Source organism: Schistocerca serialis, chromosome 3, assembly GCF_023864345.2.
Source record: "Schistocerca serialis cubense isolate TAMUIC-IGC-003099 chromosome 3, iqSchSeri2.2, whole genome shotgun sequence".
NCBI lineage: Eukaryota > Metazoa > Arthropoda > Insecta > Orthoptera > Acrididae > Schistocerca > Schistocerca serialis.
The window spans coordinates 124,720,593-125,752,817 of NC_064640.1; the positions used below are offsets into that span (position 1 = coordinate 124,720,593).

The 1,032,225-nt window shown below is 42.9% G+C and overlaps 2 protein-coding genes, 1 non-coding gene and 1 pseudogene across 3 annotated transcripts; 3 read left to right on the plus strand and 1 right to left on the minus strand.

The window, feature by feature from the left end:
- The first annotated feature begins 79,387 nt into the window (after nucleotides 1-79,387).
- Nucleotides 79,388-655,517, plus strand: LOC126469815 (ephrin-B1). The gene is made up of 6 exons (XM_050097094.1): nucleotides 79,388-79,555; nucleotides 597,937-598,078; nucleotides 635,329-635,497; nucleotides 637,682-637,792; nucleotides 643,092-643,262; nucleotides 648,265-655,517. The coding sequence occupies exons 1-6, from the start codon at nucleotides 79,437-79,439 to the stop codon at nucleotides 648,396-648,398; spliced, it is 846 nt and encodes a 281-aa protein (XP_049953051.1). The 5' UTR covers nucleotides 79,388-79,436; the 3' UTR covers nucleotides 648,399-655,517.
- Nucleotides 123,479-123,596, plus strand: LOC126472059 (5S ribosomal RNA; annotated as a pseudogene).
- Nucleotides 156,290-156,364, minus strand: Trnat-cgu (transfer RNA threonine (anticodon CGU)). Its single transcript has one exon. It is a non-coding gene; the product is annotated as a tRNA-Thr (tRNA).
- Nucleotides 655,518-754,411: 98,894 nt separating the features above from the next.
- Nucleotides 754,412-1,027,848, plus strand: LOC126471548 (lipase 1-like). Its single transcript, XM_050099775.1, has 8 exons — nucleotides 754,412-754,511; nucleotides 828,684-828,867; nucleotides 849,842-849,956; nucleotides 887,181-887,427; nucleotides 918,442-918,600; nucleotides 982,847-982,931; nucleotides 1,014,908-1,015,050; nucleotides 1,027,560-1,027,848. The coding sequence occupies exons 1-8, from the start codon at nucleotides 754,425-754,427 to the stop codon at nucleotides 1,027,737-1,027,739; spliced, it is 1,200 nt and encodes a 399-aa protein (XP_049955732.1). The 5' UTR covers nucleotides 754,412-754,424; the 3' UTR covers nucleotides 1,027,740-1,027,848.
- The last annotated feature ends 4,377 nt before the right edge of the window (nucleotides 1,027,849-1,032,225 follow it).

Sequence of the window (1,032,225 nt, forward strand, 5' to 3'; positions counted from 1 at the left end):
CCCTGAGCGGAGAAAATCTCCGACCCAGCCGGGAATCGAACCCGGGCCCTTGGGATCGACTTTCTGTAGCGCTGACCACTCAGCTACCGAGGGCGGACTTCACGGAAGTAATAACCACCTGTTACAATGACCATCATGCACGATCAAAATTTTTGAGTATCATAATGAGTAATAATCTTTTTTCTTTAAGATACATTGCAACAAAAATTACGTAGGCTAATATTTCTTTTCGAATGTAGATAACAAATGACTTACATTTTTTTAAGCCACCGATATTTGTTTACTATTCTCATTAATTTCTTAGTCCGTTATTTTCTGCTGTATGTTGTCTCTTCAATAATTATTCAATCTCTTTGTTCTGTTTGTTATGGGTTATATACAAAGTTACTATGAGGCTGAAAAAGTAATTTATTTTTTCCCATAATTTCCTATGTTGCGTCACATGTAAAACAGTTTAAGGGTACTGGTATTTCTATACGAATAAACGTGCACACAAGCCAATAAGTGGCACGTAGTTTTAAAAAAGTAGGACGTGGCCAAAATAAAACTAACACACAAAATATTTAAGTCTTACCGAAAAAAGATGCCTACGTGAATGATGAGGGAGGCTGCTCTTTACAGACGATAATTTCTAATTATCTCTTCGCTGTTTACAGTATATTGTCAGGAAATGCCGAAAACGCTCTTTGAGCCACTTTTATTTTATCATTCCGTAATAGCTGTTCAAAACTTGACGTGGTACAGTCAGACTGATTATAGCTCGGAACCCAACAAAGGAGGTCACTAAATTTTATGTCGAATTCCAAAGAAAACATAACTAATAATTTTATCTTAATGCTAAGATACATTACGGCTCGTTTCTACGACATCAGTTAGTTTTACTCGAATCAGCAATACATTTTTTTTTCTTTTTAACCTGCAGTATTTGCCTTTTCGTTCAGTTTTTCATATAAAAAAAGTGAAGGGCACTACCTATCGAAAAACAGAAACATAAACAAACAAATCAGACGTATTTTCTGTTCGGCCGTTTGCATCTTCTCTGGGTGTCGGATTTGTTTAGGTTTCGCTCATTGGCGTGCACAAATGATCTGTATGAATTTTCATTAGCATGCGTGAGTTTTTGTGTATCAGGGAGCTTAAAACTGCATCAGTAACATATCTTTCATATTTCCCAGTAGCAATAGGACGAAAAACGTCATTAATGACGTATCTTCGTACGTTTCCTTTCCACTGAAATTACATCAAGCACAAAGAGCACCACATGTAAGAAGCTGAGTGGCTTCGTGTCTACAGCTGCTTAATAAAGTCACAAAACGTTTTACTTACAGAAACCTTGTTTCTTCTCTGGTTACTTTGCCCATAAATGTGTCTCTCCAATTGTGGCAGTTGTTTCGCTCATTTGCTCTTTTAGTGTAGACACAACTGCTCTTTATAAGTCATCTTTAATGAAACGTTCAGCTCACTTAGCAAGGTTAATTTTACCTGTGAATCGTTATGCAAATCTCCTGAACAATATGGGGAAATGGAAGAGTGTCTTTGTTGCATATCTAGTCGCTTTGAATTCGCTGCGAGCTTCAGTTCGTAGGGGCAACTGGGTCTGATCTTACGTTCCGGCGGGGTTTACCTTGGTTTTCTTAACCGGCGTCAGGCGAATACTGGGCTAATTCCTTCGAAAATGTTGATGCTAATTTCCTTCTTCATCCATATCCTTCAATCTATCATAAAACAAATTTTACTGTCGAGGCAGTAGGTACTCCTCTTCTCGATTTTCACTTAATTAAGCTATGTAACACAGTAATAAAGAAACAACTGAATACATATAAGCCAACCGATCAATTTGTAGCAAAAAACTAATTAATATGGTTCTACAATACGCGACCGTCGTTTGTAGTGTTTCTCTACTGACGTCAACAAACCAGTTACACTGTTTTTTCATGACTGACGACAACTTCAGCTGGCTTCATAGGTCTAGGAAACTTAACATCATCGTACATTTACTTTTCAACGAAATAAAAAGATCTCCCATGTTCTGTCTTCCGCTCCGATGAATACTTTGATTAGAGTTAAATGTTAATGCATGCAGATGAAACTCATATTCTCCTTCAAGTGGATACGGAAGTTTAACAAATACATGTGGAAATGGGTTTGAGAGTCCCTCATATGAATGCCTGCTGAAATTACAAAATGCTCGGTTTCGCAAAACCGTCACGACAAAGAACGAAGTTTGCTGTATTACCGTGAAGTGTACGCTTATGACGAGAGCCGCGTTCGCCGTAAGTACAGTCCTGCTGGCTTTCTCGAGCTTTTAACAAGTACTTGAGAAATTAGCTATGCCGCGTTGGAGTATTAAAGTGAATGCTGCGACCTGTGGAAATGTCGCAGTCTCTGCTTAGCCTACATGTCAGTTCAAGAAGAACGTTTACCCAGTTCTCCAGGAACAACAGGCGTGGTAGTTTAAATAACACCGTTGCTATCTTGTCATGAGTTTTTCTCTGTTCCTCTCTTTTCTCCTGATAGAATAACTGCAACTGCCGGATCATTGTCTTAATTTTCCTGTATCGCATTCCATTTTCACATACTGTTATTCCTACTAGTTTTATTCACTGCATCTCACTGCCCCTTTTGTCTTCTCCGTTTTCCCTGCTTCTTTGATTCTATATCTTGTCCTGCCGATTACTCCTCTCTCAGCTTCTCTCTCTCTCTCTCTCTCTCTCTCTCTCTCTCTCTCTCTCTCTCTCTCCCCTTCATCTACCTCTCGTCATAAAATGAAATAAACAGTGACCTTAAATTAATGGCTTTATATCATTCATTCCACTTCCTATATTTCTCGTGATATTCCAGACTCTATGATTATGCCAATGCAACCTTCAATCATTAATGTCGTACAACTGTCTCTCTTAGAAGAGCGCAATTTTATTCTATTTTATTCTTAAATGTTAAAACACGCAAGAAATTTAAGCAACATGTACTAGTAAGAAAACATAGGAAAAGCTAAATACTACCTTGGCTGCCTTGGAGATGTCACAGGCGATAGCTGGAGCCGAACGGCTTGTCTTCATAGACAGCGGTTCCTGTGAGCACTGATAAAAATAAGGAGAAGCCAAGTCCGAGCCGTATGGCGGTTGATCAAACACGTGCCATTGAAAACGATACAGGAACGTCCTCATTGCCTATGCAGTGTGCGGTCAAGAATTGTCTTGAATAAGGAAATGCATGGCAGTTGCGTTGTATGGGATTGCATGAAATCAAGTTAAATCTCTCAACAGGCAACCATACTTGGCAGGAGACATTATTTTCTAGGCCTCTTTACGTGCTCACTGTGCGCTCAGAACTGAGAAGAGCGGCACTGCCCAACACATCTGTGCAAAGCTTCATCGGGTTTTCACTGTGGTTTCCATTTTGCGACCTATCGGGTTTTACTTTCCAAATAACTCCTGCGCCTTTCGTTTATGGTGAGTCGAAAGAAAATGGACACGCAGTTTTAGGTGTCTACAGGCAAAGATATACAAATTGGCGTTAGCTACAACATTCTACGTTTGTTGCTATTCATCAGCGACTGGGTGAAACAGGTAGTTTCAAAGGACGTGAAAACGGCTGAGGTTGCGTACGAAGCGTACGCACGCTACGATTTGAAGAAGAGTTGTTAGAGAGATTCAAAAAAATGGTTCAAATGGCTCTGAGCACTATGGGACTTAACATCTGAGGTCATCAGTCCCCTAGAACTTAGAACTACTTAAACCTAACCAACCTAAGGACATCACACACATCCATGCCCGAGGCAGGATTCGAACCTGCGACCGTAGCAGTCGCGCGGTTCCGGACTACGCGCTTAGAACCGCTAGACCACCGCGGCCGGCAGAGAGATTCAATGCAGACACATTCACAAGCACTCACGCTATGGCACACGCAGTGCAAAGCAAGCACATAGTGGTTTGATGGGTGATGCATGAGGAGAAAAGGCTCCTATTCCGGTTTCAGAAGGCCCATGGTTTTGCTCCGCGTGTGGAGTTGGGGCAGTGGTTTTTCCAGCGTGGTGCCATGCAGCCGTAAGTCTTTACAGGAGAATGGAAAAACTGGTAGAAGCAGACCACGGAGAAGATCAGTCTGGATTCCGGAAAAATGTAGGAATACGTTAGGCATTACCGACCCCACGACTTCTCATAAAGATAGATTAAGGAAAGGCAAACCTACGTCCATAGCTTTTGTAGGCTTAGAGATAGCTCTTAGCAATGTTGACTGGAATAACCACATTCAAATTCTGAAGGTAGCTGGAGTAACATATAGGGAGCGGAAGGCTACTTACAATTTGTGCAGTAACCAGATGGTAGTTATAAGAGTCGAGGGACAAGAAAGGGAAGCAGTGGTAGACAAGGGAGTGAGACTGGGTTGTAGCCTATCCCCGATGTTGTTCAATCTGTATATTGAGCAAGCAGTAAAGGAAACAAAAGAAACAATTGGAGGAGGAATTAAAGCCCAAGGAGAAGAAATAAAAACTTTGAGGTTTGCGGATGACATTGTCAGACGCAGTAAAGGACTTGGAAGGGCAGTTGAACGGAATGGACAGTGTCTTGAAAGGAGGATGTAAGATGAACATCAACAAAAGCAAACCGAGGATAATGGAATGTAGTCGAATTAAATCAGGTGATGCTGAGGGAATTAGATTAGGAACTTACACACTTAAGGCGCTAGATGAGCTTTGCTATTTGGGCAGCAAAATAACTGATGACGGTCGAAGCTGAGAGGATATAAAATGTAGACTGGCAACGACAAGAAAGTCGTCTCTGAAGAAGAGAAATTTGTTAACATCAAGTATAGATTTAAGGGTCAGGAAGTCTTTTTTGAAAGTATTTATATGGAGTGTAGCCATGTATGGAAGTGAAACATGTACCATAAACGGTTTAGACAAGAAGAGAGCAGACGCTTTTTGAAATGTGGTGCTACAGAAGAATGCTGAAGATTAGATGGGCAGATCACGTAACTAATGAGGAGGTATTGAATAGAACTGGGGAGAAAGGAAATTTGTGGCACAACCAGACTAGAAGAAGATTTCGGTTGGTAGGATACACTCTGAAACATCAAGGGATTACCAGTTTAGTACTGGAGGGAAGCGTGGAGGGGGATGGGGGAGGGTTAAAAGGCGTAGGGGAAGTTCAAGAGATGAATACAGTAAGCAGATTCAGAAGTATGTAGCTTGCAGTAGTTACTCGGAGATGAACAGACTTGCACAGGATAGAGTAGCATGGAGAGCTGCATCAAACCAGTCTTCGGACTGAAGATCACAACAACAACAACAACAACAAACATGTTTTGTTCTTGGGTGAAGCATCATTCAACCGTGAGGATGTGTTCAGCGCTCACAACTGTCATATCTCACGAACGAGGTCACCAAGAAAAGTTTATCATAAAATAATGGACTGGGATGGTATACGATTACTTGATTGGCCACTACATACTTCCTCCTCGATTCACAGGCGATAACAATGCACGTTCGTTCGAGAAGTTCTGCCGGAATTACTGGAGAAAGTGTCACTTGCACTCTGTCTACGAACGTGGTTCGGCATGATGAGGCACCCACACACTTCAGTCTAGCTTCCAGAACCCAAGTCGGATAGATGTTTGGAGATCGCAGGATTGGTCAGGGCGGCCCTGTAACTTTGCCGCCTCGGTCGCTTGACCTCAACCCGCTGGACATTTTCTTGTTGGGTCATACCAGAAATGTGGAGTGTGAAGATGTTTGAACCATGCCCGCTATCTTTGAGCGTGTGCGTCAGTCAGAGGTCAGCAGATTTTAGGCGTGCTGCAATGCTGTACGCAGCATTATAAACACTTGCTCTAATGTTATTTGATTTCTTGTAACAGTAGAATATATAGTAATGTTCACTGCTTGAAACTTGAGCCCGCATCTCGTGGTCGTGCGGTAGCGTTCTCGCTTCCCACGCCCGGGTTCCCGGGTTCGATTCCTGGCGGGGTCAGGGATTTTCTCTGCCTCGTGATGGCTGGGTGTTGTGTGCTGTCCTTAAGTTAGTTAGCTTTAAGTAGCTCTCAGTTCTAGGGGACTGATGACCATAGATGTTAAGTCCCATAGTGCTCAGAGCCATTTTTTTTCCTTGAAACTTGTTTTCTGTTGTCTGCCACAATGAATACTCTAATGTTTCCTTCTCTTTTATCTTTCCTTTCCTATAAACTAAATAGCCTGACTTTTTACCTGAATATTGTCGTCGCTGAATACTTATCCTACACAGTAGTAAATCATAAGTATATACAGTAATGCAGTATTGCGAGTTTGGTATTTTCTCGACCTTCGTACCATCTGTCTTGTCCTCCTATCATACCTGTAGTTCCTTTGCTTTCAAACAAAACAAGCATATTAAAAATGTGTTAGGAATTTACCAATTCTCATTCTCTGCGTTTCTTCTGCTCTACACAGAGCACCTCAAACCTTCCGGGACCAAGTCATACGGACGATAGAGGAACGTTAAACAGGCTGAGAACCAATGGTTGGAATTGAATACTTCAGGCCGTACGATGTCTTGCATGAGCAGTGAGTGAGTGACGCGTACCGGTGAACTGTTCGTGTCTCAAGTCAAAGAACCGCATCGTGAAGCTGGTCACTGTCTACATACAATTCGCGAACAGCTCTCGAGGATAGAGCATTACTCATTACAGAAACTTGCTGACAGGCATTTAATACACAGGGTGTTACAAAAAGGTACGGCCAAACTTTCAGGAAGCATTCCTCACACACAAAGAAAGAAAATATGTTATGTGGACATGTGTCCGGAAACGCTTACTTTCCATGTTAGAGCTCTTTTTATTACTTCTCTTCAGATCACATTAATCATGGAATGGAAACACACAGCAACAGAACGTACTAGCGTGACTTCAAACACTTTGTTACAGGAAATGTTCAAAATGTCCTCCGTTAGCGAGGATACATGCATCCACCCTCCGTCGCATGGAATCCCTGATGCGCTGATGCAGCCCTGGAGATTGGCGTATTGTATCACAGCCGTCCACAATACGAGCACGAAGAGTCTCTACATTTGGTACCGGGGTTGCGTAGACAAGAGCTTTCAAATGCCCCCATAAATGAAAGTCAAGAGGGTTGAGGTCAGGAGAGCGTGGAGGCCATGGAATTGGTCCGCCTCTACCAATCCATCGGTCACCGAATCTGTTGTTGAGAAGCGTACGAACACTTCGACTGAAATGTGCAGGAGCTCCATCGTGCATGAACCACATGTTGTGTCGTACTTGTAAAGGCACATGTTCTAGCAGCACAGGTAGAGTATCCAATATGAAATCATGGCGGTGAATCGAGGAAGTACAGTACATACTGACGAAACTAAAATGAGCTCTAACATGGAAATTAAGCGTTTCCGGACACATGTCCATGTAACATCTTTTCTTTATTTGTGTGTGAGGAATGTTTCCTGAAAGTTTGGCCGTACCTTTTTGTAACACCCTGTATAATTCAACAGGATTCAGTGCCCGAAAAGCCGAATGAATGTACAAAGACGAGTTTCGCAACATACGACATCTTAAGTGAAAGAAATTAATCGTCGTGGATATTACTAGACACTTCGTCGTTTTGGCCACAGTAACCAATGTTCTCGACAGAGAATTGGTAATATAGTAGATTTTGAGGAGATGAGGTTGGATCACGTAGTGGAAAATTTTTCAGTAAGCACCCGTCAATTCTGTATTGATATGCACACTTACAAGGGTAGTCTGTTGTAACAGTCGCATTTCTACTATAAACAACGTACTAAAGCAATGGGACCAAATGATTTTGAACTCAGAATTCTGATTTGCCAGTGAATTCAGAATGAGATTTTCACTCTGCAGCAGTGTGTGTGCTATGAAACTTCCTGGCAGATTAAAACTGTGTGCCGGACCAAGACTCGAACTCGGGACCTTTGCCTTTCGCGGGCAAGTGCTCTACCAACTGAGTTACCCAAGCACGACTCACGCCCTGTCCTCACAGCTTTACTTCCGCCAGTACCTCGTCTCCTACCTTCCAAACTTTACAGAAGCTCTCCTGCGAACCATGCAAAACTAGCACTCCTGAAAGAAAGCATATTGCGGAGACATGGCTTCTCCTGCGAACCATGCAAAACTAGCACTCCTGAAAGAAAGGATATTGCCTGGGGGATGTTTCCAGAATGAGATTTTCACTCTGCAGCGGAGTGTGCGCTGATATGAAACTTCCTGGCAGTGAATTATTTTGAAATGTATGCATTGAGACAGTTGGTCGTCATTTGAACAGTTAGTGCAAGCTGAAGTTTTTGCTGTTGTCGAGTATATTGTTGATGGCAATACAATCTAAATATTAATTTTGTTCTGTGGATGACGAACTGCGACTGTTATTTAAACTGGCGATTTATCTGGTAATAAATGTGCAACTAGTCGCTTCTTTTAGTATCGTATCAAAAAACAAAAAACAGCGACTGGTTGCATATTACCAGATAAATTTCCAATCTAAAAATTCGTCCGTCAGTTCCTCATCTTAAAATATTCAGTTTAGGAACCACTATCACCTGCACATTTTGACTCTAAATTGTATAACAGTGCATCCTGCCTAAGGTGCAATATATATTTTATCTTGACACAAAATTTCGGTTATTTTACTATTATCACTTCGCAAGACTGCATTTTTGTTGTCGTCCAAGTCATGCATGTTCCAAGGAACATTTGATCGTTCTTCTTAGCAACGCGAACTTTGAAACACGGTACCGTTTTTATCTGCCTATACCCAGGCAGCGGCTTTCAATTAAAATGTCCTATCCTGTACGGAAATCACATAACACAAATACAGGTTGTGACGCAGGAACGACGACATATGGATGTTTGGGTGTGGTGGGTAGTCGCGAACGGGTAGCCCAGTCCGGCACAAGTTTTCATTATCGTCATTACCCTATACAGTTGATGACTGTCCGTATTCGTAACTGCGACAACATTTCATGTATATAACTGTTTCGTCCACATCTATTCCTTTACGCACGTACTGGAAATATTTATGCTTCTGAAGTTTTACATTTTGCTATATACTTGCGATTTCGGATGCCGTAACTGAACAATGTTAAATTCTGTCACTTCATTTAGGATTCATTCAGTCTTTATATTCGAGCCTGCATTCGGGAAGGCGATAGTTCAAATCCCTGTCTGGCCATTCAGATTTTTAGGTTTTCTGTGGCTACCGCAAATAGCTAAAGGCAGTTGTTAAGACGGTAATGGCCAATTTCCTTCCTTATCTTTCCCCATCCCGGGCTTATCTCTAATGGCCCTATCGCCGACGGGGCGTTAAACTCTAATCTGCCTTCCTCATTTTATGTTTGGTGACAGGGATAAGCAATTTCATTTTTTTCAGAATGAACACGTCTTTCCATTCAACAAGTCTTCTTCATAACAGAAGTCAGTTTGCTTCTGCAAGTCAGTGCCCGAAGCGTTCTCATCTTAGAATTTCCCCGTCTGATTACCGCTAATTTGATATATAGCTGCTCGGTCTTGTTGTCTGTGTCACTTATTGTCACAGTTACACAGCAATAACTTGACGCTCCTCTTATGCAGCCAAGGCAGAAAGAAAGAGCAAACTTGTCCATAATTAATCTATAATTACAACCCCACTTGGTGACTATATAATTACAACCCCCCCCCCCCCCCAAATTGTGACCAGTTGTAGCACAATAATCTGCTTATCATTAGTAACTTAACGATGCTCTTCTCACACTTAGGAGATTTTGTGCTGGTAATCAAGTAGGAATGCAAGCTGCCAAATTTGGCTCAAATCCAGTGACACCAGAGGCAATTAAGGCCGGTCTAGAGCAGCAGCTGCCACGTGTTGTGTCAAATGGGGAACTTCTTCATTAGCGCGGCGTAAGCAACAAGGACCCAAAATAGCTAACACCCTACAGAGAACTTAGCTTTTTGTTAACAAGGCTATAGCTCACCACTTTGCTTTTCAGTTATTTTCTCTATAAAGAACATTTTTACCTCAGTTGAACATGCAGTTGTTTACAATTTTTTAAAATGTTTCGTATACGTTTCTAGATTTACCGCACCCTGTTTAGCACAAGCCTTTGCATTTTCGTTCATCAGTTACGTGCTACAAAATCTTATTACAACTCTAAAATTTCAGCATGTTAGCTCAACTCAATGCGTCACGAAAATGCCTCCGTAATTTTACTACTTAATTCCCCTTGCTCCCATCATTATTTTTTTAAATGAACAATAAAAGTAAAAATAGTAGGATATATTATTATCACTTCTCGATATTAATTCCAGAGACTTGAACGTAGCACAAATATTGCTCTGTTCAGTGGAGAACAGAATTAAACTAAGGACTAAAAGCTTGGAAAGTATCATTTCGAGTTTGTAGCAAAGGACTGGGTGTGGTACAAACTGCTATAATTATGTTAGTAAAGTAATGATTCAGTATTCACCAAAGACATAAAATACCTGCGTTATCACTCACAATTCAAAATAAGGACCACGACTTCAGCTTTCCGTAAGGAACAGGTCTGGACGTAACTGTTTTTCTTATCGCGTGCCGTAACTTTCAAGGAATGGGAGTAAAACAAGGGGTTTTTGCCATGACTGCACTGCTTACGGCGACGTGTGACGAGAGAAGGCCGTCGAGATGTTATCAGTACGAGACCAGCCTGCTTTCTCTGATGTCTCGGTGCTAACGACTTCCTCTATATTGTGAAATGCGTCAGTACAAGGTCTCGGCTACATTCCTTGTGAACTTAGTCCAATTATTCCGTAAGTCGGACGGAAGTTCCTCGACATTCTTTCAGTTCAACACTAATTGTGTATCGGATACTGAAAGTTACATCATTGTTTCTTGTCTTTTGCCTGTCGATTTCTTCTTTCGCCCTGTGCACGTACTCGAAAATTTTGCAAGATTTATTGTGATTACTATAAATTGGTTGCCATGATTAACTCCAGTTTGTATATGCTTTCATACCTAAATGTCTTGCATAAAGTAAAAAACTGAAACGGAATCTGTTTTAAAAAGCCCGCATCTCGTGGTCGTGCGGTAGCGTTCTCGCTTCCCACGCCCGGGTTCCCGGGTTCGATTCCCGGCGGGGTCAGGGATTTTCTCTGCCTCGTGATGGCTGGGTGTGGTGTGCTGTCCTTAGGTTAGTTAGGTTTAAGTAGTTCTAAGTTCTAGGGGACTGATGACCATAGATGTTAAGTCCCATAGTGCTCAGAGCCAATCTGTTTTAAAAGTTTTTCTTTAATATTTTAGTATTGTGCTTCACGCTAACCTCGCGTCAACACCGACCTGATGAAAGAAACGGCACGAACGTCTCTGGATAAGTCTGAAAAAATAGGTGTATGCCAGTCGTTTCATTAATCTATTCAATATATTCCACAAAGTAACTTTTCTTCCGGATTTATACGATACTAGTTGCGCTTTAAATTGTCTAACGTGAAAACGAGGAACATTTAAGCTGTGATTCTATACAGAAAGATAAATGGCAGCTAATTTAACAGAAGTTAACACCTACACCCATTTAGCATACTGCTGTTAACGATTTTGGATTATTTTTTCCGGGGATTTCTTTTACACGAAAAGAGGCGATAATTGAAACCTGGGAGATATGGAACTATTGTTGGAGGCAGAGGTGAAGGCATTGTCACCATTAAGAATGAGGTAGTTATTCAGTCTCTGATAGGGCACCGTACTTTCATCTCGGCGCTTTTTCATAACCCGTGACGCAGCAAGATGCTCTTGAAAAGCCCACGAGGGGCCCTTCTGCCTTTGACGTGAGAGTGATGTGAAATGCCGCCTCGCGTGATATAATTTTGCTCCTCAGACTAGCATCATCTCACGGGTATATCTCAAGTATGAAAGTGACGCCTGCAGCTTCTCAACGATTTTGACTTCCTTCATATATGTTCGATTGTATCGAATATCCTTTCCAAAGCCAGACGAAGGATTCAGTCGATGCGCGAGCTTCAGGCGAAGTTCGTTATGAGTTTGTAGGCAATCCATTATTGTGCACTGTGATCTGGAAGACTTTTGTAGACGAAGATGCCCTAATGGTTTCCGGGAATTCGTCCGAATTAACCCACAGGTTTCGAATGACATCAGTAAACTACTATATCACAATCATCGTACCCTTGAGACCTATATCTGCTGTCCCGTCCGGTAGAAACAAGAGCAAAACATTACGTATTATTTGCTACGACTACAACGCAACTTTCTAGAATTGTAAAGCTTACGCGCTTTGGTATGGCTCGGCGACTGACATCAAGGCCTTCAAGAAGCATGATGTTAAAATTTAATTAAAAATTTAATTCAGTTACTTAATCATTCCACAAGACAAGTACCTATACTTTCGAAAATGATATTCGGAGAAATGTAACAAAAATTCTTAGCTTCACAATCTAAAAACAAAAAAGGAAGAAATTATCCGTGCTTCGGAGTCCACGTCTGACTGTTAACTGGCTCGGTAAGTAGGAAACAAGAAAGGAAGATTGGGTTTAACGTCCCGTCGAGCCGGCCGAAGTGGCCGTGCGGTTAAAGGCGCTGCAGTCTGGAACCGCAAGACCGCTACGATCGCAGGTTCGAATCCTGCCTCGGGCATGGATGTTTGTGATGTCCTTAGGTTAGTTAGGTTTAACTAGCTCTAAGTTCTAGGGGACTAATGACCTCAGCAGTTGAGTCCCATAGTGCTCAGAGCCATTTGAACCATTTTTCGTCCCGTCGACATCGAGGTCATTAGAGGCGGAGCACAAGCTCGAATTGTGTCGAGCATGGGGAAGGAAGTCGGCCGTGCCCTTTGAAAGGAACCATTCCGACATTTTCCTGTAGTGATTTAGGGAAATAATGGAAAACCTAAATCTGGATGGACGGACGCGGGTCTGAACCGTCGTCCTCCCGAATGCGAGTCCAGTGTGCTAACAACTGCGCCACCTCGTTCGGTCGGTAAGTAGGAAAACAAGGACGTACCAAATCCTGTACGACCATGCCCAGTAAAACCGTAGGATGTTCTACGCGAGCTTCTGATTGAAGACAGCTTTACTTTGCTACCTAATCAAAAAAATGGCTCTGAGCACTATGGGACTCAACTGCTGAGGTCATTAGTCCCCTAGAACTTAGAACTAGTTAAACCTAACTAACCTAAGGACATCACCCACATCCATGCCCGAGGCAGGATTCGAACCCGCGACCGTAGCGGTCTCGCGGTTCCAGACTGCAGCGCCAGAACCGCGCGGCCACTTCGGCCGGCACTACTTAATCAGAAATCCTGCTTAATCATCGACATAACTTTAATATCAACTACAAATTAATAAGTAATGCGTCTATATAACTAAAGGTTGCTTTCGAACTGCGGTGTTTCACTGGGAGCTGCGTTAATGGAAAGACGGGCAAGGATGGGACCCAAAGCCGGCGATTGTCTCGTGTAATGAACAATCCCGGAAACGATAGAAAATCTCAATTTGAATGAAAGAATCCGTTCCTCCCGAACGCGACTCTAGTGCTTTAACTACTGCGACATCTCGTCTGGTGATCCTATTGCACATGGTATCTCCTTATCATCCTGTTGTTTGTGAGCGCGCTCACCCTGTCAGTTTTTGGGAAACTTACCGCGTAACGCTGACTCGATAATATGTTGCTGCTTGACTTCATTTTTCCTTACTGGAAGCAGCGTCAGAAGTCCAAGTAACGTTAAGAACAATTCCCAATACCTACTGGAGATCTAATCAAGAAGTTTTACATTCTAATCCGATACTTACCCAGTATTTGATCACTTCGAACTATCAGTTTAATAAGTCACAGCTGCAAAATACTAATGCGAATTCTTTACAGACGAATGGAAAAACTGGTAGAAGCGGACCTCGGGGAAGATCAGCTTGGATTCCGTAGAAATGTTGGAACACGTGAGGCAATACTAACCTTACGACTTATCTTAGAAGAAAGATTAAGAAAAGGCAAACCTACGTTTCTAGCATTTGTAGACTTAGAGAAAGCTTTTGACAATGTTAACTGGAATACTCTCTTTCAAATTCTGAAGGTGGCAGGGGTAAAATACAGGGAGCGAAAGGCTATTTACAATTTGTACAGAAACCAGATGGCAGTTATAAGAGTCGAGGGGCATGAAAGGGAAGCAGTGGTTGGGAAAGGAGTGAGACAGGGTTGTAGCCTCTCCCCGATGTTATTCAATCTGTATATTGAGCAAGCAGTAAAGGAAACAAAAGAAAAATTCGGAGTAGGTATTAAAATTCATGGAGAAGAAATAAAAACTTTGAGGTTCGCCGATGACATTGTAATTCTGTCAGAGACAGCAAAGGACTTGGAAGAGCAGTTGAACGGAATGGACAGTGTCTTGAAAGGAGGGTATAAGATGAACATCAACAAAAGCAAAACGAGGATAATGGAATGTAGTCAAATTAAATCGGGTGATGCTGAGGGAATTAGATTAGGAAATGAGACACTTAAAGTAGTAAAGGAGTTTTGCTATTTGGGGAGCAAAATAACTGATGATGGTCGAAGTAGAGAGGATATTAAATGTAGACTGGCAATGGCAAGGAAAGCGTTTCTGAAGAAGAGAAATTTGTTAACATCGAGTATAGATTTAAGTGTCAGGAAGTCGTTTCTGAAAGTATTTGTATGGAGTGTAGCCATGTATGGAAGTGAAACATGGACGATAACTAGTTTGGACAAGAAGAGAATAGAAGCTTTCGAAATGTGGTGCTACAGAAGACTGCTGAAGATAAGGTGGGTAGATCACGTAACTAATGAGGAGGTATTGAATAGGCTTAGGGAGAAGAGAAGTTTGTGGCACAACTTGACTAGAAGAAGGGATCGGTTGGTAGGACATGTTTTGAGGCATCAAGGGATCACAAATTTAGCATTGGAGGGCAGCATGGAGGGTAAAAATCGTAGAGGCAGACCAAGAGATGAATACACTAAGCAGATTCAGAAGGATGTAGGTTGCAGTAGGTACTGGGAGATGAAGAAGCCTGCACAGGATAGAGTAGCATGGAGAGCTGCATCAAACCAGTCTCAAGACTGAAGACCACAACAACAACAGTTGCCAAGCCGCAATTAAAACTTATGAATTTAAAAATTAGAACATTAATTCAGAGTGTACTTTGACAGAAACTGTTATTAAATGATGAATGAAACCACTGTTGCGTCTGTTCCTAAAGACCTCGTCTTCAACGGGGCGGCCGGCCGATGTGGCACAAAAATGAAAGCACAGAAAACTTCTGTAAAAGAATAGCAAAATGATGAACGGAAGTCGGTTGAGAAGTACTAAGAATGAGTTTAATTCAAACAACAAGGGGAAGAATATTACAATCTTTTGTTTTTCTTCTTTTTATTGTTTTTTTTTCCATTGCGGTAGATCGTACTTAGTCTGCAGGAGATCGTACGTTTGTCACTTCATTTTTTGCCATTTGGCCTTACTCTAAGAATGACATATTTTATGGCTGTTAAACATAAAGAATGTTCTTTGCTGTTTGTACACATGTAAATATTAGCGTTTAAAATCGTAATTAGAAATTTTTGAAGAACACACAAACTGCAGTGAAACATGTTTGGGATACAGAAACAAAGTTGTGTTTTGCTAAAGGTGGACCCCATCCAAAAACATATGTATTTTTAAAGCAAACACGGACAAAAAAGCTTCAACCTCAAGATGATGCTCGGAAATATTCAAAGTCGATTGCCTCGAGAATTTTTTTAGGGTTGCATCGAATTGCTTTGTTGGATTTATATTTGAATTTTGAACGTAATATAACAATTTTAAAAATCTGATTGCCTTGTAATCTCCTTGTAAGACATCCATTGGTACCTGGCCCAATTTACACTCTCCTTCGATGATCATCAGGTGTCATAAATCCTGCATCTGTCGGCGACAGGTGCAAAAACCCGACGCCATTGACCCAGATACCATTTCAGGTATTCCTTTAGCCACCTTCTTATCGCAGCTTGGTGCTAGAAAAATTTTAATGTTGTTCGTAATGGGCGCTTAGAGACCAAACTGGCCGTGTGGAGACGGTCCCGTATTCTCTGGATCAACACAGCACTCCCAGTTGCATTCGAAAAGATGGCACGCAAAGTGCTCTTTCGTTTTGTTCGCAGTGTCTATGAGTCATAACTTGTAGGTAGCCACCATCAGCTGGTGTGGTTGATAGTAGGCGTCCACTACAGGGCACATCTCCATGTTTTTGTGGGTCGTAATAGAATTTGAATGTTCGAATGATGTCGCTGCGATATAGGCCATTCCGGTGAGGTACTTCCCCTTCTGACAACTCTTCTTGCAGTAAAGGGACAACGTACACACGGTCTGTGCTTTAACTAACACTACCTGATATGTTGACAGAGAGATGTGAACACAACCCGCATTGTCCCGTTCACGATTGGATAGAAAGCGCGCACTACTGAACTACATTGAGGGAAAAAAATTAAGTTATGACAGCTGTGGAAACATTTTTTTTAGCGATTTCGATGCTAGGCTTTTTAGAGGCTGGACAAAAATGAAACAAAAGTTCCAGGTAGGAGTATTAACGTTTCTTGTTTATTATATTACAAATGACAATATACCAGCGCACCAGATAAAATGAATTGGTACGGCGTATTTGTTCAGTGCGTTGCACAGATCATCTCTCTCCCAGTAGACAGCAGCAGTGTATGTATATCCAGTTCTCGTTTGCTTCCGCATTTTTCATGCATTAAATAATATGTGACCCACAAAAACGATTTTCCCACATTTGGCAGCGGTATCCCTCGGTAGAGGGGCAAATTAATGTGAGACTCCACAGTAACTCAAATACTTAATATACTGCACAAATCTTGTTTAACAGCTGAGATAGGAAGTTAAACGTCTCAAAAAAATCTGGTGATCAATGAAAAATCTTCGTCCTTAGAGAGACATGATGTGTAAACATGGTATTTGCATCGTACATTGGCAGGGAGCAGCAAATGGGTGGTGTAGGAGCCACGCGCTGGGTAAGATAACTCTTACCCTATAATAACTGTATTTGAAATTATTAAAGAGTATTGCATCGTCCCTACGAGTGTCAGCGGAGAGGATTGTTGACCTTCATAGAAACGCCAGAACGACGTCGAGGAGCAAAATTTGTGCCATTAACGGAATTTCAGCGGTGTCGTTTCGAGTCTGCGCGAGACAGTTGTCCAGCTGGTTGGACATGAGGTATCAACTATGAATTGTCTTGGCGCCAGTGGCCCAAGAAAGATGCGCATGCTCCTTATCCTGGTCCACACGTCAGAAAATGGCCGGCCTTAGTGGCCGAGCGGTTCTAGGCGCTTCAGTCTGGAACCGCGCGGCCGCTACTGTAGCAGGTTCGAATCCTGCCTCGGGCATGGATGTGTGTGATGTCCTTAGGTTAGTTAGGTTTAAGTAGTTCTAAGTTCTAGGGGACTGATGACCACAGCAGTTTAGTCCCATAGTGCTCAGAGCCATTTGAACCATTTCTAAGTTCTAGGGGACTGATGACCACAGCAGTTAAGTCACATAGTGCTTAGAGCCATTTGAACCATTTTTGAACGTCAGCAACATACAGATCCACAGTTGGACCACCGCCTAAGGGAGCCCGTCAGTAGGGTTCGTTCGAAGGACGTAGTACAGGTTAGTGTTGTGCTACGAGTTGGGGACGTTTCAGTACCACATTCGATACAGTATTTTGTATCAGTACTGATCAGCTCCGGTTCTACGATATTTCCGAACCGAACCAAAAGTTTAATAGGGGCGCCCCCCACCCCTACCTCTCGAGCGATTGAGACAGGACGTCAAAAATTTTTAAAAAATCGATTTTCAAAAAATTGTTCATTTTGTAACCCACATCTTTCTGACGAGTTTGATGTGTAAAACATATATGTTCCAGGAAATGTAAGACATGTTATTTGGTCTTAAGTGTGCGAATGTGCATCAGTGCCACGCCTCTTCACACAGCATTCTTCCATTCTTGCTGCTCTCTGCCAGTATACGATGCAAATACCATGTTTACACATCATGTCTGTCTAAGGACGAAGATTTTCCATTGATCACCAGATTTTTTTGAGACGTTTAACTTCCTACCTCAGCTGTTAAACAAGATTTGTGCAGTATATTAAGTATTTGAGTTACTGTGGAGTCTCACATTAATTTGCCCCTCTACCGAGGGATACCGCTGGCAAATGTGGGAAAATCGTTTTTGTGGGTCACATATTATTTAATGCATGAAAAATGCGGAAGCAATTCTTCCATCGCTCTGTGAAATTCAAACGTGTGTATTTTGTAATTGAAACCATTAAACGTATATTCAGGTCTGTGGAAGTTAAAATGTCCTGTGGTGCCTCTCCTGCTCCCAGTCGGCCGGTTTGACATCCTACCCCTCTTTAAAAAAAAACTAACATTTAATACTGAGTGGGATTATTTGTGACCGGGAGAAAAAGAACTTTCAGAAAATTTGTACTCTCTATTGTCTTATAGCTTTGTGTGACATAAAATTAAATCTAGGAAACATAAAACCAGTAAAGACGAGAGGCAAGCAAGACAGTACACATTTCCTCAATCCTTAGAGCCCAGCCTTTTCTTCTCTCTGCTCTTGCTACAGCTTTACATGGCGTGCTCCTTTCTGTGAAAAAATCTACTACCTCATCAAAGTTCGTGAAATATTTTGTTACATGAAAAATCAAAATGTCTTTGTCTAATACTCAAAAACCTGTTAATACGAATAGTAACCAGGACCAGTGTGGTTTCTCGATTTTATTGCGTCTAATGTGTCACTGTCTGCTAGATAAAACGAATAAGGCCTTTCTAATATTGCAGCAATTGTAACACACGCCAAATACGCGAGACTGATTTGACACAAATCGTCATTTTTATCTATCTCATTTATACAAATAACACGACAGAATATAATTCACGAAGTACCAATATCAAATGCCTATTAGGCCTACTACATGCAAGAAAAATATGTTAGGAAATAGTTCCACATTTCATTCATATGCTCCAGTTTCTCAAGCACGAAAGCGAAAAGTAGTAGAAGTAGTATGAAATTTTTATATAAATTTGGATTCGTCATGTTCTTCCATATAGTTAGTGTGATTCCCTGTTTCTTCTCCTTCCTCGTTCTAACAAACAATATTGTCGTCACTAATTCAGTCACCGTTTCTGCCACTGTCAAAACTCATTCTTCAGTTAACTTCGCTAACCATGCCAGAATCACCAGTTGCGTTATCCCGCGTTTATTCTCCAGTCAGGCGTCATTACGTGTTCGTACGACGAGTTTTCCGCACTACTCCAAGAATAGAACTTAAGCGGCTGCGCCGGCCGGTGTGGTCGAACGGTTCTAGGCGCTTCAGTCTGGTCGCAGGTTCGAATCCTGCCTCGGGCATGGATGTGTGTGATGTCCTTAGGTTAGTTAGGTTTAAGTAGTTCTAAGTTCTAGGGGACTGATGACCTCAGATGTTAATTCCCATAGTGCTCAGAGCCATTTGAACCATGTTTTTTTTAAGTGGCTGCCAACCGGAGACTGTACAACTGGCCCTTAGTAGTGTGGCGTTCTGGCAAAATTTTTTGTCAAAATGACATTTTCTTGGATGCACCGAGAAGATGATATGTAATCTTTCTTACTTTTTATTCCTGTTAATCGTTTAATCTGGTAGTCTGAATTCATGGATTTTGCTAATGACGATAACAACCCGTATCATTCGCACACCCAATCGACAGCGACTGGCATTCACCCGTTTGGGTTTATTCGGCTCAGGTCGCATAGCCCCTTTGCCTTTTGTCTGCGGGAAAGTTTTTTATTTCCAGATGCGACGGTGATTCGCCAGGCACAGATATCACGTACCCAATGCACGCATTCAAAAATCAACTTATGATTCCTTCAGAAATCAACTTGGAATGTGTTCAAAAACCAACTGGGATGCGTTTGAAAATCAAGTGAATAATCGGTGGACCAAGGTGCGCTGGATGCTAGGCGCTTTGTGGAACAATTTTTTTTTTTTTTTTTCAAGAATACGAATTTGGCGCCCCCCGAAATTGCCGGCAGGGGCAGATACCTCGGTTTGCTCACCCTAGATCCGTGCCTGGTACCAATAAGTAAAACTGTATCGATGCGTTCATAATATCAGAACAAAAGTTACGACTGCTTTCTATACAGGATGTAAATGATAACTATTTACAAAGTACTACAGTTGTGTAGGAGAAGTCTAGACGAACAGTTTGATACAGTGTATTTGTGGTCAATCAGTCTGGGGAGCAACCTCAAATTGGCTTACAAAAGCTATCAAAACTACAGCGCATGCGCGACGCGCGACAGTTTTTATGTCCTCTCGCCCTCTTACGCCACCGGCTAAGTCGGTATAAACGTTTGCAGCTCATATCTCTTTCTCGCTAAAATCGCCCTTGAATATTAAGCAAACATTATTCCTGCACTTACAAACTGTAAAAACGACGCTTGTTTAAATTCTGCCTCGTAATTTCATGACTTTTAAAATTGCAAAATCAACAGTTATATCATTTTCTCTCTCTCTCTCTCTCTCTGGTCTTCTTAGTATGAGGTTACTGTGCTTCTTACGGTTAAGTTCAGACCGAACTGTAAATATAATTCGTTTCAGCGCTACGTTCACGAAAGTCTATTTTTTTATTCTTACGCGAGAGCTTAAATTACATACGTTAAAGTAATTAAAAATTATCAAATAACTGACTGATTTTTGTCGGAAACTGACAACTAGAGACACATTAATATTCCACGGGTCGGCCAGCCAGTGATCAACAAGAAGTCGTACTTTTACTCAGTGATATAGATGATAGATCTTCAAATTGATGAAGATGAGATTAACAAAGAAATAGCAATCGTAGAAAATTTAGCGAAAGTAGACTATTTTGCATCGCCTATGACTAAGGAAATGTGTAAAAAGATGTTCCGCGTTAAAGAAAGATCAAGTTTGCGGATCTCCGATATTAGAATAATGGTTCTGTAAAACAGCAGCACACATTTTTCAAAACACGAAAATAAAAACTGGATTTTTCACCGCAAACTATATTAAGAATAACAAAAGTCTTATCGCCCATATAACTGAAACATTAAATAAAACAGGAATATATACAACGGGGCTAAAACGATTGTGAAAGGGTATGCATAGGGAAAACAGAGAGGAACATCCGGGATTCGGCCACCAGTTGGTGGACATTAATTTTGGGCGTGTCCGTCCTTCGCTTTCATGACAGCCTCTACTTTCTTTTTGGACACTTTCGTCTGAATGTCCGTGAGGAAATGGCTACCCATTTTTCCGAGAAGAGCCGGAACCACAGAAGCTAGTGATGTTAGACGCTGAGACTAATTGACGTAGGTGTTCCTTTGAGTTTATGGAGGGATTCTGGACAGGCTAGTCCACACCAGGAATGTTATTGTCCACAAACAATTGCCTCACAATACTGCTTTATAACAGGGTGCACTGTCATGTTGCTACAATCAATCATTGTTTGCGAACTGTTATTCTACTGCCGGCCGGAGTGGCCGAGCGGTTCTAGGCGCTACAGTCTGCAACCGCCCGACCGCTACGGTCGCAGGTTCGAATCCTGTCTCGGGCATGGATGTGTGTGATGTCCTTATGTTAGTTAGGTTTAAGTAGTTCTAAGTTCTAGGGGACTGATGACCTCAAAAGTTGTCCCATAGTGCTCAGAGCCATTTGAACCACTTTGAAGTCCCAGACAAAGTGAGACACACACGTAAACTTCGTTTTCACGATACAGCTGATAAGTGAGCAGCAGCGGTAGTAGAGTAGCTCTGTTTAATAATGTCATCCGATAATTTTTTCTCGTTTCTTAGAACATATTAACGGTACTAATATATTAGTGACGTTGCTGAAGTTGTAAAACCGGGGTTTGCCAAAGATAGGATTTTTGTACTTGTTCGTGGTAGAAGAATGGTAAATGATGTGATCCGCAGTAGACAATGTGACTGCAGCGATATCTACTAAAAAAAAAAAAAACGTGTTGCAAATCTCATCCGAGCAACATTCGCCAAAATAATATTGTAATCAAAACTGTCCTCCACAGCACATTACATCAAAAATTAACTTCCAGTTATCACTACTTAACTAAATTCTTGTGTAGAAGGAAGCAAAGTATGCAGCCACGTACATGAATGGCCACTGCCTTATGAACTTTGTTGTAAAAATCCACGCTACAGTCGCAGGTTCGAATCCTGCCTCGGGCGTGGTGTGTGTGATGTCCTTAGGTTAGTTAGGTTTAAGTAGTTCTAAGTTCTAGGGGACTGATGACCACAGCAGTTAAGTCCCACAGTGCTCAGAGCCATTTGAACCATTTTTTTGTTATTCTACTATACGCAGTAAACAAAACTGTAATATATGCTCATATCCTTCCGCATTTACCGTTTGCTTGATCGTAATAAGGGAAACACACCCTAACCACGAAACACACCCAGTTACAATAATACCACATTTTCCGTATGTCACTGTCGACACTACACAAGATGGCAGGTAACGTTCCTCAGACATTCGCCAGGCCCAAACCTTTCCATCGGACTGCTACAGGGTATAGCGTGATTCATCTCTCCAAATCATTCGTTTCCGGCCATCCACTGACCAGTCGCGTTTCTCTGTACACCATCTCAAGCGTCGCTTAGCACCGACAAAAGAAATGTGTGGCTTATAAGAAGCTGCTCGAACCTAGTATCCCATTCTCTTTAACTTCTTACGCACAGTCGTTGTGCTAACTGGATTGTCGGTATGACTTCTGAATCAGGATGATACTTTCCGCTGATTTCATGCGATTTCTTGCAACCACCCTGATTTGCTCGACGATATTTGTCCATCTTTAGATGAGGTCTGATTGGTCTTGGTTTAGTTCTGGTTGTTCCTTCGTGTTTCCACTTTAGAATCACATTACCAACAGTCGAGCTGGGTAGCTGTAGAAGGGTTGAAACGTCCCTTATGGATTTGTTATTGAGTTGACATCCAGTGGCTGGCCCACGATCAAAGTCACTGTGCTTTCATGACCCACCCATTCTGCAGTTACTTCTTCTCTCTTGGAAGTATAATACTACCCACCACCTTTTATAATGGCGGGTCCGCTTGTTGTGACATTTAGTTGTCGATTCCGCATTACGTATGGGTGTCCGGATACTTTTGATCACATGGTATACGTGTCGAAACAGTAATTTTAACCTTCAAATCCCTCACGACGTAACGAATGGGAAGAATATGAAGTTTCTAGAAGATACTGAAATTTGTGGTCATTTAAAAAATCAGTCAGATACGCTCTTCAACGAACAAACTACAAACCAGAAGGCATGTCTATCATTTAATCACATTCTGCTTCAAGTGAATCAAAGCCATATTAATAATCCCATGCTACGAGGGAAGCATTTAGAACTTCCAATATTCCCGTATCTTTTTATATTTTTGTTTTTATTACCCTTTACTTCTGAATATTGTCAAAAACGTGCATAGATCTCTGAAATTGTTAGTCTGTGTTGAGCTTTATTTTCTTGATCAGCGATATGTCTTTGCAGATTTTTCCGCCGTAATTCTACCGAATACCTGTCAAAGCATCAAGAACATTTACAAATTGTAAACAAACATGAACCTTAACACATTATGTGAATACGCAGCTAACCTTAATTTAATGAGGTTATTGCAGTGGTGGTCACTGCTACCCATAGTATCAGCTTCCAGAAGCGGATGCAGGTCTGTGACTAACGAAACACTCAGTTGGAGGGATGTGCGAAGCAAAGTTATGTTTAATAATGAGAGCAAATCTTATCTTACCCTCATTCGTAGTCGACTACGAGGTCGTCGTCATATAGGAGAGCGGCAGTTATCGAAATAGCTATAGCACATACATGTCCCTGTATGTATACTTTTGGAATATTATCCAGTCGATGCTGTTTCCGTTCCTACACTGTCAGCGTGATACGCTCTTCCCACAGGACAAAATCCATGCACAAGTTATTCATGTTACCCAACACGCTCTCAACGATGAAAAGCATGGTTACCATACATAGTCCCCTAAGAGATGATAGGACAGCGCCTGTTTCGGTCTGCATTAGCGGAATTACCCCTCGACAAAACATTAGACAGTTTGAAGTAGTGTGGAGCACTACCTTCCAACATAACATACAATACATCTGTGGCCATCTCGAAACATATTTGCAATATTGCATTGTAGCTAGCAGACGCTATACATAATAATTAAATTGTTGTTGAAACCACTCTATTCATAGGTATATGACTCTATAATTGCGATCACTTTCAGTGTACAAAGTACAGAACATGAATAGAACTTAATTCAAATGAACCTTTCCTTCAGGGCGTACATTTATCGTATTATACTATCACATTTAAGACAAAATTGAGAGAAACTGCTACGTTTCTTAAATTTACAGCTATTTTAACTATTACTGAAATGAAATACAAATGTTACTTAATACGCTCTTTTTTGTTTCAGGTAAGTCTTCTACCATATGAAGTATCGGCAACAAGAACAACCGGAGTGTGTAAAGTGCAAGAGGTTTGATAGATCCAAATTACATTCATTACTTAATAAGTTATTTGTAACTTCACAATCAAACAGTTGGTGTGCTATGGTAGGAAGACATATAATAACAATATACTGAGGTCTTTCGAGAGCAGCACAAACAAGGAATGATTCATTTGTTAGTGCTGCTACTGATAATGGTGACTGCAGGGCAGACATTTGCTTGATTTTGGATAATATGTTATATAAACTTATCTTTAAAGGAGAGTAACGGAAATTATACTGACACAAGTGATATTAACTCTCTTCCTTGTCGTTCTGTTCGGCATAAGTGGGGATAGGTGCGAAAAAGGTTGCTATCACCTGACATCTAGGCTGACTTGCATGACCAGTATGTTGTGCAGTAGTGTGAAAGTGCATTCAGGGACTCTACATGTGCACGGCTGAGCAGAGAGAGAGAGGGGGGGGGGGGCAATAAGATGGACACAGGTAGGGGGAGAAGGAGATGGATAGATAGAGGCAGGAGGAGGAGGAGATGGACAATGAGAGAGGGGGAAAAGGAAATGGACAGAGGGTGGCGGAGATGGACAGAGAGAGAGGGTAGGAGAAAGAGGACAAAGAGAGAGGGTAGGAGAAGAAGGAGAGGGGGAACAGGCAGCTGGAGATGAACAGAGAGAGAGGGATGAGGGGATGTACAGAGATATGTGCAGTATATGTAACATACAAGGATGTAATGTGCAAGGACGAAGCCACAGGTATAAAGCTCGTATTAAAATAAAAATCTTAGATGAAATCATAGAATTAGTTTTGCTTGCTGCTTTGTTCTGCTTCTTAGAACAATAACAAAGAAACGGCTGATATATTATTAGTAGGAAGGTATAACACTATTCTTTTTCAAATATTATCTGGTGAAAAGACGCTGAAATAAACCTTCAATTCAACATGTCTCTCTTATAATCTCATCAACGTGTTTAAAATGGTTGAAAATTTTCACACACCCAAGACTAAAAAAATGATTACTTCAATACCACGTTTTTAATTTGGAGTTAAAAGTACAAAGCAATTTCTCCTAGCCCCATACAGATTCCTAACCCCTTACAGTTAGTTCTACATGGGGCACATGCAACACATAGTTGATGCACGAGTAGTTCATTTCCTTACTATTACACTAGTTATTAACTGATGTATGAATAGTTTGGCTCCTTACCATTATATATTACATACCCCTCCCCCTCCCCCCCCCCCCCCCCCCCCCCCCCGTTTTCTGCTTTAAATCTTACATGTATTTTCATAGCTATTAGAAACTCACAATCACGAATTTTCATGACTATTTGTATGGGTTCAGAAATCCATATGAGGCTAGGAGAAATTATTTTATACTCTTTAGTCCGGTTTTAAAATGTCTTATATTAAAAATTTATTTGCGAACTACCAGCGTGCTGGAATAGCGGTGGGTCAGCGACTTCTGTTAATCAGTACAACGAAAAACCAGCCCAAAGTTGCAAATTTTGCTTTTTTTATTCACTCGATGATTAGTTTCGGGCCGAGACCCATTTTCAAATCATCATAATATAGTAAAAAATGGTATTTTTGAAGATGTGGAAACCATGACAAGAATGTACAGCGAACAGTTACAGTGCCTATAGATAATTAAAGTGTTATCTGTAGAACTAGGCTCACATACATTTCCAGGGAAGAAACATGTGTTGGAAGACTCACAAAAATGCGGAAGAGCAATGAATATTCTACGAGAATTAAGGGTATTCCCTGACGAGCAGACTCCAGTGTGACTAAGCATTTACTAGACACCTGTCCCTCCTTCCCTAGACTACACATGTATCTGCTATGAGACTGCAGGCACATAGACCCTATTTAAACAGGACAAAATGGAGTACAAAGTGCTAAGCAGTGCGTCGACGCGATAAAATCGACATCAACAAATGCACTCCTGTGGGAGACATTAGAAGCGCTGCTACACCTCCGACCCCGTTAGCCCGCATGGAAGTTCACGAAACAAAGTCAGTTTACGACAATGATGATTATGCAGAATATCCGAATGGTGGCGATCGACTATTTTACCGAGCCATATTGGATCAACAAACAAGCGTTGACGTATGTTCTAGATTATTTTGAAACAGAACTCCAGCGAAATAAAAGTGATGCCCGCTACATCTCCACCGTGTTCCAAGAGCTGTTATCATACATCCCCCATACAAACAAAAGCACACAATTGAATTATACCTATAATAAATCTTCAGAGCATGTCAAGGCGATACAAGAAGCCTTGCGACACATAACAGACGCCAAAATACTGTAAAGGGTGTCCTAGAAGGAATGATAAACTTTCAGGGATATGAGAGGGACGCTCATATGACACAAAAATGTCTAACAAACATGGGCTTTAAAACGCATATCTTAAAGCCTAAGAGCACTTCCTCATCTTCGCTAATGTAAAAGACATCTCTTCTGTTGAGAAAGAGCTCGTAGTTCTTAAGGTATGCATTTTACGGCTCATGTTTACTAAACAATTTTATCTGTTTTGGTCCACGCTACCGCCTGCCAGAATATGGAAAGCAAAGATCTTGCAGTAGAAGAGATTTGTTTCATTGTATCGCAGACGAAGAAGAGCTCACAGCTCTTACGGTGTGCATTTTAGAGCCCATGTTTACTGGATATTTTTGCTTCGAATGATCGTTCCTGCCATATTCCTGAATATTAGCCATTCCTCCTGTGACATCCTGTATACAGATATGGGCAAGAATGCAAATGGCACAGGATAGGAATTCATAGACCTGACAAAAATTTGAAGATCTTATAAAGGGACTCCCGAGCAGAAGTCATGATCTTAAAAAATCGTTTTATACAGCGACACAACAATCCTGTCGTTTTTGAGATTATGCAGCAAGTAAGTATGCTAGAAAATCAGCAAAAAGAAGTCTCATTAATGTGGGTCAAACGCCAAAGCGGCATCCATGGCAACTGACAGGCCGAACAAAACTGGCTAAACAAGGTGTAGCTTCAGAAATGCCATGTCATCCTAAGGTACCGTATATTTCATACGACTTAAATGGACGACACGAATCAGTTGGGACGAGGAATGGAGTGGATAACGAACATCAAGGGGAAATATTATGGAACGATATACCCTGTAATCCCGTTAATGCACTGATATAAGAAGCACACGGTCTCAAGAGGATTTTATGCAACCAGTCCACGAATGAAGTTCAGTCACGGCCCATACAAATAAAACAGTTTTTGCGTCAGTCACTTGTTTATATTGCCACTACGCGTTTCGTTGGTTCACACCATCATATTCAGTTGGAAAATTGCTTTTTAACATGGCTGGTGTTGGTGAACCATCGAAACGTGTGGTGGCAAAATAAACAAGTGACTGACGCAGAACATTATATATACAGGGTGGTCCATGGATAGTGACCGGGCCAAATATCTCACGAAATAAGCATCAAACGAAACAACTACAAAGAACGAAACTCGTCTAGCTTGAAGGGGGAAACCATATGGCGCTATGGTTGGCCCGCTAGATGGCGCTGTCCTAGGTCAAACGGATATCAACTGTGGTTTTTTAAAATAGGAACCCCAATTTTTATTACATATTCGTGTAGTACGTAAAGAAATATATATATACCAACAGTGGCAGCCCTCATAATGCTGTTCATGAGTCACGATAATTTTAAGGACAACTCTTATACTGTCTGGGACTGATATATCACCCTCTTTCTAGTTGTGGCGAAGAAGAAGACATGAGACATATAACATTAGGGGTCCCGAAAAGACAAGACAGGAAAGGTCGGACGCTAAATTAACTGAGTTCTATGGGGTACAAAGGCCCCAACTACGTTACAACTCTTCTGGCAACAAACGAACGTTAGGGTGTATAAACTCATACACACAACTCTCAAGGAATTAGGAGTGTTCATATAATCAGCCAGTGGAGACTGACAATACCAGACTACATGCGACGCGGCCATTCCAAGGGAGCAGAGCCGAAAAGAAGAATCGCATTGCCTCGTTGACGGACTCCAGCTGCCCAATACATTAGAAGACAAATCGGATACTTAAAGTATAGTGAATGTGTATTAGTTGTTTTAGTTGTAAATAGTATTCCTTTTTACGAACCTGCAGCACGCTGAAGGTGAAATAGGACTGCAACTTCTTTTTATTTATTGAAATAAATTATTAGATTCCGTCATAAGTTGCATTAAGAAGTATCCGTTATTTGTTGATAGTGACTAGTTTCGGACATTGTGCCCATTCTCAAATCATCCCATAAAAACAAAGTTACAGCAGATGTTATAGTAACTGTAGCAACGAGGCATGAATATTGGCAGTAGTTCCAGTTGTAATGCCGGCCGTTGTGGTCGTGCGGTTCTAGGCGCTTCAGTCTGGAACCGCGTGACCGCTCCGGTCGCAGATTCGAATCCTGCCTCGGGCATGGATGTGTGTGATGTCCTTAGGTTAGTTAGGTTTAAGTAGTTCTAAGTTCTAGGGGACTGATGACCACAGATGTTAAGTCCCATAGTGCTCAGAGCCATTTGAACCATTTTTTTTCCAGTCTTAATAATAGATCACTTACCGTCTTCGTGAGTAACTGAAATACAGTCAAGAATGCATATCTGGAACAGCCACAGCAGACAGTCCAAATGGCAATACAGATATTTTAACATGCAATAGGCAAGTTACAGTGAAGTGATGTTGGAAGACAGCAGCAGTTACCAGGTGACAGCGCCATAGGCCGCTCCCAGCGGTGTGCACAAACGACGAAAATATTTACTGTCTGAGCCACAAGTTCTGATATTGTAATTTTAACATTAAAAATTACACAATGACAAAATAAAATAAACTGTAACCACGTATTAATCGTAATCGACCTGAACTCCAATAAAGAATCACAACTGAGTGGAATACAGCGCCATTTGCGGCGTTATTCGCAAGTACATAGCCAGGTCACAGTACAATACTTTATGAACACTATGGGGATATTTTATGCAAATTTTGTTTATACTGTTTCTACATTGTGCGACTGCTACGGTCGCAGGTTCGAATCCTGCCTCGGGCATGGATGTGTGTGATGTCCTTAGGTTAGTTAGGTTTAAGTAGTTCTAAGTTCTAGGGGACTGATGACCACAGATGTTAAGTCCCATAGTGCTCAGAGCCATTTGAAACATTTCTACATTGTATTTAAAATTGCTTCAGCGGTCGGAAATTTTCACTGTAACTTGGGTATGTAACTTGTGAATCACACCGTATGTGGCGTTGTATTTTTACGTGAGTTATTATTACTGTAATGTATTTTGGGTCGATTAAGAACAAAATATAGTCATCCTTTATTTTATTTGCCATTGTGTTATTAATAAGGTTAGTACTACTGTAGAAGAGCGTTTGTTAAAGAATAAACATTTTGGTCTTTCGTGCACACCGCTGTTAACGGCCTCTGGCACTGTCATTTGCTTATTGCTGGTGTGTTCCAGCGTCACTTCTCTTCCTACTTTACACTGTAACTTGCCTATTACATGTTAAACTATCTGTATTGCTATGTGGGTTATCTGCTATGGCTGTTCCAAACATGCATACTTGACCGTATTTCGATTACTTATGAAGACTGTATATAGCCTTTCATGTATCGTATTATAACAGGAACTACTACAAATATCCATGCCTCATTGGTACAATTATTATAACATCTGATGTAATGTTTTTATCTGATGTTTTGAGAATGGAAACAATGTCCGAAACCAGTCACCACCAATACATAAAGGACACTTATTAATCCAACTTAAGAAGGAATTCTAACCATTAATTTCAATAAATATTTCTCTTGTTGTAACTGAATGTAATTCAATTTTTGTACAAAGAGGAACCTAGTGTACATAGAAAGCTATAGCAAAATGGATTCAAATGTTGTGTATAAAGAATAGTCAAAACTGACAGTTGCTTTAACGTGTATAAATTATGGTCATGAAATCAGCAGCAAATATACAAACAAAACGGTATTTAATCGGTGTCACCGATCGTAGAGAGTTACCATAATTGCTAAAACGGAATAATACAACCAAGTTTCGTCTACATATGAGCGTTAGTTTGATTTGTCTATGTTCCAGCAGACGTCCCAAGATCTCATCTGTCATAATTCTTTAGGAATGCCATAAAAATTCTACGAAATGTGGAGCAGAAGGTAAAGAAAGGAGACGTAACCAGATAGCAGGTAAAGAAAGGAGATCTAATCAGAAATTTCAAACAAGCATCTACTCACAGTTTGAATGTCCGGTCTCAGAAGGGCGCTATCAGAGCTTTAATTTCAGTCAACAAGTTGAAAAAGATATTGCATGTGACGTCCATTTATTCAAGCGAACATAAAGCGCTTATTGGTTTCTTCGACGTTACAGGTTAATCAGAAATCCCACCACTCAAAGGAAAATAAATTTACTTTATCTGAAGAAGTTTATTTACCTTGATAATGATATTGACTGAGACCTCTGAAATTACAGAAATGTTTCCAGAACAACATGGAATTTTAATTTATTAGTAGGTAGATGCAAACGCGACATCCTCTGTCGTCGTCCTCAGGAGATTTCAGTAAGACGTTTGGAGTTTTATTTAGTTAACTGGATTACCTCATGGAGAGGTCACGCAGTCTCGGGACTTCCAGGCACTACGAGAGATTATATCGATGTCTATGAATGAAGAACATTGGCAGTGACGCTGATTTCGTTAGGCGGTGGATGACTAAAATTATTTCTCTGTTGCCTCTCAACATCGAGCGCTCGTTTCCATGCATCACTGTTCCGTCTAAAGTTGTTCCACAGTCCTATCTCAACGGCTACTCTGATTATAGAATCCTGGTCGATCGATGCATAGGATAATATTTTCATTTAATCAAATGTAACCGTATGTTTGTTCATGGTGGTGTGTTCGACAACAACAGATTTCTCGAAATCGCGATATTTGATATGGAGTCGGTGCGCTGCGAACGTTCTAAAATAGTTCGTATTGACTGACCAACGTAACTGTTGCCACATTCACAAGACTTCTTTTCTTTTTTTTTTAAATTCCAGGATCATCGCGACGAAGTTGTCTTTTATCGGGTGCAGCGTATCTCTAATTTTCATGGGTGATCGGAAATTGATTGACTACCGAGTCTGCGAGGGCTTTGCCTATTTTACTTCTTATAGCTCCAAAGAAAGGAAAGAGTCCTACAGGTTGATCATCTTCTGATGATTGAGCATCTCTGTGTTTTTGTTTCTCAGATGTGACCAACTTATTATCTCTTCGCTACAGCCGTTCTTCTGGAATACTTTTCTCAGAGATCTGTTGTCTAGATCCGTGTGTTCCATGTCACAAATAGTTTTAGCTCTATGAGTCAGTGTGTTTGAAACTGCCTTCTTTTGGACTGAATAATGAAGGCTTTGCTCACTGAGATATGGGCCAGTATGTGTTGGCTTCTGGTAAACAGAGTTCCCTAACCGACCATCTGATCTTCGTTCAAGTAGAAAATCTAAAAATGGTAACTTCTTCTCCTCTCTCCATTTTAGCGGTGAACTTGATATTAGGGTTCATACTACTCGTATGATCAATGAACAGGTGAAGAGCTTCGGTTCCAAGTGCCCATATCATATACAGTGTGTTACAAAAAGGTACGGCCAAACTTTCAGGAAACATTCCTCACACACAAAGAAAGAAAATATGTTATGTGGACATGTGTCCGGAAACGCTTACTTTCCATGTTAGAGCTCATTTTATTACTTCTCTTCAAATCACATTAATCATGGAATGGAAACACACAGCAACAGAACGTACCAGCGTGACTTCAAATACTTTGTTACAGGAAATGTTCAAAATGTCCTCTGTTAGCGAGGATACATGCATCCACCCTCCGTCGCATGGAATCCCTGATGCAGCCCTGGAGAATGGGGTATTGTACCACAGCCGTCCACAATACGAGCACGAAGAGTCTCTAAAGTATATTTGGTACCGGGGTTGCGTAGACAAGAGCTTTCAAATGCCCCCATAAATGAAAGTCAAGAGGGTTGAGGTCAGGAGAGCGTGGAGGCTATGGAATTGGTCCGCCTCTACCAATCCATCGCTCACCGAACCTGTTGTTGAGAAGCGTACGAACACTTCGACTGAAATGTGCAGGAGCTCCATCGTGCATGAACCACATGTTGTGTCGTACTTGTAAGGGTACATGTTCTAGCAGCACAGGTAGAGTATCCCGTATGAAATCATGATAACGTGCTCCACTGAGCGTAGGCGGAAGAACATGGAGCCCAATCAAGACACCACCAACAATGCCTGCCCAAACGTTCACAGAAAATCTGTGTTGATGACGTGATTGCACAATTGCGTGCGGATTCCCGTCAGCCCACACATGTTGATTGTGAACATTTACAATTTGATCACGTTGGAATGAAGCCTCATCCGTAAAGAGAACATTTGCACTGAAATGAGGATTGATACATAGTTGGATGAACCATTCGCAGAAGTGTACCGTGGAGGCCAATCAGCTGCTGATAGTGCCTGCACGGAAACAACTGGTTCTCCCGTAGCACTCTCAATACTGTGACGTGGTCAACGTTACCTTGTACAGCAGCAACTTCTCTGACGCTGACATTAGGGTTATCGTCAACTGCACGAAGAATTGCCTCGTCCATTGCAGGTGTCCTCGTCGTTCTAGGTCTTCCCCAGTCGCGAGTCATAGGCTGGAATGTTCCGTGCTCCCTAAGACGCCGATCAATTGCTTCGAACGTCTTCGTGTCGGGACACCTTCGTTCTGGAAATCTGTCTCGATACAAACGTACCGCGCCACGGCTATTGCCCCGTGCTAATCCATACATCAAATGGGCATGTACCAACTCCGCAGTTGTAAACATTACACTGACTGCAAAACCACGTTCGTGATGAACACTAATCTGTTGATGCTACGTACTGATGTGCTTGATGCTAGTACTGTAGAGCAATGAGTCGCATGTCAACACAAGCACCGAAGTCAACATTACCTTCCTTCAATTGGGCCAACTGGCGGTGAATCGAGGAAGTACAGTACATACTGACGAAACTAAAATGAGCTCTAACATGGAAATTAAGCGTTTCCGGACACATGTCCACATAACATCTTTTCTTTATTTGTGTGTGAGGAATGTTTCCTGAAAGTTTGGCCGTACCTTTTTGTAACACCCTGTAGTGCCGTCAACATTGCGGAAAAATACAGAGGAGGAAGAGTTGAATGTAACGTTGCATTCTTCGTGTCTTCCCAAGGACTTTTGCGAACAAAGAGACCACATCCAAACTGACCATAATTTCGCCTGTGGATTTTAGGCATATCACGCAGCCATTGTGGCCCAGGAAACAGCGCTCGCAGATTCCGTATCACATTGTCTGGTAGCTCGGAATTCTTCAATAGTTTCGCCGTTTTTCTGTTGAATGATAAAGTAGGATCGTGCTTCACTGTTTTATACTGCTCTTTCCCGAAAGATACACTTTGACACTAAGGAAAACTGTGGCATTTGTCCAGTCAGCGGGAAGCACAAATACATCTTCCTGTCTTCGCAATGCACACAGTCCTTCCCTCTCTGCTCTACCAATATTTCACTTAGGCAGCTTGGCTGTTGCTAATATGTGACTTGTAGCGAGCCTTACCTCATTGGCGAAGTCCTGTGAGAGATTCCATACTGCTTGTTCCGCTCCACTGATGATATCCACAACAAATGCGCGGCATGGAAGCGAAATTCAGAACTCCTTTTAGCACCGAGATGGTTCCATCGTCGAAGCTCTTGTTTGACAGATTCATGACCGTGTGTGCTATCGCCGTAGTTTTGCTTAGATGTGATTTTTCACTTGCTGCTATGGTCATATCAACCCGGTGAGAGAGTTGTAGACAGAAAGAGATAGCAATTACATAAACTACGGGTATTGGTATCCAGTTCTTATTGTGCATTGCGTATGATTTCTTTAACAATTGATGGCCTATTTTTAGATTTCTACATAAGCTAAAATCAGATGGACGGCAAGCTAACAGAAACTGAACTATCTCTCAGTGCGCAAAGCTTTCATCATCTAGCCCAAAGGAAAGCAGTTTTAAACACGCTGATGCATAGAGATATGTTTATGATAAAGAGGACTTGGATGCTGAGACCAGTTATCTTAGAAACATACAGGGCTATTACAAATGATTGAAGCGATTTCATAAATTCACTGTAGCTCCATTCATTGACATATGGTCACGACACACTACAGATACGCAGAAAAACTTATAAAGTTTTGTTCGGCTGAAGCCGCACTTCAGGTTTCTGCCGCCAGAGCGCTCGAGAGCGCAGTGAGACAAAATGGCGACAGCAGCCGAGAAAGCGTATGTCGTGCTTGAAATGCACTCACGTCAGTCAGTCATAACAGTGCAACGACACTTCAGGACGAAGTTCAACAAAGATCCACCAACTGCTAACTCCATTCGGCGATGGTATGCGCAGTTTAAAGCTTCTGGATGCCTCTGTAAGGGGAAATCAACGGGTCGGCCTGCAGTGAGCGAAGAAACGGTTGAAGCGTGCTGACAAGTTTCACGCATAGTGATGTGAAAGATTCAGTGTTTAAACCTCCTCTACCAAGAAACGTGCGAGAACTGCGAGTTCGCACCAACAATGCTTTCGAACTCATTGATGGGGCATGCTGCGCCGAGTGTGGGAGGAACTTGATTATCGGCTTGATGTCTGCCGAATCACTAAAGGGGCACATATCGAAAATTTGTGAATGCCTAAAAAAACTTTTTCAGTTTTTGTATGTGTGTGCAAAGCATTGTGAAAATATCTCAAATAATAAAGCTATTGTAGAGCTGTGAAATCGCTTCAATCATTTGTAATAACCCTGTATTCCTAAAGCATGGCTATAGCGAACGAGATATTAAGTTTGCCATCTCTTAGAAACAGAAACAGAAAGATACTTAATCATCAGAAGATGCTCTGCCTGCATCACTCCTTCCCCTCATCGGAACTACAACAAATAAAATTGGCAGAGTCCTGGGCAGACACAGAATTCAATCCATTTTACGAACACTTAAGAAAATTAAAGCGATGCAGCGACCAGTCGAAGACATCCTTGGTCGTGGTGTTCATGGAAATTACGAAATGTCTTACGAATATGGTAGCAGTTACACTTGTCAGCCAATACGAACGATTTCAGAACGTTGCGTAGAGCAGTGACAGCAGTTAAATACCGCGGTTTCGACAAATTTGACAGATCTACTGTTGCCGACACAGCCCCATTTACAAACATACGCTTCGTTTGACGAAACGGAGATATTATCCGATGCATCTATCTACTACCCATCGCCGCGCGGGATTAGCCGAGCGGTCTCAAGCGCTAAAGTCATGGACTCTGCGGCTGGTCCCGGCGGAGGTTCGAGTCCTCCCTCGGACATGGGTGTGTGTGTCTGTCCTTAGGATAATTTAGGTTAACTAGTGTGTAAGCTTAGGGACTGATGACCTTAGCAGTTAAGTCCCATAAGAACTCACACACATTTGAACATTTTACTATGCATCTGTCATCAACGAAGCCCTTGAAACCACTATGTGGAACAACACCTTTGACCGGGACAGTGTTACACAGAAACAGGCGCTTGATGCTGAAAGGCAAGAAGGAAATCAACTCATCATCCGACTTCCTACGAAATAAGCGTCGCTGCCTATGTTCCTCCATCATAGAAACGACATAAATTGTGATAGCATATGGAAATTCCGTTACTTCCGGATGTCTTCCTGATATAATTCGGGTATGTAAATAAATTACTGAAATCTTCTCACGACGACGACGGAGGAAATCGTGGAAAGCTTGAGACTGAATATAAATTTGACGCGCCAAAGCTCCGTGAAACAGTTGGCCAAGAATGTCGCCGCGATAAACTACTTTGTCATTCAGAGTAAGTTATCTTCGTTTTTGTCCGAAATATCTCCTTCTATTTATGAACTCCTTTTCTACCTCTCCGAATCCAATCAGTTTTAATGTGATTAGACTTTCAAGCCGATTAACGTTATACATTTGGTTAAATCGAAATATTCTCTTAATTTGACAGGATTGAATATTAATACACTCGCGATGACCATTTATAGAAGCGTTGAGACAAATAGCTTACACCGGCAAATGATCCCAAGTATTTGTTATTTTCGAAACTAAAGAGATGCAGGTCAAGCCCCTTTGCGTAAATTATTGATTGCAGTTGTTGGTTAAGAACTTGCTATTCCACAATGTGTCGGAGAAAAAGGGGTGTGAAATAATTTTAGTATAAGTCATTGTCATACATGAGGGGGAACAGTAAATGAGAATAATGACTATAACAGCCCTCTAGAGACTGGGCGCTGCTCGGTTACGACTCAATATAAGAACAGTTACTTCCTTCATTGGTATCATACTTCGTTGGGCCAGAATATTACGTTCAAATGTGTGTGAAATCTTATGGGACTTAACTGCTAAGGTCATCAGTCCCTAAGCTGACACACTACTTAACCTAAATTATCCTAAGAACAAACACACACACCCATGCCCGAGGGAGGACTCAAACCTCCCCCGGGACCGCAGAATATTATGGCCAACCAGTATCAGTACGCTTATAATCATATGAAGGCAACTTGAAACTGTAGGAAGGGTACTTCCAGGTACCGGCGTACACAAAAGAGGTGTTCAGTAAGTAAAGCAGCACTTTTTGTTTGTAAAAGCAGGTTGGTTTCATTCAGGCTTACAATGCACCATATTATTCCCCACTCTTTTGGCTACAAAATCCTGTTTTTTATATAATCTGCGTTCAATGCGACGGCCTTACGCCACCTGATTGGGAAGGCCTGAATGCTCATGTCACTACTCGTAACCGAGAGCATGGCTACCATCGAACATGACAGGAAGAGCTCTTAACGCCGATTGCCGACTTTGGCGCGCAGTCCGTATATCTTACTGGTTTCGTCACAGTTCGTGGATTTCCGATCAAGTTCGTACTTACTAAGATATGCATTTGTTAATGAACGGGTGAGAATTTTAACGAGGGAAAATTATGATAAATAGTTTTAAACATCCAGAGGCTCCTCCTAGTATCCATTTGGTCATAAATGACTTTAATTATAAATAAACAAAATCGGTGACTTTGGCGCCAAGATGGCGGTACTTCCCGTCATCTATATTTCCCAGGCAGACGCTTGTTGCTAAGGCCGGTATTACACTATCAAATTTCTTTGTCCAATATCTTTGTCCAAAATCTTTGTCAAAGATTTTTGATAGTGTAATAGGGACTTTGTCAAATGTCGTCCAATATTTGATCAAATCTAGGGCCTCGCTGTATATTTGATCAAAGAAACCGCTTGTCTTCTGTTCACTACAATGTGACATGTTACCACAGGGAGCGCTAGCATCTCTTCAGCATTCTGTCGTCTGTAGTGTTTTTATAACCATTTCCGGTAAATACAATTGGTGTGTGCCGATAACTACAAAATTAATAGAGATGTCTGAAGCTGATGAGGCGCTTTACAACGTGAGGCACCCTGAATACAAAGATAGATTAAGAAGATTGGAGACCTAACCTGACCTAACCTAACCTAACATAACATAACCCTCTCCAGTAGCAAGGAATCGGAGTGTTATAGTGAGCCTGTCTTCTGAAGATGTAGCAGTTCTTAAGTGAATATTGTGCTTTGTGATATGAGGATACACTTCATTGAGCACATACAGAAATGTATGCCCATCTATTCTTAAGTAATTGATGTACGACTTGACGTCTTCCACTGTAAGCTCACGTAACAAGTTTTGTTGAATGCTTTTATCGTGTCGTCGTAAAACCCACGGCTTCACCCAGATTAGATTAGTTTTTCGTTCCGTAGATCCGTGCTGAGGAGATCCTCGTGGATGTGGAACATGTCGATTTTTTTATGCTGAAATAACAATACTAATAGTATGAATAAATACAATACATCATTTGTTTCTATTAAAAATTTTGGCAATGGAGTAGAAGGAGTTGGCCAGTAGTAAGTCTTTCAGGCTCCTTTTAAACTGATCTTTATTTGTAACTAAATTTTTTATGTTTCCTGGCAAATTATTGAAGATGAGTGTTCCTGAGTAGTGGACCCCTTTTTGAACTAAAGTAAGTGCTTGTAAGTCCTTGTGCAGATCATTTTTGTTCCTGGTATTGTATGTATGAACTGAGTTGTTTGTTGGAAAAAGAGATATATTATCTACGACAAATTTCATTAAGAAGTAAATATACTGAGAGGCAGTAGTTAGTATACCCAGTTCTTTGAAGAGGTTTCTGCAGGAGGTCCGTGAATTTACTCCACAAATAATACGTATTACACGCTTTTGGACCTTGAAAACTTTTGTTTGACTTCAAGATTTACCTCAAAATATTATCCCATATGACATTATGGAATGAAAGTATGCAAGCTTTTTCATTTTTATGTTGCCTGTGTCTGCTAACACTCGAATTGCAAATACAGATTTGTTAAGGCCTTTCTGCAGTTCTGTGGTGCGCTCCTCCCAACTGAATTTATTATCAAGTTGTAATCCCAGGACTTTTAAGACTGTCAACCTCGTATGTATGGTTCCATTTTTTTCCCCCACTTCTTTTCCGCATGTGCACACAAAGCAATTGGAGTACGTAGAACTGCTGCGGTTAATAATAAGTTGTCAGCCATCTTGAACTTTGACGAAAAATTTGATGACAGTGTAATACCACTTGTAGCGCTACGTCAAAGATCTTTGTCAAATATATTGGACGGAATATTGGATCACATCTTTGATCAAATCTTTGATCAAATCTTTGACAAAGAAATTTGATAGTGTAATACCGGCCTTTAAGGTCCAGCGCCGAGCCCCACCCCACTACGCTCGACATATGGTCGCTTCGTCACCTGGCCAGCCAGCGTGAGAAATGCTCTCCGACTCATGGCCGGCTACGGACTACAGCACTTCCTAACTATCGTGAATACATCAGTAAGAGGCAATAATTTATTAAAACTGGTAAAAATGTCTGCCTCACGTAAGAGGCACCTTACAAGTCACAGCTATGTGCGGCTGCCCGGCACGGTAGGGATCGGACAGGTTTGCTTGACCTTGTTGCGATGATGACAGGTGCCTGGTTTAAGATTCACAGCGCTTTTGTTCACTGTCAAGTCTCCGTAGAAATTCTGGAAGCGCCTATGAATATCTGCGAATTTCTGGTTTTCCTCTAAAAGAAACTCAGTGAAAGCTCTCTGCTTGGAACCCACCTCCCTTACTGGCGCTATTTTGAAGGCTACGTATAGTGCCGCCACATATCGGAATTTCACGAAAATATAGGTGCTGTCCCTCAACAAACTCCACACTCTTTCAACCGAAATTGGCCGAAAAAAATGTGTTGCATTACTTATTGAATGCTTCTTGAAGAAGCCATTTGACGGAGTCCATCTGTGCAGGATGGGGACTACCATCCAGTGAAGTCCTGACATTCGAGAACGAGTTCCGCGGAAATTTCGTGACCCGTCCCATTTCCACGTGCTACAGTCTTTCGCATCTTCCGAAAAGATGTGTTAGGGGAAAATCGCTGGTGGTCGAATAGGCGTTTGACTTTCGTGTCTTGCCCAAGAAGGTGGCCGCCGGAGAACTGCGCGCTTTGTGAAGACTGATGGACAACGATCTGTGACGCAGCCTGCCCGCGAACTGCAGTGCTAGAGCAGTCGTTAAGTGTTTAGGGACCCGCTGTACATCACGTGTTGCTTCAGATGAGGTTCCAGCGTGGACGACTCACGTACGTTTCGTTTTATCCTCGAAGCCGTTGCCAGGTGCCATTACAAGATACAGTGGAAACGAGTTACCTCTTTGATGAATCACCACAGGACTTGGATGACGTCCACGGTCGTACCAGAACACCACGTCCTCCAGGAGAAAGCCTGCTTTGCACTCGGGCAGCCTGGCGGCAGCAACATTACGCAGCGAGAGTTTCGTCTCGTTCTCCCTTCATTGTATGCTTGTTTAGGAAGGGGCTGGCAGTCTTAAGCCTATGTCAGTAAAGCAGTAGTACATACCATAGTTGTGACATTTCAGTGAGCATAACTGTGCATGTGGTTATGTCAGAATCGTATCCCAGTGGACAAGTATGGTAATGAATTCAGTTTTATATCCTGCCTTCAAAATTGCCAAAGTACATTTCGTAACAGATGTACTGAAAATTTTCGTGAGCTTTCACCGACAGTCTACCTCCGACCGCATAAGAAGGAATTATAGATTTCTGCCACGGCTTACTGCAGTTGCTTGTAAAAGTTAGACCATAATGATGTTATGACAACGTTCTTGGTACTCATTTGGGATCTCTTCATTTCTTCCTTAGGACTTATTTTGTGTGTGCCATTATCGACTCAACCGATACGAAATATAAGATCAATTGAAGTCGCACAACAAAAAGAAATTGTTTGTCGTCTAACAACAGTTTATCGTAAGTCGCTGGAGCTACAATGGATTTCAGGTGGTTGGACAAAGGCGTAGGTCATTGCCGTTTCCATGAAGGGTCACGAGCTAGACGCACATAATTACAGGTCTGTACAACTAACATCAGTCTTCTGGAGTGTCTTGTCACGGTCCGCGCGGTTCCCTCCGTCGGAGGATCCAGTCCTCCCTCGGGCATGGGTGTGTGTGTGTGTTGTCCTTAGCGTAAGTAAGTTTAAATTACATAAAAGCTTTATTAGGGATGAAGAATAGAAGATCTGTAGGGGTTCTGGGAAAAGTGCACAATATCTGTCAAAGAAATGGCGTACAAGACCAATTACAGAGCAGTGCGCTAGCGTTTGATCTCTGTATCAGTGAGGTATGACAGCAGACGTCAGAAGAATGTAAAGACATACCAGGTCGGTATAGCCCGTAGATAATTAGGGATCGCAAATGGGAATCTGTCGTAAGGGGGCGATGTTGCAAAAATTTAAGAGTCACGAATTCGAGGAAGACAGTCCTGCTGCCTCCATCGTATTTTTCGCAGAGGGTTCATGAGGAGGAGAGAGATGAAAGCGTGTACCCAGGAATATAGTCATTCTTTGCTCACTCAATAAAATGGAACTGGAGAGGAGATCTGTAATACTGATGCGAATTGACCTCCGCTATGCATTATACAGACTCTAGCGGATTATACGTATATTCGGTGAATGGTCTCAGTAAATAAAGGCAACAAGAGTTACAAACAAAATACCTCCTCTGGCCTTCAAAGTAATCACCATTTGGCTGCAACACAGTTCTGGTATCGGTTGTACAGCTGTTGAAAACTATTATTAAACGCTTCTTGTGGAATCGCTCGAAGCACCGTGGTCACACGTTGTTGGATATCCGTATCATTACAGGAGATGAGACCTGGTGTTACCAATATGATCCGGCGACTAAGCAACAGTCAGTGGCATGGTGTTCATCTTCTTCCCCGCCTCCCAAATAAAGGCAGCTGACAAAATCCAAGATTAAGACGATGTTGATCGCCGTTTACAACAGCAAGGGCTTGGACTACCAATAATTTCTAGGCGCGGGAGTTGGGGTGCGTCTCCTGATCGTCTTGGTAGCACCAGGCCTCATCTACTGTGATGACGGGGATATCGAAAAACTCGAGCTGTTCCACAAGACGCATTTGTTGACAGCTTTACAACCGATCTCAAAAAAATGGTTCAAATAGCTCTAAGCACTATGGGACTTAACATCTGAGGTCATCAGTCACCTAGATGTAGAACAACTTAAACCTAACTAACCTAAGGAGATCACACACATCCCTGCCCAAGGCAGGATTCGAACCTGCGACCGTAGCAGCAGCGCGGTTCGGCACTGAAGCGCCTACAACTGCCCGGCCACAGCGGCCTGCCAACCGATGTCAGAAGTGCTTTGTAGCTAATGGTGATTACTCGAAAATTAGTGGAGGTATTTGGTATCTAAATTTTGTTTCCTTTGCTTTCTGATACCGTTCGCCGAACGTTTCAGATGCACCTCGTATAATCAGACGTAGAACTCCAGATCACATATGTTAATTGTTGTGCCAGACGAAACTACGTCCGTCTTGCCATTCCTACGGGTTCTTTGAATACTCTGGGAGACGGCTCATCACATTAGAATACACGAAATATTAATTCCCTTTATTACACAAATGCTTAAAAGATTTACTTAGACACACATTGTTACCACAGGACTGCTGATAATTTACAGCTGTCGTTGACTATCAAAGCATCACTTGATGCCCGTATTAACTGATTGTTCAAAAATGGTTCAAATGGCTCTGAGCACTATGGAACTTAACTTCTAAGATCATCAGCCCCCTAGATCTTAGAACTACTTAAACCTAACTAACCTAAGGACATCACACACATCCATGGCCGAGGCAGGATTCGAACCTGCGACCGTAGCAGTCGCGCGGTTCCAGACTGTAGCGCCTAGAACCGCTCGGTCACTCCGGTCGCCTAACTGATTGTTCTCTTGGCGTACAAAATAGAGCATTTCATCAGAAACTTTAACAACTGTTCTACATGAAGATATTGACTGCTGTGGCTGAGGTCGGGAACTGGGCAGAGCGCTTCCGTCCTCGGCTCTATATTAACCTCCGTTGCGAGGGCGTTAGTGTGCTGAGAGGGGAGGCGTAGTCTTCAGGATCGCCTCCTACACGTCGTTGCGGACTGCAGCGAGGCCTCGATAACGTCTGTGGTATCGGTATGTGTTACTCGCTTTGGTGTGGCATCGCGATCTCTGGACGACACCACAATAACGAAAGCGTTTCTCCCTCGTCGAACGACCGAAAAAGTTGGCGCAATTTTAAGTCTGTGGAATCGTGCTCGGGAGGATAGCGGTCCAAATCACCCCCACGCTATCCATACACAACTATCCATTAAAATTACTACACCAAGAAGAAATGCAGATGAAAAACGGGTATTCATTGGACAAATATATTATACTAGAACTGACATGTGATTACATTTTCACGCAATTTCGGTGCATAGATCATGAAAAATCAGTACCCAGAACAACCACCTCTGGCCGTAATAACGGCCTTGATACGCCTGGGCATTGAGTCAAACAGAGCTTGGATGGCGTGTACAGGTACAGCTGCCCATGCAGCTTCAACACGATACCACACTTCATCCAGAGTAGTGACTGGCGTATTGTGACGAGCCGGTTGCTCGGTCACCGTTGACCAGACGTTTTCAGTTGGTGAGAGATCTGGAGAACGTGCTGGCCAGGGCAGCAGTCGAACATTTTCTGTATCAAGAAAGGCCCGTACAGGACCTGCAACATGCGGTCGTGCATTATCCTGCTGAAATGTAGGGTTTCGCAGGGATCGAATGAAGGGTAGAGCCACGGGTCATAACACATTTGAAATGTAACTTCTACTGTTCAGAGTGCCGTCAATGCAAACAAGAGCTGACCGAGACGTGTAACCAATGGCACTCCATACCATCACGCCGGGTGATACGCCAGTATGGCGATGACGAATACACGCTTCCAATGTGCGTTCACCGCGATGTCGCCAAACACGGATGCGACCATCATGATGCTGTAAACAGAACCTGGATTCATCCGAAAAAATGGTTTTGCCATTCGTGCACCCAGGTTCGTCGTCGAGTACACCGTCAGGGGCGCTCCTGTCTGTGATCCAGCGTCAAGGGTAACCGCAGCCGCGGTCTCCGAGCTCATAGTCCATGCTGCTGCAAACGTCGTCGAACTGTTCGTGCAGATGGTTGTTGTCTTGCAAACGTCCCCATCTGTTGACTCAGGGATCGAGACTTGGCTGCACGATCCGTTACAGCCATGCGGATAAGATGCCTGTCATCTCGACTGCTAGTGATACGAAGCCGTTAGGATCCAGCACGGCGTTCCGTATTATCCTCCTGAACTCACCGATTGCATATTCTGCTAACAGTCGGTGGATCTCGACCAACGCGAGCAGCAATGTCGCGATACGATAAACCGCAATCGCGATAGGCTACAATTCGACCTTTATCAAAGTCGGAAACGTGATGGTACGCATTTCGCCTCCTTACACGACGCATCACAACAACGTTTCACCAGGCAACGCCGGTGAACTGATGTTTGAGAAACCGGTTGGAAACTTTCCTCATGTTAGCACGTTGTAGGTGTCGCCACCGGCTCCAACCTTGTGTGAATGCTCTGAAAAGCTAATCAATTGCATATCGCAGCATCTTCTTATTGTCGGTTAAATTTCGCGTCTGTAGCACGTCATCTTCGTGGTGTAGCAATTTTAATGGCCAGTAGTCAGTAGTGTATTTAGGTTTTTCATGTTTTCCCTAATGCCCCCAAGTCAAATGGAGAGGTGGTACCTTTGAAAACGGGACGGCCGATTTCCCTATCTGTCCTTCACAATCGGAGTTTGTTCTCCGTAGTCAATGAGCTGGTCGTCGATAGCAAGTTAGGCCTTCTTCCGCCGAATGACAGTAAGTTGTGGTAGATACGGTAGGCGAAGTTTTCGACAAAGTGGACGTAGTGGCGGTGCAGTGTGTCTCTGGAAGCACGGGAGCTCCGAGCGCACTCGTGGGCTGCGATCATTAACATAGGCTGGCTGCGCGCGCCAAAGAGTGGGAATGAATCACAGGCGGGCGACCTACTGTTTCCCCAGGCGCAGCCACCCCGCTCATTATCTCACGTCCTCGCACCTAGTTCCCTATCGCACTCGCACTCCGCTCCCCACTGCAGTGGACTCGAGTGCTGCAGCGCAGTTCCTTCTCGCTCCGCCACTTGGGAGCTCGCAGCCCGCAGTTCCCGGCGTCCCTGCTGTTGCCACGTCCCGGTTCGCGCACGCCCTCGGTCTCCACAGCCCTCGCCGGTCCTTTCCTCACCTCTGAGGCCGCACACGTAACCAATAATGTACTCCTCTGCGTGCAAATCATCTCAACATTAATCTCCGCTACTTGGCGGCGAAACTTCTGTAGCTGGCCGTAATTGACTCTCCGCAAAGCCCCGGCTCTAATACTCTGTTACCCAGCCGCGCCTGTACTCTACTCTGGCCGACCCTTATACTAGTTTTTAGTTACGTTTCGACTATTTGCTCAGGGTTTTCCCGAGAGGAATGGCAAGCATTTCACAAGATGCTCGCATATACAGGGTGACGCAGGGGAACGGGAAATTTTGAACGTTACAGTTGGCAGCACTGTAGCGCCGGCAGATGTTCGAAACTTTGCACAATTGATGTGAACACATTGCCATTTGGTAATCATGGAGAATTGGACTGGTGCGGAACGTGCAGTAGCTGTGAGAGCGTTTTACAAAAATGGTGATAGTGCGACTGCCGCGCAGAGAACATTTCGACACCATTACCAGCTCGGACGTCATGGACGTATCCCATCTGTGCATGCGATTACAACGTGGGTGCGTAATTTTGAAGAAACAGGATCTGCCTTGAAAAAGAAACCACCAGGTGGCATTCCAACGGTACATACCCCAGAGAACATTGCAGCTGCTAGAGCTGCAATCGAGAGAAGTCCTCGCCGCTCCGTTCGACAGCATGCATCTTCAAATGGTTCAAATGGCTCTGAGCACTATGGGACTTAACTGCTGTGGTCATCAGTCCCCTAGAACTTAGAACTACTTAAACCTAACTAACCTAAGGACATCACACACATCCATGCCCGAGGCAGGATTCGAACCTGCGACCGTAGCAGTCGCGCGGTTCCGGACTGAGCGACTAGAACCGCGAGACCACCGTGGCCGGCAGCATGCATCTTCGCTAGGGATTAAGCGACGAAGCTTACAAAGAATACTGCACGAATTAGACTTCCATCCCTATAAGTTGCAGATTGTGCAACACTTACATGAACGAGACCCAGCGTCACGTATGGAGTTTAGTAGCCAGATTTGCTAAAATCAACGAGGACGCGAATTTCCTTGGTAACTTATGGACATCAGACGAAGCCCATTTCCACCTGAACGGATTCGTGAACAAACAGAATTTTCGTTATTGGGCACAGGACAATCCTTGTGAGTTTCACCAGCGACCACTACATAGCGCCAAGGTCACAATATGGTGTGCTGTATCATGTCATGGTGTTATCGGTCCTTATTTTATTGAACGTGAGGATGGTAGTGCAGTGATAGTAACATCAGCTCGATATGCTGAAATGCTTCAAACATTCTGTACACCGAGACTGTAAGAGCTTAACCTTAACGTCGAAAACATGTGGTTTCAGCAGGACGGAGCCACGTCACACGCTGCTCGACAATCGATGGCAGCAGTTCGTCAATTGTTTGGAAGACGCATTATTTCACGTAACGGTGACATGGCATGGCCTGCGACATCCCCTGATCTTAGTGTGTGCGACTTCTTCCTGTGGGGACATCTTAAAGGCAAGGTGTACCGTACACGTCCTCCAACAATCCATGAACTGAAGGAGAACATTGAAAACGAAATCACTGCCATTCCCAAAGATTTGCTACACCGCGCATTCCAGAGTTTTCATAACAGGCTGTTAGAGTGTGAACGCCGAATGGGAGCACATCTTTCCGATGTCATCTTTAAAAAGTAAAGACACACTTTTGGACATTTTGATTGTAAAAACATACTGAATAATGGCATACTGAATACATTCACTTTCGTTAATAAATTACTAGTTTTATGAATTTATTCATGGAAATGACGTTATTTCGAAATTTCCCGTTTCCCTGCGCCACCCTGTACAATGAAACGCCGGCCAGAGTGGCCGAGCGGTTCTAGACGCTTCAGTCTGGAACCGCTCAACCCCTACGGTCGCAGGTTCGAATCCTGCCTCGGGCGTGGATGTGTGTGATGTCCTTAGGTTAGTCAGGTTTAAGTAGTTCTAAGTTCTAGGGGACTGATGACCTCAGAAGTTAAGTCCCATAGTGCTCAGAGCCATTTGAACCATTTTTGAACACTTAAACATCCCTTTTGGAAAATTATGAATTACTGTGCTGGTAGACTTCTACATTATTTGATTTTAAAACAGCTGAGCAGAACTGAATGTACTGAGACATTTCTCTCTTTACTTATTCTGATCAACACTAAACTGACACACAATATTTTTAGCGCAACGCAATCTGAATTTCAATCATCCCTACAAAAGAATGCCGTAACTAACAATAACCTGTACCTTTCATGAATCATTACCTCACAAAAATCTTCGTTACTCGAACTACTGCAATACAGCGAGCGCCAAAACTACTGAAGGCACTAACTACTGATAGGCGTAGTTAGCAAATGAAAGATTTTGGTAGAGAATAAATAATGTATTTACCTTAATAGTGTTCAAAAGTCATTATATATATATATATATATATATATATATATATATCTCACACCCAGTCTTACAAATTTCCTTTTTCTGACGGACACACGTCCAGATCGTCCGCTCTCAAAACTCTGCCATCCCTCTCCCCACATCTACCACTGCTGGCGGCTCACCTCCAACTGCACAACGCTACGCGCTGTTCACATCCAACTGCCCAACACTACAATAGCGAATATTCCAACAATGCCAACCAGCCACAGATCGCACACAGCACGGTCAGTGATTTTCATACAGAGCGCTACGTGGCGTTACCAACATAAAAAGCTAAACAGCCTACTTACAACAATTACGACCCAAAATGTTCGTATAAAGACGTCTTCAGTTTTCTGTCGCTTTCGAGGTAAGTTACTTGAAGCTGATGCGTACAATTCCGATGAAATACCGGGAGGTTACGTGCAACTGCTCACGATGGTCCAGTGTGGGCTGCAGCTATTGTGCAGCAGCTGAACTTGATAGATACAATGCAGTGTGGGCGTTTCAAAAGGTGGCGGAAGATGACGATTGGTTGAGTAACATGTTGTGGACCGACGAAGCTCTTCACGCTCCGAGGGTCTGTCAACGCCCACAGCTGCAGAATTTGGGCTACCGAAAATCCTAGAACTGTCGTGGAAACTCCACTGCACGACGAGAAAGTCACGGTATGGTTTAGATTTACCACATCTACCGTTATTGGGCATTTTTTCTTCGAGGAAATGCGTGATTCTGGTTTTCTAACTGCTACCCTGACGAGGGAGAGGTACGCCGATATGTTACAGAATCGCATCATCCCCAGCCTGACTGATAAACACCTGCTGGAACGTACGATGTTTATGCAGGATGGCGCTACACCCCATATTGCTAGACGCGTGAAAGATCTCTTGCGCGCGTCGTTTGGTGATGATCGTGTGCTCAGCCGCCACTTTCGTCAGTGCGATTATTGGCTTTGGGGTTACCTGGAGTCGCAAGTGTATTGTGATCGACCGACATCTCTAGGGATGCTGAAAGACAACATCCGACGCCAATGCCTCACCATAACTCCAGACATGCTTTACAGTGCTGTTCACAACATTATTCCTCGACTACAGGTATTGTTGAGGAATGATGGTGGACATATTGAGCATTTCCTGTAAAGAACATCATCTTTGCTTTGTCTTACTTTGTTATGCTAATTATTGCTATTCTGATCAGATGAAGCGCCATCTGTCGGACATTTTTTGAACTTTTGTATTTTTTTGGTTCTAATAAAACCCCATGTCATTCCAAGCATGTGTGTCAATTTGTACCTCTCTATCTAAATTATTCCGTGCTTTATTCAGTTTTCAAATTTATACTGACTTTTTGATCACCCAGTATTTTATTTGTTCCACACGCGTTCCGTCTTTTACGAGGACTATTAAAAAAGTAAGGTCCGATCGATCGCGAAACGGAAACCACAGTGAAAATCCAATGAAACTTTCCATAAATGTGTTGTACAGTGTCTCTAGTATGCCCGTCGTTCGCTTCACGGCACTCTTTTCAGTTCTGAGCGCACAGTGAGCACGTAAAGATGCCTACAAAATAGTTTCTCCCGCCAAGTGTGAGTGTGCGTGAAAGATTTCGCCTGATTTCATGCATCCCACACAACGTAACTGTCATACATTTCTTTCTTGATGACTGTTCTCGGGCGCACACAGCAATGAGGAAGCGCCTGCAGCGTTTCAATGGGAAGTGTTTGATCACTCACCGTACAGGCCGGACTTGGCTCCCTCTGATTTTGATGTCTGCTCACATGAACACTGGCTATGAAGGCAACATTTTCGCACAACCAACAAGCGGCAGATCAGCGTAGAGAATTGGCAAAAAGCCCAGGTGTACAATGCTACGAGAAATGTCTCAGTCGGAGCGGCTACCATATAGAGAAGTAGCTGGAAGGTGTAGCTAACTGTTGCAAATAAAACATTTTTGATTTTCGCTGTGGTTTCCATTTCGTGACCGATCGGACCTTACTTTCCAGATAGCCCTCTTACTTTAAGGCATCTTCAATGAAATAGTTATTCGAGTTTTTTGATGGCATCTGCGTTTCTTCTCATCTGGACACATCCTGGAGATCATATTATAACTTCACTTACGAAACGTAAGTAAGTTTTCGTGTTACGAACGTTTTTGCACTCAACTTCCATCTCTGCGTCAACTGCTGTGGAGCACTGTTAGTCTTCTGTCAAAAATGGCTCTGAGCACTATGGGACTTAACTTCTAAGGTCATCAGTCCCCTAGAACTTAGAACTACTTAAACCTAACTAACCTAAGGACATCACACACATCCATGCCCGAGGCAGGATTCGAACCTGCGACCGTAGCGGTCGCGCGGTTCCAGACTGTAGCGCCTTTAACCGCTTGGCCACCACGGCCGGCAGTCTTCTGTGGCTAGAATAACCATTTCCTTGAAGATGCCTTAAAGTAAAAGACGAAATGCGTCTGAAACAAATAAAATACATTGCAGCAAGAAAAGGCAGTTTTTATATACAAAACTAATATTTCTGTAAGTCTTTCTTGAATTCATAGCTCCAGATTTGCACCTGGTGGCCAAAACTGGAATTACACTACTGGCCATTAAAATTGCTACACCACGAAGATGACGTTCTACAGACGCGAAATTTAACTGACAGGAAGAAGATGCTGTGCTATTCAAATGATTAGCTTTTCAGAGCATTCACACAAGGTTGGAGCCGGTGGCGACACCTACAACGTGCTGACATGAGCAAAGTTTCCAACCGATTTCTCATACACAGACAGCAGTTGATCGGCGTTGCCCGGTGAAACGTTGTTGTGATGCCTCGTGTAAGGTGGAAAAATGCGTGCCATCACGTTTCCGACTTTGATAAAGGCCGGATTGTAGCCTATCGCGATTGCGGTTTATCGTATCGCGACATTGCTGCTCGCGTTGTTAGAGATCTAGTAACTGTTAGCAGAATATGGAATCGGTGGGTTCAGGAGAGTAATACAGAACGCCGTGCTGGATCCCAACGGCCTCGTATCACTAGCAGTCGAGATGACAGGCATCTTATCCGCATGGCTGTAACGGATCGTGCAGCCACGTATCGATCCCTGAGTCAACAGATGGGGACGTCTGCAAGACAACAACCATCTGCACGAACAGTTCGACGACGTTTGCGGTAGCATGGACTATCAGCTGGGAGACCATGGCTGCGGTTACCCTTGACGCTGCATCACAGACAGGAATGCATGCGATGGTGTACTCAACGACGAACTTGGGTGCACGAATGGCAAAACGTCATTTTTTCGGATGAATCCAGATTCTGTTTACAGCACCATGATGGTCGCATCCGTGTTTGGCGACATCGCGGTCAACGCACATGGAAGCGTGTATTCGTCAGCGCCATACTGGCGTATCACCGGGCGTGATGGTATGGAGTGCCATTGGTTACACGTCTCGGTCACCTCTTGTTTGCATTGACGACACTTTGAACAGTGGACGTTTCATTTTAGATGTATTACGACCCGTGGCTCTACCCTTCATTCAGTCGCTACGAAACCCTACATTTCAGCAGGATAATGCACGAACGCATTTTGCAGGTCCTGTGCGGGCCTTTCTGTATACAGAAAATGTTCGACTGCTGCCCTGGCCAGCACATTCTCCAGATCTCTCACCAATTGAAAACGACTGGTGAATGGTGGCCGAGCAACTGGCTCGTCACAATACGCCAGTCACTACTCTTGATGAACTGTGGTGTCGTGTTGAAGCCGTATGGGGAGCTGTACATTCACACGCCATCCTAGCTCTGTTTGACTCAATGCACAAGCGTATCAAGGCCGTTATTACGGCCAGAGGTGGTTGTTCTGGGTACTGATTTCTCATGATCTATGCACCCAAATTTCGTGAAAATGTAATCACATGTCAGTTCTAGTATAATATATTTGTCCAATGAATACCCGTTTATCATCTGCATTTCTCCTTGGTGTAGCAATTTTAATGGCCAGTAGTGTAACTTTTTTCATCGTAAATCGGTTCCGCAATTGACGTATTAGAATATGTACTAAATTTCACTGCCATAGGATATTTATATCCCAGATTGGTTATCTGTGATTAGCCACACTTTAATTATAACCACCCGCTATCTCTTCGGAGCATCAGTTTCAAGTAGCTTATCTCCAAAGCGACAGAAAATTGAAGACATCTTTATATGAACATTTAAGTTGAAATTGTGTGCGCGAGTACCTCGTGAAATACTTGCCATTCCACTGGAAAAGTAATTAAAATTAATATAAAGATCGGCCAGAGTAGAGTTAGCTGAATACAGGTACAGCTGTGTAACATAGTATTTGAGCCGCGGCGTAGTAGACAGTCATATACGGTCAGCTACAGAAGTTCGGCCACCAAGTGGGGAAATAAATGTTGAGATGATTTGCCCCCAGAGGAGGACGTTATTGGTTCTTCAAGTAGCACGAAGTAGGAGACTCCAGCTCTGCTCATGCGCGTGACCCCGATGGCAACTGCACAAACGAACCTAGTCTCTAAGATTGGTCAATCCCGGTTCCCTCTCCTAGATCTATTGTAAAGTGCCGCTGCTTGCCGACGCCTTCAGTAGTCTGCTTCCCAAAGGAAACCAGGAAATGCCGGCCATTCTGTGGGGAACCCCTCACCCTGGTAGACCACCCAGTCGGGCCAGGCCATCACCCGTTAGCCGGATTAAGAGAAGCCAGCCCTTTATCTCCAGACCGGAGGATAGCCGTAGCCCCACAGGGATTGTCACAATAGCTAGCGGCACTCTCCGACGGTCGCGGCCCGGAAATGATCAACTCCAAACATTAACTTTGTAAATCGAAGTTGTCCACATTACCGCCTCCTCCGTATTTGGCGGCTCTTCCTTAACACCCCGAATACAAAAAAATACTCCGTGCTTAATCGACTGGCTGTCGAGGGCTGCGACTTCATCAGTAAATCGATGTGTTTCTGTGTATTATCCCGTACACAAGCACAGTGAACGAGGAAATACATACCATTAATAGGCTTCACCATGGCAAGACCACTACGAACATGAAAGTTTAGACCTGTTCGAGATTTTGGATGTATCTCACCAGATAAAGAGCGGAATTAGCTGTGGCCACTGAGCTAATTTATGTGTGCCTCTGACTGCTCGCTCAATAGAGAGTACCCATTCATTGTGTCTCATAGCCTGACACACTCACTCTGTAGCGGAGTACTGAAATTTACTAGCAGATTAGAAATGAGTGTCGAGCCGGAGCACGTCTCACGTCTCCTCGAAACTCCATCTGCCGTTACGTTCTTCCTAATAGATACGAGAGACAGTGGTTTAATAATGAGATACGTTTTAATCTTTCAGGAAATTTAATGAAAGGATACACTTCCTTTCAGTGTAAATATTAATCCGGCGTAAATTACACTGACAGTGACGTGTCTGATTTGAGAAAACTTGTTGCAGTGCGAGGTCGAAACTGTTTCGCGTTAGTACGCCACAACCATTACGTCCTTGGAAAGTAAGAACTTTCACTCCTTATGTTTTTCGGTTTATTATTTTCCCAAAATGTGTACGGGGCACTTCTGTGGAAATTGAAAGAGTAACAGATTCGAAGTAATGACTAATACACTGGATTGTATGGTTGGAGCAGTTAGTGAGCATTCTCCACTACAGAGAAGTCACGGCCAGACGCATAACTTTAATCCGAAAGAACTTTCACTTGCTCTTATATTTTCCTGTTACTTAACGCACAACTTAGAGCTACGTTTGTATCCTAGACACCGGGATGTGGGGTGTGGCAGACGTGATATCATTTACAGTTTTACTGTACGTGCCGTCTTTTTCGTTTTTGAGGCCTCTCTGCCTCATTCTCAGTTTTACAAGTAATATGGGAGTTGTGCAGTCTTTTGCGACTGTATAAAGTATTATTTGGACCAAACGCCTTTCGATTTGGTCCAGATTAACACTTTACACAGCGGTCCCAGAAAGAAGCTACTATCTGCCCGTCTTCAAGTGTCCCCTGATTACACCAACTCTGTGAGCTTTGCGTTACAAGTAGTTTGATAGAATTAGAATGTTCTTAGACACATCACCGTAATCGGATGTACGAGACTTTGATAGCAGTGTTACCCTACTGAAGCTGACGTGATGACATCATGCTTAAGAAAAAACTATTGGTTTTTTCTTGTTTACAGGGAACCAATCAGACATTGCCTTATATTTAAGTTAACAGAATAATTGCATTGCCGATTTCTATCTTTGAGAGTTCAGATGTCTCCCACTATGTGCTTTACATTAATGGTTGAGAGGTGAAGGCTAGGTTAAAACGAAGACTGAAAATTCCGTGGTCCGACCGGGACTCAATCCCGCGAGCTCTCTGTTTCCAGACTTGTGCTTTACCGCTTAGCCACCAGGCTGGCCACGTATCTAAATGTTCATCTATAGGTTCTGACGAGTGAGTTTGCGAGCGTCAAAATATGTGACATATATGGCCGTACCTTTTGATTGTGTTGACTTACAAGCTTAAATTATTTACAACACCGTGGGATCTTATCTTAGTATGTAACATAAATGTTAACTAGATACATGTATCTGTTCCTGAGAAAAAGAAGTATTAACAAAAGGATAGATAGATAAAAAAATGGTTCAAATGGCTCTGAGCACTATGGGACTCAACTTCTGAGGTCATTAGTCCCCTAGAACTTAGAACTAGTTAAACCTAACTAACCTAAGGACATCACGAACATCCATGCCCGAGGCAGGATTCGAACCTGCGACCGTAGCGGTCTTGCGGTTCCAGACTGCAGCGCCTTTAAGCGCACGGCCACTTCGGCCGGCGATAGATAGATAGCTGGGCAATAAATAGCAAAAAATGCTTTTATGTGATATAATTACAATTTAGCAATTTCCGATTTTTTTTCTTTACTTGTATTGTGAAACCTTGCTTCTTGTTGAATTTCGTGATTCGAGATTAATGAGAAGCACCCAATAGGTTCTGATGAGCCAGTGTGAGAGCATAGAAATATATGAAATATGTGACATAAATGACTGTATCTTCTGATTGCACTGACTTAGAAGCTTAAATCATTCAGACCGCCAAGGGACCGTACACCTTAGTATTTGACATGCAAGGTCACAATTATTGAACTATACGAAAAAAACGCAAATTGCTTACAAACTATGGCGTGCACACACTTTACTGAACATTTAAACGTCATTACAGATATTCGGATTTACGTTAAGACATGTTCGATATGTCTTCCATCATTGGCGATGATGTGGCGCAGACGAATAGCGAAATACTGCAAGACCAACTGAAATGTCGGAACATCAATGTTGTCGATGACCTCCTGAATGGCTGTTTTCAGCTCAGATATGGTGTTATTGCTGTACACCTTGTCTTTAACATAGCCCCACAAAAAGGAGTCGCATGTGTTCAGATCCGGAGATTATGGCCCCCAGTCGAGGCCCATGCCAGTGGCCTCTGGATACCCTAGAGCCAGAATGCGGTCTCCAAAGTGCTCTTCCAGGACATCAAAGACTCTCCTGCTTCGATGGAGTCGAGCTCCGTCTTGCATGAATCACATACCGTTGAAATCAGGGTCACTTTGGATAATGGGGATGAAATGTTCTTCCAAAACCTTCCCGTACCGTTCAGTAGTCACCGTGCCATCAAGGAATATCGCACCGATTATTCCGTGACTGGCCACTGCACACCATGCAGTCAACCGTTGACGGTGAAGAGACTTCTCGGTCGCGAATTGCAGATTCTCACTCCCCTAGATGCGCCAATTTGGTTATTGACGAACCCATCCAAATGAAAGTGGGCTTCGTCGCTAAACCAAACTATACAGCGCATACTAATTCCCATCATGCCCCGCGGCCTACTGCGCACTTTGAACGTCCTAACGCAAACCGTTCAGGAGTTATGGCGATTTTATTTTATATAGTTCAGTAATTGTCACCCTGTGTATTTCAACTTGATACCTAAACCCGGTACAGAAAAAAAGGGTCTTAACAGTCTGACAGACGGACGGACGGACGGACGGACAGAAAACGAAGTGATCCTATTTGGGTTCCGTTGTTAGCGATTGGGGTACGGCACCATAAAAAGGAAGGAAGATTGGAGTTGAACATCCTCTCGTCGACAGAAAGCTCATTGGAGACAGAGCCTATGCTCGGATTTTGAAAGGAATGGGGAAAGAAATCGGCCGTACCCTTTTCAAACGATTTAGGGAAATCACGGGAAACCTAAATCAGGATGGCCGGACGGGGATTTGAACCGTCGCTCTCCTGAATGCAAGTCCGGTTTGCTTACCACCGCGCCTCTTCTCTTTGTGTGACGAGTCTTAGAATATTACTGAACGCTGTGAGAACAGAACTGCATACTTCGAAAACGGTAAAGACGGTATTCAATTAAATAAAATATATAATGTGACTTGTGACAGGTTTTTGTGATCTTTGTAAAAATCTTATGCACCTGAACTTACACAGAAGAGTTCCAGTCTGTCTCAACACGCTTCACCAACTACGTTGGCGCTGTGGTTAAGGCACTGGGTAACTTGCAGCAGTAGTGAGATGCAAATCCCCATCCGACCATCTAGATTTACATTTTCCGTGGTTTCTCTAAATCGATTGAGGTAAATACCGGGGTGGTTCCTTTGGAAATGACTCGGTCGCCTTACTATCCTATCTTTGTCTATTCTGAGCTTGTGGGCTGTCTCTGATGCTCTCTCGTTGTCGACAAAACGTTAAACCCCACCCCTCCTTTCCTCTACCCCAAATTTATCTTTTGCACGTCTTTCTTCTCCATAACGCCCTCGTCTTTGAACCTAGATCTTTCTCTCCCTTGGAAATGGTAATACTCGCGCACGTTCACTGAACAATCAAGCCCTCCGAAGGTGCGTGCATCCGTAGTACGCTGTAGTAGAAGCGTGTGTTTATTTTGTCGTTATACATGTGTATCACTGTACCATAACCTAGTGACAACGACCAAAACGATTGTGTATATTAAATTTAAGCCTTCGTACTGTTTAATACTTCATTATTATCAGTCGCGTTACACACAAACAAACAGTGTATACATAGTCGGTAAAGTGACTGGTTCCATATCATTTCAGCACAAGTCATGAAAAAGAAAAAATAATCTATGCAACATGTAACACTCTAAAAGAAAGTAGGACACATAAGAGTCTCTTTTTGCTTGCTATTCAGCTACGTCATTCGCATCGCCATTCCACTGATTTTGCTGGCAGCATCCATTAAAGTTCCTTCACAGTACTCAACCAGTCGTGTGCCTTACTTAGCACATGTATTGTAGCTAAACGATTTTCACTTATCGGCAAAATACTGCGGTGCTCAAAATACATCTGCGCGGATAGCGTAGAACAAGAACCGCTTCGATTTCAGATGGCGGAAGTCAGCTAAACAGAGATTCAATGTAGTAGGCATATTAAGGATGAGAAATTTGACGTTAATTAAGACAGATACAGAGCTGATATCCCATTAATCTTGCAGATACTTAGCTAAATATGAAATACTCACGGAAGAGATTATTTGTATTATTCATGCAGACGGCAATCGGAGTTTATCGCCAGTGTAAATTAAGATAAAGTAACTTCGAAGTACACCTCACAGAGAGTGTACAAATCTCTAGGTAAGTAATCAGTAAACGGGAGATTGAAAACAGAGATCGCGGATTCAGCTCCCATCTCAGGCGTATACATACGTTTTAGATGTACCGATATATCCTGCAAATACACGATAATATAACTCTGAATCTACTGTCTGCACGGTAATTTTGTGTTATGGTAGCTTTTCATGCAGCTGAGAACTTCTTTCGAAAGCGAATTTTCATCCGCAAAAAATGACAGCTCTGGGCAATTTTAAAAATGTTCTTATGTGACTATATGATTGTTTTCCAGCTACCAACACGAATAATGCATTCACAAACAGAACTAAAGAGCCTTATTTCAATGATTTATTGGTAATCTTTTTTGGATGTTATCGCTATAAAGTCTTAAGAACAGAATAGCAATCACATATATTTTCTTCGACATAACGTTTTGTTTTGGCATAAATAGGTTCTGCCTCTAAAGAGGGTTCCGTAAACCAGTTAGCGAAAATCTCAACTAATTCCTCGCCCTTCCTAACAAAGAGAACCGACAGGATAAAATTTTTCAATATTATATTCCGTTTTCAGTCACGCTTTGTTTTCTCTCTCTATTGTATCCCTACACTTTTCGACATTAGAAATCCATTATCAAGGAATTAAGTTTTCTATTTGTCTAAACAAAGTACTGTATTGCTTGATAACTGAATTATTATTTGTTACCAAGTAACTGTATTCCTTCATAACAGAATTCTGATTCAGAAATGACCTGAACATGGGCGAAATGCCAAATTCTGTGATGGTGAAGCAACTCATGGTGTGAAGAAAACTTTAGTGGGCCGTGAAATTTGTTTTATTATTTCAAAAAAAAATGGTTCAAATGGCTCTGAGCCCTATGGCACTCAACATATGAGGTCATCAGTCCCCTAGAACTTAGAACTACTTAAACCTAACTAACCTAAGGACATCACACACAGCCATGCCCGAGGCAGGATTCGAACTTGCGACCGTAGCGGTCGCGCGGTACCAGACTGAAGCGCCTAGAACCGCTCGGCCACACCGGCCGGCTTTTATTATTTCAATGACATTTACATTTCAATTGAGTTCGCTGTTTTCACAAGCAAATAATGTTCCTTCCACACCAACCAAGAAGTTAATGTACGATAAGGGGATGCTACGACAAATTGTCACTTAACGATTTCCGTGTCGACGTCGTTACCGAATTCGAAAATAGTTATCATGATAGATTCTACATGTCTCCTAATTATGAAATCGGCATCAAATAATGACAGATTTTTATAAACGATATCTCCACGAGGCTGCAGCGAGCAGATACACTCGACTTTGAATGGCTTACATAGAGTGTGATGGCCTCCCTGATCATACATATCGGAAAATATTGTTATCCACCTACGACGGTGTATGAATATTCCACATCCACATTTTTAAGGATTCCATTAATAGGTCACGTCATAGCCCCTCTGTGAGTTGTGCATGTACCTTGAGGACCAACAAACGTTTGCTTAGGACGCCTTTAAGAGTACTAACCCTGGGCTAGATACGCAGTATTCTTAGTTATAAATTATACGTGTTACAGAGACTTCTCTCGGGAGACGAATTGAAGTCACGCCTCGATCAAACTAACATATCTCTGCGGCCCGAATCACTTCAGCGTCCCATTTTAATTAGCCAGCTAATTACAGTATTAATTTTGTTCATCATACTATTAGATGTTTCAGAAAAGTGTGAAACTGTGCCATTGGTGATTTAAATAATGAAAACTGCACCAGTTACTCATGTTTTGATGCTTAGCACGAGTTTCGAAAATGTATTCTCATTTTCAAGTGCGGTAGTCCACGTTTTATAAATAAGCAGTGTGAGTGATGATTTGCGTGTATGTGGTATTCTGTATAATGGAGGAGGCATAATAACTTTTAACCGTGAAAAAAACGCAAGACAGACAGAAAATCACACATGCTAACACCACCAAACATATTCAAGTAAACGAATGCACTAATGCATAATAGATTCTCGAAATTCGATGTGCTAAGCATCAAAACATAAGTAACTGGTGCAGTTTCATTATTTAAATCAATAATGACTGAGTGTTTGCATTTTCATATACATATATATATATATATTCAGTATCTGTTAATTAGCATCAACACCAGATAGTAGTAAAATTTGAAGAAGAAAGGAAGGAAGATTAGAATTTATCATCTCCTCAATGATGCGATGATTAGAGACGGAGAACAAGCGCGTATTAGTCAAGAATTGGCCAAGAGATAGGAAGTGTCTTTTTCGCAGTAATTATCCCAGCAATGGCGTTAAACGATTTTTAGGAAAACAGCGGACACCTCAAAACCACAATCTCTGAACGGGGATTTGATCCCCGCTTCTGCTAAATGCGAGTTCAGTGTTCTAAGCACTCTACCACTGTCCTCGGTAGTAAAATTTAACTTGTGATGTACCTACGTTTGAAGAACGTAGCGAAGATCGAAAGAACAGTATACGTATTTTGACCGCCAGACAATATTTCATTCAATATGTTATCACATTATGTTTTTACCAAACAGCCGCATACTTCATGTAATAGAACACGTGCTAGAGAGAACCATACAGCCGCTTTGCGTTTATTTTCAGGAGACTGAAATATATGTCATTCTTGGTACACTATATCACATATCTCTACATCTACATCTACATGGTTACTCTGCAATTTACATTTAAGTGCATGGCAAAGGGCTCATCGAACCATTTTCATACTACTTCTCTACCATTCCACTCTCAAATGGCGCGTGGGAAAAAGGAACACCTAAATCTATCCGTTCGAGCTCTGATTTCTCTTATTTTATTATGATGATCATTTCTCCCTACGTAGGTGGGTGTCAAAAAATATTTTCGCATTCGGAAGAGAAAATTGGTGACTGAAATTTCGTAAATAGATCTCGCCGCAAAGGAAACCGCCTTTGTTTCAATGACTGCCACCCCAACCCGCGTATCATATCAGTGACACTCTCACCCCTATTGCGCGATAACATGAAACAAGCTGCCCTTCTTTCCACTTTTTTGATGTCCTCCGTCAATCCTACATGGTAAGGATCCCACACGGCGCAGCAATATTCCAGCAGAGGACGGACAAGTGTAATGTAGGCTGTCTCTTTAGTGGGTTTGTCGCATCTTCTTTCTGCCAACAAAGCGCAGTCTTTGTTTCGCCTTCCCCACGATATTATCTGTGTGGTCTTTCCAATTTAAGTTGCTCGTAATTGTAATTCCTAGGTATTTAGTCGAATTGACAGCACTTAGATTTGTGCGATTTATCGTATACTCAAAATTTATCGGATTTCTTTTAGTATCCGTGCGGATGACGTCGCACTTTTCTATGTTAAGTACCAATTGCCACTTTTCGCACGATACAGAAATTCTCTCTTGATCATTTTGTAATTGAAATTGATCGTCTGATGATTTTACTAGACGGTAAATTACAGCGTCATCTTCAAACAGTCTAAGGGGGCTGCTCAGATTATCAACTAGGTCATTCATGTAAATCAGGAATAGCAGATGGCCTATGACACTACCTTGCGAAACGCCAGATATCACTTCTGTTCTACTCGATGATTTGCCGTCTATAACTACGAACTGTGACCTCTCTGAGAGGAATTCACGAATCCAGTCATATAACTGAGACGATACTCTATATATACGCAATTTGATTAATAGTCGCCTGTGAGGAACGGTATCAAAAGCATTCTGGAAATCTAGGAATATGGAATCGATGTGAGATCCCTTGTCGACAGCACTAATTGCTTCATCGGAATAAAGAGCTAGCTGTGTTGCACAAGAAAGAGATTTTCTGAATCCGTGTTGGTTATATATCAATAAGTCATTTTCCTCAAGGTGATCCATAATGTTCGAGTACAGTGTTGTTGTTGTTGTGGTCTTCAGTCCTGAGACTGGTTTGATGCAGCTCTCCATGCTACCCTATCCTGTGCAAGCTTCTTCATCTCCCAGTACCTACTGCAACCTACATCCTTCTGAATCTGCTTAGTGTATTCATCTCTTGGTCTCCCTCTAGGATTTTTACCCTCCACGCTGCCCTCCAATGCTAAATTTGTGATCCCTTGATGCCTCAAAACATGTCCTACCAAGCGATCCCTTCTTCTAGTCAAGTTGTGCCACAAACTTCTCTTCTCCCCAATCCTATTCAGTACCTCCTCATTAGTTATGTGATCTAGCCATCTAATCTTCAGCATTCTTCTGTAGCACCACATTTCGAAAGCTTCTATTCTCTTCTTGTCCAAACTAGTTATCGTCCATGTTTCACTTCCATACATGGCTACACTCCATACAAATACTTTCAGAAATGACTTCCTGACACTTAAATCTATACTCGATGTTAACAAATTTTTCTTCTTCAGAAACGATTTCCTTGCCATTGCCAGTCTACATTTTATATCCTCTCTACTTCGACCATCATCAGTTATTTTGCTCCCCAAATAGCAATACTCCTTTACTACTTTAAGTGTCTCATTTCCTAATCTAATTCCCTCAGCATCACCCGATTTAATTTGACTACATTCCATTACTCTTGTTTGCTTTTGTTGATGTTCATCTTATATCCTCCTTTCAAGACACTGTTCATTCCGTTCAACTGCTCTTCCAAGTCCTTTGCTGTCTCTGACAGAATTACAATGTCATCGGCGAACCTCAAAGTTTTTACTTCTTCTTCATGAATTTTAATACCTACTCCGAATTTTTCTTTACTGCTTGCTCAATATACAGATTGAATAATATCGGGGAGAGGCTACAACCCTGTCTCACTCCTTTCCCAACCACTGCTTCCCTTTCATGCCCCTCGACTCTTATAACTGCCATCTGGTTTCTGTACAAATTTTAAATAGCCTTTCGCTCCCTGTGTTTTACCCCTGCCACCTTCAGAATTTGAGAGAGAGTATTCCAGTTAACATTGCCAAAAGCTTTCTCTAAGTCTACAAATGCTAGAAACATAGGTTTGCCTTTTCTTAACCTTTCTTCTAAGATACGAGTACAGTATATGCTCCAAATTCCTACTGCAAATTGAGGTCAATGAAATGGATCTGTAATTCAATGGGTTACTCCTATTTCCTTTCTTGAATATTGGCGTGACCTGTGCTACTTTCCAGTCATTAGGAACAGACCTTTCGTCAAGTGAGCGGCTGTATATGGTTGGTACTCCGATTCCGAAGAACATGAATTAAACTTTACCGTGTAAGTTATCTTCACACAAGTCACCGACAGCTATGGCATTTTCCCCTCGGTCAACCTGCAAATGATTTTATATGTTTGTTCTGTAGACACGTAACATCGGCCCGCACACTTGAAGCACGTCCGCGTAGAAGTTTGCTTAGTTTAGTCATTCCCTGAAAAATTCTGCCTCCAGCGATGACAGGTCGCGTATGGTGAGGTGGGCAGCATTGATATGAGCGGCTGACCACTGTCTATTGTGCTGGTTCCTCCAAGCTGTGACTCACCTGGTTTTGCCTCTGTCCGCATTTCTCCCTAGCATTCCGACGGCATCCGCCTGGAACGTCAGCAACTGGCACTCTCACCTTTTCAAGTGCTTCGCTCAAAGTTTCTCTATCCGGACAGACTTAGTTGCAAATGCTTCTCGTTTGCATTCTGGCAGAATTTGTTTTTCTCTTTTCTTTTAAACGCACTAACATACAACCCTCTTGATCCTATATTACACAGCATTCTCAGTTTCAGACTACCTTTTCTCCTCCAGAATGAAATTTTCACTCTGCAGCGGCGTGTGCGCTGATATGAAACTTCCTGGCAGATTAAAATTGTGTGCCGGACCGAGACTCGAACTCGGGACCTTTGATAAATCTCCCGAGTTCGTGTCTCAGTCCGTACACAGTTTTAATCTTCCAGAAAGTATCATACATTTCCTCCTGCTTGCTAGCCTATTTGCTAGTATCTCAAAGCTACATGGAATCAAAGAAGATAATAAATGCTATTATTAACATTATATTTACTGATATTATATCAGATAGTACATTATATTTTAATTACATAAATCAAGACATTCGCCACACAATAAAAGACCTACAGCTTAATTGGTAAAAGATTAGAATATAGTCAAAATTCGAGATCTCGTATAGAACAGATGACCCATCTGGTTTTGCCGGTCAACAGCAATAAGCCTAGACGGCTCAGCAGAATGGGCACACCGACGACGAAAAGATCATGTTCGACGTTTCCAGCAGGTAGAAGGGGTAGTACTTATGATGATAATTTAAACATCACAAGTTAGTATCATTATCACAGAATCAAAGATAACAGTAATTTCGGATTGTTCTGTAACTCGGTTTCTTACTTATGACTAAAGAGGGTGTGTAAGTTAATTGTGTGGTCGTTTAGTATCACTCTTGTAGTGTCCTTCTGATTCTTTTAAAATTATCTCTGAAACTCCTGGCCTTGCATGTCTCTCACCTCTGCGCGCTGAAAGCAGATTTTGTATAGAGCTAATGACTTCTTGCTGATACATTTTCTTTCTTTCTTTTTTTTCAGGAGCTGCAATTTGCTTCCATAGTCTGCGTACACTAGCTTGTCTATATAGTATAAACCGTAATCCTTAGACACAATCGTATTTATACGATCTTTTTTACGCATTCTTTGGAATTAAGCAGGGCCAACCAGCTGTTTTTCTTTTTTATTTCATTTTATCCACTAAAAGCCCATATCCAAAAATCCTGGAAAATATTACTGCATGAAATATAATTTCTCAGTTTGATAACAGTTTCTCTGGAAATTTCAAAATTTATCTTTTCTTGGAAGACATTTGGAACACTAAAGTAAAGCTACCTTCTTCTCAAAGGCTGGTTTGAACACCTCAGGGCATTTTCCGCTGTAGGTGATAGGACCTTGACTTCCTCCGATCCATGAACTGACTTACCCATTCAGTTGTAGGGGACCTACAGTTTAACGTGGCTCCGAACATCTGTGGAACCTGATGTTTTTCACCTATACAAATTATTGCCAGTGATAAAAGAAGAGAAAGTGATAGAAAAAAATTTTTAAACGACAGGGTTGGAGCCCACACCTTCGAAGTTTAGTCTGACACTACTTAGACAATCTGTAACTGGGTATAATAATGTATTGCTTTTGTTTCTTAGTGATACCTAGAGCGTACCTTTAATGAGCGTGGGCTGGTAACCATTCTAAACGGCTTTTGTCTCGATAGTATATAATTGTCCATTTATTTTAAGTGGACTACCAAAAACGAGAAGCTGAAGAACTGTGGCTTCTGACACTTTCTGCAGTGTGTGAGAAACCATTAAATTAAGACGCTGCGTATCGCAGCCAATGAGCTATCAGTCTGATTTATCTTTCTAATGTCTCTGCTAAGTTGTTGGCGCCATTTTCAGTATAATTCTGTAATAAAGCGCATGGTAGTCTCCTTCCACCCTACCCCCGCCCCCCCCCAACCCCCCCCCCCTCTTTCCCGCTGGCCCTAGTGCTCGTTAGCGTTTATTCCATTGTATGGAGTCCTTATTTCCTGCCTGCAGTATTTTTGTGTCCTCTCTTCCCCGTTTCTCATTGAACTGCCAAGCCTGTTGTGATGCACCTCGTGTAAGCTACTCTCGAAATTCCTCTGTCATCTTTTCGGGTAGCAGACGATGTTTGTGAAACGTGTCAGAGAACTGCGAAACCCTATTGTATACGACTATCAAGTTTTACACATTTTTAAGCATTTAGCAGTACGTGAAGAACAGAATACGAAGAGCAGAATTAGCCCTAAGCTCTTTATGAAAGCGCTTAAAGACAAAACAGAGCCTGGCATAGCACTTCTGTCCAGAATCTAGCTTTGTAATGCATTCACAGATTTCTTTATGTTATGATTTTCAATGAAATATTTAGCAAGTGGGTGAGAAAGTTTTATGTTTATAACGAGCTATTAACAGCCGACAATCGGTGGTACGTGCAGTCGAAAAAGAAAATTCTTGTGATAATTCGCTAACGATTTTGGAAATTGTGATCATGATAGCTGCCAAGATACTGGAAGCTCCAAAGAAACACAATAACTACCTATTTATCAGACTGGATTCGTGATTTCCTGTCAGAGAGATTACAGTTAGCAGTAATTTACGGAAAATAATTGAATAAAACAGAAATGATTTCTGGCGTTCCCCAGAGTAGTTTTACAGGCCTTCTGTTGTTCCTTATCTTTATAAACGATTTAGATGATCTGAGCAGCCGTATTAGGTTGTTTGCAGATGATGCTGTCGTTTATCGTCTAATAGAGTCATCAGTAGGTCAAAAAACAAATTGCAAAACGATTTAGAAAAGATATCTGTAAGCTGCAAGAATTAGCAATTGACCCTAAATAATGAAAAGTGTTACGTCATCCACATGACATTTAAAAGGAATACGTTAAATTTTGGTTACTCTAAAGGCTGTGAATTCAACTAAATACCTAGGCATTACAATTACAAACGACTTAAATTGGAAAGAACGCATAGAAAAAATTTGTGGGGAAGGCGAACCAAAGACAGCGTTTTATTGGCCGAACACTTAGAAGATGCAACAGATTTACTGCAGAGATGTCTACGCTTCGCTTGTCCGACCTCTTTGGGAGTATCCCTTTCTGGGATCCTTACCAGATAGGATTAACGGAGTACATCGAGCACGTTCAAAGACGAACAGCACGTATTTGTATTATCGCGAAGTTGGGGAGAGAGTGTCACTGATATGATACAGAATTTGGGGTGGACATCATTTTAAAAAAAATGAGTTTTTCGCTGAGGCGGAATCTTCTTACGAAAATTGAATCACCAATTTTCTTCTCCGAATACGAAAATATTTTGTTGACACCGACCTATAAAGGGAGAAATGATCATCCCAATAAAATAAGGGAAATCAGAGTTCGCACGGGAAGATATAAGTGTTCGTTTTTGCAGTTCGCTGTTAGAGATTGGAACAATAGAGAATTATTGTAAAGGTGGTTCGATGAACCCTCTGCCAGCATTTAAATGTGATTTGCAGAGTATCCATGTAGATGTAGATGCCAGTTCACTGACCTCTCTTCCACCATTTGCCAACATAAGCGACGGTTCACTAACGCCACATTCTCAGAAGAGACGAAGCCACTCCTGATTAACGCAGTACCAAGGATATCACTAATTGAAAATATAGTCCGCAGTAAAGAAAATAATGTTTTTGTCTGCAATATGATGTGCACTGATTTCTGGTAGAACATGGCATTTTTATTGCCGAACTTCATTTCCGTGACGCTGTCGTGTTACATGACAATCCCCGACCGCCTACAACCAGCGAAAGACATTGTGGATGAAGAAATTTTAATTCTGACCTTAGCTACTGTCGGGAAGTGAAATAAATTTAATGGTTCAAATGGCTCTGAGCACTATGGGACTTAACATCTGAGGTCATCAGTCCCCTAGAACTTAGAACTATTTAAACCTAACTAACCTAATGACATCACACACATCCATGCCCGAGGTAGGATTCGAACCTGCGACCGTAGCGGTCGCGCTGTTCCAGACTGAAGCGCCTAGAACCGCTCGTCCACCCTGGCCGGCTAAATTTAATGGCAACAAGTGAAAATGGCAACAGGTGAAAATTTTTGCGGACCGCGACTTGAAACCGAATGTCCCGCTTTATGTGACCGGTCGCCTTAATCGCTTCGGTTTTCCCAGCACGCTTCACGTCAAACCCAAATTCCCAACTTGTCGCACACCACAGACGTAGGGTCTCCTGTCCATTACCGTTATTGCTCGCAGCCTCACGCTGATTCCCGCACGAGGCCTGAAGATGAGTTCATCTGCACTCAGTGATCATTAATTGCCATCGATGCTCATATATTTATATGTGTGGTGTCTGTACTTTCAGATATGTCCGATAGAATAGACACCACGCATATAAAGACTTTGTTGGCGATTTGTTGCTTCTTGTTTGAGACCACTAACTCACGATAATGATATCTCACCGCTCCTGTGCGGTTTAAGTGTCTGATGTTTCGACGCAGCATAACCAATGCTATTCTCAATGTGTGATACTGTGTCTGTGCATTGTTTTAACGGTCGGTGAGCGTGCTGACCAACCGATTCGTCATTAACTCTATATATTCAGGATGGAATAGAATTGTATCTTCTCCGCTGTCGCCGAATTCCACCAACGTGGGAAGATTGACAAGTGAAACACCAGGAAAAATAATGGGGAGCGTCGTAGGGCATTTTATTATTATTATTAGAAGTATTAGTATTATTGTTGTTATTAGCGAATGTCCCCATTGGAGAACGATAAGCAGGTGATTTTCAATCTTTCTTAGGGTCCTTATTGCTTTCCCAGTATTTCTTCATTTCTCACCGAATGTCTTCTTTCTTTCTTCGGTCCACTTCCGTCTGTATGGTTTTGGTTCCATCTGTGGAATGAAGTTCCACTTACCAATTTTGCTTCTGATTGTGTCCTTGTCTGATGTGTTTGTTACGTCAATTTTTGCTTTTGTCAAATCCTCCTTAGCTTCAATTACCCAAGGTACTGACGCTTTAAAGGATGTCACATAGTCCAATAGACGTTTAGTTAGTCTGTTTCCAGGTAATCTGTCTAGGTTTTCGTGGAACTTCATTCGTCTCTTTCTGATGTCAATTTCGATGTTTGATACTTTTTCTGTTGTCTCGATGGTTTGCAGTCTCTATCCGTTTTGTGTGTATCGTGGTCCCAGAAGTTTTCTAATAATCTTTCTCTCTACTTTCTTAATATATTGTAAATTTAGTTTTCAATTCGGTGAGGGTGCTTCACTTGCATATGTGACTGTCTGTTTGCTTACTGTGTTGTAGTGTCTGATTTTAGTGCCTTTTGACAGGCACTGTTTGTTATACAAATTTGAAACATGTCCGGATGCTTTCTTTATTTTCTACAATCTGCTTTTTGTGCTATTTTTTCAATTCCTATTCGTTCAGTAATTTCACCGAGGTACTTACAATGTTTGACTATGTTTATTTCACCATAATTTGTTTCAAGTTTCGGAATATCTAACTTGGAACATATGAATTCAGTCTTCTCAAAGCAGATTTGCAGGCCAACCTTCTCTGCACATTTCTTTGAGGGTCTCGATTTGTTTTACTGCTGTTTCTTCACTGTCGGTTAGAATAGCTCGATTGGCTTCCTAAAGTTTTGTTTTCTTAGTTCCATTTCCCATTCTTTCATTACTTTGTCTAAAACTATATTGCATAATAGTGACGAGATCCTGTCTCCTTGTCTTACTCCTGTTTAAACTAAGAACAGGTCCGAAATTTCATCTATGAATTTAATCTCTGATTTGGTTTCTCAAAGTGTTTGTTCTGTCAGTTTTCGGGTTTTGGTGTCTAGTTCGCGTTCTTCTAGAATATTAAATAGAGATTGTCTATCTATAGAATCGGATGTTTTTTTCTAAATCAACAAATTAGCAGGCCATTGGTTTCGACCTGATTGCTTTAATTTATAAAGTAGTTTTTAGATTTATTATTATTATTATTAGTATTGTTATTATTATTATTACTCCAGTTCAAGCTAAAGATTAAGAACATGAGTAAAATAATCGTAACAGTTAATCTGGCACTTTTACTAGTTTACTCAAAGAAAGAATGAAGTACTTCTCACCGCGCGTTGCAGGTTCGAATCCTGCCTCGGGCATGGATGTGTGTGATGTCCTTAGGTTAGTTAGGTTTAAGTAGTTCTAAGCTCTAGAGGACTCATGACCTCAGATGTTAAGTCCCCTAGTGTTCAGAGCCATTTGAATAATTTTTTTTAAGTACTTCTCACCTGTAGGTATTTTCACAAGTCTTTCACGTACTTCTAAGTATGTATACTACTAGGAGTAAAGATTTTGTATGGACTTCGTGTATCTGGGGTATAGTATAACATCATTCTGACAAATTGTTCCAAAGACGCTTTGGGGTCGATATCGAATGCTGCATGCCTTCTTTGCAAAAGGGAATAGTCACAATTAAGCAGAGATATACATTCACAATTAAAGCAAGTGAAAAGTCTCTCTTTACTTTAAATGCTTAGGAACTGAGTACTAAGCAAGTACGTTGATTGCAGCTTAATCTACATATGAAGCTACATTTCAAAAATAAAATGCCCAGAATGCTGTTTTCTGGCCGTCACCTTAAGTCGATGGAGAATTTTCTGAAGATGAATTGCCAAGCCATTGGTAACAAATTCGTATTTAAACACAGTTTTGTATGCGTTGGAGCCCTCACGCTTCGCTGTTTTGGTGATAACTCTGAACGGTGAACTATGGAGCGTCTGCAACACTTTAGCTCTGAATAACTGACTCCGTTTCTCGGTGGGAGGTTTTCTCTTTTGTCCACAGCCTTTGGCTTGTGAATCTGGAACGTTTCCAATGGAGGATTTGAATAATTGCAGAGTGACCTTGCCAAAATCGAGCAATGAGAGACTCAAAATCGCGGAAAGAATAGGCCTTCCCGCCAACGTGTGAGGCACACATGATTTGGTGCGTAAATTGTGCACTCATTTAGTATTATTATGAAATTTACACGGAACAGCAAATCGACGAAAATGTACTTTGTGTTGTCTAGAGATCCTCTCCGTTCAAGAAATTGCAATGTAAAGAGTTAATGCGTACTTTTACCGTCCACCCTAAGGTAAAAACAAATAGTTTTAAGTAGGCGCGTAAGAATTAATAATAACTTTCTTAGGAATTAATAGTTAACCGTTGTTAAGCGTCTTAATAAGGAAGCTGATGAGACATACGCAAACATTTGCGGACTTGTTCCATTGCTGAAATTATTTTGTATATTTTGGGAATGTATTTTATAAATGCACTTTCATACCTTAATAATGATAAAAATAATAATAGTAATGATAACAGCTATATTAATTAAATCACAGTTTGTATTTCAGACGGCTTGCCAACTGAAAATGCCATTTACATACTTCCTCACAAAATATGGCCAGGATCAAACAAGAAAATTGCATCAGTTAGTGGTCTTCAGAGCCTTTGTCAGGCATCTGACTCTGTAAACCATAAGATTTTCCTATAAAAAATTATTTTGGTGAAACTGATCATGAAGCAAATGCTTCGTATGATATAGGTGCTAAATAACTCAATCATCGGAAGGTTCAAATGGCTCTGAGCACTATGGGACTCAACTGCTGAGGTCATTAGTCCCCTAGAACTTAGGACTAGTTAAACCTAACTAACCTAAGGACATCACAAACATCCATGCCCGAGGCAGGATTCGAACGTGCGACCGTAGCGGTCTTGCGGTTCCAGACTGCAGCGCCTTTAACCGCACGGCCACTTCGGCCGGCCAATCATCGGAAGGATAACATTGAAAGCTTCCAGGTGGTTTGGTCTTATGAATACTGCTAACGTTTCTAAATGGAAATGGCCTTCAATTAAACTGACTGAAAACAATTAATTTTCGTGCAAGTGATACTACTATTCTAATCAGTTGTCATCAGCGTAATAGAAGCATAAGAAATTCTAAATAATTTTTAAAATAATGGTTTAGTAGTTGATTGTATATTGTCTCATCCTCACTTTTGTATAAAATATAACACTCTAGATGAATGCAGTATATGGTCAGTTCTAAGAAAGTGTGGCTGATTTTTGTTAATCAGTCGGATGCGCGCGTAGAGGAAATCTGAACTTGAAAACACATTCTGCATCTCCTTAAGCAGCCAGTTCATCAGATTTTCATCTTCTTGTTGCTCCACAGCTTAGAGAAATACAAATCAGTAAGTCAGTATATTCTGCCTGCTTTGACAATTATTTTTCTTATTTGGTTTTCTAGTGACATATCAGATTTAACTTTAAAAGTACAGTAAAATATTTCTTCTGGAAATTCCTTTTCTAGGTACTTGCAGAACATGTAGTGTAAGAGAATAGCATACTTCCCACGTACGTTAAAGAAAGTGTTTCTGCGAAAGTGTGACCTTTTGTCGATGGTTCTTTATTTAGTTGATCAATGTTCTCTTCCTAATGGCTACATTAACGGGCTTCAAAACAAAATGCATTTGGAAAATTCATTCTCCGTGTTAAATGCTATTGTATACAATTTTTCATAGTTACTTCTGATATAGTTATTTAATTCCCTACGTCGTCAAAATCGTAGTAGCGTTCAAGTGGAAATTAACCATCTAATACTGAACTTTACTGCCACTAATGTATATCTCCACACTCTTTAGCTGTAAAATTGTATGGTGTGCTAAAAGCCAGTTGGCGGGACTGACTCTGGAGCATAAGCGCCGAACTGCGATAAAAGTAACGTAACTCCAGTTCAATAGAGGAAGTAAATCAGCAGACGCAGCTGTAGGAGTATTATAGCAGGTGATAAGGAATGGCTCGGTTGCAGTTTAAGGCCAAGTGCGATTAGAGCAAAATAAGTACTGAGCGGCAAGGTAAAAGGAACAGATGACCTAAACAGAATTTCCTTTAGCTGACTTCTGTGTAAGCGAATGATTATTTCTGCCCCGTAAAGCGAAGGTCACGCATTCGAGTCCCACTTCGGGTACAAATATTACGTGTCGCGATACTTGTCGTGTCCTTCATATCTTGTTAATGGATATGAAATGATAACATGTTGTGATGAAATGAGGTCATCGATGGATGAATGGATGGGTGCCGCGTTTGAGGTAATGACTTTTGGACTGCCGGCCGTTGTGGCCAAGCGGTTCTAGGCGGTTCAGTCTGGAACCACGTGACTGCAACGGTCGCAGGTTCGAATCCTGCCTCGGGAACGGATGTGTGTGATGTCCTTATGTTAGTTTGGTTTAATTAGTTCTAAGTTCTAGGGGACTGATGACCTCAGATGTTAAGTCCCATAGTGCTCAGAGCCATTTGAACCATTTGAACTTTTGGACTAAAAGTTACAAGTTGATAAATTAACGCAAAATACTCCAATGTTCATACAACGCTTTTATCGACCGACGACTGCATGCGCACTACGAACCTACTAAACAAAATCAATATTTGTGAATGATAAGCCGTATCCACTGAAGTATTGAGTTCATCTGCGATAATCAATGAGAAATGTATTAGCTTTCACTAATCGATGTTACATGGCTTTGCACTTCGCCTTTTATGACTACAAAAATTTTCTGTTCTCATTATATTTTCACCTGTCTGGAGAGTCGTGGCGCCTCTGGGACGCAGCGAAGCTAACCTGACCGGATTGAATCAGCCTCGCGGATTAACGACGAGAGCTGGTGCGCTGACCAACCCAGATGTGGTTTTTGGCGGTTTCCCATATCCCACTCGATACATACCGGGCTGATATCCACGCTCCACCTCCAATACACGTGACATAAGTATTCAGAAAACGTTCTTCTCACTCTTACACATGGGATTTACTCTACACGCTGACAGTTGGGCTCGCAATACACGGATCCTTCCCTCTGCTGGAGGGAGGAGGGGGGAAAGGGGGGGGGGGAGTACTAAACTGTTGACCATAAATGTTTAATCTCTTGAAACCAATAATTATAAAAAAAATTTTCTTCACGTTCATAGCTCATTTTTAAGTTTTGGGGAACTGTGCAATCAATAAAAAAATGTTCAAATGTGTGTGAAATCTTGTGGGACCGCTAAGGTCATGAGTCCCTAAGCTTACACACTACTTCACCAAAATTATCCTAAGGACAAACACACACACCCATGCCCGAGGGAGGACTCGAACCTCCGTCGGGACCAGTCGCACAGTCAATGACTGCAGCGTCTCAGACCTCTCGGCTAATCCCGCGCGGCTGTGCAATCAATACGCGTAGTAATGTGTTTCAAGAGCAGTTACGCTATGCACCACGCACCATTTCGCACTACTCAGGTTTACTTGTGTACAGAATATGTAACTAGGCTGTTTAGGTTTTTATGTTGGTAACGCCACGTAGCGCTCTATATGAAAATCACTGACTGTGCTGTGTGCAGTCTGTGGCTGGTTTGCATTGTTGGAATATTCTAGTGTTGGGCAGTTGGATGTGAACAGCGCGTAGCGTTGCGCAGTTGGAGGTGAGCCGCGAGCAGTGGTGGATGTGGGGAGAGAGATGGCGGAGTTTGAGAGAGGATGATCTGGACGTGTGTCCATCAGAGACAGTAAATTTGTAAGACTGGATGACATGAACTGATATATATATATATATATATATATATATATATATATATATATATATATATATATAATGACTTTTGAACACTATTAAGGTAAATACATTGTTTGTTCTTTACCAAAATCTTTCATTTGCTAACTATGCCTATCAGTAGTTAGTGACTTCAGTGGTTAGAATCTTTTATTTAGCTGGCAGTATTGACGCTCGCTGTATAGCAGTAGTTCGAGTAATGAAAATTTTTGTGAGGTAAGTGATTCATGAAAGGTATAGGTTATTGTTAGTCAGGGCCATTCTTTTGTAGGGATTATTGAAAGTCAGATTGCGCTGCGCTAAAAATATTGTGCCAGTTTAGTGATGATCAGAATAAGTAAAGAGAGAAATGTCTGAGTACGTTCATTTTTGCTCAGCTGTTTGAAAATCAAATAATGTAAGAGGTTTATCAAATGGATCTGAGCACTATGGGACTTAACTGCTGTGGTCATCAGTTCCCTAGAACTTACAACTACTTAAACCTAACTGACCTAAGGGTATCACAGACATCCATGCCCGTGGCAGGATTCGAACCTGCAACCGTAGCGGTCGCGCGGCTCCAGACAGTAGCGCCTAGAACCGCTCGGCCACTCCGGCTGGCCATAAGAGGTTTATCAGCACAGTTATTCATAAATTCTTCTAAGGGGACTTTTCAAATAATGAAAACAGTAAAATGCTAAATTTAGGGATAACTGGGTTGTTTGTATAAGATCCCATGTTTCTCTCTCCAATGCATGTGCAGCACAATGTCAATTTGTCAAGTGTCAAAAGAATGGTCAAAAATACACAAGATCAAGGGTAAGTAGATTAGAATTTAACGTGCGATAGAATAAGTGTCACGAGAGAGTTTAGTTGTAGAGGACTCGGGAAAGACATTCGGAATACGCTAAAATATTTAGGAAAAACTGTGGAAAATTTAAACCTAGATGATTATGTGTCCACGAGAGACCACTTTTCTCTCGTGAACAAAATGCGACCTCGCAGAATATCTGGGCCGTCTTGTGATTGGTCTGAAGACTATCTAGGAAACAGAACCACGTACGTCGTTCGAAACTGGCAGAAATCGTCGGATATGACAGAAACGTCGGTACGTTCCTCTATGAAGTGTTACAGGACTTAGTAACGTCAGGAGTTCCACGCGAGTCTTCACGGACGACGCCGTTGTGCGTAGAAAAGTCGCAAATAGGATAAATTTAGCAAAATAGAGAAAAACCTGCAGAGGATGCTGCAGGGACCAGCATAAATAAATGTAACGTATTGTATATAAATAGTGTGAAAGGCCGTTATTGGATGATTACATCGTTGACGACCAATCACTGGAACCAGTCACAACTGTTAAGTATCGTGATTCCAAGAAGAACGACAACGTAGGATGAGCTTTAGGAAAGACAAATGCCAGATAAATTCATTGGACTAATTCTAAAGAAATGTAATTCGTCCACGAAGAAGGTATTTTACAGAAACCTTGTTAGACTGATTCGTGATTTTTGCTCGACTGTACGGGGCGCTTACTAGGTACGATTAGTGGCCAAACGACAGAAGACTTAAAAGTAGCGTGGGTTTCTTGTAGGTTTATTTAGTTAGCACGAGACCATCACAGAGACTCTCAGCCAACTCCAAAGAGAGACGCTGTACATTACGGATAGAGTCCAAGCACCGGCAACCTGCTGGCCCAATTCACGTACTTCCGCTCGCGGGTCTAATCATCATGCAACGCGACAGCATTGCTCCTAAATCATTAACTCAAAACTATAGCACTCGTGACGTTAATGTTTATGGGGTAACGTTCCTACATCAATGGCACTCCTTTCTCTACATGCCACGCCAGCAAATTATGGCTCGAACCTCGCGTTGTTGAGAGTACATTCATTTTATGTTCATCCCATCTTCAGATATTTACATTTATTTACTTGTCGTGAACGTTGTTTTTTTACTTACGATGTTTTATAGTGGCTACCTTAAAAACCTCCACTGCAAAGTTCTGTAACGCCGTCGGTAAAGAAACGCTGTTCACGACCTGTATACCCGATAAGTCAAACAAATCTGAAGGCTGTAAATTCAACTAAATACTTAGGGATTACAATTACAAATAACCTAAATTGGAACGATCACATAGATAACATTGTGGGTAGAGCAAACCAAAGACTGCGATTCATTGGCAGAACACTTAGAAGGTGCAACAGGTCTTCTAAAGAGACTGCTTACGCCACGCTTGTCCGCCCTATTCTGGAGTACTGCTGTGCAGTGTGGGATCCGCATCGGGTGGGACTGACAGATGACATTGAAAAAGTACAAAGAAGGGCAGCTCGTTTTGTATTATCGCGAAATAGGGGAGATAGTGTCATAGACATGATACGTGAATTAGAGTGGCAATCATTAAAAGGCGTTTTTCGTTGCGACGGGATCTTCTCATGAAATTTGAAACACCAGTTTTCTCCTCCGATTGCGAAAACATTCTGTAGACACCCACCTACATAGAGAGAAATGATCATCACGATAAAATAAGAGAAATCTGGGCTCGCATAGAAAAATTTAAATGCTCGTTTTTCCCCCGTGCTGTTCGAGAGTGGAACGGTAGAGAGACAGCTTGAAGGTGGTTCATTGAAGCCTCTGCCAGACACTTTATTGTGAATAGCAGAGTAATCACGTGGATGTAGATGTAGATGTATATAAATCTGAAGATCGGGTGCCAAGCATCTGGAAATGTCATCATGGAAAAATAAACGACTATAAAGGCAACTGGTTGCAGCTACTTCATTATAAATCACCTTCAGTTTCAACAGTTGCAGTTTTGTAATACGTTCGCAACAATCAAGAATTATTTACTAATGTTAATACGAGAAAGAATAATAAAACAAAATACGGCAACGAGACAGGCAGTCCCGGTGGACAAGCAATTACGACTAACTTTGCGACTTTTCGCCTCAGGCAGGTCATTAGCCTGTTTGAAATTTAGTGCGTTAATATCCACTAAATATTATTAGCAAGCAATTTTTAACTGTTTGTCCAAAAATACTTTTGATGAGTTATCGCATAGGCAGGGGTTGTTTCTGTAACCTTAAAAAAATAATCCATCTTTCCTTTGTTTGTTTTAAAAAGCTTAAAAGGCTGAACCGCTTGAACTTAACATATATCTGATGCGTTTAGCAGAAAAACAAAGGAGCAAAAATGCGAACTGCAAAATGGGGAATATCCGAAGATGCACCAGGGGCGGAGCGCAATGCGAGCGCCTCACCCTGCCACGAATTTCTTCCGCGGGCCAGACTGAAACAAATCCACCCGTGGGATCGACTTAAAATTCCGAGAGCGCACTTTCCATGCAGAATCAAGCAAAATATTAGTTCCTTCCATATATACCTAGCGAAACGATAACGACAGTAAAATCAGAGGAATTCAAGATCATACAGAAGCACATCCACAGTCGTCCTTCCTACGCATCATTCGTGAATGGAACAGAAGAGACGGAAATTATTGTGGTAGGCGATGTAATTGCCTCCCACACACCATACTTTGGCTTTTGGATTTTAAAGCTGATTCAGTTATGACGAATGTATGAAGTGGAATATCACTAATATGTTAGAAGAGGTCGAAGAGAATGGGATAAGAGAAACAACGTGCTCAACAACGTCCAACTGTTTAGCGTAAAGAAAATTTTTAAAAACAAAGTTCATATCAGCTGATTCTTTACTGTGTCGTCTATTCAGACTTCACATGGATGGAAAACAGATCCCGCCTTTGTGAGTTCTCGACCAATTTATGTATGTCTGAGAGTGACATGTTGTAACTGCTATGTCACTTGTAATTGTCAATTATTCCTTTCGCATTTTCAAAATTTGTGGTTTACATTTAGCGTGTGCTAAAAATGTACCTGTAAAAAGTTTTGGAGGTTAGAAAAGTCAAGCGTGTTCATTCATGGTTCCAATTTTATGTGGTAGTAGCATTCCATTCATACGAATACACAGGTGAAACGCTTTTCATAATTTGCTGATTCCATCTATAAAGGGTGACTGAAATGTAGTATAAGAAGTAAAACATCAATAGTTTGAACAGTATTTCGAGGAGCGCATTGTGAGTTTCGCGGAAATATACAGAAAGTCGAGAATTTAGTTTCAGCACTGAAAAAAAATTCTAGAGTTGTCTGATTTTACAGCGAAAAGTGGTGCGTCAGATTATTATTGTGTTCGTTGAAATGCACATTTTCCTAAACGTGTGTCTCCTCTGCACACAGTACGTTTAACAGCGAATTCTCACTGTTTCAAGCTGTATTATTTTACAAATATGTTTAACAAATGACAGGGAGCATTTTCAGGCCTGTCACAGCGGTGACACTGTCGATGGGAAAATTAATTATTTTGCCAATTTCTTTCTTCTGTCGTAAAATAAATGTTTCTGTTAATTTCTACGAAAACTGCATCATGTTTCAGGAAATAGTTTTCACTTTTTATGTTGATTTTGAGTTAGCCAGTTTTTCAGGAGTCCTATACGCACTGGCAGCGAGCAATTTCGTCTTTCACAATACACCTACCTGCTTTCATGGAATGAATTCCACTGCTTCTCGACGAAAATAAAAATGAATGGTGGGCTCCATGTGGTTCCCAAGTCGTGCAGCGACCGTAAACCATAAAATTACCAAATATGCAGCAACCAGTCGCAGAATCATGTTTTATTTATTCACTTTTGCAGATCGATTTCAACTGATTAACAGCCATCATCGGGGCTACAAATACAAGAATAAAAAAATAAAAAAAATTAATAACAGTGACCAAATGAATAAATATACGTGAAGCAACGTAAACCAATTAAATGTATATAGACGCATTAAACCATTTAAAATGAACATACAAATTTACCTTTCAACCATCTACTCAGGGCACATATTGGTTGAAAGGTAAATTTGTATGTTCATTTTAAATGGTTTAATGCGTCTATATACATTTAATTGGTTTACGTTGCTTCACGTACATTTATTCATTTGGTCACTGTTATTAATTATTTTTATTTTTTTATTCTTGTATTTGTAGCGCCGATGATGGCTGTTAATCAGTTGAAATCGATTTGCAAAAGTGAATAAATAAAATATGATTTTGCGACTGGTTGTTGCATATTTGGTAACGTGATGAAAATAAAAATGTAACGTGTTTTCCTGCTACCACAAATTACTCCTATACATGCAGACAAGAAGAACATTTCACCACAGCATTGTCCTTTCCTCTTAATGAGATGATATTTTTGTAAAAATTGCCGTTTTTATATAGAACGACGTTGGTGCCTACAGACACTCAACGGCGAGGTTAGCAGCGTATATAGAACGGTGTATTATTGTTATCTCCCAAGTTTCTGTTTATATATTCTTAATATGTGTAACGATCAATGTAGCCATGCACAGAAAAAGAACCGCACACATAAAGAGCAGCTTTTAATGCAGTTAACGGTTGATGAACAGTGAATTTATACGTAGAAAAACACTCATACACGAAAACGGCTTTGATTTACACAGAGGTAGGACTTAAAAGAAGACCTAGTATATTTTCTGCAACTGGGAAGAAATCTACTTGAGCGCTGTTACGAGACAGGCCTACGTCCATTGGCTTCGCGGACCTGCGACGACGTGTGTTGCGGGGTGGTGGTAGCTGCTGCTCGGTCGTCAGCTTTCGGTAAAACAGAAATAATTAGTTTTACGCTGCATGGAATTTGTACACAACTGTAGACATTCTATGTACGCAACAATAATTTGTATCGAGAGTGTCTCCGCGTTGGTTGTTGCTAACAATTGGAAGCAGACTGCCCGGCGATGACAGCGATGGTCTCTGGCGTCTGTCTCCCCACCACGCGCGCGGGAGGCTGGTCGCTAGTGCGCATGCGCGGCCATCACGCTGGCCGGCAGCAGTGGCGCTTTACGGCGCTTAGTGTGCTGGTGCTCCTGAGACGAGGATGTAGCCAATGTACAGTGCGTAAGGCTTTAGTGATCAGCATGCAGCCTGGGGCCGGCCTCACGCTTGTGCTCTTAGTGTCACTGGAAACTGTGCTTCTGTCCACCGTCAGTGACTGCACCAAATCCTTCCACGTGCACTGGAACACCACAAATCCAATGTAAGTGATGTGAAGACCACCATGTCAACCACGCTGTGAAGTGTTGTCCTCTCGTCACGTAGTTTTTACCGATTTTTAAGTCGTTCCTTCTTTTTAAAACTATCGTACCATATAGTGATTATCCAACTGTGTTGATTTTGTAGTCAGTAGCACGTGATGCGACAGCCGAAATCCGTACTCAATTCGCACGTGTAAAACATGACAGGTTTCATTGACAAACGATGAAACCCGTCAAAGTTTGATCGCAGGCATGTCAAAACAACACACCAGAAGTATAACTGTGTGAAGATCATAACGAGAAAATGAAGAGGGAAGCAAGACGACGAACAGATATCAAAAAATAATGAGTGTCTTAAGTGTATTTCAGGTATTCCTGACTTTGGGACGTGATTGTCATGCGGGGATTTGAAATTTCAGTGAAATTCAGTTTTGAAGTCGTATCTTTCATGTCAGACTGGGAAATACCGTAGCAAGGATCTAGCGTTCTTTAACCTTTTGTAGTGTTCGGGAAAAAATGCAGGCTGTGTTGAAAAGGCTTCGGACTTGGCGAGCAGCACCAAAACTGCAGCGTTATGAACAACCCCTCGAACAACGTGATACGTCTTTGGTGGATCCGGACAGGTTCCGTAGAACGCATAGTGTGAAGGAAGATATGAGATCCCCCGGACTACACCGTCCAGTCTTTGGCGTTGTTGCCGATACGGCTGCACGGGGGGAAAAAAGACAGGTAGAAACAAGGGGAGGGAGCCAGAGAAAGAGACGGAACATGAGGATCAGCTGAACAATGAACACAGTAGGTGGATGCGTGTATGTTTCCGCCCGATCACATTCACATGAAAAATTTCTGGGCATCGCTGCTGAAAAATAATTACATTGTTCAATTTGTTTTCGTCAGTTCCTTTAGTTTTGTGTACAGCTGTTTTATTTTCGAGGTAACGATGCTATTCCTTTAGTTTCAACAAAAATATAAATGTATATAAAAATAAATGAAACGTTTTCAGTTTTTTTTCTTTTTTAGTTTACCATGAGGTAGGTTTTGTTATAAAATCCATATAATGGACTGATGTAGTGTAACGTTAGGGATTGTTTTGCGATTATATTTGCGTCTCAGATGGCAGGTTTTGCTTTGTTTTTGTTGTGTCGCCAGTAAAAATGAAGTTAGCCGAGGGATGCTGTGTGGTCTGGCTGTAGGCGCCGCGGAGCGTGGACACGTTGTTTAGCCCACTCCGTTGGCCGCCCTGCAGTTCTCCGTAGCTCAGTTTTTCTTCACGGAGACCGACCACGTAGAGTGCTTCAGCTTCTATCCACTACAGATTAAATGCTTTCCACCGAAAAGACCTCAGTTAATGTTACATGCGATCACCTGACGAATTTTCTTTCCGGGTGACTGAATAACATTTGATTTTCCACTTTCTTTTGTATACTTTTTTGTGGAAGTAATATCTTTAGTGGATAAGCTTTATACAAATGATTTTTCCCCATACAGGGAATCGTGTGTAATATTAGTTTTTATTTATTTTTCTTTTTACTAGACTCAAATATTATCTGACAGTAAGTTACCTTGTAGAGAGTAGATTCATGGGACTGATTGTTTTTAATACATACTGATGGCTGATGTATGTAGATAGCTTGCGCCAAATGCAGACTGAGCGGCATTATTATAAAGACGGAAGTATATAGTAGCCATACTTTAGTGTTCGTAGGAAATTAGCATTTCGAAGTACACCGAAACGTGCGGCCGTGTGAACAGCACCTCCCTTATGTGTCAACTCAGGGTACCGATGCTCTACCGGAAGCAGTTCCTGACATTAGGAATGCGCTCCGTGGAAGGCGATAAATCAGAAGCCGTGGGACACCGAAACCAGCGACCGGCGGCAACCAATGTTAACGCCCGCCCCAGCGTGCGCCTGCCGTCCCATTGTTTGAAAATTAGCTGTATGGAAGTTACGTCTGAGGTGTGCTCCTTTACTGCATAACGGACTTATCCATCCCAGCGTTAGGGAGAAATTGGTTTCCTGCCTACGAATGACATACACGGAGGGCATGCGATGAAAACTCCAAGCTTCCGTTTCGTGTACATCGTTAATAATAACGAACAAATCTCGGGAAATGATCAGGCACGCTGAAACCATGCCCAGGTATAACAAAACGGAAACTATGAAAATAAAAAACTAAAATCACAGAAGGTAGGAATCACGAATCATACCTGAAGGGAATTCTGTAAACAGGAGAAGAAGCATAGCGTACCTGGGGAAAAAAAAATGTCGACCTCGGGCCAGTTTTTGTACGTGTCACTGGCGATGATGATATCAGGATGGCTTCCATTTTCACAGTTCAGAATGTATTAACATAGTAATTCAAAACAGCCTTTGTTTCTGACTGCAGCTTCTAAGGAATCGCACTTACGCAGGTGCACAGCTCGAAAATGTTGCGCTTAGTTCTTGAGACTGCATCAACTCAAAGTCAGTTCTACAATTATTACATTATTAATAGAAGTAAAACATGGAGCGTGCTAACAGTGAAAGGAAACGCCTCTGCCAGAATGAATTTGTCGCAGCTGTAAAGACGAAGAACAGGAGCAATATCGGGGCTATAGCTTTTTACGACAGCGCTCTGGTCTGTTACAGTTACTGCGTTCCGGTATTCGCAGCACATATAACGCTTCGTAAATCCCGTCTGCAAACGGCTAACACTCGGCTGTAACTGCGTATGCGACTCGCGATTCTTTTTCCACTCCATGGATAAATGTAGAACGCACATGCAACGAGGAGCAGCAGCATCCTTTAGAAATTGTGGAAAATCTTAGTTTTTCTAGCAATCATGAACTTTTGCCATAGATAACAATATATGTAGACGCTCGAAGCAACCTCAGGTATTGTAATTTTTTAAAGAAAGTTCTATTCCTTTTTTTTCGTTTTTTAACAAATTGTTGTTGTGTTAGTGTGAAAACTGCTCTACAAAATTGTCGAAAACTATTTTATAGAAACAGTACTATTTCTTAAGAACGTCATCGTAGTTTCTATGAGAATCGAGTGAGCTAATAATTTTATATTGCTTACACGTGCGTGGAGGCCCTATCTATGAAATGATTTCGTTGTCTAAGGTCATAGTTCTTTTTCTGTATGTGCGCTAGGCACCTCTATTTAACTTTAACTACAGCTTCATTTAACTGTTAGTTCGTTACAGTTTTTTTTGCATGTATCTAGCAAAGAGCGGTTCATCCGAGAATATTTTATTGGCTTTTAAATTTCTGCATACTTTCCGGATATCAACAAAATCACATTCTGTCTCAACATCTGAGACTAATCACGGCTATACGGAAATAACTGATAAAACAAAAGCTTTGTCTTCTTTTTTTTTTAGCAGCTATTTATGAACATATACCGTTAAACTAGTTAATGTTACTGACATTTGTGTACGAATCCAAATGCCATCTTCGAACTAGTAGTTGCTCATTCAAATTTGAGATCCGCCCACCGAATCTTATTCTCTTTTCTTGGTACTAGGGCGGCAGATATTCTAAATTTTCAATGACCACTTCGAAAAATGGTGTCTTGATTTCTTCCAGTACAATATGAGATTATCAGTCCAGACACTTGTTTGTAATTGTTATTTTTTTAGAGTCTTAAGAAATTCATTTTAGCATCTTACATTACGTTATAGGCCTCTAAATATTCATTTCATTTCTTGAGTTAGAAGTACGAAGATAATATGTTGCAGGAATTAAACATCTGACAAGTGCAAAAAGATTTCGTTTTCCTTACAATTTAATGAATACAGATAACCTACATGTTAGTTGCAAAAGTTCATCCGTTAAATAAGCAAAGAATACTCCGCTATGTGCCCAGAAAATAGTGCGATATCAGTACTTTGATTGTATGGAAGGCTGTTGTGTATTTGGGCGATCTTTCATTGTTGGAATTATGTAATGTGCCAATTGACGAATAAGGATCACCGCAAATCAGCTAATTATGGTATTAAAACAAGAAGTGTTAAAGCGACTATTGGTTCTCTTAATAAAACATTTACAAAATTTCGCTCTCTTGTATGGGACATAATATAGAAGATAGACAGAATATCAGCTGATACGTCCCAGTTGAACTGTTTCTCAGCATTTGATTACAAGAGCCACTGGCCGCACTGAACGCAGATATGAAATAGTGACACAGTTCCATGAAGCATATTATTTTTTAAACAAGCAGAAACTTGTCATAGCCGCACACTCAGTATTGCCGAAATTGAAAACTTCTATATGATACAAATTTCTAGCAGTTGTAGGAGTGTAAGAAAGATTGGAAGCCTGAATAGCAAGGTCTCTGTCTGACCATAACGATTAATTTGTTCCGGCGTTACCTTAAATCACTCCAGAGGAATGTCGAAGAGCCGATTTTGGACCTCTACTTCTTAATTATTTGAATCCGTGTCCTGTACATGGGGGATGAAATCCCGTTGAAGAGTAACAACGAGAAACGAAGTTCAATGAAACATTTCATGAGAGCTTTTAAGTTATTGACGTAGCAAAATTGCTGAAGGTTTCACATGTATTATTTATTGTGAGGCGAAGTAATCATGCACAGAAACAATCATATTTTAGTGAAGTTATTATTTTATGGATCAATAATTTAAATACAGTGTGTTGCAAGTGTTTTCTGCAGGACGTGCAGAGAGAATATGTGGTCAGTTGAGGCGACACTGTTCTGCAAAGTGGGAGAAAACAGTGTCTGCTGCACATAAGGTGAGACTGTACGCAGGGAATTGTGAAATGAATGCAGTGGAAGCGCAGAGAACAAGTCGGCTGTCATGTAATTTTAACCACGATGTGGGGCAATCACGGACTCAGCTTCCGCTGGTCGTGAAGTGAAAGCTGTACGTGAGTGCGCCGGCTCACCCAGCAAGCTAATTTCTGATTTGCCGCTCTTTCCATGCTAATTAAATATTGTCAGCCCATCTTATGACGCGGCCAGTGTTGGAGCGTTGTGCTGCCGAAGACAGATTACGCGCTACATTGTTTAAAACCACAATGGAACGTGCATTGCAGCCGTGGATCGTTCTATATAGCTGTACGAGGCGTGGCGATACTTTCGTAATCAATACAAAAGCTACCTTGCGTACTTCTGCGCAGCTGCCATTTTTCTTGAATAATAATACACGATATTTACTGCATTTCTTCTTCTGCAATTCGTTGCAACACTCCTTCGATTATAAAGATTTGGAAAGACATTGGATGGAAATAATACATCTCCGTCGCGCTAACTAAAGTATATCTAATTTTTAAAACACTCTCGGAAATATTCTTTCTATTTTTTGCGTCCACTGCTACCTTCGAGCAAAAAGTACATGGGAAACTAATAGTTGTCTCCAATAACCTGTTCTTATATTATCAACATTTAAAAGTGAAAAGAAGTAGTGCTCCGAAAGAAAACCGTCCGCTTGGAGCAAAGTATAAATGTTGATGAAGTATCAAATTACAAAAAGGACGATGACTGCGGTGATAACATTGCATTTTAAACAATACCTGGCTTATGAAATGATTCATCTTCTCTGTCTTGGTCCACAGCGTAAGATTTTTTTTTTCAGTAACTGAGATTTAAAATATATAAAGTTTGATTTCAATTTAGTTACTTACTAGCATGAAGAAATTTTTAAAAAAGTGTGGTATGATGATGTACTGAAGTGGTCGGGGTGTTAGAAAATGTTAAAATGAATGTATAATACAGTGTCTATGTGACCTGATGTCTTTAAAGACATATGATGTTGTTTTCCTTACAAGGCAACTGAAGTGATGATAGGAGTAAAATATTACTTGAAATTTTACAAACTCTTTTTGAGAAAGCGGATATTTCCTGTGTAAACACAGCTCAACCAAAAGTTACATCTGTTTTGGGTTACTTCATTTATTTTTCTCGTTTTACAATCATTGAAAGCTTTGTTAGGTGTAGTGTAGCTAAAACTGAACACAGAAGATAAAGGTGGATAGCGAATATTTTTCTAAACTGTTCGCCTCCACTCAAACGTTACGTTACGATCGCTTTTATCAGAAACAGGGATGTTATGATATGTGTTTTAACTGTAACATTGAGATAGTTGTGCCAATAATGAAAAATTACAATTTTATAATTTGCCGCAAAATTCCGACTCAGGGACCCCAAGTTGTAGACCATATTTAAAGTTTGCTCAAATATTGTATGTATCATGTACCTGAACAAACTGGCATATTCGTTATAAACTTCCCGGTATTTTCTTACGTCTGGAATATTATCCCTCGAAGGAAGCTGAAAATGCGTTGATCAGCAGCTGGAATGGCTAAATTATGACGCGCCAGTGCGTTTGAAATTTGCTTCTTTGTTTACGTGTCTCGGAACAAGAAGCGAACTCTTCAATTCGGCGTAATGAAGTAGCTCGCTGTAGAACTGGCTGATTTAATTAAGAAACTCTGTCAGTTAGATCCTGTACCGAAGCTAAAATTCATACGAACTGAAACAAAAGCACACAGCTCTTTGGAATTAAAGTTGTATACACGAATCTTGAGTTTCTAACAGAATTTTGACAGCATTGTAAATATATTCCGATTGGTGCTCCTGCAATAAGACGAGCAACGTCTCGATGTCTCGGACAACAGAGAGATAAAGCGAAATACTGTTCAAGGAAATCCAGTTTGTCATAGTTATGTCATTCATTATTATTACTAAAGTGTCCATAATGGTAGACAACTGTAAATTGTCCGAGTTATCAGCTAAGACATTGTGGGGCTGAAATCAAATGGCGTGAAAGAAAAAAAGTGCCACCGCAGAAAAAATGTACATGCATTGAAATAGAACATTGAGACGTAACAAATATATAATAAAAATCCTACTTTATCTTGTGAAGAAAAGATGCACAAACCGCTCGATTTTGTATACGGTATGTATTCATCAGTTCAGACTTTTAAAAGCTTAGTTCCTTCCTACATCAAAGATTTTTAACTCTAAAAATCTCTATGCAAATGTGTCTGTGATGGTTCATCTCTAATTAAAGCAAATTCTCAGTTAAAATTCTGATTAGATTAGTCATGCCTCCCAACGTGCTTCTCTATGGGGAAAATAGCGTTACTTCCAGTTGTACATAGGAGGAAAACAAAATTTAATCGTTTTTGTCATCAAGCAGCTACTCATACGAACTCCAACATCATTAGAAATCTGTTGTCTCAATAATTAGCATATGATGTAAATATGTAAAACTACAACCATTCGCCGGCCGAAGTGGCCGTGCGGTTAAAGGCGCTGCAGTCTGGAACCGCAAGACCGCTACGGTCGCAGGTTCGAATCCTGCCTCGGGCATGGATGTTTGTGATGTCCTTAGGTTAGTTAGGTTTAATTAGTTCTAAGTTCTAGGCGACTGATGACCTCTAAAGTTAAGTCCCATAGTGCTCGGAGCCATTTGAACCATTTTTACAACCAGTCACTTTTTTTAAAATAGTTATTTACTCATTCCATCAACCGCTTTTCGAACATTTTCAGGCACGTCATCAGATGGTTTTCCACAAGTTACATAGCATGATGCTGAGTCACGAGAGTCGCAACCAGCATCATGCTGGAAATAGCTATGTAACTTCTAGAAAAACCATCTGAAGATGAGCCTGAAAAGTTTCGAAAACCGGCTCATGGAATGAATTAATAACTATTTCAAAAAAGTTACTGGTCGCAGTTGTGTGTATTTACACTGAATAAACAGTCTCAGGTCCTAAAACATCCATAATAGATAAACTTAACTAGAATATGTATTTTCCATTTCTGTCTTAATGTATACTTGTGGCTCAGTACCAAAACTGTAGCCTAATTGTTTCATGTGCGCTGTAAACAGTTCGTTTACACCATTTTAATGCCTTCTTCTATCGTATCCCATTGAGAAATACCAAAATCTGCAAAGTCACTGGCAAAAATTTGGCGACTGTCACAGCTCCTGATTTAATTGATGATTCTTAGCCGTAACTAATAGCAAAAAATAAGGGCGACGGGTTCTTCCACCGAAATCTTCTGATTACTGACGTCGGCGATTAGTAAAATAAATTATATTTGATCGGTAGCTTTCTGTCCCGGAGTTTCTTTCATTTTCCTTTTTTAATAAATGAGAGATGTCGAGAAGTCAAACTGCAAGGCTGCGACATGAAACGTTTCTTGCTCTTTAGGCACACTTACTTTTTTAAAAAGATCCAAACGAATTTTCGGTGTGTGTAACACTGCTCTGTGAAAATCACTCCATTAGTTGTTTTTAAATTTTTGTTGTTGTTGATGTTAAAACTACACGACAAACGCAGATGCGCAATATTTTATTAGAATTACGTAAGATTGTAATCATTGATAATGCTACGGGATCGAAATTTTCCACGTAGTAATTGGGAAAAAAATTAAGGGAGTTTGGACAATACACATGTGACGTAAATAATTGTGCGATGCCGTGAAAAACGTTCCAAACAGACCACTGAGCGAGTTATTTAGCCGTAACTAATTTCCGGGCCTAGGCTTATCTTCGTGCTAATTACAACATAGTGCTCGTGTAAGGATAGTGGTCTTTCCATGAAATAATATAAAAAAACCGAATGCATTCTTGCACTGTGTCGACGTGAAAGATAGAATGAAGTATTACTGTAAAGCTAATGTCATTTAACTGCGTCTAATCATTTTTGACGCTGAACTTATTTTGGAGCCATTACTAGTTTCAAGCTAATGGACGCTCGTATTATCTTTCCTTTCCAGACGTCGTTAGCATATTGCTTCGTTGTCATTTAAATTTGTTGCTTATTTTAGAGACGAATTTATAGCAATGTGAAATTTCGAGCCGTAAAACATTTAAAATAATCTTTTAGAGAGCTCGTAAATAACAAAGCGAGTATTCTGAATAAGAAAGCATTTTTAAAATTTTTTGTGGCTGAATCATTATTCTAACTAGCTTTTATTTGTCGCAAATAGTGACCCGGCGTTTTTAGTATTTAGTAGATGATTATACAACCACGTTTAGTAAAGGAGTTTTTGCGTACAGCCATCTGAAAAAGAGTCTGAAATAACTCGAAAATTCAATAAGTCTGAGTTAGAAGTCAGTACAACAGGTACAAACATCTGTGACTTTGGAAAGGTTTAATGAAACTTCTGTGAACTGCAGTTGCGATCGTGGCTTTCAGACGTCAGAGTAGAAATAAAATTCCAGTTAGCGTTTTCTACGTTGCGATTCGGTTGCTTCGCTACTATGGAGCGTTTAAGCCATTCAAGGGCCGAGTGAAATGTATGCCAAGTGGGAGACAGCCCCTACCTTTTTTCTCGTTTCCCTCCAGAATACCTTACAAGCCTGGCAGCCGTAAGTAGTTCTCTCTGCGCTCTTAAATTCGGCTGCTCCATATCGCATGCTCCTCCTTAGCGGCGGGTCAACGGGCGTGCGTTTTCTCCTTGTTTACCGGTGCGTGCAATCGTTACGACTCATAACATCTCTTGCAGTCCTTTCTCCGCTGCGTTTCTTGTCCTCCAGACTCTCACTCTCAATGGGACGTAACCACTAACAAGTTGGTCCGTGGAGCGAGCTCTTATATTACTTACCGTATTCAGCGTTTCGGGTGAGCGCTTGTTCCCCGGACGGCCTGCTCTTACTTTCAGCCCCCTCCTGTCGTTTCTCTTAAAATGCAAGTCTTGTTGAATGTTCCTTGGAAATGAAAATTTTCAGTTTCGCGACATCCATAGTCAGCTCGAAATGAATTTAAAAAAGGATTTCTTGACGGAACAGTCGCGTGTGCTGTGGACTTTATTATTGTTTTTATAGAAGTATAGTCACTGACTTGCCTTCGTAAACTGAGATGAAAACATTACTACAGTCACATGTTAAACAGTGAAAACTAGTTACTTCGTGTAGATCGAGCATTTACACGAGTCGCGCATGGCGAACAAAATAATATTCCGTGGAGACTAATTTTCCATTTTAGTTTTTTTTATGATCTTACAAACATGTCATAAATTGGCAATATTTTCGTGTATTTAGAGGTTTCAAAGCAATTTCGTCAGCGTTTGCGTCCGCCGGATACTTTTTTTATACGCACATGTGTGTTGTGGTTTCTTGAACTGCGTCTGCTTATTAATAATAAGACCTGTTCCCCTGCAATATTTTCAGTTAATATTACCCTGCGTTTACTAGAGCGCAACAAGTTACGATAACGATGTCAGAATTTCGCTCAACGACGGAGCTTGATTTTGCATTGACTGAGCGGAGGAAAGTCTGTTTTGGATGTGTTTCTTTTACGTTAAGTTTTGTGGAAGTAACTAAGAACGACAATTCCGACGAATTTTTTGTGATTAGGTAGACCAATGAAATAGCACAAAATAATTAAAAGATCGATTTCACTGTACTCGATTCTTTAGACAAATAGATATGCGATTCTAAGAGAAGGTTAGAAACCAACACAAATGTAGAATCTGTACCATACAACAAGAGAATGACTAAACCATGATACAGTTTTCTCGTCAGCTGTTATTAAGAAAATCATTCAGTTATTTTATCTAACGCTGTTTGTGTGAAGGAAAAATACTGGAACGTATGTTTTTATTTGGATACATATTCTGTCTCCGGTCATTAACAGATACACGCTTTTGGGCATATGTATTACATTTTTTAGGGCGTTTCTTACCTTACTGCAACCTTAAGCAACCATTAAGTCAGTAACACAAATTACGCCTACGAACTGTTAAATACTAATGATCCTCAACGGTGTGCGTGTTGATCAAAACGTCGCATTCCCAGAATATAAGGAACATATGGCTCCAGTTATCGCTGCTTTTGATACGGAAGGCATCAAAATCCTCGGCTCATTTTCGGTAAGTCCACTGCATTACGTTCCAATTTATGATCTCATTTTTCGGTAATAGCTTTTTCAAACAGAATTACAACTTTCAACTAAATTATAGGAGGGATAGAGTTTCCGGTGCTGTCGACATAGAGGTTTTTATAGAGTATTTACACAGAATCAAACTACCGGTGCATAAAAAATTATAGCGCAGAAGCCATCACTTGACTACATATTTTTTTAAATTTTAATATAGTGCAAGACTAATAGGCTATATCTCGGAAAGTTGTAAAACCAGGGACACAAATTAACTGTTACCGTCAATATCATTTGTGGAAGAAGTCTGTTTGGCACTAGAATTTCTTTCGCAACTTCTAACACGTTTGCCTCTGACAAGCTCTATAATGCCAAAAATGTTAGGTTTCTTCGCGTTTCGCACACTGTGTTGAACTGTATATTCCCATAAAACGTGATGAGTAAGATATTCTCAGGTCGGAGAAGGTAAGAGTATAACAATAATAATTCGCATTATTCGTCAAGTAAAATTGTGCCAATCTTTTAAGGAAGATACTATTCTTGTGAGTGTATGCTTTTAAGAGATATTTCAGGAATTTACAATAATAATTTTAATCATAGATGGTATACGTACGCTGTCATATAATGCGGTTAAGAACATCGTTACTTTCAAAAAAAGGTACAGTGAACACATAAATGCCTACAACACTGTTTTTCTAAAACAGCAATCGCCACCCGCACTTATGGCGCTGGGCACCTATTCCATTACATTAAAAGTATACTTCACGTATTACATAAGATAAGGAAGGGAAATCGAGAGGATTTATTTGAAGAACTTGAAAGTGTCATCAGTTACACAATACATGGTAACAAGTTATTCAATGACAGGTTAGAATGTAACAATGAAAATATATTTGATAATTTCTTCATCGAAGAATGTTTGTTCTTGTAGTGTTAAAATTTATCCTATATCTGAAGGCAATCAGCTACTTCTTGAAAAAGAAAGAAACTGAAAAAATCTGTGTAAGCAAAAAATGCAGTGAAAATCACATTTCGCCAGCGTACCATGCTATAAATATGTTTGTACAAACATCTCTGTAGTCTTGACACGTAAGGTGTCTTTAAAGAATAAGAGGTATTTTGTTTTTTCGAAATAATTTGATTTTTTCAGTGTTACACCCTCCAAAATAGTTGCATCAGATACTACATACTTATGCCAGTGGTTTTGCCATTCGCCGAAATACTTCTGGAAGTCGATCATTGGGTCTCTCAGCGATGCTTTTTTAATCTCTTCTAAGCTTGTAAAACGATGACCCTTTACAGTTTTCTTTATTTCTGGGAACAGAAAAAAGTTACTAGGCGTCAGTTGTGGCGAATATGTGGTTGGGTCATCATTGCAGACTTGTTTTTGGCCAAAAAATCACGAATAAGCAACATATTGTGAGCAAGTTCGTTGTCGTGGTTCAAGAGCCATGAGTAATTTCGCCGCCTATCCAGGCGTTTTTTTCCGATTTCTTCACGCATACGGCGCTGAACATGTAAGTAGTACTCCTTAGTAGATCATTCGACGTTGTGGCAAACACTCATGGTGTACTCTGCCGGTAAAATTTAAGAACGAAATGAGCGTAACCTTCGTGCATTTGATCGCACGTGTCGATATTTTTGGTTTTGGAGATACAGAATACTTCCACTGGGGCAATTGAGCCGTAAGTTTCGACGTCTTATCCATAAAACTAAGTTTGATAATCTGTTATGACAGGATACGTTCCACTAGTTGTAGATCAGGGGTAGTCAGCCTTTTTTACCAACCGCTCACTTTGTAGCTCTATTAGTAGTAAATTTTCTAACCGCCACCCGGTTCTACATTAATGGTGAGTTGTAAAGTAGGGAAGTAACCCTATAAGATTTATCAACAAGTTAAAGCATATAATAGAAAATTTCACACCAAATACTGTGTGTCAATTTTTTTTAAAAATCCTAATTAAAATATTTTTTAAAACCCATACCGCCTACAATACACCATGAAAGGTGGAAAGCCCTATAGTGGGAGACTGGGGCCAGCCAAGTTGACTGCCACTGTTCTAGATCGTTGTTCTAGCAACCCCTGAGCAGCTTACATTCGCTCCTGCTTGGTTCGAAATTCAACAATTTGAAACAAACTTCACCGTCACACGTTTCATACGCAAAACAGCCGAAACACTCGTGGAATGAGCAAAGTGTTACGCCAACATCATCTGCGAAATCTCTAATAGTGATTCGGCGATCGTTAACAATGATGTTTCTCCCTTTTACCACAGATTCATCTGTCGATAAAGTAGTTGGGCAATCTGATGATGAAGTAGTTTGTCATCCAGGGCTCTAGTCGTCTTCAACGTCGTCACGATCTTCTTCGATATGCGTGTATTTGTCATAAACCTTTTTTTTTTTTTACAGATAGCAGACTCACCAAAAGCTATATTTAATATGTATAAAACTTTGCTACTTATTGTTCAGTTCCTATGCCAAAATTTAATACAACATTTCTGATCCATGTTTATACAAAGTAAATAATCACAAATATTACGAAAACAGGTGACAGACTAAATATCTGACATAGCTAGCTAGCACTGTACGTATACTTTTCAGACACGTTTACCAACACAACAAAGAAAAACTAGTTCAGATCGGACTAATACAACCCGCAAAATGACGTAATTTCCGTTAGTTGTTGAACAAAACTCGTGAACTATCAAAAACTAAGAAAGGGTGAAATGACGGTGTTTTGGGCTTGCTCGAGTGCGCCACCACCTCTGAGTAAAAGTACTCTTGTGATTATTTAAATAACACAGCCCCATTAGTGGCGCTCACTAACATAATTAATATTTCTGGACAGGGACAACCTCACTGGCACCCCCAGGTGTGCACTTCTCAACACTGTATAATTAACCGTTAATGTACAAATTACAGGCTCCTGATGATGACGTCATACTGTCGAAACGCTTCGGGCAATAAATATTGTGTAAAATAAACGTGACTGAAGTGCTTTTTTTATTTTTTATTTTTTTTTTTATCTTCGGTATTGTTATACAGGTGAATCCAGTTGATGTGACAGTATCTTTCTCGGTAATTCTATTGCGAGCCTCCTACAGGCAGACAATTAGCTCTATTTGGTTAAAGAGAGGAACAAGGGTAGGGGGGAAAGACTAACGTATAAGGCATTCATAAGGAGAAAATTTAGGAATATGTAAACAGGAACCGTCAGACGCACTCTGCTCCTTCGGGACGCGATTCTGTTTTCTTACTGCGCCCCCCGGTTGGGTTAATTCTTATCTCTGTGGGTGCCTCGGCTATTTTAGATAACAGGAAGTCAGTCCCTGCACACGGTAGCAGAACGGCCAGAGCTGGAGAATTTCTAGAATTCCTACCGACGATAAAAAGGGCTATCAAAAGTAGCGCCGCGTCAGCTGGGGCGAAAGTGAAGAACGGTACGCGGGCTGGCTGGTATCAGAGTGATTTCCCAGAATTAGCAGCGGCCGGTTTAAAACGTCAGCGCGAGGGGTCTGGCCGTGATGACCGCCGTAGCGAGAATCGAAGGGCGGCCGCCGGTTAGCGTGGGCGGAGCGGGTCGACCGCTGCGCCTTCCTCCAGCAGGTGCTGGCTGGCGCTCCTCTTCCGTAAAACTTCCATCCCAAATCTGACTGCCGCTTTTACCAACGCAGAAATAAAAACAATTCGCAACAGTGTTCCGCGTGATATGTGTCATTTGGAGGGGGGGCAAAAAGTCCTGCCTGTCTTTCTCTGAGACCAAATGTGACTTTCTCACTTTTTCTCTCGCCTGTTCTGCCTACTGCATTTCAGGTATCTCCAGCGGCTTCGACGGAAACGGGGTGGAATACACATTATTGTGTGCTTCCGGCATGTCGAACAAGCCCACCTCCCTAGAAAGCATAAGGCGAAACGTATCCAGTTGAATATCAACCGCATCGCTTTCTGTTACAAAAGATGGTTTATTCATGAGCGAGAATGGCAACCATTTGATGTCGCATTATCTTCCCCTAACTATCGTAGCTCGAAGACAACTAATAATCGCTGTAAATCTTACATTTTCAATGTTTGTGGTGTGAGCATTACATTTGTTTCTCAGTTCACTGCGTTCGTGGCAGGTGTAATATATTGCAGTTGTTACACGAATCGACCACCCGTATCAACTGGGTGTACGTAGTGTTACGGTGTAGTGATGGGCAGAGAGGCGACGGAATCCGACTTCTTGTTTGTCACGGAAGAGTATTCAACTGTATCTTGCTAAAACAGAATCAGCACAGAATTCTTCAGACATTTATATGACTAATACCACAAAAATACTAATATATCGTACGTGGGATAAAAAAAAATTGACGTAGTTATTCCAGTGTAGAGCTTATGCAGAATACTGGCTTACATCCCTCTTAGTGCCATTCCAAAGGTGCTCAGAGAAATATTTAATAATTTTTTTCAGTTATACAAAGAAAACTAGTCCAGTTAACGCATACAACATTAGAAAGTGGGGAGTGTAGATCTTTGCTTTGTTCGTGCGTGTTCTTTGCGTCCTGAAGACAGGCTTCTTATTTAGTTTTGAGTTAGCAAATTTGCATCGTCGTAAATAAATATTAGTGCAGTTCCATGTAGGAAATACAGAGTATCTTCCGTGTAACTGGAATGGTAATGAGTTTTCTATTATGATAACATTGATCAGTTACAGACTACGTTATGACCAAAGCTTAACTGTATAGCCACATTCGATGTGCAATACTATGGCTGCGAAGCTATTCATGCTGGGATATACTGGTTTTTAAGAATCATGTTTCTGCTATCTGCCCTGCTCGAAATAGGTCATCAAGCATTCAACGAATTTTATACAATTTATAAAAAATTTTTCTTTTTAAAATTCAGTCTTGACCGCACCGCGTATGCTACAAGAACATAGGTGACCTGTTTCGCTCATATCACATGACCATCACAGACCCATGGCATCCTTCGAAGATGGTAGGTGGATAGGTGTCAACAGTTGACATCACAGCAGCTGAGAAGAGTGCTCCACCTACCATCTTCGAAGGATGCCATGGGTCTGATGATGGTCATGTGATGTGACCGAAACCGGTCACCTATGTTCTTGTAGCATACGTGGTACGATCAAGACTGAGTTTAAAAAAAAATTTTTAATTTTTTGATGGCTGTTCCAAAAATGTTTATTAAAATTGTTTATACAATTTAGTTTAGGAGAAGGAGGGGATTTGTGTTTAACGTCCGATCGACAACGAGCTCAATAGTGACGAAGCACAGGCTCGGATTAGGGAAGGCTCAAAAATGGCTCTGAGTACTATGGGACTTAACATCTATGGTCATTAGTCCCCTAGAACTTAGAACTACTTAAACCTAACTAACCTAAGGACATCACACACATCCATGCCCAAGGCAGGTTCGAACCTGCGACCGTAGCGGTCACGCGGTTCCAAACTGAAGCGCCTAGAACCGCTCGGCCACACCGGCTGGCTTAGGGAAGGATGGAAAAGAAAAGCTGCCGTGTCATTTCGAAGTAACCATCCCGGAATTTGCTTCAAGCGATTTAGGGAAATCAATGAAAACCTGAACCAGGATGCCCCTACGCGGGTTTGAACCGTCGTCCTCCCGAATGCGAGTCCAGTGTGCTAAGTACTACGCTACCCCGCGCAGTACAGTTTAGTTTTGTAGCGCACCAGATGCAGCTCGCTATATTCTAAGGGCACTATGAGAACCTAACAGTTTCACGTTTGTGATATATTTACGTGCATAAAGTTCCATAGAAAATGTTGCCTTTGAGCATGTTTTAAATATATTTGTATAGTTTGGAAACGCCAGCAAGTGGTATTTCACGCATGCGACAACCGAACTGAGGAATTTGAGCTTGGGAGAAAAGCCTCCGAATATCTCAGTGCTCTTGTAAATAGCACAATTTTTTTCTCGCGTTTGGGATTCTGACAACAGCCGACATTAGAATGGTTTCTAAATTAAAAAACTAAATAGTTATTGTAATTTACTATTTACTTCTCCGTGTGCTTATACACCCATCGAAAGTTCCAGGTTGGCGCATTGGTTAAGGCATTGGACTCACTTCCGGGACTAGTGGTGTTCAAATCCTTCGTAACCCACCCTGATATTATGAGTTACCCTGTGTTTCCCAAAGTCTATCAAGCGGAATGCCGTGATGGTTCCTGTGAAGACAATGCTGCCGATTTCCTTTACTATCCTCGTCCAATCCGGTTTTGTTTTCTGTCCCTAACTGTCTCAACGTGAGCATGACTTTAAAATCTGATCTTTCTTCATTCAGAATCTCTTTCAGAGAATACCGAATTTATCGTTACAGTAGTTTATTTTCCCAAACTAGGCAAGCTGTATTTGTTATAAGTTTTCTCAGAACAGTATGTTGCAGAAAGTTGTGAAGAACGCATGATAGAGAGCGAAGGGAGATTGCGACGCAGTTGGGGGGGGGGGTACAATAAAAAAAGAAGAAAGCATTTATGTGTAAAGTAAATACTTCAAAGGTCTGGAATTTAATATCCTGCCTTTTAGTATTCTCATACAAAACTTCATATAAAACTGAAAGTCCCACTATAACTTGTTGGGGGAGTTGTTTCACAGATCGGGAAAAAACAGGTGTGTATTACCTTCATTACTGAAGTACTATAGCGTAAAAACCTAACTGTCTTACTGTTAAAATGCATTTCATTTGCCAGTGTTAAGTCTGGTTGGTTTCAGAAGGCTGTTACCAGTTAGAAACGATGAACGGTTCCATTGAAACATGAAATATAGTCATATAAGAATATGTTAGACTCGTGGAGACAAAAGGGAAAAGATTAAATCATATGAAGAACGTCTTCCTTCGAGTTGAACTCTCTTCATACGATGCCCGGACGTGCTGTTGACTATTCTTTAGCACATTTTCCCACTGGTGTCTCCAAATTCGAACCAAACCATTCTTCATACCGGCTTTCTTCTATATTGTTAAGGTTGCGAACTTCAGTCGATACATACAGTAGCCTTATCGGATCATTTCATTGTCCATCCCTCTGTGTGTCCGACTGTTAAGACCCCTTTTTCTCAGGAATGGTTAGAGATATCAAGTTGAAATTTGTGTCACATATTAAGGCCTTACAGGTCCTTGTCCGTGAAAAAACATTGAAGCTTCGAAGTCAGTGCAGTAAAAGGATACAGCTATTTTTTGATACTCGCAAACTGACTCAGCAAAACCTATAGGGTACCTCACGTTGACCTGGAATCATGAAACTTGACAAGAAGCATGGTTTCACATTACAAATAAAAACATCCTAACATTGTTAATTTGTAATTATATCACAAATATTTTTGTTGCGATTACGAACTTACATTGCGTTCGTAATCTGTTAAAACTCTCAGGATCTATTGTAGAGGCTCTGATCTGGTTTTCAGTAATAGGTAGAGTGAGTCACGAAGAAGCTTTGAGTGTATAAATTACAAGTATTTCATTCTAATTGGCTGAGCTGTGATGAAGTCCCCTGCCGCTGTGAAAACGATGCATTTGCCATCTAGCGATGACAGGCGTAAAACCGCCCTACTTCCGCGCCACGCCGGTTCGTTATCCTTCCAGACATTTCCTGACAGTCTACGGCACTACGCTTACGACATGCTCAGAATCCGTAATGTTTCAGAGCAAGGTAATACTCGTAACTGATGCACGATTGCACTTCCACTGTATTGGATGAGGTTTCAATATCCTATAAAATATCCATTGAAGCATTCTACAGAACAATTCAACATTTGCGTAACAATAACAGCCCTATGGCCGGCTGTACGTTTTCTTCTTTGGAGGCCTCCGAAATTCTTACCCGTAATCGCAGAAGGGACGAGAGCAGACGAATTCAAAGCATGTGCAACTGCGAATTAGAAAGCATGTTAACATGACTCCAAAATTAATAAAATAAATTAAAAAGTACAGTAGCGTGTTGTAAACCACACAAAAAATTTAAACTTGAAACTGAAAATTAATACAGTCTCGAAAGTCGTGGGCTTCCCCGGAAAGAAAGTCTTGGATTTCTCCGGACAGATATCGGTAATAGACAAAAATTGTCGAGATTCTCGAGTCTGGGAATTGATGAACTCTCTATATACATAATTATTTTTGTACGCAACCGTCGCAGCGACAGTCGTATTTGCACTTGTACGGTTTTTTAAGCATCTGTTCGCTTTACTCGTACTCGACGCTTACGTTTTGCGTCTAGTTTTCGCTTCCACATACGTTCCAGCGACGTACCATACAACCCTACAGGAAGAACTGCCTCTCTGTGTGTACGAGAAACTCTGACCCACTTCTTATGTGTTTCATACGTATTTCAGGTGATCATAGAAGCAGTTTTGCATTGCGTTATGCGGACTTCGGACATAGATTGATACACTAGCACTGACGTGTTTGACAGACCTATATCCACCAACTCAAGCGCAAATTTAGCTCACTTCTTGGTGATTACACCTGTTTAGCAGCGAAGCGCTCGTCGCATCTTGACGTTGTAATAGGTCCTGCCGTTCCTGTCATCGGATAATGCTAGCTCAAAAGAAAGCATAGAACTGATATATTTTCTTTACTCGAAGAGGTGCAAAAATTTAACGTCTCATTGATATAACATGTAATTCGAGTTGAATATTTCATTCTAAATCCTACTTGAACAACGTGGCAAAATTGTGAGGCATTTTAAGTATACTCAGCCGGATGATGATAAGACCCCGGATTTCGTGTTCACATAAGTTTCTCGGTCTAGGCGAGTCACTTTAAATTAGATTGAAGTTTATGTAAAGCCTCAGCCAATTGTTTTCTGGTATTTGTTCAATATGACTAATCTTGCAGTCTTTGTTAACAAACAAGCATTCAACCTTAAAAAGTGGTTTCAGTATCTTATGTGACACGTATCAGCCTCGTCCAAGGAAGGGCATCTAGCTCTTGCTATAGATGAGTGTACAGTTACGCTCTTCACGTTAGCTAAAATTGTGATTGATTCGTAACTAGAATAAGCCACATCATATAAATACCTGGGAGCAGCGACCCACGGAGATATGACGAGGAACAACCACAAAGGGTCAGTTGCAGGTAAGGCAAGTGAAAGGCTTCGATCTTTTGCTAGGTTGCTGAGTACACGTAGTTTCTCTGCGGAAGAAATCACTAGCAAACCACATGACCTGCACTGAGCTGTCCAAGTGCGTCGGGTCCATATCGGGCAGAATTAACAAAACATGTAGAGTATAAAAGAGGACAATACGAACGTTCACTGCCTTGTGTTCTTAGCAAAAGAACTACATAGGAAAGTCCAAGAAGCTGTTTTGAAGATAAAATCTATGAATATTCATCAATCGCTTGTCACTCCGTAGAAACCACGATGATAAAATGAGACTAGCGCATAGACTTCTAGACAATCATTTTCGTTACACTCCATCTTTGAATGGAGCGGAAAGAAATCTTAATGTATGGAACAGTACAAGGAACGCACTGCAGGTCTACTGTAGAGCTTCGCTTGCTGCATAACTAGACGTAGACACCCGTGGCAAGCATTCTTGCTTCTAACAAAAAGTCATGCATAAAATATCGTTGGCTTCTGCAGAGATCAGTGGTAGCATAAACGACGGAGACTTCCCAATGCACCCCCTCGCCATCAGATTTAGTCGTAAGATTGCCCGTCAAAAACTGAACGCAGATCAAGCGTGATAACAGGAAGAAGGTGTACCGAGCTGTGAAAAAATAAGCAAAATAGAAACAGTGAACTGGCCAAGCTCAAGAGATGCTGCATTGAGCATATTACCTAGCCATGACGTCGAGGTTATGTGGTTACTATGATGCACTCTGAACGTGGTGGTCCGTGTTCAAATTTCGCTCATGCCCCAATTGTTTTTTTACAAAATTATGAACTGACCGTCTGGTTATTGACGTGTCTGTTCGCTGTATTGAGATTTGTGTCTGTGTCGTGATGTAATGTCCGTTTGCAATAGCGAGGTGTAAGAAACGGACCTCCATGCATACGTAGCTCATATTTGTTCTGCACAACTGCTACGTGTTATGAATCTTGCTTTCCGTTTTGATTCTTGAATTCCTTTGTTGTGTCATAGTTCACACCCGCTTATTTCTTGTTTCTGTGAAAGGTAGATGCGACATCTTGCCTGCTCTCATCATTCATCACATTTACTCGCGACAATAATATATTCTTTCAAGTATGACAATTACCAAGACCACAGAACGAAAAAAAGTACGTCAACGACCGAACCGAAAGTTCGTAATTTTGTGAAAATAAATTGGGGTACGGGCGAGATTTGAACACTGTGACCACATAACCACAACGTCGTAGGTACACAATTCTGATCGATGTAGCACATCTTTAGCTTGGACCGTTGACTGTTTCTATTTTGCTTCGTTTTTCACAGTTCACTACACCTTCTTCCCATTTTCATGCTTGATCTGTGTCCAGTTTTTGACGGGTTATCCAGTGGGACATCTTACGACTAAATCTAAGGGGGTGCAATGGGAAGTTTCCCTTGTAAGTATCTACAGCCAGAAGACTTGTCTGGAGTTTCGGTAATAAATTATATACGTAAAATCTCCTCGTGCATCAGTCTATTAGTGAAAACCGTATCAAAATCCTTACAGTAGTTCTTATGATTAGCCTCACACACAGGCAGAAAAAAGCGGCGGGGGACTTCATATATACGCTTCGAGACCCTGTGGATCACGCATTCTTCCCATTTGAGCATTCTTTCTCGTCTTCCACGATTCTCTCATTTTTTTCTCCGTAGAATCTCTCCAGTCTCCTTTGTCCCTGGTTTCTCTGGGACTTCAGTTATTAACCTCACATTCCACTTGTGTATCTTGTCTCCGTATATGTTCCTGTCTTCAATGTCTATGGGAACGAGTTGTACTTTTTCTAGGACAAGTTTGACTTGTGATCCGTGGTGTTGTTGACTTGTCTCCTTGTATGTATATCAGAATTCTGTTGGAAAGTCTTGTTTGTGGGAGTCTTCTGATGTGACTTTAGATCTTTAACCTCCTTCTTCTGACATCTGCTGCTGGGTTTGACATCTTCTCTGTCGTTTTCCTATAGTGTAATGTGAATCTCTCTTCTGTCAGCTTGGAGCTGAGAATTTTTCCCATAATTCTACGTTCTTCCTCCGGTATGCTTTCCATATCACTTTTTTATGGAGTGTTAGTGTCTCACTTGTGTACAGTTTTTCAGGTTTAGTTACTGTGTTGTAGCGTCTGGTCTTTGTTTGAATGGACAGCCGCCCGGGGTGGCCGAGCGGTTCTAGGCGCAATAGTCTGTAACCGCGTGACCGCCACGGTCGCAGGTTCGAATCCTGCCTCGGGCATGGATGTGTGTGATGTCCTTAGGTTAGTTAGGTTTAAGTAGTTCTACGTTCCAGGGGACTGATGACCTTAGAAGTTAAGTCCCATAGTGCTCACACCCATTTTTTGAATGGACATGCATTTCTTATTACATATGTCTTATGTTTTACTGTTGTCTATGTCTTGTGTTTCTTGTAGTCGAGTCACCTGTGCGATCTTTACGCCTCCTGTAGGTTCGAGGATTTCACCTAGATATTTAAAATGTGTAAGTCTATCTTGCCATATTTTGTGTGTCATTTCTGTGTGTTTAATTTTGAGCAGAAGAATTCAGACTTCTGGAAATGGATCTGCAGGCCAACTTCTACAGCAGATTATGTTAGTATTTCTGTCTGTTTCGTTGTTGTTGCTTCGTTGTCCCAGAGTATGGCCTGATTGTTGTGCGAAAGCTAGTTTTGAGATTTCAATCTTGCCCCGGACCGATCTATATATACTGAAACATAAAGAAAAGAAGCAGCTGTGTATTTTTGCTTTCGAGTACATTCCTGTCGATTATAGCACTTGACGTGTTATCGGGTAAGGTGACGTAGTGATTAACAAGCTGGACTCTTATTCATCTACATCTACATCCATACTCCGCAAGCCGCCTGACGGTGTGTGGCGGAGGGTACCTTGAGTACCTCTATCGGTTCTCCCTTTTATTCCAGTCTCGTATTGTTCGTGGAAAGAAAGACTGTCGGTATGCCTCTGTGTGGGCTCTAATGTCTCTGATTTTATCCTCATGGTTTCTTCGCGAGATATACGTAGGAGGGAGCAATATACTGCTTGACTCCTCGGTGAAGGTATGTTCTCGAAACTTCAACAAAAGCCCGTACCGAGCTACTGAGCGACTCTCCTGCAGTCTTCCACTGGAGTTTATCTATGATCTCCGTAACGCTTTCGCGATTACTAAATGATCCTGTAACGAAGCGCGCTGCTCTCCGTTGGATCTTCTCTATCTCCTCTGTCAACCCCACCTGGTACGAATCCCACACTGCTGAGCAGTATTCAAGCAGTGGGCGAACAAGCGTACTGTAACCTACTTCCTTTGTTTTCGGATTGCATTTCCTTAGGATTCTTCCAATAAATCTCAGTCTGGCATCTGCTTTACCGACGATCAACTTTATATGATCATTAAATTTTAAATCACTTCTAATGCGTACTCCCAGATAATTTATGGAATTAACTGCTTCCAGTTGTTGACCTGCTACATTGTAGCTAAATGATAAGGGATCTTTCTTTCTATGTATTCACAGCATATTACACTTATTCGGGAAGACGCTGGTTGAAATCCCCGATCAGCCACCCCAGGTTTCTTTCCTGTGGTTAGCAAGAATAGTATAAGGACTGCCCTATTTCTTCCGCATTCTTCTCTTAATCCGAGCCTTTGGTCCGTTTCAAATGACCTTGTCGTCGATGGAACCTTAAACCCTAACCTTCCTTCTTTTGTTTATGCAGTATTTCGGAACCACATTTGCGGACGACGCTTCGGTGAGTGGACGAGCGCGCGTCCGCCAGGAACTGGTGCGACGCTGTGGGTTGCGTCTCCGCGGCGGTGCCGGCCGATTTCTTGCCGCTGTTGCCGCCGCCGTGACAGGAATTACGTTTCCATTTCTCGCGAGGCACACGCCCGACGACAGCGAGGGGGCCGACGCGGTCTCGTATCGAGCGCATTAAATGATTTGTTGCCGAGCTGTGTCCCTTTGGCGCGCCAATGACGTGCTCCGCCGGACTCGGCTAATGAGTGGAAAGAGAACGCGACCAGTACGTGACTGGAAAGTTGCGCGACAATGGGCTCGCCGCACTTTCTCCAGCCGTGACATTTGGCAAGGCCCAGCCGCGGCATTCTGGCTCCCCGCCTTGCGCAAGCCGCCGCTCGCGTACGTCCTCGCCCTTTACCGTTTCCACCATTTCCTCGCTCTGTGGCCGAATCTGCCCGCGGGGCTGGAAGAAAGTGCCAGCAATGCCGACTGCCTTTAAGAAAGCAGTATACACATAAACAGACGACTGTGGAGAAAGAGACGCGGGAACAACACACGCAGACCTTACGTCCAGTACTTACACAATCTCCCGCAGCCCTCGGAAAATGTGAATAAATTACTGAAACACTTCGTGCTACACATTAAAAAGCGTAGCCGGTGACGTACTTCATTATTTAAATCATTATTGACGCTGTTGCAGGCTTTCGAAAAATATCGATTATGGTAGATAAAATGTAGTAACTACGGTCTTTGGCTAGACGTACGCGCCGCGGGGGGACCGACGCGGAAGGAATAAATGGACCGCAGGTTTTTTTCAATTTCAGGAGCCATCGTAGCATTCCCCCAAAATGATTTTGGGAAACATGAGGAAACTACGTCACTGTCGATGGGTTGTGACGTTTGAAAGGTATCCTGTCGTAGCTGCAGGTAATATAAAATACGACGTCAATTCAAAAAGTTTAAAGACTGGATTAATACAAAATAGACAACATTAAGATGCTGGTTTTAATGGTTCAGATGTTCTACATAGTGTGCTCCCGCTTAAGCACAACGCTCAGAACATTCATAAGACCGTCAACCGCGTGAAACTGTTACAAAATTTTTTATGTCATTTTTAACGTTAAGAACAGCAAAACACTGACTCCCAAGCGGAGAAAATCTCCGACTCGGCCGGTAATCGAACTCGGGCCGCTACTGTTAGCAATCCACCGCGGCCGGCCAGTGTGGCCGAGCGGTTCTAGGCGCTACAGTCTGGAACCGCGCGAGCGCTACGGTCGCAGGTTCGAATCCTGCCTCGGGCATGGATGTGTGTTATTTCCGTAGGTTAGTTAGGTTTAAGTAGTTCTACGTTCTAGGCGACTGATGACCTCAGAAATTAAGTCCCATAGTGCTCAGAGCCATTTGAATCCACCGCGCTGACCGCACAGCTACCGAGAAGCAGATTAGGATGCTGTTCAACTTGCGCTTCACATTGGCTTTTGAATGTCGATTATATCGTCTAAACGTTGACCCTCCAAGTTAATTAAAAAATGGTTCAAATGGCTCTGAGCACTATGGGACTTAACTTCTGAGGTCATCAGTCCCCTAGAACTTAGAACTACTTAAACCTAACTAACCTAAGGACATCACACACGTCCATGCCAGAGGCAGGATTCGAACCTGCGAGCGTTGCGGCCGCGCGGTTCCAGACTGTAGCGCCTAGAAACGCTCGGCCACCCCGGCCGGCCAAGTGATTAACTGCATATTGTCGTTTAGTGGTAGGTTCTTATTGATAACAACAAATCTCGTTTCCCGTGATGATTTTTTTTTTTTTTTTCAGAACAAAATTATCTGTGTTTTGCATTTCATTCAAGTCATCTGAGACGTCCACCAGTCTTTTATGATTGTGAGTCAAGGTGTGCGGGAAAAACTTTGCTTACGCTTTTCTCTCCTTCAAAACACTCTGGAGAATGTTTTGAACACTTGATTTAGAGATGTTGGTCGATTGCGATTTGCCGGCCGGGGTGGCCGAGCGGTTCTAGGCACTACAGTCTGGAACCGCGCGACGGCTACGGTCGCAGGTTCGAATCCTGCCTCGGACATGGATATGTGTGATGTCCGTAGGTTAGTTAGGTTTAAGTAGTTCTAAGTTCTAGGGGACTGATGACCTCAGAAGTTAAGTCCCATAGTGCTCAGAGCCATTTTTTTCCATTGCGATTTATGACAGAACATCTTTGATACACTACGGTCCCACGTCCAGCACTTAATACGGCTTGCTCATAACTGACTGCTGAAATGAATATCTGTTGCTTACAGTTGTTAGTTCAACTTGCGGCGGTAGAGTTACTGAGCTGACGTCGCTTATACTTCTGAAATAAAATCAGCCTTGGAATTTTTTGTACCAGCGTTTTATAGCTTCATAGCAACAAAGCAGAATAAATGCAATACTGGATAAAGAGTCGGATAGCAATATAAGTCGCTTGGGAGAAAATATTAATACGTTGGTTTGCGCATATTAGCAGGCGTCCAGATCATTAGAGACGGAGCATTATCGCATTTGGTTACGGGAGTAAATAAATATCCCTGTATTCATGTGAAGTGGTATTCATTACACTTGAAAGGTGCGAACCTGCTGTTGCTGAGACGAGGTGAAATATAGCTGAACAATAACAAAGCACTGTGAACGGAATATTGTAAAAGCGGTTTGTTTTAGCAGAACAAATGGTAAACGGGAAAATGTTGATCTACAGGTGTACGTGAATTTATTATTTTTAATGAAGTATGAAAGTTAATAGTGCTAACAGTCTGGTTGACCTTAACCTCAGTTGCATAGAGGAGGAAATCGGCCGCGTTGAACGAATTATCTCCATATCCACGTGAAGTGGTAGGCACCATGTTTATGTGGCTTCCCAAATCCGGTTTTCGGCTAAGCGATTTCCTAGCACCGCTTCTGGTTGGCCTTGTAAACACTCTAATACCGATCCTGGAAATGCTTGTTTGGTTGTCGGATTTCAGTTCCCACAACCGATTTTCGCTCTATGTAAAAGTTGTACCTCATCTGAGTAGCGAGTAGATTGTCACGTTGCTACTTCCGTTTTAAAATGTTACGTACTGAAGGGGAGATGATTTTGTGTGAGCTGAAGGAGAAGGAGAAGTGTTTGACCAACCAGGAAGTTATTCATATCCTTTATTTAACTGAAGAGAAACACATGTTTATCAGATGGAAAGATATGCATGAATGCTGATATATTTGTTGAATTAGCAATATCGAACTGCTTTGTAACAAGATTGCAACCTCAGTAGCTGTGTAATGCATAAACTGCTATACCTGCTCTCTCTCTCTCTCTCTCTCTCTCTCTCTCTCTCTCTCTCTCTCTCTCATATATCCCTCCCCCTCTCCGTCTCCCTCCCCCCATTTAATGGCAAAGCCACTCGTACACAATCAGTGGCTGGCGATAAACATCCGTTAATTCCGTGACAGGAATTTATCTCTCCATCGGAAGAATTCTGTTCATTCCAAGTTTCTATAATGTTGGAGTACAATATTGTTCCAGCAGTGGTCACTTGCTACATTTTTCCACAAAACCTAAAACCGAGGCGCGAAAAATTCAGTTCGACTACCGCCAATTGCGTCGCTTGTGGGAACATAATAAACGATAACTTCAATAAATCCTGCTCCTTTGGAATATGAATTCACTGCTAAATCTCAGAGTCAGCTCGCTCGCTGCCGTGGCCGAGAGGAAAATTGATGTGCAGTCCGCATGGCAAGACGGTTCACGGTTCGCATTCTGTCTCGTTGTTTGTAGCAAAACCATATGTATAGATACCTGGCAGATTGCGTAGGAAGTGAGCGGCTGGGCGTACACTGAAATGAAGAGATCTGGGCAGCGCAGAGAGAGATAAAAAAAAGTGCTATCAAACCTACCTAAAGGTCGACGATGACAACGCCGACAACAAAAGCAGATCGCGAGGAAAGCGGACTTGAGGTATGCAGGTGCTGGCCGCCATGTATTCTGCCTAATATTTCGGGATTGTGTCGCTCTACTGAGTGCGCGGCTGCACAAAATGGTTGGCATTTTTTTCTGATTTAACGGGCCGTAACGGCAGCTTGTTTTTGTGTCATATTTTTCTTCTCCTGCTGGGAGGCGGACTTGGAAATCACACTGCTTCGTGAAACCAATTATAGCTATTCGGTCTCTCCGGCTTAGAGGAGAGTTGTTCCTCGTGACAGCCTTAAATTCAAGATTACGCTAAATGCTGAGTTATCACACGCACTCCATTATATTACTGCTTCGTGTAGGAATCCAGCATTCCTCTTTGTTTGCGTATTTGAACAAGACATAAATTTAGTCAAACTGACCTATAATATTGAGTTAACTAGAGAAATGTAAGTTGCAATTTTTTTCCCCTCTGTTGCACAACATGTTTAAGAAAGGACTGCACTCGGAAAATTCATCGCACTTGAGACTACTTTTCAGCTAATGCTGAATTCTTCCCGGACGTATCCATCCCCCCCCCCCCCCCCCCCACTACGCCAAATCCTCTCCCCTCACCGATCATCTTTTACCTTAGAAGCTTCTTCCTTTAATTTTAATCCTGTAAAAACTATGCACATAGTTATTTACATTTTGCTAGAGCAAGCAAGTTGAGAAACTTCCAGACTTCTCCCTCACAGTATCCCAGTTTCCTTTCGGTACTCTATAACCTTTAAATTCACTTCCATGAACAGATACGGTCAGAATACAAATAAAAGTAACCTCTTTTATCAAGACTTCATTTCTTGAGTAGGCATGATCCTATTGGAAAGAGCGACTGTGGAAAGGGGTAGAACTGCAGCCCAAATTCTACACCATGGAACAGCAGGGCATTATTCACATCCATAAAATCAGATCAGTGTCCGACTTGAAATGTTTCTTTACTTGAAGAAAGCTTACATCACATATGCAGATAAACAACATTATTTTCCTTGTGTCAACTGCCGTCTTAACTGTTAAAAATGTGGGGCTTGAACTACGTAAGTACCCATTTTATTTTTTTATACTGTTATTGAATTTAGTCGCTTCTCTCGCCAAATTTTAATTAAATTTTCTTAGGTTCTGTTGAAAGAATGTCTCAATAGTTTTGTTTAATTCAGCTTATTCTGTTTTAAGCTCTCTTAATCTGAGGCATCAAGGGATCACCAATTTAGTATTGGAGGGCAGCGTAGAGGGTAAAAATCGTAGAGGGAGACCAAGAGATGAATACACTGAACAGATTCAGAAGGATGTAAGTTGCAGTAGGTACTGGGAGATGAAGAAGCTTGCACAGGATAGAGTAGCATGGAGAGCTGCATCAAACCAGTCTCTGGACTGAAGACCACAACAACAACAACAACAACAACAACAACAACAAGAGCTTCCATGCTCATTTTAGATTTTAGTTTCGTTTGCTTTTTTCGTACCTGCAACCTCTTCAGCTGTTTGCGTTAGTGCCACGGTTAAATGACTGACCCCTGGCTCTGTATAACGTTCATTACCCAACTTATTGCTTAATATCCCCAAATTTTTAAACTAATTTTCATAATCTACAGTGTATAAATCAATTTCACAAATATTTCTTTGTAAAATCAAGTCCCTTATAGGGAGAAAGGCAAAGCCGTTAGTCTCTACTCTACTTTCTTAGACTTAATACTCTTATGCGACAACCGTCCTGTTTCTGAACTTCGAAGGATTGTTTCATGTATCATTAGCATCGACCTTTTCTACTGAATTTCTGCTTTGAATTGCTAGAACAAACTGTAATCTGTAATATAATATTTCCAGTGTTGAGATGTCTTTATGCACACGTCCTGAAAGGCAATAATTTTAAAACGCTATTCAACTCATTTCGAACATTTTCATTTTTTATTAAATCTCTTTTTGTGTAGCCCTTCACTCTCCTCGTTTATGTCATCTTTGCTGCTAGAATTATGTAACCATGATTCTTTTTATTTATCCCTCGCTTCCTTATGTAATGGTAATGGTATAGTCGTGGGTTTATAAAATTTCATTTATGTATCGTTTCGTGGTTTGAGGTCAAGTGTTGTTTGTTGTTCCAAATATTTCCTGAAATATGTCCAGCTTTTGATCTACATTTTTATGACAATCATAACACGTATTGCAGCTTAGATATTTAAAATATGACGAGCATTCAATTATTTCCTTTTTCAATGCCATTTTGAGCATATTGGACATTTACCATTAAAGGGGATTACTTTTCTCTTGTGTAACGAAATTTTGATATAGTATTCTGTACATATTTGATTTAGCTGATGTGCTGATAACAGGATGTCATCTTCAAATTCTTGTATGATACTTTATCTCTGGAAATAGTAATACTCGTAAATTAGTTTGTATATCTTCTTTCATTCCTGTATGATTATCTGAGTTCCAGTTTTCAAGGACATTGTCAGTGTAGATTTTACCAATAGTGGTTGAAAGGGAAACCATCGTCTCACTCCTTCATTGATTGTTATCTCATTTGTCCTTTTCTCTAATGTATTTATTGCTATTTTCATTTCACGACATATACTTTTAATTGACATTATATGGTGTGGTGGGTAGCCAATGTCACCCATTGTTGCCCATAATTTATATATGTATATATTAGTTGCATTGTGTGTTTCCAGTTTTAGAAACTAGCGCATTTCGGTCTTAATTGTGGGTCTGTAGCTGCGTTTTACTTGCACACATTTTTCCTGCCTGACGATCTGAGATGGACCCAAAATCGGACGCTATGCAACTACTACGGCAATGGTTCCAAACTTGGGGTAATTACCCCTTGAGGGGTAAAAGCTAAACGATTCGATGCTGGTTCAGTCACGAAACTAAATTATTTTCATAAGATCATTACTTTTGTCATAATTTTGTAAGACTAATATTGAATATATAAGTTATCAATAATTGCCTTTTCTCAATTAGTAGCATTAATCCTGTGGATGTTACAGGTTCCTTACATAGCCCACCCATTACACACATATGTTGTGCTTTTTCGCGTACATTGCCGATGATAAAAGTGAGACCTATACGTAACAAATGCCAAATGTCTCAAGAAAATCTCTTTTCCAAGTTGTAGATAGAACCTTCAGCAGTCCAGAAATTGCTTCATTACTCAGTTCGAAATAGATAAATGAATTAATTGACAGTACGAACCAGCAGTAACTGCATAAGGGCTACTATAGTGCTGTACACATTATTATTATTATTATTATTATTATTATTATTACTACTACTAATGGCTGTTGTCAGACACAAAGCGTTAACAGTCTGAAGTCTTTCAATTTCTGCCGGCTCAGAAGTAAGGTGTGCAGCAGTGCAATCAAGTGATTTACGAACATTAAGTCTAGTGCACACATTTTAACTTGGCTGATTTTAAATGGGGTTGCAGTATGCAGGTCAAGCAAGTGGCGCAGCGGAGAGGAATAATGAAGGGGAAGTATGTTTTGTCTTAAGTGTCTACCCTCATTGTGTGTAGTTAGCTTTCTTATCTGAGAAGAAGTTGTGGGTAGAACTTGCGATGCGCCAAGAATTCCTTCGTAATTCATTCTAACACACACACACACACACACACACACACACTCTAAATATCGTTCATCTTTCACGATTTTAAAAATAAAAGTGTCCCAAGAAAATTTAGTTTGGTGCTAAAGTTGGTGGTAATGTGGTGGACGGGGGATGGCGGGGGTACTAGCTAATGTCTAATTGCACTCAGGGGTAATGGTCTAAGAAAATTTGGGAACCGGTGAACTAGGAGGATTGTAATTTGCAGCAGACAGCAGCATCTGCTCGTACGGTTCCATTTATCGGTGCGATGCTCAGCTGGAGAAGAAGACACAGCTACTAATGAGACAGGCCACACACCGAGCACCGGCAGTGCCTTCATTCCGCGGCGTAATGCGGCAGTCACGGTGTGACCTGAGAGTTGACGCCGGCGGCTCGTAAAATCCAGGAAACACTGCGACCACATGTCAACACCGCGGCGCGGATGAACATCGCACTTTGTAAGGAGCCGTGTGAAACTCCAGGTAGCCGTTTTACGCTGTGCAATCCCTCTAGAAAAAATAAAAAAAAAAGGTTCAAATGGCTCTGAGCGCTATGGGACTTAACTTCTGAGTTCATCAGTCCCCTAGAACTTAGAACTACTTAAACCTAACTAACCTAAGGACATCACACACATCCATACCCGAGGCAGGACTCGAATCTGCGACCGCAGCCGTCGCGCGGCTCCCGACTGTAGCGCCTAGAACCGCTCGGCCACTCCGGCCGGCTACTAAAGACACACATTTTAATGTTTACACTATTTCAAATAAATTTCCGCTTCGCCTTCTTTTTTTATTTTACTTTTTTTTTAACATCCGTGGATATCGTTGTTCTCAAACGCCAACAACTGGCTCAAATTATGACGATTCCGAGGGTGGAATTAATAGCAGCTTTATAGGATGATATCTATGAGCAAGTAGTAAAGAGAAATATGGAAGAAATCTGGAAAGAGACTTCCAGTTCATAGAGAAGACAGAAAAATTTTAAGGTTTTCGATGACATTGTAATCCTGTCAGAAATGGCGAAGGACTTGAAAGATCAGTGGGACGGGAATGAAATGATGTAAAAAAGGTAACAAGATGAACATGAGGAACACTACCATGAGGGTAATGGATTGCATTCGAATTAATTCACTCGGCCGGCCTGGCCGAGTGGTTCTAGGCGCTTCAGTCTGGAACTGCGCGAGCGCTACGGTCGCAGGTTAGAATCCTGCCTCGGGCATGGATATGTGTGATGTCCTTAGGTTAGTTAGGTTTAAGTAGTTCTAAGTCTAGGGGACTTATGATCTCAAGTGTTAAGTCCCATAGTGCTCAGAGCCATTTGAACCATTTTTGAATTAATTCAGTTGAAGCGGACAGAATTATATTAGGAAATGAGACCCTGGCTGTAGTGTATCAGTTTTCCTGTATAGCAGTGGATGTAAAGAGAATGTAAAAATACAGACTGGCAATAGCAGGAAGAGCTTTTGTCTGAAAAATTTAAATGTATTAACATCGAATATAAATTAAAGTGTTAGGAAGTCGTTTCTGAATTTATTTGTTTGTAATGTAGCGTTTTATGGAAGTAAATGGACGATAAATAGTACAGGCAAGAAGAGAATAGAAGCATTTGAAATGTGGTACTACCGAAGAATACTCAAAATTATATGGGTAGGTCGGTTAACTAATTAAAAGGTACTGGACCTATTTCTGGAGAAGATATCTTGATTGCAGAACTTACCCAAAAAGAAAGTATATGTTAGACAGTGAGGCATCAAGGAATAATTAATCTGGTAATGAAAGGAAGTTTTGGGGGGCTACGAATTGTAGAGGGAGACTATTTCTTGAATATAGTTATCAGCTTGAAGAAGATGTAGGTTGCAATAGTTATTTAGAGATGAAAAGGTTTGCACACCGTGTAGAGCTGCATCAAACCAGACTCTGAACTGACGACCAATGTATAGAGCAGAAACACTAAAAAAAATTGGTTCAAATGGTTCTGAGCACTATGGGACTTAACGTCTGAGGTCATCAGTCCCCTAGAACTTAGAACTACATAAACCTAACTAACCTAAGGACATCACACACATCCATGCCCGAGGCAGGATTCGAACCTGCGACCGTAGCAGTCGCGCGGTTCCGGACTGAAGCGCCTAGAACCGCTCGGCCACCGCGGCCGGCCAGAAAGACTAAAGGAAACTTTAATAGCAATAGCTGCATCGGTATTTGATCAGATGTGTTTCAGTTACAAATGCAGTGTTTTTCCACCACGTTATCTTCCTGAAACAAATTCGCGAAGATTTTACAAAATTTAGAAGTTCAGCCACGTGTTTGTGATTAAGTGAGCGCTTTGTAAAACATCTTCAATTTTTCTTATTAATGTAATAATGGTTACCAACAAACTCTAGCAAACACTGAAACCATCCATTGATTCAAATAAACCAAATGTGTCTTTTTTAGGGACTCTATAACACTGGATGAAGAACCTCTTGCTATTCGCTCCATACTCTCCTTTATAAACATAGGCTTCAGCGACGATCAAATTCTCGCCTCAGAAATATACGGAAATTCAAAGCTTGAATATTTTGCATAGTTTCCACCAAGTTTAATTTAGTGCAAGCGAGAAAGTTGCCTGCCCTGAGAACTTTTATCATACTATATTGGGTGAAGAATGTGATGCAGACTAATTCTGTCAGAATGCGTGTTCATACATCTACAAATAGAGGGGTGATAGTGATTCTGAACAAAAAAATGCATATGAACATATGCCTTATTCTGAGTGGTTTCCGAGATAGAACACATTTCTTGCACACTGCGCAAAAATGGATCAAATGGTTCTAAGCGCTATGGGACTTGACATCTGAGGTCATCAGTCCCCTAGACTTAGAACTACTTAAACCTAACTAACCTAAGGACATCACACTCATCCATGCTCGAGGAAGGATTCGAACCTGCGACCGTAGCAGCAGCCCGGTTCCAGACTGAAGCGCCTAGAACCGCTCGGCCACACCGGCCGGCTAGTGTATACTGCTATTCACTTTTTTATTATGCAGACAATGCCATTGTTTACAATGAATCACAATAGTGTAAAGGAAGTGGAGACTTAACAGTTTCATACAGGACATTTGTGGTGTACCAAAGTCGAGAAACCACCTCAACTGGCTTACCAAAATTACCTAAGCTACAGCGCATGCCCATTGCCCGAGTTATTCAATATTCTTGCGCTCTCTTCGCGGAGGCTACTAGTCCTTAAAAAAAAAAAAAAAAAAAAAAAAAAAAAAAAAAAAAGAATCAGACATTTCTTATAGGAAATACAATATTGTTTAATTTTGTACTGCGACACGTTTTCGCTGGAGAGTGCGGTTTTCGAGTTGTTCAAAGAAAATATACAAAAATGGTATTTCCTCTACACTACTGTGGTATGTTGCAAACAATGACAGTGTCTGAACAGTACATGAATTAAATAACAAAAGTACACTTAATGTGTTCTGTCTCGGAAACCATAGCGCACACTTCCATAGGAAGTTTTTTTTTCTTTTGTACAGAATCATCCCTCTAGGCATGTACATTTCCTCCTCACTCACCCTGTAGATCAGAGGAAAATATGTTTCGTTAGAAATATATTATGTCTTGAACACGAAAATTAGTTTAATGTAAAGTAAACATATGGATAATGATAATCTTTCGCTTGACTAGTATGTTCTTCTACAAGTAGAAGCGATAATGTTATATTTCAAGTGTATATCATAAGTAGTCACAGCAGAGTTGAGGTCCTTTATGTCAGTTTAGGAGGATACAGAGGAATCGATAAATTATTGTATTAAACAGGGCCCGATCTCTAGCGTATTATTATCTGTTTAATTGTACAAGAGTATTGAAATAACACAAGTGTTCTCAATATGATAGTAGAGGCAATGATAGCAAACTAACGACTATAATCGGTTGAAGAAGCAAAAATTTAATCCACTACCAGTGAGCTCAGCCTGGTCTTCAATATGTACACGGAATGCCTCAGTAATTATCTGTTTGTACCATATGGCGCTGTGAAGTAAATTTGGAGACAATACTAACACAGAAAACAAGGGACTCTCTCAGTCAATCTGACTTAGTAAATCTGAAGATCGTCCTGAAAAAGAAAGAAAAAAGACGAGAATCAGAAACAAAAGAGACAGGTGTAACAAAGAGTGAGACGAGATGGATAAATACCATGGTATATAGCCTTGAGTAAACAAGAAGGGAGATTACGTTCCGAAAACGAACATTGGAGAAGCATTCTGATTGCCGTAGTTTCCGTTTGTGGTTCGTCTGGAACTATGTCTGCGTTTAGTACCAGACGAGGGAAAGGGTCCGCGCTAAAATGTTGGATTTATTGGGGAGTCCTACCCAGATTCCTAGGGCATTCGTCCTAATTTACGTTGCTATGTGCAATCCTAAAGGCCGTCGATCTTTATCGAAACGTACGGCCCATTCTTTGCCCTAAATCTTGTCTGCCTGGAGACTCTAATGACCATGATGTCGGCCAGACATTAAACAAGAGACAGACAAGCCTGCTATTAACAACGCCTGCAACTCACAGAGGTCAGTAATCAAACACTGCCGCAGGAATAGCATTCTGCGCGGGGTTTGCGCCGTTTTTGCCCCGTTGCAGGATGTAGTCAGTCGTCAGTGGCATTTTGTGTTTCTCCCGGCCTGGGGGCGCAGTCGAGGGTGGCGTGGGCTCCCCAGCTGCTCCAGGTAGGCACAAACAGGTTTCCACCCCCGCCTGCGCAGGTAGGGACAAGCTGACACGTTGTCCCGAACATGCCGCTCACACGGCATTCCGCCACGGCCATCACCTGCCCGGCTCTCTTACACCTTACCGGCCTGGCTCTTTAGTCTTAGCTACCACGTTTTCTTCCGATCATAAGCGACAGATAAGGATTGGCCTATTTTTTCAAAAAGATTACAGTACAAATTTTATTACGATATACGCTCCTGGAAATTGAAATAAGAACACCGTGAATTCATTGTCCCAGGAAGGGGAAACTTTATTGACACATTCCTGGGGTCAGATACATCACATGATCACACTGACAGAACCACAGGCACATAGACACAGGCAACAGAGCATGCACAATGTCGGCACTAGTACAGTGTATATCCACCTTTCGCAGCAATGCAGGCTGCTATTCTCCCATGGAGACGATCGTAGAGATGCTGGATGTAGTCCTGTGCAACGGCTTGCCATGCCATTTCCACCTGGCGCCTCAGTTGGACCAGCGTTCGTGCTGGACGTGCAGACCGTGTGAGACGACGCTTCATCCAGTCCCAAACATGCTCAATGGGGGACAGATCCGGAGATCTTGCTGGCCAGGGTAGTTGACTTACACCTTCTAGAGCACGTTGGGTGGCATGGGATACATGCGGACGTGCATTGTCCTGTTGGAACAGCAAGTTCCCTTGCCGGTCTAGGAATGGTAGAACGATGGGTTCGATGACGGTTTGGATGTACCGTGCACTATTCAGTGTCCCCTCGACGATCACCAGTGGTGTACGGCCAGTGTAGGAGATCGCTCCCCACACCATGATGCCGGGTGTTGGCCCTATGTGCCTCGGTCGTATGCAGTCCTGATTGTGGCGCTCACCTGCATGGCACCAAACACGCATACGACCATCATTGGCACCAAGGCAGAAGCGACTCTCATCGCTGAAGACGACACGTCTCCATTCGTCCCTCCATTCACGCCTGTCGCGACACCACTGGAGGCGGGCTGCACGATGTTGGGGCGTGAGTCGAAGACGGCCTAACGGTGTGCGGGACCGTAGCCCAGCTTCATGGAGACGGTTGCGAATGGTCCTCGCCGATACCCCAGGAGCAACAGTGTCCCTAATTTGCTGGGAAGTGGCGGTGCGGTCCCCTACGGCACTGCGTAGGATCCTACGGTCTTGGCGTGCATCTGTGCGTCGCTGCGGTCCGGTCCCAGGTCGACGGGCACGTGCACCTTCCGCCGACCACTGGCGACAACATCGATGTACTGTGGAGACCTCACGCCCCACGTGTTGAGCAATTCGGCGGTACGTCCACCCGGCCTCCCGCATGCCCACTATACGCCCTCGCTCAAAGTCCGTCAACTGCACATACGGTTCACGTCCACACTGTCGCGGCATGCTACCAGTGTTAAAGACTGCGATGGAGCTCCGTATGCCACGGCAAACTGGCTGACACTGACGGCGGCGGTGCACAAATGCTGCGCAGCTAGCGCCATTCGACGGCCAACACCGCGGTTCCTGGTGTGTCCGCTGTGCCGTGCGTGTGATCATTGCTTGTACAGCCCTCTCGCAGTGTCCGGAGCAAGTATGGTGGGTCTGACACACCGGTGTCAATGTGTTCTTTTTTCCATTTCCAGGAGTGTATGTTCTCTCTCACGTAATAGCCTCACATCTCCGAAATAGCGTTAATCTTTGCTCTCCATATCTTAGGAAGTACAATTACTTTCATGAATTTTGAAGATTTAAAAAAAAGTATTAATGGCATTTGGACGTCCTCAGCATTATTTACAACATTGTAGTGCGTAACAGCCTAAAATCGTTTGAATTAAACGTGATAGAACTACCAATGCAATAATAATTAACAATTACAGTTTCTTGAAGTTAGGTAAGTGTTGAATTTGGCAACTGGTGTTATGCCCAACATACGTGCTTAACGTGGACTAATCTGGCTGGTTGTGCATACCTCAGTGACAACGTGAATGTCATTCATTTATGATATATGTTGAAAACAAATTTTTCAGACGTTCGTCTACACACCAGTAAAGAAAGCAACGTACCATCTATTTTTAACATAAAAGCGCATAAGTAATCTGAAAATGAATTCTATAAAAGATACGAGTACGAAGCAGATAACAATGCTTTGTAAATACATTAACAAAAAACCAAATTTTGGCTGCTTACTTCTGAATGTAATAAACATCCTGTATAACATAACAGCTATGATTATCTCAAAATAACGATTTTTAACAAAACAGCATTAAAATTTGTGTTGTTTCAACGCTATTGAGCAAGTCTGAAGTATCCGTTTGTATTAGTTTAAAATTGGTCTCTCATTCGTCTCTCTCAATTCATCTACCAGCGGTACTCATACACTTCATTCTCAGATCAAATATTGATGCTGACGTTAATACTGGCATAAACTGCCACGAATCACGATTACTTCTCTTCAGATATCATCTTCAAGCCTCAGCAGGCTCATAGGCAAGTGATGGCACATAAATGGTGGTTATATTTAAACTTTCGTTACTGCAGAGGGCCGACATGAAAAACGAATCATCGTAAGATAATGAAAATTTGTGAAAAGTTTTGTAAGGGCACGCGGAAGAGAAATAACGAATAAACATGCAAGAAAATGTTCAAATGTGTGTGAAATCTTATGGGACTTAACTGCTAAGGTCATAAGTCCCTAAGCTTACGCACTACTTAACCTAAATTATCCTAAGGACAAAAACACACACCCATGCCCTAGGGAGGACTCGAACCTCCGCCTGCACCAGCCGCACAGTCCATGACTGCAGCGCCTTAGACCGCTCGGCTAATCCCGCGCGGCAACGGATAAACCAGTGAAAGAAACACATTTTAATTTCCACATGAAAGCGTAACGTTTGTTGATTGCGTACCATGTTTACGCTTCATGTTACAAACGTTGTTCTATGTGACGACCATCTGCATTCACGACAGCCTGGAACCGCGATACCATTTCACGATTGTTGGCAACAGTTTTTAAACGGTGGACCATGGAATGTTCAGCTGTCGTGGCACCTCGTGCACTGCTTCAAGATTGCACATTGCGACCAGCGTTCTCAGCTTTGGCGACAGTAACTGCTTCAACACTTTCTAGCGGAACTGGCCGTCTGCCTCTCGCAGTAGCAATTCCCAACTCGCCAGTTAATGCGAACTTCCGAATCATGTTCTTCAACCCCGATGCGGAAAGAGGACGTCTCCGTATTCATTTAATGCGTCGGTACCCGCGAAGAGGAGCAGCGCTATTGCTATTCTTTTCATATAATAGCTTCACGAGTAAAGCCCTTCTCACCTTGTCCAGCACGATGTTGGCTGTCTGCAGCCGTGATGAATATTGGAACTTGTGTTTCAACACTACGTCGCCGTACCAGTACCGACACCTAGCGGCAAGTCGTAACACTAACTCTACTAACAATGCAAATCGCGCAGCGCTCCGCCCCGTCTGAACATCACCCCTGTTAAGTTCGGTAGCCATACGGTAAATAGTTTTCCGTCTACATTGGTCCAAGTAACGAAAGTTTAAATACGAGGGCAGTTCAATAAGTAATGCAACACATTTTTTTTCTCGGCCAATTTTGGTTGAAAAAACCGGAAATTTCTTGTGGAATATTTTCAAACATTCCCGCTTCGTCTCGTATAGTTTCATTGACTTCCGACAGGTGGCAGCGCTGTACGGAGCTGTTAAAATGGCGTCTGTAACGGATGTGCGTTGCAAACAACGGGCAGTGATCGAGTTTCTTTCGGCGGAAAACCAGGGCATCTCAGATATTCATAGGCGCTTGCAGAATGTCTACGGTGATCTGGCAGTGGACAAGAGCACGGTGAGTCGTTGGGTAAAGCGTGTGTCATCATCGCCGCAACGTCAAGCAAGACTGTCTGATCTCCCGCGTGCGGGCCGGCCGTGCACAGATGTGACTCCTGCAATGGCGGAGCGTGCGAACACACTCGTTCGAGATGATCGACGGATCACCATCAAACAACTCAGTGCTCGACTTGACATCTCTGTTGGTAGTGCTGTCACAATTGTTCACCAGTTGGGATATTCAAAGGTTTGTTCCCGCTGGGTCCCTCGTTGTCTAACCGAACACCATAAAGAGCAAAGGAGAACCATCTATGCGGAATTGCTTGCTCGTCATGTGGCTGAGGGTGACAATTTCTTGTCAAAGATTGTTACAGGCGATGAAACATGGGTTCATCACTTCGAACCTGAAACAAAACGGCAATCAATGGAGTGGCGCCACACCCACTCCCCTACCAAGAAAAAGTTTAAAGCCATACCCTCAGCCGGTAAAGTCATGGTTACAGTCTTCTGGGACGCTGAAGGGGTTATTCTGTTCGATGTCTTTCCCCATGGTCAAACGATCAACTCTGAAGTGTATTGTGCTACTCTTCAGAAATTGAAGAAACGACTTCAGCGTGTTCGTAGGCACAAAAATCTGAACGAACTTCTCCTTCTTCATGACAACGCAAGACCTCACACAAGTCTTCGCACCCGAGAGGAGCTCACAAAACTTCAGTGGACTGTTCTTCCTCATGCACCCTACAGCCCCGATCTCGCACCGTCGGATTTCCATATGTTTGACCCAATGAAGGACGCAATCCGTGGGAGGCACTACGCGGATGATGAAGAAGTTATTGATGCAGTACGACGTTGGCTCCGACATCGACCAGTGGAATGGTACCGTGCAGGCATACAGGCCCTCATTTCAAGGTGGCGTAAGGCCGTAGCATTGAATGGAGATTACGTTGAAAAATAGTGTTGTGTAGCTAAAAGATTGGGGAATAACCTGGTGTATTTCAATGCTGAATAAAACAACCCCTGTTTCAGAAAAAAAATGTGTTGCATTACTTATTGAACTGCCCTCGTATAATCACCGTGTGTACGATTCTGCATCGTAAACTACATGCAGATTTTTGCTCATACAGTATACGTAATTAAGTTATACACCAGTGTGAACAATAGCGTTCCGAAAACACATCGTTCACTCTCTTTAAATTAAGTTTTGTAAATTCGTCCGACTGAAACCCTGCTGTAACTTTTGCGATGAGCTCTACGTGGTTTACGATACCAAATACTGTAAATTTACTTCCTGACGATGAGCCATTTTAAGCTTGAAAGCTAGTTCTTGCGAAAAATAAATATCTCAAGGGAATAAATGGCACCTGGTTCCAGTTCCTGATAGTATTATCCGCAGTTTACTTGACAATTGCACCTCTCAGTGAATCCATAATGGAGAAGATAAATACTGTCACATACATAGAATTTCATTATGTGTACTATCTCTATCGATCTCTTTCTCTATGACAAGTTACTATGGCGAAAAATTTTCGGTTTTAATATAATAAATACGGCGTGTAATATCGGTCAAGCCATGAACTGAACGGCGCTAGGATAACCTTTAACGATCTTCCTGAAATTTCAACTCTGGCTGAACAATTGACGAAATGACGTCAAATATTAGTGAGGCAGCGTATTACTAATTGCAAAACAGGCATGTAACTGGCGACTAGCACCACTAAATTTCTGTTCCAGAGCCGTTGATGTCGGCGATAGTGTTCAGTGCGTATTGTTAAAACTCAAAATACTTCAACGAGTAGACTGCCCATCCTATTTTTGGAAATAAAACAATGCGTATGACATTTGTATGAGTGAAGGCAGTGAAAATGGATTACTACAAAGGAGACGGGACACATTTTCAGTTATGAAGACTGAGGTAGGACAGCATTTTCATTTATTAAAAGCGACTCACTCCCCTTGACACGAACAAAACGTAAGCTTTAATAGCCCTTAATTCTGAGTTGTGCGGTTCACGTCTTTGAACGGGGAGTCGAAATTCGTCACAAAAATTGAAGATACCTACACGTGTCGTAGTTATATTCGCTCTAAAAAGGAATCATTTCGAATGGTTGGTGCATAAGTGGATATATTTCAGTCTGTCTCGATTATTTCTGGCTACATTGTAAGAATTCAGAGTTGGTGGTATCTGGTGCTCCATTTTGACTATAGCCGGGCTTGGCGGCGCGCGGGGTAGCCGCGCAGTCATAGGCTCCTTGTTACGGTCCGTGCGGCTCTCCCCGTGGGAGGTTCGAGTCCTCACTCGGGCATGGGTGTGTGTGTTGTCCGTAGCGCAAGGTAGTTTAGGTTAGCTTAAGTAGTGTGTGGGCTAGGGACCGATGACCTCAGCAGTTTGGTCCCATAAGACCTTACCACAAATTTCCAATTTTTTCCAGGATTGACAATAACAAAAAATTTGTAAATACATAATTTTCTAACTTAAACTTATTATTTTACGATTATGGCAGGTATTCCGTGTTGTTCAATATTTTTCATTATTCTTTTAAATTTCGCGAAAATACAATTTGTACGAGTTAAAAGTGCCATCCAACTTTCTTTAGCTAACTTACACCAGTCGTAAATAATCTCTGGCTTGTGCTGCTGTGTAGTGTAACCATAGAGCGGAGATGAATTTCGGCACCAAATAAAAACTTCGTAATTGTATTGTTATGAATTTTAATGGGAATGCACTAATATATTTTAAATTAAAATTGTCTCCGTTTCAGTAAGAGGTCTATCAGCTTCAGAATGTTATGTCCAGATATTTAAATTTTCCTGTCAGTCAAATAATAGATTTGCATCTACATTTTACCATTAAAACTGCTCGTGGTAAAATAAAAGTTTTCTCTGTATATTGTGACACCCCACAAGCTGCCATCAGGGGGAATAGCTCAATCATCACGGCTGTCTTACGACCGTACGTTTCAAACAAGTTAACCACTGTGTTTCAAGGGAAAATTCAAAGCACTTCGATCACTCCAGCGTTACAAGACATATGAAATCAGATTGACCCCTCAGCCTTGCGCAGAGTTTGTGTAGTGTTGCATCGAACCCGGAACACACAATCTATGGAAGGAAAACGATTTGCATTTGGTGGGCGAGGAAAAAACTCTAGTCACGAGAACCGCCGTATATACGGTAAACGTCAACCATGTTTTGCGACCACATTGGAAATTTTTCCCTGACTTTAAGCGCATTGCATTTGCCTGGCTTATAATTTTTTCTCGACAGACTCAAGGGCACTGATATACAGGAATTTACCGACTGTTTGTCATTGCAAAGCGGGAACCATACATCTCACCTAGGAACACTATACGAATCTCCAGTGCACAATAATCTGTGTGTGGCTCTCGAAACAGATTGATGATGATGATGAAGTCCCATATTTCGTGACGGAGCGTAGGGGAACGATGCGGGAGACCGACACCGCCGTACTAGACAAGGTCCAAAAGGAGGTGGTTTGCCATTGCCTTCCTCCGACCGTAATGGGGATGAATGATGATGATGATGAAGACAACACAATAACACCCAGTCATCTCGAGGCAGGAAAAATCCCTGACCCCGCCGGGAATCAAACCCTGGATCCCGTGTTCGGGAAGCGAGAACGCTACCGCGAGACAAGAAAGGAAAATGAGGATGAAAAGTACACATTAGTCAGTAACATAATCACTTAATGGAACAAAACGTATGAGAAAATCATTTTAAGTTACAAAGAAAAAGACTGAAAATGCACACTGCTTTGAGACCACATATGAGACTGTAAAAAGAGACAAGTGATCATTTGGTGTATCTTCCTGTTTTCCCTGTTTTTAAAATTTTATTAAAGGCAAGAGGAGGAAGTGATTTTTTTGCATATGCATAAACGTTTTTAAAACCATTTAATTCTTGTATTTCAGTTCAATAAAAGATTTATATGAAAAAATCAGTAGCCAATCAAGGAGAAAAATGTTACACATAGAGCAAGGTTTGACCCGTTTTGGTTTACTGCTATGTTTGGATGTAAATTATACATCTGCATTATCATTCACCCCCCCCCCCCCCCCCCCCCCCCCCCGGATCAACAAATTACGTGTCCTATACTTTTACGTCTATTATTTCGCATTTCATTTAGGTCTGTGATAGTGCGGCAACGGCCTTGCCGCAGTGGATACACCGGTTCTCGTCAGATCACCGAAGATAAGCGCTGTCGGGCGTCGCCAGCACTTGGATGGGTGACCCTCCGGGCCGCCATGCGCTGTTGCCATTTGTCGGGGTGCACTCAACCTCGTGATACCAACTGAGGAACTGTTCGACAAATAGTAACGGCTCCGATCAAAGAAAACCATCATAACGACCGGGAGTGCGGTGTGCTGACCACACGCCCCTCATATCCGCATCCTCAACTGAGGATGACACGACGGTCGGATGGTCCCGATGGGCCACTTGTGGCCTGAAGGCGGAGTGCTTCTTCTGACAATATATATAAATGACCTAGTAGATAGTGTCGGAAGTTCCATGCGGCTTTTCGCGGATGATGCTGTAGTATACAGAGAAGTTGCAGCATTAGGAAATTGTAGCGAAATGCAGGAAGTTCTGCAGCGGATAGGCACTTGGTGCAGGGAGTGGTAACTGACCATTAACATAGACAAATGTAATGTATTGCGAATACATAGAAAGAAGGATCCTTTATTGTATGATTATATGATAGCGGGACAAACACTGGTAGCAGTTACTTCCGTAAAATATCTGGGAGTATGCGTGCGGAACGATTTGAAGTGGAATGATCATATAAAATTAATTGTTGATAAGGCGGGTACCAGGTTGAGATTCATTGGGAGAGTCCTTAGAAAATGTAGTCCATCAACAAAAGAGGTGGCTTACAAAACACTCGTTCGACCTACACTTGAGTATTGCTCATCAGTGTGGGATCCGTACCAGATCGGGTTGACGGAGGAGATAGAGAAGATCCAAAGAAGAGCGGCGCGTTTCGTCACAGGGTTATTTGGTAACCGTCATAGCGTTACGGAGATGTTTAATAAACTCAAGTGGCAGACTCTGCAAGAGAGGCGCTCTGCATCGCAGTGTAGCTTGCTCACCAGGTTTCGAGAGGGTGCGTTTCTGGATGATGTATCGAATGTATTGCTTCCCCCTCCTTATACCTCCCGAGGAGATCACGAATGTAAAATTAGAGAGATTCGAGTGCGCACAGTCGTTCTTCCCGCGAACCATACGCGACTGGAACAAAAATGGAGGTAATGGTAGTGGCACGTAAAGTGCCCTATCTAGTGCCGTACGTGAAATGAGGCTTTTCGATCGCAGCTCTATTTTGAGGACTATGGAGGAAGAGGTCGGCGTGACTTGGTTAAAAGATTTATAAGAGACTTCATTTAGAATGCTTTAGCATAACTACAGAGAATCCAATCAGGGTACATGGATCACGTTCTGAAGCATACTGCTACTAATTAAGACTTGATCCTTGTACGGTGGCTCCCTCGCGCTGTTCGCATCAGCATCTATTATAAGGAACTGGGGCAAGTTGCCTGAAGTTGAACTTCATCCCAGAATGAACATGTCTGTTTATTTTCTCGCTTCCTGCGTGCTCATTCTGCAAAGCAGACACATTCAAAGCTTGCTCACCCCAAGCAAATATACAAGAAATCAGTCGACTGTAAAATGTTAGCTGCAGCAGTGACAAGGTTTGCAACTAGTCTGTCAACAGTGGATTTGCAAAAATAAATTCTCACGGCAGAATGAACAGAAGTCGTTCCCATTAACATGTCTACACACAGTTGGAGCAAGCTTTCTTCTGTGTTCATAATTGTTAGACATTTATGTGGTTGTCGGAGAGCTGTGTGCAAAGGTAACATCCTCAATGCGAAGTTAAATCTCATCACGAAAGAGTACTAATTGAATTTAACGCTCAGTCATTAGGTTTTGTTTGCTCTTATTGTAGGGACTGCAAGAAAGCTTATGCATCTGTTCAATGTCAGTGCACTTAAATCAAAAAATGGCTCTACGCAGTATGGGACTTAACATCTGAGGTCATCAGTCCCCTAGACTTAGAACTACTTAAACCTAACTAACCTAAGGGCATCAAACACACCCATGCCCGAGGCAGGATTCGAACCTGCGACCGTAGCGGTTGCGCGGTTCCAGACTGTGTAGCGCCTAGAACCGCTCGGCCACTCCAGCCGGCGCGCTTAAATCATTTGAGCTACTGAGTATATAAGAAGTTAGATTCTTAGTTCTCTACAGTTCTTAAGAAGAAACTCTGTATATCGGTTTTGACAATAATTGGTAAAAGCTTGCGATTACAACAGTTTCAAACAAGTATGAAATACAAATTCGAGAACTGTATTGTGTACAAAAATATTTGACGTGAATCATTCAGTTTTTTTTACGCCAAGTTTATGTAATTGCTGGATCATCCTGCAAGGGATTGTTTTATGCCGTTTTGTAGCAGAATTCTCTGTATATTACGACAAAAAAGCAAACTAGGTTAGCTAGAACTCGATGCTGTTTACACTGAGGTCATTAGCCACCCATGATTATCATGTTTAAAAAAGAAATAGTTTGAATAGTTTGCGACCTCTTTGCAGGAACCATCTGGGCATGCACCTCAGATGATTTAAAGGAAAATACGAGAAACTCAAATCAAGATGAACTAACTGAGATGAGAACCTCACCTGTTCCGAGTAAAAATCCACTGTAATTACCAATTCTTCACCTCGTTCAGTTCACGTTACATTTTTAACAGCGGACGGAAGCAAGAATACAATACATTTTTATTTGCTACAACTTCGGCGTGCCTGACATTGGGATGGCGCCGTTGTTATGCAAAACAGAGGTCGACTGGTATGTGTGCCATTGCTGGATGTGACTTTTGTATGCATTAATACTATACATTGGCTTCGAATTTCATGGTGAATTTAGGACACAAGTGAGAAAAAAAAATAAATCAGTTATGGTAAGTAAATACTGTTTATCAGTAACATCTGTAAAGACGTTGGGATTTCAGGATAATGTACCAACTGTGTAATCAAATGAAAAAAAAAGAAACAATAATTATTGGACAAACTTGAAGCGTGATTCGCAAAGAAGACTATTTCTATTCGACATACTTGGTATCATTTCATTCCTGCCTGTTTCAAAAACAAATGGATGACTCATTTCATACAGAACATCTGCTTTTTCTATTGTTATTTAAGAAGGAGGAAAATTATTTTGTGTGTGTTAGTAGCACGCCTCCAACTCCCACTTTGCAAGAATTTCCACTGTGTGAAAATAGATGCAAGGGACCGTACATTTTCAATAACTTTAAAGCGTAAACATCATAATGCTGTGCCTAACCCATAGATGAACGTCGTGCTTTAAACGGAAGAGAGTTTCGAGATCGTATATTCAGCTGTGAATAGTGTGCAAATAAATTTGCTGTATATATTGTATGGAATATTAGATTTGCCAGAAGACATACTGAAAACGTCCTTAGCATTTGGTGTACAATCGGCACTAGTTTCTCAGGTGATAAAGAAGTTCTTCGGCGATCAGTTTCTGAGTACCACAGTCCAATCCTGAGGTGATAGAGAAGTTCTTCGGCGAACAGTTTCAGAGTACCACAGTCCAATCCTGTTGAGCGTTACTTCAGAATGAGAGGATATGCTAATTAGAAAAGCTTCCAGATTTCGCTTTCACTGGCAGCGAACCCTGCGTCTAGTCATCCCTCTTTGTTTCTTAATTTTTTGTTTGTCTGAGAATGTTCTTTTTATTTGATTTCGTCCAGAATTTAGCAACAGATTTGTATGTGTCTGCAAGGCGGATAAATGGCAGCATAAATTCTGTTCCACGTACATTCTATTGAAATACAGGTTCTCTGTTGGTTTATCAGTTTTTAACTAATGTTTGTTCGAAATATATTCCTTTTATGTTCATTTGTTTGCTAGCTGATCTCCAGCGTAAAATTAGCTTCTGTGCGGTTAAGAAAGTCTCACATTGCATGTCTTCATTAATGTCTTTCGTTGTTGCCAGTATTTCACGTTCATAAAATAAAAAAAATGTGCAAACTATGAATATAATACTAGCAGCGAATTCCATAACTAAAATGAGTACAAGAGGGAATGAGTACAACAGGAAATCAGATATCTCAGCAAATGTGTTTACAACAACTTATCTGTGCCTACTAACCGTCTTATGGGTAATGTGGTAGAGCTTACGACTGAATTAAAGATCTACATTTTAGGTAACTCCTTCTACTCTACTGAAGTGTAATTTCACTGAAATACTCAAAATCTGGTGTTTATGTTATTTTGAAATGAATATTAGCCGTGTAATACAATAATATTACTTACGGTACCACTACCTGATCCTTCCAACCTTGTTCCACTCGCGAATAGTGCGTGGGAAGAATGATTGTCGGTAAGCCTCTGTATTGGCTCTAATTTCTCGAATTTTATCCTCGTGGTCTATACGCGAGATGTATGTGGGGGCCGGCCTTGTGGCCGAGCGGTTCTAGGCGCTTCAGTCTGGAGCCGCGCGACCGTTTCGGTCGCAGATTCGAATCCTGCCTCGGCCATGGATGTGTGTGATGTCCTTAGGTTAGTTAGGTTTACGTAGTTCTAAGTCTAGGGGACTGATGACCTCCGATGTTAAGTCCCATAGTGCTCAGAGCCATTTGAACCATTTTGTATGTGTGTGTGTGTGTGTGTGTGTGTGTGTGTGTGTGTGTGGCGGGGTGGGGGGGCGGGGGAAGTAATATGTTGTCCGACTCCTCCTGAAAAGTGGTGTCCAGAAATTTCAATAGTTAATTTCTCAGTCATGCACAACGCCTCTCTTGGAAATTTCAATACTAAATCTCTCCGTGATCCACAACGCCTCTCTTGTAACGTCTACCTGTGGAGTTTGTTAGGATCTCAGTAACGCTCTCTCGCCAGTTCAAAAATGGCTCTGAGCACTATGGGACTTAACATCTGAGGTCATCAGTCCCCTAGACTTATAACTACTTAAACCTAACTAACCTAAGGACATCACACACATCCATGCACGAGGCAGGATTCGAATCTGTGACCGTAGCGGTCGCGCGATTCCAGACTGAAGCGCCTACAACCGCTCGACCACAACGGCCTGCTCTCGCCAGCTAAACGATCTCGTCACGAAACATGCCGCTCTTCGGTGGGTCTTCTCTATCTCCTCTATCAGTCCTACCTAATTGGGATCCCAGATAGATGAACAATACTCGAGAATCAGGCCAACAAGCGCCTTATAAGCAACTTCTTTCGTGGGTGAATGTGAGTCTGGTGTCTGCTTTTCCCACCATCTGTTTTATTTGGCCATTCCACTTAAGGCCGCTCTGGATAGTTACGCCTAGATATTTTAGGGCAGACGCTGTCTGCAGCTGTTTGTAATCAATAGTGTATCTGTACGGTTGTGGAGTTATTCTGTTTTTATCATTCCCTCGGGAGTAATCATTTTATTAATTTCCTGAAAGTTGCAAATCTAAGATCTATGATTCAAGGAGTTGGTTTAAAGGACCGTAACAGTAACTCGCGTCGAATCAATACGTTTGTGACAAACTCCGATGATATAGGGATTTGAAAAATGCTGGGAGGTTTGTTAGATCTGCTCCGGGTGCCGGCATGTGGACGCAGGCCGATTCGAGGCCGACGTCCTCGGCGCGCCGTGTCACGTGGTCAGCCTAAAGCACTCGCACGCCTCACCGCAAAAATTCAATCGCCGCATGAGCTTCCGGCTGCAATTACTGTTTCGCCATCGCACATTTTCTCTCTTGAGCTGTTGTACGAGGCCTAGCAGGGTGATGGCATGCGCACTGCGGCACAGCTGACCACTTCGCGGCGCACTTGCTTATTCGCCACAGGACTGCGAGCTGCAGCAGCTGACGTGGACACTGTTCCTATAGGAAACCGCCCTGTTATCCCGTTGCCTCTCCCCCTGCTGTGGAATGTTATCGAGTCGTGACTAGGCATCCGCAGCAGTAGCTAATTCAGGACGAAAAAATTGTTCTTTTTTAAAAAAATTACATTACAGTAGACGTACTACGTGAATCCCACGGAGAGGAATATGGAAGGAAATAAAATAGCTACATTTTATTTAGTCGCTGAAGGTCATGTATTATTGTATTACACTGCTAATATTCATTTGAAAATAACATAAACATCAGATTTTGAGAATTTCGGCGAAAATACACTTCAGTGGAGTAGAAGGAGTTACCTAAAATATAGATCCTTAATTCAGTCGTAAACTCTACCACATTACCCATAAGACGCTTAGTACGCATAGGTAAGTTGTTGTATACACATTTACTGAGGTATCTGACTCCCTTTTGTACTAATGATTCTTGAGCTCATTTTTGTTATGGATTTCGCTGCTAGTTCAAAATGGTTCAAATGGCTCTGAGCCCTATGGGACTTAACATCTGAGATGAGTCACCTAGACTTAGAACTACTTAAACCTAACTAACTTAAGGACAGCACACACATCCATGCCCGAGGCAGGATTCGAACCTGCGACCGTAGCAGCAACGCAGTTCCAGACTGAAGCGCCTAGAACCGCTCGGCCACAATGGCCGGCTCGCTGCTAATATTATATTCATAGTTTGCACAATTTTTTAATTTTAGAAACGTGAAATATCGGCAGCAACAAAGGGCATTAATGAATACATGCAATGTGAATCAGTTGCCTAAATACCAATATTTCGGGGAGGCCTCAGTGGGATGTTCTAGAGCTAATATCCTGAAAATACTTTCCTTGTAAGTTGACTTTCCCCCAAGAAAATTCCTTAACTCACTGGCGAATGGAAATATGCAGAATAAACTAGTTTCTACAGTTTTAAATCACCAATAGCATATATCCTACATACTGCAAATGTAGCTAAAGCAAAGGGCTTCATTCTAGTGATTTGCCAGTTAGGGTTCTGGGTACATGTTGTCTCAAAAGTTAAACAAACTCTGCTTTTTTAAAAAATTAAAAACCATTCAAAAGCCAAGACCGTATAGAATGTTTCTTTATTTAAGACATTCGGTTTCAACTCTCTTTGCTGACATCTTCATGTCTTAAGCATCCTTTTGTTGTAAAACACGTTCATTTTACGCTGCACCTCACACACAACGTATTTTACAACAAAAAGATGTTTAAGACATAAAGATGACAGCAAAGAAACCTGTTGTCTTAAATAAAGAAATATTTTATGCGATGTCGGCTTTTGAATGGTTTTTAACAATTAAAACAGATCGCCCTTCGAGACTCTCAAATTGCGAAAATTTAATCTGCTTCTTTTATTTCAGTGTTGCAGTAGACTTTTTATAGCTTGTGGAAAATTTGGGAATTTGTAGTAAGGTCCTGTGGAACCAAACTGCTGAGCTCATCGGTCCCTAAGCCTACACACTACTTAATCTAACTTAGACTTACTTACGCTATGGACAACACACACACCCTTGCCCGGGAGAGGACTCTCGCGCGGCTAAATTGTGGAATTCTACTATATAGGGTGGTCAAAAACAGTCTGAAAAGCTTGTAAGGGTGTGGCAGGGCAGGTTGTGCTGTGAAATAATTGTTAGCCGCCCGCGGTGGCCGAGTGGTTCTAGGCGCTTGAGTCCGGAAACGCGCAACCGCTACTGTCGTAGGTACGAATCCTGCCTCGAGCATGGATGTGTGTGATGTCCTTAGGTTAGTTAGGTTTAAGTAGTTCTAAGTTCTAAAGGGCTGATGACCTTAGATGTTAAGTCCTCAAACCACGTAACCGCATCTTACTAAAGCATTATTCTTAAAGAGTGCCTTAACGGACGTACTCCTGTATGCAGAGTTAATTCTACTTTCTCCACTTTTTTCTCAGTGTCTGCGAACAAACAGTTTTCTTGTTGGCCTTAGAGTAAAAAGATTTTTTCTTTTTAACGGGTCGTATGTAACACTCCTCCCATCATCGTTCACGAACATAGTCACGAGAAGAAACCTAAACATACCTTGTACTTAGCTTTTTGGATCCATGCTCTCGATCATTTGTGATTGTCACTCACAAATTGCGTGACTACCACACTCTATGTCTACTTCACAGACTCCTCGTCGCGCAAGCACCCCAGTACCTTGCTTCAGAGATTAAAAACCTGTCATGCCATCATAATAGAAACACGAGGTCATTCTTATTTGGTATCCTAACTGTGCCCACTCACAAGACAAAAACTTTTGCAAACTCCTTCTCAGTTGCCGCTGTCCGCCTCTGGAACAAACTGCCCCTTACCTTGCGCAAAATTCAATCTCCTTCTGTTTTTAAGAAGATGTTGAAGCATTTCCTACTATCATCCTCATAAAGTTCTCCACAAAATTAATGTACCAGGCCAATCCTCTCATCTGTCAAATAGCAAAGCTAGCGTCTCCTATCTCGCTCCTGAGATGCCTTCCCCTTCATATATCTCTATTAGCCAGGCAATCTTCTTTTCCTTTATATTTCCTTAATTATGTTTCATCATGTCTATTCTTCTCCTCCCTTCACCATGAGTCTCCCTCATACTCCCTGCTGCCAGCACTCCTATCTAAAATTTGTCTCTTCAATAATGTCTAATTATAACAGTACTTATGATCTACGAATATAAACTCTATATGTATGTATTTTTCCAGGTGTACCTTTCTAATTGTTTATTTCACTTTTTGTACTAGATGTAGTTTAACATGCCCACTAAAACGTATGAATGTAAAATAAGTAGAATGCCTGGTTAGATGTAAGAGAGGGCCTGATGGCCCTAATCTTGCCAGGTTAAATAAATCAATAAATAAATAAGTAAATAAAATAAATAGTGCTCAGAGCCATTTGAACCATTTTTGAAATAAATGTTAAGGAAAAAATCGATACGTTGCGCCGTTTCCGATTTAATCTAGCTTTGAAGTTAGACGATCAGATCATCGCGCTCGCAAATTCAAGCAGCCCGCCAGAGACAGTGTCGTCAAACTTGTTCTTCGTTTGATTTCCTCAAATAGAACAAACGTAGCTTAAATTTATGACTTCCTAAAAAGGCACATTTTAACTGGTAATGAGCGTTTAAACTAGTTCTACTCGTGTACGTGCCTGAATTTTACTCGCGCAACACCTGATTAAATCGGAAACAGCGATACGTATGAGTATTTTTCTTAAGAGTCATTTCCCATATTTCACAGCACAACCTCCACTACAATACCCTTACAAGCTTTTCAGACTTTTTCTGGCCACCCTGTATAGCGACTGAAAAATTTATTTTACAAGATAAGATCTTTTAAGAAACATTCATAAATTAATCTTTCAAGTCCTGCCTGTGCCAACGATGTGGGCATCCTTCAATTCGAAATAATGTTCCTGTCCCCTGTCTTTATCAAAAGTGATAGAAAACAACAGTTATTTTGCCTGTGGTAGACCACGCCCATGATTCTAGGCGCTGCATAAGTAGTGTCTGAATTTATGTGTGCTGCAAACTGATAGTAGAAACTTATTGCGTACAATATGCTTCGAGATAACAGGCGTGCTTTTGTTGCTGAAGCGTGCAGCGAAGCTCTGAAATTGCCAGCAGTCACCAGTTACAGCTCAAAGCGTTTTTGCCCTCCCGTGTTTCAGTTCCAGTTTAGACTATTTCTGTGACTGGCGTGCGTATTTTGTTTAGTTCGGAAACAGGCGGACGTGACGCCGCCAGCTCTTTTTGTATCGCTAAGCACGTGACAAACAGCCGCGAGAAGCACACACGAGACAGCCAGAAGCCAACACGGTAGCTTAGCGCAAGGGTCGCACTGTTCAGGCAGCCTCATCTGTCATTCACACGTTTCGTTCACAATGAATATGTGAGCCATGATTGATGTAGAAAAATTCATTAATTCGTTCCTCGCGACTACGTGACTCGAGATGTGTGTGCGCGAGAAAAAGGGCCTCTGACCGTTTTTTTATTTATTTTTTAATTTGTGCGATTTCGGCACCTCAAAACAGCTAAACGATATAAGAAGACTACAGTGCACCCGCGCCAGTATTATTGGATACAGCGACTGTCATACACTGTACAAGGTCAGCCTTATTAGCCCAAATTCTTAAAGCGACATGCCTGGTTCTTTCCCAGAGATGCCCTCATGATGTTTTCTGACGTATACCACACCTACCGAAGAAAACATCGCGTTGCGCTGTGCAACAAGTCCTCATTCCCCAATCCCGCTAAAAAGTTTTCTGACCTTCTTTCTTTAATATCTAGCGGAGTGGCGCAATGCTGAAAACACTAGATCCATATTCGGGAGGAGCGGGATTTGAATTCCCCTGTGGACATCCATGTCTATATTTTTCGTGGTTTCCCAAAATTGATTAAGAAGAGAATCCCTGGATTATTCGTTCGCAAAGTATACATACGATTTCTTTTGTGTCCTTGCTCTATGTAGGTAGGCTCTGAGCACTATGGGACTTAACATCTATGGTCATCAGTCCCCTAGAACTTAGAACTACTTAAACCTAACTAACCTAAGGACACCACACACATCCATGCCCGAGGCAGGATTCGAACCTGCGACCGTAGCAGTCGCGCTGTTCCGGACTGAGCGCCTAGAACCGCGAGACCACCGCGGCCGGCTCCTTGCTCTATCCTAGCTTGTGCTGTCACCAGTGACCTCGACATCTGCGGAACATTGAACACTAGTATTCCCATCTTCTTTATTTATTGATCTTGCTGCCTATAAGATTAGATAAAACGTTCAAAGAAGTTGCATTTCTGTACTGATTCCGAAGTTTTACAATAAACTATCCACGGTTCACCTTTTCTTAATGAGAAGCTATGGCATGCAAATCTTACATCATAAAAGACGAAATTTTAAAGTGCACCGTGCATCAGATGTACAAATACGGTGAGATAAGTCAATTATGAATAATATGCAAGGTGTATAATAAACGCTGTGCTTAGCAGTAACGCGCTATGATTCATTCATAGACTTACTATAACCCGCTGTGTTAAATCGCGCTGAACAGCTCGAATTATTGCTGCTAGAAGATGTTATAGCGCAAAGCAGTTTGAAACTTTCCTGGCAAGAGTTGCCGCTGTTGGACCACAGTTAATTTAGACACTGTGCTTGCTGTAATACAGTGCAACCTTCTGCCTGGATTCCACGTAAGTTTAAATGCCCTTTCTCCGATTTGTGTGGTGAAAGCATTATTTGGGAACATTTCTCGTGAATGCCGTGCTGCTAGTGAAGGCAATACAGTTTTTAAAGTGGATGCAAATAAATGGATATGGTAGAAACGGCCTTTGCTGTTATCGTGGATTCATCTGGCTATGTAATTAAAACTGAAACACGTTCCATCATCGGAACATCGTTAATTACAAGAGAATATAGCTCTAATAAAGGGTCAAAAAGTAATTCGTCTGAGTTCGCTGGTGATACCACTGCGAATTTAGCTGTTACCTTTCTCCTGTGTAAGTCGAGTCAAGTATCGTATAGTGCTCTTCGGAAATTATTATCTCTAAAGAGCCAATTTGTTGTTATCGAATGGATTTACTAGCATATTCTTTTTTTAGAAAAACAATTCGTATATCAGTAATTTTTCACCGTATTTACTGTTGAACCTACGCATTATCACTCACCTTGTACAATGAAACATTACATACTCTTTTTCTCTGCGACTTACTACACCGTGCCTCAGTGACGAAACTTATAAGATACAAACTCTGCTGAATAAACCTGTCTCTGCCCTGCTGGGTTCACGAAAAAGATATAATGAACAGCGTGATATGTCACAACTGAAGATAAAATTGATGTCGAAGTGATTAACGAAATAACATTAGAACAAATACCTATTCGTATACTACGTCACTTCGTGCGTTTCTTTTTCTAAGAACATTAAGTGTCGGAGTGGCACAAGGCTGTAATCATCACGCCTGCACTGGAAGTGTAGCTGTTATATTGACAGCTCGGCGAACTTCCGCAGACCTTCGAGCTACAATAAACAACTAAAACAATGGGCATCCTCTGGCTTCGCCGATCATCTTGGCAACAAGACCAACCAGCCCACTTCGCTCCATGAACCGGCCCACGGTTCATTTTAGAATTTTATTTCTGCTGTTCAGTAAGTAGCATTAATACCTTTGTAGGAACACTTATCAGTCCAGTCAATAGGTTTTTACATTAAAATCAGTTGCGTACTGCAACAATATCCACTAATTATACACTATTTACTCGTGTCCTTTACATTGACAGCAGAAGAGCGCTCATTGAAATTGAAAGATGTTGTCTTCATACGAGAAAAATTTTATTTGTCCAGATCGCAATAAATACGTACATAGACGACTAGTTTCGGAAGTTTAAATTGCCATCTTCAGATTATCTACACACATGAACCATTGTGCCATTCCATGTACTACATTGGCTTCTACCCATGGACACATATGGGAGCAAATCGTTGAAGAAGACGCACCAGTGCAACGTGATATATGTCACAGCTGAAGATAAAATTGATGTCGAATTGATTAACGAAATAACATTAGAACAAATACCTATTCGTATACTACGTGTAAAAACCACCCTTGGGCTAAACATTCTGCCGTCAGCTGTCAGTACAGAGACACCAAACAACATCCCATGCCGGCCGGTCCAGCCGAGTGGTTCTAGGCGCTACAGTCTGGAACCGCGCGCCGCTACGTCGCAGGTTCGAAGCCTGCCTCGGGCATGGATCTGTGTGATGTCCTTAGGTTTAAGTTGTTCTAAGTTCTAGGGGACTGATGATCTCAGATGTTAAGTCTCATAGTGCTCAGAGCCATTTGAACCAATATCCCGTGAACCAAATGTATTTTAACATAATTTTTTTTAGCACAAGAATGATTTTATCGTATGATATATGACGTTACACTGGTGTGTCTTCTTCAAGGAGCTGCTCCGAAATATATTTATGACTAGATGACAGCCGGCCGCGGTGGTCTAGTGGTTCTAGGCGCGCAGTCCGGAACCGCGGGACTGCTACGGTCGCAGGTTCGAATCCTGCCTCGGGCATGGATGTGTGTGATGTCTTTAGGTTAGTTAGGTTTAAGTAGTTCTAAGTTCTAGGGGACTGATGACCACAGAAGTTAAGTCCCATAGTGCTCAGAGCCATTTGAACCATTTGAACTAGATGACAGTTCACTTCTTGGTTCAATGGTTCAAATGGCTCTGAGCACTATGGGACTTAACTGCTGAGGTCATCAGTCCCCTAGAACTTAGAACTACTTAAACCTAACTAACCTAAGGACATCACAAACATCCATGCCCGAGGCAGGATTCGAACCTGCGACCGTAGCGGTCACGCGGTTCCAAACTGAAGGGCTTAGAACCGCACGGCCACACCGGCCGGCTCACTTCTTGGAGATGTACAATGGTTGATATATGAAGGGCTTATTTCAATAGCGGTACAAGTCCATTTTTGTTCATTCTGAGATACAGAACCCTAAAGTTAAATGAACGCTGAAAAATCTGCAGTTGAGATATCAGAAATATTCCAGTATATATCTGCAGTTGAGATACCAGAAATATTCAAGTATATATTCTTGAATATTTCTGATATCTCAACTGCAGATTTTTCAGCGCTCATTAATCTTTAGGACTCTTTATCTCAGAATGAACAAAAATGGACTTGTACCACTATTGAAATGTAGATGATTTGAAGTTGGCAATTAAAATTGTCGAAACCACTCGTCTATATATGTATTTATTGCGTCTGAGCTAATAAAAAGTCTCTAATAAGAAGATTACAGTTTAAGTATTTCATGTCTTTGATTATTTCATGTCTCAAGGCGAAATTTTACTTTGAGTAAAAAAAGTCGAGAAGAAAAGATGACAAGGTTGAACTCTGTTTTTCTTTCGGATAGACAATCTCACGCGGTTATATCATGAAACCTTCTGGCGGGAATGATATTTTTAACTTTTTTGCTGCCTTTAACTACGAAATTTTAATGATAATGTTGAACTTCAAAAAGTTCGTAAAGTATGATTTTGCCTCGGTTGTCTGTTTGGTCACAAAATATTTATTTCCATGCACTAGGTTGAAGCATATCGCACCCCGGCGAGAACAGTGACACAAAAATGCAGTACTTGAGAAAACTTGACTATTCTATAAAACTTATATTGAAATAGCATAAGCTTCCTTTTAAATTTCAAGTAAGTATGCCGGCAGTAAATTCCATTATACTATTCGTGCGCGTTGAGGAATTCCACACGTATGTTTCAGACATAAATTAAAAATTGCCGTTTTATGACTTGTGTCACTTTTCTTGCCGGGGTGCGATATCGTTGCCCGAATGCATTGTTTATGCCCCTTTACACGTTTGAAGGGCTGAAAGAGAAATGATCGGATTTGAGAGTGCAGTGGTGGGTCCAGTGCAGGAACTGGCGAAATGTGCGCCTGGCAAACTCGCCGATTGTTGGCCGCGGAGGCTTAGCGAGCGCCCCTTGTTTCGAGCTTAATAGCGTGCGCCACGGCTATCGGTCATTCATTGAGGAGCAGGCGAGTGAAATTGGTCACGGTGGTGGCTGGCCGCTGGTGATAACGGGCTAGATAATGTGCCTATCAACGCGCCCTTTCCCGGCGGGAGACACTTAGGTTCGGCTCAGTCTCACTGCGCGCCAAAAGGAGAAACCAAATAGTTTCTTTCACTGCTTTAATTACACGAGTTATTATACGGACGTACTATTATCAAGTGTATAAAGAGACGTTTCACATTTACATGTGATTAATGAATCAGGCATCGGGTCAGTTACTAAACGGTTACGGGCAGCGGCTCATTCAGGAAACGTTTATCCTTGTAATAACACGTACTCTTTGTAATCCGAAGCACTCACCAAAAAAAGTTTCACAAAAAGAGAAAGAAGAATGCGAGGAGAGTGAGCATTAGGGCGCAGTTTTTACTGACGGCTCGTAAATACCCCCGCTGTTCTATTCGGCAGCCTGTGCCGTTTTGTTTATTCATTCGGAGCACCTGAATCGTATTCGAGTGTAAAAGTCTGAACGCTAGAACGTATTGCCGTCAAGAAAATTTGAAGTAGAATCGCCAATTCGTTATGCTTTCCGTCCTTCCTTAGTTGCTACTATACTCTAAAAGATGTAGTCCGTCTATGCAGATAAATAATAGCTGTTTGTTTTGTGCCGTAAGCATTCGTAAAGCATCTTCAGTACCCTGTAATACATGTTTCTTCATGAATATAATAGCTGCGTTATATAATTGTTAAATGCCGCCAAGTCGTCAAATTTGTGGTGTCTAGGAAACCTGCTTTCTCGGATCGCTAGTCAACATTCAAACAAATCGTATTAATGAGTTTTATTGTAAAATGAGAAAATACAATACTTAACTTTGTGTTACACAGATGTGTTGCAAGCAAAGGGCGACAGACAAAATAAGAAATCACTTCAGTACCGATTTTGCCCTAAGCAAACTAAATGTTCAAATGTGTGTGAAATCTTATGGGACTGAACTGCTAAGGTCATCAGTCCCTAAGCTTACACACTACTTAACCTAAATTATCCTAAGCAAACTAACTGTGGAAAATTTCAGCAAATGGTTCTGAGCACTATGGACTTAACTTCTGAGGTCATCAGTCCCCTAGAACTTAGAACTACTTAAACCTAACGAACCTAAGGACATCACACACATCCATGCCCGAGGCAGGATTCGAACCTGAGACCGTAGCGGTCGCGCGGTTCCAGGCTGTAGCGCCTAGAACCGCTCGGCCACCCCGGCCGGCAAAGTTTTGACAAATAAGGGACTTTTAACTACCATTGGAAAAGGGTTTCATGGATGCCCAGCTTCATATCTGTATTGTCCGAAGCTAACTTATTAATAACGAATAAGAGACTCCGTTTTCATATTACCTGATTGCAAATATCGTTTCATTTGTTTTAAAGTACTTATTAACTGGATAATTTGTGTACAGCACTGTCATAGATAGTAACAGTGATCATTACAGTAGTCCATTATCTCTGCCTGTCATACAAGCTGACTTTTCTAAACAAATATGCTTGCCTACTGCTACTACGGCCTAACGTGCATATAGAGTACGAAGTGCAATTAAAATCTCAAACTACAGTTAATTGCTATTGTGGCCTCAGTTATATACCAGGTAAGAAGCGAACACTATGTTAGAACCTATAAATTTCGCATTTCTTTTCTTCTTTCTATTTTATATTCCTCTTTCTCACTGAACTTCTCTTCAACGACAGGTAAATATGACGGTCGAAAGTTAGAAATTAAAAGCAATAATGCAAGGAAATGTATGTACAAAGGATGTATCACAAAATTCATGAGGATTATTTCACGTCGTTGTGCGGTTCTAGGCGCTACAGTCTGGAGCCGAGCGACCGCTACGGTCGCAGGTTCGAATCCTGCCTCGGGCATGGCTGTGTGTGGTGTCCTTAGGTTAGTTAGGTTTAATTAGTTCTAAGTTCTAGGCGACTGATGACCTCAGAAGTTAAGTCGCATAGTGCTCAGAGCCATTTGAACCATTTCACGACGTTCGGTTCATTTTTAAATATGTTTATTTTCTACATCAGTACAACTACCTTTATCCTATCGACGACACTTACCCCAAATACTGTCATTACTTTAAACTGTAAAAGTGCGAAGATTTCGCGTGGATCCCCTGGTTGGAAATAATTGACTAATAGGCTAGAGTTAAACACTACACAAATCAAGAATTGTAAAAATTAGTGCAGACGATTTCCTCTTCTGACGTCAGTTGCTAGTGCACACCGGTTTAGTCAGTCTCGAAATGTCACTGCTGTGGTTCGGTGTCTTCATACCTTGGAACTGAGCGATGAATGCCCGTCTCTCGGAAGCAAATTGTCTAACAAGGAAACTTCCCATCGCATAGATTTAGCGGTAAGGTGGCCTATCGGATATCTCGTCAGAAGCTGAACACAAATCAGGCATGCAAACAGGAAGAAGGTGTACTGAACTGCGAGAAAAAGAAGAAAAATTGAAGCAGTTAACGGTCTGAATTTGTCAGTGTTGAGTAATGTTGATGATCATCGTGTCGTGTTTGTTTGGTCAGGCTGTTGGACTGCCGGGTTCAAATCTCACTCGATCCCTCATTATTTTTTTTCCCCCCTCACAAAAGTACAAACTTTCCGGCTGATCATTCACGTTTCTGTTCGCCATTTGTGTATGTGTCCTGGCGTAATGTCAGTTTGTAACAGCGATTTGTAACGGAGGGACCTCCAGACGTAAGTACCTCCTATTTGTTCGACACAGGTACCACATGTTATGACTCCTGCATTCCGTTTTACAAGTTTTGAGTCTTGAATTCCTTTGTTGTAACATAGGTCACACCCGTTAATTTGTCGTTTTCATTCCTATGCGGCATCTCCCCTGCTGTCACTATTCAACACATTTACTTGCGACGGTAATATATGCTTACCACATGACTCGTATTGTTTCAAATGGCTCTGAGCGCTATTGGACTTAACATTTGAGGTTATCAGTCCCCTAGAACTTAGAGCTACTTAAACCTAACTAACCTAAGGACATCACATACATCCATGCCCGAGGCAGGATTCGTACCTGCGACAGTAGCAGTCGCGCGGTTCCGGGCTGAAGTGCCTAGAACCGCTCGGCCACAGCGGCCGCCCACGCCCGGGTTCCCGGGTTCGATTCCCGGCGGGGTCAGGGATTTTCTCTGCCTCGTGATGAATGGGTGTTGTGTGCTGTGCCGGCCGGACTGGCCGTGCGGTTCTGTGCGCTACAGTCTGGAACCGATCGGCCGCTACGGTCGCAGGTTCGAATCCTGCCGCGGGCATGGATGTGTGTGATGTCCTTAGGTTAGTTAGGTTTAAGTAGTTCTAAGTTCTAGGCGACTGATGGCCTCAGAAATTGAGTCCCATAGTGCTCAGAGCCATTTGAACCATTTTTTGTTGTGTGCTGTCCTTAGGTTAGTTAGGTTTAAGTAGTTCTAAGTTCTAGAGGACTGATGACCGTAGATGTCAAGTCCCATAGTGCTCAGAGCCATTTGAACCAACCCACAGCGGCCGCCTGACTCGTATTCTATGATGAATAGTGAGAGCAGGTGAGATGTCGCATAGACCTCTCACAGAAATGAAAACAAAAAAATAAACGGGTTGAACTATGTTACTACGAAGGAAATAAAGAGTCGAAACTTCCGAAACGGAACGGAAGAGGGATAACGTGGTACATGTGTAGAACAAATAGAAAGTAAGTACGCCTGAAAGTTCAAATGTTCAAATGTGTGTGAAATTTTATGGGATTTAACTGCTAAGGTCATCAGTCCGTAAGCTTATACACTACTTAACCTAAATTATCCTAGGGACAAACACACACAGCCATGCCCGAGGGAGGACTCGAACCTCCGTCTGAAAATCCCTTCGTTACATGTCGCTGTTGCAAAGTGATATTACGCCGCGACACTGACAGAAATTTAAATACAGCGAACGGACACGTCAATGACCGGACGGAAAGTTCGTAATTTTGTGAAAAAAAAAGGAACGAGGGAGATTTGAACCCGGTTCTCGCATGTCGGTGCCCAACACCGTGACCACAGAACCACGACGCTACAGTTATTAAATTTGGATCGTCACTGTTTCATTTTTCTCCTTTTTCCCACAGTTTAGTACACCTTCTTCATGTTTTCATGCCTGATTTGTGTTTAGTTTTTGACGGGCTATCCAATGGGGCAACTTACCATTAAATGGGAGGGGGGTACAATGGGGAGTTCCCTTGTAAGAATGGTAGAAATTTTAACTCTGTTGTAAATGGGAAACACTTCTAAACGGTTGTCTTTTTTTATTCGAACTGTACATATTATCAAATCCACAAACGTTTATTGACTTGTAACCTGTGCAGTGGCCAGGAATATTCTCCGCTTACCAGCAACAACAGATTCTTCCGAATTATCCCGTGTCGGAACTGACCGAACAAGGAGGCCTTTCCGCGCTGTTCATTCGGACGTATAGTGCCATAACCATTGTGCGGGTGCCCCAATTTGCCGCGCGGCTGTCGGGCGCGCCGCGCAGCCACGGGGAACGACGCTTCACACGCGGTGGCGGACCATTCTCTTCCTGATTTACATGTTCATTGTGCCGGTCAGCAGCGCCCTTTCCGAAATGAAGGGGAGCGCTGGCCCGAGTAAATGGATAAAATGCGGCACTTTTTGTGGCGGCGGCCGGCGGCTAATGAAGTCGCCGCAAGACGGCGTCCGGCCGACGGCCACGTATTGTGATCCGCGCATTCCGATTGCGGGCGTTGTGTGACAGGTTATCGGCGGCGCACAGAACGCCGCTGTCCGCTCATTTACACAGGCCGATCGGAGTGACGCCTGCCGGAAGGCGCTGACGAAAGCGTCCATTCTGCCCGCCGGCGCGTGGCGGCTCGCCAGCTTCTGCCTTCTGTCGTCGCCGGCTATTAATTTCTCACGCCGTTTTCACCGCCGCTCAGGTTTTCCTCCAGCACTACTTTGTTCACCGAGCGAGGCGGCGCAGTGGTTAGCACACTGGACTCGCATTCGGAAGGACGACGGTTCAATCACGCGTCCGGCCATCCCGATCTGGGTTTTCCGTGATTTCCCGAAATCGCTTTAGGCAAATGCTGGGATGGTTCCTTTGAAAGGGCACGGCCGACTTCCTTCCCTAATCCGATGAGACCGATGACCTCGCAGTTTGGTCTCCTCCCCCAAATCAACCCAACTACTATCTTTCCTGCACGTATACTGTTTACCAGGGTCTGTGATACCTATTTTGCGCAACAGAAATTAAATCTTATTAAAATACGTCATATTAAATACGTCATTCTGGAAACATCCTCCAGGCTGTGGCTAAGCCATGTCTCCCTAATATCCTTTCTTCCAGGAGTGCTAGTTCAGCAAGGTTCGTACGAGAGCTTCTGTGAAGTTTGGAAAGTAGGAGACGAGGTACTGGCGGAAGTCAAGCTGTGAGGACGGGGCGTGAGTCGTTCTTGGGTAACTCAGTCGGTAGAGCACTTGCCCGCGAAAGGCAAAGGTCCCGAGTTCGAGTCTCGGTCCGGCACACAGTTTTACTCTGCCAGGAAGTTTGATACAAAATTGTGTTTGTTACCAGATGTGCGAGGCAAAGCACACATTTTTAGTTAGGAAGCTGTTCATGTATTGGTTTAACATCGAAGGCGCAGTATTTTAAAAACTCCCATCCTTAGAAATCGCTTGCCGTTGACGAAGAACGAGTGTACTGCTAACAAGTATCTCAACACAGCAGCCAAAGTGTCCTCCCAACGATCAGTGATTAATTTTAATCTGCAGGAAGTTTCATATCAGCGCACACTCCGCTGCAGAGTGAAAATCTCATTCTGAATACATCATATTGATTACTACACAAAGGAATTACAGACATTGGCTGCAAGTAGGCATTGATTTAAATCAATGGGGAAGGTTGAAAATTTGTGTCAGACTGGGATTGAGACCCGGACTTCCTGCTTAGTAGACAGATGCGCTGACCACTGCACCATTCGGACACATTGCATGTCCAAAAGAACAGACACCATTATGGTCCAGCCACTACTATGAATTAAGACACAAAGGAATTACAAACATTGGCAGCGAAGTGGTCAAAGCATGCTCCTAGTAAGCAGGAGGTCCGGGTTCGAATCTCAGTCCGGCACAAATTTTCAACTCTCCCCGTTGATTTAAATCAACGCCCACTCGCAGCCAATGTCTGAAAGTCCTTTGTGTCTTAGTGGCTAAAACTAAACTAAACTTCACCCGAACAGGCCATGAAGACCCAACGGAACCGACCGGCCACCGTGTCATCCTCAGACCACAGGCGTCACTGGAAGCAGATATGGAGGGGCATGTGGTCAGCACTCTCGGCCATATGTCAGTGTACGAGACCGGAGCCTCTACTTTTCAATCAAGGAGCTCCTCAGTTTGTCTCACAAGCACCCCGCTTGCCAACAGCGCTCGGCAGATTGGATGGTCACCCATTCGAGTTTTAGCCCAGCCCGACAGCGCTTCACTTCGGTGATCTCACAGGGATCGGTGTTACCACTGTGGCGAAGCTGTTGGCAATTCTTAGTGGCTACTGGATCAAAACAGTGTCTTGAGAATTTGGGTATGGCGGGAGACGTGCTAGGTAGTCCGTGCAGTTGCGATGAACACTGTGTCCGGATGGCATAGTGTTCAGCGCATCTGCCTAGTAAGCAGGAGGACCGGGTTCGAATCCCAGACCGGCACAAGTTTTCAGTATTCCCCAGTGATTTAAATGAAAACCCATTCGCAGTCAATTACTGTGTCTTAATTCACAGAGGCTGGTGGATCAAAATGGTGTCTGTTCTTATACATTTTTGTAAAAGAATGATCGTTATGGTTTCCGCATTTCGTCAGCTTCGTGTGTCATTATCGAAAGAGAGAAATCTCTTCAGACAGATCATAAACTGTTTCACAGAAGCTGCATGTACACGATCTAATAGCAGAATCTCTGTCAGAAATTCAAGACGACCTTACTGCTTAGTGCACGGTGCTAAAATGAGAGGACTGAAAGTAAATAGGACCAAGCGGAGTATACATTGTCCCGGACTGAGTTTGTTCCAGGCATACAAGCGCAATGAACACTGTAACTACGGTGACAGATGTAGCTAACAACTTTGAACAGCAGGAGATGTGCATTCGGCCAGTCAATTGTGAGCAGACAATGTTAAGTAGTGGGCATGCTGCTGTGGTATTTCAACGTTATTGTGTCAGAAATCGCAATATGGCTCAAATGGCTCTGAGCACTATGGGACTTAACTTCTGAGGTCATCAGTCTCCTATAACTTAGAACTACTTAAACCTAACTAACCTAAGGACATCACACACATCCATGCCCGAGTGACGATTCGAACCTGCGACCGTAGCGGTCACGCGGTTACAGACTGAAGCGCCTAGAACCGCACGGCCACACCGGCCGGCTGGGGAAGAACTGTGAAAGAAATCAGCCATGTCTTTTTTGAAGAAACCACCCTGTTAAGAGAGTTAGAGAAACCACAGGAAACCTAAATCTTGGTTATCGGACGTGGAATTGAACCGCCATTTGCATGAATTCCGTAGAGTGGATTTTTTTGTACGATTCATCAGTTATTACCTCTAAGCAATATCGTGTTGCTGAGTGAAATGTAAATACCTGCTCACATGTTTGTCCGACAGTGCCTTTATGCACAGCAGCCCTTGTGTGTGAAACTAGATACGGAGTTGCACTTGAGCTTCCAGACATTCCACTTTTTTTCCGTCAAATTGCGTGCTCGGTAGCCTGGACCCAGCAGGCGATCGAACTTTGTCTTCGTAATAGTCCTTTTTCTGCAAATTTGCATGTCCGCCGCTAAATGGTGTGGAGTTCCGTTTTTTTATGCGCGTTCAACCTCCCATCGACGCGAGGTCATTTTGCTTGGCTGTTGACAAGCTTCGTGAAAGGACTTACCGATTGAGGCATCATCGGAAGCTGAGCTTGCTGCAGTCGGGGATAGAGGCGAGTATACGAGGTGCATTCAAGTTCTAAGGCCTCCGATTTTTTTTCTAATTAACTGCTCACCCGAAATCGATGAAACTGGCGTTACTTCTCGACGTAATCGCCCTGCAAACGTACACATTTTTCACAACGCTGCCGCCATGATTCCATGGCAGCGGCGAAGGCTTTTTTAGGAGTCTGTTTTGACCACTGGAAAATCGCTGAGGCAATAGCAGCACGGCTGGTGAATGTGCGGCCACGGAGAGTGTCTTCATTGTTGGAAAAAGCCAAAAGTCACTAGGAGCCAGGTCAGGTGAGTAGGGAGCATGAGGAATCACTTCAAAGTTGTTATCACGAAGAAACTGTTGCGTAACGTTAGCTCGATGTGCGGGTGCGTTGTCTTGGTGAAACAGCACACGCGTAGCCCTTCCCGGACGTTTTTGATGCAGTGCAGGAAGGAATTTGTTCTTCAAAATATTTTCGTAGGATGCACCTGTTACCGTAGTGCCCTTTGGAACGCAATGGGTAAGGATTACGACCTCGCTGTCCCAGAACATGGACACCATCATTTTTTCAGCACTGGCGGTTACCCGAAATTTTTTTGGTGGCGGTGAATCTGTGTGCTTCCATTGAGCCGACTGGCGCTTTGTTTCTGGATTGAAAAATGGCATCCACGTCTCATCCGTTGTCACAACCGACGAAAAGAAAGTCCCATTCATGCTGTCGTTGCGCGTCAACATTGCTTGGCAACATGCCACTCGGGCAGCCGTGTGGTCGTCCGTCAGCATTCGTGGCACCCACCTGGATGACACTTTTCGCATTTTCAGGTCGTCATGCATGATTGTGTGCACAGAACCCACAGAAATGCCAACTCTGGAGGCGATCTGTTCAACAGCCATTCGGCGATCCCCCAAAACAATTCTCTCCACTTTCTCGATCATGTCATCAGACCGGCTTGTGCGAGCCCGAGGTCGTTTCGGTTTGTTGTCACACGATGTTCTGCCTTCATTAAACTGTCGCACCCACGAACGCACTTTCGACACATCCATAACTCCATCACCATGTCTCCTTCAACTGTCGATGAATTTCAATTGGTTTCACACCACGCAAATTCAGAAAACGAATGATTGCACGCTGTTCAAGTAAGGAAAACGTCGCCATTTTAAGTATTTAAAACAGTTCTCATTCTCGCTGCCGGCGGTAAAATTCCATCTGCCGTACGGTGCTGCCATCTCTGGGACGTATTGACAATGAACGCGGCCTCATTTTAAAACAATGCGCATGTTTCTATCTCTTTCCAGTCCGGAGAAAAAAAATCGGAGGCCTTAGAACTTGAATGCACCTCGTATAACCAAACGCTTCCTTTGTACGACAGTAATATCGGCGAGCACTCTCTCACAGTCTAAGGGAAGTACGCCAAGGGAAGAGCTACGAATCGTCAACTTTTTTTTAGCAAACATCGTTCCTGTGAAACACAACTAGCTCTTTATTCACATGACGTGTTGAGTGCTATTGACAAGGGATTTCAGATCAATTCCGTATTTCTGGATTTCCGGAAGGCTTTTGACACTGTACCACACAAGCGGCTCGTAGTGAAATTGCGTGCTTGTGGAATATCGTCTCAGTTATGTGACTGGATTTGTGGTTTCCCGTCAGAGAGGTCACAGTTCGTATTAATTGACGGAAAGTCATCGAGTAAAACAGAAGTGATTTCTGGCGTTCCCCATTGTAGTGTTACAGGGCATTTGCTGTTCCTTATCTATATAAACGATTTTGGAGACAAATTGAGCAGCCGTCTTCGGTTGTTTGCAGACGACGCTGGCGTTTATCGACTAATAAAGTCATCAGAAGATCAAAACAAACTGCAAAACGATTTAGAAAAGATATCTGAATGGTGCGAAAAGTGGCAGTTGACCCTAAATAGTGAAAAGTGTGAGGTCATCCACATGAGTGCTAAAAGGAACTCGTTAAACTTCGGTTACACGATAAATCAGTCTAATCTGAAAGCCGTAAATTCAACTAAATACCTAGGTATTACAATTATGAACAACTTAAATTGGAAGGAACACATAGAAAATGTTGTGGGGAAGGCTAAGCAAAGACTGCATTTTATTGGCAGGACACTTAGAAAATGTAACAGACCTACTAAAGAGACTGCCTACACTACGCTTGTCCGTCCTCTGTTAGAATACTGCAGCGCGGTGTGGGATCTTTACCAGATAGGACTGACGGAGTACATCGAAAAAGTTCAAAGAAAGGCAACACGTTTTGTATTATCGCGAAATATGGGAGAGAGTGTCACAGAAATGATACAGGATTTGAAGTGGACATCATGAAAAGAAAGGCGTTTTTCGTTGCGGCGGAAGCTTCTCACGAAATTACAATCACCAACTTTCTCCTCCGAATGCGAAAATACACTCCTGGAAATTGAAATAAGAACACCGTGAATTCATTGTCCCAGGAAGGGGAAACTTTATTGACACATTCCTGGGGTCAGATACATCACATGATCACACTGACAGAACCACAGGCACATAGACACAGGCAACAGAGCATGCACAATGTCGGCACTAGTACAGTGTATATCCACCTTTCGCAGCAATGCAGGCTGCTATTCTCCCATGGAGACGATCGTAGAGATGCTGGATGTAGTCCTGTGGAACGGCTTGCCATGCCATTTCCACCTGGCGCCTCAGTTGGACCAGCGTTCGTGCTGGACGTGCAGACCGTGTGAGACGACGCTTCATCCAGTCCCAAACATGCTCAATGGGGGACAGATCCGGAGATCTTGCTGGCCAGGGTAGTTGACTTACACCTTCTAGAGCACGTTGGGTGGCACGGGATACATGCGGACGTGCATTGTCCTGTTGGAACAGCAAGTTCCCTTGCCGGTCTAGGAATGGTAGAACGACGGGTTCGATGACGGTTTGGATGTACCGTGCACTATTCAGTGTCCCCTCGACGATCACCAGTGGTGTACGGCCGGTGTAGGAGATCGCTCCCCACACCATGATGCCGGGTGTTGGCCCTGTGTGCCTCGGTCGAATACAGTCCTGATTGTGGCGCTCACCTGCACGGCGCCAAACACGCATACGACCATCATTGGCACCAAGGCAGAAGCGACGCTCATCGCTGAAGACGACACGTCTCCATTCGTCCCTCCATTCACGCCTGTCGCGACACCACTGGAGGCGGGCTGCACGATGTTGGGGCGTGAGCGGAAGACGGCCTAACGGTGTGCGGGACCGTAGCCCAGCTTCATGGAGACGGTTGCGAATGGTCCTCGCCGATACCCCAGGAGCAACAGTGTCCCTAATTTGCTGGGAAGTGGCGGTGCGGTCCCCTACGGCACTGCGTAGGATCCTACGGTCTTGGCGTGCATCCGTGCGTCGCTGCGGTCCGGTCCCAGGTCGACGGGCACGTGCACCTTCCGCCGACCACTGGCGACAACATCGATGTACTGTGGAGACCTCACGCCCCACGTGTTGAGCAATTCGGCGGTACGTCCACTCGGCCTCCCGCATGCGCACTATACGCCCTCGCTCAAAGTCCGTCAACTGCATATACGGTTCACGTCCACGCTGTCGCGGCATGCTACCAGTGTTAAAGACTGCGATGGAGCTCCGTATGCCACGGCAAACTGGCTGACACTGACGGCGGCGGTGCACAAATGCTGCGCAGCTAGCGCCATTCGACGGCCAACACCGCGGTTCCTGGTGTGTCCGCTGTGCCGTGCGTGTGATCATTGCTTGTACAGCCCTCTCGCAGTGTCCGGAGCAAGTATGGTGGGTCTGACACACCGGTGTCAATGTGTTCTTTTTTCCATTTCCAGGAGTGTATTTTGTTGGCACCGACCTACATAGGGAGGAATGATCACCAAGATAAACTAAGGAAAATCAAAGCTCGTACGGAAAGATATAGGTGTTCATTCTTTCCGCGCGGTACGAGATTGGAATAACAGAGAATTGTGAAGGTGGTTCGATGAACCCTTTGCCAGACACTTGAATGTGATTTGCAGAGTATCCATGTAGATGTAGATGCACTAATTCTTTTCATTACGAATTGATCATACGCAGACTTCTGAGCATGAGATGTTGGGTATAGTAACGTAAAGAGGTATATTCATTAGTGCTGCATGTGGTTCGGAGTCGAATAACAAATGGGGGAAAAAGGATGCTTCTGCCGTTGTAATTACGGATTTCTGAAACGATTCATTAATAACTATCGTGAAGACGATTCTTCTGTTTAGCTCAAAGGAACGGTTATGCATGATCTATGACTGCAGCTCTAAATATAGGCTCTGTCTCTTAAGTAAATGGTCGACGTCCAAGGCGTTAGAAATGGTTATTTGCGGTCACGTTTGGCTAGAACTACTTTAAACCTTTTCTTTGTTGTTTGTTAACAATTCGTTTACTTATCTATTCACCGTGAGTTACTAGAATCCCAGGAAGAAGATCTACTGCCCTTTGCAACGAGACAAATCTCGCAGTGGATGAGACACTGCACTCACCTTCGGAACGACGGAATATTACGGTTTAACGTCCTGAAGTACCAAGTCGCATTGGGGAGGAATCGGCCATGTCCTAAGGGGAAAAACTTCCTGGCATTCATCTTAAGATATTTAGCGAAACTAGAAACCTAACCCTGCAACCTATATCTACATACATACTCTGCAAGCCACCGTACGGCTCGTGGCGGAGAGCACCCTGTACCACTACTAGTTGTCTTTCCAGTTCCACTCGCAGACAGAGCAAGAGAAATACGACCGTCTGTATGCCTCCGTATGAGCCCTAATATCTCGTATCTTCGTGGGTCTTACGCAGAATGTATGCTGGCGGCTGTACGATCGTTCTGCAGTCAGCTTCGGATGCCGATTCCCTAAATTTTCTCAGTAGTGTTTCCCGGAAAGAACGCCGCGCTCTCTCCAGGTATTCCCATTTGAGTTCTTGAAGCATCTCCGTAACACGCGTTGTTCGAACCTGCCGGTAACAAATCTAGCAGCCCTCCTCTGAATTGCTTCGATGTCTTTCTTCAATCAGACCTGGTACGGATCCCAAACACTCAAGCAGTACTCAAGAATAGGCCGGAACAAGCGTCCTATATGCAGTCTCCTTTACAGATGAACCACACTTTCCTAAAATTCTCCCAATAAACCGAAGTCGACCGTGCGCCTTCCCTACCACAATCATTAAATGCTCTTGGTCAAGCAGGACACTACAAATGTAGTGTTCCTTCACAGAATGAAAGAAGAAACGCAACGTCCATTCCCCTTATCCGTCCTCGTCTAATACGTGCTGTAGTATACAGAGAAGTTGCAGCATTAGAAAATTGCTGCGAAATGCAGGACGATCTCAGCGGATAGGCACTTGGTGCAGGGAGTGGCAACTGACGCTTAACATAGACAAATGTAATGTATTGCGAATACATAGAAAGAAGGATCCTTTATTGCATGATTATATGATAGCGGAACAAACACTGGTAGCAGTTACTTCCGTAAAATATCTGGGAGTATGCGTACGGAACGATTTGAAGTGGAATGATCATATAAATTTAATTGTTGGTAAGGCGGGTGCCAGGTTGAGATTCATTGGGAGAGTCCTTAGAAAATGTAGTCCATCAACAAAGGAGGTGGCTTACAAAACACTCGTTCGACCTATACTTGACTATTGCTCATCAGTGTGGGATCCGTACCAGGTCGGTTTGACATAGGAGATAGAGAAGATCCAAAGAAGAGCGGCGTGTTTCGTCACAGGGTTATTTGGTAAGCGTGATAGCGTTACGGAGATGTTTAGCAAACTCGAGTGGCAGACTCTGCATCGCGGTGTAGCTTGCTGACCAGGTTTCGAGAGGGTGAGTTTCTCGATGAGGTATCGAATATATTGCTTCCCCCTACTTACACCTCCCGAGGAGATCACGAATGTAAAATTAGAGAGATTCGAGGGTGCACGGAGGCTTTCCGGCAGTCGTTCTTCCCGCGAACCATACGCGACTGGAACAGGAAAGGGAGGTAATGGTAGTGGCACGTAAAGTGCCCTCCGCCACACACCGTTGGGTGGCTTGCGGAGTATAAATGTAGATGTAGATGTAGAATGATCCTTCTCTCATTTGCGATCAATTTAGAAGTTGTTAAGTACATCCACACTGGCCATGACTTCTAGGTAGCAAATATTTTGACCTCTACTGTCTAAGCATCATTATATACAGTACTACGCACGTCTAATAACCATAGACACTATATGAAAATCTTCCTACCAACTTCATGCAGTGACTCGTGTTCATCTCTTTCAAACAAGAGAGGTGTTCTTGTCTCTTACAACACTTAATTCCCGCTTAATGGTTCAGCTGTGGTCGCCGGAAGATCACTTTTTTTTTCAATGAAATTATAATCTAGTTAATACAACTTCAGAGGCTTCATTAATATCTGCCATGCTGGTGATTCGTTCCTCCTCGTCAAAGCGTACGGCAATGCATGATGTATGACGGCCGCTCTAAATATGTACGCCTCGTAGGCTAACTGCGTCTGTACGGGTGAGACTGTCAAACAGGAAAAAAGACGGCCCAAGCTGTAAATCAGTCGTCAAAATATGCACATATTTACTGCAGCCGATACGCTTGTAAAATTAGACGTGGACTATGGGGACTCAGGAGATGGCAGGAGTCTTTTAAATAGTAATAACCTATTACTTGTAATATGTGCTTGCATTACAGACGACCGGATTTATCTGGTGGCTGCCAACTTCACAAGCAGTATTGCTTTTGACTAGCTGACCGAGCACTTGATGCAATAAGTTAAAAAAATCATTGATTGGCTACTATAGATTAATCATTGCGACAACTGTCGAGATACCGCTGTCGTGAAGTATGTGGGTTCGAGGTACTCCTAAGAGACACCAAGTGAGATTGTGCAAAAGTAATATACAGAAGTAGGACCGAGAAACAGCCGAGCTATAGATACCGTTTTATAATCTACGTTTATACCCATACCCCGCAAGCTACCGCATGATGCATGGGGAAAATCATTTGCTACCGGTAACATTCCCACCCTCCACCACCCAGGGGCAAATTCGAAAACAGAAATCTAGGCGCTTCTCTGTGTGTGATAATTCCGATGTAATTAGTGTCTGAGCAATACGTGGAGTATTATGTTACTGGAGCACTGTTAAACTAATTTTTGTAAATTCTGAGCTACGTCTTCACGTAATTGAGATCGACGTTATGTGAAGAGTCTGCTACTGGAAAACTAAGATTGAAAAATCAATATGGAAATTATCCATTATGGAGCCTGATATGTGTTTCTGTAACGCTTGTGTGCCGACCAAACACAATTGTGTACAACTTTACTTTGATCGTCTTAGCTTTTAGAATCATCTTGATTTGCTAAGCATCCTGCTGAACAATAACACGACGCATGCAGGAATCTGTTGCAAGCAGAAATAAAGCAATACCTGGTTATTCGCCTTTCCCTGAACACGGTCTGCTGGACAAAAAACGTCCCAGAGTTTAAGAACTTACTCCAGTTTGTTATGAAGATTAGATTCGTCTGTTCTTACGTTTTTTTTTTCAGTCTATCTAAGGTCGCCATACACCGACAAATAAAATTTTGAATGACTAGGAAACAACGATACACCTCCAATTTCTCAAGAGTTGTAATTGATCTTCGATACGGTGCGGCTTGCCCACCGTTATTAATTTTACGACTGAGCTTCACTGCAGAAAAAGACGAATCTTCAAAGTAAAGACCAAACCAGGAGAGTTAGTCAAAGAAATGCGGCTATAACTTACGTCATGAGCAGTGCTAAAATCGTTATACGAGCCTTTGTAGCTTGGCGAGTAGTTTATCAGACCTCGAAACCATACGTTCGGGGTGCGATCCTCAGTCAACTGAAAAGACTTAACAGTTCTTTTCTCAGCAGTGTGGGATCGCAGGGTCTATTCAGTATCATCCTAACTGCCAGTTAGCAAAAGTAGGCATTTTATTTTAAGTCTAGACTTTGCGATCCAAGAGTGCCAATTAGAAACTTTTACTGACACAGTGGCAGCCTTACGTCTTATGATACAACATGCCTTTTGCTTTGGAAGGTTCAAGAGATCGTTATGCTATTTAACTGTGACTTTACTCTCGGGAATTCCTTGTATATTTGAAGAAGGTTACGTTCAAATTTCGCTTAAAACGACATTCGAATTTCACACAAAACGGTAACCCACGTGTAAACTTTTCAGTGAGTGATCTGACGGGTGCAAGTTTAAAATTTAGGGTGAAAGGATATCAGCTGTAGGATTCGGTGACGAGATTGCTATCGCCTGTGAAACTGAAGAAGAGTTACAGGATCTGCCGAATGGAATAAACAGTCTAATGGGTAGAGAATATGGATTGAGACTAAATTGAAGAAAGACGGCGCAACTTATTGATTTTTTTTCTTAACTGTTATTTCTCAGCATAACCTACCCTGCAACACTTTTACAAGCTTCCCAAACTGTTTTTGATTACCCGGTATAAGAACTAACACAACTTCATACGTCTATTACATTTGTATGTACATATTTGAATCTGGCTAACTACTTTCTTAGGCGCATGATGAAAATGTTCTAATAGACATCCAAAAACTGTAAGGCGATTTGGTTCACTCACTGTTTCTCTTTGTCGCGGTCCAACTGCGGATGTTCATGGTTGTCTGTTGCTACATACACGGACGCTTTTTGGAATTTGATTTAATAAACTCATTCAAATATTTAAAATTCAGCAGTTTATCGTTATTACCAACACAGAAAGAATAGCGCGTGTTTGCTAAAGAGTCACGTACAGCAGCACTATTAACTGTTACGCATATGCCGGCCGGCGTGGCCGAGCGGTTCTAGGCGCTTCAGTCTGGAACCGCGTGACCGCTACGGTCGCAGATTCGAATCCTCCCTCGGGCATGGATGAGTGTGATGTCCTTAGGTTAGTTAGGTTTAAGTAGTTCTAAGTTCTAGGGGACTGATGACCTCAGATGTTAAGTCGCATAGTGCTCAGAGCCATTTGAACCATTTTTTTGTTACGCGTGTCCCTTCGCAAAATTTTCTTGTTTCCCCTCTTTGCCGTTATTTCCTGCCCACGGCGAAATTTAGCGCGATGCTGCCGTGTCTATGGTCTACAAGATTCCCTGTTCTTGAAGCACGACCCGTCCGCTAGCAGTTCATTTGTTCATTCCTTGTGCGCCAGCCATTTCATACGAGCCTCGGCTGTCTTCGCTGACCTTACTCATCAATCAGTGCTTTGCAGCCGCAAGCGAACTGCGTGCTCGACCTTTTTTCTTTTTGAACAACTAGCTACGAGCATTCGTCTATATGTTACCGAGCGTGAAGAATCTGTCAGCTTCATGGCTGGCGTTATTATCGAGTTGCAGGCCTGCGATAACATTATGGCTTACGACGTTGCCGACTAACACGCCGTGTAGCCCATAGACCATTGACAGCCGAAAATACTTGTCTCACGCTCTTTGCTTTTTGTGACGTATTTACAAATTGTGTCGTTTTGCACGAGTTATTTATAATATTACTCATAACACAAGGTAATTAAAGACATTAGGTGCCAGTGGGTATGAATTTACATCAATGGGAAAAAATGAAAATTTGTGTTCGTTAGAGACTCGAACCCGGGTCTTATACTCACTGAGCAGATGCGCTGACCACTACACCATCCGGACTCAGTATCCCCCACCCCCGGGTCGGGTTACCCTCGCACGCCTCCAGTGAAACCCAAATTCTCAACTTATACCACAAAATACTGATGTAGTGCTCCTGCTCATTAGCCTTATTATTCGTGGCATATCGCAAATTCGTATGTGTCTTGAGTGATAATGGCTGCAGGATCAAATTGGACTTCACCCTTCGGACATGACTATATGTAATTATTACAGATGCACACCAAGTGGACTCTTCCGGGAATCGGTGAGATGCCGTTCGTAATAAACGCTAAAGAGCAGACGCACTAGATCAGTAGCGAAATTAAAATTAAATCCAGGCCTTTAGCTGCTTATAGGTGTGGTGTCACCGCCAGACACCACACTTGCTAGGTGGTAGCCTTTAAATCGGCCGCGGTCCGATAGTATACGTCGGACCCGCGTGTCGCCACTATCAGTGATTGCAGACCGAGCGCCGCCACACGGCAGGTCTAGAGAGACTTCCTAGCACTCGCCCCAGTTGTACAGCCGACTTAGCTAGCGATGGTTCACTGACAAATTACGCTCTCATTTGCCGAGACGATAGCATAGCCTTCAGCTACGTCATTTGCTACGACCTACCAAGGCGCCATTACCAGTCACTATTGTTGCTGTAAAACATGTACCGTCACGAGCGATGTTTACCAATTATGGATTAAAGTTAAGTATTCCAGAAGCTACGTACTTTTTTTACTAGACTCAACTCCTTTAACTGTTCCAGACCTCACGCCAGCCTGCGTGAGCTTAAACGCGTGCCTTTCGGGGCTTCCTCCCAGTGGATTGGCTGTCTTGCCAGTCCACAACAATAGGCGTTGATAAATATCCACTGGGACAGTTGTTAATGTGTGCCCCGACCGGAACTCGAACCCGGGATCTCCTGCTTACGTGGCAGACGCTCTATCCGTCTGAGCCACCGAGGGCACATAGGATAGTGCGACTGCAGGAACTTATCTCTGGCACGCTCCCCGTGAGAACCACATTCGCAACTTACTGTCCACACACACTACATTTGTAGTGCCCCTGCCCATTACACTCATTACTCGTGGCAGCCAATCTTACCGAGTCCCGTAAGAGTTCGGGCAATGTGAGTGCTTCCGCACTGCAGAAGATCATTGGCTGATTAGCCTACCTATATGATGTTCCCTGTTCTTTTGGACTTGTCCGAAAGAACAAATACCATCTTCATATACATCAGTAGTGTGTGGTATGAGTTGAGAATTTGGGTTTTACGGGAGGCGTGCCAAGGTAACCGCGCTTTTGTGGTGAGTACTTTGTCCGGGTGGAGGAGTGGTGAGCTTATCTGCCTAGTAAGCTGGGACCCGGATTCGAATCCCTGTCTGGTTCAATTTTTCAGCTTGCCCCGTTGATATAAATGATTTTTTCAACATTAAAAATGAAGAAAATTCTTTATAAAAGCTAGTTCGTGCATCAGGAATAAGCAGATAGATATGCGATAATTTAAGCACGTTCTTGGCATTAGTCACTCTGCTCGTTACCCAGATGTCGGCGTAGGATGCCCTCTCCACATGTAAGACACAATATTTGTACTTCCGTGAAAAAATTCGCAATTCCGTCAATAAGAAAACTTTTCATTTAGAATGGCAGAACACCCATCAGGGTCTCTTGACGAACTGCGCGTTAGTTTGCTGTGTAGCCCATTAGGCAATAGCTGGGTAACATCTAGGTAGCTTTTATTTGTATTTGAAATATCCTTAAAACACACACACACATACACCTGCATACTAGTTATTGCTTTTAGTACATCACTGTCTCCATTACCGCGTGAGGTGACGCAGTGGTTAGCACACTTGATTCGCATTCGGGAGGACGACGGTTCAAACCCGCGTCCGGCCATCCTGATTTAGGTTTCCCGTGATTTCCCTAAATCGCTTCAGGCAAATGCCGGGACGGTTACTTTGAAAGGGCACGGCCGACCTTCTTCCCCGCCCTTTCCTAATCCGAAGGGACCGATGACCTCGTTGTTTGGTCCCCTCCCCCGAATCAGCCAACCAACTATCTCCATTGTTGGCACTTGTTGCGCGTGAGCAGTTTCTATATACATTTTTCACTTGTTATTGTATTCATGTACGTACGGTGGCTTGTGGAGTATGTTTGTAGATGTAGATCTGTTGTCAAAGTTTATTTAAAAAAAAAAATGGTTCAAATGGCTCTGAGCACTATGGGACTTAACATCTGAGGTCATCAGTCCCCTAGAACTTAGAACTACTTAAACCGAACTAACCTAAGGACATCACACACATCCACGCCCGAGGCAGGATTCGAACCTGGAACCGTAGCAGTCGCGCGGTCCGGACTGAAGCCCTTAGAACCGCTCGGCCACTCCGGCCGACAAAGTTTATTTCAAGTCGTCCTTCCTTAATGGTGTTGTCAACATGAAACGCTTGTTATCTCTTATCGGAGCATCAATCTTTTCCACCAGTACGACAGCCACTTTTCTCGGTAACACTCTTAGCTTTTTACTGTCAACAACCCTACGTTTCCCACAAAACATTTACATCTTCATGTAAATCATCAATTCTTTCATTGGCTCGTACACACGAACAACGCAAATTTCTCGATTAATATCTACCGCTATTACCTTATCTGCATTAAAAACGATTCAGAACTAGATCTCGTGTAGCGGCGGTTTCAGATCGGTTCCTCTGTATAACCACTTGTTACGTTCCGTACACAATACACAACTAAAGGCAAATAGATCAAAACGATAACCATTGCGTAATACACGCGGTCGATAGTCGCGTCGCCGGCCGCAGTGGCCATGCAGTTCTAGGCGCTACAGTCTGGGACCTCGCGACCGCTACGGTCGCAGGTTCGAATCCTGCCTCGGGCATGGATGTGTGTGATGTCCTTAGGTTAGTTAGGTTTAAGTAGTTCTAAGTTCTAGGGGACTGATGACCGAAGAAGTTAAGTCCCATAATGCTCAGAGCCATTTGAACCATTTTTTGATAGTCGCGTCGCAGTCTTGTGCCAATTCGTCACCGCAAGCTACGTAGTTAATGAACTGTCACGTTTACGGACTACGTGTCGCCAACCCTCTTTGCCTAAGTTAATTACTACCTATGAAATAAACTCAGTCCGTGAAGCACTGTGGTTTTTCCTGCTTTCGGTAATAACAAAAAATGAGATGACGCTCTCTGTTGTAGGTACAAGCTGAATTGTGTACTTAGCCTTCCTTCCATTTTCCAGTTTCTCTCGATCGTATGCGTGGAAATACTCCGACATTCTGGAGCGCCATCTCGCAGCAGATTTCTATGGGCAGCCTGTTACAAAGTTACGACGCTTCTAACTCAGGTGAAACGAGTATCACGACACGAGTGTCGGCTACCGCGCTGGCCGAGAAATCGCAGGCTAACTTTCTCGCATTGTCTGCGTCAGCCAGCCTCAACGTGTACAGGTCTAACCGGTGTTCGCACAAAGGACTCGTTCCGTACGCCTCCTCTGCGCAGACTTCCTCGTTTTAATTATGGCGCCACTGCAGAAGCATTTCGTCTGCCACGCGACCAGTTTCATTATTTCTTTCCGGAAGTATCACACACGTATTCCTAAGGCCGAGGAAACTGGTTGTGCGGCCCGTAAGCCACATCTGCTCTGCGTCACAGCACAGCGGCACGTTTTGATATCCCGTTACTTACGAAATGGCCATCATTCGGCTCTTGCAATTGCAGGGTTATGTTTTCCTTTATTTTGCTTCATCGTCGATGATTATCTCGTGCGTAACGGTGTATGAGGAACTCATCTGCTCACCGCCAATCGGTGAGCGAGACCTAAATGGTTGATAGCTGGTTCGAATATATGAGCAATAATCATACTGGTTTTGTAGCTGATACATTTAAGATAACGAAGAAACCTTTTCAGCGTCAAAATGTGCGGCTTTCACAAACAGTTTACTTCTCTACATCATATGAACGTAGAAGGCAAGTCCACGTATGGCGGACAGAGTTGGCGGAATAGTTCAACCGATAATTTGGTTCAAATGGTTGAAATGGCTCTGAGCACTATGGGACTTAACTTCAGAGGTCATCAGCCCCCTAGAACTTAGAACTACCTAAAGATAACTAACCTAACGACATCACACACATATCCATGACCGAGGCAGGATTCGAACCTGCGACCGTAGCAGCAGCGCGGTTCCCGACTGAAACGCCTAGAACCGCTCGGCCACAGCGGCCGGCTGGTGAAAAAGGTAATAAGTTTCTGGCTACTGTTATTCGTATATTTCAATGAGATAAATTGTCCTCAGACCGGAGGTTAGTATGAACACGGTAACACTGTACTGGTAAAAGCCGTATGGGATACGCTCTTGAGTTCCATTGACCTCTGAACTGACATACCCTGTCAGTTATAAGGGGAACTACGGTTTAACGTAAACTGCGAAACATGATGCACCTCAAAATTTTTCACGTCTGTAGATCGTTGACAAAGGTGAAAGACGTGATTAGCAGTAGAAAAAAAAAAATCCAAGGACTGAGTAAGAATAGAGCCGCGAACTATTTGCAGTTGTAGTTTGACATTAACCACTTAGCCACAGAATAATCCCATTTATGTAGGTGCCACTCCTTATTAAATGCGGAAAGTATAAATAAAAAAATGGAGCTTTTATTCTGCAGTGGAATGCTTGCTAGTGTGAAACAAGACCATTCTGAGTATGTGGTATCAACGTTCGATACCACACTTGTTAGAGGTTCCAGATATGGACCGCGGACCGTAATAGATATCGCTGGACCCGCGAGTCGCGACTAGCGCCGCTCCACAGCTTATGACAAGTATCTAGCGAGCCCTCGTCCACTCTTGCTCTGGACGTCTACTAGGAATGTAGCATAGCCTTCAGCTGATAGGAAGCAACCTCTAACAAGGCGCTTAGTCAAGTATGGCATAAGTAATGCCTCCTTAGATATGTTTGTAATTATATATATGCAGCATATGAAGAAGCCTGTAACACAAGTTAAGTGCAATATATATTACTTTTTACCAACGACTGCTAATTATCTGAGTCGTTGCAGATACAGACTATACAGCCAGCTCCTTACCGACTTCATTGCCAAACCTGCAATATACGTTTCTATTTAGCATTGGCCACCTAGCATCATAGCAACTGACGACGAGAATCATAACAGAGTAATATGATGTTTCTGTTTCATTTCTGAGTTACTGCAATCCGTTTCGAACCGCACCTCATTTTCAGTCATCATCCAGAATACGTTAACGGATTACAGCTTCTTCAAATTATGCCCATACCGTAAAGTTCTATATATTGGCCACGACATCTTGGTAGATGATTGTTGCAGTGTCTGTGTGTTTGTGGGTTGCATTTTTTCATATGGCTTGTCAAGCCAATGGCAGCACCCATCTCTTGCCGCAATTGTCACTAATGTATCTGGCTGAGGAGGCAGGAGCAGTGGTAGCATTGCGAAGCTTTTTCTGCCTCAATCTATCTAACAAGCCTTCATCATGCTTCGACATTCCAGATGATATATCATCACGCCACTCTGGTCTCATGCTAGCCCGTGCCTCCCATATGTTTGTGTCGATTCCAAAGCTCTCCATATCTCGTTTACAGGAGTCCTTGAACCTCAATACAGGACGTCCTACAGGTCTTTTGGCTACAGAGATCTCTCCAAGCATCACCTCACGTCGTAATCTGTCAGGATCGATACGGTGGACGTGGCCCAGCCAGCGGAGTCGTCTCTGCTTCAAGATAGCTGAAATACTGTTGCAGTTGGTTTTAGATAGCACTACTTCGTTGGTCACTCGGTCCTTCCACGTTACTCCTAGGATCGATCTCAGGCACCGCATGTGGAAAGCATTAAGGCGAAGTTCTTGTTTGGCATAGGTAGTCCTTGTTTCCGATGCATACAAAAGGATGCTGAGGACGCAAGTTTGATTTACAAAAATTTTGGTGGTCAAAGTGAGTTTGTTGTTTTTCCAAGCACGTGTAGAGAGATTGCCAAAAGTTGTCGCAGCTCTTCCAATATGAGCACCACTTTCCTTATCAACAGACATGTTTGATTCTATAGCCGGCCGGTGTGGCCGTGCGGTTCTAGGCGCTTCAGTCTGGAACCGCGTGACCGCAACGGTCGCAGGTTCAAATCCTGCCTCGGGCATGGATGTGTGTGATGTCCTTAGGTCAGTGAGGTTTAATTAGTTCTAAGTTCTAGGCGACTGATGACCTCAGAAGGTAAGTCGCATAGTGCTCAGAGCCACTTGAACCATTTGATTCTATAGTAGATCCAAGATAGCAGAAGTTTTATACGACTTGTAGAGTAGTGCCATCTAGTGTAAGTCCTCGGGCATAATTAAATCGTCGCGCGGAGTGGCCGCGCGGATTCAAATCCTGCCTCGGGCATGGGTGTGTGTGGTGTTCTTAGCATAAGTTAGTTTAAGCAGTGTGTAAGTCCATGGACCGATGACCACAGCAGTTTGGTCCCTTAGGAATTCACACACATGTATAATTAAATCAAGTCTTGATATGTTCTATGTGGTCACCTGAAGATGGGGTGGGGTTCGGTCGTGTTGTAACTTACTAAAAATAAAATACAAACAGCAAAATTTGAACGTGCGTTGTGTCTAGCATCAGTACAGCTAACCGGACTCCTTGCACAGTCGGAGGCTCTTTATCTCCTGGCGTGGCAACAGGTTTTCTTCCTTTTTCGTAAAATTTCAGTATTTGCATTGGTTTCTTTTCAGTCATTTTTGCGGAGTGCGGGAATGCCACGCGGAAAGTAGTGCTCCTGCGACACGTAAACATCGATTCGTGGCGAAACAAAGTAGGGATATTTATCCGCGCGGAGACGCCTCGCCCTGCTGCCCTCGGCTGCCGCTATCTGAGGCCGACAGAGAGGAATACTCCTCCACGGCGGACCATGTCGGGCCGCGAGAAACTTGGCTTATCCTGCACGCTATCGGAACGAAAAGAGCGCAGCCAGTTCTTAACACTTCCGAAGCAACCATAAGTTACGCGGCAGAAATACTGCAGCTCCCCTTTGTACGCTTTTTGCTGCTCCACTTGTACCGTGCGTGCTACTGCATATCCGCTCTGGCCACAGCGCCTCCGTGTTCCTTTCGTGCGTCTCGCGGATGCTATCCAGAAGATAATTCTTGGCGTTTACTGCATTGCTGTAACATCCATTCTGCTTTAGCCTGCCGAACAGAAATATTGCGAGGCAGGTGCTAGTCCATCGCGTGGTACATCTTACCATACTGCGACACGGCTATACGCATTACTTCGCCGAACGCCGCCGGAGACACGAGTTCGTGTGCAGTTTGCTTCTGTTAGCCTGCTTCGAGCAAACAATAAAGCCCGAGTAGATGGAAAATGTTGGAATTTAGCTCAAACTTTCATCGGACAGTGACTGGTGAAGCTACTTTATCCTTTTCTGCCACTGCGATTCTTGTTCTTGTTCTGGGATTCTCCTGCCGGTCCAAAAAGTTTCGAGACTGGCTCAGTACAAAAACAGAAAATTTAAGAGGGAGGTTTAATCCTTCAGGTGTTCTACACAGTTTCCCACCTTTTCAGTACAATGCACAGAAATTTCATACTACCAGCCTGTCGGAAGTCATTCTTTGGGATATTGTCACTGAACTCGTGTGTCTCTTTTGCGGCTTCTTCAGTCGTAGCCAACCATCACAGTTATTTTGCACTTTTTTTCGCAATGATAACCAAAGTCTCATAACCTGTTATAACTTTTTCCAGAAAAGAACTGCCCTCGTTTTTCATTTCAATCAAGTCGCAGCAGGCATCCACCGTCGTTCCTTTTGTTTGGGAGTGAAGTGTGCAGAACAAACGTTGCACACACTTCTCTCTGCTTCGAAACATTCTCGAGAACGTCTTAAACACTTGACGTACGGATGTTCAGGTCGTTGCTGCACAATGCCTCATTGACACAACATCATTGACGGCCGCCATCCACTGCTTAACCCTGCTTGACTTGATCGTAACTGGCATTATTTATTTCTCAAGTAAAGACCTGCTGCCTGTTATTATATAGCAGTCGTACATTGTGTGATTTTACATGTTATATTATACAAATTCAGTTTTATTACTTGCGCATTTTTCTGTTAAAAATTTTACGAAAGGGTAATATATATATCTTATTTTTAACTTTGTCCTTCCGGTATTGTTTAAACTTGTTACTAACTTAGGTAATGATAATGAATAAAATACATAATAGATTGTGGATGTATTTTAAATTAAATTAAAAGTGTATTTAATGGAAGTAACAAGAGATAGCGATTTGAGTTAGATATGATGTGAAAGTTCTTCCCTTTATACCTTCTGCGTGTATGATTACATCTGTTACATATTTTGTCTTGAGAGTGGTAATTCTTAGTTTAATGTATTCACTGACAGGTCGTATGCACGTCTGTGCAATTAGTTTTCGATTTGTGGTAGAAACGATTGTCGCTATGTAGCCACATGGTTTCAAATATTACCGCAGAGGTCGTTTCGCGAGGTTGTGAGGTAGAAAATAATACGCTACTGGGCTTTTCTTGTACTAACGATCTTGGAATTTGAACAGTAAATCTCTTCGCTATGCATAGCGTATGTGCTGTAGCGCGACGAAACGGGCTTTTCTTCATTGGATCTTTTCTATTCCCGCTATTCATCAGAATCCCAGACTGAAAATCAGTACTCGAGAATCGGTCGAACGTCGACATTGTCATGCTGGGCGACTGCTGCTTGTTCGTCTGTTGAGGTGTTAGTGGATGGCGCACTGAAAAGGTTTGTGTGTCTAGCACTTCGGTCTCATGCTACTGCCGTTAAAAAAAATAATAATAATAAAATAAAAAGAGCGTCAGTATACTGTTGCGCCGTTCTTCTTAACAACACTGGCACTGCAACATCATATTTATCCGCTGATACAGAGCAGCAACTTTCAATTAATATGTCTTCTCCTGTATTGGAATCACATAATATGTGTACGAGTACAGTGTGTGACAGCCCACCCGGTTAGCCGTGTGGTCTTTCCAGATGATTGGGAAGGAGCGCCTGGTCCCCGTCACGAATCCGCCCGGCGGACTTGTGCCGAGGTCCGGTGAGCCGGCCAGTCTGTGGATGGTTTTTAAGCGGTTTTCCATCTGCCTCGGCGAATGCGGGCTGGTTCCCCGTATTCCGCCTCAGTTACACTATGTCGGCTATTGCTGCGCAAACAAGTTCTCCACGTACCACGTACACCACCATTACTCCCATTACTCTACCACGCAAACATAGGGGTTACACTCGTCTGGTGGGAGACGTTCCCTGGTGGGGGGGGGGGGGGGGGGTCCACAGGGGGCCGAACCGCACAGTACCCCTGAAACAGTGGTTCGGTGGGGGACGGCGGATGGGTGAAGTGGACTGTGGCAGTTGTGGGGTTGTGGACCACTGCGACCGCGGCGGGGACGGAGCGTCTCCGTCGTTTCTAGGCCCCCGGTTAACATACAATAACATACAATACAGTGTGTGACGCAGAAACGACGACGTATGGAAGTTTGGGTCCGGCCTTGAGTTGTTCACAGATAGCCAAAGCGGTTAAGGCGACCACTCGGGCAAAGCGGTACCGGGTTCGAGTCCAGGTCCATCACCTTTTCTCACTGTCGTCATTCCCTTATACAGTTGATTTGCGACTACAATACATATATATTGGGAGTTAAAAGGAAGATTCTTGGAAGTCCGATGCAGATTTGGCACAATAAAATTCGTCAATAAAAATCGACTGCTGGCAGAATTTTCTTCAGTGCTTATCATGAAAAGTCAACGAAGTTGCGAAATGGTGACTGGCAAAAGATGAAATCTTTTTCAAACCGGTACAGGCCGCCGCGTCCGTGGATGTCCCGGATGATGCCGGCGACATATTTTCCGCGCGTCGTCACAGCGCATTGTCGCGCTGTCGCTGCGGTGGCGTATGCGTCATACGTTTTCCCACAAGTAAGCAGTTACACGAAACGCGCATACGTGCCCACGGCATGAAAGTGTGAGTCAAGGGTGGAGACGTAAGCCGTGTAGCCTGGAGGAAATGGGTGGATCCTCGAGGACACATTTCCGGCAGCCTCCAGGAGTAACCGTCCCGGAGCGCCGTGCGTGCCTGCTGGAGGCACAAGGTGAGGCAATTTCCCAGCCACTTTTGCTACGTGTCGTGCACGTAAGCGAGTCCCCGTAAGGCTACCTGGCTTCGAGATGGGATCTCTCCGCCAGCGGTGACCCACCGCACGCCATTAGACGGACACGGGCTGTCTCGGCCGCGTGAAGAACTCGTACAGACGCTAGCCACGCACACCGCTAGTAGCTCTCCTCCCATCTCCCTGATTTATAACTACAATTTTTTGAGACCGAAGGCCTCAGGTAGTGCAGTGTCAGGTTAGTAATTCGGAAACCTTAAGATTAATGAATCAAGTCAGTTTTAAACTATAAGCCGTCAGGAATCTTTCAACAAATCTAAGGTGATGGCATTCGAGGGGAAATATCCGATCTGTTCAGAGATTGTAACTGCCAATAACATTTAGCAAATGTAGCTGTTTAGGATGTTTGTTGACCAAGACGAAGATCCCAGAAATAAAATGGTTCAAATGGCTCTGAGCACTATGGGACTTAACTTCTAACGTCATCAGTCCCCTAGAACTTAGAACTACTTAAACCTAACTAACCTAAGGACATCACACACATCCATGCCCGAGGCAGGATTCAAACCTGCGACCGCAACGGTCGCGCGGTTCCAAACTATAGCGCCTAGAACCGCTCGGCCACCCCTGCCGGCTCTCAGAAATAAATTGAAAATATTCCATCTGATTGTGGCGCTATAAGTGTAAAGCTTACTAACAGAACACGAAAACACACAGTAATGAATACTTATTAAATGAAGGCGTTGTCTACGGTGTTGTACAGTTGCGAAAAACAGGCTCTGGAGAGACAGCAGAAAAAACATATTGAAACTTCCGAGAACAACTACGTAGTGATCAAATAACAAACGAAAACGTTAGACAGGTACTATGTTGTTGTTGTTGTTGTTGTGGGCTTCAGTCCAGAGACTGGTTTGATGCAGCTCTCCATGCTACTCTATCTTGTGCAACCTTCTTCATGGCCGGCCGCGGTGGTCGTGCGGTTCTAGGCGCTCCAGTCCTGAGCCGCGCTGCTGCTACGGTCGCAGGTTCGAATCCCGCCTCGGGCATGGGTGTGTGTGATGTCCTTAGGTTAGTTAGGTTTAAGTAGTTCTAAGTTCTAGGGGACTGATGACCACAGCAGTTGAGTCCCATAGTGCTCAGAGCCATTTGAACCATTTGAACCTTCTTCATTTCCCAGTACCTATTGCAGCCTACATCCTTCTGAATCTGTTTAGTGTATTCATCTCTTGGTCTTCATCTACGATTTTTACCCTCCACGCTGCCCTTCAATACTAAATTGATTATCCCTTGATGCCTCAGAATATGCCCTACCAACCGATCCCCTCTTCTAGTCAAGTTGTGCCACAAATTTCTCCTCTCTCGAATTCTATTCAGTACCTCCTCATTAGTTATGTGATCTACCCATCTAATCTTCAGCATTCATCTGTAGCACCACATTTCGAAAGCCTCTATTCTCTTCTTATCTAAACTATTTATCGTCCAATGGTTCAGATGGCTCTGAGCACTATGGGACTTAACTTCTAAGGTCATCAGTCCCCTAGAACTTAGAGCTACTTAAACCTAACTAACCTAAGGACATCACACACATCCATGCCCGAGGCAGGATTCGAACCTGCGACCGTAGCGTTCGTGCGTTTCCAGACTGTAGCTCCTAGAACCGCTCGGCCACCCCGGCCGGCCATTTATCGTCCATGTTTCTCTTTCGTACATGGCTACACTCCATACAAATACTTTCAGAAAAGTTAAATCTATATTCGATGTTAACAAATTTCTATTCATCAGAAACGCTTTCCTTGCCATTGCCAGTCTACCACCTCTCTACTTCGACCATCATCATTTATTTTGCTTATCCACTCCCTTTAAGTGTCTCATTTCCTGATTTCATTCCCTCAGCATGACCTGATTTAATTTGACTACATCCCATTATCCTCGTTTTGCTTTTTTGATGTTCATCTTATATCCTACTTTCGGGACACTGTCCATTCCGTTCAACTGCTCTTCCAGGTCCTGTGCTGTCTCTGAGAGAATTACAATGTCATCGGCAAACCTCAAACTTTTTATGTCTTCTCTTTCATGTCGCTCGACTCTTATAACTGCAGTGTGGTTTCGGTACAAGTTATAAATAGCCTTTCACTCCCTGTATTTTATCAGTGCTACATTGAGAATTTCAAAGAATGTGCTCCAATCAACATTGTTAAATGGTTCTCTAAGTCTACCAATGCTATAAACGCAGGTTTGTCTTTCTGCACCCTATCTTCTAAGATAAGTCGTAGGGGTAGTATTGGCTCGCGCGTTCCTACATTTCTCCTAAATCCAAACTTATCGTCCCCGAGATCGGCTTCTACCAGTTTTTCTGTTCTTTTTTAAGGACTTCGTGTTAATATTTTGTCTAATTACAGATCGCACACAAAATGTAAATTCGCAATTACCGAACTGTTACGAAATAGTTTTAATAAAGTGTGTTTAAATCAAAAACAACAATGAATTTTTTCATGTTTCGGTCTTGTATGTCTCGCGGAAACCCTCGTAGAACATGCACGATTGCTTAGAAATTTGCATCGGCTAGGAACCGTTGCAGATGTGCATTTTACCACAGAGCCATGTGACCCGTCCACAATACGGCCCGTAAATTACTGAGTTAAAAACGCTCGGAAAATTTCAAAGTCGATTTTCTCGAGAATTTTTGGGAGTTGCATCGGCCCGCTTTGGTAGACTGATATTTGAATTCTGAACTTCTCGTACCAAAAATATAAAAAAATTACAAAAATGCGAGTGATGTGCGGTCTCCTTTTAAAATAAAATGTACGCTTTGTAATGTTAAAGACGATCTCGGTCCCTGAAAGCCGGGCGTGTGTCGCATTCCATGCATGTCTTAACGTGGGTTGGTTGGTTGATTTGGGGGAGCGGACCAAACAGCGAGGTCATCGGTCCCATCGGACTAGGGAAACATGGGGAAAGAACTCGACCATGCCTTTTCACAGGAAACATACCCGCATTTACCCGAAGCGATTATCACGGAAAACCTTAATCAGGATGGCCGGGCGCGGGTTTGAACCGTCGTCCTTGCGAATGCGAGTCCAGTGTGCTAACCACTGTGTCACCTCGCTCGGTGATAGACACCCCCGACTAAAACAACCAAACAAATCAACTCTCACCGAGCACTGTCTCGAATATAATCGTGGAATGAAATACGATGAGACCAGTATCGCGATGCAAACGCCAAGTTTCAAGGTAGAACGTAATTAAGGAGTCTGTCCAAATAAAGATGCCAGAAAGCCTAATAAACGAGGACGGAGGTTTCAATTTAAATAATGCTCGGGGTCCGGCACTCAATTTATTAAAATCTCGCCGGCCATCGCGTCCACCGGAGCCGGAAAACGCTGAGAGAATTCGTGTTTCACGGAATATCAGTGCGAGCTCCGGGATACAAAAGGGCTTCAAAGGGCGTAGTGGGTGTTGGGATTCGAAATCAGCTACAAATAGCGACGTCAGAGCAACAGTATTGTCTGGTTGAAGTCCAGGCAGCAGTTACACATAACAGCAAACCTCGCAGCACCTGAAGAAAAGGGCTGGGTTGGTCGTAGAGACCTTGTGCAAAAAATGTAAAAAGCTAGGCAGAACACCAGGAAGCTCACCATTAATCAATCACGCCGAGAAAACTCGACAGACTGTTAGTTTTTATTTCCTATACTAATATTTTGGTGGGACAATATTGTTGGATGTGCGTCTCCTGATGGTATTCGCTCGTATTAAACGAAGCCGCAACGAGACGCACCGTTCATTGAATTTTCACTATCTCAGTGTGTACAAATATCCAAACATACGAGCAATACTCAAGAATCGGTCGAATGAAGCTACATGACTCGCGGATGAATTACGTTTCCTACAACTGGTTTCACGTGGTCGTTTTAATTAATGCTCCCCCAGGCGCGTTATTCGTAGATATTTTACGCTGTTCATCTCGTAGATAAGAATGACTATTGCTCTTAATAGTCATCATTTCCTGTAGATAAACAATTGAAGTAGCAGCTGAGCAAGAATGACTGTAATTATGAAAAAACTAGTTATTTTTCCACTGATTAATCACCAACCGTTTTATCAAAAAATAATGCATCCTTCCACGTATTTCTGTGCAAATTGCTGAACCAGCTTCAACGTCTGACCTCGATTCAAATGTTTAGATGAAGTGTTGGAGGTAGATTCTCGAAATATTTTACGCGAGTCCGACGTAACAGACATGAAACCATGTAATGGAGCATGTATGTAATGTTTCTTATGCTTCATTCGCGAAGAAAACCGACAGAAGATAGCGAGCTGAACCAGTGCTTCCATGCTGAACGTTGAACACGAATTTATGAGTGCGTATTACATTTTGCGGTATGCGTTACAGTGTTTACATAATCAGCAAGCAGCCTGATACTCCGATTGTTGCGCTCCAAATGTCACGAGAGTGCAAGCTCAGATTAAGAGGATGACCAGCATCAGCAAAATGGACACGAAGGGAGAGTTTCGGACGCACCCCACGGGAGTGTTACAGGGCTGCTACAGCTCAAGATATATATAAATAATGGGTGCATAACATCGGGAGCTCCGTGAGGTAGTTTGTGGATGTTACTGTTGTGTATGAGAAACTCAGAATCCAGACAAGTGTTGCAAAATTCCGGAAGACCAACAAGGATCGACGACGGTGAAGGGACAAATAGCTCAACCTAAACATAAACAAATGCTTTTGCTAACAGCACAACATCGCATGCAGCGTCTGTCCTGGTTTCATGACCATATCGGTTGCATCCTAGACGACTGGAAAACCGTGGCCTGGTCAGATTTTTCCGTATTTCATTTGGTAAGAGCTGAAGGTAGGATTCGAGTGTGCCACAGCCCCACGAATCCATGGACTCAGGTTGACAACAAGGCACTTTGCAAGCTGGTGGTGGCTCCATAATGTTGACTGTGTTTACGTAGAATGGACAGGGTCCTCTAGTCCAACTGAACCGATCATTAACTGGAAATGGTTATGATTGGCTACTTGGAGACGATTTGCAGACATTCGTGCTCTCTGTGTTCCCAAACAGAGTTTTTTTTTATGGATTACAATGCCCCATATCACCGGCCACAATTGTTTGCGATTAGTTTGAAGAATATTCTCGATAATTCGAGCGAATGATTTGGCGACCCATGACATGTATCCCATCGAAATTCATGGGACATAATCGACGAGTCAGTCCACCCACAGAATCCTGCACCGGCAACACTTTCGCAATTATGTACTGCTGCAGAGGCAGCATGGCGTATTATTACTGCAGGGGACTTCCAAAGACTAGTTGAGTCCACGCCAGGTGGAGCTGGTGCACTACGCCGGGGAAAAAGAGGTCCGACACAACGTTAGATGTCCGATTACTTTTCTCACCTCACTGTAAGTTGTGCACTTCACGAAACTTAAAAATGAAGTTTCCTTTGACTACCCGTGTAAGTGAGTGATCGTTTCAAAGTCTTAGCGTAAAACGTCTAGGTATAATAGATCACGGGGGTAGGTCCAGCAGAATTGAAGTACACTTCCCAGGTTGTAGATACTCGTTCTTAAAGTGATCTTGTTCAAAATCACTGTGTCAGTTTACTGGGATGAGTAGTATGCAGCGCACATGGTTAGAAGGCCCAGCTAGATCGGTGAAATCTCGTTGTCTCAGGACTGGCGAATACGAAAGGACACCTAGCGTCGCCAGTAAATGTCAGTGACCGCTTCACATGAACTATCACCTCTATACATTTTATATACACATTTACGTGGAGAGGATACTGAGAGAAGAGCGCAAAATCAGGAGAAAAGTTCTGGGCCCAAACCTGACGGGTAGGGACACAGATTACACTCTAGGAAACCACAGAGAAGCTGTCAAACGTATCAGTAGATGTCAGAAGCAGAAGCAGGCTGCCACCAACAAGCCTCACCAACAAAATTCTGACATGCATGCAAGGGGCCAAGTCATCAATACCATGGATCACACAACTCATACTTGACAAATCGATCCAATAAAAGTTCAAGACAGAGAAAGAGACTCGCAGGAAACAAAAAAAAAAAAAAAAAAAAAAAAAAAAAAGAGCATCACCCGACTTAATTCGACTACATTCCATTATCCTCGTTTTGCTTTTGTTGATGTTCATCTTATATCCGTGTGCGGCAGCTTGTTGACAGTTACCCTTTTTCATCTGCCGTCGGCATGGAGCTCTCTCTGATTGAGGAACAGCGCGTCAACATCATGTTTCTTGCAAAGCTAGGCAAGAATGGCCGTGAGATTTTTGAGTGTTTGAAACAGGTTTACGGAGACAATTCTCTGAAGGAACCAACCGTTAAAAAGGTTCTGGGATGGCCGAGAAGAAGTGAACGATGACCCTCGCCCAGGACGCCCGTCGACATCGAGTTCCGATGCAAATATTGAACGAATTCGGGCTTGTGTTCTTAAAGACCGTAGATTGACAGTCAGAATGATTGCTGACGAGCTGTCAATCCCCAAAACAATCGTTCACGAAATCCTGACACAAATACTTGAAATGAAGAAATTGTGTGCGAAAATCGTACCGAAGCTTTTGACGCCCGAACAGAAAGCAAAGAGGGTTGAGTGCTGTGAGGATTGGTTGGAAGCAGAGGAACGAGGGGACTTTCTCAACCGAGTCATCACTGGAGACGAGTCCTGGTTTCACGAATTCGATGTTGAGCTCAAATTTCAAAGCAAGGAATGGAAACTAGCAGGAGAACCGAGAACAAAAAAGTCGCGAAAATCGAGGTCCAATGTGAAGACAATGTTGATTGTTTTCTTTGATTCTAGGGGCATTGTTCACAAGGAATTTGTCCCTCCCGGCCAGAGAGTGAACGGAAATTTTTACTTTGAAGTTCTGACACGTCTCAGAGCTCGTGTGGCCCGAGTTCGACCGGAGTTGGCAAAAGGGGGCAGGTGGATCCTTCATCACGACAATGGACCCGCTCACACGTCGCTCGTTGTGCGCGAGTTTTTGGCCCGAAGCTCAATCACCGTGACAGACCACCCGCCTTATTCGCCCGATTTAGCCCCGTGTGACTTCTTCATATTCCCGAAATGGAAGCCGGCCGCGGTGGCCGTGCGGTTCTAGGCGCTCCAGTCCGGAGCCGCGCTGCTGCTCCGGTCGCAGGTTCGAATTCTGCCTCGGGCATGGATGTGTGTGATGTCCTTAGGTTAGTTAGGTTTAAGTAGTTCTAAGTTCTAGGGGACTGATGACCACAGCAGTTGAGTGAACTCGAAATGGAAAATGGTGCTTCGGGGCAACACCGACTCAAAGGAAGGCCTCGGCGCTTGTAGGTGACGTCACGTCAGCTAGGCACAGCGAACGCCAGGTCTGTTGCAGGCAGAAACGCCTGGACGTGCTTATCACTATAAATCTTTTATTTTTGGCCAAAATGTTTGGTATTGTTTTGGATTCTGCAGTTTTATTTAGATGAAAGATTTTCTTACTATCGTAAAGCTACAAATGAAGATCATAGTTCTGTAATACTAAATCCTGTCGAAACAATCGTAGATCAATATGAGACGACGCTTTGCCCCATTGCAAGCTTCTGAAATTTTACGTTCAAGTAACTATATTTACTTGATCCATTTTGTTATCGAAACTTACCCCAACCCCCTTACAATCAACTCGTTCCTTTTATTTATTTATTTTCGTTTGACATCGTCACTGGAATTGTGAACTAATTTACATGTGTAAATGTCCAACTGTTGCCAGTCATTAGATTACAGTCGTTTTCAAAGAAAGGAATTCTAAACAGGAAACAAAATAGCTTCATACATCGAAAATACTGCTGAGCTTAAACTTTTTTAAACATGCACATTAGAAAAGATAAATATTCTCCTCTTGCAACTGAAAGATACGATAAAAAAAATTTATTTGATAAGACAAGTATCTCTCTTTTGCCTCTTCTTCTGTCCCCAACCCCCTCCCCCAACGTGTACAATCGTAAGATATTTCATTAACATTCAGTGCTCCTCACCCCATAGTCAACCAAGATACCTAAAGAAGAGCACCAATATGTTCACAGTTTCTTGTAAAAGCAACCCAGTACAAACGTAACTTCCTCAGATTTACAAATAAGGTAAAGAAGCACGAATTCTGTTGCTGCTGGACCGTGAAGTTGCTTTTGTATGTCAATCCATAAAACAGGTGAAAATTTAAGTTCAGGAGTACACTATTTGTTCAGAAGTGTAATGAATTGCACAATTAATTGATTGCAGAAATCTCTCAGAAGAATTTGTGTGGGTCAACTACGGCCAATAGTTTCACATTTTCCTGTGTCAGGGAGGGAGACACCCCCATTATGAGTATGCCTGCAACAGACCTGGCGTTCGCCGTGCCTAGCTGACGTGACGTCACGAACAAGCGCCGAGGCCTCCTTTGAGTCGGTGTTGTTCGGGGGCGGCACTTGGGAGATGTGCAAGCCATCAAGGCGGAAACGACACGGCAATTGAACAACAATACAACTGAAGATTTTCAGCAATGTTCGCAGAAGTGTATCGCATCTCAGGGCGAGTACTTTGAAGGAGACCATATTGTAATACCTGAATAATTGTAAAATGAAGTTATTATTCAACTTTTATACGTATTTTCCGGACAAACCTCGTATAGCCGCAACATAAAACAAAATAGACGGTTAACACATACCTGCCAACTCTCCCGATTTAGGCGGGAGACCCCCGATTTTCCACTTTTTCTCCCGCCTCCTGATTATTCCAGTATTTCTCCCGATTTTTACTAGTTATCGTCAAACTTACGATATTTGTTTTGAAAACCCGCCATTTCAGTTTTTTTTTTTTCGCCAGTTGCCGGAATTCGTTGCGTATTAGTCGACCTTATCGATATGTATCGAAGTTTATAGAAATCAGGATGCCGCGCACGATTTATATATCGATAGTTATATTTCCTCTTTCCCGCGCATTTGGTCGAAGCTGTACCCGTGTCCCGTAGTGCACATGTAGTAACCTCTTTCCCGCGCATTTGGTCGAAGATGTACCCGTGTCCCGTAGTGCACATGTAGTAACCTCTGTAGTGCACAGTGTTCTGCTTGGACGTGTGTTGATGCATATTGTCGTAGTGTTTTGATTCGGGGCTTTTTAAACATGGCCAAAAAATGTAACTCCGTCTTCTTAAAACAATTTTCGGAACTGTTTCCGTGCATTATCGAGTCGAGGAAAGGCCCGTTGTTCGCTTTTTGTACCGTTTGCCGATGTGATGTTTGTGTATCACATGGTGGACAAAGTGATGTATCCAAACATGTGGAAACAAAAAAGCACCGAGACAATTTGAAGTGCGTCAATAACAATAAAAAACTGGAATTCAGCGACAAAAGTGAAAGTGATGGAGTGATAAATGCTGAATGTTTATTTACATCTTTTATTTTAGAACATAATTTGCCAATTAATTGCGCTGACAATGCGAGTCACCTGTTCCGGAAAATATTCCCGGATACAGTATAGCGAAAAAATACAGCTGCGGAAGGACAAAAATTCCCGCAATTATCGGAGAAATGGCAAAAAAGGAAAAAGAAGAAATCGTAGACATTTTGAAAAAATGGCCATTTTCTATTGCAACGGACGGTAGTTTCTTTATGTTTTTTTAGCCATTATAAAGCTTTGTGGTGCCTTAGAGGAAAATTTTTCAGTTGTCGTAGGTGTATAGACACAGCTTTTTGATCTTTCATATCTCATGATTTTTAAAACTGAATCTCCTGATTTTTGGTTTTTGAAGGTTGGCAGGTATGGTTAACAGCTGTCGCTCTGAGGCCGGGGATGGACAGGGACTGGCAGCGAGCGGTGGTGGTCGGGGTGGGTGCTTTTTGGCAGCCGCATGCCACAGCTGGGCGTTTTGGACGAGTGTGCGGCCGGGTAAATGTCGATCAGTGGAACGGACGGAGGAGCAAGCCGGGCCGGAGCGCCAAAGGAGCGCACGGTTGCCAAGTCTCGCGGCGGCGGCGGCGGCGGCGGCGGCGGCTGCAGCGGCGACCTGGCCGCGGCCGGACGCCCAACGGGACTCCGATTCCTCTGCTGCGCAGGACCACGCGCCCACCGCTCTCTCGCCTTCCTCCGTCTCTAGCCGCAGCTGCTGCGCCGCTCGCATCAGCCAAAATAGTGCTGCTACGTCGTTAATGACCCGGCTGTTCAACCCTGTTCTGCCTTAACTAGGAAAAAAAGAGACTGCCTAATACTGCAGTCAAATACTCCTCATTTTATTATACCGTGATCCATTTCGAAACTTCTAGCTTCATCATTAGATGTTGTTGTTGTTGTGGCGGCGATAGTGACTCTGGTGCTTGTGGTTGTGGTAGTTTTTATTTATTTATTTATTTATTGGCGAACAGGCTTAGGTGGTGGGGTCATGTTACACGCATGGGAGAAGCAAGGTTACCCAAGAGACTCATGGGTTCAGCAGTAGAGGGTAGGAGGAGTCGAGGCAGACCAAGGAGAAGGTACCTGGATTCGGTTAAGAATGATTTTATGCTCCAGACTGAACCCTGAAAGGCATAATCAGTCTTAAATGATGATGATGATTTATTTATTGTTCCGTGGGACCAAATTAAGGAGAAGTCTCCACGGTCATGGAACGAGTCAATACATGAAATTATAACACGATAGTAGAAACACATAAAATGAAATATAAGAAACGTATACAGGCGACAATTCGAAAGTTTACATAAAGAAAATCAACAATGTAACATTGGAATTTGCTTAATTTTTCAGCTCTTCCAGGAGCTCCTCGACAGAACAGAAGGAGTGAGCCATGAGGAAACTCTTCAGTTTAGACGTAAAAGTGTTTGGGCTACTGCTAAGATTTTTGAGTTCTTGTGGTAGCTTATTGAAAATGGATGCAGCAGAATAGTGCACCCTTTTCTGTACAAGAGTCAAGGAAGTGCATTCCACATGCAGATTTCATTTCTGCCTAGTATTAACTGAGTGAAAGCTCCTAATTCTTGGGAATAAGCTAATATTGCTAACAACAAACGACATTAAAGAAAATATATACTGTGAGGGCAATGTCAGAATTCCCAGACTATTGAATAGGGGTCGACAAGAGGTTCTCGAACTTACACCACATATAGCTCGAACAACCCGCTTTTGAGCCAAAAATACCATTTTTGGATCAGAAGAATTACCCCAAAAAATAATGCCATATGACATAAGCGTAGGAAAATATGCGAAGTAGATTACTTTTCGTGTTGAACTGTCACTTATTTCAGATACTGTTCTAATGGTAAATAAAGCAGCATTTAGTTTCAGAACAAGATCCTGAACATGGGCTTTCCACAACAGCTTACTATCTATCCGAACGCCTAGGAACTTGAACTGTTCCGTCTCGCTTATAATATGCCCATTCTGTCTGATCAAAATATAGGTTGTTGTTGAATTGTGAGTTAGAAACTGTAAAAACTGAGCCTTACTGTGATTTAGCATCAAATTATTTTCTACAAGCCACGAACTTATTTCATGAACTACATTATTTGATAATGTTTCAGTATTACACACAAGATCCCTCACTACCAAGCTGGTGTCATCAGCAAACAGAAATATTTTTGAATCACCTGTAATGCTAGGAGGCGTATCATTTATATAAATAAGAAACAGCAGTGGCCCCAGCACCAACCCTTGGGGAACGCCCCACTTAACAGTGCCCCATTGGGGCTGAACATCACTACCACTCTCAATATTGCGTAGAATTACCTTCTGCTTTCTGTTCTTAAAGTAAGAGGCGAACCAATTGTAAGCTACTCCCCTTACTCCTTAATGGTCCAATTTCTGCAGTAATATTTTGTGGTCAACACAGTCAAAAGCCTTCGTTAAATCAAAGAAAACACCTAGCGTTCACAACCTTTTATTTAATCCGTGCAAAACCTCACAGAGAAAAGAGAATGTAGCATTTTCAGTTGTTAAACCATTTCTAAAACCAAACTGTACATTTGACAGCAAATTATGTGAATTTAAATGCTCCAGTAACCTTGTATATACAAACTTCTCGATAACTTTAGCTAACACCGATGGCATAGAAATAGGTCTATAATTGTCAACATTATCCCTGTCTCCCTTTTTATAAAGTGGCTTCACTACCGAGTTCTTTAATCGGTCAGGAAACCGACCACTCCTAAAGGAAAAGTTACAGATATGGCTAAGTACTGGGCTAACATACATAGAACAATGATCTTCATTCCGAAGATTGGTTTTATCTACATCACTACTCTACATTTCACACCCAAGTGCTTGGCAGAATGCCGGACATTTGCCACGCCGGACATTTGCCACACTTGCCCCTTCGCCAGGTAGCGATACCTCAGGTAAGGGACGCCCTTCCTCGTACTTCTGTCCGCTTTCAAACCGCCGTCTCCACATCTTACTCGATACGACCAGTAGGTAAGGGACCTTCTTCTTCGACATCTTGGCCAAATACAGAGCTTCTTTTCCGAAATCGAAATATTTATATCTTTTGGGAAACGAAAGCAGTGCCGACGATTATGTCAGTATTTATTTATTTATTTTATTTTTATTTTATTTATCGCCAAATTATAGACCTGTTACCTGATGTTTAAAACAGGTCGTACATCTTACAATTTTCGTTTCTCATCTTTTTACAGTTTTCTTTCCTTTTGTTTTAACTACAACATTTACAAAGAATGATACTTTTCAAAATAACAATAATTTAAGGTTGAAATATAAATAAAATTTTGTTGAAGATACGATAGATGAGAGATTTGTTAGTATCATCACCGAATGTGACTGACGGTGAATACCTCGGAATAGTTTCTTCGAGTCGTTGACCGCCAGTCTCACACACACACACACAAATGGTTATTAGTAGAGAAATAATGTTGTTTATCCTATTTATTACTAATTCTATGTATTAATTTCTTTAGGTGCCCATCCATGTACAGCATTTGGTGTTTTCTTGGCTAGATTGGCAGCACTTTTGCTTATTTACTGTCACATGTCAGCCTCCTCCTCCTGTTCCTCCTCGTTGACACTATTTTCGTTGTCGCTGTGGGTATCGCTGTCCATCCTCTGGAGACTGCTGTTACGCTGCACATAGGCATGTCGGTAATGTCGTGTCCGCATATACTCTTCATGTGTTGTTTTTGAAATACTGTTTGTCGGTGCGTTTAATTGTGCCCATTGTTCTTCGTCTCTTATTGCAGTGTATCTATCTATGTCTGTATCTGTGTAATCTAAGTGTAGTGTATGTCTATTGTTCGCGTATTGCCCGCAGAAAAAGACAGTGTGTTCTGAGGAACCTTCTTCCCCGCATGTTCATGTAGGTGTCTGCCTCAGACTCACGCGGTAAAGTGCGTGGGATAAGGTCCGTGTCCGGTTAAGAAATGTACCATACCGCGGCTGGGATCGATATGTCTCATTCTCAACCGCTCCCTTATGTCAGGGAGGAAGTCGTGCAGTCTACGTCCCTTACCACTTACATCCCACTCACCTTGCCATGTATTCAAACGCCAACTTTTAAGGTGACGTATCGTCAGTATGTAATTACTTCTGCCAAATTTAGATCCCTCTGTCTGTACGGTAGCTTCCTTTCACGCTTACTGATTGTGATAGAAACAGTCCATCGCCATGGGAGCAACAAGAAAGGAACGCTGTAAACAGAATGCGAAAGTACGCTTATCATTTCTTTTTGATCGCTGCATTTGTGCCTACTTTAATTACTACACCTGCATACCCAAAAGACAATAAGGAAAGAAGAAATGGGTATGTGAATGTTTGAAAAGAAGAACGACATACTCCATATTAATTTACTCTCTAAAATCCGATATCCCTTGCGGCGAAACATTAGTTAATAAAGTATAGCGGGACAGTGTTCAAAACATGACTGAAAGTACGTTCATAAACAGAGATAAGCACATCTATGATTGACATGTCATCTAAAGTCGATGTACAATTTTTAACTGTTAGAAATAAGGAAATGAAGTAATACAGAATGCTATGCTTGTACTGTACATTGTTGTTCTGCATTGTCTAGTTCTGGTATTTACAGGGTCACAGACAAAGCATCCTAGGTTTTGGAGGGAAAAGCCGTAATTGTAATTATCTCCACTACAACAGAAACAAGAAGCACAACTTAAGGAAAAATAATGTAACGTGTGTTCCAGCTCACAAGCGACATTGAAGCAGGTAGTTCCTGTGACTTAGTATGGACAGAGGTTATATTCGACAACCGGAATAAATTAATAACTGGTTCCTTTTACCAACCCCCGCTCTCAGATCAAACAGTTGCTGAACATTTCAAAGAAAACTCGAGTCTCGTCGCAAATAGATACTCTACTCATACAACTTGGCAGTGACTTCAATATACCTTCCGTATGTTGACAGAAATACATTTTCAGACCCTACTGTAGATAGAAAACAACTTCCATTATTGTTCTAAATGCTTTTTATAAAATTATTTTGAACAATTAGTTCAAGAGGCCATTCAAATTGTTAATGGTTACGAAAACACACTTGACCTCTTACCTACAAATAATCCTGAGCATCACGATGGATACAGGAATTAGTGAACACACAGTCGTAGCGAGGCTCAATTCCGTAACAAAGAAATTCACCAAAACTAAACGCGAAATATATATTTTTATAAAAGCAACTAAAAATTCGGTTGACGTCTTTCTAAGAGACAGTCTCCAATCCTTCCAAACTATGTAAGTGAAGACCTTATGTGGCTTAAGTTCAAAGAAATAGTATCAACAGCATTCTAGAGATGTATACCAAATAAATTAATAGAAGACGGAACTGATCCCCCATGGTACACAAAAAACGACAGAAAGCTGCTGCAGGAGCACCGAAAAAGGCAAGTATAATTTAGACGAGCGCAAAATCTCCAAGATTGGCGAAGTTTTACTGTGGCTCGAAATTTGGTGCGGATTTCAATGCGAGATGCATTTAATAGCTTCCACAACGAAACTCTCTCTAGAAATGTGACGGAAAATCCATAGAGATTCTGGCCCTAAGTTAAGAAAACCAGCGGAAAGGTTCAGGGCTCAGTAAGTGCCTTTACTGCGGGTCGGGCGGCGACTGAGGAGGACGAGGAGGTGGTGGGTGGGCATGGGCTGGGCGGGGGTGGGGGGGGGGGGGGGGGGGGGGAGAGACAAGGGACCCAACCCTTCGGAGCAGGTAAAATCGTGGCAAATGTCCGCCGTGGCAAATGTCCGCACACCGCTTGGCAGAGGGTGCACAGAACCAGTTTCAGACTGTATCTCGACCGACGCACGTTCTGATAGCACGATTTTTCCTTGCGGGCTTTCTTATTTTATTATGATGGTAATTTCTCTCTTTGTAAGTAAAAGACAACAAAATATTTTCGCATTCGGAGGAGAAATTTGGTTATAGAAATTTTGTGAGAAGGTCTCGCCGTAATTAAAAACGTCTATGTTTTAATGGTTGACATTCCAGCTCGCGTATCATAGCCCGCTCTTCTGCGAACGTTTCCGATATCCTCCGTCAGTTCTATCTCGTTAGGGTGTCACACCGCGCAGTAATATTCTGAGAGGAGGGTCAAGCGTAGTATAGACAGTCAGGGGCCATTCTAGAAGTCAGTCAAGGGGGGATGGGAAGGAGGCTTGGCGGAATGGAATGCGACTTAACAAAAGGAAAGTTGGAGCCCTCTACCGACAATTTGGTAAAATTTGGTGTTGCTTAAAGTAGTTCTTGGTAACTGTTTTGGAGTTCAGGGTAAAAAATGTGTATTAATAAATAATAAGACGCCCCTTTTAAGTTAAATGGTATTTATTGGTTTAGGTAGTAAGCTATTTGCAGCTCTTATTCTTTTGTTAAAATGTGTTTGGAATACATTGCAACCTATATTGCTACATAATTATAAAAAAATGATTGAATCTGTTGGAGTAATATATTCGCTGATTTCTAAAGTCATTTTATCCAGTGTAATATGATACTCCATGGATGGGGCTATAACCGCCATAGCCCCCCACCCTCCTCCTTGCTACCGCCCCCACAGACAGTCTAGTAGATTTTTTGTATCTTCTAAATGTTTTGCCGCTAAAACGCAGTCTTTGGTTCGCCTATCCCACAAAATTTTCTACGTAAGTGTTCCAATTTAAGTTGTTCATAATTGTAATCCCTAGGTATTTAGCCGGCCAGAGTGGCCGTGCGGTTCTAGGCGCTACAGTCTGGAACCGAGCGACCGCTACGGTCGCAGGTTCGAATCCTACCTCGGGCATGGATGTGTGTGATGTCCTTAGGTTAGTTAGGTTTAATTAGTTCTAAGTTCTAGGCGACTGTTGACCTGAGAACCTAGGTCGTATAGTGCTCAGAGCCATTTGAACCTAGGTATTTACATTAGTGGACATCCCTTAAATTTGTGTTATTTATCGTGTAACCGAAATTTAACGAGATTCCCTTTAGTACTCACGTAGAGGCCCTCACTTTTTTTTGTTCAGTGTCAGTTGCCGCACCATATAGACATCTTGTCTAAATCATTTTGCAGTTCGTATTGATCTTCCAACGAAAGTATTATACGGTAAACGAAGGATTCATTTCCTTGGGGAACGTCAGGTATCGTCTCTGTATCAGTCGCTGTCTTCCCGTTGATTACAACTAACTGTGTCATTTGTAACGGGAAATCACTAATCCAGTCGCAAATCTTAGCACAACTGGTGCAGTTCCCACGCGACTCAATTTTGTGCAAGTCTCTGTATTTCTGCATAACTCGTGCAACCCACATCCAACTGTACCTGCTCTGTGTAGTCAAGCGTTGTTGGTTTCCCTCTACAGTGGTTACCCTCCACTATCAAACTGTCGAATACTTGCTTCAGTATACGTACTATCAAACTGACCCCCCCTCTTATTCAAGTTGCCCCATAAGTTTCTTTTCTCCTCATTTTGATCTAGTACCTCGTCATCAGTTATTCAATCAATCCACATAATTTCCAACATACCTCTGCAGCACCACTTCCCAAAACCTTCTATTCTCTCCTTGTCTGAGCTTCCGCACAAGGCTATACCTCACACAGATACCTACGGAAATGTCTTCCTAACACTTCCCATTCGCTATTAAAATATTTTTCTTTTCGAGCAGTGCTTGTTTTTCATTTATCTATTCATAATGATACACTGGTGCAATACATAATGCAACTGCATTACATTTCGTGCATGTATTAACAAATTTATTGACCTCTTCAGATCTTGTGATCGATTAACGACCGTCACGTTAGTATTAACAATGTATGTACGCAAGGGACAAATGTGTATAGTAATTGACAGCCACATTATACAGCCATGTTGCGTGACTTACACATTTAAGAATAACCTGATTATGATTCATTCCTTAGCTTAACAATAAATAGAAATAATGAGGTATATAATACTCCAGTGTCGTCACGTATTTGTGTCAGAAATAAAGTTAAAACAGGAAGGCTGATGAGCTAATTATTATAAAATGCGGTACCATTCTTTAATAAAAGAACAAAGACCTCTAAGTCGTTCCCACTCAGCTTATATATTACCTAGAGGAACCATATGATATTAAAATGTTGGAAACTTCTGCGTAATAAGGTCAGTAATAAAGATGTATGCACACATACAGTATGTAATGTAATTATATCAATATTGCACTGGTTTATTGAATGTCTACCGTGATGAGACTAGAAGCGCCGAAATCGATTTGCTTCATTCTTTTGCCTGTATACCTACACGGGCTCGGCTTGGTTATTATCGGATCTGGCATTGTTATCCTGGGAGGGTGCCCGGATGTCCTTCGTATCGCCACCCTTTGCCACCCCCACTCCCATCCCCCGCCCCAAAAGGGCGGAATTTGTGTACCTCAACTGTCTGCCCGTAGTGCTATCCATCTGTAAGTGTGCTAACTTTTTCTAAATGTTTATGAATCGAGTAACTGAGATGGTACGTGGTATTCACGTAGCAGGGTTTGGGGAACAAGCGTGGAAATCGATCATGATACAATAAAATGGAGAGCATTAAATTGCTGCCTGAGACAATTTCTTTTTACGTAATTAATCATACAATTATGTTCCCCATAGTCCCATCAACGATGGAAAGTTTAAATGCCTATTCTTCCTTTTTTCCTTCCTTTCTTGATCCACGATAGCCTCCGTGACTTCACAGGCAACTTTCAAAATTTTTACAACCTGCATTTCAATTTATTTATTTCCTCAGTAGCTACTTTCTGCTATTACTGTCTGTGACGAAATGCTGGATCTGTTCCTGAGATTGAGATTACAATGGAAATGTGATCATCTAGTGAACCACCAATTACGAAACAATTCTAGCACCCTACTGTTGCCGCACTGGTCGTCAAAAGTAGTCAGTGAGAATGTTTTGTGAAGAAAGAAAGCGAAACACTTGTGTCAAAAATGTTACTTTATACGGTTATGTAGACGGATATTCCCTGTCAAAGATATCGTTATAGATTTTAACGTTTGAGAGGCCAGAAGTACAAAACGCAAACATGACAAAGTAACTGAAAACACAGGATTAAGAGACACGTTTCATACCGGTAGATGTAGTAGTTGTCTTATATAGCAGCAGGTGTGAGACATTCTAACTACTTTTTATTATACGTCCGCAGCTCGTGGTCTAGTGGCTAGCTTTGTTGCCTCTGGATCACGGGGTCCCGCGTTTGATTCCTGGCCGCATCGGGGATTTTCTCCGCCCAGGAAGTGGGCGTTTGTGTTGTCCTCATCATTCCATCATGATTCGGGAAAGTGGCGAGACTGGGCTGTTCAAATATTCGGTATTTGCACGGGCACTAAAAACCACGCAGTTGAGCGCCCCACAAACCAAATATCGTCATTATTCCATTTGTGGTTGCAGTCACCTGAAAGATTTTAGGTGAATAAGTGATAAGAAATGTGTTGTTGTGGTCTTCAGACCTGAGACTGGTTTGATGCAGCTCTCCATGCTACTCTATCCTGTGCAAGCTTCTTCGTCTCCCAGTACTTACTGCAACCTACATCCTTCTGAATCTGCTTAATGTATTCATCTCTTGGTCTCCCTATACGATTTTTACCCTCCACGCTCCCCTCCAATGCTAAATTTGTGATCCCTTGATGCCTCAGAACATGCCCTACCAATCGGTCCCTTCTTCTTGTCAAGTTGTGCCACAAACTCCTCTTCTCCCATATTCTGTTCAATACCTCCTCATTAGTTACGTGATCTACCCATCCAATCTTCAGCATTCTTCTGTAGCAACAAATGTGAGTGGAAAATATTAACAAAATTATGTGCGAGGTAAACGTTATTCCAAAGAATTGCAGTTTTTTGACGGTGGAGGGAACTGTAGCTCAGATACAAATTTGGTGAAATCATAAAATATAAACAAATTTAACAGGTTATTTTGAGTGCTGACTGGAGGGTGTGTTATCAGATATGAAGATGCTGGCACCAACGGAAAGATAATGGAAAGTACATTTTACAAAAAGAAACATTTAAGGGAAAAAGACAACAATGATACGAAACACCTGCAAATAGTCGAATCCTGAGATTGCGTTTCGGTGTGCTTTCTGCGCTCTTACTCTCCTTTACGCTCCTGTAATTAACAAAATATGTGTAAATGATCGCAAAAGAATATCACGAGCATAGTCGATTGTAACTCTCATAATTTTGTTGGCAGCTGTTCTTGCGTGGATGTGCTTACACCGAACAGCAAATCAGTCTCGAGAAAGCGTAGTTCTAGTGGTAACTAAATGAGGAGGCCTGAGACCGAGCGCAGGTATAGATATTATAAACGAGTTTTGCTTTAAAAGATGACGAACTTCTGAGAGCTACTTAACTGTAGAGTTTCTCAGCAAAGGCCATGTGCCTACTGAGGCACTTGGCTTAACGAGTCATCAACTTTGACAGTAGGCGGTGAGAACTTGTTCGCGCAGCCGTTCATGCACCTCACGCTTCACATCAACTGATTGGAATCGCTTGCCACGAAAGTGATTTCTCATCGCTACAAGAGGTACAAATAAGAGGCGCAAGAGCGATCTTAAAGCCTGTTGATGATGTGAAACATGAGAGTTACACACCAACAGGGGCTTTAAATCCTATTTGGTATTTAGCAAAGAGGCCAACTATGACACAGAACTGAAGAATACTTTTCTTGAAGCGTATATGTCATCTGTTTGTTTCTAATGTGTTGTATGTTCATGTAGTGACATTATGCTCTAAATTTTATTTCAAGAACGGCGTTTTACGTCAGTCAGTGGTGCTTAAGGATTAAATATATCCATCTACTATGCTGGGCGATCAATCCGTCATTTAGTGAACCTTAAAAAATCAACGATAATGGAGTGTTTACCAATACGATTATCCAAAGTAAAACTCACATCGACACTGAATCTTGCTTTCGAAAACATGTGATTGGTGGTTATTAGTGTTTGAAAGACAGTACATTCAGTAGGTTTAGATGACCTTTTTGGACATTATTGAGAAGTCGATCACTGAGCGTTTTTGTTTAGGCCTGTAATCTTCATAACAAGTTCCAAACGAATATTGAGAAACTCAGAGAATAAAAGAATAGGAAGAGTGGAAGGTTAATGTTTCGTCGACATAAATTTAGTTGGAGGCCAAGCGCTGTGTCAGTTGGAGAAGAAAGAAAGAAATTTGTTGAGCCTCAGTTGGTTAAGAAACTATCGCAGCATTTGATAGCAACTAATTAAGGAAGTCACAGATGACCAGACAAAGAATCCAACGCCGCTCCCCTTGAATACGAGTCTTATGTCTTACCGACTGCATTACCTCGCTATGCGATGTTAAAAAGCGAGGAATAAGTTTCGGTTGTTTATCTACATCTACATCCACTTGGATACTCTGCAATTCACACTTAAGTGCTTGACAAAGGATTCACCGAACCACATTACCATTCTCCAACAGCGCGAGGGAAAAACGATCGCTTCAACCTTTACATGCGAGATCTGGTTTTTCTTATTTTTATCACGATGATCATTTCTCCCTACGTAGGTTGGCATCAACAAAATATTTTCGCATTCGGAGAAGAAAACTGGTGATTGAAATTTCGTGAAAATATCTCGCCGCAACGAGAAACATTGCTTTAATGATTCCCACCCAAACTCGCGTATCATATCCATGACACTATCTCATTTATTTCGCGATAATTCAGAACGAGCTGCCCGATTTTGAACTTTTTCGATGTCCTCCGTTAGTCCTATCTGGTAAGGATTACATACCGCACAGCACTGCTCCAGAAGAAGACAGACACGCGAGTGCGTAGACGTGTTGAATGTTGTTAGTGTTCCGCCAATAAAACTCAGTCTTTGGCTCGCTTCCCTTCAACTTTTTTTTATGAAATAGCTCAAATTTAAGTTGTTAGTAATTGTAATCCATTGCTATTTAGCTGCCTTTGGCAGCCTATAAAATTGTATAATTTATCGCCTAATAGGAATTTCATGACTTCCTTTTAGTACTCGCGTGGTTGCCTTCACACTTTCTGTTTTTTGTAGTTAATGGCCAATTTTCACATCTTACACATATCTTGCCTAAATCATTTTGCAGCTAGTTTTGATCTTCTGATCACTTTACTAGAGTCGGTAAACAGCAGGACCATCTGCAAACAATCTGACAAAACTGCTCAGATTGCCTGCTAAATCATTTATATAGATTAGAAACAGCAGATGGCGTGTAACACTTCCCTGGCAAACGTCAGATATCACTTCTGTGTTACTCGGTGGATACATGGAAGTGTGTGTGTGTGTGTGTGTGTGTGTGTGTGTGCGCGGTGTAACTGCAATTATAAGGATTCGCGAGTGTGTTAACCGGGAAGTTGACATTGTCTGCTGTAACAGGTTATTCAGTGGTCTGTGCGCGCGACAAAGCTGGCAAGACGAACGACCGGCACGCGGTGGCATTCAGAAGCATAAAGAACAAGCGCGTTACAGGAGCGATCACCGTTTTCAAAAGCAGCACGAGGATACGCAGTTCGTGCCGCTGCTACACTGCCATCACGCCCCTAGTCTGCCAGGTTTCTCGACGCAGTCTTTGCGCTTCTGAACGTACTAACTACAATTTACACTAGCCCTAACCTATGTCTTCCCCCTCACCAAAAAACGAAATTTATCTTGTTATCGAAACAATTCATTTTATGAGAATTTTGCATATCACTAGTCGGAGGTTAGTGAGGTAAGGTGGCATTAACACTGATAATACTCAACGTCAAGAATCGCTTCACGTACCATGAATCACAATGTAGCTGAATTGTTTATAAAAGGTATGACCGGCCTCTGAGGCACAGGGTTGACTGGGGATTACCTGAGATGGGAAAGACGTGAAATACTACTATAAAATAAGACAGGCGTTCAGTAAGTAAGGCAACACATCTTTTTGCTTGGCCAATTTCCATTGAAAAAAATGCGAAATTTGTTGTGGGGAACCGTGGGATATTCCCGCTGCAGCCCCTATAGTCTCATGAAGTTCCGGTTGGCGGTGGAGCTGTACGTAGCCTTCAAAACGGGGTGTGTAACGGAGGTACCTTCCAAGCAGAGAGTTGTCGCTGAGGTTCTTCTGGCTGAAAATCAGAGCATCTCAGGTATTCATAGGTGTTTGCCGAATGTCTAGGGAGACCTGGCAGTGAACAAAAGCACGGTGAGTCTTTGGGCGAGGCGTATATCATCATCAAAACAGTCGCGCAAACCTGTCCCATCTCCCGCGTGCCGGCCAGCTGCACACAGCTGTCGCTCATGCACTGTTGGAACGTGCGAACACTCTCATTTGAGGTGATGCAAACGAACTTCTCCTTCACATTGACGACGCAAGGCCTCACACAAGTCTCCGCACCCAAGAGGAGCTCACGAAACTTCATTGGACTGTTCTTCCTCATCCACCCTGCAGCCCGGATCTCGCACCGCCCGACTGCCATTTATTTCCGCCAGTGAAGGATGCACTCCGCGGGAAGTTCACACATCAAAAAAAGTTTTGTTTCACCCCAGTTCCCAGAACTCCTGAAGATAGACGTTGACTGTAGATACTGTATCACAGACACAGTCCCTTTGACTGTTCAGAGATGTCACTAAACCCGCCCAAAGATGTAAACAACCACGCATGATCAGCGCCTATTAGACGGAGGGTGTCCGACGGCCGATCAGTTCCAGTCATTCCACCAGGAAGGATGTACACGGCTCGTGTTGTCTGTAGTGCAACTATGCCTAGACGGTCAATACCGCTCTTCGATCGCGTCCGCATTTTTACTTTGTGGCCGGCCGCGGTGGTCTCGCGGTTCTAGGCGCGCAGTCCGGAACCGCGCGACTGCTACGGTCGCAGGTTCGAATCCTGCCTCGGGCATGGATGTGTGTGATGTCCTTAGGTTAGTTAAGTTTAAGTAGTTCTACGTTCTAGGGGACTGATGACCACAGCTGTTAAGTCCCATAGTGCTCAGAGCCATTTGAACCATTTTTTACTTTGTGCCAGGAAGGGCTCTCAGCCAAGGGAGTGTACAGGCGTCTCGGAGTGAACCAAAGCGTGGAGGAGATACAGAGAGACATGTCGATGACATGCCTTGCTCAGGCCACACAAGGGCTACTACTGCAGTGAATGACCACCACTACCTACGGATTATGGCTCGGAGGAACCCTGACAGCAACGCCACCATATTGAATAATGCTTTCCGTGCAGCCACAGGACGTCGTGCTACAACTCAATGTGTGCGCAAGAGGCTGCATGATGCGCAACTTCACACCCGACGTGCATGGCGAGGTCCACCTTTGCAACCGCGACACAATGCAGCGTGGTACAGATGGGCCCAACAACATTCCGAATGGACCGCTCAGGATTCGCATCACGTTCTCTTCACCGATGAGTGTTGCGTATGCCTTCAACCAAACAGTCGTCGGAGATGTGTTTGGAGTCAACCCGGCCAGACTGAACGCCTTAGACACACTGTCCAGAGAGTTCAGCAAGGTGGAGGTTCCCTGCTGTTTTGGCGTGGCATTATGTGGAGCCTACGTACGCCGCTGGTGGTCATGGAAGGCGCCGTAACGGCTGTACGATACGCGAATGCCATCCTCCGACCGTTAGTGCAACCATATCGGCGGCGTATTGGCGAGGCATTCCTCTTCATGCATGACAATTCGCGCCCGCATCGTGCACATCTTGTGAACCTTCAGGATAACGACATCGCTCGACTAGAGTGGCTAGTATGTTCTCCAGACATGAACCCTGTCGAACATGCCTGTGACAGATTGAAAAAGGCTGTTTACGGACGACGTGACCCACCAACCACTCTGAGGGATCTACGCCGAATCACCATTGAGGAGTGGGACAATCTGGACCAACAGTGCCTTGATGAACTTGTGAATATTATGCCTCGACGAAGACAGGCATGCATCAGTGCAAGAGGACGTGCTACTGGGTATTAGCAGTACCGGTGTGTACAGCAATCTGGACCACCAACTCTGATGGTCTCGGTGCATGGTGGTACAACATGCAATGTGTGGTTTTTATGAGCAATAAAAAGGGCGGAAATGCTGCATATGTTGATCTCTATTCTATTTTTCTGTACAGGTTGCGGAACTCTCGGAAGCGAGGTGATGCAAAACTTTTTTTGATGTGTGTAGTATGTTGATGATGTGGAGGTTCTTGATGCAGTAAGACGTTGGCTCCGACGTCGGCCAGTACAGTTGAACCATGCTGGTATACAGGTCCTGCCAGGAATGTGGCGTACGGCCGTCGGATTGGAAGGAGATTATGTTGAAAAATAGGGTTTAGTAGCCAAAAGAGTGGGTAATAATATGGTGCTTTCGAATCTTGAATAAAACCTACTTGCTTTCAGAAAGAAATGTGTTGCATTATTTACTGAACGCCCCTCATACACTGTCACGCCTACTCCAAGTCACATGTAACAAAAAATTTAGTTTATAAAACAGTCACGTGTAGGAATAAATGCCTTCTTCCGAGTCAACACGCGACATTGTCTACTGAAGTTGGGAGGTGGATTTCCTGTACCCAACCATGCGGAATGTATCGATTTCCAACACAATCCGCATGGAAGCTACAACGAGAGTTAGAGGTTCTCCGGTTGATCAAGACATGGCTCAGACAGCCAACTGATCTTCTGGAACATATACAAACAATATGAGAGTGTCATCTGGGACGAATGACTAAACATTTATGTTTTTGTTCCATGGCCATCTACATGCACACGTTCTCAGATTCAGACAATGCTGACATTAGAGCATTAGTGACTGATAGATAATCTGCACTGAAAGTGGTTGTAGTGAATACGCTGGTAATATCGTTTGAGAATTTCACATATCAAACGTATTTGACACGGGAGGATGTTTGATGCCTGGTAAGAAATGGAAATTGCCGTTGGGTTAGACACATCTTGCTAAACTGTAAGTCTGACCATTTAAGTTACGGGTACAGTCTAGGCCCACAAATGCTAGAGACGGAGCACAAGCTCGGATTACGAGAGGGTAGGCAATAAACTGGACGTGCCCATCTCAAAGGAACCATCCCGGCATTCACCTGGGATGATTTTAGAAAATTACGGGAAACCAAAATCTGGATGGCCCTTCGGTGATTCGAATCGTCGCCCTCCCGAAAGGAGAGTCCAGTGTGCTAACCATTGCGCTACCACGCTCGGTGATTGCAGAATAGCGGCGAGGTTCCGCAGCTCATACACTATTGATCATCACTGGTACTTAAATCATATCTTCAGTATTTTCCAAGACTAAGAAACAGTTGGGTTTTTGAATCGTGGGTCTCGGCTTGTTGCAGTATGAGGTTCTGGTAACCTTTTTCATTTCCGGTCGAAACAATAAAAGTCACGTTTATCATTATCAGTTACATATATTGAATCACCGAGCGAGGTGGCGCAGTGGTTAGCACACTGGACTCGTATTCGGGAGGACGACGGTTCAATCCCGTCTCCGGCCATCCTGATTTAGGTTTTCCGTGATTTCCCTAAATCGTTTCAGGCAAATGCCGGGATGGTTCCTTTGAAAGGGCACGGCCGATTTCCTTCCCAATCCTTCCCTAACCCGAGCTTGCGCTCCGTCTCTAAAGACCTCGTTGTCGACGGGACGTTAAACACTAACCACCACCACCACCATATATTGTATCATTCAGATATCTTTGATTATGAAATCATAAAGTGACTAGTGATTGTCATTGGGATAGGTTTCACTTCTTTCTTCTATTGAGTGTTCTTAGATGCCAATTCCGTGACGCTGTAAATTTGTAACAATTCCCCGGAAGCTTATTTTCACAAGGACATGGCTAACGAGTGATCTATAAGGCACCGCTCTTTAAGAATTTGTATTTCTGTGAAAAAAAGGAGACCGGGCTGCCAAAATATGCGAGACGAATGACTAATAGGGCGCAGGATGCGGTTCTCTTGTTTGGCTGTAACCCACCGGACGCATGTTCCTCTCGGGACGCGGCTGTTTGCTATTCCGCGTTCGTCTCACCAGAAAGCTTATGTAGATGTCTGGAGAGGCCGACGTAATTCTTGAGAGCGGCGTGCGCCTCCCAGCTTTGACGCAGTTAATATTGTCCGCACGGTGGCCCCGCCCCCAGCAGACGATGTTCCCGTTTCCTGTGTGTCATCGCATCGCGCGCGCTGTTTCTCGAGGCCTGACTCAGCCCAGAGTGCATCGCTGCTACTTTTAACAAACCTTTAATCTGTTGCCCCTTTAAAATCAGACCTTCGCTGACGCCACTGGATTCGCTTTCAAGAGGACCGAAGTTCAGATCCTGGGGCGGCCATCCCTATTTCTGCTCTCCGCAGGCCTTCTAATGCTTCGCAGGTGAAAGCCTGAATGGTTCCTTTGAAAAGAACGCGGCCGACGTCTCTCACTGTCCTTTTCCATTCCGGTCATGTGCTCCATCTCTTACAAGTTGGTTGCCGGCCGGAGTGGCCGTGCGGTTCTGGGCGCTACAGTCTGGAACCTAGCGACCGCTACGGTCGCAGGTTCGAATCCTGCCTCGGGCATGGATGTGTGTGATGTCCTTAGGTTAGTTAGGTTTAAGTAGTTCTAAGTTCTAGGCGACTGATGACCTCAGAAGTTAGGTCGCATAGTGCTCAGAGCCATTTGAACCATTTGAACAAGTTGGTTATCGACAGAACGTTAAACCTTAATCTTCCTTCCTTCGTAGGCCGTTTCGATCCTTTTTTCAAGGAATTGAATGCAGTGTTCTCCAATCATTCACGGTTTAACTTAAGAGGAAAGCCCTCTTTACGCATGTGAGCACTACTGACGCTCCCTGTAATCGCTGCACTAGGTGGAACGACCCCTTGTAGCCGCGCCGGCCGATGTGGCCGAGCGGTTCTTTGCGCTTCAGTCTGGAATTGTGCGACCGCTACGGTCGCAGGTCCGAATCCTGCCTCGGGCATGGATGTGTGTGATGTCCTTAGGTTAGTTAGGTTTAAGTAGTTCTAAGTTCTAGGGGACTGATGACCACAGATGTTAAGTCCCATAGTGCTCAGAGCCATTTTTGAACCTTGTAGCCGGAACATTGGTCATCGGCGGGAATTCTCGATAACAAAATAATTTTGTATAAGTCATTATCAATATATTTTATATCAGTATACATAGGATAACTGAAAAAAATTAAGTTCTAACAAAATGGTAACGTACTGATGCAAATGTCATTTTTTTCGCCCACAAAATCGAGGCAAAAGCGTGCACCGAAAATAGACTTTTGAAGATATCGCGAAACGGTTACGTACGCCGATAGAGAATTCAGTTTACAATCTCGGAATCAAATTCCGATCAAAATCGTATGTTTCGTTCTCAAGTTTTGTTTCCCGCAAGTCTGAAAAATGTTGTTTCGAGAGAAAGGCGTTTAAAGATTTAGCTTACACTTTTTGTAGTTAAGTTGTGAACGCATTCATTCTAGGCAGGAATCCCGTATCGAAAGCGCGACCGCAACTGAGACAAATACTTCTCATTTTTCTTTCATCATTGTCATTGCTAATGCAGTAAGTAAATCATCGTCTCAAAAGAAGAAAAAGAGTTACAACACTAATTTTGTTAAATTAATACCGGTATTAATATTCGATTTCCTGTAGTCTTGCAATGAGAGACTCGGATATTAATACAGCCTATTTTTTTTAGTCCAAGAGGCTACAACTGACCTTGCCTGGAACTCAGTAAACAAATGAGCAGTTATGTCTGGAGAATACTGTACTACTGATAGCAGAAGGGATTAGGCGGTAAACTCGCGTCTGTCAGAAACTCTACAGGTCTCTTCTCGGACGCGTCCCGAGCGGACGAGAATGTATCACTTGCCTACGAATGATGCTGGAACGGCCAAACTGGTCGTCGGATTAAGAAACGCATTAATTCCGGAAATCGAAATAGCGCTCGTTTATCTTTTTGCCCCGCTGCATAAACTGAGATGTACGTACGGGCCGGACATCAGCTGCATAGTAGGCGGAAAGAAATATGAAAGCAGCAAAAGGAAGATATAAAAACGGGAGGAGCAGCAATCCGCTTTATTGTGAGCTCTCCTAAATCGATCAGCAAGCACCCTCTGTACATTTTTTTGTGGATTTGCATCTCATTAGGCGGCGCGCGCTGCCCGGACAGAGTCAATGTGGGAATATGGCCAGGTCAGCCGGGAACACGAGTTGTGGGACAACCGGCGGCGCGACGCCTCAAACGAGCAGCGCGCGTCTCTATCTTCATACCGGGCTTCAATTAAGTCAGAGGCAGCGCCAGGCTACCAGCAAACCGGGCAAATTTGCTGTATTCCTTATCAAAACTGCTGTATTCCCGTTTGTTAAGGAACAAAGTTGTTTCTTTAAAGTTGTAAATGGCCTCTTATGACTGTCATAACTTTTATTTATCGCGATTGTGATTACAGTTTCGGTCGTTCGCCACTTTGAAGAAAAATATCATAAATGATTTCTTTTACTTTATTGCTGATTCATTCCTTCGTCCCCTGGTTGGAGGTAACATGTCGTTCTAAATGCACAAGCATTTACTCTAATACAAGTAAAAACTAAACTAAACTCCACCCGAACAGGCCATGAAGGCCCAACGGCACCGACTAGCCGCCGTGTCATCCTCAGCCCAAATTCGTCACTGGATGCGGATGTGGAGGGACATGTGGTCGCCGCGCGGGATTAGCCGAGCGGTCTGAGGCGCTGCAGTCATGGACTGTGCGGCTAATCCTGGCGGAGGTTCGAGTCCTCCCTTGGGCATGGGTGTGTGTGTTTGTCCTTAGGATGATTTAGGTTAAGCAGTGTGTAAGCTTTGGGACTGATGACCTTAGCAGTTAAGTCCCATAAGATTTCATACACATTTGAACATTTTGGCATGTGGTCAGCACACAGCTCTCCTGGCCGTATGTAAGTCTACGAGACTGGAGCCGCTACTTGTCTTTAAGTAGCTGCTCAGTTTGCCTCACGAGGGCTGAGTGCACCCCGCAATCTGATACAAATAGTTTTTAATTATTTACGCGATATGATTTTTAAAATTCTTAAGTGGAGGACTTCACACTGTAGGCCTTTGTAAAGAAATGTTAAAGCACCTATAGTGAAATGGCAGGGATCTGTAACCAGAGGGGATAATTTGGGAAAGGAGAGGTTGTAAGGTTCTGGTAGTGTAGTGTGGGATACCACTGGAGCAGGAGAACTGTTATTTGGGGATGGGTGTAATGCTAGAGAGTAGGCGCTATGGAAACATGGGATTCAGGATAGAACGAATGGATCACGCAGTGGTTATGAGAAGCAAAGAGTAGAAGACCGATAGAAGAGAAAATCGAGAGCTCATTCTGGGATGGGAAAAGGAATAGGTTGGATATGGTAGGAACGGTAACTGTCGTCGAAGATCTCATTTACCGAGAGAGGGAAAGTCTGTTAAAATTGCATAGAGAGATGATACGGAGAGGATTAAGTTGTAGTGTTAGAGGGATGTGTTGGTCTAGGTGCGGTAGCATACAGCGATTGAATATTAGCACGCGGAGTGCAAGCTGAGCTTAATATCTGCAGCATAGTGCCCAGAGTCGATCGCGGTCCTCTGGTTTGGAGCCGTGTGGAGGGTCTAAACCAGAGGCTCAGACGACTCTGCGACTATAATGGTTGCAAATTCATCGACCTCCGTTATTGGGTGGAGAACTGTAGGGCCCCCCTAGACAGGTCAGGCGTGCACTACACACCGGAAGCAGCTACTAGGGTAGCAGAGTACGTGTGGCGTGCACACGGGGGTTTTTTAGGTTAGAGGGACCCCCCCTTGGGCGAAACGATAAAATGCCTGACGGCTTACCAGAGAGGACATTATCATCGTTGATAAAGAATGTCCGTCCTCAGAGACCAAAAACAGGAAAAGTTAACGTAATATTGGTAAACTGCAGGAGTATCCAGGGCAAGGTTCCTGAATTAGTATCTCTTATTGAAGGAAATAGTGCGCACATAGTATTAGGAACGGAAAGTTGGTTAAAACCGGAAGTGAACAGTAACGAAATCCTAGACACAGAATGGAATATATACCGCAAGGATAGGATAAACGCCAATGGTGGAGGAGTATTTATAGCAGTAAAGAATTCAATAATATCCAGTGAAGTTATTAGCGAATGCGAATGTGAAATAATCTGGATTAAGTTAAGTATCAAAGGTGGGTCAGATATGATAGTCGGATGCTTCTATAGACCACCTGCATCAGCAACCGTAGTAGTTGAGCGCCTCAGAGAGAACCTGCAGAACGTCGTGAAGAAGTTTCGTGATCATACTATTGTAATAGGGGGAGACTTCAATCTACCAGGTATAGAATGGGATAGTCACACAATCAGAACTGGAGCCAGGGACAGAGACTCTTGTGACATTATCCTGACTGCCTTGTCCGAGAATTACTTCGAGCAGATAGTTAGAGAACCAACTCGTGAAGCTAACGTTTTAGACCTCATAGCAACAAATAGACCGGAACTTTTCGACTCCGTGAATGTAGAAGAGGGTATCAGTGATCATAAGTCAGTGGTTGCATCAATGACTACAAGTGTAATAAGAAATGCCAAGAAAGGAAGGAAAATATATTTGCTTAACAAGAGTGATAGGGCACAAATCGCAGAATATCTGAGTGACCACAATCAAACGTTCATTTCTGAGGAAGAGGATGTGGAACAAAAATGGAAAAAATTCAGAAACATCGTCCAGTACGCCTTAGATAAGTTCGTACCGACTAAGGTCCAAAGCGAGGGGAAAGATCCACCGTGGTATAACAATCATGTACGAAAGGTACTACGGAAACAAAGAAAGCTTCATCATAGGTTTAAGAGTAGTCGAATCATAGCTGATAAGGAAAAGCTGAACGAAGCGAAAAAGAGCGTAAAGAGAGCAATGAGAGAAGCATTCAACGAATTCGAACATAAAACATTGGCAAACAATCTAAACAAGAACCCTAAAAAGTTTTGGTCATATGTAAAATCGGTAAGCGGATCTAAATCCCCTATTCAGTCACTCGTTGACCACGATGGAACCGAAACAGAGGACGACCGAAGAAAGGCAGAAATACTGAATTCAGTGTTCCGAAACTGTTTCACTGCGGAAAATCGTAACACGGTCCCTGACTTCAGCCGTCGCACGGACGACAAAATGGAAAATATTGAAATAAACGATATCGGAATTGAAAAACAACTGCTATCACTTAGTAGCGGAAAAGCATCCGGACCAGACGAGATACCCTTAAGATTCTACAGTGATTATGCTAAAGAACTTGCCCCCTTTCTATCAGCAATTTATCGTAGATCGCTGGAAGAACGTAAAGTACCTAGCGACTGGAAGAAAGCGCAGGTCGTTCCCATTTTCAAGAAGGGTCATAAATCAGATGCGAATAATTATAGGCCTATTTCGCTTACGTCAATCTGTTGTAGAATAATGGAACATGTTTTGTGTTCTCGTATTATGACGTTCTTAGATAATACAAATCTCCTTCATCATAACCAACATGGATTCCGCAAACAGAGATCATGTGAAACTCAGCTCGCCCTATTTGCCCAAGAAATTCACAGTGCCGTAGACACTGGCGAGCAGATTGATGCCGTATTCCTGGACTTCAGGAAGGCATTTGATACGGTTCCGCACTTACGTTTAGTGAAAAAAATACGAGCTTACGGAATATCGGACCAGGTTTGTGATTGGATTCAGGATTTCCTAGAAGAAAGAACACAACATGTCATTCTTAACGGTTCAAAATCTGCAGATGTAGAGGTAATTTCGGGAGTACCGCAGGGAAGCGTGATAGGACCTTTATTGTTTACAATATACATAAATGACTTAGTTGACAACATCGGTAGCTCCGTGAGGCTATTTGCAGATGACACGGTTGTCTACAAGAAAGTAGCAACATCAGAAGACTCGTACGTACTCCAGGAGGACCTGCAGAGGATTAATGCATGGTGCGACAGCTGGCAGCTTTCCCTAAACGTAGATAAATGTAATATAATGCGCATACATAGGGGCAGAAATCCATTCCAGTACGATTATGCCATAGGTGGTAAATCATTGGAAGCGGTAACGACCGTAAAATACTTAGGAGTTACTATCCGGAGCGATCTGAAGTGGAATGATCACATAAAACAAATAGTGGGAAAAGCAGGCGCCAGGTTGAGACTCATAGGAAGAATTCTAAGAAAATGTGACTCATCGACGAAAGAAGTAGCTTACAAAACGCTTGTTCGTCCGATTCTTGAGTATTGCTCATCAGTATGGGACCCTTACCAGGTTGGATTAATAGAAGAGATAGACATGATCCAGCGAAAAGCAGCGCGATTCGTCATGGGGACATTTAGTCAGCGCGAGAGCGTTACGGAGATGCTGAACAAGCTCCAGTGGCGGACACTTCAAGAAAGGCGTTACGCAATACGGAGAGGTTTATTATCGAAATTACGAGAGAGCACATTCCGGGAAGAGATGGGCAACATATTACTACCGCCCACATATATCTCGCGTAATGATCACAACGAAAAGATCCGAGAAATTAGAGCAAATACGGAGACTTACAAGCAGTCGTTCTTTCCACGCACAATTCGTGAATGGAACAGGGAAGGGGGGATCAGATAGTGGTACAATAAGTACCCTCCGCCACACACCGTAAGGTGGCTCGCGGAGTATAGATGTAGATGTAGATGTAAAACAATGAGGTGGTTCGAGTCTAGTTGGCGGGACGTGCAGGATATACGGAGGTGTTCAGCGTGTGGCAGGAAGTATGAGGAAGTGATGAGCTGGTAAAGCATTCGTGTAGAAATGCGTAAACTGATGCAGAAAGCAAGGAGAGAGTGACAGAACTTTGGTGGACTGTATATCCGGGCTACATTGGCACTACAGAGGATCAAGGCTTTGTATGCGCTGAGAATGGTGGAGAAATGCAATCCTCATGTTCAGCCGGTTATAAGTTTGTCTGTCTGCTTTTTGTTGGGTGGTTAGTAGGTGAGGTTCCAGAGTCTTGCCAACTCTGCTTATATCTCGAACGTGATAGATGCTTAAAATTCCTGAGTTGTACCCAAAGAGCTGGTCGGATATATCCATTTTGAAGAGCCGACTACCTGTCGTTTTGGTTGCTAACTGAAGTTCTACCAAATGTTTTAAAAACGTGCGTGACGTGTTAAATTTGGAAGATGCCCGGTATCCAACACAATATACGAATCTGAAAAGTATGGATATAATTTTCAGTGTCAGTTGGTAGTGTCCAGTGTTCTGTGCATACTACAGTATGTAAGTCGTTTGAAGGATGATTGGCCCTGGTTGGCCGCACAGTACGCCGCTCCACGTAGTTTTGATGCACATAGCGTAGTAGTCGAGGTTGATAATGCGCTCTAGTATAGTGGCACAGTACTAAGTTAACGCCAATTCGTATCTCTGTAGTAGAAGAATCTTTTTCATAATAGCAGTTGGGCCGGAAAAGGCAGGGAGAGTGGTGTCAAACTGCTTCTGATAGCAGCTTCTGCTTCAGTTTCCTGATCCCAAACATCTCCTCAGTATTTCATGGAGAAGATATAACATTTTCCGGAGGCGATCAGTTACTTGGTCTGCTGGATGGGTGTAGTTGAGGGTTAACACAGCCTTTTGTGATAATAATACACGCTAGACCCGTGCATTTCTGCACTAAACGGATGCTTAAGACACACACACATCTCTAAGGAAAAGTGCCAATGTGCACAGACACCAGTCAGCAATGCAAAATGAGGCTTATTGGCACAGGCTCACCAGGTAAATAGAGAATATACCAGAAATAAAGAAGATCCCGAGAAGAGCAGCACGTATCGTCACGGGTTCTTTCAGTAAATGCGAAAGTGTGACGTAGATTCACATCCAGTGTGATTTACTGGTAAAGTCCGAAATTGTGCTTTCCCAGAAGAGTCAAGCAATATATTGCTTCTTCCTACGTATTTATCCCAGGAAGGCCTCGATTGTAAAACTAGAGAGATTCAAGTATAACGACAATCATTCTTCCCTCGCACGTTTCACGACTGGGACAGAAGTACACTATCTGATACAAAGCATCTGGACACCTATTAGTGTACTTTTCATGGAGTGTGTCCATCCTTCGCCTTTATGGCTGCTTGAACTCTGCTGGGGACATTTTCAGTAAGATATCTGAATGTCCGTGGAGGAGTAGCAGACCATTCTTCCTCAAGAAGTGAAACCAGACAAGGTAGTGATGTTGGACTCTGGATCGTCAAAGGAAGTCGACATTCTAACTCAACCCAAAGGTGTAGCATTGAGTTCAGGTAGAGATTCTTGGCACGCCATGCATTTCAAGTCTGTTCCTGTGTACAAACCATTCCCTCACAGTTGCTGCTTTTGCATTGTCACGATTATGCAAACAGTCATTGTCTGCGAACAGTTCCTCTACTGTCTGCAGATGGTGTTCATATGCTTCCGCAATAAGAGGACCACATCATAGCCACGAAAATCAGTCTCATACAGTGGCACCACCTCCTCCATACTTCACTGTTGACACTAGACATGATGGTGGCAGTGTTCTCCAGGCACTGCCAAACCCAAAGCTTTCCATCGGATTGCCATAGTGCATAGCCTGATTCATCACTTCCAATCGCTTACAGTCATCCACTGTCCAGGGTGCCTATTCTGTATCTTTCCGCCATTGTGCCGATCTTTTCGGTACTCAATAGCACCGAACGGTCTGGTACTCGAATTAGTCTCTCTGCGTTATTCAGTATGCATTTCGGTAGCGATACCGTTCGGTTCTAGAGAACCGAAGCGCTGTTGTCGGATCGTGTCGCGCAAGCCAATCAAAAGCAAGCAACCGCAGATCCGCGCATGCGCACTGCAGCGCGCACAGCGCCACGAACACAAAGCGGCTAGCAGATGACACAGGCGCGCTATTCTTCCACGTACGGAAAATTGCGTTTACGTTGCCATAATGCATGACGCCGCATTCCATCGAGCTGACGTGCCCGCCTTCATCGCCCTTCCCGCCTCCTTAACAGTTTCAGGCGCAGTATATCTACACTCCTGGAAATTGAAATAAGAACACCGTGAATTCATTGTCCCAGGAAGGTGAAACTTTATTGACACATTCCTGGGGTCAGATACATCACATGATCACACTGGCAGAACCACAGGCACATAGACACAGGCAACAGAGCATGCACAATGTCGGCACTAGTACAGTGTATATCCACCTTTCGCAGCAATGCAGGCTGCTATTCTCCCATGGAGACGATCGTAGAGATGCTGGATGTAGTCCTGTGGAACGGCTTGCCATGCCATTTCCACCTGGCGCCTCAGCTGGACCAGCGTTCGTGCTGGACGTGCAGACCGCGTGAGACGACGCTTCATCCAGTCCCAAACATGCTCAATGGGGGACAGATCCGGAGATCTTGCTGGCCAGGGTAGTTGACTTACACCTTCTAGAGCACGTTGGGTGGCACGGGATACATGCGGACGTGCATTGTCCTGTTGGAACAGCAAGTTCCCTTGCCGGTCTAGGAATGGTAGAACGATGGGTTCGATGACGGTTTCGATGTACCGTGCACTATTCAGTGTCCCCTCGACGATCACCAGTGGTGTACTGCCAGTGTAGGAGATCGCTCCCCACACCATGATGCCGAGTGTTGGCCCTGTGTGCCTCGGTCGTATGCAGTCCTGATTGTGGCGCTCACCTGCACGGCGCCAAACACGCATACGACCATCATTGGCACCAAGGCAGAAGCGACTCTCATCGCTGAAGACGACGGGTCTCCATTCGTCCCTCCATTCACGCCTGTCGCGACACCGCTGGAGGCGGGCTGCACGATGTTGGGGCGTGAGCGGAAGTCGGCCTAACGGTGTGCGGGACCGTAGCCCAGCTTCATGGAGACGGTTGCGAATGGTCCTCGCCGATACCCCAGGAGCAACAGTGTCCCTAATTTGCTGGGAAGTGGCGGTGCGGTCCCCTACGGCACTGCGTAGGATCCTACGGTCTTGGCGTGCATCCGTGCGTCGCTGCGGTCCGGTCCCAGGTCGACGGGCACGTGCACCTTCCGCCGACCACTGGCGACAACATCGATATACTGTGGAGACCTCACGCCCCACGTGTTGAGCAATTCGGCGGTACGTCCACCTGGCCTCCCGCATGCCCACTATACGCCCTCGCTCAAAGTCCGTCAACTGCACATACGGTTCACGTCCACGCTGTCGCGGCATGCTACCAGTGTTAAAGACTGCGATGGAGCTCCGTATGCCACGGCAAACTGGCTGACACTGACGGCGGCGGTGCACAAATGCTGCGCAGCTAGCGCCATTCGACGGCCAACACCGCGGTTCCTGATGTGTCCGCTGTGCCGTGCGTGTGATCATTGCTTGTACAGCCCTCTCGCAGTGTCCGGAGCAAGTATGGTGGGTCTGACACACCGGTGTCAATGTGTTCTTTTTTCCATTTCCAGGAGTGTATTTCCATGATTCTCAGCTGAAATGCATAAAATTTTTTACAGTTTTTTTGACCGCATGTTTCCATGCATGCATAATAACGATAGCGTATTTCACTGTATTCTGCAGATTGTCGAAAATGCCGCATTATGTCATCTTATTCTCATTCACAGCTGACATCTTGTTTTGGATTTTACGTTTCCGAAAATGAGTTAGGAATAGTGTGTAGTACCACATTGTACTAATACATGTACTGTATAAAAACACCCGGAAAATTGATTCTGAGAGTTTAAAAGAATAAGAAGACAAGCAGACTGTGGTTATAACACGCTCCTAGAGATCCAAATGATTAAAAAAATGGCTCTGAGCACTATGGGACTCAACTGCTGAGGTCATTAGTCCCCTAGAACTTATAACTAGTTAAACCTAACTAACCTAAGGACATCACAAACATCCATGCCCGAGGCAGGATTCGAACCTGCGACCGTAGCGGTCTTGCGGTTCCAGACTGCAGCGCCTGTAACCGCACGGCCTCTTCGGCCGGCTCCAAATGATTAAGTAGCCCACTTCCCTATATGATGCGTCAACGATTTGGGTCTTAAAAAAATTGTTCAAATGGCTCTGAGCACTATGGGACTTAACTTCTGAGGTCATCAGTCCCCTGGATTTATAACTACTTAAACCTAACTAACCTAAGGCCATCACACACATCCATGCCCGAGGCAGGATTCGAACCTGCGACCATAGCGGTCTACACAGGGGTGTCCGGATACTTTTGATGAGATAGTGTATATGAAGTGCTCTCAGCCACACACTGCAGTGTTGCTTACGAAGTACAGATGTAGCTGTAGATGACTGGATCGCGTTCGGCGATGCGACTTTTGTGGCACGAACCTAGGTATAGTATTCCCTGCTTATTTGAACTTCGTCATTTGATTTTCAGTGTTGCAGCAGCAGAAACTTCAAGTACGCAGTCTGTGTAAAGTTTCCATTAGCAAGCTTGCAGTGTTTCCGAGCTCGTGGCTTCCGTTAAGGGCGCAGTTTCGCATCGCGGTGGCACGGCGTTTGCGTAATAGAGAGCAGATTCGTTTTCGTGCGGTACCGCGACCGCGAGCACAAAGAGCGGCCACCTCGTGACAAGCGGACCCCCAGCAGCAACGCGTTCCCAACTTTCTCTCGTGCAGACAATGAGCGCTGGGCCGCTGTGTAATTACCGCGGGCTGCATCGAGTCCCGCCGCCGCACGACCTCCGTATTTCTCCGCGGCCGCTGCTGATCGGAGACAACGCGCCTACACGCCGTGCCGCCGCTGCTGTGGGGAATTCCTCTCCCTGATCTACGCGCCTCCTGCCTGCATCTTTGCTCACTTGCTGCGGCTTTAATGACGCTAAGCTCTCATCGCGGGAAACGCTGATTCGGTTTTGTCCCGGCGCCGTGATCAATCCGTACGTTATATACTGAGCGAGGGTGGTACCGCACTCGTATTTGGAAGGAGGGGGTTTGAAAAGTCGTAATGTAATTGTGTCTCCAGAAAGGAGTGATCGACGTATTATTCTTCTTCATGTGCCGTCTCCTCTAAGAAGGTTGGCTGTCATCATGGCAATTTCTGATCTTGATTTGGCTGATCTAAGGAGTTCTGACGTTGAACAGTTGTACCAATTTTTTAAATTGTCAACCCAGGATGTCCGTCTTCTACCCCTCGTCCTCTTCCCACAAATTTTCCCTTCTAGTATTATTTGCAATATTTTGTAATTTACTCCCCTAATAATATGGCCTAAATATTGTAGCTTCCTTACTTTAATAGTTTTAATTAATTCTTTTTACTTTCCCATTCTTCTTAGGACATCTTGATTAGTAATCCTCGACACCCAACTAATTCTAAGTATTCTTCTATATGCCCACATTTCAAAAGCTTCTAAACTGTTCATGTCCTTCTTTTTCAATGTCCACGCTTCCATTCCGTATAATAATTTTGAGAATACATAGCATCTTAGCAACCTCATTTTTGTGTTTAAACAAATGTCTCTCGAACAGAATGCATTTTTCATCTTATTAAAGATACTTCTGGCCTGTCCTATTCTCGATTTAATTTCTTCTGAGCTTTCAATCTCCTCATTTACAATTGTTCCGAGATATTTAAATTTACGTACTTGATCGACTCTTTCCCTATTGATTGTAAGATTTTCTTGTTGGTGTGTTTTAGATATCACCATGAACTTAGTCTTGCTTACGTTAAGAGTCAAGCCAAATTCTTCACTTTTTTCTGCGACTTTGTCAAGAAGTAATTGTAGATCTTTGAGGTTTCCAGCTAGTAGTGCAGTGTCATCAGCAAACCTAACATTGTTAATGTTTAGCCCATTCACTTTAATGCCAGCTATTTCATCTGATAGAGCTGCCTGGATTATGTCTTCTGAATACATATTAAACAATAAGGGTGAGAGAACGCAACCTTGTCTCACACCCCTCTTTATTTCTATATCATTCGATAACTCATTTTCTACCTTCACGGTTGCGGTTTGATTGTAGTAGAGGTTATATATAATGCGGATGTCTTTCTTATCAAGTGTTTTCTTTTCTAACAATTCTATGAGATGATCATGACGAACTTTGTCAAATGCTTTATTATAATCCAGGAAGCACACATATAGTGGCTGGTTAACCTCCATACATCGTTGCGCTAATATGTTAAAAGCAAACAATGCTTCTCTTGTACCGAGGGAACTTCTAAAACCGAATTGTGTTTCACTTATACCTTCTTCTACTTTTTTGTATATTCGTTGGTGTATAACTTTTAGAAATATCTTTAAGGTGTGACTCATTAAGCTTATTGTACGGTGATCATTACAAGTTTTGGCATTAGCCTTTTTGGGTAATGTAACAAAGGTAGATGTCAACCAATCCCTAGGAATAATTCCCGAATTATAAATATCATTAAACAATTGTACAAATATATCTATATGGTCTATTCCTATGAGTTTCAGGATGTCATTTGGTATCTTATCCGGTCCAGGGGCTTTTCCTGTCTTTGATTTGTTGATAACATGTAATATTTCTTCTTTCGATATGCTTGGTCCTCGTTCTCCGATCATGTTATCATAAAATTTTTGATCTTTTCTTGTATCTTCAAATAGTTCTTTGACGTATTATACACTTACACAAACTAGGCATACTGTCTTAGGGTAACATAGTGACAGTCTTGAATTCTTTTTTCCAGCTTCAGGTCACACTAATTTGTATCATTATCGGTTTCGACTTAATTCCAACTCATCATCGGCTTATCTTCCTAAAACGAAAGAATAAGGGGGTGGTAAAATACTCGGAAACTAAATCATAAATGAAACTAATTTCTGTGCCCATTTACACATACAATTGAAAGAAAAACAGCCCTCGGTCACTATTTTCAACAAATTAACCTGGTTTCAACACTGCTAGGAGTGTCATCCTCAGAATTTAAATCAAAGAATGGTCTATATTCTACACTCCTGGAAATTGAAATAAGAACACCGTGAATTCATTGTCCCAGGAAGGGGAAACTTTATTGACACATTCCTGGGGTCAGATACACCACATGATCACACTGACAGACCCACAGGCACATAGACACAGGCAACAGAGCATGCACAATGTCGGCACTAGTACAGTGTATATCCACCTTTCGCAGCAATGCAGGCTGCTATTCTCCCATGGAGACGATCGTAGAGATGCTGGATGTAGTCCTGTGGAACGGCTTGCCATGCCATTTCCACCTGGCGCCTCAGTTGGACCAGCGTTCGTGCTGGACATGCAGACCGCGTGAGACGACGCTTCATCCAGTCCCAAACATGCTCAATGGGGGACAGATCCGGAGACCTTGCTAGCCAGGGTAGTTGACTTACACCTTCTAGAGCACGTTGGGTGGCACGGGATACATGCGGACGTGCATTGTCCTGTTGGAACAGCAAGTTCCCTTGCCGGTCTAGGAATGGTAGAACGATGGGTTCGATGACGGTTTCGATGTACCGTGCACTATTCAGTGTCCCCTCGACGATCACCAGTGGTGTACGGCCAGTGTAGGAGATCGCTCCCCACACCATGATGCCAGGTGTTGGCCCTGTGTGCCTCGGTCGTATGCAGTCCTGATTGTGGCGCTCACCTGCACGGCGCCAAACACGCATACGACCATCATTGGCACCAAGGCAGAAGCGACTCTCATCGCTGAAGACGACACGTCTCCATTCGTCCCTCCATTCACGCCTGTCGCGACACCACTGGAGGCGGGCTGCACGATGTTGGGGCGTGAGCGGAAGACGGCCTAACGGTGAGCGGGACCATAGCCCAGCTTCATGGAGACGGTTGCGAATGGTCCTCGCCGATACCCCAGGAGCAACAGTGTCCCTAATTTGCTGGGAAGTGGCGGTGCGGTCCCCTACGGCACTGCGTAGGATCCTACGGTCTTGGCGTGCATCCGTGCGTCGCTGCGGTCCGGTCCCAGGTCGACGGGCACGTGCACCTTCCGCCGACCACTGGCGTTAACATCGATGTACTGTGGAGACCTCACGCCCGACGTGTTGAGCAATTCGGCGGTACGTCCACCCGGCCTCCCGCATGCCCACTATACGCCCTCGCTCAAAGTCCATCAACTGCACATACGGTTCACGTCCACGCTGTCGCGGCATGCTACCAGTGTTAAAGACTGCGATGGAGCTCCTTATGCCACGGCAAACTGGCTGACACTGACGGCGGCGGTGCACAAATGCTGCGCAGCTAGCGCCATTCGACGGCCAACACCACGGTTCCTGGTGTGTCCGCTGTGCCGTGCGTGTGATCATTGCTTGTACAGCCCTCTCGCAGTGTCCGGAGCAAGTATGGTGGGTCTGACACACCGGTGTCAATGTGTTCTTTTTTACATTTCCAGGAGTGTATAACATGGTCATGACTTTTTTCCGAGCGAGGTGGCGCAGTGGTTAGACACTGGACTCGCATTCGGAAGGACGACGGTTCAATCCCGCGTCCGGCCATCCTGATTTAGGTTTTCCGTGATTCCCCTAAATCGCTCCAGGCAAATGCCGGGATGATTCCTTTCAAAGGGCACGGCCGACTTCCTTCCTCGTCCTTCCCTAATCCGATGAGACCGATGACCTCGCTGTCTGGTCTCCTTCCCCAAAACAACCAACCAACCTCATGACGTTTTTAGTCATATTCTGTGACGACGTTATAGAATATAGACCATTCTTTCATTTAAATTCTGAGGGAGACACTCCTAGCAGTGTTGAAACCAGGTTACTTTGTATCATTACCGGTTTCGACTTAATTTCAACTCATCATCGGATTATCTTCCTAAAAAGAAAGAATAAGGGGGTGGTAAAACACTCTGAAACTAAATCATAAATCAAACTAATTTCTGCGCCCATTTACACATACAATTGAAAGAAAAACAGCCCTCGGTCACTATTTTTAACAAATTAACCTGGTTTCAACACTCCTAGGAGTGTCTTCCTTGGAATTTAAATCAAAGAATGGTCTGTATTGTATAACATGGTCACAGAATTATGGTGTTTTCACTCATAATTCTGTGACCATGTAATAGAATATAGACCATTCTTCGATTTAAATTCTGAGGAAGACACTCCTAACAGTGTTGAAACCAGGTTAATTTCTTAAAAATAGTGACCGAGGGCTGTTTTTCTTTCAATTGTAACTATTTATGGTCTCTGAACGTGCAGCCATGTACAAAATTTTGTCATTTACACATACTTTATACGTAGTAATTCGTCAACCGAACAAGCCTGGGGAGGCGCCTACGATTAGATACACTTGAGAAAAACCTTGAAATTTTTCCAGAATGAGATTTTCACTCTGCAGCGGAGTGTGCGCTGCTATGAAATTTTTATTAATTAAATTTTTATTAATTAAAAACTACGCACTATATTTATTAAACGAACAAAAATTATTTTCGTAAACAAGATTTTTTCGAAGTGCTTTCTGATCTGTTACTGATGACTCTTCTTCCTTGCCCAGCTGAACTAATGCCAAGTGTCTAATGACACAAATCACGTCGGTTTAGCGTTGAATCTCCCTCCTTTCCCAAATTTTTCTATATCTACACACCAGTGTCTCAGCACAATAGTAGTCAACATTTCCCGTCTGAGCCAAACCTCTCTGTTTCTATTGATATCTCCCGTGGTTGCTAACATAAGCTGAATTGGAATATGTGGACTACAGATAATCCAAAGACTGAAACTTCCTGGCAGATTAAAACTGTGTTCAGGACCGAGACTCGAACTCGGGACCTTTGCCTTTCACGGGCAAGCGCTCTACCATCTGAGCTACCCCGTACGACTCAGCTTTAATTTCGCCAGTACCTCGTCTCCCACCTTCCAAACTTCACAGAAGTTCTTCTGCGAACCTTGCAGAACTAGCTCCCCTGGAAGAAAGGATATTGTGGAGACATGGCTTTGCCACAGCCTGGGGGATGTTTCCAGAATGAAATTTTCACTCTGCAGCGGAGTGTGCGCTGATACGAAACTTGCTGGTAGATAAAACTGTGTGCCGGTCCGAGACACGAACTCGGGACCTTTGCCTTCAATGACTGGCTCTGGAAAGTGCCTAATCGCAGTGTTCTGGTTTCTGATAGAGAGCTGCAGTTAATCCTGAATATAGGTAACGCACCACCACTACATCTGCTGTAGTTAAGACACTGAAATCGTATTCTAGAGTGAGAGCTTTTTTTCGTATTCAGGAACATTGGGGTGAATACCACGGGTGGCTGTCGTGGTTTAGATTTCCGTGGTTTTCCTAATAACTTAATGCTAATACTGGAATGTTTCTTTAAACAGGCGGTGGACGACTATCGTCCCCATCTTTATCGCATAGGTCTTGTGTTCTGACTCTACTGATGTCTTTGACGAAGAGACGTTAATGTATAACCTTCCGTCTTCCTTGCCTTTACCACAACGTACATTTTTTCTCGTATTTACAGGAACGGCCTCAAGACAACGTGCCGCGAATAAAAGAAACAGACTAGCAGATATTAAAAGTGTAAATTTGGAGTTTAACGTCCCATCGACAGTGTCGTCTCTAACGACGAACAACTGCTGCTGATCAATAGAGGTGGGGAAAAATACCATTTGGTGGAGGAATTACTCTGGCGGTTGCCTCACGTTGTGTGGGAAAATAATGGGGAATCATGACGTTCAGACCATATTTTGGACGCGCCTCTTCTTGAATACATGTCCAGTGTTTTACCAATCCTCCACCTCTATCGGCTCAACAAGAGCGTTGAACCGATGTTCAGACAATTCTGGCGCACTTTAATCTTACACAGACAGCTGTCCAAGAAACACGTCTTGGTTGGTTGATTTGGGGGAAGGGGACCAAGCACCGAGGTCATCGGTCCAATGGGATTAGGGAAAGATGGGGAAGGAAGTCGGCCGTGCCCTTTCAAAGGATCCATTCCGGCAAAACACGACTTGCATAGCGTGTGTTGCAGTCAAACAATCAAGTATCAAAATTATTTAGATTTCAGCATGGTACGTGCGTCAATGAGCACACAGAGCTAGCAATGGAAAACTTCGTTGACTATTGGTTATTCCGGTGGAAAAGAGCATCACAATTTTACGCGGTGTATGGTGGAGAATCGGTAGATGCCTGAAGACATGGACTGAAGGAGCGTGAAATTATGCGTGCATATGAGTGAGTAAACATTAGACGTTATGCTGTTTGATGCTACAAGTAACTAGAACGTATAAAGTTGTAACACAACATATGAACCAGTGACACTACGTTTCCATACTTTTCGGTCCAATATCTTGTTTCAAAATTTATGAGAACTACGACAGACCAATGGCAGCAAGCATCTCCATTACTGCGGTGGTGGCATTTTTGGCATATCTCTACCTAAGTAAATAGAAATGTCAGTGTGCCCGAATAACTCGATCTAACGAGAAATAAATACCGCAACAGCTCCTTTTACGGATTCCAACCACTCTTCTGACTGCGTGCTGCGATTCATCGTAGAGTCAATGACGAACCGGTGGCCATTTGAGCGACCGACATCTCGTAAATGCCATCGTAATTGCAGATAGCGCAAGCCGTCAGAGATCGTTACCTCCCTTCTCCCACTGTGGGATCCCCGCCTTGCTCGGATTATGTTCCGCTACCAGGAAAACTTTCATTTATTACTTCCTCGTTTTCTCTGTTCCTAACCTGCTACAATAGCCTCCTCTTCCGATCACTATCCGATGTAGTTAATTGTAGTCACTCACTGTGACTCCCCTCGTTTTTGTTTTTTCCCCTATCATTGCAGTTTGAAACTAGAGGAAACAATTATATGAACCTGGCAATTAAGAATCCTGCTGATTTGAAAGTATGTCGGTCATTTCAATACTATGCACTAAAAGAGCCACAAAGCGGCGTTCCAGTCTGGAGAACTTCCTTACGCTTTACGAGGTGCGGACAATTTCCCAACGCGTGAGGCATTTCTGGATAATGCACGTTTGGAGTTACTCAACCACTTTGCTGAGATCTAAATATAAGAGGCGGAATATAGGACGCATCTGGAAAACATTCTCCTGTAGAATAAGAAGTAAGTATATAATTCTGAGGTTTCTCTTCAGACGTTAGCGAAGTAAGTAAACTCCGTACAAACCTAAGTTCGTTCCTATCTAACACATTAAAAAGGTGTGGACACCACATTGGTTAACTACGCATGAGCCGGCCGAAGTGGCCGTGCGGTTAAAGGCGCTGCAGTCTGGAACCGCAAGACCGCTACGGTTGCAGGTTCGAATCCTGCCTCGGGCATGGATGTTTGTGATGTCCTTAGGTTAGTTAGGTTTAACTAGTTCTAAGTTCTAGGGGACTAATGACCTCAGCAGTTGAGTCCCATAGTGCTCAGAGCCATTTGAACCAACTACGCATGGCCCTGTTGGAGAGGTATACCAGTGCCTTCCTCTGACCTTTGAATTGAGTTACCCTGACAGTAATAGGGGGACCTACAAGAGAAGAAGTAAGGCTTGGTTTTAACTGAATGTAATAACCTTCAGAGCAAATTAGGAATCCCTATATCAGAGCAGCAGCGCCAGTAAGACTTAGAGATAACGAAAACGTTTCGTGTAGAGCACTAGCTGTGAAATATCTCGGCAAATACAAAGCTCTAAAGACGAGCCCACCGTTAGGGCATTCTTCCCATTCAGTAAGGACTACCATCACCGCAAAACCGATGGTGAAAGAACTAACGGAAAGGACCTCCACAGCCTCTCGTATTTCAGCCACACTACCCGACAGAAAGCGTTGTTGGAACGGCTACTGATTCAAAAATGGTAGCAGTATATATGTTAGTTACTCCTACAGCTACACACATGTGTCGCAACCAAAGCGCGACATACGAAATAATCAGTCTTCCTCAAAATAGACAATTCCAAGTCTGCACTACATAGTCAGTACAAGCTGATTAACGAACTTTGACGCTGCTATCGACGTGGCTAATCTTGAAGCTGCTGGGCTGTCACCAGTCGGTCGCGGCGCTCTTGTCCTCTTGACGTAGGGACCGCTGCTGTAGCGTTGTCGTCCTGGAAAGAGGTCCGCTAAGGGTGCGATTGGCTTACTTCCTCTCACAACCCTCTCTTCCCTATCGTTCGCGACTGCCGTGCCGGCGCTTGACTTTACGCCCTAACAGGTATAACCAGTCTACGGCTCCTACACTACTTTCAGTTCTGGTGATGGAAGGTTTTTTGTGAATGGAAACAAAAAGGGCCTTGGTTAAGTGGTATACCTTTGTATTGTGTCTCATGCAATTTGACACTTACTGATGTCGATCCGTCCATGGGATGGATACGTTAAACTCGGTCGCCCCCTTTGCTGCAATTCGAGGATCATATTCAACACAATATTCCACATTTCCTGAGCATTTTCATCTACACTAAACAGATGGAAACGTATGGTGAAAGTATCATTGCCCTCTGGCCTCTCAGCTAAACATGTTCAGTAACACTTTTTTTCTCCTTTGTCATAGATGGCTACGTTAGTTAATTTGCTCATGCCGAGTGATAATGGGCGATCTGTAAATATTCAACTTGGAGAGAGGCAATTTCTGAGCCAAGATTGCATTTCAAAAAATGGTTCAAATGGCTCTGAGCACTATGAGACTTAACTGCTGAGGTCATCAGTCTCCTAGAACTTAGAACTACTTAAACCTAACTAACCTAAGGACATCACACACATCCATGCCCGAGGCAGGATTCGAACCTGCGACCGTAGCGGTCGCGCGGTTCCGGACTGAAGCGCCTAGAACCTCTCGGCCACTCCGGCCGGCCAAGATTGCATTTGTAAAACCTTTATGTACGATGATCGGTTTTAGTAAACCGAGTTACCATCATGTGATCTCATTACAGGTTAATACATGTGGCCAATTTGAGATATAAATGTATTCTATACCTTAATTAGATTGACAGACGTAAGGTGCATTGACATGTCAAAGTTGAAATGTCAGTTCAGCGGCGCTTTTGCATCAATGATGTATTCTGCGAGCGGTTCTAAGCGCTACAGTCTGGAACCGCGAGACCGCTACGGTTACAGGTTCGAATCCTGCCTCGGGCATGGATGTGTGTGATGTCCTTAGGTTAGTTAGGTTTAAGTAGTTCTAAGTTATAGGGGACTGATGACCTCAGCAGTTACGTCCCATAGTGCTCAGAGCCATCTGAATCATTTGATGTATTCTGTGACCTGTAATATGGGACGGATGCACTTGGCGAAATATTTTGTAAATACTGGTTTTAACTGCGAAGATATGGTATACACTCGTTTTAATTTTGACACGCCAGCAATTTAAGACACGGAGTACATTTATAGCTCAAATTGGCCACATGTTTTAACATGTACTGATATCAGATGATGGGAACTCTGTTAACCGAAAGCCGGCCGCTGTGGCCGAACGGTTCTGGGCGCTTCCGTCCGGAACCGTGCTGTTGCTACGGTCGCAGGTTCGAATCCTGCCTCGGGCATGGATATGTGTGATGTCCTTCGGTTAGTTAGGTTTAAGTAGTTCTAAGCCTAGGAGACTGATGACCTCAGATGTCAAGTCCCATAGTGCTCAGAGCCATTTCAACCATTTTGTTAACCGAAACCGATCATCGTAAATAAATATTTTACAAATGCGAACTTTGCCGAGAAGTTGAAGCCCTTCAAAAATGGCTCTGAGCACTATGGGACTTAACTTCTGAGGTCATCAGTCCCCTAGAACGTAGAACTACTTAAACCTAACTAACCTAAGGACATCACACACACCCATGCCCGAGGCGGGATACGAACCTGCGACCGTAACGGTCGTACGGTTCGCACCAAGAACCGCTCGGTCACCCCGGCCGGCTGACCCCCTTCAAGATGGCTATATTAATTTAAAGTGAACGAAATGCATCCCACGCACGTGTGTATGTGTGCGAGGGCGGGAGTGGCGTTGTTCGTATAGCACTGCGGCAGTTTCTTCCTGGAATCGTGAAAGCCGATTTCATATGACTTCGTCGCCAGCAGAACAGTAAAAACTGACAAAAGGAAAGTTTAACAACCGTTTATCAGTTAATAATTCTTTGCGAAGTTTGTAGGAGCTTTTCATCGATACAGCTCGTTGAAATAATTGTTTTTGCCATACAGTTGTTTTAAAAGTTTCATATATGTATCGATGAGACGTATGATTCGTTACTCATTCTGAAGTAGAATTTCTGTAACAACATTTATGCTGCGTCGTAGCGTATATGTACTTTCTCGCTGTATTTTTTTGCTGCCCATTACGCCAACCTGTGCGGTATCGCCGGTGCAGCAGGTTTCAAGGTCACGCCGAATTAAGTTCGCAGTGCGGCCGACGAGTCAGATCTAGAGCTGTACATTGTCTTTAGGGAAACAGTAGGAAATGAAGTTTTGGTGGGAGAAGGAGCTGGGGAAGAGGGGAGCGGCCGTATTGACTCACCTGTTGAGGCCAGCGGCGAGTGTGGAGCGCGTCCCGCGTGGCGGCGCGGCGACCTGGCCAGTCGGTCGTTGACCGCCGGTCGGCGTGCGGTACCCAGCATCCAGCCCGCCGCTCAATCACTCCTATTCATCTGCGGCGCCGCTTCTCACAGCGGCCTAGCTGCACGGCTGTGTCCTTCCTCACAAATTGCGAGGCTCGCTCCCGCGTTTCCTCCGTCTCCAAACAACGTACCCGTCAAACTTTAGGAAAGCTGCACGCCGTCCAAGTTGCAGCCACTTCAGACTGCGTCACCCGTTTATCTGACTTGATAAAGTACACGACTGGCCATTAAAATTGCTACACCAAGAAGAAATGCAGATTATAAACGGACAAATATATTATACTACAACTGACATGTGATTACATTTTCACGCAATTTGGGCGCATTGATCCTGAGAAATCAATACCCAGAACAACCACCTCTGGCCGTAATAACGGCCTTGATACGCCTGGGCATTGAGTCAAACAGAGCGTGTACAGGTACAGCTGCCCATGCAGCTTCAACATGATACCACAGTTCATCAAGAGTACTGACTGACGTATTGTGGCGAGCCAGTTGCTCGGCCACCATTGACCAGACGTTTTGAAGTGGAGAGAGATCTGGAGAATGTACTGGCCAGCGCAGCAGTCGAACATTTTCTGTGTCCAGAAAGGCCCGTACAGGACCTGCAACATGCGGTCGTGCATTATCCTGCTGAAATGTAAGGTTTCGCAGGGATCGGGCCGTAACACATCTGAAATGTAACGTCCACTGTTCAAAGTGCTGTCAATGCGAACAAGAGGTGACCGAGACGTGTAACCAATGGCACCCCATACCATCACGCCGGGTGATACGCCAGTATGGCGATAACGAATACGCGCTTCCAGTGTGCGCTCACCGAGATGTTGCCAAGCACGGATGCGACCATCATGATGCTGTAAACAGAACCGAGATTCATCCGAAAAATTACGTTTTGCCATTCGTGCACCCAGGTTCGTCGTTGAGTACACCATCGCAGGCGCTCCTGTCTGTGATGCGGCGTCAAGGGTAACCGCAGCCACGGTCTCCGAGCTGATAGACCACGCTGCTGCAAACGTCACCAAACTGTTCGTGCAGATGGTTGTTGTCTTGCAAACGTCCCCATCTGTTGACTCAGGGATCGAGACGTGGCTGCACGATCCGTTACAGCCATGCGGATAAGATGCCTGTCATCTCGACTGCTAGCGATACGAGACCATTGTGATCCAGCACGGCGTTCCGTATTACCCTCCTGAACCCACCGATTACATAGTCTGCTAACAGTCAGTGGATCTCGACCAACGCGAGCAGCAATGTCGCGATACGATAAACCGCAATCGCGATAGGCTACACTCCGACCTTTAGCAAAGTCGGAAACGTGATGGTACGCATTCCTCCTCCTTACACGAGGCATCACAACAACGTTTCACCAGGCAACGCCGGTCAACTGCAGTTTGTCCTGCTGTTTGTATATGAGAAATCGGTTGGAAACTTTCTTCGTGTCAGTACGTTGTAGGTGTCGTCACCGGCGCCAACCGTGTGTGAATGCTCTGAAAAACTAATCATTTGCATATCACAGCATCTTCTTCGTGTCGGTTAAATTTCGCGTATGTAGCACGTCATCTTCGTGGTGTAGCAATTTTAATGGCCAGTAGTGTATCTGCAACTAATTTGCGAAAAATAGCCGTGTAATTAGCTGACGGAAATATTAAGAATGAGCATGAGACGGTTTGGAAACAATTTTCAACGACAGAGAGTAATGACGGTCTCCCTACATTCACACAGCGGAACGTAGCAGCTTTTTCCTACCGAAGTCTGCTTGTTAGGTTGGCCTGCCTAGAGCAGCCTCGGCCCCGATGCCTGTCAGTTCCACGTCCAATCATCGTCGGAATCAGCTTCTTTCGGCATTGTAAGAGCGGACGAGTTTTACCACAGAGCTGCCATCTCTTCCGCTGACGTGCTCGGCACACCAAAGTCGTGTTGTGAACCGTAGAGACCAACCTAACGAACGATGGGTTTGTAAACTTTCAGCGTGAGGTTCTTCATACCTGATTCTGTTACACCCCACACAATGATTACATACAGGTTCGATTGAATTTAAGTTGCTGTAGTTACGCACAGAAAAGACTCGATGAGGCTAAACTAGCGTGGGCAGCTATAAAATCAAATGGCTCCAAGCACTATACGACTTAACATCTGAGGTCATCAGTCAAAATGGTTCAAATGGCTCTGTGCACTACGGGACATAACTTCTGAGGTCATCAGTCCCCTGGAACTTAGAACTAATTAAACCTCACTAACCTAAGGACAGCACACACATCCATGCCCGAGGCACGACTCGAACCTGCGACAGTAGCGGCCAGGTCATCAGTCCCCTAGACTTAGAACTGCTTAAACTTAACTGACCAAAGGACATCACACACATCCATGCCCGAGGCATGATTCGAACCTGCGACCGTAGCAGCAGCGCGGTTCCGGATTGAAGCGCCTAGAACCGCTCGGCCACAGCGGCCGGCGGAGAGCTACATTAAACCAGTGCTCGAACTGAACTGCATCCACACAATTCCTGTACTGCCTTCTGGGCATTGTAGAGGGGATATTGTACATAAAATTTTGCCCATGTTTGGCAATGTAACGTTTCGTTGCAAAGCGCCAAAGAAACAGGTATATGCAAGCGTATTCAAATATACAAATATGTAAGCCGCACGGTATTAGCAGAGCGGTCTAAGGCGCCGCAGTCACGGATTGTGCGGCTGGTCCCGGCGGAGGTTCGAGTCCTCCCTCGGGCTTGGGTGTGTGTGTTTGTCCTTAGGATACTTTAGGTTAAGTTGTGTGTAAGCTTAGGGACTGATGACCTTAGCAGTTAAGTCCCATAAGATTTCACACACATTAGAACATTTTTGAACAAATATGTAAACAGGCAGAATAAGGCGCTGCGGTCGGCAACGCCTATATAAGACAACAAGTGTCTGCGGCAGTTGTTAGATCGGTTACTGCTGTTACAATGGCGTGCATCTATTCACGTCTATTGTGCATTCCGACGGACTTGGGCAATTCCAGTAGGACAATGCGACACCCTACACGTCCAGATTTGCTACAGAGTTGCTCCAAGAACACTCTTCTGAGTTTAATGACTTCCGCTGGCCACCACACTCCCCAGACATGAATATTATTGAGCATATCTGGGATGCCTTACAACGTGCTGTTCAGAAGAGATCTCCACCCCCTCGTACTCTTACGGATTCATGGTGACAGTTCCTTCCAGCACTACTTCAGACATTAGTCGAGTCCATGCCACGTCGGTTGCGGCATTTCTGCGTGTTCGCGGGGGCACTATACGATTTTAGGCAGGTGTACCATTTTCTATGGCTCTTCAATGTAAATCTCAAGATAGGGTCACTTTCAACTCTCCTGCTTCACGGTACACACACAGCGGAGTGACCAGTGTGTTCTACAAAGCCCATGGCATGGTCAATGTTTCGAGTACTCATCGTCCGGTTCTCTTCTACGTGACGAAGGACGTCTTATTCAAAGTCAACAATTCTCGCAGCCCTTGGGAAAAAAATGTAAAGTTCCGCGTTTCGGCCCGGTGGGGGGGGGGGGGGGGGGGCGGGCAGCTTGACCGACCTCCGTGTGATCTCGACCAATGGCGTCATCGGATGTGGTATGGAGGGGCAAATGGTCAGCACACCGCGCTCTCAGTCATCGTCGGGTTTCTTGACCTTGGAACCGCTAGTAATCGGTCGAGTATCTCCACAGTTGACCTCACGAGACTGGGTGCATCCCGTACCATTCCTACTGCCGTGGAAAAAAATCCCTGGCAGTACGAGGAATCGAAACCGGATCCACTGCATAGCAGTCAGCCAACCAGTCTTTAGGTTGACGACTTATGTACTTATATCCCGAATACGAATCTAGTGTATAAATCACGGTTCACTTTTCCTATGTCATCCCTTGTAAAGATATGACACTTCTACTAAGTAAGTTATAATACAGATGCGACGCGTTTTCACGTATATCTCTTAATGTTCAGTTACACGTGGTAAAAATTATTAAAACCGACAAACTCTGCGAGGTTGCACGGGACTCCTGAACAAATACTTTTTCTAACTCCCTATTTTCCTGTGAAGCGATTTTAAACCGGTACAGAGTTTCCATAAACAGTTGGAGGTTTTATGGGACACTGCATGCACCTTTTCTAATCTGTTTTCCTGAGAGGCACCATTTTACGAAGGCATCATATCTTACGTACGGAAGACAAAAAGTAACACAAACAAGTATTAATTCTTTAATACCAAGAGACAACAGCATTAAAATAATGCAGTTACTTCAGTTACAGTAGAGGTTCAAAAATGCCTTTATTGACTTGTAAACTTACACTGGCAGGTCGTGTTCTGTCTGACACGATTAAAGGCTACAGGTGTATCTTTGATTTGTCTTGCTGCTGCTACTATCCGGGCACCCGAGGGTCTTCCGATTCAACAGTTTTGTAAACAAGTTTGCTCGTCTCTCCCCACACATAAAAGTCCAGAGGGGTCAAATCAGAGGATCGAGTGGGCTATGGTACAGGGCCACCTGTGCCAATCCAGTTTTATGGGAACTGTTGGTTCAGGAATCGACGCACAGGACGACTGAAATGTGCCTGCACCCCGTCAAGCTGGAACAACATGCACCATCGTGTAGTGAGTGGCACGACATCCAGCAATTCTGGCAATTCACTGGCGAGTAAATTAAATTAATGCCTACAATTTAATGGTCTAGGTAGGAGATACGGTCCAGTTAAGGTCATTAACAACACTTGATGAGCGCGAGTAAATGCGGCATGTGGATGAAGCTCACTCCAATACATGCGAACTGCATATCGAAGACGTCATCACACTCGAACGTTGGTTCGTCTGTAAACAGCACTGAAGATGGAAATGAAAAATGCATTCGTCACTGTTCCAGGTACCACTGCGAAAACTGTGCTGTGAGGGGATAATCACGTCGTTCTATGTTGTGCGTGTGCTGTAAGTGAAATGGTTATAACAACGGCACATGAAGAACGTTTCTTAGATTCAGCTGATTCATCCCCATGTCATATGCAGTTGCAAGAGTATTTATGGAAGGATATACGTCCACAAGGAGCAGGACAGTTGCAAAGTTCATACTATGCGATTTCGCCCCTGCCCACGTAATCTGATCCGGTCTCACGCAAACGTTGATATACAGCAGTAAACGTTGAATGATGCAGGATGCGGCGAGTGGGATGTTGTTGTTGATAAATCCGCTGTGCTGCTTGTGGTTCGGTATGTAATTAGCTCCAACCATATCAGTGTACTCACTACAGGTGTATCGCTCCATTAGTAAACAAGTATCGTACTCGGCCAAAAGTACAACTAAATACGAATGTGGATCAGCTATTACAACTGAAGAGCAACGTATGCGCTTTATCGGTACAACAGGAACCGTCACAACAGCAAATCAGTCATTACAACTGAAGAGCGAATATGTACGTCCTGTTCCGGATTAAAAAGTGCTCACAGGAAATTATGACATCAGAGAAAAATATTTATTTTGGTGTCCCGTGCAACCCCCCAGAGTTTGTCGGTTTAAATAATTTTCACCCTGTATTCACGTTATTGCAATCTTAATATGTGTAAGGGATGTGTCGTCTTTCCGTCTCTCACATTTCGCTTCATTCCTGTTCTGCTTTACCTTTCTGTGTGTTGAATATAAGGTCGAAGCGCTCATATATTTGCGCCGGTACGAGACATTCACTTGATACTTCCGTAATAAAGGGAGTAGCTATGAGATCTGAAAATTATGTTAGTGTGATCTTCGGTCGTAAATTCCAGTTTTCTGCATTGTTCTGCGTCGACATGTCCGTCATTAAATGCTGAACTCATCCTCCTTTAGTTTGACGTGAAAGGAGAATGGAATTGGCCACAGCCATCATTTTCGTGCAGTGAATTCGGGCGGGAATGGAAAGACTAATCAGGACGTCATCAGGTTTCGCATTGGGGCGCTTGCTCGTTCCGTCGTGCCGTTTTAATGGAATTACAGGCGAAGTTTCCCAGACGTCGTTCTCAGCGCTCGGGCCCTCAGCATCAGCTGTAATCTGGATTACTTCCTACTACCGCCAACGTGTCATTACGCTCGTTTTATCCCTCTTTCTTTCTGATTCCACATTTTTCCCCCTTCTGTTGACATCGCTGTGCACCCTGTTCGCCATTACAGATTTGTGATTCGTATATTCAGTGGATGCAGCGGACGATATACGGACAGTGCTTCAGCATTGATCGTCACCAACGCGTTATCGGCGTGGACATGGATGGGCGCATTCTGTAGGACTCGGGTGTTGCTTTTGCGGCAAGAGTAGTTCACATTTTCAGTATGTTGTAAACTGAATGACACAAACACAAGTGGGATAAAGCACTTCATTATTCTGTTCATAATAAAGGGAATTATGTTCTGCCTGGTTATGCAGACAGCAATATCTTATTGCTCAAACATGTTTCATCACATTTATACCATCATCACTGAGAAAGGTTTTTATTCGGATCTCTAAAATACAACATGTTTTATCGAACAATGACTGGGCGAAAAATTAGATATGTTGTAATCATTACCTTCATCTCTGGAAGATTACAATAAATACAAAATATGTTAAGATTACCAGAATGAAATTTTCACTCTGCAGCAGAGTGTGTGCCGATATGAAACTTCCTGACAGATTAAAACTGTGTCGGACCGAGACTCGAACTCGGGACCTTTGCAACAGTCCCGAGTTCGAGTCTCGGTCCGGCACACAGTTTTAATTTGCCAGGAAGTTTCATGTTAAGATTAGTATTTCGCCATTCTTGCCATAAAAGATGTTATATTTTCCAAACCTTAATGACCTAAATAATGTTTGGTGATAATATGATCAGACGGAACACTAGTTCTATAATTTACCCTTCAAACGTGGCTACCGCTAGAGGATATAATACCAAATGATGATACCATTCTTGCTTTGCGTAGCCTTGATTAGTTTCCAGGTTTCTCGAGTATCAGTTCAGTAGGGTGAAGCGAGAGAGGATCATCTCGTCCATGAGGAGTTCTTAGAAAGGAGACACAATCTCAGCTATGGAGTTACATGGGAAGGTCTTAGCTTTATCAGAGGCATTCTAGCATGTAACGAAACCTACACCAAGATGCGTGGATGGCTACTTAAGCCCAACTGTTCTCTGATATGAGTATACTGTTTTAACCATTGCGCACAGTAAATACTTCAGGTGGCATATCAGTAATCAGAAACGGCATTCTCCCCATACCTCCGGCACCACCCATCTGCCTATTATTCACTCGTTGCCTGAAACCTATGGAGTGAGATTTCTAAGAGTCCGGCATACCACCCTTCAGTCATCTGTCATACTCTTCGACTTTGCCAGCGGTAATCCTGGGGCTCTGTTTGTGCAATGCGGGAGTGCCGATATAAGTATCTGCTTTGTAGACAACATTCTGGGGGAGAGGAAATGTAGACCAACACACAGGTACCGCACAGGCCGTACACTCCGAACGTGATAATCTTAATCAAGCTGTCCATCACAACAACGAAAGCTAAGCCGAAGAGCGGCACTACAAAAACGATTTAAGCTCCTTTAAGGGAACTGTCAAGATCAATTTGCCGGCCCAGTCGACTATCTATTTTTATTTGTAAATTAATCTTTAATCACATTCTGTTGCTCTCGTGTTTTAGGCGAGTAAAAAGTGCTGTCATTTTTTTCTAGCTATAGTGTTAAGAGCATTGTCCGTTGTTGATGGAGAGTTGACGTCTTCTTACAGACACTGCCAGTTATGCGTCCTGTCATTCATATAAAACGCGCATAAAACGAAGTGCGATTAAAATGTACAAAGTATTTTGCTAGAAATGATAGCATAATATGCTTTGGAAATGTTACGAGATCCAAACATAGTTCTTTCCACATCCAGCGAAATGGTGCACTGGTGTACTGCATTCGCATTCAGAAGGAGTAGATTTCAGATCCCCATCTGGCCTTCCATATTTACGTATATTCAGGGTGTTACAAAAAGGTACGGCCAAACTTTCAGGAAACATTCCTGACACACAAAGGAAGAAAATATGTTATGTGGACATGTCTCCGGAAACGCTTACTTCCCATGTTAGACTTCATTTTTTTACTTCAAATCACATTAATCATGGAATGGAAACACACACCAACAGAAAGTACCAGCGTGACTTCAAACACTTTGTTACAGGAAATGTTCAAAATGTCCTCCGTTAGCGAGGATACATGCATCCACCCTCCGTCGCATGGAATCCCTGATGCGCTGATGCAGCCCTGGAGAATGGCGTATTGTATCACAGCCGTCCACAATACGAGCACGAAGAGTCTCTACATTTGGTACCGGGGTTGCGTAGACAAGAGCTTCCAAATGCCCCCATAAATGAAAGTCAAGAGGGTTGAGGTCAGGAGAGCGTGGAGGCCATGGAATTGGTCCGCCTCTACCAATCCATCGGTCACCGAATCTGTTGTTGAGAAGCGTACGAACACTTCGACTGAAATGTGCAGGAGCTCCATCGTGCATGAACCACATGTTGTGTCGTACTTGTAAAGGCACATGTTCTAGCAGCACAGGTAGAGTATCCCGTATGAAATCATGATAATGTGCTCCATTGAGCGTACATACTGACGAAACTAAAATGAGCTCTAACATGGAAATTAAGCGTTTCCGGACACATGTCCACATAACACCTTTTCTTTATTTGTGTGTGAGGAATGTTTCCTGAAAGTTTGGCCGTACCTTTTTGTAACACCCTGTATATATCAGGAACAGCAGAGGTCCCAGGACGCTTCCCTGGGAAAAACCTGATATCACTTTCTTGATGTCGATTATCCGTACAACATATTATTTTTTCGGACATATACGTAACGAAAACTGCTTCAGTTTTGATTGCTGCTGCGTTCCTCCGTGATACCGTCATCAATAACGATGGCGAGATTGAAATTAATATACGTTGCAAAGAAAAAATATCCTTGCAAGCACTTGGCAGTAATTTTCGACGTATATACGTGCAGGAAAGTGGAGCAGAAATGCCACGCTCCGGGTGAGGTCGACGTGGGCGGCGTACGGAACATGAAAGCGGGCGCCCCCGCGGTGATCGTTTTATTCGGGTTCCTGTGCGCGCTTATCAGCGGCACGCCGTTTTAGGGGTTCTGTGAGCACAAAGGCGCGGCTCCAGTACAAACTGACGTGTCGCAGCCAGCCTCGCCCCCACACCCAATTTTCAGCTACGGTGCTCCGGGTTCCTCCAGACTCGCAACCGGTTATGAAAAGTACGTTTTACAGGATTTCTGGCACTCATCAACTGGTCAGTGCCAGCAGTTTTTCATCGAGGGATGACATTAATAAAAGAGGGCGCAAAGTATCGACGCTGGCCGAGGCGTGCGCGGCTATTAATAAAAGAAACCCTGCGATGATCCGAGATAATACGTTGTCGGGTCGTAATTTGCACGAAGCTGGAAAACCGCCGATTTCTGCGGTATTTATGGGCGGGAGAAAAACGTGGGCGGCCTTTATGGCGAAGGAAGAAAAACTGGCACTTCTGTAGGCCGCAGATTGCCGTCCCTCAACAAACAACGCTTTTTGGGAACCCGTAACGAGCCCTCGGGCGAAAGACGAATAGCACCGGCATAGGCTGCTTATTTTTCGCTGTATTCCAAACACGTCGGCCGCTTTCAGAAAGGGTTGCAGCCGAATAGGTGCAGTGCCTGCACAACAACGCCGCATCCAGCCGTACGTCACTCTCACCTGCGTCCGTTGCACTTGTAACGTTTGAATTCGAAAAAGTCTGATACCGTGGAGGCAATCGGTCCACTGTGTGATCAATCTACTAGTGTATCGAAACTTATAATTGAACCTTTTGTCACATCGCATTAGGAAATTCAGCTCTGAATCATGGTACACTACATTTCATGAATTATTTTGCTCTACAATACTTATATCTTACAATCAGTACTTTGAAACTGAAATATAGGCCTACTTCTCCCTATTCCTTTCTCTCTTACACACACACACACACACACACACACACACACACACACACACACACACAAATTGGTTCAAATGGCTCTAAGCACTATGGGACTTAACATCTGAGGTCATCAGTCCTCTAGACGTAGAACTACCTAAACCTAACTAACCTAAGGAAATCACACACATCCATGCCCGAGGCAGGATTCGAACCTGCGACCGTAGCAGCCGCGCGGTTCCGGACTGAAGCGCCTAGAACCACTCGGCCACCACACGCACACACACGCACACACACACACACACACACACACACACACACACACACTACGCTCCCCCTCTCGACTTATTAATGATATTCGTTCCTAAGTAATTAAAAATTCATCGCACAAGAATGCTGCTGCATAATAAACACATTTTGCATATAAGAAGCTAGCAAAATACTTTCTTAAGTCTTTTGAGTACCATCGGGACGTGCGTGTCCCCCTATCCGTACGATGTCAGAGAACTGCCCCACTGGTAAAGGGAGCCGGCCGAAGTGGCCGTGCGGTTAAAGGCTCTGCAGTCTGGAACCGCAAGACCGCTACGGTCGCAGGTTCGAATCCTGCCTCGGGCATGGATGTTTGTGATGTCCTTAGGTTAGTTAGGTTTAACTAGTTCTAAGTTCTAGGGGACTAATGACCTCAGCAGTTGAGTCCCATGGTGCTCAGAGCCATTTGAACCATTTGAACTGGTAAAGGGATGCATATTAGTGGTGAAACCGAGCGAGGTGGCGCAGTGGTTAGACACTGGATTAGACACTGGACTCGCATTCGGGAGGACGACGGTTCAATTCCGCGTCCGGGCATCCTGATTTAGGTTTTCCGTGATTTCCCTAAATCGCTCCAGGCAAATGCCTGGATGGTTCCTTTCAAAGGGCACGGCCGACTTCCTTCCCCATCCTTCCCTAATCCGATGAGACCGATGACATCGCTCTCTGGTCTCCTTCCCCAAACAACCCAACCCAACTAGTGGTGAGCGGAAATCTTATAATTACAGATTGCACTTGTACGTTGTGCTGTCCCCGAGTTTAACCTTCGTTTCCATATTGTCATATCGAATGACTTCCCACCTGCAGATAGGTAGTGCAGTTACCAGAGTCGCAAGGCGACACTTGCACCGACGAACTGACGCTTGCCTAATCGCAAACGACGCCCATACTGAGCATCTGTGGTGTGAGTTACAAACTGGGGCAGATTCTGTGACCACTGATGTGTGCTAGCAGTATGTCTTCTAGTTTTTGCACAATCGCCTTCTGGAAACCTGTAGGTACTTAAACGAGTCATCCTGTGTTGCTACCCCCACCCCCCCAAACCCCTTGGAAAACGTAACGGTGAAGAACATTCTTTTCATATTGTTACTTCTGACTAAGACATTAATTAAAATAAGCACTCATTAAATTTTTGAAATGAAATTGGCAGTCAAAGGGTTATAATACTCGTTGGTTTTATAACGTTGCCCAATAATGTTTTCGAATGACAAGGAACTTCTAGTGCTTGGTGACCCCACACACTGCAAACAGTATGTTGCTAGTGAGTGGCATATATTTGCTGTTGCATTATTAAATGTTCTCTATAACTAACCAATGCATCAATAGTGATGTCCTAATAGGTTACTCTTTTATGCTTTGATAGAAAACCACATATCATTGGTGAAACGAAAGTTGGTATGCATATACAAAGATACTGCCCTCAAGCCAAAAAAATAAAAAGATCTATTGAGCAGTTAATAGATAATCGAAAGCAGTTGTTTCATCCGTGAGGAAGGACCACGTTTCGCTTCCCGCCGCCATTACTACTTTCGATAGAAAATTCTGCCACCCCGTAACTTATGCAGTCTGCAAGATATCGTAAATATTTAGTTAGATGGCGCTGCAGTCGTCAGAAATTCAGGACCAGCTACCGAAATTATCTTGATGTGTTAAGAGTGGACCACTTAAAAACTATAATTTTAGCACGCTAGATTATCAACACTTCATCCACCGATAGTACATGATTGTCAGGAATGAGTTTCTCAACTACACTTGTACCCCGCATCTTCGCTGTCGATATCATCGTATTATTAATAGAGCTTTACGAACAATATGAATAGACTAAGAAAATAGGTCTGAAAGTATTACAAATGGCCGGCCGGTGTGGCCGAGCGGTTCTAGGCGCTACAGTCTGGAACCGCGCGACCGCCACGGTCGCATGTTCGAATCCTGCCTCGGGCATGAATGTGTGTGATGTCCTTAGGTTAGTTAGGTTTAAGTAGTTCTAAGTTCTAGGGGACTGATGACCTAAGAAGTTAAGTCCCATAGTGCTCAGAGCCATTTGAACCATTTTTATTACAAATGGCCACAGAAACAACGATTAGCAAACTGTTTAGCTTCGTCAGGATTCGTCTCAATAAGGGTCCTCAATGAATTATTTCTGTTGTGAAAAAACAACATAGCTTCTCTTTATCATTTTGTCAAACTGCGTTGGCGTACAAGAATAATGCTAAGAAACCTCTCAGACAGTGGTTAAATACCTCGATACTATTGTAAATTTATAATATGAATTATAAATTTCAAAGTTGACCTGCATCTCACTAATCAGGACGACATTGAGGTGATTTTACCGGAATTTAAAACCGTATTATGAAGGTTTAATTTCTGTCCAAAGTATTTTATTTTTTCAGTGACTCATCTGTAATGTAGACTTTCGTGCCCATGTGAAGAGTAGGCAAGTCGGAAATGTATGAACTACCCGGCATTCAGTAAGAGGTGCGTGGAAAACAGCCTAAAAACGGCACCGGCATCTGTTAGCACACTTGCTATGAATTGGGTCGAGTGAGGCCGGTGAGGCGTGAGGTCTGATAAGCAACGGCGGCAGTGCGGTTATTTGGCAGCACGGTTTGCCATAAAGCTGCCAGAGCGCTGCCCGTCTCCCGGCTGACGCGCTGACTCACAGTTACTGCCGACAGCTGGCTGTCACTCTGCGAGGTGCGGGAAATGGGCCCGTTCGATGTTTTCTGGCGGTGTGTGGAGCAGCGAACGATAACTCAGACTGGAGAGGCAGCAGAATGTTGCACGACGCACATTAAGAACTGTCCGGGTAATTGTGCTAGCCTGAGAAACGGCGCTTGTTGTCTTCCCACTGTGGAATGCTATTTCGTTAGTCTTCTGCAATCGTGGCTTGTTTTCGCTCAGAAGCACCCCATGACGTTGCTTCTCGCGGAGTCCGCCGAGACTCCCCGCGTGTCTCGTTAGAGCAATACGGAATCTCATCTCCTTACCGCAAGAGGTTGCGTTATGCGGTCTGACTTTTACCACCGTAGTAAACGAAAGTGTGTGCATGAACTTGTGGTGAAGTGCAGCTGGTCTGGTAACACCCTCATCACCCACTTATATAATATAAACGTGGTGTTGGTGAGGAGTGCCCCTCCTGATGTCTATGTAATATGACCCAGCGCGTTTAGTCGTGCACGTTCTTTCCTGGACTCGTGAGGGTTAGCCGTGACTTGAGTCGTGCATGGAGATTTCAACACTCCACATGTCGTCTCACCAGTAAACCTGAATGTTGCCGAAAGCAGATTCCTTGCTCACATAAATCGACACAGGACTCTCCCTGCATAACTGGCCGCACGTGTCGTTTCTCAGGTTTAAGGAAAGCCAGTGGGGCCGCGCAAACAGAATACTGTCGTGTGAAAACCAGCTTTGGGCACAGTTACTGCTTTATTATCGTACTGTGGCCCATTTACGTAAACAATCTACCACACACGGCGGGAAGTAGTCTAAAACTGATGACGCAGATTTTACAGCTTGCTTTCGATGTGGAAAAGCTAATGCGTGTATGTAAGAGAAACCTTCCAGTAACGTTCGAGTACACTATTACTGGTATGCTCCATGACTCAGCCGCTTCACTTATATGTTCAAGCGTAAATATGGGAGAGGACATGATATGGGTCCGGCCGCGGTGGACGAGCGGTTCTAGGCGCTTTAGTCCGGAACCGCGCGACTGCTACGGTCGCAGGTTCGAATCCTGTCTCGGGCATGGATGTGTGTGATGTCCTTCGGTTAGTTAGGTTTAAGTGGTTCTAAGTTCTAGGGGACTGACGACCTCCGATGTTAAGTCTCATAGTGCTCGGAGCCATTTGAACCATTTGACATGATATCAACAGGCAAGTAAGTTACTGGGAGGATTCAGGGAATGTATAGTGCACATATAAAGGAGGCTGCTACAGAACGGTTGTGCGACCCTTTCTTGAGTACTGTTCGAGTGTTTGCATGCCCATTAGCTCACATTAAAGAAAGACATCGAAGAAATTGATTTGTTATCGGTAGGTTCGATCAAATGGCCCTGAGCACTATGGGACTCAACTGCTGAGGTCATTAGTCCCCTAGAACTTAGAACTAGTTAAACCTAACTAACCTAAGGACATCACAAACATCCATGCCCGAGGCAGGATTCGAACCTGCGACCGTAGCGGTCTTGCGGTTCCAGACTGCAGCGCCTTTAACCGCACGGCTACTTCGGCCGGCTAGGTTCGATCAGTTTAAGAGTGTTTCGAAAGTGCTCCGTCAGCTTAGGTGGGAATCCTTGAAAGAAAGACGTAAAAAAGACACTGTGTTATCGAAATGAGTATTTATTTTAAAATTACAATTTGTAAAGCAACTATTGGCATCAGTTTCCTGACATGGTTACGCTGCACTGATACTACGATCGAAACAACGAACACTAGTAATGTTACTTTGGGAATCCGATACATTCCTGTGCCAAGAGATGGAAGTCTGTTTAGCACCTCCTGGGACTAGTGTGAAGAAGCGTTTGTTACTGCAGTACGAGACCTTCCGGGTTGTAGGATCGCTCAATAGTGGGACTGTTAACACCAACAATCAGAGCCACCGATATGCTAGCTGATGTAAAGCTCTATAGGGAGGGCAGAAAGGGGAAGCTGCGTTGCTCTTGCCGACGCTGACTCAGCGGCACGGAGCTCTCGCCGTCGCATTGGTCCGAGCCTTCCTTTTTCAGCCTCCATCAAAGGGCACTGACTCAATGATTCGGTCGATATTGTCAGGAACCGTGGCTGGACTTTGTCCACGAGCGGTATGCAGCTCTACGGCGTGAATGGATACTGTTGGAAAATTCCGTTCCACAAGCCTTACCTATGCCGTCGAGATACCTACGGAGAGAAGTCGTTTGTTGACGGGTAAACCAATGTAATGGGGGGGTTCAGACGTCAACTGGAAAGAGAAAGGCGGCTCTTCCTCGCTTTCTTGACGTCTTCCGGAACGCTGTTGATCCTGACTCGTATAACAGCAAAATCATGCAAATGGTCGCCATTAAACCGGTGTATTGCCTGACCGAGAAGGCACGATGGGTCTCGACTAACGTGGAAGTTAACCTCGACGATGTTTCTGACACTCATCTCGATGAATCGTTTGATTCTAATCCGTCTGATCTATTTGGACATACCACTCAATATACGAAAGTCATAGGCTGATGGACCAGATATTTGATAACGTTCCCAATTTTCAGTCTAGACTCGACTGATACTATGTACGATGCCTAGGTAAAGTACGTAAAATTGTAATGCTATAGCTGCAGCCTTGTTATTTATCTTACTCCGATACCTTCTCATGGATCGCACGCTAACAGTGGTTAACAGACTGGGCAAGTTTACGGTCTCACTTGTCACCATTTGTGATTAAAAGACTGGACAAGTATTCATGAGGAGGGGTATAACCGTACGGCCATTCTGATGTAGTTGCTCCGTGCTTTCCCTAAATCATTTCAGGGGAATACCAGGATGGTCTCTTAAACAACTCTGTTACCATTTTCCTAGCCCTTTGAGAGCTGAGCTCCTATTGATGTCTATGAAACGTTAAATTCTAATGTTTCCTTCCTTGCCGCTACCTATTCATACACGCAAACAGGAAAGAACGAAAGCGGTAGCGGTTAGAATACCACGACAACGATGGCTACAGTGGACCTATTACGAAAACAACAGACAAAACAGCGTGAATCACTGTACCAAAGCAATATCCATTCTTTTTTGTATTTTCCACCACCGTACAACAAGCCATATCTATATTTTATTATTATTAACACTTTTTTGCCCTATATATTTTTAGTAACAGCTCCATTGGACAAACATGGAGAAGCAATTCAACAAAGGAACCACTTCGATATCGGTTAGGAATGATTTAAGAAAACCACGAAAATTTGAACGGTCGGATGGAAGCCTGAATATTCTAGTGTAAGTACAGTATGTAAATTATGCGACTTCTCGCTACTACTGCGGAAGAACAAAAATCGTGACAGAGGACTACAGAACTCAGACTAAATTCCCGCCGGGAATACAGGCGCAAGCATGTGGTAAAAAAAATTTTGCTGTTTCTGTTGCATTCGTATTGAGTGCTGTTATGTAATTAAACTCTGCAGGAAGTCTGTTATTCCAATGTGGAACGGCACGGTGATTAAGATGTTGAACTCGAATGCTGGATAATCGGAAAAGTAGTCCTCGCTCCACATCACTGAATTGCGTTTTCTGTGAGACCCGCCACTCAGTTCAGGTGAACACTGGGATGATCCCCTCACCAAGTCCGAACGGATTCCATACCCCACTTTCGTACAACTCAAACAGGGCTCCAAGTGTAACGTCATCGAATGATAATTTCCTAGTCTCATCATCCGGATAAGCCTCTTGTTGTTTCCCTGACATTCAGAAAAATGAATGTTGAGGCCTTCCTTACCGACGTCGTTATCTCTGTCAATATTTCATGTCGTTAGGTCGCATCACCGTAGTGATCGTGTACAACATACCTATTCTTAATGCAGACTGACCCAAACGTCGCGCACTCGGTCGCCACAACACGATTTAGTGCATATTAATAGTACAAAAATACCTTAAACAAAATTTCATCCCGTGCATAATTTCGGTAGAAAAATGACGCCAAAGAAATATTATTTTGGCAGCTTTCTATTCAAATGTACAATAAGTATCTGCTCTCAGTACTGAGTAGCTGTGCTGCCCATTTTGTACCCAGTGGAGACCTCCGAGACAAGAAGATAAAGAAGTATATACACTCCTGGAAATTGAAATAAGAACACCGTGAATTCATTGTCCCAGGAAGGGGAAACTTTATTGACACATTCCTGGGGTCAGATACATCACATGATCACACTGACAGAACCACAGGCACATAGACACAGGCAACAGAGCATGCACAATGTCGGCACTAGTACAGTGTATATCCACCTTTCGCAGCAATGCAGGCTGCTATTCTCCCATGGAGACGATCGTAGAGATGCTGGATGTAGTCCTGTGGAACGGCTTGCCATGCCATTTCCACCTGGCGCCTCAGTTGGACCAGCGTTCGTGCTGGACGTGCAGACCGCGTGAGACGACGCTTCATCCAGTCCCAATCATGCTCAATGGGGGACAGATCCGGAGATCTTGCTGGCCAGGGTAGTTGACTTACACCTTCTAGAGCACGTTGGGTGGCACGGGATACATGCGGACGTGCATTGTCCTGTTGGAACAGCAAGTTCCCTTGCCGGTCTAGGAATGGTAGAACGATGGGTTCGATGACGGTTTGGATATACCGTGCACTATTCAGTGTCCCCTCGACGATCACCAGTGGTGTACGGCCAGTGTAGGAGATCGCTCCCCACACCATGATGCCGGGTGTTGGCCCTGTGTGCCTCGGTCGTATGCAGTCCTGATTGTGGCGCTCACCTGCACGGCGCCAAACACGCATACGACCATCATTGGCACCAAGGCAGAAGCGACTCTCATCGCTGAAGACGACACGTCTCCATTCGTCCCTCCATTCACGCCTGTCGCGACACCACTGGAGGCGGGCTGCACGATGTTGGGGCGTGAGCGGAAGACGGCCTAACGGTGTGCGGAACCGTAGCCCAGCTTCATGGAGACGGTTGCGAATGGTCCTCGCCGATACCCCAGGAGCAACAGTGTCCCTAATTTGCTGGGAAGTGGCGGTGCGGTCCCCTACGGCACTGCGTAGGATCCTACGGTCTTGGCGTGCATCCGTGCGTCGCTGCGGTCCGGTCCCAGGTCGACGGGCACGTGCACCTTCCGCCGACCACTGGCGACAACATCGATGTACTGTGGAGACCTCACGCCCCACGTGTTGAGTAATTCGGCGGTACGTCCACCCGGCCTCCCGCATGCCTACTATACGCCCTCGCTCAAAGTCCGTCAACTGCACATACGGTTCACGTCCACGCTGTCGCGGCATGCTACCAGTGTTAAAGACTGCAATGGAGCTCCGTATGCCACGGCAAACTGGCTGACACTGACGGCGGCGGTGCACAAATGCTGCGCAGCTAGCGCCATTCGACGGCCAACACCGCGGTTCCTGATGTGTCCGCTGTGCCGTGCGTGTACAGCCCGCTCGCAGTGTCGGGAGCAAGTATGGTGGGTCTGACACACCGGTGTCAATGTGTTCTTTTTTCCATTTCCAGGAGTGTAATTATGTTTTTTCCTTTATTTATAACGAGAGGAAAGTTGTTTTGCATATTGTCAAGAATGATGACAAATTAACTAATTAAGACATGAGTGTCTGTGAAACTGATTGTAAACCGTGAAGCTAAATAAGCTGCCCGACGAAGGCACACATGGCAAGCACAAGGAAGGGTTGTAGGGGAGGTTGGTGGCCCTCAAATATGGAGCTGGTAGAGCTCTGCGTTACAATACTCGACTTCTAGAGTTCAAAGTTTCTTCTGTTGTCTTCCTCTCTCCGTTATAAGGTACAGTCAATGAAAACGATGCAGACGGTGAAAAATTGAAAAAGTTGCTCATTATTTCAAAAGTAATCGCCATAACTGTTAATACATTTATCCCACTCTGAGACAAGAAGGTCAGTTCCTTAACGGAAAAACGTTTATGGCTTCCTACAGAACCATCATTGTACCCAAGCGCGCAATTCTCTGTCCGAACCAAATCGACGCCCACGAATGTCTTTCTTCAGCGCACCAAAAATATGGGGAGAGATAGGGATTGTACGAACGATGTGTGAGAGCTTCTCAACGAAACTCCTGCAGCGTAGTCGAAGTAACGTCGGCAACATACGGGCGGGTATTATCCTACAACAGAATGATGCTGACAGTCAGTATTCCTGGACGTTTGGACTTGATGGCGCGTTTTAATTTTTACAAAGTGTCCACATGCCGCTCTGCGTTAAGTGTGGCACCGTGTTCCAGAAAGTCAATGAGAAGCAGGACCCTACAATCGAAGAAAAAAGTCATCATGACATTCCCGGAGCTGACGACACCTGTTGTTTCGACTACTCTCAAGAAATTTAGTTGGGAAGCCCATGCAAATCCTCCACACAGTCCCGATCTCTCCCCCATGCGATTTGTGGAGCCCTGAAGAAACACAATGGGGGCCGTCGATTTGCTTCGGAATGTACCCCTGGATACATTCATGGTACCGTTGACGACCGCAGACATTTTTCTTTGAAGATAGTGATAGTATTCTCTCACAGTGGGATAAAATTTATTAACAGTTATTGCGATAACTTTTGATTTAATAAACTGTTACTTAATTTTTCCATCTGTTTCGTTTTCATTTAACTGGCACACACATTTTGGTCCTGTGGCCTCTCATTTCTTTCTGAATTGATTGTTAGACATCCTGTTTATTTCTGACATTCATTATCAATAATTATATTCAACGCTAAATATATAGTTGTAGTATACGCACGGTTTAAAAGGAAGGAAGATTGGGTTTAACGTCCCGTCGATATCGACGTCATTAGAGACGAAGCACAAGCTCGGATGAAAATTAGAAAATACACTACTGGCCGTTAAAATTGCTACACCAAGAAGAAATGCAGATGATAAACGGGTATTTATTGGACAAATATGTTATACTAGAACTGACATGTCATTGCATTTTCACGCAATTTGGGTGCATAGATCCTGAGAAATCAGTACCTAGAACAACCACCTCTGACCGTAATAACGGCCATGAAACGCCTGGTCATTGAGTTAAACAGAGCTTGGGTGGCGTGTGCAGGTACAGCTGCCCACGCAACTTCAACACGATACCACAGTTCATCAAGAGTAGTGACTGGCGTATTGTGACGAGCCAGTTGCTGGGCCACCATTGACCAGACTTTTCAATTGGTGAGAGATCTGAAGAATGTGGTGGCCAGGGCAGCAGTCGAACATTTTCGGTATCCAGAAAGGCCCGTACAGTACCTGCAACATGCGGTCGTGCATTATCCTGCTGAAATGTAGGGTTTCGCAGGGATCGAATGAAGGGTAGAGCCACGGGTCGTAACACATCTGAAATGTAACGTCCACTGTTCAAAGTGCCGTCACTGCGAACAAGAGGTGACCGAGACGTGTAACCAATGACACCCCATACCGTCACGCCGGGTGATACGCCAGTATGGCGATGACGAATACACGCTTCCAATGTGCATTCACCGCGATGTCGCCAAACACGGATGCGACCATCATGATGCTGTAAACAGAACCTGGATTCATCCAAAAAAATGACGTTTTGCCACTCGTGCACCCAGGTTCGTCGTTGAGCACACCATCGCAGGCGCTCCTGTCTGTGATGCAGCGTCAAGGGTAACCACAGCCATGGTCTCCGAGCTGATAGTCCATGCTGCTGCAAACGTCGTCGAACTGTTCGTAGCCCGCATCTCGTGGTCGTGCGGTAGCGTTCTCGCTTCCCACGCCCGGGTTCCCGGGTTCGATTCCCGGCGGGGTCAGGGATTTTTCCCTGCCTCGTGATGGCTGGGTGTTGTGTGCTGTCCTTAGGTTAGTTAGGTTTAAGTAGTTCTAAGTTCTAGGGGACTGATGACCCTAGATGTTAAGTCCCATAGTGCTCAGAGCCATTTGAACTGTTCGTGCAGATGGTTGTTGTCTTGCAAACGTCCCCATCTGTTGACTCAGGTATCGAGACGTGGCTGCACGATCCGTTACAGCCATGCGGATAAGATGCCTGTCGTCTCGACTGCTAGTGATACGAGGCCTTTGGGATCCAGCACGTCGTTCTGTATTACCCTTCTGAACACACAGATTCCATATTCTGCTAACAGTCATTGGATCTCGACCAACGCGAGCAGCAATGTCGCGATGCGATAAACCGCAATCGCGATAGGCTACACTCCGACCTTTAGCAAAGTCGGAAACGTGATGGTACGCATTTCTCCTCCTTACACGAGGCATCACAACAACGTTTCACCAGGCATCGCCGGTCGACTGCTGTTTGTCTATGAGAAATCGGTTGGAAACTTTCCTCATGTCATCATGTAGTAGGTGCCGCCACCGGCGCCAACCTTGTGTGAATGCTCTGAAAAGCTCATCATTTGCATATCACAGCATCTTGTTCCTGTCGGTTAAATTTCGCATCTGTAGCACGTCATCTTCGTGGTGTAGCAATGTTAATGGCCAGTAGTGTAAAAAAAAAGTACACGTAGACCCGGAATCGAATTCTCTGACACAAAAATCCACCCACTGCATTAACTGGGTAGCACACACATGCTATACCGAATCATGATACGTATCGCAAATGTTATTTTCAGTTTTGCCAAAATGCCTTTCTTTGATGTCCATTTTCTACCGAAACTATGCACGTGACGATATTTTGTTACAGACATGTTTATATTGTTAGTATGCAAAGAATCGTACGCGAGCTTGCCTCGCACTGTGTAGCTGGGCTTATTTCTCGCCACTATTTGCAGGGCCGCATCTAGTTTCTAGCTCACTGTTCACTTACGCTGCAAGCCGCTCTGTAATGTTCAGCAGCGGACATTTGTTGCTGCCAGTGTCTCAGTGTCAAAGATCAAAACCGGTCTGCGACATGTTTAATAAATTCTGACCTTAGCGCTTGGCCTCGAGTGTTTATTTTCCCATCTGACCTGTCTGAAGCACCCAGACTTTTCAGCAGCTTTACTGATTTAGAATCTCAAGTCTTTAATGGATTTAAGGTACTTAGTATGTCTACGCCAAAATATCTGATCTGTACGTCACCTGCTCAATGGGTTTAGTCCCTCTTCCTGTTCTGCAGCTGACAGCATTTCTCTTTGTAGAATCTACAAACTGTGTGTGTGTGTGTGTGTGTGTGTGTGTGTGTGTGTGTGTGTGAGAGAGAGAGAGAGAGAGAGAGAGAGAGAGAGAGAGAGAGAATTTTTTCGTGCCTGCAGATTTATTGGATAGTCCCTCTCCCAGCAGCAACATGTTCATCATTTCCACATTGTGTGGTCTCGGTTAAATATTTGACATTAGAGTACGTCTTGTAGTGTTGAAAGATATTATTAAATCTGTCCTATAATTTCCAGTTCTCTTTCAGATGTGTAACGCAGGCATCCATTTCTGAAATGATCGCTGATAAATGTACGCGTGGACGAACCCTTCACCAGAGATCAATGACTACGTGCGATGCGTGGAAAGGGAAGAACGGCAGTGCTTTTAGATGTCATGCGGTACAGCTGAAACCAGAACAGTTTTGATGTGCAGAGAATGTTCTGATCTGTCACTTGGACTTCATTATACATCACGTCCAATAGGTGTTTGTCCTGTGGTTCAAATGGTTCAAATGGCTCTGAGCACTATGGGACTCAACTGCTGAGGTCATTAGTCCCCTAGAACTTAGAACTAGTTAAACCTAACTAACCTAAGGACATCACAAACATCCATGCCCGAGGCAGGATTCGAACCCGCGACCGTAGCGGTCTTGCGGTTCCAGACTGCAGCGCCTGTAACCGCACGGCCACTTCGGCCGGCTTTGTCCTGTGGTGAACAGGAGAATGTCACAGACGCCGTTGAAAATCTTGTGACATCTGCTAACATAGAATGAAATCAAATATATGTATGGCTATACCAGCGGGCGAAGGAGGCCCTCATTTTTCCAAATATTAAACTTTGCTATCATGAATCTTCGACGCGAAGGGAACTAGCGACGTTAGATTTGAATTTACGCGAATTGGCGTAACATACGGTCTGGATGAGATTCTGAAGTGAGTTTACTCACATTAGTAGATGAATCTTGAACTACACTCTAAGGTAAGCCGCACCGAATAGCGTGTATACGAACTAAATTTGAAATTTTTCATACGAAAAAAGTTGGACAGATGCACAGTTTTCCCGCTAGAGGGTCTTATTAAAATTCGTCTGGTTAAGCGTCGACATCTGCCCTAAATCTTAGTGGAGGAAATGATCTTGTATTTTCGTCACTGGAATTATTCAGACTGTCTGTAGTTAGAAACGAGTTTTGTCTCACCGAGAGGGGTATCTTCACACTTCGGCTTTCATGTTGTTAACAGTCTGCATGATATTTCCCACAAACTTTGAGTTGAAGCTATCGCCTATTCGTTTATTTCTTTGGATGGTAGAAAGCGCATGGCGTGTGAGGCGCTGATCATCCATATAAAATCCAGAAGAGTTGGTACAACACATAGTTGAATCTGTAGTGAATAAGTAAATTTGGATATTAAGCTCCCGTTGATTAGGAGGTCATTAGACACGAGACAACGATTATACGTGAAATCGTTATTTCATTTGCACAGTTTAGACAGTCATTAATATGCAGGTTCCACTCATGAATTTATGTGCACGGAACGAAGTTTCAGCATCTGTAAATCAACATATTGTACATGCTAATATATTTAAAACATCATCTTAGAACATTACTTACCAGTATCTATCTCTACACCACAATTCTGGCGTATTTCCTCGTACGAAAAGTCTAAGGTTGGTTTCATGCGGGTCTCCATGCCTGCCGGTTCATTTCGACATAACTATTGCATTCCACATCATAGGGAATCTGCCTTAAGTAGTCATACCTAGGCTTGCCCCTGTGATTCTTTCCTGCATCCATCCCTTCAGCCGCTGTTCTCAGCAACGACTCAGGTTAGACAAAATGAAACTGGCTCGGAAAATAATTCATGCATCTTAAGATACGCAACCCAGTTTACATCTGCTGCACCAAGGGCAGATTATATAAGTCGGTTTGCCTAATTTAAGGTGCGTGTAATATTTTCCGGGCCAGTGTTGTAAGTATTTTGTCCACCCTGTACGTGTTCAGCCAATTCTATCTCTTCGTTTGATTATCTTCTTCATTACACATTCTTTCTCTTTGCTGGACGTCTTTATTGCTTACTCAGGCGCTCATTCTGAGCTCTGAAAGTCTGCTGTAAGACCACATTTCGGAGGCTTCTAATCGTTTCATTTCGGTCTTCCGCATTGACCACGTTTCGCCCGCATGCAGAGCCGTGCTCCAAACATATCGTGAATGTTTCTCTGATCCAAAGATTTACGCATTTGGAAATTAGGTGCCGTTTCTTTTTTTAGTTTCTTGACCAAGTTTGACTGCTGTGTCCGCCGTAAGATACGAGACACAGCCACACACAGAGAGGCAGCACATCGCAAGGCCAACGTCCAGAGAGGGCAAACACAGTTCTGATCAGACGCCACAGAGGGCGCACACAACACGGACTATATTGTGCTTTCGCCTTACGTCACCGAAGTAGGTCCCAAGTGGACATCCATCCGCCGAACACTGATGAAGGCGGACGCACCGCTCCACCCACTATCGACTGTTAGTTCGACAGTATCAGCACCGCGCCTCAAGCAAGCATCAGGATTACCTACAGTCGTCGAGGCCATTTTACTGTAATTTCCGCCGTAGGCTATTTTCTGCATATCCACCTGTTGCGTGCATCATTGCCATACCTTTATTTATATGAGCATATTATAGCCATTAACTACCACTCTTTCCATTTCCTTAAGCACTCGGATCGGTTCCTCTCCTTTCAGCAAACTACTACACGTCATTAGCAAACTCTATCGTTCATCTGTAAATAACTCTTACTTTCCTCTTTTCCTCTTCTACACAGGGTGAATTAGAAACCCCACAGATGTTTTGTATTTTGCTATTAGGTTACCCGTGGTCTCCGATGGCTCGTTACAGAATTATGATGTAATCATTATTTATTCAGTTTCCTAAACCAGTGACATTTGATTCTGTGAAAACATATTCGAAACAGTGTGAACAGAGTTCGGGATCATTCTGTATAGAAACTGACAACGAGACAGTACGATCTTCCTCACACCGTTTTCATTCGTAATGAGAGGATGTTTATGACACGACTAGGACTTTGACATGTGTAAACACTAGGACGCAGCTTTCGACCGTTTTTAAGATAATGCACGCTTTGTAGGGCCACTAGTGTTCACGCGATCCGCAGCCGAGAGAGTAAGCACATCGTTTCATATTTGCGCGGTCTCTGGATCGAATCTCGCTGCCGGTTGTTTATTTTTCAGTCCCACCCAATTCTAACAACAGGCATATTATGATCGTGAAACGTATCAATATCCAATCATTCACTTACTTTTTTCCTAATCTTTAACATAGAAAAGGGCAAAGTTTTTTTCCTTAAGGTGATAAACACATAGTCGTTTTATTTAGTTTGCGGTTACCTACGTTTGTGACAAGTATAATGTGTTAACTATGCAGCATTGCACGAATCAGGGGTATAATGATCATAGAAACACGGATAACAGTAATTATCGTGACATAAAGCAGATTTAAGGAGCGTCAAATGTTTGTATGTCCATGGTTTTGTTTCAATATGGCTACTACAAAACAAACTTGGAGAGGAGGAGATTAGTGTTTAACGTCCCATCGACAACGAGGTCATTAGAGACGGAGCACAAGCTCGGGTGAGGGAAGGATGGGGAAGGAAATCGGCCGTGCCCTTTCAGAGGAACCATCCCGGCATTTGCCTGAAGCGAGTTAGGGAAATCACGGAAAACCTAAATCAGGATGGCCGGAGACGGGATTGAACCGTCGTCCTCCCGAATGCGAGTCCAGTGTGCTAACCACTGCGCCACCTCGCTCGGTAAACAAACTTGATTTACACCCATAAACGGTACTCGGTCGTCACGCAATTTCGCAGCATACCTTGCATATCGAAGCGTAGCATCAAATATTGGTGCAGATAACTCAAAAAAAGATGTATTACCTTTCATTTATTTTATTTTACACGTCTAATTCCGTTGGACCAAACTGACGTGAAAATGTCCAAGGTCATGGAACGCGTCGGTAAATGAAATAACAACATAAAAGTAATAACATATAAAATAAAATGTTTATGAACCCAAATAATAGACAGGTCGTAAGTTTATATAAACGCAATCAACAATATAACATAGGAATCAACTTAATTTTTCAAGGAACTCCTCGACAGAATAGGAGGAGCGGCCCATAAGGAAACTCTTCAAAATGTGTGTGAATTCCTAAGGAACCAACCTGCTGAGGTCATCGGCCACTAGACTTACACACTACTTAAACTAACTTATGCTAAGAACAAGATACACAACCATGCCCGAGGGAGGACTCGAACCTTCGGCGTGAGGGGCCGCGCAATCCGTTACATAGCGTCTCAAACAGCGGGGCAGGAAACTCTTCAGTTTCGATTTTAAAATATTTGGATTACTGCTAAGATTTTTTAATGTTTGAGGTAGCTTATTGAAAATGGATGCAGCAGTATACCGCACACCTTTCTGCACTAGAGTCAAGGAAGTGCGATCCAAATGAAGATTGGATTTGTGCTAGTATTACCGGAGTGAAAGCTGCTAATTCTTGGGAATGAGCTGATATTGTTAACAAGAAATGGCAGTAAAGAATATATATACTAAGAGGCCAATGTCAGAATACCCAGGCTAGTGAAAATAGGTCGACAAGGGGTTCGCGAACTTACACCACTTACTGCCCGAACTGCCCATTTCTGAGCCAAAAATATCCTTTGAGAATGGGAAGAGTTACCCCAAAATACAATACCATATGACATAAGCGAATGAAAATAAGAAAAGTAGACCAGTTTTCGTGTCGAACCATCGCCTACTTCAGATACCGTTCGAATAGTAAAAATGGCAGCGTTAAGTCTCTGAAAAAGATTCTGAACGTGGGCTTTCCACGACATTTTACTAGCTATCTGAACACCTACAAATTTGAACTGTTCAGTTTCACTAATCAAATGCCCATTCTGTGAAATTAAAATGTCGGATTTTGTTGAATTGTGTGTTAGAAACTGTAATAACTGAGTCTTACTGTGATTTCTTTTCATTTTTTACATTCTTTACAGACGAATGGAAAAAGTAGTAGAAGCCAACCTCGGGGAAGATCAGTTTGGATTCCGTAGAAACACTGGAACACGTGAGGCAATACTGACCTTACGACTTATCTTAGAAGAAAGATTAAGGAAAGGCAAACCTACGTTTCTAGCATTTGTAGACTTAGAGAAAGCTTTTGACAATGTTGACTGGAATACTCTCTTTCAAATTCTAAAGGTGGCAGGGGTAAAATACAGGGAGCGAAAGGCTATTTACAATTTGTACAGAAACCAGATGGCAGTTATAAGAGTCGAGGGACATGAAAGGGAAGCAGTGGTTGGGAAGGGAGTAAGACAGGGTTGTAGCCTCTCCCCGATGCTGTTCAATCTGTATATTGAGCAAGCAGTAAAGGAAACAAAAGAAAAATTCGGAGTAGGTATTAAAATTCATGGAGAAGAAATAAAAACTTTGAGGTTCGCCGATGACATTGTAATTCTGTCAGAGACAGCAAAGTACTTGGAAGAGCAGTTGAATGGAATGGACAGTGTCTTGAAAGGAGGATATAAGATGAACATCAACAAAAGCAAAACAAGGATAATGGAATGCAGTCTAATTAAGTCGGGTGATGCTGAGGGAATTAGATTAGGAAATGAGGCACTTAAAGTAGTAAAGGAGTTTTGCTATTTGGGGAGCAAAATAACTGATGATGGTCGAAGTAGAGAGGATATAAAATGTAGGCTGGCAATGGCAAGGAAAGCGTTTCTGAAGAAGAGAAATTTGTTAACATCCAGTATAGATTTAAGTGTCAGGAAGTCATTTCTGAAAGTATTCGTATGGAGTGTAGCCATGTATGGAAGTGAAACATGGACGATAAATAGTTTGGACAAGAAGAGAATAGAAGCTTTTGAAATGTGGTGCTACAGAAGAATGCTGAAGATTAGATGGGTAGATCACATAACTAATGAGGAAGTATTGAATAGGATTGGGGAGAAGAGAAGTTTGTGGCACAACTTGACCAGAAGAAGGGATCGGTTGGTAGGACATGTTCTGAGGCATCAAGGGATCACCAATTTAGTATTGGAGGGCAGCGTGGAGGGTAAAAATCGTAGAGGGAGACCAAGAGATGAATACACTAAGCAGATTCAGAAGGATGTAGGTTGCAGTAAGTACTGGGAGATGAAAAAGCTTGCACAGGATAGAGTAGCATGGAGAGCTGCATCAAACCAGTCTCAGGACTGAAGACCACAACAACAACAACTGTGATTTAGCGTTATTTTATTTTCTACAGGCCATGAACTTATGTCATGAACTGCACTATTTGAAACAGAAACAAAGTTGCATTCAACATCCTTTACTACCAAGCTAGTGTCATCAGCAAACAGAAATATTTTAGAATTACGTGTAATGCTAGAGGGCATATCATTTATATAAATAAGGAACAAGTGTGACCCCAGCGCTGATCAATGCCCCCCCCCCCCCCCAATTTGACCGTGCTCCACTCAAATCCCACTTCACAGCCATTCTCAACATTGTGAATAACGACTTTCTGATGTGTGTTGTTAAAGCCAGAGGTGAACCAGTTGTGAGCTACTCCCCGTATTCCATAATGGTCCAACTTCTGGAACAACAGCGAGACAGCTAGTTAAGATCCAGATGTCTCGCGCTTCTGAAAGCGCTTACTCGCTCCGGTGTGGACTCGTTGCAAATAAGCGACCATATAAAATACATAAGAACGCCTAAATTTTTCAAACTCTTATCTGCTCGAAAACGGTTAAGTGTTGCGTCTTCCTGGTTACACATGTTGAAGTCCTAATCGTGCTCTGCACACCCTGTCAGTACGAGTCAAATCATTTAGGGGAAGTTCGCACGGTCCCCTCGTAATTTTCATATTTCCTGATTTTGGCCTCTTATGCTGTGCTCTCTGAATTTACTACTCCAGTCTCTTTCACACGAACAGCACTAGAGTTCATACACATTGTCGGAGAATGGAAAGCACTTTATTCCATCTCATATTATCAATAGCCTTCCGAATTCAAACATTACGAATCATCTCGAAGGGAACGATCTATTGATACGTAATCAGCATGGTTTCAGAAAACATCGTTCTTGTGCAACGCAGCTAGCTCTTTATTCGTACGAAGTAACGAAGTAATGGCCGCTATCGACAGGGGATCTCAAGTTGATTCCGTATTTCTAGATTTCCGGAAAGCTTTTGACACCGTTACTCACAAGCGACTTCTAATCAAGCTGCGGGCCTATGGGGTATCGTCTCAGGTGTGCGACTGGATTCGTGATTTCCTGTCAGGAAGGTCCCAGTTCGTAGTAATAGACGGCAAATCACCGAGTAAAACTGAACAGATATCAGGTGTTCCCCAGGGAAGCGTCCTGGGACCTCTGCTGTTCCTGATCTATATAAATGACCTGGGTGACAATCTGAGCAGATCTCTTAGGTTATTCGCAGATGATGCTGTAATTTACCGTCTAGTAAGGTCAACCGAAGACCAGTATCAGTTGCAAAGCGATTTAGAAAAGATTGCTGTATGGTGTGGCAGGTGGCAGTTGACGCTAAATAACGAAAAGTGTGAGGTGATCCACATGAGTTCCAAAAGAAATCCGTTGGAATTCTATTACTCGATAAATAGTACAATTCTCAAGGCTGTCAATTCAACTAAGTACCTGGGTGTTAAAACTACGAACAACTTCAGTTGGAAAGACCACATAGATAATATTGTGGGGAATGCGAGCCAAAGGTTGCGTTTCATTGGCAGGACACTTAGAAGATGCAACAAGTCCACTAAAGAGACAGCTTACACTACACTCGTTCGTCCTCTGTTAGAATATTGCTGCGCGGTGTGGGATCCTTACCAGGTGGGATTGACGGAGGACACCGAAAAGGTGCAAAAAAGGGCAGCTCGTTTTGTATTATCGCGCAATAGGGGAGAGAGTGTGGCAGATATGATACGCGAGTTGGGATGGAAGTCATTAAAGCAAAGACGTTTTTCGTCGCGGCGAGATCTAGTCACCAACTTTCTCTTCCGAATGCGAAAATATTTTGTTGAGCCCAACCTATATAGGTAGGAATGATCATCAAAATAAAATAAGAGAAATCAGAGCTCGAACAGAAAGGTTTAGGTGTTCGTTTTTCCCGCGCGCTGTTCGGGAGTGGAATGGTAGAGAGATAGTATGATTGTGGTTCGATGAACCCTCTGCCAAGCACTTAAATGTGAATTGCAGAGTAATCATGTAGATGTAGATGTAGAAACTTTATGAACACAGTATATGGATCCTTGTTTTTCTTAAATTTGCCCTCTATTATTAACTGCAGTGATAAAATTGCTTCTCGAGCACCTCTACTTCTCCGAAACTGGTCCTCTCGTAATCTACTTTCAATTTCAGCCCTGAAACTTCGCAAACGAGCTTTTCGATACGCTGTATAAATTGTGTTTTAAGTAACGTGTGCGTGAACTGCCAATGGCGGCGCTACTTTACGCTCTGAGTTAAGGCGATAGTAATTCGACAAGTACTGAAACCCTAAAAAATTATTATTTGGAAAAAAAGTGGAGCAGGGCCGCAACGAGGTGAAGGTATTAGCAGTGTTGGTGAATACGATATGACGGAACTGGAAGACAGCTGGCCCGAGCGGCGGCCGGCACCGCAGCTGTAAGCCTAAGAACTGGAATAACAGCCAGGCGGCCGGATTTAAATATGAACGCGGCAGATGAGCAGTCGGGACGGCTGGAGTTAATAAGCCGCGTGAGCCGGCCAGGCCGTCGCTCGAAATATGGGAACTGAGATCGGGGCGCAGCCACATCCGAATAAATCAGTTATTGTAATGCCGGTGTCGGATGACAAGACTGCTCTTTGACTTAGCGCTAGAATTCAGATATGTTTATGACGGTGGATATAACATTACATCGGTCTTCGGCATTACTATGCGAGCTTTCCTAAAGGAGCTTACTCGGACAACGTCCATTCCAGAGCAGCCTTCGTCACATATAAATCGTGTGAAATGTTTATTCTGTCGTCATTTTCCCCGTCTGCAAGGACGTGCGCCGGAATTACACGTCGTCGTATCGTGTGGAATGAGCTCAGTTTGTGCATTCGAATTATGTGCTAGCTGTGTTCAGTAACAATGAAGCAGCTTTATCTTTTTTTTTTTTTTAACCTAAGGGTTTAATCTCCTTTCGACGGCTTGACCATTAAATACGGAAATGAAGTAGTTACGTTGTCTTACCAGGAAATATATTGCGCCGAATGAAACGCTAGACCCCGAAGGGCTCTTAGTCGAGTTCGATTACCACTCCGTTCATTACGATTTAGATTATCCATTCTCGGCAGATTTAATCGGCTGTAAGCTTTCGGTTTTTCTTGACTACAGAGAAACACGAGATGACGTAGTTGAGATTCGTGATATGGATGCGTACGAGGTAGCACCGTACTAATCGAAGTGGATTTCAGTTTACAAACGTATTTTTAGCATCTATATCTACATCTTTACTCCGAATGCCATAGTGTAGTGTGTGGCGGAGGGTATTCCATTCACGGATGGCACGACAGAGCGAGGTGGCGCAGTGGTTAGCACACTGCACTCGCATTCGGGAGGACGACGGCTCGAACTCCCGTCCGGCCATCCTGGTTCAGGTTTTCCGTGATTTCCCTAAATCGCTTCAAGCAAATGCCGGGATGGTTCCTTTGAAAGGGCACGGCCGATTTCCTTCCCCATCCTTCCTAATCCGATGTGACCGATGACCTCGCTGTTTGATCTCCTGCCCCAAACAACCAACCAACCAACGGCCGGTGCGCAGAAAGTAAGATATCGGTTCCTTTCTGCATGAGTCCGAAATTATCTAATTTTAGCGTTTTGCTCATTCGTGAGATATACAGTATACGGAAGGAAGTAAGGCGTTTCTCAGATCATGTTGGAAAAAAGGCCTTTTGAATTTTCTGAGTAAGTCTCTCCGCAACGCACAACGTCCTTTTTGTAACGACCCCCGCTGCAGCTGATTGAGTATTTCTGTGACATTCTTACACTGACTGGAGAAAGCCGTGACGACTTGTGCAAGAAACACATCAGCTATCAGTTACAGGTCGCGTCGAATTTCTCTTATTTTCGATGATTTCAAGCTCTGGGATCTCATCACCAGGCGTTCGCTACAGAAGACGGATGAATAGCAGCAGAAATAATTCAGTCGTGTTAATACGAATTTGTCAACGATTAGGAGCGACGTTTACCGTTGCTAGCGCAAACATTGTTCAGTCTCGTGTGTAGTAAAAACATCGACCGATTAGTCCACGATAATTACTTGTATTTAAAGAGATTTTAAGAAATATATTCCTTTTCACCACTCTTACTTTGAGAGCAGATTTCTTCTCCAGTGAGCTGATGAATCGTGTAACTTCAATACGTGTGAGTTCTTGCCCAAAAGTTGTAGGTTTGTCATATTTAGCACTGTCCGTCGACAAGCGTGGTATCACGTAAGCAGTAGACTTACATATTCTTTCTTTATAGATTTTAGTATATCGTAACTGTTGTGGTCGGGTGTCACTTACCAGCAACTTGCTGTAGATATACTGTCTGCTGAAAAGTATCTGGACTCCCGTATGAAAAGCGGAACTGACCACTATATGTAACGGCAGTATAAAAGAAAGCAGGGAGTATTGTGTTGTCAGTAGAGAAGCATTAACGGCAGAAGTACCCGCTCAGGAGATCTCATTAACTTTAAACTTGGATTGATGTTCGCATGTCACCTGAGTAACAGGTCCATCAGGGACATGTCAACTCTTCTAGAGCTACGCAGGTCGAGTGTTGGTGACGTGTCTGTGCAGTGGAACGGCGAAAGAACAACCACAGCCAAACCATGACCAGGGAGATCTCATGCCAGGGACCGTCTAGCATTCTGCTGAGTGACTGTAAAACACGTGAAATCGACAGAAAAAATCGCTCTTGAGTTCCAAAGTACAACCCCCAGTCCAGCTAGCACAGTGACTGTGTGTAGGGAGTTGAAAAGACTGGGGTAGAAGTGGTGGAGTAGCTCAAGCAATCTTGGGGTGATGTTAGCCACTGGGAACTGGACGTTAGGAAACGAATGATTTGGAGTGATGAATGAGAGGCTATACCCTGTAGTATAGGTTTCGGGTTTGGCGAATGCTGCCATCGTATGTAGTGCCAACAGTGAAGTAGGAAAAAGGTGATAACACGGTATGGGGCTGTTTTTGGTAGTTGGGGTGTGCCCCCTTATTGCACTCAATACACCGCCAAATGCATAAGGATATGGACACATTTTACAATATTGAGCACTGCCTGCAGTAGAGCAACAGTTCGTACACGACGATCGTGTCAGCGTTATAGTGGACCTTGTCATAAAGCAGCCAGCACCTCTGAGGCAATGGTTTGTGCACAGTAACATTCCAGAAATGGACTGGTAGGCGCAGAGTCCCAACCGGACTTGAATGGAACGTCGGCTTCCCTCCGAACCCCAGTGTCCAACACCTCTATCTTCTCCGGTGTCCAACCATTCTTCCACAGACATTCACACACCCCATTGAAAGTGTCGCCTGCGCAGTGCATGCCGTCATAAAGGCGAAGGGAGGGCATGCCCCATATTAATGTCCACCAATAATTGTGCAGAACTTTTTGATCAGATAGTGCGTACATTATTGTGAATAATCTAAAAACTAGCTGGTTTGAAATATTAATTTAATATAAAATTACAGACGTACTTGATTGTGGCTAATATGTTGCTTTTGATATGTAAAGAATATATTTTCTGTTGATGAAGGTTTCTCGGGTCTCTAGCCGGGTGGTAGCCTTGACATCTCGCGACCTTTCGGGAAGTGTCATACTACCCATCTTATGTCGCAGTGTCGAGATTCGCGTTTGTCCACTGCAGCCACCCGAGGTCTAGTGGAGGGGGGTGACGCGCATGTAAATAGCCCGTTCTCCGAGAATCTCGACACTGCGCCAGAAGATGGGTAGTATGACACTTCCCGAAACGTCGCTAGATATCAAAGCTACCACCCGGCTAGAGACCCGAGAAACCTTCATCAATAGTTTACGCCGTGAAAGCCTACAGTCACAACATATTTTCTGTGCATATAATACTCCAAGTTCTACAGAGATAATAAATAGCTATTTTTATGCTCGTATGTAAGTGAATTTTGAAGTACTGTTTAGTCGGTCTATACGCAGTAGTATAAAAATTCCAAAAGCTTCTTTTCAAACTGGCCTGCAGGAAAAGGGAAACAACTTACGGACTTAACGTGCTGTCAACTAGCAAAGGAAATCGTCCGTACCGTCTGAAAGGAACTACTCGAACATTGGTGTTAATCTGTTCATGGATATCACAAAAAACGAACCAAACACTGTCCGAACAGGCCCAACGGTACCGACCGGCCGCCGTGTCATCCTCAGAAATCAGGCGTCACCGGTTGCGGGAACGGAGGGGCATGTGGACAATACACCGCTCTCCCAGCCGTTGTCAGATTTCGTGACCGGTGCCGCTGTTTCTCAATCAAGTAGCTCTTCAACTGGCCTCACAAGGAATGAGTGCACCCTGCTTGCCAACAGCACTCAGCAGATCCAGACGGTGACCCATCCAGGCGCTAGCCAAGCCCGACAATGCTTCACTTCGGTGACCTGCCGGGAACCGGCGTTACCACTGCGGTAAGGCCGTTGGCTTATGGATACCACAACAAACTTAAATGAGGAGGGTGAGATGGCTATTTGAACCCACTGCTTCCGAGGGCAAATTTTGTGTACGATCACCGTGCCGCCTCGATCAGCCATTTCATTTGCAGGTGCGTTATGTAAGACTGTAGTGGTAAGGACTTGTCCATGGAAGCATAGTTTCAGGGTATTAATCTGGAATGAAATCGTAGCTTTCAAAAGGAACGTTCCACAAAAATATTGTAGACATGACCGGTAGCTTTGAGAACTGTGACGTGTCAACAAATAGCGATGGGATCGCCGGGTGTCCTGTGGTAGGGATATTGCCATCCAGTAAATACGCACGATTTTACATAGAACGTACTTTGCTTTTGTCTCAGCATATGACAGGGACTTAATCAGCAGTCTCTTCAGTAACAATGAAGAACCACCTAATCAATACAAACTGAATAGAACTATGCTGCGAAGTCACGAAATTGGCAGTCGTAGAAGGTCTTCTTACTTCCACAGTAAGATCACTTTTTTCTTGTGATCTTGCATTGGCTGCTAATAACAATAAAAATCAGAGCTTAGCATTAAATACTGTAACTGAAACTAGTCCGAGAAGAGTGGTGTACTATGATGGAATGGACGAGGTAGGTTGACGACCTTTTGGTCTGGAGCGCCAGCAAGCCAGACAGGATTTCCGGTTTCCACGCCTGCCTAGATAAATGACGAGCTGGTTTAACAGTTTTGCCCTCAGAAACAAAAATGCGAACAGTTAAAACATGAAAATACACAAAAAAATACGGTTTGCAAAGTCGGCCTGTGCAAAGGGCATATAACGAAGGAAAAGAATGTAAATATAGGTTAAAATGTGAAGGCAGGTCCAGCGCTATCGTGCAACTAATTGCTTGAAAAGAAGAAGAAAAAGAATTCTTTTGAAATTTAGATTCCATTTTTTTTATTAGCCTTAAATATGGAGATTTCTGTGTCAAATACAGCTGATTCTAAGACGCGTTGTCCATTGAATCGAGCGTCAAGACAGCACAGTTCGGTGCTGGCGAAGTGGACGCCTGAGGTAAAAGTCTGAGAGTGTGTGAAGAGCGCCGAGCCACACCGTCGTTAGCATTCCACATAAAACTGTAAGTACCGCGTGTAACAACAGGACTACAATACCGCCAGCAGAACGTTGTGGATAAAGCGCTGTTATGTGCAAAGCCACTTTTACTTGCGGGACTGCTGTACTGTTCCTTTGCGTGGATTCTAAGGAAGAAAGGCTCCCAGCGTGGTAACTCAGAAGTTTATCCAAATAATATTTTGTTCCGGATGAAGGAGGAGAGAGGAGAGGTATTTGCCGCTGTAAAATGGATGGCCACTCCTATAGTTTCTTGATGCAATAATTTACCAACAGCCGTATGTATTGTACAAATTTACTTTATTTTATGAAGTACATAAGGGTCCTAATGAAGTGTCTACGATGACCTGGTGTTTGATGATTTTATAGTACGATTGCATTGGTTTACTTCGGGAATTCAATTGGGTTTTAAGACAAAGTCTTTTATGCTTTTTATCGTTAAAAATGCGGCAGCTGTTTCTCATACCACACATAAGTAACTATGTGTTCTGACATGATTGTCACATTTTCTTGTATTTTAATTTATTTTATTGTTATTTATATTAGTTAATTTTTATTAAAAAATTCTTCCACTGTTCCACTGGACATACGAATGTATGCAGTACACCTGATGTGTTGCATGGCCTATTAGAACTGTGTTACGGTTTTATGAATAACAGCGTACACATATGTTCATATATCATGCGTTATTTGAGTAAAACAGGGAAAACTATTAACAACAGCATGACATAGGCAGAATCATATGTGCCCTAATGTTACCTATAGTTTTAATGATATACAGTATATCTCTTTGAGCCACTTACATAGTTAACATGATTCCTGTCAATTGTTAACGTATGTTCTATATTTTTTATAGTAGTACATTTCTCCTACTCATTGTACAGGGGCCTGAAGATGGCATCAATGTAATGCCGAAACTGGTAAAAAAAATTGCACATAGAAGTTCATAAAATAAATAAATTTCAACAATACATACGGCTGTTGGTAAATTATTGCATCATGAAGTACACGCCAGCCGTCGTCCCACGATCCATAATGGATCAACGAAGAACTATAGTTTGTTAGCACGTAAGAGTGCTTTCTTGCTGGAATGGTTCAAATAGCTCTGAGCACTATGGGACTTAACATCTGAGATCATCAGTCCCCTAGAGCTTATAACTACCCAAACCTAACTAACCTAAGGCCATCACACACATCCATGCCCGGCGGTCGCGCGGTTCCAGACTGAAGCGCCTAGAATCGCTCGGTCACAACGGCCGGCTCTTGCTGAAATAATACTCCATCAGTCCTCTATTCTGCAGCTCCCCGACTTTCGATCACTTTTTGTTGTGTTGCTGTTGGCCCCTTTATAGACTGTAGCTTTTCCGCAGATATTCTAGCTCTCCAAACGAAGTTACGTATGCTACTTATGTGTACATTACTGTTCCTGGTAGCAAATATTTGTTAATTTAGTGCTTCATTTTACCATATTGTGACGCATTCCGTGTTTGTTTTGCTTATTTATGTGCGTTATATGCATAAAAAGGCAAATTACTTATTAAAATGCTCGTTACTTAATCTAATGTAATTCAAATATTCTGGTGATTGGGTGGAACTACGGAAGTGTGGAAGGCGAGAAGGGTGAGGAGGCAAAGTCTGCTACACGTTGTAACGGAACCTATTAAAGGCTTTATTTTACCGAAGTATGCGAAACCCTCCAAATTCAACCAGTTTAACGAGTATTTATGATTATAGAAAAGTTATTGCGTATGTTAACAATGATTGCATAACACGTCTCCATAAACAGTCAACCCATTAAATTATACTGAATAACTGACCCACCCAAAAGTTATTATCACTTGATCACTGATACAGCAAATGTCATCATATAAAAACACTAAGTTCATCTGAAATAATTAATATGAAGTACGAAAAATAGTGGCCAACTTACGTATTTTGGATCTCCTTAAATAAAAATCACCCAGTGAAACCTATTCGTTCACTAGGACCGTTTTCACTCAGTATTCACGTAAACACCCCTATTTTAGACGAAAAACAATGTAATTCGTAATACTTCATGTTATTTACTTATTTATGCAAATTAGAGAAGTCAATTGACAAACTTCTAAAAAACGGCCTTTTTGTAACAAAGAATTATTCTGTCAAATCAACAAATCTGTCATTTTAATAACCTGTTAAATTATGTCACTCGATATAAATTAATAACTTTTCTGCACAAATTACGATAACAGATGTACATGTGACTTATAAACTATATCTCTTTTTAGTAGTTCTTTGACAAGGTTATAAATACAAGCAGCAAGAAGGGTCGGGAGCGGAGTCTGAATGTCACTTCGGTAAAGTGTATGTGTGTTATTGTTCGAGGTCGATAAACATTGCAGAGAACATGTAAAAGAAGTGCTACTTTGTGTTGTGTCATTGTCTTTGGTGGACAGTGGAATTACGATGGCCACCAGAGTAATAAATATTTTAAGTTTAAATATTTGTTGGTTTCGCTCATTATTTATCATCAAAAGCACATCAAAAACACGGGACCTCATCTTTTTACCCCTAGACAACCATATTTAGAGCCAGCATTAGCATCGAGACACAGCAGCGATCCAACAAGCAGCAGCGATTACCACAATGCATTTTAATGGCGCCAACCTAACATCATGTGCTAACAAGCTCCGTAAATGGGAGTGAAATAGTGCGATTATAGCAACATCGACGACTAGGCGACCATTATAAAGTCATTGGTTGCTATCATTGTTGTTGGGAGTATAATGACTTTTCTGGAATCAGCATGGGTTTTGAAAAAGACGGTCGTGTGAAACCCAGCTCGCGCTATTCGTCCACGAGACTCAGAGGGCCATAGACACGGGTTCACAGGTAGATGCCGTGTTTCTTGACTTCCGCAAGGCGTTCGATACAGATCCCCACAGTCGTTTAATGAACGAAGTAAGAGCATATGGACTATCAGACAAATTGTGTGATTGGATTGAAGAGTTCCTAGATAACAGAACGCAGCATGTCATTCTCAATGGAGAGAAGTCTTCCGAAGTAAGAGTGATTTCAGGTGTGCCGCAGGGGAGTGTCATAGGACCGTTGCTATTCACAATATACATAAATGACCTTGTGGATGACATCGGAAGTTCACTGGGGCTTTTTGCAGATGATGCTGTGGTGTATCGAGAGGTTGTAACAATGGAAAATTGTACTGAAATGAAGGAGGATCTGCAGCGAATTGACGCATGGTGCAGGGAATGGCAATTGAATCTCAATGTAGACAAGTATAATGTGCTGCGAATACGTAGAAAGATAGATCCCTTATCATTTAGCTAAAAAATAGCAGGTCACCAACTGGAAGCAGTTAATTCCATAAATTATCTGGGAGTACGCATTAGGAGTGAGTTAAAATGGAATGATCATATAAAGTTGATCGTCGGTAAAGCATATGCCAGACAGATTCATTGGAAGAATCCTATGGAAATTCAATCCGAAAACAAAGGAAGTAGGTTACAGTACACTTGTTCGCCCACTGCTTGAATACTGCTCACCAGTGTGGGATCCGTACCAGATAGGGTTGATAGAAGAGATAGAGAAGATCCAACGGAGAGCAGCGCGCTTCGGTACAGGATCATTTAGTAATCGCGAAAGCGTTACAGAGATGATAGATAAACTCTAGTGGAAGACTCTGCACGAGAGACGCTCAGTAGCTCGGTACGGGCTTTTGTTAAAGTTTCGAGAACATACCTTCACCGAGGAGTCAAGCAGTATATTGCTCCCTCCTACGTATATCTCGCGAAGAGACCACGAGGATAAAATCAGAGAGATTAGAGCCCACACAGAAGCATACCGACAATCCTTCTTTCCACGAACAATACGAGCCTGGAATAGAAGGGAGAACCGATAGAGGTACTCAGGGTACCCTCCGCCACACACCGTCAGGTGGCTTGCGGAGTATGGATGTAGATGTAGATCCAAATTTTTCATTTTTTGCAGGTATATCAAACTCAATTTTAGAGTAAAGTGAAGTTCCGCTTTCTGGCCCTAGATGGGCCTGTCGGGCCCGATCGACCGCCCTGTCATCCTTTGTCAGTGACGTCATCGGATGCGGTTCGGCGGAGCATGTGGTCATCACAACGCTCTCACGGTCCTTGTCGGGTTTGTCGACCTTGGAACCGCAGCGACTCGGTCAAATAGTTCTTCTGCTGGCCTCACGCGGCTGAGTGCAGCCCGTACCTGTCCTCCCACGAAGGAAACATCGCTGGCAGTGCCGGTAGTGGAACCCGGGCCCCGCGTGGCAGCCAGCTGCGCTGACTTCTCACCAACGGAGGCGTACTCACAAGGGGACCTCCCCATCGCACCCCCTTCACATTTAGTTATAAGTTGGCACAGTGGATAGGCCTTGAAAACCTGAATACAGATCAATCGAGAAAACAGGAAGAAGTTGTGTGGAACCATGAAAAAAATAAGCAAAATATACAAACTGAGTAGTCCATGTGCAAGATAGGCAACATCAAGGAGAGTGTGTGCTCCGGAGCGCCGTGGTCCCGTGGTTAGCGTGAGCAGCTGCGGAACGAGAGGTTCCTCGAGTGAAAAATTTATTTTCAGACAATTATTATCTGTCCGTCCGTCCGTCCAATGCGAGGCAACGCCGGCCGAAGTGGCCGTGCGGTTAAAGGCGCTGCAGTCTGGAACCGCCAGGCCGCTACGGTCGCAGGTTCGAATCCTGCCTCGGGCATGGATGTTTGTGATGTCCTTAGGTTAGTTAGGTTTAACTAGTTCTAAGTTCTAGGGGACTAATGACCTCAGCAGTTGAGTCCCATAGTGCTCAGAGCCATTTGAACCATTTTTTTTTTGCGAGGCAACTGCGCCGTAGTATGGGGACGCTACACCTAAACAAACATCGAAACACACTTTTTTGGGAGTGATTATCACATCCACAAGAAAACCTAAATCGGGCAAGGTAGAAGAATCTTTTTACCCATTCGCCAAGTGTACAAGTTAGGTGGGTCGATGACATATTCATGTCATGTGACGCACATGCCGTCACCAGTGTCGCATAGAATATATCAGACGTGTTTTCCTGTGGAGGAATCGGTTGACCTATGACCTTGCGATCAAATGTTTTCGGTTCCCATTGGAGTGGCACGTCCTTTCGTCTACTAATCGCACGGTTTTGCGGTGCGGTCGCAAAACACAGACACTAAACTTATTACAGTGAACAGAGACGTCAATGAACGAACGGACAGATCATAACTTTGCGAAAATAAAGAAAGTATACTTTTCACTCGAGGGAAGACGTGAACCAAGGACCTCTCGTTCCGGAGCTGCTCACGCTAACCACGGGACCACGGCGCTCCTGAGCTCACGTTATCCTTGATCTTGCCTGTCTTTCGCATGGACTACTCAGTTTGTATATTTTGCTTATTTTTTTTTCATAGTTCCACACAACTTCTTCCTGTTTTCTCGATTGATCTGTATTCAGTTTTTCAAGGCCTATCCACTGTGCCAACTTATAACTAAATCTGAGGGGGGTGCGATGGGGAGGTTCCCTTGTCAGTCTTAGAGAGTCTTGTGAAAAATTATTGTTTCTAATTATCAGTTTTTTCGTTTACTGCTTCCACCGCCAAAGAGTAGACTCGTATTTGTAGAAAGCCCTAATCCTACTCTAACATTTCGGCTTTTAATTTGACCCTTTTCTCCCAGCGACTAAAAGCTACTGCCGGTATGTTACCTTCAACATAGCCACGTCAAAAATTTCTCCCTTTCCACCGTCAGGGATGTCATTTGTAATGGGACAGTAAAGCCTAAACAGAAAGCCGATAATATCAAATTTCCCTGAAAGAATTGAGAACGCTTCTTTAATACCTGCAGTGTTAAAGTGCAGTCCCACAGTTCTTACGTGAGACTTCTTGGTATGTATAGAGGCTGAATCAGAACTACACCGACAGACTTTCGAGGGTCTGCAGGGATACTGTTGTGTGGCAGAAGAGCCAACACCGTGGTACTAGTGGAGGCCGAAATGTACGCGTTTACATCACGCAGGCTGGCGTGAGGATGGAAGGACTGGAACATGACAAGGAATTAGAATTCAGAAAGCGGACGTAATTAGTTTGGTACTTAACTTTAATCCATTAATGATGAACGTCGCTCTTGACGGTACATGATTCACAATATTATCTGTTCAGAATACATGCATAGTAACTGAATATGGCGCCTTGCTAGGTCGTAGCAAATGACGTAGCTGAAGGCTATGCTAAACTGTCGTCTCTACAAATGAGAGTGTATGTAGACAGTGAACCATCGCTAGTAAAGTCGGCTGTACAACTGGGGCGAGTGCTAGGGAGTCTCTCTCGACTAGACCTGGCGTGTGGCGGCGCTCGGTCTGCAATCACTGATAGTGGCTACACGCGGCTCCGACGTATACTAACGGACCGCGGCCGATTTAAAGGCTACCACCTAGCAAGTGTGGTGTCTGGCGGTGACACCACAGATACCTTGCTAGAGTATTTTGGTATAAGTGACTCACGGTCTCTGGCGGCTCGTTATAAAGTAGTAATGTAATTGTGATTTATTCGGTTTGTTACCGCAGTCACGTTTGTTTCTGTGAAAATATCTTCTTAACAGTGAAGACGCCTGTAATATGCAATAACCAAAACGTACATCACACAACAGAGAGTAATGGGAAAGTTGCCATTGCTCGGGCAACAGCTCAGCATCGCGTCGTGGTATCGCTCTTCCATTGCACTCACTGAACCCATCCACACACGAGATGTATATCGGCCAACTCTTCATCAGTTACAGTATCCATAGTACCGCTGTGTATCACCGTTAACGCCTAACTAACCGTGCCGGAAAATAAAACCATAGACAGAACGGAGCAGGGTAGCAAGTTAGGGAGGGCAACACAGTCGTGCCGGCCGGGGTGGCCGAGCGGTTCTAGGCGCTACAGTCTGGAGCCGCGCGACCGCTACGGTCGCAGGTTCGAATCCTGCCTCGGGCATGGATGTTTGTGATGTCCTTGGGTTAGTTAGGTTTAAGTATTTCTAAGTTCTAGGGGACTGATGACCTCAGAAGTTAAGTCCCATAGTGCTCAGAGCCATTTGAACCATTTTTGAACAAGTTGCATGTTTTTAGGTTGGTTAGTACCTCCAAGTATGTGTGGCAAGAGCTAGTCATTAATGCCAATTTTCACCTGGGCAGCAGGTTATGAGTTGGAATATGGGCGCAAAGTGGTTAGTATATACAGACAAGCATAGTCAGTGGAGTAGTTACGACTGTGCAGAAAACATTTGGTCGTAAAGTTTGCGATGTGTTTGTAGGAAGACTGACGTAGAGAAAAATCGTCCAACGCACTGATGTGTGTATATTTTAAGGTACTACGTATAAAAATATCTGCACATATACCCGTTACATCCCATAGTCTACATAATATTCATATAGCGACGTCGGTTATCAGCTTCTCTTGCCGTGCTCCTTAAAATTTGAGCACTGATACGAGAGACGTTTCAAAATTCTAATAGAACACGAACAGTTACTACTGCCATTATAAAAAGTTAAAAAGAAATGGCTCTAAGCACTATGGGACGTAACATCTGAGATCATCAGTCCCCTAGACTTACAATATACAAACTACTTAAACCTTACTAACCTAAGGACATTACACACATCCATGCCCGAGGCAGGATTCGAACCTGCGACCGTAGCAGCAGCGCGGTTCCAGACTGAAGTGCCCAGAACCGCTCGGTCACAGCGACCGGCTATAAAAAGTAGTTTACATAAATTTTCTGCTCGTATAGCTATAAATGTTAATGACTGTTTAGTACGTCGTTAGGCATAGAGCTAAAGCTCAGAGGCACGAAGCAAACATAAATTTGAAACCGAAGTGATGTTTTGATAATTAATCAAATCTGACGGATTGGAAAAAGTATCTATGCAGTCGGTACTAATAACGTTTAGATTGTAGTTATTAAATAACAGTCACTGAGAGGAGTTACAGAAGCTACAGTATTTCTGTCAAAAGAACAAACTTGAGAGAACAATTAAAAAGCTTTCTTTAAATATAATTAGAGCGAAATACTATTCAGCCAGCCTCAGCTACAAATGTGCTCACAGTTTTCAAATATTATGTCTTGCAGCCGAGATATTTGCACCTTTCACCACAGTGCGAGGTTGTTCACAGATGGAAGTGATGCCCTGCGATTTTGTAAAGCCTTGATTCCGTGTGAATTGCCCTTTCCTTTCCTAATCCCCGGGTTCCCGGGTTCGATTCCCGGCGGGGTCAGGGATTTTCTCTGCCTCGTGATGGCTGGGTGTTGTGTGCTGTCCTTAGGTTAGTTAGGTTTAAGTAGTTCTAAGTTCTAGGGGACTGATGACCATAGATGTTAAGTCCCATAGTGCTCAGAGCCATTTTCCTAATCCACTACCGCCGGTCGCGGCGAAACGCAGAATGCTAGCCTCAACTCGTAGAAAACTCGTTACAAAGAAACCCACTTCTTTTTACTGCAACGTTTCCGTCATTACCTGATAGTAAGAGCAAGTCTTAACAAACGTGAAAATCTAGCGTATTGAGCAGCTCGCGTTTTCTAGCATTTGAATAATACCACACAGTTTTGAACTGAAACATCCCCTGGTAGCTATTCATTAACGTCAATTAATTAACGTCAGAGTGACGTTAAATGTGGCTGTGAATCCAGATCGCGCACGAATTGTTCTTGTGTTATTCGTCGTTCAGTTATCAACATAGGAATATCACACAAACTGCCACGTTTTATGTGAATGCCCCTAATATTTTACAAACAGAGCGATATATTGAAACATAAATGATATTGAAGAGAAAATATTTTGCTATGCAGTCAATATTAGAAGAATTTGATTAATGACGTATTGAATTAATCTATCTTTTGAAGGACCGAGACACTTTTCAGTTCAGGTAGAAGTCTCGAATAGAGTCCCGGTCTGGCACGTAGTTTTAATGTTGGTAAGTTTCGAAAATTAATTCTAAGATCATTTTGAATGCTTGTACTCTATTCCAGTGATTGGCGTTCTTGTTTTACTTCGCTTTAGTCGCAGTTACGTTTGACGTTATCATTAACTGCATGGACTATTCGAGTGTTTTTTGATTGGACCACCCATTATGTGGATCTTGATACAGTTACACAATTAATACTTCGAATTTGCAATTGCTTATGTGTGGCTGTTAATTTTTTGTTTTGGTTTATACAAGATTTGTGCACTCTAGCGCCGGCTGTAGCCACTCGTGGGTCGAGTCATAACAGAGCCTCCAGAATGAAACCCCGGTGAAAACACACTACGCTTTCAAAAGTGTACGTCGCATGTGGTGTATAACAAACGTTGCACTGGAAACTGGAACTTTTCCGCTTCAGAAGCCACCGTCTGCCGCATAAGGGCGCTTCGCTACGAGAGCTAAAAACAGCCTTCCCGAACAGCATACACAAGTGACATTTCTTGTGAGCCGTTTCTGAAACTTCCTGGCATGCAGCCGTTCCCACAAAACGCCTGTTTCTACGCCTCAGAAGTCTCGTTTTTATGATTATCTTTTCAGTGGCGAGCCGAGTTATACGGTTGCCGGTTAATTTGGACATGGTGAAGCCGGCGGGCATTGCCTTTCCGACTCATACTAGCTGCTTTGAAGTTTTTAAATGATATGCCCGAAGACGCAGAATAGCACGTCTTTATATCTGCACGACTTCCGTTTCAAACACACTCGGGCTGCAGTGAGAGAGCTGACACGAAACTCACGCCGGTGCAGCGTCTGTTGTTCGAGCCACATGTCGTAAAAATGTTTGTGTACGCCGGCACATTCGGAATGGAAGTCTCAATGAAAGTCCTACGACTCCGCGCCCGTCCTTTCGATGCAGCTAAGTGCATCTAAATAGATGGCGTTCCTCAAAATAGCTTCTAAAGCCTTATTTCATTCATTCAAATTTCTAGACCTAAGTTAAGCCATGTACTTATTTTATTCTTACACTTCTGTTCGTGTTGATGGTGCATACATCGGAATCATTATCACAATTTTTGCTAACGGTTTTACTTCGTGTTATAATCCTACTGGACAGCACTGAAGTCGAGTGTAAAAGCTTTGACACAATTCCTATGGGTGTTGCTGGGTAGAGTGATTAAGAGCAGCTGTTTGCATTACTTCTAGTCTAACGAGGGATAGAAATCTTCGGGGCTTTAGAGGTTTATGAGAAACCCTTAGCACTCTGGCATTCTTAGCGATTTTTCCAGGAAAGAAAAAAATGAGGTAGAATCAAAACATATTCGTGGTAGCGCAGTTCAGGGACATAAGAGCGTCTGCGAGGTATGAATGGAAACAAAAATCCCAAAGCTACATAGAGCAGAGTGGTTTCATATCCAGCAGTGCTCTCTCTCTCTCTCTCTCTCTCTCTCTCTCTCTCTCTCTTTCTCTCTCTCTGTCTCTCTCAACACCACAAAACACACACCCACACACACGCACACTCGTGGAAAAATGTAGTCAGAAGACATGTCAGTGAAACACTATTTGAAATTTTAATAAAAACCGCTTTACAGAACCAGGCAGCATTTATCAAAACACGCAAATTAAATATGCCGTACACAAATTTTAAGGATACATATGTTGATGGAATACGTGGGAAAAACATGAAATCCTTGGATTTGCAACTATATAGAAACATTACACGAATATGGACAGTCTTCAAAAGACCTAAGATGGTATAAGCGAGGTCTTTTCATATGAAAACAAGTAAGAAGAAAACTGAAAGCTTGATAAGTGGCAGTCCGTCGACAGCAACGAAAGTAAATATGTATTTCACTGACATGTCTTCTGACTACATTTTTCCACGCTCGTGTGTGTGTGTGTGTGTGTGTGTGTGTGTGTGTGTGTGTTGAGTTGAGAGTGAGTGAGTGAGTGAGTGAGTGAGTGAGAGAGAGAGAGAGAGAGAGAGAGAGAGCACTGCTGGATATGAAACGACTCTGCTCTATGTAGATTTATGATTTTTATTTCCATTCATACCTTGCAGACGCTCTTATGTCCGTGAACTGCGCTACCACGAATGTATTTTGATGCTATCTCATTTTTATTCTTTCCTAAAACAATTACATATCTAGGTAGTATAATAATGGAGAATGGTAGAACCTGCAAGGAGATTTAAATGCAGAATCACAAAAGCTAAAACATCATTCAGTAAGAAGAAGAAACTAATAATATCGCAAAGTATTGATCTGAACAAAGGAAGGCAGTAAGTAAAAAAGAAATATTTGAGCGTTGGCTTCTGTGATTTAGAAACACGTGCAGTAGGGGAGCCAGAGCAAAAAAGGCATGAGGCATATCGGAGAAGAGTTATTAAGTTCTAGTGAACGACAGAATAACCAATGAAGAAGTCTTCAGTAACGTAGCAGAGAAATGATGCTCCTGGACGATCGTTTAAACGCATTAATCCTCAATGATCCACCCAGTGTACTTGAGAACTGGCAAATGTGATGACATGTGATCATTCCACCATCGACCATCGTGCAACATTTACGTGCAGTGGCGAAGGTTCAAAAATCGGGTGTGTGGGTACCGCATGCTCTAAGCCAAAATCACAGAAATCAGCGGGTCATATGTGCATCTCTGCTTGCTCGTCATCAACTGTCTAATGAACAACATGGACCATTCCTATACCTTATCGTCACTGGTGACGAGAAGTCGTGAGAATGCCAACATAAGGAAAAGAAAGGGATGGTTGAGCCCAAACAGAGGAGCAACTCCACAAAAGGTAATGTTATGCATCTGGTGGAATAGCGACGGTGTTATGTACTGTGAATTTGTAAATAGTGAAGGAGAATATATTATTGATGGCTAAAGTCTCTGTTATGTGTATCTGTTGTGTTTGTTAAACTTATGAACAAACGCTACGAACTTATGCACCGACCTAATATAATTGTATTTATTGCGACTATGTTATTTAAAAACTTTCTGTCACAGAAAATACGGATTACTTATAAAGCATAGGTTTTGGGTTTGAGTCTGCTTCGGTCATGGGTTTAGATATTAAATATGTAAAGCATTAACAGGAATGAAAACATGTGCATGTGTACGGTGCAATTATTGAATTATATGATAAAACTGCGTAAATTAGTTACAAACTATGGCGTGCACACACTTTATTCAATATATAAACGTCACTATAGATGTTGTCATTTAGGTTATACCATGTTCGATAGGCCTGCCATCATTGTCGATAATGTGGCACAGACGAATATCGAAATCCCACATGACCCGCTGAAGTGCCGGGATATCGGTGCTGTCGATGACTCCTGAATGGCTGTTTTCAGCTCAGCAAAGGTTTTGAGGTTACTGGTTCAAATGGCTCTGAGCACTATGGAACTTAACTTCTGAGGTCATCAGTCCCCTAGAACTACTTAAACCTAACTAACCTAAGGACATCACACACATCCATGCCCGAGGCAGGATTCGAACCTGCGACCGTAGCGGTCGCGCGGTTCCAGACTGTAGCGCCTAGAAGCGCTTGGTCACTCCGGCCGGCTGAGGTTACTGCTGTACACCATGTTTTTAATATAGCCCAGCAAAAAAGAGTCGCATATGTTCAGATCAGTGGAGTATGGCGGCCATTCGAGACCAATGCCAGTGGTTTCTGGGTACCCTAGATCCAGAATGCGGTCCCCAGAGTGCTTCTCCAGGACATCAAACACTTTCCTACTTCGATGAGGTCGAGCTATGTGTTGCATGAACCACATCTCGTCGAAAGCAGGGTCACCTTGGATAATCGGGATGAAATCATCTTCCAGAACCTTCACGTACCGTTCGGTAGTCACCGTGCATCAAGGAATATCGCACAGATTATTCCGTGACTGCACGCTACACAGTCACCCTTTGAGGGCGAAGAAACTTGTCGATCGCGAAATGCGGATTTTCAGTCCCCCAAATGCGCCAACTTTGCTGATTTTTTTGACATTTTCACGTGTAAATGGCCGACAACAACAGGGCGCGTGGGCGTGAGTATACTAATTCCCATCATACCCCTCGCCTAACCGTGCTGTTTGAACGTCCTAGTGCAAACTGTTCAGAAGCTATGACGACTTTATTTCATATACACTTCTGGCCATTAAAATTGCTACACCAAGAAGAAATGCAGATGATAAACGGGTATTCGTTGGACAAATATATTGTACTAGAACTGACATGTGATTACATTTTCACGCAGTTTGGGTGCATAGAACCTGAGAAATCAGTACCCAGAACAACCACCTCTGGCCGTAATAACGGCCTTGATACGCCTGGGTACTGAGTCAAACAGAGCTTAAAAAATGGTTCAAGTGGCTCTGAGCACTATGGGACTTAACTTCTCAGGTCATCAGTCCCCTAGAACTTAGAACTACTTAAACCTAACTAACCTAAGGACAGTACACACATCCATGCCCGAGGCAGGATTCGAACCTGCGACCGTAGCGGTCGTGCGGTTCCAAACTGTAGCGCCTAGAACCGCTCGGCCACTCCGGCCGGCAAACAGAGCTTAGATGGCGTATACAGCTACAGCTGCCCACGCAGCTTCAACACGATACCACAGTTCATTAAGAGTAGAGACTGGCGTATTGTGACGAGCCAGTTGCTCGGCCACCATTGACTAGACGTTTTCAATTGGTGAGAGATCTGGAGAATGTGCCGGCCAGGGCAGTAGTCGAACATTTTCTGTATCCAGAAAGGCCCGTACAGGACCTGCAACATGCGGTCGTGAATTATCATGCTGAAATGTAGGGTTTCTTAGGGATCGAATGAAGGGTAGAGCCACGGGTCGTAACACATCTGAAATGTAACGTCCACTGTCCAAAGTGCCGTCAATGCGAACAAGAGGTGACCGAGACGTGTAACCAATGGCACCCCATACCATCACGCCGGGTGATACGCCAGTATGGCGATAACGAATACACGCTACCAATGTGCGTTCATCGCGATGTCGCCAAACACGGATGCGACCATCCGAGGCATCACAACAACGTTTCACCAGGCAACGCCGGTGAACTGCTGTTTGTGTATGAGAAATCGGTTGGAAACTTTCCTTATGTCAGCACGTTGTAGGTGTCGCCACCGGCGCCAACTTTGTGTGACTGATCTGAAAAGCTAATCATTTGCATATCACAGTATCTTCTTCCTGTCGGTTAAATTTCGCATCTGTAGCACGTCATCTTCGTGGTGTAGCAATTTTAATGGCCAGTAGTGTAGTTCAATAATTGTCACCCTGTATATGTGTTTACAATTACTCTCATAAGCCGATAAAAATATTTAACTGCTAGTCGTCTCGCGGTTGAGCTTCAGGGACGAAACAAGGCGGATATTGAACTTACCTCGAGATACTGGGCATTGTGCCAGGTTTGGAGCGTCGGAGTAGATAATTGCTGAAACAATGCAAGTAGTCCGTCTGAGGGATCTGCTCTCATCCATACCTAAGAAAGAATAAAACAAAAAGCGTCGACTATGATGTAGTCTGACAGCGTCTGAAATGATGTGCGCAGTTGATTTTGTAGCCGGTTTTGAGAAATTATGACACAAAACGGTGGCAGATATGAATGTTTGGCGTTGTGTGATCGCCGGTGAAAGCCCGCGCCCACTGAGGAGATGAAACGAAGCTGTGGCGGCGTGGAAGAGGGCGTCGGAGTTCCCCCGGTGTCAGGCAGTAACACACGGCGTCACTTCACACGGGCCGACGCGGGCCGTGGACGCCGTCTGGGAATCTTGGCTCTTCTCCATCGGCCAAGAAATCCACGGCAAAAGATGTAGTAGCCTTCGGCATTTGCGGCAACTCAAAGGGACGCTCGGCTGTAACTCTCTGGTGCGACGTGGCCGCGCGAGACCCAACACGTGCTCGCATCCGACAAACGTCACCTTAGTGGATTCAATGCAGAAGAGCCACTACCGCACCTTACGGTACGTTCTAAACTGCCTTTCCACTCTGCGCCTGCACCCGACTCTAGGAAGACAGCGTAATTTACTGTCGCTCTGTTCTCCAGTCCACGACAATTTGCTGTTAAGTTTTGAGACAAATTCCCATTCGTCTTCTCCCTGTACGACGCATGAATGAACTCTCATTAGTAGTAGGTGCGACTTTTTCTGTGAGCTTTGCTTCCTCACGCGCCCGCTAGGCCATCTCCTTTTCACCAACGAGCCTTCATCACTGTTTCTAAGCAACATAACTCATTCCTCTTGCGTGTTCTTGGAATCACTTCCTAAGTGATTTTATTACAAATGCATCGATCTTTGTGGAGCATGCTGGAATTCCACATCCGTCATGAAAATTGGAGACTCACACGAATCTACGATATCACACGGTCTAATCACATTAGACGTGCAATATACCACTCACAAACGACAGGCGGCAGCACAGCGAAGGGGGTGGGGGTGGAACAGTGCAGTCGTAGATATCGTAATTAGGAAACGGTAGCAATTTATCTGGCATCCAGAAAGGCATGCATGATCAGTGGCTTTCGGGCAACGCGTGGAACCATTTCCGAAGTTGGTAAATCATTTGAGTGTTGTCGTGCTATCCAAAACCGAAGTCGAGGCAGCTGTAGTACACCAAGGGTCATACGCTGAAGCGCCAAAGAAAGGTGTAGGCATGCGTATTCAAATACAGAGATATGTAAACAGGCAGAATACGGCGCTGCGGTCGGCAACGCCGATATAAGACAACAAGCGTCTGGCGCAGTTTTTCGATCGGTTACTGCTGCCACAATTGCAGGTTATCAAGATTGTGAGTGAGTTTGAAAGTGGTGTTACAGTCGGCCTACGAGCGATGGCACATAGCGTCTCCGAGGTAGTGATGAAGAGGGGATTTTCCCGCACGACTATTTCACGAGCGTACCGTAATATCAAGAATCCGGCAAAACATCAGATCTCCGACAAGTCAGCGTTACGCAAATTGCTCCAGATTTCAGTGCTGGGCCTTCAACAAGTGTCAGCGTGCGAACCATTCAACGAAACATCATCGATATGGGCTTTCGGAGCCGAAGGCCCTCACCTGTGCCCGTCAACGCCGACATTGGACTGTTGATGACCGGAAACATATTGCCTGGTCGGTCGAGTCTCGTTTCTAATTGTATCGAGCAGATGGATGTGTACGGGTATGGATACAACCTCATGAATCCATGGACCCTGCATGTTAGCAGGAGACTGTTTAAGCTGGTGGAGGCTCTGTAATGGTGTGGGGCGTGTGCAGGTGGAGTGATATGGGACCCCTGATACATCTAGATACGACTCTGACAGGTGACACGTACGTAAGCATCCTGTCTGATCACCTGCATCCATTCACGTCTCTCGTGCATTCCGACGGACTTGGGCAATTCCAGCAGGACAATGTGACACCCCACACGTCCAGAATTGCTACAGAGTGGCTCCAGGAACACTCTTCTTAGTTTAAACAATACCGTTGGCCATCAAACTCCTCAGGCATGAGCATTATTGAGTATAATTGGGATGCCTTGCAACGTGCTTTTCAGAAGGAATCTCCACCCCCTCTTCTCTTGCGGATTTATGGACAGTCCTGTGGGATTCATGGTGTCAGTTCCCTCCAGCACTACTTCAGACATTAGTCGAGTCCATGCCACGTCGTGTTGCGGCACTTCTGCGTGCTCGCGGGGGTCCTACACGATATTAGCCAGGTGTACCAGTTTCTTTGGCTCTTCAGTGCATATTCTCTTTAGCTTGTCTTCTTTCCTCCGCCGTTTCATTAGGAAAAATACGCCAAAGTGCTTGTATTTTTTTAAAGTGCAATGCACTTTGGCATATTTTTCCTAATAAAACAACTGATAAAGTGGCACTAAATACTCAAATATTCTTGTGCAGTTCGGAGCAGACGACATGCTGTTGACCAAAACATCTATGTAACAGAAAATATTATCCATCTGAAGATGGGCATGGGAGCTCGAAACCGGTTATGGCAGTAAAATAAAGCATTCAAACAGTATTTGTGGCTGGATGCGTCATTCACCAACTACATCGGACAAGTTGTAAGGCTGTATGCTTTACTCCTCGTCTTATAGATTCCTGTGGCAGTATTTCAAGATGGCAGTGTTTCAACACAGATAAATAGGGATTCTTTCCTGATTTTATCACTCGTGGAGCTCGCCCAGTTGTACCAGTAAAAGTGTTGACCTCATGTTGGAGCTAAGAATGTCATTGCTGAGCAACATCTATCAGTCTGTTTCATTGAATTCTACGCTATCGTGAGAGACAGTGTGTGACTGCACTGGTTTTGGGCATTTATTTTGTGAAATTTCTCCGCCTCCGTGGTCTAGTGAGTAGCATTTCTGGTGACCATCTCAGATTTTCTATGGCGGAAATGTGTGGAAGGAGCTTCACTCAGCCTCGTGATGCCAAAATGAAATAAGCAGCGAATATGACAATCATGTTGCCATCGCTGCGTCAAATGGGAAGGTTTGCACTAGATTGGGGACCACAGAACTTTTTGTTATTACTATGTCTTTGTATAATTACGAGTCACGTACGTGACTTTAAATTAAATTAATTTCAAATTATTCCTTGGAGACACTAAAAGCAACGTACACGCTAGCAACTAATTTTGTGCTCTCCTTGCTGTTCCGTCTCCTCATTCGATTTGTGGCTCGTGATCGTTTCGGAACACTAAAACGAAACAATATCTCACACGTACAGAGTACCATTCTGTGCGAGATCAGACTATTTGTTTCAAGGCGCACGGTTAATGTCCTTCTTGTCTACCGGAATGCTCACAATACATTTAACCTGCTCAGGGACTCATTCGTGGTTACCACTTAATTACCGACCTGGCACAACCCACGAAGTTTCAGAGACGCGTGGGACATGTGAATCGCAGCTGAAATTCGGTGGAATGACGCTGAGCTAGTAGCCATTGTTTCGTTGTGGCAGTGTCGTTGTCTTCATTTATCGAATTCGCTATAGTTAGCGTTGCTGCCAAAATATGCCGTTATCGGTTTTAACATGGCCCAAATATAGTTCGCATGAGGCAGCCCGCTGTGAAGGACAGAAAAATGCGAAGCAGGACTGGACGGAAAAGTGGGGAGAGCGTGAAAGACTACTGTTATAGTCCTATCTGCCTGTAAGTAATGTCGCAGTTATATTGCTATTCCTTAGTAACAAAATAGTTACTTTGAGCATTTAGCAGTGTACGGGAAGATTTTTGGCTCAGAAAAAAAATGAGCTCATTGACAATACCACTATCCTCCGTTGCACAATGTTATGGATTTGGGACATTTCTTCCTTCAACCACAGTGCGCATTACACTTGGGACCAGTTAAATACCGTTTCTCAAATATTCTAGGTGTGAACTTGCATATCATTTACGATGGCAAAATAGCGACACATTCATGCTTGCTGTCCTAAAATGGGGCCAGATTTCGAGAAGATCTTTATTATTCGTGGCCGCGACGCGCAGTCGCTGAAATGAGAAATGTGCAACATTGCTGTCCATTCAAATCCCACTGTCGCGAAGATTGTATTTACTTGAATAATATCGTAGATTTTAACCATTCTGTTTAAACTCCGAGGCACGTTTGAGCTTATAGCGTTACACGACGTCATTTTACGTTTTTCTTGCAAACTGACTTTTTACGACGACATTTGTTTACCCTTGGAAGTCAGCAGTTGCCGCTGCAGTAGCTAATGAGCAGTGCTTGCAACAAGCGACCGGGGTTTAGCGACATTAGCTTCTGAATAGTAGCGATTTCTGAACACCTCGAAATGTACAGTAAACGTTTTGTTGGGGAACAGATATAAAGTGAAACAGTAGACTTTCAAGGCATAGTCACACACCGCATCAATGTTACGCTCGTAATTGTCGCTCTCGGGATGAAAGTCTCGTCTGAGTTTACTGGCAGCATTAAACGCAGAGGATAAGTTTGGAACATTTACTGTGTTATATAACACTTCTGCGGTAATCGTTAGGCATGTTTTAAGACTCTAAGGACTAACATTTACAGAAAATTGTAGGCAGTATGTGAGACAGATAAGTTGCTGACAGAAGCGTGCAAACATCCTTTAAAATTTTACACCGGTCGAGAGCATGTTTAGCAGCCAGTCGTAAATGGGGGAAGGTAGTACGATGACTGGCCGCATTTACTAAGTGTGTACTTTCGGTTTGAAAAGTTGCTGTAGTTTTTCGCCAGAGAAAGCACTGTGCACATGCTGCCCCTCCCGTTACTGCTTTGTTACGATACATGAATGTAGTTCGTACGATATTGTCGAGCAAGTATACGGTTCGATTACGTTCGAAAATTACATTATCTTTGTCCCTAATTCATAATTCTGGTTTCTCTGTAGGGACAAAGAGTTAAAATTTTGATAAAATGAAAACACAAGTAGTCTGGTAATCGTTGTATACGTTAGCTCATCTCCGGTTTGGTCCATATTTGAAGAAAACAATATGGATTTGTGAGTCTGTCATCCCCAAACTAATTTCGGTGCTAATTTCGCCATCGGTGGTGTTCATTACTTCTTAAAACATATACAATCTGCGTCATCCCATATCGTGTGTGTTTTTAATAATTAAAAAACCTTTGATTGTAGCGAAATTATTTCTGAAACAATTTTGGAACGCAGTTTTTCAAATGGATCAAATGGCTCTAAGGACTAAGGGGACTTAACATCTGAGGTCATCAGTCCCCTAGACATAGAACTACTTAAACCTAACTAACCTAAGAGCATCGCAGACATACATGCCCGAGGCGGGATTCGAACCTGCGATCGTAGCAGCCGCGTGGTTCCGGACTGAAAGGGCCGGCCGGCCCCAGATTTTGCATTAGAGCAAACCCACAGATCCAGTATTAATAATCCGGTAACAGTAGTTGGGTTCTGAGGTGCGTCGTATAGCGTTATAGACGCAACACAATAAATTTTAAAATACCGATGACAGGCAGCACAGTTCCGCTTCTGCCGCCCCTCGCAAGTGCCAAACAGGTCATCTCCAGGGGGAGAGACAGTCTTGTCTGACGACACTGAGGGCATGGTCCACCTGATTGAGCAACTCGTTTCCACTGCTCCATGGTTCAATGACAATGTTCCTACCCAACTGCAGTTCTAATTTACGACTTCATCGAGAGAAGTAGGACATAAATACACGGTGTCTAATGTGCAGCTCGGTTCAAATGGCTCTGAGCACTATGGGACTTAACATCTATGGTCATCAGTCCCCTAGAACTTAGAACTACTTGAACCTAACTAACCTAAGGACATCACGCAACACCCAGTCATCACGAGGCAGAGAAGTTCCCTGACCCCGCCGGGAATCGAACCCGGGAACCCGGGCGCTGGAAGCGAGAACGCTACCGCACGACCACGAGCTGCAGACTAACGCCTAGCTCCGTCTGTAATGATATTAGCCGACCGCTGGTAGTCGTCCACAGTGCAGTATTCCAACGTCAGTTGCGCCAGATTCCTTTTTACTCTGAATGAACGAAGATTAGGATTTAACGTCCCGTAGACAACGGGGTCATTAGAGACTGAGCACAAGGTCGGACTGGGTACTGGGGAGGAAATCCGCCGTCCCCTTTCAAAGGAACAATCCCAGCATTCACCGTAAGCGATTTAGGGAAAATACGGAGAACGTAAATCTGGATGGCTGGATCGCGATTCGAACAGCTGTTCTCCAATGGCCATGTTCTTGGACGAGGGCGCTTGTCTGCTGACTGTTTTACCGCTATTCGTCCAGTTAAAATAATTATTGATGACGGCAGACCGCTGCGTTCCGAAGCGCCCGGTCATCAGAATTTAACTTCTATTAATGTCGCTAATCCACAGTTTTCGCGAGTCTTGCACCAGCTGGAGGGTTTCTTTGTGCACTTAGCACTTGTTATATGTCTCCCTTTCTGCGTTACATCTCATCCATGTAACATAGGATTGACTGTCTACATCTACATCTACATCCATACTCCGCAAGCCACCTGACGGTGTGTGGCGGAGGGTACCTTGAGTACCTCTATCGGTTCTCCCTTCTGTTCCAGTCTCGTATTGTTCGTGGAAAGAAGGATTGTCGGTATGCCTCTGTGTGGGCTCTAATCTCTGATTTTATCCTCATGGTCTCTTCGCGAGATATACGTAGGAGGGAGAAATATACTGCTTGAGTCCTAGGTGAAGGTATGTTCTCGAAACTTCAACAAAAGCCCGTACCGAGCTACTGAGCGTCTCTCCTGCAGAGTCTTGCACTAGAGTTTATCTATCATCTCTGTAACGCTTTCGCGATTACTAAATGATCCTGTAACGAATCGCGCTGCTCTCCGTTGGATCTTCTCTATCTCTTCTATCAACCCTATCTGGTACGAATCCCACACTGGTGAGCAGTATTCAAGCAGTGGGCGAACAAGTGTACTGTAACCTACTTCCTTTGTTTTCGGATTGCATTTCCTTAGGATTCTTCCAATGAATCTCAGTCTGTCATAAATGATCAGCTGATCAGTGCAGACGTCTAGACGAATTCTTGAAAAAAAATGGTTCAAATGGCTCTGAGCTCTATGGGACTCAACTGCTGTGGTCGTCAGTCCCCTAGAACTTAGAACCACTTAAACCTAACTAACCTAAGGACATCACACACACCCATGCGGCTCCGGACTGAAGCGCGTAGAACCGCACGGCCACCGCGGCCGGCTCGAATTCTTGAGCTACAACGGTTAATGACTCAGTAATTAATATTCTTCCTTAGCATGACCATGAACACCGTAAATATCATACTTTCCTGTGCATCATTCTAAGTAACCTCTCCTTCTGTGGGTAACTGTCTTCCCAGTATTAAGAGCTGGCTTATGATTTCTGATAAATTCCAAATTAATCACAAATTCAGCGAGATATATTCCCCATGAACATGTACCTTTTACTAGGCGGCTTCGTGAACTAAATCATTATTTTTATTGATATGGTGTTCTTACATGACGTGATATTGTCTGACTGTTCTCTGTTATTTAAAAAAAATTCATAAGCGGCATTTCTTTTTTTCCACTAAACATGCCTAAATTTTCTTTGTTGACCAGCTCACGTATCGAAATGTATGCTCTTCTCGAGCAAGGCGGGTGGGGGTGGGGGTGGGGGAAGATTTAATGCACAGCTCGCACTCGAAGTGACTCTGATTTGGACACGCCTGTGCAGAATGCGCGGTACGTACAATACGTAGTTGCCATAATTTGTGTGTATATTGTGTGTTAATAAAAGGAGCTGCAGTCCTTGGGCTGGCATTGTGTTATGTGGTGACTGATGTGTGGCAGGCTGCGGCCGAGATGCATCTGAATAACAAGAAACCAGTCTGTTGGCGGATGCCGTTGCCACGACCTGTTGCAACATCCCGGCACATTTCTGCAGCATTTTCACCTTCACATTCTACCTTACTAGCGTTCACAGTTCCGAAACATTAAAAGTCCATACCTAATAAATATCTGTTAATGCAGGCTACGGACAGTTTGTTGGGCATCGTATTAATGACGGGTAGACGTGTAACTCCAGAGGCAGAAACTATGAGTTTCATTCGTACGCTTATTGTTTTTCCTTTTGTCAGTTTGCAGTCTGGGCATTAATACAGTGATTTCACACCACTTAAATTTGTTCCATAAACGATTTAGGCGAAACGCTGGTAATTACAATGGATTGGTATTTGAAAGGGTTCACCTTCTAATTCTGCAAATACCGTTTAGATTTACTCGTAATTCTGTGGTTCGTTTGCGGTGTGGGCAATATCAGACAGAAAAACAAAATATCCTGGGTTCAATCCCAGCTCTGTCCTAGGATTATTCCTGTAGATAACCACTTGTAAATGCGAAAAATGTCAAGTTGTACATTCGACTGGAGTTCACGTTAACCCGCCCCCTATTGCTGGCTGGCTAAATTAGTTCAAAGATCAAAGAAAGCGAAGACCATATCACCTCCAGTAAGACCTATCTAGGAAAACACTGTGGTGTTCAGATCAACTTTCTGTACTGACGGCATTTACGGTTTTTTTTGTGTGTGTGGATCGCTATAATGCTTAGATAAATGCTCCATTTGTGTACGTCAGCTGTTGCTACTTAGCCTATAATTCTTCAGATAGGCTTACGAGGTGTGGCTAGAAAAAAACCGGACTAGTACTGGTGAAACAATAAAACGAATGCAATAAGGCTGAAAGTCGCGTGGCCTGTCACGTGACTCTCGCTCCGCCTACTGCTCGAGTTTCATCTGCCTCCTGCACTCAGTCTGCCCGTGGCGTCTGTTTTAAGTAGTTGACGTTTTGTCTGTGCGTCGGAAAATGTTGAGTGTACAGAAAGAACAGCGTGTTAACATCAAATTTTGTTTCAAACTAGGAAAATCTGCAAGTGAAACGTTTGTAATGTTACAACAAGTGTACGGCGATGATTGTTTATCGCGAACACAAGTGTTTGAGTGGTTTAAACGATTTAAAGATGGCCGCGAAGACACCAGTGATGACACTCGCACTGGCAGACCATTGTCAGCAAAAACTGATGCAAACATTGAAAAAATCGGTAAACTTGTTCGACAAGATCGCCGTTTAACAATCAGAGCAGTGTCTGAGTTAACAGGAGTTGACTTGTTGTCTTGTCGAACAAGTTTACCGATTTTTTAAATGTTTGCATCAGTTTTTGCTGACAATGGTCTGCCAGTGCGAGTGTCATCACTGGTGTCTTCGCGGCCATCTTTAAATCGTTTAAACCACTCAAACACTTGTGTTCGTGATAAACAATCATCGCCGTACACTTGTTGTAGCATTACAAACGTTTCACTTGCAGATTTTCCTAGTTTGAAACGAAATTTGATGTTAACACGCTGTTCTTTCTGTACACTCAACATTTTCCGACGCACAGACAAAACGTCAACTACTTAAAACAGACGCCACGGGCAGACTGAGTGCAGGAGGCAGATGAAGCTCGAGCAGTAGGCGGAGCGAGAGTCACGTGACAGGCCACGCGACTTTCAGCCTTATTGCATTCATTTTATTGTTTCACCAGTACTAGTCCGGTTTTTTTCTAGCCACACCTCGTATTTATCATTTCCAGTGCTGCAATATCTCACGCAATTTTCTTGTATAACAAATGGAGAGTATTAAATAGAAGCTTACCGCCATACTGCTCAGTGCATCATAAAGGCTCTCACTTTTAGTCCTCAAGGTAACAATATCCATCAAACGTAACCTAGTTAAAATTTTACCTGAACAGCAAACATTTAGGATGAGAACGTAGTAGTTTTTTTTTAAGTGACAGGACGGTGACTAACGTTCTCTTGCTGAGAAACGCTTCCCCTCAGAACACTGCAGTTGCCTGCAAAGCTGCTTTAGAAATTACAAATGCTGGGTGACCTTTCGGAACGCTTCAGCGATGCGATCTACCCGCTGGAAGAAAGTTGGAGAAAATTCGTGTAACTGTGGCAGTGGTTCGGTAGCATGGTCATTTGGGCATCAGTTTAGAACTTCAGTGGTTTAGTGTGGATCCCTGAATGGTCTGTAATCAGAGGTTCACCTATAGTGGTCCTATGTGCATATGATAACTGCCTGTTACATGCCATAATTTGGTCCCGTCGTATAAACCAGGCTATCTGAATAATGTCTGTGAGTTATTTTCATCTACATACATACCCCACAAGCAAGTGGATGGCCGGCCGATGTGACCGGGCGGTTCTAGACGCTTCAGTCTGGAACCGCGCAACCGTTACGGTAGCAGGTTCGAATCCTGCCTCGGGCATGGATGTGTGTGATGTCCTTAGGTTAGTTAGGAACCTGAAACAAATAATGAAAGCCTTACCTAAACAAGCTTTAGTTATCATTAAATTTCCGATTTTCCTCTTCATTTACAAAATAGGACCAAAATACTAGCCCAGTTTGGTATCAAGATCTTAGGATGGTATCTCCGCTTTGATAAAACGTTTCCATGGTTAAAATAGCCCTCAGTCAGTTTCTATACGAGATTCCATTACATGCACTCATACATAAATCTTAGGCAACATATGGTTCTCGCTGATGTCTGAGAGAATATCGTGATGCCCATTATCCACACGCGAACGGAACCGTGCCCAGTGCGTGCCAAGTACTTGCTCTGCTCCCCTGGGTCTTTTGTCGCTGTACGCTCTCCCGTCTTCCCTTAAACATGCGTTTTAACTGCGGCGGCACACAGATTCTGCATCGACGGGTGCGGAGCATGTTTAACTCGTCATCCTTGTTTTTGTGCCACGCTGAAGACGCGCGGTATTCTTTACGAAGGAGAAGAAGAGGCCCTGCCACGCAGTGCCTGCGTCAAACAATTGGACAGACGGATGTCTGGGAGAATAGCCGTCGCAGCCATTGTAAGGAAAATTCCACTTCTATTGAGGTTACAGGGCCGCTTGTCTTGCGCGCTCCTGATCGGTGTTGCGACTCTGAAAGGTGGGACAGTTAGTCGGCTCTCTGCCATTACGCGAATGCCTTCGTGTCTTTGTGCCCTCGTGTTGTTAACAATGAGTCCTTAACACTAGTTTTGATGTATACACGTCCACTCATGTGGAAGCAGCAAGTTCGACTCTCGATGGAATTGTAACTACACACTTTACTCCCAGCATATAGCTTATGTCTGCCCGAACCACTTATATTTAATGTTAAACATTCATCTCTGTTTCATCCATTGTTTCATAAATGACTCAGACTGCATCAAATCTCAAAAATGTATGTGCAAGTTCTCCTTCATCTACAAAAGTCATTATTTCGAGTAACATACAATGATATTTCTTACGCTTCCTGTCCGTCTTCACATACTGCAGTGGCTAAGACAAAATTACGGACAATTCTACACCAGTTTTTCTATAATTTTTGTAATTTTCTTCTCGATTTTTGGAAATGACTTAACCAAGTTTTTGGCTACACATTTCTCTAAAAATCGACAACGTACAACTTTTAGTCGTTATTACTTACAAAAGTATCCCTCCAACATTGATTAGGCAATACTGAAGCAAAAATTGAGATGGTTTTGTAATACGCTTATAATAGACTTATTATAAAAACATACATATAAGGTACGATGAAAAAGTTTCCATTCGAAAGCCACACTAACCCCCGGCCTGCATTTCGGTGCTTATATACCCGCATCGGATTCGCGCTGTGTTGCATATAAGCTGCAGCAACGCCCGCAAACGGAAACCTGTTGACGGCTCCTTATGTTACTAATGAAATACATGGTAACTAATCAGGTTACCCTCCATTCAGATGCTGTAGCACGCAGCGACCGTTATTTTGATTAGTAAATAATAGATTTCAGCTATCAGTCGTCCATTGGAATTTTTATTGGCAGATCTAGATTTCAGCTAGCAACTAGCCATTCTCAATGCACTATCCTTTTTTGGTAAATGCAAGTAATGACGGTTGGTCTGGGTTTGTACACAGGTCATTGAATACTCATTACATGCATTGACCAAAAAAGGATGGCTAGTTCAAATGGGTCAAATGGCTCTGAGCACTATGGGACTTAACAGCGGAGGTCATCAGTCCCCTAGAACTTTTAACTACTTAAACCTAACTAACCTAAGGACATCACACACATACGTGCCCGAGGCAGGATTCGAACCTACGACCGTAGCAGTCACGTGGTTCCGGACTGAAGCGCCTAGAACCGCTCGGCCACCGCGGCCGGCAATGGCTAGTTGCTAGCTGAAATCTAGACCTGCCAATAAAACTTCCAAAGGACGACTGATAGCTGAAATCTATTATTTACAAATGGTAACTAATAACCAGAATAACTCAAAATTTTTTTCTGAATTATATCAATACGTTTGTGAGATCCTCAAAAAACACATTTGTCTTTCACAGCATTCGGGAAGCAGAAGGTACACAAACCATTAGAATGAACTACAGAAGCCGAATAGTATAATAACTTTACTATAGTTTCTGCTACCTCAGTGTTGTAGCTAGTCTCTTACATTTGTCTCACTAATATATCGTAAATTCTATTAATCTTACTCTAAGGAAGTACTAAATTCTACACCCTTATACTTGTTACAGAATAACTCGCTCACTGAAGAGTCTGTTACTAAAGGAGAGGTAGGACGTTAGGAATAACTTCGCTTCCCCTAAATAGAGACCTCCGAAGGAACTGCAGGATAGTGATACGTAGCAGTTATCCGTATTATTCACACAGGAGTGCCTTTGAGAGTAATAAGGCTAAAATCCCCATCTGAGCATTCACATTTAGACTATCCTTCGGTTTCCCTTGACCACTTCTGGCAAATTTCAGTGCGCTTCCTTTGAAAAAGTCAGGCCTAATTTCGTTCCCTATTCTACTCGAATGTGAGCGTGTGCATCCTGTATCATCATCACATTTTTATTGTTTTTTTTTTGGGGGGGGGGGCTCTAACTATTGGCGTCAAATACGAGAATAGTAGGCAGCCATACAAGCCCTTGGTACCGTTACCTATAGATAGCCCGAGCTCGCATACGAAAAGCAGGCCACTATGAAGAAACAAGACAACATTTGACTACCTACCACTAAGTGCATGGACCGGGTGTAATTCTCCATTTGAAGGTGAGATTCGTCTTTTAAAACACGGCGAGAGCGAAATAAACTTTCGTGACTAACCGCAATTTTTTTTATCTAGTTTCTTTCGAATTCGCCGTCAACAGCACTAAATGAGATCGCTTGCGGCACGAAAAGTTAATTTCATTGTGGTGTAAAATATTTGATATGTGCAGCTATGGTTGTAAGCTTTGAAGGCATGTCGGTCGGAAATGCAAGAGACTGCAAGCAAAAGAAATCGGCGAACGTTATAGCCATCTTCTACAGATAGGGAGCGAGACAGGCGGAATAAGGATCGTCTGTGCAGTAAAGATATGACTGCGATTTAAGGCGTTATCCGAAGGCAGTGCGCATAATTTATAACGTCTGAAACAACTTCGATGGATCCCATATCCGGAACACAAGAAAAATCTCGCCTCGCTGTTTGATAAAAAGACAACATCGTCAACGTCAGAGGCGAGCCTTCCTTTTTCTGACAGTCTGTTTCACAACTGCCTACGAATCTGTGCCTTAGTGACGGCGCGAAAATTTTGCTCAGTACTGGCTCCATATTCCCACAGTCATAGACGAATTTCTGCATGTTAACGTCGTTGCGCTGTACCCTTGAGGCCGCCTTATATTTAAAATGCCAACCAGAAATTCCATCCCCGGAAACTTTTTCTTTTTAACAGAGTGCACCCTCGTTATCTGAAACACAGTCTTTTCGAGTTGCGCCTTGAGCATCATTCCCGAAAGGTGTGAATGATAGCTTTGTTCCGGTAGTGTTATGTAATCCCGCACCGCCATCTGACTACGAGGCGTGAGCAATGGAACGCTGTACACACACAATGGCGTGTTAAATCGTCCAGTTTTTTATTGACGCACCGTAATGGAACAATATGCTTCAGTCCCAACAGTAATAAATGTTTTCTCAACAATTCTCCGTCGAAGTTGAGCATAATTTCGTGTTTACTTGGTGTTTTATGTGTATCACGTCAAAACGTGAAAACAAAAGAAGTTAAGCCAACGTAGTACTTACTCTTCATCCTGTTTTGGCTATTCGCGGGCGAAGAATGAAATCTCTTGCAATTATCTCTGGTTATGGGCGCGGTCTTCACACTTGCTTCTGGCGTTCTTTTCTTATCGTTCTGTTGTTTTGTTCCCCTCTGCAACAGCTGTTGCCCGGTTTTTATGAGCGAGCAGTGGGCACCCTTCCGTCAGATTGGCGTACTTTACCTTTGCCCGGAAACGTAATGTCAGACATGTAACTCCAATAAACATTTCACTGTGTAATGACATGTTCCAGTACAGATGAATACGGCCGTGTTTTGGAATACAGCTCTCTGAATTTTGAGAGGTATATTTCAGTTTTATTATGTCTGTATTACGGGCAGAACTTTCGCCAATTTACATGTTCTTCCTTATCTGTTTCTCGCGTACTGCTAAGTGTAATTCATTGGTAATACTCCCAAACGTGGGAGTGTATGAGAACTTTTTTAAATTTTACATTACATCATTGAAAAAATACTTATTTTTTGTACTTAAATATCTTCAAGACGATATTAAAAAACTAATTAAGGTTAAGTTTTTGTTTGTCTCGAAGGTTATGAGATAACCAGTTACATGTGTTACAGAATGATTCAGATTTCTCGCTATTTTATCTGCGTCCATTATTGACATATATGAACATACATTGTCATGCGCGTTATGAATCGAGAAAGCGCAAGTTAGAACGTTGCCCGCATAAGCGTACATTTGTATTCCTTGAAGTTGTATAATCACAAAGTACACTCCAGAGAGGCGAAACAAGGCAATGATAGTGAAACAGAAACTAACATTTGCCGAAGTTTTCGTTATCTTCATTCTCTAAATTTGTCTGGTTCATACCTTGTGAAATGATAATTGTGGACGCGTTAAATAACGGCACCTTTAACTGCGGCGGTACTCAAAACAAAAGCTGAGTTATTACGGTATTTGGGTACGTCTACAAACGCAGAACTATCCTCCAAAGTTCTAAAAAGATGCAGAGAAATGTACATTTGAATAACCTCACACGTTTTACAAAAAACTGTATTAGATACCTCCAGCCGGCCGGAGTGGCCGTGCGGTTCTAGGCGCTACAGTCTGGAGCCGAGTGACCGCTACGGTCGCAGGTTCGAATCTTGCCTCGGGCATGGATGTGTGTGATGTCCTCAGCTCGCCCTATTTGTCCAAGAAATTCACAGTGCCGTAGACACTGGCGAGCAGATTGATGCCGTATTCCTGGACTTCAGGAAGGCATTTGATACGGTTCCGCACTTACGTTTAGTGAAAAAAATACGAGCTTACGGAATATCGGACCAGGTTTGTGATTGGATTCAGGATTTCCTAGAAGAAAGAACACAACATGTCATTCTTAACGGTTCAAAATCTGCAGATGTAGAGGTAATTTCGGGAGTACCGCAGGGAAGCGTGATAGGACCTTTATTGTTTACAATATACATAAATGACTTAGTTGACAACATCGGTAGCTCCGTGAGGCTATTTGCAGATGACACGGTTGTCTACAAGAAAGTAGCAACATCAGAAGACTCGTACGTACTCCAGGAGGACCTGCAGAGGATTAATGCATGGTGCGACAGCTGGCAGCTTTCCCTAAACGTAGATAAATGTAATATAATGCGCATACATAGGGGCAGAAATCCATTCCAGTACGATTATGCCATAGGTGGTAAATCATTGGAAGCGGTAACGACCGTAAAATACTTAGGAGTTACTATCCGGAGCGATCTGAAGTGGAATGATCACATAAAACAAATAGTGGGAAAAGCAGGCGCCAGGTTGAGATTCATAGGAAGAATTCTAAGAAAATGTGACTCATCGACGAAAGAAGTAGCTTACAAAACGCTTGTTCGTCCGATTCTTGAGTATTGCTCATCAGTGTGGGACCCTTACCAGGTTGGATTAATAGAAGAGATAGACATGATCCAGCGAAAAGCAGCGCGATTCGTCATGGGGACATTTAGTCAGCGCGAGAGCGTTACGGAGATGCTGAACAAGCTCCAGTGGCGGACACTTCAAGAAAGGCGTTACGCAATACGGAGAGGTTTATTATCGAAATTACGAGAGAGCACATTCCGGGAAGAGATGGGCAACATATTACTACCGCCCACATATATCTCGCGTAATGATCACAACGAAAAGATCCGAGAAATTAGAGCAAATACGGAGACTTACAAGCAGTCGTTCTTTCCACGCACAATTCGTGAATGGAACAGGGAAGGGGGGATCAGATAGTGGTACAATAAGTACCCTCCGCCACACACCGTAAGGTGGCTCGCGGAGTATAGATGTAGATGTAGATGTAGATGTTAGTTAGGTTTAATTAGTTCTAAGTTCTAAGCGACTGATGACCACAGCAGTTAAGTCGCATAGTGCTCAGAGCCATTTGAACCATTTTTTAGATACCTCCAATGAGTAATTTCTCTTGAGGACATGCCCCCACCCCATCCCTACAAACTCCCTTTACTATGTCACCTCAATGTAGATAATCTTCCGGGCCACATGTATCAAGCGTAGAAAGGCTGACCACGATGTGAAAGCGAAGGTGTGTAGAAATGTTTATATCGCACGCAAGCGTGCCGTATATTGACTGAACAGCTACCAATGCCACCTTCCGTACATTCTTCTGAAAGTGCGAATATAAATTAGTCTCCAAGGTAATATCAACAGGACTCAATTTGTTTAGTCGAATTTCTCCGCAGACACTTTTGCTTATTCCAAGACGTCTACTTTATATCTGTAGCGGAATAAATTAATCAGAGAGTGTAAAGGTGGAATTCAGCCAGAGTATGCAATTAAAATACTCGATGGTTTAGGTTCAAGCTACGAGAGAGAGAGAAAGAAATGTTCTTCTTACGGCAGACTGGATCTGAATTAACACAAGAAAAATACCGAAAATCTTGCTCTTGTAAGTCGTCTGTAGCAGTTTATCATATTAGATAAACAGCCTGACACCCATTTACAAAATCAGAATGTCCAACGATTCCATGTAGGGGTTTTGCTTTTAATTACCCAAACATAAGCGTAAATGTGTTCGGTTACGCAGTAATCAAAATCACCGTTTCCATGTCACGCCATTGTGCTTAAAACCAATGTTCTTGATGTTTTTTTCCGGAAAGCTATACCGTTTATAACAAGAACAACGTAGCTATAATGCCATTCCCTCTGTCGTGACACACTACTTCACTAGCGTGTCGTAGCTGGACGTTTATGTTCTGTTCGTCCAGTCCATCCCGTTTATGCACAATTAATATTCGCAACACAGCAGATATTTATCGTTACGGCGCCTCATCTTTCTTTAGTCTGTATCCCAAGATGCCAGCCGTGCCCGGTTCGCGTGGAGGGTCGTTGCTGTACGTATACTCTGAAATCTGATACGACACTTTTCTAGTCGCCTTGTTGGCGGCACTTAATTTAAAACATTGCACATCCCGGAGATGCCAGCAATAATTGCACGTTAACTTGTTCCCTGAACGCAGAGGGGAACAACTAACGAGACAGTATGGGAGATGGTCATTTGCATGCATTGTAGATATAATAAGAAAACGTGTGTGTGAAACCCGTATTGCACATGAAGTTCTTCGCGTGCACGTTGAGCCTTCCTTATCATCTCGACGTAGCCTTAGTAGGTCTTACATCTTCCTTGCACTTTCACTCGTAGTATTAACCAGATATCGTTATTGCAACAACGAAGCAAAATGACCAGGTGAGGTTTACTTTTCCCGTGTGCTTTATGCAGCACAAATAAGGTGAAAGTTTCCTGGTGTGTGTGTGTGTGTGTGTGTGTGTGTGTGTGTGTGTATTGTGTATTGAACAGCACAACAGGCCACAGCAGTCCACCCACCCCACCGCCGCCTCACACCAAACGCAGGGGTTATTGTGGACACTCCCCCCGCCCCAGGGAACGTCTCATACCAGACGAGTGTACCCCAGATGTTTGCGAGGTAGGGTAATTATGGTGTACGCGTGTGTGGAGACAGTGTTTGCGCAGCAATCGGCGACGTAGTGTAACTGAGGCGGAATAAGGGGAACAAACCCGCATTTGCCGAGGCAGATGGAAAACCGCACAGGCTGGCCGGCACACCGGACCTCGACACTAATCCGCCTAGCGGATTCGTGCCGGGGAACGGCACGCCTTCCCACTCGGGAAGCAGCGCGTTAGATGGCTCTGAGCGCTATGGGACTCAACTGCTGTGGTCGTAAGTCCCCGAGAACTTAGAACTACTTAAACCTACCTAACCTAAGGACATCACACACATCCATGCCCGAGGCAGGATTCGAACCTGCGACCGCAGCGGTCGTGCGGTTCCAGACTGTAGCGCCTTTAACCGCTCGGCCACTCCGGCCGGCTAGCCCGTTAGACCGCGCGGCTAGGCGGGTGGCAAGTTTCGTGGTTATCCATTAAGGAAAGTGGAGTAGCAGCCGAACATGAAGTACTGGAATAATGATAACAAAACCAACAGCTACCAGTTTCGACACCAAATGGTGTCATCCTCATTTCCCATGTGTAACCTGCCATCAACAACCGCAATGACAAAGACCAACGAAGTCTTGAGATGGGAACAGATATTAAGTAAATACACCAGCACGTGCAACGAACAGAGTCGCATGCAGCAAGGCCAATGTTAATTGTATTCCGTACTCTGGTAGCAGTAACAAGCCCAACAAGGTCGTCTGACTATGCTGGGCTTCCTGCTGCTACGAAGGTACATAATGCAGTTGATTTTGCTCCCGCTGCATACGACTCTGATCGTTGCACGTGATGGCGCACATGTTTAATAACTTTTCCCATTTGAAGACTTCGTTGGTCTTTGTCATTGCGGTTGTGGACGGCAGGTTACGCCTGGGGCCTGAAGATGACACCGTTTGGTGTCGAAACTGGTAGTATGACAGTTCTGGTCATCTTCGTTAGGTTTGTTTGCTTTTATTGTCCTAATACTTGCCGCTATGGTTCCTCGGGACTGGACATTGCCGATCCATTTTCAGGTTTTGTCTTCCTGTGTAATAACGTAGTATTGGATAAAAGAAATTGAAGTGTATGGGTGTCCCTTGAGCACACTCAGTCATTTCCAGCAAAGCCCAGTGAAAACAATGAATGTACGTTCTCTTGGATAGGTCACGTATCTGATGACACGTCGCTCCGGCTTACATGCTCCTCACTTGTTTCTGGTATTACATTTGGTTCTTATCCTACCGACCCGCCGTGCCTTTCTTTAGCAGTGTTGACCTCCAACGAGCAGGGTGGCGCAATGTTTAAGACGCTGAACTCGTTTTGTGGAGAACAGCAGTTCAAATCCCCTTCCAGCCATCCATATTTAAGTTCCACTTAAGGCAAGTGCAGACACCTTCCCTTTCAAAAAGGACACGGTTGGTTTCACTCCATCTTCTTTCCCATTGCGATCCTGAGCTCCGTAGTAGACAGGACATTGACTCTAAACTCCCATTACTCCTCAGCGTAGATGAAATCCTTAATAATAAGCCTAATTTTTCGTTGTGTATTTGCTCCAGACTACTACAACCTCCAACTTCCAGAATCTTTCTTGCAGTAACATAATGTCGATTTGCATCGTTAACTGAAATCTATTTTCTACTACCGTGTAGATAACACCAAAGCTGTCTTTTCTTTCCTCATTTCATTTGGGTTTCCAACAGATAGTTTTTAGAAATTGTATTTGTGATTCCGCCACGCTCCATGAAAAGCAAGCTACATAGCTTCTCGATATCTCCGGCACATTCATATGATAAATACAGTACCAGTTCAGTTACATAACCTGGATGATCGTGTGACGACCCCACAATCTACCATCAGTGACTGCACTCAACTATTTGCAGTCCAATTAGATTCAGCCTCTAGCTTTCGTAGGTCTCTCGTGATTTCGTCCATCCATCGCTTCCTGGTATCCAAGTGGACGTGTTCCTTCAGGTCTTCCTACTAGCGTTGAGCCGGCCGAAGTGGCCGTGCTGTTAAAGGCGCTGCAGTCTGGAACCGCAAGACCGCTACGGTCGCAGGTTCGAATCCTGCCTCGGGCATGGATGTTTGTGATGTCCTTAGGTTAGTTAGGTTTAACTAGTTCTAAGTTCTAGGGGACTAATGACCTCAGCAGTTGAGTCCCATAGTTCTCAGAGCCATTTGAACCATTTGAACCTACTAGCGTTGCATTGGCACATGGGGTTTTGCCATGCGAGTCACATGTGCTGCCCATCCAAGTCTTTTTGCCTACATTTTCAGAACAGTATTTCGTTGCCACATCAGTTCGTTCAGTTCAAATGGTTCAAATGGCTCTGAGCACTACGGGACTTAACTTCTGAGCTCATCAGCCCTCTAGAACTTAGAACTACTTAAACCTAACTAACCTAAGGACATCACACACATCAATGCCCGAGGCAGGATTCGAACCTGCGACTGTAGCGGTCGCGTGGTTCCAGACTGTAGCGCCTAGAACCGCTCGGCTACCCCGGACGGCTCGTGCAGTTCGTTGTTCTTCCTTCTCCAGTCACGTACACCTCGCGTTGGACAGTGACCTTTTTCAAATACTGTTCGAGAAGCGTTCAATAAGTAATGCGACACTTTTTTTCGGTCAGTTTCGGGTGAAAAAATGCGGAGTTTGTTATGGGACATACTGGAATATTTCCGTTTCAGCTCCTGTAGTTTTATGAAGTTCCGATAGGTGGCGGCGCTATACATTGACTTCAAAATGGCGTCTCTAACGGAGGTGCGTTTGAAGCAGAGAGCTGTCATTGGGTTTCTTTGGCGGAAAAGCAGAGCATCGCAGGTATTCATAGGCGCTTGCAGAATGTCTATGAAGACCTGGCAGTGAACCAAAGCACAGTAAGTCGCACACAGTGTGACTCCCGCAATGTTGGAACGTGTGGACACTCTCATTCGAGGTGATCTACCGATCACAACCAGACACCTCTCTGCACAACTGGACGTCTCTGTTAGTAGGATACTCAACGGTGTGTGACCTTTGGGGCCCTCGCCGCTTAACAGAAGACTATACCTTCCGACTTCCTTCTGTTTGGTCCAATGAAGGATGCATTACTCGGGAAGCAGTTCGTGGATGATCCGTAGGTTATTGATGTACCAAGACTTTGGCTGCGACGTCGAACAGTAGAGTGGTACCACGCGGGCATACAGGCCCTCAGAGTAAGGCCATCGCATTGGACGAGGATTATGTTGAAAAATAGGGTTTTGTAGCCAAAAGAATGGGGAATAATATGGTGTATTGCAATCCTGAATAAAGCTAACCTACTTTTAGAAAAAAAGTGTTGCATTACTTACAGAACGCCCCTCGTATTAACAGAACTTTTCCTCAGAGGTTGTTGAATTATAATGTTGTTCAAAGTAGCAGATGATTATTTCTGATCAAACTTACATTTCCACTTGAAGAGCACTTTAATTACTGTGGCACCGCAGTCTGTATTAGCAACTGGTCATCATTCTATAGCACTTGGTGATTCATGTAATGTGTATCCCAAGATACAAGGCGTGTCTAGTTTGTGCGTGGGACAGCCCCCCCCCCCCCCCCCCTTGTTCAAATGGGTTCAAATGGCTCTGAGCACTATGGGACTTACCTGCTGATGTCATCAGTCCCCTAGAACTTAGAACTACTTAAACCTAACTAACCTAAGGACGTCACACACATCCATGACCGAGGCAGGATTCGAACCTGCGACCGTAGCGATCGCGTGGTTCCAGACTGAAGCGCCTAGAACCTCTCGGCCACCACGGCCGGCCCCTCCCCTGTTGGCGTGTCTACTTGTCCCCCGTGGGGTCACACAAGCTGTTCGAACTCGGCGTATATGCCTCGAGTGAACGATACTTACTCATTGTTGCGATTGGTCGCATGATTTACTGTCGGCGCGACTATGGGTGCAGATGCAAACGTGCCGGTGTAGGAAGCGGTACGACGCAGTAATTATCTGGCCGGAATGCATGAACCAGACCGCAGTCGTTTGGCCATAGTGAGGGTCATTCCGAGAAACCGTCTCCGGCCCTTCCTGTTATTATCGGCCATCAGCGGAAATAGCTTCACCTGCTATTAGTATGTCGTTCTGCCTAGCGGTAATCTACGGAGATTCCCATTTGTCGAAAAGGCATTAGGGTTTCGTCGTGTACCGTTGCCGACGACATCGAAACGGAGAATTATGAATGAGCGTCGTACTCTGGAGACAGGCAGGAGATTGGTGGCTGCATTAATATCCGCAGGCAATCCTACACGCACAGATGATTTAGTATTAGCAAACGTCTAGCATCTTCTGTGTACCTTTGAGACGTCTTCAAGAAACCCTAGGTTTCTGTGATTGTACGGTTTTCGCCGGCCGCGGTGGTCTAGCGGTTCTAGGCGCGCAGTCCGGAACCGCGCGACTTCTACGGTCGCAGGTTCGAATCCTGCCTCAGGCATGGATGTGTGTGATGTCCTTAGGTTAGTTAGGTTTAAGTAGTTCTAAGTTCTAGGGGACTGATGACCACAGTAGTTAAGTCCCATAGTGCTCAGAGCCATTTTGTACGGTTTTCCGTCTGACAACTTCTGTTTTCCCATCTAGCAATCATTCCTCTCGTGCAAACAGCAATTAGCTAACTTTGCTGTCGCTAACATTGTACGTCGGGAAGACAGTAGGAAGATAGTGGAAAGATCACGGATAGAATCGTATATCAGCCGTGAGATGAAGATGTCAACCGGATTCCCATTTGTATATGAACGAGCGAAAGTACTTTTTAAGAACTGCAGATGATACTTTTCCCTTTGGGGTAGATGGGACCATAACACATCTTATTCATATAATGGAATTTTTGTTTCATATCTGGGTAATGGGGAGCAATATTTTGAAAACATCACTCATAAATCATTTTAGCCAACCAAAAAGTGAATTAAAGTTGTCCACTTTTCGTTGATTCTGAACGTCTTACAGTAAGAGCATGTGAGTACTATCGTCCCAAGTGGGGGAGCTGCGGGATTGTGCTGCTCTTAGACTCCAGTAAATGACAACATGTCATTTACGTTCTCCAGTTATTACTTTATGCGTTCACTCCCGCATTGTATGATTCCAATGGTCACCTTAATGTGTTTCCTTATATGGATATGGTGTCTGTTCTTTCGGACATGTCAGAAAGGACAGACACCATATCCATATAAGTATCTAGTTACGGCAATACCAGCCATGACCTTTTCTTTCTGTGCGGATGCACACATATTACCCGAACTCTTTCGGGAATTGGTAAAAATGTGTTCCACGAGTAATGAGTGTGTTGGATAGGGACACTGCGAATGTAGTGTGTGGACATCTAAGGTGAGAATGTGGGTCTCGCGGGAAGCGTGCGCGAGATAGTCCCTGCAGTCGCACTATCCTCTGTGCCCTCGGTGGCTCAGATGGATAGAGAGTCTGCCATGTAAGTAGGAGATCCCGGGTTCGAGTCCCGGTCGGGGCACACATTTTCACCTGTCCCTGTTGATATATATCAACGCCCGTCAGCAGCTGAAGGCATTAACATGTAATTCCAATTTAGTGTGTTTCTTCCACAACGCGTTTCTAAAGAAAAGTAGTTTGCATTTAGGATCACCTGTTAATCTTTCCACCGATCACTGATGGATATCCGTGACGGACCATCCTGATCTTACATTCCTCGTGGCTATACTGGATCACTTACGGCGACTGCGAGAGTGTTCCACACACATAATTATAACAGCTCCATTCCTCAGTCCAACCAGTTCGAGGCGGCCTTACACTCGAAGGGACGCTAAGTATTACAAAAGTAATTGCAGAGTGCGATAATGTTACGACAGTAATAACCATGTGGCAGCGCAATTAACATTCAGTGTGAGCTGCCGTGGCGATGGGAGCTGAAATGTAGGTATGGTGGTTACCGGCGTCATTCCGATTTACGTTTCGGTGTTATTAACGAATAACGTTCAGCTAAAATTTTCAAATTTAAAATTGCTATGAATGCTTTGAGGCTTTGATGTGACCTCGTAGGTTTTTTTCGGCGAAATGTACGGTTTGTAAGTTTTTGAGGTTGCAGCCCAGTTGTAATTTTCTTCGTGCGATACTCATACAGCTTCTCTAGTCGTCTTCCTCTGGTATAGCTCGCTGCTCGGACTCAAGCAAACTGTGAACGGGACACAATGTGCGCCGCCCTGGCAATTGTTTCGTGGCGCCGTCAGAGACGAATAGTCTCACAGAAATGTAAGGCTATAATGATGCTGTCATCATTCGCTGTGATAATTTTATGCGTTACAGTATCTGATGAGATGTATTTGGCCACCCTTATGAAATGCAGAATTGACGAATAGGCCTATATGTCACGAGAGACGGACGCGCCAGTATGAAAGGAGGCAGGGAGCATTGTGTTGTCACTAGAGCAGCAGCAACAGAAGAATGGGTCGTCAGGAGATCTCAGTGGCTTGGAACGTTGACTAGTCATTGGGTGTCACCTGAGTGACAGATCCATCAGGGACATTTCAACCCTTGCAAAGCATCGCAAGTCGATTGTTGGTGATGTGATTGTGAAGTGCATACGCGAAGGAATAAGCACAGATAAACCAAGGTCAGGCAGATCTCATGTACCGACCAAAAGGGACCGTAGAGCATTCGGGCGGTGGTTGTAAAAAATGGCATGAAGTCTGGAGAAGGAATCACTCGTGAGGCTCAAAGTTCTACCAGCAGTCCAGCTAGCGCGTGGGGAGTTAAAAAGGACGGGGTACAGCTGTCAAGCGCCTCCTCATGAGCCACGTATTTCTGTAGTCCGTGCTAAGGAGCGGCTGGAATACTGTAAAGAGCGACGCCACTGGGCAGTGAATGACTGGAAGCGAGTGGCTGAGTGATGGATTATGTTATACCCTGTGGCGATCCGATGGAAGGGTTTGGTTGTGGCGAATGCCTGGGAGAACGTTATGTGTCACCATGTGTAGTGCCAAGAATGATGTTACGATAATGAAGTGTTTGTCGTAGTTGTTGTGTGGTCCCCTTACTGCGCTTAAGAAAACGCCAAATGTCGAAGGGTATGAACACACTTTTAAGTCTTGTGTACTGCGTATAGCAGAGAAACAGTTTTAAAACTATGATAGTTTACATCAGCATGACAATGCACCCTGTCATAAAGCATCACCTTTGAGGCAATGTTTTGTGTACACTAACATTTCTGAAATGGACTGGCCTGTCCAGAACCCCAACCTGAATCCAATGGAACACCGCTGGTGTGAACTAGGACGTCGACTTTGCTGCAGATCCCAGCGTCCGTCAACACCATCTTCAATGGTTTCGGTTCTAGAGGAATAACGAGCTGCCTTTCTTCCACATCCATTCAGACGCCTCATCCTACGTGTACCCAGTAGAGCTCATGCCAGTCCTAAAGGCAAACAATGGACACACCCTATATTAATCCCCGCTTATAGAAGTACAGATACCGAGCGAGGTGGTGCAATGTTTGGCACAGTGGACTCGCATTCGCGGGGACGGCGATTCTAACCCGCCACCGGACATATTTATGTAGGTTTTCCGTGATTTCCCAAAATCGCTTCAGGCAAATGCCGGAATGGTTCTTCTGAAAGGGCTATGGTTCAAATGGCTCTGAGCACTATGGGACTTAACTTCTGTGGTCATCAGTCCCCTAGAACTTAGAACTACTTAAACCTAACTAACCTAAGGACATCACACAACACCCAGTCATCACGAGGCAGAGAAAATCCCTGACCCCGCCGGGAATCGAACCCGGGAACCCTGGCGTGGGAAGCGAGAACGCTACCGCACGACCACGAGCTGCGGACTCTAAAAGGGCACGGCCGATTTCCTTCTCCATCCTTCCCTCATCCGTTGGGACCGATGACCTCGCTGTTTGGTCCCCTCCTCCAAATCAACCAACCAACCGAGTTCAGATAATTTCGATCACGCAGTGTATGCCTTGCTACGGATGCTATGTTTGTTCATTTCGAGACCTACTTTGTTAAGTGGAGTCGGAATGTTCTTAAAAGCTACTTAAAAAAAACAGGCCGGCCGTGGTGGCCGAGCGGTTCTAGGCGCTTCAGTCTGGAACCGCGTAACCGCTACGGTCGCAGGTTCGAATCCGGCCTCGGGCATGAAAGTGTCTGATGTTCATGTGGTGAGAATGGCTCTGAACACTATGGGACTTAACTTCTGAGGTCATCAGTCCCCTAGAACTTAGAACTACTTAAACCTAACTAACCTAAGGACATCACACACATCCATGCCCAAGGCAGGATTCGAACCTGCGACCGTAGCGGTCGTGCGATTCCAAACTGAAGCGCCTAGAACCGCTCGTCCACCACGGCCGGCTTGTGTGTGATGTTCAAAATGGTTCAAATGGCTCTGAGCACTATGCGACTTAACTTCTGAGGTCATCAGTCCCCTAGAACTCAGAACTACTTAAACCTAACTAACCTAAGGACATCAAACACATCCATGTCCGAGGCAGGATTCGAACCCGCTACCGTAGCGGTCGCGCGGTTCCAGACTGTAGCGCCTAGAACCTCTCGGCCACCCCGGCCGGCTTGTGTGTGATGTCCTTAGGTTAGTTAGGTTTAGGTAGTTCTAAGTTCTAGGGGACTGGTGACCTCAGATGTTAAGTCCCATAGTGCTCAGAGGCATTTGAACCATTAAAAAAACAGTTTCATCCGTATGTACCAAGCTTCTGCTGTCAAGGTGCTATGCGTGGTCGTGTTGGGCATTCGAAGTACAGCTGCAATGTGGCAGACGTAGGTTATTTACTTAAAAGATTTTTTGGAAGCAATCGAGGTTTCTCGTCTTCCCGCACGGTTATCCTTAGAGCTTGAACTTCAGGCCAGTTCATTTGACAAGTCGTGCTGCCGTACAACAGCATGCATTCCGAGTTGCTTTCTGGTGTTAACCATGATGTAGCTAAGGGTGCCTTATGTTATGCATGCTCTGTTCTAAGATTAAAATGAGTTATTATTACTTTAAGATTTTCTTTTTTCTTCGATATAGTTATTGAGTAGTAAGCTAATAGCACCGATGTAGGCTTGACCTGCAGACTTAATGCTGTAAATTTGGAGGCCTGTTTAAGTGCGATGTAATTTTTGTAATAGACTATTGGTTCGTCTCAATTTTCTGTGCGACTTTTATTCCTTGACGACGGCAGGAAGCAATTACTAGGACGGCGAACAGCGCGTCTCGTTCACATTTGAACCGAGTCCACACACACGAGGAAAACAGTTATGGGAGTTTTCATAATACCGTGTAAGGAAAAGACACATGGGCTTCAAAGGCGAAAAGTTGCAAAGTCACGTAAATTTTCAGATGTGTTGAGAATTGACGACTTCTGTTGTAAAGCAATATGTAACTGAGACGAACGGACAGACGGTGTGAATATCGTCTTGTTGTAGTTCCCACACGTTGCGTTGGAGTTCTGGGTCATTAGACGTGGATATTTTGGATTGAAATATGGGTGGCCTTCAGTATATGCAGTACATAACTGGACAAAGATAGGTGGCCCGGCGTTGAACCGGGCCCCCTTGGAATACGCATGCAGCTTCCCCGCCTAACTTGGCTTCGGTTGGTTGGAGAGCTCGCTTCTTTGCATCAGATTTCACTAACAAATCTGGTTCGACGGCCGCGGCGGGAACCAGTCTGCATTCGAAGAGTCAGTCTCTGCTCCAGACGTATGGCCTTTGTCACCGATGCTCCGTGGGCTGCAGCTTCGTCGCTTTAAATTTTAATTCTCAAAACTTAGGGAAGTAACATTCCCAAAGAATACCAACAGTTCACTTTTGCCCGGACGACAACATGACTCAAAACTGTTGCATACTTCGCTCTATTTACGATGGAGTCACTTCTTGTGAGTCACGACTTGTGGCGGATACTCCCTTACTTAGAAACGTGTCTGCAGATGTGAAAGCGTTTTGTAAGGCGTGACTGTCTCTTCTTGCATTGATCGCCATCATCTACACAGAAGAGTACTTCTCTTCTCTGGAATGAGATGAAAATTATGACAGAGTCGGATTCATAGACAAATCTTCCTTTGGATATTTCGTAACGAATGAAAACATGGCTCGGACGTGGATTCAACAGTGTTAGTGAACTCATTTCGACTGGTATATGTCCTTTGTAGCACGGTGAGCCGCGATCTTCCACCATATTTTGTCCTCTGGCGGTCCTTTTCAGATAGCCCAATGGCAGAAGCGACTGTTCGCGAAAAGCAGAAAATGCTAGTTCCTAGGCTGATACAGATTTTCGTTAGTCATGAAACATTCTTGCCATTAGAGTCCAGGATTTTCTGAACGAGCTTCACTAACATCACTTCTCATCTTTCAGTTTATCATCATCACTTCCATGCATTTCATGAAAGCGAATCTCCAATTCCGTTTAAATTTTCTTTTTATAAATAGTTAGCAGTTTTCGCTGTTCCAGCAATACTTCTGGCGCGTCATTTTACCTCGTTTGGATAATGGTTTCGAAGAATTTTATCTATAAGTAAATGTCGGAATGTTTCTTTTCGGTATAGCAGGTAGCTTTACAAATCTTTGCCTGCTCCTAGCCAGTGCTCTGACCACAGTGAATTTCCTGTCAACAGATCCCCCTAATCCGCGGAAAAAAAGGAATCTGGTGATCCGCATCCACCAAAGGAAGTTTGGAATGAATCATATCGTCGACGTTGGTCTCATTACAGCCCTTAGCCGAGCGGTCTTAGGCGCTGCAGTCATGGACTGTGCGGCTGGTCCCGGCGGAGGTTCGATTCCTCCCTCGGGCATGGGTGTGTGTGCTTGTCCTTAGGATAATTTAGGTTAAGTAGTGTGTAAGCTTAGGGACTGATAACCTTAGCAGTTAAGTCCCATAAGATTTCACACACATTTGAACATTTTTGAACATTACAGCCCGATCTCTAACTGGGGTGGACTAGGATGGTGGATGGAAATGTCGTGACCTGTCTGAAGGAACCATCCAGAGATGCGTCTGAAGTTACTTCTGGAAACAACGAAAAATCTAAATCAGAACGGTCGAACGGAGATTTGAACGTCGATCGTGTCGAAAACGAGTCCTGTATCTTACGCTCTGCACCATTTCAATCGGTAGGATCAGTAATCTGACTATATGCTGAAATTAAATAAGGTGTACGGTGTTAACAGGAAATAATACAAATGTTCTGGAGAACATATGAATATGTGGGTCTACAAGTACTTACAGGACCAATGTATACTGTGCTATTACCTGTAATATTAAATTAATGTTAGTGTCGTACACGTTGCTGGTTTTCAATTACATGAGATTGGTTTTCATGTTGCAAGTAGAAATTAGCAAACTTCGTTTACTGTAGTTCTTGAAGGATACCTGGACATATCAGGTAGTGGTGTTGTCTCACTCTTCCTTTAACACGAGACATTTCCGAAATATTGCTATGAATCCACATGAAATTCTTCTTATATACAAATTGACACAGGCGTGTCGGTTACATGGTCGTTTTACAGAAGTTTTTTTGACACGACAGACATATAGATACATTTCTACGGAGACAGTCAGTGGGGCTAATAACCAACAGATATTACTAACACGATGTAAGATACTTTCAGTCTGCCGTTTCATTATGCTTCGTGGTATAATGGAGGCATAGACCCAGTGTATATTTCCAGCTAAAGCGCCATAATAGGTTGAAGAGAGTACGATGAAACTGTGACCCATGCAGATAACAGAGGCAGCCAGTCCGACGTTTAGTTACTTTGGACATACGGCGTGCGTTTAGCGACCTGACACTATAATCAAGGTAAAGAATGACTTGTCGGATCAAATTACCACCCGCGCTTCAACTATCTGCGCGCATTGAAAGTCAAAGAGGAGTACCGTTTTCCCCTCACCTACATCTGACAAATTGCACCAACTAGTATGAAATACAACCAATGAAGTAAAGAACGCTACTGGGTAAGGAATGTACATGTTTGCTTTACTGAATAAGCATTGATGTTGTTGTTGTCTTCAATCCGAAGACTGGATTCTTGCAGCTCTCCACGCTACTTTATCTTGTGCAAGACATTTTATCTCTGAATAACTACTGCAACCTCCATCCATTCGAACCCGTTTACTGTATTCGAGCCTTAATCGCCCCCTATAATCCCTGCTAGTCTCCGCCCCTTCTGCAGCGCATATACTTTACCTTAATTAAAATGTTAACTATTCAATGATGTCCCATAATGTGTCCTCTCAACTTATCCCTACTTTGTGCCGTAAAGCTCTTTCCTCCTCGCTTCGATTCAGTACCTCTTCATCTGATCCCCGGTGTACCCACCTGATCTTCAGCATTCTTCTGTTACACCACGTTTCAAAACTTATGTTGCCTAAAGCCCTGGGTACTGCTTTACATATTGAAATAGGTGTAGTAATAATGACTTGAAGCACGCTGTTGTATGAGTTGGGATTACAAATACGTCATTTTACTTAATGCAACTTAATTTTTTCTAATTCAAAGTGAGTAGGTTGAACTGCATGACTGTTCCTGGGATAAATGATAACTTATCAAAATAGGCAGTGTTTTCGACATCTTCAGCGGCTTACATTATTTCGTTTAGATTTTTAGTAATCTGAAAATGTGCTTCAACGAGCATGGGTTGGGAAGCTTACGGGATGCTCACAACTAAGTCAGAGAAATCACTAAGCATCGATATAACACAGGCAAATTTTGTCAAACGCGTCCGGACCGTTTGGAGTTACAGGCTCTTTGATGATATGTGCTTTCCACAAAAGATGCATGTATGCATTCACAAAAGTATTCACAAAGTGTCGTCTGAACTGTAGATCCGCTTTCCTCGGTTAGATAACTGGGGTAGGTTAGGGACACGCAAGTTGCCAAAGTTGCCTCCAGTTGGGAGACTTATACTCGACCATTGAGGCACAAAAGCGATTATTACGTTTTGTGAAATTTGCATGCGATGCGTGTGTGGTGTGTTCAACGTACTTAGGTTTTTTAACTCGAAGTTACTAAACGGTCATAAAATTGACGACTGCAGTGGGGTATAAAACAGGACATTTTGTACTTAATTTGGTATGTAACATAACATTGAAGATCTAATAATTTTAATTAACTAATGCATAATATCTTCATCTACATGGATACTCTGCAAATCACATTTAAGTGCCTGGCAGAGGGTTTATCGAACCACCTTCACAATTCTCTATTATTCCAATCTCGTATAACGCGCGGAAAGAATGAACACCTATATCTTTCGGTACGAGCTCTGATTTACCTTATTTTATCGTGGTGATCGTTCCGCCCTATGTAGGTCGGTGTCAACAAAATATTTTCGCATTCGGAGGAGAAAGTTGGTGATTGTAATTTCGTGAGAATATTCCGTCGCAACGAAAAACGCCTTTCTTATATATAATTTATAAATTATGACTTTCTTGGAATCAAATGTGGAATAGTGCATTTTACGATGGTTTAGTAGCAATGTAACATTTTCCCTCCTTCAGTGTCCTAGGGTTAAGCAGTGCGGGATTAATGTATGGATTACAAATCTGGATGTTCGGTTGCTTTTTTTTTTTTTTTTGGCAAAAGAAACTTTCCTCGTATGGAATTTAAATACAATTACCCAATCCCTTTGCTCATGGAGGCTTCTCGGGTAATTTAGTCGCCAACAGAGAGTTGCAAAGCATCTGAGTGAACACCTTGGCCCGGTTTCTGCAGTGCTCATTAGGAGCGACAACGACGTTATGGGCTGTACCGCAACGGTTAGCCAAATTACGTGGACGCGAGCGCTAACAGCATTTAGGTGGTGCAGCCAAAGTCGTGGCGTTTTGCCCCCGGGAACGGAGGGCGCAGGTAGTTTGCGCAGGCAGCCCCACGGGCCGTACCCACTTCCTGTTCCCCCTCCTGCCTGCTTGGCCGCCTCCCACAAAAACAACGGGCTCCGGAAAACCTGTTACACGGCGTATATTAAACTAACTTTTGTTCATTAATGAATGTAACTGGTTAGGCTGCGAGCGGGGGGACGCGGCGACCGTCGTGAAGGAGAGAAGACTCCCGACTTGTCTCCGGACACGACGTCACTTAACAGCCGCTCGGTATTTAATGAAACGTCCTCGCGAATCCGTCTGCCCGCGTCGCTGTTCGAAAATAAGACGCGCCACGCGTTTTTGTTGAAGTCGACGTGTGTGGCATCCCAATAGTCGCGACAGCTGCGCTCTCGTTAACCCCGTAAGCGATATATCACTCGCGCTTCTTGGCATCTTTTCCTGCCGGAGCTATTGTTGTTTGCGTTTATCGGGGGTATCCCAGCGACTCAAGGAGTACTTGTTTCTCCTCAGCTATAATTGTTTCGCTTGCATGTTCTTTGTTTTCATACAACGCAGGGAATCAAACGTTTGTAATTGGTGTCCGTGAGCTGTTGTTCAGCAGTTGATGTGTATCTGCATTGAACTCGAGCCATGATTTTTCTTTCTCATGAGGTGTTATTACCCTTTTTACTTACGCATAAACAAGTAGAAATACATTCTACTCTATAATGTATTAAAATATAGTACCCTCTCTTACAAATAAATTCTTTAATACAGTTCCCTTTTTCAATACGTGCAGTATGGCCAAGTATGAGAGTTCCAGGTACGAGTGTGACGAAGCCCTGACCTCGTATTCGGCTTTATGTGTGATAGCCAGGAAACACTTTTCATTCTAGCAACTCTCTTTGTAGATTACAACCATTACTTGTGGCTGTTGATACCACGTTGTATTAAGCGCAAAGAATCGCATAAAAACTTTCCAGTAATTACTACGCCCATTATTCTTCCACTTTTCAGGATTTGTGGACATGTTAAATACCGTAAAAGTTAAATAATAAACTTCTTCATTCATTAGGTCAATAAGCTCGGTACTTTATGACCTAAGCCTTTAATACCTTTAAAACTATAGTAGATATTAACAAATCGTCTTCAACATGTTATAAGATAAGTCATAAAGTTTTGTTGCCTCATTCTCCTCCGATTGCGAAAACATTCTGTTGGCACACACCTACGTAGGGAGAAATGATCATCACGATAAAATAAGAAAAATTATTGCTCGCACGAAAAATTTAAGTTCTCGTTTCTTCCCGCGTGCCGTTCGAAAGTGGAACGGTAGAGAGACAGCACGAAGGTGGTTCATTGACACTCTGCCAAGCACTTTATTGTGAATAGCAGAGTAATCACGTAGATGTAGATGTAGATGTAGATCAGTGTGTGCACCCTTAGTGGCACGTACAACGTCTAGTCAGAATTCCATTTCTGTCCACGCACGATTCAAGATCTCCACGGTGACATGTTCAAATGCATTGCGAATGATTGCCTTCAATCCCTGTAGGTCTCTAACCTTGGCTCGGTACACGAGATCTTTTACAAAACTCCACAGAAGTAGTCTAGTGGTGTGAGCTCACGTGATCGTGGCTGCCATCGAACTGGTCCATCTCGTCCAATCCACCGATCTGGAAACTTTTCATCTAGAAATTGACGAAAATTTAGGGACCAGAGGGGTGGTGCACCATCCCGCTGGAATATGACATCAGGTTACAGGTGTTCCGATTGTGGCACAAGAAACCGTTGTAACATGTCAAAATAAACACAACCGTTGATGGCAGACTTAGAATTAGAGACACTTCGCACTTTGTCTCGTCCCTCCCTGGTCTTGCACATATCCTGCAGGAGAAACAAAACTTGGGTCCATCTTCTAGCACCAAGCACTACAACATACCCTCAAATACGTATTTAGCTTTGTGATCGCATGTCCTCTTTGAACGTCGAGGAGTCGAGTTCCAAATAATAAAACGCCATGCCATTACTAAGGGTTCAAATGGCTCTGAGCACTATGGGGCTTAACTGCTGTGGTCATCAGTCCCCTAGACCTTAGAACTACTTAAACCTAACTAACCTAAGGATATCACACACAGCCATGCCCGAGGCAGGATTCGAACCTGCGACCGTAGCGGTCGATCGGCTCCAGACTGTAGCGCCTAGAACCGCTCGGCCACTCCGGCCGGCCATTACTAAGGGAAGTGACATCAACTAGCCCTAGTGAGACAAAGCGTTAGTCAAAAAATGATATACGCGTTGTACACCCATCGATAGTCTCTATAAATAATAAAAAGTTGCTCCACGGATTTTTTTTATTTTCACATCTTTCGGATCACAGCGCGTTTTCCTCCATCAGCACTTCGCCTTACTCAAGTTTTGCTACCGAGCAAAGTTGCGCCGTGGTGAGATACTGGACTCACATTCGGAGGACGATGGTTCAAATCTGCGTCCGAACGCTCAGGTTTAAGTTTCCCTAAATTGCTTAAGGCAAGCGTCGGGATGGTTTCTTTGAGGATGTTTGTAATTTCCTCCTTTATCTTTTGTCAATCCATGATTGTGCTCCGTCTCTAATGACTGAGTCGCCGACGGGATATTAAACCCTAATCTCCCTTCCACTTCAACCTTCACTATCCTGTCTTCATTCACACTATTGAGAATTTTGTTATGACCTACTATTCTTGTTTCTATGTATTTAACCATAAATATCTGAGTCTAGCATGTTAAAGTAGGCATGCCACGTCTTTGCCGTTTGCATATAAATCAATACTTCCTATGAACTCGTTTCCAAGCAATGTTTTTTCTTTACGTATGCCCTTATAATCTTCTGTCTGTATTGGATACTGAAGGTTTGCTTCAGCACTAGCGGTAGCTGATACTTAACTTATTACGTGTTTATACATTTACAGTTAGGCAACATAGTGGACACCGTCTGCTATTTGAGTGTGGGGACGGAATGCACCGGTAATTTGCGGCTCTTCCTTTGACGGTGTCACGATCGTATCACAAGCTAGTGCTCAATAGCTCTCTTGTCAAACCAGCACCGGAATCAACTAATGTGTCGGGCGCCTTTTCCGACGTGGTCATTGTCTCGCCGGCTCTCTGGTCTGCGCTATTTCTGCGAATAACGGCTCCGCCATCAATACGCTCTAATGATGGCGGAACGATTATTCGCCAAGATACGGCGAAGCTACTACGAAAATAGCTTTCTAGAGGGTGGTGAGTAATATAGCCGGATGTTCCAGAACTGCGGTACCAGCCCCATTACTCAAAATCGGGCAGTAGGAGCATTTTCAAGTAGAAATCGTTATAGGCAAGCCTATAAGAACGAATGGAACGGTGAACTTCATACTGACTGGTAACTGCAGAAAATTAAGTCAACCTTAGAATCTGAAATGGTTTGCCTGGTACACAGCGAATGCTGACGAATAGAGGACGCAGAACAGAACATTTTTTGCCTGGAAAGTTTTACAGTAAATTGCGCCAACTCAGCAACATCATCGGAGAGTCTTCATGGCGATGAAGTACAACCATTAACCAACTTCGTAGGACAATAGATCCTCCTAAAGATGTATTTTAATGTTACAGTGAGTATGATTTTGTTTTCCGTAATAGCTATTCTAGCCACAGTGGCGTCCAGTCTTGTGCAGTGTTTGTATCTGTAGCTGATAGCGACAAGCATAACTCTGGAATTTCGTCTTTCATCTCATCTGTCGCTTTAGGGCGTCTTTGAATCCTTGTTTTTATGATGCGTCCCCTAAGCAGTTAATGAAGGTGAACTGATGGTATTCCCAATCGACACAAGAACTTTTTATTTAAGCTGCAGCTGGGCATCAAGGAGTAAGAAGTCAAGTACTCCGTGCAGAAAACAAGCGAGTGCATTTCTTAACAATGTCCCAACAATATCTATAATTTAAAAATCATAAAATAAAAGGAAAAAATACTTTTATTTAGAACAGAAAGCAACAGACACAAAACATTTTTGGTTATAATGTTAAGAAGATGTCGTTAAGGATATCGATTACACTACAAATTTTCTTTTTCTTTCATTAAGCGTTGTTCGGTTCGTGAGCACTAGTAAGAATTTATGATACCGAATTAGCACAACTCGCCAAAAACTTTCTAAGCAGAAAAGTCACTTTCGATAAGTGTGTTCACCTATACTACTTTTGTACCATCTGTCACTTAAAATTACGTAGTTCATTTCGTTTCCTCCCGTTTCCAGGCAATGTGAGATTTACCATTCCATTCGTCCTTCAGTTTTTGCCACCTCTAGTGCAGTGGAACATACTTTGAAAGTTGGTCTTCAATATCCTTTACGTTATTTAGATACAGCTTTTAGATACTCTGATGCAAAAAACAAAACAAACAAAAATTATGTTTCTGGTAAGTGAAGTGTAACTCATGGGTAAATTAAGTGTAGCTCATGCTTTCCCCAAAATAAAGCCACATGTTATCACCGTAGCAGTTGCACGACTCTCCGTGGGTGTTTTAACCAACATATGGGTATTCTGATACTGACAGTGTTGAACAAGATTTTGAAGCGAACTGTGTAGTCAAAAATTATAGTTTGTGTCAGGTAAGGAGCAATGAACTTGCAACTCGCATTTTTTTATCACCGCATGATAATCTTGAAACTCTGGCTGGTGATGTGTCATTTTTTCAAATTTTCCAACACTGTTCACTGTTGTGTACAAAAAGTGAAAAAGAACGACGTTCTTATTCTGCGCCTATACAGTACCACAGGAAATATGTGTTCACCTTGCACTGCTTCAATAGCAACTACTACAGAACACCTAAAGGCTCAACAGAGGAATAAAGCCGCTGCAAGAACTACACTGCTCCAAGATCTGTCTACTACCGTATGTCCCTTCCATTCCAGCTATGCGCCGAATGGATGGAGTAGCCTCATTCTTCTACGAAAAAATGAGAATTTATATGTTTATTACAGAGGAAAAAATGCAAAAGTGAAGCTGTCTGATTCTTCAGTTCCCGTAAAACAGCAGTGTTAACCATTACCAAATAGTTTCATACGATTAAAGCATCATTTGACCCCTTTTGTTTGATTATGATGCGTACCCGCAAAGCTAATGGCGGCCGATTTAGAGTACGAAGTATAATTTTTGCCACTAAAATAGGAAGATTTTGTTCACTTATGGCACACTTCACGTGTTTCACAGGTCCAGAATATGATGTATTTTAACACTTCTGAGGCTGTAGTGCTTCGGAAACAAGTTAAATGCTTTTTGTTGTTGTGGTCTTCAGTCCTAAGACTGGTTTGATGCAGCTCTCCAAGCTACTCTGTCCTGTGCAAGCCTTTGGTTTCCTTTACTACTTGCTCCGTGTACAGACTGAATAACGTAGAGGAAATGCTACAACCCTGTCTCACCCCCTTCTCAACCACTGCATCCCTTTCGTGCCCCTCAACTTTAATACGTGCCGTCTGGTACAAGTTGCAAATAGCCTTTGGCTCCCTGTATTTTACCCCTGCTACCTTCAGAGCTTCAGAGTATTCCCGTCAACACTGTCAAAAGCTTAATTTATGTCTACAGTAGGTATAAACGCAGGTTTGCCTCGCGTGTTCCTACATTTCTCCGGAATCTAAACTGATCTTCCCGAAGTCGGCTTCTACCAGTTTTTTTCATTGTTCTGTAAATAATTCGTGTTTGTATTTTGCAATCATGACTTGCTAAACCGATAGTTCGATAACATTCACACCTGGCAGTACCAGCTTTCTTTGGAATCGGACTTTTTATATTCTCCCTGAAGTCTGAGGTTATGTCGCATGTCTCCTACACCTTGCATACTAGATGGAAGAATTTCCCCATGGCTGGCTCTCCCTAGCTTATCAGTACGTCTGACGGAATGTCGTCTGCTTCTGGGGCCTTGTTTCAACTTAGGTACAGAAAATAAACGGTATTAAATTCAAAAATCGGCTGTTTGTATACTATGACAACAAAACCGTCAATAATAAAGTAACGCTTGCTGTCACATGGGGCAAAAACTGGTTCAGGTGAATTTGAATTCCAGCCTGGTGAAACGTGAAATTCGCAGGGCAACGTTTTGACGTAACAGAGTCGCTACCCTGGTGCGCAATGCGTCTGGTTGTGAGTTGATGTGGTGGGGCTAGGTGCCGGAGCAGCTGGGTGCGACGAGTGTGATACGTGTGTGTCTGAGGCGCAGGCAGCGTGCGTGCCTTCCTCCCCCGCCGCCCGCGCCTTTGTTGGCGCGCATCCCCCGGCCGGCCACTCCACGGCGCGCCGGCTCCCACCCCCGCTCCCCGCCCCCGCCCCCCAGCGATCCTTTTTCTTGCTGCACCCTCGTCGCTTGACACGGCTACACGTCGTTTACGGGCGCCGCTGGCCGCTGTTAAAAGCACGCCGACCTCCTGCCCAGTCGTTCTGTTCTCCGTCTTCTGTTCACCAGCCCGTAATGTTTCACTTCCCAGCAAATTCGTCTTCCCGCTTCCACCTGTCCACGGGGCAGTTACCGATACCGAGCGTTCTCACCGACCGTCAGGTAGGCTCATGTGGTGGACTAAACAACGTGAATGGTGACTGTTTTGCAACTTCGATTCGATATGCAACTAGCTCAGTTGTTTGTTTTTTACTGTTACGAGGGGACTTCAGAAGTAAGTGAAACATTATTATAACAGGCCAAGTAACTTTTATTGAATGCTGCACTACAATTCCAAGTGACACTGATATGAGGGGCGTTTAGTGCAACAATTTTTTTTCCTCGACCGATTTCCGTTGAAAAATTGCAGCATATTCCTCTCTCAACCCCTATAGTTTCATGAAATTCCGATAGGTGGCGACGCTACACTCAGTCTTCAAAATGGCGTCTGTAACGGAAGTGCGTTCCAAGCAGAGAGCTCTCATATTTGTAGGTGCGTACAGAATGTCTACGGAGACATGGCAGTGAGCAAAAGCGCGGCGAGTGGGTGGCTGGTTAGGTTACACAACCGTGTAACTGAGATGTTATTTTACTTTATTTTGAAGGCTACCAGTTTCGGCATCCCATCTTCGAATGAAACACTAGTGAAACGGATGAATTCACGACATCCAGTGATATACGGCACTATGTGACATTATCGTTTATTTGGAGAGATGCATATGGAGCCTGAAGATGGCATAGTGGAATGCCGAAACTGGTAGCCTTCAAAATGTGTTGACCACAAAATATTACTGCAGAAGTTGGACCATTATGGAGTAAGGGGAGTAGCTTACAGTTGGTTCGCCTCTTACTTTAAGAACAGAAAGCAGAGGATAATTCTCCGCAATATTGAGAGTGGTAGTGATGTTCAGTCCCAATGGGGCACTGTTAAGTGGGGCGTTCCCCAAGGGTCGGTGCTGGGGCCACTGCTGTTTCTTATTTATATAAATGATATGCCTTCTAGTATTACAGTTGATTCAAAAATATTTCTGTTTGCTGATGACACCAGCTTGATAGTGAAGGATCTTGTGTGTAATATTGAAACAGTAACAAATAATGTAGTTCATGAAATAAGTTCGTGGCTTGTGGAAAATAATTTGATGCTAAATCACAGTAAGACTCAGTTTTTACAGTTTCTAACTCACAATTCAACAAGAACCGATGTTTTGATCAGACAGAATAGGCATATTATAAGCGAGACGGAACAGTTCAAGTTCCTAGGCGTTGGGATAGATAGTAAGCTGTTGTGGAAAGCCCATGTCCAGGATCTTGTTCAGAAGCTAAATACTGCTTTATTTACCATTAGAACAGTATCTGAAATAAGTGACACTTCAACACGAAAAGTAGTCTACTTCGCATATTTTCATACGCTTATGTCGTATGGTATTATTTTTTGGGGTAATTCTTCTGGTTCAGAAAGGGTATTTTTGGCTCAAAAACGGGCTGTTCGAGCTATATGTGGTGTAAGTTCGAGAACCTCTTGTCGACCCCTATTCAAAAATCTGGGAATTCTGACATTGCCCTCACAGTATATATTTTCTTTAATGTCGTTTGTTGTTAGCAATATTAGCCTATTCCCAAGAGTTAGCAGCTTTCACTCAGTTAATACTAGGCAGAAATCAAATCTGCATGTAGAATGCACTTCCTTGACTCTTGTGCAGAAAGGAGTGCAGTATTCTGCTGCATCCATTTTCAATATGCTACCACAAGAACTCAAAAATCTTAGCAGTAGCCCAAACTCTTTTAAGTCTAAACTGAAGAGTTTCCTCATGGCTCACTCCTCCTATTCTGTCGAGGAGCTCCTGGAAGAGCTGAAAAATTAAGCAAATTCCAGTGTTACATTGTTGATTTTCTTCATTTAAACTACGACTTGTCACCTGAATATTTTTTTTTTAATTTCATTTTATCTGTTTCTAATATCGTGTTGTAATTTCATGTATTGACTCGTTCCATGACCATGGAGACTTCTCCTTAATTTGGTACCACGGAACAATAAATAAATAAATAAAAAAATAAATAAATAACAAAGAAAATGGTTCACATGGCTCTGAGCAATATGGGACTTAACTTCTGAGGCCATCAGTCCCCTAGAACTTAGAACTACTTAAACCGAACTAACCTAAGGACATCACACACATCCATGCCCGAGGCAGGATTCGAACCTGCGATCGTAGCGGTCGCGCGGTTCCAGACTGAAGCGCCTAGAACCGCTCGGCCACTCCGGCCGGCAAAATTAAAAAACATCTCAGTTACACGGCTGTTGAAGAATTTCATTAATATTGACAATTCCATTCATTTGAGGTGATCGACCTCGCTGCTCAATTGGACGTCTCTGATGGTAGTACTGACAGACTGGTACACCATTTGGGGTACTCAGAGGTGTGTGCCCGACTTTTTCCTTGCCGCGTAACAGAAGACTATAAAGAGCTTCCATCTGTTTGGCCCCATGAAAGACGCACCCCGTAAAAAGCAGTACGCGGAGGATGGAAAGGTTGCCGAGGCAACAAGACGTTGGTTCCGACGTCGACCAGTAGAGTGGTTCCGTGTGGGCATACAGACCCTCCCAGTACGGTGGCGTAAGGCCGTCACATTGAACAGAGATTATATTCAAGATAGGATTTTGGAGTCAAAAGAGTGGGGAATAATATGGTGCGCTGGAATCCTGAATAAACCAACCTGCCTTCAGAAAAAAAGTTGTTGCATTAATTATTGAACGCCCCTCGCACGACACAATTTTTCAACATAGTCATCGAGTCCCAGTCAACATCGGTCGGAACGCTCTACCAATCGTTCAATTCATATTACGGGGGTGCTTCGTGAACCCAAATGGGAGTCCCTGTAGGAAGACCACGCTCTTTTCGCAAGGCACTATTGCAGAAATGTAGGGAACCGGCAGTTGAGCCCGATTACAGGACAATTGTACTGCAGCCAACGTACATTTCGCGTAAGAACCGTGAATATAAGATGCGCGAGATTAGGGCTCGTACGGAGATTTTTAGACAGTCGTTTTCTCGTCACTCTTATTTGCGAGTGGGCCAGGGAAAAAAAGGACTGGTGGTGGTATAAATTACCCTCCGCCATGCAACGTGTGGTGGTTTGCGAAGATTGCATGTAGATGTAAATGTGAACGTTCGCATCGTTGGAAAATATTTTTTCTTCAAGATCCACTTCCAGTTTGCCGCCGGCCGGAGTGGCCGTGCGGTTCTAGGCGCTACAGTCTGGAGCCGAGCGACCGCTACGGTCGCAGGTTCGAATCCTGCCTCGGGCATGGATGTGTGTGATGTCCTTAGGTTAGTTAGGTTTAATTAGTTCTAAGTTCTAGGCGACTGATGGCCTCAGAAGTTAAGTCGCATTGTGCTCAGAGCCATTTGAAATCCAATTTGCCTGAACGTCGTCGTTTGTGGTTGCTGTCAATGGCCTTCCATACGCCATCACCATCAGCCACGTATGTGCGTCCTTAATCAAATTGTTGACACCATTTCATTATGGCTGGACGCGACGTTGCATTTGGTCGATTTACTGCCAGAATTTGACGATGAATTTCTGTGCAGTTTAGACATTTTGCCCACAAGGATCGTACTGTCCCACGTACTTCGAAGCTACTTTCCAGTTGCCGTACAGTTTCACTCGTATATTGTGTTGCACCTGTTATCCTTAAGGTGCATCCACACAGTGCCATTTTTGAGTTCAACTTTGAACATGTGCATAATTTTTCAACAGCGTAACTACGCATGCGCATCTGTGCATGCCTAATTTCCTGGAAATGGAGACCGTGCGTAATGCGCATTGCTATCCGCCTTCGGTGCGAGACTTGCTCATTTTAGCCTACAGGCCGCAGGAGTTCACGTTTGTTTGTGTGCAGTGTTGAGGTTGTGCTGTGGAGCGATTTACGAGCAATAATGCCTGTTGATCCCAGAGGATGCTACGGTCGCAGGTTCGAATCATGCCTCGGGCATGGATGTGTGTGATGTCCTTTGGTTAGTTAGGTTTAAGTAGTTCTAAGTTCTAGGCGACTGATGATAGTGCTCAGAGTCATTTGAGCCCCCCCCCCCCCTCCCCCCCCCCCCCCCACACACACACACACTTCCCAGAAATGCTAAACTGGCGATTCCTTGACGTCTCAGATGTTACGTCCCATAGCACTTGGAGCCATTTCAACCAAGACTGCAGCCGAGGATTCATCATCTGTAGTTGTACGAGGTCGTCTTAATCGACCCTTATGCACATCACACACTGTTCCATGAACTTCGAATTTGTCTCGTAGATGTTTAATTGTTGCAGAAGGTGATACTGTACCATACTCACTTCTCTGCTGTCTCTGAACCGCAGCAACGTTGTCAGACTTCCGGTACCACATCCGCGCGTCAAGGGTCAAACATACATCCGCGGTGTTGAAGTTACTTTATTGCCACTAACTGGGTTGAGAAGCGAGAGCAGCGATTTTGGTGCCACCTGTTGAAGAAATACAGCATTATTTTCTCCCGCAAATTGAACCCTGTAGAAAGAGAACTACATTTTCTGTAACAGTCCAAAGTGTGTAAACATTTTTTGATGCACCCTGTATTTCAACTGGTCAGAGGGGGAGGAATTTGTAAGGGAAAGTACAAGCATGAAGACGTCTGTGTGTGTTTAAAATTCAGCGTAAACTATCGTCTCTTTACATTGCAGAAATTTGTATGCAACTCCGAGAACAGGAGGGTAGTGAATTAAAATAAGCCGGCCGCCGTGGTCTAGCGGTTTTAGGCGCTCAGTCCCGAACCGCACGACTGCTACGGTCGCAGTTTCGAATCCTGCCTCGGGCATGGATGTGTGTGATGTCCTTAGGTTAGTTAGGTTTAAGTAGTTCTAAGTTCTAGGGGACTGATGACCATAGGTGTTAAGTCCCATAGTGCTCAGAGCCATTTGAACCATTTGAATTAAAATAAAGAATTGTAAAATGACACAGTCGAAAGCCAGGGGCCATTAAAGGATACCAAGGCATCGGCCGTCCTATCCACTTGAGTCACTGTAGGAAAAGCATTGGTTTGAGCTCGTTAGACATGTGTTGGACTGCGCGACAACGTATTTGTGTGAAGAATGAGAGTTTTTGCACTGGAACAGTCTCGAACAGTATGATTATCATTCGTGTCTGTACGGAATGTGTGTGAGGGAGGGTGGGGGTCGAAATGCGCGTGGTTCAGATACCAGCTAAGCCTTAGTTTCCCACGTTTCAGTAGAGAGCAGCCAATTAAGCTAATAGGTCAGACGAAGACAGCGGAAAATCGCCACAATTAGCATTTTACCTCGTGCAGAATTTCAGCTCCCACCGAACTCATTAATGCTCGAGCAACGGTAAAGTAAACGTTACCCTGGATCAAAAGTCCGTCTTACTTACCTCGCTAAATGCCTTTAAGTCGCTATCAGTCCGCCGCAACTACGGACCCAAGTGCCATCCCAGGTCAGCTGAATGCATTCTTCCTTTATTTTCAACTTTATTTCCTTCTTAGACTATATCTAAATCAGATAACACTTACAACTCCAAACGTATTGTACGGAATGAACTAGGAAAATTCAGTCGTATTGTCTCACCCTTCGTGTGACACTGCTTACAGAAATACGTTAGAGATAGCAGAGCGATAGTCTCATTATTATTCTCGTTTGTGTGATGGAGTCGTTAAACATTTTGCATCTGCTCTAATCTGACGCGCTGCTGGGAATTAAGAAGCTAATCCACTGGAAAAGATGCCTGATCAGAGCTGTCACATCCAGATTTTGCAGGTTGGATATCCGTTTAGTACGCACATTTTACAGGGTGTTTCAAAAATGACCGGTATATTTGAAACGGCAATAAAACCTAAACGAGCAGCGATAGAAATATACCGTTTGTTGCAATATGCTTGAGACAACAGTACATTTTCAGGCGGACAAACTTTCGAAATTACAGTAGTTACAATTTTCAACAACAGATGGCGCTGCAAGTGATGTGAAAGATATAGAAGACAACGCAGTCTGTGGGTGCGCCATACTGTACGTCGTCTTTCTGCTGTAAGCGTGTGCTGTTCACAACGTGCAAGTGTGCTGTAGACAACATGGTTTATTCCTTAGAACAGAGGATTTTTCTGGTGTTGGAATTCCACCACCTAGAACACAGTGTTGTTGCAACAAGACGAAGTTTTCAACGGAGGTTTAATGTAACCAAAGGACCGAAAAGCGATACAATAAAGGATCTATTTGAAAAATTTCAACGGACTGGGAACGTGACGGATGAACGTGCTGGAAAGGTAGGGCGACCGCGTACGGCAACCACAGAGGGCAATGCGCAGCTAGTGCAGCAGGTGATCCAACAGCGGCCTCGGGTTTCCGTTCGCCGTGTTGCAGCTGCGGTCCAAATGACGCCAACGTCCACGTATCGTCTCATGCGCCAGAGTTTACACCTCTATCCATACAAAATTCAAACGCGGCAACCCCTCAGCGCTGCTACCATTGCTTCACGAGAGACATTCGCTAACCATATAGTGCACAGGATTGATGACGGCGATATGCATGTGGGCAGCATTTGGTTTACTGACGAAGCTTATTTTTACCTGGACGGCTTCGTCAATAAACAGAACTGGCGCATATGGGGAACCGAAAAGCCCCATGTTGCAGTCCCATCGTCCCTGCATCCTCAAAAAGTAATGGTCTGGGCCGCTATTTCTTCCAAAGGAATCATTGGCCCATTTTTCAGATCCGAAACGATTACTGCATCACGCTATCTGAACACTCTTCGTGAATTTGTGGCGGTACAAACTGCCTTAGACGACACTGCGAACACCTCGTGGTTTATGCAAGATGGTGCCCGGCCACATCGCACGGCCGACGTCTTTAATTTCCTGAATGAATATTTCGATGATCGTGTGATTGCTTTGGGCTATCCGAAACATACAGGGGGCGGCGTGGATTGGCCTCCCTATTCGCCAGACATGAACCCCTGTGACTTCTTTCTGTGGGGACACTTGAAAGACCAGGTGTACCGCCAGAATCCAGAAACAATTGAACAGCTGAAGCAGTACATCTCATCTGCATGTGAAGCCATTCCTCCAGACACGTTGTCAAAGGTTTTGGGTAATTTCATTCAGAGACTACGCCATATTACTGCTACGCATGGTGGATATGTGGAAAATATCGTACTATAGCGTTTCCCAGACCGCAGCGCCATCTGTTGTTGAAAATTGTAACTACTGTAATTTCGAAAGTTTGTCTGCCTGAAAATGTACTGTTGTCCCAAGCATCTTGCAACAAACGGTGTATTTCTATCGCTGCTCGTTTAGTTTTTATTGCCGTTTCAAATATACCGGTCATTTTTGAAACACCCTGTACATGCTATTACGCGACTGTAAGAAACTGGGACATATAATAAGTCTCATGGCATTCATCTGAATTTATTTAAATAAACCGTGGAAGATGGGAATGAGAATCGAATTGGCAGGTCAATCTGAAGCAGTTGTCTACGAATGCTCATTACTCGTATATTAACCACTGTTCATCTCACTCAGCTGATGGCGTATACTTACTAGAGACAACATAAACACCCTCTGGGGGAGGTGCCGATTTTGTGTGCATTGACAGTTTTTGTCTACAAAAAAAGGTAGAATACATCAAGAGGTCGAAATGATGACGTGAAGGATTCGATAAAGCGTATTATCGGACAGTAAAAAACAAACATGTCAACAGCAGAATATTGAACATAGTAAATATACTAGGAAATTTTGGAGTTGCTTGAGTCTCTGTGTAGTAAGAGTGCAGCAGCTCTACGCCAACTTTTCCCATTCGCGGCCCATTGATCTCATGAAAAATTTCTTTGCGCCCTCAAGTCAACTCAGAGGTTCTTCACTCATTTTTCTTTTACTTTTGCAGCTCGCAATTACTTTTAAAGCCAAATTAATCTTTTAAAGAAGTCTTTAAATAGCATCTAATTATCCCGTAACGTGGAAGCAACATAACGCGTAAATTTCTGTATACGGATAAAAAGTACTTCAGTTGTGCGTTTATTCGTTAGTAAAGAAAACTGCCAGACTTTTCTCAGAGATTTGACTATCGTAACAAAATCATTCAAGAGACAGAAGGTGAGAGTGTTGAAAACAATCATGTAGAGAATAACGTAACGCAATGTGTCGACGAACAGTAAAATGCAGTAACTGCTTGTTGCTAGGAGGTCTAAGATGGGACGTTCTCAGGTAGGTTCTCTAATTATATGCTCCAAGTGATTTTCGGACAAGACTTTCAGAATAATGTCACACAGATCTCTGTCTCTGATATTATTTTTGATAGCATCACTCTCCCAATCCATCCCTGGAAAGTTAAAATCACTCAAATCACTCCCTGTTACAACGGCATGATCAGGAAAGTTATTAACAATATTCAGCAGGTTCTCTCTGAAGCGCTTTACCACTACAGCTCCTGACACAGTTGGTCTATAAACGCACCGGATTGCTATTTTTGACCGAACATTGATTCTTAAATTCACCCAGATGAATTCACATTCGAAATCCGTGATAATCTCGCTAGATAATAACGAATTCTTTTCTGCAGTAGATACGCCGCCATCATTGGCGACTAACCTATCCTTACGATAAATATTCCAGTCTGAACTTAAGATATCGTACCTATTCACTACCGATTTCAACCAGGTTTCTGTTCCTTATACTATCTGAGTGTTATAACTTTCAATAAGCTATTAATTCTGGGACCTCCCCTTGGATGCTCTTGCAGTTTAGGGGAACTCGGGGCAGAATGGAATAGTAGGGCACAACGCGATCGTGTGTAGACTGGAGAATGCTGCAATCTATTGCAGTGACATGTAGCTATGTCTCCGAATGGAAGTGAAGCTGCGACAACCATTTTGACTTGGTTTGAAATGCGACTTGTAAGCGAACGGTTGCCCTTCACGTTCCCAGTTCTTTTTTTGTAACTTTTTTATGAATTTAAAACCAAGATAAGTCGTTAATCCATAATTGTATGACCTTAAATCACATGTAATCTTAAAGTGCCTGCCATTCGCTATACGTTAGTTTCCTAATGCGTTTAAATCCGTCAGTTACTATCTTCCACAAAAATTGTTAGCCTGAAATGTGCTCTTGGGGAGGAACGGGACGGGACAGAATGCCCCTTAATGTTTTGGTGCAAGTTTATTTCAAACTGTATAGTTCTACTTTATCCTTGTTTTTTAAATGATGAGAATTACGTTACAGACTGATCGACAGCACTTCGAAATTAAATCAATGGAGATAGTAATTTCGCCTTGTTTATGTTCTGAAATGGGAATTTCAAAGGCACCAGGAGAGTTTAATGTAACTAAATCAACGTTGGAAAGATACTTTCGTAAAGCTAAGGATAATCCTAGCTATGGAGTTGACAAATCTGATCGGAAATTTGTAAAATGTGTTCATTGCAGAACATAAAGACAAGCTGGTAGCGTACGTGAAGTCAATGGAGAGGAGATTTCGTAGTCCAACAATAAAACATTTCATTGTCAGATTATTAGCCAATCAGCTAGCAGAAAGAAATGACTTACCACATAGACTTGACAAAGAAACTTGTCTAGCTGGACAGGACTGGGTTGTGGGAATTATTTCTAGGCATCCTATATTGTCTATTCACAAGCCAGGCAATACATCTGGTGCGCGAGCGATGGGATTCAATAAAGTAACATTATCAAAAACTTCGTATGAAGCATTTAACTATACAATTTTTAAAATGTCACTAAAATATTTTCTTATTGTTAACGATTTTTTTGAAGAGTCCGTATTTCATAGTCTAATTTGTTCATTAAAAACTTTTGTATCTTAGTTTTAAATTATAGTCCTAATAATTTCAACATTTATGCAATAATTTCGCAAAAAATTCCCTCCCACCCTGCCTCGTGGATGGGGTGGGACAGAACGGGAAATATGCAAGCATTTCTTTGAATAATGTGTAAAAATAAAAATACAAGACATACAGTTTTAAGTGGTTTTCAAGTATAGTACTTTAGGTTATAATACAAAGTGATTTTTTACCCCTTTAAGAAGCGTTTTCTTGTGGTCTTATATTTTAACAAAATCTTTAAACATTAAGTATCCGCCCCGAGTTTCGCTACTAATATCATATTAATGTCAGTGCGTTTCACTGAGATGACTAAATACGTTGTCGGCTGTCCCGAGGTTATCATTTACGATGAATTATCTGCAAAAATTGTAATACTTAGCAGGCTATCGTGGATCGTACATTCGCTGTTTCTTCTCAGGATATCTTTGTTTGTAGTTACAACACCGGCTAATCCGCTGTAGAAGCGCGGAGTGGCCGCGCGGTTTGAGGCGCCATGTCACGGATTGCGCGGCCCCTCCAGCCGGAGGTTCGAGTCCTCCTTTGGGCATGGGTGTGTGTGTGTGTGTTGTTCTTGGCATAAGTTAGTTTAAGTAGTGTGTAAGTCTAGCGACCGACGATCTTAGCAGTTTGGGCCCTTAAGAATTCACACACATTTGAACATTTGAACAATTCGCAGTACCTGGTTATCAGATACTACAGCTACGATCCAAGGTATTTGGCAAAAAGTGTGGAAATCGATCCAGTTGCGTTTCTGTCAGTTACTTTATGGTCTGCGATATGGTTTTTATTATTCTAGAATCTGCACGCCCAGATACTAATGCCAAACGAAGCGAGGAACATTGACGGTATGTTACGATATAGTAACGCCCGCAGTCCATCTAAGAAGTATTTCCACATTTCAAACGTGGCCTGACGGTAACCTCAGAAACGAAAAACGAGCAGGCACTCGCCTCCCTCCCTCTGCTACGGATTCACTGAATGCTTATGTGGTAAGCTGTTATTCGTTTTCGTATGTTTTTTGTTCCGTTTTTAGTGAAGAACAGCTGGTGATTAGCCGACGGAACATGGGACTGACAGAGAAGTTGGCGCGTTATTTGAGATGGGACACTTCGCCAGCAACACAGGTTAAACCGGCATTGCCACAGGGAAGTGAGCTGGATAGTTAAATGTCTGCTGTCCTTTATTAAGGATCTATAAAATGTCAGGAAAATGTGTTCCCATACGATACACTTATTTGCTACTAATATTTAATGTGAGAAGATCTTGCAGCACGTAAATTATAGTCAGAGAAATTAATATCAAACGAACCGATCAGTTTCCAAGAAGATACTATCGGAACAAAAGGAAAGCTTCTACATTCACTCAAGTGCGGTATCGATTCATTTCACAGACTTCACTTATGTCCCTCTTCTGTAGCAAGGTAAAAGTACCAAATAATATAATCCAAAATAGAAATTAAAAACAACAATTTTAGCAAAATTCCTTCCGCGGTTGTGAGCAGTTGTAATGTCGCAGTGTTTCTTTGATGGTTGCGGTATCGAATTTTACAGGAAAACCACTACTTTGCACAGTCACTAATACTTGTCCCCAGGTACTGATTCATCCCCAGGCCCACCACGGAACACGACAACGAAGAACAAGCAACATATCGTCATCTGAGCGCATGACTTGAAACGTGCTAGCGTTATGAAAAACAATGCCAAGACAGTAAGGAAGATTGAATTTAAATTTTCCCTCGACGTCGAGATCATTAGGGATTGAGCACCAGCTCAAATTGGATTAGAGCTGTGCGGGAATGCGACGTGGCCATTGCACGCGAACCATCGTGGTATTCATCTTAACTAATATTTGGAAAACCACGGATAACCTAAGACGAGGACTTCAGTACCGTTCTTCCCGAATGCGACCAGGTGCCTTGAGCGGGTTAGCCACGCGGTCCAGGGCGCCCTGACACGGGTCGCGCGGCTCCCCCCGTGGGAGGTTCGAGTCCTCCCTCGGGCATGGGTGTGTGTGTGTGTTGCTCTTAGCATAAGTTAGTTTAAGTTGGACCGATGACCTCAGCAGTTTGGCCCCATAGAAACTTACCATAAATTTCCAATTTCTTAGAGCCTTAACCACTACACAAGCGTTCTGTGATTTCCAATAGATTGCACTCTTCACGTCTCATGGAACCCGTCTACGCATCATGCAGTTATTCAACGCGTTAGTGACGTAACGCTCAATGACTAGTCCACATTCGAAGTCAGTGAACTCACGTGACCGTCCCGTTGTGCTGTTAGTGCTTCCCTACTGAAAACACAATACAACCCGTCTCCTTTTACACTGGCGGGTCCGCTTCTCGTGATATCTAGTGGTCGGTTCCGCATTACATATTGGTGTCCAAATACTTTTGATCAGATAATGTGTATGACGCCATTTGGATACTGTACGGAGGAGCTCGGGGTAAGGGAATCGAATCGCTGTTGTCAGGCTTTGGATCTGCTGCTTCTCTATCAAATAGCCTACCAATTAGCCTCACGAGGCTGAGTGCACCTCATTACAACCGTCCCACCGAGGAAATATCCCTGGCAGTACTGTAGATTGAACCCGTGTCTTTCCCACGGCACGGACACGCTGACCGCTCACATACGGTGACAGGCCATAGAATTGTAGGTCCCTACAAATGTCGAAGCTCTTATATTTGTTAGTTAATTTCGTAGAAGCCGGCCGAAGTGGCCGTGCGGTTAAAGGCGCTGCAGTCTGGAACCGCAAGACCGCTACGGTCGCAGGTTCGAATCCTGCCTCGGGCATGGATGTTTGTGATGTCCTTAGGTTAGTTAGGTTTAACTAGTTCTAAGTTCTAGGGGCCTAATGACCTCAGCAGTTGAGTCCCATAGTGCTCAGAGCCATTTGAACCATTTTTGAATTTCGTAGAAATTCCATGAAAAATACTGAAATTATGTAACATGTAAAAACTGGTTTTATTTTAGAGATACGTGTGTGATAGAAGCGACCCGAAACACGACATCCACTTTGCTCGCTGATGTTAGAAGTGCCACAGCGTGTGGGAGTGTCTGCATGTCAAAGACAATTTTCGTGTCGTGCTTTCACACACACACGCTGCTCTTCCACTAAACCTACCGAGTAGATTTGAAACTAGACACTCGACGCCACAGCTTTCACGTTGGCGGCGCTACGTTTTTCCCTCGTCTTACCTCGTTTCAACCCTCACGTGAGCTGCCTCCGACGAAATTCACACTGTCGGCCCGAAAAGAAAGGTGGAGAGCGCCACCCGATGTAGAGTGCAACAGCTGGATGAAAAGTACAGAGCGGGGGCCCTCGAGCCGTGAATCGTCCCCTCGCGCGCGGCCAATCTGGCGCGGCGCCGTAGCGGATCCAGATAAGCCCCTTTGCCGTCGCCACAGTAAGCGCCGAGGGGCGGCCGACCTAACCACAATTCTCGGCCGCGCTTCAAAGCTTGTTTGAATAAAATCGAGTAACTCTCGATCACGTGTTTCGAGCGCGATTTATAACACGGCCCGAAAAACCTAAATCATTACATGTCCAAAATGTGCTATCACACGTGCGGCGAGGCAATGGCTCAATGGTAGGTCTGTTCCTCAGAGAGCTCGTTTAGCGTGTGCCCGTAATTCATAGCTACAGATGTGCTTTCAGTGAAATTGTGACCGCCCTCACCCCTCTTCCAGCATTTCCAACAGCCTTTTGTCACGATTGTTTCAACGCTTATGTTTCGAACTGAAAACCCCTCTGGCAGTTTCGCCATGGCATTTTATAGAACATTGTCCAATCTCTCTCTCTCTCTCTCTCTCTCTCTCTCTTTCTCACACACACACACACACGAGGACCAAACGTGTAACATAAATGTGCTGAAGTCCTAACTGTGAGACAGTAGTTTGGCCCTTGATCGCAGCACCCGAACCTTCAATCTTCTCGTGGTTCTTCTAAGCCACCCAAGAGTAACCTGCAGTACTTTCTCGTGCCTTTACCGTTCTCGTGATAAATGTGATTACGTTTAATTTTTAGCGAGCCCACCGACGACGAAACGCCATTTACCTGCCACGAAAGTAAAAGAGCACAAAAGCCAGAATATTCCTTTCTCTATTTTTTGGAGTCGTCAGGCAGCGGAAAGTTACGTTGGGTTCGGAGTACAGTTTTCAAAAGAAAATTTGACCCGGGTAAAAATGTATACCAGACGAAATAATTCTGAGAAGTGATTCATCGTGTCGATTATGAACTACATGCTCTCTAGTTAAGAATGAGCGAACTATATGCTGAACTTCGAACGTGTCTTCTGTGTGGAGTAGTTCACTGTCCATACGTATACTACGGAAATCTCTTCACTCAGAAGTCAAAGACAGTAATGTGAGCTCAGATAAACTGTGTGCGTTGCTCTCCGAACAAGCGCCTTACCACAGGATACTACGACCACAGAAGCTAGTCCAGTACAGCTAGTTGCTATTCCATCTCAAATATCAAGTATTTCGTGTTCAGATCTGAGGGAAGTTATTGACTGAATCATTCATTCGGAGATAAATCATGCTTGTAACGGCGTCATTAAAGAAGGAAAGCGAGTATTTAACCTATAATTGAAAACTCTCTCCACCACAACGGGTACCTGAGCAGTAGGACGAGCGCTTTCTTCAAAAGTCAGAGCTGTGGTAATACTTTACACATGGCTAGTACTTTGTAAATGTAATGTAAAAATACTTTTGTTTTGGTAGTTCTTGTGTCTAAATAAGTTGTTGAAGAGATCTGCGTCGCCAGAATGAATAGCAGCAACGAAGAATATCTTCTCTACATCTCGGTTATAGGACCGAGCGCAAGTTCGGAATTCGGCAAAGCTTGGCATTTCTCTTCCTCTCTCTCCCTCCTTCTCTCCTTCCTTCTTTCTTTTCTTTTCTTTTTTTTCTAAAAAAGAAGAAAGGGGGTGAACATGATTTGATGAGAGGAAATACCACTCTGCATTTTAGCGATTATTTATTGTTCTTAATGTTACATCTGTGGTAAGTGCTGTTTTCTGACGGAATGTTTTCTGTTTCAGGTGAGTGCCGTGGTCTTCGCAGACGCTCCCTGCAGGCTAAGTATCTTAGCGCTGCAGCCTTCACCCAGACACTAACACAATATTCAATAGTTACACACTAACGGGAAAATATCGCTACACTAAAAAGCAGTTGTGCGAAACAAACGAAAGTTGATAGGCATGTTGCCATATCTGAAAGATGACGTCTATTCAGATTTCGCGCCAGTCACATTAGAGAACCGCTAGTGGTACCACTATGAGGATGAAAATCAGGTTTGCTTTAAATACACGCTGTAACAGTCGTGACAGTTAGTTACCGTTGATACTGGGCGTGGTGAGTTCATGTTAATGAAGAATGCCTTTAAGGCGACAATTACGCCATTATCAACACCTCACTGAGTTTGAACGAAATGGTCTAAAAATGAAATGATATTGTGGCATTGTTGGCCGGGAGTTCGGCCGCCGAGTGCAAGTCTTTTTTCAGTCGACGCCACAATGAGCGACTTGCTTGCTGGTCATGAGGATGAAATGAGGACAACACAACACCCAGTCCACGAGCGGAGAAAATCTCCAACCCGGCCGGGAATCGAACCCCGACCCGTTGCATGGGATGCAAGCACGTTACCACTCAGCTAAGCAGCCGGACGAAATCCTATAATTGAGCTACGAGAAGGTGGTTGTTCCTTCTGTGATACTGCTGAAAGATTTGGCAGCAATGTAACCATTGTACATGATTGTTGCCAGCGGTGGTCACTACGAGGTTCGGCAATAAAGTAATGAGACTGATGTGAAAAAAAATGTTGCTTACCGTTTTGATCAAGTTTAGTGTTGTCTCCTTCAAAGTAATTCGCTTCTGATTGCACACACTTTTCCCAGCGCTTCTGCCATTAATGGTAACATTTGTGGAACTCATCTTCTGTAATATCCTCCAAGGCCATCGTCACAGCTTTTTGGACATCTTGCGTTGTTTGAAAATGGTGTCCCTTGACGGCCGTTTTGACTCTTGGAAATAGAAAAAAGTCGTACGGAGCGATACCTGGTGAATAAGGTGGCTGTGGTAGTACTGAAATTTGTTTCGAGGTTAAAAATTGCTGTACTGACAGAGCAGTATGGGATGGCGCATTATCGTGATGCAGAACCCAATTATCAGCAATGTTGGCATGCATACGAAGAACTCTTTTTACGAAGTCTTTCTAAAATTTCTTTGTAGTAATATTGGTTAATTGTTTGTCCAGGAGGCACCCACTCTTTATGAACAACTCCCTCGGAATCAAAGAAGCACACAAGCATGCATTTCACTTTTGATTTTGACATGCGAGCTTTTTTTGGTCTGGGTGATCCCTTTGAGCACCATTGCGAACTTTGGCGTTTTGTCTCTGGATCGTACTGAAAAAAAATAACTTTCATCGCCAGTGATAACACGGCTTAACAATTCTGGATTGATTTCCGTTTGCTCTAGCAGATCGGCTGCCACATTTTTCCGTGTTTCTCGCTGTTGTGGTGTGAGATTTTTGGGGACCAGTGTTGCACAAATCTTTCTCATACCAAGATCTTCAGTTATTGTTAGACGAACCGTTTCTCCATTAAGGATCAGTTCTTCTGCAATCATTTTCACGGATAATCTTCGATCAGATCGTACGAGTTCACGCACCCTGGCCAAGTTGACATCCGTCCGTGAGGTTGATGGTCGTCCACTGCGGTCTTCATCTTCAACATTCGTTCTGCCTTCACTAAACATTTTATGCCAACGAAGAGCTCTTGACATAACCTCCTCTCCAAAAGCCTTCTGAAGCTTACCGTAAGTTGCCGTCGCGTTTTCATCCAATTTAACGCAAAAAGAAATGGCTTACTTTTGCGCAATATTATGTGGTTCCATTTCCGTGATTAGAGACGTGTTAACTTATAACAGCACAACTCTCGACTGAGCAGTTGCATCGATGTACCGCTTGGACTAGAAGCAGCTTATAGACCAAGGTCAGAGATATTGTGCCTACGCAAGCCTGCAGGGTTGCCACATCTTGCAAAGAAAATCAGTCTCATTACTTTATTGTCGCACCTCGTAGATTGTACGATCGCAGGAAGACCATACTCCCGACAGCCACGTGGCACTACCGAGACGGAAGACCGTCGTATTCAGCGTATGGCTCTGGTGCATCGTACTGCATCAGCAGCAGCAATTTGAGCAGCACTTGGCACTACAGTGACACAACGAACTGTTGCAAATCGGTTACTTCAAGGACAGCTCCGATCCAGACGCCCTTTAGCATGCATTCCATTGTCCATAAAGCACCGCTCTTTGCGACTTCAGAGGGTCAAACCAGAGATCATTAGAGGGCAGAGTGGAAGTCTGTTGTGTTTTCTGATGAAAGTTGGTTCTGCCTCGGTGCCAGTGGTGGCCGTATGTTGGTTCGAAGGACGCCATTTGATGGCCTGCAACCAAAGTATCTGCGTGCTAGACACACTGGACCTAAGCCTGCAGTTATGGTTTGGTTGCGATTTCGTATGACACAGGAACACTCGCGTGGTTATCCCACGCACCCTGACTGAAAATTTGTACGTCAATCTGGTTATTAGATCTGCTGAGCTGCTGTTCATGAACAGAATTCCAGGGGGTGCTTTCCAACAGGATAACGCTCACCCACATACCGCTGTTCTAACCCAAAATGCTCTACAGAGTGTCGACATGTCGCCTTGGCCTGTTCGAACACCAGATCTGTCTCCAATCGAGCACATATGGGACATCATCGGAAGACGTCCTCCCCGATACCTGAGTGGTCAGCGGGACGAATTGCCGTCCTACGGGCCCGGGTTCGATTCCCGGCTGGATCGGGGATTTTCTCCGCTCAGGGACTGGGTGTTGTGTTGTCTTCATCATCATTTCATCCCCATCCGACGCGCAGGTCGCCCAATGTGGCGTCGAATGTAGTAAGACCTGCACCAAGGCGGCCAGACCTGCCCCGTACGGGCCCTCCCGGCCAATGACGCCAAACGCTCATCTAACGACAACTCCAATGTCATCCACAAACAGCACTAACCATCCTTGTAATGATGGACTAAGTGAAACAGGCATGGAACTCCATCCTACAAACTAACATCCGGCGCCTGCACAACACAATGCATGCGCGTTTACATGCTTACATTCAACATTCGGGCGGTTACACCTGTTACTAATGTACGAGCATTACTACTTGCGATATTAATCACTTGAATATGTTACCTAGACATAATGTATTCCCGAAGTTTCATTACAGTAATTTGTTTCTTGTCGCGATTTTTTTCCGTCAGTGTATATACCAGATGACTGGGTATGGGCAATAAGCATCTATAGGCTGCTCTTCTTCAACAATGTAAAGTTGATTCCGAATGATTCTAAATGTATTGGCTGCTTATGCTGTAATGCATTCAGTACTCATCGTCACATAGACCATAGACTTTATTACATATTGTAATCAAAGTTCGTCCATTTTCCACGAAAAAATAAGTCTCTGAAACATCAAAGAGAATCCGATAAAGACTAGCACTTCCCAAAAATTATACAATTTTTGCTACTTCCATTCTGTCTCTGCGTTAGGCTGATGCCTTTCAGAATGTTCCTCGTATCACGGAAACATTTCGCACTGATAGAAAGACAGTTTCCAATAACTAAGTGCTTTATGAAGTAAGGGAAGAGATTCGGAGAATATCTGTTTTGTTATGGATGCTATTAACAATCATTTGGCACTTTCATACAGTTCTTAGATTCTCAGTTTTGTTATTATGTTCTTCGTTTCGGCATATTTGTAGTTTCAGATAACTTGATGCCCAGGGTCTATAATTTCTTCGATTCATTACCCGCTCCAGTGATAGACCTACTAGTACTGATTGCTTCGAGATGTATCTCACCAGAATATTGTGTGTGTGTGTGTGTGTGTGTGTGTGTGTGTGTGTGAGACAGAGGGGTTGGGTTGCCTGGGGAAGGAGACCAGACAGCGAGGTCATCGGTCTCATCGGATTAGGGAAGGACGGGGAAGGAAGTCGGCCGTTCCCTTTGAAAGGAACCATCCCGGCATTTGCCTGGAGCGATTTAGGGAAATCACGGAAAACCTAAATCAGGATGCCCGGACGCGGGATTGAACCGTCGTCCTCCCGAATGCGAGTCCAGTGTCTAACCAGAATATTTGTACGAAAGGACTTGGAAGAGCAGTTGAACGGAATTGACAGTGTCTTGAAAGGAGGATATAAGATGAACATCAACAAAAGCAAAACGAGGATAATGGAATGTAGTCGAATTAAGTCGGGTGATGCTGAGGGAATTAGATTAGGAAATGGGACACTTAAAGTAGTGAAGGAGTTTTGCTATTTGGGGAGCAAAATAACTGATGATGGTCGAAGTAGAGAGGATATAAAGTATAGAATGGCAATGGCAAGGAAAGCGTTTCTGAAGAAGAGGAATTATTTAACATCGAGTATAGATTTAAGTGTCAGGAAGTCGTTTCTGAAAGTATTTGTATGGAGTGTAGCCATGTATGGAAGTGAAACATGGACGATAAATAGTTTGCCGGCCAGGGGTGGCCGAGCGGTTCTAGGCACTACAGTCTGGAACCGCGTGACCGCTACGGTCGCAGGTTCGAATCTTGCCTCGGGCATGGATGTGTGTGATGTCCTTAGGTTAGTTAGGTTTAAGTAGTTCTAAGTTCTAGGGGACTGATGACCTTAGAAGTTAAGTCCCATAGTGCTCAGAGCCATTTGAACAATTTTTTTGATAAATAGTTTGGACAAGAAGAGAATAGAAGCTTACGAAATGTGGTTCTACAGAAGAATGCTGAAGATTAGATGGGTAGATCACATAACTACTGAGGAGGTACTGAATAGAATTGGGGAGAAGAGGAGTTTGTGGCACAACTTGACAAGAAGAAGGGATCGGTTGGTAGAGCATGTTCTGAGGCCTCAAGGGATCACAAATTTAGCATTGGAGGGTAGCGTGGAGGGTAAACATCATAGAGGGAGACCAAGAGATGAATACACTAAGCAGATTCAGAAGGATGTAGGTTGCAGTAAGTACTGGGAGATGAAGAAGCTTGCACAGGATAGAGTAGCATGGAGAGCTGCATCAAACCAGTCTCAGGACTGAAGACCACAACAAGAACAACAATGTGTACACCGTTTTCTCTTCTGTTTCTAATGTGTCGAACCTGCGTGGTATCCGTTCGCATAGTCCAAAATCTTGTTGTAACAATTCGTTCCGGCAACTTGCATCTTTCATCACTCTACTTCTAGGGATGAAATGTCAGCATCCGTTATAAGCATTACATGCCGTACGTATAGCCAGAGCGATTAAGTATTGTTACTGAAGTCAGTTTAAGTCTTCGTGTATTCGAAGAGTTCACATTTAGGCTTCCATCGAAATGGAAACGCGCTGACAGTTCTGTACATTCAAGTGCAGTCTCAATTACTTCGACCGGTAAGTTACACGTCCGGCGTCTAGGTTTCCACAATCATATACAAAGATAGTTTTTGCCTCAGATAGGCGTTTCGTACTTGCAAAGAAGATATACGGGAAACAATGCTCATAATGTGGGGATGAGCAACGGGTAAATCGTAAAAGGTTAGAAGCAAAATGCTTGCTAAGCCACGAACTGTAATGCAGACATTATCCTCTTAACGCGCAACATCTACTAAAAACTGGATCGGATTAAACGAGCATTGTTGTGTGGTGTTTTTGCCTCGTTATTGCGGCAGTAATATTACAGTAGTAATGCAGTGTGAAAGTCCTTTGATTTTGCTGAAAAACACGTCTGCTCAATGAAGAGGGTTGCGAAGCAGTGGCTTCAGCGAGAGAATGTGGGAAATTTTCCCTGAAGTGAAGGTCTGTAAAAATGGGCAAAATTTTTCTCAGTAAAAAAAAAATGGTTTCTGGAAATAGGCCATGCGTTATTGTGTGGCCGATCTCAAAGTGTACGTTGTCACGTTTTTAAACCACGCATGACGATAGTGTGAAATAGCTGAAATAACGCCGATGCGTCGCAAACCTGCCGCACCCTCAGGTTTCTGGTGTCATTCAACCATTTAAAGGCCCGTATTCGGGAAACACGAAAAAACACCAAATGGCACAGAGCGTCCTCTCGGGTTTAGGAAGACAGAAAGCCACTTCTGATGAATGAATAAGCCGGTGCTGCTTATCCAGCTTTGAGAGGGGGAATCCTTTTTCATCTCTAAAAACAAACTCTCCGCCAAGCGGGCTTAAAGTGGCTTCTGTAAACCTTCAGTTCTGCATCGCAGCGACGATTCCTAATTCTTCTGCGTCCCCCGTTCCCGTGAGAGCGCCAACGTGCAAGAAGACCTCTTTCTAAACCCACTTTCGTTTCAAGAGGTTCCATTGAAAGTGTGTAGTCGATGTTCTGTGCGAACCATGGGCATAAATAAATTTTGTCGCCCCAGGCGTTACGAGAAGCATTTTCGGTGCATATAATTCTTTGAACCTGTAGGCGATATTGCCGCGCTTCTGATGTCCCTGCTGTGGTGAGTCGGTATATCGGGAGTACACATATCTAAATTTTTTTTAAACGTGTAAAAAACCAAAGACATTTCATTACTGCTGTGTATTACGTTTAAGTGTTTTGTCGGTTTGCAGAGTTTCTAAATTTGTTGCTACTTGCCAAAGTAACAACGGGCTGGCAATTCCCCGTGTAATTCGACATCGAACACCTGTTCGGTAACCTTATATCGGTGGAAAACTTTGTCATCTCAGTTTGAAACACGCTGAACAACATAGGCTGAGTCTTTCTTATAATATCGTAGATAGCGGCTGAGTTAACTAAAATACCAGCTGACGATCAGGCGCCAAGTAAATCCATGCACAAATTCAAAAGGGAATGTTACGGCCAATAATGCAAATTGAAAACAATCCGATTTTTATATGTATTTTGGGTCTAAAAGTGCTACATCTTCAGTTCCTGCCGAGAGTAGAAGGACAATATCGCATAAGGACAATATCGCATTTTGTTTTAGTTGGTAACTGACCCAGGTGAAGTAGTGAAGAAATAGATTCTTTTTCTGACGTACTGAGTCGTGATGTGAGTTTTGTATGTGTAAGGTGCATCCAATCACTACAGCCAAATGCCATAATTCGCTTTCATTAGCATCGTCTTAGTCTACACTTTTTCCGTTCCCTAGCCAACATCAGTGGCAAATGAGATCGATGCTGCAGGACACGTAATTCTACTTTGCATATAGCCGGTGTTCCACACAATACTGTAATTCACCACACAGTTTTCTGGCTATCATTCACATTTATTCTCCGTTCAGAAATGCTGTCGTTACAGTACTAGACCGCGCCGTATTATGCTGTGTATTAACACTTCATACACGCAGATTTATTTGCTTTCAGGTAACACATTTTCTTATAGGACTTTAGTATACAAAACGCCCTGAAGTACAATACAAATAAAAGTTTTGAAGATTATAGGCGATATCAAAGGGTGTGTCAACAATTTTCTTAAAGGAAATAACTTCAGTTTGCAGTCTCTCTACGTTTATTGTTCAATGTCTCGCCGCTCATCTACTAGTTACATAACGTGTATTTCCATAGTACATTTACTGAGAAATGCATAGCACCCTTCCCAAAAATAAACTTCGTGGAGTATTAATCATAGTACTTTTTGTTAAAGAATATACATATCCGAATGCGGTTCACTGACATTTGTACCGTGTATATTAATGACAACACTTTCACTGGTACTGCAATTACAGGTCTTAGTTCTGACTTACAATCCTTCACTCTCATCTACGTTGCTGCTACAGAAGCCTCGTCACTGAAGGCAAGAACTTGAAGGTCCATAATGAAAGCAAGGTGAAATTCTATTAAGGGGACGTCTACATCTACATCTACATGATTACTCTGCAATTCACATTTAAGTGCTTCGCAGAGGGTTCATCGAACCACAATCATACTATCTCTCTACCATTCCACTCCCGAACAGCGCGCGGGAAAAACGAACACCTAAACCTTTCTGTTCGAGCTCTTATTTTATTTTGATGATCATTCCTACCTATGTAGGTAGGGCTCAACAAAATATTTTCGCATTCGGAAGAGAAAGTAGGTGACTGAAATTTCGGAAATAGATCTCGCCGCGAAGAAAAACGTCTTTGCTTTAATGACTTCCATCCCACCTCGCGTATCATATCTGCCACTCTCTCTCCCCTATTACGTGATAATACAAAACGAGCTGCCCTTTTTTGCACCCTTTCGATGTCCTCCGTCAATCCCACCTGGTAGGGATCCCACACCGCGCAGCAATATTCTAACAGAGGACGAACGAGTGTAGTGTAAGCTGTCTCTTTAGTGGACTTGTTGCATCTTCTAAGTGTCCTGCTAATGAAACGCAACCTTTGGCTCGCCTTCCCCACAATATTATCTATGTGGTCTTTCCAACTGAAGTTGTTCGTAATTTTAACACCCAGGTACTTAGTTGAATTGACAGCCTTGAGAATTGTACTATTCATCGAGTAATCGAATTCCAACGGATTTCTTTTGGAACTCATGTGGATCACCTCACACTTTTCGTTATTTAGCGTCAACTGCCACCTGCCACACCATACAGCAATCTTTTCTAATTCGCTTTGCAACTGATACTGGTCTTCGGATGACCTTACTAGACGGTAAATTACAGCATCATCTGCGAACAACCTAAGAGAACTGCTCAGGAATAACAATAACACTCGTCTATAGCTAAAATTATATACATGGCGGCGAAACGAATATAACATAGATTCTACAGTTTACTGAATTGCTGATAAGTTTGCATTAATCACTTTAATAATAATATTAATAAAGACATCAAAGCTAGTGACATCACCAGGTGTTACTGTATTACATGGGAGTTATTAGTTCTGCTACGTTACAGAATTAGCGAACGTTCTGAAAACACATCGAGATTTCGGAAGAACGCTATCATTCTTACCCTGACATTTATGAAAGTTAGTACAGGCGAGAGTGCAAAACAGTTTCAGATTAACGATAATTGAAACGTACTTGATACGCATGCCTCGTTGGCAGGCATAACAGATGGGTACAAGCATTCGGTTCTAGTGAGCAGAATGGGTCGTTAGTGCTTCGGAGTTTGGTAGATGTGCGATCTTTTTAGTGAGAGTTTTAATGACCGTAAAAATTTTCGCTCTTAAGTGAGGGCGCGTTCTTGGTAAATCGTAAACGTCAGACGGCTGGTTACGGCTCGTCCTCTTCCTTTTTGGTCCTTCGTATCGCAGTAGGTGTTGCGCGGAGACCGCCACCTTCTTGCTTCGCGGCTTGTCAACAGCTTAGTAATTAGACGTCCGCTCGCTGTTGCCTTATTTTGCACCGTAATGGGTAACAAGGGGCAACGCATTTATTAACTGACCGGCGTGGGAATCACGTGAGCCAAGTTTGGACAAACCGTGAACCTGACTCAGCCTCGTAGTGATGATTAGGTTGATGGAGAGAATCGGCATAGTACTGCATTTTTTGCCATGTCAAGTGGCCAATTCCACGCCCAATCGTGCCTCTGTAGGAAGCAGTCAAGTATGACACTAAGCTAGCGCAGAAATCACACCTTACGTGAACAAAAGAGTTTAAGAGAAACGTACCTGTTGTAAAATATAAATGAAAACAACCTGTTCTATGGTGTACACTGAACGGCGTTAGAGCAACATTACGTTCGCCTGTTAAATGAAAACAAGTTTTCTCTAAGAGAAACAGTTGCGTAACTATCGGAGTATGCATTTAAATGTGGAAATGTTTAGACCTTGAAACATTCTAGGATGTCGTACTGCGCCGTGGCGATTGTGCGACATGTATATGGGAGAAAGAGAGTAATGAGTTTACACAAACGTCTTTTATGTGCGTTTTTAAAATTTCGAGAAAGAAAATAATGTTTGATATCACGTTCACAACAGTGTCATTGAAAATCACACCCATGTTCATGTTCGTTTCGGCTAAGGAAAAAGTTCTTTGTGCTGCATGTAAATGACCACGCTGGTATACACTGGGTGTGATTTAGTGTCTCCATAGAAAGGTTAAAATCATGATGGCCGAACGGGGATTTGAAATCCTCTCTTTCGGAATACTACTCCTCTCTATTGCGCCTCCTCGCTCGGGTCATAAATTTACGACTAAGCCCTTACGTGATGCTAGACATCTTTCTCTTCACGGTAAATGATGACATCCAAAACAGTTGTAGGATAAAGATTTATTAAAATTCTTGACCACGGCTTCGGTATATCTAAATATACCTTCATCAGAAGTAAAATACTCTAAAATCGCATCCTGCAACGGAGATTCATAAAACAATTGTGCCAAAGGCGTCGTCAGTAGTTAAAACATCATCTCCATTTATACAGCATGACTATGGACAGAGGGCGATGCGAACACAGCTTAACATTAGTACTTCGCCTATGAACTATCGTCACGATACTGACGGCGCCTTTGGCACAATTGTATATATATATATATATATATATATATATATATATATATATAGGGTGTTACAAAAAGGTACGGCCAAACTTTCAGAAAACATTCCTCACACACAAAGAAAGAAAATATGTTATGTGGACATGTGTCCGGAAACGCTTAATTTCCATGTTAGACATCATTTTATTACTTCTCTTCAAATCTCATTAATCATGGAATGGAAACACACAGCAACAGAACGTACCAGCGTGACTTCAAACACTTTGCTGCAGGAAATGTTCTTAATGTCCTCCGTTAGCGAGGATACATGCATCCACCCTCCGTCGCATGGAATCCCTGATGCGCTGATGCAGCCCTGGAGAATGGCGTATTGTATCGCAGCCGTCCACAATAGGAGCACGAAGAGTCTCTACATTTGGTACCAGGGTTGCGTAGACGAGAGCTTTCAAATGCCCCCATAAATGAAAGTCAAGAGGGTTGAGGTCAGGAGAGCGTGGAGGCCATGGAATTGGTCCGCCTCCACCAATCCATCGGTCACCGAATCTGTTGTTGAGAAGCGTACGAACACTTCGACTGAAATGTGCAGGAGCTCCATCGTGCATGAACCATATGTGTCCTACTTGTAAAGGCACATGTTCTAGCAGCACAGGTTGAGTATCCCGTATGAAATCATGATAACGTGCTCCATTGAGCGTAGGTGGAAGAAACTAAAATGAGCTCTAGCATGGAAATTAAGCGTTTCCGGACACATGTCCACATAACATCTTTTCTTTATTTGTGTGTGAGGAATGTTTCCTGAAAGTTTGGCCGTACCTTTATGTAACACCCTATATATATATATATATATATATATATGCGGTTTCGGTGTGTATATATATACACCGAAACCGTGGTCAAGAATTTTAATAAATCTTTATCCTGCAACTGTTTTGGCTGTCATCATTTACCGTGAAGAATTTCAACAGTTGCTGTTTCAGCCATGTTTAAAATCTTAATATCTTTCTCTGCCATCTCGTGAGCATTCCTATTTCACAACCTCGCCAACGTCGCTTATACTGGACGGGAAATGTTCAACAGAAACGGAAGCAGCATCTAATACGTCGTAAGCAAACGTAGAAAGTGCTTCGTTATTCTCAATGTACATGATCCAGTCACATTGTGATCACCGCACGACGTCAACGTGCAATAACCACTCACAGACGGCAGGTTGCAGCACTAGCAATGTAGGGTATATAAAACATCTCGGGGCAACATGGAAAACAGTGCAGTCGTTGTCGGAAACGGAGCGATTTATCTGACGTCCGAGAGGCCATGATCAATGGCTTTCGGGCCAAGGGTGGAAGAATTCCCGAGACTTTCAAATAACTTCCGGGAATTCAGCCAGGTAACACTTTCAGCGACCGCCGATATTTCGGCGGGAGAACACCCCGCCATTTTCAAGGCAACTGTTCGAGTACTCGTTGAAGCCGGCCGGGGTGGCCGAGCGGTTCTAGGCGCTACAGTCTGGAACCTCGCGACCGCTACGGTCACAGGTTCGAATCCTGCCTCGGGTATGGGTGTGTGTGATGTCCTTAGGTTAGTTAGTTTTAAGTAGTTCTAAGTTATAGGGGACTGATGACCTCAGCAGTTAAGTCTCATAGTGGTCAGAGCCATTTGAACATTTTGAACTCGTTGACGGGTTCTCTTCAGCGCGATGCAGTAAATCCTCTTCAAATCCGGGCGTGCGGCGTTGCCGTGGAACGCAGCCCTACATCATCACGTTGAAGGTACTTGTTTCTCGGAACCGCTGTGTAACTCGGCCAGAAAGTTCGTGTGATGGTGTGCTACGTTGCGGAAAACGTTTGTGATACAGCCGACTAACGGCTTTTCCGTTAACTCTAGTTTCGCCATACACAAGGAGCATGTCTGTGTATTCCGAAAACGTGTACCGAACCGTGTTTACTGCATCGGAGACGCACAGGCACTGAATAGATCTCGCAGTAAGGCAGACGTTGTCATTGGGCGACCGTATGACATAACAAACGTCAACCTGTCTACACTATTGCAAACCAGGACAAGCAACTCTGAGACTTTTCTCTATCCCTCGACAGACGTGGACGCTTTGCACCTTTGAATTGAAACCGACGTAGAACGGAGACGGCACGTTTCCGGCTACGGTTTCCTATTCAAAATATTATGTACTCAGTCACCTGTACAAGTCATAGAAGTATGTAAGGAGAATTTCCGAACATCCTGTACTAGGGCTGTTCGGAAAGCAAGGTCCAGTCGGTCGCGAAATGGAAACCACTGTGAAAATCAAAAATGTTTTGTACCAACCGCTAGCTACACCTTCCAGATACTTCTCAACATAGGTGCCGCTCCAACCTCCGTTATAAGTGGTACGGGTGTACCTGTTGCTCATGCAGAACGTCCCAGACTATACTGTGACTAACACCACTGCACGCGCAACTGTTCGAGTACTCGTTGACGGGTTCCCTTCAGTGCGATGCAGTAAATCCTCTTCCTACGACGAGTGTCGTAGTATTAAGGTAGCCGCCTGTTCTTTTCGCCAATTCTCTACGCTGGTCCACAGTTCGTTGTCTTTGCCAAAAAGTTGTCTTCATAGCCATCGATTCAAGTTATCAGAGACGAAAATCAGAGAGCCCGCATCTCGTGGTCGTGCGGTAGCGTTCTCGCTTCCCACGCCCGGGTTCCCGGGTTCGATTCCCGGCGGGGTCAGGGATTTTCTCTGCCTCGTGATGGCTGGGTGTTGTGTGCTGTCCTTAGGTTAGTTAGGTTTAAGTAGTTCTAAGTTCTAGGGGACTGATGACCATAGATGTTAAGTCCCATAGTGCTCAGAGCCATTTGAACCATTTTTTTTGAAAATCAGAGAGCCACGTCCGGACTGTATGGTCAGTAACCAAACACTTTCCATCGAAAGCGCTGCGGAAGCATTCTCATTGCCTCTACAGTGTGCGGCCGAGAATTGTCATGAAGAAGGATATGCGTGACAGTTATGTTATGTGGGCTGCATGACATTAGGCGAAGTGTCTCTCAGGCCTACATACTTTGCGGGAAACATTACTTACCTAGGCATCTTTACGTGCTCACTGTGCACTCGGAACTGTAAAGAGCGACGAGACGCGATCGACAGGCGTACTAGAGACACTTTCCAACACATGCGTGCAAAACTTCGTCAGGTTTTCACTGTGGTTTCCTTTTCGCACCCGATCAGACCTTACTTTCTGAATAGCTCTCGTATGTTCTCACAGTTACACGTTGCTGGCGTGTTACTGAGGGTGCAGTGGTTAGCACACTGGACTCGCATTCAGTTCAAACCCGCGTCCAGCCTTCCTGATTTAGATTTTCCGTGATTTCCCAAAATCGCTCATGGCGAATGCCAGGATGGTTCCTGCGAAAGGGCGCAGTCGCTTTTCTTCTCCATCCTTCCCTAATCCAAGCTTGTGCTCCATCTCTAATGGCCTCATCGGACGTTCTACATCTACATCCATACTCCGCAAGCCACCTCACAGTGTGTGGCGGAGGGTACCTTCAGTACCTCTATAGGTTCTCCCGTCTATTCCAGTCTCGTATTGTTCGTGGAAAGAAAGATTGTCGGTATGCCTCTGTGTGGGCTCAAATCTCTCTGATTTTATCCTCACGGTCTCTTCGCCAGATATACGTAGGAGGGAGCAATATACTGCTTGACTCCTCGGTGAACGTATGTTGTCGAAACATCCACAGAAGCCCATACCGAGCTACTGAGCGTCTCTCTCGCAGAGTCTTCCACTGGAGTTTATCTATGATCTCCGTAACGTTTTCGCGATTACTAAATGATCCTGTAACTCCTCCTCCTGTCGTGTTGACAGCGCGATGAAGATCCTTACGTAACAACTGAAGCCCTGATGCCGTAGCTGTGATTTTTAAACGTAAGTTAACAAAGTAAAAATGCTATTGAAGAGACAGTGTATAGGATTTTATGATAAAGGTTAGCTATCGTTTGCCAGAGTTGCAGCTGAGAGGCCGGTCATCACGAGTGTTTGTAACGGTACGGGATGTGACATGGCTGAGTTGTTAACGTGCAGAGAGTGTAAACACGGATTTGGCCGTCCTGGCGCTCCTGGGTGGTCCGCGGCAGCTAGCGGTGACGTCTCCTTATGCACCGGCCTCCGTCTGCGAAGGTTAAATACCGCTGCGCACCACGCCCGTGCCTTACGTTCCGCAAATCTGGCCGCGCCGCTGATCTCACGCGTGCACTCAATGCCAGCCGCCATTACGTGTCCCGCCCGGCCTTTCGTTTACCGTGCTGCGCCTTTTATTTCTCCTTTGTGAAAGTTGTATAAATAGGGCACGTTTCTCACAGCGTGCGTAAAGTAGTCGCATTAATCACACTACATTTTCCTTTGCGTTGGTGTGACCCGAACGCCTCCGTTGTAGTCGTCCTGCCTTGTCACTCGAACGTCTAGTGCCGAGTATCTGGCTGTTTTTATTTGACAATCCATTTCGTGTCGACTTTAGAATTCTGGGAAAATTTCTCTTAAATTCAAAGTTGTGCGAAAACACACCGTAGCTTTGAAACGTTCTCTCATTTTCAGAGAACGAGCGTTGAAATAATAATTTTTTTACGTAACTATTCACTCACTGCACTGCCGCGTGTTGTTGAACATTTCATGTTGGACATGGCCGTACTTGCGTAAGATTTTCTAATAAATCACAACTATATGTCGTTTCCGCCAAACATGTTTCAGCAGAGACGTGGCGTCCTCAGTAGGCGTTACTTTATTTTCTCTTTAGATTACATTTCATTGCTCTCCGACTGTGTACCCACAGCAGCTATTCCATATTTTGTTGATCAAAACCTCTTAAATAAAAGCTCCCTAGGCTCTACACAGGTCCACTACAACAAAAGAATGCTGCTTTAATATAGAGCTATAGCTGAAATGTGTTGAGAGAAGCAGAAAAACGAAATTTAGTCTGAAGAGGAAGTAAATAACGATCCACTAAAGTTCCCACAGCTCTGCGTAAATACGTTTGGACAAACTCATATATATGTGTTCTGGTTCAGATGGCTTTGAGCACTATGGGACTTAACATCTGAGGTCATCAGTCCCCTAGAACGTAGAACTACTTAAACCTAACTAATCTAAGGACATCACACACATCCATGCCCGAGGCAGGATTTAAACCTGCGACCGTAGCGGTCGCGCGGTTCCGGACTGAAGCGCCCAGAACCGCTCGGCCACAGCGGCCGGCCTGCATGTCTGGATGATGAGACATTGTTGACAATAGGCAGTTACCCGATATTACTTCGGAATAAATTCGCTGACTGATAATCAATTCGGCTGCGTTGGGTATGGATGTATTACCTGCTAGTGACATACGAAAATTTGCGCCGGAGCGGGACTCAAACCCGTGTTTCGCGCTTATCTCCAGCGGTCGTCTTAACCAGTGATTCACTGGGAGCCTAATGGTTAAGGCTATCGCTCGCGATAAGCGGGATACCTGGGTTCGAATTCCGGTCCGGCACAAATTTTTTTGTCACCAACAGATAGTGAGTGTATCTGTACCTAACACAGCCGAAGCCGGTATATTCGCATTCAGCGAATTTGTTTCGAACAGACATATATCTGTGTTTTGGGAGGAGGCAGACCCTGTTAAATATTTCGATCAGTAATGGTTCAATACATTACTGAATCTCGTTTGCAAGACTGGAGCAGAGTCATTCGGAGTTAATTCAAACGAAATTTCTGTTTTAGACAATGTTTCCAATTTGTTTTTTCCTTGTCGTCGGTCGAGTACATGATTAACAATAGGGTCGGCAGGTGTGCATCAGAAATACCATTCACTGTCGACAGTGCCTTGTCGTCATTGTTGACAACACTTTTTCACCTTTTTAAAGATATAAGTACACTGATGACTTGTAAGTCAGATATTCGTTGATTACGTAGACTAAATCCATTTTTGCACTATATTCCTAAAAATTTTCTTCGTGTTTTCTCAGCAGGCCATAGTACTTAAGCACAGTGGCTGTGGACTCGATAAGTCAGTTAACTACACAGCGGTACACTACCCATCCTTCTTTATCTCACATTAAAGCGATTCAGACTTGCACGCTCCTTCAGGTGATTTAATTCAAATTTCTTTAGCTATACTGTTATTCCAAAAATATAATAAGTTACTAATTTAGAGACGTACTTACTTCGACGCTACGACTAAGAGTATTCAGTGCCACCTTTAAATGTGCAAATGTTCAAATGTGTGTGAAATCTTATGGGACTTAACTGCTAAGGTCATCAGTCCCTAAGCTTACACACTACTTAACCTAAATTATCCGAAGGACAAACACACACACACACACACATGCCCGAGGGAGGACTCGAACCTCCGCCGGGACCAGCCGCACAGTCCATGACTGCAGCGCCTTAGGCCGCTCGGCTAATCCCGCGCGGCCACCTTTAAATTCAACAGATTTTCTTGCCGTTAACCACTGTGCTAATGACTTGTATGAATACAACACCAAGTAAAAGTATGTCATTGGAATAACTGTATAGGTAGGGATGTTTGATAGAGTACAGCAAGAACATTCATAATGCAACCGAACAACAAGCAGTAGCAACATGACAGAATTATGTCATATTGTGGAAAGAGTCTTCATCCCTTATGGAGGCATGGATCACTAAAAAAGATCGCTGTTTGCGTCAGTTCATCAACTAATCATCTTGCAAGTTAACACAGTAATGTTATATGTGAGCGTCTTGTAAGTCCAAATCTGTTACTTCCATTAAGTGTTAGTGAATTGTTTAAATATTTGACAATACGTCGCAAATACTCCACTCAGACCCACCTGCCACGTCCAGTACTATCAACCCACAATTCGTCATAACGCACTTTGGCTTTCGAGGCTCTGCGTGAGAGATACATTAACCAAAGAAGTGACTTATCGGTAAAGTAATGGTAGAGCTCTGTTCTAGGTGCAGTGTGGCTGCCAAGCCACGAAACATGTGAGATGTAATAGATCATGCCTTACTGCCTGCCTATTATTTATTGAATATGTAAACTGGGACGATATAGAACGGTATTAGGCATAATAATGATCAGACTTCAACAAAACTTCTCGTCAAATTTTTGATTTCCCTTCAACGATATTTCCCTATTGTCACTGGTGGTTATTGATTTATAGCTGTGATATCAGGAATCTTAGCAAAATATTGTTTGCACATTCACAAAGTTGCCTCCTGTATTTCTCTTTTAGAGTTTTGTGACTCATTTCTAGATGGTAGCATCTATTGTCTGGGAAACATTTTTTTGTGTACTGTGCAGCTAGAATGTCGTTACACTGACAGGTTCTAGCAGTATAATTTTCCAAATTGTCTCATAACCGTGGTTTTCTCGTCTGTTCTGGTACACAATTGAATACTGCTCACTGTGAATAAATATGAAGATAAAGTAGGGACTTCTCTCTTGCTATTGGCCCATAAAATGAAACGGTACTCGATTATAAACAGAGCCGGACGTCACTTAAAGCCAGTGGCAGCTGCTTGAAGGCATCGCAAGACAATTTACATGACGCGACCTGGATGCTGCACTCCGAACGAATCAGGGCCGAAAGTCCTGCCAGCCAGACTGACCCCTTAACGAGCCATTCACAAACAGATTATTAGACTGAACAGTAAACAAGGAGCTTAATATGTGAATACAGTCGGAAGAAGTGTTGTTCGTTGAAGATGTATAGTATTCTTTTCGCTCATAAGTTTGAGTTCAACGATCGCTCGATGACGTTTCTCTCTTACGTCAGATAGGAGTGAAAGTAACCGCCGTGTCGTAATTGAAGCGATTAATTTAGACCTGCAAAGTAAATCGGGACAGCAATTAGATGCCACTGCGGTTTCTGGTCGTTCTGACGTAGGACGTCCACGTTTCCTCTAAATCATTCGTCGCCGCTATCGAATTCATTAACAAATGAAGTAACAAGGAGTTCAGCCAGCGTATTTATCAAAGTTGTACAGACGTACGCTGTCCGTAATTACCTTGTTGATGGAGTGCCTTTGACATTAAGAGGCGAAAGAGATACTAATTCTGTCCACATGACTGTCTTATTTTCCTAGGATTAAACTGAAGTGAGCTATGTAATTTCGCCGCTACTACTACGACATAATGAATGTTGTGGTTTTTTTTTGTGATTCGTAGCATCCGTCTTATTTACGCATATCTTCCGACTATGCGACGACGAAGTTGTACTTGGCTTTATTCATGTAGAGCGTATTCAGTGTTCGTGCCATTATGCGAAAGCAGCTTGTAAGCAGAAGTACACGACAATATTAACGAAGTTACAAAACTGTGGTGTGAAATGCACAAACATTAATAAATAGTGTATGTAATTATACGTGTTTAAATTCTTGCCAGAAACGAATTGCGACAGTACACGCATACAACAGATAAAGCGTTTCAGCCTTTATATGAATATCTGGGTAGGGTGGGGGGTCGCGAGACGTATAACCGCTCACATTCGAAAAATGGAGGGATCAAATGCCGTCTTTAATCATCCGTATGTAAGTTTTACACGGTTTCCTTTATCGCCTAAGCGGAAAAGGGGAATGCTAAAGTGGTTCCATGGCCGATTTTCTTCGCCATCTTTGTCCAGATTTCCCTCTACTTAACTCGGTATCGGTGAAATTTTATATTCTAACCAGTCTTCCATAATTACAAAAACACAATTAGGTTCTTTACTTATAAAAGAAGACTATATTATCCGTATCCTAGGTTCAAATTGCTCTGAGCACTATGGGACTTAACATCTGAGGTCATCAGTCCCCTAGAACTTAGAACTACTTAAACCTAACTAACCTAAGGACATCACACACATCCATGCCCGAGACAGGATTCGAACCTGCGTCCGTAGCGGTCGCGCGGTTCCGGGCGAGAAGCGCCTAAAACCGCTCGGCCACAGCGGCCGGCGTATCCTAGGTCAGAAGATAGTTACCTAGTAATAAGAGCAACCAACTGTACAATTCTTTTTATTTCTCGGAGACAGTACATGTTTGAAAGCGTGTTTAAAGAGTGGCTGGTTTCGTCCGTATAGTGGTTGTCTCTAGAAACCATTAGTATTAAACAACAAGTAGTGCATCCCCGACGTTAGTTGCTGAAGAGAAGTAAAGTCTGGCCAGAACCGGTCACAATAAAAAGAGTGTTACTGTGGTCCTACATACAAAGAATACAAATAATTGTGTAATGCATATCACTCACATTTCTCCATGCACAGAAAGTTTTCCATTTTTTTTCTTTCCAAGAGCAACCAACTACCGCGTTAGATTACACCGCGTGGAAAGAAATTGTGTGTTAATCCTTAATACTGTACTTTAATAGGAGCTGCTGTTCGGTTGACAGAAGGTCTTTATCAAAAACACAACTGTGCTGTGGGGATTTGTTGCCGCAATTTTCGTGTTTCTTTTAGAGAAGTTTGCGTTAGTTTTAACTGCATTCGAACTAAAATCCCAGCGCACTGTTTCAAGAGCGACGTTACTCATTATTGAAGAGCTATTCATATATTGCGTGAGGTAAATTACCCGCTTTGTGATAACTGTCATCGTTTCACAACTGCCGTAACTCTTTCACCCTAGGTACCATAAACAGCAGAACGCATGAATGTTAAAGTACCATTCCTTTAGAGAAGATATTTCCAAGCATAAGCGGAACGAGAGTTTGCCACATTCACGAAAAGATGAACAAATAGTTCCTCTTAAACGTTCGTCCATTCTTCTTTGAGAAGTGCGGATTTCACTGGCGAACGTTATCTTCCTTTTCGTTCAAAAGCGTGCAGTACACTGTTTATGACCGTAATGCCGTGCGTCCTCTCCCCCTCCTAAATATTGCCGAAATGTGAAATCGTTTCCTATCCGACGCCAGAGGGACATTGCAGTATATTTCGCTTCTAATAAGTTCTGTTATTTATAACCTCATAATTCACTGAGTAGCATATTAAAATTCATAGCGTTATTACTCTTCCTAAGAAACGAACGGACGAAACAAGGTGCGAAAGAGCCGTCAGCAGCGGCGGCGGCGGCGGCGGCAGCGGCGTGGGCGAAGACCGCAGCTCCAAGGTCACGCGCGCCACCGCGCGGCAAAAACTCGCCGCAGCCGACCCTCCGAGCTCTGAGCGCCGGCTGTCCGTCCCACTCCAACACGACACTCGGAGCTCGCCAATTCCGTATGGACGCCTCAGGACTCCAGAAGCCACCAACCGCGAGCTGCCCGAATCTGTGCCGAAATGAAAGGGAACGGTAACGTAAAGCCCTGTCGTGGGTAAGGCGGGCGGAATAGTTCGGTTCGTTCGTCTGATACTGGGAAGGTGAAGTCAACCTACACTAGTGGCCATTAAAATTGCTACACCACGAAGATAACGTGCTACAGACGCGAAATTTAACCGACAGGAAGAAGATGCTGTGATATGCAACTGATTTGCATTTCAGAGCATTAACACAACGTTGGCGCCAGTGGCGACACCTACAACGTGCTGACATGAGGAACGTTTCCAAACGATTTCTCACACACAAACAGCAGTTGACCGGCGTTGCCTGGTGAAACGTTGTTGTGATGCCTCGTGTAAGGAGGAGAAATGCGTACCATCACGTTTCCGACTTTGGTTAAGATCGGATTGTAGCCTATCGCGATTGCGGTTTATTGTATCACGACACTGCTGCTCGCATTGGTCGAGATCCAGTGACTGTTAGCAGAATACGGAATCGGTGGGTTCAGGAGGGTAATACGGAACGCCGTGCTGGATCCCAACGGCCTCGTATCACTAGCAGTCGAGATGAGAGGCATCTTATCCGCATGGCTGTAACGGATCGTGCAGCCACGTCTCGATTGCTGAGTCAACAGATGGGGACGTTTGCGAGACAGCAACCATCTGCACGAACAGTTCGACGAAGTTTGCAGCAGCATGGTCTATCAGCTCGGAGACCATGGTTGCGGTTACCCTTGACGCTGCATCACAGACAGGAGCGCCTGCGGTGGTGTACTCAACGACGAACCTGGGTGCACGAATGACAGAACGTCATTTTTTCGGATGAATCCAGGTTCTGTTTATAGCATCATGATGGTCGCATCTGTGTTTGTCGACACCGCGGTGAATACACATTAGAAGCGTGTATTCGTCATCGCCATACTGGCATATCACCCGGCGTGGTGGTATGGGGTGCCATTGCTTACATGTCTCGGTCACCTCTTGTTCGCATTGACGGCACTTTGAACAGTGGACGTTACATTTCAGATGTGTTACGACCCGTGGCTCTACCCTTCATTCGATCCCTACGAAACCCAACATTTCAGCAGGATAACGCACGTCCGCATGTTGCAGGTCTTGTACGGGCCTTTCTGTACACTTAAAATGTTCGACTGCTGCCCTGGCCAGCACATTCTCCAGATCTCTCACCAACTGAAAACGTCTGATCAATGGTGGCCGAGCAATTGGCTCGTCACAATACGCCAGTCACTACTCTTGGTGAACTGTGGTATCGTGTTGAAGCTGCATGGGCAGCTGTACCTATACACGCCATCCAAGCTCTGTTTGACTCAATGGCCAGGCGAGTCAAGACCGTTATTACGGCCAGAGGTGGTTGTTTTTGGTACTGACCTCTGAGGATCTATGCACCCAAACTGCGTGAAAATGTAATCACATATCAGTTCTAGTATAACATATTTGTCCAATGAATACCCGTTTATCATCTGCATTTCTTCTTAGTGAAGCAATTTTAATGGCCAGTAGTGTAGCTGTGCTTAGTAGTGTCGGGTAGTCACTATCTGTATGACCCCGCACCTATGCTAGTTACTGTTCTGTATATACATGCAGAGATAAGGAGCCTTATCCGAAAGGAAAAAAAAAGAAAGAAAGAAAGTGTGAAACGGCTGTAAGATTTTTAAGTTGGAAGAATATCTTGACCATCGAGGCATCGGTCACGAACAGCAACTGTTGTGATTTGCGGGCTTCTCATCAGATGAGAGTGCGGGCATCACTGTAATTTGGCGGCGAACAATAAATTCGAGAGGGCGAGGGGAGGGGGCGAGTTGCGAAATTGTGCGGTATCTGATCTGCTGCGATCGCGGTGCGAAGGTTACTGCGCGTAAAGAGGCACGGGTCCGTAACGACCACGGTAACGCAAAAGGCGTTAGTTCTCATCAGCCCAAACCGTTTTTGTAGCGTCGCCGCTGCGTCTGCGTCCGCGCATATTATTTCCTTTTGTTGTGTTCCTCTCGTATTGCGTATTTTACGAGTCATGCTTTAGGAGTTGTGAGACGGCTGCAGCCGAGCCGCGGGCGGGCAGTTAACAGGCGCACGCACTCACAAAGGCTGGCGATTTCATTTCGAGAAGCAATCACCACGTCTGCCGCTGCCACTATAACCCAGCCGCGTCCGGAATTGTCGTTACGCAAAGATACGACTAGACCGGAGCGCATCCTCCTACGGGAAACCCATTGCAGATCACTGACTCAGTGACAGCGGGGTTCTTGCGGTCTTAGACATCGGCATCCCCGACCGCGAGACTCTTTGTGCTCACCACACATCGCTAAGGGAGGGTCCATTGCACGTTGCTCGAGCTGCAGGAGAGGTCAAACGGGTCGTCGGGGGTCGAGACGGAGTAATATTCGGTTCGGTAATCGTGGCGAAGGAAGCGATCTTTCAAAGCGACCACTCTGGTCTTCGCTTGGTGGCCGGACGGTCAATGAAAGCCGTACACCTCTCGTTGGCTGCGAGGGCACAGTCGAAACATCCACAGCTGTAGGGTTCAAGCCCCAGTCGGTCCTGGCATTTACTCTGGCACGTACCAGTTCCACCTTCGATATTGCTATCTCAGTGGGGAAAATAATCTTGGCACCGTTGTTCGGATTCAACGTTAAACTATAGGTGTAATCCCCCCTCCCCCCCCTTCGCCATAGCTGCGTGCATAGGCCAGTTCTCAGAATTGACAAAGGAAAAGGGAAGAAGATGTAGAAGAAGATGAAATGGGAGATACGATACCGCGTGAAGAGTTTGACAGAGCACTGAAAGACCTAAGTCGAAACAAGGCCCCGGGAGTAGACAACATTCCACTGGAACTACTGACGGCCTTGGGAGAGCCAGTCCTGACAAAACTCTACCATCTGATGAGCAAGATGTATGAGACAGGCGAAATACCCTCAGACTTCAAGAAGAATATAATAATTCCAATCCCAATGAAAGCAGGTGTTGACAGATGTGAAAATTACGGAACTATCAGTTTAATAAGTCACAACTGCAAAATACTAACGCGTATTCTTTACAGACGAATGGAAAAACTGGTAGAAGCCCACCTCGGCGAAGATCAGTTTGGATTCCGCAGAAATGTTGGAACACGTGAGGCAATACTGACCCTACGACTTATCTTAGAAAATATATTAAGGAAAGGCAAACCTACATTTCTAGCATTTGTAGACTTAGAGAAAGCTTTTGACAATGTTGACTGGAATACTCCCTCTCAAATTCTAAAGGTGGCAGGGATAAAATACTGGGAGCGAAAGGCTATTTTCAATTTGTACAGAAACCAGATGGCAGTTATAGGAGTCGAGGGGCACGAAAGGGAAGCAGTGGTTGGGAAGAGAGTGAGACAGGGTTGTAGCCTATCCCCGATGTTATTCAATCTGTATATTGAGCAAGCAGTAAAGGAAACAAAAGAAAAATTCGGAGTGGGTATTAAAGTCCATGAAGAAGAAATAAAAACTTTGAGGTTCGCCGATGACATTGTAATTCTGTCAGAGACAGCAAAGGACTTGGAAGAGCAGTTGAACGGAATGGACAGTGTCTTGAAAGGAGGATATAAGATGAACATCAACAAAACCAAAACGAGGATAATGGAATGTAGTCAAATTAAGTCGGGTGATGCTGAGGGAATCAGATTAGGAAATGAGACGCTTAAAGTAGTAAAGGAGTTTTGCTTTTTAGGAAGCAAAATAACTGATGATGGTCGAAGTAGAGAGGCTATAAAATATAGCCTGCAATGGCAAGGAAAGCGTTTCTGAAGAAGAGAAATTTGTTAACATAGAGTATATATTTAAGTGTCTGGAAGTCGTTTCTGAAAGTATTTGTATGGAGTGTATGGAAGTGAAACATGGACGATAAATAGTTTGGACAAGAAGAGAATAGAAGCTTTCGAAATGTGGTGCTACAGAAGAATGTTGAAGATTAGATGGGTAGATCACATAACTAATGAGGAGGTATTGAATAGAATTGGAGAGAAGAGGAGTTTATGGCACAACTTGACAAGAAGAAGGGATCGGTTGGTAGGACATGTTCTGAGGCATCAAGGGATCACAAATTTAGCATTAGAGGGGAGCGTGGAGGGTAAAAATCGTGGAGGGAGACCAAGAGATGAATACACTAAGCAGATTCAGAAGGATGTAGGTTGCAGTAAGTACTGGGAAATGAAGAAGCTTGCACAGGATAGAGTAGCATGGAGAGCTGCATCAAACCAGTCTCAGGACTGAGAACAACAACAACAAGGCCATCTTATAATATGCAATACAAGCATAACTACGAGGGCTATTCGGAAGCTAAGGTCCGATCGGCGAATTGGAAACCACAGTGAAAATCCGATGAAGCTTTTCACAGATGCGGGCAACGGCCTTGCCGCAGACGATACACCGGTTCCCGTGAGATCACCGAAGTTAAACGCTGTCGGGCGTGGTCGGCACTTGGATGGGTGACCATCCGGGCCGCCAGGCGCTGTTGCCATTTTTCGGGGTGCACTCAGCCTCGTGATGCCAATTGAGGAGCTACTCGACCGAATAGTAGCGGCTTCGGTCAAGAATACCATCATAACGACCGGGAGAACGGTGTGCTGACCCCACGCACCTCCTGTCGGTATCCTACAATGGGGATGACACGGCGGTCGGATGGTCCCGGTAGGCCACTCGTGGCCTGAAGACGGAGTGCTTTTTTCACAGATGTGTTGGACAGTGTCTCTAGTATGCCCGTCGACCGTATCACGTCGCCCTTTCCAATTCCGAGCGCACAGTGAACAAGTAAAGATGCCTAGAAGTTAGTGTCTCCCACCAAGTATGAGGATCTGATAGCCTGGTGAGAGATTTCGCCTCATGTCATGCAGCCCACATAACGTAACTGTCATGCGTTTCCTTCTTCATGACAATTCTCTGCCGCACTTTGCAGAGGCAATGAAGATGCTCTTGCAATGTTTTCAAAAATGGTTCAAACGGCACTGAGCACTATGGGATCTATCTAAGGTCTTCAGTCCCCTAGAACGTAGAACTACTTAAACGCAACTAACCTAAGGACATCACACACATCCATGCCCGAGACGGGATTCGAACCTGCGACCGTAGCGGTCGTGCGGTTCCAGACTGAAGCGCCTAGAACCGCAACGTTTTCGATGGGAAGTGTTTGATCACCCATAACACAGCCCGTAATTAGCTCTCCCTGAGTTTCATCTCTTCTCGCATGAACTGCTGGTTATGAAGACAGCACTTTGGCACAGGCAACATCTGTAGACCAGCGTAGAGAATTGGCGGAAAGCACATGCGGCTGCCTTCTATGACAAGGGTACTGGAAACTTAGCACAACACTACGACAGATGTCTAGGTGGGAGCGGCGCCTGTGTAGAGAAGTAGCTGGAAGGTGTAGCAAATTGTTGGAAATAGAACGTTTTTTACTTTCACAGTTGTTTATATTTTGTGATCAATCAGACCTTACTTTCGAATAGCCCTCGTAGTAAAGGTCACTCGAATTTGTACGCCTAATTCACGTTTTATTGTGGCACGATACACATCTAGACAGTGGCCGGCCGCGGTGGTCTCGCGGTTCTAGGGGCGCAGTCCGGAACCGTGCGACTGCTACGGTCGCAGGTTCGAATCCTGCCTCGGGCATGGATGTGTGTGATGTCCTTAGGTTTGTTAGGTTTAAGTAGTTCTAAGTTCTAGGGGACTGATGACCACAGCAGTTGAGTCCCATAGTGCTCAGAGCCAAGCCATCTAGACAGTAATACTTTCAATAATCAAATACGCGTGTTGATGAGAGCCGTACTGCATATCCCTGGGCATGCAAACACGCCAATAACGTAGTCTTTGAACGGTGGCTCTCTGTACCAGGTACAAAGCTTTTAAATGGGTCTGACCTCGAAGTTATAACGGTTCCTTCACTCTCAATCACTTCACGGTAGAGAAGTCTCTGGAGCAGAATCTGAGGCAGATAGGAAAACAATTTAAGAAGGTTAGAGTTTAACGTCTTTTTAACAGAGAAGTCACATTGTTGCAGGAGAACACGAAACTGAACGAGAAGGGGAAAGAAAACGGGACTGGCATCTAGACTCATTAGAGCATTCATCTACGTGTGTTCGCGAAACTACGAAATACCTACATTAGGGCAGTCGGAAGGGAATTTGATCACCACTTCTCTATGCTAGGATTTCAGAGCCCTGCCCTTTTTACCGTTTGTCACGGTGGATATACAAGAATTTTAAAAGGAATCGACCATGGCCGTGTTCGAGAGAGTAGTTCGGCACTTGACAGAAATTAATTAATGGGAACTCTGAGGATGTAAATTAAGATGGCCGGTTCGTTGAATGCATGGTGTCCCTGAAAAAATGCTAAATGTTCAAAGGGCATAGTAAAGTAAACATAAGCTCTAAAACATATGTCTTAAAAGCTCTGAGTATTCCTTCATCTTCGATATTGTCAAACAAATCACTTCTACTGAAAGCTCTCTGCTTTCGATATTTTCGGCAATGGTCCTATGGACCAAAGCAAGAAAAAATATCCAGTAAACATGGGCTCTTCAGTAGAAAATATATGTTTCGCTATAGCGAAGATGAACAATTGCTCATACCTCCTAAGGTATGCATTTTAGAGCCTTTGTTTACTAGAATTTTTTGCTTCGAATGATCGTTCCTGTCATATCTATGAACACAACCTATGTACCGTGCGCCCCACCAATGCCAGGTCGTTCCTAAAGCGTTGCGCCACCTGCTTTGGTTATGTGTACAGAACACCGGGATTTACCCAACAGAGAAAGTACTGTTCCTGCCAAGTGCTAGAACGTACAAGCTCCTTCTAGTCGTAATTTGTAGCTCTACATGTCTGTGGAAGTAGTAGGGTAATCGTACAATTTCGAGGGCGTTCCATTATCTATGCCTCCCGCTTTCCGAAACAATATCCTTGCTCCTAAACGAACATACCAAGAGCGACTATTGCGTGTACTAACAGTTGATGGGAACGTCTATTCGTCTTTACTTTGACGACAGTCTGGCGAACACTGTAGAGCATCACAGCGGCAACACCTCCCCCTTGGGCCTGTGGGAGCGGCGCCAAAAGAATCGCCTCCTACTGTGTGAATACACTTTGCTGGCGCATAACATCGCTCGCTAGCTTTTCAACATCCAAGTCGCTTGACTAACTGGAAAACACAAACTCTCAAACTTCCGGATATCCGATTTTTTACTTCTACATTTCACAAACGGTGAAGTCACGTTCCGTTTCTAGCAGGAATAGCAAATAACGCTAGTGTAGACCGTCTCCTTTGCCGGCTGCTCCTGGACTATCAATATTATCGTGATTACGTGCAGAGGCACTGGAGGCACGACGCTAAGGGTCCGTAGTAGAAACCTCAATGAAGTGTCAACCCTTACCATGCTTTGACGCAGCCATAGGCGAAGAAATATTTGTGGGTTATCTATACCTATACTAATAATAAAAGTGCAAAACTGTCGTGTCTGTATATTAAAAACGCTAACCAAAAACTGTTTGCGGGTGATGTAGGAAAGAATATAGAATGTAATAGAGCTGTCTTTATGAAGGATGTTAGGCGGAGTCCGCAGCTCGTGGTCGTGCGGTAGCGTTCTCGCTTCCCGCGGCCGGGTTCTCGGGTTCGATTCCCGGCGGGGTCAGGGATTTTCTCTGCCTCGTGATGACTGGGTGTTGTGTGATGTCCTTAGGTTGGTTAGGTTTAAGTAGTTCTAAGTTCTAGGGGACTGATGACTATAGATGTTAAGTCCCATAGTGCTCAGAGCCATTTGAACAATTTTTTTTTTTTTTTTTTTTTTTTGTTGGGCGGAACTCCGCGTACAGCTGATAAAATTGTTGTTCATTCAAACACGACCGGTTTCGGAGCTTTAAGTCGCATCGTCAGGTAATCCTACTTGGTAAACAGCAAACTACTGTGTCACCACATTTTGTGGATATTAAAATTAGTTAAGGAATATCTAAAATATACTCACAACGTTAAAAGATCATAGGCATACACATCGCTCCTAGTAAAGATTTACTATTCAGAGAATATCGTCAATACTGTTGCGAGTGAATGGTAAAATAGAAGCGCCGCTGCTTTACCTTCGCCATAGTATTCACGACATACTCTGAATAGAATATTTTTACTAGGAGCGATGGATATGCCTATGATCTTTTAACGTTGTGAGTATATTTTAGACGTTCCTTAACCAATTTTAATATCCAGAAGCTGTTGTGACATTGACTTTGCTATTTACCACATAGGTTCACCTGATGATGCGGGTTAAAGCCGCGAAACCGGTCGTGTTTTAATAAACAACAATTTTACCAGCTGTAAGCGGGGTTCTTCCGAACATCTTCAACAAATGCGGTTGCCCTGAACATAAAATAGTTTTTATCTTTAAAAACTTTGTCTGTCTGTTTGAACACGCGAATGTCCAAAAGTACTAGACGAATTTTCATGGAGTTTTCACAGGCAATTTGAGCGTAGCTCGAGGCAACAGGTAGGTTTATTTCATCAAAATCTGATCACGGAAAAAAATATCTTAACTTAAATTTTTAGGAGTATACCCGGCTTAGTAGTTCGGATATTTACCTCAGTGCCGACCGGGGAGGCCGAGCGGTTCTAGGCGCTACAGTCTGGAACAAGGCGACCGATAAGGTCGCCGGTTCGAATCCTGTCTAGGGTATGGATGTGTGTGATGTCCTTATTTAGTTAGATTTAAGTAGTGCTAAGTTCTAGGGGACTGATGACCTCAGAAGTTAAGTCCCATAGTGCTCAGAGCCATTTGAACCATTTACCTCAATGACACAACCATTACGTTGCAGTACAACAAAGAATCAGTAGATGACACAATCAGTCTCGTAGTACGCGGAATAGATAGCACTATTTTTTACGTCCGTGACAAAAGTATTTTCGGGAATTAAGTCAGTGGCAGAATCAAGTGCCACAACTTTATCTTTACGAATACAAAGTAACATTGAACTTACTTGACTAGGATATAAGGATTTACTTGTTTCGCCGGTGTATTAAAACCTTAACGAAATTTCTTTGCTTCTCTCCATAGGTTTCATTTATAATGGTTCGAATGGCTCTGAGCACTATGGGACTTAACACCTGTGGTCATCAGTCCCCTAGAACTTAGAACTACTGAAACCTCGCTAACCTAAGGACATCACACACATCGATGCCCGAGGCAGAATTCGAACCTGCGTCCGTAGCAGTCGCGCGGTTCCGGACTGAGAGCAACCGCTCGGCCACCGCGGCCTGCGTTTCATTTATATTTGACTCCTAAAAGTGAGTTTATTGAGTTTACTGTGTGATTCAGGTACCCGCTGATCACATTTTGATTACAATTAAAAATCTGTAGATCATGGCCGAGTCTTATCAGTGCACTAGAACGGCTAAAAGACTATAGCGTCTCGAGAATCCAACGAATAGTGTGAGACGAGACTTGAAGCGGCTCGAGCACATCAGGATGTAACTCCTTCGGAAAGCTACACGCGACGTAACTCCGATCGAAAGCGTCATGCGTTTTCTCGCTCCTCACCACATGCTATAAACAAGTCGCGTGGCCATAGATACTGCGTTCCGTGCAGTGCGAAATTGGGGTGGTTCACCAGTCGTTAATACCTAGTCTTTCGAAACAGGTATTGAGATTAAACAACGTATGTCAGCACTGACTGAAATAAGCTCTACAGTGACTGCTTAGAATACTTCAAAAACCACGAATATTCGAATCTATCTCATAGGCAAATAACAGCTCGCATACAACCAATCGTTTTTCCCACATGCCATCTATGAATAGAACTAGAAAAAAAGTAATGCAAAGTGCAGTAAAAAGTACGCTCTCTCACTCGCTTCACAGTAAATCCCAGACGTAAATCTGGGTGACATCAGTTACGTCCCTTGGACACTGAAGCCTTTAGGGGGCGAGAGAACAGGTTTAATCAGATCGCTGGCCTCTGAGACCGAGCGGTTCTAGGCGCTTCAGCCCGGAACCCCGCTGATGCTACGGTCGCAGGTTCGAATCCTGCCTCGGGCATGGATGTGTGTGATGTCCTTAGGTTAGTTAGGTTTAAGTAGTTCTAAGTCTAGAGAACTAATGACCTCAGATGTTAAGTCCCATAGTACTCAGAGCCATTTGAACCAATTTTAATCAGATCTGTCGTAAGAGAGGTAATTCGTTTTGACACCATCTGTAAGTGAAACTTTTATGATCCATCGCCATGTGTAATTCACATTTCACGCATTTTCAGTGAACGGCCTGTATGCAAATTGCAAGATACTATGCTACTAATCGGTATGGAATGCCATAGGAAAGTGCGCGTCGGTGTGTGCTGGATTTGAAGCTGCTGAAGTAGAGCATTTCTCGCCTATAAGATGAGTGCACTGGGTGGACGCGCCTAAGCGGGCGAGTTTCGTCGTCTTTCGGTGCCGCCGCGGTCTCCCAATTTCCCTGGCAGCTAAGCGACAGTCTGCAGGAATTAGGTCAATAGCGCGGTCGGGTGACGTCACTCATAGCGGTTGTAGGTCTTCCTCTGCCGCCTCCAAACTTCTTCAACAGCCTTTAGATGTGTCTGGCACCAGTAACGGTTTCAGCATAAGATACAGTTCTGCAACGTTGCCTAGTAAACAAAAGGCGTGCTTCGTTAGTGCTGGAACAAGTATGCGATTGGATAGAAGGCTCACTTAACAAACATAAAGTACTACATCGTTGTTCGTTGTTAACGTGGAAACGATGTCATAAGTATTGCAATTTACTCTCCTCATTCCTCTCTCTCTCTCTCTCTCTCTCTCTCTCTCTCTCTCTCACACACACACACACACACACACACACACACACACACACACACATCTCGCGATTAACGCAGCCTCTTGTAACTGAATGGAGAACATGTCGAAATAATCAGGATCATATAGAAACCTTCTGAAGCAATAGCGCAGTCAGTTTAGATTGCAGCTTCAAACCACTCACGAAACTTGCAACAGGAAGGAAAAGCCGGAGTGATTCCACGACATATAAAGATTCTAACGGAATGCATGATTTAGTTACTATCAAGAATAAATTTGCCACAGTTAGAACTGACAATCCTTTATTATTAGAACATCTTTACACAGAAAAAGCGTGTAGTAAAAATTGGTTCAAATGGCTCTAAGCACTATGGACTTAACGTGTGAGGTCATCAGTCCCCTAGACTTAAAACTACTTAAACCTAACTAACCTAAGGACATCACATACATCCATTCCCGAGGCAGGATTCGAACCTGCCACCGTAGCAGCAGCGCGGTTCCTGACTGAAGCGTCTCTAGAACCGCTCGGCCATAACGGCCGGCAAAGCGTCTAGTAGCTGAAGTTACTTATTACGTTATTATGAAATAATGTCAAAAACAGTTGTTACATATAATAATGAGCCGGCCGAAGTGGCCGAGCGGTTCTAGGCGCTACAGTCTGGAACCGCGCGACCGCTACGGTCGCAGGTTCGAATCCTGCCTCGGGCATGGGTGTGTGTGACGTCCTTAGGTTAGTTAGGTTTAAGTAATTCTAAGTTCTAGGGGACTGATGACCTCAGAAGTTAAGTCCCATAGTGTTCAGAGCCATTTGAACCATTTATATTAATGATAGTTAACTATTAAAAGAGATTTATGTCGATTATTTGCTATTACATATTCAACATTCGAGTACTTGTTACGAATGTGACATTTAGTGAAGAGACGCTCTGGATGAAATCTTACAGTGCGAAAATCGGAACTACTATAGACTAGTTTTATAAGCGGTATTGACTGCTGTGTCGTTAGACTTACTGTGAATCTTGAATTCAGGAGAGAGAGAGAGAGCAAAGGATTCCGCAAAATGTCGTCATTGTTTTGTTAAGTCTCATTTCGCCTCTAGCAAAGTACATTCGGTCGCAGATTATACATAATCATCAACGTTCTCTGCGAGCTAGCATTAGAAACACAATGCAGCTGCATTTTCGAGACTCATCCTTGTCATCCGGCCCTGTACGATGCTAGCTAGCTAGAATTTGATTGAATAAAACAATTACCTCTTATCTGCTGCGCGTGTGTGGGGTGAACAGTGCCGGTGTGTATTTAGCGTCTTGTCGATATCGAGGTCAGAAGGGGCGGAGCGCTAGGACACTCGTCTGATGTAATTTAAGGAAACCGCGGTAAACATAAACAAAGATAGGCAGACAGGAATTGAAGTCCCGTTGGCTCACGATAGAAGCCCAGTGACTAAATCACTGCTACATTCTCTCAGCAGTGTGTGAGCGTGTGTGTGTGGGGGGGGGGGGGGGGGGGGGATTGGGGAAGAGGAGAGAGAGAGAGAGAGAGAGAGAGAGAGAGATATGATAACGTATGTGGTAACGATGAGGTGACTTTCTTGGTATGTGCTTTTAAAGCTGCAGTTTTAAAACAAGTCTGACAAAACATATCCGTATACTTCTCACGTAAGCTCGAAATTTAAGACTTCTTTCCGCGGCAAAGCGGACGCCTCAGCGCCTCAGGTGGTTAGCACGTCAGAGAGAAGTTGCCGTCTAGTGCAGCTGTTGTCATTACTTGTGACTTTCTTCACGCTGTAGTTGTTACCGAGCCGTTGCAATGTGTTAAGGCGGAGCGAGACGGGGATGGAGGGAGACCGCAGGCGCGAGGCTTTGGGGATTAGCGAAGTCCCCGTGCCTGCTGCGAGCAGGCGACAAGACAGCCCGAAGAAAGAAGACACACGCACGCGCCGTCGCATACTCGCTGGCTTAGCATATCGATCCCGCAACGTGGACGACGGGCTGCGTTTCTTGCGATTGCCATCCCGTGCTCGCAGCCGCGTGTCCAAGTAGCGCAGTTTACCTTTGCTGATACCATTACGTCGAGAGCACTACACGCCTCAGCTGTCATATGGCTGCGAGCCAATCGTGGCACGCGCTGGTAATTGTCTATCTCCCGGCACGTCCTTCACGACAATACAATATGCCCGCCCCTCTGCACAATTCTTGGATGGAGTAGCTTCTTCAGCTCCCCGCACGCCTTCGCCGGCGCCCGATGATGAAGCACTTCGTATCGTCGCCCCTCGCCTCCGTCATTATCAACGTGTTATATTTCTCTGTAATTCAGCTTCCTACGCCATATACCGCATAAACTGAATTTGTTTTGGTGTTTAATACATTCTGAAGGAGACTTTTGTTAAATAAAATCAGCCCTTTCGCGACTATATAATACCACAGAATGTAGATGAGCTACACGTCTTCTAAATTATCATTTCGAGGATGTTTACCTGAGAATGAGGTATGGTTCAAATGGCTCTGAGCACTATGGGACTCAACTTCTGAGGTCATTAGTCCCCTAGAACTTAGAACTAGTTAAACCTAACTAACCTAAGGACAGCACACACATCCATGCCCAAGGCAGGATTCGAACCTGCCACCGTAGCGGTCTCGCGGTTCCAGACTGCAGCGCCTAGAATCGCACGGTGAGAATGAGGTATGAAAGACTGAAGAGTTATATACCGGGTGATCAAAAAGTCAGTATAAATTTGAAAACTGAATAAATCTCGGAATAATGTACATAGAGAGGTACAAATTGACACACATGCTTGGAATGCCATGGGGTTTTATTAGAACCAAAAAAATACAAAAGTTCAAAAAATGTCCGACAGATGGCGCTTCATCTGATCAGAATAGCTCTAATTAGCATAACAAAGTAAGACAAAGCAAAGATGATGTTCTTTACAGGAAATGTTCAATATGTCCACCATCATTCCTCAACAATACCTGTAGTCGAGGAATAATGTTGTGAACAGCACTGTAAAGCAAGTCCGGAGTTATGGTGAGGCATTGGCGTCGGATTTTGTCTTTCAGCATCCCTAGAGATGTCGGTCGATCACGATACACTTGCGACTTCAGGTAACCCCAAAGCCAATAATCGCACGGACTGAGGTCTGGGGACCTGGGAGGCCAAGCATGACGAAAGTGGCGGCTGAGCACACGATCATCACCAAACGACGCGCGCAAGAGATATTTCACGCGTCTAGCAATATGGGGTGGAGCGCCATCCTGCATAAACATCGTACGTTCCTGCGGGTGTTTATTAGCCAGGCTGGGGATGATGCGATTCTGTAACATACGGTATCGGCGTACCTCTCATCCGTGACGGTAGCAGTTACAAAACCAGAATCACGCATTTCCTCGAAGAAAAAAGGCCCGATAACGGTAGATGTGGTAAATCCAACCCATACCGCGACTTTCTCGTCGTGCAATGGAGTTTCCACGACACTTCTAGGATTTTCGGTAGCCCTCGGAGCGTGAAATGAACTTCGTCGATCCACAACACAATGCTCAATCAATCGTCATCTTCCGCCATCTTTTGAAACTCCCACACCGCAAATGCCCTCCGCTTCACTAAATCGCCAGGTAACAGTTCATGATGCCGATGGATTTTGTACGGATAGCATCGAAGGGTACGCCTAAGTGCCAACCAAACAGTAGTGTATGGAATGCCGGTGCGACGTGCGACTGCACGAGCGCCGACTTCCCCGTCCATAGACGAACCCGCTACAGTCTCCATTTCTTCCTGAACTGTCTCAGCAGCATTACTCCTTGTGCTCGGTCGGCCACTACGGGGTCTATCGTCTAAACAACCCGTGGCTTCGAACTTCGAAATCATTCTCGCTACAGCTGCATTTGTCAACGGACCTTTACCCGTTCGAATCCCCTTCCTATGGCGATAGGATCGTAACGCTGAACTAGCACATTCCCCGTTCTGATAATACAGCTTCACTAAAAGTGCCTTTTCAGGTAACGTCAACATGCTGCGACTGCTGGCGTATCAGATTCTCCCTCTTCTTTTTTCTTTATTGTTATTTTAAATCTGTACAACAGGCAGGCTGTCAGCAGCATTCTACGCCGCTCTTCAGCCAGAGGATACACAAAGAAAAGAAACACTGAGAAGACACATAAGTTACAGAACGGTGAGCAATAAAACAGTAGACACATAAAGACAAACACGGAGCCGTTCACACGCGACGATAATCCACACTGCAAACTGTTGATACGACGCACAATCACTGAAGAAGACGATGGCACTGGTGAACGATGGAGTGTGACGGTGAACACTGAACACTAAACATGACGGCACACACGAAACACTGATGGCGGTGATCTCCGGCGCGCGAATGTCCACGTTGCGTGTGCGAGTCGATTCTCCCTCTCATTACAGCTCCTTTATACACGATTGTCATGCACTGTCACTGACGTTTTGCTGTCCAACGCCATCTGTCGTACATTTTGTGAACTTTGTCTTTTTTTTGGGTTCTAATAAAACCCCATGTCATTCCAAGTATGTGTGTCAGTTTTTACCTCTCTATCTACAATATTCCGTGGTTTATTAAGTTTTCAAATTTATACTGACTTTTTGATCACCCAGCATGAAGCCAATCCATTACACCATGACCGTTTGTGTGCAGTTTGTTAGTCTGTATGGTATCTGTTGTTTTTTTGCGTTATTTACATGTGCTATTAATGTTGAATTTGAAATATTTCCTACATACAGTTAGATCACTCACAGCCTGGTGACCTTTCAGGCTGGAACCGCGTGACCGTTACGGTCGCAGATTCGAATCCTGCCTCGGGCATGGATGTGTGTGCTGTCCTTAGGTTAGTTAGGTTTCACTAGTTCTAAGTTCTAGGGGACTGATGACCTCAGATGTTAAGTCCCATAGTGCTCAGAGCCATTTGACCTTTCAGGTTAATTGAATGTAGCAATCTATTTATGACTATAAATGGCAATACAGCACCATAAGTACTGTACATTATCCACTGTCAAGGTTCGCAAAATGTACACGGTAGAAAAAAGTTAACTTAATATCCTACACCACTGCATAACGGAAGGAACGTTGGTAGAATACCTGCTTATATACCACTATACGTCTAGCAAATAAACTAATAATTAAGTCAGTTGTGTTAATGACTTTGTATATTGTCAGATTCCACGGCGAAAACCTCTTGAAATGTTGTAAATAATTCTTCGATACCACGGACTCCCGTTGTGTAACACACTCGCTGGAAATGAACTATTAAGCAACGACATGTGCTCTTTTTCTGGCTATTAGGCTCCTACCCTTATCTACATCTAGATCCATACTCTGCAAGCCACCTGACGGTGTGTGGCGGAGGGTACCTTGAGTACCTCTATCGGTTCTCCCTTCTATTCCAGTCTCGTATTGTTCGTGGAAAGAATGATTGTCGGTATGCCTCTGTGTGGGCTCTAATCTCTCTGATTTTATCCTCATGGTCTCTTCGCGAGATATACGTAGGAGGGAGCAATATACTGCTTGACTCCTCGGTGAAGGTATGTTCTCGAAACTTCCACAAAAGCCCGTACCGAGCTACTGAGCTTCTCTCCTGCAGAGTCTTCCACTGGAGTTTATCTATGATCTCCGTAACGCTTTCGCGATTACTAAATGATCCTGTAACGAAGCGCGTTGCTCTCCGTTGGATCTTCTCTATCTCTTCTATCAACCCTATCTGGTACGGATCCTACACTGGTGAGCAATATTCAAGCAGTGGGCGAACAAGCGTACTGTAATGTACTTCCTTTGTTTTTATCCAGTTTGGTATAGGTCCCACACGCTTGAACTATGTTTTGAGTGCATCTCAGTAGCATGCCAATAAGTATTGTAGAATTCTTTGACATACAATCACGATAACAAAGCTCTCTATTCGTTTAAAGCGCTATAGGAACGCCATGATCATTCCATTTCATCTCGGTGTGGAACTAGCCGCAAGTACGAGTGCATCTGAGAGGAATCATTCCTCCACGGGGTAATAACACCACTAACGCAAGACTACCATGTTCTCTTGTGTTATTCTTAACTTAATACAAATCGATAAATCGTATATTAACCAGAGGGATTGTATTTAACTGCATGAAATGTAAGATACTGCAGCGGTTTCAAGATTTGTGACTCAATAATAGGATAATATTGTGCAAACACCTTGAGATAATGCATATTTTCATGAACGCTGCATGTGCAGCTGCTTACCGTTTGTTATTATCCATTACCATTTCCTTTTTCTTCTGTTGTCGCAGAAATTTTACGCCTTACATAAGGTTCACTGTGCCATTTAATACAGATGCTGGTATCGCCTTCAAACAAAACTTCCTTCGATGATGGGAAGTGTTACGGTGAACAGTGCCCGACACAGAGCACTGAGATACTCTATAAGTAATTTTCTAACACGTTAGAATGTAATATCCGTCCGTAGTACGTAGTTCTGCCCTCTGTTGCCTTCCAGAGATATTACACTAAAACCAGTTGCAGGCAACTCCGTGCATACTGTAACAGTATAACTTCAGATGCAAAACGTCGTGGCTGATTACTTGAAATTCATTAGGTAAATTCAGCAAAAGTCTACGGTTAAATTCGCGATATTTTACACTAGAGGTTTTCTTCAGGAAGTCATGTAGATACAAAATGTAGCTCTTTCAGTTGATCAGTTTTCCCCGTAATTTATTTGAGCATTCATTAATATTGTGTTCTTGCTTAAAAAGTTACGTAACCTTTATTACCTGAAACCGTCATAAAATCTGGAAGAGTAAAGAGCAGTAATTCCGTTAGTTTGCAGTTCCATATATCATATGTGTCATCCCGTTTAGCAGCTGGTGCCTGGGAAGTAACTAAAAAACAGAATTTTAACAGAAACATTGAATATAGCTCCGAATTCCGAAATGTTAAAATTGTATAAATAAACTGTAATGTTGGCTATCCCGCGGAAAGCTTTACGTGATTTTTGGCGGAGGAGAGAGACGATAAATTTTCTTAGCTGGGTGACTTCACCAGACACATGCCTCTGGGGACGACGGATTCAGCTTTGTGAAGGCATGCAGCAGAAATTATGTAGCGAGAGAACGGGGAATGTTGGTGGCTGGCCGAGAATAAGGAAAAAACATATAAAAGCAGAAAAAGTTAAAACGAAGGGCAGAATGTTGAAATTAGAGTAAGTAATAGCCCGTAGGTATGAGCAGAACGCAATAGAAGAGCCGGTGTGTTATCTAACACGTTGGAAGCTTCCACAGGAAAATTCCTCGTGCTCGAGATGCCCACTGTGAGAGCTTTCCTTTTGCGACCTAAACAAATAACGGATGATGGCATCGAGTGTCACCACCTAAATGGCCGTGAAGCCGACGACACATTAACAGTTTGTACAAGTTCATATTTCGAAAATAAACAGTGGGTTGGAGATGTTCAAACACAGCAACACCGCGAGTTTCTAAAAATCACAACGGTGCTATTAGTCCACTCAAGACACATTAACACCACAGAGGCAGGACAATAGTTCACAAATTTTGTAATGTCATTAATTAAAATGAAAGCTGACGCTCTAGCCCGAGAGGTGATGATCATCACGTTTTGTTGCTCAGTTTCTACCGAGCGAGGTGGTGCAATGAAAAGCACATTGTACTCGCATTTGGGAGGTCGCCGGTTCAAATACGCTTCCGGCCATTCAGATTTAGGTTTTCCATGATTTTCCTAAACCAATTCAGGCAAATGCTGGGACGGTTCCTTCGAAAGGATACTAAAAAATTTCTTCCCCACTCTTGAATCTTTCCGAGCTCGTGTTCCGTTTCTAATAATCTCGTCGACGACGGGACGTTAAACCGTAATCTACTTTCCTTCGTTCCACAACTCGATTCTCTAAGCCGTGACAGCAGTGTGCGATGTAGGTACACAATATCTGTCAGTCACCTTTTGAGATATTTTCCTTTTATGTTTTAATGTCAGTCTTCCTCTAATACATGTGTTGGAAAATACCTCAGCTGACTTCAACTCAGTTTGCAGAACAGATGCTCTGGTCCTGATCGGAACACACGTCTGCATTCATGGAGTATAGGTTACATCGCGAGCGTGTAAAATAAGCCGTGGCAAATGTGTAACGCCTTCATTCTCCTGTAATTGCCGTATGTTTTAATATGAATATAGGTGCTGGGAAAGGAGTGAGACAGGGTTGTAGCCTCTCCCCGATGTTATTCAATCTGTATATTGAGCAAGCAGTAAAGGAAACAAAAGAAAAATTCGGAGTAGGTATTAAAATTCATGGAGAAGAAGTAAAAACTTTGAGGTTCGCCGATGACATTGTAATTCTGTCAGAGACAGCAAAGGACTTGGAAGAGCAGTTGAACGGAATGGACAGTGTCTTGAAAGGAGGATATAAGATGAACAACAACAAAAGCAAAACGAGGATAATGGAACGTAGTCAAATTAAGTCGGGTGATGCTGAGGGAATTAGATTAGGAAATGAGACACTTAAAGTAGTAAAGGAGTTTTTCCATTTGAGGAGCAAAGTAATTGATGATGGTCGAAGTAGAGAGGATATAAAATGTAGACTGGCAATGGCAAGGACAGCGTTTCTGAAGAAGAGGAATTTGTTAACATCGAGCATAGATTTAAGTGTCAGGAAGTCGTTTCTGAAAGTAGTTGTATGGAGTGTAGCCATGTATGGAAGTGAAACGTGGACGATAAATAGTTTGGACAAGAAGAGAATAGAAGCTTTCCAAATGTGGTGCTACAGAATAATGCTGAAGATAAGGTGGGTAGATCACGTGACTAATGAGGAGGTATTGAATAGGATTGGGGAGAAGAGAAGTTTGTGGCACAACTTGACTAGAAGAAGGGATCGGTTGGTAGGACATGTTTTGAGGCATCAAGGGATCACAAATTTAGCATTGGAGGGCACCGTGGAGGGTAAAAATCGTAGAGGGAGACCAAAAGATCAATACACTAAGCAGATTCAGAAGGATGTAGGTTGCAGTAGGTACTGGGAGATGATGAAGCTTGCACAGGATAGAGTAGCATGGAGAGCTGCATCAAACCAGTCTCAGGACTGAAGACCACAACAACAACAACAAGGCTTTTTAGAATTTACTGCATTCAACTTAGTTTTTACATCAAATAAAAGTGTAACTCAAAAAATTTCTCTTATAAGTGTTAAGTCGCGCAGGTCAGCTGATAGCGGAGCCACATACGCATGATCATTTATGAATCCCCAAAGGTGAAAATCGCATGAACGTGGAGGCCATGTGAAACAAGTGTCATTCGGTCCCTTGCGGCCAGTGCAGCGGTTGGGTACAACGTCAACGCCGTTTAACCAGTCGCGTACTGATTTATGCCAGTGAGGCAGACGGTGCACTATCTTGCTGCCCAGTAGAGTTCTGTTTTTCAGCTACTTGCAGCTGAGGAAAGAGCAAGAGTTGTTACGCCTCAAGATAAGAAACGCCCGTTGCAGATGCGTCACCGAAAAGATGGGCCCATAAACTTTCCGCCGGGACACAAAAAAAAAATCCGGTTTAGGGGGGTCTCGTTGCAACTGGAATTTGCCGACCCCCATGTTAGCATATAATGTTTGTTCACATTTCCACTTAGATGCCGAGAATTCTTCCGGGTTGTATGGCCGTGGTCCATGGAACTCTTCTATCCCTGACGTTTCGTCCAAAGCTACGTTGGACATCTTCGGAGGTGCTCCTGGTTGAGCTGAGTCTGAGCCAAGACTCACCACAACCAGGAGCACCTCCGAAGATGTTCAACGTACCTTTGGACGAAACGTCAGGGATAGAAGAGTTCCATGGACCACGGCCATACAACCCGGAAGAATTCTCGGCAGCTGAAACATCCGGTCGTGAAAGCCTTCATTGTATGATTCCACTTAGATGAAATGTCCATTCCTCACTGAATACGACTCGATCCACAAAATCTTCATTTTCATTCCGCAACATTCCGTTTGTAAAACTGGCACGTCAACTGTAGTCTGTATGCTTTAGAGTTTGTACCAACCGCATACAAAACAGTTTGAGTTGCTCTTTCATTTTGATGTATCATTTATGATTTTTTTTAAGTTGAATGTAAAAAATGCTACAAAGCCTTTAGTCTCCGAGACTCGTTTCAAACCACCCGTGCTTTACACCCCAGTTGCCAAATAACGTCTTTCGAATACTGCGGCAACAGATTCTTCACGAATTGAAAGTACCGTACTCAGTTACGACAGCCGTGTCCAACAACTGAGCCAACGCTTTGGTCAGCAGTAATACCGCACCCGGCCTTGGTTGTGAAACGAAGCTGAAAATTCTTGTCCGTAGTAGTGTTGACATTTTCTTTCATTCATGTGTAATTTACGCGCTCAAGTGGCAAGTACGACAAACGCCGTGAGTTTCATATATGGTGCTGGCCATTAAAATCATAAATACCGAAATTATGTTACATTCCATGGGAATGATAGTGCCGCACGACTGCGATGTAATTCAGGACAGAAAGAAGGTCAACATTTTCATCCGGAGAGGCAGTTCGTTGAAGGTTGTTAGACAGAGAGCAGAAAAGGTAAAAATATTAGGGCGCAAGATCAGGTGAATAAGATGGGTGCGGAATAACCTCCCAACTCAACCCCTGTATTCTGTTTTTTATCAGTCTAGCAGAATGCGGGCGGCCATTATCGCGTAGTAGGATCACTTCACGCAGTCTTCCTGGTCGTTGTTCTTGGATTCCGTCTGCAAGACGTCTCAGTTGTTGACGATAAATGTCAGCAATGATGGTTACACCTCCGAGAAGCAATTCGTCGCACATCACATCGTCGCTGTTCCACCAGATGCATAATATTTTCGTTTGAGGAAGCGCGTAGAATTTTTACGGGAAGTTGCTATTTTGTTTGGGCCAAACCATTCCTTTCTTTTCCTTATGTTAGCATAAAGACACCGCCTGCCGTTGTGGCCGAGCGGTTCTAGGTGCTGTAGTTCGGAACCGAGCTGCTGCTACGGTCGCAGGTTCGAATCCTGCCTCGGGCATGGATGTGTGTGCTGTCCTTAGTTTAGTTAGGTTTAAGTAGTTGTAAGTCTAGGGGACTGATGACCTCAGATGTTAGGTTCCATAGTGCTCAGAGCCATTTGAACCATAAAGACGTCATTTCTCGTCACCAGTAACGATACAGGATAGGAATCGTTGGTGTTGTTCACGAGCCAATTGAGACGAGCAAGCAGAGGTGCACATACGGTTATCCGCTTATTTTTGTGATTTTGGCTTAGAGCATGCGGTACCTATACATTAGGTTTCTGAAGCTGCCCCATTGCGTGCAAATGTCACACCATGATGGAATGATCACAGTTCATGAAATATGCCAGTTGTCGAGTAAACTGACGAGGATTATTGTGGATTAATGCGTTTAATCGATTTTCGGGTGGTTGGTTGGTTTGTGGGGGTTGAAGGGACCAGACTACAAAGGCCATCGGTCCCAATCGAACTTCATGTTCTATAGCTACATCTACATCTACATTGATACTCCGCAAGCCACCCTCTGTGGCGGAGGGCACTTTACGTGCCACTGTCATTACCTCCCTTTCCTGTTACAGTCGCGTGTGGTTCGCGGGAAGAACGACTGCCGGAAAGCCTCCGTGCGCGCTTGAATCTTTCTAATTTTACATTCGTGATCTGCTCTGGAGGTAAGTAGGGGGAAGCAATATATTCGATACCTCATCCAGAAACGCATCCTCTCGAAACTTGGACAGCAAGCTACACCGCGATGCAGAGCGCCTCTCTTGCAGAGTCTGCCACTTTAGTTTGCTAAACATCTCCGTAACGCTATCACGCTTACCAAATAACCCTGTGACGAAACGCGCCGCTCTTCTTTGGATCTTCTCTATCTCCTCTGTCAACCCGACCTGGTAAGGATCCCACTCTGATGAGCAATACTCAAGTATAGGTCGAACGACTGTTTTGTAAGCCATCTCCATTGTTGGTAGACTGCATTTTCTAAGAACTCCGCCAATGAATGTCAACCTGGCACCCGCCTTACCAACAATTAATTTTATATGATCATTCCACTTCAAATCGTTCCGTACGTATACTCCCAGATATTTTACAGAAGTAACTGCTACCAGTGTTTGTTCCGCTATCATATAATTATACAAACAAAGGATCCCTGTTTCTATGTATTCGCAATACATTACATTTGTCTATGTTTAGGGTCAGTTGCCACTCCCTGCACCAAGTGCCTATTCGCTGCAGATCTTCCTGCATTTCGCTGCAATTGTCTAATGCTGCAACTTCCCTGTACACTATAGCATCATCCGCGAAAAGCCGCATGGAACTTCCGACACCATCTACTAGGTCATTTATATATATTGTGAAAAGCAATGCTCCCATAACACTAAAAAAAAAAAAAAAAAAATGGCTCTGAGCACTATGGGACTCAACTGCTGAGGTCATTAGGCCCCTAGAACTTAGAACTAGTTAAACCTAACTAACCTAAGGACATCACAAACATCCATGCCCGAGGCAGTATTCGAACCTGCGACCGTAGCGGTCTTGCGGTTCCAGGCTGCAGCGCCTTTAACCGCACGGCCACTTCGGCCGGCCATAACACTCCCCTGTGACACGCCAGAGGGTACTTTAACGTCTGTAGACGTCTCTCCATTGAGAACAACATGCTGTGTTCTGTTTGCTAAAAACTCTTCAATCCAGCCACACAGCTGGTCTGATATTCCGTAGGCTCTTACTTCGTTTATCAGGCGACTGTGCGGAACTGTATCGACCGCCTTCCGGAAGTCAAGGAAAATGGCATCTACCTGTGAGCCTGTATCTAGTATTTTCTGGGTCTCGTGTTCCTGAAGATGTTCCTGGAAGTGGAAATTCACTAAAGCCAAACAATCCTCCTTAAAACAAGAAAATCATTTTCTTACCGAAACCTGTCCAGCGCTGGCCGGTTTGGCCGAGCGGTTCTAGGCGCTTCAGTCCGGAACCGCGCTGCTGCTACGGTCGCAGGTTCGAATCCTGCCTCGGGCATGGATGTGTGTGATGTCCTTAGGTTTAAGTAGTTCTAAGTCTAGGAGACTGATGACCTCAGATGTTAATTCCCATAGTGCTCAGAGCCATTTGAACCATCTATCCAGTGGCATTGTCCCCATTCACCGCGCAAATGTTTCTGGCTGCCTCCGCTGCTATCAAGCCGAATACTGAAGATAAGCAGAAGAATGTGTCGGAAATGTTCCGATTTCTCCACTTGACTCCACTTTTTAGCGTCCACAACCCTACGCACTGCCTTCAAACGACAGTATGCAACCTCAAATACCAACGGTGAACTACAAATAAATAATGACAGTCGATAAATAAACTGGAGGCAACCGGAATGGCGACGTGCAAACAAAAACGCAACGAACTGACAAACCGACATTATATATGACCTGACAGGGTACATGCCCCCGTAATATCACAGTAGCGACTTTTCTTGCAGCGTCATCTCTGAACATTACAAGAACAGTCGCATCACACATTCCTCAAGGGCCCCCATGTTAGGCGCGTCGGTGATAACGTATTTGGTCTAGACATCGACATGACCGATTCCAACAAACCGTCCTTCGGAAGCTCGTAAAACGCGGGCGCGCACTTGCGTTTATTTACTTTTTGCAGGGGAGATAGATAAGCAAACGGGCAGCTGTCGCGGCGCATCTCCCGGTCTGTGGCATTTCCCTTTTTCTCGGCGCGTTATTTATCCCCAACACGAAAGAAGCGGCGGGTGATGGTGGCCAGCTGCAAGTTTGGCGCAGATAAGGCACGGCCGAGAAATAAACAGCCGGCCCGCCGTTATGACTGACAGGCGACTATTTCACGGCGGCGCGCCCATTTGCATACGGATGGCCGTCGCAGTCTCCGTGTGGGTCCCGACGCTTAATTGCGTGTACGAGTCGCGCCGAGCATTCCACAAAGAAATGTGCGCACTAGCGCTCGGACAAAAGCGTGAAAATACGACGTATTCGTCGATCGTCGTATCCGCTAGCAGAGGGTATTACAGTCCCGGCAGGGAGCATGTGCAGACAGCGTTTCCTACTCAGAGTCGGACAAGGGTCAGACACGGGAGATTCGTGTCGTACATGAAACTGCTGGCCACGTTCTTTAGGTTAAGCGACGGCATTCGCACGATTCAGCAACTTTGGCTCAAAAATGGCTCTGAGCACTATGGGACTTGACTTCTGAGGTCATCAGTCCCCTAGGCCGGCCGAAGTGGCCGTGCGGTTAAAGGCGCTGCAGTCTGGAACCGCAAGACCGCTACGGTCGCAGGTTCGAATCCTGCCTCGCGCATGGATGTTTGTGATGTCCTTAGGTTAGTTAGGTTTAACTGGATCTAAGTTCTAGGGGACTAATGACCTTAGCAGTTGAGTCCCATAGTGCTCAGAGCCATTTGAACCATCAGTCCCCTAGAACTTGGAACTACGTAAACCTAAGGACATCACAAACATCCATGCCCGAGGCAGGATTCGAACCTGGGTCCTTAGCGGTCGTGCGGTTCCAGACTGAAGCGCCTAGAACCGATCGACCTCAACGGCCGGCTCCTTGGCTCGTGGCCACATCGGTTGGACCCTAGACAACTGGAAAAACGTGGTCTGGTTAGATGAGTCCCGATTTCAGTTGGTAAGAGCTGACGGTAGCGTTCGAGCGTGCCAGATACCTCATGTAGCCATGGACCCAGGTTGTCAACATGGCACTGTGCAAGCTGGTGGTGCCTCCATAATGGTGTGGGCTGTTCAAATAGCTCTGAGCGCTATGGGACTTAACATCTATGGTAATCAGTCCCCTAGAACTTAGAACTACTTAAACCTAACTAACCTAAGGACATCACACAACACCCAGTCATCACGAGGTGTGGGCTATGTTTACATGGAATGGACCGGATCTTTGGTCCAAATGAACCGATTACTGACTGGAAATGTGTATGTCCTGCTACTTGGAGACCATTAGCAGCATTCATGGACTTCATGTTCCCAAAAAACGATGGAATTTTGATGGGCGACGATGCGCCATGTCACCGGGCCACAATTGTTCGCGATTGGTTTGAAGACCATTCTGGACAATGATGTGGCCAGCCTGATCGCCCGAACTGAATCGTATCGGACATAAGCGAGAGGCCAATTCGTGCGCAAAATCCTGCACCACCGACACTTTCGCAATTACGGACGGCTACAGCGGCAGCACGGCCCCATATTTCTGCGTGGGTCTTCGACATGATATTAGGAGGTATCACCTGACTTTTGTCAGCTCAAAAATGGCTCTGAACACTATGGGACTTGACTGCTGAGGTCATCTGTCCCCTAGAACTTAGAACTACTTAAACCTAACTAACCTAAGGATATCACACACACCCATGCCCGAGGCAGGATTCGAACCAGCGACCGTAGCGGTCGCGCGGTTGCAGACTGTAGCGCCTAGAACCGCTCGGCTACCCCGGCCGGCTCAGAGGTAATAAAACTAATAAAATCCTGCATTCACTGACAATGTGGTGAACAGTCTGGTATGGAGCCCCGCAGTCACGAGCTGAATCAGGCAGATTCTTCCACTTAAAGAGAGCAGGGATGCTCTCTTTAAGTGGAAGAAGCTGCCTGATCCAGCTCGTGACTGCGGGGCTCCATACCAGACTGTTCACCACATTGTCAGTGAATGCAGGATTCGAGCCTATCACGGCGCCACAGAGGACTTCCTGCTAGCAACTCCAGATGCAGTGCGCTGGATTGAAGGACTGGATATTCAGTTGTAAAGACAAACTGAAATTTCTTGTGTGTCAATATGTACATATGTATATGTAATTTCATGATATGTCTGTATTAGCCATACGCTAAATAAAAATAAGTAGCGATAATTTTAATATGTGGTCTTGAGTGTTCGATTACCCAAGTTTAGTATTTAATGCGGGAAGATGACGAATTCTCTGTCACGAAAATGTCAAACGCCATTCACAGGCATACACTTAATATGACGAATTCTCTGTCACGAAAATGTCAAACGCCATTCACAGGCATACAGTTAATATATTAAACGTTCATTCTTCCAGAATAACAGTAGAACGCCATAATGTCACTGGGAGCGCGACGCTTTCAACCGACCCAGTTATTAACGTTCAATATGAGGCAAAACCGCAATGTTAAAGAACGTAGCTGCACCAAAAGGTAATGAGGCCGTAAAATTTGAGGAGTGAGGTACAGTTAATCCCTTTGTAGTGGGATCGCTTTGTGCGTGCAACTCCGAGACGTCCAGCCGGCGCGGGGACAATGTTCGCCGTGCGGCGGATGGATGAGACTTCGTTACCGCTCTCCGCTCCGCATTAATATTCATGCCGCACTGCCATTCCCACTGGAATATAGCCTAGCTCACTTCCTGGCTTTCCTTTGCCATCAGCTCTATCGCGATCGCAACTATTACAATTAACTACCCGTTACACCCTTCCGTTGTGGAGCCTGGAGTGACTTGACCTAACTCAAGTTCGCATAGCGGACAATGACAGGTATCCGCTGTTCTGTCAGAACAGAATTCTACCACGTAGTTTCCGCACGGCTGGTAGACAGACAGGGAAATGTTAGGAACAGAGTCAGGATGGTTATTAGTTAGCGTATCATCGTCACTGCGGTCAGTTAGCTGGTTGGTTAGGAAGCTCTCAGTCAGGCAAGGGTACGCAGACAGCAGACTACATCCTAGTCAATGAAACTATCACGGCATTTGCCATTATCATTATAGGGAAACAATGTGGAAGATATAAGAGATTGGACTGAACACCGATCTACTTGAATACGCGGCCAGTGTCAACCACAGCACCGCTTCACCAGGTACCAGGTGTACCGGTATGAAATGAGTGTTTTTTTGTGAAAATGAAACACTATTTTTGAACTGAAAAGTAAAAACATTTTATTTAAAGTACTGCCCATTGCTTTCTATACATTTTGGCCACCTTTCTGGCAATTTGTGGACACCACGCCAATAGAAACGTTCGTCTTTTGAAGCAAACCAATCAGAAACCCAATTTTCGACTTCTTCCTCAGCCAATGCGTGTCTCATTGATAAAAACAAATGGTAGTCGGAAGGGGCGAAGTCTGGTGAATATGGCGGGTGGGGTAGCAGCTCCCACCCAAGTGTTTTGACTATATCCTGAACCAGTATTGCTTTGTGTGGAGATGTATTGTCGTGTAAAAAAATTACTTTGCCATGTCTTCTGGCCCATTCTTGTCTTTTTTCGATCAGTGAGTAGTTCAAATTGATCATTTGTTGTCTGTAGCGGTTAGTATTCACAGCTTCACCGGGTTTTAGAAGCTCATGATACACCACACCTTTCTGATCCCACTAAACACAGAGCATTGTCTTCTTGCCGAATCGATCTGGTTTTGCAGTCGATGTTATGGTTGTTCCGGATTACACATGATTTTTCCCGTTTAGGATCCTTAAAATAAATCCATTTTTCATCGCCAGTAACAATTCGATGCAAAATTGATGTCTTTGAAGCAAAATTTGACAAATGGTTTTTCGGTTTTCCATCTGTCTTTCATTCAATTCATGTGACACCCATTTCCCACACATTTGGATCTTTCCCATAGCTTGCAAACGGTTATAAATTGTTTGTTGCGCAACATTTAGCATTGCTGCCATTTGCTTCTGACTCAAAGTATCATCTTCATCCAATATTGCTTGCAATTCGGCGTCTTCGAACTTTTTTGGTGATCTTCCACGTTCTTCATTTCTTACATCAAAATCATTATTTCGGAACCGTTGAAACCATCTTTTGCATGTTGCTTCTGATAGAACATGATCACCATATGCCTCGGCAAGCATTCGATGCGACTCTGCAGTACTTTTTTTCAAATGAAAACAAAAAATTGATGCTTTCCGCAAATCATCACTTTCTGGTACAAAATTCGACATTGTTAACACGATGAAGACATATGATGTTGTTTGTTCCGTGACTTGATGTATACTAAATATCTTTTACAGATGTCGTACCAACCAAACAAAAAAAATTACGGCTCGTTCACAACAAATGTTCCCTATCGACACATTTGTATCTTAACACTCATTTCATACCGGTACACCTGGTACATACAGTACAGTTACAGTGGGATGACAAAAGCCATGGGATACCTCCTAATAGTGTGTCGGACCTTCTTTTGCCTGACGTAGTGCAGCAAGTCGACGTGGCAAGAACTCAAAAAGTAGTTGAAAATCCCTTGGATAAATATTGGACCACGCTGCCTGTTTAGCCGCCCACAATTGAGAAAGTGATGCCAGTGCAGAATTTCGTGAGTAAACTGAACAGCCGGCGGCTGTGGCCGAGCAGTTCTAGGCACTTCAGTCCGGAACCACGCTGCTGCTACGGTCGCAGGTTCGAATCCTGCCTCGGGCATGGATGTGTGTGATGTCCTTAGGTTAGTTAGGTTTAAGTAGTTCTACGTCTAGGGGACTGACGACCTCAGATGTTAAGTCCCATAGTGCTTAGAGGCATTTGAACCATTTGAACAGCAAACACCGGTATGGAGCCACCTCCGACTTGCACAGCGCCTTGTTGACAACCTGGCTCCATGGCTTCGCGGAGTATGCGCCACTCTCGAACATCACCATCATCTCTTACCAACTGAGATTTGGATTCATCTGACCAGGCCACGATTTTCCAGTCGTCTAGGGTACAAGAGGTGTGATCACGAGCTCAGGATAGGTGCTACAGGCGATATCGTGCTGTTATGGCACTCGCGTCAGTCGTGCCGGCCTCTGTGGCCGAGCGGTTCTAGGCGCTTCAGTCCGGAACCGCACTGCTGCTACGGTCACAGGTTCGAATCCTGCCTCGGGCATGGATGTGTGTGATGTCCTTAGGTTAGTTACGTTTAAGTAGTTCTGTCTAGGGGACTGATAATCTCAGATTAAAAGTCCCATAGCGCTTAGAGCCATTTGAACCATTTTGAACGTTGGTCGTCTGCTGCCATAGCCCATTAGCGCCGAATTTCGCCGCACTGTCCTAACGGTTACGTTCGTCGTACGTCCCACATTGATCTGTGGTTATTTCATGCAGTGTTGCTTGTTTGTTAGCACTGACATGTCTACGCAAACGCTACTGCTCTCGGTCGTTAAGTGAAGGCAGTCGACCACTGCATTGTCCACTGTGAGAGCTAATGTCTGAAATCTGATATTCTCGCACACACTTGACAATGAAGATCTCGGAATATTGAATTTCCTATTGATTTCCGAAATGGAATGTCCCATGCGGCTAGCTCCAACTACCATTCAGTGTTCAATGTGTGTTAATTCCCGCCGTGCGGCGATGCCTTTCACATGAATCACCAGAGTACAAATGATAGATCGGCCAATGCACTGCCCTTTTATTCCTTGTGTACGCTATATTGCCGCCATCCGCATATGTGCATATCGCTAGCCCATCTCTCTTGTCATACCAGTATATTATGTTGTTTTAATATAAATTCAGCGCAGTGTAGGGATCTTGTTAACTTATGAATGATTTCTACTTCAGGATACTTATTGTAAAGGAACAGCACCATAGTAGTCGCTGTTTTAACTATTTGTAGCTAGTCAAATAAAACAATGTCCTAGCATTAAACTTCTGTGACTTAATTAAAAGCGACATTGTTCAAGATACAGAACTTCACCTGCAGAGGGTTGTGATTTTACAAAGCTTGGCCTTCTTGCCAATACCAGCAGTAGGTTAAGCTGGTGGAAAGCTAATCGTAGATATAGTTTTGGTTTACGTTAGGTTAGTGAAACCACCCCGCCTCCCGGTGATAGGCGGATGTGATGTCCATAGTAGGTGCTAGAAGAGGTCGACAAAGTAAAGAGACGATTCTGTGTTTGACGGCCATTCTAGCTCTGCAAAGCTCTGGAATAAAGGAACATTAGTGTCACTAAGACTGTAGCTTGACCAGTCACAATTAATAATTGTACCATCATGTATTTGAAACTAAGTGCCACTTTTATTTTTAAAAAAATGTGGGCATATCAGCATCACACGGTAATTGAAATTTTGTGCACACACATGCTCTGGCATATAGTATCTTTGTAACAACTGTCACTGATATGTAATGACTTCCCATTGTTGTTGCCGGCCGGAGTGGCCGTGCGGTTCTAGGCGCTACAGTCTGGAACCGAGCGACCGCTACGGTCGCAGGTTCGAATCTTGCCTCGGCCATGGATGTGTGTGATGGCCTTAGGTTAGTTAGGTTTAATTAGTTCTAAGTTCTAGGTGACTGATGACCTGAGAAGTTTAGTCGCATAGTGCTCAGAGCCATTTGAACCATTGTTGTTATGGAAAAGGAAATTCATCTTTACTACCCAAGCGCCTGAATTACCTATTTGTACGCACAATTAGCCAGACATAGATGATATAAAATGAGGAACCTCTCTGATTTTCAAAACAACAAATAATTGTTTCGTGCTTAGAAGGAGCAAGTTTATCGCAGATTTCCAGTGTCAGGGCTATCGTCAGCATCATTATCCAATCTGATCACAGCAAGCGATACTTGCACCAATACTGGATGAGATGGCGCAGTGGTTGGCACCAGGGTTCGCATTCGGAGGGGCTGGTATTCAAATCCCCGTCTGGCCACCCAGATCCAGGTTTTCCGTAGTTTCCCTAAAATATTTTGGAAAAGAAAACATATTTCCATCGTTATTCATTTCTAACGACGCCGTCGTCGACAAGTTCAAAAAATGGTTCAAATGGCTCTAAGCACTATGGGACTTAACATCTGAGGTCATCAGTCCCCTAGACTTAGAATTACTGAAACCTAACTAACCTAAGGACATCACACAGATCCATGCGCGAGGCAGGATTCGAACCTGCGACCGTAGCAGCAGCGCGGTTCAGGACTGAAGCGCCTAGAACCGCTCGGTCACAGCGGTCGGCGACAAGTCTTTTATCCTAACCACACTTCTTCTCTCCGTTGAAACATATAATAATAGTGGGCGAATACCAATTCCAACTGTTCCTGTTGTCAAACAAAAGGTCATAGCAGTGCGGCGTGAAAGTCAGAACTCGATATGCAGTCGCAGTCCGACGGAAAACGCACAAGCGTAGCGACCGCGATCTAGTGACGATCTCAGGAGGCAAAGGTTGGCGAGACCATGCAACGTTTCGCTGGAAGCACCTCCATGATGCTGTTGGTGCAGCCTCGTAGTATTCAGTCGGTTCTCTACTCTTCAAAGACCAATTGTGGCTTAGGATTAAGCAGAGGTTTCATGTTATCGGACGCATTCGCTGTTGTAGAATTCCTTCCCTCACAAAGGACTTTTTTTTTCACCCTTATCGCTGACGAAACTATGCCCTGTGTTACACAGTAGATATCTTGGAATAATTCATCTATTGTACCTCTCCTTTCTGTGGCCATTCGCATAAGTCGTGTGTACCAAAAGGCATTAAATTAAAATAAAACTTCAGTAAGGCTTAGGGAGAGGGATGCAATAGAATTTACGTATACTTAAGATTTTACATGGGGCTAACGTATATTAAACGAAAATCAGATAAGATGTTGAGACATTCCGTAGCTTTTGTTATGAAATAAAAGCTGCATTTTTTATTTGATTTACTACGTCATTTCAGCTTATTTGTCCACACGAAACGAAAACTATTTACTATACCTTTTCTAAGTATACTATTGATGATGAACAAAGGTAGAAGTCAACGCGAACTTGACCTATACAGTCCGCTGAGGTTGTGTTGAAGTATCAGCTCCACCATTAGCTGCATGTTAGTTGAACTAGGACGAATGAGTCTGGAAGCTTTGTGTCGCGTAGGGGTCGGCCAGAGTGCAGCACATATTCTTTTCGTGAGAGAATGAACGGGAAGTCGTTGCTGAATGAGTACAAGTTCTGAGTAAGTGGATCTGCTATTCTTAACTTCAACCACTTCCTCCCGGCATAGGCCAACTGCGGCTCTCCAGCACTTACACAGTCGGCTTGTGCGGTAAGCTACCACTTCGATAGCTACGAGCGTCGATCTCGTTAATAAGTAAGCCTGGCAGTTATTTAATATGAGAGAAACACACATGGAAATTCAGTATTTACATCTTTCTAATCTGTATGGACAATTCACGCGTTACTAACAAAACTGGGAATACCAACGCTATGTCTATAAAAATTTACACTCTTCAGTTCTTATATCCTGAATTAGCAACATACCAACGGTCCCTTCAGTTATTACTGATGTGTGTCAAATTTTGTTGGTTGAAGGATCACACTTGGACACCGTACGTTTGTACGACGTACTGTGGTCTTACCATAGCAAATAGTTGAATTGACTTCTCATTTGTATTGCATATATTTTAGAATACCTTTCAGTACCACTATACTTCAGGACGTAACTCTTTATTTCCTTAGTAATTTAGTCACTACTAGTTCCTAGGTTAAAGTCTGATTATCAGCTGCTTATGCTCGATAAAATCAAATATGAGCTATCACTGTATTTTCTGTGGATGTTCGGTGGGATGGTGCCCCTTAGAAGATATTACTTTCAAATTGCATATTCTGAAACAAATATTTAAAAAAAAATTGTTGGGTTGAATAATTGTAAAAACTAAAAAAGTTTTTGTGTGACCATATGAAATCTTTCTTTGTGAAGACTGCCGTGTACCAGCTGAATTAAACGATAAGGTCTAATCAAGGAATACTAATAGCACTGAAGTTATGTTGACAAAAACTGATAGAGAGGTCATGCGTAGGGATCAGTTGATATATTCGTGGAACACAATGAATTAACTATGAAGTGCGGCACAGATACCATATGGAACTAACGGCGATTGATAATCCCTGTTTCAGAGTACACTGTAATGACTTCTTGATGACATAAAATATTGAGTAGCTGGGCCCTAGTTTTACCATAAAAAGTCACCTGAATTTGTAACCAGACCCACAACTTACGAATTTTTCAGTAATTTTGGGGTATAGAGAAGAGTAAATACACATCATTTTCATGTATCTAATAACGGATCGGTCCCCGCGCATATCGTTTGTGCATTATAGTCGAATATATGTTTTTCGTCGCATCACTACTGCTTGTAGAACAAAACGTATAAGGCATTCTGTATTCCGACATTTCATGGGTTGTTCTGAGATCTAGCGTAATTCACTTGACCAACTTCTTTAACTTTTCCACTTCATTTCCAGTGAAAGGAAACGGTGAAACAACACAGCACATACCACACGCACGCACGCGCGCGCGCACACACACACACACACACACACACACACACACACACACACACAAATCATTGCCATTCCTTGCTCACGTTTTAGGTACGTATATCGAGATCACCTTCCATGTCACTATTGACTGTAACATCATTATGATGTAACTTGGGTCCAATGTGATACTGGCCTACCTTCTCCCAAGAATTTACTTTGTTAACGTGCCCTACATGTTCTCCCGTTAATAATGATCGAGAAACGAGACTGATTTGTCTTTCTCATCTTCGTCAAATGGAACTGGAAAACTAATTAAGACGTCGAGAATACCTTTCATTCTCCATGACCCTAAACACACCCACCACACTCTGCTAGTTTGCAGTTTTTCCCCTTAAATTTGAATGGCCCACAAAATTCAGTGACACTATTGGAAGTTCTACTGCTATCACGAGATGGTGGTTCAAAAAAATGGCTCGGAGCACTATGGGACTTAACTTCTGAGGTCATCAGTCCCCTAGAACTTAGAAACTACTTAAACCTAACTAACCTAAGGGCATCACACACATCCATGCCCGAGGCAGGATTCGAACCTGCGACCGTAGCGGTCGCGCGGTTTCAGACTGTAGCGCCTAGAAACGCTCGGCCATCCCGGCTGGCTCACGAGATGGTGGGGTTGAGGAATATCTCTCCATCAACATCCTGAAATGTGTCATTCCATGTGATATAGCCAAATATTTCGATATTATACTAGCGATATATGATTCTATTGTGCGTTTTTTCTGGGCGATATTTAAAGGAAAAATGTTATTGGCACGCTTGCCGTGTCAGATTTGGACAGGAAATGAAAGTTGTCAGTTTTAGTCATTTCAGTGAATGGAAATGAACATTTAAGAACTTTTTGAAAGGCATTAAACGTTGCGCGGCAAAGAAAAGAAAGCTGCTGTCGAGGGTCGATTTAGGTAATAGACGGTTCATGGAAAACTGACATGTGATTTGCGTATGGCTTGCACCCCATAACAGTTGTTACTGTGTCAGCGTTTCCATCTTCAGAAACATTCTTCAGCGCCGGAGGCTGCTTTGGAAATAAAGAAACACCGATAGCCACTTTACTTTTTTCGTGTATCGTGGAAACAAGAGAAACCTCTCTCCCGGAGCGTCTTGCTAGTCAGGAATTGAGCGTCCGTTAAGTTATGTCTCATTGTCTGTCACGATTCTTTCTAGCTGAGGCTTCCCTCCTACAGTCATGGAGCTCCGACATCAGTCCGTAACTGAAAGTGTGCAACATTGTGCTAGCGTAGCTCTCACCGCTACGCGCTCTGCAGAAGAAGTGTCATAACTCTACGCTCCTACTTGACTTCCTTTCATATAAATAATGAATTTATTAACTGTAGTAGATATGTGAAACATGACCGGACAGTCATGTTTCGAGTCAAATACATTTATGTAGAGAAGATTCATTCACAGGAATGCCGAGACCAACCAGCATCGTCACCATTTTTTCTTACTGTTCTTTTTTTATTCGCGTCGCCTCTGGAAAAGTACAATGGCTTCACCTGACCCTGCGTCCTCTCCGCGGTTGTAAACGTCGATGATATTGACGATAAAAGCCAGACAAAGATACTGCTGCTTTGTGCTCACGCTTTCAGTTTAACGACCTGTCTGCATCACTGTCAATGCGTATGCCTCACCACAAATCAGCCACATACAACAGGATACAGAGACGGCGTAATTTGCCCAGGAAGAAATATGGAAATTTGTGGTAAGGTCTTATGGGACCAAACTGCTGAGGTCATCGGTCCCTAAGCTTACACACTATTTAATCTAACTTAAACTAACGTACGCTAAGGACGACACACACACACACACACACCCATGTCCAAGGGAGGATTCGAACCTCCGATGGGGTGAGGGGGGGGGGGGGGGGAGGGAGCCGCGCGGACCGTGGTAAGACGCCGTAGACTGGCCCAGTAAGAGTTTATTATGCCATTCTGTGTTCTTTTTGTGACAGAATCTGTAAAATTTTCCAGCATTTTTGTCGGAGAACAGAACAAAAGCATTGTCGAGGGTGGATGGGCTGCTACACACTTCGTGCAAACCACATATTTGAAATGTCTCATTTTGTCTTCTAAAGTAAAAGAAAAGTAGTGCGTCAATACTGCGCTGAAGTTGTAGGTGTAGTCCTATTCTCAGATCATGCCACTTTTTTTTTTTTTTTTTTTTTTTTTTTTTTTTTTTTTTTTTTTTACATCGCTCTTATAGCGAAGTCATTAGAAGCGATTCAGACTCAGACAAAGTCTGGTGAACGTGTCGACAGATGCCTTGCCTTGTTCATGGAACTGAGGTTGCCTGTCAACATAAGACGTAATTTAGCAAGAACATTTCAAAACAAAGTTAGGATTTCACACACTTGGATGTACTATTAATTATCAAATTTTCAACTGCCTTTACTTTGGTCAAACTACAGACATTTTACTACTAAAGTTCAAAACCATTGTTGGTTTCGTTTAAAACAATGACAGGAAATCCACCGTCGCTCATATTTTTTTCTGAATCACATCACACCATTAATTATGCCAAGTCTAATTTAGAAATCACACAAATCAAAAGGAATCGAATTTGAAGTACATGAATTATACCTAAAATACGCACAATAATAACTTTCATTTATTTATATGTGAAGCACTACATCTGCTTCGAATACTGAGATCGTCTCCTTCTTCTTTATCGTTATTTACCACTAAAATGGATCGCACCTTTCTTATTACTGTTAACGCTATACTCTTCGCTAATTGTTCTACTCCTTTCAAATCCCACAAATACCTTTATTAGGATCAGTATTCATTCATCAAACACATTCATTTAAAAGAGAGGAATCATCAGTTAGCTAACAAATAATTGCCTTAGATTTGAAAACGGCTGAGTCAAACAATTACCCATAACGTAATGTACTTGAGGAGTTTGCCACAAAGAATAATATTATATCTCTTGTTCTTTTACATTGCATTTCATAATGTTGTGATTCAACGTTCTGCAGTTAGCTGAGTGAAGTACAGAATTTAAAACCTCTTCATATGCTTGTTTTCAGATTTTGTCTTCCATTTGCTTCTCGAAATATTAGTGCGAGCTATCGTAGGCTACAATGGAACAGCCGTTCACCGCAGCACGTGAAACGCGAGATGAATCGCTGCCAGCGAACGATAAGCGAGGAACTGTTTCGAATACGATTCACGTCCGAACTGCTGACGCGGCCGCACTAAATGCTCTCCCCGGTACCGTTAAAAATTGTGAGCTTTCTTTATCTGCTCTCGCGAAAGTAATTTCCGCATTTTTATTTCGGTTTTTCACATTAGAACTTATCATACATCACGGTTACGGCAAGTCGCGAGGATAATTTATTCTGATACGTGAACTGCTTGGCTGAAGAAACAGTACGTGCGAAGATAACGTAATTCACTGTAACGCCGAGAAGAGGAAGAAAAAAAAACGAATTACGAGCGCAAAATTTTGGCAAGGTGAAGGTTTAAGATAGTTATCTCACTTGTAAAGGGTCCAGATATCAACGACCTACTCGCGATTCGCACGTGGACAAGCAATGCTGCTCATTCGATTCAAAAACTGAAAAACAAAATGTTTATAATTTTTTGATCTTGTGTGTAACTTAAGAAGCTCACTTTTATTCAGCAGCATTTACTAGCAAGGCACGTTTCGGCAGCATGCCGCTATCAGGTGCTTAACAGGTACACGTACATTAATGTTTGATTGAAGATTCCTTTGACGTATGAAGAAGTCTCTGTGCTTGGTGTGCTAGTGAGCTTATGTACCGAAATTAGTCTAAATACATGTGACTGAAGCTGAAAAAAATTAAATTTTTTTTATAAATACAGGGCTATTACAAATGATTGAAGCGATTTCATAAATTCACTGTAGCTCCATTCATTGACATATGGTCACGACACACTACATATACGTAGAAAAACTCATGAAGTTTTGCTCGGCTGAAGCCGCACTTCAGGTTTCTGCAGCCAGACCGCTCGAGAGCGCAGTGAGACAAAATGGCGACAGGAGCCGAGAAAGCGTATGTCGTGCTTGAAATGCACTCACATCAGTCAGTCATAACAGTGCAACGACACTTGAGGACGAAGACGAAGTTCAACAAAGATCCACCAACTGCTAACTCCATTCGGCGATTGTATGCGCAGTTTAGAGCTTCTGGATGCCTCTGTAAGGGGAAATCAACGGGTCGGCCTGCAGTGAGCGAAGAAACGGTTGAACGCGTGCGGGCAAGTTTCACGCGTAGCCCGCGGAAGTCGACGAATAAAGCAAGCAGGGAGCTAAACGTACCACAGCCGACGGTTTGGAAAATCTTACGGAAAAGGCTAAAGCAGAAGCCTTACCGTTTACAATTGCTACAAGCCCTGACGCCCGATGACAAAGTCAAACGCTTTGAATTTTCGGCGCGGTTGCAACAGCTCGTGGAAGAGGATGCGTTCAGTGCGAAACTTGTTTTCAGTGATGAAGCAACATTTTTTCTTAATGGTGAAGTGAACAGACACAATGTGCGAATCTGGGCGGTAGAGAATCCTCACGCATTCGTGCAGCAAATTCGCAATTCACCAAAAGTTAACGTGTTTTGTGCAATCTCACGGTTTAAAGTTTACGGTCCCTTTTTCTTCTGCGAAAAAACGTTACAGGACACGTGTATCTGGACATGCTGGAAAATTGGCTCATGCCACAACTGGAGACCGACAGCGCCGACTTCATCTTTCAACAGGATGGTGCTCCACCGCACTTCCATCATGATGTTCGGCATTTCTTAAACAGGAGATTGGAAAACCGATGGATCGATCGTGGTGGAGATCATGATCAGCAATTCATGTCATGGCCTCCACGCTCTCCCGACTTAACCCCATGCGATTTCTTTCTGTGGGGTTATGTGAAAGATTCAGTGTTTAAACCTCCTCTACCAAGAAACGTGCCAGAACTGCGAGCTCGCATCAACGATGCTTTCGAACTCATTGATGGGGACATGCTGCGCCGAGTGTGGGAGGAACTGGATTATCGGCTTGATGTCTGCCGAATCACTAAAGGGGCACATATCGAACATTTGTGAATGCCTTAAAAAACTTTTTGAGTTTTTGTATGTGTGTGCAAAGCATTGTGAAAATATCTCAAATAATAAAGTTATTGTAGAGCTGTGAAATCGCTTAAATCATTTGTAATAACCCTGTATTGTAGTATCAGACCTGAACAAATTTCATATAAATATAAGTTTAACTACAGAAAGGCTTCGTACAGTTCAGAATGTATCATGTCAATCGGTATTTAACATTTGAGCGTGTATTTAAGTGCCACAATGTTTTTTACTTGACAATTAGAGGAAGTTAAGGGTAGTGGAATAAATCTGATGAATATGGTGATTATTCCAATACTTCATACTGTGGATCCCTCAGTTTCCCCACTGCAAAAATTTCCTCTGAAATCTGCATCACTTCTCCTGCATTTTTCCGTTCAGTTGAACCAGGGTCTTTGCTCAAATTTTTGCCGATTATCATTTCACACTTTACAGCGCAATCAGTACGATGAATCCGCTTTAACCTCCCAGATCGCGATGACCATAAGCTTTGCGGAATATGAAACAGCCTTCACTTCGTCTGATGCAGGCCGACTGACTTCACTGGTTTTTTTGATGTTTCCTTCTTGGACCAACATCCCATCCGTAGAAACAAATTAGTGCAGAAAGTAATAGCATTCTTTTATTTAAAAAAAATCTGTACTTTCGTTTCCAGATTCGATTTTGGTCAGCGTACATCAAAAGGGACCGATCTTACATAAAGCTTTCTCGCTATTAATTCTTATCTAACATGGACAGTACAGTTTCTTCTGATGTACCTATGACGACGACTGTATCATACACCTTTAATCTGCAACCGACACACATCATATTTCTCACCTTTTCGGTATATTCGTTGCACTCTGGGGTTACATTTGTGGCTCATCCTTCGTATGGGTCGTCGTCAAGAGAAGTGCAGCATGCGTTTGGATAAAGTAACACATTTCTTGACATAAATCTTGTCAGCTTTGGAGGAATTCCTCCATTAACAATTACTCGTCCAACACAAACAAACATTATGACGGTTTATCTGTTAGAGCAAAAAATAAAAAGTAATAAATGAAGATAATGTCCGATAGGGACTCGAATCGTGGCTTTTTACGTATAGAAGTCCAACGCCTTAGCGCAGAATCACGTCATTAGTTGGATGATTTATGAGTAGAACAGTGTCAAGAAATTGTGTCTTTCTTTAGCCTGGATACAGGGCGATTTTGATTCTGAGCACAGATGATTACGAATATGCATTGCCTAACCAGGACTACATGGGACAGATGCTGTCAGAAATTGGAGGTATTTGTAAAATATTTTAACCTCAGGTCGATACCAAGATAAAATCCATCGACTATGGTTCCCGTTTTCTTTCTGTTACTTTCCCGAAGAGGGCTCTAATTCCTAAGTTTTTCTGAATTTTAAAAAATATTTCTAATAATTAATATTATCTCCCTATAATGGCTAATAAGTTTCTGTAGACGAATAGGAATCTGTACATTAATTTATTGGAGAAACTTAAGCCGGCCTGGGTGGCCGAGCGGTTCTAGGCGCTATAGTCTGGAACTGCGCGACCGCTGCGGTCGCAGGTTCGAATCCTGCCTCGGGCATGGGTGTGTGTGATGTCCCTAGGTTAGTAACGTTTAAGTAGTTCTGAGTTCTAGGGGACTAATGACCACAGATGTTAAGTCCCATAGTGTTCAGAGCCATTTGAACCGTTTGAGAAATTAATTTATACACCAGTGTGCAATGGGGAAAAGTTGTTATAGACGGCATTTATTGTTGTTTTATTTCTTGTTGCTCAAGGGGCGTGCAATGCTGTTTCACGTTACACTATTTCGGCGGCTTCACAAATGCCTCAAATGTTACATTCTTTAGGATACGTGCATGTAACGCTAGTGTAATGTCGTAGTTGTTTTGTTGGTGATACGGAAAATAGAAGATGAAACGCGGTGCCACACCTTTCCAATAACCCCCTGATATTGACGTAAACAACCGACAGTTGCAGACTCTACAGCCTGGAGTTGGAGGAAACTTGTAAGAAATGACACCAGCACACGCCAAGAGCGCCATAACAATACAAATGAGACCGTCTGTGACAACCGATTCGCAACCCTTCAGACTGGTGGTGTAGCGCAAAATCGTTTTGACTAAGAAGCAAATTGCTACATGTTTTCGCAAATTCCGAAGCAAACTTGAGGCAGGGAACAAGACGAGATAAACCGATTAAGTGCTTTTAATAAACGGAAATAATCGTTTAATCTGGTGTTTGTGATCGCCAGAAACTGAATTCGACTGCTGTCTCTCAGAGCGTCTCGCATATTCCAGCGGCGGGCGTAGCGGCGCGCCTAACTAAATTTCTTAAATTCGTAAACTGGCGCAAGTTGGCGCGTCGGGAAAGTTTGGGGCGGAGCGTCCCACCGTTCCGGTAATTGTGAGAGGAAATTCGCGTCACGGCACTGAGTGCCGGTCGCAGGGCCACGGGAGACGGGGGAGCGACGGGCGCAGCTTCTATTAAATGATGGAAGACGTCACCAGCTGAGAGGGGGGAGGGGAGGGGAGTAGGTGGCGTCGTGGTGGGGGGCGGCGCCGGCTGGGGTTGCCTGGCGCGGCGCGTGTTAAAACTGCCACTACGCCTTCACGAAGCTGCACAAATTTTTAATCACTCCGTGGGGACAGGTTTTCATGTGGAGTGGCTGGGGCGGCCGCCATGTGTGGATGCCCTTTCTCTCGTGAATGGGATCTGATTCAAAGCGCCATTGTTGACTCACGCTCAGCCGTGGGGCTCAAGTTGCTGCTGGTTATTACTGGGAGTGCGCGCGCCTCGCGCGGCGTCTGCGCGCGTCGGCATCGCGACGGCCGGCGCTGCGGCGCCCCGCGTCAAATCTAATTTGGCGGATAGGAAACGGCCCGCACGTTTTCTCTGCCCGTCCCCGCCGCGGCGGAAGTAATTAGTGTCGCCAGACATCGATCAGTTATTCAGCCTCGGCGGCTCGCCGTGGAAGTCATTAGCGCCGCGAACGTCTCGAGCTGAAAAAGAAAAGAGTCCGCGCTTTATGAAGGTAGCGGCCTTGCCCTTTTGTATATGGTCAAGTTCACGGATTTGACCCCACAAGGAAAGCAGGATCTTCGGCCGTAAGCTCATCTATGATGTACTGGCCACTTCGCTGACGAGAGGGGGGAGGTGGAGGGAATCACTGCCGACAGTTTGGTTATAAATGGAGGACATGCTCCTTATTACGGCATTCTTTTAATTAATTACACTTCTAGGTAATTCTCAGATACTCTTCGTGCTTCACACGCCACTTACCGGATTCGTCCATGGGTAATTACACCAACTGAAACTCTCAGATGTAGACGGTACTGAACGACTTCCTTTGGAGTTCGCTATGACACGCATTTGTGAACTTCATTTGGGACGTAGTTTTCCCTTTACGAGAAGAGATTCTAGAAGAATCAGTCAATTTTAAGATGGGACTGTGTGACACTTTTTTGCTGCCCCCAATTCTGTCATTGTTGCGCCGGCCGGGGTGGCCGAGCGGTTCTAGGCGCTGCAGTCTGGAACCGCGCGACCGCCACGGTCACAGGTTCGAATCCTGCCTCGGGCATAGATGTGTATGATGTCCTCAGGTTAGTTAGGTTTAGGTAGTTCTAAGTTCTAGGGGAATAATGACCTCAGCAGTTAAGTCCCATAGCGCTCAAAGCCATTTGAACCATTTTTTCATTATTGCGTTATCCTGGTGCTACGTGCGTTAAAATCTAGAATAGTGCGGCTCGAGGAGAGCGAATCCGTGAGTGTCCTGAAGGGCTAGTATTAACACGATTGGGCGTTAAGTTAGTTACACCGTAATTTTATACTTTTCATGACTTGTAACTTTCTCTCCCTGTCGTCGTTCAGGTTTGGAACCATTAACCTTCAAGTTATTTCCATCTCAGAAATTGTAGCGGAACGGCATACAAACGGCGCATTTTATAGATTCTATCGATAGTCGATTTTTCACTTGAATTGAGGACACCTTGTATTTGCTTCTAGACACCTGGAAAACGTTGTTAAGATTCATTGTGAAAGACAACGGCCAATACCATCGCCAGACCTAGGCTATGTGAGCTGTTGACACATTCTCTTGCACAGACGTATTGGAGAACTTGTACTAATATAGTGTAAGGTGTTAATATTCATCAGATATGCAAACAAAAGACTACCTAGATTTTGATGAAATGATAAACACAAACTTTCTTCTCTTGATTGTATGTAATCAGTTTTTCATGTTGAAAATTATTTTCGCTCGACCTATATATCGTGTTGAACCACATCCTAACACAGATGAACAACTCGTAACAAATGGTTCAAATGGCTCTAAGCACTATGGGACTTAACATCTGAAGTCATCAGTTCCCTAGACTTACAATTACTCAAACCTAACTAACCTAAGGACATCACACACATCCATGCCCGAGGCAGGATTCGAACCTGCGACCGTAGCAGTAGCGCGATTCCAAACTGAATCGCCTAGAACCGCTCGGCCACAGCGGTCGGCAACTCGTAACATTTGGGAGCTATTTGTCGTGGTGTGGTAGCTGGAGGCCGCGTTTCTACATTGAAAAGTTTCTTCGTCCTGTGACTAGTTTCAGCGAAGTCGATCCGCGTAGCAGCGGTGGACGAGCAGTTTGCTACAAACGTGTTCCAGCGCTCGCTCGAGGGCGGAAGTGGGGTAACTCCTACACAGCCTACCGGTAAGTGAAATGCAGAAAAGTACTGAGAAGAGGCACGAACTAATGCTTACGTTTGTGGATCCAAACATCAATAAAGAATTTACTGAAACTCGCATGATACATTTTTCCGGTGGAGCATAAGAATGCATCTGTAGTAAACCGCCAATAAATTGCCACTATGTACATCGATTTAAGTGAAATTTGTCACAGCGTAAGAACTCAGTGGTCGAAAAACAGTCTCACGTTAACACGCCGCGACAAGTATTTCCTGAGGAGTGCGACCAGTCTTGTTCGTAATGTGTCAAGCTAATAAACCAGATTAACGCTACGTTTACGTTTAGGTCATTATAGGAGGGCCAGTAGCTCAGCAGGATGGGAAGTAATATACCAAATCCACGAGAAAATTAAATATGGTATTGATATCTCCTTAGGGTATAAATTCCGTTTCTGCTGTATGTTTATTAGTTTGCCCATCGCGTTTCTCTTCTTTTGTTTTCCAAGCTCGTGCAGTAGTCTATAATACATACTTTGTTTCTTATTGTATTTTTATATTACATATGTGATGGAATAATTCTGTGCTTAGTGAAGCCTGACATTGTCAGGGAGGAGATGGCGGTCTTAATGTAGTTTATTAAATAAAAAATTTTTAAAGTAAAAGCATTTAATGCCTAGCGGCAATTTTGCCATTACAATTAAATGGTTCAAATGGCCCTGGGCACTATGGGACTTAACATCTGAGGTCATCAGTCCCCTAGAATTTAGAACTACTTAAACCTAACTAACCTAAGGACACCACTACATCCATGCCCGAGACAGAATTCGAACCTGCGACCGTAGCGGTCGCAAGGTTCCAGACTGAAGCGCCTAGAACCGCTCGGCCACTTCGGCCGCAGGCGGGATTCGAACATACAACCGTAGCAGCAGCGCGGTTCCGGACTGGAGCGTTTAGAACCGCACGGCCAACGCGGCCAGCTATTACAATTAAAGTACGAACTTTAGTTGTAATAGGAAAATAGCGGTCTAGGCATTAAAAGTTCTTTACCTTAAAAACTTTTGTTTAATAAAATTCTGAGTTTGTTTCTATATTAGTTTTTTAACTATTTTTAGGCTAAAAACTACTTCTTGGCGTACACGTTATTTAGGTTTTTAGCAGATTTTATGTGGTTCTGTTCACGTATGTGACGCAATGCAAATGTGTTTGATTTTTCTATACAGTCCAGGTTGTCCTTTTATTGGCATGTGCGTACATATTTCGCGATTTTCATACTGTTTGTTGTTTGTAGTGTTCAACTTCCGAGGTTCATGTCGTATTATATTTGTTCTGTGGTGCTGTACGCAGATTAGTTTTCCGTTGCTTCTTTTTACGGTAACAACATCACACACACACACACACACACACACACACACACACACACACACACACACACACACACGGGTGCGTGCGCACAAATACGACGCACACAGAGAAGGAGTTTATATTCTGAAAAGGTACAACGATTTCATTTCGCGACTAAGGGCTGACAGAACACATAAAATGTTGAATTCCAATTTTAACGGCCTGATGGCAGTTACAACCACGCTCCTTCCGAATGGTAGTGAAGTGTACGTTGTGCTACATCGCTCGAAGTTTTCAGCGATTCCACTACTTCTGGCAAACATACATACGCCAAAATATATTTTTAGTGCTCCTACAAACGCGTCAGGTGTCTAAATACTGAGAAACCGTACACATTATGTGTGTAATGAAAGGTAATTGTTATGGTTAAGCGATTGTAAGCATGCGGCAAAGATGATAAGCACGAGGCCGTCCGCTGCTCGCCGCGGGACAGTCTCCCTGAATCCTGTTTCCACTCATAATCGGGAAGAAGATCCTTTCCCGGTGACGGCATTCCTATGTGATTACGACGTATCCTGGCCGTCGGCTCGAAAATCGGAGGCTCCAGGTAGAATGTAATCAAAATCCGTGAGAAAGGAAGGTGACCACAATGGAGCGAGTAACGGTGCTGGCTGCAGGCCGCTCGGACGACGCGCGTTTCCCCTACCTGCCGACAAGCGGTAAACTGCTTTGGCCGAAATGGACGAAAATTGCTCCTCCCGCGAGAGCGACAGGTTTCTCTCAAAAATCAGCATCGTGTGAAACACGTCCCACGCTCAAGGCACAGCTTGGAATGCAGATTCCGTCTCCTTACATATTCTTCGCGGCTGTGGTACAACAATCCCAAGAATGAAGAACGCCCAAGAATGAATTCTTAGGTGATATGGTAAAGAGCCTCATACTTTTGCAAATTGTCGGTTGGACAGACTATTTAAAGACAAATAAGTTTGTCAAAGTATTGTTAAATCAGCAGCAAAAATCTTGTAAAGTTTGTAACTGCTTAATGTACTCCTGTTTTTATGAATTACCAAATTTCGTATACAGAAGTGAAATACAGAATGCAGCAAGGCAGAAAAATAATAGGGTGTACGAATTATGTTCGCTGGGACAAAAACATTACTAACAACAATAAAAAAAGTTGGTAGGCTAATAGTTGAATCTTTCCTATGCTATGGATAAGAAAAACGGGTTTTTTAAATGTTGATATCAAAGGACGACTAATAACTATGAAAATGCGTTATTTACGAAGGAGCGCCAGAAAATCAAGAATCGAGAAAAATACTAAAAATGAAGCAAGAGCTACAATGGAGGCAAATGAAACAGTGATAGAACTGAAAGAAAATCATTAAAGTGTTATTGACATTTGTTGATAATGCCAGATCATCAAGGACCAAAAAATGGTTCAAATGGCTCTGAGCACTATGGGACTTAACATCTGACACTGGACTCGCATTCGGGAGGACGACGGTTCACTCCCGTCTCCGGCCATCCTGATTTAGGTTTTCCGTGATTTCCCTACATCGTTTCAGGCAAATGCCGGGATGGTTCCATTGAAAGGGCACGGCCGATTTCCTTCCTAATCCTTCCCTAACCCGAGCTTGGGCTCCGTCTCTAATGACCTCGTTGTCGACGGGACGTTAAACACTAACCACCACCACCACCACTTAACATCTGAGGTCATCAGTCCCCTAGAACTTAGAACTACTTAAACCTAACTAACCTAAGGACAACACACACATCCATGCCCGAGGCAGGATTCGAGCCTGCGACCGTGGCAGTCTCGCGGTCCCGGACTGAAGCGCCTAGAACCGTTCGGCCACCGCGGCCGACCATCAAGGACCAAAAAGAAAAAAAAATTTAATGTAAACAGCCACGGACCACAGTGTTCTAAAGAGACATCATCAGCGAAATGATGGAGCATCGCGCTGTATGCAAGGCGAATGCCCTGAAGAGACAGGCTTGACAGAAGATAACGGGGTTATAGCAAAATGTTGTCATTAATTGATCTTTGTATTAATTAATCGCTTAATATAGTTCAATCAAAATTCGTTATAAAAGTAAATCGCTCATGTCTACATGAAACGAAAACGTAAATCATTCCAGATACTTTTCTCTTTGCTGTCTGACACTTCTCTGAAGCCTTATTTCGATCGATATCTCTGCAGTTCTGAAGATGTTGGACGTTAACATCCTGAGTACTTCAATATTTTTTTTAAAAAAAAGAATTTGACATTGTTTAAAGTCGTTCAGTAAAACTTAGTAATTTGAATATGAGTAACTATTGCATCGTTCTCTGCCGTACTTATAGCCGACATCTTGTCCACGGAAGAACGTTTTGAAGTTTCTGGCGCTTAAATACAGACATACAAATTGACGAATTTGGTTGGAGGGACATATTGTTGCCACTCCCAGTTAGTTGCTGGAATGCGAAAATTGTTCCGCTGGTTTGGCGAGTCACTGTTTCAAGTGTAATATGAAACAATGTTTCAATGGTTCAAATGGCTCCAAGCGCTATGGGACTTGACATCTGAGGTCATCAGTCCCCTAGAACTTAGACCTACTTAACCTAACTAACCTAAGGACATCGCCCACAGCCATACCCGAGGCAGGATCCTACCTGCGACCGTAGCGGTCGCGCAGTTCCAGACTGAAGCGCCTAGAACCGCTCGGCCACTCTGGCCGGCGCCTCTTGAAACACCACACACTTTTCCCAGTCTTTGAATTCACGTAACTCTGAGTCACATGAAATACACTACTGGCCATTAAAAAGCCATACCACAAAGATGACGTGCTACAGACGCGAAATTTGACCGACAGGAAGAAGATGCTGTGATATGCAAATGATTAGCTTTTCAGAGCATTCGCACAAGGTTGGCTCCGGTGGCGACACCTACAACGTGCTGACATGAGGAAAGTTTCCAACCGATTTCTCATACACAAACAGCAGTTGACCGGCGTTGCCTGGTGAAACGTTGTTGTGATGTGTCGTGTAAGGAGGAGAAATGCGTACCATCACGTTTCCGACTTTCATAAAGGTCGGATTGTAGCCTATCGCGATTGCGGTTTATTGTATCGCGACATTGCTGCTCGCGTTGGTCGAGATCCAATGACTGTTGGGTCCCAACGGCCTCGTATTACTAGCAGTCGAGATAACAGGCATCTTTTCCGCATGGCTGTAATGGATCGTGCAGCCACGTCTCGATCCCTGAGTCAACAGATGGGGACGTTTGCAAGACAACAACCATCTGCACGAACAGTTCGACGACGTTTGCAGCAGCATGGACTATCAGCTCGGAGACCGTGGCTGCGGTTATCCTTGGCGCTGCATCACAGACAGGAGTGCGTGCGATTGTGTACTCAACGACGAACCTGGGTGCACAAATGGCAAAACGTCATTTTTTCGGATGAATCCAGGTTCTGTTTACAGCATCATGATGGTCGCATCCGTGTTTGGCGACATCGCTGTGAACGCACGTTGGAAGCGTGTATTCGTCATCGCCATACTGGCGTATCACCCGGCGTGATGGTATGGGGTGCCATTGGTTACACGTCTTGGTCACCTCTTGTTCGCATTGACGGCACTTCGAACAGTGGACGTTACATTTCAGATGTGTTACGACCCGTGGCTCTACCCTTCATTCGATCCCTGCGAAACCCTACATTTCAGCAGGATCATGCACGACTGCGTGCTGCAGGTCCTGTACGGGCCTTTCTGGATACAGAAAATATTCTCCAGATCTCTCACCAATTGAAAACGTGTGGTCAGTGGTGGCCGAGCAACTGGCTCGTCACAATACGCCAGTCACTACTCTTGATGAACTGTGGTATCGTGTTGAAGCTGCATGGGCAGCTGTACCTGTACACGCCATCCAAGCTGTGTTTTACTCAATGCCCAGGCGTTTCAAGGCCGCTATTACGGCCAGAGGTGGTTCTTCTGGGTACTGATTTCTCAGTATCTATGCACCCAAATTGCGTGAAAATGTATTCACATGTCAGTTCTAGTATAATATATTTGTCCAATGAATACCCGTTTATCATCTGCATTTCTTCTTGGTGTAGCAATTTTAATGTCCAGTAAGTACGTGATGAGCAATACTTGTCTGGTTTGACTCCACCTACACGCTGCAAAAACAAAATTTCAAATACCTACCGAAACACCAGGGACAATGCGACTGCCGGAGAGACACTCTGTGTAGGCACATACCGTTTTCTCTACCGCCCCATGCGAGAATGAGGGGTATCAATAGTGGTGCGAAGCAGGCTGGGCTTTGTAAAGAGCAGTGGCTGGCGGACAGTATGTGTAGCTGTGTGGCTTGGCAAATGGCGAGGACTGCGAGATTTCGGCGTCTTTTGTGGCTCAGGGAGCAGCCGGAAAGCCACCTCCTGAGCGGTAACTACTCGTCCCCCTGCCCCCTGGCCAGGCACTTCGCTATCAGCTGCCCGCTTTCTGCCGCCGACGCTTTCAGTTCCCCTACTCCGCGAAATTTCGAGCCCGCTCGCTTAGAATTTCGTCCCGCCGTAAAATTGGCTGTGAACAGGAATGACAAGAACTCTGAAAGCGAATTTTTACAGCCTCTCCAGACAGTTAGACGTGAGAAAGAGACGCCTTTTGACGGAATTTTTCCTTATTAGTCGCGCACGGGCGTCGCTTTTAAGGAGACGGATGTCGGGCTACATATTCTAGCACCGAATATTTTCAGACGGCAGCGGGAGAAGTTCAACAATCGCTGGAAACTCGTAATGTTGAGTATTGTTGTACGAGTGGTCATCAGTCCGACGACTGTTCTGATGAAGTTCTCCACGCTAGTCTATCTTTTCGAGCCTTTTCGTATCTGCGTAACTACTGCACCGTATATCCAGTTGAGTCTGCCTTGGTCTCCCTCTGCAGTTTTTACCTCTACAGCTACCTCCATTACAATTCCTTAGTGCCTCAGGATGAGCCCTATCAAGCCATGCTATCTTATTGTGCTATGAACCTCATTTCTCTCTAATTAGATTCCGTACCCTATTCGGTAGTTATCCGGTCCAGATATATTAATTTTCAACATTCTTCTGCATTACCAAATTTCAAAAATTGCTGAAGTTGATCTCAGTGACGATCCAGGCCAAAAAATTTCGTGAAATGTCGGAAAAATTGAAACAAGCAGAGAATATGGCAGAAGTAGAGGGTTACTCAAAAGTCCATTTGAAAATCCAATACTTCACGGTATAACGTAAGATGAGAGGCAAAAATTGACACACATTCTTGTAATGACATGGGGTTTCATTGAAACCAAAAAAGTATATAAAATGACCAACAGGTTTCGCTTCATATGATACAAAAGCAATAATTAGCATAACAGTTGATTTTTTAGTCGAGATGACGTTCTTTATAACAAATGCTCAACATGTCGGCCGTCATTCGTCGACAATAACTGTAGTCGAGGGACAGTACTGTGAACAGCACTGTACAGCCTGTCTGTGGTTATGGTGAGAAATTGCCGTCGATTGTTTTCTTTTAGCACCCCTAATGAGGACGGACGATCGCGGTAACCTTGCGACTCCAGATGACCTGACAACCAATAATCACACGGATTGAGGTGTTGAGACCTGTGGAGCCAAGCATGATGGTCGTGGCGGCTCAACACGGGATCCTTACCAAACGATGTCCGCAAGAGATCTTCCACAGGTGTAGCAATATTGGGTGGAGCGCCATCCTACATAAAAGTCGTACCTTCCAGCAGGTGTTTATCACACAGGCTACGGATGATCGGACTCCCTTTCTCAATACAGCTCATTTTATACACGATTCTCTTGCGGCATTGACGGGCTGATGTCGAACGCCATCTGTTCTTCAGTTTTTTTCACTCGTTTCTGGTTTCAATAAAACTGCATTTTATTTCACGCATGGCTGTCAATTTTTACCTCTCTGCCTTCATTATTTCCTGAAATAGAACAAGCCGGCCGCTGTGGCCGAGTGGTTCTAGGCGCTTCAGTCTGGAACCGCGCGATCGCTACGGTCGCTGGTTCGAATCCTGCCTCGGGCATGGATGTGTGTGATGTCCTTAGGTTAGTTAGGTTTAAGTAGTTCTAAGATCTAGGGGACTGATGACCATAGATGTTAAGTCCAATAGTGCTTAGAGCCATTTGAACTATTTGAAATAGAGCATATTCACATGTTACGGACTTTCGGCTCACCCTGTACTTAACATAATTTTAATAATACTGATGTTACCGAATACCGTATACCATAGATTGCGCACGTACTCTGCATATTGTAATGTTAAGATACTAACAAGGGAACCTCCCCATCGCACCCCCCTCAGATTTAGTTATAAGTTGGCACAGGGATAGGCCTTGAAAAACTGAACACAGATCAATCGAGAAAACAGGAAGACGTTGTGTGGAACTATGAAAAAAATAAACAAAATATACAAACTGAGTAGTCCATGTGCAAGGTAGGCAACATCAAGGAACGTCTGAGCTTACGAGCGCCGTGGTCCCGTGGTTAGCGTGAGCAGCTGCGGAATGAGAGGTCCTAGGTTCAGATCTTCTCTCAAGTGAAAAGTTTAGTTTTTTATTTTCAGACAATTATCAAAGTTCAGGCACTCACACATAATCAACTTCGCTCTCCAAAATTCCAGGACATGTTCAGATTTGCTTGGACATATACAGGATTTGACGGTCTACACACGGAAACATTTGAAAACGTAAAAAACATATGTTTTGACGGAGCACAGGGAAAACTGTGCGACTGTGAAACTGTTTCATTCATTTGTTGCAGTTTATGTGACAAACTCTTATGTTTTCATCACTTTTTTGGGAGTGATTATCACATCCACAAGAAAACCTAAATCGGGCAAGGTAGAAGAATCATTTACCCATTCGCCAAGTGTGCAAGTTAGATGGGTCGACAACATATTCCTGTCATGTGACGCACATGCCGTCACCAGTGTCGTATACAATATATCAGACGTGTTTTCCTGTAGAGGAATCGTTTGACCTATAACCTTGCGATCAAATGTTTTCGGTTCCTATTGGAGAGGCACGTCCTTTCGTCTACTAATCGCACGGTTTTGCGGTGCGGCCGCAAAACACAGACACTAAACTTATTACAGTGAACAGAGACATGAATGAATGAACGGACAGATAGTAACTTTGCGAAAATAAAGAAAGTAAAATTTTCACTCGAGGGAAGACTCGAACCAATGACCTCTCGTTCCACAGCTGCTCACTCTAACCACGGGACCACGGCGATCCTGTGCTCACATTGTCCTTGATGTTGCCTATGTTCGGCATGGACTACTCAGTTTGTATATTTTGGTTATTTTTTTCATAGTTCCACATAACTTCTTCCTGTTTTCTCGAGTGATCTGTGTTCAGTTTTTCAAGGCCTATGCCTGTGCCAACTTACAACTAAATCTGAGGGGGGTGCGATGGGGAGTTTCCCTTGTAAGAATATTTTGTTTTTCGTATGACATGAAAGCGCTGATCTTGCGAAGTGAAATAAATGGACAGATAAATAAAGAGTGTGTGGGTGAAACTTATGTGACTGAATGTCAATGCTACGCCATTCTCATTTACAGTGCAGCGCAGATGAATCGTGAAACAAAGTACCACTATCCCTTGTCGGCGCTGTATCTGCGGGTGGCTGAGTTCGAACGTGACAACGATCGATGTGCAGGAAATGGCTTTGGCTTACTGTTAACGTTGTGGTTGGTACAGGGCAGGCTGCCTCGACCGTAGAAGTACGACCGTAATGGCCCGTGCAGCTCTGTGAGGGTGTTCGATGGATGCTGGAGAACTGCAACGTGTGTGGAACTCGCGTCGTCGGATCGACTCCGTCTGCTGTCGTCTATATGCTCCACAACAGTGGGAATCTGAATGCACCGCTGACATCTTGACTGGCACAAAGTAGCATTTTCGAACGACTCCTATTTCAGACTATTTCACCGTGATGAAAGCATGCGGGTTAGACGCATTTTGATGGTAATCCGGCAGCCGACACTGATCAGTGTCGTACCAAAAAACACCAAGGGTTTGGTTTGCTATTATACAGGGTGGTCCATTGATAGTGACCGGGCCAAATATCTCACGAAATAAGCATCAAACGAAAAAACTACAAAGAACGAAAATCGTCTAGCTTGAAAGCGAAAATCAGATGGCACTATAGTTGGCCCGCTAGATGGCGCTGCCATAGGTCAAACGATATCAACTGCGTTTTTTAAAATAGAAACCCCCATTTTATTAGATATTCGTGTAGTACGTAAAGCGAAAAATGTGGTCCAACTAAAACATTCATATTTCTTTACGTACTACACGAATATGTAATAAAAATGGGGGTTCCTATTTAAAAAAAACACTGTTGATATCCGTTTGACCTATGGCAGCACCATTTAGCGGGCCAACCATAGCGCCATCTGGTTTCCCCCTTCAAGCTGGACGAGTTTCGTTCTGTGTAGTTCTTTCGTTTGACGCTTATTTCGTGAGATATTTGGCCCGGTCACTATCAATGGACCACCCTGTATACAACATGCCATCCCGACTCATATTTGTTGAGGGCAGTGTTTTTTAGAGCCGTAGTACTGCCTCTCCTTTAGTCATATTTCGGTAGGGTAACGCTCTGCCTCGTGTGGCAAGGTATTCAAGGAATTTGTAAGAGTTGTCGAAGAAGAACAGTGGACCACCATTACTGTCTTGAAGTGCGAGCGCTATGCTTGGTCAGCAACTTGTTACTTAACACTTTGTAAACTCGAATGTAAACTGTCTGAGATTTCTCAGATACATAACCAGGCCTTCTTTTATTTCCTGCCCAGACGTTTAGAGACTCGGTTTACAACACGTGATGGATTCACACGATATTGAATTCAGAGATGGTTCTCTGTCATGAAATCTTGATCATATACAGAGTGGTCAGAAACAGTCTAAATAACTTCTAAGGGTGTTGCAGGGTGGTTGGGCTGTGAAAGAATGTTAAGTAAAAAATTTGATATGCTGCGCCTTTTCCGAATCAATTAGCACAGAAGTTAGCTAATCAGGCCGTTGCGCGCACAAATTCAGACTGCTCCCCATATACATTTTGTATCAGTTGTTTACATAGCGTAGATGATAGTACACGAGGCTGGTCAGTCTTTGGCTCGGGTTCGATCGTTACTGATGTCCCACGTCCAATTTTTGTATCGCTCGGGTTTGTAATCCGAAGGTCGCCGGATCGAATCTCGCACCAGCCAAATTTTTTTTAGTGTTTGTTTTTTGTAATTCAAATATATATATATATATATATATATATATATATATATATATATATATATAAAATTCCCGGCAATCAGTTGCAACAATTATGCATATAATAAGTTGTTGAAAGTCGTTTGTCGTGGAAAAACTGGCGACTTCGAACATGATTATGTTTTCCGCAAACAAAGTTGTATTTCACAAATGTTATTAATTGTCTTCATAATGTTTACACGTGTAGTTAACGGAAGACGTAGAAACGATATTCCGAAACGAATACGTATAGTGTAAGTCAAGCGTTCGAATTAGAGTAGAGACCCCACCATATATATATATATATTTGAATTACAAAAAACAAATACTAAAAAAAAAAAGAGGGTTGCGTGGCGCGAGATTCGATCCGGCGACCTTCAGATTACTAAGCCGAGCGCTTACCGCTGCTCCACGATGCTGTAGGAAATCAGACATCGTAGAGAGTATTTCACCGCAACGGTTTCTTTTAACTGTCGATTTTCTCGACAACGGCTGAGAAGTGCATCTTGGTGCTTTGCCACATTACACCTCTGGCCATGAGCTTTTATTATGCGCAGTATGAATCTAATCTGAGTTTCACAATTGGCGGCCTCCCCTTGTAAGTCGGGTCGGCGACTATGTAGATAAGCAGCTGAAGGTTGTAGCTAACTGTTGCAAATAAAATATTTTTCATTTTCACAGTGGTCTCCATTTCGCGCCTAATCGGACCTTACTTTCCGAATACCCCTCGTAGTTACGTGTTTCCGTCTTGGTACTGCAGCTTCCCGCACATTATACTAGGGCTGTTCGGAAAGTAAAGTCCGATCGGTAGCGAAATACAAACCACAGAGAAAATCAGAATAAACTGTCTCTAGTATGCCCGTTGAACGCGTTATGTCGCTCTTTTCATTTCTGAGCGCGCGGTGAGCACGTAAAGATGCCTAAATAATAGTGCCTCGCTCCAAATATGAGTGCCTGTGAGAGATTTCGCCTGATTTCATGCAACCCACACAACATAACTGGCATGCATTTCCTGCTTCATGACAACTTTTGGCCTCACACTGCAGGGGCAATGGGGACGCATCTGCTGCACTTTCGATGGGAAGTGTTTGATCACCCACAATGCAGCCCAGACTTGCGTCCCTCTGATTTTCATCTCTGCTCATGCGAATCGCTGGCTATGGAGAAAACATTTTGGCACAGAGAACAAGCTGCAGATCAGCGTAGAGAATTGGCAGAAAGCACTGGCGGCTTCCTTCCATGACGAGGATATTGGAAAGTTAGCACAATGCTTCCGCAGATGTCCCAGTCGGAGCTGCGACTATGTAAAGAAGTAGCTGGGAGGTGTAGCTAACAGTTGTAAATAAAATATTTCTGATTTTCACTGTGGTTTCCAATTCGCGACCGATCTCACCTTACTTCGCATTCTACGTTCCCTTTCTTGTGGCTGGAGTACAAGACTTTTCAACCTCCTGCCTCCCACAATATCTCGTTACGTATATATTTATTTGCATGATCCATGTTTAGCGCCCTGTAAAGATCAGAATCGTCATAAGTAATCTACATAATATATTGCAGCTTTTTTTAGAAGAAGCTCAAGAAAAAATGAGCGTTAAATTTCTAATGCTCCGTCGACGTCATGTGGTTAGCTCGAATTACATAAACAATAAAGATGAGCAGCCTCATACTTGTTAAAAGAACAATTTTGACATTAGCGTTCTGTGCTTCAGAAAATACACGGAATAGTTTTATTAGGATGTCAGGAGGTACGTGTGTGTTCTTCGTTTTCCAAAAGGACCGGTCTGTCGCGAAACGGAAACCATAGATAAAATAAGAAATGTTTCATTTGCAACATTTAGCTACTCCTTCCCGCTATTTCTGTACATTGTCGCCACTCGTACTATGACACTATACCCTCGTTTTAGAAGGCAAACGCATATGCTTTCAGTCTATTCTCTACGCTCGTCTGCAGCTCGCTGTCTGTGCCAAAATGCTGTCATCATAGCGAAGAAATGAAAATCAGAGGGAGCCAAGTCCGGGCTGTATGTTGAGCGATCAAACGCTTTCCTTCGAAAATGCTGCAGGATCGTTTTTGTTGCAGCTGCAATGTGCGGCCGAGCATTATCATACAGAAGGACTATGCCTGGTGACAAAATTACTCTTCGCGTTTTCTGAATTGCCCTTCGTTACATGATTTTCTCGATCATCGGTACGTACTGCTTCAAAGTTCCTGCACCGTTGCTGCACTTCCTTGTCACTCAGGCGGAACCCTTTAACGTGAAGAAATCGAATGACTGCACGCACTTCACACTTTGCTGCAGACACTATTGTTCTAGGCATATCTACATGCTCAATGTGCACTCAGAACCGATAAGCGGGACGTGACGCGATCGACTGGCATACAAGAGACGCTGTGCAACACGTTTGTGCAAAGCTTCATTGAATTTTCAATGTGGTTTTTATTTCGCTACCGATCGGGTTTTAGAAAAAAAAAAAATAGCCCGCGTATATGTAAAAACGACCCTTCCTGAAAAAAAGTTAAATGTCCCAGCCACTGCTACAACTCGCTAAGTTTGCTGGCCCAAAACTTTGTGCAACCCTATGTCAGTGAAAACTCTGATGAACTGATAGTAACGTATGTGACGATATGTCGTTTCATCAACAAGATATCGGCTTTGTCGTGTTTGGTCTAGTTTGGAGCTCATCGTCAACAGAAGGTGACCAAACGTTGTTTGAGAATGTCGCTGTTACCCAATAATACCAGAATATTTTATCAGTGAAATTTGCCGAGAAATCGCTCGTCCACAAGTAGTACCCTATGTAATTACGGCTTTGGGAAAGCTCTGTTGCACATGGAAAACCGAACATTGCCCAGCTTAGAAGCATTTTATCAGTCTCTAAAACCGATTAAATCCACATCTCAAAATATCAGACAGGACGTATGTATAGGTAAGCGGCCATGATTGTGCACGAACACAAAATTTTTCTATCTTGACCACACTTTACTGTTTCTTATTTTGATTACGCACTTAGGCTAATTGCCATCTCCCATCGGATCAGATACTTTAAAACGTCAATACAATGTATATCGTCAAATAGTACCGTGTGGTTATTATTAATGTGCAGCTACTAAAGGATGTGTGCGCTGTAATTATCGTACGACAAGGAAACTAGAGCAGATATAATAATGCATTAATGCGGAACGATTTACGCTGGAAAAAAATTAGTTCCAATTTTGGCCACCATATCTGGCGGTGTACAGTATCCTGTCGACTTCCCCTCTGGTTATATTGAATAATTTATTTATTCGGCGGTTGATAATAAAATCTTTCTCAATTTTTTGATCTCTTCTGCCCACATTCAGGTTCTACTCCATTACATATGGAAACATTTCTATATGTCTTTCACGCATTCACAGCGCCAGATTTGCACCTGGTGGCCAAAATTGAGACTAATTTTGTTCCGGCATAAATCATTCCCCCATTAACGCACCATATTTCGCTGCCATACGATAATTACCGCCCAAACTGGACCTCTATGAGTAGCTGCTCTTTAATTACAGCCACCCGCTACATAGCCGTACGCGATGTAGATGTAGATGCGGGTGTTGATGTAGGTGAGTATGCACCTACGCCTTATACGAGTGTATACTGTTTGACTTTATACACTGTACTGATGTTTTAAAGTATTAAATCCATATCTCCTGAACCCGGGAACAAAGTCTCATGTTGTTTGTAGATTATCGAATTTATGCTTTGGTTTGGTTACATCGGTCACCTAGGCATGCCCTCTGTCAGTGTTCACGCTCGGTTTGGATTCGATGGTAGGCAGTAAAGCCTCCGAGATTCATTAAACTCGCAGATTTGAATTAAAAAGTGGTTATATCGAATCGTAGGCGACGGAATGTATCTGAGAATATTTGTGCGCCAGTGCGACGAGCAGGGAGGGCTGCACGAGCGGCTGTGGGCAGACCCGCCAACCTCCCTCGACACAAAGAGGAAGCATTCGGCTCAGCTGCCTGCAGCTTTTACCTGCGGCTTTGTCCTCTCCGAGTGTCGCCGCCAAACCTCTCAGCCGTCTCGGGGGTATACATTGGCTCTTCTCGCGTGCCGCCACTGCGGGCTACTCCGCTGCTTTCTGGCATTAGTGAATCGTGGAAACGTGGCGTGCGCAGAGCCTCCGTCGCACGTGAAACGAACGAAAGCGCGTTCATTTCCTCACGGACACACGAGAATTTCGTCAGTTGCTTTATTTTCGTAAGTGAAACAAGTTGAAAGGCAACACGCCTGCAGTTTTTAGTTTAACTGCATTCAGCAACACAGGAAAGGAACAGCTACACAGTATAACACCCAGGAACTGCCACTAATCAATTTAAGAGACTGCCTACAGTACATCTGTCCGTCCTATGTCAGAGTATTGCTGTGCGGTCTGTGATCCTTACCTAGGGGTGCCCGGTCCAAAAATAGAAAAAGTCGGACTCGGAGTTAAATTTAGCCGAACTTTTTGCCCTGAAAGCGGGAATAGATATTTTAAATAGAAATCGTCAGTTGACTATTTTCAATCGTTTATTAGTAATCAATTACAGTCTTTTTTGCGACATACACGTTAAAAGTGCGTCAGCTAAAAAAACAATCAGTAACCAACCTTATAATTCTGCAGTTATGATAGCATATAAGTGCTCAGTCGTCTTAATTGCTCTGTTTTCTTGCTAAGATAATCGTATGTCAGAATAAACAAAATAAACAAGTATCTGTTATTCTGGGACGAAAAGCGAAAAGATATTCAGTAACTTTAGTAGTCATTCCAATTAGATTTACAAAGAAACAATAATCGGTAGTCGACTATTAATATTTCTCATTTGAACCCACTTTATTAACAACATTATTTTTCATGCAGATAATTTCGTAGAAGATTTTAAAATACGCAACAACAACAATATCGCCTTTTTGACTGAGTCGGTATGCAGTTTATTGCGTTCCTTTGTCCATTAAGAGTTTATGAAAGAGAACATCCTTTCGCCGTTGACATTATGGGGTGAAATTGAAAAGTAATATTTTGCCAATTTCAGTAATTCCGAATACAATTCTTCATTATGACGTGATTTGAAGTAAGATACCCACTTTTTATCAGCCAAAAGCTTTTTAAAGACAGAGTCGTCGGTTTCTGTTTCATTACATTCTTGAAATTTTGTCACTCAAAGGATGTACTGTCGTCCAGCTTTGCGTTTTTCGTAGAATATCACAGGTTAGTATATATCTGTGAGGGCGTGCTGAAACGTAATACCACCGAATTTTGCGTGTGAAAACTCTTAAAGCTTTTTAAAATAAAACAAGCGTTATTAACATTGTACATCTTTATTCTACATGACTACAGATTTACAGCACTCTGGCGCGAGAGGGCCTCGAATTGCAGCGTGTAACATGGATATGTGTAACGTAACTACGTCGGTGTGTGAAAGATTGTGCTGTAATGGAGTTTCGAATTCGAAAAGTTCGTCCACACATGTAACACCTTCGCCTTCAGCCTTACAATGCCAGAACACACACAAGCTCTGCGACATCTGTGAGAATCCGACGCCTTAGGTTCACTATTATCGACCTTTCACCATGCAGTCTCCACTTGGACCCATCCGGTTTCATTCTTTTTCCAAAACTGAAAAGGACATGTGTGAGAACTTCACTTTGACAGTGGTGAGGCGGTGCAAGCGGAAGTGAGGTTGTGGCTCCGACAACAACATCAAACATTCTACAGTGACGGTATCAACAAACTGGTCTGTGGTTGAGTGAAATGTGTTCCTCACTAGGGTGATTATGTTGAGAAGGAAATATGTACATATAAAGAATAGAGATGCAGAATGTTAATAACGTTTGTTCTACATAAATAGTTTTAAGACTTTTCATATAAAGAATATGAAGGCACTATTTTTTAGCACGCCCTAGTATATATTCTTATGGTATATATTCGTATGGTATATCTCCTTATTCTTCCATATAGCATACTTATTCCTCGCGCTGGTGTTGTTACCTTGGTACGGACCTTGATTGTATATTCCCTAATTCATCGCTAAAACGCGTAGCAAAAGCTGGACTATCCGGACCGTATATATTTGTCCGTGTACGATTGTAAAAATCTAGACTCCAGCCAACCCTATCCCATCAGATAAGATTGACGGAGAACAGCTATAAAGTTCAGAGAAGGGCAGCGCGTTTTGTATTAGCGTGAAATAGGCGAGAGCATTTCACGGTTATGATACGCGAGTTGAGGTGGCAATCTTTAAAACAAAGACGTATTTTGTTGTGACGAGATGTTTTCACTAAATTAAAATCATCAAATTTCTCCTTCGAATGGAAAAAACATTTTATTGTCTACCCTGTGCATAGGAACAGATGACAATTGTGATGAAATAGGACAAGTCAGAGCTCACACGGAAAGATATAGGTGTTTATTTTTCCCACCAGATATTCGAGAGTGGAACGGGCGAGAAATAGTCTGAAACTGACTCTATTATAGCTCTGGTAAGCGCTAAAGTGTGAATCGCGGAATAATGATCTAGACGTAAAAACGCGTAGCAAAATCTGGACTATCCGGACCGAACATATTTGTCCGTGTACGATTGTAATAAGCTAGACACCTACCAACCCTATCCTCATCAGATAATATTGACGGAGAACAGCGATAAAGTTCAGAGAAGGGCAGCGTGTTTTGTATTAGCGTGACACAAGCGAGAGCGCTTCACGGTTATGATACGCGAGTTGAGGTGGCAATAATTTTAAACAAAGACGTATTTCGTTGTGAGGAGATGTTTTCACTAAATTAAAATCACCAATTTCGCCTTCAAATCGAAAAACATTTGTCTCCCCTGTGCATAGGAACAAATGACAATTATGATGAAATAGGACAAGTCAGAGCTCACACGGAAGGGGTGTTTATTTTTCCCACCAGCTATTCGAGAGTGGAACGGGCGCGAAATAGTCTGAAACTGACTCTATTATAGTTCTGGTAAGGGCTAAAGTGTGAATCGCAGAGTAATAATCTAGACGTAGAGATGACAAATTCCGATAACTGTCTTAAAAATTCCATGTTTGCTAATTAATCGCCAGTGCGTATTTATCCATTTTTGAATGGGTATATTTACATGTTTTGTTGTAAAATTCATCTTTACCCCACACATTAAGTTGAGATGACTACGCTGTTCCCAAACCAGTAACCTGAGGCCCCGCACCCTTAAGCTGTGTTGCAAAAAGTACACCGGCGATAAACAAGTATAACTCAGTTTTTAAAACAGCCGGCGGAATTTGTAATTTAATATCACGAGAGAAATAGTATTTCATTGTAGTGCAGCATGTACAAGTGAGTTTATTCCAAAAATGGGAACGCGTAACTTGTTTCAGTAGGGCCAAGAGTTCTTGCACGGATGCCATTTTTGCCTTTGAAGTTATTTAGATGAGCGCGATGCGGAAGTTGAGTGAGTAGGGCCGGCCGCCAGATAAGGCGGGCAGAAATCTTGAGTGTCAGCGGGGAGCACCTCTGTGAGCTCCGCCTGACGACAGATGTTCCTCTTCAAAGTGGCCGAACCGGAAACTGCGCTCCGCTTCCTGGAAAGACCTTTGCTGTCTCTCACCGGCGGCGGGGACGCCACGCACCAACCCAACCCCGCCGTGCCACTGAGCTGGCCACGCGAGCGGAAGTCTTTGTTCCGCCCTGCAATTCAACTGCAGTATATTTCATTTTGTAGAATCACATCGACGCTAACTAAAGAAAATACACTCCTGGAAATTGAAATAAGAACACCGTGAATTCATTGTCCCAGGAAGGGGAAACTTTATTGACACATTCCTGGGGTCAGATACATCACATGATCACACTGACAGAACCACAGGCACATAGACACAGGCAACAGAGCATGCACAATGTCGGCACTAGTACAGTGTATATCCACCTTTCGCAGCACTGCAGGCTGCTATTCTCCCATGGAGACGATCGCAGAGATGCTGGATGTAGTCCTGTGGAACGGCTTGCCATGCCATTTCCACCTGGCGCCTCAATTGGACCAGCGTTCGTGCTGGACGTGCAGACCGCGTGAGACGACGCTTCATCCACTCCCAAACACGCTCAATGGGGGACAGATCCGGAGATCTTGCTAGCCAGGGTAGTTGACTTACACCTTCTAGAGCACGTTGGGTGGCACGGGATACATGTCCTGTTGGAACAGCAAGTTCCCTTGTCGGTCTAGGAATGGTAGAACGATGGGTTCGATGACGGTTTGGATGTACCGTGCACTATTCAGTGTCCCCTCGACGATCACCAGTGGTGTACGGCCAGTGTAGGAGATCGCTCCCCACACCATGATGCCGGGTGTTGGCCCTGTGTGCCTCGGTCGTATGCAGTCCTGATTGTGGCGCTCACCTGCACGGCGCCAAACACGCATACGACCATCATTGGCACCAAGGCAGAAGCGACTCTCATCGCTGAAGACGACACGTCTCCATTAGTCCCTCCATTCACGCCTGTCGCGACACCACTGGAGGCGGGCTGCACGATGTTGGGGCGTGAGCGGAAGACGGCCTAACGGTGTGCGGGACCGTAGCCCAGCTTCATGGAGACGGTTGCGAATGGTCCTCGCCGATACCCCAGGAGCAACAGTGTCCCTAATTTGCTGGGAAGTGGCGGTGCGGTCCCCTACGGCACTGCGTAGGATCCTACGGTCTTGGCGTGCATCCGTGCGTCGCTGCGGTCCGGTCCCAGGTCGACGGGCACGTGCACCTTCCGCCGACCACTGGCGACAACATCGATGTACTGTGGAGACCTCACGCCCCACGTGTTGAGCAATTCGCCGGTACGTCCACCCGGCCTCCCGCATGCCCACTATACGCCCTCCCTCAAAGTCCGTCAACTGCACATACGGTTCACGTCCACGCTGTCGCGGCATGCTACCAGTGTTAAAGACTGCGATGGAGCTCCGTATGCCACGGCAAACTGGCTGACACTGACGGCGGCGGTGCACAAATGCTGCGCAGCTAGCGCCATTCGACGGCCAACACCGCGGTTCCTGGTGTGTCCGCTGTGCCGTGCGTGTGATCATTGCTTGTACAGCCCTCTCGCAGTGTCCGGAGCAAGTATGGTGGGTCTGACACACCGGTGTCAATGTGTTCTTTTTTCCATTTCCAGGAGTGTATGTTCATATGACACGAGAAATTCCTGGCTCTGTATATTTGTGAACTGGGAATAATTCCAGTCATGCTGGCGTGCTCTTCTCGCCACGTCACACTTTCCTTAAATACCCACTCACTCCTGTCCCAGCGTAATTTCAAACGCCTTCTCCTCCAAATCATAATATTGCATACGGGATCTATCCGCCCTGTCGATTATAATCTGCTAAACGCCTTCCATTCCAGACGGTGGCTTCAACCCATACATTCCTGTGTAGCTGCAATTAGGGTTGCCAGGTCCAAAAATAAAAAAGCTATAGTCGGTGTTATTTTTAGCCTGACATTTTACCCTAAAAGCTGGGCAACTATTTTGGACCGAAATAGATTCTTCTGGGACGGGAAACGGAAATATCCTCATTAGATTTGGCCGTCTCAGTTCGACTTACTTAATGTAGGATACAGACAGAAGAACAACGATATATATAGGGTGATTCAAAAAGAATACCACAACTTTAGGAATTTAAAACTCTGCAACGATAAAAGGCAGAGCTAAGCACTATCTGTCGGCGAATTAAGGGAGCTATAAAGTTTCATTTAGTTGTACATTTGTTTGCTTGAGGCGCTGTTGACTAGGCGTCAGTGTCACCTTTCTTCGAAGGTGCTACTGTAACTGGACTACAGTATCTGGAGATGTTAGAGAATTGGCTGTTCCCTCAGCTCGAACAAGAAGCACAACAATTCATATTTCAGCAGGATGGAGCGCCACCACATTGGCACTTATCTGTCCGTAACTACCTGAACGTCAACTACCCGAGGCGATGGATCGGCCGCCAGGCAGCCCGTGACAGTGCACTTCATCACTGGCCTCCAAGAAACCCTGATCTTACCCGCTGCGATTTTTTCTTATGGGGGTATGTTAAGGATATGGTGTTTCGGCCACCTCTCCCAGCCATCATTGATGATTTGAAACGAGAAATAACAGCAGCTATCCAAACTGTTACGCCTGATATGCTACAGAGAGTGTGGAACGAGTTGGAGTATCGGGTTGATATTGCTCGAGTGTCTGGAGGGGGCCATATTGAACATCTCTGAACTTGTTTTTGGGTGAAAAAAAACCTTTTTAAATACTCTTTGTAATGATGTGTAACAGAAGGTTATATTATGTTTCTTTCATTAAATACACATTTTTAAAGTTGTGGTATTCTTTTTGAATCACCCTATATATATATATATATATATATATATATATATATATATATATATATATATATATATATATATCCTCCTTATCGTATTTCTCCTTACACTTAATCCTCGCACTTACGTCATTAGCTTGGAACGGGCATTAGTTTGTTATCTCTACTTCATCGCTAAAAAGCTGTAATATCTCTTTGTATTCTACTAATTATCCCTGCACAATTCTATGAGTGAATTACGTTTCCTACTTGACCATCTATATACTCGCAGAATCGATGCGCAAAGTAGTGCAGTACTGTTACTATTCCATGAGCGCACAATTACTCTTTGTAATATTCTCTCTGGTGTGTGTTAGGAGGACTTCTAAGATCTTCTCCGTGCCGAATAGCCGTATTGAATAATTGTAATTTTGCTATCAAGATTACTGGAAGAAAGAAATTGAAAATATATTGTACGCTGATCAAGAGAATATATACTGAGCATTTACATCAAAGGTCTGTAAGGAATTTCATTATATATGTATTCTCTAATTAGAAATCTGCACGGAGGTGTCGTTTCGTTGGTAATCAGAAGGGAACTTCCGATGAATTGGAAACGAACCTGCAGTTATTAGATCCAAGAACTCCATTATTTCATGGGATAATTAAACTCATCAAAGCAAAGTTTCCCCTTGATCTGAGGTTTCGCGACTGACTACGCAACGCAAGAAAACCAAGACATTTTATTTACACAGGATTGCAGATCGCTGCGGACAAGGAGAGTCATCGTCCGATTCTGATTAAGCAAGTAAAGCTTAATTATAACTTTCTTGAGCGACTGTGATGACTGTGATATGGCTGTTTATGAATGATATCATTAAAAAATACTAATAACTAACTTTCCTCCTCACCAGCAACCAGTATAAACACAATATTAATTAAAATTATAAAGCCTTAGGCTGGACTTGCACATAATTATTTGGTAGGCCACGACCGTAAAAAGCGGCCAGTACGGGCTAAGCCAGACGGCGGTGTGGAACATTCTCCATGACAATTGTTACTACCCTTATCAATTACAGCGTGTGCAGGGACAGCGACAGACTTTCCACATCGGGAACAGTTTTGTCATTGGTTTCTTCACAAGGTAACCAAAATTCTGGGGTGTGTGTCGTCCATCCTATTGAAAGATGAGGCCACCTTTACGCGGAGTGGTATCTTCAACTTCCACAACAGTTATCTGTGACATAGTATGTGGAGTCCACACGGTACGGTGACAGCGAATCATGAGCATCGGTGCAACCAGAACGCGTGGGCCGGAATAATTGGTGATGGTGTTTTAAGACGAGTCTTCCTTCCGCGTCGCCTAACAGATCGGAACTATCGGCGTTTCTTGTGGGTGATTTTGCCTCCCCTTCTGGAAGAAGTGCTATTGATTATTCGAAGGATTATGTGGCTGCTACATGATGGTGCTCCAGTCCACTTCGCCGTTAACGTCCGCACGCATCTCAATCGTGTCTTCCCTGGTCGATGGATCGGACGAGGTAGGTCCAGTTGCATGGCCTGCTCGTTCACCGGATCTCAACCCGTGCGATTTCTGGTTATGAGGCCATTTCAAAAGTACCGTGTATGCAGATCCCATTCCAGATGTGGAGACACTGGGGATCGTATTCACGCTGCCTTTGACACTGTTCGGATGCAGCCTGGCCGACCTGAACGTGTGAGACAGAACATGCTACGGCGCGTACACGCATGCGTTGAGGCATATGGAAACTATTTTCAACACGTACTGTAAATGTGGCTGCATGGTACGGCGCGCGTATTAGACCGCAGTCTGTGTAAAAATGTATTATTGTATTGGCCCAAATGGTCTCTAGCATTGAACCATGCATTTCCGAACATAGTTCATTAGACCTTTTTTGTCCCGTTTCCTCTCATGGATCAATCCCTTGAGTTTGTACACGGTGAAAAAATCACACGCCCCCTTCGTACTGGGCGAATGTTGGTGATGAAAATTGACTTCTTTTAAAGACTTCCAATCATCAGTGTCATCTGAAATAATTTTCTGGGGCAACTGCGTATTAGGCACAAAATATTCGTTGCATCTAAACGTGTTGTAAGAATAACCTGTGGTGTCCCACCATCGAATGTCACGCAATTGTCGAAAAAAATTAAACATATTGACAACAGATTCAGTATAAATTTACTCTCGTATGAAGTCTGTTGTACATGCCCTGTCACAATTTCAAAAGAATACTAGAATTCGAAAAAATAATATTGGAATCAAAACTGTCCTCCACGGTACATTACATCAAAAATTAACTTCCACTACTCACTACTTAACCAAATTCTTGTGTAGAAGGAAGCAAAGTATGCAGTCACATACATGAATGACCACTGCCTTATGAACTTTGTTGTAAAAATCCAGTTGTGTAAACCATGCTCATCTAGTCACATTTAGACAGGGAAATTGTATAATACTTGTGAATCTGTTGGCGCGTGCAAATATGATTCACGAAACATGTAAAGTAACTGAACTGACAGATCTAGAATCTTCTGCGCACACAAAAGTGAGACGGGGTCAGTTGGAAAAACAAAATACTGTAACCAGCCACATATTTCACACGACACGTTTCGAAGTATTATACCTTCATCATCAGGTGGATTTAAGACAATTAATACTTATGTACGACTTTGTATAACCTGTGGCACTGTCTTTCAGTGTTCACAGCCTACTTTGCCAGTAGTATTTTCACCGTATGCACTTTCTACAAACTGAGTTATGCAAAGATGTTGCTTAAAATTCAGTGTGTAGAAAGTGTTTATGCTGAAAAAAGATTTGAGAAACAGCCACTAAAAGATAGCGTCACAGGTTACCCAAAGTGAGTGCCTATCACGTTTTTTTCCTTGTCTTGTCTACACTAGTACTTTTAAGTTCGGAGGGGAACTTCCGTGGATGTTGGACACTTTCCCTACACTGTCACTGGTGGTTTGTTTCCTTTTCCCCGGTCAGCTTGCTTCACATCTAATGAGCTAGACGTCGAAGAGGCGTAAAACTCCCACACCAACTGCACGACCGGTTTCCGGACCGTAGCAGATCACCTGGAAACAAACTGATTACGGATTAATGGACTCCTCGCCGGCAGACATGGAACGGCGGGAAGGTCGGGCCGGGTTTACGCGTTAAGCGAAGCCGACAGTAGTGTCATGTAGACAAAGTCACGCGGGCATAAAATTGTCAGAATTTAGCGCCTGGGAATTAGGACCGAAGCGGGTGCGCGCGGGCTTGTGTTGGAGGCTATAAACCCGCAAGGATCGAACAAGCTGTTATACGACGCCAAAAAATCTTTCGAGGACGAATTTCCGGTAGCAGATCCTGGACGAAGAATCAATAGCCATTAGCGGAGACCGCGTTCGCAGCAATTGACACTTGACTACGGAGCCTCTAAATGGAAAAGTTCGCTCCCAGGGTACTCTTTTTACCACAGCACATTACGAACCTGTATCAGGTGGCGAGATCGGGCATCTGGGAGAAAAGTTTGATGAAAATATTTGAGAAATAGGCAACCACCTCCCCTTTTCCCAGCATAGCCTCCCATTTTGCTCGTCGCACATATGTGTTCGTTGATTGTAGTAGGTACTGTTCAGCAGCTAGACGTTCTGCAGTTACTGCCAGACATCAGCGGTCTCGAATAAACGCCCAGGACCAGCGGCCAAACGACATGTATCCTAGCCTCTACTCTGAGCCGTCGTCAGATGGACGTAAAGAGAGGCACGTGATTAACACACTGCTCTCCAGAAGACAAAAATAACCGTCCGAAGAGACCAAAAGTAAAATGACTACATAAAACTAGCCGTATGACAAGAGGATTCTAGGCTGAGATTCGTTGCAAGAATCCTAAGGAAATATACAGGGGGTGGACAAAAATTTGGAAACACCAGAAACACAACTTATTGCCGTGCCTGATAAGGTATAGGAAAAACGTTGGCATTCAAAACAGCTTCCAGCCTCCCCGGAATGAGTAAATACAGCTCCTGTTTAGTTTTCGAGGGGATCTTATATACCAGAATTTTTGCAAAATATTGGCAAGCTCAGGTTACTATGCCGGCCGCTGTGGCCGAGTAGTTCTAGGAGCTTCAGTCAGGAACCGCGCTGCTGCTACGGTTTCAGGTTCGAATCCTGCCTTGGGCATGGATGTGTGCTGATGACCTCAGATGTTAAGTCCCATAGTGCTTAGAACCATTTGAACCAGGTTACTATGATGGAGGTGGATTGCCTTCAAAGAAGGCCCCAAAGGCCCAGTATTAGTGAGATCTGGTGACCGTGCAGCTCACATAACCAGCCCTGGACGACGCGAGCTCTGTGAAAAGCGGCCCCGTCCTCTTGGAACACAGCGCCACCTTTGGGGAACAAATATTGTGTCATGGGATGGACCTGATCAGCCAGAATGGTCATGTAATCCTTAGGAGTAATGGGACGGTGCAGAGTAATTATGGAGCCCATGAAATACGACGATTAGGCTGCCCAAATCATCACCGAACCCCCGCCATGCTTCACTCTCTGGGACGTAATCTCGGCCAGAAGTTGGCAACAGTGTGAAACAAGACTCATCCGAACAAATTATTTCTACCATTGGTTTTTATAGCTTCGGCATCACATTTGCCTGTTATGGTCAATTGCGTCACTGATGTATGGTTTTGGAATTCCAGCTTGCCCTGCAAATCCCTCTTCTGGAGCGCCCTCCGTGTTGTTGTATTGCTGGCAGGGTTCGCGAGTGCGATAGGCAGTTCTGCAGTGATCAGTGATTTTTGCGGCAGTCGTCCTCTTATATTTCGCAACAATACTCTTTTTTTCTGCTTTCCTTATATGTGGTTTAAATCTTTGAAACGATGCCTCTTGAAACACCACACATTTTTCCCAATCTTCGAATTCAAGTAACTCCGACATAATGCACTTACAGCCACACAGAACACCGTTCTGACCATGACTGACACTTGCACCATAGTGAGGTCATTGCACAGGTGCCGTTTGTGGTCAAATACAACGGCGCCACTTGCAGACTCGTTAGCATCTGCGTTGATGTTCAGGCATGCGTTTCTCGCTTTGTTTGCATATTTTTGTCCAAACCCAATACTCCATCTTCGAAAGAAGTGGAGTACAAAGCACTCGTTCGACCTGTTCTTGACTATTGCTCACCAACATTGATAGAACAGATAGAGAAGATACAAAGCAGAGCGGGTCGTTTCCTCACGTGTTCATTTTCTGAACACGAGAGCATTTACGGAAACGCTTCACAACCTCCAGCCAAAGAGGCAGCTGAGGCGTTGGGTACGACGGTGAACTTTGCTGTTAATGTAGTAGAGTCTTGTACCAGGGAAGCAAGGGTGAGGATGTTATTACGGGTTTTAACTTTTAATAGAGTCCATGTGTTGTGGTACAAGCTCTCCATAATAATCTTCTTGCAGACATTATCGGTAATCTTGCTGTTACAAACTTTAGTCTTGCTGCTAGTCTCGATCTGGTCGCTAAGCACTATCGTAGCCTGAGTGAGTCAGTGACAGTGAGTTCGTGAGGCCTCCGATCAGCGGCGACGGCCTAAATACTGGCTGTCGAGAGGGCATTGGCGGCTTGCTTGCGAGTGTGTCTGTGGCCTCTCTCGTGATAGGCGCGGTCGATCCAGCGTCTACTATCGATCTTCGCGCAACATCTTTGCCGACCGGTATGCTGGCGACATCTTACGCCAGCACAGTTAAAATTTTAACACAGCGTAGCAAGGAGAGTCGGCAACATTTCACTCCCTCCCTCATATCTCGAGGAATGGCAACGGCGAGAAAATCAGAGAGTTCGTGTGACAGTCTTTCATACCACACAGCATTTGCGAATGGCAGAGGGAGGGCGCGAAGCAATAATGGTACCAGAAGTACGTTCACCACATTCCATAAACTGGTTTGCAGAGTATACATATCGATGTACAAAATAAGAATTATGGTCCTGACGACGACCAGCCGATTGCAGGCACACAAATTGAGATTGGGGAAGGATGCGAAAGAAAATCGGTCTTGCTGTTGTCAAACGAACCATTCCCGGTTTTGCCCAAGGGATTTAAGTAACCCACGGAAAACCTAAAACAGGTTGACCACCCTCTCAAATACAACTCCAGCGTGTTTGTTACCACTGCACAGCACTATCCGGCCCATTATGTTCCCTTTCCAAACTGGAGCCTCTGTTTGTCTTTCAGTTGTCCTTGCGAGTCTGAGCTCCAGTATTACCACCGACCAATACTTCTTGGAAATATGGCGTATTAGATGTGGGTTCTCAGTGTTCAGATTAACTGACTGACCGCAACTACGAAGTTAAATCTTGCGATGTCAAGGACTGTTCACAAATGTCGCAGCTTTGTTGTCGGTTGGACATCACATGTACATGGTGAGGTTATTATTTTGCCGGTCGCTGTGGCCGAGCGGTTCTAGGCGCTTCAGTCCGGAACCGCGCTGCTGCTACGCTCACAGGTTCGAATCCTGCCTCAGGCATGGATGTGTGTGATGTCCTTAGGTTAGTTAGGTTTAAGTAGTTCTAAGTCTAGGGGACTCAGATGTTCCGCCCCATAGTGCTTAGAGCAATTTGAACCATTTTTGATATTATTTTCTTTGTTGAAGACAGGTGTCTTAGAGGTATTACAGCAATATGTGTGACGTATCTGTAAGAAGTTTAAGACTGCATCACATGTTGGTCTACGGTAATTGAAGACATATTAAACGTTTTTTGTTTACTGTAATGAAAAAAGCAGCGCAGAGTTCAGGAGCAGTTCCGGTTAGAACCTATTCGTACTCTTGGATCTAGGTTTCTATCGTTATCAATAACATGGTTTCTGCAGTTACCTAACGGCTGTGCCCTCTCTAGTTTACATTTAAGTGTCTGTCAAAGTGAATGCAATTTTCACTGTACAGTGTGTGCCAGGTACTTTCGTTATTGATCATTGGCATAAACCTATTTAATAGCTATTGACAAAGCGACAGCGTCTTTTTTTTCGGTCTCCTGCATTGTTCGTGAATATCGCGCCTAAAAAATACAAGCTAGATGCTCACTGAAGAAACATTCCTCTTTTATAATAACTGCTACCAGTCACAGTTTGTCGCTACCTTGGTTAAATTTGTATTAATAACAACCAGAGCAAAATATTAACAAACTGTGATTGGTAGCCGTTAGTATAAAATCGTAGCCTAGTTGCCCTCCAAACAGATTATGTGGTTATAGTAAATATATTTATGAACTAGCAACCCACACCGGCTTCGCACGGGCAGCATTAAGTATCTATGGCCGCACGCCTTGTTTACAATTTGTAGTGAGGAGCCAGAAAATGCATGACTCTCTCGATCAGTGTTACCAAGTGCCTCGCTTTCGGAAGGTGTTTTCAAAGAGGGAGTTAAAGTCTGATATTCTCAGTTTTTTAGCCATCCTCGTGTATTGGGGACCCAACTCTTTTGTAGGCATTTTTGATTCGTAAACAAAACGAAATCAAAATATAATAAGTAAGCACCAAAATAACTAAAGTAACTCAATAAATTCGTTTTTCCTAGCCAAAAAGTCAATTATAAATAAAACCTATCAAAAGAAGCAAAGCAATTTCGTTAATATTTAATAAGAAAAGCGAAATAAATAAATCTGCATGTCCTAGCCAAATAAATTCAGTGTAAATACACTCCTGGAAATGGAAAAAAGAACACATTGACACCGGTGTGTCAGACCCACCATACTTGCTCCGGACACTGCGAGAGGGCTGTACAAGCAATGATCACACGCACGGCACAGCGGACACACCAGGAACCGCGGTGTTGGCCGTCGAATGGCGCTAGCTGCGCAGCATTTGTGCACCGCCGCCGTCAGTGTCAGCCAGTTTGCCGTGGCATACGGAGCTCCATCGCAGTCTTTAACACTGGTAGCATGCCGCGACAGCGTGGACGTGAACCGTATGTGCAGTTGACGCACTTTGAGCGAGGGCGTATAGTGGGCATGCGGGAGGCCGCGTGGACGTACCGCCGAATTGCTCAACACGTGGGGCGTGAGGTCTCCACAGAACATCGATGTTGTCGCCAGTGGTCGGCAGAAGGTGCACGTGCCCGTCGACCTGGGACCGGACCGCAGCGACGCACGGATGCACGCCAAGACCGTAGGATCCTACGCAGTGCCGTAGGGGACCGCACTGCCACTTAGGGACACTGTTGCTCCTGGGGTATCGGCGAGGACCATTCGCAACCGTCTCCATGAAGCTGGGCTACGGTCCCGCACACCGTTAGGCCGTCTTCCGCTCACGCCCCAACATCGTGCAGCCCGCCTCCAGTGGTGTCGCGACAGGCGAGAATGGAAGGACGAATGGAGACGTGTCGTCTTCAGCGATGAGAGTCGCTTCTGCCTTGGTGCCAATGATGGTCGTATGCGTGTTTGGCGCCGTGCAGGTGAGCGCCACAATCAGGACTGCATACGACCGAGGCACACAGGGCCAACACCCGGCATCATGGTGTGGGGAGCGATCTCCTACACTGGCCGTACACCACTGGTGATCGTCGAGGGGACACTGAATAGTGCACGTTACATCCAAACCGTCATCGAACCCATCGTTCTACCATTCCTAGACCGGCAAGGGAACTTGCTGTTCCAACAGGACAATGCACGTCCGCATGTATCCCGTGCCACTCAACGTGCTCTAGAAGGTGTAAGTCAACTACCCTGGCCAGCAAGATCTCCGGATCTGTCCCCCATTGAGCATGTTTGGGACTGGATGAAGCGTCGTCTCACGCGGTCTGCACGTCCAGCACGAACGCTGGTCCAACTGAGGCGCCAGGTGGAAATGGCATGGCAATCCGTTCCACAGGACTACATCCAGCATCTCTACGATCGTCTCCGTGGGAGAATAGCAGCCTGCATTGCTGCGAAAGGTGGATATACACTGTACTAGTGCCGACATTGTGCATGCTCTGTTGCCTGTGTCTATGTGCCTGTGGTTCTGTCAGTGTGATCATGTGATGTATCTGACCCCAGGAATGTGTCAATGAAGTTTCCCCTTCCTGGGACAATGAATTCACGGTGTTCTTATTTCAATTTCCAGGAGTGTATATTCGTGAAGATGAAATGACAGTTTCAGAGACTTTACTGGTCTCGTGCAGATAAGATTTTATTTATATAGACTGACGCGGCGAGTGAAAATTTGTACTAAGGCCGGGAATTAAACCAGGGTCCCTTGCTTACTGGGCAGGCGCGTAAGCCACTAAGCCACGTTGGCACAGCAGTTGAGACAACTGCACGGATTACCCTGGTACGCCTCCCTCCTCCGTCCAAATTGTCCCTTACACACGAACAGAATTACTGAGGCTCTCCATGCTCTGGAATAGCACCTCAGCATCGAACTGAAATGGGTAATACTGCGTGAAACTCAGGACCAGGTAGTGATACAAATGAAATGACACAGCTTCAGAGATTTTACTGCTCTCGTACAGATATGATTTTATGTATATAGACTGAAGCGGCGAGTGGAAATTTGTAGCAAGGCCGGGAATCCAAGCCGGGTCCCACCTTCGCACAGCAGTTGACAGAACTGCACAGATTACCCTCCCTCCTGGATCCTGTTCGTGTGTAAGGGGGAATTTCAAGTGGACTGGGGCCGCAGTGAGAATTTGAATCGAGAAGGGAGGCGTGGCAGCGCAATCGGTGCAGTGCTTTGCCGAGGTGGCTTAGTGGATAACGCACCTGCTTGTCAGCAGGAGACCAGGGTTCGATTCTCGCCCTTGCTACAAACTTTCACTCGCCGCTTCAGTCCATATCCATAACATCTGAACTAATAAGCTGGAAGACACTTTAAATTATAGTTTTTCATGATCCGATTCTGATGAAATAAAGAGTATCCTTTGCACCAAGGTAAGCTAAAGTTATCTGTGAAAACTCCATGGAAATTCGTCTAGTGGTTTTGGAGATCAGGGTGTTCAAACAAACAAACATACCAAGTTTTTTTTAGAAAATGTCTTATTGTATTCTGTTACACTATCTACATCACCCACAATCAGTTTTTGGCAAGTATTTTCAGTGTACAGACTCGACAGTTTTGCAGTTTGATTATTGGTATAGAAGATACAGATTAATTAATTATAACAAAGTCATAGCAGGAAAAAAAACAGCCACTATTGTTATAGATTTCTTCTCAGCTGGGGTTAGTACAACAGATTTCAAATCCACGTGATTGATATCGGATGAGTATTCTTCTTCCATGTTGTACTTCGTGTGTTGTACTGCATTCTTCTAAGCAACAGTAACTGATGTACATTTTTCTGTGCTTTCTTGTATTGACTGCATAAATACCCTGTTGTTCCAACCAGATAGTCAACTTGCAGTCCTATTCGTGCAACGGGAAACGTATCCATTTGTTTATTTACGAGATAAATTTGAGCCTAGAGGGCGATAAAGGTAGATATGAAGCGTCTCTCGGCCGTGCGCCGTTGCACATTTGGCAGCTGTATGATGTATCACAAAAAGTCCCTGTATACGAGGTCAGCGCGCCAGTCGTGGGATTTAGTGAGCGTTTATACGGAGGGAAACACTGCACCGGCGAGAGTGAGGATCTATTCCGATGATTTCCCAGTGCCCCACCTAAGCAAATGCACGTCTTCTCTGCTTCATGATACGAATAACACGATTAACTTCTCAGCAAAGCTTATACCTTTCTCCAATAGATAATGCAACCATTACTTTTCACACCTGATTGTGTTTTCTTCCTATTAAGACCGTATTGCTTGTTGATGACCATGTAATAGTAAGTGACAATAAGGCTGCCTGCTGTAAGTCCCATATGGATTTAAGCAGATAGTTACAATGCACAAGCTGGAAATCTCCGTTATCATAATTAAATCTCCGGCTTCAGAGTGTTGTTCTCCTGTCAGGCGCATATTAATAGTAAATGAGTATGCCGTCTAATATACGTTCCTCGGATGTGTCTTCCCGAGCGAGACCGCACTGGGTAACCGGGCGGTGTGAGGCGCCTTGCCACGGATCGTGAGCGGCTCCCCGCGTCGGAGGTTCGAGTCCTCCCTCGGGCATGGGTATGTGTGTTGTCCTTGGCGCAAGTTAGTTTAAATTAGATTAAGTAGTATGTAAGCCTAGCGACCGATGATCTCAGTAGTTTGGTCCCATAGGAACTTACCACCAGCCCTCTTCCTGGGCGAGGTGGCGCTGTAGTGAAAACAATGAATCCCTGTTCGGAAGAACGGGGTTCAAAGCTACTCTAGCCATCAGTTTAAGCTTTCCGTTGTTTCCCCACATCATCGTATGCAAATTTACGTCATGTTTTAGATATGTGTCGTTCACATTCTAAATATTGCCCAAACAAAGAACCAAACAAACAGGAATAGGTACTGAAGGATTGGAAAATAGATTTAGAGCAATAATAAGGGTACAGAAGACTAGAGGCATAAGCTATAGCGTTGTGATTTCCTGCGTGGTACTGGATACTGATACTGGACGCAATGATTCACTACTGCGTGCATGCGTTAGCAGGCAGATTCTATTACAGTGGAGCCAAGCAAACAGTAGGATCTTGTGCTTCAACCACGGAGGCAGCGGGATTCACATCCCACTACAGTCAACGCAGTTGAAGGTTTCGTTGTTTCCTTGAATCGGTTAGGGGGAATACCGGGATGGCTTCTTCGAAAAGGCCACGTCCGATATCCTCTCCGTCCTTGACGTATTCCAGCTTATGTTCTGTCTCTAATGTCAACGACATCGACGGCATGTTCAACCTCGATCCTTGCCTTCCTCCCTTTCTTCAAATAGTAACAGTGAAGGAAGGAAGACAAGTTAAAGTGAATATACACTGAAGAGCCAAAGAAACTGGGACACCTGCCTAATATCGCTTGGGGCCCCCGCAAACACGCAGAAGTGCTACAGCACGACGTGGCATGCACTCGACTAATGTGTGAAGTAGTGCTGGAGGGAACTGACGATGAATCTTGAAGGCCTTTCCATAAATGCGTAAGAGTAAGAGGGGGTGTTGATCTCGTCTGAACAGCACGTTGCAAGGCATCCAAAGTATGCTCAATAATGTTCATGTCTGGGGAGCTTTCGGCCAGCGGAAGTGTTTAAACACAGTGTTCCTGGAGCCACTGTGCAGCAATTCTGGACGTGTGGCGTGTCGCATTGTCCTGCTGGAATTGCTCACGTCCGTCGGAATGCACAATAGACGTGGATGGATGTAGATGGTCAGACAGGATGCCTGTCAGAGTCGTGTGTGGACGTATGATGTGTCCCATATCACTTCAGTTACACGTGCCCCGCACCATTACAGGTCCTCCACCAGCTTGAACAGTCCCCTGCTGACATACAGGGTCCATGGATTCATGATGTTGTCTGCATACCGTACACGTCTATCCGCTCGATAAAATTTGAAACGAGACTCGTCCGACCAGGCAACATGTTTCCAGTCACCAACAGTCCACTGTTATTGTTGATCGGCCCAGGCCAGGCGTAAAGCTTTATGTCGTGCAGTCATCGAGGGTACGCGAGTGTGCCTTCGGCTCCGAAAGCCCATATCGACGATATTTCGTTCAATGGTTCGCACGTTGGCACTTGTTAATGGCCCAACATTGAAATCTGCAGCCAGTTTGCAGAAGGATTGCACTTCTGTTGCGTTGAACGATTCCCTTCAATTGTCGTTGGTCCCGTTCTTGGAGTATCTTTCTCCGGCCACAGCGATGTCGGAGATTTGATATTTTACCGGATTCCTGACGACGGTTCAATCCCGCGTCCGGCCATCCTGATTTAGGTTTTCCGTGATTTCCCTAAATCGTTCCAGGCAAATGCCGGGACGGTTTCTTTGAAAGGGCACGGCTGACTTGCTTCCCCGTCCTTCCCTAATCCAATGAGACCGATGACCTCGCTGTCTGGTCTCCTTCCCCAAACAACCCAACCCCCAACCCCTGATTCCTGATATTCACGATACACACGTGAAATGGTCGAACGGGAAAATCCCCACTTCATCGCTACCTCGGAGATGCTGTGTCCCATCGCTCGTGCGCCGACTATAACACCACGTTCAAACCCACTTAAATCGTGATAACCTGCCATTGTAGCCTCAGTAACCGATCGAACAACTGCTCCAGACACTTGCTGTATTACATAGGCGTTGCCGACCGCAACGCCATATTCTACTTGTTTACATATATCTGAATACGCATTTCTTTGGTGCTTCAGTGTATGTATACTCAAGAAAGATCTTGTATATTTATTCGAATTAAAGTTTTCGACATTTGTTACAGGCTATCATCAAATACAATATTTAGTAAGAAAGAGAAAGCTATAAGAGAGTACGAAGTTGATGTGACTAAAACACTCAGTGCCAGTATACTATACTTATGCTAAGAACAACACGCGCACACACACACACACACACACACACACACACACACACACACACACACACACACACATACGCCCGAGGGAGGACTCGAACCTCCGACGGGAGGGCAGGTTAACTTCAATTACAATATTTAGTAAGAAAGAGAAAGGTATAAGAGAGTACGAAGTTGATCTTGATGTGACTAAAACACTCAGTGCCAGTGTACGAGTAAAATATAAAAAGTCGTAAGCAATTCGTACTTAATCACTGGGAATCTGAGTTCGTCAGGAGGGAAATGATTCAGTTAAAACTACGGATGTTGTGCAAATTGAATTATAACGAAAGTTAAGGGGCTCCGGAACGCCCTATACTTGCAATGTTAAAATAACGCTTATAAATTACATCTTTCCTCACAAAGTGTTTGAGGTAGGAAGTTGAACTTTTTACAGATTATTTATTGGAATATGGGCTACAACTTAACACAGGGATTTTACAAAATTTTAGTTCAGTTATTAAAGATGATTTTTTTTCAATTGTAATGAAAATTCACAACATTTTTTTTGCAATTTTTTATTTATATATTCAAAAATATACAGTTTTTTGGAAAAAGGCTGTGTTAAATTATGCAGAAGATACTGTGTAACATTTACTGAAAGTTTGAAACAAATATGTTTGGAAGATCCTTAGAAAACATGTAATTAGTATGAGAAAATAAAAGTTTTGGGAATCGAGCGACCAAGATTGGATTAACTTTTTAGTGCATTCCAGGTCCATAGGATGGATTATCTTCATCCTCTGCAAACTCCTCCTCCAGCTTCCTCTTGTTCCTCCTCCTGTTTACTCTTGCTTGTATTTCTAGACTCTTTACAGCCCTGTCTGCAGCCCGAAGGCGTTCCTTGTCTAAAGCAAGCATCGATCGTTGTTGTGTTCATAGATTTTGCTACCATTTTCTTCAGTTGCAGTTACTGCAACACTGTTCCAAAAGGTGGTCATGTATGAACACTTATCACATTTCAGTTGTATTTCAGTAGCAAGTCCTACGTGCTTTATTATGGAGAGTTCCAGACCAACTTCACTACAATGAATACATCTTACACAGTTTGAAAAAATTCCTTTGAGAACCGACATATCAAATATTTCATTCACATCCGATTCGCCCATAAAACATTCATAGTTTTCAGTCATTAAACCAAGCTTCTTCTGTGAAGTATTTTCTTTCCCACTTTGACTGCTATGGGCAGGTGTACTTGAGAGGTTAGGTTCACTCACTTGGTTATCGTCTTTATTGTTTACAGTAATAACACATACCTTTGGCTTTCCAACATTTCTCCTTTACTTAAAAGCCTTCAGAGGATTTCTAATAACTTTACTTTTACTCATTATTATACTTCAACAAAACAGAGACTCAAGAAACAGAATTAATTACGAATATTTTCGAGATAACGACAGAGTAAATAAACATGAAACAATCGACAATCACACCAGCGATATATATTGAACCATCACAGGTTAGCCACAACACATATTTTATCTCACATCACTAAAATGTACCCTGATGAACACGGACGTTAATAATAACACCATTTGACAGCAGTTTAACAGCGCCACAGTGGGTCACGCCCATGTAGAACACATTTCAAAAAAAATTTTAAAATAGTTGTAGTCTTCGGAATTGAATAAATTATATATCTATTAAAAGGTAATAGTCTGCAGATTCAGAAAACGAAAAAAAGTAAAAATTGAACTTTTCATGATTTTGAGCCTTTCCGGAGCCCCTTAAGCACATTGCATTGTGGCTGACATCCCCCAGTGTCCTCTTCTTTATGTTAAAATCGCACACGGCCTGCTCACGTCATATCTTCAGATATGAAGCGTTGTGTATTCTCTCTCACCGTGTTCCTTGTACGTCCTATGATCTCTAATAAGAGTTCGAAAAAAACATTCTATTACATAAATAGCTTCCGTCGACTGGCATAGCGGTCTGTGTCGCTGGTGAGAGCCATACGAGTTTAGCTGAACGTGTGTCCAGACTGTGGAACGGCGGCTGAGAGGCTTGCAGGGGTGCAGCTGCCGCTTCGCCCGTGGGGAGGGCAGCCCACCCCGTCTGCAGGTGGCTCCACTCCAAGTATCGAGGACCTGAAATCCCCAACACGAGAGGGGCGCGGGCCAAGTCTGCCAAAAGGTCTACTCTTCATTATCGAGTGTTCGCGTAAAAGAATCACCCGAAAGCAAGATCAGTGAACCAAAAAATAAATTAATTTTCAACTACTTTTAGTAGAATTGTTTTTAAGCTTGTATTTCTTAAGAATATAATTAATCGAGGTATGCACTGTCCGTCAGAAAAGTTCCGAGAGTCATTTTATTCCTGGGATACATGCGACGTCAGCGCAGTAACTACAGTGCCAGCTTGAACAAACAACTGTAAACAACAGATGTGCATTCGACCAGTCGACTGTGACCAGGCAGTGTTAAGCCATCGACGCACGAGTTAGCTAACGTTAACGTGGCGCTCTGTGAGTTTTGTGACGTCACTCCCTGCTACTCCACGATGAGGAGCCATTTCGTCGCATGAAACTGAAAATAAGTTCTGCGATATTTCGGCAACGTCCCACATAAAGTAAAACCAATAGGAAGCAAGAACGCTCCCTACGTCATAAGCAGAAATGAAGACGCCGTACTGTATTTGTAGTGTTCGGTAGACACCCATATTCGGTGTATTTTTAAAGTTCGTTAGACCCTATGAATATATGCTGTTTTTAAGAACCAGCAGATTGACTGTCTCGAGAACGAATCGTTGTTTGTACTATTTGTTGTAATAAAATGAAGGGAAACGTCATATTTGTGGTTGAAGAATTTTCGTATTTATTTTTGCGTGTTACTAGAGTAAGCCATTTTAAGGCTGAAATGGCTCTGAGTACTATGGGACTTAACATCTGAGGTCATCAGTCCCCTACAACATAGAATTACTTAAACCTTTAAACTAACCTGAGAATATCACACACATCCATGCCCGAGGCAGGATTCGAACCTGCGACCGTAACGGGCCCGAGGTTCCAGACTGAAGCGCCTAGAAAGGCTCGGCCACAGCTGCCGGCCCATTTTAAGGCAACGGCGCATTGAAGACTCATGAAAACGTGTCTTTTTTGTTGGAATTTGTTATAATTAAATGTCAATCAATAACATTTCGCCGATTCTGGTCTTTAGGAGACTGTAATATAAAATACGGAGCTCTTAGTAGCAAAGTTTCAGCATAGCGTGGTTGCCTGAGACTCCACGTTGCGGAACTCAGAGTAAATCACTAAAGGATTTGTGTTCTGCTGAATGCAAATCTTTTTTTTTTCACACCTTTGCGTTTTCTAAAAAATTGTAGGACCTACCTATGAAATTCTGTAATGTTTGATGTTATGTAAATATAAGTGCGAGCTCTGTCAAAAGTGTTAGATTTGATGAAATTTTATGAGCTGTTGTCTTTACAGAGTGGACGTATTCCACCTTCACGGATATCGAAGTTTTTATTTGAGTACGCCACAGTGAGAACAAATGGTTCAAATGGCTCTGAGCACTATTGGACTTAACATCTGTGGTCATCCGTTCCCTAGAACTTAGAACTACTTAAACCTAACTAACCTAAGGGCATCACACACATCCATGCCCGAGGCAGGATTCGAACCTGCGACCGTAGCAGTCGCGCGGTTCCGGACTGAGCGCCTAGAACCGCTAGACCACCGCGGCCGGCACAGTGAGAACATGACTAGCATATGGGCAAAAGAGGAAATGTGCGTTTTAATAGAGCTAACACAGGAATTCTGCGCGCATTCATTTTTGTGAACAAACTGTGTGGTTTGCGAACCAAATAAAGCCACCTGCCGCTGGAGAGTGCGGAGAGCGCAAAATCACATTAACCAGCTGGCGCCGTGTGCCGTCGGCGCTGTCTCTCGTGACGTTGGATATGTCGTCTGCGTGCACCGCAACCTTAGCTGCATCGTCCCGTATGCCGATGGCTTGCCACTGTAATGGGTCAGCGTTGTAGTGTCACAGATCTTAACAGAGCAGCATCTCTAACTCAAGCGTTCGAGAAATTCTCCGGAATGTTTTAAAGAAGTGAAAAGTTTGTGATTCCGTGCACCTTGACTCCTGAACGAATCAACGACGTGTGAACGCCTGCCGCGACTTGATTGAAATGCAAAACGCAGACAATTCTTATCTGGAAATAGTCATCACAGGCTTCGAGACTAGTTGTTATCAATACTAACTTACCACAAAATGACAAAGCACAGAAATTCACACGATGGGTCAACGCTTTGACGACATAACCACCAACATTCGAGCCAATGTGATGCGGGAGTTGAACAGCACAAAGGACTGCTCTGATAGTTTCACACGATTCTCTGCGTTGAATTCAATTGGGGGAAGGTTATGTAGAACAGCTGATATTAAAACCGCCATCTTAACCTTTCTCTATGTGTTACTAATCCAGTTTCGAAACTTTTATGGGCTAGCGGGATATGATGTAGCTTTTAAAGCGATCAGCGGAACTGTACTTTTGAAGGAAACGACGGTTAAGCATGCGCCACTGTCGTCCCCAATGTGATATCTCGCACTGATAATTTATGCTGTTTCTCTGCTGCGGAATTAATTTGCTTTTATAGTCTGTCGACAAACTCAATAGCGGCAGCACAAATTTCCCCTCTCCTTACCTATTTACGCCACAATGAGTGTGAATTGGCTGCTTCGCATTTTTTTCCCCTTAATTTTGCGTTTGATATTTAATACACCACACCATAATTCCCGTTTATAGCCCGTCATTAAACAAAATCATCACACAATACAATAATCACCTTGGAGGGAAGAAAACCTGATAATTAGGTCAGAGCTGGGTAGAGACCATCGAATCCAGCAAACGTTTTCCAAATAACCACTGGTTGTTCACAGTACAGATTCTGAACAGATAAGATGCGTGAGAGCTGCTTTGACTGAATCAGTTATTGTTAGACTTGTGACAAGACATCCGCTGTACGTCTGATAATCTCCTGATCGTTAACATTCTCAAGCTGCTTTTCACAATTAGTTCACGATCACACAGTTGATTGAGTATATTTCGGAGGATTCCTGTGGTTCAAATATCGTATTCCTGTGGTTGGAACATCGTTTGCCAAATAGTTAACAAGCACATTAAAAAAGTTATTCCCGTATAAGTTTATATCCACAAAAGTTAGATGTTATTCCTCTACAATTATTTCCAGTGTCTCATGACGATGTGTTTATAGATGTGTAAATTTCTATAAAGTTTGGAGCTCCGTCTTGGATTCAGTCCATCACTTGATGATTCCAATTGCGAGTGTCTTGTAGTTTGAAGTAGGACCACTTCTCTGTTTAATTTGTATCTGCATAGCGCCCCGAAAACAGTTCATACTGCGAAGTTCTTAAATCATGGCGACGCAGTTTTCGGAGAAAGAAAGACGTCTGTGGAGTATATTTATATTTCAGTAAATGCGTTAATAGTTTACCCACGTTTCATAGAAAAAGAAAAACCTTTTTGCCTTACTGTTTTTATTTTGTAATTCATCTGAACTTTTTGCAGAGTCAGTCAATACATGAATCTTCCTCGTTTTTCGCGTAGTGTCGTGTGCAGAGCATATTTCTACCACGGAAAATTAGTCCTTATTGCATAACATGGCCGGCCGCGGTGGTCTCGCGGTTCTAGGCGCGCAGTCCGGAACCGTGCGACTGCTACGGTCGCAGGTTCGAATCCTGCCTCGGGCATGGGTGTGTGTGATGTCCTTAGGTTAGTTAGGTTTAAGTAGTTCTAAGTTCTAGGGGACTGATGACCACAGCAGTTGAGTCCCATAGTGCTCAGAGCCATTTTTTTGCATAACATGAAGTAGTTTACGTGATGTTGACTTCTGATTTGTCGGAACTATATTCAACGGTTTCGCTCCGAAGAGTTTTCTGTGCTACTTGTGGTACGGGATAATTTTTATAGCATGTTTGTGCGGCAGTTTTAGTGGTCTGCCGATTATGCTCTCTTACCGCAGGGAGAGTGCTTTCATTTGCAGAATACGGATATCGATTGCTTATAGCTGTTGTAAAAAAGAATTTTCAACATCTTGTTGAAAAGTATCGTTTCATGTCGCTGAAATGAATGATACTTCGCCCAATATACCCTCCAGTACTGATATCCTTCTGGCAGGTCAGAATAATTTGCTCGCTATACCTTCAAACATGCACATCGTGATACCAGCTTGTGCCGTTGTTGCTGGCCAGCTGTTGTGTGACGTAGGTTGCTGATGATTAAAGATTCTACTCCGTGTCTTCGTTTACGTCGTCGCTCTTGGCGAGTGGGAGAGCCTCTTTCTGGCACCGACTCACACGGAAACCGTTAGCCTCTCACGGAGGTGTGGGACTCCAGATGGCCGGAATGACGGCAGGCCTATGCGAAGCGGCGGCTTCCAACTGGTGCAGATTTGTGGTGTTGGCACGCCTGACTGACGTTTCTCCAAGCCGTCTACGCCAGATGTGCGGAGTGCTAGCTGGCACAGCTTTGCCACGCTGCCAAGCAGAAAACATTGGTACAAGGTTAATGTCCTCCATTCACGTCGTTATTGAAACAGGCAAGTGCGACACTTGTGACAACTTTGCTTCGGTGGTATACTTGTTACAGTATGTCAGACTACCAGGTGATTTGTTTTAGTTTATCGCCAAATGGGCGCTTTCGGAACGGTTTTAGACTCCAATGTTGGAATTTCGTCACCAAAAATTGTTTCTCGCGGCGGAATTTGTTATTATTTCGGCGAATTTGATGTACAATTACGTTAAAAGTAGAAACACCTATGAATTTCCTGCTCTGCCTCCTAGAAAGGCGTATATGTTGCAAACATAGAGTTCCCTAGCGAGAGACACTGTCCCATAACAGGAGAACGAAACGAAAGAGATCTGTTTCGTCTAAAGTTCGACACAAGTTGCAAATTTTTACTTTAGTGAATATTTAAGGTGTGTTGTCAGACAAGCTGACAAGATAGATAGAGCTCGTTTTATGTTTCTCCGTTTCTTGAAATTCAGATCCTGTGAAATGAAATTCCATAGTGAGCAGCATATACTTTTTTTTCATTTTATTACTAGTTTCACCACGCACTTCTCATCCTGTTCTTATGGTCGTGGACTCCCTCTTATTTCGAAAGTATGTGCTACATATTTTAATCAAACCCTAGAGTTGCAATGCATGTGTCGCTACCGGGTACCTAGAACGCAACCTTAACAGATATATGCAATAAAATGCGAAATTGCTCTACTGGCCGGCCGAAGTGGCCGTGCGGTTAAAGGCGCTGCAGTCTGGAACCGCAAGACCGCTACGGTCGCAGGTTCGAATCCTTCCTCGGGCATGGATGTTTGTGATGTCCTTAGGTTAGTTAGATTTAACTAGTTCTAAGTTCTAGGGGACTAATGACCTCAGCAGTTGAGTCCCATAGTGCTCAGAGCCATTTGAACCATTTTTGCTCTACTGTACCGATAAACATTCATCCAGAAAGTTTCAGGGGAAGTGTTCGTTAGGAGTGTACCGGTGAACTTGCTAACTAGCACACAAGACCAGAAGAAAATCGATAAACAGCATTCACTGTAACCAAAGTACCTCACAACCAGAAGGAATAGTACGAAACATGTCCTGCTGTATTTAATCTCACCATTTCCGTTTTTCAAAACAAAACGGACGTTGATTGGCAGCTGAAAAACTGGATGTATTGAACACTACATCGATACTGGAAGGAAGTCTGTAGCTATTGCAGCACTGAGTTCAATGAACTAAATTAGTGGTAGAGAAGAAGGAGGAAAAAAGCTGTTTGACGTGACTGGTCGCCCGAAAGATTGGAAGGAAACGCTGGGCGCATAAGTGTCACGCAATGCCGTCTCAGTGGTGCGTCACCAAGGATACCCAACGTGTTTCGTATCGTAGATGATTTCGTTGCGTGTCAGCTAATGTGTATGGGCTCGAGACGCACTATCATCTTACTCATTCCGGAAGTATTGGCCTCAAATTCTGTAGCACCCTTTCTACATTGTTTCGTCAAGCGTTTCGAAGAGTGCGGTGTTCCATCATACAGTATCAACTATGATGAAGCTCGGCAGTGGAGACATTGCGGAGTATTTATTAACGACAGGGAAATCAGAATTTTGCAGCTGACATTCGCATGTAAATTCGTATAATGTTTTTACGTTCGGCACCTCCGGGAATTAATTTAGAGTCAGTATAACGTATTTCGGGACTCGTCCGCAGCTCGTGGTCGTGCGGTAGCGTTCTCGCTTCCCACGCCCGGGTTCCCGGGTTCGATTCCCGGCGGGGTCAGGGATTTTCTCTGCCTCGTGATGGCTGGGTGTTGTGTGCTGTCCTTAGGTTAGTTAGGTTTAAGTAGTTCTAAGTTCTAGGGGACTGATGACCACAGCAGTTGAGTCCCATAGTGCTCAGAGCCATTTGAACCATTTGAACCATAGATGTTAAGTCCCATAGTGCTCAGAGCCATTTCGGGACTTCTCACCTTTGAGTATGCAGTTTGTCGTGCCTAGAACTGTTCTTTAGCGGTATTCATCGGAGCTACAATTTTCGCTCTTCTGGTCCTACTTTGCCTCTCACAGTGTCAGACTTGGGTACTACTACTGACGAATATAACGTATGGGAGACACCGAAATTCAATCCAGCTGATTAAATCATCGTACACTGAGAATAACTCGAATTGTATGATCGCGGATAGATACGACAACTGATCAGAGATTCTTTTTAGATTTATGATATCGGTTTGTAGGAAAGTAATGAATGAAATACCTCATATGAAGATCATGGTACAAAACGGAAGTTAGCACGAATCTTTTTTTCATTTTTGCAGTAAATTAATGTTACTGTCTTTAAAGCGGTTTGTGTAACATAAATGAAAACAGCTTTTACTTTGCCATATACACGGTGAAACCTTGCTTCTACAGCTTACATTTAGTGTTTCAGCTAAGAAATGTGTTTGTGCTGTGTGCGATTTTTCGGATACGTCATCCAAATGTTTAATTGCAGTTTAGATCGAACCTGATGGTGTGATTTTCGACAGTGGTTACGTACATTTTTCCTTCCATATCATGTGGTCGATATTACACGGTAGGTAACATGCTGGACAGAAAGAATAGCGTTCTCAGACATTTGTACCCTTTGAGTCGGTCAGTTTGTATCACCATTTACAGCCCTGAACGGTAAGTTCGACGGTGCGAAATGCCACCATTCTGTAATCGAATGTAAATTGCATAACGTTAACTTCCTCCACCCGGTGTGACTGTGAGGGGGATAACCGGTGAACAAATTTTGCTAGAGCGGGTGGCGCGAAATGACCTCTGGCTATTCGTTAATTTGATTTAATCCTATTCGCTAGCGGATATTAACGTCGCAGTTTTATTTCGGTGGAGAAGCTGGAGGGTCAGAAACACAATCAAGGTGGCGGTGGTCACGGAGAGAGGCAAACTAATATCTGTGGCGAAACGTCCTGCGTGCCAACGGTCGCTGTACGCTCAAACAACAGCGCCATATTTATAATTCCGAGGAGTCCCCGCTGTTAATGGCAGGGCTTTCGACAAGTGATTTATCCATTTGTTTATGAATGCTGTTGCCGTTAGAGGCGCGTGTTGCTTTTGGCCTGTTGTCCAGCTCCGCTCCATATCCGCCTGTCGAGCAGTCCCGGTTCCTACTTGTGTACGGGCATCTTTCAGATTTATTAATAACTTAGCGCTTACAACTTTCGTGGGCTGGCCCGCACTCTTTCTCTCAGGCCATTCCCACTCTACATCTTCCTCGACATTTACATCTGGATTCTTGCGCTCACGTTGAACTTAACGATGAGTACAAGCCTCAAGACTTTATTTCCTTCTGCTCTCTCGCTTTTTTGCCCAGTTTTGCTCATTTTTGTGAAGTAGCCTGACCTTTGAGATCGTGGTAGCTTTACCGTTGATAAAAGGACTGTCTGTCTTTTCCGTGCTACAGCATCTGCAAGCCAAGATCATTCGTTCATCGTGGATTGGCAATGGGTTTTTGTGGCCAGATTCCATTTCTCACATACTGCTGACGCTGATTTAGTGTTTAAGGAGACCAAACAGTGGAGGTCATCGGTCTCCTATTCACCTCCTGACAGAAGCGGTGTACTGTGTCTGTCTGCGTTTAGAGTAAATTCTGTGTACATGTGTGAGAAAGCGTTCTAAATGTTTGCGTGGCATGTATCTGAGGCGGAATATACCAGGCCGTTCACACCTAGTGGGATGTGGGAAACAGCCTAAAAACCACATCCAAGATGCCAGACACACCGCCCCCTCATCGTTAATCCGCCTGGCGGATTCGGTCCGAGGACGGCACACCTCCCCGTCCCAGAAGAGGTCGTGTTTATACGCACGGCAACCCGTGCGGGTGACATTTCTCTTCACAAGTTCACCTTAGATGGAGAGAAATTTATAGGCGCTATCGGACTGCGTGTACTCTGTTTTATGCGTTTTCGTACAGTGAGCGGTTTACGTGCCGTGTAAATCAGGCGCAAACGAGGAAACAATGCAGCATTTGGCTAAACGACTGTGGAAAACCGTGCTTCTTCCCAAGGTTTCTATATCCGTGAAACTTTAGTGTAACTTCGTCAAGGTTTGATTTCTTCTCTGGTGTTAGAATAAGGCAAGAGAATTTATACACACGTGATCGTTTACACTCTGCCAGTCACTGTTGTATCTTCGTTTATTGGAAGGCACACCGGATAGAAAGGTCAACTCTACACAGGTACAAATCCCATGTGTGAAACTAACAGCTATGGCGCAGTTTGTTAACTGTTGCACCAGAAATTCTCTGGTTTTAGTGTTCTTATTTGTTTGTTTGTCTTTTGTTGAAGTTTTGTAGGTAACTGTCTGTGATATCTTCTGAGGATAAATTGTACAGCCGGCCTCGGTGGCCGAGCGGTTCTAGGCGCTACAGTCTGGAACCGCGTGACCGCTACGGTCGCAGGTTCGAACGCTGCCTCGGGCATGGATGTTTGTGATGTCCTTAGGTTAGTTAGGTTTAAGTGGTTCTAAGTTCTAGGGGACTGATGACCTCAGAAGTTAAGTCCCATAGTGCTCAGAGCCATTTGAACCAAATTATACTGTTTCAAATAGGGCCGCGAAAAGCGCGTCTGAACTACCTGAACTGAATATAAAAACTTTCCTCTTTGTCATCCTTTCCGAAACCAGATTTACATCTTTTGTCTTAAGCTTTGGAGAAATACCGGTTCCCGTGAGATCATCGAAGTTAAGCGCTGTTGGGCGTGGCCGGCACTTAGATGGGTGACCATCCAGCCGCCATGCGCTGTTGCTATTTTTCGGGGTGCACTGAGCCTCGTGATGCCAATTGAGGAGCTACTCGACCGAATAGTAGCGGCTCCGGTCAAAGAAAACCATCATAACGATTGGGAGAGCGGCGTGCTGACCACATGTCCCTCCTATCTGCATCCTCAACTGAGGATGACACGGCGGTCGGATGGTCCCGATGGGCCACGTGTGGCCTGAAGACGGAGTGCTTGCTTAGTGCTTGTTTGGAGAAATAAACCCCAGATTGCATTCTGCAAAGTAGTACCAGTAGTTATGCTGGAAGAATTAAGCAAAGCTATAACAGAGTTTTGGATGGTTTCTTCAGTCATTTACTTTGTAGACTCATTTTTTAGTAATATTTCTTAACATTAAAAGACGAGTGCTAGTAGATCTGCGTCAGCAGGAATTGTCGTAAAGTTCATTGTTGATAAAAGTATGGAGTACTATTTTTCTGACTACTCTCAGTATCTTTGTTATTGTTTACGTGCAGGTTACTTGCACTCCTCATTACTTAATTGTAATCTTCATTTAAACATTTCGACTTTACTTTGACTTTCGCTGAGATCGTGTTCCGAGCTGCCTCACACGCGGTACAAGTGTGCACCATAGCTGAATAGTTCACTGAAGCAGAGCCGTGTTATAACCAGTGAAGCCTACACAAAAGGACATTCGGCGTCCACGAGCACCGCTGATTAATTAATCGAATGGCCGCATGTGACCTGTCATCTGGCTTGAAAGCCACCTTGTTCTGCATCCATTGTAGCGCCAATGCGTGTGATTGTCTTAGCGAGTACGGAGTGAAGAATGCTGATGGGACAGTCATTCCTTACATGAAGAATGTGGCCTGTCTTGCGGGCCAGCGTCATTACAGCTTTGGTTCTGGATGACGAGACATATTTCCTCTTTAAGCACGCAGTGCGCATTTTAGGCGCACGCCTCGAACAGTCAGCTCCGTGGCTTGTACTAAGTACATAACTAATGTACGATATTAACTCTGTCGTCCAGTAAATTCCCTGATTAAGTTCAGAAAAGGAAGACGGAAAAAAAAAATGATGGGAATATGTAGAGACGTGGAAAAGTTAGAGAGAATTCAGCGATTTGGCTTACGCTTGAAAGATGACAGCATCTGAAACCACGAAATGTAGCCCTTTAGAATATTCAGCATTGACTTGAAAATTTTCTAAAGTGATATGAGAGGTAGCAGTCGTTTTGAATTTTTGCTGTTTCTCACAAGATACAGTAGGGTCACTTGTGACTTAGGGGAATGAGGATGTGAAATGTTCCGCCCAGCGAAGTAAAATGGAAGATGACAGCGGAGTTTAGTAAAATTATGAACACAATGCTGATGAGCCGGATAGTTTATAGAATTCTTAGTTTACATCGCCGAACGCGCTGTATATCTCTCTCTTACAATCACCTCCTCTCCTCTGTAAACTAATAAATCCTCTGCGCTCTGTACCTCCGTTTTCTCTTTCACCTGTAGTGCATTGCCTACTATTCCCATAATTTTACGTTATCAATATCCAACTCATATAGCCGTGTGATGATTCAAGCCGCTGCTTCCATAACCTCTGTGCGTGGTATTTGCTCAGTGCTTCGACTGCAATGCCGAATTTTTTATTATTCTGTTCACTTTAACTCGTAAGTATTTTTTTTCGATTTCCTCACAAAGTTCATACATTACCGAACAGAAGAGAATATTCAGTTGATACTGTTACCATACGTATATTCTCAGTTACTCATTTTCATTGTAGCCTCAATGAATTATGATTTAGATATCCTACAGCCTTTCCCCTCCTGTTAACTCAATGTTTTCGAACAGTGTTCTATCTGTGCATTCGCTATCAGAGACAAATTCGAATACAGTACTCAAATTTCTCTTACGTTAATTAATCTTTTCCGATCGATTTCGAATATATCTACATGTACGATGAGATATTCCAATTTCAAAATATAATCTCTGGAGCCTGATTTCAACCCTCTTATCCAATCTCTAACGTAATGTGATGAGATTTTCTAGTAAAGTTTATAGATTACATAACTTACAAATCGTTACAAATCTTCTGGGAATGGGGCAGGAAGCAAGCTGCATCTCCTAGCGACTTCTCGGAGCCATCATTTCGCTTTCTTCCGAATTTTTGAGATTTTTTCAGGAGTTTCTTTACTTTATTGTATGTATCTCCTATAATTTTCTAGTTTTTGATGTTTAGTAACCACGTCCGTGAATTTTATCCACTGCATGCTGCCATTATCTTTTTTTTTTGATTGCTGGTTCTTGGAACCCATTGACTGTAATATTCTGAGAGTGAGATACTGGAGCGAGACACGTTAGTGTAATAATTTCCGTTTTCCTTTTTTATCTTTGTAACTCGTTTGTGTATCGTTCTCACCTTTCAAGTGATCGCTTTTGCGTCTGCAGTCATCAGTCGGCCCGTTGGTTTGCACATAGCAGTGCTTTACTAGGCGTGGCCCTGTTGGAGGTTGTATGTGCTTTCCTTCCTCTGACTGACCCAGCGAATTATACTCTGCGGGGACTCACAGTTTAATGTGGGCTCTGAATCACTGAGCAACACAATCATTCACGGAAGTGTAGGAAGCACCAAGTGACAAATATCCCAGGAACGACTTTACTCTTTGTGACTCGGTAGCTCAGTAGTTAAATGTCAATGCCTGACGTGTCAGATTCTATTCTTGGACAGGAGAGGAAAATTATACATCATTTTCCCAAAAAATAGTCTTTTACTTATAATATTCTTAATAACTAAGGTCAAGTATGGGTTACTTTTTTAACGTGTTAAGGAACAAGAATTGTTATGCTTTTTATCCATCCTACAGCTGGCTCGATCCTTGCTTTTTTATTACGTAATTTTGTTACCGATGGGCGAAATTATTAACGTTTATTTGTGTTTTGTATTCATATACGTTATTAGTCCAATTTCCACGGCCGGGATTGTTCCGAATTTTATTTGACAATAGCTAATCGCCACCAGTACATATGTCAATACGTTTCTTCCATTGGGTTATGAATTCAAGCTCTGCCGCCAGATCACTGAAATCTTAGAAAAAGAGTAAGGCGGGCAGTGTAGAAATGATCAGGACTAACGGATATGATGAAGTTTTTTTTCTTAGTATCCTATGAATCTCACTGAAGACGACAGATAGTTATAGTATAAAATCGTACACTAGTAAAAATCCTACTTATTTTATAATCTGAAAAATATGGCGGAACCATCATTGCTTACAAACGTGTTCCAGTAAGAAACGATTCTTAGTATGAAGCAGAGACATAGCAGGCTGAACATGAACGCAGCTGGAGGTTGCAGGAGTCATAAAAATCCTATTTATTTTAGAATCTGAAAAATATGAGGGAGCATGTTCTGAGTGAGGGCTACAGCTAATAGCTACAGTCTTATGTTGTTCGCTTAGCAATCACAGACCCAAAACTCAACCTGTCAGAAGCCTTGGTAATCAACAAACATCTGGCCCACCGTCCAGATTTAATAGTGAAAGACCAGACACAGCTTAATACTTGCCCTCTTCTAAACTTCTTTTAATCCTCTCAGTTCTCCATTACTTTCCACACTGTCTGTTCCTTTCTATTCCTCCGTTTTGCTGTACTTATTTACCTTTATTTTAATGTGATTACTAATGTGCTCCATCCATTCTGCTGTTATAATTTTCATTTCTATCTTTTACTCTGGTCCTCTATCATTTTCCATATGTGACACCTCTTCAAGTTATTCATTAGTAATTTGTCAAGCACTAATTTATTTTATCGAGATTGTTGGTGTAATGTAAATTGTTATACAGGCGCTGTTTTTCGACTTTCCAGGGTTGCTCCCTTTATATTTATTTATTGTTCAAATTTCTGCCTTTTTAATTGCATTACCACTTCACTGTCAAAGATGATGTTTACTGCGTGTTCGTGCCTCTACCTAGATTTGTTAACATATTTTCCAATGTTGTCTACAAATATTGTGACTATCGTGACAAAAATAGTCAGTCAAGGCCTAATGATAACCTTGTAAGCCGAAAACCGGTTAACTAAATCAATTAATTGATCCCGTAGACCATATATATATAATATTGTACTTTTAATTTATTCTTATGTCGTTCTATAAAGAAGTGACGGAAGACTTAGTTGACATGTTGATTTCACAACATGGATTTAAAAAGCAATGTGGTAATGCCACCACCAAGCCACCATCTGTGTTGCCCCACGTCGCTTGACCGACACGGCCGTTGAGACTGCGAAGAGAGAAAAGATTGCTTCGCGAAATTTCGTTGCTTACCCCAGGTGAGAAGATCTCCATTAGCATGTGTGACGCACCTATGCCGCAGGAACCTCTACAGGCATGCGTCAGCATCCGTCAGGGAAATCCTTATACTTTTTCTTGTCGTTCGCTTCTTTTTACCTGCCAGCTCAGAACAAGCTAAATTGCAGCCGGCATACTTGTTTCACGTTTAAGAACGGCCATTGTATCCCTAAGTTTCAGGTGTTGTGTTTTTAAGGTTTGCTCCAGTATCAAGAGGTTGCAATATATGTTTTTGTTTTTTAGCTCGTGCCTTGCCATCATTTCGACACTAAAGTTTCGTGGGAAGCAGGAAGGAAATGTCGCGTCACTTTGTTGTAAAGCGAACGCTCTGGAGCGTTGCGCCCGAAGTGTAATAAGAGAATTGAGAGCACATACAGGATGTGCTAGAGGTGATTGTTGGTGGTGCCGTTGGTAGGTGCCCGTTGCTATACGATACCTGGTGATTTGCAGTCTGCGGACATAGATGCAAAATATACATAACCACCTCCTATTTTACCAAGCGAAAGTTTGGCAGATGATGAAATGAGGGACATTACAGTTCACAGTACCGTGTTTATCCTCTCACATTTCTCGCGGGATTAAAGAGAGTAATGGAAGGAAACGGCTCTGGAGCCGCTACAAGGCGGATGCTGCTGTGGATGCGCGGATACCGACGCCTACGGAGACGTTTCCTTCTCGGGTAGGCTCACAATAGCTGCTTTTACATAAGATGTCACCTCTAGGAATGTAAAACATAACAATTGTTTAATTTTTTGTTTGTTTATTTCCAGATAGTGCATATTTCAGACGTATTTGAATGTAACGCAAGTAAATCGAAGCAGTGCCTCTATGTTATAATCATAATCAGCTATTTGACGCTGCTAAAGAGTCCTCTCTAGACTTTTCCATGCATTACGGCCTTCATCTATTCGCATTCATGTTGTTCCTGCATGTTTTGTAGTGTAATCTACCCACCTTCCATTAGATTGTCGTTTCAGTCTCTCCTTATGTCGTGGAATCCAGCAAAGAATTTCGTTACTCCATCCCCCATCAATTCCCCTAGATACATGTCTACTCATATCCATTTCATTTTCACGACAGTTATAATTAAATCTTCCGCTCCAGTCTGTACCTAGATCCAGTTATTTTGTTTTTCCGTCATTTCCAGTAATGCAACAGCGTATCCAGTATCTGAGCGGGGAGGCTGCCTTTATTAGTTTCGCTGTGGAAGAGGAAACGGTTTTTAAATTTCACGACACGGTTCTGGATACACTTACTAGCCGCCAGTATCCATTACATGTTCCGCCCTTTTTGACACTGAAGCTGAACAGATACTTTAGTCTGTGCCGGCCATTGTGGCCGAGCGGTTCTAGGCGCTTCAGTCTAGAACCGCGCGACCGCTACGGTCGCAGGTTCGAATCTTGCCTCGGGCATGGATGTGTGTGATGTCCTTAGGTTAATTAGGTTCAAGTACTTCTAGGGGACTGGTGACCTCAGGTGTTAAGTCCCATAGTGCTCAGAGTCATTTGAACCACTTTAGTCTGTGTGCCAGGCAGGATACGTCTTTGGTGTGAAAATAATGTTTTTCTAAGGGAAGTGGGGGCAGATCAGATGTCTCTGCACCCCCTCCCACCCTCCCCATCCCACCCCTAACCCTACTAGGACATCTGTGACAACATGTATTCATTGAGTGCTCGCTGACCGTCTCTCAGGCTTTGAATGACAGTAAAAACTGCACAGGAATTTTCCAATGAATGACACGTAGGGTTACCATATTTCCAAATGAAAAAAACCGGGGGGCTATTACAAACTATCTTTATGTGAACCACAGTGGTTTAGCTTTTTTTTTCCTGCAAATGTATGTTTCTCTCTTCGTCGAACTTTCTCTGTAGTTATAACTGACAACCAACAAATTCTTTACACATTGTACAGAAAGTATATTTCTTTCATCAGTCCAATTTTTAACCTATTTAATAAGGAAAATATTATTTACACAGCTGCTTTGTGTGCATGGATTGTAAAAAAAAAAAAGGTATTGCACAACTTTCAAAAGCTGTGAATATTCATCCCCAGAACGATTGTTCATGAAATCACACCATCTAACACATACAATTTTCTCTAAAAATGTCGATCTGGTTTCCAATCTCAGCTGTTCACTTAGAAACATTTTTAGGCGATATATAATTTGCGTGCGCATCAAGCTTTCTGCCTTATGTACGGTTCTCCCTTCTAGTAGAAATGGAAATTAATTCATGTAATTTTCCCTTAATTTGCATTTACAATTATCGTTAGGCGTATTCGAAACGTTGTCTTCAGTCACGATAGCTAATCTCAATGACGAAGCCGCCGACTCGGTGCGCCGTACTCTAGTCTAGAGGCGCGAAGCCGAATATAAAGTCGCCGTGCCACGACAGTCGACGATGCCAACCTGCTTTACTTTCTCCCAGTTTACGTCCAGCTTCAGTTTTAGTCCGCCAGGTGACACTCGACATCACAGAACAATAGAGAGCCTGTATAAAGAGAGAGTGGCCATAGGTGAAGTAGCCCGTGATTGGTTGATTAGCTTTGGCGCCATTTTTCTGCCAAACGTCTCTCGCACTTTCTATGTTCGCCGTGCTTTTGAGTTGAAGTTCAGAGGACTTTTGGAAACGATTAAAAGGTATTTGAATTATTGAGAGACTTTTTATGCGTTGTGCATGCATGTTCGATTTAGTTGTATATCGTTTTTAGTACGTAATTAGCGTTTGCATGCATAGTGGTAGCATCACAAGCTTTTCTGAAGCCAATATCTGACAGTCCTTGCTGGAAACGGAAAGTTCCTGTAATTGTTGTGCCATGCTCATTCGAGTTTATAGCGTCAAACTTTATTTCGTTCCGAATCAGAACACTAGACATTATTTTGTTTCAGTATTATTGCCTGACTGCTGACGCAGTCAAGTTGTAAGCACGTTTTTCCCAGTAGTCGTGGTTGCAGAAACATTATTCGTAGTAAATAATTGTAGGTACTCTTGAAGACAGTTTTTAATAGGCCTACTTACTGTGGGGTAGAAGGGATACGGTAGTTTTCTTATTATATTTGGTCTTTATTACAGTAGCCTACATTTAACATTACCTGATTTTTGTAATCTTTTTCGTTTGTTAGCCACGAGAGGTATTCAGTATATATATATGAAAGAAAGTCGTAAGCAGTTGTTTACTTGTGACATGCAAAACGTTTGAAGAAGTGACTAGAAATACTAATACGTCTCACACTTTTTGCATGTCACAAGTAAACCACTGCTTACGACTTTCATTCATTTGGCGTAATACAGGTACGTTAAATCTTTAGCGTTATGCACTTCCGATACAAAACAAATGCTATACACTATATTTTTTTTATTTACGTTACTTTCATTGCAATATGTCTAGTAAACGAACTTTAAAGGAAATAAATGCAAGTCACGACTAATTTTTACAGCCACTGTATCAAATTTCCTGTGCTGTACGTAGTAGGCTACTATGAGTATATTATAGCTGTAAAGAAAGGCATTTAACGAATGATTCCGCCATATTGTCTTGTGCTTTTGATTCGGCGAGTGTGTACTCCACTGCTCCACTACTGGCCATTCAAAAGTCCCGCCCGCAGTTTGGCAGAAAAATGGCCGCCGTATCGGCCGGTTTGGCCACTCTCTCCCTGTAAAGGCTCTCTACAGAACAACCTGACATGGAAGTACAAAACTCGATTTTTTTTTTACTGTTTTATAAATTTGCAACCGAGAGTTGAAATAGAGCATTAAAAACCTAATTGAATCCGGATTGCTAACCCAAATGACACACCACGGGCACACAATGTAAGCTACGTGGTCGGCCAACTGAAGCGCGATTATTGCATCACTAACACGCCGTTTGGAAACCAAGTCCGAATGTACAGCAGTCGACTGTATTTAACATTTTGGACTCTGTTGTTAAGAAATACGAAACGAGAGTCCCGTTCTCGGCGGCTGCCACGTCGAGTAATTTCGTCTGAGGGCGAGAATAGGTCGTGGTATTTGCTGGGAGAACTATCCCGCCGTTGGGTGCAGAAAGCGAGGGAAAAGCTGAACCGGAATGGCTAGGCAGAGCGGCGGCTCATCACGGTAGGAGCCATTGTCTTAGACCGCGGCACCTCGCTTTGTGCCTCCCAACAAAGAAGTGCAGCCCGCTGCTCAAAGCCAGACAGCCCGCTGCATTCCGCAGATACCGCCCCGGGACCTCTCCTCTTATTTTACTTCATTTCCTGCATGCTTTATTCGCCGCAGATTCAACTTACGCTCCCATCTGTGATTGTCTGCAATGACTCCTCGCGTCGCATCGAGGAATGCTGTACAGCGATTGTTCATTTACACAACTTTTTGTGTGCCGCGCTTGTTACCTGAACTCTCCGTGCCTCAGCAAAACACAGCTCGTAGCGGCTGGATCGTTTCATTGGGAGATAAATGAAAGATGATTTAATTGAGAGTTGATTTAACTTGTTTACTGCGAAGGGTGGTGATCAGACGAGGACTTTTGTAGGAACCATCCCGGTATACGCCTCAAGTGATGAAGAAAAAATACGAAACGCCAAATAAGGATGATCGGTCGAGGCTGGCTAACACCGCTGGTCTGGAATGCGAATCTAGCGCGACAGCGATGGAAATACTATCGACGACAGTGCTGCAAAAGCAGAGTTACTAAAAACAGCCTTCCGAAATTCGTTTACCAAAGAAGACGAAGTAAATATTTCAGAATTCGAATCAAGAACAGCTGCCAAATTGAGTAACGTAGAAGTAGAGATCCTCGGAGTAGTGAAGCAATTTAAATCACTTAACAAAGCTAGTCTTCCGGTCCAGAATGTATACCAGATAGGTTCCTTTCAGAAATGCTGATACCCAGGGGTGATCAAAAAGTCAGTATAAATTTGAAAACTGAATAAATCACGGAATATTGTAGATGGAGAGGTACAAATTGACACACATGCTTAGAATGACATGGGGTTTTATTAGAACCAAAAAATAAATCAAAGGTTCAAAAAATGTACGACAGATGGCGCTTCATCTGATCAGAATAGCAATAAATAGCATAACAGAGTAAGACAAAGCACAGATGATGTTCTTTACAGGAAATGCTCAATATGTCCACCATCATTCCTCAAAAATAGCTGAAGTCGAGGAATCATGTGAACAGCACTGTAAAGCATGTCCGGAGTTGTGGTGAGGCATTGGCGTCGGATGTTGTCTTTCAGCACCCCTAGAGATGTCGGTCGATCACGATACACTTGCGACTTCATGTAACACCAAAACCAATAATCGCACGAACTGAGGTCTGGGGACCTGGGAGGCCAAGCATGACGAAAGTGGCGGCTGAGCACACGATTATCACCAAACGACGCGCGCAAGAGATCTTTCACGTGTCTAGCAAGACTTTTTTTTTTTGTTCTAATAAAACCCCATGTCATTCCAAGCATGTGTGTCAATTTTTACCTCTCTATCTACATTATGCCGTGGTTTATTTTCAAATTTATACTGACTTTTTTGATCATCCGGTATATAAGAGATATAACAGCTCGATCACATACAACTGTTCGCTCAACGAAAGATCCATACCCACAGACTGGAAAGTTGCACAGGTCACACCAATATCCAAGAAAGGTAGTGGGAGTAATCCACTAAATTACAGGTCCATATAGTTAACGTCGATATGCAGCAGATTCTGGAACATATTTTGTGTTCGAACATTAGGAATTAACTCGAAGGAAACGGTCTACTGACACACAGTCAACACGGATTTAGAAAACATCGTTGTCGTGCATGCTTTACTCACACGAAGTGATGAGAGCTGTTGACAAGAGATTTCAAATTGATTCCGTATTTCTAGATTTCCAGAAGGCTTTTGACACTGTACCACACAAGCGGCTTGTAGTGAAATTGCGGCTTATGGAGTATCGTCTCAGTTATGTGACTGGATTCGTGATTTCCTGTCAGAGAGGCCACAGGTCGTAGTAATTCACGGATAGTCATCGAGTAAAACAGAAGTGATTTCTGACATTCCCCAAGATAGTGTTATAGGCCCTTTGCTTTTCCTCATCTATATAAACGATTTGGGAGAAAATCTGAGCAGCCGTCTCAGGTTGTTTTCAGATGACGCTGTCGTTTCAAATGGTTCAAATGGCTCTGAGCACTATGGGACTTAACTGCTGTGGTCATCAGTCCCCTAGAACTTAGAACTACTTAAACCTAACTAACCTAAGGACGTCACACACATCCATGCCCGAGGCAGGATTCGAACCTGCGACCGTAGCGGTCACGCAGTTCCAGACTGTAGCGCCTAGAAACGCACGGCCACTCCGGCCGGCCGACGCTGTCGTTTATCGACTAGTAAAGTCATCAGAAGATCGAAGCGAATTGCAAAACGGTTGCCGGCCGCGGTAGCCAAGCGGTTCTAGGCGCTTCAGTCGGGAACCGCGCGACTGCTACGGTCGCAGGTTCGAATCCTGCCTCGGGCATGGATGTGTGTGATGTCCTTAGGTTAGTTAGGTTTAAGTACTTCTAAGTTCTAGGGGACTGATGAACTCAGATGTTAAGTCCCATAGTGCTTAGAGCCATTTGAACCATTTATTTGCAAAACGATTTAGAAAAGATACCGGAATGGTGCGAAAATTGGCAATTGACCCTAAATAACGAAAAGTGTGAGCTCATCCACATGAGTACTAAAATATATCCGTTAAACTTCTGTTACACGAGAAATCAGTCAAATCTAAGGGCCGTAAATTCAACTAAATACTTTGGAATTACAATTAGGAATAACTTAAATTGGAAGGAACACGTAGAAAATGTTGTGGGGAAGGCAAACCAAAGACTCCGTTTTATTGACAGGACGCTTATAAAATGTAACAGATCTACTAAAGAGACTGGCTACACCACGCTTGTACGCCCATTTTTAGAATACTACTGCGCGGTGTGGGATCCTCTCCAGACAGGATTGACGAAGTACATCGAGAAATTTCAAAGAATGGCAGCATGGTTTGTATTATCGCGAAATAGGGGAGAGAGTGTCACTGAAATGATACAGGATTTGGGGTGAACATAATTAAAACAAAGGCGTTTTTCGTTGCTGCGAAATCTCCTCACGAAGTTTGTCACCAACTTTCTCCTACGAGTGCGAAAATATTTTGTTGACGCCGGCCTACATAGGGAGAAATGACCACCATAATAAAATAAGGGAAATCAGAGCTTGCACCGAAAGATATACGTGTTTGTTTTTTCAGCGTGCTGTACGAGATTGGAACAGTAGAGAATTATTGTGAAGATGGTTCAATGAATCCTCTGCCATGCACTTACATGTGATCTGCAGAGTATCCATGTAGATGTAGATGCGGTGTTTTAGGTAGTACGCCACCTCGCTACGTCAGAATGCAGACGCCGTATAATTTCAGAAAAATTAACAATAGGATTTTTCCCCACACGATACTATGCGTGTTAGCGCAACTTCCCGTCTCCTTGCCTGCCGGCATGCGTCAGGCGATGAGGTTGTACAGCGTGCTGAGTATACTAATCCTAGAACATTCCAATACCCGCGGAGAAAAGGTCTTTCAGTAAGTTGAGCAGGTTACTTCGAAATGGACAGCGCCTTTACAGGGATGACGCTGTTGGAGATTATCTCGTTCTGACCAGCCAGCGAAGTCCGCCTGATGTAGAAGCACATGCAGCAAAATGTGAAATTCGCGCCACGCGGTAGGTTGGCATTTCTCTCTGGCACAAAACATTGAGAAAAGGTCAAAGTGATCTCGAGAGCCAAAGAAATTATCAGGACCGGCCAGGGATCGAACGCCGAACTTCTGTATTTTAGTCTGCACTTGCTGCCGGATTATTTTTACCACAGCTGGTTGAAAATGGACAGTTTCTTTAAGTGGGTAACAAATTACGAGAAAGAGGAAAAAGATTACAGGATAAATACCTTAAGGCGATGAAACCCTGCTTGGAAACTAAACGTGTTGTTTTATATTACAAAGACAACACAAACTGTGAAGATGACACCAATGAAACTTACAGATCACATGTTGATTTATGTGTTGGCTTATTCTATAAGTCTTAGATGAATAAGTGCTTACTAGTACTTAGACACAATATATGTACGATATCAAAACACGGAGGTTATTATCACAGAACATCTGCAGCATCTGTTCAACAGGCATCGATTATGAGAACGAAGTCTTCCGCGACGGCACTTATATGTAAAACATTCTCGGTTTTCCCTGCCACGTCAATTCGGGATAAAATTGTCTACCAATCAGAAGCCGTCTGCGGGTTATATAAAGCCACTGCAGCAGCAGTGAAGACAGTCAGTTGCTCCGGACGATGACGATGGAGGCTATTGTCGGAAGCTTGAGATTTTATACCGAATTGACGCGGCAAGAAAACCGAGAGTGTTTTACATATAAGCAGCGTTTACTTAGAAATTCTGTCACTGGTGGTGAAATCAGAGCACACTCACGAAAGCTCTCGTCTAGCTACTTCTTAAGTTTGCAGCGCTTGATCGTTTATTAAAATTTTATTTGATTTCTGTCTTTGTCAGATGCTAGCGAAATCACTGTACTTTTCGTGATCGCAAACTGACATGTCTGAGTTTCACTTTTATTGTTCCAAACTATTCCCCTGAACATACCAGCAACAAGTTACTGTAGTCACATTTTATTTCTGCGCTCATCACGTATGTCGAGTGCCATGGCATCGGTATTAGGTAGTGGTGGTGGTGGTGGTGGTGGTGATACGAACGTCAGAATACGTAAGGAAAGAAAATATTGACGCAGAAAACTGTTGTTAAGTTCTGCATTACTGATCTGATGCAGCCCTTGACAAATACCGGTAGCTGTTAGCTATTGTATTGTATTTAAAGGACTGATGTGTTGTTTTTGACACAGAAGAACCTTGACAATTCTGAAATTCTTCAAGAAAGTAGAGAAAAGATTGCCAGATGAAAACTCTGAAGACACCTGTCAGCTGCGTATCAGTGCACAAGAAACAAAAACGTTAAGCTCACGTGATTTCCCACACGATACCCTACAGATCTAACGAAACGCTGTTACATTTATTTTCCTTTAAGTATTGTTTACCATGCAATCCATCATAAGCAAGCAATATCTACTGTTGAAGATGCCATAATGGGAAATGAATTACTTATTTGATTTATGTAATGTATTGCTTGCTATCTTATCTGGTATCCATGTCGTCGTGGCAGGATAAACTGTCTGCTGTAACCTTACAGGGAACTGTTAATTCTCATCCTGCAGCAGGTCCCGTTTGTATTTGTGGAAGAGCCAAGCTCAAACACATCTCTAACTCTGGTCAGCTTTTTCAAATTTTTCCGCTGCCAGTTCCTTCTGCCTTCAGCCAACTGAGCTGATTCTTTGCCCCGAATGACTTTATTGTCCAAAGAACGTTTAACAGCATCAACGAGAACTTCATGTAGAATGTCTGTAAATCGTTTTCGGTTGTTCTGATAGGTTCTCGGGCACAGTATTTCAACAAGGCTGTTGCTTTTAATTGTCAGATTCGAAGGATGACGTGCATTTAAATATTATTTAGTTTCCACGATAGCTCATTTGACCCTACTACGTCCAAGAACCTTCGAATCAGTTATTACGTCGGCAAAGCCTCAAATGGCGATGATTGTTTACACCGAACCACTAATTGCACTGCAGTAAATGTTTTCGTAAGCAGTGTTTGTTAAGGTTCAAATCCAACCTTGAATCGGTTAATTGGTACTTACAATCTCGTCCAATAACTTTCCAATGGCATGATGCATAATCCTTTTCTGAAAGGACCACTTGGGGTGAATGTTTATTTTGACCCGCCATTTAGTTTCCTAAACTGAGCAGCAGTATGTCAAATTTGCCTACAATAACTACCCACAGTTCATTGTTAGCAGTCAGACTTGTTGTAGTGGATTCTATAGCTTCTTAAATAAAGCTGGACTAAATACATCTAGAAGAACAACAAGCGAAGATTTGTAGGCTACTGGCCTATGAAATGAAATAAATTATCGCCATAGGATAAGAAAATAAAGAAAATGTAACAAGCACCAAAACGGAGCATTGTTCTTTTCCTTTTAGGTGGGAGCGATTTCCTTCTTAGCCGAGCTGACATAATTAACGTCCATCCGCAGAGTCGCCAGAATTTATTGCTTTATCTTTCCCAACATCGCACGGCCTCTCCGGCGGAAATTATTCAGTCTCGTAAAGCAGAGACTGTTTTATGTTATTCTTTTGGCACGTTCGCGTGTTTGAGGTCACTCAGCGGGGAAGCAGCACGTATGTGACTGGAGAGACGATATCGTCTACGGGTCGGCCGTTTCGGAGGTAAAATGTGTGAGCCGGTGGGAAGCTGGCGCGTCCCACGCCACGAATCGAACCGGCTGCCCCTGGGCTAAGCGTTAGTTCCCTGTTCGATGTAAGTACGTGTCCAGGAGTTGTCATTTTTGTTGGGCCTGTAGCAGGTGTAGCCGTGAGATTCGTCCGGCGCGCTACTCGGGCAGGTGAGAAGTAGTTTTTTGTCAAGCGTGGCAGCTGGCCACTCCTCGAAGTCACGCCGCGCAGGGGTGTCCGGAGCCGGCGCCGGCGCGCCGGTGTGGCGTTTGCGAGTCGGCCGCCACAAAAAAAAAGACAACGCAGCCGCCTCGCCGGGGCTCCATACAGTGTCCAGAACAGCCCGCCCCGTTTTTATCTGAGCCCGGCGCGATAAATTTCTCCCTTAACGAATGTAAGCGCTACAGAAACCCACTGCGGCAGCTATCGAAGTCACCCTAACGTCCACTGTAATACGAATAAAAAACGTGCGGGGGAAATATTCGGAACACCCACAACAGATCACAAAATTTCCACCTTAAAGGATCAGGTGCCAAGAATATAGCTGTAGTCGGCAGAATAACGCACACTTAAGTGGAAGTAGCCCATTTCCGTGTGTACTGAGGAATATTTTCCCATAATCATTTCACCGCAAATGTCGTTTCACATATAAGTCTGCCACTAATGAAGAAATTCCACAAATATAGTATACAAGATTAAATATGCTTCGAGATGTATGCAGTTACATTTGTTGGCTGATTAGCTGAGGTGAACGAACACCTCTGACTGAAATAATGTCTTGGTTATGTGTGACGTCTTTTCTAGCTGCAACAAGTTTTTATTTCGACATTTACTTCGACAAAGTGCGTTCCGTTTTATAGCGTTCTGTGGCTGCGATAAGACCACAAAAACGAACTCGTTTAGGACGAAAATGCTTGCGTATTTCTACATTTTTCACATAGCTTCCTGGTGCTGACGCCACCCTAAAAGCGGGGGCTTCTCTTCTCAGACGGCACACTCCTTTCCAGGTGCACCCAATCTGAGTTGGGCTGCCCTCTTTTTTGTTTAGCGTTCCGTCAACAGCGATGTCTTTACAGAGATCATTACAGGAGGGGAAGTCTTCTGTGGTTCCTTCAAACCACTCCCAAAGCTCGCCGGCACGGTTTGTTAAACAAGGTAAACATCGATTCCTTCCCGAGTTCTTGACAAATCTGTGTATCGGTGCCTTGCCTCCAATGACATCGGCGCCGGTCTGAAATTAAGTGAGCAAACACACACACACACACACACACACACACGATATGTAAACACCAAAAGCGGGTTAGTAGGACAAAATATGACGCACAAAACCCATTTGAGATACTTGAATGAAGGATGTTTGATCTTACCCTATATGATTTTTGTCTGTTTCGTAGATTTTTAAAAATACGCGACTCACACCGAAGCTCAAACTAGGAAAATAGTACAAAATTTTATAAATAAATAAATAAATAAATAAAGCACAGGCACGAAAGTAAGTGACAGCACTAATAAAGAAAGACGAAAGTGCCCCTTTGACTTTCAGATTCGAAAGCAAAGTTGTTCTTTTCTGGGACCAAAGAGTCAAGGAGAGGAAAGGAAAAGATAAGTCTGGGAAAACCGAAAGAAAGAAAGCAGCAAGTTGCAGAACATCCCATACGAAAAATTAGGGACTGATGGCCATATAGTTTCGTCCGTTTCTCCCCAAACCAAGCAACCAACCTACGAAAAATGACAGAACACAGTTTCATCGATCTCGAACTCATCTTTCAGCACCTCCAGACGTTTTCAGCAGTAAGTTCATCTTTGATTTGTCGTTTATGGTTTTCTATACTGTTCTCATTCACTCTTCTTTCTCTTTTCCTATAGAAAACGGAACTCTTTTAAGTTCAAACTCCTGTAAAGATTCTCGCGTTAACGTTATGAAAATTTTTTGTTAAGCAGCTAACTTACGCATCCAGTTACACGCATATGAACTTCCAGTCCCGCCAATTCCGAAATTTCAGGTGCGATTGAAATGACACGAAGAAAGTGATTGCGTACATGGAAGCAGATGATTACATCAGAGCCAGAAATGACTTCCGTGATTTAGTACCCAATCTGCCGATATGTCTTGTACAAGACGTAGTGTGAGTGTCAGCAGCGATATTAGTCTCCCCCTGCCCATGGTTGGTAGCAAGCCCGCCATGGAAAATATCGTGATATTGCTGTAACGAACACCAAAGCACATTCAAAAGACGCGCTACGTAAAATAGGCACTAAACATCGAAACATGTACAGAGTGGTGAGTCGCTGGGACTCTCGTTCTCAGAGAACCGACGAAGAAATCGTGGAAAGAACAATTTTGTTAAACCGATATAGGGAAACTTAGGTCGTCCAGGCAGATAGTGGATTATTTTCTTTGCCATTTGCCATCGATGCCCCACAATGCCCAATGCCAAGTTTAACATTCTGCTCAACATACAAAGCGTTCGTCAGGCGCAGTCTGTGCGTTCATATCACACTGGTGGCTAATGGGTTGCATAACGGAAAGGCTACCAAAGGAACTCTGAAGAGGTTTCGGCACAACCGTTCTTCCAGAGTAACGAATCTGTGTATTTCAGAACTGGGACTCCCTCTTCCAAAATGACCAGATTGCAGTCGTGCACAACATACTATATATATATATATATATATATATATATATATATATATATATATATATATATATATATATAGGGTTATCACAAATGATTGAAGCGATTTCACAGCTCTACAATAACTTTATTATTTGAGATATTTTCACAATGCTTTGCACACACATACAAAAACTCAAAAAGTTTTTTTAGGCATTCACAAATGTTCGATATGTGCCCCTTTAGTGATTCGACAGACATCAAGCCGATAATCAAGTTCCTCCCACACTCGGCGCAGCATGTCCCCATCAATGAGTTCGAAAGCATCGTTGATGCGAGCTCGCAGTTCTGGCACTGGCACGTTTCTTGGTAGAGGAGGTTTAAACACTGAATCTTTCACATAACCCCACAGAAAGAAATCGCATGGGGTTAAGTCGGGAGAGCGTGGAGGCCATGACATGAATTGCTGATCATGATCTCCACCACGACCGATCCATTGGTTTTCCATCGGGTGTCAGGGCTTGTAGCAATTGTAAACGGTAAGGCTTCTGCTTTAGCCTTTTCCGTAAGATTTTCCAAACCGTCGGCTGTGGTACGTTTAGCTCCCTGCTTGCTTTATTCGTCGACTTCCGCGGGCTACGCGTGAAACTTGCCCGCACGCGTTCAACCGTTTCTTCGCTCACTGCAGGCCGACCCGTTGATTTCCCCTTACAGAGGCATCCAGAAGCTTTAAACTGCGCATACCATCGCCTAATGGAGTTAGCAGTTGGTCGATCTTTGTTGAACTTCGTCCTCAAGTGTCGTTGCACTGTTATGACTGACTGATGTGAGTGCATTTCAAGCACGACATACGCTTTCTCGGCTCCTGTCGCCATTTTGTCTCACTGCGCTCTCGAGCGCTCTGGCGGCAGAAACCTGAAGTGCGGCTTCAGCCGAACAAAACTTTATGAGTTTTTCTACGTATCTGTAGTGTGTCGTGACCATATGTCAATAAATGGAGCTACAGTGAATTTATGAAATCGCTTCAATCATTTGTAATAGCCCTGTATATACTTGGCAAAAATAGTGAAGCGCCCAGAAGGAGGAAACCAAGTGAAACTTTTTGGGTTGACAAGGCATGTGTTGTTATTACAGAGATTACAAAATCGAATCAAATTTACAAAAAACTTTCCGGTATGAAACCACATATCAGTTTGACGTTGCATCCCCTCTGGCTTGGTTGTATGCAATCATTCGGAACGTTGTCATAAATAAAGTCGTTGTATGTTCTCCTGAGACAAGATGGCCCACAGCTGTTGTACCTTATGCTTGATATCTTGGCCATTGCTACTGGGACGGTGTACTTCATCATCACGCAGACAGGTCACCAAGACGCGTGTCGTGTGTGCACGAGCATTGTCCTGTTGAAAAATGACACCACGATACTGTCGTGTGGGAGGTAACATATGAGGACGCAGGAAGACTGTGACCTACCGTTGTACCGTCAGTGTTCCCTCAATCATTACTAGCCGTGACCTGAAGTCATACCCGATGGCTCCCCGTACCATGACACCGGAAGTAGCACGGCTGTGCCTTTCCAAAACATTGGAAGAACAGGGCCCTTGCCCAGGTTGCCAGCACGCTCGGCGATGGTGGTCACCAGGGGTAATGCGGAACCACGAGTTATTACTGAGCGCAGTGCGACGCCATTGATGAGGAGTCCATGCTTCCCGGTCACGGTAGCGCTTCAAAAGCAGTGGTTTTTATTGTGGTGGTACCGCCAGACTACGCACGGGATTGTGGTTCCCCAGTCCGGTTGCCTCTAGTCTCCGACCAAAGACGCGTGATTTCAGAGAATGTTGCAGAGAGTCCATTATTGGTTCTCGGATGACAAGCACAGATGTGAAGGGGTTATGATGTGCTTGGTGCACGATATGCCTATCCTCCCTTGTGGTAGTCAAACGTGGTCGACTGTAACCCGGACGAGGAGAGTGCCTACCTCATGTTCCCATAGCGAATGCCCCACAAACCTGAATATTGCACGATCCGAACAGCTGACCAAATGGAGACCCACAATAAGGCCTATTTCAAAGTGTTTAATGCGTTGATAATGTGTAATGTTACACGTGTACACGGGATCCTTCACAGTGATCACTCAACGTGGTAATAACACCAAACACGAACAACACTCATGCACTCTGGTGGGCATTCTTCTTGTCACAGAGAATTACATCTCTTAATCATTTACATACCCCCAATGGTGTGTACGTGTTCGAGGTTACATTGACGTTCGGCCACTTGTGAGTGTTTCGCTTCTTTTGACAGGAAGTATACTGTTTGCCTTCTGTTACCTTCACCTTCATCGTTTCATCTGTCATTTTTTACCTCTTTCACTTCTGGCAATATTTTTAATGTGAATAATATTGTGTTGCACAGTAATTTGGAGCTATTTTTAAGCTGTGGGCGCCCCTGTTACTAGTTAGGTAAGTCAGTTCAAAGGTCGAAGGATTACAACGGTATACCACCTCCGTTAGACGAATGCCTAGTAAAGTACTGTGGTTTTCAAACTAGGCTTTGCGTTGCGTCGGTAGCTGTAAAAACTGCGCACTGTTTGTACAGGGCAGCCGTTCGTCATCTTCAGGTGCAACTATGGGTGGCTGTTGTCACTGCACCTGCAGCTAGCTGCATTGTAGAAAAGTTGTGCAGATCCCACAGCACCATCCGATGCAATGTCCGAAAACCTTTCAGACAGTTATTACGTTGGAGAATGTTCCAGCATAACCACAAACGACGGCACGAAGGTGAAAACGCAAGAGCAGAGAAGGCTGTGAGACGACGAGAGCCAATAGCCCGTCGACAAGGACCGCACCACGACAGAAGCGGCCTCTGTACGAAGAGAATATAAGCGCCGCTCCTGCCAACAACGGTCGGACAGTAGGCGACGGAAGCTAGTAGACCCGGCCTAGAAGACAGCACTACGATAGCCGTTATTAGTGATCATATGGACTGTGTGACAAACTTGCATTGACATTGTATATAGTGAAGGACATTGACTGTTTGCCTGTCGCCAATCGCTTGCGACACGTTCTTGTAAACCAAAGTTAAGTATAGTCAATCGACTTTATTGTAATAAAAACCTTTACAATGAAATGAATACCTTTAGCTGCATACAGGCGTTGATGTAAGTCAACGGGGATAGTTGAAAATGTGTGCCTCGACCGGGACTCGAAGCCGGGATCTCCTGCTTACATGGCAGACGCTCTGTCCATCTGAGCCAAAGAGGACATAGAGGATAGTGCGACTGCAGGGATTTATCTCTGGCACGTCTCCCGTAAGACCCACATTCCCAACTTATTGTCCCGCACTATATTCATTGTGCCCCTGCCCATTATACTCATTACTCGCGGCTTTTTATATATATAAAAACCATTAATGTGATTTGCTTGAATTGTTGTTGTTGTGTACATACTTCCGCGTAGTCAGCGCGTACACAACTTTCCCATTAGAGTGCGCCCCGCTAAGCACAACAGCGCAGGCGCAATGCTCGTCCGTCTCCGCACTACGAGATGGCGCTGCCATAGGGACGGAACAAATTCTGCTTCCGCCGATCCGCGTATTAATATGTAACGCAGCCAATGAGATTGCTGCTAACGTAGAACCTTCTCTCCTCGCGGATCACACTCGCGCAGTGATACATTAACGCGCGAGGAATTATAACGAGTGTACAGACCTCCTATTAGTCAGTCTGCATTTGTCTGTAACAGTCTGTACTAGTCTATAGTCAAGTTTCAGTCTGCGCCCGATAAGATTACCATAGTCCTGTACGTAGCCATGAAGATAAATGTATAGACACTTTTGTCAAGTATCAGAGATATGTGTGAGAATAAGATTAGCGTACCAATACCAAAGGAACCTCAGATTGTCAATTTTGGTCACCGTCAATCTGCTACTCTAAGCGTGCAAGTGGCATTTCTATCGTCTGACCTAACGACAGAAGATAAACACTCCACGATAAGACCACGAGACAGATTGTTGACACTCGCCTATTTCGTTAGAGCGACAAGTCAAACAATCTGATGGTGTGTGTACTGAAGGTCTTACAGTACGCACACCACAGTTGTATAGGTATCCGAGAAGGCAGCCTCCTTTAGGCACTCTTGTAAGAGACGAGTGGGCAGGAGCCCACAGGGAATGTCTCAAACAGCACAACCTTTGGCTTGATAACACCTTTGCCTTTTTACCTTCGCTGTATCCTCTGGGCATCCTCTGTTTCCCTTTCCCTGTTTAACTTTGGGAGAAGTAACTTCACGAAACGTAATTTGGATGGCCCAAGTCACCAGACTGCCGTCTTTAGTGAAGGTTCGTAAGACATTTTGTATGTTGGGGGGAAAAAGCGAAGATAGCAGGATGTGGAGGTGTTGGAAAAATAGTAGAATGGAGAAGATTTTTTTTCCCCGTACGAATGGATTCACACGAAATTGTGTGTGCCGAAAAGTGTGTCCAGCGCGATGGTGAGTCAGCTGGGCGGCAGAGGGAGGGCGAACAAAGGGAGGCGAGTGAAGGAAAGCAGGGCCTGGAATTTCCTGCGCGGCGACAGGAAACACGATGAGCCGGAACGTGTCGTAGCTCATTCACGCCCGCCGTCGCACACGCGCTTATGTTTATTCATCACGCGCAGGTTCGCACACGTGTACTGCTCCTCTGCCCGGCCACTCGCTCACCGACTAATTGGTAATTATGCGCTTTATCCGACCTAATGCATCGAGAAATAACAATCTGTGTAGCTTAACTATCTTTATTAAATGGCTGTTTGTACTTATCTTGTAATTACATGGCTCGTTCCTAGTCTGTGTCATGTCGGCGTCGCCGCTGCCAACAGAATAGGTCCATGAAACTGCAAGTACCCATCGGAACACGGAATATCAGATATCTATAACCAGACATATTATTTTGTGGATGGGTGTTTCGGAGAATTTTACAAGGCTACTGGCCATGTCGTGATATTACAAGTTAAGGACAACAGAATAACGTAATTCATATATACTCGCATACTACACACGTACAAGTCTAGGTAGTCAGCCGTTGACTTAAAGTAGGAAGCATCCAGGCATTTGCGTGAAGTAATTTAGGGAAATCACGGAAAACCTAAAGGAGGATAGCGGGATGCAGACTGTAGCCGGAATACAAGGACAGTCTGTTTAAGATGGTGCTACCTCATACTGTTTGTCCCCAGTCAATAGTACAGTTTTGCAAAGAAATTACTTAATAATGTAAAAGGGTAGTGCTACACTGTTCATTTATTTATCACTCCCAGACACTGCACACACTATACATACTTTTAGCTGACACCAGGACTATAGTGACGATGTTTTGTTTCCATTGTGTGTGCCCCAAATTCCTATTGCCTAGTCTGAAAAACAGAGCCAGCATCTCCCAGTAACGAGTGAGATGCCGAGCTCAGATAGAGGATAATGTGTTTATATACATTGCATTTCTGGGAGAGTAAGTTTTCCAGAAAAGAAAAAAGGAAGAAAACCGTACTGTGGAAGTCTTATTATGTACTTGTGTTACATATTCTACCAAATCCCTTCTATGTGTTATATAAGTAATTCGTCATTGTATAGAATGTATTGTGTAACAAGTGTTTTTTAAGTGCCTTATTGCATAAGTTCGTTCTAGTAATCTCTTGAATCTCCTCGCACAATTTATTTTACAGTTTATTCCTAGGTTTAAAATGTTGTTTTGAGTTTTATGGTTCAAATGGCTCTGAGCACTATGGGACTTAACTGCTGAGGTCATCAGTCCCCTAGAACTTAGAGCTACATAAACCTAACCAACCTAAGGACATCACACACATCCATGCCCGAGGGTAGCGACCGTAGCGGTCGCGCGGTTCCAGCCTGTAGCGCCTAGAACCGCTCGACCACCCCGGCCGGCTTGAGTTTTATGTTTGTTCTTTCTTGGTATATCTAAGTTCAGTCTAAATCTGTTCCGTGGTGATGGACATAGCTGTTTGTGCAGTTATTGTAACTGTTATTTTAGATGCGCACAAAAGTACTCTCATGGTGTGGTTAAAATCTACGTTTGAACATATATTTTCACTGAGCTCTACCACTAATTTTGGTTGTAATTATTTTGCCCCTTTTCTGTTGTTTGAAAACTGGAGCTGTAGACAACGTTACAAACACTGATTGTTCTTTGTGGTTTTGTGTAACCATAAATAAATGATTTTGGACTGCCTATCGCATCATCCTAATATGACCCAGACCTATCAGTTGAGAACACAGAATTTTGTTGGTGTGTGGGGAAAGAACGTTTTCCGTTGTCCACGGAGGTTGTATGAAACGTGGCACAAGCAGTCGTTGGTTGGACTGACTTCACCAACACATCTAAAACAAAAAAAAACTTTAAAATTCGAGAGAAGTGGAACCTGACGATTCCTAGGAGTAAAAAGCATACGGAGTAAGATAACCTAGAGATGTGGCGCAGTGAGATGCCGAGCCCAGATAAGAGGATAATGTGTTAATATTATATTCGGGAGGACGATGGTTCAAACCTGTGTCCGACAATCCTGATTTTAAAGGCAAAGGTCCCGAGTTCGATTCTCGGTCGGGCACACAGTTTTAATCTGCCAGGAAGTTTCATATCAGCGCACACTCCGCTGCAGAGTGAAAATCTCATTCTGGAATCCTGATTTTAGTTTTCCATGATTTCTCTAAATCGCTACAGGCAAGTGCTGGGATGGTTCTTTTCAAATGGCACGGCCGATTTCCTTCCCGAATCCGAGCCTGTGCTCCGTCTCTAAGCACCTCTTTGCCGACGGGAGGTTAAACGCAAATTTCATCCTCGTCCTCCTTCTCCGAGTAAGGTAGCTCTGTGGTAGAATTTTATTTGTTAAATGGCTCTGAGCACTATGGGACTTAACATCTATGGTCATCAGTCCCCTAGAACTTAGAACTACTTAAACCTAACTAACCTAAGGACAGCACACAACACCCAGCCATCACGAGGCAGAGAAAATCCCTGACCCCGCCGGGAATCGAACCCGGGAACCCGGGCGTGGGAAGCGAGAACGCTACCGCACGACCACGAGATACGGGCTAGAATTTTATTCATAATGACTGAAAAACTCTGCAGTTATCTAGAATGACAACAAGGGAAAACGTTGTAACCAGACACAGTTTCCTCGAATCAACATTTCATTTAGTCGTAACTAATTCCGGACGCCAAACTGATTTTCATTAGCTCTCTTTTGTAAAATAATTGTGAGTACAGAATAGATTCTGAACAACTCCTCTACAAGCAAGAGAAGCTAAGGGAAATATTGTGGGAGTATTGTATGCTGCAATCTGAAGACGGGCGTAGAGCCGGACTAGCTTCGGATAACTAAATAGTTCATTCGGCAAAAATTTTAGCGGTTGCAGCAATAGTTCGAAAACGGGCACGGCCGCTCTTGGTTTTGATATTCACGACTATATAAACTCTCAGGTGCTGTAACACTGTAGAGCGATACCTGTTTGATCTTCTGCTCAAGATATTCAGGACAACTTTATTGGACAGGCGTATGATCAGTACACTGTTCTCGTGGTTGTTGTCACTTCTCTCCGTATTCGTGTTGCTCCTGTGGAAGATGCCTGAATCCCTTTGTTCTGTCACCACCAGAACTCGTACCAGACGTCCACTATGGAATAGTTGGGGTACTCCACCGATAGTACTTGCTGATTATATTCCAAATTTGAGATCTCCAACGCTAAGATGAATCCGAAGAAATAAAACTGTAGGACACTCAGCTCCCATTGTATAGGCGTTTATATCAAATCTAGGGCAATTGCCAATGGCTTCATCTTAGATAGTGCCACTAAAACATTCAAACGCCAGGGTGGTTCCTTCAAGAAATCCGTAACTGACTCCTCCTTTCCGTTTTGTACAGCTGAGCGAGCGCTCCTTATTTAAATTAATTCGACGTCGTCGGAGAGTTAAGTCCCATGTCGAAGAAAGCAGAAAGAACGTGATGAAATGAGAAAATTCTCGAAAACTACATCCCGTTCCATAAATTTCTTGTACTCCATGACCATTTTCTTAATGCAGGTCCAACATTATACAACGCTTTCATTCATGAAATTTTTGACAGCGTAAGAGTTTACATCGCGGTATTTTGACAGCTGCTAATGTTTTTAAAAGGTGGTTGTGACTCGTTGCTGTTTGTAACATTACCGTAGGAAAAAAAATCATAGGGTTAACAACTATCCTAGATACATTGATTTTATGACCGTAATGGACGAATACAGACAATGGCGGAGGACTTCAGATAGAAACCATAGCAGGATCTGACATCTACATCTACGTCGTTACTCTGCAATTCACACTCAAAGTGCCTGGCAGAGGGTTCATCGAACCATTTTCATACTACTTCTCTACCACTCCACTCTCGAATGGCGCGTGGGAAGAAGGAATACCTAAATCTTTCCATTCGAGCTCTAATTTCTCTTATTTTAGTATGATGATCATTTCTCCCTACGTAGGTGGGAGTCAACAAAATATTTTCGCACTCGGAAGAGAAAGTTGGTGATTGAAATTTCGTAAATAGATCTCGCCGCAAAGAAAACCGTCGCGTATCATATCAGTGACACTCTCACCCCTATTGCGCGATAACACGAAACGAGCTGCCCTTGTTTGCACTTTTTCGATGTCCTCCGTCAATCCTACCTGATAAGGATCCCACACCACGCAGCAATATTCCAGCAGAGGATAGATAACTGTAATGTAGCCTGTGTCTTTAGTGGGTTTGTCGCATCTTCCAAGTGTTCTGCCAACAAAGCGCAGTCTTTGTTTCGTCTTCCCCACAATATTATCTATGTGGTCTTTACAATTTAAGTTACTCGTAATTGTAATTCCTAGGTATTTAGTCGAATTGACAGCCCTTAGATTTGTGCGATTTATCGTATACCCAAAATTTATCGGATTTCTTTTAGTACCCATGTGGATGACCTCGCACTTTTCATTGTTTAGTGCCAATTGCCACTTTTCGCACCATGCAGAAATTGTCTCTAGATCATTTTGTAATTGGAGTTGATTGTCTGATACTTTTTAAGATTCTGGGTTCGTATTCTAGAGGAGCCCCAATCTGGCCACAATGACTCAGGTTTTCAGTGGTTTTTCTAAAGTGTTTAAAGTGATTACCGTGAGGCACCATTTTACATCGCCAGAGTCAATACTTCCTAATATATTTGTTCATTTTAGATTTGTGCCACATTTATAATGCCACGCCGTCGATGGGACATTGTACTCTAACTCACTTCCTTTTCTTGCACCTGGATGATCCGATGCTTATTGAGTTTTTAACAGTTTTTGGTACTTCCACATCATCTTTCTTGTAGTACTATATAACAGACGGAAATCATTGGATTGCGTACGTCATTCTTAACAACTAGCTTTAAAACATGGATGTTCGGAAGAACTCCACTTATGGCTTCTAAAATTGTTGTTTATTAAAAGAAACCGGTTTCACCGCTTAAAGCCGCACCATCAGGTGCAACAACGTTAAAAGATCCTATGCATACCCATCGCGCCTAGTCGAAATTTACTATTCAGAGAATAACATCAGTACTTTGGAGAGCAAAAGGTAAAGAAGACGTGCTCCATTCTTTAACCATCAATGTGACAGCAGGGCAAGGAAAAGGCGGCCCGCACTTACGACAAAGAATCGCTTTTGCTTTGCTGTGCAGCGAGCTGCCCCGCTGTCGCACAGATGCAGGCAAATTTTAAAGAATGAAGCACGTCTTCTTTATCTTTGGCTCGCCACAGTATTGACGATATTCTCTGAATAGTAAGTTTTGACTAGGAGCAATTGGTATGCCTGCGATATTTTAAGGCTGTTGCACCCAGTAATGCGGCTTTAAGCCGCGAAATCGGTTGTGTTTTAATAAACAACAATTTGACTAGCTGTAAGGACAGTTCTTCTTTACATCATGCCTTTCAACAGCTGGGGTTTGTAAGGGGTCCGTAGGCCCTTACTATAACTTTGCACTCGGCAAAGGTCGATAGGGTGAAGAATCGATTGTGACGTGTTGCCAGAGCGAGTGTCGAGATGCGCCAGAGTGGTTGGCGGGAATGGTATGTGTGTGTGTGTGTGTGGAGGCCATTATTGGAATACAGGGTTTTTAACCGAGAAGGGTGTCACCATCGCCGTGGTTAGACCCCTAAATAATAAATAAATACTGGGAAAGTGATGAAGTATCTTTATAAAAGTGATCAGTGACGTTACTAGTGCCGATATTTAGTTTCGCGTCTACCGCGCCGGCCTAACTTTGGATCGCAGTGTTGGATGCAGTGATGGATTAGCGTGTGACGATAATGGCAAATGAAGAAAGCCTGTGCTGAGATTAGCCGTAATTAGATATGTATGACGAAGGCAGTGGCTGTCTCCTTTTTGTGTTTTGAGAAGAATATAAGTTCGTAATTAGTAAAACTGTGTTGGTGTTCCTTATTACCATACATTCAGTATTATAGTATTGAACAGGACGAACTGGAAAGTAACAACTTCCGTAGGAGTCAATTCCGATTACCAGCCCCATCAGGTTCACGGTCATGTTAATAATAAATATTGGGCTGCTATTCGATCAGATCAGGTCGGGATAAAAACGGAGGTGTTACAGGTTGCCCGGAATAGTTTGGCTTTAAAAATATCAAAAACGTTACTGGCTGCTTCTAAGGCTGTAGCTACTACAGAACAGTTGAAAATAATTGTGTTGCTTACGTCATTTTTAAAAACTGGCTTTAAAAATATCAAAAACACTACTGGCTACTTCCAAGGCTGGGGAAAAATGACTCTTACTTATTACTTTTAGCGAATTCACAAATAGACAGATGAAAGCCTTCGTGTTAATTCGCGGCTTATTTGTCAAATGCAAGCGTTTCGATCACGGCTCAAACGTTGCTTGCGTAACACAATTTTTCTGGTATAAATTGCTTTTTCCGGCAAAGTAACAGATTTTTCTTTTTTTTTTTTGTCGGCGCTCTCTTCGATTAGGGTGGCAGTTGCCCATCAGTCTTCTTTTGAGGATCTCATTAATCTTTCTACAGGAAAAGCAAACGGTAGAGTGAGCCGCTACCATATTGACAATGGACGGCGCGTGTTGACCGTAACAATCAATTCGAAAATCAGCTTCGGGCCGTGGTTTTTCGGTGTAGGAATAAAATATCTCGTTTGGAGCGAGTGCGTGCGTGAGCTCGCGACGGTCTCGTCCGCGGCCATAAACAGAGCGGGCTGACTCAGCGCGGTATTAAGTTGGCTCCAGCCGTGATTTGGGGTTTCCTTACCGTAAATTCTCGCCCGTCGTGACAACGGCTTACCGGTCGCTCCTCGCCCTCTGTAGCTGCTAATTGGTAAGAATCCTTTTTGATTACACGGCTAAGAACGCCCGTGCAAGGCTCTTCAGCCAAATTCTATGAATTTGGGACCTTTTTTCCTGCCTGTTTACATGCAGTGACGGCACCTTTTTAAGATTAGGGGCATTACCATTCCGTCTCGTCGCCTGCGTGGCGTTGCTCCGCGGCTAACGCATTTTATTCCTGTTTTACAGAGGCCGTCCTCCCGCTTTCGTTTTTTCTTCCGGTGTGGTTTTTGCCTTTTGAGCACGACAGCGGCGCGGGGTTCGCGTTTAGTGAGACACATTCGTGACTGTTCTGATGTGATTGGTTTCGTTCCTCCCCGGCCAGATCGACATGCCGAGCGAGGTAACGCAGTGCTGAGACACTGCGCTCGTATTCCGGAGGACGCTGCTCCAATTTCACGTCTCCCCGTCCAGGATTAGGTTTTCCGTGGTTTCTCTAACCAGTTAGGAGAAATTTTAGGATGCATCTTCCTTCGAGCACTGAAAGACCTAAGTCGAAACAAGGCCCCGGGAGTAGACAACATTCCATTAGAACTACTGATAGCCTTGGGAGAGCCTGCCCTGACAAAACTCTACTATCTGGTGAGCAAGATGTATGAGACAGGCGAAATACCCTCAGACTTCAAGAAGAATATAATAATTCAAATCCCAAAGAAAGCAGGTGTTGACAGATGTGAAAAGTACCGAACTATCAGTTTAATAAGCCACGGCTGCAAAATACTAACACGAATTCTTTACAGACGAATGGAAAAACTCGTAGAAGCCGACCTCAGGAAAGATCAGTTTGGATTCCGTAGAAATGTTGGAACACGTGAGGCGATACTGACCCTATGACTTATCTTAGAAAATAGGTTAAGGAAAGGCAAACCTACGTTTCTAGCATTTGCAGACTTAGAGAAAGATTTTGACAATGTTGACTGGGCTACTCTCTTTCAGATTCTGAAGGTGGCGGGGGTAAAATACAGGGAGCGAAAGGCTATTTACAATTTGTACAGAAAACAGATGGCAGTTATAAGAGTCGAGGGGCATGAAAGGGAAGCAGTGGTTGGGAAGGGAGTGAGACAGGGTTGTAGCTTATCCCCAATGTTATTCAGTCTGTATATTGAGCAAGTAGTAAAGGAAACAAAAGAAAAATTCGGAGTAGGAATTAAAATCCATGGAGAAGTAATAAAAACTTTGAGGTTCGCCGATGGCATTGTAATTCTCTCAGAGACAGCAAAGGACCTGAAGAGCAGCTGAACGGAATGGACAGTGTCTTGAAAGGAGGATATAAGATGAACATCAACAAAAGCAAAACGAGGATAATGGAATGTAGTCGAATTAAATCAGGTGATGTTGCGGGACTTAGATTGGGAAATGAGACGCTTAAAGTAGTAAGCGAGTTTTGCTATTTGGGGCACAAAATAACTGATGATGGTCGAAGTAGAGAAGATATAAAATGTAGACTGGCAGTGGCAAGGAAAGCGTTTCTGAAGAAGAGAAATTTGTTAACATCGAGTATAGATTTAAGTGTTTCCAGTTTCCATAGTCCAATGTCGGCGTTGACGGTCCCAGGCGAGGCGTAAAGCTTTGTGTCGGGCAGTCATCAAGGATACACGAGTGGGCCTTCGGCTCCGAAAGGTCATATCGCACGCCGGCACTTGTTGATGGCCCAGCATTGTAATCTGCAGCAATTTGCGGAAGGATTGCACTTCTGTCACGTTGAACGATTATCTTCAGTCGTCGTTGGTCCTGTTCTTGCAGGATTTTTTTCCGGCCGCAGCGATGTCGGAGACCTGACGTTTTACACGTTTCCTGTTATTGACGGTACACTGGTGAAATGGTTATATGGGAAAATCCCCACTTCATCGCTACCTCGGAGAGGCTGTTTACCGTCACTCGTGCGCCGACTGTAACACCAAGTTCCAACTCATTTAAATCTTGATAACCTGCCATTGTAACAACAGTAACCGATCTAACAACTGCGCCAGACACTTGCTGTCTTATACAGGCGTTGCCACCCTCAGAGCCGTATTCTGCCTGTTTACATATCTTCGTATTTGGATGGGCATGCATATACCAATTTCTTTGGCGCTTCAGTGTGAATATAGGTAAAACATCAACACTGCAACGAGCCAGTGGATATCAGGGGTATCGTGTACCAAATACTGAGAACAACTTCCGAAATTTTGTCGAAGTAGTTCCACTTCAACCTCTACTACTTCAGCGTATCTCACGCAGGAGATGGTCGTTGGTTGTGCGTCCTGTCGTAAAGATTTCCTGACAGCGACCCTGAAACGCGATTCGCGAGCATTCCCTACGTACGGAGCTTACTGCCCCTTCTCCAGCCTGCTGGCTATCGAGTGGATGTTAAGTACGGAACTCCACGGCGTCGACACCACGATTGGTCAGTCATAATCTGGTGTGATACACGACAGCTGAAAAGCGCTCAGTCGTTACATGCTCCCGGATGCTTAATGCAAGAGACCGATACGTTACGGCGTAGCTGCCCTTGTAGCCAATTGAGCAGCACGCCGTGGACACGATGGCCGTGACTCGGCTGTCTGGTCCGCGAAGAACCGCTGCCTCCGGTGCCCGTCTCGGGCCAGTACAAATGTCTCTAGCAGCCGGTTATCAGCCTTTCATTGGAAACCGACGCATCTTCTGTGCGCGCCTCATCTTCTCTCGGGCTGACGAATGTGCGATTTCACTTCCCGACTCTTCCGTCTTAATTCGTCTTTGACACATTCCGCAAAGCGCTGCAAATGAACTCTATGGTGCTCTATCGAGATCACAACGTTCTCCTTCCCAGAATCTTTTTTTCTCCTATCCGAGCAGACATGCGCCGTCTCTAATGATCTCCCTGCCAACAGGACAGGTGAAGTCGACTTTTATAGCGTTACTATACACTCAATAGGTGAACTTCCCATCTTCTTATCTCCCCTTCCTCTTTGTATGCGATCTGATACCGGTTGGTGTATTGCCAGTCCCGCTCTCAAGAGAATGTGCGCATTGGAAATAACTTTCGTTACATTTTGTTGTCTTTTGGCCTCCTCGTGCAGAATAACGCGCTAGCTTGCGAAACAGGTGTGATTTTTAGGTGTTTCTTCACGCTCGTATATGCAAATGCTGGGGTGGTAACCAATATACGCTCCAGAAAATTCGGTACACAGTAACACTTAAAATACGTTAACAGAAAAAACGAAGTTTCCACGTTTCGCAGACAGATAACACACGACTTCTCTTGCGTAATACATCTGTCAAATCGTGAAAAACAGCAGACCGTGTACGACAGGATAAACACTAGGAGAGAAAGAGATAGTTTCATCGTAATTTATTTTGTACATGTCGTACTTTACCTGGAAGTATGTGGTGGTGAAGAAACTATGCAGATACACTGATAAGAAAATTCCGGACAACCACTATTTAGTTCGTCAGTTGTGGAATGGCCTTTACTTGCTCTTCGAGAACCACATAAGGAAAAAGCTCCGTCCGAAGAGGCCTCGGAAGACCCAGTGGTAACCGGCCGGAGTGGCCAAGTGGTTCTAGGCGCTTCAGTCTGGAGCTGCGCGACCGCTACGATCGCAGGTTCGAATCCTGCCTCGGGCGTGGATGTGTGTGTCGTCCTTAGGTTAGTTAGGTTTAAGTAGTTCTAAGTTCTAGGGGACTGATGACCTCAGATGTTGAGTCCCATAGTGCTCAGAGCCATTTGAACCATTTTTGAACCCAGTGGTACCAACCAACCGCCGTGTTATCCCCAAAGGCGTCATCGGATGAGGTGGTGGAGGGGCGCAAAACGCTACGAGAGGTAGCGACTAATGCGTTTGTAAGAATTACATGTTGTTCAGATGTGTATAGTGGGGAATGTTGGTCAGATGTGTGGAATCAATTTCAACAAAACGGGAAAAGGCAACAATCGTATGCGTAAGACAACAGAGATAGTCATAGACTTACTTTATATATGTAATCACGGCAAAGAAAAAAATTCAAATAACCGTAATAGTAAACCTGTCAATGAAGATGTTTATTATTTCTCAAAAATCAACTTTCGAAATTTCAAGAACCGGTTTTCAATAAGAATTTATGAAATATCCTGCTGCCTTCTGTATCCCGCTTCTATGGGCATCGCCGAGCGGTTATAGGCGCTTCAGTCTGGAACCGCGCGGCCGCTGCGGTTGCAGGTTCGAATCCTGCCTCGGGCATGGATGTGTGTGTCGTCCTTAGGTTAGTTAGGTTTAAGTAGTTCTAAGTTCTAGGGGACTGATGACCTCAGATGTTGAGTCCCATAGTGCTCAGAGCCATTTTTCTATGGGCATCGTAAAAATGCTCTTGGGTTAATTATAATTCTCACAAAGGCATACAAACAATTTTTCTTTCTGTATTGCGTCCATAAATGAAAAAAACATTGATTATTTTGTGTGTGTGTGTGACTTAACCTAAATTATTCTAAGGACAAACACGCACACCCATGTCCCAGGGAGAACTCGAACCTCCGCGGGGACCAGCCACACAGTCCATGACTGTAGCGCCTTAAACCGCTCGGCTAATCCCGCGCGGCTGATTATTTTAGAATGAAGAATACCAAACAATAAAAATACAAAAACAACAGAAGCGCACAAGCGATTTGCTGTGTGAGCCTTTAGTATACAGTCTCACAGATCCAAACCCACCTAACGCCTGACAAATTCACGAGATAGAATATTAGAAATGGGACACCTCGAAGCGACCAGTGTTCGACATCCCAGTATTATTCCTACCCTGTGGACTCTTTAACTGAACACGTTAAAGTATACCATAACTCTATCTAAAAATAGTGAAGGGAGATGGTACTAGTTTTCTGCCTCATGCTGTTTTCCAGGCGCTTGGTTCTTTCATTATTCTCGTAGACAGCGACAGTAAATTAAGTCTCAGAACGATGTCGCTCCATTAACTGCTACTTTGCGCATTTTTACAAATGAGCTGCAGTTTCTAGAGCAGGTGATAGAAACGCAAGTAGGCTTTTTGTCTGCACTACGTCATTATTTTTATAACTGATTACCAGCTAATTATGTTCCACTTTTGCCCTACGTTAACGCCGGAAGTGAAGCAGTTAACCCGTTTTGACGTTGATGACCAAATGATTCATCCGCAGAATTTCGTCATGGATGGTACAGGAAAGGTACGGAAAAAATTAATGGTGTCTGGGATTTAGAAACTCAGTCCTTCCGATTTCAAGCCCACTGCTTCCATCTGGTACAAATATAGATTATCCAAACTGTTGAGACGTTGCTCCGTACTGCCTATAGATCACTTACATGAATCCTTCAGTAATGTTCCCAGACATCTATCTGTATGATAGTTGTAGCACCGATCCGTAATTCCACCAGAGAGCACAGGAAGATTTGGAGAGCACGTCTAAAACTTATAACAATAATAAAAAATCTACGAGATTTTCGTGTTCGTGGCAGGTTTGGAAAAAAACCCGAGTGCATTACAGCTTGCAGTTCCAGACATAAACATCAAACCTGCCGGAAAATATATCAGTCTGCGGCTTGTTCACATAGCTGTTTAATGAAATCCGTACTCACTACGTATTTTTTATTAGTGTAAGAGGCATAGATAGATTTCTTGGTCTCGATTGTTTTTTATTATTTTTGGTGATTAACGCTGACACGACTCATTCATATGAGGGATGAAGATACTCATCTCTTTTTCCTCCGTGCAGTTTTAATGAAAAATGTTCATGTCTCCCTTTACAATGGCTTCAATTTATGCCTTGTCATTCATTAATATCTTGTCTAAAGGGTTTAATTTTTTGTGTTGTAATCTCAGATTATGTAATTTTCTTTTTTCTCCTCCCTGACGCGAGAGCCTACAACTGTGCAGAAACGCTGTGTCATATTTTGCATTACACTTGACAATATGTTGTCACTCTGCGTAAATCACAGATTCATAGATTTTTACGTCTTCATGTCTCACAGTATGCTGAATATATGGATCCTTTTTCAAAGGTGTGGGCAGCTTTGGGGAATACATTTTGTTAGTGAGAACGAATAGCATATGTAGCAGTCAGTCATATGGTTATTAAAATTATGCACCTTAAGTCGGTACATTGTAAAGGAGGTGAAACGTAACATCAAGTGAGACGTTCCTTGATCTAATAATAGTAATTTCGTGTCTCTCAGCGGCCAAGTGCAAGTCTTCCAATTGGATGCCAATTCGGCGACTTTTGTGTCTCTAACTTACCCCAGTAATCCTACTGGGGAAAGAGGACGTACAGTGTTACGTGTAACCCGAACCACGTATCGCTCATAGTGAATCTTAGCATTGCTGAGAAGTGAAGGCTAGGTTAAAGGCTGACTGAAAAATTTCCGTGGCTCGACCGAGATTCGATCCCGAGCCTCTCAGTTTCCAGTCACATTTTTCTCCGATCCTTTTTATTGTCGTCTAACATTTTCGTCGCATGAAATCTTTCAAATTCTAACGATGAAAACTTTACTCGGTTATTTAATACGGAGGGTTGCCAAGTCCCTGAACGGACGCGCTGAGTTGCAGCGGCGGCACCGCAAGATAACCATACCCGACTGTTTATCTTGTAGACTGCTGCAACTGTCCCATCGATTCCGTACTAAGCGATGTGGTTCGCTACTGTTGTATCACCTTAATGTATTGGCACTGCTCTAGCAGAAACTTGTCAGACAATAATACGGACCTAGAAATATTCTACGAGACTGAAAAGTAATACATCCATGTTTTAAAAATGAAAAGTGCTTTTTAAACAAAACAAAAACGTTATTAAAATTCTACATCTTTATTCTTCACGTTTACATATTCATTTCTCAATATAGTCACCCTGTCGCCGATCAAATTTCTCCCAACGAGAGACCAGTTTGTTGATATCGTCATCGCAGAATGTTTGACTTTATGGAAGGGGCTACAAACTTACCTCTGCTTCACAGCTTCATGGCTATCAAAGTGAAGTCCTCGAACGTATTCTTTAAGTTTTGGAGACGGATGAAAATCGGATGGGGCCAAGTCGGGACTTCATGGAGGATAGTCGATGACAGTAAACCCAAGGCGTCGGATTGTTGCAGATGTCGCAGCGAACGTGTGTGGTCTGGCATTTCCATGCTGAAAGAAAGGGTACGCCATGTGTGGACGGACTCTTCGAATTCGAAACTCGAATGAAGAAAGTTTAAAGAAGGGCAGCTCGTTTTGTATTATCGCGAAATAAGGGAGATAGTGCCACAGACATGATACGTGAATTGGAGTGGCAATCATTAAAACTAAGGCGTTTTTCGTTGCGACGGGTTCTTCTCATGAAATTTCATTCACCAATTTTCGCCTCCGATTACGAAAACATTTTTGGCACCCACCTACATAGGGAGAAATGATCATCATGATAAAATAAGAGAAACACGGCTCGCACAGAAAAATTAAAGTGCTCGTTTTTCGCGCACCGTTCGAGAATGGAACGGTAGAGAGACAGCTTGAAGGTGGTTCATTGAACCCTGTGCCAGGCACTTTATTGTGAACAGCAGAGTAATCACATAGATGTAGATGTTTCTCTCGCAGCGACATAGTTACAATTTGGAGCCCTCTAGCGGCAGAGGACTGCAAATTTGTAGACGTGAAGATTTAAGATGTAGAATGTCAATAACGTTTGTTTTACTTAAAAAGGTTTAAGAGTTTTCACATAAAAAATCCGGAGGCATCACTTTTCAGCACGTCCTCGTATAGGGTTGTATTACTGTATAATCGCAACATTTACAATTTTCTGCAGTCTGTCGATGCGCAAAGATTTTTCTTCTGACTGTTGCATCTTACTGATTTTAATAATTGTGGAAGTATGCGCTAGTTGTAAAATTAGTAATCGCAGGTGCCAGCACTTTTGATCAACAAATCCTGTCACATTCGAGTGCAATCTGTAGAAATATACAAATGGCGAAATAATAAGACCGCGCCCGTACAGGATCAGCGCAGAAAAAGAAGAAAATAAAACTTAAAGCATCGTACGCTAGTTCGTGTTTAACTGTCTGTTTATTACTATTTATTATTATTTACTATAAGCTAATTATAGACAAAAGAGTAAGCAGTCAGTTTGTTTTCACTGATGTCGGCAATTTCAGCTCAAAGAACATAGAGAAAAAGGTCATATCTGTAACGTGGAATAGCTTTGGTTACTTTCCTCAGTTTTAGCCGGACTGTTGCTATTAAGAGCTCGTGATCTCATCGGCAGTCAACTCCAGGTCTTATTGTAGTTGACTGAATAGCAGTCTTACTCCTCTGTTTTAAAAATATATAGTCACTTTTATTCCTGTATTTTCCAGCCAAGTCAAGTTATAGAAGAGTTGTTTGGGTGGCTGGAACATTGGATTAGAAACAGCCAACGAATTGTCTTGGCAGAATTCTAGGATTTGCTTTACCTTCAATGATATACAGCGCATTTTACTGGCAGTGTGAGAAGTAGTAATAGTATCTCATCAAACCTGACGCAGGGAATTTATGAAGAAACTTAAAAGCAACTGGTCGCTGATTTCCAAATGAATTGACGACTTTTAGTGTCTAATTGTCACTTACACTACTCTTTCTTTGTACTTTACAGATTTTTACTGTGTCCATTTCCTGAAATCCGAACACTTGTTAACATTCGTGAGATCTTTCGCAGGGGAGAAATTTATGACAGTGGTACAGAAACTGGTAGACGTGGAGGAAATTTTAGAAATCTTATATTTTAGAAGCGGAATTAGCCCGAGGTGTGGGATAACGATGGTGATGGTTTCAGGGCTACCAACGGTGTTGTTACCAGAGCCCTTGTTGATTATGAATCAACACATTTAATGAGATGAATAAAATCTTTCCTCACAAGCAATCATCTTGAGACAGTTGGCCCTTGTGACGCATATTAGAGATTTGAAAGACTGTTTGGCAATGACAACATACATAACAGTTCTTATCAGTACACCATATTAGACCAAAAAAAAGCTCGCACGAGTTTTTACGTGTCTGCATGCACGTTCTTGCACCGTTCCGCACACCTTAATAAAACTAAAATATAGCAATGACGTAAAATACGAAGTAAGACGAGAATTACCTGAAAGTTTTGCCCCAAGCACTTGTAGCTGACTGAACACTAATGTTTAAAAATGTGGGAAAGAGCCAGCCGCTCTCAGAACAAGTAAAAGTAGTTTAACATGGACGTTAAAATTGCTCAAATAAAAACCTGACTCGCCTAGTACTTGATATCCTCCCCACTGACTTGATGCTGCAGTTTCAGAGTTTTTGTGTGGTCCACAAACAAATCCTTAGTTGCAACAAGATGATGTTGCAGTAGCTGCTAAAACGCATTGATTATAACAAATTTTGCAGATCTTAGTTTGAGATGCCAGTAAATTTTCTCTTCACTGTACCTTTCCAATAAACTTTCGCGTACATATATTGCATGGTTTATAGTATAGACATTTCCAACATTTCCTTTGTTGTCTTCATGTAAGGAGGCATTTCAGTCAGGATATTTCACTCATTTCTTTGCATAATCCAGCATAAAAAGCCGTTATTATAGGTTTCTATTCCAACAGTGCTGTCGGAGACTTTTCGTTCGGTGGTCTCCGCTGCAAGAGTTAAACTCTTAACTTCTTTCTTGTGTCTTTCATTCCTTGCTAGACAGCTTCACATTCACGTGTAGCATACACATTCTCGGCGGTAACCATGTTCTCCCATAGGAAATAATCGTATTCCTTTGTTCGCCTGCTGCGTTGTATGTATGCAATAGCCTCCGTACGTCGTCTCTTCTGCCTGTGTTTTACTGCCACAAATGTTACTGCTTCGCCGTAAGCGCTACACAAGACCGTAGCTGCGACACTGCAGCGAACATAACGCGGAGACAAGAGTTTTGCATCTGCCGAGTAGAGTCGATTGCTTCCCACCGAGCCATTATGCGTGAGAAAACAATGAGGCGCACGCAGCCAATGGTAGACGAGCCTGCCATGAAAGTGGGCGGGTCCACTTCACACTAGCACCGCCTGCCGGTACATGCGGGAGTTAAGAGGTAGAGAGAGGGTCAAGGCTGGCGCGGTGCCGGTCCGCAGCCTTCTAACACCTCGGCCACAGCCTTCTAGCACCTCTGCCGCTGCAACCACACGCGTTTCTCGTAGCAGTCGCCGCAGATTCGCTAGCTTCGAGCGCGTAAGCGAATACTTACGGTGCAACAACGTTCTGTCTCGGGAACATCCCTGAACGTACCACTAAGTAGTTAAAAGGAGGTATATATTTGTTTTCACATGAAGTGAAGTGCTTCGTTCGAGTCAAAGATCTTCCATATGTGTATTTCCATTTGTAATTCTCGGGCTCCTTTGCGTACGTAGTTATATCGCGCTAATTCCTTAGCGTGAATTCAGTGTCATCAGTATTGAAGTCCTAGCAGTTACCTCTTGTATGTGAATTCCAATGGAAACACTGACAGCCATGTTTACCATGTCCACATACATTTTCCCACTTTTGTCTTTTCTTTTTTCTCCTCTTGATGGCTATAATAAACGCCTTAGTGAAAACATTGGTTACGACTCAAGCAGTAACGAAAATGTACGTTCAGAATGACGAGAAAGAAAAAAATGACAACCGCCAAACGGACACAAACTAGAATAGTTTGTGGTAAGTCAAACTGTTACTATGGCTAACGAGCATTATATTTTGCATGACACGGAACATGGCGTCTGTTCATTCTCTTTACAAACACTTTTTTTACTCTCGCACAAAATATAGGAGAGAAATTTAAGTGTCTGATTAAGGTCAATAATTTACATCTTCACTCAATTGAACTGCAGAGCATGCAGCATTCAGTTTCTTAGATTAGCCGTGTTAATTAGAAAGATTTAAAAATCGGCCGGCCGGAGTGGCTGAGCGGTGCTAGGCGCTTCAGTCTGGGACCGCGCGACCGCTACCGTCGCAGGTTCGAATCCTGCCCCGGGCATGGATGTGTGTGATGGCCTTAGGTTAGTTAGGTTTGAGTAGTTCTAAGTTCTAGGGGACTGATGACCTCCGATGTTGACTCCCATAGTGCTCAGAGCCATTTGAACTACTTAAAATCGGCTAATAAACATACAATGATTTGCATGCTGACGTTATTCCAACCGCTAATGTGAGTGTGTTTCTCAGTTAATATTATAATTAGTCAATTCGTAGGCAATAAAGCTGACGAAGAGCAGTGCTGGATCACTTGTTTAACCGTTTCCCAGAAAGAGCGTACCATTGTCCATTTTCAAATTAAATGTAATAAACCAAAATCCTAGTAGACACGCTTATTTGTACTACTCAATGTATTCTTTACGAAAGACATTCACATTCAATTCGGGCATTTCGTTGCATTGTATTGTTCGTCCACATATACTGTCCCGAACATCTTGTTTCACGAGTTTGTTTTTGATCAGCCTGCTGTGAACAATGTGTTTTGAGGTATTTTCCATGGCCGAGTAGCTTGGGCTAAATGGCCTATAAGATTTTCATTCCTTTTGGATACCTGTTAAGGTAATAGCATGAATACTTATACTTAGATACATAATCTGCTCTGCTATTTCATTCTCTAAATTACTGATACCTGGCAACACTTTGACGCTCCACTACATATGGCATTATTTAAAATAATTCTTACACATCTATCTGTAGCACAGAGATTCTCAGACTGAGGTCAACGTTCACAGTTTCCTGTCTCTCGTATTAGAAATCCAACTCATTTACGCAGAATTAAATCACGGTTTACTGTTTCAGTGGTGTCAGTATCTAAGCTGTCTAGTAGCATTTTGCTCAAATGGCAGATATCTTATTAAAACAGCAACAGATTTGTCATAAAACCTCCATTTCCAGACCTGAGAAACGCAAAATCCAACCAGTTGTAATTCAGTGAAGAGATGAAGTTCATATTTTAAAAAGATAGATATTCGGCCAGGATTGAAGTAACACAAAGAAATCATGAAGAACATAAATTCAGATGGCTGTCTGGGATTTGAAGTGTATTTTTCCTTTCTTGCATGCAGTACATGTATGGATTTTTGTGCACTTGTGCGGAAGTAAATTTCTGCTTGTCCGCCCGGAACGACGCTCTGCAAACTTTACACAGTTACACATGTCACAAACGATGCGCAAGGGGCAGGAGAGCAACGGTGGTTAGCTTTCGTTGAAATTCAGTCCAGGCTGAGACAGCGACTTTATTAGCGATTCAGGAAAAGAAGCCGACTGTTGTCCTGAGTGAAAATATCGACCTTATGGAGCTGCAGTGGCTCGATGAAAGCGTTAGTAAAATCAAGCAAGCTGACATGGCTAGGTTTCGAAACACTGATCTCCTTAATATACGCCTGCGATTGGTCTTGCTGACCATCTAGAAAGTAAAACTAACGGCAAACGCTAGCAGTGGCTGCAAGACCCGCAGGCATTGGCCACGCGGCCCACTGTGACGTTTTTGTCGCATAATAGCTTACTTCTTTATCATTGTGTCTCGTCTGACTTAGTGTCCTGTCGACATTGTTGTGTTAGAGGCAGAGGGCCAGCTCAGGTAACAATGGAAACGAAACAGGTAATCTGGGGTAATGCAGGGAAAGCGCGGAGGTGTAAATGAAGGTGGACGGTCCAACATTGAAAAGTCCCTCCTTCCAAGGCGAAACTGGTTTAAAACTTCCTGGCAGATTACGAGGTGCATTCAATTTCTAAGGCCTCCGATTATTTTTCTAATTAACTACTCACCCGAAATCGATGAAACTGGCGTTACTTCTCGACGTAATCGCGCTGCAGACGTACACATTTTTCACAACGCTGACGCTATGATTCCATGGCAGCGGCGAAGGCTTCTTTAGGAGTCTGTTTTGACCACTGGAAAATCGCTGAGGCAATAGCAGCACGGCTGGTGAATCTGCGGCCACGGAGAGTGTCTTTCATTGTTGGAAAAAGCCAAAAGTCACTAGGAGCCAGGTCAGGTGAGTAGGGAGCATGAGGAATCACTTCAAAGTTGTTATCACGAAGAAACTGTTGCGTAACGTTAGCTCGATGCGCGGGTGCGTTGTCTTGGTGAAACAGCACACGCGCAGCCCTTCCCGGACGTTTTTGTTGCAGTGCAGGAAGGAATTTGTTCTTCAAAACATTTTCGTAGGATGCACCTGTTACCGTAGTGCCCTTTGGAACGCAATGGGTAAGGATTACGCCCTCACTGTCCCAGAACATGGACACCATCATTTTTTCAGCACTGGCGGTTACCCGAAATTGTTTTGGTGGCGGTGAATCTGTGTGCTTCCATTGAGCTGACTGGCGCTTTGTTTCTGGATTGAAAAATGGCATCCACGTCTCATTCATTGTCACAACCAACGAAAAGAAAGTCCCATTCATGCTGTCGTTGCGCGTCAACATTGCTTGGCAACATGCCACACGGACAGCCGTGTGGTCGTCCGTCAGCATTCGTGGCACCCACCTGGATGACACTTTTCGCATTTTCAGGTCGTCATGCAGGATTGTGTGCACAGAACCCACAGAAATGCCAACTCTGGAGGCGATCTGTTCAACAGCCATTCGGCGATCCCCCAAAACAATTCTCTCCACTTTCTCGATCATGTCGTCAGACCGGCTTGTGCGAGCCCGAGGTTGTTTCGGTTTTGTTGTCACACGATGTTCTACCTTCATTAAACTGTCGTACCCACGAACGCACTTTCGACACATCCATAACTCCATCACCATATGTCTCCTTCAACTGTCGATGAATTTCAATTGGTTTCACACCACGCAAATTCAGAAAACGAATGATTGCACGCTGTTCAAGTAAGGAAAACGTCGCCATTTTAAGTATTTAAAATAGTTCTCATTCTCGCCGCTGGCGGTAAAATTCCATCTGCCGTATGGTGCTGCCATCTCTGGGACGTATTGACAATGAACGTGGCCTCATTTTAAAACAATGCGCATGTTTCTATCTCTTTCCAGTCCGGAGAAAAAAAATCGAAGGCCTTAGAACTTGAATGCACCTCGTAAAACTGTGCCAGACCGAGACTCGAACTCAGGACCTTTGCCTTTCGCGGGCAAGTGCTTTACCAACTGATCTACCCAAGCACGACTCACGCTCCGTCCTCACAGCTGTACTTCTGCCACTACCTCGTCTGCTAGCTTCCACACTTAACAGAAGGTCTCCTGCGAACCTTGCAGAACTAGCACTCCTGAAAGAAAGGATATTGCGGAGACTTGGCTTAGCCACAGCCTGGGGAATGTTTCCAAAATGGTTTCATAACCACAGTGCACGCCATTTGAGAAAAGTGGGGTGAATGGAATATCCTTCCTGATAAAGGGAAACACTGAAATTTAGCAATATAGTTTAGGATCGGAATGGAAATTTTGCAAGGATTGGCGTAGATCTGGTTCAGACCGAGATAGCTAGAGACCTTTTGGCTTCTACCCTAACACTGGAACCGTTGCATTGCCATTCTCAGCATCCCAGGTCTCTTGTTATCAGTGTAACGTAAGTTATATCCGCTTTAGAGTGATCCTGGTTTCGGCATCCAGCAGGATTAACAAGTGAAGAGTCAAATCGACTTCAGTGGAGACAATGTTGCGCTCATACATGGCTTTTCTGAGATCAAAAGCAGAGTTCGGGACTGCAGAAGGTACTAATGAAGCCAGGGAAAACAATTTTCCGTCGAGTTACAGGTATTTCGGATGTGTTGGGGAACGTAGCGGGTAATGCAGAACTCAGCGATCGCTTCAACATGCGAGTACGTCGCCGTGGAAATCCATTTAAGTAGCCCACTAAACGTTGGTCGGCACTATGTAACCAATGAATCGGTACCGGCTACTCTGTCTCTCCCCTCCCCAATATACGAGAGCGTGCGGAAAAGTAATGCCTCCAAATTTTGCACGTAAAAACTCTTAAAGCCAATTACATAAAATAAACGTTATTAACATTCTACACTTTTATTCTATATGTCCACATATTTATTTTTGAGTGTAGTCGCCCGGGCGACGGACACATTTCTCCTAACGAAAGACCAGTTTGTTGATACTGTCACTGTTAGAATGTTTGACGTTATTGATGGAGCCACAACCGCACCGCCTCGTCAGTATCAAAGTGAAGTCCTCGAAGGTGTTTTTTTAAATTATGAAAACAGATGTAAACTGGGTTGGGTTAAGTCGGGGCTGTATGGAGAGTAATTGAAGACAGTGAACACAAGGCGTCGGATGGTTGCGGATGTCACAGCATTCGTGTGTCGTTCGGCATTGTCATGCTGAAGGAAAGTGTTCTCCATATGTGAACGAACTCATCTGCGGTTAGAAACTCGATTACAGCAAGCTGACCGACCGAGGTGGCCGAGCGGTTCTAGGCGCTACAATCTGGAACCGCGCGACCGCTACGGTCGCAGGTTCGAATCCTGCCTCGGGCATGGATGTGTGTGATCTCCTTAGGTTAATTAGGTTTAAGTAGTTCTAAGTTCTAGGGGACTGATGACCTCAGAAGTTATGTCCCATAGTGCTCATAGCCACAGCAAGCTGTAGGAGCCCTGTAGCGGCAGAAGGCTGCAAATATGCGTGCATGTAGAATAAAGATGTAGAATTTTAATAACGTCTGTGTCATTTAAAAAGCTTTAGAGTTTTCACATAATTATTCGGAGGCATTACTTTTCAGCACGCCCTCGTATAGACACTGACGGTGGTGTTCGAGAAGAGAATTTATAACATCCCTGCCCCACCATGAAGATTTATATTTTCCGCGTTTTCCCTAAACAGATTACGGCGATTGTCGGGACGGTTCTTCGTATTCGTCTGAGGTGACTTAGTAATAGCACATAAATGGTAACTGAGAATGGCCGGACAAACATTAAAATGTCGCTCCTCTCGAAGACGAAACCGGTTCCTCTGCCATTGCGAACTTCTGTCACTCGCAATGGCAGAGATTCACGCCACTCTTATGTAAAGCAGATTAACTAGGACATTCGACCTAGAAAATAGGATACGACCCACTGAAATTTACCGGTATGGTCCTCAGCCTTATTTTTTCCGTCCTAAGGTTTCTTGATTTGAGCGCGGCACGTGGTAAAGTTGTGTATCTGACCTTCAAAAATATCTGCATTAGCAACGTTGTATCCGTCTGTTGGGAATTGTTCTCCACGAAACATATGGCAGCCTCCTTCCTGTTAACGTGCTACGTCCCACGAAACGTGTAAAGAGTTACAAAAGATAAAAAAAGTATCTTGCTACCTGTTTGAAGGCTACGGCCCGTTTATAATCGACACGTTCGTGCAACAAAGCCGCGTATGCTGTTGCCATCTGTTGTTGCTAGCCAGACTACAACAGAACAGGAAGGATTCATTATGCAAACGATGTAAAGCTACTTGGAGAAAGGAATGTGAACATGTCGGTTAGATTACCTCGCAGTATGATGAGTTAGACATTTGGAATGTATCAAGTACAAACCAAGGTTTGTAAAACAAAACATCTGCCGAGGTATCACTTCAGGGAATATCAGAGGAGGAGGAGGGTCACGGCTATCGATACTTGAAATGATGTCGTAATGAAGAGATGTGGCCTTTTCGGTTTTTGTTAATCTGCAACGTTGTGGCAGAAAGTGTGGCTGGAGCGATGTACTTGTGACCGCAAGTGTTTACCGGAGTCGGTGCGGCCAGGGTCAAGGTAACGGTCTCTCAGCCTCTGCCGTCGCTGTTCGCAGCCGCCAAACCGCTCACACATATCCTTCTCTTTTCCCTTTCCCACCGGCGCACATTATCCAGAAATGTTGCACATCGAGGACGTTGCGCAAAAGTGGTCGCACAGCACAGGAAAGGGTCGCAGCTTACGAGATACGTCGTTGGGCAACGTAAGACGCTCAGTTATCATACTTGCTTGTGCATTGTGACCATGAATTTAGCTTTTCATCGGCGTAGCGTTTCTAGCGACGCTTGCGGTGCCCTTACTTACAAGGGAACCTCCCCATCGCACCCCCTTCAGATTTAGTTACAAGTTGGCACAGTGGACAGGCCTTGAAAAACTGAACACAGATCAATCGAGAAAACAGGAAGAAGTTGTGTGGAACTATGAAAAAAATAAGCAAAATATACGAACTGAGTAGTCCATGTGCAAGATAGGCAACATCAAGGTTATTGTGAACTCACGAGCGTCGTGGGCTCGTGGTTAGCGTGAGCAGCTGCGGAACGAGAGGTCCTTGGTTCAAGTCTTCCCTCGAGTGAAAAGTTCAATTTTTTATTATCTGTCCGTCCGTCCGTCCGATGCGATCACTTTTTTGGGAGTGATTATCACATCCACAAGAAAACCTAAATTCGGCAAGGTAGAATAATCTTTTTACCCATTCGCCAAGTGTAAAAGTTAGGTGGGTCGACGACATATTCATGTCATGTGACGCACATGCCGTCACCAGTGTCGTATAGAATATATCAGACGTGTTTTCCTGTGGAGGAATCGGTTGACCTATGACCTTGCGATCAAATGTTTTCGGTTCCCATTGGAGAGGCACGTCCTTTCGTCTACTAATCGCACGGTTTTGCGGTGCGGTCGCAAAACAGAGACACTAAACTTATCACAGTGAACAGAGACGTCAATGAACGAACGGACAGATCATAACTTTGCGAAAATAAACTTTTCTCTCTAGGGAAGACTTGAACCAAGGTCCTTTCGTACTGCAGCTGCTCACGCTAACCACGAGACCACGGCGCTCCTGAGCTTAGACTCTCCTTTATGTTGCCTATCTTGCGCATGGACTACTCAGTTTGTATATTTTTTCCATTGTTCCACACAACTTCTTCCTGTTTTCTCGATTGATCTGTGTTCAGTTTTCCAAGGCCTATCCACTGTTCCAACTTACAACTAAGTCTGAGGGGGCTGCGATGGGGAGGTTCCCTTGTTAGTAGGGGTTTAACGACTCAGCGGCTTCGTGATCGTTACAGACGAAGAACTTAGCACTGTCGGACAAAGCCGGGGAGGAAGTTCGGCGTGGTCTAGTGTAAGAAATCACCTCGCTATTCCACAGAAAGCCTCGGGATTCAACCCTCAACTCCTTCGAAACACGAGATCAGTGCCGAACCACTGCTCCCCAACCTTCGACAGCACTGAATAGAAAATACGGCAGTTGGAAGTAGTGTCAGTACGATGCCTAGCGTCTTGCACGTGTATTAGGGTACTGAAAGTCTTGTCGACAGCATAATAATGCACATTTGAAAGGGTGTGAAAGGCATTCGGTTGTTACTGTACATAAGAAATCTTTTTAATGCCTGTCTGTAATGTGCTGTGGGTATTATTCGACGTTTAAAGTATGACAACCGATATAGGAGTCCGACAAAAATTTGCTCGATCATGAATCCTGTTCTCCTCTTCTTCCTCATTATATCTCCGTTATTGGCAGTCGTTTTCATTGCTTCTGCCCCCTCCCGTTTTTTTCATAGAAAACAATCTCGTGAGAAACGGATCTCTTTCGCTTGGGTAAATGAGATCCTAGAATCGTAGTATGAAATCCCAAATCTGTATTTAAGTGCTATGTAAGACTACAACGGAATACTCACGCCATGCCTGTGTAGGAGATAAATGACTCACTTTTTTCATTAGATAATTTATTTGCCTTTCTGTCCGCCCCTTAGCTGAGTGGTCAGAGCGTCTGACTCCCATGCAGCAGGCGCGGGTTCGATTTCCGACATGGTCGGAGATTTTCTCCTCTCGGAGACTCTGAGTTGTGTTGTCCTCATCATCATTCCATCATCATCGACACGCAAGTCGCCCAGTGTGGCGTCAACTGAAAAGACTTTCAGCTCGGCGGCCGAACTTCCCCAGGTGGGGACCCACAGCCATCAATGCCATACGATCATTTCTACATCTACATCTACATTCATACTCCGCAAGCCATCTGACAGTGTGTGGCGGAGGTTACCTTGAGTACCTCTATCGGTTCTCCCTTCTATTCCAGTCTCCTATTGTTCGTGGAAAGAAGGATTGTCGGTATGCCTCTGTGTGGGCTCTAATCTCTCTGATTTTATCCTCATGGTCTCTTCGCGAGATATACGTAGGAGGGAGCAATATACTGCTTGACTCCTCGGTGAAGGTATGTTTTCGAAGCTTCAACAAGAATCCGTACCGAGCTACTGAGCGTCTCGCCTGCAGAGTCTTCCACTGCAGTTTATCTATCATCTCCGTAACGCTTTCGCGATTACTAAATGATCTTGTAACGAAGCGCACTGCTCTCCGTTGGATCCCCTCTATCTCTTCTATGAACCGTATCTGGTACGGATCCCACACTGCTGAGCAGTATTCAAGCAGTTGGCGAACAAGCGTACTGTAAGCTACTTTCTTTGTTTTCGGATTGCATTTCCTTAGGACTCTTCCAATGAGTCTGTCTGGCATCTGCTTTAGCGATGATCAACTTTATATGATCATTCCATTTTAAATTACTCCTAATGCGTACTCCCAGATAATTTATGGAATTAACTGCTTCCAGTTGCTGGCCTGCTATATTGTAGCTAAATGATAAGGGATCTTTCAAATGGCTCTGAGCACTATGGGACTTAACTACTGAGGTCATCAGTCCCCTAGAACTTAGAACTACTTAAACCTAACTAACCTAAGGACATCACACACACCCATGCCCGAGGCAGGATTCGAACCTGCGACCGTAGCGGTAACGCGGTTCCAAACTGACGCGCTTAGAACCACACGGCCACGCCGGCCGGCTAAGGGATCTTTCTTTCTATGTATTCGCAGCACATTACACTTGTCTACATTGAGATTCAATTGCCATTCCCTGCACCATGCGTCAATTCGCTGCAGATCCTCCTGCATTTCAGTACAATTTTCCATTGTTACAACCTCTCGATATACCACAGCATCATCCGCAAAAAGCCTCAGTGAACTTCCGATGTCATCCACAAGGTCATTTATGTATATTGTGAATAGCAACGGTCCTACGACATTCCACTGCGGCACACCTGAAATCACTCTTACTTCGGAATACTTTTCTCCATTGAGAATGACATGCTGCGTTCTGTTATCTAGGAACTCTTCAATCCAATCACACAATTGGTCTCATAGTCCATATGCTCTTACTTTGTTCATTAAACGACTGTGGGGAACTGTATCGAACGCCTTGCGGAAGTCAAGAAACACGGCGTCTACCTGGGAACCCGTGTCTATGGCCCTCTGAGTCTCGTGGACGAACAGCGCGAGCTGGGTTTCACACAATCGTCTTTTTCGAAATCCATTTTCATTTGCCTTTCACCCATCCATCTATCTACCTGTCGCTCACCGAGTAAGGTAGTGCATTAGTTAAGACACTGGCCTTGCATTTAGTACGACGGTGGTTCAAATACCATTCCAGCAGTCACTATTTTTTTTTTTGTTTTGTCACTTAAGGCAAAGGCAGCGACAGTTCCTTCGAAAAGGAGTAGACTGATTTCTAGCGCCAGCCATATTCATTCCGAACTTGTACTCCGTCTCTAATGACCATCGTCAACGAATCGTTAAATCCCAATCTCCCTACCTTTCATTTGGTCCAGCTGACTTCGCTCTGTATTGGTGCGGCTTATGGCTGCTGCGTTACGTCATTTTCTGTCACCCTCTGTAAACAGTATATGTATCAGTGCACGGCCTCTCCTTTTTCGCAAACCCATCTCCTCCACTGATATCTTGAGACTGAATAGATCTCTCTGCAAACTTCGCGACACAGTAAAAATTTCGGAAGGTTACTTAGAGTAAAGTAGTTTTTTTAGTAGCCAGGGTTTTACTGGAGGAGGGAATTTATTTTGTAGTAGTCTGTCTCATCTTTAGCATTACTGTGAGTGGCCTCCGTACTTTCGTTGCCAATATTTGGCCGGCATAAGGGAGGAGAGACGGAAGTACGACCACTATGGACTGTGCGCAATAATCCCGAGCTTATTTGTACAGTGAGATGTGAGACTGCAGATGGTGATCAGAGACGTTAAACCCGGCGCTCCCCCTGGTGCTATTTAAGAAGTAGAAGTTCTGTCACCCGATTTCGCTCACTCCCTTGTGCTCGCAATGATTAAAATGAAAACTTAAATGTTTACGTTGAGTATCTGTACGCTATTTGTTAAACCATGTGCATCTTGTGTTTTCCACTTTTTTGAGTCACCAGCCTTCTAACTGGTTGGATGTGGCCCGCCACGAACTGCTCCCCTATGCCAGCCTCTTCATCTCACAGTAGCATATTCAACCTACGTCCTCAATTATTTGCTGGTTGTATTCCAATCTCTTGTCTTCCTCTACAGTTTTTATCCTCTACAGACCCTCTGGTATCATGGAAGTTATTCCCTGTCAGAAACGTCACAGTTCATGGTAAAGTAGCCCTCTTAGGTTGTTTGCAGATGATGCTGTTACTTACCGTCTTGTAAAATTATCAGATGATCAAAACCAATTGCAAAATATGTATAACTGAACCACCGTTGCCAGTGTTGGTTTGCTGTCTATTCTGATGAGAAGAACTGTATCACTGAACTGTTCACAGTAATACACTCAGTACAAAATATAAAACTCCTGTAAAGACCTGCAATGAGCAACCGGTTGTAGTTTTCTTACAAATCATCTGCCATCTTAGTCACAGTCATTGTTCCGAGGCCCGCCCGGTTGGCCGTGCGGTCTAACGCACGGCTTTCCGGGCGGGAAGGAGCGCCTGGTCCCCGGCACACATCCGCCCGGCGGATGTGTGTCGAGGTCCGGTGAACCGGCCAGCCTGTGGATGGTTTTTAGGCGGTTTTCCATCTGCCTCGGCGAATACGGGCTGGTTCCCCTTATTCCCACTTAGTTACACTATGTCGGCGATTGCTTCGCAAACAAGTTCTCCACGAACGCGTGCACCACCATTACTCTACCACGCAAACAGGAGTTACACGCGTCTGGTGTGAGACGTTCCCTGGGGGTTCCACCGGGGGCCGAACCGCACAATAACCCTGGGTTCGGTGTGGGGCGGCGGAGGGATGAAGTGGACTGCGGTAGCCGTCGTGGGGTTGTGGACCACTGCGGCTGCGGCGGGGACGGAGCCTCTCCGTCGTTTCTAGGTTTCCGGTTAACATACAATACATTGTTCCGAACCCAAAATTTTAAACACTTCTTAATTATATGAAGGCAACGGCCTTGCCGCAGTGGATACGCCGGTTCTCGTGAGATCACCGAAGTTAAACGCTGTCGGGCGTGGTGGGCACTTGGATGGGTGTCCATCCAGGCCGCCATGCGCTGTTGACATTTTTCGGGGTGCACTCAGCCTCGTGATGCAAATTGAGGAGCTACTCGACCGAATAACAGCGGCTTCGGTCAATAATACCATCATAACGATCGGGAGAGCGGTTTGCTGACCCCACGCCCCTCCTATCCGCATCCTCAACTGAGGATGACACGGCGGTCGGATGGTCCCGGTAGGCCACTCGTAGCTTGACGACAGAGTGTTTTTTTTTCATAATTATATGAAATCCAGGCGTAGCTCCACGGCTAAGTGATTAACTGTTCAACAAGTCCAAAGGTATCGGGTTCGAGCCCAGGTTGGTCCAATGATTTTTGTCATTTACCACTTCTTTCACCTCTCTGATTCTTTAAAGAAAAAAAGTGAAATTCCGCGTCCTGGTCCTGGATGAACCAATCGTGCCCGATGGACCACCGTGCCATCCTCTGCCAGTGGAGTCATTGAACGCGGTATGGACGGGCATGTGGTCAGCACACCGCTCTCCCGAGTTTCTTGACCTTGGAACCGGTACTAATAGTTGGTTTCATAAGGCCGAGTGCACCGCGTACCAGTTCTCACACCAACGAAAAATTCCAGGCTGTATCGGGAATCGAACCCGGATACACTGCGCGGACCACTCTGCAGAGGCAGACTTTTGGATTGTTTGTTAATGTGAGACATGCCGAGTTCCAGCGTGGTTCAAAGTCCACGTTAAACCGTAGGTTCCCCTATAACTGGCAGGGCAAGTCTGTTCAGCGGTCGGAGGAAGGCAACGTACCGTCTCCAATAGGACCGTGCCTAGTGAAGCACTGTAGTGTTCAAAGCAACCTTCCGGTTGCCGACAGCTTTACCTCGGGCAAACAGCGACTTCACGAAATAAGCCACAGCAGGAAAGATGCCGTCAGCCAGCATTGGTTGAGGCTGCCGTGTCCGCACATACACGCAGGACCTGACCGGCTGGCTACCGGCTGGCTACCTGGCCCCGCCGACACAAAAAGGGACTGCCAGCTCATCACTCACCAACGCCACCTCCAGCTTATTTCCACTTTCTGGAGCCGCACATTTTTCTCCGCATCTCGCCACAAATAACCAACAGCCACTAACTCTCCGCTCTTGTCGTTGGCTTACTACTACCATTCCTAAACCAGTTCTTTACCCCGTCACCGTGCTGCTATTCGCACAGCCCTGTTGCCCTACACATTTTCGCTTATTTACGATTTGTTTCGAAATCTTCATCCACACTTTCTTGTCGCGGAACTGATTTACGTTAATTCCTGTCTGATTTTGCAAGTTTTTATCCTTTGTTCACAAAACAACTTCAGTTTACTGTCCGAATGAGCTTCATCTCGAAATATTTGTCTGTTTCTTTCTCGAATCTTACCATCCCAGCCAAACAATATTTATTTTAGTTGCTTTCGAAATTAACCCGTGTATCTGTCGTACCACTGAGTGAAATTTTCGTGCTCGGGCTCACAACCGTATTAAATTTCTTGAAGTAAGTTATTCTACATCTACATTTATACTCCGCAAGCCACCCAACGGTGTGTGGCGGAGGGCACCTTACGTGCCACTGTCATGACCTCCCTTTCCTGTTCCAGTCGCGTATGCTTCGCGGGAAGAACGACTGCCGGAAAGCTTCCGTGCGCGCTCAAGTCTCTCTAATTTTACATTCGTGATCTTCTCGGGAGATATAAGTAGGAGGAAGCAATATATTCGATACCTCATGCAGAAACGCACCCTCTCGAAACCTGGACTGCAAGATATACCGCGATGCAGAGCGCCTCTCTTGCAGAGTCTGCCACTTGAGTGTTCTAAACATCTCCGTAACGCTATCACGCTTACCAAATAACCCTGTGACGAAACGCGCCGCTCTTCTTTGGATCTTCTCTATCTCCTCCGTCAACCCGACCTGGTACGGATCCTGTGGCACTGTTGCCTTGTATAGGAAATAAGCTCTTTATTCCGTTGACGATTAGCTGATTTCGCTCAGTTAGACATTATCAGCGTCATACCAAAAATATGTACCGTTCTTAGACTTGTCACCATGCCATGATCAACAGGGCGGTTTGCAAAGATAAACTCGTAATGGTACTACAGATTCTCGTCGAATGGCGTAATATCTTACGACCACTGACGTGAGGTTCTGTAAGTAGAACGAAAAAGTACAAAGTTCCAGCACACTCAAATAGGTCAGCATACATATTTAAATAAATTAAACATGACATAATCAACGTCTTAATATCAAATAGCATGTACGTCTACGAGTTCAGGAATGGAACCATATTGATACTTCCGCTTTGCTATGTGTATTATGAGCCGGCCGGAGTGGCCGAGTGGTTTTAGACGCTACGGTCAAGAACCGCGCGACCGCTACGGTCGCAGGTTCGAATCCTGCCTCGGGCATCGATGTATGCGATGTCCTTAGGTTAGTTAGGTTTAAGTAGTTCTAAGTTCTAGGGGACTGATGACCTCAGATGTTAAGTCCCGTAGTACTCAGATCCATTTGAACCATTTTTGTGTGCTATGATATGCGGACAAATGGAAGCACATAACGTACCACTTTTGTCTGATGTTGCTTGGTAGTGCCCAAGGGGGCGCAATTAGCTAATTACCCGTGAAATAAGGAGATTATTTCGAATTTATAACAGCCTCAAGCAGGAAAATGATTTATTTTAAGAAATTTTAACATTAGTTCTATTATTCTTTAGTTTGTTTGTAACATTGCAAAATGATACTGCTTTACAGCTGTTTCCAAGTTTCATAATGTTGTTGACACACCTGAGCTAATATCACACGTAAGACAATGACAAAAAGGAGAATAAGACAACATAATCAAGCTCACGGTGTTGTGGCCTTATTCAGAATGCAATATGTATTAATTATATTACTTGTAAAGTTGTTACATAATTCTTTTTATCAGCTCTTAGAGATCATTGCAGGCAAAACCGGAGGAGAGGCTGCAAATAACGTTTTAAGATATTTCAGGTCTCAGTAAGAGAAAACTTCACTGATAATAACATCGTACCCGCCAGAATGACGAACAAAAAAAAGGCTCTGAGGACTATGGGACTTAACTGCTGTGGTCATCAGTCTCCTAGAACTTAGAACTACTTAAACCTAACTAAACTAAGGACATCACACACATCCATGCCCGAGGCAGGATTCGAACCTGCGACCCTAGCGGTCGCGCGGTTCCAAACTGTAAATGACGAACACAGCGAGAATGTTGGCGCTCTGAAATTTTTATTTCTGTCACGGCTTTATTTTCCAGTACAAATCATATCTATTCAAAAGTTTAAACTATGTACGGGCCAAGATACTTACACAGACGACTTTGCCTCACTTACTCCACATTTTTCTGACAAACTTTGTTTCTATCAATCCTGAATTATTAAAATGACAATCGGCTCTGTTCTTTCTACGAGTATTTGAGCTCGCTTATGCTATTGATTTTGCTGTAATGCAAGCTCAACCACAGCATTTATTCTCACAGAAATTTTTATCCCACTGACCGAACTCGCTAAGACTTAATCACCATTCACACGTTTTTCGTTCCGTTTTAGTGTAATTACCTTAACATAAAGTGTTCCTTGTCTAGAATTTTTCCTGCTCCATCTACTTCAGTAACGTTTTGTCTGAATATGTTCTCAATAGGAACGGTTGTGATCTGTATTTTTTTCCAGTCATGCTTATGTTGGTTTACTATGGCGTCACAAAGCTACTGCAGGCAAATGCCACAATTTTTCTTCAGTTTTTTCTGTCCTTTCGAAGCAAATGGTCCTTCTCTGTTGAAAATAACTGACAACGGCAAGTGTACTCCAACTAAGACGCATTAAAAATTCCAACTGAAATAGATATTGTAAATAGCGTAGGGGCAACACTATTAAAATTATCAAAACTACTTTTTACAAATATTGGGAAGCTACTTTGACATCAAATGATGACGCATGGCTAACTATTCCTGGGGAGCAGAATCAGTCTCTTTCGTGAGTAGTACAACATTGATTTCCTTCTATATTAAACATATATGTTGTACCAACCCCTTCAAGTCACAAATGTTCGTAATTAAATGTTTATGGGAAACATGGCGATAGTGCACAACTTTAGAATCGAAGAGGGAAGAGTTCGTTGATCCTTTAAATCTTTCCAGATATCCTCTTTCTCGTGATTTGCGAAATCTCAAACCATGAGAACTTCACCTTGACTAGACTCCCGCTTCCTCCAGAATAAAGTATGTGCGGCCTGCCGTTCGATACACGCAATTCTTATGGTATTCCCTCTAGAGTTGCTCTTCCTGCCGTCCGTTTGCCTTGTCGTTGCGAAGCCGCTTACTGTTAATTCATTGGAGATTTGAAACTTCGCCTATGAACCCTGGGATTGGTGTATACCAGCGTCTGCTCCCACTTGTACGTAACGACGACAAAACGTAGAAAACAAGATTAAAGTTTATCGTCCCGTCGACATCGAGGTCATTAGAGACGGAGCACTAGCCTAGATTGGCACTATGTGGCGCAGCGTGGTCATCAGATGCGAGTGATTCGTCTGAATTACTTGTGTTTTAAGGAAACAGAAAACTTCAGTTATTTCGACGAATAAAAGATGTAGTTTAAGTGATTTATTTAGGTCTGAATGCGTTAGGAAAATGAGCACAGAAATCGCATGATGACTGTTGCCGATTATATAAGTCATTGTTACACATTCCTAGAAAACAGTGTACGAGTAAATGGCCGAGATGTTGCAAGAATTTTCTTTTTTAGCGCTTTAAGCGATTTTACCTCCGGAAGTGGTCGATACATGAGAAAAATAGCTCGGTGAGACAGTTCACTGTTTTGGAAGAGGGCGGAGGCATATCACCTGTGGCAGGATGAAGGCATACTGAAGCACTGAGGTGTTATACGTAGAAATATTTTTGTGGCTGACGTTTCAGCAATTCGAGTGGTAGAGGCCAACCGTCAACCGTACATTCAAAGCATGACTGACCACACTCCAGCAACACTGCACTCTGTCTATAACAAAGTTAATTAACTATAACCATAAAGAAAAACCTCGAGTTTGAAATATGTTTTATTTTGTTGGGAAACTGCAGTAAGGTTAACGCAAAAAAATTGAGGTTTGTCTTTCTTTTAAGTCAATTCACACCGTACGTGAACGGAACAGAATGCGAGGGAAAGTCGTCGCCAAATGGAGGTGTGTCCACAATACACGGAATGTCACTTCACTTATCCCACTACTGAACGGTCAAAGTGAGGTTATCAGATACTATCCGTTATACAAAAAATCGAAATATGTATGGCTGGTCCCGACGGAGGTTCGATTCCTCCCTCGGGCATGGGTGTGTGTGTTTGTCCTTGGGATAATTTAGGTTAAGTAGTGTGTAAGCTTAGGGACTGATGACCTTAGCAGTTAAGTCCCATAAGATTTCACACACATTTGAACATTTTTGAAATGTTGTTGTTGTTGTTGTGGTCTTCAGTCCTGAGACTGGTTTGATGCAGCTCTCCATGCTACTCTATCCTGTGCAAGCTTCTTCATCTCCCAGTACCTACTGCAACCTACATCCTTCTGAATCTGCTTAGTGTATTCATCTCTTGGTCTCCCTCTACGATTTTTACCCTCCACGCTGCCCTCCAATACTAAATTGGTGATCCCTTGATGCCTCAGAACATGTCCTACCAACCGATCCCTTCTTCTGGTCAAGTTGTGCCACAAACTTCTCTTCTCCCCAATCCTATTCAATACTTCCTCATTAGTTATGTGATCTACCCATCTAATCTTCAGCATTCTTCTGTAGCACCACATTTCGAAAGCTTCTATTCTCTTCTTGTCCAAACTATTTATCGTCCATGTTTCACTTCCATACATGGCTACACTCCATACGAATACTTTCAGAAATGACTTCCTGACACTTAAATCTATACTGGATGTTAACAAATTTTTGAAATATGTATCAAAATTAAGGGTACCGGAAAAAGTAATATACTGGGTGTAAATGATTACTGTTTACAACGTACTACAGTGATGTGAGTGTCTGTTCCAGGATGATTTTAACGAAAATCTCGCGCGGCGCAGATGTGCTGTAGCGTAAGTGTTTTTTGTAGACCAATTCGAGTTTGTTTCCCAGCTTGAATGACCGCAAGTGCCCTATTTTATCCATTGTCTTGTTTTCTTTCTAAATGCCAAATTACGTCAAAATCACCGTCTTTTTGTTCGTCGATTTATATGTCCACTGTTGCGAAAGGTCTTGTTAATGCAAATTGTTTTACCTATGTATGGTATTATGTACACACAGTGATAGCTTTTTCGTTATGCAGCGATTATTAAACCAACCATTTTTCGCTTTCATATATTTGGCAAATTTTGTGTAAGGGTACTGATAGAAAAAATATCCAAGTCCTCATACAACCTTCAAAATGTTCAAATGTGTGTGAATTCCAAAGGAACCAAACCGCTGAGGTCATCGGTCCCTAGACTGATACACTACTTAAATTAACTTAAACTAACTGATGCTAAGAACAACACACGCACCCATGCCCGAGGGAGGACTCGAACCTTCGGCGGGAGGGGCCGCGCAGTCCGTGATAGGACGCCTCAAATCAAGCGGACACACTTTCGAAATGTGCAACAGAAACAAATCAAGCAGTAAATATTAAGAAGACACAAAATAGACCACTGTAACATGCATGAACACGGTGAGATTGGGCTAAATTCCGATGCTAGATAAGGACGCTCCAGCCGTAGTCCTCCATTCACCCCCATTTTCAACGCAACGTCAAAGTTTCTCACCGAGAATTCTTGACGATGTCATTCCGTTCCGTTAGCAGTTTGTGAGAATGCCACCATTTGAAATGGACGGTGGAAAATATTTACATTCCGTTCCATAACATCTAGTGAATCTGCTTAAACGTTTTCGTCGCGGTTCTTGTATGTTGAATGATGTCTGTAGCCTTTAGTAACGCACAATTTCAAGGTAAATTGTTGCTATGGCAGAAAATTTCCTGCCGTATGTTTTCAGATGCGGACTACTATGCATGATCTGTTCTATCTTTCGATAACTTCGTCTCTTTTTTATTTTTTTGTGCCACCTCCACATGAACGCGTTCGGGACAGCATACTTACTCAGAACAGAAATAGACCGTGGAAAGAAACCGGTGTACCTTTAAAGGAAATTCGCCCGATATTCTTCTAAATCAGTTAAGAGAAAACACGGTAAAACTAAGCGGGAATTGCCAGATCGTTATTCGCAGCACGATCGCGAGGAGTACGAGGCCATGCCGTTTCGCCAGTCCGTGCGAAAGGACGTGCCAAGCGCAATGATGTGAGAGGCGACGCAACGCACTGCCCTCGAGTGCGTTGCCGCCTTGCAGAAGCATTGGATCAATCCAGCCTTCACCGCGCCACGGACACGCAAGCGAAGCTTAGCTGCCGACGCCAATCAAATAGCACTTGCGTTATCGCCGTGCAGCGCTTTCAGTTAGCAGAGTGGGCGGCGGGGGAGGCTGAGCGATAATTTAGTACGCAAATTAGTAAACTCTGGCCGTCATGTCAGCCAGCGTGCAGATAATACTCTTTATTAGCCGCTAACCATTAGGCGTACACGCACGGTAAACTGAACTGTAGGTCATGGCATTCGACATTCCTCTGAAGCTGCCGGCAACGTTGCTCACGAAAGGCCCGTCTGTACGAAAGCACAAAATGTAACGTTTCCACGCTGTACGCGATTTACATCGCCGTGCTCGTCAATAACATCTCATAAAATACAGGGTGGTCAGAAAATTTAAGAGCTAGAGGCGGTGTCGCCAAACGTGTTCTTCGTTCGATTCCCTAAAACAGACAAAAGAGCGATACAAAAATTGGACATGGGACGGTAGTAAGGATCGAAACCGAGCCAAAAGCTGAGCAGTCTCGTTCGTTGTCCTCTGTTCGATAAGAACAACTGATAGAAATTATACCTGGTGGGGCGCTTGAATTTGCGCGCTCAATGGAGAGACGTCTACAGACGTTAAAGTAACCTCTGGCGTGCCACAGGGGAGTGTAATAGGATATAGTAGATATTGTCGGAAATTCCATGCGGCTTTTCGCGGATGATGCTGTAGTGTACAGAGAAGTTGCAGCATTAGAAAATTGCAGCGAAATGCAGGAAGATCTGCAGCGGATAGGCACTTGGTGCAGGGAGTGGAAACTGACCCTTAACATAGACAAATGTAATGTATTGCGAATACGTAGAAAGAAGGATCCTTTATTTTATGATTATATCATAGCGGAAAAAAACACTGGTAGCAGTTACTTCTGTAAAATATCTGGGAGCATGCGTACAGAACGATTAGAAGTGGAATGATCACATAAAATTAATTGCTGGTAAGGCGGGTGCCAGGTTGAGATTCATTGGAAGAGTCCTTAGAAAATGTAGTAGATCAACATAGGAGGTGGCTTACAAAACACTCGTTCGACCTATACTTGAGTATTGCTCATCAGTGTGGGATCCGTACCAGATCGGGTTGGCAGAGGAGATAGAGAAGATCCAAAGAAGAGCGGCGCGTTTCGTCTCAGAGCTATTTGGGAAGCGTGATAGCGTTACGGAGATGTTTAGCAAACTCAAGTGGAAGACTCTGCAAGAGAGGCGCTCTGCATCGCGGTGTAGTTTGCTGTCCAGGTTTCGAGAGGGTGCGTTTCTGGATGAGGTATCGAATATATTGCTTCCCCCTACTTATATCTCCCGAGAAGATCACGGATGTAAAATTAGAGAGACTTGAGCGCGCACGGAAGCTTTCCGGCAGTCGTTCTTCCCGCGAAGCATACGCGACTGGAACAGGAAAGGGAGGTCATGCAGTGGCACGTAAAGTGCCCTCCGCCACACACCGTTGGGTGGCTTGCGGAGTATAAATGTAGATGTAGATGAACGGTCTGATTGGCTAACTTCAGTGTTAATTAACTCCGAAACTGCGCAACGCATGGAGTTTTTAACAATTATTTCTCAGCACAACCTGCCCTGCAGCATCCTTGCAAGCTTTTCATACTGTTTCGTACTACCGTTTAGAATGAAAAGGGCTCTTTCCCAAACAAACACCCTTCGCTTTGTTGGCACGATTAGTTCGGAAATTAAAATACGTAAAACGCTTTAGTAACATCTTCGTGGAAATATAATTTCACATTGATATGTCTACATATATTTTCCAGGGACCACGTTGTGGTGTGTAGCAGAGAGTACTTTGTGTACGAAAATCATTTCCCTCTTTTCCTGTTCCAGTAGCGAATGGTGCGTGGTAAGAAAGATCGTTGGTAGACCCCCGTGCGAGCTCGGATCTCCCTGATTTTATCTTCGTGTTCTCTTCCTGAAATATATGTAACAGGAAGTAAATTAGATATTACATCGGATATACAAGCCGCCGCAGACCTGGCGTTACGAAGCTTCGCCTTCGATTTCGGAAGGTCTCAATTTCCGACTTAAACTGCACCTCCGCCTCCGACTGCCGATAGATTTGAAACTGAGGTTTCACCGAAGTTGATGGTTCATAGTTTGAACATCAGATTTCAAACACCCAAACTTGGAATAGCAGCAACAGTGTTGCCAGCCGCACAGCCCAGGTGGTCATGGGACGCTGATCCCTCTCGAGCTGCCTCGGCCCACCACAAAGAACTACCGCTGCATACAAATCGCCTTAGGTATTCCCGCTTTGGGGCGGATTAGGAGAACCTTCTGTAGAAAAGAAGAGTATTCGGAAAGCGGAAACTGGAAATCTCCTACACATGGATGGCTTTCAGGTCGCTGGTGGAGGCCCGAATAGTCTTCAACACTTTCGAGACGGGTCTCAGTCATCGTGGTTGGGGCAGCTGGACGGCTGTTTTTAACACTTTTCCGACGATCATAGCATTGTAACTATAAATACAGTCAATTCGTGTGATATGCCACCTGAAACGACGAAATTTGCTTTAAGTATTCGTAAAAGCTGGGTTACAGGTATGACATAGTAAAATTAACAAATGTACATTTTTACTGAGCCAAGTTTTTATTTCGAAAAATAATTTATATTACGATTTGGGCACCACCAGCACGTTTCTTTTCGGTACGTTTTTGTCTTGTGGCCCTTACTGACAGACAAAAGTAGTATGGACGCAGCACAGCAGCAACATACAAGGCGCTGTATTCGATGACAGACAGGTCAGAATTCGAACACTACGCGCTAGGACAATTCGGATGTCCTTTCTTGTGCTGTCTACGTGCTTACCGATAGAGGAAGGGATGCGCAATGACAGCTACGAAATTTTACGCTCAGCACGAGCAAGACACGGGCGGCGTCCGCTTGAGTAACTACCGTAGCATGAGTCCTACTCGGGTTCCGTAGCGAAACTGTTAAGCCTCTCGTTAAGTGCAGTCAGTCGTGTACTGTTCATTTAATCCCTGTGTGATGCAGCGTGCATTTGTCAGCCACATCTAAGCCTGAAAAGTAATCTTAATGAAGCCCCCGAGAAGTGAGAGTTGGAATTACTTCAGCGAAGTCGGCGCGGAAATTTTTTTTTCAAGAAAATCACTTCTCTAAAGGGATAGTTAAAATCCTCAGACATCGTTAATACAGGGTGGGGCAAATAAAAGTGGTCCGGGGAACAGAGTTCCAGGGTGCAAAGAAACACAGGAGAGGAAAGGAAATACAGAGCTAACCTGACTATAGCAGATGTTGAAAGTGACCACCATCTCTTAGCACGTTTGGGCCTCGATCAACAAGTTGCTGATGGCGGATCGAAACTGGACTGCTGGAATTTCTGCAGTCTCATCCTAAATGTTCTGATGCAGTTCTTGAAGACTATGAGGGTTGTTGCGATACACCTTAGACTTGAGGGCTCCCCACACAAAGTAATCGCGCACTGACAGATCAGGTGACCTGGGTAGCCTTCTAGGGCCGCGACCAGACTGAAATCTGCTAACGACTCTGTCCGGCGTGCAGAATGTATAAATAGGCTCCAAGTGTGGTGTCACCGCCAGACACCACACTTGCTACGTGGCAGCTTTAAATCGGCCGCGGTCCATTAGTACACGTCGGACCCGCGTGTCGCCACTGTGTGATCGCAGACCGAGCGCCACCACAAGGCAGGTCTAGAGATACGGAATAGCACTCGCCCCAGTTGTACGGACGACGTAGCTAGCGATGCACACTGACGAAGCCTCGCTCATTTGCAGAGCAGATAGTTAGAATAGCCTTCAGCTAAGTCAATGGCTACGACCTAGCAAGGCGCCATTAGTAACATTGCATGTATCTAAAGAGTCTCACTTGTATCGCCACAATCTCCAGATGTACCAAAAGGATGGATTAAAGTTAAGTATTCCAGAAGCTACGTACTTTTCTTTATAGCATTCATTACGTATCCTGTTTCAGACCTCACGCCATCCTGCTTTAGCTTTGCGCGTGCCTTTCGGCTTCCTCTCATTGTGTCTAGGCTGTCTTGTCTAGACACAACACCAAGGTTCGGCCGGACCTATGGGAGTTGCTCCATCCTGTTGCAAGTAACTGCATATCTTTTCTTCCTCCGTTAATGCTACCACAAATGGTTTCAACATGTTGGCAGTGTAACGCGCCGAAGTCGGCGCCTGATGAAAGATGGGACCAATAATAAAGCGGCGTGTAGACACTGCACACCAATCACGAGCCTTCTGATCGTGCCATGGTGTTTTGTGGTAGTTATGCGGATCCTCCGTTGTCCGGAAACTGTGGCTCTTTGAGATGACAGAACCAGTCAGATGAAACCAGGCTTCATCGGACATAAAGAACAGATCCATGCCCAAGCCATTCTCAGTGAACAGCCACTCACAAAACAGGAGGACTCTGAGGAGCATCTGCTAGGTTTAGTGCACAAACACCAGAAACTCGGTAGAGATGCACGTGCAGGTCCAAGGAGTATTCGTTCGCATGATCGACGTGATATGCCGATCTCTTGCGACAGGCGTCTAGTTGATTTGGTAGGACTCTCAAGCATTTTCTGGTGAACTGTAGCCAGTTTTCTGGTGTGCGGGCAAATTTCGGAATGTTTTTTGACATGTTCAAAACAGATCCTGTCTGACACCATTTTAGGACTAAGCGTTACATGGCACTCTCTGCTAGCACGTTGACACCTTTTAACTCCTCAGCAAACAACTGACCACACCGTTTCCACGAACACCCGCTGCTCCGCTGTGAGTACCAATGTCCCCCTTGCACTGCTCCACGCAAACTGACACAGTCATCACTTCGCTCTGAACCGCTGCGGCTCACGTGGCGAGCGTACACGTGGTGTGCACGGGTCACGGTGTGTCGCTACATGCATACATTCACGTCCAGTCGTATCCACTCGTCCGGTCCACGTTTGTTTGCCCCACCCTGTATTAACACGGCAAGAATCTCCATAAGAAAGAAGTGTCTGTCCCACCATCACCCACTTATTCCATGCTACAGCAAATTAAGAACGGGTGACCATGGAAGTTACAACTAAAAATCTTTGATAACTTATCGAAAATGGAATACGTCGAGCGCCAAGTCAAAAGCAATTGAAAAAATGATGTATAAAATGATTTCTCTCCAAAACTTCTCGTTTATTTCGTGGATGGTCTTGGTTTTCAACGTCGAGTACAGTTTCTCTTGCCAGACCATATAAGTGACGACGTTACTTTTAATTTTCATTAGACGTATTACAGTATTTCCGTCATGTCTTGTAATCGTTAATTAGATGTTGTGACCAGGCGAAATAGCTTTCGTCTGGCCAAAATCTGTGGGTTCATTCATTGCGCTGGGAGAACGCAAATCAAACTAGAATACATGAAATATTCGTTAACTGCATTACATACGTGAATAAAAGATTTTCTTAACTTGGTCACAGTTCCTTGCCATAGGATTGCTGTGTAATTTACAACTGTCACTGACTAGCAAAGCACTTTTTAACAAACTGTTCTCTTGAAGTACAAAGTGCAACACATACAAAAGTACATTTCATCTGAAACAACTGTTGACTGATGTAGCTGAGGTGACGAGCTGAAATGAGCTCTATATTGAGGGCGTTTCTTCTGAAGTGTCTCCCACTGATTGTTGTGAGCCCTCGTTAATGTCTGTGCTGTCGATTCGCGCTGCCTAATTTAGTGTGGTACTACGATCTATGGATGATACCACATTATTTTTGTTATTCAGATGTATAAACTGATTATTTTGCGGATTAATGTTCGTATTCAGAAATGATAATTACGTAAATACGGCCTCCGACTACGACAAACCAATTGCACACCCGGCGAATCTTGGGTCTATTTCGGATAAAACAACTTCCGTTACATTCCTGCACTAAACCGTCCTGTTATTTATCTTTGCGTTCAAAAAAATGGTTCAAATGGCTCTGAGCACTATGGGACTCAACTGCTGAGGTCATTAGTCCCCTAGAACTTAGAACTAGTTAAACCTAACTAACCTAAGGACATCACAAACATCCATGCCCGAGGCAGGATTCGAACCTGCGACCGTAGCGGTCCTGCGGTTCCAGACTGCAGCGCCTTTAACCGCACGGCCACGTCGGCCGGCTTTGCGTTCACTGACGGTACTTATGGGGGAAAGATTTAATATCACGTCAATAACTGGGTCATTAGGGCAGGAGAACTAGCTTAGCTGGAGATGGATGTATGAAGGGATCGACCTCCTTGGTGAAAGAACTATACTGACATTCGCATTACTTGATTTGGAGAAACTACGGAAAATCACGATGGACTGAGGAGCATCAGAAAGCCCCCCTTTTCCTATTAGGAGTCGAGTGCCTACAACCGAATGCCTGCCAGATCTCGCTTATTCTGAGGAAAGAAAACTTGTGCTCATCTGTAGCTTAAAGTCAAAACAAAACTACTAGAATAGCACAGGGGGTAAAACAGCAGAGAAGTTCGGCCTCTGTAACATCAGTTTCGGCACTCTGTCGAAGATATTACGGATACGTGTTCTCGTGCTCTTCCACTGAACTGAAGAAAAGGAAAAACAAACTGACAGTTGTAATTTAAACATGGCAGCTGCAGACGTGACGTAATCGTATCGCTTTGGTGAGATATGGTACCCATCGAGGGGAGCGATACACTCCGATAAACTGCGATGTAGCTGTATTTTATTTTTGGTCTTTAAGAGTTCGACAGGCCCAGCGTCAGCTATTTTTAATACAGCATTTGATAAATTTTGAAAGAAGGTGCCTCTGGCATTGATTTAACAGAGACAGCTCGGCCGGGTATTAAAAGGAAACACTTGAAAAGGCTGGCCGAGTCGTTTGTTTTACGGGGTTTGATCAATGCGGCGAATTAACGCAGAAGGCAGTTGAATGGGCAGCGCGGCCGACGAGTCAAGGAGCGTCGACTAGAGATGGGATGATAAAGATTTGAGGGGCTCGCCTTATCGTTGTTTGACGAGTGCTCGCAGAAAGCTGTTCGCTCCACAAAGCCGTCTGCTTTCCTTTCAGGACCTTATCTGGCCGAGCACGATTTGAATGAAGATACAAAACAGTTACAAAGAGACTTCAGCGTTTTGTGGACAGGCGGATGACAAAAGCCATAACGGCTCCGGCAGGCCAAACAGAGTGCAATGAAAGCGGCTCCAAGTAGCGGCTTTTCATTCGCGGAGGCATTTTCCCAGAATCTGTTGGCCGCGCGGATCGTTTACCACGGTTTCGCTCTTCCGATTGCAGCTATGTATCGAGTCCTTTTGAGTCCAGAAGTCTTTAAAACGCAAAAATCTCGTTTCTCGTCTTCAACATAGATTTTTTTAAAAATGGACGTAATCTCTCAGCCTTCAAATTTGGCCGAGAAACGCTCGTTAGAGCAGGATTTCTCCAGATCTATGTCAACAGGTGATGAATCTGAAATTGAAAAACAGCATAGAAATATTTTTTTTTTTTTTGTAAGGTCGTAATAATACTCAACCTCCTGTGGCAACTTACATACTGCGTTATGCAAAATGTTACGGGATAATTGTCGATTTGTGTAACAGAATTGTAATTTTTTTTGCCAAAATACTTCGTGTCATTGAGGAAATAATTATTTAAGAGTGTAGCAGGTATAATCTAATTGCCGAGCGGTTCTAGGCGCTACAGTCTGGAACCGCGCGACAGATACGGTCGCAGGTTCGAATCCTGCCACGGGCATGGATGTGTGTGATGTCCTTAGATTAGTTAGGTTTAAGTAGTTCTAAGTTATAGGGGACTGATGACCTCAGAAGTTAAGTCCCATAGTGCTCAGAGCCATTTGAACCATTTTTTGTATAATCTACTAGGCTCCTAATCGGGAGAGCGGTGTTAAATACCTAGTTCGTGCATCATTATTTAAGTTTTCTATGGTGCCCTAAACCACGTCGTACTGCCTTTTGATCAAGGCCACAAAAGCTGCACATCGGCAGTAGCAGACAACGCACGGAGATCAGGGAACCACAAAATTCGTTTCTACGATTCTTGAGTTTTATCAGGATCCAATTATTTCTACGTTCGGGTATACAGAGAGGCCAAAGAAATTTGAAAGCACAAAAACAACTTTGACACAAAAAGGGAGGATTGAAATTCGACAATTTGTGGGAATTAGTGCTAAATAAAACAAACAGCGCCAACCCTTTCCTACTGCAAGCCATAATGTAACACGTCGGCGCAACTCTGCGAGCTAGGCTGCGATTTGACGCTATCACTAACCGACGCCTTATTGTACTGATATCTGAGATTCTAAAGCCTCTAATGGTGCCTTCTGCATTGGAAGACGAAATGTGAGGCTAATCCCATAATAGAAAAATCAAATATCTGAACTTTCCGCCTGTATTCACTTTTCACATCACAGTATCATATAATAAAGCGTTAAACACTATAATCGTTTCTGGTAAACGAGAAATCATCCTTTTGGAGTGATCCATGTGCTCGAAAAAACTTCCGCTAATTCCTTGTTTTCGGCTGGAAATATGTTTTCGTGGCGCAGATACGTTGTAATCCGCGGCCTGTAGTTTCACATGACCTCGACTGATTCCAGTACTGATTCAGTGCTGCAGAGATTTCATCATAGTAATATCATTTGTGTGATCTGACTTTGTGTTGGACATCAGCTCCATAACTTCATACGCAGAAGACGACCATCATCGCAATGTGATGTATGCTGGTCTGGTTCGTACGAAAAGGATACCGTATATTCCATTCGCAAGGATTGCCTGCTACGACCATAAATAATGCTTTCCAAACAGCCTTGATGTCAACAGCATGCCACTCCCAGTGGTCACGACAACGCCCCTCGATTATTATCCAATAACGACTTACGCCTGTATTCGGACGTGCGTATTTGAAAACAGTCTTACGAATAATGGATGAACGATTTTCGGTGTCGTTTCTTTCTGTTTCATGTTCGTTAGTGTTGCCAGGTACAGTCGTATTCATGAGAATTTATTGCCTTAAATTTCATTAAAATTGAAATAAAAACGCAGAGGGCGGTTTTATGACGAAAAATGAAACGCGTGGAGAGAAAGTCACAATCTATAATCCCGTCGATGTCGGAGGGCGTTGGACGAGTGTTACGTCCGTTATAGATGTGTGAAGGAATCGTCGATGAACCTGCTCAAAGTGGCAGCCCGTCATTCGTGTGCAGTTATTCTGGACTATCGCGGTAAACCAAGTTCAGGGCGATCAGACGTCAATTTGAATACCCCTCTTTACAATCGCAATTGGAAAAAAATGAGTCGAGAAAAATCAGTTAATGAAAATCATTAACTGTGTTGTATAGACATCCGTTACAACTTATCTCGGTAAGATGTTCATTATGAGGCTGACATGGCTGCTACAAGCTTTGACATCTTAGTCTCGAAGAATTATCAGAAGAATTAAGCAGGTTATTTTTTTTATTATTATTATTTTACATGTCTAGTTCCGTAGGACCAAATTGAGGAGCAAATCTCCAAGGTCATGGAACGTGTCAGTACATGAAATTACAACATAAAAATAATAACAGAAAAAATAAAATGTTTATGAACCCAAAACAAATCAAGCCATAAGTTTAAATAAACGCAAACAACAATATAACAGGAATCACCTTAATTTTTCAAGGAACTACTCGAAAGAATACAATGAATTACCCATGAGGAATCTCTTCAGTTTCGATTTGAAAGCGCGTGGATTACTGCTAAGATTTTTGAATTCTTGTGGTAACTTATTAAAAATGGATGCAGCAGTATACCACACACCTTTCTGCACAAGAGTTAATGAAGTGTAATCCGAATGCGGATTGGATTTCTGCCTAATATTATCTGAGTGAAAGCTGCTAATTCTTGGGGATAAGCTGATATTGTTAACAAGAAACGACAGTAAAGAATATATATATACATACTGAGAGACCAATGTCAGAATACCCAGACTAGTGAAAATAGGTCGACAAGGGGTTCGCGAACTTACACCACTTATTGCCAGAACTGCCCATTTCTGAGCCAAAAATATCCTTTGAGAATGGGAAGAGCTACCCCAAAATATAATACCATATGACATAAGCGAATAAAAATAAGCAAAGTAGACTAATTTTCGTGTCGAACGATCACTTACTTCAGATACCGTTCGAATAGTAAAAATGGCAGCATTAAGTCTTTGAACGAGATTCTGAACGTGGGCTTTCCACGACAGTTTACTATCTATCAGAACACCTAGGAATTTGAACTGTTCAGTTTCATTAATCACGTGCCCATTCGGTGAAATTAAAACGTCGGGTTTTGTTGAATTGTTTGTTAGAAACTGTAAAAACTGAGTCTTACTGTGATTTGGCGTTAGTTTACTTTCCACAAGCCATGAACTTATGTCTTGAACTGCACTATTTGAAACAGAGTTAACGTTGCACACAACATCCTTTACTACCAAGCTATCAGCAAACAGAAATATTTTAGAATTACCTGTAATATTGGAGGGCATATCATTTATATAAATAAGGAACAGGAGTGGCCCCAACACTGATTCCTGGAGCACCCCCCATTTGACAGTGCGCCACTCAGACCCTACATCACAGCCATTCTTAACACTTTTGCTGTCTGCTGTTAAAGAAAGAGGTGAACCAATTGTGAGCTACTCACCGTATTCCATAATGGTCCAACTTCTGGAGCAAAATTTTGTGATCAACACAATCAAACGCCTTAGTTAAATAAAAAATATGCGTAGCGTTCGAAACCTTTTGTTTAATCCATCCAGTACCTCACAGAGAAAAGAGAATATTAGTGTCAAGCTGCTTTCAGTCCATGAGTAGTAGGTGATTGTCGCAAGCCAAAGAAATGAGTAACTACTTTTCGGTCAGAGTGTAGTTTTCAGGTCCGTTTCGACACTATTGGATGCTGCACTGGCCCCTATGTTTCATCTCACGAACTTTCCTTCGAGTTGTTCTTGTTCTTTTTCTTCTTGTGGCGCAGCCTTGTCTATTATAGATGTTCTCACCTCACCAGTTCGCAATTAATATCCTGGTGCCCTGAAAAGATCAGGGTGCCTTCAGACCATATGCTGACGTTGGTAGGCCAGCATATTCTTCCATTGTCAGAATCTCTTTACTGTCATAGGGAATACTGTTCGACGTGTCTAATAAATTCTTCTCCTCTTCATGGATCAAAGAAATTAACTGAAATGATAACAGCTTATCAACTAAATCAAGCGCAAATAAATAAAACTGAAATACGGATAATTCCACTTGCTTCACCCTCAAAAGGAGCATATGATTTTCTACCTTAACGGTGCTGCGTTTCCATTTAACGACCTTAGTGACATAAGCGAAGATGATGATGTTTGGTTTGTGGGGCGCTCAACTGCGCGGTCTTCAGCGCCCGTACAAAGTACCAATTTTTTCACAGTCCAATCTAGCCACTGTCACGTATGATGATGATGATGATGATGATGATGATGATGATGAAATGATGAGGACAACACAAACACCCAGTCCCAGGGCAAACATAAACGAAGAGAAATGTTAGTACGATAAGGTTAGTCATTTGCTGTGACACTTCTTCGCCGATGAGACACTAGCACCAGTCAGAAAGCGTCTCCAATCTGTGAGAGCTACGTAGGTGAAGAGGAACTCTCATAACCGAAATGTTCCACTCAACAAAGGAACGTTCGCGCAATTCGACCTCTGTGCACCAATCCTGGACTTGAATAGAGATCTTTCCTTTCTTCGCTAGCGACTCAAGTGTTTAGTGGAAGGTTTTATCCGGGAGCTAACTTATGCCCGAGAAATAGTCATTCTATGAGTCATCCTTTCTACTATATGGTAGTGTTGCTCTGTAGAAATTGGAACTATAAGTGAGAGATGGTGGTCAATTGTATTTTTGACGCCCATGAGCATCCTAAAATATTTACTTGAGTGGAGCGAGCACTGTCTACGATATGCAGAAATCTTGGATCGACACCCCTGTTTTAATTTGCCACAGAAATGAGAACTGCTGTCTGAAGTTACACTTTGTGATCAAAAGTATCCCGACACCCCCAAAAACGTTCGTTTATCGTATTAGGTGCATTGTGCTGCCACCTACTGCCAGGTACTCCATATCAGTGACCTCAGTAGTCATTAGACATCGTGAGAGAGCAGAATAGGGCGTACCGCGGAACTCACCCATTTCGAACGTGGTCGGGTGATTGGGTGTCACTTGTGTCATACGTCTGTACGCGAGATTTCTACACTCCTAAACATCCCTACGTCCACTGTTTCCGATGTGATAGTGAAATGGAAACGTGAAGGGACACGTACAGCACAAAAGCGTACAGGCCAACCTCGCCTGTTGGCTGACAGAGACCGCCGACAGTTGAAGAGGGTCGTAATGTGAAATAGGCAGACATCTATCCAGACCATCAAACAGGAGTTCCAAACTACATCAGGATCCACTGCAAGTACTATGACAGTTAGGCGGGACGTGAGAAAACTTGGATTTCATGGTCGCGCGGCTGCTCATAAGCCACACATCACGCCGGTAAATGCCAGACTACGCCTCGCTTGGTGTAAGAAGCGTAAACATTGGACGAATGAACTGTGGAAAAACGTTGTGTAGAGTGACGAATCACGGTGCACAATGTGGCGATCCGTTGGCAGGGTGTGGGTATGGCGAATGCCCGGTGAACGTCATCTCCCAGCGTGTGTAGTACAAACAATAAAATTCGGAGGCGGTGGTGTTATGGTGTGGTCGTGTTTTTCATGGAGGCGGCTTGCACTCCTTGTTGTTCTGCGTGGCACTATCACAGCACAGGCCTTCAGTGATGTGTTAAGTACCTTCTTGCTTCCCATTGTTGAAGAGCAATTCGAGGATGCCGATTGCACCTTTCAACACGATCGAGCACATGTTCATATTGCACGACCTGTGGCAGGGTGGTTCAAATCAAATGGCTCTGAGCACTATGGGACTTAACATCTATGGTCATCAGTCCCCTAGAACTTAGAACTACTTAAACCTAACTAACCTAAGGCAGGGTGGTTGCACGACAATAACATCCCTGTAATGGACAGAACGCAGCATGTCATTCTCAATGGAGAGAAGTCTTCCGAAGTAAGAGTGATTTCAGGTTTGCCGCAGGGGAGTGTCGTAGGACCGTTACTATTCGCAATATACATAAATGACGTTGTGGATGACATCGGAAGTTCACTGAGGCTTTTTGCGGATGATGCTGTGGTATATCGAGAGGTTGTAACAATGGAAAATTGTACTGAAATGCAGGAGTATCTGCAGCGAATTGACGCATGGTGCAGAGGAATGGCAATTTAATCGTAATGTAGACAATTGTAATGTGCTGCGAATACATAGAAAGAAAGATCCCATATCATTTAGCTACAATGTAGCAGGTCAGCAACTGGAAGCAGTTAATTCCATAAATTATCTGGGAGTACGCATTAGGAGTGATTTAAAATGGAATGATCATATAAAGTTGATTGTCGCTAAAGCAGATGCCAGACTGAGATTCATTGGAAGAATCCTAAGGAAATGCAATCCCAAAACAAAGGAAGTAGTTTAAAGTGCGCTTGTTCGCCCACTGCTTGAATACTGCTCAGCAGTGTGGGATCCGTACCAGATAGGGTTGATAGAAGAGAGAGAGAAGATCCAACGGAGAGCAGCGCGCTTCGTCACAGGATGAATTTGTAATCGTGAAAGCGTTACGGAGATGATAGATAAACTCCAGTGGAAGACTCTGCAGGCGAGACGCTCAGTAGCTCGGTACGGGCTTTTGTTGAAGTTTTCGAGAACATACCTTCACCGAGGAGTCAAGCAGTATATTGCTCCCTCCTAGGTATATCTCGCGAAGAGACCATGAGGATAAAATCAGAGAGATTAGAGCCCACACAGAGGCATACCGACAATCGTTCTTTCCACAAACAATACGAGACTGGAATAGAAGGGAGAACCGATAGAGGTAGTCAAAGTACCCTCCGCCACACACCGTCAGTTGGCTTGCGGAGTATGGATGTAGTTGTAGATGTAGAATGGAAGATGTCATCAAGGCTAAGGGTGGGCCAGCACCATACTGAATTGCAGCATTACCGATGGAGGGCGCCACGAACTTTTAAGCCATTTTCAGCCAGGTGTCCGGGTACTTTTGATCACATAGTGTAAGTAAGATTGAAGGTAATGCCACTCGATTGCTCGGACGGGTGTTCCTAGCCAGTCTGAAGTGATCTCTTCATTTAATGGAAATGAGACTGATGACAAACATTTGAATGTTCTGTGGGGGACGTCGTTACGCAGTTTGACCAGTGAGGCACACGTTTTATAGGTGCGGCTTCTAAGTGTGACGGCCCGAAGTCGATTCCCTGTCTGACCCTCGGCATATAAACTGTCCTGAGTCAGCGACTGTGCGCGCTCACTCTTTGTTTGCCTTTTGCGAGCAGCAGTGTGACGTTAAGCAATGAACCCATCGACACCTACGCTCCCGCGTCCCGTAGCTACAGCTGGGGCAGTGAGCGAGCGGCAGCCGCCAGCCGTTCACTTCGCCGCCGCCGTTCCACAAGGACGCCAGCAACACGGACAACGCCCATCCCTTCAATCATCCAACTCCTCCACATTCGCAACGTTCGAATGCCAGCCGCACAGGAGCCCACGGAGAAAGCCGTTTTGTCTGCTGTTTCTGCGTGCGTGGCCAGCGAAACAATGCCACGGAGGTTTGTCTGATTCACTGACAACCACGGGGGCGGGTTAAGAAATTATTGCTAAAGCGACAATAGTGTGCTCCCAACTTCTTGTAGGCCAGTCGTGATACGACCGATTCTGACGGATTCCTACGAACTTAACAAATTAATTAGTCTAGGAGGAGGTCTAGATTATGTCTTGTCACATCGTAACGGCAGGACATTAAAGAGAGCTGGACTCTAATTCCAGCAGAATTCATATGTGGGGAAAATGAGATTCATATCCTCGTTCACATCACATAATTTTGGGTTTCCATGGTTTCCGTACACCACTTCAAAGGAATGCATGGTAGTTTCTTCAAAAATGTTGAAATGTGTATGAAATCTTATGGGACGTAACTGCTAAGGTCATCAGTCCCTAAGCTGTCACACTACTTAACCTAAATTATCCTAAGGACAAACACACACTCATGCCCGGGGGAGGACTCGAACCTCCGCCGGGACCAGCCGCACAGTCCATGACTGCAGCGCCTAAGACCGCTCAGTTTCTTGAACAGGAAAACTGTCAATTCTTTTACCCATCCCTCTCCAAACGACCTAGCGCACTTTTGAACAGATCTCGCCGACACCTTGAGGATGCCCGCTTGTGCGATGGCGGTCGACTCGGAGGCAAGCCACTTCGAATCCTAGTGTTGGAAAAGTCTTAATTCCTGTACTGGGCTGGCAAACGGGGGAGAGGTGGTGGCGTAAAGTTCCCGATCGCCAATCTTATGGGACTTAACTGCTAAGGTCATCAGTCCCTAAGCTTACGCACTACTTAACCTAAATTATCCTATCCAGTGTCCTGGATAAAATTCCAAACCTCTCCGCCTTGTCTCATCAAGTAAGAACGTGTGACGCTGTTCAAAAAATGGCTCTGGGCAATATGGGACTTAACATCTGAGGTCATCACTCCCCTAGAACTTAGAACTACTTAAACCTAACTAATCTAAGGACATCACACACAGCCATGCCCGAGGCAGGATTCGAACCTGCGACCGTAGCGGTCGCGCGGTCCCGGACTGAAGCGCCTAGAACCGCTCGGCCACACCAGCCGGCACGATGTTCAAGGTGATCCGTCCATTGAATGGAAACGTTAAGCTCGGCGACCCTCTAGCTGATATAAGAGGGGAATTAGCTATGTTCCGGCACAGGGTTTCAACCTTTCGTTTCCCTTAATCCATTACAACACTAAACCAATACCACACAGAAACACACTTGACACTTCGTAACAGGTGGGAGGAAGGCAACGGAAACCATCTCCGCTTGTACCTTTCCACGAATTCCTGCATGTGCTCCACTTGCACTCATTTCCTGAACACGGACCCACTTTGACTTTTGATTGTTCCACTAGTAACTTGTTTTAGAGACAAAAGTTGAAGCAGCATAATACGCGTGCAAGTTGAACGAGTGGAACCACATTAAATTCTTTAGCGTGCAGTAGAAAATACATGCAATTCATCACCGCATCGATACAGCTCGTTATACTAAAATGCTGTTGTTTCTTAACCGCGTCCATTAAGAGTTTTGTACACTTTGGCGAGTGAAAATGTCAGCGTGAAACGTACGCAATAAATAGTAGCTGAATTTGAGCTTCTAATTCTCACGAAAACTTGATTTGACTTAGTTCCTTTGGCCCCTCTGGGGGCATAGGGCATCCAGGAGAACTCGCTATCCGTCTCTGTCTTTGGCCATTTGCCTCAATTCTGCCCAGGTCTTGCCAACTCTTTTTGCTTCCCCTTCCACTGTCCTCTTCCATGTGCCTCTTGGTCTTCCTCTCTTCCTTGTTCCCTGGGGATTCCATTCCAATGCTTTTTTCTCGATGGCTCCATCTGGTTTTCTCAAGGTGTGCCCCAACCAGCCCCACTTTCTCTCTCGTATCTGGTCTTCTATAGGTATCTGGTTTGTTATTACATATTTTTTCTGGCCACCAGATATTCATGATGCGTCGAAGACATCTATTTATGAAGCTTTGTAACTGGGTTGTTATCTTTTTATCCATTTTCCAGCTTTCACTGGCGTACAGGACAGCCTTCACATTTGTATTAAAAATACGGATTTTTGTTTTGTATGCGATATTTCTATTTTTCCATATTGGATACAATTGTATGAAGTCAGCATTTGCCTTTTTGATGCGGTTTTTCACGTCATCTCCAGCTCCACCATCTTCCGCCACTGTACTACCCAGATACAGGAATGAGTTGACAGTCTCCACTCGCTGCTCACCTATTAACAGGGGCACCTCCATGTTCCCTGAATTTACTCTCATTTCCTTTGTTTTGCCTGTATTTATCTTGAGGCCAGCAGTCTCTGCTTCTTCTTTCAGCAAGTTTAATTTAGCTTGCATATCAGTCTGCCTTGGTGCTAATAAAACTGTCGTTTGCAAAATCCAAATCCTCCAGACGTTCGTGGATCCCCCACTGGATTCCTCGTCTCCTGCTTGCTGTGACTCTTCTCATAACAGAGTCTAGAATGAGTAGAAAAAGTGTTGGTGACAAAATGCAACCCTGCCGACTCCAGTTGTTACTTTGATGGGCTCTGTCATATTTCCCTTGTGGAGTATGCAGCATTCGTAGCCATCATATAGATCTTTTATGATGTTTAAGATCTGTGGTATACCATACTTCCGCAACACCTGCCAGAGCACTTTATGTTTCACGGAATCGAAGACCTTTTGAAAATCAATGAATGCCAGGTACATGGTTGCTTGGAATTCTTTGCTTTGCTCTAAGATGATTCTAAGAGTGTTAATAAGATCAACACAGCTGCGTTGTGCCCTAAAACCGGCCTGTTCTTTACGCAGTCGCTTTTCAAGGGATTCTTTAAGTCTGTTTAAAATAATTCCGGTGAGGACCTTACTGGGCACTGACAACAGTGTAATACCACGCCAGTTTTTACAGTCTGACAAATTTCCCTTTTTTGGGAGCTTTACCACCAAGCCATTTTTCCACTCCTTTGGAGATTTCTCTTCAAGCCAAATATGCTTCAGCAAAGGATCGAGCATTTTAACAGTACTTTCAATATCGGCTTTTAAGAGCTCCGGTGCTATGTTGTCTAGGCCTGGAGCCTTTGTATTTTTTAGTGTTTTCAAGGCAATCCTAATTTCGTCCATTGTGGGGCACTGCAAATTTACATCTTGATCTTCTTCGACTTCCTCTGGAACATCTCTTACCTGTTCCTCTTGGTTGTCTTCACAATTTAACTGTTCCCTGAAGTGCTCCTCCCATCCCTGTAGCTGTGCCTGTTGAGTTGTAAGCATCACATCATTCTTGTTCTTAACTGGTCCTTCATGTCTGAAGTTCTTCATTGACAACCGTTTGGTAATGTTGTAGAGCTCTTTCATATTCCTTGTCTTGCTACCTCTTCTGCTAATTTTGTTTGCTCATCTATCCATTTCCTTTCATCTCGACGTTGCAATGTTTTCACTTTTTTGTTCGCCTCCATGTATTCTTTATGCGCTTCGTCCTTCTGCGCTCTTGTCTTACAAAAATTTAACTTAAGTTTTAGTTATTTCCTGTGGCTGATTTCATTCCACGTAGCATCGGAGATCCATTCCTTCCTTTGATGTGCCTTAAATCCTAGAATTTTTTTCTCCCACATCTAAATAACTGTTCTTGATTTTTTGCCAGCATGTTTCAATTCCCTCTTCCATAAAGTTTTCTTCAGAGAGGTCCTGGAATATGTTTTGTAGTTCAAGGGCAAATGTTTCTTTGATCTGTTGGTCTTTGCCGGCCGGAGTGGCCGTGCGGTTCTGGGTGCTACAGTCTGGAGCCGAGCGACCGCTCCGGTCGCAGGTTCGAATCCTGCCTCGGGCATGGATGTGTGTGGTGACCTTAGGTCAGTTAGGTTTAATTAGTTCTAAGTTCTAGGCGACTGATGACCTCAGAAGTTAAGTCGCATAGTGCTCAGAGCCATTTGAGCCATTTGTTGGTCTTTTAATCTTGCCACCTCTGTTTTCTTGCATCTATGATTGAGCTTGGTTCTATTTGCCACTATCTGCAGTCTGAATTCCGACAAAACTAGGTGGTGGTCACTTCCAACGTCTGCCCCTCTTCTATTTCTGACATCTAACAGAGAGTGTCGGAACTTGCGGCTTATGACTATGTGGTCTATTTGATTTTCGGTAACGTGGTCTGGAGAAACCCACGTTATCTTATGGCAGTTACGATGTGGAAACAATGTGCCTCCAATGACTAGGTCATGTTCAGCGCATGTATCTATCAACAGTTCACCATTTACATTCCTGATCCCCATGCCAAGCACGCCCATGATATGTTCAAGCCCTTCATTTTCTGAACCAACTTTTGCGTTCAAGTCACCCATTAAAATTTTTATGTCCCTAGAATTTGTTTGTCTAAGGACTCCGTTAAGCTCTGTATAAAATGCATCTTTTAATTCTCCTTTAGCTATTTCAGTAGATGCATAGCATTGAATTTCAGTGACATATCGCACATTTGTTTTAAAGCATGCGGTTATTATCCGTTCTGAGACTGGTTTCCACTCCAGTAAGCTCTTCATGCTGCTTTTAGATAGTAAGAGCCCTACACCATTCCTGTGCGTCGCGTCCTCACCTGTCTGACCCGCATACAGCAACACTCCACCATTTTGTGTTTGGAATTCCCCAGATTCTGGCCACCTTACTTCACTTAGTCCCAATATATCTAGTCGATAGTTCTCCATCTCTTTTTCAACCTGTCTTAGCCTCCCTGCCTCTCTCTACGTCCTTACATTCCAAAACCGGATACGGGTTTTCCTTTTCAGGCCAAAGGTCATATCCTTAAGATCCATCCGGCTGTTTCTCCTTTTAGTTTCTGTGATATGTGTTTTTTGGTGGTGCGGGTTATCAGCCCACAGCGCCCGAGTGTCCTGGTGGGGCTGCCACCTCATGGCGTGGACACCTGCCAAGGTTTTATTTCAGGGCCTTACCCCTTAGATAGCTTGTCTTCACCACGACTACAGAACGCTATCCATCCCTTCGCAGCAAGGCCTATGTGCATCAACGTTGTCGTGGTTTCCAAGGATCTTCCGCTGTCCACATTAGGGGACTGTGTCTGCTGCCACACAATCACAAGGAGGAAATGGAAAGGAAGGGAATGTATAGGATGGGACAGAACAGAATAGGATAGGACAGGACAGGACACTAGACGGGACGTTGTGAGACACACTTTGTCTGGATCGTCTATGGAGACCTGTCCGGCTTGGGAGGCCCTGCCGGTAGTTACACCACCACCGGCATAGCGCTCCACTTCATTGGATCACACAAACCCCCTCGCCCACACGGACAGTGCTCCGTTAAGGCGGTGTCTCTTGAGAGGGAGTTCTCACGAAAAGCGTACAAATTTAGGTGCAAGTTCCCAGTTTGCTATACCAGCATACAGTGGAAATAATCGTAATTTTCTTTTTCCGTGAAGTAAGGGAACGAAGATTGGATTGTAACGCCCCTGTTTCACATATAAATTAGAGATGGAGCAGTGGCTCAGTTCGATAATAATGTGAGAGATATGATGTCAGACAGCTACGGAAAATTTACGTAAGAATGTCTGGATAGGGATTGAATGATATGCTGCTTAACCAATCCCCAAATCAGCTAAATTTCGATTACGCGATAAGTCATTTCAATCTGAAGGCTGTAAATTCAACTAAATACTTAGGGGATACAATTACAAGTAACCTAAGTTGGAACGATCACATAGATAATACTGTGGGCAGAGCAAACCAGACTGCGATTCATTGGCAGAACACTTAGAAGGTGCAACAGGTCTACTAAAGAGACTGCTTACACCACGCTTGTCCGCCCTATTCTGGAGTACTACTTTGCAGTGTGGGATCCGCATCAGAGGGGACTGACGGATGACATTGAAAAAGTACAAAGAATGGAGCTCGTTTTGTATTATCGCGAAATAGGGGAGATAGTGTCACAGACATGATACATGAATTGGAGTGACAATCATTAAAACAAAGGCGTTTTTCGTTGCGATGGGATATTGTCATGAAATTTCAATCAGCAGTTTTCTCCTCCGACTGCGAAAACATTCTGTTGGCACCGACCTACATAGGGAGAAATGATCATCACGATAAAATAAGAGCACAGAAAAATTAAAGTGCTCGTTTCTCCCGCGTGCCGTTCGAGAGTTGAACGGTAGAGAGACAGCTTGAAAGTGGTTCATTGAACCCTCTGCCAGGCACTTTATTGTGACTAGCAGAGTAATCACGTAGATGTGGATGTAGTCCAGTTTCTTTCCTGCTTTTAACATTTCGTTGAGGGAAGGACTATAAGGCTGCGCTCGTGATTATTCCATGACGGGGCGAAGTACACAGTGGTTTTGTGAAATCAACATATTGCAACTCAGGTTTTGAATTCGTCTGCCACCGTTGATAAGCTGCGCGTTCTAACGTGGTGCCATCTAGTATGGTGTTAGCTACGGTTCCGTTGATACGTTTGTAGGCAAGAATCGGTTTCAGCTGTGTGTAATGTTATGTGTTAGCTATGACCTCACCAGCGATCGGGAACTCTCGGATCCTTAACACTTGGCAAATTGAAGCATTGCTGACCTTAGCCGAAGAAACCTCGTTGTACTAGTCACTAACTGCGACGGAGAGTGGATGTAGATATTGTTGGCGGCTATAACTTGAAGCTTGCCACTCATGATACAGGCGTGCACCTTTCTAATTACCATTGCTTAAGGTCGCTGTCTAGAGGGTACATAGGACGGATGGGAAAGTGGAATCTCTATCGGATCCTGGGACAAGAAACTTCGTGAGTCATAGGTAGCGACAGACGTCCTATCGTCTGCTGCTTCCGTGCGCTTTTCCACCGACAAAGATTTTTATTGAAGTATTAATAATTTTTTTTAAATTTTTGTGCTACGCGGCTAAAGAAGACACGAACTTTGCGTGGAAATTCCTTCCAGCGCTCTCTTTCTCGCAGCTTGAAGGCTAATCTACGTCTACATACAAACTCCGCCAGCCATCATATGGCGCATGGCCGATGGTACCTTGTACCACTACCAGTCATTTCTCTTCCTGATCCTCTCGTAAAAACAGCAAGGGAAAAACGACTGTGTATAAGCCTCCGCAAGAGCCCTAATTTCTCTACCTTATCTTCATTGCCCTGACGCGAAATGTACGTTGGCGACAGTAGAATCGTTCCGCATTCAACGTCAAATGTAATTGTGCTGTTAATAAAATTACAAAATATGTTATTAATTTCGCACAACAGTCTTGGAAGCATGTAGTGGAGAGCCAGGAACAGGAACTAATTTCTGGAAATATATCATTTCCGCGTTACAGAGAAAAAACTGTAAAATAGTCTGTTGCACTCGCTTGGTGCCTCTGACTGAAAGAGAGATACGTATTTACTTGGGTTTCGGTATTTATTACATTTGTAGGCCAGTGACTAATATGGTAAACAATAACCAGTGGTGTGGGACAAGAGGAAGGTAGAGCTTTCATGTGCCGCACTGCCCACCCCCCTCCCCCCACCCGTGATCTGCATCCCTTGGTTGGCCTTGATACTGATTTGTCATGAGTTCGTTGCAAATAATTACCAGAGTCAGTAAAATACTGTCATTGGTTCACCTAGAAAACGTTGGAGAGTGCGACGCAGTATTTTACACATTTCTTCCTGCAGCACTAAAGCGGTACGTTTCTGGACATTACTGCGTTTTGAAAATGGTATAGATTCGGTCCCTCACTGGAAGGCCCATGACGAGGGGCGTTAAAATAAGCAAAGCAACACGGTTTTTTTCTGAAAGCTGGTTAGTTTTATTCATAATTCCGATACACCACGTTATTCCCCACTTTTTTGACTACAAAACCCTATTTTTCAACATAATCTTCGTTCAATGCGACGGTCTTACGCCAGCTTACTGGGAGGGCCCGTATACCCGCATGATACCACGCTACTGATCGAAGTTGCAGCCCAAGTCTTGCTGCACCAATAACCTCCCCGTTATCCACGCACTAATTCCTGCGGGGTGCATCCTTCTTTGGGCGGAAACGATGGAATCCGGAAAGCGAGGAACCCAGTGGGCTCACACCTTTGAGCACAAGAGTCTCAGCGCCACCAACCGAGACATCCAGTCGTGCAGCGAGGCGTTTGATTCTGACCCGCCGATCACCTCGATTGAGAGTGTCCGCACGCTCCAACATTGCAGGAATTGCAGCTGTGTGCGGCCGACCGGTACGCGGGAGATAGGACAGGTTTGTCCGACCTTGTTTAGGTGATGAGAGTCGCCTCGCACAACGACTCACCGAGCTTTTATTCGCTGCTAAGTCTCCATAGACATTTTTCACGTGCCGATGAATGTCTGCGATGCTTTAGTTTTTGGCCAAAAGACCCTAAGTGACAGCTTTGTGCTTGCACTTCCATTACAGACGCCATTTTGAAGGCTACGTCTACCGCCGACACCAATCGGAACTTCATGAAACTAAATGGGCTGAAGCGTGTGTATTCCATGATGTTGTTGTTGTTGTGGTCTTCAGTGCAGTGGCTGGTTTGATGCAGCTCTCCATGCTACTCTATCCTGTGCAAGCTTCTTTATCTCCCAGTACCTACTGCAACCTACATCCTTCTGAATCTGCTTGGTGAATTCATCTCTTGGTCTCCCTCTACGATTTTTACCCTCCACGCTGCCCTCCAATACTAAACTGGTGATCCCTTGAAGCCTCAGAGTATGCCCTACCAACCGATCCCTTCTTCTAGTCAAGTTGTGCCACAAATTTCTCTTCTCTCCAATTTTATTCAATACCTCCTCATTAATTATGTGATCTACCAATCTAATCTTCAGTATTCTTCTGTAGCGCCACATTTCGAAAGCTTCTGTTCCCTTCTTGTCTAAACTATTTATCGTCCACGTTTCACCTCCATACAGGGCTACACTCCATACAAATACTTTCAGAAACGACTTCCTGACACTTAAATCTATACTCGATGTTAACAAATTTCTCTTCTTCGAAAACGCTTTGCTTGCCATTGCCAGTCTACATTTTATATCCTCTCTACTTCGACCATCATCAGTTATTTTGCTCCCCAAATAGCAAAACTCCTTTACTACATTAAGTGTCTCATTTCCTAATCTAATTCCCTCAGCATCAGCCGACTTAATTCGACTACATTCCATTATCCTCGTTTTGCTTCTGTTGATATTCATCTTATATCCTCCTTTCAAGACACTGTCCATTCCGTTCAGCTGCTCTTCAGGTCCTTTGCTGTCTCTGAGAGAATTACAATGCCATCGGCGAACCTCAAAGTTTTTATTACTTCTCCATGGATTTTAATTCCTACTCCGAATTTTTCTTTTGTTTGCTTTACTGCTTGCACAATATACAGATTGAATAACATCGGGGATAGGCTACAACCCTGTCTCACTCCCTTCCCAACCACTGCTTCCCTTTCAGGCCCCTCGACTCTTATAACTGCCATCTGTTTTCTGTACAAATTGTAAATAACCTCTCGCTCCCTGTATTTTACCCCTGCCACCTTCAGAATTTGAAAGAGAGTATACCAGTCAACGTTATCAAAAGCTTACTCTAACTCTACAAGTGCTAGAAACGCAGGTTTGCCTTTCCTTAATCTATTCTCTAAGATAAGTCGTAGGGTCAGTATTGCCTTACGTGTTCCAACATTTGTACGGAATCCAAACTGATCTTCCCCGAGGTCGGCTTTTACCAGTTTTTCCATTCGTCTGTAAAGAATTCGTGTTAGTATTTTACAGCCGTGGCTTATTAAACTGATAGTTCGGTAATTTTCACATCTGTCAACACCTGCTTTCCTTGGGATTGGAATTATTATATTCTTCTTAAAGTCTGAGGGTATTTCGACTGTCTCATACATCGTGCTCACTAGATGGTAGAGTTTTGTTCGGCCTGACTCTCCCAAGGCTGCCCATGGTGTCCCACAACAAATTCGCTGTTTTTTTCAAAAATGTGTTGCATTGCTTTTTGAACGGCCGTATGGAAATAACAGCAAGCTATGTCAGTCACAGGATTGAATTATAATGTGACGATAGCATAATTGCAATATAAAGCTGCTCGTGTGCCCGTAAATAAAGGTCCAGACGTAGACCAAAACGTCCATGTAACGGGTAAGAATGGATCTTCTCTTAAGCCGAGAGAGGAGCAGCAGAGAAAGAAGAGTGCGGGCTCTTGTATCATCCTTTGGAGGGGATCGAGAGGAGACTTGTTGCCTGAGTGCCTTAGAGCTCCTGCAATATGTTTCCAAGAGCCACTCGATCATCCCCGCCGTTACACTTGGCTCTTCTATATTATTAATTAAGAAAATTAGCTAATTAGTAAGCAGGCTGCGGCATGTACTTTTCTGTCTGGGGCAAAATTCCTTGACTTCAGGTGCACGCAGATCAGTATGCCGAATTAATTAAAAACTTCTGGCATGCAAAACAGCTTGGTTTTGATAACGACAGCGGCTTTCCAGAAGCAAGCCACAAGGCTGCGTGGAGATGCTTTCAAATTTGTCGATCCTCATACTATGCATCGGATTTTTGTGGTTTTCTCTTTGCCGTCCTCTTTCTGTTTGTCGAATAACGAAACTTGAAAACTGTTCTGCGCTAAGCATAAGTTATCGCGTGTTACAAATGCAGTTTCTTAAAAGGTCTGTAAAATAGCGTCTATGTTTGCGGAAAAAATATAAAGCGTGATATAAACTATGTCTGAATTTTGATGTGTGTGTTAGACGCTGACACGTACGTTTCGGACATTCTCGTGGTGTTTCGTCTATTCTTGTTTCTCTCAGGCCTCAGTTCCTCCTCTCTTATTAGGCTGACATGCTTTCTGCGAACCTCAATGGAAAGAAATTTTGATAATATCGTACTACTTTTGTGAATGGTTATTATGATGTTGTGGCACATATGACATAAAAAGGGGATGTCAAACTAGGGCAGTTCTAAAATAAAAATTGTGTTATTCCCCGAGGACGTTCTTCAAATGGGAAAGACTCTTCAAAGTTAGAGGTTTTCGTATGTGATGTCGTCCATAAAGGACGACTCTTTGTGGATAGATGCACGGGCTCGCATGTGCCTTTTTAAAACCGAAGGAGGTCGTTTCCTAGGCGTGCTGCAATCTAGTTTAGAGTGCAGAGTTTATGACAACAAACGTGGACAGTAAAACTGAAGATGGAACCCGCTGGCGCAGTATGTAGGATTTCAGTTTCTACTCGATACAGTGAATTCTCTTTCCATTTCAAGGCGGTAAACTGTGACACCGTTTTCCGCATTTTTATGATCGTCGAACGCTTACTTGACAGAATTTCAACTGATCAGTGTAAGTTCCCACTGCATATAGTATTCAGTTGTTCGTGCGCAACGACTTTTACCTATATGTCATTCTAATCACTGATTTCACCATACACGCACTAATTCTTTTACTAAAATTCCGATCAAATCATACTGATCTGGACTTAAATTGTCAACGATTAGCAGTTCAGACGAATTGTGGAATCGTTCTTCCGGCATTGCTACGGGAGATCACTCCTAGGTCTGTCTGATTAAATCAGCCTCGATGGGACGTCAGTACTAAAAACAAAAAAGAAGAGAAGGACTCGGGGAATATCATATGTCTGGTTTGCGCGTTGGGTAGATGTAGGGGAAATTACCCTAAATTAAGGCCGCCCATTACTTACTACCTTTTATTAAAATCAAAAATGGGTTTACACATAACGTACTTAAATGAAGCAACGTCGAAGATCTGTGTTACACAGATTAAAAAAGGTTTCGCGCTAACGATGCAGCATGAAAATGTAAAATCTTTGTATACTAGCATTTTGCCACACATCTTTCAACTAGTATTACAGCTTTTGGTACCGTACTAAAATTCGCGTGCTGTTCTTATAGCGTAGATGATTACAAATTCCCACACACAACAGTGAAGTCAGAGCTGTTAAAAAGTAAGGGCCACTATCATAGTTTCAAAATGTACTATCGAATTGTTCGAACAATTCCTTTGATAGATGTCTATGTTACATGTCACTCTAAGGCGCGAGAGATTAAGAATATTATACTAATAGCGAGTATATATTGATCGTAAGACTCGTAGGAACTGGTGTGGATTCCAATTGTCAATATTAGCCTGCAGTGTTACGCAACACCGGTAGTGAAGCTGTTCGGGCGATTAAAGTATGAACATGTCGTTCTTATCGAAGCATTCGGTTAAGACGCTTCGTTTTATGATTTTCCGCAGTATAGCGCAGAAATTACGCACTTCGAGACGTGTTTAAGGGATTCCTGAAACTTTCGAGATGCTAGCCATAGTTCCACAAAGTCTTTCTCCTGTTGTTGAGCGCCGGCCGCGGTGGCCGAGCGGTTTTAAGGCGCTTCTCCGGTGTTAAGTCCCATAGTGCTCAGAGCCAATTTGTTGTTGAGCTAGACAGTTCTCTATAGCCTAATCAGTCGTTCACTCTTTCGAATTTCGTATATCTAGGTATCATACACCAACGCTGGATTGAAGAACAGATCAACTCCCTTGATACAGGAAAAATGCGAAATTTATTGTGGAATATCGTGGAATATTACCGCTTTAGCCCCTATAGTTCCACGAAGTTCCGATAGGGGGCGACGCTATACGTAGCCTTCAAAATGGCGTCTGTAACGTAGGTACGTTCGAAGCAGAGAGCTGTCATTGAGTTTCTTTTGGCGGAAGACAAAAGGCTTGTAGAATGTCTAAGGAGACCTGGCAGTGAACAGAAGCATGGTGACTCGTTGGGCGAGGCGTGTGTCATCATCGCAACGAAGCCGCGCGAACCTGTCCGATCTTCCGCGACAGCTGTGACTCCTGCTATGTTGGAACGTGCAGACACTCTCATTCGAGGTGATCGACGGATCTCAATCAAACACCTCGCTGCACAACTGGACGTCTCTGTTGGTAGCGCTGATACACCCGTCCACCAATTGAGGCACTCAAAGGTGCCCGCTGTTTTCCTCGCCGCCTAACAGGAAACCGTAAAGAGCAACGAATTACCATCTGTGCGAAATTGTTTTCGCATTACGAGATCGCTGTAAAAGTTTTTTGCCGAACATCGTCACAGGCGATGACAAATGGGTTCATCACTCCGAACCGGAAACAAAACGGCAACCCATGGAGTGGTGCCACACCACTTCTCCTTCGGAGAAAAATTTGAAAGCCGCACCTGCAGCCGCTAAAGTCATGCGACGGTCTTCAGAGACTCTTAAGAAATTATTCTGTTTCATGTTCTCCCTCATGGTGCAACGATCAACTCTGAAGCGTATTGTGCTGCCCCTTCTCCACGACAACGCAAGGCCTCACACAGGTCGGCTCACACGACAGGATCTCGCAGCACTTCACTGGACTGTTCTTTCTCATACACGCTAGAGCTCAGATGTCGCACCGTCCGAGTTCCATTTGTTTCGCCCAATTAAGGTTGGACTCTGCGGGAAACATTACGTAGATGATTGATTCAGCCTGTCAAGGTGGCCGAGCTGTTCTAGGCGCTTCAGTCCGGAACCGCGCTGCTGCTACAGTCGCAGGTTCGAATCCTGCCTCGGGCATGGATGTGTGTGATGTCCCTAGGTTAGTTAGGTTTAAGTAGTTCTAAGTCTAGGGGACTGATGACCTCAGATGTTAAGTCCCGTAGTGCTTAGAGCCATTTGGTTATTGATTCAGCAAGATGTTGGCTCTGACGTCTACCATTGGAGTGGTACCATGAGAGTATACAAGCCCTCACAGTAAGGTGACGTGAGGCCGCCGCACTGAACGGAGATTACGTTGAGAAATAGGGGTTTCTTGCCAAAGGAGTGGGGAATAGTATGGTTTGTTCGAATACTGCATAAAACTAACCTGCTTTCATAAAAAGAATGTATTGTATTACTTATTGGACACTCCTCGTAATTCGTGCCAGAATCAGAGTGAACTTCTTGACTGAATCATTCATTCGGGGATCATGCTTGTAATGACGTCATTAAAGGAGAAAGAGGATATTCCACGTATTGTTGAAAACGCTTTGTTCTACAACACCTGAACGGTAGGGCATAACAGTTTTCCTCTGAAGTCAGATGTGTGACAATACTTGACACGTTGCTAGTACTTCGTAAATGAAATCCAAAAATAGATGCAAAAATAGTTTCTTTTGTAAGTGATCTTATGTCTAAATAAGGTTACTGAAGATCTCTCTCGTCAAAAGAAAGGCAATATAGCACAACATTAACGTAGACTGTCTTTTCTACATCCTAATTATGTTAAAAAATGGAAGATTTTTCTTTATTGCCCCGTCGACGAAGAAGTCATTAGGTTCAAATGGTTCTGAGCACTAAGGGACTTAACTTCTCAGGTCATCAGTCCCCTAGAACTTTGAACTACTTAAACCTAACTAACCTAAGGACATCACACACATCCATGCCCGAGGCAGGATTCGAACCTGCGACCGTAGCGGTCGCGCGGTTCCGGACTGTAGCGCCTAGAACCGCTCGGCCACTCCGGCCGGCGAAGTCATTAGGGACCGAGCACAAGTTTGGCTCTATGTGAAGTTATGAGAGGAAGTATTGTTCTGCATTTTAGCGTTGATTTGTTGTCTTTAATGTTAAATCTGCATTAATTGCTGTTTTCTGACTGAATGTTTTTTTTTCTTTCAGGTGAGTGCCATGGCCTTCGCAGACGCCCCCTGCAGGCTAAGTACCGTAGCGCTGCAGCGCCTACCCAAACTCTAACACAATATGTGTCTACTATCCTGGGTAAAACCAACCTACTTTCAGAAAGAAACAATGTGTTGCATTACTTACCGTAAGTCAGTATGTCGTTCGTAATGGGTAGGCATCGACAAATGTGCGACGCCATCTGTTCCCATGACGCGAACTAAATATCGGCGACGTAAATAGTGTCTGTGACACGGATTTCAGCTGGGCGACATCTGGTTGAAATCCACTGCGTCGTTAAAATATTATGGATTCGATTATGGAAGATAGCTGTAGAAATTATGGACCCTAAGATACCAAAAATAGTAACCCAAGTGAAATTGACGCAGCTGCAATTCGCGTACGTTTCTGACAGTAATACAGAGATCTGTGTTCAATCCCTTCAACACCCAGTGAGGTATCGGTGGGGAACTAGCGAGCTACGTTAAGGAGAAGTAGCGGATCTCACATCGTAAGCCGACATTCACGACTGAGAGAGCAATAAGAAGGTATGTTTAGCGTCCAGACGATGTTGATGTCACTAGAGAAGGGAGTAAAGCAGATTTGGTTGAGGTAGAGTATTAGTCTGATTTTTTTTCTTTCTTTTTTTTTCTTTTAAGGAATCATTCTGCCATCCGCCAGAGAAGATTTGGGGAAAACGCGGAAATCTCAATGAGGGTATCAGGATGGGAATTTGTATACTACTATCCTCGGATACTTGAGCATTGTCAGTTCACTGTGGTATGTCTGGAGGAGAGCAGTTCTGATGGTACGGTCATGCAGTGTAGCGACAGATCGAAAGGCCAACGTCCTGAAAGATGCTTCTAACAACGAGTTGCCTGTAGGACCCTCCCAGTTGTATCCGGATTTCTAGCATGTAGGGAATGCTGTGTGAAGAGCGGTGTCCCCTTCCCTGTTTGCAACACGCATAGAGAATCCATTTGAATAAAGAATATATAATGAAAGCTAGACGTCATGTGGTTTCTCCCCAGCTTACAGCAGTTGATTTCGAAGCAGGCAGTGTGGGTGATGTAATTACAAGGCTGCGAGCGGCATCAGGACACTAGTTTTCCCACGGCCTCGCCGGCACAGCCATGGTGCCACGTGACGGAGTTGATGTCCAACACTGTGAAAGGTTTATTTTCGAAGACTGCCATTTTGTAATTAACTGCACGGAACATGCTGAAACACTTCTTTGCAGTATTAGTCCGAAGGGCGCTTTCAGATAAGCCACACACAGCAAAATGTGTTATTTCATTTGGACACGCATGCAACCTTGGTCCACTTTACCATCGAGCTCGTATGTCGTCATATGATTTATGAATAGCTACTTCATAGCAGAATGAGATTTTCACTCTGCAGCGGAGTGTGCGCTGATATGAAACTTCCTGGCAGATTAAAACTGTGTGCCCGACCGAGACTCGAACTCGGGACCTTGCCTTTCGCGGGCAAGTGCTCTACCAACTGAGCTACCGAAGCACGACTCACGCCCGGTCCTCACAGCTTTACTTCTGCCAGTATCTCGTCTCCTACCTTCCAAACTTTACAGAAGCTCTCCTGCGAACCTTGCAGAACCAGCACTCCTGAAAGAAAGGACACTGCGGAGACATGGCTTAGCCACAGCCTGGGGGATGTTTCCAGAATGAGATTTTCACTCTGCAGTGGAGTGTGCACTGATATGAAACTTCCTGGCAGATTAAAACTGTGTGCCCGACCGATACTCGAACTCGGGACCTTTGCCTTTCGCGGGCAAGTGCTCTACCATCTTTTTTTTTGTTTTTTTTTTTCCAGACCGCTTTTTTTTCGCGGGCAAGTGCTCTACCAACTTTTTTTTTTTTTTTTTTTTTTTACAAACTGAGAGTACATATATATATATATATATATATATATATATATATATATATATATATATATATACATAGACAAAGCAACAGTTCTTCAAGGTACCAGTTAAACATACACAAATGAGTGTTAGGTAAACAAATTATTAGAATAACATTAAACACAACAAAATATAACATGTCCTATTTTCTTCCCTTTTTTTATTTTTTTTTAATAATCTGTATTGAACAAACTAAAAGTACATATATGTTCACTATGCAAGAGTTCTTCAAGGTACCATTTAAACATATACAAATGACTTAGTTAAACAAAAAATATTTAAAAAACATTAAATACAACAAAATATAACTTATTCTGTCTTCTTCCTTTTTTTTTTTTTTTTTTTTTTTTTTTTTTTTTTTTTTTTTTTTTTGGTCGATGCACGAGAACGTGGATAAGGGTGTTGCATCATGTGACAGGTAGTCATGGCACACCCCAACTTTGAGGGGGGTCAAGGAAGACGCTGCGGAGATAACCGGCAAAAGTTTGTCGGTAAGATGTTTTTCGGGTGAAGGTGTTATGCGCGGTCACAACTTTGTACCAGAAGTCGAGGACTGTATGCGGACCACTCTGAAAGAGGTATTCTAAAGCCTGTCCTCGAAACCAGATTAGGGTATGGTGCTTAGCAAGAGGGTAGTGAAATGTCTGGGGCAACAACAGGAAATCCGGGGTTACTGTCGTTGGCGGGGCACGGAGGTAAAAGCCCACGATTCGTTGGATGAGGAGCCATACGTTTTGTTTCAGGGGGCACGTAAGACGGTGCTCGTCGGTGTCTTCGAGCTGACGGTCAGGGCAAAGTGGGGAGGTAGCCAGTCCTATGCGATAAAGTCGACTATTAGTCGGGAATTTGCCATAGACTAAAACGTACCAGAGTGCTGACACAGACGACGGTAAAAAGGGTGCATGCACACACTCCCAAACCGTTCGCCAGTTAATGTCAGGATGCTGTAGCACCGTGGGGTCGCAAGGGTTGGACAGCACAAACAAACGATAATAATCTTGTGTACGGGGAGGACGGGTGACCGGAAGATCGGCCCGAACGTAGCTGAGTTCTATGAAACAATTGGCGACGTGGTACAATAATGGAGAAATAGGTGCCACATTGATCGGTGGATCGAGAGAAGCTGGTCGGAAGATATCTAAGAGACTGCGCGTTAAGGACGGGACCGGCCCCTGATAGTGCCGCAACAGAGTGTGGATAAAGAGTGCAGAAGATCGTGCCCGCACGTTGACGAGTCCGAGGCCACCTTTTGCAGGAGGCAGTGTTCGAGTGTTGTAGCGGACTTTGAAAAGTGCCCCTGCTGACACGAAATATCGAAAGGCTGACTGGATGCGGCGGCCAAGGAGTAACGGCATTGGGAGGATCTGAGCGACGTGTACCAGTTTAGGGGCGACATACATGTTGACATAGGACACACGTTGGAGTGGTTTAAGTTACGGTGCACTTGACCGCGGACATGGTGCCGAATCGACTGCAAAAGCCGCCGGTAAGCCAGGGCCACTGTCCGGTGTGTGGAGCTCGTAAATTCGATACCCAAGTAACGAAGGGTGGTACTGACAGGGAGTGGAGTCGGCACCATAGCCGGGAGGCCGCGCCCAATGTGCATCATAGTCGATTTACGGACATTAAGAATGTTACCAGAAAGACGTCCATACTGGTGGATCCATTGGATGGTGTCATTGAGTTCCGTGGAGGAGCAGGTGAGAAAGAGGAGGTCGTCCGCATAAGCCCTGCAGTGAAAGGTGTAGTCATGCAAAGTGAGACCCTGCAGTCTAGAGGTAAGACCAGTGATGAGGGGCTCAAGTGCAATGGCATATAATAAAGTAGACATAGGGCATCCTTGACGCACAGAGCGGCGTATAGGAATCGGTCCTACAAGCCTCCCATTGACTTGTACCATCGAGACCGCGGGAAGTAGTAACCGGCGAATGGCATCGACAAAAAGTAATGGGAACCCCATACGTGTCGCCACCATGAGGAGGAATGGGTGTCGAACGCGATCAAAGGCACTCGTGAAATCGACGGATACCAGTGCTGCACGAAGGCGACAAACCGACGCCAGTGCGATGAGGTCACGGCATTCTCCTAGGGCTGTTCGTAAGGTGGCCCCACAACCACGTGCAGTCTGCTCCGGTGAAAGGACCGTAGGTAAGACGGTGCGTATGCGCGCTGCTAAGAGGCGTGCATAGATTTTATAGTCTGCATTCAGTAGTGTAAGGGGGCGATATGCAGATACATGAGACCCTCACTTCGGCTTTGGCACAGGTAGAAGAATGCCAGTGACGAATTCAGGTGGAATTGGGAAGGACGGAGTAAAGAGTTCCTGCAGTATTTCCGTCCAGCGAGGAAGCATTAACGTGGTGAACGCCCGGTAAAACTCCACTGGGAGACCATCTGGTCCTGGTGATTTGTTCTTGGCCCCTTTGTTGATCGCATCTACCACCTCTTCTGCGGTGATTGCAGACATCGTGGACGTTGACTCCGCTACGGTGAGGGTCCGATCAGGGGAAGGACGGAGATCATCAGGAATTGGAGTTGCCATCGGTTCATCATCATAAAATTGGCGATAATGTTCAGCAAAGGCAGACACCACTGCAGCCTGTGTTGTGTGGTGAACATCATCGGAGGTCGTGATGCTGGGTACAAAATGTCGACGTCGACGACGATGGTCGGATGCGGCATGGATTGTGGATGGGGTTTCGTCGTGGAGGAGGTCTTGTCGTCGGGAACGCACCATGCAGTCGTGCACGTTGGAGAGAGAGGAGACGAGCTTTAGTACGCTGTCGTTCCCTATGGGTGTCAGGTGATGGAGGGAGCGCATCGAGCTCACGGAGGACGGCGTAGTGAAAATTTGTGATGTCTCGATGCCATGCTGCTGCTTCCTTGCCACAATGCATGAAGACCTTTCTGATCGCAGGTTTGGCCCATTTGAGCCACCAATGGAACGTGGATGTGTACTGCGGGAGGCGTCTTTCGCAAGACGCCCATGTAGTGGCAATACATTGTCGGCAGTGTGGATCATTGAGGAGGGAGGCATTAAGCTTCCAGTAACCTCTGCTGCGCCACACTGACTGAGGTGGCAGAGCCAGGGAGCAAATGACGGCGTAGTGGTCCGACAATGCAAGGGGCCATCGTTCAGCTTGGGCGACTTCATTGCCAAGGTGGGCAGAGACATAAAACCGGTCCAGTCTGCTCGCAGAATGTGCTGTATAATGGGTAAAACCGGGGGTATTGCCACGAATTTTCTCCCAAACGTCCACTAGATGAAAATCTTCGATTAAGGTGAGCAGCGCCGGGCACGGCGAATAACCAGGCATTTGGTCCTGCGGATGGAGGACGCAGTTGAATCGCCTCCCATGATAAGACGATCATAGCGTCCAGAAAACAGGGGCGCCACACCATGTCCGAAGAAAGTGGACCGCTGCCGACGGTTCGTGGAGCCAGACGGAGCGTAGATATTGATGACGCGCGTGTCGAAGATGGTAACAGCCATGCCCCTTCCACAGGGAAGGATTGTCGTGTCCTTGAGTGGGATTCCTTCGCGTATGTAGAAAGCCACTCCACGCCCTGATTGATCACATGTGGACGTGTATGAGTCGTAGCCGCAGACTGGTGGTAGTGTGGCAGCGCGTACTTCCTGAAGAAGGGCGACGTCGACGTCAGAGGCCCGAAGCATGTCACATAGGAGTTTCAGCTTGGGTGCAGTGCCGATCATGTTGATGTTCAGTGTGGCGAACCGGTACGTTTGTTTCGGTGGTGGTGGACGCGCATCTACCATCACCAAGGGAAGTATGAAGAGGGCACCGACAGGAAGTCCCGTCACATCAGCTGCAGTGCCTCGCTTTGATGTTAACAGGCAGTCTTGTCCGGCGGAGGCAATTCATCAGGAGGAGGGGGCGTATCTTCCTCAATGTCGTCGGCCCATGCTCCTGTGCCGTGGGTCTATCCAATGTCCATGGGAATTGCGTCGTGGTGAGAGAGATCTGGAGTCGTCGGCGGGGAGACAGGCGTCTCAACTTGCGCACCGATCGTTACATTGTGCGTGGCGACCTCCGTGGTGGTCCCGTCCTGCGAAAGGTCTTGTTCATCGTGAAAGTTGTTCGCCGACCTGTGCGTGGAAATGTCGGCTGGTTGGGTGTCGTCTTCGTCGTCGCGGGTCGCGACGCTACGAGAGCCCGTGGGTGAACGGCGACGGCGTTTGCGCCTACGTGGCGAGCGTTGTTTGCGCACGTGTTCCTCAGTGTCGGACGACGGTAAGGAGGAGCGTCGACCTGGTTCGAAGGCGTCGGTAGGTACAATGAAATTGTCAAACAGGTGTTGTGAAGAAGTACTGTTCTCCTCAGCGTCCGGTGCGGGAGCCTGTTCGGCGGCAAGGTTGTCAGGGGGGACGTCCGCACCGCCCATAGGTGACTGGGACGGTGGGACGTGCCGATCGGAAGGACCGGGCGACGGACTGGACGAAACTGTAGACGTGGCAAGAGCCGCTGCGTAAGTGACCGGTAGGGCGGTCATCGTGGGTGTGACGGACGCTTCCGACAACGGGAGCTGCGCGACACGTCGTTGAATGCATTCAGACCGTAGGTGATCTTTCCCGCAACCGGAACAGGTCCAAGGTTGGCCGTCGTACATTTAATGGCACGGCAGCCTCCGATACGTAGATAGGAAGGCACGTGTTTCTGCAACTCGATGCGGACCTGTCTAACACCGTTTAAAACGGGATAGGTTTGCAATTGTACCCATCGTTCGGCAACATGTTCCAGAACGTTGCCATAGGGACGGAGCGCCTCGATGACGACGTCTGCAGGTAGATCCAACGGCAGTTCGAAGATCCTTATCGTCCGTGTGCCGAGACCTGCGTGGTCGACGGTAACGGGTCCGACGTTGCCGTCGGAATGAGAGAAGCGCAGTCCACGTTTAGCCTCTTGAAGCACCTTGTCGCACGCCGCATCGCTGATCATTTTGACGTAGACGGTACTGCTGACTATGGACAAGTGGATACCAATTAGATCCGTTGGTGGTATTTTAACTTCATCGCGAATAAATCGTTCTACCTCCAGGGCCCTGGGTCGGGCGAAGTTGGAAGAAAAGTTGAAACTTAATGTCTTCTTCCGATAGTTGTGCGCCATGGTGGTCTAGAAGGGAAAACGGCACTTACAGCGGCCGAAGTAAACACAAACACACGGTGCGCGCCTCGCCCGCAGCGCTCTGGCGCGTGACCGCCTCGCAGCACTGCCGGCGGCAGACTGTCACCATCTGAGCTACCTAAGCACGACTCACGCCCGGTCCTCACAGCTTTACTTCTGCCAGTATCTCGTCTCCTACCTTCCAAACTTTACAGAAGCTCTCCTGCGAACCTTGCAGAACTAGCACAGTTTTAATCTGCCAGGAAGTTTTACCTCATAGCAGTTACGCACTGAGGGCAGGCGAAGGACACACAACCAGACCCTTAACCTTAGGCTATTCCTAGTAGTATTTACCAGAAACTGCATTCCTATGTTTGTTTGTAAAAAGCGGCAATTCTTTAGTACAATATCTGTTAGATCTGATGCACGATTCCTGTTTTATTTACTTGGCAATAAAAACAATACTTCAACCGCTGCACGCTCTTGCACGCATTAGATGCAAATACGATACCCTGTAACTGATGACAAGCTGGAAAGAAATTCCATCAGTACCCATCACTTGGCGGCAGACTTTCAAAATACTCCCTGTACTGCTTTACATTTACAGAGTGGGCAGCTTAACCGGAGGCAGTTTAAGTATGGAGAAATCTCCATCCAGAAATTCCATAATGAAAAGTAAGTTCATTTGGAGCAATGGTTTCGTTGCCTATACAGCGCATCGCTGGTCCATCTTTCACATTTGATAACACTGATCGATGGACTTGGTCACATCTGACAAATAATGACACACATATCTAACGTAGTTTGCAACTGTGCTTTCCCGAATCGCTGTGGCCGAGCGGTTCTAGGCGCTTCAGTCTGGAACCGCGTGACTGCTTCGGTCGCAGGTTCAAATCCTGCCTTGGGCATGGATGTGTGTGATGTCCTTAGGTTAGTTAGGTTTAAGTAGTTCTAAGTTCTAGGGGACTGATGACCTGAGATGTTAAGTCCCATAGTGCTCAGAGCCATTTTTGAACCCGAATCGCTCGTTGCCGTTCTCTGATAGAAATCGTCATTTGTACGTAACCTAGACTCTGCGTTTTGGAATTCTGAATGCTCTTATTACTTCTCTTCAGTTCCAACACTTTCTCGCGAATTCAGAGGTCTGCGTATAGGACCTATGCAATTTGAAGCATCAACACAACGGCCCGAAAACGAATGAATGATGGATACTCTTTTACATTACTGGAAATGTTAGCAGTACATTTTTTTCCGTAAATAGTTTCAGTTACCTTGTATATTAAAAATTTATTACTGTAGCGTGTTGTTTGTTACACACGGAGTTTTGCGTGTGAAGATATAAATTTGTCGCAGATATCTCTGTACACTCTTACAGGTCCATGCTCAGCAATGATCGCTGTTCAGATTACGATAATGGTGTTTTCTTTTCAGTGCATTTATAACATGTGCCCAGGACCTTATCTGTCACAGAAGCCTGATAAATAAACGGCGGTATCAGTCTGTTGCTGAAAATCGATTTCCTCCGACTCTAATTGCTGCAGATCTCGCACGCTTATTCCCGCCACTCTTATTTATTATTATTATTATTATTATTCTACTTGTACACATGTACCAGGGAAGCTGATTCGCCTCCGCTATGAACTCGGCAGTAGATCCTTCCAGGAAATTTAAAATTAAGTCCTGATAATATCTCGCTGTTATTTTAACAGGCGCTCGTATCATGAAATCAGTTAGCTGGAACTTTCAACACCTAGTATCCTGTCGCGGTAATTTTCTTTTAGTTTCATGTGTAGTACCTGTACGTCTAATTATCACTCGGAACCACACGTATGGGATTCCCGATATTGCTATGAAAATAGTTTGCACAGTAATATAGGTGACTGGACCTCTCAGGAACTCTAAATTAATTACGTTTGTCGCTCTCGAGTGTGAAAGAGAAAAAGTGTTCAGTCCTTTGATGGCTACAGAGAACCGTACGATGGTCCCTCTCATCCAGCAAATTCCTTTTCCTGTTTTGCGTCGAGTATCTCAGCCCTTAAAGTAATATCTGTACCTGCAGTTAACATGTTATAGTTTTTAGTTAAAATGTTATAGTTTTCTTGATTTATTTGCTTACGCTTAAGACATCGACTCACAAAAAGAACGGCGGTTAGCTTTTTAACGGCTAGTCGATAGCGATGCCATTAGAGACAGCATGCTAGCCCAGTTGAAGGTGTTCATAGAGTATTAAGGAATCATCCAGGCATTTGCTTGGCGTAGCATGGGGTAACCATTCTTCTTCCGAAAGCGAGTCTACTGTCTTAAGTGATGCTTTACCTCGTTCATTTGTCTATTCAAAACTTTTAGCCACAGGAAAGTAATAAAGTGGATTTGAAGGTACTAGAAAGTGGATTTGAAGATGCTGTTCGGAAAATCTGGCGTCATGTGGAAACCAATACTAGTTCTTCTAGTTTCGTATTTGACAGCCCGTAAGAGAAACATGTTTAAAACTAGGGTCGTTGCTCTCCAATTATTTCTATAACAAACAGCTGCCTATGTGACTTTGTTGGCTACACAGAAGGTACAATAACCCTTTCTTCAGTAAAAATATTCTTATGTTATGGTCAGGTGAAATGCAGTTCTCCCAACTTACTCGGTAGTAGGAAAGTCATCCTTCATAGAACTCTCTCTTCTGTCAGTCCACTTTCAGAGCTACATAAATAACATAGAAGAAAGAAGTAACGCCTAAGTATCCATCATCATGACACGACGTGCGTTGTTTAATAAAATGAAATTTATATAATTGTGACTAAAGGTGATGTTTATTATCCCTTCTTAAAAGTCGTTCCCGTTCTATGCTTAGCAAATTCTATCTGAGACAAGCTTTCGGCTCGTGGTGTGGTAACTGCACTGCCTCTGTGAAGTGAACTGCCAGGACCATGTTCCGGTCCAGTGACAAGTCTCAAAAGGTTCATTCAAGCTGCATTCGAAAATGAAAGTTCCGACGTAGAAACCAGAAGAGCTGGTGTAACTATAACAGTTCATAATAGTTCTTTCTGATCACTAAAAGGATCCCGTCTACGACGAGATCATTAAAAAAAAACGAAGTACAAGTTTGAAGCATTTACCTCAAGCACCGGAGAGAAACGCTTGAAAAAACTAATTTGGGTGATCGGACGGAAATCTGAATCGCCGTTCTCCCGAAGATGAATCCATTTCCCTCTCTCGATAGACCTAACCCCTAAGAAACAAGTTATTCATGTTCACGTCCTCCCAGAATGGGAGGTTTTTGTTGAACGTGCGGATGAGTTGATTACTGGGCTATTTATGATCAAAAAATTATCCGCAAGCAAATAGTATCTCTTTAACGGTTGTACCAACCTATGCAGTAATTTGTCGCACGACGTGGCCATTCAAAAGTGGATGTACTCCCCGTATTATCTGTGTGTGCCGAATGTGCGATTTTTCTGACAGCGCAGAGATACATATACAGGATGATTCCTTGACGGTGTTACGAACTTTCCGGGATGATGGAGAAGAGTAAATGTGTAAATTTGAGGTGAGGGACCCTGGTGCGAAAACGACCGAGTCGAAAGATATAAGCGAAAACCTTCTTCTGCAAGCTCTTGCTTTCCATATTTTGGAAGGAGGCGGTACAGACAAATGGTTTAAATGGCTCTGAGCACTATTGGACTTAACTTCTGAGGTCATCAGTCCCCTAGAACTTAGAACTACTTAAACCTAACTAACCTAAGGACAGCACTCACATCCATGCCCGAGGTAGGATTCGAACCTGCGACCGTAGCAGTCGCGCGGCTCCAGACTGAAGCGCCTAGAATCGCTCGGTCACAGCGGCCGGCCCTTGTTTTGGTCCTCCCAAAATATGGAAAGCAAAGAGCTTGCATTGGAAAACGTTCGCTGACAGAGGTATCAGAAAGATTTTCACATGCACAATTGTTTCACCGCAACTGTGGCATCCTAGTGAGCTTTTTCGTTTATTTTTCTGAAATACATAAATACATGTTATATTTCTCCATCATCCCTGGAATTTGTAACATCGTCATGGTATCGCCTAGTATATTTTTCTACTTCGCTGCTGCGAGGTGACAGGTTTTCCTGAGGTTCTACCCACCCTGTGTGTGTGTGTGTGTGTGTGTGTGTGTGTGTGTGTGTGTGTGTAGGTCATTTTGAGCAGTATTCTTCGCCGGTACATAAATGATACGAACTGCCGCCACACGCGTTCTATTTGTATATCACGATTCACATTTTCACGGAGCCTACATGTTTCATGGACAGATGACACGAGACTGTATCTTCCCACATGAAGCAAGGATGGGCTCCTTCGCCTCTAATGACCTCGCTGTCAGCGAGACGTAAAACCTTAATTGGATGCGATGAGGCCGCACAGGCAGATAAAGCAGCAGGGCCGGTGAACATGACCACAACACACATCCTCGCCACGGTTTTACTGTTCCCTATCGTTCCCACTTATCTCTTCACTTAACATAGTGTCTCGCTCTTCTTCCCCTAATGAAGGCTCTTTCACACTGGTCAGAATTTGTTGTCTGCACCTCCAGGGCGTCAAAAATACGACGTATGTCTTACAGCACGCGGGGAGCGACCGGTCTTAAAACTCACATCACAACCGAAATAACCCTCTTGAAATGTAGATTTTGTCCGAATAGCTGCCATATAACAGTTGATAGAAGCAGAGTTAGTATATGAGCCATATACAGCGACGAATTTCGCGAATGAGACGAAACACTTACCTTGGAATCCTTTTCAGTTAAAAAACCGAGCAAAGGTAAAAGCATCGTAAGAAACTTGCCTAGTGTAGATCTGTAGTAGTTGCAAGATTCCTTGGGGCGTCCGAAAGAGTAGTTCCCAATATACGTGAAGAATTTTCTAATTATAAACTAGCTCGAAGTCTGACATCCGAAATACTTACCAAATCTCATTTGAACATTCCATCTTGTATGAAACTGTATTATCCTGCTGCAAAAATCTGATATCCCAGACTTGAATGAAAAGTGTACAATCCGTATTAAACATAAAAACAAAATAGCGAACGTTTTCATGTCAGTCCAAACATAAATGCTTGCCCTCTATACATCAGAGTCCCTAACTACTGTTTTAATGTAATAAAAGACATTCGTAGTTTCCCTGAGTGATTACGTTTGTATCAGACACTGTAATTTTTCCAATAATAGTTCAAATTTCGTATTTAGGAATTCGGGTCGTTTAATGAATATTTACATACAATTTGTTCTCCACTCGGTCATCCGGACGTAATGTAATGAAAGTAGAAAGAAAGAGGCTGGCATTGCTTGCTGGGAGACCGAACGGGTTGGCGTAGTGGTTAGCAAACTGGACTCGCATTTGGGAAAACGACGGCAAATCCCTGTCCAGCCATCCAGATTTAGGTTTTACGTGAATTCTCTAAATCGCTTCAGGAAAATTCCGGGATGGTTCCTTTGTAAAGGCCACGGCCGATTTCCTTCCCCATCCTTCCATACTCCAAGCTTCTGCTCCGTCCCTAATGACCTAGCCGTCGACGGGACGTTAAACTCTAATGCCCTCCTCCTCTGGTTTACTGGGAGACCCCCGAGTTCGAATTCGACGGACAGATCAGCATGAACACTGTAACACGACTTACCTCCACGAGTCACTGCGGAGATGTCTGAAATATAAGCCAGAACGTAGGCGCAAAGACCGGGAACCGGTACGCCATCACCGCTCTGCCCCTTGCGAGACAAATACTGGCGATGAAAGATTCTTCAGCCCTTAAGTTTCGAACCCTCACCTCAGAGTTACCACAGAGTAGCTCTTTAGATTAAGGATCGAGCGTTATCCACCGTAAACAGAACAATGAGTTAAATAATTTTCTGTCGACGTCAGTCTTCGGCAGCGGAGCAGTAGCTCGGTTGGACGTAGGCAGGGAAGGGAAATGGCTATCGCCTACTACAGGAACCATCTCAGCATTCATCTGAAGCAACGGAAGACCTGATTCACAACAGCTGCAAGAGGATTTCAGCCCCGATCCGCTCCCGTACCAGTTCAGTGTCTTAACCACCGCAAGAACTCGCTCGGTGTACAGCAGGCAGTTTTCTTTGCAGCACCAGAGTCACATCACACCCAGAATGCCTTTTTTCCCCTATTTCTGCAGCGAATTATCTCTCGACAACAGTTCAATTATCAGAGCACCGTCCGGAGGCCGGTGTCTCAGCTGGAGTACGGTGCATTCTTAGCTGTTCACATGTAGCACCGGTCTGTCATATTCTTTTCCGGCGATCAGTTACGCCGAATCCATTTCTACGAAGTGCGCCGACTGTTTCGAAACGAGAGTGACCAGAACGAATTACTTTCATCACAATGAAAATGTTAACGTTCCCGTCCGTTGCTGACCGCAGTGATGATGTTGCAAGGTCCGCAAAGATGATGACAATAGCGGCGGGAAATCTCGGATTCGTTACGCGAGTACGCAGACAATAAAGTTTGATTTAAGATCTCTGTGGCTACTGTATGGCGCTCGACGACAGCGACGTTGTTACGGACGGGTATTCTGGTCAAATCTCGGGGAAAGAACCAGCGTCGGCTTCGAATGTGGGAGCACGGCAGATTTGCTCGGACGTTCAGCGTAGAATTCCACCCCAGACCCCGGCGAATAAGAGTGCAGAGTCTTAACCGGTACCACCACCTCGATAGACTGCGAATAAACCACAACCGGCGAAAGGAGTTAACGATTCGATTATCATCGAGAGGGGCGAAAATGTCGGACAGGAGAGACGGTAACTATGCGCTCTAGGTAACGACATGGAAATCACTCGAAATAAGTTGACGCGCTCGTGTACATATGGTCCCGCGTAACGACGCTAGACCACTCCGAGGTGATACCGCTGATTTGCTTCGCAGTTTCCTCAGAGCTCCGACGAAGAAATTGATCAGAGATTCAGATACGTGAGAGGAGGAGTGAACCAGGTATAGCGCTATTAATTTTCTTTTTGCTCGTGTGTAAGGCGCGCGTGACGGCTAACGTCATACGCAACCGCGTGGGAGACGGAGATGCGGGACGAACAGATGATAAATGACGAGGCAACGGCTGGGATAACGAGGAGCTGCCACGGCGAGCAGAAAGGCCCGCAACGTGGAAAAACGCCGCCGACTCACGTGTCCTCTTTCACTTTTTCCCGCGACCAGCGCACCGAGCTTTTACGTCGACCGACGTCTTGAGCAGCGCTGCCGAAACAAAACTATCCCAGCAACCGCTGCTGGCTTCCAGATCTCCTCGCGATAACTTTCGGACGCTCGCCCGGCCTGAGATTCGCCAGCATCTCAGTGACTCAGGGCTGGAACGAACGCACGTCGTCAGGGAACCACTAATTAAACTGGCGCATTAATGCCACGAATGACCCTACCGATATAAGCTACTGATCCGTGGAAACAGTGCACAGACAAATCGGTCACTGAGACTGCTGCATACTTAGGTGATACCGCTGTAGCTGTTGCAGTCGTAGACTCAATATGCTATCGAGCGACGGGTTTCAGAATACTAATGACTCCAAACCACTCTACAGACCGTGACTTCGATTTTCCGTGGTTTCCCTAAATGACAGTCTCCTCTAACAAAAAAAAAAAAATGGTTCAAATGGCTCTGAGCACTATGGGACTTAACTGCTGAGGTCATCAGTCCCCTAGAACTTAGAACTACTTAAACCTAAGTAACCTAAGGACATCACTCACGTTCATGCCCGAGGCAGGATTCGAACTTGCGATCGCAGCGGTCGTGCGGTTCCAGACTGAAGTGCCTAGAACCGCTCGGCCACAGCGGCCTGCCTCCTCTAACAACCTCACTATTGGTGGGACGAGAGGGGTAAGACTGGAATTTAAAATCTCGTCGGTTGTTCAGGGAACTGTACAGGTATTTACCTTAAGTGACTTAGTCAAACTACGGAAACTAAATCTGGACGTCCAGATGGCAACACAAATCCCGTTCTACCTCCGTATGAATACACTGGCGTAGCCAGTTGGGCATCTCTGCGGCTGTAGTAGTTGTGCGTATTGTCAGTCTCTCCGTGTTGTTATTACAGCTATGAGTCCAGAGACCGCTTTGATGCAGTTCTCCACACTTTATCTTGTGAAAGTCTTTTCGTATCTACATAACTACTGCATCTTACATCCATTTGAACTAGTTTACTGCATTCAAGTCTTTTCCATTACCAAATGAACATTTCACGTTCTTAGGGTAAGCTGCGCCGTGAAACTTTTTTGTCCCACGCCATTATATACCATGGTTAAGAAAAGCACGGGTTCAAATGGTTCAAATGGCTCTGAGCACTATGGGACTTAACAGCTATGGTCATCAGTCCCCTAGAACTTAGAACTACTTAAACCTAACTAACCTAAGGACAGCACACAACACCCAGCCATCACGAGGCAGAGAAAATCCCTGACCCCGCCGGGAATCGAACCCGGGAACCCGGGCGTGGGAAACGAGAACGCTACCGCACGACCACGAGATGCGGACAAAAAAGCACGGGTATTTAAAAAACAACCCAGTGGATAAAATAGGGCTTTTATGGGTTTTGTTGTATGTTTTGGATTTTTGGTATTGGCGATTAAATAGTTGATTTTAAATTCCTAGGCGCTACAGTCTGGAACCGCACGACCGCTACGGTCGCAGGTTCGAATCCTGCCTCGGGCATGGATGTGTGTGATGTCCTTAGGTTAGTTAGGTTTACGTAGTTTTAAGTTCTAGGGGACTTATGACCACAGCAGTTGAGTCCCATAGTGCTCAGAGCCATTTTTTTTAAATTCCTGTGCTTAATTTACTCAAAACACTAACCCATTCATAAAACTACTTTATTAGTGTCTCTTTTCTTGTCCTGCCAGCGCTGCATTTATTGAGAGAATCTTCTCCACCTATGGACTTGTTTCCTCAAGACCAGTAAATAGTTTAGGCGAAAAAGGACCGAGACATTGGTGCAGACCTATAAATTACTGCATGCTTCCTAAAAGCAGTAAACTGCACTTTACAGTCATTATTATTCTACATCAAGCTATTTTTTAAGCGTAAATGTTACTTAGCTGTATTTCTTATATTTCAAGAAAAGTTAAAACACAATGTTAATAAAATAAATTCTTGCAGTAAATAGTTGCCTTCAATAAATATGACGTTTTTTTTTAATTTGCATGTAGCTAACTATGTAACATTTCGTTTGGTAATTAATTTTTCATAATTATGGTTGGGTTTTGTTGGTTTTTTATTTTCTTAAAATACATTTTGGGGGAGGGGGGGGGGAGTCCGGTTAAATTACAACTACCCTGTTATTTACACGTCTAACCTTTAGTATTCTTTTATAACCGCCCATTTCAAAAGCTTCCATTCTCTCGTAGTCTCTGCTGTTTATCGACCACGTTTGACTTCCATTTCAGGGTTCCCTACAGACACATTCAGAACAGACTTCCTAACACATTTGTATTAGTCTAGTGACATGCCCCGTAGCGCTAACAACGAGAGGTCCCCAGCGGCAAGCTCGTCTTTTTGAAACCAAATATACGGTGATGTAGGTAAAGATCTCAGGTACCACACCCTGGTGGGTCCTCGTTTGCGAAAATAGAAGTACGGAGGAGGTGCTGTTACTGTATGGGTGCTTTGGCGTTTTTTGTGGTTCGGTGTGGTCCCGTTACTGCGATCAAGAAAACGCCAAGTGCGGAAGAAAATGAACGCATTTTTACAACGTTGTGTACTGCGTACAGTAGAGCAACAGTTCGGACGCAATGATTAAATCACCATGGCAATACATCATATGTGAGGCAGTGGCTTGTGGACAATGACGTTCCTTAAATGGACTGGCCTGCCGAAAGTGCCGAGCTGAACCCAAAGGAATAGCTTTGGGATGAGTTAGAACGGCGACTTCGCTTTAGACCGTAATGCCCTACATCAAACCGTCTCTGGTTTCTACTCTTGGGGAAGAATGCGCTGCCATACTTCCACAGACATTGGCACATCACTGAACGTGTCTGCAGCAGATTTCAAGCCGTCATAAAGGTGTAGAGTAGACACAGCCCATATTAATGTCAATTAATAGCTGTTGGGATTGTGTTGGTCATATAGTGTATATGTCATGTTCGAGAAACCTCTTTCTGATATTGCCAGTCTGTAAATGATATACTTCCTTCTGCCACCGTTATTTATCTTGTGGTGCAGGTAGTGGAACTCACCAGATCGTGGCTATCGAATTTTATTAATGTATGCAGTGACATGGCTCCGAGGAACGGAGAGATACTTTTTTAGGACTCATATTTAAGGCAAAGCACAAGGCTGGTCGTCAAGTGAACATCAGAAAGCTGGCCACAGCTCCGTATGCAGTCAGACTTGTTGACAGCCTGGTGAGGAGAGGGCGGTGCTGTGATGTCTGGGCGAGGGCAACACCCCGGGCACAAAGGCGACTAGCAGACGCTGGCATACAGGCAGAATGCCCGTGAACCTTCTAGGAGGTTCGGGAAGACTCTTCAGACAGACCTTCAGAAGAGTCAGGGAAAACATCTCTATGAGAAAAACTCGCAAAAAAGCCTCTGAAAAATAAGGATATAAACAGTCAGTACCTGAGTTAGCAAGGAGCGATAACCAGGTAGCAGCTAGGTGCACTACAACAGCCGAGTGGTCGGAAACAATCACTTTGACGCTAGTGTAGTGAAACCTACGAGAAGTTTGTAACATTCGAGGGAGGATAACTGAAGTTCCGACGAGTATCCAGCAACAGTTATTATCCTGAGTTTTCTACCTGTTAGTATAGAACAAGCTTTGTAGAGTTTGTCTCTAGTAGTAAAAACGAGTAATAGTTGATATGTTCTGTGTGTCAGAATGGAAAGAGAAACAAGCGTTGTCTTGCACTTGTCTCCTATTGTGGTTACAGTATTTGCTTGTGTATTGTCGGAACGAGTTGAAAGCAGAGAGATCGTCTCTGATATCAGAGGTGTAACTCAGGAACCAGGAGTTACTGAGGACGACTAACATGTAGAGTGGTAGGGAGTACTCTCTGATTTGTCAAGGTATAAAGCCACTGTGCGACATCTCTCTGAATAAGGCTGAACTATTGGGAAATACATTGTTCTTAAACTGAATCCTTATGTGTTTGCACCCTTATTCATTTCCAACGAAGCCAACAACTTCCGCTCTCCGTTCAAAAACACCTATGCTAAGAAGCATCGTAAAGACTTTCTTCCTATTGCACCATGCAGGCGACACTTCCGTCTAAAGCTGGTGATAGGACAAATGGAACATTACAATAACATCGATGGTCAGTGGCAGACGACATCATAGAGGCTATTTGAAATAATGAAAAGATACTATTTCCATATGTTGGCTATTGTCGCAGGAAAATAGTACGCTTACATATTGTGTCCATGCGCCATATATCTTACAAGAATTTTCCGTAGAATTAAAATACTGTAGTTACATTTGCTCAAGAACAGCAAAATCTAACCATAGAATGCCAGAATGTGGGAAAGTTGTAGAAGTCTTCGTTACTTTGAACGCACTATTTTGTGTGTCGGAATGTGGCAGAAGCAGCACAAGTGGTGAGCGGCCGAGACACATGTTTCTTTGGGTCTTCACCGTTGGGGCAGCGCTGGATTGTGGATGTGCCCACTTGACTGGAATAAAGTAATATATTTTAAACAGTGATTTTTGTTTTGTGTAGCCCAACCAGCTGCATTAAGTGAACAAATATCACGTAACGCTAGTATTGGCAAGATGCTAAGCGAAATCGTCTCTAGAGAGAGCCAATAAGTTAACAGAAACAACGAAGAGATTTTTCGTAGTGAGCAGGGCCGATTAGTGTTACAATTTCCCGGGACGCGACAACCTGTTACTTTCAGCAGCTCATTTCCTAATCTAATTCCCTCACTATCACCTAACTTCATTTGACTACATGCCATTCTCCTTGTTTTACTTTACTTGAAGCTCATCTTGAATACATTTCGTTCAGGCGGATTCATAGAATTTCATCCTAGTTCCATACATTTAGGAAAGGCGTAATGGAAAATCTGTATGAAAATATATTGTCGGTGAAGCTGCATCTGTAGGTGATTACCTATCTCTGTTCTAAATGTGTGTAACACGAACGAGTGCGGTGACTATCGAACCAGAGATGGCGACTGTATGTGCAAAAAATGCCAGATTTGCAGCTTGAAATTGTTACACCACTGCCTCACACCAGTAGTGGCTGGAGGCTAGTTGACAGTCCGGCGGGATAATGCCAGATAATGATGTTCCGTGTTCAAATCAGCCTCGAGGTTGAAGACCGCGTTAGTTTATGACCTCATGTTGGTGCAAAGACTACCTTCTGAAAGTTTTGTTCTACATGCGTATAGAAAAATCGTCGAATATTTTTGCCCAGGCTGCCTGAGGTCACAAACGATTCTCGCTGTGTGGCGTATGCGAACAATACGTAGCAATTCTGTCACTGGCGTACTTTTGGTATGCGAGCAAGAGAACGTATTGACTTGTGTGCAATCCCGGGGGTATAACATGCTGACATGGCGGGGGGGAAGTGCTTTGAAGTGAGCCTGCGGTCTCTGACGTTTGGCCACAAAGGAACGCGGCGCAGCTGACCCTGCCACCAAGTAACCACGCCCCGACAACCCGCGCTCTGATCCAAAACTAGCCATACGTTTGTTTTAACACTTTATTATATTACTCGATTATGTGGTGAAATGAAATACTGAATTCAGCTACGAATTTTCATTGATATTTTTATGACTTGGAAACACAAAAGATTGTAACAACTACAGAGGTATCTCTTTAATCAGCGTTGTGGGTAAAATCTTCTCAGGTATTGTTGAAAGGAAAGTGCGAGTATTAGTTGAGGACAAATTGGATGAAAATCAATGTGGGTTTAGGCCTCTTAGAGGTTGTCAGGACCAGATCTTTAGCGTATGGCAGATTATGGAGAAGTGTTGCGAGTGGAAAAGGGAATTGTATCTATACGTTATAGATCTAGAAAAGGCATATGAGCGGGTTCCTAGGAGGAAGTTATTGTCTGTTCTACGAGATTATGGAATAGGAGGCAAACTTTTGCAAACAATTAAAGGTTTTTACATGGATAGTCAGGCAGCAGTTAGAGTTGACGGTAAATTGAGTTCATGGTTCAGAGTAATTCAGGGGTAACAAGGCTGCAATCTGTCTCCATTGTTGTTCATATTATTTATGGATCATATTTTGAAAACAATAGACTGGCTGGGTGAGATTAAGATATGTGAACACAAAATAAGCAGTCTCGCATATGCGGATGACTTAGTTGTGATGGCAGATTCGATTGAAAGTTTGTAAAGTTTGCTTGCCGGGGGGTCTCGTCCGTAATGTGGAGGAGGCCCTTCCGGCAGCTATTGAACGCACTGGGTGTGACCGGCTGCAGATAGTAGCACATGTCGGAACGAATGACGCCTGCCGCTTGGGTTCTGAGGCCATCCTTGGTTCCTTCCGGCGGCTGGCTGATTTGGTGAAGACAACCAGCATCGCACGCGGAGTGCAAGCTGAGCTTAATATCTGCAGCATAGTGCCCAGAGTCGATCGCGGTCCTCTGGTTTGGAGCCGTGTGGAGGGTCTAAACCAGAGGCTCAGACGACTCTGCGACTATAATGGTTGCAAATTCATCGACCTCCGTTATTGGGTGGAGAACTGTAGGGCCCCCCTAGACAGGTCAGGCGTGCACTACACACCGGAAGCAGCTACGAGGGTAGCAGAGTACGTGTGGCGTGCACACGGAGGTTTTTTAGGTTAGAGGGACCCCCCCTTGGGCGAAACGATAAAATACCTGACGGCTTACCAGAGAGGACATTATCATCGTTGATAAAGAACGTCCGTCCTCAGAGACCAAAAACAGGAAAAGTTAACGTAATATTGGTAAACTGCAGGAGTATCCAGGGCAAGGTTCCTGAATTAGTATCTCTTATTGAAGGAAATAGTGCGCATATAGTATTAGGAACGGAAAGTTGGTTAAAACCGGAAGTGAACAGTAACGAAATCCTAGACACAGAATGGAATATATACCGCAAGGATAGGATAAACGCCAATGGTGGAGGAGTATTTATAGCAGTAAAGAATTCAATAATATCCAGTGAAGTTATTAGCAAATGCGAATGTGAAATAATCTGGGTTAAGTTAAGTATCAAAGGTGGGTCAGATATGATAGTCGGATGCTTCTATAGACCACCTGCATCAGCAACCGTAGTAGTTGAGCGCCTCAGAGAGAACCTGCAGAACGTCGTGAAGAAGTTTGGTGATCATACTATTGTAATAGGGGGAGACTTCAATCTACCAGATATAGAATGGGATAGTCACACAATCAGAACTGGAGCCAGGGACAGAGACTCTTGTGACATTATCCTGACTGCCTTGTCCGAGAATTACTTCGAGCAGATAGTTAGAGAACCAACTCGTGAAGCTAACGTTTTAGACCTCATAGCAACAAATAGACCGGAACTTTTCGACTCCGTGAATGTAGAAGAGGGTATCAGTGATCATAAGTCAGTGGTTGCATCAATGACTACAAGTGTAATAAGAAATGCCAAGAAAGGAAGGAAAATATATTTGCTTAACAAGAGTGATAGGGCACAAATCGCAGAATATCTGAGTGACCACCATCAAACGTTCATTTCTGAGGAAGAGGATGTGGAACAAAAATGGAAAAAATTCAGAAACATCGTCCAGTACGCCTTAGATAAGTTCGTACCGACTAAGGTCCAAAGCGAGGGGAAAGATCCACCGTGGTATAACAATCATGTACGAAAGGTACTACGGAAACAAAGAAAGCTTCATCATAGGTTTAAGAGTAGTCGAATCATAGCTGATAAGGAAAAGCTGAACGAAGCGAAAAAGAGCGTAAAGAGAGCAATGAGAGAAGCATTCAACGAATTCGAACATAAAACATTGGCAAACAATCTAAACAAGAACCCTAAAAAGTTTTGGTCATATGTAAAATCGGTAAGCGGATCTAAATCCCCTATTCAGTCACTCGTTGACCACGATGGCACCGAAACAGAGGACAACCGAAGAAAGGCAGAAATACTGAATTCAGTGTTCCGAAACTGTTTCACTGCGGAAAATCGTTACACGGTCCCTGACTTCAGCCGTCGCACGGACGCCAAAATGGAAAATATTGAAATAAACGATATCGGAATTGAAAAACAACTGCTATCACTTAGTAGCGGAAAAGCATCCGGACCAGACGAGATACCCTTAAGATTCTACAGTGATTATGCTAAAGAACTTGCCCCCTTTCTATCAGCAATTTATCGTAGATCGCTGGAAGAACGTAAAGTACCTAGCGACTGGAAGAAAGCGCAGGTCGTTCCCATTTTCAAGAAGGGTCATAAATCAGATGCGAATAATTATAGGCCTATTTCGCTTACGTCAATCTGTTGTAGAATAATGGAACATGTTTTGTGTTCTCGTATTATGACGTTCTTAGATAATACAAATCTCCTTCATCATAACCAACATGGATTCCGCAAACAGAGATCATGTGAAACTCAGCTCGCCCTATTTGCCCAAGAAATTCACAGTGCCGTAGACACTGGCGAGCAGATTGATGCCGTATTCCTGGACTTCAGGAAGGCATTTGATACGGTTCCGCACTTACGTTTAGTGAAAAAAATACGAGCTTACGGAATATCGGACCAGGTTTGTGATTGGATTCAGGATTTCCTAGAAGAAAGAACACAACATGTCATTCTTAACGGTTCAAAATCTGCAGATGTAGAGGTAATTTCGGGAGTACCGCAGGGAAGCGTGATAGGACCTTTATTGTTTACAATATACATAAATGACTTAGTTGACAACATCGGTAGCTCCGTGAGGCTATTTGCAGATGACACGGTTGTCTACAAGAAAGTAGCAACATCAGAAGACTCGTACGTACTCCAGGAGGACCTGCAGAGGATTAATGCATGGTGCGACAGCTGGCAGCTTTCCCTAAACGTAGATAAATGTAATATAATGCACATACATAGGGTCAGAAATCCATTCCAGTACGATTATGCCATAGGTGGTAAATCATTGGAAGCGGTAACGACCGTAAAATACTTAGGAGTTACTATCCGGAGCGATCTGAAGTGGAATGATCACATAAAACAAATAGTGGGAAAAGCAGGCGCCAGGTTGAGATTCATAGGAAGAATTATAAATAAATGTGACTCATCGACGAAAGAAGTAGCTTACAAAACGCTTGTTCGTCCGATTCTTGAGTATTGCTCATCAGTATGGGACCCTTACCAGGTTGGATTAATAGAAGAGATAGACATGATCCAGCGAAAAGCAGCGCGATTCGTCATGGGGACATTTAGTCAGCGCGAGAGCGTTACGGAGATGCTGAACAAGCTCCAGTGGCGGACACTTCAAGAAAGGCGTTACGCAATACGGAGAGGTTTATTATCGAAATTACGAGAGAGCACATTCCGGGAAGAGATGGGCAACATATTACTACCGGCCACATATATCTCGCGTAATGATCACAACGAAAAGATCCGAGAAATTAGAGCAAATACGGAGACTTACAAGCAGTCGTTCTTCCCACGCACAATTCGTGAATGGAACAGGGAAGGGGGGATCAGATAGTGGTACAATAAGTACCCTCCGCCACACACCGTAAGGTGGCTCGCGGAGTATAGATGTAGATGTAGATGTAAAGTAATGTTTCAGAGCTAGATCAGAAATGTAAGGACTATGGTATGAAGATTAGCATCTCCAAAACGAAAGTAATGTCAGTGGGAAAGAGATATAAGCGGATTGAGTGCCCAATAGGAGGAACAAAGTTAGAACAGGTGGACGGTTTCAAGTACTTAGGATACATATTCTCACAGGATGGCAACATATCGAAAGAACTGGAAGCGAGGTGTAGCAAAGCTAATGCAGTGAGCGCTCAGCTTCGATCTACTCTCTTCTGCAAGAAGGAAGTCAGTACGAAGACTAAGTTATCTGTGCACCGTTCAATCTTTCGATCGACTTTGTTGTATGGGAGCGAAATCTGGGTGGATTCAGGTTACCTTATAAATAAGGTTGAGGTTACGGATATGAAAGTAGCTAGGATGATTGCAAGTACTAGTAGATGGGAACAATGGCAGGAGGGTGTCCACAATGAGGAAATCAAAGAAAAACTAGGAATGAACTCTATAGATGTAGCAGTCAGGGTGAACAGGCTTAGATGGTGGGGTCATGTTACACGCATGGGAGAAGCAAGGTTACCCAAGAGACTCATGGGTTCAGCAGTAGAGGGTGGGAGGAGTCGGGGTAGACCAAGGAGAAGGTACCTGGATTCGGTTAAGAATGTTTTTGAAGTAATAGGCTTAACATCAGAAGAGGCATCAATGTTAGCACTGAATAGGGGGGATCATGGAGGAATTTAATATGGGGGACTATGCTCCAGACTGAACGCTGAAAGGCATAATCAGTCTTAAATGACGACGACGATGATGATGATGATGATGATAATGATTTTTATTACTGTTAGAACGTCTGAAGAGTCCTAGTTGGTACTTTTTGGTGCAATGAGCTGATTTCTAGGAATTTGGGCGGTGTTTTGCTCCAGAATTTTAACGAAAAAATGATTTTAATGAAAAATCGGAAGCTGTACTTGTTTGTTTTGTCTTTTTTTTTTCAATGTTACAGTAATCGCTAATACGTCAAGCGTTTTCACGAACGAGGTCACTGAAGAGCGGTAGTATGATACAGCTGGACACACAAAAACCGAGCGAGGTGGCGCAGTGGTTAGACACTGGACTCGCATTCGGGAGGACGACGGTTCAATCCCGCGTCCGGCCATCCTGATTTAGGTTTTCCGTGATTTCCCTAAATCACTCCAGGCAAATGCCGGGATGGTTCCTCTGAAAGGGCACGGCCGAATTCCTTCCTCATCCTTCCCTAATCCGATGAGACCGATGACCTCGCTGTCTGGTCTCCTTCCCCGAAACCAACCAACCTGGACACACAAGTTGCCAATTTCGACGATGGTATCGGAAGAACTTTCATCACCTCTAATTGCCTGAAAGGGAGAAGCGGTGACGTAACATTCGTAGCACCAGACTAAATGCGAGCTATAGAATAAATTCCAAACCTAACCACGTTACCTCATGAAGTAACGGCATGTGATACCATTCATGGTAAACGGTCCGTCAGATAAAGGTTTTGAACGTGCCGCCGTCTAATTCATTTGACATAATTCTGGCGCAGTGCAGTGATGCATCAGTCACTAGAACCCCGTGTGGTTCAGTCGTGAACATAAGGGCAGACTTTCCAGGGCTATCGTATACCCTCATATCAGAATACTACCACAAGACTGGGCTAAATGGCAGTGAACGACGAAGGACGTGCTCGCGCTTCCTTTCCATTTCGTATGTAGCCTTTTGATCGACACCCGATCTCTTCCTGTTCCTCTCTTCTCAAATGAAGTCGTTTACCTGAGATCCGGACAGCAGCTCGCAAATCGCATCTGCATTTTATATAATTGGACAGGCCGGACAAAATAAAACTGGCCCAGGATATATTTCATGCACTTTCTGCTAGGCAACCCAACTTACTTCATCTGCCCCAAGTGGGGATAATGTAAGTTGGGCTGTCTGTCTGAAAGCGTGTGAAATATTTTCTGGGGCAGTTTTATTCGCCCACCTCGTACATATTTTCCTTCCGCAAACTTATTTCTGTTAATAATGCTAGCCGTTTGGCACTGAGCAGAGGATGAGTAGCTTCAGAAGAATCGTACGGTATCACGAACAAAACTTAATTTGCTGTATTGTTCTATTCCGTAACATTTTTCATAATTACTGTACCCTTAAAGTCCAAGCAGATCTGACGAAACGTTACACGTTAATTTCCAGTCGAAGGTCAAGATTAAAATGTCTCTCTTTTCCCTAAAACTAAATCGGTTACATAGCGTCAATTGCCATTGGATTTGACGTTCACGACATCGATCTCCTCTTAGGTATTAAATTTGTCGCATTTGCGTGTCGACACTCACGCCACCTTTGGTACGTATGTAGTGGTGGCAGCAAGACAACCAGCCACAAATTTTGTATACTGAACTTTATCATCACAGGCACACCTATAGACGGCATTCAGTGTTCATTCTGGCGCTCTACCAGTTACCATCTGTCATTACAGTGCAAGCAGAGTAATCATTTCATGCCTCCAGTGGAAGCAAAACGTAATTTCGGACGTAGTAATGCGAAATGATATTCACTTTTCCGATAGCGCTAGCGGATACGTATTAAATCAAAGCCAACGCCTGGTAGCAGGCACGTATTTATTGCTTTATAAATTAGCGTAAAGCGTTTAGACAGCAGGCTGTCATACCTGCGCGCCTTCCTTTTACATTATATACGTTCACCCCCTATCAGTTCGCGCGTATAAAATGGATGAAAGAAAACCACCTGAAAAATTCTGCTTGCGGTTGAGAAGCATCGTGTAAATTTATTTGCCAATATATATGCGAGTAGTAGTCGTACTTTGCTGTAAATTAATAGTTATAAGACCAGTCGTAAACTCCAAGTTCCATTTGCTGACGGATTACATAAAATTACGCGATATCGGTATCCTGTGTTAACGGATAGTCCGATGCACACACGTTCTGACGTAAACAAGGCTTCTGCTTTTACGACAATGTTTCGGCTAGACATATATAACAATATTGACTCTCTCTTTCTCTCCCTCTCCCTCTGCGCTCTTCGTTTCTTTATCATTCTCCCCGTACTGTTTGCACGCAATCTACAGTCGTTCGTTGCGAATCTGGGATTTATTTCTGTATCCATTTAGTCACATCATCGTAACTTAGTCGAGGGAGGTATTTGGGGAATGCAATCGGTAAGCGAACTGCGCAAAGTCTAACGCGTATTGAGTGACGAAGTAGAACCACTCGCACGATTTCCTAAACGGGCGTCAAAAACTCGTTAAACTTCATGTCAAGCTTGTCATTGTACCTTGCGAACATTTGCTACCTCTGTAATAGTCATAGTTATTTATTCAGAACTCATGCTTGCACTAATATCCCCAGGTATTATGAACCGATACAGAGACTGTCAAAGCAAATGTGATATGTGCCCATTTAAAATGGTTGGGAGTGTAATTATTGTACTGCCAGCATTAAAACGTATTAGACTTCTGTTAAGCTGAGCATTTTTTCTAGTAACTATGGAATCAGTTTTGCATTTACGAATAGGAGAACATATTTACGGTGTTGGTTCAGTAATACGTAAAGAGTAAGGATTTTTTAGCACAGCCTTGAAATTGAAGAAAATTCGTAGGATGGTTCACAATTGTTTTGTGCTAAGTGTGTTTTTAGCTGAACACTGAGAAGCGAGTTTCGCGTTCGTAGCAGTATGTTGCCACGAGCCACAGCCTGTAGCAGGATAAAGTGAAAAGTGCGTAGACACGCTGATGCCGGTGTTAGCTTTCACGTGCAACAGAAGAAGATGGAAGTTAACGGCCGTGGAAAATCTAGAAGAGCCATTAGGCGGTGATCTGACGCCGACCGAACGGTATAAAAGGCCCAAGAGAACACCGGCTCTTAACACTTAGCGCCTTCACATTAGCAGCATTTCAAATTAATGTAATGAAGGCTTTAATTGGTGACCGTCTTTCGTTCTACCTCGACTTGGACGAAAACGTGTGATACGCGTATTTATTTTTCAGGAGCAACATTTCACTCGCTTCTCAGAACACACTGGAGGTTCAAGAAAATGACTAATGAGTGTGACAAAACATTTAGATAATCATGTTTCCGCAAACTTGTTTCTTAATTTAGATCGCACTGTGTGTGTGTGTGTGTGTGTGTGTGAGAGAGAGAGAGAGAGAGAGAGGGAGTTTGTGTTTTGACTGTTTTTCAATTTCTTTGTTCAAATGAAAATGCAGAGAATCTTTCTAAATGTTCCGGTAAGTTATAATTGACGGCTTCTTCCCAGCAGCACTCGAGTGACGGAAAGACCATCTATTTGAGAGGAAGTGCTTCCGTTGGTGCAACATTATGATCGCCTTTAAATACCGATTTATTACGGAAGCGGAAATCGAGGTACTGTCGGAAGACGGAGTAATCACGAAGGTTAAAATCATTACGTCGTCGAGATACGATGGCGACATATATTCGGGCGGTTCCTGCAGCTGTCTAAAAGATAGGTCTACCGTTATGCCGAGATAGTTGTGGTCTGTCGACATTATCCAGACCCAAAAATATACCTTCCTCTGGGGTTTGTTCATTTATGTAGCAGTACAAGCTGTGAAGTTTTACCGGAGCTTCCCTTTTTAGCTTCATTTTCTTTTTACCGATCTACTCGTTCTGATTCTCATCTTCCTACTGATATGAATAGTATTTTCCACCAATAATAATAGATTATAAACAGCTGCGTGTTTCCATAAAACATTTCTGTAGTGATTCAACAAATTCAACACTCGCTTACGCGTTTCGATATGTGGAGTGTATACTGTCATTACGGAAATCACGATTTATCCCGATAGCTTAGCAACTGCGGTAACGTACTATCGCTCTCGAATGTAATTCTCATCTATCTCAAGGTCCATGCTTCATGGAAACGTACTCGACTTGGATAAAGTGCACAATAGTCAAGGATACACACCTGACAAGCTGGCTTCAATAGCAGAACGTTCTGACATTCATTAATCTTCACGAGTCACACCAGATAAAAGTTACGAGCCGACAATTTTAATATATCACCGTAAGACTACCAGCACACGGAAGTGTATTGTGTATAGATCTTTTGCAGTGCAAAGTTGCCCGCATCTCGTGGTCGTGGTCTGGTAGCGCTCTCGCTTCCCACGCCCGGGTTCCCGGGTTCGATTCCCGGCGGGGTCAGGGATTTTCTCTGCCTCGTGATGGCTGGGTGTTGTGTGCTGTCCTTAGGTTAGTTAGGTTTAAGTAGTTCTAAGTTCTAGGGGACTTATGACCACAGCAGTTGAGTCCCATAGTGCTCAGAGCCATTTGCATTTGCAGTGCAAAGTTGTTTTATGTTCTTACGGAAATAAAGAGGGGAGTTGGGCGCAGTACATTCCTTATTAGATCCATGTCCGACGGGCGCATCACAATAAACTGCCACAAGCCCTCACTGAACGAGATTCTATAAAGAACTTCAGTGTGTAACAGGAGGCTTTGGCTCATTGTCCACACTAAGGCAAGTAAAATATACGTTGTATATTTTAAGGACATCTCGTGCAAAAATTTCTGTGGCGGATGTGCCGAATTGGTGCTGTTGCTAACCGTGTGAATCTTGGGTGCACTAATTCGTTTCTGCGTATGAAACTCTTCGTTCAATAAACGGAAACATATAACAAACCATCCTTTAGTGACATGTAAAAGTTAACACATACAATAGGTCCGAATTGTCTTCAGAAGTAAAAATGCGTGTAACTTTCAGCAATATGGCGACAGTTGTTTAAAGACTGCAGGCGACGGTTTGAATGTTTCTTGTTACGGAACATGTACAGAAACAAGCAACAGTTTATGATAAAACTTCCTTTACGGACATTCCACGTCAGCTTCTAAGCGAGTTGCGGATGTACGTTAATTATGTTTACAAGCGGACACGCGTAAAATTTCAAACTCAATTTAGCGATTGTAGTTGGAATGCGCCATAAAACTGTATGCCATACGCGTTTCTGACACCGAAAAGCTGCAGCTGCAGATCAGATTTGTATTTTTTTTTCTAAATTAACTTACATAACAGTTTCTTCCGTTTTCCCTTGCAGGGACTGCTGCAACTCGCTCACTGAGGCTGTGCACAACATATTAGGCTGCTCCTTACATAAAAGAGTTGGTCGGGAAGAAGGTCTTTTATATGTTTTCTTCTTTCACATCAACTATACATCTTTTATTTATCTTTATAAGAGACGCATTGCTGGTATTATTACAGTCTTATCTAGAAATGTGCAGCAGTAATTAAAACAGCTGACTCTTTCTCAAGAGAAACGTGGTTAATATCCGTGTCCAACCTGTCTTAGTGCTTTATATGCTCTACATATCAACACAATTTATCATCTTAGAGACTCTTCGAGACAGCTAGAGAAGGAACGCAAGATCAGAAAGTTAAGTTGGGGTATACTGGGGAAGGGAGTCGTTCATTGTTTCTTGAAGGGGCACAAAAAATTATATTTTCACATTCTGAGCAGACAGTTTGTGATTGAAATTTCATGAGAAGATCCTGCTCAAACGAAAATACCTTTGTTCTAATGATCGCCACCCCAATTTGCGTAACATACCCGTGACACACTCTCCACTATTTCGCGATGGTTCAGAACGGTTCAAAAATGGTTCAAATGGCTCTGAGCTCTATGGCACTTAACTTCTGAGGTCATCAGTCCCCTAGAGCTTAAAACTACTTAAACCTAACTAACCTAAGGACATCACACACATCCATTCCAGAAGCAGGATTCGAACCTGCGACCGTAGCGGTCGCGCGGTTCCAGACTGTAGCGCCTAGAACCGCTCGGCCACCCGGGCCGGCAAAATTTGTGCAGCTTAGGCGAAACAAACTTGGCAACATATGGGCAAGATTGTTTCGACAGCGCAGCAGAATTTTACACATCCTTCGTACAGTCCCAATCTCTCTCAGTGCGATTTCCACAGCACTGAAGAAAGACATTCACTGCCGTCCATTTGCTTCCGAAGAAGTTTACTTACTTTTTTCATCTGTCTCGTTTTCATTTGACTATCCCTTATAGCTTAAGCACATTCCTATTTTCTTATTCATTATTAGACATACTCCTGCATAACACTTACTTGATTTTGTATGTCTAACCCTGTACTCACCTGACCAGAAGTTCTGTTCATCCTATTACCGAACTTCACTAATTAACACACTATCTAACTTCAACCTACCCATTTCGCTCTTTTAAATTTTATGACTTACCTATCTACCCATCTACCCAATTCCACCCTCCGACCCGTAGAATGCCACTATTGTTTTTCCTGATGTAGCCCAGGCATCCGAATGGCGGATTATTATTCTTCCCATTTTTTTTACTATAGAGGATGGCACCACCATTTAACCATACAGTAGAGCTACATGCCTTCAGAAAAAATAACCGCTAGTTTCCCCTTGCTTTCAGCCGTTCGCAGTACCAACACAGCAAGTCCATCATCAAGTTGGCTGACATTAAAATGCTAAATCTATCAATTATCCATACTGTTGCTCCTGAAGATACTGAAACGGCCGATTCTCCTCTTCAGGAACCACATGTTTGTCCGTTGCGGTTGCAAAATGGTTCAAATGGCTCTGAGCACTATGGGACTTAACATCTTAGGTCATCAGTCCCCTAGAACATAGAACTACTTAAACCTAACTAACCTAAGGACATCACACACATCCATGCCCGAGGCAGGATTCGAAGCTGCGACCGTAGCAGTCCCGCGGCTCCGGACTGCAGCGCCTAGGTTGCGGTTGCACCTATTGCGTAACTATCCGTATTGTTCAGGCACGCAAGCCATCCCACCTCGGCTAGGTCGGTGGCTCATGAGTAGTGGTGCCGGGAGCGATGGCCGAGCGGTTCTAGGCGCTTCAGTCGGGAACCGCGCTGCTGTTACGGTCGCAGGTTCGAATCCTGCCTTGGGCATGGATGTGTGTGATGTCCTTAGGCTAGTTAGGTTTAAGTAGTTCTAAGTTCTAGGGGCTGATGACGTCAGATGTTAAGTCCCATAGTGCTTAGAACCATTTGAACCATGAGTGATGGTGTTTTGGAATAATTATGTTATCAGACCTCAAACCAAGTCAAGACGTAGCAGTGGTAAAATATTGGACTCCTGTTCACAGGAGGTTCTGGGCGCTTCAGTCTGGAATCGCGTAACTGCTGCGGTCGCGGGTTCGAGTCCTGCCTCGGGCATGGATGTGTGTGATGTCCTTAGGCTAGTTAGGTTTAAGTAGTTCTAAGTTCTAGGGGACTGATGACGTCAGATGTTAAGTCCCATAGTGCTTAGAACCATTTGAACCATGAGTGATGGTGTTTTGGAATAATTATGTTATCAGACCTCAAACCAAGTCAAGACGTAGCAGTGGTAAAATATTGGACTCCTGTTCACAGGAGGTTCTGGGCGCTTCAGTCTGGAATCGCGTAACTGCTGCGGTCGCGGGTTCGAGTCCTGCCTCGGGCATGGATGTGTGTGATGTCCTTAGGCTAGTTAGGTTTAAGTAGTTCTAAGTTCTAGGGGACTGATGACCACAGATGTTGAGTCCCATAGTGCTCAGAGCCATTTGAACAATTTCTTCGTGTTCGTATTGTGGACGGCTGTGATACAATACGCCATTCTCCAGGGCTGCATCAGCGCATCAGGGATTCCATGCGACGGAGGGTGGATGCATGTATCCTCGCTAACGGAGGACATTTTGAACATTTCCTGTAACAAAGTGTTTGAAGTCACGCTGGTACGTTCTGTTGCTGTGTGTTTCCATTCCATGATTAATGTGATTTGAAGAGAAGTAATAAAATGAGCTCTAACATGGAAAGTAAGCGTTTCCGGACACATGTCCACACAACATATTTCCTTTCTTTGTGTGTGTGGAATGTTTCCTGAAAATTTGGCCTTACCTTTTTGTAACACCCTTTATAGTTGTTCGTGGCTGTTTGATACCTGACGCTGCCAGTGCCAAAGTTTACTACGTCAGCATACTCCTTTTTATTGCATTCGCTTTCCATCTCTAAGGTTTGTTGTCTAATATACATCTCAGATACAACAAACAATATGTGTGGAATACCGATCACTGACGTGGGGAGGCGAGATCTAGGTGAGAAACGAAAATTCCAGTGGATATCAGTCCCAGTCGCCTGCTCTAATGGATAGCCGTTCGAGGTGCGATAGTGGGTCGTTAGCAGACGTTTAGAAGCGGATCATGTGACAGAATGAGTCAGTCGTCTGCCACTCCATTAGACGAAACGAAGAATTTGTTTCCTAACGACTGCGAGGTATTTTAACAACCACAGTGATTACTGTAATCTGGGACACAGATTAGATAGTTTTGGTTTACCCACTGAGCATGTGGTTCCGCGAAGATGGTTCTGGTACCCCAGAATAAACAGTTACATGCTATTTGGTCTGCTGTAGCGTACTGTATTCCAGGTCTTTGTTAGAGGATGTATACCTAACAAACTGGGCTACCTAAACTAGACTGATTAATACTGCAAGATATACATTTATTCGGTTGGTCTCGTATGCTAACCACGCGGGCTTCCCTCTAAATGCAGATGATAATGGTCCGAGCCTTCCTGTCAACAGGCGGCAACCTAAAATCTATTGGACAACTTGTGCCCAAGCCAGCAGTGTGTTCCGTTAGCAACACTTTCAAAAACAGCATCGTGTATTAATTGTAGAAGATATTGGAAGCTCCTTAGGTTATAATCTCCTTGGGCTAAGACAAACCGATAAAAGAAAGAAGAGGTGAATCGTTTTTTATTTTATTAACATTAACTGGCACTACCGTTCGAGCGGCTGTCTGTTTTCTCGCGTGCTTCGTGATTGCTGACAATGAATATCTGATTTATTACAAGTATGAGTGCCCCAAGTAAAGTAGCAAAGACTGCTGACAGCTAGAGTAAGACAGTGACGGAGACTACACTTGTGAACAACATGGACATGGGCCTTGACGAAGCACCTGACAATGGTTAGGTTTTAGGGGCCACTTTACATATATGTTATCCAACGAGAGACCAACTAATAGCCTACGAAGTTCCAGTGGTACAAAATCAAGATCCAGTACGGCCTGTGGCATATGTGAATGACACCACTGCAAAAGAACGGCACCATCCTCAGTGGTAGCACACATGTTGACGATATTCAAAGTACCAACGCGAGAATCCATAGATCATCACGTGGTCCTAGAGACGGAATGCCATGATATTACTAACACCCCATCGCAATTACTACAAACCGTTAAGCAGCGAAGTAATAACTCAACCGACTGTTTTAGTAGAAGTCGGAATTGGCTATCAACCCTCCGTTTTCCAGATAAATGTTCTATATCACAAAGTGAACTAGGGCAATATCCACATTTTCATAGATACTCCGCAAGCCAGCGTATGGTGCATGGCGGAGGGTGCCTTGTACTAGTACTAGTCATTTCCTTCCCTGTTCCACTCCCAAGTGGACCGAGATAAAAGATTATCTATACGCCTCCGTAAGAGCCTTAATTTCTCTTATCTTGTCTTCGCGGTTATTACGCGAAATGTACGTTATAGTCAGTAGAATCGTTCTGCAGTCAGCCATAAATGCTGTTTCTTAATAGCGTTTCGCGAAAAGAACGTCGTCTTCCCTCGTTGATTCCCATTTGAGTTCACGAAGCATCTCCGTAATATCTGCGTGTTGACCGAAGCTAGTGGTAACAAATGTAGCAGCAAACCTCTGAATTGCTTCGATGTCTTTTTTTAATCCGACTTGGTGAGGATCCAAACACTCGAGCAGTACTCAAGAATGGGTCGTTCTAGTGTTCTATACGCGCTCTACTTTATAAATGAATTACACTTCCCTAACATTCTCCCAGAAAACCGAAGTCGACCATCCAGTGGCGGATAAAGACCCCATGTAAGTGTTTGTGAAGGGCTATACTTCCAGTAGCGTTAGACTTCGTCCTGCTGTGTCTGTCGGTAAACTAACCTTCCTTGGAAGTATTTCTGTGAAATAAGATGTAATCAGTATGCAGCCATTGTGCACCACAGCTCAAATCATGTTGCCCACATTGCCAAGGAAAATACATGTCAACAAACGCAAAATGTCGCGAACGTCGACATCTCGCTGCAGTGGAGGGAGAGCGCCACCCCTTCCCCTCCCCATCTCCAGCTATTACGACAGAGCGCTCATAAGCTGGTGTTCTGTCGTTGCCACCGAACAGAACTGCGTCGCAGAATCCCCCTCTGTTACACGTAGTTCCTGCAGACATCAGTCAAAGGGAGAAACATAACCATCACGTCACAGCTAAATACCGAATAATTTGTGATTCATGGCCAATAGTACATTCTAAAGTTAATTCTTATAACCTGCATCACCATCTGAGTAGCTGCCAGGGCATGAGCATAAGCACCTGAGCCACAATAGGCATCTGGTTATCGACGATATCGTCTTGTTCACAGACCGCAAGTGGTATACAGGAGTAACCGAAGAAATTTGTATCGGAAATCCATCATAGCACACCACCAACAGAAAACATGCTTGTCTATCTCGATATATCGTCCCAAATGTAGCACAAATCGGCAGACATTTACGCATGTAAGCCAGTGATTCCAGAATATCAGAATAAGGAAACGTGCGATGTGCCTTTCTCTGTCCAAAAATATCCGTTTCCAAAATATTTCAGTTGGCGAAAGAAACCCCTGCTTCATCTGCCGAAGCTGTGGCCGTAATAGAAGGCTCTTCGTTGAAGTTAATTTGTTATATTTTTCATAACTTGTTAAATTAATTTTTTCATTGTATGTCAAGTAATTTATGTACCTGTTACTGGGTATATTGAATTTTGTTTTTATTTGTTTATTCTCCATGTTATCTCAATGTATCTGCCTTTTTGCGCCAGAAGCAAATAATATAATAGTAACGATGATAACGTTAGTTGTTAGTGCGCATGTTATTTGTTGCTCGATGGTTTAGTGAGTAAGTGTCAGACTACAAGTCGAAAGGTGAAAGCTTGTATCGTCTGTTGGTACTAGGTTTTTGTCACTTCGCGTTTCTTTCACCTTTGGCTATGATCTGTGTTCATTAAAAATGCCAAGTTGCACTGTGGGGCGAAGTCCACGTTAGACTACAGGTCCTCCTGAAAATCTGTGAGTAAATCGGTTCAAAGGTAGAAGAAAGCGAGGGCATACCATCTCCAGTAGAAACACGCCTAGCAAAACGCAGAGGAGTTAAAACCAAGCTTCGAGGTGAGAACTGCTTACTTTCACGTATGTTATGCGCGTGCGCAAGAGAGAAATGTACCTTACTCAAATGTCACATGTGACTGAAGATTTTTGGAATTTTCTGTTTGAAATTCTAAATTGTTAAATACTGTACGTAAAATCATTCCCTGCAATACATAACATTTTCTGCAATAAAGAAAAGGCGAGAGATTCTAAAATTAAACACTGATTCCGAGATTGGAATCAACAGTTATTCAAAAAATAGGCACCAGCTTGTACACGTTGTGCAAAATAGTCTTTCTCGGTGTGTAATTTACTATAACTATAAAGAACTTACGAGCTACAATGGATGCTTTAAGTACTGTACCTAGCTTTTGCGATCCAGTGTGTAATGTATAACACACTTAGTTGCTGCAGAACGTGCTACGAAAATGTTTCATAGTATAATCTTCGGGTACAAGTGCGACTTTTTTTCCCAGACACTAATATTGTGCCATCCTAATATTCGCTAGCAGTGGTGTGCCGTGAAATACCGCATTTTAATGACTGTGGAGTAACGCTGCAGCAAAGCGGCTCATGTTGAATAACAGAAGCTCACAGCCGACACTATAGGCGCACTTTAATGTTTTCTTACAGTAATGCAGGAAAAGCTTTAGGAAGGCTGTTATATTACGGACGTAAAGTGAGTGGAAACTAAAAGCAGTCTGCCGCAACAGAGCCCTGTTAATAACACGTCCATGGCCGGCGTATGCATTCCGGAATTGTAACTAACGTCCAGTCACGCAACAAGAAGCACAAGTTAACACTGGACGTAGGCGCACACCTTTACCGTCGAGAGCGGACCAAAAAAGAGAGTTCCTGTAGAGCAGTGTGAGTCATACCGCACTTGTTCGTGAACAAGCTGCATTATTACAGTTGCACAAAATTTCGGAATGTGTTAAAATTTTATTCAATACACAGTCGTCTATTTTGTAGCGTAAAATATTATGTTTTGACAATATTTTTAGAATAAAAATGCGTTCGATTTCGGAATTCCTCAAAAGGCTTGCAAGGGACAGTACCAATTGTAAACGTCTGAAACAAAGCTACGACGTACGTTCTTCTGTTAGTCCGGGTATCCCTCATTCAAATTCAACTAAATACCTAGGTATTACAATTACGAACAATTTAAATTGGAAGGAATAGAAAATGTTGTGGGGAAGGCTAACCAAAGACTGCGTTTCATCGGCAGGACACTTAGAAAATGTAACAGACGTACTAAAAAGACTGCCTACACTATGCTTGTCCGTCCTCTTTTAGAATACTGTTGCGCGGTGTGGGATTATTACCAGATAGGACTGACTGAGTACATCGAAAAAGTTCAAAGAAAGGCAGCACGTTTTGTGTTATCGCGAAATGTGGGAGAGAGTATCACAGAAATGATACAGGATTTGGGATGAACATCTTTAAAAGAAAGGCGTTTTTCGTTGCGACGGAATCAAGACATTCCATTCACCAACTTTCTCCTCCGAATGCGAAAATATTTTGTTGATACCGACTTACATAGGGAGGAACGATCACAAAGATAAAATAAGAGAAATCAGAGCTCGTACGGAAAGATATAGGTGTTCATTCGTCCCGCGCGCTATACGAGATTGGAATAATAGAGAATTGTGAAGGTGGTTCAATGAACCCTCTGCCAGGCACTTAAATGTGATTTGCAGGGTATCCATGTAGATGTAGATGTAGATTTGCGTACTTAATACACAAGGAAGTAACATTCTCGTAAAGAGTGTCCAAAAAGTGTTGCATGTACATCTATGAGTGCTGACGTGTGTTGATATTCCGTTCGTTTACGATGCGAGATCATGCTTTTCTAAATGTTATTTTTTATCTTTTACGTTTCTTTCTTCGCCCGATTCTGTTTCTTGTTCTTTCAAGGAATCTGCAACTGTCTGTTACGGTCACAGAGGAAATTGTTACCAATGTACCCTTGGTCTTCTAATGTCTGTTCCACTATTGTTCTTGCGATTGTTCCACATTGGCCTCGTACATAATTAGTTTGTGATACGTATCAAGGTGCTGGAAGTGAGACACTGGTTCTGTAGATTATTTACCTAGAATTATCTGCTGATTTGTCTCTAAGAGACATAGTCTTGGTCTTTGGTGCAAAGGTCATCATCTTATATCTTCAGCTGACCTGCTGAAGCTAATGTAGTGACCCCTTAACGGCATCATCATCAGTTTATTGAATAGTAACTTACATATCACCAAATAGGAATGTAGGTAGCCGGCCGGTGTTGCCGTGCGGCTCTAGGCGCTTCAGTCTGGAACTGCGTGACCGCTACGTCGCAGGTTCGAATCCTGCCTCGGGCATGGATGTGTGTGATGCCCTTAGGTTAGTTAGGTTTAAGTAGTTCTAAGTTCTAGGGGACTGATGACCACAGCAGTTGAGTCCCATAGTGCTCAGAGCCATTTGAACCATTTTTTTTTTTTTGTGTAGGTAAGTGCTTTCTTCCATTTTTTGATTCTAAGTTCTTTCTCTGCACCTTCATTCACTAATTACATACACTTTGTAAATATTGGAGGGTTTTCTTTTTCAGTATTATTTTCTTCATAGTATAAGCTTTTCATGACGTCTAAAAGTTGGAAGAAATATCCCAATGGAGGTATCGTTTGATTCAATTTAAAGATTTTTCGTAATCTATAAAAGCAGGGTATTATCTCATGGTTACACTATTTTCCTCTTGCAGTTATTGAGAGAAATATTAATTTAGAACCATGAAAAATATACCCTAGCGTAAACTACGCAGTCGTAGTGTGACTACGAGTACCAGTTGATATCTACCTGAAAGAGTTCAGTGAAGGACGAGATCGAAATGTTCTGTGGAGTGACTGAAACACGCGTAGGATGAATGAAACAGTCTGCTATGGATTGTGCTTCTCTAACCATAAAGTAAGCGTGTGCTTGTTGGCCAGGGGCATGGTAGGGACAGAAGGGCCATGTGTTCCGCGGAATCCACCTAACGGGACTTGCCTGGCCTGTTTCCTGTTCACAAACAAGCCCACCACCCGGAAAGTACGGCACAGGGTATTTCAGAAGCCCGTTGCCGCCCCCTCCCCAAGCGTTCTCTTCCATTCCTCCCACCCCCCCCACCCACCCCCCACCCCTCCCCCCTCCCCCAATAAGTGAAACAGATTCTCGCCAAATACAACCCCGCGTGTGCAGTGATTCACGAAAATATGCAAATATTTTAATATGTTATTCTACAAATAAAACTAAAAAAAGTTCATATAAACATAGGTCTGCAAATGTTCAGTTACGGAGTTTGCCTGAAATTTAGGAACTTCGCTAATATGAAGCCAGAGCGAAAATAAATTCGAAGATTGTTGTTGCAGAATTTTTGTTGTTACGTCACTTTATTTTGTCAAATTTTAGTATATCATCCAGTCTTTTGAATTTTCACAGTAACAAAGCCGAAATTACACTGTTCGCCCAGAAGATTAAAATACGTCCGATCACATCAGAGGCATGCTTACTACTACTTCACTATGTAGTAATAACCATATTCCAAAGGGTTTACCATTTTTCTTGACAAATATTTCTGTTGATTTCGATTATTATTTCATAAATGAATCCCGAAATAAACAAACTAAACAGTACTAGATTGCGTTATTAATAACAGAAATTTTAAGTGTTCCAAATAATTCGTTATTTCAAATGTTTCTAAAAAAAGTAATTTCATCTGTACATTCAGAACTAGTACTTATCGATTGTAATATCGAAAATAAAGTAAATTCTTTTCATAAATTTTAGCTTGAAATATAACATATTGGGTCTAAAATTATATGAAAGTTTTCAGAAAAGCATCTGAGATAATACGTCTAAAATTTGAAAAATAATACTGGTATCGACAACTACTGTTGAGGAAAAGTAATGCTAGAGGAGGATGTCCCGCTACAGGTTCGAAGCAACTATTCAGAAATATTCACCCTCCAGTCACAATAGTGGCGGCATTAACGCATATATCTTCTATCCTGTCTTCTGTTTTTGCTCTCCTTAAATATCAAAACATCATTTATACAGGGTGAGTCAGTAGGAAAGACGCGATAGTAGTAGTGATTCTGAACAAAAAATTCATATGGACATATGCCCTACTGCGAATGGTTTCCGAGAAAGACACGTTTAATATAACTTTTGTACGTTTTTCTTTAATAACTCGAAAACCGCACAGTCCAACAAAAACGTGTCTCAGTACACAATTAAACTGAATTAAATTTGTTACAAAAAAGGTCCTATTTATTTTTTGTCGAGGTCTAACAGTTTGCGTGGAGAGATCGCGAGAATATTGAAAATCTCGAGCGACGCGCGTGCGCTGTAGCTTATGTACTTTCTGTAGGCCAGTTTGAGGTAGTTTCCCGACTTGATAGACTACAAGCGTCTTTTATCAAAATGTTCGTCTCATCTTCCTCTATATTACTGTGGTACGTTGTAAACAATGACAGTGAATAATACAGAAAATAAATAGAAATACACATTAAAAGTGTTCTATCTCGGAAACCATTCGGAATAGGGCATATGTCCACATCAAGTGTTTCGTTCAGAATCAGTAATGCTATCACCCGTGAAAACACGTACCTTTCCTCCTGACTCAACCTGTATTTCCGTTTTAAATTTTATGTTCAGTTATCTGGTTTAATAAGATACAGACAAAACAACAGCAAAAGATGTGCAGGCGGGAAACGGTATGTGCGGATTGGGGTCCTAGAGGCAGACTCCCTGAGATCCGTCAACCCGACATAGAACCAATTCAAGACTCACTTTAAGATATAAGGTGGAAGGTCATTGAAAATAATGTGTTCACATTCGCCTAGCGGAATTGCGCGCGGAGATAGAACCAGTAATCTCTATCCGTCCATCTTGACGCACATTTCCTGTGGTTTGCGTAATCTTCCGAGGTTAACGCTGGTTCGCTGTTCTCAAGTTCACGAGCAACTTAGTCCGCACCGCTGCTCGATACAAGTTAGTGTCCTATCGTTAATGATCTCAGTGTCGACCGGGCGTTAACTTCACACTCTTTCTTCTTCTACCTTTTCAAATGGTTCAAATGGCTCTGAGCACTATGGGACTTAACATCGGGGGTCATCAGTCCCCTAGAACTTAGAACTACTTAAACCTGACTAACATACGGACAGCACACACATCCATGCCCGAGGCAAGATTCGAACCTGCGACCATAGCGGTCGCGAGGTTCCAGACTGAAGCGCCTAGAACCGCTCGGTCACAAGGCCGGCACTCCCCTTGCAACCTCCTCAGTGACTTCGGCTGTTACCTAAACGTACTCACTTTTGGAGAGCGAATATCGCGCTGCAAATGTAATTTTTAAGAAAGTGATAATCCCTTTTAATAAAAGATACATCAGATAATTCTTTGCCACGTCGCGACCTCAGCCGGTGGCGATCTTGTAACTAAGATTTCAGGCTGATGTCGAGCTGGAGTTGGGTGCATTCGAGTGTCATGTAATAAAGTCACTCTAGACGTCCCAGCGAAGCACGGAGACTGTCGCATCCCAGGGTGCACCCTCATATAAGGCAAAAATTTTTAGTTGTGACAAGAACACAGGCGGAGAATTAGCATTATAGGTACCGATAGCTGTCTTGTAAACACCTTTCCTTTGCTGTTGTGCAGTCGCTTTTGACTCTCGGTCCTTTCTATTTCTAATTAGCGCAGGCAGCAGTGCCTATGTGATATAAATAAAAGGTAGTCATTAGATGCTTAATTAGCGTCGCGGTGCTTCAAAGAGATTCCTGGGCGCGACAGGAAGCGGCTGCGTCGCCGCCCATATATCAGCGTGGCGTTCCTGGCGCGCAAACAAATCCACGCTTGTTCACTTTCCGTGCTCCTCCTCCCGCCAGTTTCCGCAGCTTTAATCGACGAAAACGAATCCATCACCAGCCGGGACCCTCGGGTTGCTCCTAATTCGGCCACCGGATTGTTGCGCTTTCGGAAGGCCGGACTGCTGTGCTTAAACTGCATCGTGGCACCGGTATTACCAAAATGAATGGATCGATTGAAATGATATTCCCAACGACAACATTTTTCGCATTCCCACATTCGTACATCTCATTACTACTCGGTTCTTTTTTTGCAGTAGCTGTCTCGAAGAGAAGAGATTAATTTGGAATTTTGTTCGCCATAATTAGGCCGAGACTAAATGCAACTGCTCAATTTCATTGATACAACTGATGTTCGACATCTTTCATCCACTTGTCTCTGTTTGTGGCGGAATGCAGCTCACTGATTATCGTAAAACATACAAAAATGCTGAGGCAAATCGAGAACCGTTCGAGCAACACTGCAGCAGGAATCTTTTTAGCAAATCGCGCAAGACGAGAAGTTACATTTGTGGTGATTTCCACATACAACACAAGTCCAGACAATTAATCGACTCATTTGAGAAAACAGTTCGACGAAGTTATTTGGTTAAAAATTCTGTAAAATGATCGAGAGAGTGAGAAGCAACGAATACCATTACAGTTCCCTGAATTTTACGACTGCGAAATACTCTCGCTTTTCGTAAATAATGCATAAATACGTTATCTGTACGACCTGCACATTAAAATGTCTGTACTGGTAAAAATCCGAATTGAGATTAAATTCCTTTGACTCGTCAAAATACAGTTGGTATATGATGACATTTGTAGACAAATTTTGTGCCCACTTATCTGAGGCAACATGAACAGATACATGGTAACCCAATGATGACAGACACACTCCCTTTAACTAAGGAGAAAAATCACCGATGACCGTTGAAAAGATCTTCCTAATCTTCAATAGAAGGCGTTATTCAGTGTACGGTTTTGTGAATGTAAGTATACGGAACACAGGGAGTGAAAAACAAATTTTGAACCTCATTCAATTACAAACAAAGCAAAGTGAAAATTTGTTGGCCTGGCTGTGGTTTGTGGTTAAACATGCACTTTTTTTTTAACAATGGATGTAAGGTGATGAAATCAGTGAAGATGCAGTGACTGGAAATGATATGTTTTTAGGTGGAAGGATGCTGAAACAGCTACAGCACAATTTTCAGCCAACATATGATAACGAAGACAATACTGTGCTGTGTCGATAGACTTAAGTCTCGCATTTTGCACATATGTCGACTGCTTCTGTGAAGCGATTAACTGCAAACATCAAAAAGTGGTGTCTTACACTCTCTTCTATTAGGGGTCTTAAATTTCGTTGGAAGGTACATCGCTCCAATGGAAAAAAATCTTCGTTGCTTCAGTATCGCGACAGATCAAAGCGGTATGTGCCTTGCCTTACAGCAGTACGCTCAACAGTTTCGAGTGCTGTCAGTTGTCGAAATTCTTGTCTCGTTATCTTCAATGGTTCAGGATATGTTGAAGGTTAGCAGCTTTTGCGACCCACGCCACAAAATCGAAAAGAAAACTTTATAAATGTGGGATACGAAACAGAAAATGTGACAAGTTCTGGATGAACTTGCTTAGACGAAATTTACTTTATACTGAAGATGAGTGAAATGGACATTTACCTGTAGAATTAGAGAAGTTTTCTTGCTGAATCACGTACATTTGACGGGTAAGTGTAGCTTTCGATGACATTATTTCATTCTCTTATTGTAAATAAACTGTTATCACTCTAGTTCAATCCCAGTTCGTGTTAAATTCTGCACCCTCGGAACGAGAGCGTCTTTTTTTGTGAAGAGATATAATAGATGTTAACCGTTTGATCGTCACAGAGGCGGGAATACACGTCGCTGAAAAATAGTAATGAGGCCGAAAATATCTGCCTTGGCTCCATCTCGCCTCGTTGGTAGCGTAAGACGAGCCACACCTGCCGTCGTCGCACAAATATCCATGTATCTCATTATAGAGCACAGAGACTTATTCATAGGACACGCAGCTGTGACAATATTGCCCTCTAGGACAGCAAAAGCATACCTATTACTCGCGCATTTCCCAATCAGTGGCAAATTACGTATTATTGAAGCAAGCTAATTAGAAGCAAAAAGTCTTGGAAATCGTAGACTGCAAAACAGTATGAAATTATGTTAGCAACATAAGAAAATCAGTCCGACAAAACAGTTCTGACCACATTCAACCTGACGCTCATACAGTAAAATCAAACGGTTGACTTACGTGCGAGGAGTACTTTTTTTGTTGTCAGTAACAAACTGCTGTTAATTCAGGTTGTTAGTCTCTTATTTAAATGGCGTCTGAGAACCGAAAAATAGACGCAACACGGACCAGTTACATTGACGATAATACTGACAATAATTGTGGAGGGCCGGCCGCGGTGGTCTCGCGGTTCTAGGCGCGCAGTCCGGAACCGTGCGACTGCTACCGTCGCAGGTTCGAAGCCTGCCTTGGGCATGGATGTGTGTGATGTCCTTAGGTTAGTTAGGTTTAAGTAGTTCTAAGTTCTAGGGGACTGATGACTGTAGCTGTTAAGTCCCATAGTGCTCAGAACCATTTGAACCATTTTTGAATTGTGGAGGTAAGTCATTTCACTTTGGCACTCTGAAGATTGCGTATCGTATGTGACCTTCCCATCTTTCAAGAAACGGTGATATACTCCTATTTTATGAAGTTGTGTCCGTCCAGTGTTGTAATGGCCAACAAATATTTAGCTGAAATGTCAAGCTGTTTTGACCAGGGGCAGCAAAATAAATATGCAGCTTGCATATTTATTTATGTATTATTCAAAATAAAATATTATGAACTATCTACACCGTTTTTGCATCGTACTTCGCGCATTAACATCGAGAAAACGGCGATCGGAATGGTCTGCTGTGTCAGATCCTGAACTTCTTGTAAATCGCTCACAGTTCATGCGTCTCCAAATGCTTTCACAAATCACATGTTCCCTCGTGAAATTTTATGCCAATAATGGGGACTTAAAAGATCGGCTGCAATCAGTCTGTGAACACTAGAGACAGAAAGCTGTACATTGATGACAGATTAATGAGACTAGTACAGAAATGTGTGCACTGTTTTGTAAATTGTATTTCGTATAGGTTTCCTGCGTAAAAGTAAAATTTGAGTGGTAAATCTGAAACTATAAAATACAAGTTGTAATTTTACTTTTTATTTTATGCAGGTTTTCCTCGCATTACTTCTAAATCGTTCGTTCTGTCATACTATTCACATGTCTATACCACTCAACACTCTTTTCACGTCGTTTGTTATAACCAATGTTCTGCGAATTGTGTGCATAGTGGCCTATTCTATAACTGAGTGTATTTTGGTTAGGTGGTCCCACTGAAGCTGAAGAAAACAAAACGTAGTGTTGCAGGAATTGAATGAAATTATTCTTATGTCATGAAATTATTTCTGGTGATGATGCAGTAAAGTTCAGCCATGGCGGCTGCTTGCCAAAATCTTTCACTGCCTTCTATCAATGCGGAAGAACTGGAAATAACACCAACGTCTACCCAGCAGTTATTGTTTGACAGAGCTCCAGAGATAGTTGAAACTTGGGCACAGACTGCACCCTTTAGTGGTGCGTTGATGAAGTACACACGTGAGAAGTCTTTCTCCAGTCTCTTACCGTAAGGACGTTAATTCGCCATTTACTGTTGTTGCTGGAGCTTTCACAGGATAATGTTAATTTTAGCAGCGCCAGTACTGTTTAGAAGGGGAATCGGCGAGTAATTCAGCTGCTCCGGTGAGGTCTGGGAAGCCAAAGCATGGCTGCCTTTCTTGTCATACCGCCAGCCGGAGGAAGCGAGTCGCGGATGAAATGAAACTGGTGTGTTTTACGCAGACGCAAAACTGCTTTTGTGGCAGCAGCGAGCGCCGGTTAGCGAGATGAGCGCGCTGATTAAATTCCCGGCCAGGAAGTCCTCGTACAAGTTTTCGGTTTCCCTTAATCAAGACAGCCACCCTTTGTTAAGCGCACGACTTTTTTCTGTCCAATTCTGCACTCAGAATTAATGAAAGGACTTTTGGTGCATTTACGTAGATGGCATCTGCAGAAGTGTCGCATTCCATTTATGCCTCTCTTTTATGAATTTTGACGCAAACGTAGTCTGTTTGTGCCATAATGCACTTAAAATACGTAAGCGCGATGGTATTTAAACATTCGACATGGTCAACAGTGCTAGTTACTCAGGTAGCTGGGCAGTTATTTGTCCTAATCAACTGCTTAAGAGGCCGGCCAGAGTGGCCGTGCGGTTCTAGGCGCTACAGTCTGGAACCGCGTGACTGCTACGGTCGCTGGTTCGAATCCTGCCTCGGGCATGGATGTGTGTGATGTCCTTAGGTTAGTTAGGTTTAATTAGTTCTAAGTTCTAGGTGACTGATGACCTCAGAAGTTAAGTCGCATAGTGCTCAGAGCCATTTGAACCATTTGAACTGCTTAAGATGCGATGCTATAGTGACAAGGAATTTCCAAAATCTTGCAAGACAGAGTGAATGAAATCACGGTTCATGGAAGAAGAAGGAAAAAAAGAATTAGCGTGGCCATTTGAGACGGAACACAAACTCGAAGTGCCGGCCGAAGTGGCCGTGCGGTTAAAGGCGCTGCAATCTGGAACCGCAAGACCGCTAAGGTCGCAGGTTCGAATCCTGCCTCGGGCATGGATGTTTGTGATGTCCTTAGGTTAGTTAGGTTTAACTAGTTCTAAGTTCTAGGGGACTAATGACCTCAGCAGTTGAGTTCCATAGTGCTCAGAGCCACAAACTCGAAGTAAAGAAAAGTGGAGAAGGAAATCGTCTCTGTCCTTGTAAAATAAAACATCTCGGCCTTGACCGCAGATGATTTAGTGGAACTACAGAAAATCTAAATCAGGATTGCCGGACGAAGATATGACCCCCGCTCCTCCCGGGCACAGGTTCAGTGTCTTAACCACTGCACCATCTCCCTCGGTAATGGTTCTTGAACACATGTAGTGAGCCTGTAACAGACACTAACTTCTCCATTACCAGATTCAGTGTTTGCTAATTATCAATTTTGTATGTACACAGATCTCATCAGTAATATTAGAGCTATAGGCTTTTGTATTTCTAAGCCATTCCCAGGAGGATCATTGCGCAAGTTTCGAAAAGAGGACGGTAATCAGTCACCGCAATATGCGCTGAAAAACAAATTCCGTACATTTGATTTTCTTTAGCCATCTCGGAATTTTTACTCTCGTAAATATAATTGCCATGTAATATCCCCGTACAGAAGTCTGAATTACGCACTTTATAAACAGCTTTTTTTTTATCTTGTTCTTCTTCTCCTCCTCCTACTTCTTCCACTACAACTACTACTACTGCCAGTTCGAGAAAAACTGTAACGGATCATTTTCGGGCTGCGTCCGTGGGCGAATGCTGGCCGCTATTGTGAGCGAAGCGCCGGTTTCCGAGTGACGGGCGAACTGCGGCTATTCTCCAGCGGCAAGATAAAGGGTTCGGTTCCACTAATCCGGTTAACGTGTGGTGGCCTGGCCCGACTGGGTGGTCTTCAAAGGAGAGTGTGTTTCCCACAGAATGGCTGCTGTTTCCAGGTACCCTTTGGGCAACAAACTTCTGAAAGTGGAAGTGTCAGCGGCAGCAGCACTTAACGGTAGCAGGAAATGACCAATCGCAGTGCTTGCTCACTGCTCTGTAGGCTGATCGGCTTAAATGTCGATTGTGAAAAGAATATCGTGGAGCTATGAACATCTTCGAAATTGAGGAGTCGGTCGGTGGCCCCGTTAGTGTGCAAGACACGAGTTTGAGCTATCTGGGGCGCAGCTGATGTGGAGGTGTATTTCGGAAGTTCGTAGTCAGGGAGCAGTAAGGTTGTTCTCTAGATGTGGAAAGTTCAGTAGTGTGGGAGAGTGCTTTCCCTTTCTCGCGCGGGGAACGCCCTAATCTATTGCTGGTTTTCGAGGTTGGCGTTGATGTTAGCGAACGTACGCGGACTGTTAAGTAAGAGGCGGCCTAGCAGAGTGTGAAGCAACTACACTGAAGAGCCAATAAACTGATACACCTGCCTAATATCGTGTAAGGCCCCCGCGAGCACGCAGAAGTGCCGCAACACCATGTTGCACGGACGGGACTAATGTCTGAAGTAGTGCTGGAGGAAATCGACACCATAAATCTTGCAGAGCAGTCCATAAATCCGTAAGAGTAGGAGGGGAGTGAAGATCTCTTTTGAACAGCACGTTGCAAGGCATCCCAGATATGCTCAATAATGCTCACATCTGTGGAATTTGGTGGCCAGCGGAAGTGTTTAAACTCAGAAGAGTGTTCCTCGAGCCAATCTGTAGCAATTCTGGGCTTGTGGCGTGTAGCATTGTCCTGCTGGAATTGTCCAAGTTCGTCGAAATGCACAATGGACATGGATGGATGCAGGTGATCAGACAGAATATTTACGTACGTGTCACTTGGCAGAGTCGTATCTATATCAGGGGTCCCACATCACTCCAACTGCACACGCCCCACGTCATTACAGAGCCTCCACCAGCTTGAACAGTCCCCTGCTGGCATGCAGAGTCCATGGATTCATGAGGGTGTCTCCACACCCGTACACGTCCATCCGATCGATACCATTTGAAAAGAAACTCGTCCGACCAGATAGCATGTTTCCAGTCGTCAACAGTCCAGTGTCCATGTTGACGGGCCCAGGCGTGGCGTAAAGCTTTGTGGCGTGCAGTCATCAAGTGTACACGAGTGGGCCTTCGGCTTCTAAAGCCCATATCCCTGTATTTGAATATGCATGCCTGTACCAGTTACTTTGGCCCTTCAGTGTAGTTAGCTGGAGGCATTGTGTAATGAAGGAAGAGGACTTGGCGAGGGTTATTACAAAAAGAATAAAGTGTGTTTTCCTCCAATAGAAATATTTAGTGTGCAATTCACTTGTATTTCTTTACCCTCATTGACTTTAGACAGTTTTCCTGTGTCATTCACAGAAGAGATGGGAGGAAGCGGTTAGTGACGGTGTAGTGACTGGTGGCAATGTTTGCTGTCCAATCCAGTAGTCCAACTTGGTTTTTTTTGAAGGTAGTCAAATGGCTTCAGGGCAATGTCACAAAAGAGATGACTGTTGGGTTGTCTCGCGGGTCCAGGCGAGGCTGACGACCCTTATTTGACTCTATAGCGTAAGTCTAGTAGGGCCTAGAAATCGTCCAGGTTCGCCAACAAACGTTTGGAAGGACGTCTACTACGGAATAATACGTCGCTTGCTTTATTTCGTGCACCACACGGCGCTAAGCGTTTGTAGACTCGCCGCGACTGCGATAGGACTTCACCAGACGCTACAGAAGCTCTGAGACGACAAACGAGGAGAATCGTTTCCAAACGAAGTTTAAATCCTCAGAGGGTTATCCTGAGTTAGGTTTTCAACTTCTCCCATAAATCGTTCCAGGAGAGTGCTCGAATGGTTCCAGAAAAATGTCTGTCGGTTATTATCTACCTCAGTCTTGATAACTCAAATCACCTCAATACCGACAGGGCGTAAATCATTTTTCCTTCATTTACGAAATACATTAAACGTAATTCGAAATAAGCAGTAATTCGGACATAACCGTTCGATAAAATTCAATGCGTTTGTGTCCGCTATGGTCTGTGTAACTTTAACAAGCGCTTTAGACGGAAAGACCCGTTAAAGTTTGATTACACGATTTCTAGAAAATCACTGGTAAAACAGGTATCTGGAAGTATTCGTAGGGAGCGATATGAAGTGGATCGACCACATAAAATTAATCGTATGAATGGCAGATGTCAGACTAAAATATATATTGGCAAAATCCTCAGTAAATGCAGTCTACCCACGGAGGAGGTGCTGTAGCTTACGAGCCCCTCGGTCGACCGAAAGCTGTGTATTGCCCTTCAGTCTGGAGCCCTTGTTTGAGTAAGCCGGCCGGAGTGGCTGAGCGGTTCTCGGCGCTACAGTCTGGAACCGCGCGACCGCTACGGTCGCAGGTTCGAATCCTGCCTCGGGCATGGATGTGTGTGATGTCCTTAGGTTAGTTAGGTTTAAGTATTTCTAAGTTCTAAGGGACTGATGACCTCAGAACAAGTCCCATAGTGCTCAGAGCCATTTGAACCATTTTGATCTCTCCAGTATGGATGCATCTCAGGCTCGAACTCTTACGGGAATCGGCGAAATGCCGCGATTAACGAGAATAATGAGCAAGGGGCACTACATTCGTAGTTTATGGATAGGTTGAGAATTTGGGTCTGACGGGAGGTCCGTGCAGCTGCGATGACCGCTGTGACTGGATGGGGTAGTGGTCAGAGCATCTGCTTGCTAAGCAGGACACACGGGTTCGAGTCCCCGTCCGCCACAAATTATCAGCCTTCCACATTGATTTACATCAGTGCCTACTCGCAGCCAGTGTCTATAATTCCTGCGTCTTAATTAATTAATGTCTTGCTCTTGTCACATGTACTTAATGGTACTGGCCAACCTAAAAACAATCCACTCCTATTAGCTATAATTATTAATCTGGAAATGAAGTAAATTCTGATGTAATGTTGTTCAGTACACTGTCCTCAGTCACCAATAAAAATATCTGCACTTATATCTATTGCACTCTGTGTATGGAGAGATTCGTATTATCCGCCAGGGTAGCCGAGAGCGCTAACGCGCTGCTTCCTGGACTAGGGTAGGCGCGCCGGCCCCAGATCGAATCCGCCTGGCGGATTAACGACGAGGGCCGATGTGCCGGCCAGCCTGGATGTGGTTTTTAGGCGGTTTTCCACATCCCGCATGGGGAATACCGGGCTGGTCCCCATGTTCCGCCTCAGTTCCATGGCTCGCAGACATCTGAACACATTCGCACTATTCCATGGATTACGCTCGATGCAGACAGTTGGGGCCCGCATCTCGTGGTCGTGCGGTAGCGTTCTCGCTTCCCACGCCCGGGTTCCCGGGTTCGATTCCCGGCGGGGTCAGGGATTTTCTCTGCCTCGTGATGGCTGGGTGTTGTGTGATGTCCTTAGGTTAGTTAGGTTTAAGTAGTTCTAAGTTCTAGGGGACTGATGACCATAGCTGTTAAGTCCCATAGTGCTCAGAGCCATTTGAACCATTTGAACCAGACAGTTGGGGTACACTAATTCCGTTCTGGGGAGGGGGGGGGGGGGGTACGGGGTGGCGGCAGGAAGGGCATCCGGCCACCCCTTTAACATTAACATGCCAAATCCGATTAACGATGGCTGACACTGCGGGACAAGGCTCAAGTGATAGATAGAATGGAGAGATTCGTATTGATCTCTTTTGCCCAACAAACACTTTCTTTAATTTATACATTAAACGTATTCGAAACTGCGATTATGGACAACCTTCAGCTGTACAATGGGGTGACGACAATGGAAATTTATACCAGACCGGGACTCGAACCCGTATTTCCCGTTTATCGCGAGCGATTGCCTTACCAGTTGGCTATCCGCGCGCGACTGACTGCCAGACCCAAACTTCCATATGTCATCAACTATCCGTGTACAACCTGTACTCGTACATCCATTATGTATATTCCTGTACAGATGAGACATTTCACTTTAGTCTCGCTTGTCTGGTGTCGGCGGATAAATGCGATATTGCAGTGCCTGTGTTATTCTGAATTACGATGCAAAGTTCCTCTGGACACACACGCCTGTCCAAAGGAACTTTGCATCGTAATTGAGACTAACATGTTGTTGTTGTGGTCTTCAGTCCAGAGACTGGTTTGATGCAGTTCTCCATGCTACTCTATCCTGTGCAAGATTCTTCATCTCTCAGTACCTACTGCAACCCACATCCTTTTGAATCTGTTTAGTGTATTCATCTCTTGGTCTCCCTCTACGATTTTTACCCTCCGCCCTACCCTCCCATACTAAATTGGTCTCGCATTCGGGAGGACGACGGTTCAATACTGCGTCCGGCCATCCTGAATTAGGTTTTCCGTGATTTCCCTAAATCGCTCCATGCAAATGCCTTGATGGTTCCCTTGAAAGGGCACGGCCGACTACCTTCCCCGTCCTTCCCTAATCCGATGAGACCTATGACCTCGCTGTATGGTCTCCTTCCCCAAACAACCCTCCCCATTACCTACTCATTAGTTACGTAATCAACCCATCTAACCTTCAGCATTCTTCTGTAGCACCACATTTTGAAAGCTTCTATTCTGTTCTTGTCTAAACTATTTATCGTCCATGTCACACTTCCATACATGGCTACACTCCATACAAATACGTTCAGAAACGACTTCCTGACACTTAAATCTATACTCGATGTTAACTAATTTCTCTTCTACAGAACCGCTTTCCTTGCCATAGCCAGCCTACATTTTATATCCTCTCTACTTCGACCATCATCAGTTATTTTGCTCCCCAAATAGCAAAACTCCGTTACTGCTTTAAGTGTCTCATTTCCTAATCTAATTCCCTCGGCATCACCCGACTTAATTCGACTACATAGACACTACAATATCGTACTATTTAACATTGGCCGGCCGCGGTGGTCTCGCGGTTCTAGGCGCGCAGTCCGGAACCGTGCGACTGCTACGGTCGCAGGTTCGAATCCTGTCTCGGGCATGGATGTGTGTGATGTCCTTAGGTTAGTTAGGTTTAAGTAGTTCTAAGTTCTAGGGGACTGATGACCACAGCAGTTGAGTCCCATAGTGCTCAGAGCCATTTGAACCATTTAATATTGGTGCAGTTTCTCAAAATATAATTCCAAAAGACAACAAGGAGTGAGAATATGCAAAATAGGCCAAATATCTTGTCTTTTGGTCAACACAATGAGAGAACAGAGAATGCTGATAAGTTTATGTGTGTCTTTATTTTATTTTAACTTATTATCCAACTGTACCCACTCTGTGTTGCATTAGTAAATCTCCAGTAATGTCCATTTCTGGTGTTGACAGATGAATACGTTTGCCTCATTTTGCAGATCATTGCATACTTTCACCGACTCTGAGGGCCCGGTGTCAACGCGGTGTTGATCGTCAAATTCGAGCGCCGCCGCACCAAACCGAAAACGGTGGCAGTAACACATCCGAGGTCCAGTGTCCGAAAGTCGGGGAGAAGGAACGTGTGTTCGGGCGGTAATTGACAAGTGATGTGGAAGAGCGAAGTCCGTCACATTTAGTGCGCGTTTGCGTGGTGGCGTCTGGGAGGGGCTGCGACGGTAATGGAAGCTGCAGGATAAAGACGGGAACAGTAGGCTGGCATGCCCCGCATCTCGTGAGAGCAGCTTTCACGGCGGCATCGCGCGGCTCGGGTTTCGGGCGCACACGTGCTTCTAATTGGATGCGACATGGAAGGGATTAGGTTGCCGTAAGATTTTGCGCTACACACGTGAAGTGCGGCTTCCGTGGGGAGCTCGCAGGCATATAGCCGGCAGCACAATGGCTGCCGCCGCAATTCCTCCACACGTTCTCAGCTCCGCGCTTCTCTTTTCTTCTGGCCGAGCCGACTTCCCTGGGAAGCCCGAGCTCGACGCTCCAGGTTTACGAAACATCGAGGTGGCAGGGCTCGCTTCCGCCGGGGACGGGGTTCGAGTCCCCCGTCGGCCCGCCTGAAATAAGTTTTCTGTGGTCTCGCTGAATCGTAGAAGGGTAGGGAGTGGAATGGAGATACCTTTGTCCAGCTGTCTTCACGTAGACGGGGTTCTAAATTGGAACGTACTTTGCATGGCCGACGGCATGCGCGTATAAAATTTTCGCGGTGTTCAAACCGTGCCATGTATCGAGGTTTTTAAACTATTTACTGTCTCCTTCGTCAGGAGCAGAATCAGATGTTACATCCTTCCGGAGAGGCAACTGATTTCGCCGCGGATATCTTGATGAAGAACGTGGTGAAAAGCTACAGTTCAGACACGACGCACCTTAACATCGACAAATTTGTGTGGATATTAATGGGCTAGTATTGGATCTATGACGCGAACTACGTTTTCAAATGCCGCTGGAATCTGAATGGCCTGACGCACATTGATAGGTCAGAAGAACCATTTTCTGGAGCGCCACATTCAAATGACATTGCAATCATTCACATACAATTTTGCTCTGCCCGTACCACTTCAGACTAATGCCAAGGAGATAAATGCACTTCTTTCTTTGTCCAAATAATGCAGTGTTCTAATGTATTGCGTAGTTGACGGGACATGAAACCTGTCTTCGGAAAAACGGTACAAAAAGAAAAAAGCTCCGTAGAAAGTAAAAAGAGAAGGAAGAAGACGACATCAAGCCCACATTTCGAAGACAAAAATTAATGTTTCATGTTCATTACAAGTACGTACTCATATTAGTGTCTGGCAAAGTCTTCGATATTGTAATGCTACTAAGACTGTTCAGTCAGACCGATGACCTCGTAGTTTGGTCTTCTCACGCCTTTAAACAAACCAAACAGTTCAGTGCGTTAGTCACCTTGTTACCGAGATATAAATGCCGACAGTACTGGTTTAGGTTCGCAAATCCGAGGGCGCTGTTTAGTGAGGTTAGGTTGGTTTTCACCTCCCTCTACCAGAATACAAGGCTGATTCTCTGTTCCACTTGAAATAAATACTGAGTAAACACAACGGCACGACATAAATGTGTGAACTGGTCGTACACGTAGCTGAGAAATCATACGAACCGTCTTTACAGCGAATAGAGAACATGCTTCAGTACGTATGTACTTGATTTTTCCAACAGAAAGGTAATTTTAGTGGTACCATTTTTTAGCATTTGGTAATTATCGAGTAGGGGCTGGCGGCCAGTTTTCACAAGAACTGTAGTATCTATCATCTCGAGTAAATAATGCACATAGACTGAAAAGAAATTCGAAAGTCATTGTACAGCAAATGGCTCCGAAATGAACATACATTTATTTTTTCATGTTGAAACTGAGATTTACCTGCAGGAGAAAAGTGGAAGACGGTTGTCGTATCTTGTCTAAAACAAGAGAATAATTTAATAACTGCTTTGCAGTTTGTATAGCGTATTTGCTATAGTTTTCAGTATTTTTCGGGCCTATCGGCACATCCTCGACGGCCGCTGTGGCCTAGTGGTTCTAGGCGCTTCAGTCCCGAACCGCGCTGCTGCTACGCTCGCAGGTTCGAATCCTGCCTCGGGCATGGATGTGTACGATGTCCTTAGGTTAGTTAGGTTTAAGTAGTTTCAAGTCTAGGGGACTGATGACCTCAGATGTTAAGTCCCATTGTGGTTAGAGCCTTTTGAACCAATTATTGCACATCCTCAGGCAAGTGTTACTTAAGTGTAGCTTAACGTTTAAATACATTGATGAACCAAAACATCATGAGCACTGTTCACCGCCAGATTTAATGCCGCTTGCAGGCGTTGTCGGCACGTGATGCGAGAAGGAAAGTATATAAGCGTAGAATATTTTAACGATGATACGGGCCACGAATGAGGAAATCCATTGAAATATGTGAATTTGGGAAAGGGAAGATTGATATAGTCCGACTCTTGGGAAACAGTATCTCGAGAGTGGTTGGTTGGTCGATTTGGGGAGGGTACCGAACAGCGAGGTTATCGGCCCCATCGGAGAAGGGAAGGCTGTGGAAGGAAGTCGGCCGTACCCTTTCAAAGGAACCATCCATCCTTGCATTTGCCTGTTTAGGAAAATTACTGAAAACCTAAATCAAGATGACCGGTCGCGGGTTTGAACCGTAGTCCTCCCGAACGCGTGTCCAGTGTGCTAACCACTGCACCACTTCGCTCGGTCATCTCGGTAATGGGGAAGCTGATTGGCTATTCACGTGCTAGTGTCGTGAGCATCTGTGGAAAGTGCTTGAATGGCTGTGAAACCTCGAGTAGGCGCCGAGGTGTTGGACGTCTACGCCAACGTGGAGGTAGGTGATTTGCTCCCTCTGGAAGCAGGATAGGCAGCGATCTGTGGCAGATGTGACGATAGCGTACAGTGCTGGTGCAGGCGTAATTGTTTCGGACCACACCGTTTAGTGCACGTTGTTGAACATGGGGTTCCGCAGCAGACAACCCCTGTGTGTTCCCATACTGACCCAAAGACGTTACAGTTGGCACGACATCAGAAAGACTGGGCCGTATACCAGTGGAAACGTCTCGTCTGGCGGATAAGTCACATTTCTTGTTAGACCAGCTCTATAATCGTGTCCGGATACGCCATCATCTTGGCGAACGATTGCTCGAAATATGCATCGCGCCAAAGACACAGGCCAGTGAAGGCAGTATTATGCTACAGGAGGCATTCCACTAGGCTTCCACGGGACCTGTAATACGCAATCAAAGGCACCGTGACTGCTGTAGGCTTCGTGAACACTATTGCGGTCCACCTGCATCCCTTAATGCTTGTTGTCTTCCCTGGCGTCGATGTCATCTTGCAGCAGGGTAACTGTTCGTGTCACAGTGCCAGAAACGTCCTACAGCGAGAGCATGATAGTGATCTCATGTTGGTGTCTTGACCAACATATTCTCGCGATCTGAACCCAATGGAATACAACTTGGACGTTATCGAACCGCCAGTTCCGGTACCACTTATCTCCACAAATCTGCCAAGGACTTTTCGAAATCATACCACATGCAGAATGGCTACTGAATTGCATTCCAAAGGTGGGCCAACTGCTACTCAAGCAGGTGGTCATAATGTTTTGGCTCATCACTATAAGTGATGCTCAGCTGTTATCATCTAAAAGTAGGCAGCCTGTCCCGGAACACATTTACATCTGGGCCTAGAAGCCAGAAATTATACTACATCTTTCTTGTGTGTGTAGAATCAATTGTGCAGTTGATTTTAGACTGTTTTTTCAGACGAAATACAGACTTGAAATTTTAAATATAGCTCAGAAGTGGGTGCAATGCAATATTAACTCCTTTCTATCCGATTCACTTAGCTCTCATAGAGAGTGGGGGGGGGGGGGGGGGGAGGGTGAAAAAGAATGCTAACGCCTGACATGCCAGCCGCACTGCAGGACCGGTGTGCTGCGCGAATAGTATCGGAATAATTTCCAGGCGGAGTGCGAGCGAATAGACAGGGCTGAGCAGAGAGAGGCAAGAAGAAGAGACTGACGTCGCTTTCTTGTCTGTCTGTTCAGTACAAATTTTGCAGTTGATTTTAAATAAACTTTCCGATGAGCTACAGACCTTAATTTTAGATATACCTCGGAACTGTGTGACAATGCGTAATAACTCGCTTTATTGTCTGGTGTGTGGCGAAGTGTATTTTATGTACCACTGCTAATTCTCCCTTTTTTGCTCTTCCATACTTGAATGGTTCGCTGGAAGAACGAAGGCTGTTAAGCCTCTGTGTGAGCTCTGATCTCTATAATTTTTACTCTCACCATGTTTTCGCGAGATACACGTAGGAGGAATCAATATATAGTTTGAGTCAGGTGAAGAGAAAGTAAACCTGTAATTTTTTTACATGTCTCTGTTGTAAACTCATAAAAATGTTTGAAATCAACTGAAAAATTTCACACACACAAGACTAAAAATCAGAAAATAATTATTTAAATAAAAATTATTTTTTGATGTATCACGTTTTAAATTGGACTAAAAGTATAAAATATTTTCTCCTAGCCCCATACAAATTCCTAACCCCATACAGATAGTCCTGAAAATGTGTGATTGTGGATTTTTGATAATGTAGCTATGAAACTACTTGTAAGACTTAAAACGAAAACCGTGTGGTCCATGCAAAACATAGCTGATGCATGAATAGTTCATCTCCTTACTATTAAACTAATTACTAATTTATACAAGAATTGTTCACACCCTTACTACTATTTATTGCATGTGCCACTCGTTTCTTGTTTTAAATCTTACAAGTATCTTCATAGCTTTTAAAAATTCACAGTCACGATTTTCCAGGATTATCTGTTTGGGATTTGGAATCTCTATGGGGCTAGTACAAATTATTTACACTTTTTTGTCCGATTTAAAAACATGGAATATTACAAATTCATGTTTATTTAAATAATTTTTGTACAACAACTACAGCCTGCGAACACTTTCTGCTTTCCCTTCTGCTTATTTTCTTCCCAGGTTCCAGCAACTCTTACGAACAGTATACCAGTGCCCTGCGACAACACACACAGGGGCATATAATTTAGAGGATAGCAATAATGGCGATCACAACGAAGTTTGCCGGTGATGATGCGTTGCCTGTTGAGAGGAACTCTCGCGAGAAAATTGTTTTGACCTTTCGTTCAACCTTCAGGAACAGGCGGCTGGTATAGTGACTGACAGTTAGCATTTCACGCACTTACATACGTCCTTCACGCGATTGGTTGCTATAAGGCGGCTCGCGGGGGTAGAAAGATGAAACGGGTCAAAATATGAAAGAGAATCACGAGAGAATTTAGAGCATTGCGGAATGATTCTGTCTAAAAGATAATAAACTGCCCATCATAAAGCGTCTTTGAGGTACTTAGTATTCGTAATAAGTCGCATGAGGATGACGAACTAACCCTTAAAACCAGGTGAACCTGTTGCAATCTCCGTCATTAGCGAAAGTTTGTAATATACACACTTAAGGATCTCGGGAGATAAAGAACGGAGAAAATGCATCTTTTAATGCGAAAGTGTCCAATTAGTAAACAGAAATTCTTAGAGCTGTCACATGAACGCCGATTCCACAAAACATGATGTCAGCGACAGTAGTAAAACCATACGAAAGCGACTGGATGTCTTAATTTGTGTCTCTGGCAAGCAGACTTCAAAACTCACTATTATCTTTGTCGAAATGGCAGAAGCGTAAGAAAAGCTTCTGTTTCGGTGTATGGTGGCCTGTTAAGAAACTAGCGTCGTGGCAGTAATGTGGTTTCATTTGTCTAAACCGTGAACATTATTTGTACCACTGTCATTACTACTATCACACATTCATTGATTTAGTTTACTTAATTTCTCAGTTTTTCCCCATATTTCTAATTTCCAGAAACATACTTCTGTAAAGGGTTTTCATGCCCTACTTTCGGTTTTCATGCCCTACTTTGAAGTGTCAATATTTTCCTTGTTGGTGAAGGTAAAATACAAAGTGTAGATGTAAGTAGCAAGCTTCATTAAACGTCTTGCAAGGTGTACAGTCCACACTCGCCAAGTACTCAAAATGGGGCGGCAGCTTGCAAAACGTCCTTATTTTGTAAACCTATAGTACATTATTTGTTGTTAGTCTATAGTGCCGAATCTACATTTTCAACCATGCGCTAACCGGGGGAGGGGGGGGGGGTGGACCGAAAAATCGCGAAATTTTCTCACTTGTTCCAGTTTCTCTCTCTCTCTCTCTCTCTCTCTCTCTCTCTCTCTCTCTCTATATATATATATATATATATATATATATATATCGTCCTAAGGCAAAAAGCACTTGCTAAATTCTTCTAGTGCGTTAAATTTCCTACAGTTTGCACCGGTTAAATGTCTGTTTACATAAGATACTTACAAAGTTACAGAGCTCCAAACAAACGGCAAATTTCTCAAATCTTAAAAATACTGCAAAAATTGGCTGTTTTAGAACCATAATTTTTACAGTAAGAAAACACAGTGCCCACACAAGCGTCTACCGACAGCAAAATGTGTCAAAGGCTTCCTAATAACAAACTGTTTTCTATGAACGTGATGTCACAACTGTTTGCATTCCTACCAGATCACGGGAAAATATTGCGAATACTGGTTTGAGAAATGTTACTTTCAAAGTAAATTTCTTTTAACGCAAGATGGTTCAAATGGCTCTGAGCACTATGGGACTCAACTGCTGAGGTCATTAGTCCCCTAGAACTTAGAACTAGTTAAACCCAGCTAACCTAAGGACATCACAAACATCCATGCCCGAGGCAGGATTCGAACCTGCGACCGTAGCGGTCTTGCGGATCCAGACTGCAGCGCCTTTAACCGCACGGCCACTTCGGCCGGCAACGCAAGATGAATTACGTTATGTATAAGAATATGCGATGAATTTCTTAAATTATGGAGCGTTTGACTCTCATTAAAAACTCAACACTTTCAGGACCAGCCACCTAGAAAAATTTTGGACCCAGAAGACCAGCCCGTTGTGCCATTATTTAAAATTTTACTGGCTCGTTTGTGTTTAAGATATCTTAAAGGGTGGCACACGTTATAAAAAAAACCAGGACTATACGTGACAGCTTAGCTTTTCTTGTACCGATACTGTACGTATATTAATTTAAACCATTAACTTTTCATCTTTGTTTGTTCGCGCTAGTTACCAGTCGTGCTACGATTGGCTGACTGTATCACGTGTCATGTGCTCTGAGTATCCGCTGTAAGTGGCTGGGGAGATCACGTGACGTGATCTATGATTGGCTGACAAAAGCGCATCGCAACATCGAGTTCAGTGCTTCGGAAGCAACCGTGCTGTTTTTGTTGGCCTCGTATTCATTCTTTCGTAATACGAAAATATGCAGTGCACATGTCGCTGCGCATCAAAGAACTTCCCAAATCATGTTGTTTTTTGCTGGTTCTCGTTTCCTAAAGTGCCGGGAAAGTGCACAAAATTTTACCATTTAAAGGATTCATAACTTTACAGTTCTTGTTACTTAACAAAGGAAAAAAATGTACTTCTAGTTGGGATATAGTGTATTTTCACTCTGGAATAAGTGTGTTTTTAACTGGTAAATTCGAGATACATCCGGGAATTTTCTTCTGATCAGTGTATACACTTTGAACATTTTTATAACGTTTTTTTAGTTGCAACAATTTACACTTTTTAAATACACATGTAGCTGATAAGAAATGTGATTTATAGGGGGGGAGGGGGGAAGTGTTCCCTCGGTTGTTAAGCTTTGACATTCAGAAGCATGTGCCATGAAAAACCTGCGTTTTTGCCATTTTTTACGCTCCTTAGCTGAAATGAACGTCCCGTTATGGGTAGGGGGCTGTTCTTGATATTGAGCGATGACCGTTAGGGGCATCTGCCATTATTCTTTACAAAGAAGTTGCACATTTAAAACTATAATGCTAAAACCAACGCTTTTTGAAGTTGTTTATAATTTGGGATTTTTGCTGTGCTTTTGAACCTCTGTATTTCGGTCATATTGTGGTGCAAATGTACGTTTGACCAATGAAATTTGTTGAGCATTTTACGCTCAGCAAGAAAGGTCTGAGTGCTTTTTTCTTACGACTCCACTGGAAAAAAATTATAGAAAAAGAACTCAACAAGTGCCAAAATTTTGCGGCTTTTCGGCCCCTCACTAGTTGGCACAGAATTCTGGAGTTTGTAAATGTCAATGCTCGTTCGGTAGGGAAATAATTTGTGTGTTGGATAGAGCGGGGAGGGGTCGATGAGGAAAGTGTTTGTCCGGAAGCACATCTTCCAACACGAACATTTTGACTTTTTAATTCTCAGACTGCTATCGAATTTTTGTAAATATTAACTCGGGACATGCGGAGAAGTTTCTTAATAAGCCGTTGCGCAACATTTGTGGGCGCCTGTTGCTTAGCCAGCGAGACGGTGACTGATCGATGAGGGAACTGGGAAGATGTGACTGGTGCAGGTTGCGAACATAAACATGTCTAAACTTTATCGCGCTATAAACACCGACGTAGGCTGATTCGTACCGAAAGCGAACAGCATTCTGGTATACGTTTCATTAATTCTTACGTTGTTCAAGTCGGTCGAACGAAACTAGTTCTGATTCCACTAACTACAATTCATTATCCGCTCGACAGATTTCGGTAACGGATTCTCATAATGGAATACAAATGTCCCATCCTCTCTCTCTCTCTCTCTCTCTCTCCCTCGGTGTCTAAACTCTGATAGGCTAGTTTTAAAGGACGTACGTGACAGCTCCTTCTTGCAGCCTATTTACTGAGTGATTTCTTGAATGCTAGAATGCCAGGCTTATCATTTCTCGTCCGAACACGACTGACGCACCTGCTAAAAGCTTGAGCATTTGAAGATTATGAGGTTACAACATGGTTCGAAATGCAAGCTGCCCCGTAACTGGTTGAATACAGGGAGCTCGGAAACCCCCGTTACAAACTTCTAGGACTTGTGGAGGGGAGTTCAAACGGTTCAAACGGCTCTGAGGACTGTGGGACTTAACATCTGAGGTCATCAGTCCCCTAGAACTTAGAACTACTTAAACCTAACTAACCTAAGGACATCACACACATCCATTCCCGAGGCAGGATTCGAACCTGCGACCGTAGCAGTCGCGCGGTTCCGGACTGTAGCGCCTAGAGGGGAGTGAGTACATAACATTTTGAACAGGAACTTATGTTCGCAAACGTACCGTTTCCGTTCGACGACGGTTACGATTCAGATGATTAACTTATCCACATCTGCGTGAGAAATTGATTAGGCGTGACGCGGTACAGTTATTAGGTAACATTATGAAAGGAAGCATAACGGAACATCCATTGATCACTTAAGCACACTTGTTCGTTTTAATATTTAACCATTACTTCTATACATCAAAAAAGAACCCAGCAAACTCTACGTACAGAACAGTACCGATGTAATACATACACTCCATCCCACCTGGTGGCTTTTCAATCCCAGAACTCGTGCCATCAGATCTTCCTCTGTCTCTACAGGAGTCTCATAAATAAAACTTCGCATACAACCCCACAAGAAGTAGTCCATAGGAGTGAAATCGGTCGATCGCGGCGGCCCTATTGCATACCAGGACAAGTAACTCCGAGACTTTTCTCTTTTCCCTCAGCAGATGTGGACGCGTTACACGTCTGAACTGAAACCGTCGTAGAACGGAAATGGTACTTTTCCGGACATGGGTTCCTATTCAAAACATTATGTCCTCATTCCCCTCTACAAGTCATAGAAGTTTCCCAACGCCCTGTATACTGATTACAAGGTTGTAGAAAATGAAATATACACGTTCCTCTTCATTTACACCCAAAATCCGCCTGCTTCATAGTTTGTACTGGCAGATAAACCATGCCAGTACTTGACTTGAGTGATGCCTCTCTCCTTTGGGTGTTCTTTCTTTCCTATTAATAATAATTGCTGAGGCTTCCATTCTGATGAGCAGTACTTAAGAATCAGTCTAACGCGTGTTTTGTAAGTCATTTACCATTTCAGCAGTTAGTATCGGGTCGTGATCCTACTTCATGTCGCCCAGGACGGTAACTCGCAAATACCGAGTGATCAAAAAGTCAGTATAAATTTGAAAACTGAATAAATCACGGAATATGCAGATAGAGAGGTACAAATTTACACACATGCTTGGAATGACATGGGGTTGTATTAGAGCCAAAAAAATACAAAAGTTCACAAAATGTGCGACAGATGGCGCTTCATCTGATCAGAATAGCAATAATTAGCATAACAAAGTAAGACAGAGCAAAGATGATGTTCTTTACAGGAAACGCTTAATATGTCCACCATCATTCCCCAAAAATAGCTTAGTCGAAGAATAATGTTGTGAACAGCACTGTATAGCATGCCCGGCGTTGTGATGAGGCATTGGCGTCGGATGTTGTCTGTGAACATCCCTAGAGATGTCGGTCGATCACGATACACTTGCGACTTCAGGTAACCCCAAAGCCAATAAACCTGGGAGGCCAAGCAAGACGAAAGTGGCGGCTGAGCACACGATCATCACCAAACGACGCGCGCAAGAGATCTTTCACGCGTCTAGCAATTTTTTTGGTTCTAACAAAACCACATGTCATTCCAAGCATGTGTGTCAATTTGTGCCTCTCTATCTACATTACTCCGTGATTTATTCAGTTTTCAAATTTGTACTGGCTTTTTGATCACCCGGTATATTACTGTTGTCTCTGTTGCCTCCGATTTCATTAGAGTAATTGGCTTTCTGCACAATGCACAAATTTATTAGCTTTCAGGGTAAGCTACCAGTGCAGGAAGTACTCGAGTACTGACGGTGCGAGCAGACATTTGCGGCAGTATGTAGCCGTTGGGGCCTCGTGGCAGTCAGTCGCGCACGTATTGTGAGGCGGGCAGCGGGCAGCGTCCACCCAGCACGGCGCGGCGGCCAGTCTGCACGCACCTCGCCGTTCAAGGCCGCACCGCGCCGGGCCGCTTCACACTCAGGCTTCTCTTATTTTTGTATCGGTGCCGCCCGAAGACGCCAACCACTGACTCGCCTCACAGCTCCCACCACGTCATTTGTCCCTCTGAGAGAATAGGTGCACTCGTGACTGCGCGCACTACCACACCTTGCGATTCGCAGTTACGGATTTGTCACCCAGACATTACGACAGGAAATATCCGGATACCACTCGCATAACTCTCCATAAATGTCTCCCAAATCTGCATTAGTTATCTGTTTTACTGAGAACGGCTTCGAATTTGTCGTAATAACCTTTTTTCCCTGGTGATGGGGCCAAAGTTGGTGATCTTTTCGGTCTGTAGTGACTGGGGAAAGTCATTAGTAGCGTAAGTCAGAAATGGCTCTGAGCACTATGCGACTTAACTTTTGAGGTCATCAGTCGCCTAGAACTTAGAACTAATTAAACCTAACTAACCTAAGGACACCACACACATCCATGCCCGAGGCAGAATTCGAACCTGCGACCGTAGCGGTCGCTCGGTTCCAGACTGTAGCGCCTAGAACCGCACGGCCACTCCGGCCGGCCGTAAGTTAGAACTCTCGAACCCTTTCCATCCTTTGTATGTACACACCCAAACTCTGCAAACCGCTGTGATGCTCTTGGAAGAGGAGGTCATTTCCCTTTTTCCCATTACACTCGCACATAAAAAGCGGTCAAAGTCATTGCGTGCCATAAATCGTCTAATGTTTTCTGTGCGCTCCCTGTGGTAGCAACACGTAGGGAGCTGTAGTGTATTCATACTCTCTTTACCTAGACTCTTCACTTAATACTTGTTCTACGAGGGTGAGTCAAATGAAAACCTTAAATTTGTAATGACAAATCGAAATTTCGCGCCGTAATCCTGTAAGTTGGTAAGCGTGCTACAAACAGCGTGCAGAATGGCCTGTAGGTGGCAGCATAGTGCAGATGCACACATACCGTCGCATCATCAGTATATAGATAGCCGCCCCACTCGCGACTTGCAGCATGGAAGAACAGCGTTCTGTTATTCGGTTTTTGCGTAGTGAAGCTGTGAAACCTATTGAAATTCATCGACGAATGAAGGTTCAGTACGGTGATGCATCTTTGTCACAGCAGCAAGTCTACGAATGGAGTAGGAAGTTCTCAAATGGTGTGACTTCAGTGGAAGATGCTGCTCGTCCAGGTCAGGCAAAACGAGTTGTGACTCCACAGAACATTGCAGCAGTTGAAGCCATAGTGAAGGAAAACCGCTGAGTGACACTCAATGACATTGCAGCATGTTTGCAGATTAGTCATTGGTCAGCACACCACATTGTGCACGATGTGCTTCAGTGTCACAAAGTGTCTGCAATATGGGTGCCACGGCAGCTGACTCCTGAAATGAGAGAACGACGTGTTGATGCTTGTGAAAAACTTCTTCGGCGCTTTGAGCGAGAAGGTGATGGCTTCCTTGCAAGAATCGTTACTGGGGACGAAACCTGGATTAACTTCCACCAACCGGAAACGACGAGAGCGAGCAAGGAATGGCGCCATTCCTCACCACCAAAACCAAAGAAGTTTCGAACAGAACCATCAGCAGGGAAGGTTATGCTGACTCTCTTTTGGGACGAAAAACGGGTCATTTTGGAGCATTACATGCCTAGAGGGACCACTGTCACCAGTGCATCATACACAGATCTCCTAAAAATCATCTGCGGCCTGCAATCAAATCAGAGCGACGTGGACTGCTGTCAGCAGGTGTCCTTTTGCAACATGACAATGCAAGGCCCCACATTGCCCGTACAACAGTTGCAACAATCACAGACCTGCACTTTGAATGTCTTCCTCATCCACATACTCACCAGACCTTGCCCCCAAGTGATTTCCATATGTTTGGGCCACTCAAAGACGCAATGGGAGGAAAGAAGCTCCGTTCTGATGAAGAGGTACGCCACGCGGTGCGTGAGTGGTTGCGCGGAGTACCAAAAGAATTTTTTTCCACAGGAATTTATGCACTTTGCAAGCGCTGGAGTACTTGCATTGAGTGTGGGGGAGATTATGTTGAAAAGTGAAACAGCTTTGTACCACTTCTGCACAATAATTAATATTTTAAAAAATATTTAAGGTTTTCATTTGACTCACCCTCGTAGTAACTTTTCGAGGAATAGCTGAGTTGTTTTCAAGCTCCTGCCAGTTCAATTTTTTTGGCAGTTCCCTGACGCTCTCCCACGAGTCAACCAAACCTGTGACTATTCCTGCTGTTCACATTTGTATGGTTCAATTGAAACGTCCCCTTTGAACAATTATACATGACTGTGCTTAAACTGACACACAATATTTTGTTAGCGCAACGCAATCTGACTTTCAAAATTCCCTACAAAAGAATGGCCCTGACTAACATTAAACTATACCTTTCACAAATCACTTACCTCACAAAAATCTTCGCTGCTCAAGCTACTGCAATACAGCGAGCGCCACTACTGCCAGCTAAATAAAAGATTCAAACTATGGAAGGCACTAACTACTGATAGGGATAGTTAGCAAATGAAAGATAGTAATAGAGAACAAACAATGTATTTACCTTGATATCATCATATATAAATATAGCAGTTCATGACAAATTTCAAAACTCCGCCATCTCTCTCCCCACATCCACCACTGCTGGCGGCTCACCTCCAACTGCGCAACGCTACGCGCTGTTCACATCCAGCTGCCGCTGCCCAACACTACAATGGCAGACAACAATGCAAACTAGACACAGACTGCACACAGCACAGCCAGTGATTTTCACACAGAGGTGGCGTTACCAATAAAAAAACCTAAACAGCCTACTTACACAATATCCATGTTAGTTCTGTTTGATATGGATCCCAGACGTTAGAGCAGTCTTCCAGGATGAGGGTGCACTGGCGTTTTGTAAGCAGTCTCCTTTGCAAACTGACTGTATTTCCCCAGCGTCTTACCAATGAGCCAAGACCTGTGACATTCTTGATCTACGACTGTATAAGTCTAGTGTTTCAGTACTTGTCACTGCCTCTGTATGGCTGAAAATATATTTGGCAGATGAAATAGCCACATCATAAAATGTGGATGATTTTCCGACTGCGTGCTGAAAAGTAATGCCTCCGAATATTTATGTGAAAGCTCTCAAAGCTTTTTAAATAAAGAGGATGAAGGAACATCGCATCGTTCTTCTTAACAACACAGACGCTGCACTATAGTATTTATCCACCGCTACAGGTCAGCGACTTTAAATTTAAAATGTCGTCCCCTGTACGGGAATTACATAAAGTATGTACGAGTAGGGGCTGTGACGCACGAATGAAGCCACATGGAAGTTTGGGTCTGGCCGTCAGTCTTGTACGGATAGCCAAAGCCGGCACGGTAGCTCAGCGTGTTCGGTGAGAGGGCTGGCTGCCCTCTGTAATCAGAAAACTGAGGGAAAGGATCAACGCTGAACTTGAACGTGTGCCATGTGACGTCTACTCCTACCAAGGCAAAAAAAGGGTTAAGACGACCGCTCGTGTAAAGTTGGCAATCCGGGTTCGAGTCCCGGTCCGGTACAAATTTTCATTGTCTCATTCCCTTATACAGCCGATGGTTGTACGTATTCACCACTGCGAATACATTTCATGCTTTTAAATAAAATGAACATGTTAACATTCTACATTTTTATTCTTGATGTCAACGTACTTGCAGCACTCTGCCGCTAGAGGGCTCCGAATTGTAGCGTATAACATGGCGGTGTGTGGCGTAACTATGTCGGTACGTGAGGAACTGCGTGCTGCAATCGAATTTCGAAGAGTTCGTCAACACATGGAACACCTTCTCCTTCAGCATGCTATTGCCATACTGCACGCGGCTCTGGTGACATCTGCAACAATCCGACGCCTTGGGTTCACTGTCATCGACCTTCCTCCATACAGTTCCGATTTGGTCCCATCTGATTTTGTTCTGTCTCCAGAACTTAAAGAACACGTTCGAGGACTTCAGTTTGAGAATGATGAGGCTGTGAAGCTGAGGTGAAGTTGTGGCTCCGTCAATAAACTCAAATATTCTACAGTGACGCTATGTACAAATTGGTCTTTCTTCTGAAGACAGGTGTTCGTCGCCAGGGAGAAAAATGGTTCAAATGGCTCTGAGCACTATGGGACTTAACATCTGAGGTCATCAGTCCCTTAGAACTTAGAACTACTTAAACCTAACTAACCTAAGGACATCACACACATCCATGCCCGAGGCAGGATTCGAACCTGCGACCGTAGCAATCACGCGGTTCCGGACTGAAGCGCCTAGATCCGTTCGGCCACCGCGGCCGGCATGCCAGGGAGACTATGTCGAGAAATCAACATGTAAGCATGAAGAATAAAGATGTAGAATGTTAATAATGTTTGCTTTCTTTAAAAAGCTTTTAGAGTTTTCACATAAAAATTTCGGAGGCGTAACTTTTCAGCACGCCCTCGTATTATAATTTTATAAAGACGGAGTCCAGACTCGGAGAGGTTCCATAGACTCGAGGAAGGAAGGAAGGAAGGTTAGTGTTCAACTTCCAGTGGACAACGAGGTCATAAGAGACGAGCACAAGCTCGGAGCCGGCCGTTGTGACCGAGCGGTTCTAGGCGCTTCAGTCCGGAACCGCGCGGTTGCTACAGTCGCAGGCTCGAATCCTGCCTCGGGCATGGATGCGTGTGATGTCTTTAGGTTAGTTAGGTTTAAGTAGTTCTAAGTCTAGGGGACTGGTTATCGCAGATGTTAAGTCCCATAGTGCTTAGAGCCATTTTTGAACAAGCTCGGACTATCAGATTAGGGAGGGATGAGGAAGGAAATCGGCCGTTCCCTTTCAAAGAACCGTCCCAGCATTTGCCTTAAGCAGTATAGAAAAATCACGGAAAACCTAAATCTGAATGGCCGAATGGGGATTTTACTGTCCGATGTGCTGACCACAGTATTACGTCTGTCGATCAGAGACTCCAGTATGGAACACTCAACCAGATTAGATTATGTTTGAAACACTTGTAAACACCAAAGGTTGCGAATGGGGAAACGTGAAGGAGAACCGTAAACACGTTGGAAATAATCAGTGAAGTCTGTACTTCCCCATGCCTCTGTGTAGTCTATACAACATTCCTCCGACAGTAAAATTCACTGCACGTGAGGGACACGACAACAACAGTTTCATCTCGTACCAGAAGCATCTTAACTGCCCAGGTGTTGTGGAAGAATGTGGCACTTCATGCAGTGCAGACGTATTTTGAACTTCTACGAACTACAAAACGAAAACAATGCTTATGTAAAAAGGAGCGTGGCGAAAGTACTAAAAACTGTTACTGAAGGAAACGCTGTGTTTACTGAGCTGTTTGCGTGTGTTAATTACACCTTTCACGTGCACAGCACTTTGCCTCGTGACTCGAAGAAAGCTGTACCAGTTGTTCCACGAACAATAAAGCTCTCTTACAGTTAACAAGTGCTTCTTTCGGCTGATCTATAGAAAAAGATATGTTTTCTACAATTTTCCGTCTTCTGCTTCCCCCTTCTTAGCACCTGATGAGGCCTTTTTTTTAAAAAAAGAAAAAAGACTGTCTTTTAAAGATGGTATTTCTGCAGCAGGTTCCTGCAGGCTTGTATTTCCACTGTGTATCCTGTCCTTCATGATTATGGTGTTAATGATGATGATCACCACCACCACAATCTCTTCAACATTTACCACTACTACAAGATTTATTGCTTATAGTAGTGTTTTCCTTACTTTCGCCCGGATGAATTCGTCCACGCACCACTTATCGTCTTTATCCTTGTTTGTTTGGTGCTGCAAAACTCTGTTTTACCCATTTCTTCAGAGAATAACAGTTCATCGTGGTTAAAGTGTTCCATGGTTTCTCAAAAATTATTTCAGAGGAAATTCAGAGAAGTTCTTCAAACAAAGTCAAGATACATTTTCTTCCACATCATCTCCAACTTCAAAAAAATGCATCATCTTTACTGAGTACGTTAACAGGACGTCAACCTCGAAAATCCGTTTGATTCCTTTTTTTAAAAGCTTATACATATTGCTTAATGCTTATGGCGTTGCATATCAACGGTTTGGGAAAAATGTACACTCTGTTGAGGTTGTAAGTTTAATGGTCACTTACTGCAGTTTTTTAAACGTTAATGTCGGGAAAACAGTTCGGATCCCTCTGATACACAACAAGAGAGGTTATTGTTTCGTGGGCTCATGGTCGTTTTAGAGAAAAAGCAATAGCATCGATTTGAATTTAAGCTCGGATCATTGTAGCTGGAACAGCAAAATATCAAAGAAAGTGTGCGGCGCCTATGTGCTTGTGATATCATTAATTTTCTCCATGACAATTTACTTTCACTGCCTATTTGTACAGCACATTCATGACAACTGCACTACACTCAAACACGAAAAAAACGGACGCACCACGAAGAAACTTCCGAATGGGAAGAAAATCGGAAGATGTGATGTACATCTGCAGAGAAACAAATGATTACAGTTTCAGCAAAATTGGGTGATTTATTCAAGAGAGAGAGCTTCACAAATTGAGCGATGTTGCAAAATAGTTCAAATGGCTCTAAGCACTATGGGACTTAACATCTGAGGTCATCAGAACCCTAGACGTAGAACTACTTAAACCTAACTCTAAGGTCATCACACACATCCATGCCCGAGGCAGGATTCGAACCTGCGACCGTAGCAGCAGTGCGCCGGCCGGGGTGGCCGAGCGGTTCCAGATGCTTCAGTCTGGAACCACGCGACCGTTACGGTCGCAGGTTCGAATCCTGCCTCGGGCATGGATGTGTGTGATGTCCTTAGGTTAGTTAGGTTTAAGTAGTTCTAAGTTCTAGGGGACTGATGACCTCAGAAGTTAAGTCCTATAGTGCTCAGAGCCATTTGAACCATTTTTAGAAGCAGTGCGGTTCCAGACTGAAGCTCCTAGAACCACTGGGCCACACCGGCCGGCTGCGTTGTTGCAACTATGGCTCCCTTGGCATTGATTGACAGCGTTGTTGGATGTCGTCCTGAGGGATATCGTGCCAAATTATGTCCAACTGGCGCGTTAGAGGGTAAAATCCATGAGCTGGTTGGAGGGGCCTGCCCATAATGCTCCAAACTTTCTCATTTGTGGAGAGAACCGGCGAGTTTGCTAGCAAAAGTACAGTTCGACAAGCACGAAGACAAGCAGTAGAAACTCTCGCAGTGTTCGGGCAGGGAAACAAAACGGTGACTGGTTTGATGCAGCTCTCCATGCCACTCTATCCTGTGCAAGCTGCTTCATCTCCCAGTACGTACAGCAGCCTACATCCTTCTGAATCTGCTTAGTGTATTCATCTCTGTCTCCCTCTACGATTTTTACCCTCCACGCTGTCCTCCAGTACTAAATTGGTGATCCCTTGATGCCTCAGAACATGTCCTACCAACCGATCCCTTCTTCTAGTCAAGTTGTACCACAAACTTCTCTTCTCCCCAATTCTATTCAATATTCAATACCTCCTCATTAGTTATGTGATCTACCCATCTAATCTTCAGCATTCTTCTGTAGCACCACATTTTGAAAGCTTCTATTCTCTTCTTGTCCAAACTATTTATGGTCCATGCTTCACTTCCATACATGACTACACTCCATACAAATACTTTCAGAAACGACTTCCTGACACTTAAATCTATACTCGATGTTAACAAATTTCTCTTCTTCAGAAACGCTTTCCTTGCCATTGCCAGTGTACATTTTATATCCTCTCTACTTCGACCATCATCAGTTATTTTGCTCCCCAAATTGCAAAACTCCTTTACTACTTTACGTGCGCAGCTCGTGGTCGTGCGGTAGCGTTCTCGCTTCCCACGCCCGGGTTCGATTCCCGGCGGGGTCAGGGATTTTCTCTGCCTCGTGATGACTGGGTGTTGTGTGATGTCCTTAGGTTAGTTAGGTTTAAGTAGTTCTAAGTTCTAGGGGACTGATGACCATAGATGTTAAGTCCCATAGTGCTCAGAGCCATTTTACTATTTTACGTGTCTCATTTCCTAATCTAATTCCCTCAGCATCACCCGAGTTAACTCGACTACATTCCATTATTCTCGTTTTGCTTTTGTTGATGTTCATCTTATATCCTCCTTTCAAGACACTGTACATTCTGTTCAACTGCTCTTCCAAGTCCTTTGCTGTCTCTGAATTACTTAAACCTAACTAACCTAAGGACATCACGCACATCCATGCCCGAGGCAGGATTCGAGCCTGCGACCGTAGCGGTCGCGCGGTTCCAGACTGTAGCGCCTAGAACCGCTTGGCCACTTCGGCCGGCGGCGGGCAACAATCAGGTTGGTACCCCACAGCTGCCCAGGGCGTCATCAGAAATGTTTTCGCTGGTCATCGGGGCTCAGTTCGAAGCGGGACTCATCACTGAAGACAATTCTACTCCATTCAATGAGACTCCAGGCCGGAGACGTGTCCGGAGACTCCCCGTACGGCAATGGGATACCAACTTGACTGTCGCCAGCCCAACGGCCCGACAGACAGGAGTGATGGTGTGGGGTGCTGTTTCTATCCGTAACGGGACCAAATGGTTCAAATGGCTCTGAGCGCTATGGGACTTAACTGCTGAGGTCATCAGTCCCCTAGAACTTAGAACTACTTAAACCAAACTAACCTAAGGACATCACACACATCCATGCCGTAACAGGATCCCTTTGGTTGTCCTCCGCGGAACTCTTACAGCACCGCGGTACGCCGCCGATATTCTACGCCTCGTTTTGTTTCCCTTCTTGGCAACGCATCCCGGGCTTACATTTCGGCAAGATAATGCCCTCCCGCACACGGCGGGAGTCCCTACTGCTTGTCTTCATGCTTGCCGTGCCTTACCTTGGCCACCAGCAAGGTCGCCGGATATCTCCCCAATTCAGAACGTTTGGAACGTTATGGCCACGCCCCTCCAACCAGCTCGTGATTTTGACGATCTAACGCTCCAGTTGGACAGATTTTGGCACGATATCCCTCAAGAGGACATCCAGCAACTCCATCAGTCAACGCCAAGCTGAATAGCTGTTTTCATAAGGATAACGATCATCCTCCTTTACCTCCTCTGCATTACTGCAGATGACGTGTCACTGAGCACATTTGTTTTATGCATGCAGCACACGTGAGGCGTCTAGTTGTTTCCACTGCACTGTGTGGAATACGAAGGTTCTGTTATAGTTCACTGACCTGCTGTCTTCAAGTTGATGTCCCCAGCACAGAAAACAGCACGCAGGTCGTAGGTTCTGTATCTTGAGGCTGAAACTGACTTTTAGCGAGGTTCTGTTCTGAGATAATGTATCACTTCTTTGGGATGCCACTCGCGTATTTTAATATATGTACACGAGAAGACTACTTGATCTTAATACAACACCATCCTGTTACAGCAAAGTTCATGAACAAACACAATGTTTACGAAAATGTATCTTTATTTGTGGCACGTGTCTGTGCCTCATGACTACCGGAGTGAATCTTTAAATACTGTGTACTGACAAACACATCCTGCCACAGACAACATGACTGTACATCTCGACTGCCTAAACCAGAGTGACGAACAGGAACTTAAATAAAAAATGGAAACTCATCCTTCGACAGATAACATGTCTGTCCTTCTCGACTGCCTAATCCAGAGTGACGAACACTTGGCGCGCCATACCAGAAAAGGCGTGACCCGAACGCTTCCGAAGTGCTTCGTCTGCTATTTCATCAGTGTTTTGTTTTTTTATTTAAATTGTTTTTAATAATCCTAAAAGCCGGCCGGTGTGGCCGAGCGGCTCTAGACGCTACAGTCTGGAACCGCGCGACCGCTACAGTCGCAGGTTCGAATCCTGCCTCGGGCATGGATGTGTGTGACGTCCTTAGGTTAGTTAGGTTTAAGTAGTTCTAAGTTCTAGGGGACTGATGACCTCAGAAGTTAAGTCCCATAGTGCTCAGAGCCATTTGAACCAATTCTAAAATGACTGATTGATAGTCAGCTGTTGAGAGATATTTATATTAAAAAGTGAAGTCATTCCAATGAGTAGTTTAACTAATAATAATATCTATAACGTTTTGGCCCCCTTGCTCCGAACACAGCAGCCAATCACAGAGCAGTAGCATTATGCAGGCGGTCTTTCTCACGGGAATGGTACCGAATCTAACATCTGTCACAGGTACCTCACACCACATTTCGTCATCTATATACTTCTTGCATCTCCACCGCTCTGGGAACAGCTTCTTGGAGCCTAATATGATGGCTGACTAAGGCAGGAATATTACAGAGGGCCAGAGGTGGATCAACGCGTTGTTGACCTGCTCAGTTTGTGAAGCTCTCTCGCTTGAATAAGTCATCCAATTATTCCGAAATTGTAGTCATTTGTCTATCTGTACATTTAGAACACATCTACTGGTTTCCGGCCCATTCGAATAATTCCTTCGTGGTGTGTCATTTTTTAATCTTAGAGCAGGGCCTCCCAACCTTTTCAGCTGGCGGACCCCTTCTTCAGTCGAAAATTCATGGCGGACCCCTAGTCAATCATGAGCACATGAACTTTAAATTTCAGAGCAAAACACATGGGAACTGAAATCTTCTTAATGCATGTGCCATGTTCCCAATGACTCCCCCCCCCCCCCCCCCCCCGAAGTATCAAAAGGCTTTTGATTGAGAGATAAATGAAAACAACTTGAAATTAACGATCCAATTTGAATTGTAATTGACATTTCACACGTTGGAGCTGCCTTCCTCCAAGAGCAATCGACGTCACGGCCAAACTGTTCGCTGTTGACAAGCTGCTGCCTGTGCTCTGTTCACTTCCACTGTTTGGCAACTGTTGTGTAAGGAACATGAATATTTCGTAACAGTCGTGTGTGTGTGTGTGGGGGGGGGGTTTCGTGAAATCCGAAGAAAAATAGAAAAATGTTCAAATGTATGTAAGTCTATGGGACTTAACTGCTGAGATCATCAGTCCCTAGTCTCACACACTATTATCCTAAGTTTAACTTCCGCTAAGGACAACACACACACACACACACACACACACACACACACACACACACGTGCCCGAGGGAGGACTCGAACCTCCGACAGCGGGAGCCGCACCAATGTTTTCGTTTGTGTTGCCGACTGTCAAATATTATTGCCAAAGACCGAATGTTATTGCCAACTTTCGAGTGCTATACACATGTTTTTCAAAGGAAAAAAATAGTGATGAATTTGATTTTCACATTTTTATTCAATAATTTTACTCATTATTTGACACGATTTGGTGAAAGGTGGCCGCGGACCCCGTAGAAAGAGCCGGCGGACCCCTAAGGGTTCCGCGGACCACACGTTGGGAAGCCCTGTCTTAGAGCTTAAAAAGGCTCCTAATTACAGGAGTTTATGTAATTACAGGAGTTTATGTGGCCGCCTTTGGGTAGCACAGTTTCCGCGCTTCCTGTTTCTGGACATGAGATGTTTCTTAAGTCTGTCTCTCATATCGCGCTTGGCACATGGGCGTAGCGGCAGCGGCTCCATCACATGCGTGTCAGAGCAGGCGGGGTTATTTATCGGGAGCTTCCTTCCTTCCGGAGAGGGCCGAGGGAGAGAAAATTTCTGCTTTGGCGTTCGAAGCTTTTATCTTTATGCGACACCATCTCGGCCATGCCAGAACAGTAGCCGTAGCTTAATGACGCCAACGGCAATATCCGTCGCGTGTAGGGGAGCGCCTCGGGCGCTGATCTTAATGTGGAGCCGAGTGCGCGCCAAGATTAAAAACGAAGAGGGTTAAAACCCGGGCCTACACGAGACCGGCAACCGGAATCCGCCAGGCCGTCCATCTCGCATACCTTGCCACATCGAGAACCTACAGTACCAGCAACCAAAGATTGTCTTTGCTGAATAAGAAATATTTTCTTGTACACACTGAAATATAAATATATTTCATGCAATTTCCATTTGCCCTCCGCACGTCAGCTTCTGACAAAAATTCATTTCAGCTGTCACTTCTTTCAGACATGTTTTTATCGACGCGCTAGTAATCAGAGATATTGATTTTGATGAAACTGTAATTACGGTATGAAACTTGGCATGTATTAATTTATCGTTGTCGCACACATCATCCGGAATATGTGATTGCAGGCTTTCACGGAGTGTTCCGGAGATGAAATCTTCTCGAGTGTTCAGCCGGGAGGTGGCGTCATCTTGTCGCAACGTGTCGATGAGTTACGTACTCAACATCGTCATGTGTCGCCACAATTGAAAAAAAATAGTATTTGCGCGTTCTGCTTTAACTTATTTTTTCAATACTTCGCTTTCGTGCGCGCAGCATCAGTATGATTCGCTTTCCAATCATTTGTGTATTTTTTCTACTTTGCGACTGTATATTCCATCCAACAATGTATATTTCACTTTTTACTGCTTCCGTCCCCTCCACATGACGACGTACTGAAATTTTCCTATCACGAGTACTCGGGAACCGTGTCACTTTCTGTTTTCCACGCCTTTGTAGGTGAAATATTGACATATGTGTAGAATATTGGACAGAAATTAGATTTTTTTCCACATTTCCACTTTTTCACCAGTTTTAAGTCTTTCGTTTGAAAATAATACAAAAAGTAGCAACTGTTGCTACTGAAATATAAAGCAGTTCAATTGTGAGAATAGTTGGTAACTTGACATCGTTGATACTTGCAAAATCGTTTCTGTATAAACATGTGCCATATAGTTAAAATCATGTTCTAACTTCGCGTGTACTGTTTTAAACCTACAAAGTGCTATAAGTATGAGTCCCAGACACGTTCTACAACCCGTTTCGTCGTAAAGTCATCGTATTATAATTCTTCGTGCCTTTGCTTTGAATTTATTTTACATTTCTGACAGCTGAACACAGAGATAAACACAAACATACGTTCGTGCCCAGTTGTGAGGACATTTCCTTCGACGCCGTCTTAAAATTCGTCGGTTAGATTTACGAATGTAATCGAGAACAGATGTCAGTCATATTTGGTGCCTTCGACCCGTCCTGGAAGTTCACCGAGTTCGCTGTCCATCTTTATTTGCAGCAATACTGCTCCATTCGACGGACGTCGGATCGATAAGGTTGTCGACGCTGAGGAGGGTCAAGGAACAATAATGGCTGCCATAAAACACACGTCCACTTTACAGGGGAAGAATGGCCATGGGCTGCACACAGCCGAACGTTAGCAAATGGTTGCATGTTCCTTCACTCACATCGCTCGTCTTCCTAAGTCTAAGCCGACGTTAACCAAGTGCTAATGTACGATATATTTTCGTGTGCTTTACGTTCTGCCTCCAATTGTCGGCAGTCAGCTGTCAGATACTTTTCCTCTTCCTATTGCGAAAATTGTAATGCCGAATTTCTGTAGAAATAAAAAATTCGAGAATCGTTGGGCATTTCATGGAACTAGACGATGATCTACGAAGTACGGAAAGTATGAAACGCAAGCGACATCAGTATTCTGTCTTACATTTGTCTTAAAAGTCACATCCCGGTGCAAAGCAGGGGGTATCTGGGTGTGCGACAGTCGCTCTTCTTCCCATTGCATTCACATAGCGCAACATAACGCACTTCCTTAGTCTTATAACTTTTATTATCACGCTATACATTCTCCAGAGCTGTATACTGACACTTCTCGTGGCTCGAAACATCTTTCTTCACGGGTATTCCACTGGAATTGCTTGTTTCTCCCTTTCAAATTTTTGCGGCGAGGGCAGCTGAAGATGACGACACGATGGACAGCTAAAGAAATAAAGAGAACAATAAATGTTGGGGACTGATAGGAGAAGCAGGGAAACAAATAAATGGATTAGGGAACAGACCAGAGTGGAAGACTTAATTATGACTGTAATGGAAATGAAATGGTAGTGGGAGGTACAGGTAACTAGACAAATTGCTGACAGATGGACCAAGGAAATTATCTACAGCCTTGTGAAACTCCGAACTACAATTAATGGAAAGTGGGAAGACGACACCAGAAAGCATGCAAGAGCAACGTGGATGCTTATAGCGTAAGGCTGTAATGCTTGGAAAAGTCTAGAGACTGCCCTATCTAGCACTGAATCCCAAATGGATGGTGGTGGTGAAGAGGAGGAGGGCGCGCTTGTTCGACCCTCGGCTGGCTCACGTGCCTATCTCGTAAGCCGTCGTTCTGATGTGGCCGTGTACCAACAAACCCTCCTTGTTTTCTGAAGGAGAAACGGCGTACGCTACTATCTGACAAAACAACACAAAAACGTAGATTTGAACAAACGCGCAGAACAGGCGCAATCTTCGCGCCGCTGAACACGAGTGTGAAATGAAATGCTCGACCTGTCGGTCACGTGACTCAGAACGTGAGCTTTCGCGCGTTCGCGCGTATTTCTCTAAACTGTTTCCAAACAGAAAGGTAAGCGCGCGAAACCCAGCTGTCAGGAGGAAATGAAACGATGTGCGCATACATTACAGACAGAGACGCATTGTACGCGCCATGACCGCACAAACAAAGAACCTTATTCACGGATTGAAAACACCGCTCACCTCATAGCGTCAGCCGGAAACATGCAAGCTGTATGGACCGGCAAGAAGATAAAACGTCATTGTTCGTCATAGAAAGTCCCGTACTGGAAGCGGGCTCGAGTGTCCCTGGGCGCAGATCTAGCTTCAGAGTGACCCAGTCGACACCGGAAATTCTTATGCCAATTGCTGTTCACATTTTTCGCGAGAAGAATTATTAAAAAGTAAATACCTCGTTCTGCAAAGTAAGAGAAGCACCAACTACCCTACTAAACCCTACTGAAAAGAAGCTTATCACTATTCAGTTAACGTATGACAACGAGGTGCTGTTGTTTCGGTCATAAGGTTGGTTTGACGCAGTTTGTAACATTTTTTGATGAGTCAAGAGAGAAGGTCTTCCCCACGACTCTTTGAAACAGGCTCCTCCATCACTCCACCTTCGTATTGGTTTGTGACAGTCAGATGCTGGCCTCCCAAAAAGCCCGTAATAACGTGAATTTCGTGACGTAACTGGGCGTCGTTTATAACGAAGAATCGAGACCAAGAATTAACTGGCCGGCAGGAGTGGCCGAGCGGTTCTAGGCGCTACAGTCTGGAACCGCGCGACCGCTACGGTCGCAGGTTCGAATCCTGCCTCGGGCATGGATGTGTGTGATGTCCTTAGGTTAGTTAGGTTTAAGTAGTTCTAAGTTTTAGGGGACTGATGACCTCAGAAGTCCCATAGTGCTCAGAGCCATTTTCTTGTGATAGTACCGTAATTGTTTACTAAGGAACACACGATGTTAAGGTGAGTGATGTTTTAGGCTAATTAAACGATCATAAAACAGGTCACTTCGTTGTTGTAGGCTTGGTCTACGAAGCAACAGTTCAGCGTATTTCCGACATACAATTTACTCACGCGTACCAAAAATGGTGAATATTGTACTTATTCTCAGTGCACAAATTCGTTACGTCATTGCGTGCCAGCCGAGCGCATTCGACTTGAGAACGTCCATCGAGAGGAAAAAGACTTGGTTATTACTGGAACCGACACCCCCGACATCTGCCCGCACCCTTGGCCGTAAGCTTTAGCAAGGAAAAAGCGTCGTGGGAAGCGGGCGCAGGTGGAGGCGTCTAATGGACCGCCTGACAGAGGAACATAAAGTTCAATACGTGCCGAGTGCCATTTGCAGAGCACACAGCCTCCGTGCCACCAGCGCTCCACGATTGCTTGCCCTTTCTGGAACCTTCCAGAGACAATAAATCTTTACGCCTCTTCCATCTGTATGATAAATTCGTCAAATATGGGTACATAAAGAAGGAAAAGAAAAAGACTGGTATATTCTATTTTTATTCTGAACTCTGTGGGACGAAAAGGTACACAAGATGTTAATTTGTATGCTTTGTTTTCTGATATAACGGTTCTTATGTGAATTTGCTTAAAGTTCCATTTGTCGTATTGTTTGACTCCTTTTAGACGAATTTCAGATAGTCCTAACGTTCACTTTCATCGCGAGAAAGCGCAGTTATCTTAAAGTTTTTTGTAGCACTTTTCCAAATTTACGAGTTCGTCTTTAAATATTACTGAATTTCTTCACTATTTGGTGACCATCTTTGTGCTATCTCCCGAAGTCTGTACGAAATCCTCTTACGTGATTTATTCTTCCCTCGCTCTCCTGTCCAACTTCTCAACACACTGCGATTATTATGACACAAAGAACGATTGAACGAATGAATAAAACTTCTCTCCTGGTACAACACTGCACCAGTTTGGGGTGATCTCAGGAAATAAGGAAATGTTAAAGTTACGTTGCGGTACGTGAATTAATCCTAATACTCCACAACATGTTTATTCGCTCTAAAAGTGTACAAAACTCATGGATCCAAAGGCGATCGGGAGGCCGTGTTCATGTTTTGGTACAGCAACAAGTGCCATTTCTTCCATAATCAGTGCGGGGGTTAGTGTGGAAAATGTAGTTCTCGAAGAGCGTAGATTTCTTTTATTGCCTCTTCTGCAATGCAATAAAAAAAACACTTTTGATACCTGAAACTCGTATTTTTAATTGTAGTTTAATGATAAAAACAACGCCTATTTTTACAGACGTCAGATTACAAGCTTTCTTTTAACGCTAAATTACAGTAAAGCAGGCAGATACTCACGTTATATCCTAGGTTGTGTAAGCAATGCATACAGAAAAATTCAGCATTTGTTGTCCACTGAGGTCTTTCTTCCTTGTGCTGAAGGCTCTGCCGCAAACAAGGTGCAATATCCAAATTTCAGTCACGAGTTTTAGCTGCTGCAGGGCTCCTTTTCAGTATTTTGTAAACCAGTCATTCGAATGTGCTCTACTTTTTTAGTTTTCCAACATCGGATAATTTTCTTACCAAGTCTAGCAGTAGCCAGTGAACTGTTCCAGGAAAATGCAAACAAAATATTATTCCTACAGCAGCCAATAAGCAAAGTTGTTATTGAACGCTGAGCAACGGTTTCGTTCGCCAGCAGACGGATACGAGATAACTGCTCCGCTGCACCATCAATCATCGGTGACATTTTGTGAGTAAAGATACACCCTAAACCGTTTTGCTAGAAGACATGAAAGTCTTGATTTAGTGTGGTACCCAACCGGCAGTAGACTTCTTCCCGACTGCCCTGACGGAACTTACCTGGATCTTAGGAGCAGAAAAAAATTTCCGCAAAGTCAAGAGGACGAGTATTATGTGAATACGGAGTCAACAGAAACCTTTACCTCAGTAGCTCTCAAACATTTTTTGGTTCCCGGCTCTTTGAATATATCAGTTTTTCCTTAGCACCCTAAGTCATAACACTGTGTATTTAGTGTGACTAAAATCCACAGTTGATGCGGTTAAGTTAGTTTAAAAATAACTGAAACACACGTTTGAATTTAAAACGCGTATTTCAGTTATTTTTTAACATTTTACTGAACAAACAGCTACGGTTTCACTATCCCAGTTTTCGACTAAGTAGCAATTTGCTCATTAAAATAATTAGTGCTATATATGAACTTTCTGTTCATTACATAACTTTCAAATTTTTGGATGAGATTGGGTATGACTATCCTCATTTCCTGATCCATATCAATTATTTGCACAGTATTTAGTCCTTGCTACAGCGATCAGCGGAAATCCAGCTTCACACGAATCAGATCTTGCAGATAGAATTAAGGTTCATTGAGCTTTAGTACTGCACAACGGATATTAATCTTTTTTCTGATAACCAAAAAATCACAAGATGCATGCTGTAAAATTGTGCCTCTAATATAATATCGCAAGATAGCTCAATAAGATTTTCTTCTTCTAACGAAGTAAATTCAGAATGTGTTTTGATTCTAAATGGGTCTGACTGTGCCTCGAATTTGTCTGCATTGCTTGGAAGTATTTTCAAACCATTTCATTAGCTGTGATACATGCTCTTTAAAAGCAGTTTTTATACTGCAACACAAATCAGCTTCGTTGGAGATTACCAACTGGTGCTGAAAGGAGCAGAGGACAGCATTTGCGTCGCTTTTGACGTCACGTCCTTCACTCCGGACGTTTTATCCTTCAGCCGGTAGGCGAAGCTGTACGCAGGAATGCGATTGGCATTCCCATTATACATATATCCGTTTTTACGTCGATCAGAACCGCATGGCACGTACCATACAAATGACTGTGAAACAGTTCAGTGGGTTTTTATTGACCCTCTCTGTATCTGTTACTGTTGCTGAAGATTTTGTATGGTCTACCTAAATCGCTTATGGCTGGTGCCGAAAGGGTTCCTTTCAAAAGGATGTGGCTGATTTCTCTTCGCATCCTTTTCCAATCTTCGATGACCTCGACGTCGACGGGACGTTAGACCTTACCCTCCCTTCTTTCGTTCCTGTGAATGTAAAGACTAAGCCCTAACTATTTGTTGCTGGTAATTATAATAAAAATATATTTAATGAAACGATCTGCACATTAAAACTGCGACACTAATAGGCACTCGAATCCGGCGCCATTCGCACTACATGAGCTGTGAGCTATTCAGGCACACTTCGCGGTCACTCCAAAAGATTCAGACCACCAGTGTCTTCCTCCACTTTCGTATGACATTTCACGATGATAATTTTTATAGATATATTTATTTGCTTTGAATACTTACTGAATATAGCTGATACTTCTTGACGATATATGGCTCAGGTTAAAATCCAAAATTTTTATTTGCCAGAAATGACTATTGATTTATTTGTTTATTTAAAAACATGAGATAGTGTGAAAAACTGTTCCACTAAAACTTTTTCCCCCACCAGCCACAGTCATTTATGTATATAACTACTGAAATGCACATTACTTAATGTTTGACTTTCTTTTTTGTTGCAGATTTAGGATAGACAACACCGATCACATAATAGATGTGAATAAAGGGAACATACCTTTCGAGTACGACCAGGTGAACATCATCTGCCCAGTCTACATGCCTGGAACTCACGAGGAAGACGCTGAAAAGTATATCATATACAATGTGAGTATTGCTGCATTGCCAGTATTCTGTATTCTTCACTGAAAACATCGTATGCGGGACATTGTTAGTATAAAGTTGGTAGCAGTATTAAGAGAATAGCTTTTCACAAATAAGTGTGTCCACAGAACTGATTTCAGCAGAGTTTCCTCTTGTTTCCACCTGAAATGTTCTGAACATTTGAAACTATCCTCTACGATTGGATCCGAGTCCAGAGATGAAAAGTGATAATTGTTCAGGGGGAGAAGAGTGGGGGAGGGAATCAGAGAGAAGTTTGGTTGATGACCAATCTCGAGATTTCACTAGATGTGGTGTAGTGAACCACATAATATCTCAATAATGGGCGTGAAATGATAGATCCAGAACGAGAGTACAGTGTCCCAGCCACCTCGACCGTGTTTGGCGTTTGAGCAGATAGAGCATGAGCATAACTGTGTGTCAGGGGAGGCTTGAGGTCATGACACTCTTGAGTCTGGAATGACTATAGCAGCTCGCAGGGGAAAAATTCAAGGTAATGGAGGAGCATGGATGAACATGCAGATACGAACGTGTTTCATGCAACACGGTGTGCTGTCGACACTTTCAGAATGAAAGACTGCCCATAATACACAGGGAGATGTAAAACTTATGTCGAAAGAGGGAAATTTGATGCCTAGTCCGGCAGTAATGAGATAAATTTTTTTTTAGTTTTACTTCCCGAAATCGCTCCAGCCCACTGTCATGATGTCTTTCAACACGATTTCAGCCGATACTTTCTTCCGTTCCAGTAAAACATGCTTTAGTGCTCCCTCCCTAATGAGTCACCCACAGAATACTAACAGAAAATATTCGGCATATTATTCGAGCTAAAGATCGAAAACTGAGCAGTAGATTTGCAAAGAAGGCTGAAAAATTTTTCTTGGAACAGAGAGAAGTTTTTTGAGAGGTCTCCGGTGTCTTTCTGTTAACGGGAAGGTGTGAAAGGGAGTGCTATAGGTCGACGCTTGTGGAAGTCTTAGGCGTCGGGTCTAGTATCCCATCCGTCACGGCTTCCCTGTTCTCTGTTCGCGTGATCCTCCCATTGCCGACGTCTGCTGGTCCGCGACACTCCGCCACTTCGTGCCTCACCCTGCCCTCACGGCAGATTAAATTTAGACGCACTAGCAGTTATTTCAAATTCTTGTTTCGCACGCTGCGTGAGAATAGGTCACTGTCTCAACCTTTTTTCTTTAGAATATAGAGAATTAATGGTGTGTTGTCGAAACGTGATATCACGAGACCATGGCTGTGTGAAAATACAGGTAATTTCGTATTCAAATTATAACTGCATTTCTTCTCTTTATTCAAAACAGAGCTGTTAACGGTTTCAAAACTGATAGGTTCACCTTTAGACAACAGCATGCATTTTACATTTGTCTTTAAGCAGTTAGGTGTTAACAGAGAAATATCAGACTATTCCTGCCGAGTGCACTTACGAGGGCGTGCTGAAAAGTGATACATGCGATTTTTTTTATTCTGTTATTAATATCAGTTTAGGTATTCTGTGTCGTTCGACAGCTGACAAATTACTCCCGCTGTTATTCGAGGAACAAAACTGTTAGAAACATCTGACAAGAAATAGCAACGAATACATCAAAAAATACTCAGGGAACGATAAATGTCTTGACGTACATTGCACGAAGGCTCTTGGGATTATCTTGAACGGATGGTTAAGGGAAAATATAGGTATCCTGAGTAGCACAGATTATGAATTTGAAACTGACAAGGAACTATTGTCTAAGAATGAAAAATCTTGTCTTAAACTTTGTAGACGTCAAAAAAGCCTACGACTCCGTAGACAGAGCAACACTCTTCAGCAGGCCAGAAGGATTCGGCACAGACAAAAAACTTTGGGAACAGTTAAAGAAACATTGAAAAAAAACAAAGTACTTACTAAAATTCCGTGGAGATATTTCGGAACCATTCGAAATAAATACTGGTATAAGGCATGCTGACGACCTCTTCCCGTAGCTCTTCAACTCCGTTTCGGAAAAGTTAGTAAGGGAATGAAATCTTAGACTCACGAAAAAGGAATGCAAGAAATCAGATTGCGATATAAAAAATTCTAACGTCAATATCGGCTGTCTAGCGTTTGCAGATGATTAAGCAATATTTTCGGAAAACATCGATGCAGCAACTAAGCAAATCAGCCTGTTGAAAGAGACAGCGGAGAAAGCTGGATTACAAGTTTCTTTCCAGAAGACAGAATTCATAACGAACATTTAAGTTGCTCCAAAATACAGTATACGGTAGAATTAACAATGGGTATACATTTAAGTACGTTGGGGAAATAATACAACCTAGCGGTCTACATAAAGAGGCAGACAAAAATAGAGCCTAGAAAATGGAAATGGCGTATCAGTTAACGAAGGGCATTTACAACAAAAAATCACTCTCAGTAAAAACAAAAGTCTAACATGACAACACTGTCATAAAAGCGGAGAGCCTTTATGCAGCAGAACGTTTAGTCCTCGTCAGATTGACGATTTGGAGAAAAAGGAAAGGGAGGTACTACAAAAAATACTTGGTCCAAGAAAATTTTCGAGTACGTGGATGAGAAGAAGTAAACTATCTGATGCTCTCAGGAAAAGAAGAATTTCATTTTATGTGCACTGACTAAAAAAGTGTTTGACCGTTGCGACAAAAATCCCAAAACGCATATTAGTTGGTTCAAGGTAGTGAAACGGACTTAGCAGAAATCAATGTTACGAAAGCAGACATTCTACACAGAAACAAGATTAGTAAGTCGCGAGTTTTCGGGAAAAGATGAGACAGATGAAAGAAAAAAGAACACAATGAAAGAAGGAAGAGATACTGGGAAGACTGAAAATCTAGAAAGAAGACAACATCATGAGGAAGTTACTTAACGTGGTCTGTAGATGACCAAAGAAAGAAGAAGGTATTTCAAAAATTCCCCTGAAGTACCGAGCGATGTGGACTACATCCATTTCTATCCAATTTCGCGTTAAGGTTGCTCACGGGATCGCGTGAAATATTCGCAGATATCAGCAAACAATGAAAAGATCGTGGCCCTGGAGTCTCGTACAGCTTTCGGTGTTGAGTCTCCGTGCTGAAGATAGGCGGCAGAACCTGCGGAGTCGCGGCTTCGCGCCCCCCAAGGTATTTGCGGTTACTCGGTATCGAATCTACCTAATGACGTGGGCCGCTCCCCCTCATTTTCACCAGAAAATGAGCCGCCGCAATTGTGGTGCCAAAATGCCACGGCGTACAGGAGTGCAAATTAAAGTTGGGAGGAAATGAACCGCAGGCTACAGCGCCGCGCTAATCCCGTCGTACTGCCGCGGATTGTACTTCAGTACTAAGTTCCATAAATAATGGTAAATTTTATTTAATAACGCGTGAATTGCTTAAAACTGAGCAGACCGTATGTACGAGGTGCGGCTAGAAAAAAACCGGACTGATGCTGGAAAAAACATTTATTTACAATTATTTACAATTTCATGTTATCTCCTTCAATGTACTCTCCTCCTCGGTCTCTACACCGCTCCATACGAATTTTCCACTGTTCATAGCAATGCTGCAGATCATTTTCGGTAAGTCCATACATTACTTCCGTCGCTTTTTCTTTTACTGCTTCAACAGTCTCAAATCTAGTTCCTTTCAAAGCTGACTTGACTTTAGGGAAAAGAAAAAAGTCACAGGGTGCCAAATCAGGTGAGTAGGGTGGATGATCTAAGATGGGAATGTTGTGTTTTGCCAAAAACGTCTTCCCTGACAACGCACTGTGAGCTGGGGCATTGTCTTGGTGAAGGATCCATGACTTTTTTCTCCACAAATCGTTCCGTTTTCTCCGTACTCGCTCACGTAGGGTAGCCAGGACGCTAATGTAGTAATGCTGATTCACTGTTTGTCCCTCTGGTACCCAACCAATGTGCACAATCCCTTTGATGTCAAAAAAACGATCATCATTGCCTTGAATTTCGATTTTGACATTCGTGCTTTTTTTTGTCGTGGAGAACCAGGAGTTTTCCAATGCATCGATTGGCGTTTAGTTTCGGGATCGTAAGTAAAAAACCACGATTCATCGCAAGTAATAACATTTTGTAAGAAGGTGGGATCACTTTCAATGTTTTCCAGGATGTCAGAACAAATCATTCTTCGGCGTTCCTTCTGTTCAATTGTGAGACACTTTGGAACCATTTTTGAACACACTTTGTTCATGTTGTAACTTTCATGAAGAATCTGCCTAACACTTTCCTTGTCAACTCCTGTTAACTCAGACACTGCTCTGATTGTTAAACGGCGATCTTGTCGAACAAGTTTACCGATTTTTTCAATGTTTGCATCAGTTTTTGCTGACAATGGTCTGCCAGTGCGAGTGTCATCACTGGTGTCTTCGCGGCCATCTTTAAATCGTTTAAACCACTCAAACACTTGTGTTCGCGATAAACAATCATCGCCGTACACTTGTTGTAACATTACAAACGTTTCACTTGCAGATTTTCCTAGTTTGAAACAAAATTTGATGTTGACACGCTGTTCTTTCCGTACACTCAACATTTTCCGACGCACAGACAAAACGTCAACTACTTAAAACAGACGCCACGGGCAGACTGAGTGCAGGAGGCAGATGAAACTCGAGCAGTAGGCGGAGCGAGAGTCACGTGACAGGCCACGCGACTTTCAGCCTTATTGCATTCGTTTTATTCTTTCACCAGTACTAGTCCGGTTTTTTTCTAGCCACACCTCGTATATCTAAATGCCATTAACAACGTTAAAAGGTAATCACAAAATAAAGTGAGAAGATCAGTAAACAACATGCCAATTGATTAAGCTAGCAGATTTAGCGTTTCTTATACTTTAGAGCAACGGGTGCAGCGACGGCCTTCTTTCAAACACAGTCCCAGCAGCAAGAGCAAGCTCATAGTTTACGGACAGCTGGCACCATCAATCTTTCCAGTATGAGGACTGTGATCACGTTTTCTTTCCCACATCTCGTGTTCGTTCTCTGACATTTCACGAGTTTTGCAACGCCTGATTTTCTTCGTATTGGTATGTAAGCGCAGTTTACACTTCAGCATAACCATCAGACTGTTCTGGCGGTGACTGATGACATGCTTGTCTTGACGAGCGTGATTAAATGTGGCAGCCTTCCCCGGTTGGATTCCACACATGGCGTCGGGCATGGTGGTCTAGTGATATAGTGCGAGCGCGGAGACCATAAGATCACGGGATCGAATCCCGGTTAGAAACCGGGCCTCTATGCTAGCAATGATGAACAGATATGCCGCCGGCCGGTGTGGCCGTGCGGTTCTAGGCGCTTCAGTCCGGAGCCGCGCGACTGCTACGGTCGCAGGTTCGAATCCTGCCTCGGGCATGGATGTGTGTGATGTCCTTAGGTTAGTTAGGTTTTAGTAGTTCTAAGTTCTAGGGGACTGATGACCTCAGATGTTAAGTCCCATAGTGCTCAGAACCATTTGAACCATACAGTTCCCGAAATATGTAAAATGCCCAGTATGTAATTAGTTTTCCAGAAATTTCTGTTGCATAAAACTTAAATGATCTATCTTAAAAAAAAAAAAAGAAGGAAAAAAGATAGTTCAGCGGGTAGATCCAAGCCAAAATATCCGCAATCCTTAGTCAGTCCTAGTATTTTATGCTGTCACTTCTCCTAGCAGTACTAGGGTGAAAAATGCTGGGTTCTAATGTGTTTCAGATTAAACAGTAGGTCCTCAATTTAAAAGTCGGAGGAAGGCAATGGACAGCAATTCCTAAAGCACCTAAACATATTCGCACCGACTTAGAAATATTCGTCATTGATGTGGTGCACTCTCCTAATGAATAAAAACGTTTGAATACGGGCATAATAGTTCATATAATAATAGTAACAATAATACTGTTGATATTGATAATAATAATTGTAATGCTCAACCGATAATTGTAGAAAGCGTTTAATATTACAACTGCAAATCGAATCTCACATTACATAGAATCTTAATAAATTTTGTAACTGGATTTTGATTTGCTCTGTCATCTTCGTACAACAACGCACGGACATGTGCAAAATCGATCCCTTTGCTAACTTTACACAGTGAACGACAATATACTGTATAATACAAAATTGAAATGAACTTCTGAAATTTATCGCTACAGCGCAAAAACAAAAACAAAAAATGATGATACTTTTGAAACAATGTGAAACGTTTTGTACGGATAAAACATAATAGCCCAGGGAACATTTTGCCACAGTAAGACGATGAGGTACTGGTATTACCAATGTAACACTGAAAAGTGGATTTCCCCATTTTTCAGTGAACATCTCTTAGGACTTAGAGAAAACAAGACACAGAACACCAAGCGAAAGAACTAGAAGCCTCTCAAAGTACAAAATATTTAAGTCGACAAATTTATAGGCTCAGTTTAAAGCCAGTAAAAAAAATTATATGCCCTTTCGAATCTCCAGTGACAATGCTGGCAGCGAAATGTAAATTGTAACTTCGAGATTTTCCTTTACTTTGGATTAAGTCCGGCTGCAGAAAGCGCTGCCGACCGCTTCGCTCTGGAAATACGTTGACTTCTTAGCGTAACACGGCCAGTTTTGTGTTAATAGCCTGTTTCTTGGGTAATGACCTGTCTCCCGCTGTAACAGCCGTGGTTTGCCGTGCCTTTTCTCCAGCTGTTTCATTAAATTCATTCCGTATTCTTGCGCAAGTACACCGTCAGCTAACAAGAGCGGCTAATGTGTGTAGAGAAAACACTTTGAAGACTTAACGTAATCCATGGTTACAGAAACATTTATGATATAACCGCTGCTCCCTTTATTCCGACTGCATATACTACGTTTGAATGCCTCTGCTTCACTCTTTGTTTTCGTACAGAGTCATGATTCCATAGCAGTTATTTGATGACGTCTTTGTGGGATCTACCGTTGGAGAAATAGTGGACTGCATCTGTAGTTGTGATGAAGGAGATGGAACATTAAAACGTTTCATCAGCGTTATAGTTTCAGCTTTCGAGGAATTTTCTTGATTTTTAAACACGTCTCTGCAAATTGTGAACTCTGGGTTTTGTGAACCATGAAGAAGTTACAAGACATTTTCGATGAAGCGAACATGTTCTCTGACGAAATGGAAAAAAAGTAATTTGTTAATTTCGACTGAGAGAACAAGAAGACCGCATACAACAACGAACAATACTAATCATAACTACTGACGCGAAAGGCTCACACAAAAAAAAAACGGTCCTCTGGGTTGAGGATCGGTTGTTTTACAAGAGAAACGAGGCGTGTTACTGATTTTGACTGTTTGTGGATTATGTTATTTTCGGCGACGATTCCATAGCATGGACTGTGTGGATTCATTATCTGCTCCCTCCATTTCTTGATTTTGACGACACACGGACGTACCATAGCCGCAGAAATCCGTGAGCCTGTTGCACCAACAGTCAATTTTGACGTTACGATCCTGTCAGAAATGCCCTTTATGAAATAATGGTGAGCTTCTATTTGCGCGAACAGATGTCGGTTCACTTCGGGTCGATAGTCCCGAAGTTACCGTTGCTGCACAATACTGCGTACCTTCGAGACTGCCAATATTATGCTGTATTGTATTCAGTTGTTTCATAGTCTACCTCGATAGCTGAATGGTTGCCGGCACGGGGTAGTTCAGCGTGATCGGTCAGAGGGGTAGCTGCCCTTTGTAATAAAAAAACTGAGTGGATGGATCAACAAAGAACTTCATCGGGTGTCATAGGACGTCTGCCCCGAACAAATGCAACGATCAAAATGAGATTATATAAAAAAAAATGGTCACCGCGACGGAATGCTATGCTACGGGGCCTGTGTTCGATTCCCGGCTGGGTCGGAGATTTTCCCCGCTCAGGGACTGGGTGTTGTGTTGTCTTCAGCCACACGACATTTCCATTTCCAGATGTTTTATATGATAAAAATGGGCATGCCTACGTTTTTATAGGGAATTATTGTGTTTGTAATCAATTGAGCACATAACACACTAAAGAAAACTAAAACGACGAAATAAAGGAATTATTTTTAACTTCACAGCCGGCCGGTGTGGCCGTGCGGTTCTAGGCGCATCAGTCTGGAACCGCGTGACCGCTACGGTCGCAGGTTCGAATCCTGCCTCGGGCATGGATGTGTGTGATGCCCTTAGGTTAGTTAGGTTTATGTAGTTGTAAGTTCTAGGGGTCTGATGACCTCAGATGTTAAGTCCCATAGTGCTCAGAGCCATTTGAACCATTCACAACTTCGTATTTTTTCTTAATTATCACGCACAAGTTTTAGAATCTTCCCAACATTACCAAAAGTCTGCCGGTGTTCCGATTTTAATTAGCTACCAGTTTCCAAGGTTTGGGATACTGGAAAAGAGAGGAAACATGATTTTCTGTACCTGAACACTCGTTGTCAACTGTTAGATCGTTCTGAAATATCGACTGTACGCTGAAACTATTATCTTAGGTCTCCACTGACTTATCCATGTAGGCAGCCTTCTACACACACTAGCTATGGTTTTCCATTATTTCATCCAAGAACCTTTATGTGCTACCTGCTTTGCTATAGTGAACTTAGGCGCATATTGTATTGGACACATGACGTAGCTGCCTCCGGAGATGGGGTTGCTTACTCAGGCTTAGCCGGCCGGTGCGGCCGAGCGGTTCTAGGCGCTTCAGTCTGGAACCTCGCGACCGCTACGATCGCAGCTTCGAATCCTGCCTCGGGCATGGATGTGTGTGATGTTCTTAGGTTAGTTCGGTTTAAGTAGTTTTAAGTTCTAGGGGTCTGATGACCTCAGATGTTAAGACCCATAGTGCTCAGAGCCATTTGAACCATTTTGTACTCAGGCTTGTGCCGTGGTGGTCGACTCGTACTCTCGGTTACCATAGTGACGTATAGATGCCAATCGCAAGACTTTGCGCCTATGTCTTTGGTTAAGTTCAAAACCTTTCCGTAGTGTCTTATTGGAGTGAGGACATGTGATACTGTTGACGGTGCTCCATCTGTCGGATGGGGATGTTAAGACCGTTTGTTCCCTTTGTGTTATTTGAGGCCAGAAGGTAATGTTCCGGCTCCGCGTTTCACCCTCTCTCTTCTCAGCGATAAACGTTACACCAAACTTTTTACGCCCTCACTGCAGTCATCTACACTGGACAAATACGACACTCACATTTTGTGAAGTAAAGGTGCCATTCCGCGCGCCTCGCCAATTAGGTGACCTCGGGATCTCCAAGTCAACATTACCATACGACTTCACTTTAATATTTGAAACACGTTGGCATAGTCATCCCAAGAAATGGGAACTTCAACAGTGAACCGTAATCAGAGCCAGCTGTCGTACGTAATTCAGTCATGCTGAACGCAAAGCTCTAACATTGATTTTCCTGGAGATAGGCGACCTCAAGTTCAGTGCGAAATGTTGGCATCCTAAATAACCACAAATTGATTCAGCTTTATGGCCTTCGTGCAAGAAGAGTCCTGGCATTAGTCTCGAAAGAGTCAGACTCTCGGACAGTGGCCCATTACTCACTGGCCACATAAGTAGTGTCGATTGCAATATAGTTACGATTCAGCGGTGCGCGGAATGGTAATTGCGTCCCAGGAACACGAATCACGCGGGAGCTGCTTCGTAGTACTCGCGCCGCTCCTCGTTTCGTAAGAAAATTGTTGGCAGGTGTAACTAACGGCGTTGTTATTACCGGACAGCAGCCCGCAGTGAGACTGACAGCAACACTGCCACCTGGCGTGTCAGATGCATCACGTGATAATCAAATCCTTCGGCAATCGATTCGATCTCTAATCAAGGATTCCGCAGCCGCTGCCCGAACATCCAGAACAGAAGCGTTAATTATGTCAATGGAAATCGGCCCCTTTCCTTTCTGGATTCCGTATTTAAGAATGCGAGGGCCGTCCAGAGACAGCCACGTGGAGCAAGGCGGGACCATCGCAGGAGGAGAGTAATTAAGTTCTCAACCAGTTGTACTCAAGTTTACGAGCTCGAATCCACCTGCGATCGTTTAATCCCCGCGAACGTACGAATTGGCAATACGCTGTGTATATGAGTTCATCTGCCAAAGATTTGCACACACTTTTCACGCATTTCATGGATAGTGCCATGACTTAGTTTATATGGGTGACTTCATTTACATCCGCGAGCTACAGAAGAGAAGCATTCACACTGCGTGTATGTTGATTGTCAAAAAAAAGTGTGTACACCACAATGTAGGAGTAATTTCTTTGTTCTACAAATACACTGACAGAAAAAAAATCGCAACACAAAAAATAATTGCATATATATATTGGCCACGACATCTTAATAGATGATTGTTGCAGTGTCTGTGTGTTTATGGGTTGCATTTTTTCATACGACTTGTCAAGCCAATGGCAGCACGGCATCTTTTGCCGCAATTGTCACAAGTGTATCTGGCTGCTGAGGCAGGAGCAGTGGTAGCATTGCCAAGCTTTTTCTGCCTTAATCTGTCTAACAAGCCTTCATCATGCTTCGACATTCCAGATGATATATCATCACGCCACTCTGGTTGGTTTGCTTGTTTGGGGGAAGAGATCAAACAGCGAGGTCATCGGTCTCATTGGATTAGGGAAGGACGGGGAAGGAAGTCGGCCGTGCCCTTTCAGAGGAACCATCCCGGCATTTGCCTGGAACGATTTAGGGAAATCACGGAAAAACCTAAATCAGGATGGCCGGACGCGGGATTGAACCGTCGTCCTCCCGAATGCGAGTCCAGTGTCACGCCACTCTCGTCTCATGCTAGCCCGTGCCTCCCATCTGTTTGTGTCGATTCCAAAGCTCTCCATATCTCGTTTAGAATAGTCCTTGAACCTCAATACAGGACGTCCTACAGGTCTTTTGGCTATAGAGATCTCTCCAAGCATCACCTCACGTGGTAATCTGTCAGGATTCATACGGTGGACGTGTCCCAGACAGCGGAGTCGTCTCTGCTTCAAGATAGCTGAAATACTGTTGCAGTTAGTTTTAGATAGCACTACTTCGTTGGTCACTCGGTCCTTCCACGTTACTCCGAGGATGGATCTCAGGCACCGCATGTGTTAAGCGTTAAGGCGACGTTCTTGTTTGGCATAGTCCTTGTTTCCAATGCATAGAAAAGGATGCTGAGGACGCAAGTTTGATATACAAGAATTTTGGTGGTCAAAGAGAGTTTGTTGTTTGGAAAACAAGATCTTTTCACAACAATATGCGTGGCTCTGTAATCTTCGATGGCAGTACATCTAAACCAAAAGTTGTCGCAGCTCTTCCAATGCGAGTATCAATTTCCATGTCAACAGACATGTTTGATTCTATAGTAGATCCAAGATAGCAGCGTAGTGCCATCTAGTGTGATATTCGGCTTTGTGTTAGCACCCTGAACCATAATTACGGTCTTACTGCTGTTGACACCCATCGAGAATAGGTGGTATGCGTGACTACATCTTGATACTAGCTCTTGCAGCTCTTCTGCGGAGTTCTCAACAATTGCAGCATCATCAGCATACAGGAGTTCACGAGCGACTATCTCGTAGCGCTTTGTCTTACTCTTCAGAAGACTGACAATGTACTCCAACATTGCAATTCTCGAAAGCCACTTGGAGCAGACGCGAGAGGAAAATTCCAAAAAGTGTAGGTGCCAACACACAGCCTTGTCTCACGCCACAGTTCATACTGAATGGTTTAGATGTACTGCCATCGAAGATTACAGAGCCACGCATATTGTCGTGAAAAGACCGTATTAAAGACAGCAAAGTTGGGGGACATCCAATTTTTGCATAGAGTAATGACATTTCGGGAATGCATTTGTCTGGGTAACGCATTTAAGTGATTAACATTGCAAGGTCACAGATTAATGTAAGCCCGAGATAAGCTATTGTAAATGTGGAATGCTGCTACATTTATAACCGGTGTAACCGTCAGAATGCTGAATGAAAGCGTGCGGACGTGCATGTATTATGCTGTACAGGTGCCGGATGTCAGTTTCTGGGATGAAGTTCCGCGCCTGTTGCACTTCGTCGATCAGTAAAGGGACGATTAATGCTGTTTGTGGATGACGCTGGAGTTGTCGTCAGATGATGTCGCATATGTGCTCGACTGGGGACAGATCTGGAGATCGAGCAGGCCAAGGCAATGCGTCGAAACTATGTAGAGCATGTTGCGTTACAACAGCTGTATGTGGGCGAGCGTTATCCTGTTGGAAAACACCCCCAGGAGTGCTGTTCATGAATGGCAGCACAATAGGCCGAATCACCAGATTCACGTTCAAGTTTGCAATGAAGGTGCGTAGGAAAACACGAGAGTGCTCCAGGTGTAGGTCCAGTGTGTCTACTACACATACTGGTTGGTTGGAGGCCATCAACTGACCTCATCCTAATCGGCAGCCGGCCATCACTGGCGCCGAGGCAGAACTAGGGAGGTGGGTTCATTTATCGAATCTCATTTGAAGTTCAAGTTGTGGAGTTGTGCTTGAGTTTACATAATTCAATTTTTCAACTGTGGCTGTGGTTTATTGACCAATTCTACCTTCTCGTTTACAGATGCAAGGTAAGCCGGTACGATACTTATGTACGAGTTTTGTAATGGAAACGCTGCTGCTGCGTCTAGAGAATACGGCAGATGATTTTCTAACAATTTTCTAACCACAGATCCGAACGCGCAAGTGAACAGAGTGTGGATGAAGTAGAAGGCAGTGTTCAGTTGATTTTTACCTGTAAGGATGGTTGAAAAGCGGAGTGTACAACGAAAAAGCGAACTAGAGACGAATTGGGTTGGGCTGTTTCGGGGAGGAGACCAGACAGCGAGGTCATCAGTTTCATCGGATTAGGGAAGGACAGGGAACCATCCTGGAACCAAAAATGTGTGAAATCTTATGGGACTTAACTGCTAAGGTCATCAGTCCCTATATCCTGGAACCATCCCGGCATTTGCCTGGAGCGATTTAGGGAAATCACGGAAAACCTAAATCAGGATGGCAGGACGTGGGATTGAACCGTCGTCCTCCCGAATACGAGTCCAGTGTGTTAGCCACTGCGGCACCTCGCTCGGTGGAGACGAATTGATCGTTCAGTTTGTGAATAGCGGTACCCTCATAACAGGACGCCAATACGATTTCTCGTGGTGTTGTGAAGAGAACTGGAAATTGCATTGAAGTCGGGGGTGTAATTTATGTATGTAAACTGTGACCTTAATCATTTCCCCCTTGCCTAAAACTTTGTCTAGGTATTTGTTTGGGTTACATTCTAATAGCTCTGTACCCAGTAAAAACTGGACACGTGTTTCGTGGAGTGTTTTACTTGAATTAGTCTATACTTCTATCTCAGAAAATATTGGATTGGTGCATAAATTTGCAGCGTTTTCCATACGTTTAATAAACACAAGAGATACACGTAATAGAGACTTTATTCATCAATAAAGCCAGCCGGTGTGGCCGAGCGGTTCTAGGCACTCAGTCTGGAACCGCGCGACCGCTACGGTCGCAGGTTCGAATCCTGCCTCGGGCATGGATGTGTGTGATGTCCTTAGGTTAGTTAGGTTTAAGTAGTTCTAAGTTCTAGGGGACTGATGACCTCAGAGGTTAAGTCCCATTTGAACCTATTCATCAATAATATATTTTCCTTCACTATTTGCAACAATCTGACGAGGCTGGGGTAACTTTTCAATTCCGCGACTGTAGAAATCACATAGTTTTAAGGCGAAGAATTCGTGGATCCATGTTCGGAGCGCATTTTCATCCGGAAAGGAAGTTACTTGAGGGCTGTTCGATAGAGAGCGGAAAAGATGAAAATCTGAGGGCGTAAGGTCAGGTGAATAAGGTGGGTGCGGAATGACTTCGCAAAGCAACTCCTGCATCGTGTTTTTTTTCAGCCTAGTAGAATGCGAGTGGGCGGTATCGCGCAGTAGCATCACTTCACGCAGTCTTTCTGGTCGTTGTTCTTGGATTACATCTGCTAGACGTCTCAGTTGTTGACAATAAATGTCAATAATGATGGCTACGGCTCGGGGAAGCAATTTGTAGTACAACGCACCGTCGCTGTTCCACCACATGCATAACATTATCTTTGACGGATGCGCGTAGGTCTTTGTACGGAGAGTTACTGCTTTGTTTGGGTTCAGACATTCCTTTTTTCCCTTACGTTATCATAAAGACGCAATTTCTCTCACGATGGTGGAATGATCACAGTTCCGTACATACGCCAGTTCCAAAGTACGCTGATGTGGATCATTGTGGATTAATGCGTTTAAACGGTCTTCATCAAACCCAAATGAAATGATCGTACGGCATTGCCAGCCGGGAGGCCCCATCCGGGGAAATTCGGTCGCCGAGTTGAGAGTCTTATTATAGTCGATTCCACGTTGGGCGACTCGCGTGCCGGTGGTGAAGATGAAATGATGATGAAGGCAACATAACACCCAGTCCACGAGCAGAGAAACTCTCCAACCCGGCCGGGAATCGAACCCGGGCCCACAGCATGGGAGGCAAGCACGTAACCACTCAGCTAAGCAGGCGGACAACCCCAAAGATCTTCCTGAACGTGGAGAGTCACTGATGTCAAAACGATGCTCCGTAAAATGAAAGAACCATTTTCTTGCCGTGCTCTGTTCAGTGACGTTATCCCCAACACGGTGTACATGTTTCTGGCGACCTCCGGTGCTGTCAGCTCTACTGAACTCAAGCAGAAGAATACGTCGGAAATGTTCCGTTTTCTCCACTTGTCACTCCATTTTCTAGCGTCCACATCTCATCTCTCTCTCTCTCTCTCTCTCTCCCTCTCTCTCTCTCTCTCTCTGCAAATGATAGTATGTAAACAACAACAACGAACAATGAACTACAGATAAAAATGACAATCGATAAATAAACCCCTAGCAACCGAAATGCCAACATGCAAAACAAAAACGTCATGAACTTATGAACCAATTTAATATTTGGTCTTCCTGTATAAGTCTCCTGCAGGACAAAGACTTGTAGTTATTCGTCTTTAATAAATTCACTGCAGATGGGACTGAATAATTGTGGGGCGCGTACGATGTATAGGGGGGGGAAAAGGATTTGTCAATGTGCAGGCAGACTTAAAAATTTCGACAATAGTTTCCTCCGGAGGAGAGAGAGAATCTTATTTCTTATATTTAACGAATAAATTCTAAAGGCACCGAAAGCTAAGCTCCAGTTGTTGTATTTAATCTGGACTACCACACAACTCGTTTCTGGTATCAGGTTTTTATCTTCACATACCTTATGTTCACATGAAGTACAGCGTTACACACCATGTCAAAGTTAGTTGGAGGCTTAGCGTACCTTTCCACATAAGACAAGGTTCCGAGAGGATTTACTTCCACATCTTGTGAATTCTTAGTGCCATTTGTAATCTTCCAAATGGTTTAAAAAACTTTAGATTTTTCATGTGACAATTTCGGTTTGGGTGTCGAAAATTCGTTTCGTCACCCTTACTAATTATCTGTATCTAGGAAGAGAAGCGAAAACTGAGGAGAGAAAAAAAGTGTTTCACCACTAAGACCTTACAGGGAAAACCATCACTCTATGTGCGCGAAAAAGAACGTACTAATTGCGTTATAAACAATTCTGGTAAAAAATGTGTTAGTCACAGTTATGGTTCAGTTTTCAAACATCTTTCCACTGTCTTTTGAAGTATGATTAAATGCCAGCTAACTTGATTGTCACAATCAAATATACTCCATTTTCTACTCAACGCCAATTTCTGTTATTTCAGTTACTGCATAAATATCATAAAAACTATCCGCTTTGCACATAGCTTTCATGTTTGCTTACTCATTGTACTTATTTATTTATTCCGCCTAGTAAGAGTAACGTTTTACTGTGATCTTAATTTTTTTTGTGTGTTCCATTATTCTGCCTTTTACAATAAATATTTATTTTTTAATAGCATATTGTGCATCCGAATTATAGTATCTTCTTTCAATAAGCAGTTCCTACTACGGCAGAAAAATTTTCTTTCGTGTTTCTGAAGTGTACGAGTGCTGTTATGTTTATGTTACAGTTTCACTTTCCATCCTGTCTTTCGAACAATAAATCGCTGCAATATCATATCGCAAGAGAAACAGTAAAAATTCAAATTTTCCCGAGTAATTGGAATCAGAATGAAATCCTCACTAAATTTCTCATTTTGTCGGCTTTGCAATCGCTTTATTCTGCATGTAACTTTTTCCTGGCCACTCTTCGTTATTACCTATCACCCAAAGTAATTTATGATGTTTCCGAAAAATTTCACCCAGTGAATAAAGGGTAAAGTTGCGACCGTTATAATTATTAGTATTTTACCGATAATATGAACCTTACGTGAACGCGTGCTGTTCCTTAATAATGAACGCCGTTATTAGCGACAGAATTTTCAGCTCCCGCCCCCTCTCCCCCCCCCCCCTTACCCCCGCCTCCCCCCCCTTACCCCCGCCCCCCCTCAAACGACGTCTGCTTTCTGTAACTGAGGTCAATGTTGGCGTATTACTTCCCCAAGCTGTATTAGGAATGTTACTACAAATCCTTTGAAGTCTCTTACTCAGAATTTTCAAATTTCTGTTAGCAGGCGAACTTGCATTGACTGCGCAAGCTAGTGCGGTGGGACTCGACCCAAAGGTATCCGCTTCGAATCCTCGTGATTTTCATTGCCGGCGTTTGCCCATTGAAGGGTGGAAAGGCGACAACGTGCAGTCTCTTAACGCAGAGTCTCTCTGAGTCTAGTGATGCAGATGGTCGTGGCTGGATGGTCACATGGGAACGTTGACTGAGCGGATTTTTCAATGGAACCAACCGGGTATTGGCGTTAAGAGATTAGGGAATCTGCAGAAAACCTTATTCTGGATGGTGACCCTACTCTCATTGCAAATTCTTCCGTAATAATACAACATTATACTGTATCAGGTAGAGTGACACTCACCCTTACGATACAAGGCGAAGAAAGCAAATGACAGATCACCTTGAATAGAATATAACCCTAGACATTCTTGGGGGAGTTCGTCTTAGGGCACAACGCTCACTGGTTCTTTGATTAGTAATACCGAGCTGCGGCACAAAATTTTGATAAATGTAATCGCAGAGCTCATTTAATTACATTTTTGCCTCTGGCTTCGTCAGAGTGGAAATCGATATTTCATCAATTTTCTGCTTCACCGCTCAGATCGGCAACTGGCATGCCATAATAGTTTTACGCAGCGAATTTCCAGAAATAAAGTTATTTTAAATAATTAACGTGTTGGAATTTTCGGGCATCCGTTGATTAATTTCTGACGGTTTAGTCTAATGACGTTTACCGATGGCTGTAACTTCAGTCTGGTTGACAGTCTTGGGGGAGTTCGTCTTAGGGCACAACGCTCACTGAGTATGGGCCTGACTTTTGGTTCTTTGATTAGTAATACCGAGCTGCGGCACAAAATTTTGATAAATGTAAGCGACTGAAGCGTATCTCAGAGCTCATTTAATTACATTTTTGCCTCTGGCTTCGTCAGAGTGGACATCAGTATTTCATCAATTTTCTGCTTCACCACTCAGATCGGTAACTAACATGTCATAATAGTTTTACGCAGCGAATTTCCAGAAATAAAGTAATTTTTAATAATTAACGTGTTGGAATTTTCAGGCATCCGTTGATTAATTTCTGACGATTTAGTCTAATTACGTTTACCGACGGCTGTAGCTTCAGTCTGGTTGACAGTAAATTTTGCAGTATTTTAATTGATTGGTACTCTACAGTCGAAAACACTGTAAAATATTCTTCACTTCTTAGAACCAACAATGAACGGTATCAATAACTTTTCAAATGGAATGTCTTCTAATTGTTACCTTTTCTTGTTGAACAACGTATTGTAACTTTTGTAGTAAAATGACAGATGAATATTTCCATGGGCTTTAGCTTTGGATTTGCATTATACCTATGGCCTTGTAATTTGGTTCCTCTCAGTCCCGCTAATTAATCATCAATCCACTGCATCAGCCCTTAGCGATAACCGTAATAGAAACAGTTACGCATTCCCTACGAGTTTCTAAATAAATTTTCTGTATATCTAAGGGAGGAATGACCACTAGATCATTAGTGATGAAGCGCAAGCTTGGGTTAGGTAAAGACAGAGCAAAAAGCCGACGGCGACCTTCTCGATGGAACCACTCGGGTATTTGCCTTAAGCGTTTTAGTGAATCTACGGAGAATCTAATTGTAGATGGTCCGATGGAGATCTCACACAGATTCTACCGAATCAAGTCCATATGTCCTGTACCTTTCCTTGTCTTTTTCCCTCAGATAGGGTGACGTATCTCTTGCCGCTTCCAGCTGCTGGAGTTTGGAAACGGACCTTGCTGTCAGAATATTTGCTGCTTTTGCCGTGGAGCATTTTTGTGTGTTTCTCGACTTAATAGGGTTCCTATAGCAGTCAACTGTCGCCAGAGAACTGTCTCCAGCAATACGCCTTTGCCTCCCAGCAGCGAAGGGGTAGCGGAAACGATGGCTGGATATGCTGGTAATATTCAACGGCACAGATGTATGGGAGTTTAGTGTCGCTGCCTGGTTCTCTTTCGAAACATACTTGCATAACGCCCCTCAATCCTCTATTACACCGACCGGAGTGGCCGAGCGGTTCTAGGCGCTACAGTCTGGAACCACGCGACCGCTACGGCCGCAGGTTCGAATCCTGCCTCGGGCATGGATGTGTGTGATGTCCTTAGGTTAGTTAGGTTTAAGTAGTTCTAAGTTCTAGGGGACTGATGACCACAGAAGTTGCGTCACATAGTGCTCAGAGCCATTTGAACCATATTTTTCCTCTATCACTGAGCCCTGCGCTTGAATTTAAAATGGCTGCCCCTCACCCTAACAGCAGAATCTTCCTCTTCTCAAATTTTCCATCTATTTTAGGCTTCTTAATTGCAGTGAAAGTCTGCTGTATCTGTCTTTTTATTTATAACTACTGAAAGATTCTCACCACTGGAGTCTGACATATGGCTGAAACTATCGTTGACGTTCAAAATAAAAGTGTCACCTTACTGATAGCTTTTCTGCCTTGACTTAAAGACAAGACCACGGCCGAGTTCTCTTTGGAACTTTGTTCTGTCCAAATTGGCTGAGGTGGCGGTTCGAATCCCCGTCCGGCTATACAGATTTGGATTTTCCACGATTTCTTTTAATCGCTTATTACGGATTACGGGTTGGTTTCTTTGACAGAGCACAGCCTATCTCCTTCCCGTTAACCTCTCTGAGCTTGTCTCCGTTTCTAATGACATCGTAGTCGACGGAACGTGAAACACTTATCTTCCTATTTGTGCTGTGTCCAACAAGCTCGTGTTCCGTCGGTAATGACCTCGACGTATATGGGACGTTAAACTCTAACCTTCCTTCCCGCGTTCCTCCTCTTTGAACATTTGCCTGAGGTATGTCTGATTCTCGTCTGCTGGAAGCGGCGACTTCTGACGCCGCAGTCTAAACGTCGCGCGAGGAACCTCGTGGATGGCCATTTCAGTTTCGCTTCAATTCATTTACATATTTTGGCCGTCCACGTTGCCGCAACTTTTGGGCCCTCTGCTACGTCTCAAGTGAGCGGCGCTGTGGGCGTCCCTCATAGCAGTTGGCCGGCCAGTCTCAGGTGCTAGGGCGCTACTCGTTCCCAGCGGCCGCTTACGAAAGGTCACCGCGCCACGGCAGTACGCTCACCGGTAATGGGTATCACGCACGAGCGGCGTTCATTTCCCGAGGTCGGCTGTCGTTCTGAGGTTCACTGGGTCACGGTTTTCATCATCCGCCGAAGGAGAGTGCTGCGTTCTTCCGTCTACTGAAGTTCAAAGGGGACAAGTCTGTCACGAAAGGAGCACCACACTCATACGCTGGATCAGTCCTACGTTTACATACTGGTTGTATTGATCGATTGAGGGGCCAGGGCCAGTCTTTAGATCGAATTCACAATCCCGAAGTAGGAGAAAACATAATTTCGAGATAGCTGCCGAGTAAGACGCACAGGCATTTGTTGTATTGGAACAGTTATGTGACTGGATTTGTGATTTCCTGTCAGAGAGGTCACAGTTCGTAGTAATTGACGGAAAGTCATCGAGTAAAACAGAAGTGATTTCTGGCGTTCCCCAAGGTAGTGTTATAGGCCCTTTGCTGTTCCTTATCTATATACACAATCTGAGCAGCCGTCTTCGGTTGCTTGCAGATGACGCCGTCGTTTATGGACTAATAAAGTCGTCAGAAGATCAAAACAAACTGCAAAACGATTTAGAAAAGATAAAATGGTTCAAATGGCTCTGAGCACTATGGGATTTAACTTCTGTGGTCATCAGTCCCCTAGAACTTAGATCTACTTAAACCTAACTAACCTAAGGACATCACACACATTCAAGCACGAGGCAGGATTCGAACCTGCGACCGTAGCGGTCGCGCGGTTCCAGACTGTAGCGCCTAGAACCGCTCGGCCACTCCGGCCGGCTAGAAAAGATATCTGAATGGTGCGAAAAGTGGCAGTTGACCCTAAATAACGAAAAGTGTGAGGTCGTCCACACGAGTGCTAAAAGGAACTCGTTAAACTTTGGTTACACGATAAATCAGTCTAATCTAAAAGCCGTAAATTCAACTAAATGCCCTAGGTATTACAATTACGGACAACTTAAATTGGAAGGAACACATAGAAAATGTTGTGGGGTTAGAAAATGTTGTGGGGAAGGCTAACCAAAGACTGCGTTTTATTGGCAGGACGCTTAGAAAATGTAACGGACCTACTAAGGAGACTGCTTTCACTACGCTTGTCCGTTCTCTTTTAGAATACTGCTGCGCGTTGTGGGATCCTTACCAGATAGGACTGGCCGAGTACATCGAAAAAGTTCAAAGAAAGGCAGCACGTTTTGTATTATCCCGAAATACGGGAGAGAGAGTCACAGAAATGATACAGGATTTGGGCTGGAAATCATTAAAAGAAAGGCGTTTTTCATTGCGATGGAATCTTCTCACGAAATTCCAATCACCAGCTTTCTCTTCATGAATGCGAAAATATTTTGTTGACTCCGACCTACATAGGGAGGAACGATCACCACCATAAAATAAGGGAAACCAGAGCTCATACGGAAAGATATAGGTGTTCACTCTTTTCGCGCGCTATACTAGATTGGAATAATAGAGAATTGTGAAGGTGGTTCGATGAACCCTCTGCCAGGCACCTAAATGTGATTTGTAGAGTATCCATGTAGATGTAGATGCAGAAGTTATTCAAGAACATGTCGTCCATACGCACATCACTGGCTGTTTTTGTACGACAAGGGAAGATTTGATGTTCCGCAAATGCGTTTTTAAAGTATTTTGTCTAAGTAAAAAATTCCTATCGTTTTTTCGGCCACAGAGTATTGTGCTTCAGTGTGGTGCAATAGTTATCATACCAGCCTCATCGATGCGCAGCTCAACAACACAGTAAACGTGATTACTGTTACCAACAGATCAACTCCTGTCTACTGGCTTACCCTGCTAAGCAATATCTGTCCGCACAGATTTGCAGAACCGAGACCCTGCTTAGAGATTACCGCAATATGCAGCAGAATAACCATTCATTGCGACATACCTGTCTTACGAAGAAATAGGCTTAGTTCGAGACACCCGCCACTACTGTACGCTGAACAGTTAGCTACAAGTAACCCCTAAGTGGGAGATCTCAGGAACGAGAACCGCCAACTTATTGGTCATCACCAAGGACGAGAATGATTGGAGAAATATAACTGTGATATTGTGTGTGTCGAACTCGACAGGAAACTGTGAAGTAGAACCCGCATTTAATGTGGCCGCTTCTCTGACTCCCTTTATAAACGGGGTGTTGTGGAGTCTCCGAGTTGTGACTGTGTTGCAGTGAAACAATAAGTCAGACATATAAGAGAAGAGTGCGTCCTACGATGCTATAAGGGCACATGGAGTGATTTTATGAATTCTATTGCCACAGCGATGGAATGGATTAGAAACCTAGCTATAATGTTTAGTTGACTTTGTTTTATGCAGTGACATTCATTACGTATGTACTGCATGTGTGTGCCATACTGAAACTAAAAACTCCGTCCGAACAGGCTTTGGAGACCCGACGGTACCGACCGACCGCCGTGTTATCCTCACCCACAGGCGTCATTGGATGCAGATAGGGAGGCGCATGTGGTGAGCATGCTGCTCTCCCTGCTGTTGTTAGTTTTCGTGACCGGAGCCGTTACTTTCCAATCAAGTAGTTCCTCAATTGGTCTCACAAGGGCTAAGTGCTTCCCGATTGCCAACAGCGCTCAGCAGACAGGACGGTGACCCATTCAAGTGCTAGCCAAGCTCGACAGCACTTAAAGTCAGTGATATGACGGGAAACGGTGTTATCACTGCGGCAAGGCCGTTGGCGTGTGCCATACGAATAATAATAATTCCTATAGTCACGATCCAGGGTGCTAAAAATTCTCAAAAATCTTTCGAATTTTACCGAAATTCCTATTACATCTGTATTATTTTCAGGTGGCTCATTGGTAAACTGCTAGACTGCAGAGCCAAATATTTTGAGTTCTATCCCAATCAGTCCAAGGATTTGTATATGACGTTTACCGCTTCTTTCACCTCTGGCAGCGTTTCTTGGTGTGAAAAATGCCGAGTTGCACTGTGGAATTTACGTTAAAACTCTGCGCCCCCTATAACTGGTTAGGTAAGTTAGTTCAAAGGTCGGAGATAGGAAACGATATACTTCCCTCATTAAGACGATGCCTAGTGAAGTACTGTGGTCTTCAAAACAACCTTCGGGTCGATAACAGCTTTACCTTTACCACAGATTGAGTCTGCTGTCGTATTGCCTCTATATGTGCACAGAAAGAACGGAAAAAGAATATTACACGTAGTTACCATTCCTCAGGAAACAACTAGCGTTACTGAATATTACACATTTCTCGCATATTTACATATTTTAGCGGAGTCAGCGTTCTTTTATCGTTGATACTGCTTTCTAAGTCTTTGACTATGAGTGAAATGTGTGAGAACTGTCGGAAGATAGTGAATTTTGTAGGAATAGATTTCACAACGGGAAGTGCAATATGGTGATGTACTGGAAAGCTAGAGAGGCATTATCACAGAGCTGTGCAATATGCGGTAGAAGAGGATTGCTCTGTAGTCCGTCCATTAAGACGCCTTTTTCTCAGGAACGGATAGAGGCACCAAGTTGAAATTTATGTCAAATACTAAGGCCTACGGTGCCTTAGCAGTGTAAATAATTTAAGCTTCTAAGTCTATGTAGTCAAAAGATTCGGCCATATATGACACATATTTTGATACTCGCAAACTCCTCACTCCTCAAAACCTATGGATGAACTACTTGTACACGTAATTAAGTTTGCACGGATCCCTCAGAGCGCGAATCCTAGTCGCAGTTTCCTTTATATATATATATATATATATATATATATATATATATATATATATATATATATATATATACTTGAGAAACATGTCTCAGCAGCGGACGTAGCCAGGTGGAATGGAGGCTCACGCAGAAGTAGGAATTATGCAGCATGTTCCAACCGTGACAAGGGAGCCTGACAGCGTGAGACACGTATGGATGAAGACGACATTGCTTTTGATGGCTATCACGGAAGAGTTGAAGGAAATACTAGGGACTGAGTACCGGGCCACCAGAATTTTTGTAACAAGCGTCAGGCTAAGTTGGCTATCAATGACGTAGGTCCTTCAAGCAGAAGAAATGTTACGATACCAGGAGATGGTGGTGGTGGTGGTAGTAGTGATAGTGGTGGTGGTACTGGTGGTGGGTGTGACGGAAAACAGTTTTGACAGGGACCAAGTATGTGAGATAGGTGCTGCTTTGAGCAAGATAGCTTTCTCGATTTGCGCCACCCATATACGCAATTGTCGAGCTCTGCAGGCGACATGACCGGCCGCACGTTAATTGTGTTGTAAAGCTCGTTAATACAAGTCTGTGGGTGTAAGTGAGAAACATTGTCTTCGGGCAAGTTGCACTGTTGCCAGTTAGGACTATCGGTAGATGGGCATTCAGCAGGTTATGGCTAACAAGGGAAAATTGGTTAGGCTGATCAGTGCAAGTGTGGTGTGTCACTGTCATGCCCGGGTTCCCGGGTTCGATTCCCGGCGGGGTCAGGGATTTTCTCTGCCTCGTGATGGCTGGGTGTTGTGTGATGTCCTTAGGTTAGTTAGTTGTAAGCAGTTCTAAGTTCTAGGGGACTGATGACCATAGATGTTAAGTCCCATAGTGCTCACAGCCGTTTCACTGTCATGACACGAGTTGTACCGGTCGGTACATGGTGGGGTCTTAGCTTTACTACTGGAGAGGTCGACATGATAGTACAATATATAAAATATGGGATCACTTTATTACAACTTGAACAAGATGAAAAATAAACATCGTAACAATTCATGTGCATAGGGATGTCATGTGAATATTCATTTCTGTCATTCAACCTTAATGTATCATTTGATGTAGAACAAGATACTAGTCTCTTTACACAGAGTACAGTCGACGATGAACTTTAATGCAGAGGTCTGTTGGATTGGGTTGATTTGGGGAGAGGAGATCGAACTGCGATGTTATCAGTCTCATCGGATTAGAGAAGGATGGGGAAGTAAGTCGGCCGTGCCATTTCAAAGGAACCATCCCGGCATTTGTCCGAGGCGATTTAGGGAAGTCACGGAAAACCTAAATCAGGATGACTGGACGCGGTACTGAAACATCGTCCTCCCGAATGCGTGTGCTAACCACTGCACCACCTCACTCGGTCAGAGTTCTGTCGAATACAACTATCGCATTGTTGACTCGGAAAGAACGTGGTGCTATCGTCTCTGACAATGATTTCTGACTGGGCTGAGTGACACTGTACTCAGACGTAAGTAAACGAGCGGATGCAGTGGAAAGTCTTTTGCGCATGTCTACGCCACCGTCTCCCATTCGTCGTTGCTTCAGGCAGCGACTATGTTTACTTGTGGTTCCGTCGCGAGGTACCAACCTTGCATTGGCACCTCGCTCCTCGAACGACAACACAACACGCGTGGTCAGTATATGCGTTGCAACAGGTAGGGTAAGTAGTCCTAAAGACAACAGATGTTCCAGCTTAAAAGAGCCCGTCACTTAGGAAACTTCAAAAATGTTCAAATGTGTGTGAGTTCTTAAGGGACCAAACTGCAGAGGTCAGCGGTCCCTAGGCTTACACACTACTTAAACTAACTTAAACTAACCTGTGCTAAGAACAACTCACACACCCATGCCCGAGGGGGGGACTCGAACCTCTGGCGGGAGGGTTGGAAACTTCGGTAATCTCACAAACGAGAAATTCCAGTAAATGAAAAAGAAGGCAGAAGGACAGGTGACAATGTACCGTAAACTAATGCAGATCTAACAGTCTTTCGTCAAAACAACATAGCCCTGACTCCAAACCAGAAAGGCCCCTGGGTTGTGATGTAAAATGCCTGGGCGTTTATAAGTTGGGACAAATGCCCAGGATAAATGCCTGGGCAAATGCCCAAAATTCATAAATGCCCGTTCATTTATACATTTTAAAGATTAATTGATAAGTAGTACGTATAAAAAATTTTGTACTGATAATTTTGTATTGGAAAGGGTATTTTGCAACACTACTTCTGTAGTGGTTGGATAACCAAGTTGAAAAAGCAGCTTGAGAGTTACGGAAGAGTTATTACGGGAAATAAATTGGACTGTAAACGCAGCCATACACTTTTAATGAGGTCAGTTCTTGGGTTAGTACATAAATTCTTGAAATAAAACAAAGCTCAAGTTTAGAAATACTTCTTGAAATAAAGCATAGTTTATATTAAGTGCGTAGCCTGTAGGAAGTATTTTTACGTATACTATACTACTGCAAAAATATTAGAGTAAAAAAAGTGTATCCATAATGATTTTTGTTAGGGATGAGCCATTTGTCGATTCCGATTCCATGAGTCCAAGAATTGCCGATCCTCTAGGAATAGACTAGTATCGGAATCAAACGATTCCAGGGTCCTCGGCATCGATTGTTTGTTATTAAATCTTTTTTATGTCAGCGTTCTTATTTTATCTTCACATAGCAGTGCAGTTATACGACAATAGATAAAGAAGGGAGCAAAATAAAAAAAAACTTTTGTCTGTCTCAAATGTCATTACATCTGATAGTAAAGCCTCCCCCACTGTAAACAGTTTAATATTCAAGAATACATTTATTATCGAGAAACACTTGCAAGCTCTTTAATACATTCAGTAATAATTTTGTTATCAGTAGCCATTCTTCAGTAATATTCAGAGATTTGACACGGATTGTAAAATGTGTTATATTACAAAGCGATTACCTAAGGACTATGTTTTTTTTAATTTTTATTATATAATTTTTTATTAATACCGTCCTGCTCTCTGGGCATATCACCTCTCGCGAAGAGGTTCGTATCAGTTTAGGTTGATGAGGTGTTGTAGAGGTGGCAGCCATCCTCCAAAGAACATTACGTCGTTTTGTACAAGACAGGGCGCTTTTATATACCTCGGGCGAATCCGAATGCGCGGCATTTCAATAGCGACCGGTAGACCGGGATACTTGGACGCCCCTAAATGGCAGGCTTTCTTTATTGCAGATTTGGAGCTGCATGTCATTAGGATATGCAAGTTCAGCTGAAATGCAGTGAATGTCGCCCCTGCATGTCCAGAATTTCCTCGGTCAGCGACGCTTCTGTGGCTACGACTGACATATCTCAAATACACTTTCGAAGCCCGTTTAAGTGACTGTCAGTCTTCCATTCACGAACTGTTTTCCATCATTTAATTTCCTATAAGCGCCGCGCGGTGAATAATTCCTAAAAGATTTATAGCTTAAAGCAAGTTCTCGTAGATACAGATCTTACAGCAGGTTCGCTATAAGCTTTGCTATTCTTGATCTTTCGATTCATTTATAGCCCAAAGAAAATGTGCTTGTTTTCTACGATACAGTTGTTGCTGTCGTTATACTTTTTCTCTTTTAGCAATAAGATTTAGGGGTACTACAATTTCAAGAAACTACAAAAACGTAGAATTTAGAACAAATTTTGAAACAAAAATAGAGAAAAAATAATTCGGTCTGTTCACTTCTAAACGTGACGTACGTTTATTTGGAAACATGTTGCTCGATATTATACCTGCAAACTTCCTTTCATTTCCTGGATCAGTCTTTGTCTTAACAGTTTGTTAGAAGCGTACAATCGTGCAGCGTGTCATCGTGACCGAATTGTCGGAAAAATTGCTAAAATTTTAGACTGTCACTTTGTCGGTCTGTAGCCTACATTGTCATATAACTTCTGTAAGTAATATGGCCAGGGTACCGATATTTTCTCAGCAACTATAGGAAATAAATAACAACTTACCATTTGACTTAAGCCCGAAAGCAAGATGAGTCGAACTAACTTTGATATGTGAATGTTCACTTTAGACGGCTTTAGGAAACAACCACGCCTATCATTCAAACAGAATACTCTGAAGTTATTATCTTAGTTCATTTTATTTTTCCTCTTCATGCACCTTTTATTTTTCGCCAATGCGAATTGGCACCACACATTTGGATTATAGAGTAGCGCCTTAAGATGTGTGCTGTTTTATTTTCATTCTGCAGCGGAGTGTGCGCTGATATAAAACCTCCTGGCAGATTAAAACTGTGTGCCGGACGGAGACTCGAACTCGGGACCTTTGCCTTCCGCGGGCAAATGCTCTACCAGGTCCCGACTTCCAGTCTCAGTTCGGCACTCAGTGTTAATCTGTTTCATCACAGTTTGTGACAGCATTTGTTTTCCCACGAACAGTTCTTCCCTCTGCATGCAACATTTCTGTTACATTGAGCGGTTATGCGCTGGTGAGTGAAGTAAGAGTTTATGTTAAAGTGTACGGAGCTCATGTGTAGCCTAAATAATTTAATGGCTAGACTTTTGTTGCTTACATGTGATGGATTTCGATAACCCTCAAATGGCGTGAGTAGGAATAAATCGTTTCATATCCGTTTGAAATGAAAATAACACCTGCCATAACATGCAGTTAACAGTAAACGCCTGAATATGACAGGCTGCTGTCAAAACACGTCATGCAAAATTTGCGTTTGGTAGAATTGAATCGCGAGTAAAGAGGAAAAACTAATAGTTTTTCATTAATCACAAATGTTTCAGCACACCTCACCAAATTCCATTCCTATCATGTACAATATATAGAATATACTCGTATTTTGTGATAGTGCAGTTTGAATTCTGTTACAGAAACGAGAAACAAAAAGTACGAATAAATTTGTGTTCACTGTCTCAGCAATTATGTCATAGATTCGACATGACATGATACGGCGTAAAATGATGTATTTCTATTGATCACTAAACATAGTAGTAATGTCGAAATTACATAGTCTTCTCTCGGGAAGGGAATGGGTTGATGTTTCCGTCTTACGACTTCACAGTATGGGTGAAATGTATTCATGTTCAAATCTGGTGCTCATTTGTAGTATTGAATATGAAATTAAATTATGCCCGTTGTAAGACATTTACCGTTAGTTAGCAAAGCTTGGTAGTAGCTGGAATGCGCAAGAAATCTGCCGATGAGAACTACAGTGTCTATGAGTCAAGAAAAGGCAGACACACTTTCGATAGTCAACATCGATTAATCAGTACGTCGTTAATTTGGAAATCGCAGATACCTGTCGTCATCATTATAAAATGCTATCGATATTCTGGTATATCGATATTTTTAGCGCTGCCGTGATCACACATTATAGGAGTGAGTAGATTGTGGTCACTGGCGCCGGCCGGAGTGGCCGAGCGGTTCTAGGCTCAGAAGCACTATACATCAGTAGTGTAACACGAAATACTCAGATGGGAAATTGACACTCACTCCGATGTTGGACAAGACATTCTCATCCTCATGTTGAAGTGGCGTGGTGAGGGGAGGGAAATACGACCACTGGTAGAGATGGCGGTGACTCACCAGGTGTGGGGACCTTTCAAAGCGGCATAACATCGAGAAAGAAAAAGAAAGTATTTTAAAAAAGAAGAATAAACAGGATTGCGGTGGTACGGTCCCTTCTGAACGCCGAAGACGCCCCGAATCTTCGGAGGTTGCCGCCGAAACGCTCGGCAACGCACGACGAATGGCCGCAGAGACTAGGTCGCGCAGAGAGGACGGAACCGATGGAAGAGACGCGAGTAGTGTGTCAGGAGACGAGGAAGGTAATGTTTGTGAGCACCTAGCCGGCTGCGACTGTTATTTATTGGTGGCGCGGCGGCAGGACGTGAGTGTTTACTGGATACAGTGCCAGGGAGCAGACCACTGTTTATAAACACGACACGCGTTGCTTACCGCGCGCGCAGTCCGCGAGGAGTCCACAGCCATTCTGTACAGCTGGCCCGCTCGCGGCTTTGATCACTGCTGCCGAGGCGGCGGCGCCGACCTCCATTGTCGCCCGAAAGCAGGCCTACAACGAGGATACTGACTATCTTCGTAAATACGTAATTGCATCAAAAAAATTTCATTGTTAGTACGTTATCCTGGACACGGGTGTTCATACACGGTCCAGTCACATCAATGTGACCATCGCCTACGTTCGACATCAACGTGCAGTAACCACTTACAGACGGCAGCACTAGCAGTGTAGGGTATATAAAGCGTGTCGGGGGGAAACGGAAAACAGTGCTGTCGTTTTCGTAATACGGAAACGTAGCAATTTATATGACATCCAAAAGGGCATGATCGTTGGCTTCCGGGCCAAGGGTAGAAGCATTCCCGAAACGGCTAAGTTTGTAAACTGTTCGCGTGCCGCCGTGGTTAAATCATATTGTTGTTGTTGTTGTTGTGGTCTTCAGTCCTGAGACTGGTTTGATGCAGCTCTCCATGCTACTCTATCCCGTGCAAGCTTCTTTATCTCCCAGTACCTACTGCAACCTACATCCTTCTGAATCTGCTTGGTGTATTCATCTGTTGGTCTCCCTCTACGATTTTTACCCTCTACACTGCCCTCCAATACTAAATTGGCGATCCCTTGATGCCTCAGAACATGTCCTACCAACCGATCCCGTCTTCTAGTCAAGTTGTGCCACAAACTTCTCTTCTCCCCAATCCTATTCAACACCTCCTCATTAGTTATGTGATCTACCCATCTAATCTTCAGCATTCTTCTGTAGCACCACATTTCGAAAGCTTCTATTTTCTTCTTGTCTAAACTATTTATCGTCCATGTTTCACTTCCATACATGGCTACACGCCATACAAATACATTCAGAAACGACTTCCTAACACTTAAATCAATACTTGATGTTTACAAATTTCTCTTCTTCAGAAACGCTTTCCTTCCCATTGCCAGTCTACATTTTATATCCTCTCTACTTCGACCATCATCAGTTATTTTGCTCTCCAAATAGCAAAACTCCTTTACTACTTTAAGTGTCTCATTTCCTAATCTAATACCCTCAACATCACCCGACTTAATTCGACTAGATTCCATGATCCTCGTTTTGCTATTGTTGTTGATCATCTTATATCCTCCCTTCAAGACACTGTCCATTCCGTTCAACTGCTCTTCCAAGTCCTTTGCTGTCTCTGACAGAATTACAATGTCATCGGCGAACCTCAAAGTTTTTATTTCTTCTCCATGGATTTTAATACCTATTCCGAATTTTTCTTTTGTTTCCTTCACTGCTTGCTCAATATACAGATTGAATAACATCGGGGAGAGGCTACAACCCTGTCTCACTCCCTTCCCAACCACTGCTTCCCTTTCATGTCCCTCAACTCTTGTAACTGCCATTTGGTTTCTATACAAATTGTAAATAGCCTTTCGCTCCCTATATTTTACCCCTGCCACCTTCAGAATTTGAAAGAGAGTATTCCAGTCAGCATTGTCAAAAGCTTTCTCTAAGTCTACAAATGCTAGAAACGTAGGTTTGCCTTTCCTTAATCTAGCTTCTAAGATAAGCCGTAGGGTCAGTATTGCCTCACGTGTTCCAATATTTCTACGGAATCCAAACTGGTCTTCCCCAAGGTAGATGACAAAATGGCACGATGCAAAACCGGTCCGAGCCAACTGTGGTGCACCATGGGCCATAGATGTCAGGGGCAAACGACGGCTGCGGAGATAGACGTGCAGCTGTTGAGCAACCGTACAGACGAACCAAGGGGCTACCAACAGTGTCTCAACGACCGGTCAGCGAACGTTGCTGCATATGGGTCTCTGCATCAGGCGCCGGGTCCGTGATGATTCTGTTCATGGGCGATGAAGGATGGAATTTGGACACCAGTACCGCAACTGGACGTCCACTGAGGCGGACAGGTGGCCTTTTCAGATGGACCTAATTTTATACTCCATCGGACGATGGCCTTTGGCGCGTACGGCGTGGAACGTCTGAAGCAAATACCTTGCAACAATCGTCGGGAGGATCCAGGCCGATAGGCATTCCCTATGTGATCTCGTCATTCTGAAAGGGACAATGGATCGACACAAGTACGCATGTATCCTTGGGAACCATGCCCACCCCTACATGCAGTTTGTTTTTCCTCTGCACGATGTGATCTACCAGCAGGACAATGCAACCTGTCACACAGCTCGCATTGTACCTGTGTGGTTCGAAGAGCAACAGTATGAGTTTACCGTACTCCCCTGGCCACCAGACTCACTGGATTTAAACGTAATCGAAAGTCTGTGGGACCACCTCGATCGGGCTGTTCGCGCCATGGATGCTCAGGTGAGAAACCTAGTGCAGCTGGCTTCTCTCAGGTGGCCACATTAATGTCAACGGACAATATGTGAAACAAATGTAAAATCGAGAGCGCCTAAAGGAAACATGACAGGATCACTCTTATTTTCTGTTTATAAAGTAGGAAGTGTTACACTTCCATTGTTTGCTGACGGCGCAGTTGGGACCAGGAAAGATCCATGTGGGAAAATAAGGGACGGCTTATACGCAACACGCATCTGGCGTCCAAATGGCAAGTTGAAATTAATGTTGATAAATACAAGATAATCCCATAGATGGAAAGATCAAGTAACTTCTGAACACAACATTAGTGTTTTGTTGGTGGACTGATGATCGGTAGCCGGCTGTGGTGGCCGAGCGGTTCTAGGCGCTTCAGTCCGGAACCGCGCGACCGCTACGGTCGCAGGTTAGAATCCTGCCTCGGGCATGGATGTGTGTGATGTCCTTAGGTTAGTTAGGTTTAAGTAGTTCTAAGTTCTAGGGGACTGATGATTTCAGCTGTTAAGTCCCATAGTGCTCAGAGCCATTTGAACCACCTTTTTTTATTTTATTTTTTATGATCGGTAAACCTGATTAAATAACAAGATTAAAAATCAGTACAACGGGAAAACAGCCCAAGTTGCAAATGCGCTACCAATCTATTCCAAAACACCGCGCACAAAAACGGGATTTTTGTGGGGCTCGTACCTTGGTTGTGTTTGTGACAGAAAGTTAGGGTGAAGTGTTTTGGGTAGTCCTTGGGGAAAGGACCATTTATGTACCCAACAGGAGGATCGTCTTACTGTAGCTATCCTGCAGTACAGGGTAAAACTTTGTATATTACACACTTCCTGAAACATAGTCAAATGGAGCAAATGGTTCAAATGGCTCTGAGCACTATGGGACTTAACATCTGAGGTCATCAGTCCCCTAGAACTTAGAACTACTTATACCTAACTAACCTAAGGACATCACATACATCCATACCCGAGGCAGGATTCGAACCTGCGACCGTAGCGATCGCACGGTTCCAGACTGAAGCGCCTAGACCCACTCGGCCACACCGGCCGGCGGAGCAAATCGGTTTGTTCTCTTTGTGTTAGATGTGATCTACAGTGCGACTTAAGGAGCATTTGTAGGTACCATCTAGTTCATGAGCGGTTCCTGAGAAAACCCGAAAAAAGCGTTTTCGCAGTCAGCAGCGGATTTGTAAATAACTATCCGCAGCAAATTGTTCGAAATTTGACGTGTATTTGCTTGGTATTTATCTGGAAGTGCCATTTTCCCATTTTCAAAAATCTTTATCCGTTATCCAGAAACACCTCAAAAACAGGGTTTTTGGATATCAAAACAGAGCCGCAGATTCAAAGACGGATATGCACAGAAAGTGGCTGTAATTTTTACGATATATTTCTAAAGGCCTGATCTCGAATAATCTTGAACAATTTCTTGATATTCTTATCCATTTCCGAGGTACAGAACTTAAAAGTTACCCTACTTGAACACGTAAAATACGCACGTAACATCCGGTGTGACGCGAAAATGTATTAGGTTGGTGCATAAATTCGCAGTGTTTTTGTTTTGCATGTTGATATTCCGGTTGCTGTGGATTTATTTATCAGTCGTCATTCATTATGGCTATTTCATTGTTGCAATCTGAATTTATATTTTGCCAAATTGTCTTTTGGAGAGAGTTAGTGGAGCTGCGGACGTTAGAAAATGGAGCGCCAAGCGGAGGAAACGGTACATTTCCGACATATTCTTCTGTTTGAGCTCAATAGTGGGGTGATAACAGCGGAGGCAGCCTGAAACATGTAATGCCTTTGAACGGAGCACGGAAAGAAAATAACTGTCTCGTTTTAAGGAGGATCGGACATTAGTGACTCTCCACGTTCAGGAAAACTTTCGGAGTTTGATGAAAATCGCTTCGACGCATTGATCCACGATTATCGACGTCAGTGTACACGAGAACTGGCAAATGCGATGAATTGTTATCATTCCACCGTCTTAAGGGGCTCCGGAACGCCCTATACTTGCAATGTTAAAATAACGCTTATAAATTACATCTTTCCTCACAAAGTATTTGAGGTAGGAAGTTGAACTTTTTACAGATTATTTATTGGAATATGGGCTACAACTTAACACAGGGATTTTACAAAATTTTAGTTCAGTTATTAAAGATGATTTTTTTTCAATTGTAATGAAAATTCACAACATTTTTTTGCAATTTTTTATTTATATATTCAAAAATATACAGTTTTTTGGAAAAAGGCTGTTTAAATTATGCAGAAGGTATTGTGTAACATTTACTGAAAGTTTGAAACAAATATGTTTGGAAGATCCTTAGAAAACATGTAATTAGTATGAGAAAATAAAAGTTTTGTGAATCGAGCGACAAAGATTGGATTAACTTTTTAGTGCATTCCAGGTCCATAGGATGGATTATCTTCATCCTCTGCAAACTCCTCCTCCAGCTTCCTCTTGTTCCTCCTCCTGTTTACTCTTGCTTGTATTTCTAGACTCTTTACAGCCCTGTCTGCAGCCCGAAGGCGTTCCTTGTCTAAAGCAAGCATCGCTCGTTGTTGTGTTCGTAGATTTTGCTACCATTTCTTCAGTTGCAGTTACTGCAACACTGTTCCAAAAGGTGGTCATGTATGAACACTTATCACATTTCAGTTGTATTTCACTAGCAAGTCCTACGTGCTTTATTATGGAGAGTTCCAGACCAACTTCACTACAATGAATACATCTTACACAGTTTGAAAAAATTCCTTTGAGAACCGACATATCAAATATTTCATTCACATCCGATTCGCCCATAAAACATTCATAGTTTTCACTCATTGAACCAAGCTTCTTCTGTGAAGTATTTTCTTTCCCACTTTGACTGCTATGGGCAGGTGTACTTGAGGGGTTAGGTTCACTGACTTGATTACCGTCTTTATTGTTTACAGTAATAACACATACCTTTGGCTTTCCAACATTTCTCCTTTTCTTAAAAGCCTTCAGAGGATTTCTAATAACTTTACTTTTACTCATTATTATACTTCAACAAAACAGAGACTCAAGAAACAGAATTAATTACGAATATTTTCGAGATAACGACAGAGTAAATAAACATGAAACAATCGACAATCACACCAGCGATATATATTGAACCATCACAGGTTAGCCACAACACATACTTAATCTCACATCACTAAAATGTACCTGATGAACACGGACGTTAATAATAACACCATTTGACAGCAGTTTAACAGCGCCACAGTGGGTCACGCCCATGTAGAACACATTTCAAAAAAAATTTAAAAATAGTTGTAGTCTTCGGAATTGAATAAATTATATATCTATTAAAAGGTAATACTCTGCAGATTCAGAAAACGCAAGAAAGTAAAAATTGAACTTTTCATGATTTTGAGCCTTTCCGGAGCCCCTTAAGACATTTGCACGCAATTGGGAAAGTTAAAAAATCTGGTACCGCATGCTCTAAGCCAAAATCACAAAAATCAGAGGGTGGCCGTACGTGCGTCTCTGCTTGCTCATCATCAATTCTCTCGTGAACAACAGCGACCATTCCTATCTTGTAACGTTACCGATGACGAGAAATTGTGTCTTTATGCTAAGATAAGGAAAATAAATGAATGATTGACCCTAAACAAAGCAGTAGATCCCCGTAACAAAGACCACCGCGAATCCACTGGTGGAACGGCGACGGTGTGTTGTACTACGAATGGTTTCTCCGAGGTGTAAGACATCACTGCTAACATTTATTGACAATAACCGAGACGTCTATACAAGAACAACGACCAGGAAAATTGCGCGAAGTGAGGTTGCTCGACGAATACACCCGCCCGCATTCTGATAGAGCTAGACTGACGAAAAACACTATGCGGATGTTGCACCCTCAGATTGTCACCTTTTCCGCTCTACATCGAACAACCTTCAAGGAATTTCCTTTCCGGATGAAAATGCGCACTGAACATAGCTGGATGAGATCTTCGCCTCAAAAACACGTGATTTCGACAGTCACGGAATCGAAAAATTACTCCAACGTTGGCAGACTGTTTCAATAGCGAACGAGAATACATGATTAATGACTAATGTATCTGTTATGTGAATCTGTTATGCTTATTAAACGTATGGAAAAACGCTGCGAACTTATGCGCCAGCCAAATAGTTTATAAAATGGCGTAGCAAGGAGAAATATACAGTACCGTGTCCTTGTTATCATCAGGGGGGTTTTGGGAACCCCATGTTGTTGTACTGAAGCACATGCAAGACATTTTTGGGTGTAAAATCCTTTTCATAGAATGTTTGCTATCAATTGTGGAAACTAACTACAATCAACTTGAATGAGCAATGAAGACCCATATTGAGATATGCCATCTTGATTACCCTGTTGACTCGCATTTTTATTTATGAATCTTTATATACATTTTTTTCTTCTATTTGTGAAAAGATTGTTGTTTCTATGCCTGTCCATCTCCAATCATAATCTCATTTCTAAACCTTTCAGTGGATCACTTGTTGCTATTAGAGATAATGTGTGTATATGTAATCATTTTCTAATTTACATCTTCTGACATATGGTTTTTGTGTTGATTGTGAACTTATGGTCCTAATACAGAGGGTGGACAAAACATGGAAACACCAAAAACACAACACATTATGATGCCTAATACAGTGTTTCACTGTTGGCAGCTATCAGTCTGCATCATAGGTTTGGGACAGCGTAAGACAGTCATAAACTTGGCCAGAAGTTGGAAATACGATGTAATGAGTATCATTGAACCAGATGACTTTGTTTCTTTGCTCTGTATTCTACACTTTATGTCTTCAGTTTTCCTGATACAGGCATTTGCTTCACCGACGTGTGCGTTTGCAATTCCAGCTTGCCCTGCAGTTCACAGCTTATGGTGCCCCCTTCATGTTTTTTTTGTGCTAACAGTTTGCAAGTGTGACAATCAGTTCTGCAGTGACTTTTGCAGCTGTTGTCCTCTTATTTTTTGTCACAATCCTCTTCGATTATTGTCTATTACAATCCCTCGACACACACTTTCATCTTTGCTGTGGCTTAGCGGATGACATTTTTCCACTTTCCCTTTATACATTGCCTCTTGAAACACCAATAACTTTGTTTTTTTGGTGGCAGAAGCACTTACCATAAGAGCACCAACAATTTGCGTATGTTCAAATTCACACAGCATAATGCACTCACAACTACACAGAACACTGTTCATGGTCAAATACAACAGCACCATCTGCAGACTTGGCAAGCATCTGCATTTATGTTCAAACATGCGTTTCTCATGTTACTTTCATATTTTGTCCAACCAGTGTACTATACCATTCAGATGCTTATATTTCTTCACTTTGCAACTAAAGCACATATTTTTCACTCTGTTATGAATATTATGTTTTACTTGTATATGTTGTTGTCTGCTTTCAATAAATGATTTTATAATATTGTTGGTGTTCCCACTTATTGCTTAGTAATGTAATGTCTGTAATAGAAACCAGACATTCAACTCTAGAAAATGTTTGGAATTGTAAGAAATCTCATATTAATTTGTTGTTCCAGGTGTCAAAAGAAGAATATGATACATGTCGGATAACAAATCCAAATCCTCGTATCATAGCCATCTGTGATAAACCATACAAATTAATGTACTTCACCATAACATTTCGGTCGTTTACTCCTCAACCTGGAGGTCTTGAGTTCCAGCCAGGACAGGACTACTACTTCATCTGTACGTATATATGTGAAGCAAAGACCGTGTTTGGTGTTCTTGTTCAGTATGAACCAACTTTCATGAAATATTTGTGTTTGAACATACATTTGACTGGAGAAATTATTCTTGTTATCCTTAGGTTTTATTCAGTAGTTCCATGCAAGTGCTTTGATACTAGGTTTATTAGAACTAGCATGAATTTAGAACCAATATTTATTATTCACCACAACTGCAGTATAACAACACAAGGTCCCATCAGTGATTTCTGGATATTTATATTTGCAAGATTGTCTTTAGCCATCAATATTTGCAAGTGAATCACTACAAGCATTTGCTTTTGTAAAATTAGTAGGCATCCTCTGCTTAGTTATATGATTTAATAGTTGGTTTTGTAACACCTGAATGCAGTTATATTCATTTAATGATTTACATGATTGTTATTGATGGGAGTAGACACTGTGGAATTTGAGAAGTGGAAAATAATCAGTAAACATAAATAAAAGAAAGGGAAAAATTGCACCCGAGGTTGCCAGGATTAGTAGTGTGCATATGAATCTAACAAAATTATGCAATGACTCCCAGTATATGGATGCAGGTGCCACATTGTTAATGCTTTTCCAAGAACCTATTTTTTTGCAAAACTTATTCCTCACATTTTGCAAGAACTGTGAAATTATATGCCCATTTCATGAAATTTCTCTCTCTGCACTGCATGATAGCTTTTTTTATGTACCAGCTTCTAATTAAAGCCAGTCCATTTGGTATGTATTGTAAGGAGCATTTTTCTTGTTTATGCACACAGCTTCACTGAGAATTCAGGAGTGTTTGCAGAATTCTAGAAATAAAAGAAAGGGAGGTTTCGAGTCAGCTATTTTGTCAGTATAGAGATCATTAGAGACTAACCACTAACTCACATAAAACTAAGGAGAAGTTGGGATAATGAATTAAAATTCTGGGTGAAGAAATAAAGATTTTAATGTTTACCAGTGACATTGTCATTCTGTCAGACATGGCAAAGGATTTAATAGATAAGTTTAAAGAAATGGATAGTGTCTTGAAAAGAGATGATATGAACATCAGTAGAAGTGAAACAAGTGTAATGGAGTGTAATTAAATGGTCTGGGAATGGAATGTAACATTCTGTTGACATTGAGCTCATTAGAAACGCAGCACTAACTTAGCTAGTCAAAGAAGGAGATAACCATCTGTGATCAGTTTAAGGAAAAATTTCTGAATTTTTTTCATATTTGAATATTTGTCTGCAGTTTTGATTATGATGATCAGTTATCACCTGACTTTTGACATTATAAGCTCAAAGGTGTTCTATAGAATAAACAAATACAAACAGTACCATACATTCAAAGTCTGGATTCTTAATTGCTAAGTGTGACACAGTTGTGCAAAGGATTAAAATTAAAATTCCATTAATGCACGAAAGAGTCAGATTATAAGTGCTCTTCCTGCTTTTTTTATGCTGTCAGATTTCTAAAATTAAGCACAACAGGAACTACGTTTTTATCAACTACGATGTGAAATACAGTAATACTTATAGGATAGTTAATAGTTTATCTTCGGGTGCGTTCAGAGCTTTTACAATGTGGCAATAGCATCATTCGCTTCTTTTATCACATAAGTCCTGTTTTCTGTAGAACTACTTTTATGCAAGATACAGCAATTTTCCACAAGAATTTAGAGGCTAACAAACAATTTCACAAGAGAAAGAAAGATAAATCATGAAGGTTTCAGGATGCAAACACGAAACACTGTTCTTATTTCTCAGTTTTGTACAGTGACATAGACTAGTGAGCTATAAGCATTAATGACTGGTACCATGAAATATAGATCAAATTTATGATGCATTTAGAAGCCTTGACTCCACTCATAGTATTTCTAAACTGTGTACATGATTTGCACAATGATATTATTTCAGACACAACAATATGAATCTGTTCTCGTGTAAACCTGGTGGTTTCCCCCCCCCCCCCCCCCCCCCCCCCCCTACTATCTCATAGTGATTAATAGCAACTACTCTTTGTAGATATCTCCCACCAGAAAATTAATTTCATGTAGTTGCACCGAGTTGCTCATTACCAGGCTTATGTGTATATGCAAATATTTATAAATGGATGGATGTTTCTAGAATAAAAGTTGCATCCTCTTTTTGTGAATGTTTGTTCTCATGTGTTACTTTACTGTCAACAGCAACCTCATCTAAGGATGACTTGCACCGCCGCATTGGTGGTCGCTGCTCATCACACAACATGAAAGTTGTGTTCAAGGTCTGCTGCCGTCCCCAGGACCACAGCAATCAGAGTGAGTATTTGAAGTAGGGTGTAAAAATTTACTGTTTCTGTGAGTAATAATTTAATGAAAGATCCTCGATGGAATCATATGATGAAAGACGACAAAGAGAGAGCAAGGAGTGGGAGAACAAAAAGTCAAAGTAATGTAAGTTGTGACAAAAAGTTATGCGGGGGGGCCTGCAACCATAATATAATTTGTGAGAACTTTTTATAGCTCTGTAATGGGTCATTTAAAAAGCAATAGATCTCTTCTTGTTAAATCATTATATTTCATGTGTTTCAAATACATCCCATCCTCAGAACGTCTTCCAAATGAAATACAAACGTCATGAGAGCATAAGCGTAACATACACTAGGTGTTAAGAGTAAAAATATTAGAAGAAATGTGCAAGTTTGTAAATGATTTAATGCTTATGTACTATATTTTAAATTTGTTGGTGCAGCGGCACTCATTGTCAATTGTAAATGCATATACTGCCTACAAATTTCACATATTTCATTGTTTTTTAAAAAAATACTTTGTTAATACAGTTGACACCATACACCAATAAAGATGCTTCTCCCATTGCCTGATACCCCGTCCCTCTGCCCATTCAGGTTTGGGTGAATTTAATTCAGAGCATATGGTGATTCTGACTTTGATTTTGCATTTGACACTGCTATGTGTTTTTTGCCTCTGACTTGTAAGTATTACATTTGATTTGTAACTGCCACAGTATGCACCCCCCCCCCCCCCCTCCTCCCCCTCTGCCCTCGCCTCCTTTCCCTCACTCCCCCTTCATCTGTTTCCCACAAGCCCCAGTAACTCATGTGAGTCATTGATCTTTTCCATTTATACACTTTCAATTGATTGTTGCACACTTGGTTCAAAAATGAATGGAGAAATGTTGACACACAGAAGTTAGCGAAAATATGTGTACCTATAAAAAGATTGATGCATAAAGCATGCAATACAACTTCTTCCTTCATGCCTTAGCAAAAACCGAGCGAGGTGGCGCAGTGGTTAGACACTGGACTCGCATTCGGGAGGACGATGGTTCAATCCCGTGTCCGGCCATCCTGATTTAGGTTTTCCGTGATTTCCCTAAATCGCTCCAGGCAAATGCCGCGATGGTTCCTTTCAAAGGGCACGGCCGACTTCCTTCCCCGTCCTTCCCTAATCCGATGAGACATATGACCTCGCTGTCTGGTCTCCTTCCCCAAAAACAACCAACCAACCTTAGCAAAACACCTTGCCAAGAACATGAGAAAATTTTGGTCCTAGGGTCAAAGGCTTCTATCCAGTTGCTCGTTGAGCAGACAGCAGAATGAAAGCTGAAGTTTAAATCTTGTGTTTAAGAAATCATTTATGCAGGAGGATCGTCCATACATACCACTGCACCACTGGAGGCATAGTAAAAGGCATCTGTGGCACAGAGAATGATCTTAATGAGTTGAAAACAAGTGCTAGGTCAGATGGAATACCAGTTCAATTTTGACCTCTTAATTAACTTACATTTATTGCGTATCTTCCACCCAGTGCAAAGTCCCAGTTGAATGGAGAAAAGCACAGGTGATTCCTGTATATAAGAATGGTAAAAGAATGGACCCGCAAAATTACAGACCAATATCCTTAACATTGGTTTGCTGCAGAATTCTTGAACATGTTCTGAGTTTTTGAATGTAATAAATTTCCTTGTCCACAAATCAGCAGTGGTTTAGAAAGCATCATTCATGCAACACTCAGTTTGTCCTTTTCTCACATGATATCCTTCAAACAGTGGATGAAGGGGAACAGGTGGATTCCATATTCCTAGATTTCTTGAAAATATTTGATGTGGTTCCCTCCTGCAGACAGAGGTTGGAGCATAGGAAGTAGGTTCCCAGATATGTGAGTGACTTGAAGACTATTTAAGTAATAGAACCCAGAACATTATCCTCAGTGGTGAATGTTCACCAGAGACAAGGTTATCATCAGGAGTGCCCCAGGGAAGTGTGATAGGACTGATATTGTTCTCTGTACACATAAATGGTCTGATGGATAGGGTGAGCAGCAGTCTGGGACTATTTTCTGGTGACACTGTAATATACAAGAAAGTATTTTCATTGGGTGACTGTAGAAGGATGCAGGTTGACTGATACAGAATTTCTGTGTGGTGTGATGAATGATAGCCTCCTCTGAAAATAGAAAAATATAAGTTAATACAGTAAGAGAACCTGTCTTTCAACATTTAATGCAGTATTAGTGATGTGCTGCTTGACACAGCCATGTCAATTCAATCTCTCGGTGTAATGTTCCAAAGCTATATGAAATGGAATGAGCATATAAGGACAGTGGCAGGGAAGTTGAATGAAAGACTTCAGTTTATTGGGAAAATTTTAGAAAAGTGTAGCTCATCAGTGAAGGAGATCATGTGTAAACACAAATGTGTTGCTCGAGTGCTTGGCATCCCCATCAGGTCGGAGTAAAGGAAGACATCAAAGCAATTCAAAGAGAGCCTGCTAGATTCGTTACTAGTAGGACTGATTGATACACATGTACAGTATTACAGAAATTCTCCAGGAACTCAAAAGAGAATCCCTGGAGGGAAGAAACTGTATTTTTTGTGAAACACTATTGAAAAAATTCAGAGAACAGGCATATGCAGTTGACTGCAGAATGATTTTACTGTCACCAACATACAGTTTGTGTGAGGACAGCAAAGACAAGACAAGATTAGGTAAATTAGGACTCATTTGGAGGCATATATGCAGTTGTTTTCCATTCACTCCTTTCCCTTCACTCTTTTCCCTTCACTCAATTTGTGCGTGGTACAGGAAAGAAACTGACTATAGTCTGATCCATAAACGATGGCAGTCTGCGCAGGTCGAGGCACTGATGGGGAAATTGTGCCATTGCTGGTTCCAAGTGACGGTTGCAGTGTGCACGTACAGGTGCTTTGCACTTGAAAAAAGTGTATATCCTGTAAATTATGTCTCTCACTTGTTTATGTAGAATTTTTCGCTTACACCCATCATCAGCCATGATACCTCACAACAAATGGAATAAAAATTCACTAAATAACTTGCTGTTATGCTATTCAATGCTCTCACTGGTGACTGAATGCTCAATGGCTGTTTGAGAATGCATGATAGCAGGTGCACAGAACAAGCCTAAACTCAGTCAGCATTGTTCATAACTCCAGTCACTTGCAGAGTATGTATGTAGATGTAGACTTATTGCTTTTAAATTTTGCCTTATAAGAGTTCTGCTCATGTTATCTCTACATTTTTCTAATACTATTTTGTTATTAACTTGTCGATTTATTCTTTTTGTAAGCTCTTAATGCCAATACAACTATGCTACCTAGTGGTATATTTTGGTAGCTACGTTCTGTAACAGCGGCTCACCATCAGTTGAGCACCGAGGTTGAGAATTTACTCATGAGATGATCTTCTATGTATTAAGGCATTTTGTTTGATATGATTGCTTTATTGTGAAGTTTTCTTTTTTTCTTGTATTTTTGCTCTTAATGTGTGTTACGCTACTGCTCTCACGACTTTTATATTTCGTTTCACAGATATTCTGAGGATATGTTTTTTTTAACAAGGCTTCTGTTATTTTCAAGTGATCCATTACAGCAGTGTATAAGAACTGCCCACAAAAATTTTAAGTAATTTCATGATGATAATTCCTTATCCAAACATGGATGGAAAATATCTTTCATTTAATCCAGTGTCCTAAAATTAGCTGTAGTAAAGGCGGACACCAGCATAAGAATAACTGAAAAAATGCAATTAATCTATGGGGGACATAGCTCACAGAACCTTTGTTTGACTGATTCTTAAGTATCCATCTTTTTACGACCATACAGGTGAGATTAACAGAGGTTCATGTAATAAGCATAAAATTATATTGAGATGTTTATCCAATTCCAGTAGCAGATAGAAGGTATTGTGCATTATGAAGAGTTCTCCTCTTAAAAAGCTTGAGTGCCTACAAACCTCGTATTACTTTTTCCCACAATTACAGATGATAAAAATGAGAAAGTTTGAGACCATATAGTATTTTTCCCATTACAAGCCACATTTTCTGTCAGTACATATTATGTGTCTTTAATGCAGTGGTTTCCACAGCCTTCTGCATCTTCATATCATTGATCATTTGTCCACCTGTAGATGTAGCTTCCCATTCAAGGGGTGAGAGGGTGCCCTGAAATACTATCTGCTCATCTGTCCTCTTTGGACAATGCTGTTGGCAGAATGATGGTGAATCCTTATACCAGAAATCTTCAGCCTCCATAGCAGATGATTTTTGTTCGAAATGTAAACAGTGACTGGGATCCAATCCTGGATACAGATTGGTTAAACTAGTAGTGAGCCACTATACCTAGACCACAGTTAAACAGCATAAATAAGAGAATCAAAGTATTTGAGGTCCGGCGTTACCCGCCAATGCTGAAAATGAAGTGTACTGATAAGAGGAGGTTCTCTGTAGAATCAACGAGGAAAGGAATATATGGAAAAAACTAACTAGAAGAAGAGAGAGGATGATAGGACTTGTATTAAGACATCCAGGAATAACTTCCATGGTACTAGAGAAGCTGTAGAGAGCGAAAATTGTAGGGGCAGACAGAGATTAGAATATATAAAACATATATTTCAGGACAGTTGTATAAGTGCTATCTTGATATGAAAAGATTGGCAGGATATTGTGATGGGCTGCATGAAACTTGCCAAAATACTGATGAGCAAGGAGAGCAGAGTTTTACATAAAACAGGGTGTATGTGCAATGACAGTGGCACATGAAGTACCCTCCACAACACACCATAAGGTGACTTGGATAGTATGGATATAGGTGTAAAGGTTTCATAACATTTGTTTCTAATCATAATTTCTGTTATGTAAACAAGCTAATGAGTAGTTTTGGAATTCTTTAATTGTTATTGGTGTGCTGGTAGCACATACAGTGTGATGAATATTTTCCACCAGAGCTTAAAAGTTAATTGAGATAATTTATCTATTGTGCAACATAAGACTTGTGGAAGTAGGGTACTAAGCCGTACTAGTACCACTACGAAGCAATGTATGACATGATTATTCATGAATTGTTTTATTCCATAGAGTGAATTTACAGAGCTTAGACACTGTTACAATGTCAAGAATGTGCTGCTAGTCCCTGCTTTTTCTGCCCCCAAGGAACCTCTCTCTGTTGTGTCAAGAGGGGTTTTGATCTCTTGAAGCTCTCAATGTTCCCATAGCCTATTTACAGATATTTGTTCTTTAGTATTCAAAAACTGATTTTTTTCTGATGGAGCCATTGTATTAATTTGGACTAATTATTTTTCAGCCATCCCAAACAAGCAGGCCAGTACAACAGTAAGCTCAACCGCAGCTACAACTGTTGTGACAACTACTCCCAGCTCAACCACTTTGTCTGCTTCAACCTCACAGAAGCCCACATCTTTCAAGGACTTAGATGCATCTACACACAATACAAAGTCTACTCCAAAGAAGACAAGTAAGTAAAAAATAGCAAAAATATGCTAAAATCTCATACTATTACTTTATACATGGTTTATTTATGTATTTTTTAATTTACTGCTTATTAGCCTGATCAGATTAGGACCTCATGGCCGTGTGTTGCAGCTGACCAAGAAAAACATGTACCGAACAAATGTTACATAACAACCAAAATATTAATAATAATAATAATTTTCATTATTAATAAGAATAATAATTGGTAATTATGATAATAATAGAGGTCATTAAGAATGATATTAATTAGTTTAGCACATTGGAAGCCATCATTACTATTATCAGAAGTGGAAGGGATAATGAAACAGGAGAAGACTGAAATGTGGCTGTTTCGAAAGAACATAATTCCAGTAGAGAACTCTGGCGACAAGAGGTGGGAAAAGTGATGAGGAAGGGAGGGTTGACAAGAGTGAGCTGTAGACAAATGTATGCAAGTTTGAAAGGATTTTAATTTCTCTGGTATTTTGAGGAAGAGTGTTCCACAGTTGGGTTCCTGATACAGAAAATGCTTTAGAAAACATGGCACTGGTATGTAGTGCTACAGAGAGGATTTTATTTTGCTGAGAACAAATATTTCTACCGTGCTGTTCATATAGTAGTGTAAAGGTTGAAGATAAGTAAGATGATACAGCAAATACAGGATATGATAATCTCCAAGTTTGTCGGCACCTAGCCGTGATAATTGTTCATAGGCGAGTGTGATACGGTTGAAATAGCTTACATGATGAAAGTATTGCACACAAGCATTCATCCCCCGTTCCAGCAGGCAGGAACTGTCAAATGAAAGTCCATGGAGTGTAGGATCACCATAATCAAGAATGGTGAGTGTTAGTGACTCTGTGAGTTTCTTTTTAAGCTCAAGAGCAAATACTCTCATATTTTTCTGTCTTATTTTTCTGTCATGAATGATGTGATGCTGACACCTTCTTACAAATTGCAGTTGTGTAAGTGCTGGTCCAGAATTATCCTAAGTTCTTTGCAGAAGTGGAAAAGGTTATTTCTGTGCCATTTAGTGTTAAAGGTGGAAGGGTTGTCTGAACTGAACACACGATTAACTTATAATGAGATGAGTAATTGGCCCTGTACTGATCCTTGTGGACCCTTGGTACTAAATTCCTCCATTGTGGCCTATATATCTCAATCGTTACACACTGTTGGCGAGACATAAGGTATGAGTGGAACCATTGTGCAACACTTGAAGCAAAATTTTGACTTTCAAGTTTAGCAAGCAGAATATCAAAGTCGACAATGTCAAAAGCTTTGAAGAAGTTCAAAAAGGACTTAATAATTGCCTGTTGTTTGTCCATAGCTTGTTTCATTCCATCATTCACTTATAAGAGCAGTCATCATGCTATGTTTTTGCTCGAAACCAGACTGGTATTCACTTTAAAAGTTATACAGTGTTAAATAGTTAGTAAGTTGTTTGTGAACTATGTATTCTAAATCCTTGGACAATCCTGGTAGAATGCAGGTGGGCCTATAGTTGGAAGAGTGTTTGGCGGATTCCTTTTTGGGTAATGATGAATTTGGGGGGAAAAAACTCATCATATAAGTGGGTAAATACAGAATAATGTAACAGGAAACTATAAGAACAACAGATTATGCTTGAACAGGAATAAAAAGTAATAATGTAAATGGAAACAGTAAGAACAAACAGAGAAACATTGTAACTAGGATTATGTTATTAATGAATAAATGATAATTTGACAGTAAATTAATAAGCAGGATCAAAACCCTGTGAGAATAATGAAATTATAGTGAAATTTAAACTGTTGTAGTATTGGAAGTATGAAACTGAAATATAAGTTTATAACCAGTAGTACAAGTAACCCTAAACTAACAAATGGTAATAACAGAAGCTGTTTCAAGAAAAATACTACAAAATAAAATGTTTCTGTATGAAAGAAGTTCATTTTGAGCTCACAAAGCATACACTTGTAAGGTCTGTGTTGTTGCTCACTTATTTCTTAGCTGCAGTTGTCTTCACAATTATCCTGCCATCCCAGGTCCACCCATTCAGCACTACACTGTTCAATATTTTCACCCTTTCAGATGTAAGTTCCTCTCCTATAGTCAGTCCTCACTTGGCTAGTTTCTTTTTTGTCATAAAGACTTCAGAATGTTTCTGATAGGACATGAATTTCACTATGATGGGCCTGAGTTTTGCTGAGTTTCCCAACCTGTGACCCAATGTGTGGCTCCTATCAACATCAAATTCTGAAAAGTGTATGCCTAATTTTTCACAGACAGCTTTGAGGAATATGTGATCTGTATTTTACCCAGGTTCTTCTGGTACACTGAAGGCCCTGAGATCGTTGTGTCCCTCATTTGATTTCGCAATTATCTGTTTTTCAAGCACATACACTTTCTAATTAGCATTGGTAAGGGACTTCAGTAGGGCACTAACCTCGCCTGCATCAAGTTGTGTGGTGCTCTGTAGGGCACTAATCTCGGTCACATCAAGTTGTGTGAAATTCTGGATTTTCTTGAGCACTGTGGTGGAGGTGGAGTCAGTGATGGCTCACACGACCAGGTTGGCTATACTGGCAAGCTGCAGTTTGGCCATTACTTGAGAGCAGATGAGCTAGCCGATGTCTGCTAGGATGCGGGTCGAAGTGGATGCTTCTGCCAGGGTTGCCTACACTTCTGTACTGGTGACGTCGCTTGTGGTGGAATTGCTGCACACTCCTTGTCATCTGACCTTTATTTTCATGATACATGTGTGAAAGTGCAAACGAATAAAGAGTAGCATGGTTAGAAACCCTCAACACATCATTTACAGAGATTATTCACAAAAGTGTGACTGCTATGGAACACCTTCAAACTTTAAGTAAACTGGTGAGCTATAAGGAGCACTATTCAAGAGAGAGGTGCAGCTACATAGTGCTGCCTGGACAGACAATGCAATTCACCAGCCAAACAGCAATCCCAGCATTGTCTGTCCAACCAGACATTGTAGGTGCACAACCTTCCTTGCAGTCTGCTGTCACACTTAGAAGAATCCTTCACACACCAGGAATTTAAGGATGCAGCACATAGATAGGATTTGTGAAACAATGTTGGGAAAAACAGAACCTCTTACAATAGCTCTGCTGATATGTGAATCTCTTGAGTACACTGTTTCCTTTATTACTGTTGGGTCCTACGGCAAGGAAGTATAGCTGTTAATGGTGGATGCAGTTTATATTGTTTGTATACCTTTTTTCTTGTGTATAAAGTCAATTGTTTGAGGTTTATTTGTATATTATAATCCACTGCATATTGCATTGTGTCTTGTCTCTCTCTATCCTTTTTCGTTATATTGTTGCTTTTCCAATCTGGAGTTTCCATTGTTTGTCTCAATATCAACCATACAATTTTTATTTTGTCATTCCTAAGTGGGTGAATATTTCTCTATTCATTTATCAAATCCCAGGAGAGTAATATTCATTTTTTAAAATAATGTTGTAAGTGTCTTTGGGTGCACATAAACTACCATTGCCATAGACTGAATATGAAGGTTACTGACTGAGATTTACTAACTGATAACTTGCATTTCACACTAATGGTCATCCACCACGTGCAGCTTGTCAGAAAACCAACAACTGCAACAATAATAAGTGTGCAAGGGTGATGATACTAATGTTTTAGACATGTGGCTTACATCATAAGAGACAAGACAGAGCTTCCAAACAACAGAGAACTCTCAGATTACCAGGTTTTGGTCAAGTCTTTTGAGTCTATTAGGCAAAATATTTTGCTCGTATTATTTGCCATCCCTTAGATTGTGCAAATGTACGACATCTCATACACTATGTGCAATCAACCTGGAAAACCTGAGAGACCACAATAGAGAGAACTAAATTCAGAAAATTCACACTAATGAGCCCCTTTGAAGAATATGGTGCCCCCCCCCCCCCCCAGACACACACACACACACACACACACACACACACACACACACTGTCTGTACAATTGCTGCAGTGTGAGTCTCAGCTTCAGTTTAAATTTTTATATTGTTACGTTCAACCCAAATTTGTCCAGAAGATTTTGATGTGATCGCTTAACAGAAATATTTTTCCTTTAGTGTTTGGTGAAGATGGTGACATCATTTCTGCACGAGGTCCACACATTTCTTTTGCACCTGCTTGAAATTTTTCATTTTAAAGGATGACTTTCCTGAATACCATCTACAACAGAGGGGTAGCTGTTTCCCAACAAACTACCCATTCTCTGCCTTTCAGTCACTCACATGACTTCAGAAAATCCCAGTTTCACACACTAAGTCAGATTGTAATAGCCACTTGCAGACTCCATTTTCTTCCTCTGTTTACACCAAACCACTCTACAGTTTCTACAAAATAACTGAAGTAAGGTACAGTATTGGAGATATTTGGAAACAATCCACAGTATTTTAGCATATGGAATTGGTTTGGCATTACTACTTCCCATTGTGAAGCACATCAACTGATTGATGTCAGTTGTTGCTATAGTTGCATTGCTCACTACCAAGTGATAACTACTATCAAAATATGACTGTTATAGTTGGTTCTAATTATAAGAAAATTCAAGACATCTGGTGTTTCTGAATGAATACAGCTTTTGTTCATGTATTAGCAGTCTTCAAGTAAATACTAGTTTCTACATTCTGAGTTTCTTCAAAGAGGAATTTTGAAATATCACACAGATTCCCTCACCATAGAAGCTGGAGTGTCTGATAAAACATCGCTCCATGAGTAATGTATTATTCATAAAAATAAGTATAGTTGTCTGTGCAGTTACCTTAGAGATAAAATTAGTTATTGTTTTGCACTTCAACTTTCATCCAAAGTATCTAAATTTATCAGCTATGATAAGAAATCACCACATATCTTAGAAGCAAATTTTCACTCAAACAAATGATTTTTTTAGTGTCACAATATAAACCATTAAAAACATAAATACACTCAAATATACACTCTGTTACATATATGTAATCCATTTTTCTTGTTTTTTTCATGTTGCAGAGGATTACAATGATCATGAGAATGAAATCTTGAAGAATGAAGAGCTAACACTGAACAATGCTGCAAATAGTCACGGTGTGATGATTATTGTGAGTGGACTGCTTCCAGTCGTGGTTCGTCTAGTTGGGCGGTGAGGAGGCCTCAACATTCAACAGACTCCTTGTAATATAAGTGTACATTATTTATATGTGCCATTTGTGGCTTTTGACTGAATGAGGAAAGAACAATTTCAATCTGGCACTGCTGTGTCTCTCACTCTCTCTTTATTCTTTGTCCCATCCCCTATTCCTGCTTCCTGTTCCCAGGCCTTTCAACAGACATTCCAGATCAAAGAACTGGCACCAAGCACAGAATTTCCTTTTCCTGGAATAATGTATGTACAGCCATTATAATGAATGAGAGAGTAAGTACTTGTTTTTTCCTTGTGTTAAATAGCATTCATCTGTCTATATGTATGTGGATGTGAGTGAAGCTGGAATCTTCATTTAGATTTGAATGGTATCTCATATGTTTTAATAAGCTTGAGCAGACCAATCATACAAACTTGTGTGTGACATTTATAATATGTGGTATAGTGATTGTGTAACCACTAACAGGGAAGTGAGAAAAACTTTAATAGTGTAAATTTTATTAGCCTTTGTTCCCATAGCTGCAGCTTGCAGGAAGAAATACATTCACTTTGGTTCCACTGTAGTATTTATAACAGTTTAATTTTATTTCTTGAACTGAACAGGTGTAACTGTGAATGAAAATCTCATTGTTAGATGCTTTTGCAGTTATAGTTGGAACTGATACTGTAGAATCTGGAAGCATAAATTATGAAGAATGTAACTAACATATTCCTTATTTATGAGGTCACCATTGCTTAGTGGTGTAAAAGATGTTGTGTTTTAGAAATGAACATTTCTGTGTGAAAGTGCAGCTACTTGAAGAAGAATGCATGTTTAATGATGACATTGAATTTGTGCAGTTACATGAATGTGCACATTCACTCATGAGACAAGATGCATGTTGACTTTTTGAGAAGTATGTTGTGATAGTAACTAGTGAGTAGGTATATACTATTATAAAATGCCATTGTAAACAAAGTACTATTTCTTATAGTTGCCTTGTTACAGTGTATGAAATATTTTCTAGTACACAAATTATAGAGGGATGGTATTCACATAAAACCATAGTAAAATATCTGTAAATTACAATTTGGCAGTCAATTTTGGAAGCTTCTCACTTTAGTGAATTGTTTGCTGTATGTTGCTGCATCCGCTGATATATTACAAGTGGTGCTTAGTCATAAACTGTCTTAGCTATTGTTCACCAAAGCGTTTGTTTACATTTACCTTGGTGCTCAGTCATTTCAAGCATATGACCTGGGCACAGAAATAAGGCTGTGATATTTAGATACTGTGGTAGAAAATGGTTATCAAATCAAATTTTTCATTGAAACATTCCTAAGTGGGTCCGATTGTGAGGTAAATAAACCTTTAACCCTGCCATAATTTTACTGTTGGATTTGTGCCTTAAAATATCTGAGCTCTACCCGTGTTTCTGAATTTCATATGCTACATATATTGCCCAGGCCAAATGCTTTACAATACAGTGCAGCATTAGACATTGATAAAAATCAAAAAGGAAAGAACTGTGAAAAACCCACTCCCTTCAGTTTCAATATGATTGGGTGTAATGTAAATATTAAACATTTGTGATGTTGCTCTTAATATTTTATTGCTTGTCAATTTATTTCTTATGTCCTGCTAGTGTGATTATGTAGTGCTCCATTACTTTTTCCTTCTTTCTCTTTTCTTTCTTTTTTATACTTTTACTTGGAGAGAGTTTAAGAAAAATGACAATACAGGAAAGAGAAGCATATAATTTCTGGTGAAAACACTGATTTTTGTAATGTCAGTGTCCATACGTATTGTTGTTCTCAGCTAGCAACATGATACTGCAGACATTACCATGGAAAAGTCATCAAGAGACATGAAAGCTGAGAATCTAAATTAAATTCTATTGTAGTTGAAAACAACCATTAGTTGTGCTTTGTAATTACATGTATATACGGTATATAAGTATTTAAGTGCCATAAATGGACGTGTTTGCTGTACATTTTCCTCCTTTCACATGAAACATTATTTCAGTGAAAATATGTTATTCAAAATGTATAGTCTTATATCAGAGTAAGTGACTAAAATATCTACCTGTATGGTTTTGTCAACAGAAAATAATGTAGATCAAACTCCTGGAGCACAGCTACAGCACTCTTGGCAGCTGAGGTACTTATTTTACAAATTAAAAGCGAAAGAATAAAGTTAAGCTGATGAGATACTAATTCAACCTAGATATGTCAGAGTCAACATATGAGAACCTTATATCCATTACTACTATTCTTGCCATCCAGCAATGTGGGCAAACCAAGGAGCATGTTTTCTTGTCTTGACCCACTATCACTAGTGCACAAAATAATTGGTAACCTTTATAACGTATTGTGCATTCAGTGCCTTTGAAATTAAAGTATCGAGGAGATGCGGTTATTGGCCAGCATTGTCACAATACAATGTTTCAAGCAAAAGATGGGCCAGGAAAGTACTGAGTAATTATATGAAATGCTTTGTGTACTTATATTTTAAGATTTAAGCTAATTGAGCTCAAAGTCCTAAGATTTTCTTTGTATTACTGACCCATCTTTTGTTTGATGAACTTGGCCATATCTTGCCTACGTGTTTTGTGAATATATTGCTCATGTCATGTCAAGACAGTCTATATGCAATGGAATTGATGTCGAGACATTCATAAGTCAAGCTCTGTCTGTCTTAGACTTCAGTAATATAGCTGAAAATGTACTTTTTGATTTTTACATCATTAACATAATTCTGACACTTCATCAAAACTGACCTGTTTGAACTATGTACTTAGACAAATATCTTTTAAGTGTATAGATATAATTCACCATTTCTTGCTTTTCGAATTCCAACTGCGCATCTGCCAGTAACTAATGGAAGGAACTGTCATGGAGTCTAAAAGCATCTGCTGTTTATTTTTTCTGTTCTGTTATACAGACTTTTCACTTCTGGTCTTGGTTTTATCCTCTTGAGTTCATTTGCATAATTGCCAAAATACTGTCGCTGCATGCCTTCACAGATGTATAAATATTACACTGACACTACAGGATATGTCCAATATTTCAAGTCTTGTCTTGATCTATTAAATACTGAAAAGCTCCAAAGTAATTCATTATTTCACTAGTCATTCATTCCATGTTGTGCTCTGCTGAGCTTTTCATTCATGTTAATGAACAGTATTCACCATGTACTTAAAAGCTACTAACTTCATCATCTTTCCGAAACAAGTATTGTATGAAAATGATTGCCTTGTACTCTAAGTTGCAGAGCCATATTCTCTGCAATAACAAGAGACGGCGGCAAAACTGGTTTCTTTTTCAGGATATGTATTAATGAAAATTTCAGTATTTCAGGATGTAAGTTGTTAATGAATGTGTTGCAAGAAAGGTATAGTGACATGTATTGTGTACTGCCATTCAAACCAAATAATTATACACCTATGACTAGTAGGGTTTTTTTTAATGACATACACAGAATTCTGGTTTTAAAATTGTAATGCCTATGACTCTTTTTTTTAATTTACCAGAGTACCTGTACATTCCAAAATACTTCAATAACATCCAGAAACATAAGCTCATCTGTTTGATAAGTATCATAAAATATTAAATAGTTTTGTATTTAAATTATTACTTTTATAGATTAAATATGTGAAGCAGTGTCATTTTTAGAAGTACTGCACTATTAATAATTCAGTGATAACAGTTTTTTAAAATGTTATAATTTTGCATTGGTTCTAATTTATGGATTTGTAATTGTTTCGGAAATTCATAGACTAAAACTTAGATCATTACACAGATATTAGTTTACAAAATTGCAGATATTTATTCTACATCTCCAATGGTTTCTTGGATATGAGAATGAAGATTAAACATATTTTTGTAAGTCTCCTTAAAAATTTTCTTAATCTAGAATCAGAGTGATTCCTCTGTATATATATTGTGAATAAATCAAAACAAGCTTATTTACATAACTGATATAAGTTCAACAGACTATGAGCATAGTGCTCAAATCAAAATTACAGTGTTGCAGTTTTTGTTTAATGTGTGATACTCTACTAAAAGTCGTAGTATTTGGTTCATTGCTGCTGTTAGCTGTCTACATGTGTGCAGAGAAGCATGCACATATATGGGTGTGCACAGAAAATCTGCACGTGCATACTCACTTCACCCATAATCACATGCGCACACACACATAGACTCACCTAACTGGGATGTGGGGAAAGGCGATTGAGCCAAAGTATGTTGAACAATTGCATAATTGGGCCTACTTTCTGTCTCTCTTTCCCTCTCTGTCTGTTTCAGTGTGTGTGCATGTGTGTGTGTGTGTGTGTGTGTGTGTGTGTGTGTGTGTTTGTGTTTGTGTTTGTGAGTGAGAGAGAATATTTTTGTTTCTTTGTGTATATTGGTGGTATAGCATGTGTGAGCATGTACATTGATGTATATGTTAGTGCTTCTGCACTTGTGTGAGTGTGAAATAAATGTGTATTATGTAGAAAATAGAAATAGACTTTAACCTATTCTAAATCCTCTCATCAGCAAAGCCTATTTATTGAACAAAACTTTACCAGTGTTTACATGCTCATGACTCAACAACTTGTCTTGAAGCTGTTATTGATGAAAACCAATACCATTACAGGAATTTCATTTATGTATTTTTACATAGCCCTTTCTGCATTCCAGAACATTTTCCTGTTTGAACTGAAACTGCCGCAGGGTACAGCAGCAGTTAAGTTCATTTGAAGGTAAATGACAGTCCAGCATACCAAAAACTTGACAATATTTTGATCAGTGTAGAGCTGGTGTACACTTTTAAAGTTTAGTTCTGCTCAAATACTGAGTTATTTCCCCCAGACAGCAGTTTTAAAGATATTACATGCACAGTAGATTATCAAGTTGGTGTCTGTAAATGAAACACAGCTGTATTATCTTTATGTCTTTGTTGTGTGATGATCTTGTGTCATATAGATTTCTGGCATGTGTAACAGGGTTACTGATATGCATATTTTCAGCCTTTTTCATATACTTTGTTATAAAACGCTTATTTATGTTTACTTAAGCACTGGATTTTTTTGAGAACTATGTTTCATTGGTAGCACTATTTTCAGAATATGACATTTTTGTGAGACGTAAAATTTATTATTTTATGAAATCATGTGCTAGTTGTGTCAGTGCAATTCTGCAGACCATAAATTGATAGCTTCAGTTACTTTTTCAGTGATTTAAAACAGTGTTATACTATTGAAATCAGTGTAATAATATGGCAGTTGTGCATCTGGCCTAATACACATATTTTCATAGGATAAGCATACATTTAATTCTATTGGTAATCATCTCCTCATTGCTTATTTTAGAATGCCCAAGAGTAAAATTTCAATTACTGTGTGGTTCCTGCTCAAGCACTCAGTTTGTAACAGCGTTACACATTGGAACAAATAATTATCTTTTTAAAGTTCTTGCTATTGTTAGGACCTTCCTTTATTCTGTACACTTTCCTATGTTTCTGTTGTACAGAAATTACAAATGAGTATAACATATTATGTATTTTTATAAATAAGCAAGCTTACAATAACAAATAGGTTCTTATTCATGGCCTAAACAGGAGACATTTTCTTCAGTTAATTTTGATATGGTTTATCAGTGCTTCTGATCCAAGTTGCTGACAACATTGTCTGAATATAAAACATTTTCCTTCACCTGCACAGTATATCTAGAAATAACAACAGTGGATGAACTGGGTTCTCTCCTTCCCTAAGTGCAGATTTAACAGTGTGTATTAGAAATTATTTTCATTTGTAAGTGATGTACATTGCAACTCTGTTGTTTACATTAACACATACCATTCAGAATTTTTAACCCAATTAGCTCCCATGCATAATGAATTATCCACTGCACATAATTGAATAATGGAACATATTTATTTTTGTTAATGTAACAGAGAGTTTTGACAATGATTTACTGTACAAATGCAATGAGTAAATATTATTTGCACTTGACATGAACAGATAGGTTTATAAAATGTTCCACTACTGCTGTCACGTTCTGATGTGTATACAAAAGTGTATATGAGAGTTTAGACATTTTCATGTGCGAATAACCTCTCCGGACCTGGATTCAATCCTGGATAGGAGTAGGGATTTTTCCTCATTCCAGTCCTCCAATAAACCCACAGGGTCACGTAGCCTGCTATCAAATGAGAACCAGTAATCTTTCCATCTCGTAGTGCCATGGAGAAGAAAGGTTGCAGTGTGCCTGCAATCAGACCAATAGCCCAGTCATGGGCTTGAGCCACAGATTTTACTTCACTTTTTAAATAAACATTCCCACAAGGAAGAATACTCTTTCTAAGGTCTGTTTCTTCTCTGTATACAAATCAACTGTTTTATTATTATTATTATTATTTTAAGGAATTCAGTTTCCACATGGTTCTAAACAAGAGGTTTGTACTTTTCTGGCCTAATTTTTTACTAATTCAGTGCAGCACATATGGAGGTGATGAGGGAATTGTTTTGTATTTTGTAATCTCATGTTGAACATGAAATACAATAAACCTGCTATCACTATCATTATGCATGAAAGGACTGTTTCATTTTTTGCTATCTTCCAAGACCTAGTACAAGCCATTTATAAATTACTACATTCATAGAGTTTTACTATTGTATTTAGCCAATGCTGTTCTCAGAATAAATGCACTGTCAATTACATGTATGTTTCCAATAGAAATGTTTTTTTTAATACACATAATAAACAGTGAGGATTTGAGGAAATTCATTGTGATCAATTACTTTGGTCATCCTTTATTACACACAGACAATTTAGGTCTGCAATGATTGTGCTGATGTCAACTAGTTGTTGTAAATCAGCTGTTCAAAAAGGTTAATTATTTCATCTGTCTGTTTAATGTTTATAGAGATATATATAATGTATTTCCTTACAAAAGTACTCATCAGACTGTATACATAAAAAAATACAGTGATCTGATATATGTGTGCAGAAGTGTAGTGGATTTGTCAAATGGTACAGTGGATGTTTTTCCTGTTATTTATATTCAGCACCTTTGTCACTATACACCATAATCCATGATGGGAAATATTTTATAACTGACTTTTGTACAGAATAAAATATAATTATTGTAACGTGAGTCAGAATTGATTTTTAATTTTTCTCTCTCCTTACTAATCCCTCACAGAGCTGACATTGTTTCATCCTGCAATGGCTTAAACATTAAAATATGTTAAAGAAGCTGTATATAAATCAGAAAAGACTCTCTCTACATGTCACTTGTATCAACATTATAAGAATACTTCTGCAACTCTATTTTAATAGATAACAAAGTAGTAAAATATGAACTTCTGGTATGGTTTTGACAATAAATATGACTAAATTATAAAAATTTCTAAAGTATTCAATTCAGGTAAGGCTTCATACTTTTAATTTGCTGTAATATACCACACAGAGGGGGAGAGGGGGTGGGGTGAAGAAAAATAATAATGATGATGCCAACTGACTTTCATTTTAAGTTCTAAGGACATAACAAGTAATATATTTTTCATGGCCATTACAGTATTTAACTTATGGAGGAGGCATTACACTACTTTCCAATACAATGAAAGCAAAATACTTTTCCTTCCCTGTGCAGTATGAGGAATAATTGTGGTTAGATGGTTAAAAGTCAGCATTTTAAGCAGGTGAGTTGTTATTGTTGAATCACGATGCAGTGGCGATTGACTCATACACCGAGTTGTCATGCTGACACAGAATAGTACAGATTCCAAAATGTATGAAATTTGCTATTGCCCAAACCATTTTAATTGTGCCACCGGCCCAAAGTTTTGATCTAAGTTCAAACCATGAAACAGTCACAGACACTCACACCAGGTACACCAAATTTCACTGTACTCACATCATATACCCTGATAAATATTGTGTGCCAGACATCTGCCTGGTCACACATTCATGTGACTTCAACATCAAACACTGTGACCCACACTCTTATAAAAACTAGTTCCTATGTTCCTCAGATGAATAATGTAATTTTTTAAACTACTTTATTTAATTACTCTTATTCTAGTAACCAGTAGGATCTGAGCAGCAACACCAAAATGAAAACAGTCATATGATCTCTGAACAGATCATTCTTTCACTGCCCTCTGAACTGTAATTGCACTTTACAGTGGCTATCAGTGTTATATGATAGTTTAGTTGTGTAGCACACTTCAGAGTCTGGCAATCTTCCTTAGTTAATTTGTTAGACCTACTGGACCTATGACTGAGTATAGTTTTTTTTAATGTTTCTATTTACCATTAATATCTTAAACACTGCACCTGGGCACACGTAATTGCTGTAAAAGCTCTGTGATGAAATACCTATGCTTGCATTATGTCTGTTGTACCATTGGACAGATAACCTGATATCCCACTGAGTATGGTCAATGGGACTTTTAGTGTACAAAATGCTACAATACCTGTATCCGTAATCTGGTGGTTTATAGTCCATTTTTGAACTATTTTATTACTGCAAGTGGAATGAACATTTGGCAGGTGAACCTACTCATTGAACAATAAATTTTCCATATTTGTCTACTGTGTGTTTAGTTTAATTTCTGTTGAAGAGAAAACAGTTTGAAATTTATATTCTTTATTCTTTTTGGGAGAAAATGTAAACTATGAAACAGATCTCACCTAGACACACAATTACATTCCCTCCTCTCGTTTGGACAAAACCAACAAAACATGACAGATTACTACAGTTTAGGTAACAAACAAGATGGAGAACTGTTTAAGACACTGGACTCAGAATTAAGTACATAAATACACAGAGGTGACAAAAGTCATGGGATACCTCCTAATACTGTGTCGGACCTCCTTTTGCCTGGTGTAGTGCAGCAGATCAACGTGGCCTGGACACAAGTCTTTGGAAGTCCCCTGCAGGAATACTGAACCATGCTGCCTTGTAGCCATTCATAATTGCGAAAGTGTTGCCAGTGCAGGATTTTGTGCACAAACTGACCTCCTGATTATGTCTCATGCAATCTGGGTGACCAAACCATTCACTCAAATTGTCCAGAATGTTCTTCAAACCAATCACAAACAAATGTGGCCTGGTGACATGCCACATTTACATCCATAAAAATTCCAATGTTCTTTGGGAATGTGGAAGTACATGAATGATTGCAAACGGTCTCCAAGTAGCCGAACATAACCATTTACAGTCAATGATTGGTTCAGTTGGACCAGAGGACCCAGTCCTTTCCATGTAAACACAGTCCACACCATTATGGAGCCATCACCACCTTCCACATTGACTTGTTGACAATTTGGATCCTTGGCTGCATATGTGCCATTCTTGAACACTACCATGTGACCAGGCCACAGTTTTCCAGTCATCTAGGGTCCAAGCTATATGGTCATGAGCCCAGGAGAGACACTGCAGGTGATGTGCTTGTAGCGAAAACGCTTGTCAGTTGTTGCCTGCCATAGCCCACTAACACCAAATTTTGCTACCCTATACAAATGGATACATTCGTCATACATCCCACATTGATTTATGTAGTTATTTCACACATTGTTGCTTGTCTGTTAGCAGTGACAACTCTACGCAAACACTTTGCCCTCAGTCATTAAATGAAGGATGCTGGCCACTGTGGTGTCCATGATGAGAGGTAATGCCTGGAATTTGGCATTCTTGTCACACTCTTGCCACTGTGAATGTCAGAAACTGAATTCCTCAATGATTTACAAAATGGAATGTCCTATACTTGTAACTCTAACTACCATTCACCATTCAAAGTCTGTTAATTCCCATCATGTGGCTTGATTTTATACCTTGTGAACACGATACTACCAGCATTTGTATATGTCGCTATTCCACGACATTTGTCACCTCAGCGAAAATGTAAAGAAACCCATCAAACACCAAACCAGATGTTTCTAATGTCACAACCGATGTTGGGAAAAAAAATGCTGCAGTCTGATCCTTCTTCTTTGCTTGGAGGTTTTGCAACACTCTCTCGTAATCAACAAGAGAATGTGCATCAATGGAATCAAAGCTGTCCACTACCTGAAAGTGGTTTGTTAAATGGATACAAGCAACCAGTTATTACTGTACATCAGAAAAATTTCACCCATGTCTTCCAATCAGTCACTTTTGTTTTGTTTTATATAACAATGAAATTTGTAGAACATGTGCCTTTCTTAACTGAAAAACGGTTTGGGATTACCAGCCAGAGAGAGAGAGAGAGAGAGAGAGAGAGAGAGAGAGTGAGAGTATAATGATTATCTTAATCAGAATGAGATTTTCAATCTACAATGTGTGCAGATCATCCAGACCGAGGCTCGAACTCCAACCTTTTGCCTTTCACAGGCAAGAGCTCTACCAAATGAGCTACACAACCATGACTCAGGACCCGTCCTCACAGCTTTACTTCCAGCAGTACCTTGTCTCTTTCCTTCCAAACTTCACAGAAGCTCTCCTGTGAAACTTACAGAACTGGCACTCCTGGAGGAAAGGATAGTGTGGAGAAATGGCTTAGCCACAGCCTGGGGGATGTTTCTAGAAGGAAATTTTCAGTCTGCAGCAGAGTGTGTGCTGATGTGAAACTTCCTCACAGATTAAAACAGTGTGCTAGACCAAGACTCAAACTCAGGACCTTTTGCCTTTCACGGGAAAGTGCCAGGAAGTTTCATATCAGCACACACTCTGCTGCAGAGTGAAAATTTCGTTCTGGAAACATGCCCCAGGCTGTGTTCAAGTCATGTCTCCACAATATCCTTTCTTCCAGAAGTGCTAGCTCTACAAGTTTCGCATGAGAGCTTCTGTGAAGTTTGGGAGGTAGGAGACGAGGTACTGGTGGAAGTAAAGCTGTGGGGACAGGATGTGAGTTATGCCTGGGTAGCTGGGTCAGTAGAAAATTTACACGCAAATGGCAGAAGGTCCTGAGTTCGAGTCTCGATCTAGCACACAATTTTAATCATCCAGGAAGTTTCATTATGTTAATTGGTAATACTCTATGAGTGATACCTAAGGTATGCAATGTTGGGCAATATGTTGCTACTGGATTGTGAGAGAACAGAAACAAAATAAACTGGGGGACAGAGAGCAAGGGATAGTGGAGGTGAGCGGTTGGGTGTTTGGTGTAAATCCCACTGACCACATTAGAATATGCCTTACCAGCTAACTGTAGCACTCTTTAGACTTTGTTAGATGTGTTGCATGAAACACGAATGTAAGATAGTTGTAATCTGCATACAGTGTTGATGGATAATAATGGATTGTGTAAATGTGTTTTGTAAACTACCACAAAGGAAATGGCTAAAATTAAAAATTGCACCCCTTCAAAAAACACACACTCTATTTCAACTACTAAATTCTGTCAGACTTCACATCACTCTACACCATTACAACTATTTATCCAGATACTAAGTCTGGCAACTCCACAAACAGTGCTTCTACTGTGCAGAGGGGCACCATCATCTGAGAGACGCAGTACAGTGTATTTCAGGTAACTACAGTGAGATATGACGGATGTGCGTGTCTCCACCAGCAATCTTGCTAAGTTCAGACAATCTAGCACCAATAGGTTCTGTTGTAATGGCGACCGGAACGGTTGCGGGGTTGAAGTGTTGGAAAACGTGGTGGGACCCGCGGAGCGGCCTGTGAACAACGACAAAACGGGAGAGGACAGGCACGACCAATGAAGGACAGAACGAACAACAACAAGATTGAAACAATGGAGTAACAAGGAAACCTAACAACCACGTCCACTCGTACACAGAACAAGAAAGTAAATAAGCTGTCTAAGGCGAGGCGATGTGTCCAGAGACGTACGCAAGGTTAGACTGGCTGGCTGAGCGAGAGGCAGGCGCTTAAGTACTCTATCGGGGACGCCGCTATTGGCCACTGGAACCACGTGTTCCACTGTGGCACTCTCACAATAAATGCGGGCCAGGAGGCGCGTGCCGCCACAGCTTACGGCGCGATGGTGCAAAGACCTCTAGGGGTCTTCACGTCCATGACATCTGGCCGGGATTCAAATTCTGCGGCGCGCGATACCAGAGGTTCTGTGAGCGGTCTTGCTCGTGCAAGGAGAGTGTTAAGAGTTTTAAAAGGACCCAGGATTAATAATCTGTACTGCTGGTTGATTTTTTTCCTTTTTTTTTAAAGACAGTAAGAAAGCAAAGATCCTAGACAATAGCTGCAAGGAGTCTAGTGAACACTGTATCTATTTAGAGAACAAAATAAGAGCAAATAACAATGGAAAACTTGCATATGCTTGCCCAATCAGCAGAGCACATGTGCTAAGTAAGTCACATGAGGTATCTTCGACTTTGACACTCTTGATTTTAGAATGGACACAGAGTTTTATGTTCTTTGATCCTAGAACACTTTTTGTTTGTTCCAATGTTTTCCTCACTAATTACTTGTAGAAGTACAGCAGAAACATGCTAATCCAACCTCAGATGGTCAGTCTCCCCACTTAGTCCTGTCCAACCATCCCATTTCTGGTGTTTGTTAGGACTTGTCGATGACTCATCATCTGTGATATGGATCACTAGGCAGTTGACTGTTGATAAGTGTGATAGTTTGATAAGTTTTAGTACCAAATAACTTGTTTCTTACTCAATCAGTAAGTGTTATTGTGCACATATTTGTTTTATTAATTCATAACAGTGTTCTTCTTACATATTAGAGTGTGTAAAATTAAATAATAATATCACCTAAAGGTAAACATATGACACTCTTTTGTGGAGAAATTGAAAGTGCTTGGAAGGTTAGATGAGTCTCTTTGAGACATTGCAAGTGAAATAAGGATTGGGCTAACAAGTGTTTAAGACTAGAGAAAAATAGGAAAACCCTTGAAAGTCATAATATGGCAACGGACAATGAGAAATGACTGAAAATATGCAAGACTTTGAAGAAGCCTAAAAGTGAAATTCTTTGTGGGCTTGGTCTGAACAGAAGAGAAGAAAAGAAAAGGAACTCTGTTGTCTGGACCAATCATAAAAGAAATGGTACTGCTTCTGTATAAAAAAAATTAGATGGAGACAACCAAAATGATAAGTTTACATTGAGAGAAGGATGGCTACAATGGTGGAAAAAATGGCATTCAAAATGTAATTATTTTTGGTGGGAAACTGTCTGCTAATGAAACAGTGCCATTGAATTTGTTCCAAAATTTAAAAGCTTAGTTAAAAGAGCTTAAGCTGACCCCTGGTCAAGTGTATAACACTGATGAGTCTGGCTTAAACTACAAAGTGCTCCCTACAAGAACTCTTGCTGCACAAAATGAGTCTGTAACATGTCAAAACTTGCCAAGGTAGAGTAACTATTTCTCTCTGCAGTAATGCTAATGGCAGCCACAAGATACCATTCTCTGTGATTGGAAAGGCAAAAAGCTTAGAGAATTCCAATACATTAATACGGCATCACTACCTGTATACTAACATAACCAGAAGTCAACGTGGATGGAATGCAGCCTCTTCAAGGAATGGTTTTATCACCATATTAGCCCTGAAAAAAAGGTCCATAAATGTGCCATATTGATACTTGACAATGTGACATATCAGCCATCTGAAGACAAAATTGAAAATGGTGGAACAAAAATTTTATTTCTTCCTGCCAGTCCAAACCATGGGTCAGGGGATCACTGAGTGCCTGAAAAGGCAATATTGTTGAAAATACATTGGATCAATTTTAGAGGACACAAGATGGCAGCAGATTATTTCAACTAATCAAACCAATAAATATAAATCCAAACAACTGATAAAGCTTGAGAAGAAGTTTCAGCATCAATGCTCGAAAAAGCATGGCACAAACTGTGGCCAAAAATGAAGGTGAAACATCAAAAGAAATGAGTGAAAAGAATCAAGATGAAACAGCCATTGCAACAAGTGATGGAAGTTAAGACACAAACACTCCAGTGATTTTTATGGATTCGCAAACCTTATAACCAGATGGCAAGCCCAGTGACATACATAAGTGGATCAGTACAGCTGACATTGACTGCATGACGGAAGGAGAATTAACTGACGACCAAATCATTGACACGGTAACTCGAACAACTGATGAGAATGAGAAAGATGATGACAATGAAGAGAATCAACCTCTGGCTCAGGTACCACATATAGATGCTAAAAATACATTTGATGTAGCCTTCAGTACATCGAACAATGCTCTATGTCTACCCCCATAAATATTTTGTGGATTAGGAAATGGTGGAACATTGGGGCAAAATCAAGGTTGTCACTTGCTAAGCAAAAGAACATTCCATACATTTTTGTCCTGCTTAAGAACAGAACATATTTCATCATGTGATTTCTCATGTTTTAAACAGTTAAATGCAAATCAGTTGTGTCAATGCAGTACTGAATTAAGGCATGTAAGTTTTTAAAATTTCACTCACAGTAGCAATATCTTACTGTACAATACAGACATATTTTATAGTAGAGTCAGTACTGTCTGTTGTACTTTTGTGTAAGATTTTTTTTAATGTGTTGACATTTTCTTTTCATTTTGTTACTGTTTTATCACCAAACAATATTGCAGACTGTATTTCCAGTTGAAAATTAAAGTTGTAGTGCACTGTATCATGATGTTATGGGGCAATATGTGTGTTCCTCTGATAATCTGACCTTATACACACACGCGCACACACACACACACACACACACACACACACACACACACACACACACACACACACACACACACGTTCAGTATCGTCTGACAACAGGGTAATGGCTGTATCATGCTTTTTGATTTGTATAGCTGTAAAACTGAGTCATGCAGTGATAAAAACAAAGTGTGTGTATGTCAGGGAATGCCTCTCATTAATTACAAGTTGGAAAAGCTGGAGATATTAGAAAGAAGAATATTTTGGAAAATCATGGATCCAGCCCTGGTTGAAACTGGCTGGAAGCTTCGGAGCACCAATAAAATCTACAAAAAGATGGAGAAAATCTTGGAGATCATGAAAAGAGGAGGTTATCATTTCGAGGACACCTGTACAGAATGGACAAAACCAGACTAACAAAAAGGATATTCGACTACCTGTGGAAAAAGAAGACAACAACAACAACATGGATTAAGGAAGCTCATAAAGATCTGGAAAGGTTCAACATTCAGGAAGTTCAGATGTTAAATAGAAATACATTTTGGACCATGATTCAAAATTTGGAAAGATTTCAAGTCAAAAGAACTAAGAAGACTGGAAGAGCCTGACAGATGAATAGATGCAACAGCACAGTGTCCATATGAAGGAGTACTGGACAAAGAGGAAACTTCAGAAAGGAAAAAAAAGAAAGAAAATAGAAAACTTGAGTCACAGTAAATAGTAAATGGCTTGTTAGATGTTCAGTGCACCACATTGTACTATGAAACTGTATTCTTGAGTGACATGGGTCTTTTATGTTATATTTTTACCAGCCCCTACTCTGTTTAAATAATCCATGCCTGTATAGTATGTATTACTTACGGGACATGGTTTATGTCCATTCTAAATATATGGTGAACATGCTGCTTTGAGTTTTTTCTTTGTTTTTTGCTGGCAAATAAAAGTTAAGTTTGGATCTTGTAACAAGACCTCCCATAGAGCTGCTAGTTATCATTAACAAGAAGGAAGAAGGATTAAGATTTAACATACTATTAGTGTGAGGTCATTATAGATGGAGTACCAGGTCATATTGGGCAAGTATGACCTTCGAAGTAACTACTTCTGTATTCACCTGAAATGAATCTACATCTACATTTACCTGACTATTCTGTGATTCACACTGAAGATCCTGGCAGAGGGTTCATTGAACCACTTTCAGAGTATTTCTCTACTGCTTCCCTCTTGAAAGTGCATGGGAAAAATGAACACACAAAATATTTTCATGTGAGCCCTTATTTCTCTTATTTTATTATGATGATCATTTCTCCCTATGTATGTGGGCATCAACAAAATATTTTGGTTTTCAGTGGAGAAAGTTGGTGTTTGAAATTTCATGGAAAGATCTGCTGTAAGAAAAGGACAAGTGTAGTGTAGGCAATCTCTTTGGTGGATCTGTTGCATATTTACCTTGACTTCTATGTTATGGCACAAATCTTTCAATAATTGGGCTCTTCCTACATCAGTTTCATCTACCGTTTCCAAAAAGACAAAGTTAAAAGACCATCTCAGAAATGTCATTTTGAATGTGTCATTAGAGATCTTATCATTTTTATCAATAAAAAACCTGACCATCCTTCTTGTAGGAAAATTCACTATGGCAAAATTATTTTTATTGAATTCTTGGCCACCTTCGTCCTCCTTCTTGTCCATTTCTTCATTTCCATTTAACTCTTGCTGTTCTACATCACTGTTAAATGTTCTGGAGGCAGAATCAGAATCACAAGAGAGGGATTCCCTGCTTTCAGCACTGACACTATAGCTTTCACTGAAGTCCCTGACAACAATGTAACACTAAGTGCTTTGCTTGGTGTGGCATTTCTTTCATTTCATTAGAGTGAAGTTGTTTCAATTGCATTTTGAAGGCTCCTGTACGAGTAACTTCTTGTGAGCTCATGTCATGTGTGTGTGTTTCTTCTGGAAACTGTGAAATGACTTTATTGGGGCAGAAAGGGAAAATTCCTGCATTTAAAAAACCAGATATAACATAAAATTTATAAGTGATGACTGTCTTACCAAAGTCTCCCTTCAGCAACCTAGGAAATTCAGATTTTTCTAACACCCCTCCATTCATCCTTTTCCACTCATCTAGCATATTTCTCCGGACAAGTTTTAGGGGTCTAAAACAAAGGCCACATTAAGTGACTGATACAAATGAGCAGAGTTAGGTGGCAGAAGCGCAAATTGAATGTCATGCTCCTTGCACAGTTTAATCATATCAAGTGATAGATAACTCCAGAGATTATCACCTGTCACCACTTCTGGTTCCTCTAAATGCCAGACATAAAGCAAAACAATTAGAATAAACCACAATTCGAACATTGTTAGGTCAAGCCAACCACTCTGATTCCTGTTATAGTCTGCACCAGATAAAGCTCCTTTACTTCAAGTACTGCAGAGATGTTTCGCACCCCGAACCGTGTACGATGGGAGGACTGCGCCATCTGCAACCACTGCTATCATTACACTGATACTTCTCTTAGAACTATCCACAATCCTTTCTGGCTGTCTTGTACCCCATTTCATTATTACTTTCACTTTTCCAGGATCATAAAAAAAGTTGGTCTTCTCATATTTTATAATGTTGGAGGGAGGAACACCATTCAAGGACATTTCAAAGTTCTTAAAATAATCAGTCACTGTTTCTCATGTAGGTGCTGCCCTTGCCGCTCTTTACATTTTCACTTACTCTAACTGTTCATTCCTTGTTTCTTTTTGAAAAACATGTTACCATCAGCAACAAGGTTGATTCGTCACGAAAACTTTTTTTAGTCCACCCTGGTCAATTAAGTGACCCCTGAACAATTTACATAACATCATTACTCCTCAAATCAAAACTCCATTTTGCACAACAGAATATTCCTTTGACCAGCTTTTTTGTCTCTCTATTGGTTAATGCTGTTTGGCCACCCATTTTGTATTCATATCTCTTCTTGATATTTCAATTTAACATTTTATAAGGAACTGCATATTGTTCTGAAACTTTGTGAATTCTTAAGTTTTCTAATTTGACAGCCTTCATAGCATTTAGAAGAAATGCTAGGTTGCAGTTGGATTCCAAGTTGGTCTGAAGACCACAAATTCACCCTACAGAACAGCAATTTTGTAATTAGGCATGCATGGTGTTTAAGTGGTATTAACAATGAAAAAAATATGAAACAATAGCACTCAAGATGTTCATATGCAAGTAAAAATATTACAACTTACCAATTACACACCAGAAGTACCTGAAAACAGCATAAGTTTTTGTACTGATATATTTACTTCATAAGTGCTGCACATGAATTACACATCTACTGACAGAGTCTTTTGTTGGTACCACGTGCTCCAACACGCCATTCTTGTAGGCAAATCAGTCAAGAATTTACAAGATAGCTGTGGTGTTCTTGTTAAGACGCTGTCCTCAGACATCCAAATGTTGAAAAATAGGTAAATGGTCAGCTTCAAACCATCTGTGTGGATTCATCTCATTTTATGGTACATATGTTGGCAGCTATTTTTCTGAAATATTTACACCCTTTTGGTGATGGAATTTCAGAAAACTATGTTTAGTAAATTTGCTTTAATGCCACTGTCATCGGTAAAATTAACATTCCTACTGTGCAGTGAAGGTATTGATTGAGGAACTATAGCAACCTAAATTTGTATGGCTGAACAGGAAAGTTTGCTTTGATCCATACACCAACATACTGGCAGACATAAACCACTCACAGCACATGTAAAATATGCACCTTAACATGAATTTTAGTTATTTTTGCGGTATCACATCCAATGGGTTTGCCGACACACAAGCAAATTGGCACTGTTCAGCCCAACTTGGACATCAAAATAACATCACAAGTAAGATTTTTTATTCACTTTAATTGATTTCAAAAACTCACAAGCAATCTGTTATATTACAACCTAACCTATACCTCAGGCTACACTACAGATCCGATCACTTTACAATGAGACTGAGTATTGTTTCTGCTTATTGCTTGTGACCCTTCTGTGTAACTTGAAAATTGTGAGTTCAAATCCCAAAAAGTGAACTCCATAGATAAGGACTGCGTTTACTTAGGACCAGTATGTAACTACTGCATGACACGTTAGTTACTCCACAATGAAGATAGACCTCTGTGGTAATTACATGTTGAAGATTTCATTACACTTAAATTGACACCCGTATTAGTTCTTAAAACTAAAAGGTTTGGTTAGATTAGATGGTGAGGATATCCGTAACAATGAGGAACAAGTCAGAAAAAATAAAAATACATGGTACATACTTAGAAAAGCATGAATACCCTTCCTTATAAGATCCTAAGGAAAATTGTCCTGAAGGATGTGGAATAAGTAAAAAACTTTAAACAACTTTCATTTAAAAATTATACAAAAGATTAGTAATGTTTGGCAACGGCCTTGGCACAGTGGTTACACCAGTTCCCGTGAGATCACCGAAGTTAAGTGCTGTCGGGTGTGGTCGGCTCCTGGATGGGTGACCATCCAGGCCACCATGCACTGTTGCCATTTTTCCGGGTGCACTCAGCTTCATGATGCCAATTGAAGAGCTACTCAACCGAATAGTAGTGGCTTCGGTCAAGAATACCATCATAATGAGTGGGAGAGCGGTGTGCTGACCCCACGCCCCTCCTATCCGCATCCTCCACTGTGGATGACACGGCGGTTGGATGGTCCCGGTAGGCCACTCGTGGTCTAAAGATGGAGTGCTTTTTTATTAGTAATGTTTAAAAATATACTTATTTAAGTGCATAAGATAATTCCTGGGCGATTGTAGTCAGGTATCATCGAAATAAAACCATCTACAATGTATACTTACATTGATCGTATTACTGTACTGAAGATGTGCAGCACTCATATTCCAGTAGAACATTCTTAACTGGGTACTAGCAGTAAAAGGCAGCCTGGGTAACTGACTAGTGGGGTAAGGATATCAAGTATAACAAAGTGGGACTTACATCAAATGTTAGAAGTATTCACAATCAAGCTTCAATTGTTCACTAAAAACAGTATGGTAAGGTGCTTAAAAATATTATTAGGAAGGCAAAGAGTATGTGGGATTCAAGTAGAATAGCTAATTCACAGGATGAAATTAAAACCATATGGTCAATCATGAAGGAAGTGTATTGTCAGCAGCACAAGGTTGACAATATAAAGTCAGTTCATAGTAAAAATATTTCTGTTACTGATATCTCAGATATATGTGCAGCACTTTACAATCACTTTCTTAGCATAACTGGTGGATTAAATCAAAACTTAGTTTCTACAGAGAATCATATAACTCTCTTCGAAAACGCTTTTCCAAGATTGATGTCCAAAACATTCCTGTGATACAGACAAGGGGAGATTGAGTCAATAATTAAATCACTGAAGACCAATGACTCTCATGGATATGATGGAGTGCTTAGCAGAATATTTAAGTACTGTGCTGTACACGTTAGCCCTGTACTTAACCATAGTTGTAATTTTTCCTTTAAGAAGGGTCAGTTTCCTAAACGATTAAAAAACTCAGTAGTAGAGCCACTTTATAAAAAGGGAGAAAGGGACAATGTAGACAATGTTAGACCTATTTCTATGCCATCAGTGTTTGCTAAAGTTATTGAAAAGGCTGTGTATATAAGGATAACTGATCATTTTATTTCACATAATTTGCTGTTGAACGTACAGTTCGGTTTTAGAAGTGGTTTAGCAACTGAAAATATTAGATTCTCTTTTCTCTGTGAGATACTGGGTGGATTAAACAAAAGGTTTTGAATGCTAGGCATCTTTTTTTATTTAGCTAAGGCGTTTTATTGTGTTGATCACAAAATATTGCTCCAGAAGTTGGACCATTATGGAATATGGGGAGTAGCTCACAGTTGTTTCACATCTTACTTCAACAACAGACAGCAAAAGGTCATTATCCACAGTGCTGAGAATGGATATGATGTGGAGTCTGAGTGGGGCATGGTGAAATGGGGGGCGGGAGGGGGGGCTGGGGGGGGGGGATGTGCACGAGGGATCAGTGGTGGGCACACCCCCATTCCTTATTTATATAAATGATGTAACCTCTAGTATTGCAGGTAATATAAAATATTTCAGTTTTCTGATGACACTAGCTTGGTAGTAAAGGATGTTGTGTGCAACAATGGCACTGGTTCAAATAGTGAGGTTCATGATGGAAGTTCATCACTTAAACTAACACTAAAACACTTAAACTAACACTAAATCATAGTAAGACTCAGCTTCTACAGTTTCTAACACACAATTCAACAAAACCCAACATTTTAATTTCACAGAGTGGGCATTGATTAGTGAAACTAAACAGTTCAAATTTCTAGGTGTTCATATAGATAGTTAACTGTCGTGGAAAGCCCACATTCAGAATCTTGTACAAAGACTTAATGCTGCCATTTTTACTGTTTGAACGGTATCAGAAGTAAGTGATCGTTCGACATGAAAATTAGCCGGCTTTGCTTATTTTCATTCACTTATGACATATGGTATCATATTTTGGGGTAACTCTTCCCATTCTCAAAGGATATTTTTGGCTCACAAATGGGCAGTTTGGGCAATAAGTAATGTTAGTTCGCGAACCACTTGTCAATCATTGTTCATTAGTCCAGGAATTCTGACAGTGGCCTCTTAGTACATATATTCTTTAATGTTATTTCTTGTTAACAGTATCAGCTTATTCCGAAAAAATAGCATCTTTCACTCAGTTAATACTAGGCAATCTGCGTTTGGATCACACTTCCTTGACTTTTGTGCAGAAAGGTGTGCAGTGTACTGCTGCATTCATTTTCAGTGAGCTACACCAAGAAATCAAAGATCTTAGCAGTTATCTGTGACATGCACTTTCAAATCGAAACTGAAGAGTTCCATCATGGGTCACGCATTCTGTTCTATCGAGGAGTTCCTCAAAAAATTAAGCTGATTCCTGTGTTATATTGTTGACTGTGTTTACACAAACTTATGGCTTGTCTTTTTTTGGGTTCATAAACATTTTATTTTATATGTTTTTACTTTTATACCGACACGTTCCATGATGTTGGAGGTTTGCTCATCAATTTTGTGCTTGGCCACTGATAAAAACTGTAGGCTCCTCTTCAACTGTACTTTTCTATGGTTGTTGGCAAATTATTGATAATATATATATCTGAATAATGGGCACCTCTCTGGACCAAAGTAAGGGATTCTTAAGTCATATGTGTAGATCATTTTTATTCAAAGCATTGATTCCATTAACAGAGCTGATGGTTTGAAATACAGATATATTACTTATGACAAAATTTAATTTACAAATGAATTTACTGAGAAGCTGTAGCTAGTGCATCCAGTTCTTGAGCAGACCTCTGCAGGATATTCTTGAATTCACACCACAAATAATTTGTATTATATGATTTTAGACTCAGAAAACTTTGACTTGGAGTGATGAGCTATTCTAAAATACACTTTATTTATGAATGTTTATGAATGATACATCTGAAACTCTGTTTCTAATCTGCAGGCTCTGTCGATGTACTATAAAGCCAAATGTATAAGAGATTAAATATTAGAAACAAAATCACTAATATTGTACATTTTCCATGAAATTTGACATACACAAATCTTAACAATCAATGATCAGAGCTAAACATACATTTGAAATAAATAAAAGTTGTGACTGGTATAAAATAAATAACATTAAAACTAAATCAATCATGCACAGTCATAGTAGACAAATACTCCCAGCATTGTTTCAACTAATAATTTGTTGAAATGTGAGAGGTGGTTGAAAGCAAGGACCATTTTACATATGGGGGGTAGTCATAATAAATTTTAACTATTACATCATAGAACCAAGTTGGAACCAATAAAAACATGGTGATGGTGTTAGACCTTCTCTACCTATTCACTGTTAAAGGCAATACATTTTTCTCATTGCTGGATGAGTTCAGCCTAAGTCAAAACCTTGGGTGTAGAAGTCTGCATTGTGGCCATTCAGGCAGTGTTTCACCTAGAAAATCACCTCAGCACCTGTGTGGCATTCTGGAAATATCTGCCGCAGAGTGGTTTTTTCATCCAAGGAAAGAGGAAGGAGCCACTGGCTGCCATGTTAGAAGACTATGGGAGACATGGCAAAACTTGATTGCCTGAAGAAGCAGAATATCTTATTGTGCTCTTTGCAAAATGAGCTGGCACATTGTCGTGGAGCAAGAACACTCCTTTGAACAGCTTCTCATGATACTTTGGTTTGAGACCCTCCCGGAACCTCTTCAGAAGGTTACAGTGGTTTGCTCCTGTGATGGTTTGCCCATTGTGAGCACTATCTGTAAGCACCATGCCTCAGCAGTCCAAAAAAAATGCTCAGCATCACCTTGCTCGATGATGACTGGGTCTTTACCTATTTAAGCAGTAGTGAAGCCACATGTTGCAGCTGTGAAAAATGGCCCCAGTACAGTAATTCATTTTTGAAAATATCAACTAATTTACAAATAATTTAGGAGATGTGTCACAGATTTAGGTGATGTGTCACAGAAAGCACACAAGCAAGATGGCAATGTCCTCAGTCTTGTTTACCTTTCGTTGCCTCTATTATTCATTTCATTAGTTACATGTTCCATAAAACATTTGAATGATTCCTTTACTAAAATGATGTTGAATGAGTCAGTTTACAGGATATGTATACCGGTACATGATTAGTGTTAAACATTAGTGAACACAGTATCATTTTACTCTTACTCATGCAACAACAATTTAAAAAAAAGTTTTTTCATGGCTACCAGTATGTAAATACAAATTTGTCAATGGAATAAAAGGAGTTGTCCAGGAGAAATGAATTTAAATTAGGTTTAAAACTTACTTTGCCACCTGTCAGACATTTTATGTTATTGGGTAAATGAACAAAAAATTTTATTTCTGCATACTGAACACCTCTCTGCGCCACTGACATCTTTAACAAAAGGTAATGAAGATCATTTTTCCCTCTAGTGTTGACAGTGTGTACATCACTGTTCTTCTCAAATTGTGATGGCTTATTTATCATAAATTTCGTTAATGAAAATATGTATTGTGATGGCACAGTTAAAATGCCTAGCTCCTTGAAGAGGTATCTACATGATATCCGTGGGTGAAGACCACATATTATTCTTACTGCTCGCTTTTCTGCAGTCAATACTTTCGTTCTAAGTGATGAGTTACCCTAGAAAATTATGCCTTACAACATTAATGAATGGAAATATGGAAAATAATTCAGGAGGTTGATATGATTGTTTCCAACAATAACAATTATACAAAAAGTAAAAGTAGTTGAACTTAATTGTTTGAAAAGCTCAGTAATATGCTTCTTCCAGTTAAAGTTTTCATCAAAATGTACACCCCGAAATTTGCAGCATTCTATCTCTTACTGAGTCCTCCAGCTCATGTGCTACACTAATTCTTGATATGACTATCTTTGTTGTACAGAACAGAATGTAGTGTGCTTTTCCAACATTTAGGGAGACTACATTTTCAGACAACCACTTAATAATTCTTTTGAAAATATCATTTACTAACTAACTCTTATGTTGCTTTCTCTATAATGGGATTTATTATAAAACTAGTATGGTCTGCAAAAAGTACCAATTTTGCTTGTTGGATGTTAAGTGGAGGATCATTTACAAATACAGGGTGGTCCATTGATAGTGACTGGGCCAAATATCTCACAATATAAGCGTCAAATGGAAAAACTACAAAGAACGAAACTTGTCTAGCTTGAAGGGGGAAAGCTGATGGCGCTACGGTTGGCCCGCTAGATGGTGCTGCCATAGGTCAAATGGATATCAACTGTGTTTTTTTAAAATAGGAACCTCCATTTTTTATTACATATTCATGTTGTACATAAAGAAATATGAATGTTTTAGTTGGACCACTTTTTTGCTTTATGGTAGATGGCGCTGTAATAGTCACAAACGTATAAGTATGTGGTATCACGTAACATTCCGCCAGTGCGGAGGGTATTTGCTTCATGATACATTACCTGTGTTAAATATACAGTTTACCAATTGTGGAAGAGGTCGATATCGTGTTAATGTATGGCTATTGTGATCAAAATGCCCAATGAGTGTGTGCTATGTATGCTGCTCGGTATCCTGGATGACATCATCCAAGTGTCCGGACCGTTTGCCAGATAGTTACGTTATTTAAAGAAACAGGAAGTGTTCAGCCACATGTGAAACATCAACCATGACCTGCAACAAATGATGATGCCCAAGTAGGTATATCAGTAGCAGACAAATTGTGCGAGAATTGGGAATCTCAAAATCATCAGTGTTGAGAATGCTACACCAACATCAATTGCACCTGTACCACAGTTTTATGCACCAGGAATTGCATGGCAAAGACTTTGAACATCATGTACAGTTCTGCCACTGAGCACAAGAGAAATTACGGGATGATTTGCACGCGTTCTATTTAGCGACGGTGCGTTATTCACCAACAGCGGTAACGTAAACTGGCATAACATGCACTATTGGGCAACGGAAAATCCACGATGGCTGTGACAAGTGGAACATCAGCAACCTTGGTGGGTTAATGTATGGTGCGACATTATGGGAGGAAGGATAATTGGTCCCCATTATATCGATGGCAATCTAAATGGTGCAATTCATGCTGATTTCCTACGTAATGTTCTACCGATGTTACTACAAGATGTTTCACTGCATGACAGAACGGCGATGTACTTCCAACATGATGGATGTCCAGCACATAGCTCAAGTGCGGTTGAAGCTGCATTGAATAGCATATTTCATGAAAAGTGGATTGGTCATAGAAGCACCATACCACAGCCCGCACGTTCACCGGATCTGATTTCCCTGGATTTCTTTCTGTGGGGAAAGTGGAAGGATATTTGCTATTGTGATCCACCGACAACACCTGACAACATGCGTCAGCGCATTGTCAATGCATGTGCGAACATTACGGAAGGCGAACTGCTCGCTGTTGAGAGGAATGTCATTACACGTATTGCCAAATGCATTGAGGTTGATGGACATCATTTTGAGCATTTATTGCATTAATGTGGTATTTACAGGTAATCACACTGTAACAGCATGCGTTCTCAGAAATGATAAGTTCACAAAGGTACATGTATCACATGGGAACAACCAAAATAAAATGTTCAAACATACCTATGTTCTGTATTTTAATTTAAAAACCTACCTGTTACCAACTGTTCATCTAAAATTGTGGGCCATATGTTTGTGACTATTACAGTGCCATCTATCACAAAGCAAAAAAAGTCGTCCAACTAAAACATTCATATTTCTTTACGTACTACACGAATATGTAATAAAAAATGGGGGTTCCTATTTAAAAAAATGCAGTTGATAGCCGTTTGACCTATGGCAGTGCCATCTAGTGGGCAAACCATAGTGCCATCTGGTTTCCCCTTTCAAGCTTTTTTGTAGCAGTTTACATAAAATTGGTGCAGTGTACTACCACAAGATGTCAGGAATTGACAGAGGTGGTAAAATGTATTTCTAAAAGCTTTGGGACACCCATGAGTTGGTGGTAAGTATGCTTCCCAAGGACCACAAATGACAGATTAATTTTGTGCTAAGTATACTTCTGACCTTTGGAGGAAAGAGAGCCACTTGTATGAATATCAAGAGCTCAGATGGAAACCCAGTTCTAAGCGAAGAAGGGAAAGCAGAAAGGTGGAAGGAATATATAGAGGGTCTATACAAGGGCGATGTACTTGAGGACAATATTATGGAAATGGAAGAGGATGTAGATGAAAATGAAATGGGAGATATGATACTGTGTGAAGAGTTTGACAGAGCACTGAAAGACCTGAGTCAAAACAAGGCTCCGGGAGTAGACAACATTCCATTAGAACTACTGACGGCCTTGGGAGAGCCAGTCCTGACAAAACTCTACCACCTGGTGAGCAAGATGTATGAAACAGGCGAAATAGCCTCAGACTTCAAGAAGAATATAATAATTCCAATCCCAAAGAAAGCAGGTGTTGACAGATGTGAAAATTACCGAACTATCAGTTTAATAAGTCACAGCTGCAAAATACTAACGTGAATTCTTTACAGTCGAATGGAAAAACTAGTAGAAGCCAACCTCGGGCAAGATCAGTTTGGATTCCGCAGAAATGTTGGAACACGCGAGGCAATACTGACTCTACGACTTATCTTAGAAAATAGATTAAGGAAAGGCAAACCTACATTCCTAGCATTTGTAGACTTAGAGAAAGCTTTTGACAATGTTGACTGGAATACTCTCTTTCAAATTCTAAAGGTGGCAGGGGTAAAATACAGGGAGCGAAAGGCTATTTACAATTTGTACAGAAACCAGATGGCAGTTATAAGAGTCGAGGGGCGTGAAAGGGAAGCAGCGGTTGGGAAGGGATGAGACAGGGTTGTAGCCTGTCCCCGATGTTATTCAATCTGTATATTGAGCAAGCAGTAAAGGAAACAAAAGAATAATTCAGAGTAGGTATTAAAGTCCACGGAGAAGAAATAAAAATGTTGAGGTTCGCCGATGACATTGTAATTCTGTCAGAGACAGCAAAGGACTTGGAAGAGCTGTTGAACGGAATGGACAGTGTCTTGAAAGGAGGATATAAGATGAACATCAACAAAAGCAAAACGAGGATAATGGAATGTAGTCGAATTGAGTCGGGTGATGCTGAGGGATTAGATTAGGAAATGAGACACTTAAAGTAGAGTTTTGCTATTTGGGGGGCAAAATAACTGACGATGGTCAAAGTAGAGAGGATATAAAATGTAGACTGGCAATGGCAAGGAAAACGTTTCTGAAGAAGAGAAATTTGTTAACATCGAGTATAGATTTAAGTGTCAGGAAGTCGTTTCTGAAAGTATTTGTATGGAGTGTAGCCATGTATGGAAGTGAAACAAGGACGATAAATAGTTTGGACAAGAAGAGAATAGAATCTTTCAAAATGTGGTGCTACAGAAGAATGCTGAAGGTTAGATGGGTAGATCACATAACTATTGAGGAGGTATTGAATAGAATTGGGGAGAAGAGGAGTTTGTGGCACAACTTGACAAGAAGAAGGGACCGGATGGTAGGACATGTTCTGAGGCATCAAGGGATCACAAATTTAGCATTGGAGGGCAGCGTGGAGGGTAAAAATCGAAGAGGGAGACCAAGAGATGGATACACTAAGCAGATTCAGAAGGATGTAGGTTGCAGTAAGTACGGGGAGATGAAGAAGCTTGCACTGGATAGAGTAGCATGGAGAGCTGCATCAAACCAGTCTCAGGACTGAAGACAACAACAACAACAACAACAACAACATACTTCCGAAGCTCCTTCCAGAAACTACATATGTGGTAACCATACTTCCCAATAACCACTAAAATACTGTTGTTTGGTGGGATTTATACTTCATACAGTCCAGAAGGTGATATTTCACAACAAACAGAAACTACAGCTGGTGCAGCTGACTGCCACTAGATGCCAGGAGCATACAGAAGTGGTAACACATAATCCCTTAAACACTGTAAATAAATACATTTAGTGGTCCACAAAAGGGTTAAGCAATTATAGATAGTACTAAAATGACTTAGTGGAAACAACTGGGAAGTTCTTGTAAGGTTAAGGGCACTTAGAGTTAATGATGACTAATGTTTGTTTGTTTTTCACAGTAGCATTCCCAACAAGAATAGAAGGATGGAGCCCAATAGCAGCTGATAATTTATTCATAAATATAACTGTCATTCATGAAATAGATGTAATACCCATAACATATGGTTTGTCTGAAAATGATGGTCAAATGTTAGCAACAGAGCATCACCATCCCTCTGGTTTAGCTAAGAAGGGAGAAATCAGTTTCACAGTCATACTATTCTGACAGAATTTCCTGCATGAACAGTGTGAAGAGGTAGACAAGAGCCATGCTCTAGATGATAAATTTAATTATTTTTACAATTATCCTTACAACAGTATGAATCATTTTTACTTTACAGCAAGTCAGGAACAATTGCAGTGGAAGTTGAGAGAGAGAGGGTGGATGAAATCTGTGATTTAAAGAAAGTCTTGTGTCATTAAGAGCGAGCTTGATTTAATACAGAAGACTGGCTCTAATCAAGAATTAAAGGTGCACCACAAGAACTATAGCAAAATGCTTCTTTGTGTCATGGAAAAAGCAAAAACCATACACACAAAAATCAAAATTCCAAGAACAAAGCAAAGGCAATTTGAAGTATTATTAAGCACAAAATGAATAAACCCACTAAGGCACATGATATTGAACTCCCTGGTCACTGTATCAGTGAAAAATATGTTGTTAAATTAAAAACAATGGCCACTAATACTAACATTAACTGTAAACAAAGAGAGAAAACTAGAACATTGAACGCATATTCATTAGATTTACTTAGAAAGGCATAGTATACTCCGCCAATAGATAGCAGTTTTGATACATCAATTTTTAGAGAGGTTAAAAAATCACTGAAAATCATTGACTCTTCACTTGTGATGGTATTTCAACCAAAATGTTTAAAACTTTGGCTGCTTTGACTGGGTGCACCTTGAGTTACCTTGGTGACCATTCAGTGAGTCATTTCCTGAAAAAAGCTGAAGTATGCAACTGTAACCCACATCTAGACAAGTGAAGATAAGCAGGTGACCTTTAATTATAGACCCATTTACCACACTTTCCGTGTTCTCAAAAAATTTTGAGAAGCTAGCTTATAACAGTATATTTAACCCCCTTTCTGACAATAACTTTCAAACAAGAGTTTTGTTTGGCTTCAGTAAAGCATTCTCTACAGAGGAAGCAATATATGGTCTCACAAACTCTTTTCTGGTAGAATTAAAGTACAAGGAAAAAGTCATTTTGGTATTTTCTGTGACTTTACCAAGGCCTTCAGTTGTGTACTTCATAAACTCTTATGGCCATTAAATACATTCACTTGTCATGGACTGAGTCATACCTTAATGATAAAACAAAAAGGTCACATATCAACTAAATTTGGAGTGGGGTAAAATTAGATGTAGTGTCCTGCATGCAAGGTTATGTACTTATATCACCCCTGTCCTCAGCATACACAAACAGTTTACCATAGACAATGGAGGACTCCTCATATATTTTGATGACACATTTGTTCTGAGAAACTGGTGCAAACACATTCATACCAGACAGAGCTAGAAGGGTAATGGAACAAGCTTACAAGGAAATAAAAAGTGCCAACAATCAGTTTGCAAAAATCTGCAGACATTTTAAAAATGTGAAATGCGTTGATATGAGCAGTATTGGATGTAGATTTCACACGCAACACAGACTTCACCTGAATAGCTTGGGGAAAGAATATCTGACAAGCCTGATAACCAATGTAATAAAAAGCCACCAAAATAAATTCAAAACCAAAACGATAATTGCATCACCATCGTCTGACTCCAAAACGAAAACACTTCAAAAAAATTCATTAGAAACATCATCAGCACCAGTAAAACATGTAAAAAAAGAGGAAATTTTAACAGAAAGAACAGTGGACTTCAATTTCAATGACAAAAGAACTACTGTTCCTCATCATCCAAATATTATTTTAGATGAAAATAAGAAAAACGAGAAGACTCCAAGTTCACAAGGAAACATAGCAGTAGTGGCAGAACCAACATCTGAAGAATCAGAAACAGTGTCACCATCAACAACAACAAATAGAAGACTGTTGGACAGAAGAAATGCTGAGCCTCCTTCTCATCTCAACGATTTTTTATGTGTGAGCCTGAAGAAAAAGAAGGGACAACAGTAGGTAGTGTCAAGTGTCTCCTCTCTCCTGTCTCAAGACAGACTCCAATGGATTCTCAGTCAGGTAACAGCACTAATAGAATGAAAAAGCAAGAGGAAGGCATCTCTTCCTTTCATCAAAATATAAGGACCCTCTTAAACAAAACAGATCAACTCCTTATTAACATTAGTGAAAAGGGCAGTATAAATAATGCTCATATTTTGTGCTTAACTGAGCACCATGTTACTGATAAATGTGCCTTGCCATCTATAGTAAGTTATAGTTTAGTAACATACTACTGAAGGGAAAGTAAAGATAAAGGTGGAGTAGCAATTTATGTTAAGGACAGTGTAGCATACAAAGCTATAGATATTAATAAATATTGTGTGGAACAACAATTTGAGGCATGTGCCACAGAAATAATAACTAAATTCCACCCAATAATAGTGTTGGCTGTCTACAGGTCTCCTTCAGGTGACATAAAAACTTTTCTGCGTTCAATGGAACTCCTTCTGTCAGGGTTACTTTCAAAAGCAAAGGATATTGTAGTTTTAGGTGATTTCAATATAAACTTTATGATAGAAAATAAGAATAAAATAGACTTTGAGATTGTGATGACCTTACATAATCTGACATCAGTAATAACCTTCCCAACAAGAGTTACATCCGAGTGCCAAACTATGATAGACAACATTTTTTTAGATGTAAGTAGACATCAGAATTATATTGTCAGGCAGGTTATAAGTGGACTTTCAGATCATGATGGACAAATTCTCACTCTTTATGATGTTAATCTGTTCAAAAAAGAATTTCCTCAATGGAAATTCATAAGAGCAATAAATGAAGAGGCAAAAGGAACTTTCAATCACAGGTTGCAGCAAATGGATTGGTCTTTAGTATATAGCCATGATGATGTTGATACTAAATTTAACTGTTTTATAAATGAATTCTGTGCTCTTTTTGAAGAAATATTTTCCAAGAAATGGGTCAGAAACAGTGCTTCCAATTCTGTTAGTAAGCCTTGGATTACAAAAGGTATAAAACAGTCATGTAAAACCAAAAGGGAAACTTATGCTGCAATAAGATTCTGTAAAGATGTAGGAAAATGGGAACACTATAGATTATACTGCAAAATTTTGAAGAAACTAATACAGAAATCAAAAGCCCTTTATTATGAGAAGAAAATTGATAATTCTAATAATAAAATAAAAACAATTTGGAGCATTGTAAAAAAAGAAACAGGAAGAGATACAACAAGCAAAGAAGATGTAAATAAAATCATATATGAAGGTACCCTAGTAGATAACCCCAAAACGGTGGCTGAGATTTTTAATAAACACTTCCTATCAGTAACTCAACTGATTGGTTGCAAACCCAATGTTGATGAAGCTGTAACTCTTTGTTAAGCAGTATATTCAAACACAATTTCAGAAATGAACCTTAATCCTGTCACTGTAGAAGAAATTCAAAAAATCATCATGTCTCTAAAAAGTACACACTCTGCAGGGGTTGATAATACATCTAGTAATTTATTGAAATATTCTTGTGTGTGGATAAGGGACATTCTCTGTCATATTTTCAATGCTTCCCTTCAAAAAGGTGTTGTTCCCAGTAAACTTAAGTATGCCATTGTGAAGCCCCTGTACAAAAAGGGCGATAAAGCTGAACTAACTAACTATCGACCTATCTCTTTGCTGACAGCTTTCTCCAAAATTCCAGAAAAGCTAATACATGTAAGAATTACTGATCATCTCATGAAGAATGGAGTTCTCAGCAAGAGCCAATTTGGCTTTCAAAAGGGCCGTTCAACAGAAGACGCAGTCTACGCACTTGCAAATGAAGTCCTAGAAACCCTTAATGAAATGCTAGCACTTGGTGTCTTTTGTGATTTATCGAAAGTGCTTGACTGTGTTCATCACCAGATTCTCTTGCAAAAAGCAAAATTAGTAGGAATAAGTGGTGTTGCAGGCAATTGGCTACAGTCGTACCTCCAAGACAGAAAACAAAATGTTGTCTTGAATAGCTTGGGTGGAGTATGTGACACTTCCTCAGATTCTGAATGGAGTTCCATTACATGTGGAGTGACTCAGGGCTCAGTTCTTGGGCCACTATTATTCCTGATTTTTATAAATGATCTACCATCATGTACAAGCCTGCCATGTAAATTTACATTATTTGCTGATGATACCACAATTTTTATGAGCAGTAGAACACACAACAATCTTGAGGAACTCATTAATCACATACTCTCAGATGTGGTTAATTGGTTCAAGGTGAATGGTCTCCCATTAAATTCCAGTAAGACCAGCTTTGTTCAGTTCTGTACAAAAACAGAAAAAGAGAGAGAGATAAGTGTGACATGTAGTAATCAACCAATAGTAAGAATGGAAACAACAAAATTTCTTGGAGTGCACATTGACAAGAAAATGAACTGGTCGTCACATATTATTGATCTCTGTAAGAGGCTTGGCTACCTATGCTTTACGGGTTGTCACTACATGTGTTGAACCTAATGCTGCAAAAGTGGCATACTATGGCTATTTTCATTCTCTCATTGAGTATGGAATTATTTTTTGGGGCAACCAGCCATTAGCAAGGAAAGTGTTCATTGCACAGAAGGGAGCTTTAAGAATTATACGTGGATTGCGCCCAAGAGACTCGTGTAGAAATATACACAACTACATGCCAATATATTTTTTCTCTCATGTGTTTTGTTTGTAAAAATACAGAGATATTTCAACCAAACAGTAATTATCATGAGCATAACACATGGAGGAAGAATGACATACACAGCGAGCTCAGAAATTTGAGCATGGCACAAAAGGATGTCTACTACACTGGAGCAAAACTCTTCAATGCTCTTCCTCCTGAAATAAAGACAGAGATTCATAACAAGAGTAAGTTTAAGAAAGCACTAAAAATATTTCTGCTAGAAAAATCTTTTTACAGTCTAGATGAATTTTTAACTAAATAAATTGTAATATTTTAATATTATATAATACAAGTTGACATAATGCCACTAAGAATGTTATTTAATCTGAGCTCTGTATCTGTTTTCTGTAGTGTTTTAATGATTATAAGAAAATATGTATTTTCTTTTTCTGTATTGCTGCCCAAAGAATTTACTGTATAAATTTTTATATAATTATGTACTCAAATTTCTGTATATGCTATAAGATTATCAGATTGTATTCGTAAAAAACTGACTTGTTCCACGTCCTTGTGTATCCAACACAGTTGGACCTATGGAACACGAAATAAATCAAATCAAAACAACTGGTTCACAACAAATGGCTTAATCTTTATAAGGCTCGTATTATGAAATGCAGTTGCAGGGGAAGGAGTAGAAGAAAAGGTTACAGGAGAATATGGGCTTGGGACAAGGAATGAGAGAAGAGAAAGGCTAATTGAGTTCTGTAATAAATTTCAGCTAGTAATACCAAATACTCTGTTCAAGAATCACATCAGAAGGAGATATACTTGGAAAAGGCCAGGTGATATGGAAAGCAGATATAAACTCAGATCACAATGTAGTAGTGATGAAGAATAGGACGAAGTTTAAGAGATTAGTAGGAAGAAACAATATGCAAAGAAGTGGGATACGGAAGTACTAAGGAACAATGAGATATGCTTGAAGTTTTCTAAGGCTGTAGATACAGCAATAAAGAATGGTCCAATAGGCAGTATAGTTGAATAGGAATGGACATGTCTGAAAAGGTCAATGACAGAAACTGGAAAGAAAAACATAGGTACAAAGAACGTAATGCAAAGAAATCAAGGTTAACAGGAGGAATACTTCAGCTGATCAATCAAAGAAGAAAGTACAAAAATGTTCAGGGAGATTCAGGAATACAGAAATACAAGTCACTGAGGAATGAAATAAATAGGAAGTGCAGGAAGCTAAGACAAAATGGCTGCATGAAAAATGTGAAGAAATTGAAAAAGAAATGATAGTGGGAAGGACTGTCTCTGGATATATGAAAGTCAAAACAACTTTCGGTGAAATTAAAAGCAAGTGTAGTAACATTAAGAGCGCAACTGGATTTCCATTGTTAAATGCAGAGGAGAGAGTGGATTGGTGGAAAGAGTACACTTGAAGGCCTCTATGAGGGGGAAGATTTGTCTGATGTGATAGAGGTAGAAACAGGAGTTGATTTAGAAGAGATAGGGCAAAAGGGCTCGATAACATTCCATCAGAATTTCTAAAATCATTAGGGGAAGTGGCAACAAAATGAATTTTTACATTGTTATGTAGAATGTATGAGTCTGGCAATATACCATCTGACTTTCAGAAAAATATCCACACAATTCTGAAGGCTGCAAGAGCTGACAAGTATGAAAATTACTGAACAATTAGCTTAACAGCTCATGCATCCAAGTTGCTAACAAGAATAATATACAGAAGAATTGAAAAGAAATTGAGGACGTGCCAGATAACAATCAGTTTGGGTCTAGGAAAGGCAAAGGCACCAGAGAGGCCATTCTGATATTGCAGTTGATAATGGAAGCAAGACTAAAGAAAAATCAAGACACGTTCATAGGATTTGTCGACCTAGAAAAAGCATTTTAAAATGTAAAATGGTGCAAGATGTTCAAAATTCTGAGAAAAATAGGGGTAAGCTATAGGGAGAGACAGGTAAAATACAATATGCACAAGAATCAAGAGGGAATAATAATAGTGGAAGACCAAGAATGAAATGCTCAGATTAAAAAGGGTGTAAGACAGGGATGTAGTCTTTTGTCCCTACTGTTTAATCTGTATATCGAAGAAGCAATGATGGAAATAATTCAGGACTGGAATTGAAATTCAAGGTGAAAAAGTATCAATGATACAATTCACTGATGACATTGCTATCCTGAGTGAAAGTGAAGAAGAATTGCATGATCTGCTGAATGGAATGGACAGTCTAATGAGTACAGTTTATGGATTGAGAGTTAATTGAAGAAAGATGAAATTAATGAGAAGTAGCAGAAAAGAGAACAGTGAGAAATTAACATCAGGATTGATGGTCATGAAGTAGATGAAGTTAAGGAATTCGGCTACATAGGCAGCAAAATAACCAATGAAGGACAGTGCAAGGAGAAAATCAAAAGCAGACAAGCACTAGCAAAAAGGGCATTCCTTGCTAAGAGAGGTCTACTAGCATCAAACATAGGTCTTAATTTGAGGAAGAAATTTCTGAGAATATACGTTTGAAGCACAGCATTGTATGGTAGTGAAACACGGACTGTGCGAAAACTGTACAGAAGAGAATTGAAGAATTTGAGATATGGTGCTGCAGACAAATGTTGAAAATTAGGTGGACTGGTAAGGTAAGGAATGAGGAGATTCTGTGCAGAATTGGAGAGGAAAGGAATATATGGAAATCACTGTTAATTAGAAGGGAAATGATGACAGGACATCTGTTAAGACATCAGGGACTGACTTACATGGTACTAGAGGGAGCTGTATAGGGTAAAAACTGTAGAGGAAGACAGAGATTGGAATATATCCAGCAGATAATGAAGGATGTAGGTTTCAAGTGCTACTTTGAGATTAATAATAATAATAATAATAATAATAATAATAATAACAAATTATGAAATTCCAAACAACTAATAATGACATACAGGCACTAGAAGTAGAGATCAATGGAGACACACTGGGTGAAACTCTGTGTGTGAAGTCGCCAGGCATCCACTTGGGTTATACAACTGTAGTGACACCAACATACGGGTAATTTAACCAAAAACTCAGTTCTGCCAGCTCACTGTGCTGACCTGCTGCCTGAAATACTAGAGAGTACTCTGGATGTGTTCATTTAGTATTTTCATATTTTACTCCTGGATATCTCTCTTATTCTGTTGGCTTGCAGTCTGAATTGCATACTTTCACTCAGTATTGTCCAGAGGCACTACCTTTCGGGACGATGCAACTACAGTCGGAAGAGAATTTATTTTGCAGAAGCTTGCAGTAATATTATGTAAAGTTTGATAAGCAAACATCTTGCAGAAGCCTTTTCAGGGACCTTGGATTTATTACACATAACGCCAATACACTGCTCACTTTTTTTGACGTCAAAACAAAAGGGTTTTCTACTGTGTTCTCAAAAAGGTCATCTAAAACTAACAGAAAACAGCTACATTCCCCTAAGGACAGAAAGCAAAGTTAAGGGGATTACAGCTGTCTAAATTTAGCCAACAATATAATTACACTGTCAATTTACACAGGCACTGGGATACAAGTAAACCAGCTGACAGAAGTTGTTGAACATAATGATTTAGAGACAACCTTTGAAAAAACAGAAGTAATGACCAATATAAAAGATGTTCCACCAAAACTCCAGAAACAATAAGGGCACATTAATAAACAAGAAAATTTATGTACCTTGGGTGCATAATAATAAACAACAGATCTGAGAAAAAAGCATTTGGGAATGAATAGGTAAACTTAAGATAGCCTGCCAAATATTACATACCATCTATAATAAAAGAATGCCTTCCCCAGAACACCAGAATGTGTCATTGTATAACTGTTCTGAAACCAGTACTTTTGTGTGCAGCTGAAACACTTTTCTTGACTGGCTGTGAATGACTCTTTGGCAAACTGGAGAAGAAAAAGTGCATAAATTATTGCAGGGACAATGAGATCCAGTAGGATGCTGAGAGCAAGTAAACACAGACTGATATATAGTCTGCAAGAACTGAATTTTATGACTTTGATATGGATACCATTAACAGTAGTCCAGTACAGATAGCCTTCGTCAGGTAAGTGTATGTAAATCACAGATCATATAACCTTAATCTGTATCTGAGCAGGTTTTAAGTAAACAAAATTTTATAGAACAAAAATTTTACATTAGTTTTTGGTCATATTAGTTTCATCTTCACCTTTTTATGGGGCTACTGTACTGAGCAGACTGTGAAAAATTAATGCATAATAGCCTATTAGCATCATCAGCCCACTGCCATATACTTCTGGATAAAGGATTCCTCTACATGTGATCCTGTATTATAGGCTTCAGCATCCATTTGCTCTTTTATATTTTCGAATATCACCCATCCAGGATCCATTAGACTATTTTAATGGTGTTTTCTAATCTCTACCAGTTATTTGTCTGGCTACATGTCACATCTGTCTCCATTTTACTTTCGATACAGATATAATTACATCTCCCACTAGAACATATTCCCTGCTTCATTTGTTTCTTTTCTTTTCCCTCCTACTAATTCATAACATTCATTCCTCCAGTCACTACTGAGCAGCCCTCAGTTTTTGAATGGTGCCTTGGCACACAGCTCAGAGGTGTGCTGGACTGAATCCTGCATTTGTCTGGCAAAGCAAGGAGAGGTAATGATGTATAGTTCCTGATCACCAATCTTTACATCAGTGATCTGGATTAAATTCCTAATCTCTGCATAGCATCTCATGAAGGAAGGTCATGTGACACTGTTGACTGTGATCCATCTGTGACATGAGGATGTTAAGCTCTCCAGCCCCCTAGGTGCACTTTGAGGCCAGCACTAGGTTTCACACTCTCCCTCCTTTCATCACTATCACCACCATAAAACACAAATGTAATAAAACGAAACTTCCTGGCAGATTAAAACTGTGTGCCCGACCGAGACTCGAACTCGGGACCTTTGCCTTTCGCGGGCAAGTGCTCTACCAACTGAGCTACCGAAGCACGACTCACGCCTGGTACTCACAGCTTTACTTCTGCCAGTACCTCGTCTCCTACCTTCCAAACTTTACAGAAGTTCTGCAAGGTTCGCAGGAGAGCTTCTGTAAAGTTTGGAAGGTAGGAGACGAGGTACTGGCAGAAGTAAAGCTGTGAGTACCGGGCGTGAGTCGTGCTTCGGTAGCTCAGTTGGTAGAGCACTTGCCTGCGAAAGGCAAAGGTCCCGAGTTCGAGTCTCGGTCGGGCACACAGTTTTAATCTGCCAGGAAGTTTCATATCAGCGCACACTCCGCTGCAGAGTGAAAATCTCATTCTGGAAACATCCCCCACGCTGTGGCTAAGCCATGTCTCCGCAATATCCTTTCTTTCAGGAGTGCTAGTTCTGCAAGGTTCGCAGGAGAGCTTCTGTAAAGTTTGGAAGGTAGGAGACGAGGTACTGGCAGAAGTAAAGCTGTGAGTACCGGGCGTGAGTCGTGCTTCGGTAGCTCAGTTGGTAGAGCACTTGCCCGCGAAAGGCAAAGGTCCCGAGTTCGAGTCTCGGTCGGGCACACAGTTTTAATCTGCCAGGAAGTTTCATATTAGCGCACACTCCGCTGCAGAGTGAAAATCTCATTCTGGAAACAAATGTAATAGTACACTATGCATTCACCCATTACACTCACCTACACTATACATGTAACGAGGCATTATACGTAGCAATTCCAACTGGCACCAAAGTCTCATTGGTCGGCGGTAAGAGCCAATTGTTGTGCCTTTCGTAATTGAGAGTATTGAATGGACGTATATAAAAAATTTGATATTAGCACATGGAATGAAATAAAAATGTTGTGTATACTAATTTTGGATCATCTGATTTCAGCGTCGTGTCATTTCCTAACTGATTTATGTGTCATGTCATGGCCTTTTAAGTTTATAGCAGTTGTTTCCGATGTGCAGTTTTTGTGAAAACTTTACATGGAATTCATTCATTTTGAAATGCTAAAGAATATTTTTTAGCACCTGGGGAAAGATTAGGTCAATTTTGTGGTTTAAATTTTCTTGGGGCAACATTCTTAACAAAATGTATTTCAATGTCCAGGGAACTACCACTTGCTGTTTCAGAAGACTTAACACGTAGCGTTAAGCATTTTCTTCCCTAAGTAGCTGCACCTCTCAACCCATTTTGCCACTTCAAAAGCAGCGCTACATGCTCGAATCACAGATAAACATTATTTTAAATGATCAGTAATTGGTTTTGTAGAATCATAATAAGACAGAACTTCCTAGAACAGTAGTTGCTGTAGGTGATCCTGCCAGCATTGGTCAATCGAAAGTGGTTGTCTTGTGCTATTGTCCAACTGCAGAGTAGGCTGTTATCCTGAACAGTAAAGTGTGGAAAAGTATATAGGATAGCATGTATTGTGTGCTTGTCAAGTAGGTGATGCAATTTGGAATTTCAGTTAGTTGAGAGTTAATCAGGGTAGGTCTAATGATTAATTTGCAGGCTGTTAATGAGTTTTAGACTGCTTTCTTCAGTGGCAAACAATCATCGGCTGTTTGTTTGCAAACACAAATTATGTGTGTTGCCATCCAGAAAGTTTTACATTGAAACTGTCAACAGTAATTTAGGACATTTACTTCTCCACAACTTTAAATCCATACAGGAATTTGACATTTTTCTGCATAGGGGTTCTTCATACTCCATGAAATTCAGATCCATATATGTTTTATAAATTAGGTCTTCACATGAAACGGCTGACACTCTTCCTCCAGAAGTGCAAAATTGAAAAGCAATATGTGTTTTTTTACTGAGAGACTGTCATTTGAAAGTTAGAGATATTAATGGTGTGCAGAGGGATACAAAAAAAATGGTAAAACTTTACAAAGGGCTGTCGGGGAAATTTAAGACTGCAGAACAGCTGATTTGTGAATCAATGTTTCATATGATTTTTTTTTCAAATTAAAACATGAGTGGGGGAAGATAAGTGATCAGATTTTATTGTCAAAAGTAAGAACACATTCGCTCTTAATCATACATGCATGGGTGTTGCCAACATCTGCACATGTGCGGCCCACTGTAAACTTTAGCCAAAAAACTGCACTTTTGAGGTGAATCCCACAAAACACAAAGGTGACATACTCCGCCATAGTAGTGTCTCAGGATACCATGTTACCTCACCTGCTTGCCGGTGTTACATATTAGAAGTCTCTAACTTTCCAAGCAGTGAGTCAACAAACTGAAATTTGTTGAAAATTTTGTATTGAGAGTACTCACATTTCCAGGACTGTGTATTCCCAATATCTAAAGGCTCTAAAAATTAGTGATGTGATAACTTTATCATCACTGACAGAGCCACAGCAGGTGTCTACAGTTTTCAAAAGGTTGCTTTCTGCTAAGATGATAATTGTGGACGTTTAGAAAATAATATTTATATGTTGCTCACTTCACTTATTACATCTGGAAACGTGTATTTTCTCTCACTATGGCTGCTAATGGGTTTTGCCACTTTGTACCAAAACTGTACATTTAGAGCGATAGACCATTTGCTCAGTCTCTGTTCTGAAACGAGAACTCTGTTTCATGATGAGCACATTATAGAGGTATGAAAATTTGTGCAAGAGGTGGACACTTTCTATTCCCTTCCAATTGATAGTGAAAAAAAGTGTTAACCAAGCAATGTCCTCAAATACACTTTGCCATGTGGAAAAAAGATAAAAGCTGATTTCAATGAAAGTTTTTAAGAATGCTGCATACATAACAAACTAGTTTGGATACATTACATCTGCCAACCTGATCCCTGAAAGTAATTGGAAAGAGCAGTGCAGTAAGTGATAGGACATTTCTTGACAGTTTTAAAATTTTCCACTGCTTGCTTAAGTTGTAACAATACATACTAGAGATGTGATATTAATTTTCAATCTAATCAACATGTCAGAATCTGAGAACAATGTAACCCATTGTGGAAGCAGGATGGATCTGATATTCATTATGTGCACAGTGCGAAAGTATGTACTCATGCTTATTGTCATACAAAGTAAGTTAGGATGTGACAGCAGAAACATTTTGAAAGGCTCTCCTCCTTGAATTAATCACTGTATCACTTTTCTCTTGTCGCAAAAACAGTAATTTTTTGGTGTGAACAAGGAAGGCGAATGTTACTTACATTGTTTTCAGTCCATACAAGTAAGACTTGTATACAGTACACCCTACTGCTTTTCTTACTGCACAAAGTAAGCTGTTAAAAGCAAAGTTGGATGCCCTATACAGTAACAGTGAGATCAGTACTGCAGCATACTTGCACAATTTTTGGAAACAACGTGGAAACAGCTAACACCAAAGAATTACCTGCTGCTCATTATGATCTTACAATTAGTACAGTCTGGAAATTCATAGTTAATACAGTTTTAAAGGCATCACTCATATTACAAAATGAAAGGAAGGCTGCAGGTAGAGTTTTTGTTATAACCTGTGGGACATCTCATTATAGTGCGCACCTACAATGCATTGCTTTTGAAATTTGATTGTAGTTATGATATATACAGTTATTGGTTTGTTGATGAACTCAATTGTTGAAACTGCACAGCTTTGATATTGATGAAGGGAACAGTAGAGCTTCTACAAAAAATAAATTTTCCATTTTCTCCGTAACCATTGTAACTTTGGGTGAGTGAAGATGAATTGGTAGTGACAGGCGGAGTTACATACAACCTTGAAGTTCACAAAATGCTTTTACCTGTAATGAAACAGGTGCAAGATTTTTTTAAAATAATGCTCATGTCACATTTTGGTCAAATATTTGTAAAGTCAGGCACACAAGTTGGTTTTCGTTGTACAAAAAGTACTTTTCAAAGCAATTAGCTTCTTTGGATAATCACTTGTTGCCTTCTTTTGATGATGATGATGTCCTCCTCGCCGTGTCCGGCGACAGCGACTCCGTCAGTCTTCTCTGTCCTTTTTGTGGTAGGCTCGGATGTGGCTCGCGAATCCGAATTGCGCTTTGAATATCCTGTTGCATGAAGCACAGTGAATTTGACCAGCAGAGTTGTAAGTATACGTGAAGACAGGCTTGAGCTGAGATTTCCGGAGCTCTCTTTTAGCATCCAGGTTCATTAGACGCTTTTGCTCGAATCGTTTGATGCTCTTATGTACAGTTGATCGCCACTCCGATCGGCGCAATGCTAGCTCCTCCCAACGGTTGCTTGGAATGCCACAGGCTGCAAGGTGGCGTTTAATGGTGTCTTTATATCGCAGGTGTTGACCACCTTTCCTCCTCTTCCCGCACAAGAGCTGCGAGTAGAACACCGCTTTAGGTAGCCTACTGTCATCCATGCGTACTATGTGACCACTCCATCTCAGTTGATGTTTCATTATTAAAGCTTCAATACCAGCCAGTTTCACGCAGCACAAAATCTCCGTGTTTGGGACATGGTCTTCACATTTGATGCGCAGAATTGATCTCAGACATCGAAGATGAAATTTATCTAGCTTCTTAATGTCAGCTTTGTAACAGCACCAGGTTTCCGAGGCATAGAGTAAGGTGGATAATACTACTGCTTTGTAGACTGCAATTTTTGTTTGTAGTTTGAGATCATGTGATTTCCATACTCGGTCATTAAGCTTACCGAAGGCTGAGGCTGCGCTGGCTATACACGCTGCGATTTCCGTTGTCAGGCTGTTGTCACTTCTAATTTGGCTTCCCAGGTATTTGAAATTTGACACATTTTGCAAGGGTTTGTTATTTATCTCAATACTGGAGTCATCTGCATTAAGACCTCTAAGTGGCTGTTTGAGAACTTGCGTCTTAGTGATCCTAATGGCTAAGCCAAATGTTCTGCAGGAGGCATTTAGCAGCTTTATGTAAGTCTGAAGAGTTTCGCAAGAATTAGCCATCATGCATACATCATCCGCGTAGAGAATCTCTAAGATGGATAGTTTGGTTACGCGACTTTTTGTTCTGAGGCGAGAGATGTTGAAGACACTTTTGTCTGTCCTTGTGTCGAGACTAATTTGATTACTACAGGCTTTGGTCGCGTCTCTCATAACAACTGCGAAGTAAAGTGAGAAGAGTGTGGGAGCCAGAACACAGCCTTGTTTTATACCACATGTCATGGGAAACTGTTCTGAGAGCTTGTCTTCATGGCGGATTTTTGCCATAATGTTTTCATGAAACTGCCGAATCAAACTGACAATTTTGTCAGGGCACCCAGTTTTCTTTAGTATGATCCAGAGAGCTTCCCATGGGACACAATCAAAAGCTTTTTCCAGGTCTACAAAGCACATGAACAAAGGCCGATGTTGCTCTAAGCTTTTCTCTTGCATTTGTTTGACAACAAATATGGCATCCACTGTGCCTCTGTTTGGGCGAAAGCCATACTGGATCTCTGGTAGCAGTTTTTCTGCAAAGTGTGTTAACCGGGTGTTAATTATGTGGGCAAGGACTTTTCCCGCTGCTGAGAGAAGAGAAATGCCCCTGTGGGAGCTGCAGTCTGATATGTCACCCTTTCCTTTATAGATCTTGGAAATACAAGCATCTTTCCAGTCTTGTGGAATCATTTCATACTCCGAAATCCTTAAGATCAGAGCAAACAATGGTTTCTTGATGTTTGGCCCCCCATATTTATATAGCTCTGATGGCAAGTTATCTAATCCTGCTGTTTTGTCATTTTTCAGCTTAGCCAGTGCTGAAATGAATTCATTGTAGGAAGGGGCATCCACAAGTTGTTCCTCAACTGGCAGGTCTTCAAGTGCTTCTATGTATGGAATATTGGTTGTCTGATGGTCGGGATTAAGAACGTCATTAAAATGTTCCGCCCACCGAGACAGGATGTCGCTCTGTTGCGTCAGCCGACAACTTTTATCTTTGTTATAGACTGGTGCTATCTTCCCAACTCTTGGACCAAAGATAGTTTTCAGGGACTCAAAGAATCTGCCCGTTTGGTGTGTGTCGGCATATAACTGTATTTCATTTGCTTTATTTGCCCACCAACTGTCTTTGAGAGCACGTACCTTCACTTTCAGATTGTAATGCACTGCTCTACACTTGTTATCATCAGGGGCATGAAGAGAGGTTCTGAAATCATTAATTAGCTTTCTGATCTCTGGATCTGAGTCGTCAAACCAGTCCTGGTGCTCCTTCTGAGGCTTTCCCAAGACTTCTGAAGCACAGCCACGCAGTCTGCTAGCGTATGCACTCCACTGTTCATCTACAGGGGCAGATTCAGATATCAAAAGGCCATCGACACCAAATTTTTCATTCAGTTTTGCTCTCATAGTCTGATCATTGGCCAAGATTTTGCAGGACAATTTTGTTGGTATTTTGTGTGAAGCTCGGCGTGGTGCCTTCAAAGTTATCTTTAATTTGGACCTCACGAGTCGATGGTCTGTCTATCCCTGAGTGCCTCTCATTGCACGTGTGACCAAAACGTCACCAAGATCTTTTTTCCGTACTATCACATAATCCAGAAGGTGCCAGTGTTTAGATCGCGGATGCATCCATGTCGTTTTATATTTTTCAGGCAGATGAAAATATGTATTTGTCAGACAGAGTTCAAACTCGGCACATAGAGTTAGAAGATCCAAACCGTTCGAGTTGCATTTTCCAATCCCATGGCGACCGAGGACTCCATTCCAAGCACTGAAATCATTCCCAACACGGGCATTGAAATCACCAAGTAACAGAAGTTTATCTGCAGAAGGAATATCCCTAAGGACATGTCGGAGGTCTTGGTAGAACTTGTTCTTCTCTTCATCCGGAGATGGCAATGTAGGTGCGTATACATTGATCAAGTGAAGATATTTCTTGGATGCCATGTGAAGTCTGAGTGTTATTATTCTGTCACTGATACCTTTTGGGAGTTCTGTTAGTGAACATGCCAATTTAATGTGTATGGCAAAGCCTAACCCACTTTCCGCCCTTTCAGTGGATGATTTTCCACTCCAGTAGTAGGTATAACCTCCGAGCGGTTCACATACCTGTCCAGAGTCACTAAGATATGTTTCGCTTATGGCAGTAATGTCGATGTTATATCTAGCCAATTCCCTTGCGATAAGTCCTCTCTTTCTCTGTGGGCACTGATTATGGTCGTTATCCTGTAAAGTACGGACGTTCCAGACTCCAATCATTAGATATTTAAGGTAACTGTTTATTTTATTATTTTTTTGACCGCATATGTTTGTGAAAAAGTGACCGCAGTTTGCCACTTGTGCTGGGTTGAGATGGGCTATGTTTAGGCCACCTTTTCTAGGCCCCTCCCTGGATTAGGGAAAGCAGAGCGATCCTAAATAGGGCTGCTTTGTCGTCTGACGAGCTGCCGAACCAGTCCTCCCGTCTCTCACGAGTACCAGAACGACCATCACCGTCTGACCGCCTAACGTGCAGAGCACCAACTAAGGTTCAGGTACACCAAACCCTTGCCTCACCATCAGTACTCCATCACCGCAGGACTTTCAAAGCTCATAGTCCATTGAAACTTTGCCGGAGTCATCTGCGCGTGAAGGTATTTAAAGTGGACAAGCAGTTGCGCAGATGCAGATCCACTCTCTCGTCCTCTGCCTCTAGTTGGCAGTGGATCGTAGGGCCGATACGACTGGCAAGAGGCAGGGGATGCAGTGAATGGCCATATGCCACTGGAAGTATCCTGACATATGCCCTTAAGGCACATCACAGGTGCCTTGCTTCGTCGGTACAGAAGCCGTGAGTGTTTACCTATCGATATTACCCGCCTCCTACACTGATGAAGAGACTGACAGAAGGGAAGAAGGAAAGGGAAGGGACTGGAAGGGAAAGGGAGGAAAGGACGGTAGGATAATCACTTGTTGAAATGAATTGTGCTTGCTGTAGCTGCAAGAGGGCACATGTTCAGAGAACTAGGTCATAGATTCTTTCAAACAGTACGTAATGATCAACACGTTTTTCGAGCTAACGTATTCTCTACTTTGGTGAACTTCTCTTACATTATGATCTTTCAACCTATGTTGTTACCTTTCATTGTCCTTTATGCCTCAAACATTGCAGACCTTTATAATTGTAGTTATTTTGAAGATACAATAAATTTTGCTTTTAATAAGTCAATTATAAGATGGAAGATAACAAGAACTTAAGACAAGATTTGTCAAATGCTCTGTGGGGAAAAATTATCTTCCCGACATTGTTCTAAACATTCTGTAGTAGAATTGCAGTGTCAGCAAATTACTATGGACCACCACCCTCAAGAATTCAACCATGTAACTAAATCAGATTTTAATTACTACATGCATTTGTCATTTACAATTGCAGTAGCATTAGCCTGGGTTTGTGACAGACATTAACTGTTACATTACATTGTAAACAACATTTCTTGCCCACAGCTATATCAGTTTATTCATTACAACCAATTTTGCTTGCCACAGACGATTGTTAAGGTTATAACACATGAGATGTACATCATGTTATTCAGAATGTATTCAAAAGCAACTGTAATGTCCAATTAATCTCCATGTATAACTAATTACAACTGATTCCATTTCCTGTCAGTGAATGTTACAGATCCATTTGAATACATTCTGAATAACATGATCAGATGTACATAATCTTGAAGGTGGTCTGTAGTGACCAAAATCGATACAGCTGTGTGCAAGAAACATTGTTCAGAAAGTTGTTAATAGCTGTAAATCACCACTTAACAAAACTCTATTACATTTCAGTTGCTCAGTTCTTAACAGTTTATCTTCCATGCTTCCATTTTGTGTTCATGTGGCAGATGAATGAAATAAACATTGACACAGTTAGTTAAGGTTTGAAACACAGGAGTAGAAGTTGAACACTTAGCACCTGTATTAAATTAAATTCTGAAAGAATTCACTTACTGGCACCAAAGATAGTTCATACCAACATGAGATTACAGTCTACTTGGTTCACATCACCAATCTGCAACTATGCTGCTATCACTAAGGTAACAATCTTATCATCCAAGGATCAATAAAACACATTAAATGATATAAAAAATATTTTATTTAATTATTAAGTCTCTTCAGGACACATTTCCATTATATACAGAAGTAACAAAAATGCTTGAAATCATTCATAAACATAAGAAAACATTTCTTAAGAAACCGAGGGAAACATTACACCAGTCATTCCCAAAAATCAAAAAGAGTATAGATATATAACAACCATCATGCTGTACATGAACCCACATTATTATAGACAGATACCAGCAAAAGGAAAAACCTTGAACAGACATATACAACAAGATAAGGACATATGTACAATTCAACGAAAAGATGTGTAACATTTGAAAATAGTGGGTAATTTATCTTTGTACATACAATAAGAGAAAGAATCTCACCTGGAAAGAAAGGATATGATAATGCTTCTTGGTGATATTTACATTCCTTAAGTTAAACACTATTCTACTTATGTGACAGGATTATTTGGTGATTTATGTTATGAGATGCTATACATCATCATTCTTTCTCTGTAACCCATTATGAAAAACAAAAGCTTTACTGTCAGCCAATCCCAATACAACAAGAATGATCAGTTAAGAAACTTTACCAATCGAAAGCAGCATTGGCATGTTGATAGAGACACAAACAAACACAAACACACACACAAAATTCAAGCTTTTGCCACCAACGGTTGCTTCATCAGGAAAGAGGGAAGGAGAGGGAAAGACGAAAGGATGTGGGTTTTAAGGGAGAGGATAAGGAGTCATTCCAATCCCGGGAGCGGAAAGACTTACCTTAGGGGGAAAAAAGGACAGGTATACACTCGCACACAACCACATATCCATTAACTGTTACATTACATTGTAAACAACATTTCTTGCCCACAGCTATATCAGTTTATTCATTACAACCAATTTTGCTTGCCACAGACGATTGTTAAGGTTATAACACATGAGATGTACATCATGTTATTCAGAATGTATTCAAAAGCAACTGTAATGTCCAATTAATCTCCACGTGGAAAAAATTAGATGACAGATACAAATACCATCTGCAATGAACCATACCAATGTTGACTTGGTTTCTGCTTTTATGCAGTATGATGGCCCAACTGAACAGCTCTGTCAGGAGGGTCAATATGCAGCTAGATCAGCTGCTTCAGGCAACTACTTTGTCAGGCATAGGTTTGGTTCCTGTTGATGCATTGTAGGTGGGACTTCACCAGGCATGGCCAGCATCTGAATAGGAAAGGGCTGAAAAGAAAAATCCTTGGGGGGTGGGGGGCAGGCACAAACATGCGGGAGTAACTCTTTTTTAGGATACAAACTTATGCTATTAGGGTTATTGCAAATTTTGGTGATAAACATATCAGTAAATTAGCTTACTATGCCTATTTTCATTCACTGCTTTCATATGCTGTCACATTTTGGGGTAATTCATCATTAAGAAAGAAAGTATTCATTTCACATAAGTGTAAATCAGAATAATGACTGCAGCCTATCTAAGATCACCTTGCAGACATTTATTTAAGGAACTCAGGATATTCACAGAACCTCCACAAAACAAATATTCACTTATGAACTTTTTTTGTTGTTAATAATTCATCCCAATTCAAAAATAACAGCAAAGTGCATAGCTATAATAGTAAAAGAAAATATGATCTTCATTATTCTGGGTTATATCTGACTTTGGGATGAAAAGGGGTGAATTATACTGCCAGAAAAATCTTTGTTCATTTACCTAACAGCATTGAAAGTCTGATAGATAGCCAAACAACATTTGAATTTTTAGATATGATTTTTACATATGAAGTAGTAACTGTTTCATAGTCTCACAGGATGTAATATGGCATGGTTAGTGTAAAGTTCTATATAGCATGCACAGAGCATAATCTCTCTGTTGGTAGCCTACAGCTGAAAGAGCAAATGTTCCTGAGTTAATTGCATATGGTATTCTAATGCTACAATCTTGAGAAGAAATTATACCTATTAATGCAAGTGTGCTGCGTAACACCACTGTTGACTGTGGATGAATCTGGTGCAAGATCCCCTGTTATTTACTGCCTCACTACACATGCTAAGCTTGGCCTATGCAGGTTTTTCTTAGATCAGATACAAAAGTTCACTAGAAACACCAAATACAAGACGACAGTCAGTCTCATGAACAAAGCTTTTATCAATACAGTTTGGTGATTGTGACAGCTACTACAATGCCAGGAGAGTGTAGTTATGGGTTATAGTGACCACAGGTTGTGTGCCTCGCATGCTGGCCAGGAGTGGAGACAGAAGACATGCGCAAAACGTAAATGGCAATTCAATGCTAAAGAGTACTGTGTACACAATGCTGAAAACCCTGCACTTACAAGCACAAAAAGAAAAATTCTCAGAGCTATTGGATGGTTTCCTTACTTGTCTTTTGCATATACATGGTCTCAGCTACTGTTTCCACTCCCCAAGAGGTCTTGTATAATGGTCTCAATTTCTGCAGAGGATGGTGTTGCAAATGACTGTTCCTTCTTTCCACATGCCTTCCTTACTGATTGGAACTGTCTCTGAATCCTGCATGTCTCATTTGGTGGAGCTGAAGTTACTGGAAAATGTGGACCAAAGAGTTCTTTTTGCAATGTAATGCCAGCCCTCATTTCTTTAATTAACTTATCAAATGATGCAAATAGAGAGCCTGCAGTTTCGCTGTTAGCACTTCTTGCTAATTGTTGCACAATAGTCAGCCTGTCTTCCAAAGCAGCTCGGTAGTCAACAGTGCTGCCAGCAGCTGAAGTCTGCTGAGCAACTATTTGTGTTAATTCCTGCACAGATGACTCTCCGCAGAACCTGTCTTGCATAGGGAGCTTTACGGTTCCTTTGCTGATTTCCATTGCATGAATGTGTTCACAGAGGTTACCCTTGATCAAATTGTCTGTGCAAGAACACACATAACTGTGCACACAGATCTGAAAAGAAATACAAAATAACACATTATACGCACATGTGGATTAACATCTCTTAAATTGGCACAAATGGTTGTTACACCTAGGAATTTAACTGTTGAAAATAAGTGTACATACCTTGCACTCAGGACAGGACAATGGGCATGCAGCACAAGAGTTCTCTGTATAGGTGACAGTATATGGGGGCCGATTAGAAAGGGTGTATACATGCCATGTGCCATCTTCAACGCAGTGTATCAGTTCCTTATTGATACCACAACCTCTTCTGTGACTCTTACTTATTTCAGCACTGCGTCTAGTTCTCTCTGTCCCCTTACAAAGCCTTATTAATCTTTGAAAAAGTGAGTCCCTCGTTCTGTGAAACAGGTCCTGGATACATTTATCTACCCTGTTATTTATCTTCAATAAGTATGAGTATTTAAGAGTTTTGTGGTTTGCTCCTAAGAACATATTTGTATTAAGGCCAAGTCCAATTCTGTAGCTGCATGCCCACATATGTGCCCTCCATGCATATCTATCTTTAAAGTACTTGCCAAACTCCTCAGTTCCTTCCTCCTCTGCACACATATATGCTAATGCTATAGTTACTTTCAGCAAGCAGTGGATCAAACATTCTCTAATGAAACTGTCTTCTTACCTTTGTTTTGATGTTTCCAGTACATTTTTTAATCTGCTCAAAGAAAACTTGCATGAAACATGTGTTAGTATGTGTACTGAGGCATAAGAAACTGGACATCCAGCACCAAATTCATCCACAGTCAACAGTGTGGTCAGATAAAATTTATATCTATTAGTACCATGTGTGCTGTCTATCAAAACTTTTTCTGCACAGAATTTTTTTGCCATTTTCTGCTGATACTCAGTCATAAGGACTATCATAAAGTCACTTTCTGATAATTTGTTTCCATTATCCTCAGTGCCTTGGGCTTTGTAATAAATCACCAGGGAATCTTTCCCTAGGCGCTCTTGTTGTCTCACCAACAGATCGACACTGGTTGCATCATCTTGGTGTGAACTACTATCGTCCAGCTTGTATGCTTTCCTAATATTTCTAATATCTTGTTTGCTTAAAAGATGAACTGTTCTGGAGAGTCCAACTTGAATGCTCTCTCTCACTTTCTTCAAAATTGTAGTATCAGGAACACCTTGTGCAATTAATTCAGCAACCATTGCCCTGTCAGCTGTGGTCAGATGTAGGCTACCCACAGAGAGACTGTGTCCTGTGTGTGTCCTGTAGAACTTGACATTAACCATGTTAGATGACACATTTTTGACTACCAAACAGGCAGGGCAGGTGCCACCAATTTTGATTGAAGGTTCCCTTAACCTTCTGCCTGAAGCTGTTTTGTCAGCATATCCAGAACGGTGGCAAAAAAAAAAAAAAAAAAAAAAAAAAAAAAAAAAAAAAAAAAAAAAAAAAAAAAAAAATCACATTTCTGTTTTCCCCTTGGTCTTATGAAGGAAACCTTCTCTTCAGCTTCCATCTGTTCCTTCCACAGAAAGAACTCTGAAAATAAAATTACAATGAATAAGAAATACAAACTTAAGTACAGCATTTGTGTGTTATTCTGAGGAAATAATTTAGTTGAAATACACAAGATAACACTGAGTAAGGTCAAAACATATTAGCAGCTCTCTAATAATTATTATAAGCAAGGTGCCTGAGAAATAATGGTAATGAAGACAGTCTTTCCTACTCATGTGTCATAGAATTTGAAAATGGTTGTGGTATGTACATACAATCAATGTCAGAATGCTTTATGCCAACATTCCAAACTAACCGAAGCCTAGGGCTACACTACAGATCAGCCTGTCACCACCACCAAGATTTAGAAACATGTAGCACGCTGGGGCAAATCCAGATTAACAACTTAATAAGTCCGACAGTTTAGAGTTGTTTAAGTTATACACTGAAGATATATTACCAATCATTGATTACCCTATGATACTTTCTTATCTATGTTTACATTAATGATACTCAACATGAACACTAATAAGTACTAAATCATATCATTAACTCACTGGAAAGTACTACATATGTAAACAATGTACATCAGTTATCTGGCAAATACAAATATTAAACTATATTACACATTTCTTTCCTAGGCTGTACATATATATTATTGCAATGCTTCACCCTCATATGTCAGTACAAGCTTTTTCTTGTATTAAAATTTGTTCCACACATGTCACACAAGCCTGCCACACCACGAGTCACACACACACACACACACACACACACACACACACACACACCAAGATAGGTCCCGCGAAAATCATACAAAGTGTTCAAAAATCTACCTACAAGCAGCTACGTCTCATTGGCTCTTACCGCCAGCCAATGAGATATCGGTGCCATTTGAAATAGCTACATATAATGCCTGGTATACATGTATACATACGCCAACTCTGTTTGTTAGGGGAGGGGATGATGTGCACAAATGAAGGACAATTTGTCTGTCAAGCAGCTGAAGCCATCCCATGAGATATCCTAATGGTAGATGAAAATTTAACTGCCACTATTTGGTTGGCAAGGGTAGGAAAGGCAGTGACGTAATGGTCCTGATCAACAGTCTTTACACCAGTGTACAGAATGAAGACTGAAATCTCTCCACAATATCTCATGAACAGAGGGCACCCTAAACTTGTTATCGGTGATCCATCCTTCAGACAGGGATATTAAGCTAGGCATTACACTTGAGGTATGAGCTATGTGTGAACACTGTGTTACGCCATCTCACTTCTCTCATCATCATCATCATCATCATTATTATCATCATCAACAACACAAACATAAAACACATTACTCATGCATCCATTACAGGTGCCTACACTCTACAAATACATGTATGACAACTCTCTCACATCCGTTAGGGGAAGGCAAATGTGTGAGGATGAAGAGCCCCCCTCCAACCAGCAGCTGGAACCACCCCATGGGATTTCCTGATTGTCAGTGAAACTTTCACTACCAGTACTTGGCTGGCAGTGGGAGGAGATGCAGAGCTATAAAATATCTGATGAGTGGTCTTTACATGAGTGTCCTGGATTAAGTTCCAGATTTCTGCATAATATCTCACAAACAGAGGCATGTGAGACTGTTGATGGTGATCCATCCATCAGATGGGGACATTGAGCTTGTCAACCCCCTCGGTACTCTTTGAGAGTAGTGGCTATGTGCCAGCACTGGGTTTCACCCTCTCCCTTCTCTCATCATCATCATCATCATGATTATCATCACACAAAACAAACGTAACACTACATTGTGCATTCTCCCACTATATTCATCCACGCGCTACAAATTCATGTATGATATCTCTCACATATATGCAAGAAGAGGGGCCCATGACCCCAGATCACGAACACTCTTCCCAGTAAGTGGCTGAACTCTCACTGTTGATATCCTGGACTAGATGGAACTTTCACTGCCAGTATGCGGTTTGCATGTGGAGGAGAGGCAGTCATTAAAGTTCCTGGTCAACTGGATTAAATTGCAAATCTCTCCACAGGGTCTCATGAAGAGAGGGCATGTGACACTGCTTATCAGTGATCAATACATTGATGGGGACAATAATCTCTGCAGCCCCACTGGTGCTATTTGAGAAGAGTGGGCTATGTGCCAGCACTGCAATTTCACCCTCCCCCTTCTCTCATCAGCACCACCACACAACAAAAATGTAGAATTACACTATACATGCACCAACTGTATTTACCTACACTCTATAAATACACCTCTGACAGCTTTCACATATCTGTAAGGGGAGAGGCCCACATTCACACAGTAAGAACACCGTTTCCACCTAGTGGTTCAAATACCTAGTTGGATTTCCTGTAGAGGGATCTAACAAACACTGCCAGTATTCACTGGCAAAGGGAGGAGAGGCTGTGATGTAAAGTTCCTCATAAACATTCTTTACACCAGAGTCTTGGATTAAGTTGCAAATCTCTCCACAGTGTGTCATGATGGTTGGGCATGTGAAACTGCTAGCAGTGATCCATCTGTCAGATGGGGACATTAAGCTCAGTAGCCCCCTTGCTACTATTGGAGAGGAACAGGCTGTGTGCCAGCACTGAGTTTCACCCTCTCACATCTCAGATCGTCATCATCATCATCATCATTAAAAGTGCCTAAACACTATGAATACGTGTATGACAACTCTCACATATCCATTAGGAGAAGGCATATGAAGGGAAAGCTGACAAGTGGCTGAACTCATCCCATGGGACATACTGGTGGACAATGAAACTTTCACCACCAGTGGAGGAGATGTGATGATATAAAGTTCCTAGTCAATGGTCTTTATGTCAGTATCCTGGATTAAGTTTTAAATCTCCCAAAAGTGTGTCAGGAAAGGAAGGCATGTGACACAGTCAAGAGTGATCCATATATCAGATGTGGACATTAAGCTTGGCAGCCCCCTTGGTGCTATTTGAGGGGAGTGGGCTACATGCCAGCACTGGGTTTCACCCTCTCCCTTTTGTTATCATCATCATTATCATCATCATTGTACAACACAATTGTAACATTACAATCTTCATCCACACACTACACTCACCTATACTCTATAAACTGATAAATGGCAACTGTCACATATCTGTAAGGAGAGGTGTCCATGTGCATGGAGGGAGGACACCATTTCCACCACGTGGCTCATCCACACTGTCAGGTAACATGGTGATCAATAAACATACAGTGATCAATAAACATACAGTGCTAGTATTTTGGTGCAAGAGGCAGAAAGACTTTGATATAAAGTTCCTAATTAACAGTCTTTATGTTAATGTCCTGCATTAAGTTTCAAATCTCTCAACATGAAGTGAGGCCATGTAACCCCACTTATCATCAATCCATCTATCTCATGAGGATGTTAAGCTCAGCAAAACCCTTGGTTCTATTTGAAAGGAGTTGGCTGTGTGCTGGCATCACTTAAGTTTCTCCCTCTCCTTTCTCTCATAGTCATCATCAGCATCATCGTCATCATATGGGACAAGTGTAGCACTACACTATACATACACATATTACACTCATCTACACGCTATAAATACTCATATGACAACTCTCATGTAAATGCAAAGAGAGAGCACAGAGGAGGAACGCCCTCTCCACCATGTGGGTCAGCTATCCCCAATGAATATCTATTTATTTATTTATTTATTTATTTATTTATTTGCACGTCTAGTTCCATAGGGTCAAATTGAGGAGCAAATCTCCAAAGTCATGAAAACATGTCAGTACATGAAATTACAACATAATAATGAATACTTGACGGAGGAGATAGAGAAGATCCAAAGAAGAGCGGCGCGTTTCGTCACAGGGTTATTTGGTAACCGTGATAGCATTACGGAGATGTTTAGCAAACTCAAGTGGCAGACTCTGCAAGAGAGGCGTTCTGCATCGCGGTGTAGCTTGCTCTCCAGGTTTCGAGAGGGTGCGTTTCTGGATGAGGTATCGAATATATTGCTTCCCCCTACTTATACCTCCCGAGGAGATCACGAATGTAAAATTAGAGAGATTCGAGCATGCACGGAGGCTTTCAGACAGTCATTCTTCCCGCGAACTATACGCAACTGGAACAGAAAAGGGAGGTAATGACAGTGGCACGTAAAGTGCCCTCCGCCACACACCATTGGGTGGCTTGCAGAGTATAAATGTAGATGTAGATGTAGAACAGATAAAATAAAATGTGTATGAACCCAAAAAAATTCAAGTCATAAGTTTAAGTAAACACAGTCAACAATATAACATTGGAATCAGCTTAGTTTTTCAAGGAAATCCTCAACAGAATACTGATGGTGTATGAAACTTTCACTGCCAGTATTTGTTTAGGAAGGGGAGGAGAAGTGCAGTGTTCTGGGTTAAGTTCCAAATCTCCCACAGTGTCTCATGAGGAGAGGCATGTGAGATTGTTGATAGTGATCCATCCATCAAATGAGAACATTAAGCTCAGCTCTGTAAGAGGAGTGGCCATGTGCCGGCAACAGGTTACGTGCACTCCCTTATCTCAATTTCACCATTATATTAGATTAGATTCAGTTTTCATTCCACAGCCCCAAAAAGTGAGATGATTCTCATGGGTGTGGAACATGTCAGAAGTTATAACATAAAAAACATAGAACATTTGAATACAATACTCACTTCCTTGATCATTTGTCACGAGATTGTCAAAATATGTGAATACATTATAGTAAACTGGAACTGGTAATATTTACAGAATTAATACACTGTCAGAATGGAACACAGTTATGCACTTTTAATAAATTTATCATATAAAACATACCTAATCTTGACTGTTGTGACCAAGTGCTGTTGAAACTGAATTCTAACAGGCATTTTTACTTAAGCTGGTCTAACAATCCCTGTTGAGATATTCATCTACAGAGTAGAAGGAGTTGCCTACCAAAGGTCTTTCAAACTCTGTTTAAACTGTGCTTTATCTGAAATCAAGATTTTAATGGTTGCTGGTAATTTATAGAAAATGTGTGTTCCTCAATATAGGACTCCATTTTGGACCAAGGTAAGTGACTTTAGGTCTTTATTTAGATTGTTCTTATTCCTAGTATATACTGTGTATGGAGCTATTGGTTGGGAACAAAGAGATATTACTTGCAACAAATTTCATTGGGGAATAAATACAGTGGGAAGGAGTGGTCGGAATACCCAATTCTTTGAACAGGGTTCTACTTCATGTTCTTGAATTTACATCACAAATGAGTCTTGTTACACGCTTTTGTACTCTAAGAACTTTTATTTGGTTTGATGAGGTACCCCAGAATATGAACCTATATGACATAATAGACTCAAAGTACCAAAGTATTTAAGGTTTTTTATATTTATATCTCTTACATCTGACATCATTCGCGTTGCAAGTACAGACACCTATGCATTCACCGGCCAATTTGAATACTGTTACATGCCTTATGGATTGAAAAACGTTGCGCAGATGTGGCAGTGGTTCATTGATTCCATTTTGCTTCCTCTGCCATTTGCTTATGCTTACTTAAACGATATACTGATCTTTTCCTCCTCTGCTGAGGAGCATCAAGTTCACCTTCATGCAGTTCATTTGGCCCTCGCTGCCAATGGTGTGGTGATCAACTATGATAAATCTCAACTGTGTTCCACATCAGTGACCTTCCTAGGCCATACCGTCTCCGCCGAAAGCCTCCGACCGATGAGTTCTCTTGTCAAAACCATACTTGATCTCCCTCTCCCCGAGGATTATGCTCAGCTCCATCGTTTTCTGGGTATTGCTAATTTTTATCGCTGCCGTATTATTCAGGGTGCCTCCATCCAAATGGCCCTCACTGATGCCCTCTCTGGCAAGTAAACCACTAGGAACTGGAAGTTGCAGTGGATCAAACTCAGGCTCGATGCATTTGGTAACTTTCAAACTGCCCTCGTCAAGGCCATCACACACACTCATCCTGATCCTGAGGCCCGTGTCTCGATCACTACTGACAGCAGTGACTCAGCTGTGGGTGCTGTTTCACAACAGCACACCACTGACTCCACCTAACCCCTCCACTTTTTTTCCAAGAAACTGACTAAGAGCCAATGTAAATGGTCGGCTTTCCACCGTGTAGTGACCCCGAGGGGTGACGTTTCATGATCTATACAGATCACAAGCCACTCATGGATGCTAAGGACCTTCCGTTAAGGCGTTTCCACCATATGGGCTACACCTGTCAGCACTATTCCGACACATGCTGTATCCATGACGCAGAGAACATTGTGGTGGACTACCTTTCCCACGTCTGTGTGCTAACCGCACTGCTGAATCTGGAGGAGTTCGCCCAACTTCAGGCTGAAGACAATGATATACAGCGCATAATATCAGACAACAAGTCATTGCTCTCTGTCCAGCCCCAGATCCTACACGGGTCGGTGATCCCTGTCCTTTGTGACACCTCTATGGGCACACCCCGCCCCCTGGTCCATACCATCCTTCATCACGGAGTCTTTACTGCCTTGCATGGCTTGGCGCACCCTGAAATTCGAGCCACGGCGTGGCTGGTTACGGAGTGCTTTGTCTGGCCCAGCGTGAAGCTGGATTGCCGCACTTGGACCTGTGCGTGCATCCTGTGCCAGTGCAGCAAGGTCGGCAGGCACACTCAACCACCATAGAGCAAGTCTGACATTCCAAAGGGGCGTCTTCGGCACGGCCATATCGACGTCCTTGGTCCTCTCCCCCCTTCTGAGGGTTACAGATACATCTTATCGATCACCAACCGCATGACCCGCTGGGTTGAGGTGGTCCCTCTTATTGACATCATGGCTGAGACCATCGCACATTCTTTCATCTCAGCGTGGTTTCAGCTGTCCCCTTTCTCTCACAACTGATCAGCGATGCCAGTTTGAGTCCGTCATCTCTGCAAGACTCTGCGGCATTGCCAAATTTCACATCACGGCTTACCACCCACAGCTGAATGGCCTGGTTGACCAGTGGCACCACACACTCAAGGCCGCGCTAATGTGCCACGGCGGCTTATGGTCCGAGGCCCTCCCGTGGGTCCTGCTGGGTATTTGGTCGGCCCATAAAGAAGACTTGAACACCTCGCTTGCTGAGATTCTATACGGTGAACCCCTCCTCCTTCCCACCAAGTTTGTCAAGGATTCACCGTCAGCCACTACTGTGGATCTTCCTGCACTGGTTGAATGGGTTTGTACGCATGCACATGCCTCCGCACCCCCGTTCCACGCCCTCACTCCACCCCGCCTGTGTTCATCCATGAGAACCTTGCTTTGTGCGCCTTTGTGATGCTGCGGGACGACACTGTGCATGTAGCCTTGCAGCCGCCTTATTCGGGCCCTCATACCAACCATACGTGACAACCACACAGACATTTAAAGCAATCATTGCATGCTTACACAGTCTGGTATCCATTGTAAGTTACTTGTTTCATCGGCCACGTTTACTAATGAAATGTAACAAACCGTATGAATTCGGTTCTGAGTAACGAATACTTTGGCTGACTCTAAGTACCGAATAAATATATTTCGTTTCTCGCGTCTATCGATACGATCTGTGTAACGGAAACGAATATGGAGCATGTGTATATTGGAAAGCGGCAACGGCGACTGAGGTACGAATCGTACGGATACGAATTATCTGGCGTTGCTAATCGATTCGGTATGCGGAATGTAACTCGTTACTGCACTTCGCGTATGGCTCGGCTGTCTCGGTTCTACTCAACCGTTTCTGGGAGATTTAAGCCGGCCGCGGTGGTCTAGCGGTTCTGGCGCTGCAGTCCGGAACCGTGGGACTGCTACGGTCGCAGGTTCGAATCCTGCCTCGGGCATGGGTGTGTGTGATGTCCTTAGGTTAGTTAGGTTTAAGTAGTTCTAAGTTCTAGGGGACTTATGACCTAAGATGTTGAGTCCCATAGTGCTCAGAGCCATTTGAACCATTTTTAGATTTAAGTATGCGCGCATCCGCGCGCTGTTTAGAGAATAGGGTTTGTGTTGCACAAGCTTTGTTGTATAAATTTGGTTTCGTTTAAAATATTATTTTTGGAATTGGAGTATTCTTTGTTCATATTTACTGTGAGGTAAGTAATTTACACAGAACTACTTGACGAATTTTAAGTGCTTAGCTCTATGATTTACATGATTATTATTTGTTATGACACATTTTAGATCTTACGTCTTGGCCTACGTTTGCAGATTAATCCTCGATGATCAGCAGGTCCACCTTTAATGCAAACACAATGGTTTTTTATATTTTACCTGTAAATTACACTGAAAATAGTAATGTGCTTACTCCTACTACATAACAGTTTTGCGATAACATTAGGGTAGTTAAAATATATCTTCAAGTGGACTGTCAGGATGAATTAGAGAAGAGACGACCTGTAATGTTAAAGAAGGAGATATGTGGCTCATTTCACTATTACTGGTACCTCGAAGTAAGTTCTCCAAGTGCGTCATTGCAAGACAAGGCATCAAAGCGAGGCTACCATTTCTCATACATAGGACCGACAGTGTGGCAGCAAGAGTCATACTGGATAAAATATGCAATGATTTCGAAGAAATATAAAAATCCTATGGTTATACCACATAAACTGGAATTAGCTGACGTGACGCTAAAATGGATGTTCTAATGGAAGAGCTGCCTGGAACATTATAACAGCTACCTGTAGATGACTATTACCTTTTGAATTGGGACATAAAGCAAAATTTCGCCGGAATTTTTAATAAAATCGGGATGTGCGACTACCGAATATCAAACCACGACTTCTGCATGGAAGGAGACAGCCTGGGAAGCACCAACGTGATTGTGGACAACGATAAGGCCGTTGGAATAGACTCTTTTACGTGGATAATCTCCAACTGTAGATTAAAGAAACATAACAAGTTTACATGTCAAATCATAAGTGAGTGGATGCTACAATATACAACTACAGAATGGATCGTGTGTTTGACCCTGTCCAAAACTGTTTAAGTGTTTTAAACTCTAACAAACAATATTCACAATGTGATCCACTGTACTCTGTGTCAGTCACATCCATGTAGCGTCAGCTAACTAATAACTTAAAGAACAGCTGTTGTCTGGTGTTTAACAACGTTCTGTAGTTTGTCTATCGGGGTAATGAGGATATCCGAAAATTAACTGTTGTGCAAGTAAGTCTGCTAGACTCTCAATACCGAGAATAGCTTATAAGTTACCTGTGCTCTGTCTGCATACAGTTTTCATTATCTGCCTGTAAACTACATGGAGATTCTTAAAACTGACTCCACTAAAGACAATATAAGTGTTACACAGAAGTGCTACAAGGTGCATTCAAGTTCTAAGGCCTCCGATTTTTTTTCTAATTAACTACTCATCCGAAATCGATGAAACTGGCGTTACTTCTCGACGTAATCGCCCTGCAGACGTACACATTTTTCACAACGCTGACGCCATGATTCCATGGCAGCGGCGAAGGCTTCTTTAGGAGTCTGTTTTGACCACTGGAAAATCGCTGAGGCAATAGCAGCACGGCTGGTGAATGTGCGGCCACGGAGAGTGTCTTTCATTGTTGGAAAAAGCCAAAAGTCACTAGGAGCCAGGTCAGGTGAGTAGGGAGCATGCGGAATCACTTCAAAGTTGTTATCACGAAGAAACTGTTGCGTAACGTTAGCTCGATGCTTGGGTGCGTTGTCTTGGTGAAACAGCACACGCGCATCCCTTCCCGGAGGTTTTTTTTTGCAGTGCAGGAAGGAATTTGTTCTTCAAAACATTTTCGTAGGATGTACCTGTTACCATAGTGCCCTTTGGAACGCAGTGGGTAAGGATTACGCCCTCGCTGTCCCAGAACATGGACACTATCATTTTTTTCAGTACTGGCGGTTACCCGAAATTTTTTTGGTGGCGGTTAATCTGTGTGCTTCCATTGAGCTGACTGGCGCTTTGTTTCTGGATTGAAAAATGGCATCCACGTCTCATCCATTGTCACAGCCGACAAAAAGAAAGTCCCATTCATGCTGTCATTGCGCGTCAACATTGCTTGGCAACATGCCACACGGGCAGCCGTGTGGTCGTCCGTCAGCATTTGTGGCACCCACCTGGATGACACTTTTCGCATTTTCAGGTCGTCATGCAGGATTGTGTGCACAGAACCCACAGAAATGCCAACTCTGGAGGCGATCTGTTCAACAGTCATTCGGCGACCCCCCAAAACAATTCTCTCCCATTTGTCGATCATGTCGTCAGACTGGCTTGTGCGACCCCGAGGTTGTTTCGGTTTGTTGTCACACGATGTTCTGCCTTCATTAAATTGTCGCACCCACGAACGCACTTTTGCCACATCAATAACTCCATCACCACATGTCTCCTTCAACTGTCGATGAATTTCAATTGGTTTCACACCACGTAAATTCAGAAAACGAATGATTGCACGCTGTTCAAGTAAGGAAAACGTCGCCATTTTAAGTATTTAAAACAGTTCTCATTCTCGCTTCTGGCGGTAAAATTCCATCTGCCGTACGGTGCTGCCATCTCTGGGATGTATTGACAACGAACGCGGCCTCATTTTAAAACAATGCTCATGTTTCTATCTCTTTCCAGTCCGGAGAAAAAAAATCTGAGGCCTTAGAACTTGAATGAACCTCGTATATTAAAGCAAGAGAAACATCTTTCTCTCAATCCAGGACGTTGTTCTCCACAATACCGTCAGTCTTAAGGAAAAGAACCAATGTGTAGAACAGACTAATGCTATGTCCATTTAAAAAATTATGCCTTTAAGCGCAGGTAATGTGGTGTGGTTGCGAAAAAGAAACTGGAAATGGAAGAGATGGCAGCCATAACAACTGCCATGAAGGAAGAATATCGACTGCAATTTGCAAAAGAAGAAGTCATTGTAAATGTAGAGGCAAGACTTACATATTGCTTTAAATACAGGGTGTGGCAAAATCAGGCTACTACAGGAGAATGTAAAATATCTGCATTTACTGTTAACAGCAATCTTAAGTGGTCATATGTTGAAGTCCTGGCCGAAAAGGATGGACGGGAGGACATTTATTACAATAAAGATACACGAAATCACTGTTTGTAAAGCTTTAGTCTCACCTGATTCTGTTTGAAAAGGATGGTTACTCTGTATCTAAGTGTACTGCACTGGAGGTTCTATCTCTTTCCAGTCCGGAGAAAAAAGATCGGAGGCCTTAGAACTTGAATGCACCTCGTATATTAAAGCAAGAGAAACATCCTTTTCGGCCAGGACTTCAACATATGACCACTTAAGATTGCTGTTAACAGTAAATGCAGATATTGTACATTCTCCTGTAGTAGCCTGATTTTGCCACACCCTGTATTTAAAGCAATATGTAAGTCTTGCCTCTACATTTACAATAACTTCTTCTTTTGCAAATTGCAGTTGATATTCTTCCTTCATGGCAGTTGTTATGGCTGCCATCTCAACAACCATTAGCAGAACTTAAAACCAACAGCATAATAACATTTAATGACCACTCGTTTGCTAAAGTTGTAAACATAAAGTGCTATATGGAAATTCCACAAGAATGTGTGGCAGAAGAGCTGGTAGTTTACACCCAGAAAGATGTGGACTGTTACAGCAATAGTATTATGCAAGAAATATTAGAGAACATTAAAATCACCGGATGCTCTCATCTAGAAGAACTTCTCAGAGAAACAGAGTAACTGTTAAAGCCATAAAAAGAGATAGTTTACAGGAACAAAATTAGATATGTAGTGGAATTCGAGAACATACCTTCTTTGTACATGTCAAATTACTGGCTGGAAAGAGAATTAGAAGATTCCAATGTAGATTTAAATTATAAGTTAAAAATTAAGCTGGATGTTATTAAAACTATGCCAAACAAAAATAAGGAAAGAACCATATTCTGTGTGAAAATGTATGTGTAGAACATAATAAATATTTTTGTATGAACATATTTCCTTGTCTTATTTGCTAACCTAATAAAAATAAAAAATGGCCTTCTACTTATGATAATCTACGTGTGTAGGATGTGGGTAGGAGGATGACCTTGAAAAGTAACGGAAACTAGGTAGCCACAGGCACAGTAATTCTTGTTTCTCACCTATATGAGTTCTTATGTTTTTGCTACTGCCACCGATGTCATGATCATGTGACTGGATGTAGTGTTCCTGCATTCCTATTAGCTCCCACCAGTCGTCAGGTGGGGGAGGGAGTGAATTCTGTGTTTCTATTGGTTCCTGAGGGAAGTGGTGGGCAAGAAGAAAATCCTTTTCAAGTGCCTTTTGTGGCAGTTTCATGAACTAGCTCAGTCGATCCCTGCAAGTCAAGGTGTACCACAAACATGAAAACATTCCAACAAGACAACACCACCAACCTGCAGCAGTGTAATTATGTAATTAGGACATGTAGTTGCTGGACATGAGATTTTCATGCCAAATAAAGAGAGCCAACCCCTGAAACCTGAATTTTATAAATAAACAATATATCATCTGCTACGTAACTGGCAATGATTTCAATTTCATATCATGAGCTCCTTCCTTTTCAGCACAGACTGAATCTTTTTCCTGTCAATTTCCAGATGGGGTGAGTGGGGGGAGGGGAGGGAAGAGCTGAGGGATTTCCCAGCAGGGGGAGGGGGTTCTTCTTCTTCTTCTTCTTCGTTTCACCCAACTTTGGGGTACGTCGAATCAATCACTTCTGTGTGTTCTGTGCCTTTCTTTTGGCCCAGTACTGCTTCATTCTTCCTGATCTTGCTTTTCTTTCCTCATCAGAGATGACAATCGTTCTTTTCTTTCTATTTTGGAGCTGGAATCCCTCTTTTCTGTCTTTGCTTATCATTTTTGCGGTCCTGTCTGTGAGCATTTTTTTTGTGATGTGTAGTTCTCTTAAGTCTTTCTCTGTTTGGATAAACCAATTTGGTTTGGATTTTTTATTCCTGAAGTAGTCAAACATTCTTTTTGTAAGTCTATTTGGGTTCATTCTGAGAATGTGCCCATAAAACTCAATTCTTCTTTTCCTCATTGTATCCGAAAGTTTTTCTGTGGTTTTGTAGAGTGTTTCATTTTTGGTATGAATTAGTTTGTCGTTATGAAATTTGGGGCCTAAAATTTTTCTCAATATTTTTCTTTCTTTGATCTCTAGCCTTTCAATTGGGCCATGGTTAGTGATAGATAATGTCTCAGCTGCATATAGTGCTTCTGGTTTAATGACAGTGTTGTAATGTTTTATTTTTGAATTCCATGAGAGGGACTTTTTATTATAAGTATTTTTAGTAAGCTGAAAGGCTAGTTCAACTTTGTTTCTTCTTAATTCTATTGCTTTTTTCTCAAGGGCGTTCCAGCTAATCCATTCACCAAGATATTTGAATTCTTTAACAATTTCGATCTTTTGGTCTCTTACTTTAAGATATTTCATTGGCTTTTTTATATTTGTGATTATTTTGGTTTTTTCAAAAGAAATTTTAAGGCCTATTTTCTCTGCTTGTTTCTGTAATTCGAGGATCTGTTCTTTGGCTTCTTCCCATGTTTCAGCTAGTAGGGCCATATCATCTGCAAATGCTAGGCAATTAACCTTGATGCCTTTGTTTTTTGTTCCTAGTCGGATTCCACTATTGATTTTCTTGTTCCATTCTCTTACTATTTTTTCTAGGGCACAGTTAAATAACAATGGAGAGAGTCCATCACCTTGTCGTACTCCAGTTTTTATCTCAAATAGGTCTGAGAGTTCTCCCATAAATTTAATTTTGGAGTATGTGTTGGTGATGGTTTCTCTAATTAGGTTTGTAGTTTTATTGTCTAGGTTCAATTCTTTTAATATGGAGATTAGAGATTCCCTGTCTATGGAGTCGTACGCCTTTTGAAAGTCAATGAATGTGATGACATACGCTTTTGCTCTCGATTTTTGGTAGGCCATAAGATTTTTGAGGTTTAAAATTTGTTCTGGGCAGGATCTTCCCTTTCTGAAGCCTGCCTGGTATTCTCCAAGTTGACAATCTAGCTGGGGTTCTGCTCTGTTCAAAAGGACTTTAGACAGTATTTTGTATGTTACGTCAAGGAGCGAAATCCCTCTGTAATTGTTGGGGTCTGTTCTGGATCCCCTCTTATGAATTGGGTGAATGAGGGCCATCTTCCATTCATCCGGAATTCTTTCTGTTTTCCATATTTCTTCAAATATGTTTTGGAGAGATTCTATGGCATTTCTATTGTCATTTTTCCACAGTTCAGCTGTAATTTGGTTCTCTCCCGAAGCCTTATAGTTTTTGAGATTCAAAATGATTGATTGTAGTTCCTCGACGGTGGGTGGTTCTGAGTTAGGACTTGTTGAAGTTGAGTTGCTGAAATCCATTTTTTCAATTGGTTCTTTACAGTTGAGAAGGTTTCTGAAATATTCCCTCAAAATTTTGCAATTATCCCTGTTGTTGTGTGCAATATTCCCATTTTTATCTTGTAATTGGAGTGTCGGTGGGCTGTACTTGGTTATTTTTTGTTTAAAAGTTCTGTAAAAGCTCCTAGTCTTGTTTTTGTTGAAGTCTTCGTTGATCTGCAAAAGGAGTTGATCTTCTTGTGCTTTTTTAATTCTTTTGAGGTTTTTACTCACTAGTTTTCTTACACTCAGGAAATTTTGCCTATTATATTCATTTTTCTGAGATTGCATCTGTTGCCATGCTTTCTTTCTTTGCTCAATAAGTTTGTCACATTCCTCTGTCCACCATGCGTGTTTTTTGATTTTGGTTATAGGTGCTATTTGTTCAGCTTTGGTTAGTAGGCTTTCCTTCATTTGATCCCAATTTTGGTTCCTTATATCTTGAGTCGCGAGGGGAAACTCCTTCGAATTCATTATCTTTTCTGGATCGTATCTTCTGCTTTTGGGTTTACTGTTTCTATCTTTCCTTTTGGGGATAATTTTGAGTTTTATTTTAGAAAGATAGTGATCAGAATCCAAGTTTGCTCCTCTGAGTACTTTGACATTTTGTATTTCTGTATGGTGTTTCCATTTTATCGCCACATGATCAAGTTGAAATTCACCCAAGTGTGGGTTTGGTGAGGTCCATGTCTTCTGTTTTCTGGGTAGTCTCTTAAAGGCTGTGGATTTCAGGATCAAGCCATGCGCTTGGCAGAGTTCTACTAATCTGACTCCATTTTGGTTAGTTCTATTGTGCGCTGGGTAGTTTCCAACAATATTTTTGTATTTCTTCTCTTTTCCTACTTGAGCATTGAAGTCCCCCGTAAGTATGATGTTGTGTTTGTCTGGGATCTTTTGCACCACGTCATCTAGTTGTTCCCAAAAACGTTCCACCTTTTCCTTATTTTTCCTATTGTCTTCATTTATGGGGGCATGTGCATTCACAATTGTGTATACTCTATTAGCAGATTTAAAAGTGAGTGTGGAGAGTCTTTCCGATTGTGATTGAAAGCTGATAATGGAGTCTAAAATACTTTTATCTATTATAAAGCCCGTTTCAAGGTGGTGTGTGTTTTTCATTATTCTTTTGCCTACCTTTCCTTTGTATATTCCGAAACCTCCGGAATCAAAATTGTTTTCATCTATGTATCGAGTTTCTTGTAGTGATGCTATGAGTATTCTATGATGTTTGAGGGTATCTGTAAGATGTTTTAATTTTCCTGTTTTTAAAAGAGAGTTTACATTGAAAGTAGCTATGTAACTTGTTTTTTTACATTTCAATTTGCTTGATGTCTTATCATGTCCCGATTCATCTCTGTGCAATGCTGCAGACTCCCCAGAATCCGATAGTCTGCTTGCGCACCTTGGTGCGGTGGATTGTCCACCTGGGGTACTTTGTTTCACATTACACTCTTCCATGATTGATAGTATTATGTAAGGGGTGACTCTTCGAGCCACAAATTTACAACCACGGTTGTTAGCCCTGGAGGTTTTTCCCAGCCGCCCCTAACCTGGGGAACAGACGCTGACCAAAGACCGCCCAATGTGAGACAGTCGCCTTTGGATTTCTGGTCCTGTGTTGGTCCACGGGTGGTATTTTATTTCCCACCTACCCTACATATCTGTAGAGCTTTCCCCTATCCGCCACCTGGGGACACGCCCGGTAGGGGAACAGGTTCCCCCTCGGGGGGGAGGGGGTTATTATTGATAAATTTAATTAATTAGTCAATCGATTCGGTATCAACAGTGTGCTTGTATGAGTGAGGGGGAGGAGGGAAGGTTGTGGATATCCCAGAGGGGTGGAGGAGGAGGGGGAGGGGTGGGGAGGTTTCCATTATCCCCAGGGGTCATGAATCAACAACCAGGGGGTCATAAATCAATTAACAGAACAATGGGTTTGCCCCTGAATGCATGCAACCTGCAAATATGAAATGAACTCTTTTTGCCCTACTAATGCTGGGAGAGACGCCACAACTGTAGGATTTCCATATGGCGTATGTCATCATTAGTAGGAACCCTTTGTGGCACCAAGCTGATAGGGGCACCAGTTTGCCCTTGTGCAAGAATTGTATAGAGTGTATATCATATTACTAGCAAAAACTGACATGGGTGATAGAGGGATAATGATAGTGGGAAGTGCAGCATTCCACCACCACACTGTGCAACAATGGTGAGGGGTGGGCCGGACTTCAGATCCAACAATTCTGAGATACATAATCACCCCTTCTCCAAGTGGGAGCTGGCTTATCGCAGTGTCTGAGGCTAATGAAGCTGTGCCCTACTTCAATAAAATCCAATAGGAAATACTACTACACTTGCAGACAGCATCAAAGGTAGTCCTTCTAGAATATTGTTATTCAGTGCGGCATACAAGACAATTTCCTAACTTAGAAAGGGAACAATTTTGATGCCTATAATCAGACTATGAAAAGAATAAACAAGCCCAGTAGTCAGAGAGCAATCACCTTAACAAGCTGTTTAGGAAAGACCCTGCAGCAAGTGTTCAACCACTGTTTGGTCTGGACATTAGACATCAGGTGGTTCTTAAGCTGCACTCAGTGTGGGTTCTGTTATATCTGCCTGGTAGCTCATTTTTCTTGTTTTTCAACCCTCTAATGTTCTGATGAAAGAAATTAATTTTATTTTTATGGAAAATGTTACACTTGTTATAGTCTTGTACTGCTCTAATTTCTTTTTATACTCTCTGTCTGCAACCTAAATCCAACCTAAAAAAATGTGTCCCTTTGATCCCAGTAATCACAGGGATTTTAACTTGTGTGTTTGTGGCCCTCATTACACTTTCTGCAACGTGCTCAGCTAATTGTTCCCTCCCCTTGTCCTTACTGGGTCTCCTGTCAGCACCGGCACTGTCACAGCTTGCAGTAGTGCCATTGCCGAGCCTGTCTGGAATGACATCAGCCCTGTCGGCAGTCTGAACTCACTAGCCCTGTCACGGACAGACCTAGTGTCATTGCCAAGCCCGTCAGCAATGATGTCAGTCTTGTTGTCCGTGTGGATGTCTCCGGCTCTGTCCTGAGCAGTCCTCACATTCTTGCCAAATCAATCAGTGACAACATCAGTCTTTTTCCCAGATCATCCTTCGCCATCCCTGTCCCAGTCAGCCATCATGTCATCGACCATCTTGTCAACACATCTGCTAGCCAACTTTTCTGTACTGCCATTGCCTGCCGTGTCCTAGCCAGCTCTCCCATTGTCATCAAATCTGTTGGCGATGATGTCTTATTGTTCATCTGTCCATCATCAGCCTTGTCCTAGACAACTCTTTTGCTGTTGCTGTCAAGTCATTGCCAGGACTGCCTATGACATTGTCCATCTGTTCTCGCTGTCACCCCTGTTCTGACTGGCCCTCCTGATATTGAGAGCCCTGTTGACGCCAGTGCCAGCTGTCTTGCCAGTGTGCTCAACGCCAGATCTGCTGTGGCTGGCCGTCTCGCCACCATTGACGCCAGTGTTGAGCACGGTCCACTCATTCTTGCTAGCATTGCTGTGTGTCGTGGCTGCTCCTGTTGTTGCCTGCCCAGACACCAGTTTCACCATTCACACTGGTGCTGCTGATTCCATCATCCATTTTGCTGGGTCCTGGGTTGCGCCTTCTTGAAAGATTCGCCGAAGCCCCACTGAGACTCGCCACTTGTGATGGACGCCAGTTGCCGTTCTCCTACACAGACCAAGTATGCTTGTTTTATTGTGGTCATTTCTTGAGTTAATTTCTTGTTCGCTTTAGTATATACATGTGCCTGGCACCAAGCTTTTGCGAATTTTCTATTTTATCCTTGTGTATCAAAAGTTACTGGTCCTACACCCCTATACTCAATAGTCTTGTTATTTGCCCCTTGGTTTCTTATTCAGTTATTGTTATTCAGCAATTTCCATTGTTCTTATACACTGAAGAGCCTGGTACACCTACCTAGTATCGTGTAGGGCCGTGCGAGCACGCAGAAGTGCTGCAACACAATGTTCCATGGATTCGGCTAATGTCTGAAGTAGTGCTGGAGGGAACTGACACCATGAATCCTGCAGTACTGTCCATAAATCCGTAAGAGTACGATGGGGTGGAGACCTCTTCTGAAAAGCACGGTGGAAGGCATCCCAGGTCAATAATGTTCATGTCTGGGGAGTTTGGTGGCCAGCAAACGTGTTTAAACTCAGAAGAGTGTTTCTGGAGCCACTCTGTGGACGTTCTGGACGTGTGTGGTGTCGCATTATCCTACTGGAATTGACAAAGTTCGTCGAAATGCACAATGAACATGAATGGATCCAGATGATCAGACAGGATGCTTACCTACGCGTCCACTGTCAGAGTCGTATCTAGACGTATCAGGGGTCCCATATCACTCCAACTGCACATGCCCTAGACCATTACAGACCCTCCACCAGCTTGAGCAGCCCCTGATGACATGCAGGGCCCGTGGATTCATGAGGTTGTCTCCATACCCATACACATCAAACTACTCCATACATTTTGAGACGAGACTAGTCTCGTCAGGCAACATGCTTCCAGTAATCCGCAGTACAGTGCTGTTGTTGACGGGCCCAGTCGAGGTATAAAGCTTTGTATCGTGCAATCACCAAGCGTACACGAGTGGGCCTTGAGCACCGAAAGCCTATATCGATGATGTTCCATTGAATGGTTTGCACAGAGACACTTGATGATGGCTCAGCATCGTATTTTGCAGCAATTTGCGGAAGGGTTGCTCTTCTGTCACTTTAAACGATTCTCTTCAGTCGTTGGTCCTGTTCTTGTAGGATCTTTTTCCGACCTGTGAGTTAACGAGCATTGCGCTCTCATTTAAATATATGGCCGAAAGAGTCAGCCTACAAGAATTCTGAAACGAACCCACCAGGACCACATGCCACAAAGTGTGCAGATTCACCACGAGATGGGGAAACTCATAGGCGTCTATTGTCTATTGAGGCCTAAACACTGTAGTGTGTGAGTGAGACAGATTAGAAACTACGTCATAGGGAAACCCAGTAGAAGACGTTTGTGGTCAAGGAGACATAGCAGTGTTAAATATGGCGGACCTAAGATCGGCCATAAACGGAAACATTTATGAAAACTATTGAACCCTATAATAGTGCAGGGAATCAAGCCACAGTAATTTTAATCTTAAAAAAACTCCTCCCGAACAGGCCATGAAGGCCCAACGGCACCGACCGGCCGCCGTGTCATCCTCAGCCCATAGGCTCACTGGATGAGGATGTGGAGGGGCATGTGGTCAGCACACCACTCTCCCAGCCGTATGTCAGTTCCCGAGACTGGAGCCGCTACTTATCAATCAAGTAGCTCCTCAGATTGCCTCACAAGGGCTGACTGCACCCCGCTTGAAAACAGCGCTCGGGAGACCGGATTGTCACCCATCCAAGTGCTAGCCCAGCCCGACAGCGCTTAACTGCGGTGATCTGACGGGAAGCGGTGTTACGACTGTGGAAAGGCCGTTGGCAGTTTTAATCTACCACCCTTTATAAATTTTCATGGTGATCCCAATAAAACTTGAATATTTATCACAACTATTATAGTTTAGGTTTAATGTTAAAGTGAAATTCACAAGTTTTGTAACAGAGACCTGAATGCTAAAATCTGAATGCTTTAGTCGATCTTAACGATCGACATTTCATATATAAGTGCATCATTAAAATGACAAATGTTGTAAATATCAATTCTGTAACTTCGTTTGTTTAAAAAATCAGTAAGCTTAAATTATCAGTATTTTCAGTTAAACGTCAGATGATCATTTCCTCCACAAAAAACACATTGAACGATGACAGCATGACACCTTATTGATTCATTAGGTAATAGAATATTTGTTGTAAAGTTTAGTGCATAATAATTACGTAATTACTTTTTTTATTTATTTATTTATCTGAAACCACATTGGTGCAAGGCTACTGGCCAAGACATTCAAAGTTAAGAAGGAAATTGTATTGGTTTTATGTAAAAAAAAATTAACGTTTATTATGTAATGGATATAATTGTTACTTTATTTAGAACGCGAAAGTGGTCAAGTTTTGATTATTTAAATGTATTAATATGCGAAATAACGTAGAAATAGCTGTAGCCGATCAGATGGACGGCTTCAGGAAATGGATTTGCCCTAGTCAGTGAAGCGAGGATATTCGGTTCGCGGGAAACGCAGCCGGGGACGGAGGTGCAGACAAGTCTGTTCTAGACACCAAAGAGTAGAGTTCGGCGGGAAGCGCCAAAGGGTACAGTTCGGGTGCAGACGCGAAAGCAAACGGTCGGTCTTTGGGCAGCTAGGAAGTGAAACGACGTAGAAAACTTCGCGTTGTGTGGTACCGCAGGACTTAGTTTCTGAGTGGTGAGCAGCCGCGCGTCTGGTGTGAAATCTTAATTTTTCCTGTGGAGTATCGGACTTGTGTTTCGCGATGAGATTGTGAGTGATCGAATTGTGTCAAATGGATATGCGCTCGAGTGTAACAGTAACTCTAAATACGACCACTTTGCTATTAGTTTGCTTTCTGAATAAACATTATTCTAACCAAATCGCCGCTGTCTGGCCTACATCATTTATGGGTCGTTAATTTAGTTCCCGATATTATTGTCACTATTATTATATGTTATGTTAACTTTGTATTTCGCAAACTTGCCATCAGCCAGAGAATTTAACCAAAGCGTCACAAGTGTCTAATTTAGGGCGTGTAATGCGACACGTGTGGTTCAACCCCTAGATTAGTTTGAGGCAAGACATTTCAACAAAGAGGAAACGAATGTGAGCCCGAACATTTCAGCGATGTTAGCATGCAGACCGCAGTGATGTCAGAGATTTGATGTTTTACCAGATTTCTGATATTCACAGTACACTCGTGAAATGGTCGTATGGGAAAATTCCAACTTCATTTCTACCTTGGAGATGCTATGTCCCATTTTCTCATGCACTGACTATAACACCACGTTCAAACTCACTTAAATGTTGATAATCCGCCATTGTCGCAGTAGTAACCAATGTAACAACTGTGCCAGACACTTGTTGTCGTATTTAGGTGTTGCCGACCGCAGCGCCATATTCTGCCTGTTTACATATCTCTGTATTTGAATACACATTCCTATACCAGTTCAAAAATGGTTCAAATGGGTCTGAGCACTATGGGACTAAACAGCTGTGGTCATCAGTCCCCTAGAACTTAGAACTACTTAAACCTAACTAACCTATGGACATCAGACACATCCATGCCCGAGGCAGGATTCGAACCTGCGACCGTAGCAGTCGCGTGGTTCCAGACTGAGCGCCTAGAACCGCGAGACCACCATGGCCGGCTATACCAGTTCGTTTGACCCTTCAGTATAAATACATAGTGTGTTTGTTCAGTTGAATACATATGGTATGCAACGTTCTATTACTGTATTCTTTGGTCAATTTCTAGGTACTTGTTTTCCTTTTGCTGACTGTATTGTTGATCGTTCCAAATCCCTGGACAGTCAGTGTAAGTGGTGGGCAGCCTCCCCCTGTGAGTACGGTGTATCTTTGAGATGGCAGTACCATATCTTTTTAAGGAGGGGGAAGGATGTTGTATCCTTTTGGTAGTCATTCCTCCACATACCATGCAGGCCATGCTGGCAACCGACCTGATAGTATATATTTCAACACTGAGATATTGCCTTGTATGGTCTGGGCCACTTACCATAGAGTTACACATCGTCTCCACAGCATCTCTGGGCACCAACCTCACCAACAGGCAGAATACTTGTTACAGCAGAGAGTGATGTCAGCAGAGCACTATTTTGCTACACCTGCTCAAGTGCCCTCGCAGTGCCATGCAGATATCCATCCACTCCTGACTACTTATGCCACTGCTGGACCATGCAAAGTCAGTTAACGCCAATCGCCTGAAGTCGTCCGTAGCAGAAGCTCCATCCGGCTGCATCAGCAGTTAAGTCTCAGCACTACAAGTTGGCAGTACCAGCAGTTCTGTCTCAGTTTTTCTTGCTGTCAGATTCGGTCCAGTTCATAGTGGACTTCAGCAGGAATACATCAGCCATCATACACCAAATAGACCGGCCCAGTAACATACCAGGTCTTCATACTGCTGCCTACCATGACTCTAGGGTTCATGGTGGAGGCACACCACAGACAATGTCATAGCAGAGACATTTCTGATGTATGTAGTTGTGTGGATATTCGTCCTAGGACAGCAGAACGCAGTTTTGTTTTGTTAATAAACATTTATTCTTTTAAAGTGTCTTCAGTACAATGACACTTTAGGTTCAGGAGGTGTCGATCCACTGATGACAACATGAGCCAATTATAGGTGGCTATACAGCATGCTTTTCTATATAAGCAGCATTGTACAGGGATACTTTTTGACAAAAACTATAAAATAAATAAATAAATGAAAATATAAAAATACTAAAACCCATCTAGTATTGTTGTAACATAAGATATCATATAATATGTCACTACATCTACAATATATCTGAAATTTAAAAGCGCTGGCCAGTGTGGCCATGCGGTTCTAGGTGCTTCAGTCTGGAACCGCATGACCGCTACAGTCGCAGGTTCGAATCCTGCCTTGGGCATGGATGTGTGTGATGTCCTTAGGTTAGTTAGGTTTAAGTAGTTCTAAATTCTAGGGGACTGATGACCACAGATGTTAAGTCCCATAGTGCTCAGAGCAATTTGAACCATTTTTTTGAAATTTAAAAAAGAAATAATTACAAACTAGATATTTTTTGTTTGAGTGAACATTAGGCTGCAGAGAGTGAAATTACAGTTATTAAATTTGATAACTATAGCACAGCAAACATTTATTGCAGAAATTTGGACATAAGAGATGGTGTGGCAATTTCTATTTACTACTGATTCAGTCCTATTGTTATTAAATTGGATCTAGATTTTTTGAGTGGAGAAGAATTCTGAAGCTGCTGGTATATTGATTGACAGTTTTAAGTTAGTAATATTATCCTTGCACAGATCACCTAAGCGTGAAACTTGAACAAGCCTCAGTGGAAGAAACAACACGGAAGAAATGGACAGATGACAGGAATTAATGAAGAGGTTTCGGGAAGAAAAGAAAATGAATCTATGATTGGTTCAAGTACTCATGCTCTGTTAAACGGGAATAATTGATAATTATACTAATAATAATCATAATAATAATAATATATACCCCGTGGAGGCCCGGGAAAAGAATAGGCCTCCGGTATGTTCTGCCAGTCGTAAAAGGTGACGAAAAGAACAAACCACTAATAGGGTTAACCCCCCTTTTAGTGTGATTAGTTGGTTCAGGACAGAACTAATGAAGCCTCGGACAAGCGTTGTCATGGTCGGGGACGACGCTTGAACCCTATGCCCGTCTACAATGGTAATGACACTGCTAGCCACACGGAAACTGATTTAAATCCAAATACAGGTGTTTTGCAGGATATGCTTCCTGCAACCACCCTAGAAGGAAAACAAAGACAGAGGATGAGATGGTCAGATGAAGTTAACCGACACCTCATGTTCTGTTATTACCAAGCAACAAACTTAGGAACCAACCCAACTGGATACAGATCACAAGTATACACAACATTTATTACCCGATACCCAGAATTAAAATTTTTAACAGAACAACGACTAGCTGATCAGATCCGTGTAATAATCAAAAATAACAGGATACCCCAGTCAGAATTAGAAAACATCAAACAACAAATACTGGAACAAAATAATGTGCAGTCAGAAGAAGAAGAAGAAGAAAATTCAGTAATTGACTCAAACATCCCAGAGCAAACAAACAAAGAACAACACCCATCAATTAAACAATCAGAGGAAAACGAAATCTTAAGACAGCCACCAGAACAAGCACAAATAGTACACGAAGTGACACACATGTTAGATACAGAAGAAAAATTTCAGCTGACATATATATAATACAAAGACACAAATACGGACATTAGACCATTCTTGCATAGACCACCAAATAACCCACAAGTCGAAACAACAATAACAACTATCAACACAATCATACACAACAAAATAAATGAAAACACAACTATGGAAGAGTTACAACTACTGGGTTATATAGGAGCACTCACTACACTAAATATACACACTAGGCCGAGAGCAGAACCAACCAACACACAGAAGAAACCCACAAAACCAGCATGGCAACACGAGCTACAGATCAGAATAGAAAAACTGAGAAAAGATGTTGGACAGCTAACACAATTTATAAGAAATGAAATATCAGACAAAAAATGAAAAAGGTTAGGCAAAATCTCACAACAAGAAGCGATAGAGCAATTAGATGAAAAGAAGCAGAAATTACAAGCATTGGCCAAATGACTTAGAAGATACAAAAAAAGTGAAAATAGAAGGAAAACAAAACCAAACATTCAACACAAACCAAAAGAAATTTTACCAGACAATAGATAACACACACATTAAAATAGACAATCCATCAAACATAACAGACATGGAACACTTCTAGAGCAACATATGGTCAAACCCGGCACAACATAACAGGCATGCACGGTGGATACAAGCAGAAACAGACACATACAAGATGATACCACAAATGCCTGAAGTGATAATTTTGCAACATGAAGTCACCCAAGCAATTAATTCTACTCACAATTGGAAAGCCCCTGGAAAAGATAAAATAGCAAATTTCTGGCTAAAGAAGTTCACCTCAACACATTCACATCTAACTAAATTATTTAACAGTTACATTGCAGACCCATACACATTCCCTGATACACTTACACATGGAATAACTTATCTGAAACCTAAAGATCAAGCAGACACAGCAAACCCAGCTAAATATCGCCCCATAAAATGCCTACCAACAATATACAAAATATTAACTTCAGTCATTACACATGAATTAATGACACATACAACACAGAACAAAATTATAAATGACGAACAAAACGGCTGTTGCAAAGGAGTACGAGGATGTAAAGAGCAACTGATAATAGATGCAGAGGTGACATATCAAGCTAAAACTAAACAATGGTCACTACACTACGCATACATTGATTACCAAAAAGCTTTTGATAGTGTACCCCACTCATGGTTACTACAAATGTTGGAAATATACAAAGTAGATCCTAAATTGATACAGTTCCTAAACATAGTAATGAAAAATTGGAAAACCACACTTAATATCCAAACAAATTCAAATAATATCACATCACAGCCAATACAGATTAAGCGTGGAATATACCAAGGAGACTCATTAAGCCCTTTCTGGTTCTGCCTTGCTCTGAACCCACTATCCAACATGCTAAATAATACAAAGTATGGATACAATATTACTGGAACATACCAACACAAAATCACACATTTGCCATACATGGATGATCTAAAACTACTGGCAGCAACAAATGAACCAATTACTAAAGATAACAGAAGTATTCAGCAATGATATAAATATGGCTTTTGGAACAGACAAATGTAAGAAAAATAGCATAGTCAAGGGAAAACACACTAAACAAGAAGATTACATATTGGATAACCACAGCGACTGCATAGAAGTGATGGAAAAAACAGATGCCTATAAATATCTAGGATACAGACAAAAAATAGGAATAGATAATACAAATATTAAAGAAGAACTAAAAGAAAAATATAGACAAAGACTAACAAAAATACTAAAAACAGAATTGACAGCAAGAAACAAGACAAAAGCTATAAATACTTATGCTATACCAATATTCACCTACTCATTTGGAGTAGTGAAATGGAGTAACACAGATCTAGAAGCACTCAATACACTTACACGATCACAATGCCACAAATATAGAATACATCACATACATTCAGCAACAGAAAGATTGACATTAAGCAGAAAGGAAGGAGGAAGGGGATTTATCCACATAAAAAACCTACATTATGGACAAGTAGACAATTTAAGAAAATTCTTTATAGAACGAGTAGAAACTAGCAAAATACACAAAGCAATCACTCATATAAATACATTGGCTACACCACTGCAATTTCATAACTGCTTCTACAACCCTTTAGATCACATAACATCAACAGATACGAAGAAAGTAAATTGGAAAAAGAAAACACTACATGGCAAGCACCCATATCATCTAACACAGCCACACATCGATCAAGACACATCCAACACATGGCTAAGAAAAGGCAATATACACAGTGAGACGGAAGGATTCATGATTGCAATACAGGATCAAACAATAAACACCAGATATTACAGCAAGCATATTATTAAAGATCCCAATACCACAACAGATAAATGCAGACTTTGCAAACAACAAATAGAAACAGTAGATCACATCACAAGCAGATGTACAATACTAGCAAATGCAGAATACCCCAGAAGACATGACAATGTAGCAAAAATAATACATCAACAGCTTGCCTTACAACATAAACTTATAAAACAACACGTTCCCACATACAAGTATGCACCACAAAATGTACTGGAGAATGATGAATACAAATTATACTGGAACAGAACCATTATAACAGATAAAACAACACCACATAACAAACCTGACATCATATACTCACCAATAAAAAGAAGAAATTAACACAACTAATCGGAATATCCATACCCAATACAACAAATATACAAAAGAAAACAGGAGAAAAAATTGAAAAATACATCCAACTGGCTGAGGAAGTCAAGGACATGTAGCATCAGGATAAAGTTGACATTATACCAATTATACTATCAACTACAGGAGTCATACCACACAATATCCACCAGTACATCAATGCAATACAGCTACATCCAAATGTATATATACAACTACAGAAGTCTGTAATTATTGATACATGTTCAATTACCCGAAAGTTCCTAAATGCAATGTAACATATACCATACAGTTAAAAGGAAGTCACGCTTGATCAAGGTCCGCGTCACTTTCCATTTTTAACCAGACATAAGGTCTGAGAAAGGAAAGAAATAATAATATATAAACTTACTGGTGAAGTTCTTAATGCTACTGAGAGTGTGTGCTTTTTTGGATAAGATAAGATTAGATTAGACATAATTTTTGTTCCTATTGAGTGAGGAGATCCTCTTGTATGTGGACATTTCAGAAAAGAAGGATACAGAGTAAACACTTACAAAATAGGAGTAGATATGCTAATGTACCTTCCACAGATACCAAATGATATTGCACTTGTGGTTGTAGAATAGGTCAAAACAAATCTTAAGTATATTTGCATTTAAAAGTATATAAAACATATTAAATGTGCACTTAGGTGCATATGGTAATCTTAAGCTATTGTAGCTAAGTGTCATCAAATTAAAACAAAAAAAGTTTTACAGCATATATTTAAAGTGATCACATCACTGCACAAAATCTGTACCAAAGTCAGATCGTACACAATATTCATATTATTTGATATTGTTAATAACATACATGCATCAGTTGATCCTGCTAATAAATTCATCAATGGAGTAGAAGGAGTTGGCCACTAATAAATCCTTTAGGCTCCTGGCATGTTATTGAAAATGTATATTGCTGAATAGAGGACACCTTTCTGAACTTTGTGAAAGCTACTCTTGTTTCTAGTATTGATTCCATGAACTGAGCTGTTGATTTGGAAAAACAGATATATTTTTAATGATAAATTGCATTAAAGAAATATGTTGGGAAGCAGTAGTTAGTATCCCCAGTTCCTTAAACAGCCCTCTGCAGGACATATTCCATGTTTTTGGACTTGGGAAACTTTTGCTTTGCTTTATGGGAAATATTTCCATAAGACATTATGGAATGAAAGTAGGCGCAGTGCGCTAGCTTTTTTTTATTTTCATATCATCTACGTCTGACAACATTTGCATAGCAAACAGAGATTTCTGTAGACACTTCAGCAATTGTGCAGTGTGCTCCTTACAGTTAAATTTATTATCAATCTGTAATCTCAATAATTTAACACTGTCAACTTCTTCTAGCTGCTTGTCGTCATATTTTAGGCATATACTGGCAGGAAACATGGTTTCTCAACTGCATATAGTATGTTTTTTCAAGGTTTAGTGACAGAGGACTAGCTAGTAACCATATATTAATGTCCACAAAAATTCATTAGCCGACCTTCCTAGGGCTATACTTGATTTAACTTTTCCTGCAATTTTTATGTCATCTGGAAACAGAGTTGACATCTGATAATGTTACTGATGAAAGGTCGTTGATATACACAAGAAAAAGTAAGGGCCCTAAGATGGAATCCAGGGGGAGACCACATTTTATTAGTTCAAAATTGGATGGTGCCTTCCAGTTTAATACACGTCTTTTTTCTATTGACATCCTTTGTTTTCTGTCAGAGGTACAGTATTTGAACCATTTTGCAACATTTCCTGTTACACTGTAATATTCTAATTTACTTAAAAGGATATTGTCATTTACTCAGTCAAGTGTCTTTGACAGATCACAAAATATACCAGTTGGCTGTAATTTATTGTTAAATGAATTAAGTACATTCTCACTGTATGTGTTGGTATCCTTCTATATATCAGAACCTTTTGTAAATCCAATTTGTGATATGGATAATATTTTTTTGTGGTCAGATTTTTAAGAGTACAACTGTGTATTATCTTTCCTAAAATTTTTGAACTACATGCAAAAGTTAAATTGGAAGGAAGTTTGATGGTATTTCTTTATCTCCTTTCTTATACAAAGGCTTAACTTCAGCATATTTCCACCATTCAGAAAATGTTCCACTGATAAAAAGACTGTCAATAGAAGTAACTTAAAAGGTCACTAAACTCAGAGGCACACTATTTAATCAACAATGTTGATATACACTCCTGGAAATGGAAAAAAGAACACATTGACACCGGTGTGTCAGACCCACCATACTTGCTCCGGACACTGCGAGAGGGCTGTACAAGCAATGATCACACGCACGGCACAGCGGACACACCAGGAACCGCGGTGTTGGCCGTCGAATGGCGCTAGCTGCGCAGCATTTGTGCACCGCCGCCGTCAGTGTCAGCCAGTTTGCCGTGGCATACGGAGCTCCATCGCAGTCTTTAACACTGGTAGCATGCCGCGACAGCATGGACGTGAACCGTATGTGCAGTTGACGGATTTTGAGCGAGGGCGTATAGTGGGCATGCGGGAGGCCGGGTGGACGTACCGCCGAATTGCTCAACACGTGGGGCGTGAGGTCTCCACAGTACATCGATGTTGTCGCCAGTGGTCGGCGGAAGGTGCACGTGCGCGTCGACCTGGGACCGGACCGCAGCGACGCACGGATGCACGCCAAGACCGTAGGATCCTACGCAGTGCCGTAGGGGACCGCACCGCCACTTCCCAGCAAATTAGGGGCACTGTTGCTCCTGGGGTATCGGCGAGGACCATTCGCAACCGTCTCCATGAAGCTGGGCTACGGTCCCGCACACCGTTAGGCCGTCTTCCACTCACGCCCCAACATCGTGCAGCCCACCTCCAGTGGTGTCGCGACAGGCGTGAATGGAGGGACGAATGGAGACGTGTCGTCTTCAGCGATGAGAGTCGCTTCTGCCTTGGTGCCAATGATGGTCGTATGCGTGTTTGGCGCCGTGCAGGTGAGCGCCACAATCAGGACTGCATACGACCGAGGCACACAGGGCCAACACCTGGCATTATGGTGTGGGGAGCGATCTCCTACACTGGCCGTACACCACTGGTGATCGTCGAGGGGACACTGAATACTGCACGGTACATCCAAACCGTCATCGAACCCATCGTTCTACCATTCCTAGACCGGCAAGGGAACTTGCTGTTCCAACAGGACAATGCACGTCCGCATGTATCCCGTGCCACCCAACGTGCTCTAGAAGGTGTAAGTCAACTACCCTGGCCAGCAAGATCTCCGGATCTGTCCCCCATTGAGCATGTTTGGGACTGGATGAAGCGTCGTCTCACGCGGTCTGCACGTCCAGCACGAACGCTGGTCCAACTGAAGCGCCAGGTGGAAATGGCATGGCAAGCCGTTCCACAGGACTACATCCAGCATCTCTACGATCGTCTCCATGGGAGAATAGCAGCCTGCATTGCTGCGAAAGGTAGATATACACTGTACTAGTGCCGACATTGTGCATGCTCTGTTGCCTGTGTTTATGTGCCTGTGGTTCTGTCAGTGTGATCATGTGATGTATCTGAGCCCAGGAATGTGTCAATAAAGTTTCCCCTTCCTGGGACAATGAATTCACGGTGTTCTTATTTCAATTTCCAGGAGTGTATTATCATAGCCTCTAGAATTTCTTCTGATTTTATGGTGGATATTATTTCTACTGGTGTTGTGAGGATTGCACTCATATTATTGTAGCTATTTGTAGTGACTGGTCTGAGACATTCCATGTCAGCTTCTAATGAACCTGATAAAGCCATCTTTTCGGTAGCAGTTGTGAAGTGGTCATTGAAAAGTTCAGTAACATTGCACACATCTGTTATCTGTAAATCATTTACTTTTAATGCTATGTACTCCTCATCACCTCTGGTTCTACCAGTCTCTTCCTTCAGTATATCCTATATTGTCTTTATCTTGTCATCTGATATGTCTATCCTTTTCAGATAATGTTCAAAATGTTCAAATGTGTGTGAAATCTTATGGGACTTAACTAATAAGGTCATCAGTCCCTAAGCTTACACACTACTTAACCTAAATTGTCCTAAGGGCAAACACACACACCCATGCCCGAGGGAGGACTCGAACCTCCGCCAGGTTCATTCTGATAATGCATTTGCTTTGATGTCCATATTACTATTTTCAATAATTTGCAGTATTTTTGTAATGATCTATAGTATTTATGTCAGAGTTGTTTCTGACTGGTGGATGTACTTTCCTTTCTGTCTTACAGGATACATTAACTCCTTGAGCAAGTCATGCCTCTTTTATAGACTTTGGTCTCATCTGCGTTAGTTTGGGGGTGAACGGGGGGGGGGAGAAGTTTTCACATAAATTAAGGACATTATAAATAAAATAATTTTATTTCTCATCCATGCTATGAGCATTGTACACATCGGCCCAGTTTATGTCTTTGAGGAGTTTCCTAAAACAATCAATTTTTGGCTTACTACCTTCTTGATCTCAAATTATCATTACTAACATTTTGCAAAAGAAACTGCATGTCATGGTCTGAGAGGCTGCTTGTTATTGGTTTTATAATATAATTTTGTTCATTTGACGTTCTCTTAAAGATAGTAACAATGACCATCTTTGAATCCTTAGATATTCTAGTTGAGAAGTTAACAGTATGAATTAAGTTGAATGACTATGCTATTGATTGCAACAAGTTATTACTGAAAGAGTTTTCAAGAAAATCTACATTAAAATCGCCAGCAACCACAAATGATTTCTTTTTTATTGTTAAATAGGCCAATAGAGCTTCAAAGTGATTTGTGAACAGATTAAAATAACCTGCTGCTACTTGGTATATGCTTACTACTATCAATGATTTATTATTATGAATTTCGACTTGTATTGCACATGCCCCATATGTTGCTCTAAGCAAAATTTACGAACTTCTATGTTACTAAATTTATGGCAATTTCTGATGAATGTAGCAGCTCCTACATCCTACATTTCTGCCATACAAAAATAAGAAGCTAACCTAAATCCTGCGACGTTTAACACATCTGTACCAATGGTCACATGTTATTCAGAGAGGCAGATTATGTCAACTGGGTTGGGCCGAATGGGTAGTCATTACGGCGAAGACACAGGCCGCAGATCCGGAACTTCGCCGATATAAGCGGTTTTGACAAAGGGCACATTGTTGTGGTGCTGTGGCTGGAAACGAGAATCTCTGAAACGGCGAAGCTGGTCACCTATTGGCGTACTACTGTCTGGAGCAGCAATGGAAAGTGGTTGAAGGATGGTGAAATAACGAGTAGACCTTATGTAATTGGACGACCACGTCTCGTCACAGAACGTAGATCGGAGGATCCCCCAGTGAGTAATCCAGGATAGGGAGCGATCTGCGGCAGATCGGACGAAAGAGTACAATGCTGGTGCAGGCACAAGTGTTCCGGAGCACACCATTCAAAGGTCATTGTTGAACATGGCGCTCCACATTGCACGACCACTATGGGTTTCTGTGTTGACCCAACGACATCGTCAGTTATGATTGCACTGGGCACAGATACAATGATTCTTCACCGTGGATCAACAGAAATGTGTCTCCTGTAGAAAAAACCGTACGGGCAAATTTTCTTAGTCGACTGTTGAAGAGCATGAGACTTTTCACATTGTAAGGTTACAACACGGGCGCGATTTTTAGTCGTGTTGCAGCCGTCCAGAGCCACTGCCGCCACACGGCACCGTGCCGTACTCACGGCTCAGTGGCCTATGTGACCAAGTGCACGCTTTCACACTACACGATTTCAGTCGTACGGGAGCTGTCCCCAGTGTACGCCTCAGCCATTTGCAGTTATCCAACCGCAACCATTTTTAATCATTCAACAACCTCCATTTCCACCTCAACAATATACAGGGCCTAGTTTTTTCCAGTCATATTACAACTAGCGTAGAAGAACATTCCTTGTATCAGCATAGTCCTATATGTGGACTGCAAAATCATTCAAAGGAAGCACACCGTTCAACGCCTCTCCAAAAAAGTGCATAATACAAACCAGAAACACAGACAACATCACATGACCTGCACCAAATTGTTCACAGTGACTCTCCGCAAAGTGAAAATGTTGCAAGTCCGTCTATTTCTCCTTCAGGTAATTCCATATTCCGATTTCTTCAGTTGATATGATCAATTTGTTTTTGGAACGTCACAAATAATCTACCAAAACAATAAACACAATGAAATCCATAATCTGATCAGAAACCTACAATGTTTGTATTTTCCGAATTTCATATTTGCTCATAATTGTATTTTTATTGATAACATAATCTGAAATCCAGCCTAATAAATAAAATTGATAATTTTACATTACTGCATAACCATCCTTCCTATTTTTATGGGCGCGGGATTAGCCGAGCGGTCTCAGGCGCTGCAGTCATGGACTGTGCGGTTGGTCCCGGCGGAGGTTCGAGTCCTCCCTCGGGCATGGGTGTGTGTGTTTGTCCTTAGGATAGTTTAGGTTAAGTAGTGTGTAAGCTTAGGGACTGATGACCTTAGCAGTTAAGTCGCATAAGATTTCACACACATTTGAACATTTTTATTTCTGTAGTACTTTGGTAAATAGATATATGTACAGGGTGATTCAAAAAGAATACCACAACTTTAGGAATTTAAAACTCTGCAACGACAAAAGGCAGAGCTAAGCACTATCTGTCGGCGAATTAAGGGAGCTATAAAGTTTCATTTAGTTGTACATTTGTTCGCCATTTCAGCCAATAAAGTTTTTTGTCCCTTTTTCTTCGAAGGTGCTACTGTAACTGGACTACAGTATCTGGAGATGTTAGAGAATTGGCTGTTCCCTCAGCTCGAACAAGAAGCACAACAATTCATATTTCGGCAGGATGGAGCGCCACCACATTGGCACTTATCTGTCCGTAACTACCTGAACGTCAACTACCCGAGGCGATGGATCGGCCGCCAGGCAGCCCGTGACAGAGCACTTCATCATTGGTCTCCAAGAAGCCCTGATCTTACCCCCTGCGATTTTTTCTTATGGGGGTATGTTAAGGAATGTTAAGGATATGGTGTTTCGGCCACCTCTCCCAGCCACCATTGATGATTTGAAACGAGAAATAACAGCAGCTATTCAAACTGTTACGCCTGATATGCTACAGAGAGTGTGGAACGAGTTTTTGAGTGAAAAAAAAACCTTTTTAAATACTCTTTGTAATGATGTATAACAGAAGGTTATATTATGTTTCTTTCATTAAATACACATTTTTAAAGTTGTGGTATTCTTTTTGAATCACCCTGTATAATAAAAGAATTTCATATATAGAATTTGAAAAAATAGAGCAACAAGAGTTTATACATGCATTATTTAGCTTCAATGGCATATTTGCTCAAACACCAGTAATAACAAAGCTGTATTTAAAAACTTATCTTAAAGTCATAGCCAGCATTTCAATAGGCTGTATCCTGAATTGCGTGTTTTGGCGTTGCAGAACATTCTTCAGTTTCCCGTGCAATTCATCGAAGGAGCTAACTGACATACGAAAGTAGTCAAAAAACTTTCCGTCGTCGTTTCTCAGGTCTGCAAATAATGTGTAGGAAACCCGGACTTCCTCACGTCTCAAATTAATTGGATGAACCCAGTGAAGGCGATTACGCCTTCGTCTTCACCGACGTCGATACTGTATCCATAACGCAATGACTTGTTCACGATCTATAATAAGAACTGTACCAGGTCACACTTTGAAGGGAACTGATGTTCTTGTTTAACGTTTAAAAATCGTTCAGTGTGAAAATCAACCGATTACGATTTAAACCCGTTCGGGCGAAATCGTGTAATGTGCAAGCAGCCTTACACCAGGTCAGTGGTAAGATCCTCACACGGCGTCATCTAGGCGAAAGGCGCACGAAACACGCACCGCGCCACAGATGTAGTCCGTTTAAGTGCAGAATTATGCTATGGGGTGCAATGAGTTGGGCTTCCGTGGGATCTGTGGCGGTAATCGAAGGCATCATAACAGCAATTAACTACGTCAATATAATTGCGGACCACCTGCATCGCTTCACGCTTGAAGTCTCTCCCTGTGGCGATGACATCTTCCAGCATGATAACTGTCCGTGTTGGAAGGTCAGAATCGTGCTACAGGGGTTGATGGGCATTATAGTGTACTCACATTCATGTCTTGGCCAGGAAATGGGACTGACTTGTACCCACTGGAACACACCATCCCGTAACTGCGGGAATTGCTTGACCTGTTCATAGACATCTGGTGCCGCATACTTCTGGAACCCTGTCGACGACTTTTAGAATCCATGCCAAGCAGACTCTCTGTTGTACTGTGTTTGAAAAGTGGAACAACGCGCCTTTAAACAGGTGGTCATAATAATTTTGGCGCATCGGTGTTCTACATCTACATCTACATCCATACTCCGCAAGCCACCTGACGGTGTGTGGCGGATGGTACTTTGAGTACCTCTATCGGTTCTCCCTTCTATTCCAGTCTCGTATTGTTCGTGGAAAGAAAGATTGTCGGTATGCCTCTGTGTGGGCTCTAATGTCTCTAATTGAATCCTCACGGTCTCTTCGCGAGATATACGTAGGAGGGAGCAGTATACTGCTTGACTCCTCGGTGAAGGTATGTTCTCGAAACTTCAACAAAAGCCCGTACCGAGCTACTGAGTGTCTCTCCTGCAAAGTCTTCCACTGGAGTTTATCTATCATCTCCGTAACGTTTTCGCGATTACTAAATGATCCTGTAACGAAGCGCGCTGCTCTCCGTTGGATCTTATCTCTCTCTTCCATCAACCCTATCTGGTACGAATCCCACACTGGTCAACAATATTCAAGGAGTGTACTGTAACCTACTTCATTTGTTTTCGGATTGCATTTCCTTAGGATTCTTCCAATGAATCTCAGTCTGGCATCTGCTTTACCGACGATCAACTTTATATCATCACTCCATTTTAAATTCAAATGGTTCAAATGGCTCTGAGCACTATGGGACTTAACTTCTGAGGTCATCAGTCCCCTAGAACTTAGAACTACTTAAACGTAACTAACCTAAGGACATCACACACATCCATGCCCGAGGCAGGATTCGAACCTGAGACCGTAGCGGTCGCACGGTTCCAGACTGTAGTGCCTAGAACCGCTCGACCACTGCGGCCGGCACCATTTTAAATCACTCCTAATGCGTACTCCCGGATAATTTATGGAATTAACTGCTTCCAGTTGCTGACCTACTATACTGTAGCTAAATGACAAGGGATCTTTCTTTCTATGTATTCGCAGCATATTACACTTGTCTACATTGAGATTCAATAGCCACTCCCTGCACCATGCATCAATTCGTTGCAGATCCTCCTGCATTTCAGTACAGTTTTCCATTGCTGCAACTTCTCGATATACCACAGCATCATCCGCAAAAAGCCTCAGTGAACTTCCGATGTTATCCACAAGGTCATTTATGTATATTGTGAGTAGCAACGGTCCTACGACACTCCCCTGCGGCGCACCTGAAATCACTCTTACTTCGGAAGACTTCTCTCCATTGAGAATGACATGCTGCGTTCTGTTATCTAGGAACTCTTCAATCCAATCACACAATTGGTCTGATAGTCCATATGCTCTTACTTCGTTCATTAAACGACAGTGGGGAACTGTATCGAACGCCTTGCTGTAAGAAGCCATCTTTCAGCTTGTCTGAGACTCCAGCATTTATGGGAGCACAGTCTGTCCTACACAAAGGCCATGCGAGCTACAGCTGCCCATATTTCCAGCTTTGGGATTTACTTATTTCCGGTGCTGCTCCTCGTCTTTGCACCCGGCTCGCCTGCAGCAGCTGCTGTGGCCCACCCGGTCGCGATGTGCTCTCGACCCTAGGGTCACACAGAGTCCAACCGTACAACAATTTCATCTTTGCTCAATGCCAAGCCTAGGTGGACGAATAACTCGCCTACATACTCGTAACATTACACACCTACACTCAATGTGACACATTACCTCGCTAACTTGGTACAAGAAATCGCATCAAATTTGACATACTTACAGGGGACAGACACAATAATGCGAACAGTGGTAGTAATGGGATGGTTGTGTTTGACGGTCAGCAACCCAGGTAAGGCCCGTGTCGCGCTGGACTGTGCGTCTTCAGTACGGACTAGGCATCAGTACAGGTTGTTAACGAGTAGTGCACACTTCGTATTTGCATTCAGAGGCCGAGGTCGCCGTGCAATGAAAGACCTAACAGAGTTCCAAAGAGTGCAGATTGTGGGGGCCGGATTAGTTGCAGCATCAGTAAGCAGGACAGCCAACTTATTGAATGTTTCAAGAACAATTGTCTCGACAGTCATGACAGCCTACACAAAACATGGAAAGATATCGCCGTGTAAACGTAATAGTGGTCGCAAATCAATACTAAATGACAGATATCGTCGTACACTAACACGACTTGTGTCAAAACAACACAAAACTACGGCAGCTAAAGTGACTGCAGAGCTCAATAGTCTACTTCGAGTCCCCGTATCTATCGACACTGTCCGCTGAGAACTCCATAAAGCGAATATTCATGAAGGAGCTGCTATACGGAAACCATTAGCGACGACAACCAACGCAAAGAAGCATAAAATGTGGTGTCAGGAGCATAAATCCTGGACGGTTAATCGGTGAAAACACGTCACACGGTCCGACGAGTCAACGTGTTCGTTACTTCCAACATCGTCCGGGTTTACGTCTGGAGAACTACAAAAGAAGCCTACAATCCTGATTGCTTGATTCCAACGGTTAAACACGGAGGTGGAAGTGTGATGGTGTGGGCAGCCATATCATGGTTACCTGCCGGTCCCGTAACTCTCAAAGACCGTGTTACAGTCAACGATTACGTGAACATTTTAGGTGATCAGGTGCACCCCATGATCCAAATGTTGTTCCCCAACAACGATGCCATATTTCAGGATGATAATGCACCCATTCACACGCCCAGGACAGTACAACCGTGGTATGAGGAGCATGCAACTGAACTGCACAGTCCACGGACTTGAACGTTATCGAACCATTGTGGGCGGTATTGGAGCACAGAATTCGGAGCAGATTTCCGCTTCCCTTGTCACTACAGGAGTTCAGAAGAGGTTCTGATCGAAGAGTGGCATAATATTCCACTGGAGACTATACAATCATTATATGCCAGTATTCCAAGAAGAATCGTAGCTGTATTTTGGGCAAATTGGGGTCCAACCCCTTATTAATAAATCATTCCCAAGTAAGTACAGGTGTTCACATTATTTTGCCTATCCTCTGTACATGATAAATAAATATACAAAATAGATAATGGAATACTCTACTTGTGTGTCAGAAATATAGTGTAAGCATCTTTGTGATGGTGTATGAAACAGCTTAAGTTTTGAAAATGTAATACAAATTATAAAATTACAGCATATTAACTGAATGCCAAAATAAACATAAATTTAAATAAAGCCTCGAGTCACCTCATTCTTTTGAAAAGCTTTTGCGCTCACTTGATAGCATCTTTTGCTTTGACCACTACATTGTAACACTTCATTTTCACCAACACAACACACGATCGGTGTTCTGGAGTCGAAGTTCAGATGGCACGCTTGGCCAAGCACAGCACCGAAACGCGTGTGAATGCGCGGTCACCGCCAGTGCTTAAGTACGATAGCTGTCGAAATATGACTGTGATATAATCATTAATAATCATATGACTTCCCGAATCCCCATAGATCAGGCACTGAACGCCCCGTCCAGTGGAATCGATACATCCACGAACTAAATCGCAAGCAGAAGCTGATTTACAGCTTGGACAAAGCATTTTTGATTCAGCTCGACATTTCAAACAGCCTATCTACGTTCCCACAAGACTGTGCTGTGAAATTTGTCCGACACCATAAATCAACAAAATTTTTTTATTTAACTACAATTTCTAATTAGAATCTTTAAAACTAATACTAACTTGTCCAGAAATTGGCAATTTAACGTAACTCAGAGGACAACTGGATCAAAAATTCGGCAAATGCTAATACTTATTTGCCATAAAATACGATTTATCCCCGGATTTTATTCTCATAAACATATTACGAACATATCCCCATAGTTTTATACACATAAAACCATTCAATACCTTTCCAAAATAACATACTTGCATCTTAGAATCATCCCACGTAATATACCCCCAAAACGTAGCTCATCCTTTGCATGTAACTTTGTGTTTTACTTCCAAAAGCAATTAAAAATTTAATAAGGTCTGATGACCTCCATGCACCAAATTTTATGCGATCAATAATTACAAATAAACTACACGCCTTACACGAGGAACCCATCCAAAATAGTATAAGTAACACATTTCAACAACCCCTTGAAAGTTCTCCCCAAATCTTACATACAATACAATTTATTCATCTCTTTCGTAAATAACCAAATTAATTATGTTCTGCCGACCTCCGCGTACTAAGAGTCTTGCGGCCAATTTCGACACTCTCCTTCTCTCCTTGCACTAAGTTGTGCCTCCATATATCTTACATACATCTCAAATTCACCAGTATTTACACGAAATTCTTAAAACTGCACGTGAAATACACTTATTTACATACTTATTAATACACATGCCATTCTTCTTTTACAAGATGCAACTCTGCCACTGTTGCCTCTTTATGACATTTATCTCGCCAGTGTGAGTATCTTTTGAATCTCACTTTCTTCCGCTTTTTCACCTGCTTTCACAGACTCTTATGTTTGCAGACAATATTTGTGAGCACAGCTGGAATACTATTTTCAAATTAGAGAAAAGCACACTCTCTCTGTTCATCAACATCGTCTATTAAGCAAAATCCCCAAGGTTGGCGATATTTTACAGAAGCTCGAAATTTAGCGCGGACTTCAATGCGAAATGCTTATAATAGTTTCCACTACGAAACTTTGGTTCACGTGGCTCTGAGCACTATGGGACTTAACAGCTGTGGTCATCAGTCCCGTAGAACTTAGAACTACTTAAACCTAACTAACCTAAGGACATCACACACATCCATGCCCGAGGCAGGATTCGAACCTGCGACCGTAGCAGTCGCGCGGTTCCGGACTGCGCGCCTAGAACCGCGAGACCACCGCGGCCGGCTCGAAACTTTGTCTCGAAACCTGGCAGAAAATCCAAAGAGATTCTGGTCGTATGTGAAGTATGTCAGCGGCAAGACACAATTAATGCCTTCTCTGCGCGATAGCAATGGAGATACTATCGAAGACAGTGCTGCTAAAGCTGAGTTACTAAACACAGCCTAACGAAATGTCTTCAGAAAAGAAGACGAAGTAAATATTCCAGAATCAAGAACAGCTGCCAACGTGAGTAACTTAGAAGTAAATATCCTCGGACTAGTCAAGCAACTTAACTCACTTAATAAAAGCAAGTCTTCTGGACCAGACTGTATACCAATTAGGTTTCTTTCAGAGTAAACTGATGCATTATCTCCATACTTAACAATCATATACAACCGTTCACTCGACGATAGATCCGTACCCAAAGACTGGAAGTTGCACAGGTCACAAGAAGTTAGCAGGAGTAATCCACTAAATTACAGGCCCGTATCATTAACGCTGATATGCAGCAAGATTTTGGAACATACTGTATATTGTGTTCGAACATTATGAACTACCTCGAAGAAAACGATCTAGTGACACACAGTCAACACGGATTTAGAAAACATCGTTCTTGTGAAACACAATTAGCTCTTTATTCGCATGAAGTGTTGAGTGCTATTGACAAAGGATTTCAGATTGATTCCGTATTTCTGGATTTCCGGAAGGCTTTTGACACTGTACAACACAAGCGGCTTGTAGTGAAATTGCGTGCTTATGGAATATCGTCTCAGTTATGTGACTGGATTTTTGATTTCCTGTCAGAGACGTCACAGTTCGTAGTAATTGACGGAACGTCATCGAGTAAAACGGAAGTGATTTCTGGCGTTCCCCAAGGTGGTTTTATAGGCCCTTTGCTGTTTCTTATCTGTATAGACGATTTGGGAGACAATCTGAGCAGCCGTCTTCGGTTGTTTGCAGGTGACGCTGTCGTTTATAGACTAATAAAATCGTCAGAAGAGTAAAACAAATTGCAAAACGATTTAGAAAAGATATCTGAATGGTGCGAAAATTGGCAGTTGACGCTAAATAACGAAAAGTGTGAGGTCATCCACATGAGTGCTAAAAGGAATCCGTTAAACTTCGGTTACACGATAAATCAGTCAAATCTAAGGGTCATAAATTAAACTAAATACCTAGGAATTACAATTACGAACAACTCAAATTGGAAGGAACACATAGAAAATGTTGTGGGGAAGTCTAACCAAAGACTGCGTTTTATTGGCAGAACATTTAGAAAATGTAACAGATCAACTAAGGAGACTGACTACACTACGCTTGTCCGTCCTCTTTTAGAATGCTGCTGCGCGGTGTGGAATCATTACCAAATAGGATTGACGGAGTACATTGAAAAAGTTCAAAAAAGGGCACCACGTTTTATATTATCGCGAAATATGGGAGAGAGTGTCACTGAAATGATACAGGATTTGGGCTGGACATCATTAAAAGATAGGCGTTTTTCGTTGCGACAGAAACTTCTCACGAAATTCCAATCACCAGCTTTCTCCTCCGGATGCGAAAATATTTTGTTGACACCGACCTACATAGGGAGAAACGAACACCACGATAAAATAAGGGAAATCAGAGCTTGTACGGAAAGATATAGGTGTTCATTCTTTCCGCGCGCTATACGAGACTGGAATAATAGAGAATTGTGAAGGTGGTTCGATGAACACTCTGCCTGGCACTTAAATGTGATTTGCAGAGTATCCATGTAGATGTAGATGTTGATTCAAAATGTTTTCTATTTTTAAGCACCTCCTTTTCACATTCTTCTATTCTGCCTGACAAATTGTCAATAGATGTGGTGATTCTTTCCTCTAGTGCATTTTTCCTTAGCACGCAACTCTTAACATTGTTACCCAGCTTGTCCTGTATTTTTTACAACTTTTTCTACCTCATCGACTCTGGTCTTTACCAGGCCATCCTCTTCAGAGGTACCGGCCGTGGTGGCCGAGCGGTTCTAGGCGCTACAGTCTGGAACCGGGTGACCGCTACGGTCGCAGGTTCGAATCCTGCCTCGGGCATGGATGTTTGTGATGTTCTTAGGCTAGTTAGGTTTAAGTAGTTCTAAGTTCTAGGGGACTGATGACCTCAGAAGTTAAGTCCCATAGTGCTCAGACCCATTTCTTCAGAGGTCTTGCATACGTCTGCCCTTATACCTTTCAATTCTGTGTCAGTCACTCCTTCAGTATCTGATTTAATTTCGTCTTTTACACTCAAGCTTTCAACTTTCAGTATGTGATTCGAGGGCACAATGTCCCTGTTCCGTCTTTATACGCAATGACCATATACTACATTGAGCTTCTAGCAAAATTTGCGTTAATTGTGACGGTGTATTGTCTGATAGCTTACTTCCTCTCTCTGATTTTTTACTATCTGCCCCATCAGTATGCACCATTTCGACACTACCATGTTCAGATTTGGGACTAACTGGCCCACTAGCAATGTACACTACTGGCTATTAAAATTGCTACACCAGGAAGAAATGCAGATGATAAGCGGGTATTCATTGGACAAATATATTATACTAGAACAGACATGTGATTACATTTTCACGCAATTTGGGTGCATAGATCCTGAGAAATCAGTACCCAGAACAACCACCTCTGGCCGTAATAACGGCCTTCATACGCCTGGGCGTTGAGTCAAACAGAGCTTGGATGGCGTGTACAGGTACAGCTGCCCATGCAGCTTCAACAAGATACCACAGTTCATCAAGAGTAGTGACTGGCGTATTGTGACGAGCCAGTTGCTCGGCCACCATTGACCATACGTTTTCAATAGGTGAGAGATCTGGAGAATGTGCTGGACAGGGCAGGAGTCGAACATTTTCTGTGTCAAGAAATGGCGTACAGGACCTGCAACATGCGGTCGTGGATTATCCTGCTGAAATGTAGGGTTTTGCAGGGATCGAATGAAGGGTAGAGCCAAGGGTCTTAACACCTCTGAAATGTAACGTCCACTGTTCAAAGTGGCGTCAATGCGAACAAGAGGTTACCGAGACGTGTAACCAATGGCATCCCATACCATCACGCCGGGTGTTACGCCAGTATGGCGATGAAGAATTCACGCTTCCAATGTGCGTTCACCGCGATGTCGCCAAACACGGATGCGACCATCATGATGTTGTAATCAGAACCTGGATTCATCCGAAAAAAATGACGTTTTGCCATTCGTGCATCCAGGTTCGTCGTTGAGTACACCATCGCAGGCGCTCCTGTCTGTGATGCAGCGTCAAGGGTAACTGCAGCCATGGTCTCCGAGCTGATAGTCCATGCTGCTGTAAACGACGTCGAACTGTTCGTGCAGATAGTTGTTGTGTTGCAAACGTCCCCATCTGTTGACTCAGGGATCGAGACGTGGCTGCACGATCCGTTATAGCCATGCGGAGAAGATGCCTGTCATCTCGACTGCTGGTGATACGAGGTCGTTGGGATCCAGCACAGCGTTCCGTATTACCCTCCTGAACCCACCGATTCCATATTCTGCTAACAGTCATTGGATCTCGACCAACGCGAGCAGCAGTGTCGCGATACGAAACAACCGCAATCGCGATAGGCTACAATCCGACCTTTATCAAAGTCGGAAACGTGATGGTACGCATTTCTCCTCCTTACACGAGGCATCACAACGACGTTTCACCAGGCACCGCCGGTCAACTGCTGTTTGTGTATGAGAAATCGGTTGTAAACTTTCCTCATGTCAGCACGTAAGTGTCGCCACCGGCGCCAACCTTGTGTGAATGCTCTGAAAAGCTAATCATTTGCATATCTCAGCATCTTCTTCCTGTCGGTTAAATTTCGCGTCTGTAGCACGTCATCTTCGTGGTGTAGCAATTTTAATGGCCAGTAATGTAATATATTACAACAGTATTTAAATAAAAGAAATGTTATGCGCATTCGGTCACACTCAGGCCAGGTACAATGATTACATTAAGGGTTTGTTCATAAATAAAGATGCTAGAATTCTGGTGCAAATGCGCCCACGTTAAATATTAATTAATTGAAGTTCAATTTTGTTTAAATAGTTATTTATGGCTTCTTCACGGAATCGTCTTTTCGTTATATTTTCAGTTGTGGTGTCTGCCAGTTTTAAATTAGCACAGTTTTTTTAATAGCACTTGGAATCAACGTTTGAATAAAATTACTGGCAAAACAGTAAACTGTTCATTAATTAAATACACAAGTATGACAAAATATGAGGCAATCGTGCTGCATTCATTTGCTGTGTAATTGTGTGGGATATGATGTTGCGACAAACATTTGCGTAATGAAACAGATGTAAAGGACATCGTAATCAATAAATAAAACAAATGCCCTGTGGCTAGGGCCTCCCGTCGGGTAGACCGTTCGCTTGGTGCAAGTCTTTCGAGTTGACGTCACTTAGGGGACTTGCGCGTCGATGGGGATGAAATGAAGATCATAAGGACAACACTACACCCAGTCCCTGAGCGGAGAAAATCTCCGACCCAACCGGAAATCCAATCCAGGCAGTTAGGTATGACATTCCGTCGCGCTGACCACTCAGCTACCAGGGACGGACAATAAAACAGATGCACAGACATAGCTTTCAGGGGTGATGGCTATAGTGCAATGGTATCCTCTGAGATAACATCGCATGAAGCAATTAAAAATTGTTAATTCAATGGCTCATTATAAAATGTTTATTCGGTGTGAGATACTAACTTTTGCAGTTTTAAAGATACTGAAACATTGTTTTGTCGTTGGATGCACCTCATTTTTCAGACATCGCAGATGTATTCATATTAGCGTTAATATTTGGCTGCAAATTATTATAGACTCTCAAAGAGCTGTAAGAAGCCATCTTTCTGGTTGTCTGATACTCTCCCATTTTTGGAGCGTTGTCTGTAGTACAAAAAGGCCATGCACGCTGCAACCCTTCAAAAGCCGTGTTTTGAAATTTACCCATTTCTGTACCGCTGCTCATCATTGCGCCTGGCTCTCCTGGAACAGCTGCTGTGCCCCCCCCCCCCCCCCCCCCTGGCCACGACGTACCCACGGCCTTGAGGGCGTGTAGCGTTTAGCCGTACAACAATTTCATTTTTCCTCATTACCAGGCCTAGGTGGACGATTAACTGCCTACATAATCATAACGTTACAACTGAGAGCTGGCTGAAACCCAAAGTAGAATTCTCTGAGGTAACGCGAGACATGGAACGAACATCAAAAAGACGGATTAGACCATAGGAGGTGGAGTGTTCTTTGCTGTTGACAAAAATACTGTGCCTATTGAGGTCGGAATCGAATGTGACAGTGAAGTTATTTGGTCACATGTACATTGAAGCGCCAAAGAAATTGGGATAGGCATGCATATTCAAATACTGATATACGCTACTGCCCAGTAAAATTGCTACACCAAGAAGAAATGCAGATGTCAAACGGGTATTCATTGGACAGATATATTATACTAGAATTGACATGTGATTACATTTTCACGCAATTTGGGTTCATAGATCCTGAGAAATCAGTACCCAGAACAACTACCTCTGGCCGTAATAACGGCCTTGATACGCCTGAGCAGAGCTTGGATGGCGTGTACAGGTACAGCTGCCCGCGCAGCTTCAACACTATACCACAGTTCATCAAGAGTAGTGACTGGCGTATTGTGACGAGCCAGTTGCTTGGCCACCATTGACCAGACGTTTTCAATAGGTGACAGATATGGAGGATGTGCTGGCCAGGGCAGCAGTCGAACATTTTCTGTATCCAGAAAGCCCCGTACAGGACCTGCAACATGCGGTCGTGCATTATCCTGCTGAAATGTAGGGTTTCGCAGGGATCGAATGAAGGGTAGAGCCACGGGTCGTAACACATCTGAAATGTAAGCTAATCATTAGCATATCACAGTATCTTCTTCCTGTCGGTTAAATTTCGTGTCTGTACCACGTCATCTTCGTGGTGTAGCAATTTTAATGGCCAGTAGTGTACATGTACGGATGGGCGTTCTCGTGTCCAAACGTTGCCTCATTGCGCCAGCCGTCTGCAGTGATACCCTACTTTGTTTGACAACTTCAGTTGCGTTCTGTGTAAGGAAAAGGCAACAGACAAAGAAAACGCAAAAGCGACTGTATGTAAAGAAGTTTCTAAATAACAGAGGTACGAGAAATTCCAAGTGATGAAAACCTTTTGCTTGCAAATTTCGGAAGGAGATCGCAGGTAGATTTTAGATTTTCTGATTGAAAAATGCAGCTATAAATCTGACAATGAAATTTCGTTGGCTAGTAACGGGCGAATTACATGTCAGTTTGAACTATTAAAAAAATAATAAAAAATTATTGAAAAATAAAGCATTACACTGATTATTCTCCATACTGAGTAATACTTAGAGAAGATCATTAGTCGTAAAGGTTAATTAACTTTAAATGAGTCATTTGCATTTCATTTGTTTACACAACTGTCATCATAAAAGATTATATGCAGTTAACATCCTCGGACTTGACAAATTTGGGAATTTCATAGACGCCAGGATCCACTAGAACAGAGGTTATGTTTCCCAATTTTGTATTTTTTGCATCATCAGTGTGCTTCTTTTCTATTTCTAGTAGTTTATTGAGGAGCTACACTTTCCCCATCACTTCTTTTGTTGAGATGGCAGGCTCCTCAGTTGTTGTACTTTTAAGTTGACGTAGCATGAATATTCCACACTTTTTGTACAAATTTTTCATAAATTTCTGTCTTATTCTTTTGTTTTCCTACTTCCAAACATATAGTACCTTAGTCTTCACAGTAATATGAGCGGAGAATTTATATGTAATACTGAATGCTCAGGATCACACATCTCTAATTTTTATCAAATAATCTTCGGAAGCGACATCCCATACGACTTTTATGTGTCTGTAAGCGTCTATAAACTTAACTGGGATTTCTTTGGAGTCAACGGACATTACTGCACGTAAATCGCTTCAGAGCGTAACCTCAACTCACTACACAATCAAACACACATGGGCCCCAGCTGCCAGTCATCTACTGAAAAGCACGAAGATTCCCACCGATGGCGGTCGGCAATGTGCCTTAAGCAAGACTTCGTTTCCAGGAAATTACTTATGCTCAAATGCGCATGCGTAGTTGCGCTGTGGTAAATGAACGCGCATGCGCAAACTTGAACACAAAAAAAGGCATGGTGTGGACGCACCCTCAAAATCAAGCCGGTTTCATGTGCTGCTTTAGACAAGTTTACGGAGGGCGGCCCTGCATCACGCATGCCTAGTGGGAGTGGGCATTTTGCTTGCTGATGTCAGCATTACAGAGACACCTATGGACAAAATCTTCAGTGAATAGACTAGGCTCAAAGCTAAGTTGGACGAGAGCAACCGGAACACAGTAAGAAAGGGATACGAGCTTTCTCCTCACCAAAGTCAGTGGTACTGGTACTACAGACATTTTGGCAGAAATGCAACACAGTGCAGAAAGCCTTGATATCGCATTCCTTTCTTACTGTCTTCCGGCTGCTGCTATGGCGCGGAAACCCATATTATTGCTTCTCAAAATACTAGTAGTAGATGATAATATTTTTCATTAATACAGGGTGATTCAAAAAGAATACCACAACTTTAAAAATGTGTATTTAATGAAAGAAACATAATATAACCTTCTGTTATACATCATTACAAAGAGTATTTAAAAAGGTTTTTTTCACTCAAAAACAAGTTCAGAGATGTTCAATATGGCCCCCTCCAGACACATGAGCAATATCAACCCGATAATCCAACTCGTTCCACACTCTCTGTAGCATATCAGGCGTAACAGTTTGGATAGCTGCTGTTATTTCTCGTTTCAAATCATCAATGGTGGCTGGGAGAGGTGGCCGAAACACCATATCCTTAACATACCCCCATAAGAAAAAATCGCAGGGGGTAAGATCAGGGCTTCTTGGAGGCCAGTGATGTCACGGGCTGCCTGGCGGCCGATCCATCGCCTCGGGTAGTTGACGTTCAGCTAGTTACGGACAGATGAGTGCCAATGTGGTGGCGCTCCATCCTTTTTCGTAGGACTCTCCTTACAGTTGATTGTGGAATTTGCAGCTCTCTGCTAGCTCTGCGAGTCGATTTTCCTGGGCTGCGAACAAATGCTTGCTGGATGCGTGCTACATTTTCATCACTCGTTCTCGGCCGTCCATAACTTTTCCCTTTGCACAAACACCCATTCTCTGTAAACTGTTTATACCAACGTTTAATACACCACCTATCAGGAGGTTTAACACCATACTTCGTTCGAAATGCACGCTAAACAACTGTCGTCGATTCACTTCTACCGTACTCAATAACACAAAAAGGTTTCTGTTGAGCGGTCGCCATCTTAGCATCAACTGACGCTGACGCCTAGTCAACAGCGCCTCAAGCGAACAAATGTACAACTAAATGAAACTTTATAGCTCCCTTAATTCGCCAACAGATAGTGCTTAGCTCTGCCTTTTGTCGTTGCAGAGTTTTAAATTTCTAAAGTTGTGGTATTCTTTTTGAATCACCCTGTACTTTTTGGTAGGTATGGTAGTAAAATGTATTTATTTGTAAAACCCAATACTGCAACTTGAACCGTGGGCTATTCTCAAGTTGAGATTATGTTCCTGATTGCGACCATGTTGTGGGTATTGCACTCATATTCTGCTTAATTTTTATTCCCATTCGTAATAGTGAGTGAGGTAAATGATTCCGTAAGTGTATTTGTTTCACATGAAATAGAAATTGGTTTCATCACATGGTGTTCTGTGGATTCATGTCTATTTTTTACTGGTTAAGAATTCATGTGTGAACTGCTCGATTTAAATGCTCTGTAAGCATATAGCTCGCATTCTGCGTCATTTTTGTTACCACCGTTTTTCGTACCCTCGCATTTAATGGAGGCCACCGAAATTTTCATTGACTTCTGCTAAAATGAACTGTTTTCAGAACCAGTTAATAATGTGTGCAGGCATTTGCATCACTATTGTCGCATTATTAGTATTTGCAGGGAAGGCTGTTCTAATCGCCAAGAATATAGGGCATGGGGCCTACTCGTCTACATGTATATCCACACTCTGAAATGAAATGTCGTGTGACTAGGGTCTCCCGTCGGGTAGACCTGTCGCCTGGTGCAAGTCTTTTTAGTTAACGCCACTTCGGTGTCTTGCGTGTCGATAGGGAGACAACACAACACCCAGTTCCTGAGCGGAGAAAATCCCTAACCCAGCCGGGAATCGAACCCGGGCGCCCTCGCACGGCTTTCTGCCGCTCTGACCACTCAGCTATCGAGACTGACATGCACAGCCTGCAAGACGCTAACATCCATGGCACTCAGTCACAAGAAGCAACACCATTCAGGGCAGAATTACATACTCACTTCGAAAAAACAAAATGGTTCAAATGGCTCTGAGGACTATGGGACTTAACATCGGAGTCCATCAGTCCCCTAGAACTTAGAACTACTTAAACCTAACTAACGTAAGGACATCACACATATCCATACCCGAGGCAGGATTCGAACCTGCGACCGTAGCGGTCGCGCGGTTCCAGACTGAAGGGCCTAGAACCGCTCGGTCACAACGAACGGCTACTCGTTTCGAGACAAGACATAGCAAAGCTAGGCGCCAGTACTGCCAAAACCTGCTAACATGGGGTTCTCCATTAAATGTTGGAAAGTACAGAAAACTGACGCAAACAAAAATAATATAGAATACGAGAAATATACTTACAGTGCATTTAAATCGAGCAGTTCACACTCAGATCCGTAAACAATAACAGATATACGTAAGCCAGGAGGACACCGTGTAAAGAAAGCAACTTCTGTTTTATATGAAACAAAAACAAATTTGGAATTATTTATCCAATACAAAATTACGGGTGCGAGAAGAACGCATTCAGAATACGTGTAACATATTTACAATACAATTCAAAGAATCGAATACACATGAGAAGTTGTAATCAGAAGCAAACAATGATGAAACCAACTTCAGTTAACTATGAACGAAAACAAACATATAATACTAACAGTCAGCCAATAAGAAAGTGAGATGATGGAGTGATTGGAGTGCTCCAAATGGCGTGGCGGCAAACCAAGGGCGTGTTACAGGAAGTCCTTGACTTCCTCTTCAGATTTGTTTTCGCTGCCTGGTGGCCGGGGTGCCAACGCACACGACTAGAGGGTACTCGCGGATGTTTTCGACTGCGTCTCAGGTATGCGGCTTCGGCCTCCAAGTTCAGAGGCCCATAATTAAATAAATATTCGCCATCGTAATATGCCCACTTGCAATGTGTATTGTAAAATCCTTCTTTAGATTAATAACAAAACATGAAGCCAGGTTGATTGTCCGATTAAATGTGATAACAGCAACTGGATATCGCAGAAAATACAAGATGGTCGCTTTCGATCTCTCATTTCGGAGGTCATTAGCTAAATAAATACCAGCCGTCCGATATGCCACTTACAATATGCACAGTGCACTCCTTTTTTAGTTGAATAACACAATATGAAGCCGGATTAACGGCCCGATTTCGAGGTATCGGCAACAGAATGTAGTGGGAAATACGCGCTTGGGATCCTCGGTGATAGCTTCGGAGGTCAATAACTCGATAAATATGCACCGTGGCATAAGCATCTAGAGAACACTCCTTCTTTTGGTCAGTAATGAAACGTGAAGCTAGGTTAATGTCCGAGTGTGAGATACCTGCAACTGAATATGGCCGAAAGTACTAGATGTATGAGTTCAAAAAGAGTTCAAAAAGATGTACGAGTTCAAAAAGATTGAAACTCGTAGAGTGAGCTGTAGGCTGTAGATGATATTTATTTTACTCTGAGATGATAAATATAAGAGAAAAGGGGAAAAGTACCTTGAGCAGAACTAATGAATCAATATTTAGCATTTAAATTTGGCAACGACTTGAATAAACATTTCACTTACTCACTTGATAGTGCAAACACCAATTTTAACTTTGGGCAGTGGATAATGTAGAAAAGGATACATAAATCTGAAAGAGGGCGCAGTATATGTCTGTAAGGCAGAAGACGTAGGTTTCTTTACCTTTGCACAAAAATGAGTTGGCCAATAAAAGGTGGTTTTGGAGAAAATCATGCACATAAACAGAGCCAAATAAAATGGCCGCCACTTGTCATAAAATAATACTACATTAATACATCAAAGGTACACCATTCTTGGTATGCTTGAATGTTCATCGCATTCTGAGATATCTAGCTACTAGCGCACTTTCTGGTGCAGATTCGAAATTCACTCTGGATGTTTCTCTTTTTCGTAGAAGATTTTCCTGTTATTACAGATCTACATTTTATATTTTCTTGACGCATCTACAACTTTCAGTGCGTCATTTCGTAAACTAATTTCGTCGATGTTTTTCCGCTTTTTTTCACGCGGTATAAATGTTCGACACGGTGCCTCTTGAAATACCAAACGCTTCGGCTCCCTCAGTTACGGAAGTATTCACCACACGAGAACTATTATTTTCCCACGTTCGAATTCACTTAGCTCCGACATAATGCACTCATAACTACACAGAACACTCTTCTGACCACGACTGACAACTGCAATGATTGAGGACATGTCACAGCTGCCGCTCATGCTCAAATACGAGGACTATTCGAAAAGTAAGATCCGATCGGTCGCGAAATGGAAACCACTGTGAAAGCCAAAATTATTTTATTTGCAGTAGTTTGCTAAACCATCCAGTTGCTTCTCTACATAGTTGCAGCTCCGACTTAGACATTTTTCGTAGCATTTTACCAACTTTCCAATACCCACGTCATAGAAAGCAGCCACCTGTGCTTTCCGCCACTTCTCCAAGCTGGACTGCAGTTCGTTGCCCGTGCCAAAATGTTAGCTACATAGCCAGCGGTTCATGTGAGCAGAGATGAACATCAGAGTCGATGATCAAACACTTCCCATCGAAAACGCTGTAGGGGGTCCTCATTGCCCTTGCAGTGTGTGGCCGAGAATTGTCACGAAGAAGGAAATGCATGACAGGTACGTTAGGTGGGGTTGCGTGATATCAGGCGAAACCTCGCAATGGGCACCCATATTGGCGGGAGACACTATTCTTCTATTCATCTTTATGTGCTAACTATGTACTCAGAATTCAAAAGAGTGACGTGTCGCGATCGCCAGCCATAGCATAGACATTGTCCAACACATCTGTGCTAAGTTTCATCGAATTTTCACTGTGGTTTCCATTTCGCGACCTGTCGGACCCTACTTTCCGAACAGCCCTCGTACAACATCGCAACGAATAGGTATTTCTAGCATGTGCATTTATATTCAAGCATGCATTCCTCGTGGTGTTTCCAAATTTTTGTCCAATGCCTGTATTGCCGCAAACATTTACAGCCAGTAGTGTGTATCTAATACGTGTGGCAGCAGTTCATGTGGCATAATGTCGGCGGCAAATATTGTCAGGATATACTGTAATATGCAATTTTTAATGCCCGTTTGAGCATACCTTAGCCACCTCGTCGTCGATTGGGCGCTAAAACCTAATCTATCTTCTTCACCGTCGTTCGACTTACAGAGTGGCAATTCAAAAAATGGCTCTAAGCACTATGGGACTTAACATCTGAGGTCATCAGTCCCCTAGAACTTAGAACTACTTAAACCTAACTAACCTAATGACATCACACACGTCCATGCCCGAGGCAGGATTCGAACCTGCCACCGTAGTAGCAGCGCGGTTCCGGACTGAAGCGCCTAGAACCGCTCGGTCACATCGGCCGGCAGGGTGACAATTATTGAACTACATGAAACGAAACGTAAATGAATTCTAAGCTACGACGTGCACATACTTGATTCAACATGTAAACATTACTACAAATATTCGGATGTAGGTTATGACATGTTCGATATGCCTGTCATTATTGGCGATGATGTGACGCAGACGAATAGCGAAATTCTGCATGACCTGCTGAAGTGTCGGAACATCGATGCTGTCGCCGGCCGGAGTGGCCGTGCGGTTCTAGGCGCTACAGCATGGAGCCGAGCGACCGCTACGGCCGCAGGTTCGAATCCTGCCTCGGGCATGGATGTGTGTGGTGTCCTTAGGTTAGTTAGGTTTAATTAGTTCTATGTTCTAGGCGACTGATGACGTCAGAAGTTAAGTCGCATAGTGCTCAGAGCCATCGATGTTGTCGATGACCAACTGAATTGCTGTTTTCAGCTCAGCAGTGATTTTGGGGTTATTGCTGTACATCTTGTCTTTAATATAGCCCCCTCAAAAAGGAGCTGCATGTGTTCAGATCCGGAGAATATGGCGGCCAATCGAGGCCCATGCCAGTAATCTCTGGGAATCCCAGAGTCAGAATGCGGTCCCCAAAGTGCTCCTCCAGGACATCAGACACTCTCCTGCTTCGATAGAGTCGAGCTCCGCCTTGCATGAACCACATCTTGTCGAAATCAGGGTCACTCTGGATAGTGGGGGATGAAATCATTTTCCAAAACAACCCGCTAGGGTAGCTGAGAGCGCTAACGCGCTGCTACTGGACTCGGGTAGGCGCGCCGGCCCCAGATCGAATCTGCCCGGCGGATTAACGACGACGGCCGGTGTGTCGGCCAGCCTGGAAGTGGTTTTTAGGCGGTTTTGCACATCCCGCTGGGTGAATACCGGGCTGGTCCCCACGTTCCGCCTCAGTTACACGTGTCGCAGACATCTGAAACACGTTCGCACTATTTCACGATTTACACTGGATGCAGACAGCTGGGGTACACTGATTCCATCCCTGGGGGTACGGGTGGCGGCAGGAAGGGCATCCGGCCACTAAAACTAACCTTGCCAAATCCGTTCTAACCACGCCGACCCTGCGATCGCTGCGGGATATGGCGTAAGCAAAACAAAGAAAGAAAGAAATCATTTTCCAAAACCTTCACGTATCGTTCGGTAGTCACCGTGACATAAAGGAATATCGCACATATTATTCCGTGACTGGACATTGCACACCACACATCACTGGTTGAGGGAGAAGAGACTTCTCGATCACGAGATGCGGATTCTCAGTCCCGCATACGCGCCAATTTTGCTCATTGACTAACCCATTCAAATGAAATGGCCGACAACAAAAAGGCGCCTGCGCATGCGCATACTAATTCCCATCATGCCCCGCAGCCAACCGTGCAGTTTGAACTTTCTAACGGAAATCGTTCAGAAGTTACGACAATTTTATTTCGTGTGGTTCAATAATTCAAAAAATGGTTCAGGTGGCTCTAAGCACTATGGGATGTGGTCACCAGTCCCCTAGAACTTAGAACTACTTAAACCTAACTAACCTAAGGACATCACACACATCCATGCCCGAGGCAGGATTCGAACCTGCGACCGTAGCGGTCGCGCGGTTCCAGACTGTAGCGCCTAGAACCGCTTGGCCACTCCGGCTGGCGGTTCAATAATTGTGACCCTGTAAATACCTCTAGGGTGCTCAATTTATTCATAGGTGTGGTTCGCGTCCCCGTCGGAGCATATGGGAAAAGACTTAACTCAGTTCCAACAACGAGCGGAGCGGATCTAGCAGGGAGCTCCTCAAGGTTCCGTAATTGCTTCCCTTCCACGTGATATCAGCGGTGTACTGGACCGGCTGCGGTTATTACCGTTGGGATCATTACCGCAGTTGTCCTCGGCGCGTGGCTGTGACGGCGGCGTAAACTGCTGGCGGCAGATAAGGTGTGCAGGACATAGCAGCGGCAGTCGGTGTCAAGCAGGAGCATGTGGCCGCTGGTGCTGTGGCTGGCGCTCGCCCAGGCACCGCCGTTGAGAGCACACGTCGCAGACCCGCTGCTTTGCGCCACCACCGTGAGTACACCACACACACAGCGCTAAGCATGTCGCTGTATTAAAGCTACTAGTTTCAGTCAAACAATAGACGATCTACTTCTACATCTACAGGGTGTTACAAAAAGGTACGGCCAAACTTTCAGGAAACATTCCTCACACACAAAGAAAGAAAATATGTTATGTGGACATGTGTCCGGAAACGCTTACTTTCCATGTTAGACCTCATTTTATTACTTGTCTTCAAATCACATTAATCATGGAATGGAAACACACAGCAACAGAACGTACCAGCGTAATGAAAGTCAAGAGGGTTGAGGTCAGGAGAGCGTGGAGGCCATGGAATTGGTCCGCCTCTACCAATCCATCGGTCACCGAATCTGTTGTTGAGAAGCGTACGAACACTTCGACTGAAATGTGCAGGAGCTCCATCGTGCATGAACCACATGTTGTGTCGTACTTGTAAAGGCACATGTTCTAGCAGCACAGGTAGAGCATCCCTATGAAATCATGATAATGTGCTCCATTTAGCGTAGGTGGAAGAACATGGGGCCCAATCGAGACATCACCAACATTGCCTGTCCAAACGTTCACAGAAAATCTGTGTTGATGACGTGATTGCACAATTGCGTGCGGATTCTCGTCAGCCAACACATGTTGATTTTGAAACTTTACAATTTGATCACGTTGGAATGAAGCCTCATCCGTAAAGAGAACATTTGCACTGAAATGAGGTTTGACACATTGTTGGATGAACCATTCGCAGAAGTGTACCCGTGGAGGCCAATCAGCTGCTGATAGTGCCTGCACACGCTGTACATGGTACGGAAACAACTGGTTCTCCCGTAGCACTCTCCATACAGTGACGTGGTCAACGTTACCTTGTACAGCAGCAACTTCTCTGACGCTGACATTAGGGTTATCGTCAACTGCACGAAGAATTGCCTCGTCCATTGCAGGTGTCCTCGTCGTTGTAGGTCTTCCCCAGTCGCGAGTCATAGGCTGGAATGTCCCGTGCTCCCTAAGACGCCGATCAATTGCTTCGAACGTCTTCCTGTCGGGACACCTTCGTTCTGGAAATCTGTCTCGATACAAACGTACCGCGCCACGGCTATTGCCCCGTGCTAATCCATACATCAAATTGGCATCTGCCAACCCCGCATTTGTAAACATTGCACTGACTGCAAAACTACGTTCGTGATGAACACTAACCTGTTGATGCTACGTACTGATGTGCTAGATGCTAGTACTGTAGAGCAATGAGTCGCATGTCATCACAAGCACTGAAGTCAACATTACCTTCCTTCAGTTGGGCCAACTGGCGGTGAATCGAGGAAGTACAGTACATACTGACGAAACTAAAATGAGTTCTAACATGGAAATTAAGCGTTTCCGGACACATGTCCACATAACATCTTTTCTTTATTTGTGTGTGAGGAATGTTTCCTGAAAGTTTGGCCGTACCTTTTTGTAACACCCTGCATATCTATACCCAACAAGCCGCCTTATGGAGTGTGGCGGTGTATCCCGTACAACTGTCACTTCTCTAATTTTACTTTTGCGGTCTTTTCACGAGATAAGCGTATGAGGCGCAATACGAGGATGTGCTGAAAGTAACGCCAACGGATTTTTTATGTGAAAACTCTTAATGCTATTTAAATAAAACAAACTTCATTAATATTCCTTGAGACAGAGAAGTTGCTGTCCGTGCATCAGCACGGCTTTAGAAATCATCGCTCCTGCGAAACGCAACTCGCCCTTTTTCACATGATATCTTGCGAACCATGGACGAAGGGCATCTACATCTACATCTACATCTACATGATTACTCTGCAATTCACATTTAAGTGCTTGGCAGAGGGTTCATCGAACCACAATCATACTATCTCCCTACCATTCCACTCCCGAACAGCGCGCGGGAAAAACGAACACCTAAACCTTTCTGTTCGAGCTCTGATTTCTCTTATTTTATTTTGATGATCATTCCTACCTATGTAGGTTAGGCTCAACAAAATATTTTCGCATTCGGAAGAGAAAGTTGGTGACTGAAATTTCGTAAATAGATCTCGCCGCGACCGAAAACGTCTTTGCTTTAATGACGTCCATCCCAACTCGCGTATCATATCTGCCACACTCTCCCCTATTACGTGATAATACAAAACGAGCTGCCCTTTTTTGCATCCTTTCGATGTCCTCCGTCAATCCCACCTGGTAAGGATCCCACACCGCGCAGCAATATTCTAACAGAGGACGAACGAGTGTAGTGTAAGCTGTCTCTTTAGTGGACTTGTTGCATCTTCTAAGTGTCCTGCCAATGAAACGCAACCTTTGGCTCGCCTTTCCCACAATATTATCTATGTGGTCTTTCCAACCGAAGTTGTTCGTAATTTTTACACCCAGGTACTTAGTTGAATTGACAGCCTTGAGAATTGTACTATTTATCGAGTAATCGAATTCCAACGGATTTCTTTTAGAACTCATGTGGATCACCTCACATCTTTCGTTATTTAGCGTCAACTGCTACCTGTCACACCATACAGCAATCTTTTCTAAATCGCTTTGCAACTGATACTGGTCTTCGGATGACCTTACTAGACGGTAAATTACAGCATCATCTGCGAACAACCTAAGACAACTTCTCAGATTGTCACCCAGGTCATTTATATAGATCAGGAACAGCAGAGGTCCCAGGACGCTTCCCTGGGGAACACCTGATATCACTTCAGTTTTACTCGATGATTTGCCGTCTATTACTACGTACTGCGACGTTCCTGACAGGAAATCACGAATCCAGTTGCACAAATGAGACGATATCCCATAGGCCCGCAGCTTGATTAGAAGTCGCTTGTGAGGAACGGTGTCAAAAGCTTTCCGGAAATCTAGAAATACGGAATCAACTTGAGATTCCCTGTCGATAGCGGCCATTACTTCGTGCGAATAAAGAGCTAGCTGCGTTGCACAAGAACGATGTTTTCTGAAACCATGCCGATTACGTATCAATAGATCGTTGCCTTCGAGGTGATTCATAATGTTTGAATACAGTATATGCTCCAAATCCCTACTGCAAACCGACGTCAATGATATAGGTCTGTAGTCCGATGGATTACTCCTACTACCCTTCTTCAACACTGGTGCGACCTGCGCAATTTTCCAATCTGCAGGTACAGATCTATCGGTGAGCGAGCGGTTGTGTATGATTGCTAAGTAGGGAGCTATTGTATCAGCGTAATCTGAAAGGAACCTAATCGGTACACAATCTGGACCTGAAGACTCGCCCGTATCAAGCGATTTGAGTTGCTTCGCAACCCCTAAGGTATCTACTTCTAAGAAACTCATGCTAGCAGCTGTTCGTGTTTCAGATTCTGGAATATTCCAATCGTCTTCTCTGGTGACGGAATTTCGGAAAACTGCATTCCATAACTCCGCTTTAGCGGCACAGTCGTCGGTAACAGTACCATCGGCACTGCGCAGCGAAGTTATGGCATCAGACGGATGCCATATTCTTTGACTTCCGGAAAGCGTTTGACTCGGTGCCCCACTGCAGACTCCTAACTAAGGTACGAGCATATGGGATTGGTTCCAAAGTATGTGAGTGGCTAGAAGACTTCTTAAGTAATAGAACCCAGTACGTTGTCCTCGATGGTGAGCGGTCATCGGAGGTGAGGGTACCATCTGGAGTGCCCCAGGGAAGTGTGGTAGGTCCGCTGTTGTTTTCTATCTACATAAATGATCTTTTGGATAGGGTGGATAGCAATGTGCGGCTGTTTGCTGATGATGCTGTGGCGTACAGGAAGGTGTCGTCGTTGAGTGACTGTAGGAGGATACAAGATGACTTGGACAGGATTTGTGATTGGTGTAAAGAATGGCAGCTAACTCTAAATATAGATAAATGTAAATTAATGCAGATGAATAGAAAAAAGAATCCTCTAATGTTTGAAGACTCCTTTAGTAGTGTAGCGCTTGACACAGTCACGTCGATTAAATATTTGGGCGTAACAGTGCAAAGAGTTATGAAGTGGGACAAGCATGTAATGGCAGTTGTGGGGAAGGCGGATAGTCGTCTTCGGTTCATTGGTAGAATTTTGGGAAGATGTGGTTCATCTGTAAAGGAGACCGCTTATAAAACACTAATACGACCTATTCTTGAGTACTGCTCGAGCGTTTGGGATCCCTATCAGGTCGGATTGAGGGAGGACGTAGAAGCAATTCAGAGGCGGGCTGCTAGATTTGTTACTGGTAGGTTTGATCATCACGCAAGTGTTACGGAAATGCTTCCGGAACTCGGGTGGGAGTCTCTGGAGGAAAGGAGGCGTTCTTTTCGTGAATCGCTACTGAGGAAATTTAGAGAGCCAGCATTTGAGGCTGACTGCAGTACAATTTTACTGCCGCCAACTTACATTTCGCAGAAAGATCACAAAGATAAGAGAGTTTAGGGCTCGTACAGAGGCATATAGGCAGTCATTTTTCTCTCGTTCTGTTTGGGAGTGGTACGGGGAGAGAAGATGCTAGTTGTGGTACGAGGTACCCTCCGCCACGCACCGTATGGTGGATTGCATGTAGACGTAAATGTATTCTACATCTTCATTCGTCATGTCTACATTTTTATTTCTTAACATATCTACCATGACGACGAACGCATTTCTCCCAACGCGAAACCAGTTTGTTGATACTGTCACTGTAGAATGTTTGACTTTGTTGACGGAGCCACATCCTCGCCTCGGCTTGGACCACTTCATCACTATCAAAGCGAAGTCCTCCAAGGTGTTCATTAAATTTTGGCAACAGATGGCAATGAGATGGAGCCAAGCTGGGAGTGTATGGAGTATGATCTATGACAGTGAATCCAAGGCATCGGATTGTTGCAGATGTCGCAGCGCTCGTGTGAGGCCCGACATTATCATGCTGAATGAGAGGAGGCTCCATCTGTGGATTAGCTCTTCGAATTAGTGTTTTAATTTTTCTGAGGACCTCGCAGAACCGTACACAACACCTTGAACATTCCAGAACACTCCGAGCATAGCTTTGCATGCTGATAGTATGGTCTTGAACTTTTTTGACGTTTGGGGATTTCAATTGGAGGCATGTTTTCTGCAGTTAGAAATTCATTACATCATACTGTTTCTCAAGCACCGGCATACACTGAAGAGCCAAAGAAACAAGTAATATCATGTAGGGCCCCGCGAGCTCGCAGAAGTGCCGCAACACGACGTGGTATGGAGTCGACGAAGGTCTGAAGTAGTACTGGAGGGAATTGACACCATGAATCCTGCAGGGCTGTCCATAAATTCGCAAGAGTACGAGGGAGTGGAGATCTCTTCTGATCAGCTCGTTGCAAGGCATGCCAGATACGCTCAATAATGGTCATGTTTGGGAAGTTTGGTGGCCAGTGGAAGTGTTTAAACTCATAAGAGTTTCCTGGAGCCATTCTGTAGCAGGACGTGTGGCGCGACGCATTTTCCTGCTGCAATTGCCCAAATCCGTCGGAATGGATGCAGGTGATCAGAAAGGAAGCTTAAGTACGTATCACGTGTCAGAGTCTTATCTAGACGTATCAGGGGTCCCATAACACTCCAACTGCACACGCCCCACACCATTACAGAGCCTCCACCAGATTGAACAGCCCCCTGTTTACATGCAGGGTCCATGCATTCATGAGGTTGTCTCCATACCCGTACACGTCCATACGCTCGATACACTTTGAAATGAGACTTGTCCGACCAGACAACATGTTTCCAGTCATCAACAGTCCAATGTCGGTGTTGACGGGCCCAGTTGACGCGTAAAGCTTTGTGTCGTGCAGTCATCAAGGGTACAGGAGTGGGCCTTTGGCTCCGAAAGCCTATATCGACGATGTTTCGTTGAATGGTTCGCACGCTGACACTTGTTGATGGCCCAGCACTGGAGTCTGCAGCAATTTGCGGGAGGGTTGCACTTCAGTCACGTTGAAAGATTCTCTTCAGACGTCGTTGGTCCCGTTCTTGCAGGATCTTTTCCGGCCATAGCGATGTCGGAGACTTTATGTTTTATGGGATTATTTATATTCGCGGTACACTCGTGAAATGGTCGTACGGGAAAATCACCACTTCATCTTTACCTCGGAGATGGTGTGTCCCATAGCTCGTGCGCCGACTATAACACCACGTTCAAACTCACGTAAATCTTGATAATCTGCCATTGCAGCAGCAGTATCCGATCTAACAAGTGCGCCAGACACTTGTTGTCTTATGTAGTCGTTGCCGACCGCAGCGCCGTATTCTGCCTGTTTACATATATTTGTATTTGAATACACATGCCTTTACCAGTTTCTTTGGCGCTTCAGCGTACTTACGTTACACACCACCATTTTACTTGCTACAGGTTGGAGCTCCCTAGCAGCAGAGGGTTGCAACTTGCGTGAGTGAAGCGAGAAAGGCGACCGAGTAATGTGCATGACATGTAATATCTCAACCGATGTTGAGAATAGAAAAAAAAATTCGGAGGCATTACTTTTCAGCACGCCCTCGCTCGTATATCGGCTGACTCTTCTAAGAAGGTACGCCTTCGGAATTTTAACAGTAGGTTACGCTGGGTACGATTGTGACGGGATACGGTTGTGTCAGAGCTGTTATTGCCGAAACTGTCGGAGGAGCGTACGAGGACAAAAACGCGCGGCTTGCCTGTCGGAACGTGTTGCACAGTACTACCCTGCCTCGCGCAGTTACCGAATGCAAGGACCCATGCTGTATTTTGGAGACCAAATGAAAGTTTTCGTAATAGGATTACCTCGTTAATTGTGTTTTTATTTCTACAGATAGAAAATTGAGTGTTTTTCCTCTCTATGTCTTACAAGGGGAGGCCACGACGCTGGAGTCACAGATTTACTTCAAACTTCGCTCACTTTTAGTAGGTCATTAAAACAACATAATGTGCAAGTAGTACGGTACACTACTCTGGCAGTTCCGAGAAAATAGCAATAGAAGTTTTAAGCATCAGTTATGTGCCTTATGTATCTGTGCATAGGTGCTGGACGTTAAGAGTTCCTGGTAGTCAAGTGATTAGCGTTCGAGCGTCGTAAGACGAACATGATGAGATGAATGTTCTACTATCACTCAAATGTGTTTATTAACTTGTTTCATTTTTCCATCACGAGTCATATTATCTAATTTATATGACATTTCAGAGATAATATAGTAAAAAAACCACGTGTATTTGCATGAAGTTTCAGTTTATACTTTCCAAAACTGTGTGACAAATACCATCCTACAACGTGTGTTTTCAGCAGCACATGCGAAGAGTAATTGTACTTGTGGTCTCGCACATAGTGACTTACTGTATTACAAATTGTGATAACGTCATTCGCATCATTAGTTATCGATATTTGACTTGGGCTTTCCAAGCCTGTCTCTCGTCCTCGGAAATTTAATTACAAATAATAAATAGTGAAATAGCATATGAAATTCACTACAAAGTCACGAAAATACAAGTGTTTTTTTATTATATTACCTCTCAATGTCATATAAATTAAACAATGTAACCGGCGTTGAAAGAAATATGTAGATTGAAAAATGATTATGGCTGGGGATTAGACCAGTCGCATTTTGCACGACCCAATTGCAAAGTGCGAACGCTAAGCGTTTTTTTTTTTTTTTTTTTTTTCCTGATTGCCCTTCACGGGCAAGTGCTCTACCGACTTTTTTTAAAATATAAGATAATCTACAGGTATCACAAGAAAAAAACTTAATTCATGTCTAACAAACATGAGGAAATCAAAGAATTGCACACAATTATTGGGTGTACCTAAAGGGTCAAACACTTGAAATATTTGGGAGAAACAATAACGGATACTGGCATAGAAAAAGAAGCTGTCAGACTTCGAGCAGCTAAACTTAGGAGGGCACACATTAAAACACAGAAGCTGTACAACAAAAAATGTCTATCTCGAAATGCAAAGTTATTACACTACAATACCGTGACGAGAACAGAAGTTCAGTATGCAGCAGAAACACTCTCCTTCAAGAACAAAGAACTAATAGATGAGCTCTATAAGAAGGAAAGAGTAATTCTGAGGACGATTTTGGTGGAAACAAAAGAATTAGTGAAAATGGGTAAAGATGAGCAGTGAGAAGATGTGCCAATTTATTAAGCCAGTCACAACGGAAATGAGAAAGAGAAGGCTGATGTTCTTTGGTTATCTGGTGAGAATGGATGATGGCAGATTAACGAAGAAAATCTTCAATATAACTCAACAGAGGAAAACACCCAACTCTTGGTTGTAAGGAATAAAGAAATACCTCGGTGAACTTGGACTTAACAGAAATAGACGCAGTGAATAGGGACAAGTACAGAAAGGCAATTACTGAAATCGAGGTTTTTCAGGAGGCTCCAAAACGGACGACCAACAGGAAACTAACAGCTGAAGATCTGGCAAAAATGGCAGCAGGCAGAAGAGTAGCCCGAGAGAAGAGAAAGAAAAAAGTGACCATGAAATGGAATTTGTAGCGCAGCCTTTAGTTGGCCAATTCGTGTAAATAAATAAATAAAATAACCTTCGCTGCATGGAAACAATTGCAGCCCAGTGACGACTTCACGTTTCTCTTCTCGAAGGAATGGATTCCACTGAGTACACAGTCATGTCCTGATTGTCCCGTGCGTTGTTTTCCAGATTTAGTTTATTATTTCGGCTTCTCGTAACTTGGAGCGCGCCACTCTATCGACAGTGCACATTTAAAGTTGCATCGTCGTTGCTCCAGATAAAGACGAAAGTAGTCTCCTGTCTTTCTTTTTTTAAGGATATAACTCAAAGAGAAATGGTTGTTTCGAGCATGCCTGTAGCCTAAGAGCTAAATGTGCCTCCATATTTCTCCAAAACACAAAACATTATTCTAAAGGCACTAACCGTGCGCCGAGCTCTCATAAATAAACAAACAAACTTTCTGAAAATTTAAACATAGCCGTTATGTGAATATAAAGAACCTTGAGGATACACATCTTCCATTGGGAATAAGAATGATTTCGTTAAATCAAATTCCTTCTGCAGTGCGAGAAGGCAGTAAGACACGACTACATACGTAGACGGCGCTCTTTGCTTTGTCACGCTGTATTCAAAACTGCCGGCAAAATAGCCACCCATCTGGGTCTTCCATTTTCTTTGCTGGGAAATTTTCGCGTGCTCTTGCAACAGGTCGTATTGAAATTCGACTAGAGATTTGCTATTCCTTGCCAAGCAGAACTCTACGAACTTACCCATGAGCCAATAGGTTGAAAGCCGTTTCCGATTTAGATAAGACCATCTTGTGGGAGCGAGCACGAGCAGTTCTTCCAGAGCTATATTGTCATCAGTAGTGCGGTTCATGATGGCCAGTTTCTGTCGTGTCCGTAGCCATACCACGTTGGCGCCACAAGTAAAACGGTGAAGTTCAGTATCAGTATTCTGACACTCCAAGCATTGGTCGGTATTTGGCAAGCCGATCTTAAAGAGACGCTCATTTGTGCTTGTGGTGTTGTATCAAGCGCAATACCACGTAGCTCTTACATGTGACGGTAAGGTTGTAACATGAATGTTTTGCCAAACTCGACTCCATCTACATCTACATTTATACTCCGCAAGCCACCCAACGGTGTGTGGCGGAGGGCACTTTACGTGCCACTGTCATTACCTCCCTTTCCTGTTCAAGTCGCGTATGGTTCGCAGGAAGAACGACTGCCGGAAAGCCTCCGTGCGGGCTCGAATCTCTCTAATTTTACGAGGGATATCCACAAAGTACATTACGTTTTGGAATTAAAAATAAATGAAGTATTGAAATTTTTTTTATTATATACAGATGAAAGCCACACTTAAATACTACTTTTCTACATAGTTGCCATTTAAATTAAGGCGCTTATCGTAGCGATGGACGAGCTTGGAAATTCCTTCGTCGTAAAATTCGGCCACCTGCGCCTTCAACCACGTGGTTAATCAGTAATCCGGTAGAAATAGGGTTTTTGTGGATTTCCTGGAAAGAGGCACTACAATAAACTCTCAAAGGTATTGTCAAACTCTGTACAACCTCAGAAGAGCAATACAAAACAAGCGCAGGGGAAAGTTGGGCTCAAAGATCTTGCTGATTCACGACAACGCCCGGGCCCACACGGCAAATGGCACTCGTGAAGTTCTCGAATCTTTTAAGTGGGAGTTGTTTCCTCACCCGCCGTACAGTCCCGACCTGGCACCGAGCGACTTCCATTTATTACCAGCAATGAAGAAGTGGTTGGCTATGCAGCGTTTTGATGACGACGCACAGCTTCAACAAGAGGTAACCACGTGGTTGAAGGCGCAGGCGGCCGAATTTTACGACGGAGGAATTTCCAAGCTCGTCCATCGCTACGATAAGTGCCTTAATTTAAATGGCAACTATGTAGAAAAGTAGTATTGAAGTGTGGCTTTCATCTGCATATAATAAAAAAAATTTCCAGTACTTTATTTATTTTTAATTCCAAAACGTAATGTACTTTGCGGATAGCCCTCGTACATTCGTGATCTCCTCTGGAGGAATAAGTTGGGGGAAGTAATATATTCGATACCTCATCCAGAAACGCAAGCTACACCGCGATGCAGAGCGCCTCTCTTGCAGAGTCTGTCACTTGAGTTTGCTGAACTCCGTCAGCAGTGGTGGATGTGGAGAGAGAGATGCCAGAGTTTTGAGCGGACGATCTGGACGTGTGTCCGTCAGAAAAAGGAAATTTGCTTAATTGGATGTCACACAATTACATACAGGGTGAGTCACGTAAGACGTAACACCCCCTTTATTCCGGAGGCGATTGCACGTATCGGCATCCGGTTTTCGGCGAATCATAGCGGACTATGGGGCACATACGTTGGTACATGCACAATAATCACAACGTTTATATTGACCGAGATAATGAGGCAAGTACATGTTTTATAAATGGGACGCTATACTTTTTTTACCATCATTCGAACGCTCTGGAAAAGACGCGTATAGTGATGTAACGCATATTACGACTTTTGAACGCTATTAGCCGGCCGCTGGTGGCCGAGCGGCTCTAGGCGCTTCAGTCTGGAACCGCGCGACCACTACGGTCGCAGGTTCGAATCCTTGTCCTTAGGTTAGTTAGGTTTAAGTAGTTCTAAGTTCTAGGGGACTAATGACCTGAGATGATAAGCCCCATAGTGCTCAGAGCCATTTGAACCATTTGAACGCTATTAAGGTAAATACATTGTTTGTTCTCTATCAGAATCTTTCATTTGCTAACTATGCCTATCAGTAGTTAGAATCTTTTATTTAGCTGGCAGTATTGGCGCTCACTGTATTACAGCAGTTCCAGTAACGAAGATTTTTGTGAGGTAAGTGATTCATGAAAGGTATAGGTTATTGTTAGTCACGGCCATTGTTTTGTAGGGATTATTGAAAGTCAGATTGCGTTTCGCTAAAAAAATTATTGTGTGTCAGTTTAGTGATGATCAGAATAAGTAAAGAGAGAAATGTCTGAGTACGTTCAGTTTTGCTCAGCTGTTTGAAAATCAAATAACGTTAGAGGTTTACTAGCACACTCATTTATAATTTTTCTAAGGGGACGTTTCAGTACACCTTAGGAAGTATAGCGAGATTTATCAGCGTGATTTTTTGCATCATATCTAGAGAACGGGTGGAATTCTCTCGTAATACCGCTCGGAGACAGTTGAGCTTCATTTTCCAATTCCACGCCGCTGTCTTGACAGGACATTTGCTAAACCGTATTCCCAGAAGTTTGATGGTATCCGCTTCTTTAACTGGTCCTGTTGCAACGAATCATATCCCTCTGCCTAACTGTAAAATGCTAGATTTACTTACATTACTTTTAGCTCCAGAACACGAACTATACGTCTTAATGCAGTCATGGACTGTGCGGCTGGTCCCGGCTGAGGTTCGAGTCCTCCCTCGGGCATGGGTGTGTGTGTTTGTCCTTAGGATAATTTAGGTTAAGTAGTGTGTAAGCTTAGGGACTGATGACCTTAGCCGTTAAGTCCCATAAGATTTCACACACATTTGAACGTATACGTCTGAATCACGTCCTGTATCTTCATAACATCGTTCGGATCAGTCAGATACACGGCCAGGTCATCAGCGTAACATCTGCAGACATATTTGTTGCCTCCACTTTCAATTCCAGGGAGCTTGACAAGTAATGATCGTAGAATAGGCTCGATTGATATCGAGAACAGCAGCACGGAGAGGGGGCAGCCTTGTCGTATCGACGCTAGGATGGAAATTCTCGCTGCGCATTGTCCATTGACAAGAATTCTTGAAGTTGCATGAGTGTATAATCCCCTGATGATATCGACGAAAGAAGGGTTAACTACCATTTTCGACACGACACGTAGCAGGTAGTTGTGACGGTCCCTATCAAATGCTTTGTCCATGTCTGACGACATGATGTCCACTCTGCAGTTGGACGCCGAGGCGACAGCCGCCGCGTCCCAGTATTCTTCCAGCGCTTGCTGTATTGTCCTCCTTAGAACGGCACACGACTGATATTGACCGATGAGGCGACCTGCAATGGTGTTCAATCGACGAAGCAATACTCTAGCAACTATCTTGTAGTCAGCGTTTAGGAGCGATATAGGACGCATGGTTTTCAAATCATTAGTACATCCACTTTTAGGAACCAACACTATAAGCCCTTCTAGAAACTAAGAGGGAATAGTGGCAGACGTAGGTATTTCGTCCAGCACTCCAGTCAGCGTACTACCGATTAAATTCCAGTATTGTAGGTAAAACTCTACAGGTAACCCATCGGGTCCAGGAGATTTGTTTTTCGGGCTTCCTTTCAACGCCGCGTACAGTTCTTCTGTAGTGATAGTAGATTCCAGTTCTGCGTTTTCAGCATCCGTCGCAGTCGGGTCAACGTAATTTAAAAAGGCCTCACAGTTGTCGTTGTCGACAATGTCGCCTTCAGCATACAGTCTCGTGAAATAATCATGGGCAAACTTTTTGATATCCTGTTGGTGGGTAAGTTGGATTCCATCATCATTTCGGAGAGAACTTATGTGCAGCCAGCATACTCTTTAGAATTCGGCCAGAAGGTGGAAAAGCGCAGTTTTTTCATTCTCAATGCCGCTGTTGTGTCTCGATCTTATTTTAACTCCCTCTATTTCCTGTCGTTTCATAGCGGTTATGTTGGCCTTGATCCGTTTTATTCTCATGGTGTGACGTGATACATTGGCGGTATATGCGTACAATTCCCTTAGGTACTGGAAGTAGAATTCCACTGTGTGTCTTTCCCAATGTTTGTTTTCAAAAGCGTAGCGTTTGAGTAAAGTTCGTATTTTAGGTTTTGCATGAGTTACCCACCATTCCACTTTAGTTCTGCAGCGCCGTATTTTCCTTAAGCACATTTCCCAACCTCGCTTTAACTCATGCTCAAGCCCAGTGTCCATCAGGTGTGAGATATTGAATTTCCAGACACTTCTACTCCGAAATGTCCTTTGCCTGGTGATGCTAATCGTAGCCACAACTGCCAAATGGTCAGACAATCTGACTGGATGAGTTTCGACGGTGAGAACACTATTTCTTAGGCGACAAGAGGCGTAGATGTGGTCTCTGCTACTCATGGAATGGCTAGTGACATAAGTGAGCCCTGGGTTCGTTCTTGGCTGGCTGTGCCTGGTGTCTATGAGGTGCAATCTCCCAGTTACAGGCATACGTTAGGATTGTGCGTTTGGTCGGCGGCGGAAAGAACACAGTTAAAATTACCAGCAAGAATGGTGTTTTCGTCCGCGGGATTGATTAACTGAACTGTACTTTCGTGAAAGAAGGTAGACCTATCCAGCCTGGCTTGCGAACCGGACGGAGCGTAAATATTAATAAGCTGAGCTGTCTGTTTCGACAGAAATTCCTCTTCCACTCACTAACTTTTTATCACCTCTAGGTATAATCCCGTCCTTGAATAACGTGTTAGTGCCGCTTTCAGGTCCTCTATTGAGGATAGCATTGTATCCTGCGATATTCTCCGCTCTGTCTGTACACACTTCTTGCAACATGACTACGTCTATATCGACAGCATATATAAAATCACGCAGGCATTCAATTTTTGTCAAACTAGTGACTCTGTTAACGTTAACTATAGCTATAGTATACGACTGTAAATCAGTGCTACTACACATTTCTATCAGGCTTCGATTCACAGCTGTCTACTAATAGAAGTTGCCAGCCGGTGTGGGCGAGCGGTTCTAGACGCTTCAGTCTGGAACCGCGCGACCGTTACGGTCGCAGGTTCGAATCCTGCCTCGGGCATGGATGTGTGTGATGTCCTTAGGTTAGTTAGGTTTACGTAGTTCTAAGTTCTAGGGGATGATGACCTCAGATGTTAAGTCTCATAGTGCTCAGAGCCATTTGAACCATTTTTGTTAATAGAAGTTGTCTGCCATGTCTGTATCAATCCCGCCGAGCTGCAACGGGTCGCGTCCGCCATCGTGTGTTGCCGGCAGATTACAATCCTCCGTATCCTCGTGCCAAGTTGAGTTGTCCCGTGCTGTTGCAAACACGTCCTTGTTATTAGGAGCGAGGTTGTCAGTAATGCTATCGCTATGTTCTGTGCCAAAAATCGCGGATTACATGCTTTGCAGTTTGTTACGACTCGTTTCTCCAGAGACAGTAGATTCAGCGTCTGCTGCTTGCGATGGGGGGTCTCGTGTTGGACGGAGTTCCTCTCCTTCGTTTCTTCGTGCCTTGTCTGCAAGTGCCGGCCGCTGTGGCCAGCGGTTCTACGCGTTTCAGTCCAGAATCGCACTGCTGCTATGGTCGCAAGTTCAAATCCTGCCTCGTGCATGGATGTGTGTGTTGTCCTTAGAGTAGTTAGGTTTAAGTAGTTCTAAGTCTAAGGGCCTCCACCGATGAACCATGGACCTTGCCGTTGGTGGGGAGGCTTGCGTGCCTCAGCGATACAGATGGCCGTACTGTAGGTGCAACCACAACGGAGGGGTAGCTGTTGAGAGGCCAGACAAACGTGTGGTTCCTGAAGAGGGGCAGCAGCCTTTTCAGTAGTTGCAGGGGCAACAGTCTGGATGATTGACTGATCTGGCCTTGTAACACTAACCAAAACGGCCTTGCTGCGATGGTTCTGCGAACGGCTGAAAGCAAAGGGAAACTACAGCCGTAATTTTTCCCGAGGGCATGCAGGTTTACTGTATGATTAAATGATGATTGCGTCCTCTTGGGTAAAATATTCCGGAGGTAAAATAGTCCCCCATTTGGATCTCCGGGCGGGGACTACTCAAGAGGACGTTATCAGGAGAAAGAAAACTGGCGTTCTACGGATCGGAGCGTGGAATGTCAGATCCCTTAATCGGGCAGGTAGGTTAGAAAATTTAAAAAGGGAAATTGATAGGTTAAAGTTGGGTATAGTGGGAATTAGTGAAGTTCGGTGTCAGGAGGAACAAGACTTTTGGTCAGGTGAATACAGGGTTATAAATACAAAATCAAATAGGGGTAATGCAGGGGTAGGTTTAGTAATGAATAAAAAATAGGAGTGCTGGTAAGCTACTACAAACAGCATAGTGAACGCATTATTGTCGCCAAGATAGACACGAAGCCCACGCCTACTACAGTAGTAGAAGTTTATATGCCAACTAGCTCTGCAGATGACGAAGAAATTAAAGAAATGTATGATGAGATAAAAGAAATTGTTCAGATAGTGAAGGGAGACGAAAATTTAATAGTCATGGGTGACTGGAATTCGATAGTAGGAAAAGGAAGAGAAGGAAACGTAGTAGGTGAATATGGATTGGGGGGAAGAAATGAAAGAGGAAACCGCCTGGTAGAATTTTGCACAGAGCATAACTTAATCATAGCTAACACTTGGTTCAAGAATCATGAAAGAAGGTTGTATACATGGAAGAAGCCTGGAGATACTGACAGGTTTCAGATAGTTTATATAATGGTAAGACAGAGATTCAAGAACCAGGTTTTAAATAGTAAGGCATTTCCAGGGGCAGATGTGGACTGTGACCACAATCTATTGGTTATGAACTGTAGATTAAAACTGAAGAAACTGCAAAAAGGTGGGAATTTAAGGAGATGGGACATGGATAAACTGAAAAAACCAGAGGTTGTACAGAGTTACAGGGAGAGTAGAAGGGAAAAATTGTCAGGAATGAGGGAAAGAAATACAGTAGAAGAAGCATGGGTAGCTTTGAGGGATGAAGTAGTGAAGGCAGCAGAGGATCAAGTAGGTAAAAAGACGAGGGCTAGTAGAAATCCTTGGGTAACAGAAGAAATATTGAATTTAATTGATGAAAGGAGAAAATATAAAAATGCAATAAATGAAGCAGGCAAAAAGGAATACAAACGTCTCAAAAATGAGATCGACAGGAAGTGCCAAAATGCCTAAGCAGGGGTGGCTAGAGGACAAATGTAAAGATGTAGAGGCTTATCTCACTAGGGGGTAAGATAGATACTGCCTACAGGAAAATGAAAGAGGCCTTTGGAGAAAAGAGAGCCACTTGTATGAATATCAAGAGCTCAGATGGAAACCCAGGTCTAAGCAAAGAAGGGAAAGCAGAAAGGTGGAAGGAGTATATAGAGGGTCTATACAAGGGCAATGTACTTGAGGATAATATTATGGAAATGGAAGAGGACGTAGATGAAGATGAAATGGGAGATACGATACTGCGTGAAGAGTTTGACAGAGCAATGAAAGACCTGAAACAAGACCCCGGGAGTAGACAACATTCCATTAGAACTACTGACAGCCTTGGGAGAGCCAGTCCTGACAAAATTCTACCATCGGGTCAGCAAGATGTATGAGACAGGCGAAATACCGTCATACGTCAAGAACAATATAATAATTCCAATCGCAAAGAAAGCAGGTGTTGACAGATGTGAAAATTACCGAACTATCAGTTTAAGTAGTCACAGCTGCAAAATACTAACGCGAATTCTTTACAGACGAATGGAAAAACTGGTGGAAGCCGACCTCGGGGAAGATCAGTTTGGATTCCGTAGAAATATTGGAACACGTGAGGCAATACTGACCTTACCACTCACCTTAGAAGAAAGATTAAGGAAAGGCAAACCCACGTTCCTAGCATTTGTAGACTTGGAGAAAGTTTTTGACAATGTTGACTGGAATACTCTCTTTCAAATTCTAAAGGTGGCAGGGGTAAAATACAGGGAGCGAGAGGCTATTTACAATTTGTACAGGAACCAGATGGCAGTTATAAGAGTCGAGGGACATGAAAGGGAAGCAGTGGTTGGGAACGGAGTGAGACAGGGTTTTAGCCTATCCCCGATGTCATTCAATCTGTATATTGAGCAATCAGTAAAGGAAACAAAAGAAAAATTCGGAGTAGGTATTAAAATCCATGGAGAAGAAATAAAAACTTTGAGGTTCGCCGATGACATTGTAATTCTGTCAGAGACAGCAAAGGACTTAGAAGAGCACTTGAACGGAATGGACAGTGTCTTGAAAGGAGGACATAAGATGAACATTAACAAAAGCAAAACGAGGATAATGGAATGTAGTCGAATTAAGTCGGGTGATGCTGAGGGAATTAGATTAGGAAATGAGACACTTAAAGTAGTAAAGGAGTTTTGCCGTTTGGGGAGCAAAGTAATTGATGATGGTCGAAGTAGAGAGGATATAAAATGTAGACTGGCAATGGCAAGGAAAGCGTTTCTGAAGAAGAGAAATTTGTTAACATCGAGTATAGATTTAAGTGTCAGGAAGTCGTTTCTGAAAGTAGTTGTATGGAGTGTAACCATATATGGAAGTGAAACGTGGACGATAAATAGTTTGGACAAGAAGAGAGTAGAAGCTTTCGAAATGTGGTGCTACAGAAGAATGCTGAAGATTAGATGGGTAGATCACATAACTAATGAGGAGGTATTGAACAGGATTGGGGAGGAGTTTGTGGCACAACTTGACTAGAAGAAGGGATCGGTTGGTAGGACATGTTCTGAGGCATCAAGGGATCACCAATTTAGTATTGGAGGGCAGCGTGGAGGGAAAAAATCGTAGAGGGAGACCAAGAGATGAATGCACTAAGCAGATTCAGAAGGATGTAGGTTGCAGTAGGTACTGGGAGATGAAGAAGCTTGCACAGGATAGAGTAGGATGGAGAGCTGCATCAAACCAGTTTCAGGATTGAAGACCACAACAACAACAACAACAAGGCTAGGGGACTGTTGACCTCAGATATTAAGTCCCATAGTGCTTAGAGCCATTTGAACCATGTTTTTTGGTCTTCAAGTCTTGCTGCCATCGCTTGGTTGTCAATACCGGCGTCCTCCTCCGATGCCCCTAGATGGTTGGCTTTGGTGGGTCTTTTCTCAAATTCGGTGCATTGGTAGGTTGGTTGTTCGTGTTTGCTGCGCCTTTCTGAATCATTATGGTGTTTGTGAGTTCCTCTGATTTTCCTCTTCCTCGATCTGACAGTACTGACTGTAGTTCGTGATTTCTTCGACATTTGTTGATGTTGTTCCAGGCTGTCCGATGGCGTGCCATGTAGTTTCAGTCGTACATGCTTTGCTTTTTCTCTCAAGGTGGGCGCAAGTTTTTCAGCTCCGTCGCGGACAATCCTGCGTTTTTTGTTTTCGTTTTCGTTGGGTGAGGTTGCTGATGGCTCGTCGTTTGTCATCTGTGCTTCAGTTTCATGTGAAGACTGCTTCTCGTTGTTCGGAGCTACGGTCGTGTCAATGTCTGCCTCGCTGCCTCGTTCAGTGTCAAAGGAATGATTTGTAACTGTATCTTCTAGAATTTCTTCTGCAGTGGTCGTTCTCGTTCGAGTGCACTCTTCGACGTGGCCCGTAGTGTTATCAATAACTGTCACTGATGTCGTAGCTGGGGTTCCACGAACTGCTGCGACGTACGTTATCGGTAGCTGTGACACGGTGGGTGGAACGGGTGCTTCCCCCGTCGGTAGTTGTGTCACTCGGCGCTGGAGACACTGAGCTCCCACGTGTTCAGATGGTTGAAATGGCTCTGAGCTCTACGGGACTTAACATCGGAGGTCATCAGTCCCCTAGAACTTAGAACTACAGAATCCTAACTAACCTAAGGACATCACACACATCCATGCCCGAGGCAGGATTCGAACCTGCGACCGTAGCGGTCGCGAGGTTCCAGACAGAAGCGCCTAGAACCGCTCGGCCACAGCGGCCGGCTCGCGTGCTTGTCATGTGGAGCCACATCCAGCGCACGTTCTAGGCTGCCCCTCATAAATAACAATAGCCCTATATTCACAGACGTTAACATAGGAGGGAAAATGCTGTATCAAGTCCATTTTAACCTGCCGCACACCATTTACGACCAGGAATTTATGTGCACTGGACCACTTCTCAGCAATGTTATTTAGAATGGTGCCATAGGGCTTTAACACTGAATTAATCTGCTCTGAGTTTATTTCAAATGGTAGTTCAAAAACTCTAATACTTCTGATTCCAAGTCCGGCGTGAGTAACTTTAACATTACGGACATTGCGGTCAGAATGTTTGAACTTTAAGTTGTTCCCATAATATTTCTACAATTTGGTCACATTTTTCGGGACTCTTTAACTTAAGATAGACGGTACTACTACTGATCGACAGATGCATTCCTATTATATCCTCACCTGTTAACTTAACTACTTCTTCCAGAAAGTCCTCTACTTCAAACGATTTAGGTCGTGCATAATTATTGTCAAACATAAGCTTAAAAAAAATGGTTCAAATGGCTCTGAGCATTATGGGACTTAACATCTGAGGGTATCAGTCCCCTATAACTTAGAACTACAGAATCCTAACTAACCTAAGGACATCACACACATCCATGCCCGAGGCAGGATTCGAACCTGCGACCGTAGCAGTCGCGCGGGTCCAGACTGACGCGCCTAGAACCGCTCGACCACAGCGGCCGGCTAAGCTTCAAAGTACGTTTCCTTACGGGTTCTGCCATTAGAAATCGAATCTGCTCTGCGCGAATAAGTTACGAACGCTCTACGGCGCTACACTCACCGACAACAACAGCGCACGACCGCTAGCAGCCGAGACGTAAACACGGCTCACTTTCGCGCGCCACAGCCGCCAAGGGCCGACTGCACTTCACCACTACGACTTCTTACAACTGGCGCCTTCGCTCAGGCACATCAGTTATATAAATGGTTCAGATGGCTCTAAGCCGGCTATATAAACAGTATTTTAGACACAAGCCTTCAATTACTTCAACAAGACGACTGTGATTGCTCCCATCACCACCAGATCTATACCAGGGGGATCGGTTCATAGTTAACAATACTAGTATTCAGTCTGAAACTGGCATCGATTCAACTGGTGTAGTCATGCCTTATACACACTCGCCCAAGGATGAGCAGCAGGAAAAGGTAGGATGCACATGCAGCCATCTGGGGAAACTTCAGCCAATGGGTAGATAGAAGTAGTGGATGCTGGCGAATAGTGTTAAAACCTCCCAAAATTGTAGGAATGTTCTTGGAAAACAAGATTCCTGGTACTACTTACGGCAGGCAGAACCGCTGCATGTAGTCATAATTGGATAATAAATTACAGTGGCAGGATACACAGTTTCGGGGACCAAAAGTTATAAAAAGATTCTCGGAAGCACACATGTGACAACCAGCATCCCTGTGTTGTTATAATTGAGTGATGATAAATCGTAGTGACAATTTGCTTAGTTTTGATGACCAGATGATTATAACATGTTCGAACTGAAAGCTTGTTTTCAGAACAGCGTCTGACAACTATCTGGATGACGATAAGGAAGGAGTCTACTATCTATTTCAAAGCATCTCGGGTGGAGGCCTGTAATATGGACACATTGTGTTGAGCATTAGGATAAGCGAATGTGTGAACGGAGTCGAGTGGTTATGATGATATGGATAATAAACGGTGCTTTGCTAACTCTTTTTGATCCCAGCAAGACCAAGATATGCGACTTGACACGTAAATAACTAACGAATGGAGAATCTAAAACAAGTTGCTTCTACCAAGTAATTGTTCATTCAATAGCTCGTGAGCCCCCTCGTGCATCAACACGAATAGTAAAGTGTGCATTAGAAAACCACTGTCTGTAGTGCCTCCGAAATGTGTGGTTAGATTTTTAAGTGTTGGCTACGTTATAGTTGGGGACCAACCAACGCATCTCCCTCATTAACCCTAAAAGAATTTCGGTCACGAGTTCAAATAAATGCAGGCAGGAATTTGCAGTGAAAATTATGTTCCTTACACACAGCGCTTAAAATATTTAACGAAACTGAATTTATTTCAAATAACGTGGCATTTATCACAACCAAATTCTTAGAAAAATTCCAATGCATTCGCGAGGCGACCTACAGCACACACATGTACAGTCTATCCCAGGTCTCAACTCTCACTGCTAGACGAATGCGAAAGAAAAACCTAGCGCAAAAGTGGCCGCCGCTGTTTAATCCCTCGTCTTGATGCGAGTCAGCTTCACACAATTCCCTCAGCATCATCTGACGTAATTCATTCACACTGCATTATCCGTATTTTACTTTTTTTTCATCTAATACCATCATTTCAAGACATTGCCCATTCTGTTCAGCTGACCTTGCAAGTTCTTTACCGTCTCTGAAGAGTGACAGGATCACCAAGAAACATTAAACTTTTTTTTCTGTACCTGAAATTTAATTCTCTTTCCAAATTACATCTTGGTTTCCTTTGCTGCTTGCTCGATGTACGGACGGAATTACACGGGAGACTGGCAACAAACCTGTCTCATTCCTGCTCGATCGCTACCTCCATTTCATGTCCTCCAGTTCTTAGATTTGCAGTTTGGTTTCTACACGTGTTGTAGATAACATTTCACTCAGTGTATTTTAACACTGCCAACTCTATAATTCCATCCAATGAATTCCAGTCAACATTGTCAAAAAAATTTCTCAATTTACAAATTCTGTAAATGTGGGGTTATTATTAAGGCATATCATCCATTCATGCATTCCTACATTTCTCTGAAACCCAAACTGATCGCCGGCAGGAGTAGCCGGGCAGTTCTAGGCGCTACAGTCTGGAACCTCGCGACCGCTACGGTCGCAGCTTCGAATCCTGCCTCGGGCATGAATGTGTGTGATGTCCTTAGGTTAGCTAGGTTTAAGTAGTTCTACGTTCTAGGGGACTTATGATTTCAGAAGTTAAGTCCCATAGTGCTCAGAGCCATTTGAACCATTTTTGAACCAAAACTGATCGTCTCCAAAGCCGGACTCTACCAGCGCATATGTTTAAGAGTTTTTACTCGTAAACGGGGAAAATACCAAATTTCGTGACATTTTAAAAACCACCGATTGCGTGATGTTCGTTGCATCATAATTTAAAAGAAATTCCCTTGCCCTTAACTGTTGCATATATATTAAACACTGATTGTTGTTGTTGTGGTCTTCAGTCCTGAGACTGGTTTGATGCAGCTCTCCTTGCTACTCTATCCCGTGCAAGCTTCTTCATCTCCCAGTACCTACTGCAGCTTACATCCTTCTGAATCTGCTTAGTGGATTCATCTCTTGGCCTTCCTCTACGATTTTTACCCTCCACGCTGCCCTCCCCTTGATGCCTCAGAACATGTCCTACCAACCGATCCCTTCTTCGAGTCAAGTTGTGCCACAAACTCCTATATTCCCCAATTCTATTCAATACCTCCTCATTAGTTATGTGATCTACCCATCTTATCTTCAGCATTCTTCTGTAGCACCACATTTCGAAAGCTTCTTGTCTAAACTATTTATCGTCCATGTTTCACTTCCATACATGGCTACACTCCATACAAATACTTTCAGAAACGACTTCCTGACACTTAAATCTATACTCGATGTTAACAAATTCCTCTTCTTCAGAAACGCTTTCCTTGCCATTGGCAGTCAACATTTTATATCCTCTCTACTTCGACCATCATCAGTTATTTTGCTCCCCAAATAGCAAAACTCCTTTACTACTTTAAGTGTCTCATTTCCTAATCTAATTCCCTCAGCATCACCCGACTTAATTCGACTACATTCCATTATCCTTGTTTTGCTTTTGCTGATGTTCATCTTATACCCTCCTTTCAGGACACTGTCCATTCCGTTCAACTGCTCTTCCAAGTCCTTTGCTGTCTCTGACAGAATTACAATGTCATCGGCGAACCTCAAAGTTTTTATTTCTTCTCCATAGATTTTAATACCTACTCCGAATTTTTCTTTTGTTTCCTTTACTGCTTGCTCAATATACAGAGTGAATAACATCGGGGAGAGGCTACAACCCTGTCTCACTCCCTTCCCAAGCACTGCTTCCCTTTCATGTCCCTCGACTCTTATAACTGCCATCTGGTTTCTGTGCAAATTGTAAATAGCCTTTCGCTCCCTGTATTTTACCCCTGCCACCTTTAGAATTTGAAAGAGAGTATTCCAGTCAACATTGTCAAAAGCTTTCTCTAAGTCTACAAACGCTAGAAACGTAGGTTTGCCTTTCCTTAATCTTTCTCCTAAGATAAGTCGTAGGGTCAGTATTACTTCACGTGTTCCAACATTTCTACGGAATCCAAACTGATCTTCCCCTAGGTCGGCTTCTACCAGTTTTTCCATTCGTCTGTAAAGAATTCGCGTTAGTATTTTGCAGCTGTGACTTATTAAACTGATAGTTCGGTAATTTTCACATCTGTCAACACCTGCTTTCTTTGGGATTGGAATTATTATATTCTTCTTGAAGTCTGAGGTAATTTCGCCTGTCTCATACATCTTGCTCACCAGATGGTAGAGTTTTGTCGGGACTGGCTCTCCCAAGGCCGTCAGTAGTTCTAATGGGATGTTTCTGCTCCCGGGGCCTTGTTTCGACTCAGGTCTTTCAGTGCTCTGTCAAACTCTTCACGCAGTATCATATCTCCCATTTCATCTTCATCTACATCTACATCTACACTGATAAGGAAACATTATTCCAAAGTGATTATACAATACAGCAACACAGGATTCAGAAAGCATTGTATTCTAGCGATGGATAAAATTTACATCGTTAGTAACTGACCAATATGAGGAGGAGAGGAGGTAAAGTTTCTAATGATTCCACATTGTAAAAGGGAACACTTTAATTATAGTTGAAAGAAGCTTTTACTGTAATATAGGTAAGTCGCTTTGGAGGTCGGAAGAAGGCAAAGCATACTACCTACTAAAGGACGTTGCCATCCTAACCACCCTCTGAGTTATGGTTAGCTTAACCTTTAATATGTTTGTACTGGACAGACCGTCTCGTATGTGGTTTGATTCCTGGAGGAAAGACGGTACTGGTTTAGTATGAATGGTGGAGAATTTTTCACTGGGCAGTGAGCGGAACAATATTTCGGCAGCGCAGCACTTGTCCCTGAGAGAGCCCCTGGGTTCTCCACCAGTCGTTCTCTCTGCCACCATAAAGGGGTGGGGAACCAGGCGCCTCAAATACCCTGCACGCTGCTGCGCCTTTTGCGCCAAAAGATGACCTGCGAATCACAGTTTCACAGTGAGTTCCATGTAAATAATTCCTGGAGATAGTATGACCGTTAATTCATAAGCAATTTGGCAATGGTAGCCACCATCTGGCAGATATACGCTATCTGACTCAAAGTATCCGGACAACTGCTAGTGGAGTTTAATAAGGGATGAGTCTACCCGTCGCATTTTTTGGTAACTTCAACTTAACAGAGACAACATTTAATGAGTTATCTTAATATATGTGGAGGAATGACAGATCATTCTTCCTCAACAATCAAAACCAGAGAATCTACTGATGTTGGATGCTTCTGCCAGGAGCAAAGTCTACCTTCCACGTCACCCCAATGGTGTTCCATTGGTTTCAGGTCGGGACTCTGGGTAGGCCAGTCCATTTCCGGGCTGTTATTGCCCATAAACCACCGCCTTATAGACGCTGCTTTATGTTAGGGTGCAGTGTCGTATTAATACAGTCAATTACAGTGTGCGAACTGTTCCTGTACTGTACACAGTACACACTGCTCTAAAATGCGTTCATATCCTGCCTCATTTTGAATTTTCTTTAGCGCAAAAGGGGGATCACACCCTCATCACAAAAACACCTCAATATAGCAACACCACCACCTCTGTACTACACATGATGGCAGGTAACGACCTCCAGGCATTCGCCTAACATAAACCCTTCCATCGGATTGCCATAGAGTATAGCCTGAGTCGTCACTCCAAATCATTTGTTTCCAGTCATCCAGTGTCGAGTGACGTCGCTCTTTACACTACCTCAGGCGTCGTTAGCATTGACTACAGAAATGTTTGGCTTATGAGGAGTTGCTTGGCATTCGGAAGAACGACGGTTCAAACCCGCGTCCAGCCATCCAGATTTAGGTTTTCCGTGATTTCCCTAAATCGCTCCAGGCAAATGTCATATGGTTCCTTTGACAGGGTGCGAGGTGCCGGGGCTAGCAGTGTATTTAACACTAAATTCTTCTAGAATCTACATATGTAAATGATGCTCTAACCCCCCCCCCCCCCCTATTCTAACTCCGACTTTTGCTGTTGCACAAGGATTAAAAAAAATACGCGAACTGACTCTAATCAACCCTGCCAGTGGAGTAGAAGAGAGTTTGGCACCTGCAATAATTTAATTTGATAAATAAGTTAAATAAACGAAGGTTTCATTAACATAGTGAGGAATGATAGGGTTGCTCTACCGATTAACGGAATGAAAGTTCTGTCCAAAATAACAATATGATATATTAAGACTAAACACATAATAATAAACAAAAACACATGAAACATTTACAATACATCAAATTGGCTCAAATTGGATACTTAAACAAACGCTGTGAATGTGAAGTTGTCCCTAAACTAGATTGTGAGGATTATGACGAAGTGGTATGTGGAGCCAATTCCTTGCAACTCAAATCTTAGGAGAAAACACATAGCCAACCCAACATTAATTGCTGCTACCCAAGACAGAACAAAGTTAGAAAAAGACGAACAGGCGCGCTCTGCTGAGCTCTGATTATCACCTAGGAAAATCCCTGTCTGCCGGTGCTGCGGACATACATTACCAATCTGTCTTCTTAACTGCAAGAACACGAATTGGCGTACCGGAGGCGATGGCTGGTTGCTTCGACGGCCCGTCGTGGTGATGATAACGTCGCGAGTATAGTCCGAAACAAATTATCCTAGCCTAGTTGTTCCAGACTAAAGACTTCCTAGCAATACAAATGCGCCTCTGAGGGAGGCGAAGAAAGCTCGCCACACAATCACTGACGGTAGTGACTGATTTTAACAAGCGAAGTCACCCAGTAACTCCGATACAGTCAACATTAGCCAAAACTGCCCAAGCCAGACAACATAGGCCTCTTGTACACAGAACGCTCAATTGCCAACTGTACATGGAAAGTTACGTTGAAGTCGAAACTTCAGCAACTTCGTCAAACAGTTACAATTAAATAAAAGTATATTAGGCAGCCCACGGAAGGCAGGCTGACCCGAGCAGCGAGAGCTCAGTCTTGTAACCTACTTCCACCGAAAGGCGAGAGACGACTACTCTCAAGAGCACCCGTACAAAACCGAACACAGAACATTCCCGCCCCCACGACAGTGGCCGTGGTTAACCGCTCCAATCAGCAACTCGAAAACCGGCGGAAAATTCCACTCTATTGCCGGAACACTACCATTCCACCAATGGAGATTCTTGGCGCCAATTTCTTCTCTGATTTTGCTACGTCACAGAGCTATGCCCTGAGCAAGCCAATCACAGTTACTATTTTGCAGAAAGCGCGGGAATTTTCCCGCCACAACTGCCTGGGTACACAAGTCATTCCCACGCCTCGCTGGTAGCCCGCCAGAAAGTGTTTTCGCTAAGTTTCTGCGAAGTAACGTAACCTTTAGCCCAGCCGCTACTTCAGACCCCTCCGGGCATGTCTTTTGACAATGTCAGCGTCTGGAAAGCATTCACTCGACTCTCTCACACCCGTCGACTTACCCTTTCAAAATCAGCAGAGCCCGCCTGTCACCGGACCACCCAGGTGACGAGAGACGCTGCTTGGGAAGTCCGCGTGTGAAGGAATAGCAACTTTCCACCGCATGCAATTAGAGAGGAGAATCGTAAGATAGAAATATGAGGGGGCTCATGCCACCTCTCAAGGGTACAGCCGATTTCCTTCCTCATCCTTGACCCAATCCGAGTTTGTGTTCCGTCTCTGATGACCTCGATGTCGACGGGTCGTTAAACCCAATCTTCCTGCTCGAACATTGACCACATTCTTTTTAACTCCCTATGCACATTGTGCTAGCTGAATTGTCGATAGCACTTTGGAACCTAGTGAGTGATTTCTTCCACTGATTTCACGTGATTTTTGAGCTACCCTTCATAATGGTTGATGGTCCCTATTCGTCAGTACATGAGGTCCGCTTGGTGTCGGTTTAGCTACAATTGCAACTCCACATTTCCATTTCTAAACTGCATCAGCAACAGTCGACATGGACAGCTTTAGAGGGATCGGAATGTCCCTGATGGGCTTGTTACTGAGGCAACATCCACTGACCAGTCCACGTTCGAAGTCACAGAGCTCTCCAGTCCTACCCATTTTTCTGTCACAGCTTCTCTAAAATAAATGCAGTCTGTCCGAATGTGCACACCTCTGAAATCAGCACAGTGCCCTCTGCCTCCTTTTACACTGCCGGGTCCGCCTCTTGGGACATCTACTGATTAATTGCAAATCACATATTTCTGTCCGGATACTTTTGATCAGGTAGTATATCTGGGTATATAAATTGCTCAGAAAAAGATTTCTATCACCAGCATATCTGGTAATGCATATCTGTTTAGATTCAAGGGTAGCAGGATTGAAAGAATAAGCCTTACGAACCTAAAAAATAAAACAAATGCAATCTGTTCGAAAGTGCACACCTATTAAATCAAAATCTACTGCTGGGTAACATTCAATTGCATGTTTCTTTACCCCGTGCCTTGTAATATGCCCGACTCCTCTTTAGCATGCTTTCTACATGTTGGTAGAGGCGTTGTTGCCCAAGCACGTAGCACTCTTCGACGGCGGCCATCCTGAAATTATCCAGCGTGTGAAGACGGTTCCCGCAAAGACACACTGTAAGTTGCAACTGGTCCCAATCGTGCTCAGTCGGGTTCATGTCACAAAAAGCATCAGACCTGCGTATCCGGTTGATTCCCTCCTCCTGAAGGAACGTGTTCACAAGGTGGACTGGGTTTACTCGTCACTCATTGCCTTTAAAGATGAACTCGTCCCCTAAATGTTGACTGTACGGCTGGACAACAGGTTGAATGATTCTGCCCTGTAGCTGCAGAGCCCTCATATTACCCTCGACGGACAAGAGAAGTGGCTGACATCCATACATGATACCAGACCAAAACATGACAGACCCACCCCTGTGGTTCTCCCGTGGGATGCGTGCCTGACGAGTGGATTCGTACCTGGCTGAATCCACACCATTCTATAACTATCATAGAGCGTCAAACAAATGCTGCATCCGTCAGTGAGGAGATCCCGACGCCACTGAATCAATTTCCGTGCCCATTTTCTACATGTACCTAGTTTCCTTTTTATATTGTTTCTCTAATGGATTCCTAGAGGCAAAGCTGAGAGAGTTGTGTGGTGTCTGGGTCGAGACGAACCTCCCAATTCCCTATAAAACGTTATTGTGCAGGTCTGCTATATTCTCTTTAGGACACTCCAAGATGGTACTCCAGGCGGGTGTAAAATGAATCTGGACAACGGAAAATAATAAACGCTAAAATGAAAATTTGGCCCTGTCTGAATATCCCCTGAAGCAGATCTTAGGATCTCTTAATTCTATAAATTAAAATCTAAACATAAGTGAATGATGAAGGCAACGAATCCTACTAAATGATAAACGTTGATCCTGCTTATATATTTATTATAGATTAAAAAAAACCTTTATATCACAAAGTTTACATTTCCTAAGCAAAATTACTAATCAATTGCCCAGCTCTGCCCCTTATTATGAGCGCGCGGTCTAATATCAATAACGCGAAATGACTGACATCATCTACGTACCAAACACTAGAAGACACTACTTTCAAAGATGATCTACTGTGGTGTGGAACCTCAGTGGAAATAAATTAACGTGATAAACAGTTGTTTAGCTTTTTATAGCCCTAATAAGCCGAAGCAATTTGCGATATCACTGTATGTACCGCGTCCGGTGCATCGAAGTGATGGTTCTCGTACTCGTCTGCGACGATGGAGGAACTCCAGCCACAAACAAACTCTTTCAAACACTAGGGCGGCAGAAGGCGGTCCTCTGACTAGTATACTCTAATACTGTGTTCTACAGACGAGGAACGCGAACTCCCAGCCACAAGGACGGAGTTCATATAACGTTTCAACGTGAGTATAGACCGAGGAAGTGCTCTCAATTACTGAACGCTGCGTACTCAACGACGACTTTCATCCCAGAGGTGAAGCCCAGAATCGTATAGGTTCGCAAACTCTCCTGAGAGCAAAGACAGCAAGTCCGTCTGTACCAAAAAAGCTGATATCGAGCGACCGTCAGACACGGGCGCTCACAACGGAAGACCTCGTCTCTCCAGCGCAGGCTTCCCAGCAAGGCTCGGCTCCCCACCATCGTAATTCCGAAAACGAATCATATTCCTGAAATCACGGAATATTCTTCCTCTCTACAGATTCTTCCGAACGCCGACCAACCATATTTTAGTCTTTTGTCGTCCAGCACGGAAAGTTTGCGAGGAAAACCCTATGCTTTTGCAATAGTAAGCTTCTGAGTAAAAATCCTTGGAAGTAACCCAGCCTGCGTGGTTTCCGACGTGCCGCTTTTTCGTTCCTCTCACCTGTGTTCAAGATTTTCAGCGTTCGGCAGTATTATCCGGTTATCCTTGCAGCCCCTACTACAATAGCGGCCGGCCGTCACCCTATTGTGCTCCAGAGCTCAGGTGCCACGACGTCTGTTTAGCTACTTCCTGTATTTAAGCAGGATCAACACCTGTGCGGGCCTTCCACCCAGAGCTTGAGTTTTGCCTGCCGTTTCATCTCCACTGGCGTTCGAATCTCTACTAGTATAGGCAATCATTCATTACGCCGTTTCTTATGCTAAAGACACTCCGTCACCCTTCATGCAATAATCGTTAACAATTATTTACAAGACGTACGTGACAATGTCAGTCTCCTTTATATATTCATATATACGATGTACAACCTATCACATGATACCTAATTGTGTTTGTAGATCACGGCAAAGTATATGGATGGTCTAATCTTCATATTACGCTTAAAGGAATGCTGATTGACTGAATTGTGTACACAAGCCAGTACCTCCAGTAATGTATGATTTGCTGTACTTAGCGATTACACGTGGCAAAAGACGTATTGGGAAACAAGTTTCCGACCAAAAATCACAAACTGTATAAGACATGAGGAGGGTGCAAATCTTTTTGAGCAGTGTAAATTGGAGTCAAATGAAAACGAGACAGATGGAGAAAAGTGAATAATCTGTTTATTATTTCAAAAGTAATCGCCATAGCTCTTAATACATTTATCTCACAATGAGACAAGACGATCAATGCCTTCGTTGAAAAGTGTTTGCAGTTGCCTACGGAATCATGATTGTACCTAGAAGTGCATCTCTTCGTCCGAAGCAAATTAAAGGCCACGAATGTCTTTATTCAGTGCTCCAAAAATATGGAAATCGCATGGCAAGAGATTGGGACTGTATGGAGCATGTGTGAGGGGTTTCTAGCGAAACTTCTGCAGCGGGCGGGCTCCCATATGGCCAAAACTACACAGACTACGCTGCTAAAGTTCCGCTGGGAAACACTTACACCCCCCCCCCCCATAGAGTCCCGATCTATCTCCATGCATTCCCCATATGTTTGGAGAGCAGAAAACAGACGTTCGTGGTCTTCGATTTGCCCTGTTATTTTATCTGCGGTTGCGACAGTCTTCACCTGATGATGACCTGACAAGGCGAAAACCGCTAAATAAAGAAATAAAAATCGGTGCAGATCAACAAGAAACTACCCGTTATGGAATTACACTGAAGCTCCAAAGAAACTGGTGTACGTATTCGTGTTCAAATAGAGAGATACGTAAACCGGCAGAATACGGAACTGAGGTTGTCAACGCCTATGTAAGGCAACAAGGGTCTGACGCAGTTGTTAGATCGGTTACTGCCGCTACAATGGCAGGTTATAAAGATTTAAGTGAGTTTGAACATGGTATTGTAGTCGGATCACGAGCGATGGGACACAGCATCTCTGAGGTAGCGATGAAGTGGGGATTTTCCCGTACAAACATTTCACGAGTGCGCGGTGAGTTTCAGGAATCCGGTAAAACATCAAATCTCCGACATCGCTGTGGTCGGAAAAAGATCCTGCAAGAACGGGACCAACAACAACTGAAGAGAATCACGTGACAGAAGTGCAACCCATCCGCAAATTGCTGCAGATTTGAATGCTGGGCCATCCACAAGTGTCAGCGTGCGAACCATTCAACGAAAAATTATCGATATAGGCTTTCGGCGCCGAAGCCGCACTCGTGTACTCTTGATGACTGCATGACACAAAGTTTTATGTCATGCCTGACCCCGTCAAGAGCGACATTGGACTGTTGATGACTGGAAACATATTGCGTGATCGGACGAGTCTCGTTTCAAATTGTATCGAGCGGATGGGCGTGTACGGGTATGGAACAATCTCACGAATCCACGGACTCTGCATGTCAGCAGAGGACTGTTCAAGCTGGTGGAGTCTCTGTAATGGTGTGGGGCTCATGCAGTTGGAGCGATATGGGACCCCTGATACGTCTGGATACGACCCTGACAGGTGACAGGTATGTAAGCACTCTGTCTGATCACTCGCATCTATTCATGTCCATTGTGCATTCCGAAAGACTTGGGCAATTCCAGCAGGACAACGCAACATTCCACAAGTCCAGAATTGCTAGAGAGTGGCTCCATAAACACTCTTCTGAGTTTAAACACTTTCGCTGGCCATCAAACTCTGCAGACGTGAACATTATTGAGCATATCTGAGATATCTTGCATTGTGCTGTTCGGAAGAGATCTCGACCCCCTCGTACTCTTACGGGTTTATGGGCAGCCATGCAAGATTCGTGGTGTCAGTTCCCTCCAACACTGTTTCAGACATTAGTCGAGTCCCTGCCACGTTGTGTTGCGGCACTTCTGCGTGCTCGCGGGGGCCCTACACGATATTAATCAGGTGTAACAGTTTCTTTGGCTCGTCAGTGTATTAACATGTTCTATGAAGCATCGATCGATAATTTAATCAATGTTGTATAAGAACGTCTAGGGAAAAACTTCAGAGCCGTGTAGTCCAACACAAAAGAAACCGCGTTACTCGACACATCCGAAGGAAGGAAGGAAGATTAGAATTTAACGTCCCGTGGAGTGCGCGGTCTTTAGAAATGGAGCACAAGCTCAGATCACGAAAGGATGGGGAAGGAAATCGGCCATACTCTTTCCAAAGGAACTATCTCGGCAACACATCCGAGGTCATACTGCATATTTAGTGGCCTACAACAACTGAAGGTCAAGAAGAAATGTATTGCCTTCGTCGTGATGTTGTGCGTGTTAGTTCCGCTAACGCCTGTAATCATGACTTCCGGCTAAAAAAATCTTTCTCAGGCGTGGGTGATTAATCTCCATCCCAGGGACAGGCACAACCTTTTTAACAGCGCTTGGTGTTGAAGTGCTGTGATGTCAGTGTCGTAAGTGGCTACTTAATGTCCCTCCAGAAGGTTTGTCGAGTTGGAGAAAGATATTGCACGACACTAACTTTTCCTATGAAAGATAATGCTTTTATCTGCGGTAGTTACTCTACCCGCATTATAAGTAAGCTAGAATTTCGTAACTGTATGTAACTCAGTGAAAGGGCGAATTTGACAGAATATTCGATGCGCGAAATATTAAGAACCACTAGCAGACCGAAACATTGATTCCCAAGAAAGCCCAAAGAGTCTGTCTCGAATATAGGACCTGCGGTCTAACGTGCTATTCAAGCGAAAATTTGTTGCCAGTTAATGTCAACAAAGAGAAAGAGTCCTATAGGTGAATATAAATAACACTGAACAACAAATTTGAAGTGAAAGTGTGTAAATTCCAAGATTTTGAGTTAGTTTTCTTTATTTCAGTATAAAATTGTGCAAAATCATTATCTTCATAAATATTTAGCTCTAGCTTTTTTAAAAAAGTAATCTACATTTTTGTAGAAATAACTCACTAACTAAATATGCATTCATGTTCCAAGATTTAGCACAACAAATTTTAAGTGAATAATTACTTGAATTATGTTATGTGTTATGCCTTTATAAATTTCAGTGCCGTTCTGGAAGTACAAAAGTAAAATATTAAGAAAAAATGAAGATAATATTACATGATTGAAAATACTTCGTAAGTCTACTTTGTACTAGAACTATGTAATGCACAAAAGAAAATATATAAATTAACTGGTCACAAATGTATATCAGGGATTACAAATGTTAAATTTCCATATGTACAGTATGTACAATTACATATTTTGTTCAGAGATAATTTCTGAAGATGACCGTTTTCGCTTGGCTTTACGTTTATACACATACTCGGGAACATCCCTTTTGACAGTCCAGCAATAATCTACTAAAATAGTAGGGCTTCACTTTCCGGCATACCTTTTCTCAAATGTGGCAATATCTTGATGAAATCGCTCCCCACGTTCATCACTTACTACACCACAATCTTTGGGGAAGAAGTCAAGATGACTATGTAAGAAATGCATTTTCAATGACATGTTGCAACCAAGTTTTTCATAAGATGACAACATGTTATCTACAATCTCCCTGTAATTTATTGTTCGTTTGTTCCCTAAGAACTGTAAACAGACTGTCTTAAAACATTCTCATGCATGCTTCTCATCACCTTGTATGATTCCATCAAAAGTATGGTCTAGAAAAAGCTCTCGAATCTGTGGACCTGAAAAGATACCTTCCTTTACTTTGGCATCACTTAAGTAAGGGAATTTTGGCCTTAAGTACTTAAACGCGTCATCATCTTTGTTCATTCCCTTAACAAAGTTTTGCATGAGACCCAACTTGATGTGCAAGGCCGGGAGTAGAATCTTTTTAGGGTCTACTAGAAGTTCACTGTTAATGTTCTTTATACGTGGTTGAAGAGATTTTCTGGTGGGCCATTCATGTCTACTGCAATGAGATGCACGAGCTCGGTTATCCCATTCACAGAGAAAGCAGCAATATTTAGTATACCCTAACTGCATACCTAATAGCAGTGCAATCACTTTCAAGTCACCACAGATCTGCCATTGAGTGTCCTTATACTTGATGGCTTTTAGTAAAATTTTCGTGTTTTGGTATGACTCTTTCGTATTCACACTATGCCCAACTGCAATAGAAGGAAGCTCATTACCAATAGGTAAAAGCACTGCTTTTAAGCTCAACTTTGACGAATCAATAAAGAGTCTCCACTCATCAGGGTTGTAATTAATTCTGAGAGCCTTTATGAGACCATTTATGTCTACACATGCCACAAGACTATCTTGCATGTTAAAAAAAGCAGTGAACTGTTGCTCTCTTCTGCGGTAGAATGAAACATTTACATTGCTCTCCAGAAAATTGCGCTGCTGCAATCTTAATGCTAAAATCTCAGCCTTAGTTTTAGAGAGCTCCAAATCTCTAACTCTTGGTCTTGTGATGTACATGGTTCAGGACATTCAGAATCTCCATCAGAAGTAATCTCGTACTCTGTCGGTGGTTCAGATATTGGCAATCCCTACCCATGTAGAACTGGACGTATGGGAGATGTAATGTTAGGATAGATCACTGTCCGCTTCTTCTTCTTAGATATTCCCTTCTTGATAGAAGGAACCACACAAAAGTAGCAGTCACTGGCATAGTTAGTTGGCTCATGCCAGATCATGGGCACTGCAAAGGGCATTGAACGTCCCTTCCCAAGCATCCAGTTCCTGAGGTTGCTGGCACAAGTGTTGCAGATCACATGTGGAGCCCAGGGTTTATCCTGATCACCTATTTTGCACCCAAAATAACAACTGTAAGCATTTTTTATCAATGGAGTTATTTGCTGTTTTTGTGAAGCAAATGTCACTTCTCCGCACACATAGCAAAATGTGTCAGCACTGTTAACACAAACTCGTGGCATTTTTGTTCACTTCAATAGCAGTCAACTTGAACAACTGGTAGTTAATCTGGAAACAAATGTGCAAAAATTATTACATGCATTAATAAAGTCACTGAAGTTGAAGAGGAGGGGGACAAAAATATCACTAAAATTGGTATCAAAATGTTTATATCCAAAATATTGCACACAAGTAAGACCAGGGACAATAATATAATCCATTGTTACTAGTTATTATGACTTTGACAAACCGTTATAATATTTGATTTTAAACTTTACATAAAAATCCGTATATAATTATCTCACCGTAATAAAACAGTGTAAAATGAAAACTAGAGCTAATTTTGAATTGTCTTTGTGATATTCGCGATCAGCACATTAGAATCGATAGGAATTGGCTATTTTCATTCGATTTACATTTTAATTGTTGCACAGTTATAATAGGTACACCAACATCCCAATCTGTTGGAAATTCAACGAAGATTTTACAGTTTATTTACTGAATTTGAGCTGTGCTTGAGTACTGCAGTCCCTTTGAAGTGAACTTTGTCCGCGCCTCTGACTTACTTCGTTGACGACTATTCACTGTTTTCCATACTAATCAAAATTTCATAAATTTACCTAAGATACTTTTTTTGAAGCAAAGGAATTTTTGTACGATTACCAGGAACTAGAAACTTTTTACTTGATGCTTTATGTCGTAGGAACTGAACTTTTGTGACACGTGGATGTGGTAAACCATCATTAATGGACCGCAAGGATTTTTTTAAATTAGAAAGAAGTAATGGAGGAAATGATCTTAATAAAGTTCCATCATCCATTAAAAAATTTTACTTCTGCGCAGACTAAAGAGAGGAGGCAAGCGGTGACTGAAGCGAGAGGACATTCAGGAAGTATTGACAGTATTGATGCTTGTTGACTGTGAAACGGATAGTAGACCGTACAGTCTAAAAAACTCTCCTTACACATTTTCCAAAGACCATTCCGTAATAATATTAACAATATTGCATGTGCTCTGAAATGACTCAATTTTCTATGTCGAAAATTGTGATCGGTGGCTCTAATAAGTGTTCTCTACCTACTATTACTTATTTTTCTCTTTTTACTGTATTTCCATAAAGCACAATCTATATGAGATTCCTAGAAGTTGTGAGCAGAACTTAGCCACCTCCGCTCTGCGGTTAGTCAGATTGCGTACTCGGAGCAATAGATCAGTCTGTGGGGAGTTTCACCGGCGTATTCACTTACCATACTGACTAAAAAATGTTGAGAAATGTAAACAGATAATCGACAAAGCTGTTACTACAAACGTTACGCTGATGATAGCTAGATCCCGTTTAACAGTACACACGACGACCTTACTAAAATGCATTCACAACTAAACAGTATGAAAGATAAAATAAATTCATCAGTGAAATTGAGGATAATAACTACACTAGCTTATATGTTGCAAAGTGGTTTGCTTTCCTTATGTTAGTGATATCTCGTTAACATAGGCAGACGTATCAAGAAAAATCAATGAAATGGGTGTTCTGCTCTCCGGCGCAATTGCTAAGCATGCTGGATCCAGTAAAATGCGATTTTGGTGACTATACCAAGAGTATACGAGAGAAATCGTAAACTGACTAGACGTGTCGCACCGTTGAAGCCAGATGTGTCTGCTGTGACGTCTACGTACATCACAACAGCCACAAAAATTTTGCATTTCCGACCACTGTCTACGTAACGAACATCGCATGAAGTATGGAGAGACCAAGATACTCTCGACCTACTGGGACTCTGTAATGAAAAAAAAAGTCCAAGTACGTAAATACAGGAGATCAGCTCATTGAAGTGTGGAATCCAGCGGTGACGGCACTAAGACCTCATGTGTCGCAGAGCAATCGATACAGAGCGATGTAGGCTTGGAGTCAGAATTGCTAAACTGGGCCCTAGCAACTTGCTCGCATACATACTTATACGCCGGAGCAAGGTGCTTAGTGCACGGCTGTGATCTGTTTCTGCCGGCCGAAGTGGCCGTGCGGTTAAAGGCGCTGCAGTCTGGAACCGCAAGACCGCTACGGTCGCAGGTTCGAATCCTGCCTCGGGCATGGATGTTTGTGATGTCCTTAGGTTAGTTAGGTTTAACTAGTTCTAAGTTCTAGGGGACTAATGACCTCAGCAGTTGAGTCCCATAGTGCTCAGAGCCATTTGAACCATTTGATCTGTTTCTCTGGCAAGGACACTGGGTGTCAACTTCCCCTCAATGACGCTACAGCCCTAGCGTAACAAAAGTTGGATTTCCATAACAGTTACAGACGCATCGGTACCTCGAAATGGCGAGCAGCTGCATTTTAGAAATGTTCTGCTTTTACTACGTCTTCCGACGCAATGTCTCGAGGGTAGTTCGGGTAATTACTACGGCAGGAAATCCTCGAATAGAACATTGTTTGAAACATTTGTGTAGTTCAAAAAATTAATCAGAAACTGTTGTGGACTGGCAAGACAGCCAATCCACTGTGACGGGTAGCCGAAAGGCACGCGTTTAAGCTCACGCAGGCTGGCGTGAGGTCTGGAACAGGTAAAGTAATTATACTAGCAAATAAAGTACGTAGCTGCGGGAATACTTAACTTTATTCCATAATTGGTGAACATCGGTCTGACGGTACATGCATCACAAGATAAATAGCAATTGATAATGGCGCCTTGCTAGGTCGTAGCAAATGACGTAGCTGGAGGCTATGCTAACTATCGTCTCGGCAAATGAGAGCGTAATTTGTCAGTGAACCATCGCTAGCAAAGTCGGCTGTACAACTGGAGCGAGTGCTAGGAAGTCTCTCTAGACCTGCCGTGTGGCGGCGCTCGGTCTGCAATCACTGACAGTGGCGACACGCGGGTCCGACGTATACTACCGGACCGCGGCCGATTTAAAGGCTACCACCTAGCAAGTGTGGTGTCTGGCGGTGACACCACAGAAACACATATTGTTTGTTGTGAAAGTAATGCCAGATGAAGTGTATAAAGCCTTGGAGGTACAGTGAAGAACGAAAGAAACTGCTACACCTGCCTAATATCGTGTAGGGCCCTGCGAGCACGCAGAAATGCCGCAACACGACGTGGCATGGACTCGACTAATGTCTGAAACAGTGCTGGAGGGAACTGGTACCATGAATCCTCCAGGGCTGTCCATAAATCCGTAAGAGTACGAGGGAGTGGAGATCTCTTCTGAACAGCACGTTGCAAGACATCCCAGATATGCTCAATTATGTTCATGTCTGGGCAGTTTGGTGGCCAGCGGAAATGTTTAAACTCAGAAGAGTGTACTTGGAACCACTCTGTAACAATTTTGGACGTGTAGAGTGTCGCATTGTCCTGCTACAACTGCCCAAGTCCGTCGAAATCCACAGTGGACACGAATGGATGCAGGTGATCAGACAAGATGCTTATGTATGAGTCACCTATCAGAGTAGTATCTAGACGTATCAGGTGTACCATATCACTCGAACTGCACACGACCCACTCCATTACGGAGCCTCCATTAGCTTGAACATTCCCTTGCTGACATGCAGAGTACATGGATTCATTAGGTTGTTTCCACACCAGTACACGTCCACCCGCTCGATACAATTTGAAACGAGACTCGTCCGACCAGGCAACATGTGTCCAGTCATCAACAGTCGAATGTCGGTGGTGACGGGCCCAGACGAGGCGTAAAGCTTTGCGTCGTGCAGTCATCAAGGGTACAAGAGTGGCCCTTCTGCTCCGAAAGCCTATTATCAATGATGTTTCGTAGAATGGTTCGCACGCTGACACTTCTTGATGGCCCAGCATTGAAATCTGCGGCAATTTGCGGAAGGGTTGCAGTTCTGTCACGTTGAACGATTCTCTTCAGTTATCATTGGTCCCGTTCTTGCAGGATCTTTTTCCGGCCGTAGCGATGTCGTAGATTTGATGTTTTACCGGATTCCTGATATTCACGGTACCCTCGGTACATCGGAGATGCTGTGTCCTCTCGCTCGTGCGCCGACTGTAACATCACGTTCAAACTCGCTTAAATCTTGATAAACATCGTAGCAGCAGTAACCGATCTAACAACTGCGCCAGACACTTGTTGTCTTATATAGGCGTTGCCGACCGCAGCGCCGTATTGTGACTGTTTACATATCTCTGTATTTGAATACGCATGCCTATACCAGTTTCTTTGGCGCTTCACTGTACAAAGAGAGGTAAGGTGCCTGGAGATACGTCTTTCAACAGAAATCATAAAAGGAAACGGAAAAGAAAAATAAAATTAACATGCAAAATTATTTACAAAATGGCTCTGTTATAAGATAGTTCTCCAAAACTGAAATAATGACGTCATTGGTTTACTTTTGTTCATCTCCATAGCTGCATGGTAAGCGTCGTTAAGTGCCATGCGGAGAACCTGGGTTTGTTTTATGGTACTTCCGGGGATTATTCCTTTGTGGGAGGATTAGAAAGGGTCTGTTCAGCCTTATGATGCCAAATGAGGAGCTTCGTGGTTAAGTAGTGGCTCCAAGGATAGGAAAGCTGACAATGGCCGGGAGAGCCGTGTGCTGACGCATGCCATGCAGTACCGCATCCGCATGACGACATATGGCAGCGGATGACACGGCAGTCTGTGCGCAACGCGCGGTGCTCTGCGAATGATTGCCGAGTTACAATGCTCTGTCAAAAGCAAGACATAAAAAACTACAGACCCGTCAGCCGCCTCACCATAATGTAGGACCGAGCGAGGTCGCGCTTTGCTGAGGCGCTGGACTTACATTCGGGAAGACGGCGGTTCAAATGCCCGTTCGGCTATGCGGTCTTGGGTTTTACATATACTTCCTAAATCTCTTAACGCAAATGGGCGATTTCTTTTCCCATCATTCCCCAACACGAGCGTGTGCTCCGTCTCCAACGACCTCTTCGTCGACGAGAGTTTATACCCTCAACTTACTTCCGTATTCGTTAAAATAGCTACCAACAGCATGGAAATAGCATTGAAATTTAATCGGATAAAGGAACGAAATTACACTACTGGCCATTAAAATTGCTACACCACGAGGATGACGTGCTACAGACGCGAAATTTAACCGACAGGAAGAAGATTCTGTGATATACAAATGATTAGCTTTTCAGAGCATTCGCACAAAGTTGGCGCCGGTGGCAACACCTACAACGTACTGACGTGAGGAGAGTTTCCAACCGATTTCTCATACACAAACAGCAGTTGATCGGCGTTGCCTGGTGAAACGTTGTTGTGATGCCTCGTGTAAGGAGGAGAAATGCGCACCATCACGTTTCCGACTATGATAAAGGTCGGATTGTAGCCTATCACGATTGCGGTTTATCGTATCGCGACATTGCTGCTCGCGTTGGTCGAGATCCAATGACTGTTAGCAGAATATGGAATCGGTGGGTTCAGGAGCGAAATACGGAACGCCGTGCTGGATCCCAACGGCCTCGTATCACTAGCAGTCGAGATGACAGCCATCTTATGCGCGTGGCTGTAACGGATCGTGCAGCCACATCTCGATCCCTGTGTCAACAGATGAGGACGTTTGTAAGACGACAACCATCTACACGAACAGTTCGACGACGTTTGCAGCAGCATGGACTATCAGCTCGGAGACCATGGCTGCGCTTACCCTTGACGCTGCATCACAGACAGGGGCGCCTGCGATGGTGTACTCAAAGACGACCCTGGGTGCACGAATGGCAAAATGACATTTTTTCGGATGAATCCAGGTTCTGTTTACAGCATCATGATGGTCGCATCCGTGTTTGGCGACATCGCGGTGAACGCACATTGGAAGCGTGTATTCGTCATCGCCATACTAGCGTATCACCCGGCGTCATGGTATGGGGTGCCAGTGCCATCGATTACACGTCTCGGTCACCTCTTGTTCGCATTGACGGCACTTTGAACAGTGGACGTTACATTTCAGATGTGTTACGACCCGTTGCTCTACCCTTCATTCGATCCCTGCGAAACCCAACATTTCAGCAGGATAATGCACGACCGCATGTTGCATGTCCTGTACGGCCCTTTGTGGATACAGAAAATGTTCGACTGCTGCCCTGGCCAGCACATTCTCGATATCTCTCACCAACTGAAAACGTCTGGTCAATGGTGGCCGAGCAACTGGCTCGTCACAATACGCCAGTCACTACTCTTGATGAACTGTGGTATCGTGTTGAAGCTACATGGGCAGCTATACCTGTACACGCCATCCAAGCTCTGTTTGTATCAATGTCCAGGCGTATCAAGGCCGTTATTACGGCCAGAGGTGGTTGTTGTGGGTGCTGATTTCTCAGGATCTATGTACCCAAATTGCGTGAAAATGTAATCACATGTCAGTTCTAGTATAATATATTTGTCCAATGAATACCCGTTTATCATCGGCATTTCTTCTTGGTATAGCAATTTTAATGGCCAGTAGTGTATAAAGCGGAGTAATGAGCAGGAATTGGCGTTTTGTCTAGTATTAACCATTTTGACTCAGTTTCAACGAAGCCTGCACTATCAGCCTTTGAGAAACAATGCTGTAATTCAACATATTGTAGTGTGATGAAGTATTCAGGTAAACCAGAATTCCAGAGGTTGTTCAGGGATACCATCTGAGTATTTTGGTATAAGGCACAGTCTCCAGCAGGTCATTACACAGTTATTTCATTTCCTTCCGTTTTTTGCCCTAGTTAGCTTTGCATCTGTATTTGCACTGAAAATAGTGTATAGCAGTGCAGAAGTCCATTCCATGCGCCGTGCATCTTGTTTCCGTTCGCTCATAGCACCTGCTATTCACAACAGTAATGTCTCTCGTAACTCGTTGTTCTCAAGTTTGCATTCAGTACAGCTCGGTTCTGTGAAGGATTTTGTTTTGCAGTGATGTTAGTTGTGCATTAACAGTGATACACAGCAGTACTACGGATAGGCTTACTGATGAAGAAGAGTTGGCCGATGTGCACCTCATGTCTGGCTTCACTGAATGCAATGGAAAAACGGCACAACGACGCTGTAGTGACAGCTCTCATACCGAAGGCAATCGCATAGCACTACATTTGAATCTGTTCGCAGGCGCCTGCCGTGTTAGAGTGGAAGACACTGGCTGTGTGAGGTACGCTAGGACAACCGATATGGAAGAGAGTGCGTTATATACGATTATTTAATAAGTTATTTGTAAAAAAAGTATTGTATACCAGGAGTAAATCTAATGATTGTCTCTAACTAGAAGTCTGTAAATATATGTGAATACGAATTAGGTTATTTTAAATTGATCTAAATTTGTAAATACTTTGACGTGTCCTGTATCCTTGTAAAAAGAGATCTACGGATGAATAAAGCTGCTACTACTACTACTGCTACGATTGGTGACAATCCTACCTCTTGTAATCGGTGCGTTGCACGAGCTCTGAATACAAGCCAGTCAGCTATACTGACGGTAAAAGTCGCAACAACAAAAAATAATTAATGCAGAGTAATAAAATTTTGGGAATACATTTGTGTAGGTAACATATTTTAGAGATTAACATTGTAAGATCACATGTTAATGCAAGCGCAAGATAAGCCGTTGTAAATGTGATATACTGGTACATTAATAACAGGTATAACTGCCAGAATGTTGAATGCAAGCATCCAAACGTGCATGAATTGTGTTGTACAGGTGCCGGATGTCAGTTTGTGGAATGGAGTTCTACGCCTGTTGCATTTGGTCGGCCAATAAAGTGACATTTAATGCTGGTTGTGTATGACGCTGCAGTTGGCCGATGATGCCGGCCGCTGTGGCCGAGAGGTTCTAGGCGCTTCAGTCCGGAACCGTGCTGCTGCTACTTTCGCAGGTTCGAATCCTGCCTCGTGCACGGATGTGTGTGTTGTCCTTAGGTTAGTTACGTTTAACTAGTTCTAAGCCTAGGGGACTGATGACCTCAGATGTTAAGTCCCCATAGTGCTTAGAGCCATTTGATCCATTGACAACACAACACAAATGGCTGTGTGAGTAGTTACGCCGTTACTGGGAAGCATGGACTTCTAATGAATCGCATTGCATTGTTTTCACTGAAGAACAGCGGTTCTTCACTACTACCGATGAACATCTTCGGCACCGAGCGAGGTGGCGCAGTGGTTGGAACACTGGACTCGCATTAGGAAGGACGACGATTCAAACCCGCGTCCGGCCATACTGATTTAGGTTTTCCGTGATTTCCCTAAATCGCTACAGGCAAGTGCTGGGATGGTTCCTTTGAAAGGGCACAGCCGAATTCCTTCCCTATCCTTACCTAATCCGATGGGACCGATGACCTCGCTGTTTGGTCCCCTCCCCCGAATCAACCAAACATCTTCGGTGATCATGGGAGCAACCTGGGGAAAGATCCCATTCTTCCAATGTTTTGGAGAGGCAAAGCAGTGTTACTCCGGTATACCTGTCTCGTCTCGTATCACCTCTCAAGCGAAAATAATGTAATATTATTATTCAACAGGATAATGCTCATCTACACGTGGCGTGTGTGTGTATGAACTATCTGCATGATTATAAGTTCTTTCACGGCCAGCAAGATCTACAGATCTGTCCCTGACAAAAAATGTATGGGAAAAGCTCAGGCATCAACTCCATCCCAGTTAGATGAAATTAGTCTTAGGCCATGCAACTAAAATTTATTTGTATTTAATACAGGTAAAAGACATTTCAGTATAACCCATGGATTCATTTTGGCTAGGTATGCATCGAGTAGATGGCCACCTAAGTAAGAGCGTCATAGGAAACATGTAATCAACAGAAGATGAAGACAACTCCGCTTTCAGTTCTGAATTTCCAAATATCCTTATGACGTATGATATACAGAGTGAACCAGAAGGCCACTGACAAACTTTTAGAGGTTGTTCAGGGACACCTTCCGAGGATTTTGTTATGGAGACCCACACTCTCCAGTTGGTCATTACCGAGTAACGCCATGTCCTACCTGCCACTCACTCACACATCGTTTTCTTCGAATTACACATGTGTTCTGCGGATGGTTTTGACACCAAATCTTTCATCTGTGAGATAGAGGTGCGACCAGTGTCGTATCAAGTTCCTTCGCCTGTGATGACGGCTACCCGCTTCACAAACGTGGTCGACAAGTTGCCTGCACTTCAGCTCTGTAAGGGACACTCCTTTAGCAGATCCCGATGTCAACAGTAACGCAATGACAGTAAGCTGGATTGTTTCCTAAACACGCCGGTCTGTTTTGAAGAAGAACTCCAACTGGCACCAAGGAAGCATGTGGCGCTAGCGTCACCACATGGAGGTGTCAGCCTCGAGACCAGTGGTGCGCTCTTCCCGAATAACAGCGCCGCAATCGGGAGCACTACTTTGCCTACACCAATCACGAGCTCTCCTAGAACTAAATCACTTCGCCGGACGTGTATTTATGATGGTGTCTGGCCACTCTCAGCCAGTTCAGTTCACTGAGCCACTGCAAGAAGTTCTGATGCAGAGCGATCTCCAGGGTCTACACCTCGAAGATACCACACCGCAACCATTACGAGCAGGCAGGCATCAGCAAAGGAACTTCGTCTCTTCCGATTTGTCCTCCCTTGGGAGCAGTGGTCAGAGACCAATATTCCTGTGTGGAACTTAAGACTTTTAACTATGGACTTTGATCACCGTCTTTATAGGACATTTGATCGTGAAGTGTTCAGTGACTCTGATCTTCGTAATTCTTTGTGTTGAATGTGTCAGCTTTCATGGGTTTGCACATAGACAGAGACCGAACGAGGTAGTGCGCAGTGGTTAGCACGCTGGACTCGCACTCGGGAGGACGACTGTTCAAACCCGCGTCCGGCCATACTGATTAAGGTTTTCCGTGATTTCTCTAAACTACTTGGAGCAAATGCTGGGATGGTTTCTTTGACAAGATTTCGGCCGATTTCCTTCGCCATTCATCCCTAATCCGTGTCTGTGCTCCGACTCTAATGACCTCGTTGTCGATAGGACGCTAAACACAAATCTCTTTCTCCTCCTCCTCCATAAAAGGAGACTAAATAATGAACTGGTTTAACAATCATTAGTTAGCGGCAAAGTTCATTTGTACTGAATTTACATCAGTAGTCAAGAAGGATAATTACTTGTGTTTTGCATATCTGTGTTGGAATGACAAATGTTGATTGCATACAACAGACAGAAATTTGAGACACTTCATCTCATTACTATTCAAATCACAGACTAAAAAAAAGTGTTGGGAACAGATTTTGGAAATTTTCAGAAGAAAAAATTCTGACTTACAAGAAAAAAGAACTCAGTGCTTAAACAGTATTTATTTTTTCTTCATTTTAGTGAACATCAACATTTTTTAACTTAAGAGGATCATATTTAACAAAACACTCTGCAAATCTAGCTCTCAGAGCAAGAACAGATCATCTTACTCAACCTTAATACCTAACATAGTCTTTATTCGTTACAGAAGAGGAGGAAGAATCTGTGGGGTTCTTCTGGTCGTGAACTGCACCACAGTAAATCCGTAAAGTCGGGATCGTTAGGAAGAGACAGTATATATGTTACAAACAGGCGTCTTTTCTCCAGACCGTTTGCGGCATGTGAGAAGAAGAACAAGTCGAAGACGCATACGAAGACGAAACAGAGCCGTGCCTTGTGCGGCTGCATCACGAAAAAATAACAAAAAGACAGAAGATGAGTATGGCTCGTTAACTAAGGGGACATTGTATGCCCTATGCGCCAATGTTAAATTATCGAACTTTTTAAGACACCATCTTACAGTTTTCCATAATTATTAAATGCACCTTTCTAGATACACTAACCTAGAATTATTACTGAAATTGTATTGTGGGGCATGTTATCCTTTTTTTTTCGAACACTCAATTTTTTGACAGAATTTTGTAAATAAATGAAGATAAAAGCAAAATAACTCAGGATATTTTAATTATTCTGCTTCCATATGTGTGGAATCTCACACAAGGCATGCTGTGAAAATTTCTTGTCTCTACCATCAGTACCTTTTTAGAAAACTGGTCATTTGTTGCAAAAAATATAGTTCAGATATATTGAGGTTTAAAACTTTTTTATTACAAATTCTTATACAGACTTACATTTCTGCGTCTTTTATGCACTAGAATTGACCTGGCCCATAGTCTGTCTCTTCTTCAGTGTCACAACAGCCCAGTGCTTGCCTCCTCCTTTTCTTTCTTGCTTTTTTGTCATTTGCTGAGCAGCTAACTCTGCTTCACGTACACGAAGCTCATCCAGTTCCCCCAGTCCTTTATCTGTGTTCTGTCCAACTCTTACCCCTAACATCTCCAGAACCTTAAGTATTTCAGAGTTCCCACCATTAAAAGTTATTAGGCCAACAAATACATTTTTAGGCACACAGCACCATACAACATTGTTGAAGGACTCATCCACATTCTGGGTTTTCTCATGTAAACACTTCTTTAGTAGCTCAGGATTTTCCAAATCTCTGTAAATAGGTTTAATTGCCTCCGTTACTGGCAAAGGAAGAGAATGTCACCGGTGTCTAAAGTTACTTTCCTTTTTGATGCACTAGGGAGATTGGTCACTTCAGAAACATTACCGTGGTTTCCTTCGCTGCTAGCGTTTTCAAGTACTTCAGAAGAAAATGCAGGTATCACATATCCATCTGTGTCTGTATCCACTGTAGTGACAAATGAGTTGCAGTTGTCCACCTATCAAAGTAACACTGTGATAAGAAAGATAGGCAGTAGCAAAATGTCAGACAAACTTTCGAATATCAATTATTTGTTTACAGTGTTAGACAAAGTGAAAGAATTAGTCAGTGCAAAAGCAAATTCATTAAAAAGCCAGTGCCTTCTTCTACAGAACATTTTAAATGATATGTGCGGTTCTGTAGATGAAGAAAAACATAAACAAATTCAATTCTTAAGTGAGCAAGTTAAGTTGCTATGTAGCACTGAGGAAAACTATAGGTTTAATCCTCACTTTTCTGTATTTTGTTGTATCCTGCTTTCCATCTCCCCTGATGCCTACAAATTTTTCAGGTCTTCTGGCCATCTTATTCTTTCTCATCCAAGAACTTTACGGAAAATATGTTCCTTATATAGTAATGGTCATCATAATGAACAAAATTAAGGTGTTATGTTCCTGTATATTAAGGAAAGATTTAAAACTTTGCAGGAAAGTGATTGTATCATTTCTTTAGTGATGGATGAAATTCATATTAAACCTTATCTTGATTACAAGGGAGGAAACATTGTGGGAGCAGCATTTAATAGTGAGAAGGCTGCTGCTACAGCATATGTCTTTATGATTCAATCATTGCTGTCTTCTTTTAAAGAAGTAATGCATGTCCTTCCAGTGAGAAACCTTGTAGCTGAACAATTATTTTTGTATCTGAAGAAAATAGTATGTGGCCTTCATTACATTAGTTTCAAAGTTATTTATGTAGTGAGCGACAACAATGTTATAAATAGGAAATCTGTGGCACTTTTTAGCTCACCTCCAAAACTCAGTATAGTTTACCCACATCCAGCTAATCCAACTCAGCCACTATTATTTATAACTGAAGGGGCCGGAGAGATATAGTCATAAGCCAAACTTTTGTCGAAATTGAGATATTCACGCTATGACATTCTTAACGATGCCCTCATTATCTTGGACTAAAGAAGTTCCGTCTTTCTCCAACAGCTGTCAGGTGATGACGTAGTGTAGTTCTATACTCTGCCACCTGGTGTCATTTTCAGAAGATACATAGTCACAAGCCACATCAAAATGGCTGAATACTCACGTACATATGACGGTGCTTCGCACGTTCTAGGCGCATATGGCAGTAACAGTAGTTTAAATGAGAATTCTGATCCTTTTGACAGTGATGGTGATGAGTCTTGTGACCATCAAGCATCAGTACTAGCTCAGAAGATGTTTCGGTAAGCATAGAAAAATATTTTTTACTGGTGATCATTGTTCAGTGGCTTGTGACTTTGTTTCCCGTAACATTGCTCTCACAGTTGATCGTCGCCTTTTGTGTTAATGAGACACCTTTAGAGCCTAATTTTAATGATCGCTGATTGTAATAATAATATAATTTTCATGGCTGCAAACTTGTAAGAATATTTTTATTATCAGTGGCACTTCAGCGGCATCTAATGATTTGTGTGGCTTATGACCATATCTCACGGAAGTTCTGTGACTATTTTTCTATTCCAATTCATTTTGTTCATTCTGAGATACAGAGTCCTAAAGTTAAATAAGCGCTGAAAAATCTACAATTGAGATACCAGAAATAGTCAAGCATATGGCTTCTTGCTAGAGATGAACCTTTGTTTCTGTTTGTCTGGACCATTAATGTCAGAAGCATTATAGACAGAAAAGTGGAGATAATGGACTTGCACCACTATTGAAATAAGCCCTTCATATAAGTGCTATAGGAAACTAATCGGAGAAGAAGAAAATATTTTCCAGGCGTTTTGGGACATAGGAAACTTTAACGCCCAGAATACTTACCAAATGTGTTGTATGAAAATGGTACCAAAAAAGCGAAGGTTCGTTTCACTTTTTTTAAACACGAATGGGCCAACTGTCACAAATTTACTTTACCTTGTTCTGCTTCACATTTCTTTCTTTCACAGCTATCCAAAAAAGACTAAAAAGCAAATTTCATCTAGAGCTGTGACATTTTCATACAATGTGAAAGTAAGTGGAATGGAAGTGATGAGATGCAAGCAAGCTTTCCTCAGGGTTCATGGTTTACAGAACCACACAAGAAGAGTGAGGAATTTGCAACAGCAAATTCATTGTGACGAAAATACACAGACAAGACTTCAGAAGCTTGGGCGATCTGAAGTCATTAATCTCGATACCCACTCTATTCAGATCTAGAGGTCCCATTCGTTTTAGTGAAGCGGGATCTCTTCACTTTAAGTGTGAAGCACTGCTACTCGGATATAGGAACCTTCATGTCAGTGGATCGACGTAGCAAGAGGAAAAGAAGATCTGCTAAACCAGATCCATTTCAGATGCCAATAAAATATAGAAAGCCACTTCAAATTAATCAGAAAAAGATTGATGACATACTGCCTCTTATGGCATACATACCTGCAGCATATCAATGCTGTTTCCAGTCATGTGCTGGAAATAATGTGAACGATAATGACGTAGAAGAACTTCCTTGATTTCACATATACAGTGTAAAATAAAGTATTAGACTGGCTTATCTGTTATGTATGTGTGTATGTGAAAGTGCAAAAATTGTTGAAAACTACTTGTTGTTATACAGGGTGAGTCACCTAACGTTACCGCTGGATATATTTCGTAAACCACATCAAATACTGACGAACCGATTCCACAGACCGAACGTGACGAGAGAGGCTACTGTAATTGTTTAATACAAACCATACAAAAATGCACTGAAGTATGTTCTTTAACACAAACCTACGTTTTTTTAAATAGAACCCCATTAGTTTTGTTAGCACATCTGAACATATAAACAAATACGTAATCAGTGCAGTTTGTTGCATTGTAAAATGTTAATTACATCCGGAGATATTGTAACCTAAAGTTGACGCTTGAGTACCACTCCTCCGCTGTTCGATCGTGTGTATCGGAGAGCACCGAATTACGTAGGGGTCCAAAGGGAACGGTGATGGACCTTAGGTACAGAAGAGACTGGAACAGCACATTACGTCCACATGCTAACACCTTTTTATTGGTCTTTTTCACTGACGCACAACGCACATGTACATTACCATGAGGGGTGAGGTACACGTACACACACGGTTTCCGTTTTCAATTACGGAGTGGAATAGAGTGTGTCCCGACATGTCAGGCCAATAGATGCTCAATGTGGTGGCCATCATTTGCTGCACACAATTGCAATATCTGGCGTAATGAATGTCGTACACGCCGCAGTACATCTGGTGTAATGTCGCCGCAGGCTGCCACAATACGTTGTTTCATATCCTCTGGGGTTGTAGGCACATCACGGTACGCATTCTCCTTTAACGTATCCCACAGAAAGAAGTCCAGAGGTGTAAGATCAGGAGAACGGGCTGGCCAATTTATGCGTCCTCCACGTCCTATGAAACGCCCGTCGAACATCCTGTTAAGGATCAGCCTAGTGTTAATTGCGGGATGTGCAGGTGCACCATCATGCTGATACCACATACGTCGACGCGTTTCCAGTGGGACATTTTCGAGCAACGTTGGCAGATCATTCTGTAGAAACGCGATGTATGTTGCAGTGCTCTCCGATACACACGATCGAACAGCGGAGGAGTGGTACTCCAGCGTCAACTTTAGGTTACAATATCTCCGGATGTAATTAACATTTTACAATGCAACAAACGGCATTGACTACGTATTTGTTTATATGTTCAGGTGTGCTAACAAAACTAACGTGGTTCCATTTAAAAAAACGTAGGTTTGTGTTAAAAAACATACTTCCGTGCATTTTTGTATGGTTTGTATTAAACAATTACACTAGCCACTCTCCTCACGTTCGGTCTGTGGAGTCGGTTCGTCAGTATTTGATGTGGTTTACGAAATATATCCAGCGGTAACGTTAGGTGACTCACCCTGTATAACTTTCAAAATACAACCTTTGAAACCTATTTTGTGTTCTAAAATATTTTCAGGGAGACACGGTCATAAGCCATTTTCGACCACATCATAATTAAAATGACTCTCAAATTAATGTTAAATAAGGGAAAGAAGATCATGTAAATGTATTAAAGTATAATTAAAAGCAAGAAGGAAGTGTCTATTTCGTCTTCAACATTTTTATACTTCCATGAAACTTTAAAGTCGCTGTCTCTCAAAATTAGTTGAACATGGCTTATTACTACATCTCTCTGACCCCTTCCATTGATTCTGTCCACACCCTTAAGTGTATACGTAATAACTGGGTTAATCAAAAGGAATCTCAAGTTTTCGTCAAATATCCACAATTTGATGGAAGCAGTGGTGATTGTTAGGTGTTAATGGCATCTTTTGAAGCAGTGAGGCAGCTTCATAAGATTGAATGTAATGGTCTACTTAAGCACTCATGTGGCCTTACTTTAAAGTCTCTTTATCCATCTTCACTTGAGAAACGGAATGTGAGCATTGTTTTGCAGGTATTCAATGAATATACAACTGAAGCCGTTTCAACTATAGAGGAACAGAAAAACTTATTACATTACCAGCCAACTGCAGAATTTATTAAAATTATACTTACATGGTGGAAAATTGTAAATGGTAAGACAGTTCACAAAGGTGGTCGACTAAATGATCCCTTCCAGTGCTCTCTGCCTTTAAGTAATAATGATGAAAAATTGGTTTTTCTGGAAAAATTTCTTGTGTGGCTCGACAGGTGGAAGGACTTACACCTGAAAAATAATACCCTTTCAAAGGAAACCCATATAGCTCTGACACACACAACCTATGGTTTGATTGAGATGGTAAGGTACTGTGCCAAAGAGCTTGGTTTCACTTATTTTCTGCCTGAAAAAATACAACTGATTCTCTGTAAGCAAGGTTTAGCAGTTACTGATCAATGGCTGGGTCTCAGTATCTCATATCTGTGAGACAGGTTTTTGAGGTGCAAGCCAAGATGAGGATGCAGAACGTGTTACCACTCATGCTGAATTCAAGTACTTTTGGTAAACTGTCTGTTGCTGAAGCGTTCACCTTTAATTGTAATGATGACATAGAAGAGACTACACAAACAGACTCTGAGTTTATGGTTGACGTTATATATTTGGAGGAAGATGTCAAGCAGGCAGAAACATACCTCCCAATATTAACATATTTAGCAGGATATTGTGTTCGCAGTGTACTGAAGAAACAGCAGTATGAGGTGTGCAGCAAATACCTTCTCTTAGACGAAGAAATGTGCCTGCAAGGCGACCAACATCTTAGTTTAATTAAAAATTTGGATAGGGGTGGTCTGTGTTTCCTCAGTCTGATGTTGTGAATGGTGTTATTTACAATTACATTACTGTACGGCAATTAATATCTGCTCCTAATGAAAAGAAATGTTTGTCATCCAACAGTCAAAGGGTGCTTGTTCAAAATGCTGTTCAGGAGAAAAGTTTCTTCTTAACAGACTTTGTTTGCAGTATGGTCATTTGGCAGACAAAATACTGAAGATTTTAGTCAAAGTATGCACCAATGCATTATTAAACATTTACATTAAGAAAAAGAATGTCACCTTTACTGCTTCTTTTAAAAAACAGAAGCTTAGCACATTTTAATTTATGTACAGTTTACATGCTAGGACATTTATCAGATGTCGCAGGAAATTTCTAAGTGTCACACATTCAGTTAAACTGTATTTAGTCCAGTGAAAGCAGAGGAAGGTTCTATGATCCATATTGGAAGTCATAACTGTTTCCATGCAGGCTATTCAGCTGAAATAAATACTTTCTCCAGCACTAATGGCTAGTTTCAACCTCATCATTGTCAAATGTTATCAGATTGTGTACACATCCATCTGTGCACTTCATATTGGCCTAAGGTTGAAACTGGGCCAGTTTTTCCTAGTAAAGCCTTTGTCTTCCAGCTATTCTAAGCAGAAATATTTACATCCTTCTTTCAATTTGTTGAGCCTGTGTTGCCCAACAAGAAGAAATCTGTTAAACTAATTCATGTAGTTCATTACAACTATGTACATAATTAGAGGCTAATATTTTGGCATGCAGACATATAAAACTTACAGTAGCATAATGCAGTACTTCATTGGGACAGCCAAAAATGGATTTTTCCCATTTTCCTGAATCAGAATGACACCAGTGTGTTTCCTAATGTAGTTACTTCTCACAACAGCTGTCCATCTAAATTTTTATACGGGCTGTCAGTATTGTTCCATACGTGTAACAATTAGTTATTGCTTTGCCTGTATTATCTTACTGAGACACAGTTACATACTAGTAGTTGCTTATTCCACTCACAGTTTGGAGTAGCTTAATATCAGACACAGTAGTTGGTCTCCATTCCAAAATTTGCGTCTCATGCAGACTGTGACCCGTAATTTCTTACTAATCTTATTGCTTTTTTTTAACTTTACTCATAAAACCACTTTAATTTGGAATCAGTGTAAAATTACTACAGTTCTGATTTATGTTGTACATCTGTAGTTAATCCCAGAATTAGTTCCTCCAATTTGCTTTGCTGACACATTACAAGGATTCATTACAAGGAAACTGGCCTGCTTGTAGTTTATGGCAGGGTTTTCGACATATGTTGCATAACTGTGCAGTAACGATATAAAAGAGTTGTTTCAGTTGTGGATCAGGTATTCAACTGTAATGTGAGGTTGCTCTGATATGTCATCATACTCAGTATTACCATTACTTATTACTTTCCAATGACTAGCTACATTTTCACTTTGTTGAATGTCCTTCGCTAGTTCATCATCACAGTGACATCTTTACATCATGGTGCATACCCTCCAACAAATGTTTGTTGCTCTGTTACCCTGGCTGAGTTACTACATATGTCAGCAACATAAGTCATCTTTAGTCACAATTATTAAATTTTATAGACAGTAAGACTTGTAATGTAACCTGTTACATGCTTCTGACACGTTTTGCAACTGTGTCATTTTTCACTAATTACAATATATCAAATGTGTACAACAAATCAGTCATTTTGTGTAATTCCACTGAATATAGAAAAACCTTGCTGCCTTTTAAGATGGAAATTGTGACAATTGTATTTCTGTTATGGAAGCAGGTTGTGCTCTGGATTTTGTAACAGCTTTTTCAGGAAGTACATCTACATATGTCTCACATAATAAATTATTGTTCACTACTTCTAGTGTTTTATACAACCTACATTAACATAAACTATTAATAATAATATTATTTTAAGCATGCTGCGGACTACAATTCTCATGTTACAGTAATCTGTCTTCATATTACAACGAATTAAACTTGCTGTAATCACCAGCAGTGATTTGAGATCTATCCCTGGAGTTACTAAAGTGCAAATGTGAATTGTAGGTCCCTTGTGCTGAAGCTTGCTAGAATTCTTCGTATCGTATGCAGCATTCCCTTTATTTTTCAGGATAGCTTGATTCCCTTAGTGAGTCACTGTCTCTTGCAATAACTTAAGTAGACGCTTAATGAAATTATCTTAGGAAATACAACTTGAAACAATGGAACAAATTAATCTAGAAATAGGTTTAATTTATTATTGACGTTTTTAGCTTGATACATTGTCCCATTCCAACTGAACTGCTGAAACGTGTGCTGAAGGTTTGCAGATTTTCATTGTTGACTTATACAGGGTGTTTGGGGAGGAAAGGTCAATATTTTAAACAGTGATAGTATAAGTACTTCTGAACAAAAAATGTTATATGGACATAGGTCCACAAATGCTTCGGGAGGTATGGGTATTGAAAGGAACTTTAAATCTGCAAAATTGATGTGTACAGCGTGAATGTTGAAAGGTCTCTGCTGGATTCCTTTCATGTTAATTTCTTAAATCTGTTGTCATTTACGGCATAAATTCCTCTTCTAAAATTACTGTGGCGTTTCTGACTATCTGGGAGGAGACTGAGTAGTGGATCGTGTTACTTTTACACATAAACAAGAACGATCTGTCACACTACTACACTTTAAAACACAGTTTATATCTAATTCATGTCACACAGTCTCATACGGAACCTACATCCGCTTTCTTTTATATACTGTATATGATAAGATGCTGTCATCCCACTTCCCTTCTGTGTGAGAGGATGAATGAGCAAATGTATTTCTAGTTGTATGCTTGAGGGTAGCAGACAAGCCTGTCTGCTAGAGAACAGTAGGACCAACGTCGGAACAGGTAGCTACGCTTTCTAAAAGCAGAGAGGTTTCTATTCTCAGTATGGTCCTGCCCGTCCCTTGTCATGTTGGTATAGGAAGCTGCCCCTCTGGCCACTTCCGTTTGTATTTGTGAGTCACCCTCAGGAAGGGACCAAGGCAGTCTGTCCACGGCGAGCGTCTGAAGTGGTAAGATCTCCGGCTAAGCGCGTGTCTGCTAAGTCCGTAGGACAATGGATTTCTTAAGTTCAGCCTAACTGAAAATTTAATCACCTTTATTTCAGGTTTATCTCTAAAATATCTAATGTTATCTTAAATTGCAATGCAGTGTAATTCGAGTGTGAAGTTCAGAATATATTCTGGTAGTTGCTTTGTCACTACTTTGTGAGTAAAGTGGAACCACGTGTTGATCAGTAACTCTATCTAAGATCATCAATCTTAAATGCGAATGTGCGTGAGATTATAACGTCTCGTCTTGACAATATTTTCCAATATAGCAACTTTTCTTTATGTTCAACCCACGTGGGGTCTACTTTGCGAGACCAGTACCACGTGCTTATACAATTGTTTGACCTATCAGGTTAATAGTAAGATGTTAGTAACCAGTTCGAGGTTTCTCTTTTGTAAATTGCTTTTCGATCTAATTTATTTTAATTATCAAAATTATTGTGGAGTTACACTCTTTGTGTAAACCAAGTTGACCACGTGAAGCATGTGGTGTAATCATCAAAGTAGCCCTCAGCTATTCTTTTCGGGAAGATTTCACAGAGAGTTAGTATGAATTTAGTATACTAGTGTGTGGTAATTACATGATGGACAGGATTGTGCTACGAACGTAACTTCTTTGGGTGAAAATTGAATCGGTTGGTAGTGGTTAATTTCCTCTTGCGTATGTTTCAACGTTCTTCATGTGTTATTTTATGAATGCAGTGTTGTATGCAGTCTCCCAATCTTGGCTCCATATTTGATGTGTTCTGTAAGATTACAAACTCACATTTTCACAATCCTAAACAGGGCACCAGTTTAGTATGAATCAAGTGTAATATGCTGAAATTTCAATGATCAATGTTAAAGTAAATTTCCAAATATAATCTGATTTATTTCTTTTTATTTAAATTCTCTTTATATATATATATATATATATATATATATATATATATATATATATATATATAACACCGGTTGTCGTATGACGATTAAAAGATTATAATTAATGTTAGTCTGGTTGGGAATTTGGTAAGCTAGACTGGATACCTGGTGAAACAGTTGCTCAGTAATGCAAGGTTAACTTCCCCAGACAGCTCACAGCTTTTAACCAACTTTTATTGTCTATCAGTACCGCTTTCATAGTAAATTAAAGCATGTGTACGCAATACAATTGGACCGTTACGTGATTTTCTTGAAAACAATGCTACAGAGAATTAGTTATGTTACACATTTTTACATAATGTTTATTTACTTTGCATTTAGTCAGTGGCGGCTCGTGACCAAAGAAGATGGTGGTGCACTTTGCTCACGAAGGAAAACATCAACAAAAGAGAGAAAATCAGTACACTGCTCATGTTTTTGTAACGCCTGATATAAACAGACCGCTCGCTCGTGTCACTCCTGCATCTACCCATAATAAAACCAAAAGATGTACACAGAAAAAAGTATTACTTTTGCAAAATAAAAGGAATTAAAATCAACTGCAGCTCTATGTACTCAAAAAGTGGTAGGCAAGCCTTTCTAACCTTTTTCAGCAGGACTGATGCTAATGCCGCTCGATTTTATCTCTGAATTTGGATGTGGTGGCGATCACTTGTACAGGATTTCTATTCTTCTTTCCTTCACATTTGCAAATCTTTCAATCACTGTTTGATTGAAGTCTGTAATTCCTAAACCGAGGTCTCGTTCAATAGAGAGCATTGCGAGTGCTGATAGTCTTTCTTGGTCCATAATATTCCGCAACAAGGTTTTGATGCGTTTCAGCGCAGAAAAACAACGTTCTGCTTCTGATGTGTTCATTGGAATTGGAATTATCGCTTTCAGGAGCTCCACAGACTCGCTCAGTGTATCACAAAGATTATTGTCTGTTATGTAATTCAGAAAGCTCAAAGCTCCAAACATGCTTTTGAACTCCTCTCTTCCATAAATAACAGAGAGTTCTGTTCGAAGTTTCTTTGCTTCCAAAAAAAAGTAGCATTCAATAGTAGCTCTGAAAGAAGTTTCTGGAAAACTGGAAGAGTAAGTAGCGAATTTCTCTGGTAGAAAGAGAGAGGCTGCAATTAGGTGTCTAGTGAACTTGAATCTTTCTTTTGCCTCATAACTTATGACATCACATACTTCTTTTGCCCCCCGCAGTAGATTACACATCGCTGCGCCATCTTCAGTTCTCCCTCTTTTATGGTACTCGTGTAAACCTGTTGAATTTTCACTCACTCGTCTCCTAATGATCGCAATTTCACGCTCAAAAGCTGTCAGCTGATTTTGTGCGTAAGTTGGGTCAATATCACTTTTTTGTAGCTGGTTATACAAAATTTCAACATGGATCATGATTTTATGAAAAAATGAAAGCCAAAAAATGAACTTTTCATCCTTCAAAATTGTTACTAAGCCACAGGCTTGAGGGTTGTGTTCTCATTACACAGTTTTCGCCCTGGCTCATATTATTCATGCACGTGATAATATCTTCCCTATATTCGGAAATGGTATTGACGTCCTTGACTGAAAATTCCAACGAGTAGGCACTGAACATGGCAGTCGTTTTCGTACTATTTCGTCGAGAACTGCTGTTCTTTGAGGAGATGCTGAAAAGAAGCTGCAAAGTCCCTGAAGTTTAGTGAAGAATATTCGCACATTTTTGTTAATGGAAGCTGCTTTAAGCATAATGAGATTCAACTGGTGGGCATAACAATGAATGTATGAAGCATTGGGAAACTTTTCGTTAACAAGAGCCTGCATGCCACGTGACGAACCACTCATGACTGCTGCACCATCATATGTTTGCGCTATTAGCTTATGTGTGGAGTTCCCCAAATGATTATCTGTTCGATGATGGACGTTGCCAAAGACTGGGCATCGTGCTTTTCTGGTGCTAGGAAGTCCCAAAATCTTTCAACTGGTTTTCAGTTAATGATGTACCTATATACTATAACCATCTGGAAAACACAGGCTACGTCACTGCTTTCGTCAGCTATTATGGCCAAAAACTCAACACCCTTAATTTCCTTTCTAATTTCCTCTTGGCAGGCTTGAAGCATGCACTGGAGGAGTTCGTTCTGGATGGTTTTTGAGGTTACTTTGAAAACCGTAGCTTTCTCTAAATGCGATTTTAATACAGAGTCTAATTCTGCACTAAAATTAATCAAGGAACGAAAAACACCAGGATTGGAAGATGATTCCGTCTCATCACGTCCTGTAAGGGCAAGTTCCAACGCACCACAGAAACGAATACAGTTAATAATTGGATTCAATATGTAGCTATTATAGGTAACTTTTTGGTTGTGTAATGCCACGAACCTTCTGTACCCACTGTCTAATTGGGTAGCTATATATACATTGCCCAGACTTGCCATATTCAAAACGTTATTTACATGGACTGAAGAAAGTTGTGTTTTCTAATTTTGTCACAGAGGTGTTGAATGTCACAGACTCCGTGTTTAGACCATGAAAGATCTGCTCCAAATAATAAACAAGGAAAACAAAGTAAGGCATTTTTCGTGTCACAGCCACACAGCCATTCATGCCTGTTGTACAATTCAGAGTTAAATTTCCTATTGAATTGGCGACTTTTCGTTTTAACGGTTTGCGAAATTGTTAAAGCAGTAGTCGGCCTACCTAGCTTCTTGATTTATAATTTTTCTTGAAACTTCCGTGAACTAAAGGGTTCAGAGAGCAATGAAATTACCTGATTCATTATTTCACGTATTCACTTGTCACTTGAGCCTCAAAATTCACTCTAGCACACGCTAAAATAGCTAACACAACGTATAGGAAATAGTTCGCTCGCAGCTACACCTGAACTGGTAAGGTTTCCCTTCGGAAGAGTTCGGGCCCTCTTCCTGTGACTGGCAGGATGGCCCGGGTGAGGTGTTTATACACACAAGGGCCGCATACGAGTACAGTGTTGCCAAGCGTTGCCCCCGCACCCCGCCTGAGACACCCGAGTCCACGTTTGCAGCCACAGTGCAACCCCCTGTCGCCGTCGGCACATTCCGTCCGACTCCGCTGCGTTCGGCGTTTGGAGCCCGGGCAATTCAAAAGTGATAAACGGAGAGCTACTTATAATTGCGTAGGCTTCCGCGGCCAAAGTCAGTCGACATAATGTAAATCGCCGAAGAAATGTTGTAATGCAATATGTTCAAATGTGTGTGAAATCTTATGGGACTTAACTGCTAAGGTCATCAGCCCCTATGTTGTAATGCATTAGGTACTAGATGCAGGGGCGGCTCCTGTATAGGTTTGCAGGTTTGCGCTACCCCCAAGGAATATTTTTTTTTTCATCTGTCTTTGCCTTCTGACCGTTCGATACTAGTGGAGAAGTAGCTCTCCGACATAAAAATTTTCTGGGTATAGTACCGCGTCATAATGTAAAAACTACTGCTGCTGGAGAAAAACCAACGTTTCGGCCACGATTGCAGCGGCCTTCTTCTGGGTGTAATGGTGCGTTCTAGCTATGCAGTGTCCTTTATATTTTGTTGTTAGAGTTCACTGTGCATGGCATTACGTTCTAATTTTAAAAAGGTACCGTTAGTTTCATTGGTCACTTAAGGAAGAAGAAGAGGGATCTTTATTTTAATAGGTTATTGCTGCGGAGGGAGAACGTGACCTCTGTTGTCTATTGGCTCTTGTGTTATGTACCATGATTGGTGGCCACCGTCGAATGAGAAGTTTGCTGTTGTTTACCAACTGCTGGACGTCGGCCGCGCGGCGGCAGTTACTCGCCGGTAGTGCCCGTGCCTCGTGTTGACAGTGCGGTCTGTTGGGCTCTGATTGCTGGCAGCCAAGATGGAGCAAGCCTGAGTCCATCCTCCCTGTTCATGTTGTTAGGGTGTTTAAGTATTTCGATGACAAGATGAAAGAATTATTAAATGATCCCATCTACAAAGAACTAAGGGCGTACCCCACGGCGAAGATAATTCGATAAACGCATGCCGCGATTAAGGACTCGAGAATTGACGCTGACACAGCCAAGGGTCTTGTTCCCAGAGTACCAGTCTCTCCTAGAATTTACGGTGTTCCAAAGATACATAACGAAAGTTGTCCTTTGAGGCCGATAGTGAATGGGATCAACTCGACTACTTACAATTTGGCAAAGTACCTGGCCAGCAAACTAAGACGTCTAGTTGGCAAGACAGAGTCTTATGTGAAGAACTCGATGCACTTTATAGAACGCCTAAAGGGAGAAACAATTTTACCTACGGACATCATGGACAGCTTTGACGTGAAATCACTATTTACGAACATGCCAGTAGATGAAACTATCCGCATCCTTCAAGAGCATGTCCCGCCAGACATATGCGACCTCGTTGAGCTGTGCCTGACTTCAACATACTTCAAATGGCAAGGAAAATATTACGAGCAGACAGACGGCGTAGCAATGGGGTCTCCCCTATCTCCGCTGGCAGCTGACATATTCATGGAAGCCTTTGAAGCAACGGCCCTCAGTTCAGCTCCCTTACGCCCACGTTGCTGGTTCAGATACATGGACGACACATTCGCTATATGGCCTCATGGTGAGCTACACAAGTTCCACGAAGATTTGAACAATATGCACGGGAAGATACAGTTCACGCTGGAAGTAGAAAAGAATGTTGCTATCCCATTTCTAGACGTCGAAGTGTACAGGAGAACGGAGGGCACACTGGGGCACAGAGTATATCGCAAGCCTACACATACAGACAGGTATCTGCACGCCCAATCCTACCACCACCCAGCGCGGAAGAACTCTGTCATCCGTTCTTTGGCAATCCATGCGCAACGCCTAAGTGATGCTCAAAACATCACACCTGAGCTTAAAAGGTTACGCACAACGTTTCTAGCCAATGGCTACAGCCATAAGTCGATAAACACAGCCTTGTCGACGAACACAAGCAAGAAAGATAAGCAAGAAATAGGCAAACTGCAGCCAACAGTGCGCTAACCTTACATCAAAAACGTTACTGACTGAATAGGCAAACACCTTCGCCGCATTGGGTTGCAGCCTGTCTTTTATAGTGGTCGTAGGATCCAGGACGTGCTAGGCTCCACTAAGGACAAGGTGGATGCATTACACACTGCAGGCGTTTACAAGGTGGAGTGCGAATGTGGAGAGGCATACATCGGCGAGACTGGTAGGCCAATAGCAACGCGCATTCGGGAACACGAGCGCTATATTCGTCTAGGACAACACAACAAAATGGCTCTGAGCACTATGGGACTTAAAATCCATGGTCATCAGTCCCCTAGAACTTAGAACTACTTAAACCGAACTAACCTAAGGACATCACACACATCCATGCTCGAGGCAGGATTCGAACCTGCGACCGTAGCAGTCGCGCGGCCCCGGACTGAGCGCCTAGAACCGCTAGACCAGACAACACAACAAATCCGCAGTGTAGAACACCAGCAAGACTGCGGGAAAGAAATAAAATTCAGCGAAGCCTGTGTGTTGTCCAAGCAGCCTATTATGACGAAACGCAAAATCGGAGAGGCCATCGAAATACTTAAACACCCTAACAACATGAACAGGGAGGATGGACTCAGGTTTGCCCCATCTTGGCTGCCAGCAATCAGAGCCCAACAGACCGCACTGTCAACACGAGGCACGGGCACTACCGGCGAGTAACTGCCGCCGCGCGGCCGACGTCCAGCAGTTGGTAAACAGCAGCAAACTTCTCATTCGACGGTGACCACCAATCATGGTACATAACACAAGAGCCAATAGACAACAGAGGTCACGTTCTCCCTCCACAGCAATAACCTATTAAAATAAAGATCCCTCTCCTTCTTCCTTAAGTGACCAATGAAACTAACGGTACCTTTTTAAAATTAGGACATAATGCCATGAGCAGTGAACTCTAAGAACAAAATATAAAGGACACTGCATAGCTAGAACGCACCATTACACCCAGAAGAAGGCCGCTGCAATCGTGGCCGAAACGTTGGTTTTTCTCCAGCAGCAGTAGTTTTTACATTATGACGCGGTACTATACCCAGAAAAATTTTATGTCGGAGAGCTACTTCTCCACTAGTATCGAACGCTGAGAAGGCAAAGACAGTTGAAAAAAAAAAATTTCTTGGGGGTAGCGCAAACGTGCAAACCTATACAGGAGCCGCCCCTGCATCTAGTACCTAATGCATTACAACATAGGGGCTGATGACCTTAGCAGTTAAGTCCCATAAGATTTCGCACACATTTGAACATATTGCATTGCAACATTTCTTCGGCGATGCGGTCGTCCAACGGCGCACCCTCTTCTTCTTCCGTCTGGCGCGACCGGAACTTGCCTGGGGGCAGGGAGTGTCCTCTGCGGCCGCGGCCGGCCGCTTCCGTGAGGTTTGCTCGACCTCCGCAGGCTTGTCTGATGTTGCAGAACGGGCGCTGGCGAGGGTGTGGCGGTTTCTGTAGCTGGCACGGCCAGTGGGAGTAAGACGGCTGGCGCGGCAGCTGTCGTGGCAGCTACGACATGCACTTGGCTGACGCGACCCACGGTACCAAATACACGAGTCTCGCAAGTACCTCCTCCTTATCCTCTTCTGAACCCATGGCTAGATGTTGCATGTAGCTGCAACTCTCCTCAGGGGTCAGGCTGGCGATGGCGGCGGCCATTTCCTCCTTTGTCAGGGGGACCGGCGGCTCTGTTCGTCGTCTCCGTCCGCGGCGCCGAACGTTCGCGGAAATTTCCACCTCCACCCGGCGGCCGCACGCATCACTCTCACTCGTCGTCTTCTTCGGTGGTGGGGGTCAGATGCTGCCGTCGTCCGGGAAACATCCCTTGGGCGGTCATCCGCCGCACCCTGCGTCTCGCCGAAGCGATCTTCTCGTTTCGGTCCTCCTCCATGTCGTGGCCCTGGCCCCCAACACGACAATTTTGCGTTTTTAGAAAGCGACGACAATTTTGCTTTCTTTGATAGGGGGTCACGCCACGTGGATGTTGCCACTCGCGTCCCGAAAACCCTAGCAGGCTGTTGTCAAATCCCGGAAAATGCTGCTGACCGAGGGCACACGAGGCGTGTAGCCAACGAGCGCTTGCTACGAAATCACAAGCAAAGGGTTAGCCTCGGCAGAGTCAGCACAGAGCCTCTGCGCGCTTCTTCAGCCACAGCGCGAGTGCGTTTGTGCGTGCGTGCGTGTGTTGGTCCGCGCAAATTGCAACGCGACGCGACTGGGACGCGACACGCGCCAGCGCCAGGTCGCGCGGCATTGTGGTTGTGGCACAGTTTCTCGCGCCGCGCGTCACGTCTGCCTCGCTAGCACCATGGGAAATTTGAAGCGGGGAGCTGAAAAGTAGCCCGGCCATATGCACACATCGGAACGGAGCATATGAGCAGTGGTAGTATAGCCCAAAAGATAAATTTTGCCTTCCTGTATACTAAATTTTTTGCATTTGTGTAATGTTTCGTTTTTCGCCATTTAAACGCTCCAGCTTTCTTCGTTAGTACATTATACCTTTCTGTTATTTATATCTGCATAGTTTTGTTTTGTTTTTCTTCTGTCAAGAAAAATGCATACTTCAGAAACTGGTGAGCCGTTGGCCGTCGCAATTTTATCATATGCCTTCGTGATGTTTTCAGATAGCAAGAAGGGACAGAGGGTAGTGTTAAGGAAGCAAGGCATACTACAAAATAATGTTATTAAAAAGCAAGGCATGAAAGTAAAACAAGGTTATCTTCTCGCTGCCTAGTATGCTGGCGTATCTGTACGATCTGTTACAAAAATTTCGAAGGGATAATCTCCACAGGTGTGATCCCTTTGTGCTCCTGGTAAAAAGCGTCCAAGATCTGAAGTATAGAAGTCTCACTGTGATTACTCGGATATGGATGTAATAATGTATTAGGACACACTGTATTACATGCATGTGAACATCGCATTTCCACTGCAAGCTAGAAACAGTCGAAAAGCAGTCACATATAACAATGTTTTAACTGGTTCGCCGTGATGAGAAAAAGCATTTCAGTTGTTGCAAGCACATTATCAGCATTAATAAACTAATTATATAACAGGCCACACGAATGAAGAAAATAGTCGGTATTATTACGAAAGTAGGAATATCCTAAAAGAGTGTCATGATTAGATACATTTAATTTGTTGAAATGTACTGCTGACAAAGGCAGATCTACTTTCATGACAATGTTTTTCGTACTCCAGCTCACAAGAAACACATGGCTAGTTTGTGCATCCCTGTCACGCGCATTATCCTCCGTTGCTGACAATATACTGACCATTGTGTTGTGCGACAGATCAATTGTTTATTTTTCTCAATAACGACTATTTTATTCGCGATCACACGTTGTCAATTTGGCAAGCCGTAGGTGAGTAACCAGTATCTGGCATGTGCCTATCATTTCGCCTGAAGGAACGCTCGTCATTATTTTAATACTGCTCAGATCAAGAGAAGGAATAAAATCCTTGGCAATCTATTTTCGTGTTAGTTGTGAACCTTTCCTCATTCGAAGAAACATCACCGTTTATGAGTAATGGCCACATTTCTCTTGGTGACTGGTTTAACTGTACTTCCTTTGTCACAGTGAAATTTGCCAAACTCATCTCACAGCACAGAATTCCGGAACAGAGTGCCTCATTAAACAGGTAATAGGCAATCACCGAGCTCAATAGCTTACGAAAAACATCATAGTGTCGGTTTGCAGTAACATAAAAGAAGAACTTTCATGTTTATTTTCATACTAGGAAGCTCTTGTTTCTCTAGCTGTCGATAACTCTTAAAAAATTACAGTCACTGGAGTGAAATAAATAAAAAGGGAAGTATAAGTGCTGATATATCGCCATAGATAAGAGAGTTCCGTGTGTTCAAGAATCGGCAAAACACTCTGCTCCTTGTGTACCGAGCGAGGTGGCGCAGTGGGTAGCACACTGGACTCGCATTCGGGAGGACGACGGTTCAATCCCGCGTCCGGCCATCCTGATTTAGGTTTTCCATGATTTCCCTAAATCGCTCCAGGCAAATGCCGGGATGGTTCCTCTGAAAGGGCACGGCCGACTTCCTTCCCTGTCCTTCCCTAATCCGATGAGACCGATGACCTCGCTGTTTGGTCTCTTTCCCCAAAACTAACCAACCTTGTGTGCTATCATTCGCCAAACTTTCGTTTCGATGTCTCGAGCGGTTTAGGAGATATGAGAGATGTTGCGAGTATTTCGTTCTCGCGGACGTGAGATCGGAAGTGAGCGCCCTAAATAGGATCCATTTTCTCGAGATCGGAGCCAGATTGAGACCTCCTCCCAAGTCTAAACAAAAATTCAACATGTTAGCTAAATTTCATACGTAGCAACATATTATGTAATACGCACCAAACGCAAAATCATAGCGCCCCCAAATTTTCGTTGCAAACTTTTTGAGTTTTGTGTTGTGTGTTACTAAAATGTGTACATCACAATAATAATGGTCATTAGCGAGATGATGGGCACTTCGCGACGAAGCTGACATGTAACGCTACAAGTACGGCAAAAATCAAATATTTTCAGTGAATACTTTCTGTAAAATCGTCTGAGAAAGATAACAGGTTGGGCGCTTCGGTTCTGTCAGCTCAGAGCGTCGCTAGCCGGCGCGTGCGAAGTATGGTGTACGCGTCGCAATATGCGCTGGACCCGCGCGACCCGTGCGGCACGTGCGTGTCGCGCTGTAGTGTCGTGTCACGTCACACGTGCTATACGCGTCTCAATTTGCGCTTAGCCTAAATGTCGGGCTCATGTCCGGTTCATATCTATATAGCCTCTGGACCGCAGGCTCCTTTGCCTCGTCTGCAATGGCGGGGCCAATCGCGCGCCTCCGGAAGGGGCGTCGCGAATGGTGGTGCGGGACAATCGCAGACGGAGGTGGGAGGACTACCTGCGCATCGGGAGCCCTGGCGTCGAGTTCTGGTGCTGCCCGTCTATTTCATCCACTCGCCGCTTTCACATCAGAGCGCTCTTGATGTATTCTTGTTAGCACTACATCCCGTATTGTCGACCGGAACAGGATTTCCAACTGAGATCTGTATTGGACGTAGCGCTAGCAAGAATATGTCAAGAGCACTCTGATGATAAAGAGGCTAACGCAGCGGATAGAACAGACAGGCAACACCAGGACGAGGCTCCAGGCTCCTCGAACTCGCTGGGAGTCCTCTCGCCACCGTCAGCGACACCCCTACTGGAGGCGGGCGACTGGCTCAGCCGTTGCAGACGAGGCAGAGAACCCTGCGGTCCAGCGGCTGTAAAGACGCCAACTGGACATGAATCTGACACTCTGCCTGAGGATGACGAGTAGGAAACTTGTTGAGACCTTGCTGCAGAACGATGTCTTGACTCGGGTGAGAACCCGAGAAGACTTCATCATTGAAATTGGACAAAAAAGCGTACATTCCCATAGAAATGGTGGATGGGTTTGTGTCACCATAAGCCAGCGACGTGTTTTAGCTATAGTTGTTGAATGATTTAGTGATGATACTGGATGCAAATGTCGTATTGCACAAGGAGACGGCGAATATTTTAGTAATACAATAAGTTTTTGTGTTGAAAGACCATTCCGGCCACTGTGGCAGAGCGGTTCTAGGCGCTTCAGTCCGGAACCGCGCGTCTGCTACGGTCGCAGGTTCAAATCCTGCCTCGGGCATGGATGTGTGTGGTGTCCTTAGGTTACTTAGGTTAGTTAGGTTTAAGTAGTTCAAAAAACCTAGGGGACTGGTGACCTCAGAAGTTAAGTCCCATAGTGCTCAGAGCCATTTGAACCATTTGTTAAGTCGCATAGTGCTTAGAGCCATTTGAACCATGTGAAAGACCATCCTCTGTGCCCATTGTTGCTAGTGCACGCTTTTGTGATGCCACTCAACGAGGGGACACGTGGTTTGAATCATGATGGTAGAGGAAATTATCATCCTCAGTATTTGGCGGGCGATGGGAGGAGAAGGTGTCGTCTAGTCCGATCACCAGACTTTGCGCCAATCTCCTCTGTTAAATTCCGAACTTCTGCACATGGTGTCATTAAGTGAGAGCCTGCGATGGGAATGGGAATGTTAAGACTGGTGGGTCCTTTGCTGCTCTTCGAGAGGCGTAGTCTGTGAGCATCAACGAGAACTAATTCCACTTTTTTCTCTCAGTATGCACGCAGTTTTTTTTTTACACGAGAATTTCTAGGGGTGATACATTGTCACGTCAAAATTTTCGTAGTTTGTCATGTGGCAACGAGTCGCCCAGGCTGCCGAGGACGGGAGAGAGCGACGAGCAGATCTCTTTCTTTGCTCCCTGCCTCACTAATCGCTGGCATTGTTCTGAGGTACCCACAAAACACGATATAGTCGACAGATGGATGTGGTTGGGAGCTTGGCCGATCTGCTCTGTATGGAGATTCGGCCATCCCCGATCACCAGATATTTAGTCGTCAGACACGTTCTCACTCATTTTATTTTATTTATTCTACAGAGCTACAGCCTATTATCTGAGGAGCTAAAATTCGCCAATAGTACACATTTTCGTGGATAATCATATATGTATATAATACACTCCTGGAAATTGAAATAAGAACACCGTGAATTCATTGTCCCAGGAAGGGGAAACTTTATTGACACATTCCTGGGGTCAGATACATCACATGATCACACTGACAGAACCACAGGCACATAGACACAGGCAACAGAGCATGCACAATGTCGGCACTAGTACAGTGTATATCCACCTTTCGCAGCAATGCAGGCTGCTATTCTCCCATGGAGACGATCGTAGAGATGCTGGATGTAGTCCTGTGGAACGGCTTGCCATGCCATTTCCACCTGGCGCCTCAGTTGGACCAGCGTTCGTGCTGGACGCGCAGACCGCGTGAGACGACGCTTCATCCAGTCCCAAACATGCTCAATGGGGGACAGATCCGGAGATCTTGCTGGCCAGGGTAGTTGACTTACACCTTCTAGAGCACGTTGGGTGGCACGGGATACATGCGGACGTGCATTGTCTTGTTGGAACAGCAAGTTCCCTTGCCGGTCTAGAAATGGTAGAACGATGGGTTCGATGACGGTTTGGATGTACCGTGCACTATTCAGTGTCCCCTCGACGATCACCAGTGGTGTACGGCCAGTGTAGGAGATCGCTCCCCACACCATGATGCCGGGTGTTGGCCCTGTGTGCCTCGGTCGTATGCAGTCCTGATTGTGGCGCTCACCTGCACGGCGCCAAACATGCATACGGCCATCATTGGCACCAAGGCAGAAGCGACTCTCATCGCTGAAGACGACACGTCTCCATTCGTCCCTCCATTCACGCCTATCGCAACACCACTGGAGGCGGGCTGCACGATGTTGGGGCGTGAGCGGAAGACGGCCTAACGGTGTGCGGGACCGTAGCCCAGCTTCATGAAGACGGTTGCGAATGGTCCTCGCCGATACCCCAGGAGCAACAGTGTCCCTAATTTGCTGGGAAGTGGCGGTGCGGACCCCTACGGCACTGCGTAGGATCCTACGGTCTTGGCGTGCATCCGTGCGTCGCTGCGGTCCTGTCCCAGGTCGACGGGCACGTGCACCTTCCGCCGACCACTGGCGACAACATCGATGTACTGTGGAGACCTCACGCCCCACGTGTTGAGCAATTCGGCGGTACGTCCACCCGGCCTCCCGCATGCCCACTATACGCCCTCGCTCAAAGTCCGTCAACTGCACATACGGTTCACGTCCACGCTGTCGCGGCATGCTACCAGTGTTAAAGACTGCGATGGAGCTCCGTATGCCACGGCAAACTGGCTGACACTGACGGCGGCGGTGCACAAATGCTGCGCAGCTAGCGCCATTCGACGGCCAACACCGCGGTTCCTGGTGTGTCCGCTGTGCCGTGCGTGTGATCGTTGCTTGTACAGCCCTCTCGCAGTGTCCGGAGCAAGTATGGTGGGTCTGACACACCGGTGTCAATGTGTTCTTTTTTCCATTTCCAGGAGTGTAATTATTCATTTCTGGTACTTTATAAAAGATGATAATACTGCAAAAATGCTAAAACTACAACTATTTTCTACAATCACAAAACTACGATAAAACGTGTAACCAGTTACCCAGCTGCTAATACTACTCGGCGGAGGTTCGAGTCCTCCCTCGGGCTTGGGTGTGTGTGTTTGTCCTTAGGATAATTTAGGTTAAGTAGTGTGTAAGCTTAGGGACTGATGACAGCAGTTAAGTCCCACAAGATTTCACACACATTTTGACATTTTTTCGCTTCTCTCCATCTATAGTGGAAGCTGCCAATAAAAACTTTCTGTGTTTGTGACCGCATTGTCAAGAGGTAAAACTACCAACGTGTCGGTCACTGTTGCAAGTGACCTTCTTCAGGGTTTTTTTGTTTACTGCCGAATGATAAAACTTTGTTTCTTATATAGCTGCAGACGTGGTTGTTATCTACTTTTGATATGCTGTTAAGCATGTAGGGGAAAGATGTTAGAAGTTTTTTATTGGTGTTTTTATTATTTCTTTTCATTGGTGGAAACCCGACGTTTTGGCCGGCCACTGTGGCCCGGCGATTCTAGTCCGGAACCGCGCTGCTGCTGCGGTCGCAGGTTCGAATCCTGCTTCGGGCATGGATGTGTGTGACGTCCTTAGGTTAGTTAGGTTTCAGTAGTTCTAAGTCTAGGGGACTGATGACCTCAGATGTTAAGTCCCATAGTGCTTAGAGCCATTTGAACCATTTTTGAACCGACGTTTTGATTGGTGTTTGTATTAGTGCTTGTGAATAGTGGAAATCGGCGAACGGAAAATCAGGGGAAGTTGTGACGTGGCGTTATTTTCCTGCTTTCTAGCGTCGGCTGAGGCTTGCCCCTACTCTGTGTCCCTGAGGCCGCTGCGGTCTCCCACGCGGCTGTGTATATTACTGCAAGTGAGCCGTCGTCCTTCAACGCTGTTATTGCTGGCAGCCAAGACATCGGAAGTCCATACACGTCTTCTCTGTTCATGTGGGCCGGTCACTTGGCTGTTTCTATTGCCTCTCTAATCTTTCTCCTGAAAGTAGGAGGCTGTTCCGCCAGTACGCGAGCTTCACCAAAATCTGTTTGCTGCACTCGTTCTGGTATTCTGCCACTGCTGAATTGGAGTGTTGTCTTAGTCGGATATATCTTCCGTGTTCTGACATCTGTGTGCTGATGGATCGCCTCGTCTCGCCACATTCCCACCTGAACATTCATAAACTCCAGCAGCACGCAGTTTATCAACTGCACCTTTCGTTGCGCGAAGAACATCTTTTATTCTGTTGCTGCTTCGGAAAATCGGCTTGATGCCTACTCGGTGGAGAATTTTGCCCACCCGTTCAGTGACACCTTCAACATATGGTAATAGATCGATGTTTTGTGCTTCTTTCTGCTCTCCTCTATTGCCTTCATTCTTTGTCGCCATAGTTTTATCTATTTAGTTTCATCCCATAACCAATGGCACCAGAAATGGACATGAAATTTTGTAGTTCACCCTTTAGATGTTCCATATCGCTGATCCTGTGGGCCCTTCAAATGATTCAAATGGCTCTGAGCACTATGGGACTTAACATCTGTGGTCATTAGTCCCCTAGAACTTTGAACTACTTAAACCTAACTAACCTAAGGATATCACACACATCCATGCCCGAGGCAGGGTTCAAATCTGCGACCGTAGCGGTCACGAGGTTGCAGACTGAAGCGCCTAGAACCGCACGGCCACACCGGCCGGCACCTGTGGGCCCTCTTGGTTAAAGTGTGCAGGGCAGATTTCTTCTGCGTAGGGCCTGTAGGTACCTGTCAGTACTGGTTGGCTTCCTATATACTCTACGGCCTAGTTCACCATCAGACTTACTGTAAACTTCCACGTCGAGGAAAGGCAGCACTACGTCCTTTTCTATCTCCATTGTAAATTGGAATCTGTTGTGCTGGTGGTTGAGGTGTTGGTGGTAATTCCGTAGCTCTTCCTCTCCATGTGGCCAGATAACGAAGGTATCATCGCCGGCCGCGGTGGTCGTGCGTTTCTAGGCGCTCCAGTCCGGAGCCGCGCTGCTGCTACGGTCGCAGGTTCGAATCCTGCCTCGGGCATGGATGTGTGTGATGTCCTTAGGTTAGTTAGGTTTAATTAGTTCTAAGTTCTAGGGGACTGATGACCACAGCAGTTGAGTCCCATAGTGCTCAGAGCCATTTGAACCATTTTGAAGGTATCATCAACATATCGGAGCCAACATTCTGGGCGTAATGGTACAGACTGGAGCGCTGTTTCTTCAAATACTTCCATGAAGATGTCTGCTGCAATAGGTGAGAGGTGGGGGGGGGGGGGGGCACATAGAATCCCTCTTTCCACCTGAAATAGGTGGTCGTTAAACAGAGGCGCACGAGCTCGCAGATATCGGGTGCCATGCGTACCTCTAAGATGTTCATGGTGTCCTGTACTGGTACATTCGTGAATAAATAATATTTACAATGCGATCACAAACCCAGAAAATTTTTTATTGACTGTGACAATGGCCGCAGAAGCCTACGTTTATATGTAGTGTATGTTGTCTAGCTGGGGTGGTAGCATGTTGACGCCTGGTTGAATGCTGCAGTGTCTTTCAAGATGCGCCAGGTTGACTCCTTCCTCACTGCTGATTTTGGGATCCAACATCCTAAATACCTGCCGGCCATCACCTGCAGCTTCTTCATAGAGATCACAGGGCCACAATGTGAGTACTGGCGTGCCCACACTGCCACAGGAGCAACTATCATTCATTTGTCTTTTGATTTTGTATAGATACATGGTATACGGGCCATGACAGGTCAGATAATGTATTTATTTATTTAATCGTATGGTGATTTTATACAATATACATTTGACATAAGGCAAATGATTTTAACAATATACATATGATATAAGACACGATTAAACCTTTAAGTCCGTGTTTTTCAACCAGTTAATTAAGCTGGGTGTGAGAGTGAACAAGTCATCGGGAATTCCAGGGTATGAATGAAGTGGACAGTGTTGGACTAAATGTTCAATTGTCTGCTCTTCTTGATTACATTCACACATTGGTGAACTGATCCAGCCCCATTTGTACCTGAAGTAGCTACAACCACCATGTCCAGTCCTTAATCTGTTGAGGCGGCACCAAAGTTTCCTCGGTAGGTCAAAACCTTTTGGTTTCTTTGTGGGATCAAGGTGATGGGCTCTTGTTCCCAGAGTTTTTGTTGACCATTCATGCTTCCAGCTTTCATTTAGAACAAAACCATCAGCGATGAGTTATCCTGCAGTAACACTTGCTGGTCTTCTTGATCGCAATCGTTGCTGTGGCGGATGACAGAATTCCTGGTGCAGTGGTAGAGAAGATGATGTAGAGATTTGCAGAGATAATGTATCAGTCCACTCGATGGGTTAAGGAATCTCATCTTTGATGTTAGGGAGGAAATTGTGTAATCTACTGCCTACGTATGAATTGTACCACTTATTTCGCCACAGTTGTGATATGCGATCTTGTTAAACGTTTATGTATTGGCCTCAGTTTCAAGTATCCTTCGTATTTTGATTTGACTGCCTTTCTTTAACCAATAAAGAGCTTCCATTTTCCTGATTTCCAAGTCCAATAGGCATATTCCTACAATTATTAACAATGCATTATAGTGCATAGGCGCCAGTTAATCTTAGTATCAGCCTTCGTTGAACTTATCTGAATAATGAGGCTAGCTTCAAAAGCTGAAATCTACGAGTGCAAACTCTCGCACCATACCCTGCGACTGATGATACCACAGACTGGTGGTGTGCTTAATACACTACTCGCCATTAAAATTGCTACACCACGAAGATGACGTGCTACAGACGCGAAATTTAGCCGACAGGAAGAAGATGCTGTGCTATGCAAATGATTAGCTTTTCAGAGCATTCACACAAGGCTGGCACCGGTGGCGACACCTACAACGCGCCGACATGAGGAAAGTTTCCAATCGATTTCTCATACACAAACAGCAGTTGACCGGTGTTGCCTGGTGAAACGTTGTTGTGATGCCTCGTGTAAGGAGGAGAAATGCGTACCATCACGTTTCCGACTTTGATAAAGGTCGGATTGTAGCCTATCGCGATTGCGGTTTTATCGTATGGTGACATTGCTGCTCGCGTTGGTCGAGATACAATGACTGTTAGCAGAATATGGACTCGGTGGGTTCAGAAGGGTAATACGGAACGCCGTGCTGGATCCCAACGGCCTTGCATCACTAGCAGTCGAGATGACAGGCATCTTATCCGCATGGCTGTAACGGATCGTGCAGCCACGTCTCGATCCCTGAGTCAACAGATGGGGACGTTTGCAAGACAACAACCATCTGCTCGAACAGTTCGACACGTTTGCAGCAGCATGGACTATCATCTCGGAGACCATGGCTGCGGTTACCCTTAACGCTGCGTCACAGACAGGAGCGCCTGCGATGGTGTACTCAACAACGGACCTGGGTGCACGAATGGCAAAACGTCATTTTTTCGGATGAATCCAGGTTCTGTTTACAGAATCATGATGGTCGCATCCGTGTTTGGCGACATCGCGGTGAACGCACATTGGAAACGTGTATTCGTCATCGCCATACTGGCACAGACTGGTGGTGTGCGTGATGGTATAGGGTGCCATTGGTTACTCGTCTCGGTCACCTCTTGTTCGCATTGACGGCACTTTGAACAGTGGACATTACATTTCAGATGTGTTACGACCCGTGGTTCTAACCTTCATTCGATCCCTGCGAAACCCTACATTTCAGCATGATAATGCACGACCCCATGTTGGAGGTCCTGTACGTGCCTTTCTGGACGCATAAAATGTTCGACTGCTGCCCTGGCCAGCACATTCTTTTGATCTCTCATTAACTGAAAACGTCTGGTTAATGGCGGCCGAGCAACTGGCTCGTCACAGTATGCCAGTCACTACTCTTGATGAACCGTGGTATCGTGTTGAAGCTGCATGGGCAGCTGTACCTGTACACGCCATCCAAGTTCTGTTTGGCTCAATGCCCAGGCGTATCAAGGCCGTTATTACGGCCAGAGGTGGTTGTTCTGGGTACTGATTTCTCAGGATCTATGCACCCAAATTGCGTGAAAATGTAGTCACATGTCAGTTCTAGTATAATATATTTGTCCAATGAATACCCTTTTATCATCTGGATTTCTTCTTGGTGTAGCAATTTTAATGGCCAGTAGTGCAGTTATTGTGGAAGTCGCCCACACACGTGCCGATATTGGGGCCGGTATGCAGCAGCCATTAGAGGCTCGATAATCTGGTTACATGTTGCAGGAGGAGATGGCAAAGGCGGCCGGGTACGCCGTGGAGGCTCACGAGGTGCGCACCGCGGACGGGTATGTAGTGAGGCTGGACCGGCTGGTCGGTGGGCGCCCTGGCGGGCAGCCGGCGCTGCTGCTGCACGGACTCTTCTGCGCCTCTGACCTCTGGCTGCTAAGGGGGCCCGGCGCCGCGCTCGGTACGTATGAAGCCAAGGGAGGGCTGAACTTTGTGCTCGCAGTTTATACACTAATGAGCCAAAGAAACTGGTACACCTGCCTAATATAGTGTAGGGCCCCCGCGAACATGCAGAAGTGCCGCAACACGACGTGGCATGGACTCGACTAATATCTGCAGTAGTGCTGGAGCGAATTGACACCATGGTCTTCCGAACCAAGAGTGATTTCAGGTGTGCCGGAGGGGACTGTCGTAGGACCGTTTCTATTCACAATATACATGAATGACCTTGTGGACAACATCGGAAGTTCACTGAGGCTTTTTGTGGATGATGCTGTAGTATATCGAGAGGTTGTAACAGTGAAAAATCCAGGAGGATCTGCAACGAATTGACGCATGGTGCAGGGAATGGCAATTGAATCTCAATATAGACAAGTGTAATATGTTGCGAATACATAGAAAGAAAGATCCTTTATCATTTAGCTACAATATAGCAAGTCAGCAACTGGAAGCAGTTAATTCCATAAATTATCTGGGAGTAGGCATTAGGAGTGATTTAAAATGGAATGATCATATAAAGTTGATCGTCGGTAAAGCAGATGGCACGCTGAGATTCATTGGAAGAATCCTAAGGAAATGCAATCCGAAAACAACGGAAGTAGGTTACAGTACACTTGTTCGCCCACTCCTTGAATATTGCTGACCAGTGTGGGACCCGCACCAGATAGGGTTGATAGAAGAGATAGAAAAGGTCGAACGGAGAGCAGCGCGTTTCGTTACAGGATCATTTAGTAATCGCGAAAGCGTTATGGAGACGATAGATAAACTCCAGTGAAAGACTTTGCAGGAGAGACGCTCAGTAGCTCGGTACGGGCTTTTGTTAAAGTTTCGAGAAAACACCTTCACCGAGGAGTCAAGCACTATATTGCCCCCTCCTACGTATATCTCGCGAAGAGACCATGAGGATAAAATCAGAGAGATTAGAGCCCACACAGGGGCATACCGACAATCTTTCTTTCCACGAACAGTACGAGACTGGAATAGAAGGGAGAACCGATAGAGGTACTCAAAGTACCCTCCGCCACACACCGTCCGGTGGCTTGAGGAGTATGGATGCAGATGTAGATCCAGATGTACATGAATCCTGCAGGGCTGTCCATAAATCCGTAAGAGTGCGAGGGAGTGGAGATCTCTTCTGAACAGCACGTTGCAAGGCATCCCTGATATGCTCAATAATCTTCATGTCTGGGGAGTTTGGTGGCCAGCGGAAGTGTTTAAAATCAGAAGAGTGTTTCTGTAGCCACTCTGTAGCAATCCTGGACGTGTGGATGGTGGCATTGACCTGCTGGAATTGATCAAGTCTGTCGGAATGCACAATGGACATGAATGGATGCAGGTGATTAGACAGGATGCTTACGTAACTGTCACCTGTCAGAGTCGTATCTAGACGTATCAGGAGTCCCCTATCACTCCATCTGCACGTGCCCCACACCTTTAGGGTCCATGGAATTGTGACGTTGTCTCCATACCCGAACACGTCCATCCGCTCGATACAATTCGGAACGAGACTCGTCCGACGACGCAACGTGTTTCCAGTCATCAACAATCCAATGTTGGCGTTGATGGGCCAGGCGGGGCGTAAAGCTTCGTGTCGTGCAGTCATCAAGGGTACACGAGTGGGCTTTCAGCTCCAAAAGTCGACATCGGTGATGTTTCGTTGAATGATTCGCACGCTGACACTTGCTGCTGTTAAGGGGATATGGCATTGACATCTGCAGCAATTTGCGGAAGGGTTGTACTTCTGTCACGTTGAACGATTCTATTCAGTCGTCGTTGGTCCCGTTCTTGCAGGATCTTTTTGCGACCGCAGCGATGTCGGAGATTTGATGTTGTACTGGATTCCTGATATTCTCGGTACACTCGTGTAATAGAAAGATTCATTTAATAACGCACTACCGAGGTTGAGAGTGCCTGTAAACGGTTTCAGAGAAAACGGTAAGCGACCGAAAAATACCGAGTAGATGACGACAAGCCGAACACAAATCCGAAAGGACAATGCAGAGAGGAATTCAATGCATTAGGCCTAGAATCGTTAACAAATGGCTCTGAGCACTACGGGACTTAACATCTGTGTTCATCAGTCCCCTAGAACTTAGAACTACTTAAACCTAACTAACCTAAGTACATCACACACATCCATGCCCGAGGCAGGATTCGAACCTGCGACCGTAGCGGTCACGCGGTTCCAGACTGAAGTGCCTAGAACCGCACGGCCATACCGGCCGGCAGAATCGTTAACAGCGTACGAACAAAACCTGAATGGCAAACCGAGAGGAGGAACTGAGAACAAGTGTGTCACTGTGTGTGAATAGTAACGTCAGGCAAAAGGACAGTTTCAGATATTTAAATAAAACTGACCTGGAAACGTGCGCTCACTTGCCTCGCTTCCTACGCCCTCAGAGGGTCCTTCCACCTTACGCGGTGTCCACGCCGACCACGGCTCCCGCGCTACGCTCGAGAAATTACACAGCTCTGAACGGCCATCATCCATCTCGATATCGATGACAGAATCCGGCGACGATGCTAAAACTGCCTTTCCCGAACGTAGCTGGAAACGACAGAAAGATATATCAGTCCACTACATTTTTTTTGTTTTCATACCCGCAGTCTGTAGATCTCTGTTTATCATCTTAGAGCTAAGTGTAATATTGGCAACAGTGAGCGTTAAATTCGATTTTATAACGCATAAATTATGAAGTAGTGATAGTCTGTCACTATTATGGTTCTTAAAATAACTGCATGACGCAGGTACTTCTCAAACTTTTGGACAAATTCTTTTCAGTTTATGTATTTAGCTGAACTGTGATTTCTTGGAAGTTTTTGTGAAACAATCTAGTAAGCACTGATGTAAGCACTTTAAATAAAATGTTATAATGCGATGTTAATATATTGTTACTATTGTTAAAACATTAAGCATCTGTAGGTCGTTAAAAGTAACACCCACCCAAAACTGAACCTTAGATCCGCGCCTAAGGGAACCAGTGTAGCGGTTTCAGCACCAACTAAGTCAGCAAACGCGAGCTCTAAATGACAATATAAATGCCAAGCGACTTCAAGGTGTGCAATACTTTACACATAGTGGACCATTTTGGGCGAGCGTGGAAGGTAACAGTGCTGCACTAAGCCAGGCAGAAGTAAAATGAAGAAAGAAGCTTCATCGAGTTGCTGACTGCATAACATAGACCGACATTATGCTTTCTGAAAGTAATTATTTTCTTAACGATGTCAAATTCTAAATTGTGAGCAAGTGGAAAGGTAGCTTTGAAAATAACGTTCGGAATCTAAAGCTTCAGAAGCCCGCGTATAAGAGCGAAGGAAAGATAGAGTGTGCTGTAAAAGTCGTAACTGTTGGCAAAAAAGTCAGGATTAATAATTAAGCTTTGGAATTAAATAACTTTTCACAGCCAGAAATGGTCATAACAAATTTCGCAGCGATATTTCGGTTGATACAGGAAATATTGAGGAAGAAGTAGGCTTTTGCTGAAACTCTAATGTAGAACCTGAATAGAATGTACAAAGATAAAGAATATTTAGACTCTAAATGAGTAGATCACAGGGTAGGCTGTCCAGTGGTAAGTCCCAGAGTAAAGTCATAGCTTATTAGCTAAATAACTTCAGATGTAGAAAGGGTTGGATTCTATAACACCCAAGTGACCGAAAGAAGAAAAGGCCGAAAAAAATTCGGCTTTTGAAGTAACTAGTGTACAAACACAAAAATTTATATGTAATTGCAAAATCCTGTGGACTGTATAGAAAAAATATACGATGTACCAGAATATCCAAATGCAGCAGGGTGAATAAAAAAAGAGAGTTAGAGCTGCTGTACCCCCTAGACGGAAAATAGTGTTTCCTCAGCCATCTGCACGCAACCTATGTAATGATGAGCCAAGGCATTATGACTACCGCCTACTGTGACACTGAATGCCTCCTGGCAGACCAGAGAAGAATGGCGGCGAGTGTTCACCAAAGACAAAGTAATCGTCAGGAGTGCCCCAGGGAAGTGTGATAGGACCGCTGTTGTTCTCTGCATACATAAATGATTTGGTGGACGGGGTGGGCAGCAATCTGCGGCTGTTTGCTGATGATGCTGTGGTGTACGGTAACCTGTCGAAGTTGAGTGATTGTAGGAACATATAAGACGATTTAGACAAAATTTTTAGTTGCTGTGTTGAATGGCAGCTAGCTCTGAATGTGAGAAAATATAAATTCATATGAATGAGTACGAAAAACAAACCAGTAATTTTCGGATACAGCGTTTGCAGGGTACTGCTTGTTACAATGACGTCTTTTAAACATCTGGACGTTACGTTGCAAAGCTATATAAAAAGGAACGAGCGTATGAGGAGTGTGGTAGGGAAGGCGAATGGTCGGCTGCGGTTCATTGGGAGGATTTTTAGGAAAGTGTAGTTTATCTGTAAAGAAGACCACATATAGGACACTGGTGCGACCTTTTCTTGAATACTGCTCCAGTGTTTGGGATCCATACCAGGTCTGATTGAAGGAGTACACCTAAGCAATTCAGAGGCGGGCTGCTAAATTTGTTACCTTTAGGTTAGAACAACACGTAACGAGAACTCAAATTCAAATCTCTGGAGGGGATTTTGGAGGAACACTATTGAGAAAATTTAGAGAAGAAATGGTTCAAATGGCTCTGAGCACTATGGGACTCAACTGCTGAGGTCATTAGTCCCCTAGAACTTAGAACTAGTTAAACCTAACTAACCTAAGGACATCACAAACATCCATGCCCGAGGCAGGATTCGAACCTGCGACCGTAACGGTCTTGCGGTTCCAGACTGCAGCGCCTTTAACCGCACGGCCACTTCGGCCGGCAAAATTTAGAGAACCGGCAGCTGAAGCTGACTGCCGAATGATTCTACTGCCACCAACATACATTCCGCGCAAGGACCACGAAGATAAAATTCAAGAAATTGGGGCTCATAGACAGTCGTTTTTCCCTCCCTCTGTTTGTTAGTGAAACATGCAAGGAAATAACTAGTAGCGCTACAGGGTACCCTCAGCCACCCACCGTATGGTGGCTTGCGCTGTATCTACAGGGTGACAATTATTGAACTATATGAAATAAAATCGTCATAACTTCTGAACAGTTTTCGTTAGGGCCTCCATCTGTACGGTTGGCCGCGGGGTATGATAGTAATTAGTACGCGCATGCGCCTTTGGTTTAGCAACGAAGCCCTCTTTCATTTGGATGGGTCCATAAATAAACAAAATTGGCCCATTTGGGGGCCCGAGAATCCACACTTCGCGATAGAGAATTCTCTTCACCCTCAATGGGTGACTGTGTGGTCTGCAATGTCCAGTCACGGAATAATCGGCCCGATATTCCTTGATGTCATGGTGACTACCGAGCGGTACGTGAAGGTTTTGGAAGATGATTTCATCCCAATTATCTAAAGTGACCATTATTTCGACAAGATGTGGTTCATGCAAGCCGGAGCTCGATCCCATCGAAGCAGGAGACTGTTTAATGTCCTGGAGGAGCACTTTGGGGACCGCATTCTGGCTCTCGGCTACCCAGAGGCCATTGGCATGGGCCTCGATTGGCCACCATATTCTGCAGATCTGAACACATGCGACTCCTTTTCGTGGGGCTATATTAAAGGCAAGGTGTACAGCCATAACCCCAAAACCATTTCTGAGCCGAAAACAGCCATTCAGGAGGTCATAGACACCATCGATGTTTCGACACTTCAGTGGGTCATGCAGAATTTCGCTATTCGTCTGCGCCACATCATTGCCAATGACGGCAGACATACCGAACGTGTCATAACCTAAATCGGAATATCGGTAGTCACGTTTACATGTTCAATAACGGGTGTGCACACCTTAGTTTGTAACTAATATACGTTTCTTTTCATATAGTTCAATAATAGTCACCGTGTTTGTAGATGTGGAATCATTCTACAGATATCACGATTCGAAAATATGGAAATCCAGTGCCATAAGGAACTCCGAAAAAGGACTGATCGTTATGGTCCAGCGGCTGCGAACGAACATCTAGGAAACGGCATAGCTAGACGGCTGTTCGCATGCTACAGTCGTGAGCGCACATGGAAGTTGTTAAAGGACGATGAGTAGGCGGCGAGATGTAGCCAGGATTTTGTGAAAAAGGGGGGGGGGGAGTTCGATTTGTTAAAGGAGGACTTAAAAAGGCTCGTGTTTTTCGTTTTACTCTGAAAACACATTTATTTCAAATGGTCCAAATTGCACTATGGGACTTAACATCTGAGGTCATCAGTCCACTAGACTTAGAACCACTTAAACCGAACTAACCTAAGGACATCACACACATCCATGCCCGAGGTAGGATTCGAAGCTACGACCGTAGAAGCAGCGCACTTCCGGACTGAAGCGCCTAGAACCGCTCGTCCACATTGGCCGGCCACACTTATTTATTTATTAATTTTATGTACATAACTTGCTTTCGTGAGACTTTCATACAAATAGAATTTGGTCAAGAAAATTAAGCAAGAAAAGCTTTCTTAAAAAAAGGGATACCCAAATGCGCAATTAAATACGCTGGAGAGTCAAAGAAACTGGTAAACCTGCCTAATATTGTGTAGGGCCCCCGCAAGCACGCAGATGTGCCGCAACATGACGTGGCATAGACTCGACTACTGTCTGAAGTAGTGCTGGAGGGAATTGACACCATGAATCCTGCAGGGCTGTCCATAAATCCGTAAGAGTACGAGAGGCTGGAGATCTCTTCTGAGCAGCACGTTGCAAGGAATCACAGATATGCTCGATAATGTTCATGTCTGGGGAGTTCAGGGGCCAGCGGAAATATTTAAACTCAGAAGAGTGTACCTGGAGCCACTCTGTAACAATTCTGGACGTGTAGGATGTAGCATTGTCCTGCTTCAACTGTCCAAGTCCGTCGAAATCCACAGTGGACATGAATACATGCAGGTGATCAGACAGGCTGCTTATGTATGTGTCACCTGTCAGAGTCGTATCTAGATGTATCAGGGGTCCCATATCACTCCAACTGCACGTGCCCCACACCTTTATAGAGCCTCCACCAGCTAGAACAGTCCCCTGCTGACATGAAGGGTCCATGGATTCATGAGGTTGTCTCCACACTCGTAGACGTCCATCCGCTCCATACAATTTGAAACGAGACTCGACCGACCAGGCAACATGTTTCCAGTCATCAACAATCGAATGTCGATGGTGACGGGCCCAGGCGAGGCGTAAAGCTTTGCGTCGTGCAGTCATCGAGGGTACAAAAGTGGGCCTTTGGCTCCGAAAGCCCATATCGATGATGTCTCGTTGAATGGGTCCCACGCTTACACTGGTTATAGCCCAGCATTGAAATCTGCAGCAATTTGTGGAAGGGCTGCTCTTCTGTCACGTTGAACGATTCTCTTCAGTTGTTGTTGATACCATTCTTGCAGGATCTTTTTCCGGCCGCAGTGATGTCGGAGTTTTAATGTTTTGCCGAATTCCTGATATTCATGGCACACTTCATCGCTACCTCGGAGATGCTGTGTGCCATTGCTCGTACGCCCACTGTAATACCACGTTCAAACTCACTTAAATGTTGATAACCTGCCATTGTAGCAGCAGTAACCGATCTAACAATTGCTCCAGGCACTTGGTGTCTTATATAGGTGTTGCCGACTGCAGCGTCGTATTCTGCCCATGTATATATATATATATATATATATATATATATATATATATATATATATATATATATATATATACTCCTGGAAATGGAAAAAAGAACACATTGACACCGGTGTGTCAGACCCACCATACTTGCTCCGGACACTGCGAGAGTGCTGTACAAGCAATGATCACACGACGGCACAGCGGACACACCAGGAACCGCGGTGTTGGCCGTCGAATGGCGCTAGCTGCGCCGCATTTGTGCACCGCCGCCGTCAGTGTCAGCCAGTTTGCCGTGGCATACGGAGCTCCATCGCAGTCTTTAACACTGGTAGCATGCCGCGACAGCGTGGACGTGAACAGTATGTGCAGTTGACGGACTTTGAGCGAGGGCGTATAGTGGGCATGCGGGAGGCCGGGTGGACGTACCGCCGAATTGCTCAACACGTGGGGCGTGAGGTCTCCACAGTACATCGATGTTGTCGCCAGTGGTCGGCGGAAGGTGCACGTGCCCGCCGACCTGGGACCGGACCGCAGCGACGCACGGATGCACGCCAAGACCGTAGGATCCTACGCAGTGCCGTAGGGGACCGCACCGCCACTTCCCAGCAAATTAGGGACACTGTTGCTCCTGGGGTATCGGCGAGGACTATTCGCAACCGTCTCCATGAAGCTGGGCTACGGTCCCGCACACCGTTAGGCCGTCTTCCGCTCACGTCCCAACATCGTGCAGCCCGCCTCCAGTGGTGTCGCGACAGGCGTGAATGGAGGGACGAATGGAGACGTGTCGTCTTCAGCGATGAGAGTCGCTTCTGCCTTGGAGCCAATGATGGTCGTATGCGTGTTTGGCGCCGTGCAGGTGAGCGCCACAATCAGGACTGCATACGACCGAGGCACACAGGGCCAACACCCGGCATCATGGTGTGGGGAGCGATCTCCTACACTGGCCGTACACCACTGGTGATCGTCGAGGGGACACTGAATAGTGCACGGTACATCCAAACCGTCATCGAACCCATCGTTCTACCATTCCTAGACCGGCAAGGGAACTTGCTGTTCCAACAGGACAATGCACGTCCGCATGTATCCCGTGCCACCCAACGTGCTCTAGAAGGTGTAAGTCAACTACCCTGGCCAGCAAGATCTCCGGATCTGTCCCCCATTGAGCATGTTTGGGACTGGATGAAGCGTCGTCTCACGTGGTCTGCACGTCCAGCACGAACGCTGGTCCAACTGAGGCGCCAGGTGGAAATGGCATGGCAAGCCGTTCCACAGGACTACATCCAGCATCTCTACGATCGTCTCCATGGGGGAGAATAGCAGCCCGCATTGCTGCGAAAGGTGGATATACACTGTACTAGTGCCGACATTGTGCATGTTCTGTTGCCTGTGTCTATGTGCCTGTGGTTCTGTCAGTGTGATCATGTGATGTATCTGACCCCAGGAATGTTTCAATAAAGTTTCCCCTTCCTGGGACAATGAATTCTCGGTGTTCTTATTTCAATTTCCAGGAGTGTATATATATTTGAATACGCATGCCTATACCAGTTTCTTTGGCGCTTCAGTGTATATCTTTATTTGGCAATATTGTTAACTTCACTCTATTGCCAAACGACGTAAAATTCCAATATAATGTATTGTCTCTTTTGTTAACAAACACAGCTCAATCTTCTAATATAAGTTTCACTATTGAAGAGCACGAGAATGTTAACGTTGGCTTAAATAACATATAGAGTTAAATGGGTTCAAATCTCTTTGCATAACAGCTGTATTTCTCCTACTAAATATTTACGACTTATCTGAAACCAAGTTAGAATTTTTCCAGCACATAGAAACATCCCAGGTTTCTCAATTCTGACTCAAATTTTATTAAAGGACCTTTTCACTAAAATTCTTCAGTTTTATTAGCTGTCAAAATCTCAATAGTCAGCTTAAAACTATAGCAACCAAATTTATTTATTAAACCAACGTAATGCTCAGATACTATGAGCTACAGTTTTGGGATCTCAAAATTGCTTCACGCATTTATTTCAACTAGACTTCTAATGTATGCGTTCTATACGGTCTTTGTTCCTAATAAACTCCTCTGTGATGTGCAACATACGCTGTCGTTTATTTGACGTTTATTTACAAATTCGTTAGGAATGTGACTTTTGGACTCACTGTTCCAAAGAATACGTTTTTTCACAGTAGAATGTCGCTCTTTTAGTAAAATTTGAAGACATATCGCCGTTCCACAAGTGAATTAACTTCATGGACAGATACATAGTACAAAATGGCAATCGATAGCCGCCTTCTAATGTAAATATGTGATTTAGTGCCGGGAGTCTGGAGAGATGTTAAGCTCGCCTTTGATGCAGCTCTTTTCATTTAAGCAGAGAGGCTGCATCTTTATGGGAATTGGAACCTCTCAGGAAAGAAAGGACTTCAGAAAGAATTGGCTGTGGCCTATAATAAGGGAACGTTCCCAGCATTTGATAAAATGAATATGGGAAACCACAGGAAATGATTTTCAGTGTTGCCCGTGGATGGATTCGAACCACTTCGCCTCCTGAATCCAGACGAATCTAGGCCCAGATCTACCCTGGTCGGAGGAGAATTTGGAAAAACTGGTTGTTGTCTGTTGTTTTAAAATACACACAACTTCAAGAAAGTTTTGCATCACCTCGGTTCCTAGAGTTCCGCGACCTGTAAAGAAAACTGGAATAGAGATCAACATGAACATCATTTCCGCCCTTTTTATTGCTCATGGAAACCACACATTGCATGTTGTACCGCCATACAGCAAGACCTTCAGAGGTGTTGGTCCAGACTGCTGTACACACCGGTACCTCTAATATCCAGTAGCACGTCCTCTTGCATTGATGCAAACCTGTATTCGTCGTGGCATACTATCCACACGTTCATCAAGGCACTGTTGCTCCAGATTGTCCCACTCCTTAACGGCAATTCGGCGTAGATTCCTCGGAGTGGTTCGTGAGTCACGTCGTCCATAAACAGCCTTTTTCAATCTATCCCAGGCATGTTAGATAGGGTTCAAGTCTGGAGAACATGCTGGCCGCTCTAGTCAAGCCATGTCATTATCCTGAAGGAAGTCATTCACGAGATGTACACGATGGGGGCGCGAATTGTCGCCCATGAAGACGACTGCCTCGCTAATATGCTACCGATATGGTTGCACTATCGGTCGGAGGATGGCATTCACGTATCGTACAGCCGTTACGGCGCCTTCCATGACCACCAGCGGCGTACGTCGTTCAGCCTGACCCGGTTGCCTCCAAACGCGTATCCAACGATTGTCTGGTTGAAGGCATATGCGACACTCATCGGAAGGGAACTTGATGCCAATCCTGAGTGGTCCATTCGGCATGTTGTTGGGCCCATCTGTACCGCTCTGCATGGTGTCGTAGTTGCAAAGGTGGGCCTCGCCATGGAAATCGGGAGTGAAGTTGCGCATCATGCTGCCTATTGCGCACAATTTGAGTCATAACACGACGTCCTGTGGCTGCACGAAAAGCATTAATCAACATGGTGGTGTTGCTGTCGGGGTTCCTCCGAGCCATAGTCCGTAGGTTGCGGTCATCCACTGGAGTAGTAGCCCTTGGGCGGCCTGAGTGAAGCATGTCATCGACAGTTCCTGTCTCTCTGTATCTGCTCCTTGTCGAACCGCGGTATTGACCGTCTAGGCATGGTTGAACTACGGACAACATGTGCCGTGTACCTCCTTCCTGGTGGAATGACTGGAACTGATCGGCTGTCGGACACCTTCGTCTAATAGGCACTGCTGAAGCATGGTCGTTAACATCTTTGGGCGGGTTTAGTGACATCTCTGAACAGTCAAAGGGACTGTGTCTGTGATACAATATGCAGTCAACGTCTATCTTCAGGAGTTCTGGAAACCGGGGTGATGCAAACTTTTTTGATGTGTGGACGATAAAATGAGTCACAATAAAAGATGGACTTCTGATATTGCATGTTTCTCCTTTAATTGTGCATGTTTCGTCATTTGATAGTAGCCGGCCGGAGTGGCCGAGCGGTTAAAGGCGCTACTGTCTGGAACCGCACGACCGCTACGGTCGCAGGTTCGAATCCTGCCTCGGGCATGGATGTGTGTGTTGTCCTTAGGTTGGTTAGGTTTAAGTAGTTCTAAGTTCTAGGGGACTTATGACCACAGCAGTTGAGTCCCATAGTGCTCAGAGCCATTTGAACCACTTGATAGTACATGGATGCATGCATATTTTAATATTTAATGTGCAGAGAATTCGTGGCTTCCGTTATTATAGTATTACAAGAGCATAAATATATTTGGACTGAAAGGGGGGGGGGGATGCAGGGCACAGTCGAGTCAGACATATTGAAGAACTCTTTTAGAGAAGAACGAACTATAGAATGTGCTGTCACCACATATTCCTTCCGCTCTTCACGAACGTCTCCCATCGTTCCGTATCGGAACCGGTTTTCATTATTGAGTACTCCCCGGGTGAGCAGGTTGGGTCATATTTTGTCATTTGGGCTAATAATGATAGAATTTTGAGCTCTTTTTTTTTTTTTTTTAACAAATGCAACCAAGACAGTTTGGACGATATTTTTGTCGTAAATGCGATATTTTGGCGACACAGGCAAAGTGTATTTTTATGCACTGATTTGAATTTAATGTTATTTGTATTGATGTTTACCGCTCCGCTGCCTTGTGAAATATTGAAATATCGCAACTCCAAAGTTCTGCCAGTCTCCAAATAACAACGCCAGTGCTGACATTAAACTGCTGTAGATAGGTAATTACACTATTATGGTAGTGAGTCCGTGCTTTTAACTTATCGTAACACTAGTGGACGAATCAAAAGAAGTTCTACTTTTCTTTCTCGTTACAAATTTATCCGAAATTAAAAACTATCAGAACAGCATACACGCAAAAACAATAAATGGCAGCACATACATTAATAGGCTTTCGCCGAGAGCGCTATCGATAGAACGTTAGCATAAATGTGTCGATGGCCTTGCTGACTATCGTTAGTGCGTATCGTCCTATGATTGAAAATCAAACATATAAAAGTCGATAAAAACTTTCCGTTCGAAGGCCTTACAATTCAGAATCGGTACGTCACGCAGGCAAAATCGCCGTGGGCAATGAGGCAATCATCCCACCGTCGCACCAGGCTGAAGATACCCGTTTCGTAAAACATCGTGTCCTGCTGCGTGATGAAGTCCTTGCTTGAAATGTATAAAAATCAGCATCCTACTGCCAGAACAAGAACACACATAGAAACAGTACCACAACACAACATATGGGAAGATACAAGTTCCGACTCTGGCACGTATACTGGAACAGATACCGACTAATATTGACACAGAAGTTGTAGAAGGGTCAAACGTATAATGGCATAGTCATAAGATTGATTGATGCATATCATTTGACATATAATGCAGGTTCCCTTTTTTGGCTTACATATCATTTGACATATTATTTGACATATAATGCAGGTTCCCTCTCTTGTCTCACAACCTTGTTACTTGACTTGCCAGATGGACTAGATTTAGTTGCAATTAACTTAAGTAATTTCACACTTGAATCGTTATATTCTATGTCTCTACGAGACTTAACGTTTGATATTCTAATAAGGATCTTTCTAGTGCATTCAAACTTTGAAGATATATTACGCATATGGAATTCTTATGATTTTATGCATGTGGAATTCCTATGATTTCTTCTCCAACGTAATACTGAACCATTTATTGTGTTTATTTACTTCTAGTTTTATTCAATGACTTTCAGCATGTTGTTTGCACTTTGGTAATCTATTGTCTCAAACAATTGTTGGTATTGCAATGATATCTCATCTTTAAATTAACTTTTTAAATTATGCATAGAGGAATTGAGTATGTTCAACTTCTAGCTACCTGAATGTTTTTGTATCTATACTTGTCTATGCGAGATTGTTATATGTTAATATTCATATTGTTTTTATTATTTATGCGAAATTTGAAACCTCATTTATAATTTAATGTAGAGAAATCTGTGTTCGACTTCAAGGCACATACACATCCTCTGTACTCTGGAATCGCATGAGTGAGAACTTGGTTTTAGGTGACACCATACATTTCAAAAATTCATTGTCTACATTTATTTTCTTTTGTACATAGTACAATTTTTTTTAATTATCCTAACTTTGGTAACCTCTTGTCTCTAACCATTGCTGATTTGTAATGCTATCTTATCTCTAAATTAAATTTGTAAAATTTTAAAATTTTGAATAGACGGATTTTGTTATGTTTAACTTTAGCTACTTGAATATTTCCTGTATCTGAAATTGTCTATGCAAGAATTTGGGCTTCAGTTATTTCTAATAGCTTTGAAACTTTATCTTAAAGTTACATTATCGTATGTATATATTCATACTGCTTTTATGTTTCATGTGAATTTTAATTTCATTGACAATCTCATATAGAGAAATCTATTTCTGTTAAACCTTAGGGTACATAAACAGCCTTGCATTCTGGAATCGCATGAGTGAGAACTTGGATTTAGTTGACATCATATATTCTAGAAATTTCTCTGCTAATAATTTTGTATAATTATATTGCTTTTATTAATCATGCTGAATTCAAACATCACTTACTGTATTATATAGTGCACCAACACGCAGAGCAACAACCAGGGCAGAAATATTAGAAATAGGTCCGCCTCCTCGTGGCAGGGACGGGCAACGGAATGGGTGCTTGCCAAGCTAATTTAACTTGTGAGAAGCCATGACGGCTAAGAGACCTACATGCTGCCTGACTTGTTACTTGTCTTAAGTAGCACACGGCCCACCTTAGTAACCCAGGTGGTGGGCTACTCTGTATTGTTTAAACGAAAAAAAAGCCCGTAACTGCCTGCTGCACATAGGACAGGAATTGTGACCCGCCAAGGCTTTTCTGAAGGGGCCAAGGCGTGATAATCGCATGCGGAGAAATCAGGACTATAGGGCGGGTGCTCGAGTGTCTCCCACTGGAGTTGTCGTAACTTCTGCGTTACGACATTTGCGATATGGGAAAGTGCGTTATCATGAAGTAGAGGCACCCCTTGTCAGTCATTTCGGAACGATGCTTTTCGATACACATTTCCTGCTCCATACACATTCTTCGTTCTCCGCTGCGTGTCTACTAGTCCTTCGGCAGCCAAGAAAAGAAAACCAGCACGTTGGTCCGATTTGGATGCATTGGGTAATAACTCCGCCATAGGTAACGTTTCCATGTTTACCACATGCAAGTCGGAAAGACACGAATGCCATAATAATTCCTCACCCACATGTCGGTGCTTACATACCGGCATCGGAGTAGCGCCATGTTGCATATACGCTGCAGTAACTTCCTCAAACAGAAACTTTTTGCTCGCTCCTTACATCTTTCAATTTCACTCCATAGCAAATAGTTCATGTGTAATTTCAGTTTAGTGATAAGGGGGGGTCTGGACCCCCTGGTGTCCCCCCCTCCCCCTCTCTCTTTGGCTACGTCCTGTCGTACATCATCACAGAACATGAAGGTCGGAGGCTTGCGCGCTCTGTAAAACAGGATAGGTGGCTATCTGAGGCAGATCTGACGACCAAAGCTGGTGTTTACGAGCATACCGTCCAGTGTACATTGTTGAACACGGGACTTCACAGTGTTCCAGTTTTGACCCAACGATATCGTCAGTTACGACTGTAATAGGCGTGAGAACATCGAAACTGGACTGTGAACTCTGGAAGCGGCTTGCTTGATCGAGTGAAACACGTTTATTGTTATCCCAGGTCTGTGGTCTTGTTGGAACTCGTTCAAACGAACGGCTGCTCGAAACGTGGACTGTGCCTCGGACGCAGGCCGGCAGGGGCAGTATTTTGAAAGAAAGGAGGGGGGATGCAGGGCACAGTCGAGTCGGCCATATTGAAGAACTCTTTTAGATGATGGTGTTTGGTTTGTGGGGAGCTCAACTGCACGGTCATCAGCGCCCGTACAAAGTCCCAAATTTTACACAGTCCATTTTCTTTTCACAATCCAGTCTAGTCACTCTAACAAATGATGATGACGATGAAATGATGAGGACAATACAAACACCCAGTCCACGGGCAGAGAAAATTTCCCGGCCGGGAATCGAACCCTGGACCCCGTGATCCAGAGGCAGCAACGCTAGCCCCTAGGTCACGAGCTGCAGACACTCTTTCACAAAAGAAGGAACTATATAATGTGCTGTCATCACATACCACTTCCATAGCTTATGAGAGAAATTCACCTGGGCTTCCATGGTACCTGTTTAGTACTCGAAGGCACAAGGACAGCTATGGACTACGTGAATATTACTGCGGACCACCTGCATCCCTTTAAGCTAGACCATCATGGGGGACAGCGCTTTATGGTAGGCAGTTTTACTGACAGGTGGGAGAGTTTGGATGACTCAGCGACGCTAAGGGCTATGCCAGCGGTAGCATAGCTACTGTCATGGTCACCCAAACCTGACAGGTCTCGACGGACGGGCCTGACGAAGAGTGTCCCGCAACTTAGGGAAGGGAGGGCTGTGTTTTACCCTACGAGCTCCTCCAGCAGTGGTTGGGTATGGCTAGGGCGACCCCAGTTTTCCTGATCTGGGAACTGGCTGGCGCCGACGTACCTCTTCTACAGTAACGTCTGGGCGTACTTCAGGGACCATCGTTAGGTGCAACAGTGGAACATTGTGCGTTTCAGAGACCAGAGGCCTCAGTCTCACCACCTGGACCATGAGGAAGGTTCATGCCTCTTTAAAAAGAAAAAGACGTCAACCTCGTTTGTGCTACCTGCTGATGAGGTGAATGGGTGCTGAGGTGAAACAGACTCTAGCGGGCAATCTCTGGGTCACATGACAGCCTCTAGTTGTACAAGACTTGCTCAGGCAGATGGGGCTCTGTCTAGATCGACATTTGTTTCCCTAGTGCTTCGTGGGATCGCTATGGAGCGACCTCAGTTCCAATCTTCTCCTGACAGGAAGCGTGTACTGTCAGGGAGTACCTACACCCACGCAACAAAGAGAGCTCAGTTGGCCAGTCCACCTGAAAAAAAAGTTTCAGAATTATACTAACAGGGCAGTAGTTTGCCATAACACTTTCATTGTAATCAAGAGAGTGGGGTAACCTTCAATCTCCCCTTTCTGTATTCACAAGGCATTGGAAGGTATTGCTGGTTCTTTAAAAAGTGTTGAACAACTTCGTTATGGAGGACTTCTAATTGAAACTACCATGTCGGACCAAGTATTTAAGCTTCTGGGATGGAAGGGCTTAGGTGACTACCATGTTGCGGCCGGTTGCATAACACCCTTAACTTATGTGAAGGCATGGTTGCCTGCTACAATATAATGGAGATGAACCCTGAGAAGTTGCGAGAAGAATGGAAAAATATTGGAGTATGGAAGGGCAGAAATATATGCGAGGAGTCAGTGGTACATTGGAAAAAACTGCAACGTTTATTCTAAAGTTCAATCCTCCGGAATTACCATGAAAATATTTTTGCAGGCTATATCTGTCGTAAGGTTCGATCTTCGTTCCCAACCCAATGCTGTGCTTCAAATATCAAAGAGTTGGTCATCCCATTATCGCCTGTAAAGCAAGGGCTACGTTTGGCAACTGTGCAGGCCCAGCTCACAAATCGGCCAATTCTTGTACACTTCCTCCAAAATGTATAAAATGCTCTGGAGATCACCCAGTATGGAGCAGGAAGTGTGGGGTTTATAACGAGGAAAAGAAAATTCAGGAGTTGAAACTTACGAGATATATACCCTACGGTGAAGCTAAAGAAGCTTTCAAAGCTATGCAACCTCTAGTGTTCGCTATTTCTTTTGTATCGGGCCTTAAGAAGCCAGTTGCCTAGTGTGACGCGTTCACAGAAATGCAGACCACAGATTCAAGTACCAGTAAATGTTCTGGTAAGCCTATCTGTGACCGAAAAGCTGAATTTGAACCCGAAATCATTCGGAAGCTGTCAACAGTGGACTCGGAACCTTAGCCACACGCTACTGCACACCATCAGAAACTGACTAAGCCATTCTCTCAATCCGTTCAAGCTACTGTTCACACAAATCATTGGCCGAATTCAAAGAAAGTGGTAGCATAGCTATTGGATTGGTGGGCACTCTCCCTTTCCAAAGGTGATTTTACGGTTGCGAGGACACTGATATTTACGTGGAGGAACCGGAGAGCTGAGCTCCGTCCCACGCTCTCCCTGACCTCGCGGGTGAATTACCACTGCCGAGAGGGAAGGGCAGGAGCAACCATAGCTAATCAATGGTTCTCATTGGGGCTTCCCTACTGCAGTGGAGCCGTTCGCACTTGGAATAATTACAGCTCTTGATCCAGGAGAGACCGTTTTGCATCTGCTAACAAGAAACTTATTTTAAAGTCACCGAAACACTTGCATTAAGAGGCTGTCATTGCCACAGGAAGGTCGAAAGGTTTTGCTCCCCAGTTACTGCAGACTCATTTCAGTGGGAAATGGGCACAGATTTGTATTCCAGTGACCTCCTTTCAGTGTAGATTCATCTGCTGACTCGAACGGTGGTCGCCAAAAGAACGCAAAGAATGATGATTCAAAGGGTAAGTTGGTTGCAATACAGTGATAGTCGTTTGCTCGTAGACGTAGGCCAGGTGAGCCCTGTCTCATAGAATGCATTCGTCTAAGACACGGTGGTCCCACCCCAGGCCTTATGGTCTGGGGTGCGATAAGCTACAGCTCTTGTTCACCTTTGGTGGTTCTGGAGGAAACGCTAACCAGCATTCGGTATGTGGAAAATGTTATTAGAGATGTTCTTTTGCCGTTCTTACAACAGGAAGGTGATGCGTTGTTGCAACACGATAATGCTCGCCCACAAACTGCCCGTGAAAGTCAATGTACACTGCAAGACGTGCAGTAATTGCCCTGGTCAGCACAATCTCTGGACTAGTCTACAATCTTACAGAACGACATGAACAGGTCAAGCGGATGTGGCGTAACTTATCCGAGGACAGTATTCTCCATCTGTATGATCACTTGGATGCTAGAGTCAGTGCCTGTATTGCCGACTGTGGAGGATACACCAAGTACTAATATAGTTATTTCAGCATGAGTTGATACCTGGTTCATGCTAAATGATCCAGAATACATGTAACAGATGGAAACTGTGTTTGAGGAACTGGCTTTATCCTGTTGTAAAAACACATACTCAATTTATTCTACACTCCTGGAAATTGAAATAAGAACACCGTGAATTCATTGTCCCAGGAAGGGGAAACTTTATTGACACATTCCTGGGATCAGATACATCACATGATCACACTGACAGAACCACAGGCACATAGACACAGGCAACAGAGCATGCACAATGTCGGCACTAGTATAGTGTATATCCGCCTTTCGCAGCAATGCAGGCTGCTATTCTCCCATGGAGACGATCGTAGAGATGCTGGATGTAGTCCTGTGGAACGGCTTGCCATGCCATTTCCACCTGGCGCCTCAGTTGGACCAGCGTTCGTGCTGGACGTGTAGACCGCGTGAGACGACGCTTCATCCAGTCCCAAACATGCTCAATGGGGGACAGATCCGGAGATCTTGCTGGCCAGGGTAGTTGACTTACACCTTCTAGAGCACGTTGGGTGGCACGGGATACATGCGGACGTGCATTGTCCTGTTGGAACAGCAAGTTCCCTTGCCGGTCTAGGAATGGTAGAACGATGGGTTCGATGACGGTTTGGATGTACCGTGCACTATTCAGTGTCCCCTCGACGATCACCAGTGGTGTACGGCCAGTGTAGGAGATCGCTCCCCACACCATGATGCCGGGTGTTGGCCCTGTGTGCCTCGGTCGTATGCAGTCCTGATTGTGGCGCTCACCTGCACGGCGCCAAACACGCATACGACCATCATTGGCTCCAAGGCAGAAGCGACTCTCATCGCTGAAGACGACACGTCTCCATTCGTCCCTCCATTCACGCCTGTCGCGACACCACTGGAGGCGAGCTGCACGATGTTGGGGCGTGAGCGGAAGACGGCCTAACGGTGTGCGGGACTGTAGCCCAGCTTCATGGAGACGGTTGCGAATGGTCCTCGCCGATACCCCAGGAGCAACAGTGTCCCTAATTTGCTGGGAAGTGGCGGTGCGGTCCCCTACGGCACTGCGTAGGATCCTACGGTCTTGGCGTGCATCCGTGAGTCGCTGCGGTCCGGTCCCAGGTCGACGGGCACGTGCACCTTCCGCCGACCACTGGCAACAACATCGATGTACTGTGGAGACCTCACGCCCCACGTGTTGAGCATGCCGCATGCCCACTATACGCCCTTGCTCAAAGTCCGTCAACTGCACATACGGTTCACGTCCACGCTGTCGCGGCATGCTACCAGTGTTAAAGACTGCGATGGAGCTCCGTATGCCACGGCAAACTGGCTGACACTGACGGCGGCGGTGCACAAATGCTGCGCAGCTAGCGCCATTCGACGGCCAACACCGCGGTTCCTGGTGTGTCCGCTGTGCCGTGCGTGTGATCATTGCTTGTACAGCCCTCTCGCAGTGTCCGGAGCAAGTATGGTGGGTCTGACACACCGGTGTCAATGTGTTCTTTTTTCCATTTCCAGGAGTGTATTTTATGGGTGCATGTGTCGAATTCTCACGGAGCCCACACTGCCTGGAATAGGTTTAACATAGGATTCACAAATGGATCCATCTGGGATTACGTCCAATGATGGATCTACCCACGTTACGTCTGGGTACGGTTCAGAGGTGGATCCACCCACATTACATCTGGGGCAACATCTGGAGGCGGATCCACCAGCATTAGGTCCAGGATAGGATCTGGCGGCTCCCACAAGAAACTGTCACATGCACACACAAAATAGCTGAGTTGGGCTAATTGCGTTTACAATAGCATAAGGTCAGTTGTTCAAACATTAATTCGGTTTTTACTCGCAGACACAAAGATTCTTGGGGCAACTGACTGACATTTTGTTGAGGTTCCACAAGAGTATATTCTTTATTCAGAATGTATTTGTTCAAATGCCAACAGCATCACATCTCCACGGGTATTGTGTTCCGGAAAACATAAGCAAGTTTCTAAAGACACTTTAGGGCACTCATTGTCATCATTTTGCCATTGAAGTATTTATGATCCTTCCCCAGTGTGGCTATAATTCAATAAAATATTTGACAATACCAGTTGTTATAAAAGTGTAATGGAACAATGTTTGTTATTAAGTGTTGCTTGAACTATCACACAACCATTAAAATCATTCTCAAAGTGTAGAAAACTTAAGTTTCCTCGAAATCTTATCCAGTAAACTGGTTGCTGTTGCAGGGTACCTACTTGCAGATGACGGCTACGACGTGTGGCTGATGAACTTCAGAGGAAACAGATACAGTGCTAGACACACAACCCTGAATACTACGGATCCCTCATTCTGGAAATTCAGGTGCAATTTTTTCTCACACTCTTTTCTTTAATACACTCAAATTGTATGTACCGATTAAGATATTCAAGGGTAACAAAGATATCCTGTGGTTTGTAGCAGAACACGTGCACTCAAATTGTATACTGTAGATGGATGTGAATGGGCTCTTTTGAGATGGGTTAGATTCAAGTAGCTCTGATTTTGTTACCTATGAAGTACACTGTTACCAAATAGGTAGGCATTCTTGCCACGCTTAATAGATATGTCGGACTCTCCTCGACTTACTAAGAATCAGGAGACAAGCTCCAACATATGTCCACCAATCGTGAAAGGCTTCGAGCCAGTAATGGGAAAACTAATGCGATAAATTGTATCGAACCAACAGCATAAACGGTAGAAAGCTTAATGTGTATTTATTAACAAATATTTGATTCAAGCGCACCCAAGAATTCTCCCAATATATATAGGCGCTTGAACATTTCCCCCTCCTGGAATATGCCTTCCGGAGATCTCTTCTAAACAACACATTGCAAGGCATCCCAGATATTTTTAATTCACTCTGTAGAATTCTGGACGTGTGTGGTGTCGCACTGTCCTGCTGGAATTGCCCAAGTCCGTCGGAATGCACAATGACATGAATGAATGCAGGTGATCAGACAGGATGCTTACGTACGTGTCACCTGTCAGAGTCGAATCTAGACGTATGAGGAGTCCCATATCACTCCAGCTGCACACGCCCCACACCATTACAGAGCCTCCACCAGCTTGCGCAATCCCCTGATGACATGCAGGGTCCATGGATTTATGAGGTTGTCTCCATACCCGTACACGTCCATCCGCTCGATACAATTTGAAACGAGACTCGTCCGATCAGGCAACATGTTTCCAGTCATCAACAGTCCAATGTCGGTGTTGACGGGCCCAGGCAAGGGGTAAAGCTATGAGTCGTGCAGTCATCAAGGACACGCGAGTGGGCCGTCACCTCCGAAAGCCCATATCGATGATGTTTCGCTGACACTTGCTGGTGGCCCAGCATTGAAATCTGCAGCAGTTTGCGGAAGGGTTGCGCTTCTGTCACGTTGAACGATTCTCTTCAGTCGTCATTGGTCCCGTGAAATGGTCGTACTGGAAAATCCCCAGTTCATCGCTACCTCGGAGATGCTGCGTCCCATCGCTCTTGCGCCGACTATAACACCACGTTCAAGGACACTGAAATCTTGATAACCTGCCATAGTAGCAGCAGTAACCGATCTAACAACTGCGCTAGACACTTGTCTTATATAGGCGTTGCCGACCGCAGCTCCGTATTCTGCCTTTTTACAAATCTCTGTATTTGAATACGCATGCTTTTAGCAGTTTGTTTGGAGCCTTAGTGTGTTATTACCTAGTATTGTTCCGCACCTACTACTCAACAGCAGCTACCCATTCCACTCGCTCGAGATTCTCTATAAACCTATCCACGTTATTTCTAGGTGCGGAAATGATTCTTTTCTGCCAAAACCAAGGCAGCTTACCTTCTAGTCCCATGATCATCATTACTGGTTTAATTTTTTTCCGTCAGATGTGACAACCGTGAAACCCACTTTCTAGAGAACTTGGTAACTGATTCGTGATCTGGAGTAAACTTTTTACCACTCCAAAATTCTCTCAAACATCGTTTTGTTTGTTGTGTGACCAGTACTCATTACGAAAGGCAGTTTTAAATTCAGAAAGAGTTGTTCATCTAATCATTACGTCAGCTGACCATCGCAAAGTATCTCCTGATATATGACTTCTTATGAAAGAAATTGTCTCATGTTTTGACAATGCATTTGGTAAAGCATCCTTAAAATCATTCCAGGACTCTAACAGGTGAATTTTTTTGTCTGGATCAAAACGTAAAAACTGACGCCATCCTATAAAATCTGCGCCAACTGAAGCAAAATGCTCTACAGTAGTATTAACAAGAGCTACCAGAGGTTATCCTATTTTCTATGTTAGTAATAATAGTATTTAGATTTTCTACTTGTAATTCTACTGCCTCCACTCTGTCAGAAATTTTTTTATCAACTTCCTTATACAGTTTCACGCAATCAGATTTTTACTTTCTTAATATCCTTCTGTCAAGCGTTTACTTTATTTGTTACTTCCTCAAACCGATTAGAGCAAAGTTTGGATTCATTGCCTATTCTTTCTCACAACCTCCCTTTCCTAAGATCATCTGTGTCTTTAAAATCTTTACGAACTTTACCAGTTTCGGTTTTGAAAATACTATGTAGTTTAGTAAAAAATGGTTCAAATGGCTCTGAGCACTATGGGACTTAACATCTATGGTCATCAGTCCCCTAGAACTTAGAACTACTTAAACCTAACTAACCTAAGGACAGCACACAACACCCAGTCATCACGAGGCAGAGAAAATCCCTGACCCCGCCGGGAATCGAACCCGGGAACCCGGGCGTGGGAAGCGAGAACGCTACCGGCAGTTTAGTAAGCTGTTGCCCTAATTAGACTTGCAGATCATTGTGGTTAGAATCAATTTTATTGTTTAAACTATTCAGTTTTGAGTTCATTTCAACATTTACTTTTTAATTACTACTTAACTGTTTACTACTGGATTCCATCTTGTTGTTCAGTTCTTTATGATAAGATTCAAGTTTTGAAAATAGCAACTGCCTCCGGTTTGGTTTCTCTATGTCGCCACTTGGTATTTCAACTGGTTTTAAAGGAGTTTCTAGCAGTCCCTGAATTGGATGAATTTCAGAAATATTTATCTCAGTTACATTATTTGATAACTCTGTAATTATAATTTTTTTGACTTCATCTTCAATTATATCATCATCAGAAATTGGTTCTAATTTCGCAGTAATACTGTTGACAAATCACCTTCAGATTCTGGATTTATTACGAGGGCAGTTCAATAAGTAATGCAACACATTTTTTTCTGAAACAGGGGTTGTTTTATTCAGCATTGAAATACACCAGGTTATTCCCCAATCTTTTAGCTACACAACACTATTTTTCAACGTAATCTCCATTCAATGCTACGGCCTTACGCCACCTTGAAATGAGGGCCTGTATGCCTGCACGGTACCATTCCACTGGTCGATGTCGGAGCCAACGTCGTACTGCATCAAAAACTTCTTCATCATCCGCGTAATGCCTCCCACGGATTGCGTCCTTCATTGGGCCAAACATATGGAAATCCGACGGTGCGAGATCGGGGCTGTAGGGTGCATGAGGAAGAACAGTCCACTGAAGTTTTGTGAGCTCCTCTCGGGTGCGAAGACTTGTGTGAGGTCTTGCGTTGTCATGAAGAAGGAGAAGTTAGTTCAGATTTTTGTGCCTACGAACACGCTGAAGTCGTTTCTTCAATTTCTGAAGAGTAGCACAATACACTTCAGAGTTGATCGTTTGACCATGGGGAAGGACATCGAACAGAATAACCCCTTCAGCGTCCCAGAAGACTGTAACCATGACTTTACCGGCTGAGGGTATGGCTTTAAACTTTTTATTGGTAGGGGAGTGGGTGTGGCGCCACTCCATTGATTGCCGTTTTGTTTCAGGTTCGAAGTGATGAACCCATGTTTCATCGCGTGTAACAATCTTTGACAAGAAATTGTCACCCTCAGCCACATGACGAGCAAGCAATTCCGCACAGATGGTTCTCCTTTGCTCTTTATGGTGTTCGGTTAGACAACGAGGGACCCAGCGGGAACAAACCTTTGAATATCCCAACTGGTGAACAATTGTGACAGCACTACCAACAGAGATGTCAAGTTGAGCACTGAGTTGTTTGATGGTGATCCGTCGATCATCTCGGGCGAGTGTGTTCGCACGCTCCGCCATTGCAGGAGTCACAGCTGTGCACGGCCGGCCCGCACGCGGGAGATCAGACAGTCTTGCTTGACCTTGCGGCGATGATGACACACGCTTTGCCCAACGACTCACCGTGCTTTTGTCCACTGCCAGATCACCGTAGACATTCTGCAAGCGCCTATGAATATCTGAGATGCCCTGGTTTTCCGCCAAAAGAAACTCGATCACTGCCCGTTGTTTGCAACGCACATCCGTTACAGACGCCATTTTAACAGCTCCGTACAGCGCTGCCACCTGTTGGAAGTCAATGAAACTATACGGGACGAAGCGGGAATGTTTGAAAATATTCCACAAGAAATTTCCGGTTTTTTCAACCAAAAGTGGCCGAGAAAAAAAAATGTGTTGCATTACTTATTGAACTGCCCTCGTACTTTGACAGAAGCATTCTCGTTAATTTCAACTTCTGACTTCTGCAGTAGCTCCAGGAAGGCCTGGGCATCGGTGAGAGCGCGGAGTAGCTTGCTGGTAACTTGCAGGTTCACGCAGCTCCGCGATGATGCACCGTCTGGTTCTAGCCCCGGTGTAGGGCCGTCCTCTTATCTCCTTCCGTCGCGTTCAAGTCTACTGTGACTAACATTCACAGTTTAGTTTCTACACTCGCGAGCAAACCTCAACACTGTCCTCCCAATGGTTTCGAAATATTTCATTTCGGTATCCTGTTAGTGCCTATCGAGTCCCCTGCTTTGCACCGATCACTTACACAGTTCAGTTTACCGGCTGATGAACCATATGACCGTATGGGGCGGGGGGTGGGGGGGTGCAGGTAAAATCCAATGGTCGTTATGTCGTTATGAAAAGACTCCTAAATTGTCTGTCAGTGCGTTCCACCTACCTTTGCTGTCTACAAGAGCCTGAAAACTATTTTTAAGGTCAGCCAGAGAGCGATGGAGAATATACTGACCATAATTTACAGTCAGCAAGTCCACAGTACTCTTTCTGCGCAGTCAAAGAAAATTTTCCCTCTTGGTGTTTACTCAGCGGGATCAGGAATTGTGACTATAGATAAAAGTAACAGATCAGAGGCGACCTCCAAGGGAAGTTGCAAGTAAAATGGTCTATCATCCTGACTCATAATCACCACAAGTTAATTGCTCGCCTTAAAAGTGGAAAATAATCTCGCCACTTGCCACGCGGTTTTGTCAACATTACGGACGGCAGCAAACAGTTACTTGCATGAAATTTAACCGAGCCAGGACAGTGTACAGTCCTCGCGAGCTCACTTCCTAATTTTACCGAAAACACATTCAAGTGTATCAAGCTATGACGTTACCCGAGGTACAATGCATGATGGCGTTTGACTGACGCGGACGCGGACAGTGGTGTCTCGGTGCGAAGTGTGCCACTGCCTCTCTGTCTGTATTTATACAGGCGCGCAGCGGACCGCCAAATAGAACATCTGCTATCAATCGCTCTAGGCACCTATTGCAGTATCTAAATGGTCCTTTTCTCGGGCATGTATTAATCAAGAGCTCTGTCGTTTAACAATTTACAGTCTTCTTAATATTCATATAAATAGAGTTAAGTTTGCTTTAGTTACTGAAAAGTTTTAGTTGGACCGCATTTAAACTTTGACAGCTAGAATTTTTAGAAAGGAACGGACAGTAAAACATGACCTTTGAACTGCCTGTTTAAGATTCCTTGTAACCACTGTTATTTACAATGCAGTCTCGAAACGTAGTACAGCTGTATTATTTCATGAATGTAATAGAGTGCTGCAATGAGAACTTTCTATTACAAATGCAAATCACAATCTACCACGAATAAAGACATTTTCGTTCCAAATTTGGTTATTAGTAAATAATTTGAAAACTAATAAAGATAGCGTATTGATGTACGTATTTAATGTTCTTACGTGAAACTGAGGCTAAATCGAATTTTCATCTTTCTGTGTCTACTATTTAGCGGCTTAAATTTTTCGTTAAAACGTCGATTTTAACCAAAATATTGCTCTGATAAAGTTGAGACTTGTAACTTTTAATTGTGACATACATTTGCATATTATGACCAGTTTTTAGCTTTCTAATTTTGTTATTCAGCGCCACTTACTTCTCTCTGAAGATCGTATATTTTGCCTAAGATGTTCATTTGATCATTCTGAGATATTACAATGTTAATATTAATATACTCAAGCATACACTGACAAAGATTGTTTCGCCTCAAATTCCAGCCGTCGATTGACGCTGGGATTATGTGCACTGTGACGACAATGCTACAATTATTTTTTAAATAGGCAAACTATGTTAAATGTTCTGAATTTCCTGCCGCTTTTCTTCCTGGATTACAAGTTATAGTGATTGGGTGAGGATAGCAATGAGACTACTCTATGTTTTGTATAATCATGTCCAGTTACCTTACTCACTGAGCTACAAGCTGTGCACAACTTTCTACATTGTTCTAAATTACAAGATGGATGCGCAAATAAAACAATTTTTGGAAGTTTTGTAATACATATTTTTCATACACTGTTAATCACAATGGTTAAAAAATCGATCATTCTTTTTTTCTACATCAAACCCACTGCATGTTTCCCAAATAATTGTTTCTTACCGTCTCCAAATTCACCCTGTATTGCAAACAAAGCTATAGGAAGAGTAATGTGTTCAAAAAGTTTGATGGTGTAAATACACTCAAGAGTCCCCAGGTGCTACCTTGAGTGTTGCAGCTCCATACCTCTCGATGAGCGTGAATGTCTGGAGAAGGAGGTATGGGTGTTACTCTGTCGCCATCTGAGCATTCATCTTACCATGTAGCTCATGCCACTCCACCGGAGAAAATATGTATATTACTACATGGCAGTCAGTATCTGGCTCTGTATCTATATTTACAGGTTCCAATCCACTGGCAGTCAAATTATAAGTCATGACGAATAGTAGTACATTGGAACTATGAAGCTGCGGTTCGACAAGTTATGATGGTTATGCAGACATTGGAAACTGGAACAGCCGTGTGTCCTCGTTAGAAATATCACAAGGGTTCATTTCTGCTCGCTGAGCGGTGGCAGTGCAAGTACACTATGTGATCAAAAGTATCCGGACACCTGGCTGAAAGTGACTTATAAGTTCCTGACGCCCTCCACTCTCGCAGGCATACGTTCAGTCAGGTGCTGGAAGGTTTCTTGGGGAACGGCAGCCCATTCTTCACGGAGTGCTGCACTGTGGAGAGGTATCGATGTCGGTCGGTGAGGCCTGGCACGAAGCCGGCTTTCCGAAACATCCCAAAGGTGTCCTATAGGATTCAGGTCAGGACTCTGGGCAGGCCAATCCATTACATGCATTTTATTGTCGTGTAACCATTCTGCCACAGGCCGTGCATTATGAACCGGTGCTCGATCTTGTTGAAAGTTGCAATCGTCATCCCCGAATTGCTCTTCAACTGTGGGAATCAAGAAGGTGCTTAAAACACCAATGTAGGCCTGTGCTGTGATAGTGCCACGCAAAACAACAAGGGGTGCAAGCCCCGTCCATGAAAAACACGACCACACCATAACACCACCGCCTCCGTATTTTGCTGTTGGCACTACACGCGCTGGCAGATGACGTTCAGCGGGCATTCGCCATACCCACACCCTGCCATCGGATCGCCACATTGTGTTCCGTGATTCGTCACACAACACAACGTTTTTTCACTGTTCATTCGTTCAATGTTTATGCTTCATACACCAAGCAAGTCGTCGTTCGGCATTACACGTTACGACCCTCTTCAGCTGTCGGCGGTCTCTGTCAGTCAACAGACGAGGTCGGCCTGTACGCTTTTGTGCTGTATGTGTCCCTTCACGTTTCCACTTCACTATCACATCGGAAACAGTGGACCTAGGGATTTTTAGGAGTGTGTAAATCTCGCTTACAGACAGACGTATGACACAAGTGACACGCAACCACCTGACCACGTTCGAAGTCTGTGAGTTCCGCGGAGCGCCCCATTCTGTTGTCTCACGATGTCTAATGACTACTGAGGTCGCTGATATGGAGTACCTGGCAGTAGGTGGCAGCACAATGCACCTAATATGAAAAACGTATGTTTTGGCGGTGTCCGGATAGTTTTGATCATATAGTGTAATAGAAAGTCGAAAAATTGTCTCTCCTGATCTAACAGGCAGTGTTGATTTCTGTTCCAATACTATGGAAAAAAATGTAAGTATTTGCGAAAAGATACATGTACAATGAAAAATAATAATGAACAATGAGGAATTTGTTAATACCTACATTCAATTTTGTGTGTCACTTTCCTTCTTTTATCGTGTCTGGTGGTGGCAGATCTCTACTGCTTACACTTCATGACGATTATCCTTTCACTGCAATGAACAGAACAGGAATGAAGAATCCTTTTGCAAGCATTCTTGGATAATTGTTGGAGGTAAGCGACTGCAGTGCCACAAGAATTTTGAATTGGTGGTGGGGTAAAGGCAGCCATTTGGGTCACAAACCATAGGGGGGCATGACATGTGTAGAGTTGGCATGGCTGAACGTGACATATACTAACAGAGAATCGTTCTAGCAAATGTACAAGCTGGGTGAGCGTTCAAGATCAATAAGAGCACCCATTTTTTAATTTCGTACCTTTTTTACATCTTCCAAGTGGCCTAGAGTAGTGTGGCAGCGGGGAGGAGGAGGGGTGATTTGACCTTCACGGAGATATGGCAAAATTCAGATTGGGCCAGTGTGCACTCTCTCCCATTGCTAGTATCATCACCATTACAGAAAAGAGATACGTCGACAGGGTTGTTTTGAGCACACCCAGGAACCAAGGACGATACTATTTCACAGCAACCGTCCAAGCTGAGCGGCCTATACTATGCCCAGTCCTGTGTCCACCGCCCATTTACGGGGCCATTGACACCAGTAGTATGCGGTGGTTCCAGGCTGGGCGCCGTTAAGACGTTGCTTACTGCCAAATTAGCGAACGATAGCTGCAGTGACTGCAGTTAAAATGCAGACCACACAGAGAGCTGATGCTGTTAATGAGTTACAAACGAGTTACATGACTGCTGCCATTATCCTGCCGTTATTCTTTGTTAAACCTGCTATATGCAGCTGCTTTGGCAGTTAGTGCTCTCGAAAGAGAAAAAACGTGCGTTTATCAAGCTTGCCTTAGTCCAAATCGTTCAGCGTTGATCATCTGCATAGCGCGAGCGTGCGATCATTCCACATCGTATTCTTCGAATGCAACATGTGCGTAAATTTCTCATAGACATATTTGGACCATCTGACGGCAGTATTTATCACTTAATAAATAACCGCTCCAGCTGCTAGTATGTTCTTTACTATAGTCCACGGCCATTTTCGGTTTTTGTATTTAGGCCATTCTCTAATGGATATTACGCAGGTGTGAAGTTTTCACCACTAGAGAATGGATTAAGTATAAAACCAGAAACCACTCGTGGATTACAATACAGAACATATTAGCATCTAGAGCAGCTATTGATTAATTTATTAGGGACGTTCAAAAAGAAACGAGCTGGAGGCATAATTATAGATACCAGTACCTGTATGTTAGAAGTATTGACCCTGGCTGTTGAGACACTTGTCCCACTGTGACACAAGGCGGTGAATACCTGTCTCATAAAATTCCTGGTGCTGCGATGTTCACCAGTTCCGCACGTACACCTGGACGTCGTCGTCTTAAGTAAATCGTTTGCCCTCTTCTTTGATGAAGACGGCCCCCTTCTTACACTTGCTGCAGCACAGGACAACAGCGAATGCCCAGCGTTACTCACAAATCATGACCACCCTTCACCAAGCGATCAGATCAAAACGACCAGGGAATGTCACCCGTGGTGTCATTCTGCTCCATGACAATGCAAAGCCTCATACGGCCAACACAGTCGCGGCACTCTTACAGGAATTCAAATGGGAGGTTCTTGGGCACCCTCCACACAGTCCGCACCTCTCTCCCTGTGATTACGGCATTTTTGGTCCCCTTAAAAAGGCTCTGAGGGGCAAACGATTCACCTCGGACGACGACGTCGAGCTATACACGCTGAACTGGTTAACATCGCAGCCCCGGGAATTTTAAGATACAGCCATTCACCGCCTTATGTCACAGTGGGGCAAGTGTCTCAACAGCCAGGCTCAATACTTCTAACATACGGGTACTGGTTTCTGTAATTATGCCTCCGGCTTGTCTGTTTTGGAACGCCCCCTACAGTATACAGTTGCGGAGCAGCAGCACTCTCTACAAACAGAGAAACTAATACGTTTTACCATTTGGAGACGATGTCTCTGCCACCCATACATGTTCTATTCAAAGCCTTGCATCAGTTTAAGGGAAATCACATTGTGCAAATGCACGATTCCATATCTTTCGGAAGCGAATTTCTCATGTATAATGTTTGCTACCACTGTCGGTAAACCTGTGTGGGCCCTTCTTGACCAAGACGAGGCAGGCAAGGCATACAGAACAGAGTTTTACTATTGAGTTGTAGCGTCGGTGCCTGAGTTTCTTGTAGAGGCACTTGGGTGAGTAGCTACGTCTCCCTTGTAACTTCGTGCATCTGGTATCTACGGCCATTTTCTCGTACTGGTTTGCAGAGTGCCACTCTCCTGGGTACTTGACTGCAGATACTTATCTTGTGATGATGTCTTCTAATGGAATTGTAGAGGGAGCTTTCTTGATGTTGGACATGAATTCAAACCTCTGGATGTTGATCTTGAAACTGATCTTAAGTGCTGTTCTGTAAAGGCCCTGTAAGTTGTAAGAAGCCTCCTGTATATGCTTAAACATATTGTAGAGTTCACCTAATGAAAGGATTTCCTCACTATTCTCCAGATCTTATATATTGTTCGCTAGTAAGATAAACTAAACTTTGTGTTCTGCCTTACGGCAGGTCTTGTCATGGGGGATGCCTCATCAGAGAGGTCCACCGCATGAGCTTCTAGGGAAGTGATTCCAGTGGTGGTTTCCCGTTGCCTTCCACTGGTGATGATGAAATGATAATGAGGACAACACAACACCCAGTCCCTGAGCGGAGAAAACCTCTGACCCAGCTGGGAATCTAACACGGGCCTCTTGGTGTGACAGAGCGCCGCGGACTAGTAACATAAGGTCACTGGCAAAAGCTAGGCATGATATGTCGAGGTTATCTTTCTTGTACCTTAGCTTCAGTCCAGCTCCTAGTGGTAGCATTGTCGCCCATTCTTTGGTGATTATCTCTTGGACGCAGTTGAATAGAATGCAGGAGATTGTGGCCTCCTCTGACTCCTGTTCTGGTGGGGAAACTCATGGACAGCTCACCTCTAAAGTTACCCTTGGAAGTTGTGTTCTTCAGGGTGGCCTGGACTAGTTTAAGGGTCTTCTCATCCACGCCAAGTTCCTGTAATCTGAAGAAAGGTTTCCGCTATCTACAGAGTCACATGCCTTCTGGAAACCTACTAGGACAATAGCCTAGGAATACCCACCTCGGCTATTGTAGGTGAGGACTGCGTCAACATTTTATATATATTATGAGCAGAATCTGTTGATGCAGACGCCACCTGGTGTTTATGTAATCGTTGGTCTACCTGGCTAATGAGCATAGTCAGCGGGCTGCTGAGAAGATCTTGTAGGTAATCAGTAATAAGGAGGTAATTCTGTAAATGCTGAGGCCTGCCTTATTTCCTGTCTTGTGCAATGAATGAATTACAACAGGCGTCTATACAGAAGGCAGGATCTCTATTGTCCGTTTATCCCAAGTGATCTGATCGATACCCTGCAAGGACTGTTCATCTGTGTGTTTCCACATTTCTGCTACGACGTCATCTTCAAAACAGGCTTTTTTGTTCTTGAGACCCTTGATGATATCCTCTGTTTCTACTCTGGTGTGTGGTTGAGAATCAGGGTTCCTGGTGGAAGACTCATGGAAGATGAGCCTTTGTTTAGGTTCTGTTGTGTTGAAGATCTTCTTGAAATAGTTCACAAGGACGTAGGTGTATTTCTTGTTATTCAGCTGGTGCTTCTTTTCGGTCCAGTGGAAAAGTATAGTAGGAGCTGTGTGCTTGGTCGTCTGCTTCTTGGGTCCGTTGTACCGATTTCTTGAGCTATTTCTCCGAAAGTTCTTGTCTGCCTGTTGCACCAGGGTCCTGAAATAACTTCTCTTTGCTCTGCAGATTATGTTTTCTGTTGTCTTTCTTTGGATGAAGAAGGCTTCATAATTGGATTCATTCTTACCCTGGTTCAAGCTAAATGTCTTTCTTCTATGGCCTGATCGCATTTTGTAATCCACCACGGGATTGGATGAGGTGGAGACAATTTCTTGGGCGGCATCAACCAAAACCTTTTGTAGGGAAGGCCATCCTTCTATGTTTATTTCCTTAGGTACCCTGAAAGTCACAGTCTTCATCATACAGTCGCAGGGTGCTGAACCTGGATACCTTATGGCTACTTTGGCGATTTGGTATTCTTCTTAAGGACCGCAGGTTAGTCTCGACAAGTGAGGGATAGTGATCAATGTCTATATTGTCTTCTCGCAAATCCTTGACATTGTGTATTTTCTTGTGGTATCGCTGTTCAATCGCTGCATGAACTATCTGGTATTCGCCAAGCATGTGCTGTGGGCTCTTCCAGGTTTTGGCCTTCCTTGTAGGTCTTCCACATCTTTTTAGTTGGCGTCGTTTGTGGGTGTGTGGAAGTTTACTATTGTGTATAGTACGTTACAAGAACTGGCGGATAGTGAGGAAATCGTTTCGTTGGGTAAAGTGAACTCTAAAATATTTTCAGCCGTCTTGTGTTGTGCAGTGAACCCAGTCCACAAGCGCGGGATTGTGTTTATTACTCTTTCATCCGGTTTTCCCTTGAAGATACGGCGTGCTTTGCGCTCTGCTGTACTCTCCTCTGTAAACTGCGTATGTTGTAGTACTGTTAACTTGATTTTGTATTCGTTCAGCACTTCGAGCGTTTGATAGAGTTTACCTATGTTCTGTAGAGATTTGATGTGGGTTGTAACTAGGTAGGTGATGTTTCTCTTGCTTTCTGGTGGGATTTTTTTTATTGTTCTTAGTATTGGAATACATGAGGGTGGAGGTTTCCAACTTGTTTGTCTCATCTTATGTGGGGGTAGATTGCTTACCACATGGGGTAAGTTTGCCATTATTAATCTGCCACTAAGCTCCTGCTTGTCTTAAGCTCTAACTCTAGCCTTAGCTTAATCTTCTGTACATCGTAACTAGTTATTTTGATTTCTGTTATTAATGGTTTATATGAACCTTTTCTTGGCTGCTAGATTATTCATTCTGAGCCTCAGAGTCGATTACTACATCATGTAATCTGTTGCTGTTGAGTATACTCAAAGCTTGTGTACTAGTTTCATCCCGTGTAGATAGTGGCAGTGGTGCACATATTATACGCTGCCTTCTTCACCATACTGGCCACCATGCAGAATCAGTGGTTTGTGTGGTGTCGGGATGAAGTCCCAATGCATGGACACTACAAACTGGTACTAGTTACACTAATACTAACTAATATTAGCTGTGATCAAACTGCTACTATCAGTAAGCAACCTCCTCCATTGGCTGATATCTCGAACTACCGATATTTACACAGTCGTGTTTGGAGAGGAAATTGACACAATGATAGTGATCAGGAACCATCTGCTCAAAAAAGGACGAACAATTGGTGGACTGTTGACTAGAGGACAAGACAATAGGTTGGAGGATTTTGTACCGATACTGCTACACTCTCCCTTTATCTTCGTTAGAGATGGGGTGCCAGAATGAAATTTTCTCTCTGCAGCGGAGTGTGCGCTAATATGAAACTTCCTGGAAGATTAAAACTGTGTGCCAGACCGAGACTCGAAATCGGGACCTCTGCCTTTCGCGGGCAAGTGCTCTACAGACTGAACTACCCAAGCATGACTCACGACCTGTCCTCACAGCTCCAGTTCTGCCAGTACCTCGTCTCCTACTAGCAGAACTGAAGCTGTAAGGAAGGTTCGTGAGTCGTGTTTGGGTAGCTCAGTCGGTAGAGCACTTGCCCGTGGAAGGCAAAGGTCCAAAGTTCGAGGCTCAGTCCGGCACACAGTTTTAATCTGCCAGGAAGTTTCAGAGATGAGATGCGTCTGACATTCTTTCACGATACCACCCCAAAAAATAGCTGACCCACCTCCCTGCTGAACCCATGGAGTTACATACCTGAGATGTGCGCTAGTATCTCTACCCTCTTTTACCACGATCGTCAGGTGTCAGAAAAATTATGCACTCTTTGGTGAAGAGAACCTGGCACCATTGATACAGTTTCAATTCCAGGTGTTCCCTTGCCTAACTTATCTGTACATGAATCTGCCTGTGGGTTTGTAGTGTTGTTTGTGATGGACGCCAAATTGATTGTATGGGGATAGTCGTGTATAGCCATCGTAGCTGCCTCCAAAAGGGCAACACGCATTTCTGTTGCATTCTCCCAGGGATAATTACCAGACATCATTTGTAGGTAGCGGCCACTAACCAGTGTATTTGACATCAGGCAGTCACTATAGGGCAAATATTCAATGTTTTATGTCTGACGATAGAGGCTGAATGAATACCGTCACTGTGGTGAACGTCAGTTTGGTGGGCACTTCCCGTGCTAATTATCTGCCCCTCCCCCCCATGAAGTGACAATGTGTCCATGATATATGAATAAAATGGCCTCCGAGGCATGTTGACAGATTAAACTGTGTCCAAATGCCATATTGTCCTGTTCATGATTGATGACACAGCACACTCTAGTGTAGTGCACTGAGAATGTGGGTACACTACCTGATCAAAAGTACCTGGACACTTATTAGTGGAAACAAATGTGAGGAGTGTCCACCATTCGCCTTTATGACGGCTTGAAATCTGAGGTGTCTGAATATCTGTGAAGGAATGGCGTCCACTATTCGTCGGGATACGAAATCACAGAAGGTAGTGGGGCCTGGAGTTTATAATGGTTGAAATATTCCGGAAGGATTAGTTATTCAGGTGGCATACAGTGACTAGCCCACTTTCGAAGTCTGAACTCTTCTGATCGACCAATTCTTTCGTTATTGCTTCTTTTCTGATAACACACTATTCTCTGCCTCCTTTTTATACCGGCTGCTCTGCTTTTCGTGACATCTAGTGGTCAATTTCGTATTAGTTAGGGATGTGTGGATATTTTTGATCAGCTAGTGTTTTACCTTCATTAGATAGGTGGTTGTACGTATCGTTTTTCTGTTGTCAAAAGAGAAAAAGAGATTTCCGATGAAAAACAAACTATGCAAGTCCTGAGGATGGTTGAAATATTTTTTAGCAATTTAGATCCCAAAATACATCCTCTCCTGCCAGAAACTACTGTTTATAACAGTTTCATTTAAGACCAGGATCCAAACCAACTATCTCAGTGTTGCGCAGCACTGTGCTGTGATGCATTAGCGATCTTGGCTACGTATGCGAATCTTCTTTAACAGTGATACATAAAATCTTTTTAACCTGTGAAGAAGAAAATTATTTGCAATGAGTGAATGAATCTGCAGTTGATTCTGAGTAAGGATGAGCTGTATTTAAAGTAACTACGCTATTGAAGTAATACTATTATTGAGTAGTTACTGAAACACAAATAATTCGATTCATACTGGTTGCTATTAAATCTTTAATGTTCAGGGATTAACTTGCAAAAATGGTGTTTTTGCCATTTGCCCTTACGCTAGTTACGAGAAAAAGATGTCTGATTAAATGAAATGATGTTAAATGTTATCTTTTCTTAGGCAGTGTGGTATCAGTAGGAACAGAAGTGTATTGAAGTCTCTTTATGGTAAGCGGTATGGAGTAGTCAGCACTGACGAAGCGGCAAAGAAGAAAGGAAGGTAATTTTTGGATATATTGTCTCGTCGCTACAGTTTTATTAGATAGGGAGAACTTGCTCCTATTCGGATGAACGGGGGTGAAATGGGCCATGCCCATTTAAAAAATTCGTCCCAGTGATCGTCTTGAGGGGTTTGGGGAAGTCACGAGAACCTAATTCTGGATGACCTTTTAAAAAATCGTCCCAGTAATCGTCTTGGGAGATTTAGGGGAGTCACGAAACCCTATTTGTGGATGACTAGGCAGGGAGTTGAACTGCTGTCCTCCTGAATGCTAGTGTCTTACCATTGCGCCACCTTCTTCGGTGAAACTGTTGAAGAGGCCAATATTAGAAAATATGTAACTCAGTTGTTCATTGCCAATAGCGACATTTAATTACGATATTGAGGAGGTAATGATAGAAATACGACTATTTCGATTTGAGAGCTGGATGTTAATTGCAAAATCAGGCATGATGTAGTTCGCTGATGACGTAGCAGTGATCGCTTGAATTAAAGATAAATTGAGTTAGGTGCTTGATTCAATGTACAGAGTGCTAGCTGACGGTTAATTAATTAAAGACTGTTCTTCTGAGGTTAGTAACATATTAACCTATTTATGCAACCGGAATTTATCAGTGAAATACTGTAGTTCCCAAATGATTAGAATGCTGAAGTTAAGCCTTTGTATATTAAAGGCGATAAAGATATATCATCAAATTTGCTGCGTGGGGTAGCCTCGTGGTCTCGGGCGCCTTGTCACGGGTCGCACGTCTCCCCCCGTCGGAGGTTGGGGTCCTCCCATGGGCATGGGTATCTGTGTTGTTCTTAGTGTATGTTAGTTTATGTTTGATCAAGTAGTGTGTAAGCCTAGAGACTGATGACCTCAGCAGTTTGGTTCCATAAGAACTTACCACAAAAATATAATCAAATTTCTGTCCATTTTACATTTAGCAGTATTCTGGAAAATTTTACCAAACATAATATACAATCGGCTTCTTAACCATCTCACAAAAAATAATATGTTGTCCAAGTCACACCTCGGGTTTCTGAAGAATTCAGATAATGAGAAGGAAGTTTAGACATGCAGCGAGAATTCATGTAGACAATAAATTACAAGCTACTGGTGTATTTTGTGATCTGTCTAAGGGGTCTGACTGGGTAATTCACAGTTTTGTTTTAAGAAAATTATAATACTATGGTGTAACAGAAAATGCTGCAAAATTTGTCTCTCAGAACTACTCACCAACTAAAACGAATTAATTTCTACACAATCATGGTTTTCTACTTATTTGCTCATATTCTTATATGCTTGGCACTCAGGCTCCTTTAATGCTTCTGACAAATACACTCCAAACGCAGTTCCACTTGCCATATTGGTCACAAAAAGACCTCAAAGGACAAAGATATCTAACACCAATCTTTTTTTCAAATTTAGCAAGAATTTGAAAAACAAAGAAAACCCCTTCAGGTTATGAAATTTGAAAGCCCAGAAACTAACACGAAATTTTGATTTATCCCATATTCATGTACTATTACTATAATATTATTGGCATTGGCATTGATCATATAGTACGTTAACAAACGTTCTGCATATATGCATCCATCAAATAACTCCATCCAACATGCGAAATTCAGTGTCCCTTGATTTAAACATAGTAGTAGCTAATGAACAAAAAAACAAGACTAACTACTAAGCAACTGATATGAAACATTAGTCCAATAATAATCTAATTGTACAAATATTCAACTAAATGTATTGAAAGTATAAAACTACTATTCTTTGCAGCTGCATCATATTAAGTCTGAGTCAAAAACATGGCTCTGAGCACTATGGGACTTAACTTCTGAGGTCATCAGTCCCTTAGAACTTAAAACTACTTAAACCTAACTAACCTAAGGACATCACGCACATCCATGCCCGAGGCAGAATTCAAACCTGCGAATGTAGTGGTCATGCAGTTCCAGACTGAAGCACCTAGAACCTCTCGGCCACTCTGGCCGGCAAGTCTCAGTCATCATTAGGTTTCACTTTAACATTCTCTACATCGACACTTGTTATTTTTAATTGTCTGCTGAAAAAAATAGAAGGAAAATTAACGAAACGTGTGTCAGAATACACTTTACATTGCACTACCACTCACACAGAGAAGCATTCTAGTTTGTAGCTATGATGGTATATATCTCATGATCTGTTGTGGCAAGGTTGATCACGCGGTTCGTCCCTGTGCTAGAGCACACATGGTATTGTTGACAAAATCATCAGCTGGCTTGCATTCTCGCCTGCCACTGACTTTGTATTTGACAGTGTCCCCATATGCATGCCCTCTGTCTGTGCACTGTTGATATTCAGACTATGTTCAGCTCTCTTCTTGGTGGAGAGGCAGTCCCACCCTGCACCTGTGCAGACTGTTAAGCCACCCATTCACATTCCAACCAGGTGACGTACTCCCCTGACAAGCACATGTGTCCTGATGCACTCACCTTTGTGTGGGAGATTTTATAGTGGGTGGGTCCATGGGCCAGGTGTGCCAGCTCCACCAGTGCACTAAAGCAGTGCTAGTCCTGACTGCTACCCACCACTCCATACTCTAGCATTTTCCCTTCTGTTTTGGCTTGGTGAAAGCTGCCCTGTGACTGGGGTCCACCACGCAATCGCATTTTGCCCACACACCATCACATGGGTCGGCGACCCACTCAAATTGGGGGGGGGGAGTGATGGGTTGGTGGACTGGTCAACTTGTGAATGGCTTTTTATCATCCTTGCTCCCTGTGTTGCTCTTAGCTCTTGATGTGATGAATATGTGAAGAAAAAACAACTTGTGCCTGAAGCAATCCATTCATAGGCTGACAAGTTTGCCAACCATCCCCCCCCCCCAACCGAGTGGGTCCCCGACTCATCTGACAGTGTGTGGGCACATTGTGACTGCGTGGTGGACCCCACCTGTGCTCATTTATGTCGCAGTTTCCACCATGGAAAACTTTAGAGAAAAGGACAGTGTGTGGGGTGGCAGTAGAGGTCAGAGATAACAGGTAGTGGTGAGAAGGTGGAGCTGACACATCTGGAGCATGGACTGACAACTACAATATCATACACCATAAAGGCGAAACGTGTTGGGGCAGACCAGCTAGGTGTAGGGGGGGGGGGGGGGGGGCTGGCTGACTGGACAGCCTTTGAATGGGTGGCGTAAGTGCTCACTGTAAGTTTTACTACTCATCTTACACTTGAGCATAAACGCTAAACTCGTCTTGGGAAACCCTATTCACACTATTTTCTATACACACAAGACTCTTTGCATTAACAATGTTAGTTAAAAAAGTGTGTGTGTGTGTTTTGTGAGTGGAATATCGCAATATTAGTTACAGTACATCGCTGACAATTTTTGACTACCAATGCTGCTTAACGAGGCTCTTAGCATTTCTGTCTTCTTTCTGTCATTTTTTTCAAACCATAAAATACATTCCATCTCTTCTCATTAGATTGTTTTTGCGGGCTCTGGCGCACTAATGCAACATTAAAATAAATTCTGTATTTTATATATAAAACAATTGATTTTTGAGAAATTTAAAACTGTGCCAAAAATTTCAGTATATTTAATTAACTAAACTAATTATATAACATTAACTAAATACATATTTTCTACAACAACACAACAAAAAAATAAACAACTGATTTCTAATGACATTAATTAATTTACTACATGATTGTAGCATAAGAACATGTATTAGTCAATAAAAGTAAGTTATTCTCTTAAAAAATCATATTCTGAAAATAATTCAATTAATTAAAATCTATTAGTTACAAAAAGTACATTATTTTAAAAAATCACATTTTAAAGATGAGTAAATTAATTAAAATGTGTTAGTTAACAAAAGTAAATTTTTATAAAAAGTCACATTGTGAAAGTAAGTAATTTAAAATGTATTAGCTAAGAAAAGTAAATTATATTAAAATTTTCAGTTTTTATTTTTTCTATCTTTCTTAAAATGTTTCAGAAATATATGTAAGCATGAAGTTAACACTTTTATAATTTTTAAAAGTCTTTTATTCATGTTAATAATTAAACATTTTCAGCAAGTAATCTATGTTGTGCATCATATGTAAGATTCTTTTTACCATACATAATTACATAAACAAGTGTATCATTTGGAATTTTATCTTTAAAAGTTGCTCAAAGTTTCATATTGGTTTTTTGTGTAGTTACAACACTTTTTTTTCTACGTATCATATTGATTACATAAATTGGATAATTAGTTATAAAACTAAATGGATTAATATCAATATCTGATTTTAGTAAATTAATTCTTCTAGAACTAGAAATGCATGATATGATTTTAGAAAATTATTTAGTGGATTAATATTCCACAATTCTTGAGGAAAAACATCATTTTTACTATTTTTTAAATACATATTCTGTAATTTAATGTGATCAAATAATGATGAATCAACTAATTGATTATTTTTACGATTTGTTTGAAATACAACAAAAACAAAATATGACATGTCAGATTCTATAGAATTATGGTAATTTTTGTATCTAGTTCAAAATTGTTTTTACCACATAATCCAGCAACTTCTTCTGCTTGAAGTTCATAAAAAGAAGCAGGAATTTTAGGATTTTTTAAAATATTTTCACGTTGTTTAAGTTCGTAATTTGGTTCACATTTAACAACTGGTACATGAATTTCCATAGATTCTATAGCTATTTTTCCTTCTTGAGGAAGTGTATCTTTTATTTCAACACCAGCATCATTTTCATCAAACCAACATAAAATTCCATCTGCAGAAGATGAACTACATTTCCTCCAAACATAATTTCTTTATAATCTTTAAAAAATCCACCAGGCAATGATAATGGATAAAGTACTTAATTTGTTTTACTATTTATTTTTCCTCTTAGTTTGGAAAATTTAAGTTATTTTTAGTTTTTTCACTAACAGGAAATGAACAAAACTGATAGCTTTCAATTTTACTCATGATTTACTAAGGAAAAATTTTTTAACATTATTTAAATTAACTGTTACAGTAGCACCATTAGAGTCAATTAGATTATCATTTTCATCATTTATAGTAACTTCTAAATCTTGAATTGTATTAAAAATAGGAACATTTACTGGATAATTTGGTTCACAAATTATTGGTCCACCAAATTGTGCATTATGTTTAAATGAAGCAATAATATTAGTTTCTTTATGAAAATGATAATTATGTTGTACATACATTCCTCCAGCAAGATTAAAATTTATATTTATTAATTCAGTAAGGAAATATTTCAGGAACGTTTTTAGCTATAGCTTTTTCGTTAGCTAAAACAACTTGATTATCAAAACCAAGTAAATTTTCAACACCATCTGCTATGTCCACATACTGTTATATATCACTTTCAATAACAACTCTAATTAAAATTTCATCTGAATAATGTGTACATTAGGTTTTTTCAATGTATATTTTTTTTAATTCTTTAAAACTATATTGACCTATAGGAATTTCTATTCTTTCTCCATCAGAGTGAAGTTTAATATTTTTTGTTAAAAAGTGGAATAAAAACCAAGTAATGAAACATTAGTATAATTATCATGTATTGGAAAAGTTAATCATTTTCTACGTATGGAAGGTTTATTACTGAGTTGAAATAATCTACTGACTTACTACTGAAAAACTAATAATAAATGCAAAATTTATAAATAAATTAAATAATAAATAAATGAAATAATATAAGTAAATGAACAATATAAATTAATGAAAAAATTATTAATAAATGAACAAGACATATTGGGAACCTAAAGTAAGGATTCCACAAAAAATTTAAAGAACAATCAGGGTAACTTTTATCAAATTCTATAAGATGTGCAATAATTGAACCAAGTGGTTGTGGAAAACCAATATTAATGATTGATAATTATATTTTGACTCCCGGATGGTTATATTGGAACAAAATTAAACACTTGCATGTTTAGTCAAAAAGTTTAGAACAATCAGAGTATCAAGAATTTATGATACAATGAAAAAAATTGAAGATAAAATGAATGAAACATTGTTAGTTTTATTGAAAATAATGAAGAAATTATTCCTTTAGGTAAATGTGAAAATAATTCAGTTGTTGTTTATTATGATTTTATTCTATAAAATCAAGATATTGTAAGAGAATATCTTATTAAAGGAAGACAGAAAGATAAAAATTGGATTTATTTAACCCAATCTTATTCAAAAATACCTAAACACTTAGTCAGAGACAATTTTAATATTTTAAATATTTTTAGACAAGATGATAAAACTTTAATAATAATTAAATCACATTTATCACTAACTTATTGGTGGAAATATAAAGTTATGTAATTTTAAGGAATGGTGTAGTAAATATTGGAATGATGAATTTGGTTTTTAACAATAAACATGTATAGAAAACTAAATAAAGGTAAGTTCAGAAGTAAAATAATACATTCTGTAACAACAAACATGAAATAAAAATGTTAAAAATTTCTTAACAACAAAATCATTAAATACATACATTAAAAATTAAATAAAAACATGAAATATAAACATAAACATAAATACTAACATAAACATAATTAATGTTTTTTCTTCATTTAGAAATGTTTGCAAAGGAAGATGAAAAAGTTGTTAAACAAGTTAAAAAATATATAAAGAAAGCTGAAGAACTAAAAGAAAAATTTAAACTTTGGAAAAAAACAACCAAGAACAATATATGAGATACATAAAGAGGAAGATCAACCTGTTATTGATGCTATTGAAAAAGTAAAACAAGGTATTATAGGTTTAGGTGATAATGTTTTAAAAGCAATTGAAGAAAATAGAGAAGTTGAAAAACAAATGGTTACTTATCAACATGATAAAGAAGATTGTAAAAAATTAACATATTGGTCTGATGATATTCCAGGAAAATATGATTACACTTTAAGTGAATTACAAATTAAAGATCTATTTCGATAAAATCAAAAGAAGAGAGGAAAATTGAAAACATAAATGAAATTAATAGAAAGAATTTAAATGAAACTAAAAAATAAATGTCTGTGAAAGAATGTTAAAGTATATTACTCATAGTGAAGACAAAGTATTTGAATTAAAATCTGTTGGAATATTTAAATATGTAGGTAATTTACCTGTAGAATTCTATGATGATAAGTTAAAAATTGTTGAAAAAACATATGAGGTACAATTGGATTAATGAGACTTTTAACTGAAAAACAAATTGCTTTAGATGATTCAAATGAAAAGTTTGATGGTATAGATTTATCAAATGATGCAGATATAATATTAAATTCGGGTACATTATACTCTGATAATAATCCAAATGATATAAGATCAAGTAAAGGTAACAGATATTTATATTTAATGATACAAATTCTTAATGAGTATTTTCCAAATTTTAGAAGACAAACTATACATTCTTCAGATTTTAGTTCTCCTCAAACACAAAAAAATAGGTGAAGGTTTAGTTAAAAATAAACAGATAAATCAATTGAATATGTTTGGTTAAATGATGTTACACAGTTAATTGATAGATTGACAGTAATTCATGATGAAAAACTAGCTGGAAGTAATAATTTTCATAATGAAAAAGTAAGTATTCCACAAATGTTAAGAAATAAATATAGTGGTTTTATAATTGATAACCCAAAAGGAATTCCATATTTGACTAGATTTTTAAAAAATCTTCTACATCAATTTGGAAAAGTGATAAATATGGAAAAAGATTAGGTAATACTTTAATTAACAAATTACCATTTGAAGTGCATTCTCGAGATTATAATTATTGTGGTCCAGGTACAAAATTACAAGAAAGATTACCTAAAGTTGATAAAGGTTTAAATCCATTAGATGAAGCCTATTCAAAAACATGATATTGCTTATAGGCTTAATAAAGATTTAGAAAAAAGATATATAGCTGATAAAGAACTTCAATTAGCTGCCAAAGAATGAAGGTATGAAAATGATGCTTCATTTGGTGAAAAAGTGCCAACACCTGTTAGACGAATACTGTATGGAAAAAGAAAGTAAGGTATGGGATTTATTATTAATATTAATGAAACTTGTTGGGGATTATAAAAATCTTAATAAATATTTAAACTATTTACAAAATCTTTATAAATTTCTAACTATATTTAAATCTTTATACATTTTTAAACTATATAAAAAATCTTTATAAATTTTAATGTATATAAAAAATCTTTATACTTTCTTAAACTATAAAAATTTTTAAACTATACAAAAAATCTTTATCTGTTTTTAAACTAAATAAATGAATAATTTTACCATTGATTATACTTTGCTACCTAGTGGCAAAACATAACCAAAATCTATTAAATTAAAGATAAATAATAACAATTAAATAAATTGAACCATTTTTAACTGAACCACAAAAACATGATAACGATTAAAGGCTAGTGGAAATTTACTTATTACATTACGTATTCCATTTGTAAAACAAATTATTGAATATTTATTGAAAAAGAAAGATGGTAAAGGAATAACACAACATGAAGGTAGATTTTTACCATTATTATTAGCTGCATTACCTTTTTAGCAACAATTGGTTCATAGCTGGTGGATCTGCAGCAATTACAAGTGCAGTATTAAAAATAAAGAAAAATGATTAAGAATTAGAAAAACAAAAAGGACAAAGTTAGAAATGGTAAAGAAAAGTGGGTTTGTAATAAGAAAACAAAGAAATTTCAAAAAGTAATCGATAAATATGCTAATGAATTAAGTAATTTTGATATAAAAAAATCTTACTTAACAATTATAAATTAAAAACTTCCGTGGTATAAATATGATTGCTGAATTATTAAATAAACCATCAAAAATTGAATGTGGAATGGTATATCTGATAATCTTGGTACTCATTAGACTTTTTTCTATAAATATAATGATAGAAATTTGTTTTTATAGGTTTGGTTGTTAGTGTACCAAAACAATTAGATAAGTATTTAGGAATACTTGAACTATACTACATACAGAAAAATACAAATTTCGATGAAGTAATATGTGGTCATTTTTGTAATTTGTTTAGAAATTGAATGTGACAATTATAAATTTAATGATGTTTTACGTCTAATAAATGGACATTCTTGGAACTAGGATATATCTGACTAAACAAAATGAACAAATACAAATACATCTACATTCAATGTAGAAAAAATTGAAAATTTTATTAAAAAACTTCATTCATTTATATAATTAAAGATAACTAATACAACAACATACAATGTAAAAAAATTGAAGAAATTGAAGATAGTATTAAACAACTACAATCAATAATAGATCCAAAGATAACTATTCCAATTAAATAATTTCAAAAAGCATTTAATTATATTTTTAAAGTAATTAAAAGCTATATTGGTTTTAAAAATAGAAGACTTGTCAATGCATGTGATCCAATTGATGCAAAAGTTGCAGTTAACAAATGTTATTTTTTTAATGAACTATCAAATTTTGTTACGAAACCAGAATGTACAAGCGTTTTAACACAATTTAATAACTATGTTAAAAATACTCGATTTAAAGAATATATTAATCAGATTCACAACACTTTAAAGAATTTCTTTACAAAAAAGGAAATAGAAAAAGCTTTTCTGGATTAAGTCTCAAAAGATTGAGATAACTCCATACTTTGAAAATTTAAGTAATCTTAAGGGTGAAGTTTATGATATACAAATAATTAGATTTTCTTTTATAACAGGTGGTGGACAAAAAATATTTATTTTAACTATGATTTCATACTTAAAAGAATTTTTATTAATGGTAAAAATATAAATAGAGATTCAAACAATCATGATTTTGCTATAACAGTAAGTGTAGCTATTATTTTATACCAAATAAATTATAGTAATCAAACAATTATGATACATTTAATTAAATTTTATAACTGTGAAATGGAAAGATACTGTTAAAACTGTTCCTGTAGATACAAATTTATTTCTATTTGGTGAAATAATTTAAATTTAAATTTTTAAATATATATCGATTTTATTATATATAACTGAAAATCATTCCTCACATGACTATCACATTTATTGTTTGAAGTGTAAAACATTTACTGAAACACTTAATCCACATAGAGTAACAACTAAAAATGGAAGACAAAGAATTGAAGTTATTTATACAATCTGTAAATCTAAAAAGGAATAAATTCGTTAAAAAAGTTTGTAGATCATGAAGGTTTTAATAATAATATTCATTGAAAAATAATTACATAAACCAATTAGAAAAAATATTAAAAGAAGAATGTTCTTTCTTTTATATAGATGATTTATGGCAGCTGTTTTAGTTGAAATGGATTCTGGAGATTTAAAAGAAATTTCGAAAATAAATATCAACTATTTCCACCACATTTGGAATTCGACCATCATGTACTTTAATTATTTCATCTTTTTATAGAATTATTTAATCTTTCATTTTAATTCTACCATCTTTTTTTTAATTATCTCTTTGTTTAAGTTATTCAATTTTTGTAAATTTTCTGTACAATAATTTTTGTGTTTTATTTAATCTCTGTAAAATTATATTTGATCTTTGTGGAAAGTTGCAAGTGATAAAGAAAAACCTTTATTTTAAAAATAATTAATTTCATATTGAAATAATTTTATTAATTTTATATAGAAATAATTGTATTATTTTTATATGGAAATAATTTTATTACATTTTTAATTATCTATAATGACATGCTGGTAATTATCTATTTTATTTTCCAATTTGTATCTATCATTATCATGAGGACTTAGTGGTTTTTTATTTACTTTAATTGTACAGATTTCCATTTTTTCACTTTCAATTAAATTATATTTTGTATATTGTTCTATATTGCTAAAAAACCATCTTTAAAATCTTCTAAGCTTATTTTGTTTATATCAACATATTTCTTAATTCCTTTAGATCTTTTCTATATTTTCACCAACTTTATAACATTTCTGCTTTTAAACCACAAAATTCTTGAACTACTTTTCCGTTACATTGATCTTTCACTTTACCAAAAACTTTTCGATTTACTTTTGGAATGTTATATATATTACGTGTTGGATAATCACTTGTATCAAAATAAAAAATCATTGATTTTGTATCTTCATAGAATTTTTTTAATATTATAAATAAAAGTATCTGTATCTTGATAACATAATTAAATATTTCCTACATATTTAGGTTTCATAATTCAATAGTGAAAATCATACATTAATTCTTTAGATAAATTAAGTGAGCAATTACTTTGTTTAAATTTAAAAACCTTAGGTATTTCCGTAAGTTACATTCCTAAAGGTAAATATTGTTTAGGATTTGTATAATGTACTACATAATTATCTTTCTTTTCTGAAGTTGTTATTACCTCACTTTCATTTGTACCTGGAAGTAGTTTTGATTCAGCAGCAAATGGCAAATCTTTATGTAAATCATGTAATTTTTTTGACTATTCTAAATCTATATCAAATATATAACGATTTTCACAATTGTTTGAAATTTCATTTATTTTTGTACAATTAAAATTATTTGATTCATCTCATTGAAATCCCCCATATGGTAATTATTGGTTCGCAGGATAAGCATAAAAATTATTTGCATCTAGATTCATTATATAATTTGATATCTAATTGTTATTAAAATCTTTTAAATATTTATTATTTGCTTTTACATATCGTGTACAAAATTGTGAAATTCCTCCTCTTATTCCTTTTTCAACCATTAAAATGCTATCATAATCATATCATAACTCAAGTATTTGTTCAGTAATTTTTAACGTTGCATCAAAAGATAAACTGGGAGCTGTAAAATACCAAGAAGCATCTCGATTATATGTTTGTATACATGTTTTTCTAAAATTCCAAATACATCCCTTAATAATAGTACATCAATATCAAGATACAAATCATGATATTCACCAAGATCTGTTAACTGAATTTTTCCTAAACTAATTTAGCTTGTTTATAATGTTCAACAGTTATGTTACAATCATTTAATTTACTGTAAAATTTTTCTTTTGTTGATAATTGTGTTTCATCAAATTTTTTCCAAGGAACCACATATTCACATAGATAAACACCTGTTCTAAGTACTAAATTAAATAATTCTGGAGAAAAATATTTTTTAATATTTTTTAATTGATTTTTCTTTAAATTTGGTTAAAGTTTATTAAGTGAAGAAGCCATTAATCTAAATTTATCAACAAATCTCATTTAAAATTTTTTTATGTTTAACAAAACTAATGTACTTCTTTTTAATTGTTTGATTTTCGTTCTATTTGTTTATTATCATTACCAAGTTCTCTTACAAGAAGATAAGAATTTTAACCAGGTAAATTATGTAAATAAATGGGTACCAAATTTGGTTGTTTTAGTTTTGATTAGTAATTATTGCATAATGGAGTAATATATTTTCCAGTTAGTTTATCATGATGACAAACTTTTTTTATTTTTTGTATAATTACATTTAAATAGTGTAAATTTCTTCAGTTTCACAATTCTTCAATTTCAAAATTATTCAACTTCTTGATTTATACATTCAATAAATTTTTTATAACAATTTGGTCCTCTATGAACAACAGGATCTTTATAATTTCCACTTATATAGTTAATATAATAAGAAAATCCACTCAGTTAATGTTTTCGATAGTTCATTGTATGTGGTTTTTCTGGATTTGGTTCGCAATTATCCTTATTTAAAAGTCATCTTTCAAAACCAGCATATGCATAAAATGGAAGTTTTTGTGTATATTGTTGTATGATATCTAATGTTGTACAATTATCTAATTTTTCTTTAATATTGAAATGTAGTAAACATAAATCACAAATAAATCTTTCTTTATCATGTATCTTGATTTGACAATTTTATTATGTCACAATAGTGGCCCCCTTCCAAAAGCCATGTACCAAAAGTCTCTAGCGGAATGGAAGGTTCCAAATGATTAGAAAAGAGCACAGGTAGTTCTAGCTTTCAAGAAGGTTGGTCGAGCAGATGCGCAAAACTATAGGCCTATATCTCTGACGACGATCTCTTGTATAATATTAGAACATGTTTTTTGCTCGCATATCATGCCATTTCTGGAAACCCAGAATCTACTTTGTAGGAATCGACATGGATTCTGGAAACGGTGAACGTGTGAGACCCAACTCACTTTATTTGTTCATGAGACCCAGAAGATTGTAGATACAGGCTCCCAGGTAGATGCTATTTTCCTTGACTTCCAGAAGGCATTCGATACAGTTCCGTACTGTCACCTGATAAACAAAGTAAGAGCCTACAGAACATAAGGCCAGCTGTGTGACTGGATTGTAGAGTTTTTAGCAAACAGAACACAGCATGTTGTTCTCAATGAAAGACATCTACAGACATTAAAATAACCTCTGGCATGCCACATGAGAGTTACATGGGACCATTGCTTTTCACAATATATATAAATGACCTAGTAGATAGTGTCAGAACTTCCATGCGGTTTTTTGTGGATGATGCTGTAGTATACAGAGAAGTTGCAGAATTAGAAAATTGCACCGAAATGCAGGAAGGTCTGCAGCGGATAGGCTCTTGGGACCCTTAACGTAGACAAATGTAATGTATTGCGAATACATATAAAGAAGGATCCTTTATTCTATGATTATATGATTGTGGAACAAACACTGGTAGCAGTTACTTCTGTAAAATATCTGGGAGTATGCGTACAGAACGATTTGAAGTGGAATGATCATATAAAATTATTTGTTGGTAAGGCAGTTGCCAGGTTGAGATTCATTGGGAGAGTCCTTAGAAAATGTAGTCCATCAAGAAAGAAGGTGGCTTACAGAACACTTGTTTGACCTATACTCATCAGTGTGGGATCCGTGCCAGGTCGGGTTGATGGAGGAGATAGAGAAGTCCAAAGAAGAGCGATGCGTTTCGTCACTGGGTTATTTGGTAAGCATGATAGCATTATGGAGATGTTTAGCAAACTCAAGTGGCAGACTCTGCAAGAGAGGCGCTCTGCATCGCGGTGTAGCTTGCTGTCCAGGTTTCGACAGGGTACATTTCTGGATGAGGTACAAATGTATTGCTTCCCCCTACTTATACCTCCCAAGGAGACCAGAAATGTAAAATTAGAGAGATCCGAGCGCGCACGGAGGCTTTCAGGCAGTCGTTCTTCCCACGAACCATACACGACTGGAACAGGAAAGGAAGGTAAAGACAGTAGAACGTAAAGTGCCCTCCGCCACACACCGTTGGGTGGCTTGCAAAGTATAAATGTAAATGTAGATGTAGATGTGGATTATTATATTTCTTGAAATAAAGTAAATTTGCGTGTTTTTCCTTTTTAGACTTTGTAATTTTTAATGGGTACACTTATTATTTTTCATCTTCATCATGAAATGAGTAAACATTACTAGATACATTAATTATATTTTCTATTTTCTGAATATGATCAACTAATACAGGAAATTCAATATTTTCGAGTTTTTTATGAAGATCAAGACCAACATTTTTATATTTTGTTATTCTTTCAGCATCTCTATCTACAGGAAACAAAGCTGATTTTATAGCCCATATAAAATATTTTTGATAATTACTTGTTACATTAATACAAGCTTTTTTGTTTTTTATTGTTTTAGGTAAATCAGTGTAAGATGAACCTTTTAGTGGAATATATTTATTAATTGCTAGTTGTAAACCAATATTTCTATATAATGACCATCCTCATCCTTGTGCTTGAAAATTATATATGATTTCTAAAATATCTCTTTTACCTTGTTTAAAATTTTTAATAACATCTTTTTCTGTTAGAATACTATAGTTTCGTGTTTGTTGTCCAAATTCATGAACTTTTTCATTTATTTTATTTGTGTGTAGTTTATATTCACAGTGCCAATTAAAATTTATCTTTAAACCATGATGTAGTTTCAAATAGTCTTTAACAAATTAAAAAATGTTTGTTTTTACTGCAGTTAAGAAATGATTAGGATCAAGTGTATCTACACTATTTTCAAAATTTATACTTTGTAATATATTTACATATGCTTTTTTTAACTAAGGATTCTTTAATTGTTTTTCTGTCTCTTGGTTACGGTTTTACAATTATATTTGTACAAAGTGGAAATATTATTTTTAATGGTTTATCTTCTTTAGTTAGAAAAACTTCATAAATATGCATTCAGATGTATTATTTTTAACAATATTTCTATTACTTTCACATACTTCAGGTGTTATTTCTACCAATATTTCTATTATTTTTAATAATAAATTTAATTAAATCATCTTTATGTAAATTGGAATACCCTTGTAAATTTTTTATTTTACAAATTTCGTGAAGTATATCAACAGAGAATTTTTCTAGTGGAGCAGCACTGTAACTTTCCACTTTGTTCTTTCAGTTATTACAAAATATATTCATTAGATTCGTAAAAAAATTTAATACATGATAATCATTTAATAGATTTATAAGGATTATTATTTAATAGATAATTAATTAAAATGTTAATTAGTTTATTAATTACTTTAACAACTAGCTTTTAAATGAATTACTTTACTATTTAATTTAACAATCAGTAACTTTACCAATAAATTAATTTTTAAAGAATTAGTTTTATTGATTTATTTACTTAATCAAAAAGAATTATTATTATTTAATATATAATTAATCATAAAGTTCAATATGCTTCTTATTTAGCTTTCTTATTCTTAACATAATCTACAGTACATTTCTTACATTTATTATTATGTTTATCTTTATGTGAAGGACTGATGTAAAAGCAATTTAAATCTTTAATTTCTTGACAACTTTTTGATCTCTTTGTAATTGTAGATGTTTCTTCAGTTACAACTCCTTCATTATTTAATGTAGATGTAGATTTTTGATCATTATCCATTGGTAATAATAGTTTTGAATGTTCTTCACTTGGATTTCGTCGTAAATGTCTTTGAAATAATATTTAGGAACATTTTTTCCATATACACAAGGATTTTTACTGTAGTTTTGTAAATGATATTTATTTAAACATGATCTACATATATTTTTCACAATAAAGGTTGGCAGCCAAAAACAGTTGCAGGATAGAATTTTTTTATTAAAATTCTTGACCAAGATTTCGGTACATATAAATATACCTTCATCAGAAGTACAACTTCTAAAATTACATCATGCACTGGAGAATAATAAAACAATTATGCCAAAAGGCGTCGTCAGTAATTAAAATATCATCTCCATTTGTACAACATGTGTAATGGGCACAGGATCAAAGCGAACAGTTTAACAATGTTACTTCGCCTATGAACTTCTCAATAGTTCATAGGCGAAGTAACATTGTTAAACTGTTCGCTTTGATCCTGTGCCCATTACACATGTTGTACAAATGGAGATGATATTTTAATTACTGACGACGCCTTTTGGCATAATTGTTTTATTATTCTCCAGTGCATGATGTAATTTTAGAAGTTGTATTCTGATGAAGGTATATTTATATGTACCGAAACCTTGGTCAAGAATTTTAATAAAAAAATTCTATACTGCAACTGTTTTTGGCTGCCATCCTTTATTGTGAAGAATTTTAACAGTTGCTGCTGCAGCCATGTTTAAAATCTTGAAATGATCTACATATAGTTGTATAACCATCTTTTGTATATCTCTGTAAAGTAAAATTATCAGTTGATTTCTCTGTACAACAATATTTACAAAATTTAGTTTCCACAGAAGATTCTTGTTGATCTTGCTCCATTTATATATAAAAAAATTTATTAAATTGTGAATAAGCAAATTTTTATAATATCTATAATTTTTATAATTTTTAAAATTGAAATAAATAATTAATCAAAAATGTAACCATATTATTATGCTGGTTCATCAAAAGATAATGCTTCAAAGATAGCATTAATATCAATTACTTCAATTTTTTCTGGTTCTTTATTTTTAACAATACTTCTACAAAGTGGACAATTTTCATTTTCCTTTAACCATTCATCAATACATTCTGTATGAAAAATATGATTGCAATTTGTTTTAACAAACTGATTATTATTTTCATTAATTAAACATATAGGACAATCAATATCTTCTTCACGTACCTTAATTAGTACATACGTTTCCTTCATTTTAGTTTTCATTTCGTTTTGGTTTTCCATTTATACGAAATAAATTTTATTTCACTTATAAAAAACAAAAAATAATAAATTTCAATGAATCATGTAGTTATAAGTTCAAAAAAACAGCTTTTAAAAATATTTTTAATATAAACTAAAAATTTACTTTTGTAAAACTAATAAAAAATTTTTCTATATAAATGGAAACTACTTTAATCAAGAAGCTAAGTAATTTAAGTATTTCTAAAGAAATTAGAAAAGTAAAAGAGCTATGTATAAGTGTTTTATATAATATTATGAACTGTGAATATTTAATTACTAGATTTGGAGAACAACTTTGTTTAGAACTTAATAATGATTTTAAAGTTGTTTTACCAAATAGATTTTCTAAATTAATTGATGATTTAGATTTTGAAATAATTAAAAAAGTTCAAATGAAATTGAAATATAAAGGAATGAAAAGATTTAAAAATAGAAATAATGAATTTCATGATATAGAGTTCACAATGTCATTTTTTAAAAATAATTTACTTTTATTATCGATTACATTTTTATTTATTTACTTACCTTCAGAATACGATTTCTTAAAAATATAATGTTATTATCTAATACATTTTAATTAATTTACTTATCTTCACAATGTGATTTTTTAAAAAATAACTTACTTTTATTAACTAATTCATATTATTGTGCTACAATCACACTGGAAATAAAATAATGTAGTTGGAAATCAGTTCTTTATTGTATTTAGTTGTGTTATTGTAGAAAGTAGGTATTTAGTTAACATAATAAAATCAGTTTAGTTAATTAAATATACTGAATTTTTTTGGCTCAGTTTTAAATTTTTAAAAAATCGGTTGTTTTATATATAAAATACAGAATTTATTTTAACAATGCATTAGTGCGCCAGAACCGGCAGAAACATTCTACTCTTCTCCTTCGGCGCACATTTCATGTGTTTGAGATAGCTGTGAATCTTCAGTATTGTTCTGATTTCCCACCTTATCTTTGCTTCATCCATCTTTCGTCGTCAAGAATTTGCTCTGCTTAGTTTCTTTCTGCAGTATTTTGGACTGTCTACTAGTGTCCCCTTTATTTCATTATATTTTTCTTCTGAACAGTCGTTTCCCAAGAATGTGCCTCAAAATGTTCATGTCGCCTCAAAATATTCATAGCTGTTTACTGTCATTGTTTCTGAGCAATCGCTTCACTTTTGCATCTTCTGTTAGCTTTGTTGTCACAATGATGGTATTTTACTCTTCAGTGCGACTAGTAGGTCAATTGCTTCTTAAGTGTGTAAATAATGCGACAGGGCCGATTTCACCTTTCAGATCAAATCTGCTAATTTTGATGAATTATGAGTGAGTTTCAATACTGCTGTTCCACTGTATTTATTACTTGACCCTGTTTCTGTGGGGTCCTACCCATTCGTCTCATGTAGGATGCCTAAAGGATGCTGCCTTTTTAGAATGCTATACAACAATTCAAGCAAAATCACATCAATACTTTTTATTACAAATAGGAAGAATGACAATACTTCACTTGTATTTACAAGTGGTCACAAGTGACAGGTGGCATTCAAATAAGTGTCCTTTGTTATATACATTGTTTGTGCAAGCAACTAATACGGATCAAACATCATTGCTATCGTATTACTCTCTGCTAGGCCATGCTAATACTAGTACTCTCTGCTAGGTCATGTGAATACTGTCCGAATACTGAGTGGCTGAAGTTGGCAGGAGCACCACTTATATTGCCTTCTTGTAGAGTCCTCTCCTGTCATGGTGCGGTTTTAATCAGCGCACCACTGGCTGGTGTTGTCTCAACGCCTTCCATTCTCTTGCTTTATTCATCTTCATTGCAGCAGTTGTGGTTATGCCAGAACATTTTCTATTCCTTTTCTATGTATTCCTGCTCATCTTTTTCGATTTCTTCTGTTTCCACTTGATTATAGACTTCATTGCTCCCTTCGTTTGTTTCCATTACAGGCTCCTCGATTTTGGTTTCTTTACTATACACTGCCTTGAAGCAAAATTAGCATAGCAATGTGGAAAAGTTGGGATTTAGATCCACATTCAAATATTTCCAAGATAATGACCAGAAGCACACTCAATATTTTGTAAAAGGGTGTTTTCTTTATAACCTTCACGATGTTATTCAGACACCACCTCAGTCGCCAGACCATAAACTCATAGAGTATTTACAAACAGAACTGTATTGGAGGGTCATATATACTAAAATAAACTCGGAAGATCTGAAAACAATCAGAAGCAAGAATGGAAACTAATAGGGCCTCAGTTCAGAGCACAAATCTTTGGTAACATGCAATTTAGTTACGAAGTAATATGCCATAGTTCACACCTATTCAAAGAAAGTATTTTTAATTTCTTGAAATTTTGTTTGTTTGTTACCGAAACTAGTCCACTTAATATGTACGATGTATGTAAATTAATACATGTAGAATTCAAAAGGAATGTGATGCCTCCAACAACAGAGAAGGCATGTGCCAGGTGTGATACTTGTCAATGTTACTGAACCAACAGTTTAATAAGTCATGATTACAAAACACTGACATGAATTAGTTACAGATGAATGGAGAGACTGGTAGAAGCCAAGCTCGAGGAAGGTCAGTTGATGCTCCAGAGAATATAGGAACATGTCAGGCAATATTTACCTTATGACTTACATTAAAAGATAGGTTGAAGAAAAACAAACATGCTCAGATGGATATAGATTGCAGTAGTTACGTACACACACGGTCCAAAAATTGGTCCAAATGACTCTGAGCACTATGGTACTTAACTTCTGAGGTCATCAGTCCCCTAGAACTTAGAACTACTTAAATCTAACTAACCTAAGGACATCACACACATCCATGCCCAAGGCAGGATTCGAACCTGCGACCATAGAGGTCGCGCGGTTCCAGACTGTAGCGCCTAGAACCGCTCATCCACCCTGGCTGGCTACACGGTCCAGTCACATTAATGTGAACACCGCCTATGTTCGATGACAATGTGCAATAACAACTGACAGACAGCCCGTGTCAGCACTAGCCGTCGAGGGTATATAAAACGTGTCGTGAAGATCTGTGAAACCAACCTCCATTGGACGCATTCTGTCCGCCATGCCAGTCTACTTAATTCAGTTCTCTTTTCATTCCGAAATCATATATTGCAGGAATAGCGCTTGCCGATCAACCTGCCCACTCATGAGCCAAGGGTTGCTCGTTAGGACAAGTGCAGTGCAGGGCCAAAAACAGTGCATTTGTTGTCGTATTGTGGAAATGGAATGATTTATCTTATATTGAAAAGGGCATTATCATTGGCTTTCGGGACAAGGGTGGGTGCATTTCCGAAACGGCTAAGTTTGTAAACTGTTCACGTGCCACTGTGGTTAAAGTATACCGTGCGTGGCAAAATGGCGCTATCCAAAACCGGCGCTGACGAAACTGTGGTGCACCACAGGCCATAGATGAAAGGGGTGAATAACAGCTGTGGAGATGTGCACGAATGAACAGATGTGCTACAGTTAAGCAACTGACCATCCAGATGAAACAAGGGGCTACCAACAGAGTCTCCTCAATGTCTGTTCAGCGTAGGTTGCTGCGTAAGGGCCTCCACAGCAGGCACCTGGTTCACGCACCCATCCTGACAGCTGTTCATCAGCAACGAACCTTCGAATTTGAACGCCAGTACCGCAACTGGACCTCCACTGAGTGAAGACAGTTGGTATTTCCAGATCTACCACATTTATTAGACTGAAAGCAAACGCCCTGCAACAATCATCACAAGGGTCAAGGCTGGAGGAGGAAGCGTTATGGTCTGGGGAATGTTTTTGTGGCATTCCTTGGGTAACTTCGTCATTTGGATGGCACAATGGATCAACACAAGTATGCATCTAGCCTTGGGGACCATGTCCACCGTTTGTTTGTCCTCGGCACAATGACATTTACCAGCAGGACAACGCAACCTGTCACACAGCTCGCAGTGCAGTTGCGGGGTTCGGTGGTTCAAAGAGCACCATACCCCTTCTACCCTCCCCCCCCCCAAGACCACAAAACTCTCCGGATTTATACCCAATTGGGTATCTGTGAGACCACCTTGATTGTGCTGTTTGGGCCATGGGTCCTCAGCCAAGAAATCTACCAAAGGTGGCCACGGCATTGAAGGTAGAATGGCTGCACTTCCCTATCAGTACCTTCCAGAACATTGTTGACTCTTCCTGCAAATCCCGCAATTGTCTGTGCTGCAAAAGTTGGTTATTCACGGTTTTGAGAAGTGGTTACATTAATGTGACTGGACAGTGTACGAAGAATCTTGCATAGGAGAGCTACATCAAACCATTCTTCAGCCGGAAGGCAACAATAAAAGCAACATATTTAGAGTAAAAATAAAACACTACTAGTAGAAACAGTGAAGTGACCGGATAGTGATAACCTCTGTACGTACTCGATTCTTTCGGCAGATCTGTATTGAGGCTCGGCACCCGGCAGCCGTTTTGGCTCCGAAACTGTGACCCTCTTACAGTTTTGCAAAGCCGGCGCTGCTGTCATTCAGCTGCACTCGTCGCTTACTAGAAAAAAACTTTTGTGTGACAGCTGGCACGAGATGGCCGTGTGGGACCTGCCCGCGACCATAGACCACGTGCTGGCGGTGACGGGCTGGCGTCAGCTGCAGGCAGTGGGCCACTCCATGGGCAACACGGCGCTGCTCGCCATGCTGGCCTCGCGGCCGCAGTACGCGCGCAAGCTGGCGCTCGGTTCGCTGCTGGCGCCAGTCGCCTACGTCCACACGTTCAGGGTGCCCTTCAGCCATTTTCTGCTCGCTGACTGGCGCCACATCCAGGTACTCTAACGATGTATTCTTATCTGTCGACAGCATTTCCGCCAAAGTTAGTTTAACAAGTTTTCATTATTAACAAGAACGGCAACACAACTATCCAGTTAAAAAAAATGAAGACATGCGATACAAAACAGTTCTAATCTTGTTAACTCTGTTTGGAGAAAATCAGTTTTTTCCGTTATTTTTCTGTAAAATGGGCATAGAGCTCTGATAGCAGTGATACAGGTTATCAGAAAAGAAGTGCGGAAATATTGGCCTACGACAATCGACAATTTGTAGTTCATAAAAATCGAAAGAATGTGCACTATGCTGTTTACAACTCAATTTTTTTCATATATACTGGGTGTCTCCCCTAGCATCCATCAGGCGCATTGTCTCTGGTGTTTCGCCAGATATTTGCAGTTTAGGTTTTGCAATGTGTAGATGGCGTCAGGCCTAACAAATACTGGTCATCAGGTTTCATGCAACGCCCAATGTCAGCGGAAAACGTCCGTCTCTTCCCTGCTGCAAACAACATTATTTATAAAGCGTAAGATCACGTGCCCATTCGATAAACGGTCCCCAGTTAGTCTAGTGCGATATTTGCTTCCTCGATATGTCTTAACAGGGACACTAAAACTTATACTGTTTGCAACGCAATTGTTTTCATATATGATAACTAGTCACGTACTCCAGTACTCAAGCAGCGACTTGTGCCGCCCTGCCTCCTGCTGTATGACAGCGCCATGCAGCAGAGCTACTCAGTCGTTGCTGGACTACTGGTTACATTTCCTGTTTTACTGTCCCTTGTCGGTAAAGCAAATATCACACTAGTTTAATTAATTTAGGATCGCACATCGAATGGGCACGTAAAACTCCACTTCAAAAATAATTTTGCTTCTAAAGAGAAATAATCCGACGCTTTCCATTGACACTAGGCTTCGCATGAAACGTGATGAGCAGTATATGTCTGGTCTGAATCCATCAACACGTTGCAAAAACTAAATTCAAAATATCTCGAAAACACAAGAGAAAACGCGCCTGACGACCCTTAGGAGAGGCACCATATACAGCGTGAACATTAGTAAAACCGACTAACTAGAGGTGCGAATTCATGATTGGAAATAGAGCAAAAAAGGTCCTATGAACATGTGTTCAGAAATGCATCGTTACTACTGTAGATGGCGCTGACGAATGACAATTCCACTGTCCACGTGCTTTGTGTTCCTTGTGTGCTGGAGGCTGTGTAATTGACGCAGCCTAGTGTAAGCAGCGGAATGGTCCCGTATTCATGTCGGGAACAAGCCGAGATGGTGTTCGTGTACGGCCAAGCAGATGGAAACGGTTGAGAGGCATCCCGGCTATACCAAAACAAGTACCCTCTCAGACACCAGCCGCATCACACAACATTGCTAACCCTTTTTGGGCGTTTGTGTGATCATGAGTCCTTTCAGACAGATGAACGTGCAGGGAGGCGTCGGACTGTGCATACGCTAGATTTGGAGGAGTAGATTCTGCAGAAGACATGTTCATAGGACCTTTCTTTCTCCATTTCCAGTCAGAAATCTGCCCTGCAATTTGTCGGTTTTATTAATGTTCACCCTACATATACGGGGTGCTCATAGAAAGTGTCGAATACTTTGAGAGGTGGTAGTACCCATCGAAACAAGAAAAATAAGTCCAATAAACATGGGTCCAGAAATGCATACCGTGACGTCCTTTCAGATCTTCGGTCTTGGCTAACACTCATCGGTAGAGCAATGAGAGTGTTATTTCTTATGTATCGGTATCGACGTTACAAACAGAACATTGATGAGCTGAACTCGCGACTTGAGCGAGATATTTACTTCACCAAATGTCGTAATTAAATCGTTTATAATCGATGGTTTATCAGTTGCTGTTTAAATATTAATGATAAGTTCAAATTAGTTCCAGCGACACCAATTTCCCTATAGACTGGTTGTAACCTCAAATCTATAATCAGTCGTAACAGTGTTATTAATTCCTAACGTCAAGGAGTTTCTATATAAGCGCTGAGCGCTTCAGTCAAATCATATCGCAGCACGTTATCTCTACAAATAATATTGTAAAACTTGAATGATAAATGCGTGAATTGACACGATATGCTGGTTTATTGCACAATATTAGTCACTTCCTAACAGAGCCGTGAGGAAGAAGCTTTCCCAGGTGTTGGGGGGAATTATAAATTATATGCTTCGTAACTATCGCCAAGTTCCATAGTCCATTAGTTATTACGAATGAAATTGTCTGTCTGTGTTCACTTCCTAAATAGTGTTAACTTCAGGTTATCTAATTAAAAGTCACTTCTGTCTAATATATGCAAGTCCTCTATCTGAATTCTAAATAATGTAATGTTTGAAGTCAAAGTATCGTTTCACTGCGTTATAGTAGATCGCAATAATCAATTATAAAAAAACAATCTAATTGCGCCTACATATACGAGCATTCAAAACTATGACCTGCTTCGGCTAACTCTCGTAACATAGTGACAATGGATTGAATTATCCTTAGCCGTTACTCATGAATCTCAAAGAGTACTCACACGAAGTATTCTTTGGGAACGTTGGTTCTACTTTGCGAATTTTAATTATAATGATTTTTCGATTTACTATGATTTTGAATTTTGAGTTTGATTTTACTGGAATCCTATCTTTCTTTCATATGTTAATAAATTACTAAGTATTAGATTCCTGATTCAGTTACTGGTTAATATCCAAATAATAGTGTTAACTGAAAATTTGTTTGCTTGTTCATTTTTCATGGAATTTGGAACTTGTTTTCGGGAAATCTTTGGGAATTTTGGAGCTATTTTTTGAATTTCATTTCTCGTCCGTGGAAGTGGCATTACAATACTTTCTGAGATAAGTCCAATAGACATGGTTCCGGATATGCATACTTTCTGTGATAAACATGTGTTTACAGGGGGTGTTAATCACGGCTTCCATTCTTGACAATTCACCCCTCTGCGCTATAGCGTAAGGAATGACGCACTTTTCGAAGTATACCTGCTGGCATGCATTGAGGATGCGACCGAGTAGTGTGCACGTGTCATTGATTGGCGTGGTATAGACCAATTCCTTCATATGTCCCTGTAACCAAAAGTGTATGGGATTGAGATCTGGGGAACGAGCAGGGCAAGGTGTGGAGCCCAACCAACCTACCCATTGGTCCTGAAATGCCTGCTTCAGATGTTTGTGCATGTCGTGGTTAAAGTGTCCTGGTGCGCCATCATGCATGAACCAAATTTGTATTCGTTGCTGCAGTGGCACAGCCTCCAGCAATGTAGGCAATACATTAATGAGAAAGTCCAGAAAATGCAGGTGGTGATAGCACACATAGCCATATCAATCTATCGCCAAGTACACCTGTCAATACATTGATTGAGAATCGGTGTTGATGCCCTCTTTTATGGATTGCTTGGGGATTTGCATCTGCCCTTACAACATGCTAGTTACGAAAATTCACAAATCATCTCTTGCGACCCCTGCCCCATCAGTAATTAAAATCTTGGATGTAGCCAGTGGATCTGTGGCACACTTCTGCAACAGCTATTGAAAGAACCGCCATCTGCTATGATGAGCTTGTGGCCTTAGGGCCTAAATGCGCTGTCGATAATATGTGTACTGCAAATGTTCATAAATTACTGTCAGTCTCCCGAGGCACAAGGGTACCTGTGACCCTCAGACGCTGGAAAAGTCTGCTGAACTTATCACAGGGCACTCGGCACTGTAGATATTTTTCAGCATAGAGGACACGGGCTCGCAGGCTACATCTCTTTCCTAAACCATAGCACAATATCTTGCCATTTCACTTGCCGAGTAGTAGGCTTCCGTTGCTAACAAGTGATGGAAGTGTGAAAATGTACTGCATCATTTTTAGCTACAAACAGCGCAATAACAGTAAACATGTAAGTGAATCCGCATTTGGAAGAAGGTACAACACCATAATACGTACCCAGTGTTAACAGTGCTGTGTAATAAGCCACACAAACATGATGAGGAGTAACGTTGTCTACAACAGAACTCAAACCACACAACTGACTGCAGACCACCTAATGGTAAGTAGAGTACTGTGAGTAAGACATCATAATACCCTATCGACACATTTGATGGAGTGCCAACGACTGGGCTAATATCCACAACCAAGCATGGCGCAGCCCTCCCTATAAACATGTGTTTATCCCTGAAAGTATGCGTTTCCGGACCCATGTTTATTGGAATTATTTTTCTTGTTGTTTCGATAAGTACTACTACCTCTCAGAGTATTCGACACTTCCTATGAACACACTGATGTGCAAAAGAAACTGGTATAGGCACTTGCTCAAGTACAGAGATATGTTAATACGCAGAATACGGGGCTACGGTCGGCAACCCCTGTTTAATACATGTGTCTGGCGCATTTCTTAGATCGGTTACTGCTGCTACAATGGGAGGTTATCAAGATTTAAGTGAGTTTCAACTTCTTGTTATAGTTGGCGCACGAACGATGGGACACAGCATCTCCAAGGTAACGATGAGTGGGGATTTTCCCATACGACCATTTCACGAGTGTACCGTGAATATCAGGAATCCGGTAAAACATCAAAGCTCTGACAATGCTGCTGCGGAAAAGATCCTGCAAGAATGGGACCAACGACGTCCGAAGACAATCGTTCAACGCGACAGAAGTGCAACCCTTCCGCAAATTGCTGCAGATTTCAATCCTGGGCCATCAACAAGTATCAGCGTGCGAACCGTTCAACCAAACATCATCAATATGGGCTTTCGGAGCCGAAGGCCCACTCGTGTACTCTTGATGACTACACAACACAAAGCTTTACGCCTCGCCTGGGCCCGTCAACACTGACATTGGACTGTTGATAAATGGAAAAATTGGACTGTTGATGACTAGAAACATGTTGCCTGATCGGACGATTCTCGTTTCAAATTGCATCGAGTGGATGGACGTGTACGGGTATGGAGACAAGCTCATGAATCCATAGACCTTGCATATCAATAGGGGACTGTTCAAGCTGGTGGAGGCTCTGTAATGGTGTGGGGCGTGTGCACCTGGAGTGATATGGGACCCCTGCTACGTCTAGATACGACTCTCACAGTTCACAGATACGTAAGTATCCTGTCTGATCACCTGCATCCATTCATGTACATTGTGAATTCCGACGGACTTGGGCAATTCCAGCAGGACAGTGCTACACCACACACATCGAGAACTGCTACAGGGTGGCTCCAGGAGTACTCTTCTCAGTTTAAATATTTCCGCTGGCCAGCAAAGTTCCCAGACATGAACATTATTGAGCATATATTTGATGCCTTTCAACGTGCTGTCCTAAGGACAAACACAAATACCCAAGCCCGAAGGAGGACTCGAACCTCCGCCGGGACCAGCCGCACAGTCCGTGACTGCAGCGCCTTAGACTTCTCGGCTAATCCTGCGCGGCGGTGCCATTTAAAAACTTCATTCCGCTGTTCATATATATAGGGTGTCCCATTTATCTTGACCACCCTAAATAACTGTTTGTCCAGATGCAAATAACTAAATGTTGCAAGCAAATGTTCTGTAGTCGTCAGGGAGACATGAACTTTTTAAATGGCACTGCCGCGCAGGATTAGCCGAGCTGTCTAAGGCGCTGCAGTCATGGACTGTGCGTCTGATCCCGGCGGAGGTTCGAGTCCTCCTTCGGGCTTGGGTGTGTGTGTTTGTCCTTAGGATAATTTAGGTTAAGTAGTGTGTAAGCTTAGGGACTGATGACCTAAGCAGTTGAGTACCATAAGAGTTCACTCAAATCTGAAATTGAGTTTAAATGGCACCCTGTATTTTTTATTCGGTAATTCATTTCCTCTCCTAAAGACCTATTCAAAAATGTATCACAGTGTACCATTGACTGGAACACAACGGGATTATTTACAAAACACAACGCTGACGTTGACGGTCCCAGCGCTTAGTGCAGGTACTCGGGATAATGGAACACATCCACGTGCTGACGTTGACAGAGGACAAATGTAAACTTAAGTAGAATGTACACCCGTCATTCCGTCAACCAAGAGAAGGTAGAAAGGCTACTCATCTATAGGGAATGTAAGTTGGCAGAACAGTAATTGCAATATTGTTTTCTTACGTACGGATACATTTAGTACAGTAGTTTAGTCCTCTTAAATACTATTGTGTAGAGTATGCACACAGTAAAGACTGTCCTTCCTACAAACGTTTCTTTTATTGTTATTGTTGATGGTAGGCGAAATGCTATGCAGGCAGCGGAACTGTACAGAGAGCGATATCCTAACAAGAATCCACCTTCCCGATGGATGTTTTCTCGTCTTGTTGCTTCAGCAAACGGGAAATTTCAACCCACAACAACGCAATACTCGTAGCACTCGCACAAACGAAGCTGCCGAAGTTACTGTTGTCGCTTCCGTTGTTATGAATCCACATGTGAGCACACGACAGCTTGAACACTAGATTGACATTCCTAAAACCAATGTACATCGTATTCTTACACGTCACCGGTTCCATCCTTACCATGTACACCTACATCAATAACTGCATGGGAATGATTTCCAGAATCGTGTACAGTTCTGTCAGTGGGCACAGCAGCAAATCCTCACCAACCCGAACTTCTTTTCCAATGTTCTATTTACCGATGAATGTTCCTTCTCAAACAAAGGACAGGTAAATACAGGGAACATGCATTACTGGTCCATCGACAACCCACGATGGCTTAGACAGGTGGAACATCAGCATCAATGGAGAGTTAACGTCTGGTGGGGGATACTTGGTACTACAATTATTGGCCCTTATTTCATAAATGGTAATCTAAACGCCACAGTGTATGCTAACTTCCTCAGACGAATTCTTCCTCCTCCTCTGGATGAAGTGCCGCTAAGAACCAGAATGCTTACGTGTTGTCAACACAAAGGATGTCCAGCACCTAATGCCTTGCGTGCACGTCGTATTCTGAACCGAAGGTATCCTTCCAGATGGATTGGTCGAGGAGGAACAGTTACTTGGTCTCCCGATTTAAATCCTCTCGACTCTTTTCTTTGGGGATGCATTAAAAACGTTGTCCATCGCGATATTCCAGCAACTTCAGAGGACATGCAGGAACGCATCGTGCTTGCTTGTAATGCTCTTCAGCAGGCATCACTGGAATCAGTAAATAATTCTTTCATTCCACGAGAGCATTAATGTATCGGTGTCCAGGGTCACCACTTTGAGCACCTTTGAATGTTCTACTCCTGGGCAATGGTACAGGACAGTAAAGTCAATTTTGTGTTATGTTTTTACTTGGTTTTCATTTCTTTTCTGGCCGGCCGGTGTGGCCGAGCGGTTCTAGGCGCTACAGCCTGGACCCGCGCGACCGCCACGGTCGCAGGTTCGAATCCTGCCTCGGTCATGGATGTGTGTGATGTCCTTAGGTTAGTTAGGTTTAAGTAGTTCTAAGTTCCAGGGGACTGATGACCTCAGCAGTTAAGTCCCATAGTGCTCAGAGCCACTTTGAATTTGTTTTCTGACAACACCAGCAAGTGGACGAGTTTGTGATCCCGGGCTCAAGGTCAATCTTTTGTTATGTAATTAATAATATTGCCTTTCAGTGAATGGCACACTGTGATATATTTTTGAATAGGTCTTTATGAGAGGAAATGAATCACTGAATAAAAAATACAGGATGCCATTCAAAAAAGTCATACCGCTGTTCATATCTTTGTAGAAAACAAAGCTACAACGAAGGCAAACATGCTGATTGATGTCCCCCTGACGGCTAAGGAACATTTGCTTGAAACATTTTGTAATTTGCATCTGGACAAACAGTTATATAGGGTGATCAAGATAAATGGGACACCATATATTCAATATTCTCTCACTCGTTACGTGCAAACTATTAGTCCTACAGAAAAAATTGATGGGACCTTTTCGCAGGAAATTTAATGTAGCTAAGTTTTGTACCCTACACTCATCCCATACCAGTCAGGATTTCTAGAACGTTGTTCATGGCACTTCCTCCTACCACTATACACGAACTATTCCCGATATTTGTTCTCTTTTGGTGTCTATTGATTGGGCTATTACGCCACCAGCATAGTCGGCTATTTCGTTAACATTACTAATTTAAGCGTTCCTGCGAGGATAATGAAAAAAAACACTGTTCTTAACGGTATGTCAAAACTAATTACGCTCACAATTCGATCCAAACTTAATCCTTACAAGCACAGTAGTTTCGTAGTCAGAAGGCACGACGACTACAATGATGTAATTGTTTATTTTATGCTGTTATCGTTCGCAAAATTATTACGTAAAATTTACACAAAACATCAGTTGTGACTGGTGGGGGCTGAGTGTGGGATTGGGAATGCATTTGAAGGTTACTTTTGGACGTTTTTCTGGAATAACCGGAAATTTACAGCCTCTAGCGGAAATCTATCCCAGTACAAAATTTAGCTGCATTAAATTTCCCATGAAAAGGTCATGTTCATTTTCTCTGTAGGACTTATAGTTTGTACGTATTGAGCGAGAGAACACGTAAATCTCTCACATGGTTTTTAACGTCGTATGTTACATTGCGGGTTGCATAAAACGACATCGGTAGGAGTAACTGAATAACTTCATATATGATGTTGACCATGTAGAGTGGAGAAGGAGGTGTAAATCGGATACAAGAATAACTATTCATTGTACTGACTCAGCAAACTCCTTCCGGACCACCTCCGTAAGGCAAGACTGATACACCTTTCACGCCATATAAGACGTAGCATCCCTTTTATTTCATGAACGGCTCCAGATACCTAAACAAGGTTTTCTGCAATTGCTAGTGTGTTGCGCGGCACATAATTTTTTGTATGGACAACGCTCTGAACTCTAAGATCAAGTAAGATATTGAAACAAATATGGTTTTCTTAATGGAACCATATACTTCTCATAACTGTATTCAGTAGTGCCTGGAATAAGTATTACAGTAATATAGTGCTTGTTAATATTGACGTTGAAACCTTTCGCAAAAGAATCCGAGAAATGTACTAAAACTGGAAAGCAATACGCCCAGAGTAGGCTATTGTGGCTTTAACACCGCCGAGCAGAACTCACATGCCAGGCTCTGTCGTTACATGCAGCAAAACAGGCCTACGCTACTAAGTAAGACCTCATTTCATGTACAACATAGATATAGGGTCAGCTATGATTTTTGTTTATGGAACTAAAACGTATGTTAGCTTCTGGCGCATTAGATGGGGCTTAGGTACACTACTTTAAAAGTTTAGAAATTTTTGGTAAGATCCTATGGGACCAAACTGCTGAGGTCATTGGTCCCTAGGCCTACACACTACTTACTCGAACTTAAACTAGCTTACGCTAAGGACACTACACACACCCATGCCCGAGGGAGGGCTCGAACCCGCGACCGCGGGAACCGCACGAACCGTGGCAAGGCGCCTTAGATCGCACGGTTACCCCACGCGGCCCGTCTCCAGTCTTTCTAGAAGTAAGTACAGTTCCGTCAGACAGTTTTCCAATTAAACCCTCCCCGGTGCTGCTTGCTTCTCAAAGCCGAAACAGAAACGTTGGTCATTCTTACTTTACAATGATAAACAGCCCCATTTATGGAAAAAAGAAACTACTGGATTAACTTTCAGAGAGTTGAAAAAAAAATACCTGACCTGTCTTTGCCTGGAGATGCCTTAATGTTTCTTAAAAATAAAACACCTGCTGTCTGAAAAATGTGTCTATACATACGGAGATTGCAATTAAATGGAATACACTTTAAAGAACAGAATGAGATTTTCACTCTGCAGCGGAGTGTGCGCTGATATGAAACTTCCTGGCAGATTAAAACTGTGTGCCCGACCGAGACTCGAACCCTTTGCCTTTCGCGGGCAAGTCCTCTACCAACTGAGCTACCCAAGCACGACTCGCGCCCCGTCCTCACAGCTCCACTTCAGCCAGTGCCTCGCCTGCTACCTTCCAAACTTTACAGAAGCTCTCCTGCGAAACTTGCAGAACTAGCACTCCTGAAAGAAAGGATACTGCGGAGACATGGCTTAGCTACAGCCTAGTGGATGTTTCCAGAATGAGATTTTCACTCTGCAGCGGAGTGTGCGCCGATATGAAACTTTCTGGCAGATTAAAACTGTGTTCCGGGCCGAGACTCGAACTCGGGACCTTTGCCTTTCGCGGGCAACTGCTCTACCAACTGAGCTACCCACGCACGACTCACGGCACCTCCTCACAGCTTTATTTCTGCCAGTACTTCGTCTCCTACCTTCCAAACTTCACAGAAGGTCTCCTGCGAACCTTGCAGAACTAGCACTCCTGAAAGAAAGGATACTGCGGAGACATGGCTTAGCCACAGCCTGGGGGATGTTTCCAGAATGAGATTTTCACTCTGCAGCGGAGTGTGCGCTGATATGAAACTTCCTGGCAGATTAGTAGAGCACTTGCCCGCGAAAGACAAAGGTCCCGAGTTCGAGTCTGGGTCCGGCACACAGTTTTAATCTGCCAGGAAGTTTCACACTTTAAAGAAACTGAACGTTTTACTTAGAATGACTGGCGACGTATGGTCGAAAAAATAAATACTTTTCTTAATGAAACATTTTTTTGCACTTGACAAAAACATGTGCTTAAATTGTTTAACCATCGACTGCAATGCGCATTTATAATCACGATTAAAGAGATATATGAACAGATGAAAGTACTGTTATGTGGTAATGCAAGAGGCAACCGAAGCAAGTCAGTATGCAACACGAGCAGAATGTCAACAAGGTAGGACCCCTGCTGTTGCAACCGCAAAGAGCTGGGTATCCAAAGTGCCAGTGCAGCAGACTGACATCACAGAGAAAGAATGTCATCATTGTGCTGATCATGCGGAGTGGAGTAAGAAGGCGTAACTCGGACGCAAGAAGAACTATACACGATAAATCAGTCTAATCTAAAAGCTGTAAATTCAGCTAAATACCTAGGTATTACTATTACGAACAACTTAAATTGGAAAGAACACATAGAAAATGTTATGGGGAAGGCTAACCAAAGACTGCGTTTCATTGGCAGGACACTTAGAAAATGTAACAGACCTACTAAGGAGACTGCCTGCACTACGCTTGACCGTCCTCTTTTGGAATACTGCTGCGCTGTGTGGGATCCTTACCAGGTAGGACTGACGGAGTACATCGAAAAATGTGATTTGAGACTTTCTCGGCGTATTCCATTCGTGAAATCTTCTCGGGTGATCAGCCGAGTAAAGGCGTTGTCTTCTCGCAACGTTTCGAAGGGTTTCGTACCCATCATCTTCAAGCGAAGTGTCGAGATGCTGTGTTGCGCGGTCCTATAAAGGCTCCTGGACCAGTGACTGATTCCGGGCGCCGACCAATCAGGTACCTGCGGAATCGGCCGCCGCGCCAGTGGTGGAGGGTTCGCGGCGCGGACCGGGCGTCGAGTCCCTGCCGGTAGCTAATACGTCTGTGGCCGCTACCGTCTTCGTGCCGGAGCGTTCTCTTCTAATTTTAGTTATTGCGGGATTCCAAGCTGTACTAAGTTGGAAACCAGTGTCTCGATTGATCAGGTTGCTGTTCAACCGAATTTCTACAGCCTCTTTGAAAACTGAATCCCAAAATCCTTTAGCGTCACACAGCTTCTTCGTACCCTCAAAGAGGAAGGTGTGTCCCTCGTTAATGCTATGTTCCGCTACCGCCGATTTTTCTGTCTGACCAAGGCGTACATTTCTAATGTGTTCCGAGCGCCTCTGTGTGATGCAGCGCTGCGTTTGTCCGATGTATTTCGTACCACATTCACATTCAATACTGTATACGCCCGGAGTCTGCAGTCCTAGGCGGTCTTTGACTGAGCCAAGTATGTCCTTAATTTTACTTGGGGCATGAAAAATTGTCTTGATGTTGTGTTTCTCCAGAATGCGGGCAATCTTGGCTGTTGGCGGTCCCGCGTATGGTAGAAATGCCAGGCATCTGGTCTCATCTTCTTCTTCTGGTGTGTCTACCTTCCTGCTCTTGTGTAGGGCGCGCGAGATTTGCGTCTCATTATAACCGTTGCTGCGGAAGGTCTTCCTTAGGTGTTGTAACTCTGCAGGTAGGCTGTCATCATCCCAGATAGACTTGGCCCTGTGCACAAGTGTGTTAAGCACTGAGTTGCGTTGTGCTGGGTGGTGGCAACTCTGTGCATGAAGGTATAAATCCGTATGTGTCTTCTTCCTATACACAGCGTGACCCAAGGTGCCATCAGGGTGCCTCTTGATTAGAATGTCAAGGAAGGGCAAGCTTCCGTTTTCTTCCACCTCCATGGTGAATTGTATGTTGCTGTGTATGCTGTTGAGATATCGCAGGAAGTCTTGCAGGTTCTCTCTGCCATGTGGCCACACGACAAAAGTGTCATCCACATATCTGTAAAAGGCTTTAGGTTTCAATGGGGCGGTGTCCAGGGCTATGTCTTCAAAGTGCTCCATGTAAAGATTAGCGATGCCTGGAGCTAAGGGGGACCCCATGGCTACACCATCCACTTGTTCATAAAATTTGCCTCCACACTTGAAGTAGGTGTTTGTTAACACTTGCCGGAACAGCTTTATTGTGTCCTCACTAAAGCGTGTTTCGAGCAGCGCTAGGGAGTCTTCCAGCGGTACTCGTGTGAAGAGTGAGGTGACGTCAAAGCTGACAAGAAGATCTTCTTTATCCAGGCGAAAGCCTTGTAGTACCTTCACAAACTCCGCCGAGTTCTTGACATGGTGCTCTTGACATGGGCTCCCTAAGATCCACAAAGACGGAGTTCCATTGCGACCCATAGTGAGCACCATCAACTCACCGACATATGGTTTAGCCAAGTACCTAGCACAACTGCTCAAACCGATCGGGAGTAAAAGCGACAGTTCCCAACTACATTAGCTACCGTAAAGACAGGCCAACCCAAGGCGGAGGAGTGGCCATATATGTAAAAAGAGGGATCCCCCACCACCAGGTATTCTTACCAGCTACCAACAAAATCGAAGCAGTGGCGGTGGAAGTAACCACTGCCACTGGACCCCTAACAATTGTTGCAGTCTACCGACCCCCACATGACCAGATAGATGAGGGAGACATAGCCGCTCTAGGGCAAATTGAAGGCAAACTCATAATAGGGGGAGACTTCAATGCCAAACATCCCGATTGGAATTCTAGAGTAACCTCCAGAGCAGGCGCCAAACTGCAACAACTAGCGCGCGCCCACCACTTCGAAACATGGGGTCCAGTCGAGCCCACACATTTTCCGAAAAACGGAAGCAGGCCCGATGTGTTAGACATAGCTCTCACCAGGAGGATCGCAGGGTTCGTGGCCGCAAGGACAATCAACAGAATGTCCTCCGACCACAACCCAGTGATTCTGGAGGTCGATGTGGGAGAATGGGTAGCACTCCCACGGTACCAGACGTCGTACAAACGAACAGACTGGGAGCGATACCAAGAAACTGTCGCCTCTGATATCGCTCGCGCTCCGCCACCCACTGCGGAAACAGTAGAACAAGCGCTACAAGACCTAACAGGCACCATCTTGCAGGCAGCGGAAGAAGCTACCCCTCCACAAAGGGATGGCCCACCGCCGCAAATACAGCTCCCGGAACACTTGCTAGCTCAAATTCGACACAAGAACAGAGTGGCAAAAGAGTGGAAGATCACCAGAAATCAGGCCACCAGGAGGCTGCTCAATCGTCTACAGGGAGAGCTGAAGGTAGCGCTCAATGAGCACAGAAACCAGCAATGGCAAAACCGCCTCACATCTCTCAAAGTAGACGATCATACACTATGGCAAGCGACCAAACAGTTTACAAAACGACGCGCTAGGATGCCGCCACTGCATGGCGAGCGGGAACTGGTCTACAGCCATGCTGGAAAGGCCAACGCCCTCGCCGACTCCTTTGAGAAGCAGTTCCAGGCGGCAGAACCCCAGGATGAAGAACATGAAGAGGTAGTCAGTCGTCAACTGGCCGTCTTCCTCAATGCTGAGGAGGACCCAGAGGACGAACCCATACTTTTTGCCCCCGAGGACGTGGCAAGAGTAATTAGGTCCCTCCCTACAAAAAAGGCGCCAGGGCACGACAGTGTCACAAACCAGTTAGTCAAAAAACTCCCACCCACAGCGATCACACACCTCGCGAACGTCCTCAACGAGATTACTCGTTCCCGTGTTTTCCCAGCTTGCTGGAAACATGCGGAAGTGGTCGCGATACACAAACCAGGGAAAGACCCTCTATTCCCGCAGCACTACAGGCCGATTAGCCTCTTGCCAACACTCAGCAAGATCTATGAGCACCTCCTGCTAAGACCCATACAAGAACACATTACCAGAGAGCAAATTCTGCCGGATTTCCAATTTGAGTTCCGGCAGAACCACTCTGCCCCACAGCAGGTCATGAGAATGGTTGAAGCAGCCACAGAGGGCTTCAACCACAGAGGCTACTGCGGGATAGTGCTACTAGACGTAGCCAAAGCCTTTGATTCAGTATGGCATAGAGGGCTACTCTACAAGTTGTACACACAAGGGTTTCCCGGGAGCATAGTTCAGCTCATTAAGAGCTATCTCACGAATAGGACTTTCTCCATCAAAGTAGAAACTGCCACCTCCACCAGAAGGCGTATTCGTGCCGGGGTGCCACAGGGATCGGTCCTGGGGCCCGTATTGTACAGTTTGTACACTGCGGATACTCCGACGGCCCCCCTGGTGCACACTGCGCAGTACGCTGACGACACAGCCTTCTACACGAGAAATGCGAACAAGGACCTGGTCATCCGTAGGCTACAAAAGGTTTTAGATGACACAGAAACTTGGGCCCGTCGCTGGCGCATCACGATCAACTCCGAGAAGACGCAGGCAATGCTGATTACCCGCAGGCTCGGAAGGCGCGAACCTCCTCAACGTCCCCCCCTCCACCTTCACCTAAATGGAATCCAACTCCCCTGGCGCAGAACCGCCAAGTACCTTGGCGTAACCTTGGACTCTCGTCTTACGTGGAAACCCCACATAGACGAGGTCCACAGGAAGGTCTGCGCCAGAATGTCCATCCTATACCCTATCCTGAACACAACCAGCTCCCTTCCCTGCCCAGTAGCAGTAAATGTTTACCAGGCCCTGATCCGGCCAGTAATGGAGTATGCGTGCCCCGTCTGGGGATACGCGGCAAAGCAGCACCTGGACAAACTCCAGAGGCTGCAGAACCGCGCCCTCAGAAGGGCACTGCACCTACCTCTTGGATTCCCCACAGACGACTTGCACGCCGCAGCCGAAATCCCACTCCTGAGAGAGCGCTTCCAGGATCTGGCAAGGGCCTTCTATGAGGGTTCTTCCAGATCCGGAAACGCGCTCATCCACTCCCTAGGTCGGTATGACATGTCCCGCGATAAGCATAAGCGCCCTATGACGATCTTCGACGACTAAGTCGAAGAGAAAATCCCAAAACCCAATCCCTAATCCAGTTCCTTCCCATATAACACCAATCTTCTCGCCTACCTCAGGCAAGTACTAGACTCATTCACAACAAACATCACAAGTCACAGACACCAAAAAACTATAGAAAAAATCACACACACACGTTCACAGGGGAGTAAAACCCGAAAGGCTACAAACTCCCCCACACACACTTCCCCAAAGAGGGGAAAGTAAAAGATGTGAGCAGCAGCAGCATCTCGACACTTCGCTTGAAGATGATGGGTACGAAACCCTTCGAAACGTTGCGAGAAGACGACGCCTTTACTCGGCTGATCACCCGAGAAGATTTCACGAATACATCGAAAAAGTTCAAAGAAAGACAGCAGGTTTTGTATTATCGCGAAATATGGGAGAGAGTGTCACAGAAATTATACAGGATTTCGGCTGGAAATCATTAAAAGAAAGGCGTTTTACGTTGCGACGGAATCTTCTTACGAAATTACAATCACCAACTTTCTCCTCCGAATGCGAAAATATTTTGTTGACCACGATAAAATAAGGGGAATCAGGGCTCGTACGGTAAGATATAAGTGTTCATTCTTTCCGCGCGCTATACGAGATTGGAAGAATAGAGAATTGTGAAGGTGGTTCGATGAACCCTCTGCCAGGCACTTAAATGCGATTTGCACAGTATCCACGTAGATGTAGATGTAGAACTATTTAGTATACTGACTCTGCAAAATACCTCTGCCATCGCTCCTGAAAGGCAGTTGAGATACCTTTCAACTGTAACTAGGGGTCCTGCGAAGTTAACCAGACAAGGAAAGCAGACCAAGTGATATCATGGCCACCTCACAGAGGCAAAGCCTTTGGGCTGATCCTGTAAAAATAGTCCTCCGGTTCCACTGGAAGTATGCAAATATGCAGCCAAAAAGCCCAGGCGATGCACCTGTGTTGGCCTGGCATCTATTTAGGTTCGGACCATCCAGCCTGGAGGTTGCACCTACGAATGGTACACTGAAGTGCCAAAAGTCATGGGATAGCGACATGGACGTATACAGATGGTGTTAGTGTCACGTACGTAAGGTATGAAAGGGCAGTGCATTGGCGGAGCTCTCAGTTTTATTCAGGTGAAAAGGTTCCTGACGTCATTATGGCCGCACAACAGGAACTAACAGACTTTGAACGCAGAATAGTAGTTGGAAATAGATGCATGGCACATTTCATTTCGGAAATCGTTAGGGAATTCAATATCCCGAGATTCACTGTGTCAAGAGTGTGCCAAGAATACCAGATTTCAGGCATTACCTTTCACCACAGACAACGCAGTGGCTGGTGGATTCCACTGAACTACCAAGAGCAGGCTTCTTGCATAGAGCTGTCAGTCATAACAGGACTGACTGCGGATCTTTGGTACAGAGTCGAGTGGAGGGTCTGAATCAGAGGCTGGGACGGTTCTGCGACCGTGTGGGCTGCAGATTCCTCGACTTGCGCCATAGGGTGGTGGGGTTTCGGGTTCCGCTGGATAGGTCAGGAGTCCACTACACGCAACAAGCGGCTACACGGGTAGCAGGGGTTGTGTGGCGTGGGCTGGGCGGTTTTTTAGGTTAGATGGCCTTGGGCAAGTACAGACAGGGCAACAGCCTCAACGGGTGCGGGGCAAAGTCAGGACATGCGGGGACCAAGCAGCAATCGGTATTGTAATTGTCAACTGTCGAAGCTGCGTTGGTAAAGTACCAGAACTTCAAGCGCTGATAGAAAGCACCGAAGCTGAAATCGTTATAGGTACAGAAAGCTGGCTTAAGCCAGAGATAAATTCTGCCGAAATTTTTACAAAGGTACAGACGGTGTTTAGAAAGGATAGATTGCATGCAACCGATGGTGGAGTGTTCGTCGCTGTTAGTAGTAGTTTATCCTGTAGTGAAGTAGAAGTGGATAGTTCCTGTGAATTATTATGGGTGGAGGTTACACTCAACAACCGAGCTAGGTTAATAATTGGCTCCTTTTACCGACCTCCCGACTCAGCAGCATTAGTGGCAGAACAACTGAGAGAAAATTTGTAATACATTTCACATAAATTTTCTCAGCATGCTATAGTTAGGTGGAGATTTCAATTTACCAGATATAGACTAGGACACTCAGATGTTTAGGACAGGTGGTAGGGACAGAGCATCGAGTGACATTATACTGAGTGCACTATCCGAAAATTACCTCGAGCAATTAAACAGAGAACCGACTCGTGGAGATAACATCTTGGACCTACTGATAACAAAAAGACCCGAACTTTTCGACTCTGTATGTACAGAACAGGGAATCAATGATCATAAGGCCTGAATGTGGATGTTAGTTGGAATATAAAAAAAGGGAGGTAGGTTTATCTGTTTAGCAAGAGTAATAGAAGGCAGATTTCAGACTACCTAACAGATCAAAACGAAAATTTCTGTTCTGACACTGACAATGTTGAGTGTTTATGGAAAAAGTTCAAGGCAATCGTAAAATGCGTTGTAGACAGGTACGTGCCGAGTAAAACTGTGAGGGACGGGAAAAACCCACCGTGGTACAACAACAAAGTTAGGAAACTACTGCGAAAGCAAAGAGAGCTTCACTCCAAGTTTAAACGCAGCCAAAACCTCTCAGACAAACAGAAGCTGAACGACGTCAAAGTTAGCGTAAGGAGGGCTATGCGTGAAGCGTTCAGTGAATTCGAAAGTAAAATTCTATGTACCGACTTGACAGAAAATCCTAGGAAGTTCTGGTCTTGCGTTAAATCAGTAAGTGGCTCGAAACAGCATATCCAGACACTCCGGGATGATGATGGCATTGAAACAGAGGATGACACGCGTAAAGCTGAAATACTAAACACCTTTTTCCAAAGCTGTTTCACAGAGGAAGACCGCACTGCAGTTCCTTCTCTAAATCCTCGCACAAACGAAAAAATGGCTGACATTGAAATAAGTGTCCAAGGAATAGAAAAGCAACTGGAATCACTCAACAGAGGAAAGTCCACAGGACCTCACGGGATACCAATTCGATTCTACACAGAGTACGCGAAAGAACTTGCCCCCCTTCTAACAGCCGTGTACCGCAAGTCTCTAGAGGAACGAAGGGTTCCAAATGATTGGAAAAGAGCACAGGTAGTCCCAGTCTTCAAGAAGGGTCGTCGAGCAGATGCGCAAAACTATAGACCTATATCTCTGACGTCGATCTGTTGTAGAAATTTAGAACATGTTTTTTGCTCGAGTATCATGTCGTTTTTGGAAACCCAGAATCTACTATGTAGGAATCAACATGGATTCCGGAAACAGCGATCGTGTGAGACCCAACTCGCTTTATTTGTTCATGAGACCCAGAAAATATTAGATACAGGCTCCCAGGTAGATGCTATTTTTCTTGACTTCCGGAAGGCGTTCGATACAATTCCGCACTGTCGCCTGATAAACAAAGTAAGAGCCTACGGAATATCAGACCAGCTGTGTGGCTGGATTGAAGAGTTTTTAGCAAACAGAACACAGCATGTTGTTATCAATGGAGAGACGTCTACAGACGTTAAAGTAACCTCTGGCGTGCCACAGGGGAGTGTTATGGGACCATTGCTTTTCACAATATATATAAATGACCTAGTAGATAGTGTCGGAAGTTCCATGCGGTTTTTCGCGGATGATGCTGTAGTATACAGAGAAGTTGCAGCATTAGGAAATTGTAGCGAAATGCAGGAAGATCTGCAGCGGATAGGCACTTGGTGCAGGGAGTGGCAACTGTCCCTTAACATAGACAAATGTAATGTATGGCGAATACATAGAAAGAAGGATCCTTTATTGTATGATTATATGATAGCGGAACAAACACTGGTAGCAGTTACTTCTGTAAAATATCTGGGAGTATGCGTGCGGAACGATTTGAAGTGGAATGATCATATAAAATTAATTGTTGGTAAGGCGGGTACCAGGTTGAGATTCATTGGGAGAGTGCTTAGAAAATGTAGTCCATCAACAAAGGAGGTGGCTTACAAAACACTCGTTCGACCTATACTTGAGTATTGCTCATCAGTGTGGGATCCGTACCAGATCGGTTTGACGGAGGAGATAGAGAAGATCCAAAGAAGAGCGGCGCGTTTCGTCACAGGGTTATTTAGTAACCGTGATAGCGTTACGGAGATGTTTAATAAACTCAAGTAGCAGACTCTGCAAGAGAGGCGCTCTGCATCGCGGTGTAGATTGCTCGCCAGGTTTCGAGAGGGTGCGTTTCTGGATGAGGTATCGAATATATTGCTTCCCCCTACTTATACCTCCCGAGGAGATCACGAATGTAAAATTAGAGAGATTAGAGCGCGCACGGAGGCTTTCAGACAGTCGTTCTTCCCGCGAACCATACGCGACTGGAACAGGAAAGGGAGGTAATGACAGTGGCACGTAAAGTGCCCTCCGCCACACACCGTTGGGTGGCTTGTGGAGTATAAATGTAGATGTAGAATCAAGGAATACTATGTAAAATAACCACAAAAATCATTGTGGGACGTACGACGAACGTGTACGTTAGGACAGTCTATGGCAGCAATGACGCACATGACCGCCTTTGCTAATAGCACGACATTGCCTGCAGAGCCTCTCCTGGGCTCGTGATCATATCAGTTGGATCCTAGACGACTGGAAGACCGTGACCTGGTCAGATGATTCCAGACAGCAGCTGATAAGAGCTGATTGTAGGTTTCGAGTGTGTTACAGACCCCATGAAGCCATGGACCCAAGTTGTCAACATGGCACTATGGCTCCATAATGGAGTGGGCTGCTTTATGTGGAATAGACTGGATTCTCTGGTCGAACTGAATCGATCATTGACTGGAAATGGCTGTGCTCAACTACTTGGAGACCATTTTCAGTCATTCATAGACTTAATGTTCCCAGACAACGACGGAATTTTTATGGATGACAATACGCCATGTCACCAGATCACAGTGTTCGTGACTGGTTTGAGCAACATTGTGGCCAATTCCAGCAAATGATTTAGCCACCCAAACCGCCCAACATAAATCCAATCGAACATTTATGGGACATAATCGAAAAGTCAGTTCGTGCACAAAATTATGCACCGGCAACCTCTTCGCAGCTATGGCTGGCTATAGAGGCAGCATGGTTCAGTTTTCCTGCGGGGGACTTTCAACGACTTCTTGAGTCCATGCCACGTCGATTTGCTGCACTACGCCGGGCAACAGGTGGTCCGAGACGTTTTTAGGAGGTAACCCATGGCTTTTGTCACCTCTGTCAATATGTCCTATTCGTCTAGCTGCCAACGATCTTTGATGGAGCAATGCGAGCAGACTTCGATGCTGCCAGCTGTTCTCCTGTTGGCTGTCTGGATTATGACACCTCACAACTTCACGAATTTTGTGCAGAGCTCATAGTTCCTCCCCTGAATGCAATCTACAGTACTGTCAGGCGTTCAGTGGCCACCAATTTTCTGAAGCTGATATCAGCTGTGGCCAGAACAAGCAACTCCATCCGCATAACACGGCCTCTGCCCTGCCGTGTCACTGGGAGGTGATGCCGCTGCTAGTGGGCGAGACTGCACGCCACGAGCTGGTGCCGCCAAACATGTCATCTTCCACAAGGCCACTCGCCAGTGCCCAAGGGGCGATGGGGCGACCAGATCCTGACCGCAAAGACCCATCGCTGTTACGTAACGTAGCGTCGAGTCCCATGGGCGTTATAGTACATCGGATGATACTATTGCATACTGCGGCGATTAGATGGGAGCATAGTGGCACGAGTCGCATTGCCAAGGATGTAGGATCAGCCAGCTGATTGTCATTTGCATTTTACATCGACATACCCAACGACCATGGAGCACAAATGTATGCAGCATCACAGGACATTTCACTCTAAGATATTTCTTCATTTGAAGGCTGTTAAATGGAAATATATATATGTGTATACATACACTGAAGAGCCAAAGAAACTGGTACATGTGCCTAATATCGTGTAGGGCCCCTGCAAGCACTCGGGAGTTCCGCAACACGACGTGGCATGGACTCGACTGATATCTGTGTGCTAAGGAGAATTGACACCATTAATCCTACAGGGCTGTCCATAAAGCCGTAAGAGTACGAGGGGCTGGAGATCTCTTCTGAACATAACGCTTCAAGGCATGCCAGATATGCTCAATAATGTTCATGTCTGGGGAGTTTGCTGACCAACGGAAGGGTTTAAACTCAGAAGAGTGTTCCTGGAGCCACTCTGTAGCAATTCTTGTCGTGTGGTGGGTCGCATTGTCCTGTTGGAATTGCCCAAGTCCGTTGGAATGGGCAATGGACATGAAGCGTCGCAGGTGATCAGACCGGATGCTTGCGTATGTGTCACCAGTCAGAGTCGTATCCAGATGTATCAGGCGTCCCATATCATTCCAGCTGCACACGTCCCACACCACTACAGAGCCTCTGATAACTTGAACAGTGCCCTGTTTACATGCAGGGTCCATTGATTCGTGAGGTTGTCTCCATACCCTTATTCGCCCATCCACTCGATACAATTTGAAATGAGACTCGTCGGACGAGACAACATGTTTGCAGTCATCAACAGTCGAATGTTGGTGTTGAAGAAGCCAGCCGAGGCGTAAAGCTTTGTGTCGTGTAGTCATCAAAGGTACACGAGTTGGCCTTCGGCTCCGAAAGCCCATATCGATGTTGTTTCGTTGACACTTTTTGATGGGCCAGGACTGAAATCTGCAGCAATTTGCGGAAGGGTGGCACTTTTGTCACGTTGACCGATTTTCTTCGGTCGTCGTTGGCCCCGTTCTCGCAGGAGCTTTTTCGGCCGCAGCGATGTCGGAGATTTGATGTTTTACCGGATTCTCGACATTCACGGTACTCTCGTGAAATGGTCGTACGGGAAAATACCCACTTCACTGCTACCTCGGGCCGGCCGCGGTGGTCTAGCGATTCTAGGCGCTCAGTCCGGAGCCGCGCGACTGCTACGGTTGCAGGATCGAATCCTGCCTCGGGCATGGATGTGTGTGATGTCCTTAGGTTAGTTAGGTTTAAGTAGTTCTAAGTTCTAGGGGACTGATGACCATAGATGTTAAGTCCCATAGTGCTCAGAGCCATTTGAACTATTTTGCTACCTCGGAGATACCGTGACCCGTAGCTCGTGGGCAGACTATAACACCACGTTCAAACTCACTCAAATCTTGATAACCTGCCATTGTAGCAACATTAACCGATCTAGCAACTCCGCTAGTCACTTGTTCTCTTATATAGGAGTTGCCAGCCGCAGCACCGAATTCTGCCTGTTCACATATCTCTGTATTTGAATACGCATGCCTATGCCAGTTTCTTTGGCGCTTCAGTGTATTATCGAAAGGGGTTTTTCTGTTGAATATTAAGTAAAGGAATTGTACAAAAAAGGTTTTCAGTTTAATCTCAGTGGATACGGTATTTCCCAATTTGCAGCAACGTACACTCACTAGTAACGTTTTCAGTTCTTTGAGTTCTTTCACTTCACATCTTAACAGTGCACCAGTTTTTGTTCCTCTGAGTGATTTTCAAACATTAAGTTTCAGTACACATATAGTAATATTATGGCTGTTTCAAATTATTTCAAGTCGATCTTACTGGCTTTTCAGATATTGCAGGCAATCCCCTAAATACTTATTCATTAACTCACGCTCCCACCTTTTATACCCCTCACCCACACACCTCAAGCTCAATATAATTAATTAAAACGGAAGATGTGAAACCAAAATAAACTGCTCTGCAAAACTTGAGGGCGAGAGAGATAAAGAAGCATAATATATTAACTACTTGTTGGAAATGAATGAAAATGCGAAAACATGTCTTATGACTCCCAGCCATGCACAGAAAGCTGGATGTCACATGGTGTGAGGTCAGTGAGACACAGTGACAAATGGGGCTGGTCCCACAAAACGAGGCAGTTGAAGTACTGGGAAAAGACAACATGTGTCAATCAACCAGCACTTTGGTGGTGTTTTTAATTACAACATGGTCTGGGGCAATATAGGGATGAGCCGGCCGGTGTGGCCGAGCGGTTCTAGGCGCTACAGTCTGGAACCGCACGACCGCTACGGTCGCAGGTTCGAATCCTGCCTCGGTCATGGATGTGTGTGATGTCGTTAGGTTAGTTAGGTTTAAGTAGTTCTAAGTTCTAGGGGACTGATGACCTCAGCAGTTAAGTCCCATAGTGCTCAGAGCCATTTGAACCAATATAGGGATGACTTCACATGGGGAAGAATCATCGGGAAACTGGAAGAAAGACCAAGTGTGATGAGTGTAGACCAAGAGTTTGATATTGCTCACAGCTCAATTTTACATGCATGGGTAGCACTCTGAACTACAGGCTCTGTGCCAAAAGGAGAGGAGGTGTTCGACCACTGTCAACTACACAGCAGATGATGGCTACACTGAATAACAGGCAGAAAGGGACTCATGCCAAACAGCAGGTACAATTGCAACCACATCTAACAGGACTGCAGTGCGTGCACTCTCACACTTCACAGTGGCACTGCGACTGGATGGGGTGGTCTCTTTTTTCCTAACGACCAGTGCACTGTGTACCATTGATACTCGCAATGGTTCTAAGAGCATAAGGACTTGACCAATAAGGAGGGGGTCAGTGTATGCATACACATATATACTTCCATTTAACAGCCTTCAGATGAAGGAAGATCTCAGAGTGGAATGTCCTGTGATACTGCACCATACATTTGTGCTTCATGGTCGCTGGGTATGTCGATGTAAGATGCAAATGACACTCGTATGGCTGATTCCACATCCTTAGCAATGCGTCTCGTGCCACTATGCTCCCATCTAATCACCACAGTATGCAATAGTATCATCCCATGTACTGTATCGCCCGTGGGACTCGACGCTACATTACTTAACAGCGTTAGGTCTATGCTGTCAGGATGTGGTCGCACCATCACCCCTTGGGCATTGGCGAGTGGCCTTGTGGAAGATGACATGTTCGGCGGCACCAGCTCGTGGCGTGCAGTCTCGCCCACTAGCAGCGGCATCCCCGCCCTGTGACACCACAGGCCAGAGGGCGTGCTATGCGGATGGCGTTGCTTGCTCTTGCCACAGCTGAGAGCAGCTTCAGAAAATTATTAGCTACTTACCTGGAATTTTTCATTATAAAAAGTCATATTATGACCAAAAAATATTGATTTAAGTGTTAATTTTAGACTGTTAAAATTTACAAAGCTCCGAGGTAAACTTTCACAAACATCAGTTTTACGGATTTTCTTGAAAAAAAGTAACGAGTTTCAGATGGTTAATTCTGACGAAGCTGGTGACGTAAGTCTCTGAATTTATCTCTTTGGATTTTTCATGGGACTTAATCTAAACCAAAGCCCCTATATTTATTTCATCATGCTGTATTTGTTTATTATGTCTCCTTCATCTAGCTGAAATATATTTTCCCATACCTTCTTCAGTTGTTCTAGTTCGTCCTCTAACTTCCCATCTCTCTCTGCGATATAGGATATGTATATATTTTTTCATCAGCTTCAGAGGTTTCTAATTGGGGTAAAATCATAGATTTCACGTTTGACACTATTCAGTACTTCTTTTGTTTCACTACGAAGTTCACCAACAGACTGTTTCTCTTATTACAACAGCATTATAATCCTTTCTTTCAGGAGTGCTAGTTCTACAAGGTTCGCAGGAGAGCTTCTGTAAAGTTTGGAAGGTAGGAGACGAGATACTGGCAGAAGTAAAGCTGTGAGTACCGGGCGTGAGTCGTGCTTCGTTAGCTCAGATGGTAGAGCACTTGCCCGCGAAAGGCAAAGATCCCGAGTTAGAGTCTCGGTCGGGCACACAGTTTTAATCTGCCAGGAAGTTTCATATCAGCGCACACTCCGCTGCAGAGTGAAAATCTCATTCAGCATTATAATAATATAAATGGACCACAAAGTTCAAATGAACTAGAAAGATTATGATTTTGACTTTTTTGATATAGAAATGACGGAAATGAATCTGTAATAGCGAATGTGGAACAAGGGATGACAATGGAAACTAAATTCGATTCTAGTGTGTAAGCAAATTTACTGACTTGTTTGATATATGCGATAAATTATCTGAATAGTAATGTTACAAGAAAATTAAAAGCAGGGCAGAATGGATTGAAATAGCTCACATTAAATCTTGGGCTAAAAGATTTTAAGAAACATGTGGCAGTCTTAAGGATGAAATGGAACAAACCATTGAGGAACTAAAATGGTAATTGCAAAGAAGTGTTGACCAAAAAATTTCTAAGGTTAGAGAAGAGATGCAGGAAGAGATTTAAGAATAAAAATTGAAGTAAATGAAACTACTGAAAGAATGAAAACGAAAATCGATCCCAGAAAGACAAGGAAATTGTATTAAAAAAGAAAACAGCTTTCGATAATATTGTGAAATAACGAATCGCTCAGTGCAAGACTGAACAACGTAAAATTATAGATTTTTATAGATTTCTGTGACCAACTAATGCTTAAGCACAACGATAGCTGTTGGTTGAAAATGAAAAAAGACCAAGTCACGTTCTTCTTTAAGAAGCACAGAAGTGCCATAAGGACACTCATCGGTCCTCAATGGCAGAAGCTATAAGAGAGGCATTGCGAATCACAGATAAATTTTCTGTTAAGATACACTTTATCTTACTTAATATCTTCTGCGTGTAGTCCGGAAAATGAACATGATGATAAAGCCAGATAAATTCGTGCTTAACGTATGCATACAGACAGTCGTTTACCCTGTACAATCATTTTTCTGTATTGTCTTGAAAGTGATAAAGACTTCTAGAAATAACAAGCTATGTTTATCACAGGATGCTTTCCAATCACTTACTTGATGGCTTTCCCACTTGCATGGACTTGTCATTACAGCCAGGTAGAGCGACCATACCTGCTAGCAACAAAGAAACTGGCAGATTTCCTGAGTCCATAGACAGAATCGACAAACCACAGGAAGCAAAGTAAGGCAACATAGAAAGTGAAAGACCCTCCAAAAAGGAAAAAAAAGAGAAATAATGTAGACAGATTCCACACCCGAATAGAAATAGTCTGCAGACTTGAATTCACAATCCTAGTGCTAAATGGAACACTAATAACGATAAGTGTACTTTTCGACTTTGTCTCCGGTAAATCATGAGCGAGCTTCTTCTAATGTAGTGCCTAACTCAAGTGCATGACACTTGTATTTCTCAAATTTTGTGACGAATGGTTTTGAAGCACTGTGGTTTTTCTCAACTGAAATTTAATAAAAGTTAAGCTAAAGCTATTTATTGAGCACTGACGTTAACAAATTATTATTGCATTAAAATATTTTAGTTAGTTTTGTAATCAAATTATTATTGTTATAAGGCGTGCTATATATTTCACTAGTATCACAAAAATCATAGGTATGTGGCATGTTAAAAATGGGGGTGATGACAAGATGTATTCCAGGGAGACTGTAACGAGTTGTGCTCTTCCTCCCGCCCCCCCCCTCCCCCAGTGAACCGATACCTAGATCGGCACAAGCCTGTTTCTACGAAATACGTTGACTGTGGTATTGTTCTGGCTTGGAATGGTGTACCTACGACTCACCCACAGTACATAATCGGCGCAAGAAGTCGGTTGCAGTTGTTTTAAAATGGGATAATTTGCTGAGAAATTCGTGTGCTAAGTTTTCTAGTAGTTACTTCGTCATTTAAAATACATGGTGGAAATGATAATCATTTACAACGTACTACAGTGGTGTAGGGACACCCAGACGAAAAAGTTGATATAGGACACTTGTGATCTACCAAGCTAGCAGACAACCTCAGATTGGTCTGCAAAAGCCACCTACTGTAGCATATTTGCACCGAGCGATATTTTCAAATCCTATCGCCCTCTTACGTCACCAGCTTCATCAGAATTAACCGTCTGAAACTCATTACTTTTTTTCAATAAAATCCGCTTGAGTATAAAACGCACCTTGTTATTTCACTTACAAATTGTAAAACTGATGTTTGTGAAATTTGACCTCATAGCTTTGTGAATCTTAATTGTTTCAAATAACAATTAAATCAATATTTTTTGGTCGGGTTCGCAGCATAGAATACGTCATAATATGACTTTTTATAATGAAAAGCTCCAGGTAAGCAGCTAATAATTTAGTTAGTAATGTTTCTTCTCTACTAAAAGCTTGTTTCGGCTACAGCGCCATTCTCAAGGAAACCTGTAGATCAAGAGCGCCCCTGAGATAGTTTATAGACGAGGGGGCTGACGACAAAGCGGGAAGAGTGCAATATTTTTAATGTTCTGTAAGGCAAAAGGCGACCTGTAAGTAGCCCTAATAAATTTCCAGTTTCAACCACGTTACAGACCTGCGTAACACAGGCTTTTAAATCATTTTTTAAAAGAAAAACACTTGATATCAATTTTTTTCCTTCCGTGTGAGCTGGGTTGGGAGAGGGGAGGGGGGGGGGGGCGCTATGGGCGCCCTTGCTGTGGATGTTACACTTGTCGAGTCTACTTACGTTTATAAAAAATGTACATAAAAGTCAGTTTACATACATACTTACATCTAATTGGAATAGATGCCCATATTGTATCAATGAGTAAACTGCCGACTATCTGGTTGTTGCCAAATTGCTATAATCACGTAAGTTCTATTTGTATATAACATTTTCGCGAATGCTAATATTTCGTGCCCTTTAACCGATATACAATTTAGCACTAGATTCAAAGAACACACAAGAAATTGTGACAGCAGTCGGTCAAGCTTTTACCTGCATCTCAAAAACCAAAACCACAGAGCAGAACATTTCGAAAATGATAGCTAGTTCTACAAAGAATACCAAAAGGATATACCATGAACACCTTGGAAGAATCAGAAATATACATACATACAAAAAAACTATGCAAATGATATCCTTAATGAACAAATCGATCGCGAAGGTAAAAATTATTTAGAAAATTTTACTGACTTTTGGAAAATGATAACGGATAAAAAATATAGTAAATAAAAAATAAAAAACCATAGATACAAATAATATTAAAATCATAATATCAGTGAAATGCAACTAACATCACTGAATAGCGAAGATTACCCTGTAAACATAAAGCATAAACGAGAAACTGTCAAACTAGCCGTCCAAAGTATTTAACAAAAATATTAGATAAAAATGGAACTTGCATGAATATAACAAGGTAGCAACAAATAGACAGTCGACAGTTTAGTCGCTGATGCAATATAGGTACTTATTCCAACTAGATTTAAGTATATACGTATACTGCCCTTTATGTGCAACTTTTATAAACTTTTATAAAAGTAAGTAGACTCACTAAATGTAACATCTACATTTTTACTTAAGAATGGCGCTATAGCCGAAATAAGCTTGTTGTTAAGAAGAAACATTATGAGCAGCTTACCTGGAATTATTCATTATAAAACAATTCAGTCGTTTTGTTTCTCTAGCCGTCATACTGAGAGACTGCTTTGCTTGTGAGGGTTGGATTTAGGTGGACTTGTAAAGGCAATTAGTTTTCACACAACTTACAGAAGGCGAAAAGATATTCTAAATATCGCGTAGTATGCATGTACTACAGCTTAGATGGCTATTATAGGCCAGTTTGAGATTGTTTTCCGGTTAGATAAATTCCAAGTGTCTCATATAAAACTGTTCGTCTTGATTTCCCCTACATCACTCGGATACGTTGTAAACAGGTATCCTTTACAATCTGTATACGATTTCCTTTCTTGTGACACTCCTAAGGCGTTAGCTTTAAGCACCCGTCGTACAATACCATCCTAAGCATTTCATCAGCGTTCTACATCTACATACATACTCCGCAATCCACCATACGGTGCGTGGCGGAGGGTACCTAGTACCACAACTATCACCTTCTCTCCCTGTTCCACTCCCAAACAGAACGAGGGAAAAATGACTGCCTATATGCCTCTGTACGAGCCCTAATCTCTCTTATCTTATCTTTGTGGTCTTCCCGCGAAATATAAGTTGGCGGCAGTAAAATTGTAATGCAGTCAGCCTCAAAGGCTGGTTCTCTAAATTTCCTCAGCAGCGATTCACGAAAAGAACGCCTCCCTTCCTCCAGAGACTCCCGCCCGAGTTCCTGAAGCATTCCCGTAACACTCGTGTGATGATAAAACCTACCGTAACAAATCTAGCAGCCCGCCTCTGAATTGCTTCTGTGTCCTCCCTCAATCCGTCCTGATAGGGATCCCAAACGCTCGAGCAGTATTCAAGAATAGGTCGTATTAGTGTTTTATAAGCGGTCTGCTTTGCAGATGAACCACATCTTCCCAAAATTCTACCAATGAACAGAAGACGACTATCCGCCTTCCCCACAACTGCCATTACATGCTTGTCCCACTTCATATCACTCTGCAGTGTTACGCCCAAATACTGTATTTAATCGACGTGACTGTGTCAAGCGGTACACTACTAACGGAGTATTCAAACATTACGGGATTCCTTTTCCTATTTATCTGCATTAATTTACATCTATCTATATTTAGAGTTAGCTGCCATTCTTTACACCAATCACAAATCCTGTCCAAGTCATCTTGTATCCTCCTACAGTCATTCAACGACGAGATCTTCCCGTACACCACAGCATCATCAGCAAACAGCCGCACATTGCTATCCACCCTATCCAAAAGATCATTTATGTAGATAGAAAACAACAGCGGACCTACCACACTTCCCCGGGGCACTCCAGATGATACCCTCACCTCCGATGAACACTCACCATCGAGGACAACGTACTGGGTTCTATTACTTAAGAAGTCTTCGAGCCACTCACATACTTGGGAACCAATCCCATATGCTCGTACCTTAGTTAGGAGTCTGCAGTGGGGCACCAAGTCAAACGCTTTCCGGAAGTCAAGGAATATGGCATCCGTCTGATACCCTTCATCCATGGTTCGCAAGATATCATGTGAAAAAAGGGCGAGTTGCGTTTCGCAGGAGCGATGCTTTCTAAAGCCGTGCTGATGCATGGACAGCAACTTCTCTGTCTCAAGGAAATTCATTATATTCGAACTGAGAATGTGTTCGAGAATCCTGCAACAAACTGATGTTAAGGATATTGTTATGTAATTTTGAGGATCCGTCCTTCTACCCTTCTTATATACAAGCGTCACCTGCGCTTTTTTCCAGTCGCTCGGGACTTTACGTTGGGCAAGAGATTCGCGATAAATGCGTTTCACCTACAGTAGCAGCCGTGCAAGTTTGGGTCGTCACCCGCATAGTTTATCTTCACGAGAAGAGCAGACACGTTTTAATTCAGTCACATATTCCTTAACAATTGAAAATCAAGGAGTAGTCTCCTGTATCTTCATCAACTTTGGATCAATTTTCATTAGCGAGGAACCATTCAAAACAAAGAATTTTGTGACAGTTTATTCATAAGAACAAATCATAACAAATTCAAATAGCCATACAAACAAAATTATTCCGCAGGCCACGTTATTGATCACGATGAAACAATTTATGAATACTATCACTTTATAGACAAATTTGTCAAGCCGCCGCTGTTTTCGTCATATTGTTATAGACTCGTAGATAATGGTTCAACTCTGACATGAAACATTACGTCGTCAGAACCTAAAATGTGTAAATATTAAACATAGTGCTACCTTATTTGTGCCCACAGAGCCTCCTCCAGAGAGCGCGCATATACAGAGTTCCGCCAACGACCAAGGAATCTTGCTCGCTGTTGCAGAAGACTTGTGGGGACGACAAACCTACGCAGGATCTCTGCCTGAATCTCATTCAAACTCTTTATGGGTGGGATCCTCAAGGTTTAAATAGGGTGAGTACCATGTACAAATGCATATACTGATAACAATTTAATAGATTTGTATTTGCAGGGGATCTATCTTGAGCAAAACATAATTTTATCTTTTCTTCTATTTCCCAGACAAGTTCCACTGCACTTTCAGCATCATCAGTGGGCTTTTATTTTCATCTCTTAAAGAGGAAAAATGCTTTTCACTACTTGTACACATATAAATTTGACTTTTTAAGACAGCGAATGGGGCGATGGGTAATAATTATTGTATTTTGTTCTCTAGGTTGTAAACTGAAAAGTTTGGTAGTCTTATGCGAGTCTGGGATACCATAGATTTTTACAATGGTCTGAAAACTGTTTACGCGGCCATCCAGAGAGCGATGGAGAACATACTGTTCATTGTCTAAGTATAATACTAAGGGGTCAGGAACCACGACGATAAAAGTCTATTGTTGTTTAACGAAACATTGTTCCACATGCACAAGAATAAGTAAGCAAATCATTAAAGCTTGTTCTATTGTTCTCAGCACCCGAAAAAGTTCAGAACGATTTCTACTCTTTGTTCCCATTCAGAAAAAGTTAACTGCTTGCCTTAAAAGTGGAGAATAACTTACCGCTGTTTTCTATAATATAGCGGGCAGCATACTAAATAGAATCTGGAGAATGAAACACGGGTTTTCCAGATATATTCTGAATCCAAGTAGGTTAACTTTTACACAGTTTCACAACATACACGCAACATATCAATCGACCGAAAATCAATAACGTCAGCCATTACTAACGCCATCCGAGGCTTAAACGGACGCGAACAGCTGACTGACTGACTGACTTTAGGAGATCTCTGGATCTCTTTTCTTTTGTAGCTCTCGCACTTTTAGTCCTTTTCCTACTTAACTGCTCTATTCGTTCGGTTTTTTAAAAATTCTTCTCTTTTTGGTATGTCTGCTCAAGGTATCATTCTGGTTTTGTTACACTATTTCTCTTATTATGAGTTTTATTCACGCATTAGGTCCGGTCACCTTGTGGTTGGGCGCCAATGTATCTGGCTGACCAAACTGGGTATTAATGGGTTTTCAGATTGCTGCGCCTCTTCATAGAACTGGCGAGTGATCTGTTCGATGAAGTCCTTTAACGTGGGAATGCCAGCCTGCTCATGAAGCTCCCTAGTGGGGAAGTGTCTGGGTAAGTGCAGAGCAAGGCGGAGAGCTTTGTTCTGCACTTTCTGTAGTTTTTCAATGCGGATGTGGGCAGCATTGCCCCATACCATAGAAGCCTACTCTATAACGGACCTAATAAGTGCCAGATATAGTGTTAATCCAGATCGGGTGCGTAACGTCGTTGTTGGGTTTAAAATTGGGTAAAGCGTGCGTAGGCGACCCAACGCTCTCCCCAGGTCATGTGCCGATCTCAGGTCACGCCAAGGTATTTCCTGGTTCGTGATCATCTGATGGGGCCTCCCGTGATACGAGGCGTTACTAAATCTTCAGGGAGCTTTTACCTGGTAACGACCAGGGCTTGGCTTCTAGGCGCATTCATCTTGAGTCGCCTAAGATCCAAGGTTATCGCACACTTTTTGCACACGTCGTCTCATTATGTGTGCGCTGAGACTGCGCACAAAGAGCGCTATGTCGTCTGCATAAAGCGCAACTCGACGCTTGCAGTTTTCGGCATGTCAGACGTATACAGTATAGTGTACACAGCAGCAGAGGGCTGAGAACAGACCCCTGCGGCACTCTCGGCCGTATTCGCCTTTCTGTAGAATTCCGTGTGCTCGTACGTGAAAAGTGCGGTCATTTAGGTAGGTTTTGAGCAGGCGGACGTGTGACACCGGTACCCCCACTACAAGAAGCTTGTACGGGAGGCTGTTATGCCACACGCTGCCGAATGCCTTGGACACGTCGAAAAGTACCTCCCCCTAGGTACTCTCTATGGTCCAGCGCTCCCATTGGCTGCTCAACCAACCTATGTCGCTGTTGTTGGGTTGAGTGCCCCCTCCGGAAACCGAAGTGCTCATTCGGAAGGAGGCGCTCATCCTTCACTTGTCTACACAGCCTTTCGAAAACCTTAGAAAGAGCTGGCAGTAGGCTTGTCAGCCTACAATTGTGCGCGAGTCTAGTATGCTTACCAGGTTTAGGGATGGCAACTACCTTCACGTGTTTCCACGCAGAGGGGAAGCTGCCAGTTCGTAAGAGGCAGACACCTCGTTATTTATATACGCTCCGGCGGGCGGCGAAGGGAACATTTTGTTCCGAAACTGTTTGGAGCGTTGGTAGCAGTGCCCAGCCAGCACCATTCATGACTACAAAATTACACTACTGGCCATTAAAATTGCTACACCACGAAGATGACGTGCTACAGACTCGAAATTTAGCCGACAGGAAGACAAATGATTAGCTTCTCAGAGCAATCACATAGATGTACACAAAATATTCAGAATGTTGATACAAAACATGAAACGAGCATTGGGAAACTATGGAACACCATAGAAGAATTTGATACATAAACAGATCGAGTAATCGACTTTTAAACTAAACTTGCATTTATATATAAAGATAAAAGATAAAATATTACTCATTACTCTATGGACAAATTGACAACCATGTCATGCATTCATTCTGAGGAGATGATGCACGAGCCAAACATCCGTTTGTACATAGAATAAAAAATTGAATCTATCAACAAAAGTCTTAAATGTCATAGTAGCAAAACTGAAAAAAGCAATGAAAATCTTCAAAGCTGTACTATGTAAAATAAAAAGCATTAATGGACTGGTTAACAAGAATTCTGAGAGGGGTGATCAGCAAATTAACGCAAATTACACGATGATTGAGCAACTGTGAAATGTAGGATTCGAGGGTATGTGGAAGACCATATGCTAGCTGCAAGAACTGTGGAACTCAAAGAAGATATGAAAATACTCCATCCTGAAGATGTCCACAAAAGAATCAGGGCTATAACTGCCCAAGAGGAAAGCATTCATAAAAATATCAGAGATATGAAAGCTTGAGAAGAAACCATCAGCAAAATTATCAAGGATATAAACGATCGATAAAACAGCTTTGACAAATGTATCGGATATGAAATCTGAACATGCAGGCAATATTAGAGCCATTTTGAAGTCAATCTACAGGTTGACTGTAAAGGTCGGCAAAATCGGAAAAAAACATCCCATATGACAAATCCGATAGAATAAAAGTTGTATACTATCTCAAAGCCTGTTTATTATATAACAGAACGTCGATGAAATGGATATTTATCGAGGCGTGAAAGGCTATTCGACAGAAATTACGATTCCTAAGGCTAGGGCAGTTAGAATGAGCTCATTCTCTTCTGAAAACATTTAAATCTGTAACTGAAATTCTTAAATAACATTCACACACACACACACACACACACACACACACACACACACACACACACACACACACACACACACACGATAAGACAGATGGAGGAAGAGAAGAAGAAGAAGAAGGAGGAGGAGGAGGAGGAGAGGAGCATGATTTACTACTAGCAATTTCACTAATCGTCATGAAGATACTGAGATAGATGGAATGTATAGAGTCAGCAGGGAACAATCATGTATGCTGGGTACGTCACCTGTAAGGTTAACCAGTCATGCAGTACAGCTTGGCAATAGAGAACTTGGAAGCATGCCAGGTTTAGTGAATCAAATATTCTTAAAAACGTCAAATCTCAACAAGTACTTACTGAAAGAGAGAAAAAAAAATGCTGAAATATTACATGTTGTTGTTGTTGTGGTCTTCAGTCCTGAGACTGGTTTGATGCAGCTCTCCATGCTACTCTATCCTTTGCAAGCTTCTTCATCTCCCAGTACCTACTGCAACCTACATCCTTCTGTATCTGTTTAGTCTATTCATCTCTTGGTCTCCCTCTACGATTTTTACCCTCCACTCTGCCCTCCAATACTAAATTGGTGATCCCTTGATGCCTCAGAACATGTCCTACCAACCTACCCCTTCTTCTGGTCAAGTTGTGTCACAAATATTACATATGGCTAATTTATATAGGAAAACAACACCCAAAGTGGACGAATGAAAACGCGAACTATACGAAATACAAAAATTTTATTAAACCCACGTTAGCTGAAAGAAATAGCACCGGAACAAGTATCTACATTCAGCACTATAAAATGAACAATCGATCTCTGCAATATAAAATGACAATCCTAATGAACTAATACACGTGGGATGGTTAAGGTGTTCATAGCATCAGCAGCTACTGCTAATACAGCTCACATGACTAAAATCATATCAGTCTTTTCAGAGCTTCGAGAAAGACATATTATTGAATAACCCACACCCAAGCGTATACGTTGGGGACTATAATAGTCACCACGAAATGTGGAAATATAGTACGAATGATAGCAATGGAGACATGCTGGTCGATTGGTCCGAGGGACAAAATACATATCTGGTCTTTGATGCCAAGGACCGAGGGACATTCAGATCAGCCGCATGGAACTGCGACTATAACCCGGATCTGTGCTTTGTTTCGAGGGATACAAACGATAAACCACTGACAGCCTCTAGAAGGGTCCTGACGGACTTCCCTCATAGCCAGCACCGCCCTGTGCTTATTAATATCGGTATATCCATCCCGATAATAAGGTCTTACCCTCGACCAAGGTGGAATTTTACAAAAGCTGACTGGACAAAATTCTCTGTACAACTTGATTATACCTTGAGCTGGATCCCTCCAACCAGCAAGAGCTATGAGAAGTTTGTGGGAGCGGTCATTAGCTCTGCGAAAACAGCGATCCCAAGAGGGTACCGCAAAAAATACATTCCCGGTTGGACAGGGATATGCGATGACCTGTACGCGGAGTTCCTCAAGAATGTGGACCGGGAAATAGCGGATGAACTATTACATAACATCGACTTTATTAGACGGCAAAAATGGGAGAATACTGTTGAAAATCTAGACTTTTCAAAGTCAAGCCGACAAGCCTGCGTAAACTTGGAGGCGCAAATCCACCTGAACATAGAAAGGACGAAATATCTCCCAACAAGGTTGCATCCCGCATAGTTTCTGCGTCTAGAGCCCCACGAAATAGAAAGCACACAACAAAAGTGAAGAAAGACTTAAAAACATTAAAAAGGACCCGTGCAATGGACTCAGAATATTCATCAGATATTCGCATCGAGGAGGTTACCAATGCCCTGAAGAGGGTTAAATCAGGCAAAGCTCCGGGTTTCGATGGTATCCACCCTGAGTTCCTCATACATGTCGGAGCCTACACAAAACAATGGCTGGCTAAGTTCTTTACGGACCTTCTCCAAGTGGGTAGCATTCCTCCCTCACTTAAACGAGCAAAGATCATCGCAGTCCTGAAACCTGGTAAACCAGGCGATAGACCAGAGAGTTACCGCCCCATTGCCCTTCTCAGTATGGTCTATAAATTACTAGAAAGACTGCTCCTCAACAGAACAGGCCAGACTATACTCAAAAAAATCCCTATCGAACAAGCAGGATTCCGTCCATATCGCTGCTGTACAGATCAAGTCCTATCACTGACAACATATATAGAGGCGGGGTTCCAGAAGAAACATAAAGTAGCTGCAGCATTCATAGACCTAACAGCAGCCTATGATACAGTTTGGAAACCGGGGCTCATGTAGAAATTAATCTGTGCCGTTCCCTGCAAGAAGATAACCAACCTCATTGATGATATGTTGTCAAATAGAACCTTCCAAGTAATAATGAGGAATGAGAGAAGTAAACAGATGAAACTCAATAATGGACTCCCACAAGGCTCTGTCCTTGCGCCCCTTCTTTTCAGCCTTTACATCGCTGACATGCCTGCAACCAGATCGCGCAAATTTGGTTATGCTGACGACTGGGCTCTAGCAACAGCCCACAAAAATATAGAAACTGCCGAAGATATCCTTACGAGTGACCTAGGGATTCTCAGCGAGTACTTTAGAAAATGGAGGCTACAACCTAGTGCTACAAAGACGGAAGTATCTGCCGTCCATTTGAACAACAAAATGGCCAACAGAGAACTACAAGTCTATCTAGACGGGAAATTACTAAATCACAACAAACACCCAAAGTACCTTGGGGTTACCCTAGATAGGACACTAACATTCAAAGAACACCTGACGAAAACTGCAGCGAAACTTAAAACTCGCAACAACATATTGCAGAAGCTCTGTGGCACCACTTAAGGCTCCACAGCATCTACCTTAAGAACATCCGCACTTGGCTTGGTGTATCCAGTGGCAGAATACTGTGCCCCAGTGTGGCTCAACAGCAAACACACACACATGGTAGATAGCCAACTTAATGCAACAAAGCGTATTATATCAGGCACAATCAGGCCAACTCCTACAGTGTGGCTGCCCGTTCTCAGTAACATAGCCCCACCTAAACTGCGCCGTGAACACGCTCTGGTTAGAGAATTTCAAAAAATCATGACCAATCCTCAATTACAAATCCATGAAGATACTCACGACATCCAAGGAAACCGACTCCGATCTAGGCATCCTCCACTAAAGACCGCACAGGCTCTGCACCAAACCAACTTTAAAATAAACGACCGATGGAAAGAGGAATGGGAGAGCAGAACAGCAGTAAACTGCCACAGTATGCCACGCATCTTTAGTAAACCAAAAGGATTTGATTGCCCTCGCAAAGTTTGATCAACTCTTAATCGCATCAGAACCAACTGTGGGAGATGCGCCGACTCCTTACACAGATGGGGTAAACTTCCTTCGGCCGCTTGCGACTGTGGCGCTGAGAGACAGACGGTCAAACACATCGTGCAGGAATGCCCACTAAGGGCATACGAGGGTGACCAACAGGATTTCCTCATGGCGACCCAAGAGGCAATCGACTATTTATTATCTAAGCTGGACGTCTGCTTGTGATTGCTCTTCTGTGAGTGTAAATTTACAATTGGCGGTGTTCTTATATACAAACTGTTATTTATTGCTCTGTTTATACATATGTGATTCTTTTTAAATCGTGTTGTTTCTGTAATTTTTACTGTGATGTTATGAGCCATACGCTAAATAAATAAATAAATATTGAATAACTGTGGGGATGGTAGTTCAAGAAATCAAAAAACTGGCTAGCAAAACATTCACAAGTAAACATGTTATGATTGATTTATGGCAGGTAGATCCTGTAGATACAAATCAATATTCACGAGCAAATGAGGGCTAAAATATATTTTAATCGTCATTTATACACATTCCAAATTTGCTTGAACCTTACCTGTGACAACAAAGACTGGCAAGGAAGTTGGATAGGGATGGACCAATTCATCTAGATCTACATTTAGAATGTACATCTACATCTACATGGCATGACTACTCTTCAGTTCACATTAAAGTGCCTGGCAGAGGGTTCTTCGAACCACCGTGAAATTCTTCTACCATTCCACTCTTTAACAGCGTATAGAAAAAATGAACACTCAGATCTTTACATATGAGCTCTGATTTATTTTATTACAGTGGAATATTTTCACATTCAAAGGTGGAAGTTGCTGAAAAGATCATGCATCAACAAAAAAGACATTTGTTTTAATTATTGACACCCCATCTCGGTTATCATATCCATGACACTAGCTTCCGTACTTCGATATAACACAAAAGGAGCTGCCCTTCTTTGTAGTTTTTCGCTGATCTCCGTCAATCCTATGTAGTAAGGATCCCACACCACACAGCAATACTCTAGCGGAGGATGGACAAGCGTAGTGCAGGCAGCCTCTATAGCAGACCTGTTGTGGCTTCTAAGTGTTCTGCCAGTAAAACTCAGTCTTTTGTTTGTCTTCTCCACAGTATTATCTATGTGATCGTTCCAATTCGTAGGTACTTAGTAACTGACAGACTTTAGATTTGATTTTTTTTTTTTTAGTACTGTTGTGAACTGTGCAACTTTCCAGTCTTTAGGTATGGATCTTTTGTCTAATGAGCGGTTGCATATGATTGCAAAGTATGGGACTATTTTATCACCATAATCGGAAAGGACTAACTGGTTTACTTCTGGTCGGGGAGACTTGCCTTTATTACGCGATTTCAGCTGCTTCGCGCTAAATGGAGGTTATCTACTTCTAAGTTACGCGTATTGGCAGTTGTTCTTGATTCGAATTTTGGAATATTTACTTCGTCTTCTTTGGCGAAGAGTTTTCGGGAAGCTATTTTTACTAATTCCGCTGTAATGGTGCTGTCATCAGCAATATTATCGTTGGTATCGCACAGTTAAGGTACTGACTGTGTCTTGTCGCTGGAGTAATTTACATATGACGAGAATTTCTTTGGATTTTCTTCCAAATTTCGAGACACAGTTTCGTTGTGGAAGCTGCTGGAAGCATCTCGCATTGAAGTCCGTACTAGGTTTCGACTTTATTAAAACATCGCCAGTCTTGCAGGTTTGGTGCTCTTTTAAATTTTACATGTTTTTTTCGTTGTTCCTGCAACAGTGGTCTGACTTGCTTTGTGTACCATGGAGGATCCGTATCATCTTTTATTAACTTATTCGGTATAAATCTCTTAATTTCTGCTGTTGCTGTTTCTCTGAATTCAAGCCACATCCGGTCTACACTTATAAAGTCTGGAATGAGTGGAAACTGTTTCTTAGGAATGTGCTTTTTTAAATAGAAATATTTTGCTTTTACTTTTGGTCTATTTTGGTGATGCAAAGATCAATCTCGTCACAACGATCTTGTGGTCACTAATGCCGGTATCCATCATGATCCTCCTTATTTGCTCGGGATTATTTGTTGCTAACAAGTCGAGTATGTTTTTCCAACAATTTACGATTCGAGTGAGCTTCTGAACTACCTTCTATGAACAATTTTCGGAGAAAGTATTTAGTACAATTTTGACGATGTTTTACACTTACCGCGTTCTCTGAACACGTATTTTCGCCAGTATATCGAGGGTAGATTGAAGTCACAGTCAATTATAACTGTATGAATGGGGTATCAATTTGATACGGTACTCAAGTTTTCTTTGAGCTTTTGAGCAACTCAAATGTCTGAGTCAGGCCGTCGGTAAAAGGATCAATTACTAATTTATTATTGTAAAACCTCTACCTGTACTAACTCACAGGGTCTATCTGCTTAAATTTCGCTACAAGACCAACTACTTATAGCAGTAACAAACACGATTTTCAATCGCATAGTGATCATCTTCCGTGCTGTGGTGTACAAATTAAACGCATAGGCACTGGTATCAAGTTATCAGTAACCAAATCTGAGAAACGATCACAATAACTAAGTCAGTTATTGTGGTCGTTTTTTAGATTTGGTTACTGATAACTTGATACCAGTGCCTATGAGTTTAATTTGTACACCACAGCACTGAAGATGATCACTATGTGATTGAAAATCGATTTTGCTATCAATAAACCATCAATATTACGGCCAACGCTGACTTTCCTTTTAATTTCACATATATCGTCGTTGTGCACACAGCACTCCATGGAGTCGTCAGTCAGTAACAAACACGTTGCCACCAACCGTGTTTAATCTTTCCATTCTGAATACCGTTAGGGCCTTTATCAAAATTTCGGCTGAACTTATCTCCAGCTTTAGCCGTTTTTCGGTACCAATAAAGATTTGAGTTTTGGTACTTTCTATTAGTGCTTGGAACTCTGGTTCTTTCCCAACACAGCTACAACAGTTTACAACTACAGTACTGATTGTCATTATGTCTGCCCTCGTCCTGTGTTCGTCCTGCATCCTTCGGAACTGAAGTCCATTCAGTACTTTCCTGAGACCCTCTAATCTAAAAACCCCTAGTCCATTCCACGCAGTCCCTGCTACCTGTGTAGCCCATCCTAATCCCTGCCATTAACGAGAACCCAAAACTCCACCATCTTACGGTGTAAGTTGAGGAATGTGCTGCATAACTGTATGAACCTCTGATGAGACCATCCCCTCAGCTCTGCACCAAAGGTCTGCAATTGGCGCTGTCGACAGTCCTACAGATGGTGAACTATGCCTGATGGTGAACTCACAAACAAGGCTGGCACTCTTTACCACTTCAGATGACTGCTCAGAACCAGAGATAGTTTCTTCCGATCCAAAGCAGCACAAATCGTTAGTACCAACATGAGCCACAACCTGCCGTTGGCTGCACCCTGTGTTCTTCATGGCATCTACATCTACATCTACATCTACATCGATACTCCGCAAGCCACCCAACGGTGTGTGGCGGAGGGCACTTTACGTGCCACTGTCATTACCTCCCTTTCCTGTTCCAGTCGCGTATGGTTCGCGGGAAGAACGACTGTCTGAAAGCCTCCGTGCGCGCTCTAATCTCTCTAATTTTACATTCGTGATCTCCTCGGGAAGTATAAGTAGGGGGAAGCAATATATTCGATACCTCATCCAGAAACGCACCCTCTCGAAACCAGGACAGCAAGCTACACCGCGATGCAGAGCGCCTCTCTTGCAGAGTCTGCCACTTGAGTTTATTAAACATCTCCGTAACGCTATCACGGTTACCAAATAACCCAGTGACGAAACGCGCCGCTCTTCTTTGGATCTTCTCTATCTCCTCCGTCAACCCGACCTGGTACGGATCCCACACTGATGAGCAATACTCAAGTATAGGTCGAACGAGTGTTTTGTAAGCCACCTCCTTTGTTGATGGACTACATTTTCTAAGCACTCTCCCAATGAATCTCAACCTGGTACCCCCCTCACCAACAATTAGTTTTATATGATCATTCCACTTCAAATCGTTCCGTACGCATACTCCCAGATATTTTACAGAAGTAACTGCTACCAGTGTTTGTTCCGCTATCAAATAATCATACAATAAGGGATCCTTCTTTCTATGTATTCGCAATACATTACATTTGTCTATGTTAACGGTCAGTTGCCACTCCCTGCACCAAGTGCCTATCCGCTGCAGATCTTCCTGTATTTCGCTACAATTTTCTAATGCAGCAACTTCTCTGTATACTACAGCATCATCCGCGAAAAGCCGCATGGAACTTCCGACACTATCTACTAAGTCATTTATATATATTGTGAAAAGCAATGGTCCCATAACACTCCCCTGTGGCACGCCAGAGGTTACTTTAACGTCTGTAGACGTCTCTCCATCCGAATGACTTCACCCAGTATGCACACAGAGGGCTCACTGGATTGCTCCCCCTCGTTGGCAGCCATATCCCTAAGAGGCCCCATTATGCACCTAACATTGGAGTTCACAGCTACTAATGATCCAACCTTCTGTGAATGCCAGGTCTTGCAGGCCGAGAGGTTTCCTCTGGAAAAGCTCGAGAGGTTCCTTCTGGTTCAAATGGCTCTGAGTACTATGGGACTTAACTTCTGAGGTCATCAGTCCCCTAGAACTTAGAACTACTTAAACCTAACTAACCTAAGAACATCACACACATCCATGCCCGAGGCAGGATTCGAACCTGCGACCGTAGCGGTCGCGCAGTTCCAGACTGTAGCGCCTAGAAGCGCTCGGCCACTCCGACCGGCGTTGCTTCTGGAAAAGGGCAGGCGACCACACCTAGGATCTTTATTAATCACATATAGCACATGATACCTGCTTTTCAGACGGACCGGCGAGGCCTTTCGATGGGTCCCCCAGAAAGTCTTTCCTTGCCTGCCACATCCCTGAAACCATCTCCCTCTTGACCACGGATGAGGGCACATCCTCAAAATGGGTGGTAATCAGTGTGGTCGCAGTTGCGGCCCAGTCGGGGAGTAGGTGGGATGTGCTGAATGTATCTTGTATCTCCACATACGGCCCCACACAGTGATGCCCATTGGCAACAGCCCCAAGCTGCATGTCGAATGCCAGCAACACCTCGAGCTGTGAGAGAAGGGTCACCAACTCAGCTCGCATCTGAATGGAGCAATTAGAATCCTTATCCACATGAAACACGGCGAAACTACAGACTAGAAAGTTACAAAGCGCGGAACTATGGGTACCAACACACTGCCGCTGCGGATCGAAGCGCTGCCGCCCAACTTAGGAGTTCTACAACTGTAACTGGCTGTACACACGAAAAGAACCGCGTTTCGCGATACAAATGGCGGAAATATACATTACACAGTCATCAGAATGCGAAACTGTGACTACTAGCTACACAAACACGCAAAACGTTAAGAACTTAAACGAAAATGCACACAGTAATTCAATATAAGTCGCTTCCCGTTATTAGAAGCTCATTACAACTCACAAACGGGACGTTGCAAACACAGAGGCTCCTCTCCCACCCACCTCCCCCCCCCCCCCCCCAGCCAAATGCTGCGGACAGGGATGAATCGATGTCCTGTAAACTTTCAAACTGATCACGGTGGTGAGTTTTATAACAAATATTTGAAGACAGTACTGGAGTGGTACAAAATACAGCCCTACTCATCATTCACGCACATTTAAGTATCACGGAACAATTGAATGGACGGATAAAAACTCATATGGGGATTATTTTAACCCATGCAGGTCATATAAATAGACAGATATTCTTCACAGATCACTGATATTCTTGATAATAAGCTTCCACGCACACCACTGCATCAGTTGAGGTTTAGATGTGATGTCATACGCTCTGACTTTAAAGCAATGATCTTCAGAACTATTTGTGAACTAGTTTCCACCAACCGATGTAAGTAAGGGGCAATGGAGTATTGCATTGATTGGGTTGTGAACATAGAACAGCATTCCTATCACTGAGGCAAAAAAACTATATCTACGAAATGGTAATGTTCTGGAAATACCCCTTGGCTCATACAATATTTATGATGTAAGTGCGTTTATAAAATAATGTGTAAAAGTGTTTGAGTTACATATAAACTTCAACTGATTTAAAATGGAATTAGAAACAACAGAGCAGGTGGTAGACTTTAACCTTGAAGGTTCAATACGACCACTACTAGGATTCTCAAGTGGTCAAATTTTGGGACATAAATCTCAAACATTTTATAAGTCTTGAAAATTGGGCTCCGTAAGGTTCTCTTTCTGTGCAGCGATCATGACAGAAATCTGTTAAGGACAGTACTTCTACTTATGACATGTATCGGTTAGAAAAATGCAACGATGATGACTGATATCAGTCGAAATCGATTTGCAACAAGATAAATAAATTATGTTTCAGCGACTGGTTGCTACATTCTTTATAAGTCACCTCAACCAGTGGGTATACCGCTAGTTACATAATCCGTGTCAAGTGTAATATTGCAACGAATTCATATCTCAAGGAGAAATTGATTCACACAGTCTATAGGTGCTTTCTTACAGTTGCCCAGGATACAAAATCATTGAGTGGCCGTCCATGGCATACACCTTCCAGTGTTTGTCTAGAAATTAGGCCATCTCAAGTTGAATGTTTTAGACCAAGACACGCATCTAGTCGACTTTTGAGGTGAAGAAATCGTAATAGATCTACACTTGAAGCAGGAGGAGCAGTATGGGTCTAACGTATAAAACATGCGCACAGCAATCAGTACATCACTTCACAGCAGAAGCATGTGGTAATATAGGAGAATTAGAAGTGCCTTACACCGATAGGTTTGAAACTACACAATGGCGTCACACGATTTAACAGCCCCAGTTCAATGTCACAAATGAATTATATGCCAGGAATATTTGGCTGTCTAAACTTGGATGGAAAATTTGTGAAAAAGTATGGAGACCCTACTTCGACCCCACAACCTACACATAATACTTTTGGCATTCCTGTTTCATGTAGTAAGATATGAGCTCTATAGTTTTGAAACTGACCGTACAAGGAATTCTGTAATTACATCAACCCTTAAAACATATTTTTCCGCATCAAATTCGGAGTTGAATGGTTTACAAAATGCGGAATCGTTCATAGATGGATCGATAAGTGACAAGAAGCACTTTAGCATGCATATATTGCTTAAGATTATGAATGCAAAGTAAGAACTAATTCTAGTAAAGAGTCCAATGGATAATGATTTATTGTTCAGGAACAGACTAATACTGAAAAAAATCAAATTGTGCTTGAGAAATTTGTATGGAAAAAGCCTTATATTTCCGTAAGTGGTGAGGATCATTAAAGTTTCTAAGGGTATTGAGTGCTAATATTCACCTGTTGTTAACATTCGATTCATGGGAGCTCGTTGAATATCCCATACTACCAACTACATCTAGAACAACATGGGTCTTTAAAACAGCTATTCAAATAGAAACACCTCGATTCATTATACTAGTGCTGCACACTGATAGGAAGGGGAACATGAAACTTGATTCAAGTGAATTCAACAACTGTAAACTATAAACTGTAAAGATGAATTCTAATGCTTGCTCAGATTACAGAAATTTAAGAATTGTCACCCATTGTCGTAACAGAGTCCTCAAAGCAGAATGAAACTGTGAAATCAGGGCTGATAGATGTATAGAACTTGAATCATTAGAAAATTACCTCAAAGGCACTGCGGCTTATGCATTAATACTAGTAGTACGTGACCATGCAATTCCTTATTCACTGTTCAGAGTAACAAAAAAGAGTTGTATAAATGAAAAGTTGTTGTATAATATCTAAAGCCGCCATGTCATCCTCAGTCCACAGGCCTCACTGGATGCAGATATGGAGGGGCATGAGGTCAGCACACCGTTCTCACAGCCATATGTCAGTTTACGAGACCGGAGCCGCTACTTCTCAATCAAGTAGCTCCTCAATTTGCCTCACAAGGGCCAATTGCACCCTACTTGCCAACAGCGCTCGGCAAGCCGGATGGGCACCCATCCACGTGCTAGCCCAGCCCGGCAGCGCTTACCTTCGGTGAGATGACGGGAACCGGTGTTACCACTGTGTCAAGGATATTGGCTAGCAACATACTAGTATATCTCTTAATATGCAGGGAAAAGATTCGTCCCATTTCACAAGGCAATATCATCTACATGAATGAAGTTAAAAACCTGGGGTGTGCTTCAGCTTATGCATCGAAACTAAAGGTTTACCTTGATGCCAGTTGAAAATGTTGTCGCTTCATACGGTCCCCAGTAAGAGTCTCCATGGTGCAGATAGCGAGCTCGCTCGTTCGCTGCTTCATTTTCTAGTGTGCATCGATTCGGGATGGCGGTAACAGCGCAACGGAAGACTTTTGGGCTCTCCTTTTCAATAGGTGTAACTCAATTACAACTGTGCAGCGTGCGTTTGTCGAGAGTACTGCAACAGGGATTTACTGCAGGGTAGGAGAGGGCGAGTGGTTCTCTGCTGGGGCTGGTGATGGAGCAGGCGAAGAAGGCATCCAGTCAGTTGACACAACACTTTATCGATGAACACGAACACATACGGTTCAGCACATCTGAAACCGACAGACTGACGACTACAGGAGGTGATGCTCAGACCAAGCACACCGGTACGGGCATGCCGACGTATGCGTTTCCCGTGGATGGTAACGACTTCCCTGCAACCACAGCATGCTGGCGAATGGTGGTTGACGGCTGCAGAGTGGTGGTGCGGTAGCAAAGCGATGTCTTTATGCCTTTGTTGGCAATTCACGCAGCGGTCGCTGCTTCGCTGCCTGGTAAAGGCATTGTCATTCATCATCAGATGGCCCAGCTGTGACGACTTGTCGATGGGCTGATCCTGCTGGTTTAAATCCTGCTTCCACGTTCTGACAGTTGCGAAAGACCCCCTTGTATCGAGGCCACATCGAAACATCTGTAGCGAAGTCAGTTGCCTAGTGTGGCGTAATCGGTAGGCCGGTAGCTCATGCGACAGGAGTCCAAATGACGATCCTCACTTGGAAGCACTGGTTGTGGAAGCCGTGTTTGCTGATGCTGCTGAGCTGGCAGGGTATTGGCTGGTAACTGTGGCCAGGTTTTGGTTGCTGTGCTGCGGTCCTGGCTCTCAGTGTTTGAGCTGTTATAGTGCGGAACTGCACCTCCTGCAACTGAAAGAATTCGCCGATGACGCCAGCGGTTTCAACACACTGGTTGTTTATGAAAGGAGAAATCCACATAGAGCGTATTAAACACTTTTGCATACCATTCACAGAAATATACCCGTCGTGCCAGCTGAATGTTATCCATTCCTTTTGTGTCTGTCTGACGTGTTTTGTGTGTGTTTCGAGACATACAGGATTCAATTGCTACAATAACAACATGTACAACTATGGAAATTCATTCCAGGCATGGAGATGGAAGAGAAGAACTACCTTTATGAAGTGGACTTACATATTGTGAATATGTTTCGGTATCAGCTGCTCGTAACAAATTTGCACCGGACAGGGACCTGAACCCGGATTTCCTGCTTGTCATAAGCGGTTGCCTTAATCACTTTGGCTCTCTGAGCACCTTTCACATTGTGTTCCCCGATGAAACTATGTTCCATTTAAGTCTAAAAGTGAACCGCCAAAACGTAATTTTTTGCGGTAAAGACACATTGCATTATTGGTTTTCGAAGTCATCTGTTCTCATGGTATATTCTTTTTCTGGGGGTGGCGATTTAGAAACACCATATGAGAGCCTCGCTTTGAAGAACTCTTGCTGAACTGCGAAGCCAGGCAGCAACACCAGTGAATGCAGTACCTCCAAGCACACTCGAAAAGGTGTTCGATGAGCTCGAATTTCGTCTGGCTGTTTATCATGTGTCCACCGGACGGTACATTGAACGTATCTGAAACTATAATGAAAATTTTATCCTAAACGTAATTGTAAAAAGTATCACAATATTTTATGAGCATGTATATGAAATATGTATCCATTTTAAATCCAGTGGTTCTTTTGAAAATCAAACTTTGTATCTGTAAGTTAAAAAATATGCCAGTTTTTCATCTTCTTTCATGCAGAAGTTACAGTCTTGTGAAATCAAATGAATCTTTTTTGAAAGACCCTGCACTATTGAGTCACCATCCTTCTAGTTACCATGAGTTATCATATTAGACACCTTATGTTTTCGGGAGAGAACACTCTTGCCGTCACGCAAAAATGAACAGTTGGACATAAAAAATGATAAGGTGTCGTCAGGCCATGTACTAGCCGCCGGCGTCACAGTCGAGCATAGGATGGAAAGATGTGCACTATTATCATGTTTATTTTACGCCATAACATTGCCAAGATCATGAAGGAGTGGGCTTTTTATGTGATACCGCATAGAGGCTAACATGAGTAACTCAGCTCAGGGAAAACCACCTCCACTGGAGTCAACATCCATGGGCAATAATGTGTTTATGACTGGCTCATATCTTGACAGCTGTTAGACGATGCATGACTGTGCAAATAAGTAGTCAATTCATTATAGGACAGTAACAACCGAAGAGTAGCCTTACCATCCAGAGGTGGTGTATATACAGAAGCCACCAATACCAACATGTACACAATCTGATCAAAAGTATCGAGACATCTGTAGGAATGGGGCAAGGAGGGTTCTGGAATCGTCTGTATTGTTGACAGATTTCCCTCCTCCCCCTGCCCCTATGGCATCTAGCTCTGTTCCCAGAATTCCCCCTCCCTATAACCCCACACTTCTGACATAGCCAGATGCCCTATGTATAAAATAGCGGGAAATTCAGGACAGTTCAGTTGTACTAGAGGATTATCCGCATCTGATGTCTCTGTGGGGGTATGGCAGTTGCTTAAACATAAATTGGTAGTAAATTCAAAAAGTTGAAGATAGTAAATTGTTCTGTTGGTGCAAAATTCAAAAATTCAAGGTGGCAACCTGAGCAACTAGGACAGTCTCTATGATTTCACAATTCAAGGTGGCGACCTGGGCATACTAGAAAAGTCTTATAACATTATAATCCAAGATTGGCGATTCAAGATAGTGATCTGGGCATGCTAGAACTACTCCTATGACATAAGGAGGCGATACGGTGATATGGATTTAAGAGGACAGGCTTTGTGATGTCACAATCCAAGTTGGCGATCCAAGGTGGCGACCTGGGCGTACTACAATAGTCTGCATGGTTGTCAGATCACTTTAGTCCAAAATGGTGGACATGAGGATGCTGGGACAGTCAGCATGATTATCAGTTTCCATATGCTCTAAGTTCAGAATCCTATGTTAAGTGTAAGATGACGGAAATCCCCAAATCATGTGTTTTTCACTGGCTTTACAGTTCATTTGCCTCAAGTTTAGACACAGTGCAACCTGCACATTTCAATAATTCCCTCACCCTTGTAACATTACAGCTTAACATATTACCCCACCTTAGCTATACTAGAAACCCAGGTGCTGACTTACCCTAAGTTTAAGTCTGCTTGCGCTATAGTTAAACAATCATCATCCACCCTTAGCTAGAAACTCAAAAATCCACTTACCCTAGGTGTAAAATTATCGGAAGCCCTCTGGTTGTCTGAACTTGCCGGCCGCTGGTGGCCGAGCGGTTCTGGCGCTACAGTCTGGAACCGCGCGACCGCTACGGTCGCAGGTTCGAATACCGCCTCGGGCATGGATGTGTGTGATGTCCTTATGTTAGTTAGGTTTAAGTAGTTCTAAGTTCTAGGGGACTTATGACCTCAGCAGTTGAGTCCCACAGCGCTCAGAGCCATTTGAACCATTTTTTTGTCTGAACTTGACTACTTGTGCTAACTTTAAAACTCTGTAGCTCACCAGTGCAACTTTAATTATTGTCAAACACTTTTATTGTTGTGTGTGGTGGGCAGGAATAGGAGAGGTATGCGCACTGCATTTTATTTGTTTAAACATGCCGCACCAGTCCTTGCACAGATCATACACCATCACCGCTCAGTCCGGTAAAGTTTGTGGGCACCTCTCCTGAATTGACAGAGGCTGGCTTGCAGCTCCATATCACCATGTACGACCTTGTCCAATTGATGACTTAGCACTGTCTCACTGCCGCTCCAACCCATTAGCAGGCACAGGATGACATTACGGATATCTGAATACTTGGTCAAGAGGCAGAACCCTGCCAGTGCTGGTATGTCTATAGCTGCAGTCTGGAATGCAGGTACATATCTATTGTCCAATACAGACTATGTGCCCTACCATGGCAGCTACATGATCTTGTACTTAAAACTGCTCTAATTTTGGAACTGAACAGTTTCCAGCCCCTTATCCATCTGGAATGCATCGCTTTCAGATGCATTTCTAAGGTGTTCAGCACGACCGAATTTTAGAACTGAGCGGAACCGTATTGTTCTGCACGAATTGGCGCAGCCGTTATGACAACCAACCACTGTATGCCGGCATGCAAAACGATAGAAGAACAAACAGACACACACAGTATACTGCACATACACAGCATATCAGTTAATTTTACGTCGAAGTAAGTGAATTTGCATCAAAATCATTGTGTTTCATGATAAAATCACTGAATTTCATACTAAAACAAGTGCATTGTTGTTTAACTCCAGCAAATCAGTCAATTTTTGAGTCTCATTCATTGAACTCAGTCTCAGAATCAATCGGATGCTTCAGAGATATGGTGTACTTCACATCACCTGTTGTGGCTTGGCAAGACAGCCAAGCCATTATGAGGAAGCCGAAAGGCACGCGTTTAAGCTCACGCAGGCTGGCGTGAGGTCTGGAATAGGACAAGGAATTTATAGGAGCAAAGAACGTACGTAACTACTGAAATACTTAACTTTAATTCATAGTTGGTGAACATCGCTCTTGACGGTACATGTTTTACAGCATCAATAGTAGCTGGTAATGGCGCCTTGCTAGGTCGTAGCAAATGACGTAGCTGAAGGCTATGCTAACTATCGTCTCGTCAAATGAGAGCGTAATTTGTCAGTGAACCATCGCTAGCAAAGTCGGCTGTACAACTGGGGCGAGTGCTAGGAAGTCTCTCTAGACCTGCCGTGTGGCGGCGCTCGGTCTGCAATCGCTGATAGTGGCGACACGCAGGTCCGACGTATACTAACGGACCGCGGCCGATTTAAAGGCTACCACAGGGCAAGTGTGGTGTCTGGCGGTGACACCACATCACCCATTCGCTTCTTTATTTGACAGATTCCAATATCAATAGGGAATGCTACTAGATTTTTCAATTTTATATAGAAATCATGGACTTTTACGTTGAATAGATTTTTGAGCAGTTTGAATCTAACCTAAAGCAATAGTGGTACACATAGTCGCATTTCGAAGATCACAGTTTGTAGCTTATCTCGAAGTAGTCTGAAAGTCTCATAGCTATAAGTGTTGCAGATAGTTCTAGATGTGACAGAGTAACGCCTTTGTTTGGTGAGAGCCCCGTCTCGCTACATACTAGAAGAAGAGTAGATATATAAGTGCCACAGGTTTGTGATCAAAGTGATCAAAGATAACTTGTTATGTCGTATCCCCATTTGGAAGAGTTGCAGAAGACTTGCAGTGAGTTAGTCTTCAGACACAGACATCGCATGTGTCCACAGGATTCTAATTAATTTCTGCAGGGTGCAGGTGTAGTCCCTAAAAATGATGCTTGTTTGAGAAATGTTTTGCTAAGAAAAGTTATGGATCGTCATGATAGTGAGGTTCTTCTGTTATGACGTACAAAGCACTACACATAACGAATTAGGATTGTCGGCAGATCAAGCATGCTGGTAAAGCTGCGTTACAGAGGATTTTTCTGGAGGTATCTGGTATCACATGTTTACACACAATTACCATAAATAAACTGAAGCTGCAATGCCGCTGCCCAATAACATCTTGGATGCATTCAGCTTACACGAATGTGATGGCTAAGATATCAATGTGAGTGCTCCTCAAACCACTGTAGAAAGATTTGAGTCTTGTACCACAGTCAGTTATAAGGGTTACTGAGTGGGAAAATACGCTATAATAATTCATAAAGATCTTTGAGATGATAGTATTATCCTTTAACTAACACGAATTTTTGCAGTAGGTAGGTCTTGTTGTGATGGAAATTTGATATCAGTGTAGACAAAATGTTAAACTCCAGTTATTCTTCCCATAAACGGAAAACAATCTAATTTTCAGGCTAGTACTGTGTTTCAAGTGTTTTTAAGCGATTCCTCACATAATTGTTTTATGTTATATGTAACACATGTAATATTTCCAGCGTATTTGTCAATACTGACAGTTGAGGAATCTGTAGTTGTGAGCAATATGCTAATGGTTTTCCTGATTGTAATTGATTGGTAGGGTAGTGGGGCTTCAATTTGGAAGATTACATGCTCCCATCGAATTTCAAAATCATTTTTATGAATACCAGTACGATTCTTTCAACAAGGGCACTTGTAACAGAGACCGAGCGAGGTGGCGCAGTGGCTAGCACACTGGACTCGCATTCGGGAGGACGACGGTTCAATCCCGCGTCCGGCCATCCTGATTTAGGTTTTCGGTGATTTCCCTAAATCACTCCAGGCACATGCCGGTATTGTTCATTTGAAATGGCACGGCCGACTTCCTTCCCCGTCCTTCCCTAATCCGATGTGACAGATGACCTCGCTGTCTGGTCTTCCCCAAAAACAACCCACAGCCCAACCCCAAATTGTAACAGAGGCCTTTTACTGGTTATAGTAGCGGATGTTAGGAGATGTGATGTGAAACAACCATATGTGCAGACCTGGAGAAATTCTAAAGGCGTGCTATGTTGTAGGATACTGAAATACGTATGGTTTTAGTAAAACTTTTCTGACAGTAATCAAACTTAGAGATATTTAAGGTTGTGGGAGTTCCATTATATGAATTCCGCTCTGAAATATATTGGATGAGGCTGAGACTGAATATTTTATATGGAGTAGGAATATAACGGAAAACTGAACAATTTATGTGCTGCATAGTGGAGACTACATTACACTTAACACTATACATCTAGATCTTACAGTGAAATTGTAACAAAATACCCGATATCACAGTGAAATTGTAACAAAATGTTGCACTTACAGTGAAATTATAATAAAGAATCCTATGACACAGCGAGGATTATAACAATAAACCCAGTACCCACTATGTTATAGCAAAATACACTGAAAATCTGTAAGCAGTAGGGTTCCACGAGAGATTTTAGGGTAGACCACAGACACGCCACAACAGTTCGGTACAAGTTCTGTGTCATAAACATACCAATCGTGCTGATGTGGAAGTTATTAATAGGAGCAACATCATAGCATTCACAAGTGTTCGCTACTTCTACCATAGACCTCTTAGCTCCAATACAGTCGTATCCTACTGTGTTTTTCCATCGTGATACATGGTGGAACAACTGTAAAATCTGTTTGGAGCTCACAAACATTCCACAGTTGGCCCCAATTGGCATGGCTGTCAGTTTTCACCTGTCCTGTCGGGGGTTTCCCTATAATGTCACAGTGGAACTAGGCCACTTGTGCTAAGTGCAGAATCCAAAATGGCCACAAAGTTTAAAATTCCTGATGGAAATCCAAGACGGCAGACCTACGATGTCACGGTCGTAGACGGCGATCCGGAATGTCATCAATGACATAAGAATCAAAGAGGGCGCTCCTAGATGGCAGACATGGGAATAACAATGCAGCCCAAACTATTTGTTCCAGTTTCCATGGTACTGCAATCACCTGCTCCCACTATTCCTCCGCACGATCTGCTCATCAGGCGAACTCAGCGTACACGTTCAGTATACCCTAGTGAAAGGCTTACCATAAGGAAGTGTCATCAGAGAGAGAGAAACAGAGAAAATTAACTCATGCACTCAACTGTATGCTGAACCCCCCCTCTCAATGTTTATTATTATTATTATCTGAATGGTTGGGTATGTAACTCGCAGATTAAAACTGTGTGCCGGACTGAGACTAGAAGTCGGGACTTTTGCCTTTCGCTGGTAAGTGCTCTAAGTAAGGCTGTGAGGACGGAGCATGAGTCGTGCTCGAGTAGCTGAGATGGTAGAGCACTTGCCCGCAAAAGGCAAACGTCCCGAGTTCGAGTCTCAGTCCGGCACAGAGTTTTAATCTGCCAGGAAGTTTCATATCAGCGCACATTCCGCTGCAGAGTGAAAATCTCATTCTGATTGTGCATGTGTTTTCACGGTTTTTATTTATTATTTCTCCCACAATGCAATGGCTCCCTGATGTATTCGAGCAGAAATCAACTCAGCACTCACAGACTCCCTAATGCAGCGCCTGACATATCGAAGTAGGACACAGGATTGTGTCCAGACTTTGAGTTTCCACTATCAGCAACAACTGCACCACTCATTCAACCACTAGCATTGCATAGTGCACCTATGAATTGGTTGTTATTTTCTGCAATGGACAAACAGAATCGAAGTGACAGTGTTGTTGCAGACATGTCATGAGATCGAGAATTCAATGCGGGGGTAATTTTTTTGAAATCCACAGTTTAATGACATGAAAGTAGTGCTATCAGAGTATGAATGGAACCAATTACGCCAGAATTCAGCACAAATAACTGCAATGTTTGACTCTCAACTCTGACAGTGTTATTGGATTATCACATAATATGTCTGATGACTACCAAAGAGCAGTGAAAATATACATCAAAAACAAGAGTACCGCGCAGTGCACTAACTTATAGGCATCTATATTCAGACACTTGATGTGTGCTAGCCTAGCCACTCAGTGTGCTGTGGACAAGTGTCTTAGGTGGCACCCTTACGTATATAGATTTTATGGAAAGCATGGCATGCACTCACAGAGCTTAGCCATCAGAATACTTTGCTACGAATTGCATATGTATCGTGCTTCATTATACAGTAAGAACGATACATCGGCACCACTTCTTGGCAATGGTGCTGAATTACTTGTAGATGTGTACTTACTTTTACACCTGACTGTTGTTTTGGTCTTCGGCCTGAAGACTGGTTTGATTCAGCTCTCCATGCCACTCTATCCTGTTCAAGTCTCTTCAACTCCAAATAACTACTGTGATTTACACCCTTCTGAATCTGGTTACTACATTCATCTCTTGGTCTCCCTCTACGATTTCTGCCCCCCCCCCCCCCCCGCTCCCTCTTTCCTCCAATACTAGACTGGGGATCCCTTGATGCTTCAGAATGTGTCCTGTCAACCAATTCCTTCTTCCAGTCAGATTTAGTAAAAAATGGTTCAAATGGCTCTGAGCACTATGGGACTTAACAGCTATGGTCATCAGTCCCCTAGAACTTAGAACTACTTAAACCTAACTAACCTAAGGACATCACACACAGCCAGCCATCACGAGGCAGAGAAAATCCCTGACCCCGCCGGGAATCGAACCCGGGAACCCGGGCGTGGGAAGCGAGAACGCTACCGCACGACCACGAGATGCGGGCCAGATTTAGTACCTCCTCATTAATTACATGATCAATCCATGTAATCTTCAGCGTTTTTCTGTAGCACCACATCTCAAAAGCTTCTATTCTCTTCTTCTCTAAACTGTTTACCGTCCATGTTTCGCTGTCATACATGGCTACACGCCATACAAATACTTTCAGAAAATATTTTCTAACACTTAAATCTATATTCGATGTTAACAAATTTCTCCTATTCCTAAACACAGTTCCTCCCATTGCCAGTCTACATTTTATATCGACCCTACTTTGGCCATCATCAGCTATTTTTCTGCCCAAATAGCAAAACTCATCTACTACTTAAAGTATCTCATTTCCTAATTTAATCCCCTCAGCGTCACCTGATTTAATTCGATAACATTCCATTATCCTTCTTTTGCTTTTGTTAATATTCGTCTTATTTCTTCCTTTCAAGACATTGTCCATTTCGTTCAACCGTTCTCCCAAGTCCCTTGCTGTCTATGACAGAATTACAATGTCATCAGCAAACCTCAAAGTTTTTATTTCTTCTCCCTGAACTTTAATCCGGACTCCAAATTTTCTTTAGTTTCCTTTACTACTTACTCAGTTACAGAGTCAATAACATAGGGGATAGGCTGCAAGACTGTCACACTCTCTTCTCAACCACTGCTTCCCTTTCGTGCTCCTTGACCCTTATAACTGTCTTCTGGTTTCTGTATAAATTGTAAGTAGCCTTTCGTTCCCTGTATTTTCCGCCCGCTACCTTCAGAATTTCAAAGAGAAAATTCCGGTCAACATTGTCAAAAGCCCTTTTTAATTCTGCAAATACTATAAACGTAGGTTTGCCTTTCCTTAACTTATCTTCTAAGATAAGTCGTAAAGTTAGTATTGCCTCACGTGTTCCTCTATTTCTCCAGAATCCATACTAATCTTCGCTGAGATCGATTTCTGTCAGTTTTGCCATACCCTACCATGTTTAATTTCATAAACAAATCTCAGACATGTTGAATAAAATACGCAGTTAAGTTTACTGAAGTACAAATGGCCTATAATGGTTCACATATTCAGTAATCTAGATAAAGAGGCAGTCGTGACATATCGCAAAGAGGAACTCGAAACATTTACCTACGGTCAGGAGCATGTAGAAGAACTGCAGCTCAAGTTTAAGCCATTAACTGCTCAAGTACAGCATTCACACATATCTATTGGAACAGTTCTTGATGTGAAGGACCATGACTGTATAGTCCAATTATTGCTATGTCAAAAATATTCAGCACGTTTTTGTACTTGAGACGAAACTTAACAGTTCCACTGCTGCAATGTCAAAGAGAGAGAAACTTAAGAGTTTGAACAAAGTTATAACAAAATACTCCATTTTCAGTAAAACTATAACAAAATGCTACATGTTACAGTAAAATCATAACAAAATACACCATGCTTCAGAAAGAATTCTAACATAATGCTTCCCAAAACATATAAATGTTACACAGTTTTGTGTAGAGAACTCTCAAACCGACTGCCTCAGACGTCCATTTCATAATAGGTGCAAAAGCATGCGACTACACCTAGAGAGAAACCCATGCTGATTCCTACAGAGAAGATTTCTAGTCTCCAGAAAAGTCATTATACTCGAACATAATAAGTGTTCCAAAATTCTACAACTGATAGACGTTAGAGGTATAGGTCTATAGTTCTGTACATCTGTTCGACGTCCCTTCTTGAAAACAGGGATGACCTGTGCCCTTTTCCAATCCTTTGGAACGCTACGCTCTTCTAGAGACCTACGGTACACCGCTGCAAGAAGGGGGGCAAGTTCCTTCGCGTACTCTATGTAAAATCGAACGGGTATCCCATCAGGTCCAGCGGCCTTTCCTCTTTTGAGCGATTTTAATTGTTTCTCTATCCCTCTGTCGTCTATTTCGATATCTACCATTTTGTCATCTGTGCGACAATCTAGAGAAGGAACTACAGTGCAGTCTTCCTCTGTGAAACAGCTTTGGAAAAAGACATTTAGTATTTCGGCCTTTAGTCTGTCATCCTCTGTTTCAGTACCATTTTGGTCACAGAGTGTCTGGACATTTTATTTTGATCCACCTACCGCTTTGACATGAGACCAAAGTTTCTTAGGATTTTCTGCCAAGTCAGTACATAGAACTTTACTTTGGAGTTCATTGAACGCCTCTCGCATAGACCTCCTCACACTACATTTCGCTTCGCGTAATTTTTGTTTGTCTGCAAGGCTTTGGCTATGTTTATGTTTGCTGTGAAGTTCCCTTTGCTTCCGCAGCAGTTTTCTAAGTCGGTTGTTGTACCACGGTGGCTCTTTTCCATCTCTCACGATCTTGCTTTGCATATACTCATCTAAGTCATATTGTACGATGGTTTTGAACTTTGTCCACTGATCCTCAACACTATCTGTACTTGAGACAAAACCTTTGTGTTGAGCCATCAGGTACTCTGAAAACTGCTTTTTGTCACGTTTGCTAAACAGAAAAATCTTCCTACTTTTTTTAATATTTCTATTTACGGCTGAAATCATCGATGCAGTGACCGCTTTATGATCGCTGATTCCCTGTTCTGCGTTAACTGTTTCAAATAGTTCGGGTCTGTTTGTCACCAGAAGGTCTAATATGTTATCGCCACGAGTCGGTTCTCTGTTTAACTGCTCAAGGTAGTTTTCAGATAAAGCACTTAAAAAAATTTCACTGGATTCTTCGTCCCTGCCACCCGTTATGAACGTCTGAGTATCCAAGTCTATATCCGGCAAATTAAAATCTCCACCCAGAACTATAACATGGTGGGGAAATCTACTCGAAATATTTTCCAAATTATCCTTCAGGTGCTCAGCCACAACAGCTGCTGAGCCAGGGGGCCTATAGAGGCATCCAATTACCATGTCTGAGCCTGCTTTAACCGTGACCTTCACCCAAATCATTTCACATTTCGGATCTCCGTCAATTTCCTTCGATACTATTGCACTTCTTATCGCTATAAACACGCATCCCCCTTCACTGTCCATCCTGTCCCTGCGGTATACATTCCAATCTGAGTTTATAATTTCATTACTGTTTACATCTGGTTTCAGCCAACTTTCTGTTCCTAATACTATGTGGGCATTGTGACCGTTTATTAATGAGAGCAGTTCTGGGACCTTTCTATAGACGCTCCTGCAGTTTACTATTAGCAGATTAATATTGATATTCCCTGTTGCATTTTGCCTACTCCTACCTTGCCGCGTCTCAGGAGGCGTCTTGTCGGGCCTAGGGAGGGAATTCTCTAACCCAGGGCTTCCCAACGTGTGGTCCACGGACCCCTTAGGGGTCCGCCGGCTCTTTCTATGGGGTCCGCGGCCACCTTTCACCAAATCGTGTAAACTAATGAGTAAAATTTTGAATAAAAATGTGAACATCAAATTCATTACTATTTTTTGTGTGTGTGTGTGAAAAACATGTGTTCTTTTACTTCAGGTCTTATTCCCAAGTAGCCTTTGCGGTTCCTAAGTGAGAACGCATACACAGTTTAGTGCCGGAGAATGCGGCTTCTCTAATCGACTGTTTCGCAACAATACGGGGGTCGTTTGTGCGCCGGCTCACGGCGCTAGATGCGTTGAAACCTTTTACGCATAAGCGGGGCGAGCTTTGTTGACCAATCACAGCGCTCGCTGGCACGTGAGGCCCTAGGCATCATTAAACGTTAAACTTGCTTTGTCAGTGCACTACCTATTTCATAAGTCGATTTTTGACCAGTTTATTACTTCTAACATGGATCGGTGGCTGAAGTCAGGATCACTGAAGAAGGGTGGAGTTTCTCCATCACCTTCACAACAAGGAAAGTTTCCAGCTGAAATGAATGAGGAGGGAGGACGACCAAAGGAAGAACAATCACAAGAAGCTCCACAGCCGGATTTCTTATGTGAAAACGCTGCAAGTACTTCATTGGTTACAATATCCTGTGAAAGTGGAATAACCAAGAAGCGTAAGTACAACGAAAGCTATTTAGAAATGGGCCTTATGGATATAAAGGAGGGTAAAGCTCAGTGTGTAATTTTTGCGCGAGTCCTTCCGAACAGTTCCATAGTTCCAGTTAAATTGCCCCGTCATTTTGAAGGTACTCACCCGGATTTCCAAGCTAAAGATATCGATTTTTTCAAAAGGAATAGTGCTGAACTAGCTGCTTCTCAGCATTGCATGGATACTCATGCAAAAACAATTAACGAAAATTCATTAAAAGCTTCTTTCTTGGTTAGTTATCGAGTGGCAAAAACAGGCAAAGCTCATACCATTGCAGAAAATCTCATAAAGCCGTGTGTTAATGATATTGTTTCTTGCATGCTAGACGAAAAGGCAGTAAGAATTGTATCTTCGGTGCCATTATCAAACAATACTGCCAGGAGACGCATTGTTGACATGTCAAATTATGTGAAAGACACTCTTGTTTCTCGCATCCAACACGGCTCATTTTCTCTACAGATAGATGAATCCACTGATGTTGCAGGATTAGTGATTTTATTGGCCTTTGTCCGTTATGAATATTCTGGATGTTTTGAGGAGGACCTCTTATTATGCAGACCACTACCTGCCAACACAACAGGTGCTGAAATATTCCGTCTATTGGATGATTTTTTAAGGGCTAACGAAGTTTCACGGTCTAATTGCATAGATGTGTGCACAGATGGTGCAAAAGCTATGACGGGTCCTACAGTCGGAGCAATAACGAAAATAAAGGAAAACGCCAAGAATTGCAGCAGTAGTCATTATGCTCTCCACAGATACGCTTTAGCTACGAAACAAATGCCTGTTTCGTTCAAGAAAGTTTTAGACGAACCCATTCAAATCATTAACTACATGAAATCAAGGCTATTGAAGTCAAGACTTTTCACAATACTGTGTGAAGATATGGGAAACCTTCATCGTTCCCTGCTTTTCCACACAGAAGTGAGGTGGCTCTAATGTGGGAATGCACTCTCTCGGTTGTACGAATTAAGATTGGAAGTCTTAGCTTTCCTTTTGGAGCATAACACCAAATTAGCAGACCTTATTAATGACGAAAATTGGCAGTGTATACTTGCCTATTTGTCATATATTTTCTCCAAAATGAACGAAATGAATATTTCACTCCAAGGGCAAAGTGAAACAATGGTCACTGCTATCGACAAAGTTCGAGCATCCAAGAGGAAAATCAATTTTTGGGGAGAGAGTGTCGAGGAGGGGGAGGTCGAGTGTTTTCCTCTTCTTCCTTTTGAAAAACAAAACATTGGTGCTTGGAAAGAATTTGTTTCATCAAATCCTGGAACATTTCGGAAGCTTGATGTCATTGTTGGAGCATTATTTCCCAACAGCTGAAGATGAGAAGCTGCAGAAATACGAATGGGTGGTCAACCCATTCACTATATCCAAAAAGCTGAACATTCTATCATCAGATTAATATGAGTTGTTGATAGAAATAGCCATAGACCCTACCTTGAAATCAAGTTTTGACATTGACGGTTACTCACACTTTTGGATGCGTTTGGATAACAAAAAATACTACCCCCTTGTTGAAAAGGCAAAACGTGCACTTCCTCCGTTTGCCACAACATACACGTGTGAATCTGGATTCTCAATCTATGCTGCCCACAAAACTAAGTACCGAAGGTGTCTAGATGCGGAACCAGACATCCGTCTCCAGTTGTCAAGAATTGAACCCAACTTTTCAAAATTGTGTTAGCAGAAGCACCCTCAACCATCACATTAGGATTCCATTATTATTCCTACAGACTCATCTATATTAAAGAAGAAAACATTTTTCTTCGTAGATGCTCAGTGAACGTAGCTGAACTATAACTCTGTAGGAATTTTGTTTCTGTCTTCTATCATATACAAAATAATTATTAATTGAATTCTGTTGGCATTGATATTTTTGTTACGAAAATTAAAATGATCTCTAAAGGTAATTTCTTTTCTTTATAATATATTCCGTCCTCTCAGTTAAAAATATGGCCTGCCTATACTTCAATTACAATTACTTGCTATTAGTTTGACACTATATTGTGGCAACTGGCTGCGAGCGTAAACAAATGAGGACTCTTCACGTGCCATCTTATAAAAGGTAAACCACCTCTGCCAGAATTGTTTCCTTTGAGAAGAAAAGTCTTACTTTCTGTGAAATGCTTTGTCTTCTCATATAGAAATTAGAGTCTGTTTGTTTCTTTTCCTAATTTGTTTACTGTCGAGGCTGACTGCCACGATATAGTGTCCAAGTAGTAGTTGAAGTTGTCAGCTGTGGCTAAACTGTTGCCACGCCGCCTGCCAGTTGCCAGCTACCAACACAGTACACTGTTGCAACGCCGCCTGCTAGCTGCTGGCTATGGACTGACTGCTGCCGTTCAGTAGATACCCAAAGACGTAAAAATAACTAGACTTTCCGAGCTGTTTACATGGGCACGAAAATCGATTGTGTAACTGGAAAACGTCTTCATGAAAGCAGATTTCCAGAATCGATTTTGAAGTGTTTACCTGACCAACCAAAAGCGGAAATGGATCATCGGCTTACGAAATCCGGTTTTGGAAACGCATGTAAACTGGGTGAATGTATTCCAACACATTGCACAACAGATGTCACACTAGTCCTTTAAAGGCAATTGTTTGGCCTCTTTTCTTTCGTGATGTGTTTGTATCATGGGTCTACCTCTTTTCTTCACAGCCGCGCGGAATGGCCGCGCAGTATGAGGCGCCATGCCGTAGTGGATTGCACGGTCGCTCCCGCCGGAGGTTCGAGTCCTCCCTCGGGCATGTGTGTGTGTGTGTGTGTGTGTGTGTGTGTGTGTGTGTGTTTTGTCCTTAGCGGAAGTTAAAGTTAGATTAATAGTGTGTAAGACTAGGGACTGATGACATCAGCAGTTAGGTCCCATAGACTTTACATACATTTGAACATTTTTCTTCGGATTTCACGAAAAACCACACACACACACACACACACACACACACACACACACACACGACTGTTACGAAATATGCATGCTCCTTGCACAACAGTAGCCAAAACAGTGGAAGTGAACAGACCACAAGCGGCAGCTTGTCAACAGCGAACAGTTTGGACGTGACGTTGATTGCTCTTGGAGGAAGGTAGCTCCAACGTGTGAAATGTCAATTACCAAGTAATTTTAATCAGGCTATAGTGTGTTGAACAAAGGGAGTAAATCCACTAGTAAGTGTCTGGATACAGTGGGAATTCAAACTGGATAGTTAATTTCAAGCTGTTTTCATTCATCTCTAAACCAAATACTATTGATACTTCGGTGGTGGGGGGGGGGGGGGTGGGGGGGGAGGGGGTGATCATTGGGAACATAGCACCTGTATTAAGAAGCTTTCAGATCCCATGGGTTTCGCTCTGAATTTTAAAGTGACTGTGCTCTTGACTGACTAGAGGTCCGCCATGGATTTTTGACTGAAGAAGAGGTCCGCCAGCTGAAAAGTTTGGGAAGCCCTACTCTAACCTAACAAACCCACATGTGCACTCCACACGTACTCCGCCACCCTTGTAGCCGCTTCCTGTCTGTAGTGTACGCCTGACCTATTCAGGGGCACCCTACATTTCTCCACCCAATAGTGGAGGTCGAGAAATTTGCACCCCAGATGTCCGCAGAATCGTCTGAGCCTCTGGTTTAAGCCTTCCACTCGGCTCCAAACCAGAGGACCGCGATCGGTTCTGGGAACGATACTACAAATAGTTAGCTCAGATTCCACCCCGCGAGCGAGGCTTTCCGCCTTCACCAATTCCGCCAACTGCCTGTACGAACTGTAGATGGCCTCTGAACGCAGACGGCGCCGCCGGCAGGGACCCCTCCACATCTCAGATGAGACCCCCCGGCAAGCAGACAGAGTGAACACTGGCCTTCTTCCCTGACGTTTCCGCTATTTCCCTAAGGGGCTCCATCACCCGCCTAACGTTGGAGCTCCCAATCACTAATAAACCCCTCCCCCCGTGTGCCTGCTCGGACCTTGCCGAAGGAGCAGCCACATGTCCACTCACAGGCACAGCGGGCGACGCCACACTGCCAGCCTCCACATTGACCCTCCGCCTCGTGCACCGCGAACACCGTTGAACCCGCCACTCCCATGGGGGGAGAGGGTGGCCCAACCGCGCCCGGTGCCCGCGAAGATGTCTCGACAGCAGGGACCGTGGGTGAAGCATGTAACACCTGGGGTGTACCATGCGACGCACCAGACTCCCCACTGCCGCTACACTCCGAGGCAGCAGTCTGAAGACGGCTGACCGCGGCCATCAACACGTTCAGCTGTTCGCGAACAGTGGCCAGCTCCTCCTGCGTCCGTACACAGCAGCCACACATCCTATCCATCCTAAGAAATCAATTTACTGTAGAGAGTTAATCAACTTTTAACTAGACTACTAATTCACTAAAGGCGGCTGATAGTTGACTAAACTCTTGTTCATAGACACTTCTTGTAGAAAACAATGAAAGTAGCACTACCTGTCTCTGGACTGTATTCAAAACAAACACTAACACTATTGGCACTGTGGCTGACTAAAGGGACTCTCTCTGACTGTATTCAAAACAAACACGAAATCTATGGAACACTATTACTAGCACTCGACAATTAAAGCTTCCTAAAAGCAAAAACACACGGAAGAAGAAGTGACAAGTAAGAAAAATACAGTTTAATACTTAAATTAACGTTGCTCGCTGCACAGCAGACGTGACACAGACGGCAGTTACGATGACAAGCTCAGATTGTTTCAACGATGGGGAAGGAAATCAGCCATGCCCATTGAAAAGAAACGTCCTGGCATTTGCCAGCAGCGATTTAGGTAAACCATAGAAAACCCAAATCAGAATAGTCGGACATGATTTTGAATCATTATGCAAATCCAGTGTGCTAACCACTGTGCTACCTTGCCCAGCTATGTTCACAGGACTACGTACATTGGACACGGGCGTGAAATTTAATAGTACAGCTGATGTAATGTCAGAGAGAGAGAGAGAGAGAGAAAGAGAGACTCAGAATTCACGCATTTTTTCAGCTGATGTTGGACTTACCAGTTCATTAGTGAAAGAGAGAAAAAAGTGTTTGGGATGTGATTGTTTAAACAATTAAAGTATGACCAGGTGAAAAACGCACCTGCAGTCTTCAGAAACGAATTAGAAACCCTGTGGAAACATGCGACATCTATGTCTAATGATTAACTCACTGTGTGTCTCCTGCAACACCAACTGGATTAACGGCGTCACCACTTATCTTCGATAGCAGACCTGTGACACTTACCACCATTCATCTGGTAGACAGGACTTTCACCAATCAAATGGGTTACTCTGTCACACCTAGAACTATTTACTACACTTAGGTAGGAAGCTTTCATGCTACCGCTGCTAAGCTATCAACTATGATCTTAGAAGTGTGACTATGTGGACCGCAATTGCTTTAGGTTGGTTCCAAATCGCTGAAGAACCCATCAAACGTAAAATTCAGTGATTTCGACATAAAACTGAAAAATCAAGTTGCATTCCCTATTGACATTGGAGCCTGTCAAATGAAGAAGCGAATAAGTGAAGTGAAGTACACCATTTCCCTGTAGCATCTTGCTGATTGATTTTGAGACTGAATTCGATGATTTCGATGCAAAAATTCAATGATTTGCTGTAAGTATGTGAAACATTGTGTATTTCCATTTCCTCTTCTTTCTTCGTTTCGGTTGACCTCCATCCTGATGCTTACATACCTTCATCCTTGATCTTTCTGCCTCTATTTGCCATTCACTAGCCATGCATATTCCGAACACTGTGCAGTTATTGTAAGCATCAATGGAGTTTTAGGTGCATTTGTGTAAGTGTCACTTTCTGTTTATATGAAGGACCATAGGAATTTAACGTAACACCTACATTGGCATCATTAGCTCCCATCGACGAGGGTATAAACCTGTAATGAAAAAAAAAGTTCAAATGGCTCTGAGCACTATGGGACTTAAGTTCTGAGGTCATCAGTCCCCTAGAACTTAGAACTACTTAAACTTAACTAACCTACGGACATCACACACATCCATGCCCGACGCAGGATTCGAACCTGCGACCGTAGCGGTCGCGCGGTTCCGACTGTAGCACCTAGAACCGCTCGGCCAACCCGCCCGGCACCTGTAATGACCTTGTTGAGGGAGCCACATCGACATAGCAAACAAATTTTTCTTGCCTAAACACATCTCGAACGCTACTGAACGTTTGCAGTTTTCAATCGCCATCAGAGTGATTTAGAAATCTTGTGACACGTGTAAGCTTGCTAAAATCACATCTTGCAGGCATTACGCTCCTAGAGGTTTGTTTGGAGTGCTTATGGTGTGAGAATGATGAAATATTCCCAACAAAATCAGAGGCGTACTACTAGGATCATCAAAGGTATGCATAGTCCAGACGAATGGACCAGATTTGAGGGCAAAAAATGATGCGACCTCGTTAAAATAGTATTAGGAAAATGTTCGCACGGTAAAATCCCCACTTCATCGCTACCTCGGAGATGCTGTGTCCCATCGCTCATGCGCCGACTATAACACCACATTCAGACTCACTTAAATCTTGATAACTTGGCATTGTAGCAGCAGTAACCTATCTAACAACTGCGGCAGACTCTTGTTGTCTTATATAGGTGTTGCCGACTGCAGCACGGTATTCTGCCTGGCAATCATCTTTCTGAATCTTTCCTGATATGTGATCCAAAATGATAATTACTCGGGTATGTGCACATACAACTTGATACACTCTCTCAGAAGATACACGCCATTCTGTGAGCATAGTATGTGAGACAGTGGACTCGCTGTCACAGAAGGAGCCAGAAGGCACGTAGTCAGCGTGTACAGCAAAGGGTACTCACTCCTCGTGGAGAAAATTCTTAAACTTATTCGCCTCAGTGGGCATCTATACATGTACCGAGTCCTGCATAGAGCAATCTACCACATGCTCTGTTAATCACTTACCCATAATAAACGATTTCAGGTACCTGGAACAAAATGTCGTTTATGGTCCATTTACTCAGTTGGAGGGGATAAAAGGTAGGACATGTTTTTGATCCAATAAAAGTGTTGTTTTTCGCCCTAGGAGATTATGCATCTCACACTGGCCAGAAAATCTGATAAAATGAAGAGATCCAATGACTCGCACTTAGTGTCATTCTGCACATTATCATCATCATCGACTAACTTGCATACACCCAGGCTGTATACATGACTAAATTTACGGAATTCTGCTTTCAAATTTACTGATGCCCTAGAGACTCAAGCCAGAAGTGACGCAATATCATCGTAGTTTTTGACGTTAATAACGTCTTTGTATCAGCTATATCATTTGGAAGTGGGATATAAGGTAACCCACCCACATATCAGAATCAATCTCAGGCACGTAAACACCCAAATACAGCACTCTACCTAGCGTTTCCACAAAATCCCTTTCTTGAAATTCAGAGATCTTGCCTGTAATGTATTCAGGGTATATTTCTCAAACCACTCAGCATTTAGGCTGCCACATAATATCACGCCATTATCACCCTGCTAATTAATGATGGTGTTTTTAGAGACACCACCCTTAGGCAGGAGAATCAACTCACAGCATAGGATAGTGGTACACTTAATTGTGGACTACCACATGTTGGAAAAATTCCCTTTCCATAACGAGTAGGCACATGTTTACGAAAAGGATAGGTTCGTAATACCTGACCATATTATCGATGCAGGCAAATGACATCTTACCCACAAGTGCACCTCTAATCACTGAGGATAGCAATTCTGTGTGGCATCGCTGATCGTTATTGCCATCCTCACTATCAGAACAGGCAGAAGACTGAACCTATAGAAACCGCGTCCATATGTTAAGGCTGATGATGGTGGGTCATGTCTCAAGGTTAAGGATCCAGGTGTCAGTGATGCAGCTACTTGTGATGGTCCAAGTGTGGGTGAAGACATTGGTGGAGGTGCAGCTGCCTGTAACAAAACTGATAGGAAACTCGTTGCTAAACTGTATGTACATATGCGAATTCCACCTGAGTATGTGTGTGGAAGCTAGTCAAAGATATGGATAAAGTTATGCATGAAATAAAATACAAAATTAATAATCCTAAATGCTCCGGGCTGGAACAGCTTGTGTAGGTAACAGATGTGAGCAGGTGGTGCATCTCAGCAGGGTGACATGCTGCCTAGAGCTGCTGCTGCTGGGCACCTGGCTGCACTGTTGACGACCGTAGGCTGGGCATTGGGATGGCAGAGGGCACCTCATACTATGGCCACAAGATTGGTGGATGGCTGGCGGCAGTAGCACGTCGCACTGTGCCATGGCGCATTGTGGCACTTTGCGAGCATGTGTTCATTATTTGGCAGTCTCTTGTGTCATCTACTCTTTGCCATCTCTGGGGCACTCACTCTGGACCACTGTGTTCTGTATCCATTCATCAGACCGTATTGCACTCTCCTGCAGATGGTAGCAGAATTTCTTCATCGTGAAATGTCGTGCATGAGAAAGCCATCAACAACTGATCGGTTGGTTGGTTTGTGGGATTGAAGGGACCAGACTACTAGGGCCATTGGTCCCTTTTTCCACGAACTTGAAACGCCCACAGAGAATAGGAACGAACAATGGAGATGACAAGAGACGACACAGGACAAGAAAGACACAGACAGAGACCAGAAAAAAGGAATTAAAATCACACCGAGTGTGACAGTGGTTGGCCGACCATAGACACAAAAAAGGAAAAGCCAACCACCATGAAACGCACTAAAAATCCCAGTCTAAAATCGTAGGCCAAAGGCCAGAATCAACACAAAAAAGACAAACACTTAGATCAAGCGATAAAAAACCCCTGCACGACTGAAATTCAAAACTAAATCTGCCATCGCAACGTCATCTGATAAAAGTGCAGGAAGCGTATCAGGCAGCGCAAACATCTGCCTGAGGGGAGTTAAAAGCGGGCAGTCCAACAAGATGTGGACCACGGTCAAAGCTGACCCGCAGTGACATAAAGGTGGGTCCTCGCGGCGCAATAAATAGCTGTGTGTTATCCAGGTGTGGCCAATGTGCAGCCGGCATAGGACAACAGAGTCCTTGCGAGAAAGCCGCAAGGAGGAGCACCACGACCGGTAGCCTCCTTGATGGCCCGAAGTTTGATGGGTGAAGGCAGGGTGCGCCATTCTTCATCCCAGGTGCGAAGTACCTTCTGCCACAAAACTGACCTGAGGTCACTCTCCGAAAGGCCAATCTCCAAAACTGGTGCACCGACAGCCTGTTTGGCCAGCGTGTCAACACGTTCATTTCTCGAGATGCCGACGTGACCTGGGGTCCACACAAAGACCACAGAGCGGCCGCAACGGGCAAGAGTATGGAGGGACTCCTCGATAGCCATTACCAGACGAGAGCGAGGGAAACACTGGTCGATAGCTCGTAAACCGCTCAGGAAGTCACTACAGATAACGAATGACTCATCTGAGCAGGAGCGGATATACTCTAGGGCGCGAGAGATGGCGACCAGCTCGGCAGTGAAAACTCTGCAGCAGGCCGGCAATGAGTTTTGTTCATAATGATCCCCCGGAGTAACAGCATAACCGACAAGACCAGCAACCATCGAACTGTCAGTATAGACGACGCCAGAGCCTTGAGACGCGGCAGCGATTGAAAGAAAGCGGCGGCGGAGGGCCTCATGAGGGACTGAGTCCTTTGGGCCCTGTGCCAAATCGAGCCGAAGGCACGGGCGGGGCACACACCACGGGGGTACACACAGAGGGGACCGGAAAAGAGGTGGAAGAGGAAAAACCTCAAGCCCAGAGAGAAGAGCTCTCGCGCGAACCGCGATCGTATAACCTGACTGGGGCCGCCGTTCCGGAAGCTGGACGACCGACTGAGGGAACAGGATACGATAATTGGGATTCCCGGGCAAGCTACAAACGTGTGTAGCATAAGCGGCCAGTAGTCGTTGGCGCCGGAACCGCAATGGAGGGACACCTGACTCCGCAAGTATGCTGTTGACAGGGCTTGTCCGGAAAGCTCCAGTGGCGAGTCGGATCCCGCTATAAAGGATGGGGTCAAGCAACCGCAATGCGGTAGGTGATGCCGGACCGTAAGCCAGGCTCCCATAATCTAGAAGGGACTGAATTAACGCCTGGTACAGCAGTAGAAGGGTACACCCATCGGCACCCCAGCTGGTGTGACTCAAGCAACGAAGAGCGTTAAGATGGCGCCAGCACATCTGTTTCATCTGCCGAATATGAGGGAGCCAAGTCAACCGGGTATCAAAAACCAATTCCAAAAACCGATGCGTCTCCACCACAACAAGAGGTTCGCCGTCAAGATAAAGCCGTGGCTCAGGGTGAACAGTGCGTCGCCGGCAGAAATGCATAACGCAGGTCTTGGCAAACGCAGGTCTTGGCAAGCGAAAACTGGAAGCCATCTGCTACAGCCCAAGACTGCGCCTTTCGGATAGCACCCTGCAGCTGCCGTTCAGCAGCTGCAATGCCAGTGGAGCTAAAGTATAGGCAGAAGTCGTCAGCATACAAGGAAGCTAAGACAGACGTTCCCACTGCAGCGAGCCCATTAATTGCAATTAAAAAGAGGCAGACACTTAAGACAGATCCTTACGATACCCCTTTCTCCTGAACTCGGGAGGAACTATGGGAGGCCGCAACTTGCACGCAGAAGGAGCGAAGCGACAGAAAATTTTGTATGGAAATCGGGAGCGGTCCCCTAAGACCCCAACCATGAAGCGTAGAGAGGATGTGATGTCGCCATGTTGTATCGTATGCCTTCCGCATGTCAAAAAAGATGGCGATCAGATGCTGACGGCGGGCAAAGGCCGTACGAATGGCAGACTCCAGGCACACCAGATTATCGGCGGCAGAGCGGCCCTTATGGAGCCCACCCTTAAACGGAGCCAGAAGGCCCCGAGACTCCAGTAGCCAACTCAACCTCCAGCTCACCATGCGTTCGAGCAACTTGCAAAGAACGTTGGTGATGCTACTGGGGCGGTAGCTGTCCACCTCCAGTGGGTTCGTGCCAGGTTTCAACATGGGGATTACGATGCCTTCCCGCCATTGCGACGGGAACTCACCCTCAAACCAGATACGGTAGAAAACTACAACTAATCACATGCGACGTAGTTGCTTTTACGTCACATAGATATGTCGTATTTTTATGGTCATGATTCACCTTCTAACTTCATATAAACGTGCTTGATCAGTGACATCATAGGTCTGTGCACGTATCTCCAGGCTCACCATCTTGGATTTCCCACCAATGGGACAGTTACCCAGTTTTGAATTTCCCACAAATTTACCCTTAGGATGATTGGGCTCTGAGTTGTGACATCACAAGAGTGGGGGAGAACCCAGGCTATTTTGAATTTCCGACTGTTATTTGAATTTCCTGCCATTTTATACATAGGGCAGTTGACGTATATTAGAGGAGTTGAGTTGTTGGAGGGGGCAAAATTGGCAGCAGTGCATGGTGGCAACAGTGACGATGTCATCAGAAATCTGGCAACTATGCAGAGTGTCCTTGAAATTGTACAGTTTCATTACTGTTTGACTTTCGTACCATTCTATGCTTAGAACAGTTGGGATAGGTCCGCTGTGATATCAGAGAGGAGGGATGGGTTTGGTGGTCATTAAATCTGCAGCATCTTGCAGGCTGTGTGTTTGTCTCTGCATTGCAGTTGCCCTTTAGCTTGTAGTGTTGGTTGCCTATCTACATTGCTTCTGTGCCAGAACTGGGCAAGCCATATTACGCATCTCTCCTGCCTCATCTACATCTACTTAAATTTCCTTTTTCGTAATATTGTCTTCAAGTTAGTTTCTTTTGTACAGTCCATTCAGCTTTCAGTGTTCTTTTTGTGTATAGCCCTGGTTAGTCATCTGAGTTTGTTATATTCATACAGCTGCTGTTTTTATCTCCAAATGTATCTTTAATTTCCTTACAGGTAGGATCTATCTTTTCCATAGTCATGATGCATGATTCTACACCTTTGATTTTCCGCTCTAGACATTCCATCTTTGCCATCTTGCACTTACTATCAACTTCATTTCTTAGACGTCTGCATTTCTTTTTGTTTGCTTCATTTGCTGCATTCTTATATTTTCCCATTTCATCAATATCAATATCTCATGTGTTATCCAGGCTTGTATTTCTTACTGTTTTATCCTCTGTTGCCTTCAGTTTCTCATCTCTCAAAGCCACCCATTTGCCTTCCTCTGTATACTTTTCCCTTATATCAGGCAGTCGTTGCCTAATTCTCGTTTTGAAGCTCTTAAAAACCTCTATTTCTTTCAGTTCATCCAGGTCTTATCTCTTTAATTTCCTGCCTCACTGACATTTCTTCAGTTTTAATGTGCAGTTTATAACCAATAAATTATGGTCATAGCCCGCAGCTGCCCTAGTAAATGTCTTTCAGTTTAAAATGTGGTTTCGAAATGTCTGACTTACCAGTATGTAATCCATCTGAATCATTATGTACACAACCTTGTTTTATGATTCTTAGGTCAAATGTTGACAAAGATTAAATTTCGTTTACCTTCTTTTCCTACTACTGCATTCCAGTCCATCATAACAACTTTATTTTCGTCTTCCTTAACGATCTGAATAACTTATTTTAGCTCATCAAACATTCTTTCAATTTGTTCATTTGCGGAACTAGCCGGCGTATGTACTGGTACTACATCTGTGTTTATCTTTGAAACGATGATGCATTCACAATGCTGTTGATGGTAATTTACCTGCACTCCTCTTTTATTATTATTATTATCATTATTAGTCGTAAAGCTCCCAACATGGAAGACGCTAAGTAAAGATGGTTCACTTCTGGGGCTTCTTATTCTTCTTGTTTGCCCACCAGGTCTTCATTCTTTGCGAGAATTCAGCTTTTCTTTCTTCGCTCCATTTTGTTCCAGTTCTCGGCGCTTTTGTCTCTGGTTTGACCTCCCATTTGTCAACTTTAAGTTTGAAATTGTTTCTTTTGTTCATGTCTTCAGTAGTAATGTTGGCTAATTCCAGATCTTTCTTTACATTTTTGATCCATTCTCCTCCATTAACAAGGGATGCTACGTATCTTACTATTTTTTTTTGTAAGTCTGTGATCCGGAAGTCTCATTATGTGGCCATAGAATTTTAGACGCCTCTTCCTCATGTCTATCTCTATGTTAGAATATTCTTCAATTTTAGAATTTTTCTGTAATCTATACCCCTCTTTGGTCCATCTTGGTCCCAGAATTTTCCTAATGATTTTCCTTTCCTCTTTCTTCAGGTTTTCCATATCTGTTTTCCTTTTAAGTGTCAAGGTTTCGCTGGCATATAGCATTATTGGTTTAATTACCGACTTATAATGTTTAATTTTTGTATTTATAGATAGACATTTTTTATTGTAAATGTTTTGGACCAGCCCTAGACCCCTACGAGCTTTTAATATTCTTTCTTGTTGTGAGTATTTTTCAGAAATTATCTCTCCTAAATATTTAAAGTATGGTACCCTCTTAATTTCTCCATATTTGGTTTGTAACTTAGAAATTTCTAGATTTGTTGTTGTAAACACCGTTTTCTCAAAAGATATTTGTAGGCCAACTTTTCCTGCACACTCTTTTAAGGTTTCTATCTGTTTGACTGCCATTTCACTAGAATCTGCCATTATTGCAAGATCGTCTGCGTAGGCTAAGTAGGGGATTTGTAGGTCATCTTTTTTGGTTCCCAGTGATATTGGTTTCCAGTACTTTTCTTTTTTGAGTTCTTTTTCCCATTCTGCCATGACTCTATCCAGAACTAAGTTAAATAACAGAGGTGATAATCCATCACCTTGTCTAACCCCAGTTTTTATCTCAAATGATTTTGAAAGTTTTCCCATGAATTTCACTTTGCATTTTGTATTTGTTAATGTCTGCTCTATGATGTTCCGTGTCTTCTTATCCAGTCCTTGTTCTTCAAGAATTTTAAATAGTGTGGGGCTGTGAATTGAATCATATGCCTTTTTAAAGTCGACAAAGACATATTCTGTAGGCTTCCTTCGCATTTGTCTCATCCTTGTAATCAATTTCAAGTTTAAAATTTGTTCTGGACATGATCTGTTTGGTCTGAAACCAGCTTGGAAATCTGAGATTTTGGGTTCTAGCAGTTTTTGTGTTCTTTCAAGAAGACAAGCTGATAATATCTTGTATGTGACGGCAAGTAAGGAGATTCCTCTATAGTTGTTCACATCCGATTTATCCCCTTTTTTATGTAACGGATGTATTAGGGCACATTTCCAATCTTCTGGTATTTCTTCAGTAACCCATATGTTTTTAATAATTTTAACTAGCTCATTTCTTGAGTTAGACCCTAGACTTTTGAGAAATTCGGCTACAATTCCATCTTCTCCTGATGCTTTGTTATTTTTGAGTTTGTTTATGTGTTTGATAATTTCTTCCTCTTTTATTATTCCTCACTAGACCTACTCTTGCAGTACCTCATTTGATTTTGTGTTGATAACCACGTGAACGCTTTAAAATCCCAGCTATTAAACTGAAGATCTTTGCACGAATGGATTGCACTTACTTTTGCCTTCAGTTCCGTTTTCTAGCAGTATCGAGACTTCTAAGGCCTGTTCAGGTCGTAGAACTTCGTTCACAGCTATATACATACATAAAAACATTTGCATCACCTCGGTTCCGAAACCTGTACAGAATATTGGAATAGAGATCAACTTAAACATCATTTCCACCCTTTTTATTGCCCATGAAAACGACACACTGCATGTTATACCACCATACAGCGAGACCTTCAGAGGTGGTGGTTCAGATTGCTGTACACACCGGTACCTCCAATACATTGTAACACGTCCTCTTGCATTGATGCATGCCTGTATTCGTCGTGGCATACTATCCACAAGTTCATCAAGGCACTGTTGGTCCAGATTGTTCCACTCCTCAACGGCGATTGGGCATAGATCCCTCAGGGTGGTTGGTGGGTCACGTCGTCCATAAACAGCCCTTTTCAATCTATCCCAGGCATATTCGATAGGCTTCATGTGTGTAGAACATGCTGGCCGCTCTAGTCGAGCGATGTCATTATCCTGAAGGAAGTCATTCACAAGATGTGCACGATGGGGGCGCGAATTGTCGTCCATGGAGACGAATGCCTTGCCAATATGCAGCCGATATGGTTGCACTATCGGTCGGAGGATGGTATTCGCGCATCGTACAGCCGTTACGGCGCCTTCCATGACCACCAGCGGCGTACGTCGGCCCCACATAATGCCACCCCAAAACAGCAGGGAACCTCCACCTTGCTGCACTCGCTGTACAATGTGTCTAAGGCTGGACCTGTACAGTGTGTCTAAGGCATTCAGCCTGACCGGGTCGCCTCCAAACACGTCTCCGACGATTGTCTGGTTGAAGGCATATGTGAGACTTATCGGTGAAAGAGAACGTGATGCCAACCCTGAGCGGTCCATTCGGCATGTTGTTGGGCCCATCTGTAGCGCGCTGGATGGTGTCGTGGTTGCAATGATGGACCTCGCCATGGACATCGGGAATGAAGTTTCGCGTCATGCAGCCTATTGCGCACAGTTTGAGTCATAACACGACGTCCTGTGGCTGCACGAAAAGACAGTGGCGTTGCTGTCAGGGTTCCTCCGAGCCATAATCTATAGGTAGGGGTCATCAACTGCAGTAGTAGCCCTTGGGAAGTCTGAGCGAGGCATGTCATCGACAATTCCTGTCTCTCTGTATCTCCTCCATGCCCGAACAACATCGCTTTGGTTCAGTCCGAGATGCCTGGACACTTCCCTTGTTGAGAGCCCTTCCTGGCACAAAGTAACAATGCGGACGCAATCGAACCGCGGTATTGACCGTCTAGGCGTGGTTGAACTCCAGACAACACGAGCCGTTACCTTCTTCCTGGTGAAATGACTGGAACTGATCGGCTGTCGGACCCCTTTCGTCTGATAGACACTGCTCATTCATGGTTGTTTACATCTTTCGGCGGGTTCAGTGACATCTCTGAACAGTCAAAGGGACTGTGTCTGTGATACAACATCCACAGTCAACGTCTGTCTTCAGGATTTCTGGCAACCGGAGTGATACAAAACTTATTTTTATGTGTGTACAAATAGCTGGAAGGTGACAAGGACGTCTGCTCCTAGATGGACTGCCACGGTGAGCTGACTTCCCCCGTTATGTGCAGATGCTGGCTCCCTATAACCATTTGCCCATTCCAATTATGGATTCTTGTGAAAGGACAGGATTGGTCAAACAGAGATGCTGCAATGATCGTTTACGCGCGCATGGGGAAGCTGTAGACAGCCATGACATGGAATTGTTTGAGACGAAATTAAGCTAACTGGATAACATTCAGACAAATTTTAAAACTGCACTAGAGAGGTTTGACACTGAAGATGAATCTGTTGACCATAGTAAGGACATGCTGGAATTCGAGGACTTCTGGGAGTTAACACAAGTGTTATTTGACGAAGCGCTTGCAAATACCACAACCTGTAGAGTCACCCAATTCGTTTTGCACTCTCAGTTCTCTATAGTTACCAACTACTAATTTGCAAATTTACGATGTCATTGTACAGAGATCTTTGCTAGTTAATGAACAATAACTGAACCAATGATCCGCAAAATTACGTCAACTCGTCTTTATGAAATGAAGCAAGGGAACTTTTTAGGCATATGTCTGTCACATCAGACATCACGTTTTCTTGGTACCTTGTCTTGAAAAGTTACGGTAATAGCAAAAAACCAGCAATGCAAAAGTTTTGTTGGTGCTGCCAACAGAATGCCTTGGTCTGGCCAATGATTATATCCCCTTTGAAGGTTTTAGAGGATCTTAGACCTGATATTTCTCTCTATGAAATGATTCTTTCTGAAGCAGCCGCAGGCAGATGATAGTTCTGTCTGTTTTGCGACCCACTGATCGTCCTGGGTGGAAGGTAAGAATGCCTGGGCCTATGTTCGCCACACTAATCCAACTAATGAGATGTTTGGAAACCAAAAGTGAGACTCTCGAATAGCTTAGGTTCACAAGTAGTAACTCATAAATACGAGAAGGATTCATCTGGCTAATGCTGATTCTGAGGACACATCAGGGGCATAACAAGGTGGGGAAATCACGGCAATCCCCTGCCCTCTCCCTCCCACTACAACGGGCTTTTGGCACCCAAATGAAATGAAGAAACGGTGAGCGACTTAAATGGAACGAAAATGTGGAAAAATGAAAAAATGCAACATGCATTGGTGTACACTGATCCTCATAAATGAGATGTGCCAAGAAGGATCTGATCGAACCAGTGCAATGGGATGGGTATGTTACACACAATCAGTTATGCCACTGATTACTGATTGAACAGTCGGCCGCATACTCATGGAGCGTGGCTGGGGTTGTGACGTCGCGCCTATCAGTTGATATAGGACAGAGGGTAGCCTCACTAGACCATCCCCTGAACGACCGCTATGCCCGTGTGACACGTTCGACAGCGGGTTGCCGAATTAGATGAATGAGAGAGGCACCGAATTTTGTGTCTGCGGAAGACTGCGTGGGCCTATCGTCGTACTGCACACCACACCAGTCATACACACAACCTCGCTGCCCGTTGTTGGCGGCAATGCGTACAGGAAAGCATGCGTGCACAATGTACGAGGGCAGTTCAATAAGTAATGCAACACATTTTTTATCTCGGCCAATTTTGGTTGAAAAAACCGGAAATTTCTTGTGGAATATTTTCAAACATTCCCGCTTCGTCTCGTATAGTTTCATTGACTTCCGACAGGTGGCAGCGCTGTACGGAGCTGTTAAAATGGCGTCTGTAACGGATGTGCGTTGCAAACAACGGGCAGTGATCGAGTTTCTTTTGGCGGAAAACCAGGGCATCTCAGATATTCATAGGCGCTTGCAGAATGTCTACGGTGATCTGGCAGTGGACAGAAGCACGGTGAGTCGTTGGGCAAAGCGTGTGTCATCATCGCCGCAAGGTCAAGCAAGACTGTCTGATCTCCCGCGTGCGGGCCGGCCGTGCACAGCTGTGACTCCTGCAATGGCGGAGCGTGCGAACACACTCGTTCGAGATGATCGACGGATCACCATCAAACAACTCAGTGCTCAACTTGACATCTCTGTTGGTAGTGCTGTCACAATTGTTCACCAGTTGGGATATTCAAAGGTTTGTTCCCGCTGGGTCCCTCGTTGTCTAACCGAACACCATAAAGAGCAAAGGAGAACCATCTGTGCGGAATTGCTTGCTCGTCATGTGGCTGAGGGTGACAATTTCTTGTCAAAGATTGTTACAGGCGATGAAACATGGGTTCATCACTTCGAACCTGAAACAAAACGGCAATCAATGGACTGGCGTCACACCCACTCCCCTACCAGGAAAAAGTTTAAAGCCATACCCTCAGCCGGTAAAGTCATGGTTACAGTCTTCTGGGACGCTGAAGGGGTTATTCTGTTCGATGTCCTTCCCCATGGTCAAACGATCAACTCTGAAGTGTATTGTGCTACTCTTCAGAAATTGAAGAAACGACTTCAGCGTGTTCGTATGCACAAAAATCTGAACTAACTTCTCCTTCTTCATGACAACGCAAGACCTCACACAAGTCTTCGCACCCGAGAGGAGCTCACAAAACTTCAGTTGACTGTTCTTCCTCATGCACCCTACAGCCCCGCTCTCGCACCGTCGGATTTCCATATGTTTGGCCCACGCAATCCGTGGGAGGCACTACGCAGATGATGAAGAAGTTATTGATGCAGTACGACGTTGGCTCCGACATCGACCAGTGGAATGGTACCGTGCAGGCATACAGGCCCTCATTTCAAGGTGGCGTAAGGCCGTAGCATTGAATGGAGATTACGTTGAAAAATAGTGTTGTGTAGCTAAAAGATTGGGGAATAACCTGGTGTATTTCAATGCTGAATAAAACAACCCCTGTTCCAGAAAAAAAAAGTGCTGCATTACTTATTGAACTGCCCTCGTAATGTATGTAGGATCGGGACGCCAAACATGCGCCCCAAGGAGGGAGCACCAACGGATTGTATACCACGTGTGAACGGACCCACTGACAATGATAGAGGCCATTCAGTAGGCTGTTCTGCCTTCTATGCAACATCCCGCAAGTGCTAGTGCCACTGGCAAGCGATTGCTCGCCTCGCCGCATGCCGGACGTTACAACGCATACCACTCGCATCCCCGCAACATTGCGCCTGACTCGCTTTGTGTCGGAAACGACAGACATGGGGCCCTGAAGACTGGCAGCGGGTCTTATTTAGTGACGAGTTTCACTTCTGCCGTGGATTCAACGAGCACTGGGTCTGTGTCTAGAGACGCCACGGAGAATTCCAGGAAGAGCAGTTTGTGTCTCCCATCAAAGGTCCTCCCAGCCTGGGATATAATGTGTAGAACCATATGCTTTGGTTCTTGTTCATCGTTACTGGTTGCAATGGGCTCTGTGACAGTGGCATGGTACATTGTGGGTGTACTGCAAGTGGTAGCTCGGCTGTACATGAAAGCCTTTGCCCGTGCTTTATTTCAGTAGGGCAAGGCTCGTCCTCATATCGCTGCCACCTCCCGAGCATATTTTGCGGCTCCGAATACTCTGCCATGGCCAGGTGCATAGCCAAATCTCTATCCAATCGAGAATGTATGGGGTACCGTGGAGCGTATCATAGGGGACTCCACCTGCAGAAACTGTGCACTCAGGTTCAATTGGCATGGGATGGAGTATCACAGGACTACAGCCGAGACTTGAACAACTCTATGTGTGATGTCTCGATTTCCGTACTCACTACAATCAGGGCCTGATACTAAACCAACACGTACAAATGGTTCAAATGGCTCTGAGCACTATGGGACTTAACTTCTGAGGTCATCAGTCCCCTAGAACTTAGAACTACTTAAGCTTAACTAACCTAAAGACATCACAAACATCCATGCCCGAGGCGGGATTCGAACCTGCGACCGTAGCGGCCGCGCGGTTCCAGACTGTAGCGTCTAAAACCGCTCGGCCACCCCGGCCGGCACCAACACGTACATTTTGTGGGTTTGTATTGTAATAAATATTGTCCCTTCGAACATTTCGTATGTGTGATACCATATACCTTTCTGGCAACAGTGATCGCAATCTGCCTTATTGTGGGTGTTGTGACTTGGCAAGACACCCAAGCCACTGTGAGGTAGCCGAAAGGCACGCGTTTAAGCTCACGCAGGCTGGCGTGAGGTCTGGAACAGTTAAAGGAGTTGAGTCTAGTAAAAAAAGTACGTAGCTTCTGGAATACTTAACTTTAATCTATAATTGGTGAACATCGGTCTGACGGTACATGCATCACAAGATAAATAGCAAATGATAATGGCACCTTGCTAGGTCGTAGCAAATGATGTAGCTGAAGGCTATGCTAACTATCGTCTCGGCAAATGAGAGCGTAATTTGTCAGTGAACCATCGCTAGCAAAGTCGGCTGTACAACTGGGGCGAGTGCTAGGACGTCTCTCTAGACCTGCCGTGTGGCGGCGCTCGGTCTGCAATCACTGATAGTGGCGACACGCGGGTCCGACGTATACTACCGGACCGCGACCGATTTAAAGGCTACCACCTAGCAAGTGTGGTGTCTGGCGGTGACACCACAGTGGGTGCAGCTCATTTTGGGGGGGGGGGGGGGGGATCAGTATATGTTCACAAATGACGATAGCATGGTGCCTGTCAACAGCCATGTTCCGAAACTCGTTCTTTTAATGCGATCTAAATGGATTTCAGTACTTTCAGATTGTTCCTCCGTCAATCTTACCTGGCAAGGATCCCATACTGCACAGCTGTATTTCAGCAGAGGACGGACAAGTGTAATGTAGGCTGCTTCTTTAGTGGGTTAGTCGCATCTTCTAAGTGTTCGGCCAACAAAGCGCAGTCTTTGTTTCGCCTTCCCCACAATATTATCTATGTGGTCTTTCCAATTTAAATTGCTCGTAATCGTAATTCCTAGGAATTTAGTGGAGTTGACAGCCCTTAGATTTGTGCGATTTATCGTATACCCAAAATTTATCGGATTTCTTTTAGTACCCATGTGGATGACCTCGTACTTTTCTACATCTACATTTATACTCGCAAGCCACCCAACGGTGTGTGGCGAAGGGCACTTTACTTGCCACTGTCATTACCTCCCTTTCCTGTACAAGTCACGTATGGTTCGCGGGCAGAACGACTGCTGGAAAGCCTCCGTGAGCGCTCGAATCTCTCTAATTTTACATTCGTGATCTCCTAGGGGGTATAAGTAGGGGAAGCAATATATTCGCTATCTCATCCAGAAACGCACCCTCTCGAAACCTGGACAGCAAGCTACACCGCGATGCAGAGCGTCTCTCTTGCAGAGTCTGCCACTTGAGTTTGATAAACATCTCCGTAACGCTATCACGCTTACTAAATAACCCTGTGACGAAACGCGCAGCTCATCTTTGGATCTTCTCTGTCTCTTCTGTCAACCCGACCTGGTACGGATCCCACACTGATGAGCAATATTCAATTATAGGTCGAACGAGTGTTTTGTAAGCCGCCTCCTCTGTTGATGGACTACATTTTCTAAGGACTCTCCCAATGAATCTCAACCTGACACCCGCCTTACCAACAATTAATTTTATATGATCATTCCACTTCAAATCGTTCCGCACGCATACTCCCAGATATTTTACAGATGTAACTGCTACCAGTGTTTGTTCCGCTATCATATAACCATACAATAAAGGATCCTTCTTTCTATGTATTCGCAATACATTACATTTTTCTTTGTTTAGTGCTAATTGCCACTTTTCGCACCATACAGAAATTCTCTCTAGATCATTTTGTAATTGGAATTGATCGTCTGATGATTTTACTAGACAGTAAGTTACAGCGTCATCTACAAACAATCTAAGGGGGCGGCTCAGATTATCGCCTAGATCATTTATATAAATCAGGAACAGCAGAGGGCCTATGACACTACCTTGCGGAACGCCAGTTATCACTTCTGTTCTACTGGGCGGTTTACCGTCTATCACTACTAACTGCGACCTCTCTGAGAGGAAGTCACGAATCCAGCCACACAACTGAGACGATACTCCACATGCGCGCAATTTGATTAACAGTCGCTTATGAGGAACGGTATCAAAAGCCTTCTGGAAATCTAGGAATATGGAATCGATCTGAGATACCTTGTCGACAGCACTTATTACACCATGGGAATAAAGAGCTAGCTGTGTTATGTTCTCGGGTATTAAGCCAGATGGCGTCCTCCAAGTACTGTGACATTTCAGAAAACTGCCTTGTTTCCGGTTTCAGGCATTCCTGATGACTGTTTAACATCCGCCCCGCACTGCCTCATATAACACCTCCCTCCCGCTGTCGATCACGGGTCTGCTGTGCCCAGACGCGGTCGCGGGACAGGTACGCTGGCAGTACCCTACCTGCTGCAGTGATGGCCCTTGTACGTCGTCTTGTTCCAGCTCTTCGGACGGTGAGAAGTCACAGGGGCGACGCGCCACTTCAGGGACGTCCCTACAGTCTCAAATGGCTCCGAGCACTATGGGACTTAACACCTGTGGTCATCAGTCCCCTAGAACTTAGAACTACCTAAACCTAACTAACCTAAGGACATCACACACATCCATGCCCGAGGCAGGATTCGAACCTGCGACCGTAGCAGTCGCGCGGTTCCGGACTGAGCGCCTAGAACCACTAGACCAGCGCGGCCGGCGCCTACAGTCTCCGTCTGGGGCATCCCAGTACCGTGCAGTGGGACAGCGAAATACCTAGGCGTCATCCTGGACCGCCACCTGACGTGGCGGCCCCGCATCGAGAATATCAGGGGCAAAGCATTGGGCAGACTCCGGCTGCTCTACTCGCTGCTAAATCCCACTTTGGCGCTGCCTGCCCACGTTGACCTCACACTATATAAGTCCGAAGTTCGACCACTACTCGAATATACGGCTGTAGTGTGGGACAACACGGCACAAACCAAACTCGAGCGTCTCCAGACACCACAAAACCGACACTGCAAAAACGACTTCCCTACGGAGGACACCCGGGTGGTCGCCGACATCCTGCCGCTGCACAGGAGGTTCGAACAGGAGGCCATCGCCTTCTATATAAAAAAAAAAGCCGAAGCCGCGCAGAATCCTTTAATAAGAAGCCTCGGCCACCATCCACTCTGGCGACCTACCTTGTGCTGGCCAGAAGACGCAGAGCACAACTGATCGAGAAACCTACATGGAATACGTGGCACAAAACCAGCTGAAAAAAATGCATGCAGCAGTCTTCATACAAATAATTTGCTCACGACGCAGGGCAGCCTCGAAAACCAGAAGCCTAACACTAAGAAGAAACACAGAGGAAGAAAACCTACCAAGTGAAGGCGAGGAAGAGGAAGTCTTCCAGATCTTCAGCCACGTGTCAGAAGAGTTCAGCATCGACAGAATACTTCAACCGACATGCGAAAGTCCAGCTCTTCGGTTGGCGTGGCGCGAATAGGTTGTGCTTTGAGCACGCTCAAGGCGAGGTGCCAGGCCTTAGGGTGCGACTCCAATGGGGCGGTAGTGTCGCTACAGCCACCACATTGGAACTGCACTTTTACTTAGTTGGGAACTACTGTCCTTATTTATTAGTTCATCATGTAATCAGATCTCTACAGATTCTTTTAAAACACAGTACCAGAATCTGTTGGCCTGTTTTAACAACAGGTGCCCTCATAATTCATAATACGACGTGTGGAAATGCAGTCGTCTACGATACCCGAATTGTTGGGTTATTCTTTATATGCGTGACGTCTGTGGTATGCACACCTTGCCATGACGCTCTGGATCGTCTGACCTGCGTAGATTTTTCCATATTGGCATAGGATGTGCTAAACTCTTGGCTTTAAGAGGTCGCCCTTGAGACCTCATAAACGGTTTCGTCTTGGACGGCGAGAAAAATACATACTTGACGTTATATTTCAGGAATATTGGTTCAAATGGCTCTGAGCACTATGAGACTTAACTTCTGAGGTCATCAGTCCCCTAGAACTTAGAACTAGCCGGCCGTGGTGGCCAAGCGGTTAAAGGCGCTACAGTCTGGAACCGCGCGGCCGCTACGGTTGCAGGTTCGAATCCTGCCTCGGGCATGGATGTCTGTGATGTCCTTAGGTTAGTTAGGTTTAAGTAGTTCTAAGTTCTAGGGGACTGATGACGTTAGAAGTTAAGTCCCATAGTGCTCAGAGCCATTTTGAACTTAGAACTACTTAAACCTAACTAACCTAAGGACATCACACACATCCATGCCCGAGGCAGGATTCGAACCTGCGACCATAGCGGTGGCGCGGTTCCATACTGTAGCTCCTAGAACCACTCGGCTACTCCGGCCGGCTCAGGAATATTCTCCCAAAAAGTAGGCCAACAGATTTTGGGAGTGAATTTTTAAAAAATCTGTAGAGATCCGATTACATGACGAACTAATGAATAAAGACAGTGCTTTCTAACTAAGTAAGGCCTGAGACGAAGCCTTGAGCGTGGTCAAGGCACGACGGCAGTCTGTGGCATGGAGGAAGTCCCATTCAGGCCACGCCAAAAAAAGAGATTAAACCACGCCACGTAGAAGCACCTCTTCAGTGAGTTCAGTAGCGTCGACGCACACACTGAGGACCGTAGTTCAGGTCTCACCAGTGTACTTCCCCCAGTCACCACAGCAGTAAAGACCTGCCCAGACACTATGGACCCACGAGGAATGAGAGATGATATATGACATGGTGCACAGTGGAAGACAAGTAGTCATCAGGCCCACCTAAAGATGGCAGCAAGTCAGTTTGCTGAAATACTTCATCACTTGGACTTCGACGCCTGGCTGAATATCCGAGAAAATTTCAGAATTGTTGGGCGGTGTTTGACGGTGTGAGCCAACTGGGTTTTGTATCCACGGTTATGGCAGACACACTGAAGATAAACCTCAGTAAACAGTCACTTCCTGTGAATGGTGAATGTAGCTTCGGCGTCCTACACCATTAAGGTTGAAGTGTTTTTCAGGCTTCATAATTTTCGAAGAAATAAAAGGTGGATTAGCGTTTAACGTCCCGTCGATGACGAAATCACTAGAAACTGAACACACGCTCCGACTGGGGAAGGAAACCAGCAGTGTCTATTTGAAGCGAACATTCCTGGCATTAAGACTTCAGCAATTTAGGCAAGTCATGGAAAAGCTAAATCTAGATGGCTGGTTGGGGACTTAAACTACTGAGCTGCCAAATGCAATTACATTGTGTTACAATTGCACCACCTCACTCAGCAAGCATTTTTCAAAGTATAACCACTTGTGCTGTCGGATAAAAAGTTTTCGATAAACTTGCCACGTCAAATTTTGCTGAGAATATTTTATCCAAGGACTTCGTACCCATATTTGTGTTATTGTGAATAAAGTCAACAGCTATTTAGCAGCTAGGTACACGGATAAAAGAGGCTGAAATATCCCATTCGTTTTGTTACTTGCGATACAAAGTTCTACAATCCTGTAAGAGTAAACATGATTTTTGGAATTGAATTTGTCTTTGATTAAGCGACTTAATGTTCTCTATGCACGTCAATAAAAAATTAGGTTGGATTTTGTCGGATGTGATTCCCATCAACACATACAAAGCGGCTTGTTCTTTAGCCACTACATATTTTGCCACTGCATTGTGGACACCAAAGTGCAAAGATTCCGGCAGCTAGAGGAACTCTCCACTAAAACTGTGTGTAAGCAAGATAAGCTTTCTGAAGCATACTTACAGCAACATACGGATTGTGATGATATTGGAAGATTTGTGATCCAATTGCCAGTAAAGCCTGAGTGTAAATGGTTAGGTGAATAACGAACACTTTCGACGACTGGGAGGAGATGTAAAGGGTGTAGCCCTTTTGTGCCTTTCCTAAACCCTGTATCCTTGAGATTCCCATCTGCAGATTGTACAGTTGGTAAGCTATAGGAAAGCTTATTCAGTACAGGTAGTCCACTAAATACCGAAATCAGCTGTAACAACACAGAAAATGGACATGTTAAGGAACGTGGGAGAACCAAAAGAGCGATTTCGTTCGGGTCAAGCAGGACGACTTACCTCCCTTGGGGTAGTGGTTGGGACTCATCAGTCAACTGTTTTCTGGTCGTGACAAGCATGTAGTGATGGTGATTATTGGCAAAATATAGATTCAGAGGCCTGTAACTGAGTGTGTGTTCCCACCCTAACAGTTCCATCGTCACCACACAGCTACGTGCTGACACACAATGAATGCCTACTGCCGAACTGCAGTTTCCAGCAAATCAATTTTGCAGACGACCTTGTGCGTAGGGTAACAAGAGCTATGAGTAGTCATCTTGGGAATTAATAACCGCTTCAGCTGTATTTAGTCCTTTATTATTGGATCACTACCGGTTCCACAGATGTTCAGGTGAACAACAATAAATCCAGAAGGAATAACAACCCTGAGATATACACTGGTATGGTAAATTACTTTAAGATTTTAACTGTTTTCAAAAAAAATTAAAACATTTTGCATGAGAATATCAAAATGTTAGTACTCACATGACTAAAACATTAGAGCGGAAAAGCTCGAAACCTTTTTACTCACCATTCGTTGCCCATCAGAACAAAACACCGCTAAAAGGCGGTATGTCGTAGAATAAAGCAGCCGGATTTCAATATAGTGGAAGGGTCGTAAGCAAATAATACCATAGTGATCCATCGGTAAGGAGAAAATAAAACTATTAAGATCCAATTTTGAGCCAGAATGAAAAACCAAGAAGTGGTTGCCACAAAATGGACGGATGTTCTACCTAGACAAAATTGTCCACCTAGACAAAATTGTCCAGTAAATAGCTATTGACGGAAAAGCAGAACCTGAAAAGCGCAGTTACCGATTCTCCGATCTATACGGAAAGGCGCACAAGGGACGCCGCCGCGTGCTGTCATATTGACGGCAAGAAAGTAAACAACTTGCCTGTGGACGGTTCGAGCATGTTTTTTTATTATTATTATTCTTTAACTCTGGCTACATATGCCAGGTGTAAAGGCAGTTTAAGCAGCGGAGCTGCTGTTCCTGCGGTGACTTCTTTGGGGTGCAGTGGGACCTATCGGGTTGAGCTGTCCTCACTGGGGGTTCGAGCATGTGTTGATGATGCGCGGGCTCGACCAAATGATTCATGGTCTTTTGGGGATTACACAAATGGTGAATTAGAAAAAGGAATATTGGGATAAAAAGTACAAAAGCTTTTTTGAAAAACAATCTGTAGAATATCAATATGATAGTGACAATTGACATATTTCTTGTTAACAACGCCCGTAAGTTACGCTAAAGCTTGAGGGTAAAAGATGAACGTCATGTGCATATATTATGGCAACGAAACAGATCTGCCGGCAGAGTCCACTGAAAAAATCTTAAATAATTGTTTCGTAAAAATGTTTTAAGACTTTTTCACTTTGACAGTTAAAAGGGTCCAAGACTGTAGTGAATTTTGATACTTATTACGAGTAAATAAAACTTGCGGAAATTTATAAAAATTTTAAAAAATGGCTCTGAGCACTATGAGACTCAACTGCTGTGGTCATAAGTCCCCTAGAACTTAGAACTACTTAAACCTAACTAACCTAAGGACATCACACACATCCATGCCCGAGGCAGGATTCGAACCTGCGACCGTAGTAGTCGTGCGGTTCCAGACTGTAGCGCCTTTAACCGCTCGGCCACTCCGGCCGGCATAAAAATTTTAAAACATACTTGAAAGGAAGACGTTGAAAATATAAGATAATAAGGTGGATGCATAATTGGGGGGAAGAGAGGTGAGGAGGGGAGGGGGAGGAAAATGGGAAGGGCGAGGAGGAACAAAGAGAACAAAGTGAAGAAAGTATAGAGTGTTACGTCAACTTACTTAGTCGAAATTTGCCAAACTCAGTGTCTCAACTCAGTTTGTCCATTCACGGTTTGGTGTGGGAAAACGCCTAATGGATCTCATAATTTCTATCTCCTCCAGGATACTTAAAGTGTGGCACGTGTTTTCTCGATGTAAAATTCTTCAGTTGCTAGTGAGCTCTGTGACGGAATGCCTCCGCTCACGGAGGTAGGTACTCAAGGCAGATTTTGAGCTAGGAACCTGAAGATGTTCTTCAAACCTGGTGCTAGGAACAAGTGGCATGTTCTCTGTGCCTATACTTCGTATCAACGTTACTGGGAATGAAGAAAGCCGGTTCAATATTTTTAGACCTCAACTGTCTGCTGATCTCTTCAGAAATATAGCCGAAATATGGAATTGTATGATACACCACACCAGCGGCCTTCCGACTACCGGCATTAATAAGGGTGCTATCCGTTGGGTTTTTTTTTTTAATTCTCTGAGGATACCCCGATTAATACCATTGGAAACCTCACTGTCATAGCCATTTCTGTAGGCTATGTAGTATACGATTCGAAACTCTCTATCAAAGGCTTCCTTTGACAACGGGACACTATGGAACTTATAGAACCTATAGAACCTTTATAGAAACGACCTGAAGGTCGACATTTTGTACTTGATACGGTAGTTGGAGGAGCTATGAATCACTGTGTCAGTGGTAATTGTCTTTCTGTAAATATCGAATCCAACTTTAGTACCACATAAGGTAATCTTAAGATCCAGATATGGTTTCCCCCCCCCCCCCTCCCTCATTGTCCTGAGCAGTAAATTGAGTGCTTTCGTGTACGCCATTTAACTCGTCCACGAACTGACAACATCCCTCGCATGCCCCACTGAAAAGAAGGACAACGATGTGTACGTACCTATACCAAGCTACGATCTTGCTAGTGTGTATTGGAAACAGAGTCATAGCACCCTACTCAAAAACTGTCATGAATATATTGGCAAGACAGTATGACTAGGGAGACCCCATTGCAAGACTTGTTTTTCGTAAAAATATATCGTCCCCAAATCTGAAGTAATTGAACCTTAGAACCAAATCCAACGACTTGAGTACATCATTGATTTCGTTGCTGAATTTTCCGCTATGCGCTCTTAAATTCTAATCCACAATATCCTGCCCCTGATCTGCTGGAATACTGTTATACACGTTCTTGACACCCAGGGAGACCAGATGAGGTCCTGGGGGGGATGGTTAAACTAGAAAGTTTTTCAATTAAGTGTCTCCTATTGCGGATGTTGAAGCAAATTGGGTGGCGGTAATGCTGTCGAGGTACTTTGCAATCAACTTCTCAGTATTTGACCAACCCCACTACGTGCGTTAACAATCGAAACAGATGGTAAGTCGTTTCTATGTAGCTTAATCAAAGCTCGGAGTCTTGGTGCTACTGGTTTCGTAGGAACAATATTTTTCTTTTTGAACGGATTTGGAAAGGTAGTGGTTCTATTAAGGGTCTTTTTTAAAGTAGCCAAATATCTATTCGTAGGATCTATATTAGACCTAACAATTCCGTTATCTACAAAGAAGGAATGCACTTTATTCACATACTAATCTTCACTTAAGCTAACGGCTGTTTTTCCATTGCCCGATTGGACAATTATCGCTTTATGTTCATCGAGTTTTTTATGTTAATACGGTCCGAAACATCCTTGTCACTGTAAAATCGTTCCTTGACTAAACCAGACCCATTGTAGTCTGTACGGCCACCCCCAATTACCTTAATGACGCCAGTAGCTACTTCACTGCGTTGAGCCGTGGTTAGGTTGACACCATCTAGCGCAGAGACGATGTGGGAAATCAACGAATTAATCTGTCGTTGATTGGTCACATCATTGATGTTGTATGACAGTCCTTTCTCTAAAAAAGATATTTCTTACTCCTTAAAACTAATATCAGAAAGGTTGTGCATCCTAGTCCGGCCCCGTTAGCTGAGTGGTCAGCGAGGCGGAATGCTACACCAAGGGGCCCGGGTTCGTTTCCCGGCTGGGGCAGGAGATTTTCTCCGCTCAGGGACTGGGTTTTGTGTTGTCCTCATCATCATTCCATCCCCATCTCCGACGCGCAAGTCGCCCAATGTGGCGTCAAATGCAATAAATACTTGCCCTCGGCGGCCGAACTTTCCCGAATGGGGGACTCCCGGCCCACAATGCCGTACGCTCATTTCCATTGTGCATCCTAGGATAAAATTAAAAACCACACTCAGTGACATCCTGATGAACAATCTGGTGCTCCTTACTATGTAACCTACGTAGTTTATCTTGATGTGGAGCACTAATATGATCTTTAAACTGTCCCACTACATCCTCCATGTGCTCACGGTCCCAGTCCCACTGCTGCCGGCTTACAAATCTGGAAAATGCCAATTGGGCTAAATTCAATCGCTTATTTACCTGACCCTTTCTTTTGCATGTCCGCACCGATAGCTGAGTGGATCGCCGGCACGGTAGCTCAGCGTGTTCGGTCAGAGGGCTGCGTGCTCTCTGTAATAAAAAAAAAAACTGAGTTAAGGAACCAACGACGTCCGCCCAGACGAAACTCAATGAACTATATCGAACAAAATGAGTAAAAAAAAGGGGGGGGGGGTCAGCGCGGCGGCCTGTCGCGTCAAGGGGTCCGGGTTCGATTCCCGCCTGGGTCGGAGATTTTCTCCGCTCAGGGACTGGGTGTGGTGTTGTGGAAGGCAACGGGACACCACCACTGGAATCACTTTCCTAGACGCTCATGTAGTGGACCTCTCTAACGAGGTTCCCCATGACAAGACCTGCCGTGAGGCAGAACACAAAGTTTTTTTTTTTTTTTTTTTTGCCTTACAAACGTCGTATTTCACATCTGACACAATATGTCATAATTTTGCGGACATAGTGTTCAGGCATAGCCATTCATAGTAGTATGAATTTTGTAATTGTATTGTTGCATGTCTTAAACGTTAGTGCTTTTCTCATTTCATATGCGCATTGGTATTGTGTGCATAATATTTTTTCTGTTATCTTCTGTGGTTTTGAATTTATGTTTTCAAACTACTATTGAAGGCGTAATTCTTACATTACATGTTGGTAGATTAGTGTCATATTATGCTAGTATCTTATTTTTTTAATTTTGATTACGTGTTATTGTTACTCCCATAAACACTTTGTCACTCTGTCAACTATAGTTGTTGTGGCCGCCACACGTTTCGTTCCAGGTTACAATTACCACCTATGAGTTGGCCCATCAGTTAGTTTCATTGGCTCATAGTATTAGATTCACGTTTGATTGGTAAAATGACTATACTTATATAGGAATGGGAGTATGCTGTGTTCTGTCAGTCACTAGTGCAATGTCTATGACTGTCCGCCCCAATAGTTGAACGGTCAGCGCGTTGAAATGCCACGCAGGAGGGCCTGGGTTCGAATCCCGACTGGTTCGGTTCGGTTCGGTTGATTGAGGGAGGAGACCAAACAGCGAGGTCATCGGTCTCATCGGATTAGGGAAGGAAGTCGGCCGTGCCCTTTCAAAGGAACCATCCCGGCATTTGCCTGAAGCGATTTAGGGAAACCACGGAAATTCTAAATCGGGATGGCCGGACACGGGATTGAACCGTCGTCCTCCCGAATGCGAGTCCTGTGTGCTAGCCACTGCGCCACCTGATTCCCGACGGGGTTGAGAGATTTTCTCCCTCAGGAACTGGGCGTTGTGCTGTCCTCATCATTATTTCATCCCCATTGTCGACGCGCAAGTCGCCCATTGTGGCGTCGCAATAAATAAGACTAGCACTTGGCGGCCGAACTTCCCGCCTGGGAATTTTCGGCCACTGACGCCATACGGTCCTTTCCATTTCCATTTTGTCTATGACTGACCAGGTTAAGCTGTTCAGTGCAGCCTATAGCCTGTTGAGGACTTAGTATCTTGGTGGGCTCCTACTGGCAGCCGTATGTTATGCCACTTCTGTTCAGGTCGGGCGGTGGGGAGGTGCTGCAGTAAGCGAACGTTTCGCCTCCTGGCTCAGTGGCAAATCATGGTGTAACAAGTCGGTTTGTACCATCATTATATTTCAGGTAAGGTAAGCTAAGGGTTTCTTCAACTCCAGAGGTTTGCTTAATCACCTTAGTGCTTAACTAAGGGTGGGACTATTGGAGGTGGTACGCCCTGAATTTCCTCCAACCTTTAAACTGACTTAATCAGCCAGTTATACTGGGACCTACAATTTTACGTAGACTCTGAACCAAGGTACAACTTTCCATATTTCACACAGAGTGACCGTTGGCACAGGTGAAGTGATAAGTATCAGAAAGAATCCTTGGACCGACTGGAAAGTGAACTCCAAACCTTTCAATTTGTGCTCTGACCCTTGCCATCTGAGACGCCAAATCAAATCTTTTATGTTTAACATTAAGTGGAAATATGAAATGGCAGTGAGTTCCCTCATACTCTACACCCAGAACCTAAATGCACAATCGCACAAGAATAAGGAATACGAGTGATCTTTGTACTGTATTTGACACACACAGCATATCTACTGACTCATTACATATTGTCTTGGCTTGAGCCTAAACGACGTCGCAAAATTTAAAAGGTCTTGTATGTTAATCAAAACAGTACAGTTTCAAATATACACTGATGGAAAAAAAATCGCAACACAAAAAAGTAATTAAAGTTGAGTAACAAAATTTTCGGAATACATTTGTCTGGGTAACATACTTAAGCAACTAAACTTGCAAGATCACAGGTTAATGTGACCGCGAGACAAGCCATTCAGATGCGGCGTGCTGGTACAATTGTAAACGGCCCAGCCGCCAGAATGTTGAATGGAAGCATGAAAACGTGCATGCATTGTGTTGTCAAAGTGCTGAATGTCGGTTTGTGGGATGGAGTTCCATGCCTGTTGCACGTGGGCCGTCAATACAGGGACGGTTAGTGCTCTTTGTCGATCACGCTGGCGTTGTCGTCCGATGATTTGCCATATGCGCTCAATTGGAGACAGATCTGGTGATCTAGCAGGCCAAGAAAACATGCCAACACTCCGCGGAGCATGTTGGATTGTAAAAGTGATATGTGGTCGAGCGTTATCCAGTTGGAAAACACCTCCTGGAATAATGTTCATGAATGGCAGCAGAACAGGTCGAATCACCAGACTTACGTACAGATTTGCAGTCAGGGTGTGTGGGATAACCACGAGAGTGCGCCTTCTGTCATACGAAATGGCACTCCAAACCATAACTCCAGGTGTAGGTCCAGTGTGTTTAGCACGCAGACAGGTTGGTTGCAGACCCTAAACTGACCTCCTTCTAGCCAACACACGGCCCTCATTTGCACAGAGGCAGAACCAACTTCCATCAGAAATCACAACAGACCTTATCCAATGAGCTCTCGCTTGACACCACTGGGGTCGAAAATGGCGGTGGTTTGGGTCAGTGGAATGAACGCTAACAGGACGTTTGTCTCGGAGGTGTCCTTAAAATTTCGTTGTGTCTACATCTACATCTACATCCATACTCCGCAAGCCACCTGACGGTGTGTGGCGGAGGGTACCTTGAGTACCTCTATCGGTTCTCCTTTCTGATCCAGTTTCGTATTGTTCGTGGAAAGAAGAATTGTCGGTATGCCTCTGTGTGGGCTCTAATCTCTCTGATTTTATACTCATGATCTCTTCGCCAGATATACGTAGGAGGGAGCAATATACTGCTTGACTCCTCGGTGAAGGTATGTTCTCGAAACTTCAACAAAAGCCCGTACCGAGCTACGGAGCGTCTCTCCTGCAGAGTCTTCCACTAGAGTTTATCTATCATCTCCATAACGCTTTCGCGATTACTAAATGATCCTGTAACGAAGCGCGTTTTCTCCGTTGGATCTTCTCTACCTCTTCTATCAACCCTATCTGGTACGGATCCCACACTGCTGAGCAGTATTCAAGCAGTGGGCGAACAAGCGTACTGTAACCTACTTCCTTTGTTTTCGGATTGCATTTGCTTAGGATTCTTCCAATGAATCTCAGTCTGGCATCTGCTTTACCGACGATCAACTTTATATGATCATTCAATTTTAAATCACTCCTAATGCGTACTCCCAGATAATTTATGGAATTAACTGCTTCCAGTTGCTGACCTGCTATATTGTAGCTAAATGATAAGGGATCATTCTTTCTATGTATTCGCAGCACATTACACTTGTCTACATTGAGATTCAATTGCCATTCCCTGCACCATGCGTCAATTCGTTGCAGATCCTCCTGCATTTCAGTACAATTTTCCATAGTTACAACCTCTCGATATACCACAGCATCATCCGCAAAAAGCCTCAGTGAACTTCAGATGTCATCCACAGGGTCATTTATGTATATTGTGAATAGCAACGGTCCTACGACACTCCCCTGCGGCACACCTGAAATCACTCTTACTTCGGAAGACTTCTCTCCACTGAGAATGACACGCTGCGTTCTGTTGTCTATTAACTCTTCAATCCAATCACACAATTGGTCTGATAGTCCATATGCTCTTACTTTGCTCATTAAATGACTGTGGGGAAATGTATCGAACGCCTTGCGGAAGTCAAGAAACACGGCATCTACCTGGGAACCCGTGTCTATGGCCCTCTGAGTCTCGTGGACGAATAGCGCGAGCTGGGATTCACACGATCGTCTTTTTCGAAACCCGTTCTGATTCCTACAGAGTAGATTTATAGTCTCCAGAAAAGTCATTATACTCGAACATAATACGTGTTCCAAAATTCTACAACTGATCGACGTTAGAGATATAGGTCTATAGTTCTGCACTTCTGTTCGACGTCCCTTCTTGAAAACTGGGATGACCTGTGCCCTTTTCCAATCCTTTGGAACGCTACGCTCTACTAGAGACCTACGGTACACCGCTGCAAGAAGGGGGGCAAGTTCCTTCGCGTACTCTGTGTAAAATCGGACTGGTATCCCATCAGGTCCAGCGGCCTTTCCTCTTTTGAGCGATTTTAATTGTTTCTCTATCCCTCTGTCGTCTATTTCGATATCTACCATTTTGTCGTCTGGGCGACAATCTAGAGAAGGAACTACAGTGCAGTCTTCCTCAGTGAAACACTGTGGTGTAGCTACTGCTCAAATTGCTGCTGCAGATGTAGTACAATGCGCCTGACCTATACCCCGAACACGATGATTTTCCCTTTCGGTGGTGCCACGTGGCCGTCCAGAGCTCGGTCTTCTGGTGACTATACGTTCTCGTGATCACAGTTGCCAGCAATAATATACAGTGTCTAAATTCCTGCCAAGTCTTTCTGCAATACTGCAAAAGGAATATCCAGCTTCTCGTAGCTATATTTCATTATCTCCTTGAAACTCAGTGAGATATCGATAATGGCGTCTTTGTCTTCCTAAAGGCATTCTTGGCTAAAATCAGTTCAGTCTCGAAGGTAACTAATGCTCACGATTGTTACAGCGTGTATTTAAAGCAAACCTGACTTGCACCCTCGCCAACGGCCTTGCTGCAGTGGTAACACCGGTTCCTGTCAGATCACTGAAATTAAGCGCTGTCGGTCTGGGCTGGCACTTGGATGGGTGACCATACGGTCTGCCGAGCGCTTTTGGCAAGCGGGGTGCACTCAGCCCTTATGAGGCAAACTGAGGAGCTACTTGATTGAGAAGTAGCGGCGCCGGTCTCGGAAACTGACATACGGCCGGGAGAGCGGTGTGCTAACCACATGCCCCTCCATATCCGCATCCAGTGATTCCTGTGGTCTGAGGATGATACGGCGGCCGGTCGGTACCGTTGGGCCTTCATGGCCTGTTCGGGAGGAGTTTAGTAGTTTAGTTGACTTGCTTTCTCATACTGGCGCTACTAGCTTATGCGAACGTAACGAAGTTTGAATAGACACCATCTTTCAACTTTCGCCGGCCGGGTGGGTCGAGCGGTTCTAGGCGCTGCAGTCTGGAACTGGGCGACCGCTACAGTCGCAGGTTCGAATCCTGCCTCGGGCATGGATATATGTGATGTCCTTAGATTAGTTAGGTTTAAGTAGTTGTAAGCCTAGGGGACTGATGACCTCAGAAGTTAGGTCCCATAGTGCTCAGAGCCATTTTTTTTTTCAACTTTCAACTATCGTTTATGTCGCACAACTCCTTCGTGTTGCGATTCCTTTTCCGTCAGTGTATGCGGAAAATGAGACAAAATCAGTTTCCTAAGGTAATTTTACTATAGTAGTTAATAAACTATTTCTTGTATTTTTCAAGTCTTCTTTATCCTCTTCACAGGCCTTAAAACTTTATATTTTACCATGTGCTGAGTCACACTATATGTCTCATTTGTTGTCACGTTTCAGTCGGCTCTGCCATTCTACCTGTCGCACATGTTTGCTGGCGTGTCTGTGGACACTATTGCTCACTTCGCACAGATTATTAAGTCAGGTAAGTGGCAATGTTTTCCTCTCACAGCTTCTGTACTGACACCATAGTACAAATACACATCACACCTAAATTACGCCCGCATCTCGTGGTCGTGCGGTAGCGTTCTCGCTTCCCACGCCCGGGTTCCCGGGTTCGATTCCCGGCGGGGTCAGGGATTTTCTCTGCCTCGTGATGGCTGGGTGTTCTGTGCTGTTCTTAGGTTAGTTAGGTTTAAGTAGTTCTAAGTTCTAGGGGACTGATGACCATAGATGTTAAGTCCCATAGTGCTCAGAGCCATTTGAACCATTTTGAACCTAAATTACGTCACCTAATTTTTTAAAGAGATTAATTCCACACTGAATCAATTGTTTACCTTTTCCCTTGCCTCTTCAAGTTCTTAATAACTTATATAATTTGTGACCGGCAATATATCTTCTATTATCTTCTTGCAGGTATTCTATTTCATATCGTATGTTCAGTGTCAAAAAAATTACAGAACTAAATTAGGTACCGCACTGACAAGAATATAACTTATTAATTTAGTCTGGTATAATATATACTAACATTTCCAGGGGCAGATGTGGACTCTGGCCACAATTTATTGGTTATAAATTGTAGATTAAAATTGAAGAAACTGCAAAAAGATAGGAATTTAAGGAGATGGGACCTGGATAAACTGAATGAACCAGAGTTTGTAGAGAGTTTCGAGGGAGCATTCGGGATCGAGTGACAAGAACAGAGGAAAGGAATACAGTAGAATGAATTTAATTGATGAAAGGAGAAAATATAAAAATGCAGTCAATGTAAGAGGCGAAAGGGAACACAAACGTCTCAAAAATGAGAACGACAGGAAGTACAAATTGGCTAAGCAGGAATGGCTGGAGGACAAATGTAGGAATATAGAAGCATATATCACTAGAGATGAGATAGATGCCGCCTAGAGGAAAATTAAAGAAACCTTTGTAGAAAAGAGAACCACCTGTGTGGGTATCAAAAGATCAGATGAAAAACCAGTCCTAAGCAAAGAAGGGAAAGCAGAAAGGTGGAAGGAGTATATAGAGTGTCTATACAAGGAAGATGCACTTGAGGGCAATATTACGGAAATGGAAGAGGACGTAGAGGAAAATGGGATGGGACACATGATACTGCTTGAAGAATTTGACAGAGGACTGAAAGATCAGAGTCCAAATAAGGCACCGGGAGGAGACAACATTCCGTTAGAGCTACTGATAGCCTTGGGAGAGCCAACGATGACAAAACTCTTCCATCTGGTGAGCAAGGCGAAATACCCTCAGACCTCAAGAAGAAGAATATAATAATTCCAGTTTCAAAGAAAGCAGGTTACCGAACTATCAGTTTAATAAGCCATACTAACACGAATCCTTTAGAGAAGAATGGAAAAACTGATAGAGGCCGACCTCGGGGAGGATCAGTTCGGATTCCAGAGAAATCTGGGAACGCGCGAGGTAATACTGACCCTACGACTTCCCGTGGAGGATAGGTTAAGGAAAGGCAAATGTACGTTTATAGCATTTATAGACTTAGAGAAAACTTTTGTCAATGTTGACTGGAATACTCTCTTTCAAATTCTAAAGGTGGCAGGGGTCAAATACAGGAAACAAAAGGCTATTTACAATTTGTACAGTAACCAGATGGCAGTTATAAGAGTTGAGGAGCATGAAAGGGAAGCAGTGATTGAGAAGGGAGTGAGACACGGTTGTAGCCTGTCCCCGATGTTATTCAATCTGTATATAGAGCAATCAGCAAAGGAAACAAAAGAAAAATTTGAAGCAGGAATTAAAATCAAGGGAAAAGAAATAAAAACTTTGACGTTTGCTGACGACGTTGCAATTCTGTCAGAGACAGCAAAGAACTTGGAAGAGCAGTTGAACGGAATGGACAGTGTTTTGAATGGATGATTTAAGATGAAAGTCAACAAAATCAAAACGAGTATAATGGAATGTAGTCGAATTAAATTAGGTGATGCTGAGGGAATCAGATTAGGAAATGAGACACTTAAAGTAGTACATGAGTTTCGCTACTTGGGCAGCAAAATAATTGATGATAGTCGAAGAAGAGAGGATATAAAATGTTGGCTGGCAAAGGCAAGGAAAGCATTTCTGAAGAAGAGAAATGTGTTAACATCGAGTATAGATTTAAATGTCAGGAAATCTTTTCTGAAAGTATTTGTGTGGAGTGTAGCCTTGTATAGAAGTGAAACATGGAAGACAAACAGTCTAGACAAGAAGAGAATACAAGGTCTTCAAATGGGGTACTACAGAAAAATACTGAAGATTAGATGGACAGATCATGTAATTAATGAGGAGGTACAGAATAGAACTGGAAAGAAAAGAAATTTGTGGCACAGCTTGACTAGAGGAAGTGATCGGTTGGTAGGACACACTCTGAGGCATCAAGGGATCACCAGTTTAGTAGTGGAGGGGAGCGTGGAGGGTAAAAATCGTAGAGGGAGACTAAGAGGTGAATACAGAAAGCAGATTCAGAAGGATGTAGGTTGCAGTAGTAACTGGGAGATGAAGAGGCTTGCACAGGATGGAGTAGCATGGAGAACTGCATGAAACCAGTTTTTGAACTGAAGACCATGGAAATGTGTGTGTGTGTGTGTGTGTGTGTGTGTTCAAATGGTTCAAATGGCTCTGAGCACTATGAGACTTAACATCTGAGGTCATCAGTCATCAGTCCCCTAGAAGTTAGAACTACTTAAACCTAACTAACCTAAGAACATCACACACATCCATGCCCGAGGCAGGATTCGGACCTGCGACCGTAGCAGTCTCGCGGTTCTGGACTAAAGCGCCTAGAACCGCACGGCCACCGAGGCCGGCGCGCGCGCGCGCGCATTTGTGTGTGTGTGTGTGTGTGTGTGTGTGTGTGTGTGTGTGTGTGTGTGTGTGTGCGTGCGTGGAGAATGTTGTAAACGTACTTGATGAATACTCTTCATTTGGGAATTACGAACTGGTTCCATCTTAATTAAAATGGCAAATACTACCCAGTCCTTGGCGCTATTCTCTTGTAACTAGCTTGGTGATTTACTTGTGCCGGCCGCGGTGGTCTCGCGGTTCTAGGCGCTCAGTCCGGAGCCGCGCAACTGCTACGGTCGCAGGTTCGAATCCTGCCTCGGGCATGGATGTGTGTGATGTCCTTCGGTTAGTTAGGTTTAAGTAGTTCTAAGTTCTAGGGGACTGATGACCACAGATGTTAAGTCCCATAGTGCTCAGAGCCATTTGAACCATTTGATTTACTTGTTACCATCACACCCCACAACAACCACAACAGGGTACAGGGATTAATTTTCCACCGGGACGTAATGATGTGGGCAGATGAACAACTATGCGAAAGTAGTGTAAAAAGGTTCCCTCTGGGACAACAAACATCAGACGTTGCATCACTTCCACTGATATGATAACACGGTAACTGATGAGCAATGGATTATCAGTGGGCACCCAAGCCAAGATAACGACCTCATCTCGAGGTCACTGATAAGGACTTCCATTGCCAGGATGCACACTTCGCCGACTTGTAATGAAGGTCACCTTCACTCCCCTCCCCCGAGGAACCACAGACAAATGATCAGTGTCATCCAGGGGAGCCCCTGACTACTCCCCTCCCCTCCCCTTTCCACCACCCATGGACTAATACGAAGACTGGACGGTTGATATTCAAGTACCCCCTTCCCATCTTCATCTTTTATATCTGGAGCACTTCAGTGGATGGCTTCACTCTGGAGCTGGAACCATAGGGGGAGGATCAAGCTGTGTCTGTTAATAACAAATTATTTTAATTACGTTAAGTCACGTCACTCGAAGTCTCTTTGCTAAGAACAGTTTAATATTACGTGATTTTCTTCAATTAAGGAACCAGCGGAGACCACACGCCGGCAGAAAGTAAGTACTTACATTCTTCCATCTTTTCCCAGTTGTACGTATTTTTTTCACACATTTTTTCATATATATCCGTATTTACCACAATTTTACGTATTTTTTCCATAGTTTGTATATTTTTCCGTATTTTCCACTATTTTACATACTTTTCGACATACAGGCTGTTTGAGAAGTGATTCACACATGGAAAGTACAGGCCAAAAGTAGCTAAAAACATCCAGTAAACGTAAGTCCGGAAACCAACCGTTGCTGAGGCATCGCATTAATTCGACTTGGGAACCAACTGTAAACGCCCCTGGATACCGCGGTATCTCAAGATTTCGGATAGACTATCTGTTTGTTTACACATACGCAACAACTTCCCTTTCCCCCTCTGTGCATTGTGCCGTACAGGCCTCACAATTAGTTACGAACGTGAAGGCACCATTGACAGAGGTTACACCAATGAAGAGTACGCTGACATGCACTTCATGCGTGGCAAAGCGAATGGCAGTGCCCTTGAGGCTGCACAATTGTATGAAGAAGCCTTTCCTCTCCGCAGGCAGCCCGACAGGCGCATATTTAGCCGATTACATCAGCGCCTTAGCGAAACCTGGAGTTTCACACACCATGCACTAGAAGGTCGACCCAGATACATAACACTCGATGCTGAGGTAAGGGTGTTATGCAAATGTACACGAACGTCCGAGGACTTCAACAAGGAGGATTGCTACCTAAGAGCGTGTCCTGAGTTATAGCAGTGTGTGGCGGATTTTACGTCGACGAGTACTCTATCCATACCATTTCCAAATGAATTCTCAGCAAATCATAATACAGCATGTGCCTGAATCAACACCATTTAGTCTCAAATCATGAAACTGCCTTAACTGAACGCTGCGTCCACTACCGCAAGGCCCCACGTAGCTCATACGTGTTGTCGGAATGGCATTCTTTGCATAAATGAAATGCCTAGCCCTGAGGAAGAAGCACCATGGTCTCAGTGTGTGGCCCTTATATTTCTTATAAATACAGCAGGTTTCGTTGGAAATCGGTAAAACTGTAGTTCTTATAAAACTTGCTGTGATGTCGTTAATATGTCATGACATCGTTATTTCTACCGTTTTGTTCGTTTGTAACACGCACACTATAACATCACACACGCGCAAGTAATGAAGTGGTGACTTAACAATGATGATTAATTGATGCACATGTTGCATTGAGATTGGTCGAGAACTTCACATGATTGGATAAAACTGGAAAAATCGAAAGCATGTGGACAAATAAGTAAAATTATGAAAAATACGTAAAATACGAAAAATTTTAAAAAATATGTAAAACTGTGAAATACACGGAAAAATACGGAAAAATACGAAAAAATGGGTGACTAATACTTAAAATTGGGGAAAATATGGAAGAATGTAAGTACTTACATATGTGTCTTGGTGTAGTCTCTCCTGGTGCTTGAATGATAATCATATAATATTAAATTGTTATCAAGAAATAGGCACAGCCTGATACTCTCCCTATGCTGCCCAGCTCCAGAGAAGTATCCTCCTCCTCTGGTGTCTACCCTCTCGGGAATCATCTCCCATGAAATGCACAGATCGGAGACCTGACACGAGTCAGTAGGTCCTGTGGGTCCCAGGACTGCCCGCTCTTCTTCCATGCCTCCATCCGCAACGTATAAGCCATTTCAATAATCTCAACCGCCAATAGCTGTGAAAGAGAAGAAGAAAAAATCTCAGGAGAGTGCGTCTCGTATAACTTCAGAGGCTCCAAATCTCTCCTCCCCTCACCCCTCCCCATGTTGGTGCACTTATTGATGTTGCTCCACCTCAACTGGTGAGAGACAGTGATCCTTGGATGTGACCTATCCTCCCAGTCCCTTCACATCTAACCAAGACACTATCAGTGTGATGATATGATGGAACTCCAGTGGATATTACTGTCACTTGCCACAACTGCAACAATTAATTTCTTCTTGTTCTGTGAGCTATGTCACCCACCAAGAAACACGCTTCACTGATGACCGTTCTCCAGCTCTTCGAGATTAACTGTTCACTCTGTCAGAATCATACTAGCTCCAAAGAGCATCTGGAGGGGTAAATACGTTGGTTTATAAAGATGTCATCAGTGAGAGGAATCCCCTCCATACCACATACGAAGTAATAGCAGTGCAATTGCAAACGACTCCAGTGATCATCATTTGTAACGTTCATATACCTCTGTGCAGGGTACTTACCTACATCACCTTAATCCTACAGTCCTCTCCTCTCTCCCCCTCCTTTCCTCCTATCTCCTGCTTGGGGATTTCATTGCACACGACCCCTATGGGGAATTATCACTTCATCTGATAGGGGCCTTCTGAATGACCAGTCTCAATCTTGTGGCTTCACCACAATAGTCACTACACAACGATTTTGTGATAGTGACCACTTTCATATGACCCTGGCACTTCCTAGTCACTGCCTTTTAGACCAGTTATCACGTTGAGCTCTTCAAAAATCCAACTGGCAGCTGTGTACCTTCACTATCACCTGCAGCTCTCTGTCAGATTGCATTTGGCCTATGATGTCAGCTGATGGGGAAGGGGAAGAGAGGGAAATCTGGGAACAGCACGTGATAACGTCATTAACGGCGTCATTGGAAACCTGGCAACAATACAGACTGCATCAGTGCTCCCACAGTTGTACTAACAATCATTATCTGGGTTCTCGAATAATGGGCCCTTCTATTCCTCTATTGCTGGGATTTCCGGAAGGGACAAATGGTTCAAATGGCTCTGAGCACTACGGGACTTAACTTCTGAGGTCATCAGTCCCCTAGAACTTAGAACTACTCAATCCTAACTAACCTAAAGACATCACACACATCCATGCCCGAGGCAGGATTCGAATCTGCGACCGTAGCGGTTGCGCGGTGCCAGACTGTAGCGCCTAGAACCGCTCGGCCACTCCGGCCGGCCGGAAGGGACAATCCATAACCGATCATTTAGTTAGACTGGAAACAGCAATACGACAGAATTTTATTTATATATTTGTTTTTTATTTTGCGCGTCTAGTTCCGCAGGACCAAATCGAGGATCAAATCTCCAAGGTCATGGAACGTGTCAATACATGAAAGTACAAAATAAAAATAATAACAGATAAAATAAAATGTTTATGAACCCAAAAAAGACAAGCCGTAAGTTTATGTAAACAAAATAAACAATATAACACGGGAATCAGCTTAATTTGAAGGAACTTCTCGACAGAACAGAAGGAGTGACCAATGAGAAAACTCTTCAGTTCCGATTTGAAAGCGCGTGGATTACTGCTCAGATTTTTAAAATTTTGAAGTAGCTTATCGAAAATGAATGCAGCAGTATACTGCACACCTTTCTGCACAAGAGTCAAGGAAGTATTAACTGAGTGAAAGCTGCTAATTCTTCGGAATAAGCTGATATTGTTAACAAGAAACGACAGTAAAGAATATAAATATTGAGAGGCCAATGTCAGAATACCCATGCTAATGAACAGGGATCGACAAGAGTTTCGTGAACTTACACCACTTATTGTCCGAACCGCCCGTTTCTGGCAATGAGCCAAAAATATCCTTCGAGAATGTGAAGAGTTATCCCAAAATATAATACCATGCATCATAAGCAAATGAAAATAAGCAAAGTAGACTACTTTTCGTGTCGAACGACCACGTACTTCAGATACCGTTCGAATAGTTAAAATGACAGTATTAAGTCTTTGAACAAGATCCTGAACGAGGGCTTTCTACGACAGCTTACGATTTATCTGAACACCTAGAATTTGAACTGTTCAATTTCACTAATCATATGCCCATTCTGTGAAATTAAAACGTCGGGTTTTGTTGAATTGTGTGTTAGAAATTGTAAAAAACTGAGTCTTACTGCGATTTAGCGTTGGTTTATTTTCTACAAGCAATGAACCTATGTTATGAATTGCACCGTTTGAAACAGTACCAACGTTGCACACAACATCTTTTACTACCAAGCTAGTGTCATCAGCAAACAGAAATATTTTAGAGCCTCCTGTAACACTAATCAGTTTAGTTCGTTAAACTTCTCCCCAGAGTGAATACCAGCACTCCTTCTCTCCTCCTATGATCACCAATCTCCATGTACCCTGCAAGAGAAAGATACTGGGAAACATTTAGCAAAGATCGTTTCCTTGATCGGTCGACCTGAAGTCCAGCACTTATATTCCTGTTGCGAGTTTTCTTTTTATAGAACCACGGACTAAATTCAGTTAATATTTGTGGGACTTCAGACGATTTTGCGTTCAGGGAAAGTAGAGGATGTTAAGAACTGCTTTGTTCAATAAGATGTTCACGGTTACGAAACTTCAATGTTACAGGACGAAAGAACGTCCGACCGAAGAACCAGTTGCGAAAATTTAAACCTTTTGATCAGTCAATAAACAATGGGCATCTGTTAACGTTATACACAAAAGGCTTTTCAACCAGGAAGGCTGCTTGAGATGTACACTGGTGTCAAAGTGATATACTGCTGCTGGGGAATCAGTTCCAGTTGGCAGATTACACCATCCAGGACGCCCCCTTTCGACAGGTGCACAGAATGATCGATATCTACGATTTTCGAGGCAAAGGAACCGTGGGCCTGAGTGCCCCAGAACCGAATTCGGTGTTCGAAGACGTCATCCATCGCATTAAACTGTTAGGATACAATTGCGTGATACGAATCTCCATTCCCAATAACCATGACAAGCACCAAATGGTGCACCCCATTGTACACCGCACTGTCATGGACTCCATTAGAGATGGGCAAGAAATCATGGAGAATGGATGCTCCAGTATTGGCGTCAGGTGTTGTTTACAGAAGAAACATGGATCTGTTTATACCCACATAATCGAAGACAATATATTTCTTCATTGTTTCTGTTTCCCGTTGTTCCTTAGTTGCTTCAAAATTCGTGGAGGTAAATTCCGTCTATGCAACTAATTGAAAACAGTTTGCTTATTGCCATACGCGTTGCGCTTCTGTTATTTGCGAAACAACTTCAGTGACCTGTAATACATGCTTCTTTTCATACATACACTAAATGTAGTATGTGGTAGGTACAATATGTTACTATGTTGCCGGTCACTGTGGCCGAGCGGTTCTAGGCGCATCCGTCCGGAACCATGCTGCTGCTACGGTCGCAGGTTCGAATCTTCCTCGGGCGTGGATGTGTGTGATGTCCTTAGGTTAGTTAGGTTTAAGTAGCTCTAAGTCTAGGGAACTGATGACCTCAGATGTTAAGTCCCATAGTGCTTGGAGCCATTTTTTTGTTACTATGTTAAATTCTGTCATGTTTTTCTCTTGTTTTTTAGGTTAGAATAAATTTTGCAGCACAAATTTTGTAATGTGAAATTATCGTTCGGCGTTACGATTTCTAGCGCTGTTAGCCCATGTGTGTAGTCCTGGACTTGTGTTCATTAGTTTTCATGCTCCAGTTGGCCGATTTCCGACTGTCTTTCATTCAAATTTGTTTCAACACGTCGCACGCATCACTTGCACTTTGCATTTTGTGTTCAACATGTGTCTGTTTACTGTGTGTAGTGTTGACGACTGTCGCTGTGCGTGCCGGCCGAGGTGGCCGAGTGGTTCTAGACGCTACAGTCTAGAACCGCGCGACTGCTACGGTCGCAGGTTCGAATCCTGCCTCGGGCATGGATGTGTGTGATGTCCTTAGGTTGGTTAGGTTTAAGTAGTTCTAAGTTCTAGGGGACTGATGACCTAAGATGTTAAGTCCCATAGTGCTGAGAGCCATTTGAACCATTTTTTGTCGCTGTGTGTTTATCTTTCGTCCTTTTTATGTTGTGTGTGTGGTTTGATATATTCATTTCTTTTGTGTGTGAATGTGTGTGTGTTTTGTTGTGTTTAAATGTGTCGTTCTTTGTGAGAGTGTGTGTGGTTTTTTTTATATTTATGTGTGTGTGTGTGTGTGTGTGTGTGTGTGTGTGTGTGTGTGTGTGATAGAGAGAGAGAGAGAGAGAGAGAGAGAGAGAGAGAGAGAGAGAGAGACTTTCCATCTAAAACAAGTAATAATAAATACAACAAGTAAAGCAATAACGAGAGTTTCTTAAGCAATAGACAACGACTGTATTAGCATAATCACGCTCAAGAACGTATCTAATAGCTTAACATCTGTCTTAACACACATATTTAATTTTTCTCTCGTACATGGAATATATCCCACTTCATGGCAAAGAAGCATAGTCCGAACTATTCCTCCGCTATTGTGATGTGATTAAACATGGTACAAGTACTGAAAGCATGAGATGGTTAGAACTAACCGTGAATGCTTGTGGCGTTACATCTGCAACATTCGTTGATATGTCAGCGCTTTATACATCCAAGTAGGGTGGTTGTGGCCAGACAAGTTATAGGACTACCACATGCTATATGTCTAACCGCACATGTTCCTTAGTGCGCAAGCACCCCAGTACTTCGCCTCAGAGTTTAAACATCTTTCGTTCAATCATAATATAAACGCAGGGTCTCACCTGCCCTACCTGTGCCAATACGTAAAACAAAAACATTGGCAGACTCCTTCACTGCCTCTGCTCTCAGCCTCTGGAACACCTGCCTTGCACTCTTCGTACAATTCGAAGTACTGCTACTTTTAACAAGAAGTGGAAGAAATCCTGTCATCCTCGGAGCGCTTCACCAAAACTGACGTATATAGCCCAACTTCCCCTCTGTCAGAAAGCAAAGCCAATGCACCCCTCTTCTCCCAGTTATGCTTCTTTTTCATTTCTTCTCCCAATGAGTCACCCACCTTCTGCTCTCTTATATTCTTGAACTGTGATATCACATTCATCTTTCCCTTTCTCGTCCATTCCTTTCTCCATGCCCATTGCTGCTGGCACTCATAATTAAAAACCTATCTTATTGTAATCTCTAATTATTGTTGTATTTACCATGTACAAATATCAAATATGTGTACGTTTTTCTTATCTGTACTCTTAAAATTTCTATTTTTAGAAATTTAGTGTAACATGCTTACTGTAATATATGCAAAGTAAATTATGTAGAACACCTGGTTAGGTGTAAGAGAGGGCCTGATGGTCCTAATATTCGCAGTTTAAGTAAATAAATAAATATCTGTTTGTCGTATACCCGTCTGTGGCTCAGTGTGTAACCACTTTCGGCATACCTCGGCTATATTTGTGTTATGCTTGCAATGCATCAACAAACAATAAAATGTAAAAAATAACTATGGTATCAATGGGACAAGAACTGTACCTACTTCAGCCAAATTCTGAAGGCCCAAAGGCTGCCATGCGACTACTGCATAACTACAAAGATTTGCTCTTATTTGTTTATACAGGTCAGAAGCATCTCGGCAATTCAAACAGACAAAAGTGTTATAGCAAATATATAAAACAATATTCAATAATTGTAAGCAATCACAGAGAATCAAAAAGGTCAATAAGTAAAATCGTTACAATAAGAAGGGAAGAAACACACTGCTAAAAGTTAGCTACATGTGGTGTTGTCGCTATTGTCAGTGTGTGTTACTATACCACCGGTGTGAGATGTACTTAACTGAAGGTACTGTAGAAGGTATGTTGGACGTGGATGGAGTGTCAGGATGCGCCCTATTAAAACACGTCCGAGTTTCCCAAGTGATTTATTATTTCCAGCTACAGTGCCCCCGTTCCTCTCGGTCTGTGTCACTGAGTCCCACAGTGCTGAGGACACCACTTCGCTGTCTGCGAAATAAGCTTGGCACGAAACGGCTGCCTCATCGACCCATACAGTGCACTGCTGTGTGTCGGCCTTGTAAAGCCGCAGAGTTGTGACAACGTCAGGCTGCACCAGCAGCCGACTCAGCAGCCTCCGTCCCCGTTGTCTCAGCGCCACTCACGGGAAGCCACAAGGTGGCCCGATGCGTGCTTCTTCGCCGTTGTGGTTCGGATCGCGGCAACAACAGGCGCCTGCAATCCGACAGCCAAATCTGCGGCCCTCGCCTTGGGATGCCTCCAGTGTGTGTTGGGAGCCAACAAGACTGCCCGCGGTAGCAAGCCATGGCATGGTCCGCTGCTGGATGGCTGCAGACCCTGCGTTGGCCTAAGAGGATCGAACCAGCGACCTGCAGTGGACTGGAACGCTGTCGCCCCATCTGCTGCTGCATGTAGCCGGTAGTGTGACACGCCCCGCCATCCAGGAGTGCTGTCACACTTGAATGTCTTGTTGTTAGTGTGAGAGGCACCCACATGCCTTGCTCATACTGTGGCATCAAGCAGTCAGGCCTGCAAGATGAGTGGTCTGCCAAGCGAGTGGATTCATTCTTATTTATCGAGTAACATGAACTCTCGTACTCACAAGTTACAAATTATCCTCCTATATGAATAATATGCAACAGAAACACACATCTGACTATCAGTAATTAACAGAACTCTGACTGTTCACTACGCACTGGCAATACCACATTTTCTTTTTTTTTTTATTTAACGGCTTTTATCAACACGTGGCCATCGCACTGAATATGAGTGGCGCACGCATTATAATTTCTGGATATCATGACAACATACAATTCGAAGGAAAAGGCCACCAATCTTTTTATTTTCACTATCTTATTTATTCCGATAAATTCTATAACCTAAACACACAAATTCTATAACCTACAACAATAACACATGAGAAATTCCGCCCAGTGGGCATGGCTTTACGTTGGTGATTCTCTGCCTTATGGTCTCGTAATTATTTAACGCTACAGTGCACTTTCTGGATAGGATGGTGGATCTTTTGCTATATCTCACACTTCGACTCTCACAACCGTCATCACGAAACTTTCCTCCAGACCGAGCGGTACAAAAGGAACACGCATAACCCACTACCTCTGAAACTACCTTGCTACTCTCCCATGCAAATCACACATACTTAAATTTCATGAAATACATCACACCACAACATGAAATACAACACAGGGAATAGTCACAACATTATCACTTTCAGCTTTCCCACTTCAATTAATATTTACCCCAGTTTCACACGACACTGCCCCACTTCGTAATTCTACTTTCCTACTATGAACTCTGGAGATATATGCACGTCTTCCTGTGCAATGCAAGCCAAGTGGCGTTGCTGGATAGACGGCTGACTCACCTTGCTTCTCTCTCAGAGTATTATAGTTTGAATCAAGCGTCACACGGAAACATATCACGCAAAGTAATATTGAGAACATATTCATCACACACACGAGTCCTCAACTGATACCATGGACGAGTACTTCTCTTTATCCTTTGTCTCATACACAGATTGAGACTCACACAGTACTCACCACGTAGAAGTACTCGCCTCTAATTTCAAGTCCTGCACACGCTATTTCTTAAATATTTCAACTTATAGTACACACGCTAGTAATTCAGCTTAACTTAAGCACACGGAAGTATTTCAACTTATTGCTACACGTGGTTTCATTGTGACCGTTGGTCACTTCCGAAGATTACTACGATCCCATTAATATTACCTGCCTGACATTTAATTCTCCCCACAAAAGTTCCTGAAATAGACAAATTATTATTTCAAACTACTCTTAAATATTCCACATGCATACCATGTCTCCACTCTTTTGTCTTTACGGAGCACACCTAAGACAGGTCTTAACAGCACAAGATCCAGCGGCAGAGTGCTGAAACGTGGCCGTTCTTCAGGTCCTCTCGCACCTCTGCCCAAGTGGGGGAGCACCTTGCTACCGTATTGGTCAGCCACATTTCAGGCGCTCAAAGCTCAGATAAATTTCATCTCTTTGATCCCACCAAAGGTGGCGAAAGGATCGCCTCAAAGATGATCATATATTGCACATTCACTATCTGCAGTTAGCAGACGACCATACATTCATTCATTTTACAGATCTCACCAAACTGGATGTAGGGATTTATTTTGTGGGAGTGCACATGTGATCAATTAAATAAATAAATTGTCGTTCTTTCCCACACTGGTATCCGGCTTCGCTCTATTAATTGAAATTGAGTTATTTTACAAAAAAAAAGTGTTGTTCTGACAAAAATAATGAAGTATGTTGTACCTATTTTCAATGTCGGGCGGTACTGTATGCTTTCAAGTGAACTGGCGCCTATTTATACGCGGCTGTGCGCCTCTGTTTTAGCGGCTGTGCGCCTCTGTTTTGCTAACGCACCACTCCGTGTCATATACTCATAACACCCGGGTTGGTCCAGTGGGCCCCTTCTGCCTGTAACTTGGGCCATGCAAACCGCTGCATCTACTCTTTTCAGCAAGTCTACGGCCCTGTGGCCTCCATTCTAATTCGCAACTGCTGGTAGCGTAACTTACTGTCAACAGACCCACGCCTGGCTGTAACTTGTGTGCTCAGAAATATTTCACCAAATTTAACTTTCCTATCTTAAACGGTGGTACCGCTACAGTACCCGAGCATATCATAACAGTTTTGTTTTGTGAACCGTATTTGTTTTAGCTGTTGACACCTTTACAGCAATAAAATTAGTTGTGTTCAGATGGAACTGTTTTATATAAATTGGAGTTCCTCTACTTTTAAGTCAGTTACTGTGTATTAGCTGAACAATTGCTGCACAAGCATTTCTTCCCAATGTGATGGCAATATGGACGACATAGCACCCTCTACGACAGCTATTACTGCATACTGTGTCCCCTCAAATCCCATACTGTTTGACATCCTTTTATTCTGTATATTGGAAAGGAACTTTAGGATGAGTTTTGAGGCAGATAACTATTTGGGATATTCGTGAGCGGATAGGTAGTACTGGTTTTAATCATTCAAAAATGCATTCAGTGTTCAGTCAACAGTCGTATTATCTCATTTGAACAGTAGATCATGGATACACAAAAAAGGCCTATTCAACGAGGTGTTGGCGCCTACCATGAGTCGTTTTTGCAGTTCCTTAGCGTATTATAGGCTTTATACTGTTGCTAAGAGATAGTTCACAGTGCTTCGCAGCAAGTGCAAAAGCACTATTCTCGCTGCAAATGTTCCATATGATGTATGTACTCAGAAACAGTTTTCGAAAGTGCACACAATTGCACAGCTGACTCACACTCGAATCACAACACATATACTGTCTTCTATCATGAGCCTCTTTCGCTCGGTTAGATTGCTAAGAAAGTTTGTGTAAAGACACCAAAGCACTCATGCTCACGACCCAATTCGTTCATCTTCCACAACAGCTACTCCATGTCTGGGGTCCCATTGTACTGCCACGCTATGATGAACGTGGGCTGTTGGCTGTTCCATTTGCCTTCCTTGACTGGATTCCAAACATCTTTTTCAATCGATATCGTTCTAGTAAATTATGTTTTCTTACATACATTTGATTTACACATCTTTACTGTAACTGTCTAATTTACTTTTTTGTTTGCACGTTTTTGTGCTACTGTAATATGGACGACCATTTCCTTTAAACACGAAGATTGGCCTCCTCGCTGTCTCCACCAATCATCGCTCTCCCTCAAACACCTCCTTATTTCGCCATCCTACAGGTGACACAACATTGCTCGGCTTATGTGCCATTGAAAATAAATAAGATACTTTTTTTCGTTCACTGTGTGAAGCAAAATCATTACAAGGTGCCTTGCAGTATATACAGGGTGTAAAAGAAAAGGCATATATAATTCTGTATTTAAACTGTTACGATTAGGATGGTTAATTGGGTCGCGTGACCTCGCCGCGTGAACTTGACTCCTAAGTGTATCTTAATTTTCACATTTGCAGTAAGCCATAGACATAGATTTTGATTGTTTGTGTTACCCGGTTGGACTTATAGCTACAATTGGAAAACACATTACTGATAGCAATATTGACCACTTATAACCACGTGTAAGCCATACTGAAACTATTGTTCAAGGCAATCGCATACTTAATTCTACAGCCTTGAGTGGGTATGGGGTTCGGTTTTTTTACCAACAACACATGTAACTAATATAGTTCTCTGCACTTCGTACCTGCGATATTATTTTGATACTTACTATTACCCACCAAACAAACAGTGACTATACAGCATCAGGATGAGAGCAATAGCTAAATTATGGTCAGTTTATCCCTCTGAAAATAAATACTAAAAGTAAAATATAGCACCTGCTAGTCCTGAGGAGATGAATTCTGTAAATTACTCTTGTAATGAACGGAATTACTTTAATGCCAACTTTTTTTGTCGTTGCAAAGTTACTTAAGGATGCAGGGTACTTTTATGGCTCAATATTATGTAAAAATCAGCACCTATTTATTTCAGGCACTGTTTATAATTTATATATTTTACAGATTTTTTGTTGATATCAGGTGATGCAGCACACTTTCTAAACAAATTAGAAGAATTTTGAATATTTTTTAAACTGGTTAGGGTTATTAAAAAATTGCAAAGAAATTGATGCAATTTTATTTCCAAAATGCTTCCTCAAATTGAGGTACCATTTAATCCAATGTTTTACATTTGAAGGAGACCAAATTCTTACCATATATATACATGACACGATGGCTGAGGTACTAGACCTATTTAATTCCACCTATTATGTATATTACAAGGATAAAAAATATGACATCTTACATTTTAATTTTTACAATTTTTTCCTAATAAAAATGTTATTTTTTCTATAATCAGTTGATACTGCAATAAAGCTTAGGTCTACTACATAAGTATGGACTACTGCAAGTTACAGAAAAGAAATTAGAGCAATGCTTTATAAACTTTAGGAAATATTTGTACCTGAATTCTGAAAAATACAACTTGCGAAAAATTGCAAATAAAGATATGAGTCCAATTAAGCTCTGCCTCAGAACATTCCTGAAGCATAGTCTTCATCCTGCAGCATTTCTTTATCTTCAAGCTACCTCTTGGCATTCCTTTTAGCACTTCCTGCTTCTTTGGTAGTTTGAAGAGCGAATCTTTCAGCTTCACGCACCCATTGTCTGTCACACGCAAGCAATTGATCTCCCATATTAGAACCACATTAATGCCTAAATTTCTCAGGACTTTCAACTTTCCTATCACTCCGTCACTGAAACATACCACTGCATCTAATACACCAACTTTTAATGTATTTAGTCCTATAAAAACATTCTTGGGTAATCTTTCCCATATGCAATGGTTGAAACTTTCATTTGTGTTCTGAGTGCCTCCATGAAGACATTTACTAAGCAAAACAGGGTCATTCAGGTCTCTAAAATTGGTTTTATTTCGTTCATAACAGGCTCAGGAAGAGAATGCTTATGATGGTATATTTCACCACTTTCTTTTGCTTTTCGGTAACCACACCAAGAATCTGCTCCTTTAGGGAAAAGTCCGTGAACAGGGTGGTCATCTGTGGACAACTGGCCCATACAGCTTTTCTCATTGCTGTAACATCATTCAGAGGTGCAGTTCGTCTAATGGCCAGTACATAATAACTCTGAAGAAGGTCTATTTCAGTTTCTGTCAATTTGCCTCAGCCAGGCAGAGATTTTCTATCAGATAGCAACTTTCCTTTCATTTCTCTTCCTAGTTTCCTCAATCTAGCACCCATCCTCTTTTGCACATGTCCACAACACCAGGTTTTTTTACCAAGGTATCACCGTAAACATTGAACTCATTAATTTTATTGAAAGCTTTAGAGTCCCCATCGCCTAGGTACTTCGTATTTCTAATGTTATAAACGGGCACCGACCTCTGAAATATTTGTAGAGCTCCATCACACTCCATACCTCCACTATAACCATCACAATTCTTAGAACACTGATGCTCAATATGTCCTTCAGTGTTACCATGGCAGGTGTGGCAGTACTTAGATAAGCACTCAACAACAACAACTTTTCCATTCTCCAGAAAAGTAGCACTTACTACACCCTTCAAGGCACGATGTCCTCGACGTTGCCATGTCCCATAAAGTGCAACAGCGATGTCCCTGGTTCCATTAATACTCAGCAGTTTTTTCTACTGCACATTCGTAGATGCTTTAGACACAACAGTCAAGGCACCTAAAAGTGTTTTTATGCACGTGCTGAACCTACTGGGAGGAGGAGGAAGGTCCGTCAAATCACAAAACGTTTGAGCAGCCTTTTTTCCTTTTCCTATTGCACTCATTGCATACACTACCTTCAAATTCACGTCATATGAATCACGTACAATGTTCGAAGTCATTTTCGAGGTAGATTTATTGCAGGATCTACACAGAAAAAGCCGACCGCGGTGGGCGAGCGGTTCTTAGAGCTATTTGAACCATTTGCTGTGAGTAGCTGCACCACTACTGCCGACACCTGGGCCATCGGGTTGAAGTCTACATAGCATTAGTGGCAATCAGCTATCAGATAACAGCAGCCCCTTCGTCCATTCCGACAGTGAAGATGAGGATGTGCAGGTAAGCTGCACAAAATTACGTTTTCAGTGATTTGAGGTGCACTTGGAGACAGGCTCTTGCTTACTCGCATCTGTAATATGGCCAATCCAATTATTTTCATGAATGTGTGCCTACAAGTTCTAGGAAGGAAACTTTTCAAGATCTGAAATGATCCATGGTATCCTTCCATTAAGTGCAGCGCTACGATACGCTGCGACTTCACTCTACTACCTAAGGAGGGTGTCTCGAAGAATGTCTTCATACATAAGCGAGGCGATAATGGCAAGATACCATGGGGCACCTTTGTTGCTGAGTGGTTTGATGAGTTTATGCTGAAGCCAATACAGACCCAGCTCTCTGAATTCCAACAAAGAGATTCAGGCAAAGCTCTTCATAAAGTCCCAATACATGGGTGGTCCCTACATATCTGCCTTCCAGAAAATATAACTAAAAAAGAGAGCATTATTGACGTCAGAAATAACGACCAGTACTGCTTTATGTGGTCACTTCTGACTTGCAAAAGAAATGATAAGCAAGCCACACATCTTCCGTGGATTTTAGTATGTATTATAAACACAATGGTATTATTTTCCCATCAGCCTTCATGACATCAGTAAATTTGAGAAGCAGAATCTGCATATATCTATCCTTGTATAAGGCATGAGGGATTGCAAGACAAAGGAAGGTTTGGTTGCACACAGAGATGTTGGACAACTTTACTTTTGTTGAGTCGCTGGTTGGCATGCAAAACATACAGATTTATTATTAATCTATAAGTGAAAGAAACAACACAACTGCTGAATGAAAATTATGTCCCACCTCCTCTCCCCCAAAGGAGTAGACATGGTCATAACTGGCATTTCGGCCCTACGTGTCTGAACTCGTTTCCAATGAGTTAACGATTAACACAGTATTTCGTGGATTGCTCTAACAAAGACCTGGTATGTGTTGAAATGCCTATTGAGGAGACTAAAATCGTATAGTTCAAGAACTATCTATACAAGGAGCTAGTAGTCTTTGCCATGTACACTAACTTTGAATTTGTTCTCAGTCCTCTGACAGGCTGTGGGGAGCGATATAAATTTAAAGGAATATCCGAAACTTTATATGAACAGAGATGTGTGCTTACTTGGAGATATTTTCGAAAGATACCAGAGTGTATGCCCAGAAATATAAGATCTGGATCCTGCCTACAACTATACCATGTCAGGGCTTTTGTGGACACGCTGTGTTGAAAAAGACACTTGTCAACAGTGAACTCTTGACCAATGTTTATGTGTTGTTTTTTGAACGAGGTTATTACGGTTTGCTTTGTCAGGTACGCCAAGGTAAACAATCCACAAAAGCATGAAAAGTTCAATGCACCTGATGATTTACATTACATCATGTGCTTAGGTGTAAACGACTTATACAGAGAAGACATGCAACACCCTCTACATACTGAAGTGTTCCGATAGCTGTCTGATAAGGAAAGCACCAGAGTAGGTAAAAAATCAAACATGCTGGCAAATTCTGAAAGGGGCACCTCCTAGAGGTACACAGTAATTTGCCACTGTGTCCAGAGCACTGATTTCCAGAGACCAGTTCTCACCCCAAGCTGATGACAATGCTGGAGGGAAAAGCAAGGTACATGCTACATTATCGTATATCCAACAACGTCTCAAGCTGGCATTGAAACTGGATAGAGTCGTTCACGCTATTTCCTTCAAGCTGCATTCATGGTTGAAGGAATATATTGATTTAAACACTGAAAAGGGGACACTTGGGATGTGTACATTCGAGAAAGATTTTTACAAACTTTTGAATAATGCAACTTTCGGCAAAACTATACAAAATGTCAGAGAATTCACTTAGTTATCCATTGGGAGAGGCATCATGGTGCATCAGAGTGTATCACCAGGCCAAATTTTAAATGGGCCACAATCTTCAACAAGGACTTTGTCACTCTGGAGATGGATTGGTCTTGGTAGAGTTCACGACCCATGTTTATGTTGGTATGTGGATACAAGAGCTATCCAAACTTCACATGTGCCAGTTCCACATGACTTTGCGGAAACTCATTTCACAGATCCAAAGTTACCGCAGCTTCATCCATTGGGTGAAAGGTTGCAGTCCATATGAAGTAATAAGGTTCCACACAGATGCATTTGACACATATGGATATGCAGTGGTTAATTCTTATGGGATATCATGCGCCAACAATAGTGTTACCTTATGTAAGATGAGGCAAATGTGTCGCTCATATCGAAGTTTGTAGGTCTCTGCTCAAATATGTATGCATACTGTACAGACACAGGTGTCACCATGTGCAGCTTGCGGCATCAATGGCTTTCAGGGTTGAAGAATACTTGAAGTGCCTGAGTGGCAGTGTTGGCAGCACTGTGGCTCCCGCTCTGCTATAGTGCAACAAGTCAGTATTCAGTCATGAAGACAATGAGATGTGCAGTGTATCGCAACTGAGAAGTGTCCTGTCATGACATGATGATAACTGAGACAATTGTGCTGGTAGGATCAAAGCCCTACTAATCACACACTCCTCACTTGGGCAATAAAGAGTGTGTGTGTGTGTGTGTGTGTGTGTGTGTGTGTGTGTGTGTGTGTGTGTGTGGACTAGTATGACCCACTGATCTTAGTGTGTGTATAGGTGTATATATCTCTGAGCACATCTGTGTGTGATTTCATATTGGGTATGTGAGTCAGTACTTTGCTTTTTGCACACCATGTGTGTGAGTGCACAATGTGTGTATAGGTATGTGAGAGTGTACACACTATTTTTGTGAGTTGTACACCATGCGTGTACTTCCTGTATGTAGAGTGGATAAATTTCACTGCTACTAGGCATATCAGAAGAGATCGCACGTCTCACAGCGCAACTGTAAATATGCCAGTCTAGTCACATTAATGTGACCACCTGTCAAAAGCCTCAATAACCATCTTTTGCAATGCGGACTGCTGTGAGACATGCAGGAAGAGAGTCAGTGAGGTTCTGGAAGATACCGACAGGGGTGCGGTGCCATGCCGACTCCAGTGCTGTCGCCAGTTGCACTAAATTTCTCAGCTGAGGATCCACAGCACGAGCTGCCTGATCAAGGTTGTCTCACATATTCACAACTGGGTTTAAATTCAGGGAGTTTGTTCACCAAGGGAGTATGGTAAACTCATCCTGGTGCTTTTGAAACCATGCATGTACACTGTGAGCTGTGTGACCTGTTGCATTGTCATGTTGGTAGATGCCATCATTCTGAGGAAAAACAAACTATATGTAAGAATGGACATGGTCCTAAGAATAGATACATAGTTGTGTTGATCTAGTGTGCCTGCCAGAATGACGGGATCATCCAGGGAATACCATGGAAACATTCTCCAGACCATAAGCTTCCTTTTTACAAGGTGTTTGCTTTCAAACGTTTCACGCCATACATGCCAACACCCATCTGTCCAATGGAGCATAAAACGTGATTCATCTGTAAAGGCCACCTGTCGACACTCTGTGGACATACAGTTGTGGTGCTGGCGTACAAATTCCAGCCACTGTCGGTGATGAACAGCAGTCAGCATAGGTGCATGAACCGGGCACCTTCTGTGAAGGCCCATACGCAACTATGTTCACTGAACTGTCATTGAGGACGCTGTTGGTAGCCCCTTGGCTGATCGGGGCAGCCTTCGTGTTGAGGGCTGGAAAAGCATCTCTTGCCCTTGTTGTGGAGGCCACCCTGCAAAACTGGTCGATAAGGCAGGGCAATATTGTTCCCAAACAACAGACCTGTCATGCAGGACAGCCAGTATACCAGCAGCTGGAATAACTCGTTTCTCTCTGTATCTATGCTCCTGTTGTTCCTAGGAGGTTATAAACCTCATAGTGCTTATACTCATGAAGTTTGCTATTTGCGTGCCTAATTTTGTTGAAATCGATGCCAAGCTTTAGGAGGAGATCATGGACGTAGATACATACATACACTCTGTTTATATGTATATACAGAATTAACAGATGTGATTTCCCCATGAACTGTGTATGTTCTAATAACACTTGACGTAGGAACACTATATGTCTGTAGTAAATATGCAGTGCGTATGGTTCAGTGTCTGTTAGGTCCAACATTGCTGATTATCATCATCACCATAATGGCATCAGACATACTAACAGCTATAGGTCTAAGCCTGTGCCTAACATGCAATAAAAAATTAAGCCTCAGAGAAGAGGTCGATTATGGTCATCTGTTGGATGAAACTGTGGAAAGCTTTACCAGAAATTCTATCTCTTAGATCTTTCTCTTCATGAGCATCCATATACATGATAATATCAAGTTTTGCGAATTCTCTATATACATCTCTTTACCCAACATGGTTTTGTGAGAATTAGTCATTCTTGCAGTGAATGAAATTTAAGTCCCCCCTAGCATTTCTTATACTTTTCTATGGGCTGCGTCGACTTGTTAAGATACTATCACCACATCTCTGAATTCGATGTCTGTTCTCATACTTTCTCGATATGAGCTCTAAACACTGGAACGATATTCCCAAATTGATGGCACTGTCTTGTATGAGATTTATGTTTCAAAGAGAATGATTTTAGAATGTCTCAAGCTCCTTCCTTCCACTGCACACAAAAGGACAATTTCATTTAGGTCTTTCCAACCATGCCATAAGATTTTTTCAGCCTTATTTAAGGTTCACCTGACCGATATTCCATTCTACAGACAACCGCTCGTAGTGTTAATAGTGGTTAGCATTCGAATCATGAAAGTCAGAGGGACAGTAACGCCAATGGAATGTTTGTGCACAGCATTAGGTAGTGAGCGGCACTAGCTATGTCGTGTATATTTCTGAAAATAACGCTCACAGTTGTTACATCATGTTCCTTACAGCAGAGTAGACTGCTAACCAATTTAAAATTGGAAAATGGATAAGTGTAAAACCGTGTAGCTTTAGAAATACGCCAGTGATGTGATGAGAAGTGGTGTCTTACAGCTAAACTTATAGTGTCAGGAATAAAGTCACTTTCTAATAATTAGTAATAGCTATGTGTCCACCTAATTATGTTCAGTGGTCGGAGGTATATGTTGTGGTGCAGGGGAGGGGGAGGGGCAGCTGATCGTGATATCAACCTAGGCACCCAGTGCAGGACTGCACTCTTGAGAGGTACTGCAGGCGTTTGCACAACTGAAATAAAAAATCCAAATAAATAAAAGGATAGTATGAAGGCTTTCACGACCGGATGACATATCTTCTGGTAAACCTTCCGGGATGTAAGGTCGTGGTCCATGAAACTCTTCAGCTCCTAACGTTTCGTCCAGAGCTGCGCTGGACATCTTCAGAGGGGTGTTTCTCCTCCGGTGAGTCTTGCCGACTGACGGGTCGGACGTCTGAGAGCGACTTATGTATCATAGAAAGTGGGCGTGACCAGAGTTACACGTGATATGCTGAGATAACCTTTGTCAGAGATAAAACTTAACTATCGATCGTAATCTCGTCACGGATAAAACTGTCTAGCAATTCTGTAGTGCTACTGTCCAAACATCACTAAGTTTCATGGTCTCTTCTTTCCGATTAAAATTATCCCTATGTTTATATATTTCAATTGCTTCTCTACAAAGCCGTGGGTAATAGTTCGTCGTCGTACATAAAATTTTTGTTTCGGAAAACTTCACTTGATGATTTCCTGGCTGAAAAGCGTGTTCTGCTACAGCCGATTTATCTGTTTTTCCTAATCGGCAAAGACTTCTGTGTTCTTTTAACCGTGTATTTACGCTTCTTTTTGTTGTTCCAACATAAACTTTACCACATGTACACGGAATTTTATATACGCCACTGGCTGATAGAGGAGCGCATTTATCTTTTACAGACCGAAGAACATGAAAAATTTTCTTCGTTGGTCTAAAAACAGGTCTAATATCATGTTTACTTAAAATCTTTCCAATCTGATCCGTTACTTTCTTTATAAAAGGGAGAGAGACTGTATTCTTCCATCGTTTTTCGGACTTGTCCTTAAGCTTTTTGTTGTTTGGGTGCAGAATTCTGCTTACTTCTTTATTTGAGTAGCCATTTTTTTCAAAAGCGTGCTTCAGATGTTTTAATTCGTCGTCTAGATACTCCGGCGTGCAAATCCGTCTGGCTCTGTCAACGAGACTTGTAATCACACCTCTTTTTTGTTTTGGATGGTGGTTAGAGTTTTTATGTAAGTATCTGTCTGTGTGCGTTATTTTTCTAAAAATCTGTTGTTTCAAGCTTCCATCCGTCTGTCTCATAACTAAAACATCCAAAAACGGTATTTTGTTATCATTTTCTCTCTCCATGGTAAACTGGATTCTTGGATTTATATTATTAAGGTAATCAAAAAATTCGCCTAAGGCTTCTCTACCATGTGGCCAGACCACAAATGTATCGTCTACATACCGATACCAGCGAGATGGTTTCTTATCTGCTTTTTCCAAGGCTGACTGTTCGAATTTCTCCATGTAGAAATTAGCTACTGCAGGACCCAATGGGTTACCCATTGCTACCCCATTAAGTTGTTCGTAAAACTCATTATTCCACTGGAAATGACTGGAAGTAAGGCAGTGTCTGAAAAGAGCAGTCAGATCTTCTGGAAAAATATCCGTTATAAAATCCATAACTTCATTAACTGGAATCATAGTAAATAAAGATACTACATCGAAACTTACTAAAATATCTTCAGGAGTCAGAATTAAACCTTCAATTTTCTCTATAAAATGACGTGAGTCCTTTATATATGAGTCCGTTTTTCTAAAATATGGTTGTAAGCGAGTTGTTAGATATCTTGCTATTTCGTACGTAGGAGAATTGATAGTACTAACAATCGGTCTCAGAGATAGGTCCTTCTTATGTACCTTGGGTAGGCCATAGAGTCTAGGACACATGGCTTCAGTCTTCAATAAAGCTCTTTTTTCTTCTTTTTGAATAGAAGTGGCCGATTTTATCAAATTATTTGTTTTCCATAGTACGCTGGCTGTAGGATCTTTCTTAAGTTTTTTGTATTGCCCTGCCGTTAAAAGATTCAAAATTTTGCTTTGATAATCTTCTGTATTTAAAACGACCGTACCATTCCCTTATCAGCAGGAACAATCACTATGTCTTCATCTGCATTTAAATCTCTCAGAGCCTTTCTTTCGCCATTGGTTAAATTACTTTCCAGAGGTTTACTGCGGCATAATACTCTGGTGGTTTCGATCCGGATTGCATTTGCACTTTCTTTGGGGAGAGTACGTATACCTGCTTCTACATTTGCAATAATATCCTCAACAGGAACTTTCGGAGGTGTTATAGAGTAGTTTCCTCCTTTTGCAAGAACTGAAATTTCGTCTTGAGATAAAACTCTGTCTGACTTATTAATAACAGTTTCGGACATCACTATATTATTTGTAGATTCTGCATAAGTTTGTAACTTTTCGAACTTCTTCTTATGCCTTCTAGTAGTAGTAGATAAATAAAAGGATAACCATATCCTACTACACACTGTGGCGCCAACACTGTAAATGTTTAAACAAAAATGACATGACATGGACATTTACGATTTGGTAACCATCTTCCCAGTTTCATAAAATGCTCTGTGATATGCGTCTTCCTGACTAAAGAATACGATATTGAGCTATGATTTCTAAGTCCATGGTACAGATAGGTATTTTTCACACACTAACAAACAGTATCTCTAGTGCACCCTATGCCATATGCCTCTATGTTGTGTAAAGTATAGAAAAATGTTATGTAATGTATTACATTTAACAGCCATTTGTTTGTTCAAATGGCAGAAACTTTAGTTTCCTATGGAATCATATGGGTGAAGCGTTGCTGTTGTACACCCAAGAAGATGTGTCTTCTGTCTGCCTTTAGTTTTAATCATTTTCCCATTAACTACGTCCAAACTCCAACATATTGTACAATTTATAATTACAGCCTTTGACTGTACACAAACAGACGTTGCCAGAGTTGAAAGAGGTGGTAAATAACAGATCAAAATCCTATGACTGTCTCATGTGGAATCAAACACCACGACCTTCCAATTCATAGTCCAGCACTACCTACCAAAATCGTTGTCTGATGGCATTGTTTGCACTGGTTTGACTGGGAGATATTAACAGCCCTGTATTTGTGTGATCAGTATGATAGCTACATCGACTATTTGTGGTGCAGCTGTGGTCTGTGGTACAGCTTTTGCAGAACAATAATCACAGCGTCAGAATGTGAATAAGGTGCACATTTCACCCAGCAGGCAGCGCAGAAGTATCTGATGCATCATAAGGCATCTGCTGTTGTTGTGCTAGTGGAGAAGGCGTTTCTGCAGACTCGCAGCATGTGGCTACAAACACTCCCAAGTTGGATTGTGGTGCGACACAAGTCAGCTCTACTACTGTCAGATGTGTTCCATCCACAATAATGGTGACCTCGCAACTGCACATCGACTAATGTTGCAGTCTGCTCACGTCCACCATAGTTGTTTAAATAAATAAAAAAAACGTTTCTCCACTATTACACCCATGTCAAAACATCTCCAACTGTGGTGTAGAACACTGTAGATGACAGTGTGAGTCATGCAATGTTGCATACTACAACACACACGCGCGCGCGCGTTTAAACATCAAAAATCTCTATTTCTATAATCTACATGTGTCTTTAGATGATGATCTTGAAAAGTAATTGTCACTGGGTAACTGGGTGACAATAAAACTGCATGCACTGTTTCGCATCTACATTCGAAACTCAGATCACATTGTACATTGCAAAATGCATGAAGGCAGTAGACACCAGTACCTTGAGTTATACTTTCGCCAACCAACGGTCATTCTGTCAGAGTGATGGAAACATACCACAATTGATGAACCATAAACAGACGTGAATTTCGTAAAAATTTGATGCTATATACTTGCAAAAACCTATAAAGGACTTGTGCCACACAGAACTGATGTCGTATTGGGTGTAAAAGCTATACCAGGACGCTATTAAGCGGATCTTCACTTGCACTATCCATACTGTCCAATTAGAACTATGTGGCAAACAGGTACTGACAAATTTTGCATACAGCAAGAAAAATCAATGTTAGTTAAAGAATAATATTGTCATATATCAAAAAGTTTGTGATCATTGCAGCCCCTATATGATATTGTGTGTGTGTGTGTGTGTGTGTGTGTGTGTGTGTGTGTGTGTGTGTGTGCGTGTGTGTGTATGCATATGTGTGTACACTAAAACATTGCCAGCTGAATATATGTCATGCGCTGGAAATGGATTTCCTACATTTGAATGTTTCTACTGTCTCATGACAGACAACTAAGAGGCCAAAAACAGTCCAGTTCTAAAATTAGAGGGCGTTTGAATGTAAAATCGTGTAGCTTTATAGGATGTGCCAATTGTGGAGGAGGACACAGCCCATACTGAACAATAGGGGACTGGCATCTGCTACCATTCCAAACTGATGATGTGACAGTACAGTTGGCGAGCTCCGACATGCACTGGTGAAAGTGGTATGATGTGTCATGTCCTGTTGCAGGTACAAAGCTGACAGGGCCCACCAATGACATCATGCAGTGTGTCAGCTGCCACGGTTCAGCCATTCTGTACTAGGCTCCCCAGCAGGCAATGCAATGCATGCAAAGTGTTGACGTGTGTTGCCTATTCCTGTCGATATCTTTTGACACGTGGCTCAGGGATTTGCAGCTGGGCAAAGCACAGTCCATACACATGGACTGTGCTGTGCCCAGTACCTGGCCAGTGGAGTGATTTTTATTCAATAAATAAATATACAAGAAGAAACCACACAATTGATCTGCCATACTCTAGATTGTCCAAGATACATAATAGTTATAAATATGTAGGCCTCGAACTGTTTAATATGCTCCCTAAAATTGTACAAACAGTATCTAAAAATAAATTTAAGACAACATTGGGTCAATGGCTCAAAGGTAAAGCATTTTACTCAGTTGATGAATATAAATATTTTAATGTGGCAGATTTGCTGTTTTAACATAGAGAAAGGTACCTCTGCCTGTAGTAGGACCGAAATTTGGAAAAACAATATCTAACATATAGGCATAGATCTATTTTGAGTGCTCTATATTTGTATCAATATCTTAGGATAATGCCATAGTGTTATCAACATGTATATGATAGTGACATAGTGTCATCAACATGAATACTCCCCACTTAATATAAATTTGTATAATGTTTTCTTTTTCATTGTGAAATTAACACTATATAAAATTGCAAATGTTTGCTGTTGTACTACACTAACATTCATATGATTTATATATACATTGTTATGAGAATATAACCATCTTTATACCGTAACTGAATTTATTGAGAAAGCCCATTGTATAAGAAAATACTGAACGACTAATAAAGATTCTTATTCTTATTCTTATTGCTGCCCTATATTGTCATATAACAAATACAGTGCCCTGATAACTGTTACATTGACAGTACGTCTTGTTGACATTCTGAATGGCATACTGACCCCGAGCTAGCCTTCTCTCATCTGAGCTTGGATGGTAGAATTTTAAAGAATATTTATATGTACAATAAAATTATTCTACTTTGCAGCAGTATACCAACCCTCGTTTCCTACATATATGAGCTACACAGTTTTGAAGTTAAGCCAAGTGGTCTAGTTCTGACAATCTGTGAGCTTCCCATCATTTTAAATGTCTTTTTGAATGTCTTGTCATTATGATCTCAGGACAAGTGAATTTTTGAATTTCCCACTGCTTTAAACTTAGAACAGGAGGATTCAATTGAATATCCCATCATTTTAAACTTAGGAGAAGTGTACTCTTGGATTACAAACTTACAGTGGCCAGTTGTGACAATGGAGGGATGTGGGAGATTGTTTAAACTTAGGTTGTCACCATTTTAAGCTAATGATTTTAAACTTAGGACAAGTGACCTGATAATCATGGAAGTTGTGCTCATATGCTCAGCTCCTCCATCTTTGATCGTCATCTTGGAATGTGACATTATAGAAACTGTCCTCATGTTCCCAGGTCAGCCATCTTAAATTGTGATGTCATGGCACTGTGCTCCTATTCCCAAGACACCCATACTGGTTCGCCAGGTTTGAATTTTACACAAACTGGACAATGCTCCATTTCGGATTTTTTTTAAAGTTCCAGCCATTTTACACTCAGGACAACTGTCCTGCTTCCACAGTGACATCACAGGGGAAGGGGAAACACTGTGGCACAGTGAGGCTATTTTCGAATATCCCACCATTAATTTCGAATTTCCTGCCATTTTATACATAGAGCAACGAGCCTGAGACATCAGAAGGATGGAGATAGGGAAAAGCTGGCAACAATACAGACTGCACCAAAATTCTCATAGCCCCATTATTGGGCTTACTGTTGCCATTATCTCCAAATACATTTCCATTGTGAGTGGACTTATGAACTATCTGTTCTATGTACTTTTTAGAGAAGGCATTTAATATTGTTTCACAGGATGTCTTGCCACGTCCACCACTCAAAAAACTGTAATTCTTCCAGTCGATATGTGGATGATTAAAGTCTCAATGATAACAGTATGACTGTAGAACACACATGCTAGCAAACTGAGGTTTTCTCTAAGCGTTCGGTTACATACTGGGCTGAGTCTGGTTGTAGATAGAAATATCCTATTTCAGGTTTATATCCACCCTTGATACTAATACTTGCTGAAGCAATTTCACATGCAACTTCAATTTCTCTTTTGGTAGATTAGCTTTTCTTGTCTACTGCAACAAATACAGCACCTCCACTTCCTATTATCGTAATCTTTTGACATATATATATATATATATATATATATATATATACCCAAAAATCACACTGATATCAATATAAGGTTTTGACCAGCTTTCTGTACCTACAATTATGGGATATCCCACTGCCTTTTAGGAGCGTTTCAAACTCTGTCAATCTACTGCAAATGCTTCACCGCTTGATTACTAGGATCTTAATTGGGGAGGGGTGGAAGGAAGGGCGACACGACATTTCTTTCTATCTTATGTAAGCGACCTGCCTCGCTTCACATGGATAGACAAATTGTCTATCATATTGGTAATTTTGTTTAGAGGCTACTGCATACAGTTATGATTAAAAATCAGGGAACAACATTAGGTGACTTATTATCACTTTCATATAAATTAAACGATTTAAGCAGCACCCACCACATGCTGGCATACTGTGGCACCTAAAGGCATGGGTGGATTGCCAGACCACAGTCCACTAACAACGCAAGGCGAGCCTCGCATCAAAGCCTCCACAGCCGCTCAACCTGTCGATGGGGAAGTCCCCACAGTCTATGCTCCCCTCCCCCACACAGCAATTGTCATAACCCCTACAGTAGTTCCCGAAATTAACCTTCACATGCAGACAGAAAAAACGCGGTGGTGGACTGTAATTCACCACAGTTCAGCCAATTTTCACCAAATATTTGTAAATTATGTATATGCATCGACCTTCCTTGTGAATCAGTGTATATATTAATGACTACATCGTCAAAATCCCTACAGTAGTTCCTAAGATTATCATTCATAAATAGGAAGAAAGGGCCATGGGACACTTTAATTTATATTATGTATAGAAGGACCATGTATGTACTTTATATACGTATAGATTCTGGTAGAACTAATAATAATGTCCTGGTGCAGGTCTTTCGACTGGATTTCACTTCGAAGACTTGTGCCTCCCTAGTGAGTTATCCCACCTGGAAGAGGCGCTCTACAGTTTAATGTGGAATACGAAACATGTTATGGCGAATCTCCATGTCATTAAGAGGTGATTGGTAGGTTAAAAAACAGAGACAAAAATCTGTGGTCTGACCAGAATTCGTTCCCATTACCTTCCAGTTACCAGTCTCACAGTATGCAGCTTTTTTTTTATCTTACTTTGTTCGGTGTTGTTCGTTGCATTTGTTCGGGGCGGACGTCCCCTGACATCCGTTAAGGTTCGTTATCAATCCATTCCATCACTTGTTTTTATTACAGAGGGCAGCTAACCTCTGACCAAACATGCTGAGCTACCTCCCCTGGATCCAGCTCTCCGAAAATTAGACATACAGTTTAACATGGAATCCGATAAGGGTTTCGCTTCTGGTAAATGTCCACACGCTAGGTTAAAATACAATGAAAACTTCCTGGTCTGATGCAGATTCCACCCTATGACCTTTCAGTTTTCAGGTTCACACTAGATCACCAGGCCCAATTCGCAGTGCACCACTAGATGGTAATGCCATCGTTTGCACAGCGTCAGCGGACTTTAATCACCATTGTTGAGCCAGTTTCCAAAAATTATTTGCAGATTATGTACACGAATCTTCCTAGTGAATCAATCCATCTGTTAGCCAAAACTTCAATTTGTATAGATAGAGAAGAGAACTAATACTGCAGATTCTTTTACAACTATCGTTATGTGGAGCGCACCGTGTTACCAACTCTATATTAAAAAAAAACTGCGTGCACCACACACACACACACACACACACAGGGAGAGAGAGAGAGAGAGAGAGAGAGAGAGAGAGAGAGAGAGAGAGAGAGAGTGTCAGCTACCTTGGTAACAGCCTCTCATGTGTAGTGCACACCTCGGGAACCTACAAGTTCCAACCCAACGGTGAAAGTCTAGCGAGTTGCAATGTAACTGGTTACAGGACCCTTCAACTCTCTAGATCAAGCCGTCCAGTCGACTCAAAACAAGGACTTGGAGCTGGAAGTTTGCACAATGCTAAGAATTTTACTTCATCCTTTATGTCATTATTGCAAGTTTCTAGACGATTAGGCTTCCTTAAAACCAACAAGCTGTGTTTGTCTACAGGTCGGTTTGAAGCCATGGACCGCGGCCCAGAGGAAAACTTGCGCCGCTACGGATCGACGAGGCCCCCTGCTTACCACCTGCAGAGAATAGACGCCCCGCTCGCTCTATACTACGCCGACAACGACTACGAGCTGCACCCTAAGGTAGTCTTTCAGTCTTTGTTTCTCGCTTGACTTTCATATTTCCGACTGACTCGCTTGCTTCAAAAGTTTCTGGCCCACGTTGAAGCGCTGATTTTTCGGAGAAACTTCTGTTCTCCAGGATGCGTGATTTTTACCTCCTTAGTTGCCATACTGGGTTATTTAGCCTACATATTTACCAAATACATAAAGACATAACATAAAGCAAAATGAAAGAGGATATCCGTTGGTACACTGACGTCATCAAATACACTACTGGCCATTAAAATTGCTACACCACGAAGATCACGTACTACAGACGCGAAATTTAACCGACAGGAAGAAGATGCTGTGATATGCAAATGATTAGCTTTTCAGAGCATTCACACAAGGTTGGCACCGGTGGCGGCACCTACAACGTGCTGACATGAGGAAAGTTTCCAAACGATTTCTCATACACAAACAGCAGTTGACCGGCGTTGCCTGGTGAAACGTTGTTGTGATGCCTCGTATAAGGAGGAGAAGTGCGTACCATCAAGTTTCCGACTTTGATAAAGGTCGGATTGTAGCCAATCGCGATTGCGGTTTATGGTATCGCGACATTGCTGCTCGCGTTGGTCGAGATCCAATGACTGTTAGCAGAATATGGAATCGGTGGGTTCAGGAGGGTAATACGGAACGCCGTGCTGGATCCCAACGGCCTCGTATCACTAGCAGTCGAGATGACAGGCATCTTATCCGCATGGCTGCAACGGATTGTGCAGCCATGTCTCGACCATGAGTCAACAGATGGGGACGTTTGCAAGACAACAACCATCTGCACGAACAGTTCGACGACGTTTGCAGCAGAATGGACTATCAGCTCGAAGACCATTGCTGCTGTTACCCTTGACGTCGCATCACAGACAGGAGCGCCTGCGATGGTGTACTCAACGACGAACCTTTTGCACAAATGGCAAAACATCATTTTTCGGATGAATCCAGGTTCTGTTTACAGCATCATGATGGTCGCATCCGTGTTTGGCGACATCGCGGTAAACGCGCATTGGAAGCTTGTATTCGTCATCGCCATACTGGCGTATCACCCGGCGTGATGGTATGGGGTGCCTTTGGTTACACGTCTCGGTCACCTCTTGTTCGCATTGACTGCACTTTGAACAGTGGACGTTACATTTCAGATGTGTTACGACCCGTGGCTCTACCCTTCATTCGATCACTGCGAAACCCTACATTTCAGCAGGATAATGCACGACCGCATGTTGCAGGTCCTGTACGGGCCTTCCTGGATACAGAAAATGTTCGACTGCTGCCCTGGCCAGCACATTCTCCAGATCTCTCACCAATTGAAAACGTCTGGTCAATGGTGGCCGAGAAACTGGCTCGTCACAATACGCCAGTCACTACTCTTGATGAACTGTGGTATCGTGTTGAAGCTGCATGGGCAGCTGTACTTGTACACGCCATCGAAGCTCTGTTTGACTCAATGCCCAGGCGTATCAAGGCCGTTATTACGGCCAGAGGTGGTTGTTCTGGGTACTGATTTCTCAGGATCTATGCACCCAAATTGCGTGAAAATGTAATCACATGTCAGTTCTAGTATAATATATTTGCCCAATGAATACCCATTTATCATCTGCATTTCTTCTTGGTGTAGCAATTTTAATGGCCAGTATAGCAGTAATACAGGGTGGAGCTCAGCAAATTGCTGATTTGGGAATGAGGTAAAAAATAATGGACACTTAGAAACTTACATTCTTATTTTCCTCATATTTGACAATAACGGAAGTTTATAATTGCGTGGTTTAAACAGTGTATCTGGCAAATGTCTATCTTCACAAACCACACACTGCCGCAGTCGTTTTCTGAAATTCGCATGCACTCTTCTTGCAATTTCAGCCTTAGTATTGTTCTGAAGGACTTCCAGGGTGTTAGAACGGTTGCAATACACCTTTGACTTCAGGTATGCTCAAAGAAAAAAAAATCGCACTGGGCTAAGTCTGGTGATCGTGCTGGTCAGCTGAGATCCTCCGCCGGCCGCGGTGGTCTAGCGGTTCTAGGCGCGCAGTCCGGAACCGCACGGCTGCTACGGTCGCAGGTTCGAATCCTGCCTCGGGCATGGATGTGTGTGATGTCCTTAGGTTAGTTAGGTTTAAGTAGTTCTAAGTTCTAGGGGACTGATGACCACAGGTGTTAAGTCCCATAGTGCTCAGAGCCATTTGAAACATTTGAGATCCTCCATCCAAGAGATAAGCCATCTACGAAACGTTTGCCTTAAAAAGTTCATGGTAATGTCCGCTGTGTGTGCAGTGGCACCGTCTTGTTGAAACCAGGTATCCTGTAATTGCATTTCCTCAAACGCCGGCTGGAAAGACCCTTGCAGTATAGTTAAGTAACGATCCGAATTCACAGTTACAGCACGACGATTTTCCTGGAAAAAGTAAGGGCCAATGATGCCTACTCGTGATATGGCGCACCACACAGTGACGTGGTCTGAGTACAGGGGTCTCTGGTGAATTTGCCTGGGTTTCGTGTCGCTCCAGAACCGCATATTCTGCTTCTTTACACACCCACTGAGAAGAAAATGTGCCTCCTCGGAAAAGAACACATTTGCGCCACGGGGTATGGTTGCATGCATGTCTCCACGAGACGTTCTCCGTGTTACATAATCCTGTACTGAAAATTGCTGGACCACTCACAGTTTAGATGGGTGAAATTCAGTTCATTGTGAATAATCCAATGGAGAGAACGTCTTGAAATGCCAAGAGCAAGTGAGTGTTTCCGAGCCGGGCGTTTCAGAGATTGCAGTACTGCTGCTCTAGCTCGTTCGACATTTTTTGGTGTTGTAAGGCTTCTGTCAGTTCTCTTTTCACATGACACATTCCCTGTTCTGAATGCATTTAGCCAATTTAAAATTGACCGCGAAAGGCAAAGGTGCCGAGTTCGAGTCTCGGTCCGTCACACAGTTTTAATCTGTAAGGAAGTTTCATATCAGCACACACTCCGCTGCAGAGTGAAAATCTCATTCTGGAATACTGTAATTTATTAATGTTATGTGTAATATCACTTACATGGAATTTTATTGGAAATACACTCCTACTCGCTCTCCGTGTCATATGGTGAACAATCATTACACAATACAATTATCCTAGCTTGTTCTTTGCAGACAATTTTGTGACACCCATCACATTGTTGATTCACTTTCTTGTCCTTTGACCTTGGCTAGGAATCGCAACATTTTCTTTTCAGATTTGGGGCATTGGCTTCCTGATTATCGTATTGTTTTTCCTTTAGAAGATCTCTGAAGCCTCAAAATATTATTGCTGAACCAATGCATTGTGTTCTGCACTGGATCGACAGGATTCGTCTTTCAATGTGAGGTCTGACTAGTTCTTTTCCTAGTCCTGAGATGAATTCTCTTCTTGCATTTTAACTTCTCATATCGTGTAAAAATTTACAGTACAGAATGTAAGCATTGAGACAAGCTAAATATACTATATCAAAAAATACAGCAAGTGGCCACCTTCTTGTTCCACATTTCACTGAATAATGTGTAGTCATCTTACCAACTATATCAACTCCTGACTTTGTTGAGTTGTAGAATATTATTATTTAAGTTTTTAGTGCTCATGCTCACTTACATAAAATGTTTGGCGCAGTCTAGACAGCAAAATGGCTGATTTATTTTGTGTAGCAACATACAAAGCTAAAACAGTAGTCTGTACATACCCAAAAGTGCTCAATAACGGACGGCTCTGCATTGATGGCAACATTTCATTTGATATCTCTTTTTGATTGGCCCGAAGGGTTCCCACAAGTGTAAATTTATTAGCAAGACGTTCTTGTCCCAAATTAAAACTTGTAAAAAAGTTATCAATGGTAATGTTCCTACCACTTCCCTTCAGTTGATCAACTAAATCATGTACCACTCGTTTCCTTTGATTTATTTTCCTTCCATCAGCAGATTTCCCCGTATACACTTGTGCATTTATGACATAATTGGTCTCAAAATCTGCAATAGCCCACACTTTTATCCCATACCTTCCAGGTTTCGAAGGAATGTACACCTTTAATGGACACCGTCCCCTGAAAGTAGACAGATGCTCATCAACTGTAATACAAGGTCCAGAGACATAAGATGAAATGCATGCATCAACAAACATTTCAAACACAGCCCTTACAGGTTCAGCTTTTGATCCAGAAGCAGCTTTTCTTTCTTCCCTTGTGAATTTATCATCGAACTGGAGGCATATCAAAATATCACGAAATCTTGAAAAGCTCGTTTTGGCTCGAAAAATAGGTAAGCTATACTCGTCTGACCAAAATTCAAAGGCTTTCCACATGCCTTATGCAAGCCAGCTATTATTAGTAGACCAAAGAATGCCTGCAGCTCTTCAGAATCAAGTTCAGTCCAGCATTCATGTGTTGGATACAGAATTTATCTTTTGCCTGATTATTGGTATGCATTACTATTACACTCTGCATGTCATTGGTGATAAAAATTCAGAGACAATCTGCCCTTGTCTATAATTGTGGTCTAAGGTGACATGAAATATGTGCAGTTTCATGTAGTACATTCCCTGAAACGTGCTTGCGCACATCAGATGGTACTGTGTTATATGTTATCTGTCCATTTATAGCCACAAAAGTAGATGCACTCGTTACCTGAATACCATTATCATCTTCTTCACAGTCACTCATATCCACTTCATCTCCAACATGTATATCTTTCTCTACCATATCTCCGTCAACATCACTGTCATCCTCGTTTCCAAAAATTGATCCATAAACACTACCACTCTTCCGTAAATCTGCTAATCTGCTCGAGACCGTACCCCTTGCAAAACGTATATCACCATCCATAACGAATAAACTATAACAGCACGTCTTCCTTCCACAAAACTCAATTACAAACAGTGATTTTGTCGTAACAACGCACGTGAATGTATTTTCTGTCCTTTTTTACAACAATGTACAATGAATGTCGGTTTATAAGGCGCATTGTTGCCAAGATTTATTTTCGAAACAAAACGTATAAAAAACACTGAAAATCACATTGATGTATACCTGGGGTATTTTCCGACCCCACTGCAAAAATTTCAAATTGTTGCACTACAAACTGTGATATAATCACAAATATTTTATCCAGTTATAATAAAAAGTCCATGAATAGCATATCTGGAGGATGAGTAGTCTCCACCCACATTAAAACTGTTTATTTGTAGTTAAACGAGCCTTGGGGCCATGAGGGGGTTAAGTAGCTTTCGCGCATGCGCAACTCGCGTGACGTAATTGCCCTACGCGCCACATACATACGAATTTGATGAACAATATGCACAGCTAACCCTTGCCACTAAACTAGAAGTTTACGTCAGGGCCAATAGGTGGCAGCACACTGTAGCAGAATTTTGTCGGCATAAATCCTGCTAGATAGCACACTCCTCAAATAAGCTAATTCACTCACTATATAGAGCAGTAAAATTAGATCGGACGTCAGTATATGTTAAGTTGTACTGACAGTAAACCTATTTTGTGAGTTTCTGAATGAGTTATACTTTATTGTTCACGAATTTTATCATACAGAAATCCATTTGAGGCGCTGGGAATCATAGGGGGCTAAAGCAAGCTACCCTCAATTATGAGACTTTAGCATTTATTCATGCTTCTGAAATATTTTGATCTTATGGTGAGTCAGGTTTATCTGTGCTGTAGGCCCACATTGCATACATAATAATTCACAAAAAGTTGTAACACTGGTTTCTCTGTTATTCACTTAAATGTGGGATCCATGGCGGTGTGCTTTAGGCCCTTATGGATTTCAGATCCTCATTTTTGTATTCTGGTCAAATGCGCATGTGAGTAAACATTATTACTTGAGTTTAATCATTTCCACAAACGGCACTTTGTATCTGCAGTTGGTTGTTTACTGTGCGGGAATCGGCTTTCGTGTGCAATGTTGAACATCAGAAAAGCCAAGCTGTGAGGACGGGTCGTGAGTCGTCTCAATCGGTAGAACAGTTGCCTACAGAAGGCAAAGGTCCATAGCCTCGATCTGGCGCACAACCTTAATCTGCCAAGAAGTTTCATGTCAGCGCACGCTCCGTTGCAGAGTGAAAATCTGATACTGGGAATAGAAAAGTAAATTACCGTACCAGAAAAAGTTAGCCGCAAAGGAACTAGGGCCGCCAACAACAGATCCTTTGAACGAGAGAATGACGAAATTAAATAAATTTGACCACAAGCAAACATTTAATAAGGAAGTCTACAGTTAGCACAAGTTGTTGGATGGAGGCAGCGTAAGAATATCTGATTTGCAGCTCGTATCTTGTACATTGTCTGAAAAAATGGAAGAGCACGAGAACTCCCACTTACACAAAAATGTGAAATCGAGAGTCGCGAAAGCTTACATATTATTTCGTTATTGCCCTAAACTGCACTTAATTATATACAAAACAACAAAAATCCACAAAAACATTTTTTCTTTTGTCAGATAAGTTATGCATCTTATTGTTATTATCATTGTTATTGGCAGTGGCTTTAGTTGTGTAAATTTGTTGATAAGCATAACTGATATACAGCAGATGCTCTCAAATTTATCTGAATCTAAAAATTTGTGAACGCTCAGAATGAATACCCACGAATCGCCACTGCGTGTAAGAAACGATTAAATTTGCAAAGGAATGAAACGGTATTGCATATCGAAATCAGTATTTAGTGAAGCAGTCCTGGTTGAGACCGCAATCTGTATGGATCGTGGCATTTAATCAAATAGATTTTAGTGCTAAAACATTGAATATTTATTCTGGAGGATGGCGGTTCAAATCACCTTTCTGTCATCCAGATTTATATTTTCCCTAAATCTCTCAAAGCGAATGCTGGGATAGTTCCATCGAAAGGGCGTGGCAAATTTCCTTCCACATCTCTCCCCAAGCCTTGCTTGTTTTCAGTCTGTAATGACCTCGTCGTCGACGGGATGATAGACCCTACTCTTCCTTCTTATGCTGCGTGTTTTGCTTGTGTTCCTTGCGAGCACTCCATGGTTCAATGGCCTCAAGTTGTAGTTAGTGAGGGTCGTCTCAGCAACCAAAATGTCTACACGAGCATTCGCCACGCTGCGAAATCCCACCACAGCTATAACATTTGATCGCAGACAGTCCCTGGGGGATCCAAATCTAAGCCTCCATAGCACCATTCATAATTATCGTTAAGCATATGTATTAGCTCTAATTTTTCGAATTTTCTTGTAGTGGTAATTTCGTGAGACGTATTGGGGAGGAAGTAATATGTGTCCGACTCTTTCCAGAAAGTGGTAACTCGAAATTTCAATAGGAAACCTCTCCGTGATGCACAACGCCTCACTTGTAATGCCTGCCACTGGAGTTCCTGCTAATCTCTGTTACGCTCTCGTCCCGACTAAAAGAACCTGTGGCAAAACGCGCCACTCTTCGCTGGACCTTCTCTATCTCTTCTAACAGTCCTACATGGTAAGGATCCCAGATTGATGAACAATACTCAAGAATCGGTCGAAAAAGCGCCTTGTAAGCCACTGCCTTCGTCGATGAGCTGTATTTTCTTAAGATTATTCTTATGACTCTTAGTCTGGTATCTGCTTTTCCTGTTATTTGTTTTACTTAGTCATTCCACTAAGGGCCGCTCTGGATAGTTACTCCTATATATTTTAAGACACTACTTCTATACTGTTTCCAGCAATTTGTCATCAGTAGTGTACTTGTATAGTAGTGGATTTCTTTTCATGTATATGAGCAATATGGTGCACTCTGTACGTTCAGAGTCAACTGCCAAAGCCTGCGCCATTCACCAATTCACTGCAGGCCATTCTGCAAATCGATACTGTTTCTGGCGTTGTTACTTTCTTACAGACAACCGCATCATCTGAGAACTCAACGCATTCTACTAGATCATTTATGTATATTGTAAACAGTAACGGTCCTATTACACCTCGTTGCGGTACTCCACACATTACCTTCACGTATGTCGATATTGTTCGGGTAAGAGTGGTGTGTTGAGTTTTGTCTGCAGAAAGTCTTGAATTCAGTCGCAAATTTGTCCCGATATTCTGTATATTCCTTTTTTTATTTTATTTTTTCTCTAAACAGCAGTTTGGGATGGTGTCAAATGCCTTCTTGATGTCAAGGAACACAGCATCAACCTGAATGTCATCATCTACTGTGCTATGGATTTCATGGAGGAACACATGAGCTGAAGTTCACATTTTACGTGGTTGCGGAATCCATGATGATCTTTATAGAGGAGATTTTCTTTCTCCAAGAACGTCACAATTCTTGGGCATAAAACATGCTCCATAATTCTACAACAGTCTAACGTCAACGATATAAGACCATAATTATGTGCATCTGTCCTGTATCCCTTCTCGAAACTGGGAATGACCTGCACTTTTTTCCAGTCACAACATACCCTTCATTGCTCAAGCAATCTACAGTAAACTACTGCCAGAATGGAGGGGAGGGGGGGGGGTGACTTTTTTCACATAATCTTTGCAGAATTTTATAGGTATTCCATCTGGTCCTAATACCTTTCCACTACTAAGCAATTGTAGTTGCGATTCCTACTAGGATCTGGGTCAGCACTAATGAACGACTTTTTTGAAAACATAAAATTTATTTTGCCTTTTCTGATGATTTATTTTTGGCAAGGTCCGGCATTCAAACTCTGCAGCATATAGTGAATTTAACAAATAAAGTGATGTTTTTCTGTGATGCTAACAAGTACATTCAGGAATGATGAATAAAAAATGTTGCAATTTAAGAAATGGAAATCTGGTCTGGAAGTGACTGAGCTGAAATTTATATGTGAAAATGAGAAGTTTTCAAATTTATCATTTGTCTACTGACAATAATAATAATTTATCTGCACGACATGACACAGCATCATCCAGTAAACACAGCAGGTACGATACATTAGAGAAAACGAGAGGACGATTCATTCACGGATGGCTCCGACTATGATGAGTGGGGCCGGAAGATGGCATCAATGTAATGCCGAAACTGGTAGCACATAGAAGTTCATAAAATAAAATAAATTTCTACAATACATACGGCTGTTGGTAAATTATTGCATCAAGAAGTTCATGCCAGTCGTCGTCCCACGATCCATAATGGATCAAAAAAACAGCTCCAGATTGTTTTTAAAACATACATATTTCCACTAGATGCCCTGTAGATGCAAATAATGATTTTTTGCAGTAGCTTCAGTTCAAGTACACAATGCTCAAATGATTTTCAATCTTTGAATTATTCATTTATTTGTGTTCCCAAAACTATAGACTATTTTTACATGCCTAGAACCCTGTCTCCTCATGCCACAGTCTATTTCCAGCTATCAGTCATTTATTTCTCATCTGTTCACATGCTCTGACAGCATTATTCCCTGAATATTAAAAGGAGGACACCTCAATTTGTATTATCAAAAACAGAGGAGAGAGTGTCATGGATATGACACATAAGCTGGGATGGCAATCATTAAACCAAAGTCATTTTTTTGTTGCAGTATGATCTTTTCATAAAATTTCAATTGTCAATTTCTTCTCTGAATGAGAAAATGTTTTGTTGAGTCCCACCTATATAAGGAGAAATGACCATTGTAATAAAACAAGAGAAATCAGAGCTCACACAGAAAGATTTAGATGTTCATTTTTCACATGTGCTATTTGAGAAATAGTCTGCAAGTGGTTCTGTGAAGCCTCTGCCAAGCACTTAGATGTGAATTATAGAGTAGTAATGTAGATGTAGAATGTGCTATCTTTCTGTGACACAAGGAACTACATTGATAATAGCTGACTATTCATCCATATTTAAATTTAGTAATGTACTCACACATCACCCTTTGACAAAAATATGATGATGCTGCTGATTGCATTATTATCATTGATGACATGATGAAGTTTAGTGATATTGTTCGAAAAGAAATCCTTTCTTAGCATTGAGAATGGCTAGTTTCTAGCTGAAATCTAGATCTGCCAATAAAATTTAAAAAGGACAACTGATAGCTGAAATCTATTATTTACAAGTCAATATAACAGTCGCTGCCTGCAACAGCCTTCTGAATGGAAGGTAACCTGATCTATAAAATAATTTCCCTGCTCACGGCAGTTTGAATGCAATCTTTGTATATCACTAGTGTCAAAACTTTCAGGGCCCCTAGCACAGAAGTGGTGCCACAGTAACATTTTTGTCACATAATGATATTGTTGCTTTTAATCTCCTCTAAGAATTCTAAAATTTTATAGACTTAGTTTTTTATAACCTGTATATGCAAAATCAATCACGTTCTTGCTCTGAACTGCACAGGTAGGCAACAAGAATGCTTAATGACGGCGGGTTAAGTCGCCAACCTGTTGTTTGTTTTACGGTCAGCTGCTTCTTTCCTTGTGATGCTACTGATGCTAATGGTGTACCATTCAATGTGTGAAGGAATACTATGATATAAAATCCCATCAACAACGAGGTCATTAGAGATGGAGCACAAGCTCAGATTGTTTCAAGGATGGGGGAAAGGAATGTGCCATGCCCTTTCAAAGGAATCATCCTGGCATTTGTGTGGAGCGACTTAGGAAAGTCACAAAAAACCTAAATCTGGGTGTCTGGATGCAGATTTGAAATTTTGCCCTACTGAATGCGAGTCCAGTGTGCTAACTACTGCTGTACTGTTCAAATACAAGGCAATGGTTCAACACAGAGGGAATGAGTATTACTCTACTATTCTAAGTAGCACAGGTCTGGCAGAGTTTGATTTCTATTCAGAAATGTTATTCCACTTGGATGCACTGTTCGCCTGCTAGTGTCATATACACACAAACATATCTCTCTCAGTCAGGTCACAAAAGTCTAGTGACCATAATAACATTTTGTCCACCATGATAACTACTCAGTTCAACTTCAGATATCTCAATAATAAGTTTGCGATCATCACGTGTCACACAATGTAATATCTTCACGATTAATCTCTGTGTATCAAATCACAGTTTGATGGACATGGCATAGGCAAGACCCTGGCAGGTATTCACAAATGTATGTCATTTACTGCATAAATTGTTTCAAAATAAACACAGAAGTGTTTCACCTGCTCTGTTCTGTGACATACTTGTATACCCACTGACAATTAATTACTTATCATCATCACAATAAAACTTTTATCACAGTGCTCTGATGGGCAATCTGACTCCTCCAGCACTTTTCCAACTACTATTGTGCAACAACCATCTTCAAGCATGTGCAAATGAGCAAAAGCCACGCTACTGGTGAATTAACAATAGCAGCGTGTGACTGTACACAGTTTATGTGGAGGTGCATGGACCATTGGAAATTCTTGAGTGTGGTGCAGTGAAGATAAATAGCATTGAATGCTCTAATAAACGTATATATATATTTGACACAAATGTCTGCTTGTGTCTGTGTATGTGCGGATGGATATGTGTGTGTGTGCGAGTGTATACCCCTTTTTTCCCCCTAAGGTAAGTCTTTCCGCTCCCGGGATTGGAATGACTCCTTACCCTCTCCCTTAAAACCCACATCCTTTCGTCTTTCCCTCTCCTTCCCTCTTTCCTGATGAGGCAACAGTTTGTTGCGAAAGCTTGAATTTCATGTGTATGTTTGTGTGCCTATCGACCTGCCAGCACTCTCTATTATATATATATATATATATATATATATATATATATATATATATATATATATATATATATATATATATATATATATATATATATGCCTTTCAGAGGGAATCATGTGATGGCAGTATATGCTACTTTTAGGTACAATCAATCATTCACATATACTTTCAATGGTCTGTGAGAGTTATGCTATTTGCTTGAATATCAAAGAGTATTTAAGAAAGAATGACATTTATTGAACAGGAGAAACCAATGATTGATTGTTTTGAAAATAATTTATCGTCCAGCACAGTGGCATAAATTCCAAAATGGAATTACCAGTTTCAGCAGTCACTGGTCATTTGTAGATCATAAGGCAGTTGCCGTGGTTTACACCCACCATTGTGGATTTTACAATGCTGTTTCTGCACTGGTGGGTGAGAACCACTACATCTGTCTTCTGACCTGAAGGTGGCCAGTGACGACCAAAACTGGTAATTTTATATTGCAGTTGAACTTATTGTAAAAAATTTAAAGTTCAGGCCTCACCAACCGCCATGTCATTCTCTGCCAATGGCATCATCAAATACAGTATGGAGAGGCACGTGGTTGGCACACTGCTCTCCAATCGTTTTCAGGTTTCTTGAACTTGGAACCGCTACTACTCAGTCAAGTAGCTCCTCAGTGGGCGTCACAACGCTGAGTGCACCCCATTCCAGTCATCCCATCAAGAAAAACCCCTTGCAGTATGAGGAATTGAATCCAGGTCCTCCACATGGTAGTCAGCTGTGCTGATCACTTATAGAGATTGTGCCAGACTGTAAATTATTTTCAGAATGTGTTTCACCAACATGAGTGGAGCTGAAGTACACCGATGATGTACATGTTTGGTGGTCTGTGTTGGCAGGGTGTGATGCGGCTGGCGCAGGAGTTACAGAATGTTGTGTCAATCGAACGTGTGCCGGAGACAGCATTCAACCACATAGACTTCCTTTTGCACAAGCGGGTGCTCAGCCTGCTGTACAGCAGCGTCATGGCAGTCATGCAGCAATTTCGTCACAGCATTGCAGCCAACATCTCTCCGTAGCAAGCTCACAGAAAACTACTTTCTAGTCACCATAAAAATTTCCATTCCATACAGACAGATTATACAACAGGGAGATGCCAGTCTCATATACCAGTAAACAGTTAATGCAATGTACATGGTAAACAATTGTTTCAATAGTTTTGTTTGAGTATGGCTGAAAGTCTATGTAGGTCTTTATTATTCCATCAATACAATAAAACTGAGCTCCCCAAATATGTTGCACATTATTTGTATCACAAAATGAACATTTTAATATGAGTATATTTCATAAGAACTATGTTGACAAACCAAAGCTCAATATCATCATAAGAAGACAGATCTATGTGTCTGAAACATGTAAAGACTGGTACTGACAAAATTTAGTGACTGGTTACAGTGTGTTTTTGTTGTTTTTAACATAAACCTTTGCCATCCACCTCTTAGTTTTACAAACTCATATCCACCTTACAAGTTTTAAATGCTTCTCCCTTAACTTTAATTGATTTTCCAAATTCCCCTTGGTTTCCTATACTGCTTACTCAATCTACAGTTGGAATGAAACGGGTAATAGGCTACAAACCTGTCTCATTCCCTTCTATGTTGCTGCCTCTGTTTCATTTCCTTCAGTTCTTAAAACAGCATTGCTTTTTCAGTTCAAGTTGTATATAATAATAATAATAATAATATTTATTCAACATCGAATAATCAAATACAATCCCTAGAAATAATACAGTTTCAGGACATCATACAGATTATTCTTCTGAATACGTCAGTTTATAAATTACAAACTAAAGATTTGTTTGTATTAATAAATTTTACATTTTGATGGATTTTACGTCTGGTAGTATACAATAATGATATTACAAATATTGTTTCTATCAACATTATATTAGTTGTAGGTTACTTAAAACTATGAGCTTGACATACTTATGAAGCACTTTTCATACAGATATAATACTCGTCTAGGGAATAAAAAGGGTTTTCAATTAGAATTCTTTTTAGCTGATCTTTTAATTTGTTAGTAGGAAGGATTGTGAGACTTTTTGGTAGGGCATTGGCTAGCTTCAGCCCAGTATGAAGTGCATTTTTTTCATATAAAGCTGTTCTGTGGCTATTTACATGGTATCTGAACTTTTGGCTTGTATCATACTGGTGCAGGTCACAGTTGAAATTTGGATTTTTGTTTTCACAAGCAATATAATTTCAATATGTACACACCTATAATGGTAAGCACACCTAATTTTGGGAACAGATTCTGACATGATTCTCGAGGTTTGGCACCACAAATAATTCTGATAACTTTTTTCTGTAGTATTAATAATGTACTTAGGTTGGCTTGAGTTGTTGCACCCCATATTTCTACAGCATAGTTTAAGTTTGATGAGAATAGGGCATGATAAGCAGTTTTTAGTACACCCATGTCCTTACAATATTTGCTAATCATATTTATAGCAAACACATTCTTCGACAGCTTACATGCTAAGGAATCAATATGCATGTCCCATTTGAGGCTGTCCTGGATTGTAATTCCCAAGAACTTTGTCCATTTTTCCTTTTTTACAATGGCATTTCCTATGGATAATTTCATGTCAAATTCTATTTGTTTCCTTGTCTTAAATTCCATCATTGCAGTCTTTGAAGCACTTACATTTAGATGGCTTTCATTAAAATACTTGACTATTTCATTAGTTACACTGTTGCACTGTACCTCCAGACTCTCATAGTCTTTGTGTTTACACACTATTGATGTGTCATCTGCATACAATATTTTTGTACAGTTAGGAGAACAATACTGTATATCATTAACATAAATCAAGAAAAGAAGGGGTCCCAAGACAGAACCTTGAGGCACTCCATATTTGATGTCTGTAATTTTAGATTTGTAAGACCCACTGTTTGTTTTAAGCAAGACAAATTGTTTTCTATTGCTCATATACGATTTTATTAGCTCATAGCCAGTTCCTCTGATACCCAGGTTCCACAGCTTGTCAAGTAATATGGTGATGTTGACACAATCAAAAGCTTTTTCTAGATCAAGGAACACTCCAGTTACATACTCCTTGTTCTCTATGGCTGTTATTATTTTGTCTATTAATTGTGCTGCTGCTACTGATGTTGACTTGTTTTTCATAAAGCCATTCTGATTTTCAAATATTAAATTGTGTTGACTCAGGAATGTTATTAGTCTAGTATAAATAACTTTCTCAACTACCTTAGAAAATGCAGGTAAGATTGAGATGGGGCGGTAGTTTTCAATTTTAGATTTATCACCTTTCTTGTGAATCAGGGTTACTTGTGCTGTCTTTAGACTATCTGGGAAACAACCTGATGCAATTACATCATTTACTGCTGTGGCCATGGCATCAGATATGTTGTCTATGCATCTTTTCAGTGTACTGATAGACAATCCATCATAGCCTGCTGATTTTGTATTTTTAATGACATTACTGTGTTTTTGACTTCCTTGTTATTGGTTGGGGCCAAGTATATGCTTTGTTTGATTGGAATGCCCCTATATCTATGCTGAAGATTCTTAAAATGGTCATTGACAGATTTTCCAACAGAAGAAAAGTACTCATTAAAAACATTTGCAATCTGACATTGACATTTCATGATATGCCCTTTATGGTTTATAGTAAAATCACTTGTTGATCTGTCCTTACAATATCCTAAAGCTATTTATTACTTTCCAAACAGCTAAACCTGTGTTATTAGAGTTTCTTAACATTGTGGCTACATATTTACTTTTAGTTTCTAACAGAAGATCTTTATAGTAATCCTGATAGTTCTTAAATTCTACCTTTAGTCTATTATTATTGTTATTATTTATCATTGCATATTGGATAAGTCTAAGTTTCTCTCTTGCTGTTTTTACTTCATGATTTATCCAGTTATTTTTTGTATCTTTTTGCAGTCATTTACTGTAAAGGTCATTTATGGACACGAGACATTGAAGCAATAATAAAAATCTGATGAAAACTCACTGAAAGCAATGCTGTTTTTTTCACCCCATTGTAAGCTTTTTAGCAAACTGTTGAAATCTTTAACATTGTCATCATTGGTCATTCTTTTTTTCACATATTGTTTCTCTTTTCTATTGACATGAAGATTTTCAGCTTCTATCAATACCTGTACTGCGTGGTGTTCAGAAATGGCAAGCTTCAGAACTGATGCACTGCATGTAAAGTGGGACATGTTAGTTATAATGTTGTCAATGCATGATTTTACACTATTGACCTCTCTAGAGGGCTCGTTTATCAGAAATGTTAAGTTAAATTGAGCTAGTATTAGCATTAGTTTTTTAGATACAGAGTCATTGGACAGCAAGTCAATGTTTATATCTCCAGTTAGTATTATGTTAACCCAGCCATTTTTATTGCAGTGTTTACTGTCAATGACAACAAGCAGGTCATTAAGAACATCAAAGAAACTATCTACGCTACCAGATGGAGGTCTCTATAGGCCTATAATAATTAAGTTCTCTTTCCCTCGCTTATAATTAATTGCTGCTAGTTCGATTACACCCTCAATGCTGAAAGCACTTACATCTATTATACTATAATTACTACCACTGGCTGCAAAGATAGCTACCCCACCACCACGTTTCTCTTTTCTACTGAAGGCAGAGCAAAAGTTCATGGAAAGTGGCTTACATACACTAATTATCTCATCTGTGTACCAGTGTTCACTTATAACTAAAACATCAGGGTTATCAATTGCTGCAATGGTATACAACTCGTTGTGCTTATTGCCAAGACTTTGAAAGTTCTGCTGAATTAATTTGAAAGTGAGTTTGGATTGTTGAAGGCTTGATGGACGTATCACCCTACCAGAACCACTTATACATTTATCCCTAAAAAATAAATATCAGTTGACAGAGTGAGTTTGGTATTTTTCACTATCCATTTATTGAGGTTGGTCTGTTTCCATGTACTGGGAGCCTGGGAAGAATCAGCTTTACCTGGTGTTTTCAGCAGCCATTTGTCCAATGTCGTCTGTCTATACCCATTCCTGCAGTCTTCTTGTGCTGTGGAGCACTCATTCTTCGAATGAGTGTGTTTTGAGTATACGTTGTTCCTGGCATTTACGACGATTTCACAAATAATGGACGCTAAGTGACTTTTTCTGCGCTGATTGAGGTGAAGGCCATGAGTGGTGTAAAGATCTCTACTAAAATGTTGCACGTTAACCATTTGTACATTTGCGTAACGGTTGCAAATTTCTGCATATTGACTGTTTGTATATGCTACTGCCCTGTTTACACACGAGAATTGAGGCAGGTCATACCTGTGTGGAATATCGAGAACAATGACGTTTGAGTCATTTAGATGGTTTAGGGCAGATTTTAGGGCATTAACAGCGTGCAAACCATCGTTGTGTGCGACTTCATTTGCACCACCATATATTACAATGAAGTCTTCCTTCATTGTCTTTCAAGAGATATTGTTTACAGTTGAAAGTTTCTTCTCCCTTTATTTTAGTCCTTATAACTTCAGAATTCCAAATA

What these genes read in the sequence shown, in the direction of transcription:
- LOC126471548 (XM_050099775.1), top strand. Translation starts at nt 754,425, where the DNA reads ATGTGGCCGCTGGTGCTGTGGCTGGCGCTCGCCCAGGCACCGCCGTTG. An exon ending in GGGGCCCGGCGCCGCGCTCG is followed by an intron (nt 828,868 to 849,841) that starts GTACGTATGAAG and finishes TTGCTGTTGCAG; the next exon opens with GGTACCTACTTGCAGATGAC. An exon ending in CCCTCATTCTGGAAATTCAG is followed by an intron (nt 849,957 to 887,180) that starts GTGCAATTTTTT and finishes TTTGTGTGACAG; the next exon opens with CTGGCACGAGATGGCCGTGT.
- LOC126469815 (XM_050097094.1), top strand. Translation starts at nt 79,437, where the DNA reads ATGCAGCCTGGGGCCGGCCTCACGCTTGTGCTCTTAGTGTCACTGGAA. An exon ending in TGGAACACCACAAATCCAAT is followed by an intron (nt 79,556 to 597,936) that starts GTAAGTGATGTG and finishes TTTTTGTTGCAG; the next exon opens with ATTTAGGATAGACAACACCG. An exon ending in GTCTACTCCAAAGAAGACAA is followed by an intron (nt 643,263 to 648,264) that starts GTAAGTAAAAAA and finishes TTCATGTTGCAG; the next exon opens with AGGATTACAATGATCATGAG.